At 37.8% G+C, this 963,600-nt stretch overlaps 3 protein-coding genes and 4 long non-coding RNA genes across 27 annotated transcripts; 5 read left to right on the forward strand and 2 right to left on the reverse strand.

Annotated features, from left to right (window-relative positions):
* Nucleotides 1–247: 247 nt before the first annotated feature.
* GPRIN3 (GPRIN family member 3) lies at nt 248–76,225 on the reverse strand. 2 transcript variants are annotated; one of them, XM_081594516.1, is made up of 2 exons: nt 75,713–76,225; nt 248–5,034 (listed from the first exon to the last, which is right to left on the reverse strand). In XM_081594516.1, exon 2 carries the CDS (start codon nt 4,917–4,919, stop codon nt 2,577–2,579), a length of 2,343 nt encoding a protein of 780 aa, XP_081450642.1. In that variant the 5' UTR covers nt 4,920–5,034; nt 75,713–76,225; the 3' UTR covers nt 248–2,576. The 2 variants fall into 2 exon arrangements, with proteins under 2 accessions (XP_081450642.1, XP_081450631.1); XM_081594505.1 differs by having other exon boundaries at nt 75,582–76,192.
* Nucleotides 13,823–20,627, forward strand: LOC145546750 (uncharacterized). Its single transcript, XR_014083196.1, has 2 exons — nt 13,823–14,115; nt 18,015–20,627. It is a non-coding gene; the product is annotated as an uncharacterized LOC145546750 (long non-coding RNA).
* A 218,490-nt stretch (nt 76,226–294,715) lies between the features above and the next one.
* On the forward strand, nt 294,716–521,588 carry LOC145546789 (uncharacterized). Its single transcript, XR_014083272.1, has 5 exons — nt 294,716–294,799; nt 317,252–317,357; nt 499,608–499,756; nt 504,644–504,799; nt 521,159–521,588. It is a non-coding gene; the product is annotated as an uncharacterized LOC145546789 (long non-coding RNA).
* On the reverse strand, nt 492,024–839,795 carry SNCA (synuclein alpha). Of its 16 annotated transcripts, XM_081594680.1 has the most exons (13): nt 839,717–839,795; nt 807,663–807,770; nt 762,502–762,631; nt 650,848–650,966; nt 644,609–644,732; nt 640,675–640,866; nt 637,729–637,846; nt 636,884–637,086; nt 634,966–635,111; nt 626,560–626,601; nt 619,819–619,961; nt 494,819–494,902; nt 492,024–492,623 (listed from the first exon to the last, which is right to left on the reverse strand). In XM_081594680.1, the coding sequence occupies exons 9-13, from the start codon at nt 635,084–635,086 to the stop codon at nt 492,591–492,593; spliced, it is 423 nt and encodes a 140-aa protein (XP_081450806.1). In that variant the 5' UTR covers nt 635,087–635,111; nt 636,884–637,086; nt 637,729–637,846; nt 640,675–640,866; nt 644,609–644,732; nt 650,848–650,966; nt 762,502–762,631; nt 807,663–807,770; nt 839,717–839,795; the 3' UTR covers nt 492,024–492,590. The 16 variants fall into 16 exon arrangements, with proteins under 16 accessions (XP_081450806.1, XP_081450783.1, XP_081450735.1 ...); XM_081594657.1 differs by lacking the exons at nt 650,848–650,966; nt 807,663–807,770; XM_081594609.1 differs by lacking the exons at nt 637,729–637,846; nt 640,675–640,866; nt 644,609–644,732; ... (2 more) ...; nt 807,663–807,770; nt 839,717–839,795 and adding an exon at nt 637,605–637,711 and having other exon boundaries at nt 492,024–492,802.
* On the forward strand, nt 723,939–789,871 carry MMRN1 (multimerin 1). 5 transcript variants are annotated; one of them, XM_081594522.1, is made up of 8 exons: nt 723,939–724,646; nt 746,916–747,035; nt 749,474–749,580; nt 762,318–762,419; nt 764,005–764,178; nt 769,458–771,443; nt 787,276–787,428; nt 788,733–789,871. In XM_081594522.1, exons 1-8 carry the CDS (start codon nt 724,057–724,059, stop codon nt 789,152–789,154), a joined length of 3,654 nt encoding a protein of 1,217 aa, XP_081450648.1. In that variant the 5' UTR covers nt 723,939–724,056; the 3' UTR covers nt 789,155–789,871. The 5 variants fall into 5 exon arrangements, with proteins under 5 accessions (XP_081450648.1, XP_081450654.1, XP_081450649.1 ...); XM_081594528.1 differs by having other exon boundaries at nt 787,282–787,428; XM_081594523.1 differs by having other exon boundaries at nt 764,008–764,178.
* On the forward strand, nt 836,305–839,809 carry LOC145546795 (uncharacterized). Its single transcript, XR_014083277.1, has 2 exons — nt 836,305–838,326; nt 838,777–839,809. It is a non-coding gene; the product is annotated as an uncharacterized LOC145546795 (long non-coding RNA).
* Nucleotides 839,810–839,908: 99 nt separating this feature from the next.
* Nucleotides 839,909–888,775, forward strand: LOC145546796 (uncharacterized). The gene is made up of 4 exons (XR_014083278.1): nt 839,909–840,218; nt 865,405–865,632; nt 868,087–868,146; nt 887,884–888,775. It is a non-coding gene; the product is annotated as an uncharacterized LOC145546796 (long non-coding RNA).
* The last annotated feature ends 74,825 nt before the right edge of the window (nt 888,776–963,600 follow it).

Here is a 963,600-nt window from a genome sequence, read left to right on the forward strand (position 1 = left end):
GATCATAATGCAGAAACACCACTGTTTTGAATAGGCTCCTGTCTTATGTATCTATTTGATGAGCTATTTCTGTGACCATTTTTTCAGGACTTTTCCTTCTATAAGATTCAGGAAGTGAGGAGAGAGCTTTTGTAACATTTTGTGACAATCTTTAGAGTGTGGTAAAGATTGAAGGTAAAAAATTGAAGATTAAGAAGTAAAGGTTAGTTTCAGTCCCCAGAAAAAAACAAACTGACTCTAGCACACATTAAGTTTTAATTTACTGAATTTTATTAATTTGCTTCTAGTGTGTGACAACAACGTCTACAACTCTCTTTGGCCTGTTTCCTTTCACTATTTATAAATCACGTGGTTACTCCAATCTCATGAAAACTAATATTATTACCAGATGCTAAATTCTTCCTTTTCTCCCATTTTAATGCAGGGACAGCCTGTTCTAGCCAGTTCAGAGCAGAGGGTGACCTGCGCCCACCCATCTGGAGTGGGTACTGTTGACAGCTGCCACTGTGTACAGAGGGTGTTCTCTATGTGTACACAGCACATGTGAGGCAGACAGCCAGTGAGCGAGACAGGAGGGAGGTTAAACTCTGGCAAAGGCATCTCCTACAAAAGTGAGATGAACACTACAGCCAATGGGTATTTAAGGACCAAAGAGAGAGTTTTAGACTCAATTCATTAATAATAAGTTTGGCTGCTAATTTGACAGTAATTTTGACTTAGATAGCCTTCTTAGTAGAGGCCAACTGGTAAGAAACAAACATGTGCTTTATTAAAAAAATTCATTGTACATTTCAATTCTAACAACTGTAATTGCCATTCTCTGGTTCTGACTCTGAGAATGGCTCTGTGGTCTACTTATGTAGGCTTCATAGACAGTCCAATTACTTTGAAAGAAATCGATGACTATTGACTAGTTTATGTCTGATGTAGCTTGTGGTGTTAAAGTTTAGGTATGATATCCTCCCAATATGTTCAGAATCTGCAAAAGAGAATCTAAATTAAAAAAAGAAATAGAAATTTTGCATTTACTACACAAATGGCATTTATGAATCTCTGGAGAGATAGTACACAGCTGGACAGTTCTTTCCTGGCTCATCAAGGCGTGAGTTTAGAGAAAGCAGCCATCACCCCTTCATCACTAACAGTGATTCTCTAAATGCAAGGTGGAAACCAACAACCTCCAGGGCTCACTCCTCTCTTCCCCACTAGCCCCACTCAAGCTACTGCTGGTCACCCCAGCCAGTGCCCTGCACCACACTCATGGGCCCCAAGGACACACTTCCATTATGTAGACAGGCGAGGGCTCAGCTCAAACAGGTGCCTATGTTCTCAAGGACTCAGCCCACCCAAAGTTCAAATGATGTTTTAGTAAAGGCAGCTTCTTTTAATGGGTTGGAAGGATGTGGTATGATGGTATTTCTCTTAAAATTAATAGGCTTGAAGAGATTACCTTTTTACCACAGATTAGTCTTAAGCAATTAGATGATATTAGTTTGCATACAAAAGCAGCAAGGGAGCTCATTTCTATTTGACTACATTTTCTAATAGAACCTACCGAACCAAATCAAAACAAAAATACAAACTGCATCCTGTTTACAGGAGTCACAATTTAACCTGTTGTTTTTGTTACTCAGGAGACTTTTCTTTTTTCAACACAGAAAAAGGAGTGTTTGGTAATTGGCTATTTATAATTCCTTAACAGAACCTTAACATTCTCAGCAGCATGTTATTGGAGACAGCTGAACAACATAAAATTCAGTATTATCAATAATATGATAATTCTCTTCAAGAATTCAGCCACATGTATCTCCTCTTGGGCAAGGAAATATGAATTTAATCTAAGCACAATCACAGAGATGACCCTTGCCCTTAGTGCAGGAAAATGTAAATTCATGTTTTATGTGGGCAGTATTCAAATGGTTTGCTAACTTTTTTCCTAATATAACTTTCTTACATTTATTAACAGGTATAACAAGGTTTATAAAAAGGGTTATATGCAGATGTTTACAAATATTATTTCATATTTGGCATTTTATGCATGTAAGTACTTTTATTTATATCTTCTGGCTGAGGAATGAGTCAAATTTGTTTCCATTTTTTTCCATGATATTTCTCATCACCTACTTAAATTTCGTGTGGTATCAGCATTCTTATTGCAATGGACTACAAAGTATAACTGTTTCTGCTAACAGTGTCTTTGCTACTTTTAATATAAAGCAGGGGTTTTAATGGAAATACCATAGTGTGATAAATTGAGGCAGTAATATAAAATGACACATGTGTAATGAGCATGTTATTCTAAAAACATATTTTAAAAAAAGTGAGTGTTATTTCCTCTTAATTAAGGTTGTAAACCTTTAGTGATGCTTACTTCTTCACTTCCTTTCAAATTGAAACGGTATTTTTTATTTATGGAGCTCCAAGCAAAGGACCCTGCAATTCTTAGTAGCAATTTCTGTGAGTTAATGCTTTCTCTTCCTGGTCCCTCAGAAAAAAACTAAGTAAGTTCTGACATAGACAGATGGACACCTCTGAAGGCTGTAGCAGTATCCAAGGGCTTCCGGACACGTTCCTTTTCAATCTAACACAGAAGAAGGAGCAGGACGAACGCAGCAGTTGGGGCGTCGAAAGTTCTGCAGCATGGACTGGAAAACGCTGTGCTGCCTGCCTTTGAGCTTTTTATTAGAAGAAGTATCTGAGGAGATGGACCTCCGGCTCTGGCCGCTTTGCGCTTTGATTAATTTCTCGTGTTCCCTGATTTGTCTTTGTAAATGGTTCTGTATGGCAATGCCCAGGGACTCCGGGTCCAGGGAAGCGCCGTATACCTCCCAGGTCATGCCCTGCTCGTCCCACACCACGTCCCGGACACGCTTGGACTGTTTCAACTGGAGCTTGGAGTCGGCACTCAGCTGCTTCTTCTTCTCTCCTGGAGTGAGTCCCACCTGGGCGGCAGCAGCCGTCACGTTTAACTTCTGCTCCTTGAGGAACTCGCTGACCCGGCTGGCCCGGCGGGGGCTGGCTTTGACGGAGCGAGAAGGGGTCCTTTTGCCAGAGCCGGGACTAGAGTCCCCAATGGCATCTGACGGCAGGCTTAGGCTGGCGGCTGTCTTGGTCTGTCTGTGTTCTTCCCCGGTGCCCTCCTGGCTCCTTCTAACTGGGGAGGGTGTAGGGCTGGCACCTGATGCCACGCCTCCACTTTCTTGAGATTTAGGATTGAGCAGTAGGCTTTTGGCCTCTGCCCTTGCCCTCACCTCCAGGATATCGATGCCAGGAGATTCCTGTTCTTTCATTATCTGAGGAGACGCAAGCTTCTTCTCTCTTGCATCCCCTTGATTCGTGAGATCCAAGCTCCTCGACTGGTCGGCTCTGCTGGCAGGGCCACAGGAGTCGGAGAGTTTGCAGTCGGGGTCTGGTTTGTGGCCATTCGTGGTTGCCACTGCAAACTCAGATGGCTTCATTTCACATTTCCCTATTCCGTGACCTGTTTCAACTTGACGTCCTGCGCTAAGAGAAATCTGGTCACTGGGGCTAGCTTTCAGGGAGGTAGAACTAGTACCCGAAAGCTGTCTAAAGGTAAGCTCTTGCCCCGCTAGGGTCATTCCTGCTGATTTCCCATCTTCTTTACACATCTCCTGAGCATCACTGGATGCCACATTGATGGCTGAGGTTTTAAGGACCTCTCCTGGTAGGCTCCCTGATTTACTTTCTCCTTGGAAAGCTGCAGAAACAGCTGCAGCTGTCTGGATGTGCACCGCTGGCATGAGGTCACGGCACTGACCCGCCTCCCGGGGGGCTAGGGTGTTCTGAGACAGCTCCAACGTGTGGCTCGCACTGCCGTGGCAAATGACACGCAGCTGGTCTTGTTCGAACCGCTCTGGACCAGGGGTTTCCTTTAAGAATGCAATGAGGATGCTGGGGCTGGTGGATGCTGATCTGCTCTCGACACTCGCCACTGCCTGCACCTCGGCATCTTGCTGAGCCCTGGGCAGGGCTTCCTTGATCTCATTTTCTGCTTGGCTGGTCATCGTACTTGCTTCTTTAAACCTTGACACTTGAGGCTGTGCTGCCAGCGACACCTTCTCTGGATCTGGAGGAAACATTGATCCGTTGCTAGGAAGGTGGGATGGTTGAGGAGTCACCGAAGTCATGGCCTGGGTGTCTGAGGTGGCGGCAGAGGGCGGTTTGTTCCCCAAACATCCATCTTCTCTTGTTGGAGAGCCATAGGACCTTGTCTGGGAAGCACAAATAACTTGCTGCCTTTCTGCTTCGGGTCCACCTACCGTAGCAGAGTTAGGACTGAACGCCCTGGCTGCTGTATCTTGCATTTGCACCATTCCCTGCATTATTTCTTGAGAAGGAATATCACAGGGCACTTGATCTTTGCCACAGATGACCCCCACCAGACAATTTGACTTCTCAGGTTGCCCTCCATCTGCAGTTCTCTGTGATTTCACCAGGGTATCTTCAGGTCCTGATGGGGGGCTGGCATTGGGCTGGTTGCCTGGGACAACCGGGTGGATGTGCTGATCGGCTGGCATTGTAAATGTTGCATGTATCAGATCCTTGCCTGCTGCGGAACACAGGGCTGGTGCTGTGGGCTCTCTGCCCCCTGACAGCTGAGTATTGCCAGGAGAGTTGAGTGTGGGAGATGCCTTCCCCACCTCACTGACAATGTCAGGAGAGGACATGGCTGGCTGCATGGGCACATGCTCACTGGCCTGCATCAGGGCCTTGGCAGCTGTCCTGGGGCTGAGGTCTGGCTCTGCAGGAGTGCTGGAAAGGCCATTGGTGTTCTCACACAGGATTTCTGGTAGAGGCTGGGACGAAGCAGCCTGTACCTCTCCCAGGTCCTCTTCGTCTCCAGAAGCTGCAATAAGGGATGTTTTGGCTGATCTCAGAGGGTCAGATACAGTCCCCATGGAATCTCTCTCCAGGAAAAACCTTGGAGCTCGCACCTGGACAGCACTCCTATAGGGAAGCAGCCGAAGCTCAAAGTGAAGATGCAATCACGGGTGATTCCTCTGAAGGACCAATCTGTGAATCAAGGAAACAGTACCATTAATACAGTATAGTATCTGAGGGTTGAAACTATACCAATTTGTCACTTGTATAGGATCTCACAAACACATGAAATCTTTTCTTTCCATAACTGTTGATATAAATACAGAGCTCGGGAAGAAAGATTATGGAAAAATTATTTTTAGTTATACAAGTATTATCTTGATATGTTAGTTTCTGCTTCATTCCACTGCTGTCTAGAAAATAGGCTTTTAACACATTAATACTTACATATGCACTTGATAACTACTTCAAGTCATTTGTGTAATCTGATTTACCAGATATCAGAAAATCCTATAAAGCAACTGTAATAAGTACTAAAATAAGAAATAAGCCTAAACAGATATGTAGACTAGATTATCTTGAAATAGGTCCAGATATAAAATGAGGATTTAATATATGACAAAAGAGGCATTTCAATTTAGTGACAAAAGGATGGATTATTTAATATAAGGGGCTGGCAAACTCTTTAGTCATCTGAAAGAAAAGAAAACTCTCTCGTATACCAATTCCAAAAATAAATCTTAGATAGACTCAGAGAGATTAAAGGTTAAAATATAAATATTTAAATAAAAAATTCTGTTAAGAAAATATAGGCTCATAAATATATCTAGGAGCAAGGTAGGTAGGTTTCTTTGGCAAGGCAGAAAATACACCCAGAATTATGAGAGAAAACATCACAGATGACTAAAAAAAATGACAAAACTTTTGCATAGCAAAAGATGACACAAACAGATACGATAGGTTTAAAAAAGTGTTTTCAACCCTAGAGGACAGGCAAATATATCTGAAATAGAGTAGAAATTCTTAAAAACTTATAAGGAGACAAAATAATCCATTGGAAAATGGATATGGAAGCACAGTTTATAAGGTAGGAAATCCAGTAGCCAACAACCTGATGAAAAGATGATCAAATTCATTTGTAATCAAAGAAATGCAAATAAAGAAACAATGAGATTTTACTCTATACCAACTGCACTTGCAAAAACTTTTAAAAAATGTAACACCATGGCCTGGGAAGACCTTGTGAAAGGAAGTATTTCTATTAATTGTATGTGCAAATGTGTATTGTTGCAGCTTTCTTAGGGAAGTAGTTCAGCTTTTAAAACTAAAAATACACATGTCCTTCACTCAGTGACCCTACCAATAGAAATAAAATACCAGCATATGTAGATAAATATACAAGTATGTTTATTAAAAAAGCTTTCCCTGGTAGCTCAGATGGTAAAGAATCCACCTGCAATGGAGGAGACTTGGGTTCAATCCCTGGCTTGGGAAGATCCCCTGGAGAAGGAAATGGCAACCCACTCTAGTATTCTTGCCTGTAAAATTATGTGGATAGAGGAGACTGATGAGCTACAGTCCATGAGATCACAGAGTTGGACACCACTGAGTGACTAACACATGCACACATGTTTATTGAAGAACTATTTGTAGAGGCAACAAACTCAAACTGGTCTCCTTAAATAGGTGGGAGAGGCAGAATAAATCATGATATAGCTCTACAGTAGACTGTTATACAACCATTAAAATAAATAGCTAATGAGGCTATAACTTTTCACTTGGGAGAAATTTCACCAAGGTATGGTTGAATGAGAAAAGCAAGGTACATAAAAGAATATATGTTTTCATTTCTGTAAAACAATGACCTAAAACTCTACATACATATGTGTTATGTGTGTGTTTGTGTATAATTATATAAATTCCAAAAATATACATAATGAGACATATTAGGTGGCAAATGGAGTGTTGTGACTTAGAAACAGGGAAAAAGAGATGCAGGTATCCAAAAGAGGGAAAATTTTGGATTTTAACAAGTATATCTGAATCTTTAAAAGTATATATGAAAATTTATTCATGTGTGTTTATGCATAAACATTTTTTTAGAAAGAATAACCGGATATGTGATGAAGACAAAGCAATGATTCAGAAATTAGCAGATGACTGTTTTAATATTACTTCTATCACTCACAGGTTCTATGACCTTATGGGAATCACTTAATCTTTCTGCACCCCAAATTAACTCATTGGCAAAATGAATTATATAATTTCTAAGGGCTCTTCCAGCTCCAAAGTTCAAAGATCCTACTTTTTGCATGTGATGGATAATAAATCAAATAAAACAATCATAACTCCAGCTTAGGCATCAAAGTAAGGCTAAGATCAATCTGGTTGGGCCCAGATTTTGAAAATACATACTTTTGTATTTTGGTTCAATGGTATTTGATTGCTCAATCATATGACATTTAACAATAAATCCAATTTATCTTTTTTCCCAAACAGCTCTTCCTTCTAACTTCATTATTCATATTGATGGGTTAAATATTTTCCCATCCTTGGTCTTGACTGCTTTCTGCTCATTCAAACCACTTCCACAGGTTTATGTTCCATTTCTTCCTTTCTAGAGTTTTCTGTTGCAGTCACTTGTTGTGCCCCAAGTTTATTTTCCCTCTGCCTCTTTGGCATCTGTCTTTATTATACCTTTAGTACTACTCTCTGACCTCCTCATCTTCAAAAAGCATACTTGTTCTTCAAAACCCCACTTAAACCCCATCCTTTCTGAAGGCTCCTAAGGCCTTTTAAGTCATAAAATCTCTCGCTCTTTTGAAAATTCTACAGCTATGGCCATCTGTGTTCTTTGTATTGTGCTTTTCATGTACTGTTGTTGCTTGTATAAATGTCTCATTTCTCCAAAAGTCCTTCAAGTCCCAGGAGGGAAGGGGTCAATCTTATTGATTCTTTTCTGTTCATTCCTCAGGACACAGTGCAGAGCCTTGTGCACAAAAAGGTGTTAATTGGTCCTAGTTCCCTCCAAAATGGCAATTATTAAGCCCTGCCAAACTTCAAAATATTAAGCAAATTTAAGCCATGACATGAAATAGTAATGAAAACACTATTTAAAAGAGTGCTATCTTTGGAAATAAAATAGTTGTATCTTATTTATGAGACTGGATTACATATCTGTAATCCAGGTTTAAATAATTAAAAACAAGTCCATTGGCCACCTCCTATAAAAAGTTAGAAGGTCAGAACATCTGGTTAGGGGACAGAACATCTTCTTGTTATATGGCGGGAGCCAAGAAGCCTGGCTTGCCAGAGAGGACTGTAAAATATGAACACCTCAGGGTCCAGCAACTGAAGGTTGGAAGACTTAGAAAAGATGATGGACTTCACTGAAATCTCAGAAGTCACCGAGTTGATCCCCATTTCTCACAGGGAGCTGATTATACTAGTTTACATTTAAAAGAACATTTTCTTTTTGTTTGGTTAGTAGCAGTTAAATTATCCATCAATTCAGGAAGAAAAGCCCAAATTGCTTGGTTAACACATGTAATGTGAAATCTCTTGATTAGTGAGTAGATAGGAAATCAACACTACTTGAAACATATTTGCCATTGTAATTGTCAGTGCATCTCCATAAGCCCTGGACAGACTGCTTAACCTCAAGAAACAATTCTCCTTTTGCTCCTTTCCTCTCCAACTAAATAGCAGAAATCTACAGTCTCTAATAGGTTACACAAATAGGTTATTTAACAAATGTAATTACTTGGTGGTTTAGAGTGAGGAGTAAGTCTTTAAAATCAGTAGGATTCCATTGTGATAAGATTTAATAACCTCTAAAAATGAGGTTATTAAATGAGCTGGCCCACATACTGAATAAATTCCTTCTGCTGGTCTGTCTGTGTGTGTTTCTTGCACAACTTTCCCTTCCATTTCCTTTCTCTCCTCCTCTCTCTCCTTTCCCTTTTTCTCTTCCCTTTGTTTCTCTATTGAAGAGATCATGCATAGAAATCCATATTTCTCTCTTCTGTTTCTCCGCCTCCCTCCTGCCCCACCCCCACCTCAGAACATATGCATTTGCAGAGACCACACAAGGTGGTGATGCGAAGGGCAGTCTTTCTAGAGGGCAGGGGCATTCCAGACTCCACACAACCCTTCCTCACCTAGCCTGCTTCTCTCCTTTGCATAATTTACCCTGGCTTCTATGGACAGGTAAATTTGAGAGCTTTGTTTTAAGAGCTCTGACACAGTAGACTTCCCAACCTTCTCAGTCTTCTGAGGACAGTCTGGCATTGTGTTTAAGAACATGAACCCAGGGGCCAGACCCCCTGGGTTCCACCACATATCAGTTCCACCACGTAGCTCTAGCTTTGTGTGCTTGGGCAAGTAATTTAACATCTCAGGGCCCCCGTGTAATCCATAAATTGAGGCTAATATTAATAATACAGCCTCACTGAGCTGTTGTGAGGAACAGACTTAGCTCTTAAAACAAGTAATGTCTTGGCTCATGTTAAGCACCAAAGAAGTGTTAGCCTCTTTTAAAAAACCTCATATTTAAACTTTGATCTGGGGCTTCCCAGGCGGCACTAGTGGTTAGGAACCCGTCTGCCAATGCAGGAGACATAAGAGACATGGGTTCGGGAAGATGTCCTGGAGGAGGGCATGGCAACCCACTCCAATATTCTTGCCTGGAGAATCCCATGGAAAGAGGAGCCTGGTGGGCTACAGTCCATCGGGTCACATAGCGTTGGACACAACTGACGTGACTAAGTATGCATGGAAACTTTGATCTATGTAAAAGAAAAGTTTATTCTGATGCTTGTTAAAATGATAAGGAAGACTTCATTCAGGCTATTGCAATAGGGGTAAAGCCCATGGCAGGAGGAAAGAAAGACTGTGTTCAACTCCAAATACACAAAAATGTATAGGGATTTATAACCAAGGAGTAGGTTTGTGTGTGAATGGGGGTGGGGTGGGGGCAGGTCAGTGGATGGAAAATGATTAATAAGAGTCATCAAGGGTAGGGGGACTGTTGCTGAAGGCAACAATCTTCAAATTAAGCGTTCAAAAAACTAAGATCATCGCATCTGGTCCCATTACTTCATGGAAAATAGATGGGGAAACAATAGAAACAGTGACAGACTTTATTTTCTTGGGCTCCAAAATCAATGCGGACGGTAACTGTAGCCATGAAATTAAAAGACGCTTGCTCCTTGGAAGAAAAGCTATGACAGACCTAGACAGCATATAAAAAAGCAGACATCACTTTGCTGACAAAGGTCCATATAGTCAAAGCTGTGGTTTTTCCCGAAGTCATGTATGGATGTGAAAGATGGACCATAAAGAAAGCTGATCAGTCCTGAGTGTTCCTTGGAAGGGCTGATGTTGAAGCTGAAACTCCAATACTTTGGCCACCTGATGCACAGAGATGACTCACTGGAAAAGACCCTGATGCTGGGCAAGACTGAGTGCAGGAGGAGAAGGGGGCAACAGAGGATGAGATGGTTGGATGGCATCACCGACTCGATGGACATGAGTCTGAGCAAACTTCCGGGAGATAGTGAAGGACAGGGAAGCCTGGCGTGCTGCAGTTCATGGGATCCGCAAAGAGTCAGACACGACTTAGTGACTGAACAACAACAAATTGAGAACGACCAGATATCATGTGGGGGGAATATTCTCTCTAAATTGGCTTAGCAGAATTGCTAAAACTGGACTCTGCAAAGTCAGACAGGGAAGCCCAAGACTGAGATCTAATTAAGAAATGGGCTCACAGGGGCCCAACTTAAGGTTAGTAAAGGAAGGAGTCTTTATCATGTCATCTCATTAGCAGCAGCAAATAAGAATTTTCTTACAAGACTCTCTGGAACATTATGACTTCTTTCTGAATTGGGCATGAATTCCACAGAAGCTGAGGGTATCATTAAGTCAGTTTGTTTTTAAGTCTGATGGAGAACTGGACTTTTGAGAGCAGGTCCCTTTGGCGCTTTTGCCTTTAAAATTGTGAACAAAGACTTAAAGCCTAGTTCCAGCAATGCAGCAAGCCTGCAGGGTAAACACTACTGACTTTTTACAGGGAAGGTAACTCAGGCCCCGAGATTGACTCGAGGCCAATCTAATCCCTGTTGAATTGAATTCTTATGAATGGTAATGCCTGGGCCCCTTCTATGCTTCTTCCTTATTATCTCTAACTCTGAAAAGAAAATGTAAAAAAAGAGGGGAAAGAAAAGTATCTTCAGAGGAGAGGGAAGTTTCTTTCTGTAAGTGGTTTGCAACTTAGCAGCAGCTTGGATGGTACTAACACCGACTATAATGGCATTCGTAACTGGTCACTTTATGAAAAGCTTGACTTGTTGAAAGCTGACACCGCCACTGCTCATTCTGAAAATAGTGGGTTCCACTACTCAGCCACGCTGCCTATTTTCATAACAGACACCCACGCTTAATAAGACGGGCAGCAGGGAATCGCAGCCCTTTGTGACTTGCTCCAAAACCGCTCTGGTGGGAAGAGCATTAGATGCAAAGAATGGGGAGAGGCTTGGCAGTCCTGGGCCAGCAAGATGTGACAATCCTGTGGCAGCAATGACCTTTGCCCACTTAACAACGTCTACGCTGCTAGAACAAGGGCTCCGGGATGTCATCAGATCTCTTTAGTGACATTAGGAAAGTGTTACAGGGACCCCGGTGTCCCTGTTTACACTCATCTGACAGCAGCCGTCAGATGGATGATCACAAAGACCCTCCGAGAACAGTGGGGTGAGAGATAAGAGACTGTTAATCCTCAAAAAAAGGATAAAGAAAAAATATCATCTGGCTTCCTATTCAATCCGATTTTATTTGCTCCCTTTACTTGGAACCTTTGCCTAGATCATTTGCATTCTGAACCCAGCAGATCCTGCCAGTGCACAGCTTTAAGGGGAGGTGATTCAGTCCCAGGAAAACACCCACAGGCTAGGAAAAGCAGTTGCTTCTTCTTTCTTTAAAAAATCATACCCTCACACTAATAGCTGCCTCAAATGCACTCTTCAAAGATATCAGCTGGAAAACTGGTTCTTCCCTTGGAACTGCATCTAAAGTGAATCAGAAGGCTCAAGAGACAGGCAGTCCCTGCTTTGTGCCAACACCAGTGTCCCAGACTTTTGGTTAAAATGATCATTTTAATAAAGGCACATGAGAAATGGGCTGCATCCCTTCCCTATTCAGCTTTTCTTTTGTTCCACAGTGTTTCAGAAAAACAAATGCATGGCTTGTGATCTCATTGAATTCAATGGTAAGCAGGGCTGGACAAAAAGAGGTAAAAATGGGCTTTAAAAAGCATGAAGACCCCAAATATACCCTTCCTTTTTGTCAAATATGATTTGAAAAGATGACTTCTAAGTTCACAACTGATTAGAAGTACACAGTACAGCAAGCACTCCCTTACTGTTCTCTATATTCCAAACACTGTTCTTTATGTGAATTTATTTGACCCTCAGAACAACTCCAGGTGGATGGTCCTACTCTGAGTTCCATGTTGCAGAACTAGAAGCTGAGGCAAGGTCATGCAAGCAAGCAGTGAGAGAGAACAGATTTAAATCCAGACCATATGGCTCCAGAGTCCAAGTTGTTAACCAATTTTACACAGGAGAGAGATGGGCATTTCTTCTAGAGGCAAGCTCAATGACCTGGGCAAGAAAGAAGCAGAGTCAGACAATGAAAGAAACAAGAGAAAACTCAGAAAAAATAGCCTTGAAACCATTTACTAGCTCAGGCTAAGAGAGGTAGACTAGGCAACACAGAAATTCCTGCTCTTCATAATAATTTATCCAATTTGAATGCATTAAGGGTCACAGAGTTTTCAGAGAAGTTGGTGAAAACTATGTACTCATTCTAGAAACGCATATATGCACACACACATACGTGTATGTAGATAATTTTAGGAAATTCACATCTGGAAAACTTTCTAAGACTGCATGTTAATATCCTTTTGTCTGAGGCCTTGGAAAAATGTCACAAAATGGAATTTACCTGCCTCAGGGTTGTTATAGAGCTTAAATAAGTTAAACATTCTGCTGGTTCTTGGAAAATAACAGATACACAATCAGGAATTATTATTATTTAAAAATATTATTTTGGAGTCATTTACCTAAGAAGGTAGAAACCATGCAATCTATTTCTAGAAAGCCAACTTAAACGTCCCAATACTTAAATAAGTTTGCAATATGTTCTCCCAAACCCCTGACCAAACACCAGCATTTGAAGAGGAAAGTTTTAGCTAACTTGAAAATAAACACAATAGTGAGCTCTATTCTTTTTAGATCATGTAGGAAATGTGACCTTTTCGGTTTTTTTCTCAGCAAAGTCAAGACTCAAGCTTTAGTAACCTTCAAAAATTAACCCCTCAGTAGCTCCACTGTCCTACCTGTGGAGATAAATATCTAAAGTTACCTAAGATCATTTCTATAAATATCCAAGATATCTAAGTATCTAAGGTATCTAAATATCAAAGTTGCTGTTTCAAAAACGTCTTAAAAATATTGAAACTTGAACTGTTCTAGGGAAGAATGATTAAACATTTCTTTTGCTTTTTTTTTTTAACCTTTCCTAATCCAGCTCTTATCATTTACTCTGCTTGATTTATAGATATTTGAATCTGAATGTTTTCTCTCCCAACTCAGCTTTGAAGGTCTTCAGTTGTAAGCTTAATTGGAAAGAGAAGGCAACAGGATCTCAGGGCTAAAAGGTAGATAAACAACAAGCTGTGGAAATAAACCCAGCAGTCAGTATTTGCATGGTTTTTTTTTTTGCATTTGCATTTTAAATTGCTGTGTTAGACAGGATCAAAGCTGCCTCGCAGCCCAATTTTTTCCAAGATCCATTAGCGCCACGGAGCGTTACAAACAAGGATTCTTGTCTTTGCTTCGTTTGACCTTGCAGGCCTGCTGCGACCCTTCCCCCACCCACACAAGTGCGTCTCATTAAAACCTGGCCTCTGGCTCCACCCACTTGCCGTCTGGCCACTTGCCTCCCCAGGTGTGGCAGCCCTGGAGGGGGCTGCTGACCGGAGACCGCCACTAGCAGCCAGCGGTAGGAAAGCTTACTAGTGATTTTGGCCATTTAGTTCAAGTCACAGCGGGGCCTTTAATCGGACAATGAAAAGTGTCTGATGGCAGGATTTGTGGTGACCAGACACAGATGTGAAAAGAGAGCTCTTCCCCAACCGTGAGGGCTCTTCTCAATGCCAGTGGATTTGAGGTTCTTGCTTACCTGGGAAAGAATTCCGAGAGGAACTTATAGGTACGAAGTGGATTTATTTAGAGAAAAATACGCTCCACAGGCGGAGTGTGGGCCACTTCAGAAGGAGAGAGAATGTGAGAGTGCTTGAGAGTGCCAGAGAAAGAGAGGGACAGAGAGAGAGAGACAGAGAAAGAGAGAAATTCAGAATATAGCGTGGTTAGTTTTTATGGGCTGAGTAATTTCATAGGGTAAGAAGTGAGAGGACTGTACCAGTTCTTTTGGGGACGGGGCAGGGATTTCTAGGAACTCGGCCACCGCCCACTTCTTGGCCTTTTCTGTTCCGCCTCAGAACTGTCATGGCGCTGGTGGGTATGCCATTTACATGCTAATATATTACAGTGAGCCTGTGATGAAACTCAAGTTTTACTGCAAGTCTAATCTTCCGCCATCTTGGACCTAGTTGGTTCTAACCTGTCTTTGTCATGGCCATGTCGTTCTTTCAAAGGTCACGCCCCGCTCCCTTTCCTCCTGTTTCATCCTCTCCTAGAGAACAAGGTGGGGAGGAGGGAGAAAGCCAAGTGAGGAAGCCGATGGATCCCTCGCGGCACAGACCTTCTGCTGTTGACCTGCATGTCTGGGAGAGTCTGGAATACTCTGCTCTTTTTTTTTTTTTCTTTAAATGGTTAGTCCTTATTTATTTTTGGCTGCACTGCATGCAAGGTCTTAGTTCCCTGACCAGGGACCGAATCCGTGCCCCCTTCAGTGGAAGCACAGAGCCCTAACCATAGGACTTTGAGAGAATTCCCATGGGTGTCCGCTCTTGAGAAGGAGTAGTTTCCTTGTTGAGGTCATAATCTTCTTTGGGTGAGGTCTGAGTTGTGATCAGCGAAAAAGACGAACCAACCTGTCACTCTCCTGCTTTATAGTCTGTAAAGTCCTAAGTTAGGCCTCACTGAGGTCCTTAAAAATTTTGATTTGGCCCTTCAGAAGATTTCAGTCCATTTGAGGAGACAAGACAGATTCAATCCAAAGCTATAAATGAGCAAGCTAGTCTATAATTAAGTGATTAATGATGTAATAAACCAGAGTTTATAGAAGTTTAAGTCAGGGGAGGGGCCCATACTTCTTATTCAGCTGACACTTCCTGGTACAATTCCTCTGCTAGAAGAACTTACTTGTATAAGTCTGAAGAAAACTGAAAGTAAGAGAAAGTGAGCAAGTACGAGTAAAAAAATAAATATATAAAATAAATCACACTTTAAGTCACAATGAGACAACTAGAAAGTACTTTTACATCCATTCACTCATTTAATAAACTGAGTACCTTCTTGATGCTGGATATTCAGATATAAATAAGATACATTCATCTTTTTTGAGGAGCTCACAGTTCCTGTAAATCATTAATTTCAATACAACATAAGTGTTGGAAAAGAAACAAAAGCAAATGTACTATGAAAGCGCAGAGGTCTCATCATTTCATTTGGTTACAGAGTTGAGGAGCTGCAGTTTTATAAGATTTATTTAATACAATCGGGAGGATGTAGACATTGATCTATGGTAGGTGTTCTTACTCTGCACTACTGATGTTTTGGACCAGATAACCCTTTGTGGGGAGGGACAGAGGAATGATGGTCCTGTGCCTGTACCCTAGCAGCACCTCCACCTCCTTTTGGTGATAATAAAAAATGTCTCCAGACATTGCCAAATGTCTGCTGGGAGGCAAAACTGTCCCCAGTTGAGAACCACTGATCTAGGAGACAAATGTATCCACTTGGATAGAAAGCAGCATCTTCAGAATGAAGTGGATGTGACATGAGTGGATGTGACAGCCTTTGAATTTACTCCAGGTACATATGAATTAATGATAGAGTTTTCTGCTCTCAAGTCAAACATAGTGTTCTTCGTATTCTATCAGAATGCAAATTTTTTTTGAGAATGCAAATTAATACAACTGTTTTTGGCACTATTTATCAAAGATACAAGGTCAAATACACTTTGACTCAACAATTTCACCTTAGGTACTTATGAGTAAAATACATGTACTAATTGATATATATACAAGGTTAGTCACTGCATGAAATAGCAAAAGATTAGAAGCAATCTAAATATCCATTAATAGGGAGCAGGTTAGTTACAAAATTTATGGCACGTCCATATAAGTTCAACTAGGTGAAAGTTGCACAGTCATGTCCAACTCTTTGTGACCCCATGGACTATATAGTCCATGGAATTCGCCAGGCCAGAATACTGGAGCGGGTAGCCTTTCCTTTCTCCAGGGAATCTTCCCAACCCAGGGATCGAACCCAGGTCTCCTGCATTATGGGAGGATTCTTTACTAGCTGAGCCACAAGGGAAGCCCAAGAATACTGGAGTGGGTAGCCTATCCCTTCTCCAGTGGATCTTCCCAACCCAGGAATCAAATTGGGGTCTCCTGCATTGCAGGCAGATTCTTTGCTATATAAGCAGTCAGATTTAATAATGAGGAAACTTTGATATATTGATATGGAATAGTCCAAAACATATTATTAGGTAAAACAACAAGTAAGACAAAAACATAATGATAGTTAAAAAAAAAATCCCTAAGATACAGAGCAGTATGTTTCCAATGCTACTAGCTATATTAGAAAGGGAAAAATGAGTATCTTTTGCTTGTGTATACATAAAATATCTCTGCAAGGATAAGTAAGAAATTGTTTTCAGAGGAGGGGAACTGGATGTCTGGGGGAATAGGATGGGTGGAAGACTTCATTCATATTCTTTGGTACTTTTTAAATTTTAAGTTATATGAGAGAATGAGTGAAGTTGCTCAGTCGTGTCCGACTCTTTGCGACCCCATGGACTGTAGCCTACTATGCTCCTCTGTCCATGGACTTCTCCAGGCAAGAGTACTGGAGTGGGTTGCCATTTCCTTCTCCAGAGGATCTTCCCAACCCAGGGATTGAACCTGGGTCCTCCCGCATTGTAGGCAGATGATTTACCATCTGAGCCACCAGGGAAGTCCTAAAGTTATATTAAAAAAATAATTAAAAAATTAAAAGCTCATGCTCCCCTCCTAGGCAAAACTGAGAAAATCTGCACCCTGAATCTTTTCTATCAGTGTTGATGCATTTGTGCTGATCTATCCTTCCACACTCTTTCCATCTACTCTTTGTTCTGTAAGGAGATCAGTCTGGAATGCAACCAGTTAAAAAGAAACCATAATTTCCTTATCCATCTTGGTTATCTACAAGCTCCAAGCTAGGCGATAAAATTATTTTTCAAAGTCAACAGCTGAGAAATGCTTTTTAAAGCGATGTCTGTTGGGCCACAAAATAAAGTTTACTTAAGTTTCTTTTCCCAGACTCTCTGACTCCTGTTTATCAGTTGTTTTCCTTTTTTTCCCTCCCTCCTTTCCTATTCCTGGTAGCTTGAGCAGTTGGTCCTCAAGTCATATATACTTCAAACAATAAATCCAAGAATGGCCTAAAGCCAGACTCTGGGAAACTGGGTCAAAACATCAATGAGAATGATTTAAAAAAATTATTTTGTTTATATTTTGAGAATTGACTAAATATTAAGATATAAACTTTAGAAAACATATTTTAACTGCCAGTTATCAAATCCACCTCTTTTGTCTCTACTAGGCTTAACTGAATTTATCATGTCTCACAACAGAGCAGTACCATACTACTTGGTCTCATTTAGCCAATTCTGAAAACGTACCCTGCACTTGCTGCTCGTGTTATCTTCCTAAAACAAACATACACTATGTCACTTCTCTGTGCAAAACAATTTTAATGGTTCTCCATTACCTATAAAATAAGATACATGCTCCTTAGCACAGTTTAAAAAATGTCCTTCACTATCTGATCCAGTTGTCTTTTAATAGTGACATCCTCTCTCATCATCTGTCAGACCTTGTATGTTGCTTACTCTTCTTTCAACAAGCTTCAAAGAGGGTTATTATCTTTATTTTACAGATGAGAAAATTGGCTCAAAGAAATCCAGCTCACCAAAGTTGCAAATTCAGTAAGTGGCATAGTTGGAATTCAAATCCTGGTGAGTCTGCCTCCAAAAGCACAAAATCAAAGGTAAAAATGAATTCATGATGTATGCATATTAAAGACAGCAAGAGGGGTAAACATGCAAAGCTTTTTGGAATGATAATGTGTCCCTAGGACCTTTTCTGACTACATCAACCCAAACCAGTTGTCCCATCTCTCATCTCCTGTAGTTAACTGTTCATTGTTGTACCAATGGCACTTTTTACCTCATCTTTTGTTCTCCAGGCAGAGGGCACAACTAGTACAAAGGTGGGAACTTGCAGGTAAGAGTGAAGAGCTCAGCATGGCAGCTGGAGCTGAGTAGGAGGGCAGGGGAGTGAAATCAGGTGAAGGGACAGCACAAGGCTTCTAAATGTCTTTGCTCAGGTATTGTCTTCCCAATGAGGTTCTCCAAACCAGCCTATTATTAAATCGCCAATCTCTGACTTCCACTCTCTGTTACTTCTGAAGTCCTACTAAGCTTATGTATAATTCTACTTCTGGGAAGTAAGCCTAAAGAAGTAAACAAAACAACGTGCAAGTGTTGGTGAACAATGACATTCATTGGAGGGTTAGTCAGCAGAAGCTCTCTAAATAACCTCCATCCAGCTAAAGAGCTTTCCATTCTCAATGTAGGCTTTACTGGTGAGAATCATGACTCATGGAACCTTCACAGAAGGTAGCCCCTTCTCTGGTGGTCCTGCCCAATTCTGAGTCTATCACTTACATTGTATTAAAACCAAGAGTCAGTGGCTCTTCCTAAACTTGCTCGTGTCAATTGTTTGTGCTCTCACCACCACAGCATTTGACTACTGTATTGCATAAAAAAGGATAAAACTTGATGACAAAAGTGTTTTTGTTTCTTGGAAACCAAGGTGAATGCTTTGGTAAGACTTGACAAAGGTAGGTCATTAAAAAAAAAAAAAGGAGCGATCAAATTAGGAATAGGTAAGATGGCTATAAAAGGGGAAAATAACAACATTTAATATTCTTATTCTTAATTAGAAATCCTTTGCTTTACTCGAATAAAACTGAAGTAGAAAAGTATCAAAGAGTCCATTATGAGTTTATATAAGAACAAGGATACAAAACTCTAACTAATGGTTCCATCTGCCCTGTACCGAAAGGCCAGTGAATGATGAAAATTCAAATGTTTTATATTGGAAGGAAAATCATAGGAATATACGTATCATTTCATAATTTCTTATTTTCTCTAGTTTTAATCAATTATATCAATAAGTTGTGATGCTATAGGCTGTAAGAAATTTATATCTAATGTAATATGTAGAGAAAACACATATGCAGAAAAAATATTAGAAGGAAATATAGAAAATATTAGTGTGTCGATATATGGTAGTTTTATGGGTGATTTTAAAAATTTTATTCTTTTGTACTTTTAAAACCCTGTAAACATAGTCTTATTTCCACTGTGTAAAACTTAGTAAAAAATGTAAAGAAGAATAAGAATGGAGAAATATTATTACTGCCAAGTCAAGCTCCAGAACCCTGAGGTTTCCTATTTTATAACCCAGGTTAAAACTCTGGGTTCCCCATTGCTAAGAGTATCAGTAAGACTGATGTTTTTCTCTAACATTGCACTTTCAGATCTTATTTTCTCTCGATCCACTCTGGATTTTCAGATATTACACCAGCTCTTTACTTTGTCTAACTAAATCAGTTCTGCCTTCTAGTCCTAAGTATACAATGAGATGCCACTGGATACCTGAGAAGAAATCTGGGGTTAAACCTTGCTGCTTTAGAAGGTTTACAATCACCCTGATGTTTCTGGTTCAACAGCATTAACATGCCTTTTCTAGGAGTTACTTATCACCGCTCCTCATCAGCCCTTGGCATTCTTTCCTTTCTGGGCTCCAGTCAGTCTCTAGCTTCTGGTTTAAGCCACTGAAGAGGCACAGTCATTTCTCTCTCTTACTGCTTGTTTTAAGACATATTATGTCCTCTTTTTGTTTGTTAATATCTTTAAGTTCTACATGAATTTCAGTCTGCCCTTGAATGATAAGAGAAGATTTCAACTGTAGTGGGGAAGAATTCAGAAGAATCCACAAAAAGAAGACACAGACATGGGGAAAATACACTAGTTGTTCAAGGAAGAGTAGGTTGTCCTGAAAATTCAAATATAGTGTACTCATATGCAGGAGTATCACTAAAAATGTTTACCAGTTAGTACATGCCTAGGTATGCCTGACTTATCGGATGCAAGGCTATGTATAAAACAACCAATACTGGTATGTAGTTACATAAAAATGGCTATGGGGAGCTAAAAGCTGATACCATAGATCAGGTGAGACTGGAAAGCCTTTATTGGCTTTGTTAACAAATTTGGGTTTCTTCAGTGGGCAGTAGGAAGCTACTAGAGCTTTTCCAACAGGCCAATGAGACAATTAGAAAGTTTACAAATGAAGCGGATTTCAAATTACACTGACCAGTAGAAAAGAATCCAGTGAGGGAGATCAGTTACAAGGCTACTGCCACCTAAAAAGGTAGAGAGAGTCCATCAATGTTGTTAATATAAAGAATATAAAGAGAAAAGAGATACAAAAACTATGGCAGAGGTGCCATGTGGGAGGGAAGCAAGGCTAGGGAGGAATCAAAGATGATTCCAAGATTTCAAATCAGAGCGACTGGGAGGATGTTGGGAAGGTTGACAAAATGATTAAAGAATAGAGAACCACATGTACACATAGCTATATTTAAAATGGATAATCAACAAGAACCTACTGTATAACACAGGGAACTCCGTTCGATATTATGTAACAACCTAAATGAGAAAAGAATTTGAAAAAGAATAGATCCATGTATATGTATAACTGAGTCACTTTGCTGTATATCTGAAACTATGACAGCATTGTTTATCACCTACATTCCAGTATAAAATAAAAAGTTTTTAAAAAATAAAGAAGCTCTAGCCTAAAAAAAAAACAAAAAAACTGAATAGGGACCAAAGCTGGACTGGAAGACTTTTAATGGGTGTCTGTGTGAAAGTTGGCAAATGGCATGAATGGGGTTACTCCTCTTAGCTGCTCATCCACTGCTCTCTCTGTCTGTGCCCCTTAACTCCAAATAAACATATAACCCAATAAAAACTGCACTTAATATGCAGCTTCTCTTTCCAATTACATTGGTCCCGTGTATTCCTTTTTATATAGAAATTATGGAGCCACTACTAAGGTACCTAAGTGATGAATGATGGGAATAGCAGGCCTACAACCAGTGCTGTGCTGGATCTCCATAATCAGTAACTCTATCAGTAACATCATGTAGCTTGAAACTGGCCATGGTGGGAGTATTTACAGAATACTGTAATACTGGCAACACAGAAACTGCCAAGCTGTAAATGGAGGGCTGTTTTTCTCCTAGAGAGCCAGTTATTAAATATTTATACCTCTCTTGAGAAATTGGCTATGAAAGCAAGAAAAACAGTGAGATTTTATATATGCTCTTAAATAGTAAGGCAACATTTTAGAATATCAGTTGGAAGGAGAAAAGGGGGAAGCATATAGTTTTGAGGTATGCTTGATATACCTGCTATCAAGGTTCAGGCAAGGTGGGATGGCAGAATTTATTCCCACTTAGAAGGAATTTCTAAATATTTCTAAGTTAGCTATTGTTTCCTTGAAGGAAAAACTTCTTTTGATTTTTAAGACAATATTTAATACTCTGGCATAAATATATTTTTCAAAGATGACCACTGTAGGCAATTCCTGCTTCTTATCCTTCCTGTAGCAGTGATCCTGTTGGATTTCCTCTACAAGTCTGGTGAATTATTCAACTGTGCAATAATGACTTTTCTTCAGCAGGCTAGCATGCTTAATATGTGAGTGTTAGTCACTCAGAGGTGTCTGATTCTTTGTGACCCCATGGACTATAGCTTGCCGGGCTCCTCTGTCCATAGAATTCTTCAGACAAGAATGGGTAGCCGTTTCCTTCTCCAGGGGATATTCCTGACCCAGGGATAGAACCTGAGTCTCCTGCATTACAGGCAGATTCTTTACTGTCTGAGCCACCAGGGAAGCCCAATATGTAAAACAGTTATTTAAAAAGATAGCAATTCATCACAAAGGTATATTACTAAACTTCTCTTTTAGGGCACCTTTTTGGAACTAGGTCTGTGTTAAAACATCTACCCCATCCCTCTACAGCCCCATCTGCCTGGTCTTTCTCCTCCCTCCTACGAAAAGCTAATGTAGTTTGTATTCACTCATTTCATAATGCATTATTTCTAAGGCTTAATCCCTCAACTGTGAAATTTATTACAGAAATTCTTAACCAGAGCAGGCAGGATACAATAGGTGATTATGCCTAAATGACATTTTGGTTGGATTAAGGTTAAGATCCCCATTATTTAGAACCATATTCTCCTATACAGGACAAAATACAGTTCTTCAAGCCTCTTCAAGTATTAGAAAAAACTATAGACTGAGCAACAGAGATTCCCATGTAATTTTCAAGACAACGATGGCTGTGCTGTGCTATGCTTAGTCACTCAGCCGTGTTCGACTCTTTGCAACCCTATGGACTGTAGCCCACCAGGCTCTTCTGTCCATGGGATTCTCCAGGCAAGAATACTAGAGGGGGTTGCCATGCCCTCCCCTAGGGGATCTTCCCAACCCAGGAATCGAACCCAGGTCTCCTGCATTGCAAGTGGATTCTTTATCATCTGAGCCACCAGGCAAGCCCAAGAATACTGGAGTGGGTAGCCTGTCCCTTCTCCAGGGGATCTTCCCAACCTAGGAATTGAACTGGGGTCTCCTGCATTGCAGGCAGATTCTTTACCAGCTGAGCTACCTGGGAAGCCCCAAGAAAATGATTAGGCATTATCAAAGAATCCAATTTCTTGTTCTGTGGTTTAATACATAATTGGTGCTCAAAAATATTTGTGGAGTGACAGGAATATTTTTCTGTAGCAGTAGAGTTCTCATTGCACTAAGCTTTAAATCAAATATTTGAGGAACTAAGGCAATACATGTCCCTTTCATTTAAAATTCTATTGTATAACTGTCAGCTTAATTTAACCAACTAATAGCATGTATAGCTTGAGTATTTATTCTTAGCTTGAGTATTTTTACTTCTGTGGGGGGAAAATATTATGAGACCTATTGATTAATTACTATTTTAAAATTACCAAAGCAGAATACATAGTGACATGAAAAAGTATAAAGCAAGTGAGGAAAGGGATGTGGTCAATTGATGTACAAAAGGAGTGGGGAAAAAAGAGAGATAAAAGGCTTCACTTTATCTGCTGGTCTTAGTGTAGTTTCTCAGGGGTGAAGAAGGTGGCTTCACATTGATAATTTCTGGGGCCCATATCAAATCTGGTGACTAAGTCAGTCTCCTTGCAATCTGCTCTGATGCTGAGAAAACAAAGTTCAGTTAACTAGAATCAAATTAGCTTATCAAAGTTGCCAGACAAATGTAGACCCCACTGTGTTTGGAAATACAAATGGTTCATCTATTTGTACTCTTTCAAACATATTTTTCTTATATGTATTGCATCATATGTGGCATTTTTACCTTTTCATTTGCTATGGCACCTCTCCTATAAATCTCATGCTTAGAGATACACATAGGAGAAGCAATACCTCATCACACATATTGCTTAGAGATACACATAGGAGAAGCAATACCTCATCACACATATTGCTAAAGGCCAAATGATGGCAGAAGACAAGGTGTAGAATGATGCAGAAGTTGGACTATGGCACAGCAGAGAAGGATTAGAGTGCATGGGAGAAGTGGCAATTGAGGGAGAAGGCAAACATCTCAGAGGCTGCCATGTTCAAGGACAGCTACAGTGGCAAGTCTGTGAATCAGGATGATTTGACAATACAAATTTAGCATGTCACACTGAGGAAAGGTGAGTATTGTTTGGAAGCATGTACACTCCATAATATAGGTTAGCAATGTGTTATGATACGGAAACGTATTTATTGAGCACGTACTATGCTCTAGGTGTTCTTGTGTCCTAAAGACTTCATAAGCTTTATCTCATTTAGAACCCACAATAAACCTTTTTGTTGTTATTTAGTGGCTAAGTTGTGTCCCATTGTTTGTGACCCCATGGACTGTAGCCGTCAGGCTCCTCTGTCCATGGGATTCTCCAGGCAAGAATACTGGAGTGGTTTGCCATTTCCTACTCCTGGGGATCTTTCCTATCCAGAGATTATTAAACCCCTGACTCTTGAGTCCCCTGCATTGACAGATGGATTATTTACCACTGCGCCACCTGGGAAGCAAGGCGATGGCTGCTGCTGCTGCTAAGTCGCTTCAGTTGTGTCCGACTCTGTGCGACCCCATAGACGGCAGCCCACCAGGCTCCCCCGTCCTTGGGATTCTCCAGGCAAGAACTCTGGAGTGGGTTGCCATTTCCTTCTCTAATGCATGAAAGTGAAAGTGAAGTCGCTCAGTCATGTCTGACTCTTAGCGACCCCATGGACTGCAGCTTACCAGGCTCCTTCATCCATGGGATTCTCCAGGCAAGAGTACTGGAGTGGGTTGCCATTGCCTTCTCTGATGGACAGGTGGTTAAAACAATAGTCTGGACTAACAGTGAGAAGGGGAGTGGAAAGAGGAAGGACATGGATGTGATACATACTTCTTTTCAAGGAAGAATTACCAGGACTTGAATTCTAAGTGGTTAGAGAGAATAATGGCAAAAACTGGAAACTGGGCCTACGTGTTGGTGAGAAGGCTGTAAAAATTAGGTTTTTAATATAAGACTGCAGGGAGTGGAAAGAAAGGGGAAGGCAATAGAGTCACAAAATGGAACTGCTGATGTTGAGTATTGAGACAGGTCACACTACCACACCACACAGGACTCTGCTAATCCCATAAGGAATTTCCTTTCAGAGTTTTATGGTCAGTCATATCACTATGGCAGACATGATTATCTTAGCACTTAACTATTTTATGATTTATAAAAATAATATTTCCTTTTCATATTTTCAATCACTCTTTGGCCATTCAATTCAAACTTTCATTTCCACTGATTTTCTTCCGCACTTTCCTGATGGCATGTTTCTAATTGTTTGAAAACAACTGCAATTAATGGGATTTTTGCTTCAATGGAATACTTAGGCTATCACAAATTTTTCTGTCACTATATTAGCTATACTAGTGGATTTCAAGCCTTTTTTTTGACACAATATATCTTTTAAAAATTACCTCATAATCCAGTACACACATTTTTATCAAGTTGTTTCAGTTCAGTTCAGTTGCTCAGTCGTGTCCGACTCTTTGTGACCCCATGAATTGCAGCATGCCAGGGCTCCCTATCCATCACCAACTCCCGGATTTTACACAAACCCATGTCCATCGAGTCAGTGATGCCATCCAACCATCTCATCCTCTGTCGTGCCCTTCTCCTCCTGCCCCCAATCCTACCCAGCATCAGGGTCTTTTCCAATGAGTCAATTCTTCGCATGAGGTGGCCAAAGTATTGGAGTTACAGCTTCAACATCAGTCCTTCCAATGAACACCCAGGACTGATTTCCTTTAGGATGGACTGGTTGGATCTCTTTGCAGTCCAAGGGACTCTCGAGAGTCTTCTCTAACAACACAGTTCAAAAGTATCAATTCTGCAGCACGAAGCTTTCTTCACCGTCCAGCTCTCACATCCATACATGACCACTGGAAAAACCATAGCCTTGACTAGATGGACTTTTGTTGGCAAAGTAATGTCTCTGCTTTTAAATATGCTATCTAGGTTGGTCATAACCTTCCTTCCAAGGAGTAAGCGTCTTTTAATTTCATGGCTGCAATCACCATCAGCAGTGATTTTGGAGCCCCAAAAAATAAAGTCTGACACTGTTTCCCCATCTATTTCCCATGAAGTGATGGGACGAGATGCCATGATCTTAAGTTTTCTGAATGTTGAGCTTTAAGCCAACTTTTTCACTCTCCTCTCTCACTTTCATTAAGAGGCTCTTTAGTTCCTCTTCACTTTCTACCATAAGGGTGGTGTCATCTGCATATCTGAGGGTATTGATATTTCTCCTGGCAATCTTGATTCCAGCTTGTGTTTCTTCCAGCCCAGCGTTTCTCATGATGTACTCTGCATAAAAGTTAAATAAGCAGGGTGACAATATACAGCCTTGACGTAATCCTTTTCCTATTTGGAACCATTCTGTTGTCCCATGTCCAGTTCTAACTGTTGCTTCCTGACCTGCATACAGGTTTCTCAAGAGACAGGTCAGATTGTCTGGTATTCCCATCTCTTTCATAATTTTCCACAGTTTATTGTGATCCACACAGTCAAAGGCTTTGGCATAGTCAATAAAGCAGAAATAGATGTTTTTCCTGAACTCTCTTGCTTTTTCGATAATCCAGTGGATATTGGCAATTTGATCTCTGTTTCCTCTGCCTTTTCTAAAACCAGCTTGAACGTCTGGAAGTTCACAGTTCACGTACTGCTGAAGCCTGGCTTGGAGAATTTTGAGCATTACTTTACAAGCATGTGAGATGAGTGCAATTGTGCAGTAGTTTGAGCATTCTTTGGCATTGCCTTTCTTTGGGATTGGAATGAAAACTGAATTTTTTTGGAATGAAAAATCCAGCTGTTTAGCCCACTAAAATATTTTGGTACTAAAACAATACTTCTGATATTTCAATTGCATCCCATTTAAAAATGCTGACTAGATGAAGACTTACATATAGATTGGATAAACAAGAGAAGCATACAGTGTAGCACAGGAACTATATTCAATATCCTATAATAAACCATTATGGTCCCAAAGAAAGGCAATGCCAAAGAATGCTCAAAATACCGCACAATTGCACTCATCTCACATGCTAGTAAAGTAATGCTCAAAATTCTCCAAGCCAGGCTTCAGCAATACGTGAACCGTGAACTTCCAGATGTTCAAGCTGTTCAGAATAACATCTATTTCTGTTTTATTGACTATGCCAAAGCCTTTGACTGTGTGGATCACAATAAACTGTGGAAAATTCTGAAAGAGATGGGAATACCAAACCACCTGACCTGTCTCTTGAGAAACCTGTATGCAGGTCAGGAAGCAACAGTTAGAACTGGACATGGAACAACAGAATGGTTCCAAATAGGAAAAGGATTACGTCAAGACTGTATATTGTCATCCTGCTTATTTAACTTCTATGCAGAGTACATCATGAGAAACGCTGGGCTGGAAGAAACACAAGCTGGAATCAAGATTGCCGGGAGAAATATCAATAACCTCAGATATGCAGATGACACCACCCTTATGGTAGAAAGTGAAGAGGAACTAAAGAGCCTCTTGATGAAAGTGAGAGAGGAGAGTGAAAAAGTTGGCTTAAAGCTCAACATTCAGAAAACTAAGATCATGGCATCTGGTCCCATCACTTCATGGCAAATAAATGGGGAAACAGTGGAAACAGTGTCAGACTTTATTTTTGGGGGCTCCAAAATCACTGCAGATGGTGATTGCAGCCATGAAATTAAAAGACGCTTACTCTTTGGAAGGAAGGTTATGACCAACCTAGATAGCATATTAAAAAGCAGAAACATTGCTTTGCCAACAAAGGTCCATCTAGTCAAGGCTATGGTTTTTCCAGTAGTCATGTATGGATGTGAGAGTTGGACTGTGAAGAAAGCTGAGCGCCGAAGAATTGATGCTTTTGAACTGTGGTGTTGGAGAAGACTCTTGAGAGTCCCTTGGACTGCAAGGAGATCCAACCAGTCCATCCTAAAGGAGATCAGTCCTGGGTGTTCATTGGAAGGACTGATGTTGAAGTTGAAACTCCAATACTTTGGCCACCTCATGAGAAAAGTTGTCTCACTGGAAAAGACCCTGATGATGGGAAGGATTGGGGGCAGGAGGAGAAGGGGACGGCAGAGGATGAGATGGCTGGATGGCATCACCGACTCGGTGGACATGAGTTTGGGTAAACTCCGGGAGTTGGTGATGGACAGGGAGGCCTGGAGTGCTGAGGTTCATGGGGTCGCAAAGAGTCGGACATGACTGAGCGATTGAACTGAATTGATATGTATATATATTCTTATATTGTTGTTGTTGTTGTTCAGTTGCTAAGTCATGTCCTACTCTGCGACTCCGTGAATTGCAGCACACCAGGCTTCTCCGTCCATCACTATCTCCTGGAGTTTCCTCAAACTCATGTCCATTGAGTCGGTGATGCCATCCAACCATCTCATCCTCTCTTGACCCCTTCTTCTCTTGGCCTAAACTTTTTCCAGCATCAGGGTCTTTTCCAATGAGTCCACTCTTTGCATCAGGTGGCCAAAGTATTGGCGCTTCAGCTTCACGTCAGTCCTTCCAATGAGTATTCAGGGTTGATTTCCTTTAGGATGGATTGGTTTGATCTCCTTGCTGTCCAAGGGACTTTCAAGAGTCTTCTCCAGCAGCACAGTTTGAAAGTGTCAGTTCTTTGGTGCTCAGCCTTCTTTATGGTTCAACTCTCACATCCAAACATGACTACTGAAAAAAACATAGCTTTTATGATATGGACCTCTGTCTTCAAAGTGATGTCTCTGCTTTTAAAAAAAAACACTGTTTAGGTTTGACATAGCTATTCTTCCAAGGGGCAAGCACCTTTTAATTTTGTGGCTGTAGTCACCATCTGAATTGATTTTGGAGCCCAAGAAAATGAAATCTGACACTGTTTCCACATTTTCCCCATCTATTTTCCATGAAGTGATAGGACTGGATGCCATGATTTAGTTTTTTGAATGTTGAATTTTAAGCCAATATATATATTCTTATATATATAATATCAAATATTATATATATAAAACTAAATCATACACCAAAACCACAATGTTGTAAAGCAACTACGTATCAATAAAATAAATTTTTAAAAAGTGTTGACTAAAATCCATCAAATTTATATCTATAGTGACCCAAAGATTGAAAAACAGACAGCTTAACTGAGAGTTTCAAATAAGAGGTAACCATGTTGTCAGCTTGGGCCTCTGGTGCCCACAGAGTATCTAACATGTAAAGCTTCAGAAATGTTGCAAATAGGAAAGAAGGAAGGAGTCACATCTTTTGGGTAGATCCTCCATTTTTCTTAAAAAAGATTTGGTAAATTCATTGCATGAATATCTCAGTTTATGCCATCTGCAAACTTAGTAAATTTGTCCCCAAGTCCAAGACAATCCCAACTGTAGCATTAATCTAACAGCCACAACAAACTGGAGTTTAAAATTGTCTGAAGTTCACGGACAGGCAATAGGAGCTATGGATGTAGCCAGAGGAGCTTCAGTTGCTATGGCAAGCACTGTGTCATGGTGAATTCTACATTTTCCAGGATGGGGCCAGGCAACCTCTGTGTATGTATGTGTATGTGTGTGTGTGTGCAAGCTCCGTGTGTACAATCACACGTGGGTATGGGAGGGGTGGTGAAAGCAACTTTAGAGTAAAGCAGTGCCTTTGTCTGAGAAGAGAACTCAAATAGAAGACAAGTTTGGCCCTGTGACTGAACAATAGAACAAATGCTGGATCTCTAATTTTAAAGCTTTACCAAGGATGTCTACATTTTATTATTCAAGATAGTCTAATCAATAATAAAATAGTAGCATCTTGCCTAGAGCCAGCAGCCACTCAACGTTAGACTGAGTCAGCACAGTCTTTGATTCTGGTTGTATTTGAGTAATTTTGGTATTAGTAGGAAAAAAGGAATCAAATCAGAGATAAAAGACAATAGCATAGCTTTCTTCTTCCTTATTGAGAACAGATTTGTATTCCCCGATAGTTGGACTAGATCTGCTCTGGCAGTCCTGTGCCCCTGCTGACATGATGAGAACTGCGTCCATCCTTGGAGGAGGAGCAGAAAGCAGCCCCCCTTCCCTCCTCACTCATTTCCTGCCAGCCCTGCAAAGAGCTCTAGGAATAGTAATTGTGCAACCCCCTTCCTCGGCTGTTTATTTCTTCCTTAATGAAATAGACCTTTGTTTGTCTCCTTGTCCATGTCAACAGGAATAACAAACTGTAATGTTGTCACCGTAATGCAATCTGGGTCCTGAACAGACTAGTTAATATTTGCCAACACTTTTCATAAAAAAAGGAGAAAATCAAAACCCCAACCTGCTTAACTGATCTTAACAGTGGGTCAGTTTCACGTGGAGCTCTCAGTTCCATAATGTCTGCAATTAACCTAGGCCAGGCAGACTTAATTTTAAGGGAAAGTTCTCTGAGCCTTACCTGTCTCAAGGGGCTTGAATTCTAGGAAATTCTTGCTTAAAAACAGAATTACCTGTCTCAGAGCTCAGAGCTATTTTGTCCCTCTGCCATATAGCAAATAATATAGAATATTTTTGATACTAACAATGAATTTAGTAACCATTCTCTCGTATTTATTGATAACCTACTATATACTAGGTATAATCATGAATAATTATACTTTATACAATTCTTACTCCTTGTATTTATTCTACCGTCTATGCACTGATCTTTTTTTTTTTTTTAATAAATTTATTAATTTTAGTTGGGGGCTAATTACTTTACAATATTGTAGTAGTTTTTGCCATACATTGAAATGAATCAGCCATGGGTTTACATGTGTTCCCCATCCTGAACCCCCCTCCCACCTCCCTCCCCATCCCATCCCTCTGGGTCATCCCATTGCCCCAGCCCTGAGCATTTGTCTCATATGCACTGCTCTTTTAAAAACTGATTTAAAATATTTTATTGAAGTGTAATTGACTTACAACATTTTATTAGATTCAGGTATATGACATAGTGATTCAATTATTTTTATTATTTTATAGCCAATTATTTTTATACACCATCCAAAGGTACTGTGATATTACTGACTATATCCCCTGTGCTGTACATTACATCCCCATGACTTTTTTATTTTAGAACTGGTAGTTTGTACCTCTTAATTCTCTTCGCCTATTTTGCCCATCCTCTGACCCCCTTAGCCTCAGGGAGCAACCACCAGTTTGTTCTATTTGTCTATTTCTGTTTTCTTACATTTGTTTAATCTTTTAGATTCCACATATAAATTAAAATATACACTGATCTTTAGATTCCTTTCAGAATATTTATTTTAATTAAATTATTATAGTTTTGCTAATGATATTCTAATTCACATTTTAATATAACCTGTCTTAATTAGAGATTCATTTCATTAATTACTGTTGCACTTACACTTCTGTTATTGCTTAGAATTTGGATTTTCCTTTTCCTTATTATTTATACATCAAGAAAGACTGCTACTGCTAAGTCACCTCAGTCGTGTCTGACTCTGTGCGACCCCATAGATGGCAGCCCAGCAGGCTCCGCCGTCCCTGGGATTCTCCAGGCAAGAACACTGGAGTGGGTTGCCATTTCCTTCTCCAATGCATGAAAGTGAAAAGTGAAAGTAAAGTTGCTCAGTTGTGTCTGACTCTTAGGGACCCCATGGACTGCAGCCTACCAGGCTCCTCCATCCATGGGATTTTCTAGGCAAGAGTACTGGAGTGGGGTGCCATTGCCTTCTCCGCAAGAAAGACTAGCTGAAAACAATACCCTCAGTAGGTCGTTTCTTTTTAAAAAAATTTGTGCAATAGAAATAGATATATTGATATAATATCCTTTTTATAAAAACATGTAAAAATGGAATGATGGGCTATGGTGAACGATGAGGAAAAGGATAGAAGTGGGGTGAAGGAAAAAGAGAAATTAATTATTTGATTAACTAACAAGACAGAGTCCTTTAAAGACCAATGCTCATAAACTGAGTTGAGAGCTAAGATTAATTCAACCATCACTAATAACTGTAACTAAATTTTAGAATATATAATATTTAAAGAAGAAAATTTTCTAATCTTCAGAAATGCTAGTAAATGTTTTAAAATTCAGATTTTGTTTTTTTAGAGCAGTTTAAGGTTTACAGCAAATTGATAAAAAGATATAGAGATTTTTTTATATACCTCTGTCCCTATGCATGCATAATGTCCCCCACCATCAACATTCCCCACCAGAGTGGAGTGGCATATTTGTTATAATCAATGAACCTACATGGACACATCATCCAATGTCTATAGTTTACATTAGGGCTCAGTCTTGGTGGTGTATATTCTGTGGGTTTGTACAAATGTATAACAATGTGTTTCTGTCATAAGGGGAACCACACAGAGTAGTTTCAGTGTTCTGTTTCACTCTGTGCTCCAACTATTTATTCCTCCCTTCCCTGCCCTTCTTTTTTAGTATATGTGCTGCAGAAGCAAGCACCCTCCCTGTCCTTCTAACCCCTGGAAAACACTCATCTTTTTATTATATCCATAGTTTTTGCCTTTTCCAGAATGTCATATAGTTGGAATTTTGTAGTATGTAGACTTTTCAGATTGGCTTCTTTCATTTAGCAGTATGTATTTAAGGTTCTTCCATGTCTTTTCATTTCTTCTTAGCACTGAATAATATTCCATTGTCCAGATAAACCATTACATTCACCTACTGAAAGATGTGTTGGTTGCTTCCAATTTTGGGTAATTATGAATAAAGCTGCTATAAGCATCCATGTGGAGGTTTTTGTGTAGCTATGAGTTTTCAACTTATTTGAGTAAATACCAAAGAGTGCAACTGCTGGATTGTATGTTAGCAGTATGTTTAATTTTGTAAGAAATTGCCAAACTATCTTCCAAAGAGGTTGTATACCTTTTTGCATTCCACCAGCAATGAATGAGAGTTCTTATTCCACATCCTCGCCAGCATTTGGTGTTACTTTGTTTTTTTGGATTTTAGTCATTCTAAATGATGTGTAATGGTATCTGGTTATTGTTTTAATTTGCATTTCTCTAATGAAGTATGATGTGGAGCAGCTTCTCATATGCTTATCTGCTCTCTGTATATTTTCTTTGGTGAAGTGTCTGTTAAAGATTTTTGGCCCATTTTAAAATCAGATTGTTTGTTTCCTCATTGAATGTTAAGAGTTCTTTGTATATTTTCAGTTAACAGTCATTTTTCAGATATGTCTTTTTAAAATATTTTCTCCCAATCTATAGTTAGTCTTCTCATTCTCTTGGCATCATCTTTCATAGAGCATAAATCTTTAATTTAAATGAAGTTCAGTTTATCAATTCTTTCTTTCATGGATTGTGCCTTCAGTGTTGTATCTAAAAGGTCATCACCGTACTCAAAGTCATCTGAGTTTTCTCCTCTGTGATTTTCTAGGAGTCAATAGTTCCACATTTTGCATTTAGGTCTATGATCCACCATTTTGAATTAGTTTTTGTGAACGGCACAAGGTCTGTATCTAGACTAACTTTTTGCTTACCTTTGCTCTCTTCTTGATGATCAGTTGACTATATTTATATGGGCTAAAATCTGAACTCTGATGACATTTCATTACTTCATTGATTTGTCTGTTCTTTCACCAAGATCAGATTGCCTTGATTATTGTACCTTTATAGTAAGCCACGAAGTTTGGTAGCATCAGTCCATCAATTTTGTTCTTCTTTAATGTGTTGGCTATTCTAGGTATTTTGCTTCTCCACATAAACTTTAGAATCAGTTTGTCAAGATCAAAAAATAACTTGCTGAGATTTCAATTGGTGTTGCATTAAATTTATGAATCAAGGTGGGAAGAACTGGCATTTTGCCATTTTTGAATCTTCCTATCCTTGAACATGGAAATATCTCTCCATTTGATTTCATTCACCAGAGTCTTATAGCTTTCCTCATAGAGTTTCTACATATTTTGTTAAATTCATACTCAAGTATTTCATTTGGGGGAGGCTAATATAAATGGTAGTTAGTTTCTTTTGATAAACTAGACATAGCTCTTATGTTTCTCTATAGAAATAACAAGTAATCTGCTATACATGAGAAGTATATCCTCCCCTCACTCACCCCAAAGCCTCTTAAAGTAAAAGAGAAGAAACATAAATGTACTAGCAAATAAGGTGAATTCTTCGTAATCTGTAAAGAAATGGGGAAAGACCAGTCACAGATGATTATTATTATTGTTGTCAGGTAAATTTTCATTGTTTCCTAGCCTCTTCTCTGCTACCCCTATGGTAGGAAGTCAAAGCTGGTGGATCACTTCTCCCACCTTCATTTGTACAGTGGATATGTTGGCTGGGTGATGCTCTGCCTGCCAAGAATCCAGCAGCAGGAGTTGTGCTCCTGCAGCTTCAGTTTGAACATATACTTAATATCCCCATAATGGGTAGATGGAAGATATACTCATAAAATCATAGCATATAAGAATACATGTCAAAAGTAAGGCTGGATATGATAATGTAAGACCAGACACTATCAAACTTCTAGAGAAAACATAGGCAGAACATTTTTTGACATAAACTGCAGCAATAATTTTTTTGGATTCATCAATCACTATGAACAAAGCTAGTGGAGGTGATGGAATTCCAGTTGAGCTATTTCATATCCTAAAAGATGATGCTGTGAAAGTGCTGCACTCAATACGTCAGCAAATTTGGAAAACTCAGCAGTGGCCATAGGACTGGAAAAGGTCAGTTTTCGTTCCAATCCCAAAGAAAGGCAATGCCAAAGAATGCTCAAACTCCTGCACAATTGCACTCATCTCACATGCTAGTAAAGTAATGCTCAAAATTCTCCAAGCCAGGCTTCAGGAATGCGTGAACTGTGAACTTCCAGATGTTCAAGCTGGTTTTAGAAAAGGCAGAGGAACCAGAGATCAAATTGCTGACATCCGATGGATCATCAAAAAAGCAAGAGAGTTCCAGAAAAACATCTATTTCTGCTTTATTGACTATGCCAAAGCCTTGGACTGTGTGGATCACAATAAACTGTGGAAAATTCTGAAGGACATGGGAATACCAGACCAAACCTGCCTCTTGAGAAACCTGTATGCAGTTCAGGAAGCAACAGTTAGAACTCAACTTGGAACAACAGACTGGTTCCAAATAGGAAAAGGATTACGCCAAGGCTGTATATTGTCACCTTGCTTATTTAACTTATATGCAGAGTACATCATGAGAAACACTGGGCTGGAAGAAACACAAGCTGGAATCAAGATTGCCGGGAGAAATATCAAGAACCTTAGATATGCAGATGACACCACCCTTATGGCAGAAAGTGAAGAGGAACTTGATGAAAGTGATGAACTTGATGAAAGTGAAAGAGGAGAGTGAAAAAGCTGGCTTAAAGCTCAATATTCAGAAAACTAAAATCATGGCATCTGGTCCCATCACTTCATGGCAAATAGATGGGGAAACAGTGGAAACAGTGGCATACTTTGTTTTTTTGGGCTCTAGAATCGCTGCAGATGGTGATTGCAGCCATGAAATTAAAAGACGCTTACTCCTTGGAAGGAAGGTTATGGTCAACTTGGATAGCATATTTAAAAGCAGAGACATTACTTTGCCAACAAAAGTCCGTCTAGTCAAGGCTATGGTTTTTCCAGTAGTCACATATGGATGTGAGAGTTGGACTATAAAGAAAGCTGAGTGCCGAAGAATTGATGCCTTTGAACTGTGGTGTTGGAGAAGACTCTTGAGAGTCCCTTGGACTGAAAGGAGATCCAACCAGTCCATCCTAAAGGAGATCAGTCCTGGGTGTTCATTGGAAGGACTGATGTTGAAGCTGAAACTCCAATACTTTGGTCACCTGATGCGAAGAGCTGACTCATCTGAAAAGACCGTGATGCTGGGAAAGATTGAGGGCAGGAGGAGAAGGGGACGACAGAGGATGAGATGGTTGGATAGCATCACCAATTCAATGGACATGGGTTTAGGTAGACTCCAGCAGTTGGTGATGAACAGGGAGGCTTGGCGTGCTGTGGTTCATCGGGTCGCAAAGAGTCAGACACGACTGAGCAATTAACTGAACTGAACCTTGAGTAATAGAAATAAAAGCAAAAATTAACAAATACGACCTAATCAAACGTTAAAGCTTTTACACAGCAAAGGAAACCATAAAGAAAACAGGCCAACCTACAGAATGGGACAAAATATTTGCAATTGATGTGATTGACAAAGGGTTCATTTCCAAAATATACGAACAACTCATATAGCTCCATATCAAAAAAACAAACAACCCAATCAAAAAATGGGCAGATTTCAACAGACATTTCTCCAAAGAAGACATACAATGTCAAATAGTCACATGAAAAGGTTCTCAACACTGCTGATTATTAGAGCAATGCAAATCAAAACTACATGAGGTATCACTTCACACCACTCAGAATGGCCATCATCAAAAAATCTACAAATAATAAATGCTGGAGAGGGTGTGCAAAAAAGGGAACCATCCTATACTGTTGGTGGGAATGTAATTTGGTGCTGCTACTTGCAGGACAGTCTGGAGCTTTCTTAAGAAGCTAAAAATAGAGTTGCCATATAATCCAGGAATCCTACTCCTGGGCATATATCCAACAACAAAAAAAAGAAAACTAATTCAAAAAGATACATGTTATCAAGTGTTCATAGCAGCACTATTTACAGTAGTCAAGACATAGAAGCAACCTGTGTTCATCAGCAGATAAATGGACAAAGAAGATGTTGTGTATATATATATATAGAGATGTGATATATATATATATATATATATCACACTGTGGGTTTTTTTCCCCGAGAAAAACCCAAACAAACCTTCTGGCCACTTGCAATATGTGCCAAAGTGCAATATATGCCACTTGCAACAATATGGATGGACCTAGAGGTTATCATATTAAGTGCAATAAAACAGACAAAGACAAATATCATTTGATATTACTTATATGTGAAATTTAAAAAGATGATAAAAATAAACTTATTTACAGAATAGAAAGACTCACAGACACAGAAAACAAACTTATAGCTACCAAAGAGAAAAGCGGGGCAGGGAGGGATAAATTAGGAGTTTGGGATTGACAGATACACACTGTTATAGGTAAAGTAGATGAACAAGAAGGATACTGTATTGCACAGGGAAATATATTCAATATCATGTAACAATCTATAATGGAAAGAAATCTAAAAAAGAATACATATATGTATAGATGTATAACTGAATCATTTTTTAAAAAAGAAAATAATATATGTGTCATATATGCTTGTTTGGGGGCTTCCCTGGTAGCTCAGCTGGTAAAGAATCCACCTGCAATTTAGGAGCTGCTGCTGCTGCTGCTAAGTCGCTTCAGTAGCGTCCAACTCAGTGCGATCCTAGACGGCAGCCCACCAGGCTCCCCCATCCCTAGGATTCTCCAGGCAAGAATACTGGAGTGGGTTGCCATTTCCTTCTCCAATGCATGAAAGTGAAAAGTGAAAGTGAAGTCACTCAGTCATGTCCGACTCTTCGAGACCCCATGGACTGTAGCCTACCAGGCTCCTCTTTTCATGGGATTTTCCAGGCAGGCATACTGGAGTGGGTTGCCATTTCCTTCTCCAGCAATGCAGGAGGCCCTGGTTCAATTCCTGGGTTGGGAAGATCCCCTGGAGAAGGGCATAACATCCCACTCCATGGACTGAGAAGCCTGGTGGGCTGTTGTCCATGGGGTTGCAGAGAGTCGGACACGACTGAGTGACTAAGCACACACACACACACACACATGCTTGTTTCAGTTCAGTTCAGTTCAATTGCTCAGTCGTGTCCGACTCTTTGCGACCCCATGAATTGCAGCATGCCAGTCCTCTCTGTCCATCACCAACTCCCGGAGTCTACCCAAACCCATGTCCATCAAGTTGGTGATGCCATTCAACCATCTCATCCTCTGTTGTCCCCTTCTCCTCCCGCCTCCAATCCCTCCCAGCATTAGGGTCTTTTCCAATGAGTCAACTCTTCGCATGAGGTGGCCAAAGTATTGGAGTTTCAGCTTCAACATCAGTCCTTCCAATGAACACCCAGGATTGATCTCTTTTAGGATGGATTGATTGGATCTCCTTGCAGTCCAAGGGACTCTCAAGAGTCTTCTCCAACACCACAGTTCAAAAGCATCAGTTCTGCGGCGCTCAGCTTTCTTCACCGTCCAACTCTCACATCCATGCATGCTTGTTTAGGCAGACCTAAACATAACACTTTTTTAATATCTTTTTTTCAACAGTTCATTCTGATTCATAAGCTTCTCACACATTTTGGTAAGGGCCTTCGGCCCAAACAAAGAATTTTTCTCCAAGAACCTTTAAAGTGTAAGTGTTCTGACCTCAGAAGTGTCCATTCTCCATCACAGTGGCTTTTGAGATCACAGGTGAATTCTCAAGATGTTTTAGGAATTTCAGATTCCAGCCCAAATGGTGAAGAAAGTGGCCACTGTTCCCTCTTTTTGTGGGCTAACCTCTCAGGAGAAGTGGCAGATTCTGCCCTTGTGGGGTCTATGTCTAGGTGGGAGGCAAGATGATCCCAGGGAAAGGTATGAGAGACCTGCAAAGCAGAACATCTGTCCCCAGGGGACAGTCTGCAGTCTATACACTGTGCATTCCAGGAGAGAGGCGAGGAACCCCAGGGAACACAGGCTGAACTCTTCTGCTTCTGAACCACTGTGCTTTCTTGTGCAGCTATTGTTCTATGTGGCTGCCTGCCCACTGCCTGCTTACTGCTCCACCTGTCAGATCTTCAGCTTGGCTTTTCCCCTTTTGTCATGGGACCTTGGAGAGTCAGTCCACAATGGTGACCTTCCGATTACTTGTCTGCAGTAATCAGACAAGAAAAAATTGTCATGTTTGCCATCTGCTGGGCCTTAGTCATTCCAAACTCCTTTTTTCCATCCTCTATCCTTGGGTTCTGAGGCTCCTGGATACATAATATTTTCTTGTCACTAGTTGCTCATGATTTGACTCATAAGACCAGCCTTCATCCCTGCATTCCACCTGGCTTCATACTGTCATCACTGGTGACCTTGACATATGTGAATCCAAAACACTTTCTGGCTTCATCTTAGTTGACCTCTTAGCCAGGTTCAACACATGAATGTTTCTTCTTTGAAATGTGTGTCTCTTTTAGCCTCTATGACCCACAGTTTATTTGGTTTTCTTCTGTATTTTGGTCCAGACCGCCTTGGGTAGCTTTTTCTCCTTAGTTCTAACTGCCAGAGTTTGTTAGATTTATTCCTTGGCTTTTTTCACTATCCCCTATTTTCCTTTAAAGCAGATCTTAATTCCATCACTTTATCAGCCTCCTTATTTTTGCTGCAATGTTGCTGTTTAACAAACTACCCTAGAATTCAATGTCAGATAGCCCTGAGCATTTTCTGCCTGAGGAAACTGAGACTCAGGGAGAAATACTATCTTCTTATAGGGGACATAAGTGATATAAGCCTCCAAATATGATGCTCTGGTCACTGCATTTTCTACTGTATTATGAACTTAGAAAGGAACCATCATATCCATCTCATTTCTATCAATAGACAATGTGGTGTTATCACATTTCAAAAAAATTTTTAAAAATTCACCCATATTTTTTCTCTAAAATTCTGTACAAATATGCCATTAATGTCTCTTGCTAACCTCCTTTATCTGATACTTAAATGAGAACTTTCATCTCTCTCTAAACCATTGTAGTGGTCAGTCCCTATGAAAGTATTAATTACATGAGAAATTCAAGTTTAGTATAATATCAGTATAATGTTACTCATCTGGAATGAAGAAGGTATCCATAAAGATTCCGTGGTGGCACATAGAAACAGATGATCCTGACTAGCTTACAGAGAAGGGGAATTTATCAGAAAAGTAATAACAAATACCTAGAGCACCTCCTTTGAGTAGATACCATTCTAAGCATTAAAATCATCAATTCTTAGAGAACCCTTTATATAGGCATCATCACTAGTCTCACAGATGTGGAAACCAAGGCACAGAGAAGTTAAATGGTAACTTGCTCCAAATCATGCAGTTAGAGTGTGGCCAGTCTGGATTTGAACCCAAGCCATGTGGTTCCCAGAGTTTGGCACTATAGCCTATCAAAGGACACAGGGTAGTCGTAGAATGGAAGAGAAGGCTACAGAAGTAGGATAGAAGAGGGAAGAAACCAGGGTATGGTAAAGAACTGTCACTGGGATAAGTTATTTCTAATCCCTCCCATCCCCATCTCTGAAACCCCTGCCTGCATCAATTAAATGCTCCAGATGCAAAGCCCAAGGAGAGAGGCATAAGTGACCTTGCCTGGGGGAGGATAGGTCCCCTCATGTGATAGTTCTAAGGTTTGGGAAAGGTAGCCAGCAAAACATGCCCATTTCATGGAGAATGAAAGATTTTTATTCATATAACACGATGATCACATAGCAGCTCTGTGAGAGATCCCACAACTGCCTTAAGAACATGTCCTCACAGACTTCTTCATTTGGGAGAGATGTCCCTACTCGTTTCCCACCTTCCACCTCTGCCCAAAGGCCATTCTGTAAACCTCATATTCTCCCACTTGAATTGAATCACAGCATGTTTAAACCTCCATTAGGGGAAAACTCTTCCCTAACCCCATGGAGCTACTGATTGCACCAGACCTCTGATTCCTCACAATCCACCATCTTGAAATGACAGTCCATGATCCCTACATACCTCCCTTCCTGTACAGTCACTTCCAGATCACCATGGTCTTTTTTCTTCCTCTGTCATTCCTGTCATTCCACCGACACTGCTCTTGCTAAAACCACCAATGATTGCATTTTGCCTAAACAAACACTTTTCTCTCCTTATCTTTGTAGACTTCTCAGCAGACTTGACAGTATGAACACCAGGTCCTTCTGGAAGCTCTCTTATCTGTGATATGCTCTCCTTGGGTTTTCCTCTCTTTTCTGTAGAAGTCTCCTTCATAATGCATTCTTTGGCTTTTTTTTTTTTTTTCTCAGTTAATTTCCTAAATGTTGGCATTTCCCAGAACTTCTGCTTGTCTCACTTTTTACTTTCAACTTGAGGGGCAACATTACTTACATGTTCATGAATCTCAAATCTCAAGTCAGAATTGTCAGTCAATCTCCAAAACAGCAGCCCTCCACTTAGAAGTGTTATTGGTACCTCAAGGAGGTCCAAATGCTAACACACCTTGATCTCTAATCATGTTCCTTCTTCTCAGCTAGCTAAGCGAATGTCACCTCCATCTCCTCACATAGAGCCAGAAACTTCAAAGCCACTCTTGTCTCTCTGTTCTTCTCCCTCACACCCAACTAGCCACCATGTCTGAGAGATCCTTCTTTTTAAATATCTCCTTTATCGACCATTTTCTCTCTAGTCTCCCTACTGCTGATGTGATGTAGGCACTTATCACTTCTTGCCAGAATTATTTCAAGGACTTCCTATATAATCTCTCTATCTCCAATCTGTACCTTCTTCTATTCTCTGCACTGCTGCCAGAAAGATTTTTCTAAAATGCAAATATAATCATGTAACTTCCAGAATTAAAATCCTTTGGTGACACCCACACATTCCATGAGGAAATTCAAATTCCTAAGCTTGGCACACAAAACTCTTTGTGATGAAACTCCTGTTGCCTCTAAGCCTCAAAATTTGTTAGGATCTCCAGAGCCTTTTAATCCAACCGTAGACAAGCATGCATGCTGCCTCCTGTTTCTTGAATGCCCTCTGTACTGTCAATACTGTCGCTAAAATTCAGGTCCACCCATAACCTGTGAATGTGAGCTTAACCCACAACTAGCATCTTTGTCGGAGAAGGCAATGGCACCCCACTCCAGTACTCTTGCCTGGAAAATCCCATGGATGGAGGAGCCTGGCAGCCTGCAGTCCATGGGGTCGCTAAGAGTCGGACACGACTGAGCAACTTCACTTTCACTTTTCCCATTCATTCACTGGAGAAGGCAATGGCACCCCACTCCAGTGTTCTTGCCTGGAGAATCCGAGGGATGGCGGAGCCTGGTGGGCTGCCGTCTATGGGGTCGCACAGAGTCGGACACGACTGAAGCGACTTAGCAGCAGCAGCAGCAGCAGCAGCAGCGTCTTTGCAGATATAATCAAGTTAGGATGAGGTCATATTGGGTTAGGTTAAGTCCTAAATCCAATATGACTAGTTCATTAAGAAGAGGGGAAAATGGACATAGACACAAATACCGGGGAGAAGCTCCTGTAAAGAGACAGGAGCAGAGCCTGAACTGATATATTTACAATCCGAGCACTGTGGGCAACCACCAGAAGCTAGGAGAGGGACATGGAACAGATTCTTAGAGCCACCAGAAGGAACCAGCTCCACTGACACCTTGGTCTCAGATTCTAGCCTGCAGAACAGTGAGAGAACAAATCCCTGTTGTTTCAAGCCACCTAGTTTGTGGCATTTTGCTATGACAGATCTAGGAAACTAATACACTCTTCCTAACTCTTTATTCCCTTGAGAACCTCAGTTCAGCTCGGCATCTCCTCCTCTGGGTAACTTTTTTAGACCTCTCCCACCCTAAGCCTTTCCCAACCCCTGATTTAGATACCTCCCCTCTGTTCTCATTGCATCGGTGCAGGTGCATAGCCCCTTTATAAGGTATTGCTTTGCTGTCAAACGTTGCGTTTTATTTATCCTTTGTTTTTATTTGTTAAGCAGTAAGGTCTAAAAGGGTAAAGAGAGTGCCTACCTGGCAGGCCTGGTATCCTCCCTGGCACTGGCAAGAAAAAAAAAAGTGTGCAGTTAACACGGGTAAGAGTTTAACATGCCTCAAAAGAAGTGTGCTTTTATTTCCTTCAAATAGAAAGTTATAAATCATCAAGTAGAGTGGACATAAGTTAATGGGAAAATAAGATCTCACATTAGACCAATAATGTGCAATGTATTGCCAACAAAATCACTTTAACAAAGGAAGAGCTGTTTCTATTATTGAAGTTAGTTTTATTCACTAGCTATGACGAGAATCATGTCCATACCATCTCAACTCATGAATTGTTTGCTCTGCATTTTTATTCACTGCTTTAACTATCAGTTTTTAACAAAAATAAATATTCTATATCCTTTTTAAACAATAAAATAAATGGAATCCAGGAAAGTTTACATCATGCCTTGTCAGCCTGATCACGAGCAGTTGTGTTCTCTCTCTTGCTTCAGCAGTGCACATCCTTTATTAGGATAAATCCACAGGTTTAGACGAGTTCATTAAGAAAGGATCAATCCAAAATGTGTAGGCGCCAGCCTGAGAAAGCACTACCCTGAGAACTTACTTTGCAGATGTGTTGGTGCTTTTCATTAAAAATGACCTCTTCATGGCCTGAAGTGGCTTAGTGGGCTATTACCACTTGATTATCATGGGGATTATGAATTTATGTCAGAAATCTCACAAATCTGTGGAAATTCACCAAATAAAGTTATAACGAGCTGGACTTGTTTGCTTTTAAGAATTCATTAATATGATAATTTGTCATACGTGCAATTATATTACTCTCAGATGGTAATGGAGACCATTTTTTTCTAAAAGTGATAAGAATATCACCCACATCTGCTCAGGCCTAAGAAGACCACATGTTATTAAGATTAACAAAGCTTGCCAAGGGCCTCAGCATGAGCTTTGTAAAACCTCTTGCTTAACTGAAGGCTATAAGATGAGATGAAAGCAGGGCCTTCACAGTAATTATTTTTGTATCCACTCAACTCTTATACAGCTAAATAAAGGGCTTGAAGTACTAACATGAAACATACTAGCTATTTCAAAATTTTTTAACATACAGTAGTGCTAGGCCTGTGGTAGGTATTAGAGAGACACAGAAATGAGCAAAACTTCATTCCGGCCTATAGGGGTTGGCATCTGCTAGGGACAGAGGCAATTTAAGTGCCAGAGATTTCAACAGGAACACAAGAGGAAAAGGACTCATTCCAATCTGTGCAATCAGTGGAAATAACCACACAGATCATGGTACACACAAAGTGGACTTCGGGAACAGCTCCAGGTTTAATGAGGAGTAAGAGGGAAGGGGAAATGGTAACGCATCAGGCACGAAAGGTGGAAATAATGTTATTTATATGTGTTTATATATGTGACATTTAAACATGTATATTAACTCATTAATTCATTCATCAAATATTATCTAGCTTTTGCTACATCCCAGGCACTGACAGTATCATGATAAATATACCAGTTCTCACCTTCAGGAAGTTCCTCCCTAGGGGGGGAAGGAAGAAACAAAAAGGATGATTGGAATATACTATAATGAGCTTCATGAAAGAATGAGATACAGGACATTAGGAGATCACACTGTTGGTGAAACTGAGTGAGGGCCTACCTAGGGAATCTGAGTGTAAGTGACAGCAAAGCTGCCTTGAAAGTCAAGCAGGAATCCTCTACAGCATATTAACAAACCAAATCCAACAATATATAAAAGAGATCATGCATCGTGATTAAGGTGGACTTATGCCAGAGACACAAGGATGGTTCAGTATGCGCAAATCAATTAATGTGATACACCATATTAATAAAGGGAAGGATAAAAATCACACAAGCATCTCAATAGACACAGAAAAGGCATCTGACAACATTCACGATAAAGACTCTCATCAAAGTGAATATAGAGGGAACATATGTCAACACGACCACACCAGTCAGAATGGCTATCATTAAAAAGACTACAAATAATAAATACTGGTGAGGATGTAGAGAAAAGGGAACTTATGTACACTGTGGATGGGAATATAAATTGATGCAGCCACTATGGAAACTGGTTTGCAGTTTCCTCAAAAAACTAAAAATAGAACTGCCATATGATCCTGCAATTCCACTTTGGGTATACCCAGAAAAAGAAAAAATCACTAATTAGAAAAGATACATCCACCTTAATGTTCAGAGCACACTATTTACAATAGGTAAGATATGGAAGCAACTCAAATGTCCATCAACAGATGAATAAAGAAAATGTGGTAAAAATAGATAATGGAATATTACTCAGTCATAAAAAAGAATGAAATAATGTCATTTGTAGCAATATGATGGACCTAGAGAATATTATGATTAGTGAAATAAGTCAGACAGAGAAATACAAATACTATATGATATTAATTAGACGTAGAATCTAAAAAATAAAACAAATGTAAAAGTAGCAAAACAGAAAAGACTCATAGATACAGAAAGCAAACTAGTGGTTACCAACGGGGAGAGGGGAGGGAGTACAAATCATGGGCATGAGATTAACAGATACAAACTACTAGGTATAAAATAGATTATATTTTAGGGAATTATAGCCACTGTCTTATAATAACTTATAATAACTCTAATGGAGATAATCTGTAAAAATACTGAATCACTATGCTGTATATCTGAGAATAACATAATAGTGTAAGTCAACTATGTCTCAATTTTAAAAAAAGAAAGTTGAGCAGGAGTTGTCAGCGAAGGGGAGAGGGCATTTCATGTGCACATTGAGAACAACTCATGGACAGATGTTAGAAGAGAGAGACAGCTTGTTGGCAGGAGTGGTCGAGGGTGGGGTGGGGTTAGAACAGTGTATTGAGCATTGCTGGAGCTCCAGATCAGGGCTGATAGCGCAAAGCAGCCATCTGTCAAGAGATGAGACTAAAGGGAGCAACAAGGTGAGACTGCCCTGGGCTTTTCCCCTTGCTAACAGGCAGTCACTGAGGGCTTGACGGGGCAAGCGTGTGGAGACTGGAGGTAAAAGGACCTTTCAGAAGGTGACTGCAGGAGGTACTGAGAGAACCAGGGTATGGTGACAGGAACAGAGAGGAAAGGATGGATCTAGAAATACTGAAGCTATGAAATCTCCTGTGCACCATGACTGACTGGATGTGAAGGATGAATTAGCTGGGCTATCCAAGATGTCAAGATGAGGCAGTACAGTAACAGGTAAGTGCTGTGATGAAGGTGCTCATAAGACACCATATAAGTCTGTGAGGGAAGCTACCCCACCACCTTCAGGAGGGTTCTGGAAAGCTTTGCTGAGCAGGATGACCTCTGAACTGAGACCTGAAGGGTGAAGAGTTAGCCACGTGAAGGAAAGGGTGGAAGGGAGGAGGTCACTCAAGGCAAAGAAAACAGCATGAGCAGAGGCAGGAGACTGAATACAGTGCGTTAGAGAACCACTAGCAGTTTAGAGTTACTGTGGCCCTTATCTTTGAGAAGCATTTCTCTGTGGGAGAGGCTCCATTAGCAAGATTGTTAAGAATTTTCTAGAATCTGATGATTTGGAGTCACACCCAGCTTGTGACTTATGAACTGTGTGGCCTTGGGTAAATGACTTAACTCCTCGGTGCCTAGAGCTTATAACACAGGGATGGAAGTAGCATCTACCTCATGGGGTTGTTGTGAGTTCTTGGAAGAAGGCTTTGCACACAGTGTTGGCTAGCAGCAGCAGCAACATATGTAGTGTTAGTCACAGTACAACTACTTGTAGTTTCTTACTAATAAACTTGCTGCCAGGTAACCTTCCAAGTCCACAGCCCCTTCCCCACCTCCCTTCCCTTACTCCATCCACTCCATAATCACAGAACAACCAAAGATCATGGTCCATAACTTGACATTTTAATTCTGAAAATATTTTGGAACCTTAGGCTGCACTGAAAAGATCTCAGTTCTTGACTCTGTCCTCCAGTGCACTTCTTTTGGCTTTTCTCAAATCTTACTATGTCCTTTCTGCATAATTATTCCTAAAAGAAATTATCAAGATTCACCTTTTATACAAAATGGAATTGACACAGATTGGGGAAAAGGCACATAAACTAATTCAGCGTCCAAGAACTGGCAGAGAAACTGAGTGTTTGGGAGGGAATCACCATGAACAAGGAACTCATTAGAACATCCACTCTTTGCCTAAATCTCTAACTCTGCTACTCCAGCTGCTTAATCTATCCTCAGTAGGCAAGGAAGTCATACATTAGTTTTCCACTTAGATACATCATTTCCTAGCTTGACTTCATCACTTGCTTATCTTTTCAGCTCTTTCCCTTTTTCTTTCACAAAATATCAATATATCTTTTTCTTTAACTTATAGATATTTTCCTTTTCATAGAGGTTGCTCAGTCACACTCACCTTTTTTTTTAATAGAAGGAATATACTTTCCTCATGTAATTACACATAAAAATTAAGAGGTCACAATACTTAAGTAGTTGTCATGTTCTCTGAATGTTTTAACAAAAGTGGTGAAAGGAAGTATCAATAAAAGTCGAGGATACTGGTTTGCAAAACACAAAAATGTTCATTTCAAAAGCTGAACTGCTTCAACAAAATTGTGGTTTTTGCTGATCATCTTGTTAAAGTTATATAGATAACAGAATCAGGTGGGTGATGCTCATTATAACCATTCTATCATGATGACCCAGAAATCTTGTCCTCAGCTTTTTGATTCCTCATACTCTGGCTGGGACTGACTTCAGACCAGCTTTGATATTTCTCTTCCAGCCAAATTCACCTATTATTGGTGCTTTCCTGTATTCTGTCTTTATCACGTCAGATAAAGACATCAGATAAAGGTTCATTTCATCTGAGAATCTACCTCATAATTGGAAAGCTTACTTTAAAAAAATACTATAAATCCTTTGTCCTTTTTTCATTTTAAAAATGTGACTCCAGATTCAATGTATTTGCATTTTCTATTTACATCTCCTCTTCTACATTATAAATACATTCCTATTTTTATTTTATCTCTTATCATTGGTTCCAGGAGTTTTTTGACTTTCAGAATGAGTAGAAAACAAAAACCTCAAGGAAGAAAAGTCACCAAGTACTGACTGGGAAATATATGCTTTATTTCATTACATTAAAGATACTTTAAATATGATAAGTATCTTAGATACAATAAAGCCACTTTAAAAAAAACTGTTAATTTTATAAGGATTTAGAAGTACCACAAAAATACTTATAAAGCAAATTAATTATTATTTTTTACTCTACTATGCTAGTTTCAAATTCCTGAAGAATTTCAACACTGAACTCAATGGAAAACTGAACTAAGTAAACATTTATTGAGGAGTCCTATGTTTAAGGCATTATGTTAAGTTTAGGGGGTGGGCTATGCCAGAAAAGCTGGCTGATTGGCTCCAGAACTGAACATTTTCAGGAAGATATACCTCTAAGAACAACTACCATACTAGGCTTGTAAAGGAAAGTGCTAGGAGAATACAGGAGGGCAAATGTTCAATTGACACTAGAGTAAACTTCAAAGGCTTTTTGCAAGTGCTGGTAAAGATTTTAAGAAATACATATAATGTTATTTCTTTAAGCCTTGACATTTTGGGGTTCTATGTTATTAGAAATTAGTCTACTGTGGCTTACACATTTGAACTGACTAAATTGGACAGTGTGCTATTTCATAGCACATGGTAAAGATGTTAGTTGAGGTTTTAAAGTTGAGCTTTGGGAGTGAGGAGAGAGCCTAAGGAAAGATTCAAAGATGGGAAATTATAGACTTACTGTGGCCCATTTTGCCTGGAACTTAAGAGTATATAAAGGAGGAGAGCTGGGAGTTGTGTGAAAATGGGATATGGGTTGGGATATTCATTGCAAAATATGGCTCTCTGCCCAAGTCTATTATGAATAGACTTCAGTGCCAAGTTAAGAAATTGAATTTTATTCTAGAAATTATTTCAAAGCCCTACACTTTGAAATAAGTGAAAAATAAATCAGTAACCAAAATGTAGAATGAAAGTATAGAAAGAAATGTGTATATTTAGAGATGTTTCTGAAAATTCAGCAAATCATAGTAAATCCTAAAGTTAAAAAAGATTGATGATCTTAATTTATCTACTTAAAAATAATTTTAATATATAGTGGGACTATATGTAACTTTGTTCTGTATTTTCCAAGTCTCTTGTAAATGTGCTATCATACTTTCATTATTTAAAAAATTAAAAAGAGAAAAGAAGAGAAATATTGATGAGCTGGTTCCATGATAAGATTGATTTTTACTGATTGCTATATAGAAGAAAATGTGCCTGGTTTCAGTGTTGGGGCAGCAACTTATACCAAATGATGACAAAAAGGTGTTATCAATTTCTTTGGGAGGTCCGATAGTTTTTTTTAATTGACCATATAGTTGACCTACAATATTATGTTAGTTTCAGAATTATACTACAGTGATTCAACATTTGCATATACCATACAATGATCACAAGTTAGTAACCATCTGTCATTATACAAAGTCATTACAATATTATTGACCATCTTTGTTATGCTGTATATTACATCCCAGTGGCTTAATTATAACTGGAGATTTGTACCTCTTAATATCCTTAACCTATTTTGCCCCCTGCATCCCTTCCCTCTAGCAATCACCTATTTGTTTTCTGTTTGTCTAGTTTCATTTCATTTCATTTGTTTCATTTTTTAGATTCCCACATATAAGCGAGATCATACAGTATTTGCTTTTTATTGACATTTTTCACTTTTTTCACAATAACCTCTAGATCCATCAATGTGGTCAGAAATAGCAAGCTTTCGTTTTTATGGCTAACTAATATTCCATTGTGTATTCAGTTGACTCTTGAACATTGTGGTTTTGAGCTGCTCAGGTCCACTTATATACAGATTTTTTTCATTATAAATAAAGTGCTACACAGTCTTTTGGGGGCTGGCACAGCGTACTGGTGAGCAAGGCTGTGTCCCTAGCACTAATAGGTTATAGAGAGAATTCCAAAATAGTGATTGCCAACGCTGATGTTATCTTGGTAGAATGAGTTCCCAAAGAAGGCTCTCAGGGGGAGTCCCAGTTGCCTCCTGTTTTTCCAGGAGGCTCTCCAAGATCATCAAGTAGGTTTGACTCTGGCTTCTTTCAAACTGCTGCCTGTGCCAGGACTCAGAGAGAAGCTGATAAGGGGCTATTATGCTGTGATCTTTCAAGATCCTCATGGCTCTGAAAATCATTGGCACATTACTCTATGTGTTTAAATGATTAATCAAAACTTGTAGAGGGAAAGTGGCTAAGATGGCAGAGTAGGAAGACTCGGAGCTCATCTCCTCCCACAGACACACCAAACTTACAGCTACTTACAGAGCAACTATCCATGAGAACAACCTGAAGATGAGCAGAAAAGATTTTCCACAACTAAAGACACAAAGGAGAAATCACAGCAATATGAGTAGGAGGAGCAGACAGACAGTGTACTCAGGACTCATCCCCCTGGACTGGAAGGAATGTCACAATCATAGAGGTCCTCCCCAAGGAGCAAAGGGTCCAACCCTACAAAGGGCTGAGCTTGGGGTCCTACACCAGGAAAACAAGCCCCAGAACATCTGGCTTTGAAAATCAAGGGACTTATGTTCAATGTGCCAGTGAATTTCAGAGCCCTGAGGATCTTAAAACAGTATCCTGCTCCTTGCCTTGGATAGTGTTCCCCAGGGTAACTGCCGATGTCCCCAAGCCTTTTGTGCTTTCTCACTGTTTCTTTAATAGCATACATTTTCAAGGTGGCTGGTTTGAGATGAGACACAAGATGTGATCCTGGAAGATTTTTTCCCCTGTTTTAAAGTAAACTGGTTTTTACCTGAATCAAAGCAGAGATGCTCAGTCTCTTAGATAAAATTCTAAAAAATAATCAGCATGGTACAAATAGATTTTATGATTGTTCTATGCTGTCTGGTCACTTATTCATAAGACAATGTAAAAGTGTATATATCAAACCGATATCTTTTAATTTTTCTTCCCTTCACTTGTGATTTTCTGAGTTAACTAAGTTTACATTTCCACCTTCAGGATTGGAATGTAGCATTAATTCCATATAAATGATACATTTCACATTAGGGCAGCATCAGGAAACACACAGGCAAGTTCTTAACCTGTGTATCTTTGCTCTGATTTAACTTCGGCAGGGATGGGAGAATTTTTTTTCAAGCAGGACACCTTCATGAGTCACTGAAAAACAGTATGCTCTTGTCAGGACAGTATAGAGCTCTTCTTAAATGATGGTGGAGCTAGGTTTTATGCTTTAAAGGTTGGTAGATGTTAATTATGCTGCAAATTTAGCCTATGATTTATGTTTTAGAAAGGAACATCACACACACAAAACTCACAAGGCCTGGGTAATTACATTTTTTTTAATTCCTAAAAGATATTGAAAATGAGAATTCATTTCTAATAGCAATAGAAATGCTGTAATAATAGCTCCTATTTTAAGACTATTATGTATAAGATATTGCTCTAAGTCTTATTTATTTTCCACAACAAGCCAGCAAGGAAAGTATTATTTTCTCAATTTTAAAATAAGGAAACTGAATTTTATTTCTCATCTGCCGAGAACTCCAGGCATGGTTTTCACCACTGAACCCTTCTCTCTGACACTTTTCCTTGTTGACTTTCATTTCCACTTTTGGTCAGTCCCTTTGTAGCCTTAGATCAAACTGTTTCCTTTTCTGACCCTTAAACATGGGTTTTATCAGGAAATTTTCTCTTTAGTCCTCTTATTTCCTGCCCTTGGAAATCTCTTTCACACTTAGGGTATCTAATGGTGCTGATCTTAATACAGGCACCACTTTCCCCACGCTTCCATCCTCCTACATTTTACAACTGTAGACAGGCATGTCATGCCAGTATCCCAAACTCAATATGGTACAGCAACTGGATGGTGAATTTGGCTATCCCACATTTGACATCATTCTGCCAAAAAGAACTTTCCTTCTTGACATCTCTGTTCCTATTAACCTGGCTGGTCACCCAGCCAGGTCTGGCTTAAAATCCTGGAATGATTTTGACAGCTTCAGATCCCTCATCGCCTATAATTATGCAGACCCCAACTCCTGTAACAGCTCTGCCAGAAATATTTGCAACTTTCCTTCCTATAACCAAGACTCAAATAACAATACTTCTCACATTTATATAGCTCTTTAGAATATACAAAGCTCCCACAGATATTCTTTCTTATAATTTCCATATTAACCTTACAGATTAAAAAGACTGAGGCTTCAGGAACTTCTGTGATTTATACCATAGCTTAGAAGCAGAGTTAGGACTTGATCCCAGGCTTCTGACTCTTGTTTTCCAGTTTCGATCTTCCAACCCTTGAGCTCTCCAAGTCATGCTTGAGCTGGTATAGGTGCCTCTGCTGCTGCTGCTGCTGCTAAGTCGCTTCAGTCGTGTCCGACTCTGTGTGACCCCATAGACGGCAGCTCACCAGGCTCCGCCGTCCCTAGGATTCTCCAGGCAAGAATACTGGAGTGGGTTGTCATTTCCTTCTCCAGTGCATGAAAGGGAAAAGTGAAAGTGAAGTCGCTCAGTCGTGTCCGACTCTTAGCGACCCCATGGACTGTAGCCTACCAGGCTCCTCCATCCATGGGATTTTCCAGGCAAGAGTACTGGAGTGGGTGCCATTGCCTTCTCTGATAGGTGCCTCAGGTATGGTTTTTTTGCTTCAATACAGCTTATATAATCAGTAATAGTCACTGTTGTATAATCACTGTCAAATGACATTATCTTAAAAGACTGACCACTTCACTTTCAGCTCAGAATCCTTCAGAGGCTTCCTATACTGAAACATGTTCATATTATTTAACATGTACTGAAGAATACCTCCAGTTTGATTTCAACACCATTGTGATTTCACCACATTGGTTTCCACAACCCCCCTATACTCCAGCCAGCCAGAACAACTCTCAGTTTCTCAAATATGCATCTCTCAAGCATTTGCCTGAATTTCTGTGCTCAGCCCATGTTGGTGTGTGTTCTCCACCTCTGTCTTTTATTTCATTTATTAATTATAAAACATTGGTGTATCAATAAAACATAGTGTATCAGGGACTGGATGAAATATGGAGGAAACTAGTAAATAAGATAGAAAAGACCCATTTCTCAAAGACCTTAGGAACTAAGAATCTCAAAGTTCAGGACAAACACCATCCTCTCCTCAAAGTAAACCTTTCTGATGTTCCTGGCAGGAAGTGGTGACTTCCATCTCACAACAGCCACAGTCCAGTGAGAAGACCTTTATTACAGGATTTATCATGTCTTATCTCTCACCCTAGGTTGTAAGCTCCATTTTTGATACAGACTCAAAGTAGCTTGGTGTTAGTGCTCACAGGATGTAGTATAGCACTTCCCATATTATAAGACCTTAATAAATCAGATTGGAGTGAACAATCACCTTCAGGGTCTGTGAATGTGAGACTGGTGAGAGAAGGGGTCACAGCCCACTCACACACAGCCAGTAGATGACAGCAAGCACACAATACCCTCACCTACATCCACCATATGGTTAACGTAACAGCATTTTAGGCAACAGAATCTTAGCTGATATTCAGGGCCCCATGATCCTTGCCTCCATCCATTTAAAGAGAGTTTTGAGATCTAAACTAACCCAAGATTTCTGGACATCAGAGCACAAATCTGTTCAGTCTGCACATTTTTCTATGTCAATAAACAGAGAATAGGATTAGCATCTTCTCCATATGGCCTGATTTTCTGATCTCAGAACAAAGAGGATGCTAAACTCTGGACCATGATTCAAAGCTGAATTTATTTTTTAAGAATTAAAAAAAAATATGTACAATAATATTTACTTTTGGGGGGTACAATTCTATGAGTTTTGATAAATGCTGTATAACCACCACCACAGTCAAGATACAAAACTATCCTATCATTCGCCAAAGAAAGTCCATGACTATTGACCATTCATCTGTAGCCAAATTCTCCCCGACTCTTAACCACTCATTTGTTTTCCACTTCTGACTGTGCTTTTTTTCCAGATTGTCATGTAACAGTAAAAGTACAGAGCTATTTCAGACTGGCTTCTTTATTTTGCATAACATATTTGAAATTCGTCTGTGCTGTTGGTTGTATTGATAATTTTTTCCTTTTCACTGCTGGATAGTATTCCATTGCACAAGTGTGCCACTGTTTGGTTATAGATTCTCTAGCTGAGCTATATTTTCAGTATGTCTTGTTTTGGCAATTATGAATAAAGCCACTAGAAATCGATCTTTGGGTTACTGTAGGTTTTAATTTCACTTAAGTTAATAGGAGTAGAGGTGCCAGGTCATGGGGTAACTGAATATTTAACTCTATAAGCAACTGCCAAAATACATTCCATAGTCACTGTACCATTTTGTATTCCCACTGGTGACATGTGAGAGTTCCAGTTATACCACATCTTTGCCAACACTTGGTATTGTCAAGTTTTTGTTTTGTCCTTGTCATTCTAGATGCATAGTGTGGGACAGAATTTTAAAACTCCTTCTTTTTAGAACCAGAATATTTCCACTTCCATATTAAGCCCACATTAAACACTTGCTCCTCTCCCTCACTTGAATCTCTTTATTATCTCTCTCACTAGATTACAGATTTATTCTTGGTAAAAAGTAAATCTTGGGCTTCCCCAGTGGCTCAGTGGTAAAGAATCTGCCTGCAGTGCAGAAGATGCAAGAGATGTAGGTTTGACCCCTGGGTTGTGAAGATCCTCTGGAGGAGGGCATGGCAACTCACTCCAGTATTCTTGCCTGGAGACTCTCATGGACAGAGGAGCCTGGCATGCTACAGTCCACATGGTTTCAAAGAGTCAGACATGACTGAAGCAACTGATGTAAATCTTAGCCACCTTTGTATACATAATGTACTGTCACCCTAACCCAAGTTCAGAGATTTGCAACAATAGGCAAATAACACATGCTACATTTGGCTTTCCTGGTGGTTCAGATGGTAATCTGCCTGCAAGGCAGGAGACCCAGGTTTGATCCCTGGGTCGAGAAGATCCCCTGGAAAAGGGAATGGCTATCCATGCCATTATCCTTGCCTGGAGAATTCCATGGACAGAAGAGCCAGGTGGGCTACAGTCCATGGGGTTGCAAAGAGGTGGAGAAGGCAGCTTATCTCTAAATGAGCCTTTTCTTTTCTGTAACATTATATTATATGAACCTTCTGTAGCACCTACGGAAATCTAAAAATGGAGTTTGGAATCTATTGTGGCAGAAAATATGTTCATCATTACATCATTCAGCCATGTGCTGAGTTAATCTCATTAACTTCTGCATTGCAAGATGATATATATTTTGAAGTGATGAGCTCAGTGGCTTAAGTGACATGAATCCAGGAACTTTTTTGTTTTTATAGATACTACTTTTGAAGCTTTAGTCTTTGAGTATAAGTAAACCAACAACTCATAGTTGCATACAGAAGAAAATTTGTATAAATAGAAGAAAGTGTCTTAAACATAATCCATGAGCAGACTGGAATCTGATTCTTTCAGTTTAAAGGATTCTCACAGAACTCAAAAACAAGGGGCTGTCTGACCTTAGACATTTCTCTATTTATTGACTAGTTTCTGTGATGGTTTTGTACCAGCTGCCAATTTAGCTTAGATGGAAACCCATTTCCAGAATTCTCTTCTCTAAATGTTTCTTCATTACACTTGGCTACAAGGAAATCTAGGTGAACTTTGGAAGGCAGAAGTGAAGCAGTAGTGTTACTACTCTCAGGAGGGCAATGTGGTGCAACAGGTGCTGGGCACAGATCTTCCAGTTCACCTTGGTGAAGTCAAGTAGCAGCCACGTTGTGGTTCTTTGCCTCCCACCAAATCCACATCCCCTGGAGAAGGAAATGGCAACCGGCTCCAGTATTCTTGCCTGGAAAATCCCATGGGTAGAGGAGCCTGGCAGACTACAGTCCATGGGGTTGCAAAGAGTTGGACATGACTGAGCACACAGATCCCCATCTTCACCTTCTGGGCCAGGTGCACGAAGAGCTTTGCAATACAGACTGCCAGCTCCTTCCACAGTTTTCCCAGATCACTGGAGCTGGATGGGACAGTTGTCCGACATAGCTTCCAGTCTGCCTTTGCCCGTCCTCACTTAACATTCAGCTTTTCTTCCCACTACCAGCTCTGTTAGGGCTTCCCTAGTAGCTCAGATGGCAAAGCAGCCACCTGCAATTCAGGAGACCTGGATTCCATCCCTGGATCAGGAACATCCCCTGGAGAAGGAAATGGCTACCCACTCCAGTATTCTTACCTGGAGAATTCTGTGGACAGAGGAGCCTGGCAGGCTACAATCCACAGGGTCACGAAGAGTCAGACATGGCTGACTAACACACACACAACACACACCAGCTCTGTTAACCTATGGTGACTTCAGACCCAATACCAGATGCAAAAGCAACTACTTTTCATAAACTTTTCTATAAGCTCCCACAATTGTGCAAGGTCTAAAGTTTATAATTAAATCCATTATTCTATATCACCATAGTGGTCAGTCAGTTCAGTTGCTCACTCATGTCCAACTCTTTGCGACCCCATGGACTGCAGCATGCCAGGCCTCCCTGTCCATCGCCAACTCTTGGAGTTTATTCATACTCATGTCTATTGAGTTGGTGATGCCATCAAACCATCTCATCCTCTGTCCTCCCCTTCTCCTCCTGCCTTCAATCTTTCCCAGCATCAGGGTCTTTTTCGAATGAGTCAGTTTTTCGCATCACATGGCCAAAGTACTGGAGTTTCAGCTTCAGCATCAGTCCTTCCAATGAATATTCAGGACTGATTTCCTTTAGGATGGACTGGTTGGATCTCCTTGCAGTCCAAGGGACTGCCAAGAGTCTTCTCCAACACCACAGTTCAAAAGCATCAATTCTTCATGTGCTCAGTACCATATAGTACTGCTTTTCTGATACAATTTCCATTAAATCATTTTTATTCAGAATACATGTGCATGCACACTCAGTCGCTCAGTCATGTTTGACTCTTTGCAACCCCATGGACTGTAGCCCACCAGGCTTCTCTGTCCATTAGATTTTCCAGGCAAGAATACTGGAGTGGGTTGCCATTCCCTCCTCCAGGAGATCTTCCCAACCCAGGGATCGAACCCTCATTTCCTGCCTCTCCCGCATTGGAAGGCGGATTCTTTACCACCGAGCCACCTGGGAAGCCCCATTCAGAATACATACTTGGTTTCAAATATTCTTTTTGTGCATAGCTTTCTTTCTTTTTAAATGTATAATAGTGTTAAGTGCAATCATACTGATTTATTAAATCTAAGTACATCATTTTACTTTGTCTTTGAGAAAAGGACTTGGACTATGCTCTTCTGCCCAGTTCCCCTCAAAATTACTGGACTAGGAAATCAAGATTTTGGGCTATCACTAGAGAATACAGAAGAACTAAGAAACTATTATAATTTGAACTTTGGTGTAATTACTAGCATTAAAAACCACCTGTTTTTAACTAGCTGTTTCTTCAAAATATGTTTCAATATGACACTTGGAATCTTATATATGCTAAGATAAAACATAAACATTAAAATTTTGAAAACAATTTCACAGTTTTTAATCACAATGTATGTGCATCAACCTCTTTACTTTTTCTTAATATTAAGAGTTTATGGTCTTTAAAGGCATTTTTCATCTTTATATCCTCCTATAGAGGAGGACATGGATAAGTTCTTATTAAACATAACTGAACTGAGTAAAGAGTAAACTTCAACTTCCTGTTTTTTTGCAAAAAAGAAAAGAACAGCAGTGCATGAACGACCACAATGAACTGATCCTCTGACGCTTTTCTCACTATTATATAGAAACCCCAGCAGGAAACCACAGCTATATCCTTTTACCAGTATAGGAAAATCTTATGAATTGCTAGCAAGCATAAAAGAACTCTACTGACATCACACAGATGTTTGTGACAATTTCTACTCACCACACTCAGGTGCTTTACAACACTTTCTCGAATGTTTCTCAAGGACAAATTCTCAAAGAAAAATAGTGATAATAATAGTTATACCATAATTATGTGTTTGGGCTTTCCAGGTGGCTCAGTGGTGAAGAATCCACCCACCAGTGCAGGAGATGTAGGTTCAATCCCTGTGTTGAAAAGAGCCCCTGGAGTAGGAAGTGGCAACCCACTCCAGTCTTCTTGCCTGGAAAATTCCATGGACAGAGAGCAGCATGGAGGGTTACAATCCATGGGGTTGCAGAGTCAGACACGACAAGCGACTAAGCATCATGTGTTTGGAGGTAAATTATACAGAAAAACAGTCAAGACTGCCGAAACTCAATTCCTCCCTCAATGTCACTGAATTAAAAAACACCTGATGTGTTAAAATTCCTCATTCCACTCAGACCTGTAAAGATGTCTAGGCAACCAACTGTATTACCCTCTACAGAAAAAGTACTGTATTTTTCCCTTCATGTTCAAAATGGCCCAAGCATTAGACCATTCTAGCTATGAAATATAGAGTCCTTTTTGTCTATTCTCATATATAATCCTATGCAGGATTTACACAGCACATGTTTTAAATTTGTAATATGAGCCTTGATCAAGCGCTTTTATCAATGAAGGGACTTTCCTTTGAGGATCTCTTAGTCATTCAGGAAGTACAAATAAAAGATTATGACGGAAGTCCAGCGTTTCTGAGGGTTTTAACTTTAGTGGGAACCACAGACATGTATACTCATTTAAGAATGAAGTCAAGGGTGTAGAATTGCGTAGCTTTCTTGTTTGCCCACATTACCTAGTATGTAAGTTCTCCATAGAATATTTGTTTCAGGAGTACCTGGCATAAATAAATGAATGTATGAGTGCTTGGTGCTGACAGAGGTGGGGGGCGGATAAGAAGGATATCTTTAAGATCCAGAAAAGGCTGAAAGACTTAAAATTCAGAAAATGGGCCCAAGGATAAAGAAATAAATGGAAGCCTGTTAAAAATAATTGGGCTTTAGAGAGAGTTGATCCTAGGGATTTCTGGACCAACCTTCTCATATCTAGAGAGAATCTGAGATGCCTTGGGCAATGACATGGTTTCATATACCACCTGCACAGATTGTGACATCTGTGTACCTCTCTCATGATTTCTGTTTTATGTACTTCTTATCTAAATGATTTTTCACTTAATATTTTCCTTTACAAAATATTTTACTTAATAGTTTTCTTTGTGACCCCATGGAATTCTTCAGGCCAGAATACTGGAGTGGGTAGTCTTTCTCTTCTCCAAGGGATCTTCCCAACTCAGGGATCGAACCCAGGTCTCCTGCATTGCAGGCAGGTTCTTTACCAGCTGAGCCACAAGGGAAGCCCAAGAAAACTGGAATAGGTAGCCTATCCCTTCTCCAGCAGATCTTCCCAACCCAGGAATCAAACCAGGGTCTCCTGCATTGCAAGTGGATTCTTTACCAACTGAGCTACCAGGGAAGCCCTCTTATCTAAGTGATTTTTTACTTAATATTTTTCATTTAATTGAATGTAACCGGTGCACTAGTTAAAAATACTAGCCAAGCCTTAAGAAATGGTACCTTGTAAAGTCACAGGTTTGTTGTGTCAGTGATATATTTTTCATATAGCATATTTAAAAATATATACTTTAAAATTTATTCTAAGTATGTTTCTATTAAGATAAATTTGTAACTAGTCAATACAAAGTAAATATGTATACTACCTAAGATCATCTCACAGGTCACTGGTAGAAATCTCTTGCACTTTGAAAAGCAGTGCATTCTACTGTGCCATACTCTGAAACAAAGGGTTTGGGTTTTGAAACAATACCAAGTGGTAAAGACATTCCAGATTGATGGTAAGAGTCCAGCAATAAGCCTAGTGCCTGTAGGGGACTTCTGTTTTGTTTTTATTTTTAACTAGAAAAAATCAGTTGCTTATTATTAATACTTAAAAAATTAAAGTAGAAATCATGACTTTAAACCCATGGAGGAATTTTCATGTTCAAAACAGACAAATCTATGTATACTCATCCTCCTGTCAAGCACCATTAGTTTATTAGAAATAGAGTTTTAAGAAGAAACTTGTCTCAAATGGGCCTTCTGTGCATAAATTACCTTTTGTTCATCCTCAGTCTGCAACTAGAACACTTAGTGGCAAGCTATAATAAGGAATCGCTCACTTTCATAAGTAAATGACTGTCTGTGATTAAAACATCAATCACGGAAACACTACTTCTATAAATAGTTTCTAGGTCCAAAGTCCAGAGGTAAAGCTAAACACAGACTTGCCTGGTTTTCTTTCTTGTTATATGTGTGTATGTGCACATGTGTAAACATGTGACTATGTACAATATATTTGGTTTTTCTTTCAAGAAACAAAGACATGTTGTTTGTACAATATATGTGTCACCTGGATATTCTGATAAGACATTTTGTTCTGCAATTTTTCTGCCTATACTATGATTTATGAAGCTTTAACTTAAAATGTTTGTACTTGAGCTCACCCTGTTTGCTGATAGAATGACTTATCACTGATCTAGAAGCTTTCACATTTGCTTTTTAAATAACACAAATGAAATCTGAGATAGGAAAAAGCAGTCTGTAAAATCCTGTCCATTCCTCATATTTTGACCCACAGTATTAATAACGTTCATATTAATATATTGCAAGGTATATAGCATAGTGGTAAAGGGTGTAGACTTTGAAGTTAGACAACTCTGGATTCTCAGCTCCATCACTTAGTATCTGAGGGACTTTGGGCATGTTATTTAATCTGTTTCCTCCTCTCCAAAATGGGGAGATAATAGTATTATACAAACCTCATGTTGTTGTTGTGTAGTCGCCCAGTCATGTCCGACTCATTGCAAACCCATGAACTGTAACCTGCCAGGCTCCTTGTCTGTGGGATTTCCTAGGCAAGAATACTGGAGTGGTTGCCATTTCCTTCTCCAGAAGATCTTCCTGACCCGAGGATTGAATTCACATCTCCTGCAAGGGCAGGTGGGTTCTTTACCACTGAGCCACCCGGGAAGTCCAAACCTCATAGATTTGTTTAAATGAGAAATGGGTTTAGCAGATGCTATTGGCAGATGAGCTAAAGAATGAAGTTTTGAAAGAGTTGGAGGTCATTAATTATACCAACCTATAATCTTCCCTGGTGGCTCAGACGGTAACGAATCCACCTGCCATGTGCGAGTCCTGGGTTGGGAAGATCCCCTGGAGGAGGACATGGTAACCCACTCCAGTATTCTTGCCTGGAGAATCCCCTTGGACAGATGAGTCTGGCAGGCTATAGTACATGGGGACGCGAAGAGTAAGACATGACTGAGTGACTAAGCACAACATAATCTGCTCATGTTTAGTTTCCTTACAGTGGAAAGCAAATAGATAAAAAGAAATGTATTCCATTCTCTCGTGCCCCGGAACCAAGATGACAAAGTGGCTTGAGTGGGTCCTTTGGTCTCTTGCTCCTATTTATCCCACAATTCCTCTTCTCTCTTGTGTCTGGCTGGCCTTTTGTTCTCTCCACTCATCATTAGTTCTGTAATCCAGGTACCGTCCCCCTTCTCCCTGCACTACTACCTTCTAGGCAACAAGGCTAGGAAGTTCTGCATGTAGGAGCAAACACAGAGATGGGCTCATTCACCAGGGTTTTGCAGAGACATGGATTACTATCTGAACTTCCAGCGTCCTAACTCTGGAGAGGAAAACCAGGGGAAAGTGATGAGTGCCACCTTAGAAACAAAAGACAGCACGAGGGTATGAGGCATTTTGCCAAGCAACTGTGAAAACAGCCAGGTATTTCCAATACCCTGAAGTGGGTACACAACCCAGCAATGATCTGACTCAAAGTCATCCCCCCAGGGTGGACGTGATCCCTGAGAATCTAAGCAATACTCTAAAACTATGACCTTTAAACCATCTAATAATTCACTAGTGTATCACAAACAGTTTATGAGCAAAGATAAAGTATCAATGACAGTAAATGATTTATTAAAAGAATAATTAAAGCAGTTCTCTCTAATGTCAACTATGCTGATCTCGATAATAAAGTCACTTCTATAATAATGTTACTCTCATTCACCTCACTTGCATTTGTAGATATTTTCCTGAATAGAAAAAAAAGAGAGGGGATGGAGTTACACAGAGTTTCTTATGTACTCATGGGGAGGAAACTCCCTACAGTATTCAGACTAGCCACCAGCAGAAACTTAGAAGATGTCTTGATCTTCTATCTACCCCATCCTGGTCACTCTTGTGATCCTCTGTTTCTTAGTTGTTTTTAGCAGGATAAAGTTGAAAATACATGTGTCTACATTTTTATTTTCAAATTCATGAAGTACAGTGGGGGGAAAGACTTCCAGTTTTCATGTCTGAATCACTAGGGCCTAAGTAAGGAAGAGGGAGCCACGGGGGTGTGTGTGGTTGGGACTGTGAAAGGAGCCTGGTTGTTAGGCTACTGGGGAAATTCCTGGAGATTCTGACCAGGAAAAGAGCCCACTGTCACTTTGCTAGGCCACATTTATCAATAAATTTATCTAATGCAGTAGTCTGGGAATTATTTGAGAATTCAGACTACGTTTTATCCAACTCTGAATCCCTAGCACATAGCACAGGGTCTTACTTATAAAGTACTCAACATCCAACTTACTAAATGATCCAAACATCTGTCTTCCTTAAATCAAGGCCTTCTGCCAATTCCTTCTCACATTCTGTACTTCAGCTCCTAAATGAATTCCTATTTCCAGTCTGAAGAATGTTTTTATTTGATTTACCAAACGGAAGTACTGATGTATCCTCAACCCAGTCCAATTCAGATTACTAACTTTTATCATCCCTCTTGAGACCTGGACCCAGCACTCAAAAGCCACAAACCCCAGAGGGATGATCTTTAAAAGCTCATCACTGCAATTTTAAATGTCAAAATAACCACCAGGGGAAAAGGAGGATAGTTTCATAAGAGAACATAAAAGTTTCAGTGTAAGTCAATTTAAGTCACTGTACACTTCTGGTTTTGTATATATTATCAATATACTTCAGAGGATATGATGCCTATGAAACTTAGACAATATTCTAGAAGGAAATACACTCTGTCCAAAAGAAGCATACAGTCGATGTGGCACCATGTCCTCTGTTGGCTTCCATTGATACTATTCTCAGCATTGTCTTCTTGGAGTGAAGCTGTTGAAGCACCGACACTTTGGGATTAATAATTAGGTGCGAGGATGTTTTTAGAAGTAAAGTGGGAGGCACGATGTGGGGGTGGCAGGCATGAAGTGTGCATGAGGAAGGAGAGTGGCAGCTGAAGTTGAGAAAGTAGGAGCGATTTCACAGAGCTGGGAAGAGCTTTCTCTACTTCAGGGATCTGCCTGCGTTTTCTGCCTGTTGTCTCCAAAGGGCATTTGCTTTTATTTGCAACATGAATAAATCAACACTGACAGGGTCACTTCATTTTCAGCCATATTAACAGAGCAGTTCCACACAGTGTAGTGGTCAGACTGCACAGGGATTTGGGCCGCTGTAGCCATGGGTTGGAATCACTACCATCATTAGATGACCCTTCCTCAGTTGCACAGGCACAGTCACAAACTGGGATACAAGTCAACACCACCCCTGACAGTTTATTCTCAACTGCCCGGTCTACCAAACAGAACACACCATCCATTGAAAGCTTGAGATATGCTTTGGGCTTTCAGGAGGCTACACATGTGTAGTGTCTACAGAAAGAGTTGTGTATAAAACAAAGACATGGTGCATTAAAAATATATAAAGCTAACCAACAAGGTCATACCTGAATGGTCTAGTGGTTTTCCCTACTTTCTTCAATTTAAGTCTGAATTTGGCAATAAGCAGTTCATGATCTGAGCCACAGTCTGCTCCCGGTCGTGTTTTTGCTGACTGTATAGAGCTTCTCCATCTTTGGCTGCAAAGAATATAATCAATCTGATTTCGGTGTTGACCATCTGGTGATGTCCACGTGTAGAGTCTTCTCTTGTGTTGTTGGAATAGGGTGTTTGCTATTACCAGTGCGTTCTCGTGGCAAAACTCTATTAGCCTTTGCCCTGCTTCATTCTGTACTCCAAGGCCAAACCTGCCTGTTACGCCAGGTGTTTCTTGACTTCCTACTTTTGCATTCCAGTCCCCTATAATGAAAAGGACATTTTTTTGGGGTGTTAGTTCTAGAAGGTCTTGTAGGTCTTCATAGAATCGTTCAACTTCAGCTTCTTCGGCGTTAATGGTCAGGGCATAGACTTGGATTACCGTGATATTGAATGGTTTGCCTTGGAAGCGAACAGAGATCATTCTGTCGTTTTTGAGATTGCATCCAAGTACTGCATTTTGGACTCTTTTGTTGCAAGAGAGTTCCAGAAAAACATCTATTTCTGCTTTATTGACTATGCCAAAGCCTTTGACTGTGTGGATCACAATAAACTGTGGAAAATTCTGAAAGAGATGGGAATACCAGACCATCTGACCTGTCTCTTGAGAAACCTGTATGCAGGTCAGGAAGCAACAGTTAGAACTGGACATGGAACAACAGACTGGTTCCAAATAGGAAAAGGAGTACGTCAAGGCTGTAGATTGTCACCCTGCTTATTTAATTTATATGCAGAGTACATCATGAGAAACACTGGGCTGGAAGAAACACAAGCTGGAATCAAGATTGCCGGGAGAAATATCAATAACCTCAGATATGTGGATGACACCACCCTTATGGCAGAAAGTGAAGAAGAACTAAAGAGCCTCTTGATGAAGGTGAAGGAGGAGAGTGAAAAAGTTGGCTTAAAGCTCAACGTTCAGAAAACTAAGATCATGGCATCTGGTCCCATCACTCCATGGGAAATAGATGGGGAAACAGTAGAAACAGTGTCAGACTTTACTTTTTTGGGCTCCAGAATCACTGCTGATGGTGACTGCAGCCATGAAATTAAAAGACGCTTAGTCCTTGGAAGGAAGGTTATGGCCAACCTAGATAGCATGTTTAAAAGCAGAGACATTACTTTGCTAACAAAAGTCCGTCTAGTCAAGACTATGGTTTTTCCAGTGGTCATGTATGGATGTGAGAGTTGGACGGTGAAGAAAGCTGAGCGCCGCAGAATTGATGCTTTTGAACTGTGGTGTTGGAGAAGACTCTTGAGAGTTTCTTGGACTACAAGGAGATCCAATCAATCCATCCTAAAAGAGATCAATCCTGGGTATTCATTGGAAGGTCTGATGTTGAAGCTGAAGCTCCAATACTTTGGCCACCTCATGCGAAGGGTTGACTCATTGGAAAAGACCCTAATGCTGGGTAGGGTTGGGGGCAGGAGGAGAAGGGAACGACAGAGGATGAGATGGTTGGATGGCATCACCGACTCGATGAACATGGGTTTGGGTAGACTCCGGGAGTTGGTGATGGACAGAGAGGCCTGGCGTGCTGCAATTCATGGGGTCGCAGAGAGTCGGACACGACTGAGTAACTGAACTGAACTGAACTGAACCAACAAGGACCTACTATATAGCACAGGGAATTATACTGAATATTTTGTAATGACCTAGAAGGGTAAAGAATCTGAAAAGGAATACACACACACACACACACACACACACACACACACACACACACACACACACATATATACAACTGAATCACTTTACTGTATACCTTAAACTGACACAATATTATAATTCAACTGTACTTCAATACATAAAGCAATCCAATGTAAAACTGATAACTGATCTAACTTTTTGCTTCTTTGTTTTGTATTTTGCAATGTGGTACCATAAAAAGCATGTAAGCAAACAAAAACTTCCACTAGTCTGTTCTTAACAGACCAGGTCAACTGAGTTTGCATTCATTACCCTTTCACAGAATCTACATATTTTGATGATGAGAACTGTTTAGATTCTCATGAGAGTGTATAGGAATTAACTACACACTGCACAATAATCTCTCTACTCTGTAGAATCCCATCAATTTCATGAACACACTCAGAGCACTGGAGAGCTCAGTGGTACTCAGAAAACATCTAGTTCAGGCTTTGAGAACTCAGTATCTATCAGTTCAGTTCAGTTCAGTCGCTCAGTCGTGTCCGACTCTTTGCGACCCCATGAATCGCAGCACGCCAGGCCTCCCTGTCCATCACCAACTCCCGGAGTCTACCCATGTCCATCGAGTTGGTGATGCCATCCAACCATCTCATCCTCTGTCGTCCCCTTCTCCTCCTGCCCCCAATCCTTCCCAGCATCAGGGTCTTTCCCAATGAGTCAACTTTTCGCATGAGGTGGCCAAAGTATTGGGGTTTCAGCTTCAACATCAGTCCTTCCGATGAACACTCAGGACTGATCTCCTTTAGGATGGACTGGTTGGATCTCCTTACAGTCCAAGGGACTCTCAAGAGTCTTCTCCAACACCACAGTTCAAAAGCATCAATTCTTCGGCACTCAGCTTTCTTCACAGTCCAACTCTCACATCCATACACGACTACTGGAAAAACCATAGCCTTGACTAGACGGACTTTTGTTGGCAAAGTGATGTCTCTGCTTTTTAATATGCTATCTAGGTTGGGCATTGGAGAAGGCAATGGCATCCCACTTCAGTACTCTTGCCTGGAAAATCCGATGGATGGAGGAGCCTGGTAGGCTACAGTCCATGGGGTCGCTAAGAGTTGGACACAACTGAGCAACTTCACTTTCACCTTTCCCTTTCATGCACTGGAGAAGGAAATGGCAACCCACTCCAGTGTTCTTGCCTAGAGAATGCCAGGGACAGTGGAGCCTGGTGGGCTGCTGTCTATGGGGTCGCACAGAGTCGGACACGACTGAAGTGACTTAGCAGCAGCAGCAGCAGCAGCTAGGTTAGTCATAACTTTCCTTCCAAGGAGTAAGTGTCTTTTAATTTCATGGCTGCAATCACCATCTGCAGTGATTTTGGAGCCCAAAAAAATAAAGTCTGATACTGTTTCCACTGTTTCCCCATCTATTTCCCATGAAGTGATGGGACCAGATGTCATATCTTAGTTTTCTGAATGTTGAGCTTTAAGCCAACTTTTTCACTCTCCTCTTTCACTTTCATCAAGAGGCTTTTTAGTTCCTCTTCACTTTCTGCCTGAAGGGTGGTGTCATCTGCATATCTGAGGTTATTGATATTTCTCCCAGCAATCTTGATTCCAGCTTGTGCTTCTTCCAGCCCAGCGTTTCTCATGATGTACTCTGTTAAATAAGCAGGGTGAAAATATACAGCCTTGACGTACTCCTTTTCCTATTTGGAACCAGTCTCTTGTTCCATGTCCAGTTCTAACTGTTGCTTCCTGACCTGCATACAGGTTTCTCAAGAGGCAGGTCAGGTGGTCTGGTATTCTCATCTCCTGAAGAATTTTTCACAGTTTATTGTGATCCACACAGTCCAAGGCTTTGGCATAGTCAATAAAGCAGAAATAGATGTTTTTCTGAAACTCTCTTGCTTATTCGATGATCCAGCAGATGTTGGCAATTTCATCTCTGGTTCCTCTGCCTTTTCTAAAACCAGCTTGAACATCTGGAAGTTCACAGTTCACGTATTGCTGAAGGCTGGCTTGGAGAATTTTGAGCATTACTTTACTAGTGTGTGAGATGAGTGCAGTTGTGTGGTAGTTTGAGCATTATTTGGCATTGCCTTTCTTTGGGATTGTAATGAAAACTGACCTTTTCCAGTCCCGTGGCCATTGCTGAGTTTTCCAAATTTGCTGGCATATTGAGTGCAGCACTTTCACAGCATCATCTTTCAGGATTTGAAATAGCTCAACTGGAATTCCATCACCTCCACTAGCTTTGTTCGTAGTGATGCTTTCTAAGGCCCACTTGACTTCACATTCCAGGATGTCTGGCTCTAGGTGAGTGATCACACCATTGTGATTATCTGGGTCGGGAAGATCTTTTTTGTATAGTTCTTCTGTGTATTCTTGCCACCTCTTCTTAATATCTTCTGCTTCTGTTAGGTCTATACCATTTCTGTCCTTTATCGAGCCCATCTTTGCATGAAATGTTCCCTTGGTATCTCTAATTTTCTTGAAGAGATCTCTAGTCTTTCCCATTCTGTTGTTTTCCTCTATTTCTTTGCATTGATCACTGAGAAAGGCTTTCTTATCTCTCCTTGCTATTCTTTGGAACTCTGCATTCAGATGGGAATATCTTTCCTTTCCTCCTTTGCTTTTGGCTTCTCTTCTTTTCCCAGCTATTTGTAAGGCCTCCTCAGACAACCATTTTGCTTTTTTGCATTTCTTTTCCATGGGGATGGTGTTGATCCCTGTCTCCTGTACAATGTCAAGAACCTCCATCCATAGTTCATCAGGCACTCTGTCTATTAGATCTAGTCCCTTAAATCTGTTTCTCACTTCCACTGTATAATTATAAGGGATTTGATTTAGGTCATACCTGAATAGTCTAGTTGTTTTCCCTACTTTCTTCAATTTAAGTCTGAATTTGGCAATAAGGAGTTCATGATCTGAGCCACAGTCAGTTGCCGGTCTTGTTTTTGCTGACTGTTTAGAGCTTTTCCATCTTTGGCTATAAATAATATAATCAATCTGATTTCGGTGTTGACCATCTGGTGATGTCCACGTGTAGAGTCTTCTCTTGTGTTGTTGGAATAGGGTGTTTGCTATTACCAGTGCCTTCTCTTGGCAAAACTCTATTAGTCTTTGCCCTGCTTCATTCTGTACTCCAAGGCCAAATTTGCCTGTTACTCCAGGTGTTTCTTGACTTCCTACTTTTGCATTCCAGTCCCCTATAATGAAAAGGACATCTTTTTTGGGTGTTAGTTCTAAAAAGTCTTGAGGTCTTCATAGAACCGTTCAACTTCAGCTTCTTCAGCGTTACTGGTTGGGGCATATGCTTGGATTACTGTGATATTGAATGGTTTGCCTTGGAAACAAACAGAGATCATTCTGTCCTTTTTGAGATTTATAGCTCGCTCAATTAAGGGAAGCTGTTGAGTACAAGAGATTATACGCAGTTTCAGTTTCAGGGAGACAATAGGGAGCGGTAGGGTCTGAAGTGTAATAAAGACTGAAGTGTAATAAGGACTGAAGTGTAATAAAGGCACATACTGTTACTCTGGCTTAGAGAGTGTGGGTTGGTGTTTCATTTTTATAGCAGATCTTCTTATTTTTAAATATTGGCTTAATTAAAAAGAGATACCTGCAGATCAGATAGAACATGATCTTCCTGCTGGCCAGTTTTCAATTTCTGATCTAGTACCTACATTCTCAGCTTCCGCAGTGGCTCAGCACTAAAGAATCTGACTGAAGCAACTTAGCACACACATACACAGCACACATATACATCCTCAAACCTGTCTGAGCAGTTTAAGTGAAGCACACCAGGCCCCTCAGATGCTCATGACAAAGGATTCTCCTGCTCTGAGAATCTACATATGCAGACAAGAAATAATCCCCCAAGTGAAAGGAAAAGGCAGAGGCATTTTCACTGAGTCAGAGCTTAGCCCCTGACCCTGACACTGACAGATTTCTTTCTGTTCTTTGACTGCTTTCAGAACTTGTTCAACACGAAAACAAGACCAGTCCTCCACACCCATCTGTCATAAGCAATTTTTACTCATTCAAGGATGCAGGGGGGAAATGTACATCGATTTATTAACCTTAGCTCTGATTAAAATTCTCATTAGCATTAAAATTCTAGTCACTTCATTTTTTTCTTGCATATTTCAAGGAGAAATCATTTATAGGATTCAAAGGAAGGCATGCTTAGAGAATAACACAAGTAAGGATAAATTACAAATTCATGTATAAAATAGTAGTTAGAAACAGGTCTAAAGAAGCATGGAGAGTTTGCTGAATTAATTGAGCTTTAAACCATGTTTTGAGGTGATTGAGAAACTAATTTCAGATGAAGAAATAAGCGTTCCAAGATGATGTAACGGTAAAAGCAAAGACCAAAGTCCAACAAAGTAAAACCCACAATGAATCAAATATCTTTTGCATTTTTGAACGACAAAAATTTTTAAAGTACATCATGAGAAAACACACTTGCATCGGAATTAATAAAAAACAGTTCAAAAATCCTATGTTATATTCAGCAGCCCTGTCCTACACAGATATAATTCAGAATAAAAACCCAGAGGCAATGAAAAATTCTGAATCCTGATAATATTTGCCATATTGTCCTTATTAAGGCAGACACACAAGCATAGGGTATTAGATTTCAGAAAAAATTTCAACAAGAATTCAAACAAAAAGATGCTCTTATTGCTCAGAAAATATACTGAACACAGTTAGCTCCCTCAGGCATTTCATTTACTCCAAGTTTTATGTTATAAAGAAAGAGTCTCCCATAGACACAATATGGTTAGCTTAATTTGAGTCTACTTAGAAGTCAATATCCTGAAAAAAACAATCAAGAATCTATCCACATAAACCATCTTGATTAATACCCCCTAAAATAGATCTCTTACTTTGTTGGACTATTTGCAATTCAGGCTTAAAAAAAAAAAAAAAGGAAAAATGTATTCTCTCTAACTCTTTTCCCTCCAGAAAATTAGTAGATGCAAATGTGATTTTTTAAGTAGCTCTGGAGGTCTCTGTCCAGCTTTCCATTATTGAATTACCAACAGTCCTGTGGTCCCTCAAGGCGCTTGTGACTTTACAGATTTTCACTCTCTAGTCTTGAGTTTTTTCAGGATTTGCTTGGTTCTGCTAGTGTCACAGGCTGTGACTACTGACTAAAGCAATCTTCCTGGGGATGGCTTGGGGATCTACGAGGGTTAGGACCCAAGAATTAACATTTTAAAATTGAATCTGATTTGTGAGGCCAAGAAAGTGCCTGGTCTCAGATCACACAGTAGATCCTCAAAATTTTTCTGCCTCATTAGACCCTTGAGACAGAGATCACTGTACTGACTCACAATCCAGGAAGAAGGAGGCAGGAGTAATTGGATTTCCCTCCCCCTACCACTCAGGAGCCCTTCAGACCCTCACTTCAGGTCCTGCTCCTCCTCCCCTTTGCAAAGAATCAGTGAACTAGAAAGCAGAGGTCTAGATTGTTTTGCCCCAGTGGTTTAGGAAAATTTACTAACTTCTCTGGGACTCATATGTAATCTTTCCTCTTCCTTATAAGTAAAGGCTGGACCCTAAACAGGAGTGTCCACAACTGACTATTGAAGTCCTTTGTTAACTATTACAGAATACAGATTTCTAAGCCCTACCTACAGATTCAGATTCCCTAGGTCACAGCATCTAACCCTCCAGCTAAGAGTCAGTTATTGCTGACTGGAAATAATAATTTGGGCCCTCAGTTATGCTGCTAGCTTCAAAATAAAGCTGTCAGTCTAATTACAGGTATGTAAAATTAGAAAGCTGCTATATTGTATTGCCAACTGTAACGTGCCCAGATCAAAAGCTGTGAAAATTTTTCTCACTGGCATTCAAGACAGTACTTTGAATTGTAACAGTATGTATATATATGTATGTATTTATGTCCTCCTCCATGAAATTTAACAAATGCCTTTTCAACTCAAATGCAGCCTCTACATGTTTTTATTATCCCAGACTTGACGCATGCAAAAAAGTTAGATTATCACTAATGTAAACATTCTGAAGTGGAGAAAGATGAAAGAGAAGTCCGAGACATATTTACAAAAAGTGAATTTCCATATTTGATTGCCTTCCAAATCAACTAATTGAAGCCCATGAGGCTCTATTTTTAACTGGCAATGGTTCTTTTGGTTAAAGGTACAGGTTTATTCAAGAGGATATCAAATTCCTAAGATTGTCTTATTGCTTAGGAAAGACAGCAAGAGCTCAGAGAAGCCCACCAAAAGTTTTCAGAAACACACATAACACACTTTCTTCTCTGATTTTATCTTCTTAAAATAACTGTTTAGCTACAGTAGATGTTAATTTCTCAAAATGCATACAGATATATTTACAAATTTAGTTAAAATGATGGACAAGTCACAGAGCAACTGTAAAAGAAAGTCTGGCAGTTTCTGCCCTTTCTTTTGGGATTCTGAGTATCAGGTGGACTGATTCACCCTCACAGAACTGCCAGTGACAAGCATGGGACGCTACACCTATAAGGCACTCAAGAAAGAAGAGTGTTGAAAACAGAAGCAGGGTTTGCTCCATGTAAGACAATCACTTGATCACCCCTGCCCCTCTGTGCCAAAGACTATATTTGTGTTCTGAGAAATGAAATAATCATGCTATATTGTGGTGTGTCATATAATTTCAGTAGTTCAACTATTAAATTCATCTGAAGCAAGGCTTAGCCAGTAAATTATTGCAAAAGAAATAAAAAATATGGCAGAAAATAACAGATAAGTGACTGACGTTATGGCCTTTCTGTCTAGATTTCTTAAAGTAGTAGGACTGAGAAAAGAAACCTTAGATAGAAAAAAAAAATAACAATTTTCGAGTCGTATTTTAGTCTAAACAGAAATTCTGCTGTTATTTTCTCCCCTCACCTTGATACTCATTTTTTTTTCTTTTTTAAATGATTTTAAAATAAATCTCACATATCCCCAGCTCCTTTTTTACTTCCTTCTCCTATATCACCATCCCTTCCTCACTGCCCACCCAGATCCACCCATCTTTCATAAACTACCTTAAGTTCTACCTCCACTTTGAACTTTTCTAAATTAATTCAGTTCCCAAGGATCTCCCTGTCTTCTGACTTTACTGCCATGAGTTTACTGGTAAATTATGATGCCTTGCCTTTCTCAAGACAAGTTTGCTATTTAGTGGTTTAGTCACTAAGCTGGGTCTGGCTCTTTCAATCCCATGGACTGTAGTCCACCAGGCTCCTCTGTCCATGGGATTCTCCAGGCAAGAATACTGGAGTAGGTTGCCATTTCCTTCTCCAGAGGATCTACCCAACCCAGGGATCAAACCCAGGGCTCCTGCATTGCAGGCAGATTCGTTACTGACTGAGCTACAAGGGAAGCCCTATATTCTGATTGCTATTCAGAATATGGTGTAAATGCTTGTGTAGTAGATATTTAGGTGACTTGCAAACTGGAAGCATCTCTTCTTTGTATCATTTAAAGCAGTAGCTTTCAGACTTTTTAAAACGATGTATGGTATGATATCCATTTTACCATAGTCCAATGTGTGTGTGTGTGTGTGTATATATATATATATATATATATATATACACACATATATTGTTACAAGCACAATATTTATTCACCCTTCTATTGTTTTACTCTATTTTGTTCTTTGAAAATAAAAATGCTATCAGACCCAGTAATCTGACCTCACAGTGAGTTGTGACCAGTTGATTACTCTGGGACTGCTATATATATTTCCTTTACTTAAAAAAATTTATAATTATCTGTGGCCATTGGCCTCTGACTTTTCTTGCATTACTTTTTTTTTTTTTTTTTGCCTTTTGGAGTCATCTGGGACAATTAAATGCTTGGAATATACAGTATTTTCCATTCTTTTGCCCTGAGTACTGCTGGTCAAAAGATAAGATTCCCTGAATTTCTGTAAAACTCAAATCTCCATTCCCTCATTCTCTTTTATTTTCACAATATCCACAGTAGGTGGTAGACATTTAATGGATGAAGAAATTTAGGCACAGAAACTTCTGACTTTCTCAATGACGTATCTCCCTTTTAATCAGGCTATTATAAATTCAGGTAAATATGGTTTCTAGACATTTAAAAGAGATAAACTTGGGTAATGTGAACAACACAGAGCCTCAGTATGAATGTATTTACCTAACTCGTCTGGATTAAATGAGTTAACAGCTCTTCTGGACTTCAGTTTGAAGATGGATCCACTTCCTTCTCTATCCCCATCTTTCCATCTTCATCTCCTCAGTTTTTCAGCCACCTAGAACTACTTGTTCTTCTTGGGTCTCTGTATATTTTGGTCCCTATACAAGGAATGCCCTTCTTTGTCTTCTTTACCAGGCTAGTTCCTCATCCTTCAAATCCCTGGGAACTGTCCTTATTCCTCTCCTCTCCCACAATGTGACTTTCATAGCACCCTGTGCTCTCCCCATCAGAGCACTTAACTAGCTCTTCCTCCCTCCCTCCCTCCCAAGTTTTACAGGCTGAGACTCTTCTATTCTACAATCTAGGGCCATGTTGAATTCAGGATAAAAACATGGAGAAGGCATAAATAAATCAACAAGTGACCGCATAAAGAACGGCCACTGAAAAAGCTTGAGTGTGATCTGGGACTGGAATTGTGTGTCTTGACCCTCCAAGGCCAATCATTCATGACTTTATGATTCTATGACCATGATTTTAGTGTTTCCCTGAAGGGTGCAGATTTTGTGACTGGAAATTCATATAGTGAAGGATAGCTGTGTCCAATACATTCTTTCAACTTTATTTAGGGCACAAACAAGGGTATTTTGAAGGGACAAATAATTAAGTATATTGGGCAAGTGTACTGAGGCAATTTAAAAAAAATCACTCAGATTTTAAAGCTGCTGGTTGGAACCCACCCTGACCTCCAGTTGGGGGTTCTGACCATGCCTCAGATCTCCATTTCCCACATGAAGCTATGTACTTTCGATTTTGTCCTCATCATTTTCATTAGTCTAGTTAGTGATTAGGTGAAGTCTCACACACACATTCTGCATGGATCTTCATAAGTTCCTTTGCACTATTTCCAAAATAAATTCCAGTGATATAACATCCAGGCTTGCCATGGCAATTACTACTTTTTTTTCTGTTTATGAATCAACAACCTACCCCCCACCCTGCCAACATACTAAAAGCAGCAAAGCTGTTGAAAAATGTTCTTTGCGATCCTATTTGAAAAGAATATTCTCTAATACAAACTCTTGCCATTTCCAGATAGCAACTGAGAAGATTTTCTTCTTTATGCTGTGACTCATGTATCTTTATTCCCACAGCTGCTACTCAGGGCAGGCCAGTGGTGAACACAATGGAAAAGAAAGAAGAGTTTATAACTGGAAAATAAGCACATTCAGGAGAAGTACACTCAAAGCATTATCAAAGTAAAATATGCAGCAGTACCAACAAGAGCAAACAAAAGCCCACGCAAGAGATGTGTAAATATTTCATGAAGCTAAAGCCTTAATCAACTCTCTCTCCAAATCTTGCTGGTGTTGTAAACACTTCAGTTTCCTCCAGTCCCACCATGACCCAGATTCTTTGCAAAAACAAAATGAAAACATGATCCAATGGATCTTTAACAAATGTGGTGTGAAAAATATTTATTAATAGATAGAGCATATCCAAGGTATTGCCTTAACAGGAAAAAGAGGATACCTTAATAAAGGTGGTTGCTTCTTGATGACTTTCAGAGCTTCCTTTCTCCCCTCCCCCTCCAAACCATTGCCTTTTCCCCACTACCTATGTTGCTCTTAGGACATTTACATCATCTTAACCTTGAACTACCTACACCCCAAACCAAGATTTCTCCCAAGGCCCCTCTAAAAAGCCCTTTAAACCTGACCAGACTTTGCTGCCTTCCTACCAGGCAAAATCACTTTCCCGTGTCTAAATTCTTCCCCTCTCTTTTTCCCCCCACTCTTTCACTGCCCATTGTTGCGTCTGAAATTTTGCCTGTATCTTTTCGATCTGCCTGGATGGCGTACGGATCTTTTGTGTGTATTGGTTGACAGTGTTTTTCAGTGATTTCTTTTCTAAAATCCATCTCCAAAGAACTGTTTATAGCCTCTAGTCTACCCTGATTTAATGTGGTTCCAAAGTTCACCTCTAGATACTGAACAGGTCTCTACAATGATTTCTCTTTATCAACCTCTGCCTGCCCTTCTCTCTCTGCGTATCTCAAGAAAAACTATATATGTAATGTGTGTATACACGCGCATATAAACGCATGTATATAACGATAGTATGCTGACCTTAAACGGAGTAAATGTAGGAAAATGAGAAAAATGCCTGTGTAGTATTGCCACACACACACACACACACACACACGCACCCCTATTTGGATATTCACAGTATGCAGACCTGATTGCAAATCCCCCTCTCCCAAGAACAAGAACAACAGGCGTCTTCGTCGGTTTACCTTCAAAGCCAGAGCCTAAGGAAGCAATGACCTTGCCGAGAAATTCATCACCTGCGAGAAAGGCTGCACCTCCTGGAGCTCAGGACGGGATGGGAACGAGAGCAACAGGCAAAAAGGATCACCTGGCAAAATGTGGGACCGAATCCATCGCCCATCAGTACCGAGCACACCGCAAAGCTGTGGTCTCCCAGGGTTGCAAGATGGGCAGAGGTGGCGCGGGGGGCGTCTCCTCCCGCGGCTGCCGGTCACCTACCTGCTGTTGCCCGGCTCTCTCCGGCGTGGCGGGGCTGCTGCCTGCGCTTTGGCGAGGGCTTCCCGTCGCATATCACACGCAGCGGCTCCCGGCGCCACACCGATGGTTCAGCGGGCTCGGGAGCGGCGGTCCTTTTCAGACCTGTTCCGGGAAGGAGACGGGTGCTAGCAGGAACTGAAATTACTATGCAAAGAGCAGAGGTGGCGCGCAGGAGCCGGGCGGAGACCGCGGGGGCCACCCCCACTCCGGGACTGCAGCCGCCGCCGCCCGGCACTGAGCCAAACTGGAGGTGGGAGTTCACGTGCCCGACTGCTCGTCCGTCAGGCCCGGGCTGCGCCCCTCTGTCCTCGCCAGGCAGCGCTGCCCTGCAGGAGCATCCGAGGAAGGGGCGGCAGGAGCGCAGGCAGCGGCGGCAGGAGCGCAGGCAGCGGCAGCCGAAGCACCGGCGGCGGCGGCGGCGGCAGCGGCGGCGGCGGCAGCAGCAGCAGCAGCAGCAGCAGGACGCCGAGCTCCGCCCCCGCCGCGCCCCCGCCCAGCCTTCGGTCCCGCGGGAAGGGGTTGCGGCGGCGGCGGCTGCGGGCCAGGGTGCAACCGGGCACCCGCTGGTGGGTTGCGGTGCTGCTGCAAGGAGAACGGCAGCAGGTGGAAAGTTCAGAAGGAGATTAAGATAGAGGGCTGGGGCCCAGAGCAGCTCCGCAGGAATTCTGGCCCTCGCTCCCACCCACAGGTCGCCAGACTCCATGGCTGTGTCTAGACTCCAGCACACGGTTTCCAGTAGAGCCAAGTGCAGAGATCTGAAACCAAGGAGACCATCCGAGGTTTTCTCGGTGTTGCAAAAAGTATGATACCTCGCGTATTTGGAGATGGCATTGCTGACAGTGTTCCTGCCCCCTGCCCCCTACCGCCCCAACTCCCCTCTCCTGGGCATGGATGGCTTTGGAAAGCGTCCACTCAAAGTGGCTCCAGCAACACTGAATAGATGTGTAGTATGGTTAGCAGCTGCAGATGGTGCAAATGAAACTGAAAAGAGGTAATGTTCACCGACTATTTGTTGGCAGGCACTGTGCAAAATGCCTTATATGCAGCCTTTGTAATTCTGTTAACGACCCAATGAAGTGAGTGATATTCTCCACTTTACTGATGAGAAAACTAAAGCTTCAATGATTTAGACACTTTGCTTCAGATCACAGTAGTAACTGTGTAACTGGAATTTAACACTGCAGAAGAGATCCTCTCACTCATGGGGATCACCTGGGGATCTTGTTAAAATGTAGGTTCTGACTCAGTAGGCCTGGGGTGGACCTGTGGATCTGTGGTTACTAACAAGTTCACAGGGGGTGTTTGTGCTGCTAGCCAAGGGACCAAACTTTCTAAACCACTGTCAGGGATTTTAATAAATTTCTTCTTTTATACCAGCTCTAGATTATTGATTGCAACTTCCTAAAGGTGGGTTAAGAAGGATTCTAAGGCTGTGTCTTGGCTCTTGCACAAAAAATGTTGCAGTCCGTTGTGTGTGTGTTAGTTGCTCAGTTGACTCTGACTCTTTGTGACCCCATGGACTGTAGCCTGTTGGGCTCCTCCATGGAGTTCTCCAGACAAGAATACTAGAGTAGGTAGCCATTCCTTTCTCCAGGGGATCTTCACAACCCAGGGATTGAACCCAGGTCCCCTGCATTGCAGGCAGATTCTTTACCATCTGAGCCACCAGGGAAGCCCGTTAGCCATGTCCAGTTTGGTTAATAGAGGGAAGTTTGTGACAAGTATGCTGGGTGGCCATCCCAGCAGTAGGCTACTTCTACCACTTCTGAAATAACATGTTGGTTATTGAGAATGATTATGATGTAACATATTAGGATGGATGTCTTCATTCCACACCCAACCCTTGTTAAGAAAGCCTTAAGTTAAAGTTTTACACTTCACGTTTACATAACACAAAACACTTTACAAAATGCTCATATGAATGATTTCATCTGTCTTCATAATGACTCTGTAAGGCAGGTATAATTTTACTTTACAGGAAAGGAAACTGAGGTAAAGCAATTTTCCTGATATTACACAACTAAAAACATGTGATAGGGGCTAGATTGTGACAGATCCCTAGCTCTGGGCTTTTTTTTTTTTTTTTTTTTTAATTATTAAACTACTGTATTAGTTTCCTGTTAGTCGCTTAGTCATGTCTGACTCTTTGTGACCCCATGGACTGTAGTCTGCCAGGGTCCTCTGTCCATGGATTCTCCAGGCAAGGAATACTGGAGTTGGTTCCTGTTCCCTTCTCCAAGGGGTCTTCCCAATCCAGGGATCAAACCCAGGTCTCCTGCAGTAGTTTTCTCCTGTTGCTGTAACAGATGGCCACAAATTTAGTGGCTTAATACAACACAAATTTATTATTTTATAGTTTTTGAGGTACAAAGCCTGAAAATTGGTTTTATGGGGCTAAAATCAAAGGTTCATCAGGGCTATGCATTCCTTCTGAAAGCTCTAAGGAGAGAATCAGTTCCTTACTGTTCTTTGCTCAGTTTCTAGAGGCACTTGCCTTTGTTGGCTTGTGACCACATCACTCAGACCTCTTTTTTCCTCTACCCTGACTCTGACTCTCCTGCATCCCTCTTCTATAAAGTCTCTTGTGATTATTTTGGGTTAATCCAGATAACCCAGAACAATATCCCCATCTCAAAATCCTTAATTTATTCATATTTGCAAAGGCCCTTTTGTGATGCAAGGTAACATAGTCAAGGGTTCCAGGGATTAGCTATTTTGGTAGGTACATTATGTCTACCAAAGCTTCACTTAGTACTATCCTATGCTGCTGCTAAATCGCTTCAGTCGTGTCCGACTCTGTGCGACCCCATAGACGGCAGCCCACCAGGCTCCCCTGTCCCTGGGATTCTCCAGGTAAGAACACTGGAGTGGGTTGCCATTTCCTTCTCCAATGTATGAAAGTGAAAAGGGAAAGTGAAGTCGCTCAGTTGTTTCCGACTCTTAGCAACCCCTTGGTCTGCAGCCTACCAGGTTCCTCCGTCCATGGGATTTTCCAGGCAAGAATACTGGAGTGGGGTGCCATTGCCTTCTCCTACTTATCCTATAGTTTCTACTATATTTTACTCATCCATCTCTTCTGCTTGATTTCTCAGACTGCTGGGAAGTTCTTTCAGTGCAAAAATTCACTTGAAAGTCATTCAAGAGACAATAACAAATGTATACTGGCAAGAAAAACACCAAGGCCATGAAAAAGCCAAGAGGATGGCTAGGATTGTCGTCATGAAATGGACACATAGGATTAGGAAGTGCTTATCCGTCTGAATGGAACTGAGGTAATCCTTAAGGCAAGTCCTAACTACAGTTATAGGCTCACTTTAGCAATACAGAAGTAAAAAAAAAAAATTCTGCTTCTCAAAGGTATGTTGTTCCATGATGAATAAAGCAATTCAAAACCCATACAAAATTGAGTATAACACCAAATTCCAAAGCATATAACTATCAGAGTGATGATAAATAGTATGACAGTACATGAAGCAAAGCCAAATCATATTATTGAAAACCTCAAGGAATTTATAGAAAGACTGACATACACAAGTTTAAAATATCACTAGGAACACAGGGTTTGTGGGAAATGAAAATAATAAAGAATTTGAACAGGAGAAACAATAGGAGAAGCAATGTGAGTCGGTATATGATTAATTGCCAAGTGAATTAAAGTGAAAATTTTATTTGTAAGTTAGGTTTATACAGGGGAGTGGAGATAAAGCTAAAAAGGTAGATTAGAAAATTGTTTTGTAAAACATCTTACATGTCAAGTTATTCAGTTTAGACTTAATCTGAAATTATAATGACAATAACAATACCTTATGTCCACATCATGCCGAGTAATTTACCAAGCACTTTTTACATATTTTCAGTTATTTGACTTCTTCTCCTCTGACCCTGGAGAAGCAGGCCAATGTGTTCACAGACACATGAACACATATACACTTCACGCCACAAGGAGAAGGAAAGACAGCCTTCCTACATCAAAGATGTGTTCTCATCCACTCTGTATGCAATAGCAGCTCCCTCCCCGCTGTCATTCTTCCTTCCTCCCTAGCCCGCTTTATGTGTTTCCAGCAGACTTCCTACTGCATTCTGATAGAGTATATATTTGTTTATTGTCTCTCTACTGTTTTTGAGGGCAGGGACTTTGCCTCTTTTTTCACTGCTAAATCTCTGTCACCTAAAACTACACTCATTTATTAAGGGCTCAGTAAATTAAATGAACCATTACTCTAATTTATAAATCAGGAATCAAAATGCCAGATATTTAAATAAACTTTGTGATGTCCCACAGCTGTTCAGAGCCTTTACCAAGACTAAAGCCCAGGGTCCAGCCCAATGTTTTTTTGATAGTCTGTTTCCTTTCTGAGTGAGAGGTCTTAGGGGCATTTAAACAGAGGCAGTACTGTATTTTAAAAGGATAAGAATTTGAGATGAGAATCTTCTCTAAATGTCACATCTTGCCTAAAAACTTCATCATTTTGGCTGGATTGGCAAGAAGCATCTACAGGAGGAAGTTAGCAACGGTCGATTCTTGAGGACTCCCATCAGTGCTGCGTTAGTTGGCACTGAGTCATACTGTGAGTTGTTTTGTAATCTCTGGTTAATTCATATGTGCGTATCTTGACACTTTGTATTACACATTTTGGCTCAGGGACTATAACTTTTTTTTTATATCCATGCATTCTACCCAGTTGTTATTCTTTAGTTGCTAAATTGTGTCCAATTCTTTTGCAACCCCATGGATTGTAGCTTACCAGGCTCTTCTGTCCATGGGATTTCCCAGGCAAGAATATTGGAGTGGGTTGCCATTTCCTTCTCCAGGGGATCTTCCTGACCCAAGGATCAAACCTATGTCTCCTGTGTTGGCAGGCAGATTCTTTACCACTGACCCACTAGGGAAGCCCATTCTGCCCAGTACTGGACTCTAAATAGATTTTATCACTGCATGGTTACAAAATGGCTGCCATTGCTTTAAAAACCATATCCTTACAAACCACATTCAAGACAGTGTAGGGGATTCAAATATGCCGCTGCAAAATATGCCACTTTGGCATAAGAATTATTTTGAACCAGAGGAAAATGAGAACCAACAGATGCAGAAAGAAGCCTTCTTAGAGTTTCCCTTATGTGACTAAAAGCAGAAACTTATGAGAAGTGAGGATTACCCTAAATCCCCTCTCCTGGGATAGTGTAAGGCCATGAAGAGGACAGAAACCTTGCACCATGATAAATCTGCAAACAAATCTTATTAAAGTAATTCTTCCCTTTCATTAGGTTTTCCCCTAATATTTGCCTTCCCACAGTTTGCTGCCCCTAAAAGCCTAAACCCCCTTTTCCTTTGTCTTGTCATTTCTGTACAAGTTTATTGTTTTTGTGAAAATGCTCTATAAGTCCAAGTTTTAACTGCCCCTTTGAGTTACTCATCATTGAGTTTCTTCTGCATCTATGCCTGATGTATATGCGTATTAATAAACTCTATTTCTTTTTCTCTTATTAATATGTATTTTCACTGTCTAATCTGCAGGGTCCCATTTAGAGACCCTAGGAGGATAGAGGGAAAAAAGCTTTTTCTCTCCTCTATAATAAAAAGAAAAAGATTCCATTGGAAAAGAGAACATCTTCTTTTTATGGAGGAAAAAGTATTTTCCAGAACCCACTCTCCTATTTCCAAGTCATTGACCAGAATCTAGTCACCAGATCACCCAAGGAGTTTGTGAAAGTGAGCACATAGCCAGGAAGAACAAGCTTGCTTTGGTTTTTCTAGGCTAGATGTCCCGGTACCCCAATTGAAACCAAGGTTCTCTTATTAAGAGAGAAGGAAGGTAGGCTCTAGGATCAGCCCTTAGCAGTTTCTTTCACAGAGAAATCAGTATAGACATACTGAAGACTCACTGGAAGGTCCATTTTGATGTTACCTGACTGCCTTTCGATTTCTGGCAAGTCATGTTAAGTCAGGCTCCTGCCTATTTTCCTCCCTTTCTCCTTCTCTCTCTCTCTCTCCCGCTTCCTTCCTCTCCCCTTTCTCATTCTTCTTTTCTCTTCTTTTCTTTCCTTTTCTCCTTCACTCCCTCCCTCCCTCCCTCCTTCCTTCAGTTCCTCCTTCCTTCAATCCTTCCTTCTCCCTTTCTCCTTCCCTCTCCCCTCCTCTAATACTAAATGGCTTCCTGCAGCATCGTTTTTGGTCATATTTAGTATTCTACTGTATATTTAATCAGTGCCCTGTCGTCAAATGTTTAGATTCTCACCATCAGAAATATTCTTACAATAGGCTGTTCAACTGATTGGATAAGAGACATTCAAGTAACTGCTAGTCGTACCAGTGTCATCTCTTGCTGCTCCCTAAACTCATATTTTCCATTCCTGCCCTAGTAGTTTGTAAAACACAAGAGTATACTGTTCCACAGCACCATGACTTTGTTTTGATCTGTGCCCCCCTCAACCCACCTCCTGAGTGCCCTTTTCTCAGAGCCACTTACTGAATCTATCTGGCAAAATCTAGTTTAGTGATCACCTCCTCCTGGAATCCTTACCCAGACCACCCATTCCCATATTTAATTTCTTATTCCTCTCTAGACACACCTGGTACCAGTCTTTGTTGTAGTTAAAAATTGTACTATGATTTGTATTTTTATTTGTTTTTCTCCTCTAATAGACTCTGAATTCCAGGAAGATTAAATCTTGGTATATTATTTCTGTTATCAAACTTGACACATTGCCTATTGATTGTTAACAATTTTTGAATTCCAGGCCAACTCAATTTTTAAAGGGTCTTACTATGCTTTAGTTGTTGTGCTAGACAATTTAAAGTTTATTAGTCTATTTAAAGTCAGAGAAGATGGAATGATCCCTTTTATAACAAGAGGCATACAGTTAACTTTAAGATGAGCGAGGAGTCCTAAATTACTTTAGGCTCTGAAAACTGATTGTGCCTATGCTGTCTTCATAGGTATGCAGTGTGGCAGTGTTTGGTTTACACTTGGCTAATTTAGCCATATGTGCTTAAGGGTAATAATCATCACTTCTATTTACAAATTGCATGTCATACATGTTAAAATCTATTTTATACAGGGCCATTTTTCAAATGATTATTTTTCTTCCAGGAATTTTTAGGCTATGAGGAGCAAACAATTAATAAAAAATAAAAAACCATGAATAACCCCACAAAAATGTGCTGAGTTGACATCAGCTACTGCAAACTTGTTTGAAAAATACAAGGAGGGAAGGACACACAAGGACAGTTTATGAAAGGGAGCTGCTGTTTCTGTCTTCTAAGCTTCCATTTACCCCTTGCTGATGACTGTGTTTCAATTTTCCACTGAAGAACCACACTTCAGTCCATGTGAGTAGGTGGGTCTGACCTTGATCTAAGGTGAACATAAGACCTATGATAGAGCGAGAGAAGGTTCACCTGTCCCTGGCCACAGTGGTCAGTTCACAGATAGGTGCAAGACCCAAGCTATTGCTGGAACTCTTGGGAGAATGGGGTCCCCTGGCTAGTAAAAAGTAAAACTGATGCTACTAATGGGGGCCACTTGGAGGAAGTTTGCATGAGGGAAACATAAAGGTAAAGGAAAGGAAAGCAGGGCTGGCAGATGAAGAGAAAGAGATGAGTTCTGTTTCTGGTGATACCATTTAAACCACTACATTCAGCCATCCCCAGATTCAAGTCCTACTATTGAAATTTTCATTGCTCAGTCATTTCCGAGGTGTGTTTGTCTCCTGCAAGGAAAGAGTTCCTGTAGGCTCTTATAACAGATGCACAAAGAGACTTCATATGTCCCTCAGAATAGAGCAGCACACCTGGTGTTTGGCAGTGACGCTTATGGTCCAGTAAGAAGGTCTCTGGTGACTTGGTCACACTATTCTTTTAGAAGCAGCCATCTGCTATTGCTTCTTTTTCTGAAGCCTGCAAATGACCTTGTAACTGTGTTTCTTTCTGTTTCTCTCCTTCACCACTATTCTTTGAATTCTTCTTTTTCTCTGCACAACCTGCATTCAAACTTCCCAAGAAAGAGAATCTGATTGGCTATTTGATACAGTCCCTTAAACGTATGAAGTGCTTTTTTACAGGTTGTTCCCTTTGGCATGCTTTCTTGCGCCAGGGTTCCCCCCCTCTTTTTTGGCTAATGCCTATGCATCTTTCAAGTCTCAGGGAAAGCCATTTCCTCTACAAAAGCTATCTGAGACTCTGAAATTGGGTTAAGTACTTCTTTGTGTTTCTAAAGCATCTACCTGTTCATCACTTGGCATTTCATTATCTCTTTATTTGTCCACCTCTTCACTACCACTCCTAGAGTGTAATTTCTTTGAGGGCAGGATTCTTTTTCTTGACTTATGTCAAGCACAATATAGATAAAAAATAATTTTGGTTAACTATTGAATAAAATAATTAACAGTGAGATTAGGGTGTATCCCAAGTCTGTATCAGAAACACCATTGACCAAAAGAGCAAGGGGTCTCCAGAGTTAGTTCACTTAATATATTCAAGGTGTAACATCAGGAAAAGGACTGAAATACAGCTTATGTAAAGAAAACTGTAGGTGAGTTGAAAGTTTATATGCCCATTTAACTTATGTAAATATAAATATATAGTATTGGGAAGGGATGGTAAAAGAAATACAGCAATAATAATTTATATGGGATTTGGACATGACATTCTACCATTTAGCATCTGACCAGGGATTAGCATGCAATAAGAGACAAAAACCGGCTATTCCCTCAGTAAGGCTCTCATAGTAGCATCTTCTTAACAGACTGGGGATAACTTTGATGTTTAAAGGTCCATTTCTCTCCCACCCCTGCGCATAAAATACGGCTTCTAAACACTATCAACCACTTGCTTTGGTATTAGACCAAAGGGTCAGAAATCTGTTCCAGCGCTGAAAGAAAGGGTTCAAAAGAGGAGGTACCACTTTCTTCTAATGAGAAGAATTGATGGATAATTGATAGATTGGCAGGAAGATGGATGAACTAGTGTTGATTGTATCTTTTGATTACAGAGGCTTGGAAGTCACTGCTTTCCTCTTGTTCCATGTTGCTATTAGACCCCAGGCTTTTTACCATGTATGCTCAAGACTTCAGATCCAAAGTCAAGTCTGAGCAAGACAGGCAGTGGACTTTCACCCTCTAGCTGGTAGAATATAGAAATAATATCACTAAATTTCTGCATTGAACGTAAAATGACTGAGGTGGGCTCTGGGCTACTGTCCCTACAATGATGATCCACCTTCACCTCTATTCTCTACCATTTTCCCCTGGTTCATGTGGTCCCACTTCTGCCTGATTTCTCAATAATGCTCCATCTGCTGGCACTTCAGCTTGCTTGCTGAAGACCCTGACCCTTCTTTTTGCTTGCCAGTCCTTTTTCTCCAAGGGCAATGGGCTAATTGCATCTTGGCGCTGTTTCTCCAGTAATCAGGTGAAGTTCAGCTTTAAATTAGATGGACCTCCTGGAAGATCCCCTGGAGGATGGCATGGCAACCCACTCCAGTATTCTTGTTGGAAAAATCCCATGGACAGATGAGCGTGGCAGGCAATAGGCCATGGGTTCACAAAGAGTCGGACATGACTGAAGCAACTAAGCATGCACACAGCTGGAAAGAGAGTGCAACTAATACATGGCTTCAAGTATAACTACTATCTAGAGACTGACTGCCTTGCCTAAGATCGCTCCACCTTCTTAGGGGAGCAGAGACTTCTAAGACTGCTTCACCTTCCCCCTACTTCAAATATGTTAGCTGTATATTATAAAATTTTCTGGGTTCTTTCAGGCACTATTACTTCTTTCAGAGTTAGGCCCATAAACCAAATTAATTTCTATAGTACACACTTCCCTGGTTCTCCATCCTGCTGACATCACCAACATTCTCCATAGAAATACAAACATTATTTCACAATATCTGTCAGCTGGTAAGTGGATACATAAAATGTGGTATATCTGTACAATATAACATTGCTTGTCAATAAAACAAATGAAATGTTAATACGTGCTCCAATTAAAAAGTGGATGAAAGATCTGAATAGCCATTTCTCCAAAGGAGCTCTACAAATGGTCAATAAGCATGAAAGGATGTTCACTATCATTAATCATTAGAGAAATGCAAATCAAAACCACAATGAAATACTACCTCACACCCATTAGGATGTCTACTAACAAACAATAGAAAATAACAAGTGCTGGTGAGGATGTGGAGACATTGGAATGCTTGTAATTGCTGATGGGAATTAAGTACGGTGCAATTCCTTTGAAAAAAGAGTTTGGTAGCCAGCCCCCCCCCCCACCAAATTTAAACATAAAGTTAACCTGTACTGTGCTGTGCTGTGCTTAGTCGCTCAGTCATGTCTGACTCTTTGTGACCGCATGGACTATAGCCAGCCAGGCTCCTCTGTCCATGGGGATTCTCTAGGTAAGAATACTGGATTGGGTTACCATGCCCTTCTCCAGGGGAACTTCCCTACCCAAGAATCAAACCGGGGTTTCCCACATTGCAGGCAGATTCTTTACCATCTTTGTTAGCAGGAAACCCCAGAGTTATCCTATGAACCAGCAATTCCAACCTAAGTATATACCCGAGAAAAATTAAAAATATGTTCACCCAAAAACTTGTATGTGAGTGTTCATAGCAGCATTACTTATGATGGCCCCAAATTAGTATTAACCCAAATATACATCAGCCATGAACAGATAAATAAAATTTAGTATATTCATAAAATATAATTTTATTCAGAAATAAAAAGTAACAAAGTATTGATATATGTTACACCATAGGAAAACCAAGAAAACATGCTAAGTGAAGAAGCCAGTCACAAAGAAACACATATTGCAGGATGCCACCGATACAAAAATGTCCAGGATACACAAATCAATAGAAACAGAAAGTAGATTAGTTGTTGCCTCGAGGTATAGGGCTGGGGGGAAGAGGGAATGGATAATGACTGGTGATGGGTATAGGATTTCTTTCTGAGGTGCTGGAAATGTTCTAAACTTAGAGGTGAATAAGTAAAAATATTCAGTTGTACACTTTAAAAGGATGAATTGTATGACATGTGAATTATATCTCAGTAAGTGAAAGTGGAAGTCACTCAGCCTTGTCTGACTCTTTGCAACCCCATGGACTATACATTCTGGACTCTCCAGGCCAGAATACTGGAGTGGGTAGCCTATCCCTTCTCCAGGGGATCTTCCCAACCCAGGAATCGAACTGGGGTCTCCTGCATTAAAGATGGATTCTTTACCAACTGAACTATTAGGGAAGCCTATATCTCAGTAAAGCTGTTTAAAAATATTATGTTAACAATTAATTTATCTGGATGGAATACTTTTTGAGAATCCTTAACTTCCATAATTCTAAGGCTGAGCATGCGAGCAACTGTTTTTCATCTCTAATTCAGTTTCCTTAGTGCATTACCCTGATCAATGATGCTTATTCCACCAAGTACATCAACCATGCAAATAAAGTGATACTCTGGTTTGCATGCCCATCTCTTGTGGTTTTTCCAGTCCAAATAATTCCCCCAGACTTTGATCACCCTTGAGATGAACTGATGGAATTGATTTTAGCAAACTGCAAAGCTAAATGTCCGGCCTGTATTAGCCACACACAGATACTGAATCCCCAAGAGACCCTGCCTAAAATTATTAGTCAGTCAGCAGGTTGGCCTCCTGCTCTTTCTTCTTGACAGGTCTAAGCTACATTAAATTAGATGGAATATTATTTTTCAATGCAAAACTATAAAGACTCCTGTTGGAAATGTGGAGTATCACATTACAGAAGAAAAATAAACCAAATATAAATGAAAATAATATATAGTTACTGATCTTGTCTTCTGCAATAGATGTGAAACTATGGTAAGAATGAACAGTGATTTGGCCTTCAGCATCACTACTACATCAGTAATCAATAAGAACTGAACTAATGAATGAATAAACTCATATCCTAAGCATATTGTTTGTAGACTGATGAATGTACCTCATTTGCCTCAGATGGATTAAGTTTTATCTAATTATCATGAAATCGCACAACTCAACTTGTACTCTATATACATGGCGTCTTCCAAATTTGAACAAAATAGAAAACCTGATTTATTTGATAGAATGGTAGGAAAACCTGGCACCTCAAAGAAAAATTGTTTCTTTATATCCTATCTTTCCTCTTCCTTCACCCAAACATAGAATTGTAACAGGTATCTCACTTTACTTTCTGAAACCTGAAGTCACTATAGCACTCATTATTGATGAGTCAATGGGATTGATGACTACTCAAGATCCCAGAGAAATTTAAGCTATATTTGATTTTAGTGATCTTATAGACTCATATGCATTGATATCTGTGTTAATATTATGATATCCAGTTGGCTCAGTTTTCTGTGGTAGACTTCACCATGAGGTGGTGGCTGAGACATTATTGATTTTTAGGTGAAGATCCAAATAGAAATTGAACAAATGCATTTTGTAGACTCATATCTGGTTTGGCTGCTGTGTCTTAAGCCTGTTCTTTTGGCATGGGTAAAGACAGCACCAAACACCTAATCAGTTCATGAAATGTAAGTAACACAGTGGAATAGGATTTCTAAAAGTCATGATTCCCTACCCTGGGAGGCATGGTTATTAACCATACTAAATACACACACACACACACACACACACACACACACATATACACACATACATGTACACATATATATGTGTATAGAGAGAGAGAGAGAGAAAAAGAGAGAAAGAAAATGCCTTATGCATAAATATAGATACATAAATATATGTCTGTATCACAGAATATATACATGTACATAGGGGATACACAAAGTCTAGATACACAGATAATATGTTTTATTTTTTACAGATTGAAGGTGTCTCTGACAAGAGTTACATTTGTCCAAATGTTACCATATTTTCTAGAAACCTTTTATACACGTGGAAAATGAATGCAATAAAGACTTCTCTAGTTAAGAAAAAATACTTGATTTTACTAATCACCTAATGGGTTATTATATCTACTTGTGTGTGTGTGTGCTCGGTCATGTCTGACTCTTTGCAACCCCATGGACTGGGGCCCACCAGCCTCCTCTGTCCATAGAATTTTCCTGGCAAGAATACTGAAGTGGTTTGCAATTTCCGCCTCCAGGGGAGGTTCCAGACCCAGGGACCAAACCCATGTCTCCTGCATCTCCTGCATTGGCAAGTGGGTTCTTTCCCCCTTAGCCACCTGGGAAGGAAGCCCTCTACTTGTTAGTTCCAGGATTAACTTGTCTCTCCAATTATCCATTTTCTATAAGGAGTCTCCACATTTCTTTATAAAACATTGCTACAAGTTACACCATAAAGCATATCAATGTGAAATGGATCTTTTTTCATTTAACAATAATGTTACCATAGGCCTGGCTTCTCTGATCATGAATTCAACAGCAAAATGATCCAAAGTTAAAAACTAACAAATACTAAAATCTCTACAGTCATTTAAAATAAGATTATGTTCTAAATTTTATAAAATGACATAAATGGGATGTGTGCATCAATTATTCATGGATCTCAATGTACAAATTACATCTATAACACTAAACTATTACCACTTTACTGCATCATAATGACATATTTAAAACAAATAATCCAGCTCTAATAACCATTGCATTAATTATATATGATTCAAGGAACAATTTTGTTTGTATTCTTACAATTTTAAAGGAGCTGAGAGGAATCATGTTTTGCCAAATTCTAATTAAATCTGCTTAGGGAAGTCTGAGTGGTTGACTTTTTTTCTCTTGGTAAGTTTTTCTGCAGCAAGAAGTCTTCAAACTTATTGAACAGTTCTGATGAATAGATATTTGTTAAGATTCTACCATATGTCAGATATTATACTAAGCAATAAGGACACAAAATTAAAGAATACACAGCCCTGCCCAGGAGGAATTAATTGTACTGTGGGGCAGACAGACACATCATCAGTTGACTTCCATACAGGAAGGAGTTATGTGCAAAGCACTATGGAGCACAGAGCAGCTGGAGTTTTGGGAAAAGAGAGAATCCTTGAGATGAATTAAATTCAAGATGGATAGGAGTTAGTGGGATGAAGTGGAATGAATAAGAGATATTTGTGAAAGAGGGTAACCTTGGCTGTGCTCAAAATGGGTCATTATAAAATAGAGTCATTGCAGTCTTTATATATTTGAAGTCTTTATTAAGAAACATCTTTCATTCAATAAAATGCTTCCTGAGTGTTTTATCATATATGGGGCAATATTCTAGGTGCTGCAAATACAGCAATTAAGAAAACAGACTAAAGTCTCTGACATTTAGGAGTCTACATTCTAGTGAGAAAAACATAAAAATGAAATGAACATATAAATAGATGTTATAATGTCAGATTGTCTTCCCAGATGGTGCAGTGGTAAAGAGTCTGCTTGGCAATGTGGGAGATGCAAGAGACATGAGTTTGATTCCTGGGTTGGGAAGATCCCTTGGAATAGGAAATGGGAACTGACTCCAGTATTCTTTCCTGGAAAATTCCATGGAAAGAGGAGCCTGAAGAGCTACAGTCCATGGGGTTGCACACACAACTGAGCACACATGCATGCATAATACCAAATAGTGATGAATTACATAAAGGAAAACAATAAGTCAGAGTGAGGGACTAGAGAGTGACAGGGTACTGTTTTTAGGTGGAGGTGGGGGTCAGGGAACTCCTCTTTGAAGAAGTGGTTTTCAGTAGAATGAAATTAGAGGGCAAGTCGTATAAATGTCTAACGGGAACCGTATTTAGGTTGTTAAGAACAGCCTGTACAAAGATTCTGAGATAGGACCTAGGTTTAAAAATAAACAAAGAGGCCAAAATGGCTGGAACACAGTAAATGAGGGGAAGAACAATAGGAAATGAGTTGACAGAGGGGGCCAGAGGCCAGCTCATGTGGAATACTCATCTTTACCGAAGTTGTTTTCTCTGCTTTCTAGTTTTGAAGCCATACTGTATTGCCTGGAATTCTTTGCAGGTAGGAGTGTGTAGCCATATGAAAGAGTTCTGATCCCTCAGTTCATTTCAGTCACTCAGTCGTGTCTGACTATTTGCGACCCCATGGACTGCAGCATGCCAGGCTTCCCTGTCCATCACCAACTCCTGGAGCTTGCTCAAACTCATGTCCATCAAGTCAGTGATGTCATCCAACCATCTCATGCTCTGTCGTCCCCTTCACCTCCTGCCTTCAATCTTTCCCAGCATCAGGGTCTTTTCAAATGAGTCAGTTCTTCACATCAGATGGCCAAAGTATTGGAGTTTCAGCTTCAGCATCAGTCCTTTCAATGAATATTCAGGACTGATTTCCTTTAGGATTGACTGGTTGGATCTACTTGCAGTCCAAGTGACTTCTCAAGAGTCTTCTCCAACACCACAGTTCAAAAACATCAATTCTTTGATGCTCAGCTTTCTTTATGGTCCAATCTTCACATCCATACATGACTACCAGCAAAATCATAGCTTTGACTAGATGTACCTTTGTTGGCAAATTAATGTCTCTGCTTTTTAATATGCTTCTAGGTTGGTCATAGCTTTTCTTCCAAGGAGCAAGTATCTTTTAATTTTATGTCTGCAGGTACCATCTTCAGTGATCTTGGAGCCCAAGAAAATCAAGTCTCTCACTGTTTCCACTGTTTCTCCATCTATTTGCCATGAAGTGATGGGATCTGACCCCTGGAATGTGGTATAAGTGCTGTATATTACTCCTAGTCTTACTCAGGTAAATGTTCTGTGTAATTCTCTCATCTCTTTGATTTTCCATCTCGTGGAGGACTCTGAGACCTTGGGCAGTCCTGGTCTCTAACTAAGCACATTCCTTTTCACTGACTAGGAATATTTGCTTTAACAAAATACAATCAACTATGCTAAGCCACAAGATTTAGAATTCTTCTCTCCCATCTTCTTCTCTCTTGTCCTTGGACGTCTTTCACACTTATAATATCTATCTAACAGTGCTGCCTCTGATGGCTGTAATTCCGGGCATCATCAGCAATCACTGACCCTAACTAATAAAGCTTTTAGTAGGTGGGACTTGAAAAGAGGCATCTATTGAGTTTGGTACTTGAGTTCTTTTTCTTTTCTTAATCCTTTACCCTAAACATCACCCCATCAGCTTCCCTTGGGAGGGAAAACCTTATATAAGCAAAGTGGCCATAGAAGATCAATTTGAAGCCTTTTGTTTTAAAGAGAAAGGGGATAGTCATCTTTTGTCTTAGTGATGCTGTGAGGTATGGACATGAACTTCACAGTTTGTTGAGTCATCAGCTTTGGCCTCCTCCCCACAGCAACCTCTAAATGATTCATTATTCCTTAATTCTTTCCCTGCCCAGTTCCAAGAAGAATAGCAGGAGTGATCAGAAGTGAGGAAAAAGAAAAATATAGTCATTTACTAAGAAGAATTGAGTTTGGACCACCTTATTCATAAATAACAAAAGATTATATGAGGAAAGGACTAGTGTATTAGAGAATTTGGCTGAATAATCAATTCACCTTAACATTTATTTAATGTATTTGCATCTTTGGGATGTAAACACATGACAAAGATATAGTTGTCTTTATACTCTATATCTATTAATATATATAGCATTTTAAAACATTTTTGTTCTCCCTGTAGGAATGTGCCTCTAGGTTCACTTTTAATTCTCCTATATTTTTAAAATGTCATGGTACCACAATGAACATTCACTGCTTCATTGTGTTTTTTATTGGGCATATACTCTGTTTTTGGCACTGTTTTAGGTGCTAGGATATAAACCTCCCTGCTCACATGGAGCTCAGGAAAAAAAATGAAATTTGATTATAAATAACTTGGTTTTACTTTTGGTATTGGTTTCCAGTTTCCATGGTAAGAAAGCTCCACAAATTTAGTGGCTTGAAACCATAGAAATTCATCCTCTTCAAGTTCTGCAGGTCAGAGGTCTGCAAAAAGACTGCACATGGCTAAAAGCAAGATGTTGGCAGGCTTGGTTCTCTCTGGAAGCTCTAGGGGAGAATCTGTTTCTTGTCTCTTCCAGCTTTTAGGGGTTGCTGGCATTCCTTGACTTGTGGCCAAATCACTCCACCCTCTGCTTCAATCATCACAGTTTTCTCCTTTGTCTGACATGCCCATGTCCTTTATTAGAAAACTTATGATTTTATTGGGCCTACAAACATTATCCATCGTAATCTCACCATCACCAAATCATTTATGTAATCATATCTGCAAAGTTCCTTTTGCCATGTAAGGTACCATATTCACAGGTTCTGGGGACTAGGGTGTGAATATATTCAGGGGTGGGGGGGCGTCAGGTGGGGAGCAAGTTTTCACCCTAAGACACTTTTTCAATATTTAAGAACAAAGAACTTATTTCTCTTTGAGGAGTGCTTCCGTTGGGGTGTTGTAGAAGTTGTTTTTATAAAAGAACGATTTCATTTACTTTCTCCTAGTTTGCAAGTAGAATGCTACAAGGCACATGTGAGTTCCATTTCACTAGTAAGTCGGGTGTTCACAGACTCAGTTCTGCCACTTTCTAGCTTGTGATCTTGGGCAAATTCCTGAGCCACTGTGATCTTTATTCCTTTATCTCTGTAAAATGGTGATAATATTAACAGGACCTTTGTCAACTGTTGTTCTCTTTGTCTGTGGATCACCTGAGATAAACATGAAAAGTGTCTGGCTTACTGCAGGCAGTGTTTCTCAACTTCTGGTACACAGGCTTGCAGAGGCTCCACAGATAGGGTTCAGTGAATCTTTGATCCTCTGGATTTACATGCAAGATTTTGTTTATATGTATAAATACACTTTTTTGTGTGTGGGAAATCTTATATCTATTTTTCATTACATTTTCTAAGGGTCTATAAACTTGTCAAATACTAAAAATCATTGTACTAGATAATCATAAAGGTATTTCCCTTTTTTCTTTCAATTTCTCCAGGAGTGGGATTGGTTCATTCCTTTCCCCCATCATAGCCACAAGCTTGACCTATAGGCAAATCTTCTGAGTGAATACTCACAGTGTATGGTAATATCAGTGATGCATGTTTTATCTTTTTATAATGGTGGTTTCTGGTACATAGAGCACATCCAGTTTAAAGTAGTTGATATGCTTACCTATCACAAGTCAGTATCTTTATGATATCGATATTTTATCATGTTCCATTTCAACTTCCACTATTCCTCTTAAAGGAATAAGCATGACTTTAGCTGCCAGTAACAAGTTAGCCTTTGTCTGTCTGAAGTTTTAAATTTCATTTCCATCCACTTGATTCAAAAGTCATCAAATGTCCTGTCTTCACTTTGCCAACACTCACTGGCAGCTTCTTCAACTTGCCCATTTTAGCCCAGTTTACTGAGCCATGAGCATGTTTTGGAGGCTAAAGTAATTTGAATGGAAGGCCTTTATTGAGCCATGTGCATGGCTTGCTTATTTCAGGACACAGAAAGTTGTGGCTCCATGATATGATCTTATCACATTGTTCATTTCTTTTTCACCTTATACCTAATACCTTAATGTATGCTCAGTTGTGTCCAACTCTTTGCAACTCCGTAGACTGTAGCCCTCCAGTCTCTTCTGTCCATGGGATTTTCCAGTAAAGAATACTGCAGTGGGTAGCCATTTTCTATTCTAATACCTGATACCATATCTAGAATATAGTAAGTGCTCAGGAAATATTTGTCATATTCAATCAAATGTTTATTAATGCCAATCTCATATTTTTTTCCTCATGTAATCTACTTTCCCTTCTATTTCCTTCTCTATTAATGATACCAATTTGAAACTGTGAGTATTTATATAAGGGGTCAGCAAACTATGGCCCTAAGGCCAAGTCTGGCCGCCACCTGTTTTTGCAAATTGAACGTTTAAGAGGAACATGGCAGAGTTAAGTAGCTGTGAAAGACTGTGTGGACCATGAAGTTTGATATATTTGCCATCTTGGTCTTTGCAGTGTTTGCCAACTGCTGACTTAGGTGTAGATGCCCCAGCCAAGTTCTCTCTTGGGATGGAAAAGATTTCTGTCCACATTGCTTTCTTACATATGGACTTGTCTCCTTGATTTTCCCACAGCTCATTCTTAATCTCCACTTACACTGAGGTCCACCTTGTTGAACTCTTTGTAAATTAAGAATAATAGATGTGACCTCTGGAGGGCAAGAATTGCATCACATTTTTCCTGCATCCTTGATTGAACTCAGTAACTATTGCTTATATGAGTGTGTTCTCCAAATATCTGAGCAAATATCTTACTGTTTCTAATCATCTCTAGACTTTGTTGTAGGTATATTATGTAGATCATAAGGTTTTTTTTGAAAGATATTTACCTGTATCTTAACTGCAGCTTCTGTGCAAGTAGATGCTTCAGAGCTAATTAAAGGAGAATCTTCAGAGTGGGCAAAAAGCCCAGAAATGGCATCATGGGAAACACAGAGAAGTATGCAAAGAGATAAGAATAAAATACCCACTGGTTTTCTACAGCACTTTTAATGATTTTAGAGTATATTGTCTAGCCACAAAATAATCAATAATAAGAAAAGGAAGAGCTACATAGCATGAAGTGGCATTTTATGTTCCATCTTTTATCTAAAGTATTAAAAATATGTAAACCACTAATACAGAAGTGGGTACAAAACAAGTTTACTTAGTAATGGTGAGAAAGACATGTCTTACTCTGGACTGGCTGAGTGACATTACTAACTCATAGAGTTTGAGATGTGAGATGGATGAGATCAAACATTTAAGAATGTTTCTTTTTAGGAGTCTCCCCAAATTCTAGCCATGGGAAGAATCGGACACCTCAACCTCTAGAATATCATTGGAGGAATACTTAAAATTGATTAACTTATTTCCTCAGATACTCCGCTGATCTCATGACAGAGAAATCTGAGCTTTCATAGGCCTTCCTGAAGTGTAAAGGGAATTCTTTGATGTTAAATTTCAGAACTTTATGCATACACATGGGCTTCCCTGGTAGCTCAGCTGGTAAAGAATCTGCCTGCAATGCAGGAGACCTGGGTTCAATTCCTGGGTTGGGAAGATCCTCTGGAGAAGGGATAGGCTACCCACTCTAGTATTCTTGGGCTTTCCTGGTGGCTCAGATGTTAAAGAATCCACCTGCAATGCAGGAGACCTGGGTTCAATCCCTGGGTTAGGAATATCCCCTGGAGGAGGGCGTGGCAATCCACTCCAGTATTCTTGCCTAGAGAATCCCATGGACAGAGGAGCCTGGCTGGCTACAGTCCATGGGGTCGCAAAGAGTTGGACATGACTGAACGACAAAGCGCACACACACACACACACACACACACACATAAACATAAACCCAGGGACACGTGGCACACCTTTGAGATAAATGGGCTTACCCCAAACATGAGCTCTCTACCTCACAAAGAGGTGAAAAGACGATGAAGTTTACCCTAGGGTAGGGATGGTCTCTGGGAAAGGAAGGCTATGGGGCAAGGGTATTTGTTTTCTTTCTTTTATATCTTTTTCTCTGGTTGTGACACCATAGGCTAATTCTGTAATTTATAACATATTCTAATGACCACAAAGGTGTATTTGAGTTTAGTAAAGTGCATTAAAAAATTCTGAAGTCTAGAAATATTTCAATTAACCAAATTTGATCAAAATAACTAAGTATACACACATCACATGGAGACACAGACATATGCATTTCTTTGTCTCTATCTATCTTTTTGTTTACCTATCTACCTCTATCTATTGCTCCATAGCAATATCTATTGCTCAGACAAGTTGTTGGCAATATAACTACAGTAGCAATAAGACCTGTATAAATTAGGGTGAATAGTAATAAGATTTCCTCTTTCATATGTTGCTTAATAGCTGAGTCCTAGGAAACAGAGATAATACATTTTTTACTTACAGGTTACAGTCATGTATGTACTCTCTGCCTTTACTCATTTGTGGTCCACTACTGCCTTTGAGAATAAAAATGCCACTCCTACTAGAGTACAGGGAGAAGGAGATGGCAACCCTCTCCAGTATTCTCGCCTGGAGAATCTCATGGACAGAGGAGCCTGGTGGGCTCCAGTCCACGGGATTGCAAGAGTTGGACACGACTTAGCGACTAAGCCACCACTAGGGTACAGATGAGTGACTCATTCATCACTAGGATAGGAGAAAGCTGCTGGATTCAGGAAAATTAGTTTTGCACAAATTTAATATATAAACCAACTCAATCATTAGTCTTACTGAAAACGTAAAGCCTAAGTCCTCTTGGGCCATATCTAGATGTTACAGGATTATTGAATAACCCTGGAAGAGATTTAACTTCTATGTGAAGGGTAGGTCAATTTTTATTGCTGGTGGAGTCAACACAATTATGTAATATTTTACAAAAGTTTCAAGACAGTAATAAACCTCTGATCCTTCATGTCTTTGTATATACCTTGTTCTAACCTAGAAACTACTCCTCTGACAGCTCACGTTTAAATCTTATTAGGTATACACTGAAAATTATGCCAAAACTCCACCCCTGCCAACCACACTATCACCCTCATCACCTCCTACATTCTCTCTATCATACTTAGTATTTCTAAAACGTTTTTAATCTTATTGTTTCCTTCTCCCACTCTATCCCATAGTTAGTACTTATTTTTGCTCCACTTCTTGGATTTGAATATTATTCTGATTAAGAAGTGTCAAGCTTCAATCTCCAAATTTTCCTTTGCTCAAACATCTCCTTAAACCCACTCAAATCTTACCTCACCAGGGTCCCCGAGTGCCCCGCTGAGTTAGAGTCTAGTAATGTGGATTTCACTGTTCTTCCTGTTGAAAATGTAGACTATAGGTTAAATAAAAATCACAACTAAAAACAACAGTCTTATTTTGAGCTTCCCCAGTTCTTCTTTGTTATTGACACCCTAACAACAGAAGGCAAGCCAGCCAGAGCAGGGGCAGTTTCTCCAAGGCTGGGCATCATTTCCAACACTTCAGTTTAGTTAGAGCATGAGGACGGTAAACTAGAATTATGTTAGAGGAGAAGACAAATCTGTAAAGAACACCTAAATCAGTTGAGACACAAGTAGAGGTAATCTCTATCCTTAACTTACCTGTGGGGCAAATTCTGGACTTCTCAGACATATCATCTCTAAAAGGAGCTTCATAAGGTCTAGCAGTTTATCATGAGAATGAGCATAATGTATTTAAAGCACAGTACCTACACATAAGAGGAACTCATTTAATGGCAGCTTTTGTTACTAGTCTTTACTTCAGGGAGAGCAGGACTTGTAAATAAATTAAGAATGAGTTGAGATTTTTGGAGCCATAGTGGCAAACACGTCCTTATCCTGGAATATCAGATAAATGTGAGAGGGAATCAAAAGGACTTGACTGTTAGAAGATTTGTCTTCGCTCAATTAGAAAGCCATCCCTCATAAACCCACTCAATGCTTTCCTCATCAAGGTCCCCAGTGACTTGCCAAGTCTGAGGGGCTAGTAAGGTAGATCTCACTGTTCTTCCTATTAAAAATGTAGGCTATAGGTATCTTAATTTGAGCTGTTGTAACAAAAATACAGCCTGTCCCTGACTTAAAATAGTTCAAATTAGAATTTTTTGACTTTATGATGGTGTGAAAGCAATATGAATTCATTAGAAGCTATTCTCTGAATGTTGAATGTTGACCTTTCCCAGGCTAGCATATGCAGCATGATACTCGCATGATGCTTGGCAGTGGCAGTGAACCACAGCTCTCAGCCAGTCATGAGATTATGAGGGTGAACAACCAATACACTTACAACCATTTTGTTCTTCACTTTTCAGTATAGAATGCAATAAATTGCATGAGATATTCAACAGCTTATTATAAAATAGGCTTTGTATTAGATTATTTCACTCCAAAGTAAGCTCATTCATGTAAGTATTCTAAGCCCATTTTAGGTAGGCTCAGCTAAGCTATGGTGTTCTGTACACTAGGTGTATTAAATTTGCTTTTGAATTGTGATATTTTCAACTCCATCATAAGTGGAAGAAGGTTTGTACCATATCTAAGACTCCCATAGACAACAAACATTTCTTTCTCATGGTTCTGAGGCTGGGAAGTCCAAGATTAAGGACTACAGCAGATTTGATGTCTAGTGAGACCCTGCTTCCTGGTTCACAGACAGTTAACTTTGTCCTATTTTCTCATGATGGAAAGGGGGCAAGAGAGCTCTCTGGGGTCCCTTGTATATCCCATTTGTGAGGATCTACTCCCGTGACCCAAATATTTTCTCTTTTTTTCCCATTGTTTTTTATTTTTAATTGGAGGATAAGTGCTTTACAATGTTGTGTTGGTTTCTACCATCAACATGAATCAGCCATAGGTATACTTATGTTCCCTCCCTCTTGAACCTCCCCCCAACTCCATCCCACCCCTCTAGATTGTCACAGAGCACTGGGTTGAGCTCCCTGAGTCATACAGCAAATTTGCACTGGCTTTCTATTTTATGTATCGTGATGTGTATGTTTCAACCAAATAGTTTCTAAAGGCACCATTTCTTAATACCATGACGTTGTGGGTTAGGATTTCAGCATATGCATCATGAGGGGAAACAAATATTCAGAGCATTGAGATAGGTTAAGTAAAAAGTACAGTTAAAAGCAATAGTCTTCCTTCAATCCATTAAACACTACCCCTCCCCTAAGACATGTTTTCTCTTTAAGCTAAAAAGTGACATATTGGATCTATGCTCCAATGGCACCTGAGAACTTCCATTTACTAGTAGAGTGTTTAGAATGTAATTATGATGTTCAGCCCCAAATTAGGGCAGAAGATGGCCTTGTTCTTGATGTACAACAAGACGAGAGGAGGCAAGTTAACATGTTTCCTTTCAAAGGCCAGTTGTATGACATCATTAACCCAAGAAATTTAAGAATGTCTTGAGGATCTTCATCATTTTGGCCTCTGAAGTAGTTTTATGTGCTTGATTTGGAGAAAGTCACCTATACAGGACTTATCTATGAGAAACAAAGAAATGAAAGAGCTATCAAATTCCAGGAATTGGCCTCTCTTTTCCAGGTCCCACTACAAGGAACTTGTTGATTTCTGATGCTAATTGGAGCCATGCAGCAACATCAGTGGGTTCTGCTTTTCCTCTGACAAAGCATATGACCTTAGACAAATTATAATCTATCTGGGTCTTGTATTTTTCATCTAGAAAATATGGGAATTGGACTAGATGACTACATTCCTTTAGCTCTAATATCATATCAACATCATTATTTTGATTACTGTTCTGAACTTTCACATCCTCCAGGGACCCTGGATACAGGAAATAAAAGTTGGACAGGAAATTAGGAGCCCTGCTCCCTTAATGACTGGTGGAGTGAGAACAGTCACCACTCTCTGGACCTCAGTTTCCTCTTCTGTAATGGGGTTCAGTGAAGAACAAACCAGGCATGTTTCTTGCCCAGAGACCAGAGTTGTGGTTGTGGGAAAGAGAACATGGAGCAGGTGAGGTCAAGGGTCTTTCCACCTCTTAGATTCATCTTAGGCACTTTGTCCACCATTACTCAAGCAAAGCTGAAATTAGAGGATTCGTGAAATCTAAATTCCTGGGTTTTGTTATGTTAGTTTCCTTTTTTTGGCAGGTAGAAAGACTGACCAGTAAGGAGAAGAAAGCAATTCTTAAAAATAATTCTAGAATCCAGTCTCCTGATACATAGAAGGACTTCTCATAAACCCAGGGACAAAAAAGTTTTTAGAAAAACAGAATTTCACAAAACTTTTTTGTTTGTGTTAAGAGCATGAATTAACGAGTGATAATTACTTAATATTAAACTCTTGCCCTTATTTGTTAAGAAAAACAAAGGGCAGAAAAATCTACATTGTGCCATTCTATATTATTAACCTTACGGATTGCCATTTCTGAGAATTACAAAGAACAATTAATCTTAATGATCAAAGAAAGGCAGTGCATTGCTCTTCACCACTGGTTAACTTCTATAATGGCAATTAACTGCCCTTCCCAGCTTTGAGATTTCTGGAGGTTAGAAAGGACATGCCATTATTTACTGCTCAGCAGTTGTAGATTGGTAAACCAGAAATCAGATTATTTTATGTTTACATTTCAATTAAGCAACAAGAAAGATAAACAAATAAGATTAAGTATAGTGTTGCAGGAAAAACTCTTTCTGGTTGTCTTCTTTAAAATTTCCCAAGCTCAGATGACTATAAGAAATATGAACTAGAATCTTTTCTTCCAGGTTGTGTATGTTGAGAAGTCTGTGGCCGCCATTTTACAGATCAGCTAGGATCAAAACAATTGTCATTAATGAATAAGGCTTTGTAGCTATGTATGAGTGAGGAAGTAAAAGAATACATAGGTGAAACTTCTAGCTGCAACTTTAAAAAATACAGTATTTATTCCTTGATTCCTCAGTACAAAGTAAGCATAGACCCTAATGAATTCTTGCTATTACTATTATTTCCTTGGTTCTTTATTTCTTGACCAATGTACTATCAAATATCCAAATATCTAAATGTGTGTTTAAATAATGCTTGGGCATTTTTGAAAAATTAAATAATTAAAATATTTAGTTTTTTTTTAATATAGGCAAATTTTTTCATATGACACAACATAGCATTTTTAAAAATATAATCCTAGTGCCACAAAAAAGAGAGAAAATAAAATAGTGATTTATGAAAGAGAAAAAGCTGGCTTTGATGCTTTAGTTATACATGCTACTTTCCTTTACTGGAGAAAAGAATATGTTACTTAAGATCTTCACTTTCTAAGCTTTCTTTCTTTGTTTTTTCCTCTTGAGATTTACGACTAAGCAGCTCTCTGATTAGTTCCCTTCAGAAGACATCAGGAGGCAGGTAAACGGGAAAGTGGAAAAATCATCCTGCTTTAAGTACCTATGCCCTCTCTTCATTGTGTCACATCAGCTCAAGAGAGTCATAAGTCTGGAACCTCTGTGCTTTGCCACAGTGGTGTAAAATCACTACAAACAAACTAGCGAACTTTGAATGACGACCTTGCGAGAGCCTCCAAGGCATCATCCCAAAGGCAGCACCATTCTTCAAAAAGCAGTCATAAGCTCATTTAGAATATTCTGAGAAAGTTTTGAAATATAAACTTGCGAGCACAGTAACCCATGTGATGCCAGACTATGGGGCCCTGGTGTCACTGAGGTTTTGTACAATAATTGCAGTTGTGTTTCCTTGATTTCCCTGCCTCATCCCCAGAATTCTCATGGGAACCCCCACCTTTGCTTTCTTTTCCTCTCTCACCTCCAGGGTTCTGGGGACTTCATATTCTTTCTCAGTGGCTGCTACAACTTTGCTGCTGCCACGGCCTAGATCATGCCAACCCTGTCAGTGTTGCTGCTGTTGCTACTCTCATCCAATACTCTTGTTGCTTTCTCTTCCTAATTTTACTTTCCCTTGTTAAAACTTCTGACATTGGTCCTAACAGGGATGGAGAAAAGTTTCTTTATCACTGGTAGGGGCTTTCTCGTCTTCCAAGGCTCCACCTGACTGCTTTTTACTTACTAATACCCTGTTAGGAATTTTGGATATGATTACCAAAACCCTAGGTTAGCACAGCAAATATATTTCTCCTTCAGTGATTGCTGAGTAACACAAACTGAGGCACACATTTTATCAGCCTAAGATTTCTGCCTTCTCTTATGTTCTGTTTCTGAGGCCTCTCCTCCTAATCCTCTTCTTTGTGTGGCTGTGCTAAGATTAGGCCCAAAGTTTCTTCCCCTCAAACCCAGGAGATTCTGCTAATAGAACTTTTGATGTTATGGTCTGATTTCCCAGACTCTCCAAGGCAAATACAGTGAAGAGAATCTGTATTAGTTTTCTACTCCTGCTGTAACAAATGACCACAAATGTGGTGACTTAAAACAATATAGATTTATTATCTTATAGTTTGTAGGTCAGAAGCCTGGTGTGTGTCCATCAAACTAAAATTAAGGTGCCTGCAGGCTATGGGGAGATTACATTTCCTACTTATTTAGGTTGTTTGCAAAATTCAGTTCCTTATAATTGTAGGACTGAGGTTCTTGTTTTCTTGGTGCCTCCAGGGGGTCATCTCCATCTTCTAGAGGACTTTGCTCATGGCCTGCTTCCTCCAACTTCTAAGCTAATAATGGCAGGAGGAGTCCCTCTTTTTTTTAGATTCTTTCCTTATTCTTCTTCCACCTCATTTCTTGACCTCTTCTTCTGCTTCCCAGATCTGCTTTTAAGAACTTACATGATTAGATTGGGCCATCTCATCTCAAGGTCCTTATCCTTCATCACATCTGTAAAGAAATTTTTTCTTGTAAGATAATATCCTGGGGATTAGGGTGTGCATATCCTTGCGGGGGGGGGGGGTGGTGGCTATCATTATTTTACATACCACAGAACCTGCTCATTAATTCTTGGTGTATTAGTATTTCCAAAATACATGACTGGCATTTAATGGAAAGTCACAAACTGAAATCATGCATTAGGTGATTTTGACTGAAGTAAGAAATCAATATGGAGGGTGGGAGTTATTCATTACCTTATTAAATAGAGAAGTTCAGGCAATTTCAGGCACAGATTGATCCAGGAATTTGCCTTTTTTCCTCACATGCCACTCCACTTCTCTGTGCTAATTTCAAATTCAGGCAGGTTGCTTCTTTGTATCTAGGTTTTTGCCTTATTGTTCTAGCAACACCAGTCAAAGGAAAGGTTTTATTTTTCAAGAATTCCAACAAACGTTTGGTAGACAATTCTCATTTACCCTGTTTTGTCATATTCACCTTAAAAGCAAACACCCTGTAGTTAGGGTAATTTGGTGCTTTGATTGTCTAGAGATGACTCACATGCTTAGCTCTGGAGCCAGGTGATGGGGTCAGGTCCATGAAATCACATGGATTGAAAGTGGATAGAGGTACTATTATTTGAAGGGGTGTGAATACTGAGTAAAAGCAACATATGTCTGCCATTATTTCTCAGAATTTTAGGAAAATACTACATAGAGATTTAAGTAAAAATATAAGTTGCAAGAGTAAAACAGAAATATGTGGCCTTTCTATAATGCATGATACAAAATATGTGAGTAAATCAAAATGACTTTTATCTTTCATGTACATGTTGTACATTTATGTGCATTCTACATATATTATCTGTGTGATTTTAAGCACATTACTTAATCTCAATTTTCTCATGTACAAAAGTAATAGTCCTTACTTTTCCAAGTTGCAGGGACTAGAGATAATACCAGGCTTCCCAGGTGGTGCTAGTGGTAAAGAACCTGCCTGCCAATGCAGAAGATATAAGAGATGCAGTTCAATCCCTGGGTTGGGAAGATTCCTTGGAGAAGGACATGGTAACCCACTTCAGTGTTCTTGACTGTAGAATTCCATGGACAGAGGAACCTGGAGGGCTACAGTCCATAAGGTCACAAAGAGTTGGACACGACTGAAGCGACTTAGCATACATACACAGAGATAATACATGTGGAGGACCTACCACCATGTCTGGTAGGTGAGTGATGTTTAATGGATGAAAGATATTGTTATCATCATCCTTATCATTATTTCAATAAACTCAAGCTTTCTCACTGTTTGAAGAACAGTTTAAATTATTGCACTTCTATATCTAAGTTTTCCTTGAGGGCAAGTAAGCTGCTTGTAATGTTCTACTTTAAATGTCAGGCTTGAAATGAAATTTTGATCAATTTGTTCTAAAGCCATTAGGCCTCTTTATCGATTCAGCTCTAAGGAAAACTCCAATAGTTTTAAATATATCAATGCTGTTTGAAGTTAACTTTAATTTAACATAAACTGAAGGCAAAGTGAGGTCAGACTAGCAACACTGCCAACATGAAATTTGCATCCTTCCAAGATGTTTTCTTTCCTTGCTGCTCATCATTAAATCAAGTTTCATTTAATTAGCCCAAATGGATATGCTTTTGAACCTATATATCTCTCTTCTCAATCCCCTTTTTCTTATATAGGGCTAACTACTACTAATAAGTAGGATTCTCTGCAAGCTCCATGATGGCAAGGGATGTTTCTTATTCACTGTTTTGTCTGTCCAATAACCCTGTACTGAGTCTACAACTAGATGCTCACTAAGAATTTCTTGGTTGATACTTGTTTAGAAATCAAGATGCAGAGTATGTGTGCATTCATTTGTGTGTGGTCTAGTAACTTGCTGGAGGTCTATAGCTAGCGAACAGCAGGGTGGATGTGAGCCCGGACAGAGGGCCTCCACTGCCTACCTCATCACCACTATATGATCTACTTCACTATCCACCTTGCCCTAGTCCATCCCTTTCCTGTAGTCAGCCAGAAAGGCTAAACACCCAAAGTTTCAGCTCCTCTTGTGCCCCAAATCAAGGAAAACCAGCACTGAAGATGGATGGGAACCTTGTTCTCTCTTGTCAATGAAGTCTGAAAAAGTTTGCTGCTCCCCTAACCTCCTTCCCCGCCCAAGTCTCATTGGAGAAGCTTAGTTATCTGATTCCCAGGTAGGGCCATGGCTTCACTCTGCTCCAGGTCCTATTGGGGATGGGGGTGGCCTTTCTGGTGTTTCTCCTTCTGCCTTTTTGTTCTTTGCATCTCTGAGATTGGAGCCCTGTCCTGAACTCCACTCCCTTTACCTGGATCCCTAAAATTCTCACCCCCTCTCCACTTAGCTTTTTAAAGCTTCCTTCCCTTGGGAAGTGGTGCTGCTGACAGGCTTTACTTGTAGCTTGAAAACACATTGCCCAAGACCTCACTGCTTTGCTGGCTAGAAGTCTTTGTAGGTGTTCTGAGTCAGATTGCCTGGGCTCAAGCCCCAGCTGCAGAACATTAGTCAAAGTAATGATGTTTGCGAATCCTTGGTTTTCTCATTTGTAAAATGAGGGTAATAAAATACCTCCTTGTAGGCACTGCCATCAGGATTAAATAAGATAATGCGTGTAAAGTCCCCGGCACAAACCGAGGAAATGTTAGCTATTATTGATGTCCTTCTGCTAGTCTAAACCCACTCCAGTATTCTTGCCTGGAGAATCCCAGGGATTCTCCAGGGCTGCCATCTATGGGGTCGCACAGAGTCGGACACGAGTGAAGCGACTTAGCAGCAGCAGCAGCAGCAGCTAGTCTAAATCTTAAAAAGTTGCTCTCAGACTTGTGGCTTAGTATGTTGATTCTTTCGTAAAAAGGTTTTGCTTCTCTGTTCTGCTTTGCTGAGACCCTGGTCTGTGTCAGTGTGGGTCCCTCATTCCCAGTGCGGCTGGATTGACACCAATTATGAGTAGCCATGGTTCTGAAACCCTGAGGCCTTCCTTAGTCAACATGGGACCAGTGAGGGTCCAGATAGGAGCTCAGTGTCCAAAAGAGGGCCACACAGATTGGGGAAAAAGGAGTGGACAGGAAGTGATATGGACTCAAGGGCTATGAAATCACCACCTAACTCCCGAGTAAGTTGTTTGTTGGGTCAAATTGGGGGCACGATTTATTTCATGTTCCAATGAACAGTGGAACTTAAGAGTTTTGATGCCTTTCCTGGCCTTCTCATGAGGTTTTCAGGACCGGGAAAGGCTTGGACTTGTAGGACACACTGCAGTATACACTGAGTATTAGCTTCCCATAATGCTATAACAGATCACCACAAGTTTAGTGGCTTCAAACAACACAGATTTGTCATCTGAAAGTTCAGGAGGTCAGAAGTCTAAAATGGTCAGCAGGACTGTGTTCCTCCTGGAGGCTCTAGGGAAAATCCACTTCTATGCCTTTTCCAGCTGTGTTCTTTGGCTACTGGCCCTTCCCTCCACCTTCACAGTCAGCAGTGTAGCCTTTCCGAATCTCTCTCTGTGTTTAGATGATGACTCGCTACTGGAAAAGGAGACTTCATGTTACACAAAAGCTTGCAAAATATTAAAAAAACGAGTAAACTCTTTTCCCAGTATTTGGTGTGTAAAACACATGTGTATGTGTATATGTGTGTGTTGGTTGCTCAGTCATGTCTGACTCTATGCGAACCCATGGACTGTAGCCCGCTAGGCTCCTCTGTCTATGGGATTCTCCAGGCAAGAATACTGGAGTGGGTTGCCATTCCCTTCTCCAGGGGATCTTCCTGACCCAGGGATCAAACTTGAGTCTCCTACATTGCAGGCAGATTCTTTACTATCTGAGCCACCAGGGAATCATGAAACATGTGCATATCCTCAAAAACTGACAACTCTTTTTTGGCACTAAAATGAAGTGTTGATATTTTATATAGCAAACACACACAGAGAGAGAGAGATTTTTTACAAAATAATAGAGGAAAAACCCGTGTCAAATATAGGCTTAGCAATTTAGTTCAAAGGTAAAAATATTAAATTCCCGGAGAAATATTCAATAGCCAGATAAAGGAAGAGAAATCACAAGGAAAGAATAATTTTTACACAGAAATTGCCGTGAGTCCCCAGGATCCACAATGTATGCTTAAGACACCCAACAGAGGTCTTAAGAGGTGAAACATTAATTTTAATACATTTCCCCTTAAAAAAGTCTCTTCAGTGCCCAGAAGGAATTGGCATATATAGGAAAAAATTCATAGAGGTGGTAGATATAGGTGTGAAGCTATTAAAAAAACGTTTTTGTGAATGTCATGTTCATTTATGAGCATAAAAGGAACCTTCCACCCCACCAAGACTCCAATTTGAGTTGTATTAGTTTGCAAAGGCTGCCATAACAATGTAACACAGACGAGGTGACTGAATCAACAGAACTTTATTCCCTCACATTTCTGGAGGCTGAAAGTCCCAAATGTATTGGCAGTGTTGGTTTCTCCTGAAGCCTTTCTCCTTGGTTTACAGATAGAAGGCTTCTCACTGTGTCCTCACATGTTCTTCCCTCTGTCTATGTTGTCTGTGTCCTTCTCGTCCAAGGACACCAGTCATATTACATTAGGGCCCACCCATATACCTTCATTTCAACCTCTTTAAAGGCCCTGTCTTCAGATGCAGTCACATTATAAGGTTCTGGCAGTGGGTCTTCAACTTGTGAACTTGGGGGATACAATTGAGTTTATAACAAGGACTAGCTAAATTTATTTTTTACATTATCTTTTGATGGAGTAGTTTATTCCAGCTGTATCCATTACTCTTTTTGGTGAGAGAAGGGTTAAAAAAGCAGTAAACTTTATTGCCAGTCACCCCCGGTGTTTCCAAACCTGGCTGAATGAGCAGTGTCACATTCAAACCAAAGCAAGATAAACCCATTCTGGGTCCAGTTCTCTGTCAAAATCATCCAGAACCATGGGGATTTAGAGGTTACCACAGAAAGCTATTTAAAGCTATCCAAACTGTTATCTGTACCTTTTTTTAGCATTTCGCATTAACTCACAACCTTTTGAGGACGGAAGGTTAAATTCTTTGACTCTTGTGTTTCAGTCATTTTCTTTTCATATGTAGGAGGGTTTATATTTCAAGTCATCCTTTAGACATGCAGAGATGTAATTTATTTTCTATAACTGAACTCGACTGGTCCGTTAGCCCCCCAACTCTGGTCAGGAATGGGGAAGAACTATAAATTGCTCACTCAAGTTTTCTTAGTCACTTTCAGTTTAAAAGTCTTATTTTCCAGAATAAGTCAATGTTTCTGCCCCCTTCCCTGCCTCCAGGGTAAGCCCTAGGTCTCCAGGAGAGGCCATTGGTCCTTGTTGTGTCATCCTGTCCTCCTTGGTCTTGCCTGAAGTATCTCATACCTGGAGTTGAAAGTACTGTACTGTTAATGAAGCTTAAACGTCAGGGCTTTTTCTGAACCCTTGGAAGGGGCAGCAGTGATGGGTGCATATAGTCACAGATTTTATAACTTTCACAGTAGTTAAATACTTTAATAGCAACTGATTAAGACCACTGTTGTTCGCCACTTGATTTTCATTCCACCAAAACTTCACCTTTTATAAAATAGCTTTGGGGTAGCTGTAAGAATTTCGGGGATCTGATTATGGAGAAGTTGAGATGGGGTACATTCAGTTTGTATTTAATCTGATAGATTCATGTGGTTTACAGTCACTTCCGTGAATAGTTAAGCTATGGACTGGACAATCTTGGGTAGAAATGGTTTCTCTAATAGAAATACTCCCGTCACCTGCTGTGCCAATTCAAAACCATGGAAGGCTGGGGTCATATGGGGATATAGCGCCTACGATGCCTGGCATTAGAAGTATGTGGGCGAGTGGAGGAGAAAAAACTTGGGAAAAAGCCTATGGAAGATTCTACCAGTACTAGAGGGGTAACATCGTAAGCAGAAAATTTAGTTCTCATTGACAGCTTGACAGAGATTTTTCTTTTTAGGCCAGGAATACATTCAATAATGCAACATATGCAATTATAAACGTTACATCTATTTTTTTCTGACAGAAATTATGCAAAGTAGAACTTAGAATTCCTGTGTTTGTGAGGTACTGGCACAGACAGCAGGTGCATCCACATGTGAGGCCACATGATTTATACCTTCCAACTACCAGTTATAAAAAATGTCAGTGATCCTTGAGAAAGCCTCAATTATCTACCTTTTTATTCTCTCTGTAGAAACTATTAAAAAATAGTTATCATATGAATAAGTGATCAAAAAGTATGCAGCCACAAATGTATGAAAAATGTTTTATAGAGAATTTATAATTTGTTAATTATAATAAAAGTATAATTAATTTATAATTATAATAAATTTGTAAAACCATTTTTATTATCTAGATTTTATGATATATCTGTTAGCTTTTATATATTTGTTTTTTTCTTTTCTCAAATATTTAAACAAACATTTACTTTCATTCTTAGCATTATATTTATCATGTTATATTCTTTTTTCCTTACAGGGCTCCCCAAAGCTTGTAGGCAAACTTCATGCGCTATGAACCCTATTCAGCTTTCCTTATGTCCTTTGAGTGGTAAACATTGCTGTGTGAGGGGAGCTTGGATTCCGGCCCCTGTGCAGCGACTCTGTGTTCTCGTTGTCCAGATCGCAGCTGTCTTCCAGGCCTGTGTTCCCTGAGCATGTGCATTTCAGCACACCTCACCCCATTTCTGAGTTCTAGGAGCACTTAATGCCCCAGTGACATTTGGGGTACCCCACTGGCATGCAGGGACATGTAGGACTTGTGAGGCAGAGGGCATACCACTGCAAGTCCTGTTTCTGAACAAATGCTCCATGCCAGTGTACCTACTGCTCCAGGATCGGTGTGTGTGGCAGAGGTGGGGGTGGAGATAGGGCACGGGGACCCTCTGTGAGGTTATCTTTACACAGCCTGCTTTGTTTCTGAATTTTGAAACGTAACTGGAGATTTTTTTAATCTGCCTCCTCCAAGTGTTTGAATTTCAGATTTGTCTTACCAGTAATCTCCAAGCATCGTCTCCCAAGTCCAGAATCGCTTTTATAGCACCATGGCGCCATAGTAAAGAGTATAGCCAAATTGCACAGGATCAAATACCAGAGCTATCAGTTGCAAGCTGTGTCAGCTTGGATAAGTTACTTAACCTCTCTGAGCATCAGTTTCCTTATCTGTACAGGAGGTGGTCATGAGGATGAGTGAATTAATGTGTCTAAAGTACTTGGAATACAAAATGCATGTGGTTCAGCTATTAAAATCCCCTTGCTGTAGTGTAGGCACTTGTGCCACATCTTTCCGGTCTGTGGCTTACAGGACATTATGCTGTGAGGGTCAGGTTTGTTCCCTGATATTTAATGATAAGACTTTGGGACGTAGAACACTTTTTTTCCCTTAAATCACAAAGGCCCAAAAGCCTGGATTTTAGGACTGTTGTTTCAAAGATGGGTTTCTAGTATCTATTTTGGCAGTCTAGAAATGAATAAAAATATTTTGTTTATGCTTTCGTCCCAGCTGTAAAGATACTAAATTTCTCTGAGGCAATGAAAACTTCTGGCTCAACAAGAGAAACTTATAAAAAAAGATTTTAAAAAGTACAAATATTAAAGCAATAACATACTTCAAAATGCTACATAAATAACAATAAAGAAGAACCAACACTTTTAATTTCCTTTAAGGGTGCCAGTTTCAGGCCATGAAATTTATATTGTTTAATATTTACTGTAGCCTCTTATATAGATAGTTTTATTTCCATTTTACTTGTAGGTAAACTGAGGTTTGCAGAATTTCAAGTTACTTGCCCAAACTGTTTAGTGCGATAAGAGGTAGGCCATGATTCAAGCTGACATTTTGCTTCCAAAAGACATTCTTTTCCCACTTATTGCTTTTGACAATTCACCCCTTATTCCCTAAAACGTAATTCTCTGAAAGAAAAGTATCTGACTGAGAAAGAGCATTTTTCTGTAAAGAAGAGGTTCCCGTCATCAGCTGAAGGCTTGTCAATTGTTGGGGACATGCTCCTGAATCTATCTATAAAATAATCTAGGATACAGGTTCCATGTGCACTGTGACATCTATTATGAAAATATATCTCAATGTGATTTTGTGGTCAATTCTAATGAACACTTCTCTTCCAGTAAATTCTGCCAATACATTGATTCTATTTAAAAAATTGAAAGTGTCCTTGTGGAAAAACCTCATTGCATCTCTCTCAATTATTTGTTGCTTTGACTCTAAACCTCATCTTTATTCTCATCACAAATTATTTAGAAAAACTGTTCCTCCCATTCCCATAATGAATTAAATAGATCATGCTTAAGGCAGTGACAACGAAATTTTATTCTGAATTCAAAATAGGAATACAGAATAAATACATGAACTCATTGCTCTAGCTAACATTGAAAGTTAGCACCATATAATGTGTTGTATGTGTTTTCAAGCTTGATCCTAAGTAAAATTATGAGAATGATGAAATTTCCTTTAAATGGTCCACTCACTTCTTTCTTAGCAATTGCCACCTTGCATTTATATCCACCTCATAACACTATATCTAACAATCTTATTTCTTCTTCTTTTTTAATATCAGAGAGCTACCTTCTGAATTTTATTTCTTACTTTCATGTTTTTAATTGAAGTATAGTTGACTTAAAATATTATATTAGTTTCAGGTGTGCAACAATGATTTGCTATTTTTATAGGTTAAGTGCTTAGTCACTTCGTCATGTCTGACTCTTTGTGACCCTGTGAACAGTAGGCACCAGGCTCCTCTGTTCATGGGATTCTCCAGGCAAGAATATTGGAGTGGGTTGCCATTTCCTTCTTCCTTATAGGTTATATATATTGTAAATAATGCTTCCATGAATACAGGGGTGCCTGTAACTTTCTGAATTGGTGTTTTCACTTTCTTTGGATATATACCCAGTAGTACAATTGCTGGATCACATGATAGCTCTGTTTTTAATTATTTGAAGACCCTCCATACTGTTTTTCATAGTTGTTATGTCAATTAACATTTCCCTCAACGATACGTGACAGTTACTTTTTCTCTGTATCCTCACCAACATCTGTTTTATTTACTGTCTTTTTCATAATAGCTATTCTGACAGGTGATATCTCAATGAGGTGCTATCTTGTGGTTTTGATTTGCATTTCTCTAAATCATAGTGATGTTGAGCATCTTTTCATGTGCCTGTTGGCCTCCTGCATTTCTTCTTTGGAAAAATGCCTATTCATGTCCTCTGCCTAGTTTTTAATCAGATTGTTTTTTGATATTGAGTTGTATGAGATCTTTGCATATTTTGGATATTTATCCCTTATCAGACATATAATTTGCAAGTATCTTTGCTCATTCAGTTATTTGCCTTTTTGTTGATGATTTCCTTTATTGTGCAAAATCTTTTTAGTTTGATATATTCCTGTTTATTTATTTTTGCTTCTTTTGCCCTTGCCTGAGGAGACAGATCCAGAAAATATTGCTAAGATTGATGTCAAAGAGTTTACTGCCAATGTTTTCTTCTAGGAGTTTTATGGTTTTAGGTCTTACATTTGGTCTTTAAACTATTTTGAGTTTATTTTTGTACATGGTGTAAGAAAATAGTCTAGTTTCATTCTTTTTACATGTAGCTGTCCAGTTTTCCCAATACCGCTTGTTACAGAAGCTTTATTTCCCTTTTTATTCTTGCCTTCTTTTTCCTTGATTAAGTGACTACATTTGTATAAATTTATTTCTAAGTTCTCTATTTTTCCATTGACCAATATTTTGGGTTTTGTGGCTGTACCATACTCTTTTGATTACTATAACTTTGTAGTATAGTTTGTAGGGAGCATGATACCATCTGCTTTGTTCTTCCTTCTTAAGATTGCTTTGTCTTTGTGGCTCTGTAAAAATTTTAGAATTATTTGTTCTAATTCTGTGAAAAATGCCATCAGTGTTTTGATAGAGATTATATTGAATATGTAGATTTCTTTGGGTAGTATGTAAATTTTAATAATATTAATTCTTCCAGTTCATGAGCATGGTATATATTTCCATTTATTTGTGTTATTCAATTCTTCCATCAATGTCTTTTAATTTTCAAAGTATTGTTCTTTCACCTTCTTGGTTAATTTTATTTTCAGGCACTTAATTCTTTTTGGTGTGACTATAAATGGGATTTTAAAAAATTTCCTTCTGATAGTTCATTATTAATATATAGAAATACAACAAATTTTATCCTGCAAATTTAATGATTCATTTATTAGTTCTAATATTTTTCTTGGTGTAATCTTTTTTTGGTGAATATTTTCTACATAAAATATCATGTCATCTGTAATAATGACAGTTTCACCTCTCCCTTTCCAATTTGGATGCTTTTATTTATTTATGTTTATCTGACTGCTGCAGCTAGGACTACTATCACCATGATGAGCAAAAGTGACAAGAGTGGACATCCCTGTCTTGTTCCTGAACTCAGAGGAAGAGCTTTAAGTTTTTCATCATTTAGTGTGATGTTAGCTGTGGGTCTGTCATAAATGGCTTTATTATGTTTAGGTATGTTCCTGCTATACCCAGTTTGCTGAGAGTTTTTATCATGAATAGATGTTGAATTTTTCAAATACTTTTTCTATATCTATTAAGATGATTATGTGATTTTTATCCTTTGCTTTATTAATTTGGTGTATCACATTGATTGGCAGATACTGAATCATTTTTGCATCCTTGGAATAAATCCCACTTGATCATGATGGATAGTCTTTTTAATGTATTGTTGAATTAAGTTTGCTAATATATTATTGATAATGTTTGTGTCTATGTTTATCATGGATGTTAGCCTATAATTTTCTTTTTTTGTGGTGTCTATATCTGGTTTTGGTGTCAGGGTGATGTTGACCTTATAGGATGAATTGGATATATTCCTTTATCTTCAACTTTTTGGAATAGTTTGACCTGGATAGACATTACATCTTCTTTAAATGTTTGATAGATTTCATTTGTGATTCCATCTGATCCTGAACTTTTGTTTATTGGAGTTTTTCATATTCATGATTCAATTTCCCTACTAATAATTAGTCTATTTATATTTTCTATTTTTCTTTGATTTAGTCTTAGAACATTGGATATTTCTGGAAAAGTATTCATTTCTTCTAGATTGTCCAGTTTGTTGTCATGTAATTGTTTGCAGTATTCTCTTATGATTGTATTTCTGTCATATAGGTTGTAACTTATCTTTTATTTCTAATTTTATTTATTTGGCTCTTTCCTTTTCCTTCTTAATGAGTTGGGTGAAAGTTTATTAATTTTGTTTATCTTTTCAAAGAACCAGCTTTTAGTTTCATTGACCTTTTCTTTTTCTTTCCTTTTTTTAAGTCTCTTTCTTTTATTTCCACTCTCGTTTTTACTATGTCATTCTTCTACTAACTTTGGGCTTTGTTTGTTATTTTCCTAATTTCTTTGGGGGTAAATTTAATTTGTTTACTTGATACTTTTCCTGTTTCTTGAGGTAGGCCTGTAATATTATTAATTTCTCTCTTAGAACAGCTTTTGCTGCAATCCTATAGATTTTATAAAATTGTGTTTCTATTTTCATTTGTCCCAAGTTATTTTTTTGGATTCCTCTTTGACTCTTTTATTGATCCATTGATTTTTTAGTAGCATATAGTTTAGCCTCCACTAAGCAAAAAGCATATGTGTTGGGTTTTTTGCATTTTTTTTCTTGTAGTTTATTTCTCTTCATCAAATTGTGGTCAGAAAAGATGCTTGATATAGTTTCTTGAATTTTCTTGAATTTACTGAGATTTATTTTGTGGCCTAACAGTGATCTATCCTGGAAAATGTTCCATGTGCACTTAAATGTGTATTCTGCTGCTTTTGTATGGAATGTTTTAATATATATATACACACACACACACACACATATACATATATATGTACATATACATATGTACATATGTATATATATGTATACATATATATGTACATATGTATATACATATGTACATATGTATATATGTATACATATATGTATACATGTATACGTATATATGTATACATATATATACATATGTACATATGTATATACATATATATGTATATATATGTGTGTGTATATATATATATATATATAAAAGCCACACGGTGGCTCAGCAGTAAAGAATCCACTTGCTAATGCAAGAAAAACAAGTTTGATCCCTGAGTTGGGAACATCCTCTGGAGAAGGAAATGGCAACCCACTCCAGGATTCTTGTTCTTGCCTGGGAAATCCCATGGACAGAGTGCCTGGCAAGCTACAGTCTATGGGGTTGCAAAGAGTTGGACATGACTTAGAGAGTAAACAACAACTATATATATATACATGTAAATATTATATATAATAATAACATATTATATATAATAACATATTATATATAATATATTAAAATATATATTATTTATTTATATATATAAACTATATATAAAATGCCTCTTTGGTATATTGTGTCATTTAAGGCTAGTGTTTCTTTACTGCCTATCTGTCTGGATGTTCTATCCATTGATGTAAGTGGGGTGTTAAAAGTCCCCTATGATTATTATCTTACTGTAAATTTTTTCCTTTATATCTGTTAATAATTGCTTTATGTATTTTGGTGCTCCTGTGTTGAATACACACATACATACATACACATACACACACAACTGTTATATCTTCTTCTAGAATTGATTTTTTTTTATTATGTAATGCTTTTCTTTGTCTTCTGTTATAGTCTTTGATTTAAAGTCTGTTTCATCTGAAATAAGTATTGCTATCTCAGTGTTCTTTTGATTTCCAGTTGCATTTAACATTTTTTCCACCCCCTCACTTTCAGTCCATATGTATCCTTAACTCTGCCTGCTGCTGCTGCTGCTGCTAAGTCACTTCAGTCATGTCCGACTGTGCGACCCCATAGATGGCAGCCCACCAGGCTCCCCCATCCCTGGGATTCTCCAGGCAAGAACACTGGAGTGGGTTGCCATTTCCTTCTCCAATGCATGAAAGTGAAAAGTGAAAGTGAAGTCACTCAGTCGTGTCCAACTCTTAGCAACCCCATGGACTGCAGCCTACCAGGCTCCTCTGTCCATGGGAGTTTCCAGGCAAGAGTACTGGAGTGGGTTGCCATTGCCTTCAATATGCTTTTGTAGGCAGCATATTGATGGGTCCTGGTTTTTCATCCATTCAGCCACCCAATGTCTTTTGGTTGAGGCATTTAGTTCATTTACATTTAAAGTTATTATTGATAGGTATGCTTTACTGCCATCTTGTTACTTATTTTCTGTCTGTTTCTGTAGCTCTTTTTTGTTCTTTACTCTTTTATTCTCTTCCCTTGTGGTTTGATGATATTGTCTAGTGTTATGTTTGGATTCCTTTCTCTTTGTTGGGTGTGTACCTATTGTAGGTTTTTGGTTTGTGGTTAGCATGAGGTTCATATATATTGACCTATGTATATAATTGTTTGTTTTAAACTATTAGTCACTTAAGTTTGAAAGCATTCTAAAACCTCAAAATTTTCACTCCTTAACACTTTTGGTGTTTTAACATCATATTTCATACTTTTGTGTATCCCTTAATTACTTATTGTAATAATAGTTGATTTTTATGAGTTCTGTCTTGTAATATTGATACTAACGTTTTAAGTGGTTAATCCACTGTGTTTATTATATACAGTTGATTTTTGACAATGAAGGTCCCAAGAGTTCTGACCCTCCAGACAGTAAAAAAATCTGAATACATGATTCTTCCATATTTCTTCTTCTGCAGCCACAGATTAAACCAACCATGGATTGTGGATTGTGTAGTACTGCAGTATTTGCTATTGAAAAAATCCACATATAAGTGAATACATGCAATTCAAGCTCATTATATTCAAGGTCAACTGTATATGTCTTTACAAGTGAGTTTTTTTTAAATCTTATTTCTTGTTGTAGCCTTTACTTTTTTGCTTGAAGCTGGCCCTTTAACATTTCTTGAAAGCCCAGTTTAGTAGTGATGAACTCTTAGCTTTTGCATGTCTAGAAAGCTCTTTATCACTTCTTCAGTTCTGAATGATAAGCTTTCTGGGTAGAATATCCTTGTTTATAGAGTTTTCCCTTTCAGCACTTCAAATATATAATGCCACTCCCTTCTAACCTGCAAAGTTTCTGATGCAAAATCAGCTGATAGCCTTATGAAGATTCCCTTGTAAGTAACTCTTTGCTTTTCTCTTACTGCCTTTAAAATTTTCTCTTTATCTTTTGCCATTTTAATTGTGGTATGTCTAGATGTGGTTCTCTTTGTGTTCATCTTGTTTTGGAAGTCTCTTTGATTCCCAGGTGAGGATATCTGTTTTTTTCCCTAGGTTGGTGAAGTTTTCAGCCATTATTTTATCAAATAAGTGTTCTGTTATTCTCTCTCTTACCTTTTAGGATCCCTAGAAGGCAAATGTGGCAGAGGATGGGGTGTGTTGGAGCCAGCACCTGGTGTGGGTGGGCATTTTCCTGGGGCACACCAAGGGCCACTGCTTCGTCAGAGTTGGGAGTGTGGTGCTGGAGCCAGAAACTAGTTTGAGCTGGAAGGTTTGCTGGGGTGGTCTTGGCAGGCCAGAAAGAGTGCCTGGTAGTTTTCAGTCAGCTTTCTCTGCACTGAGACTCAGAGGGAGTAAGTTTGTGGGTGCACACTTTTAGAGTGGAGTCTCCCTTTGACTCTCTCAGTTGTAAACCCTACTGGTTTAAAATCCATTAACAGGATTTGTCTTCATGGTGTCAGTCCCCAGGGCTTGGATAGCCAATGTGGACCTCAAACTGTTTGCTCTTTAGGGAACACCTCTGAGTTTGTAATATCCTCTTCCTATCTTGGGTTGCCTGCTAGAGTTGTTGGTCCTGGCTCATTGCATCTCTGCCCCACCTACCTATATATGAATGTAGTTTATTCCTTTATATTCTTTAGAAAATCTGCCCTGTTAGCTTTAGGTCATTCGCTGAGAACGTTGTTCTATATTTGCCTCTAATTTTGCTGTATCTATGGGAGGAGGTGAGCTTAAAGTCTTCCTTCAGGGAAGGATCTGGTATACTAACTCAGGCTAATGTCATCAGACCTCATTTTTCTCCTCTTGTATCTTCATTTTCAGTTTCCCCTATGTAGATTTGTGAATATGCTTGTCTTACTCTCACCTTCCATCCTTCCCATAGGATTATTTCTCCTCTGGTCTTCAATTTAATTGAATCAGGAAGTGTTTAAATTATTTCCATTTTGCCACATGGGAGGGTTTAAAAATAGGTTATTCTGCTCATAATCACATTATCATTTAACAATGTTCTGTAAGTTCTAATTAATGTAATAAGATTGAAACAGAAGTAAGTTGTACATATTTTTGAAAACTGCTGCTGCTGCTGCTAAGTCGCTTCAGTCGTGTCCGACTCTGTGCGACCCCATAGACGGCAGCCCACCAGGCTCCCTGTTCCTGGGATTCTCCAGGCAAGAACACTGGAGTGGGTTGCCATTTCCTTCTCCAGTGCATGAAAGTGAAAAATGAAAGTGAAGTCACTCAGTCATGTCTGACTCTTCGTGACTCCATGGACTGCAGCCTACCAGGCTCCTCTGTCCATGGGATTTTCCAGGCAAGAATATTGGAGTGGGGTGCCAGCGCCTTCTCCAATTTTGGAAACTGAGGGCAATATTATTATTTGTAAATGTGACAATATACCTAGAAAATATATGTGATTAAACTAAAAAAATACCATAATAAAAAAGTTTAGCAAAATGGTATACATGAAAAACATTTACTAATAGCTGTGTGTTATTCCAGCAATTCTAATTTAGAAAATATAGTAAGAACTCATTCACAATATTAACAAAATACACAAATAAAGTTAGAAATAACCTTATCAAGAACTATAGTTATTATTTCAAGTAAACTGTTTTTTTATAAACGTGTGGACAAAATGCCTTTGGAATATTTGGAGAAAAATACTGTACTCTAATTATGAGAAGACAGAATATCACAATGCTATTTTCTTTCAAACAAATATGTATGTGAACTAAATAATTAAAATTCAAATGGGATTAAAAATAAAAAAATTTATAAATGTTTCCAAGGTTTATCTGAAAAAATTAGATAAAAAGAACTGAATTTATTGCTAATGAAAGTTAGTGCATGCATGTCTTCTCAGTCACTCCATTGTGTCCAACTCTGTGACTCCATGGACTGTGGCCCACTAGGCTCTTCTTTCCATGGGATTTTCCTGGAAAGAATACTGGAGTGGGTTGCCATTTCCTCCTCCAGGTGATCATCCTGACCCAGGGATTGAACCCTGTCTCCAGCATCTCCTGCATTGGCAAGCAAATTCTTTACCACCAAGCAACCTAGGAAATAGTAGGGTTATAAAAAAAAAGTTGAAATAAAATATGGTATACAAAAATTTTGAGATTAATTAGAATTTCAATAAGTTGCAATTTTTTTAAAAAAATTATTTTTAGTTTTGGCCCCATTGGGTCTTCTTGCCATGAAAGCTTTCTCTAGTTGTTGTGATCAGGGGCTACTCTCTAGTTGTGGTATGCAGGTTTTTCATTGCTGAGGCTTCTCTTGTTGTGGAAGGTTCTAGTAGTTGCAGCTCCAGGTCTCTAGGGTTCAGGCTCAGTGGTTGTCGTACATGGGCTTAGTTGCCTTGAAGCATGTGGGATCTTCTGTACCAGGGATAGAACGCATGTCCCCTGGATTGGCAGGCAGATTCTTAACCACTGGACCACCAAGGAAGCCTAAGTTGCAGTTTTGTGTATGGTTATTTAGTACTTAGGTGTTCTAGCATTTCCCCAGTTCTTATCAGCCTGTTGAAGTAACATTAACATTAATTTCAAAATTGTAGTACTTAGCCTCTGATTTTGATACTGAAGGACATCTCCAGTTCTCTGTCAAAGTTACCCCTAGTTATTTCTGGGATGTCAAATTGTGTCACTAGTATCCTGGAACAAATTGGCTAATGTTCTTCTTTATCTGTCACATCCCTAAGGTGGCTCCTCTGAGCCCATGGGCTGGCTGCCAAAGCCTCTCAGTGATACCTGGCAAAGTTGGGGAGGAATGTTCACCAGGATCAGCAGTAATATTTGTGCTCATAGCCTCCAGTGTTTTTGTTTGTTTTGTTTTGTTTTTTATTGGTTTCCTAAACCTTCTGCCCTTAATCCCTCTCATCACTAAAATCTAGTACCTGAAGCCAGAAACAGATAGATTGAAGCAATCCCTGTCTTCCTCGGCTGTATTCACCTCATCTTTCTTCTTAGGCTTTAAAACTCCTCCATTCTATTTCAGCCCCAGAAGAAAAAGACCTATGCATCATCAAAACACACAAATAGACTACCAGGTCATCAATAGCCAGATTCTGAGTACAAGTTCATGCTCCAAGACACTCTACTGTATAAGAATTCATCTAACTCTATTATAAATCACTCATTAACTGTGATCTGTTAACAGTGTATGAGGTGTCAAGCATAGTTAAAAAGTCATAGTTTCTGTGAGCCACAGAGAGGAGTCATACCCCTTATTTGCTAGGGAATCATGAGAGCACACCAAATATATTTCTAAACTACATAGACTACATTTTCCTACTTTACTAAGATAAACCTGTTACAAAAGTTCAGCCTGGCATGACTTGGTTACAGTTAACTAATATTGGCTACCAGAATGCTTTATTCCATCTTTAATGTTCTTAAAGTCCATTTGCATGTATTCTTAAGAATCCACATCAAACTCACCAGAATATAGTGAAAAGTGAAATATTAGCCCATAGCCAGTCTTCTAGTAATACTCTGGTCTCTGCAGATCCACAATAGTGATTCACTGCCCTCCCACATTCTGTCAATAACTTTCCATATAATATACTAAGGCAGAATGCCAGAACTCTGAAAATAATCATGTGCTTTCTTACAATATCTCTACCCATGTTATAAATTGACATGCATAATTATTAAATAAATGTTGATTGGACAAACTCTTAACTGGCAGCTGTATTAGGTATAGAGGAAAATGGTGAACAAAGCACAATTTTGTCCAAAGATGCTAATTGTTCAGTGGAGAAGACAGGCTTATAAATAAATGCTGATGATGGTCATGGTGATGATATCATAGTGACTATGATATAATAATGATAGAAGTGTAATAGGGAGAAGGATTTTTTTAATTCAAAAAATGGTACTGGGTTAATCACCTGTCTACTGACCCCCACCTTACAGCATACTCAAAAATCAGTTCTAGATGGATCATAGACAAATGCAAAAGTAAAAGCAGTAACTTCTAGAAAATAACATAGGAAAATATCTTCATCCCCTTGGGGAGAAAAATTTTCATAAGCCAGACATCAAAAACATTAAGAAAGGATTGATAAATACAATTCCATTAAAGTTAAAAACTTTTGTTCACCAAGTTCAGTTCAGTTCAGTCGCTCAGTCGTGTGCGACTCTTTGCGACCCCATGAATCGCAGCACGCCAGGCCTCTCTGTCCATCACCAACTCCCGGAGTCCACCCAAACCCATGTCCATCGAGTCAGTGATGCCATCCAACCATCTCATCCTCTGTCGTCCCCTTCTCCTCCTGCCCCCCAATCCTTCCCAGCATTAGGGTTTTTTCCAATGAGTCAACTCTTCACATGAGGTGGCCAAAGGATTGGAGTTTCAGCTTCAACATCAGTCCTTCCAATGAACACCCAGGATTGATCTCTTTTAGGATGAATTGATTGGATCTCCTTGCAGTCCAAGGGACTCTCAAGAGTCTTCTCCAACACCACAGTTCAAAATCATCAATTCTGCTGTGCTCAGCTTTCTTCACCGTCCAACTCTCACATCCATACATGACTACTAGAAAAGCAATAGCCTTGACTAGACGGACTTTTGTTGGCAAAGTAATGTCTCTGCTTTTAAATATGCCATCTAGGTTGGCCATAACCTTCCTTCCAAGGAGTAAGCATCTTTTAATTTCATGGCTGCAATCACCATCAGCAGTGATTTTGGAGCCCAAAAAATAAAGTCTTACACTGTTTCCACTGTTTCCCCACCTATTTCCCATGAAGTGATGGGACCAGATGCCATGATCTTAGTTTTCTGAACGTTGAGCTTTAAGCCAACTTTTTCACTCTCCTGTTTCCCTTTCATCAAGAGGCTTTTTAGTTCTTCACTTTCTGCCATAAGGATGGTGTCATCTGCATATCTGATGTTATAGATATTTCTCCCAGCAATCTTGATTCCAGCTTGTGTTTCTTCCAGCCCAGCGTTTCTCATGATGTACTCTGCATAGAAGTTAAATAAGCAGGGTGACAATATATAGCCTTGAAGTACTCCTTTTCGTATTTGGAACCAGTCTGTTGTTCCATGTCCAGTTGTAACTGTTGCTTCCTGACCTGCATACAGGTTTCTCAAGAGACAGGTCAAATGGTCTGGTATTCCCATCTCATTCAGAATTTTCCACAGTTTATTGTGATTCACACAGTCAAAGGCTTTGGCATAGTCAATAAAGCAGAAATAGATGTTTTTCTGGAACTCTCTTGCTTTTTCGATGATCCAGTGGATGTTGGCAATTTCATCTCTGGTTCCTCTGCATTTTCTAAAACCAGCTTGAACATCTGGAAGTTCACAGTTCACGTATTGCTGAAGACTGGCTTGGAGAATTTTGAGCATTACTTTACTAGTATGTGAGATGAGTGCAATTGTGCGGCAGTTCGAGCATTCTTTGGCATTGTCTTTCTTTGGGATTGGGATGAAAATTGACCTTTTCCAGTCCTGTGGCCACTGCTGAGTTTTCCAAATTTGCTGGCATATTGAGTGCAGCACTTTCACAGCATCATCTTTCAGGATTTGAAATAGCTCAACTGGAATTCCATCACTTCCACTAGCTTTGTTCATAGTGATGCTTTCTAAGGCCCACTTGACTTCACATTCCAGGATTTCTGGCTCTAGGTGAGTGATCACACCATCGTGATTATCTGGGTCATGAAGATCTTTTTTGTACAGTTCTTCTGTGTATTCTTGCCACCTCTTCTTAATATCTTCTGCTTCTGTTAGGGCCATACCATTTCTGTCCTTTATTGAGCCTATCTTTGCGTGAAATGTTCCCTTGGTATCTCTAATTTTCTTGAAGAGATCTCTAGTCTTTCCCAATCTGTTGTTTTCCTCTATTTCTTTGCACTGATCGCTGAGGAAGGCTTTCTTATCTCTCCTTGCTATTCGTTGGAACTCTGCATTCAGATGGGAATATCTTTCCTTTTCTCCTTTGCTTTTCGCTTCTCTTCTCTTCCCAGCTATCTGTAAGGCCTCCTCAGACAGCCATTTTGCTTTTTTTGCATTTCTTTTCCATGGGGATTTTCTTGATCCCTGTCTCCTGTACAATGTCATGAACCTCTGTCCATAGTTCATCAGGCACTCTGTCTATCAGCTCTAGTCCCTTAAATGTATTTGTCACTTCTACTGTATACTCATAAGGGATTTGATCTAGGTCATACCTGAATGGACTAGTGGTTTTCCCTACTTTCTTCAATTTAAGTCTAAATTTGGCAATAAGGAGTTCATGATCTGAGCAACAGTCTGCTCCTGGTCTTGTTTTGCTGACTGTGTAGAGCTTCTCCATCTTTGGCTGCAAAGAATATAATCAATCTGATTTCGGTGTTGACCATCTGGTGATGTCCACGTGTAGAGTCTTCTCTTGTGTTGTTGGAAGAGGGTGTTTACTATGACCAGTGCATTCTCTTAGCAAACCTCTATTAGCCTTTGCCCTGCCTCATTCTGTACTCCAAGGCCACATTTGCCTGTTACTCCAGGTGTTTCTTGGCTTCCTACTTTTGCATTCCAGTCCCCTATAATGAAAAGGACATCTTTTTTGGGTGTTAGTGCTAGAAGGTCTTGTAGGTCTTCATAGAACCGTTCAACTTCAGCTTCTTCGGCTTTATTGGTCAGGGCATAGGCTTGGATTACTGTGATATTGAATGGTTTGCCTTGGAAATGAACAGAGATCATTCTGTTGTTTTTGAGATTGCATCCAAGTACTGCCTTTCGGACTCTTTTGTTGACCATGATGGCTACTCCATTTCTTCTAAGGGATTCTTGCCCACAGTAGTAGATATAATGGTCATCTGAGTTAAATTCACCCATTCCAGTCCATCTTAGTTCGCTGATTCCTGGAATGTCGACGTTCACTCTTGCCATCTCCTGTTTGACCACTTCCAATTTGCTTTGATTCATGGACCTAACATTCCAGGTTCACCAAAGACACTAGTAATAGAGTACACTGAAGAATAGGAGATAATATTTGTAATACACATACTTGGCAAAGAACTATATTCAGACTATTTTTATATAAATAAAAAAATATTCCAGAAAACACAATTAGAAATGCGCAACACACTTGAATAAGCACTTCACAAAAGCTGTACAGTTGACCAATACACATTTGCAAAGGTGATGGACATGGTTGGTCATCATGGAAATGTATAAATAAATTAAAATACCAGTGAAACACTTTTACAAGAAAACTAAAGTTAAACAAACAAAGAAATGGACAATATCATGTATTGGTGAAGATATGATACCACCAGTTTGGCAAACTGGCAGTTAGTTAGTAGAGGATCATACATTATTCAAAGTCTCTGAAATACTACTCTTAAATGAGAGAAATGTGTATTTGTTTACCAAAAGACTTGAACAAAAATGTTAATAGAAGCGTTTTTTGTTAAGAGTCAACAACAACAAAACAAAAACAATAACTCGAAATTAGTCATTTGTCCCTTAATAGTGGAATGAAAACTATACAATGGGGAAAGGAGAGCTGGGAAAACTGAATATACACAGGCAAAAGAATGAAATTGAAACCTACCCCCACACCATTCATAAAAATCAGCTCAAAATGAACTAAATTTTTAAATGTAAGACCTGAAATATAAAACAACTAGAGGGAAACATAGAGAAAAATCTTCATGACATTGGTCTTGGCAATAATTTCTTGGATATGACACCAAAAATGCAGGCCATAAAAGCAAAAGTAGATGAGTGAGATTACATCAAACTAAGAAGCTTCTGCAGAACAAATAAAACAACAAACAAAATGAAAAAGCAACCTACTGAACAGGAGAAAATATTTGCAAACTACATATCTACTAAGTGGTTAATATCCATAACATATAAGAAACCCCTACAACTCAATAATAAAAAGCAAATAACCCAATTAAAAAATGGGGAAAAGATCCTAATAGACATGCTTCCACAGAAGACATACAACTGGCCAACAGGTCAATGAAAAAGGTGCTCAGTGTCACTAGTCAGCAGGAAATGTAAGTCAAAACCACAGTGAGATATCAGCTCACACCTGTTAGGATGGTCATTGTCAAAAACAAACAAAAATTTACAAGTGTTGTTGATAATGTGGAGAAATTGGAACCCATGTGCAGTATTTGTGAGAATGTGAAATGGTTCAGCCACTATTGAAAACAATTTCTTCAAAATTAAAAATGGAACTATTATATTGTCCGGCAATTCACCTTCTTGGTATTTATCCAAAGAACAGAAATCAGAATCCTGAAGAGACATTTGCACTCCCATGTTTCTTGTAGAATTTTTCACAATAGCCAAGGCAGGGAAGCAAACTAGGTGTGAATAAAGAATGAATGGATAAAGAAAACATAAATACATGCAGTGAAATATTACATATTCAGCCTTAAAGAAGAAGGAGATCCTGTTACATGTGACATCATGGATGAAACTTGAAGATACAAGATATGCAAAGTGAAATAAGTCTGTCACAAAAGGACAAGTACTACATGATTCCAGTTATATGAGGTACCTAAAGTAATCATATGTCTAGAAACAGAAAGTAAATGGTGGTTTCCAGGGACTGGGGTTTGGAGGAAGTGCGGAGTTGTTGTTCAGTGTGTATGAAATTTCAGTTGCATATAATGAAAAAGTTCTAGAGATTTGCTGTACAAGGTTGAGTTAGAGTTAACAGTAATGTACTGTTTATTTAAAATTTTTAGAGGGCAGATTTCATGTTGCGTGTTTTTTTCTAACCACAATAAAAAACCCAGTAGAATGAATAATTAAATTGAGGATGCATTTAGATAACAGAATATTACACATTATAGTAATTAAAATGAATGAATTATTGCTACATGGTATACTATTCTATATATATGCTATCAAGATGGGTGAATCACACAATCACCATGTTCAATGAATGAAACCAGACACAAAATTATACATTATATCATACTATTTATATAGAATTAAAATCAAGGAAAACCAATCTATGTTGATAGAAGAGAACTGTGGTTACCTTGCAGGAGGTAGGAGTGATGGGTATGGGAGGGGCCAGGAAGGATGTTTTTAGAGTGCTGATGAGGGTCTGTTTCTCACTTTTGATCTGGGTGGATATGCAGGTGTGTTTCACTATGAAAAAACTAATGGAGCTGTATATTTAAGAGCTGCACACTTTAAGTAGGTTATGCCTTAATATAAATTTTATTTAGTAATAATAATAATATTTATTGAACATATTAGTTACCAGACACTTTGCATATTAACTCATTAACCCTCCCGACTGTCTTCTGAAGTAGTTATTATATTATCTTTAGTTTATAAATGAGGAAACTGAGACACTGTGCCTTCTGCTAACTTGCCCAGTGTCACACAGCTGACAGATTAAGTGGTAACTAGCATTCCATTGCAGGCAGCTTGGCTTTCCAGTTCCCTTTCTGACAACTGTGCACAGACAATCTAATACATCAGAAGAGGAACCAAGGGCTGTGCTTTCGGTGATTAAAACTTTCTGGGTTCATAGACAGCTTCAGGGGACAGCTGGTGTTTGAGCATTGTCCAGAACACTTTTAGAGGTGGGCCACCTTCAGGCCTGTCTGCAGGTGTTACAAACCAACATTTCCACAATTTTGGTCAATAAAATGCTGTAACAGGCTTAAGTTCATATTTTTTAAAAGAGAAATCAACTAGGTTCATATTTTTAAAAAGAGAAAGCAGCTTTCAGATGGTGACACCCAAATAACTGTGCATATAACCCTATTAAAATTGTGTATGGCTTTTATAATAATAATAATACAAATCTAAGGCAAATAGATGGGGAAACAGTGGAAACAGTGGCTAACTTTGTTTTTTGGGGCTCCAAATCACTGCTGATGGTGATTGCAGCCATGAAATAAAAAGACGCTTACTCCTTGGAAGGAAAGTTATGACCAACATAGATAGCATATTAAAAAGCAGAGACATTACTTTGCCAACAAAGGTCTGTCTAGTCAAGGCTATGGTTTTTCCAGTAGTCATGTATGGATGTGAGAGTTGGAATATAAAGAAAGCTGAGTGCCGAAGAATTGATGCTTTTGAACTGTGGTGTTGGAGAAGACTCTTGAGAGTCCCCTTGGACTGCAAGGAGATCCAACCAGTCCATCCTAAAGGAGATCAGTCCTGAGTGTTCATTGGAAGGACTGATGTTGAAGCTGAAACTCCAATACTTTGGCCACCTCATGCGAAGAGCTGACTCAGTGGAAAAGGCCCTAATGCTGGGAAGGATGGGGGGCAGGAGGAGAAGGGGATGACAGAGGATGAGATGGCTGGATGGCATTACCGACTCGATGGACATGAGTTTGGGTAAACTCCAGGAGTTGGTGATGGACAGGGAGGCCTGGCATGCTGCGATTCATGGGGTTGCAAAGAGTTGGACACGACTGAACAACTGAACTGAACTGAAGTGAAGTCATTTTAATAGTTATGGATAATCCAGCTCTATCCCATTTATCCTTTGTCTTTTTAGTCAGAACAAAGAGCTTGGATGGTTCTTGACCATAAAGGACTGTATTTATACCTAAAAGGGTGGAACCTCTAGGTTAGAAAGAATGTGTAGAAATGGGTCTAAGAATCTGTCTGAGCATCACCACAGGATCAGTGGCCTGAATTTACTCCTCAAGTATAGGAATTCCAGACTCCCAGCACTTAGTATTTGAGCTCCCTTCTCTCCAGTGGAGCTATCAAGTTCAGAGCTCCAGGAGGGAAGGGAGGAATGTGGACAGTGCCTTTTTCCCAGGTGGGCAGGATTGTCTCCTGGCCTCTGCTCAGGTCCCCCATCAATAAAATGGGATGGTACCTTCTCTGGGCACCATCACATTCCACTTCTTTGGCCCTTGCATTCTTGGCTGTGTGCAATAGCCTTTCTCTGTTAGCATTCGCTCAGTTTTAAATTTGGTGTGGGCAGCTTGGACCCTTGACCTGACTGGCTGTTGCCCAGCCTGCCCTACAGGTATAAACAATATGGCACAGTGTGGCCTGGCTGTCTGCCTGTGGTATCAAGAGCTTGTCACATAGGAAACTTGCCAACCCCTCTCAAAGCCATATGCTCAGGTAACATCCTTTCAGACCACATCTTATGAAAGTGTATGGAATTCTGCAGTGAACTCTGCGGAGCTCTCTCTATTTTCTTGGGGGCAGAAAGCCAGGTTTGAATTTCTGCCATCATTAGTTGCATAATGAAAGGGGTACAATTTTAAAGGAAAGCAATCCTTGATTGCATGTGCAAAATGGTGTTTTGGTGTGTCTCCCTTCAATTATAAAAAGACCAGAAAAGTCATCTTGAGTATTGCTGAGAAGGAAGAAAAGGGGAGAATCCAGATGCCCATTTTGCGCAGGTTATTTTGAGTGTTGCTGAAAGAGAGATGCAAAAGCCAGACTCAAAGACCTGTAACCATGAGAGGCCAGGCTTGCGGTGTTTCAAGGAGAAATAAGAGCTTAGAAGCAGTGACAACAGTAACAACAGCTGTGTAGAGAAGTAGGACAAGGATTGCAATAAGGAATGGGACGCATGGGTAGGTTAAGAAAGTGAGTCATGGGGTAAACATGTTGGATGTTGCTTTAGTGTGGTGTGTACATAAACCTTCAAGTCAAGCTGAACCCATCCACTATCAAACCTATATCCATACTCTTTACACACTGTCTGTTTCGATCCCTCTTTTGAAGGAAGATCTGAAAACATCCATCAGAGATCCAATTCTAGTGAAGGGTCCACCTTGACTAGACTTTCATCAAATTCCTGCTATTTTCCTCTAATGGCGAGCTGGATTGGTAAACCTAAAAAATTCTTAACTCTTTTCTTTTCAAATTGGGATGATTTCTAAACTAAAGTGATCTGTAGGCCATCACTTACATCTGAATCATTTGGGGTCATTGTTAAAATGCAAACTTTTAGTTCCTCCCAAATCAGTATCTCTCAGGAGGAGATTCTAGGAATCTGTATTTTAAACAAGCACTCTTCGTGATCCTTAAGAATTCTAAACTAGTAATAAATGCTGCTAAGTGTCCTTTTTCAGCTCTTTTCTCCTGAAGATACCTTGGGCTAATCTCTTTGTATCTCTAGAGCTAAAAAGCACCAACAGGAAGAGCAAAACAATAAATATGGTCTTAAAAATGTCAGACTGAATTATTTTCCTGCTTTAAAATGTGCAGTAGCTTCCCAGTGAGCTGGGAACATAGTATTTCCACGGCTGTCTGCCCTTCCTTTCTGATCTCAGTCTCTCTTACCTCATTCCAGGCTCGCTAGCCTCTGGTTATAAGACGTATATGAAGTGTAAGACCTGATCCTTAAAACTGCCATAATTATTTCTGTCTGGGAGCCTCTGGATTCCCACTCCCAGCAAGGAAGACATTTCTCATACCTTCCGTCCTCTGACTCCATCTCATCATTCAGATCTCAGCTCCTGCTTTACTTAAGCTGCTCTCAAGAAGTTCTCCCTGATTTCCCTTTCTAATACACACATACTCCTCACTTGTTATCTCTAGCTCATCAACCTATTTCACTTAGAACTTATTTGCTGGCATTTATCACCATCTGAAATCAATCATTCAATCAATTACTCTTTCTATTCTTCTTTGTTTTTACTTATCAGTCTCTGCAGTTGAAGAAGAATCATCATCTATGTTAATCAAGGCTATATTTTCAGTGTCTAAAACTGTAGTTGGCAAAAGGTGAATATTCAATAATTATTTTGTAAATGTTGAGTTAAAAACACCAAAAGTGCAAGATATAAGAAATTTTAAAGCTCTTCAAATCCACAATGATTCCAATTCTTTAATTTTATGACAGCTTTTTTTTTTCTTAACCTGAGGAATTACCCTCAGCTTGATAATTCAGTTCAGTCACTCAGTCGTGTCTGACTCTTTGCGACCCCATGGATTGCAACACGCCGGGCATCCCTGTCCATCACCAACTCCCAGAGTTTAACCAAACTCATGTCCATTGAGTTGGTGATGCCATCCAACCATCTCATCCTCTGACGTCCCCTTCTCCTCCTGCCCTCAATCTTTCCCAGCATCAGGGTGTTTTCAAATGAATCAGCTCTTCGCATGAGGTGACCAAAGTATTGGAGTTTCAGCTTCAACATCAGTCCTTCCAATGAACACTCAGGATTGATCTCCTTTAGGATGGACTGGTTGGATCTCCTTGCTGATCAAGGGACTCTCAAGAGTCTTCTCCAACACCACAGTTCAAAAGCATCAATTCTTCAGTGCTCAGCTTCCTTTATAGTCCAACTCTCACATCCATACATGACTACTGGAAAAACCATAGCCTTGACTAGACAGACCTTTGTTGACAAAGTAATGTCTCTGCTTTTTAACATGCTGTCTAGGTTGGTCATAACTTTCTTTCCAAGGAGTAAGTGTCTTTATTTCATGGCTGCAATCACCATCTGCAGTGATTTTGGAGCCCCCAAAATAAAGTCAGCCACTGTTTCCATTTTTTTTTCCCCATCCATCTGCCATGAAGTGATGGGACTGGATGCCATGATCTTAGTTTTCTGAATGTTGAGCTTTAAGCCAACTTTTTCACTCTCCTCTTTCACTTTCAACAAGAGGCTCTTTAGTTCTTCTTCACTTTCTGCCATAAGGGTGGTGTCATCTGCATGTCTGAGGTTATTGATATTTCTCCCAGCAATCTTGATTCCAGCTTGTGCTTCATCCACCCTGCATTTCTCATAATGTACTCTGCATATGTTAAAAAGCAAGGTGACAATATACAGCCTTGACATATTCCTTTTCCTATTTGGAACCAGTCTGTTGTTCCATGTCCAGTTCTAACTGTTGTTTCCTGACCTGCATACAGATTTCTCAAGAGGCAGGTCAGGTGGTCTGGTATTCCCATCTCTTTCAGAATGTCCACAGTTTATTTTCATCCACACAGTCAAAGGCTTGGGCATAGTCAATAAAACAGAAATAGATGTTTTTCTGGAACTCTCTTGCTTTTTCGATAATCCAGCAGATGTTGGCAATTTGATCTCTTGTTCCTCTTTCTTTTCAAAAACAAGCTGGAACATCTGGAAGTTCACAGTTAACATATTGCAGAAGCCTGGCTTGGAGAATTTGCTGACATATTGAGTGCAAAACTTTCACAGCATCATCTTTTAGGATTTGAAATAGCTCAACTGGAATTACATCACCTCCACTAGCTTTGTTTGTAGTGATTCTTCCTAAGGCCCACTTGATTTCACATTCTAGGATGTCTAGCTCTAGGTGAGTGATCACACCATCATGACTATCTGGGTCATAAAGATCTTTTTTGTACAGTTCTTCTGTGTATTTTTGCCACCTCTTCTTAATAACTTCTGCTTCTGTTAGGTCCCTACCGTTTCTGTCCTTTATTAAGCCCATCTTTGCATGAAATGTTCCCTTGGTATCTCTAATTTTCTTGAAGAGATCTCTAGTCTTTCCCATTCTGTTGTTTTCCTTTATTTCTTTGCACTGATCACTGAGGAAGGCTTTCTTATCTCTCCTTGCTATTCTTTGAAACTCTGCATTCAAATGGGAATATCTTTCCTTTTCTCCTTTGCTTTTGCTTCTCTTCTTTTCACAGCTATTTGCAAGGGCTCCTCAGACAGCTATTTTGCTTTTTGGCATTTCTTTTTCATGGAGATAGTCTTGATCCCTGTCTCTTGTACAATGTCAAGAACCTCCATCCATAGTTCATCAGGCACTCTGTCTATCATATCTAGTCCCTTAAATCTATTTCTCACTTTCGCTGTATAATTGTAAGGGATTTGATTTAGGTCATACCTGAATGGTCTAGTGGTTTTCCTTACTTTCTTCAATTTAAGTCTGAATTTGGCAATAAGGAGTTCATGATCTGAGCCACAGTCAGCTGCTGGTCTTGTTTTTGCTGACCGTATAGAGCTTCTCCATCTTTGGTTGCAAAGAATACGATCAATCTGATTTCGGTGTTGGCCATCTGGTGATGTCCATGTGTAGAGTCTTCTCTTGTGTTGTTGGAAGAGGGTGTTTGCTATGACCAGTGCGTTCTCTTGGAAAAACTCTATTAGCCTTTGCCCTGCCTCATTCTGTACTCCAAGGCCAAATTTGCCTGTTACTCCAGGTGTTTCTTGACTTCCTACTTTTGCATTCCAGTCACCTATAATGAAAAGGACATCTTTTCTGGGTGTTAGTTCTAAAAGGTCTTGTAGGTCTTCATAGAACCCTTCAACTTCAGCTTCTTCAGTGTTACTGGTCAGGGCATAGACTTGGATTACCGTGATATTGAATGGTTTGCCTTGGAAATGAACAGAGATCATTCTGTCATTTTTGAGATTGCATGCAAGTACTGAATTTCGGACTCTTGTTGACAATGATGGCTATTCCATTTTTTCTAAGGGATTCCTGTCCACAGTAGTAGATATAATGGTCATCTGAGTTAAATTCACCCATTCCAGTCCATTTTAGTTTGCTTTTTCCTAAAATGTCGATGTTCACTCTTGCCATCTCCTCTTTGACTATACCTGTCCCTAATTATGTGTTAGGGCAGAGGAAGAACAGAGATCTGGATAATACAATTTGTGATTTTTCCGTAAATGAAGTCTTACTCTTTAGTATGAGAGCTAAGTGGCAAATCATTTCAGTCTTAGTCTCTTAACATAAAAATATTGACCTGTAAGTGGTTGATTAAATCATCCAACAAATGTTTATTGCTAACCAACTCAGGCCTATCTTAGGCACGTGGAGTATATCATTAGTAAGCAAAATAATGATTCTGCCCTTATTAAGCTTACTCATTTTCCTACCTGCCAACCAGCCATTTGGTCCAATCAAGAGAATCTTCAAGTTGTGGAGAGCTTGTCCTCCATCCTGAATCATCTTCTTTATTTGTAAAATAGTGTAATAGTGATATGTTTAGAAACTTCAGCTCTTCTTCAATATGCAAATAAGTTGTTCAGAAACACTCATTTTTATACATTTCCAAAATATCATACATTATAAATTGAATATATATCAATGCTATTTCCAACAGGAAATCCTCCATATAATAATAAAGCTAAGAAAGTAGGTATATTCAGAAGGAAGATTAGATAACAGGAATTATTGTAGAAAACTACAAACATCATTTTCTCTAGGAAGAGCCACCATTCATTGACTAGATCATTATTCTACTTCCTTTGAAAATATCATCCTGCTCCACATTAATGTGAGAAAAATTACTAGAGCAAAATCCATAATTTAACTTGCATTTCATAGATAGATATTTGTGTATATGAAATAATCCTTTCAAAATTTATCTTAATTTTATAACTTTTTGTAAATCTGAGGAATTAGTAAAAAAAAAAACAAACCCCCCTGCAATCATTCAAGATTAAAACTTTATTAAAGGATTTTATCAATATATCCAAGGACAGATAAAACCAACTCACTTAAAGGAAGGCAGATGTCCTTTATACTTAAATACATGATAAAGTCATCTTTATTTCTCTACTTAGTAGAGAGAGCCACTTTCCTTCTTGCCATCCTGGGTGTTATCAGGAAAGTCATAAACATTCCCTCTTTATTCTGATAAAGGAGTAGCACACAAATGTGAATAGGTCTAAGGTGTAGAAAAATAGGAAATATCAACGCTTCTTTTTCTAGGCAGAGATGACTGGATGGTTTGCAGTTGTGCCCTTTTTATAAAAGATCCAAAAGCTGGGGAGAGAGGCAGGGACAGGACTGACATTATTCTTTTGAACAGTATAAAGTGAAAGAAAGTGTAAAGTGAAAAAAAGTGTTAATCACTCGGTCGTGTCAGACTCTTTGTGACCCCATGGACTGTAGCCTGCCAAGCCTCTCTGTCCCTGGAATTCTCCAGGCAAGAATACTGGAGTGGGTTATTTCTATTGTGTGTGGGGCCTGTGCAGATTGTGGTACATTTAGGAAATTGCTTTCTTCCTTAATTTGGCCAGAAACTACTCTAAGAATGAATGCTTCTCTGTGGAAGAGTTTTATGTATGATTTAACTGATGCTCCTCAGAAGACTAGGAAAACCTGGATTCTCCTATTTTCACTCTAGTACACTAAAGACCTTGGACTGTCTAGAATCTCCTCTTTCCAGCCGAGAGGTTAATTAGTCTGCACTAAATAATCTTGGTGCTGGGACATGCTGTCATTGAGAGATATCTCTATTCCAAGAGATGTTTAATGATATGGGCATCTGTAAAGCAAAACCAGCCTTGGGGCAGGGAGTGAGCTTCCCCCGAAGTGGTTTGGAGATGTACATCTTATCTGATGCTCTCTCCAACACACTGCATTTGACCAAGGGGAAGCATGACTAGGGAATCCAAAGATCAAATCAAAAAGTTCAACTTTTTTGATGCCCATTTCTTTGACTAATAAAACAGTTAAACTCATATAGTTAAAACTGTTTTTCTTTTCTGTATTCAAAATCAATGTATATTTCTTAATCCTTTGATAAATTCTGGTAACACCATTACATTCTGATGATGATGAAGAGGATAAAGGGATGAGTCAGTAACAAACAATGAGGCACATCTCATATTTATCTTTCCTCTGATATGGAGGTAGAAAATCCTGTTATTGCCCAGAACTTAGGGTAGACCCATCAGAGCATGATCTGTGGTCCCAAATTGCTGAAAGTGGTACTTGTGACCAGTTTGTTAGCTGATGAGCAGCTAGGTGGCAGAAAGATGGTTCAGGAACAAATATTAGACAAATCTCCTCTTTTTCCAGTTAAAATATAAGACGGTAACAGTGGAAGAGAGAGGAGACTGATACTCAGATCACAGTTCAATGGAGGGAAAGAAAATACCCTCAAAATGAATTTTTAAATTTAACAAATAATTTTTAAACTTTTTTAACTTTTCCAAAATTAGTAGTTTTCTAGAATTTGATATTTTATCATTTATCATACTTTCAGTTAAGACTAGCATTCAATCATATTAAGAGTGTTGAGCTAGAAAAAGGATCAAGAATGCATGTAAACCCATGGCTGATTCATGTCAATGTATGGCCAAAACTACTACAATATTGTAAAGTAATTAGCCCCCAACTAAAATAAATAAATTTATTTAAAAAAAAAAAGAAAAAGGATCAATATTGATGCTCTGTAACAAAAGAAATAAGTAAGGTAGTACTTACTGTCACTCTGAATGAAGTAAAGTAGTCAATAAAAGAAAAGAACACCAAAATAACAGTTGACGAGATGTCTTGACTCAATAACATTTAGTCAGTTCAAAGGAATAATTATTACTGGTACAGTGAGTAAATTAGTAATATTGTACATGGCCAGTTCATTCTGAATTTTGTTAGAATGTATTAAGCTTGAGGATTTAAGTGATTTGATGACACACTGATTTAATCTTGTATATATCCCACTGCTCCAAAGGCGGCAGACACAATACAGAAGAGATGAAAGGAAGTATTGTGATTTGGAGTCTGGGAGCTAGAGAGTCAGATTGCCTGAGTTGGAATCCCCTGTGCCCAAGGTGTTGGCAATGTTGATTTCTTCTAAGGCCTCTCTCCTTGGCTTGCAGATTGCTACCTTCTCACTGGGATCTCACATGATCTTTCCTCTGTGCACAGCATCCCTGGGACCTCTTCCTCATTCATAAGGACACCAGTGTTACTGGCTTAGGGTCCTACCCTTATAGCCTCATTTTAACTTAATCACCTCTTTAAAGATTTTATCTCCAAACACAGTTACATTCTGAAGGGCTGAGGGTTGGGACTTCAAAAGATGAATTTCAAGGGACATGATTCAGTCCACAACAGCAAGTATTTGCTTATTACAAATAGTCAAAGCATGAAACTTGTACTTTGAATATTTTATAATTTTTAATGATAAAGTAATTCAAAGTCATACATTCACATTGTAAAAAATAGAACAACACACATACAGTAAAATGTTAAGTTCTTTTTACTATTTGACCTTCATCCTTCTCAATCTGGCATCTCTGGTGGCAATAATTTGGTGTGTTTCCCTAGAAAAGTTTTATAGATAAATGCATGTGTGTAATTTATTGTAAGATATGTGTGTCCTTGTCATGATTGTACTATATAATTATATTGTGTATATAATAAAATTAAATTCTGTTGTTCTTTTTTATTAAGTTATAGAATTAGCCTAAATAAATTATTCTGTTACGTGCTTTTTAAATTTTACTTCCTCTTTTCTTGATGATATTTGCATTTTGGTACACATATACATAGCTCGTTTTTTATTAATTATTATCATACATAATAATTAACCTATATAAATTTTGTTGTTGTTCAGTTGCTAAGCTGTGTCTGACTCTTTGAGATCCCATGAACTGCAGCACTCTAGGGTTCCCTGTCCTTCACTATCTCCCAGTTTGCTCAAACTCATGTCCATTGAGTCAATGATACCATGCAACAATCTTATCCTCTTTCATCCCCTTCTCTCCTTACCCTCAGTCCTTTCCAGTATCAGAGTCTTTTCCAATGAGTTGGCTCTTCACATCAAGTGGCCCCAAAATATTGGAGTTTCAGCCTTCAGTGTCAGTCCTTCCAATGAATATTCAGGGTTGATTTCCTCTAGGATTAACTGGTTTGATCTCCTTGCAGTCCAAGGGACTCTCAATAGCCTTCTTCAACACCACAGTTTGAAAGCATCAGTTCTTCTGTGCTCAGCTTTCTTTATGGTCCAGCTCTCACATCCATATATAACCACTGGAAAAAATCAACAGCTTTGACTATAACGGACCTTTGTCAGCAAAGTAATGTCTCTGCTTTTTAATATGCCATCTAAATTTCTCATAGCTTTACTTCCAAGGAGCAAGTGTCTTTTAATTTCATGGCTGTAGTCACCATCTGCAGTGATTTTGGAGCCCAAGAAAATAAAGTCTGTCACTGTTTCCATTTTTTTCCCCATCTATTTGCCATGAAGTGATGGGACTGAATGCCATGATCTCAGTTATTTGAATGTTGAATTTTAAGTCATCTTTTTCACTCTTCTCTTTCATTTTCATCAAGAGGCTCTTTAGTTCCTCTTCACTTTTTTCATGAGTTGCCTCTTAATTTGCTCTACATTTTTTCTTATTATGTCATCTTTTTCTTTCAGAGTTGAAGCTCTTTTTATTCTGAAAGTTAATCCTTTTGAAAGATACTCATTGCAAATATTTTCTCCCAGCACATATTTACATTTTATGTGGTATTGTTTGATTTTATGAATTTTGGGTATTATATCCTATTTAAGGAGGCCTACTCAGCCCAATATTTGAAATTAGCTCCTATATTTTATTCTAGTATTTTAAACAGAGGAATTAGGTGCTCATGAAAATTTCAGTTTTAAATTTTGGCTCTATTTATTAGCCTTTTGACAATGGGAAAGGCATTAAAGTTCTTCAGATTATTAATAATTTCATAATATCTTGTATTAACCCTTATTTAGACTTAATTGTAAGTTTTACTGATTTATTTGTTCTGTCTTAAAAATAATCAGTATTTGTTGAATTAATTGTAAAATGTTTGACTATTATGAAATTTTCTAACATACAGGAAAATTATGGAGAAAAAAATCTTGGTTAATTGTTTTAATACCAGTTTTATAAAATCTTAACATTTTGTCATATTTTCTAGACATGTGAAAAAGTTTTGCAGACATAGTTGAAGCCATCTGTGTCCCACACCTCGACCCCAATACCTCTTTCACTGCTACCACGAAATGATATGCATTATTCCCATGAATTTTAAACATTTTGAATATACACATTCATATAACAAAAATTCTTTGCTATTTAAATAACTCTGTGATGTGTTTTTGAGAATATGTTTTGGCTTTTCTAAAATAAATGTTTATTTTTTCTTTATTTTTAATTGAAGGATAATTACAATATTCTGTTGGTTTCTACCATATATCAACGTGGATCAGCTATAGGTATACGTATGTTGACTCCCTCTTAAGCCTCACTCCCACCTCCCACCCCATCCCACCCATCTAGGCTGTCACAGAGCCGTGGTTTGAGTTTCCTGGGTCGAACAACAAATTCCCCCTGTCTATCTATTTTACACACACACACACATACACACACATATATATGTTAGTGTATATGTTTCCATGCTACTCTCTCTATTTGTCCCACTCTGTCCTTCCTATCCTTACCCCTGTATCCATAAGTATTTTCTCTATAATTTTAGACATAGAATAGCTGGGTCTTAGCATATCCACACCTTCAACTTAAACTGTTATTAGTCAATATTAACAGATATGACCAGATTTTTTTCCAGAGTGGTGGAATCAATTCCACTCAAACCATGAGTGTATGGATTTCCCCATATTTTGTACCCTCATTAACAAATATTTTATAAATTTAATTTCACAAGTTTAAAGTTTTGATTTTTACATTGTCTTTAATCCCCATGGGGATGCTTTTATCTTTGTAGAAGTGAGCTAAGGACCCTAGTCATCTGGCTAATGAACAGTCCCAGCATGGTTTCTTGAGTTGTCCATTCCTCCTTCACTGATTGTTAGCACTTTAGTTACATGCAGTTTTCCTAAAGGCATCACTCTGTTTCTGGACTCTCTATTAGGCTCTGTAGCACTGTTTGTCTTTCTTGACCTTGGACCACACTGTCTTAATTACTCTGGCTTACTGTATCTTGATATCTGTGAAGACAAGCCCTCCTATTTTGTCTACCAAACTGTCTCGATCCTTTACTCTTTCATACAAATTTTGATATCAGCTTAATTACTTTATTGACCAGAGTTGTGGTCATTCAAACTATTGAGCATTTTTTGAAAGAATAAGTCATTTTAGTGTATAATTTTGTTTCTCCCTAATTTCCTTTCACCTCTCTTTTTCTGGGCTTTCTGTACTTCTGCACAGAAAGACCTGGTTGACAGATGTTGGAATTCATAGATCTATACTCCGTGTCTGATCTCCTAAATGTTCCCTCATACTTTTGGTCATTTAGCTTTAATTTCTGTTTTGCATGGCATTCTGCGGCAGTCCCTATGATTAATTTTTCAGCTGCATTTCATTTTCTGTTCATCTCACTTATCGATTGTTTTACTAATTTCTTTCTCTTAGCAGCCTCATTATTAATGAGTGAGTTATCCTTTGAATCTTTCAGAGGTTCCTAGCTGTGCTTGTTTTCAAATGCTCCTTGATTACTCAGGGCATTTATTCTTTTGTTTGCAGGTTTTATTAGTTTTCCTTCATGTCACTGTTCCTCAAATGGTTACTGAATATTTGTTGTCTATTATACCTCTAGTTGATACTTGAGATTGCTCTTGGCAGCAGGAGAATATTTCCGCATTCAGATAAAAGTTTATGAAGTCTTGGTAGTGAATATAGATCTGGATGATGACCTCACTCCTTCTGTGTGTGCATATATGTGAGTGTGTGCATGTAGCAAGAAGATGGGCAGGCTGGCTTTCTTTTAGAAAATGCTTATTATGAATCTTCCATGTACAAGGAGGTGCTTTGTGTCCTTCATGACTGCACTAGGTCCCCTGCAGCACCTGCTTCTTTGTCCCCAGGCTTCCATTTTTAAAGGATTCTACTTGTGAAAGGCAGTGGCTCAGAGTAAGCTTCTGGAAGCAGGGGACTGGTACAGCCAACAAGGAGAGTCATAGCTCACTCTTTCCCTAGGCTCTACTACCTCTGAACTTGGTATTACTCCATGATTCAGCTCTGTTGCATTCTTCCCAGCACTTGATTCTCATCAGAAAATCCTTTCTGTTCTGCTGTGCTGATGATACACTTTCTGTCTTGACAGGATTGCTGAGGATTTGTTTTTATGTCATTTCAATGTGATTTCTTTTGAAGTAAGAAAAATAAAGCCAGACATCTTGAACTAGATGTTGAGTCAGCAGTTCAGAACTGAGTAATGCATCATTTACATTGTGTTGTGTACTCTGATTAGAAGCAAGTGAAATAATAAGTTCACTGCACAGGAAAAGCGTGTCACATATTTAACTGTATTTTCCATGGGACTTAGAACAGCAGGTATTTTTGTTGTTGAATGATTACAACCACTTTTTCTCAAAATCATTCAAAATTTCAAAAAGATTTATTCCTATAAAGTATTCCGGTAAATGTTGCAAAATTTTCCTCTTATTCTTTTAAAGTACTACTTTATTTTGCCTGAAATGCTCCAGATATCATCTCTTTATTCCCCAAACTAAGCTCAGAAAATATTTTGAGCTTTTGAATTTCAGTGCAGTATTTTGCCTTCCTTTACTTTCCAACTTCTAACGCGCATGTGTTAGGCCAATTGTTACAGACTGATTGTTTGTTTCCATCCAAATTCATGTGATGAAGCCCTAATCCCCCATTGTGATGATATTAGGAGGCAGAGCCTTTGGGGGATAATTAGGTTTAGAGGAGGTCAGGGTGTAGGGGCCCCAGAATGGGATTAATGTCTTTATAAGAAGAGAAAAAGACACCAGCACTTCCTCTCTCCGCTGTGTGACGATGAAGCAAGAAGACAGCTGTCTACCAGCCAAGAGGAAAGACCTCAGAATGAAACCAGTCTTGCTAGCACCTGAATCTTTCACTTCCCAGCATCCAGAACTATAAAAAATGCATTTCTATTGTTTAAGCCAATCAATGAATGGTATTTTGTATGGCAGCATCTTGCAGACTAAGACATCAATAAAGACTGGAATTTCCTGCAATATGACATCCATAGTGACGTCTCAATAATAAGGCTTCAAATGGAGACTTGGAAGTAATTGATTGCATCAACCTATATTCAGCCCTTATCTCTTACTTTGCTTGTAGTTTTGTGCTCCCAAAGAATAAAATATCTGCCTTTATTCTAAAATCTATTTTTCTTGTATTTAGACATGTGAGTACCTCAAGAGTGCTTTTTTTCATCCTTAATAATGTAAATAGAATAATTTCTGAGAAATAATAGTTGCTTCTAAATGAATGAATCATATTTTTAAAAGCATATTTCTCTGTTATATAAAATACAAATAATTCAAAGGGGAAGGCTTTTTTATAAAATTGTTTTGAATCCAAACAAAAATTTAAACTGATCTAATAGCTTAGCATTCATTATAGGAAGAAGCTCTATTACTGACAACTGCAGGTCTTGCTTCTGAGCTGATGGTTAGCTAATTGACCAAATCGCATTATTGAATTGTGTTTTCAGACCAAAGATCTGCCTCAGAGAATATGTTGACATATTCTAAATATTTTAGATTTTGATATGTACACCAAGCTTTGAGAAAATATGTAGGTTCTTTCATTGCATTTTGAATCAAATAATAACAAGCAATTAAAATTCCTGGTTGTGAGGGATGGAGAACTGAAAGAGTCTCTTTATTATATTTTCTTCCTAAGTATAAATCATGATAATTGCTTTTGAAATAAACATAAATATGACTCCGCAGTCTTATCAGTTACCGTTGCAATCCCAAAGATTTACCATATGGCTGAGGATCCCAAGTAGTTAAGGAACTCACTCAGGAAGTGACAACAACAAAATAAGCTTCTGTGTCCTGGTGACATGGGCCTTGCTGTGGTTATTATTAGAAAGCTATAATAAGTGCTGCAGGCCCCCAGTGAGGTTGGGTAATGAGAGTACTTCACTTCTGCTCAGCATTGTTTGCATATGATAAATCATTTTGACTGAATTACTAAAGTTTAATTTTTTTTTTGAAATGTACTAATCAAATAACAGATGCTGTGTCTTAGCTGAGGTGAGTGTGACATCACAATTGTTTCATAGTGGCTGTAAAAAGCAGCATTGAGAGGTGTTTCTAAAAGGGAAATGGTTCTCTATTGATAGCGCTTAAAAAATCAGAAGTAGTAAATAGTCAAAGGGTCTTCTGTTTGCCGTGAAAAGATCTCCAGGATATGATGCTTCATGAATCAATGAGTTTAATAAGTATATACTTTGTGGATGGCTTTTACATGTTTTATTTCTATTACCTTCCTTTGCCACCTATGTCTCCCTCTCCACTAAGAAAGCATCCCACACCTTTGTGCACCACTCAACTATTTATATTTAATTGTAAGCACATCATGGGGAAGAGGATTTGAGTCCCTTCCCAAGTAAATGGAAATGGAAACGCGTGGAGGAAGTCCAACCATGATCTGTGTTCCTATCCAGTCTTAATTGTCTAAACTTCCTGGTAACATAACACCTATTTCTATAATTTTCTCTCCAGCAAGCAATGTATGATCCTATAAGATGCACTTCATCTAAGTAATGAAATGTGGATCTAGACTATGAATATATCTTAAGTCTATTATATTCCTACAATGCGTTATTTTCTCCATTTTAAGATGCTTAAGACATTCATCAGTTTTATTCTGTTATTCTGGTTTGTGTTAGATGAAATTTCATAATTTCTCAGAACATCTTGATTTTATTTTCTTGCCAAGTGGCTGATTTACTTTCAGGATCCTCCAGATGTGCTCTCTCAAAATTGGTAAATTAAAATGTCTTGCCAGTCTTCCCTGTGACTTTATCATTTTCACCAACCTTTGAAATTGACAAGTCAGTAAACCAAACTCCCTCCTCTCCAAGCAAAGAATACTTGCACCTTATAGAAGATCTGCAGACCCAAATTCTAATCCCAGCCCCACTTAATACTTGCTAAGTCATGTTGATAAGTCATTAAACTACAGTGTAGCCTTATTTAATAAATGAATTGCTTCCTGATCTCAATGTGTTCTCTCTAAAGTAAACCTGAGGTACTTGTGCTTTGCAAGTAACATGCTGCTGCTGCTGCTGAGTTGCTTCAGTTGTGTCCGACTCTGTGCGACCCCATAGATGGCAGCCCACGAGGCTCCTCCATCCATAGGATTTTCCAGGCAAGAGTACTGGAGTGGGTTGCCATTGCCTTCTCCCTGCAAGTAACATGTTTGGCAATAGAACAGCACAGTGCAAAAGAACTCTATTAAAATTGTATTACTAGAGGCAAATAATCAAAATTTTATAATTGTTAGAGTAGAAAAGTACTAAAAAGTGGTATTAACTGATGCTAAACTCTGAAGATTTGAAAACAAGTGTGAAAGTGAAAGTTTCTCGGTCATCTCCCACTCTTTGTGACCCCGTGGACTATACAGAATACTGGAGTGGGTAGCCTTTCCCTTCTCCAGGAGATATTCCCAAACAAATGTGATGAAAGTTAAAACAAAACAAAAAAATCCAAGGTTCTATTTGTACTTTTTAGTAATCTGGGTACACTTGGAGATTTTATATCCATTTTTTATAGGTGCATGTATTCATAAAATTGGAAGGGAATTCTGAAACTATTTAATCCAATTACTCTCTCCATCTCCTTGGGTTCTTGAATGCTTGAATCATTTCCATATTACCTTGACAAGAGATTATTTAGTATCAACTGAAATATCTCCAATGACATACACTTTGATAACTACATTTACCTGCTTGAAAATTCTCTCAAAGTCTGCTTCCTTATACATTTTACTCGGTGATATCTTTCTGAGGAAACAGGAAAAAAAAAAACCAACAAATGAATCAAACCAAAACAAAACAACTATATCTTACATATTTAATAGCCCTTCAGATATTTGAAGAGAATTATCATGGTCCCAAATGTCTTATTTCTCAAAAGACTTTCCTTTTCTTTATGGCATCCCATGGCATTGTTCTTTCTTCCCTTGGCCCTCACTGCTACCCGTAATCCATTTGGCATGTATCCTTTTGAAAGTCTGCTATCAGATGAACTTGGACTCCAGGGATGGTCAGAGTAGTCTGATGTGAGCTGAATTAGCCAATATGCTCCTGGCTTCATTGTATTGTGAACTAATAGGCCTCCATCTGCCAAGACATAGGACAAAATTGTCATCTTTTCTTTTTTCTCTTTCATTCATTTAACCATTCATTCAAGAAATACTTTTTGAGCACATAGTATTTTCTGACATTTTCTTACATGTTGGAGATCAATAATGACCAAGATAGAGTTGAAATTTGCCCTTATGGAATTTATAGTTCAAAAGAGGAGAGAGGTAGAAAACGTTACAATTTGGGACTTGCTAAGTAAAAAGTCAGGTATTAACACAGATAGTAATGTGGTAAAGGGAGGAATGTAAATTAAATTAGGTTGTCCACTAAGTTCTGTTCTGGTAGATGCCATTTCAGCTCAGCGCTTGAGGATGAGAAGTAGCAAGTCTTTAACCATGTGTTTAGAGCTGTCCCCTGTCACTTTGCAACTCCACTGCCCATGTTGGTTGTAGTTTTGTCCCTCTAGGGTGGCTATCCATCCTGGGTGCCCACCTCTTCTGGATCAGCCAGAAGGGCTTTAAGAAGGACAACAAAGATAAATGGTGGAGTGGAACACTGAGCTAGGGCTTCAGTGAGCTATTGAACTAAGTGGAAAAGAAGAAAATTTGACTTTTATTCTATCCTCACATTTTTAGAATGCTTTATTTTGTAATATGTTACAATATGGAAGACAGAGGATAGATGGTTGGATGGCATCACTGACTCAGTAGACATGAGTTTGATCAAGCTCTGGAAGATGGTGAAGGACAGCGAAGGCTGGCATGCTGCAGTCCATGGGGTCGCAAAGAGTTGGACATGACTGAGCGACTGAGCAACAGCTGTACATAAAAGCATGGTACATCTTCAGTACCATCTTTGACAGAGCCAAAGAAATGTAGTAATTTATTCCCTAAGGTGTAGTGAAACATGAGCTATGCAAAACCCGGTCTTCCATAACTTTTTGACTTCAATACTAGTTATACACTTATGTCTGTATAACTATGGGAAATACCTTTTTGGTAGCAAATAAGTAGAGGACCTGAGGATAAATTAGGAATTTGGTATTAACATATGCACACCAACTGGTGCTTTCGAATTGTGGTCCTGGAGAAGACTCTTCAGAATCCCTTGGATAGCAAGGAGATCAAACCAAATAATCCTAAAGGAAAAAACCTTGAATAATTCACTGGAAGAACTGATGCTGATGCTGAAGCTCCAATACTTTGGCCACCTGATGTGAAGAGCCGACTCACTGGAAAAGACCCTGATGCTGGGAAAGACTGAGGGCAGGAGGAGAAGGGGATGAAATAGGATGAGATGGTTGGATGGCAAAACTGACTCAATGGACATGAGTTTGAGCAAACTCTGGGAGACAATGAAGGACAGGGAAACATGGTGTGCTGCAGTTCATGGGGTCACAAAGAGTCAGACATGACTTAGAGACTGAACAACAAGAACATATATAAAATAGATAATCAAGAAGGACCAACTCTATAGCACAGGAAACTCAACACTCTGTTATAACCTATACAGGAAAAGAATCTGAAAAAAAAATGGGTATGTGTATTCAGTTTCAGTTCAATTGCTCAGTCCTGTCTGACTCTTTGTAACCCCATGGACTGCAGCATGCCAGGCTTCCCTGTCCATCACCAACTCCTGGAGCTTGCTCAAACTCATGTCATTGAGTCCATGAGGCCTTCCAATCATCTCATCCTCTGTCATCCCCTTCTATTCCTGCCTTCAATCTTTCCTAGCATCAGGGTTTTTCCAGTGTGTCAGCTCCTCCCATCAGGTGGCCAAAGTATTGGAGCTTCAGCTTCAACGTCAGTCCTTCCAATGAATATTCAGGACTGATTTCCTTTAGGATGGACTAGTTGGATCTCCTTGCAGTCCAAGGGACTCTCAAGAGTCTTCTCCAATACCACAGTTCAAAAGCATCAATTCTTCGGCTATCAGCTTTCTTCACAGTCCAATTCTCACATCCATACATGACTATTGGAAAAACCATAGCTTTGACTAGACAGAACTTTCTCAACAAAATAATATGCTTTTACTTTTTAATATGTTGTCTAGGTTTCTCACAGCTTCTTCTCCCAAGGAGCAAGTGTCTTTTAATTTCATGGCTGAGGTCACCATCTGCAGTGATTTTGGAGCCCAAGAAAATAAAGTCTGTAATTGTTTCCATTGTTTCCCCATCTATTTGCCATGAAATGATGAGACTGAATGCCATGATCTTTGTTTTTTAAATGTTGAGTTTTAAACCAGCTTTTTCACTATCCTCTTTCATTTTCATCAAAAGGCTTTTTAATTCCTCTTCACTTTCTGCCATAAGCATGGTGTCATCTGCGTATCTGAGATTATTGATATTTTCCCCAGCAATCTTGATTCCAGCTTGTGCTTCATTCAGCTCAACATTTCACATGATGTACTCTGCATATAAGTTAAATAAGAAGGGTAACAACATACAGCCTTGACATACTCCTTTTCCGATTTAGAAAAGTCTGTTGTTCCATGTCTGGTTCTAACTTTTGCTTCTTGCCCTGCATACAGATTTCTTAAGAGGCAGATAAGGTGGTCTGGTATTCCCATCTCTTTAAGAATTTTCCACAGTTTATTGTGATCCACACAGTCAAAGTATTTGGCATAGTCAATGAAGCAGATGTTTTTCTGGAATTCTCTTGCTTTTTCTATGATCCAACGGATGTTGGCAATTTGATCTCTGGTTCCTCTGCCTTTTCAAAATCTAGCTTGAACATCTGGAATTTCTCAGTTTGTGTACTGTTGAAGCCTAGCTTGGAGAATTTTGAGCATTACTTTGCTAGTGTGTGAGATGAGTACAATTGTGCGGTAGTTTGAACATTTTGGGCATTGCCTTTCTTTGGGATTGGAATGAAAATTGACCTTTTCCAGGCCTGTGGCCACTGCTGAATTTTCTAAATTTGCTGGCATATTGAGTGCAGCACTTTAATAGCATCGTCTTTTAGGTTTTGAAATAGCTCTATTGAAATTCCATCACCTCCACTAGCTTTGTTCTTAGTGATGCTTCCTAAAGCCCACTTGACTTTGCACTCCAGGATGTCTGGCTCTAGGTGAGTGACCACACCTTTGTGGTTATCTGGGTCATTAAGATCTCTTTTGTTTAGTTTTTCTGTGTATCCTTGCCACCTCTTCTTAATATCTTCTGCTTCTATTAGATCCATACCATTTATGTCCTTTATTGTGCCCATCTTTGCATGAACTGTTCCCTTGGTTTCTTTAACTATATGTATAACTAAATCACCTTGCTGTATACCTCAAACTAACACAATATTGTAAAGCAACTATACTCCAATATAAAATAAAAATTTTTTAAAAAGTAATGAAAAATGTCTATAGATTGGAAAAGTCCTAAGATCTCTCTTTGAGTCCCATTACTACTATCCTGGTCCAAATCATCATCATCTACAACTGTAATTATTGCAACAGTCTCCTAAACAGCCTCCCTGCAAACTCTTTAGTGACTTCCCATTGCATTTAGAAGAAAATCTAAATTCTTTAGTGGTGCATGCAAGCTCCACCTACTTGAACAGAACTGGTCTTTCCCACCTTGCCTTTCTTCAACTCTGCTATGCCAATCATCTTCCTGATTTATCACCTTTAACTGGCTCTTGTCTCATCCTGCAATATCCTCCTCCCAGTTCTGACTTAATGCCTCTCATCATTCAACTCAAAGGTTGTTGTCTCAAAGAGACCTTCCTTATCTAGTCACTCTAAAATAGTCCTTTGGTGGTTATCTTATCACATTGTTTTATTTTGTTTTTATAGCATGGATTACTCCAAAATGATCTTCTTTTTCATGTCCTAGTTGACTGTGTCTCTCTTACTAAAATATAACCGCACCAGAGTTAGGGGCTAGAGGGGCTTCTCTGTCTGTTCATTGCTACTTCCTGTCACTGTAACGTTACTAACTATTGTTAAATGAATGAATAAATAACTTGTAATTGGATAGTCTAGTATGAAGGAAAAAGAGCTTCAATGAACTGGGTAGATCTAAACAAACAAAAGCTTGTTTATATAAAAATATAAAAAATATAACTATATAAAAGTCTATTTACGAAAAATATAACTTATAAAAGTCTAAAATTGAAAAGTATTTCAGAAAGGATTGGAAGCTTAAGAAACGGAATAGAACATGTAAAGAGGTGGAAGAAGCAAAGAATGAGGAGCACCAGCCATAATGGTGGTTACAGATTAGAGCCGGCTGTGTTGCAAATGGCATAATATTCCATTGTAGGGCTTCCCAGGTGGCGCTAGTGGTAAAGAACCCTCCTGCCAATGTAGGAGACATAAGAGATGCGGGTTTGATTCCTAGGTTGGGAAGATCCCCTGGAGAAGGCAACCCACTCTAGTATTCTTGCCTGGAGAATCCCATGGACAGAGGAGACCAGCCAACTACAGTCCATGGGGTCGCAACGAGTTGGACACGACTGAAGTGACTTAGCACACACAATATTCCATTGTGTGTGTGTGTGTGTGTGTGTGTGTGTGTATACTACATCTTCTTTTTCCATTCATCTGTCGGTGGACATCAACATAGGCGGTCCTAGAAATTATCACACAAAGCAAGATAAGCCAGGCAGAGAAAGATAAATATCATATGATACTACTTACATGAAGAATCCACAAAAAGATACAAATGAACTTATTTACAAAACAGAAAGAGACTGGCAGACATAGAAAACGATTTGTGGTTACCAAAGGGGAAAAAGGAGTGGGAAGAGGAATAAATTAAGAGATTGGGATTAACATATACACACTACTATAAATAAGATAGATAACCAACAAAGACCTACTGTATAGCACAAGGAACTATACACAATATTTTCTAATAACTAAAAGGGAAAAGAATCTGAAAAGGAATAAATAAATATGTATACATATAACTGGATCACTGTGCTATACGCCTAAAACTAACATGATATTGTAAATCAACTATACTTTAATTTAAAAAAGTAAGTTAAAAAAAGTACTGGCTATGTTGATGACGTATAATAAACACTGATGATGGAGAGGAGAGACAGCTGGCCAAGCAGCTTGGATGTCTTGAGATGCAGAGAGCGTACTTTTCTACCACAAAACCCTCACAGGAATGGATGTGTTCCACTCTAGGCTGACGAACAGCTGAGTTCAGTGGTTTTGGACTGGAAGGTGACATTATCTCTGTGGGGTGCTGTGGTTTTAGTAAAACTTTACATTACCAATATTCATAGCAAAGTCAAATTCTTGTGAGGATCAGGGCAGGTCATGGGAGAAGTAGGCTGTGAGGAAAGCTTGTGCCCCACGAGAAGGACTAGCCAATCCTCAGCTGCAATCACCGCTGCCCCATGGGAAGATGGGCCCAGCATCATGAGATCTTTGGGCTTTTCTAGAAGACCAGATATTTGGGTTTTTATATAAAATTTATGTGAAATTTTCCTACATGTCAATGCTGTCAACAAATCAGTTTACAAAAACACATCATGGGCCAAAGAAAAACATCTGTAGTTTCAACCTAACCCATAAAGAACCAGTCTGCAACTTCTCATTTACAAATTCTTTCCTAATATTGTCCTTCTAGAGAAATCCAAGAACAGTCTGAAGTAAATAGGTGGAAATTTAAAATTTTTGATTATGGAATGATTACGTTCTTCCTTTAAAATAATTTGAAAATACAGGAGAGCATAAAAATTTGGAGACAAGATAGTCTGATGTGTTTCCACATTAGATAATATTCTATTGTATTTTTTCTATAGTTAAGACTAATGATCACTAATGAAATACACATATATATGCATATACACATACCTATATATACATACATAGCCAAGTAGCTTTATGTCCTTCTGACTCTTTTAGCATCAGATTATAATATTAAAGCATTTTCTGGTTATTTAAATTTCTCAGGAATGTCATTTTTAAAGTCTACTCCATTGTAATTATGGATGGTCATTTACTTGAAGCTTTCTTCATTTTAGATGCTTACGTCATTTCCATTTTTTTTACTATAGCAAGTAACTTGATAATGAATGTCTTTATACCTAAATATTGACATGTATTTCACATTATTGCATTAAATGTGATAGCTAGAAGTAAAATAATTGGAATGTTGTTGATGACTGAAACCAAATTAATTTTTAAAATTTTGCCGCAAAATCCAAGAACAGTTTTGAGAATACATAACATATTCCTCTCTATCATTAAAAATGACATAAAGAAACATAATTTCTGCTTGATATGTTTGTTTAATTACTAGTAAGAGTGATTACCCCCTCATGGATCACAGCCTTGTCATTGTGAAGGGGCTTGTATAACCCAATGAAGCTATGAGCCATGCCGTGCAGGGCCACCCAAGATGGACAGGTCATAGTGAAGTGTTCTGACAAAACGTGGTCCACTGGAGAAGAAAATGGCAACCCATTCCAACATTCTTGCCTAGAGAACCCCATTGATAGTATGGAAAGGTAAAAAGATACGACACCAGAAGATGTACCCCTCAGGTTAGACGGTGCTCAATATGCTACTGGGGAAGAGCAAAGGGCAGTTACTAATAACTCCAAAAAGAATGAAGTGATTGGGACAAAGTGGAAATGACCTTCAGTTGTGGATGTATTTGGTGTTAAAAGTAAAGTCTGATGCTGTAAAGAATAATATTGCATAGGAACCTGGAATGTTAGGTCTGTGAATCAAGGTAAATTGGATGTAGTCAAGTAGGAGATGGCAAGATTGAACATTAGCATCTTAGGAATCAGTGAACTCAAATGAATGGAAATAAGTGACTTTAATTCAGATGACTATTATATCTACTACTGTTGGCAAGAGTCCCTTAGAAGAAATGGAGTAGCCCTCAGTCAATGAAAGAGTCAGAAAGAGTCAGAAACTTGAATGCAACCTCAAAAATGACACAATAATCTTGTTTCATTTCCAAGGTAAACCATTGAACATCACAGTAATCCAAGGCTGTGCCCCAATCACTGATGCCAAAGAAGCTAAAGTTGACCGGTTCTATGAAGACTTACAATATCTTCTAGACCTAACACCCAAAAAAGATATCCTTTTTATCACAGGGAACCGGAATGCAAAAGTAAGAAGCCAAGAGATACCTGGAATAATGGGCAAGTTTGGTCTTAGAGTACAAAAAGAAAAGCAGGGCAAAAGCTAACAGTGTTTTGTCAAAAGAACATGCTGGTCAGAGCAAACACTCTTTTCTAACAATCCAAGAGATGACTCTACACATTTTTATCACTAGATGGTCAGTACTGAAATCAGATTGATTAGGTGCTTTATAGCCAAAGATGGAGAAGTTCTATACAGTCAGCAAAAACAAGACCCGGAGACTGAATGCAGAGTTCCAGTGAACAGCAAGGAAAGATAAGAAGGCCTTCTTAAATGAACAGTGCAAAGAAATAGAGGAAAACAATAGGATGGGAAAGACGAGAGCTCATTTCAAGAAAATTGAAGGTATCAAGGGAATATTGCATACAAGGATGGGCACAGTAAAGGACAGAAAAGGTAAGAGCCTAACAGAAGCAGAAAAGATTAAAAAGAGGTGGCAAGAATACACAGAAAAACTATTTAAAAAGGTCTTAATGACCCAGATAACCAAGATAGTGTGGTCATGCACCTAGAGCTGGACATCCTGGAGTGTGAAGTCAAGAGGGCCTTAGAAAGCATCACTATGAACAAAGTTAGTGGAGGTGATGGAATACCAGCTGAGCTATTTCAAATCCTAAAAGATGATCCTGTTAAAGTGCTGCACTCAATATGTCAGCAAATTTGGAAAACTTGGCAGTGGCCACAGGACTGGAAAAGGTCAGTTTCATTTCAATCCCAAAGAATGGCAATGCCAAAGAATGTTCAAACAATCATACAATTGAGTTCATTTCATATGCTAGCAAGATTATGCTTAAGACCCTCAATGTAAGCTTCAGTTTACAAAAGAAGTGCTGATTATGTTCCTGTTTAAAAGCTCTGTCACTGTAGGAAAATATGATGTAAGGAGCACTCTTGCAGCCCACATCACAGAAGCCTGGCTTCTGGTGCCCCCTCCATGGGCTGGTGTGTCCAGATTGCTTTCTGTGTGAGTGTGTGGGTAGCATACTGCAAGCTGAGCAGCTAGGATGATACAACATTGCCTGTAATTAGAGTCTGGAATGACAGGAATATTGAAAACATGATTTGCAATTTTTACTCTGAAACTGAGGGCTCTTCAATTTTTACAGAATCAAAATGAGCTTTATTATTCTACTACTGCTCTCACTGAAAAACCTTTTCTTGTCTCTCTTTTTGCTCTGCAACAAATTATCTCTGATTAATCTTGTTGTTTTTTACATGAGCAGAATTTGAGCAGAAAACATAGTTTGTGTTAATCAGTTGTGAGCTGTTCATATTAATTGATTAAACCACCCTAAAACCATTCCTTTTTGGAATCTAAAGAAGGTTAATATTTTGAACTGATTATTACATTGTCATTCTACAGCTGTCATGAAGTACTTCTTACTGCAGATGCTTGTATAAAAATGCGAGCCCATTATACAGAGTGAAGTAAGCCAGAAAGAAAAACACCAATACAGTATACTAATGCATATACATGGAATTTGAAAGATGGTAACGATAACCCTATATGCGAGACAGAATAAGAGACACAGATGCATAGAACAGTCTTATGGACTCTAAGGGAGAAGGTGAGAGTGGGACGTTCTGGGAGAATAGCATTGAAACATGTATATTATCATATGTGAAACAGAACACCATTCCATGTTCGATGCATGAGACAAATGCTCAGGGCTGGGGCAATGGGATGACCCAGAGGGATGGGATGGGGAGGGAGGTGGGAGGGGGGTTCAGGATGGGGAACACATGTAAACCCATGGCTGATTCATGTCAATGTATGGCAAAAACCACTACAATATTGTAAAGTAATTAGCCCCCAACTAAAATAAATAAATTTATTAAAAAAAATAATAATAAAGCAAATGGTAAAATAAATGAAAAAAAAATGCAGTAGAGTTTGCTTCACAGATAAAAAATAGAATTTCTTCCACACAATAGGAAAATGAGGGAAGTCCTGTGGTTTAGAAGGATAGTAACGTGTTTTTCAATGATGTAAAATAGCAAGATGTCTGATATTTTGTGCTCCAAAGCCTAGCCAGTGGTGCTCAAGTTTTCCCCTTGAGCCACTGGCAAGTTACAAGGACTCCTGATAGACAGGCTTTGCATGACAGTGTGCTTACTCACTCAAGCATAGAATAATTATGTTAACTAGCATTTCCTGGTTCTTAAAAAGGTAAAACATGCAAGCCAAACCTGAAATGCTTTCAGAACCATGCAGTTTTTTCCCACAGACAAACATCTTTTGACTAATATCTTAATGGATATTTTAAGTAAAATTGTATTAGTATCTTTTAATGAAGATATTTTTGGAGACATTAGCTTTGGTCAGATGGTTGGGTTCTCAAGTCATGTTTTGGAATTTTTTGTGATTGTGGGCAAGTTAGTGTATCTCGTACAAAGAAGGTAACAATAGCTAACAACAGGGTGGTTGTGTGAATTAAGTGATCTAAAGGAAATAAACTTCTTGGTTCAGTGTTTGGAATGTAGAAATAATGAATAAATGAATTTACTCAACAGTGTTTACTGGGGGCTTATTGTGTACCAATAATTGTTCTAGGCCCAAACTATCTAATATGGTAGACCCTGGCTTCATGTGGTTATTGAGCACTTGAAAGGTGGCTGGTTTAAATGGAAGTGTGTGTAAGTAAAAATACGTGCTGGTTTTCAAAGCTTGGAACAGATAACAAAAGAATGTAAACTGTCAGGTTAACATTTTTATATTGATTAGATGTTGATATAATATGATAAATTAATACATTATGAAAATTAATTTTATATGTTTATTTTTTTAAATATGGCTACTGAGACGTATATAGTTACATATCTGGCTCACATTACACTTCTAGTGGACAGTGCTGGTCTAGATGCCGAGGAAAAAGGGAAAACAAGCCAATAACCAGAAAAAGGCTCTTATAGAGTTTGGATATCAGGAAATGAGAGCGTGCATGCTAAGTCGCTTCAGTCATGTTTGACTCTTTGCAACCCTATGGACTGTAGCCCGCCAGGTTCCTCTGTCTATGGGATTCTCCAGGCAAGAGTACTGGAGTGGGTTGCCATTCCCTTCTCCAGGGGATCTTTCCAACCCATGGATCAAACCTGAGTCTCTTATGTCTCCTGCATTGGTAGGCAGGTTCTTTATCACTAGTGCCACAGATATTAGGAAGAAGAGATAGATAATATAAAGTGAACAAATAAATACTGTTGATCCTCGTTATTCATGGTTTTCTGTGAATTTATCTGGTTTCTAAAAATATGTATAATCCCCTAAATCAGTATTTGTAATATTTTTACAATCATTCATAGGTATGTGCTGAGTGGTAAAAAATTTGAGTCACTGTACAAGCATGTTCTCAGCTGAAACCAATCAAGGCAATGCTCTTCCTGTTTCTGCTATCATTCTAAAAATAAGTATCCTGTTCATGGACTGCTTAGTGCCGTGATTTTTACATTTCTTGTTTGTTTTTAGGGGGCTGATTTTGCTGTTTCCAGTGACCTCCCAGGGTAGTGCTAAAGTACTGTCTAGTCTTCCTAAGCTTAAGAAAGTTATGATGTGCCTCATGGAGGAAATATGTGAATTAGATAAGCTTTGTTTAGACACAGCCATTGGATGTGAGTTCAATGTTAACAAATTAGCAGTGTGTATTAAATACAGTGTCTTTGAACAGAACATTCATAAAACAAATTATATATTTTTAGGAGGTGAACATTTTGTATTCAGAGGCTCACAGGAACTTAACCTTGTATTTTCCTCAGGAGTATTGGTTCAGTATTTGCTAATTCGGTATCTACAGTGATTTTATAAAACATAATTGCCATAAATAGCAAGAATTGGCTGTAATATAATACAGTCATTGTCAGGCAGTGATGGACTTCCCTGGTGACTCAGATGGCAAAGAATCCACCTGCAATGCAGGCAACCCAGATTCGATCCCTGGGTGGGGAAGACACCCTGGAGAAGCAAATGGCTATCAGTCCAATATTCTTGCCTGGAGAATTTCATGGACAGAGGAGACTGGTGGGCTACAGTCCATGGGATCACAAAGAGTCAATCATGACTGAGCAAGTAATGCTTTCACTTTTCACTTCCAGGCAGTGATAAATGCTGTGTGGAGTATGAGGATTGAGAGGGATATATGTGATAGGGCTAGAAGTATTACTAATTTGGAAAAGACTGAGCAGAAAATCTCTCCAAGGTTGTAGAATTTGAGAACAGAAGCAGAAGATGAACATGGCAGCTTCTGAAAGCCAGATCCTACAGGACTTTAGGCCATGATAAGGACTTGGGATTTTATTCCATAGGTGATTGGAAGGATTGGAAGATTTCTGAAGGTATGGTCAGTTTCTATTACATTTTAAAGGGCCACTCAGGCCTCTGTGAGAAGAATAAGTTGTAAGGGAAAAAAAGAGAGGCAAGTTAGGCGGCTACCGCTGTAGTTCAGGTGAGAGGTGGTGATGGCTTGGAGCCCAAACTGGCTCTTACCACACTTCAGCTGTTTCCCTCATTTCCTGTCATATTTGCCCAGAATGCTAGGCATGCTTCTTTCTCTTGGTTGCCTAGTTGACCCTGTCTGAGTTTTGGTCCCTCCCAAAGCTGATCATCTGTTAAGAACTACTGTGCAGTTTCTTTACTGGAAGTGATCCCAGGAGGCAGGAGTGAGGCACAAGGAGAGTGGGACAAGGTAGAAAGTACCATCAGCACAAGGTATATCGTTGGGCTGATTACTGCTCTGAGCAGCTGGGGCTCAAGCCCTCTGGGGACTTCTAAGAAGCCCTCAGAATTAGCTTGGGGGTTGCAGCTGCTTACCATAGGAGATTGGGGCAACCTCCATCCCCACTGGTTGAAGACTGTCCTTGGGAACATTAACTGTCTGCACTCTGGGCTGTCCTGAGCAGACTGAGTGTGCTCCTGTGGCTTCAGGGAAAGCCCGAGGCAGCCAAGTGGGGAGGCACAGTGAGCACATGAACAAGGATACTGGCCACAGGCATGGGGCTCAGATCATCTCAGTAAGGCTACAGTGGTTGGTGGGTCAAGTGGAGGGGGCAAGGGACAGAAAAGCTCTACTCCACCCTCCAATTCCTTGCTGACAGTTTAACCTACCTATGAACGTTGGCATACATCACCTTGGAAACGTGTTTAGCACTTTCACTCCCAGGAAACTAGGTTCTGTACCAGATAGACTACCTGAGACCCTGGTCCTATCCTCATCCTGCTGCAGTGTGAGTACTGCTCCTTCCAAGAAACTCTCTTAGGTATTTGCTGCCATGATGATTTTAACTAGAGGCTAGCTTCCTTAGGTACCAGACCTATTGCTGAGTTAGTTCCAGTGCCAGTATTTGTTAGATGCTGACCTTGTAAGAGCCACAGAATCTCTGTTAACACCATTCCCTTTAATAAAAAAGAAATGAAAATAGGACTTCCCTTATAAAGCTGTTGTGGGAATTAAATGAAGTGAAGCAATAAAACTCTTAGCCCAGGACCTGGTACATAGTTAGGCTCAATGTATGTTACTAGTTACTGTTATCCCAAATGCTTCTGCTTTTTCCTTAGTGATAATTGCAAAGAAAAAGAGGAAAACAATAGAATGGGAAAGACTAGAGATATCTTCAAGAAAATTAGAGATACCAAGGGAACTTTTCATGCAAAGATGGGCACAATAAAATACATCAATGATATGGACCTAACAGAAGCAGAAGATATTAAGAAGAGGTGGCAAGAATACACAGAAGAACTATACAAAAAAGATTTTCATGACCCAGACAATCACAAAGGTGTGGTCACTCACCTAGAGCTAGACATCCTGGAATGCAAAGTCAAGTGGGCCTTAGGAAGCATCACTATGAACAAAGCCAGTGGAGGTGGTGGAATTCCAGTTGAGCTATTTCAAATCCTGACAAATGATGCTATTAAAGTGCTGCACTCAATATGCCAGCAAATTTGGAAAACTCAGCAGTGGCCACAGGGCTGGAAAAAGTCAGTTTTCATTCCAATCCCAAAGAAAGGCAATGCCAAAGATTGTTCAAACTACCACACAATTGCACTCATCTCACACTCTAGCAAAGTAATGGTCAAAATTCTCCAAGCTAGGCTTCAACAGTACATGAACCATGAAATTCCAGATGTTCAAGCTGGATTTAGAAAAGGCAAAGGAACCAGAGATCAAATTGCCAACATCTGCTGGATCATTGAAAAAGCAAGAGAGTTCCAGAAAAACATCTATTTCTGCTTTATTGACTATGCCCAAGCCTTTGACTGTGTGGATCACAATAAACTGTGGAAAATTCTGAAAGAGATGGGAATACCAGACCACCTGACCTGCCTCCTGAGAAATCTGTATGCAGGTCAAAAAGCAACAGTTAGAATTGGACATGGAACAACAGACTGATTTCAAATTGGAAAGGAGTACATCAAGGCTGTATATTGTCACCCTTCTTATTTAACTTATATGCAGAGTGCATCATGAGAAATGCCAGGATGGATGAAGCACAAGCTGGAATCAAGATTGTCAGAAGAAATATCAGTAACTTATATATGCAGATGACACCACCCTTATGGCAGAAAGTGAAGAAGAAGTAAAGAGCCTCTTGATGAAAGTGAAAGAGGAGAGTGAAAAAGTTGGCTTAAAACTTAACATCAGAAAACTAAGGTCATGGCATCCGATCCCATCACTTCATAGCAAATAGATGGGGAAACAATGGACACAATTACAGACTTTATTTTCTTGGGCTCCAAAATCACTGCAGATGGTGACTTCAGCTTTGAAATTAAAAGACACTTGCTCCTTGGAAGAAAAGTTATGACAAACCTAGACAGCATATTAAAAAGCAGAGACATTACTTTGCCAACAACTGTCTGTCTAGTCAAAGCTATGGTTTTTCCAGTAGTCATGTATGGATGTGAGAGTTGGACTATAAAGAAAGTAGAGTGCTGAAGAATTGATGCTTTTGAACTGTGGTGTTGGAGAAGACTCATGAGAGTCCCTTGGACTGCAAGGAGATCCAACCAGTCCATCCTAAAGGAGATCAGTCCTGAATATTCATTGGAAGGACTAATGCTGAAGCTCCAATACTTTGGCCACCAGATGGGAAGAACTGACTCATTTGGAAAGACCCTGATGCTGGGAAAGATTGAAGGCAGGAGGAGAAGGGTATGACAGAGGGAGAGATGGTTGGATGGCATCACTGACTCAATGGACATGAGTTTGAGTAAGCTCCAGGTGTTGGCGATGGACAAGGAAGCCTGGTGTGCTGCAGTCCATGGGATCATAAAGAGTAGACAACAACTGAGCGACTGAACTGAACTAAACTTTTCCCCATCACCATTTTTCACTTAGTTCTCCTCTCCACTAGCCATGGTGTGAAGTCTGAAGTGCTCCTCAATTCTGGTAATGCTGTTACCAATAGATTTGCAAGTCTCTACGGTCAGGACTCTGATTCTGTTTTTTTTCTGACCAAGAACATTAGTTGTAAGTATCTTCACCTATGATGCTCTCTCATGAATAGATCCTGAATTAAATCTCACTTTCTAGTCATGATGTAGTCTATTTTATTCATGGATTTCTAATTCATGTAAGGGCTTTTGTCAGAGTCTTAGTGATAATTTTGTTTATCGAGTTGTTGTTGCTATAGACATTATTTTTAGTTTCACGTTTTAATTTTAATGAATAGTTTGTTTTTGATCTTTTTCTTCAAAGGGAATAGGAATAGCAGAGAAAGGGGAATAGTTCTGAGGATAAACAATGGAAACTGGATGCCTTCTATACTCAGGTTATCTCTGCATAGTCTTTCTATAAACCTAAAGAAGATGCTCTGATTCCTCTACAGAGCCTTGCTCCAAAATTTATCTTGGAAAGACTGCTAGAGTAAGCTAAATTTCTATCGGGATAATTTAGGAGACTGAAGGCTATGTTTCTTTTGCAGGAGAGCAATGATACCAGTTCTATTGAGAATCTAAGAGTATGCCTGGAATAAACCTGCTTTCTGTGCTTGTTTTGAGAATGTTTCAAGCTTTTATGAGAGGATTTCATATGCTGAACTCTTTGAATTCCCTCTGTGGTGAATCACGCCTAGCATTTGAATGAAAGAGGAGGAACACGAAAGCGCATAAAATACAGCTTCTTATCTCAAGAGGCATTTAGACTAGAGGGGACCTTACATGTATAATACATAAACAAACATATGAGGTGTTATGAAAAGGTACAAAAGATAATGATGATGTTCTTTTATTTCTTTTATTAGTAGAAGTGTTCATGGGAGAAGTCACATTTGAGTCATCATTGTGGATAGGTGGGATTTTGGTACAGAGTTAAAATGTAAAAGCAGACTCATGGGTATTAGAGGATAAAGAAATAGTTTGAGCAAAAGCAGAGGTGTCAGAGTATACTATAAGTTCATAAAATTGCAAATAGACCCATTGGACTGAAATATAAACTGCCTGGGGGTATCATGTTGAAATTTCTTCATTTCCATCTTCATGACTTTTTATTTATTGGAAAAGAAATGTTAAATTTCCTATAGTCCTAAAAAATAAGCAATGTATACACTTTATTCTCAATGGAGGTGTCAAAGAAACATGCTGTCACCTAAGTCAAAGTACATTTTCTACCTATTTCCTTGGCCTTTTTTTTTTTTTCTTTGCATGTTGGGAAACTTTTTTTTCCCATGTATTTGGTCTTTGTGAAATTTTTAATAATATTCTTGGTATAGTTTCATTGAGTGGACTGTAGAAATTATTAATATTAACACTAAGCTTTACAAGTGACTACTAAGGTGAAAAATCACGGAAGTTTGTTGATTAAGGATCTACTTATTCTTTTAATTTCCTATGCAAATTTATTTGACACATTCTCATTAGTAACATTGTGGCATGAAAATATATCAACTTGGATTAAATTTTACCTCTGCTACCAGATGTATAACCTTGGACACATTTCTCAACCTTTCTGCCCCTCTATTTATTTATGTGTAAAATGGGGATGACAAATACAGGCACATGGCAAGAGTTAGGTGGAATATATTGAATGTCTCTACTCAGCTATAATGTAATGCAAGCTTGAAAACACCATATGATCTACTTTTTGATGAGTTGTCTAAATGCTCTCATGTCCTACTGAAAAAGAGGTATATTGTGCTGTGAGGAGACCAGTACAGATGTCCCTAGATAATAACATAAGACGGGGAGTCTGGCTTACTGGGGAATGCTGAAGCGCACCAGGCACCACTGTTCTTAATGGCCTTGACCTGTCATCAATCATACTCTCAGAACTTGTGCTGTCTTCTCAATACTGACTCACTGATTCCCCTCTTAAAAATGTGAAGGTGACTTCTTACCTTGTATCTCAGTCCTCTTTGACTTTTTTTGGTTTTGAATATAGTTTTTCCATCTCAGAGTTCTTCTCACTATTGGATCAACTGATATTAGCTGTTTCCCATTCCTGATATTGTCTATTGTTCTACCTGGTGGTAACTTTTCTGCTTCCAACAAAGCAGGAAGCAAATGAAGTTGCAAGAGATACATACAGCTCACTATCTGGCTAAAAATTTGACTCGGCAGCAGGTCACCTGGGAGTTGCCAACTGAAATGCAATAGAGAATGTGTGATTTGATTAAATGAAATATCAAGGTTCCTCTTGCTGACCACATCTCCTCATTTAGGGGCAGCTAGAGTTCTAGGCAACTACGTGGGCCAGCAGAGAAATCAGATGATCACAGCAGAGGTCCTTTCAGAGTCTCTGTCCCTGTTCTCCAACTGTCTACTTTTCTCTTCCACTTGAAGTTGCTCTGCTAGCTTGTCCCCCACTAAACACTTCATTTCCCCCTAAAGTCTGTGACTCCTCTAATCTTTCCTATCTCACACCCATAATCATCACACAAATTTTAAAATCAGAATCTTTGAAGTCATTCTTGAGCCTTCTACCTTCTTTTTCTAAATATAACTTATCACAAGGTTTGGTCAGTCTACTTTCAAAGTCATCTCCCCGTTTCCTCAACTATAGCCTTCATCCCAGTCACCATCATCTCTCATCTGGATATCAAAATTGTCCCCTAACTGTTTTCCCTGTGGTCTTTCTTGGTCCTTTGTTCCTATCTCCAACACAGTCATCACACCACATGAACATGGTCTTTAAAAAATTCAGTCTTATCAGCTTCCTCTTTTGCTAAAAGCTCTTTTATGGCTTCACACTGCTTTTAGAATAAAATCCACCTCTCTTACCTTATGATTACTTGTATTACTACCTCCTACCTATTCTCCCAAGTGCCTTTCCTCCTACTCCCTCCATGGCTCTCTTTGTCCAGGTCATTCAAGTAGTGTCTCCTGTCTCCTTCTGATTCCTTAGTTAGCTAAGTTTGCCTTGCCTTCCACTTACAGCAAGGCTCTTCTTCTACCTTCAAATAGATTGCTTCCCCTTATCATTCATGTCTCAATGTTAAACATAATCCATAACGGCTTAACTCACAGTAACCCCTTTCCCTTGTTATTTTTTAATAGCACAATGGTTTCCATTATGTATATATATATGGCATTGAGAATTATTTCCAATTTCCATATATATATATATGTCTTGCATATATATTTTGCAGTTTACTCATTTAATATTTATATCCCATAGTAGAGAGAAAGACGAGAGTGAAAAAGTTGGCTTAAAACTCAACATTCAGAAAACTAAGATCATGGCATCTGGTCCCATCACTTCATGGCAAATAGATGGGTAAACAATGACAGACTTTACTTTCTTGGGCTCCAAAATCACTGCAGATGGTGATTGCAACCATGAAATCAAAAGACGCTTGCTCCTTGGAAGAAAAGTTATGACAAACCTAGACAGTATATTAAAAAGCAGAGACATTACTTTGCCAACAAAGGTCCGTCTAGTCAAAGCTATGGTTTTTCCGGTAGTCACATATATATGTGAGAGTTGGACTATAAAGAAAGCTGAACACCAAAGAATTGATGCTTTTGAACTGTGGTGTTGGAGAAGACTCTTGACAGTCCCTTGGACTGCAAGGAGATCCAACCAGTCCATCCTAAAGGAAATCAGTCCTGAATATTCATTGAAAGGACTGATGCTGAAGCTGAAACTCCAATACTTTGGCCACCTGATGTGAAGAACTGACTCATTTGAAAAGACCCTGATGCCGGGAAAGATTGAAGGCAGGAGGAGAAGGGGATGACAGAGTAGGAGATGGTGGGATGGCATCACCGACTCAATGGACAGGAGTTTTAGTAAACTCCGGGAGTTGGTGATGGACAGGGAGGCCTGGCATGCTGCAGTCTATGGGGTCACAAAAAGTTGGATACGATTAAGTGACTGAATTGAACTGAGAGAGTAAGACCCTTGAAAGCAGATATAAAGCCTCTAGCACTGTGCGCTCATAGGTGCTTTGGATATTTAGTTTGAATTGATAAATAGAACGAATACCAATAAGGAGCAGTGAATTCTGAATAGGCATGAAGCTAGAAAATGCTTTGTTTCTGTGTCAACCATACAGAGAGGCCCCATTGATCTTTTATTTGAATCCTTTTGTTTCATTTAATAAAAGTTTGTTTTTTTTTTTTTGTCAATGAAAGGCGGTGAGGGTATTACTTTTCAAAATCTTTAAGGAGCAACATTGTTCCACAAAGCTGGGCTAGTGGGGAGAATTATTTCCAATGCCAGAATCTGAGTTGTCACCCTTCTCCCAACACACATATCAAACAGAAATAAGTGTTTTTGTTCTCTTCAGAATCACATTCTCAGTGAGCCAAAGTCCTTAATATCTCAGTAATTACCAGGCCCTGGCCCTGGTCTCTCCATAGGTGAGTTTGGAGTCATATCTTTAGGCCATCTCTTACACAACCTGGATAAATCCAACTGATTTGGGGAACATTTTCTAGTTGGGAACTCAGGAGAACCTTTTGTTTAGATTTAGCAGGGTCATCCTAAATGTAACAGCATTGAGTTTATACAGTTTTGCACATAATGCTGAACTTATCATCTGATCAGCAGGGATTTAGTTCAGAGGACACTTTAAATGCTCAGAGTCCTGGGTCCAATGGACAAAAAGTAGATTCTGGCTAGGATTGTGCCCAAGGACAGAGACAGAGTCTAACAATATATTTACTATGTTACCTGTCTAGGGCGAATGTCACTCATCTGTTAAGAATTAACAGCAAATCACCTGAGCTTCTTGATCTAGGTGTCCTGTATAACCTGGGGATTGGTCTCAAAGCAGGCATAGTCTGGAAGTCATCCTTGTCAAGAAGATGCAAATGTAAGCGTCAGTGATACAAAGAAAGCAGAATTCAGAGAAAGCTGGATACAAGCTCAATAAACTCAAAGAAGCCAAAGTAATGGGGTCATGCAAAAATGAAAAGAAAGCATTCCACGGCCAAAAGTTACTGATGGAGAGTAATACTAGATAGTGGCTTTCCAAAAGTTTTGACTGTGGTCCTCAGTAACAAATGCAGCAATTTTTATAAGAAATATTTACCCATAGTATGGATATACTTTTACCTTTCCTTTCCTTCCTTTCCTTTCCTTTCTTTTCTCCATCCCCACGCCTTCTTTCCAAACTAGCTAACCTCAATCCACCGGGCTAATTCCTTGACACTCTGATGGGTATTGACTTGCAGCTACCAGAACAAACAAACAAAGAAACAAAAACACATGAACAAAAAAAAAAGCTAGCAATCAATCAATCAATCAAAAAACAAACAAGCTTTGTTGTAGAACATTCTGGAGAGTACCAGAGTCAACCCCGCAGTGCAATGGTTCTGTACTTGATGTGAACTTTGAGCAAGCACGTCAGCAAAGATAGAATTTCCTGCAAATATTATAAGTGTCCTGATGCAGGCAGGGAATCAATAACCCAGCACTGAGTGGTGTGAGACAAGAGCCTTGTGGGCCACACTCTATAAGATCAATAGAAATTAATCAACACAAGAAGGAAGCATGTATTGCACCAGAATAAGTGGTTAAGAGTGTAAATGTGTTTCTTAGTGAGGAGATAATATCAGAAGTCCATTTATTCTTTTTATTTGTTTATTCAACCAATATTTTTGAAAGATCCAGATCATATGTGGGAACAAGACACACCCTGTGCCTTTAAAGAACTTCATAGTGAACCTGCTGTCTATGGTTTGATATATATGATATGACAATTAATATGTAATCATATGTAATATAACAAATTGAATGGAAAGAAAAAAGCCATATAATTCACATTTCACATCCCAGCTTTAGTTGTTTTCAGTTAACCCTTCTTGCTAACTGGGTTATCTTTAGGCATTGTATGTAGATACTTAGACAATGTGGACATCAAATCACAATTGCAGTCTAGAGACTTGTAGTTAAGGGTAGAGAGTTCAAGTGAGTAAAACCTTTAAAGTTGATTTAAAAAGTGTATTTACTTTTTGAGTATTAATTATTACACTTGCATGTATTGAATGCACAGTTTAAAAAGATTGTTTCCCTATGAGATTGTCATACTAATGTTGAGTTTCAGAGTACACTTACATGATTCAATTTAGAAATCCATTAGGTGTTGCCTTTTATTGATTTTTAATTTGGTTAATGTTTTTACCTACCTCCAACTAATTATAAATTCTTTAACGATAGAATTTTACTCTTTATGTATTTCTTAAATGAGTGTGGGATATAAAATAAGTATTAAAGTTATGAGCTCATGAGATTATTACCATGGAAAATTGTTCTCCTTCCTGAAAATAAGGAGTAGAGTCAATAAGAATGTAAGGTTAAGAAAGTCATACTTCTATCTGTGATATAGTTTTTTTTTTTTCTTCTAAATAACCTAGTCCTCATTATTGGTGCCGGAACTTACCCTTCAGTAGCCATGGCTACCTGGGGCCTAAGTAACCAAGAGTGTGTGAAGTCTACTGATGGTTTTCTCAGGTTGCCATAGTAAATTACCACAAACTGCATGGCTTAAACTGCACTGATTTATTTTCTCAAATTTATGCCATTCCTCCCTCATAGTTTTGAGAGTTTGCTGGCAGTTTTTGGTGTTCCTTGCCTCATAGATGATCCTTGTCTTCTGGCATCTTCATATCATCTTTCTTCTCTGCATATCTGTCTTTGTTTTCAAATTTCCCCATTTATAAAAGTACACAGTCTATTGGGTTAGGGTCCATGCTTACAACCTCATCTTAACTTGATCACACGTAAATAACATCACACTCACAGGTAGGGAGTTAGGACTTGACATCTTTTGAGGGGACATAATTCAGTCCCAAACGACTATATTGTGAGATCTTTGATTTTATGAGAACATCGCCTAAACCTTGTTATGAGAGTTAGACAACATCCTTGTCTATGCCTGACTTAGAGAGATATTTACCCACTTTTATTATGAGTTTAAAGGCTCCTCCCAATTCCTGCTGCTATTTTGTCAAGGGATTTTGTCAGCTTGATTATTCTACCATGTAAAGTACCATCAAACAGACCATTTCTATATTCCCAGTACCCCATGCATTAAGCACCTTAAATCCCCTAGATTTTATTGGTACATGTACTCTTGCTTATAGGTGGGGAATCATAAGGAAAATTACCTCGGAGATTTCACTGTTATTTGGAAACAACCGAAAAAATAGGATATCTATTTCAATATATAAAAAATATCCAGCAAGCTGAGACTAGATTTTTCTTTAGAATCCACAAAATAAGCAAGAAAACTCAGAAATGTTACATTTTCTGTTCACTTGAACTCTAGCATCCATAAAATCCCTCACATGGTTAATACACAAAATATCTGGTATCTGAGGGTGTTAACAACTGTTCTACTGTAAATGTATGCACTTTGAGGATTTTTCCCAGAAGCAATGACGTATAGACTAGGTTTATTCTAGTCTCCCAGCCCATATTTTGCTTGTGACTAAGGACAAGCTGGTTAAGAAGATGAAATGGTTGCATGTTAACTGACTCACATGGGTATAAGTCTAACTTGTGATGAATGCTAAATCCTGCTAATGTGAACACCAGAGGATATTACCCAAGCTCAGATAAGGTATTATTCATTGATGAGATGGCTAACTGGAAGTGTTTCCTGTAAAGATACCAGAAAAGGTCAGGTGTTCACATCATGATAAGAGATTTTAGAGGGATGGAGTGAGAGAAAGAAAAAGGAACCTTCACATCAGGTATGATTTCAGTGATTATTACATTTTTTTGTATATCTTTTCTTCAAAAATAGCTCAGTATTTTAGATAGAAACACATTCTGTCTGAAAATACATCATTTGGCTGCTAAAGTACTTTCTAGGTAGTTTTGAGTGAAATACATTTGTATAGATATAAAATGATGACAATATTTGTATCATCTTAATATCAATACATATAGCACGCTGGTTAAGAGCATGAAATCTGAAACCAGAATGTCTGGGTTTGACTACTAACCTTGTACTAAACTAGTCAGCAAAGCAGCAACAGGTGTCACAGGCAAAGTAGAGTGTCCAGTGGGTTACTCACTGAGAAATACCTCCTGAGGAAGTATTTTTTTTTCTCATGAAAGTGCCTTTTAATTGACTACTGTTGTAGACACTTGTTTTACTCAAGTGTTCAAGACACTTCCCTAACACAAATTCCAAGTCACTGAGGCTGTCCCCTGGCATTTGTGCTTTGTGAATAAAAAATCACATTAAAAAAAAAAAAATCCTTGGTGGTTGTGAACACTGAGAAAGGCATTTAACTACACTTTGTTCCCCACTTTGTAAAATGAGTCTAAAAATAGGCCTATCTTATACATCCACTATGATAGCTAAATTATTTAATATACTGAGAATTAAATGACTTTAATACCTAGAACAGTGTCTAGCAAACAAGAAAAGTGAAGGGACAGTCCACTCTTTGTGACCCCATGGACTATACAGTCCATGGAATTCTCCGGGCCAGAATACTGGAGTGGGTAGCCGTTCCCTTCTCCAGGGGATCTTCCCAACCCAGGGATCAAAACCCAGGTCTCCCTCATTGCAGGCAGTTTCTTTACCAGCTGAGCCACAAGGGAAGTGGTATATAATTAATATTATCTGTATGCAGTCTGAACTTCCCAGGCAGCTCTGTGGTGAAGAATCTGCCAGTCAATGCAAGGATGTGAGTTCCATCCAAGGGTTAGGAAGATCCCCTGGAGAAGGAAATGGCAACCCACTCCAGTATTCTTGCCTGGGAAATCCCATGGATAGAGGAGCCTGGTGGGCTATAGTCCATCAGCTTGCAAAGATTCAGACACGGCTTAACGACTGAGCAGCAGTGGAGCAGTGTCCAGTCCGTTTTAAATATTAAAAAAATTTCAAGAAAACTATGTGGTTTGACTTTTTATTTCAGGAGAATTATATCATAATTTGAGAATCAGTTAAACTAAAATACATGTGGTAGATGGCAATACAATAGAGTATGTCATTATATCCCAAGTGTTGTGTATTGTTTTTAAGGATAAGCAAAACCTTTCTCCTATTCTTTCCCATTCTTCTCTGCAATGTGCCTGTGTAACTTGTTCCATCAAGAGATGGAGACTATTTTTCCTGACCTCTGAGTCTGGACTCACTGTGTGCCTTATTTGGATCACCAGAATAAAGTGGAGGTGATGTTATACTGAGTCCCGGCGTTTACCTCTCCAGAGACATTGCAACTTCTGCCCTGACACTCTTGGAACTCTGCCCTAGGACTAAGGCAAAAAAAAAGTTGGTCTAACATACTGGAAGATAAAAGGCCCATGTAGGAAAATGAAGGTGTGCTAATCAACACCAGTAACATTTGTCAGACAGCAGGTGAGGTTGTCTTAAATCCTCCTGTGCAGATGACACTCAAAGTGATGCTCCACATGAGTGAGCACAGCTGAGAAACTGCCCAGTCAACCTGCAAAATCATGGCAGACAGAAACTTGTAAGATACTGAGTTTAGGAGTAGTTTATTATACATCAATGAAACTTTTAGTGATGCAGAGTAAAATGCAATTGCTTTTTAGGGGTTTAAAGAAAGGCACTGGGGCTGTGGGGTGACTAGGAAAGGCTCATCAAAAAAATGTGACATTTTGACAGGCCTTGGAAGATGTCTTAATCAGTTTGTGCAGCTATAATAAAATAGCACACACAGGGATAGCTTATAAATAACAGGAACACATTTCTCCCAGTTCTGATGCTGGGACATCTAGGACTCGGGTGCTAGCATGGTCGGGTGATGACCTTCTTCCTGGTTAATAGCCAGGCTCTTCTTACCATGTCTTTACATGGTGGAAGGGTTAGAGGTCTGTCTGAAAGCTTGTTTTGTTGTTTTTGTTTAGTCACTAAGTCATGTCTGACTCTTTTGCCATTCTGTGGCATGTAAAGGACACTAATCCCATTCACAAGGACTCCACCCTCATAACCTAATCACCTCTCAAAGGCCCTACCTCCTAGAACCTTCCCCTCATCACCCCCCAGCGCCACCCCCCCCCACCACCACCACCTCGCTGAGATACTGAAGGTATAGCTGACAAAGGGAAATTCTGAAGTTTGGTTATTAAGGTGGGAAGATAAGTTTGATTTGGTTCAGGTTGAGTGATATTAAGACTGACAGAAAAACGATACCTCGTAGAACAAAATGAGGCTACAGTGGAGGAGACAGTTAGAAATGTAGATTTGACCATCATCTGAAGACAACTTCAGACAATGGTGAAAGTGGATGACTTCACTCAAGGAGATAGTATGTAAGAACAAACAAACAGACAAGGAGTCAGAGCAGAATCTTGAACAATAAGAAGTACCAACAGCTGAGAATCAGAAATATTGTAGATTTCATGAAAAAATGACTCCTGGAACTTATCAAAGGTTTCATTTGAAAAAAAAGCTGCATTTCTAAATGTTCTGTCATAAGTGGCCATGAAAACATTGAAAGGTCCCTAGAAAAGTGTAGCTGGCTTTGGTGAACCTCAATTAAGTCTTCATTTAGATAATGCTATATTTATCTCAACTTTTTAGCTATACCAATTTATTGTAGAAAGAGCTACAAGATATTGTCAACATTTGATCTTTCTCACTTTAGTTGGAAAAGAATCTCAAATAGATATTTTTGTTTCCTGTTTGTGGTTTCCATGATTCTTTGAACTAGTCAAAAACATAACAGCTGTAGGAGAACTTTTTGTGATTATATGTAGGTAAGCAGCATATTTTGGTTTTCAGCTGAGCCAGGTTCATTTTAGACATTAGGCATGTATAGGCAGTGTCTGATCCAGAAGTATAGCCTCTGAATATGAAGAAACCGCTAAGAAAGGAACTTATGAACCATGAAAAATTTGAAATTCGCAAGAGAGGTTTAAGACCATGGACTTGTGTGGAAAGAGTCAGGTAATAAGTGTGTGCAGTTCATATGGTCCTGTGTTCTTATCCTGTATGGCACATATATCTCTTGATTTCCTAACACAGACACAGGAATTTGTTCTACCTGAGTCCTAGCAATTAAGCTCAATGGACAAAATTAAATAAGACAATTATTTCCTTCAAGTCTCTGAGACAAAAGACAAGGCAGTGCTCTTCTTGGGGCCAGGTAAAAGAGGGAAAGAAAAAGAGGCATCCTCTTGGCTTTTTGAGCAACAGTATGGAAACAAAGGCCACCATCATACAGACACTAGTTCCCTTTACAACCCTGGCAGGCTCTGGGAAGGATAGAAAAAAGGGGTACAGATATTGGTAGGCTGGTTATTTCAAGGTGTAAAGATGCATAAGATACCGTCTGATATTTCTATTTTAGGGCTGACTATAAAGCAAAGTTGTCAAATGAGAAAGATTTAGAAGAGAAGATTTAGAAGATTTCAAATGAGAAGATTTAGAAAGATGTAGAATTGAACATGAAAGTGAAAGTGTTAATAGCTCAGTCCTGTATGACTCTTTGCAGTTCCATGGATTGTAGCCCACCAGGCTCCTCTGTCCTCGGGATTCTCCAGGCAAGAATACTGGAGTGGGTAGCCATTCCATAATGATGAAATAGTCATTTTGAAAAGTCATAAGATAAACAGAATTTCTAAGCATTGTTGTATGCGCCTTTGAGTTTTGTGGCCATACGATATATTCAAACTCAGTTCAGTTCAGTTCAGTTGCTCAGTCGTGTCTGACTCTTTGAGACCCCATGGACTGCAACACGCCAGGCTTTCCTGTCCATCACCAACTCCCAGAGTTTACTCAAACTCATGTCCATTGAGTTGGTGATGCCATCCAACCATCTCATCCTCTGTCATCCCCTTCTCCTCCTGCCTTCAATCTTCAAGACCCCAGCATCAGGGTCTTTTCAAATGAGTCAGTTCTTCCCATCAGGTGGCCAAAGTACTGGAGTTTCAGCTTCAGCATCAGTCCTTCCAGTGAATATTCAGGACTGATTTCCTTTAGGATGGACTCAGTAGGTATGTGTTTTTCTCCAAGAGAAATTGTTTGGTTGCAGGTTGAGACTCAATGTGTTAGTTGAGTTTAATTACAACTGGGATTTAGCCAAGAGAATATGATGCAGAGAGAAATGAGCGAAACAGCATGTGACAATAAATTATTTAAATGATGGACCGTGGAAACTAAGCTCTAACTAGAGAGGAAAGTGAGTACAGGTTGAAGGTGATAGTGAAAAAGCTATTGAATCTCTGGGCTGTCGGCTTTGATGGGGTAGAAAAGTAGTCAAGAAGAGTTGTTAAATAGGAATACTGAAAAAAGGAAATAGTTGAGCATTTCTTCATTTCTTTGCTGTGTAATGTTGAAACAAAACATCTGAAGATATTGTGTGATCCTTTTCCCGTCAATATGGGAAAATAAGATACCTAGAGATAAGTTACCTGGCTAAATGAGATTAAACTGTATAATACTTGATTGAAACTTTTAACCATCCAATAGGGAGACATAGGCTATCAATGCATTTTGGGTTGGTAGACCTTTATAAAGTGCAGGAAGCATTTTTCATTGTAAATTCTGGCCTACAATCAAACTCCCAATTAGCCATTCAATTACACCTGGAAGTTGGCCTCCCCCCAACTTGTAGGCTCTCTAGGCTTAGGAGTAGAAATTCTTTTCAACTGGAAAGATTCATAAACATTGATTTAAGGTTTTGTCCCATATTATGTTTTTATATTGATTATAGGATTAGAGTAAGCATGAAGCCAAAAACACAGAAAGAGAAGTTCGTATCATGAATCTTGCCAGAACTGTGTACTTCAATTCAGTATTGTGCAGTTAATCTCCTTCTCAGACCTACCTTGATGCAGATTCTTTTGTCAGGAAGGACACTTCTTTATACAGACTGAGCTGAAATCAAGTGTGTTTTTAGTGCAGGTGTTAGTATTATCCTCAGAAAGGACAGCCATGGAAACCAGGAGACCCTCTGCTCTCAGTATAAATAGTTTCTCCCTCTTATTTCCTCCATGGCTATTTATAGATCATAAGCGAACTAGAATATGGTCAATCTGTCATCCATTGCCATATATTCCAGAAAAACTGAACTCGCTAAAAGTTAGCTCCAATCCTAACCAAAAATGTAGATACAATTTTTTATTTTTATTTTTTAAAGTCACTTTAAAAAATATTTTTTAGAGGAAGACAAATTGAGGAGTGGAGATTTGGCAGCAGTTGTTTCTTCATGTGTCAATTACTGGTAGTTAGATTATTTTCCTCATTTTGTTGATCGTAAAAATCCGAAGAATGATTCTCTATTTCTGAGTTGATAACTTGAGAGTTAGATAGTTATGATTAGTTTTTCTGAACTTACATGGACATTTCACATCAACATGATAATATGAGGCAGTAATTGCATTTTATACAGTGCTGGTGTTGAATTTGTTTTGCATGACGCCTTCCTAAATATTATCTCATACAAATCGTTTGAGTTTTTCCATGTAAAAAAGAAACTTCCTCATCAGGTAATAAGAGTTATAACCTATTTCCTGTTTCTATTTGCTTTAGCTTCCAAGAAATTTGAAGAGTTTGATGCTTATCATTTCTAGTTTCTCTAATAAAATTGTGTCTTCTATCCTCATCCTGAAATTTCATTTTGTGTCAGATATTTCTATTTAATTAAAAAATAAATCAACCATGAACCACCATTTAAAAAAAATAGAATTGGAATTTCAGAATGTTAATACTGACAAAAACTGAGAAAACATAGAGTGTATTCTCCCTATTTCCTATCTGTAGAACATAGAAAAGTGGGCTCAGAGATGCTATTTAAATTATATAGCTGGTAACTGACAGAGTCAGTGCTAAAAATAAGGTTTTCTCAATCTCAGCTTTGTGCAAGTTAGGGAAAAAACCTAGGAATTATATTTGATGTCAACTTTTGCTGTCTGTTTTAAACTTAGCATTATTGTCTCTGAATTGTTATATATGGGTGATATTTTTTACCCCAGCTTGACTCCAAACTCTTCCAGGTTAGTCTCCTAGTATCCAGTAAACATTTAAATAAATCATAGGCTGAAAATGGATTTTTTCAGTCAATTATTTATTATCAATGATAATGTCCAACCTATTACTTTCCATGGAATATGATAGGCTTACCATATTTTGAAATTCTAAAAATACTTGGAGTTTATGTGATACTTTTTAACAAAAGAATTATATTAATACACTTAATTGAAAGTAGCACATTTTGAAGATGGTCAAAGATAGTGGCACAAGAAGACCCTGAACTCACTTCCTCCCACAAACACACCTAACCTAATGACTACAAATAGAGCAATTCCTCCTGAAGGAGACAAGGGATGATTGAATATCTTCTGCAAAAGCAAATGCTAGAAGACCTCATGGAGATGAGTTGAAGAGAGGAAGACACAGTATCCACAGAAACTCCATCCCTGATGCAGCAACCTACAATAGGGAGGGATATCACTGAGGGACCTGCCTGCAGACTCTCCCACCCTGAAACATGGTGAAAAAAATAACAGCTTAAAGGGCACCTGGACGATACTGAAGGAAATCCATTTACTAATCCTAGAGTGCTGCCAAACAGGCAAGGAACTGCTGGAACTCTCTTCAGGATCAGAGTCACCAGAGAGTGCTATTTTTTCCATTCTTCCTTCACCTTGATAGTGTGAACAAGAATATGGTCCAGGTGCTCTGACCCACCTACCAAGTTCCCTGGCCCATGCCAGTTACAATGTTCTCCCCAGGGCAACCCCAGGGTAGAGTGCCTTGGTCCCCTCACCTGCACTTGCTCTAGCTCCAGTTGTCTTACCAAGGTGGCCCTGGCTCTTGCACACTCCAGCTGTCCTTTTATGGTGACCTCAACACAGCCTGTCCCTGCTTCACCTCCAGCTGGCCATCAGGGTGGCTCTAGTGTGATATGTTCCAGGAATCTACTGGCTCACGTCTGCTCCAGCTCCAGTCATTCTGTCAAGGGGGCTTAGTGCATCACACCCCAGGACTCCCTGATCTGCTTATTCCAGCTCCAACTGTTCTGCCAAAGTGGCCCTGGTGTGCGCTGAAACCCTCCTGATCTGTGCCTGCTCCAGTTCCACCAGTCTTTCCAAGGTGACTGTGAAAGTGTGCCCCAAGTCACTCCTATCTGTGCCCACTTCAGGTCCAGGCAGTCTGCCAAAGTTGCCCGTCGTATGCAGTCTACACAAGGGACATTCCTACATAAGCCCACAGAGGAAGCTCTTTCATCATTATTCCAGGTTCCTATGCAATATTGTTTAATATTTTAGACATTAACAATACTTTTAACAAAACAAAACCACAAAAATAGGGGTTATATGTCTCCTCTCCTCTCTGAAAAAGAAATCACTCAGAAGGGAAAGAATCAAATTCTCTAGGTGGCTCAGTAGGGTAGCCACTGGCCTAATGAATCTATTGAGAGCTTCAAGAATACCTAGTCCAAACTAACATGTGCCTTAGTATAAAATACACAGCAGATTTTGGAGACTTAGTTTGTAAAAAGTATAAAATATCTCAATAACTTTGTTATTGATTACCTACTGAAGTGTAGTAATTTAGATAGCATTCGCTAAATAAAATATATCACTGAAATTAATTTTACTTTTTTATGTGACTACTAGAAAATTTAAAATGACATATAGAGTTTGCATTTGTGGCTTGCATCATATTTCTACTGGATGGAGTTGGTTAACATGGTCCCCAACTCTGTTCCACCAGAGTCATATTCCATAATATATTCCACATTTTTAGGTATTTCCCAGTTCAGGAAATGTCTAGTTATGTATTATATATATGATATATTCCATGTTTTTTCTCTCGAGATAAACTCCAGCTTTCCATGTCTTCCTCAGTTTAAGGAATGCCTAAACATGCCCTGCTATGCATCCTTGTGGACTCGGATGTGGTGATATCTGACACTTTTCCTGGCAAACTTGCAAATTGTCTCACCATTTTGAGAGAAATTTTAATTAGACTATAAGTAAACAAAATAATTCAACCAAGGTCAGTTGCTACATCTAGGTGGTTAATGTTTTAACTTGTTAATATTTGTCTGGTGTTCATTTATTCCTCTCCTCACACATTAATTTATTCCACAGATGTTAATGAAGGCTTTCTGGGAAAGATGCTTGTTACGTAAGGCTCTCCCAGATCACAGGGCTGTGAAGAACTTCAAGGAATGCAGGACACACTATCAGCTATTGAAAATGTTTTGACACAGATTACTTATTTAATCACTCTCAGCACAGGCTTTGAGCATGCATTTATGTATTTGTTAAAATAGAAGAATTGCTTGATTTTTTAAAATGTATCTTGATATAGGCTGCTGCTGCTGCTAAGTCGCTTCAGTTGTGTCCGACTCTGTGCGACCCCAGAGACGGCCCACCAGGTGGTGGCCGTCATTATCCTCATGGCAAACATCCCCAAGTAATCAGGCTTCAGTTGTGGTAGACATCAAAGAAAATACTTCAAGGCTGGAATGCCAAGATAAGCATTCAGTTTTATTCTTCTTTCAGTGGCAAAAACATGTAATCAACATGAATTATTCCATAACATTTGAGCAAGTAAAATATTTTTCTAAATTAAATTAAATTTTATACTGACTCCATCCCCTTTGCTTTTGTAATTAGGCACAAGTCGATCCTGCCTTTCTTCCTTTATTTGGGGGGAGGGGGAGGCAGGTAAGGTATTCGCTTGGGTTCTTGTAAAAACTCCAAGACTTCTTGGATTAATTAGGGAAAAAGGTAGGCTAAATTAACAAAGAGACCTATAAATTCAGTGCCTTGCACAAGTTGAAAGTCTTTCTTTCTCACATAAACTTCTGAGTAGGTGGCAAGAATTGGTCGGATCACCTTCTGTGTCACTGATTTACTTTTCTTGACTGAAGGTTTTCATTTCTTGATCCTAATGCCCACTTTCCAAATAAAGAAAAGGAAGAAGGAAGGTCTAGTCAACTTCTTTTACAGGGATGACCTTAAGGTTGTACACATAATTCTTTAATGACCAGAAGGTGGGCATAGGGCCATATCTAGTGGCAAAGAAACTTAGTAGTAGTTGTTACTGATTGGGTACCTCACTAAAAATTCTACCACCATGGGAGAAACGTAAACATAGACTAGTTAGAAATCCCTCCACTTTTGTAATTGAAGAAAATTAAAAACTGGCCTCGAGATTGAAACCCAGAGTGGTTACCACTGAGACTATGGTGGTCAAGTCCACATTGTCCCGCTGAGGGTAGGGTGCTCCACTTTTTTAGTGTTCGTTTCATAAACATCCATCCATCCATACAGTCAGCTCAGTAAGCTCCTGGAAATAACATGACTCTAGGGCTGATAGAAGAACTCTGCCATTTGGAAACCTGCCTCCCCTGGGTCTGTCTGTCTGGGAGGGAACAATTTATTTCTGCGTTTGTGCCACTTTCTTTCTTTAAATCCTTCAAATTTAAAGGAAGTTTTGCTACCCTTGTATCCTGAGACGATTCTATTCTGTACTTCAAAGGCCCCAACCACTTAAAGAGTAGGAGTTGTTTTTCAAAAATGTTTTCAGGAAAATAAAGCAAAATGCATTATTAATTCCTTCAGGATTAAGAAAATTAGATATTAAACTGGATGTTACAAATTGGCAGCTGTGGACAGATTGAGTCCACTGATGTATTAAGTTTGGTTTTCAAGGTTGGTTTGTTTAGAATTTTTTTCAATGTGTGTGAGATTGTTTTTAAACTATATTACTTACTAATACTAAAGAAAAATATATAATCCAGCAATTTCCACATGATTCAGTAATTCCACTTCTGGATTTACATTCAAAGAAAATTAAAACAGAATATCAAAGAAATATCTGCACTCCAATATTCATTGAACATTATCACAATAGCTGAGATATAGAAACCACCTGTGTCCATCAACCCACAAATATTAATAGATAAAGAAGATGTCATACATACATCACATACAATGGCATATTATTTAGCCACGAAAAAAGGAAATCCTGCCATTTATAACAACATGGATGGACCTCCTTGAGGGCATTATGCTAAGTGAAATAAGCCAGGCAGGTAAAGATAAAGACTGCATGATATCATATATGTATAGAATCTGAAAAAAAAGTTAAACTCATAGAAATGATGAGCAAAAAATTAGAAAAGAGGCTGGGGGATGCAGAAAACAGGGGACTTTGGTAAAAAGACATTAACTTCCAACTTTAAGAATAGGTCTGAGAATCTAATGAAAAATGTGGTGACTATAACTGATAAGACTGAATTGTATAATTGAAATTTTCCAAGAGAGTAGAACTGAAATGTTTCCACCAAAAAGAAAAAAAAAGAAATACATGAGAATATTTGAGGTGATGGAGGTGTTAATTAACTAGTTGTGGGAGTCCTTTCACAATGTATGCACATGTACCATGATGTACACTTTAAATATTTTATTATTTTATATGTCAATTATACCTCAATAAAGCTGAAATTAACAAAAATCAAAAACAAAGATATTCCTGGCTTCTCATGGAAAACTGGAAGATGTAGAATGTGGAGACTGGGCTGTATTTCTACAGAGTTGGAGCTGAAAAGCAGCAATCCTGTTTAGGAAGAATGTGCACTTCACCATTCACAGACACCTTGTCCATACATATCATTCAGTTATTATGCCTGTATAGCCCTCATGGAAATTTTCTTTGAGATGCCTCTTCAAACAAAGAGAACTGGCTCTTGTATTAGGGGAAGGAAAAATCATTTTTATCTTCTGCTAAGTGCCTACAAAGCAAAAATCAAGGTACAGATTAATAGCTCCCACTTCCTCCCACCAAAAAAAAAATAACAAACATGAACAAAAACTGACTTTAGTAATGTTTTGCTAATATTGTGGATATAAGAGATGTGAATGTATAAAAAGCAACAAAAGAATGGTCCGATAATCCAAGTATGTTGAGAAACTGTACCTTCTGGTCCAAGAAACCTGTTACAAGAGACTGAAGTTAAGATATTGAAAAAGACATCAATTTGTTTCCTGCTAAAAAATCAAAGAACAGCAAGTAAAAATCCTACAAAATGCTAATTTTAGTAACAGGGAAACATATAGGAAGAAGTTATTTTAACTTTTCACTTAATAAAAATGCTGAAGGAAAATCTATGATGGTTTATTCCTTAGTCCTCTTAAGTGGAATCTCAGCACACTGTACTCATTCATGTGTCTAGTCTGTCATTTCAATTTTCTGTGAATTTATCAATAGGTAAAGAAATAAAAAACACACATTGAATCCGGCCCTTTGTATTGTTTATTCCAAAAAGTTATTTAACTTCTGTGCCAGGCATATTATTTGGTTCTAGAAATTCAGGGATGAATAAAACAAACTGCCTTAAGTTGCTTATATGGGTCAGTGAGTAACACCCATGAAAAAAATCTTAAAAATTATACTACAATAGGATATTCAATTCTATATGTTCTATAAACTGGGTACTTGTAACCTACCCATCAACTATGCCAGAAGTCAAGAACAAATAATTTAAAATAACTTGAGTCTATAAAAGTAATCTTCTAGCAATGGTAGACTCCAGGGTAGAAAACAGCTCCTCAGTGTGAAGAATCACAGGTAAATTGGGCCAGAAGCAATCACAAATCATAGAGGATTCAACATGAAGTTTAAACTTCTGAGTCCCAGGAGTGTCTGGAGTTACAGAATGTTTGTGGGGAGGAGAGCGGGGAGTCAGGGTGCCACAGGAAGAATTTCTATGTGAGCCTTTCTGATAAATTGCCTTAAAGTAATTTTAGAAGATAAGAGTTATCTGATTCATTTCATTCATTAATATTCCCCAAGTGCCTAGACTAGAGCTAGTACCATTATAGACGCCCAGTAGCTATTGAATGAACACGTGATTAAAAAACAACAGAGAAAATAAAAAGAGAGTGGAACTTGCTGAGTTGAATTAATAATCTGGAAGATCAGTTTGATGTACAACCTCATAATCTGTAGCAAAAATATCAAGAAATGGGAATCATGATTTAAAAGATAAGAGGGTCACAAAGAGTTGGACACGACTGAGCACCTAACACACACACACACACACACACACACACACACACACACTGGATAGCTAGATCCAGTTATTTAGTATGCAAATAGTAACACGTTTAAAAGGAGAAAAAGGAGATGGAGGAGTGGAGGAGAAGCAATGGCTCAAAACACAAAAAACAAACACCAAAAAAAAAGGAAGAGAAAAAATTCTGAGCTGAAGAAGTTTTGTATTTTTAGATCAAATGAGCCTAACAAGCAGACCAAACGTCATTTGAGAGAATCTGATAGACCAAACAATGAAAGAATAAGTAAACATATGTAGGAGAGGAAAAGGATTTCATTGACTCTCTTCAGGTTTTTGGCTGGGTCTGAAAATTATACAGTCAGCAAAAACAAGACCAGGAGCAGACTGTGGCTCAGATCATGAACTCCTTATTGCTAAATTCAGACTTAAATTGAAGAAAGTAGGGAAAACCACTAGACCATTCAGATATGACCTAAATCAAATCCCTTATGATTATACAGTGAAAGTGAGAAATAGACTTAAGGGACTAGATCTGATAGACAGAGTGCCTGATGAACTATGAACAGAGGTTTGTGACATTGTACAGGAGACAGGGATCAAGACCATCCCCATGGAAAAGAAATGCAAAAAAGCAAAATGGCTGTCTGAGGAGGCCTTACAAATAGCTGGGAAAAGAAGAGAAGCCAAAAGCAAAGGAAAAAAGGAAAGATATTCCCATCTGAATGCAGAGTTCCAAAGAATAGCAAGGAGAGATAAGAAAGCCTTCCTCAGCGATCAGTGCAAAGAAATAGAGGAAAACAACAGAATGGGAAAGACTAGAGATCTCTTCAAGAAAATTAGAGATACCAAGGGAACATTTCATGCAAAGATGGGCTTAATAAAGGACAGAAATGGTATGGACCTAACAGAAGCAGAAGATATTAAGAAGAGGTGGCAAGAATACACAGAAGTACTGTACAAAAAAGATCTTCAAGACCCAGATAATCACAATGGTGTGATCACTCACCTAGAGCTAGACATCCTGGAATGTGAAGTCAAGTGGGCCTTAGAAAGCATCACTATGAACAAAGCTAGTGGAGGTGATGGAATTCCAGTTGAGCTATTTCAAATCCTGACAGATGATGTTGTGAAAGTGCTGCACTCAATATGCCACCAAATCTGGAAAACTCAGCAGTGGCCACAGGACTGGAAAAGGTCAGTTTTCATTCCAATCCCAAAGAAAGGCAATGGCAAAGAATGCTCAAACTACTGCACGATTGGACTCATCTCACACGCTAGTAAAGTAATGTTCAAAATTCTCCAAGCCAGGCTTCAGCAATACGTGAACCGTGAACTTCCAGATGTTCAAGCTGGTTTTAGAAAAGGCAGAGGAATCAGAGATCAAATTGCCAATATCCGCTGGATCATCGAAATAGCAAGAGAGTTCCAGAAAAACATCTATTTCTGCTTTATTGACTATGCCAAAGCCTTTGATTGTGTGGATCACAATAAACTGTGGAAAATTCTGAAAGAGATGGGAATACCAGACCATCTGACCTGTCTCTTGAGAAACCTGTATGCAGGTCAGGAAGCAACAGTTAGAACTGGACATGGAACAACAGACTGGTTCCAAATAGCAAAAGGAGTACGTCAAGGCTGTATATTGTCACCCTGCTTATTTAACTTATATGCAGAGTACATCATGAGAAACTCTGGGCTGGAAGAAACATAAGCTGGAGTCAAGATTGCCGGGAGAAATATCAATAACCACAGATATGCAGATGACACCACACTTACGGCAGAAAGTGAAGAAGAACTAGAGTCTCTTGATGAAAGTGAAAGAGGATAGTGAAAAAGTTGGCTTAAAGCTCAACATTCAGAAAACTAAGATCATGGCATCTGGTCCCTTCACTTCATGGGAAATAGATGGGGAAACAGTGGAAACAGTGTCAGACTATTTTTGGGGGCTCCAAAATCACTGCAGATGGTGATTGCACCCATGAAATTAAAAGACGCTTACTCCTTGGAAGGAAGGTTATGACCAACCTAGATAGCATATTTAAAAGCAGAGACGTTACTTTGCCAACAAAGGTCTGTCTAGTCAAGGCTATGGTTTTTCCGGTGGTCATGTATGGATGTGAGAGTTGGACGGTGAACAATGCTGAGTGCCGAAGAATTGATACTTTTGAACTGTGTTATTGGAGAAGACTCTTGAGAGTCCCTTGGACTGCAAGGAGATGCAACCAGTCCATCCTAAAGGAGATCAATCCTGGGTGTTCATTGGAAGGACTGATGTTGAAGCTGAAACTCCAATACTTTGGCCACCTCATGCGAAGAGTTGACTCATTGGAAAAGACCCTAATGCTGGGAAGGATTGGGGGCGGGAGGAGAAGGGGACGACAGAGGATGAGATGGTTGGATGGCATCACCGACTCGATGGACATGGGTTTGGGTAGACTCCGGGAGTTGGTGATGGACAGGGAGGCCTGGCGTGCTGTGATTCATGAGGTCGCAAAGAGTCGGACACGACTGAGAGCCTGAACTGAACTGATCTGAAAATTAAATTGGCAAAGAGAGATAAACAGGAGAAACACATATACATTTATTTAATATAAGTTTCATGTGAGATATGGTCCTTCACAAGGAAATGAAGACCTAAAGAAGCAGAACTGTATTTTTTGTGCTAGGTTTGATGAAACATGGGAGGTCATGAAGGAATATGAGAGATTAGGGAATGTGAAGTAAATGAAGTAAAATTAGGCTTGTTTATGTGGGCTCTTCTTGGTGTTCATTTATCTTTGAAGAAAAGGATGTTCCTTTCCTCTGAGTGTAGGGAGGGCATCACTCACCTGAAGGTTTATGATTGTTTCATGTTTCAGTAGGTGGATTGCAGGAGAGTCTGGGTGACCTTCCTGCTTCTGCTGTTTTCTCAGAATCCTTCAGCTTAGGATATTCAATAAGTAAATTTGCCATATTTAAATACCATCACATATAAAGAATTTGAATATTAAAATTAACATATTAATCATCCATATTACAATGTGTATTTCTATACATGAGAAAAAGAGACTACAGTTTCTTTCCATATGACACACTCATAATGTCCCACATTCATGTACTTTAGAACTAATAGGAGGCTTCATGAGGTGTTGGTATGGCAGTATGGGGTAGAAGGGACAGACTTAGGGACTTTGTCCTCCTGGCTTGGATTTGTCACTTTTGTATATTAGCTCTTATAAACCCCACCTCTCTGAGCCCTGGTCTGCTGTGAAAGTGAAATAAGACCTACTTGACAGAACTGTTTCAGGTGGTAATGGGCAAATGCTTTATGCAAGATCTAGTATGATGCCCGGCACACTTTGGCATTTAGCAGTCATTCCTGCTACTAATTACTGAGAACTTGGAGGTAGAGAAGTTACATAACATGCATGGAGATTGAATATAGATGCCTTCCCAGACTTCTCCATTTCTTCTATTGAGATAATCTTGAAAAAGAGTTTTACAGAGAGTTAACAATGGAAAGGAGCTGTGAAAGTAAGTGAAGGAGACCTAAGAAAGGTTTGAACTCTTTAAATTTAAGAACTATCACTGATGAGACAAACTTTAAAATAAATAAGCTCTTTTACATAGCAAGTATTTTAAAATTATCTATCATTGACACATTAGAATGTTTTATAATGTATTAATTCCACATTATTGTCACATTGGTGGCATTAAAAAGATTTAATTTCTTCTCTAATAACTAACAGTGTGCCAGGAAATGATTTGGGTAATGGGAAAATTCGGGTTGAAGCTATCTTTAAGGGTATTAAATATCCTTAAAGAACTTGAAGCTATACTAAATCATTTCATAATTATTTAATGGCTCTAACCTGCTCTTTTTAAAATTGATGTGTTTTAGTGCAACTCACTGAAGTGACTTCTTGGTAATTAGCACAGAGACAAAAGGTAAGATGCCTGAGCAGATCAGAAGATTTCAGGGAGACTGTTGCATCTCAGCCATATTTCCATCCTTGTCCTGAGTCATCTAGCACAATCTACTGATTTTGAGGAAGGCAGGAAAAGCAGGGCAGGATGTAGGAATTCATTGTTTTGCTCCCCCATTTTTTTTTTTTTTTAATTTTTTGGCCATAGGGCACAGCATGTGGGATGTTAGTTCCCTGACCAGGGATCAAACACGTGCCCGCTGCATTGGAAACTTGGAGCCTTAAGCACTGGACTGCCAGGGAAGTCCCTGTTTTGTTCCTTTTGATACCCCCAGCACCGTATGAAGCATATTGTGGGCATTTTAGTGAAACACTTGCTAAAGGAATGAATAAGTGCAGAAATGGAAGAGTAGGCAAGTCTAAGAATACTGCATCCAAGGTCATGTTGCAAACACTGAACTCCTCTTCCATCCTTTCCCCATTGGCCAGTGTGGTCCCCTGTTGCCCCAATCCTCAGCAGCTTCAGCATCACCTGAAAGATGGTTGGAAATGTAGAATCTTGGCCTGCCTCAGATCTACTGAATCAGCACCAGCAGTTCAACAAGATCCGCAGGTGATTCATATGCACCTTAGAGCTGGAGAAGGCCTGGTCTCTCTACAAATCAGTGTCTTTTACTTTTTATTTACACTTTATTTTTTCTCTTATATAGGGGTATAGTTGATTTACAATGTTGTGTTGTTTCAGGTGTATGGCAGTAGTGTCTTTTAATTGAATTTCCTCTTCCTGATTCTCCTGTCCAGATTAGCTGGGTCTCTGAAAATTGCTTAATAACTATCGTTATGCAAATATTCTGCCTTGCCATGCAAGTTTTTTTCCCCTTGCTCCTTAACTCCAGACCTTTTCCCTGTTCTGTGCTTCCACTGTAGAAAATACAATCAGTGTTTCAAACAGAGATATCAATATTAACCTAAAGTGGAGAATTATATGGGAATTTCTGTATTTCCTAGAAGAATGTTTCAGGATCATTGAGCAGGCTGTCTTATTAAGAAATTGAGAAGGCTGCCTTCCTTGCCTTGCTAAAAATCATGCCTCCTTTGGGCACACGATTTGTTTATGGCACCTGTCCCAACAGAATGAGTAGACTAGAGTTCCCACCAAAAAATCTGACCAATGAAAGCCATTCAGAGTTTCTCAGTATTGCTAAGAAATGCTCCTTTTTAATCTTCAGGTGCAGAAAGATAATCTATGAATGAATGCTGAATTTTACACACTATTTAGATAAGATAATATACAGTAATAAAATTGCTTCATTTAGTTATCTGTAAGAATGACACCTTGGAGGATTAAGGAGAAGTTTTGCAAATTGGCAGGCAAATCTGCTATTACTTCCTCTCACCAGCTTGATTTAATCCTGATCCCACAAAGCAGCTGTCTTTCCTAAGTTTCACCTATTTGGATTTGCCAAATGCCTTTCTTAATCATCTGGTGCTACCAGATGTCAGAATTCCCTGCTGCTATCTCAAGTATTGATAGTCTTTCACTTGTGGTAAATATAGCTTGTGTTGATTCAGTTGGCTTGTTCTCTGAACAGCTGGATGAGTATCAGAGGGGCTCGGGAGAGAGGCTGAACACATACTGAGAGTCCTGAGAGGCTTGGTCACAGCTGGAAGATGGGGCATCAGGAGTCTGAATACTGACAAAGCTTGCATCTTATGCAAATTTCCTTGTAAGATGACTTTTTTTTTCCATTTACAGATACACTGTGTCTGAGCTTGCAAGATGATATGGTAGGCTGACACTTATTTTCTGTGTCCTTCGTCATAAATCAACTATAAAAATGTTAATCACAAACCTGTATTTTCTTAACAAGATTTGCCTGGATCATCCCCTGCTCCAGTTTTCAGTACGTGGTTAGTGGGTGATCTGCCTCACTGTTATGTGGGCACCTGTGAAAAATTCAGCTTTAGGGGGCTTCTCCCAGATGATCCGAATCAGAATCCAAGTCCTGAGAACAACATTTGAAACAAGCTTCCTGAGTAATTCTAAAGTACCTTAAATCTGAAACAGAGTGCTTAGATTAAGTTCTATAAATTAGGATTTATGTCTGTGTTGTTCTCTACACTATATTTAGCACGTAACACAATATGTGGAAAACAATCGTGTTTCATTTTATTAAATAAAATATCCAATGAAATCCCAAATATTGACTTCATTTTGCTTTTGAGGATCCTTCTAAATAATGGAAAAATAAATACACTATGTTCTTATAGCAACAGATAGATACTCATGTTTTATAGATGTGTTTTCAACTTTTTCAAAAGGACTGCCTAGAGTAGCTTATCTTGTTGCCAATTTTGGCAAATATTTTTCAGTTTACATCACTGGGCAACTTTACAGCTGTTGGCTTTGCTGTCACAATGTTACAAATGGATAGGACATTAGTGTGGGGTGTCTTCTTTGTTACTAGGAAACCAAAGACACAGATCCCCATGTTTGCGGCACATCCTACAGAGCTAGGCTCTGGTGACAGTCATGAAGGGATATGTACTGGAGAATTAAAAGCTGAGACTTTCAGATCAGTGCTTCAGAGAATTCAACAGCTCATTCAGGCCTGTGTTTTCCCAGAAAAAAAAGTTGAAGGAGAGAAATTTATTCTAAGGAAGAAATATTTTTGTCATGATTTTAACCACAATTGACTGACCTTCTCTAAGAAGAGGAAAAACTTAATTACAGATTTGTGGTCTACACAACTTATTTATAGTTTGTCTTTCAGGTCTAAAAATGTACAATACATTTTACAGAAGTCACTGGTGAAATATCAAAGACAAGGCTAAGTAAGCATAGACGCTGGTGGGCATCACTGACTAGATATTAATTTGGAACTATTTTGAACTAATATTCTCAAAAATTGTTAAGTAATTGAGGACTTACTTGTGCTAGGTTCTGTCCTATGTAATTTATGAGTATTAATTCATTAAACCCTCGCAACATAGCTATGGTCAACGCTCTGTTTTCATAGGAGGAGTATAGGCAGTGAGAGGTTGAATCCCCTGCTCAGCGTCCTAGTTCTTCAACAGAGCCCTGTGACTGGGCAGGGCCACCCCAGGTAGTCCAAGTTCAGACGGCAGAGTTCTGAGTTCTGCTGCTCCAACCAACAGCAGAAAAGGCAGTTCTACTGCCTAAACCCTTGGGAACCAAAACCAAATCCTGCAGCTCTTTGCCTCATCCTCCAAATGATCTGTTACCCCAGGATGTATTTTTTTTTGTAAAGGAGACAAAAGCCTTCCACCAAATCCCCCAAGGGTCTTTCTACAGAATTGCTTTCATTCTACCTGCGACAGGCAGAGGCAGCTTCTGGTTAAGCATAGCTTTCCTCCTTTCCTAAAATTGCCTGTGATGTTTCCAGGAGCTTTACAGAGTAGTCCTCTGTGCTAAACTAGAAAACTGCCCAGGTCCTCAGTAAAGCATTTACACCTAATAGCCCTCAGAGTGAAGCCAAACTTGAGACATTTTGATGCCAAACCTTATTTCTAACAGGTAACAAGAAATAGTGAATTGGGAGACTTTCCTGATGGTGTAGTGGCTAAGACTCTGTGCTCCCAATGCAGGGGACCCTGGTTCTATCTCTAGTCAGGAAACTAGATCCTACATGCCTCAACTAAAAGATCCATGTGCTGCAACCAAGACCTGGCACAGCTGAATAAATAAGAGTAAAAAAAAATTTTTTTTTTTCTAAGAAATACTAAATTCAGCTCCTGTTCCCCCTTCCCCCTCCTGCCACTTGAAACGACAGGAGAATTTTGGGTTGATGTGGTTGCAGACCATTAACATATTAGTATTATTTTTCCTAATTACTAGCCTACTCTTTTAAGGATTCACTAACCAGGTGAACTAGGATCCCTAAGTGTTGGCATCCTTAGAAAATATGGCAAGGAAAATATGGACAAGCAGAGAAGTCTTCCACTGTCCCTCTTGTACACAAATCTGAGGTTTTGAGGTGTAGTGATTTCACGAGCAAGTGACAGACATTATACTCTTAGCCTGATAGGTTTGAAAGACCTCTATTGGCTCTAGTTTCAAACATGATTTTTAGCATTAATGTATATGTTGCTAGCATTTCCCATCCTCCCTGAGATGTATCTGAAATGTATCTGTATCTATTTTACTAAAAAGGATGTTTGGTTTTCTGGGAGAACAGTTACACATACACTAGAGAGCCTTATTGAAATACCAACTGCACACTGTAATTTTCAATCTGGTGAGAATTGCTGTACTTTAGCAACTACATACAATTTAGTTAATACATTTTTAGTTGTATACACTGAATTAATAAAAGTGAGAAGTTATAAAAGAGTAAATGATCATTGTTTAAAACGATTACTTTAAAACATCAGGTACTTCTCAACTGAACATCCAGAAGCACGAAAGAGCAGTATTTGGTATGTTAAGGTCAAAATTGTATCACTAATAATATTTAATAATGTTTGCATTCCATATAATGTGAAAGTCTGAAAAGGAATGTCTAAAATATAAATGCATTAAGTGATCTATGACATTAAACTATTAGAATGTGATATGTTATGACTTGTTATTTCACAACTGACAGCTGTTTTTCTCTCTTTTTTTTGCTACAAGAAATACAGCCTGTAAGCTGGTGCTCCTAAATCTTGCCAGCATATGGTTGAGAGTAGCACTCATATGCTTTAATAATGAACTCATGCAGTTTTATGTGAGCAGACTGAGACAAGTCTGATTTCCACATTTGTATGTATGCATGTGTACATGTATATGTATGTCAGAAGTTCTTAAAAAAGTAATTTTAATGGCCAACATATCTTAATATTTTGGTAATCACCAATATGTTAAATTATGGTATATGGCATATTTGAACTATGTAAAAACACAAATTAACCCTTGAACAACATGGGGGCATTAATCCACATATAATTTATAACTGTCCTCTGTGGTTCACTCCACATCCACAAATTGAATCGAGGGACCCTGTAATACTATAGTATTTACTATTGAAAAATATCCTCCTGTAAGTGGACCCTCACAGTTCAACCCTGCATTGTTCAAGAGTCAACTGTATACAAACCATGGAATTTGGCTTAAACATTTCCCCTGAATACATTTGAATACCATAGTCTAGGTTATTCTATTTTATAATTAACCACATGTTAATGTGGTCAACTTCTGGAGAATCTTTAATTTCTTTTTCTGTATCAGGTTAAGTTGTTACCTAAACTTTTATACTCTAGGAAAGAAATAATTTTCATTCAACTCTTTGTGTTGAATAACTTGAAATATATTTGTATATGCAGTTCCTACTTTATTCTAGCTGGGGAAAAAGGAAAGTACTTACCACATTAACTACGAATCTTACATTTTGTAGAATGAAGATACTTCAAGGATCTATAATGGGAACTTGGTACTCAATAGACAAACCCCATTCAGGAAAATAACATTGAATATCCACTATGTTTGTGGTCCTCCACTTTGGCTGACCATTGGATTACCCAGGAAAGTTTTAAAAAAATCCTGATGACCTGATGCTTGGATTTTCTTCCCAGAGATTCTGATTTCACTGGTTTAGGGTGAATTTCAGGGGTTGGTATTTTCAAAAAGGTGTTTGGGGATTCCAACATGAATTCAGTTCTATCTGGAAGGGATTATTTTGGGTAGCAGAGGAACAAAGATTATCGATGTCTCCAATGGGAAAGGAAAATAAAGAATAATTTAGCATACTGTGTTACAATAAAAAGATAATAAATATTGAATATATATGAATAAAATTTGATGTTGAGCTCATTCTGATAGACTTACAGTATTTATAAACTTAGTGAAGTATGGAAAGGCTTTCAGTGGACGTGATGATTATTGAGCAGGAAGTAGGTTTCTCTCAGCAGGGAAGAAATGATGTGAATCAAAGTACAAAACCATGAGATGTAGGGAGTCATCCTGTACTTCTGACAGTGGACAAAATATACTTAAGCACTCATCTGACCTCCATTTTCCTAATCTTGAGCACAACTTCACAGAGTGTATTCCTTTTGTGATACCCTGTGTATACTGGAGGGCCTGGGTCTCAGCAGTAAATTCCATATGCTGAGAAAGAGCATTAACTCTTTTAGATAATAATGCCTGGTAGGCATAATTTCATAAATGGAATTTATATAGCTTGAAAAGTTAATGCATCTTCCCAAGTGAGGATCTTAGTCAGTTCTCAAGAGCAGGGCAAGAACCATTACTGTGTCCGAGTGAAACATAAAGCAAAGAGCTCTTTACCCCCATGAGGTCTAATAAAGCAAATCACCTACATGGAAAGACATTATTTTTGCCTGAAAGATAGGAGCACATGGTGAGTCACATATCAATAAAAACATAACCATAAGCTAAATGATTCATCCATTACTTATTTCTAAAATAAGCCTTGAGCAGAAGAGCATTTTACTTAACTCCTCAGAGTCTGCTCTAAGATTCACCCATAAAAATTCTAGGGTCAAATCATGCCTTTGACTGCTAGGATAAAATTCCCATTGACGTAAATCCTCAGGAAATCTGAGGTTGGCAGAAGAAAGGTAACAATACCTATCTCTCTGCTTCCACTTGAGAAAGTTTTTTTAACTTTCTTTTCTCTGTACCTAAATGAAGTTGGACCTTTTCATATTTTTTTTTTGAAGTTTGCTAAATGTAGTGAACTTTATCTTCCAAAAATGGCCAAAGCAATATTCCCAGGGCCAGCATTTTGCCCTTTACTGTTCGCCCATCTCCCTTCCCTTTGAAAGTTGGCAGACCTTTGTGACTGCCTAGATGAAAAGAATGTGGTACAAATGACATATCATGTCTATTTCTTTCTCTCTTGAACCTGGGTGGATGATTAGGCTTGATGATTGAGCTGGAAATAGGGAAGAAATGATGTGAATAAAGTACAAAACCATGAGAGGCAGGGAGTCATCCTGTACTTCTGACAGTATACAAAAAATGCTTAGGCACTTTGGAGGTCATATGACCCATTTTCATGACTGAAAATGACTGAAAATGGGTCAGATGACTGCCCTTCATGACTGCCCCAATTAATAAAATGCAGGGGAAGTGATGCTTCTGAGGCTTAGTCACAAAAAGTGACACATCTTCTATCTGGGTCTTTTCCATCTCTCTCTCTTTTAGAATGCCCACACTAAAAATCCATGTTGTCAGGAAGCGCAGGCCACATGGAGAAGGCCATGTGTAGGTGTTCTGGTTGGCAATCCCAGATGAGGTCCCAGTAAACAGCCATCACTGACTGACAAACGTGGGCTTGAACATATATTTAGATGATTCCAGACCCAGCCTTGGAGCCACACAGCTGAGGCTGAGTAGATCAGAGTCAAGATGCCATCACTGAGCCCTGCCTAAACTGCACATTTGGAAACAAAATTGATCGTTTTAAGTCACTAAGTATTGGTATTTTTACATAGCAATAGATAATGAAACACTAAACAACAATAAGGAATAAGTGATTTTTTTAAAATTTCAAGATGATATTCAAGGTTTAGTCAATTCTACTTTCAATACATTCAAAAGACTTATTAATCTTTTAAGTCTCTTATAAAGAAAATTGAAAGAAGATTTAAGAAGTACTGGAGAATGAAGAAAGAGGAGTTTGTTTCAGAATTGCATCCCACTTCCAAGCCCCCATCTTCCTCCATCACCTATGTTGTTATTCAGTTTATTTAGGGAAAACTAGAGCTCAGAAATTTAAACAAGGATACCCAAACCTCTACCTAACTGTTTTGCCTCAGGCATCCTGTTTATTAATGTGTAATAAGTATATCAGTCTCAAGAAGTGATGCAAATTGTCTTCCTAGGATCCTCTCTTTCTTCTCATTATGGACAGATACACAGCCTGTACCTGGTGCACAGTTTCAGTGCCCTTCCCCCCAGCACTCAGCAGGCTTTCCATGGTGGTAGTTGTCATCCAGCCTGCTGGACTGCCTCACCCACACCCCTAGCCTTTTGTGCCACATCCTCTTGTGGCCAATCTTGAGCTACTGCTTTCTTAGTTCTTTTTCTATGGTTCCTAGGGCTTATGAGAAATAACAGAGCTACCCTAAATTACTCTGTACTAATTTCAAATTACTCCTTGGAAGAAAAGTTATGACCAACCTAGACATCATATTAAAAAGCAGAGACATTACTTTGCCAACAAAGTTCCGTCTAGTCAAGACTATGGTTTTTCCGGTAGCCATGTATGGATGTGAGAGTTGGACTATAAAGAAAGCTGAGTGCCGAAGAATTGATGCCTTTTAACTGTGGTGATGGAGAAGACTCTTGAGAGTCCCTTGGATTGCAAGGAGATCCAACCAGTCCATCCTAAAGGAGATCAGTCCTGAGTGTTCATTGGAAGGACTGATGTTGAAACTGAAACTCCAATACTTTGGCCACCTCATGCGAAGAACTAACTCATTAGAAAAGACCCTGATGCTGGGAAAGATTGAAAGTGAGAGGAGAAGGGGACAACAGAGTATGAGATGGTTGGATGGCATCACTGACTCAATGGAAATGAGTTTGAGTAAACTCTGGGAGTTGGTGATGGACAGGGAGGCCTGGTGTGCTGCAGTCCATGGGGTTGCAAAGAGTTGGACATGACTGAGTGATTGAATTGAACTGGGCTGAACTGAATTTCAAATAAACATTCACAGTCATTCAACAAGGCTTTTAAAAATTCAGCCTTCTTAAATTACTAACAGTTTGGAGGTTTGTTTTCCCAGAATTTTTCAAAATGCCCAACTAATTATATTCAAGGCTTCTAACATATGACCTAAATCATTTTACATGAAGTTAGAGGTTACTGGGACTCACTTGCTGTGATTTAATACCTGTATATCTCAATATACAGGTATTATTCTGTGATTTCTTACCTGTATATCTCAATAGCTTTGCCCCATGCCCTCACTCTAATTTGGAATGTGTGTCATCAGTGATACCAATTTCCTTCTAAAGAAATGGGAAAAAAAAAAGAATATTGCTCTGAGCCTCCTTCAGTTCCCTTATCATATAGCTGTACTTCTCTGCCTGAATATAGCCTCATTGGGCCAGCATCCTTTTTTCACCCAGCACTGACCTCGTGGTTTCTAACACACAACACAGGCATGCACGTGCGCGCACACACACACACACGCTCACACACCTGGAATAAAGTCACCCCAAATACTCTAGTTATCATGAGAGTTGTAATCTGTTATATATTATTTCATTTAATTATATTCTATATTTGAAAACACTGGTCATACCTACTAGTATTTTGAAGACTGCGGTTTTAAAGACACTGGTCTAGAGAGAGACACCAAGTGTTGAGTCTGCAGATAGGCATGAGCCAAACTAAGAAGGAAAAGCTAAAGACCAAAGTTGGTATCAGGAACTTCGTAACAGAGTAGGGGCAGCAGATAGCAAACAAAGTTCAAATAACAGAGACTTGAACAAATCAAGGTGACACAGAGAAAAAAATTCAGGAAGCAAGTACACTTAGATTTTTAAAATGTGTATATTTAAAGACTCAGGTGCACCCAGTGGAAGGACAAGTGGGGTACCTTTCAAGTAAATGGGCCTTAATTTTAAACACAGTGGAACTGGTATCATGCCTTGCAGGCAGAGAAGGGCCAGCTTCATATTGTTTTATGGGTTGTCAGGGAGTCACAATTCACCTGAGAAGTTTGCAGATGACCTGAGCAGATGCCTGAGGGGAAGAAGAAATCTAGAAAAGTTAGATGGGCTAATGAAGAAAAAGATCAGAAGGAAGGCAGACATATAGCCTCTCTATTGAGGAAGTTTTAGCAATTGAAGCATCTAGCGGAAGGTATATACAAGGACCAGGGAAAGAAGTTGCTTGGTTTAAAAAAACCCCAAGGCTTATCCAATTCTATGTAGAATGTGGCATTTGAGCCAGCAATCGAAGCCTTACTGCCTAAAGAAAATATACAGAAAAGTATGCTAAAATTTCCTGTGTCTCTACCACAGATGGAAGGGACTTACAAAAAAAAGACCACCAGCAAAAATGTGGAGGGCTATTTTTTAAATAAATGTCTTATTTTATTTGTGTATTTATTTTTTGCTACACTGTGCAGTATGTGGGATCTTAGTTCCTGACCAGAGATTGGACCCATGCCCACTCCCTTCATTGGAAAGTTGAGTCTTAACCACTGGACCACCAGGGAAGTCTCTGGAGGACTATTTTTAGCTTCCATGTGTCTCAGTCTTCCCAACTGTAAATTGTGGATTGTAACGAATCTCTCTTTTTAGAAGAATTTGAAGGATTAAATGAACGTATATATGTCAAGAGTTTGGAACAGGGCCTGGCGTATCATAAGTATTAAATAAGTGTTCCTGTTATAGTTAATTTTACTGTAAAATTCAAATAGTATAAAATCTTATTCCAGAGTATCCAGTTTCTTTGAGTCTCTTAGAAGTTGGTAAGTGAATTCAGCAAGTGATGCTTCAACTTGAATAGGATGGAGGAAAGTCCATATTTTGGAAGAATCTCCTTTTGTTTTCTGCTCCAGGGTCACTCCTGGCCTCTTCCCAGCCCCTCACTCACTGGCCCCACTGAGGATGAGTAGTGTGTTGATGAAGTTTGGAAAAACTGCTTAGAACGTTTCATTGTATACCTTCTCCTCTCTCTCCCTTTTGGATGCAGCTTACCTGCAGGAAGTAGGTGTTTCTTTCTACTCCTCTGTGTTACAAACCTGCAAAATCAGGCCTGTGATTGCCCAGAGCTGCATTGTTACTGACTCAGGACATTTGTGCAATTCAAAGGTGAGGTAGAGGAGGCCTGATGTGGCCATAAATATAAGACAAGTCATACTTTCCAATCAGAAATTTATTATAATAAAGCCTATATTTTAATATCCATCTCTGATCTCTGTACCTTTCTCTCAATAGTTTTGAACCCAGGAGTGGAAGGGAACTGTGCTGTTCTGTGACTTCCTAAATCTTGAGAGCTAAAACTCAGGCAAGGCATGAACATGTTTAACTTCAAAGCAATTAAGCACTTTATAAAAGGTACGCTATGACATTTAGTTGTTTATTTCTTTCCTGTCTTGATCCTTTTGGATATTGAAATTTTTATTTTCCCCTTATGCTGTATGGCTGATTAAGCCATTAGCAACTTTAGTGAAGTATTCCATTTTTACAAAAGGATGTTTTCCTAACATGGACTCTATCAATGCCCTGTCCTTCGTAGCTACCCAAAGTGGAAGCCAATTTCTATAGTGGTAATTAATGACAACAGTTCCATTCCTAGCACATTCAGCTCTGTGTCTCAATGAATACCCCCAAAATATGGCAGCCTAATGAATCACTTGTATGTATTAGTAAAGTATACCTGTCCAGATCAGGTTATAGCTGATTCACTTCAGGGCTTTTATAAGCCCTCCACAGTAGCATCCTTCCCAGCCCAAGCACAAGATTCTAGCCACCGTATTGTCAGCTACTGCTGCTGGTAAATCGCTTCAGTTATGCCCAACTCTGTGCGACCCCATAGACAGGAGCCCACCAGGCTCCTCTGTCCCTGGGATTCTCCAGGCAAGAACACTGGAGTGGGTTCCGTATTGTCAGAGTCCTATCCAATTAAATCCAAAAACAGATGGACAAGTTATTAGTTTGTTTTCTTTATTTATATTTTATATGATTGTATGTCTTCTGATTTCTGAGACTTTCAACCTTGGGTTACTTATTATTGTATTCTAACATATTTCCTATGTTCAAATACACATCAGATTGGTCTTTGACTTGTTGGAGTTGATAATCACTTCATGGCTAGGAGTATGGAATTTTACGGTATTAGTAAAATCTGGATTAAGGACTCTGACTTGCCTTTGTGTAATTTTTCTTAATCAGTCTTAAGCCCTGATTTCCTTATCTAGAAAATGGAGACCATAGGAGTATCTTTCACATAGAGATATACTGTAGGGATTAAAAGAGAAAATGAGCTGATTTATATAAAATGCTTGGCAAAAATGTGCAACCCAAATATATGAACAATAGTAAGCATCCAATAAAGTGCTATTATCTTGTGGGTTTATTTCAAGAAGAGAGTTTTTTCCTTTAATCTTTGTCCAGTAATCTTTATTATTTCTTCCTTTCTGTGTTGCTGTCTAACCCTCCAGGGGCCTTAAATGACAATTATCTGTTTTCTTCAAGGGAATAAATTTACTCTATCAGCCTCAACTGTAATTAATTAACAGTATGCCAACTATATGATAATGAATAATTTATCTCACATAATTCTTTCAATAAATATTTTTGAGTTCCTGGTGGTTAACTTCACTCTGGAAGATTCCTTTCCTTAAATTGTATCATTTACTTTAAAATATCTTACCATTTCAGACTGACTTTCCCCTGTTATTCTGAATTAATTATGTGTATCTATGTAAGAAAAAAATAAACTGGTCTCATTTGATCTTTAATGAACCATAGCGTGGAACACTTCAGTGCCAATTTATCCATCCAGTTATTAATATTTCCATGAGAAACATCACCCCTTTCCATCTTCCATGCTTTACTAAGAACTAGAGCTGCCAGATAAAATGCAAATGCCCAATTAAATATGAATTTCAGACAAAAATGAGTATATGTCCCAGCTATTGCAGAGGGTATATACTTCTACAGCATTATTCATTATTTAACTAAAATTCAAATTTAACTGATGTTACTAAACTGGTATTCTTGCTAAGGATGTAAGCAGAAAGGAAATTTAAAAGCTGAAATAATGGCAGTACACTTAAGTATGATTGCTAAACTTGGAGATTGCTAGGCCATGTCATTCTTGTGTGTGTGTGTATATGTACATATAACTATTTATAGATAATATATTTATATGTTATCTCTCTATATATCTATAAATGGTGCATGATCAGTCACTTTAGTCGTGTCTGACTCTTGTGACCCCATGGACTGTAGCCCACCAGGCTCCTTTGTCCATGTGATTTCCTGGGCAAGCATATTGGAGTGGCCTGCCATTTCCTTCTCCACGGGATCTTCCTGACTTAGGGATTGCACTTTCGTCTTGGCAGGCGAATTTCTTACCACTGAGGCACCAGGGAAGCCCCTTATATCTATAAATATATCTCTATAAATATGTGGAGATATAAAATATATCTCTGTAAATATATAGAGATATATAATACATAAATATACATTTTAACTTGATCAACCAGTTATTTGCCATAACTGAAGAAAAGACTGCCTGTGTTCCTTCACTTAGTGGTTTGAGGAAACGTAGCTGAATCTACAAATTCAGGACAAGGCTGTTGTTGCCTGTCATGCTAGTCAGGCCTAATTGATGTATTATCAAAGGCCCAATTCAAGCCTGTTGTCTTTCCAGGGGCCCTAAGCCCCACCCTGCTTTCCTGCCTTCCTGGATCCTGTCTGCGTACAATTCTTCTATTGATTTCTCAGGCTTCATCTGGAGTTTCACCTGGGTAGAGCTGGCAGGATCAGATGAACACTTCAAACACAGAAATAGCTCCATACCTAGAGGGGTGAGTAAAGGCTATGACAACGGTTCTTAACTGTGACTTTTGCCTGTAATTTAGCTGTCAACTTCATTTCTGCGAGCTCAGCCTTAAGGACCATGTAACACAAACCTCAAGTTTAGAAGAAATTAATTTGGCTTTGTGCCTGTTCCTGTAAATGGGAAAGTGGAACTCCCTCTCTCTTTTCCATGGTACACAGTTTTAACTTTCATTCTATAAACATCCAGTCATCTTTACTGTCTTTAAGGTACCTTTGCTTGGCTTCTAGTCCTGCCTTGTACATCAGTGACAGGGCCAAGGTAACTGAGTCATGGAAACTGCATACTGAGTTGGGCAAAAGGAAAGTAAAGAGATCATCTGCTGGGCACTGATTGTATTCTCAATTGAGAAAATTGACAGGGCCTGAGTGATGGGTCAGCCATTGCCCTTCTTCAGACAATTAAGAGCATGTTTCCTCTTAAAGTCTTCCATTTGGAAAAAGAGGCCTAAAGACATTTTCTATTAAAGTAACTCCCCTTGAAATGTCTGCATTGTCTCCTAGAGAGGGGAGGTCAATTACTACCCAGTGGTATTAATATATTTCTATAGGAAAAAAGTTGTTATTAGCCTACCTATAAGGCATAACTTTTAATGATGAAAAAAATAAATTTGAAGGATTAGATAGCTAGACCTGTTTCTACAGAATGACATTCACAGTTAAAGTTACATGAGCTATAGAGGGAGAAAGTGATTAAGAATATTAATAATACACATACATGCACAAGTATATCAAGCTTGCTGTTTGCATTAAGGCAGTATTATTATAAAGAATAATTATAAAAAACAAAATCAATGATGATAAAAAGCAAAGATGAATGTATATATAAATCAGATACTGTCTCATAAAAAGTAAAGGATAACTATTACAGTATACTTAAAATATGCTTTACATTGTATAAATAATTTAATGCAAACTGAACCCTAGAATAATATATACCCTGATCCATATGAAAGACACATTAAATAACTCAAACATACATGTGGCACTTTGCACAAATGTATGTGTGTATATTGAATTGTACATTTTACTCCAAGGTAGGGATTGGCAAATTATATCTCATAGGTTGGATATCTGTTTTTGTAAATAAATTTTTATTAGAACAGAGATACATTCATTTGTTTCTGTGTTATCTATGGATTCTTTCACACTACCCAATGGACATGAGTAGTTCCAATAGAGATGCTGCTGCTGCTGCTAAGTCGCTTCAGTCGTGTCCGACTCTGTGCGACCCCATAGACGGCAGCCCACCAGGCTCTGCAGTCCCTGGGATTCTCCAGGCAAGAATACTGGAGTGGGTTGCCATTTCCTTCTCCAGTGCATGAAAGGGAAAAGTGAAAGTGAAGTCACTCAGTCGTGTCCGACTCTTAGCGACCCCATGGACTGTAGCCTACCAGGCTCCTCCGTCCATGGGATTTTCCAGGCAAGAGTACTGGAGTGGGGTGCCATTGCCTTCTCCGTCCAATAGAGATAATATGACCCATAAAAATTTTGGTAGAATAGAAATATTTATCTGGTCATAAAAAATACTAAGACATGTTTATGGTATCTCTAACTGTAAAAAACATTTAAAAATCATATTTTTTTTAAGAATTTCATAACATGAAAATCAGTTTAGCTCTTCAGTGTTGACAGAGAAATAGAAAAGAATGCCAGATACTGAGTGAAGAGTTTAATGTGTGTGGAGACAAGTAGGAAAAAACACAAATTCCGGTATGTCCACTCCAATTTTCTTCTTCTCTTTATAATTTTACATATATTTTCCTCCTCTCATTTTTATTATTCTGTTTCTAGCTTTTCCTTATTTATTTCTGTTCTACCTTTTCCCACATTTTCCACATGTATTTAAATATGAGATTCATGTAATAGATAAGGACTTTTTTATGTAGAAGATGTATTTATCAGTATCCATATAAGCAGTGTTGAAAACTTTTCACCTCTGCTGAACTAAAAAGATAAGCTGAGTAAGATGAATTGGCCTCTTGACAGTTTTCCCTGACTTTTGTTTGATGTTATATAACAGCAAAGCAGGAAAAAGTCTGTTTTGGTTCAATATACTTGTAATAAACTTTGGCTGTAACTCTGGTAATTTTTCAGATGCTAGAGGTTGAATGATAAGTAAGATAATTTGAGACCTCTTGTACTCTCTTGTATATCTTGTACTTTCCTCGAAGTGGTTAGAATTAATTTGTACTTGTATGCGCAAGTATGTGTATTTGGGTCTTTCTCTGGACTGTCATCTCCATGAAGACAGGGTGATATTCACTCTGCTCCCACTTTTATTCTCAGTGCCTATCCTATCCTAGGTCCTCCACGAATATTTACCTACTTGGATGAATGACAGAGAGTTATCATATAATAATTGAAATGACAAGCTCATTTAAGTCTTAGCTAAGTAATTCTAGCAGTAGTTTAAAGTTTAGATTTAAGAAGGATCAAACTGGAGACTGTGAGTTAGAGCTTATCATTTTCCATGACAGACGATTCAGAAAACTCTTTCATTAAAACATTAATTGAACATGACTTATAGGCCAGATATTGTTTTCGGTATTGGACAATTAAGACAAAATTGATTAAGACATGGTCCTAACAATTTAGAATGCCCATGAAATGTATAATGAGTTCGAATTAGAAAACTCAGAGGAAAGTATTTAATGGAGAAGGTGGTGTTTGAGAAGAGCACTGAGTGATGAAAAGGAGTCTGAGTAGAAGAAAGAATATTCTAGTTTCTGGGAGTAAATAAAGGCAAGGGTGGAAAGAAAGCTTGCTGTCTTAGAGACTAGCTGGCAAATGGTCTGCTGTGAGAACAGCACTCAGGAAGTAACAGCTTAAATTACCAAGAAAGGTGGCAACTTGCTTACTCTGACAAAAAAACAATATGCATGAAATATTACTTAGCCACAAAAAAGAATAAAACAATGACATTTGCAACAACATGGATGGACCTAGAAATTGCTACACTGAGTGAATTAAGTCAGACAGAGAAGGAGAAATATCATATGATATATGTGAAATCTAAAAAGAAATGATACAAATTAACTTATTTACAAAACAGAAACAGACTGGCAGGGAAGAGATAGGGAGTTTGAGATCGACATGCACACACTGGTATATTTAAAATGGATAACCAACAAGGTACTACTGTATAGCACAGGGAACTCTGCTCAATGTTATGTGGCAGCCTGGATGGGAGGGGAGTTTGGGGGAGAATGGAAACATGCATATGTATATATATGTGTATAGGTATAGGTATAGGTATATGTAAGGCTGAGTCCCTTTGTTGTCTATCTGAAATTATCTCAACATTGTTGACTGGCTATACTCCAATATAAAATGAGAAGTTTTTTTTTTTTTAAAGCATGTCATAGGCAAGAACTGAAAGTTTTCCAGTGGATATAACATATGTTTGTATTTTAGAAAGATAAGTCTGTGTATCGGGAGTAGGCTGCAGATAGGAAATCTGGTAACAAGCTTATGGTAATAGCTCCAAATAAAGACAAAGAACACTGAACTAGTGAATTCACTATGGAGGAAGAGAAGAAGACAAACTACTAGGACACTGGAAAGAATCAACAAATTTGCACATGGTTTGAGTATTAGGGGTGAGCTGGAGGTAGCACCACTGAAAGATTCCAATTGCCTAGTACTTTCCAAATGTGAAAGAAGATGGAACCTATTCAGGATGAAAGATAGTAGGGCCCCTGTAATGGGTTAAAGCACAAATTAGATAACATTTTCTCAGAATGCACTTCAGTTTACAAATACTTGAAGATGAGCTATTTTGGACTTAGTGAGAGTCAAAGTCTGTGGGTTGTATAATATTTGTCTTCATTTAACATTGAGAAGTTGCAGTGCTAAGAAGAGGAATCATGACTGTGAGAAAAGGAAAACCAAGTCTGTCATTTGGATTGCCAATTACACCATTAAATTAGCTGATGAAGTCTTTCAATACTATCTTTCCTAACAGTAGTGAGTCTGTAAAACAGAAATCTAAATGAACTATAATCAATTTTTGTTTCCACACTTGTTGAACCAGGGAATCAATTAAGTGCAGTTCTTTTTACAGTAAGTTGATACACTGGTTATAATAATATGAACTAAGATATCAAAACACTGGTAGGATTCTCGATACAAATATCCATCTATTTTTTTCTTTTTTTTAAGGGATAATATTTTTTATATTGGAGTATATATGATTTACAATGTTATGTTAATTTCAGCTGTATAGCAAAGAGATTTTGTTCTACATATACATATATATTTTTCAAATTCTTTTCCTATATAAGACTATTGAGTAGAGTTCCCTGTACTATACTTTCTAGAGTTATGGGGAAAATGATGTCCTGAATAAAATGCATAATTTAAATCATCATTTAAAGTGGTAATTGGAATGTATTTCTTTAATAGCACTGAGTAGCAAATAGGATTTAAATCTCATTCCTTTAGCCACCAAACAATCATAATAACACCAGATTGTAGAAGACAAGGGAAGGAAATAAAAGATAAGTGTTTACCTAATAGGATCCTAATATTTAGTTTTTTTTAATATAAAAGAAACTTGATCTTTCTTATGTAGGAGAACAAAATAAGATATTTATGTAACTCATCAGTTTGCAAGTATGAAAGGCATGAACCAGAAATAAATGCTTCTCCAGCCCAGTTTGGTTCTTTGCCCCAGAATAGTTGCCACCTTCCCCTATGCCCTCAGGTGTGCCTTTTAGTTCTCAACTATCTACCTTGATCTTTTTATATAGCCCAGATTTGCTGGGATCTATTTGAACAACTCCCATGTGCTTTTGTGCGTTTCCCCATCATATAATTGGGATTCTGCATTGTTGTAGGAGCTATTCCTATCAATTCACGATAGGTGATTTCAACGTCATGACAGTTTCTAGGGATGAAGTGATGAATAAGACAGCTGTCATAGTCTTTGGTGGTGGTGGTTTAGTCGCTAAGTTGTGTCTAACTCTTGTGACCCCATGCACAGCAGCCTGCCAGGCTCCACTGCCCATGGGATTCTCCAGGCAAGAATACTGGAGTGGGTTGCCATTTCCTTCTTCAGGGGATCTTCCCAACCCAGAATCAAACCCAGGTCTCCTGCATTGCAGGCAGATTCTTTACCAATTGAGCAATGAGGGAAGCCAAAATTACAGAAAATTAACCAAACTGATCACATGAACCACGGCCTTGTCTGACTCAATGAGCCATGCTGTGTAGGGCCACCCAAGACTGACGAGTCATGGTGGAGAGTTCTGACAAAACGTGGTCCACTGGAGAAGGGAATGACAAACAACTTCAGTGTTCTTGTCTTGAGAATCTCATGAACAATAAGTATGAAAAGGCAAAAAGATATGACATTGAAAGATGAACTCCCCAGGTTGGTAAGTCACAGTCTTTAAAGGGATAAAAATCAAACATTAACAATAATATTGGATGGTCATTGCACCCAGTTATGTGCCCATTATAGAGGTGGCAGAGAGGGAAGAGATTGTGCCTGTATTATGGGTATTGGAAAGGCATCATAGAGTAGGAAACATCTGGGCTGTGTTTTCAAAGACTAATTCAAATTTTCAGATTCTGCAGAAGGCAATATGGGGAGATTGGAAGTAGGTATTCCAGGTGGAAGGACAAAAAAAAGACATGAAAAAGTTAAAATATTTGGCACACTTCTTATAACTAGACCTCTGTATTAGTTCCTATTCCCATGTCCCTATTCTTAAAACTCGCTGAAGTCTCATTCTCCTCCTAAAGAATTGCCTTCTGCCTCTGAATATCAGTCCTTGCTGATAGCAGCCTTTAGAGTTCCCTGTTGCTGCCTTTCAGTCTCAGATCCTGATCTGAACGTCACCTGCCCCGAATTTCTGCATCTGCTTTCTATCTTGGATACTGATTTGCCTGAACTGAGATACTTTGTTTGTAAGTATTGAATACCAAGCCATGCCTGCTTTTTAGATCAAGCTCTCTCCAAAGTAGAATGTTGAATTAAGGATTCAAGTACAAGTGATTTATAAAAGAAGGTTTCCTGGAGAATCAAGTGAGGGTGGGGGGTTGGGGAAGGAGAAGAAGCCATGCAGTAGTGTGATTTCAGGTGTAGCTCAACCTGATCCCACAAGGACCTCTGGAGTATGAATTTCAGAGGCTGTCTTATATGGAGGCAAAGGAGTAGGGATTTTGTACCCTTCAAGGAATCAGTCATTGTCTATGGGTAGACCTGACACTGTGTGTGTTTGTGGGGACCTAACCTACCAGTTACTTGCAAGCGAGGTAACTCCAGTAAACAAAGGTGAGTCTCTGAAAGTCATAGGTTCAGCAGTCAGAAGATGGTGAATGCTGAGATAAGGTGGCTCAGTGGTAAAGCATCTGCCTGTCCAGGCAGGAGAAGTGGGTTCAATCCTTGAGTCAGGAAGATCCCCTGGAGGAGGAAATGGCAACCCACTCTAGTATTCTTGCCTGGGAAATCCTATGGAAGCAAACCCTCGCGGGCTACAGTCCATGGGTTCGTAGAAGAGTCAGACACGACTTAGTGACTGAACAGCAGCAAGGGAGGCACTACAGCCTCAACTGAATCTTCCCCATGTGCATGCCTATGATGCCTAGTGGGCAAGGATGCTTCAGGTATGTGAATCTCCTTGGATTTTTCCTTCTTCCTGGAATTAGCTAGGCTCTGCTGAGCCTTGAAATGCCTGCATTCCTGGAAAGTTCTAGACCCTTCCCAGATGACAAAACTGAAGATGTTTTTACTGCTTCGAAGGCTAGTAAAATTTCAGATGAGCAGAGAGCTTTCAGTTTATATCAAAATACAATTCCATGTTGAATACAGAATTTGAAACTTTAATATGCACAAAATAAAGGTAAGATTGATCTTTGGATTTGAAAAGCATAGACTACTTCCTTATAGGTATCCAAAAACAGGATACAGTATTTCCAGGATATTTTGTATTCAGATTTATTATGCTTCAAATTCAATCTTTCTGATTAGACAGTTTATTCTTGCTGTAGTATAAAAGCAAGTATAATACAAGGATATACAGCTTAAATCATTTTTTGCAACTTCAGCCAGAATTTTAAAATATTTTAAAGCATTAGGCTTGTACTATATGGTAATTAGAAATAATGTATAAAATACATGCATATTTTTCTCTATTATATTTGTGTGAGGATTATACTAGTGATTTTCTCTCCTTTCTCTTTCTCTGAAATATTAAAAAAGTTCAAATTATGGGAGTTATAAAAATGTACACCTGTACAGCTCTATAAGAAATACATATAATAATAATGTATTTATATGGCAAAAATTTGTTGAAATCAACAACTTTCAGGTCGAATTAGAAAGCTACCATTGATTCAACCCAGTATCTGGCAGCCTAAATTGATACTCAAAATTACTAGCGTGGTATGGTTACTGCTGTGAACCAAATGGGTTAATTTGTGCTTACCATGGTTTAAATATATTCTATTTTTACTCTATTTCTTGGAAAATTGGTAATGTACAATAATTGGTATGTACAATAATTCTTACCTAATGAGACTATTCAATTATCCAGTTTCCTGTCATTCTGGATAAATGGGCACTGGCTATATCTTTGTTTCCATCATACCATTTGTGATGACGTCATACTCCAATTTTGAAGATAATTTTATTTATCACACCGGAATTAGCCAATGCCTGGAAAGGTTACATCTGTAAAGTAAACATACAACACTATGGAGCCAAGTGGAGTCCAGATGATTTGTTTACATTTAACATTGATTTTTTAAAACCTCATTTCCCTGTTTTGTTACAGATGGCAGTGGAAAAAACAATAGAATCTCTGAATGAAAAAAATCTCCAGATTACTACATAGTAAAAATGAGTTCTTGACATTTTTCCTGTTCGTCTCGAAAGATGCTGACATCTACTTTGTTACCTTTGCCTCTGGTGGTGGGAGTGCAGGTCATTCATGCCTTGATGCTTGGATGTTTCTTCAAACAGAACGGTGGCAGATAAAAGAAAGGGACATGTGGCTTTGGCATGGACAGCAGCTGTCAATGGGGGGAGTGATTATACTATTTACACATGTTGCTGACTATAGACTATTTTCCTTCATGTTCTAATTTTGATAACTTTATGCAAATAGCAAGGAATCATTAGTATTTTCCTTTTGCTTCCAACAAATGTTTGTGATACTGCTGCGAGGACAATGCTGCTTTTTGACTTATCTTGTTACATTTGAATGATACTAAAGAAAAATATTGATGATTGGTCAAACATTTTATTACTTACCTTGGTACACTGATAGTTTTACAAGCTTACCTCAGATAGTAGAGTATGAGCAAGTTTAGTCTTTCAAGAAATGTCTCTGGAGTTTTATTTCATAATCTTAAAATCATTTGTGGGTTGAGTTCATCAAGTCATGCTTGACTTAAATGGCCTGTAAATTTTAAAAAAATCTTTAATATGTTATACTTGTTGGTTGGATCTTTGTTTGGTCTTTTATGCAAAGGCTATAAAAGATTTTTCCATTACTCCTAAAAAAATATAAAGATTTAAATTAGGATTTCACAAAATATCAGATGCATTGTCACCTTTTAATAGACTCTAAATGTGGTGCATAGGAAATGTTCTTTTAGCAGTTACTATGGGATATGAGGCTGGATATTGACTTATCAATACATTTTCTTATTAAAGCTGTATGTTTTATGTATTTATATACATGGTGTATTCTTACAAGTGTTTGTTGATATCAGAGAGCAAGCATTTTAATTTCTCTACCAAGTGAAATGTTGAAGTGAGTGAGTCCTTCTAGACCAGACTTCACTTCCCAGTTATGCTGGCAGTAACTTGAGTTGCAAAAGCTCCATTTTAAAGTGTTGAAATATGATGCCTAGAAACAGGAATCACTGATGGACTTTATGAGGCTTATTCGGTATCTCTTAAGAGGCACTTACCCTGGAAAGTAGTTAATAGCACAGGCTGTCATATCCAACTGCCAGTTCATCAGGAATTCCTCTTGGCTCCGTCTATAAAATATATCCAGAATCTGACACCTTTTACCATTTCTGCCTGCACTCTTCCGGGACACCATCACCTCTCACTTGGATTGTTGCCATAATCTGCTAACTGATTTCCCTGTTTCTATACTGCTCCCTGTAGGTTCATTCTCAATATAGCAGCAAGAGAAATCCCTTGAAAACACGTCAGGCAATGTCATTCCTTTGCTTAAATCCTGCATTGACAGCCCACATCACCCTGAATAAAAGCTCAAATCATTACTACGGCCTTCACGGTTCTACATGACTTGTTCTCTCTCACCATTACCTCTTTGATCTCCTGTCCCATGAACTCTGCCTCTCCTTCCTTGTACTCCTTCTTCTGCAGCCCCACTACCTCCTCACTCTTCCTGTCTCATAGCTGTTTCCTCTACCCCAGATCTCTCCATCAGCTACTCTCTCACTTCTATCCATTCTTTGTGCGGTGCTTCAGATGTTATGGATGTTATGTTCTCCCTGAGACTGCCCTTGACCTCCCTATCTTATCCCAGTCTTAATCTCTTCAACCTGTTTTTTCCCCATAGCACTTATTGTGTTGAACAAAAGTTCATTCAGGTTTTTCTGTAGTTTCTTACAGATGTTAAGATATTATTGGCCAACCCAATATTATTTTTATATCTTCCTTTATTTCTCTTCCACTAGAATATGAACTTCATGAAGAAAAGGATTTTGACTGTTTTGTTCACTGAGCTACCCTCAGGAACTAGCACATTACAGATGTTCGATAGATGTTTGTTGAATGAATGAATGAATGGATTGCTATTTTATGACAGTGGCAGAAATGAGTATAATATAATAGCTCAGTTGGTAAAGAATCTGCCTGCAGTGCAGGAGACCCAGGTTCAATTGCTGGGTTGGGAAGATCCCCTGGAGAAGGAAATGGCAACCCACTCCAATATTCTTGCTTGGAAAATCCCATGGACAGAGGAGCCTGGTGGCCTACAGTCGGTGGGGTCACAAGAGTCGGACACGACTTAGCAACTAAATCAATCACCACCTTCTGCTGAAATGTGTTAGTATCTTTGGGGGGGGCATCAATAAATAGCTCCCCCTGCTTGGTTTAGGTCTAAAGCAATTGATAAATAAAGCTTAATTTCAGGAGAAGGAGGGCAAAAATATCACCTTATTACTGAAAGAACAGTGAAAGAACAGGCATATGTCTGTAGGCAAGTCAGTTACCTAATACTGAATCCTCCAATTAGGTATATATATATATATATATATATACAAAGCAATACTGGACCATGGAAAATCTCTCCCAACAGGAGCAGAATGAGTTCATGGGGAAGCAGAGAATACCCACTCCTCAGAATAAGGAGAGAGAAGGAGCTGGGCTGTTCATCCAGTTTCTTTTTCCAAATTAAAAAATAGCATGTTTTCCTTCTTAGAGGTGGCTATGAGATGGAACAGTTGAAGTGAATATAGAAGAATGTGTGGTGAGAGTATGGAGAGAGGCTGGAAGTGTTACTCTTATAAATATCTCTTCATCCAGAAGAAAACATCGGGTATGGAGAAGAAGAATTTTCCCTGAATGTATTATTCCTCTCTTGAAATTGTTTTTGGTTAAAAGTAATAGATTTAAGATATTTGGAATGTTACTTTTGCTTTCAGCAAACCCATGGAGATAGAAAAAAGTCAGTCAATATGCTTGGAATGGAAAGAACTGTTCAAAATATAAAACTTGGATCTAATCCATCAACTATCAAAGGAAAGTTAGGAGAAGGCTGTGCTTTTAAAATAAGAATCCTTCAATAGTGCCACAATTCTAGTAATATTGCCAGTGTTTTCAAATCACAGACCATTCCTTTGGGTTTTCTTCAAGGTAATGAGAGGCACATCACAAAGAAAACACAGATATATATGGGTGTTATGTCCCAAACACAGGAAATATAATAGTGCACAAAATAAATATAGTTCTTACCCTTACATGGGGAAGGTGTGTAAGTAGATGTTGAGTGAAAATAAAATTATCAATAGTACCAAACAGGTATGCATATTGAAGTTAAAAGTGAGAAATAATCAATGTTTACAGATAGCTCCTCATGTCACAGGCACAGTAGCAAGTACAAGGGGTATAAAAATGAAAAACAGTCTTGCCCTTAACAAATAGAAAATTTGAAGTGGAAGAGAGAAATAAGCAGAAAGTTAAAATAAACTTTTAAATGTACTATATGTTGGCCTATACATGGACCTTTGGTGACCCAGAGAAAGAAAACTTAATTCAAGTTTAGGTTTCAGGAAGTCTTCTTAGAGAGGCGACTTTAAGCAATTGTATAGAAATAGAAGACGAAAAAAGAAAGTGAATTGAAAGATAAATTTGAGATGCCCACTCACAATATAAAGATAAAGAGATGAAAACATGGAGAAAGCTAAGAGATAGATAGGATAATATGATCAATTTTCACATATGTGTAATCAGAGTAAAAGAAGGAGAGAATAGAAAGGATGGGGGGAAGATAAAAGCTCAAACTTTTCCAGGAAAAAGTGATTGGTGCCCTCAGATTTTAAAAAGTCATGTTTATAATCAGTAAAACTAAAAAGAGAATGAAATAAAGCCATGTTAAGACACACAAAGACCAAGTGTCTATCACCCACAGACTTCTGAAGAACGTACTGTCAACGATGAAATTCGACACAGAAGAAAAGAGTGGTTGCAAAAATCAATGATAACAAAAGGAGCAAGGACAAGCCAGAAAGTTTGTGTGTGAAGATCTGGGGGAAGAGAGAAGTAGAAAGAGACCCAGGAGAGAGGAAAGCGGCAGCCTGTGATAGACTACTCTTTTCTTTACTATGGGTCTGGGCTTCATCTGAAGTTTCAGGGAATGATGGAATGGTCTTAGCAAGGTAGTGACATGGTTAGATGTTCCTTAGTAAGATCCCTGGCAGGAGGGTTGAGAATGTTGGAAGGAAAGAAGGCCAATGTCATGAGACCCGTTAGAGGTTGTGGGTGTAATTTAGATGAGAAAAAATGAGGACCTGAGTGAAGATGAGACAAGGAGGAAAGCGAACAGATTCTGGAACTATTAAAGAGATAGAACCTCAGGACTCAGTAATGATGCTATTGGGGGAAAGATAAGAAGCATCAAGGGTGTAACTGTCTTGTTACGGCCATTTCAGCTGAGTGCAACTGTATTGGAGGAGCCATGGGAGGTGACAATGGGAGCACAGATAACATGAGTGTTCTTACATGACAGTAAGAACTCATCACTGAATGGGTGATGAGACTTAGGTCTTAGTCCTAAGCTTAGAAGAGTCACCAGAGGAAGACCAGAGTGAAGGAAGATTTTGGGATGGGAGACTTATTAGCAAGTTTACAAGGTAATGAGTGGAGACCAAAGAAGAAGGCAAGTGTTGAAGGTAGAGAGAGGATAAGAGATGCCTGGTAGAGTAAGGGCCTGGGGAGGTAGGAGGTAGAATGTTATAATACAAGGAAGGATAGGGAAAGAGGCAGATATAAGAAACTCACAACTCTCTCCTCCTCTGAAAGTAGCATCAGAACAATGATGAATGGAGAAGTGAATCAGTGAGTGAAAAGATGGGTAAATAGTGGACACATTCAGGCAGGTCCTAAACAGCGTAACTAACAAAAATAAGCATTTTTTCCCGATAGGTGCAGTAGACCTCTAGTGGTCACAAAGAATATCCAGAAATCTAATGGCTGAGAACAAAATTGGAATAAAATGTCTAGGGAAAATTTATTTACAAAAGAACAAACAGATAAAAGCATTGCTCTACAACGCTGTAGGTCCTGTTGTATGTAATCTTTGTTGTGTTCAGTTTCTTATCAATATAGTTTAATGGCATACGCTTTATGAATTCACTTTTATAATTAACTACTAAGAGTGAATGGCTTATGGAAATGAAACTAGTAATCTTTTAATTATGATTAAAACTTTAAAAATAAACCTGCAGGAATTGACTGATTACTTATGTGCAGAATTTCATGTACAAACGAGATAAGATAAAAGTATTTATTCATTTTCAAATAGAGAAAAGGGGAGAGAGACAAATATAAACAAATGAGCTCTTGATTGCCTAAGTCACAGATATGACAAAAGGAGTGAATTTAATAACAACAATAGCAACAGGGTTTTTTAAAAATTGGGTAAAAATATAAAACTATAAAAAGAAGAATAGAAAACTATTTAAATCCTTAATTTTCATAATGATATCCTATTGTCAGATGACTTTAAGTAAGCTCAGGGAAGAATTGCTTGTTGATGTAAACTGTGATTCTTTTAGGAGCCTGAGTGTTTTCTTTTTACTTTTGTAAGTATAGTTGATTTACAATGTTTTGTTAATTTCTGCTGTACAGCTAAGTGAGTGTTTTCCAAAGGAGATCAAATTGAGTGTATTCTCAAGTTAGACACAATCAAATAAGATGTTTGGCACCTACTCCAAGTTAATTAAGCTGCAAAAGATTCCAGTTTGTGAATCAGGGAAGTATTTTAGATGCCTTCTTAGGTGTACTTCAGCTTTTCCATTACAATACTTTTAATCAACAATATACAGTGTCTTGGGCAGATGAAAACTATTTAAGAGTAGAATTACTTGGGGGAATTGTAAACAACAGGTAAGTGGTAGTGTGAGACAGTAAAGAAATATTGGATATGAGAGTATAGATGGGTAAACTTGTCTAATCCACCTCTGCAGAACATACAAACCCAAGTTAGCAGAATTGAAAGCCTCTCAGTTCTTTGGAATTTCTTGTTTGATATGTTCAGTTCATACCACTGTACTTGAGAATAACATTAATGATGTTATAATTATCTTCACACTACTTTAAGGTACCATATACAGTTGTTGGCATTCTTTACTGACTGTAAGCTGCCTGAGATTTAGTCATCAGGCATCACCATCTATTTAAATGTTTTGAATTTGACAGGAATAGAAGCATGAATCTGGAAGCAAGTAAAAATGATTTCCAAGCAATACATAGACACCTATAATAAAAGTATCTCTTAAACGTACAGCAGTCCACCCAAAAAAGGAATGATTATATCCAGACTTTTTTTTTGCATATGACTCTATTTTAATCCTTGCAGTATTCTTAGGAAATAACAATGTTTTCTGTTAGATTTATTTCTTCTGCCTAGCTTTCTGCTACAAATGAAAAGATGTCTCTTTTCTGTTCTAAAAAAAGTTTAAATAACAAAAAATTAAAAAAGTTAAAATGTGCATTAAGAAAATTCGGCCAGTGATCTTTAATTTCTGATAAAGCAAAACCATAATTTTAGGCATGCAGTTCTTTTCCTGATCATTTGTGAGACTCTGGTTTAACAAGAACCTTAACTTTAGTAGAATGAGGGGCTCAGCGCTACCTTTACCTCATGCAGAAGGGGCTGCATTGCTGCCCCAACTGACCAGGAAAGGATGCTGCGAGTCAGATGCTCTGTGTGGCTGTTGGCTTCTGCCCAGCACATTGGACGAGTGTAGTGTCAGGAGGCTCAAAGTCTACTCTTAAATCTACCCCAAATATCTGTGGAGTCTTGACTAAGTCCCCATCTTCCTTTAGGCATCTCTAATTCTGGTTCATAGATCCAGGCCCCAAGTAGCCTGCGTTATGTTTAAACCTTGACAAGTAATCTGTTGACAAAGATTTCCAGTATATCTATCCCAAAGTCCACAGGATAGGAATGAATAACCCACAAAGCATGTTTTGCAAGCCTGACATGCTGGATGATTTCTGTCTCCTGCAGCCCTTTGGACTCTACTGAATACAGGTAACCGTTGCCCTTCCTCAAGGCACACTTCAGCAGCCTCTGACTTAGATTCCTCTAGATCAGGGTCTCAAGTTTCTTTTTTTTTTTTTCATTTAATTTATTTGTTTGTTAATTGAAGGATAATTGCTTTACAGAATTTTGTTGTTTTCTGTCAAACCTCAACATGAATCGGCCATAGGTAAACATATAGCCCCTCCCTTTTGAACCTCCCTCCCATCTCCCTCCCCATCCCATCCCCTTAGGTTGGTACAGAGCCCCTGTTTGAGTTTCCTGAGACATACAGGAAGTTCTCATTGGCTATCTATTTTACATATGGTAATGTAAGTTTCCATGTTACTCTCTCCATATATCTCACCCTCTCCTCCACTCTACCTGTATCCATAAGTCTGTTCTCTATATCAGTTTCTCCATTGCTGCCCTGCAAATAAATCCTTTGGTACCATCTTTCTAGATTCCATATATATGCATTAGTATACAGTATTTATCTTTCTCTTTCTGACTTACTTCATTCTGTATAATAGGCTCTAGGTTCATCCACCTTATCAGAATTGACTCAAATGCATTCCTTTTTATGGCTGAGTAATATTCCATTGTGTATATGTACCGTGACTTCTTTATCCATTCATCTGTCGATGGACATCTAGGTTGCTTCCATATTCCAGCTATTGTAAATAGTCCTGCAATGAACATTGGGGTACATGTGTCTTTTTCAATTTTGGTTTCCTCAGGGTATATGCCTAGGAGTGGGATTGCTGGGTCATAGGGTGGTTTTATCCCTAGTTTTTTAAGGAATCTCCATTGCGTCTTCCATCATGGCTATATCAATTTACATTCCCACCAACAGTGCAAGAGTGTTCCCGTTTCTCCACACCCTCTCCAGCTTTTATTGTTTGTAGACTTGTTGATGATGGCCGCTCTAACCAGTGTGAGGTGATATCCCATTGTAGTCTTGATTTGCATTTCTCTAATGATGAGCACTATTGAGCATCTTTTCACGTGTTCAAGGTTCTTTTATTTCACAGACTCCTCTGAAGCTCAGGAGCCCCGGGAGCTGCTGTACCTCCCTTGCCTGAATCCCTCTATTGCCTATCAACTGCATCGAGTGAATGACACTTAGTTATTTTATTTTTGGCTGCATTGAGTCTTCATTGCTGCATTTGAGTTTTTTTCTAGTTGCAGAGAGTAGGGGCTACTCTCTAGTTGAAGTGTGCAGGCTTCTCGTGGCAGTGGCATCTCCTTTGTGGAGCAAGGACTCTATGACATGCAGGCTTCAGGATCAGGGCTGCAAGCTCTGAGATACACACATGAGGTGCCAGACGCTCATCCATGGCTGTCTGACTCCCAGCTGCCAGAGCTTGCCAAGTCCCAGCAGCAGGTGGCATGGGCAGAGAAGCAGGCTGAGGCAGAGCAGTGGACTCAGGCAGCAGCAGTGCATGTGCCCTGGGCACACTGGTTTGTTTTTTTTTTTTTTTGATAGGAGTTTTGTTCTGTTTTTCTTCTTTTGCATGTGTATTTAAAGTTCTCCATATTGTGCATGCAATCATACATTACATTTATCCTTTTCTTTCTTTTTTTCTCTCAGCTTTACTGAAGCATAATTGATAAATAAAAACTGTATATACTTAATGGGTACAACACAATAATTTGATATATGTGTACATTGTGAAGTGATTACCAAAATCAAGCTAATTAACACTTCTGTCACTTCATGTACTTGCCTTTTCTGTGTGAGAACACTTAAGATCTATTCTCTTAGCAAATTTCAAGTGTAAAATATATTGCTATTAACCATAGTCACCACGCTGTATATTAGACCCCTCCAGATCTTATTCATCTTATAAATGAAAGTTTGTACCCTATGACCAACATCTCTCCATTTCCTGACCCCGTTCACCCCCAAACTTGCAATAGTTATACTTTCCTGTGAGTTTGACTTTTTCAGATTTCACATATAAGTGAGATGACGCATTATTTATCTTTCTGTGTTTGACTTATCTCACTTATCATAATTTTCATCTATCTTGTTGGAAATGGCAGGATTTTCTTCTTTTTTAAAGCTAATAATATTCATTCATATGTATTATCTCACATTTTTTTCATCTATTCATCTGTTGACACTTAGGTTTTCCCATATCTTGGCCATTGTGAATAATGCTGTGAAAACATGGAAGTGCTGATATCTCTTTGAGATACTAACTTTATTTCTTTTGGTTATATACCCAGAAGTGGGATTATTAGATCATACATAGTTTTATTTTTAATTTTTTTGGAGGTTCCCATACTGTTTTCCAGTGGCTGTACCAGTTTATATTCCCACCAACAGTGCACAAGGGTTCTCTTTTCTTCATGCCTTTGCCAACACTTGTTATCCCTTACCTTACTGATAATAGCCGTTCTGACAGGTATGAGGTGGTATCTCATTATGGCTTTGATTTGCATTTCCCTGCATTTAGTGATGTTGAACACCTATTCATGTACCTGTGGACAATTTGTAGGTCTTCTTTGGAAAAATGTCCACTGAGGTCCTTCACCCACTTTTTAATGGGTTGTAAGTGTATGTGTGTGTGTTTTGTTTTGCTGTAGGGTTGTATAAGTTTTTTATATGTCTTAGAGATTAACCCCTTATCAGATATGATTTGCAAGTATTTTCTCTAATTCCATAGATTGCCTTCTCATTTTGTTGTTTCCTTTCCTGTGCAGAGGGCTTCCCTTGTGGCTCAGCTGGTAAAGAATCACCTGCAATGTGGGAGACCTGGGTTCAGTCCCTGGGTTGGAAAGATCCCCTGGTGAAGGGAAAGGCTACCCACTCCAGTATTCTGGCCTGGAGAATTCCATAGACTGTATAGTCCATGGGGTTGCAAAGAGTCGGACACAACTGAGAGACTTTCACTTCCTGTGCAGAAGCTTTTTTAGTTTGCCATAGCCCAATTTGTTTATTTTTGCTTTGATTGCCTTGTTTTTGGAACATTTCCAAAAAGACATTGCCAAGGGTAATGTCACAGATATTTTATTCCTATGTTTTCTTATAGGATTTTTATGGTTTGCATATAATATTTAAGTCTTTAACCCATTTTGAGTTATTTATTGTGTATATTGTAACAGAAGGGTCCAGTTTCATTTTCTTGCATGTGGATACACAGTTTTCAAACACTGTTTATTAAAGAAACTACTATCCTGCATTTCAGGCAGATTCTTGGCAGCTTTGTAAAAGATTAGTTGACTGTATATGAATGGATTTATTTCTGGGCTCTTGATTCTATTCCATTGGTCTACATATCTGCTTTTACACCAGTACTATACTGTTTTGATTATAATAGCCTTGTAATATAGTTTGAAAACATGAAATGTGATGCTTCCACATCTATCACTTTCTGAATGTGATTTTAAAGGATTCAATCTCCCTTATTGACTAGAACCATAGCAGGGCCACTACAGAAGCTATTATGTCTTTGGGCAAGTCTGCAGCATCTCTTAACATTCTGAGGACTGTCTAGCACTGACCTATATGCAGCTGCAGACAACAATACATATTCTCTGAAACAATGTGATGATGTCAGCCTTTTGTTAATCATTTTTTCAATTAGGAAAAACTTAGGGGAAAGTATAAGAAATTTCAAGGATAGCTATTGAGGAGCTTCAGGAAATATGGATTCAATCCATGGGTGGGGAAGATCCCCTGGAGGAGGGAATGGCAACTCACTCCAGTATTCTTGCCTGGAGAATCCCCATGGATGGAGGAGCCTGGTGGGCTGCAGTCCATAGGGTTGCAAAGAGTCAGACAGGATTGAAGTGACTCAACACATACACACACAGTGTGAGATTTCACAACGAGCAGCTGTGCATACCAGGAACAGGGAACACAGGAAGGGCCTGGAGAAAGTTTCATACTTGACTCAGCAGATTTCTGACCTTGGAAAATTTAGACACTTGCAAGTCAGTATCTGTTTCAGTATACAACCATATTCATACCTGGAAATATGATGTTGTGGTCCTGTTTCTCAGTAACACCCTTTATTCTGGCAACACCTAGTTTCCTGGACCTGTGACCTTCGCTTGTGCTCTTGGTTTTGTCTTTCTCTTACTTCCTCTTCTCTCTCTTTTTCTTCTCCTTCTCTTTGTCCCTAAATAATTATGTGCTATTCCCAAAATAAGAGCAGATGGTGAGTTCAGATTTGTAACTACCAGACATGGGATGTTTTTGTGTTGTTTCTTTAGCCAGTTCTTAATCTATTCACTTAACAAGCATTTGTTTGCTAATAAATGTTAATAGATAGCTATTGTTCTAGAGAAGGAATGCTTGGTAAATAGTAATTTAAAAAAAGAAAGAAGAAAAGATTCAGATACAGTCTCTACCTTCAGGAACTTTACATCAAAGTTTACATCAAAGTTTATATCCCTTCAGGAACAGACCATTAATAATCACAAATAATCATCCCCAAATAGTTTTTATTACAAATTGATATGGGTGCTGTGACAGAAGAGCTCATGTAAATGAGTGAGGGTGAGGGTGCCAAGAAAGGATTCCTTGAGAATGTTACACTTAACCTGAGTCCTAAAGTAGGGATTCTCAACCGCACTTTTGACAATGTCTGGAGGCATTTTTGGTTGTCCCAGTTGGGTCAGGGAGGTTTATATTTTTGGTCATGTTGTGTGAGTTTGGTTTATGTCTATTACACGGACATTTTCAAAATAAAAAAAAAAAAGAATCTATTCTAAAGAAAGACATAGATAAGGGAGTTTAAGAGGCACAAACTTCTGGTTGCAAAGTCAATGGGTCATGGGTGTAAGATGTGCAGTGTGGGAAATATAGTCAATAACCACGTAATGTCTTTATGTCTAGGGAGTTTGTAATTTCCTCAGTTCTGTCTCGCTGCAGCAAAAATTTGAAGTGATGGACAGACCAATGTAACAGCTCCATATTACAGCTCAGTTTTATTTGGCAAGCAAAGAAAATACATCCTCGAGGAATGAGGGTGGGCTGACCCAAAAGATGTGAAGAGAAGAGAAGACAGAGGCCCAGTTTTGACTCCTTTTGTATGTTCCCACCCCATCCCCGAGTCTGCCCTACGTAAATTGATCTAGCCAGGAGGGCTGTTTGTTTTGCCTGAGGTTCTCATTCTGGTCCTTGGGCCTTCATTTGTTCTATTTTTGCGGGCTTTTCCCTTTTTTGTTTCTTAGCCACCAGCATTCAGGACTCCCTTTTTCCTGTTTTAACTGCCTAACATTCCCCCTCAAGAGATGGGAGGCCCAATTCTTTGGGAATAGGGGTGTTGAGGTCTCTCTGACAAATTCCTGCTGAACTGGGATGGTGTTGGGCATTGGGCCTCCCCCTCTTGCTAGTCTCAAGCCTCAGAGTCCTTATAGTGGTGTCCATCTAAGAGTGAGTGATATTTTCAGTGGTCGGCTGTAGTTTTATATATCCTTGTTCAACTGGCACTGCATGTTGTAGCTTGTTTATCTGGGCAGAGACAAAATGGGTTAGACAATTGATAATACATGGAGCAATTATAACTAGCATCAATATGGTGATAACAAGGATTCATAGGGGCATTAGCCAACTCCAAATTCCCCATTGCCAGGAGAAGGATCCCCAAAGAGAGATTGTAGCCACCCAAGAACTCTCTAGCTCATTCTTTGAGATCTTGTAGGATCTGAATGTTTTTCTTGAGGACAGTGAGACTTTCTTTAACTTAACTGGGGGTATTTACCCAGAAACAACACATCTCATTCAAGATGGCTCAAGTCCCTCCTTGTTCAGGGATCAGGAGAGCTGTCTCCTGTCTATTTTGGAGCACAACTCCTGCCAAGCTGTGTTGGCTCTCTAGAGCTATCCTGAGAGATATTATCCCCAGAAACTTAATTTTGGGGGTATTCATTAGAATGGCACTCATTTGTAGTCCTGAATAGGTATCTGAGATCTCCCAGAGGCTCACAGGTGTTTTGAGTATCCTTTTCCATTTTCTTCCACTCCTTGACTTGTGAGTAGTGAATCCAGGAGTCATGTCCTTGACTGCTATGGGGGTAGAAAGTATTACAGGGTAGGGGCCCTTCCATGTGTGCTGGAGTTGAGCCTTTGGGGACCCATCTTTCCAGACTTTAATTAGGACTTGAGTCCCTGGAGCATATAATGGTGGCTCTTTAGAATCTTTTGGGTCCTGGTTGACACCCCACAAGTGTATATCTTGTTGGAATTTCCCAATGGCCATGGTATAAGACCAGAGGATCTGAGCCTCTGGTCATTGACATAAACAAAAGGTCCCCATATAGCGTCTCATAAGAACTAAGACCAACCTGTTCCTTAGGGGCAATATGACTGTAGGAGAGCTATTGGTAAAGCCACCTTCCATCCCAGGGAGGTATCCTGGGTTATCTTTTTTATCGCTGATTTTAAGAATTGGTTGGCTCTTCCTACTTTTCCTGAAGACTGAGGCCTCCAGGCACAATGGAGATAAGTAATGCCCAATGCCTTAGAGACCCCTTGGGTGACCTTAGAAGTAAATGATATCCCATTTTCACTTTGTAATGACCTGGGCAGACCAAATCTTGGGATGATTTAATGGAGCAGTTTTTTTGTGTGTGTTTTTTTTTTACCACCATGTCAGCCTTCTCTGCAATGCAAGAGACCTGGGTTCGATCCCTGGGTTGGGAGGATTCTCTGGAGAAGAGAAAGGCTACCCGCTCCAATATTCTGGCCTGGAGAATTCCATGGACTGTATAGTCTATGGGGTCGCAAAGAGTCGGACACAACTGAGCAACTTCCACTTTCACTTTCAGCCTTCTCAGTCCTGGTGGGAAAGCCTTCAGTCCATCCTGTGAATGTATTTATCATGACTGATAGGTATTTATATGCTTGAGAAACAGGCATCTGGGTGAAGTCCATCTGCCAGTCCTCTCCTGGATAGGTCCATGTTGTTGGACGGGCTGGGCCAGCTTGGGTCTTTGAGATCCTTGGGGGTTGTTTAATTGGCAAGTGGGACAAGAGGAGACCGCTTGCCTTATAGTCCTTTGGAGGCCTGTTCCTCTGAAGGACCTTTCTAGTAATCTTTGGAGGGCCTTTTCCCCTAAATGAGTGGTGGCATGTAAGGAGTTAACCAACTTCCATTGGAGGTTCCCAGGCAGAAAAAGGAGTCCCTCCTTTTGGAACCACCCCATATGATCTTCTTGAAAGCCCTCACTCGTAGCTTTAAGAGTCTCACATTCAGGATATGAGGAATTTCTGGCAAATTAGTCTGTGGAACTAAGGTGGAAACCCCCATTAGGTCACTGTTCTGTAATGCTGCTCTCTTAGCTGCCTGACCAGCTGCTTGGTTCCCTCGTGCCACTTCTGTGCTCCCTTTTTGGTGTCCTTTACAATGGGAGAACTGAAACCTCAGTGGGCAAATGGACCGCCTCCAAGAGCCTAAGGATTTGATCACCATATTTGACTGGGGACCATCAGGTGGTCAAGTGGCCTCTTTCTTTCCAAATAGCAGCATGTGCACGTAGCAACAGAAAGACATACTTGGAGTCAGTGTAAATGGCTACTCTTTTTTTTTCTTTTTGCAGCTCTAAAGCTTGAGTCAGGGCAATGAGCTCAGCTAATTGGGCTGAAGTAACTGGTGGCAAAGTTTAGCCTCTATGGTCTCAAAATTGGAGACTACTGCATATCTGGCTCTTCTTTTTCCATCCAAGACAAAGCTGCCTCTATCAGTGTACCAGATTTCCTCAGGATTGTTCATAGGATCTTTTGACAATCCATCTTGGGGTTTTATCCAGTGATGTAAGGTTTCTAGGCAAGAGTGAAAAGGGAGCGAACCCTCGGGGGTAGGCAGGAGGGTAAAGAACCTCACAAGGGGATATAGTCAGGCCTGAATTTTCCATCAGATCTACTAGATATCTGAGGATCCTTTGATCAGACATCCATAAATGGCCTCTCCCATTCAAGAGTTGTTTCACTAAGTGGCTGGTAAAAATAGTTTGCCTCCAAAAGAGAGTTTTAAAGCATCTTCTATCAGGATTGCAATAGCTGCAAGATTTCGAAGGCAGCGAGGCCAGCCTCAGGTGGCTGGGTCGAACCTCTTGGATAAGTAAGCTACAGGTTGAGGCTGGGGTCCTAACCTTTGAGTTAACACTCCCAAGGCTATTCCTTCCTTTTTGTGGACATAAAATTGGAATGCTTTTTCTGGGTCTGGCAACCTCAAGGCAGATGCTTGAGTTAAGGCTTGTTTTAGTGTAGCCTCTGCCTTCTTTTGAGGAGTTCCCCACATCAGTGGCATTGAATCATCCTGTCCCTTCAAGCTTTCATATAAGGGCTGGGCAATTAGACCATAGTTGGGTATCCAGATTCTACAATACCCAGTTAGCCCCAGGAAAGCTCGCAATTGTTTTTGAGTTGTGGGGGAGGGCAACTGGAGGATTCCTTGTACTCAGAGGACAGCCTCCAGGACCAGTGTGTAATCTGAACTCCCAGGTAAGTGACCTTTGTCTCAACCATCTGTGCCTTAGCACGGGAGACTTTATATCCCCTCTCTGCCAAAAAAGTTTAGAACCTAAATTGCATGTTGTTGGGCATTTTTCTCATCTGGAGAACAGATTAGTAGGTCATCTGTGTATTGTAATATTTTCCCATTGGGTCCCAGGTCCATATCTAGGAGATCCTGGCTAAGAGCCTGCTCTAACAGGTGGGGGCTATCTCTGAACCCTTGAGGTAATACTGTCCAAGTCTTCTGTTGGTGTTTTTCCCCTGGAGCCTCCCACTCAAAGGCAAAAAGATATTGAGATTCTTTAGCCAGTGGTATGCAAAAGAATGCATCTTTGAAATCCAGGGCTGTAAATCACTTGGCACTGGGCGGGATTTCTCCCAAGATTACACAGGGATTGGGTACTGTGGGATGGAGGGGAACTACAACTTCATTTATGATCCAGAGATCTTGAACCTTTCGCCAGATCCTGTCCTTTTTCTTTACAGGGAGGATCAAAGTGTTACACGGCAAATTGGTGGGGACCAATAGCCCATGGGAAAGGAATTTATTTATTAGAGGCTGTAGTCCTTCCTGAGCCTCTCTTCTGAGAGGGTATTGTTTCCAGTTTGGAAACCAAGTGGGATCTTGGAGGACAATGACGACTGTTTCCGCTTGGTGGGCTCATCCGGGACTCCCCTGGTCCCACACTTGGGGGTTAATTTCGTCTTCCCATAGTTTTTGGTCCCTCCCTATTGGAGAGGGTGTAATGGGTTCCTCAGTAGTAACCAGAAGCTGTAGGGCTCTAGGGGCTAAAAGCTTCCCATCACAAGGGTGGTCCCCTGTTTAGTGAGTATATCTCTTTCCAGTAAGGGAGTAGGACACTCAGGGACCACCAGAATCTGATGGGAAATTATTTGTCCATCCCAGCAACAGAGAAGTGCTCAGGTGAATCTTTTTGTAATTGTTTTTTCTGTAGCACCCAAAATGGTACAGGTTTGGGAGGAGAAGGCTCCAGAGTAGGAGGTCAGGACAGAGTAGGTATCCCCTGTGTCAACCAAGAAATTCTCGGGCCTAACTGCCACATCCAGTTGCACCCTTGGCTCCAGCCCTGTGATGGTTGTCTGTGGCAGATGGGCTGGCTGGAGTGGGCCACTTCAGTCCTGTTGAACCATTGTGAGGGAAGGCTTGGTGCTTGACATTGAGGCTCTTGAGTCCCGAGGGCAGAGTGCCACCCAATGTCCCAGTTGATGGCATTTGTAACAAGCCATTTTAGGAGACTTGTCACGGTTTGGACACTCTTTGGCCCAATGTCCCACCTGTCTACAGATTAGGCATTTGCCTCGTGCCTTGTCCTTCAAGGACTCGGGGTTTGCCACAGGGCTTCCTTAGAGGGTGACCAGCATCTGGGCATGCCTTGTCTCTTTCCTTTCCTCCCTTCTCTGGGCCTTGGCTTCCCTCTCTTGTTCTCCGTTATAAAAGGTATTGGTGACTATCTGGACCATCTCATCTAAAGAGGCAGCAGTGTTCTGCTGCTGTAGGTGTTGTAACTTTATCCTGATGTCTGATGCACATTGGGACAGGAATTTGCCCTTTAAAATCATCTGTCCCTTGTAAGAGTCTAAATCCAGATTGGTAAACTTTTGGAGGGCCTCTTTTAGCCTTTCCAGAAAGGCAATGGGGTTCTTGCTGGGCTCCTGAGTTATTGCTGAGACCTAGCTGATTACTTTTTGCTGGGCTGCTTTTAGTCCTGCCTTTACACAGATCAGAAAGTGATCCCTTTCCCAGATGTGCTCAGGGTCATTATAATTCCAATTAGGATCTGAGGAGGGGCCACAGTTTCCCCTGCTGGGTATTTATCACTTGACATGTGAAGCCCCATAGCATAGTTTCTGTTGTTTAGTCGCTAAGTTGTGTTCGACTCTTTTGTGACCCCATGGACTGTAGCCCACCAGGCTCCTTCTGTCCATGGGATTTCCCAGGCAAGAATACTGGAGTGGGTTGCCGGTTCCTTCTGCAGGGGATCTTCCCAACCCAGGTATCAAACCCAGGTCTCCAGCATTGCAGGTGAATTCTTTACCAGCTGAGCCACAAGGAAAGCCCAACATAGCATACCTTCGGGCTTTCTTTAAGACCCTAGCATGCTCAGGGTCAGATAAAGTTTGATTAAATATGACCATGACGTCCTTCCACATCAAGTCGAAGGCCAAGGTAATGTGTTGGAATGTATCTATATATTTGCCTGGGTCAACTGTATAGCTTCTCAGGTCTTATTTGATCTGTCTTAGTTCTAAGAGGGAGAAGGGCTTATGGATCTGGTTGGTCTGAATTCTCCTCCAGTTTCAACTAAAGGACATACTCAAGTTGGCTTTTGTGGAGGGGGTGCTCCAGGATATGGGGGCGTGTTTGGATACAAGGAAGGAGCATCAGGCAACTCAGGAGCCATGGGAGGTTAGCTTTCACAGGGGGCTTCCTTCTCTTGGTTGTCTGTGCCTAACACCATTTGCCTAGTAGGCTCACTTTAAGGGCATACAACAATCCCATACTTAAGACAGAGTTCCTTCATATCTCTTAGAAGAAAATTTGGACATAGGGGATCTCTGTCCATTGCCCTTGTCTTTTGCAGAATAAGTCTGGCTGCAGGATGGTATTGTAATTTAAACTCCCATCCTCAGGCCAGTGTTCCTTGTTCCCCAGAGGATACTGTGGCCATGCAGTGGGACAAAAGAATTTTAAGTGACTTCTCCTTAGGGTTAGAGGATCAAACAGCTTCTAGTTATCAAGGATGCATCTCAAGGGCGTCTGTTGGGAAGTGAATTGGTTACTTTCCATCTGAAAGACAGTGATGACAGGGAGGAAAAGAAGAAGAAGAAGAAAAAACAAACCTAATAGGCCTCCTTCTATTTCCATGGGTGGACTTCCTTAGGGGTGAGTCTTTTTGATGCTTAACCTACCCAGTACTGTTGCAACCTGAGAGCCAGGCATCCCCAGGTCAGGGTGCATATCCCTAGGCAGGCTGAGGCATAATAGCCTCCTGGAGATTGAATACCAGGGCAGGTTGAGGCAGGCTGGCCTCCCAAGAATTGGGTCCCTGGGCAGGTTGAGGCATGTCAACCTACTGGGACCCCTGGACTGGTGGATCCCCAAGCAGGTTGAGGTATGACAACCTTTTGAGGACCAGATCCTTAGGCAGGTCAAGGCAGGTCGACCTCCTGGGACCCCTGGGCTGGAGTTGGGTGTCCTCAAGGTCTCCAGCGCGGCCAGTGCTGGGTAGGATTAAGGGGTTGTAATCTTAACTCATTGCTGGTTTGCCCACTATGGATGGGAATAGATATCATGATGTAAAGCAATCCAAGTCAGTGCCCTGAGACTGGGAACCTGGTGAAACAGCCATAAGACTTATCCTCTTATTGCTCTAAGGGAATGTAAGTCACTGATTTCCTCCCCTACTCTTTCATAAGAATAGCTTAGGGTGTCTCCAATGGGAAACATTTCATTGTCATAGACCTACTTTAGGTAATAACAGAAGTAATGAAAAAGGAGTGGGTTATCTGGTCCTGTCAGGGGCATTAGGAGTATTTTAATGATAAGCAGAGTTGAGCAATGTTGCCTACAAGGGGGCAGGGTCCTGGTTGTAGGAGTTAGAAAGTGGCTTAAGAACAAACTGATAAGAGGCAACAGACCAGGTGTTCCATAGAAGTGGAGTGGAGATTTGACCTGGGGTATGTTTATAACTTTAAGAGAAGGGTGGCAAGGGTTTGGGCCCAAATGGCCTGCAGGGCTAACTTCCAAAGTGGCAAACATTATTCCTGAAAGCCCAATTGCCCTTGAAGGGATGCCACCAACAGATGAACTTCTAGCAGGAATTGTGTGCCTATCACCTACCTTAGTGGGTTCTCTGAGAGATGCTGTTTTTGCACATGTTGTAGGAAACATAGAAGATGAAGGCCTGAATACCTAGAGGGATTGGATACTACACAATATTTCCCTCCCAAGGGCCAGATATTTTCTGGTTGTTCCTCCAGAAGATTGTAAAGGCAACATTGTGGGCCAGAATGGGGCTTAGGAGAAGAATATGAAACAGGAGGGAAGGGGGCAGGGCACAACTTTTGAAAGAATGACATAGCCCAAGGGCATAACATAAACCAATTAAAATCAAATGGGTCCAAGATAACAAGTCAAATTCAACTAAACCTTGATCCTCAATCTGCAAGCTAAATGACACACCCAGAGGTGCCAGGACAGTTCCAAAGCACTGTCAAAAGAATGGGTGGTTCCCAAATTGTTGGAATGATCCTCCTACTCATTAGCATATGAAATCACCCAGCCTTGGAAAACTAACCACACCACATTCCATGGCCACTGCACTTACCCTCTGTGATGGCCCACACTCTTGGAGTGTGCTTCTCTCTGAATCTGAACAAATCCACCTCTTACCTATCACTGTATCTCTCACTGAATATTTTGCAATGAGACATCAAGAGCCTGAACTTTATCATGTCCTGAAACCAGGCACCATGGGTTTTGGCTGGGCTCAAGTCCCGGGAGAGAGGAGCTAAAGGATATAAGGAAAAAGCAGTGGGGAAAAAAGTACCGAGGAATCCCCTTCATAACCTGCCAGAAAATCTGCTAAATACCTGTTCTCACAGTTTTCATTGGCCAGATTCTTGGCACAAAGAAGATTAAGGACAGAAAAACCCCCATGCACTTGGGCAACAGCTACTAAGTAGCCCCTGCCAGAGTCCCTCAGCTGCACCCACTACCACTTGCCTGTTCACGGTGGGGTGGAGTGGGGGGGTGGGGTGGGGGGGTGGTTCGAGGAAATAAGAAATGAGAGATTGTAAAGGAATTAAGATTTTGTTAGCTATATGTCCTTCCAGCCATAGAAGCGAGGACCTCCTACCTTAACCGGAGGTCTTCTGAAATCTGAGACCGAGCCACGTGAGCTTTCTGCTGAGTTTATTTTTGTTGTCCCGGTTTCCAGCACACTGGGCTTCTTGTCACTTCCCCTGTGCTGGGTTTTCTTCGTATTCAGTTTCCACCACAGATGCTTTCGCTGAGTTGGGCTTCTGCTGTGCTTGGCTTCTGCCTCATGCGGGCTAAGCTGAGCTTATTTCAACCAGGTTAAACCCGAGTCACGGCACCATGTACGCCAGGAGAGTTTGTCATTTCCTCAGTTCTGTCTCACTGAAGCAAAAATTTGAGGCGGTGGACAGACCACTGTTACAGCTCCGTGTTACAACTCAGGTTTATTTGGCAAGCAAAGGAAAATACATCCTCGAGGCATGAGGGCGGGCCGACCCAAAAGATGCTAAGAGAAGGGAAGACAGGGGCCTAATTTTGGCTCCTCTTTTTATATGCTTTTTTCCTCCCCTCACTGAGCCTGCCCTATGTAAATTGGTCTAGCCAGGAGGGCAGTTTGTTTTACCTGAGGTTCTCACTCTGGTCCTCAAACCTTTGTTCTATTTTTGCAGGGTTTTCCCTTCTGTGTTTTTTAGCCACCGCCATTCTGGACTTCTTTTTCCTATTCTAACTACCTAATATTTACATGGTGACAGATGGTAACTAGACTAATCGTGTTGATCATGTTGAAATGTACAGAATTATTGAATTTCTATGTTGTGTAACAGGAGTGAAAACAGAATTGTAGGTAAAATATGCCTCCATAACACGCAAATGGACTCAGAAAAATATCAAATTTGTGGTTACCAGAGGTGGGGGTGGTGGGGTAAAAGGGAATTGGATGAAGACATAATAAAAATAGAATCATTTTGGATTCCCATAATGTATATTGTCCTGGATATTTCCATGCATTGACTAGGCTTCACTTGTTTCAGGGTGATAGCAGACAGCACCTGACAGAGAATTCATTGCTCAACTTTGAATGTTGTATTAGACATTTTTGAACACCTGGTAAAATAATTGTCTTGAATACCAGAGTTTTAAAAGAAAGAAAAAATTTCTTGGAATTCAGACACTTTTCACACATCAAGATACCTACCTATGACTTGGGTCATAGTAGCAGGGGAAACACGTTCACTGAAACCACCCACCTTGGCCAGGCACAGTAGTAAGCCATTTGTGTGAGTTATTTTATGACAGAAGGACCTAGTAAGGAACACAGAACAAGCCACTACCAACTGGAAGAGTTCAGGAATGGTCAGAAGGAGATGCCACGTGTTCTACCACCTCCCAGAATCCTTCTCTCTGGCATTCATTCATCCATCAACGCGTGTACCACCAGGAAGTCCCCTGAGTCAGAATGATTGGCCAGAGACAACATGGAAACTAATCTCAAATGGAAATCAGGCACTACGAAAAAGGGACATGGATTCTGGAGACAAACGGAAATGCCCACGTTAGCCTACTCCTCAGGCTTCTCAATAGCTGGACACACACTTCTTTCAACACGTGGCTTAAAACATGCTCAAGTTTGCATAGAACAAGCAGACACATCACAAATAACCCTCATAAACACACACATCATCTCAGAAAATGCAATCCAAAAATTGATTAAGTTACTGAATTCAGATTCTAAGAGCTCTGATAAAAATCAAAATCATATATAACCACACAGCTTAAGGTCTACATTAACATGCTTTGTATTTGATTGACTGCAATCCCAGTAAGTCTGGTGTTTGGAAGATGAAATAGCAAGTAACTTTTCTGAACTTGCCCTTGCAGAGTAGGTCACTCAGCTATGATCATTAGACTGTTTATTCTTCAAGGCTTGCTTTAAAACTTTTCCTTCACTGGGTCCACTAACCCTAAACTGTTACGTAATAAACTTGGCTCAATCTTCATCTGCCTGTCACATGGAAATAGCCCCAGATATAGTAAATCAGAACAAAACCCTAATCTTTGACCTTGTTATTCTGAAATGCTACTAATGTCCCATCAGTGGTTTCCTTTACAGTGGTAAGCAATAAACTTAACTTTGTTTTAGCAGCAAGTTATTTTGAGGAGCTCTTCAGAGAGTAAGTGGTTGACCCTGGGTGAGGTACATTCCTTTTCTTTGGTCCAAATATAGTTTCTCATGATTCAGTAATTTATGGTTAAATAGACACCTATATGGTACACATGTAAGAATAGAGTGGTGCAGAAGGAAAAGAGTGACTAAAGTGAAAACTTCCATTTGGAGAAGAGGAAACATCACATAGGGATGACTGGTCCCAACATCCATGGTATGACAAGACTCTCTGGCCTGCGAGTTCCTCAGTTTGCCAGTCTGCTTACCTCTGCCTTGCTTATGATGTTTCTGGATGTTTCTTTTCTACAGTCCTTCACCACCATCTCTGAGAAGGGCACTGGGTTTGTTACCCCGTTCCCTTTGCTGCTTAGAGACTTACTTCCTATTAGTTAAGGAGCTTAGAGATTATATTCAGGACCTAAGAAATCCCAGGTGTGGAGCTTATTTGGCAGTAAAGTTCATTAAATGTATAGAGGCTTCCAGGAAATTTCATAGGCCAGCAGCCAAAGACAGAGATCCTGATGAGTTGAAGTCTTGAAGTTCAGTTCTAGCTACCAGAGTTTTTGTGTTAATGAGCTTCCATTTCTCTGCTTTGCTCATTTATCTAGTGCTGTGGTTCTCAAAGTGGTTCCTAGGACAGCAGCAACATCACCTGAGGATGGGTTAGAGATACAATTTTAGGGGTCCAGACCTACTCAGAAACTCCGAGGGTAGGGCCCAGCAATCTGGTGGAAAAGGCACTGGAGGTAAGATAAAGTTTGAGGCAACAGCTTTAGTTATGCTGTTTGCGGGCAATTTGAAACAATAAGCTGGGAGAAAAAATGCCATTAAAATCCTCTCTTCCTGCAGGCTTCCTGTGAGGGCTTCTTCTCAAGGGGAGGAAAGAGCCTTTTCTTTCTTATTAGTACGAGCTAATTATTAATACCAGAGGCCTGGATGGGGAACAGGAAGCAACAGCATTTTCCTGAGTCACAAAGATAACTGCTCTTCCAGTCTTTCTGGATTCCAGGTATTAGACTCTCTGGCAACTGAACAGGCATCAATTATAGTGTTTTGCTAGTCAAGGTCTGATTTTCACCCTTCTGCTTTCCAATGGCAGTATCAAAACTATCGTACCTCTTTTATGTAGGGATTTATTGAAGGCCATTAAAAATAGTCAATACACTCTAACATCCTATTTTTTTCTCCATAGTTCCTTCATGCAAAAGCTTACATTCACACATGATCTTGTTCTCCAGGGTACAAATGGACAAAAACGATTATTTCCATTACCATGTATTAATAACTAGAATCTTCCAGCCACTGAATAGATGTGTCACACTGACCTCTACCCTATCTCCTTGGCTCGGCTAAGACCGCATTTTAGAGTCTCTTAATGTTAACCTGAGTTCTGGTCCTAATTTCTGTTTCAAGGATCTGAGTTACAAGCAACAGAAACCAAGTATGTCTGTCTTACATGAAAAAAAAATTGTGGAGAGAGAGAAAAGATTTATTGAAATTAAATGGTACCTCTCCTGACTCCCCTAGTTTCACCTGGAAACTGAGGGAGGAGAGAAGGGAATGGGCAGGATACAAGGATGATGAAGATGAATCAGTGGGAAGAACAACCATTGCAGGATGGGTCAGGTCAAGGTGTCACCACCAGCAATGTGACACTAAGTCATGACTGCTGAGATGCCTGACATCTGCCTATAGGAACATATTCTAATGTCAGATACCAAAACCTAAGTGCCAGGGTGAGCTTGGGGTTGAGCTAAGTGGCTCAATTTAGCTTCTGTGCTGATCGATCCCTGACCAATAGGAGAAGATAAAAGAGGATCTGGGCCCTTTCATCTTTCATAATGAGTGGTGAACACACCAGAGATCATAAGATGATAAGAATAATATTAAGGAGGAGAGTAAAAGCTGGGGGATAGGGGTGAAAATAATAAGTTGCCACTGGGAGCTGAACTGGGGCATATAGCACTACTCCAGAGTTTGTGTGGGAGTTAAATGACTTTATAAAATACTTAGAACAGGAACTGGCATGTAATAAGCACTAGACAAAAGTCCCTGCTTGCTGTTTTATGCTTTTTTTCCCAAGACACCATTAGTGCGTTGACCATATGTAAAAGTTTTAAAAAATGATTCCATCCCACCTCACTCCCCCCCAAAAAAGTAGAGAAAGTAAAGAAAAAAAGGTAAAAATATTTATATCCTGCCTTTCCACTGAGTAATGTAACATTAGTGGTGTACCTAGTTAATAAATATTGTTTACAATTAAAAATGTTTTCCAGTATCAGGATTGCATATTCATAGTTCTATTGTGATAGCTTGACATGGAGGCCTGATATAGTCATCACTGGTTAATATAAGATATTAGCAATCAGGAACAGAAAATGATCAGAAAACTTTTCTGGCTTTTATTTCTGCAGAATAAAATCTGTAAATGCTATCACATTAAAGAATTATTTCTTAAAATGATTTTGGAGGGAGGTTTTTTCAATATGAAATATTTCTATTTTGTTTACATGTAAAAGTATTATTTGAGACATGGTAATATACATGAGTGAAGGCTGGAACAAAGGGGAAGAGGAGTGTGGAATGAGAAAGATAAAGGGAGAAATAAAGAGAGTTAACATTTGCTGACTATCATACAACTTTCCTTTACATGAATTATCTCATTTTATCTTCCAAACAACTGGATCATTTAAATCTGAAGCACATTCTTTAAATGAAATTTTACCTGGAAGCCATTATAACAGTAAGGTAACTGTTGAGTGAATAAACAGCTTGGGATGAACAGTTGAGGCAGTAGGTACCCTCTTCATCTTCCTTCCTAACACTCAACATTATTTAAAAATATATTATCAATTGTATATTTTAAAAAATGCTAAGCCCTGGTCCGTGTAATTTTGGTAGAATACAACATAACTGACTTAACTAACTCTTCACAGATTTGTAACACATACAGTAAGTATAAGTTCATGCGTAACTCTTCCATAACTGTATGGATTTTAAGTTTTATCTTGGAGATTCCCTGGTGGTTCAGATGTAAACAGTACACCTGCAATGCGAGAGACTTGGGCTTGATCCCTGGGTCCACAAGATCCCCTGGAGAAGGGCATGGCAGCCCACTCCAGCATTCTTGCCTGGAGAATTCCATGGAGAGAGGAGCCTGGAGGGCTATAGTGCATGGGATCGCAAAGAGTCAGACACTTTCACATAGAATCAAAGACTGTCTGTACCTAGTAAAGAAATTTCAAACATGTGTGCACATGTGCGCATGCACACACACATAGACACACATGCACACAGATTCAGAAACCAAAATATTGTATTTAATAGAAATTTTTAGCCTTAACTGTTATTCATGTAGCCTGGCATGCTACAGTCCATGGGGTTGCAAAGAGTTGGACACGACTTAGCAACTGAACAACAACATTATACATAAGAGAAATTTTATGTGTAGTTATAAATTTAACATGTGAATATAGACTAGGGATAAGGTAAAAATCCAACTAATTTCTAAGTCCAAACACCCTGGATTTAAGATCACATGATAAATTCCTAACCATATGAAACCGCTTACTAGTTGAGATAGTTACTGATTCAGCTATTATGAACCAGTCCCTGGCAGATGTTCACTGGTCATTTTATGGTTTTAAAAATGACAGACTAAGGTCAAACTCAGTGGCTAAAAGAGGCACCTATGAGGTTGAAAACAGCAAAGAGAATCTGTACATACTACAGAAGGAGCTGCCAGTTCAAAGCACTAGAGTTGACATCATCAAGGACATAAGATTATTTTGTCACTTTCATTTGTAAAAGTAAACGAATGGAAACATGCCCAAATGTTTGTTTTACTATAGAAATATCCCACTGGAACTCCATCTCATGGACATCATTAGGTTGTAAAAGAAAACTGTTCCATTTGTGAATTGCAGACATGAATATATTCACAGCAAAATGTGTACAATTTGAAATCTATGCTCTATTTTCCTGGTTGTGTGAATGTTGAGTTTTAAGCCATATTTTTCACTCTCCTCTTTCACTCTCAACAAGAGGCTGTTTAGTGCCTATTTGCTTTCTGCCATTAGAGTAGTATCATCTGCGTATCTGAGGTTATTAATATTTCTCCTGGAAATCTTGTTTCCAGCTTGTGCTTCGTCCAGCCTGACATTTCACATGATGTTCTCTGCATATAAATTAAATAAGCAGGGTGACAATATACAGCCATGACATGCTCATTTCCCAGTTTTGAGCCAGTCAGTTGTTCCATGTTGTTTTTGATCTGCATGTAGGTTTCTCAGGAGGCAGGTAAGGTGGTCTTATATTTCCATCTCTTGAAGAATTTCCCAATTTGTTGTGATCCACTCAGTGAAAGGCTTTAGCATAGTCAATGCAGCAGCAGTATATGTTTTTCTGGAATTCCCTTGCTTTTTTCCTATGATCCAGGGGACTTTGGCAGTTTGATATCTGGTTCCTCTGCCTTTTTGAAACCCAGCTTGTACATCTGGAAGCTCTTGGTTCATGTATTATTGAAGCCTATCTTGAAGGATTTTGAACATTACCTTGCTAGCATGTGAAATGAGCACAATTGTATGGTAGTTTGAACATTCTTTTCTCTCCCCTTCCTTGAGATTAGAGTCAAAACTGACCTTTTCCAGTCCTGTGGCCACTGCTGAGTTTTCTAAATTTGCTGGCTTGTTGAGTGTAGTACTTTAACAGCATCATCTTCTAGGATTTTAAATAGCTTAGCTGGAATTCCATCACCTCCACTAACTTTGTTAATAGTAATGCTTCCTAAGACTTGACTTCACACTCCAGGATGCATGGCTCTAGGTGAGTGACTATACCATTGTGGTTATATGGGTTATGAAGACCTGTTTTGGACAGTTCTGTGTTTTCTTGCCACTTCTTCTTAATCTCTTATGCTTCTGCTAGGTCCTTACCGTTTCTGTCCTTCATTGTGCGCATCTTTGCATGAAATATTCCCTTGGTATTTCTAATTTTCTTGACGAGATCTCTAGTCTTTTCCATTCTATTGTTTTCCTCTATTTCTTTTCATTGTCTACTGAGGAAGGCTTTCTTCTCTCTCCTTGCTGTTCTTTGGAACTCTGCATTCATTTGGGTACATCTTTCCTTCTCCTTGCTTTTCACTTCTCTTCTTTTCTCAGCTATTTGTAAGGTCTCCTCAGACAACCATTTTGCCTTTTTCCATTTCTGTTTCTCAGGGATGGTTTTTACACCACCTCCTATACAATGTTATGAACCTTTGTCCAGAGTTCTTCAGGTACTCATTCTATCAGATCTAATACTTTGAATCTATTTGTCACTTCCACTGTATAATCAAGGGATTTGATTTAGGTCATATCTGAACGGCCTAGTGATTTTCCCTGCTTTTTTCAATTTAAGTCCAAAATTTGCAATAATGAGCTCATGATCTGAGCCACCGTCAGCTCCAGGTCTTCAAACCAAGGGACAATATAACTATCTCAAAATAAATTAAAGGAGAGATTTGGACAAAGAGGCTGCAAGAGATTCATGGTTAATACTGTAGAAGATGAATCTCAGAAGCCATCGCATGAAACACCCACATCTGCCATTGAAAGAGCCTCTCACTGACTTTCCCAAACCTCCTTGTCCTCCACTGAATCCATCTTTTCTTGAAACAGCTAAAAGCATCATCTCAAAATGAAATTCTCATCATAAAATCCTACTCCTTAAATCTTTCATTGTGCTTCAGATAAAAGGCAAACTCCTTAGTATGATTTACATTGTCTTTTACAATACAGTTACTTCTGTGCCTGCCTTTTCTAGATCCAGGGCCTTATTATTTCTAATCCTTTTACCTGAAGGTGCTTCTTCCCATTTCTTGGTGGTTTATTCCTACTTATGAATCAGCACTTCATCATGAAATCTTTTCTTGACTCCTCAGACCTATGAGGGAAGGAAGGGAAATAAATAAATGCATATTTTTATGATATTGTTTTATTAGAGAAATATGCAGAGTGATAGTGGGCTGTTATTTTACATAGAATAATTTTAAAAAGTCCTTCCTGATCAAGTAGTATTTGAGCAGAGACCTGACAGGATTGGAAATAAGACTTGTGCTTGAAGCCATCTGGGGAGAAAGCAGTCTAGGCCGAGGGAAAGCTGGTGCAAAGGCCATAAGATAGGACGGACTATCTGAGAAAGAACAAGAAGACACCAAGTGAGGGCATCAAGCGGGTCGAGCACTAGAAGACAGACTCGGAGAACATGTATATCATGGTGAGCAATTTGGATACTGATCTAAAAAAAGATGAAAATTTAGATTTGAGTGAACTAAGAGGTGAACACTGGGAGATGATTTTAGAGAGGGAATGGGTTAGGGGTTTGGACACAGTGTGGGGTACATAGAGCACTGTAAAGGTCTTGGCTGTTCCTCTGAGTACAGTGATGGCTTTGGATGGTTTAAGCAGAATAGCATGCTCTGGTGTGTATTCTGGATGATCACTCTAGCTGCTATGTTAGAATAGAGTGGGGGACAGTAGTGGCAAGGAACCTCATCAAGTGCCTCTTGTAGTCTTCCTGAGGAGTGCTGATTGTGACTGCACAAGTGTAGTAGAGGTGCTGATGAGTGCCTTGGAGCTGGTGTCCCATTTTCATTAGGAAGTGGTCAAAAAAGATTGCTGTGACTTATGTCAGAGTGTTCTCCCTATATTTTTCTCTAAGAGTTTTATAGTGTCCAGCCTTACATTTAGCTCTTTGATCCATTTCGAGTTTATTTTGCCTGTGATATTAGAGAATGAAGACAATTGTTAAACAATTGAATTTAACCATGTCATTAGCTAGTTTCTTACAGAAATATGTGAGTCAATATGTTCCCTTATTTTCTTAAACTGAGCAGATTTGGTATTTTCTTACTTGAAACTGGAAGAGCCCTTACTCACAGGCACAAGATTTTTCATCTTTTCCCTTTGTACATGAGGATCTTTTGATACTGTTTCTGGTGTTACTGCTTTAGTCACTGAGCAGTCATTGAAGGGTGACTAACTGATGGAATGATTGTAAGGCTTACATTTATTTGAATTGTTTACAGGATATCCTCTTAGGACAGCAGGTGCTCTAAACATGAGTGTGGAGCTCAAGAGAAATGTCAGGTTTGAGATATAAATTTGGGTAGAACAATCATATTGGTAAGAGAAAGTTTTGACATTGTATGATTAAGAAGAAATAACTGAGCATGAGATATAGGGAGCTAAAATTTAATAGGGAGCTGGAAGAGAGGAATCAATGAAAAAGAGAGGCTAATTTCAGAAGTAGGAGAAAATCCAGGAGTGAACAATAAAGAAAAAGAAAGAAGAACAGAGTTCTAAGACTTTGGTACATATGATAAAAGCAGAAGATGAATGGCATGGGGCTTTTCAACTAGCATTTAAAGACTGGATTTGGCAACTTGGGTTGACTAACGACCTTTAAGAGAGGAATTTTGTTAGAGCAAAGAGATAAGAAAAAAATTCAGAGGTTGAGGATAGCACAAGTGTTATAATTGAAGTTAGATTTGGCTCAAAAATAATGTTTTACATATGGGTAAAAATTTAAAATATCATATTTCTCTGATGAATTTTAAATGTCAACAGTGATTATATTCTGCTTTAAGATAAAATTGAGATTAATTGCTATTTGATTTTTAGACCTTAAAAATAACTAGTGAATAATTTCTGTCCACCTAAAGAATTCCTTAGCTGATTCATATATATCAGAAAACCACTGAACTTTCAATCATTTTACTTATATTCTTGCCTCTCTGTGCACACATATAAAATATCAACTAATTAAAGTCAGTGTAGTTTATGGACTGAACTACTTCCATCCCAAAGGTTTCTTCTCATTGTCCAGATGGTTGCTGGAACTTCAGACACCAGCTGTGTATTGTAGACAAGAGGAAGGAGAAAGGACTAATGGCAAGAAAAAAAAGAACATTTTTAAAACCCCCCATTAAACACTTTTTTTTTTGAAGTCCATGTAACTTATGCTTAGAACCCATTGAACACCCATAGCTGCCAGAAAAGACTGGGGAATGAAATAGTCTAGCTGGGTGTATTGATCAGGGTCCAGTTAGAGACAAAGAACAGGAGTGTGCATACCGGATAGGCAGTCGACAGTCTCTGTCTCAATGGATTATGAGAGAAAAAGGTAAATGCACTAGCAGTTTCTAGTTTAATAAAGTTTATATGTAAAACAAAGAAATAGATGATTTCTAAGGTTGTCTCTAGCAGTATAATTTGAATTTTATGATTATATAGTTTTATCCTGATATCTGAAGGAAATCCACTTTAACTGTGATCAGTATGTGCCCCAAACTGAAGTTCTCTCTCCCTCCCTCTCTTTGCTCCTCTCTTACTATTTTGGGATAGATATTTTTGATTCATTGAGAATAAGAAGATTCAAATGGTGAAAAAAGATGTCAAAATTAGCCTTTTAATAACATTTAAAGCTCAGTACTTATTACCTGAATACAATTCATTTTAATAAATTAGGTAGAGGAATTCAAATGAAAAACACAAAATAGTTGCTCAGAGAATCTAACCTAAAGTATCAGTAGATTATATCATTATTAAACTTGCATAGGTTTAAATCAAAAAAAGCAAAAAAAGTCAATTTACTTGTATGTTTATCCATGATCATTATTTGATTTGATCCTATGGCAGGTAATTTCATAAATAAACCTCATTACACAGGGCTACTGTAGTGATCAATTTAGCTTACAGAAAGCATTCTAACGAACATCATCGGGTGGAAATATATTTTAGGCAATGGCAATTTCTTTTGATTAATGGATTGCAAACTGAAACTCAAATCAAATTAGTGCATTTACTGAGTGTCTGTTACTGTGCTGGGGCTCAGAGAAAATAATAAGTATAAAATCAATGGCTTTAACCTCAGGAAAATTTCTGAGTTTCTGTTTAGTTTAGAAGATCCTTGTCAAGCCCTTTTTAATCCTTCAAGAGCTATACCCCTCCTCTCTGAAGTTTTTTTGCCCCTCACAGACAGAGATTAGTGAGTTGTATCATATCTTTATTAGTGTTTATTTTAATTATCCATTTACATATCTGCCTGTTTTTCCAAGTCTTCAGTTCCAGAGCAGTACCTTATTATTCATTCATTCATTCATATGACAAATATTTATCAAATACCTATTACCATGCTAGACATACAATGGTAAAAAAAAAAAAAAAAAAGATGCAGTTCCTGTTTCTACAGAACTTTCAATCTTATAGTACATCAAAGTAAACAAGTATTGTAAATTCACTAATTTAGTAATTGCTTACACATGTGCAAATAAAATGCAAATTTTTATTTTCTACAAAATATCCCACTTTTGGAATTCCTTGGCAGTCTAGTGGTTAGGACTCTAGGCTTTCACTGCTTTCAGTCCCTGGGAACTAAGATCCCACCAGCTGCATGGAGAGGCCAACAATTCAGTTTCAAAAAAGAATCATTACGCATCTGTATGTATTCAATAAGCTAACATTAAAATCAATGAAATTTCATAATATTTTCTATGATTTCATAGTTAGTCCCTTTAAATGTGTATTTATTAAAAAGAAAAAAAAAGCTCACTTTAGAATATAATGATCCCTCCCTCTCTTCACACATAAATAACCTCTTTGACTTGTTGCAAGCTTTTTGGTATAAGTTGTCAGCCTTTAACTTTTCATCTTCTAGCCCCTGCTCTAATTCCAGGTAATTTCTGGGTGTTTAAGAGGATGAAGTGACCTTGTGGGAACCTTATGGAGGCATATTGCGTTGTGTGAATTCTTGCTGAGTGTTGTGAATCCTTGCTGATTTTCTGTGAAGTGTGGAATCTTATCTAGCCCCTGACTGGTATCCACTGGCATGTGACCACTTCTGTGTGGTGTTTTTGAGACATTGTGCTGGCACCTGCTCTGAAGCCAATGATCCCAGTCATTTGCCTGCAGTGTTGAAATCCTGAAATATTTTCACCATGACCCCCAGGCCTTCGTCAGCTTATTGGTCCTCTCATACTCTTTGTCTTGGGTTATGTGGACACACTGGAGTGGGTTGCCATTGCCTTCTCCAAATCTGACTGAGCACCTGTTTAATAAATAAAGTTTAATTGAAACACAGTTGTGGTCATTTGTTTATGTATTGTCTGTGGCTGCTTCGGTGTTCCAACTGCATGGTTAAGTTGTTATGACAGAGACTATTGCTTGTAAAGCCTAACATATTTACTATTAAGTCTTTATTGAAAAAGTTTGCTAAAGTCCTAAGTTAAAGCGTAGTGTTAATATACATTTTTTGTGTGTTTAATATGAAGTATACAATCAAATAACTGTTTACCAAAATTACTTGGTCAGCAACTTTTTGTAATTATGTAATTCCTTTGAAATACAACTAGATTTGTCACAGCCTGCAACCCTCCCCACATCTTGTTTGGTCTGACTTTTAAAAGAACATGCAGTAAAATTGACTCTGTGATGCTCAGGTCTTTGAGTTTTGACAAATGCAATGGCTTATGTATTTACCACCACATTTCTGTTGGGAAGTTTTTCTCCCCCCCGCCTCCAATTTCCTTGAGTTGCTTGTTTATATTCAGCTCTTCTGTTTATGCCTTTATCACTGGCAACCACAAATCTGCTTTCTGTCCCTTCAGTTTTGCCTTTGCCAGAGTGGTATATAAATTGAATTGTGAAAAATGAGCCTTTTTATGTCTGGCTTCTTTCACTTAGCAAAGTGTATTTAAGATCTAAACATGTTGTTGTGCTAAGATATTTACTACCTGGTCTTTTATAGAAACAGTTTGCTGAATCCTGTTGTAAAGAATAGAAATGAAAGGGAGAATATGAGTAGTTTTGTTAGAGATTTGATGTAACAAGCAAATAAGAAATTAAAGATGACTCTCTAATTTTGAATTTGGGTGATAGAATGTTTTACCTTAATAAAAATAGTATAGCCTTATTTGATGGTTTTTCTCAAATGGCAAGATACCTTTGTATAATTTGTCATTATTTGAAGCTAGAAAAATGAACCTTAAGTGGTCATGAGTTGGCCAAAACACAAATCCCATAAAAATGGCAAGTGTATCTGTTCTCATTCTAGTTGCTGGGGGATGGGAGGCATTCAGTAGTAGTAATCAAGATACAACCATAGAAGAAGGAGTTTTTATATCATATGTCCTTATATGATTTTCTATGTCTAAAGAAGTGTTGTCTAGAAAGCACCTTGTAAGACAACAGTGAAAGCCCTTTCATAATATATTTTATATTTCAAATAACATATTGTCATTCTAAAATTTCAGATGGTAGAGAGGAAGCGAAAGAAACCTTATAATGCCATATCCTTTAGTATTACTACTATTAACCTGTTGGGTAATTCCTTTCTGAATTCCTTATCCATATAGATAGGAATGCATGTCATAATACTCTCCTATTAGATGATTTCCAATGTAATAATCTATGGTCTAAGTATTTTTTAATAATACTTTGTTTTACTTTATAATTTTTTAATGATGGCATAATATTCTATTGTATACTTATGCTATTATTATATAACCAAACCATTTTTGACATTAATATTGGTGATGACTATGTTTCCATTGCTAGAACTCAAAGAGAATCCAATGTTATGTGGCAGCCTGGATAGGAGGGGAGTTTGGGGGAGAATGGATCCATATATATTTTTGGTTGATTCCCTTCGCTATTCAGCCAAAAATATCACAAAATTGTAAATTGGCTATTTGTTGTTGTTCATTTGCCAAGTTCTGTCCAACTTTTTGTGACCTCATGGACGGCAGCAGGGCAGGCCTCCCTGTCTCCCACTATCTCCTGGGGTTTGCCCAAATTCATGTGATGCATCAGTGATGCCACCCAACTGTCTCATCCTCTGTCACCCTCTTCTCCTTCTGCCTTCAGTCTTTCACAGCATCAAGGTCTTTTCCAGTGAGTTGGCTCTTCATATCAGGTGGCCAAACTATTGGAGCTTCAGCTTCAGCATCAGTTCTTTCAATGAATATTCAGGGTTGATTTCCTTTAAGATTGACTGGTTTGATCTCCTTGCAGTCCAAAGGACTCTCAAGAGTCTTCTCCAGCACCATAGTTTGAAAGCATCAATTCTTTGGCACTCTTGCTGCTGCTGCTGCTAAGTCGCTTCAGTCGTGTCTGACCCTGTGCGACCCCATAGACGGCAGCCAGCCCACCAGGCTCCACCGTCCCTGGGATTCTCCAGGCAAGAACACTGGAGTGGGTTGCCATTTCCTTCTCCACTGCGGTAAAGTGAAAAGTGAAGGTGAAGTAGCTCAGTCTTGTCTGACTCTTAGTGACCCCATGGACTGCAGCCTACCAGGTTCCTCTGTCCATGGGATTTTCCAGGCAAGAGTATTGAAGTGGGTTGCCATTGGCACTCTTCAGTTCAGTTCATCTCAGCTCAGTCACTCAGTCATGTCCGACTCTTTGCCACCCCATGAATTGCAGTACGCCAGGCCTCTCTGTCCATCACCAACTCCCGGAGTCTACCCAAACCCATGTCCGTCGAGTCAGTGATGCCATCCAACCATCTCATCCTCTGTCGTCCCCTTCTCCTCCTGCCCCCAATCCTACCCAGCATTAGGGTCTTTTCCAATGAGTCAACTCTTCGCATGAGGTGGCCAAAGGATCAGAGTTTCAGCTTCAACATCAGTCCTTCCAATGACACCCAGGATTGATCTCCTTTAGGATGGATTGATTGGATCTCCTTGCAGTCCAAGGGACTCTCAAGAGTCTTCTCCAACACCACAGTTCAAAAGCATAAATTCTGCGGCACTCAGCTTTCTTCACCGTCCAACTCTCACATCCATACATGACCACTGGAAAAACCATAGCCTTGACTAGACGGACTTTTGTTGGCAAAGCAATGTCTCTGCTTTTAAACATGCTATCTAGGTTGGCCATAACCTTCCTTCCAAGGAGTAAGCGTCTTTTAATTTCATGGCTGTAATCACCATCAGCAGTGATTTTGGAGCCCAAAAAAATAAAGTCTGACACTGTTTCCACTGTTTCCCCACCTATTTCCCATGAAGTGATGGGACCAGATGCCATGATCTTAGTTTTCTGAACGTTGAGCTTTAAGCCAACTTTTTCACTCTCCTCTTTCACTTTCATCAAGAGGCTCTTTAGTTCTTCTTCACTTTCTGCCATAAGGGTGGTGTCATCTGCATATCTGAGGTTATTGATATTTCTCCCGGCAATCTTGATTCCAGCTTGTGTTTCTTCCAGCCCAGCGTTTCTCATGATGTACTCTGCATATAAGTTAAATAAGCAGGGTGACAATACACAGCCTTGACGTACTCCTTTTCCTATTTGGAACCAGTCTGTTTTTCCATGTCCAGTTCTAACTGTTGCTTCCTGACCTGCATACAGGTTTCTCAACAGACAGGTCAGATGGTCTGGTATACCCATCTCTTTCAGAATTTTCCACAGTTGATTGTGATCCACACAGTCAAAGGCTTTGGCATAGTCAATAAAGCAGAAATAGATGTTTTTCTGGAACTATCTTGCTTTTTCAATGATCCAGCGGATACTGGCAATTTGATCTCTGATTCCTCTGCCTTTTCTAAAACCAGCTTGAACATCTGGAAGTTCACGGTCACCCCAATACAAATAAAAAGTTCAAAAGAAAAACAAAAACCTCAAAGAGCACCATTCTAGGCACACATAATCATAATTTCTTCACTTTGTTAGTAACATAAATTTCTAGAAGAAGAACCTCTAAGTAAAAAGATAACTTTTTTATCATTTGTGTTTTTAAGGTTCTATCCAAAAGTAAACATATTTTTTGAACCTTTTAAACTTGGGAAGTCTGTCACTGATAATTAAAGGGATATAACAAGGTTGTTTTTGAAAAGTGGGAGAAGTAGACTACAATTGAGTTTGTTAACCAAAAATATCAATATTGAAGAAAAACAGCGAGTAAGGCATGGGTAATTAAAGATATCTTCGTCTGCCTGTTTTCATTCTTTTCTGCATTTTGCATAGATTTCAGCCCTACAGGATGAAGTAAAAAGAAAGAGGAGGCATTGATGGAAACACAACTAACTGGGTCTTTTGTAGAATCTTCAGAGGGGCACTTTTTTGATCTCAAGCATGCTCAAAAAGAAGATTGTGCATTGTACCTATAAGCAAAAACTTTAGAGAAAGCATTAACTTCGTTGTTTATCACTTCTTTTGTCTCACATTTGTTATTTAAATGTCTTTACCATTTTCCTAGCATAAAGTTCTACTTAGGAAACACCACAATGTGCTACCAGTTTGTTTTTTTTTTTAATGAATTTGGTCTCAAGATGCTCAACTAGTAAAAATTCTTTGAGAATACTATCTTTAATACTATCTTTACTATCTTGTGGTTATGTTGAAAGTTTGTTGATTGATGTTACCTAGATATTGAGTCTACTGTGTTCTATTTTAATAATTAATAAACACAGGAAGTGGAAAAATCTACCATTTAAATATATACATCTGACTCTAATCTTCCTACTGTATGATTAATTTATCATAATTTTGTGAATAGACCATTTCCATTTCTAAATTGTGCCTATTTTTTAAAACTACAGTTAAAGACATATCATTTATCTAATTTCTAAATCCAGAAAACTTAATTCTTCCTTCTGCTTAAGTATCTGAGATCCATCCATATCTTTCTATTCCTAAAATTATTTTTGGTACTTCTGGTACATTTTACTCTATTAGGTACTCCAACAGACTCCTAATCTGTCTGCTGACTTTTGGCCATGCCCTTCTCCCAAACATTGACTTAATTATACCTAGAGAGACTTCTAAACAAAAAACAAATCTCATGATGTTACTCTTTTTAAGAATCTTTAATGCTTTCCCCTTGCCCTTAGAGGAAAAAGCTTTGTAGCAGGGCATTTGAGACTCATGATTCTGGTCCCTGCTTATTTCTCCACTCTTTTCAGACCTTTCTCTTTCTGTGCTCCACATTCCAGACATTGTAAAATACTGGTTAGACCCTAAAAATACAGTGTCTTTTCTCTGGTACTTTTACATTATGGTGTATGGCTGAAATTAAGATTCAATATCAATGTTACCTTGACATCGGTAAAATTGGGAGAACATGAATGACCTAACCACAGAGTCCCCTTCCCCCTGCTCCTCCCTGAGTGTGCTGAAACTCATGTCCATTGAGTCGGTGATGCCATCCAATCATCTCATCCTGTATCTCCCCCTTCTCCTCTTGCCCCTCCTCTGACTTTTTGCTCTATGATTCAGGTCCTCAACAGATGGTTGATGCCTCCTGCATTGGTAAGGGTGATCTTCACTCAATATGATTCAAATGCTAATAATCTCTTTTGGAAACAACCTCACAGATACAGCCTGAAACAATGTGTACCAGCTATCTGGGCATCCCTTAGTCCAGCCAAATTGACACACAAAATTAAGTATCAGAGGAGAGGAAGAGAGTGTGGCCATTTCCCCACCTTGTTCCAGTCCTTCTCAACATCACTTCCCCAGTAGGCTGCCACTGTAAAATCCTGAGTTGGTTCTGGAGGAAGCAAAGGAGGCATGAAAACAAACAAAAAAACAAACAGCATCCTAGTTGACAGAGGCAGATGTAACTTGATGTTTGGTGCCCACTGAGTAAGGCAGATTCCCAAAGTCCATTCTTTTTCTCCTAAAATATTTTTGTGGGTTTCTTAGGTGTGCTCCCTTTGAAGGAGAATGAACACACCAAATTCAGCTCTTACACGGTGAGGAATGTTCCTCCTGTAGTTGTTCCCTGTGTTCCCCTGGTCTCCCAGCTGCTTCTTTGTTGGACAGTATCTTTGCTCTCTTCCTGCTAAAGGCTCCTTGTTCCTGACAGTAAACCTTGAAAATGATGTTCCCTTTAGATGATCCTTGTGTGGCTCCGTTCTCCAAAATCTGCATCTGACTTACCAGTTATGGAAAGCATAGACTTCTTTCTTTACTCTGTGGACTCAGGTTCAGACTTTTCCTTTGGAATTTCTCAGGTGGGAGTCAAATACCAGATGTTTATATTCTCCAAACTTTAGTAAACAAACATTCAATTCTCCCTGCAGTACCTTGTTTAATTCATTCAGTAGCTTTGAAGTGAGGAAGAGGCACTTTTCCTCCCTACTTCAAGAATGGGGGATAGGTAAATTGCTACTGTATTTGGATAACTTGTGCTAAAGAAATTATCTCATTTATTAGGTTTTTCCAACTATTTACATATCCCTAAATTAGATAATAAACCAACAAATGCAAAAATATTTTGGACTGCCTCCTTTGCATACCCTGTATAAATCATTTAACAAGATGGTTTGAAATGGAGGGCAGGTGGCATCAGTGGCTCTGTTCTCCCTTTGGGCCTGATGTAAAACTAAAGCAGATGAAGTGCCATTTTAACATCCTTTTACATTTTGTATCTAATTTTTATTTTCCATGACATTACTGTACAGTCTGTATAGTCTGGCTAAGCTTTTATCTATAAAGAAATATAATTGCAATCGACTTGCTACATTAACCAAAGATTTTAAAGGTAAGTCAATCATCTGTTTAAAACTGTGTTGAGTATATACTTGCTGAGCTCATTCATATTCCTATAGGGAAATAGTAATATTTTAGGTTGAATCATATGTACCATGATTATTTCAAAATAGATAACCATTTATATAATATTTGTGATGAATTATTAAAATAGTTCCTATCTTGTTTGGTATTTTAATTTCCATGCTTTGGTGGTAAAATCAAAGGCAAGTTTTTCTTCTTTATCCTAAATGATTTTGTATTGTGAGTATAATACTCTCACATTCAGCTTCCTTCTTAATTTCAAAATAGGTCATGAAAGCATTAGGAGTCCTGATGAGTTCTCTGAACTTTTTGATGCAAAAGTTTGTGCATAAATCTACATTGTTATAGTGCAACTTAATTTTAAAAGGACAAAACCTTAAAACAGATAATTTTAAAAAATCAACCTGTATTTTGGTCAAAGGAAACTGAGTGTTGTTTAAAAAAAAACTTTGTAACTATATATCAAAATAATTTTGTTTATACATTATATTGTCATTCTATAAAGGATTTGACTTGATTTGTAGAAATACATTGAGTTGAATAAAGTAAGATTTTTTTTAAAAAGGACATTCAATTTAAAATTGGAAGCGTATAGTCATTATTTCTCCTTCTCTAAGAAATCATAAGAAGTACACAAGAAAAATAAAATTAAACACAAATTTTTTCCTCAATAAAACTAGATGACAGGTGAAACTCCACACTCAAAAATTGTTGGAAAGAGTTCTGAAACAGTTCTAACTGGTTCTATATCATATTTTCTAGTCTCTTGTAAAAAATCTCAGCGTGTTCATCTACCCTTTCCCCTAAATCAGTTAGCATTCTCATTACTGATGCGTTGAACTCCATCTGGTGAATTGTTTCTGTTTTATTAGTTTTTTCCCAAGGGGTTCTCTTGTGCTTTCCATTGAGACAAATTCCTCTGTCTCCTCATTTTACTTTTCTTTCTGCCTCTATGTAATGAGGTGAAGCAGTTAGCTATGTCGATGTTGATAAGGTGTCCTTATGTTGGAGCATTCCTGTAGAGTCTGCATGTGCCCAGGGGCTTTGGAGAGAGAGCTGGATTTGCTGTGAACACAAGTCACGTCCTTCCTCAAGTATGCTGGCAGCTGTCACTGTGGTAGATGAGGGGCTGAGGCCAGAGCCTGGCATGAGATAGGGCTTCCCTTCTGTTCAGTGGCCATCACTACCCCACTGGGGCCAGAACCAGGTCCTGAGTTGCTAGAGAAGAAGCCCTTGGTTCAGGACTGAGCTGATTCAGCTTCATTTATGTGTGTGCTCTTCCTCCAGCACCTTTGCCCCAGGGCAGTGCTGGAGCAAGAGGGGCTGGTGCGGGTAATCAGTGGAGGTTGGTGCATGGGCTGTGGCGGTCTGGCTGCTGTTTGAGATCCATTCTGCCTCTGATGCTCCCCCTAAGCAACAGCAGTAATGGCTGCCCCCGCTCCTTGCTCAGACCTCACGTAGGGTATGAGCCTCTTTGGTGTTTCAGAGGTGAGATTTTTCCTGTCTTGTGGCAGCCCTTGCTGTCATGTGGAGCTGCAACATGAGACAAGCAGTGCTGGAGCATTTGCTTGGCTCAGGTTGGAGCATACCCTGTGGTGGTCCTGGAAAATCAGCCAGCCACCTTCATGGTTTCAATCTGCCCTCTCTGCCCTGCTTTAGGAGAAAGAAAACATTATGTGCATCTCATGAGCTGAGTCCAGGCTTCCCTCCACCCTCCTGTTAGTGCCACCAGCCCCTCAACCAGCCAAGAGGGCTTGTGTTCCCTTTGTCAGACCCCAGGGCTGGGGCACCCAGTATGTGTCTTGAACTTCTCATTCTCCGGGGCAGATCTCCACCTGTGTGATCTCTTCCTCTGAGTTTGTCCCTTCCCAGGGGGCCAGGTTCTGAACTGATCCTTTCTCTTCCCTTCCTACCTGATTCTGTGTGGATCTTTCTTACAGCCTTGACTGTACAGGATTCTTTTTGCTTGTCTCCAGTTAGTTTTCAGTGAGAATTGTTCAACATGTAGGTATATTTTTAATGTGTTTGTGGGAGGTGGTGAGTTCTGCATCCTTCTATTCTGCCATCTTGATTCTAGTCTGGTCACCCATAGATTATGTGTTTAAATCTGTATTATGTGATCCTATCTTTTAATGTTTAGGTAATGAATATTAAGTTTTAAAATTTTTGTCTTAGATCATACAGATATGTAGTTTTTATTTTAAGAAAAAATATTTGTAGAATTTTGAGAACAATATGAAAACAATACATAGATTTTACTCTCAAAGGTGGCCTAATCTGGACGAAGTACACGGTCATTTTTAAATCATCACATTGAGGTGCAGCTGCTCTGTCAGCAGATGGCAGTCCTGACAGCCTTATCTAAGGAACAATCTTGCCTGTGGGGAAAACCAATTTAGTGCATGTGTATGCTTCATAGAGAATATAATTTGACTGTAGAGAGAACTGTGGCTTCCTTGTAGCCATTTCATCAACTTACCACAGATTTGTACAGAGCTGAAGTTAAGCTGCTCAATTCATGCCGACGTTTAAAAATTAGTATAGAAGTGTAAATTATCTTTATAATTCTTTCTGTCATTTGAATCTGTCCCATTTTTTTCTATAGGTTGTGTCAAGTAGACTGAAACTACAAATGAAAAATAAAGGATGATGTTTTAATTTTACCAATATTCTGAGGTTAGTGAGTGAAAGTCGCTCAGTCATGTCCGACTCTTTGTGACCCCATGGACTGTAGCCTGACAGGTTCCTCTGTCCATGGAATTCTCAGGCCAGAATACTGGAGTGGGTAGCCGTTCTCTTCTCCAGGGGATCTTCCCAACTCAGGGATCTAACTGAGGTCTACCACATTGCAGGTGGATTCTTTACAATTTGAGCCACTAGAGAAAAGAAAGGATAATGTTTTAATTTTACCAATATGCTGAGGTTAGTAGAAAGTGATAATTGATTAAAAAGAAATTATGAACTCATGGACTGGAAACTCAAAATCTTACTTGTCTAGGGTAGAGTTGAGAACCTCAAAACTTGATCTAGTAGAAAAATGTTTCATTACTTCTAGAATTAGGATGAAAATTAAATTCCAGGCAGAATCTCAATGTGTATGTATTTATGATTTGCAGTTGAGTTGTCAACTGAATTTAATTATCTCTGAATATATTTGTACTTATATATTAGGCATTTCATACATGCTGTTTATATATTTAATTGACAGGTCAGAAAATTTCAGACTTTAAGATAAAGTAAAGCAAGAGTTTTTTTTTTTGGAAGATGGATGAAGGCAACTAAGTTGGGTGAGGTTTCCTCCTGTATCTCTGCCTTTTTCTAGGCTATTACTTTCCTACCTTCTGTGGTCAGAGGAGATGGTGGTATGTTCCTAGACTATGCTTTTACTTACCAGATGTGGTAAGGGACATTCTAGGGCTGACTATGATAAAATGTATTTGGACAGGAAAATCTAAAGTATTTAAAAATTGATAGCATAAAAGTAATTTCCCAGGGAAAGATGGTGATTGTAATTTGTAATTTTAAGAGGAAGTGGGGGAAACAAAGATTTTTTTCAGAATGGAAAGTATAGACTGATCTGTGTGGAAGATCTATGGCAACTTGCCAAAAAGCCATAGTCTTAGATAAGGAAGAATTTAAAAGTATAAGGAGAATGAAGCTGGGGAAAACCCAGCCTGGCACAATAGTGTTGAGACGCAACTAAAAGGAAATTGACTTGAAACTCAGGAGTTGAAGATATTTCTCTCCCGTTATCTAGGGCACCAGGGTAAGGCACTCAGCATTCCTGGTAAATATCTCAAACTTTTTAGTTTGCAAGTCAGGGTCTTTTGTGAGTTGTTTTAGCTTCTGTTTCTTGTTATTCCTTTATCAGCCAATGTGTATCTGATGAATAGACATCCAGGGCTGCTCAGTGTCAGACCTTTGTCTAGCCCTTCCTGTCTCAGTGATGATGGTCCAGGCTCTTGAATTCCTCTTTACCTAGACCATCCACACCAGCACTTGGAAAATGCACATACTCCTCATATTTGAGCACATGAATCACTTTGTCACCCTGATTCCTTCAGCTGGAAGTACTTGTGAAGTGAAGTGAAAGTGAAAGTGTTAGTCGCTCAATCGTGTCCAACTCTTTGCGACCCCATGGACAGTATCCTGCCGGGTTTCTCTGTCCATAGAATTCTCCAGGCAAAAATACTGGAGTGGGTTGCCATTCCCTTCTCCAGGGGATCGAACCTGGGTCTCCTGCATTGCAGGCAGATTTTTTGCTGTCTGAGCCAATCCTAATTTCATTACTATAGATCTCATTTGTTCACTTAGGGCCTTCTGATTTGAATGTTGATGCATCCCTTTTCTAGGCTGTAAACTCTTCAGAAATAGTCTGTATTTTATTTTTCACAGGGTGAGCCAGCCTTGCCAATAAATATCTGCAGGATAATTAACTCATAATTTAATATGTAATTATTAAATTAGTATAATTATAAAGATAATAGCATAATTAAAATGATTAATCAACATGGGTTATTTTTTCATGCAGATTATTGGGCCTTGAGGTCATTAATTTAAAAGAAGATACTGAGAACTGGAGAGGAAATCACAATGGGGAAGGAATTGCTCAATAATTTAAATCTGTTCATATCACATTATGTGAAACTCTAGGCTTGTTTACTTCTATCATATCTAGTTTTTATACTGTAACAAACTTTAAATAGGTATCTGTCTACTGGAATACAATAAGCAGGTTGAAAAAATAGTATTTTCTTTTTTTTATGACCTGGAGAACCATAGCCAATGAGAGATATATCTTCTCATTGCTTACCAGAGTGGGTGAGAATAGCCCCTTCTATGGAACACAGGGCTCCCGTATTTTGAGGTTTTCTTTGGGAGCTATACCATTTCATTCGCTTCCCTGGTGGCTCAGTGGTGAAGAATCCACCTGCAATGCAGAAGATGCAGATTTGATCCCTGGGTCGGGAAGATCCCCTGGAAGAGGGCATGGCAACCCCTTCCAGTATTCTTTCCTGGAGAATCCCATGGACAGAGGAGCCTGGCGGGCTATAGCCCATGGAGTTGTCAAGAGTCAGACACAACTGAGGTGACTGCGCACGGCACAGCATACCATTTCCTCACCTGCTACACTGGTGAAAGCATCTAGCACATTACTATAATATATACTCAGTAAAAAATTACTTTGTTGTTGAATTACCAAATACCTCTGAAAGAATATCCTGGTTATAATCATGAGCTCTGATAGAGTTTGAGTCTTGCAAACCACCTGTTGTGAACTGTTTGTGCATAATTTAGGAGTGTAAATGATGCTGTACATGTCAGATAATTCTGCTATTTTTATAGCTAGAGAAATGACAAGTCAAGTTGACAGATTTGGAGTTTTTATTTCCTTTAAAATTCAAGTTCTACTATAAATATTGGGTGGTGGTTTTAGTTGCTAAGTCATGTCTGACTCTTTTACAACCCCATGGCCTGTAGCCTGCCAGACTCCTGTGTCCATGGGATTTCCCAGGAAAGAATACTGGAATGGGTTGCCATTTTCTTCTCCAAGGCAGAGAAGAAAATCTTCCAGACCTAGAGATTGAACCCACATTTCCTGGATCGCAGGCAGATTCTTTAATTGCTGAGCCACCAGGAGTTATAATATTAATTTTAATGATACTTTATTTAATTAAATACATGACATTTAAATAATGATATTTAATTGAGCCCTTAGAAATAAGAGAAAGCTTTTAAATATTCACTTTAATATTTTTCCTAATATTTAAACAGAAGTTTAGCAAAGTCTTTAAACTGATATTTTTAAACTTTCTACCAGAGAATTAAGTTGTGATTTGTCAGCACAGAGTGATAATTCTGTTTCTATGCAGTAATACAGGATTCCCAGGTGGTTCAGTGGTAAAGAATCTGCCTGCCAATGCAGGAGATGAAAGTTTGATCCCTGGGTCAGGAAGATCCCCTGGAGGAGGAAATGGCAACCCACTCCAATATTCTTGCTGAAAAAAATCCCCTGGACAGAGGAGCCTGGTGGGCTACCGTCCATGGGGGTCACAAAGAGTTGGACATGACTGAGCACACACACGCATGCATACAATAATAGATAGGGAAATTACATAAATATTATTAAATTAAAAAAAAGAGGCCTGCTTATACTGAAGGAAAGAATAAAAAAGGCTGTAGTGTTTAAATTAAAAATAAAATAATTTCTAGACTATCTCTGGGTTCAGAATGATTCCACAGCATTTTCGCATTTGTACAGCAGATGTCGCCAAAAAGTTAAAGATGCCTGAGTAGCAAATGTTCTTTATTACACAGAAGCGGTGATCATGTATTACTTGAATCTAGTTGTGAAAAAAATGCTAGCGGAAGAAAATGTGCTTTTTCATAGACTATGCCCAATTAAATGCAATATTTCTTCCTATTGGACAGATTTAAAGCCCCTGAAAGAACAATGTATTTTATTTCTATTTTTCTTTTTTTTTTCATATCTTAAAATTCCAGCTATGCTTTTTATATGTGGTTTCCAGGCTCTAAGAATAAAAATACCTCATTCAGTAAAGGTTAACCATCTAATAGCTATCAACCTCTGAAATTCTTAGGTGAAAGATATTAAATGAAATTCATGGCTAATTGCAATATGTTCTGATCATTGTATTTTTTTTTTAATACAGTAAAAGATTCTCCCTGTACTATCAATAATGCCACATCATCATGTTAGAATATTTTTGCCATACAGTCAATTAAGGGTGGCTGAGAGCTGCTTCTCTCAGTTGGAGGCAGAGAAAGAGGATAAGGGCCTCCCAGCTGCTTTTTCAGAGGCATTTGAGGTTACACAGTTGACAACTGTGTTAGATACAGATGTTTGGACCCAGAACTAGTGGGAAAATGAATGTGGACTAAAAAGTCTTATGAATAGGCCCCAGCTCAATTTTACCATCAAGGCACGGGGCTGTAGCTACTGATGTTGATTTCCTGAAAGCATTGAGGTTGCTGAAGTTTGGGAAGTGGGATGGCCTCAATCCTGCTCTTTCTTCCCTCAGCCCAAGGGCCTGAGATATTTTGGAGCTGTTGTCTTGGGGTCAAACAATCAGTGCAAGGTTGGAATCAGTCAGCCTCTGGTAAGTTGAGAAAGCATCTGGGAGGCCCTTATCCTCTCTTTCTACCCCCTACTGAGAGAAGCAGCTCTCAGTCACCCTTAATTGTAAGACAAAAATATTCTAACTTGATGATGTTGGCATTATTGGTAGGTGTCAACTATGTAAGCTCAAATGCCTCTGGGATCCAGGCAAATGACAAAAAATGTTTGAATTGGTCCAGACTATTTGTTCTACCATACTACACTCCAACTCAAACTTTTGTCAACATTGTGTCCTCCTGAACATAAATCTGTAAGTCAGTTTTAGCCTCCAGGTCCTTAGCTTTTGACTCCCTGATCTAATATTTGGTTTATGTATATTTATGTATATCTAGAGAGACAAATCATTAACTTAGGTCTTTATGAAAGCAACCAAAGGATTTGTACAGGCAGACTGAGCATTCTCATGAAATTCATGAAGCAATTTTTAACATAATCATACAGGTAAAATTGTAAAGGATGTTATATATACAGGATAAAATTATAAAGGATATTGAGGTGAGTCCTTGTGTCTCTTTCACTTTCTGTTCACTAAGCACCTTGAAATGATTTCTAGTTAGAACATTTCTGGTTCTGTCTGTATTGCCTTTTCTGTTGTCATCAGCCTGCAGTGAACTTCAGTCGCTTGTTTTAGAATCCAAAACATTGTCAATTAATTCAGTGAAACATCTCATCAAACCTTGCATACCTGGAATGTTAGCACTGACCAGATATTGTATTGAATGTAATTCCATAGCACATATGTAATTTAAGGATATTGTTTCTGAAATAAATGGCAAAATAGGTTTAACTTGAAGAGCTATATTTAACTATCTTGAGATTATTGAATTCCAACAGAACCCTGAGAAATATTTTCCTCTATTTCTCTCCCAAATAAGTTATAACAAAATGCAGATAAAAATTAGGTTCAAAATTAGCAATATTTTCTCTCTTTGTTTTTTCCTTTTCCACATTTCTCTCTGTTCTCTACATCTGTGCAGTTTTTTTCAATAGCTATTTGCACTTAATATTTACAATATGTAGCTAGAGTTGGACTATAAAGAAAGCTGAGCACCAAAGAACTGATGATTTTGAATTGTGGTGTTGCAGAAGATTCTTGAGAGTCCTACAGGGAGATAAAACCAGGCAATCCTAAAGGAAATCAGTCCTGAATATTCACTGGAAGGTCTGATGGTGAAGGTGAAACTCCAATACTTTGGCCACCTGATGCAAAGAACCGGTTCATTGGAAAAGACCCCGATGCTGGGAAAGATTGAAGGCAGGAGGAGAAGGGGACAACAGAGGATGAGATGGTTGGATGGCATCACTGACTCAATGGACGTGAGTTTGAGTAAGCTCTGGGAGTTGGTGATAGACAGAGATTCCTGGTGTGCTGCAGTCCATGGGGTCACAAAGAGTCAGACACAGCTAAGCGAATGAACTGAACTGAACAGAATCCTCATAAATAACATTTCAATTATTGCCCAATACTATTCCATCAAGTTGATAGGCCAAAATGTAGTTAATTATTTCCTATTGATGAATATATAGTTTGTTTTTTTTTGCTACCATAAATAAATTTGCAATGAATATAGATAATATTTCCTTTAGATTATCCTTAGGAAAATGAGATTACTGCAGATGAGATTACTGTATCAAAGGATACTATCATTGGTATAATTTTTGGAATACATAGTAAAAATGACTTCTAAAATATTTATCAGTTTCTATATATACATTACCAGCATAGCTAATTACCTTATTTTTATTTTGCACTCATTAAGTATAACATGTTTTCAAAATTTTCATTTTCTATCTCTTTTTTCATTTGTTTCCTAATTTTTCCTTATGTTTCTTTTGAATTTCATCTTTTCCTGAAAATATTTTATTAGCTTTTCCTCTTTATTTATGATATATTTTATAATAAAGAAATAATAGTTCATAGAATAATTTGTTTATCTTTTCCTCTGTGATATCTTTTCTCCTGTTCTTTTTATCAAGATTGTAAATGAGACCACTTTCCTCCAAAGTCTTTTGTTAATTAGCACATATAATTCTTCCTGGCAGCTAAACTGTGGGTAATGTCCCTATTTAGTCATTAATCTCCTGGTTTTGTAGACAAGGCATGTAATAAAAATCATCTTTAATAATTCTCATTAACTTTGAAACACTTGCTACAAATATGCTATTATTTACTGTCTTAACTAATTTCATTGTGAATAACTAAAAATAAAAACTTGCTAGTAATTGTAACAATTAAAAATGCAGTAAATTTTGATATGTGCTGTGTGTATTAGTCATTCAGTCATGTCCGACTCTTAACAACTCCATGTACTGTAGCCCGCCAGGTTCCTCTGCCCATGAAGTTCTCCAGGCAAGAATACTAGAGTGGGTAGCCTTTCCCTTCTCCAGGGCATCTTCCTGAACCAGGGATGGAACCCGAGTCTCCTGCATTGCAAGCAGATTCTTTACTGTCTGATGCCACCAGGGAAAACCAAATTTTGATCTAGTGCTGCACAGTTCTGTGAATTTTAGGCTATTTTTTCCCCTTTAACTTACTTACTTAATATTCAACTCTAAGCACCAAGGAACCAATTCTGAAGTGGTTTTTTTTTTTTTTTTCCATCAAAGATACAATGAAATCAATTATTGTTTTATAGAACATACAACTTGTTTTAACCAAACAGCTAATTTTCAACCAAACAGCTAACCAGTTTCTAACTGGTTATTTAAAATGTTAACATTTGCTTTCAAGTTAATTTTCTCTGTTTTCAAAAAAGAGGCCACATGATTTGAGAATTTTTTGTTTTGTTTTTCTGGACATGGCTGTCTTTAAAATATTCCAATTTATTGATGAAAGAATAACCTATCCTTTTTTATGTAAGAATTTGGGAAGATGAGATGTCATCAACTTCTTAAATATGAAATGTATCTACTCTACTACTCAGAATTCAGTTCTGGAAATGCTTTATGCTGATGGGGATTTACTGTAATTTGCTGAGTGTCCCCATACAACCCTTCCAAACAACAGTTATTAGTCTCTCAGGCTTAGTGTACTCATTCACATAGACTAAATAGACTGAATATTTGTTTAGGTCTTCTTCACACATTTCAGTTGCAGTGGGGTTTCCCTGACAGCTCAGTTGGCAAAGAATCCGCCTGCAATTCAGGAGACCCCAGTTTGATTCCTGGGTCGGGGAGATCTGCTGGAGAAGGGATAGGCTACCCACTCCAGTATTCTTGGGCTTCCCCTGTGGCTCAGCTGGTAAAGAATCCGTCTGCAATGCGGGAGACCTGGGTTTCAGCCCTGGATTGGGAGGAGCCCCTGGAGAAGGGAAAGGTTACCCATTCCAGTATCTTGGCCTGGAGAATTCCATGGACTGTATAGTCCACGGGGTCGCAAAGAGTTGGACACAACTGAGCGACCTGCACTGCGCTGCACTTTATTCTTCTTGGTCTTTGTAACATCTAACTGATATCCAAATCAAGAGACAAGAGAACAGGAACATGTATCTGGAAGAGATTTCTTAAACCTCATGATCAATCAATATCACAGAGAGCAAACCACAAATTAATGGAAAGGCAAAACAGAAATCATTGTATTTCTCATTAGATCCTCTGCCTCCCACCTATTAGGATTGCTGACCCTTGTTTCACAAACCTTGATGTATTCTGAGCCCTAGATCCCATAAGCTTATTATCATGTCATTATAAGCTATCATTATTCGTTCCTAGAGTGCAAATGAGTCCTCTCATTTGGACTCCAAGGGAATGATAATTTGCAAAAAATGAACACATGATTTATTTTTGCCTCATGAGTTTAAGTTTAATTTTAGGTTTTACAAAGGAAAAGCTAAAGGGACTGGAGACTCTCTATGGTTAATTCTAATTGAACATTTCATAATCATAGATGACAGAACCTCAGGGTCAGAAGGCATCTGAGAGTCTTCTACTCAAGTCACACTGGTCTCAGACTGTTGTGTGAGAGAGAGATCTTGTAAGGAAAACAAGGGACCAGTCTGTGGGAAAGGCTGCAAACAGGAAAGGAAGATGGCAAAAAGGAATGGAGATGTTCCAGGCGTACTGGGATCAATTTCGGTATCTTTCACTCAGGAAATCTTTGCAAAAATGTATTTCTTTGTGAGGCTCTTGTGAGACTTCTTTCTTTGGTACTGTAGTGAAATTCTTAGTGCAGGGAAAGTATTGAAAAAACAGGTGAACCAGAGCTTACTGGAAATACTGCACTCCTTAGATTGTCATAGAGAAGAGGAGCGCAGGGTTAGGGGTGAAGTGACAGCTGTTTCATGCTGGCAGCTTTGTTTTATTATGAAATTGCTTCTTTTTGTTTCCTGAGTGAGACGTTCATTTGCCAAACAGCTGATTCTTACAAAATGGCATTACTCCCATATTTTTCTTCAAAAATTGAAATTGCTTATTCCTTTTTCCATGAGGAAGTCTTCTTAAAATGTGAAATTCATATTAAAGTAGTTGTCAGTAATGTCTGCAGAATTCTTAGTAGTTCTTTGATGAAATATTCTAGGTCCATAGGAATTATGCATCATTGTCTTTTAGGTTTTATTATACAGGAAATTCAGGGAAAAGTAGGAATGCTTTGTTTCTTTAGCAGGTACATGTTTGGCCTCTCATGACTGTGACTAATAATGTGTTTTCAATATAGAGTATTTTTTTTTTTTCCAGAAAAGTGGTTTAGGGAATATACCGCCAGAAGATTTAATTCTTTGCTGGCTGTTCTTCCCATTGCAGTGCTTTAGGATAATCACTCATCTTTGCCTGTGACCTATTACTCTGTTCCTTCAAGCAACTGAACAAAATAAAATCTGGACACAATCCCCATACAAAGCAAGAATCTTGTCTTGCTTTGTTTAATTGCTTGTATATGAAAAATCTCTATTTCTCTCTGGTTTTATTTACCTTCTAGATTATTCAGTTTAGTCACTCAGTCATGTCTGACTCTTTGCAGCCCCATGGACTTCAGCAGGCCAGGCCTCCATGTCCATCACCAACTCCTGGAGCTTGCTCAAACTCATGTCCATTGAGTTGGTGATGCCATCCAACCATCTTAGCCTCTGTTGATCCCTGTTGTCTGGATTATTAGCCAGTTCCTAAATAGAGCAGGGCTAGGTTTCTATACTTCCAATTACTATAATCTGAATTTCTTCTACACTCTTTCCCATGGATCATTAAATTGCATTCCCAAATTTACCTTCAAGTAAACTTTTCTATCTTCTTTTTGGATCTCCATCTTTCTTTCTTGTTTATTGAACAAAAAATCTTTATCTACCTTTGAACTGCCTACTTCTGCTGACCTTGAAAGATCCAGCTTATGTACAATGTCTATGAACTTATCTCTAACTGTTCCAATCTTAAGTGATTCAACTCTTGCACTAGATGTATTTTGAGCACAAACTATGTATGAGCACAAACTATGTATGTACTCTAGGCTCTGATAGAAAATTTCATGAATGAGATGTCATTAGGAAATGCCCTCAAGGATGAGTAGAATTTGACAGTTAGAGTCTTGTTTTTTGGAAAGCTTCTTGGGTGGAGGTAAGGCAAAAGTCACATTAGTGGGGAAATATGCAGGCTGTTATGCTAAGATGTAGCTGATAATCTAGTTTAACTGGAGTACAGGATTTATGAAGGGGAATAATGAGTAAAAATGCTAGAATGGTAGGTTTAGGCAAGGTCCTGGAGAGTGCTATGGGCTTCCCAGTGGTTCAGTGGTAAAGAATCTGCCTGCCAATGCAGTAGGCATGGGTTTCATTCTTTGGTCGGGAAGATCCCCTGGAGAAAGAAATGGCAACTCACTCCAGTATTCTTGCCTGGGAAATCCCATGGACAGAGGAGCCTGGTGGGATACAGTCCATGGGGTTGCAAAAGAATCAGACATGACTTAGCAACTAAACAATAAGAACACATATAATTATATATATTATGCTATATATAAGTAATATATATAAAATTATATATACATAATTTTTAAAGCAATCTTAAACTTACAAACTCACAAAAAGTTGCAGGTGTGGTGCCAAGAACTTCTATTTTCCTCCACCATTTGAGAGTACCTTGTTGACTTGAAGTCTTATCACATCAACTATTTTAGTGTTCATTTTATATAAATGGAGACATTTTCCTATACAACCATCCAACATCCATATGTAGAGGAACCATCCAAATGTGGAAATATCTTATCCTTAGACATCATTGCGTTTTCTCCAATTTTTCCAATAATATCCTATATAGTACAAAGACTTTGGTAAGAATCATATTTGAAGGGTATTTCTGAGTATTTCAAATACCCGTGTAGTCCTGTTAAGGGGCTGTGTGCAGTGCTCCAGGAAAGACATATTTATCAGGGCCCTAAGAACCTTAGTTGTTCTCAAACCACTCAGCACTGTGTTCCCAGTGTATCACAGTATTTTCTCTGTAAAGTCTATTTTGTTTTTCTTGTAGGAGTTCTATCCTGATGACATTTATAGAACACCATGTGGTTTTGACTAGACAGTGAAGTCAGGACAAATCCGAGTGTTCTCTAGTCTCCACAACCAGGTGATGAAATCTTCCCCAAGAGGCTGGGCATGTGAGGTGGCCTCTTGTCCGCTCCAGCAGTCCTCCAGTGAGTCCCCGTGTCTGAACCCTCATGAAGACAACACTGAAAATCCCTGCCTCCATTTAAACTGTCTGAACTCAAGGTTTGAAATTTAAAGCTATCTGGTTTAAAATTTCTATTTAATTCAAAGTATGGAATAGATATATAATAATAAAATTTAAAAAAAAACCAGTAAAGGGATGATCTATATTACCTTCATCACCACCCCCCACCCCAGGCTGGCCACAGACCTATGATTCAGTATTAGTCTTCACTGATCTGTGTTCTACCCACAGGTGGGTGCTTACCTTGCAGCACTCCAAACCGATGTGTGCCTCTTCCCGCCACAGTATCTATATTCACAATAGGCTCTCCTCAGGGCGTTCGTCAGCATGAAGTCATTCTGTGTGTTCTGGTGGGACTTCAGATCATCCAGTTTTCTGTTTCAGTTAGAATATTTTCATCCTGTTAGCAATGAATCTTTAGGTAGAAAGTGATTTTCATTTGTTTTTTAAGGCAACTTTTTGGAAAATTCAAGTAATGGCCAGCATAGTTTAAAATGTTAACTCTGTCATAGCATTGGAGTACTAACTGTATCAAGTTCAATCAGTTCCAAATCTGTCTCCACATTGTGCTTACACTTGGCTATGATAGTTCTATTGTATTATTCTTCATAATCTTATATATTTCCTTACTTTCATCTGATTCTAGCAGAAAACGTACCTGGAAGCATCAAAAGATTCCTGGCAGAATTTCATCTGACTCTGTGGCTGTCTCCTCTCAGGGCCTCATTAGTGAAGATGTGGCCTCTTCAAAGTGGCTGCCAGGCGTCCTGCTGATTTCATTCCCTGCTGGTGTAGTTGGATCTTGATGAGGACTGGAGGGGAAACAAAGGAAAACAATCTGTGACCCAAAGCCCTTGTGTCATTTGGGAGAAAAATGTTCCCAATGGGACCTTCAGGACTGAACTCCAAGGTTTGTATACATATGTTTAAATAACACTGGATTCACGTTTAAAATAATACCATTATTTTTGAAATACAAATGTGAAACATAAACTTCTGCATGTATTTATGTAATATGTCATGGTTGATGCAGAAAGGAATAATAGGAATATTCTCATTTTATCTATATTGTAAGGGAATGATGTGCTGCACTGGGATTTATGAAGGGAAATTGAAGGAGGAAAATTTCCAGTGTAGTTGACCATTTCTTTTTCATGATGATGGCCTTCTTATCATTCCAAACAAGTATTCTCCACTCTTTGACACTTACTAGTAGAATATTTGTCATAGCAATGAAAAGCATTGTTTGTTGTTAAAAGGAAATTTATTACCTATTGTATAAGTTCTGGATGTAGCTTAGAGGATAACAGGCAATTTCTGATAAGAGTGTTAACAATGTATTTCCGTGGTCACTTAATAATGTGTGCTCAGTTGCTCATTTATGTCCGACTCTTTGTGACCCCCATGGACTGTAGCCTTCCAGGCTCCTCTGTCCATGGGGATTCTCCAGGCAAGAATACTGGAGTGGGTTGCCATGCCCTCCTCCAGGGGATCTTCCCAATCCAGGTTTCAAACCCAGGTCTCCTGCATTGCAGGCTGATTCTTTACCATCTGAGTCACCAGCGAAGCCACCACTTAATAATAGTTTGATCTTAAATTGAATATCAAATGTTCATACTAAATTCTTTTGACTTGTTCACTTTTTTTAGTTAAACAAAAAATTAAGTTGTATCTTAAGTAGATTAAAACCTGTTAGGGTAGACATTGCTATTATTGGATTTCTGGTTAAATTATTAGATTCTTTTTCTTCACATCACTGAATATAGCAAAAGTAGGAGATACCATATGGCTTAAAACGTGGGCTCTCATCCATCAAAGGATCACCTTGAATTTTACAGAAGGAATCTCTAAGAGATGAATGACTGGCTCTTCTAAGCATTATTGAATGCACTTGCAGTTAAAACATTTACTTATAACAAATTTTGTGTGTGCATGCTCAGTAGCCGAGTCATGTCCAACTCTTTGCAACAAGTTAAACCTTCTCTAAGTCAGAGTTCCATTTGCTGCCCAGTGAAGATAATAACTGATAGGTCTTCTTTAGTGATTTATACACGAACATATAAGAAAGAAAGAAAGAAAGTGAAGTCTCTTCAGTCGTGTCCCACTCTTTGCAACTCCATGGACTGTAGCCTACCAGGCTCTTCTGTCCATAGGATTTTCTAGGTAAGAGTACTGAAGTGGGTTGCCAGGTCCTTCTCCAGGGGATCTTCCTGACCCAGGGACCAAACCCAGGTCTCCTGCATTGCAGGCAGACACTTTACCATCTGAGCTACCAGGGAAGCCGGATCATATGAGAACATATCTGTAAAATTAATTTATAAATGAAACACTATACATAGTTGCATAGCTGTTTAGGTTTAAAATCACTAAATGTCTACTTTTTTCTATTAAAAAATTGAAACTAGGTACTAAACAGTAATGATTTAGTGTGTGCACTAAACTGGGGACAGTGCTCTCTTGTGGGCTCAGCCCCACGGGGATGTCCGCCAGTTGGAAGGAGACTCAGTGAGCACTGAGACCCAGAACACTGTGGACTGAGGGGCAAGGCAGCTGAGGGGTAGCTCATCATCTTTGTCTTCCACATAACAATTGAAACTAGTAGCTAAAAATTATGTGGGACATCAAATCTACCTTTGGAAGAGACATTTTTATCCCAGGGGAAAAAAAACCTCAGCTCATTACATTGTTCTATTTCCCTTTCCTATCTTCATTTTAAAGAAAATCTGTCAGAAGATTTTGAACTTTCCTTTTGAATCCTTAACCATTTTGATAGCTCTGTTAACAACTACCTTTAAGACTTTTCTAGTTGTAAAACTATTCAGTAAGAAGGACACTTGAAAAAAATCAGTTTTGAGAGGTATGAACATATATCTCTTGCAGAGGAGAAAAAAGTTGTCCTCTGCTCCCCTAATACCAATGGCTGGGTCTGAAAGTTAAACTGACAAAGACAGAGGAACAGGAGAAAAGCATACAAATTAATTAAAATAATTTTTACTTGACATAGGAGCCCTCATAAGGAAACAAAGACCCAAGGAAAATCTGAGTATCATTTTGCTAGCTTTGATGAAGAGTGGGCAGCGTGGAGGAATAGGCTAAGGAGTATGAGGTAAGTGTAGTAAACTGGGGGGAACTTGGCAAGGGATGTTCAGATTCTTCTTGGTTGTCCCCTTGTCTTCCCAGATATGAATGCTCCTTTCCCTGAGTACAGGGAGGATACCTCTCACAGGAGGGTTTTACAACATGTCAGAGGAGAAGGGTTGGAGAAATGTCAGGGTGACCTTCCTGCTTTTGCTATTTTCTCAAATTCTTTCAGCTTAAAATGTTCAACATGCCGAGGTGCCATACTTTTGGATGACATGTGCTGAATCCAATCACTCTATTAGTAGAAGCAAGGAATTCAAGATGAAAAGGTACCTTTCTACTCAATCTTTAAGAAAGTCAGTCTCATTCCTGTCTGTTTTTACTTCTGTCTTTGGAACATTTATTACTTTCCTGCTGGTTACCTGTAGAGGGAGGGCTGGGAAGATGGGAGAAAATACACAGAAATACATATGCTTTGGTCCTCAAGGACCTCAGTTTTAGTAGATATGGATATCAGCAGTGTGAAACAGAGGACCATTAGGAAGTAATATGTATAGTGTATTTAATTGAATTTAAGGAAGTCCTATTTTATATTTTATGAGCAATTAGTGTTAAAATACTATCAATGCAGGATTTGTTTTGATCTAAATCATAAAATAATTAAAACTTGATTTTGATATCTTTCCCTTCTATCAATAGTTTGCATACTTACTTTTTTCTATCTCATCCCTACTCCTAACTTTTACTTGGATCTTTTAGCGATAAGAATGAACTATGCTAAAATTCCAATGTAAGCACGTTTTGTTTTTCCCTTCTCCTCTTCCTCTCCTCCTCCTCCTTGTGTGTCAGAGATTTTTATTCCATTTTATAACCTCAAAATTGGAAAATAGGAAATGAAAACTTTTATATATCTAAGTTAATTTGATAATTTTAAATGGAGTGATAGCTCTGGATATTTCCAACACTCTTCAGTGAACTACGGAAAGGCTACTACTAAGATTTGTTTTCATTAAACCTTTGTGAAGTTTGCTTATATAGTACTACAAAATAAAATTGTCCCACATTGTATAAAAAGGCAAAGTAATATGGGCAGAATTTCAGGTTTGTGTTTCCAATTTTTAAATTAGAAAGAAAAAAAATTCCTCTTGCATTTGTAATGAATGTATATCCTTATTCTTCAAGTTCCATTTCTTTCCTAATTTATCCCAGGACCTCTAGAGAATCCCTCAGATTCTCATTTTTCCATTTTAGCTATTGTAAAACAGCATGCCCTGTTTTTGAAGAGCTTCTTTGTGGGATAATTTCAAACCTGTTTTCTCCGATGGAACAGTGAATGCATTTGTGGCTTTTTCTATTCAGTTTATCTCTTGTTTACAGGTTTATGGGAAATGAGATTATCACCATTTTCAATCCTCTCTATATTATAGTTTCCTTGATGACCAGCGGAAATCCTTAACTGACTTAGTAATGGTGAATAGCAAGATTGGGCTGAACTAAAATTTGGGAGAAACCAATCAGTTTCTAGTTCATTTATGAATTCACTATTCAGATGGAAAATTTTTTTCCCATGTATTTAATATGTAAGTATAAAATATTAATATCACAATGAAAAACTGATTTCTGGAATTTTCATGAATTATTCAAAATTCCCTTTTTAATTAATTTAAAGAATGTAATTTTGTGAAGAAATAATCACAGGAAGTTAGAAACTTCACACTGTTGTAGTAGAGTATAAGAGGTAGTTTTTCTTGCTCCATGTACTTATATCACTGTTTACCAGGAAAGGGAGATATCGTGAAACTTCTGGGATCAGGATTAATCTCTTTTCCCAAAAGAGAAATTAATTTGGGGGGAGGAGTGCGGTTTGTAGGATAGAATTAGCATCTTCTCAGGTACTTTTCTGTTTTCTAATTTACCATATATTTGACTGAATCATATCATGAATGGAATGATTGCAAATTCTGTAAAACCCATAATACCTTGATCACATAATTATTTTATGTAAAATGTGTGACTTACTTTTCTACAATGTTTAAAATTCCCTGTTTTATTGTATTGTTGAAACAGTAACAATTAGGTAGTATAAAATCTAATTGATTAATATGAGGTGAGTCCAACTAGCATGCAGTTGACAAAAAGTCATTATATTTTTAGGAATAAAACAGTAGCACTAACTTTCAAGCTCCATAAGGGCATGGAACATGTCTGCCTTATTCACATTTGTTCTCAGTGGATTTGGTATAGTGCCTGGCCTACAAAAGTGTTAAGATAATTTTTTTGAATAATTAATAGAAGAATTTTTACTTAAAAATCATAACTAGATTTCTGTATGCTCTATAACTGAAAGGCTTTCTAACTATATATAGTCAAATAGAGCCAATATCATGCACACACATATATCTTCCAGCAGGAGTAAAAATGTTAGAAGTGTTTTTGAATATGAAGAGTTCTTGTCTGCCGCCGCTGCTAAGTCGCTTCAGTCATGTCCGACTCTGTGCGACCCTATGGACACAGCCCACCAGGCTCCTCTGTCCACAGGATTCTCCAAGCAAGAATACTGGAGTGGGTTGCCACTTCCTTCTCCAGTTTTTGTCTAGAGGAATTTATTAATCATTTTAACCTAGATGAGATTGTTACTTCTGAATCAAAATATTAAATGAATGATTATTTGCTTTAAAAATCACTTGTATGGATGAGATCATTAAATTTGATATTTCAGTAGCCATCATTAGTTTTTTGCATGTTATTTCCTTAGGAAATATAGAATCCATACACAAAAATATACGTACAGTTCTCACAGCATTTGGTTAGAAACATCAATACTGATGTTTTAGGTTTGTTTTGTCAGAAGATCTAATCACAATTAATTTCTTTTCTTAAGATATTACTGAGTAAAGAATTTAGAAACTGATTAAAATTGATGTGTGTTTAAACTACAAGAGCAACATTAGGAAAATTTTATAGCAAAAGATATCATTAAGTTTAGCCAAAGAACCTTGGTTTTCAGGACATTTTACACTACTTTTTATTTTGTTTTTAATGAGTGACCCATTAAGATTTAATTTATACGACCTCTGCTGTGCTGTAACAAGCAGCCATTATGTCTCCAAAGCATGAAGCTAATGAAATAATGGCTATTTGGAGTTGGGTACTACATGCACAGAGATATTTTTTCGTGTTTAAAGCTAATTAACATGAAAGACAACTTGACCATTTTAAATGAAATGAGAAAAAATGCAAATAATGTGTCACAATGAGGCAGACAATGGAAATTTCAAGCCGTGAAGGAAAAGTAGAACATGTATAAACCACATACACTTTTCACATTATTCTAACTTTGAGAAAAGAAACATCTTTTCAGGAAATATTTTAACCAAGTGTTATTAGCTGAAATGATCTATTCATCAGATAGATTCAGCATAATTCACTGTCTATTATATTATATATGTGACCCTTGGTATTGTATTATTGGTGTAGAAATGTTGCAAGAAATCCATCAAGAAAAGTGAAGAAAGTAAATTGAAATAACATTTAAGAACATTTCTCGATATAGCCCTTTGTAGCTGGATCTTAGAAGGGGCCTTATTTGAAAAGAGCCCCTGGAAATACTGAAATTGAGAAAAAAATCACAAGAAGTTTTATTTAGGACTTCTTTGCTCTAGAACTGATAGACTCATCCAAATAAAGAGTCAAGAACAAAGGTTGGAGTACCCCAGTATTCACCTATGGCAGAAAGTGAGGAGGAACTAAAGAGCCTCTTGATGAAGGTGAAAGAGGAGAGTGAAAAGCTGGCTTAAAATTCAACATTTAAAAAACGAAGATCACAGCATCTGGTCCCATCACTTTATGGCAAATAGATGGGGAAACAATGGAAACAGTGAGAGATTTTATTTCCTTGGGCTCCAGAATCACTGCAGATGATGACTGCACCATGAAATTAAAAGACGGTGCTCCTTGGAAGAAAAGCTATGACAAGCCTAGAGAGCATATTAAAAAGCAGAGACATTACTTAGCCGACAAAGGTCCGTCTAGTCAAAAGTATGGTTTTTCCAGTAGTTATGTATGGATGTGAGAGCTGGACCATAAAGAAGGCTGAATGGTGAAAAACGGATGCTTTTGAACTGTGGTGTTGGAGAAGACTCTTGAGAGAATCCAAGAGTGGACAGCAAGGAGATCAAACCAGTCAATCCTACAGGAAATCATTCCTGAATATTCACTGGAAGGACTGATGCTGAAGCTGAAGCTCCAATACTTTGGTCACCTGATGCGAAGAGCCAACTCATTAGAAAAGACCCTGATGCTGGGAAAGATTGAAGGCAGGAGGAGAAGGGGATGACAGAGGACGGGATGTTTGGACGGCATCACTGACACTATGGATATGAGTTTGAGCAAGCTCCAGGAGATGGTGAAGGACAGGGAAGCCTGGCATGCTGCAGTCAATGGGATCGCAAAGAGTCAGACATGACTGAGCAACTGAACAACAAAAACCAGTATTTACTTGGAATTTTGACACTGCTAAAAAAGTTTCAAGTTCTTCCATAAATGGAAGAGAAAACTAAGGATGTCCAGAAACGTGTAACTTCCTATGCTGTGCTGTGCTTAGTCTCTCAGTCATGTCCAACTCTTTGTGATCCCCCACCAGGCTCCTCTGTCCATGGGGATTCTCCAGGCAAGAATACTGCAGCGGGTTGCCAGATCCCCCTCCAGGGGGTCTTCCCAACCCAGGGATTGAACCCAGGTCTACCACAATGCAGGCAAATTCTTTACTGTCTGAGCCACTAGGGAACAGTGGTGGACAAAAGTCACCCTGGAGCCACTGTTAAAATCAGGTTTCTGGGCTCCACCCCAGAGATTCTAAGTCTGTATGTATAGGCCAAGAATCAGTATCCCAGGTATTTCTGATGTAGCTAGTCTTCACACCACTCTTTAAGAAACACTGACCTAGAAACAGGACTAAGGTGATCAAAATAACTTTGAAGACTACCGATACTAATCAAAATGTATAAAATGAATGAGGGAAATAAAACCCTGTTCCAAATTCTGTTGCTCTGTGTCCAAGCAACAGAGGAAAGAAAAGGCAGCAAAGGTGGGTTAATGAGTCTACAAGACCTTACCTGGAACTGAAACATACACTAGTGAAGAAAGAGTGCACAGAACACTACGAGGTCACTGGAAAAGTAGGGATACCTTGGGTGGATTAGAGATCTAATAATGAATGTCAAGTGAGAGTCAGTGTTTGCTAAGTCACTTCAGTCTTATCCGACTCTTGGCCAAACTATGGACTGTAGCCTGTCAGGCTCCTTTTTCCTTGGGATTCTCCAGGTAAGAATACTGGACTGGGTTGCCATGTCTTCCTCCAGGGGACCTTCCCAACCCAGGGATCGAGCCCATGTCTCTGCATCTCCTGCATTGCAGGCAAATTCTTTACCACTGAGCACCAGGGAAGCCCTTGTCAGGCAAGTACTTGGAGCAAAATCTTTGATGCTTTTAACCTATTGCATAATGATCTCAGGTTTGAAATAACTTAGAGAAAATTTACTCTTAAAAACACTCAACTGACACTAATTTTTGTTTTAAGAAAAGGAAGTAAGTTGATATATAGGGAAGGCCTTCATGAATTGTCACAAAATAATGTGGAAACATTTAAATTTTATGCCTAAAAATTTCATCAAGTATTCTTTGGCTTATTTCTTCTAAAACATACCTAATTCCCACATTTAAAAAACCTTACCTGCATAACGTGTGTAAAATAAATGCTTTTTTGACAGTTTCATTCCACATGCTTTTATAATGTTTACTTGTCTTATTTTTTCAATACAGTATTTATTTTGAGATACAATTTTTATTTTGGGACATACATCTCACCTAGTTTCTCTTATCATTCACATCTTACATTACCAGGGCACATTTGTCAAAACTAAGAAACCAACATGGGTATATTAGTATTAACTGGAATGGCAGGATTTTACTGTTTTTTCCGTCATTATCATATTCTGATCCAGGATCCAATCCAGGATACCATGTAGTATTTAGTTGTCTTGCTTCTTCACTCTGCTCTAGTCTGTGATAGTTTCTCAGTCTTTCTTTGTTGTTCACAACTTTGAAGGTTTTGAGGTGCATTGGTTAGGTATTTTGTAGAATGTCCTTGAATTTGAGTTGTATAATGTTTTTCTCCTGTGTAGACTGGAGTCATTGGTTTTGGCAAGGAAGATCCTGTGATGGAATGCTCTTATCATCACATCATATCGGGGGCGTGCATGCTATCAACATGATTTACCACTGATGATGTTAACCTCGATCCTCGTCCAAGGTAGCATGTGCCACATTGCTCCACTGTAAAGTTATTATTTCTTCCTTTCCCTATTTTATCTTTGGAAGCAAGTCACCAAGTCCACACTACATTCAAACAGTAAGGGAGCTTAAGCTCCATCTCTTGGAGGGGAGCATATTCCCATAAATTATTTGGAATTCTTCTTGAAAAAAAGATTTGTCTCTTCTTTTCTATTTGTTTATTCAGTCATTTATTTATATCTGTATGGACTCAGGGATGTTTCTTTTATACTTTGGATTATAACCCAGTATTCCATCAATTATTTTTGTCTGAGTTAGTCTAGATTTCATCAGTGAAATCTCTTGCAGGTGGGCTCCCTAATCCCTTTGACATGCCCCATTTTTTAAAAATCCTTCCTTCCTTTTTGACACAACAAGATGTTACAGGCTAACTGTGTATTTGCCTGGCTCTACCATAAGCATTAGTTGGCTTTGATTTTTAACTCCATGAAAACAAGGAGTAAATGTATTTGGTTTCTTATACATAGTACATTGTGCAAAAGCTTAATTGCTTTTGGTGATAGTGATGTTACAAGGCCAAGAACAAAATAGGTTCATTTTAGGTTCATTTCCTGCCAGGACAAAATGTAATGAATACTCATTTCTGGCCTCTAGACATTGTTTGGAAAGTGACAAAAGAGAGACTTTAGGATGGATGCACATTTTCCTTTCCTCTTCCTGTCATTAAGTAGAAATAGTTTGGAGAGAGCAAAGTGGGGAAGGGCTGTGGCTTCACCACTCAACCATCAACAAAATCAGGCATGATCTTGGTCTTTGTTCAGGAACCTTCCACAGTAAATAACATTGGCTCTCGACTCCAAAGAGCTGAGAACTATTTTCAGCAAAAGATAAAGAAGAATAACTTAATGCTTTCTTTCCTCTCATCTCTCATTATTTCTTGATTCAGTTCAGTTCAGTTCAGTCGCTCAGTTGTGTCCAACTCTTTGCGACCCCATGAACCACAGCATGCCAGGCCTCCCTGTCCATCACCAACCCTCAGAGTTTACCCAAACTCATGTCCATCAAGTCGGTGATGCCATCCAGCCATCTCATCCTCTGTCGTTCCCTCCTCCTCCTACCCCCAATCCTTCCCAGCATTAGGGTCTTTTCCAATGAGTCAACTCTTTGCATGAGGTGGCCAAAGTATCAGAGTTTCAGCTTCAACATCAGTCCTTCCAATGAACACCCAGGACTGATCTCCTTTAGGATGGACTGGTTGGATCTCCTTGCAGTCCAAGGGACTCTCAAGAGTCTTCTCCAACACCACAGTTCAAAAGCATCAATTCTTCGGCACTCAGCTTTCTTCACCGTCCAACTCTCACATCCACACATGACTACTGGAAAAACCGTAGCCTTGACTAGATGAACCTTTGTTGGCAAAGTAATGTTTCTACTTTTTAATATGCTGTCTAGGTTGGCCATAACTTTCCTTCCAAGGAGTAAGCATCTTTTAATTTCATGGCTGCAATAAGTAGCCATCTGCAGTGATTTTGGAGCCCCCCAAAATAAAGTCAGCCACTGTTTCCACTGTTTCCCCATCTATTTGCCATGAAGTGATGGGACCAGATGCCATGATTTTAGTTTTCTGAATGTTGAGCTTTAAGCCAACTTTTTCACTCTCCTCTTTCACTTTCATCAAGAGGCTCTTTAATTCTCCTTCATTTTCTGCCGTAAGGGTGGTATCATCTACATATCCAAGGTTATTGATATTTCTCCTGGCAATCTTGATTCTAGCTTGTGCTTCTTCCAGCCCAGCGTTTCTCATGATGTACTCTGCATATAAGTTAAATAATCAGGGTGACAATATACAGCTTTGACGTACTCCTTTTCCTATTTGGAACCAGTCTGTTGTTCCATGTCCAGTTTTAACTGTTGCTTCCTGACCTGCATACAGGTTAATCAATTTCTTGATTAACATGTGCTAAAATTTCTGGGACTTTCATTATTTCAACCAGCAAATGAATGGAATTGTCCTCTAACATCCATCTTTCTGATGTTCTTATCTTTCTCACCATTGTTGTACCCCAAACAGGTAGAGAATAATCAACAGATTCTTACTATCTTCTGGTAAGCTGGAAATTAAATTAGTGACTGAGTTTGCCTCCTTCTCTCTTCTCAACAGTTGGGGCATGTACTGCCTAACAGGTAGTGACTATACACTACGGGCATTAGAGGTAGGTGTACATTTAAAAAGAACTCTCCTACAATGGCTTCACTATAAATGAGGACTATAGGGAGGTAGTGCTCCCAATAGGAATTAGGAAAAAGAAGCAAATAAATAAATGAGATAAAATAGCTCTGTATGGCAAAGGAAACCATCAATAAAATGAAAGGGAAACTTACAGAATAGAAGCCAATATTAGCAAATCATACAGTTGATAAAGGGTCAATATCTAAAATATATAAAGAACTAACTCAACTCAATAGCAAACAAATTAACAGTATGATTAAAAATTAGGCAGAGGAATGAAATAGACATTTTTCCAAGACGTACAAATGACCAACAGATACATGAAAAGTGATCAGCATCACTAATCATCAGGGAGATACAAATCAAAACCAAAATTAGCTATTATCTCACACCTGTAAGAATGGTTATCATAAAAAATGACAATAAATAAGTGTTGGTGAGGATGTGGAAAAAAGGGAACACTTGCGCACTGTTAGTGAGAATGAAAATCATGTAACCACTATGGAAAACAGCATGGAGTTTCCTCAAAAATTAAAAAAAAAACATAGAATAACATTATTGTTGTTCAGTTGCTGATTCCTTTCTGACTCTTTGTGACCCCATGGACTGCAGCATGCCACACTTCCATGTCCTTACTATTTTCTGGAGCTTGCTCAAACTCATGTCCATTGAGTTGGTGATGCCATCCAACCATCTCATCCTCTGTCACTTGCTTCTCCTCCTGCTCTCAATCTTCACCAGAATCAGGGTCTTTTCCAATGAGTCACCTCTTCACATCAGGTGGCCAAAGTATTGGAGCTCCAGCTCCAGCATCAGTCCTTCCAATGAACAATCCAAGGAGTCTTCTCCAGCATCACAGTTCAAAAGCATCAATTCTTTGGTGCTCAGCCTTCTTTGTCGTCCAACTCTCACATCCATACATGCCTACTGGAAAAACTGTAGTTTTGACTATATGGACCTTTGTTGGCATAATAATGTCTCTGCTTTTAAACATGCTGTCTATGTTTGTCATAGTTTTCCTTCCAAGGAGCAAGTGCCTTTTAACGTTGTGGCTGCAGTCACCATTTACAGTGATTTTGGAGTCCAAGAAAATAAAGCCTCTCTCTTCTTCCATTTTCCCCCCATCTGTTTGCCATGAAGTGATGGGACCGGATGCCATGATCTTCTGTTTTTGGATGTTGAGTTTTAAGCCAGCATTTTCACTTTCTTCTTTCACCCTCATCAACAGGCGTTTTAGTTCCTCTTCAACTTCTGCCATTAGAGTTTTATCATCTGCATATCTGATGTTGTTGATATTTCTCCCAGCAATCTTGATTCTAGCTTGTGATTTATCCAGCCTGGTATTTCATGTAATGTACTTTGCATATAAGTTAAATAAGCAGGGTGACAGTATACAGCCTTGTCATACTCCTTTCCCAATTTTGAACCAGTTCATTGTTCCATATCTGGTTTTAACTGTTGCTTCTTGACCTGCATACAGGTTTCTCAGGAGACAGGTAAAGTGGTCTGATATTTCAGTCTCTTTAAGAATTTTCCATAGTTTGCTGTGATCCACACAGTCAAAGGCTTTCATGTAGTCAATAAAGCAAAGTAGATGTTTTTCTGGATTTCTCTTGCTTTCTTCATGATCCAGTGAATTTTGGCAATTTGATCTCTGGCTCCTCTGTTTTTTCTAAACCCAGTTTGCACATCTGGAAGTTCTTGGTTCACATACTGCTGAAGTCTAGCTTGAAATATTTGGAGCATAACCTTACTAGAATGTGAAATGAGTGCAATTGTATGGTAGTTTGAACATTCTTTGGCATTGCCCTTCTTTGGAATTGGAATGAAAAACTGACCTTTTCCAGTCCTGTGGCCACTGCTGAGTTTTCCAAATTTGCTGACATATTGAGTGCAACACTTTAACAGCATCATCTTTTAGGATTTTAAATAGTTCAGTTGGAATTCCATCACCTCCACTACTATATGAACTACTATATTATCCAGTAATTTTACTTCTGGGTATATGTCCAAAGGAAGGAAAATTGCTATCTGGAATAGATATCTGCACCCCCATGTTCATTACAGCATTACTTGTAATAACCGAGACATGGAAACAATATAGTGTGTATGTGCATAAATGAATAAGTTAAAATTATTCACCCATAGCAAAGAAGGGAATCCTGTCATTTGTGACAGCATGGAAGGATCTCGGCACTGTGTTAAAATAAGTCAGAGAGAAAGACTTTAACTAAACTTATTGTGGTCATTATTTCACAACATATACATATATCTAATCATTTTGTTTTATAACTTAATGTAATGCAATGTTATAGGTCAATTATATCTTGATAAAATAGGAAAACAATTTAAGAAATGCTCTGAATGTGTCCCTTAATTTATCTTACAAGAAGTTTCTGTCCATGAAAGAAGCCATTTATAGTGGAAACCTCACAATAGTTAGTTGGTATATTCACATGTGTAGAAAGATACATTTCAATGTCAAAATACATTCCTGAAGGTAAGGTTCTGGAGCTGCCTGAAATAGAGCTCCTGGAACATTTAATCTCAATACACAGTACTTGAGACTACCAGATACTTTACCTCTAAAGATTTGGTGTCCTCTAATACTCTTTCAGTTATCCTGCTTGTGTATTGGATAAAGGCATAGTTAGGTGTTTATATTATTCTACAAGATCTGTTTCAAACTGTGGCAAACAGAAACATAGAAACCAGATGGTCATTACTATGGTACTAGTAAAAGTGACTTTTAGTACCTAGAGAAATGGGCTTTTCAGTCTAAAATGTCCTCGGGGAGATAAGTCAGCAAAAAAGGAATAACAGTGCACTGATAATTCCTTTAGACAAGTGATTTCCACACTTGATTCTACATTAGAGTCACCAGGGAAACTGTAAAAAATGATGATGCCCAGATTGTAATATCTGAGATGGGTCTAGACATTGGCATCTTTTAAGGCTTCCTAGGTGATTATAATGTGTATCTAATGTCATGCTATGCTATGCTATGCTAAGTCGCTTTAGTCGTGTCTGACTCTGTGCGACCCCATAGACGGCAGCCCACCAGGCTCCGCCGTCCTCGGGATTCTCCAGGCAAGAACACTGGAGTGGGTTGCCGTTTCCTTCTCCAGTGCATGAAAGGGAAAAGAGAAAGTGAAGTCGCTCAGTCGTGTCCAACTCTTAGCGACCCCATGGACTGTAGCCCACCAGGCTCCTCTGTCCATGGGATTTTCCAGGCAAGAGTACTGGAGTGGGGTGCCATTGACTTCTTATCTAATGTCATAGAACAATAATTGTTAAATTTTAGTTAACATTTAAAAATAACTGGATAATTTGTTAACAAGGCAGATTCTTGGGGCCAACTGTAGTTCTCACGTCTGTTGATTAGGTATAGTGTCCAAAACTCTGCACCTCTAAAAAATAAGTCCTCAAGTGCTTGGGTTGCATTATACTTAGATCTTGATTGCCATAGCTTCTTGTGATGCCAGTCAAGTTGTGATAGCAGCCAAGCCCAGGTGTCCACTGCTGCCTGGAGCTGGCCAAAGCTCCAAGGAACTGCTTGGTTTTCTTGGCAAGCTCTGAGCTCTTCTTATTTCACTTATGCCCTTTCACAACTGTCTAGATAACTCATCCTTTGACATTCAGCTTGCTAACTTACCCATGGAATTTCTCAACTCCTCCAAGCTCCCTCTGTCCCTGTGTCTCCATGTGACATTCTTACTGTTTTGTAAACCTTAGTATTCTTATCTATGTTTTCCATGAAACACTAAATTCCTTGAGATGACCAGCTATGAGTTGCTCATTTTTATAGTTCTCACGCCTGCCTCAATTCCTTATCATTGGGTGCCCACAAAACTCCAAGTGTAATAGACAAAACCTTTTAAATAATTATAATATGTTGTGAAATATTCTCTCTCAATGATAAATGCAACATGCCATAGCAATCCAAATTTTTCATCTGTAAATTAATTTATTCATGACATTTCTTCTTCCCCACAATTAGCATGAATAATTCAGAGGAGGCTATATTCTGACTAGTTGTGAATAAGAAGTTCACATGCAGTTGACTCAATTTTCCAAGCTATTGGAGAGGAACAAAAGCAGATAATCCAAAAATCACTTATGTTTGTGTTTGGAATACGTTTTGGCATTTCCTCTGGAATAATAAGTGTGGCTGGTGATCTAGGAATTTCTAATATTTCATACAGAAATTTGAAACCATATCTATAAGACCTGATTCTCCAGAAGCCAGAAATTGCCCTCCTGTTTAGTTCCTCCACACACTACCCATATGGCCTGCTTTCCTGAGAATTTCTCTAGGCGTAAGGGAAGCTATTTATTGAAATAAAAAGGAACAAAAATAGGATTAGTATTTGTGGTGTGCTTTGTGTTTTAATGTAGGACTCCTACCCCTCAAAAGTAGTGCTCTTCTATTTCTTTCCACATGTAAAAGAATATCCTGTTTATGTCAACAAAAGAGATAATGAAGCAAAATAGTTTGTGATACACTTAAGACCTTGAATGCAAGCTAAAAGAATCAGGGGGTAATTTCTTGAAATGATATAGTGGATTTATATTTTTACCCATAAATATTTAGCCATTTATAAAAAGTTATTTTTTTTCAAAAAGAATTTTAGGAGCTCTTACAAATTGGGCAGTTTAATTTTCTTCAACATAAGTACTCAGTAGAAAAACACTGTAAATTTACAACATCCAGATTAGAATTAGTTACCATGGTTTCTGTTAGAAGCGTAAAAATATGCTCATGGATATATAAATGTGGTATGTTCTTTATTGTATTCTCTCATCTCTTTAATATATCATAATAGTGATATATTTTTAAAAATTGATAAAGTCTACAAAGAAGTAACTAAAATATCCTCCTTAAATCTCTGACTTTCATTGTGGACATGATCAGTTGTCTCTCCAGCAGTTACTTTCTCTCCCTTATGAGGCATATATAGGGTTCTGGGTAGGCAGAAGCCAAGTAGCAAAATCATATCTCGGTAATTGGTTTGGAGAACTTAAAAAAAGTTGATTTACTAAGAGGAAAACCGGGAATTTTTAGTCAATAGCTAGGATGGCAAACACTCTCCCTTTGGAGTAACAGGAAAAGCATACATGTATCCAGTTGCAGCTGGCAACCATCTAGTTACTCAAACTGACAGATTCTTGGTGAAATCTTTTGGTCATCAAATCAAGCTATCCTTGAAGGTAGTCCTCCTCTAGGCTTTTTAGTTGTGTTAACTACTAACTATTTCGTACAACAGTTCAGTCAGCTCAGTTGCTCAGTCGTGTCTGACTCTTTGCGACCCCATGGACTGCAGCATGTCAGGCTTCCCTATCAGTCACCAACTCCCGGAGCTTGCTCAAATTCATGTCCATCAAGTCAGTGATGCCATCTAACCATCTCATTCCTCTGTCGTCCCCTTCTCCTCCTGCTTTCAATCTTTCCCAGTATCAGGGTCTTTTCCACTGAGTCAGTTCTTTGCATCAGGTGGCCAAAGTATTGGAGTTTCAGCTTCAGCATCAGTCCTTCATATGAATATGCAGGACTGACTTCCTTTAGGATTGACTTTGTACAACATGCGACTTTCAGTGCGTCCCTGCACTTCCTACTCCATCCAGTAGCCTGACCGCATGACTCGCTGAGGTAAAGTGAGTGATGTGGCAGAATCATGGAGTGCACTCATGTAGGGCAGCTTGTGCTTGTACCATTACTGCCAGTCCCAGAGGGTACTGTTATTCTATCCCTGGTCCTGGAATCAGAAGATCCATTGGAAAAGTTCCTCTGCCTAGAGTAGGAATGCAGATACTGTTAACATTAATGAGGAAGAAACACTTGTTATAGTAAGTCATTGAAAGTTGGGGTGGTTTGTTATTTTAGCAAAGCTGACTAATACTCTGAGGCTCAGGAGCAAATATGCCATGTGTTGTAGAATAAAGAAAAGATAACAGTCCTGTGGGTTTAGAAAACATTTGCTACATTTCTCTGGCTGTATAAAGGACATAATACTGGTTGTTTTAGAACCTGGGTTACCTTGTATCTTCATTTTTGCTAACTGTGGGGAAGGAGAAACTACATAAACAAATCAAATTACAGATAAGTAACAAAATCTATATTAATACTGCACTTTAAGTCCATCCTATGGTAGGAGACTTGCCTCTTGAGAAACCTGTGTGCAGGTCAGGAAGCAACAGTTAGAACTGGACATGGAATAACAGACTGGTTCCAAATAGGAAAAGGAGTACATCAAAGCTGTATATTGTCACCCTGCTTATTTAACTTATATGCAGAGTACATCATGAGAAACGCTGGGCTGGAAGAAACACAAGCTGGAATCAAGATTGCCGGGAGAAATATCAATAACCTCAGATATGCGGATGACACCACCCTTATGGCAGAAAGTGAAGAAGAACTAAAGAGCCTCTTGATGAAAGTGAAAGAGGAGCGTGAAAAAGTTGGCTTAAAGCTCAACGTTCAGAAAACTAAGATCATGGCATCTGGTCCCATCACTTCATGGGAAATAGACAGGGAAACAGTGGAAACAGTGTCAGACTTTTTTTGGGGGGCTCCAAAATCACTGCTGATGGTGATTACAGCCATGAAATTAAAAGACACTTACTCCTTGGAAGGAAGGTTATGGCCAACCTAGATAGCATATTTAAAAGCAGAGACATTACTTTGCCAACGAAAGTCCGTCTAGTCAAGGCTATGGTTTTTCCAGTGGTCATGTATATCCATACGTGAGAGTTGGACGGTGAAGAAAGCTGAGGACTGCAGAATTGATGCTTTTGAACTGTGGTGTTGGAGAAGACTCTTGAGAGTCCCTTGGACTTCAAGGAGATCCAATCAATCCATCCTAAAGGAGATCAATCCTGGGTGTTCATTGGAAGGACTGATGTTGAAGCTGAAACTCTGATACTTTGGCCACCTCATGCGAAGAGTTGACTCATTGGAAAAGACCCTAATGCTGGGTAGGATTGGGGGCAGGAGGAGAAGGGGACGACAGAGGATGAGATGGTTGGATGGCATCACTAACTCAATGGACATGGGTTTGGGTAGGCTCCGGGAGTTGGTGATGGACAGAGAGGCCTGGCGTGCTGCAATTCATGGGGTCGCAAAGAGTCGGACATGACTGAGCGACTGAACTGAACTGATGGTAGGAGAAACCCTACTGTATATTATTTAATGTATCTCAAACTGGACTGTTGATCTCTTAGGAACAGGTACTATTCTAGGGACTAAACCTGTAGAGATTAAGATGACATACTTGTTGACATGAAAGAGATCAGAGTAGGTTGTCTCATTGTTGTTTAGACATTGGGATCTGCAGTAAGACTACTGTGGTATATGAGATTGAAACACTTGTGAAAGAATATGGCATACTATATCTGTTTAGAAAAGCCAGAAAATTCCAAGAGAATCCAAATGCTAAACAATAAAAGAAAAGTTATCAAAATAGGGGCAGGGGCCAGCCTATGCAAAGTTAGGAAGTCATTAAATAGTCCCACAGGCAAATGTGGGATGACAGGGAGGAACAGACATGAGCCCACTCATAGCAGACTTTATAATACTGGAACAAAGGAACTGGCCTTCGTTCTTTGCATAATAACATATCACTGAAGGAATATTATCAAAATGCTGACATGGACAGAATTCAGTTTTGCAAATATCTCTTTTTTCGGGGAGAATGAAGAAAAAAAATTTGGTATCACTAGTAAGAGGACTTTGAAAGTTATTTGTATTAGTGTGGGTAAGAAAGGCTAAGACATTGCATTAAAAGCGACAGCTGTGGGACAGAAGAGTAAACTTTTTTTAAAGGTATACTGCTGAGTTTTGTGAGGGTTGAGGTAGAAGTAACTTTCCTTGGGCAAATACGTATACGGGAAAGTTATGTCAGATATTTTGATTAAAAAAAATGTGAAACAGCCCAAGGCAATGATTTTGGACTTGAGACTAAGAGAGGATATCATTTATTATCTCTCTGGTCTTAACTGTTAATTTTTTATGTCTCAGTTTCCTCCTAGTAAAACAGATACAATAAAGTATCTTTCTTATAAGGCTGTAGTGACAGTGAAATAATATGGAGGATAAAAATATTTTAACCTTCTGATCCATATAAGGGATTTATAATATTTTGGTCATATCTTTCCCCCACTAATTCTTATTAATTCTAGAACATCAGCTAAAAGAGGAAATATGGGAGATTTGGGATGAAAGATGGGGAGAGAGACGATTTCAGTTTGAAAATCTAGACTTTGATTTTCTGTAAGATACCCATATGGAAGTATCTAGTAGGTAGCTGGCAATTCCAGGATATATCTAGCAGGTGATTGGTAATTTAAAAGAGACATAAAAGAAGGTACTGATGGGAAGTAGGGCATATTAAAATTGATGCCATAATTGTAAATGACATTGCCAGAGACAATGTATAGAAACAAGAAGGGAAGAGGGACCCCAGTAAAGAAGGGACCCCCCAGAAGGATACTAAGAAGGAGCAACCTGGCAGTGAGTGAGTGAGTGGGTAACCAGCATTAAAGAGTGTTTTATAAAGCAAGGAAGGAGTTTTTAAAAGAAAGGATTTAATTATAAATAAATACTCCAGGTAGAAGGGTATAGCATGTTGAAAGGATCAAATGTAGACAATTACAGAGACAATTAGATTGAAAGATGCTCCATGAATTAAGCAGTGAATTAAAAGTGATCAAATAGGGAACAGTAATTTAAGATTGTTCTTTTCAGACCATCAAGGGTAAAGGGAAGGAGACTGTAGAGACTCCTGCTTGCCTGCTCAGTCTCCTCAGTCGTGTCCAACACTTTGCGACCCCATGGCCCGTTGCCTGTCAGGCTCCTCTGTTGCCTGTCCAGGGGGATTCTCCAGGCAAGAATACTGGAGGAGGTTGCCAAGACCTTCTCTAGGGAATCTTCCCTACCCCGGGATCCAACAGGTGTCTCTTTTATCTCCTGCATTGGCAGATGGGTTCTTTATCACTAGCACCTCGGAAGAAGCCCATAAATATTCCTAGTTGCATCCTTTATATCAGCTTTGTCCTCTTCATTGAGGTACACAGAACTCTTATATGATTGATCACAGTATTATGCCCGGTTTAATACAGGACAAAAAAAATTCAAGCTTCTCCCCTCCCCCTCACCCATTGGGTGGCTAGTGAGTATGATCGCACGCCATTGGGCGGGGCTTCCAGGGAGCCACTTAAAAAGGCTGCCTCAGCTGGGAGTCACGTCTTTTCCCCATTCCGTTTTTACCCTCCTGAAATGGAGACGAGATGGCAGAAGTCAGAGCAACCACTGTGGGCCCTTGAAAAAAAAGTCAAGAGAATCTCAGGTACGTAAGCACTAGTATTCTTGAACTCCTGAATCAATGTCACCAATGGTTTACTACTGTTATGTGAAAAGAATAATTATTAAGTCCTATGGTTGTAACTCTGTTTTTAGCAGCTAGATGAAATTGTAATTATAAACTGACAAAGTATAATCGCTAGGTGACATAAGGTGAAAAGAATATGTGTATATTCAAAGCAGTGACTTAAAACCCTCTTGAGATTATTTTCTTTATATTTTACTATTCTTCCTTCAGTAGGGAACACTGAAAAATCATGATCTGTACTTAACAGATTACACTTGGTAACCTCATGAACACCTGGACCTGATTTAAATGATTTTAACCTGGTGCTCTAATGGGAGCCCCTTTGGAAGGGGTGGTCAAACATAGGAGCAGATGCTCCTCATCACTGGGAAAGGCAAATGAAAACCAAAATGAAATATTATTAGGTATTCACTAGAAGGGCTAAAATTAAAAATGCTGATAGTACCATATATTGGAGAGGATGGGGGCAACTGGACATCTTGTAAAATATGCAGTGACTCTAACACTTGGGAATAAAGTTTGGCAGATTTTTACAAAGCTAAACTTCACTTACCACAGGATCCAACAATTCTACCCTTACATATTTACCCAAGATACATGAGCGCATGAGTTTACACAAAGAATTGTACATAAACATACAGCTTTATTTATCATAGCCCCAAACTGGAAATAGTGCAAATGTCCAGGACTAGGTAATGCATACGTAATGGTGGTCCATCCTACAATAGGATACCCCTACACAATGCCTGAACACAGAGGAGGTCCTGATTCCAGTCCACTCCTAAGAGACACAGAACTCTTCTATGGGAGACTGACTGGAGGAGGATGCCCCCTTTGACCTGGCCAAGGCTTTCTTGGGGCTGCACTGGGCTGTCTGAGTATTTCTCTACCCTCTCCTTCTGCCTTCTCATTTTATTTGCTTGTATCAGAGCTCCACTGGTCTGCAGGTTCTCCACACCTTGGTTCTCTTCCCTTTATCCTTCACATTATTTCCCCTAGATATATTTAATGAGGAATTATCTCTTGGCATCTACTTCCTCAAGGATGCAAATTAACATAATGAGTGCCTGAATCAGAGAGTAGAGGCATGAAGGAACTTTTGGGTATGATGGAAAAATGTTTTAGGCTTTATCATTGTGGTCGTCACATGGGTATATTCATTTGTCGAAAATTGTGTATATTTTATTCCTAAATAAAATTGACTTAGAAAAAATAATCCTAATGGTACCATGGCTTACTGCTCAGGTCAGATAGTGGTTAGATAACATGTTTTATACAGACGACAAGGCAAAGGGGATAAACAAAGACCCTGGTGTTGACAAAAACACATTCCTCACTTATTTAGGAGCTGCCTTTGTAAATCTTTAGGAATCATAAATCTTCTTTTAAGGACAAGCTTATACCATTAGGTCACGTTGGTGACTTGCTCATAAGTGGGTGTAAAAAATATTATAAGCCCAAATGGCTATAGCAGGGGCAATGTTTGAATGCAATAGAGAAATTACCATAAAGTAATGGCTTAATTAAAAAAAAAGGGATAATGGTTCTAGAGGTAGTTTTTTTTATCTGATAATTATCTTTTCCTCTTAAATCCGGAATGACTCCTGCATTTGTAACCACTGATGGTGCAGGGTGAGAGGATGTTCTGAGACAGCATCCAGCATATGTTACAAAGCACAGACACTGGAGGGAAAAGGCAGCTCTAGCAGTCTTCAGGGTATTTAAATCCCCCTTTCCTGTCCATCTTTATCCCTCAGATTGTGATTTCAAGAAGCATGATGACCAGGGCTTTATCCATTCTTTCTGTTTCTGGAATTGCTAGGTCACTATGGGCAAGCAATACTTTTTCACTTAATAAATTATTAAAGAATAAATAACTTTCAATCACAACCCTGCTTCTCATGGGACAGTCTTTCAAAACATGAATTGCTCATTTTGTTCCAGACAAACTCAGTACCTATAATGACAGGGTTGTTTTATTGATTGTGTTTTTCTTCATTTTGCCATCTATTTATTTTACCATCTGTCTCTTTTACCATCTGTCTATTTTATTTGCCATCTATTCTAGCAAAGGTTTAGCCTTTGCTAGAAACTAAGGAGGCAGATCAAAAGAGGATATCCTATTTTATTTGATGTCAGAAAGCTTTGTCTTGCAAAATCCTGAGTGGGGATGGTTTGAGGTTTCATATAATTGAATTGCTGTGTTGCTCAATCTGAATGTAATCTTTTCAAGGGGACTTTACTATAGCAGAATAATTAGAGATGTCAAAATCCATCTGATGTAGAATTTTTCATTACATAGCTTTTAAAAAATCCATAGTGCCGCAGAATGAAGAAAACAATAGTTCTCTTTTTTAAAAATAAGCTTTTAACTTTAAAGTACATTTTGACTTAGAGAAAAGTTGCAAAGATAGTAGCGAGTTCTAGCTCCCCTGATGTTAACATTATTCATTACTCTGGTATATTTATCACACTAAGATGACAACCTTGGTTTGTTACTATTAACTGAGCTATATACTTTATTCAGATTTCACTAGTTTTTTTTCTAAGGTCTGTTTTCTGCTCACTACATTTTGTCATCATATTGCCTCAGTTTCCTCCATATGTGATAGTTTCTCCAACTTTCTTTTTTTTTATAACCTTGTCAGTTTTGAGAAGTACTTTGTGGAGCATCCTGCAGTATGGGTTTGTCTAATGTTTCTCTCTTTGTTAGACTAGGGTCCAGAGAAGGCAATGGCACCCCACTCCAGTACTCTTGCCTGGAAAATCCCATGAACAGAGGAGCCTGGTAGGCTGCAGTCAATGGAGTTGCAAAGAGTCAGACACGACTGAGCGACTTGACTTTCACTTTTCACTCGCATGCATTGGAGAAGGAAATGGCAACCCACTCCAGTGTTCTTGCCTGGAGAATCCCAGGGATGGGGAAGCCTGGTGGGCTGCCATCGGTGGGGTCACACAGAGTTGGACACGACTGAAGCGACTTAACAGCAGCAGCAGCAGACTAGGGTCACGGGCTTTTGGGAGCAAGACCAGAGAGGTGAATTCTCATCACACCATATCAGGCTCCATGCTATTACCATGATTTATTAGTGATGATGCTAATCTTAATCATCTTGTTGAGACAGTGCTCACAAGGTTTTTCCACTGTGAGATTAATTCCTCTGTCTGTTTTCCTTGCTCTAAGGAAGTCAGTCACTCTGGCTCACATTTAAAAGTAGGACATGATTTAAGCTCCATCTCCTACAAATGAGAGCATTCAAATAAATTATCTGAAATTTTTCATAAGACAGAATTGTTTCTTCCCCCTCATTTGTTCATTTATTACATTATTTATTGATATCCATATGGACCTGAGATATATATTTTATGCTTTGGATTATCATCCAATACTATTGTTTTTTTGTTTTTCAAATTATTCCAGTTCTGGCCATTCAGAACTCTTTCACTCTGGCTCCATTGACAGGCCCCAATCTTTTGTTCTCCGAGCACTTTTCTTATTTTCTGACCCTTTAAGTTGCTCCTGATTCATCACGTCTGTTCCCTTCCCTAGCTGTAGAGACAGCCAGCTATTTCTTCAGTGAACTCTGGTTCTTTTCATTGGAAAATGGTATCAGAATCCAAGATCTGGACATGGGATAACAGGTATTTTTTTTAAGAGTACAGTTATTGAAGTTTCAACACTACAGATATACCATTATCTTTATTTATGCATAGTAGCATTGTATCTATTTGTCTAGTATTTAGCTAAGGGAAGAATTTTGTATTATGTATTAGATTATTGGGGTTTCTGTCTTACATTATTTTTCTTTTAGTTCAGTTTATTGTTTTATTTCCTTCTAACTTCTTATAAGATGTATGGAACTATGGATTATGGTAGGCATAGTTTTGGCAGCAAGAAATGTTTCATTTTGAAAATGAAATTATTCTGGATTAATTTTCTCCCAGTAGAGTTGAACTATGGCTGTTGTGCAGAGTTCACTGGGTTGAAGAGGCCTTTTACCTAGGTCTGTTTTATATTTTCATATATATTTTCATTTGGTGGATTAAACATATTTGGAGTTTTGTCCTCTTTTGTTCCTGCTGTTTTATCAGAGAAAGAGCTGATCTGTCTCTCAGGAGTGGACTCATGTTATTTAAGCTCGTAGAAATGGATACAATTCCATAATTCTGTTTTATTCATTTACAGTAAGAAATGCACTGATAAGTGAACTAGGATGCTTGTATCAGACTCTTTCCTATCTAATGTCTGTTTAGGAAGCAATAGTACATTCAGAAGCCTTTCTGGTGAGCATGGTTCAGAATAAAGGGAGTGTCACAGTTTGCCTGTTGAATGTACGCTGTCTAAGTAGCCTGCTGTTCCTTCTCCCTGATAAGACCATCACTGCCTCAAGGAGTGAAAAATTCTGCATGGGCAAAGCCTGCTTCTAGTTGTTTGGGTCTCTTCTTTGGTCTTCTAGGCCGACAGTTCCTCCTTCTTTTAGCATTTACTCACAACACACTACATGCACACAGGGAATTTTCTCAATACAAAATTTCCGTACTATTCCATATACCTCTCTGGAAATAACTGCCTAGCAACCTTGATTCAAGATTTTGATGTTTACAAATTTTTCAGTCATACATTAAAAAATACAAAAATATGTATATCAGTTTTGGGGTTTACTTCTATAAAAAGCTTAAGCACAGTTATTGCTTATGGATTTTTCTAGTTTAATCCAGAGAGAGCAATTTTTTCCCTTTTCCATAATTCTACTTCCCAACTCCCTATACTCTACCTCCATACTCCTCCTGGGAGAGGAACTTTTCTGTTGTTTGCATGAAATTGTGTGAGCAAAGGTAAAGTATTTAACTTCCAAAGTCCTGTGTCTTCTTATCTGTGAAATGAGAAAAAAAGCAGTATCCATTCAGAAGATTGCTGTATGGATTAAATTCTCATTTAAAATATATCAAATGTCTTTAAAAATTACTGGCAAATATATGCATTCATGGGCTTCCCAAGAAGCACTAGTGGTAAAGAAACTGCTTCCCAACATAGGAGACTTAAGAGACAGGGTTTCAATCCCTGGGTCCGGAGGATCCCTTGGAGAAGGGAACGGAATGGCAACCCACTCCAGTATTCTTGCCTGGAGAATCCCATGGACAGAGGAGACTGGCATGCTACAGGTCATAGGGTGTATAGAGTTGGTCATGATTGAAGTGATGTAGCATAGCCCAGCATATGAATTCATAAAGGTTAACTGCAGTCAGTGGCCAAAATACCCCTAAACATCAGCTTAAAATTATAGTCAGCATTTCAAATGCTGCAGCAGCAATCTTCACCCTGAGTCAGTGTTGCCCTGCTAAAGTGGTGTGGATAAGTCAGCATCTCTCTAGTGAATTAGGACTTGTGCTGTGCTGTACTTAGTCGCTCAGTCATATCTAACTCTTTGTGACTCCATGGACTGTAGCCCACCAGGTTCCTATGTCCATGGGGATTCTCCAGGCAAGAATACTGGAGTGGGTTGCCATGCCCTCCTCCAGGGGATCTTCCTGACCCAGGGATCAAACCCAGGTCTCCTGCATTGCACGCGAATTATTTTACCATATGAGCCACCAGGGAAGCCCAAGAATACTGGAGTGGGTAGCCTATCCCTTCTCCAGTGGAACTGCCTGACTCATGAATTGAACTGGGGTCTCCTTCACTGCAGGCAGATTCTTTACCAGCTGAGCTACCAGGGAAGCCCCGAATCAGGACATCATTTCAGTTCAGTCACTCGGTCATGTCGAACTCTTTGTGACCCCATGGACTGCAGCACCTTAAATTTCATCTTAAGTTTTAAAACAAATTTCATCTTGAGTTTCATCAGCCAGATATTGGCTGTTAGAACTAGTGCTCCAGGAGGATGCTCCCAAGTGTGGTCACCAACATCTCCTCTGTGGAGTGGACTGGATCTTGGAGGCTCATATTTTCCCCAAACCAGGGGTTGTGAGGCACACAACTGTTTCCTACAGTTAAAAACCACTTATGCTCAGTTCTTTGAAGAACAGTTGCTTGTTTTCAACCCCCAAGTTTAAATTCATCTGTGATTTAGACTTATTTCTCCTGGTGTTTTTGTGGGTTTTTTTGGTCTGATTTAAATCCTGAATCCAGACTGGGGTATCTTGTCATACTCTGCTCTGCCCCTTACCTAGTTAGGTTCTCTCAACAATGACCACAATCTTTGACTCTTAAACATATTTTTGGCCTCATGTAGGTTTGGATAGCAGCTCTGTCCTTTACTCTTTCAGTGGAAATATGTTTGAGCAAACTTGGGGAGATGGTGAAAGACATGGAAGCCTGGCATGCTGCAGTCCATGGGATCGTGAAGAGTCAGACATGACTTAGTGCCTGAACTGCTGAAATGCAACTTTGGCGTCCTACTGAGAAATGGTCTTTGTCTATGTCCCTGGTTTTGACCTCATTAACTTGGAAAACAATGCCAGGATCCACAATCCTGGCTGTTGCAGCCGTACCCCAACATGGATCACTGAGTGTCATACTGGCCTCAGACAAATGATGTTTCTCATATTATACATGATACAGGTAATGGAGTTAACTTTCTTATTTTGGGAGGATCATAAGCACTTCTTTCCTGAAAAATCAGGAAAAAAATTAGAAATTATGTTACTGCCAAGTTTATTTTTCCATCTTAGAGATTTTTGTGAAAAAAGTTGAACATGGATAAACACAATAGTTATGTTTATTATTTTTTAAAATAAGACAGTTATCTTCAATTCTTTTCCTTTTTATATTTTCCAAACTCACATAACTTCTAAAATGTTTGAGGTGATACTATGATTTCAGTTTTTATAGTTTGAAGATATTCATGGGAAATGAAAAAGGTATATCTTTAAATCAATGAACCATAGTAATAAGATCTACCCTTCAGGATTTGCCGTAGTATCAGTGAGTTTATACACATAAAGTGCTTCACTCAGTGCCTTGTACATGAAGGGTGCTATTAATTATGTTATTACTATTAAATTTCATATTTATAAAATGAATAGTTTGTACCATATGACCTACAATGTCCTTCAGTTCAGTTGCTCCGTTGTGTCCGACTCTTTGTGAACCCATGAACTGCAGCAGGCCAGGCTTCCTGTCCATCACCAACTCCCAGAGCCTACTCAAACTCATGTCCATTGAGTTGGTGATGCCATCCAACCATCTCATCCTCTGTCGTCCCCTTCTCCTCACACCTTCAATCTTTCCCAGCATCAGGGTCTTTTCAGTAGGGTCAGTTCTTCGCATCAGATGGCCAAAATATTGGAGTTTCAGCTTCAGCATTAGTCCTTCCAATAAATACTCAGAATTGATCTCCTTTGCTGCTGCTGCTACTGCTGCTAAGTCGCTTCAGTCGTGTCCGACTCTGTGCGACCACATAGACGGCAGCTCACCAGGCTCCGCCGTCCCTAGGATTCTCTAGGCAGGAATACTGGAGTGGGTTGCCATTTCCTTCTCCAGTGCATGAAAGGGAAAAGTGAAAGTGAAGTCGCTCAGTCGTGTCCGACTCTTAGTGACCCCATGGACTGTAGCCTACTAGGCTCCTCCGTCCATTGGATTTTCCAGGCAAGAGTACTGGAGTGGGGTGCCATTGCCTTCTCCGTGATCTCCTTTAGGATGGACTGGTTGGATCTCCTTGCAGTCCAAGGGACTCTCAAGAGTCTTCTCCAATACCACAGTTCAAAAGCATCAATTCTTCGGCGCTCAGTTTTCTTAATAGTCCAACTCGCACATCCATACGTGACTACTGGAAAAACCGTAGCCTTGACTAGATGGACCTTTGTTGGCAAAGTAATGTCTCTGCTTTTTAATATGCTGTCTAGGTTGGTCATAACTTTCCTGCCAAGGAGTAAGTGTCTTTTAATTTCATGGCTGCAGTCACCATCTGCAGTGATTTTGGAGCCCCAAAAAATAAAGTCAGCCACTGTTTCCACTGTTTTCCCATCTATTTGCCATGAAGTGATGGGACCAGATGCCATGATCTTCATTTTCTGAATGTTGAGTTTTCAGCTAGCTTTTTCACTCTCCTCTTTCATTTTCATCAAGAGGGTCTTTAGTTCTTCTTCACTTTCTGCCGTAAGTGTGGTGTCATCTGCGTATCTGAGGTTATTGTTATTTCTCCCGGTCATCTTGATTCCAGCTTGTACTTCATCTAGCCTGGCATTTCGCATGATGTGCTCTGCATATAAGTTAAATAAACAGGGTGACAAAATGCAGCCTTGACGTACTCTTTCCTGATTTGGAAGCAGTCTGTTTTTCCATGTCCAGTTCTAACTGTTGCTTCTTGACCTGCATACAGATTTCTTATCAATGTCCTAACCAATTTTTAAATCTTCAGTCTGAGTTTTACCCAAAGTAAGATCTCTAGTGTTTCTATGATATTGCTCAGTTACTACTAAAAATATTAAATATGTAAAGTGTAGATAGCACATACACATTATATATACATATGTAATAACAAGATGTGAAAACATAAACATATGGTATATCACATAGGTGCAGGAAAAGCAGGGTAAGGGGATGAAGGGAGAAATCCAGAGTGAGGTCCTATTTTAGAAAAAGGTGATCAAAAAGGGCCTCTCTAGTAGGGTGACATGTGCACAGATATCTGATTGACATGAGAGAGTAAGCCCTGTGGATATCTGTGGGTAGAGGGTTCTCCTTTTGTTTCTGAAGAGTAATATATCCGAAGCATACTGTGATCCTTGAGGTCAAGTTGGTAATTCCTTAGTGTCCAACTCAATAAAAAGATTACTTCTCTGTGTTCCAAATAAGAGAGAAGCCTTTCAAACCTTCCCTAAAGAATCTGAGACATATGGACTGACCTATACCCAAGAAGATAAATTTTCAAACAAAAAGTCATGGATATTTGTGTCCACAGATTATCCAGCTTGGTAGGAAAGCTATAGCCCAGATAACTGCCTTAGGCCATTCAGTTCAGTTCAGTCACTCAGTTGTGTCTGACTCCTTGCCACCCAATGAATTGAAGCATGCCAGGCCTCCCTGTCCATCACCAACTCCGGGAGTTTACCCAAACTCATGTCCATTGAGTTGGTCATGCCATCCAGCCCTCTCATCCTCTGTCGTGCCCTTCTCCTCCTGCCCACAATCCTTCCCAGCATCAGAGTCTTTTCCAATGAGTCAACTCTTCGCATGAGGTGGCCAAAGTATCGGAGTTTCAGCTTCAACATCAGTCCTTCCAATGAACACCCAGGACTGATCTCCTTTAGGATGGACTGGTTGGACCTCCTTGCAGTCCAAGGGACTCTCAAGAGTCTTCTCCAACACCACAGTTCAAAAGCATCAATTCTTTGGTGCTCAGCTTTCTTCACAGTCCAACTCTCACATCCATACGTGACTACTGGAAAAACCATAGCCTTGACTAGATGGACCTTTGTTGGCAAAGTAATGTCTCTGCTTTTTAATATGCTATCTAGGTTGGTTGTAACTTTCCTTCCAAGGAGTAAGCGTCTTTTAATTTCATGGCTGCAGTCACCATCTAGAGTGATTTTGGAGCCCCCAAAAATAAAGTCTGACACTGTTTCCCCATCTATTTCCCATGAAGTGATGGGACAAGATGCCATGACCTTTGTTTTCTGAATGTTGAGCTTTAAGCCAACTTTTTCACTCTCCTCTTTCACTTTCATCAAGAGGCTCTTTAGTTCTTCTTCACTTTCTTCCATAAGGGTGGTGTCATCTGCATATCTGAGGTTATTGATATTTCTCCCGGCAATCTTGATTCCACCTTGTGCTTCTTCCAGCCCAGCATTTCTCATGATGTACTCTGCATATAAGTTAAATAAGCATGGTGACAATATACAGCCTTGATGTACTTCTTTTCCTATTTGGAACCAGTCTGTTGTTCCATGTCCAGTTCTAACTGTTGCTTCCTGACCTGCATACAGGTTTCTCAAGAGGCAGATCAGGTGGTCTGGTATTCCCATCTGTTTGAGAATTGTCCACAGTTTATTGTGGTCCACACAGTCAAAGTCTTTGGCATAGTCAATAAAGCAGAAATAGATGTTTTTTCTGGAACTCTTTTGCTTTTTCAATAATCCAGCGGGTGTTGGCAATTTGATCTCTGGTTCCTCTGCCTTTTCTAAATCCAGCTTGAACATCTGGAAGTTCATGGTTCACGTATTGCTGAAGCCTGGCTTGGAGAAATCTAAGCATTACTTTAATAGCGGGTGAGATGAGTGCAATTGTGCGGTAGTTTGAGGATTCTTTGGCATTGCCTTTCTTTGGAATTAGAATGAAAAGTGACCTTTTCCCATTCTGTGGCCACTGCTGAGTTTTGCAAATTTGCCTGTATATTGAGTGCAATGCTTTCACAGCATCATCTTTTAGGATTTGAAACAGCTCAACTGGAATTGCATCACCTCCACTAGCTTTGTTCATAGTGACGCTTCCTAAGGCCCACTTGACTTTGCATTCCAGGATGCCTGGCTCTAGGTGAGTGATCACACCATCATGATTATCTGGGTCGTGAAGATCTTTTTGTACAGTTCTTATGTGTATTCTTGCCACCTCTTTTTAATATCTGCTGCTTCTATTAGGTCCATACCATTTCTGTCCTTTATTGTGCCCATATTTGCATGAAATGTTCCCATGGTATCTCTAATTTTCTTGAAGAGATCTCTAGTCTTTCCCTTTCTTATTTTCCTCTATTTCTTTGCATTGATCGCTGGGGAAGGCTTTCTTATCTCTCCTTGCTATTCTTTGGAACTCTGCATTCAAATGGGAATGTCTTTCCTTTTCTCCTTTGACTTTCGCTTCTCTTTTCTCAGCTATTTGTAAGGCGTCGTCAAACAACCATTTTGCCTTTCTTTTTCTTGTGGATGGTCTTGATCACTTCCTCCTGTACAATGTCACGAACCTCCGTCAATAGTTCATCAGGCGCTCTGTCTGTCAGATCTAATCCCTTGAATCTTTTTGTCACCTCCATTGTATAATCATAAGGGATTTGATTTAGGTCATACCTGAATGGTCTAGTTGTTTTCCCTACTTTCTTCAATTTAAGTCTGAATTTGGCAATATGGAGCTCATGATCTGAGCCACAGTCAGCTCCTGGTCTTGTTTTTGCTGACTGTGTAGAGCTTCTCCTTCTTTGGCTGCAAGGAATACAATCAATCTGATTTCAGTATTGACCATCTGATGATGTCCATGTGTATAGTCTTCTCTTGTGTTGTTGGAAGAGGGTGTTTGCATGACCAGTGCCTTCTCTTTGCAAAACTCTGTTAGCTTTTGCCCTGCTTCATTCTATACTACAAGGCCAAATTTGCCTGTTAGTCCAGGTATCTGTTGACTTCCTACTTTTGCATTCCAGTTCCCTAAAATGTAAAGGACATCTTTCTTGGGTGTTAGTTCTAGAAGGTCTTGTAGGTCTTCATAGAACCATTCAACTTCTGCTTCTTCAGCCTTACTGTTCGGGACATAGACTTGGATTACTGTTTTAGTGAATGGTTTGCCTTGGAAATGAAAGAGATCATTCTGTCGTTTTTGAGATTGCTTCCAAGTACTGCATTTTGGACTCTTTTGTTGACTATGATGGCTACTCCATTTCTTTTAAGGGATTCTTGCCCACAGTAGTAGATATAAATTCACCCATTCCAGTACCTTGTAGTTTGCTGATTCCTAAAATGTCGATGTTCACTCTTGACATCTCCTGTTTGACTACTTTCTGTTTACCTTGATTCATTTACCTAACATTCCAGGTTCCTGTGCAATATTGCTCTTTACAGCATCGGATTTTACTTTCATCACATCACATCCACAACTAGGTGGTGTTTTTGCTTTGGCTCCATCTCTTCATTCTTTCTGGAGTTATTTCTCCACTGTTCTCCAGTAGTGTATTGGGCACCAATCGACCTGGGGAGTTCATCTTTCAGTGTCCTATCTTTTTGCCTTTTCATACTGTTCATGGGGTTCTCAAAGCAAGAATACTGAAGTGGTTTGCCATTCCCTTCCCCAGTAGACCACGTTTTGTCAGAACTCTCCACCATGACCTGTCTATCTTGGATGGACCTACATGGCATGGCTCATAGTTTCATTGAGTTAGACAAGACTGTGGTCCATGTGATTAGATTGGTTAGTTTTCTGTGATTGTGGTTTTCAGTCTGTCTGCCCTTTGATCAAAAAGGATAAGAGGCTTATGGAAGCTTCCCGATGGGAGAGACTGACTAAGGGGGGAACTGGGTCTTGTTTTGATGGGCGGGGCCATGCTCAGTAAATCTATAATCCAATTTTATGTTGATGGGCAGGGCTGTGTTCCCTACCTGTTGTTTGACCTGATGTCAAATATGGTGAAGGTAATGAAGATGATGAAGACCTCCTTCAGAAGGTCCTATGCACACACTGCTGCACTCAGTGCCCCCAGCCCTGCAGCAGGCCACCGCCAGCCCATACCTCTGCCAGAGACTCCTGGACACTCACAGGCAAGTCTGGATCAGTCTCCTGTGTGGTCACTGGTCCTTTCTCCTGGGGCCTGGTGCACACAGTGTTCTGTTGTGCCCTCCAAGTGTCTGTTTCCCCAGTTCTGTTATGGATTATGTTAAAATCATTATGGTAAAAGTAGTGTATTTGAATTCTAGCCTGAGTACTGTTATTGAGCTGTGTAATCTCTGAATACAGCTTTTCTCTGGGTTTCATATTTCTCACCAGTTCAGAAACATGTATTTATTAAGCCCACACTGTGTGCGAGGCTTTGTGCTTGGTATTAGGAACAGAGAGATGAATAAGACAACCTCATAAGAGATAGATATGAAAACAATTAAAGCATACATGTTAAAAGTATATCCACATTTTCTGTTTAAATAAAACAGAGTGCTAGTGATTAATCAGCTGGGGAAATAGGTTTAGGAAAAACTTCAGAGAAGAGACACTTAAGAATTATTAGGAGTCAGACAAAAAAGTGAAAGAAAGTCATTATGCAGCTTATTAAGGACAGCTAAAAATTTCATGATTTTAGCCATCTACCTTTTGAGCTTTCAGAAATGGACATGGGACAAGATGCTAATAATATCAATGAACCATTAAAATTGGTATTCAGATGCTTTGAAAATGTTGAAAACTTCATAAATAAAACCTCTCACCATAGAGATACTTTAAAATGCTGTTTGGGAATTTTTTTGGCCTTGTTTATACATTTCCAACTAGGAATATTTCTTTCTGAAATGTGGAACTCCCTTTATCATAAAGTAGCTTACTTCCACTAAGTCATTTGACTAATAGTTGAGAATAATATCTTGATTTTATCTTATGCTTGCATATAGCTATTAAGATACAAAATTTTTGCATCATTATATGTAGATTCACTATATATATATATGTTTCTCTCACTGTATGGATTTTTGTAAAACAGAGCTAATATCAATATATAGTTTATCCCTCAATGATTGCTGCTTTTGTTTCAGATACTACAGAATTCATGTTTTAAAAATATAAATCTTCCTAAACCATGCTCCCCCCAACCCCCTACCAAGTTATCAACAAAGACATTTAGATTCACAGAGATTCTAACAAAAGATTAGCCAACATTTTCTCTTATCTTCGAATTGGATGTATTACCTTGGGGTAGGACCTTGTCCAGTACTAAGACTGCTCAATCAAATGGACTTTTTGGTTGGCTGAACTCACAGTCACTTAGCCACAACAACAGAAGAAGAGACTTTGCTTCATCCAGTGACTGTATCAAATAGCTATTGTTAGGATGTAAAAGTCTCAGTCGATCAGGACTTGAGGGTCTAAAAGAATTTGATTTCTCTTTAACAGTCATTTAGAACAGGCTGGAGAACACAGACACCCTTGTTAAATAAAAGATGAAGATGGCTGTGAAGTCAAAGGGGCTTTTACCTCAATGGAGTATGAGAGGAAGGATGGGAGTAGATCTCAGACTAATAGAATTTTGGTGTAGGGAGGTCTCTTAGAAATAGCTCAGCAAATGCCCTCAATGCACATATGAGAAAACTGAAGTGCAGAACTGTCAGATGCCTTCCAAAAACCATGCATCCAGTTTTCCTCCAAAGAGTCAGAAAGTATATTTAGTGTAGGATTCAAATTCAGACTTTTGACAATATTTACACATTAATTTATACAAGTACATACCAAGCTACAATAATATCACTGACATATATTCATTCCACAAATTTAAATGTGCCACAATATTTTTTCTTTTTTTTTTTTCAATCATGAAAATATGATAGCACATTTACAGGAGACTTGGAAAATACAGAACAAGATTACATATTGTTCCACTATATATATTACAATTTTTTAAGTAGATAAATTAAGATTTTTTGTTGGAATTTCAATATCCAACCCTCAAAAATGAATAGAACAAATATACAGAGAAGTAGAAGGATACAGTAGACCTAAAAAACACTATGAACCAATTCAACATCATTAAGATTTACACAATTTTCACACAACAGTAGGATACAAACTCTACTCAAGTTCTCATATACTACAAACTAGGAGCTACTGGAACATATTCAGGTATATAAAATAAGGCGCAAAAATTTTTCGTAGTCTAAAGGTATTGAGTCTGTTACCAGACTCAACAGATCATACAGAGTCTGTTCTCTTATCAATGTAGAATTATGTTAGAAATAAATATCAAAAGATATTTGAAAATAACCCACATATTTTCAAGTGCAATGAGACATTTACCAGGAGAGGTCTTTGACTTAGTCATTGAAAGCCTCAATAAAGTTAGAAGGCTGAAAAAACACAGAGGGTGATTGCAGAGAAGAAAGCATTTAAATGAGAAATTAACCTCAAAGATAATTTCTATAATCCTGTTCCCTTCACAGTTTAAGTAGGCCCCCAACCCCTATGCTTTTAAACATCATTTCCCAATATCCTAGAAATATACAGGTGCACATTTTTTTTATTCTTTTTTTTTTTAATTACTTTATTTTCTATTTTTTTTCTTTACAATATTGTATTTGTTTTGCATCATTTTGGTCACTGTCCATTTCAAAATAAACTGTATGATGCAGTTTAAAAATTATGAATTTTGGAGGAAATACATACAGAAAATATAAGGGAAAACAGAGCTTTAGGCAAACTGGAACCAAAAGCCTTTGGACCTATAAAAAATAAGTTCAGTTATATCATTGAGAAAATAATTTTATCAGATGCATTTTCAACTCCCTTCTCTCTTTCTCTCCCTTCTGGGACCACTGTCATGAATTTTGGTATGCTTGATGTTCTAGAAAATTTCCTTAAACTTTTCTCATTTTTGAATATTTGTAGGTTTTTCTGTGTATGTTCCAATAGAGCCATATCTATTTTTCTATCATCAGATCACTTAGCATTCTTCTGTATAACTTAGTCTACAGTTCATTCTTTCTAGTGTGTTTTTCATTTCGGTTACTGTATTCTACAGTTATGACTGGTTCTTTTTTTAATACTTTCTAGTTACTTATTAAAATTATTAAAGTATGTTTTAAAACATGTTTAAAATATATTTTCAGTGATCTACATGAAAAGATTTGGCCATTCCAAATTGTTGTGTGTTCTTTTGTTACATTTCCCAAGAGATAAGGTGCTAGAAATGGCCAAACAGGTAGCAACAAATTGCAAACCCTAATGATCTCATCTGCTGTCTGCTTTAAAAGGAAGCTGGGGCCTCCTTGGAAAGATACCAAGGGTGGAGACAAAAAAAAAAAGGAATTGAAAGATTATTTCTATTATTTCTCAAGGTAATAATTGGTATTAAAAAAAAAGAAAACTGCCTTCACCTTCTAGATAAGTTTTGGTGAAATGTCCGTATTGTGTAAAAGGCCATGTTCAGTCAACCTCTTCATATGTCCAATTTAGTCAGTAGAGAGCCCGAGGGCTCTTACAGATATAGAATGATTTCCTTGTGCTGTCAGAGCAGGAAAGTAATAACCCAATGCTTTCAATTTGGATTTGCTCCTTTGGTCTAGTTTTCAATAAAATTATAGCCATAGGCTATTTTTATAAAATTCCCAAGTTGGTACAAAATTACTTTAACCTTAAGAGTTCTTTTCCACACTTAGATTCACCTCAGATTTTTCTATCAGTCTAGGTATAATCTGTGATGGAAAATATTTCCTCTTCACAGATATGAACATAAATGAAGAAAGAGTTCTGAAGTCCTTCTTTCAATTGATTTTTCACTTTAGAAGAATTGTTCCAAACCTGGTGTCTTCATGAAAAAAAACGAGTAATACTCACCTCACTCCTCACAAGAGACAGTGCACAACCCACCTGAAAGAAAAAAAAAAACAACGTTCCCCACCTGGTTACTTATCTTCAGTATTATAGAAAAATGTTTAACTATTGTTGAGTAATACATTATCCCAAAATGTAACAGCATGAAATAATGAATATTCATTATCACACAGTTTTAAGGGTCAAGAAACGAAGACGGTGAGAAATCGGGCTGGTTCTGGCTTAGAGTCTCTGGTGAGGTTGCAGATGCACTTCTGGTGGGAACCTCAGGTTTGTTGGCAGGCTTCAGTTCCTTATTGGCTGTTAGCGGGAGACTTCTATTCTTTGACACGTGGGCCACTTCATAGGCTGCTTGAGAGTCTTTATGACATGGCAATGGCTTCCCTCAGATCAAGTGATGAGAAAGAAAAGAACCCAAGACAGCAACTGGAGTCTGTTATAATCTAATTTTGGAAGTGACCTCTGCTGTAACCTCATGGGTCACACAGCCCAACCCTGACACAGCCTGGGGGCGTCTATACAAAGGTGAGGGTCATTAGGGACCATCCTGGAGACTAGCTGTCACTAATATTAATTCAACTTACTGTTCTGTTATAAAAGAATTGCATATTTTGGTAACTACAGAAATGGAGACTTAGAGAAAAAAATGATAAATATCTGAGATAGTCACTGTGACCCTGTTGGCATATGCACATCGGTCCAGGGGTTTGCTTTGCATGTGTTGATCACATGATACTTATGAAACTGGTTTTTCTGAGTTAATGTTTCAAGTTAACTCATTCCTTCCATTATAGACAATTGTTTTATTATAAAATTTTTACTTTTTGTCCAGAAATAAGACTCCTTCCTTCCTTTGTGTATAAATTACTCCCTTGTACCAGGGCACATTTTGTAACTTAAAAAGGGCCTGGCATGTTCCTATGATGTCAGGGGGCTGTGTGGGCAGGAGCACACTCTGTCCCTTCAACAGTTGTTTTCCATTTTGGCAGGAAACCTTTGGTTGAGCAATAGCGACAGGATAAAGCTTTTTCGCCTGTAGCCTTGGACTGGGGGTGGGGCGCTGAGGGAGTAGAAACTAAGAGGAAAGACAAGCCTAGAACAGGATAAAAAAATCGATCTGGAAGTGCTGTAATGGGTCCACAGCTAAGGTGAGAGGCAGAACACACGGAACTGTTTCCTTCCCACAAGGCAGAATTAATCTTGTCATTTGGTCTGCAGTGTTGTTTCTTTGAAAGCTCTGAAAGAGCCTCCCTAGGTGGCAGCCAGTGTGGGGAGGGGACAGCTCTAATTCTCACCCTCTGAGTGTTAAACTTTGGTGAGTCCCTGTCTCTGCAGGTCAGGACAGGGATGGAGTTAGTGGAGAAGCTATGGGGTATTTTGTCATTTCCCATGGGTATTTTATTTTGCTCTTTGTTTCTGTTTTTGAAAACAAAATTCTTTTTCTTCCTAAAATCTCTGTTTTTTAAAAGATAACAGATATTAATACTAACCATTGACTTCATGGTGAGTTATAAGAGCTAACTTTTATTGTGTGAAGTTACTAAATGTATTTAAAATGTTTTATTTAATGCAACCAACTTGGTAATACTATTATTATCACACTTCTACGGATGAGAAAAGAGGGACATAGCATATTAAGTGCCTTACCCTGAGAAACTAAGCTGGTGCGTTTCAGAGTCTGGTTCCCGTGAGGATCAGAGGAGTTTGGCTCCCAAGGGAGCACGCTCACCAGCCAAGCATGATCACTTCCCCATGTGAAGGTTCTGTGCTAAGCACCATGCATATATTCTCTCAGTTCAGTTCAGTTGTGTCAGACTCTTTGTGACCCCATGGACTGCAGCATGCCAGGCTTCCCTGTCCATCACAACTCCTGGAGCCTACTCAAACTCATGTCTATCGCGTAAGTGATGCCATCCAACCATCTCATCCTCTGTCGTCCCCTTCTCCTCTCGCCTTCAATCTTTCCTAGCATCAGGGTGTTTTCCAATGAGTCAGTTCTTCACATCAGATGGCCAAAGTATTGGAGTTTCAGCTTCAGCATCAGTCCTCCCAATGAATATTCAGGACTGATTTCCTTTAGGATTGACTGGTTGGATCTCCTTGCTTTCCAAGGGACTCTTCAAGAGTCTTCTCCAACACACAGTTCAAAAGCATCAATTCTTCAGCACTCTACTTTCTTTAGAGTCCAACTCTCACATCCATACATGACTACTGGAAAAACCATAGCTTTGACTAGATGGATCTTTGTTGGCCAAGTAATGTCTTTGTTTTTATTATACTGTCTAAGTTGGTCATAACTTTTCTTCCACGGAGCAAGCATCTTTTAATTTCATGGCTTCAGTCATCATCTGCAGTGATTTTGGAGCCACCAAAAATAACTTCTCTCACTGTTTCCATTGTCTCCCCATCTATTTGCCATGAAGTGCTGGGACTGGATGCCAAGATCTTAGTTTTCTGAATGTTGAGTTTTAAGCCAACTTTTTCACTCTCCTCTTTCACTTTCATCAGGAGACTGTTTAGTTCTTCTTTGCTTTCTGTCACAAGGGTGATATCATCTGCATATCTGAGGTTATTGATATTTCTCCTAGCAATCTTGATTCCAGCTTGTGCTTCATCCAGCCTGGCATTTAGCATGATGTACTCTGCACAGAAGTTAAATAAGCAGGGTGGCAATATACAGCCTTGATGTACTCCTTTCCTGATTTGGAATCAGTCTGTTGTTCCATGCCCAGTTCTAACTGTTGCTTCTTGACCTGCATACAGATTTCTCAGGATACAGGTCAGGTAGTCTTGGTATTCCCATCTCTTTGAGAATTTTCCACAGTTTGGTCTGATCCACACAGTCAAAGGCTTTGGTATAGTCAATAAAGAAAAAGTAGATGTTTTTCTGGAACTCTATTGCTTTTTCGATGATCCAACGGATGTTGGCAATTTGATCTCTGGTTCCTCTGTCTTTTCCAAATCCAGCTTTAACATCTGGAAGCTCATGGTTCATGTACTGGTCCAGCCTGAGTTGGAGGATTTTAAGCATTACTTTGCTAGTGTGTGAGATGAGTGCAATTGTGTGGTAGTTTGAACATGCTTTGGCATTACCTTTCTTTGGGATTGGAATGAAAGCTGACCTTTTCCAGTCCTGTGGCCACTGCTGAGTTTTCCAAATTTGCTGGCATATTGAGTGCAGCACTTTCACAGCATCATCTTTTAGGATTTGAAATAGCTCAACTGGAATTCCATCACCTCCACTAGCTTTGTTCATAGTGATGCTTCCTAAGGCCCACTTGACTTCACATTCTAGGATGTCTGGCCCTAGGTGAGTGACCACACCATTGTGGTTTTCTGGGTCATGAAGATCTTATTTTTATAGTTCTTTTGTGTATTCTTGCCACCTCTTCTTATCTTCTGCTTCTGTTAGATCCATACCATTTCTGTCCTTTATTGAGCCCACATTTGCATGAAATGTTCCCTTGGTATCTTGAATTTTTTGAAGAGATCTCTAGTCCTTCCCATTCTGTTGTTTGCCTCTATTTCTTTGCATTGACCACTGAGGAAGGCCTTCTTATGTCTCTCTGCTATTCTTTGGAACTTTGCATTCAAATGGATATATCTTTCCTTTCTCCTTTGCATTTCACTTCTCTTCTTTTCACAGCTATTTGTAAGGCCTCCTTAGACAACCCTTTTGCCTTTTTGCATTTATTTTTCTTGGGGATGGTCTTCATCCTTGCCTCTGGTACCTCTTCAGGCACTCTATGAGATCTAATCCTTTGAATCTATTTGTCACTTCCACTGTAAAATCATAAAGGATTTGATTCAGGTCATACCTGAATGGTCTAGTGGTTTTCCCTAATTTCTTGATTTTAAGTCTGAATTTGGCAATAAGGAGTTCATGATCTGAGCCACAGTCAGCTCCCAGTCTTGTTTTTGCTGACTGTATAGAGCTTCTTCATCTTTGGCTGCAAAGAATATAATCAATCTGATTTTAGTATTGACCATCTGATGATGTCCATGTGTAGAGTCTTCTCTTGTGTTGTTGGAAGAGGGTGTTTGCTATGAACAGCGTGTTCTCTTCGCAAAACTCTATTAGCCTTTGCCCGGCTTCATTCTGTACTCCAAGGCCAAATTTGCCTGTTACTCCATGTATTTCTTGACTTCCTACTTTTGCATTCCAGTCCCCTATAATGAAAAGGACATCTTTTTTGGGTGTTAGTCCTAGAAGGTCTGGTAGGTCTTCATATAACCATTAAAATTCAACTTCTTCAGCATTACTGGTTGGGTTGTAGACTTGGATTATTGTGATATGGAATGGTTTACCTTGGAAATGAACAGAGATCATTCTTTTGTTTTTCAGATTGCATCCAAATACTGTATTTTGGACTCTTTTGTTGACTATGATGACTACTCCATTTCTTCTAAGGGATTCATGTCCAAAGTAGTTGATATAATGGTCATCTGAGTTAAATTCACCCATTCCAGTACATTTTAGTTTGCTGATTTGATGTCAATGTCCACTCTTGTCATCTCCTGTTTGACAACTTCCAATTTACCTTGATTCATGGACCTAGCATTCCAGGTTCCTATGCAGTATTGCTCTTTACAGCATCGGACTTCACTTCCATCACCAGTCACATCCACACTGGTATTGTTTTTGCTTTGGCTCCATCTCTTCATTCTTCCTGGAGTTATTTCTCCACTGTTCTCCAGTAGCATATTGGGCACCAATCAACCTGGAGAGTTCATCTTTCAGTGTCCTATCTTTTTGCCTTTTCATACTGTTCATGGGGTTCTCAAGGCAGGAATACTGGAGTGGTTTGCCATGCTCTTCTCCAGTGGACCACGTTTTGTCAGAACTCTTCAACCTCACCTGTCCATCTTGGGTGGCCCCACACAGCATGGCTCATAGTTTCATTGAGTTAGACAAGACTGTGGTCCATGTAATCAGTTGGTTAGTTTTGGTTTGCCATGCCCTTCTCCAGTGGACCACGTTTTGTCAGAACTCTTCAACCTCACCTGTCCATCTTGGGTGGCCCCACACAGCATGGCTCATAGTTTCATTGAGTTAGACAAGACTGTGGTCCATGTAATCAGTTGGTTAGTTTTCTGTGATTGTGGTTTTCAGTTTGTCTGCCGTGTAATGGACAAGGATAAGAGGCTTATGAAAGCCTCCTGATGGGAGAGACTGACCAAGGGGGAACTTAGCTCTTGTTGTAATGGGTGGTGCCATGCTCATTAAACCTTTATTCCAATTTTCTATTGATGGGCAGGGCTGTGTTCCCTTCCTGTTATTTTCCTGGGGCCAAACTATGGTGGTATTTGCTATGACCAGTGTGTTCTCTTGTCAAAACTCTACATACTTTTGCATTCCTGTACTCTGTAATGAAAATGACATTTTTGGGGGTGTTAGTTCTAGAAGTTCTTGTAGGTCTTCATAGAACCATTCAACTTCAGCTTCTTCAGCATTACTGGTGGGGCATAGAGTTGGATTACTGTGATATTGAATGGTTTGCCTTGGAAACAAACAGAGATCATTCTGTCTCAATGTACCTATAAATAACACTGTGACATTGATCTTATCTTCCACATTTTATTGATGAGGAAACTGAGGCACAGGGAAGTTAGTTACCTTGGCCAAGCTCCCTTGACTGATATGGACAGAGCTTGAATTCAAACCAAGGTTCATCCATTATTCCTCTACTACTCAGAGTTCTTATGTTTCTAGGATTAGGGAATGATTTGTTTTATGGTGAGCAGCTGATAGATGGAGAGTACCTCACATTATTTCCATATAATAAATTGCATAGAAAAAAGGAGTTTGAACAGATCGTATCAACTGTATGTTGGACCTTTTGTTTATTTGTCACGTGACTTCTTGATTTTCTTATGGTTCATTTTTAGTCATGTCATGTCTCAGAGTTATTAGTAGAAGCAATGCTTGTTTATAGAGAAGCTAGCTCTGAAGTGTGATTTTGACAGAGCGAATGTTACTTCTGATATGATGTCTGGATTTATCTGCCTAACTCAGTAAATAGTAGTATATACAGCTCTTGATACAGAATTTTTCACAGGTATGAAAATACACATGTATACACATGCAAATACACACATACACACACAGTGAGAGCACACAGTCTTTGACTGGACTGGTAAGTATGAAATAAATTCACTGATAGGAAAATCTAATTGTAAATTCTGTTTGCCTATAGATGTTCAGGGGGATGTTAGGCCCCAGAGAGAGAATAATGTTATTTTTATATTTTTAATGTTATAAAAAGGACTTTAAATAGTTGCCCTGATTTCATTAATGAAAGAAAGCATTAAATTTCTTTGTAACAGTGTAAATTCTACAATGCATTTTGCTGAGTGGTGTGTTTTTGTGGTCATACTTTCTGTTATGTCTGATGTTTGGCAACATAATACTTGAAATGAACCCAAATAACAGAAAGGACTTTCTACACTTTTCTATATAGAGTATATAACCTACTCTCTATATAACCAAAAGTAGGCTGATAAAGGAAAAGCACTAAGAGTGTTAATGTGTTTTTAAGCCACTACTTTTGTTTTCCATGGATAAACTACAATGAGGTTGGATACTTCAAGTTAGTCATCATGGTAATTATAAAGTTAGAAAATGTTTTCTCCAACATATTCCTGCTTTTCCTTTCTGTTTTCCTTTTGTTCTCTGGGTTACTGACCTTCTCTTTTTTCCCCCATCACTACCATCCCCCAAATACTCCTGCCCTCCTCCCCTCTAGAGGTATATAGGACTGCAGATTGACCCTGGTAATGAAATCCTCAATCTTCAAGCCCTGACTCTGGATCCTTTGCTTGAGATGATTAACTTGACTTCCCTGATGTGCTATCTTTATTTTCAAGTTGGGAAGGATAATAATTAGTTGACAAAGTTGTAAAGATTCTGGAAAGATGCTTATGAAATGCCTGATACATAATAGCTGATTGTTAACATAGTCATTACCAGACTGTCCCCCTAAAACTACATTTCTATTTCACAGTTATTTCTGTTCTCTTCTCTCATCAGTACTCCCATTTACCCTGTGACTTTATGTCAGATTATTGAGGAAATAATTAGACAAACTAATTCAAATATGAACTACCAATAACAATGTGTAAACAAATTAATGAACAGTGTGAATTTGATAGGACACAGATATAAAGTTGTTAATATCTTTCTTTTACAAAATCACTTCCTTCAACCATTCTTTGTAGAATTTCCATTTCTATTCCTTAGTGTTATCTTGGGACAAATTCCATAGCTTTCCTGTCAATCTCAGTTATTAAATATCAGTTTATCTTCAGTCTAAATCTTTCTCTTCCTTTCATCAGCAGCAAGACTTTTGGCTCAAAGGAGTTGGAATTGGAAAGGGATAAGTTCTGATTTAGGGACTTTTCCTTATCCTCCCTTTTTTGAATCTCTTTTTCTTGTATATTGAGGACAGAGAACTGAGATGGGAGAAACAGTCTGTTGAATGATTTTTAATTAGAGTTGGTTGGTCTTTTCCTCTCTTGACTGTGACAGTTGCCTTGGTGATGACTTCTGAGTGAAAGGTAACAAATACTGATTCTCCCTTGGGGTGCGCCTATGAATGCTTAGGAGACCCTGCAGCAGACTTCCTGCTGCATTATTCTCTGCCATAGGATATCTGCTGGGCCTTGAACTCTTCCATCCAGTGAATCTTTATGAGTCTAATTTCAGGCAGGGCAGTTGTCCAAGGTGATGTAGGTTATAGTTTGGGAGCAGTTTTGCTACTGTCTCCCAAGGTGAACCACTTGAGTAGGCATTGTCTAATCTAGGCGTCCATTCCTGAATCCATCACTGTTTAAGAGAATTGTGTTTGTGTTGTCTTTATGTGCCTTCCCTACTTCAAAAAATGTGGCATCAGAGTGTTTGAAAAGTAAAAGAATTAGAATGACTGTAACATAGATGTGAAAAACTGGCAAAATTTGGAACCAACAAAAGCTAAAATATATTTTATACAGGCAAACCAAAATCTTAGGGACTATATACTCTTAGAATTACTAATTGCATCTACTCTGACAGTGTGAATGCTTTGTGCAGAGAAGGAGAATTTTCCTCTTGTGGTCTTTGGGATCCTTATATTTGTGCTACCAAAAAGGTGACACTCATGTTTGACATCTGGGCTACTAGAAATGCCCTAGCCATTTTACACTCCAGTCATATAGCTGAGCGGAGAAGGCAATGGCACCCCACTCCAGTACTCTTGCCTGGAAAATCCCATGGACGGAGGAGCCTGGTAGGCTACAGTCCATGGGGTCGCTAAGAGTCGGACACGACTGAGCGACTTCACTTTCACTTTTCCCTTTCATGCACTGGAGAAAGAAATGGCAACCCACTCCAGTATTCTTGCCTGGAGAATCCTAGGGACGGCAGAGCCTGGTGAGCTGCCGTCTATGGGGTCGCACAGAGTCGGACACGACTGAAGCGACTTAGCATAGCATAGCATAGCATATAGCTGAGTAAGGTTATTGGTGAACCTTTGATACAAATTATTACCACTCTAAAACGAACTGTGAGCCAGTACTCACTACCAGAAAGTTGTTATGAGGAAGTGTGGTTGTACCACAATAGGACTAAAAGTATTCCATTTGTTTGTTTGGTTCTCAACAAGAAATTAAAAGTTCAGATTTCTTTTGTACAGAGTAGAATTTATTGTTATTCTGAAGAGCCAATATACCTTACTCAGAAAATGGGTTACATCTCCATTATGTCAAGGGCAAGATGGAACCGTCTTTGTCCCATTAGTTAAAACAGATTTTGCTTAAAAGCAAAAGAGGATTTTGTACACTTAATGGTCTGTGTGTGCACTGATAATCTAACAAAGTACAAGCGCTCTCATGAAGCCATTTTGACACCCTTCAGTATCAACAGCTTCTTTGAAAACCACCTATCAAATGTAGTCAGGACTTGTGATTTCCTTCTGCGTCAATAAAACTGTTACACTTAGGGTCAGCTAGCTCTAACTACTAACCACTTTTTCACTTAGAAGATGAGTCTCCTTTTGGACAACAAAGTCTCTTTTCATATCAGGAAGCATTACATTCCCTTTCTCTGTTTCCTGTTTAAACTGGCAGTTTTCCCTATGTCTGTACTTTTGTCAAATACCCTTTGTCCTCTGTATAATTTATTTCCATCAGGCATTCTCTTCCAGTTGCTTTCCTGAGATTCATAAGGTATTAATATTTGTCCAGCTGTTTGTAATAAGAGCCTCAAAAATGGATACAAGCTGCTGCCCAAATGTACACCTGCTCCAAATAAGAGAGTGAGTCAGGGCTCATTGTGCAAACAGTCCTCACAGCAGCATCTTTCCTGTTGTACAAACATCCCGTTTTTCTTACAAGTACTCTGTGGTTCATTCTTTTTCATTTTCCACACCTGGTGAGTATTGGATATTTAATTAGTAAATCTATACATTTAAAAGCCGATTTTTGACTCGTTGTCTGAATTGACAAAATAAAAAATATAGCTGTATACAAACCATGAGGTCTAGAAAAGGTAGGAAAAATATTATTTCAGCAAGTTTCAAAACCAAAAATTATTCCACATAAGCTATAAAATCAGTGTACATAGTCTCAAAAATATTAATAAAACAAAAATCTGGTTGACATTTTCAATGTTGTTGAAGTTTTACAGATTCTTACACTAACTCCAAAAGGGATGATTGCAAGTGTGTGCATACTCAGTTTCTCAGCTGTGTCTGACTCTGTGACCTTCTGGACTTTAGTCCACTAGGCTCCTAAGTGCATGGGATTCTCCAAGCAAGAATGCTGGAGTGGGCTACCATTTCCTCTTCTGGGAGATCTTCCAGACCAGGATTGAACCCACGATTCCTGCATTGGCAGGTGGATTCTTTACGGGAAGCCTGTAATTGAGAGAATGAACTTTAATAGTGCTTTTCAAAAGTGTTTGAAGCTTCTTAGTAAAATAGCATAGGCTTCTCTAGGAATATTAAATAATTTTTAAATATAAAAATATAGAGTTTTTCAACATAGAAACAGTCTGACATCTTAACAAGGGGAAAACAGTCTATCAAATTCACTGGGGGAGTACTGAATACATATTTCAGCTGAAGGTTGAATGGTCAAATGTTAAAATCACCAAATGGCCAAGATAGATAACATACTATAGAAAAAACATGTCAAATGCAAAAATAAATCTGAAATATTATTAAAGTCAAAGAATTGAAATCTTGTTATAATTTTAGTAATTGTGCTTTAAGGCTTAACATTCTAGAACAGAAACATTTTTTCAGCAATGGCAGCTGGTAGATTGCTCCTATGCTAATTATACTGCATATTAGTGAGGCAGGCTAAATAGATATTCATTTGTCTTTTTGTAAATTGGGGTAGAGTTGCTTTACAGTATTGTATAACAAAGGAAATTAGCTATATGTGTACACCTATCCTCTCCCTCTTGGACCTCCCTCTCACCCCTCCCCCTCACCCCTCCCCCATCCCAGCCATCTAGGTCACCACAGAACACAGAGCTGAGCTTCCTGAGTTATCCAGCAGGTTCCCACTAGCTAGCTGTTCTACACATGGCAGTGCACATACATCAATCCCGATCTCCCAATTCATCCCCCACCCTCTGTGCCCAGATGTCCATTCTCTACATCTGCATCTCTATTCCTGCTCTGCCAATAGGCTCATCGGTATCATTTTTTCTGGATTCCACATATATGCATTAATGTTTGATATTTGTTTTTCTCTTTCTGAGTTATTTCACTCTGTATGACAGACTGTAGGTCCATCCACATCTCTACAAGTGACCCAGTTTCACTCTTTGAATGGCTTGAGTAATATCCCATTGTATATATGTACCACATCTTCTTTTATCATTCATCTGTTGATGGACATTTAGATTGCTTCTATGTCCCAGCTATTGTGAAGAACTGCTGCAGTGAATGTTGGGGTACATGTGTCTGTTTGAATTACAGTTTTCTCAGGGTATGTGCCTAGTAATAGGATTGCTGGGTCATATGGTAGTTCTATTTTTAGTTTTTTAAGGAAACTCCATACTGTTCTCCACAGTGGCTGTATCAATTTACATTTCCATCAACAGAATGAGGGTTCCTTTTCTCCACACCCTCTCCAACATTTATTGTTTGTAGAGTTTTTAATGATGGCCATTCTGACCAGTATGAGGTGATACCCCATTGTAGTTTTGATCTGAATTTCTCTAATAATTAGTGATGTTGAGGATCTTTTCATGTGCCTCTTGGCCATCTGTATGTCTTTGCAAACAAAACAACTGGCAAAGAATTAATCTCCAAAATATACAAACAGCTCAAGAAGCTCTATATAAAAAAAATTAACCTAATCAAAAATGGGTGGAAGACATGAATAGGGATTCATTTTCAATTGAGATTGTGGAGGAACAAATTCCTTTGTTTAGATCCTATGTCTAGGCACAGCTGCTCTAACAATGTGACCAAGTTATTAACTCCCCTCCATCGACTGTTACTAACTTTCCCACCTCTGAATCTCCTGGACTAGATGGTGTTGGAGAGGCAATGCCAATGATGTAATCACCCAAATTGATGCTCTGTATCCACCTGAAGAAAATTCTTTCTGAATATTTTTCAGAAGCAGTCTTGCAATTGTGAATTTCACATATTTTAATATCTAATACTTTCTTTTTTAATGAGTTATAGTTGATTTACAATAATATGATTCAAGCATACAACATAGTGATTCATAATTTAAAAGTTATATTCCATTTAAGTTATTATAAAATATTGGCTATATTGCCTTTGCTGTACTAGATATCCTTGTAGCTTATTTATTTTATACATGTAAGTTTGTATCTCTTATTCCCCTCCCCTTATTTTGCTCCTACACCCCTCCATCTCCCTAATGGTAACCAAGTTTCTTCTCTGTCTTTGAGTCTGTTTCTGTTTTATTATAGTCAGAATTGGACACAGGGAGAAGTTGCAGTTTTATTTCTTAGATTCTGCAAGTGATATATGTATATATCATATCTTTACTCATTCATCTTGTTGAGGGACACATAGGTTGCTTCCGTGTCTTGACCATTGTAAATAATGCTTCTGTGAACATTGGAATGTGTGTATTTTTTTAAATTAGTGGGTTTTTTTTATAAATACCCAGGAGTGGAATTTCTCAGCCATATGATACTTCTATTTTTATTTTTTAAATAAACTTTCATTCTTTTCTTCCTATTTGCAATATTAATTTATATTTCCATTGACAGTATATGAGGACTCCCTTTTCTCTACTTTCTTGCCAACATTTGTTATTTGTGGTATTTTTGATGATAGCCATTCTGACAGGTGTGAGGAGATGTCTCATTGTGGTTTTAATTTGCATTTCTCTGATTAATGATGTTGAATATCTTTTCATATGCCTTCTAGATAACTATATACCTTCTTTGGAAAAACGGCTATTCAGGTCTTCTGTCTTTTTTTTAAAAAATCCACTTGCTTAATTTAAGTATTGTTATCCCAGCTTTCTTTTGATTTCTATTTGCTTGGAATACCTTTTCATTCTCCTCACTTTGGTTTGTGTGTCTTTAGATCTAAAGTGAGTCTCTTATAGGTAGCTTATATATGGGTTTTTGTATCTACTCAGCCACTTCGTGTCTTTTGATTGTAGCATTTGGTCCATTTACATTTAAAGTAATTATTGATATGTAGGTTCCTATTGCATTTTGTTAATTGATTTGGAATTGTTTTGTAGGACTTTTTGTTCCTTTCTTCTTCTTTTGTAATTTGATAATTATCTTTATCGTTATTTTTGGATTTGTTTTTCATTCTTGTGTGTGTATCTATTATAGATTTTTGGTTTGTGGCTACCATGAGGTTTATAGGTAGCAGTTTGTGTGTGTGTGTGTGTGTGTGTGTGTGTGTGATTATTTACTGATTTTAAATTTCAAGTGCTTTTAACAACTCGGCATTTGTACTCTCCTGCCCTCGTGATTACTGTTTCTGATATTTTTGTATCTAATTTTTTGTGTATCCCTTAACTGCTTATTGTGAATACAGATGACTTTACTATTTTTGTCTTTCAATCTCCCTACTAGCTTTTTGTGTGGATGATTTCATACATTTACCTATGTTTGCCCTTACCAATGACCTTTTTCTTTTTGATTACCATGTGTCTCATTGCTTCCCTTTCTTTTTCACTTAGAGAAGCTCCTTCAATGTGTCTTGCAAAACTCGTTTAGTGGTGTTGAACCCTTTTAGCTTTTGCTTGCCTGTGAAGCTTTTGATTTCTTGATCAAATCTGAACAAGACTCTGGCGAGGTAGAGTATTCTTGGTTGTAGGCTTTTCCCTTTTATCACTTTACTTTAAATATGGCATTCCACTCTCTTCTGCTCTGCAGAGTTTCTGCTGAAAACTCAATTAATAGCCCGTGGGAATCCCCTTGTATATAACATACTGCTTTTCCCTGATGCTTTTCATATTTTTATCTTTAAATTTTGCCATTTTAATTACAATGTGTCTTGGTATATTTCTCTTTGGTTTAATCCAGTATGGGACTCTTTGCACTTTCTGAACTTGAATGTCTATTTCCTTTTCCAGGTTAAAGAAGTTTTCAGCTACTATTAATATGTCTTCAATTATGTACTTAACCTCTCTCTTGCTCTTCCCCATCTGGGACCCCTATAATACAAGTATCAGTACACTTGATGTTGTCTCAGAGGCCTCTTCAGCTGTCCTTATTTCTTCTCATTCTTTTTTTTTCTTTTCAGCATCAGTGATTTCTGCTACTCTGTCTTCTAGCTTGCTGCTCCATTTCTCTGTATCATTTAGTCTACTGTTGATTCCTTCTAGTGTATTCTTCATCTCTGGTTATTCTTTATATTTCCTAAGTCTTTGCTATAAACTACTAACTTTGTGCTCTCTGCATCCATTCTTCTGATTTTTTTGATCGTTCTTACAATTATTACCTTTAAGTCTTTCTTGGGTAGGTTGCCTGTCTCCGTTTCACTTATTTCTTCTGGAACTTTATCTTGCTTCTTCTTTGCAACATGTTTCTGTCACCTCATTTTGCCTAACTTGCTGTTTTTATTTTGTATTTTCAACTGATTGTCTAGTTACATGTCCTGACCTTGACAAAGTGGCCTTTTGTAGGAGTTGTCCTGTGCTTCCCAGCCGTACACTCCCCTCTTGTCACCAGACCTAAATGCTGCAGTGTTTGCCCCTGTGAAGGTCTCTTTTTTGTGGCAGGCTATGTGGGTGGTCTGGTAAGATTGGCTGGCTACCTGTGTGGAGGCTGCTGGTTGGTGGCACAGGGTCATGAAGTGGCTGACTGTGGAACCCATGGGGATCCTGGGGATAGTGCTGGTTACTATTGGGTAGAGTTAGGGTCCAGAAGTCTCCAAAGCTGTTGCTCACCAACTGATGGGTGAAGCCAGGTCCTCGAGTTAATGCTAAACTACGGCAGGTGGAGACATGTCCTGGAGTCTGGTTGTAGGGCCCAGGGGTCCCAAAGCAGGGTTTGATCACTGGAGGGTGGGCTGATTCTTGAAACGGTTGGCTGCAGGGCCCAGGGTGTCTTGAAGCATGTCTTGGCTGAACATCTTATATAAGTACAAGACAAGGCAGTTTAAAAATCTTGATAACATGTAGCTGATTTTTGCTGAGGTCGATTTTCATTGCAGTTTTACATTTTATGATGATTGCTAGTATCTTAAATATTCAGCTATTCACAATGAATTTAAAACAGAAGGATAGACATGTTATACAACAATAGTAAAATGCAAATATAGAATCTAGGTAGTAGATACACGGTGTCATTGTAGTATTTTTTCTCAACTTTTCCTTATGTTTTAAAATTTTTATAGTTAGGAAAAATAATAATTCTAAACCAATATGCCTTATACTGTATGTCAGGATCTCTGGGAAAGATACTGAGATTGCAAACAAAAATTACATTGGGAGTGCTGAGATACAATGCCTGCAAGGGATGGATAAAACAAAATTGGGCACAGGGAGAAGTTGCAAAAGAGGCTTCAGCTGATGCTAAGGAGTGTTTTGAAGCTGACATGACTCTTTAGAATACCAGCTGAGTCAAAGGGGCCAAGACCTTTGCAACCCAATTTAACCAGTTATAGACACATTCCGCCTGCAGGAAGTGGGTATAAACTTGGATAAGACAGTTTCCTTCAGTGGGAGGCAACTCATGGGAAAGGACCCGGCAATGAGCCTCAGCAGTCAGTGCCTCTGGCTGCATGAAGAATGAACCACAGTAATCACTGCACCATATTCATATTTTGATGATGTTAAAATGACTGTTTGTAAAGGTTACCTACATAATCAAATATTGTATGTCTTGGCTTTTGTGAACAATGCTGCAATGAACATGGGGATACGGATACCAATTCTTTTTTTCTTCCTTTCTTTAACTTCTATGGATAAATACTCAGAAGTAGAGTTGCTGGATCATATGATAGTTTTATTTTTAACTTTTTGAGGAATCTTCATACTGTTTTCCATTGTAGCTATGCCATTTTACACTGCCAACAACAGTGCACAGGAATTCCAATTTCTCTACAACAGATGATTTCTTACAACATTTTTTTTGTATTGACTTTTAAGTGGTTCAGTGAACCCAGATATTAATTGGGTAGCATAATTGGTAGATGCCTGGACATCCTTTCTAATATATGGCTGCACTAAAAATCTCCAAGTGAACAAAAATGATGGCTTTCCTTTGTTTGTACCAGAGTGTATGTTGAGGAGCTATGGAGTTATAATTGCTACTCCAGAATCAATAATAGAAAGCTCAAAAGTGTTGTAGTGACATGTTTATGGTTATTTAAAATTATGATGAAAAAACAGAAGCAGAACCTTGGCTTTAGATGTGAAACCTTAAAGTGAAAAGATTTGTGTGTCAGAAAATTCTGTTAATATTATTGCTAATAGCAGGAAAAAGACATACAGTATTCCCTGATGAGACTGTCAACTGACGCTTCAAAAATAAGAGGTTTTTCTTGAGCACAGAAACAGCCCTAGGCATCATTTAAATCACTGTGGAGTAGTATGACTCAGAAGTCAGTGACTTCTGAAAGTACACATGTTATTTCTTCCCTTCATGATTGAGTCGTTGCCTAACAGAAAAGTCCAGTTAAACAAGCTGATGTTCTTGGGTGTTACTTTTGTCTGGGAATCTCATTTTGGAAATAAGTACAGGGTCATTGCTAATGAACTTCACCTACTGTACAATGTCCCATGTAAGATCTTTCTATCAGCACTGCTGACATTTAAACGTGGGATATTGCAATATTGGTGACAGTTTGAAAACAGGATGCTAGAACTCAAGAGACTATGTCAGCTGATAATTGCCAATTGAGATGTAGTGCTGACCTGTTGATAAAAATGATTGCCCAAGGCACAGTGAAATTACCTTGGACCTTCTACCTCCCATGATGAAATAAACACTAATACGTGAGTATAGCATCTCTTTGAGTATGGGAGTTGTTCTTATTCTGAAATAGGGGTAAAGGAAGAGCTATTTGAAATGATGTTAATGCTAAAGTGTGAGGATGTGAATTTCCATCCCATGGCCATAATTAGCAACTGTAGAAATGGATGATCAGAAGGGACAATCAGGAACAGAGGAGGGTAGCTACTTAACATGAATGCTAAGGCTGAAGCCAGTTTTCAATGGGATAAACCTGAAGAACTGAGAATGACCAGGAAAGGTCAGATGCAGGAAAAATGAAATAATCATCACATGGGTAAATGTTTTTTAATTGCCTGACCATAATCAAAAGTGGGGGGTGAAAGTTTATAGGTAAGTATGGAGCTGCTGATTACATACTAAATAGTGGTTAGATGATTAAGATTTGCTTAAGATACCTCAGAAATGAGGGAGGGAGGGAGGGAAAAAATTCTGTAATGGAACCTGGTGATATTGCTTATCTAAATCCTGGCCTAATAAATGCAGGGCTCATATTTAGAGTAATTTCCTTTTAACTATTGGGGAAATATAATTAAATGTAAGATCTTCTCTCAACCTAGAAACCTCTCTCAAAGGTAGTGAAGAAAACAATTATTGAATAAGCATAAGAATATGATGTATGTCACAGGCAATCCACTAAATGGCAAAGACAGAAAGAAATATTACCCTTTTATAGAGTTAAGCAGTCAGAGTCCATTACATACATGTTCTCAAGATAAACAGTAATTAATCCTCAGGTGAGAGGACTCGACAGCACTGTTTATTACACGTGGTTCTTCCTAGATTCATCTGGTAATTGGGGTGACCATCTGCACTAACTAATTGGATTCAACCAGAAGAAAAATAACTTCTCATATCTTTATTTCAGGAGATAGTTTTACAGCTTGGAAATAGGCACTCACTGCAGTTAGGCTCCTACCCTGCCATAGAAACTGGGAGTTGGGCTTTATATCTTTTTATGTTTCCATTTCAAATAGATGTCTTTCAGGTCCTCAAGGAAGACATTCTTGGTCATTAAGTTGGCAGAAGTCTTGTTCTAATTTTCAAAAGGTTTATGTACCTTTTAAAGAGGAGAGAAAGTACTTACAAATGCAAATTTTCTAAAGAAAATGCTCTGAGAAAAAGAAGTGTATGTAAATCTGTTCCCTTATTTTTAACAGAGAGAATTAAGCCTCATTAATTTGTATTTGTCTTTATACTACTCATAAGACACATTTCCGGCAAACTCCATCCTCTGATACAAAAGCTCTTGACATTTCTGAGTGTTAGGACTACTTCTCATCATGCAAAAATTCTATAAACCATATCTCTGTGATATTGTTGTTTTATTCACTAAGTTGTGTCTGACTCTTTGTGACCACATGGGCTGTAGCCCGCTAGGCCCCTCTGTCCATGGGATTCTCCAGGCAAGAATACTGGAGCAGGTTGCCATTTCCTTCTCCAGGGGTTCTTCCCTGATTCAGGGATCAAACCCAGGCAATCAAACAGACTCTGAATCTGGATACTCTTTTAGATCAACTTGTATTTTTTACTCTAAGTATTATCTACACCCATTTTAAAATGAACAGTATCTCTGTATGCAAAGCATAATGGTTTGTCTAATAGTCAAAATATATTCCTTGGAGGGTTGTGGAGGACATTTGAGGAGCCTGTATTGGAAATGGTATATGTAGTTTCCTCCAACATCCCATCGTTCAGAATTTAATCCCATGGCCCTACTCAACTGTAAAAGAGGCTAGAAAATAGAAGTTAGCTGTGTTCCCAAGAGGAAATGCAACTGTATTAACCTGTCACAATAGACATATGGATGATCTTCTATAATCCTCCCTGAGAGATAAGTACTCTATCCTCATTTAGAGATTTGAAAAAAAAAATAATCTGACTCTCAGAGAGATTGAGCTACACAACCAAGATCACAAAGCTAGTGATTATGTGGCATATCTAGGGCTTCACCATAGGTGTTGTGTGATTTTCTCTGTCATTTTAGGGGCTGGAAATTCCAGACAGCAGCAATCACTTTGATGAGGCTGACTTGGCTCATAATTTTATCAGTGCTTACACATCAGTTAAGGGTGCATATGGACCTTGGATTTGAATATTTTTTAATAGTTTGTTAACATAGTATGAGTTTTCTTTATAGTCCAGTCCCAAAAGGGAACAGCTACCCACTCTAGTATTCTGGCTTGGAGAATTCCATGGACTGGATAGTCCATGGTGTTACAGAGTCAGACACGACTGAACGACTTTCACTCACTCACTCCCAATAACTCTGTCTTCTTTGATCTTACCAATAACAGTATTTCAGTACTTTTCAATAATAAGAATAATACAACCAAACTCTTTTCTGCTTTTCCATCAACTTGGAAAACAGTTAAAATCTTAGCTCATTATCTGAAGCACAATCTTGTTGATTAATGTTTCTAATTTGTTTCACTTGTGTCACTTATTTTAATAGAGACATGAATTGTACTTGATTGTTTTCAGTTGCCAAATGCTGATTCTTTGGAAAGAATTATGTCTATCAATTAAGGATAATTAAGGAGAGTATCACAATAATAGACTCAACTTGAATCAGTGAAAGTGTAAGATAGAGTTCAAAGTCTAGTCAGAGTATTCATAGAAAACACCAGCTGGTGGGTATTATTTATGTGGAATCTTGGTTACCTGGTCCTCAGGTTTGTAGGTCTAGAAACTGTATGAATTGGCCCCTAAAAAAATCTCATTCACCAAGTAAATTCATGAGATATTGATGAGTAAAATAATCCTAATTCTTTATTTATAATAAACTATGCTACCTCAGGTACTGGAGCACCAATTACCTTTATCTGGAACATAGCTTCTTCTTGTTAACACATTGAGGAAACACAGCTATAAGCCTAATAATTTTATGGAAAATAAAAAAATATGAAATGTTACTAGGTAGTTTCAAAGGGACATTTTGTCTAAGGATTAAGACCTAACAATTCTTCCACATCACATCTAAAAACAGTAATTATCCCCTTGGGAATGGAAAGCACTTGTACATTAAATATACATTTCTATGCCTTGAAGAGAGTTGGATAATACATGACCAAATTCACATTAACTCTTTCAGCATTTTCTGAAATTTATGTATGCCGTCCAGGTCCACCTGTTAATATAATCTTCCTTCAGAGAGATCACAAATATTGATGAGATTAGAATATTCTGCAACCAAATTTTTTTAGAGTAGCAGTATTTTTAGTGGAAAGAATAGAATTTGAAATTAGGCAAATCTAGGATTAGGTCCATTTAACAGTCATTTATCTGATGAGAACACAACATGAAATATTTTGCCTTTTATGACTGATCACTTTCACTATACAAAACTAGACAAAAAAGAACTATACAAAAAAAGATCTTCATGACCCAGATAACCACAAAGGTGTGATCACTCACCTAGAGCCAGACATCCTGGAATGCAAAGTCAAGTGAGCCTTAGGAAGCATCACTACTAACAAAGCTAGTGCAGGTGATGGAATTTCAGTTGAGCTATTTCAAATCCTAAAAGATGATGCTGTGAAAATGCTGCACTCAATATGCCAGCAAATTTGGAAAAGTCAGCAGTGGCCAAAGGAATGGAAAAGGTCAGTTTTCATTCCAATCCCAAAGAAACGCAATGCCAAAGAATGTTCAAGTTACTGCACAATTGCACTCATCTCACACACTAGCAAAGTAATGCTCAAAATTCTCCAAGCTAGGCTTTAACAGTACATGAACCGTGAACTTTTCAGATGTCCAAGCTGGATTTAGAAAAGGCAGAGGAACCAGAGATCAAATTGCCAACATCCACTGGATCATTAAAAAAGCAAGTTCAGTTCAGTTCAGTCGCTCAGTCGTGTCCGACTATTTGTGACCCCATGAACTGCAGCACGCCAGGCCTCCCTGGCCATTGCCAACTCCTGGAGTTTACCCAAACTCATGTCCATCGAGTTGGTGATGCCATCCAGCCATCTCATCCTCTGTCGTCCCCCTCTCCTGGCCCCAGTCCTTCCCAGCATCAGGGTCTTTTCCAATGAGTCAACTGTTCGCGTGAGGTGGCCAAAGTATTGGAGTTTCAGCTTCAACATCAGTCCTTCCAATGAACACCCAGGACTGACCTCCTTTAGGATGGACTGGTTGGATCTCCTTGCAGTCCAAGGGACTCTCAAGAGTCTTCTCCAACACCAAGGTTCAAAAGCATCAATTCTTTGGCACTCAGCTTTCTTCACCATCCAACTCGCACATCCATACATGACTACTGGAAAGCAAGAGTGTTCCAGAAAAACATCTACTTTTGCTTTATTGATTATGCCAAAGCTTTTGACTGTGATCAAAACGAACTGTGGCAAATTCTTAGAGATAGAAATACCAGACCACCTGACTTGTATCCTGAGAAATCTGTATGCAGGTCAAGAAGCAACAGTTAGAACTGGACATGGAACAACAGACTGGCTCCAAATCGGGAAAGGGGTACGTCAAGGCTGTATATTGTCACCCTGCCTATTTAAATTATATGCAGAGTACATCATGCAAAATGCCAGCCTAGATGAAGCACAAGGTGGAATCAAGATTGCTGGGAGAAATATCAGTAACCTCAGATACGCAGATGACACCACCCTTATGGCAGAAAGCAAAGAACTAAAGAGCCTCTTGATGAAAGTGAAAGACGAGAGTGAAAAAGTTGGCTTAAAGCTCAACGTTCAGAAAACTAACATCATGGCATCTGGTCCCACCACTTCGTGGCAAATAGATGGGGAAACAATGGAAACTGTGAGAAACTTTATTTTGAGGGGCTCCAAAATCACTGCAGATGTGACTGAAGCCATGAAATTAAAAGACACTTGCTCCTTGGAAGAAAAGCTATGACCAACCTAGACAGCATATTAAAAAGCAGAGACATTACTTTGCCAACAAAGGACAATATAGTGAAAGCTATGGTTTTTCCAGTAGTCATGTATGGATGTGAGAGTTGAAATATAAAGAAAGCTGAGCACTGAAGAATTTTGCTTTTGAACTGTAGTGTTGGAGAAGACTTTTGAGAGTCCCTTGGACTGCAAGGAGATCCAACCAGTCCATCCTAAAGAAGATCAGTCCTGAATATTCATTGGAAGGACTGATACAGGAAGCTGAAACTCCAATACTTTGGCCACCTGATGAGAAGAACCAGCTCATTTGAAAAGACCCTGATGCTGGGAAAGATTGAAGGCAGGAGAGAAAGGGACAACAGAGGATGAGATGGTTGGATGGCATCACTGATGTGATGGGCATGAGTTTGAGTAAACTCCGGGAGTTGGTGATGGTCAGGGGAGCCTTGGCATGCTGCAGTCTATGGGGTCGCAAAGAATCTGACACAACTGAACAACTGAACTAACTAACTTTCACTTAGCACAATGTCCTCAAGGTTCATCCATATTGTTACATATTGCAGAATTTTACTTCTTTTTAAATCGGTAAATAGTATTCTACTGTACATACGTACTACATAATCTTTATATCTTCAGCTGTAGAACATTTAGGTTGTTTCTACACGTTGGCTACTGTGATGTGCCTGTAAGTGTAGGAGTGCTAATATCTCTCTCAGATCCTGATTTCAATTTTTCTGGATAAATACTTAGAAGTAGGACTGCTGCATCATATGGCAGTTTAATTTCTTATTCTTTGCGGAGTTTCCCTATTGTTTTCAACAGTGACTGCACCATTTTTCATTTTCATCAACAGTGCGCAAGTGTTCCAGTTGCTCCATATCTTCATCAGTATTTAATGTCTTCTTTGGTAATAGTCATCCTGACAGATGTGTGCTCATTGTGGTTTTGAAGCACACTTCAAGGTGATTAGTGGGGTTTAGCATTCTTTCATATACCTGATGGCCATATGTTTGCTTTTATTTAAGAGATGTCTGTCCAAACCCTTTGCCCATTTAAAACTTGGATTATTTGTTTTCTGCTATTGAGTTGTAGGAGTTATTCATGTATTATAGATATTGACCTCTTATCAGATATATAGTTTGGAGATATTTTTTCCCATTCTGTCCACTTCCTTTTAATTTTGTTGATTGTTTCCTTTGCTGTGTAGAAATATTTTAGTTTGAGGTAGTCCAACTTGCCTATTTTTGCTTTTTATTGTCTGTACTTTCAGTATCAGATCCATGAAACTAATGCTAACCAGCGTTCATGGCCTTCTCCAATTGATAGAAATTGACTAGAGATGAGACAAGAAATTTAGGCAAGGCTTACTGGGGCCCCTGCTATAGCAGGGAGGGAATGAAAATGAACAAGAGCATCCCTTGCTTGCTCACTCCCTGAGGGGGCAAGCTTGTTCCTTATATGGGATGAGGTTAGCAGTGTGTCCAGGGGTTGAGTTGGAGGAGTGGCTTAGGTGTTGTGCCCACTCTGCAGGTGGTGTTGAGTACAGGGGCCATGTATAGTACCTTGTTTTTGCTCCCAGCTTTTTAGAAGTGGCATTTGGGATTTTTTGGTCTTTTTGTATCTTTTGTCCAGAATTTGCCCCATCTGTGCATGTTCACAGTTATTTTCAGTCTCTTATAGTTTCTTTGGAGGGCTTCCCTGGTGGCTCAGTGGAGAGAACCTGCAGGAGATGCAGGTTCAATCAATGTGCCTGGAAGTTCCCTTGGAGAAGGAAATGGCAACCTACTCTAGTACTCTTGCCTGGGAAATCCCATGGATAGAGGAGCCTAGTGGGCCATAGTACCTGGGGTTGTAAAAGAATTGGACACGACTTAGTGACTGAACAACAGCATAGTTTCTTTGTATTTTTGTTGTTTGAGGAAAGGTTTGTCCAGGTGCAATCATTGCAACATTTGCAGCAAAGTGTCCCAGGTCCCAGCCTATCTCATCACCATTGCTGAGATCAATATCATGAAGATTTTCACCTATCCTTCTTCTAGTAATTTCATGGTTTCAGGTCTTACTTTCAACTCTATAACCCATTGGGGTTAATTTTTGCATATGGCGTCAGATAGGAGTTCAATTTATTTCCTTCACATGTGGCTATCAAGTTTTCCCAGCACTGGAGAAAGAGACTGTCCTTTCTATGCTGTAGATATATAACACTTCTCTAGAAACCTCAGAATTTTCTGTTGTTGGAACTTACTATAAATTCCTCATGTCTTCTTTTCCTTTTCTAGTTATCTCAAGGACCAAAGCTGTTTGAATCACAGCCTGAAACTACCGAGGGATTGTTCCTTCTCTGCGTTCCAGTGAAAGCCAGCAGTCATCCTTGTCATTCAGTAAGTAAGTCAGAGTACTCTTTTCTTAATGTAGAATATGCTGTTTCCAGAATCTGAAAATGTGAACCAGACATCGTGTGCCTCTCTTTGGAGGATCTGAGATGCCAAATTTTCCTCTTTATTTTGAGGGGATGGCACAGCATGCCACAGGCTCGTGTTGCCTGAAAACTTTATGAGGCATAATGTTGAATCTTTGCAGAGCGCATTTTCCACTCCTGGAGCACGTTTGTCTTACCTGAGCCTCTAATTTTTATTTTAATCCAGTTAACATAATGTCATTGATACAATCGCTGATGTAATATTGTGTGGCACGTTTATATGGCTCTAGTCACTTTGGACTATTTTCAAAGAAACTATATAAATTTGCACCAGCCTTGGGGTATATGTACAGTGTTGTCCATTCTAGTTGAATGTGAACTATTTCTGATCCTACTTATTGATAGGGATGAAAAATAATGCATTCATTAAATCAACAGCCACTTAACATGTACTGGAGGCTGTGTTAATTTGCTGTTGTATAGATTCTGTATTTGACACAGAAGCTGAAATTTGGACCTTTACTTGGTTTGAGTTTCTAGATTTATTTGTGGGAGTCAGACTTTTGAATTAAGTGAAATATTATGGGGACCAGTATGTCTGTATATTTTATGTCATAAGTGTGGTACTAATCTCTTTGATTCCTTTGACAATATATTATTAGTTACTATTATTTACTATCTTGACGAGAGGTAGAGGGGCAGTTCTAGAGGCTTCCACTTCATCTTTTTCTTTGTTATTTCTCTTATGATACCGTTTAAGGAACTAATGTAAGCATTCTACCATTTATTAACTATGTCTAGTACAATTATACATTTAGGGACTGGAGAGTAACTTTTGGGTATGACCACAAATATGAGCTGAATCTGCTGCAAGATAAAGTTTATATCCTAGGTAACATATATTCATATTCTATTAGGGGACAATGGTAGCATTTTAGTCCCCAAATATCAGTGCCAATATAGACCCCATATACAAATATCTCTCAAGGTTTGGAGGTATTTTCTTTTCTCCAGTACATGCTTAACTAAGTAAATGGCTTTAGATTTCTTTCGGGAAGAATGGAGGAAATTACTGGTGAATATACTTATCATAGTTTTGAGTGATCCTTCCTCATAGGAATCCAGATTTTTCTTTAGTCATGAATTCTGAATCTGAGAACTTGCTTATGTACAAAAATATGAATGGGATCAACTATATTTTTTCACTGAATATTTTCCACATTAATTATGAATATTATCCAAAATACAGAGAAATTGAAAGAGTTATACGTGGACACTCTTAGGCTCATCACCTAGATTATACAATTGATATTTTTCTATAATTATTTATCAACTAACCGTCCTGTATTCATTTCTTAATCAATATATCAAATAATTTCTTATGCTTTCACAGTAATTTGCTTTATCAGTTCCCTTAAATATTTCAGAATGTATACCCTCATCTAGGACTTATTATCTATGTTAAGGTTGTTTTCCATGGTATAGTTCCAAGCACATCCGTACAGTAGGAAAATAACTGTCACATTATTTTCATTTCACCCTCTTTTTTGTGAATGTCTACACTGTTTGAATTGCTTGTCAAAGAACTTTTAAATCTTTGTACCTAGAAAACAAAAGGGGACAACAGAGTGCCGAAAACAAATGCCACTTTTGGTTGAGAACAAAACTTCTGCTTTAATAGAAAATAATAGAAAAATTAAGCTATTCTTTTTACTTACGTTGACCAGCTTGACAAGCAAAGATCTTTTCTAAAGTGAAAAATGTGTCTTTATTTTCACTTGTGTTAGATCCTATTTTCTTTGATACTTAACAAATTTTTTTGGTCTATTTATTTTCTATTTGTCAAATTATGAGGAATAGTGAATATTAAAAAGGAAATAGTTGTGTTTCAGGTCAAGCCACTTATTGATCATACAAAGCTTGGCAATAATAAGTAAGACAGAGTAGGTCTTGATGAATTTGGGGAATTTGTTATTTGAAGATTTTGCTTTCAGTGTAGCTTGTTAAGAGACAGGTAGCTCTTTTCTCTAAATAATATAAGCCAATAGGAAAGAAATAACAGTAATATGAATAGAAATAAAGAGATTTGTGGTGGCCTAAGTTTTATCTTTTTTCCTCCATTACCTGTCATAATACTAACTCTTTCCTCTCCATACACAGTTTGTTTGGGGATTTGGATAATGTGGTATAGATTAAGGATGTGGGCTTTGTACTCACATAGACATAGATTTGCAAATGGTTTTGCTGTTTCCCAGCTGTGTATTTAAGGAACTCTCTCTCTAAAATTCTTTTTATTTTTCCAGAAAATGGTGGGAAATAATAACTAGTTTAGAGTGTACTTTTGAAAATATTACACAGTCAGTAGCTTCTATTGTCATTGATTATATTACTTAGTTGACATTGAAGAGTTATTATATTCAGACACTCTGATGTAGCTCAAAAATACAAAGTTGATAAGTCCCTAACCTAAAGATGCATGTTGTCTAAAAAAATTAAGAAAATCAATAGTTAATATACTTTTCAATAATGCCATCAGAGAAGATACTAAATAGTAAAGTACTAAAGGGACAAAATTGTGATAAGGAATAACACTCAATCTAGCTATGGGATTGAGAAGATGTGAGAGAAATGAGTGAAATCTTTTAAGAGGAAGTAAGATTTGAGTTACTTCCTGAAAAATGACATATAGTAGGGGTGGTTAAAGAGAAGAATGTTGCAGGAAAAACATCTGATATATAAAGACACAAAAGTCAAAAGAAGTATGGCTTGTTGGGGAGTTTTATTTGATTGATATAAAAGTACTATAGGAACAGTAGTAGAGTGTGAGTAGACAGGATCCATGTGATCAAGGACTTTGAAAACTTGGTTAAGAAATTTCAGCTTTAAACTAGAGGCTATGAGGCACCACTAAGGAGTTAAAACAATAAAATTATAATAATTTTAGGAAATTCACTATATGAGGCTACAGGCTTGGGAAGGAACTTGGAGAAACTACTTATGATATTATTGCAGCAGTACAAACATTCTAATTTAAGGAAGTAGTAGTATAAGTGTTAATTGGGGAGAAATTTACATTAAATTAAAGAGAGAGAATGGATAGGACTTTGTAACTAATTGGATATTGGTAATGATGGATTATGGAGAAGGCAATGGCACCCCACTCCAGTACTCTTGTCTGGAAAATCCCATGGACGGCAGAGCCTGGTAGGCTGCAGTCCATGGGGTCGCTGAGAGTCGGACATGACTGAGCGACTTCACTTTTTACTTTCACGCATTGGAGAAGGAAATGGCAACCCACTCCAGTGTTCTTGCCTGGAGAATCCCAGGGACGGAGGAGCCTGGTGGGCTTCCGTCTATGTGGTCGCACAGAGTTGGCCACGACTGAAGCGACTTAGCAGCAGTAGCAGCAGCAATGATGGATTAGAAGAAAGAAAGATTTGAATTTCTGACTTGTGGAGTGGAGTGGATGGTACCACCATTCCTCCACATAGAGAACCTAGAAGATGACTAGATTTCAGAAGGAAGATAATGATTTTTTCTTGAAATATAATGAATTTGAAGTGTTTGTGGGGCACTCAAGTGGAAAAACAAGGAAATTATATGTGTATATATATATTCACTGTATATTGATGTGCTCATGCACATGCAAATAGTTCTAGAGTTTCTGAGAGGGTACAGGGTAAGAGATAAAGTCAGAATGGTGATAAGTTATAGCCTTGCTATATATGGGAATGCTCAGAATAAGTTTATTTGCCTAGAAGGAGAGTGAAAGAAGTCTGGAGAATACTAACATACTAAGGTTGAACAGAGAAAGAGTAGGAAGAAAGATGGACTGTTCAGGGAATTTGGAGACTAATATTTATTGTTTGTTCATTTGTTTATTCAGTGAATGTATACTGAACTCTTTCCTAGTCTGGATTGACCCCAATTCAGAGTCTGAGATGAAAATGTGCATTCAGCAATCTAAGTATTAATGGAAGTGACCCCGGGGAGCAGCAGTGAGGAAGTAGTGGAGTCAAATAACTCCAAGTCCCAAGAGTACATTTTGAGATGGCCATTACTGCCTGTATCCAGAGCTTAGTCCTCTGAGACTGTTTGAGGAACCCTATGAATGTTTCATGGGACTGTGCACTCCAGAGATGAAAAGGAGAAACATTTATCTATCGAATTCTGCCTTCCACTGGCAAGGTTTTCAACAGCTCATACTTCTGGTTTGTGTGTGTTTGAAGGTTCTCACCCCGTAAACTCATACTGTGGCATTAGAAAGGCCTTCAGGCAGGAATTAAGAAATAGGTCATCATGGCCAAGGTGAATACTGGCAAATTAAACCTGTACAGATTTGGTTTCTTGAATGGAACAGGGACTGGAATAAGAGGTAGAATTGAGAGGAAAGTGGTAAGGAAAGGGTTCAGTATAATCTTCTCCCTGCAGAACTCAAATCCTCACTCTTGGAAGGGTTTGTCCAGTTGATCAAAACTTCCTTCAGGGTGAGGACCAGCTGTAGCTTGGTGCAGAGAAGCCCTGGGTCAGAAAGGTATGTGGCACTGGCTAATGTGGGATGTTAACACATCACAGGTAGGGGAAGCTGATGGAATCTTGTGGCTGGAAAGAAGGAGAGGCTGAAAGGACATGAAGTAGTACAAAGAATTTTCTGATATAAACATCTTCTATCTATATTCAGTTCCATGGTGAGCAAGATAAGAGTGTCCCTACCCTCATGTACTATGCATTCTACTGGGTGAGAGAGACAGAAAATATAAAATAATTGCAGGTGCTGAGATCAGAGAACCAGAGGAATAGAGATCTTGGACCAGAGAAGTGTTTTCCTTACTCTCCATCTCCTTCACCTTTGTCTTTTCCACACAGACACTTTTGGCAATCAGGCAAGTTTTTGTCATTCCCTTTGAATCTGCATTTCTATTATAAATCTAGCAGAGGACTCTGGAAAAGAATTGCTTGAAACTTGAAACTATAAAGCTGTTAAACGTTGTGAATGGCTCTGAACCTTCTGGTTTTCCTCCAACATATTCTCCTATTAACAGGAAAAAAAGAAAAAACAAAGCAAATTAAATGACAGAAGGAAGAGTGGCCATTTTCTTGATCGCTAATGTTTTCCATTCATTTGTATTCCCAAAATAACAAAATATATATATTTAATACTATGTAATGTATGTTTTATAAGGATATAAAATATACTTCATAGATATAAATGTTATATATTTATGTAGCAGATGTTGAGTTGACCAAAAAGTTCATTCAGGTTTTTGTAAGATGTTATGAAAAATCCAAGTGAAATTTTTGGATTCACATCCATAATAATACATACATACATATATATATATATAAACATACACATAAAATACACAATATAACAAAATTTTCCACTGCCCTTCTGCTTTGTACAGAGATTTAAACTCAGCATGCTACACACTTGGCTATGTTCATAGCTTATGTCTTTAGAATTCTCGACTAATAAATCATTAAAGTTAATACTTCAGGTGAAATTGTTACATCACAATTGGGTTTCTAATCATTGAAGGACAACAGTCGCAGATGGAATCTGGTTTTGTGTCACTTGGTGACCCTCCCTAGTAAGCACATTTAATTATAAACCTCCTCATTTTGATTACCGGAGAAGGCAATGGCACCCCACTCCAGTACTCTTGCCTGGAAAATCCCAAGGACAGAGGAGCCTGGTAGGCTACAGTCCATGGGGTTGCTAGAAGTCGGACACGACTGAGCAACTTCACTTTCACTTTTCCCTTTCACGCACTGGAGAAGGAAATGACAACCCACTCCAGTATTCTTGCCTGGAGAATCCCAGGGATGGGGGAGCCTGGTGGGCGGCCGTCTATGGGGTCGCACAGAGTCGGACACGACTGAAGCGACTTAGCAGCAGCAGCAGCAGCAGCAGCATTTTGATTACAGTACTTTGCTAATTTGAAATTCTGCCTTGTCAATTAATGTAGCTTGCAGTATCTGTAGAAAATCATGAACCCCTGGTTATAATTTTAATTATAGCATGCATGTTGCAGATCTCAGCCAAACGTCTCTGAGGACCTTCTCCTTTATGTAAAGTGTCAAGAAATTGGTCTCTTTCTTTGACTTCATATTGCCTTCTTGAGATATAATGAATACCTTTTGGTGACAGCATCCCTTTCCCAGTCTGTGCAGTGAGATTCATGAACTGTACTAAGAGGTATTTTGCTAAATGCAGGCATTGAAGCAAACGTGCCATTTATAACATGTCGTCATGACGTGGCATTTTTGAAACATTGAAAAACCTTAATCTCTAACAAGCTAACATAAAGGCATAAAGGCTTTTGGGAAAGAGAAAATACTTTGAAGAAAAGTAAAATAATAAGGTTAGCATTCAAAAATGTATGCAGTTACTTCTGAGATCTTCACAAGCTTAAAATTCTTAGGGAAATTACCACTGCCTTTGGATCATTAACCCCCAAAAAATAATGGCAGAAAGGAAAATGGTGAGGAAATCTAAGATTCTTCAAATTTGAGTTTTCATGGTATTGTGATTTGATAAAAATAATATAATTTGCAGTGTCTTACAAACAAAATCATTTGAATATTTATCTCCAAATTTCATTTCCTACTTATTTCTTTCTAGAAGATATTTAATATATTTCAGTAGCATATCCAAGATGCTCATAAGAGAAGTCTCACTTCAGGGATTATATATGTATGAGGCAACTATAAAGTTATGAAAGAGTATTGAGAGCTAGTATCTCTGTGGTCAAACCAGAAGATACATATCATAATATCTTGTATGAGCCCAAATGTGTTTACCAATTAAAATGTCTCTGTCATAATATTCTCTACATGGGCTTCCCTGGTGGCTCAGCTAGTAAAGAATCCATTGGCAAAGTGGGCGAACTGGGTTTGATCCCTGGGTTGGAAAAGGGAAAGGCTACCCACTTCAGTATTCTGGTCTAGAGAATTCCATGGGCTGTATAGTCCATGGAGTCGCAAAGAGTCGGACACGAATGGGTGACTTTCACTTTCATGTTTCATGTTTCATTTGATGGCTCAGAATAAATGATGCTAGCCAAGAGTTTCACAGTATCATGTTTAGCATTTCAGGCCCTTTAGCCAGACTGTTCTAGTCCAAATCCCAGCCCTGTCACTTACTGGCTGTGTGACCTTGGGCAATTCATTCAAACTTTTTGTGTCTTGGGTATAATGCTGCTGCTGCTGCTGCTGCTGAGTCGCTTCAGTCATGTCTGACTCTGTGCGACCCCATAGACGGCAGCCCACCAGGGTATAAAAAATATACCTATGTCAAAGGTTTGTAGTGAATGTTAAACAAAATATAGTAAGCACTAAGAACAGTGTAAATTCTCGAGTATTATCTTTTGCTGCTAAGTCGCTTCAGTCGTGTCCGACTCTGTGCGACCCCATAGACGGCAGCCCACCAGGCTCCCCCATCCCTGGGATTCTCCAGGCAAGAATACTGGAGTGGGTTGCCATTTCCTTCTCCAGTGCATGAAACTGAAAAGTGAAAGTGAAGTCGCTCAGTCGTGTCTGACTCTTAGCGACCCCATGGACTGTAGCCTACTAGCTCCTCCATCCATGGGATTTTCCAGGCAAGAGTACTGGAGTGGGGTGCCATTGCCTTCTCTGGTATTATCTTTTACTATTTTTTTATTTTAGCACGATTACTTGCAACAACTACGTCTTTATCTGAAATACTCCTGTATCCCGTCGTGCTATGTTGGTGGATGCTGTTTGTAACACAGAGAAGGAAAGGGGGAGGGGGAGGAAGGTAGACTGAGAACTGTGGAGATTAACGTTTTCATATCACATATGATAAATGATGTTGCTGCACACAGCAGACATCCACTGAGTATGCTTTCCTATGTCCTTGTATTAATTCTTTCAATTATTGACTGATGTTTCACCTAAGTATTCATGTCATTATTTGGGAAACATGATTTTTCAGCTTTAGTAATGAGGCAGGAGACTGAGAACTCCAGGGACACGCTCACCACTGTTTTTCCTGTGCCTGAACATGTACACCAGTGACTCTTCATGAGCGCTTAGTAATGAATGGGGCTCTAGATTAAGGGACATACACTTGTGTACCTCCCCAGTCTCTCCCCCCAAATCTCCTTCCTCAGCCTGGTTGGAAGTACAAAGAGAATCATTATTCTCACATGTCATTCACCTCCCCCATCAGCCCTCCTTAACAAGTAGGAGTTTGAGGCCTTAGGAAAGAAAAAGCAATTATGACTTAGGAAGCTGGCATTGGCTAGAAAACAAAATAATCAAAACTATAAATCACAAATAGGTATGTTTAGGCTGTTATGCCCAAAACCAAATTATTCATTCAGCAGGAGCAGCAGGTTTTTATGGATAAATCATGAATTGTTCTTTGGGATATATTGATTTAAGGGATCTGGGGTACTTCATGTTCTCCTACCCTCTTATGCACTTGAATATACTTAACACTCTGCTCTCAGGCACCCTGAAGTTCTCACACTGTTGAAAGCTGCCACACCCATCTCTTCTCCCTGATATTCCAGGCCTCTGTCTAATGAGGTTCCAAACCATCCCTCAGGATGCTATTCAGATTGTACCTCCTCTTTGAAACCTCCTATCATTGCCTCTGGCAAATGGAGTTCCTCTTACTCTGTGTTCTCTCTGCATTAATTAAGATATCGCAGTATTTATTTCATTACACTGTAGTTTTCTATTCACGTTTATCTTTCCCCAGGAAACTGTGTCTTGATAGTAGGGGTTGTGTGTGGTCATCTCTGTATTCTCAGTGCTAGATTAGTGTCTGGCAACACAACATAGGGGCTCAATAAATATTTGAGAAATGAATCTATAGACATGGAGAGTTTTCTTTATTATTTATCCATAATAATTAAGGGCTTGGCAATTTCTCAGTAAACTAGACCTCAAAATTTGAAGTTATCTTTGTGATTTCATTTCTTTATTCCTTATGTCAAATAAGTGTTTATTTATATATTCATAGGTATTATTTGGATTTTATTTAGGTAGTTATTATATTAAATATTTATGTCTAAGATGGTTCTCAATTTTATTTCCAGTGCCAGAGCTTTTGTTCAGATACCAACTGTCACACATTTGTAACATCAAAACAGTCACTGAACTGGAATCATTAACTCTGGTCTTTCCCCATCCTGTTGATCACATGTGTTTGTGACCATTTGATATTTCTAAACTACCTACTATTCTATTGACAAAAGTCTCTAATTTCACATCTGTTTTTTAAATATGTGATGATTGGTAAGTAAAGTTGGTATGTGTTAAGTAAACTCAAAATCTATTGTAAATTATCTTCCCATTTCATCCTTCACCTTATAGGAAACAATTATCCATTTATTGAGTGTCTTTCCAGAGACTCTCTTTATTTACATATATGTGCATGTGTGTGTGTGTAGCTGTGTGTCAGAAGTCCTCTTTTTTTTTCTTTAAAAATGGTAGCCTTTACATATCATCTGCCTCTTGCTTTCTAAATTAACTAACAATCTAGAGGGCTTCCCTTGTGGCTTAGCTGGTAAATAATCCGCCTGAATGCAGGAGACCTGGGTTCGATCCCTGGATTGGGAAGATCCCCTGGAGAAGGGAAAGGCTCCCCACTCCAGTATTCTGGTCTAGAGAATTCCATGGACTGTATAGTCCTTGGGGTCACAAAGAGTCAGACACAACTGAGCGACTTTCACTTTCTCACTCAACGTGTCTGGAAGATTATTCCCTGTCAATATTTCTGGATCTGAACCATTCCTTTTTTATTAAGAAACTTTTACATTGCCCCCTTTCCAATTTTTATTGTGTTTCAATATACATAACTCAAAGTTTATCATTTTAGTCAGTTCTGAGTGTACATCTCAATGGCATTAGGCACATTCACAATCTTGTGAAACTATCATCACTATCTGTTTCCAGAAATTTTTCATTATCACAGAAACCCTGTATCCATTAGCTAGTAACTCCATATTTCCTCTTTCCCTCAGTCCCTTTATTCTACTTTCTTTCTTTATGAACTTGCCTATTCTAGGTACCTCACAAAAGTAAAACCATACAGAATTTGTCATCTTTGTTTGGCTTATTTCACTTAACATGTTTTCAAGCCTCATCTGTGTTATAGCATGTATCAGAATTCCATTCCTTTTGATGACTAAATAATATTTCATTGTATGTATACACCACACTATGTTTATCCGTCCATCTATTAATGAACAGTTGGGTTTCTACCTTTCAGCTGTTGTAAGTAATGTTGCTATAATATTGGTATGCCGGTGTCTATTGGAATCCCTGCTTTCAATTATTTTGGATATTTACATAAGAGTGGAACTTCTGGATTGTATGATAATTCTATGTTTAAATTTTTGAGGGACTGTCAAACTATTCTCCACATTTTAAATTCCTACCAACAATACATGAAACTCCCGTTTCTCCACATCCTCACCAACACCTCTCTCCTTTCCTCTCCTCTCCTCTCCTCCCTTCCTTCCTCCTTCCTTGTTCTGTATCTCCCACCCTCCCTCCTATCCTTTCCTACCCTTCTTCCTTACCTTCCTCCCTCTCTCTCTTTCTCCCCCTCTCTCTTTTTTCTCTCTTTAGTCATCTAAATAGGTGTGAAGTGGTATCCCACTGTGGTTTTGGTTTGCATTTCCTTAATGACACTGAATGTCTTTTCATGTTCTTATTGGCTATTTGCATCTATTTAATCATTTCAAAATTATGAAATATAATATGTAGATAAAAGTCTAGATCACAAACTCTGTGTACCTCTATTCCCAGAAGAAACTTCTTACCTGAACTTTATGTTTATTATTTTCCTTTTCTTTCCAGTTTTAACACATGTATGTATCTCCACATATATGTATCTAATAATATCACTTATAGATAATGTTTTGGTTTTTATGAATTTTTTCATACTGCCTGTACTTTTTTTCTGATGTTGCTTTATTTATTCAGCATTATGTTCTAAGATTCATACTTGTGGATTGCTCTAATGATGACTTATTCATTTCACTGCTCTATAGTATCCCATTGCCTAACTATACCGTGATCTGTTTATCTGTTCTTTTGCCAATTGACATTTGGGTTCTTTCTAATTTTCTTGTTATTAAAAATTATGCTACCACAAACAGTTTGTATACAAGTTTTCAGGTACATATGTAAAAAGTATATATAGGAAGGTAATTGTTATGTCATGAGACATGTTTATCTTCAAATTTAGTAGACAATGCCAAATAACTTTCAAAGTCCTTACACAAGGTTATAATTCCACCACTACCTCACATGACTTGTACTATACAGATTATAAAATAGAGATGATAAGAAACACCACATATTCAATATTATATATATTACTTGAAAATCTTTAAACTTTTCTTTTTGTGATGGTTGTTCTCATATTTTCTTGGTTTCTGTAAATATTGCAAAAATAAGTTTGGAGATACTGTGGGACTCCATATTTGTTGTGTGAAGGATTCTAGATGTATCCGTATATGTTGTGGTCCTTTAATGGACCAGAACTTGGGGGTACAGAGTCGACTGATAAGAAAGTGAAAGAAGGAAGAAAAGAAGCTGAGCAGCCTGAAGGGGACAGAGAGAGAGAGAGAGAAAGACATGGGGACCAGTGCTCTGGTGGAACAAAGGTGTTTATTCAGCATATTGTGGGCATATATATACTCCCTTACAAGATAGCCCTTTTTAGCAGAGACAGGGATAAAAAATCTAACAAGTCATCCCGAAAGCCAGAGGCTAGAATCATTCTCAAGAGAGGGGGTTGTAAAAGTTACTTTACATATCAGAAGGAAAGAGAGTTGTAAATGGCTGCTGTTCACCCTATGGAAAAGCTATTTTCCATACGAATGAGATACATAAATTTCTATTATCCCTGAAAGCTGGCTTGCCAGCCCTCTGGCACCTGTATTCAGGTGCTGTTAAGGAACATAGAATTCATGCAAGCCTGAAAACAGCACACAGGAAGCCTCCTGTTAAATTTATCCTGACACATATAAACAATTAGTTACAGATGTTGAAATGTACCAGTACAAAATGGATTGGCTGATTTTTCGGTTTTTGAAGCTAAGTTGTTAGGTGCATAATAATTTTACGTTGTTATTTTTGCCTGGTGGACTGAAATGTCTATTAAAATGACTCTCAATCCCTGGCATTGTTTTCAGTTTTCAAGTCTATTTTTTAATATTAAGTTTTAAAGTCTATTTTTTAATATTATATCTTTGTCAGTTTTTAAATAATAATTGCAATGATTAATTTTATGTGTTACCTTTTCTGGACTAAGGGATGCCCAAATAGCTGGTAAAACAGCATTTCTGACTGTGTCTGTGAAAGTTTATTTAAGAGAGATTGGCATTTGTTTTAGTAGGCTGAGTAAAGACATCCACCCTCACAATGTGGGCAGATATTACCCTCTCTGTTGGGAGCTCAAGTGGAACAAATAGGAAAGGAACAGCACATTCTTGCTTTCTCTTCATGAGCTGCAATGTCCACGTCCTACTCCTAAGAGCTCCTGGTTCTGGGGCCTTTGATGTGCAACTGAGATCCGTGCCATCAGTTTAGTTCAGCTGCACTGTATATACACACACACACATATAAGCTTCTTTGTAGTTTTAATTTCAAACTCCTTGTGATCTTATGATATAGATGTTTTTCATAAATAACACATAGCTAGAATTATTTACTGGATTTATTTGACTGGATTAATTTTACCCAGTCTTTTAACTGGAGAGTCACTGCACTTATATTTATTATGATTACTAATATATGGATTTGTATATTTTCTGGTTACTTTATATCCATTGAATAATCAGTTTCAGTCTAAATGTTAATCAGTTTTCATCTAATTCCCCTATAACTAATGTAACTTTTTCTCCAAATGATTTTAAGATCCTATTTTTAGTTTTGGTATTTTGTATGATTTCACACAGTGTCTAGATGTGAATTTCTTTTTTATTTATCCTGCTTGAATTTTATGCTGTCTCAATATCCTGGTTTTTGTTTTGTAACAATTCTGGAAAACTTTCAGCATTATCTCTTCCAATATTACTACTTTACATTGTTTCCACTATTTTCTTTATAACATTCCAGTTAGAGGTTCATTGGAACTTGTATCACAATTCTCCATGTCTTGTAATCTCTCATTATTCTCCATTTCTTTGTTTCTCTGTGATTTTATTTTCTAATATTCTTAGTCCTGAGCCCGTCTACAAATAATGTCAAATCACCTAGGTTAAGATGGAATAAAGATGTGATATCTAATTTTCTTCCTTCCAATAGTTTCAATTTTCATTTTTGTTTTTTCTCCCAGTGTAAACATTCTTAGATTTTATTCAGTATCCAAACACAGCAATATCAGATGTCTTTGTGGTTGTAGGTTTGTTGTTTTTTTCTGCTGTTATTATACATGGTGGCATATTTCCTTGTGTTTTCTGTGATTTTCTTTTTTTAAATTGTGACCTCTTGTTGCAGCTCTATTGGTGTGGATTCCTTTAGACTGTCATTGAGAAAGTTCTCCTAAGAGCAGTGGTTTCTCTTTCTACCAGCCTGAAAGCTCTGCCACCTAGAGTCTTCCTATATCAAGTTGCATTCTCATCTGTTAAAAATTGATGGGATTATTGAAACATAATTTTAAATTAAACTCAGGCAGATTATTATTGTTTTGTTTAAATGATAAAAATCCTCTTTTAGCTGAATAATTGCAATTATTTTAGCAGAATAGATATGGTTTAAATGTCACATAGCAAGTCTTAGATGAGGTATGGAACATTTCTAAAAATTTAAAAGATGCTTTCATAAATGTTACATAGGTAATATTCTAACCATTTTTTTACTTTCAGGAAAAAATGCAATTTTTCCCCTGTGAAAGTTTTATAATAAAATAATTTCTAGACACTTTAAAGCCTATTCTTAATTACTCTCTAAGTATATCTGTTTATCCAGTAATTTTATGATATTCAAACTAAAGGTAATTTTTTATATCTTTTCAATACAGTCAGCCAGTCTTTCACTCTGTATAGCCTGAATATAGTCCATAGGCTGAAAAACAGATGGATTTTGTTGATTTGAAGAGACTGCAATCTAGTGTGTGTGGGGGAGTAATGACTCCAGGTTATTAAGAAGACTTCAAGGGAAGCTCTAGGTGATCCCTATCCTAGCACAAAGGGAAAAAGAGAGACAGGGAACATGTGGTAGCATCTTATAAAGAAAATTGATTATAATGTGTCTACTTTGCCTAGCAAACTATTCACTGACCCATATCACAGATCATGGATTTGTCCATGGATTTCAAAATTCAGAAAAGTGGTGGCCAAATTTAAACCTCAGGAGAAAACCAGAAGACAGAAGCATTGAATGAAAAAGTGATCAGTGACTGCCAATAAGTGATGTGACCCCAAAAGAGACTCAACTTTTTAGACACCAGGCAGTGAGAGGCATCCACAAACTGGGGTGTCTGCAGCTGTGTTAGTGGGAACCCTTCTGCACTCAGCTTTATTGTTTATCCTATCTGTACTCTTTCTTATTTCTTGGGGCTGACCTCTGCAGGCTCCATTTCACAAGCTCCTGAGTGGACTGCCTTCCACCTGAATTTGGCTAATGGATGGTACTCATGGGTGATTTGAGGGCAGGAGAGGAGGAAGCAACTGGGCAACTTTTTTTGTTTTTTCTCTTTCTCTTTGCCTTGAAGCATTTTTCTGGCAGTGGCTGCTTCTCCTTATGATTTCCAACTCCCTCCGGTCAGGCCTGCCATTTGTTCAGCTACTGTTATTTGACTCTAACCTTTGTGATCTGATAATACCACCTCTTCCCTTCTCTACAATCTAGGAAAGATAGAGGCTTTCTGATATTAACTTCTAATTTCCTCAAAAGTTTGAATTCCAATTGTTTAGCCTATTAAGATTATGGTGATCTTTTTTTTCTCTGAGAGTAATACCAGTTCACTCTTTTTTTAAACCTTTAATTTTTCATAGTGATGTAGCTGATTAACAATAATGTGATAGCTTCAGGTGAACAGTGAAGGGACTCAGCCATATATATATACATGTATCCTTTTTCTCACAAACTCCCTCCCGTCCAGACTGCCACATAACATTGAGCAGAATTCCATGTGTTGTACAGTAGGTCCTTGTTGAATACCAGTATATTCTATAACACTGTTTTCTTATATCAAAACTTCTGAATTCTCAGTCCCTTCACATTTTACTCTGTTCTCAGAAAAAAATGGAGAAAGTTGTTTTATTCTTCTACAGGATAGTGTATTTAAAACAGGGGAATATCTCCTGGAGTCCAAAAGAGAAGACCGTTGCTGCTGCTAAGTCGCGTCAGTCGTGTCCGACTCTGTGTGACCCCATAGATGTCAGCCCACAAGGCTCCCCCATCCCTGGGATTCTCCAGGCAAGAACACTGGAGTGGGTTGCCATTTCCTTTTCCAATGCATAAAAGTGAAAAGTGAAAGTGAAGTCGCTCAGTCGTGTCCGACTCTTAGTGACCCCATGGACTGCAGCCTACCAGGCTCCTCCATCCATGGGATTTTCCAGGCAAGAATACTGGAGTGGGTCGCTGAGAATACCGTTCATGGGTACCAAAGAAGAGAGTAGAAGTGGCCAGAGAGTAACTAGATCTATCAGGTACCAGAAGTTGGCATATAGGATAAATATGGAATGAGTGGCCTGATGCTATGAAAATGATTCCAAGTACTGAGTCGGGAATCAAATGTGGGAGAATATCATGCATGATTGCCTAGAAGAGATGTTAAAAAATTTTTAATACAATTGTTAAAGGCTCCACTCCATTTATAATTATTACAGAAATATTGACTATATTCCTTGTGTTGCATTATATATCCTTGTAAGCTTGTTTTACATATTAGTTTGTACCTTTTAATCCCTTACCTTACCCCTATATTGCTCCTCTACCACTATTTGTAGTCACTAGTTTGTTTTATCTCTGAATTTGCTTCTTTTCTGCTATATTTATTAGGTTATTGCATGTTTTAGATTCCACATATAATTGATATTATGCAGTATTTGTCTTTTTTAGCTGACTTATTTCACTTAGCATAGTGCCCTCCAATTCCATCTGTGTTGCTATAAATGGCAAAATTTCATTCTTTTTATGGCTGAGTAATATTCCAGTATATCTGTTCATCTGTTGATGGGCACTTGGGTTGCTTCCATATCTTGACAATTTTAAATAATACTGCTATGAACATTGGGATGCATGTATCTTTTCAAATTAGTTTTTTTTTTCTTTAGATATATACCAAGAAGTGGAATTACTGGGTCATATGGTAGTTCTATTCTCTAATACCATATACGAAACTAAACCTCAACTACATTAAAGACCTAAATGTAAGACCAGATACTATAAAACTCCTAGAAGAAAACATAAGCTTTTTGACATAAATTGCAGTAATCTTTTTTGGATCTGTCTCCTAAAGTAAAAGAAATAAAAGCAAAAATAAACAATGGGCCTAATTAAACTTGAATGCCTTTGCACAACACATGAAACCATCAACAAAATGAAAAGACAACTTACTGAATGGGAGAAAATATTTTAAAATGATATGACCAAATGCCAAATGATATGATCAATACTGGGGCTTCCCACTTGGCTCAGTGGGTAAAGAATCTGTCTACAATACAGGAGACGTGGGTTTGATTCCTGGGTTGGGAAGATTCCCTGGAGGAGGGCATGGCAACCCACTCCAATATTCTTGCCTGGAGAATCCCATGGACAGAGGAGCCCGGTTGGCCCCAGTCCATAGAGTCACAAGAGTCAGATGTGACTGAAGCAACTGGGTATGAACTCAAGCATGATCAATATTTGCCAAATAATATGACCAATATAATATGACTAATTATATGACCAACTTATATATGCTGGATATTATATAAATACATGTTATATCCAACATATATAAATAGCTCATACAACTCAACATCAAAAAAATGCAAACAACCCAGTTAAAAAAAGGGCCAAAGAGGGAATGCAAATGGACAAGAGGCACATGAAAAGATGTTCAACATTGCTAATCATCAGGGAAATGCAAATCAAAACCACAATGAGATATCACCTCACACCAGTCAAAATGGCTATCAAAAAGAACACAAATAACGAATAAAAAAAGGGAACTACACCCTCTCCAACATTTGTTATTTGTGTTCTTTTTGATAGCCGTTCTGACAAGTGTGAGGCAATGTGTAAATTGGTGGGGATATGAATTGAGGGAATGTAAATTGGTGCTGCTACTGTGGGAAACAGTATAGAGGCTTATCAAAAAAAATTCCTAAAGCAATATTTTTAAAAACTGTGGCCTATTTATAAACTTTGACAAACTGAGGCTTGATATGTTGGTGAGAGCTCAGTTTAAACATGTCTCCATTATTCTGTTGAGCCCCTATTCTGGTTCTACCAGGCTCCAGCATGTGATGAATTTTAAGACAGGTCTTGGGTATAGGATGAAGTTATCCTTGGTAAGAGTAAGACACATGGGCACATCTGACTACAAAATTGATTGGAGATTGTAGCCCCTATATGAGAAGCTGCATCCTGGTAACAACTCTGTATTATGGACAGGAGACCATACATTTTTGGTGTTCAGCAAATATCTTTACCACAACTGTTATGTTACTAAGGCAGCACTGCTGAAGAATCAAAAAAAGAATAATTTCTTTTGGAAAATAAAGTTTTAATGTCAAATAATGACAACACTTCTAAAGTCATGAGTCATGTGTCCAGTCTCAGAATGATTTTGAGACAAAGAAACAAAACCCCTCACCCACAGTAAATACAGAGCATCTCTATGTCTCTTCCCTTCACTTAGTTTCTGTTCCAAATTAGATGGACATGTCATGACTCAAACAGTGTTCCTTCTTTTGCTTTTCTCTTCTCTTTTAAATCAGTGTACACCGAGCTTCCATCTGGACAAGAAGTAAGCAAAGACTATGCAGAACAAAAGTAAGAAATCCTATAAAATATGTGTGTAGTATATTAAATACAATGGAATTTGATATACTGTGTTTAGTTGCTCAGTCGTGTCTGACTCTTTGCGACCCCATGGACTGTTAGCCCGCCAAGCTCCTCTGTTCATGGGGATTCTCCAGGCAAGAATACTGGAGTGGGTTGCCATGCCTTCCTCCAGGGGATCTTCCCAACCCAGGCATCGAACCCAGGGCCCCTGCATTGCAGGCAGATTCTTTACCATCTGAGCCACCAGGAAGTATATTAAATAGAATGGAACTTATTCTATTTAGAGTTGTGCTTTTAGATACTGCACTGATAGACTTCAAATCTGCCCCACCATGCCATTTACTACTTTGATTGCTGACTCCCTTTTTAGGAGGCAAATCACATCAGTACCCTAGTTTTCTTCTCTACTGGTCAGAGCAAGAGTTCTAATGTACCATATAGCCAAATTCTTCTAGGTTATCCTGTGTGGTGCAGGTCTGAGGAAGCAGCTCTTAAGCGCAGATTGAATCTTCCCTATTTATCTGATAGAGATAACAGTCTAGTCCCAGAGGTGGGGACCAGGATATAGATCAGAAAAATCACAAAATTACGATTGTGGACATATGGAGAAAGCCTCGTGGGCTTAACAGAAAGCCTAAGGTTAGTGGAAATCAGGCACACCACTAACCCTGGGTAGTTTAAACTGGGCTAAAGACAGCAGAAATTAACCCCAAGATCCTACCAGCCAGCAGAGCTAAACCTTCTGATGAAAGCATGGCCTGTCCAAGCTGGCGCTGGCGAAGAACACACAGGGTGGTGCCTGGAGAATGAAGGTCTTTAAAGGCATCAGTTAACATTGTAGGAATTGCTTAACATAATGCCAAATAATTTTGACATAGTTGAGATCTTTATCTTTCATGAAATTCTATACAACCAGGTTAGAGTAACGCAAAGAAACAAAAAGTGTCAAACTCAAACAAAGCTTGGGAGCAAGATAAGCTGCTTGGTTGAATTGTTGAACATTTCAACAATTCTTACAACTACTGGTTGTGTCCAGACAAAGCCTGAGAAACCTCTGCTAATGCTTCTCTAAGATGTAGACCCTCTAAGATAAAGGCCCAAAGATAATTGTAATCTTTGACATTATAGAGGAAAGATTAGTTTCTTCCCCTTCCCAAATGAATAGGCTGATTAATCATATCTTAGCATTATGGTGGAAGTCCTCATAAATATAAGGCCATTTTTAAAATTGTCATCTGAGTGTATATAACTGATAATTGCACACTTACCTTTATATCTTTATATCATTTTTAATTGTTATTGCAACTAGATCCCAATCTATTTGATGTACTATATACACCTTATAGCATTTCTTACTTTTGTTTTGGATAGGCTTTGCTTAGCTTCTTGCCAACTACAGAAATAAAATTAATCTTTATTCCATCATTTTATACTTATGCTCATACTTTCTTCTCCAGTTTGTTGATATACTATTTATAGAAGCATCACCAAACAACACACATATGTTTTCACCAATTACATTTTTCTGAGATGTTAGAAATGCTAACAGTAAATGCAAGTAAGTTGAATTTTTATGTCTTCAAATTATTCTAGTTCTCAGGGATTCAGTATGAAAAATTATGTTTAATTTATTCATATATCTACTCACCCTGTTCCCCCATAGGATTTAAGTGAACACTTAGCTTTATAAATGACCTAGTGCTTTATGCTTTTTTGATATGTTTGCCTCTATCTAGCAAACATTTAACATTTTTAGACACACTTAAATTTCCTGATGGAATTAGTGATCCCTTGCTTATTGTGGAGTAAATGCTCTATGTGCCTAACATTCAGAGTACCAGTATTTACAAAAAGGTACACGAATGTGTGGACTTGTTTGTTTAGTCGCTAAGTCATGTCTGACTCTTCGCAATCCCATGGACTGTAGTCCACCAGGATCCTCTGTTCATGAGATTTCCCTAGCAAGAGTATTGGACTGGGATACCATTTCCTTCTCCAGATCTTTCTGACCCAGGTACTGAACCTGCGTCTCCTCCACTATCAGGCAGATTCTTTACACTGAGCCACCTGGGAAGCCACAGATGTATATACAGATATATGTTAATAAGACAGGTATTACTTGTGTTACAAAGGGGGAGGGCACCAATTTAAGATACATGGGTTTTACTCTCTCCATTTATAATGATAAAAAGTGAATTAGTATACCACAACATTATGTATGGTCTTACATAAATTTTTTAATGTCCTAAATCTTATCATTAGTTAGTGCAGATAATGAAATAAGCAAAATCAAAAACTGATGCATAGATGAATTAATTTGTTATCTAGAGTAAAATCTACCCAACTTGGCAGTGGTTTGTGTTTAGGTTGCAAGGCAGTGGCATAATTGAAAACCTCTGGTGAGTTTATTTTTAGGAATTCTTCATCATTCATGTCTCTAAAGAAATTTGATGGAAGATTCTAAGTATTATTGTAACTGCTATTTACTACAATGTCTTTTAAAATCTGCTTCTTTAACTTAACTATCTGTGGTGGACACATTTCCATTTTGCAAGACAGGCTCTAAATGGTAGTTTTTAAAAAAAACTATTTTAGAATTATTTTAGATTTACAAATTGCAAAGGTAGTATAGAGTTCCCATATATCCTGTACTGAATTTCCTTTATGGTTTATATCTGACATTACAGTCCATGATTTATTTAGACTTCTTTGCTTTTGTCTAATGCTTTTTTGTCTATTCCAGGATCCTACAGGATCCTACATTACCTTATCATGTCTCTTTAGCTTCCTCTTGGCTATGTTAGTGACTTCCCTTGTTTTTGATGATCTTGACAGACATCAGAAGTACTGGTCTTGTATTTGGTAGAATGTTGGAATTTGCTATTTTTCTTACTAATAGACTGGAATTAGGCGTTTTGAGAGGAATAAAACAGAAGTCAAATGCAATTCCTATCTCATCAAGGGTACCGCATACCCACATAACTTGTCACTTTGATTTCCTGGCTGAGGTAGTATTTGGTAGGTTTCTCCACTGCAAAGTTACTCTTCTCTCCCTTTTCACATTGTAATCTTCAGAAGGAAGTCACCATGGACAGCATACACATAAGGAGCAGGGGAATTGTCCTCTCTCTTCTAGAGAGTAAAGTATCTGTTGTGTATCTACATAAATTATTCACAGCAATTCTACACAGGTGATTTGTCCATTCTTCCCCATTTATCTATTTGTTCAATTGTTTGTTTATACCAGTATGAATTCATGGATATTTATTTTACCCTTTGGGTCATAATCCAGTATGATTTTACTCTTTTTGTTGCTCAGAAGCTCATCTTTTGTATTTCCTGCCCCATTCCTAGAATTATCCATTTCTCCAAGAAACTCTTGTTGTTTTTATAGAGAAATGGTATGAGAACCCAAGATCTGGGTACTAGCATATTCTCATGGCTACTAGGGTGTCATTTCTTTCAGATCCTCTCAGCTGACAAAGCAAAATATATGTGTGTATACACACATATCTATAAATGGTTGCTGTATGTAACCACAGGTTTTCAGAGTAAGCTAAATAAGAACTCATACTAATTTCTAGAACTTTAATTCATTACCGCATGACTCATTCTAGCCTCTCTCATTGCATGTCTATAACCTTCCACTCCAGCCCTGAGAAAACTTGCTCCCACCATTGCCATTCATTTCATTGTGAATTCCACTATACATTTGTAAGCAATTAATAAATCTCAGGAGACCAGAAGGGAAGTTCTCAGGCCCTGGACTATCTTTGCTGGATAAATATCTGGCTGTCTGTTTATTTCAGGTCAACACATTGTGGATTGTGGTTTCAGAGTTATTAGCAGGTACCCCCCATGGGGAAAATTTCTCAGCTCAAGAACAATGCTTATGTACAATTACCTGCCTTTAGTCTTGTCAGTGGTAAATATTTACTTACTGGGAGGTTTGTAAGCAAAGTGTTGCATATGTGGTTTGGTTTCTTTCTACTGTTTACATTAATGTGAGAGGAGAGAGAGAAATTGAAGGAATTGCTAAGCAAAAAGGAACTAGAACTTAAAGGTTGGGGAAAATCTCAGAAAATGAGAAAGCAGGTTCTGGAGAGAACACCAAGAGTGTGGCTAGACAATCACTCCATAAAGAAATTACCTGTGATTCTAATCAACAATCTCAGCAGAAGCCAGAAATAGAGATGGGATTATTATACAACAGAAACACTGCTAGTTTGAATTGAAGGGGGCAAACTTAGGAAGAAATAAAGGATGATTTTGAGACTTCTGGTATTCTCCAGGATGGGACAGAGTAGGGTCATCCAACTGCCAGCATGCTATATCCTGCAAGAGAAGAGAAAAAAAAATCCTAAAGGCAATTCAGAAATCATCGGGGCTACCACCTGTACCACAGGCCCAAGACCAAGGCCATTTCCTCTCCTTAGTTTTAAAGGGGGTAGCCCATTCCTTTGGTTTTAGCAGCCAGGTTGCCCTGCAAAGAGCTGATGCAGGTGGGGTCACTTCCTTAGGGCTCTGGGAATGACGCTGCCAGCCCCACGGTCCTGGGCGGCAAATCACTGAAACAAAGAGGATTATTCTGAAGCCTTAAGATCTATTGGAATTTGCTTTGCTAGGTTTTGGACTTCCCTGGGGCCCATATCCCCTTTCTTCTTTCCTATTTCTACCTTTTGGGATGGAAATGCCTATCCTATGCCTGTGCCACCATTGTATTTTAGTGTGTAACTTGGCTGGTTTCACAAGTTTGCTGTTGGAGAGGAATTGTGTCTTAGGATGAATCCTACCTTAAGTTCACCCAAATGTGATTTAGGTGATATAGAGATGGTACTCTGGACTGGAAATTGATGTTGGAATATATTGAGACTTGGGGTGTGTGGTTTGGGATGAATGTATTTTGCTTTGTGAGAAGGACATGAAATTTGGGGAGCCAGAATGTTATGGTATGAATTGTATCCTGTAAAAATTTGTATGTTGTAGCTGTAACCTCCTTCCTGATTTGGAAACGGCCTTTAAGGAGGTAATTTATGTTAAATATGGTCATAAGGTTGGGACCCTTGTCTGATAAGATTGATGGCTTTATAAGAGGAGTAAGAGATACCAGGGAGCTCTCTTTCTGTCTCCACAAGGACACACAAAAGAAGGACCATATGAGGACCAGCAAGGAGGTGGCTCTCTTCAAGCCAGGAAGAGGATTCTTATCAAAAATGGGGCTCTATTTGGTTCTTTCTTATGATTTCTGTCTTTTTGTTGAACTTTTTTCGTGTATTGTTTTTCTGACTTCATTGAGTTGCCTATCTGTGTTCTCTGGAGGCTCATTGAATTACTTAAAAATAATTTATAATTATTTATAATAATTATAAATTATAATTATTTATAATTTATAATCAAATAAAAATAATTTGAATCATTTGTTAACTCATAAATCTCCATTTAAGGAGGTTGGTTACTGCAAATTTATTGTGTCCCTTTAGTAGTTTCATATTTCCCTAGTGTTTTGTGTTCCTGGTAGCCTTGCATTGGTGTCTGCTCATTAGAAGAAGCAGTACCTCTGTCTGTCTTTACATACTGGCTCCAGTAGGGAAAGACCTTCAGCGGTTGGTGGACCTGAGGATGCTGGCTGGGTGGGGTATGTGGTAGCATTGGATCTGGGAGCATACAGGTTCTGTGGGTGCTGGATTCAGGGAAATGTGAGGGCACAAGTTCTGGGGGGCATGGAAAGCACCTGGTTCAGAGGTACATGTGGGCACAAGGCCAGTTTCATGTGGGGGTTCTGGGTCCAGTGAGCATGTGTTGGCGCCAAATTCCAAGGATCTGCTGGGTATCTGCTGGGTGACAGTGCATGGCGCTCGTGGTTGGTGCAGATATAATAGTTCTGGCTCAAGTAAGATGTGGCAACTTGGGCTGATGGTAACTCCAGAAGCTGGGGTTCTCATCAGTGAAAACTGTGGGATTCCTCAGCAGCAAAGACCGTGGGAGTCCCTGACAGTGGAGCCTTCCTATTCTCCTTTCTGAGCATGAGGGAACATGAGGCTGGAGGGGCTTATCATTGAGCTATGCCAGTCCAGGGGATAGGGTGATATAATCAAAGTCATACATTTCTTTCACTCTCTCCCGTATGGTTAACCTTGGTCTTTTTCTTCACTGGTCTCTGGAGCTCTCCCAGAGCTATTTTTGTCCAGGAAGTTTTTAAATCATTGTTAGGGTCAAGTTTGGGACCTCCTAGTCTATCATCTTGCTGATGTAACTCCACCTATTTTTTCTATAGCTGGAAATGCTATGGGCAAGACACATTGCTGTATTGCCCTCACTGTAAAATTATTTCCCTACTCAGAGGTTATAGTATGTGAGAAACTGTAATGATGAATAAGGAATTCTATTACAATGAGCAAGGATAGTAAATTTGTATACAGAATACATATCTATTCCTGTGTCAAAAATGACTGCTACCTCCCTGATTGAAAGAGTTTTATTTCAGCCTTCTGGTTACCCTGGGGATAGTTCTACATCTGGTACTTAATTTTAACCTGTGCTTTTGGGAGCTGGCCTTTGTCCCAGATCAATGGCTACTTTGTATACGTGCAAAGAGGAGAGTGAATGGACTGTGAAGGAATTTGAATCTCATTATGTTTCTAGAAGGGTAGGTGATTGTGAGGGGTGTTAGAAGAACTGGTGTCCCTTGTGAGACAATAGACAAAGAGAATCATTTAAAGTTTATGAACTCTGTGGATCATTTGAAAAATACCAGAAAGCATGTGGAGAAAAAAAAAAAATAAGGATGGTTCTATAAAGGCAAAGCATTTATCTATTGTTGGATGGATTTAAAAATCATGAAAAGACTCCCTAGGTTTTGAAAATAATCATTTCCCAAAGCTACTATTTTACCTACATTTTAAATCTATGGCCTTGACTGCTAAAGAGATGGTTCACATAATTATATCTCTGAATGCAGGCACGAGCATCCACTGAGCATGGCTTGGAAATTGACAATTAGCAGTAAATCAAAGGATTCAGGCAGCCTAATGTTAACATCATCATTAAAATGAACAAGAAGATAACATTGATCAAGTATGAAAAGAGTACTTAAAACATTGAATCTATGGGCTTTCCTGCAAATTATTATCTCAGAAGGCTATGTGATCATCTCTCCTTTTCAACTAATTGCCAGCACTCAGATGATTTTATTGCTGCATTGTAATTCAAGATTTAAAGTATTAAAATAGCAGCTTGTTTAAAAGGAACTATGCTTTTTCTCTATCCACTTTTCTTCGTTTTGATCTTAGACTCTAAGACTTTAAAACATCTTAGAATCCTTAGGAAAAAACTCTTCAAAAAGAACTCTGATGATACATCTTTGGTAATGTCAATGTACTTCAAATGACCTTTCACATAGGTCTTTAAAAACCTATGATCTCATCCTTCCATCATCATTGTTATTTAACATTGCTCTTTTAATCTTGGCCAAGGTAATAAACAATGAGACAGAAATTAAAGGACACACCATATAAGAAAGAGACCAAAAAGTACCACTGTTTCATTATAATATTATATAATACTCACATTCTGTAATATTCACAAATGAAATTGATCACAAGGAGATCAGTTGGCTTGTACAAGGTTTAATAGCTCATTAGTGAAAAATCTGGGTTAATAGTGCTGGGTTCAGAAAGAAACAGTAGAGATAGACATTTTATAACACATAGAAATGATATACAGAAGCAATAGTTTTAAGGCTAATCTTCAGGCATTTCTTCATTTTTCATTCAGTAAATTTTCTTTTGAATGCCTGCTTGTGAAGAAGTCACTGTGCTGGGCTCTGAGGAAGGCGAGGCAACCTCAGTTGATGCTCTCTCTGCTCTTGAGTTGCCTTCGTTCTAGAGGTTTGCAGATGTTTAGTCAAATTAATTACTACTGTGATGAATAATTCCAGGCAGTAGGACAGAGTGCTAAAAGCACAGGAAAGAGGGGCACCTGAGTTTCTTTTGTGACCTAGAGTGAAAACACAAAGCATAATCGCTTAAGCATTTGGGGAATCCAGATTTGTGTTTCTGTTTCTTTTTTTTCCCCCACTTAATCCTTTTAAAGTAAGACTTTCCCAGTGGCTCAGATAGGAGAGAATCTGCCTGTAGTGCGGGAGATCAGGGTTCAATCCCTTGGTTGGGAGGATCCCCTGGAGAAGGGAATGGCAACCCACTCCAATATTTTTGCCTGGAGACAGAGGAGCCTGGCAGGCTATGATCTCTGGGATCACAAAGAGTTGGATAAGACTTTAAAATATAGGAAATAATATGCTGTTAAAATTTATAAACTCATCGGTCATGAAGAAAAATTGCACCGTAAGTTTTCTAAACTATCATTGGGTAAACAGCGCGATATGGGAACAGAAAAGTGTGATTAAAAGTAGACTCCAGATTTATTAAACTTTGGACAAACAGAGGTTTGTTTTGTCACTGTTAGCTCTCTTAGGAATCACCTCCTAAGCCACTTTCCTTACATAGCAAGCAGGCTGCAGCCCATATAGCATGCTGAATCCTGGCCTCACTGTGTAAGCAGTCTATGACTACACATCGAAGTCAGGGGCCACTTCCCAGGACCTGGCACAGCCACCCGTTCTGTTTCTGTGATAGTGCTCCTTGTTGCTGTTGTTTAGTTGCTAAATCGTGTCCAACTCTTTGCGACCGCATGGACGGTAGCATGCCAGGCCTCCCTGTCCTTCACTGTCTCCTGGACTTTGCTCAGATTCTTGTCTGTTGAGTTGGGCAAGAGGCAAACATGCCTGAGAAATCAGTGTAAGATGGATAGCATTTTATTCAGATTCCAATTACTTAATCACTGTCATTGAGGATCATGTTTTGGATTGCAAATAAGCAATATTTGAATAAATTCAGAATAACTCTACCTGTGATGGCACCAAGCCATCCATTCCTCTACTGATTCAGAAAAAGAAATGCTACTAACATGGATACCAAGATTTAGTAAACTTCCCAAAATAGTTAAAACACTTTGCAAAATTAATAATGACTGCTCTAATACTTCAAAGCATCCATACAACAAAGTATTGGTGTACTAGGGGCATGTTATTTTTAAAAGAAATTTTAACAGCAGCTTTTTTTGTTGTTTAAAAAGCGTCACGTAAATGAGAGGTAAATGTCCTCAGAGCACTGGATATGTGTGTAGTTTATTTGTTTAAATATCTAGACAGCTGACTTTTCTGGAGTTAGCTGTTTAGGTTATGAAAGTCACTAGATGGCAGTACCCACTAGTTAGTATGATATTACAGTTCAGATTCAAGTGCTTTTTAAATGCTAAAACAAAGGGCAGTAGGACATTGAGTTCATTCAGTGTCAACTCCAGATGACTATTTGGCATGGGGAGACAGGTTTCCAAAGGTAATACTGAAGCTGTGAAAAGATGTCAGAGTTATAGGAGTACTAGAAATTTCCAAATTTCCTACCAAGTAAGTCTCAGTGGGTAGAATAATACTTTGTATTTGTTTGGTGTGTTATAGTTTATAAAGGACTTTCAAAAGCATTTTTCTCATTTAATTCTCACATCAGCCTTGGGATTTAGGTAAGGGTGGCATGATTACCTTCCTCTTAACAAAAGGCTACAGAGTCTCTTTAGGCCTGTAGTTTTAAAACACTAAGCCTCCTGGTAACATAGAATTGAGGTGTACTGTCTCTATACCACCTTGATAAAATCTCACTGTTCAATCTTTTCCTTCTCTTACTGAATTTGCTATGTGATTTGAATTTCATTATAGAAGGAACTGTTTAAAATTTTTGTGACCTAGAAAAATAATTTGTTAGCTTTCCAAAATGCAGTTGTAGTCCTCTTTTAATTGAGGGATGTCTATTGAAGGAAGCTGACTGCATCTCTTTCTTCTGGGCCAGCTCAAGTGAACTCAGCAGTTACTAAGTGCCTACCGTGAGCAAGGTAGCATTTTAGGTGCTCGTGGTGATAAGGTGAACAAGAGGTCCTTGAGCTGCTCATGATCCCTCCAAGAAAAGAAGCAGAAAAATATCTGACAGTAACACAATGTGATAAGTGCAGTATTAACAGTTTGAGCAAAATGCTGAGGAGTGCAGAGGCCTGAACGATTAATTCTGCCTAGAGGGGAAGTTTCACTGAACTGACAACATGAAAGAGATGGAAAAAAAAATCAATGCTATGATTTTAAGTCTTTTATTCTGGCTTCAAGAAATATAGGGAAAGACAATATTCAGAAAACAAATATAGTCAGATGGAAAAAAAAAAAGATGTTTCATGACTTAAAGAATGAGAATCACCTAGTTTGGAAGTTGCTCCAGGGTAATTAAATGCATTCTGGAAACTATATTAACTATAAATGGAACCTTGTGACTTAAAATCCTTAGTGGCCCCTCAAAGAGATGATGTTTACATCACATTCATCATATTGAACCAAATGATGGGTGCTACCTGGGCACTTGGGTCCAGCTCTATAAGCGTAGCCTAGTGTGTGAGCCTGAATTCATGGTATGTGTGTGAGCTAAGACACTTCTGTCGTCTCTGAGTCTTTGCAACCCTGTAGACTATAGCTTGCCAGGCTCCTCTGTCCATGGGATTCTCCAGACAAGAATACTGGAGTAGGTTGCCATGCCTTCCTCCAGGGGATCTTCCTGACCCAGAGATTGCACCCATGTCTCTTACGTCTCCTGCATCGGCAGGCGTGTTCTTTACCACTAGCACCACCTGGGAAGCCTACATTGGTGGTATACTGGTGAGTATTTATTAACTGGTTCCCCTAAGAACAAAACCATTGATTTATAGCATTTGCTGATTTCTGTGGTGTAAATACACCCATTATGGTTAGTTTCAAATTACTAATATAATGTCACCAAATGCAGAGTTGGGAAATGCTGTACATAGTTGGTGGAGAAGGCAATGGCACCCCAATCCAGTACTCTTGCTGGAAAATCCCATGGACAGAGGAGCCTGGTAGGCTACAGTCCATGGGGTCGCTAAGAGTCGGACACAACTGAGCGACTTCACTTTCACTTTTCCCTTTCATGAACTGGAGAAGGAAATGGCAACCCACTCCAGTATTCTTGCCTGGAGAATCCCAGGGACGGCGGAGACTGGTGGGCTGCCGCCTATGGGGTCACACAGAGTCGGACACGACTGAAGTGACTTAGCAGCAGTAGCAGCAGTACATAGTTGGTGCTCATGAACCAACACAAGCTGATCTGAGCAGAGAAAGCCTGGAACCCAATAGCTAGACTCCTCCTCAGGGCATACGAAAAATCACTCAACCAGCATTTCTTTTTTCCTGGCATTGCCACAAAAGAGCTATGTAAACTCAGGCTATCACTTAATCTTTGCCATTTGATAGGCTTAAAGTCTATTGGAGGCAGTCAGTTCAGTTCGTGTCCGACTCTTTGCGACCCCATGAATTGCAGCACGCCAGGCCTCTCTGTCCATCACCAACTCCCGGAGTCCACCCAAACCCGTGTCCATTGAGTCGGTGATGCCATCCAACCATCTCATCCTCTGGCGTCCCCTTCGCCTCCCGCCCCCAATCCTACCCAGCGTTAGGGTCTTTTCCAATGAGTCAACCCTTAGCATGAGGTGCCCAAAGTATTGGAGTTTCAGCTTCAACATCAGACCTTCCAATGAACACCCAGGATTGATCTCTTTTAGGATGGATTGATTGGATCTCCTTGCAGTCCAAGGGACTCTCAAGAGTCTTCTCCAACACCACAGTTCAAAAGCATCAATTCTGCGGCACTCAGCTTTCTTCACCGTCCAACTCTCACATCCATACATGACCACTGGAAAAACCATAGCCTTGATTAGACGTACTTTTGTTGGCAAAGTAATGTCTCTGCTTTTAAACATGCTATCTAGGTTGGCCATAATCTTCCTTCCAAGGAGTAAGCGTCTTTTAATTTCATGGCTGCAGTCACCATCAGCAGTGTTTTTGGAGCCCAAAAAATAAAGTCTGACACTGTTTCCACTGTTTCCCCATCTATTTCCCATGAAGTGCTGGGACTAGATGCCATGAGCTTAGTTTTCTGAACATTGAGCTTTAAAGCCAACTTTTTCACTCTCCTCTTTCACCTTCATCAAGAGGCTCTTTAGTTCTTCTTCACTTTCTGCCATAAGGGTGGTGTCATCCACATATCTGAGGTTATTGATATTTCTCCCGGCAATCTTGATTCCAGCTTGTGTTTCTTCCAGCCCAGCGTTTCTCATGATGTACTCTGCATATAAGTTAAATAAGCAGGGTGACAATATACAGCCTTGACGTACTCCTTTTCCTATTTGGAACCAGTCTTAGAGTAGGAAATGGCAACCCACTCCAACATACTTACCTGGAAATTTCCATGGACAGAGGGGCCTGGAAGGCTACATTCCTTGGGGTCTCAAAGGTCAAACATAACTGAGCACACACACACAACACCCACACACACACGAAGTCTATTGAACACTCTGTGTTAGGTGCTCTGTATAACGCTTTGCTGACATGTTTTAGATCATCCGTACAGCTCAGTCAGTAAAGCATCCGCCCGCAGTGAGGGAGACCTGGGTTCAATTCCTGGGTTGGAAAGTTCCCCTGGAGAAGGAATGGCAACCCACTCCAGTATTCTTTCCTGGAGAATCCCATGGACAGAGGAGCCTGGCAGGCTACAGTTGATGGGATCGCAAGAGTTGTTCATGACTTAGTGCCATCTTTCTTTCTTTCCAGTTTTAAAGGTAGACATGATTATGTTCATTTTACAGATGAGAAGCTGAAGCTTGCAGGTATTAAGTGACTTCTTTTTCATAAAATAATTAGTATAAGAAATATGAAGTGCTGTGGAACTTGAAGGGCTATTGTCTTTTTAGTGTAAATTAGAATGCCATGCTCTGCTCTCACAATTTGAACTATTGGAAGATTTGTTTTGGGAACGATATTTCCTGCATCTCTTTTACTTCTACATCCATTCTCATTGATTCTGTCAGTTGTACCACTTCTTGGGAATATGTGAAGTGTTGTCTAAAGACCAGTTTGTTGAAATATTCCCATTTCTTTGAAATGTCCTGAAAAGTTTAACTTTCACTGTTATTGCTCATGAAATACTCATATAAAAACTAAAGTTTTAATTATATTGTTTATTTTGGAACATTTATTCACTTAAAATTATGTTGCATTCAAAAAATAAAATGAGGGAGGTAGAGGGATGGATTGGGAGTTTGGGATTAGCAGATGCAAACTATTATATATGTGTGTGTGTGTATATATATATATAATATATAAATAATAAGGCCCTACTGTATAGCACAGGGAACTATATTCAATCTCCTAGGGTAAACCATAATGGAAAATAATGTATGTATATAAATAACTGAATCACTTTGTTGTACAGTACAAATTAATACATTATAAATCAGCTATACTTCAATTAAATAAATTTTTAAAAATTGAAATACAAAACAAATGTTTCCCATCAGGTAACCCTCATTGTTAAAAAAGGCTACAGAAGTATAGAAAGAAGTAGAAATTCTGAATATTACAGAAAGACAAAACATGGCAGTCACTCCTCTTCACATGTGTTTCTCCTGATAGATAATTCCTTTTCTGGGAAAGATAATTTTCTTGCTCAGTGTCTCTTTCTTTCATCTTTTATTGGAAAATAGAGCAGTTAGGGTATGTCTGCTGTGCTCAGCCTCTCTGTCGTATCTGACTTTTTGTGACCCCATGGACTGCAGCCTGCCAGACTCCTCTATCCGTCTGGATTCTCCAGGCAAAAATACTGGAATGGGTTGCTAGGCCCTCCTCCAGGGGATCTTCCCAACCCAGGGATCAAACCCAGGTCTCCTGCATTGCAAGCAAATTCTTTACTGACTGAGCCACCAGAGAAGCCCAAGACTACTGGAATTGGTAGCATATCCCTTCTCTAGGGGATCTTCTCAACCAAGAAATCAAACTGGGATCTCCTGAATTGCTGAAGGACTCTTTACCAGTTGAGCTACCTGTCCGCTCTATTTTGTCATAGTGTATATATGACTTTTAGAGAATTCTAGAAAGTCCTTTGCTTTGACTGTGAAATGCAAGTCATTTTTCTTCTGCTTGTGACATGTCCCCAACATTTGATCATCAATAGAAGAATCATTTAATATTCATAACCAAGCCTGTTTTTATGAGTTGTAATAGGTCTTTCTTCTAGGAATGAAACCTGGTGGTTCAATGGTTAGGACTCAGTGCTTTCACTGCTGAGGACCCAGGTTTGATCCCTGATCTGGGAACTAAAAACCCACAAGCTGAACAGCCATAAACGCATATCCATACCATTTCTTCCTAGGTATTACTTTTATTATGAATTAATTTGGAATAATTCATTACTGAAAAAAAATCATCCTGCATTTGGTTTGTTTGCAGTGATTTGACTGAAAGAATCCTTAGTATTACTTATGACTTCCATAACCAGTCGATTATGCTATTCCTTCTGAATCTGAATAGGATGGCTTAAAGGCCCTGGGAGATCTAGCCTCAGTTACCTTTCTGATCCCTTCTCCCGCCACTCTGCTCTTCCTTCTTTTCTTTCCTAACCTTACTGATCTACTTGCTTTCCTCGAGGATGCCTGATATGCCCATCTTCAGAGCACTTGTCCTCATTTTCCCTGTGTCTGGAGTGTTTTCCCCTCAGCTCTCAGAATGCCTGGTCCTCTCCCCTCCTTCATTTCCTCACTCAGATGTAACCTCAGTGAGCCATTCCCTGTTTACTTTGTTTAAAGTCATAATCCTCTCACTACAATGCTTATCCTACTCACTGCGGTGCTTTTTCCTAATCATTTACCTGGCACAAAATTTTAGGAGCATTTGTGGTACAAGTGGACGAGCCTCTGGTCCCTTGCCCCAGTGCTTATCCCTGGAGTGACACAGTAGAGGCCTGATCAAATATACTACATACAGTGCTGGACACTCCATAGGTGAGAGATCAGGAAAAAATATTTCTCTGCTTATAAAGGAAGAGGTTGTCCTTCTCCTCAGAAAAGTAATAATGTCAAATTTTAACTTTAACCTTGGGCGTGTAAATAAAATCTTTCCATGGGCCAGATACTCCCTTGTGTCTCTGCTTTTCCAACCTAAGTCTATCTTCAGATTCCTGGCCTTCATTCCTCCTGGAAATCTGAATGCTTAGGGAGATAGCCTTCAGTCTTCCTGGGAACCTGGGGCACCTCTAATAAGCTGTATCCGAGCAATTAACTAGACAGACTACTATGGATCTAATTCTCGTGGTCTATGAGAAATCTCAGGAGGCTAAAATTCTTTTCAGCCAGACTGAGAAGTCTGGGGAAGTTTTATCCCACTTCAGAGCTGATGGTGAATGCTGGCTTCCAATGCTTTCCTCAAAGCTTGTTGCTGGGCTTTGTTGCTGATAGCCACACGTGCAAGTTCTGCCCAGAGTATCTGGAAAAGTATGAATGATAATTTGTTTCCTGATCATGTTAAAATTATTGTTTAGAATTTTATAGCATAAACATAGAACCATGCTTCCTCTACAACTCACTGAAGGGTAATAACAATACTCCTAGATTGTAATGCCTCTAAATGTTGACTGCATCTCTGCCTTCCAGATTATTTCATCAGTGGGAAAAATAGGCAGAGGCCCTGTGGATTGAGTGAGAACTATCCTATTCACACTAGAATTGTTTGTCCTTTTTCTGGTATAGCTTAAGGCTGACTGGGGACACTGTAGCACAAGGTCACTACATAGATTACAGGCAAGAGAGAACATCCATCAGAAGGTTGGTTGCATTATGAAGCAAATGTCTGAAACCCTTTACAGGTGATGTGTGCAGCTACTCTTGGAGGACTGCTACAGAGAGGATGGGAAGCTGCCTTGGGTTCCAGCAGTAGGGGCTCTCAGGGTAAAGGAACTCAACTGTTACTACCACTGTACTTGCATTCTGCAAACCAAAGAGGGAACCTATGGTCAACAACAGTTGAAACATGGAAGAATGAGAGAGAATTCATGGGACCACATGGATGGCTCATGCCCAAATATGGTAGACCTGTGGTAGTTCAGAGCCCTGAACTTGTCCAGTGTGTGCTACAAGTGAGACTCAACATTCTGGCAGCCCAGTCTTGTGTGCGACTGTGAAAAAAACTCCATGCTGGCTAGTGAGAGTAGTCCTACCAGCAGGTCACTTCTTGAAATTGGGCCAAGGGGTCCCTGGATGACCAGGGACCAGTAAATCTCATACACTGTGGTGGTGTGGCTTTAGAGTTGTACAGCATCCTGAAGGAGAAAAATGGGGACCAGTGACAGCAAGTATCATGGTTTATATCAACACCCTGATGGTTTTGCTGGTCCTGGCTCATCCCAGACACTGGAGAAACTTTGTTCATGTTGAGAAAGTTTACTTTTATCCTGGTCTATTGATAATTTTTATCATGAAGGGATGCTGAATTTTTGTCAGATGCTTTTTCATATTTATTGCAATGGCCACATGGCTTTTGTTCTCTATTGTATTGATATGGTTCAGTTCAGTCACTCAGTCGTGTCCGAATCTTTGCGACCCCATGGACTGCAACACACGAGGCCTCCCTGTCCATTACCAACTCATGGAGTTTACTGAAACTCATATCCATTGAATTGGTGATACCATCCAACCTTCCCATCTTCTGTTGTCCCCTTCTTCCCCCTTCAACCTTTCCCAGCATCAGGATCTTTTCCAATGAGTCAGTTATTCGCATCAAGTGGCCAAACTATTGGAGCTCAAGCTTCAGCCTCAGTCCTTCCAATGAATATTCAGGACTGATTCCTTTAGGATGAACTGGTTGGATCTCCTTGCAGTCCAAGGAACTCTCAAGAGTCTTGTCGAACACCACAGTTCAAAAGCAGCAATTCTTTGGCGCTCAGCTTTTGTTATAGTCCAACTCTCATATCCATACATGACTAATGGAAAAACCAAAGCTTTGACTAGACAGACTTTTGTTGGCAAAGTAATGTCTCTGCTTTTTAATATACTGTTTAGATTGGTCATAACTTTCCTTCCAAGAAGTGTCTTTTTATTTCATGGCTGTAGTCACCATCTGCAGTGATTTTGGAGCCCAAAAGAATAAAGTCTTGCACTGTTTCCATTGTTTCCCCATCTATTTGCCATGAAGTAATGGGACCAGATGCCATGATCTTCGTTTTCTGAATGTTGAGTTTTAAGCCAACTTTTTCACTCTCCTCTTTCACTTTCATCAAGAGGCTCTTTAGTTCTTCTTCACTTTCTGCCATAAGGGTGGTGTTATCTGCATATCTGAGTATATTGCTATTTTTCCCGGCAATCCTTATTCCAGCTTGTGCTTCATCCAGCCCAGCGTTTCTCATGATCTGCTCTGCATATAAGTTAAATAAGCAGGGTGACAATATACAGCCTTGATGTACTCCTTTCCCGATTTGGAACCAGTCTGTTGTTACATGTCCAGTTCTAACTGTTGCTGATATGGTATGTTACATTAATTGATTTTTCAATGTTAAAAACTAACCTTGGATAAATTCTACTGGTTCATGATTATATAATTCTTTTTATATATTGTTGGGTTTACTTTGATAGTATTCAGTTAAAGACTTTTGTATCTATCCTCATAATACACACTAGTTAATATTAGTCTGTAGTTTTCTTGTGATGCCTTTGGTATTGGCATTAGAAAGGAAGAAAGATAGCGCTAAGTCATGTCTGACTCTTGCGATGCCATGAACTGTAGCCTGTCATGCTCCTCTGTCCATGGGATTCTCCAGGAAAGAATACTGTAGTGGGTTGCCATTTCCTTCCCCAAGAGAAATTCCCAACCCAGGAATTAAACCCAGGTCTCCCACATTGCAGGCAGATACTTTACCAACTGAGTTACGTGGGAAGCCCTGGTATTGGCTTTGGTTTCTGGGTAATACTGGCATAATGGAAAGAGTGAAGTGTTCCCTCTTCTATTGTTTAAAATAGAGTTTGCAAAGAATATTTCATTAAATATTTGGTAGAATTTATCCGTGAAATCATCTGGAGCTGAGCTTATTGGGGGTGGGAGGAAGTTTTTATTAATGATTCAATTTTTAACTCATTATACAACTTATAAATTGTTAAAAATTTCTTCTTTTATCATTTTTGGTGGTCTGTGCCTTTTTAAGAATTTAGATTAAAAGTAACCTTTAATCATTCTTTGGCATTGCCTTTCTTTGGGATTGGAATGAAAACTGACCTTTTCCAGTCCTGTGGCCACTGCTGAGTTTTCCAAATTTGCTAACATATTGAGTGCAGCACTTTCACAGCAACATCTTTTAGGATTTGAAATAGCTCAACTGGAATTCCACCACCTGCACTGGCTTTCTTTGTAGTGATGCTTCCTAAGGCCCACTTGACTTCACATTCCAGGATGTCTGGCTCTAGGTGAGTGATCACACCATCGTGATTGTCTGGGTCATGAAGATCTTTTTTGCATAGTTCTGTGTATTCTTGCTACCTCTTCTTAATATCTTCTGCTTCTCTTAGGTCCATACCATCTCTGTCCTTTATTGTGCCCATCTTTGCATGAAATGTTCCCTTGGTATCTCTAATTTTCTTGAAGAGATCTCTAGTCTTTCCTATTCTATTGTTTTCCACTATTTCTTAGCATTGATCACTAAGGAAGGCTTTCTTATCTCTCCTTGCTATTCTTTGGAACTCTGCATTCAGAGTATATGAATGGGTATATCTGTCCATTTTTCCTTTAACTTTCGCCTTCTTCTTTTCACAGCTATTTGTAAGGACTCTTCAGACAACCATTTGCCTTTTTGCATTTCTTTTTCTTGGGGATAGTATTGATCACTGCCTCCTGTACAGTGTCACAAACCTCTGTCCATAGTTCTTCAGGCACTCTGCATATCAGATCTAACCCCTTAAATCTATTTGTCACTTCCACTATATAATCATAAGGGATTTGATTTAGGTCATACCTGAATGGTCTAGTGGTTTTCCCTAATTTCTTCATTTTAAGTCTGAATTTGGCAATAAGGGGTTCATGATCTGAGCCACAGTCAGCTCCTGGTCTTGTTTTTGCTGACTGTATAGAGCTTCTCCATCTTTGGCTGCAAAGAATATAATCAATATGATTTCAGTGTTGACCATCAGGTGATGTCCCTGTGTAGATTCTTCTCTTGTGTTGTTGGAAGAGGGTGTTTGCTATGACCAGTGTGTTCTCTTGGCAAAACTCTATTAGCCTTTGCCCTTTTTCACTCTGTACTCCAAGGGCAAATTTGCCTGTTAGTTCAGGTAGCTCTTGACTTCCTACTTTTGCATTCCAGTTCCCTATAATGAAAAGGACATCTTTTTTGGGTGTTAGTTCTAGAAGGTCTTGTAGGTCTTCATAGAACCGTTCAACTTCAGCTTCTTCAGCCTTACTGGTTGGGGCATAGACTTGGATTACTGTGATATTGAATGATTTGCCTTGGAAACGAACAGACATCATTCTCATTTTTGAGATTGCAGCCAACTACTGAATTTTGGGCTCTTTTGTTGACTATGATGGCTACTCCATTTCTTCTAAGGGATTCTTGCCCACAGTAGTAGATATAATGTTCATCTGAATTAAATTCACCCCTTCCAGTCCATTTTAGTTCACTGATTCCTAAAGTGTCAATGTTCACTCTTGTCATCTCCTGTTTGAGCATTTCCATTTTGCCTTGATTCATGAACCTAACATTCCAAGTTCCTATGCAATATTGCTCTTTATAGCATTGGACTTTACTTCCATCAGCAGTCACATCCACAACTGAGTGTTTTTGCTTTGGCTCCATCTCTTCATTCTTTCTGGAGTTATTTCTCCACTTATCTCCAGTAGCACATTGGGCATCTACTGACCTGAGAAGTTCATCTTTCAGGGTCCTATCTTTTTGCCTTTTCATACTGCAAAAGAATGCTCAAACTACCACACAGTTGCACTCATCTCACACGCTAGCAAAGTAATGCTCAAAATTCTTCAAGCCCGGCTTCAACAGTACGTGAACCGTGAACTTCCAGATATTCAAGTTGGATTTAGAAAAGTCAGAGGAACCAGAGATCAAATTGCCAACATCTGTTGAATCATCAAAAAAGTGAGAGAGTTTCAGAAAAACATCTACTTCTTCTTTATTGACTATGCCAAAGCCTTTGACTGTATGGATCACACCAAACTGTGGAAAATTCTTAACAAGATGAGAATACCAGACCACCTGACCTGCCTCCTGAGAAATCTGTATGCAGGTCAAGAAGCAACAGTTAGAACTGAACATGGAACAACAGACTGGTTCCAAATTGGGAAAGGGGTATGTCAAGGCTGTATATTGTCACCCTGCTTATTTAACTTATACGCAGAGTACATCACAAGAAATCCTGACTAGATGAAGCACAAGGTGGAATCAAGATTGCCGGGAGAAATATCAATAAACTCAGATATGCAGATGACACCCTTATGGCAGAAAGTGAAGAAGAACTAAAGAGCCTCTTGATGAAACTGAAAGAGGAGAGTGAAGAAGTTGGCTTTAAACTCAACAATCAAAAAATGGAGATCATGGCATCTTGTCCCACCACTTTATGGCAAATAGATGGGGAAACAATGGAAACAGTGACAGACTTTATTTATTTTTTTGGCTCCAAAATCACTGCAGATGATGACTGCAGTCATGAAATTAAAGGACTCTTACTCCTTGGAAGAAAAGTTATGACCAACTTAGACAGCATATTAAAAAGCAGAGACATTACTTGCCCAAGAAAGGTCCATATAGTCAAAGCTTTGGTTTTTCCAGTAGTCATGTATGTATGTGAGAGTTGAACTATAGATAAAGCTGAGCACCAAAGAATTGATGCTTTGAACTGTGGTGTTGGAGAAGACTCTTGAGAGTTCTTTGAACTGCAAGGAGATCCAACCAGTCCAGCCTAAAGGAAATCATCCCTGAATATTCATTGGAAGGACTGATGCTGAAGTGAAACTCCAATACTTTTGCCACGTGATGTACAGAGCCCACTTATTGGAAAAGGCCCTGCCTGACACTGCAAAGATTGAAGGTAAAGGATAAGGGGGTGACAGGGGATAAGATGGTTAAATACCATAATTGACTCGATGGACATGAGTTTTAGTAAGTTTCAGGAGTTGGTGATGGACAGGGAGGCCTGGCATGCTGCAGTCCTTAGGGTCGCAAAGACTCAGATACGACTGAGCAACTGAGCTGAACTGACTGAACCTTTAATCAAAGGGAGGCCGGCAGTTTGTTTTTCTTTTCCCAGTGTCTTAAGGTGGAATGCAAGTACATTGGTTTGAGATCTTTCTTCTTTTGTCATTTTGTGAGTTAATTTTTGTTCATCTCAGATTACTTTCCAGTTTCCCTGGTGATGTTTACTTTGACCTATTGAGTGTTTAAGAATATGTTTTCTACCTTCCATGTAGATGTGAATTTTTCAAAATTCTTTAGCAGTTGATGTCTAAATTCATTCCATTGTGGTCAGAGAACACGTTTGTTTGTTTTCAATACTTCTAAATTTATTGAGGCTTATTTTACGGCCTAACATGTGGTCTCGTCTAGAGAATATTCAGTGTGCATTTGTAAAGAATGATATGCTCTTGTTGCTGCGTGGAGTGTTTTATAACTGTCTATTAGGTCTAGTCAGTTTATAGCGTTGGTCAAGTCTTCTGTTTCTTTATTGATCTACTTAGCTATTCTATTCATTATTGAAAGTGAGATATTAAAGTCTCCAGCTACTATAAATCAGCGGCTTTCCAGGTGGTGCAGTAGTAAAGATCCCACCTGCTAATGCAGGAGACACAGAAGACAGAATTTTGATCCCTGGTTTGGGAAGATTCCCTTAAAGAGGAAATGACAACCCACTCCAGTATTCTTGCCTGGAAAATCCTATGGACAGAGGAGACTTGTGGGCTGAGACTCAGATGCGACTGAGCACACAAGCACTACAGATGAATTTTCTGTGTCTTTAATTCTGTCAGGTTTTGCTTTATGTATTTTTGGAGGCTCTGTATGTATGTATATATACATACATACAAATACATACATCCATGTATATACATATATAGACATATATGTATGTATATATATTTCTAGTTGCTATGTCTTCCTCATGATTTAATCTCTTCATCATTACAAAATATCTGCAGTAAATTTTTCAAATTTTAAAGTCTATGTTGTCAGATATTAGTATATATTTTACAGCTTGATTTGATTGTTTGTTGAATTTTTTCCCTCCTTTCATTTTCAGCTTATTTGTATCTTTGAATTACAGGTGTTTTTCTTGTAGACAGAATATAGCTGTGTCTTGCTCTTTAATCCAGCTTGATGACCTCAGCCTTTTGATTGGGTTGTCTAAGGTGTTCTTACTGAATGTTATCATTGACATAGTTGAATTTACATCTATTATTTTATCTTTTGTTTTCTTTATGTCTTAAGTCTTTTTGGTTCCACAGTTTCTACTTCACTGTTTTCTTTTGTGTTAGGAGAATATTTTCTAGTGTAACATTTTAATTTATTTAATTATATTTCACAGTTTATTGTTATTTTCTTAGTTTTGTTCTAGGGCAACCTAACTTATCAGAATCTACTTCAAACTTATACCAACTTAATTCCAGTGAGATACAGAAATTTTACCTCTTTACAGCTCTATTCCCTCTTTTGTGCTATTATTATCACATATATTACATTTATGTATACTATAGATTCAACAGTACCTTCTTATAATTGTTACTTTATATAATTGTATGGTTTTTAAAGAAGTAGAGGGAGGAAAGGACAGCAAAAATATATTTACAGAGTTTGTTACAGTAACCTTTTTATTTTTAACCATTTCTGATTCTCTTCATTTGTTCCTATAGATTCAGGTTATCATTTGGTTACATTTGCTCATGTCAGTATAGCTTTGTTCTCAGATCGTTTTTGTGGTGTTATTGTCAATATATTTCTAAATGTTATAGTTCCATGACACAATTATATACATGCTGTTTACATAATTGCTTTTGAAATCAGCTAATGGAAGAAAGAAAAAGAAATATGCAGTTATACTATATTTTATAATTACATCATTACCTTACTGGCCTTTGTTTTTTGTATATAGATTTGAATTGTTCTTTTGTTCCACTTGCTTTCAGCCTAAGCAATTTCTTTAGGACTTCTTGTGGAGTGGTCCACTAGCAATAAATTCTTTCAGTTTTTGTTTACATGGGATAAGTTTATTTCACCTTCATTTCTGAATGTTAGTTTTGTTAGATATAAGATACATTGTGAATAGTTTTTTTTTTTTTCTTTCAGCCCTTGAGATATAATATCCCCCTGCTTTTTGACTTCCATTGTTTCAAAGGTGAAGTTGACTTTCAGTTTAGTGTGTGTGTGGGTGGGTGTGGGTGGGTGGGTGCGTGTGTGCACGTGTGCTCAGTCGCTTCAGTCGTGTCTGACTCTTTGAGACCCCATGGGCTTTAGCCTGCCAGGCTCCTCTGTCCATGGGAATCTCCAGGCAAGAATACTAGAATGAGCTGCAATGTCTTCTTCCAGCGACTCTTCCCGATCCAGGGATCAAACCCATGTCTCTTGCTTCTCCTGCACTGGCAGGCATGTTCTTTACCACTAGCACCACCTGGGAAGCCCCGAGGGCTCCCTGTGTGTGACAGGTCTGTTTCTCCTACTGCTTTCGGGTTCCTCTTTCTTGCTGCCTACTGCTATGATCTGTCTGGATATCAATCTCTTTCTTGGATGTATAGGTTAATGCTTTTCATGAAACTTGGCAATTTTTCAGTCATCATTTCTTCATTTTTTTAAGCTCTTACTCCTCCTCTCCTTTGATACTCTCATTACACGATGTTGGTGCATTTGATGTTGTCCTCTCATTCTGTGAGTCAGTTCATTGTTTTCATTCTTTTCTCCTCTATTCTTGAGACAGTTCTTCAAGTTTGTCGATTTATGTTCTTTTATTATTTTTCTAATTCCTGATGAATCCTAAGACTTTTTATCCTTGCATCTGTTAACATCCTAAGCCTGATACCTCAGATGTCATTGGAAACGCAATGACTTATGGCATGGATTTTTCCCAGAAACTTTACTTTTCCCAAATTTCTAATCTCTCAGGTCCTAGTAACTTCTTTTATCATGATGTTAGCTTACATTTCACTGTGGCTACCTGTTTGGCCATAAAATAGCCTGGGTGACCCTTTGAACTTGGACTTGGATCTCAGCTCTAAAAGGAACCAAAATATGAAGAGAAAACCCTTGGATCTGGGGCAAGGAAGCTTTCACCTTCTAACAACTGGCACCATCATCAGCCTTAAATTTACCTGTAACCTTTGAGGGGGCTCCTTTTCCAGATCTGGCTCACTCCATGCAGTTTATGACCCATCAAGACCACAGCACAGTAGCATCTGGAGGTGTAAAACTCTGACTGTCCAGTCCCATCTCTGCCAAGACTATTGAGATAGTATAATTTTTGACATAGTAATTCATTTTCCCCTATATTTCCTTATTACTATTCTCTGCCTTCAAACAGCTGTCAGACTCTAAGCTTTGGCTGATGCAAGGTTTGTGCCATAGTAGAAAATAGAATTAACATGCAAAAATGGCTCTTTTTTAGAGCCATCTAATCCCGCAGAGGAGATTGTGGTAGGTCTTCACTGAAGGTGAGCAAGAGAAGCTTGGAGGAGTAAGAATCTCCTTCAGAAAAAGAGTAATTCTTTGAGATTGGGATGGTGAAATTTCTGGGCTTCTTGAACAGCAGACCTGCATACCTTGCTTCTTTTCAGGACGCTCATGTAGGTGGTAGAGAGAAGAATGGCTGTGTAATTCCCAGAGCCATTTGCTCTACACAGGGATGAGAGCAGTAGACTTGCAGAATTTGTGAGACAATGAAACAATGGAAATTTCCATGGTAATTAGCACAGATGCTTTACAATTGAATGAATCTACAGAATGCATTGATAATGATAAAACCATGAGGGTCATTACACTAAAATGACTGAGGTTAAATTTCAAGCCAGCCTAGCCAGTTGAGGATTCAAATATGAAATCAGTTTGGGTTATCCTTAGTAAACAGATTATTTCTTATTAACATCATAAGCTGAGATTTCTGTATACTTTCTCGAATTCACCCATACATGCAGCTGTCCCTACAGTTTGGCATTCCTAAACAGTCTAGATTTGGATTTAGCAAGGATCTCAAGCCTTGTCAATATGAGACCTTGACTTACAGGTGAGTGAATGATTGTTGCTCAGTTGTGTCCAACTCTTTGCGACCCCATGGACATATCCTGCCAGGCTCCTTTGTCCGTGGAATTCTCCAGGCAAGAATACTAGACTGGGTTGCCATTTCCTTCTCTTACAAGTGAAAGTGAAAGTCACTCAGTCCTGTCCTACTCTTTGCGACCTCATGGACTGTAGTCCTCGGAATTCTCCAGGCTGGAATACTGGAGTGGGTAGCTATTCCCTTCTCCAGGGAGTCTTCCCAATCCAGGCATCGAACCCAGGTCTCCCGCATTGCAGGCGGATGCTTTACCAATTAAGTCACCAGGGAAGCCCAAGAATACTGGAGTGGGTAGGCTATCCTTTTTCCAGCAGATCTTCCCAATCCAGGAATCTAACCGGAATCTCCTGCATCGCAGGCCAAAGCAATTCTTTACCAGCTGAGCTACAGGGAAGCCACAATCAAATCCCTTACAGTTGCAGGTGTCACCACTAGAGGTCTCCCTAAAGAAGAAACATTACTTGAGGGGACTTGGTCTCCCAAGGCCCTGATCCCTGAACTGGTACTCACTTTGGGAAGATAAGGTAGCTGCTGCTGCTAAGTCGCTTCACTCGTGTCCGATTCTGTTCGACCCCATAGATGGCAGCCTACCAGCCTCCACCGTCCCTGGGATTCTCCAGGCAAGAACACTGGAGTGGGTTGCCATTTCCTTCTCCAATGCATGAAAGGGAAAAGTGAAAGTGAAGGCGCTCAGTCGTGTCCAACTCTTTGCGACCCCATGGACTGCAGCCCACCAGGCTCCTCCGTCCATGGGATTCTCCAGGCAAAAGTACTGGAGTGGGTTGCCATTGCCTTCTCTGAGATAAGGTAGAGTAGTTATGTTAATTGATATTTGGGAAGATTAAAAGAGAAAGAAGAAATTTAAAAAGGTGGGGTGAGGATGAAGAAAATGAGAGAATGTGAATAAACACCTACACGTAAACTGAATTTTAAACCCAGGACATCAGACTGTTTTATCCCATGCTACCCAGATCCTCTAATGTCTTTGCCTTTGCTCCTGGTGCATCTTTGGGAAGAGTGGGAGGAATTTTGAACACCCTCTGAAGTAGTAATGCCCAAAGTATTCGACCCTCTCCTTTACTAGACTATAAGTGAATGCAACCTGAAACCAGGCGTGGAGTTTATTCAGAGACATACTTGCAGTACCTACCACATTTTTGAACTTCCGAGGTGGCTCAGTGGTAAAAGAATTCACCTGCCAAGCAGGAGATGTGGGTTGGATCCCTGGGTTGGGAAGATCCCCTGGAGAAGAAAAGGGCAACCCACTCCAGTTTTCTTGCTTGCAAAATTCAATGGATGGAGGAGCCTAGCAGGCTACAGTCCGTGGAGTCACAAGAGTCAGAAATGACTTAGGAACTAAGCAACACCAACCACATTCTTAGACATATAGTAGATACCTGAAATCTTGTTGAGTAAATGAAGGAGCCATATCTTCAAATGTTGTCATAACAGGGGGACAAGTTTCAGGAACTGAATAAATAAGAGGTGGTAAGAAGTAACCTGCCATAGTTTTCTAAGGGACCAGGGAAACTACTTCAGTCTTATGCCTTTTCTCCACATTTTCATGGAGACTGATGGAGTGTGGGTCTCCTGGTTTCAAGCCCTGGTCTTGCCACTGATGAACTTTGTGACTCTGTGCTCTCTGGACCTGAGTTTCTTCTGTAATAAATGATAATGATAATGGCATTGTAATACCTGTGGAAATATGTTATGAACTAAAAATATCTTGTAGTGTTAAGGTGATATTACCACAGATAATCAGGGATTCTTTCTCTATAGTTGAACGAAAAGACCTGATAAAACAAATATTTTTTAGGAGAATCTAAATATCCATTTGCATGGTACTTACACATACACACACATAAGCACACACACCAGCACAAGCATATATCCCATCCCCCACATCTCTTCATACCACACACACATCACAGCTCTGAAAACATTAAATTTCTTTCCATATGGCTGGCAACATCTGGTGATTAACAGTTAAATGAAATTAATGAGGCCTTCCAATTTTATTAGTTACATAGTCACCCATTGTAAGCAATAGCTTTTTCCAAAAGATCTCTGGTTTCTAATTCCCTTAAGTTTCAAGTTTCCCTGGCTGACCTGGCTTTGAACTGTGTTTCTTTGTGTAGATAAAGGGAAAGTATTTGGCTCCCTGTAAAGGGCTAACCTTTTTCTATGCATCTCATTGCAACACTCATATCTGTCCCTGCTGTGCTTGCTGTAAATCACAGGCTCATCTGCTTTGATGTTTACTTCTTTTTATTTCTCTTTTTCTTTTTTGTCTATAATACCAAGTATTCTACTTGTGTGTGTCTGTATTATGTATGACAAGCTTGTCCTATAGCACATGCTAATGACTTGCTTAGCTATGGGCATTTTATTGTGGCAGCCTCAGGTTTAAATTGAGAAATAATTTATATTCCACAATGCCCTGGCAACATCCATTGCTACTAATATGGAAATAGTGTGGAATTGGACATTTTCTTGTGACATATTGCTTAATAAATTATAAACGTTATCCTGTCAGATCTGACAGTGGTACATAAGTGCCAATATAAATGACCATTTGCAATATCAGGTGGCTTGTGTTTCAGCATGAATATTTATTATGATTTAATATAAATACTTAATATCCAGTATAAAAGGTTGTATATGTCATTACCGGTAGAATTAAAGGTGCTTTGGTGATTTTAACATTTAAAAGTCATAGATTTTAACAGCCTCACTAGGATTTTCATATTTTACATGATTGATTTTAAAGCGCCATAGGTTTCAAGAGGTGACTAGCAAACTCATTTCAATTACATTGAACTACAAAAAAAATGAATCCTTAGACACCATCTGGCAACTTATCAAAACAGTTAAGAACATTTTCACACTTACTGTTTCAAATGAAATGAATGCAATGTAAAAATTCTTGCTCTTAATAGATGAGGTAAAAATATGCTAATTATTTTTTCTTACTTTTAAAATTCTTCCTTTGCCATCAAACAATGAATCTTATTTAACAATTCCTAGCATCCAAGAAGCTATTTTAAAATTCCCTAACTCATTACCACGTTTGAGCAACTTGGCCATGGTTATGCCATCTGGGTGATGGCACTCTGAAATCCATCTTTCTGGCTTCTTTTCATACCCCATTCTGCACTTCCATTGTATTGAAAGCAGAAAGAAATTTGGCGGAGTTACAGGTCTCTCAGATCTTGGAATCTGACCAATTTTTAAATGATTAGAATGTGTTCATGTGTGACTCAACATAATAAAAAAATAACAGCTGCAATATGTACAACACTTTATAAAGGACTTTTCACATTCAACATAATTCTAAATTCTTATAGCCATTCTGTGAAGCAGCTGTCAGTACTCTCATTTTCTTGGTGAAGGAATTTAAGCTCAGAGCCGTTGAATAAATTGATTGCAATAAGAGGGCAAGTAAACAGCAGTGCTGCAACTCAGTCATAGGACCATTGGTTACATAGGTGATATTCTTTCCACTGCCTCATTTTTACCTTGTAATTTGGGATCATTAAAAAATATATATAGTGTTTATAATTACCTTGAGAGACTAAATGTCCTGGTAGTTACATTGAAGAGAGTCCCTGTGTCCATGTAAAAAAATGTTAAAAATATCCTGAGCCATTTGCTGTATGTTTTGAATTCTTGAGTTAGGCTTGCTGATCAGGAATTGCAGGAAGTGAAAGCATCTAGGGAAGGATGATAGTTTATCCTAGTTTGGAGGAGAGTGGGCACTTTGAATGAAGCAACAGAAAAGAGATTAAAAAAGAAATTGCAAGGAGGTGATGCTCTGTAATTGTCCAAATTTGCTTTCTTAAACTGTGAAGACTGAATACACTGGTTAAGAGCAGTATAAACTACAAATGGCAACTGGGCCTTTTAGTAATAATACTGGTAGGCAAAGAGAGGCCTAGAGAAAGAGAGTGAGTATTAAGATTTCCATCTTGTGGCAGGGATGCAGGTAGAAAAAATATGCTCAGATCTTTACAAAGAAAACAATAATTCTGCATCTACATTATTGTCCACTGAGATGTTAATGCTAGTAGTTCTTGATGAGGTTATGAGCCAAGAAGGAGATAGCTTGGGAGATGATATATTAGTAATTTACTGTTAATTACCAAAACATTAGAGGCTTACCCTAACAATATTTATTGTTTCAAAGTTTCTGTGGGTCAAGAATTCTGATGCAGCTTATCTGGGTGTTTCTGATTCAGAGTCTCTGATGAGACCATACTCGAGGTGTTGGCTGGAGCTGCAGTTATCTTGGTGCCTGACTGGGAGGGGGGATCTCCCCTCAAGATGGCTCATTCACATGGCTGTTGGCTGGAGGCCTCAATTCCTTGCCACATGGGCCTTTCAAAGGTCTGCTTCAGTGTTTTCATGACATACAGTTGGCTTTCCCCAGAATAAGTAAGGAAATGGCAACTCACTCCAGTATTCTTGCCTGGAGAATTTCATGGACAGAGGAGCCTGATGGGCTATAGTCCACGGGACTGCAAAGAGTCGGACATGACTGAGCAACTAACAGAATCTAAGAGAGGACCAGGCAAAAAGTACAATGTCCTTTATGACCTAATCTGGGAAATCAGTCCCTGTCACTCCCACCACATTCTGTCTGTTAGAATTCAGTCACTGAGTCTGGGTTGCACTCAAAAGTGAAAATTGCTCAGTTATGTCTGACTCTGCAACCCCATGGACTATGCAGTCCATGGAATTCTCCAGTCTACAATACTGGTGTGGGTAACCTTTCCCTTCTCCAGGGTATCTTCCCAACCCAGGGATCGAACCCAGGTCTCCCACATTTCAGGTGGATTCTTTACCAGTTGAGCCACAAGGGAAGTCCATAAATACTGGAGTGGGTAGCCTATCCCTTCTCCAGCGAATCTTCCCAACCCAGGAATTGAATCGGAGTCTCTTGCATTGCAGGTGAATTCTTTACTAGCTGAGCTACCAAGGAAGCCCATCTTGTGGACATATTTGAAAACTAATACAAACGGGTTAGACTGTGTGTGTGTGTGTGTGTGTGTGTGTGTGTGTGTGTGTGTGTGTGTGTGTGTGTGTGTGTGTGTGTGTGTGTGTGTGTGTGTGTGTGATTTTATGCTTAGAACTAGAAAAGGAACTTGAGACAGCACCATGTCCCAAACTCTCTTTTGACAGATAAGAAAATTGAGATTGAGTTTCAATGATTTCACCAGAACTCATGACTGTTAGTGACAGAGAAAGACCCCTGTTTATCTGGGTCCTAGATTCTGGCTTTTTCCATTTCCAAATACATGAATTTAAAATATATTTTAATCATTTAAATCTAGTCCTCCTAGGCATTTGGAATAGCATACAATTTTGCTAAATTAGTTTTAAGAAGGCCTAGAAAGCTTAATGACAAGTCTCCATGGTCAGAGAGCAAGGCTAATACAGTCAGAACAAGGAGCGACAAAACAACCCTTCTTGTATCTTCCATCAACAAAAGACATGTCCAATGAGACTAACCATACAACACATGGTGCTAAGATAACAACCATAAGTCTTACCTCTTCTGTTGAAGCATTTGCTGACTTCATTACCCCAATCGGTAAAATCAGTGACCCCTTCCTCTGTGTTCTCACCTCTCATTCTTTTGTTTCAAGAACCCTAAAACTTCTTATCTCTTTTTACTTCTCTAGTTCTTCTGCCTTCTAGAACTTCGGTTCTGTCCATTCATCCTGTATTACCAGTGCCTCGCAGGATGATTGGTTCATAATAGGCACAGTGATAACATATAACAACAATGATAGTATTGTTTTATGAAATTACTGAGTGGATTTGTCATTTAAAAATAGTTGACATTAATCTAGCTCTTAAAAAGAGGCATGTTTTGTTTGTTTTAGGACTTTCTACTGTGTGATCACAGGCTCCACAACTTCCTAAATAGACTGCACATTTAAAACTTGTATGTATGTATTTTGGGCTTCACAAATGGTTCAGTGGTAAAGAATCTACCTGCCAAATGCAGGAGATACAAAAGATGCATGTTTGATCCCGGGGCGGGAAGATCTCCTGGAGGAAGAAATGGCAACCCACTTCAGTAATTTTGCCTGGATAGTTCCCATGGATAGAGAAGCCTGGCGGGCTATAGTCCATGGGGTCACAAAGATTTGGACATGACTGAGCAAGCATGAACAGACATGCATGTATGTATTTAGTTATAATTTATGTGTAATGTGTAAGCTTCAGGTATATAATATATTGATTTGATATTTTTCCATTGCAGTATGCTTGCCATTGTAGCATTATATAACACTCCGGCCTGTCACATATTATCATTCTTTCAGAGGTGGGAAAAATTAAGATCTAGTCTCTTAGCAAGTTTAAGGTTTATAATACAGTTTTGCTGTCTATCAGACTACATATATTTTTAAAGAGTTTGGAACAAGTTCTCATATAGAAATCAAATAATAATTTTTAAATTAATTTGCTTCTCTGTTTGTGGCACCTCTGGCCCAGTTGAAAGTCAATAGATAGCAGGCATCTGACAGTGTCTTCTGGTGCATTTCTCTTGTGTAATTGGGAGACACAAAGTTTGTGTTAGAGAGGAATATGGCACTACTCCTGACCACCACTAGGTGTCCTCTGTCAGTTATTCTAGTCTGTTTCCAATACATTTTCCCTTGATTTCTATCCTTTTTTTTTTTTTTCCAGTTTTTTTTTTTTTTTTTATAAATTTATTTATTTTAGTTGGGGGCCAATCACTTCACAACATTGCAATAGTTTTTGCCATACATTGACATGAATCAGCCATGGGTTTACATGTGTTCCCCCTCCTGGACCCCCCACCCACCTCCCTCCCCATCCCATCCTTCTGGATCATCCCATTGCCCCGGCCCTGAGCCCTTGTCTCATGCATCGAACATGGAATGGTGTTCTGTTTCACATATGATAATATACATGTTTCAATGCTATTCTCCCAGAACGTCCCACCCTCACCTTCTCCCTCAGAGTCCATAAAATTGTTCCATGCATCTGTGTCTCTTATTCTGTCTCGTATATAGGGTTATCGTTACCATCTTTCAAATTCCATATATATGCATTAGTATACTGTATTGTTGTTTTTCTTTCTGGCTTACTTCACTCTGTATAATGGGCTCCAGTTTCATCCATCTCAGTAGAACCGATTCAAATGTATTTTTTTTAATGGCTGAGTAATATTCCATTGTGTATATGTACCACAGCTTCCTTATCCATTCGTCTGCTGATGGACATCTAGGTTGCTTCCATGTCCTGGCTATTGTAAACAGTGCTGCGATGAACATTGGGGTACACGCGTCTCTTTCAATTCTGGTTTCCTCGGTGTATATGCCCAGCAGTGGGATTGCTGGGTCATATGGCAGTTCTATTCCCAGTTTTTTAAGGAATCTCCACACTGTTCTCCATAGTGGCTGTACTAGTTTGCATTCCCACCAACAGTGTAAGAGGGTTCCCTTTTCTCCACACCCTCTCCAGCATTTATTGCTTGTAGACTTTTGGATAGCAGCCATTCTGACTGGTGTGAAATGATACCTCATTGTGGTTTTGATTTGCATTTCTCTAATAATGAGTGATGTTGAGCATCTTTTCATGTGTTTGTTAGCCATCTGTATGTCTTCTTTGGAGAAATGTCTGTTTAGTTCTTTGGCCCATTTTTTGATTGGGTCGTTTATTTTTCGGGAATTCAGCTGCAGAAGTTGCTTGTATATTTTTGATATTAATTGTTTGTCTGTTGCTTCATTTGCTATTATTTTCTCCCATTCTGAAGGCTGTCTTTTCACCTTGTTTATAGTTTCCTTTGTTGTGCAAAAGCTTTTAATTTTAATTAGGTCCCATTTGTTTATTTTTGCTTTTATTTCCAATATTCTAGGAGGTGGGTCATGGAGGATCCTGCTGTGATTTATGTCGGAGAGTGTTTTGCCTATGTTTTCCTCTAGGAGTTTTATTGTTTCTGGTCTTACATTTAGATCTTTAATCCATTTTGAGTTTATTTTTGTGTACGGTGTTAGGAAATGTTCTAGTTTCATTCTTTTACAAGTGGTTGACCAGTTTTCCCAGCACCACTTGTTAAAGAGATTGTCTTTTCTCCATTGAATATTCTTGCCTCCTTTGTCGAAGATAAGGTGTCCATAGGTGCGTGGGTTTATCTCTGGGCTTTCTATTTTGTTCCATTGATCTATATTTCTATCTTTGTGCCAGTACCATACTGTCTTGATGACTGTGGCTTTGTAGTAGAGCCTGAAGTCAGGCAGGTTGATTCCTCCAGTTCCATTCTTCTTCCTCAAGATTGCTTTGGCTATTCGAGGTTTCTTATATTTCCATACAAATTGTGAGATGATTTGTTCTAGTTCTGTGAAAAATACCATTGGTAGCTTGATAGGGATTGCATTGAATCTATAGATTGCTTTGGGTAGTATACTCATTTTCACTATATTAATTCTTCCAATCCATGAACACGGTATATTTCTCCATCTGTTTGTGTCCTCTTTGATTTCTTTCATCAGTGTTTTATAGTTTTCTATATATAAGTCTTTTGTTTCTTTAGGTAGATATATTCCTAAGTATTTTATTCTTTTTGATGCAATGGTGAATGGTATTGTTTCCTTAATTTCTCTTTCTGTTTTCTCATTATTGGAGTATAGGAATGCAAGGGATTTCTGTGTGTTAATTTTATATCCTGCAACTTTACTATATTCATTGATCAACTCTAGTAATTTTCTAGTAGAGTCTTTAGGGTTTTCTATGTAGAGAATCATGTCGTCTGCAAACAGTGCGAGTTTTACTTCTTCTTTTCCTATCTGTATTCCTTTTATTTCTTTTTCAGCTCTGATTGCTGTGGCCAAAACTTCCAAAACTATGTTGAATAGTAGTGGTGAAAGTGGGCATCCTTGCCTTGTTCCTGACTTTAGGGGAAATGCTTTCGATTTTTCACCATTGAGGATAATGTTTGCTGTGGGTTTGTCATATATAGCTTTTATTATGTTGAGATATGTTCCTTCTATTCCTGCTTTCTGGAGGGTTTTAATCATAAATGGATGCTGAATTTTGTCAAAGGCTTTTTCTGCAGCTATTGAGATAACCATATGGTTTTTTTCTTTCAATTTGTTAATGTGGTGTATTACATTGATTGATTTGCGGATGTTAAAAAAACCTTGCATTCCTGGGATAAAGCCCACTTGGTCATGATGTATGATCTTTTTAATATGATGTTGGATTCTGTTTGCTAGAATTTTATTAAGGATTTTTGCATCTATGTTCATCAGTGATATTGGCCTGTAGTTTTCCTTTTTTGTGACATCTTTGTCTGGTTTTGGAATTAGGGTAATGGTGGCCTCATAGAATGAGTTTGGAAGTTTACCATCTTCTGCAATTTTCTGGAAGAGTTTGAGTAGGATAGGTGTTAGCTCTTCTCTAAATTTTTGGTAGAATTCCGCTGTGAAGCCGTCTGGTCCTGGGCTTTTGTTTGCTGGAAGATTTCTGATTACAGTTTCAATTTCCGTGCTTGTGATGGGTCTGTTAAGATCTTCTATTTCTTCATGGTTCAGTTTTGGAAAGTTATACTTTTCTAAGAATTTGTCCATTTCTTCCAAGTTGTCCATTTTATTGGCATATAGCTGTTGGTAGTAGTCTCTTATGATCCTTTGTATTTCTGTGGAGTCTGTTGTGATCTCTCCATTTTCATTTCTAATTTTGTTGATCTGATTCTTCTCCCTTTGTTTCTTGATGAGTCTGGCTAATGGCTTATCAATTTTGTTTATCTTCTCGAAAAACCAGCTTTTAGTTTTGTTGATTTTTGCTATGGTCTCTTTTGTTTCTTTTGCATTTATTTCTGCCCTAATTTTTAAGATTTCTTTCCTTCTACTGACCCTGGGGTTTTTCATTTCTTCCTTCTCTAGTTGCTTTAGGTGTAGAGTTAGTTGATTTATTTGATTTTTTTCTTGTTTCTTGAGGTACGCCTGTATTGCTATGAACCTTCCCCTTAGTATTGCTTTTACAGTGTCCCATAGGTTTTGGGTTGTTGTGTTTTCATTTTCATTCGTTTCCATGCATAATTTTATTTCTTTTTTGATTTCTTCTGTGATTTGTTGGTTATTCAGAAGCGTGTTGTTTAGCCTCCATATGTTGGAACTTTTAATAGTTTTTTTCCTGTAATTGAGGTCTAATCTTACTGCATTGTGGTCAGAGAAGATGGCTGGGATGATTTCAATTTTTTTGAATTTACCAAGGCTAGATTTATGGCCCAGGATGTGATCTATCCTGGAGAAAGTTCCATGTGCACTTGAGAAAAAGGTAAAATTGATTGTTTTGGGGTGGAAACTCCTGTAAATATCAATTAAATCTAATTTGTCTATTGTATCATTTAAAGTTTGTGTTTCCTTGTTAATTTTCTGTTTAGTTGATCTATCCATATGCGTGAGTGGAGTATTAAAGTCTCCCACTATTATTGTGTTATTGTTAATTTCCCCTTTCATACTTGTTAGTATTTGCCTTATATATTGTGGTGCTCCTATGTTGGGTGCATATATATTTATGATTGTTACGTCTTCTTCTTGAATTGATCCTTTGATCTTTATGTAGTGTCCTTCTTTGTCCCTTTTCACATCCTTTATTTTAAAGTCTATTTTATCTGAAATGAGTATTGCGACTCCTGCTTTCTTTTGGTCTCCGTTTGCATGGAATATGTTTTTCCATCCTTTCACTTTCAGCCTGTGTGTGTCTCTAGTTTTGAGGTGGGTCTCTTGTAGACAGCATATATAGGGGTCTTGTTTTTGTATCCATTCAGCAACCCTTTGTCTTTTGGTTGGGGCATTCACCCCATTTACATTTAAGGTAATTATTGATAAGTATGATCCCGTTGCCATTTCCTTTGTTGTTTTGAGTTCGTGTTGAAACATCCTTTCTGTGTTTCCTGTTTAGAGAAGATCCTTTAGCATTTGCTGGAGAGCTGGTTTGGTGGTGCTGAATTCCCTCAGCTCTTGCTTGTCTGTAAAGCTTTTGAATTCTCCTTCATATCTGAATGAAATCCTTGCTGGGTACAGTAATCTGGGTTGTAGATTATTCTCTTTCATTACTTTAAGTATGTCCTGCCATTCCCTTCTAGCCTGAAGGGTTTCTATTGAAAGATCAGCTGTTATCCTTATGGGGATCCCCTTGTGTGTTATTTGTTGTTTTTCCCTTGCTGCTTTTAATATTTGTTCTTTGTGTTTGATCTTTGTTAATTTGATTAATATGTGTCTTGGGGTGTTTCGCCTTGGGTTTATCCTGTTTGGAACTCTCTGGGTTTCTTGGACTTCTGTGACTATTTCTTTCCTCAGTTTAGGGAAATTCTCAAATATTATCTCCTCGAGTATTTTTTCATGGCCTTTCCTTTTATCTTCTTCTTCTGGGACTCCTATGATTCGAATGTTGGGGCGTTTCATATTGTCCCAGAGGTCCCGGAGGTTTTCCTCATTTCTTTTGATTCTTTTTTCTTTTTTCCTCTCTGCTTCGTTTATTTCCATCATTCTATCTTCTACCTCACTTATCCTATCTTCTGCCTCCGTTATTCTACTGTTGGTTCCCTCCAGAGTGTCTTTTATCTCCTTTATTTCATTATTCATTCTATATTGATTCCTTTTTATTTCTTCTAAGTCCTTGATAAACATTTCTTGCATCTTCTCAATCTTTGTCTCCAGGCTATTTATCTGTAACTCCATTTTGCTTTCAAGATTTTGGATCATTTTTATTATCCTTATTCTAAATTCTTTTTCAGATAGATTCCCTATCTCCTCCTCTTTGTTTGGCTTTGTGGGCATTTCTCATTGTCCTTTACTTGCTGAGTATTTCTCTGTCTTTTCATCTTGTTTAGATTGCTGTGTTAGGCGTGGCCCTTCTGTATTCTGGTAGTATGAAGTTCCTCTTTGTTGTGGAGGTTCCTCACTGCGGTTGGGGTTGGACAGGTGGCTTGTCAAGGCTTCCTGGTTGGGGGAGCTTGTGTCGGTGTTCTGGTGGGTGGAGCTGGATTTCTGCTCTCTAGAGTGTAATGGAGTGACCAGTATTAATTTTTGAGATGTCTATGGATTTGGTGTGCCTCTGGGCAGCCTGTATATTGATGCTCAGGTCTATGTTCCTGCGTTGCTGGAGAATTTGCGTGGTATGTCTTGCTCTGGAACTTATTGTCTCTTGGGTGGAGCTTGGTTTCAGTGAATTTATGGAGGCTATTGGATGGTCTCTTATTAATTAATGTTTCCCCTGGCTTTCAGTCTTATTCTTGCAGTAGCCTCAAGACTTCTCCTTCCATACAGCCTCAATAATAAAACTTTTAGGTTAATGGTGAAAAGATTCTCCACAGTGAGGGATACCCAGAAAGGTTCACTGAGTTACATGGAGAGATGAGGTGGGGGGGGTGGGTTGAGGTGACCAGGAGGGGAAGAGGGGAATTCAAATGTGGAGAGAGCAATCTAGCCAGTAAGCACTTCCCTCTGTGCTTTCCACAGTTTGGAACCCTCAGAGTGATTCACAGAGATACATAGAGAGGGGGGAGGAAGGTAACAGAGGTGAGCATGAGTAGAAAGGGAGGAATTAAGAGGGGAGAGAGAAATCTGGGCAGTATCCTGTTCCTGAAGTGTTCTCCGGTACCCAGAACACCCTCAGAGATTCACAGAATTGGGTTGAGAAGAGAAGGAGGAGGGTGGGAGATAGAGGTTCCCCGAGGGAGAAGAAAGAGCATCAATAGGTGGAGAGAGTGATCAGGCCAGTGATCACACTCCTGAGTAAAAGTGGGTCCTAAAGATTGGGTTCTTAAATGTACAAATTTGATATCAAATATGTAAAACAAAGATTAAAAATCTAGAGTAGAGGTTAGACTCTTATAAAACTTACAATCTAAAAAAAAAAAAAAAAAAAAAGAAAAAAGGAAACAGTGTAAAAAGAAAAAAAAAACAGTAAAAGAGTAAAAAAAGAAACAGTAAAAAAATGTAGAACAGGAAAAAAACATTAAAAAAAGAAAACACAAAAGGTATAAGATATATATATGTAGTTTGCTTCAAAAATAGGGTTTTTTTTTTTTTGCAAGTTAATAGTGGGTTATGAAAATGAAAGTTAAAGGTGTAATAGAGGACTTGAAGAAAAAGGAAAGAAGAGAAAAAAAAAATTTTTTTTTTTTAATTAAAAAAAAAAAAATTAAAAAAAAAAAAATAGTAAAAAATATATATATCCCGGACTTTCTCTGGAGCTGTTGTGAGCAGTGTGGGATCTGCTCAGTTTTAGATAGATCCTTATTCCTGCTTATACTTTTCAAGATCTATAGGTCCTTTTCAATGCAGTCGGTATTAACTACAGGGATCTTAATCCGTTGGCCTGTCCCTTCCAAAGCGCTTCCCTCTGTTTATTTGGCTTCTGTTTGGAGATCTCTTCAGTATCTAATTTCCGCCCTGCAACAAAGCGGTGGAGGTGATCTCTTTAGGTTCGCTTGTTCAATCGTGCTGTGGGGAGGAAGGAACACTGCAATTCTGGCGTGTGTGTGGTAAGCTCGCAGTGTCTCGGCCGCACTGGGTTCGCCCCCGCTCACGGCGTGTGTGCTTTCCCCGTCTACCCTGCTCAGGCTTCAGGTTACTCGGCCGGGGAGCGGGCCCTGAGCTGCGTGCACTTCCCAGGTCTAAGCCGCTCAGGTTCAGGCTCCCGGTTACTCCACAAAGGCGCAGACTCGGTTTCGCCCGCGGCTTGTGCCGTTCCCGGTCGGAGCTGCCCAGGCGGCCAGGAGTTTGGCGAGGGCGCTCTTCCCTGTTGGGGCGGTGCGGCTTATCACCTCCCTGGTCCCCGCCTCGGTTTACGGGCGCGCCCGGCTCCGGTGTGCTTTGTGTCGGTTCTGGGGAGCTGGTCTCTGGCTGCGACCCTCCCGGCGGCTGTCGACCCTCCGGGATCTCAGGCAGTCTTTGCTTAGAAACTGGGAGCCTGTTTGCAGTTTGGTAGGGGGTGCCCTCTCTGGAGCCGAGTTTGCCCCTTTCCGGCTCTGGCGGGCCCCGCCTGCCCGCTGTGTCCGGCGGGGGATGGGGCGGTCCGCAGCCGGCTAGCTCTCCTCTGGTATCGCTCAGTCCTTTGTTCTGTGAGCGGGCCGGCAGTGCCTTAGAGTTGGGCTTTTCGCGGGATAGTTCTTTCTCTCTCGCTGTCCCACAGTTTAGGTTACTATCTCACGTTAGCTCCCTCAGATTGCCCTTGGGGCACTCGGGCCCGGTCCTTACCCTAGGCAATGCCGCCCGCTCCTCTCCGTTCAGCCCCCACTTGCTGGTGGCGGATGATGCGAGCGTCTGGGGTTCTTTGCTGGGAGTTGCTTTAGGCACGTAATCTGTGGATTTTATTTATTTTTTCCTCCCAGTTACGTTGCCCTCCGAGATAAAAAATCCTCCCCCACACCCGCCGGTGAGAGGGTTTCCTGGTGCTTGGAAATTCCTCCTCTTTTACGACTCCCTCCCCGGGACGGGTCTCCGTCCCTAACTCTTTTGTCTCTCTTTTTATCTTTTATAATTTCTCCTACCTCTTTTGAAGATAATGCGCAGTTTTTGTGGAAGCCTGAAGTCCTCAGCCAGCCTTCAGAAGTAGTTTTGTGAAGTTTGGTCAGCGTTTAGATGTTCTTTCGATACATTTGTGGAGGAGAGAGTGGTCTCCCCGTCCTATTCCTCCGCCATCTTATCCCCGCCCCCGATTTCTATCCTTTTTTAAAAACAAAAAACTTCTGTAAGATTTCACAAACCAGATGTGTTTTAATGATTTTGTAAAAACATTATCACTCTTAGGAAAGGATGATAAAGGCACAATTAAAATTGTGAGCCAACCTAAATTAACTGAAAATGTATATGAAAATAATGAGAGATGTTCACATTCTGAAAAGAAATTTTGTGACTTATTAAAGCTTTTTTTAATGACATAGTTTTCCAAGCAGTTTCTCCAAATGGCTTTTGCTTTCTCCCTCTCTTAGCCAGTCTCTTTCCTCCCCACATTTATATATTTCTCTATCCATAGAGATAAAGTAAAAGGGCCATCACCATTTAAGCTGAACTGTGTCTATTTCATGTTCTTGGCTTTGAAAATTGTCTTTCATGCTATATGCTTTTCCAGAAATAGAAATAATTGGATATTGCTGTAAGTTAAAATGAAAGCACATCTAAGTATTTTATAAGAGTAAAGGATGATAAATTGACATAAGAGCTGGCTGCTCATGGGCAAGTAATGTTCAGTAAGCACCTCAAATTTACAAGTTTTCCACATTTCACTGAAAACAATTTTAATTTATGGATTTAATATAGGATACCCCACTTTTCAGAGTCTCACCTAAATATTTATTGTAACCTCAAAATCTCATTGACTATCTTTGGCATCAACTCTATTATACCTCCTTCTATTTTAATTTCAGACCTATAGTCTAATATAAAGGTTTTGATTTCTATTAAATCCACAACTTCAACTTTTTTTTTCCTGTTTCTTTACACCTTCCATTTTTAAGACATACTTTTTTCAGAATATGGTCTTCCCACTGTGTGGGAAACTTCTGTCCAGTTCTCCTTTTTAAACTTCTAGTCATTAGTCATCTGGAATCGTACATATGCCAGAAATGTATACCATTAAATCACAAATAGCTTGCAGAGAAAAGTTAATCATAGAATTGTATTTGTAATTATCCCTAAAGGCTAATGAATTTAATCAGTCATTTCTAATAATATTTGGATAATATAGAAATCTAATTTGGTATAGAGTGGCTCCAAAGTTGTATTTCGTGTATCAGTTCAGTTCAGTCGCTCAGTCGTGTCTGACTCTTTGTGACCCCATGGACTGCAGCACGCCAGGCCTCCCTGTCCATTACCAACTCCCAGAGCCTACTCAAACTCATGTCCATTGAGTCAGTGATGCCATCCAACCATCTCATCCTCTGTCGTCCCCTTCTCCTCCCTCCTTCAACCATCCTCTGTCATCCCCCTCTCCTCCCCACCTTCAATCTTTCCCAGCATCAAGGTCTTTTCCAATGAGTCAGCTCTTCGCATCAGATGGCCAAAGTATTGGAGTTTCAGCTTCAACATCAGTCCTTCCAATGAATATTCAGGACTGATTTCCTTTAGGATGGACTGGTCAGATCTCCTTACCATCCGAGCGACTCTCAAGAGTCTTCTCCAACACCATAGTTCAAAAGCATCAATTCTTTGACGCTCAGCTTTCTTTATAGTCCAACTCTCACATCCATACATCACTACTGGAAAAACCATAGCCTTGACGAGACAGATCTTTGTTGGCAAAGTAACGTCTCTGCTTTTTAATATGCTATCTAGGTTGGTCATAACTTTTCTCCCAAGGAAATGCGTCTTTTAACTTCATGGATGCAGTTAGCATCTGCAGTGATTCTGGAGGCCCCCAAAATAAAGTCAGCCACTGTTTCCACTGTTTCCCCATCTATTTGCCATGAAGTAATGGGACCAGATGCCGTGATCTTAGTTTTCTGAATGTTGAGCTTTAAGCCAACTTTTTCACTTTCCTCTTTCACTTTCATCAAGAGGCTCTTCAGTTCCTCTTCACTTTCTGCCGTAAGGGTAGTGTCATCTACGTATCTGAGGTTATCGATATTTCTCCCTGCAATCTTTCATGTATATAACTGGTCAAATAGAGCCATCATTTACTTAGTAGGTGGAAACTTCTGAAGAGTTGCTAGCTAGAGAGCATAACATTCAAATTATTGTGGAAGAACAAAGATTTAGAAATTGCTAAGGAAGTTATCTATTTAAAGTGATACCTTTTTAAAAATGAAGAAGAAAAAACTGCCAAGAAGCAACGGATCAAGAAGAGCAAATGATAGAATGTAGTTCCCATCCTAGGTCCAACATCTCAAAAGATGCTTTTAGAGGGTTCGAGCAGTCATAAGAAGCCACAAGAGCTAGGAAGATGAAAGTAGAAAGAGAGAAAAAGGATGTTATAAGTATGAGACTGTGAGAGATAGAGAGACACACACAGAGAATGATGATCCATTATAAAAACTCGGGACAACTAAGACAACATTAAAAAAAAAAAAAAAAGGAAAACTCACAAAGGGTATTGCGTGTGTGTGCGTATTGGCTTTCATCTGTTTTCTTCATGGTCTTACACCTCCCTCAGGCAAAGATATTACAAGTTTGGGAGTGAAGAGAGTGATGTTGAAAGGAACAAAGACTGTATTTAATAAGTTACTAAGAAGATTTTTGGAGGAAATTTTTGTTGACTATGTGTGTTGCCCAACGTTTCCTTTGCATTTGGTGTTGACTTTGATTCTGAAAAACTAAGGCATAAGAAGTTTACAAAAGAGAATTAGGAAAATTAACAGTGAGTCTTACTTCTAAGACTTTGAACTCAGGTTTTAGGCGTCAAAAATAAAGGTGAAGAAAATGTTAAGATCTGAATCCCTTTTCTGACTACAAATATCACTGGAATCTGGAATATACACTGTGGCCAGATAGTCAGAAGTGACCTTCAACAGTATCGGGCAGTATGAAGGCCAAAAATAAGGAAAGACCCACCAGAGAACATTTCCTGGCCAACCTGCTTTTGAGCACTTTTTGAAATAAGGGACACAAGGAGAAGCAGAGAGAAGGATGAGATGCCTATGTTATGACCCCAAATGGATTATCTGATCCAAATAACAACGTTTACAAAGAGGACATGAGTTCACCCAACCCGTTTTTGAGGTAAATAACCGTATGCATAAAAATAGTAAGTAGATTTCACAGGATTTCTGAAGTGAAAAGAAAATAAGAGATCATCTGATCCAACTTCTGTCTTCCAATGTAATCCTTTTACTGTATCTTTGATAATGAAAACCACGTCTCCATGTGAATATTTCCATTCTACATTAACTTTCTGTCTTCTGCCAGACTACCAGTTTCTATTTTGAGATGACTCCTGTTGTGAACAAGTTTAATCTTGGATTCTGCTACTCTGTATAACTCTTTGTCCTACCTCCCTTCTCTGCATGCCATTTCCATTTAAGTATTTATACCATGTATAATGCCCTTCCCAAGCTCTTTATTTCCCACACTAAGCACTCTCAAATCATGCATGCGTTACCTTCATGTTTTCATTTGTACATTTCTCCTCATCTCTGGATTCTTCAGATTCACTTAGTTGAACACGAGAAATGAAAAAAAAAAATGAGATTGCTATTGAGTTAGTAGAAAGCATTAAAGACTGAAATAATGATATTATGACAAAATTGGTTGAGAAAATCAAAGTGTCAACTAGATAGTAAATTATCATGTAAAATTATAGTTAGTATAGATAGCAAGCCACATCATAGATAATATTAAACCACCGTTGGGAAGATTGATCTGACAGATTTGCATGTAGAACCAGGGGTTCAAGAATACACAGAGAGGGAAGTGAACAAGGACTATTTGTCCAGACAACCAGAGTGAGGAGAGTGGGTGATGGAGGACGCATTGTAAAGCCTCCAGTAAATCAGTTCAGTTTCAGGGATTACTTTTTTAAAATGGTGTGGGGGCATTAAAATTGTACAGAATAGATGTGGAAAATGATTCTGACAATCAGTTCTTTTTAACAAGGTAAATGTTTCTTTTTTTCTACATTTTGTAAATTATACACATGCATTGAAAAACTCAAAATTAAAAAAAAACTCAATGGAAATAGGAAAAATTACCAGGAATCACTCTACCATGAGAAAATCATAGTCACCATTTGGTGGTTATTTTCTTTAGCACATCTCTTTTTGCACACACGTGCACATACAGAAACATGAACCCATGATGTTACTCATTTGGGTCATATCAAAAACACTGTTTTCTATGAACACTTTAATTTTTCAAACTTTTTTTCCTGAGCATCCCTCTTCCTCTTGTTTTCTATTTTTTTGTCCCCTCTTCCTTAGGTGATCTATGTTATAAACTTCATGTGTAACTTTCCATGTATATTTTCATGCTCAAGCTCATATATACATATGAGGGTTTTATGAAGGTAGCATTATATTATATACATGTTTCTGCAACTTGATGTTTTTATTTAGATTCCTCCAGTTCACTTGGTGGGGTTGTAATACATTCGTTTTTTTTAATGGTTGTATAATACCCCATGGTAGGAGTATATTACAACTGAACTATTCTCCTAGTGAATGATACTTGCTTTGTTTCATCCTTTTGCTATGATAAATGTGAATAATCATCTTTGTGTATTTAGCCTTACTCACTGACATTTTTATTACTGTTTCCCAGGGGTAATTTCCCAGGAGTGGAATTGCTTTTGGACATATACATTTAAAAAATTTTAATAGACACTGCCAGATGGCTTTTCCAAATGCCTGCAACAATTCACATTTCCACCTTTTTCTCCTATATCCCTGCCAGTAGTGGATGTTATTACTGTTTCATTTCTAGCAGTGATAGCAGGTATTACTATAATCTGCATTTTTTAAATTACTAGTAACTGCCTATTCATACCTTTGGTTGTTTTTATTATATCCCTGAGTATTTGGATTTAAATAAAAGTAATGGTGGATTCATGTCAATGTGTGGCAAAACAAATAAAAAAAAAACAAATAAATAAATAAAAGTAATTTAATACATATTTTGCATCATTAGGAATATATGCCATATGTGAAGGAAAATAAAATTGTTAAATATGCTGTTTATAATAATCATTCCATGATTCTCTAATATCATTTAATCTTGAGGCACCTGGAGAGTCTATCAACAGCCCAGAAGCAGGGGCAGACAGCCTTAAGGGAATGCATTCACTAGTAGAAAGCTGATGCTAAAATAGTGTCTGTTCTATGGGATACATATAAGTTTAAATATAATAAGTGTTTGGGTTAGAGGATTTAAAGATAAAAAGAAGCAACTGCACGGGTGGTAGGTGAATGTGATTGGACTCAGCACGCCAACACAAAATGCCCAGATTCTGAGAGGGAGATCCATTGAACATTCCACAGAACTGGTTGCCATGAAGGGTCATTTGCAAAAGCTAAGGTGAGAAAATGCAGACATTCTGATGTAGAGAGTGTACATTTGTGCCAGAGGTGGCTTTTTCAAGGCCTACTTCTAGTCACCCCAATTTAAAGGCAACACTTCTCAATGTGCCTCCTGACAGCCTGAGTCTTGGGATGATCATCTGACTTCTCAACTCCAAGGGAGTACTGTTTTCCATTACCATGCAGATGGTTATTTGCAAAATAACTAGGATTTGTTTTGGGTCAAATGTTAGGCTGGGTTATCTTTATTCTGAACCTCTTATCAGTTCGCATGTTAACTGTAAATTCTTACAGACTACTGAATTCATGTATTTTTGATTCAGTCCAAAAGTGAATTTTTCAAAATCAGTTTGACCATCTGACTTCCACAACAGGGATAAAATGCCTTTGATACCACTATGGGAGCTCCTTAAGATTCCTTGAACTTCACTAATTTAAATGTGTCTAAACGTATTGATTTTATAGTCGGTATGACAGAATTTTAAGAAGAGAAATAAAAGTAAAGCAACTGTGAAAATAAATTGGATTTAAAAAGCAAAACCTCCTTCCTTACATTACATATTTTGACTGTAAGTTTGAAAATGTGCTTTCACACGCAGATCCCCTTGGTGAAGGGTAGAAAACACAGGAACAAGGCATTTAAGGAAATTGTCTGATGCATCGTTAGTGGACCACTAAGTTACACTATAGTCCATGGGGACACAGAGTCAGCCAGGACTGAGCACACACACAGACGCACACATGAGTCACACTGATACAAGCCTGCCTCCCCCACCCCAGGATGACAGACTTAAAAATGAAACACAATATGCTAGACATGCCAAGAGATTGTAAAATGGATTCTTCCAGCATGAGTTTATATGAATAGAAACAGACCAGTTGAGAGAAAAGTTTCACTCAGTAAATGAATAAATAAGGGAGTTGCGCCGGGTGTTGTTTTTCACCTTAAGCCAGGTGAGGACTCTACCCACAAAGGCTACCTTGGGGGCAAAGGAATACAGCACCCCGGGGCTGAGACGAAGGCAGTACCAGTGAGGCAGAGAATATTCTCACCAAAGCTGCTGAGAATCCCATTGCCAGAGGATAATATGTAAAGCAGACTCTAATTCTTGCTTCCTCTGGGACAACAGCTGAGTTGGAAATGACAGCTGATAAATGGGCCTTGGGCTACCAGGATAAAGCCCTTCCCCTAGGACCGGCCCCACTCTCCCACTTCTGACGTCTCAGCCTGGGAGAACAGGAAACTAAATGAAGTCACTGTTGGATGTCACCAGCAGGAAGGCCCAACTAGAGGTTCGGGAGGTTAAAGGGAAACCTGGTGTGCTACAGTCCAGGTGGTTGCAAACAGTCAGACATGACTGAGCTACCGAAGAAAAACCAGTGACTCTGACAGGAACTGTGAAGAGTTTACTTGACTGCAAAGTTGGAAGAACAGTTCACACAGGACCGCCTTCACTTCTGATTCCAGCGACAAATTTGAGGGCCCTAGGGCCACTTTCACGTCTGACTATCTGGCCATAAATCTGGGGGTCCCCAGGGACTCCCTCAGCTTTGATAATTCATTAGAACAGTGCACAAAACTCAGGAATGTGCCATACCTAAGATTACAGTTGTTGGGTGTTTTTTTTTTTTTTTTTTTAATAACGAAAGGATACAAGTTAGAGCCCACCAAAGGAAGAGATACAAAGGGCAGACGTGGACCTGGGAGTTCCAAACGTGAAGGTGCTGAGTGCCCAGGGGCGCGTTACTCTTCTGGCATTGGTGAGTGGCAGTAAACACAGAGTGTTGACAACACAGTGAGCTCACCTCACTTTGGGGTCCAGGGGTTTTGAATCACGGCTCTTGTGGTAGACCTGGATCTCTGGCCCCCTCCCTGCTGGAGGTCAGGCTGATGTCACCTGGCTCAGAGTTCCAACCTTCTAACCGTGGCTGTCTTTCTGGCTTGGCCATCCCAATCCTAAGACTATTGATGTGGCCTTGCCCACACTGAGTCATCTGGTTAGTATAAGCTATCAAGTGTGGTCCAGAAGCACACCATGAATATCAAAGATGCTTCAATCACCTGGGAAATTCCAGGGGATCTTTAAACCCTTGGAATCTCCCAGGAGTGAGGGGGTTGGGAAGTCTAGAAGACTAGACTTCCCTTTTCATGCATGCATGCTCAGTTGCTTCAGTCGTTTCTGACTCTTTGCTACCCTATGAACTGTAGCCCACCAGGCTCCTCTGTCCATGGGATTCTCCAGGCAAGAATACTGGAGTGGGTTGCCTTACCCTTCTCCAGGGAACCTTCCTAACCCAGGAATTGAACCTGCCTCTTCTGCACTGCAAGTGGATTCTTTACCATTTGAACCACCAGGGAACCCCTGGACTTCTCTTTAAGTAAGATTAATTCTTCACTACACAGATGTTGTTATTTTAAAGCATGTCATATTGGAACAGCACTGCTTTTGTGAAATGTAACTAAAAGTGATTAAGAAATCCAAATATAGGGAAAGAGTTAGCCCAGTGAGAGGATGTGAAGAGTCAGTGGGAGGATGGATAGTTGCTTATGATTATTTACTCTTTTCTTTTGTTTATTTTGTTTTTTAACTTTCTAAAAATTTATTTTATTGAAGTGTAGTTGATTTACAATATTGTGTTAATTTCTGGTATACAGCAAAGTGATTCAGTTTCATATATATGTTCTTTTTCATATTTTTCCATTATGGTTTATTAGAGAATATTGGATATAGTTCCCTGTGCTATACAGTAGGATCTTGTTTTTGTATCCATTCTATATATAATGGTTTGCATCTGCTAATCCCAAACTCTCAATTCATCCTTCCCCCAACCCCCTTCTCTTGTCCACCACAAATCTGTTCACTATGTCTGTGAGTCTGTTTCTGTTTCATACGTAAGTTCATTTGTGTCACATTTTAGATTCCACATGTAAGTACTATCATATGGTATTTGTCCTTCTCTTTCTTACTTACTTCACTTAGTATGATAATCTCTAGGTCCTTCCATGTTGCTTCAAATAACATTACTTCATTCTTTTGTATGACTGAGTAGAATTCCTGTGTGTGTATGTGTGTGTGTATGTTTGTGTATATATATGTGTGTGTGTGTGTGTATATATATATGTATATATATATATATATATATATAGTATCTTCTTTTATCCATTTATCTGTTGATGGACATTTAGGTTGTTTTCATGTTTTGGCTATTGTAAATAGTGCTGCTATGAACATAAAGATGAATATATTTTTTATTTTATTATTTTAAAATTTATTTTATTGAAGTGGTTGATTTCCAATGTTGTGTTAGTTTCTGGTGTACAGCAAAGTGATTTGGTGAGGCGCATATATATGTGCGTGTGTGTGCAAATATATATATATATATCTTTTCTTTATCATGGTATTTTGATTACATACTCTTGATTGAGTTCACTCCTAAATACACCTGTTACCTAAGAAAGATGGGATATTTTGAACCTGGGTTTATACAAAATAAAAGTCCAGTCCCTTTCCATTATGTCATGTGGTGATACTTCATGGTTTTCTACAGATAGGAAATTACAGTTTCAGTTTGAAGACTGAATAAAATTCTGTGTGCTGCATTTGTCATATCCATGATAGGAAACATTTTCCAGTACATATTAATGTTTCATTATGTTAATTCATTATAGGACCTCACTATTGTGAAAACTTTATAAATAATTCATAGGATTTTCTTAAACTAGCAAGAAAAATTGGATTAACAATGTTTCAGTATAAACTACTTTAAAAGTTATTTTACTAAAATAAACTTTAAAAAGAGAATTGTATTAATAATGTGAAGGAGGTATGATATTGCTTTTGTCACTCTGCTTATAGCCTGAATATCAATATTATAGTACAAAAAAAGTTGACTAAGTCAGAAAGTCAATTTGCAAAACAGTGCTAAAAAGTTATGTTAGCAAATTCATTTCATCATGTAAGAAAATGATAATAGACCGCTCCCATATGAAAAGTATACTTTGGCTTCATGTAGGGAGAGAGTTGAGAAAGGGAAAGATTGCTTTCATTTGATGTTTTCATATTTTGTTTTAGAAAAATCTTTGCGCCATTAATATTCATTTATGTTGGAAAAATTTGAGTGGTTTTTTAATTAGTCATTTTAATACATAATTACCCAACATCATGTTTTCTCCTTTAGATACGATTTTGACATTTGAAAGTAAAAGTTGTTAAAGTATGAATTTCGTATTAGAAAATAGATTAGAGTTCTTATGTCTTTTGCTGGCTTATCCAATAATAGGATATTTGAAGCTATGTCTTTAACTCATCTGGGAAATGCATTTATTTTAAAAAGAAAATCCCCCCCCCAAAAAATAAAAAGGAAATCCCAAGGTTATTTTAATCTTCCCCGTTATTGCAAACTTCACCTGCCACTTCCTTTTTCACTTCTCATCTCCCCTGTCCTCATCCTCTACTTTTACATTAATTCCAGTAACTTCTGTCTACCCAAGTCTGCCCTCCTCTGTATGTTCCTGTGTAAGAATTGACATTCTCAGAGCACTTCCCGTTTATTCTCCTTCCTATTTAAAGTATTTACCTCTTCTTATTGGTGCAAATGGGTTAAATTATCCATTCCAGATAATTATGTTTAAATTTTAAGAAGGACTTATTCTCTGAAAATAGCGGACCTCATCGAAATGCTAGAAACTTCATATACTAGTTGAATTTTTAATAGAACAGAATCACTGCTCCTGTGTGGAACGTATTTGATTTCCCACTCATCTGAGCAGCTCTATGAGACAGAAGAGGCCAAGTTTAAAAAGCCGGGCACTGCCTTTATAGCTCCATCACTTACTAGCTATGCGACCAAGTGAAATTTAAACTTGTTATGCTTAATAAGGTTACCTACCTCATAGGTGTGTAGTAAGGATGAAATGAGATAATGTATGTAAAGTACTTCTCCTGGTGTCTCCCTCACAGTAAATGCTCAAGACATGTAAGCTATTATGATTATCATTATTCATGTTTTATCTGAAAGTGCTTGGAAATACTAATGAATAGAACAGAATTCATTCTTACTTTCCAAGTTCAAAAAACACCTTTGTTGGTCTGGTTCAACTAGCCAAGGTTAAATAATTACTAGATTGGTGCCACCGAAAGAAACGCATGATTTGTGTTTTCTAGTCTGGCAGCCAGGGGTTTGGCTGCAGGGTTTTCTTATTAGCTGCAGCAAATTATGCTCTGCATAATAGGATGGGGCTGACTGCTGATTTGGATGCTTGGTGCATGCTTGCCAGCATGAAGGGAATCACACTGTTTTCTACCTAGTGAAAGGTAAAATTAGCTTTTGTATTGGAGCTTGCGTTATAAAGAACAGCACAGCTATTCACCCTGCCTCTTATTCCTGGCATATGTTAAACAAGTATTTAAATATCTCTGTTTCTGGTCCCGGTGCAATTTTTAGTGTCTATTCTTTGCCCAGTTCAAATTAATGTAAGAGTCATACAATTAACTTATAATGTAAATAGTGACTAATTATTTTCAGATAAATGTATGTACTGTGGTGACACAAATACAGTCATTGCAAATACCATGAACTATTTCAGTGACAGATATTCACTCTCTTCTAATCTCATGGTAGTGAAACAGCTGAGTTCCCAGCCTTGCTTCCCTTTACTGAAACAATATATACTATTCCCAGAAAGGCACTTACGCATAAGTTGTTTTCCCCATTTAATTCTCCTATAAATGTGATAATGGCTGCCTTGAAAAATTGACTTAGAAACATATGAGAAAAGAGAAAATGTTTGGGAAATTTTCCTACTTTCCTGGCATGGACTTGACCATTAAAAATGAGTACAAGTTAGGGGTTTTGGGATTAGACATTAGGTCCTTAAGCCATTCTGTAGCCCTGTTGCCTGAGAGTATATCCTATTCCTAGTGAGCCCAGTAAAGAATATCTATTAAACATAATGATGCCTTACCATTCAATAGCTATTTTCAAGTTAGTTGACTGATAGTTCTCTGACACTGATGAAATTCCTTACCAATAGAGCTCAGAACATGGTCTGACTTCTTGGGAGCTGTGATTCTTAGGAGCAGCAGCTTTCTTCAGAGCAGTTGTTAAATATTTCAGCTACTTTCAGAAAATCAGACTAAAGCACAGTTCACTGTTCTTTAAGTAGTGTAGGCTCTTTCCAGGCCTTCGGGGATATAAGATTTCTGTTTCTGTGGGGACCACAGCATTCCAAAAGGAGATTAAAATGCAACATATTATGTTATTATATGGCAAGATGGGGACAGTTATTTCTTCCTTAAATAAGAATGTAAATGGAGGAGAAAATGTAAGTAAGTCCATAAAAATAAAACTTTATTTCTGATAGAATGCTCCTAATATAATGAAACATACAAAATTAATGTTTTGGCACCACTGATAAGTGGTTTAATTGTGAAAAACCTAATTGTAGCAGTCTAATGGAATACATTTATAACACCAGGTAGATAAAGCCATTGAGAGGTACCTCAGGTTTTCTCATCCTTATTCAGAAGGAAAACTTTTAACTCTTCTGGTGACTCTGATTCCATTCCAGCCCCCAGTAGATTATTGATTTTTAATTTTTTAAATGCCTTTTTTTTTTTTTTTTGCCTTGATATACTGACTCATGAAATTTTGCACTTATCTTTCCCTAAATTAGACTCTTGGGCTTAAAACCTAACCAATGATTCCATTTTGTGGCAAGTCTCATGCTTGCATTTCATTCCCATACCTTGTTCTCCTCACTATCGTGCTAAGAATTATGAGGTAAGATGCAGATTTCTGGTTTCCTTTTCAAGAGTAGAAAAGGATAAACTGGTACTTATGCTAAAGCACCAGGAAGATATTGAGGGAGAAATAAGTTGGTGTTCACTATTCATTTATTTTGTGAAGTGAAAGACCGGGTATCTACAACAGAAGACTCAGAGTCAGAGAGATATGGTTCTAGCCCCAGCTCTGCTACTCACTACTCCATGACCAGGACAAGTGAGATAATTCTCCTAGGTCTCACATTCTTCACATGAAAAGGAAATCTTTTCAACATTTTAGGATTCTGAGAGAAGTAAATGAGAGATTGTTGTAAAATGCATTACAAAGTACCTACTCAATGAATTACTGTAATTGAAAAAACAAAATGTACCCTCTAACCCTAGCAAATGAAGCCCTTACTGATGAAGATAACAAAAATGAACACCATGGCTCTACAATCTCGTAATAATGAATTAGAAAAACTATGCTGAGAATCAAATGGAGGTGGGGCAGAGTACACTGTCTTTCACGTGATAGGCACGTAATGTTTGCCTTTTAAATGAATGAATAACCCGAGTAACTGGTGAACTAAGTCTTGCAATGCTAACTAGCTACCCTCAATTTGTCAGAGAAGACTAATGTATTTCAGGCCCAGAATTCTGTAAACCAATTGATGTGCCTTGCTATTTCTGACAAAATACTTAAAAGTTTTTACTCTCCACAAAAATGCCAATTCCCAAAAGTGTCTGTGTAGTTTCTTCAGGCCATGAAGAGTATGTTACTGCACACACTGGCCACTTACTCTACGGCTACAAAGAAAGTGAGGAAACCCCAGGGAAATCCCTTGGGCAGCTGAGAGGGAAGCCAAGGAATAGAGCAGCCATAGTTTTCCAAAAGGAATGAAAACAATTCACTTTTTAATTTCAAAAAAAGAAAGAAAAGAAACGGCACTATGATTTTGATCTGAACTAACTGTGCAGGTTAATATTGGTTGTAAGAAGAAATAGGTAAAGATGCAATAAAACTGAAGACACAACAAAACTACCTCCACAAGCCCGTTTGTCTACATTTTGATTTTCAAAGGAATTTCTTCAGTGAGACCGGATTTGTCTTCACCAAATTTCGGTCCTCCTGTAGAGAACTTCTACTGCCTACCTAATTATCCATTTACTCTCATAATAGCTCTCCTATTTTTGCTCAGTTGAAACAGTTCTTTCATGCTGAACAACGTTTTTTTTTTTTTTTAATATATGATTTAATTCCATTGGCTTCTAATGTTAGGTTTATGTAATATTCCTTATGAACAAAAGCATCATGCTGAAAGGGCAGAAACCATCTAATGGGGATCCTTGAGCTGTAGCAAAACTTCTCCCCACTGCATGCTCTGCTCACTCCCGCCCTCCTTTGCACTCCTCAGGGGTTCCTGCCTCAGCTCCCTCTAAACTATTGGCTTTCATTACTTAAAGGGTCAAAGTGATTCCTTTTCTCATCACCTCCTGAACAGCTTCTGTTCTGTGGTTGAAGCTTTCATTTCTTTGAAGCCTCTGTGTACCATTTCCACTTGACCAACACCACAGGGAGTTGAATTATCAAAGAATCACTCCCTTCTGAGAATTCTTAAAGAAAAATCTCCCATTCTGAGATAAAATAACAGATGCAATAAGTTTCCCATTCACTCTGTAGGATACTAAACAACGTCAAATTGAATCCTCTGCTGTGCGAGGTTTGGAGTGGATTTTTTTCAGCTGTGGATGGACAGGGCCCTTCCACATAATGCCAATGGAGGCAAATTTCCCGATCCATTCTCGCGTCGTCTCTGGACTCTTCTGAATGCCAGAGTGCCTTCTCTCTCTGCCCAGGACATTCCTGATCCGTTCCCTGTGGTTCATCATCAATACACTCCAGTGCTCCCTGTCAGCAGGGTTAATATCTTATTAAAAAGGGCTGGCGGAAGGGTATGTCTTGTGATGTACCATGCCATTTGTTAAAATAAACAAGTATTGAAACAAATGGCTGCAAAGTGTTGCACAGTTCTGTTTTGTTTTTTTTCCTAGTACAGTGACTTATATTCAAATATAGTTTTGAAAAACAACGAGGAAAAGACACTGATTTGTTCAGGGTTCATTCTATGTTAAATATTTGTGGTCTCCTTTAATCATCACCACATTCCTGTAAGATAGATGTTTGTGGGTCACACTTTACAGAGGAGAAAGGGGCTCCATGGCAGGGAAGACCTTGCTTGATGTCACACACTGGAAAGAGTCAATGCATAACCAAGTTTTCCGGACATTCCTCTTCTGTGCTCATTAAGGTGACTCTTCCCTTATACTAAAGTCATTCCAGGGGTAGAAGGATAATTCTATCTTATAAAATTCAAACATTATGAAACCAGAATCTTGGTTATGATCTGCAAATCTGAAAAGAAAAGAACATGAAACCTATAGGTAAGAATGCTGTGTTCATTGTTCTGTTAAGAACAGAATAAAAGTCGAGGACTCAGACCAAAGAGTAAAGTTGATTTTGTTTTCAGAACATTTCAGTGCAAATTGGGTTAAATAATGAATGAGAATCAGCTCTTTGGTATTTTCTTAGGAAATATGAGCACCTATTTAATATTCTGAAAATGAAGTGAAAGTGAAGTCGCTCAGTCGTGTCTGACTCTTTGCAACCCCATGGACTGTATCCTACCAGGCTTCTCCATCCATGGGATTTTCTGGGCAGGAATACTGGAGTGGGTTGCCATTTCCTTCTCCAGGAGATCTTCCCAACCTAGGGATCGAACCCGGCTCTCCCGCCTTGTAGGCAGACACTTTATGGTTAAAATGAGAGTGTACACACACACACACACACACACACACACACAATACATTAGAGAGACACATCGTATAGAGTGCTGAATCCCCCAGTATCTCCAAACTCCACTCACAGAGAGTGGTAATTATGAATCTGAAGTATAAAGGCTGATGATCTGAATCATGTCCTGGTGCTACTAGATGACTGACTTTAGAAAAATCATGTGGCATCTTGGCAAGATTTTTCCTTTTATTGTAAGTGGAAATAACGTAATTCATAGAAAATGTATGTGTATTGAATTGAATGGATGTATTTTTAAGCAATAGAAATCCCAACTCAAAAAGGAAATTTTATCCTCATAGAATTGAATGTTCCAAAAGCAGTTCTGGCTTGAGACGTGACTTAATCTAGGACTTCATCAAGATCATCAGGATTCATCTCTAGGATCTGGTTCCTTCTTATCTTGACACAAAACTCAAATATAAAAGTGGGCCTCTGGCAAATATTGACTACAGCAGTTTCAAGCTCCAAATCCATATGCCCAGTGGAGAACATGTGAATTTATGCCCCAGAATTTTCACAGTGGGTACTGAGGCTTGTTTTTATTGAACTGATTTATACTGCATGCATGCGTGCGTGCTAAGTTGCTTCAGTCGTGGCCAACTCTTTGTGATCCTATTGACTGTATGTAGCCTGCTAGGCTCCTCTGTCCATGAGATTCTCCAGGCAAGAATACTGGAGTGGGTTGCCATGCCCTCCTTGATTTATATCACATGCATGTTAAATCACTTCAGTTGTGTCCGCCTCTGTGCGACCCTGTGGACAGTAGCCTGCCAGGCTCCACTGTCCATGGGATTCTCCAGGCAAGAATACTGAAGTGGGTTGCCATGCTCTCCTCCAGGGGATCTTCCTGACCCAGGGATCGAACTTGTGTCTTTTTATGTCTCCTGCATTGGCAGCGGGTTCTTTACCACTAGCACCACCTGGGAAGCCCCTTATATTGCATGCTCAGCCCTTAATCAATTGCTGTTGCCAGTCAGTAAGATAGTCTGAGTGGCTTCAGCCATTACGTTCTTAAAGGAGACTGGGCTAAAGATATACATTTTGGAGTTGTTAGCATGTGGAGGATGTTTAAACTTGTAGGCTTAGATAGAATTACCAAGGGACTGTAGATAGGGGAGAGAGGAGGACCAGGGCTGAGCATAACAGTGCTTTAATACTAAGAGGTTGAGAGAGGGAAACCCAAAAAGGATAGCAAGTAGGAGCAATCAAATGGGCTATGATAAAAATCAGGAGAATATGTTATTCTGAAAGGTAATTTTTTTTTTTTTGGAAGAGAATGGTTAACTAAGTCAACTATTAGGGATAGATTAAGCAAGAGTAAGATCAATAACTGAGATGCAAGGAGGAGGTTAAAAATTGCTGACATTGATACCAATGATTGAAGTGAAATAGTGGGAGCAAAAGCTTGATTGAAGTGGGTTTATAAGAAAAGGGAGGTGAGAAATTGGAGAAAGGAAGAGGAGAGAAACCTTTTGTGGAATATTGCAGCAAAAATGGGCAAAGTAATTAGAATAATGGTCTTCCCTGGTGGCTTAGACTGTAAAGAATCTGCCTGCAATGCGGGAGACCTAAGTTCAATCCTGGTCTGGGAAGATCTCCTGGAGAAGAGAATGGCTACCCACTCCAGTATTCTTGCCTGGAGAATACCATGGACAGAGGAGCCTGATGGGCTACAGTCCATGGGGTCGCAAAGAGTTGGACACAACTGAGCGACTGACACTACCACTACTACTAATCAGAGTTATAGCTGGCAAAGAAAGTGGAATCATAAAAATATTTTTCTAAGATAAGAAAGATAAAACTATATTTAATTGATGGTAAGAACTATTTGGTAAGAATGTAAAGTTAATGATGAAGAAGAGAGAGGAGGATTGCTGTATTAATGTGATAAAGGAGGTAAGAAAAGATGGGGTCTAGCAGAGGAGTTGGCTTTGGGCAGCAGCATGGAAAATTCACCTGTCCCAACTGGAGAGAAGGCAGGAAGGGGGCAGGTACTGATGCACAGTTGGTTAGAGGCAGTGGCTGGGATCTATGGAAGTCTCCCTCTGACTGTTTCAGTTTCTTGGTGATCTTATAATCATGAGAATGAGGCAGAAGTAATTGGGAGTTTGTAGAGAGGGGATAGAAAATGAAATTGTTTCTTGTTTTGTTTTTGGGACAACCATAGGAACATAAAGGGTGAAGAATATGATTCACGAGTAGCATTTTAAGGGCCCACTGGCAGCTATTTTTAGGATTTAAATTGAGTCCAGTTGGCTTAGTTGTGTGTTCATCCAAGTCCCTGTTAGCTTCTTGGGTACAGGACTGGAGCTGACAGAGTTAGATTTAGCAAGGCTATGGTATTAGCCCTATTGATGAGTGGGAAAGAGACAAGGGAATCAAGGGAGGAAGAGGAGCAAGGATTTGATGCCATTTTCTTGACTTAGATGATCATCTTCTCTTACTAAAGTTACGTCAACAATCTCTTGAATGACTTTTACCTGCATCCTGCTTTTCTCAAATCCCTTCTCTGCACTACAGCAGGAGTGATTTTTCTGAAGAACAAATTTGAGATACTCCTTTACTCCAGTTCAGTTCAGTCGCTCAGTCATGTCTGACTCTGCAACCCCATGAGCTGCAGCACGCCAGGCCTCCCTGTCCAACACCAACTGCTAGAGCCTGCCCAAACTCATGTCCATTGAGTCAGTGATGCCATCCAACCATCTTATCCTCTGTTGTCTCCTTCTCCTCCTGACCTCAATCTTTCCCAGCATCAGGATCTTTTCAAATGAGTCAGCTCTTCGCATCAGGTGGCCAAAGTATTGGAGTTTCAGCTTCAACATCAGGCCTTCCAATGAACACCCAGGACTGATCTCCTTTAGGATGGACAGGTTGGATCTCCTTGCATTCCAAGGGACTCTCAAGATTCTTCTCAAACACCACAGTTCAAAAGCATCAATTCCTCTGCACTCAGCTTTCTTTATAGTCCAACTCTCACATCCATATATTACTACTGGAAAAACCATAGCCTTGATTAGACAGACCATTGTCGGCAAAGAAATGTCTCTGCTTTTTAACATGCTGTCTAGGTTGGTCATAATTTTCCTTCCAAGGAGTAGGCGTCTTTTAATTTCATGGCTGCAATCACCATCTGCAGTGATTTTAGAGCCCAGAAAAATAAAGTCAGCCACTGTTTCCCCATCTATCTGCCATGAAGTGATGGGACTGGATGCCATCATCCTAGTTTTCTGAATGTTGAGCTTTAAGCCAACTTTTTCACTCTCCTCTTTCACTTTCATCAAGAGGCTCTTTAGTTTTTCTTCACTTTCTGCCATAAGGGTGGTGTCATCTGCATATCTGAGGTTATTGATATTTCTCCCGGCAATCTTGATTCCAGCTTGTGCTTCATCCAGCCCAGCGTTTCTCATGTTGTATTCTGCATAGAAGTTAAAGAAGCAGGGTGACAATATACAGCCTTGACGTCCTCCTTTTCCTATTTGGAACCAGTCTGTTGTTCCATGTCCAGTTCTAACTGTTGCTTCCTGACCTGCATACAGATTTCTCAAGAGGCAAGTCAGATGGTCTGGTATGCCCATCTCTTTCAGAATTTTCCACAGTTTATTGTGATCCACCCAGTTAAAGACTTTGGCATAGTCAATAAAGCAGAAATAGAGGTTTTTCTGGAACTCTCTTGCTTTTTCGATGATCCAGCAGATGTTGGCAATTTGATCTCTGGTTCGTCTGCCTTTTCTAAAATGAGGTTGAACAATTGGAATTTCACTGTTCACGTATTGCTGAAGCCTGGTTTGGAGAATTTTGAGCATTACTTTACTAGCGTGTGAGATGAGTGCATTTGTGCAGTAGTTTGAGCATTCTTTGGCATTGCCTTTCTTTGGGATTGGAATGAAAAGTGACCTTTTCCAGTCCTGTGGCCACTGCTGCGTTCTCCAAATTTGCTGGCATATTGAGTGCAGCACTTTCACAGCATCATCTTTTAGGATTTGAAATAGCTCAACTGGAATTCCATCACCTCCACTAGCTTTGTTTGTAGTGATATGCTTCCTAAGGCCCACTTGACTTCACAATCCAGGATGTGTAGCTCTAGGTGAGTGATCACACCATCGTGATTATCTGGGTCATGAAGTTCTTCTTTGTACAGTTCTTCTGTGTATTCTTGCCACCTCTTCTTAATATCTTCTGCTTCTGTCAGGTCCATACCATTTCTGTCCTTATTGAGCTAATCTTTGCATGATATGTTCCCTTCGTATCTCTAATTTTCTTGAAGAGATCTCTAGTCTTTCCCATTCTATTGGTTTCCTCTATTTCTTTGCATTGATCGCTGAGGCAGGCTTTCTTATCTCTCCTTGCTATTCTTTGGAACTCTGCATTCAAATGAGTATATCTTTCCTTTTCTCCTTTGCTTTTGGCTTCTCTTCTTTTCACAGCTATTTGTAAGGCCTCCGCAGATAGCCATTTTGCTTTTTTGCATTTCTTTTCTATGGGGGATGGTCTTGATCCCTGTCTCCTGTACAATGTCATGAAGCTCTGTCCATAGTTCATCAGGCACTCTGTCTGTCAGATCTAGTCCCTTAAATCTATTTCTCACTTCCACTGTATAATCATAAGGGATTTGATTTAGGTCATTTCTGAGTGGTTTAGTGGTTTTCCCCACTTTCTTCAATTTAAGTCTGAATTTGGCAATAAGGAGATCATGATCTGAGCCACAGTCGGCTCCCAGTCTTGTTTTTGCTAACTGTATAGAGCTTCTCCATCTTTGGCTGCAAAGAATATAATCAATCTGATTTTGGTGTTGACCATCTTGTGATGTCCATGATTTCCTTTACTTAACACCATTTAATGGATCTCCACTGCCCTCAGGATGAAGTCCAATGTTCTTAATGTGTTTTCTGGGGACCTTTATGGTCTGGTATTGCTTATTTTCTTAGGCTCCATTTCTTTCTACTTCTTGTTAGTCTTGAATTCAACCAGGTATTAAAGAACCTTAGTTTTCATGCTTTTTCTAGCCTCTGGAACAATCTTCTCTCATTTCGATACTCTTCTGAGTAACTCCCATTTGTCTTCCAGATTCAACTAAAGCATTGATTCACCCCCATGGTTTTCTCTGCAATACCAAGGCTATTTGTGGTTCTCTACTATCATTAGTTTTTACACATAAGCTTTCTTTTGAAGAATGTTTTTGCCCTATTTAAAAATGGAGAAAAAGAAAACCTAAGAATACAGGTTAATCCTTTCATTTTATATTACAGAGTGCATGGGTCTATACCTAGACCCCTTTGATGACCAGAACTCTATAGCTTCCTCAAAGAACTTTTAATCTTAGGGTGGAGGGGAGATAGATCCAATAAATAATTATTAAATCATGCAGGAGGTGCAATATTAGACATGCATAATGTGTAGGTTATAATTCTAGTTTATCACTGTTGTTCTCATGTGTTTTGATCAAACTGTGCTGTGAACTCTGTGCACAATGTGGTTTTTAGTTTCCTTTGTGTCTTCTCTCATTTTTGCTTAATGTCTAGTACTGGGTTTGTCTCATACTAGGACTTCAATAAAACTAACTGATAGAGCAAGGCTTATCTACTGCTTTCTATTTCCTATAAAATAAGTAGTGTATGGCTATGACTAGCAAGAAAAGTTAAGTACTTTTTGAATCAGAATGCTTCTAATCATATTAAAAATTATGAAAATTAATTTGAAAGAAAATTCTTGGTCTTGAAGGGAGGAGTAATAAAAACTTAATAGTACCTAATACTGAACCATATCCTCCAAAAATACTTTATACTATCTAATTTAATAGTCACTGTGTTCCAATTCTGTCATTATTGTTATCAAAACAATTTTGCAGAAAAGAGTGCTAAAGTACAGAGATTTTAAAGAAACTTTCCATACCACAGAGTACCACTGAAAGAAACTTTCAGTACTCCACAGAAAATCATGGAGTTGGAATTGAACCCCAGCAGCCTAACATAGATACACATGTGTGTGTGCATGTTCAGCTGTGTGACTGACTCTTTGTGACCCCGTGCACTGTAGTCTGCCAGGTTCTACTGTCCATGGGATTTTTCAAGCAAGAATGCTGAAGTGGGTTGCCATTTCCTCCTCCAGGGGATCTTCCCAACCCAGGGATAGAACACACAGCTCCTGCATTGGCAGGCAGATTTGTTACCATTGAGCTACCTGGGAAGCCCAACATAAAGGCACACATTTAACCAAATTAATATAGTCTTTCCATTGAACCCTTCAGGTCCCAGGAAACAGACCAAAACACTTTTAAGGCCCTTTTTTGTTTTAGATTTACTTTATTTTAGGCAGAAAGATTATTTCTGGTTAGAAGCAGAGACATTTTCTTGTATTTTGTATAGCACTCATTTTTACCACCTGCTTGATAATTATAATGCACATGATCACATTTTCTCACACTTCTTATAAAATTAGAATACTTGAAAACAGGATTTTTCTGGAAAAACTGAAAAGAATAATCAGAAGAAATGAATATTTGATCAATCTGGATAAAATGCAATTGCTATATTTCCCTCAAATAAAACTCAGTAGTTTGACATACTTTCTATCAAACTGAAGTCTTATTACACAGTGATTAATGGTGAGGGCAATTTGTTTTCCATCATGTAGAAGCTGGTATTAGATAGCCTGTACTCATAAGCAGATAGGCTGCTTTAAACTTTCCTTTTATAACTGGGCCAGCTCTCTGGGGAACCCAAACATCCTTATTTGGAGATAAATCTATGAAATGACTGATACTCACAAGTACTGAAAAGGCTTTGGGGAAATCCTTTGAGAAAGTTGATCTTCCCACATGCTACTCACTGAAAGATAAATGAAGACTGTTCTCACAAGATATTTACTTTTTTTGATGAAAGTGTATGTATACACTCAGATATTAGATCTTGCTATACTTAGAGTACACTGTACTCACACACTTGGTCTTCCTATAGTATGGATTTCAACTCAGGTTTCAATTTTCTGCTGTTAGGACAACCCTTCATTACACGTTTTCCTTGTAATATTTATGGTATCTTAGAGATGTTTTACAATACAGTTTCACACATTCAAGGAGACAGCTACTCTGGACTTGCAGTCAGCTCAAGGGCAAAGGAAAAGCACTATTGCCTCTGAAAAGGAAAAAAGACTGAGACTGTAAGGATGATGAAGATATTTAAGGAACAAATGGCAACTTGACAAGCAATGGTCAAAGGTGAATGAAAATCAGTGATAAACTATTGCCTTTTGAACCATCAAAAGCATCATTTCTGCTATAAAGTCTTAATCTTGTTTAGATAAGGATTTGTCAATGAGCTCCGTGGGGAAATTTGATTTTACTTTGACCTGTGGTTGGATGAGTTGCAGAAATATCTTTCAGAACAAGAAATTAAATAAAAACAAATTCAATTCTTCTTCGATGTGGGACATAAATGTTCCAAGCCTCCATCTTTTATCTTACCAAAAATGGTAAAATGCTACTTAAATTAAGAACTATAGTGAATATAAAGGTACTCTCCAGGAAAAAACAATTTTTCTGCTCTACTGAATTATTACCTGAAGTCTTAACCATTATTACTAGTGCTTTCTTTCCTCAGGTATAGTCTCTTGCATTTTCAGTCTTTAAATTTCTCAGTCACTGTCACAGACGTTGGGGATTATCTGTTAATAGCTATTTCTCTCTTCTTATTAATGGAACTCTTTTTTGTGTTTATTTTCTAGTTGTCATTATCCTAACATGTGAGGAGATGCTTCAGGGAAAGCTGGCCCTTAACCCAGGGCAGAAATCTTGATAACCCAGTTATGCTTATTGGATAATTATGGATTGATTAAGCCAATTTTGGTAATTTCATTACTTATTGACAATGACTGACTGAGGAGTACCATGTCTCCTTATTCAGGTCAATAAAACTGAGTCAAGAAGGCTGAGGAGAACATGGCTAGGGACTCTGAAAAAGATTTTCTAGATCTTATAGCAGCACACAAGAGATTTGTTCCCTCTTTGTTTTGCCTCTGGACATTGCTATTTGTGCATGAACTGTCTGGTATTGCTCTACCCATCCTGAGACCACAGTTAGAGCTTGCTGGCAAAATGAGAAGAGCAGAATGGAAAAGAGGCCTTTCAGTACTGATTTGTTTTTTCCACAGTAAATCACAACACTTCATCAAAATGATTTGAGATGAGAGCATGGAGAAATAAAACCAACATCTATTGTTACTAGACATAGAAAAGAATTTTCAAGTAGTTTTAAGGAATGAAAGAGGAACGACATAATGGTAGAACAAGCCAAGCTGATGCATTTCGCCCTCATTTCTGGTGCGGCATGCCAGCCTGCCCTTGTACCCCCAGTGTGCAGTAGGGGAGTCAGAACCCAGAGACTCGGGATGCTCACAGTTTTCTTCTGGAAATTCTAATTATTCTCCAAAACATTCTTGCTCTTATTCACAGAATCCCTCCAGGTATTTTTAAGATATAAGTACTTTTACTGAGTAGCTTGTTCCTACTGTTTTTAATAAGTTCCTCCAAATTAGCAAAATAAAACATATGGAACTCTTTATTGGTCAAGGTCCCATCAGGAAACAAAAAGCATATTGGGTTTATTTGAGGAGTTTTTAATAAAGGGATCAGTTACAAAAATATCAGCAAAATGTAGGGAAACCACAAGAGAGTAGATCCTCTAGGCTAAAACAGGATGCTGTTACCACCCCTAGGTTTGAGGCATAGAGCAGTCACTGGAACCCAAAGAGAGAAGGCCACCGGGCAGGAGCTGTGACTAATTGCTAGAGGGGTGCAGACAGCCTTAAGTGCCCCTGCAGGAAAAAAAGTGAGGGCATAAATAACTTAACCTTGCTCTCTTCCTTCACTCTGATATTTTGCTGGTGCCGCCTATTGACTTAATCCAACCAGAAGCCAGGAGGCAAAGGAGCTTGTGGATCCAGTTCATGGAGGTTAGTCACCTGGGGCACAGTGCAAGATGGAGGGGAGAGCAGGCATACCCACCACAACCCCTCCTAGGGTGCCTCCTTAGCAAGTCCCAATGATGTAGTCCCGAGGAGACATTTGACCACAGTGTGTATTCCGCCTGAGATGCTCCTTCATTGTCCATTTTTCTAAGTCACAACAACCTGCCTACCCCTAACTCCAGCACCATCTGGCTAAAGATCTTGTTCAAGACTCAAATTGTGTTACCTTCCCTGGGAAGGCAGGAGCTATTAGTGCCTAATTTTGATAACCAGCTGAATCAGTTAGAATTAAAATCAGTTGAATAAAACAGAAAACCCAATAAAAGAATAGTTACAGAACATGATAGAAGTTTATTTCTTTCTCATGCAAGTTGAATCTACTTAGGAAAACCCATGAATATCTGGAAACTGTCTTACAGAAAATGAATGAACTTACCCTATGTACTAGGAGTCCGAGTCCAAGCAGAGGCAGTCTGCAAAGCTTATTATTATCTGCTCACAATTTTAAGATGGAGAGATACTAGTTTCTACAGACTTATAGACATATGCAAGAGTTATTAGATAATATTGAAACTGAGTTATTTTATGTTAAAAACAAAACAAAATAAAATAAAAACAACAGTGGGAAAGAAGGACTTGAGGCACATGGTAATCACATATTTTCCCTTCCAAGTCTATACAGAAAGATAGTAAAAGAGGAATCTAATTATGTGAACTCTTTAAAAATAGCTCTCTCAATATTCCCTCTCCAGTAAGGGTAATCATTGTCCAATTATATGATTTTCCAATTGCAAGAACAGTTTGAGGAATTGGCATGAGGCCTATGAAGAGTCTGCTAATGATGGTCAATATTTTCCAACTAAACTTGACACTCGAGCAACGAAGGGGTAGGGACACCAAACCCTGTGTAGTTGAAAATCTACATAAAGCTTTTGACTCCCCCTACACTTAACTCCTAAGTACCTACTGTTGACCAGAATCCATACCAATAACATAAATGTGCAATTAACATATATTTTGTATGTTATATGTATTTTATAGTGTATTGTTAAAATAAGCTAAAGAAAATAAAATGCTTTGAGGAAAATCATAAGGAAGAAAATATACATTACAGGGCTTGTTACTGTTCAGTTGATAAGTCATGTCTGACTCTTTGTGACCCCATAGACTGCAGGATGTCAGGCTCCTCTGTCTTCTTCTGGAGTTTGCTCAAATTCATGTGCATTACGTTGGTGATGTCATCCAACCATCTCATCCTCTGTTGCCCTCTTCTCCTCTTGCCCTCAATCTTTCCCAGCATTAGTGTCTTTTTCAGTGAGTCAGCTCTTCACATCAGGTGTCCATTTATTAGAGCTTCAAAATCAGTCCTTCCAACAAATATTCAGGATTGATTTCCTTTAGGACAGACTGGATTGATCTCCTTGCTGTCCAAGGGACTCACACGAGTCTTCTTTAGCATCACAATTCAAAAGCATCAATTCTTCGGCGCTCAGCTTTCTTTATGGTCCAACTCTCACATCCATACATGACTACTAGAAAGACCATAGCTTTGACTATCCAGACCTTTGTTGGCAAAGTGATTTCTTTGCTTATTAATATACTATCTAGGTTTGTCATAGCTTCACTTCCAAGGAACAAGCGTCTTTTAATTTCATGAATGCAATCACTGTGCACAGTGATTTTGGAGCCCAAGAAAATAGTCTGCCACTGTCTCCATTTTTTCCCCGTCTGTATGCCATAAAGTAATGGGACCAGATGCTATGATCTTAGTTTTTTGAATGTTGAGTTTTAAGCCAGCTTTTTCACTCTCCTCTTTCACCTTCATCAAGAGGTTCTTTAGTTTCTCTTTGCTTTCTGCCATTAGGGTGGTGTCATCTGCTTATCTGAGGTTATTGATATTTCTCCCAGCAATCTTGATTCCAGCTTGTGCTTCATCCAGCCCAGCATTTTGCATGATGTATTCTGCAAATAAGTAGGATGACAATATACAGCCTTGACATACTCCTTACCCAATTTTGAACCAGATCACTGGTCCGTGTCCAGTTCTAACTGTTGCTTCTTGACCTACATACAGGTTTCTCAAGAAGCAGGTAAGGTGGTCTGGTATTCCTATCTCTTTAAGAATTTTCCACTGTTTGCTGTGATCCACAAAGTCAAAGGCTTTAGCATAGTCAATGAAGCAGAAATAGATGATTTTTTGGAATTCCTTTGCTTTTTCTATAATTCAATGAATGTTGGCAATTTGATCTCTAGTTCCTGTGTGGTTTCTAAATCCAGTTTCTATATTGTACATCTGGAAGTTCTCGTTTCACGTACTGTAGAAGCCTGGTTTGAAGGATTTTGAGCATTACCTCACTAGTAGGTGAAATGAGTGCAATTGTGTGGTAGTTGGAACATTCTTCGGCATTTCCCTTCTTTGCGGTTGGAATGAAAACTGACCCTTTCCAGTCCTGTGGCCACTGCTGAGTTTTCCAAACGTGCTGGCATCGTCTTTTAGGATTTGAAATATTTCAGCTGAAATACCATCACTTCCACTAGCTTTGTTTGTAGAAACGTTTCCTAAGGCCCACTTGACTTCACACTCTGGATGTCTGCTTCTAGGTGAGTAACTGCACCATCATGGTTATCTGGGTCATTAAGACCTCTTTTATGCAGTTCCTCTGGTGTATTCTTGCCACCTCTTCTTAATATCTTCTGTAGCTTTTAGGTCTATACTGTTTCTGTCCTTTATTGTGCCCATCTTTGCATGAAATATTCTCTTGGTATCTCAAATTTTCTTGAAGAGATCTCTGGTCTTTCCCGTTGTTATTTTCCTTTATTTCTTTGCAGTGTTCATTGAAGAAGGCCTTCTTATCTCTCCTATCTATTCTTTGGAACTCTGCATTTAGATGGGTATATCTTTCCTTTTCTCCTTTGCCTTCATTTAAATCATATTAGAGTCTATAGGTATCCTTTTTATAGCCATCCTAACCCTCTTCCAACAACACAAGAGAAGACTCTACACATGGATATCACCAGATGGTCAACACCAAAATCAGATTGATTATATTCTTTGCAGCCAAAGATGGAGAGGTTCTATACAGTCAGGAAAAACAAGACCGGGAGCTGACTGTGGCTCAGATCATGAACTCCTTATTGCATAATTCAGACTTAAACTGAAGAAAGTAAGGAAACACTAGACAATTCAGGTATGACCTAAATCAAATCCCTTATGACTATACAGTAGAAGTGAGAAATAGATTTAAGGGACTAGATCTGATAGACAGAGTGCCTGATGAACTATGGATGGAGGTTCATGACATTGTACAGGAGACGGGAATCAAGACCATCCCCAAGAAAAAAGAAATGCATAAAAGCAAAATGCCTGTCTGAGGAGGCCTAACAAATAGCTGTAAAAAGAAGAGAAGCCAAAAGCAAAGGAAGAAAGGAAAGATATACTCATTTAAATGCAGAGTTCCAAAGAATAGCAAGGAGAGAGAAGAAAGCCTTCTTCAGCGATCATTGCAAAGAAGTAGAGGAAAACAGTAGAATGGGAAAGACTAGAGATCTCTTCAAGAAAATTAGAGATATCAAGGGGACATTTCATGCAAAGATGGGCACAATAAAGGACAGAAGTGGTAGGGACCTAACAGAAGCAGAAGATATTAAGAAGAGGAGGCAAGAACACACAGAAGAACTGTACAAAAAAGATCTTCACGACCCAGATAATCACAATGGTGTGATCACTCACCTAGAGCCAGACATCCTGGAATGTGAAGTCAAATGGGCCTTAGGAAGCATCACTACAAACAAAGCTAGTGGAGGTGATGGAATTCCAGTTGAGCTATTTCAAATCCTGAAAGATGATGCTGTGAAAGTGCTGCACTCAATATGCCAGCAAATTTGGAAAACTCAGCAGTGGCCACAGGACTGGAAAAGGCCAGTTTTCATTCCAATCCCAAAGAAAGGCAATGCCAAAGAATGCTCAAACTACTGCACAATTGCACTCATCTCACATGCTAGCAATGTAATGCTCAAAATTCTCCAAGCCAGGCTTCAACAATACGTGAACCATGAACTTCCAGATGTTCAAGCTGGATTTAGAAAAGGCAGAGGAACCGGAGATCAAATTGCCAACATCCGCTGGATCATCAAAAAAGCAAGAGAGTTCCAGAAAAACATCTATTTCTGCTTTATTGAATATGCCAAAGTCTTTGTGTGGATCACAATAAACTGTGGAAAATTCTGAAAGAGATGGGAATACCAGACCACCTGACCTGCCTTTTGAGAAATCTGTATGCAGGTCAGGAAGCAACAGTTAGAAATGGACATGGAACAACAGACTGGTTCCAAATAGGAATAGGAGTACGTCAAAGCTGTGTATTGTCACCCTGCTTATTTAACTTATATGCAGAGTACATCATGAGAAATGCTGGGCTGGAGGAAACACAAGCTAGAATCAAGATTGCCGGGAGAAATATCAATAACCTCAGATGTGCAGATGGCACCACCCTTATGGCAGAAAGTGAAGAAGAATTAAAGAGCCTCTTGATGAAATTGAAAGACGAGAGTGAAAAAGTTGGCTTAAAGCTCAACATTCAGAAAACTAAGATCATGGCATCCAGTCCCATCACTTCATGGCAGATAGATGGGGAAACTGCGGCTGACTTTATTTTTCTTGTCTCCAAAATCACTGCAGATGGTGACTGCAGCCATGAAATTAAAAGACGCTTACTCCTTGAAAGGAAAATTATGACCAACCTAGACAGCATGTTAAAAAGCAGAGACATTAGTTTGTCAACAAAGGTCCATCTAGTCAAGGCTATGGTTTTTCCAGTGGTCATGTATGGATGTGACAGCTGGGGTATAAAGAAAGCTGAGCGCACAAGAATTGATGCTGTGGTGTTGGATAAGACTCTTGAGAGTCCCTTGGACTGCAAGGAGATCCAACCAGTCCATCCTAAAGGAATTCAGTCCTAAATATCCATTGGTAGGCCTGATGTTGAAGCTAAAACTCCAATACTTTGGCCACCTGATGCGAAGAGCTGATTCATTTGAAAAGACCCCGATGCTGGGAAGGATTGAGGGCAGGAGGTGAAGGGGACGGCAGAGGATGAGATTTTTGGATGGCATCACCGACTCAATGTACATGGGTTTGAGTAAACTCCGGGAGTTGGTGATGGACAGGCAAGCCTGGCGTGCTGCTGCTCATGGGGTCACAAAGAGTCAGACACGTCTGAGTGGCTGAACTGAACTGAACTGAATACCCACATAAACTGCACTTTTAATAAGAGATAAAAAATCATTTCACCAAAAGTGCATGTTTTTGGGCCTCTTGGCGTAGATGAAGTGAAGGCTTCACTAATTTCCTTGTCTTTTTTCTTTTTTTAACTATGATCATTGCATAGGCTTCATTTATCTTGAAATGGTGGAACCCCAGCTGCAGACTTATATCTATGGTACTTATCAAACAATTCAGCTTGTTCTTGTGATGTCATGTCTTCTCTGCTTTTGAAGAGACTTCCAACATCACTGGAAGTGGCACTTTATATTGGTCACATGGTGTTACTTAAAGTTTACAGTATTTTACTAAACATGAAGAAAAATACACGAGAACCCCGAGACATCATTTTTTCCTGATACATAATTTACTGGAGAGAGGAACTGCTCTAGAGGAGATAATTTGTATCACGTGGCATTTTAAGCAGATTCTTTCAACACATGAGCTCACTGCAACAGCAATGGGGGGTGGTTACAAAATGTTTACTGTAGTACAGTATATACTACAGTTAATTTTTTGCTGTTATGAATTAATACTGCATCTTTACATTTGCAAATGGATCTATGTAAGTTTGTACATAAATTTTGATAAATTTTAACCTTTTATAGCAGATTTGTGTATATTTTATGGTAGTAAATGATGAACTACTGTCTATATATAGTTATGGAGAAAGAAATGACAACTCGCTCCAGTATTCTTGCGTAGAAAATTCCTTGGACAGAGGAGCCTAGTAGCCTACAGTCCACGGGGTTGCAAAGAGTCAGACACAACTGAGCACATGTGCACACACTGCATTTTATGTTCATGGCATACCCAATTTTTCTTAAGTTTTTTGGTTATATTTCTAGGCTACGCGGTTTATCTTGAGTTTTTTCAATTTGTCACAAATATCAAAAGTATTTTCCAATACATTTGTTAAAAATGCACATATATATGGACCCGTGTTGTTCAAATCTGCGTAGTTCAAGGTCAGCTATACATGAACACTGGGGTAATATGTGAGTGGAAACCTATTTATTCAGTTCTCCTGAGTAACTGTCCTGTCAGGTTCACTGGGAAGCTGTATCTGTATTATAACCAGATACTGAAAATAGGAAAATCAGTTCTTATTCTATGTTTCAGTAACATCAGACATCATTCAAAAAGAGCTAACATTTGGAGGGATTATTTCTGCCATCTACTGTTATTGCCCTGGATTTTATCAGATTCTGTTGGCTACTTGAATCCAATATTAAGCTTAGGAAAGTGATATTCAGTGAATTGAGGAGAGAAGAGAGCAGTGTCAGATGTTTCTTCTCAATTCTTGAAAAAATTATTTTAGAACACATAAAATTTGTCTTATAAAATTCATATTATAGAAAATCTTTTTAGAGGGACTGATTTTGCTCATCAGTTTTGTTGGTTTGTTTAACTGATGTATAATTGTCATAAAACATTAGTTTCAAGCATAAAACATAATGATTCAATGTTTGCGTTTTTGCAAAATGATTGCCGTGATAATTCAGTACCTATCATCATACATAGTTACAATATTTTTCTTGTGAAGAGAACTTTTAAGATTAACTCTCTTAGCAGCTTTCAAATATGCATTAGAGTATTATTAACTACAGCTACCATGTTCTACATTACATCCCATAGCATCCTTATTTTATAACTAAAACTTTGTATTTTCAACCCCATTTTGCCCACTCACCACCCTACCTCTGGCAACTACTAATATGTTATCCATATCTGTGAATCTATGCACTTGGGTTTTGTTTTTGTTTTAATTCTACATGTAAGTGAGATCATACAGTATTTGTCTTTGTCTGTCAAACTTATTTCCCTTGGCATAATACCTTTGAAATCCATCCGCATTGTTGCATATGTAAGATATCCCTGTTTTTTATGGTTGAAAATCTTACATTCTGTGTGTATGTGTGTATACCACATTTTCTTTATTCATTCATTTATCAATGGCTACTTAAGTTCTTTCCATATCTTGGCTATTATAAATAATGTGGCAATGAATATGGAAGCCCATATATTAATATCTTTTCAAAGTAGTGTTTTTATTTTCTTTTAATAAATATTCAAAAATGGGATTGCTGAATCATATGATAATTGTTTTTAATTTTTAAATAAATTTTCATACTGTTCCTAGTGGCTGCACTAATTTACCTTCCCATCAGTAGTGCATGAGGGTCCCATTTTCTCCACATCCTCACCAACAGTTATTTGTTGTATTTTTGATGATACCCATTCTAATAGGTGTGAGGAGGTATTTCATTGTGGTTTTGATTTGCATTTCTCTGATGAAGAGTGATGCTGAATACCTTTTCATGTACCTGTTGGTCATCTCTATGTCTTCTTTGAAAGAAAATGTATATTCAGAGCCTCTGCCCAGTTTTTCATTGGATTATTTGTGTTTTTTGCTATTGAGTTGTATGAGTCTTTGGATACTCACTGCTTACAATATATGTAATTTGCAAATAATTTGTCCTGTTCTGTAGGTTGCTTTTTCATTTTGTTGATGGTTTCCTTTGTTATGTAGTTGTAGTTCCATTTGTTTATTTTGATTTTATTGTCTTTGCTTTTTGGTATCAAATCCAAAAAATCTTTGCCAAGACTGATATCAAGGAACTTACTGCATATGTTTTCTTCTAGGAGTTTTATGGTCTCGGGCCTTATATTCAAGTCTTTAATCCATTTTAAGTTAATTTTTTTGTGTGTCGTGTAAGAGAATAGTCTATTTAAGGTTTCATGAACTCTCTCAGTCTAGTTCTTGCTCCTCCTCAAATTCTAATTTCTCTCTTGCTTTCCCCATTCCCTCAATCTCATAGATGTCTCTTATGCCTTGTACTATACAACATTTTCTATTAATTTATAGAATTATAACAATCGAGTTTCTGGAAGAAAATAATTTGAACTATCAGCAGAAAAGAGGCTCAGTATTTAAACACTGTTCACAGAGTCGGACACGAGTGGAGCGACTCAGCAGCAGCAGTAGCAGCACACTTGAATGCCAGCTTTACTACCTTATAAGAGTTTAAGAAAAAAGGAAGGGAGGGAGGAAAAGTGGGAGGGAAATGTGGAAGAGTGATTGGAAAAGGAGGAAGAAGAGAATAGGGGAAAGAGGAATGGGGGAGGGAAGAAGGGGGAAATATCTCATCAAATCATAGGAGATGTCTCTCTGAGAGACTGAATGAACTGATTCTGAGGATCCTGTGGCATTTAAGATTCTATGACAGAAGTTTAACTTTTTAAAATACATTTTAAAAATTGGTAAAGTGATCATTTTAAAAAGAAATGTAATGTTGCCTCATTACACTTAGAAATATACTCAATAAAATTCTGAAGAATTTTATTCAATTGGCAGAGACTCAAACACATTAAGCCTATCTATTAAGTGCCAAGATAAGAGGTGAGACTAGCATTCTAACTATACTTTTTAGTGCATTTGATGCCATAATGGAAAAATATATCTCTACACATTCATAAACTGTTCTCAGGCTGGCTTACTAGACTTGAATTTAAATTACACTTGACTGTGTAGGAGTTTGCTACAGGTGTTCTGGAAAGGAAATATCCTTATGGTTTAAATGTTAACTCAAAAATACAAAAGCCCAAGGTTTGCTTTCATATGTCACAGTGAAAATCAGCTAGAAACAGTTTGATCTGTCCTTGAAAAAAATGTTTTAAAATTGACTCTAAAGTCTCATCTTCCAGATGGGCAGCCTGAAGCAGGCCCTGCTGAGATGGCATATTAAAGGCCTAAATATGCTTTCAGTCTACACATGGATCCCTCAGGTTGACAATAAATATTTAAAGAGTTGCTGGTGTGTCACGAAAACAAAACTGCACCTTGTGTCTGTGTGGGATGGTTTATAAATAAATCAGCTTTCTACTTTTTCCTGTCTAGTCATTTTTCTTAAAAGTTGCTAAACCCACCTGCTTTTTCAAGGGCTCACCAGTATGCTGAGCCACGTGGCTGAGTTACATGGTCATCAGAAGCTACAAATAGGTACCACTTGGACTCATACATATGTTCTGTGGGTGCTGCCATTATACACATTCCTGTTTCCCATAGAAAACATTGCTCTCCCTTGGAGACACAGATGATACAATTCCCCCAGCAGTAAGACTATTGATACATTCATTCACTCATGTGCAAACATTGTTCTAGGCACTGCTAAGCGCTGGGGTTACAAACATGAGAATGGCAAACATAATAATAATAATGATATGAACAGCTAAACAACCACAGCTGTTCATTGAACAGCTACTTTAAGGCAGCATGGAATTTTACATCATTTAGTCGTCTCCAAAATTCTTTGAGGTGGATATAACCTCCTTTTTTATAGATATGAAATCTTAGGCCCAAAGGCAATGTTTTTATTGTCACATTCAAGGGTAGCTTAGCTGGTAAAGAATTTGCCTGCAATGCAGGAGACCCTGGTTTGATTTCTAGGTCAGGAAGTTCCCCTGGAGAAAGGATAGGCTACCCACTCCAGTATTCTTGGGCTTCCCTGGGGGCTCAGATGATAAAGAATCTGCTTCCAATGCAGGAGACCTGGGTTTGATCCCTAGTTTGGGAAGATCCCCTGGAGAAGGGCATGGCAACCCACTTCAGTATTCTTGCTTGGAGAATCCCCATGGGCAGAGGAGCCTGGCAGGCTACAGTCCATGGGGTCACAAAGAGTTGGACATGACTGAGCAACTAAGCACAGCACAGAATGATAAACCATAAATCTAAGATAGAGCCTTCAAAGCAAGACATACTACATTTTTTCAAAACTAATTCTGTGTAAGTCACATAGATTGGCTTTAAGGAAGGCCACTTGCACTGAACATGAATTGGCACCCTATTGGATGGTGACAAACTGACCCACAGAGGTCCTGTCTTACAGGACAAAGACGACTGGTACGTACAAAAAATAGGAGAAGGCAGAGGAGAGAGGACAAAGGGATGCACAAGTCTAAGTGCACAGTAAAAGGTACAGAGTAATATGGTCCCTGTTCTCTGTTACAATCTTTTTTTGAAACTTGCAAGTTCCAGAATTACCATAGACTTCCTTTATCAAAGGTATTCAGGATAACAGCAGGAAGATTTACTACTGTTTATTGAATGCTAACTCTGAATTAGGAATGATAGTGAGTGCTTATATACTTTATTTGACTCAGTCCTGCCTGTGAGATGTCTATTATTTCTCTCATTGTTTATTGATGTTTATTGATGTTTAATAAGATGAAGTGGCGTCCTTAAGTTCATGTGGTTTATAAATGCGAAACCAAAATTTGAATCAAATCAGAGATTGTCACTGCTACTCCTACTTCTTCCAACAATGCTACAAAACTATTAATAATACAAGAGAAGAGATAACTGGCACAGAAATGTATTCAACTTGTTTTAAAATTGAGGTAAACTGTATTGGTTTCCAGTTATGACACGATGATTCCATCTTGTGTATATTGTGAAATTATCACAACAGATCTAATTAATATCTCTGATTGTGTGTGTGTGTTAAGTCACTTCAGTTATGTCTGACTCTTTGTGACCCTATGGACTGTAGCCCACCAGGCTCCTCTGTCCATGGGATTCTCCAGGTAAGAATACTGGAGTGGGTTGCCGTGCCCTCCTCCAAGGGATCTTCCCAATCCAGGGATCGAACTTGCATCTCCTGCATTGCAGGCAGATTCTTTACCACTGAGCCACCAGGGAAGTCCATCTGTGACCACACTTAGTTACAATATTTTTTTCTTGTGATGATAACTTTTAAGATTTACTCTAACTTTCAAATATGCAAGAGTATTTCAACTATGGCCACCATACTGTATATTCCGCATCATAGCATTTATTTTCTGACTTGAAGTCTATACCTTTGGACCCACTTCACACACCCCCTACCCTCTGCTACTGACGATTAACAGTCTGTTCTCTTTACCTATGAGCTTAACTTTTCTTAGAGTCCACATATACATGAGGTCTTATGGTATTTATCCATCTCTGTCTGATTTATTTCACTTAGCATAATGCCCTTAAGTTCCAGCTGTATTTTCACAAATGGCAAGATTTCCTTCCTTTTATGGCTGAATAATATTCCATTGTGTATACATACCATATCTTCTTTATGCATTCATCCATCAATGGACACTTATTTCCACGTCTTGACTACTATAAACAATGCTGCCATGAATATGGGGTGCATATATCTTTTCAAGTTAGTGTTTTTGTTTTCTTTCGATAAATACCCAGAAGTAGGATTGCTGAATCAGGTGGTAGTTCTATTTTTAATTCTTTTGAGGAACTTCTATACTGTTCCACAGTAGCTGCACCAATTTACATTCACACCAATAATGCACAAGGGCTCCCTTTTGTCCGCATCCTCACCAACTCTAGTTATTTGTCTTTTTGATAATGGCCATTCTAACATGTGATATCTCATTGTGGTTTTGATTTGCATTCCCCTGTTGATAAGTGAAACTGAATACCTTTTCAGGTACTTATTGGCTACCATATGTTGTCTTTGAAGAAGTGCTTGTTAAGATCCTCTGCCCAGTTTTAGATCAGTTCGAGTGTTTTTGCTATTCAGTTGTATGACTTTTTATGTATTTTAGATATTGACTCCTTAATCAGATATATGACTTGCAAATATTTTCTCCCAAACAGTAGGTTGCCTCTGTTAATCTGTTGATATTTCATTTGCTGTACATACTTTCTAGTTTGATATGGTCCCATGTGTTTAATTATTTATTTATTGCCTTTTGTTGCCTTTGCTTTTGGTAGTGAATCCAAAAATATTCTCACCAAGACTGATGTCAAGACGTTTACTGCCTATGTTTTCTTCTAGGAATTTTATGGTTTCAAGTATTACATTCAAGTCTTTAATCCAACTTGGGTTAATTTTTTATTTGGTGTGAAATAATGGTCCAGTTTCATTCTTTGCATCTTGTCCAGTTTTCCCAGTGCCATTTATTGAAGCCTGTATCTTCCCTGTTGTATTTACTTAGTCTTTTTATCGTTAATTGACAATGTGTGCCTGAGTTTATTTCTGGGCTCTCTACTCTATTCCTTTGATCTATGTTTCTGTTTTGGAGCAAACATGCAGTTTTGATTACTGTAGCTTTGTAATACAGTTTGACATCACAGAGCATGATGTCTTCTATTCTACTTTTTACTAATCTGCATGGCTCTGAGACAGCAGCTTTAGACATGCTAGATAGGACACTAATACAGAAAAAACTGTGTTTACCCAATTATAATAGCAAATAATGCTTAAGTGAGTACTTACTACATGAATAGCATTGAGATCTTTTATTTAATCCTGACAAAAAGCCCATAACTATTTCAATTTTTTTCTAACTTGACAATTGGGAAACTGGGAGATACTCATTTGTTTATTCCATAGATATATCAGTTTCCATAGATATGTCAGTTATCTATTGCACTGTAACAAATTACCACAAATTTAGCAGCTTAGAACAACATACATTTATTATCTCAGTTTCATCAATCTAGATATGACTTAGCTGAGTCCTTTGCTATAAGGTCTCACAGGCGCAGACCAGGTGTCAACCAGGTCAGAGTCTAATCCAATGCTCAACTGAGGAAGGGTCTGCCCACCAGCTCTAATGAATACTGACAAGGTTTAGTTCTTGTGGGCTGCTGGACTGAGGGTTGCTTTCTGAACATTGGGCAGAGCTCCTTTCAGTTTCTTGGCACGAGGGATTGTCCATATAGCTTCATCAAGGCCAGCAAGGGAGAGACTAACTGACAAGACAGAAGTTACTCTCTATGTAACCTAATGATAGAGACGACGTTCCATTACTTTTCTAGTATTGGTTATGTGCAAATTGCTAGGTTAGCCCACACAGAAGAGGCTTAAATATCAGGTGGCAGAGATCATTGAGATGCATCATAGAGTCTGCCCAACACACAAAAAAATAGTTTTGAGCACCTACTATGTGCTCAAGAAACTCATGTTCTAGAGGAGCTTAAAGTAATTAAGCAAATAGCTGAAGGTGAAAAATTAAATAATTGAGAAAATTAATCTGATTCTAAAACAATCAGAAAAAGGAAATCATTTGGGTGGGCGTTTAAACAGTATTTAAGTGTTCTCTCATAAATAATCTATTATACACTAACTCTGGAGCCAGTAATAACCAAAAACTTCACATTAAAAGTTGAGATGTCATTTATATGTACTATTAGGCAACAGTGACTGTCCTATTTCAGTGTGTAGGGCATCTGTCATGGGTTTAGATATATTTTGCTCAGGAGAGTGGAATGTGTTCCACCATTCTAAGCTGATGAATATAAAATTATTTATTTGCAGTTATCAATATGTTTTCTTTTTAAAAATTACTAATGATATTTAGTAAGATATAGCTGATTTACAATATTAGTTTCAGGTGTATAGCATAGTGATTCTAATTTATAATAGATTATACTCTGTTTAAAGTTACTGTGAAATATTGACTGTATTCCTAATGCAACACAGTATATCCTTGTAGCTTATTTATTTTATACTTAGTAGTTTCTTCCTTTTAGTCCCTTACTCAATCTTGCCCCTCTCCTGTTCCCTCACCTGCTGATAACCACTAATTTGTTCTGTGAGTTTCTTTCTGTTTTTATTATATTTACATGTTTATTTTTTAGATTCCACATGTAAGATATTTGTATCTGGGTTCACTCAGTACTTATTCAGTTAATTATTGCTTATCATCACCACTAGAATGTAAGCATCTTGAATGAGAACAGGGACTGAATTTTTTTTATTTCACTCTACTGTATCGCTAGATCTGAGAAAACTCCTGGCATAAATAGCTGCTTAGGTTTTGTTAAATGGATGAATAAACAATTGAATTAAAATAATAATAATCTTAAAATTTAATATTTCATAAAATTTGTTCTGTATTAATAAATAGAAACTACATCATCAGGTTTTTTTCCTACATGCATACTGTCCTATTGTATCCTAGACTATTCAACCTACCCATATTTATGTTTTCTTACCCTGAATTATCCAGATTATAAATAATAGGGTAGCAATGGTATTATACATAAATGTCACAAAAACACACATCTATGTATTTAGCATAATTTTCTAGAAATGAGATTGTTAATTCAGAGTATGGTGATTCAGAGTAATATATTCTATAAAAATATCTCCTAGAAATATAGTCCCAATTTATATTCCTTCTAACAGAATATGAAATGATTATTTTTTCACATCCCTGGTAAGACTTAATATTACCAGGATTTTAAAACTTTTCCCACCTGAGAAGTAAAATATAGTATGTTTTTCTTTAAAATGTTCATCTCCTCAGTTATAAATGAATTTTATACATACTATATTTTTAAGTTAATATTTTATATATTGATTGGCTCATTGTTTTGTCTTTAGTTAAATTATTTGCCAGATAAATTTCAAAATATACTTCAGTTTGTTATGTACATTTATATTTCATGGTAATTTTTATTTCAATAAAATTTTTTAATTTGTTTAATCACATTCATATTTCTAATCAAAGTTCATCTTAAGCAGTTTAAAGTTAAACTCATAAATGGGATCAGGTGTGCTGATCAAATGTGCTTGGAGACTCAAGTTCAAGACGGTGTTAGATACATTTTTAATGTTAGTATGTTTTTCCACTATAATCACCTAGAGCATTAAAAGAGCTATGTCAGCATTTCTCAATACTTTCTATGCTCAGTCATTAAGACTAAAAAACTAATTTTAGAATGTCAAGTTGAAACTTTAGGGGTAAATGAAGTAATATTGACCTGGTTGTAAGTATACCAACTCATTATATTAACTTGGTGCTTTTACTCCACTAGAGGCCTGGCTAATCAGCCCACTCCTTTATACGTCTAATGTTTAGATTCCCCCTTTGCTAGTTAAAATCATATTGTTATATAATATTATGACTTTTAACAACTTTAGGGATCACTTCTTGCTTTCATTTCTCAAATGATATTAACAACTTACGTAAGTTGAGTATCTTGATCAAGATTGTTCTGCAGCGAGATTAAAAACTATATCTTCTGATTTTCACACCTTATTATGCTTACCCTCCATGAATCACCTTAGAGATATTTGCTGATTTAATTTCACCCGACTCTGTTTTCTGGGAAAAACAAGAGTAAAATTCTCTGGAGCGGTTGAGAAATTAAGGGATAATTCTAAAAGGAACCTGTTTCTTTCTTGATCGTAGTCCAGAATAGGGCTTCTAAGTTGCTCTATTTTCACTCTAGGAAAGGAGAGTCTCTGTATGGGAAAGAAGCAGGAATATAATTCTCATTTTTTAAAAAACCCATCATAAAATAAGGATATTATAAATTAAACCAAATTTGCAAAGCCCTGTAAACAACACTAGGTCTCAGTATTACAGTACAGGTGACTCAAGATATGCCAGAGAAAGGAGGGGGCAGAATGTAGCTGATGAGGAAGCAAGCAAGCATGAGTCAGGTGCAAAAGCAGGGGTCAGAGGAAGATCAAACTGAACAGCAATTGGCAATGGAGTCAAACATCAGAAAGTCAAGCTAGATTTTAAAAATATCTTAGCAAGGCTTTCTGAGCACCTGGAGGGGAATCTGAACTTCACTGTCTCTTTTCTAAAATAGTCAAAGCGTGAATGCCTCGGGAAGATGCTTGGTCCTGGCAATTCCATTTTTATCCATTGGAATTAACCTCAGTCATTCAGATACCAGTGAACTAATTATGTCCCCATTTCATGGCTATTTCATGAGCTTTGGGGTCAGAAAAATTCAGATTCAAACCTCATATTAACTATGTACCTATAGGCAATTTGGTTAAGCATTTGAAGCTGTATATGTATAAAGTTTCATTTCAGTTCAGTTCAGTTGCTCAGTCGTGTCTGACTCTTTGCAACCCCTTGGACTCCAGCACGCCAGGTTTCCTTGTCGTTCACCAACTCCTGGACGTTGCTCAAACTTATGTCCATCGAGTCGGTGATACTGTCCACCCATCTCATCCTCTGTTGTCCCCTTCCCCTCCCACCTTCAATCTTTCTCAGCATCAGGGTCTTTTCTAATGAGTCAGTTCTTCACATAAGGTGGCCAAATATTGAAGCTTCAGCTTCAGCATCAGTCCTTCCAGTGAATATTCAGGACCCATTTCCTTTAGGATTGATTGGATTGATCTTGCAGTCCAAGGGACTCTCAATAGTCTTCTCCAACACCAGAGGTCAAAAGCATCAATTCTTCAGTGCTCAGCCTTTTTTATGGTCCAAATCTCACATCCATACATGACTACTGGAAAAACCCTAGTTTTGGCTAGACAGAACTTTATCTGCAAAGTAATATATCTGCTTTTTAATAGGCTGTTTAGGTTGGTCATAACCAGATGGTCAATGCCAAATCAGATTGATTATGTTCTTTGCAGCCAGACGGAAAAGCTCTGTACAGTCAGCAAAAACAAGACCAGGAGCAGACTGTGGCTCAGATCATGAGCTCCTTATTGCCAAATTCAGACTTAAATTGAAGAAAGTAGGGAAAACCACTAGACCATTCAGGTATGACCTAAATCAAATCCCTTATGATTATACAGTGGAAGTGACAGATATATTCAAGGGATTAGATCCAATAGACAGAGTGCCTGAAGAACTATGGACAGAGGTTTGTAACATTATACAGGAGGCAGTTATGAAGACCATCCCCAAGAAAAAGAAATGCAAAAAGGCAAAATGGTTGTCTGAGGAGGCCTTTCAAATAGTTGTGAAAAGAAGAGAAGCTAAAGCAAAGGAGAAAAGGAAAGGTATACCCATTTGAATGCAGAGTTCCAAAGAACAGCAAGGACAGATAAGAAAGCCTTCTTCAGTGATCAATGAAAAGAAATAGAGGAAAACAACAGAAAGGGAAAGACTAGAGATTGCTTCAAGAAAAGCTCAAATTAGAGATACCGAGGAAACATTTCATGCAAAGATGGACACAAAAAAGGACAGAAATAGTATGGATCTAACAGAAGTAGAAGGTATTAAGAAAAGGTGGCAAGAATATACAGAAGAACTGTACAAAAAAGATCTTCATGACGCAGATAACTACGATGGTGTGATCACTCACCTAGAGCCAGATATCCTGGAATGTGAAGTCAAGTGGGCCTTAGAAAACATCACTACGAACAAAGCTAGTAGAGGTGATAGAATCCCAGTTGAGCTATTTCAAATCGGACAAGATGATGCTGTGAAAGTGCTGCACTCAATATGCCAGCAAATCTGGAAAACTCAGCAGTGGCCACAGGACTGGAAAAGGCCAGTTTTCATTTCAATCCCAAAGAATGTTCAAACTGTCGCACAATTGCACTCACCTCACATGCTAGCAATGTAATGCTCAAAATTCTCCAAGCTAGGCTTCAAAAGTACATGAACCGTGAAGTTCCAGATGTTCAAACTGGATTCAGGAAAGGCACAGGAGCCAGAGATCAAGTTGCCAACATCCATTGGATCATCAAAAAAGCAGGAGAATACCAGAAACATCTACTTCTGCTTTATTGACTATGCCAAAACTTTTGACTGTGTGGATCACAGCAAACTGGAAAATTCTGAAAGAGATCGGAATACCAGACCACCTGACCTGCCTCCTGAGAAGTCAGGATGCAGGTCAAGAAGCAACAGTTAGAACTGGACATGGAACAACAGACTGGTTCCAAATCAGGAAACAAGTATGTAAAGGCTGTATATTGTCACCCTGCTTATTTAACTTATATGAGGAGTACATCATGAGAAATTCTGGGCTGGAAGAAGCACAAGCTGGAATCAAGATTGCCAGGAGAAATATCAATAACCTCAGATATGCAAATGACACCACCCTTATGGCAGAAAGCGAGGAACAACTAAAGAGCCTCTCAATGAAACTGAAAGAGGAGAGTGAAAAAGCTTGCTTAAAACTCAACATTCAGAAAACTAAGATGATGGCATCCAGTCCCATCACTTCATGGCAAGTAGATGGGGAAATACGAAAACAGTGACAGATTTTTATTTTTGGGGGCTCCAAAATCACTGCAGATGGTGACTGAAGCCATGAAATTAGAAGACGCTTGTTCCTTGGAAGAAAAGCAATGACCAACCTAGACAGCATATTAAAAACCAGAGACATTACTTTGTCAACAAAGGTCTGTCTAGTCAAAGCTTTGGTTTTTCCGGTAGTCGTGCATGTATGGATGTGATAGTTGGACTAATTAGAAGGCTGAGTGCCAAAGAATTGATTCTTTTGAACAGTGGTGTTTGAGAAGACTCTTGAGAGTCCCTTGGACTGCAAGCAGATCCAACCAGTCCATTCTAAAGGAAATCAGTCCTGCATATTCATTTGGAGGACTGATGCTGAAGCTGAAACTCCAATATTTTGGCCACATGATGTGAAGAACTGACTCATTAGAAAAAACCCTGATGCTGGGAAAGATTCAAGGCAGGAGGAAAAGGGGACAACAGACAATGAGATGGGTGGACAGTATCACTGACTCGATGGACATGAGTTTTAGTAAGCTCTGGGAGTTGGTGATGGACAGATCAGCCAGGCATGCTGCAGTCCATGGGGTCGCAAAAAGTCAGACATGACTGAGTGCCTGAACTCAACTGAACTGAGGTTGGTCATAGCTTTTCTTCCAAGGAGTAAGTGTCTTTAATTTCATGGCTGCAGTCACCATCTGCAGTGATTTTGGAGCCCAAGAAAATAAAGTCTTTCACAATCTCTTTAACAAGTGGTGCTGGGAAAACTGGTCAACCACTTGTAAAAGAATGAAACTAGAACACTTCCTAACACCATACACAAAAATAAACTCAAAATGGATTAAAGGTCTAAATGTAACACCAGAAACTATAAAACTCCTAGAGGAAAACATAGGCAAAAACTCTCCGACATAAGTCACAGCAGGATCTTCCATGACCCACCTCCCAGAATATTGGAAATAAAAGCAAAAATAAACAAATGGGACCTAATTAAAATTAAAAGCTTTTGTACAACAAAGGAAACTATAAGCAAGGTGAAAAGACAGCCTTCAGAATGGGAGAAAATAATAGCAAACGAAGCAACAGACAAACAATTAATCTCAAAAATATACAAGCAACTCCTGCAGCTGAATTCCAGAAAAATAAACGACCCAGTCAAAAAATGGGCCAAAGAACTAAACAGAACCCCCCTTCCACCTCCCTCTCCATCCCATTCCTCCGGGTCATCCCGGTGCACCAGCCCCGAGCACCCTATATCATGCATTGAACCTGGACTGGCGATTCATTTCACATATGATAATTTACATGCTTCCACGCCATTCTCCCATTGATGAACCTCTATACTGTTGTCCATAGTGGCTACATCAACTTGCATTCCCACCAACATTGTAGGAGGTTTCCCTTTTCTCCACATCCTTCCCAGCGTTTATTATTTGTATACTTTTTGATGATGGCCGTTCTGACTGGTTTGAGGTAGTACCTCATTGTAGTCTTGATTTGCGTTTCCCTAATAGTTTGTGATGTTGAGCATCTTTTCATGTACCTATTAGCATTTTTATTTCTTGTTTGAAGAAATATCTGTTTAGATATTCTGCCTATTTTTCCACTGAGTTGTTTGTTTTTCTGTTGTTGAGTTGTACGAGTGTTTATTTTGGAAATCAAGCCCATGTTGATCAAATCATTTGCAAATATTTTCTTCCATTGTGCAGATGGTCTTTTTGTTTGGGGTTTCTTTTATTTTTTTTTTAGCCAAAATATTGAAGAAACAAGCTGAGCTTGAGTTTTGGATTATATGATTTTGAAATCTCTTCAACACCTATTTGCATTCTATTATATAAAAGTACATCAAGCTTAGTAAGTAATTTTATCATTCATTTTCATTCTTATATCCTTTCTTCTCTTAATGAATTCTGTCAGATCAGAATAAGTAAACAAAACACTGTCTGATTTGAATGATATAAAACAAATCCAGAAAAACCCATAGGTAATTTTATTGTTCGGTATTTTATTTTTTTCATCTATGATCAATCTGTTGCCCTGTTTTACTACTTAAAAGTTTTTAAAAAGGCTTGTTGTTGTTTAGTCACTAAGTTGTGTCCGACTCGTTTACAACCCTATGAACTGTAGCCGACCAGGCTCCTCTGTCCATGGAATTTCCCAGGCAAAAATACTGGAGTGGGTTTCCATTTCAACTTTTACAACCATCACTAATTATTGTTTCATTTTACTACCGCAATGATAAATATGCATATATACTTCAAATTAGCTGGTAAAATTAAAGTTTTATCTCCAAGTTACCTGTGTTTGAAAGTGAATAATGAGGCATTAACAGTACATCAAAAGTATATACTGTTGTTCTTGTTCATATCACTGTTTTTATTTGCTTACATGTGATGGTGATCTGTATGACTGGATTCATCACACACACGTTGACTGTGCCACAAATAACATTGTAGCAGGCATTTGGCTATCTGGACTTTCAAAGGTTAAGACCAAATATGAATCTAAATGTTAGATTTTGCCCAAATGCAGAAGAAAAGCCAAAATCTGAAACATTGCTAAATTATATTCATTCTTTGGCAACTGTCCCACAAATCGTCATGAGAACTGGATGGTGCTGGACCAAGACAGAACTAACCAAAACTCACTGGACCAGTAGCATGCCTTCACACTGTATTGGAAGCCTGAAAGATACACTTTGATTGACTTGACTAATATACACACTTACACTGAGACCAGTGTACAATTAATTGAATATTATCTATTTTAGTTTGCTTACTAGGTACTATTTTTCTTTTGTAGTCATTTTAAGACTTTTAAAGTATTAAATAAACTATAAATATGTAGAAGTAGCCTTATTAATAAAGCTTATATAATTAAAAAATTAAAGCTTTATTTTTTAACTTAGACAACATCAATATATTGTCATTCAGAAAGGGCAAAATCATTTTTATCATTTCTGAAGTAATATTCTAAATGATTTTACTATCAGTTCTCGTGGAAACAGTCCTTGGACAATTTATAAAATTTACTGACAAACTTAAACATAGTTTTGAGTGATTACTGTTTGACACTTGCTATTTGGAGTAATATGACCTGTAAATATTTTTTAAAAGGCTGTATTCACCCTGATCATTGACCTGGATTAGTTTACATGCTAGTTTGACATGGCTCAATATTGTAGCAAAGTTTGAAATTTGTTGCCTTATGGGCATAACAGTTTACTTTCATATAAAAGCCTCCATACAGAGTATGAGTGGAAACACTTCTCTCTGTACATGTCTTCAGGCACATCTGGTGCAAATCCATTATAAACCCTGAATTTATGTTCCAAGTATTGTCTTCTGACCTAGCTGGACTTTTGTTGGAATATAACTTCTGCTGTAATAGGATGATAAAAGTTTTGAATGAGTCTATACACATTTTTAATGAATATTAAGTCCTGAGATCAAAATAGTTGAATGGTATAAATATCACCTAGTCATAGTTTATACCTTGGGTTTATATTCATTTGACTAAGGCTGGGCTTTTGCTTCATTGTGCATAGAATTTTCAGCTTCTCTTGATGAACTCTATAGAGGCTATAATAAAAATTTTTTAATTTTTATTTGTTATGTATGTGTGTGTAAGAGAGAGGGAGGGAGAGAGAAGACTAACATGTCTTTAATTACTTTGCTAGTAAGAAATGAAATTGATATCTTTCAGGTACTTGCTTATTCCAACACAATCATAAAATCATTCAGAAGGAACAATAATAAGACAATGGGAAGAAAAGATCCAAAAGTAAATGAAAAAAGATTACCTAAAGGGATATCTGAAAATTAATTGTTATATTATATCAGAAAGATGTTCATTATCACTAGTCTATTCTAGCACTGATCTTTCTCCCATCCCACCCCCGAAAAAAAAGCACAACAGCTTATATATTCCAGTTACTGTTTTTAGATTTTAGCTGTAAATGTATGATCATTATTTCAATATAAATATCTGTTTTACACTGTTATATTCATAAAACTCATGAAGATTTTGTAAACAATACCTAAATATACTGCAACAACCAGATAGTATAGAACATTTTCTCTTTAACTTAATCATCGTTTATTTCCCTGAGTATTTTAAGAACAGAAGAAATTATTCCCCCCCTTTTTTTCTACTTCAAATCTATCAATATAAAATGAAAAAGATTTGGTGGTGTGATTATTGATTTTCCTTTTTATGCCCTGCTGTAATAATTCCAGTATTTTTGCCTGGAGAATCCCCATGGACAGAGGAGCCGGGCGGCTACAGTCCATGGAGTCGCAAAGAGTTAGACGTGACTTAGTGACTAAGCACAGCACAGCACGGTGATAGAATTTTTTAAATATGTATTTTTATTTTTAGACAAAAATCTAATCAATTTTAAGGAGTTAAGAACTTAGTAGAATTAAACAGATCCCAGAAATGAATTCAGGGAAAAATTCTGTAATTTGAAATAAAATATTTTTCAATATTTTTAAAACCAATCATTATATATTTAAAAAATACTTGTGAGACAACTTTTTTCAAATGGCAGTTTTGACACAAGAATGTCTACATATTCAAAAATAAAGTGATTAGCCAATTAAGAGATTAAATATTGGTTCAGAAATATAACTGGTTCATATTTGGGCTTTCAACTTATGTTGTTTAAAAACACGGTTGGATGTATTTCTGGTAAGATATCATCACGTAAAACATTAAAACTAATAGGTATCAGACTGCTGCACTTGAACCCATTAATGCTAACTTCCAGGTAAAGTTGCTAAGGTAAGCTCTGATAAATCACACAAATTTGGATATGATGTGGGCAAATTTTGCTCCTGAGGCATAATAGTGCAGTGAAGAGGCCACAAGTTCTAGGGAAAGTCTAAATGTGTAGATTTCCAATTCTTTGAAATACTAAGTTTATAACCTTGGACAATTTGTTCTTATATTTTTTCCATGGGAGTATAGTTCCCTTACACTGTTGTGTTAGTTTCTGTGGTGCAGCAAAGTGAAGCAGCTATATGTATATACACATACCCTCTTTTTTGGATTTCCTTCCCATTTAGGTCACCATACAGCACTAAGCAGTTTCCTATGCTATAGATTTGGCTGTTATTAGTTGTCTGTTTTATACATTAGTGTACATGTATCAATCTCAATCTCCTAAGCCATCCCACCTCGCCCTTCCTTCTTGGTATCCATATGTTTTTTCTCTATGTCTGTGTCTCTATTTCTGCTTTACAAAGAAGTTCATCTATACTATTTTTCTAGATTCCACATATATACATTAATGTATATTTGGTTTTCTTGTTCTTACATTTAAATAGACATGATATGACAGCTCAGAATTAGATTAAAATATATCATGTATAAACCTAGAACCATATATGGTTACAAAAATGTTTCCATACTCATTTATACATCCAAGTGCTAAGCACTTGTACGGGGTGAGTGCTACAGAGTTCATATGACAATTGTTAAGTACTGTATCATCAGTTCAGTTCAGTCGCTCAGTCGTGTCTGACTCTTTGCGACCCCATGGACTGCAGCACGCCAGGCCTCCCTGTCCATCACCAACTCCCGGAGCTTACTAAAACTCAAGTCCATTGAGTTGGTGATGCCATCCAACCATTTCATCCTCTGTCGTCCCCTTCTCCTCCTGCCTTCAGTCTTTCCCGGCATCAGGGTCTTTTCAAATGAGTCAGTTCTTCGCATCAGATGGCCAAAGTATTGGAGTTTCAGCTTCAGTATCAGTCCTTCCAATGAATATTCAGGACTGATTTCATTTAGGATGGACTGGTTGGATTTCCTTGCAGTCCAAGGAACTCTAAAGAGTCTTCTCCAACACCACAGTTCAAAAGCATCAATTCTTCGGCACTCAGCTTTCTTTATAGTCCAACTCTCACATCCATGCATGACTACCAGAAAAACCATAGCCTTGACTAGACGGACCTTTGTTGGCAAAGTAATGTCTCTGCTTTTTAATATGCTGTCAAGGTTGATCATAACTTTTCTTCCAAGGAGTAAGCATCTTTTAATTTTATTGCTGCAGTCACTATCTGCAGTAATTTGGGAGCCCCCAAAAATAAAGTCTCTCACTGTTTCCCCATCTATTTGCCATGAAGTGATGGGACCAGATGCCATGATCTTCATTTTCTGAATGTTGAGCTTTAAGCCAACTTTTTCACTCCATTCTTTCAGTTTAATCAAGAAGCTCTTTGGTTCTTCTTCAATTTCTACCATAAAGGTGGTGTCATCTGTATATCTGAGGATATTGATATTTCTCCCAGCAGTCTTGATTCCAGCTTGTGCTTTATCTGGCCCAGCGTTTCTCATGATGTACTCTGCATATAAGTTAAATAAGCAGGGTGACAATATACAGCCTTGACATACTCCTTTTCCTATTTGGAACCAGTCTGTTGTTCCATGTCCAGTTCTAACTGTTGCTTCCTGACCTGCATACAGGTTTCTCAAGAGGCAGGTCAGGTGGTCTGGTATTCCCATCTAGTTCAGAATTTTCCACAGTTAATTGTGATCCACAGAGTCAAAGACTTTGGCATAGTCAATAAAGCAAAAGTAGATGTTTTTCTGGAACTCTTTTGCTTTTTCAATGATCCAGCAGATGTTGGCAATTTGATCTCTGGTTCCTCTGCCTTTTCTAAAATGAGGTTGAACATCTGGAAGTTCATGGTTCATGTATTGTTGAAGCCTGGCTCGGAGAATTTTGAGCATTACTTTACTAGCGTGTGAGATGAGTGCAATTGTGTGGTAGTTTGAATATGCTTTGGCGTTGCCTTTCTTTGGGATTGGAATGAAAAGTGACCTTTTCCAGTCCTGTGGCCACTTCTGAGTTCTCCAAATTTGCTGGCATATTGAGTGCAGCACTTTCACGGCATAATCTTTTAGGATTTGAAATAGCTCAACTGTAGAGTCAATAAAAGAAGATGTTGAAACATATACAATTGTCTAGAATGGCAGGCATAAAGTTAAAATAAAAAGTCTATTATAAATTGTGAAAAAAAAAAAAAAAGAAATAGCTCAACTGGAATTCCATCACCTCCACTAGCTTTGTTCCTAGTGATGCTTCCTAAGGCCCACTTGACTTCACATTCCAGTATTTCTGGCTCTAGGTGAGTGATCACACCATCGTGATTATCTGGGTCATGAAGATTTTTTTGTACAGTTCTTCTGTGTATTCTTGCCACCTCTTCTTAATATCCTCTGATTCTGTTAGGTCCATACCATTTCTGTCCTTTATTGAGCCCATCTTTGCATGAAATGTTCTCTTGGTATCTCTAATTTTCTTGAAGCAATCTCTAGTCTTTCCCATTCTATTCTTTTCCTCTATTTCTTTGCACTGATCACTGAGGAAGGCTTTCTTATCTCTCCTTGCTGTTCTCTGGAATTCTGTGTCATAGTGTCAATATTAATGATAACAAAAAACAATAAAGAAGAGGAAAAAAGGAGGAGTGGGAATGGGGGAGGAAGAGGAGAAAGAGGAAAGAGAAAGAGCAAGCAGAAGTATCCAGATTATTAGTCACTTATTTGAGTAGTTTTTAGTTTCTCTAAATGATTTTCATTGAATACTTTAACTTTTGTATTATTTAGGCATAATTGTGTTAACATGGGTTCTGGAAGCTGTGTTAGTTTGATTGGGCTGCTGTGGCAATATACCCCAATCTAAATGGCCTAAGCAACAGACAATTTTCTGTTTATTTTCTCAAAATTTAGGAACTGAAAGTATAAGGCTGATGTGCCTGCAGTATTGCTTCCTGAAGAGACAGACCTCTCATTCTGGCTTCCAGGCCACCACCTTCTCACTACGTTTACATGGCCTTTCCTTGGCGCACATATGGGGAAAGAGAGAGAGTGAGCTCTGATGTCTCTTCTGATAAGGAAGCCAGTCCTATTGGATTAGGGCCCTACCCTTGAGACCTCATTTAGCCTCAATTATCTTGAAGTTCAATGTCAACATATAGCCAGATTGAGGGGTTTAGGGCTTCAATATACAAGTTATGGGGACACACAATTCAATCCAGAATGGAGGTGGAGAACTGAAAGGGAGTTAGGAGTTACAGTGAGAATTTAGTTGCTCCTGAATCAAGGAAACTAGTTAGAAACCAAAAGAATACAGTTTCTCTAATTCACAATATCATTTGCCAACTTCCCTTTCTGACAAGGAATATTATTTAAAGGCTTGTGCCATGTTGTTTTGTCTCATTTGTATCATTTTGCAAACAATGAATCCTTATACAATTTTATTTTTAATTTCACTTGTTGAAGGAAATTGTAATGTCATCAGTAAGGGTTTCTCACTGACTTCCCACAGTGGACATGAATATTTACATGTATTACTTGAGAAAAGGCATTTTTTTTCTCCTATTTTACAATTTTCATTAGTGTTTATGACTGTTACATTTATCTCTGAAAGCTGTGGTGCTACTGCCCTGTCAACCAACAATCTCATCACCATATGGAGAATGTTTGATATTAATGAAAAACCTGGAAAATCATTATGCTGATTGATTTGCCTGACTCCTGACAGCAGCAGCTCTGTACACTTGAATTAATGCTTTTTGGATCAACTTTTAATTTCAAGCTGTCTGTGGGGGCTCCTTAGCCCGGGTAGCAAATATCTGTGCATGAATTGTGAACTTCAGCCAAATAGGTCCCCTTGTGATACTCAGTGTTGACAGCTTTGGCTCAGTCTCTACTCCTTGGACAAAAAAAATGAATCTAATTGTTCTGACCCTCATTTTCTATTCCTTCAGGCAACTAATAACATTTTTCTTTAATATTTAATGAAGATGTAGTTATTAGTACTATTTAATTTTATAATTAGATGTAGTTATTCTTTAAGTATTTCTCCTGTTATTTATTCTTATTTATCTCATATTTTACTAAACTTTAACAATACAGCAAACTGGGCTTTATCATCATCTTAAATCCAAAATTATGAAATAATTTTCTTCTTTAAATATCAGTCTATGCCTTTAATGGATGTTAAGTGATCAGAATCATCAAAGGTTCATCCCCAAATGCAGCTGACATTTTTACTATTTTATTTACCACATAGATGTATGATTCTCAACCCTAATTATTATGGATTAAGGGAAGAGCTTTTGAGTTCATCTTTAAAATTAATACATAATTTTGTTGCCTTAAATAATTTCAAAAATAAAATTAGGATTTGCGTCTTAAAAGAAAGTTGATATTTAAAACATCTCCCTTAAAAATCACATTCATTTTCAAGATTCCTTAGTCTTAGATGTATTTGATTATTGTTAATCAGTCTTAAAGTTATGGTTCTAGGTAGCCATAGTTAATTATATCTGCAGTTTGTGATGAGGGATATATTGCCTAGAAATCATATTATTGATGAACTGAAATATTAAGGTCTCCTATAATCTTATGGTTCAGTGAACAATGAAAGTGCCTTTAGGGCCTGTGGTCCCAAGGAAGGCAATTATTAGAGGGTGAGATTTGGGGCTGCTGACTGAAATCAAATCCAAATGATACATAAAGATTCTGTCTTGTGAATAGATACTTACTGACTTGTGTTTTATAGGAAAAATAGTATTCTAAAGCTCTAATACATTTACTTATAAACAGAGCTTTTATTTGGGATATGTCATTGCCGTATAATTTAGTGTTGTTTTTGCATTAGTATTTATCAGTTCATGGTTTGAGCCATGCTACCTGCTGCCTCCTTGTCACTCAATACTGAGCCTCAAGTGACAAAGATGCCAGGTAGCTGCAAAGCGAGACTTCTGGAAGAGGCAGGTCATTAATGGTGGATGTCCTAAACATGTGGATCATTCTCCTGCCGCCTTATTCCAGAGGCTAAAATGTTTCTTCTTATATTACAAAAATGCTAAAGACTACTCAGTGCCATTAATTTATTACATTGCAATGTAAAATTTTTCTGGTGAAGGAAATAATTTTTAAAAAATTAGAGAACGCTAATGTGCTATGAATAAATTCTTGTTTATCAACTTGAATATGGCTAGTTCTAAGACCCGTTGTTCTTGGTCACTCATAAAGATGGTACCATTATTAAATTTAACCAGCTGTGTGTTTTAGATCAAGGTCCTACTTCTAGCTCTTCACTGAACCATTATATATGGCTCAAAGTAAAGAATCAATTTAGATGTAAAGTGAGTTTTCCCACCAACTCTTTTTACTCAATTCTGTCTCTTTATGACAAAAATTCAACCAGCAGATGGCACTATTTATTTCAGTGAGACATTTTGCTGCAGAAATAAGCAATTAATTGCTAAATGTGAAAATGAGTGGAATCCTTCACATTTTATTGTGAGTCTCCCCTTCAATATATTGATATTCAAATACCATGAAAAGATGTAAAATCAACACAGATTTCCTTGTTTAAGGATGGACAGATACTTGCTTCTGGGACTTTGTGTTTTTCAAATAATGATATAAGGAAAGATATTATAAATTTAAAAATATTAATTTGAGGACTTTACTATCAGCCTTTAAAATGTAAAATACATGTATATACATATATAGACATATAAATTTATGAATTTTTAAATATAATTCAGTCATATGATACAACGTGAAAATTGTTTCCTCAATGCTTCGATCAAACACAGTAAGTGTACATTCTGAAGATCTCTTCTTCTCCCAACATAATAGTAGATTTAACATAAAAAGTAAAAGTTATAAAGATATAGCTACATTTAGAAGCAAGACAGTGTTCTTTGTGGACCATAAATGGAACCAAAACACAAAATGATAAATGAGGTAAAACCTACAGGCCTGCCAGGCTTTGGGACCAGAAACAAGCTGATGCTACCAGGAAACTTTGATCCTTTTGGTTAGTGCAAACCAAATGTACCTCTTGTGGGATAAGCACAGAACCCTGTTCATTTCCTGAAATCAAAGACTCCTATTCAAGTGGAAAAGAGCTCAAAAAAAGCTGTGACTTGCCCCTGCAGCTCTGAGGAATAAGAAGGAAAAAGTCTTGTAGTCAATATCTGAGGCCACCTGTCTACTGACTCAATGATTGGTCTAAGATATTGTCAACATCACTGTACACATGAGCTCAGAATCACCAATATTGCACTGGTTGCCAGGTAAAGGCAATTTTAATACCTCCAGGCTGGAAGGTTGTGGTTGAAATGGAAACTTTGGTCATCATTAGCCTGAATATCCGTGTTCTTGATGATGTCAGGAGAAATTATGAAAGAAAACCAACACACACAACAATTTAAAATAATGAAATATTCTATTTTAGTTTGGGAAGAAAAGTAGGAATCAAAATTATATAATTATTTCCAAATTTTAATAAAATGAGCCTTAATCTTGGCAATTAACTTTGAAGGCTAATCAAGATAACTAAAAGTATATCCACAGGGAAATATCAGAATGTCAAAAATAAAAGAAAAAAACCTTGAAATCTACAAAAGAAGACAGATCCCCATCAAAGAAGAACAGTTAGACTTCACAAGAGCAACCAAGATGCCAGAAGATAATGATAATTTACCTTTAAAGTGCTGAGAGAAGCTAATTGTCCACCTAGGATATATTGAATGGAGAACAAATGTATTTTCACACACACACAGAATGTAAAATTTACTATCCATATTTTTCTAGAAGGAATTACTCAAATGTATACTGTAGCAAGAAGATTAAATCCAAAGAAAAAGAATAGGATGTATGAAAAAAACAGCAACCTTGAAAATTGGTAAAATAAATTAGCAAATTCAACTGTTCATTATGAAATAGAAGAATAGCCAGTCTAGGAGCTAAAAAAGATGAAACTAAAATACCTGTCAATAATAACTGATTGGTTGGATGAGAGGTAGAAGGTAAAGCCAAGATCCTTGTTTGATTTAGGAGGAGATAAGGAATAATTTTATATATCATAGGAAAAATACTTACAGTCAGGAAATAAAGGAAAACTAGAACACAGGAAGTAAATAAAGGGCTTCAGGTTATATCTTAACCTTTTACACATTAAAAGACAAAATATATGAAGTAAACATGCTAGAATATTAACATTTATTGAATGTAGGTGGTAGGTATGTAGGTACAGTATTCTTTATATTATTCTCTGTACTTTTCTGAATGACAGAAATATTGCAAAATGTAAAATACCAAGGGGAAATAGAAAGAAAGAAATGTATCATTACACCATAAATTCATTAATTCCTCCCTTTCTCAGACCCAGCTACTGAAGTTTGAGAGATGAAGCATTTTCCTAATGCTAATATATTAGAGATCACTGAAGCTCAGTTTATGTAATACACTGTCTGCTTCTTTTCAGTTTTGAAGTCCTTAGTCTTCTGTTCATTTTACGTATGTTTTAATTGATTTCTGCTAATTAAGCCGATCATCATTGGGACACTTTGTGTCACACATACTTAAAATTATCTGCCTGCATAAGTGCAAATTAACAATCTTTTTCTAAGCACTAAATTTGCCTTAGGAAGTAATACTGCAAGTATTACAATTGTGCATTATGTGTGTGTGTGTGTGTGTATTTGTGTGTTTCTATGAACCAGAAAATCTTAACTGGACTACTGTGGCATTTTGAAAAACATCTAAATTGACAGTTTTATTAAAGAAGACAAATAAGCCTTCTCCCAAATTTAAGGGCTTACATGGATACACATGACTAGTTTGGAACATAAATACATTTAAACCTGGGCATGCTAAAGGTTATTAAAGGATTATTCTTGGTAGGGGATATTATCCAATACCATACAACCTCTATTTCTAACATAAATGAGATTATTAAAATTTCAGCTTGTGTAAAACAAATTAATTATTTTCGTGTAGAGGGAAAAATATCTTATTTTTGGAGGCAGTCACAAATTATGCTTGGATCCTAGACAAAGTAAAAAAACAAAAATAAAACTACAGAAAAGCTTTGAATACCAATATGGTTTGAAGGCCTGATAGGAATATACATACCTGGGTAAATAAATAGATTAAAAACTGTCAGTGACCTGACTCAAAATGATAGACTGAGCACACACTCACTCCCCGTCCTACTGACAAATCTATTCATGTAACAAAAAGGAAATATACTTATGATATGTAAACCTGTAAAACAAGAATGGATTTTGATAATAAGCCATAAATTGTGAAAGAAATCTAGAAGACAGGAAACCAGTGGAATCAGCTGTTAGAACAAGGACAGAGAAAATGATGACCAGAACATATGCAAATATGAAGATTTGGATGGGAAAAGGCAATTTTTCCCACAAGGCCCAGAGAAATTCCATGTTCAGAGTAAACACAAACACAAAGGACCTCTAGAACAGTAATCAGGATCATTCAGTAAAGGCTATGTTCAAACAGATTCTGCAGTCAGGCCTTTTTTCTGCTCATGAATGTGGAGTGACTAACAGTCAGTGCAGTCAGGATAGTTTCCCTTCATCAGACAGTGTGTTCCAGAAGGAGAGAACATAGAGAATGGAGGGAAGACATTGAAGATCAACATTTTCAGAAATAAGAAAAGATGTCTTTAGATCTATATTCAGGTGGGTATATCTTTCCTTTTCTCCTTTGCCTTTCACTTCTTTTCTTAGCTATTTATAGGATCTACCTAGTGTTAAATAGGATCAATAAAAGAAGAGTCATACATAGATATAACATAGAGAAATTTTAGAACCATGATGTATCAGCTTCCTAAGGCTATCATAACAAAGAACAGTGAGTCTTAAAGCAGTGTGTCTTTTTTTATTTTTTTCTGGATTAACAATTCTTTATGAGGAGTCAGGTTCTGAACAAGGTAGAAAACGGCAGCAAGAGGAGTCCAGGTAGGGGGACGAGGAGGAGGACACCAGGCCTGGCTAGTTGGGCCACTGCCAGAGGTCAGATAGGAGCCCTGGAATGGAAGGGAGCTGGAGAAGGGGGCTGGGATCAGTCTACAGGAGAGGACACGGATCAGCAGATGGTGTATTGTACATAGGGGACCTCGACATCCTCACTGCTGTCTTCCTCACAGCACAGCTCAGGAACCAGTGCTCACACATGGCAGCCAAGCATTCGTTTCCGCACACAGCTTACAATCTGGGTCATCAGCTGATCCAATCATTCCTTGAGGTTGGTGACTGGCACCAAGACGGAGTAGAGCACAGACACACCCTGGGACAGCATAGAGATCTCCAGCTTATGCTCTGTCTTAAGTAGTCGAGGACTGTTTGAAGGTCATCTCCTCGCCATCAGGCTGCAAACCCTGTACCTCAAAGCAATCCTACAATGTCCACTCTTGGTTATAGTACCAAGTCTATTCTCTCAGAGATCTGAAGGCTGGAAGTCTTAAAGTATTGACCATGCCATGTTCTCTTTGAAGGCTCTAGAAGAGGATTTTTCCTTGTTTCTGCTGGTTGCTTGGTTGCCGACAACGCTTGGTGTTCGTTAGCTTGTAGATACATCACTCCAATCTCTGCTTCTGTCACCACATGACATTCTTCCTGTGTGTGTTTTGCTTAAATTTCTTCTTATAAAGAAATCAGTCATCAAACTAATACTCACCCCAGACTAGTATGACCTTATTTTAACTTGGTAAGATATGCAGAGACCCTATTTCCAAATATGGTCACATTCACAAATACCAGGGGTTAAGAACTGAATACATCTTTTTGGGGAACACAATTCAGCCTATAACACATTAAAATAATTTTAAAAAAGAATGAAAATCCTCCAGAATGATCATTATCACCAAGAAAAAGAGAAGTTACTTATACAGGAATAAAAATAAAATTGACAATGATCTACATCATCAACTATACTGTATGGGAGAATAAAATGAAGTAATATCTTCAAAACATTGAAGCTACATAGTTTGTACCTGGAATACTATATCCCCAAGAAATATCTTTCAAGTTGAGGACAAAATAAAGAGTTTTTCAGTCATGTAAATCTTCTAAAATTTAGCCCCTTGGATTGCAGTTTATTGGACCCAACTATCATTCCCATCCTCATTTCCCATAGCCTTGTAACAACCAAGGTTGCCCACATTATATATTTCTGACCAATAATAAGTAAAATAGTTTCATGGAGTACCTGGGAAAGTTTTTTTTTCCTTGATACAGATTCTACTCTTTTGTTTTCCTCATCTTTCCTACTATAAGGCTTGCATGAGACCTGTATCAGTAGCTATCTATAACTATAAAGAAAGGAAATATTGCAGAAATGTTGACCTAATATTATGTAGATCTGAACCAACATCTTGTAGTTACAAGACACAAATAACTCTATTTGTCTAAACTACTATTATATGGGTATTTTACTTGCAGAAGGGGCATTCCCAATTAATATATTACCATTAGATCCTTTGAAATAATTATTTAAAAATTTAATCTAGCAAAAGAAAAAGAGTCTAAGAGAGAATATGATGGAAGAGGAAAACAGTGATGTCAAAAGAATTATTAAATTTATAGTTAAATATATACAAGTGTTGGTGGAATTATGAACAAATTAGTAACATTTTAAAATTTAAATCCAAGAAGATTTCAGGTGATAATTTGGGAGAGTAGTAAAGGAGAGTGCAAATGGGATAATGCTTTTGATATATTTGGAGAGTCAATATTAACTGTACACATGTAGAATTAAACATAGATTTAAGATGATCACAAGAAGAATAAAAAGCCAATTATTCAACTTCTAAACCAAGAAACACACAATCAAGGAAACAGACATCAATACTTTGCCTAAGGTTTGTATTACTTATGCACCTGGGTGGGGATGAAGCAATGCCGTATTTAAAGAAACTTTGTCATGTTCAGCTGTGAGTGTAAGCAACTCTGCCTTGAATAAGACTTGATTATAAAGGCAGTATTTTTCCAGGATTTGCCACTGCTTGAAAACATTATATTAAGTATTGTGGGATGGTCAGGGATATCTAAAGAGGGACTTCCCATAGGTCAGAGAAGGGGAGACCCCTGTAGAGGAAGCATGGGACAGAATGAAAAGTGCTGGCAGACAGGCCAGTGGGGTTTCCCTCTGCCTTATGTACCTTGGTACATCAGCAGATCACTTGGTCAGAAATAAAAGTTACTTGGAGCATCACTGAATTTAAGTGGAAGGCCTGTACACAAAAGAGGGATTCTTGCCTCTAGTGAAACTAGCGTCTTTATCTAAAAATGTGTCTGCTCTGAGATCAGATTTAAAGTACTAATAAATCCATTTCTCCTGAGATCCTTATATCTCTGTTACGTAACCTAATTTTAAAATATTTTTCTTCTTTCAGACAAAAGCCAGCTACAGTGGTGAGATGGAAAAACTTTGGTTTGGGCTCCTCTTCCTCAATTCATGTAACTTTCTCAGACCCATTCCTCCAAGTGCCTAGAATACTCAAGCTGTCACTCCCAAATTTACTTTGCCTCCTGCCATCACAATTGCTTGTCCTTGTTCATTCTCTTACTAATCCCATTGGGAGAAACCCTTACCTTTGCTGGAAGATGATAAAGGTGAATGTGTGATATCTAGTAGGGATGTTTGTTGGAGAAGGCAATGGCAACCCACTCCAGTACTCTTGCCTGGAAAATCCCATGGACGGAGGAGCCTAGTGGGCTGCAGTCCATGGGGTCGCACAGAGTCGGACACAACTGAAGCGACTTGGCAGCAGCCGCAGCAGCAGCAGGGATGTTTGTGTTTTTAACTAAAGATACATAAATACCTGAGATCCTTGTGATGTGCCAATAAATATTTAATAATGGAATTTCAGGTACCCAGGTAGGCTATGGCAAGGAGATTTTGTATAGTTGATTTTTTTTCTTATGTGATTTTTTTAATCTACAAAAACTGAGAGAAATAGATGAAAATTTCTTTATACTTCCTGTGGAAACTAACACTTTTGAGCTGCATGATCGACGATGCATTCCCTCTAGATACACCCCTAATTCTAATACAAAGGAGCACTACAAAGTTGCACACCTCACCTTACATAAAGCAAGCTCTAGCTATTGCTATCAGATACATTATGCAAATAGTGCCAACAGCTAATTTTACTACCTTTTGATCTACAGGTCAAAGAAGCCATATGAACTGCCATTACAGTTTTCAGGAGAGACATGAGAACACGATTCAACAGAATGCATAGCTTTCCTTTGTTACCTTGGAATAGCTTTTCTTTATTTTGGGAGGGAGTCCAGAAAGGTGATAGCTATGACAACTCAACTGAAAAATTAAAATAGCCATCTGTTTAAAAAAAAAACAGTTTCAAAGGATCAGGTAGAAATATGACACGCATGGTTAGGATTGGTATTTTTAGTAATTGTCATTCTTCTTGGAATAATTCCTTTCTGTCATTCTTCAAAGCACAGTGATTCCATTCTTTTTTTTTATAAGCACATACATTCTTATTGGACTTTTTATAAACCATGACACATTTCTATCCAACTGCCTCCTTTTTCCATTTTCAGACTAACCTTTGATGACTTCATGATTGCTAGTAATTTAAAGTAATTCCCTGATTGACATTCTCCCTACCAAAATGGTAATTTCTTAATGACAGATGGTATCTAGCCTAAGCTCAATTATTAATTGGGGAATTCTTTTTCTTGTAACAAAAATTTGGCCCAGTCAACTAGTTATTGAGCTCCTACCATGTGTTCACATTTGGATGACAAAATATAAAATGAAAGACACTAATCATTTCTGAGTGTCTACTATGGCTTCAGAACTTAAAAATTAATGACTTTGCTTGAAATTCAGAGAAGTTTAGCCAGCTTCCCAGTTATAGAGATATATAGCTTTGAAGTAATAGATTCAAGATCAGCTTCAAATCTGTATAATTTGAAGACTGAGAAAAGACACAACATAATATGCTACCTGCAGGCATAGAGGGATCTAAGTACAGAAAGCTAGGGGCAAGACTACAAAACAAAGAGAATGCCTGGTAATCCAAAACACATCAGAAAAACAGGCAAGAGGACAAGGATATCCCAATTGCCAATAATTCTGTGACAGAAAATATGGTGTACCTGGATTTTCTGGAAGCACAGAGAAGAAAAAGGGACTTCATGTAGATTTAGATACTGGGGCTAGAAGTAGGAGTTTATAACTGGAAGAATGGTTTCATTGTTGGGTGTGAGGTGCTCTGGACATAAAAGACAAGACCGGACTGAACAGCACTGTCACTGAGTCTCTGGGATGCCCTCTCTCAATCTCCTCATCCCAAGGTAACAACCCTAGGCTCAGATTGTGTATTAACTTCCAGCATCACAGAGGAAGCAGTGAGATTGACTCTTTGGAGGCTAGAAAAGCAGTGTTCTCTCCCTTAGGCTGTAGGAGAGGGCTGTTTCTGAAAGTTTAATTTCTTCTTTCCTAATTTGAATATCTTTTCTTTTTTTCTCTCCTCCTCTCCCCAACCAACGCCAACCCTCCCCTCCCTTCCCTTTTCCTTGTCATGTTGCCTTGCCAGTATATTCAGTAAAATGTTAAAAAGCAGTGGTGAGATGGGACATTTCAGCTTTATTCCCGGGCTTTGTGGGAAAGCTTCGAATTTTTCACCATTAAATGTGTGTGTGTATGTGTTCAGTTGTGTCCGACTCTTTACAGTCCCATGGACTGTAGCCCTCCAGGGTCCTTTGTTATGGGATTTTTTCAGGAAAGAATACTGGAGCAGGTTGCCATTTCCTACTGCAGGGGTTCTTCCAGACCCAGGGATCAAACCCATTTCTCCATCATTGACAGGCTTAGTCTCTACCACTGTGCCAACTGGGAAATCCAGACTCACTCTTTGGCAACCCCATGGGCTGTAGCCCACCAGGCTCCTCTGTCCTTGAAATTTCCCATGCAAGAATACTAGAGGGGGTCTCGAATTTTTCACCATTAACTGTAATGTTAGCTATTGGATTTTTTCGTAGATACTCCTTTCAAATTGAGGATGCTTTCTTCTGTTCTTTTATTGAGGTTTCTTTAAATCATGAATGGGTGTTGATATTGTCAAATATTTGTCCATATCTATAAATCCTCTGGAGAAGGAAACTACAGCTCTAATCTTTTTGCCTGAGAAATCCCATGGACAGAGGAGCCTGGCAGGCTACAGTCGATGGGGTTCCAAAAGAATCAGACAGTACTTAGCCACTGAAAAACAGCAACAGTTGATATGATAATTTGGTCTTTCTTTTTGGTTCATTGATATAATTTGTTCAGTTCCTAAGTCATGTCCAGTTCTTTGCAACTTCATGGACTGCAGCATGCTAGGCTTCCCTGTCCTTCACTCTCTGCCAGAGTTTTCTCAAACTCATGTCCATTGAGTCGGTGATGCTATATAACCATCTTATCCTCTGTCACCCCCTTCTCCTTTTGCCTTCAATCTTTGCAGTGTCAAGCAGGGTCTTTTCCAATAAGTGGGCTCTTTGCATCAGGTGGCCAAAGTATTGGGAGTTTTAGCTTCAGCATCAGTTCTTCCAATAAATATTGAGAGTTGATTTCCTTTAGGATGGACTGGTCTGATCTCCTTGCTGTCCAAGGGTCTTTGTACAGTCTTTTCCAGCACCACAATTCAAAAGCATCAATTCTTCAGCACTCAACCTTCTTTATAGTCCACTCTCACATCTGTACATGCCTACTGGAAAAACCATAGCTTTAACTATATGTACCTTTGTCGGCAAAATGGTATCTCTGCCTTTTAATATGCTGTCTAGGTTTGTCATAGCTTTTCTTCCAAGGAGCAACTGTCTTTTAATTTTGTAGCTGCAGTCACTGTCCACAGTGGTTCTGGAGCCCAAGAAAATAAAATCTCTCACTACTTCCATTTATTTCCCCTTCTATTTGTCATGAAGTGATGGGACCAGATGCCATGATCTTTGTTTTTTTGAATATTGTTTCAAGCCAGCTTTTTACCTCTCCTCTTTCACCAGAATCAAGAGGCTTTTTAGTTCCTCGTTGCTTTCTGCTCTTAGAGTGGTGTTGTCTGCATATCTGAGATTGTTGATATTTCTCCTGGCAATCTTGATTCCAGTTTGTGAGTCATTCAGCTCAGCATCCATGATATACTCCTTTTAAGTTAAATAAGCAGGGTGACAGCATACAGCCTTGTCATATTCCTTTCCCAATTTTGAACCAATTCATTGTTCCATATCTGGTTTTAACTGTTGCTTCTTGATTGGTATACAGGTTTCTCAGGAGACAGGTAAGGTGGTCTGGCATTTCCATCCCTTTAAGAATTTGCCAGTTTGTTGTGATCCACACATTCAAAGGTCACATAGTCAATGAGGTAGAAGTAGATGTTTTTCTGGAATTCCTTTGCTTTCTATATGATCCAATGGATATTGGCAATCTGATCTCTGGTTATTTTGCCTTCTTTAAACCCAGCTTGTACATCTGAAAGTTCTCAGTTCACATACTGCTAAAGCCTGCCCTGAAGGATTTTGAGCGTTTCTTTGCTAGCATATGAAATGAGCACAATTATACAGTATTTTGAACATTCTTTGGCATTGCCCTTCTTTGGCATTGGAATGAAAACTGACCTGAGGAATTGTCTGAGGAAGCTTTACAAATAGCTGAGAAGAAAAGTGAAAGACAAGGGAGAAAGATAAAGATGTACCCAACTTAATGCAGAGTTCCAGAGAATAGCAAGGAGATATAAGAAGGCCTTCTTAAGTGAACAAAGCAAAGCAATAGAGGAAAACAATAGAATGGGAAAAATTAGAGATCTCTTGAAGAAAATTAGATATATCAAGGGGACATTTAATGCAAGGATGTGCACAATAAAGGACAGAAATGGTAAGGACCTAACAGAAGCAGGACATATTAAGAAGAGGTGGCAAGAATACACAGAAGAACTATACAAAAAAGATCTTCATGATCCAGATAACCATGATGATGTGATCACTCACCTAGAGCCAGACATCCTAGAGTATGAAATCAAGTGGGCCTTAGGAAGCATCAGGCTTTCCTGGTGGCTCAGCTGGTAAAGAATCTGCCTACAGTGCGGGAGACCTGGGTTCAATCCCTGGGTTGGGAAGATCCCCTGGAGAAGGGAACGGCTACCCACTCCAGTATTCTGGCCTAGAGAATTCCATGGACTGTATAGCCCATGGGGTCACAAAGAGTCAGACACGACTGACCGACTTTCACTTAGGAAGCATCATTATGAGCAAAGCTACTGGAGGTGATGGAATTCCAGCTGAGCTATTTAAAATCCATTAATATAATGAATTATATTAGTTGATTTTTAAATTAATTTTTCTTGGAGTAAAGTTGCAATGTTGTGTTTGTTTCTACTGTACAGCAAAATGAAACAGCCATACATATGCGTATGTCTCCTCCCTTTTGGACTTCCTTCCCATTCAAGTCAGCACAGTACATTAGGTAGAGTTCCCTGTGCTATAGAGTGTGCTATAGAGTATTCTCTCGGGCATGTGTTTGGCTGCGTCCTGACTGCTTGCCACCGCATGGACTATAGCCTGCCAGGCTCTTCTGTACATGAAATTTTCCAGGCAAGGATATTAGAATGGGTTGCCATTTCCTACTCCAGGGGATCTTCCTGAACCAGGGATCAAACCTGCATCTCTTGCATCTTTGTGTTGGCTGGTGGATTCTTTACTACTTAGCCACCTGGGAAGTGGCTAAGTTATCTACATTATACATAGTATCAGTAGTGTGTATGTGTCAGTATCAATCCCCCATCTCCTCCTACCCCCCATTCCCCTTTGTATCCATATATTTGACATCTGTGTCCTTATTTCTGCTTTGCAAATAAGATCATCTGTACTGTTTTTCTAGATTCCGCATATACATGGTGAGTAATGTTCCAACACACACACACACACACACACACACACCCCACATCTTATTTATCCATTCCTCTGTTGATGGATGTATAGGTTGCTTCCATGTCCTGGCTATTGTTAAATAGTGCTACAATGATCGTTTGAATGCATGCACCTTTTTGAATTATGGTTTTCTTTGGGTACATTTAGGTTATTTCCATGTTTTGGCTATTGTAAACAGTCACTGTGAATATAGGGTGAAATGTTTTTTTTTGAATTATGATTTGGTCTGGATGTATGCCCAGGAGTGGGATTGCTGGGTCATATGGTAGTTCTATTTTTATTTTTGTAAGGGACCTCCATACTGTTTTCAATAGTGGCTCTTTCAATTTACACTCCCACCAACAGTGCATGAGGGGTCCCTTTACTCCACATCATCTCCAGTATGTACAGTTTGTAGATTTTTTTGATCATTTTCAAATGTTGAACCAGACTAATATACCTGAAATAAATTCCACTTGGTCATGATGTATACATTTTTTTCTATATTGTCGGACCCAATCTGTTAATATTTTTTTGAGGACTTTTGCTTATATTAGTCTGTAGTTTGCCTTTTCTTGTAATCTCTTTGTCTGTTTTTGGTATTAGGGTAATACTGGTTTCATAGAATGAGTTAAAAAGTACTCCATTCTCTTCTATTTTCTGAAAGAGATTGTAGAGAATTGATTAGATTTATTCCTTAAGTGTTTGGTAGTATTCACCAGTGAATTCTGAGCCTGGTGCTTTGTTTTGTCATTTACAGTTGATTTAATTTCTTTAATAGATATAGGTCTATTCATATTGTTTATTTTTTTGTGTGTAAGCTGGTCAGATTGTGTCTTTCAAGAAACTGGTCCATTTCATCTAGGTTATCAAATGTTGTGTATAGAATTGTTCATAATATTTTTTAACTTTTAACGTCCATGGGATCTGTAGTGAAGTCCCCTTTTTCATTTATGATATTAGTAATTCATGTTTTTTCTCTCTTTTTCCCTAATTAGCTCAGCTAGAAGCTTATTAGTATTATTGATCTTTTCTAAGAACCAGCTTTTGATTTAATAAAATTTCCCCTTGATTTCCTATTTTCAATTTTGTTGATTTCTGCTCTAATGTATACTATTTCCTTTCTTATGTTTACTTTGGATTAAATTTATTATTTTCTCCTAAGGTATAAGCTTATGGTTGATTTTAGATCTTTTTTTCCCCTAACATTGTCATTCAATGCTATGAATTTTTTCTTTCTGTGTACACTTTCTTTCTGTGACTACTTTTGCTGCATCCCACAAAATTTGATGTTATGTTATCATTTTCATTTAGTTTAAGATAATTTTTAATTTCTGTTCAAAGTTCTCTTTGCCTTGTGTTACTTAGAAGTGTGTTCTTAATATGTAGGTATTTGGTGATTTTCCAGCTATGTTTCTGTTAATGTTTTGTAGTTCAATTCCATTGTGATTTGAGAAAAGACTTTTTATGACTTCTATAATTTTACATTTGTTAACATTGTTTTTGGAGGAGGGAATGGCAACCCATTCCAGTATTCTTGCCTAGAGAATTCCATGGGCAGAGGAGCCTGGCAGACTACAGTCCATGGGGTCACAAAGTATTGGAGACAACTGAGTGACTAACACTAACATTGCTTTATCACTTAGAATGATTTTCTGCCTTCTGGACCTATTCATTTCTAATAGGGGAATGCTGTAGTCTTCAACTATAATAGTTGATTTATGTATTTCTCCTTGCAGTTATATCAGGTTTTGCCTCATGTGTCTTGAAGCTCTGTTGTTAAATGTGTACATATTAAGAATTGTAATGTTTTCTTGAGAATTGGCCTCTTTATCATTATGTAATGGCCCTCTTTATCCCTGACAACATTTTAATAACTGTTAGCATGGTTTATTTTTGTATGTAGTGTGAAAAATGTTCTACCTTCATTCTTGTACATGTATCTGTCCAGTGTTCCCAGTATCACTTATTGAACAGACTATCTTTGTCCATTGTACTCTTGTCTTCTTTATTGTAGATTGAAGTGAAAGTGAAAGTCATTTAGTTGTATGTGACTCTTTGTGACCCTATGGACTATATAGTCCATGGAATTCTCCAGGCCAGAATACTGGAGTGGATAGCTGCTCCTTCTCTAGGGGATTTTCCCAACCCAGGGATCAAACCCAGGTCTCCCTAATTGCAGGTGGATTCTTTACCAGCTGAGCCATCAGGAAAGCCCAAGAATACTGGAATGGGTAACCTATCCCCTCTTCAGTTGATCTTCCTGGCCCAGGAATCTAACTAGGGTCTCCTACATTGCAGGCAGATTCTTTACCAACTGAGCTACTAGGGAAGACCTTATTGTAGATAAATTAACCACAAGTTCATGGGTTTCTCTGGGCTCTCTGTTATGTTCCATTGATCTATATGTCTGTTTTTGCACCAGAACCATGCTCTTCTGATTATTGTAGCTTTATAGTATAGTCTGAATACAGATAGGATAACAAATTCATATTTGTTTTATAGGAAAGAAAAAATTCAACTCTTTTAGTTTTTGCAGAAAAATCAGCTGTTAGACCCATGAGTGTTTCCTCATAATGGGCACTTTATTTTCTCTTGCTCTCTTAGAATATTCTCTGTAACTTTTGCCATTTTAATATCTCTGTGCTTCCTATACCTGGATATCTGTTTCCTTCTTAAGGTTTGGGAATTGTTCAGCTTTAATTTAATTGGATGCATTTTTCACAGCTTTTCCCCTCTCTTTTCTTTCTGGAATCCCTATAATGAGAATGATTGTACATCTGATACTGTTTCAGACATCCCTTAAACTGTTCTCATTTCTAATATTTGTTTTTCTTTTTGCTTCTTATTTTGCTTAACTTTCTCTTTCCCTATGAGATTACATGAAATAGTTACCTATTCTAGTCTAGAAAGGCTGTCCTTATGGGGAGCATCCCTGTGCATTTTGTGTGTGCCCAGTATCTTCTGTGGAAGAGTTGGATTGAAGTTAGCATGAGCCATGTCTTCCTCCAGTATGTGATGGGAGCTATCATCATGGTAGGAGGTGGAGCTGGAGGTGGAAAGTTAAAGTCAGAGCCTCGGTGAGCTGGGGCTTTTCCTCTACTCACTGGCCAACACTTCCCTATTGATTTGGGATCTGGTCCCACATTTCCAGAGCAGAAGCCCTGATGTTTGGACCTAGCTGGCTCCATTCCCTCCAAGTGTGTGCTCTCCTCTTTCTCATCCCTGGCACATTTGACTCATAGGGGAGTACTGCTGGAGCAAGAACTGCATGGATACTCAGCATGGGTCAGGGCATAGACTGAGTTGGTCTTGGTCCCAGTCAGTATTCCAAGTCTCTCCCAGTGTGTTGCCTCCAGAACAGTCAGCAATGGCTGCCCTTGCTGCATCCAGGTTCTGTTTTGAGTCCAACCTGGCTCCATCCATATGTACTGTGTACTCTCCTCAGTTGCTGCAGCTCTCACCCTAGTGTGGAAGTATGACATGGAGCAGGAGAGGTTGGAATGAGTGTGCATCTCAACTTAGGTTGCACACATGGATGGTCACAGGTTAGGCCCTGATAAAACCCCAGCAGTTTAAGCTCTGTTTAAATAGTGTCTTCTGAAGGTAGACCATGTTAAAGAGAACAGAATGCTCTGGTTTATTTTGGGTTAAATCCTTGTTTCTCCCACTGCTGGAAGCATGAGGAGAATTTTTTTTATTATTTTATATTTACTATGAGAACCTGGTAGAGCTCTAGGAGTTAAAAACTCATAAAAGTGTGGGCACATTTCTCCCATCCTCCAATGACTTGGTCTCCTTGGAGGTTTTATTTCTCAGCCTTGTTCACACTGAGACTCCAACAATTCATAATTATAGTTCAGAATTTCCTGTCTTGGTACTGGTTCCCAAGGAGGATAATGCTCATGGGTTTCTGTTCTAGTAAGTTCTAATTCTTTGTATTTGCCTGTTAATCTCTCCAATTTGGCAGTGGTTTTACCTGTGTTCTCACTTCTGTTACAGTTCTAAGTTGTTGAATTTTCAGTCTATTCGGCTTTTATCCTTACTAGGTAAAAAATTAAGGAGTGTTGTTAGGAAGGAGTGATGCCATCCAAGCTTCTAACCTGTTGGACTGGAAATTGGAGCTCTACAATTTCCTTTGAAATGTGTTTTTCTGTTCCTTCCAATGTTAATTTTTTTACTAAGTTTTTTGAAATTTAAATATTTGGTTTCAATTTGTCATTTGAATATTTTTGGATATTCAAATATATATGCATGCATTGGGATATTTTTTTTTGCAGTTAGCCTTATTTTTCTTTTTTACAAAGTTCTGCTGACATCTTTTTCAGTCTTCCCTCTTCTTGAAACCTAGTAAGTCATCCTGCCAATCTCACAGATTCTTGCAGAAGACATGATTTATAATATTAGTGAAACCATTTTGGATTCTAAGCAAAGAAGCTGTGAAAAATGATTATAGCCTTTAAAGCAAGGTTGAGGATAAAAACTCATAAAAGGCAGTGAACAATAATAGAAGTCTTCAGTGGAATGTCATGGATTGTATTATAGACAGAATATCTGGGTACTCCTCTCTCCCAAATTCATTTCTTGAAATCCTAACCCCTCAAAGTGATGATGCTAGGAGACTGGGATCTCAGGAGGTAATTGGGTCATGAGGGTGGAGTCCTCATGAATGAGATTAGTGCCCTTATAAACTGAGACTCAAGAGTTTGCTCAGGCTCTCTGGTTTCTGCCCTGTGAGGATGAAAAAGCAGGTCAACAGGCTGCGACCCACAAGAAGGAATCCACCATGCTCAACCATGCTGCCACCCTGATCTCAGACCTCAAGCCGATACAGATTGGCTTCATGTTTACCAAATGACTTCTAAAATCCTAGGCTTCATTCTTTGATTCTAATTCTTATTTTGAGCTACATTATTTAAAAGGCAAGTGTCCAGTTTAGCATATTACAAATGAGAAAGACATATGTGAGATGATATTATGGGTTTATATGGAAAGTTTTTCCATTTTGCACATTAATATAAAAGTGGTCTCTAAGTGCCTAAGGTTGACAACTGATGATGAGACCAAAGTTGAGGTAATTGTCATCTTAGAAGAACTAGTAGAGCTTGAGATTAAAGTGATTCAATTGAGTGAATCTATAATTATACTTTGTAAAAGTGCATCTCTTTCTTGATAATTGGCTTTGCAATAAATTTTCTCTAAATTTGGGTTATTTTCTTTTAACCATGTTTTTAAAAAGTAAATGTGATGTACAGAATGATATGTTACAAAGCCAAGGATAAGTCTGTTTATGGAAATTGAGCATAATTTTTGAATAAAAATACTGTAAGACAGAGCGAAAGAGCTAGCCTCCAAATTTTTATTGCTTTAATTCTATTCAGCACATTTTTGACAGTTGAGGCAAGTGAAATGTTCTGTGTCTTTCTTATTAAGCTCAAGGTCCTTTTTAGTTTGTTTCGTAACTGTTGATCAGTATAAAGGGTACTAAACACTGGGAACTTAGAGGATGGATAATTTTTACCCTAAAAATAGAGAATGTTGGGTAGGAAGAGGGGATCTGGGCAGCTCTAAAGCAATGGAGAGATGAATAGGCCACATTTATGGTGGCTAGGTTTGTACAGCTGATTAAGAGATTGTTTAAAAATTATACTATTTTAAATATAACTTATCATCTTCATGAATGTAATTACTTTCCTCTCCTAGTTAAATTTTTTTTTTCAAGAAACCAATCATGTTTCTAGTCAATTCCTGTCAGTTTGATACTTTTGATCACAGAGAGACTACAGGGTGCCCAAATTTGATGGAGAAGGGCTATACACAAGTATTTGTGTTTATTTACTCATTTATTTTATTTTTCTGTAGTTTAATGATCAATTTTGCTGTCTTCATAGTACAAAATGGGTTTCCACCACTTTGGTAAAGAATGTCAATTGTCTTTTAAGCTAAGAGTAGTCAGGTGACATGGGAGAAGGCAATGGCAACCCACTCCAATACTCTTGCCAGGAAAATCCCATGGACGGAGGAGCCTGGTAGGCTGCAGTCCATCGGGTCGCACAGAGTCTGATACGACTAAAGTGACTTAGCAGCAGCAGCAGTCAGGTGACACAGCTCTGCCCAATGATATATAAGTGGAAGTCAGTGGATGGGGCTTTCAGGAGGCTTTTGAAAGGGATATGATTTAACTGGTTTGTTCAAATGAAATTGTTATCAGAGAAATAATTTTACCATCGGAAATTAATTACCAAAGGCGAGAGGCTCTTCTTAAGGAAAAAATCAGCATTTTAAATAAAAAATCTAACAACAAATGGAAAGAAACATAAAAGAGCCTGGGTTGGTGTAGGGGTGGAATATCAAGTAATGGCACGTACTAAGGCAGAGGATAATCCATCAGGCTTGAGGAAGTTTATGGCAAAAATGTTCTTCACTCAGAAATTCTTTAAGATAAAGACTAATTCTATTTTTTTAAATCTTACTCCATTATTAATTTTTCTGTGATTTATACTGGCTTTTCATACTGAGGTTGGAATTTGCATAGTTTGTTTGTTTTCAGAATGTATCAAAGAATATCTTCTACCCTTCCCAAAGTTGTAGCCACAGTAACAATTATATTCTAGTCTGAGACTCTGTTAAATAAATGTATCTCCTTACTCAGTATTGCCAAAATAGCTGAGTCTAGCTCCAGTGTTTGATTTATGAGTTCTTTCTTCAGTTTGCATGGCCATCTGGAGGAATTTTGCCGCCTTATTCACAAAAGAGGTGATTTAATTAAGTGAAAGCTAGATATTTATGTGACAATGATTAAATTTGGAGTTTTCCCACTGGAACATCTTTGACAGAGCCAGTTCTGCTTTAACAGCAACTGTACACGCTAAGAGGAATGACTCCCTGTGCTGCCACTTGGTCCTTCCATGCCAGCCACCTGCATCTAGAGTTAGAGTCTGTGAGGAGATGCTGTGGGAAGCAAACAAGTCATCTCTTTTCTCTAATCTGTAAATACTGAAAGAGAACTGCTGCTTCTTCCAGTGAGGATCCAACCTGTAATTTAAGATGAGATCAGGAACTTCTTTTTTCTTAATTTAAAAAATTTTTTCATTTGCTGCTTTTTTTATTATTATTTATTCATTAAAATAGCACCTCTTCATTTAGCTCATCTATCTCCAAATTAGTGATTTGGTCTGTGCTCAGCTGGGTGGTTTTTCTGGGCTTATCCTGTGTGAGTGATCTCCTGCTGGATTGGTTGTGGGCTGGTTGATCTGGGGTTGCCTGAGCTGAGATAGCCCCTCTCTTCATCTGAGATTCTCTCATTTCTCTTATCTCCAGAAGACTAGCCTATCCTTGTCCACATGGTGGCAGGAGTCTGAAAGACAGTGTTACGTGCAGGACCTCTTGAGATCTAGGCTTAGAAATGGGACACTGTCATTCCTACCAAATTCTCTTCACCAGGCCATCCCAGATTTAGAGATGAGGAAAAAGCCTTCACCTTTTGTTGAGAGGAGCTAAAAATTATATTGAAAAGGACATGGATACAGAAAGTAGTGAGGATTTTGTGTCACTTTTGCAAACTACCCAACTTGCCATTGGCCAAGAAGACGGTTTTCAGGTCAGTTCTGAAAAAAATTGATCTTGGTTGAAGGCAGCAACTTAGCTGATACCATATTCAAGTAAGAGATTGCTTACCTGGTGTGGAGTATAAGCACAGAGGCAGAGAAGTGCCTACATATTGATTTCTACTTTGTCAACGGACTGTACTTTAAATCATATGTTATTTTGTTGTTACTCTTTTATTAAGAGAAACTAAGAAGTATCTTTAAAATGTGGCACATGCAACTCTATGCTTCAATCAGTTTAATTCAGTAAAAGAATTTCCTTGAAACAAGGAAAAAAACAAGAGATAGATTCATAGACAATCAAGGTTGTTTTACTACATTAACTTCTTCGTGTTGAAAATCTGTCAAGTCTATGATTTGTTCAGATAACACTTGTTTTTGGTATAATAATGAAATTGTTGCCTTAGCCTACTGTATTCTCCTGTTATTATGTTGTTCAAGCAGGAGACTGCACTGAACTGAACCATGAAATGAATTGTATTGAATATTAACAACAAAATTGTTCTGGATGTCATCTGAAATTTCATTTCTGTTTGTTCACTTCTTTTTAGAGTTATAGCTTTGATAAGAATGTAATGTTTTTCATTAGATATTAACTCATAGAGGAAGGCAGCAAAGCTGAGTTAAATTGGCATAGTTTAATATAATAAAGGAATCATCAGCATCAATAAAGTTATTCAGCACTAAACACAGATCTTCCAGTTCCATTCTTTCACAATACAATATTTGTTAACTGTTCTCCACACATTGTTATGATGCCCAAGAGTTATTCTTTAGCCCCAAAACATTTGAGCAAGACTGAAGTGGGTAAAGGATTAGGCCAAGCAGATATCAGGGGAAGAAATTTCCAGCAGCTGGAAAGATAGAATTAGGCAAGTTCTTTGTGTTCTCTAGGAACAACAAGCTGATCACTATAGCTGGAGAAAATTGAGCTGGGGAAAAAAAGGGAGGCTGTTAGGTCAAAGAGGCAAAGTGGGGGCAGATAATGTAAGTGTAATGAGTTTGACTTTTACTCTGAGTTATGGGAAGGCAGTTATAGGATTTTGAGCAGAATCCTGGAGTGATCTGTTGGTTTTCTCCGGTTTATATTTATTGAAGTATAGTTGATTTGTAATGTATTAATTTCTGCTAAATAGCAGAGTGATTCTGTCACACATATACATATATTCTTTTTCATTATTGTTTATCACAGAATATTGAGTATTCTCAGTGCTATAGTATGTCGGAGCTTGTTGTTTATCCATTCTATATGTCTTTATTTATAAAATGATCACTTTGCCTACTCTGTCAGAATAGAACATGTGTGTGTTGAGCACTGGTAGTGGATAGACAGCTATATAATAGAAGCTGGGGACACATCAAGAAATACGTTTTCTTCTCTTAAATCCATTCTGTTTCCTTCCTGATCCAAGGATCGAACCTGTGTCTCTTATGTCTGCTGCATTGGCAGGCAAGTTCTTTACCACTAGCGCCACCTGGGAAGCTCAATAGAATAATAGAAATAAGACATAGAATTTGTAATTCATTAAGAACTGGGTCAGGAAGATCCACTGGAGAAGAGATAGGCTACCACTCCCTGGTGGCTCAGCTGGTAAAGAATCCACCTGCAATGTGGGAGACCTGGGTTCGATCCCTGGGCTGGGACGATCCCCTGGAGAAGGGAACAGCTAACCACTCTAGTATTCTGGCCTGGAGAATTCCATGGACTGCACAGTCCAGGGGATCGCAAAGAGTCGTACACGACTGAGCGACTTTCAGTTAGTCAAGGAGAAAGAAGTAGCATAGTTAGATTAAATACAAAAAAAATAATAATCATTTTTAAATGACAGTAAAGACATGAATAGAAAATATAACACAAGATGGCAACAAAAAGTTTAAACATATTAATTAGATAAATTCCCCATTAAAGACAAAGAACATAATCAGTCATTTTTAAGAGCCACATTTAAAGGACACACATTGATAAAAATTGAGTGGAGGAGTTAGAAGCCAGAATATAGACGGAGATTTCAGCAGATGTGGGACACATTCTTCCCAGTACGGGTTTGAATTCACAATGCCTTTGGGACTGTAAACAGCCCAAATACGGATTTAATTTAAATCACCAATTAGTAGTTCCCCAAGATGGCAAAAGCAAAATAAACAAATCAATTTTTTTGAGGTAGGGGACAGTGTTCCTGGCTGCTACCTGCCCATGAGTCTTCTAAAATAAAGCTTAAAAATTCACATGCCTTTCTATGAATCCAGATATTGCTTTTCTTTCTTTCAAGACAGAAAATACTTTGAGAAACAAATATACATAAAGATAATAGAACCCTGTGCCAGTGCCAATATTAATCGAATTAGTTTTCCCTTTCCCTTTGGTTTTTTTTTTAATGTAATTTTATTGATTCATTTTTGGTTGTGCTGGGTCTTCTTTCCTGCACAGGCTTTTTCTCTAGTTGCAGTGTTTGGGCTTCTAGTGGTGGCTTCTTGTTGCGGAGCACAGGCTTAGGCCCGTGGACTTCAGTAGTTGCAACACGTGGGCTCAGTAGTTGCGACTCCTGGGTTCTAGAGCACCAGCTTAGCAGTTGTGGCGCTAGGGCTTAGTTGCTCCTCGGCATGCAGGATCTTCCTATCTTCCCAGACCAGGGATTGAACCCATGTCTATTGCATTGGCAGGCAGATTCTCTACTACTGAGTCACCAGGGAGGCCCAGTTTCCCCTTTCTAATGAAGAGAAAAAAATGACTGTTAGGCATTTGCACAAAATTAATAGCACAACATATTAGTAGAAATACAATCAGGTTATAACTTGATCTTGAAAACAGACCTATAAGAGATCTCTGAAAGACTGGATAATTTTGAGGAAACGTTGCTGAAATATATGATTTTTAACAACACAAAGATAATAAAAATACTAGGAAAAAGGTAAAGCCACACAAAAAGTTGAGCTTCCCTGATGGCTCAGAGGTTAAAGCGTCTGCCTGCAATGTGGGAAACCTGGGTTCAAACCCTGGGTCGGGAAGATCCCTGGAGAAGGAAATGGCAACCCACTCCAGTATTCTTGCCTGGAGAATCCCATGGATGGAGGAGCCTGGTAAGCTACAGTCCACGGGGTTGCAAAGAGTCGGACACGACTAAGCGACTTCACTATAACTTGATCTCTAAAACAGACCTATAAGAGATCTCTAAAAGACTGGATAATTTTGAGGAAACGTTGCTGAAATACGTGATTTTTAACAACACAAAGATAATAAAAATACTAGGAAAAAGGTAAAGCCATACAAAAAGTGGTCCTTTCTTTTTTGGATACATTAATTTCTTGACATTCTCTGAGGATACAAACTTCAAATAAAAAGTTGTTCTCTTTATATCTCCTCTTTGTTAAAAAAGTAGAATTTGACAGTATAAAACATTATAACAACCATAATTACATTTCCCAGATGTAACTCCTTTTTCTACTTTAATTTTTTGCTCTTTTGGTGCTTATTTCCTTAACTTTGAGTAAAATAATAACTGTTTTGGGGATTAACAATTTTAGACATTATCTATCACTTCCTACCTTTGAAAGATCAGAATTTGCTCACTCTCCTATCTCTTCTTGCCTTTGCCATTTTTACATTTGATATTTTTAAGTCTCTGTGGTTACCTTACTTTAAATAATATTCCTTTGCTGATCTTTCTTATGACAATAACTTTAGACAAGGATCTGAACTACTTCCCATGTTACAAGAAGACATTATTGAACCTACCATTTTAATTTTCTTCTCATCTCAGGCTCTCATGTAGACACCTTCATTATTGTAATTTCAAAGGACAAAAACATTGCAGTTAATTTATCTGTGCTTAGTCAAAATTAAACAAAACAGCCAAATTCAACAAGCTGTGATTTCATTATTATGTCTTTGTTCACTCCTGAGTCAAGTAGTATACTAGAATTTACTTTTCCTTCTCAATAGGTCTGATGCCATAATCCCTGTGACTCTAAAAACATCAAGCTCAAATGAATTTTTGATTCTCATGTTCCTTTGACAAGCCAAACTCAGGCCACATTTTACACTCTGCTTAATATTAGGACCATGTCTAGCTTCCTCTTATCAACATCCCCACCAAATAGGTACATCTATTATAATCGATGAACCTATGTTGACACATCATAGTCATCCTAAGGCCATCGTTTACATCATTTTTGGTATTGTACTTTCTATGGGTTTGAACAACTGTATAATGACATATATTTCACTGTAGTATCTTATAGAGTATTTTTACTTCCCTAAAAATCCTTTGTGTTCCTTCTGTTCATCCCTTCTCCCCAGCCTCTGGCAACCCTGATGATCCTACTGTCTCCACAGTTTTGTCTTTTCTAGAATGTCATGTAGTTAAGAGTCCAAAATCTGTAGCCTTTTCAGATTGGCTTCTTTCACTTAGTAATATGCATTTAAGATGTCCTTTTGTGGCTCAATAGCTCATTTCTTTTTAGTGCCAAATGGTATTCCATTGTCTGGATATAACATAGTTTATCCATTTGCCTCCTAAAGAACATTTTGACTGCTTCCAAGTTTTGGCAGTTGTGAATAAAGTGGCAGGTTCTTGTGAGGACATAAATTTTCAACTTTTTGAGTAAATACCAAGGAGCAAGATTGCTGGATTACATGGTAAGAGTATGTTTAGTTTTGTAAGAAATGGTCAAACTATCTTCCAAAGCGGCTGTGTTAGTTTGCATGCCTGCCAGCAGTGAATGAGAATTCCTGTCGCTTCACGTCTTTGTCAGTATTTGATGTTGTCTGTGTTCCATATGCAGATTTTGGTCATTCTAATAGGTGTGTAGCAGTATCTTGTCTTAATTTGCATTTCTTTTGTGGTGTATAATGTGAAACATCTTTTCACGTGCTTATTTGCCATCTGTATATCGTCTTTGATGAAGTGTCTGTTAAGATTTTTGGCCTATTTTTTAATCAGGTTTCTGTTTCTTTATTGTTGAGTTTTAAGTATTCTTTGTATATTGTGGATTTCAGTTCATTATCAGATGTCTTTTTCGAGTATTTTTTCAGTCTGTGGCTTATCTTCTCATTCTCTTGACATTATCTTTCAGAGAGCAAAAATTTTTAATTTCAGTCAATTCCAGTTTTATCTATGGTTTCTATCAAGGATTGTGCCTTCGATGTTACATCTAAATGCCATTACCATACCCCAAATCATCAAGATTTTCTCCTTTATTATCTTTTAGAAGTTTTAGAGTTTGGTATTTTACATTTAGGTCCATGATCCCTTTTAAGTTAATTTTTATAAAGCATGTGAGGTCTGTGCCTAGATTTATTTTTATGTAGATGCCCAGCTGTTGCCATTAATGTTTTCACTTGGCATTTATTTTTTTAAGATAAAGGATGTCGATTATACATTCTTTCATTTCAGTTCAATCACTCAGTCATGTCCGACTCTTTGCAACCCCATGGACTGCAGTGCGCCAGGCTTCCCTATCCATCACCAACTCCCAGAACTTGCTCAAACTCATGTCCATAGAGTCAGTGATGCCATCCAACCATCTCATCCTCTGTCATCTCCTTCTCCTCCTCCTTCAGTCTTTCCCAGCATCAGAGACTTTTCAAATGAGTCAGCTCTTCACATCAGATGGCCAATGTAGTGGAGTTTCAGCTTCCTGCATCAGTCCTTCCAATGAATATTCAGGACTGATTTTCTTTAGGATGGACTGGTTGGACCTCCTTGCAGTCCAAGGGACTCTCAAGAGTCTTCTCCAACACCACAGTTCAAAAGCATCAATTTTTCAGTGCTCAGCTTTCTTTATAGTCCAACTCTCACATCCATACATGATTACTGGAAAAACTGTAGCTTTGACTAGATGGACCTTTGTTGGCAAAGTAATGTCTCTGCTTTTTAATATGCTGTCTAGGGTGGTCATAACTTTTCTTCCAAGGAGCAAGTGTCTTTTAATTTCATGGCCACAGTCACCATCTGCAGTGATTTTGGAGCCCCAAAACATAGAGTCTGTCACTGTTTCTATTGTTTCCCCATCTATTTGCCATGAAGTGATGGGACCAGATACCATGATCTTCGTTTTCTGAATGTTGATTTTTAAGCCAACTTTTTCACTCTCCTCTTTCACTTTCATCAAGAAGTTCTTTAGTTCTTCTTCGCTTTCTGCCATAAAGGTGATGTCATCTGCATATCTAAGGTTATTGATATTTCTTCTGGCAATCTTGATTCCAGCTTGCTTCAGCCAGCCTAGCATTTATCATGATGTACTCTGCATATAAGTTAAATAAGCAGGGTGGCAGTATATAGCCTTGACGTACTCCTTCCCAATTTGGAACCAGTCTGTTGTTCCATGTCCAGTTCTAACTGTTGCTTCTTGACCTGCATATACATTTCTCAGGAGGCAGGTCAGGTTGTCCTGTATTCCCATCTCTTTAATAATTTTCCAAAGTTTGCTGTGATCCCCACTGTCAAAGGCTTTGGCATAGTTAATAAAGCAGAAGTAGATGTTTTTCTGGAACTCTCTTATTGTATATTGCTAGATATATTTTCCTAATCACCTATAATTATTTTAAAATGAAAGAAGGAGGGAGGAGCACCTACAGAATAGTGGAGGTAAATCCTCTAAAGCCAGTTCTTTGTAAAAGAAGTAGGGACACTAAAAATCAATCTTTTTAGAACTCTGGAAACTAACCATAGCTAACAACAATCAGAAAAAAATTTATTTTAGAGAAATCACTGAATCTTGGTAAGAACTCTGAGCTTTATAGTGTTTCAGATGCCTCATTCCCATTTATTTTCATCTGACCAGTTCTGTGGTAGTCTTGCAAAGCAACAGATTCACAATTACAGTGATCGTGGCTGTGAAAACCACCAGCATACAAGTCAGTAGACCAGGAAGAGAATGCTTGGAACTTCCCCCAAATCTCATCCCTTTTTTTGTCATCATTTGATTTTTATGGAAGCTACTTGAAAAGCTACATTCTCAGGACTTATTTTTTAAATTAAATGCTGGATCTCTAATCTCTAGTTAATTCAGTAAGCCTTACTGATTCTCTTAGTGAGAGTCCTCCTAGAACTCTGTTTTTATCATGTATCCTTTACTTGATTAAGAATCTTATGTAGTCTTGGACATTGTTTCTTTTCCATATCTTCTCTCTTTCCTTTTGTTACTTTTTATTTTTTTAATTGAAGCATAGTTGATTTGCAAGGTAGTGTTAATTACTGCTGAAAGCAAAATTATTCAGTTACACATACATTCATTTTTATATTCTTTTCCATTATGGTTTATATCTGAATATTAAATATAGTTCTCTGTGCTATACAGTAGGACCTTGTTGTTTATCTGTTCTGTCTAAAATATTTTGCACCTGGGGCTTATCTTTATTTGGCCTGATTTAGAATTTGTGCTATGAGAATAATCATATCCCCAGGATATGTGTCGAAAACAATCATGGGCAGTTGTTTAAAATCATAGCCACCTGAGGTGAAAATACCACTTGGGGCCAATAAAAAGCTGGTAAAGAAATTTAAAAGGAAAACTGGAGAACAAGAGGACTTTAGAGGACTTTGTAAAGATCTTTATATTCCTAGTTATCTAAAAGGCCATAAGTGTGAGCATGTCTACCAAATGCATGCCTAGCAAGCACCTGAGAAGGACTGAATCTCTCACCTATGGTGGCTTTGAGTCTCCACAACAGAAAATGAAGGTTAAGAGAGTTGTAAAATGTATACTTCATGATAGTACCTAGTGGGTAAAATATCTATGAATAAATAAGAGCCTGCAACAAAATATTTGCAGTCTATAGGATGGAGTAGTTGTTAAACATCCTACAGAAATAAACATATAAGAGAAATATTACTTATAAATCAGTAAGATAAAGACATACAATACAACAGAAAAATGGAAAAGCTTGAAAACAAAATTTAGCAGCTAAAATGACAAACTAAAAGTATAAAAAAGGATCAACTTTGTGAATAAACAGAAAAAGATAAATTAAACCAGACCCCATTCTGTGTATCACTGTGCTATTCAATATGGTAGACAAGAGCCACATGTAGCTACTTAAATTTAAAATAATTTAAATTAAATAAAATTTAAGATTTGATTCCTTAATTCTGCCAGCCAGATTTTAAGTTTAAATAGCTACACATTGCTAATAGCTACTATATTAGATAGCATGGAGATATTTCAACAATTGCAGAAAATTCTACTGGGAAGAACTGGAATGTGAAATGTAAAATGAGGCGGTGGGTAAGGGGTCATGCTTTACGGCTGGAGAGAGTATGAATGTGTCTAGTCTTTTGAGATAGAAATGTGTCAATACTTACCAAATAAAAAATGCATTAAGTACATTATTTTACTGTTATGTTTATAATATCAAATAATTAGACATATCCTAAATATCACTGATAAAAATTTAATTTATATAACATATTAGGTGTAGAAAACAAGTCATAAAAAATACATGATATAATACAGTGTGTGTGCTTGTAGGTTGGCTGTGTGTGCAGAAATTGGCTTTTGAGGATACACAGTGAACTTTTATAATGATATAATGAGCATCCCAGGTGTAGCATCCTAGTAGTAAAGAACCCACCTGCCAATGCAGGAGACATAAGAGACATAAGAGATGCAGGTTTGATCCCTGGGTCAGGAAGATCCCCTAGAGAAGGGCATGGCAACCAACTCCAGTATTCTTGCCTAGAGAATCCCATGGACAGAGAAGCCTGGCAGGCTACGTCCGTAGGGTTAACAAAGAGTCGGACATGACTGAAGCAACTTAGAAAGCATGCAATAGTCAGCCTGAAATCGGGTTAAAGTTTCAAAGAGATTACGGCACTTGGCTATTTTTCTGAAGTGTTTTTTTTTTTCCTTTTATGATTTAAAGAAAAGATGGTGTAAATAAGCAAAGTAGTGGTGGAAACAATGTCCCAAGTATTTTTTCCACCATTGTAAAAATTTCATTCATATCAGGAAAATAGTGTTTGGTAAACGTTGCCATGTATGCTAAGAAATTATGAGTGTCTAGCATCCATTGTCCAAAAACACTGTTGCACTTAGGTGTGGAATTCTCAGTAATAAATAATTGCACATATGTGAGAAAAAGCATTAAAGAATGCTTTCATATTTTCTAATGCAGTCCTAAACACAGTGAATTCAAATAGAATTCAATCAGTGGCTTGATTGTAGCTATACCAAAATAGCCGCAGAATGAACTGCTATGCAGTCTTCATCTCTAAGTGCTGTGTCTTGCTGTTAGCTGTAAGCCTCATTCATCTCTTGAGGGCTCAGGGTGACATATCCACTTATGCAGAGCTATTCTTGTACACAACTGAAAGAATGGAAGAGAAATTTGAATAATTGTTTTTGTAGGTGTGAGGAATATACATAAATTATTCTAGCTGGATCTTTTAGTCTACTAGTGGAAGAAGAGGTTTTACTTTAACATCAGAACTTACAGTTAAGCCATTGTAAATATGTCCAGTTCTCCTTTACTATATGCAAATAATTTCTGATGGGAAAACTTATATATCTTATACCTCCTCATTACTTGCATGTTAATTTTAAAAATTTTAGTATGTTTTTGATGAGTCATACTTAACATTTGTCAAGACATTTATTTTCTTATATGAATGATACTTTTAAAATAATTTTTATTGGGGTACTATTGAATTACAGTGTTGCATTTCAGATGTATAGCAAAGTGAATCTGTTATACAGGTACATATATCTACTCTTTTCTAGATTCTTTTCCCATGTAGGCCATTACAGAGTACTGAGTAGAGTTCCTGTGCTATATCGTAGGTTCTTACCAGCTATCTATTCTGTATACAGTAGTGTGTACTTTTATATTTCTTAATTAAATTCCCTTTGATACTCTTTAGGAAAATACTATGTGCATATTTTTAATACTATTATGTTAGTGATAAATACTTACATTGAATAAAACAATAAAACAGTAGAATGTATTTCTAAATCATACTTCTCTTAAACCCTTTTAATATTTCTCTCCCAATTTTGATTAATTGTTTCCCCCACATACATACCCTTCACTCAGGTATGCTGCTGCATTAAGGTTCCCATCACCACAGCCCATGAAGACCAGCCCTTCCTTATTAGGGTTTAATATTTCTTCCAATAAAATTTAATTATCTTATGTCTTATATCCCCAAGATGATAGTTTCAGCAGGTTTTCTATTGTAAAGGAATGTAAAACATTGGTGGTAACAACAACAACTGAGATGCTACATTTCTGAGATGCTAATATATAAGATGTAACCAATACGAACAAAAAGAATGGCAGAGTTACAGACAGAGAAGCAGTAACAGATACAGAGGGGTTTGAGAGGGGGATCTCTGATGTTCTTTAAGACATATTACACAAAAGCCCTTGTTGGTCCTGAATGATGTTTCAATAAAGTATTAAAGTTAATGGGTCCAATTTGTTTTATTTGTAAATGGTTAATGTTTCTCATTTATCATATTCCAACAGAAGAAGGGATGGGTGTTCCTAGCCACAGCATCGTTTTTGTTGTTGTTCAGTTGCCAAGATGTGTCTGACTCTTTGTGACCCCCTGAACTGCAGCACCAGACCTCCCTGTCCGTCACCATCTCTCGGAGTTTGCCCAAGTTCATGTCCATTACATCGGTGATGCCATCCAGCCATCTCATCCTCTGATGCCCTCTTCTCCTTCTGCCCTCAGTCTTTCCCAGCTTCAGTGTCTTTTCCAGTGAATTGGCTTTTCACATCAAGTGGCTTAAATATTGAAGCTTCAACTTCAGCATCAGTCCTTCCAATAAATATCCAGGGTTGATTTCCTTTAGGATTGAATGGTTGGATCTCCTTGCTGTCTAAGGGAATTTCAAGAGTCTTCTCCAGCACCACAATTCAAAGGCATCACTTCTTCAGTACTCAGCCTTCTTAATGGTCCAGGCTTCTTTATGGTCCTTCTTTATGGTCTCTCACATCCGTATATGACTACTCAAAAAAAACATAGCTTCGACTATACAGACCTTTGTTGACAAAGTGATCTCTCTGATTTTTAATACACTGTCTAGGTTTATCATGTCTTTTCTTCAAAGGAGCAAGCATCTTTTAATTTCATGGCTCTAGTCACCATCTGCAGTGATTTTAGAGACCAAGAAAATAAAATTGGTCACTCTTGCCAATTTTTCCTCATCTATTTGCCATGAAGTGATGGGACCTAATGCCATGCTCTTAGTTTTTTCATGTTTTTTATGCCAGCTTTTTCACTCTCCTCTTTCACCCTCATCAGGAAGCTATTTAATTCCTCTTCGATTTCTGTCATTAGGATGCTGTCATATGCATATCTGAGGTTGTTGATATTTCTCCCAGCAATCTTGATTCCAGCTTCTGCTTCATCCAGCCCCTGATTTCCATTATGTACACTGCATATAAGTTATATGAGCAGGGTGACAATATACAGCCTTGACGTACTCCTTTCCCAATTTGGAACCAGTCCATTGTTCCATGCCTGGTTCTAACTGTTGCTTCTTGACTTGCATACAGGTTTCTCAGGAGGCAGGTACGGTGATCTGTTATTTCCATCTCTTTAAGAATTTTCCACAGTTTGTTGTGATCCACACCGTCAAAGGCATTAGTGTAGTCAATGAAGCAGATGTAGATTTGGGGGAGATTTTCCTTGCTTTCTCTGATCCAGCAAATGTTGACAATTTGATCTCTGGTTCCTCTGCCTTTTCTAAACCCATCTTGAACATCTGGAAGTTCTTGGTTTGCCTACTAATGAAGCCTAGCTTGAAAGATTTTGGTCATGACCTTGGTAGCATGTGAAATGAGTGCAATTGTATGGTCAGTCAGTCAGTCAGTTCAGTCACTCACTCGTGTCCAACTCTTTGTGACCCCATGGACTGCAGCACGCCAGGCCTCCCTGTCCATCACCAGCTCCCAATACCCAAACTCATGTCCATTGAGTTGGTGATGCCATCCAACTATCTCATCCTCTGTCATCCTCTTCTCCTCCTGCTCTCAATCTTTCCTAGCATCAGGGTCTTCTCAAATGAATCAACACTTCACATCAGGTGACCAAAGTATTGGAGTTTCAGCTTCAACATCAGTCCTTCCAATGAACACCCAGGACTGATCTTCTTTAGGTTGGACTGGTTGGATCTCCTTGCAGTCCAAGGGACTCTCAAGAGTCTTCTTCAACACCACAGTTCAAAAACATCAATTCTTCGGTGTTCAGCTTTCTTTATAGTCCAACTCTTACATCCATACGTGACTACTGGAAAAATCGTAGCCTTGACTAGACGGACCTTTGTTGACAAAGCAATGTCTCTGCTTTTTAATAGGCTGTCTATGTTGGTCATAACTTTCCTTCCAAGGAGTAAGCGTCTTTTAATTTCATGGCTGCAGTCAACATCTGCAGTGATTTTGGAGCCCACAAAAATAAAGTCAGCCACTGTTTCCACTGTTTCCCCATCTACTTGCCATGAAGTGATGGAACCGGATGCCATGATCTTAGTTTTCTGAATGTTGAGCTTTAAGCCAATGTTTTCACTCTCCTCTTTTACTTTCATCAAGAGGCTCTTTAGTTCCTCTTTGCTTTCTGCCATAAGGGTGGTGGTGTCTGCATATCTGAGGTTATTGATATTTCTCCCAGCAATCTTGATTCCAGCTTGTGCTTCTTACATTCCAGAGTTTCTCAAGATGTACTCTGCATATAAGTTAAATAAGCAGGGTGACAATATACAGCCTTGTCGTACTCCTTTTCCTGTTTGGAACCAGTCTATCGTTCTGTGTCCAGTTCTAACTGTTGCTTCCTGACCTGCATACAGGTTTCTCAGGAGACAGGTCAGGTGGTCTGGTATTCCAATCTCTCTCAGAATTTTCCACAGTTTATTGTGATCCACATAGTCAAAGGCTTTGGCATAGTCAGTAAAGCAGAAATAGATGTTTTTCTGGAACTCTCTTGCTTTTTCGATGATCCAGCAGATGTTGACAACTTGATCTGTGGTTCCTCTGCCTTTTTTAAATCCAGCTTGAACATCTGGAAGTTCACAGTTCACGTATTGCTGAAGCCTGACTTGGAGAATTTTGAGCATTACTTTACTAGCATGTGAGATGAGTGCAATTGTATGGTAGTTTGAACATTCTTTGGCATTGCCCTTCTTTGGGATTGGAATGAGAACTGACCTTTTCCAGTCCTGTGGCCACTGCTGAGTTTTCCAAATTTGCTGGCATATTGAGTGCAGCACTTTCACAGCATCATCTTTCAGGATTTGAAATAGCTCACCTGGAATTCCATCACCTCCACTAGCTTTGTTTGTAGTGATGCTTCCTAAGGCCCACTTGACTTCACATTCCAATGTCTGGCTCTAGGTGAGTGTGAGTGATCACACCATTGTGATTATCTGGGTCATGAAGATCTTTTTTGTACAGTTCTTCTGTGTATTCCTGCTACCTCCTAATATCTTCTGCTTCTGTTAGGTCCATATGATTTCTGTCCTTTATTGTACCCATCTTTGCATGAAGTGTTCCCTTGGTATCTCTAATTTTCTTGAAGTGATCTCTAGTCTTTCTAATTCTATTATTTTCCTCTATTTTTTGCATTGCACGCTGAGGAAGACTTTCTTATCTCTCCTTGCTATGGTAGTTTGAGCTGTCTTTGGCATTGCCTTTCTTTGGGATTGGAATGAAAACTGACCTGTTCCAGTCCTGTGGCTGGAACTGCTGAGTTTTCCAAATTTGCTGGCATGTTGAGTGCAGCACTTCAACAGCATATTCTTTTAGGATCTGCAATAGCTCACCTGGAATTCTATCACCTCCACTAGCTTTGTGGAACTTCTTAAGGCCCACACAGAAATGCTTCCTTAGGCCCACTTGACCTCACTCTCTAGAATATCTGGCTCTATGTGAGTGATCACACCATCATGGTTATCTGGGTCATTATGACCTTTTTTGTACAGTTCATCTGTGTATTCTTGCCACCTCCTCTTTTTATTTTTCATTAATTAATTTATTTTAATTGGAGGCTAATTACTTTACAATATTGTAGTGGTTTTTGCCATACATTGACATGAATCAGCAGTGGTTGTACATGTGTTCCCTATCATGAGCCCCCCTCTCTCCTCATCCTATCCCTCAGGGTTATCCCAGTGCACCAGCCCTGAGCACCCTGTCTCATGCATTAAACCTGGACTGGTAATCTGTTTCACATATGATAGTATACATGTTTCAATACTATTCTCTCAAATCATCCCACCCTCGCCTTCTCCCACAGAGTCCAAAAGTCTGTTCTTTATATCTGTGTCTCTTTTGCTGTCTTGCATATAGGATCATTGTTACCATCTTTCTAAATTCCATATATATGTGTTAATATACTGTATTGGTGTTTTTCTTTCTGACTTACTTCACTCTGTATAACAGGTTCCAGTTTCATCCACCTCATTAGAACTGATTCAAATGCATTCTTTTTAATAGCTGAGTAATATTTCATTGTGTATGTGTACCACAGCTTTTTTATCCATTAGTCTGCTGATGGGCATCTAGTTTCCATGTCCTGGCTATTGTAAACAGTGCTACGATCAACATTTGGGTACACGTGTCTCTTTCCATTCTGGTTTCCTCGGTGTGTATGCCCAGCTGTGGGGTTGCTGGGTTGTATGGCAGTTCTATTTCCAGTTTTTTAAGGAATCTCCACACTATTCTCCATAGTGCTTGCCACCTCTTCTTAATATCTTCTGCTTCTGTTAGGTCCCTGCCATTTATATCCTTTATTGTGCTCATCTTTGCATGAAATGTTCTCTTGGTATCTCCAATTTTCCTGAAGGAATCTCTGCTAAGTTGCTTCAGTCGTGTCCAACTCTATGTGACCCCATAGATGGCAGCCCACCAGGCTCCTCCGTCCCTGGGATTCTCCAGGCAAGAACACTGGAGTGGGTTGCTATTTCCTTCTCCAAGGGATCTCTAGTCTTTCTCATTTTATTGTTTTCCTCTATTTATTTGCATTGTTCATTGAAGAAGGCCTTTTTATCTCTCCTTGCTATTCTTTGGAACTCTGCATTCAGTTTGGTGTATCTTTCCCATTCTCCTTTGCCTCTCACTTCTCTTCATTTCTCAGCCATTTGTTAGGCCTCCTCATACAACCACTTTGCCTTCTTATATTTCTTTCCCTTGGGGATGATTTTGGTCACCATCTCCTGTACATTGTTAGGAACCTCCATCCATAGTTCTTCAGGCACTCTGTCTACCAGATCTAATCCCTTGAATCTATTCATCACTTCCACTGTATAATCATAAGCGATTTGATTTAGGTCATACCTGAATGGCCTAGTAATTTTACCTACTCTCTTCATTGATTCATAAGATGTCAATATTCACTTTTGCCATCTCCTACTTGACTGTGTCCAATTTGCCTTGATTCATGGACAAAATTCCAGGTTCTTATGCAATATTGTTCCTTACAGCATTGGGCTTTAAAGGTAACATCTTGTAAACATATAGTACAATACTACCACCAGAATATTTACATTGATTCAAATAAAATATAGAACAGCTCATCATAACTTTGATTCCTTAATATTTATTGAGTAAATGGATTAAAATTAGTGAGAGCTTACTATGCAGTGTGTTTTATATGCTTTCTTTTATCAATTCTAAGTATAGGGCTGCCCTATGGCTCAGCTGGTAAAGAATCCACCTGCACTGCAGAAGACCTGGGTTCGATCCCTGGGTTGGGAAGATCCCCTGGAGAAGAGAAAAGCTGCCCACTCCAGTATTCTGGCCTGGGGAATTCCATGGAGTGTACAGCCCACGGGGTCACAGAGTCAGACACAATTGAGTAACTTTCACTAAGTATAGGCCACTTTTGATGAGGCCCAGTTGAAAGTGGAAGAGTAAGGTTCAAGGTCTAGCTGACATAACAGCAGTCACTTCTTCTATTACAGCTGCTGCCCCTGAAAAAAAACTCCACGATGTGTGTCACTGCTTTACATTCCATCAAGTTGCATTGCACATATAACTGGGAACATATGGATGTCTGTTTCCATTAGGAAAACTTTGCTTATGCAGCTTTGTGGAGCTTCAGATATAGGAAGATTTAAAACATGTCCAGGTCTAGGTCACCCAGCCCATCAGTTGTTGAGTCAGGATTAAATTTGCAGTGTTTGTCTTCTGGATGCCCTCCTTTCTGTTTCACCTTTTGTATCATAGTCTCATCTGCTGAATGATCAGTGTTAGAGCAATGCGGAGAAAGAAGCAAGGACATTGTCAAAGGAGTCATTTGTATGTTCCAAAGGAAGAAAAGTAATTTTACAATACAATCTGTGCAGATGAGTTATTTATGTTAAAACACATGTACTTTATTACAAAATAATAAATGCAAAATTGAGAACTAAGTTATCTGGACAGTCTTCTACCATGACGCTTCCAATCTTGTGGGGTGTCAAAAACCAAAGTCTTTCTGAGCCTCTAGGAACTCAGACCCTTACCAGTACAAGGCTGTAGTAACAATTAATTTATATAGCAAATATGCATTGAATATCTACTAAATGTCACACTTAGAATACTGAGGACAAAAGCCCCTAAAACCTTCCAAAAGGGGACACAGAATTTTAATGAATATGATATAAATGGATACATTTCATATGCATTGTGGGAGGAATCCATAAGGCTTTATGATAATGTGTAAAAGAGCAATTTCATCAAATGTGAGAGTTCAGAGAAAACTCTTTAAGGAAGTAACATTTAATTTGAGGACAGAATGTTGAAAGGATAGCTTTTTTTTGCTCAGAAAGAAGCCTTGTGGCCCAGGGACTGGTTTTGTTTAAATGCTTGCCCATTCATTTGCCAGTCAATTTTGCTGTCCACTGAGTCCTTAATTGGAATTATTAGTGGCAACACTTACATATGGCCTCTCCTTGTGCCCTAAGCTTCTTCACAACGTGGTGGCTGAGTTTCAAGGATGAGGAAGAAGAGGGGGAGAGACCTAATGCATGATAAAAGTTATCAGCAAATGTATCCCTTATTTAGGTAATTCTGAGAAACATTTATGATTGATAGTTGACACACAGTTAAATGATCAAATAGACATTAATACATCTAAAATTAAATATGTGAGAAATACTCAATTTTTTACTAAAGAAGAAGTCTGGAATTAAAATTTAGGTTTTATATCTATGGTACCAAAATAGACTTGCAACTTTTTACAGATTGGCTAAAAGGGTTAAGATGGCAGCTGAATCGTACTCTATTTTATAGGTTTGAACTGTAATAGTTAATAGTCCTCCACTTTCTGCTCCTCTGAACAAAAAATTACTTGCTTTCTAAATGAATTCCCTCCATTCACATTAACCCACGTCCACTTCTTTCTCTTTGGCTACCTCTCTCCTGCCACTTTACTTATTCCTGGGTGAGCAAACCTAATGTTCTGACTTCAACAAATAGCTGCAGCTGTGCTAACACAGAGATTCTCAAGGGAAAGATGGGACTAAGCAGAGAGAAAGGAGAAACACAGACCAGTGTTGTTAGTGGTTAAGTGCACGGGCTCTGAAATTCTACAATTCTGAGTTTGAAGTTCCACAGTTTACCATTTGTGTGACTGTCTACTTAACGTCTTTGTACAATGGTTTTCTTTCTATGACGTAAGGTTTAAAAAATAGTGCATGTTTAGTTGGTCAGTAATGTCTGATCTTTGCAATCCTTTGGACTGTAGCCTGCCAGACTCCTCAGTCCATGGGATTTTTTCAGGCAAGAATACTGGAATGGGTTTCAATTTCCTACTCTAGGGGATCTTCCCAAGCCAGGTATCAAACCCACACCTCCTGTGTCTCCTGCATTGTTGGTGGATACTTTTCCCCCTGGGCCATTAGTGAAGCTCTTAAAAATAGTACCAGACAGAATGGCCATAATAAAAAAATCCAAAAATAACAAGTGCTGGAGAAGGTTTGAAGAAAAGGGAACCCTCCTACTCTGCTGGCGGGAATGTAAATTGATACAGCCACTATGGAGTACAATATGGAGATTCTTTAAAAATTAGGAATAAAACCACCATATGACCCAGCCATACCACTTCTAAGCATATACCCAGAAGAAACCCAAACTGAAAAAGACACATGTACCCCTTTGTTCATTGCAGCACTATTTACAATAGGCAAGACATGGAAGCAACCTAGACGTCCATCAATGGATGAATGGATAAAGGGCTGTGGTACATATATACAATGGACTACTACTCAGCCATAAAAAGGAATGCATTTGAGTCAGTTCTAGTGAGGTGGGTGAACCTAGAGCCTATTCTACAGAGTGAAGTAAGTCAGAAAGAGAAAAGCAAATATCGTATGATAACACATATATATGGAATCTAGAAAGATGGTACTGAAAAATCTATTTGCAGAGCAGCAGTGGAGACACAGACATAGAAGTGGGGGAGAAGAGGGCGAGGGTGAGATGAATGGAGAGAGTAGCATGGATGCATCTACACTAATGTATGTAAATAGATAGCCAATGGGAATTTGCTGTATGACTCAGGGAACCCAAATGAGGGCTCTGTAATAACCTAGAGGGGTGGGAATGGGCAGGTGGTGGGAAGGAGAATCAAGAAGAATGGGACATATGTACACCTATGGTAAATTCATGTTGATGTATGACAGAAATCAAACCAATATTGTAAACCAATCATCAATCAATTAAAAATAAATATTTAAAAAATAGTACCAAACAAATCAAGTTGTTTAAGTATAAAACAATATAAAGTTTATGAAGCACAGCTCAGTACTTAGCATATTTTAAGTCCTCAGGAAATGTGAACTCTTAGGCCATAATTTTTTTTATTAATAAGAAAAATGGCACTAGTGAGGGTGAGCACATGGAGAATTAGGGTGATGTGAGTGTTTACCATATGGCATACCCTCCAGGGTCTCGTCTTGCAGTCCAATAGACTTCAGGTAGGCCCAGGAGAGTAGCTTAGCATCACTGGGAGCTAGCGTGAGAGCAAGCAACACTGGCTTCTTTGTGTATCTGGACCTCTCATACATCTCCCAGAGAAGGCAATGGCACCCCACTCCAGTACTCTTGCCTGGAAAATCCCGTGGACGGAGGAGCCTGGTAGGCTACAGTCCATGGGGTCGCACAGAGTAGGACACGACTGAAGTGACTTAGCAGCAGCAGCAGCATACATCTCCAGCAATCTAAGTATGTTAGCTCCATTATCATCCACAATGGCTCTTGCATTTTCACCTAGACATAGTTAGTTTAGCTCTGTAGGTCAAATCAGTTGAGGTTTGTTTGCTTTTCTCACCGGGGCTCACAACAGATTTGTTTGTGCTTAAAAGGGAAATATGGGCCAGGCAGATTCTAGAGTTTGATAAATTCTCTCTGAAAATAGGCATACTTGGACAAACAAAACACACAGCCGAGTTCCTATCCATCCCAGGTAGATGAGGAATTCCTCTCTCTGATGTCTTTATCATGTTGCATATGATGTTGTCATGTGATGTTGCTGCCATTACTGGCCGTTTAAAGCTGGCCCCACTCTCCTGTGTAGTGGCAGTTACTTAGCTTTTCATCCTGATGACAGTTAAGTCCCAGGTCGACTGTGTTACTCAGGGCTTTGCAAAGAAACAGGAGCAGTAGGATATATAGAGATAATAAAAGAGGAGATTTATTATAGAAACTTGGCTCATGTGTTTACGGATGCTGGAAATCCCATAGTCTGTCATCTGTAAGCTGGAGGACCAGAAAAGCCAGTGGTATAATTCAGTCTGAACCCAAAGACCTGAGAATCAGGAGACCAATGGTGTAATTCCAAGGCCAGAGGCCTGAGAGCCAGGGGGCACTGGTATAAAGAGTCCCAGATTCTGAAGGCCCAAGAACCAGAAGCTCCAGTGTCTGGGGCAGGAAAAGATAGACATCCTAGGTGAAAAAGAGAGCAAGAATTCACCTTTCCATTGCCTTTTTTATTCCATTTGGGCCCTCAAAGGATTGGATGATGCCAGCCCACTTTTGTGAGAGTGGATCTTCTTTACTCAGTCTATTGATCTAAATGGTAATCTCTTCTGGAAAGACTCTGTCACAACCAGAAGTAATGTTTTACTAGCGTCTGGGCATCATTAAGTCAGTCAAGAGGACACACAAAAGCACCCATCATGTTGACCAAATGGTTGTCATTCACCATCATGCTCTTATCTTTAGGACCCAAGGTCAACCTGTTCCATGTCCTTGTTTTTTTTCACCTGTTACCCAAACATAGACTCCTGGGATAAAGTAGTGCTTTGACTTATTCTCGTGTCAGTACAACGTTATGTTTCTGTTTCCTGACCCCATTCTCTCCTCTATTCTCGCTAAACTATTTTCCTAAGTCTACCACTCCATTGTTAATGAACTTCAGAGATCCTAAAACTCTTCACTAAATATTTTGTGCCCCTTGGTGTTAGACGGAATCTCGTTTTCCCTAGAAGACCTTGACTAACCTTTTCTTCTTCCCAGCAAATCTGCGTACCCTCTCTCTTATCTGTCAGAACAGAGAGACCACATCTGGGCATCTTTGTACACCACTGTCACTGAGCACACACACACTCCTTGGCCTTCTTTAAAACATTGCATACTCTTTCGTGGTTCATGCCAATCACCCATATGACCTCCATCTCTCTTAGGTCTAAAGAGCAACCCATAAGCTGTTTTGTTTTTTTTTAAATGATGTTTAATTCTCTGCTGTAGATTTACCATCTACCTCCAAACTCTACCTCCAAAATCCTTGGGATTTATGCTGTGAAATTCCTACTAGGGCTTTCAAATGTTCATACAACATGTTTTGTTTTTTTTTCCACCTCAAATGATAGTTCACATTTTTAAGTCTGAAAGTATAAAAGGCACAAGACATTATTCCACTTACAAGTTAATGAATTAGCTGGCCTTTCTTCTTCTGTCTACCTACCTACCAACCATCTATTTATCTACTAACAGAGACAACAAACTAATGGGTGAGAAAACAGATGGCTTACCTACAGAGCATTTCAGCAGTGCCCTAACTCCTCTTGGGCCAACACAATGAGGGCCAGGTATCATTTCTGCATGCAGAGGTTGCACTGTAGGATAGGAACCCTGAAATTAGGATAACTAGAATTTATAGGGCAGCTGGCACATCTGCCTTCCTCCTCTCCAGAGAGAGACTTTTGCTCCAAAATATAAATAAATTTTCTCCAGGGAGGAGAAGAAAGCGTTTCTAGCTTTTATGCAGCGCTTTGGTATATAAACATATGGCCTCACGGGAGATCTATATTTGGGGTTGCTGTACAGCCATCCTTTTTTTCTTCCAGAAAACCGGGACCATCCAGGAACATGAAGACAATAGTAGTTTCACAGGACTCTGGGCCAAGTGGTCAAACTGCTTTCACAGCAGCCCAGACCCACTGCAGGTCCCTTTCCTGCCCTGGATCCCACTCACATGTGGCAGTCTTCCATGGCATCCACTGCAAGTCAGAGTACTATTCTTACCAATGCAGTGTTCTGCCATGGACCCAAAGATACTTCTTTCTTAGCTTTCTACATACTAAAGTCCTTTTAGGTATGACTTGCATTTATTTGTAGGAGATATCACTTCATGGCCTAGGCCATTGGGCCCCTCAAAACTTGACTAATATAGTTGGCCCTGATTAATTCTTCATAGGGTTTATCTCCTAGTTTCCAGAGTTCATGCATTTAACCAAAACCTCTAACGTATTTGCAACTTTCTGTTCAGCTGATTTCTATTAGTGTGATGTTATCCATAGAGCATACTAATGTGGTATTCTGTAAATGTTCAGATGGCCCACAAGTCTTCTAAATATGTTATAAAAGATGGCAGGAGAGCTAATGTAACCCTGAAGTAAGACCATAAAAGTATACTGCTGTCTGTTCCAAATGACCGCAACATTTTCTTAAACCTTCCTTCGTAATAGGAACAGAAATGAAAACATTTGTTTAATCAGTGGCCACACACCATGTATCTGAGCCCATATCCACATCCTGCACAGCAAACAGAATTTATATGTTTGATTAGGAATTAATTTGGGATATACTAATAATCCCAATAATTTGCATTCTCTGAGAATTTAATTTCTGCCATTTTCTCTAAGATACATTACTGTTTTTGATTTACTAACTTGGCCAGTGGGAGTAGGATGGGATGATGACAGTTCAGATGTTTCCAAGTGGCCTTTGCCACTACAGTATAATCTATCGATCAGGAAAAGGAACTGTGCCAATTGAAAAAAAATGGACAACCTAAAAGTTGAGAATTATATTTTATTTGGTGGGTTTTCTGAGGACTTAAGCCTAGAAGACAGACTCAGATTATCTCTGAGGGACTGCTCCAAAAAGGTAAGGGAGGAGTGAGGGTTTATAGGAGCTTTTGCAACAAAAACCAGGTAGTCAGAATATCAAAAGATTACTGTTAAAGAAAGCCAGGAATCTAAATTTAATGCATTTAGTGCTTTTCGGTGTAGGGGAAGATGCAATAGTCTGGGCTCACTGAAATAATTTCTTTGATATACACCATAACTGTCTAGGGACAACATCCTGTTTTTCTTCTTTTGGGTCCCCTTAGGGTGCATAGTTGGGAGTGGCTGCTGGCTTGATGACTGCAACATGCTTTGTTTACTGATATGGCAAGAAACATTTGTCATCCACAGAACTTATTTTGTTATTGTTGTTGTCTCTTAGTCGTGTGCAACTCCTTGTGACCCCATGAATGACAGCACTCTAGGCTTCCCTGTCCTTCACTATCTCCCAGAGTTTGTTCAAATCCATGTCCATTGAGTCGGTGATGCCATCCAACCATCTCATCCTCTGTCGTCCTCCTCCCCTCTTGCCCTCAATCTTTCCCAGCATCGGGGTCTTTTCCAGTGAGTTGCTTGTTTGCATCAGGTGGCCAAAGTACTGGAGCCTCAGCTTCCGCGTTAGTCCATCCAATGAATATTCAAGGTTGACTTCCTTTCGGATTGACAGGTTTGATCTCCTTGCAGTCCAAGGCACTCTCAAAAGTCTTCTCCAGAAGCACAGTTCAAAAGCATCAATTTTTCACTGCTAAGCCTTCTTAATGGTCCAACTATCACATCTGTACATGACTAAATTCTAAAAACAACCAAGAATATCTATACCAATGACATTATTTAGGACCAGGTACTGGAGAAATGACCATTAAGTGATTCTGGGGACCCAAGGAACTCCCTGTGAGCCAACCTGTGACAATATTGTACTTATTATATCAAGTTAGCTCAGGATCAGTGTCTAACTTTCTTGGAAATATTTCATAGCCCCTTCCTGTGAGTATGTGGTTACTTGACTGAATGGCTATAAGTCTCTTTGAGGAAAGACTGGGAATCATTTTTCTACAAGCTCGCCCACTTGCATGGTTTTACAGGGTCTTTCCTCCTGAAGACTTTAGTTAATATGTTTCAGATCTGCAAATGGCTCAGGTCCAGAAACTGGACAAGAATTGGAAATATTTTACAGGCAGAGGCCCTCAGCCTTCTTTATTAAATTCTTTTGATTTTATGGATTGAGTAATACCCTTGTTGGTTACCACCTAGGTTGTGTACAGGGGAGCTATATTTTAATAACCATTTCCATGGTGCCCTGTGGTTCGGGTCCCCATCTGCCACTCCAAGCTTGCAGCTCATTGAGTTCATTGTAACTTCTGATGGTTAAGTGCCATTTCCTAGCTTGCATTATTTTGGAATTCTGACATTCCTAATTCTGTTTTTTGAAACCACTTGTAATAGAATCTCCTTCTGTTCTCCCTTACTTACAGATGAAAAGTCATCATTAGGTGTCTTAATGATGCTAGTGGCACTCTCACTGAAGCATAATTTATCACTTTTATAGATAAAAGTATCCTCCAACTCCATGCACAGAACATGGTCAGCTGGTAGATTTTCTAACTTTATGCTGGTATCCATCTAGATGCCTACTTCCACTATCTGCAGTTATTCCATTTCTGTCTTATTTACTCTGGGCCAATGGTCTCTCCAAACTTCTAAATGTCATCCAAATTAGAACTATCTAAGTAGCATATTAGCACCATCTTCTGGCATCCTTGCCATATTATTAGATTTTGTATTATGGAAAAATACACTTATGTTAATAGACTTTTCAATATCCAGCCTTCTGTTCATCAACATGCTCCTTGTCCAACTTCACGGTATAGCACTCTCAGCATCCAGTTCCTTATATCATTTCCAGGCTCCTGCTGGGACACATTGGCTAAATCATGCAGTTTTTCAGGATATAGTCCATTTCCTTTCTTTCAGTCATAGCACTTCACTGGCCATGCTCTGTTGCAGCTTGATGCTACTTTTTTGTCTGGGGGCTAGGAAAGAACGTGGGGCTAATTTCTTATGATTGGGTAGGTGTATGATCTAGAGGCTGCTGCAATGTCTTCAAGCAAGAGAAAACTGGGACATTTTTTTTTTATTAGTTTATTTTCCATTTTTTAACTTTACAATATTGTATTTGTTTTGCCATACATTGACATGAATCCACCATGGGTGTACATGTTTTCCCCCTCCAGAACCCCCCTTCCACCTCCCTCCCCATCCCATCCCTCCAGGTCATCCCGGTGCACCAGCCCTGAGTACCCTGTATCATGCATTGAACCTGGACTGGCAATTTGTTTCACATATGATAATTTACATGCTTTGATTTCTCCTCTAACAGGAAGGTGTGGAAACTTCCTGTAGATCCAGAGGGCTCAAAGGGATCTGAAGCTTAATTATTCTCTATCAACGTGGCCACACCTCATGTCTCAGAGTCTCACTACTTTTTAGCTGGAGCTTTGGCTTGATGGCATCACTGACTCAATGGACATGAGGTTGAGTAAATTCCAGGAGTTGGTGATGGACAGGGAGGCCTGGTGTGCTGCAGTCCATGGGGTCACAAAGAGTCGGACATGACTGAGCCACTGAACTGAACTGAGTTAAGACTTCAGTATTCTTTGGAGATGAGCTACTGGCCCAGACCCTTTGCTTTATCTGTCTTAGACTGTAGAAAACAAGAATTACTTTACATGTGGCCTAGGAAGACCTCTAACTTTCACATTTTGCTTTTGATTTGTGAAAGTACCCTTGACTTTTCAGTGTCCTTCTCCATAGATCAATTTCACTTAGCAAGAGCGATCAGATTCCATTGTCCTTATAATTAGTGCTTCTACTGAACCTTCCAAAAGCCTGATGTGTTGAACCAGCCTGAGCAGTTTCCTTTTTTGGTGTTTCATCCATTTCATCTGGAGAAAATGTAATAATTATCAATTGCATCAAACTTCATTCTATTTTGTTTGATACCTTTCTTTTCCACTAAACAAAATTCAAACTGAGTTGCAAGCCCCTACTTCAGTGTTGGGCACAACATAATTGTTTATTAAGTATGTAAATATTAGATTTCTTTTAGGGGTTATGTGATGATTTTCACTAATTCCAATAATTTATTCCTTTTTAATATAGTGCAACTGGAACCATCTAATTTTCATAGCTTACATACTGAAATTGGATTCTTTCTATCGGAAATAGATTGCAGTGGTTATCGCTGATCAAAAATCTGCTTGATCAGGCCAGTGTGATGTGTTAGGGTCTAATCAGATGGCTCCAGGCCATAGCTTTTGCTCAAACTTTTTGGAAGCAGACATTATTATTCTTGACAGAAGCCTCTCTGCATGTAATGAAATAAGGTTCATAGTTCTAGATTAAAATTAGAATCAATTGTATCAACATTAGTTGCATCAACCATATTACTTACATGGAAAAGTCATAACTTTTATACACATATACACACACATTTCCTATATAAAATTTTAAAACTGAATTATAACTCACTATAGATACCAACAAAATTCTGGTTAATATTGCCTTAACCTGTAGAACATAATAAATCAGTTTTCATGGGCTCCTTTGTCTATACTCACAGAAACCTCTGCCTTTCCTTCCTACTTCAAGGCAGAATAGTATGCTCTCATAGAGGGGGTGCCACTTTGGCTAGTTTTGTCCTTGAGGGTGGAGAGAGTCCAAGAGGAGCAGGAGAAAGGGATGACAGAGGATGAGATGGTTGGATGGCATCACCGACTCGATGGACATGAGTTTGAGCAAGCTCCAGGAGTTGGTGAGGGACAGGGAAGCCTGGCTTGCTGCAGTCCATGGGGTCGCAAAGAGTCAGACATGACTAAGTGACTGAACTGAACTGAGGGTGAAGGTCAAGATTTTCAAGTGTAACTGATTTTCCTCTTCCAAAGAAAGACAAGTTGAGAAAGATGGAGCTTTGTGGAAAATTCCTGGCATTTGCATGGATGTCATTTGCCAGTGTGCAAAACAGCAAGGCTTTCATCTCCTCACAGACATCCATGCTTGGCTCTTGTCACCTGTGCACTGCTGATATCTGGCCCTGAATCTAACACACCACTGAATGTACAAAGGAATCTGTTGTATTTTTTTTGTCACTTCTGTTCTTGCTTGAGCCCCACTGATGTTGCTCCAGCTAGGCAGTCAGCTGCTCAGACAATGAGAGCCTGTCTCTTCATCTTGCAATTTCCTGCTTCCCATTCTCCACTCCCATGATCCAACAAAAGGAATTCATTAAAGGAGTTAAGTGCTTGGTTATTATCAGAGGAGGGAAAACAGATTGAGCTATTTTTGCCCACAAAGGTCTTTCACAACAGCCACTGAAGTCAGCCCTTTCCTCACTTTCAGTAATCATAAAGAATCAGCCACAGTTTCTACTGATCACTGCCTTATGCCAGCATAGAATAGGCAGAAAAGTAACGGATTTGTGTTCTTAAAAAACAAGTACAAACTATGTAATTACTTAAAGAACTCATTATTTTCTTTTGTTCTTTGCTTATTTATGTGCCTCTTGTATCATCGCAGTATTTCTTGATAAGTTCTGAATGTAAAGCAAGTAAGACTGATACATGATTATTAATTTTCCTGGAGAGCAAATAAAAAACCTTCTTTACTGACTCCAAAAGCAGTCAGTAACAGAGTAAAACTCTTTAAAAGTCAGAGGCTCTAATATCTTGTAAGGTATTTACAAAAGAACCCCTAGCTTATTTCTAAAAAGAAATAATCCATTTAATTTTTATATATACATTATTATATGGAAAAGTTGTTATTCTTTTATCATACCACTACTTTCCAATTTCTATAAAATTTTATAGAGTTGAATGATTGCATTTCACGTTCAAAGAGCAAAGAAAAAAAAAGAAACATTAAAGTCTATTGAGCTGAGTTTTTTGGTTATTCAAGTATGCCTGTGTGCACGCCAAGTCACTTCAGTCATGTCCGACTCTTTGTGACCCCATGAACTGTAGCCCATCAGGCTCCTCTGTCCACTGGAATGGGTTGCCATGCCCTCCTCCAGGGTATCTTCCTGACCCAGGTATCAAATCCACATCTCTTATGTATCTTGCATCGGCTGGCGGGTTCTTTACTGCTAGCACCACCAAGGAAGCTGTGTGTGCTAAGTTGCTAAGTTGTGGTCAACTTTGTGACCCCATGGACTGTAGACCGCCAGGCTCCTCTGTCCATGGGATTTTCCAGGCAAGAATACTGGAGTGTGTTGCCATTTCCTTTACCACGGGATCTTCCAGACCCAGGGATTGAACACATGTCCCTTACATCTCCTGCATTGGCAGGCAGGTTCTTTACCACTAGCACCACCTGGGAAGCCCTGGGAAGCCCTATCTAAGTATATACTTATATTAAAAAATTTGGATGTATTTTGTCATGCTTCTCTCTGTTTTACAAAGGAAGGCTGAGCACATATTTTAGTTGTATCACCTAACTGGGAAATAACCTGCTAATAACTGGTGAACAAATATTTTTAAATGTACAATCATCAACTTTGATAATCATTAAAATTTAACTAGGTCAACGATCACTCTCTTTTTCTCTTTGGCTTTAGGAAATAGCTTTTTGGTTAGTATCTAGCAGACAACCATTCTCCTTCTTTGGAAACTGCCCCTGATAAAGAAGGGATGGGTCTCCACCCCTTGGCTGTGCTATGCAACCTGCTTCATCTGCTGTGGTTGACTGGGTCAGAGGTGGACACCTCACCAGTGGCCATTACATGATCCCAGGAGTTTAGGAAGGTAAACCGAGAGACACAGAGGTTGGGAGCTTCTGGTAGTTGAGTTTTATTAGTGGCAGTTCCCCAGACCCCTGTGAACTCCAGCGCCTGGTACCTGCTCTGATAAATGATTTACCCGAGACCCAGTTATTCAGCTCTGGAGAAGGAAATGGCAACCCACTCCAGTGTTCTTGGCTGGAGAATCCCAGGGACAGAGGAGCCTGGTGGGCTACTGTCTGTGGGGTCACACAGAGTCAGACACGACTGACGCGACTTAGCAGCAGCAGCAGCTGGGCTTCTGGGAGATGTGCCAGTACCTTCCAAAGACTGTGTTTACCTGTTTAGATCCCCTTGTCATCTGCTACTTGCAACCAAATGAAATTCAACTATATATTGTCTGTATCACACATATATATATGTGTTCACATTGTAAATATTAATGCCATTTTACATTTCTCCTGCCTATTAACAAATGTATGGTAAACATTTTTCTCTGAAAATCTGTACTCAAGTTAGAACATTTGCATTAACCATAATGAAACAAAATTTCAAGGATATGTATTAGAAAATCTACCTTTAATATTGCAGTTCTCTGAATATTGTTGAAAAAAGTCCTTAATCTAAATATGCAGCAGGTAATCAGTCAAAACTGATTAATTTTTTAAAAAATTCAGTTTTTGTATTTTTGGATAACTGTGTTACTAGAGAGCATATTTCTAGTGCTCAGTACACCAGCTTAATTTTTTGATAATTCAGTATTCTAATGACAGCAGTGTAAAGGGTAGTTGTTAAAGGACACAGTGTAATAAAAATTATCTCAGCATTTTAAATAATGTTACAGGTCTAACAGAGCTTTTTTTAGTAACACAGATTCTCTAAAAGTATTTATAATTCTTTTTAAAATGTGCAGCTTCTTGCCATTTTACAAATAAGAAGTAATATCAGCATCCAAAACAACCTTTTTGTAATATCAGAATGTCATTCCCTAATGAGGAATCAAATAAGTGATTCCCTATCTCATTTACTACACACACACAAAAGCTGCTGCTAAGTCGCTTCAGTCGTGTCTGACTCTGCATGACCCCATAGACGGCAGCCCACCAGGCTCCCCCGTCCCTGGGATTCTCCAGGCAAGAACACTGGAGTGGGTTGCCATTTCCTTCTCCAGTGCATGAAAGGGAAAAGTGAAAGTGAAGTCGCTCAGTCGTCTCCGACTCCTAGCGACCCCATGGACTGCAGCCCACCAGGCTCCTCCATCCATGGGGTTTTCCAGGCAAGAGTACTGGAGTGGGGTGCCATTGCCTTCTCCGCACACAAAAGCTACTTATCAACAATTCATCTTATTCTTGGCAGATAAAGTAGCAGCTATTTTTGCCCTTGGTTCCCTTGTGTGATTATCAGCGTCTCTCAATTGTGAAACAAATCTTCCCAAATGCATATATTCGGTCTCATGCTCCTCATGATGCTCCATCAATATTGTGGAGTGAAGCTATACCTCTCTGGGAGACGAATGAAGAACAGATGCAGGGAAAGCCAAGATGGTGCACCTAGAAGAGAACCCAGAAGCTATGAAACAGTAGTACGAACAGAGGGAATGGCAGAAAAATACCAGTTGTCAGCTTAAATAGAGACAGTGGAGATAATTGAACAGCTGATAAAGTAGATAGGAAGGGAAAGGATGACCCACAGAATTATTTTCTTTCTTTAGGTCACAGCTGTGATTCTTGTGGAAATAAAATGTGTTTCTGATTCACTTGTAAGGAACATCAATCCACATGGTCTCTGTAACAGGAGAAGCAGATACAAAAAATGAGGCTTAGGAAGTATGACAACTAGATTCACTATACTCATTTAATTGTGGGAATGTTTGATTCTTTCTTTCTTTTTGGTTTTTATAAGTTTGTTTTGACATAGGTTTATAATGAATTCTTTTTCAAATCCTGGTAATCATACAAATAAAATATTGTTCTTTGCTTTACTTTATACATTTTACAGAATTTCACCAGTGACTATAATTCCAAGAGCTTTAGCTAAGACATTCTCTCTTTTTGTCTTTTCTTCCCTGTCTTTTACGGTTCTTATGTTTTTGTTTGCTTTTTTCAATATACCTGCTGACTAGCTAGAGAGGAAGTAGTAAGGATCCTGGGACAACAGAGCCAGGCATTCTATTTTTCAAAGATAATTTGCCCACATGATTAAAGAATATGTGAAGAATTATTCATCTAGTTGAGATCTACCAGTAAACTTACCCGGTTGTGCATAACTCTTGTTATTACTCACTAGAGAGTAGTGTAGCCCACGTAACTCACTAAAATTAGTTGATTTGAATTAAATTCTAACATCCTCACTTGGTTATCTATCACTGAATATTTGATCAGGAAGTGAGCTCTTAAATTATTATTCCCCTAAGTGTTTTCCTTAGAATACTGGAGCTGGAAATGCTTCCACAAGAAGTTTCATTGAGTTTTGGAAACACTGCCTATAATGTTACACTCATAGAAATGAAAAAAATTAGATATATAAATTGAAAATTTTAGATAAAATGCTAAAATTTTAATGGCTCTGAAAAGTACAGCTGTAGAGAAGTTTATCTATCACATTTTTTATATCTATTTAGCTCACTAGAAACTAGTCTTTCCTGGAATAAATTTGATGGAAATAAGATTTTAGTGAGTTTGAGATGTCTAGTAATTATAGAGTATTATTCTTTAGTTTATTTAACCTCTTCTGAGTCCTATCCACTTTAGAAATTGATGAAGGCTATAGATGTTTTTAGCCAAAGAAAGATATATAGACATATGGACATTAAATTTTACATGAAGTTCAAAATTTTGCATATTATTTAAGGGTGATTCCTAAAAGTCACCACTGGCACCATGTTAAGGAAATGTGAACCTTCTGGTTCACTCACAAATTAAGCTTCTCTTTGGGTACTGCTACCATGAAGAGGGCATGGCAACCCACTCCAGTGTTCTTGCCTGGAGAATCTCATGGACAGGGGAACCTGGCAGACTATGGTCCATAGAGTCACAAGGAGTTGAACACAACTGAAAAGACTTTGCACACACACATGCACCATGAAGCATACTTCATGGTATGTCTTCAAAACTTTTACTACTGACATTTACTCAGTGGGATATGCGCCTTTTGTCCTTGTCATGACCCTCTTAAAACACCTTCAAGTGGAAAGATATAGACATTATCAGAGAACCAAGAGCAAGGAAGTCAATGTTGATATTTTTGTCCCCTTTTTATATATTCTGAAATACAGTATTTACAATATAAAATTTTAAATGCTTTCCTTTAGTGGATTAAGTTCAGAGATATAATTTCCTTACTCTATTTGTATTATGCATATTCAGAAGCATAATATTGAGAAGTTCAAGTCTGTAAAACATTCTGAGCTTTATTATAGTCCGAGTGCAAAATGCATAATGTATTTGGTTAGTGTGAAGTCTATCCCAGATATATTTTTAATAATTTTTTCTATTATTTTCTTTTTTTCTCTATGTAAGTTAGGATTGTGTAAGTAAATAAGTAGATTTTCATTTGCAATTTAATTTGTTTCTTTGTTTATGTACATTTTTACTAAATCAAAAGCGTTTTTGGAATTTTCAGATCTCCAAAATACAAGTTATTTCTTTTTAAAAAATATGTTTATTTTTTAATTGAAGAATAATTGCTTTACAGAATTTTGTTGTTTTCTGTCAAACATAAACAAGAAAAGTTATTTCTTTATTAATAAACTTGAAAATTTTATTTCAGATGCTTTTCCTTTGGTTTATTTTGTCTTAAGTTTTTATGGGTCAAGGTTTTGTTTGTGTATTTGTTTCTTTTTCTCCTCTTTTTATAGTATTTCTTATAGTAGAATAAGGAATTACTACATTTAATACCAAATAGATATTTATTGGATTGTATATTTATTCAAATAATATTTTATATTGTTTTCATTCTATTACACCTTACTCCTAAAAACTTGACTTTTTCTTACAACATTGAAGAGAAGAAATGAATACTATATGTAATAAAGAGTGATTTAATTAGAGTTCATTTAATCTTTTTAATGAAGAATACTAAATACCATTATTTCTAATTTACATCTAGTTTTCAGAGACACAAACCCATTTCCTAGGGTCACATAGCTAGAAAGTGGTTGAGCTGTAACTTTAAACACACAGATTCTGATTTAAAAAGTCAGTATGTTTTTATCTGAAAAATAATTTCAAAGTAACTGGCAAAACAAGTTTTTGGGTTGAGGTTGTTGAAATAAATAAGAATTTGCCTTTAGAGAAGCATATTGCTATGGCTAAAAGTACAATAAATATTGAGTTAGTTGTACAATAGACAGAGATACATTTCTTCTTTATGCTTTTGTGTCTCTTACCTTTGTTTTCCTTTGTTTTTTCCCCTGTCTTAGGATTTAGATCTATGGTATGTCATATAGAAAAACATTGTCATAATTTTTAATGCATTATACATACACATACAATTTTATATTTTTTCTGAAGTATATCCATTCCCTAACCCCGAATGTGAAAGGCCTTAAGTAACTGGCCTAGTTTGGAATCTTTTCTCTGGCGTATTTGCTGAGTTCACACCTGCTGCTTCTCCATCTGCTACAAATTTAGATCAGTATAGGACCTTCTTGAAATATGTGGAAAATGTCAAACATACTCCCAAAAAAGCACTGTCTTTTTTAAAGCTGATTGTGTCCTGAGATGACTGAGATTTTTCTTTCCCTAAAGATTCAGCTCAGTTCAGTTGCTCAGTTGTATCCAACTCTTTACAACACCATGGACTGCAACATGCTAGACTCCCCTGTCCATCACCAACTCCCGGAACTTGCTCAAACTCATGTCCATCAGGTTGGTGATGCCGTCCAACCATCTCATCCTCTGTTGTCCCCTTCTCCTACTGCCTTCTGTCTTTCCCAGCATCAGGGTCTTTTCCAATGAGTCAGTTCTTCACATCAGGTAGCTAAAGTATTGGAGCTTCAGCTTCAGCATTATCATTCATTATTGCAATGAATATTCAGGATTGATTTCCTTTAGGATGGACTGGCTTGATCTCCTTGTCGTCCGAGAGACGCTCGACTCTCCTCCAACACCACAGTTCAAAAGCATCAGTTCTTAGTGCTCAGCTTTCTTTATGGTCCAACTCTCACATCCCTGCATGACTACTGGAAAAACCATAGCTTTGATTATATGGACCTTTGTCAGCAAAGTAATGTCTCTGCTTTTTAATATGCTGTTTAGGTTGATCACTTAGGAAGGGTTTCTCTCTCCTTGCTTGTCTTTGGAACTCTGCATTCAGATGGATATATCTTTCCTTTTCTCCTTTGCCTTTCACTTCTTTTGTCAGCTATTTGTAAGGCCTCCTTAGACAAACATTCTGCCTTTTTGCATTGCTTCTTGGGGATGGTTTTGATCATTGCCTCTTTTACAGTGCTACGAACCTCCGTCCATAGTTCTTCAAACACTCTGTCAATCAGATCTAATCCCTTGAATCTATTTGTCAGTTCCACTGTGTTATCTTAAGGGATTTGATTGAGATCATATCTGAATGGTCTAGTGGTTTTCCCTACTTTCTTGCCTTTAAGTCTGAATTTGGCAATGAGGAGTTTATGATCTGAGCCACAGTCAGTTCCTGATCTTCTTTTTGCTGACTGTATAGAGCTTCTGTATTCAGCTGCAAAGAATGTAATCAATATGATTTTGGTATTGGCCATCTGGTGGTATCCATGTGTAGAGTAGCTTCTTCTGTTTGGAAGAGGGTGTTTGCTATGACCAGTACATTCTCTTGACAAAACTGTTAGCCTTTGCCCTGCTTCATTTTGTACTCCCAGGCCAAACTTGCCTGTTACTCCAGGTATCTCTTGACTTCCTACTTTTGCATTTCAGTCTGCTGTGATGAAAAGGATGTCTTTTTTTTTTTTTTGGTGTTAGTTCTAGAAGATCTTGTAGGTCTTCATAGAACCATTTAACTTCAGCTTCTTTGGCATTAGTGTTTGGGGCATAGACTTGGATTACTGTAATATTGAATGGTTTGCCTCGGAAATGAACAGAGATGTTTCTGTTGTTTTTGAGATTGCACCCAAGTACTGCATTTTGGGCTCTTTTGTTGACTATGAGGGCTACACCATTTCTTCTAAGGGATTCTTGCCCCAGTAGTAGACATAATGGTCATCTGAATTAAATTCTCCCATTCCGGTCCATTTTAGTTCACTGATTCATAAAATGTTGATGTTCACTCTTGCCATCTCCTGTTTTACCACTTCCAATTTACCTTGATCATAGACCTAACATTCCAGGTTCCTGTGCAATATTGTAATATTGTTCTTTACAGCATCAGACTTTACTTCCATCACCAGTCACATACACAATTGGACATTGTTTTCACTTTGGCTCAGCTCTTCATTCTTTCTAGAGCTATTTCTCCACTCTTTGCCAGTAGCATATTGGGCATATCCAGTAGCATATTCCCTAAAGATTAGCACTCCCTCTTTTGTTTTCAGTGATTTAGAGTTTATTTAAAGGATGAAGTCAACTTGATTGTGGTTTAAAGAACACAGAATTATCATTTCAAAAATAAATGTCACTTACTTGACGGTAGGCACTTAAAAGATGTTGTCTATGCTATACTTATATTAATTATACACCCGAAGGGATTCCCTGGTAGCTCAGTGGTAAAGAATCAACCTGCAGTGCAGGAGTCGCAGGGGATGCAGATTTGATCCCTGGGTCAGGAAGATCCCCTGGAGGAGGAAATGGCAACCCACTGCAGTATACTTGCCTGGAGAATTCCATGGAATGAGGAGTCTGGTGGGCTATGGTCCATAGGTTTGCAAAGAGTCAGACATGACTGAAGCAACTGAGCATGCACACATACACCTGAATTGTATAACAAGTTTTAGTCATGCGTTTATTTTTAGCAATTGTACAAATGGGTTTCTTTCCATCTTACTCTTAATACATCCAGTGAAAGATACTTGATATTTAGAAATGACATCTAATAGATTGAGTTATTCATTCAAATATTTACTCTGAGCAAGTTTCTACCTGAAACTGTACTATGAAAGTTCAAGAATGTGTTCAGTAAGGAACTTTATTAAATTATATTTGTGTGGGTATATGGGTCATTCTTAAATACTAAGTTCCTATTTTTTGTGCTTAAAATTTAGATGTGGAATTTTGTGTTTTATTTTCTTGGACACTTGTATGTAAAATTATTATACTTAAATTACTTAAGAATTATATGTACATTTCCCAACAAGCAATAAAGAAGTTATTAGGATACGAGTGGATATAGTGGTTTAGAGAAAGAAGATAACGAATCCTAAATCTGTTTTATAGGAGAACTTTCAAGGATTGGAAGCATTATTATGCTTCCAGGGTATGTTGGATTCCACTGTTAATAACTTTTATCCCTTCTAGAGACATATACTAGAATATTGCCATGAGTTCAGGTGAATTTTGCTTGGAATAGTTTTTGTAGCAATTAAGTGTTATTGGTTGAAAGTCTATTTTAATCTAGCCAAGATGGCAAGACCATACAATCTTAGGTGTTTGCTTATTTATAAAATGAAGGCATTGGACAGTTATAAAGTGATGTTATGATCCTCAGAATGTTCTAGGCTATCAGGCCTAGAACTTGTTTGTTTACCCCTGGGAAGGGTTGACTGGGGAGGAAAGGTAGGATCACTCTTCTGTAAGAGCTGTGGACACTAATTTGTTTTCTAGACTCTGATATACAGAACTGCTAAGGTTGGTTAGTCTTCCTACATTTGCATTAGATCCTAAATCTTGACTTGGCCTCACTCCTATTTTTTTTTTTAACCTTTTCACAATCTAGAGTGTTATGAATTATTCTTGCTTTGCTTGGGGGGAAGTTCACTATAGCAATCCCACTCTCAGCTTCTGTCTGAACTTAACAGAATAAAAGCATCCACCAAAAAGAAAACTTAACTAGATAACCACAGGCAACATAAATTCAGTCAAAAATCTACCTAGGAAATGTGACCTTTTACAAATGTGTGCTTTGAGGATATTCCTAAAGCACAATGTCAATCAATCAGATTCTTCGAATTCATATGTTAGGAGGCTTTGATTTTTTTTTCCCGGAAAGAAAACAAAACAGTGAACTTCTACAAAGTGAATATTGTATCTCAGAGATTGTGAGGCCCAAATACATGAAAATATACCTTTTTTATATTTTTGTTTCACCTCTGTCCAAGATATGTATGAAATCACGTGGTTTAGAACACAATTCTCAGCATCATCTTTCTTTAAAACTCTAAATTTCTCAAAGTATCAAGATCACAGTAAAAACTTGCTTATTATTTTGCCAAATGCCATGAGTTAAAGCAGACATTTTGGGCTACCCAATGGACATGGTGATAAGGCATTATACGTGGTTTATTTTTATTCTCTTCAGTACTCACCTTTTTGGTCTGCAGCCTGACCTTGGTCTTGCCAACTCAGAGGGACTCCAGAATCTCACTGGGAACCCCTGGCTTTGATGGAAGTCACTCTGCTGTGCTGTCAGGATTCCCTGATGCTGCCTGGATGAAGAGTACTGGTTCCTCTGTCCCTAGAGCCACATCTTACCCACATGCCCCTGGCCATTTCTTTCTGGACCGTTAGTGGGTTGTCATTTTGGGGATTTTTTTTCCCCTATTACCTGTATATCTAAACTTTTCCCCAGTATTTCCTTCTTCCCACAGATGAGTAAATTTCAGAATATTTTTTCTCCCAATATGTTCTGTACTATAAAGCATCCAAGCCTTCTCTAGCTTAATATTGTGAGGTACCTTCACAGTTTGTACCAATCACTCCATCGGGTCTTTTCCTTAAGGAAAAGAAATGCTTTTAATTCTATTGCTGGGTGGGCAGCAATTGGGGCTTTTGCTTAGAGCTTCTAGAAACCTAGAAGAAGTGGCAAATTAAAACATCCATCTCCATCTATTCGGGACATAATGTGGGCCTGCATTAAAGAGGAAGTCAGTGCGGTTTGCCCAGTCACCATCCTTAGGATGGTCTGGGACTTCTTTCTTTCTTAAGAAAGAACCTGATTATGAATGTCCTTGACTATGGGGAGTTATGGAGAAGGCAATGGCACTCCACTCCAGTACTCTTGCCTGGAAAATCCCATGGACGGAGGAGCCTGGTGGGCTACAGTCCATGGGGTCGCTAAGAGTCGGACACGACTGAGCAACTTCACTTTCACTTTTCCCTTTCATGCTCTGGAGAAGGAAATGGCAACCCACTCCAGTGTTCTTGCCTGGAGAATCCCAGGGATGGCGGAGCCTGGTGGGCTGCCATCTATGGGGTCGCACAGAGTCAGACATGACTGAAGCAACTTAGTAGCAGCAGCATGGGGAGTTATGATTTAGAAAGGTTCCATTTGACTGTGTTATGTTTTTAAAAGAGCTGTTTGGTCATACGCTTCTACTAGACATAAAATAGAAGAAAAATGGTTCTTCTGCCTCTGTGCAAAATTATAACAATGAAAATAATCAGAAACAACAACAATAACAAAGTATCTTCTTCCTGAAGACATTGAAAATTATACAGTCTTTGTGTTTCCCATTCAGATTTTGGCTATTAAGAAACTTAGATCTAACTCTAGGGTTTAAATGTATTGTTCCACACTATATTCTCAAGACATTTTTCTCCACTCTCTATAAATAAGGTCTCACATTTTAAAACATTTCGGATTTATTTTACAGTCCAGAGTGGTTTTTTGGTTTGTTCATTATTACTGTGAATCAGGTCTGAATATTTCTTATATAGGTTAGATAAGAACAAAAGATGCATTCAGAAATCAGTAACATTATACAGATATTAAGTGGTAAAGATTAAAATGTGAACAACTTCATACTGAATTCATTCCACAGTTAAATATGCAAGATTACAAGATCGGTTTATTTTAAGCTAATGATGGGTGTGTGTGGCAATAGGGATGGAGAGGTTTATCTGTAAAGAAATTGCTCTAAGAATTCAAGTCAATTATAGACTATCAATATGAATTATCATCTATAGGAAAGTGACTATTATGTGGAAATTATTGTTACTCCAAAAAGAATTACTTTGAGCAACCTGTTCCTAGTGCATCCAGGAATTGTTGGCATGAAAACAATGACAAAAGCTGTGTCTAATGGCCTGGAACTACATAGGACAGTGACAAACCGCGAGAGCAAAACTCCTTAATATTGATTTGCAGACCTGTTCTTAAACGTGACTGACATGGTTTTGAGTTGGACTAGGATCTTTTTCTGAATGACACCAATGTCCAACAATATTTCATCTCCAAACTTTGCTCGCATATTCAGAACTCAGTTATTAACAGTATATAATATACTAATGTTTTAAATCATGCTTTTTGTTTGTTTAGAGGACATTAAGAAAATTGTGAAAAAGGTTTTTGTCTTAGTTTTACCCTTTTGCTCACCATTCTCGGCAAGTGGCCTAGCTAAAAGCTTAGTACAGGCTGCTACGGGTGCCCACAGCTGATTGCTGGGGAAGCATGCCAAGAAGGCGTGCCAGATTTCTCATCATTCAACATGGCAGTCCATTTTCAACAGCAGGAGTCTGTCCTGCTGAACTACAAATGCTTAGCAGCCTCTCAAGACTTGCTTTGATCATTGCTATAGAGATCTGGGTGAGGCTTTATATGACAAACAATATGTGCTAGATGCTCATCTATCTGGATTTAGTCTTTGGTTATTTTTACCCCCAATAGTTGATCGCTGTTAAAAACTGTAGTATTGGATCATAATTTTCTGCCACTCTAACTTAGTTCCCAGAATAGGCTGTTTCAGATAGTTCATGTAGCACAGGACCCTTGCAAGCATCTTACCAGCTCACTTGCTTTTTTCAGCAGTGATCCTAGGGACTCACGAAAGACATAAAGAGGAAACAATATTTTCCTTTATGACTATTGGTATTTCTGTTGCATTTTGTGTAATCCAAACAGTTTTGTGTAAAATGTTGCCTCCTTTGGGGTAAAAAATGAAAATTATCAAATGAGAGCAGTATTGGGAAAGATAATGGAAAATGAATGAGATTTGTGAAAAGAATGGAAATTCAAGTGCCTGTTTTTCTCCTTTCACCTTGTGGTTAGTACAAAATCTATTTTAGACCATATATATATATATATATATATATATATATATATATATATATATATATATATGAAGAAGTGAAGTGAAAGTTGCTCAGTCATGTCTAACTCTTTGTGACCCCATGGACTATACAGTCCATGGAATTCTCCAGGCCAGAATACTGGAGTAGGTAGCTTTTCCCTTCTCCAGGGTATCTTCCCAACCCAGGGATCAAATCCATGTCTCCTGCATTGTGGGCAGATTCTTTACCAGCTGAGCCACAAGGGAAGCCCAAGAATACTGGAGTGGGTAGGCTATCACTTCTTCAGCAGGTCTTCTCTACCCAGGAATCGAACTGGGGTTTCCTGCATTTCAGGTGGTTCTTTACCAACTGAGATATCAGGGAAGCCCATATATACATACATACATACATACATACATATATATATATATATATATATATATACGCACACACACACACATATATATATACATGTCTTTTTTTTCTGTGACCAGAACCAAAATTAGTGAATATATGATTATACATATAAAGATAAATATAAAAAACATATCACTTGAATGTGAAGATGTGTGACTTGATGAGTATAGCTGTGTCTAAAGACAGATGTGTTCCATGAATACAGTGTTTGGATTCGGTACATATTTATCTCTTAGTAAGTTATGTTTGCTCAACTTTCTTTGATGCTAAGTGATATTCTACAAATATCCATACTGGTTATTCAACCATTAAAATCCTCCCGTAACTCTTGGTAAATAGTCTCTGCTCAAGTCTCCAGAGTGGCTCTGTGTGTGTCCAGCCATGACTCAACCATCACCCTAATCTTGATCACTGTTTTATTTATTGAGATATAATTGACACATAGCATTACATTATTTTCAGGTGTACAGTATAAGGATAAATATTGGTATATGTTGTGAAATGATCACAATAAGTCTAGTTAACATACATTACCACCATGTTTTTTGTTGTGATGAGAACTTATGTTTTAATACTCCTTATTTTATTTATTTGGTTGTGTTGGGTCTTAGTTGCAATATACAGGATCTTCACTGAAGTGCATAAACTCTTTAGTTATGGCACACGGGCTTGGTTGCTTTGCAGCATTTAGGATCTTAGTTCCCTGACCAGGGATCAAACCTGTGTCTTTTGCATTGCAAGATAAATTTCGAACCACTGGACCACCAGGGAAGTCTCAATCTCTTGTCTTTTTGACGATAGCCATTCCAAGTATGAGGTGATATCCTGGTGATTTTGATGTACATTTCCCTGATGATTAATGATGATTCACCTTTTCATAACCATATTGGCCATCTTTATGTCTTCTTTGGAAAAATGCCTGTTCAGATTTCCTGCTGATTTTTTATTTGAATTATTTGCTATTGAGCTCTATCTTTGTATATTTTGGACCATATTAACCTCTTAACAGATATATGATTTGCAAATGTTTTCTCCAGTTCAGTAGATTGCTTTTTCATTTAGCTGATGATTTCCTTTGCTTGCAGCTTTTTATTTTGATATGGTCACACTTTTTTTTTTCTTGCTTTTATTACTTTTATTATTTTCTTTTGAATCAAAAATATAATTGCCAAGAGTGATGTCAAGGCCTTACTGCTCATGCTTTTTATTCTAGGAATTTTATGGTTTCAGGTCTCGCATTCAAGTCTTTCAACCATTTTGAGTCAGTTTTGGTGTATAGTGTAAGATGGTAGTCCAGTTTCATTCTTCTGCATGTGTCTGTCCAGTTTTTCCAACATCATTAATTGAAGAGACTATCCTTTCACCATTGTATATTCCTGGCTTCTTTGTTGTAGATTAACTGACCTTATATGCACAGATTTATTTTAGGGATCTCTATTCTGTTCCATTGATCTGTCTGTTTTTATACCAATACCATATTGTTCTGACTGCTGTAATTTTACAGTGAGGGAGTATGGTGCCTCCAGCTTTGTTCTTATTTTTCAAGACTGCATTGGCTATTATAATTTTTATATTGGATATAAATTAGGAATATATCTAAACATTTAAAATATTTATTTACCTTTAAAAATATAGTGTCCCCTACTACTACCACCACCACCACCCCACCACCGCCACTTGTACTACTACTACTAATAGCATCACTGATTCATTGATCACTTATCATAGGTAAGTCATAGTCCTAAGCATTCCACTTATATTAACTCATATAATCCACACAACACTGCTTGGAGGTACTATTACTGTCTTCTGCATTTTTACAGACAAGAAAACAGGAACATCAAGAGCTTATGTAACTTGTTCAAAGTAACACAGGTAGTAAATAACATAACTGGGAGTCAAATCTACATAGTCTAGTTTTAGAATCTAGGATCCTCACTACTACTGCTGCCAAGCTAATTAAGCAAACACCCCTGATTATTTTAGGTAAAGAATATTGTATTCTTTTCTAAGATAAACACATAGACTTGCCACTATATTTGTTTAGATTTGACTTTACTGGAGCCCAGCTTTGCTTTGACATTTACAGATGGTCTAGCTTTCATCTCACTGCAAGACATAAAGCAACCTGGTATTTAGTTCACCTGCAAAAGGCAGTTAGGAAACCCTAGAGGAACCTAATTAAAATGCAGCACATTTCCAAGGCACCATATCTTGCTGTGTTGCCATAGAAACGGTGGGGATTTCTGGTCACTGACCTTTAAGGGAATCTGAGGATACATTTTCATAAGGTTCATAAGAGCTACTCAAGAATATTAACTGTATTTGCAGGATCAACTTTTGAAATCCCCTATGCAATCCTATCTGATTTTAGAAGTATATTACATCAGCAAAACCTACTAGAGGCTCAAACTAGACTTTCTGAAGGAATGTTTTTTAACTGCTTCCAATATGCCATCTGTGCTACTGGATTTAAAATAATCAAAGGCAGTAGAAAACAAACATAAAAGAAAATCTTAGATAATTAAATAGGAGATATTGAAGCTAAAATAAAATTTAGAAATAGTTTTGGTATTATAGCTATTCTATTGCATTTTGATTTTTGAAAGTAAGCTTACTCAAAGAATAAAACATAGCATTACTATATCACAAAATACACTTAGAAAATCAAGGCTTATATAATTAAAAAATGTTATTAATTCATGTACTTTCATTTGTTCATTTATAAATTCATCCATTAATAAATATGTATAATTGAAAACATTTTATTTATACTTTGTATATGTACTTTAGCCATTTGATGGAAGCAAAGTACCCATGATGCAATAGGAAGATGAAAAAGCCTGCCTTACTATAATCTACTGTTACTATGTTGATATTTTTCTCTTCTACTGAAAATAAATAACTTAGTTCTAATGACATGATATGCATAGTTTAGTTATAAGGAAAGATTGATAAGGGTATCAGGAGCTGATTTCTCCTAGAATTAGAAATAAATCTCCATATATATGAATATCATTTATTTTAGACAGACACCTGAAGAAGACTAGAAATATAGTAATAATTATATGTAGAAAAGCAAGGCTACTTCCCCATTCTCTGGACTTCAGTGGGATACTGACATATTTGTGTATCCTCACTCTGAAAAATGATGTGGCTAGGGGCTGAAAGCACAGTTTGGCCCCGTATTCATCGGACTTCTGCTTTGGCCATTTCCCAGCTCTGTGGCTCGGGGAACGTTACTTAGCCTGCAGGTACTCCTGTTTGCTCATGTATAAAGTGAGGACAGGAATGGAACTTAGAGCTGTTTGAGAATAAATCAAGTTACTATTGATCAATCGCATCTATATTTGACATACAGTAATTAAACAAAGTTATCTCCAGTTCAAATTCCAGGGACAGAGCAAACAGGGAGGTACCAGCCCTGTGTACTCTTTGCCAAGACAGAACACAGTAGGATGAATTCATGCCAGATAAAAAGTCATGCAGTAGACAAGGAGTCTGTCAAGTTTTCAGTTAGAAAATTGTGTTTTTCTTCCTCAATATGGATGGGGAAGCACTATGATGGTCCTTGAAGTGTGTATATTGTGTCTGTGTATGCGTGCCATGAGTGCTGATCCAATAGTTACCCACTGGATAAGCCAAGATAGGGAATATTAATATATCTCATTGCTGGTGGGGAGCTTCTGAAAAATATCTGACTTGGAATGTCAAACCATATATTTGATTGTTGTACTGCTAAGTGTGGCCAAAGCCTATCTTGACCTGTTTTGCTCAAGTGCAATGGAGCATATGAGGCTAAATAACTCGGATTTGGGGGCATGAGGTCTGCAAAATAAACTTGAGAGCAAGCTAACCATCAGGCCACTTGTGAGGTAGTTGTCTTAGCAGTGGCTGTGAGACAAGATTCCTGACAAGGCTTATGTGCCTTGCACTACTTTTTAAGTGCTTTGTTCAGAATACACTACTGGTGTATATCTTCCCATGGTGTTTTCTAGGCACATATTAGTGCTAGAATAGAAGGCTTCTTATACAAAAAGATCTCATTTTCCATGTGGTTTCTTCATTAATGTATCTAATAAAACAAGAGACTTACCATTTTCCAGTTTGACTATACAGCAGTTTAACATTCTCTGTAGTCTGTTTCCAATTATGTAAAAAGGAAAGTTTCTGTGATATCAGGCTTATAATCATTATATTCATCCTAACTTGCTTCCTTGCCAATGCCTAATATACATCACATTACTCATGATTGCATATAGCACTTCTAGAATAGTTTCTTAAAATTATATTTTCTACTGGTGACTTTTTAAAGGGACTATGCTATTTTTCTCCTGAATAATTAAAAAGATAAATCAAAAGATTGATTTGTATAGGTCTTTTGACAGGCAAATTTATTGTCAGTACCCATGTGGAGTTAACAGATCTTCCCTAATTAAAAAAAAAAAAAAAGAAGGAAATAAACTTTTCTAGAGAAATATCCTGGAATTCATATGTTTAGCAGAATTCAAAGGCATCCAGGAAATTTTCATAAATCTAGAGATCTTAAGGCAATTCTTTGGTAGTTCCCAGAGATGTTTAAAAGGTATTTCCTAGAAGGAAAAACATTTGTTTAAAAAAAAAAAGAAAATGCTAGGTTAAAGTTAAGTTCTCTCAAAGCCTCTAATGTGCTAATATGCCTTATGAATATCCAAAGAGGACATCATCAAAAGTATCTTATACTTCACTATTCTATAGAACTCAGTTTTTGTTTTTATTTATTGAAGTATAGTTGATTTACAAATGTGTTAAGTTTCTGTTGTACAACAAAATTATTCAGGTGTGTGTGTGTACGTACGTATATTCTTTTCCATTATGGTTTATCCTGGTGTATTGAATATAGTTCCCTGTGCTATACAGTAGGATATTGTTGTTTATCCATTCTATATGTAATAGTTTGTATCTGATAACCCCAGACTCCCAATCCTACCCTCCTCCCCGGCAACCACAAGTCTGTTCTCTACATATTAATGCATTAGTCTGTTTCATAGATAACAGTAGTTTCCTTTGTGTCATATTTTAGATTCCACATATAACTGATATCATACCGTATTTGTCTTTCTCTGACTTACTTCACTTAGTATGATAATCTCTAGGTCCATCTATGTTGTTTCAAATGGCATTATTTCATTCATGGCGAGTAGTATTTCATTATGTATATGTACCACATCTTCATCTTCATCCCTCTTGTCAATGAACATTTAGGTTGTTTCCATGTTTTGGCTATTGTGAATGGTTGCTATGAATATAGGGGTGTATGTATCTTTTAGAATTATAGTTTGGTCTGGATATATGCCCAGGAGTGCAATTGCTGGCTCATATGATAATTCTATTTTTGTTTTTTTGAAGAATCTCCATACTGTTTTCCATAGTGGCTGCACCAGCTTACATCCCCACCAACAGTGTAGGAGGGGAACCCAGTTTTTTAGTAGAGCCTCTTAAGGTACTAGTGCATATAAAAACAAACTTGGGACAGTGTTGCTTCAGGAAATTTCCTCAGAAAAGGGTTAATATTTCATCTCATCTTTTTTAAACACTTCTAAAATTCCTCCTCCTTCAAATGACTGTTAAGAACTTTTAGTTGTGTTAGTTCTCATTTCATGTTGTTTATAAGCATGGTTTTATTATTAAAGTGAAAGGGGATAAAATTTTTGTAATGAGATACCATTTTATTTTAATTTTCACCATTTTATGTACAAACACAAGTTAATAAAACATACCACAAAACAGTAAAATTTTATAGTTAATATTTATAGGTGCATAGTTTCATGCTCACATATTTAAGTATTGTATATATTAACAAATTTCACAATACATCATTATTCTTTAGAATCATTAAAAGACACCATAAAATCTTATAATCTATGATAGTAAATCACTCACAATTTTTCAACAGCAACAAAAAAATAGTGAAGATTTAGAAATAAGTGGTAGTCACTTAGGTGTTTTTAATTTGTTTTAACATTTTATATTTGAAGCCACAATATCCACAGTACACAAAGACCCTGCTACCATTTATTCAGTGAGAGGGAAGCACCGAAATGCTGAGTTGGTGGGGCAGGTACAGATAATCCGATCACTGCTGATGGAAGACTTCAAAACACACTGTGAAATCTTTGAGAAAAATGTCATGACTGGGCATGTTGGAACTGAGCACTGGTACAGGATGGAACATCTGTCAGCAGGTCTCAGGAAATTGGGAGCAAAGATATCCCTTAGGCTTCGGGTTCGTAGTCCTGATACCCTTCCTAGTATAAGGAAAATCAGAAAGGCAACATGAAGTTTAGTGTAAGTGACCAGTAATCAAGGGCTTCAGGGAAAATGGGATAGGACATGGCTTGCCATTTTGAAAAAAGGATATAGTCCTACAGTTCTGGAACTATTCTCCTACATCCAATGCAATTTTCTTTTTAATAGTTTCACCTGCCTGTCAAATACAAAAGTGAATTAATTAGGGTGGTAGTCAGAGTTAGATATCTGAATTCTACTTCCAGATGTGCTGTTTAACGATCTATGACCTGGTCCTGTAGGACAAAGTAGCTAGTCTGTCTTACCTGACTCTCATTTTCTCCAACTGATGTGTGAGAACCAAATCAGGTAATTTTTTAGAAAGAAATTAAGACACATAAAGACAAGTCACATTTTCTCTCCTTTTACTTCCCAATTGGAAATTTCATCTTCATCTGCAGCTTTAATTATTTCTATTTCAAAGCTCTTCCTTTCCCCTACAATATTTGAATAACACGTACAATAAAAATATTAATGGTCTTAACCAAAGAGGCCAAATTAGTCCTCCTAAAGAACAACTCTAATAATATCAGGATCCTGCTTAAAAACAAACATGCTTTTAATACTCAAGCTGCTTTCTGAATAAAGTACAAACTTTTATGGCTAGGTTTTTCTAGTATTTCACAAGTCATCTTGGGCCAATCTCTGCAGCCTTCATCTGTCACTATTCTCAGAGCTTGAATCACGTTTAATTACCCACTGTGCCTCAGACATATCCACCTGGATTCCCAGGCATGTGTGCCTTGGAGATTTTCTTGTGCTAGAATGTCCTTCCTTCATTTTGACCTGTCACATCGCCCACCCCTTCCCAGCCAGATCACCAACACCTCTTCTATAAAACTTACTCTGATTGATCTAAGAAAAATCTTGTATAATACTAACTTTGTGCATGGTGTATATTTTTGCCCCTGTGATGCCTCGTGCATAAAAGGCAGTAATGTTTGTCAAGGGTATCATGATAAATAAATGAAAGGATACATTTGTATTTTTTTTTATCAAACATACTAAACTGTAAACTCCTTGTGTTCTTGTACTAGCAAATACTTTTGTATTCTCTGTAGTGTTTAGCATTGTGCCATGCATTGGGAGCCCAAAAAGTTTGTTTGGGATTTTCCATAAGATCATACAGAAAAATCCCAAATGAACTTTTTTGCCAATCCGATATTAAAAAAACCCAGAATATTGGTAAAATTAGGAAAATAAACAATTTAGTCTGTTTCTACAAGCGGCAGATTATCAATATACTTTTAAAAAATGCCATGAAGAAGAATAACCCTACTATAACACACTTTAACTCAGGTTTTAATGGTGATGTCTCATTTTGATATCAAGGTAATATTGTTCTCACAGAATTAGTGCTCCCTCTGTTTTTTTGATAAGTTAATTGACATTAATTGTAATTAGTTGATATTTCTTTATATGTTTGGCAAAATTTACCAGTGAAGGCATCTATCTAGTCCTGGAATTCTCTTCATGGCTAGGTTTTTATTTTTTTTAATAATTCAATATTTTTGTTACAAATCTATTCAGATTTTCTGTTTCTTCCTGAGTCAGTCATTCATCTAAAGGTATTTTCTAATTTCCCTTCTGAAACATTTTCTATTAAAGAAACTTTAAATCATGCTGTTTAGAATGCTAGACTGAAATATATCCATTATTAAAAACCATCCATTTATCATATTTCTACTCTATAATTTTGATTTACTATGCACACATCCAGCTGGAAATGTATGATCAATAATAATTACATTCTCTTGGTATTTAGTTGATTTCTCTAACTTTCCATTTGGGGATTTGTTTTAGAAGGTAAAGTTTCTAGTAAAATAATTCTTTAATGTAGGGATCAGCAAACTCTTTCTGTAAAGGGCCAGGCTGAAAATATTTTAGGCTATGTGGTGCACATATGGTCTCTGTCACTGCTGCTGCCTTTTTAAAAAATAACTCTTTACAAATGTAAAAACGATTCACAGCTTGCAAGTTGTCCACACGCTAGACGTCTTGGATCTGGCCAACTTGTGCATCTAGAGAGCAAGTCATTCTCTTTAAGAACAAAGGTAAGGGAAATCTGAAGGTGACAGACTTGGGGTACTGATTATTAGACCCAATTTGAACTTTTACGCTTTCTGTTTGGAGTTTTATATATATAAATTCTTACCTCAGAAGGCATTTCATAAGCCTCATTGTCAGGATCCACAGGCATATCTTCCAGAATTCCTTCCTGGGAGGCTCCTTCTTCACCCTAATATTTAAATGAAAAGCAATCAAAGATTATGAAGCGGTACCATTATTTACTTCTGAAAATCACGATCATATTTTGAAAAAAATCTTTTACACAGTACTGGCAGAGATGTGGTAAAAAATGGCACTCTTTAATATTACTGATAACATTCTAAACTATACAGTGCCTTTGGTAAAACATTGAGGCTACATGTGTTATTTACCCTAAAAATATATGATTTTTTTTTTTGCCAAGTAATCTACCATTCAGAAAACAGTCCAAAGCTAGAGAACAAAGGTGTTTTTAATAGGATCAATGACAGAATAAAAAATTCTTAACCTAAATATTCTAATAGATGATGAAAAGATAGAAAAATTATCATTCAGCTATTCAATAGATAATTATGAAAGCATCTATTACTGTGACATAAGTTATATGAAAATAACCTCTTTTATAATGTTTAGCAGTATATAAGTGTTGTATATATTATAGATATAATAGGTAGAATTCAGATACAAAGGTGAAACAGACTGGAGAAAGGCACAACAAAATATTAAGAGTACTATTTGTTGGGCAGTTATACATATATTTTTGTAAGCTTTTAACTTATATAGCCATTTATAATATAAAAGCATACATATTTTATACTTTATTTCTAATGATGGCAAAGAAAACTGAAATTTCAAGATTGAAACTGTACATATTTGGAGGAACAAAAATCAAATATTTGGTCAGAAATAGGAATGGCATTGAAGCATGTAAATTATCATATGTGAAACAAATCACCAGTCCAGGTTCGATGCATGATACAGGGCTCTTGGGGCTGGTGCACCGGGATGACCCAGAGGGATGGGATGGGGGGGAGGTGGGAGGGGGTTTTTGGAAGGGGAAAACATGTACACCCATGGTGGATTCATGTCAATGTATGGCAAAACCAATACAATATTGTAAAGTTAAAAAATAGATAAATAAACTAATTAAAAAAAAAAAAAGAAATAGGATACCACAAATTCAACCTGAAATGATCATGTTTTATTATTGTTCTTCATTAAATACCTTTTGTTGCTTTGCATTTATTCCAGAAAAGGAATTATATAAAGGAGTCATTGAAAACTGAAAAAGCAAGGAAGCAACATGAGCCTATATAGAATTACTCAAATATATCAAATAGTCCTTCAGTCAATGTGGCTTCTATTTAAAACTATGCCTGATGTGGGGCTTCCCAGGTGGTATTAAAGAACCTGCCTGCCAATGCAGCAGACGTAAGAGATGCAGGTTCGATCCCTGGGTCAAGAAGATCCTCTGGAGGAGGGCATGGCAATCCACTCCAGGATTCTTGCCTGGAGAATCCCATGGACAGAGGAGCCTGGCAGGCTACCGTCCATAGGGTCGCACAGGGTCAGACATGACTGAAGCGGTTTTGCACGCACACGTCTGATGTAAATAACATCTCCCCATGTTTTCATCATGTGAATGACTGACAGGTAGGGAGAGTGATAAGAAATGGCTGACAGTGAGAAAAGGTCAAACTAAAGCCCATTCTTAAATTAGCTGGGCAGAGAATTTTATAGGTCATCCTCCTCTGCCCAACTCTTGCTTAATTGATCTAAAAAGTCCTAGTTGTTTACAAGTGAAATAAGGTAATATAAACCTTCCCTAAAATACTTTACTTCTAAACATGGAATAAAGGTGGTGTTTTCAGGGTTTTACCTTTTGGTAATGTCAGGAATACAAGTTCTGCTGATTGGTGGTTAGATATAAGGACTGTAATATCACAAGACTTGAGTTCAGATCCTAGCTGCTAAAGATTCCAGATCTTTCATGATGTTGGGCATGTTTCTCTAGCTTTCTCTAAGCATCAAATAGCCTTGGTGATAAAACGCGGCAACAATACCATTTTTTCATTGGGAGGAGCCAGTGACGTCATTATCCTTCTCATTAGTATTTAGATTAACTTTTAGTGATAGTCAAGTATGAGGATAATAAGGTAAATTTCCTGTTAGTATCATTTTAAGCTCTTCGAGCTTTATTTCTCTAACTTAAATTTGTTTAAAGATTTTGATACAGACTGGACAAGTCAATATGCAGAACTGACTTGCTTTCTACCACAAGTAAGGTGTTAACTGTACAACTAAGACTGGTGAATGTTATTGGATATGTGTGTACTTGGGTGTGTCTGTTGCACCTTTCAAAGTTCATCCAAGTAATGAATTCTTTGGCTAGATTGATCATGTATTGGGTTCAAGCGAAAACCACCCCTATTAATTTTAAATAATGATTTACTTAGGTTGCAAGTATTTAATAACTGCTTATTTTTAAAAGTACATTCATTTACCTAATCCTTAAAATTACACTTCAAATATCTACAGTTTTTAAAGTAAAATACATCACTTGTGGGTCAGGGCTTGAGAAACCACAGATATAATTTTAAAGAGGCCAAGTGATGAGGCAGAAATGAAGATACTTAGATAAATGGGGAAAAGTGGAAACAAGTGAAACAAATACCAGGATGGTCAATAAGTATCAACATGTCATAAGAAGAGGCCTATATTTTCAGATATCGTTATTCTCTAAAGGAATATATGTTGATTTCACAAGTCTGACTGCTAAGACTTTAAATGTTGTTCTTTAGAGAATAAGACTACTGATTTCATTAAAATAAAGATAAATTAATATTAATAAGCTATCATTAAGGTATTTACCTGTATTACATTACATGAAGTAGAAATAGCTCATAGACCTCCCATAAGGCAGAATATCCTTAACCACATCTTCCCAAGAAAATTTGGATTTAAAGAGGTTTAGTAATTTGCTCAAACTAGCAGAGGAGACTCTAGACTCTGCCCTTAACCACTATCCTGAGCTACTTCCCCAAAAGAATTTTGGGATTCAAAATGTTCTACAGATTGTAGAAACTGAGCAAACAGGAAATTCTGTCATATCCCTGACTATGCCTTGACTTCCTTTAGGACCCAGTTAACAGTCTATTCCTTGTAAACAAAATTGTCTCATAACTTGATTGCTGAAATCCATCAAAGAAGTTTATCCACAAGCATTGTATGTTCTATGGGCCCTTTGTACCCTTTATACTATAAAAGTTTACCCAGAAGGAAAAAAAAAAACAAAAAGTATTAGTCAAAACACAAGTGAGAATTGCCTTTGTTTATCAAAACACTGATAAATTCTCTAGTGCGTATTAAAAAAAAAAGAGAAACTAGTGAGCGTTAAGGAAATAGTGGGGATTAAGTGGCAGTATAAAAGATAATTACTCAAAATTCTTTAAAAATAGGGGTTATGATGCTCAGCTTCCTATTTTCTGTCCAGTCTTGTGCTGCAGTATAATTTCACCATCCTACCATATCCTTCACACATAGCCTGTTGGCTCTAAATATTCATTAAAGTGCTACCCAGGGGTCAGACTAGGATGGGACAGTATGACGAAAGCACAGCAGAGGTAGGAGATGGACTGCATAGTTGGAAGCAAGGAATTGGAATCAGAATCGAGCAGGAAAAATCTGTCACAGGAAAATCCTCAAACATGTATCTTGCCTTTCCGGTAAGAACTGTACCCTAGGGTAAACAAATAGTTGATGACCACAGGTTTTCTTTATGTAGATACAGTCTTTTCTTCTAAGAAAGGAATGGATTAGAATTCTATCACCTTTTTTTACAAGGAATCTAGGTAAGGATCATTAACGGCTTGCCACTGTGACATGAAGAGACATAACCACATACATGTGCCCTGATGGCAGACATATCAACACCTATAAAAATATCTTTGCCAAACATTAGAATTTCATTGAAATCTAAATATCACTAGAACTGACAGTTCACAGCAAATATAAGAGACTGAAAACAAGTTCACATCATTGAATGAAATCAGCCAATTTTGGACTGTGGGAAATGATACAGGACAAATAACTACTTCAACGGGTAAATTTTGCAAGAAAAACAAGTTTTGGGAAACCTATAAAGGACTTGAGAGAGCATTAGAAAATTACAATTTAAGAATCTTATTTCATCTTATTTGGAATCCTAGTTTAAGAAAATGAGAAACAAACATGAGAGGGGAGAATTGCAACATTGCTTTGGATATTTAATTAGGGAGTTACTGTTTATTTTTAAAATGTAATATTGGGGTTATAAAGAAATTCCTTAAATTAAAAAATAATCAAAAGTTTTTAGATCAAAGAAGATTATCTGGGTATTTGCTTGGAAATTATGCGGTTTGGATGGAGAGAAATGAGTAGGCTCTATAAGAAACAGGAGTCTATGTGGTGGTGATTGGCTGCATTTGAAGGGAAGCAGAATATGTACCCTAAAATGTAACACTTTGGCAGGTGGATTACTTGAAGTGAAGGCAATCGAGTCCCAGCAGACTCAGGAGTAGCTTTTTACCTCTTCCACAACTGCCAAAAAGAGCATGGATTTAGAGGCCTGTACCAGAAAGAGCTCTTACCAGAGATAACTTTATTTTTTTTAATCTGAAAGCTTCATCTGCATGGCGGGGCAAACATCTGATTACCAAACATCTGTTCTTCTCATCTTCCTGTGAATCGCCCTCCTCCCCTTTGAAACTCTGGCCCCTATCCTATTCTTTAGCTCAGGGTAGTATATAAGCCTCAATTGCCTGACTGCCTTTGAGTTTCATATCTTTGTGGGGCTCCCATATGTATAAAATCAAATTTGTATTTCTCCTGTTAATCTGTCTTATGTCAAAATCTAGTTACGAGACCAACCAAAGAACCTATAAGGAATGAAAGGAAAATGTTTCCTCCCCAGTAGTGTGGCGCCCACTGTGGGGCTCTCCTTTGGCTGGACATCGTTTGTTCCATGGCTGCTGCAGCTGAGAGATCCTGGAAGCTCTGGTAGAAGGTAAGAGCTCTTACCACATCAGTTTCCTGGATCTCTGCCTGCAGGATGTGGTGGAAACAAGAGTAGGGAGAGTTCTTTTCTTTTTCTAGATTTAGATTAGCAGGAGAAAATATTTGTGTGAATGACCATCTTGGGTATAGTGACTCTGGTAAAGATTTGTTATGAATATTCTTGTTTCCTTTTGTGCTGTTTGTCATAAAGAGGAAAATCATAGGGTTGAATACAGGCACAGATCCCATAAGCTTGTTGTTTAAACTGGTCTCACAGACTGGTGAGTTCATTGCTGTCACCAGGCTGGTGTCTCTTTAGACAAGTTTTGCTGTGTTTCCCCTATATTAAAAAACAACAACAACAGATAAAGTATTCTTTTTGTCTTGCTCAGCCACATCTGCCTGTTTCAACTTCCCTTTCCTGTTAAGATTTGCAGAGAATAACTCTGTCCAGATCACTAGGCCCAGGGTATAAAGAATACTTGTGTAAATCTTGAAAGCCAGGAAGTGAATTTAGCACCATCACTTGGGATAGGTGGTAGGGCTGGCTTCACTGCTTCTTACAACAACTCCTACTTTTCCAGGGCCCTGTAATTGGGTTGGGTTCTGCTGGCTTCAGCCTTTCCTCTGCAACGCAAATATATTCTGGTCCCCCAATGCAAAGAATTGGTGTTTATGGATGGCAGTAGTTCAAGTAAATTACAAAGTCCTTTTACCTCCACTTTCACAAATTGAGAGAGGCATTAAAAAGATCAGTTGCACATTCACAGTCCCTCTTACAGGGACTCTGATTCACTGCTAAAATGCATTCTCCCGACCATAAACATTATTTTGGATATAATGTAGTTGACAGAGAAAACAGACAGTTCCCTGTGGGGAGAAGGGGCATTCTTAATGGCCCAGGCCCTCCTAAATAATCAGGGAAAGGATCAGGCTGAGTGAGGCCAGTATTCAGGGGCTAAGAGAAGCAATAGTAGAGGTTTTTCCTCCTGAGGTGAGTTGATCGAAGATTGAATTGTACAGTCAAGGAGAAAAAAAAAAGAAAAACATTAAAAAATTTAAAAGGCATACACCGTTAAACCCTAAACTCCAGCACATAGAAATCTTTTGATTTCCATCTTCTTTGGAAATCTCCTTGATATAAGGGGGCAAATTAAGATAATGTATTTGAATGGGTGAACCAGCCATTTGATATCACTCAGGCTGCAACCCAACTCTTTGAGGAATTAAAATCAACAGTCCTTGTCTAATAAACCTTCTAGAAGCAAAGCAAAATACATCTATCTTTACCAACCTCCAAACCTCCCCTTTTGATCTCAAAATGCTTGCACACACTGTAAAAGATCGAGACATTGAAACAAATGTTCTAAAAAGAAGGAAAGTAGTAATTATTCTAGACTTTGGATAATAAACGCACTCCAGCACTCCTTGGAGACAACATGCATTCTTTGTCCCTTGAAGATGTAAATCTTCCATATCTTTCAAATGTAAACACCCCAGAGAGATAACTAGTACACAGCCCACAATCATCTGAGACAGAAGTAAACAAGGGGGGATGGAGAAAAGGCTTTTGAAAATACAAACTGCTATAAATTTTCCCTTCCTCAAAATTTAATCCACAGCTCCCATAAGATTACTTGTCAAGGACAAATACAAATCTTAAAAATCTTTTCCACAAAAATTAGTAAAATGCTTTAGCCATTTGAGTAGGTGAACTTCCCTTGTTCCACCTTCCAGAGACACAATTTGGATTCAGCTGTTACCTATGAACTAGTGAGCTCTGTTCTGTTGTATCTGATTCTTGGCTAAAATTTTGGGATGGAAGTTACATGTCGACTACAAATTGGCACTTACCATCTACCTCTACAAGGATTAAATCACGTGCTGCAGCAGCTGCTGATTTTCAACACAGCCTGAAAGGAGTTCAAGAATACACAGAAGAACTGTACAAAAAAGATCTTCATGACCCAGATAATCACGATGGTGTGATCACTCACCTAGAGCCAGACATACTGGAATGTGAAGTCAAGTGGGCCTTAGAAAGCATCACTACAAACAAAGCTAGTGGAGGTGATGGAATTCCAGTTGAGCTATTTCAAATCCTCAAAGGTGATGCTGTGAAAGTGCTGCACTCGATATGCCAGCAAATTTGGAAAACTCAGCAGTGGCCACAGGACTGAAGAGGTCAGTCTTCGTTCCAATCCCAAAGAAAGGTAATGCCAAAGAATGCTCAAACTACTGCACAATTGCACTCATCTCACATGCTAGTAAAGTAATGCTCAAAATTCTCCAAGCCAGGCTTCAGCAATACGTGAACTGTGAACTTCCAGATGTTCAAGCTGGTTTTAGAAAAGGCAGAGGAACCAGAGATCAAATTGCCAATATCCGCTGGATCATCGAAAAAGCAAGAGAGTTCCAGAAAAACATCTATTTCTGCTTTATTGACTATGCCAAAGCCTTTGACTGTGTGGATCACAATAAACTGTGGAAAATTCTGAAAGAGATGGGAATACCAGACCATCTGACCTGTCTCTTGAGAAACCTGTATGCAGGTCAGGAAGCAACAGTTAGAACTGGACATGGAACAACAGACTGGTTCCAAATAGGAAAAGGAGTACGTCAAGGCTGTATATTGTCACCCTGCTTATTTAACTTATATGCAGAGTACATCATGAGAAATGCTGGGCTGGAAGAAACACAAGCTGGAATCAAGATTGCCGGGAGAAATATCAATAACCTCAGATATGCGGATGACACCACCCTTATGGCAGAAAGTGAAGAAGAACTAAAGAGCCTCTTGATGAAGGTGAAAGAGGAGAGTGAAAAAGTTGGCTTAAAGCTCAACGTTCAGAAAACTAAGATCATGGCATCTGGTCCCATCACTTCATGGGAAATAGATGGGGAAACAGTGGAAACAGTGTCAGACTTTATTTTTTGGGGCTCCAAAATCACTGCTGATGGTGATTGCAGCCATGAAATTAAAAGACGCTTACTCCTTGGAAGGAAGGTTATGGCCAACCTAGATAGCATGTTTAAAAGCAGAGACATTACTTTGCCAACAAAAGTCCGTCTAGTCAAGGCTATGGTTTTTCCAGTGGTCATGTATGGATGTGAGAGTTGGATGGTGAAGAAAGCTGAGCACCGAAGAATTTATGCTTTTGAACTGTGGTGTTGGAGAAGACTCTTGAGAGTCCCTTGGACTGCAAGGAGATCCAATCAATCCATCCTAAAAGAGATCAATCCTGGGTGTTCATTGGAAGGTCTGATGTTGAAGCTGAAGCTCCAATACTTTGGGCACCTCATGCGAAGGGTTGACTCATTGGAAGAGACCCTAATGCTGGGTAGGATTGGGGGCGGGAGGAGAAGGGGACGACAGAGGATGACATGGCTGGATGGCATCACCGACTCGATGGACATGGGTTTGGGTAGACTCTGGGAGTTGGTGATGGACAGAGAGGCCTGGCATGCTGCAATTCATGGGGTCGCAAAGAGTTGGACACGACTGAGCAACTGAACTGAACTGAACTATGTGTCCTAAATCTCTTTGGTAATTTAGAGTTTTGCTATATTAAGTTAAATGATGGAAATTCATTGAGGTCATTTCCAAATAAGATAAAAGACAGAAACATCAATTATTGAACATAGGTTTATCCACTTTTCAATTACAAAGAAATTAAAGATATTTGCTCCTGTCAGTAACATGTCTTGTGCCACATTAAAAAAAAAAAATTTGTACTATGAGAAAGTGTACGCGCTTCAAGAAATTATGCAATATACTCCTAAAATGCTCATCTATGGAATATTAGTCTGACGGTTCACAATTTCTTACTTAGTTTTCATTAGATATTAAGATTTCCAAGACTTAAGAATTCTAATTAATATATGTAATTAAAACTCTACAAGAAGGTAAGATGTGTTTGATAAAAGGTATGAAGTATAGAGATATGATTTATTAAGGGGAAAAAAACTAATTTTGTCCTAAAGTAACAATTATTTCTCTTATTTTCTGCTTTTTCATTTTGAAACTAAATGGATGTACAAAGTTGAGGAGAAAAGCGGGGAGGGAAGAAGAAGAGAGGATTTTGCCTTGTGTAGTTAAGTTGGGTAAAATTGAATAAATTTATGAATCTTTTTAAAAATAAGCTTTAATAACAATTAGTATATGCATATTTGTGTAAAATTTTCTTTCATCTGTTAACAAAATTTCCTTAGACTACTGGTCTGCCCTTCATAAGATTGTGAAAGGTTTTTCATTACCCTTTTAAGTAATCTGACTAAAGATTCTATATTTTATAAAAATCATTTTATTGTGCTTCATGTTATATTTACAAGTATTTGATTACTTAAGAAAACTGAGTCTTCTCTCTTAAAAGAGCTATTTTTTTTAACAACTATTTAACTTTGTGTATCTGCCTGCAAAGTATTTTGTTGTCACTTTGGTTATGTGGATAACTAAGTATTATATCACAATAACCTATTATCCTATTTGAATTCCCCAAATCATACTCTAAATGAAATATTTTTGCCCTTGAAATAATTGGCATTTTCAAGAGTGTCCCTGAAGTAGCTCTAAAGATTTATTCTCTCATCATATATATATATAAAGGATGTTAAACATTGTTTATTTGATGCTAAATTACATGGTAAGCAGTGTCAGGCAGGAAGTAATACTAAACCTTCTTTAAGTTATATTTCTCTAGATGTATGTTATTAATGTGTACTCCAGAAATTGTGTACAATTCCTAAAAATATGATATGTAAAATTTTCAGTCATAATTCCAGTTATTACCTAAAAATGTATGTCACAAAAAATAATCAAATTTCCTTATCAATTGCATTATAATGACTTCTCATCAAATCTTTAACTGTGACTTGTTTTTTCTTTTGTGATTAACAGACACCTTCTGTTTTACTCTAATGCTTTGGGAAAAGTGTTCCTGCAAAGGTGCTTCACCTTTAAGAGGACTCCTGGAAAGGAGTATAACAAGTACTGATTTCTGATACTTTCCAATCATACCAATGAACAGACTGAAGACTTCGAAAATAAACAATGGTACCAATGGGAAAAGGTGGGAGGGAAGGGATAAACTGGGAGTTTGGATTACCATATACATATTACTATAAATAAAATAATCAACAAAGACCTACTGTATAGCCCAGGGAATTATACTCAATATTCTGTAATAATCTATATGGGAAAAGCATCTGAAAAAGAATAGACACATGTATACATAGATAACTGAACAACTCTGCAGTATACCTGAAACTAACACAATATTGTAAATCCACTTACTATACTGCAGTATAAAATTAAAAAAAAAAAAGATTTAGATAGGGCCTTGTACCAGAAAGAGAGCTTTAACCAGAGGTAACTTTCAGATAAATTTTATTTTATCTGAGAGGCAAAGCAAACATCTGATTATCAAACATCTGCTCTTTGCCTCGTCCAGTGAATCTCTTCCTCCTCTTTGAAGCTGCAGGTCCCTATTCTTTAGCTTAGGATGGTGTATGAATTTCAATTTCCTGGCTGCCTTTTGAATCCTGTATCTTTGTGGGGATCCCACATATACAAAATTAAGTGTTTTTCTCCTGGAAATATGTTTTATGTCAATTTATTTATTAGACCAGCCAAAGAACCTAGAGGGGAAGAAGGAAAAATTTTTCTGCCCATTTTTCATCTTTAATTTTGTAAGTTTTTAAAAGTATGTGTTCATTTCAATAGCTTTTCTGTTTTTCTGAATATGATTATTCTAAATTTCTCAACTCCATAGTATTAATATATATTTAAGCATTGTAAAATATTTTGTAACTATTCCAAGAGAATATAACAAGAAACATTTCAGAGAGTCGCTAGTTATAACTTTACCCAGATACCTGTATATTTACTGTTGTATAAACCTACCTTTAAAAAACTGAGTGTTATTTAGAAAGATCTCAACATAGTTCAACTCATTTAGAACTGTACCTAAGTATGCATTGAATGCTATGAAAGGAACCTTGAAATTTTGTATTTTATGGATATTAATGACTTGTTTTTAAAACAATCATATTTGATAAGGTGAAATGCGGCTTCTATTCATTTTTACCACAAAAGAAAAAAAATATCAGCGTAACAAATGTTGCTGCTGCTGCTGCTAAGTCGCATCAGTCATGTCCGACTCTGTGACACCCCACAGATGGCAGCCCACCAGGCTCCCCCGTCCCTGGGATTCTCCAGGCAAGAACACTGGAGTGGGTTGCCATTTCCTTCTCCAATGCATGAAAGTGAAAAGTGAAAGTAAAGTCTCTTAGTCGTGTCCAACTCTTCACGACTCCATGGACTGCAGCCTACCAGGCTCCTCAGCCCATGAGATTTTCCAGGCAAGAGTACTGGAGTGGGTCACCATTGCTTCTCCACAAATGTTGAACACCTTTGAAAAAATATTCTGTTTCCGTTTTTATGTTAATAATGTATAAACTCAGAACATGTTAGGGTAATAAAACACAAGATAAAAATATCTGGATCATGATATATGCCTGCATGTTTAGGAAGAGAATCTGTGTTCTATAGGTTCTATAGGGTAGTAATAGATAGGGTAAAATAATACCTTTTTTCTCTCTAATAATACCATTTCCAGAATATCTCTGGCCTCCTTTTAAAAATGGGATTGCTCTAAGTATGCCAACATATTGTACGTGTAGTATCTCACCTCTGCCCACAAACCTTGGAAATAAAAATGGTTATCAAAAATATTACAGTGGTACAGCCATCCATTGCTAATGAGCAAAGATACAGACTTATCAGAAGCTGCATGGAGCAGAAATGGTTGTGACTGACCTTTCCCACTACAGGACACAAACTCATGTTATTTTTAAAATGGAGCTCTTCTGTAAATAGCTGATATATAACCAATTACCAACTGATGTTTGTCTAGCTGAATTCTCTATAAAACAAGTCATAAGATGAGATAATACTTAACTGATAATACTTTATAAGAAACCAGCCAAGGAAGACAGAGAAGCATATCAGCTTAGGGAGATAGACACAGCTGGTCACTCAGCCCATTCAACTAGTCTATTCCTTTCAACTCAGTTCAATACAGAGAGGGCTAAGAATTGCATTATTTGTGTAGTGAGTTAGATGTAAAAGAGAATGAGTAAGCGGAAGGGCAAGGCATTGACAAGAATTAAAGAATGATAGACCTGGTAAAGACAAAGCTATAATTACAGGATTTTGAATGTTTTTGCACTGTTATTTCAATAGAGCAGTATTTTAGATTTTGTTTAACTTTTCAAGAAAAAAAACAATTTCAAGTTTTTATAACATACTGCCATGTTATACTTTAGATCTCCTAGTCCATAATCTTTCCATGAGCTTTTACTACTAATTTGTATAAGATATGGTCTAAGATAAAAGAAAGCACACATACACACACACAACTCTAGACCACTGATTATCTCTGGGGTTATCTCCTGAGACCATCTTAAATCTCCTAATTAAAAAGTGTAGCTGCAGCACATCATTTTCATCACAAATTGTACATGCTACCAACAAGAAAAATTAGCAACAGGCTGAGTGAAGATGGGGCTCCTGGTCATCTGTAAGGCTTTCTTATTAGCAAAATGACCTACACCCCTCATTAGCTGTGTTAGATACCTATTGAGATTGTCTCAGCAAATTTACAAATTACTGTGTAATCAACCATCTGGATCACTTGGGGATAGACAAACTGATGAACACCATTAAGTCATATAGTAAGCACACTATATTATATACACCTACAAAGAAAATTCATACCTTCAAAGAAATGTTTTCAGATTAAAAATGCAATTCTAAGACTCCACAGAAAAACTACTAGAACTGATAAATGAATCTGGCAAGGTAGCCAGATACAAGATTAACATACAGAAATTGGTTACATTTCTTCACCCTAACAAAGAAATAGCAGAAAGGAAATGTAAAAAAAAAAAAACCCAAAAAACCTTTAAAACTGCACCCCCCCAAAAAAAAAATACTTAGAATAAACCTGACCAAGCAATTGAAAGAACAAAGGAAATCAAAGATTATTCAAAGAAATGGGAAGATATCCCACACCCTTCAATAGGAAGAATTAATATTGTTAAAATAGCAATATTACCCAAAGCAATCTACAGATTTAATGCTGCTGCTGCTAAGTCGCTTCAGTCGTGTCCGACTCGGTGCGACCCCATAGACAGCAGCCCACCAGGCTCCGCCGTCCCTGGGATTCTCCAGGCAAGAATACTGGAGTGGGTTGCCATTTCCTTCTCCAGTGCATGAAAGGGTAAAGTGAAAGTGAAGTCGCTCAGTCGTGTCCGACTCTTAGCGACCCCATGGACTGTAGCCTACTAGGCTCCTCCATCCATGGGATTTTCCAGGCAAGAGTACTGGAGTGGGGTGCCATTGCCTTCTCTGACAGATTTAATGCAAACCCTGTCAAATTATCCATGGCATTTTTCACAGAACTAGAATAATCCTAAAATTCATATGGAACCATAAAAGACCCAGAATCTAAGCAATCCTAAGGAAAAAAGGAAAGGCAGGGGGTATAACTCTCCCAGACTTTAGACAATACTACAGAGATACAATAATCAAAACAGCATGCTATTGGCACAGAAACAGACATATGGATCAATGGAACAGAATAGACAGCCCAGAAATAAACCTACACTCCCACAGTCAATTAAAATTAGATAAAAGAGGCAAGAATATAAAATGGGAAAAGGACATTCTCTTCAAGTGGTGCTGGCTAAGTTAGACAGCTGTATGTAGATCAGTGAAGTTAGTACACCCTGTCACACCATGCACAAAAATAAACTCAAAGTGACTTAGACTGAAATATAAGACAAGACACCATAAAACTAGAAGAGATCACAGGCAAAACATTCTCGAACATAAACTGAATCAATATTTTCTTTGGTCAATCTCCCAAGAAAATAGAAATAATAACAAAATCAAATGGGACCTGATCAGACTTAAAGTTTTTGCATAGCAAAGGAAATCATAAAAAAAATGAAAAGGCAACCTGCAGAATGGGAGAAAATATTTGCAAATTATGTGACAAACAAGGGCTTAATTTCCAAAACACACAAACAGCTCATACAACTCAACAACAAAAAAACAACCCAATAAAAAAATGGGCAGAAGTCCTAAATAGACATTTCTCCAAAGAAGTAGTACAGCTTACCAACAGGAACATGAAAAGATGCTCAACACAGCTAATTATTAGAGAAATGCAAATCAAAACTACAACAAGGTGCTACCTCACACCAGTCAGAATGGCCATCATTAAAAAGTCTACAAATAACAAATCCTACAGAGGATGTAGAGAAAAGGGAACCCTCTTAACAATACTGGAGAGAATGTAAGTTGGTGCAGCTACTATGGAAAACAGTAAGGTTCCTCAGAAAATCAAAAATATAATATATGATCCAGCAATCCCACTCCTGGGCATATATCCAGATGAAAATATAATTCAAAAAGATATATGTGCCCCTATGTTCATAGAGAACTATTCACAACAGCCAACACACAGAAACAGCCTAAATGTCCATCAATAGATGAATGGATAAAGAAGATGTGGTTCATGTACATAATGGAATACTACTGAGCTATAAAAAGAATGAAATAATGCCATTTGCAGCAACATGGATGCAACTAGATATTATCATACCAAGGGAACTAAGGCAGAAGGAGAAATACAAATGCCACATGATATCACTTACATATGGAATCTAAAACATGGCACAAATGAACCTATCTATGAAACAGAAACAGACTCACAGACATAGAGAACAGACTTGTGGGTGCCAAGGGAAGGTGGGGGAGGGATGGACTGTGATTTTTGGGTTAGTGGATGCAAACTATTACATATAGAATAGATAAACAACAAGGTCCTATTGTATAGCACAGAAAATTATATTCAGTATTCTAGGATAAACCATAACGGAAAATAAAATTTAAAAAAGTATATATGTGTGTAACTGAATCACTTTGCTATACAGAAGAAATTAACACAACATAGTAAATCAGTAATACTTCAATTAAAAAATAAAATAAATATGCAAATCTATTATAAATAATAGTTTTAGAGAAACCAATCTGATTTTGAAATAAGTACTTAGAAATTGATCATGCTCTATTTTGGATTATGTATTATCATATTACTCATTTTATTGCCTTTTGCTTTTCTAATTCTTTCTTTAGTCTTGGCACTCCTTTCACAAAGAAAGAGAAAGGGAACAGATGAAATGAAAACTAGTTTGTTTTTAAAAGGTTTGGGAGTAGAGGAGAGAGTAAAGCTAACATATTAAATCTATTTTAGTGCTATTCTTTGGGTGTTCTTTATCAGTATTCCTGAATCCAGCTTTAAACACATTCAGCCATAAATTATAAAATAATTAGTCTATTAATTGGTCTATACATCAGGAATCAGTGTGAAACCATTTTTGAGAAGAAATTTTCTTTCTATAGCAAGACGCAGTATTCTATCTTAAATCTTCATCCTTGGTACGCATAACAAGTAACATAACAAGCAGCTCAGTAAAGCTGCCATATTTATGAAAGTGGCATGTAATTAGCTGACTCACCTAATACGACTTCACAGCAGAGCAACAACTGCCAGCTTTTCTCATGTTACTTGGGTATAGATCTAGCTGCAAATACTAATACACAATAGGGAGTCTGGGAATAAAGCAGTTTCAGTTTTCATGTCTGAAAACTAATCCTCTTCTTCCATTTATAAAATATTTTATGTCTAAATATATATTTATATTTGCTTATTACTTAAATCTGCATGAATAGAGTTCTTGAAGAGCTTCCACTTGGGAAGTGCTTGAATAAGACATCATCAATATGAAAGTAGGTCAGCCTTAGGAAGATCAACTCCTCTATTGAGCTAAGAAGGAACCAGTCCTTTCACCTTTGCAAATGCATTGATATTTGGAGGCAAGTCTTAAAACTAGTGGGAAGATCCCCTGGAGAAGGAAACAGCAACCCACTCCAGTCTTCTTGCCTAGAAAATTACATGGAAAGAGAAGCCTGGTGGGCTAGAGTCCATAAGGTCGCAAAGAGTTGGACACGACTGTGCAGCATATATTCATGCCCTTAAAACAAGCAACTGGAGGAGCAATCAGTGGAGAGGGTAGATTTTGGCCTTAAGAAGCCTCACTACGAACAAAGCTAGTGGAAGTGATGGAATTCCAGTGAGCTATTTCAAATCCTAAAAGATGCTGCTGTGAAAGTGCTGTACTAAGTACGCCAGCAAATTTGGAAAATTCAGCAGTGGCCACAGGACTGGAAATGGTCAGTTTTCATTCCAATCCCAAAGAAAGGCAATGCCAAATGTTTAAACAACCGCACAATTGCACTCATCTCACGTTCTAGCAAAGTCATGCTCAAAATTCTTCAAGCTAGGCTTCAATAGTACTTCAGCTGAGAACTTCCAGATGTTCAAGCTGGATTTAGAAAAGGCAAAGGAACCAGAGATCAAATGGCCAACATCCAATGGGTCATAGAAAAAGCAAGAGAATTGCAGAAAAACATCTACTACTGCTTTACTGACTATGCCAAAGCCTTTGGCTGTGTGTATCACAGCAAACTGTGGAAAATTCTTCAAGTGATGGGAATATCAGACCACCTTACCTGCCTCTTGAGGAACCTCTCTATGCAGGTCAAGAAGCAACAGTTAGAACTGGACATGGAACAACAGACTGGTTTCAAATTGGGAAAGGAGTATGTCAAAGCTGTATATTGTCACCCTGCTTATTTAACTTCTATGCAGAGTACATTGGGTGAAATGCTGGACCTGGATGAAGCACAAACTGGAATCAAGATTGCTGGGAGAAATATCAATAACCTCAGATATGCAGATGACACCACCCTTATGGCAGAAAGTGAAGAGGAACTAAACAGCCTCTTGATGAAAGTGAAAGAGGATATTGAAAAAACTGGCTGAAAACTCAACATTCAAAAAATTAATATCATTGCATCTGGCCCCATCACTTCGTGGCAAATAGATGAGGAAACAATGGAAACAAAGACAGACTTTACTTTCTTGAGCTCCAAAATCACTGCAGATGATGAGTGCAGCCAAGAAATTAAAATATGCTTGTTCCTTGGAAGAAAAGCTATGACCAAACTAGATAGCACATTAAAAAGCAGAAACATTACTTTACCGACAAAGGGCCACATAGTCAAAGCTATGGTCTTTCCAGTAGTCATGTATGGATGTGAGAGTTGGACCAAAATGAAAGCTGAGCACCGAAGAACTGATGCTTTTGAACTGTGGTGTTGGAGAAGACTCTTGAGAGTCCCTTGGTCTGCAACAAGATCAAACCAGTCAATCCTAAATGAAATCAGTCCTGAATATTCATTGGAAAGTGAAAGTGAAAGTCAGTCAGTCATGTCCGACTCTTTGCAACCCCATGGACTTAGTCCATGGAATTCTCCAGGCCAGAATACTGGAGTGGGTAGCCTTTCCCTTCTCCAGAGGATCTCCCCAACCCAGGGATCGAACCTGGGTCTCCCACATTGCAGGCAGATTCTTTATCAGCTGAGCCACAAGGGAAGCTCAAGAATACTGGAGTGTGTAGCCTACCCCTTCTCCAGCGGATCTTCTAGGCCCAAGAATCGAACCGGGGTCTCCTGCATTGCAGGTGGATTCTTTACTAACTGAGCTATGAGGGACTGATGTTAAAGCTGAAGCTCCAGCACTTCAGCCACCTGATGCAAAGAACTGACTCTTTGGAAACGACCCTGATGTTTGAAAAGATTGAAGGCAGGAAGAGAAGGGGATGACAGAGAATTAAATAGTTGGATGGCATCACTGACTCAATGCACATGAGTTTGAGCAAGCTTCGGGAGTTGGTGATGGACAGGGAAGCCTGGCATGGTGCAGTCCATGGGGTCACAAAGAGTCAGACATGACTGAGTGACTGAACTGAACTGAACTGAGATAGGGACTCTGCTTTCATACCTTAGGGATCCTAGGGAATGCTGAAAGGCCCCTGAGAAAGAGGAAATTTCTATCAAAAGCCAAGGCTCAGGTGTTTGCTTTCAAAAACAAGTGGAAAACTGGTCTTAATACCTGATGGGGAGAAAATACTTCAGGCAAAACAAACTGCTCAGACACATAAGGGTGCATAGGACCTGTAAGGCTCTGAGGCAGAAAGAAAAGCCAAGATCTTCAAGATCATGGCATGTGAAACCCAGGAGGAGAATCTTAAAGAATGAGTAAAGATCTGTCTTCTTCATCTAAGAGAGAAGACACTAGGAAAAGATGTAAAATAAACGGCTGAGCAATACAGCCATGTGCAGGTGATAACCGAGGTTTCACGATTCTCCATGCTACTGGGAAGAGATCCCTGTCAGATGTGAAGGGTTTTCAAGATCTGTAGGAAAAATTCTTCAGAGGACCTCAGCTTTCAAGTTGGAATATTTTTGTCTAGCATATAAGACAGGGGATGTGGAGGGAACAAAGCCCACAAAACACAGTGGTCAATTTCAGTAGGTACTGAAGTTACTCTCCTGTGTAAATTCTACCTTTGTTAAGTTCTGTCCTATCAGGTGTGGTTGTTTCTTTTGGATACTGAGAAAAACTTTCCTCTATCCATGTCTCAACAAATATGAGATAAAACAGAATTGATTTAGAATATTATCAAGAAAGATAATGGGTTGTGTACATCCTCAGAAGGTCATTCAAATGAAGTATCCTTAAATGCTTAATATTCCATCTTACTCTTACATGAAATAACAGCTAAGGCTTATTTAGTGTTTACTCTGTATTGGTTGTGTTTCAAGAGTTTCACACACATTATTTCATTTTAAAAACCAACTCCAGGTGGTTACTACAATTATTTACTTTTTCCGTGAATGAACCGAGACTGGAAATCTAGCTCCAAGGCACAAGCTCAGCTACAAGGCAATTTCTTGACAAAAGTATCTTACTAAAACATTAAGTTAAGCAGAATGTTAAAAAAAGATAAGTTAAACAGAAGATAAAATACAGTTTCAAAAAATTAACACTCTCAAAATGCAGTGTAAAATATGTTACGAACAAATATCTGAGCTATCTCTACTATTACTTACACATTTGTCACTATTTTATCAGAAAAAAAAATTAGGGGCTCAAAGAACTGTTGATATATATCTGAGTGGTATATTTACACAGACAAAAATCAGACAGAATAGCATTTTAACCTCATGGTTATTAAATCTGCAAACACTAAGTTGATTAACTTTTTGTTACAGGGTAAAATAGCTTATTATGAATTCAGTACATAACATTTTTCAAGTTTAGACCTTTTCATTACACTGGTTCTTATAGACTATGATAAAATCGTCAGAAAAAAATTGTTCATTTTTTCCCCTAAATATGTGGCACAGAAATTACAGTTTTCAAAATGGTTTGAAACATCACCTGAGTTTCTTTCTTCACTCTTTTGACCAACTGATAAAGCTTTTGCCTGGGTCACAGGGCTTCTTCTTCTTAGTTTTGCATTGCAAATGGTCATCTCTACCAACACCAGGAACATAATTTATCATTCTCATAATAAAAAGTAATGATCCAATAAGTCCCTGGGCAGATGTTACACTTAGTCATGATGTTTATTTATTGATTGTTCTGTATTATTCCAAAGAGAATTGAGAAAAGATTTCATCACAACCAATGAATAACCTTTACTTTGTCTAACACTATCTTTTTTTTACCTTTAATTAAGCACTAAATGCTTATTTGTGTTCTTTTAATTACTTTTAAAGTATCCATTATTTCTGTATAACATTACTGAACTCTCAGTAACTCAACAGAGTTCTATATTTTTTTCAAACATTCTTGCTTAATTTGGTTCATTTATAGCTCCCTTTTGTTTTGGGTTTTTTTTTTAGTAGAAACTCACGATTAGTATATTATCAGAGGGAGAAAAAACAAAGAACATGCAAAATATTCTGTATTTAAGGTACTGCAACTGTCTCGATGGCCTTAAGGAGTAGGTGGGGTGGGTAGAAGCATGTGTGTGAGTGTTGCAAAAACTATCTACTGAGGATGATTCCTAATTCTAATTCATTGCTGAGAAACTGAAACTGTATATACTATTTGTAATTTGGAAGCACAAGAGAGAAAATGTGCTTTAAAGAGCATGGGATGTGGTGGCAGACTGACCTAGTGGCAAATGCTATCTGTGAGATTTTGAGCAATGTAGATGTCTCAACTAGAAGATGGTAACTATAACAACTTTCTCTCAGAGGACAAGATGGCGGAGGAGTAGGTGGATATGGAGTACATCTCTCTCCATAGACACATCAGGAATACACCTCCCTCAGACACAGAAGTGCAGGCAGAACATCAGCTGAGAGTGGACAGGAGTACCTGACCAGCAGAAAAGAACATATAGACCCATGCAAAATTTGAGATCAAGCCCTGAGCCTTTGGAGTTGAAGCACTGACTCCAAGACCCTAGACTACCAGAGAATTAACCCTAGGGGGTATGTATAGAATAGTGAGAATTCACACAAAGGAAACCACTGGATTACAAGACCCAGCATCACCCAACCACCAGTAGCACCCTGTGCAGGATGCCTCATCTAAACAACAAACAAAACAAAAATACAAACCCAATTATCAGCAGACAGGATTACCACCTCACTCAGCCTTGCCCATCAAAGGAAAAACAAACAAACAAACAAAAACTCAGCATAAATCTCACCCTATAAAAAGCTACACAAACCACTGGACCAAACTTAGGAGGACAGAAACCAAAATGAAGAAAGAATTCAACCTTGAAGCCTGGAAAAAGGAGACCTCAAACACAGTTAGTTAAAAAAAAAAAAAGAAAGAAAGAAAAGGCAGAGAAATACTACACAAATGAAGGAACAAACTAGAAACACAAAAGTCCAAATAAATGAAGAGGAAATAGGCAAACTACTTGAAAAAGAATTCAGAATAATATAATAAAGATGATCTAAAACCTTGAAAACAAAATGAAGAAAATGCAAGAATCAATTAACAAAGACCTAGAAGAGTTAAAGAATAAACATGCAGAGAAAAACAGCACAATTACTGAAATTAAAAATACTCTAGAAGGAATCAATAGCAGAATATCTGAAGCAGAAGAATGAATTAGTCAGATGGAAGATAAAATGGTGGAAATAACTTCTAAAGAGCAGAATAAAGTAAAAAGAATGAAAAGAACTGAGGATAGTCTCAGAGACCTCTGGGACAATATCAAACACACTGACATTTGGATTATAGGGGTCCCAGAAAAAAAAGAGAAAAAGAAAGGGTATGAGAAAATTTTTGAAGAGATTATAGTTGAAAATTTCCTCAATACGGATAAGGAAATAGTCAATCAAGTCCAAGAGGCACAAAAAGTACCATACAGGATAAACCCAAGGAGAAACACGCCAAGACACATACTAATCAAACTAACAAAAACTAAACACAAATCAAGAATATTAAAAACAGCAAGGGAGAAGCAACAAGTAACATACAAGAGAAATCCCATACGCTTAACAGCTAATCTTTCAGCAGAAACCCTGCAGGCCAGAAGGGAATGGCAGGATATATTTAAAGTACTGAAAGAGAAAAATCTACAACCAAGATTACTGTACCTGGCAAGGATCTCATTCAAAATTGATGGAGAAATAAAAAGCTTTTCAGACAAGCAAAAGTTAAGAGAATTCAGTACTACCAAATCAGCCTTACAACAAATGTTAAACACCCTTATACAGTCAAGAAATACAAGAGAAGAAAAAAGATCTACAAAATCAACCCCAAACAGTTAAGAAAATAGCAATAGGAACATATATATCAATAATTACTTTAAATGTAAATGGATTAAATGCTACAGCCAAAAGACACAGACTGGCTGAATGGATACGAAAACAAACCCATATATATACTGTTTACAAGAAACTCACTTCACACCTAAAGACACATACAGACAAAATGAGAGGATGGAAAAATATATTCCATGCAAATGGGAAGCAAAAGAAAGCTGGAGTAGCAATCCTCATATCAGACAAAATAGACCTTAAAATAGAGAAAATTACAAGAGGTAAGGAAGGATACTACATAATGATCAAGGGATCAATCCAAGAGGAAGACATAACAATTGTAAATATCTATTCACCCAACATAGGAGCACCTCAATACATAAGACAAACACTAACAGACATAAAAGAAGAAATTGACAATAACACAATAATAGGAGACTTTAACACCCCACTCACACCAATGGACAGATCATCAAAACAGAAAATAAGGAAACACAAGTATTAAATGATACATTGGATGAGATGGAACTCATTGATTGAAAGATAAAAACCATATAAAAATCTCAATAGATGCAGAAAAAGCCGTTGACAAAATTCAGCACCCATTTATGATTAAAACTCTTCAAAAAATGGGCATAGAAGGAACCTACCTCAACATAGTAAAGGCCGTATATGATAAGCCTACAGCAAACATTATTCTCAATGGTGAATAACTGAAAGCATTCCCCCTAAGATCAGGAACAAGACAAGGGTGTCCACTTTCCCCATTATTTTCCAGCATAGTTCTGGAAGTCCTAGCTACAGGAATCAGAGAAGAAAAGGAAATAAAAGGAATGCAGATCAGAAAAGAAGAAGTAAAGCTCCCACTGTCTGCAGATGACATGATATTATACACAGAAAACCCTAAAGACAGTATCAGAAATTACTAGAGCTAATCAGTGAATTTCACAAAGTTGTAGGATACAAAATCAGTACACAGAAATCACTTGCATTTCTATATACTAACAATGAAAAACCAGAAAGGGAAATAAAGGAATCAATCCCATTCACCATTGCAACAAAAAGAATTAAATATCTAGAATAAACTTAGCTAAGGAGACAAAAGAACTGTGCACAGAAAATTATAAGACACTGATGAAAGAAATCAAAGATGACATAAACAAATGGAGAGATAGTCCATGTTCCTGGGTAGGAAGAATCAATATTGTGAAAATGACTATACTACCAAATGCAATCTACAGACTCAATGCAATCCCTATCAAATTACCAATGGCATTTTCCACAAAACTAGAACAAAAAATTTCACAATTCATATGGAAACACAAAAGACCCCGAATAGCCAAAACAGTCTTGAGAAAGATGAATGGAGCTGGAGGAATCAACCTTCCTGACTTCAGATTATACTGCAAAGCTACTGTCATTAAGACAGTATGGTACTGGCACAAAAACAGAAATATAGACCAATGCAACAAGGTAGAAAGCCCAGCAATAAACCCATGCACCTATGGGTACCTTATTTTTGACAAAGGAAGCAAGAATATACAATGGGGCAAAGACACCCTCTTTAATAAATGGTGCTGGGAAAAGTGGACAGCTACATGTAAAAGAATGAAATTAGAACACTTCCTAACACCATACACAAAGATAAACACAAAATGGATTAAAGATCTAAATGTAAGACCAGAAACTATAAAACTCTTAGAGGAAAACATTGGCAGAACACCCAATGACATAAAGCAAAGCAAGATCCTATATGACCCAGCTCCTAGAGTAACAGAAATAAAAACAAAAGTAAACAAGTGGGACCTGATTAAACTTAAAAGCTTTTGCACAGCAAAGGAAACTATAAGCAAGGTGAAAAGACAATCCTCAGAATGGGAGAAAGTAATAGCAAATGAAACAACTGACAAAGGGTTAATTTCCAAAATATACAAGCAGCTCATACAACTCAATGCTAGAAAAATAAACAACCTAATCAAAAAGTGGGGAAAAGACCTAAACAGACATTTCTTCAAAGAAGACATACAGATGGCTAACAAACACATGAAAAGATGCTCAACACTGCTCACTATTAGAGAAATGCAAATCAAAACCACAATGAGATACCACCTCACACAGGTCAGAATGGCCATCATCAAAAAGTCTACAAACAATAAATGCTGGAGAGTGTGTGGAGAAAAGGTTACACTCTTGCACTGTTGGTGGGAATGTAAGTTGACACAGCCACTATGGAAAATGGTATGGAGATTCTTAAAAACTGGGATAAAACCACCATATGACCCAGCAATCCCACTCCTAGGCACAGACCCTGAGGAAACCAAAACTGAAAAAGACGCATGTATCCCATTGTTCACTGCAGCACTATTCACTGCAGCACTATTTACAATAGCTAGAACATGGAAGCAACCTAGATGTCCATAGACAGATGAATGGATGAAGAATCTGTGGTACATATATACAAAGACATATATCTTATTCATAAAAAGGAGTGTATTTGAGTCGGTTCTAATGATGTAGGGGAACCTAGAACCTATTATACAGAGTGACGTAAGTCTAAAAGAGAAAAACAAAATATCATATATTAACACATATGTATGAAATCCAGGAAGATAGTATTGATGAACCTATCTGCAGGGCTGCAATGGAGATGCAGTTATAGAGCACAGACTTGTGGACACAGTGGGGGAAGGAGAGGGTGGGAAGAATTGAGAGAGTAACATGGAAACTTATATATTACCATATGTGAAATAGTTAACCAGTAGAAATTTGCTGTATGACGCAGGAAGCTCAGACTGGTGCTCTGGGACAACCTAGAGGGGTTGGATGGGGTGGGAGGTAAGAGGGAGGTTCACGAGGGATGGGACATGCGTATACCTATGAGTGATTCATGTTGATGTATGGCAGAAATCAACACAAAATACTGTAAAGCAATTATCCTCCAATTAAAAAAAAATGACAGCTTTTGCCTTATCTTACTGACTAGCTGGCTTTGACTCTCCAATGAACTGCGGTGTTTTGTTTGCTCAAACTGGAGCCCAGGCTCTCCTCTTTGTTCTCCTCTTGGCTGCCTATGAATACAGCTGAAAGCATTTGTACTAAATGATAGATGGACCTGTTACATCCTGAGTACATCTTAGAACTTAGATGAGAAGCAAACACTGCAGAGCTATCAGTGTAGATGCTACAAATACAATGTTCTAATTGTTTTTAACTGAAGACTTTAAAGCAGAAGCAGTGTTATATTTAGACAATATCAAGGATGAGAAATATTCACAGAACTTGTACTTGAAGATAAATATACTTTTCTTGATATTTACAATGTTGCTAAAGAAACATCTCTTATCCTTGCAATAATTAGCTTTCCATAATTGAAGCAGAACACATTATATTTTAAAAGCCCTGACTTTTCCTTTACAGACTCTTGGGTCAACCTCACAAAAGGGGCAGTACTATACTTGTGAAACAGTAGACTCCTAGATCAGTCAATTATACCCTCATCATAAAAATACAACACAGGGGAAAATATAGAGTACTGAGATCTTAGAAATAGAAAATACCAATAATGTAACATTACTACAGATCTTCTTTGACTTAAAATGTATTTATATCCCAATACCCTACGTAAGTTGAAAATCTAAGTTTAAAATGCATTTAATACAAGTAACCTACCCAACATCATAACTTAGCCTAGCCTATCTTAAATGTGCTCACACCAATTACATTAGCCTATAGCTGGGCAAAACCAACTAACACAAAGCCTATTTTATAATAAAGTATAGAATATCTCATGTAATTTATTGAATGCTTTCATGAAAGTAAGAAACGGAATGGGTGTATGGGTATAGAATGGTGGTGTATTGTTTGCTTACCCTCCTGACTGCATGGCTGACTGAGAGCTGTCACTGCCCAGTATCATGAGGGTGTATTGTACCACATATTGCTAGTCTTAGAAAACATTAAAATTCAAAGTATGGTTTTTACTGAATGAGTATCACTGTCACACCATCATAAAGTCAAAACAATACTAAGCTGAATCATCACAAGTCAGGGACTGTATTTATGACAGTCACTGTATAATCACAATGACTTGGGAGCACTGTGACTTGCTTCCAAAAATGTGCCATACATTTTTAAAATGTCTAACATTTTTGAAGGCAAGTTTAGAATTAAAGTTGTTCTGTCCTAATAATGATGATTTTATCATATTATTTATCAATGAGCATCTCCAAATTTGACAAAAACTATGATACAGAAAATGTTTCTCTATAGCCTAATTCAGGGATAGAAGTTCTATGTTTTGTGTTATATTACCAAATATCAAACATGCAATGATATTGCCAATATTAACATATTCAATTAATCAAAAGGAAATAATTAGCAGTATAAACCTAATAAACATAATTATGTATAGTACATATATCAGGAATCATAGAATATACAATGCTATATAAGACATGGTTTATCTCAAGCAACCTCAAGTCCAGATAAATAACTAAAAGATACATAAAAGCTGGTAAAACACAAGGTAGTAAATGTGATAAAAGGGCAGAAGAAAGGTAACAATAAAATGTTCAGAATGAGTTGTGATGCCTTCTGGTTAAATGAAACATCATTAGAACTGGATCTGAATGTTTTTGTCAGACCAGCAACTTCAGGAAGAGGACACATCATGGAAAAAACACAGTGACAGAGAAGTGATTTTGGCTGACAGGAGAACAGGGTATGGAGATGGAGGAGTACTATGATGGTTACTCAATGGGGTTTAAACATAGAAGAATACTTCTGTGTGGACTTTCCTGGTGCTCCAGTGGTAAAGAATCTGCCTGCCAATGCAGGGGACATGGGTTCAATCCTTGGTCCAGGAAGATTCCACATGCTGTGGGACAACTAAGCCGGAGCAACACAACTATTGAGACCACCCACCCAGCTACCTGTACCCTAGAGCCTGTGCTCCACAACAAGAGAAGCCACCACAGTGAGAAGCCTGCTCACCACAATGAATAGTAGCCCCCGCTTGTGGCAACCAAAGAAAGCCCACAAGCAGCAACAAAGACCCAGGACAGCAAATAAAGAAGGAAAATGAATATCTACTAAAAACAAACAAAGAAAAAGCCAGAAGAACTGTACTGTGTAACACCTAGAAAAGTTGTATGGTATGTATGCATTTTGTTTGAGGAGAAATGTATTGGAAATGATGCACAGAACAGTTTGGAAGGAAGGGAAGCAGAAATGGATGGATCATTTGTTGGGAGCACTCACAGCAATAATCCAGAGAGAGGTGATGATTTGACTAGAGGAAGGGAGTAAAAACAGAGCAAAGGGATTGCTGTTGCGAGCTAATATAGAAGTTGATTGGACATAATTTAGCAACTGTTATTTACTAACTGTGGTAACTCATTTTATCCTACTTGCAAGCCAACAAGTTATCCTGCCATAGCTCTGTGAGTGCTAGCCAAAGACACAAGAGTCCTAGGTCAGAGACAAATGACTTTATTCCTCATAATAAAAGCAGTAGCCAGAGGAACATCATTTTCTTCTAAATTAACTTTTATTGTTTTGCTTACCCTCATTCTAGATTCCTCTAGATTTTGATTAATTTTGATAGCTCTGAATTATAAGCCTAGGGAACTATCCCTCCTTCACCCTAACCTTTTAAAGTGCTGGCAGTCTTTTTTGATGTGACTTTTCTCTTTTTTTAAATCTCAAACCATAATCTGGTGTTGAGTACCTTATATCCCATCTCGGTGGAAACCAAGACACAGGCAGTACAAAGATGGTTTTATCAGAAAGTCCACTAGAGCAGGAGAGCCAGTGCCCACAGTTTACTTTCCTAACAGACTCAGCAACCTACTCTGGAAAAGAATGTCTGCCTCTCGTGAATTTTTTCCTAGGCAAAAGGAATATTTGAAAGCCATTGGATGTTCTCAATAAAACAAAAGTAGAACTGTATTGGTGTTGTCATGTGCTTATGCTCAGAAAATAGCAGGTTGGAGCTTCTCCTAGACTAATGGTTATCACAGCAGAAAAACTCCTGCCCAGAACTGACAATCCAATCATTTTAAACCTTTTTATCATCATCATATAGTAATTATTATGAAGTATAAAATAACTGTTTTTATAAAAAAAACTTTAAAAAGTCTCCACATAAACAGATAAAAGTGGTTCCTGCCCACCATTCCCACTGCCCCTGGGACAGGGGACATAGGCACATCAAAGGAATTGACAGAAATCCTTGAAGCAGGTGTGAAAACCAGAAGGATCAACTATTAACACATCAATGTTTCTCACAAAAGATACATACAAACATTTTACTTCAGGGAAAATACAAACTGATATAATACAATGTCACTAGTTAAGAAACTTCTCAAAGCCATTTTCAATGTATAGCTGATAAAGTAATTTGACAGATTATCTAATCTATATTTCACCTGCACACCTGTAAAATAAGACTTCCAAAACCCACATACCCACTAGTTACACAGAGGTGGTATAAAACAAGTTTTTACCAAGTATCTAAATGTGAAAGCTTAGTCCTTCAATTTTACGTTCTTCGTGGCCAAGCACAATACGTATTGAATGGATTAATTATCAGTCCAGATTGACATGGGTTAATTTGAATCACGTTCAGAACAGAAATTATTTCCATAAACTATTTAACGATGAACCTGTATATCCATAACCGACATCCCAGTTTCACTCTCAGCTATTTAACCTTAGGTGTTAAATACACCTCTCTCCTCTGGTCCTCTTTTTAATTTCACAGCTATTTCTGGCAGGTGAGACAACTGCCTTGGTGCCTGTGAACACACAACGCCATGGAGTGCCAGGCACCTGAAAAAAAAGGATCTCACGATAGGGAAATAATCCAGGAAAAAAGATATGTTGGAAATATAGCATCTATACACTTTTCTACTTATAATCTAATTTATATCTCAGTCATTTTAAAAAGAATAGAAGATGTTAGAAAATTCAGTGCTGCCTGGCTGTGCTTCACACTGTGGCCACTTAATACAAAGCAGTGTCCTTGCTTGTTATCACAAAGGACAACTTAGAATTGAGAGCTCAATCTCTAAGGACGGTTTATACACTCTATCTTGAGGCAAACCAAGGAGAGACAGTTTATCATTTTCAGAAAACACTGTCATTATTCAAGTTAGAATGAGGGCTGATGGGAGATTTTTTTAAGATTTAGAGAGATCATGAAGGCAAGCTGGCTTTTAACATGAAATAATTTTATGCATTTCCTGACTGAAATTATAAAGTCCAGAAACTCAACTGATGGCTTAAGCTTTTTTTTTTTTAATTACAGTGGAGGAAAACTGAATATTATTTGGACTATCAGTTGTGAAATTAAGCAAAAGGGAAGTGTGGCTAATGGGTTGTTTTAATATTCATGAATGTGATGGTTCAGCATTTTCTCCAATGTTTCCCCCAGCAAGACCACTAATTAATGATCATCTTTACAAATGGAACATATCATTGTCTGAGACTATTTTTTTCTTTGCCAAGAGTTAATACTTCTTATTTTGAATATATTTTATTATGCCACTCTACATTTCTCTGTTTATTTTTATTTGAAAATGTCTTGATTTTTTTTCATTCAGTCCTCTTACTCTCAACATAGGATTTTTAAAAGGCTGGTTTACTATATCGAAATCCTCCAACTGTGAAGTCAGAAACATTTTGATTTCCTGGGATCCATCTGACATTAGGCTGACTTTGTGAAGTTTAGACATCAACATGAAAGAAAATATTATTTTAAATAAAATGTGTGAATCAAAATGAGAGGTCAAATTTTTACAGGATGTTTTGTGTCTTTAAAATTTCCCTGCTGTAACTATCTGAAGCTCTTGGCTAGATAATTATTAAGGGACTCTTGCGATTGTCCCTTTTCTCTACTTAGATCAGCACATTAATTAAGAGAGGATCACTGGAGACACATTGCTGTTCTGCACCTTTAAGTATTTTTAGTTCTTCATTATCAAAAGAGAAAAAAATGTATTGAGAAACAGGTTGCTTCTCAGCCAAATTTTCTGATATACAGATATTCTCAAAAAGGTCTCTGGAGTGGGCTTAATCTTATTTCTGTACTTTTTTTAAAGAGGTCATTATGAATTTTACACATATTTTATAACCTGTAATGCACTTTTCTGATTTAAGTTGAGCTTGTAAAGAAACAGGAATCGGGTGCTTGTTGCAATCAAAATGCTAAAGTTATATTTACACTGGATCACTCTCTAAGGTGTGAATGCTTATGGAGACAAGATGCAAACTGATAAATGATTAGTCACCAAGAGATTCAAATCTACGTACAGGGGCCTTCCCCACTTACTGCAGTGATGGGAGATCCTGGCTACTGGCTATAGGGATGCAAACCAGAGCATAACTATTCCTACACTTTGGAGAATGTCTTGTTGCATTGTGCTGCATTAAAATAAAAATACAGGCAGGTGGCTATAAAGGTAAAGAACCCACCTGCCAATGCAGGAGATGCAGGAGACCTGGGTTTGATTCCTGGGTCGGGAAGATCCCTTGGAGGAGGGCATGGCAACCCATTCCAGTATTCTTACCTGGAGAATTTCATGGACAGAGGAGCCCGGTGGGCTACAGTCCATAGGGTCACAAAGAGTCGGACACGACTGAAATGACTCAGCATGCATGCACGCATGTACCTTCTACAGTTACTTCTTTGCCCAGTGCCCAGTAAACAATGCCAAGTAAGTTTTTTAAAAAATGAATAAATTAATGTGTATAAAACACCAGCAGAGGAAACAGAAAATCTGAGTTACTAAAAAATTAACTCAATTTAATTGTTTTAAAATAGGAATCCCTCAGTGATTTGTAACAGAAATTAGGATTCAGATCCAAGTAGGAAGAGATACAACCACCCCAAAAAAGATAACACAATTTGTTATATGTTAAATACATTCTGTGTGATATTTTGTTTTTACACATTTTTATTTACCTTTTATGTACAGCTAGATATAGAACATTAACATCACTATGAATGGGTAACATTTGAAGTCCTTATTATAAATGCAGAGTCCCAGGCTTTGTCCTTTAACTACTGAATCAGAATCTTTGAGGAAGAACCAACAGAAATTTGAATTTTAAAAATAAGCTCTTCAGGTAATATGCAGAGATTAAGACTAACGTTTTCTTAATCCATTGTTGCAAAATTTTACATATTCATTGTCTAGTAAGACTCCTTTGAGAAAGGAATTTTTTCCTCTGGAGAAGGAAAAAAGATAATCAGCTTTTCGGAGAGCACACACTTCTAGAAAAGCCTTAATCCTTGGGATTCTATAATCCCAAGGCAATGAGAACCACCTCACTCTTTAGCCTCACTCCCTCGTGGAAGAAGCTCCCAAATCTCATTACAGATGGTGCATTTTATATTCCTGGTGTTATCTATGGGACTCCCACAGCAGTTTAGTGTTCTGGATAAAGAAAGTACCTACCAATCTTAAAGTACTTAATAATACAGTGGCCTTTCAGAATTACAAAACATGAAGAAGTATAAACTAAGTTTAAAATGAAAGTGTCTTCGATGACAAGAAGCAACCTAGATGTCCATCAGCAGATGAATGGATAAGGAAGCTGTGGTACATATACACAATGGAATATTACTCAGCCATTAAAAAAAATACATTTGAACCGGTTCTACTGAGATGGATGAAACTGGAGCCCATTATACAGAGTGAAGTAAGCCAGAAAGAAAAACAACAATACAGTATACTAATGCATATATATGGAATCTGAAAGATGGTAACGATAACCCTATATGCGGGACAGAATGAGAGACACAGATGCATGGAACAATTTTATGGACTCTGAGGGAGAAGGTGAGGGTGGGCCGTTCTGGGAGAATGGCATTGAGACATGTGTATTGTCATATGTGAAACAGAGCACCATTCCATGTTCGATGCATGTGACAAGGGCTCGGGGCCGGGGCAGTGGGATGATCCAGAGGGATGGGAGGGGGAGGGAGGTGGGTGGGGGGTTCGGGAAGGGGAACACATGTAAACCCATGGCTGATTCTTGTCAATGTATGGCAAAAACTATTACAATATTGTAAAGTAATTAGCCCCCAAGTAAAATAAATAAATTTATAAAAAAAAAAAAAAAAAAAAAAAAAAAAAGAAAAGGGAAAAAAAAAAAAAAAAAAAAATGAAAGTGTCTTGACAATAGAATGAAATTGTAGACTAGGTATAAATAGTAGCTAATATATATTTCTAAAGATTTGTTGTTGTTCAGCCCTTCAGTCATGTCTGACTCTTTGCAACCACATGGACTGCAGCATGACTAGTTAACCACTTGCTAATACTTATTAGGGACTTTAGCATAGGAGTCAGGTGCTAGGATGAAGTCCATTCTACAGACGTAACTAACGTATCCCAATTCTCTCAATGTGTAGGAAGTGGAACCAGGAAGCTTAGCTCCAGAAACTGTGCTCTGAAGTAACAGGCCACACTGCCCCACAAAGCAAGCCTGGAAGTGTGTGGGTGCACATTTAAACATACTGCATACTAGGGGGAGTTATTTGTGTTAAAACTCTCAGCCAGTGCTTACTTTAATGAATGGAATTCAAGCAAATGGAAAAATATTTGTACCTTCTAAACCATTAAAATTTTAGCAGAATTCATTAACAGTTTTATTCCTGTATATCTCAGCAGAACACTGAAAACAGAACAGTTGGGTGGGAACTTATAGAACTATAATTCAAACACAAGTTCAAGAAATGTTGAAGGGAAAAAAATAAAAAACAAACCTCGCTACTACCAGCTACTCCTAAGTCTCTCCTTCCCTCTGGATTTGACTTTAAAACCTACCATATTTCTCAGAAACTAATATCTTCTAACAAACTTCTACAAAAGTGTTTGCAAAAAGAAAAAACATGGAACACAAAGCATAGTATAATACTGTTTACTTCTCCTATTAACTCCCTTTAGAGCATACCATATTAAGAAGCGGTGACAAGAACACACAGAAGAATCATACAAAAAAGATCTTAAAGACCCAGAAAACCATATTGTGTGATCACTCACCTAGAGCCAGACATCCTGGAGAGTGAAGTCAAGTAGGCCTTAGGAAACATCACTACAAACAAAGCTAGTGGAGGTGATGGAATTCCAGCTGAACTATTTCAAATCCTAAAAGATAATGCTGTGAAAATGCTGCACTCAATATGCCAGCAAATTTGGAAAACTCAGCAGTGGCACAAGACTGGAAAAGGTCCATTTTCAATCCAATCCCAAATAAAGGCAATGTCAAAGAATATTCAAACTACCACACAACTGCATTCATCTCACACGCTAGCAAAATGCTCAAAATTCTTCAAGTTAGGCTACAACAGTACATGAACTGAAAACTTCCAGATGTTCAAGCTGGATTTAGAAAAGGCAGCAGAACCAGAGATCAAATTGCCAACGTCCATTGGATCACAGAAAAGCAAGAGAATTCTAGAAAAACATCTATTTCTGCTTCACTGACTATGCTAAAGCCCTTGACTGTGTGAATCACAACAAACTGTGGAAAATTCTTAAAGAGATGGGAATACCAGACTACCTGACCTGCCACATAAGAAACCTGTAAGCAGACCAAGAAGCAAAAGTTAGAAACAGGCATAGAATAGACTGGTTCCAAACTGGGAAAAGAGTACATCGAGGCTGTATGTTGTCACCCTGCTTATTTAATGTATATGCAGAGTACATCATGCAAAATGCCAGGCTGGATGAAGCACAAACTGGAATCAAGATTGCTGGGAGAAATATCAATAACCTCAGATATTGCAGATGACACCACACTTAGGGCAGAAAACAAAGAGGAACTAAGAGCCTCTTGATGAAAATGAAAGAGGAGAGTGAAAAAGTTGGCTTAAAACTCAGAATATGAAAAACAAAGATCATGGCATCTAGTCCCATCACTTCACAGCAAATATATGGAGAAACAATGTTGAGAGTCCCTTGGACTGCCAAAAGATCAAATCAGTCAATCCTAAAGGAAATCAATCCCGAATATTCACTGGAAGGACTGATGCTGAAGTTCCAATACTTAGGCCACGTGATGCAAAGAGCTGACTCATTAGAAAAGACCCTGATGGTTAGAAAGATTGAAGGCAGGAGGCGAAGGGGATGATAGAGGATGAGATGGTTAGATGGTATCACTGATTCAATGAACATGAGTTTGAGCCAGCTCCAGGATATGGTGAAGGACAGGAAGCCTTGCGTGCTGCAGCCCATGGGGTTGCAAAGAGTCAGACATGACTGAGCAACTGAACAAACCAACAAGAGCATACCACCTGCTCTAAAATCAGTTAATTACAGTTTCTTATCATGTTTAGTTTTGTTAATATACATATACACAAATACATGTTAAACACACTCACACAAGCAAGCACATATACATATCATAGACTAGAATGCTTTCTTAGAGGAGTTTCTGGGCCCAAATGATGTCAATTGTTAAGTTTTCATACTACTTGCACACATGAGAGAATTACAAACAGGAATAAAGAAAGGATTATTACTATGTGCCCTTTAAATGTTATTTTTAACAAGCTCACCAATGATTATGAAAATATCTAAAAGAAAATATCTGAATTAGACTGGTTCAAGCTCAAATACGTTGAGTTGTAAAATGTAGATTTTTGTACCGTAGAAAACATAATCTGAAAGAAAGGCAATGTTAAAGAATGTTCAAACTACCATACAATTGCACTCATTTCACATGCTAGCAAGGTAATGCTCAAAATCCTTCAAGCTAGACTTCAACAATACATGAACTGAGAACTTCCAGATGTACAAGCTGGATTTAGAAAAGGCAGAGGAACCAGAGGTCAAATTGCCAACATCCATTGGATCACAGAAAAAGCAAGAGAATTCCAGAAAAACATCTACTTCTGCTTCAGTGACTATGCTAAAGCATCCAACTGTGTGGATCACAACAAACAGTGGAAAATTCTTCAAGAGATAGGAATAGTAGACTACCTTACGTGCCTGCTGAGAAACCTATATGCAGGTCAAGAATCAACAGTTAGAAGCGGACATGGAACAATGAACTGGTTCAAAACTGGGAAAGCAGTACGTCAAGGTTCCAAGTACTGGGAAAAGTACTGGTTCCCAGTATAAGCAAGTACCTTGCTTATACATAATGTGAAATGCCAGGTTGGATGAATCACAAACTGGAATCAAGATTGCTAGGAGAAATATCAACCTCAGATATGCATATGACACCACCCTAATGGCAGAAAGCGAAGAGGAACTAAAGAGCCTCCCGATGAAGTTGAAAGAGGAGAGTGAACAAACTGGCTTAAAGCTCAACATTCAAAAAACTAAGATCAAGACATCTGGCCCATTACTTTATAGCAAATGAATGGGGAAAAAATGGAAACAGTGACACACTTTATTTTCTTGGGTTCTAAAATCACTGTGGATTGTGACTGCAGTCATGAAATTAAAAGATGCTTGCTCCTTGGAAGAATTGCTATGACAAACCTAGACAATGTATTAAAAAGCAGAAGACATCACTTTTCCATTGAAGGTCCATATTGTCAAAGCTATTTTTCCAGCAGTCATGTACGGATGTGAGAGCTGGACAGAGAGAAGGCCGAGAGCCAAATTAACGCTTTTGAACTATGGTGCTGGAGAAGACTCTTGAAAGTACCTTTGACAGCAAGGAGTTCAAACCAGTCAATCCTAAAGGAAATCGCCCTTGAATATTCATTGGAAGGACTGATGCTGAAGCTCCAATACTTTGGCCACCTGATGCAAAGTTTCAACTCATTGGAAAAGATTCTGATGCTGGGAAAGACTGAGGGCAGGAGGAGAAGGGGGCAACAGAGGATGAGATGGTTGGATGACATCACCGACTCAATGGACATGAGTTTGAGCAAACTCCGAGATAGTGAGGGACAGAGAAGCCTCGCATGTTGCAGTCCATGGGGTCACCAAGAGTCGGACACAACTTAGTGACTGAACAACAACAAAGAAAACATAATCCCAAAGGTTACAATTCCTTGCTTAGTAAAATATTAACTGGTTTTGTATCTATTAGCCAATTCATTTCAGAAGTCCTGTGACTCACTGTTTGTATACATTTTTATTCCTCAAATTCTCCTTTGAACCAGTCTTACCAGCTTAGTGATTCTCATTTTTATAATATTGTTAATACCAATAATAAAACTTTCAACACATATTTATTTTTGTGTGAAACATATTTTTTTTTTTACACTTTTTGAAAACTATAGCTTATCACACTGTAGAAAGACAAAATGGTATATTTACCTGTGCTTAGTCACTCAGTCATGTCCAACTCTTTGCGATCCCATAGACTGTAGCCCACCAGGCTCCTCTGTCCATGGGGATTCTCCAGGCAAGAATACTGGAGTGGCTTGCCATGCCCTCCTCCAGATATTTACCTGGGGCACTGCTAAATCATTTTTCCTCTTTAAGTGTTAACATTCTGTATAATTCTATGTTATTTAAAAACTCACAAAATGTTTTGGGATAATATTTATAGTCTTCCTAAGTAGTATAATCTACTCTCTAAATGACATAAGTAAAGTTCCTTAGAACCCTTCATCTTTTAAAGGTAAATACATAAAAGAAAAAAAAAAAAATGTTCCAAATCTCGAGGCCATACTCAACAACATCAGGATCTAAGCAAGAAACTGGACTTTTTTTAAACATACATCCTCTGGGTGTTTCTGTAAATTATTTTTATAAGTTATATTGTCTCATTCATCTCCCTTTTTATTTGGAATGTATGACATACTCTCATGGTTTCAGAGAAAGCATGTATCTCCTTCCAAGCATCTTTTCTGGAGAGTGTATGTATGACAAAATCTGAACAAGAACAATGGCTCCTCAACTCATCAAGTGGCCTTGGGAGGACAAAACCCAGATGATCTAAAGCCATGAAGGGGTCTGACTATTGAGGAAGCCCTGGAGGAGTGGCCGCTCCATTTCCTCTTTAAAAGGTTTTCATATAGAGCATCTATCTGCTCTTCTGCAGAGATGAGGGTAACTCCCTAGACAATGACTCCTCCTTCCATCTATGTTCCCCAGTCTACATACACACCCAAGGAGATTAATTAACACTTGTTCCAGGAAAAAACACAGACAATAGCATCCGATACTGGTATAGTCCTTAGTGAATAAGCATAACACGTATGGATGGAGAGGGAGATATTTTGAGAGAGGAAACAAGCATTGGATTTTATTGTTTAAAAAAAATTGGTATTTGTGGTAAAGGTATGAACAAAACATACTTTTTTTTTCTGAAAAACAGATTTTTTTGAAAAACAAAACACTGAAATTCTGCACCAAGTATCTGATGCTTTTGTGACAACAGTCTGCCACTTTAAGAGGCTTACATAAAATGAGCCATTGGACCTAAAAGATCTATTATTATAGCATGCTCTGAAGGTCTGACAACCTTCAGCAAATGTATGGCTGTGATCCTACAGGTGGATACATAATTATAAAGGCACAAGTAGAATGATATCCCTTTTAAGTGCAAATCAGTTTATATAATATAAATACAGATTATTTTTCCAAAACAGAGGCAGTTTTTAAATATCTCTACTCTGAAATGGACACTTCTTCATTAAAATTCAAGAGTCCTTGTTTTTTGAAGGAATCTATGGAACTAAACGCTTTTGAGAACTTGGCTACATCTGAGTCATTTCAATAATTAAATTCCAAATTCACTTTTGAGTGATGACTTTGGAAGCTGTCAGAACCAACCAGTCATAATTTTTCTATTTATAAGAGTTACTTTCTTCAAAGAAACTGAAGTGTTTTATGTACACTACCTAACAATTTCTTTTCACAGCATTTCAGGAGGATAAAAAATGTGCATGCATTAACTCAATGGATACTGAGGTGCTTCTCACCTGTTTAATTGTACTCATGCAATAAATCCCACGTTTACACAATATTGTCCAATAATGCTTAATATTTACAAGCATATCCAAATTTATATTAGAAGATTTTTACATTTTGGAAATGGATATATAGCATTTTGTGATGAAAAGATTACCACAGTTCCATTGTTGTTTATTTTTTGGTTTATTTCTTGCATACTTGTAGCTCATAAATCAGAGACTACATAAATAGGGTAATGAGAGAGGAATAAAATTTCAATGCCTTCCCACAACCTATACATAAATCCAAACTTTTTCATTGTAAAATCTGAAATAGCTACAGCCTCTATGTCTTCCTTCCTCTCTCATATTCCCTATATTCTATCTATGCAGGTCATTTCATCCCATTAAAACCACCAGATTCTCCCACCCACAGGGCCTTCACAGGTCAGCTTGTTCTGCCTTGGATTTTTCTGCCCCACATTCTAATTACCCCACCCTAAGCATTCTCTCATCACATGGTGGGCCCCTTCTCACCTTTCTGATCTCAATTTAAATGTGACCTTCCTGTATGAACTTTTCATAAACTGAACTGACTGAATCCAAATGGCTAATGGGCTTCTATTCTCATCACACTCCCTCTGTGCATCTATTTTATAATGTTTTGTTTGTGGGGAGAAAAAATGAGAGGAAAATGGTCTCGGGAGAGTGGAAGTACTGATGCAGAGGTGTAAAAGGGGAAACAGTATCTGTTCCCCGAATGGCTCTAGGGATCTTAAGGAGGGGAAGAGAGAGAGAGAAAAAACTGCAGCAAACGCTGAAGGTGCCTGTTTGATTGACGTAATTGAAGTACTCAGGGCACCAGAAGCAAGGTCACCACCAAGGGTGGCAGTGGCATGATTCCTCCCTTAGTAACTTGAAGACAGTAGATTCATAAAAGGAAAGGAAAGCAGATGAACGCAAGCAGACTTGTTCTTGAGCACATGTGAGACACCCTTGGGGATGGCAGTAAATCACTGGGAGACTGCGAGGGGTGGCTGAAGCCCTGCAGATGGAGGGGAATGGAGGGGAATGATGTTTATCCTCAGGCTCTCAGGTCCAGAGACACTTGGGTCAAGTAAATGACCCCTGGGATGATAACAGTCAGTGATTATCTGCAGTTACAGATCTGTCTCTGTACTAAACCAGATAACACCATCCTGAAATTATCAAAAGCCACAAATCAATCCCAGTGCCTTGTCATGCACTCAGAGTGTTTCCCCCTTTCCTCCTGGCCACCTAATGGATACTGGCAAGCTGTCAAATAAACACACAGAAGTGAGAACAAATGATGCTCTCTAAATATATAAGGTGAGTCATCAGTCAGACTTGGTATGGTCAGGGAATTTAGCTGTTTTCTGACTAGCTTTATTTTAGTACAGCCATAAATCTAGCTGTAATTAGTCTCTAACTTCAATGACTCAATACATTTAAGCATTTCATTTGACTTTCAACCGTGAAAAAGTGCAACTGATTTGACAGTAGAAATGTGCTCTCACTTGCATGCATATGATGCTGCCAGTTCAACATATGCTTTCAGTTTTTTTCCTTGTGATATTGATGGACTATCATGAAACATTTTCTATCTTTCCTAGTTCCCTCTGGCCTAATACGATGCATTTTAGCAGCAAGGGGACATCATAGAACTTGTGGCCATTGGTTAGATTTTTCTCCCAATATGAAACAAATCAACTTGTACAGAAACTCAACAAAGCATGGAAATATTTTTTATTATTTTTTAATAAATTTACCTACTTCAAATATCATTCTGGTCAATGAAGAAACTCTGTCTTCTATAACTGATGGTAAAGATTATTTTTAACTGAGATATGGCAGGAAAAATTGCTGTTTTAATCACTGGGGTCACCATTTAAAATAGATATGCGTTTACTTTTTAATCTGGAAACAAGTTAAAGCAAATAGTATTTTATATCTAAATCACATTTAACATCTTTTAAAATTGACAGTAATTGTTTTTAAATTTTAAAAATGTATTTAAACATAGAAGCACCTTAATACATAAGACAAACACTAACAGACATAAAAAGAGAAATTGACAATAACACAATAATAGTAGGAGACTTTAACACCCCACTCACACCAACGGACAGATCATCAAAAGAGAAAATTAATAAGGAAACACAAGTCAAATGATTCATTACATGAGATGGATCTCATTGATATCTTCAGGACATTCCATCCAAATGCAGAAGAATATAACTTCAAGTGCACATGGAACATTCTCCAGGATAGACCACATCTTGGGCCACAAATCAAACTTCAGTAAATTTAAGAAAATTGAAGTCATATCAAACATCTTCCCCAACCACAATGCTATGAGACTAGATGTCAATTACAAGAAAAAAAACTGTAAGAAACACAAACATGTGGAGTTTAAACACCACATTTCTAAATAACCAACAGGTTACTGAAGAAATGAAAAGGTAGATAAAAAAAATTTCTAGAAACAAATGACAATGAAAACACAACAACTCAAAACCTACAGGATGTAGCAAAAGCAGTTCTAAGAGGGGAGTTTACTGCAATACAATCCTATCTCAAGAAACAAGAAAAACATCGAATAGACAACCTAACTTTACACCTAAAGCAACTGGAAAAGGAAGAACAAAACCCCAAAAAATTAGTAAAAGGAAAGAAATCATAAAGATCTGAGCAGAAATAAATGAAAAAGAAATGAAAGAAACAATAGTAAATTTTAATAAAACTAAAAGCTGGTTCTGTAAGAAGATAAACAAAATTGACAAACCCTTAGCCAGACTTACCAAGAAAAAAAAAGAGAAGAATCAAATCAACAAAATTAGAAATGAAAAAGGAGAGGTTACAACAGACAATGCAAAAATACAAAGGATTAAAAGAGACTATTATGAACAACTATAAGGCAATAAAATAGAAAAGCTGGAAGAAATGGATAGATTCTTAGGAAAGTTCAATCTTCCAAGACTGAACCAGGAAGAAATAGAAATTATGAAGAACCCAATTACAAGCACTGAAATTGAAGCTGTGATCAAAAATCTCCCCCAAAACTAAAGCCCAGGACCAGATGGCTTCACAGGAGAATTCTATCAAACATTTAGAGAGGAGCTATTGCCTATCCTTCTAAACTCTTTCAAAAAATTGCAGAGGAAGGAACACTTCCAACCTCATTCTATGAGGCCACCATCACCCTGGTACCAAAACCAGACAAAGACAACACACAAAAAAAGAAAACTACAGGCCAATATCACTGATGAGCATAGATGCAAAAATCCTCAACAAAATTTTAGCAAACAGAATTCAGCAACACATCAAAAAGCTCATACACCATAAGCAAGTTGAGTTTATTCCAGGGATGCAAGCAAGGATTCTTCAATATACGGAAATCAATCAATGTGATACACCATATTAACAAATTGAAAGATAAAAACCATATGATCATTGCAATAGATACAGAAAAAGCTTTTGACAAAATTCAGCACCCATTTATGATTAAAACTCTTCAAAAAATGGGCATATGGGCATAGAAGGAACCTACCTCAATATAGTAAAGGCCATATATGATAAGCCTACAGCAAACATTATTCTCAATGGTGAAAAACTGAAAGCATTTCCCTGAGGATCAGGAACAAGACAAGAGTGTCCACTTTTGCCACTATTATTCAGCATAGTTCTGGAAGTCCTAGCTACAGCAATCAGAGAAGAGAAAGAAATAAAAGGAATCCAGATCGGAAAAGAAGAATTAAAGCTCTCAGTGTTTGCAGATGACGTGACACTGTACATAGAAAACCCAAAAGATAGTATAAGAAAATTACTAGAGCTAATCAGTGAATTTAGCAAAGTTGCAGGATACGAAATCAATACACAGAGATCATTTGCATTTCTATATGCTAACAATGAAAAATCAGAAAGAGCAATTAAGGAATCAATCTTATTCACCACGGCAACAAAAAGAATTAAATATCTAGGAATAAACTTACCTAAGGAGACAAAAGAACTGTACACATAAAATTATAAGACACTGATGAAAGAAATCAAAGATGACATAAACAGATGGAGAGATATTCCATGTTCCTGGGTAGGAAGAATCAATATTGTGAAAATGACTATACAACCAAATGCAATCTACAGATTCAATGTGATCCCTATCAAAGTATCAAAGACATTTTTCACAGAACTAGAACAAAAAATTTCACAATTCATATGGAAACACAAAATACACCGAATAGCCAAAACAGTCTTGAGAAAGATGAATGGAGCTGGAGGAATCAACCTTCCTGACTTCAGATTATACTACAAAGCTACAGTCATTAAGACAGTATGGAACTGGCAAAAAACCAGAAATGTAGACCAATGCAACAAGGTAGAAAGCCCAGCAATAAACCCATGCACCTATGGGTACCTTATTTTTGACAAAGGAAGCAAGAATATACAATGGGGAAAGACACCCTCTTTAATAAATGGTGCTGGGAAAAGTGGACAGCTACATGTAAAAGAATGAAATTAGAACACTTCCTAACACCATACACAAAGATAAACTCAAAATGGATTAAAGACCTAAATGTAAGACCTGAAACTATAAAACTCTTAGAGGAAAACATTGGCAGAACACCCAATGACATAAAGCAAAGCAAGATCCTATATGACCCAGCTCCTAGAGTAACAGAAATAAAAACAAAAGTAAACAAGTGGGACCTGATTAAACTTAAAAGCTTTTGCACAGCAAAGGAAACTATAAGCAAGGTGAAAAGACAATCCTCAGAATTGGAGAAAGTAATAGCAAATGAAACAACTGACAAAGGATTAATTTCCAAAATATACAAGCAGCTCATACAACTCAATGCTAGAAAAATAAACAACCCATTCAAAAAGTGGGAAAAAGACCTAAACAGACATTTCTCCAAAGAAGACATACAGATGGCTAACAAACACACGAAAAGATGCTCAGCATCACTCATTATTAGAGAAATGCAAATCAAAACCACAATGAGATATCACCTCACACAGGTCAGAATGGCCATCGTCAAAAAGTCTACAAACTATAAATGCTGGAGAGTGTGTGGAGAAAAGGTTACACTCTTGCATTGCTGGTGGGAATGTAAATTGATACAGCCACTATGGAAGATGGTATGGAGATTCCATAAAAAACTAGGAATAAAACCACCATGTGACCCAGCAATCCCACTCCTAGGCACAGACCCTGAGGAAACCAAAACTGAAAAAGATGCATGGATCCCATTGTTCATAGCAGCACTATTTACAATAGCTAGAACATGGAAGCAACCTAGATGTCCATCAACAGAGGAATGGATAAAGAAGTTGTGGTATATATACACAATGGAATAGTACTCATCCATAAAAAGGAACACATTTGAGTCAGTTCTAATGAGGTGGATGAGCCTAGAACCTATTATACAGAGTGAAGTGAGTCAGAAAGAGAAAGATAAATACCGTATTCTAACATATACATACGGAATGTAGAAAAGTTATACTGAAGAATTTATTTACAGGGCAACGATGGAGAAACAGACATAGAGAATAGACTTACGGACATGAGGAGAGGGGAGGAGAGGGTGAGATATATGGAAAGAGTAACATGGAAACTTACATTACCATATGTAAAATAGATAGCCAACGGGAATTTGCTGTATGGCTCAGGAAACTCAAACTGGGGCTGTGTATCAACCTAAAGGGGTGGGGTAGGGAGGGAGATGGGCAGGAGCTTCAAAGGGAGGGTATATATGTATACTTATGGCTGATTCTTGTTGAGGTTTGACAGAAAACAGCAAAATTCTGTAAAGCAATTATCCATCAATAAAAAATTAATTAATTAAAAAATGCATTTGATATGTGTGGTTATTCCTGCACCTTTATCAAGATTTTAATTTCTCCAAGGATTTTTATTCACCCACAGAATCATAATAACAAGACTATGTAAAATCTCATCAAGTGCTAATTTAACACCTAATTTTTTTATTAATTGACTTGTAAAGGAGACAATGAGATTCAAAGGAAGAGGCATCATCTGTGGACAACTCCATTTCCAGATTCCAAGAAAACTATTAAAACATTTATAGTACTGAGCATGAGTCAGACGGTTGTGTGCTTGCCTGTGTGGCCATATTGCACAGCAGTGGGGGGTTTAGCATAAGAAGGTTCAGCCATTCATTTAGTCTCCAACTGGAGCTCAGTTCAGTTCAGTTGCTCAGTCATGTCCGACTCTTTGCGACCCCATGAATCGCAGCATGCCAGGCCTCCCTGTCCATCACCAACTCCAAGAGTCTATACAAACCCATGTCCATCGAGTCAGTGATGCCATCCAGCCATCTCATCCTCTGTCGTCCCCTTCTCCTCCTGCCCCCAATCCTTCACAGCATCAGGGTCTTTTCCAATGAGTCAACTCTCCAGATGAGGTGGCCAAAGTATTGGAGTTTCAGCTTCAACATCAGTCCTTCCAATGAACACCCAGGACTGATCTCCTTTAGGATGGACTGGTTGGATCTCCTTGCAGTCCAAGGGACTCTCAAGAGACTTCTCCAACACCACAGTTGAAAAGCATCAATTCTTCGGAACTGATTGGAGCTCAGGCAACTGTAACTTGTGGTTACGATGATAAAGTTCCACAAAATGATGCACTATTTGTAGACCTATGTTAAAAATTATTCAGTGGAAAGAAAAAATTACCTGTTTTGAAGATAAAAATGCACAAATGCAGCGAAAGAAATCAGGGGATTTAAAAGGTTTGTTTTAAATAGGATTATCACAAAATTTGCAGATGGTGACTGTATCCATGAAATTAAAAGACACTTGCTCCTTGGAAGAAAAACTGTGACAAACCTAGACAGTATATTAAAAAGCAGAGACATTACTTTGTCAACAAAGGTCCGGCTAGTCATGTATGGATGTGAGAGTTAGACCATAAAGAAGGCTGAGTGCCAGAGTGGATGCTTTTGAACTGTGGTGCTGGAGAAGACTCTTGAGAGTCCCTTGGACTGCAAGGAGATCCAATCAGTCAATCCTAAAGGAAATCAACCCTGAATATTCATTGAAAGGACTGATGCTGAAGCTGAAGCTCCAATACTTAGGCCACCTGATGCAAAGAGCTGACTCATTAGAAAAGACACTGATGTTGGGAAAGATTGAAGGCAGGAGGAGAAGGGGATGACAGGGGATGAGACGGTTGGATGGCATTACTGCTTTAATGGATATGAGTTTGAGCAAGCTCCAGGTGATGGTGAAGGACAGAGAAGCCTGGCATGGGGGTCACAAAGAGTTGAACACAACTGAGTGACTGAACAATAACAACAACTCAGCATATGTTTGTTAATATACTATTTTCATTTCATCAGTTCAGATATATGACTTGTCTGTATACAAAAAAAAAACTCACACTCAGTATACTCTAAATGACTGGAAACCACAAAGTCAAACCTTTTATGATTATTAGCATAAGAAAGGTATGAACAGCTAGATACCTTTCACATAATTTTAAATTATTAAATATATTTAACAGAAAGAATTATTTCACCAATAACTTGAAATCTTAAATACATATATGATTTCAAAACACACAATGTTAATTTGTCCTGAAAATAACAGCTCTAAAAGAATTTAAGCAGAAATATTCTCCTAAATGCTTTATGATACTTAAGATAAAGCACAGTCCCTCAGAACGCTTGACAAAATGCAACAGAAAGAAGCAAAGATTTCAAGGAAAGTTGAAAGAGTTCAGGCAAAGTCGAAAAATGGCCTGGCCTGTGTCACCTATTCCTTACTCTTTTAAACAGTAAATGGTAGTTAGTTTTCTAGAGAGCCTACAAAATTGTTAAAGTTCATTGTTTGGACATAAATGAGGAATGCAGTTAGCTACCCTATTTTTAATTTAGTATTTTCAAAGGCAGATTTTAAGCAACACTATATACTTTTAAAGTACTCAAGTATATACTTTTAAAGTATTATATATATAATATATTTACAAATAATGCTTTATTTTTTACATTTTAAATGTAATTGTCTAAAATTTTCTATACTCTCCCTCCTTTGACCTATGATTTTTAACATTCAGCAAAGGGACAAGCAAAAAATTCAGTGGAATAACTGGAAAGAACCAGTAAGTAAATCAATATCTGATAGCAGTAACGTGAAGTAAGAATTTTATGCATTATTTGGGCCTATAAATTGTCTAATGTCCTACTAATAAACATAATGGTTTATTCAACTAATTGTAGCTGTCATCCTTAGAAGCTACTAGCAACTCAACATAGTGAATTACACCCTAATAAAGAGGTCCTTTGTATAGAAATTTGCTCTTATTCTAGTCATTTATTCTCCAAATACCTTTTAGGCTCTAACTACAAAGACGGCCAGAAACAGAAATTCTTTGTATATAATAAAGGGAGTCAGGTATTCATTTATTCTCTTCTTGTCTTCAATTTTTCCCAGCATCAGGGTCTTTTCCAATGAGTTGCATCAGGTGGCCAACTTATTGCAGCTTCAGCTTTAGCATTAGTCCTTCCAATGAATATTCAGAGTTGATTTCCTTTAGGTTTGACTGGTTTGATCTCCTTGCTGTCCAAGGGACTCTCAAGAGTCTTCTTCAGCACCACAGCTCAAAAGCATTAATTCTTTGGCATAACATCACTGTAATCCAAGTTTATGCCCCAACGACTAATGCCAAAGAAGCTGAAGTTGAACGGTTCTATGAAGGCCTACAAGATCTTCAAGAACCAACACCAAAAAAAGATGTCCTTTTCATCACAGGGGATTGGAATGCAAAAGTAGGAAGTCAAGAGATACCTGGAGTAACAGGCAAGTTTGTCCTTGGAGTACACAATTAAGCAGGGCAAAGGCTAACAGAGTTAGATAATAAAAAGACTACAACAAAACTTATTTCAGAAAACTGCTAGTTTCCTAATGTATGTGCAATTTACAGTGTCTTTTAAACTGTAAACTCTGCCAGTGTGATGAGCAGATGATGAGCAGGTGACTGTGTGGTATGATCAATTAGAGTCAGAAATTAAAGTTTTTCTGTTTTACTTTATAAGCTGTCTGGGGGTGGGGTAGGGGAGAGAGAGAGAGAGTAATGTGTATAATGGGTGCAGGAGGAGATTAAATGCTAAGCCATTATCTCATGCAAAAACCAACATTTATTAAGTCATGCATGACGAGACAGTTCGATAAGAGTTGAGCAGTCATATAAATCTTCAGGGACCCAGAATCTCTCAAGTATGACAGAACACTCAACTGCAAGCGCTCCTATTTTAAAATACCACATTAGGCAAATGGCTCTGATGCTTTGAATTCTACTCAGTGACAGGTTTGTTTTCAATATGATTAACATTATCTGAGGACAATAAAATGACCTCAAATTAAAACCCCTTTAAAATTCTCTATGCAAGTCCCACGTAGAACATCCCATGGGTATTATTTTTCAGAATGGTCTTCAACACTAAAGATAATTATAGAAGAGATTTCTTGGAAGCTAAAAAAATAGCCATCGTTCAATGCTGGTCTGTGCACCACTTGGAATATTATTATGAGAGGACAAAAATTTATTACAGAGAAAGGATATTGTCTAGCCACCAAAATCCAACTGGATTCAGTATAAGTGAGCAATGCATTAAACAGACTTGTGGTTTAAAACAGTGATGGTCAAGTGCATGGTCTAAGGTTCTCACTCAAACACTTTCATTATCTAATTTTTTGACATTTAATCTTTTCATAATATTGTGTGTGGGTAAAAGTCCCTATTACAGAATTCTAGATGCACATTACCGCTTCTCTAACTGTGCTTGTATAATCACAAACGAGTGGGTAAACCCCTTGCTGGACTACATCAGCATCTCTGCCTACACTGCCACACTGATTTTGTAAATATGGGAGTTATTTACATTGGGAATGTGTCCCCATGTAGGGCCTTTGGGAATAAACAGTGCTGAATTAACTGAGACACTTTTCATATACTCATGGAATAAGGAAATGCAACTAATAATCCTTCTATTGAGGCATTCATACAGAAATGCTTATAGAAAAAAATTATGTTGTTTACTTTGGCATTCTTTCATGAGAGGAAAAATAAAGGTTATATCCACACAGATGGAAAAGTGTAAATCACAGACACATTTATTCATGTTTCAGACCTGTGACTGAACTCATTTAAAAAATATTTTCATTTATAATACAGATCCTTTCTTCCACAACTGGATATTTTTATACAAGTATACCATTGTCATTCTCTTATTTATAGTTATATCTTCCATTTAATTTACCCCTTTAATTGGATTTATTTGCTAATGTTTTGGTATATTATATTTAATAAAACATATAAATGCAATATACCAGCATTAGTCAGGAACCATTTAGCAACTCCAAACTCTTTTATCTCAAGAAAGACAGTAGTTTTCCAAGAAACAAGCTTTTTTAACTTAGCATTGATCTGTGCCAGCTGCAGTCTCGGGAGAGGGCTATGTGAAATGAAGAGAGGGCAAATGAATGGGTCAGTCAAACGCCTGGTGGGTTATTATTCTAGTATTCTTTCCTATGGTACTTTACCAAGAATTCTTGCCTTTCCTCATAAAACCATCTGTGTGCTCAGTCACTCAGTTATATCTGCTCTTTTGTGACCTCATGGACTGTAGCTCGCCAAGTACCTCTGTCCGTGGAACTTCCAGGCAAGAATACCAGAGTCGTTGCCATTTCCTTCTCCAGGGGATGTTCCCAACCCAGGGATCAAACCCCCATCTCTCGCATTTCCTGCATTGGCAGGCGGATTTTTTATCATTGAGCCACCTGGGAAGCCCCATAAAACCATAATAATAGACAAACAGCATGAACCTGGGTAGGCACAGCCATCACTACTCTAAAGTCTAGCTGGTATGTGTCATATGAACAGAGAACTAGAAGTGTTATCTGAACAGTATGGCCACAGTGGATAGAAATGACAGTGGACTAGATATGTGTCTAGATATGGCTTGGAGCCAAAAGACGTTCCTAAAATGGCAACTACTATTTTAGAAACTGGGTCGAGAAAGCCTATAATTACATATCTACTCTATCTACACAGCACTCATTCATCAGAGAGCTCTTCCAAGAAAAGAGAGGACAACACATAAAATATAAATTTCATTTTTCAACCCCAATATACATAAAACTAGGCATAAGCTATTTTCTAGCTTAAAAAGCAGTCATATGTTCTAGCATCAGCTTTATGTCTCCCACATCCATTTTCTGTGACAATAAAGGTATGAAACTATTTGTATTTTATGCACATTTGTTACATCTAATTCTTTGTTTTTCATTTAGACAAATAGGCCTTTATACCCTAGGTACTACAGGAAATCCCAAAGCTCAGAAAATCACTAATGAGAATGGAAGGATTAACCATCATGAAAGCTGAATACGCAGCTACTATGCAATACTGCTCAGAGTTCATTTAACGGTGTCACCAGTGGAACAGCTGTTCAATCAGCTTTACTGAAACTCAAGTCTTACATCCTAAATCTGAAATGTCTCTTTTTAATAAAGATGGTAACTTTATGCCTTGCAAAACAAGCAAACAAACAAAAAAGAAAAGTCTTCAAACTTTTTTTTTTTGATGAATTAACCCTTTGTCTTTTCCCAGACCCTTTCTCTTCATCTTCAGATCTTTGATAATATTTCAAGGCCAAGCCTATGTAACAGTGTAAACTCCAGACTAGGTACAAAATCTTATACAGTATAAGAACTCAAATACTTGTTCAATAAATGAATAAGTGAAGTCTGAACAGGAAATTACTGTAAATTGTAAACAGACTATAAAATAGGTTTAGAGTTAATGTCTAAATTAGCTAAATTACATAGGTTTAACTCACTGATAAATTCTCACCATTAAATTTCACTTTATTCATTAAGGAAAGATGGATGGATTATCTACAGATTCTAATATACCCAGAGGACATGAGTTTTCCCAATATGTAACTGTTAAAATATAAATTCAGAACATTTAAAGAAAAATATAAATTCAGAACTTAGTCTTTTAATAAACTTCAGATCAATGTTTGCTTTCCATAAGGAAAAGACTATTAATATGAACAACAGAAAATTTATAAATCATATGTACTATTGCAAGAAGTCTGAAAAGTGAAATCATGACCATAAAAATCAGCAGACCCAAACAAATGAACACATTTTTTTTCAATAAAGCTTTTAGGTACCAAAGGATATTCAACTTTAAAAATTCTACCTTGGAAAATAAAATGGAAAATGATAAAAGGATCAAAGCTATAATTAGTAATATAATTGCTGTCATCTACAAACTAATTTCTTTTAATATCTATGCTGGAACCAGCAAGTTATCTTTTTTTAACCTTAAAGAATATTTATATGACCTTGCTATGCAGAGCTATCTTAAGCAAGATCATACCCTTGAAGAAAAAGGAAATGAGATATGAAAGTTCTCATTTTCTAATCCCAACAGATATAATTTCATTGATACTCCATTTCATTATAAATTTACATCTGTGTGTGTGTGTGTGTGTGTGTGTGTGTGTGTGTGTGTGTGTGTGATCAGTCACTAAGTCATGTCTGACTCTGCGACCCCATGGACTGTAGCCCACCAGGCTCCTCTGTAGTGGGTCTCCAGGAAAGAATACTGGAGTGGGTTGCCACTTCCTCCTCCAGGGATCTTCCTGACCCAGGAATCAAAACTGTATCTCCCGAGTCTCCTGCATTGGCAGGCGGATTCATTACCAGAGCCACATGGGAAGCCCCTATAAATTAAAGCATGAATATTTCTTGTAGACCAATTTTACTGACAATCAAATTGCACATAATTTTAGGACTATGTGGTATTCAGAGATATTGTACTGCTAACTGGCATCAATAAGTAACATTCTGAAATTATGATGAGTCTAAATGTACTAGTTGAAGGTTTGATTGGATATTGATAAATCATGTGCTTGATCTCTAAAAAGATGGAATTCATATTTTAATAGGCTTTATCCTTATGTTCTCTGTCACAAATTTGGAACCCATTTCTTTTAATTTGCAATTTATATTAGAAAATTAAAATATAATTTTAATAATTGAGATGACTTTGAAATTTAATGCTCCCCATGGCATATCTTCTGGGATTCTTATACTTCCTTTTGCTTCCCTCGAGTCTCAGTGGTAAAGAAGCTGCCTGCCAGCACAGGAGATGCAGGTTTGATCTCCAGGTAAAATCCCCTGAAGAAGGAAATGGCAACCCACTCCAGTGTTCTTGCCTGAAAAATCCCATAGACAGAGGAGCATGGCGGGCTCCAGTTCACGAGGTTGTGAAAGAGTCAGACACAACTTAGCAACTAAACAAAAATAGATTCTTTTTAGGGATAAGAATTCTGTGGAAACCAAATTCTGTGACTGCCCTAACTTTTAAATCCCAAATTTCTAATTTGCATTTTGGCAAAAGAGGCCAAAACCCCATGAATAGTCTTTTTGATCTGTCTTTCCCTTCTAGATCCTGCAAAACTGAGGGCTTCATTCCTCCTCAGATTGAAGTTCTACTCTTTACCATCATCTTTTATTCTTTCATCACTGCCTTCAATCATCCTACAGCCAATTCTTTCCAGGGAATTCTCCAACCTCTATTTTACAGCAATACCTCTCTATCAGAACGTTTTTAAACATGGATACAAATACACTTCCCTTTAGAGTAATAGCCACCACTCACTTTGCAACTGCCACCCTACAAACTTATCTGGCACTCAGCAAGTGTACTGTGTCAAACACTTGAAGTCCTATGAAGTAGAGGTATTTCTATCCTTATCGCACATGTAAAGACATTGACGCATATAAAGATTAAGGCGTCTTGCCCAAAATCTCATAGTTGGAAAATGGTCTGACTATAAAAATGTAGCCTTCAATCACTGTATTGTAAAACTTCCTGTGTATCACTATAAACCTTTCATTGCATGGTCTTTACATTTGGGATCTTCAGTTTTAAATATATTCATCACACACTCATGACACTAGGTTTTCACAGACATTGGAAGTCAATTGCAAAAAAAGTTAGTCTGCTGAGAAAATAAAGGTAGGCCTACAGTACGTGACTGTGTTAACAAAAAGTCTGAACTTTATTTTGCATGGGGTAGAATGTCACTGAAGGGTTCTACTGGGGATATGCAGAATCACACTGTGAAGAGCTCTGAGGTCACGATAGGAGAGGAGAGAAGGCCCTGAACTATGTTAATATTGATAAATTTGGGAGGAGGGAGAGAATCAGAGAATACTTGAAAAGTGACATTTCCAGGCCCCTGTGAATGGCTGGATGGAGGGTAAGAGGGAGAGGTTGGCTGCTACATCTCAAACACTGAGGACTGTCATGACCACAGCACTAAAAAAGTGGTCTGTTTTCTGCCCTGCTCTCAGTACCACTCTCAACCTAGACTGAGCAACCCCCTCCCACCCCGCCCCATGGTTGCTTCCCCATGCAATCAAATTTCCCAGACCCAATGGATCTGGGTCATAGAAACAGGAAAGATCATGATAAAGCCTGAGGCAACTGGGCTGTGAGTGATCAGGTAGTTTGGCTCTATATTTACTTATATATCTTAGTCACTGACAGACTTGTTTTGAATAATGTTTTTTTGTCTTTTTTAAACAATAAAAATCCGGTCAAAAACAGGATTTAAGTGGTTCCTTATATCTGGAGGTAAAACTCCTCTTTGCACCAAAGCAGTATTCAGAATACCATGGATGCTGACCAAATTTGGATAACTAATCGTCATAGTCATGCTTCTATAACTTAAGGGGATCCATAAATTATACACACATACACACACAAATATTATATAATTAAAACTATTTGACTTGCAAGACACTTGCCCAGTTGCAAAAGTAAAACAGGTGTCATACCTCTCTACCTCTACAACTTCAGCAGAAAAGCTGACCTTAAAATGAATTTTTCTTAGCTCTACTTGTGAAAGAGCCATGCCTCATACCAGACACGTCAGCACAGCTTAGGAGTCCAAAGTCACGTAAGGTAATGCTTAACTAGCTCAAGAAAGTATTAGGAGATCAAATAAGGGGCTACCCTGGTGGTCCAGTGGTTAAGAATCTGCCTTCCAGCACAAGGGAAGCAAGTTTGATTACTGGTGGGGGAAGTACGATCTCACATGCGTGGGGCAACTAAGCCTCATGCTGCAGCTGGAAAGAGCCTGCGTGCTGCAAAGAAGACTCAGCACAGTCGGGAAAAAAAAAATGGAGAGAGATCAGGTAAGAAGCAAAATGAACTAACTTAGGGTACAAACCAATACATTAATATGAAAAAAAAAGTTAGATACATAAGTATATTTGTCTCTGTGCACATACAGAAAAATCTCTAAAATGGTACACCCCAAATTTATGGTAGTAGTTTTATTAGAACAATGTATGTATTTTGGGTGAAAATATAGCTGTATTAAAAAATGGCTTACTTCATAAGTTCATGGTTTAGGGAGTGTGGAGGGCAGATGATGACAATGTAAGAAAAGGCACATCAAGTCAGGGATGAGCACAGAATATGTGCTTCATGAATAGCTTGAGAATGACAGGGTGGCAGCAATTAGGACTTTAATGCAACTGACATACAAGTTCATTTGGCAAGATGCTGCATCTAAGTAGCAGCTTTGACTATGGTGCTGACTTTGAATATTCCCAAGAGGTACAGGTCTGAGTAATAAAAACCTACCACACACTGAATTCCTTGGACTTAATTCTCTCAAAGTGATAAGAATTTAGACTGCTTAGAGGGGAAAATGGCTTTCACTTAGATAGGGCTGGATCTGCTAACTCTAAAAGCTGGCAGCTATATGCCAATAAAATGGACAACTTGGAAGAAATGGACAAATTCTTAGAAAAGTATAACTTTCCAAAACTGAACCAGAGAGAAATAGATCTTAACAGACCCATCACAAGCACGGAAATCAAAACTGCAATCAGAAATCTTCCAGCAAAAAGCCCAGGACCAGACGGCTTCACAGCTGAATTCTACCAAAAATTTAGAGAAGAGCTAACACCTATCCTACTCAAACTCTTCCAGAAAATTGCAGAAGGTAAACTCCCAAACTCATTCTATGAGGCCACCATCACCCTAATTCCAAAACCAGACAAAGATACCACAAAAAAAAGAAAATTACAGGCCAATATCACGGATGAACATAGATGCAAAAATCCTTAATAAAATTCTAGCAAACAGAATCCAACAACATATTAAAAAGATCATACATCATGACCAAGTGGGCTTTATCCAAGGAATGCAAGGTTTCTTTAACATCCGCAAATCAATCAATGTAATACACCACATTAACAAATTGAAAGATAAAAACCATATGATTATCTCAATAGATGCAGAAAAAGCCTTTGACAAAATTCAACGTCCATTTATGATAAAAACCCTCCAGAAAGCAGGAATAGAAGGAACATACCTCAACATAATAAAAGCTATATATGACAAACCCACAGCAAACATTATCCTCAATGGTGAAACATTGAAAGCATTTCCCCTAAAGTCAGGAACAAGGCAAGGATGCCCACTTTCACCACTACTATTCAACATAGCTTTGGAAGTTTTGGCCACAGCAATCAGAGCGGAAAAAGAAATAAAAGGAATCCAGATAGGAAAAGAAGAAGTAAAACTCTCACTGTTTGCAGATGACATGATCCTCTACATAGAAAACCCTAAAGATTCTACCAGAAAATTACTAGAGCTAATCAATGAATATAGTAAAGTTGCAGGATATAAAATTAACACACAGAAATCCCTTGCATTGCTATACACCAATAATGAGAAAACAGAAAGAGAAATTAAGGAAACAATACCATTCACCATTGCAACAAAAAGAATAAAATACTTAGGAATATATCTACCTAAAGAAACAAAAGACTTATATATAGAAAACTACAAAACACTGATGAAAGAAATCAAAGAGGACACAAACAGATGGAGAAATATACCGTGTTCATGGATTGGAAGAATTAATATAGTGAAAATGAGTATACTACCCAAAGCAATCTACAGATTCAATGCAATCCCTATCAAGCTACCAACGGTATTTTTCACAGAACTAGAACAAATCATTTCATAACTTGTATGGAAATATAAAAAACCTTGAATAGCGAAAGCAATCTTGAGAAAGAAGAATGGAACTGGAGGAATCAACCTGTCTGACTTCAGGCTCTACTACAAAGCCACAGTCATCAAGATAGTATGGTACTGGCACAAAGATAGAAATATAGATCAATGGAACAAAATAGAAAGCCCAGAGATAAATCCACACACCTATGGACACCTTATCTTCAACAAAGGAGGCAAGAATATACAATGGAGAAAAGACAATCTCTTTAACAAGTGGTGCTGGGAAAACTGGTCAACCACTTGTAAAAGAATGAAACTAGAACACTTCCTAACAACATACACAAAAATAAACTCAAAATGGATTAAAGATCTAAACGTAAGACCAGAAGCTATAAAACTCCTAGAGGAAAACATAGGCAAAACACTCTCCGACATAAATCACAGCAGGATCCTCCATGACCCACCTCCCAGAATATTGGAAATAAAAGCAAAAATAAACAAATGGGACCTAATTCAAATTAAAAGATTTTGCACAACAAAGGAAACTATAAGCAAGGTGAAAAGACAGCCTTCAGAATGGGAGAAAATAATAGCAAACGAAGCAACAGACAAACAATTAATCTCAAAAATACACAAGCAACTCCTATAGCTCAATTCCAGAAAAATAAACGACCCAATCAGAAAATGGGCCAAAGAACTAAACAGACATTTCTCCAAAGAAGACATACAGATGGCTAACAAACACATGAAAAGATGCTCAACATCACTCATTATTAGAGAAATGCAAATCAAAACCACAATGAGGTACCATTTCACACCAGTCAGAATGGCTGCTATCCAAAAGTCTACAAGCAATAAATGCTGGAGAGGGTGTGGAGAAAAGGGAACCCTCTTACACTGTTGGTGGGAATGCAAACTAGTACAGCCACTATGGAGAACCGTGTGGCGATTCCTTAAAAAACTGGAAATAGAACTGCCATACGACCCAGCAATCCCACTGCTGGGCATACACACCGAGGAAACCAGAATTGAAAGAGACACATGTACCCCAATGTTCATCGCAGCACTGTTTATAATAGCCAGGACATGGAAGCAACCTAGATGTCCATCAACAGATGAATGGATAAGCAAGCTCTGGTACATATACACAATGGAATATTACTCAGCCAGTAAAAAGAATATATTTTAATCAGTTCCATTGAGATGGATGAAACTGAAGCCCATTATACAGAGTGATGTAAGCCAGAAAGAAAAACACCAATACAGTATACTAATGCATATATATGGAATTTGAAAGATGGTAATGATAACCCTATATGCGGGACAGAATAAGAGACACAGATGCATAGAACAGTCTTATGGACTCTCAGGGAGAAGGTGAGGGTGGGACGTTCTGGGAGAATAGCATTGAAACATGTATATTATCATATGTGAAATGGAACACCATCCTAGGTTCGATGCATGAGACAAATGCTCAGGGCTGGGGCAATGGGATGACCCAGAGGGATGGGATGGTGAGGGAGGTGGGATGGGGGCTCAGGATGGGGAACACCTGTAAACCCATGGCTGATTCATGTCAATGTATGGCAAAAACCACTACAATATTGTAAAGTAATTAGCCCCCAACTAAAATAAATAAATTTATTGGAAAAAAAAAAAAGCTGGGGCTAGAGGGTGTCTATTAATACATCTTTCAAGAAACTCTTTGCAGCCAAACAAAGACTCTACCTCCTTTCCATCATGTTTCTTTATCTCAAGAGGGAGGCAAGAAGCCTGAACCCAGAGGTCGAAAAACTCAGAGATGCTCTCTCATCTGAAGCTGAAGTGAAACTGCTGCTGCTGCTGCTAAGTCGTTTCAGTCGTGTCCGACTCTATAAGACCCCATAGACGGCAGCCCACCAGGCTCCCCCGTCCCTGGGATTCTCCAGGCAAGAACACTGGAATGGGTTGCCATTTCCTTCTCCAGTGCATGAAAGGGAAAAGTGAAAGTGAAGTCGCTCAGTTGTGGCCGACTCTCAGCGACCCCACGGACTGCAGCCTACCAGGATCCTCCGTCCAAGGGATTCTCCAGGCAAGAGTACTGGAGTGGGGTGCCATTGCCTTCTCCTGGAGTGAAACTGTCTTGTCCTGAAAGCATCTGCCAAGATCAGGAATACTCTCTTAACCAGATTGGGAAGTTTTCCATTTCTGTCACTTAGGAGGGTTTAGGGACATAATGCTGATAATTCAACTCTTTATCTCCAGAGAGGCGAGAAAATCCAGCCTCAATGAGTGCTCACTACTTGCCAGGCACTTTTCTAAACACTTCATGTTATAGCTTGTTTATATGGAATATTTCTATTGTTCTGCCCTTGGGAGATTTGGGAGAGAAGCAAACTGACTTGCCCAAGATAGCAAGGTCTGTATTAACACCAGTAATGCAACTCAGAGACCCCTGTCTTAACATTTCTACTGTAAACCTCCTAAGAAATCAGGGTAAATTAAACGTATGCCATATCCTATTAACTTAAAACACGCAGAAAAAAATCTCAGAGGAAAAAATCTTATATTCAACAGAAATATTTTAAGTATAAAAAACATAGTTTGTTTAAACAAAGTGGTCTTTATGAACTTTGCATGAAAAATTTTGTATGTTTTGGTTATTGTTTTTCCTAATCTTTGACTGAGTGGCCTTTGTTCACAGGGATACTTGACATACTTTCTCCCTCTGTTTTAGGAGAATTTATTTCTATTTAGACACCACAGGCCTATGGGTATCTGCAAATTGATTCATTTCTTTTTCTTGTTGCATTTCACCACTGTGAAAAAGCACAGGAAATACACCTATCTGTAATCATGCCCGTCTACATCTATAAATAAGACTTTGTTATATAACATAAAAAGATGAAACATCACCATACTGGTTAATCTATAAGATAAAACCACTATTTGAATATAAAACTTAGTAAGTAGATATATGGGTAACACTAAGCTTATGACTTTCCTTTTTAATGTGTGGATTGTAAATAAATTTGGGAGCTAATGGAGGGAGCATAATGGTTAATATCATGGGCTTTGAGCTGGACATGTCTGTGAATTCTAAACACTAGGTCTGAGCAAATGCAAGTGTTTTTAACTTCTCAAAATGCCTACTTCCTAGGCTACTGTGATGATTAAATGAAAAAATACATGTAAAGGCCATAATTCAGTGGCTGGTATATATTAAATGCTCAATAAGTCAATGATAATAATGATTTGCCACCAAGTCATAGCAAACTGAGTAGCTTAAAATATGGTGTTTCTCTGGTTCAATGACACACAGTTTTCTATATTTTTTCTTTTGGTTACTGATATTGGGATACATTTTTAAAATCAGTGTTATAGTCCCCTGTCTATCTCCTTAAACTCATACAGTATTATTGTTAAGTTCATAGTATATGTTATTAGACTCAAGAACATATAGAATTAGTATTATGCTGTATGTTTGGTTCAACAGTATAAGAGCAATTAACCAAGACATAAAGAGATAGTCTTGGTCACTCTTAAGATTTACTCTTCAAAACTACTATATGCTGATATTCTGTTAAATTGCTCCCAACAAGCTAATTCTGTTCCTTGTACATATTTTCACTCATCTCTTCAGCAAGCATCTGCTCTGTTACCAACACAGCACAAAGGGTTGGAGATTCTAGGAAGAATAAGATGCTATCCCTGGCCTTCAGGATCTCAAATTCAGTAGAGGAAACACATGTGCAAGACAGTCTTACAAGACAGTCATTGTCTGCAGCAATAGATGGGTATCCAAAGAATAAAATTATTTGGGGAAGTAAGGGATTTCATTAGGAATTCTCACTACATGTTTGAGTATAAAGTGCCTAGCCATTGGTAGATGACAAATTTATGATTTTGGAAGTCCTGTGATCCCCTTAGTCTTAAAAGATATTGAGGGTTTTTCTCATTCAAATGTGGTGATATAGTTAATACTTACATGAAAGGAACACTGCTCCAAATCACAAATTTCCTGCCTCCTAGAATCTTGTTGAGCCTCAGATGAGCATGTGGAGGGAAGGACCTGCTGAACTTAGAACACCTTCAGTGTCAGATAGGTGAGCACAGACCAAGATGTGAAATCTTTACTTAAACAGCTGTTGCCGCTGTGAGTAAGAATCTTGACATTTGAAATGTTCACAGAACTAAATTTCTTGCTGGATATTCCTCCCACAAAATCTGAGGAATAGAACAATGAGTGTGGAGTTATGTTTAAAAGTGATGAGAATTCACTGCAATTCATTTAATTCTTTGTAGCTATCCTCTTTTAAGTCATCCTTGCTTCTGTATTAATTATCCATAGGATTCTTTATCCAAGGCTATTAATTATCCATAGGCTTACAACTGATTAAGCAAGAGCAGATTTGAAAATATAGAACATAAGAAGTAGTTTTAATTTCAGAAGTACATTCTTCTCCTCTGTGAACAACTGGCATTCCTTTTCTTTCAGCTTAGGCTGAAATCACATTTTTCCTCATTTGATTTCACAAGCATTTTAATGTTTGATAAAAGACTTAAACAAAAATATTGGACAGTGAAATTGAGAAACAAGTAAACAAATAGCTGACTACAAAAAAACCTTATAAGTTTCTCAGTCTACTGAAAGTATACCTAATATTTAAATAGAGAAGCAATTGCTTTATAAAGTTATCTAAATTTAGAATATGAATGTATATCTATGCATGCACAATCACTTTAGTCATGTCCTGCCAGGCTGCCTGTCCACGGGATTCTCCAGGCAAGAATACTGGAGTGGGTTGCCATGCTGTCCTCCAGGGGAATCTTTCCAACCCAGGGATCAAAACTATATCTCCTGCATTGCATGTGGATTCTTTACCCATTGAGTCACCTGGGAATCCCATAAATGTATAGCTATAAATAGGTTTAAAAAAACAAAAACAAGTTTAGCTATGCTTAACCCTTATCTTGTTCTATATATAGGTATTATGTATATATTATACATAAATGGACCTTAGGAAGCATCACAACAAACAAAGTTAGTTGAGGTGATGGAATTCCAGCAGAGCTATTTCAAATCCTAAAAGATGATGCTGCTAAAATCAATATGTTAGCAAAATTGGAAAACTCAGCAATGGCCACAGGACTGGAAAAGGTAAATTTTCGTTCCAATCCCAAAGAAAGGCAATGTCACACAATGTTCAAACTACCGCACAAGTGCACTCATCTCACACACTAGCAAAGTAATGCTCAAAATCCTCCAAGCAAGACTTCGACCGTACTTGAATCAAGAACTTCCATATGTTCAAGCTGGATTCAGAAAAGGCAGAGGAACCAGAGATCAAATTGCCAACATCTGATGGATCATAGAAAAAAAGCAAGAGAATTCCAGAAAATCATCTACTTTTGCTTCATTGATTACACTAAAGCCTTTGACTGTGTGGATCATAACAAACTGTAGGAAATTCTTAAAGAGATGGGAATATCAGACTACCTTACTGGCCTCACGAAAAACCTGTATGCAGGTAAAGAAGCAACAGTTAGAACTGGACATGGAACAATGGACTGCTTCCAAATTGGGAAAAGAGTACATCAAGGCTGTAAATTGTCACCCTGCTTGTTTAACTTACATGCAAAGTACATCATGCAAAACGCCAGGCTGGATGAAGCACAAACTGGAATAAAAATTTCTGGGAAAAATATCAATAACTTCAGATATGCAGATGACACCACCCTTATGGCAGAAAGCAAAGAGGAACTAAAGAGCCTCTTGATGAAGGTGAAAGGGAAGAGTCAAAAAGCTGGCTTAAAACTCAACATTCAGAAAATGAAGATCATGGCATCTGGTTCCATCACTTCATGGCAAATAGATGGAGAAACAATGGAAACAGTGACAGACTTCATTTTCTTGGGCTCCAAAATCACTGCAGATGGTGACTGCAGCCATGAAATTAAAAGACGCTTGCTCCTTGGAAGAAAAGCTATGACCAACCTAGACAGCATATTAAAAAGCAGAGACATCACTTTGTTGACAAAGGTCCACATAGTCAAAGCTATGGTTTTTCCAGTAGTCAAATACAGATGTGAGAGTTGGACCAGAAAGAAGGTTGAGCACCAAAGAGTTGATCCTTTTGGACTGTGGTGTTGGAGAAGATTCTTGAGAGTCCCTTGGACTGCAAGGAGATCAAACCAGTCAATCCTAAAGGAAATCAGTCCTGAATATTCATTGGAAGGACTGATGCTGAAGCTACAATACTTCAGCCACCTGTTGCGAAGAGCTGTTTCAGTAGAAAAGACCCTGATGCTGGGAAAGATTGAAGGCAAGAGGAGAAGTGGACAACAGAGGATGAGATGGTTGGATGGCATCATTGACTCAATGGACATGAGTTTGAGCAAGCTCCAGCAGACAGTGAAGGAAAAGGAAGTCTGGTGGGCTGCAGTCCATCGAGTCACAAAGAGTCGGACACAACTGAGCGACTGAACAACAACAACAACCACCACCACCACAACCCTTATCTTGTTCTATATATAGGTATTATGCATATATTATACAGTTCTCTGTTTTCAAATCTGCTCTTGCTTAATCAAGTGTAAACATCATGTATCTATACTCAGAGGCATAGAAACTTATCTTTTTATTTTTCAGACTTAGAGGTTTATTCTTGAGTTGCGTGAGGTCTGTAGGCAACAAAACCAAAAGGATTATTTTCTTCAGCTACAAAACAATTCATTAAAATTCAACATTTATATTAAGCCCCCTAGCAAATTAGGAAATGGGCCAAACTCACCAGATAAAAGGAATACATAAAAACAGTTAAGCACACATCATATTTACTAGGTTGACAATAAAAGGATTTTCTTTCAAATCAGGATGCCTGCTCTCACCACTCTACAATTCAATATTTCACTGGACGTCTTAACTAGTTCAGTGGATAAGAACCCTCTGTCCATTCTCTAAAAGTGCTCAAAAAGAAAGTCTATTAATTAAAAAAAAAGCAAAGGTGAACATATTTCTAAAAATAAAAGGTGGAGGAATTGACCTAAAAATGAAGGCTTTAAGAAAAATCTATAATCATTAAAACACTATGGTATAGACATAGAGATAAGCAAACCAAAAGTGATGGAATTAAATGGAAAGCTCAGAAAAAAGAGCCATGCATAGTGGGAACTTGATCTATGTCAGAGCTGTCACAGCAATCAGTGGGGTAAAGAATGACCATTAAGTAAAATGATTGCTTCCACTCACAAAAATATACCCTAAAATCAGCATATCTTCAAGATTCAAGATTTATGTTTATCTGGGTAGAGTAATAGGGTTGCCATAGGTAAAGCTACTTTCATCATATAGAGAGTCAACAATGAAAAATTTTTTAAATGCAGATGCCAAAGTAGGGCAGTGTAGGCAAAGAATGTTTTAAGGTCCCTTTTCCTTTTACATCCATTTGACATTACTGAAAAAAAAAAAAAAGAAAAATTTAATGTTTAAAATATATACATACAGTAAGTCCTCTACATGTGAACAAGCATGTTCATAAGTTCAACTTGTTTGTAAAGAGCCTAGGCACCCAACTAACACAATCAGCTACAGAGTACTGTATTATAATAGGTTTATAAACTTTTCCCACAAATAATCCATAAAAAACATACACAAAAAAATAAAGGAAATGTTTTTAATATTACAGTACAGTACCTTTAAAAGTACAATAATACAGTACAACAGCTGGTATACAGGGGCTGGCATCACGTGAACAAGCAAGAAGAGATACTGACTGGAGGAGGGAGAGGAGCTGGGGGATTGTAGAGTTGAAGGATCATCATCAATAGGAAATGGAGGACAAGCTGCAATTTCACCCACATGTGACATTGATGGTGCATGTTCTGGTTCCTTGTTGGATTCAACTATATCTACCCTCTCGAGAAAATGATCCAGTAATGTCTGGGTGCATGCATGTTCAATTAGTACTAAGTTGCGTCTGATGCTTTGTGACCCTGTAGACTGCAGCCGGCCAAGCTCCCTTCCTGTGGGATTTCCCAGGCAAGAATCCTGGAGTGGGTTACTATTTCCTTCTCCAGGGGCTCTTCCTGACCAATAAATCAAACCCAAGTCTCCTGCATTGGCAGGTGGGTTCCTTTACCACTGAGGCTCCAGGGAAGCCCCGATGTTGGAGTGGTAGCTCTTTTTTTTCCTGTCAAAGATGACATGGTAGCACTGGATTGCATTCTGAACAGCTGATGCAACCTTTCTGTACCATTCTATGTTCGAGTCTTATGCCTCAAAAACTTCCTCCTCAAATAAAGAAAATCCCCTTGCCATTTTCTGCAATATGAATCTCTTACGCTCTTCAGTTACTTCTTCCTTCTCTGGTCTCTATTTCTCCTTTCTCTGGGCATGTTTGAAATTTTGAAAGTTCGCAACTTGAAGTTCTGGATGAAGCACAAGCTGGAATCAAGATTGCCTGGAGAAATATCAATAACCTCAGATATTCAGATGACACCACCCTAATGGCAGAAAGCAGAGAGGAACTAAAAAACCTCTTGAGGAAGGTGAAAGAGGAGAGTGAAAAAGCTGGCTTGAAACTCAACTTTCAAAAAATGAAGATCATGGCATCCGGTCCCATCACTTCATGGCAAATAGATAAAGAAACAATGGGAACAGCGACAGACTTATTTTCTTGGACTCCAAAATCACTGTGGACAGTGACTGCAGTCATGAAATCAAAAGATGCTTGCTCCTTGGAAGGAAAGCTATGACAAACGTAGGCAGCATATTGAAAAGCAGAGACATTACTTTGCCAACAAAGGTCCCTATACCCAAAGGTATGGTTTTTCCAGTAACCATGTATGGATGTGAGAGCTGGACCATAAGGAAGGCTGAGTGCCAAAGAATTGATTTCAAACTGGTGTTGGAGAAAACTCTTGAGAGTCCCTTGGACAGCAAGGAGATCAAACCAGTCAATCCTAAAGGAAATCTACCCCGACTTTTCATTGGAAGGACTGGTGCTGAAACGCCAAAACTTTGACCACCTGATGTGAAGGGCTGACTCACTAAAAAAGACCCTGATGCTGGGAAAGATTGAGGGCAGGAGGAGAAAGGAGCAACAGAAGATGAGATGGTTGGATGGTATCATGGACTCAATGGACATGAGTCTGGGCAAACTCCAGGAGATAGTGAAGGTCAGGGAAGCCTGGCATGCTGCAGTCCATGGGATCATAAAAAGTCAGACACAACTGAATGGCTGAACAGCAAAAACTTAAAGGTCACACGAAGGGCAAAATGTCTCAATAAAGTAATCTCCTTGAAATTAAGACATGTAAAAAAAAAATGAAAAAAATAGAATGGTATATGACCAAAAAAAGGAAAGGATCCTTAATCTGAAAAACAAGAGGGGCCACAGAGAATCACGATGCTGCTTCTTACTTTCTATCACTGGTAAATATTAATAGACCTCTGTGGCCAGAACCAGAACAGTTATGGTGTTTGCTCTAGAATCATCTTGAAGGGTAAGCCTAGAGCTGTGATACTAAGCACAGACAGTTTGGCATTTGGCTCCAAAAAAAGCTCAGTTTGTTTCATTTTGCCTCAGCAACAGGCTCTCAGCCAAATAATTTTTAACCAAATCTCAGGGCCCAATTTTGCTTCAACTACTGAGATTCTATTTCAAGTTGCTGTCAAGATAAGGAAGAGAGTGAAATACTAACACTTGTGAGATCCCAAGACTAAAGCCATCCAATTCTTGTTTCTGCATTAAAAATAAAAAGATACTGAGGAAAGAAAGTGTGATATTACTCATCCACTTAATTGGTTTCCTTTACCTTAAAGTCCAAGTGGGTAAGTTTTTGTGGTTTCTTGGTTTTCTAAATCTATGTTTGGTAGAAGACAAAGCATAGACTTTTTAAACAAAATATTACACTTCCAGAATAATGAATCATTTAAAATCTAAGTCTTAGACTTTCCTTAGACTAAGTCTTCAGTTTATTTTTTACAAAAAGTAAAATATGAATTTGATTTCTAAAAGGTGTAGAAATGAATAAAAACACTTTACCTGTTTCATACTTTTAATACCGATATTCAATTCTTTTAACACTATGCAAAATTTCTGCTTTTTCTTTCCAAATGACAATAGAATGAAGCATTTTCTTTCAACATATTGATGTAATTGATATAATTCAGAATTACAAAGTATCTTCCACCTCCTGATATAACTGTGAAACTGAATTTAAGCTTTTTTTTTCCCTTTAAATATGAAATAATCATTACACATCATAGTTATGTCTTAAATTAGAAGTCAAGATCAATTTTAATCTCTCCTAAAATTTTAAATATAATAAATATGGCTTGATGTTCCAAACATGTCACATTTGCTGGCTGATAACATTTGTATTGTTTCCATTGAATAAAATATATTTTTTTGTTAACATTTTTTGCTTTTTAATCATATCTCATAACCCACCTCTGAATCCATGAATATATGAATAGGTAGATAACATAAGGTCCATTAGAAAGACTTTCAGTGTAGCGTGTACTCTTTCTATTTCTTTCTCAGTAGCATTAACTTACATTTTAAAATTGTTATAAATCATTCTGCTTTTCACAATTCATCAAATAATAGTGTATCTACAAAATGAAAAGGGATCTTCACATCATTCAAAGGACTACATTTTAGAAGTAATAACGGATTTTAAATTCTTATTTTGGTAACAAAACTCTTATGATCATTTCTAAATTCTTTTAGTATTATGCCCGCTTAATTTTCCTTCATGATTTTTAGTTAATTATAGTTTTCCATTGCTGCTACAACAAAATACCAAATATGTAGTGGTGAAGACAATAGAAAGGTATATCTTAACAGTTATAGAGGTCAGAAGTCTGAAATGGCTCTCCCTGGGTTAATGTGGAGTGTCAACAGGACTGTGCTTGTAGAGGTTCTAGAGCAGAAACCATTTCATGTATGTTTCAGCTTCCTGAGTGTCCACATTCCCCTTGGCATGTACCTCTTTTGGTGTATGGCTTTTCTTGGAAAACCAGAAACAGCTGTCCAAGCCTTTCTCAAGCATCATCTCTCTAACACTGACTCTTCTGCATCCCTCTCTCATTTTCAAGAATCCCAATGATTAAACTGTGTGGCTCAGTGGTAAAGAATCCACTTGCCAGTGCAGGAGACACAGGAGACTTGGGTTCAATCACTGGGTGGGGAAGATCCCTTGGAGGAGGAAATGGCAACCCACTCCAGTAATCCTGCCTAGAGACTTTCATGACAGAGGAGCCTGGCAGGGTCACAGAGAGTCAGACATGACAGCACACATGCACGTTATTAAACTGGCCCCATCTGGATAAACCTCGTACCCTCCCCATTGCCAGGTCAGCTGACTAGCAAAGTTAATTCCATTTGCAACCTCATTTCCCTTTTTCTTGACATAATACTTTTACAGGTTCTAAGGATTAGGACATGGACAACTTTAAGGGGTGGGGAGGTGAAGGAGGAAACATTAGTCTGCCCACAATATTAACATTAACAGAGGATGAGATGGTTCGATGACATCACCAACACAATGGACATGAATTTGAATAGGCTCCAGGAGTTGGTGATGGACAGGGAAGCCTGGTGTGCTGCAGTCCATGGGGTCACAAAGAGTTGGACAAAACTGAGCAACCGAACTGAACTGAACTGAACATTAACCTATCATTCTTATAGGAAAGACAAAGTTTGTTTTGTAAATAATATTTTTCCTCAGTATTATGCCTTCCTTTCATTCAGGAATTTAGTTAGAAATAAGATTAATAAATATGAATTAAATACTAAAATGTACCAGACAAACTAATCCTAGTATTTCAATAATACTCAATAATGGCACTTGTGTTACATCTGACACTAATTTACTATAGTTCTTACTTATCAGAAGATGATTTATATTTGGTTATATTTCCTTAATTCCAGGTCCTTCCCATAAGTATAGAAAAGACTCTGCTGTGACACAAATTAAAAGGTTATCATCTCACCATTTCTCTGTATTCCTTTCTCTTCAATGGGCTCCCTGATTAGAACTATTATACTAACTAAAAAAATCACTGGGCAACCTTCTTTTAGAATTCTTTAGGCAATTATTTTTTGTTTTTAATTAGTATATAGTATACATTTATGTTTTTTTCATATCTCCAAATGACCAGTATTCTACATAAAGTGGTTAGGGATTTATTTATCCCCCAAATTATAAGTGTTCCAAGATTTCATCAAAGACTAATCACTGGAGACAGAAGTCTGCCTGTGTTTCCCCTCTCTTGCATTATGCTAAGACAAACACACACACATCCATACACAAGGTCCCACTAATGATTATTTCTTTGGTTCCACATCAGCCCCCAACCCTAAATCACTTGTATCCACACGGATCTCATTTGCCTGCCAGTCCCTCCTCAAGTTCCCTCCCTCAGAAGTACCTCAATTTAGGATGCCTTGCCTTTCTGATACACAGTAACAGATGAGATGCTGAGACTAAGGAGAGAAAGGGCATAACTCTCACCTGCATAGAGAGCAAGCAACCAGCAAACTGTCCCCTATTTAAGGAAAAGTGGCTTCATTTCAATATATTTTCAAGATATTTGAAAACTGGAACAGATCCTTTTCAGTTACTTTGCTTTCATCCATTACAGAAAAGACCAATTTTTAGACTGAGGCAATGAAAACTGAGAAATTTTTACTAGGATGGCCTTTGTGTTGAAGAGCTGACTACAGTTTCAACTACACTTCAGCTAGAACTCTTCCTCTGTATTCATTTAGAGAACTTCGATTCCAAGACACATCATCAGTTGTGCTTCTCCTGAGTTACCATTGCATTTCTAGGTGGAGAAATCATAGATTATTTTCACAAATTTGATCACATTTTCTTCTTTGTGCCACTACACACTGGGACTGAAGATAGCATGTTTCAAACTTTTTTAAAAAATTGTCAGAGAGAATTATTGGATCAATCACTGATTTCTGATTGCAGAAAAGTAAATAGTAAAAAGCATGTAATAACAGTAACGCTAATTTGAAAAAACATTTCCAACTAGTAACATTTGTGTCTAGATATAGAGACCATGGACAAAATTCACAAAGAGCACTGCCAGCAAAGAATTGAATCAAGTCTTTCCCTCCCAAAGAAATTTGCTTAATGCTTTTAAAAAATGTTTACTCCCAATATTTATACTTGTTTACATACTTTCAAATACATAAAGATTTATTTGTTTCATCTAAGAGACAAGTTTAGGGAGCACACAGAATTTTTTGATATAAGTGTTTAAAAAGTTCATCCACACTCAGATGGAGGGGCTGAGTTAAAAAAAAAAAGAATAAACAATAAATGACTTATTTTTTCTCCCTCTCATTTCATATCAAATCTGTTAAATTGTCTTGGTCATACATCATAAGCATCATACATTGGTTGAAGATGACATTTTTCTCACAACTACATCATGGAAAATAGACAGGGAAAACGTGCAAAAAGTGTTAGATGTTATTTTCTTGGCCACCTGAAGCAAAGAGCTGACTCATTGGAAAAGACCCTGATGCTGGGAAAGATTGAAGGCAGGAGGAGAAGGGAACAACAGAGGACAAGATGATTGGATGGCATCAACAACTCAATGGACATGAGTTTGAGCAAGCTCCGGAGATGATAAGGACAGGGAAGCCTGGTGTGTTGCAGTCCGTGGGTCCAAAGATTCGGACACGACTGAGCAATTGAACAATAACAATAATTTTCTTGGGTTCCAAAATTACTGCAGACACCGACTACAGCCGTAAAATTAAAAGATGCTTGCTCCTTGGAAGAAAAGCTTTGACAAACCTACACAGTGTATTTAAACAACAGAGACATTACTTTGCTGACAAAGGTCCACAAAGTTAAAGCTCTGATTTTTCCAGCAGTCATGGACGGATGTGAGAGTTGGACCATAAAGAAAGCTGAGCGCCGAAGAACTGATGCTTTTGAACTGTGGTGCTGGAGAAGACTCTTGAGAGTCCCTTGGACTGCAAGGAGATCAAACCAATCAATCCTAAAGGAAATTAATCCTGAATATTCATTGGAAAGACTGATGCTGAAGCTGAAGCCCCAATAGTTTGGCCACTTCATGTGAAGAGCCAACTCATTGGAAAGGCCCTAATGCTGGGAAAGATTGCGGGGAGGAGGAGAAGGAGGTGACAGAGGATGAGACGGCTGGATGGCATCATTGACTCAATGGATGTGACTTTCAGCAAACTCTGGGAGATAGTGAGGGACAGGGAAGCTTGGCATCTTATAGTCCTCTGAGTCACAAAGAATTGGACACAATTTAGTGACTGAGCAACAACAAAATCATTATTCATTAAAATGACCTTCCTGACTTTAGTTTTGCTGCCTTCAAGTCAGACCTCAACATTGTTGAGAAGTCATTCTAAAACACTAATATTAAGATTCTCCAGGAGCTTCTCATCATCTGTGGGATACAGTCAACTCTCTCTAGCAAGAGATCTAGCCCCACCTAACTTTCTTATCTCAACTCCTGCCTCTCTTCCACATGCCTCCCTGTTCCGACTGACTCACAGTCAGTAAAGACACAACACGTCTTGCCTTTTCCTGAATTTAATTTGTGCTCTTTGCTGCCTATGTTTTCGCACATGTTAATCCATTGGTCCAGTATGCCTTTACTAACCTGTATACAGGGGGAACCATGGTTCAGAACAAAAGGAACATCAAAAATGCCACCCCTCATAGTCCCTTCCCAATCTTCCAATGTCAGCCACTGCTGGATGCATAATTTCTTATGGGCTTTGATTGATTTTGTGTCAACACTTTGTCTTAAGTATGCTGTGCCTTCTTGCTTTCTGCCTAGGGTTTTCTCCAGCACTCGAGATAAGATGGAACCCTGGCAGAATTGCAGAGCTAATATTCTGGTGGCAGCTCTCAAACAATGGAGCACAGGAGCTAATGGGTAAATGTTTCTTCCTTTTGTCCTTCAGGCAGATAATTCAGGGAAGCTGTCTACATGGTTCTCAAGAGGTTGCAGAGACTTAAAGGCTCCATTGCATCCAACAGTATACCTTTATATTGGCTTTTTCCTCATACCTGCCTGCTCTTTCCTGTTCCTTGGGATTATCATCAAAGTCAACTACTTGCATTCTCCAGTGTGTACCAGACTCTGCTTTGGAAGAATCTGACAAAGCTAAGACAAGGCCCACAGCACAACCTGTTTCTGTGCTCCCAGGTCCCTGAACCCACTTCTATTACAGAACTTAGCACAGAAATTTCTTTAAATGTGAGGTTTCTTTTATTTATTCTGAAACTCTAGTTTAAGACAGCCCCTGACAAACTACAGATGTTCAGTCAATGATGATTAAATAAATGAACTCATAGTTCTCATTTATGCACTTTTTGTTAAACTACAAATTTTAGGAAACAGACCTGTAAAACACACCTATAAGTGTTACAGAACCTAGTACTGAATGTGAGCTCAAAAATGTTTGTGTAATGAAACAAAATGAAGGAAGCTGATTCACCAAAAGAAGAGACATTGGCCAAAGTCTGGAAATTAGATATACTGCCCCAGTGTATAAGTTGTGAGAGAGAAAGAAAAACAAGACAGGTAACTTTTCTCAGCTTTCACATCTAGAGATATTAACCTAGGGAGGAGAAAAATGTGTAGTCTGAAGAAAAAAGGGAAGCAAGTGTGACTTTCACCTCCCTCAGACAGAGTCTGCTGCAAAGCAGGCTCAAGACAGCCTTGCCTGGACATATCAATAGCACTCTAAACATTGACATTTTTATTTTTCAAGATAAAAAAGTTGCCGATGCCATCCAATCATCCATGCTGCTGCTGCTGCTGCTGCTAAGTCAAGACCCATAGCCATAAATAAATGGTGCTTCCCGAGTTTTCTTCTCTTTTCAAGTTTCAGGAAAACATTACAGGAGAGTACAGATACTGATGTTTTGCTGGGTCATGTTCCATATCCCTTTGATGCTCAGATTGCGCCAGCCAGTGTGATGGTCACTCATGGTCTGCTTATACAATATTCACCAATCCACCAATGAAAGGTTATGAGATTTGCAATAATCAGCCCAGAGTCTCCTGACCATCCCTCTACTGGCATTCTGAAGGTCTGAAAGTGAATTCTATGTTTGTGTGATTACACATAAAACACAAGAAAACTTTTTACTTGAAGGTAAAACTCATGCATAGGCTTACAACTATGTCAGCAATAGCTTTAAACTAATATTGCTTTTCAGATGTAAATGTGGATTCCAGTATTGTGGTTAGTGTGCACAGAAGTATACCGTATCAAGGTTTGGAGAAAATATTACTAGTAGTTGTATAAAAATGTGAAATTATGTGAACAGCATCATTACAAACATAGAAGACAAAGTTGAAGTATTTTTATAATCATGTTATACTTCAAATGACCTGAAATATTGTATATAATAAATATTTCAAAATTATTTAATTAGTTAATTCCCAAAATATTTATTGTAGCATTTCTATTTTTTATGGAAAAATAATTTTATCCAGTTGTAAATTTTTCAGGGGGCTTCCATGGTGGCTCAGTGGTCAAGAATCCACCTGCCAATGCATGGGATGTGTGTTTGATCCCTGGTCTGCGGAGTTACCCTGGAAAAGGAAATGGCAACCCACTCCAGTATTCTTGCCTGGGAAATCCCATGGATAGAGGAGCCTGGTGGGCTACATTCCATGGGGTCACAAAGAATCAGACATGGGTAAGTGACTGAACTACAAATTTTTCAGGTTAGGGAAATAATTTATTTACCTTAAATATTTACGAAGATAGATGGTTATGGTAAAAATTATTAAAACACAAAGCAAAAGTTCTACCCACACTTATACACATGACTAGAGAAAAAGGACAATAAACCTTTCATCTAGAATTCTGGGAGTAAGTAGAATTCTCTTGATTTCCTGCCCTAGGTTTGCAATGGAGTTTAGAGGCAAGGAAAAAGGCTAGACTCTTTTGTCAAACTGGATATATTAAACAGGTTGTGAAGATTTATATTTTTTAAAGTCCTTGGCCGAAATGATAAATTGCTAACATTTTATTCATCAAAAAGCAAGTATTAGCCCTTATTAGCTCAAATACTCAAATTTCCATTCACTCCTAAGAAACGGTTCCACGCTGAGTCATTCTTCACACCCCGCTCTCTCTCTCCCACCTTTCTCACACCGAAATTGTTAACTTTTTTCTCTATTATCACATTTGCAATCTGGTTCAGACCTTCAGTGATCTCTCACCTACACTTGTGCTTAAATTTCTTAATTGGAATTCCTATCTTTAATTTTTATTTCTATATGTGTCATGAGAGCTTTCTTTCTAAAATCAAATGTGATTTCACCACACCTCTGTTGAAAAACGGTCAGTATGTCCATTCTGCTACCAAGTAGAGTTCAAATTCACATCACACAAAGAGTCATCCACCACATGGCACATGCCACTTCCCAGCTTCACCTCTTACTATCTATCCCTTTCTGGGTTCTCAGCAAGGCGCTAAAGACACAAAAGTGACTGCAACAGTCATTGTTCTCAGTGAGCTCACAGTCTGACTGGGGAGATGGACAATCAGATCACTATAAAAACAGCCTGGCTAGGGCAAGGCCAGGAATGTACCCATGGGAGCAAAGAGAAAGGATATATAATAAGCCAGACTGGGAGGAGGAAAGGGTTCAGGAGGACTTCCTGGAGGAGGCAGTGCCTGTGTGAAATAGTGAAGCAAAGAGAAGACTAGGTAAGAGGAGAAAAAGGCAAAGGAGAGCAGCACAATGGCACCAAGGTGGGAAAAGCCTGGTTATACACAGTTTGGGAATGTTCAAATAACATACACAGTTTGGGATGTTCAAATAACCCTTCTGTGAAGCTTTTCACTATCTTCTCATTCAGAGTTCAATTCCTGACTCTCAGTGTTCTCACCTCACTTCATACTAACATCCATTGCTCTATCTATCACATTCTTTCTAATACTTTGACTGACATGCCATAATCATCATTCATCTTTGTCTCTCAAACCCACAGTGTGACCCGCACAAGTACTCTGTGCACACAGAGACTGCATAAGACTGGGTGGTTCAGTGGGGATGGATATTTAAAATCTTCTATTGTGGACTCGCAGAGAAACTGGGAAAAAAATTCCCTGTTAAGAAGCACATGCTCATAAATTATCCCTTTTGAATACTATGTTAAATCTTGAAAATTTAGAAGTTAGAACCTAAAAGACTAAATTCAAGAAACATATACTCAAGAACTTAATATCTGGGGTCTCAAACTATTTTGAGATTGGTTATAATAAAAAAACAGATGACCCTTCCCCATTTTTTTTGAAACTGCTGTAATTTCTGAACCCACTGCTTTCCCATGAGGTTCATCTATGTCTCAGTTTCCAGAACCAGCCTGACTTAAAGCTCTAGACACTTAAGCAACTTCAAATGCCTAGCTACAACATCTCTATATTGGACCTCTCACCTATTTCTATGTCCATAACGTGTCCTTAATTCACTTCTCTTTGGAGTCAGATCTGAAAAACATTAGACATCACGTCACCTTCCTATGAGGCTCATCATGGAAGTGCCTGGGAACTGATCACTGGGCATCTACCTTTTGATCTAAGTCTCCCATAAGATTTGTCGATTAACAAGCTAACGGTATCCACCTGGCTCACAGAATCATCTTCTTGCCTTATGTGCTCCACAGTACACATAGAAACCCCTGCCTGACATACATGACTCTGTCCCAAGAGGGTGCTTTCAAGCCTACATTCCAGAGATGCGGTGCCTCAACTTGTACACCTAGGACCCTGCCTTGAATTCTACTTCTCAGTGCCAAGTACCTGTGCCCACTTATTAGGTTGGGCCCATGCCATGTTCCTGTGAAAATAGGAACCCACTCCTTAATGGTCACCCAGGATGCCTGTCAGTACTATCATGGCCCTCTCTCCCTGGCTCACAGATGTGAGTGTGTGTGTGTGTGTGTGTGTGTGTGTGTGTGTGTGTGTGTGTGGTGTGTGTGTGTGAGTGTGTGTGTGTGTGTGTGTGTGAAAATCTCTCATGGATCTCGTCCACATGGTTTGCTGCCTTTTGGTAAAACCTCAGTGTAGACCTCTGGTGCCACTGAGCTTTCTCACCAGTGCTACACATTGTAGATAATACTTCTTTTTGCTGCCTGTTAAGAGATGTATATCCTTAGCCCAAATCTGAATACTCAGTTGTGTCTGACTCTTTGCTACCCTATGGACTGTAGCCTGCAGGCTCCTCTGTCAGTGGAATTCTTCAGGCAAGAATACTGGAGTAGGTAGCCATTCCCTTCTCCAGGGGATCTTCCTGACCTAGGAACTGAACTGGAGTCACCTGCATTGCAGGCAGATTCAAAGATAACAAAGGTTAAATATGACACAAACTCTAAAGAGTTTTTAGAAAACATGCGAATATACAGAATAGTATGTGGTCATGACCTCAACCCAATAGCAAAAATTTCACATATCATTTATAATGAGGACCTTAAGAAACACTACACCAGCTTATCATTTTATAAAAGTCTATCAATAAGTGACATGCAAATCATTTTTCAGAAGTCTACATCCATGTTATAAAATAGGGAAAATACTTTTCACAAATTATTATGCATGGGCCATTGTTAGCAATCTTTTTATCTTAAAGAAACTATCTCTTAAGCATTTGATGGTCAGTTATAAATATAAATAAGCACTCCAAAATCTTGAGATTCCAAATGAATCTATTAGGGCTTTCAAATTATCATTCCTAGCTGTAACTTCTCCCTTCAGTGCATTCTGTGCATTGCCATGAGTTTTATTATTTGAAAGCTTCAATTTTATCATGTTATTTCTCCCATCAAAAATTTTCAAGGACTTCCCTGGTGGTACAGTGGATAAGAAACCCCCTGCCAATGCAGGGGACATGGGTTAGATCCCAGGTCTGGAAAGATTCCACATGCTGCAGAGCAACTAAGCCTATGTGTCACAACTACTGAGCCCACATGCCTAAAGCCTTTGTCCTAAAATAAGAGAAACCACTGCAATGAGAAGCCTGTGCACCACAACGAAGAGTAGCCCTCCCACATGGCAACTAGAGAAAGACTGTGCAGCAGCGAAGACCCAGTGCAGCCAAAAATAAATAAATAAATAAACACATTATTGAAAAAAATTTCAAGGATCTGATTAAATTTCCCTATTGTATGTAGATCCCAGACAATCAACCCCTAGCTATAACTATTTATTCTTCTCCAGAATTATTGTTTACAATACTTACATAACTCTTTATTTATGAATGCACTGATTGCATTGTTTGATTATTAAACAACTAAAATATTAGTCATAGTAAGTAATTTTAAAAATTCAGCCATTCATCTCCCCTTATCAATTAGTCTATAAACTGATGGGCAGTTGAGTAGAGGCCCAAATGACTGCAGAATTCAATTATATTTCTTTATATAGAGCCTCACATTAGAGGGCCTCCTTTATGTACTTATATGTAAAACAAAATCAATAGCAAATCAGTTGATTTGCCTCATCAACTGGCTAAAGTTGGTAACAAGACCTGCATGAACAATATATTGTAGGAAAAAGTGTGAAATATGTTTCACTAGCTTGAAAAAAAGGCAACTGCAAGTCCTGCAGTTCCCTAGTTTATACTCTCCTCATCAAGTCAAAGCCTATACAGACTCTTAGCTTCATACCAGGCATCCCTCTTTGACACAAGCGTAGAGCATCTCTAAGCCTGACTGGCTGCACTGCCACACAAACAGTAGTCACAGGAGAGGTAGATATCTCAGTACCATTCAACATCATTCATTAAAAAGCAAGTTGTGTCCCATTGAGTGCAGAATCCTCCTGGTTTAATGTTAAACAAGAGGCCCGCTTCTTTTATTCTCAGTTAAATGACTCTGTAGTAAGACAATAAGGGCTTCCCTGGTGACTCAGTGTTAAAGAAAACCCGCCTGCCAATGCTGAGACCAGGTTTGACCCCTGGGTAAGGAAGATCCCCTGGAGAAGGAAGTGGCAACCTATTCCAGTATTCTTGCCTGGGAAATTCCATGAACAGAGGTGCCTGATAGGCTTACAGTCTATGGGATTGCAGAGTGAGACATGAATTAGTGACTAAACAACAAAATAGTAAGAAGATAGTGCAGCATTTTACCTAATGCCAGTAGCACCCCACTTTCCTTTACAATTAGACACTGGCCTTAGATTTGTTTTTTGTTTTGTTTTTTTTTAAATCCTTCATACTTTGTTGCTAAACAAGCACATAAAAGGAAAAAAAAATCCTAACATTTATTTTATAAACTTAATTCTCAAAGGAGAGATAGCCAAATACCTGACTTTTGCTAGCTTTCTTTCAGATACATTTCTTTTATAAACAGTGAGAACTAGTCAACTTGAGTAGTAAAAACGTTATTTGGTTGCTTTCTCAACCTCAGAGGGAGTATTTCATTTGGAATTTGTCATTAAAAAATAATGATGTGGAAGGTATTACTTTCACAGTTTTCTTTAAATATGGTGAAATTATTCAAGTAACGTGAGAATGAGTACGATCTAGAAAAAAAAATCTTTAGATTTGAGACTGCTGCTGCTACTGCTAAGTTGCTTCAGTCGTGTCTGACTCTGTGCGACCCCTAGACGGCAGCCCACCAGGCTCCCCTGGCAGCCCACCAGGCTCCCCTGTCCTTGGGATTCTCCAGGCAAGAACACTGGAGTGAGTTGCCATTTCCTTCTCCACTAGAAGGTTAATAATCATAACAGCAAAGAACATCTCCAAGGTGAATGACCTATATGCTGAACTTGTTTTAATTTTTAAAAGCCACTACCAATTGAAAATATCCTGCTTTAGTTGAATCTGTTTTAGCTGAACCAACAGAAGCCTTTTAAAAACATTTCTTTAAACTTTTAGAACAGTACCCTTGCTGCTGGCCTCTCCAGAACAATAGCAGGATTCTGTGTGTCTAGTCCTTTGTGAATACAAGGTGCATGCATATAGACTTGGTGGTCTCTGCATGCTAGGAAGACATGTTCTGTCATACTAACATCTTAAGTACAAAGCTTTCTAGAATTATTTCATTTCTTAGAACTCCAAGCCTAATTCCAATCACCCTCGGACGAATTGGTCCCTCCAGCAATGGTTAAATTATTATTTATCTGCTAACCAAAGGCCACATTAAGGTGCATTCATATGATACTGGAAGACTCAGGTAAAACAAAAAGTTAAGCTTATTCCAGTTGTCAACAGAACGGTAAGAAAGATTTTCAAGAATAAGAATGGTAGTTCCAGGTTTCAGTTATTCGATATATTTCACAAGGGAACAGAAAAGAAAAAAAGACTGTATTTACAATGTAATTTAAAGGTCTATTCTCCTACTTATATATTTATATATATATTACATGATGCCTTGAGAAAATAAATACACATTTCCTCCTAATCTTTATGCACATACTTTTGGTGTATCAAACACTTTTACTTGAGATACACAATCTCATATCATTACCTGCAACTATTGTTCTTAGGATCAAGTAAATGGGCCACTGGCAATCGAACCAAAAAACTCTGTTTCATATCCAATTTTAGGATCTGTAAGTACGGCTTCTGAATGGAAGAAAAGATATCTTCTTGAGTTTACATTTAAGCATAGTTAAGGTTACATTATGAGAAAAGCTTTATCATTTTTCATCCACATATGGTACAAAAATAAGATTTAAACATTTTGTTATCTCTAGCTTTAATATCTGCCTTTATAAAAATTTTAAAATATTTCTTTTGAAGAAGAATTACATACTTCCATTCGAATTTAAAAGTCTAACATGCAAATGGAAGTTTAGGAAACATACTTTTAACTGTGGGTTTATAAACTATATGAAGAGACCTTTATTTATAATGATAGGCTTTTTTCCAGGATAAATATCTTAACATAGCTTTCTTTCCCCCTTTTTTTTAATGTTGACTTTTAGTATGGGGTTGGGATAATAAAAACTAATCTACATTATGTTTGTATTTTTCAATGTCTGTGTTTGAAACACTTTGTAAATTTGACATAGACAGTACTGTAGTTTATGGTCTATGATTTATCATAATCTTTCAGGTCAGAGTTACTTTCATAAGTGAAGCAAAATTCCCAAGAGAATAATCTGTGGTACGGAAATAACTTTAAACAGTAAGAAACTTGAAGTACAAGAAAGTGACCAGGGTAAGGGCTAGATAAGATAGCAGGAAATATGCTGAAAAAGGAAGATAAAGAAAAGAATATGCTATGGCTTAACCCCAAATTCCTCCATGACTCAATGATAAAACTAAATCTAAGGGCAACTTAATAGTAGTCAGTAATTATAAGCTGAAATAACAAATAGACAGGTGAGAGATGGATGGATGTCTGCTGATCCTTGGCCATCTTGCATGAGTAATCCAAACCTCTTAGACAAATTCCATGTGATATGTTTCTTCCACCTGTGAATAAATGGACTCAATCACAGGCATTAGGAGAGCACCGGATGGAACACATAGATTGCTATAATAAGGGGAGGGAAAAAGCTTGAAAGTTCTTTTTGATGAAAAATTTTGTACACTTGATAATGTGTAATATTTCTAACAATCAATATAGAAGTCCTGCCTTGGAGAGAAACATTTACATTGGATGTTGTCACTATCAATCATCTTTCAATAAAAGGAGAGAAAAAGTGAAAGTGAACTTGCTCAGTCATGTCCGATTCTTTGCAAACCCATGGGCTGGCTGTAGCCCACCGGGCTCCTCTGTCCATGGAATTCTCCAGGCAAGAATACTGGAATGGGTAGCCATTCCCTTCTCCAGGGGATCTTTCCAACCCAGGGATCAAACCCAGGTCTCCTGCACTGCAGGCAGATTCTTTACTGTCTGAGCCACCAAGGAAGCCCATAAAAGGAGACACGATGATGATAATTTTTTTAAGTTCTTTCTAAGATGTGTTGGAAATGAGGGACAGGGGAATTGTATCTCCACTGCTTGAAAACATGAAACATCAAGGAAAGGACATCAACAGCAAGAAGGGTCTTCACAACTTTCAAAACAAAGAAACCTTAGTAATAAAACTATAGCACTAGGGAAAGCAATAGTAATTTAGTGCCCATTCTACTACCTTCCAGTTTTATGACCTTGGCCAAGTCACTTGATTAGTCTGGGGCTAAAAATGAATCTGAAGATGAGGGCCTATGTGGTTCATTCCAATGCTAAATCTGGTGATCCTGAGTCCACAGTTATATCTCAAAATTTCCCTGGCATTTCAGAAGCTTCCCAAGGCTATCAAGTTAGTATATGTTTATAAAATATTCATAGCTGTAGTTTTTAAACATAACACTACCATGTGTGTAAAGAGATGTCTTCATTAAAATTTCTCTTAAGTGGTTCCTTTCCAAGGTAGTGGGCTGCCCAGGTGGCTTAGTAATAAAGAATTCACCTGCTCACAAAGGAGACACAGTTTGATTCCTGGGTCAGGCAGATTCCCTGAAGAAGGGAATGCAACCCACTCCAGTATTCTTGCCTGGAGAATTCCATGCACAGAGGAGCTTGGCAAACTACAGTCTTCAGGGTTGCAAAGAGTCTGACACAACTACACAACTAACTGCTCCCAAGGTAGTGGAAGCTGAAAAAACCTTAGTAACTCATTTAGAATTGGTGATCATTCTACCTGACTACTAAATTTAAGAATCCAACAATTTTCCTTTTAAAATAACAAAACATTTTACTTTAAATATCTGAAGTATTATTTAATAATTTTCATCCATATGCATAAATTCACCTTAAAGTAACTCTTTTTTTTAGAAATATGGAATGAGACTATTAACCAATATTTATCAAGCAATGTTTACTTTTTTAAGAGTATGGGAAGAGAATGTGAAGGTCTAGCAACATAAAAGAGACTGATTGCACATATTATGTAATACAGATTTGGAAGACAGGATGGCAAATTTTTATTATTACAGAAACAAGCTGTTCTTTAGGAGCAAGAACATTGAATTTTCTGGCTTTCTCCTTCCAGTCCCACTATGCCTCTGGCATCACATAACTGCTGCCAATCAATTTCATCCAGAAGGTGGGATAAAATGCCAAAGTATATTTTTGGTAATATTTCAGGGATTCTGATTTTTTTTCTTTTCCCTCTTTAAAACTGTATCACATGAGCTAGGTTTATTTTGAAATCTCTATGAAAAATAAGTCAGATTTTATGAAATTGGCCCCTCTTAGAGTTAAATGTTTTTGAAGCTGCTTCATATAATTCCATTTGTTCATTTTATTATTTTTAATCTTGTGTATAAATCTGTCCTCTAAAAAGAGCTTCAAAATTTCACCATGCTCTAACATTACTATAGAAATATTTTATTTATTGAAAGACAGAGGTTAATATATTAAATAAATGTCTTGTTAATCATAAGAAATGTTAGAGAAAAAAAAATAACCTAAAATTGATATTAAAGATCACTCAGTGAAGTTGACCATTTATCAAAAATGAATGATAATAAAAATATATAGCGTTTTACCACTTGTAAAATACATAAGCATAAAAATATGTTTTCATTTATTCTCACAACTACTGCTCTAGACAAGTAATATTATCCTCCTATAACACATAAAATTTAGGGATGATAAATGACACAAATTAAGTCAGAGAGCTCTCAAACTATGCGATGATTATCATTCCTAAATTATTTCTAGAGGATCAGCTACTTAAATTGATATCGAAAGATATATTCAGTTATATAACTATGGAAAGTTATACTAATTTTTTAGTGATCTCATATGTGTTTGTTCAGGAAATTGCTGCAAAAGCAAGGTGAATACATTAAAAATGAAAAGTATTTATTAAATATAATACAATTATTGTACATCAGAAATTTTCAATATTTTTAGCAGCACATGTGCATCTTCAACATTTACTTCTCCAATCCTTCCTAAGGAATTGGTGACAATATAAACGAAAGTTTAAACTTAGGGATATTCATCATAACATTATTTATAATACATAAAATTAAACTAAATTGTGTTATTTTATTCACAAGTAAGTTGAGACACGTGATTTGATCACAGACACAGAAGTAGTTAGGGACCGATTTGGGACTCAGCTGCATTTTAACTACCTCTTGATATAAAACTCTAACAGGACATTATACTGAAGAATATAGGGTTTTCCCAGTTGTTTGTTGGATATGGGTACGGATTTATGTATAATTGTGATTAAAATTATTAGTCTTTTAAAAGAAACGGGAGGAAAATAGATTATAGCTTGTAAGATATGCTGCCGCATGTATCAAATGCTAGATAATACACTTCATGTTAAATATATTGTCAAGGTAGAAAAGAAACATACTGTAACACAATAAAGTTTATATATGACAAGCCTACAGCTAACATCATACTCATTGGTGAAAAGCTGAGGATTTTCCACTAAGGTTGGGAAAAAGACATGTACGCTCACTCTCATCACTTCTACTCAACACAGTATAGAAATCCTAGCCAGAGTGAGAATAGCATATATATTTGTTATAAAAGGTGATGACCTAGCTGAAAGGGTGTCTGACCTCCAAAATACATCCAGTAATAAAAATATAAGGAGCATTATAATAAGAGAGTATAAGGCTATCTAAGAGTGAAAAAGGACCGACTCATTGGAAAAGATCCTGAAGCTGGCAAAGATTGAAGGCAGGAGGAGAAGGAGACAACAGAGGATAAGATGGCTGGATAGCATCCAACTCGATGGACATGAGTTTGAGCAAGCTCTGGGAGTTCGGGAGGGACAGGGAAGCCTGGTGTGCTGCAGTCTGTGGGGTTGCAAAGAGTTGGACACAACACAGAGACTGGACTGAGCTGAACTGAAGCATATCTACAACACAGATGGGTTCATGGCATTTTGCCCAGGTCTGAACTCTTAGACAGAGAAGGCAATGGCAACCCACTCCAGTACTTTTGCCTGGAGAATCCCATGGATGGAGGAGCCTGGTGGGCTGCCGTCTATGGGGTCACGCAGAGTTGGACACGACTGACGCGACGCAGCAGCAGCAGCAGCAGCACTCTTAGATGGATCAATCTTAATGGTTGATTCAGTTCAAAATGGTCAACATGATTAGTTGATCGCATAAAATGTAGAACTGGTCTACTGAGATGGATGAAATTGGAGCCCATTATACAGAGTGAAGTAAGCCAGAAAGAAAAACACCAATACAGTATACTAATGCATATATATGGAATTTGAAAGATGGTAACGAAAACCCTATATGTGAGACAGAATAAGAAACACAGATGCATAGAACAGTCTTATGGACTCTGAGGGAGAAGGTGAGGGTGGGACGTTCTAGGAGAATAGCATTGAAACATGTATATTATCATATGTGAAACAGAACACCATTCCAGGTTCAATGCATGAGACAAACGCTCAGGGCTGGGGCAATGGGATGACCCAGAGGGATGGGATGGGGATGGGGAACATATGTAAACCCATGACTGATTCATGTCAATGTATGGCAAAAACCACTACAATATTATAAAGTAATTAGCCCCCAACTAAAATAAATAAATTTATTAAAAAAAAAAAATGTAGAACTGGAGTTACTAACATGTTCTATTCTGGTCATGGCTATAAAAAACAGTCTCTACTCCCTAAATGTTAGCATGTATAAACATGTTTAAATATAGAATTTTAAGACTAAAAAAATTAAGAACTGATATTTACTATAATTATTAACTCCCAAATCCAAAACATCATCTGCTTCTTCTTGACATAATATTCAGGATGACTTTTAACCATCCAACAGAAATTAATTACTAAAATGGTACTCATGAATATTAATTTTTCTTAAGTGACACAAGCCCTATGTATGATATTACACATAGTCATCCTTTGTGAGCTCGTTGACAGAAATGATTATGTCCCTTCACAAAATTTCTAAAACTTCATTACTTAGATCAGTTCCAACCCAAGAGAAGGTGTACCATATATGTTTGTTAAAGTGAAAAGAAATCTCCTTCTAGTTAGCATGTATTTACAAACAATGCTTAAAAATAGGTTATATCAGAGTTTTCTAGCTATCCACCAAAATCTGTTTTCTCTTGTTGTCAGCACAGGTGGACTATATTCTATTGATACATTTTCCAGTCTACCTTGAATTAGTAGTGGTCAGCATCCAATTAAGGGAGAGGGGAAATAATGCTTACTAATTCAAACTGGAAATGGATATGTCCCTTAGACAATGATGAGGCTGCAAAATGGGAGGAGTCTGAATCCCTTAATCACTCTTTGGAGGAAACTCATTTAGCAGCCCAAAATATCCATGTGAATGACAAATAGGCATTTATTATCTTTGAGTAATTTTACAGAAATGCAGTCTGTGGTATTTAATACATATATGTTTAGTAGATATTTACTAAATAAATTAATTCATTTTTGTGGTTTGATTTTTTATAACAACTCAAAATACACTCAAACAAATCAGTCCAAGTCTGTGTCCCAACCACTAGTGCCAAAGAAGCTGAAGTTGAACCATTCTATGAAGACCTACAAGACCTTCAACAGTATATGAGCCCAGAACTTTCAGGTAGACAAGCTGGATTCAGAAAAGGCAGAGGAACCAGAGATCAAATTGTCAACAACTATTGGATCATAGAAAAAAAAGAGCATTCCAGAAAAACATCTACCTCTGCTTCACTGAGTATGATAAAGCCTTTGACTGTGTAGATCACAGTTAAAGAGATATGAAACAAATTGCCAGTCCAGGTTCGATGTGTGATACAGGGTGCTTGGGGCTGGTGCACCGGGATGACCCGGAGGGATGGGATGGGGAGGGAGGTGGGAGGGGGGATCTGGAAGGGGAAAACATGTACACCCATGGTGGATTCATGTCAGTGTATGGCAAAACAAATACAATATTGTAAAGTTAAAAAATAGATAAATAAACTAATTTAAAATTAACAAAAAAAAGATGAGAATACCAGACCACCTTACCTGCCTCCTGTGAAATATGTATACAGGTCAAGAGGCAACAGGTAGAACCGGTCATGGAACAACAGACTGGTTCTAAACCGGGAAAGGAATATGTCAGGCTGTATATTGTCACCCTGCTTATTTATCTTATATGCAGAGTACATCATGCAAAATGCCAGCCTGGATGAAGCACAAGCTGGAATCAAGATTTCTGGGAGAAATATCAATAACCTCAGATATGCAGATGACACCACCCTTATGGCAGAAAACGAAGAGAACTAACAATTCTCTTGATGAAGGTTCACCTTCATTAGAGGAGAGTGAAAGAGTTCACTTAAAACTCAACATTCAAAAAACAAAGATCATGGAGTCTGGTTCTATCACTTCATGGTGTCCAGTTCCATCACTTCATGGCATATAGATGTGGAAACAATGGAAACGGTGACAGACTTTATTTTCTGGTGGATGGTGTCCAAAATCAGTGGATGGTGACTGCAGCCATGAAATTAAAACATGCCTGCTCCTTGGAAGAAAAGCAACGACAAACCTAGATAGCATATTAAAAATGCAGAGACATTACTTTGCTGACAAAAGTCCATATTGTCAACGCTATGGTTTTTCCAGTAGTCCTGTATGGATGTGTTAGCGGGACAATAAAAAAGGCTTATCTCCAAAGAATAGATGCCTTCAAACTGTGGTGCTGGAGAAGACTCTTGAGAGTCTCTTGGACAGCAAGATCAAATTTGTCAATTCTAAAGGAAATCAACCCTGAATATTCATTGGAAGACTGATGCTGAAGCTCCAATATGTTGGCCACCTGACTCAAAGAGCTGACTCATTAGAAAAGACCCTGACGCTGGCAAAGACTGAGGGCAGGAGGAGAAGGGGACGATACAAGATGAGATGGTTTGATGTCCTCAATGATTCAATGGAGATGAGTTTGAGCAAGCTCCAGGAGATGGTGAAGGACTTGGAAGCCTGGCGTGCTGTAGTCCATGGGGTTGCAAAGAGTTGTATAGAACTGAGTGACTGAATTGACTGAAACCTACAGAAAAGTGTTAATAACTGTACTAGAAATCACAATACTCTGATTATCCAGAACTCCTAATCACTAGCATTTTGCCCTCAGTTGCTCTCTCTGCCCACGTTTGAGTGTGTATAATTTTTTCCCTGGCATAGTAGTATATTAACCTTAACAATACTCCAATGTGTACCTCCCCAAAACAAAAGTATTCTCCTATACTGACACAATACAATTCAGTATCAGGAAGTTAACTGTGATATGACACTAACAACCAAATCAAAATACATGAATTTATTATATATTTATTGTTCATTCAATCGTTTGTTCAGTATAAGAAATACAATCATTCTGGCTACGTGTTTCACCCACCATCTCAGGACCTGTCCATTCCTCTCCCACTTTCTTTGTGGGCACATTGCATTTAACCTCTGTTGGGCAACCCCTTCCCGCAGCCTTGCTCAGACATCTGGCACCCAAGTTAGCATGTCTACATGCCAAAAGGGAAGGGAATTGAGGAAAGAAAAGAAAAAGGAGAAGAGCAAGAAAATAATTTCTAATTAAAGCTACCTGTAAGGAAGTGTTAGCAAATGACATTTTTGAAAGTCAGTAGCAAAAATTTCCAGGGACTGCCTATTGTGGACATTTATATTTCTCTCAAAACTCTATCTGAATTGAAAGGAAGAGCTTAAAGGGCTGAGAAATCAGAGTTGGCTGCCTGGACTTATAATTCTCTTTAATGACCAGCATCTTTTTGCTGCCTTTCTAAATAACAGGGTTTGGCACACAAAGATGAACGCTTCACTCAGTTTGAAATCTCAATCTTTCTTCTCTTGTTTCCTTAATTGTTAAATATCTTCCTGGGCATGATACAGTTTAAAAGTAGCATGAGAACACTGAACATTCTTTTCAATGGTCCAGTAGCATAGCTCGGATGACCAACGAGACCCTAACTAAATGGGCCCATTTTTTTTTACCTTTTTCATTATCTTTATTACAAATCAGATTGCTGTTTACCTTTAAAATCTATGTGTAAGCCAGCATGAGTTTTTTGGTCAAACAAAGCTCTTCTCTGAAATCTAGCTACAGAACAAAAGAGGTTTATAGGAGGTATATAGTTCACATTCAGAACCATTTTGCCTCATAGATGTTTTAGTAAATGCTTCATTTCTGTATAGGATGTATAAGATTCATGCTAAAAATACACTCCCTTCCTCGATTATTCACAAAAGATTTAAAAAAATTCTCACAAATGAAAAAAGAGAGAGCTGACAGGGCAGTATCTTACTCAAGAAGCAACAATAATTTTGATTTTATATAATAATTTCACATGTATTCACTATATTGAATAATCCTGTAAAAATCTCCTAATATACTACATTTAGAATTTTATCAAGTACTTTGATATAGTAACAAAAAATTAAAAGTTGTCTTCAGTATCTGTAATATTATTACCAAACTGGGCTTAAAAGAACCAATGCATGTAAGGATAAATAAGAAAACAAATTATGATTTAACGATTTCAACAGGAAGAGAACATTGTTACCCAGGGCACTGTCTCCTCAATTATGAACGTGTTTCTTCCAAAAATGTGTTTGCAAATTATTTTCTGGAACAAAGACCTTATTTCCAACACAGGAATCACATGAAGGGTGTTTTTTGGTTCCCAAGGCAAATCCAAAACAGTGTCTCTTATTCATGATGTCATGAGACATTGAGTTTGCAAATTATTTTCTGGAACAAAGACCTTATTTCCAACACAGGAATCACATGAAGGGTGTTTTTTAGTTCCCAAGGCAAATCCAAAACAGTGTTTCTTATTCATGATGTCATGAGACTATAATACAGTATTATTGGTACTACTATGTAAGCAAGAAAACCAAAAGTTTATTCTCTAGACCCACGTTTCTCTGTTAGCTCCAGTTGTTCTAGTTCTCAGGAGTAAGTTTTTCTAGTTTTCAAAAGTAAGAGAAATCCCAATGTTCTAGGCAGTAGGGGGCATCTAGGTAGTAGAGGGTAAAAGAAGAGATGCTGCAGAAAAGGACTGAGTCTGCATGAGCAACCATGATCAGTACCTGGGATCTAGCTCTTTGGTAGATAGTGAATGCTGCCTAAACCTCTGTGCCCTAGATCTTCAGCAGCAACTAGCAGAGAGGCAGGCCCACATCTTTGGTAACAAGTGATGGTCAAAGAAAAGTGAGAAGAAGCACAGGCAATGAATAAGGTCACTGAAAAGGTGGAAGGATAATTCCAACAGTAGCCTTTGTGGGTAACTGAATCCCCACCTCAGGAAAATCACCCCATTCATGAATACATGAACACATACACACACAAATACACAATCAGCAGGTATCAACTTAATATCCTAAATGGAACCCTGCAAGCTAGTTCAAAATACTAGTTACTATTCAATATTTTTAGCTGCCCTAATTCAGCATTTTCTGCCATGCTCTCTGCTATTAGTGAGAATGACTTATATTCTACATATTTAAGTGATGCATTGGTATATAACCCCAATTATAGACTTTGCGCTAAGTAAAATTTGTGGTCTTGTCTCACCTTTCTCAGGGGACATACTGACATAACTGAGACAGCTCAGTAAGTCATATGGAAAAATCTCTTAGAAAATAAAGGTCAAAGATTAAGCAGGATAGTCATTGAATTAATTTGTCTGCCTAAGAGGTGTTACTCCACAGGTCAACACCAAAGTCATTGATAGATAGGTTCCTCATCCTGTTCTCCGTGTGTGAGAAGAACAAGTTGCTGATTTCCTCTGGTGGCCATTTTCTTGTCTCAGAAGAATATATTCATAAATTCTGCACAGCTGTGATTTAGTAGTGTGACAAAAATGAAAAATGTGTTTCCCTTTCCACAAAGAAACCAAAGTACAAATCTTATCCCTTGATCACCCTCCCCCATCATCACCACTCAGCCTGGTGAAGGGTTTTTTTAACCCAACGATTTGCAAAGGTAATGATATACTGCTGACTCAAAGTCATGCTGACTAAAATTTTCAAGCTTTGTGTAAATATACCTACTACTGAACTGCTGGCTTTTATGTTACATGGCAATGATTCCTACAGATAAAAGTGTCTTGCAAACAAGTAATTTTGACCTGCATGCTAAGTGGCTCTTCGATCATAACTGATTCTTTGTAACCCTGCGGACTGTCACCCGCCAGGCTCCTCTGTCCATGGAATTCTCCAGGCAAGAATACCAGAGTGGGTTGCCATGCCCTCTTACAGGGATCTTCCCGACTGACCCAGGGATCAGATCTGTGTCTCTTACATCTCCTGCATTGGCAGGTGGGTTCTTTACCACTAGCGCCACCTGGGAAGCCCAAATTTTGACCTATCCTCACATATAAATACTGATCCCTCCAAACTGTTTTAGAGAATTAAAAAGAGCTCGAAATAGAAAAGGGCTTTCCAACTTAAGGAAATCAAATCTTTCAACTTGTACTAATAATATCACAAAAATTTCTCATCTTTGAATGGTGTATTGTTGACACATTTTGAAGAGAAATAAATAGAATCTAATCATTATGTTTACTTCTAGAATGCTCATTTTTTAATGTTTTTTAAATGAGTGCTTCTGATCCCATCCATTTAGAGTATTTTAATATAACAGCAAACTTCCACTGTGGAGACAAGGAAGAGTTAAACAATTTTATAGCTAGAAAGCATCTTAGCGATCCTGCAAAACACATCCTCACAATTACAAATGAAACAGGGTATGTGAGTCTGAGAGACCTGCCTAAGCCATATGTTAGTGGTAGAACCGACTTATTAGGCCTATCTTGCTCAATGTCTCCCTAGTGAAACACAGCGATGCAGGTCATACCAAATTCCTTCACAACAGCCCAACATCTGGCCAGAGAATCATTCTGTGGACACCATTTAGTATTAATACCATCATTATTTATTTATTCCCATTGCTAATTTCCTGGTAATGACTGTCACCAGTATATAAAGTATGTCAACCTATTCTCTTGATATTTCCATCATCTCTTTATTCTTAAACAGACAAATCAGAGTCTAATCTCTCCTTTAGCTTGCATTTTTCCTCTTAAAAGCCTACCATGGAGCTTGCATTGCCTTGTAAATTAGACTTAACCCAATAAACCACAGTTTTCCCTAATTTGATAGCTGTTATCTATCCTTATATCCTCTATTACAACCTCTACCTCAGCAAGGATATCTTTTTTATACCTCTTGATATGTATGCCATTTGTCTTAGTGCCTAAATTTTGATAATGATGATAATATTAAAGCATCTATTACTTATGTCAGATACTGTTCTCAGTGCTTTCAATTCATTTACTTCTTTAGCATTTACAATAATTCCACTAGTATAATTTGTCACATTCACATTTTATTGTTCCATCATGTAAGTATTTTGATATAGTTTTATTCTACTGTGGCTGCAATGAATTATCATACATTCAGAGGCTTAAAACCACACACTTATTAGCTCAGCATCTTGTATAAGCCTGACAGGGGTCTCATTGAGTTAAAATTTAAGTGTTGGTAGGGTTGTGTTGATTTCTGGGGGTCTTAGTGGGAATCTTCTTGTCTTTTCTACCTGCTTAATTAGCTCTTAATTCATTCTTAGCTCTTATCATGATCCAGTACCCTGTATATCATACTCGTGTGTGTGTGTGTGTATGTTTGCCTAACCGCTTTGAAAATGTAATTTCCCTGATGGCAAGACTTTTCATTTTTTATTTTTTTGTAGTTATGTGCTAGTGTCTTAGAACAAAGCCTGATACCTAATGGACACTCAGTCCAGCTATGAGTGCATGAGTCAAAATGTTGCTCTGCCACTTAATAACATGCTGTCTGGGAAAGGACAGACTTTTAAAGCCTAATTTTCTCATATGTAAACTGGTGATATTAATACCAAGAGATTGTTTTTCAGGAGACATTGAGGTTATATCTGTGAACACCTGGAGCATAGGACCTGACATGTAGTATGAACAAATAGTATCATTATTAATTAAAACAGAACTCTGTTCTATTTTCTTCACAGAACCTATCCAAATTACCCTATTTCTTTACTTATATATTAATTGCCCTATGAAATCAGAATCTTATATACTTTGCCTCTGTATCTCTAGTACCCAGCCTAGGAAGTGGTACAAAGTAGGAGCTGAAGAATGTTTGCTGAATTAATGCTACTTGTACAGGTAAGAACTTTAGGGGCCTTTTATTCTACCACATGGAACAACAGACTGGTTCCAAATAGGAAAAGGAGTACATCAAGGCTGTATATTGTCACCCTGCTTATTTAACTTATATGCAGAGTACATCATGAGAAACGCTGGGCTGGATGAAGCACAAGCTGGAATCAAGATTGCCGAGAGAAATATCAATAACCTCAGATATGCAAATGACACCACCCTTATGGCAGAAAATGAAGAAGAACTAAAGAGCCTCTTGATGAAAGTGAAAGAGGAGAGTGAAAAAATTGTCTTAAGGCTCAACATTCAGAAAATGAAGATCATGGCATCTGGTCCCATCGCTTCATGGCAAATAGATGGGGAAATAGTGGAAACAGTGGCTGGCTTTATTTTGGCGGGCTCCAAAATCACTGCAGATGGTGACTGCAGCCATGAAATTAAAAGACGCTTACTCCTTGGAAGGAAAGTTATGACCAACTTAGACAGCATATTAAAAAGCAGAGACATTACTTTTCCAACAAAACTCCATCTAGTCAAGGTTATAGTTTTTCCAGTAGTCATGCATGGATGTGAGAGTTGCACCATAAAGTGATTAGCCTCCAATTAAAATAAATGAATTAATTTAAAAAATAAAGAAAGCTGAGCATTGAAGAATTGATGTTTTTTAACTATGGTGTTGGAGAAGACTGTTGAGAGTTCCTTGGACTGCAAGGAGATCCAATCAGTCCATCCTAAAGGAGATCAGTCCTGAGTGTTCATTGGAAGGACTGATGTTGAAGCTGAAACTTTGGCCACCTGATGTGAAGAGCCAACTCACTTGAAAAGACCCTGATGCTGGAAAAGATTGAAGGTGGGAGGAGAAGGGGACAGCAGAGGATGAGATGGTTGGATGGCATCACCGCCTCAATGGACATGAGTTTGGGTAAACTCCGGGAGATGGTGATGGACAGGGGGCCTGGCATGCTGCAGTCCATGTGGTCGCAAAGAGTCAGACACGACTGAGCAACTGAACCGAACTGAACTGAATCTATCATTTAAAGCTGTGCCCACTATTATGATGACTTTGCTGTGTGTTCTTATGGATTCAGTTTCAAAACTCAAAATGGGATGCAGAGTAGTGACTGAATAGTGAGGAGGGGAGAAGCCTTGAATTCTCTTTATTTTAAAAGTTAACATTTTATGTGTTATTTAATTCTATTAGAACCTGATGAAAGCCAAGAACACTTCCCACAAATTTCACATCCCACCACAGCACAGTATTTTAGGTCCTAAAGACCATCTGATCAAACATGTTCACAAGCCTGATATAAAGAACCTTAAAATCTACCTAGAGGTTATGGTATATGATTATTACGATACAGTATGTTAATGTAGCAGGAATTGGCTATGGTGACAGAAAGCAGGCACCAAGTTATTATTACAGGCCAGGTGAGGTACTATTTTGAAGATCTGAATTAACACTGTTGTGGTGGAGCTGGAGAAAACACTTAAGCAAAGCCAAGTCCACTGTCTGAGTGTTTTGGAGAGTGACAGAGAAGAAGTCATCCCTGACTCTAACACTGCTATCCTCAGAGACCTGTACTTTGTATGTTTTTTACTTAAAATGAAAATAGCTATATTGGCTACGTGAAGAACTTGTGAAGAAAGAAATAAAAGTTCAGAAGCACTTTAATGAACTTTTCCTCTATTTACTTCCCACATAATAAAGTTGTTTTAGTTCTCATCACATTACAATCCAGACCTCATCCACCACATGATTATTCTTCGAGGATTCTTTGGCCTATAAAGACAGGACTTCACAACCATTAACAAGTCCCTAATACATGCTCCCATGGAACTGCTTCAATTGTCACCACAATACAGTGTTATAACTAGAAATAGCACCACGTCATGCAATGTACGTAATATTCCTACTTCTACTGTCAGGGTGTCAGGAAGGACCCTGAGCTACTTGATCATCAGATATAAAAAGCAGCTGTTTCATGTCACATGAAGTGACCACTACTGCTTACAAGTGAGGATAAGTAAATCTTACTCAATCTTGATGGTGGATTGACACTTAAAATTGGCTCTAATATATACTGGCCAGAATAGACTGTAAAAAATTTTTTTTAAATTTCTCTTCTTTAATTTTCCAAGAGGAAATAACTCCCCACCACAGACAAAAAAAGTCCAATTTGGAAGACTTCAATGAAACTAATTTACACTACAATAGAAAAATCTAGCTTGATATCTGCCTCTATTAAAGGTGGTGAATTCAAAACTCCTGAGTCTTATTTGTCAAAATATCACTCACAAAGATACTGAAACTCTTATTTTTTTCTCTTCTGGAAAACTATTAGGACGATTAGAGAAAGAAGCTGAAGAAGGAAATGGCAACCTACTCCAGTATTCTTGTCTGGAAAATCCTATGGACAGAGGAGCCTGGAAGGTTCCATGGGTCGCAGAGTCAGACACAACTTAGCGACTAAGCAAACAACAACAGCACAGAAAGAAAACTTTTAGAAAGTAGTATGTCCAGGTTCACTAAAATTTATGTCAAACTCAGTATTATTTACTTTACAAAATAAAAAGACCATGACAATTTTTATTAAAAAATATACAAAGCAAGAGAAATAACTCACTAAATAACAATTGATTTGTTTCATTTGGGGCACCTCTCTGTTTAAGGACTTGATAGAAAGCTGTGAATTTTTTAAAAATGAGAAAGGTACAACTCTTGACCTCAGGAAGTTTCTTGCCAAATATTGGAAATAAATTATTTAACAAAGTCACTATTCATCAAAAGCCATAATATTTATGAAAAGATATGCAGATCACACCCAGAGAGCACCAAGCAACCAGAAGTTGAAAATGTGGGGCAACAGAAGCAATGTGGAAAGAAAGCCTGAACTGGAAGCAGAGGGACTTGTAGAGGCAGGTCTATGCCTGGGAGCGTGTACTGAATGTGAAGGGGAGCTGCCAATGGGGGTTAACATTGGCAGGTGACAACTATGACAATTGTGAGGCATAGATTTGGTGGCAGGAAAAGAAAAAAAGAGATAATTTGGAGATACTGCAATTGCCCGCCTAAGAGATTTTGAAGTTTTGAGGTGAATTCTGGAATATGGTATCTAGAAAGTAAAATCACAGAACTCTATGACTGACTACAATGAGGCGAGTGGGTGAGGGGGAGGAAGAGCGGAGGATGACTGAAACAACTGACTCTGTCTGGGAGGAGGAGAGGGGACAGGTGGGGGAGGAAGGTCAGGTCCTCATAGGGCCAGTGACAGAAAATGACCCCTGCATCACCAACACAACTCCATTCCATGTGTTCTGAAAGTTCAATACCTCATTCAGCAAAGAGACCTGTTCTATTTTACCTCTCCAGACTCCCTCAATAGATCTTTAAGGTTTTATTTCCCTGAACAAATCATCTAACCCCTTCATAGATCCAATATTTTATACTGGAAAAATACTGTAACTCTTTCAAAATGTATGTTATTAGTAGAACATTTCTAAGTTTGTTAATTTAGAACAAGGTACATCTTCCCCTCCCTTGCTAAATGTCTCATGTTTCAATCATCTTCAAGTTAACTACTGCTATGCTGATCACAAGGCACCTAATTTTGGGGGAGGATGGTGGTCTCAAATTGTTCTTATTATAAACCAGAGTCTGTAACTTTAGAATTCAACTATATTGAGGTATAATTTGGAGATCAAACCAGTCAATCCTAAAGGAACTCAACCTTGAATATTCCTTGGAAGGACTGATGCTGAAGCTAAAGCACTAATATTTTGGTCACCTGATGTGAAGAGCTGACTCACTGGAAAAGACCCTGATGCTGGGAAAGACTGAAGGCAGGAGGAGAAGGGGATGACAGAGGATGAGATGGTGGGATGGTGTAATAGACTCAATGGACATGGGTTTGAGCAAACTCTGGGAGATAGTGAAGGACAAGGAAGCCTGGCATGCTGCAGTCCATGGGGTTGCAAGGAGTCGGACATGACTGAACAACATAATTTGCCTAAAATAATATACACATATTTAAATGTACATTTCTAGATTTTCAATGTATTAATGATCCCATATAACAACCATCACAATCAAGAAATCATATTTTTATTACCTCCCCAAATTTTATGTCTTTTTCTAGCTAATTCCCTCTCCCAAATGGTCCAGTGTGGTAGTCATGAAGGTCAGTCTCTATTCAATTTATTCAGGGAAAGATGTGTTATCAGTATCCCACTGCAGCAGCCACGAGATCTACTGCAGTGTAAGAACTAAGGTCAGGCTCCAGCCAATGACTAAGAACAGCAATGAAACTAGGTCCTGGACATTTCTGCCCAGTATATGACTCCTCAACCAGCAATCTTTGTACCAGAGCTATCTGTTGGAAGCTCAGACATCCCGAGCTGCATTGCAGCCTGAGGCTCTTCCTGTCCAATTCTCCCTTCAACCTCTTCTAAAATGGATCACAAACTTGCATGGTGGTCTCAAAGCTTTCTGAGCCTCCTTTTGCTCCCATTCTCCCTTCACAGGTACTGCCCTCAATAAATTTCTTGTAATTCTTACTCCATCTTGGTATTTGCTTCCTGGATGACTTTCTGATGCTTCCTGAATTGATACTCTGCTTCCAACAACAGCTGATCTACTTTTTGTCAGTGGAGATAAGATTTGTGTTTTCTATGATTATAGTATGTATTCATTTGTGCATGGCTTCTTTCACTCAGCGTGACAATTTTGGAACTTATCGATTTTGCTGAAGTTGTCAGGAGTTAATTGCATTTTTATTGCTAAGTAGTATTCTATCAAAACTGTTACTGGCAATTTAGTTGTTACCAGTTGGAGCTAGTAATAGTGAAGCTGCCATGAATGGTTCTGTGTAATTCTCTGAAAGGACATATCTTTTCATTGATCTTAGTTAAATATGTAGCAGTGAAACTACTGGTCATGAATTAAGTATGTTTTCAATTTTATAGGAAACTGCTTTTATAAAGTTACTATGGCATTTTACGATCTCATCAAAAGTATATAAAAATTCTAGTTGTTCCACATCTTATACCACCTTGCTATTAATAATAATTTTTTTTCATTCCAGGTATTACAATGGTTATGTATTGGTATCTCACTGTGGTTTTATCTTACATCTCCCTATTGACCAATGAAGCCGAGTGTTATATATCTTATTTTGCCCATTAATTTTTTTTATTGAGTTGGAGAGTCATTTAAATATTCTGCATATAAGTATTTTACCATGACACACTTGGTAATTTTCTACTGTTTATCTGAAAGCTTTATCTGAAATATTAACTTTAGCTTTATTGATAGAAAAGAAGTTTAAGATTTTTAAAGGACCAAGATACCAAGAGTAGTACATAACATGTTTTGATGTAATACCATAGCATTTTTACTGTGTACCATTTATATTCTACATGCTTAATCTCATTGAATCCTCATAGCAACACTCTGGAATTTATCATTATTATCACTTTTCAGATGAAGAACCAGAAGTACAGCATGTATGTAACACTGCACCAGCAGGCGGCACAGGTTTTCTGGCTCTAGATCCAAGCTCTGTGCTGAATCACTCCTTATGGAAGGTGACCTATTTTTATTGAGCCATTTAGAGATTCCATAATGTTTCATGTTAACATTTAGGCTAAACACAGTAAAAACTGGGACACAAACTCAAACGCCCCAGGGATTTGAACAATTAGAAGAATAATGAGCACTTGATATATGCAATCAAACTGTGCAACATGCAACATACAACCCAAAATGTTCCCAGAAATCTAGGTGCCATGAAAAGGTAATCACAGGAAACAAGGATACATTTGAATACTACATATTCATTTTAAGGAAAATTTTCACAAGACAGAAAATTTAAAGGAATATGAAGGTGGACAAAATGCTTGGAATTCTGTGAGTTAACAAATTTCTTGAGTTAAGTATTCAGGTAACTTGGGTCCTTCCCTGTAGCCTTACAAGTTAGTCTAAAGATGAAAACCTGTAATTAACCTGCATTTAAACATCTACACATAAGGGAAAACTTTAAAAATAATGTAGCATCAAGCAATATTAATATTTTATCTAATCATATTGCTTGCACACACATTAAATACTCATTAATGAGTATGAGTACTGCCAAAACAAATTTTTGGCAGTACTGTCCAAAACAAAATTTTTTGTGAGTCACATATGTAATTTAAAGTCTAATTGCCACATTAAAATCTAAAAGGAAACAAATGAATTTTATATTTTATTTAAGATATCATTCAAAATATTACAGCTTTAACATGTAATCTACATAAACACTCCTGAGAAATGTTATGGATTTTTTCCATACTAAGTCTTTGACATCAAGTGTGCATTTTACACTTGCATCTCAATTTAGGCTGGCTACATTTCAAGTGCTTAATAGCAGCATGAGTTTAGGGTCTACCATTATGGATGATGCAGGTGTAGAAACAAACCTGAAACATTTATTAAGTACCTATCATATATAAAAATTGTATTAGCTACTAAGTAAACCAATAGGAAAAAAATCATAGTACACCACTAAAGTAATTACAATGAATTTGTGAAAAAAAATTTTGTACTGAGAAGACAGTTGACAGCATGCAGCCATCTCTGAGAAGTTCAGCAGGTTTTGTAAGAGCAGGTTTGTAGAGCAAGTTTTGTAAGAATTTATGGCAGGGATTTTTGAGATATTGGGCAAAAGTGTGTGTCTTAAGTATGTGAGATTTAGGAAGAGGATTTAGGTATAAAATATATACACATACATAGAGGTAGAAAAAGCCTGATACATTTCAGTGACAATAGATGAGCCAGCATTACAGACTTCATAAACTAGAAATTGAATTTGAAGGGTGTTCAAAGGTTAGCCAGGTCTTACGTATATAAATAAGCAAAGGAAGAAAGATATAACATCGGAACAAAAAAATGTAAACACTAAAATAACACTCTAATGACATAAACATTCTTTTCTAATAAATGAGGAGCCAGTTAAAGGTCTGAATGTTTGAATGGGATATGATGTGTTAACTGTATATATGACAGCTAAAACTTTATTGGGAGGAAAAGGAAAGCCACAGGTTGATGAACTGAGAGCCTAGTGTGTTGATGAAGACCCAAGTTGATGACAGTCTTATCCAAACCAAAATGGAAGTGATGGGAGAAATAATGGAAAATATAAGGATCCTAGAATCATTTTATGACTAAATGTGGAAAGAATACACCAAAGGTTTACACTTGGATCAAAGGGGAAACACTGGTGTCAGTGGTGATAAATGAATGGAGGGATTCATTCCTTGTTTGTGGGAAAGACTAAGTGTTAACTATAGACTTAATGAAATCAAAGTGATTGTGATATCTAACTAAATATTTTCAGTGGACAAAGACATAAAAGAGTATTTATTAGGAAAGAGATTCTTCTAGAAACATGCAAAGCAATAGTCATGAGACTATCTGACACTGCTGAGGGAAAAAGAACAAAAGTTAGGGAGAGTAAATCAGAAATCTATAAGGCAGATTAAAATAAAGGCCTACATTGTGAAAATGTGAGAAAGTTTTTGTAGAGAATGCTCTAGAGAATAAACTAAAGAAGAATAAAAGACTCAAATATCAGCTAGGTAGAAAGGCCATACTTATTGGTATGTGCAAACACACAGCTGAATAATGTCAAGTTTAGTATTTAATGTGGCAATATTTCTATGTACATGATAACCTTTAACAGTATAGAAATGAAAGCAAGAGAGGATTGCCTGTGTAGTCACAAAATCCTCTTTCTATTATATCCTGGTCCCTGTCTTGCATAACATGACTGCATGTAATCTTAGTATTATGTGTTCTCTTTATTAATAAATCCTTGTATAAATCTCACAAGGATTTCTCTAAAGACAAACATGGCCTGCCAAACCACACTTGAGGTTGAATTTTAATAAATTCCATAAAATATTACCAAACATATTTTTGAGACTTTTAAATTTTCACTGCTATTTCTTCCCATGCTTTCTATTTATACTGGTTTCTTTTGTGGATATACTGGTTTCTTCCTTTTACCTTTCAGAGACTCTCTCTACCCTACTCTTGTTTTGTGATAATAATGCGATACATTATTATAACTAAAGTCCACAGTTTACCTTAGGCTTTACTCTTTGTGTTGTTCAGTTCTGTGAGTTCTAATAAATATATAATGCCATGTATCCATCACTCCAGTATCATTAAGAATAGTTCTACTGGTGTGAACATCCTCTCTTCTCTATCTATTCACTCATCCCTCTGTCCTTACACCAACCTCTGAAAACCACCGATCTTTTTACTGTTTCCATAACTTTGTCTTTTCCAGAATGCCATATAGTTTGATCTACATAGGATGTAGGCTTTTCAGACTGGCCCATTTGACTCTGAAATATACATTTAAGGATCTGCCATGTGTTTTGCGGCCTGATAGCTCATTTCTTTTTCTCACCACATAATCTTTCATTGTCTGAATGTACCAGAGTTTATTTATCCACTTACCTGTTGAATGATGTTTTAGTTTTTCCCACGTTTTGGCAATTATCTATAAAACTTCTAGAAACATCTATCCTGAGGATTCCCTGGAGAATATATTTTCAACTCCACTGGGTAATTGTTGAGGATAAGATTGCTGGAACATATGAGAAGCATATATTTAACCTTGAAAGAAACAGCCAAACTGTCTTCCAAAGTGGCTGCATCACATTGGATTTCACCAGTAACAACTGGTGGTTGTTATTGCTTCACATATTTGCCAGCATCAGGTGCTGTGGATGCTTTGGATTTCAGTCATTCTAATAGGTATGTAGTGGGCTTTACAGTTTGATAGCTATTTTGTGTGTTTAAATGTCTAAGGCAATATCAGAGGGCCCAAGGTTCAGCTTTTCTATTACTGTTGTTGTGATTCAGGCACTCAGTCATGTCTGACTCTGTGACCCCTTGGACTGCAGCATGCCAAGCTTCCCTGTCCTTCACCATTTCCTGGAACTAGCTCAAACGCAGGTCCATTGAATCAGTGATGCCATCCAATCATCTTGCCCTCTGTCACCCCCTTCTCCTCTTGCCTTCAATCTTTCCCAGCATCAGGGTCTTTTTCAATGAGTTGGGTCTTCGCATCAGATGGCCAAACTACTGGGGCTTCGGCTTCAGCTTCAGCATCAGTCCTTTCAATGAATATTCAGGGTTGATTTCCTTTGGGACTGACTGGTTTGCTCTCCCTGCAGTCCAAGGGACTCTCAAGAGTCTTCTCCAATACCACAGTTCAAAAGCATCAATTATTTGGCACTCAGTCTTCTTTATGGTCCAACTCTCACATTCATATATGACTGCTGGAAAAACCATAGCTTTGATTATACAGAACTTTGTTGGCAAAGTGATATCTATGCCTTTTAATATGCTGTCTATTTATGTCATAGGTTTTCTTCCAAGGAGCAAGCATCTTTTAATTTTATGGCTGCAGTCATTGTCTGCAGTGATTTTGGAGCCAAAGAAAATAAAGTCTGCCACTGTTTTCATTGTTTCCCCATCTATTTACCATGAAGTGATGGGACTGGATACCATGATCTTCATTTTTTGAATGCTGAGTTTTAAGCCAGCTTTTTCACTCTCCTCTTTCACCTTCATCAAGAGACTCCTTAGTTCCTCTTTGCTTTCTGCCATTAGAGTGGTATAATCTGAATATATGAAGTTGTTGAAAGTTCTCCCGGCAATTTTGATTCCAGCTTGTGCATCATCCAGCCTGGCATTTTGCATGAAGTACACTGCATATAAGTTAAATAAGCAGGATGACAATATACAGCCTTGACATACTCCTTTCCCAATTTTGAACCAGTTCGTTGTTCCATGTCTGGTACTAACTATGGCTTCTTGACCTGCATACAGGTTTCTTAGGAGGCAGGTAAGGTGGTCTGGTATTCCCATTTCTAAGAATTTTCCACAGTTTGTTGTGATCCACACAGTCAAAGACTTTAACGTAGTCAATGAAGCAATAGATGTTTTTCTGGAATTCTCTTGCTTTTTCTATGATCTGACAGATGTTGGCAATTTGATCTTTGGTTCATCTGCCTTTTCAGAATCCAGTTTGTATATTTGCAAGCTCTAGGTTCACATATTGCTGAAGCCTGGCTTGGAGGATTTTGAGCACTACCTTGCTAGCATGTGAAATGAGTGCAATTGTACGGTAGTTTGAACATTCTTTGGTATTGCCTTTCTTTGGGATTGGAATGAAAACTGACCTTTTCCAGTCCTGTGGCCACTGCTGAGTTTAGCAAATTTGCTGGCATATTGAGTGCAGCACTTTCACAGCATCATCTTTTAGGATTTGAAATAGCTCAACTGGAATTTCATCACCTCCACTAGTTTTGTTCATAGTGATGCTTCCTAAGGACCACTTGACTTTGCATTCCAGGATGTCTGGCTCTAGGTGAATGATCACACCATCATGGTTATCTGGGTCATGAAGATCATTTTTGTATAGTTCCTCTGTGTATTCTTGCCACTTCTTAATATCTTCTGCTTCTGTAAGGTCCATACCATTTCTGTCCTTTATTGTGCCCATCTTTGCATGAAATGTTCCCTTGGTATTTCTAATTTTCTTGAAGAGATCTCTAGTCTTTCCCATTCTACTGTTTTCCTCTATTCCTTTGCATTGTTCACTTAGGAAGTGTTTTTTATCTCTCCTTACTATTCTTTGGTACCCTGCATTCAGATGGATATATCTTTCTTTTACTCCATTGCCTTTTACTTCTCTTCTTTTCTCAGCTATTTGCAAGGGCTCCTTAGAAAATTTTGCCATTTTCCTTTTCTTTTTCTTGGGGATGGTTTTGTTCACTGCCTCCTGTACAAAGTTATTCCATCCCTCGTTCTTCAGGCACTCTATCAAAACTAATCCCTTGAATCTACTTGTCACTTCCACTGTATAATCATAAGGTATTTGATTTCTATTATAGTGATTAGGAAATGTATTGAAATTATAAAAAGGCTGGTTGCTAAATAAAAGAATTTTCTAACAGCCAAACTGTTTAACTAAGTAGTGAAGAAGGTTGACTTAATGACACACATAAGATATAAACCTTTCCTTGTCTATTCTTGCACTGATATCAGTGTTCCATTTGGTGAAGATTTGAGCACTAATGGCTGTCTATACCTATTAGTTGCTAGCAAGTTTGAGTAGCAGGACACTTTTTCTGATACATACAAAATTCACAAATGAGAATCATGTGACTCGAGATGTGAGACTCTCCTGGGACATGCAGTGATCTCTATAATGTGGGGCAAGAACTTAGCCTGGCATCACGGAGCTTCAGTTTGTTCCATCTGAGACACTCAATAATCATGCAAAGTTTGTTCACTTGATTTCTAAAAATTTCAAAACTGATTTTGTGAAGTGGAAAATACATTCTTTTTCTCTAGCCATCTTATTATGAAGCTGTTGTAATAAAAACAAGCACTTAATAATAACTATCTGTGTGTCTGATACCATGCGAACAATTTGAGAAAGATAAAGCACTACCTGTAAGGTCATACCCATGATGGTCTTTACCCCAAAGAGTTCACTGTGTGGCAGGAAAGCTCACAACTAAACACAGAACAAAATGATCAGTGCTGCAGACATGCTACTACACATGTCCTCTGGAACACTAAAGCAGGATGGGAGAGAACTATATAACTACGAAACTCTCCTGTGCCAGGCTCTGGGCTCACTCTTGTCTCAGGTGGCCACCACACCCCTGAGATACGAATTTTAGTATTCTTACTTTATACAGATCATGTGACTGAATAAAGAAGCAATTTGTTCATGGATACACAGCAAATGAATTTAGTTTAATTCCACTTTTCATGGAGAATTGGAGAAGGCTACGTCATATACCCTTAACTACAGTGGCCATTTCTAGAATTCAAACAATACCACATATAGTAGATTATTTTGTTAACAGCAGGAAAATGTGGGAACACTTTAATGGGATCCTTAAGGGCAAGATTCCTATTTATTCAAGAGTTAGTTTTATTTGGTTTCTTTAATAAATGATACTGGGAAAGCTGGACAGCTACATGTAGAAAAAATGAAATTAGAAAATTCTCTAACACTATACACAAAAATAAACTCAAAATGGATTATAAGGGCTGTGTGCTAAGTCACTTCAGTCATGTTCAACTCTTTGTGACCTTATGGACTACAGCCTGCCAGCCTCCACTGACCATGAAATTTTCCAGGCAAGACTCCTGGAGTGGGTTGCCATGCCCTCCTCCACGGGATTTTCCCAACTCAGGGATCGAACCTGTGTCTCTTATGTCTCCTGCATTGGCAGGCAGGCTCTTTACCACCAGTGCCACCTGGGAAGCCCCAGAATGGAGTAAAGACCTAAATGTAAGACTGGATAATAAAAAACTCTTAGAGAAAAACACAGGCAAAATACTCTTTGACATCAATCACAGCAATATCTTTCTTGATCCATCTCCTAGAGTAATGGAAATAAAAACAAACAAATGGGTCCTAATTGAACACAAAAGATTTTGCATTGGCAGAATGGGATAAAAATATTTGCAAACGATGAGAAAAAAAGGGACTAGTCTCCAAAATTTACAAACAGCTCATGCAGTGCAATATCAAAAAGAAAAAAGACCCTAATCAAAAATGGACAGAAAACCTAAGTAGATGTTTCTCCAAAGAAGATACACAGATGGCTAGTAAGCACATGAAAAGATACTCAACTTCACTAATCATTACAGAAATGCAAATCAAAACTACTGTGAGATATCACCTCACACCAGTCAGAATGGAGATCATCAAAAAGTCTACAAACAATAAATGTTCGAAAGGGTATGGAGAAAGAGATACCCCCCCTACACTACTGGTGGGAATGTAAATTGGTACAAACACTATGGACAACAGTATGGAAGTTCCTTAAGAAACTAAAAACAGAAGTACTGTATGATCCAGCAATCCTACTCCTGGGCATATATCTGGAGAAAAACATGCTTTAAAGGATACATGCACCCCAGTGTTCACTACAGAAATGCTTACAATAACTAAGATACAGAATCAGTCTAAATGTCCATTCACAGAGGATGAATGGATTAAGAAGATATGGTATCTATACACAGTGGAATATTACTTAGCCATTAAAAACAATAAAATAATGCCATTTTCAGCAACATCTGTGGATCTGGAGATTATCATACTAAGTGAAATAAGTAAGACTGAGAAAGACATATATCATATGATATTGCTTATGTGATGTTGCTTATATAGAGTCTTAAAAATGACATAAATGAACTCGCTTACAAAACAGAAACAGACTCTCAGACTTGGAGAATGAATCTACAGCTACCAGGAGGTGGGGAAGCACGAGGGGAGAGACAGACCAGGAGTTTGAGACTGACATGTACACACTACTATGCTACTGCTGCTGCTGCTGAGTCACTTCAGTCGTGTCCGACTCTGTGTGACCCCATAGACGGCAGCCCACCAGGCTCCACCGTCCCTGGGATTCTCCAGGCAAGAACACTGGAGTGGGTTGCCATTTCCTTCTCCAATGCGTGAAAGTGGAAAGTGAAAGTGAAGTCGCTCAGTCGTGTCCAACTCTCAGCGACCCCATGGACTGCAGCCTACCAGGCTCCGCCGTCCATGGGATTTTCCAGGCAAGAGTACTGGAGTGGGGTGCCATTGCCTTCTCCAACACACTACTATATTAAAACAAATAACCAACAAGGACATACTGTATAGCACAGGGAACTCTTCAATACTCTGTAATAATTTAAGTGGGAAAAGAATTTGAAATAGATATATGTACATGTATATGCATAAATGAATCACTTTGCTGTGTACTTGAAACTAACACAACATTGTTAATAAACTTCAACATAAGACAAAAATTTTTTTAAATAATTAGTTTTAGATATTGGCTCTGGGCTCATATTGCTGTTTTATTTTTCCTCTTATCAACCAAAAAGGAAAAGAAAAAGAAAGGGAAAAAAATCCACACAAAACAGCTACACTTTGTGACCTTCAGTACCAATCAAGACTGAATAGAATATCAAGATAAATTTGTAGCAGATTTAGTATCCTCTCTATCTCATTTTCATGGCTGCCCAGAAATTAAGAGGCTTGGAATGATTCCAGCTTGATAAGGAGAAAAAAAGACATTGAAATAAGAGCCTAGAGTCTAAAATAGATCTGGGAAAACTATTCCTTTAGCTTTACTGAAATTTGTTGGAATAGCTGTTACACAGAGTTGGATTGGATATTCTTTATTTTCCTAAGATCAAAGAACATTTTTATTCATTCTTGTATTCTAAAAGTTATCAGTGCATATAGCACTGGACATAAATTCATTAAATATTAATTAAATATCAGATGTGAAAAGAGGTAGGAATGTAAATAGGACCTCATATAATTTGTGTGAGCTATTTATGTTCTCTATTTGTCTATGAGGTTGCTTTCAAAACAGTTTTCCTGTTAGAGTCATTACTTGTTGCTATATAGGGAATTCCCTTCAACCTTCACTGAAAATACAATGTTTAAAAAGAATGAACATGAAGAATGCAAACCGTGTCTAACATAGATCACCTAAAGGATCTGAAATGAGCAGATAAGAGATGACAGTTTTAATATCCAGACAATAATTGGTTCTGAAAAGAACTGACTCTATCAAATAGTGTGAAACGTGCCTGAATGAAAACAAACAATGGTGTTCTCAGAAACCATGCACCTTAGAAAAGTTAATATCAGCCAAGTACATTATTATAACACATCACACCAACTTTTCTCCCAGTGAGATTTAGAGAAACAATGTATCTCCAACAGGAAAAACTCCAATGTTTTATTAACTGAGAACTATACTTTAAATATTTTAAAACAGATTCCTAAAGTAACAAATTCAACTCTAAAAAAACTAATAAATTGCCTATCAATAATCCTAACAAGAACATACAAAAAACAAATTAAGAAAGAAATATTTAGAATTGAGAGAGAAGCTCATAGGTACTACCATTAAAAGCAAATTGTGAATCAATTTGAAAAATAATATTAGACATATAACCAAAGGCAAAAAGAAGAAAATTCACAAAAATATTACATAGATAAACACTTTCAAAAGTCTATTTTACCAAATTTAAGAAATACATTTTAAAAGAATTAACCTTGGGGGAAGTAAAAGCCATCTGTTTCTATGTGTTTGGCTGATTTGAGTTCAAAGTTTGGGTAGAAAACAACTAAGTGAACATTTTAGGCTGAAATAATTCCACAAAAATGTTACAAAGACCAAACAAAACAAAATCTGGCATCCTGATTCATATAACCAATTTTCCCAAAAATTTTAATGCAGTGGAGAGCATGAATTCCAAGCAAATATCCAAATTTGTCCAGGCATAAAAAAGTACAGATGATCACCATCACTGTGGTTGGCTTTGTGAGTCAAGTGTGGAGAAGGATACAACCATCTGCTCTCAGGTCCCTCAAATTTGACTCTATCAATTAAAAGGGGTCTTAACACAGAAAGTGGAAAGGACTATGGCCCTCAAGTTATCTTGCTCACAAAATTGACCCTGGCATCTAGATCTGAGAAATATATTTTGGATCAAGAAAGAAAATATATGCAAAATTTGCCTTGATTGTGAAGCTAGTGCCCCTTAACACACAGTTTTCCTCGAGGTAGGATATCAATTAATTCCCTTCTACAAAGGAGGATATGTTAAACTAAAATGGTTTCAACCAGATCAGACATAACAGTAGGTAGAATTTATCCCTTGTTTTCAATTAATTGTTTACTGTAAAGAAAATCTATCACACTCAAAGATGCACCTTGCAGTTAGAATATTCAAGATAAGCCAGTACAACCTATGAATAAGTTATCAAGTTTCACTTGATCAAAATTCAGAGATGACTATTGCATATCACAAAAGCTATCTAGCTCTTAATGTTTTTCTCTGCTCCTAATGACATCTGTATTGCTGAAATATTCCAGAAGAAATAAGTGAAGAAGCCTGTTGTCTCAGCCAGTACCACTCAGAGTTGCACATGGCTGATGAGTCCGGGCGGTGACAAACGACACACTGTTCCTCAGTCTGCAGCCTTTCCCTCCCTCTCATCTTCTTGCGACTGAACACTGTCACATTCCTTGCAGAGGAAACACATTTCAGAGCTGTCATCCTTGCATAAAAGGCAGAAGCGGCGGCGGGGTGGGGGGTGGGGAGTGCCTTTTTCAATCTGCGTAAACATTTCATTTTATTATTTATATATCAGTTACCATGTGAAAGTCCTGAGTTTGTGTTTGGATATCAAACATGATAAGTTGTTTTGGAAGGCATTACTTTCAAAGGAAGACACACAGCAGCAAGTCAGGAGCAAGGTCTCATCCCTTTTCAAGAGCAATTGGAAGCTTCCTGCCTTGCTAGTCTCAACCTTCTTTCTGGCATCTTCTGCTCACCAACTGCTTAATATTGGATGCCTGTAGTTCGGCCCATCTGTCCAACAGTCATTCTAACTTCTGTGGTTTACTAAGAAAATGTTTATTGCCATATGAATAATGTATAGTGATAAGTTTTGAAAATCGCCAAGATTTACCTTGTGAATGACACGGTTGCTTTGTTCTTAAGGAGAAAGTTAATTTCATGTATCTATTTACCATCAACTAGAGTTGTAATAAATGTGTGCAAAAGCAAGAACTTATGTGAAAGGGATGAAGGATAGATGTCATCTCATTAGAACAGGCTCGTATTCCATAATATACCAAATCACTAACATGCATCAAAATCACAAGGAAATCTGAAGGAGAGACTATCTTTGTCTTTTATACATTCTTGCAGTTTTTTTTTAAATTAATATCAGAAATTCTGAGTAGTCAAGTTTTTTTTTTTTTAAAGACTATACCATTTGCATTTGCCTTCAAAAGAAGGAAACAGTCCACATTTAAATGCATAAAACTCATTTTATATGTATTTCTTGACTACTGGAAATGTGCTCACCAGGTCTGAAGGATAGCAAAGAGTCCAGTGTAGCTGGAGGACAGTGCACCAGGGGAAAGAGGGGGCAGGAAATGAAACAATGAAAACCAGATGACGTGGGGCCTTAACCCCAGCAATCTCTGTGTGATAGGAGGCACTGGATGATGGAGAACAGGAGAGGGATGATTTGATCTGCTTCAGAAGAATTTCTCCTACTGGTGGAGAACAGACTATCTAGGTTGCATGAGTGGAAACAGGGAGATCATTTAAGAGGCAGGGGAAGGAATGCAGGTGAGAAATGATGAAGGCCTGGCCTAGGGTGCTGGCAGTGGAGAAGGGAGACATGGTGAGATCAGATATATATTTTGAAATACAGGTAAACTGATCAGCTAAAGGACTGGATGGAGGATGTGAAAGGAAAAGACGGTTTTATCCTTAACAACCAAACACATAACGTGTATGGGTGTGTGCTCCGTCACTCAGTCACATCTGACTCTTGGAGACCCCATGGACTGTAGTCCATCAGGCCCGTTCTATACATGGGACTCTCCAGGCACGAATCCTGGAGCGGGTTGCCATTTCCTTCTTCAGGGGATCTTCCCGACCCAGGGACAGCATCTGTGGCTCCTGCATCCCCTGCACTGCAGATGGATTCTTTACCGCTGAGCCACAGGGAAGCCCCAAATAGGTACCATAGGACATATCTGCAAATGCTAAGAGATCTAAGTGAGGTGAAATTATTATGCATTTCAGCAGTAAGGGAAAGTTTTTGGAGTTCTGAAGGCTTGAGCTCGGCTTTTTAGCCTGGATAAAATTCAGACAGGAGTCATAAAGCCTTCTCAAAGTTATGGTAGAATTAACTTACATACTGTGCTAAGTAACTGGAAGGTCTTTTGAAGACACTTGTCTGTCTCAACTGCAGTTTTCTTTAGTAACTGTGGAACATATGGTTGAAGAGAAAGGAAGGATCTTGAATAACAGGATTAGGTCTTGGGGCTTGATTCTATGGGTAGTGGACATGGCTAACGTTCAAATTTCCAGCATACTAAAGGAAGTACTGCCAAAGCCATTTCATGTATGCCAATGACAGATTTATGGAGATGCATTTATAAAATGGTTGAATTCTGAAAAGAGCAAATAGAGGTCTAAAGAAAATGCAACCATAAATTGCATTTTGCACAGACACACACTACACATTCACATAAAACCATCAATGATAACATAAGCACCTCCCTCCAGTAAGTCTTTACAGTTTCTTTTTATAAAGGCATCAATTAGTTTCAAATAAGAACAAGAAATGTGTGAAGGAGGGAAAAAATTTCATTCTTTCTATAAAGAATGGAAACAATACCTAAAAAGAGGCACTTTGGAAAATTTTTTCCCTCTTAAAGCCTTTTTGTTTTAATCATAGTTGCCTATATTTTTAAGTGTGAAAAACTAATTTCTATTTGCAAATGTAAAAATTCTACTTTCAAAAATATACAATATTGGTTCAATTCTTGTTACATTTCAATAAACTTTTAGGACCAAAAATATAATTTATATTGAAATGTGACTCTAGCCATTTGGGATGATCATATTTGTTAAGTTACTATTAACCAAAGGCAGTACCTATTAATGAGATGATATTCAGAGATTATAGAGAGGCTAAAGAATGTAAGGTCCTCCTAGTCCAGGGACAAAGCTTTTGTTTCTTCATAAAATAAACTGAATGCTGAAGATGGAGTTATCTTATTCCAATAGAAATAAACTGACTATAGTAAAAAGTCTATCAAAAAGTGACACTTTTGCAACTTCCTATATATTATAAGAGAGGTTAACAAAATCATATGTGAAATGAATTGCCAGTTCAGGTTCGATGCAGGGTGCTCGGGGCTGGTGCACCGGGATGACCCGGAGGGATGGGATAGAGAGGGAGGTGGAAGGGGGGTTCTGGAAGGGGAAAACATGTACACCCATGGTGGATTCATGTCAATGTATGGCAAAACAAATACAATATTGTAAAATTAAAAAATAGAAAATAAACTAATTTAATAAAAAAAAAAACAACATTGAGAGGTTATTCATAACTCTGGGGATTTGGGCATGCTATGGGCATGCTGGTACTTCCCTGGTGGCTCAGATGGTAAAGAATTCACTTGCAATGCAGGAGACCTGGGTTGGATCCTTGGGTTGGGAAGATCCCCTGGAGAAGGGAATGGCAACCCACTCAAGTATTTTTGCCGGGAGAATCTCATGGACAGAGAAGCCTGGTGGGCTACAGTTCATGGGGTCACAAAGAGTCAGATACGATTAAGCAACTAAGCATGTGTCAATATACTGAAATGAGAAAGGCAAACTTTCGAGGATACATGAGTATAAGAAGATGACATCTTTCTCAGAACCCAAAATATTTATAATCACATTTTGTAAAAAGATTTGGCAAAGTCAAATTGTGAGTAAGACCCTAAATGAGCAGATATACTTGCCAAAAAAGAGAATAAATAATTTAATTCACTTGGGTAGAATACCCCATTACTCCTCGAAAATCTTTGTAAAAATCTATCTTGAAATTTGGATGTGAAACCAATATTATTAGATAGCAAAATAGACTTGCTGAAATAGTTTTTTAATTTTGTTTGATAACTGTGATAAAGAGGAGTAAATGGAAAAAGCATATTATAACCAGAGTCTTTTGAGAAATAATACGAGACTATGAGTGCTATGATATCTCACTCAGAGACAGCCTTACTTCAAATCTGAAGGAAAGAGAAGTAGTTGGAGACAAAATCTTCAAACACAGGCAACACTGTTACTAGACAGTCTCCTACATACGCTCACCATGATTAACAGCTAGATGTCAATGCCTAGAGCAGAAGAAATTGGTCTCATATATCCCCATATTTCTGATGATGCCTGGCACAGTATTTTACACATGGCATGATTTTAACAAATATGGATCAAATGAATGGATGAATAAACAGATAGGTGAGTGGCTGAACAGTAAATACTACACTTGTATTTTTCAGTACCCATAAAGCTAAGATTACTTTTGTTTTTCAATCAGTTGAACAAATATAAGTGGGAACTAGGGCACTAAGAAGGAAATTAGTCTCTTTAAGTTCTAATTACAGTTAAAGCAGAAGAAAGCTTAGTCAAATAAATGTTGAATAGTGTATGATATTACAAATACCATTTATTATTCTTTTGTTATGAATGCAATACATACTTATTAAAGGAAATTGAAGAAAGTGTAAGTAAACAAAGGGAGACAATAAAATGACTGTAATCTGTGACCCGAAAATAATCACTCAGTTGCAGTGTTTCCTCAAGAAGGGCTTTTTCTGACTGGTACGATGCCTGGGGAGCACTACTTTCATTTAACAAGTAAGGCCCAAGGCTGAGAAACATCCCACAGTGAATGAGCAAGCCCTCAAAGCAAAGAACTGTCCAGCTGGAAATGCAGAGTGCTTCACTGAGAAAAATTGACAGTCTGGAACATTCACTTCAGGTCTTTGTACACATGCATAACCACACACAGTTGTTTTTTTTAATAAAGGTGGATTATACTATACAAGCTGTCCATATTGTTTTATAATCTGTTCTTTTCACTTATTGCAGCAAGAGCATCCTTCCTCTCCCATCAGTTATTCTTCCAAACTAACATTTTGATGACTGCTCAGCGTAACTGTTGTAAGGATCAACCAGAATGCCTTTAACTAAGTTCCTATTGTCAAACTTCTAGCATATTTTAAAAAATTTAAAAATTTCATATGATAATCAATGCTGAAGTGAGCATCCTTATACTTAAATTTTTATGATCATTTAAGTTCTTTGAAGTGAAACTGCTGATTTGAAGAATATGTATAATATCAATGCTTTTAATATAGATTTCCAACATGCCCTCAAGAATGATTTCAATCAATTTTTCTCCAACCCTACTGTTGAAAGAACATCTTCAACACAGAGTGGCTGAAAATGTAGCACAAACTGAGGGCACTGTGATCCAAAATAATAGCCGGTCCCTTTTCTATCCCACATCCAAGTAGGTACCAGAACTCATTGTTAAGACAATCAAACTAATCATAAAAGTTCAAATACCAGACTGCTTCATTATTCTTCTATCAGTAAAGCATAAAAAGAAAGAAGAAGGGATTTTCAGGGGAACAGATATGAAGTGGAACACTAGGGTTAGTCTTTCCCCATGAACCCTCCTTTGTGGAGGCGGGTGGTACCTCATGAGGTTGGAGATGTCTGTCAGCAGAGAGACTGGCATCTCATTCCCTGGCAGGATGCAGCCTGAGAAGCAGGGCCTGCTGAGCTTTCCTGGTACCAACAGAGTATGAGTCCACAAGCTCTCAGACCTGAGGACTGACATACTGCATTGGAGAGATCAGTTTCCATCACCCCCACATACCCTGACTCCTAAGAGTTAAGGCTGACGTGGGAAGGCTCCTAGGTTTCCCATGGGTCCAGATCAGGCCTTGAAAAGAAGTGTTGGCAAGCGGTCAGCTAGCAAAGATGTGAAGGCAGTGACAGGGCAGCATGATTGTCCCAGACCCCTGAAATGAGGTGGCGACCAGCCCAGCTCATTTAGACCACATTGGAGAGTCACCAGGACATCAGTGGCTGTGTGGAATGAAACCTACACCCCCTCAAGAGCAAGGATATCCCTACCTGCAGCCATCGTCCCTTCCCCCTCTGCAGACCTACCTTCCCATTTCAGCTGAACTTGAGGGAAAGGGAACTTTGAGCTCCTGGTAAGCTCCAGCAAAAAATAAATCTTGATTTGATTGAATGTTTATAGAATGAGTCTGTTTTACACTGGAAATAACTAAAATAAGTTTAAATACAAGGCCTTAAAGATGAAACTAAGCCTTAGTACTTGTTATGAAGTTGTCAAAGTCAGATGAGCTTGAGGTTGTTTCTCCGCTGAAAATGCTCTCATTCTAGAAATTGTTGGCATGGAAAGTTAGCTTGAGGAAGCTCTCTCTGGTCCATTTCCCTTTGATGGACTTCCTTGCCTTTGACTAAAAGGGAAAAGGGCCAAGAAGATGCCTAAGCCAATTTTCACAATTGCAAACTACTTAGACTTGCCCCCATCTGGAAGCTCTACCAGAACTGGGTACCAAAGCTTCATATGAATAGAGTCCTTTCGTTGGCCTTGCCTCAGGGGAAATGGGCTTCCCAGGTGGGGCAACTGGTAAAGAATCCGTCTGCCAATGCAGGAGATTCAGGAGATGCCGGTTCAACGCCTTGGTCGGGAAGATCCCCTGGAGTAGGAAATGGCAACCCAGTCTCGTATACTTGCCTCGGAAATCCACAGACAGAGGAGCCTGACAGACTACAGTCCGTGGGGTCTCAAAACAGTCAGACACAACTTAGTCACTAAACGACAACAGCAAACGATCTTATAGAAAACGAGTATAAAAGAAGAGGATTTGGATATGGGATGCTGAGTCCTCGTAACCTCTCTAAATACCTCTAATCCAGAAGCAAAAAGCAAGTCGGAAGAAGATGAGGCACTGAGTGAGTGGCAACAGTTTCAGTTAGCCCCGGGCACCTCAAATCTGTGTTCCACAGAATACCCAGTACTACTCCCCACGGGTTTTACATCAAAAAACCACAAAGATAGTAACTATGCCACTAACACAATATATTAGGGCTCTAGATTCTCCTCAGTTTAAAAGAAAGATCGCTAACTTTGTTTTCTCCTGGGTTTCCCAAAATTATTTTTTTCCAATTTTCAGTTCAGTTCAGTCACTCAAATCGTGTCCGACTCTTTGCGACCGCATGGACTGCAGCACGCCAGGCCCCCTCGTACATCACCAACTCCCAGAGTTTACTCAAACTCACGTCCATTGAATCGGTGATGCCATCCAGCCATCTCATCCTCTGTCATCCCCTTCTCCTCCTGCCCTCAATCTTTCTCAGCATCAGGGTCTTTTCAAATGAGTCAGCTCTTCGCACGAGGTGGCCAAAGTATTGGAGTTTCAGCTTCAGCATCAGTCCTTCTAATGAACATTCAGGACTGATTTCCTTTAGGATGGACTGCTTGGATCTCCTTGCAGTCCAAGGGACTCTCAAGAGTCTTCTCCAACACCACAGTTCAAAAGCATCAATTCTTCAGCGCTCAGCTTTCTTTATAGTCCAACTCTCACATCCATACATGACCACTGGAAATACCATAGCCTTGACTTGACGCGCCTTTATTGGCAAAGTAATGTCTCTGCTTTTTAATATGCTGTGTAGGCTGGCCATAACTTTTCTTCCAAGGAGTAAGTGTCTTTTTATTTCATGGCTGCAGTCACCATCTGCAGTGATTTTGGAGCCCCCCAAAATAAAGTCAGCCACGGTTTCCACTGTTTCTCCATCTATTTGCCATGAAGTGATGGGACCAGATGCCCTGATCTTAGATTTCTGAATATTGAGCTTTATGCCAATTTTTTCACTCTCCTCTTTCACTTTCATCAAGAGGCTCTTTAGTACTTCTTCACTTTCTGCCAAAAGGGTTCCAAATTTAACATGTCTGTAATAATCATTGGAATCGCACTGGGGAAATCCAATGTAAAATAATAGCAGTATGACTTGATTTTATTTAGCTAAATAGATTATTAAGACTTCCCTGGTGGCTCAAATGGTAAAGCATCTGCCTACAATACGGGAGACCCGGGTTCGATCCCTGGGTCGGGAAGATCCCCTGGAGAAGGAAGTGGCAACCCACTCCAGTACTCTTGCCTGGAAAATCCCATGGATGGAAGAGCCTGGTAGGCTACAGTCCATGGGGTCGCAAAGAGCTGGACATGACTCAGCGACTTCATTTTCTTTCTTTTTTGTGTTTGAAATTCACTTGTTAAACATCATCAAAATATAAACAAATATAGAAGAGACCTTCTATAATCACTAATCTAACTCAGGGAAAATGTAGGCTCCTTCTTTGCAAAATGTTTTAACTGTAATGCATTACAGTTGGTTGTTTATTTTTGGTCTGCAATATCTCATCTCATTTACACTCTCGCTCTGTGCCAGGGCTGGCCAGTTACAGACAAGTAGGTTTGGTTTAGAAAGGTTAAATGAGTTGCCAGGGGTCTGGCAATACATAATTGAACAAACTGGCCTAAAAGTCAAGCCATTAAACACAGACTCAAAGTACTCTGAACTCATTTAGTCCAACACTTGTATTTCACAGATGAGAAAATCCATGCTCAGAGGGGTGAAATGACATCATCCAGAGAGACAAGAGCAACTCCATGTTCCCTGACTTAAAAGCGCATGCACTCTGCACTCAGCCATGCTTCTCCTATATGCAACCAAATGCAACAGTGTGAATAAGCCAGGTACTCAGTACAGAGACCAGTTAGCTATCACAGAGAGCAGTTTTAGTCAGAACACTTGTGATCTGCCCTTGATTCGAACACCAATATTAGTTTCCTTTTTCAGGAAGAATACTATAGAAGAAGGATTGTTATTATAAGCAGTTATTAATATTTAATGGAGATTATTTTTTAAAGTGCTTATTTTACATATGTTGCAATGTTAGAAATTAAAGATGAAGTCTTTTTAATAACATTTTATGTTTTGTATGACAATTATATTAAGCCCTAAACTCAGTGTCACACATAGCAAACACGTGCTTTTTCCAATTTTGCTACAGATAGTAAATAATATATAACCCACTGCATAAGAACTGAGGCCTTAAGGCAAAGCTGTATGTACTCATTCAGGAAACACATATGGCATGAAATAATACAGTGTATGATGAAAGGGCAATTTTCTGCTTTTTGATAAAATGTATATACATGTGAATTGGAGATGATATGCTAATAGGGCTTCTCAGACTTACATCATTCCCTTGTGAGCACAGACAGTTAAATTCTATGTGATTTTCTCATGAAAAGATGCTCAACATCACTCATTATTAGAGAAATGCAAATCAAAACCACAATGAGGTACCATTTCACACCAGTCAGAATGGCTGCTATCCAAAAGTCTACAAGCAATAAATGCTGGAGAGGGTGTGGAGAAAAGGGAACCCTCTTACACTGTTGGTGGGAATGCAAACTAGTACAGCCACTATGGAGAACAGTGTGGAGATTCCTTAAAAAACTGGGAATATGACCCAGCAATCCCACTGCTGGGCATACACACTGAGGAAACCAGAATTGAAAGAGACGCGTGTACCCCAATGTTCATCGCAGCACTGTTTACAATAGCCAGGACATGGAAGCAACCTAGATGTCCATCAGCAGACGAATGGATAAGGAAGCTGTGGTACATATACACAATAGAATATTACTCAGCCATTAAAAAGAATACATTTGAATCGGTTCTATTGAGATGCATGAAACTGGAGCCCATTATACAGAGTGAAGTAAGCCCATTATACAGAGTGAAGTAAGCCAGAAAGAAAAACACCAATACAGTATACTAATGCGTATATATGGAATTTGAAAGATGGTAATGATAACCCTATACGCGAGACAGAATAAGAGACACAGATGCATAGAACAGTCTTATGGACTCTGAGGGAGAAGGTGAGGGTGGGACGTTCTGGGAGAATAGCATTGAAACATGTATATTATCATATGTGAAACAGAACTCCATTCCATGTTCGATGCATGAGACTAATGCTCAGGACTGGGGCAATGGGATGACCTAGAGGGATGGGATGGGGAGGGCGGTGGGAGGGGGGTCCAGGAAGGGGAACACATGTAAACCCATGGCTGATCCATGTCAATGTATGGCAAAAACTACTACGATATTATAAAGTAATTAGCCCTCAACTAAAAGAAAAAAAAAAAGAAAAAAAAAAAATCCTATGTGATTTTCTTAAATTATAAATTCACATTATTCTCAATCCCCAAAGCTGCAACTGAATTCATTCTTATGAATTGAGTTCCAAATACATTCATCATATTGTGTAGGTGTGAAGAACACAAAAGAGAAATAAAATAGTTTCCATCTTTAATCAGGAAGATAACATATATATATCCCATTTTTGTATTTATTCAATTATTTATTTATTCAAACAGTGTCTCATTGTTCTTTGTATTAATGTACGCTATAGCCTTAATAGGAATTAAATAATACTTTTGGAATTTTTAAAGTATCTCTTAAGTGATACTAGAACTACCAGGTAAAGAGGAATATTTAAATTGTAACTTACATATACAAATGTTTGGTAAAGTTTTAATAAAGTTTTTTAGATAAAATAATTACCTCATATTTGAGTTGACAAATTACTCACTTTCCCCTCAGAGAAGAACAATGAGATTGATGAATCACTTAACTCTAGTTCTCATAATTGTGTATTTGCATGCAAAACACAATTGGCATCTCATTTATCTTATTTTTATTCCTCTGAATTCAAGTAAACAAATTTTGCTCTAGATTTGTATTTTGAATGTTTTGAGAACCTAGGACCTCTTTTTGTATTGTATCTTGACAAAGTAAACATCACCAAACATTTCCCAGAAAATTAGAAATCTAAAAGCCTTTATCTGACGGGACAGAAAATCAAATTATTCTTACTTTTTAGGAACATGCAAGTTGAGTATCACTGAAGTATGGAATAAGATTACTGTACGTCATAATCAATAAACACATCTTACTCATTTTATTCCTGCCACTTAAAATTATTAATGTTATTTTCCAGGCTTTTGATCGAATTACAAGGTGAAACTATGGCTCCGATGGTAATACAGGTTTAAAAAAACACTTAAATTTAAAATAATCTGACATATAATAGTATCTGATTAATGCATGTGTGTGGGCTCAGTCGTGTCCAACTCTTTGCAACCCCATGGACTGTGGCGTGCCAGGCTCCACTGTCCATGGAATTTTCCAGGCAATAAAACTGGGGTGGGTTCCCACTATAAAAAATATTGTGAATTTTGCATGTGAAGGACTGGTAGCAATAGATGTTAGCCACAGGGACAATGAAAATTAATTCATAAAAGTATGAACATTGCTCTCACATAGCATTCGGCATAATTTTAATCCATGTCAAGCATTTATGAAGGAATAAACCAAATGCACAAATATGACCTGAAGCTGTTCGCTGGTGCGCCTTGGAGCAGTTCTATCACACTCTTCCTATATTTCTCTTAACAAACAAAACTATCATCACGATCAGTTCTCTGCAGACTAAAATTGGATCTGTAGTCATGTATATATTGCAGGGTTGTAATGCTTACAAATTATTAACCACTGGTGCCAGAACTCAGGTGTAAGTCTTTTTATGTTCTTGTGTCTAAACAACTAGAATACTGTGGCTCTTATCTCCATGTGTATGAGGTGATTCCATAATCTACTGTCAAAAACAAAATTCAAGGATAATATTTATTGAGAGGATAAGTCTCTCTCATTTCAAACAGAAAGTATTTTTCCTATGATGGATATATACGTGTTACAAAAACAAGTTCTCAAAGACCAGAGATGCTCCTTTTTCCCAGGGGTTAACAAATCAGTCATCTGCCTGGATTGCACGTTCCTTGGGACCAGAGCCATTCACATGGTATTCAACTGTGCATTCCCCATAGTGCCCAACTGAGCAACCAGCACATACAAATACCTGTCAAATGACTGAATGCTATTGAATTGTAATGAAAATGCAACCCTAAGTCTATGTCCCTTATAATCTTGTATGTAACTAGAAGGTGCTTTCCTGCTTACAATTTTATAAGATTAAGAGTCATTAGGAAACATGGCTCAGTGGGTAAAGAATCCACCTGCAATACAAGAGACACTAGTTCAATCCCTGGGTCATGAAGATCCCATGGAGAAGGAAATGGCCACCCACTCCAGTATTTTTGCCTGAAAAATCCCATGGACAGAGGAGCCAGGTGGTTTACAGTCCACGGGGTCACAAAGAGTCTGACACAACTGAACGACTAAGCATAGGAATCATGATTCATCCATCAAGAATCTGGTGAAATATTAGGTAAGAGAAATCCCATCATAAGAGATGAGTTTCTAAATGGAGACAGTTTACATAGCATTAGTAGACTTTCATAAAAGTATAGAATATTGACCTTTACATACTACGTTGCAAAATATTACTGATTATAGTCATCTTGAAACAATTGTGTAAATTAGGTTTTTTCCCTATTTACCACATTATGCTTTAATCAAAGATTACAATGATATTAATAGCATACACTGTTTCCACCACAAACACAAATCAGGCAGTGCATTGTTCACCAAATATTTTAGTTTAGGTTTAAATACAACGAACAATTATGTTGGTTATGCTCTAAGGTCAAGCATAAGGCAGGACTCAAACTACTAATTATTTGAGAAAATATATTATTTCAATCATTAAAAAACATTAAAGGAAAATGTTTACTGTAAATTAAAATATTTCACTGATCTTGACATCTATTACCACCTTATAAACAATAATAAAATCATGTATGTGATATGTGTATACTTCTTCAAAGAAATCTGAAAGGTCACCTGTGACCTTTGGCTTATTTGTGAAATCAGCCTTAAATGAATTAGCTGATGCCAACATTCATCATCTGATTAAATCATTTAATTAAAAGGTCTGTAATACTCAGGTGTTTCCATACAAATGTGTATTAAGCTAAACATGACAGCTCTGGTAAATCAGGGAAATAAGGACACTTAAATGTTATAAATCATAATGTCAATCTGACATTTTTCATTTCAGCTTTGTCTTATTCACCTAGTACATACTTGGTGAGCTATCCTCCTACAAATTAAGGCAGGATCACAGAGTATATATGCTTCTACACATTTGACATCAACATTTTCAGGGATACTGTGCTGGGGATATTAAAATTGTTTATAATCTCAGCTAATTTTTCAAGATGGCACTGTTTAGGAACTTTATTCTGGCTCTGAAGAAAAAAAATAAACAGATGAAAACTGAATATTTCAAGTATCTGAGATTATAAATATTTCAAGTTTACTTCTTGCACAAAATCTATTCATCTCCATGTACATAGGTCAGTGCCTAAATGGGATGTGATAATGAAGTTGACTGCTGTACTAATGGCAGAAAGCCAAGAGGAACTAAAGAGCCTCTTAATGAAGGTGAAAGAGGAGAGTAGAAAAGCTGGCTTAAGACTCAACATTCAAAAAACGAAGATCATGGCATCCAGTCCCATCACTTTATGGTAAATAGATGGGGAAAAAATGGAAACAATGACAGACTTTATTTTCTTGGGCTCAAAAATCACTGCAGACAATGACTGTAGCCATGAAACTACGCTTGCTCTTTGGAAGAAAAGCTATGACACACCTAGACCACATATTAAAAAGCAGAGACATCACGTTGCTAACAAATATCTGTATCATCAAAGCTATGGTTTTTCCAGTAATCATGTATGGATGTGAGACCTGGCCATAAAGAAGGCTGAGCACCAAAGAACTGATGCTTCCAAACTGTGGTGCTGGAGAAGACTCTTGAGAATCCCCTGGACTGCAAGGAGATTAAACCAGTCAATCCTAAAGGAAATCAACCCTGAATATTCATTGGAAGGACTGATCCTGAAGCTGAAGCTCCAATACTTTGGCCACCTAATGAGAAGAACCAACTCGTTCTAAAAGGCCTTAATGCTGGGAAAGACTGAGGGCAGAAGGAGAAGGGGACAACAGAGGATGAGATGGTTGGATGGCATCATCAACTCAATGGACATGAGTCTGAGCAAACTCCAGAAGATAGTGAAGGACAGGGAAGCCTGGCATGCTGCAGTCCATGGGGTCACAAAGAATTGGACACGACTGAGTGACTGAACAACAAGCTGTACTATTTGTCAAGCAGTGGCCTTAATTAGCTTATTCAGAATTTTCACTTTATATACGGGCAGAAAATTACAAAAATATAAACTTCAGGGACACTGAGGATCCAATTCTTCTGGGGCATTCCAGATAATAGTAAAGAGCTATTTATTTGTTCATCAAGGATTTACTTGAGAAAAAACACATGCAGAGCACTATTGAGCAGTTGGAATGGAGCAAATGCTGCAGTGAACAGCTGTATATTGTAAACCCAGATGCACTACATAATAACACTCAAGTGCCTTTCTTTTATAATATTCTTGGTACAAGAGGATCATCTGTTCTCAATAGAAGTTACAAATTTTACTTATATAACATCACTGTTTGAACTTGAATACTTCTGCCAATGCATATTTAGACTATTCTTACTGTGCCAATCAAGTGAATGAGTCTCAAGTAATGAATTGTATGGTTGGCAACCTCTTGGTTGTACACAGGTAAAAATATAGACCAGTAGATGGATTATGCTGATGTATTAAAGAAGCTAATAATATCTGATTTAAAAAATTCTTAAAATTCATGACAGCTGATTTGTCCTTTAATCTAGTATCATGGAAATTATTACTAAGGGTGGCTTCATTCATATGATCAAATTCACAAAAACACTTAGGTATCTGTAGTCATACATCTCTGTTAACATCAAAAGGAGATGAGTACACCAGAATAAGTATTCTCAAAGGCATAAATTTAGAAAATAAAGAGAGAAAAATAAAAATGAGCTACTAGAGCTGTTGGTTTGGAAAAACAAACAAAATGGAGATAAGAGAGAAAGGAGAAAGGGAAGGAAGGAGGGAGGGAGATTTGTCCCCTCATCAGTCAGGGAATGATGGGCCAAGTACCCTCAAAGTGCATGAGGACTGAGCACTAGTGCAGCCAGTCATTTTGCAGTAATCATGATATTCAAGGGAGGCATCAACCACCAAGACAATGGCGCAGCTGTTAATCCACTTCAACAAGCAACACCCAGTAGCTCTGCTGGTCACATTCCTCTTCCACCAAGCCTTGTGAAATTTACCTCTGAATCACTTTGATAGTACTTCCTGTGTAGTCTTTGAACTAATCCATTTCTTTCTTTTTCCCTCACCAACACCTTGGTATTCACAATCATCTCCTCCTTCTATGGTAGTCCACTAACTGGTTCCTGGTTTTCACTATTTCCCTTCTTTAATCTGTTTCCCACTCTACAGGCATCTTTACAACATGCAAACCTATAACCTGAAATCCAGATTAAGTGCTTACAATACTTGAATAGGTCCCTTTATTTTTAGAATAAAGACCAATATTTTTACCATGGCTAGCTGTGATGTGGGTGGCTATATCCTTATCTTCTCTGGCTCCAGCTGTCCTTTGATTTGCCATGGTCCTCTCTTACCACATTAGACTTTCTCATGCTGATGCTTTAGCCTGGAATGCTTTTCCTTTAACTCGCACTTCTGTTAACTTCTAGCCATTTTTGGGATCTCAGTTCAGACATCACTTCTCCAAGGGAGCATCTGGCCTTATCCCTAACCCACAGTAACTGGTTCAAGCATCCAGTTAGATATTCTTGGTATTAGGCACATCATTGCATTTATCACAGTTATTATGGGTGATTAGATGATTATTACTGATCTTTGTCACTAGACTACAAGCACAATGAAGAGAAAAACAGTGTATGGTTTTCTCATAATTTTAACCTCAATATCTAGCAAAATTTATGGCACACAGTGAACAAGTATTATTTCTTCAATGAATAATGCGTGTCAAAATGAGGTCATTAACAAGTGGTTAAAGCTACAAACAAATTGCTTTATTTCCATTCACCAGAATCACTCTGATCAGAGTCTGAAGGATGAAATTACTTCACATTTCGTAATGAACAAATTCAATGATTTTGTTTAAACTCTAGAATTTTTAGCATCACATAGATGTGGCCAAAATGAAAGTTCACTAGCATCTTTCATTACTTATTACAGAAACAGAATTCTACTGCTAAATTGGGATTTAAAAATTTTCTATTATAGATCCCTCATTATATAAGAAAGAGTCTTAGGAGATCTTCAAAAGGTCATTCAGCCTGTTGGTGACAGCACAGGGATGAAAATCAGCCATTTAAAATCCTAGTTCTTTTTTTTTTTTTTTTTTTGCTACAGCTATGCTGTAACTTTTAGGTTTATGACTTCATTTTCATTTTTGGACATTTGTAAGACACAACAAGCACCCATAAGAGAAATATCTCCAAATGGTTAACTTTGTCACATCATTTAGACTTCTGCTTTAAAACATTAAAATAAAGAACAATATTTTTAGAAGTGTACAAAGCCTAATTTTGTAAGAAATGAAACATTTTCATGCCTTATTTGCAATTTACATTGTACACATTAAATGGGGGTGAGACAAGGACAGTACAAGCTTTCCTGGTTTCTTAATATTCTGAAGCAAATAATTTTTCCAGTTAAATCTGCTTGTCCATAATTCTATTTATGAAAACTCAAAAGGAAGGTAAATTTTGAGGAAGCAGTTGGGGATGTGACAATAGCAGATGGAAAAGCACTGGTGGTGTCCAGTCTATTACAATTGGCTATGTGACCTTGGACTGAGTACTTCCCCTCTGTAAATTTCCTCATCTGTACAGTCAGGAAATTGGTCTAAATCATGAGCTCTATCTGTTGATGGGTTTCCATGATCCCATTAAGCCCTTTGGGGTGTGTATGTACATTTTTCTGGGAAGAGGGTCCACAGCTTCTATTATGTTGGCAAGGATCTGGGAAACAAAACATGTTAATTGCCTCTGTACTAAAATCTGAGGGTCCTTCCTAGTTTTGAAAATGGAATAAAGCTACACCCAGAATTATAATTTTAGAGGGAAATCGGAAATAGTATAATTATTAGCGTGAGCAATAAGATTATTTGAAGAGCATAGTCTGCACAAAGGAATACTATCATCAATCACATATTTAAGTATTAGCTGAAGAACTTCACGAGAAGGCCAGTCCAGATTTTCCATGAGTAGAATAAACTGTCACAGACGAATGTAATAACTACGTATAATAAAATCTCAATATGTCACATATTTTCAGTCCTTCCTTTTTATCACTGTTTTAATGACCCATTCATGTAGGCCTGCTACATAGGATCACAAGGAGTGGAAGCAATCCAGGAAGTTTGTCAGCAAATATATACTTTCTTACAGATTTTAGTATATCTATTCCAAAACATTTTGATGATAATTTTTGGATGGTTGAATAGCCATGGCTGCTATAGTTCACACATATTTATTAAAGACAGAAATAAAAGTCACTCTGCACATCACTTATTTCCTTGTTCTATGTCTTAATGTAATAAATATTGCTTAATTTTCTCCTATGTGTACTCTTCTAGACACTTGTGAAATATCAGTGAACAAACTAATATCTTCCATCCTCATAGTGCTTACATTTCAGAAGAGAAGAAATAAAATAAACAATATGCATAAAAATAATTAAGCTAGTTATTATTTTTAAAGGTGATAAAAGCTTTGGCCAAAAATAAAAAAAAAAGAGTAGAAAAATTAGGAACACCAGAGGTAAGGAGAATGGTTCCAATTTTAAATAGGTCAGGGTAGGCTTCACTGAGAAGGTATTATTTAGCAAAGACCTGAGGAGATAAGGGAGTGAGCCAGGGTTACTTAGCCACTGGGGAAGAGCTTTCCAGACAGTGGGAAGAGTCAGGGCAAGGGTACTCTTTACGGATTCAAAGAATAGCCAGGAAGCCTTTGTGGCAGGGAAAAACCAAAAATCATTCCGCTGCTAATGATGCAACCTGCAAGGGCTTAGTATCTAAAATATACAAACAGCTCATACAACTTAACAACAACAAGAAAGCAAACAACTCAATCAAAAAATGAGAATACCATAATAGACATTTCTCCAAAGAAGATATAAAGATGGCTGGGAGGCACATGAAAAGATGTTCAGCATTGCTAATTATTAGAGAAATGCAAATCAAAACTACAATGAGGTACCACCTCACATCTGTCAGAATAGTCATCATTAAAATGTCTATAAATAATAAATGCTGGAGAGGGTGTGGAGAAAAGGGAACTCTCCTACACTGTTGGTGGCAATATAAGTTGGGGCAGCCACTATGGAAAACAGGATGAAGGTTCCTCAGATAACTAAAAATAGAATTATCATATGATCCAGCAATCCCAGTCCTGGGCATATACCCAGACAAAACTATAATTCAAAAAAATACATGTACCCTTATGTTCATAACAGCACTATTCACAATAGCCAAAACTTGAAAACAACCTAAATGTCCATTGATAGATGAACAGATAAAGAAGATGTGACATATATACAATGGAATACTACTCAGCCATAAAAAAGAACTAAATAATGCCATTTGAAGCAACACAGATGCAACCAGAGGTTATCATACTAAGCGAAGTCAGAAAGAGTAAAATAAATACCATATGATATCATTTATGTGTGAAATCTAAAGTATGATGCAAATGAACCTATCTACAAAACAGACTCACAGACATAGGATCAGACTTGTGGTGGCCAAGATGGAGAGGAGAGAGAAAGATGGACTGGGAGTTGGAAGTTGGTAGATGCAAGCCATTACATTTAGAATGGATAACAATAAGGTCCTACTATGGCACAGGGAACTATATCCAATCACCTGGAATAAACCATAATGGAAAATAATATAAAAAAGAATATATATGTGACCACAACTGAGTCACTTTGTTGTACGGCAGAGATTGGCACAACATTATAAATCAACTATATTTCAATTAAAAAAAAAAAAGAATCTGCTTATGGTCATGAATTATGTAAAATTTTCATCTTCCAGTTGATACTTCATTTTCTGTTGCTTATTTGTTTAAAATGAAAGTCCTAACTCTTGAATAATTTTCCTAGAGTCTCGTATTTGTCAAGAAAGCAAAAGTCAGAATTCTGAGAATTTTAAAATCACCCCAAAACCATGATCGTAGTTTAAGCTCCTCAGTTTTCACAAACATATATTTGGAAATGAATTGTTATATAATTATCAAATATGCCATTTAATACGAGATGATGTCACTCTAAAGAAATTAAGCAAAAGATTTTCATTTTGAACATTTAGAGACTGGGCATAAAGCATTTGCTATACTCCAACAAAGAAAAATTCCAAGATTCACAGCCAACATAAAAGCACCCATTCTTTCTGAAATGTCACGGCTCTTTTAGACATTTGTTACACTGTTCATCTCATTAACTTTTTTTCCAGAAAATAAAACAATCACAATTATTGTGCAATTTTCACAGCATTTATCTGCGTGAATATCTCCAAAAAGAATACACATATAGGTAGTACTTTTTTTTTTATGAGGGAAGCTCAGTCAGCTCTCCCGCAAGTAAGCATCTTATTCTTGCCTCTGTGCCTTGCTGAAAATGCATGGTGATCCACAAGCTTAGAAATGCAACAAGATGTACACAGTCCTACCTTGCCCAAATGATCCTTTTTGCCAAAGCCAGTGGCAGCTGCAATGCTCCCTGCTCCTTCTACTGTCTTCTGTGCTACTGCAGTCACCCCAGTCACCACTGCCTCTCCAACGTTTGTCACTTGCTCTTTGGTCTTCTCAGCCACTGGGATGAATCAAGAACAATGACAGATGAAGGGATGGTGGACCAACAGCCACTAGGAATAATTTCACTTCCACTAACCATCAACTTCCGAAGACCTATATTCACACACGTAGATAAATGGTGAGTCAGGAGAAGGAAAAGTTACCGAGATTGCTAAGTGAGCGTGGCTCAGCCAAACACAGAATCTTTGCCAAGATAGTCTGTGCAATCATGCAGATATTTAAAGGTGTTTCAAGCCTAATGATCACAAATTTAGGGCTGTAAGCAATTTCACTCCGGTTTACATTTTATGCAAGAAAGTTTACAGAAAGCAAGGCTTACAGGTGTAGTTGTATCAAACAGCAAGAAATATTTCTTTATTTCAATTTCAATACCAAGTCTTTGATCTCACTCAGAATGTTTTTTTCATCACACCCTCTGAGTCACAGAACACATGTGTGCTCTCACATGGTACCATCAGAAATAAAACAAGAGTGAGGGATGACTATGCTGATCCTTTTATGAAACATCAGGTAGTTGAAACAGAATGAGTTTTAGTGTTAAGATTTATTTTCAATCATTTTAATGGGAACAAAAGAGCTGGACTTAAAGTATGAAATGAAATGGTTTGTTGAGCACACTTAATTTATTTTCATTAAAAATAAAATAAGGGGATTCAGTAGGCTTTTAAAAATAAGTTAAAATTTTAAGATGATGGTATAAATACTTTGGAATTAGATTCAGAAATTTGATCTCATATCAAAAATTATCTAAGACTATATATAACTGTTGAATTAATCTTTCTATATTAACACCATACAAATATCAAATAAATGAAGCTGCAATAAAAAAATGTTTGTTTCAACTAATTAAGAGTTTTATGAAAAAGCAGTAAAAGATGAGATTCTGCACTTTTAACAATTTCAAGGTCAAGGGAAACAAGACAACTCTTCACCCAAACCTTTTTCGAGAGTTGGACTATAAAGAAAGCTGAGCGCCAAAGAATTCATGTTTTTGAACTATGGTGTTGGAGAAGACTCTTGAGAGTCCCTTGGACTGCATGGAGATCCAACCAGTCCATCCCACAGGAAATCAGTCCTGAATATTCATTGGAAGGACTGATGCTGAAGCTCCAATAATTTGGCCATCTGATGCAAAGAACTGACTCATTGGAAAAGACCCTGATGTTGGGGAAAGATCAAAGGCAGGAGAAGGGGATGACAGAGGATGAGACCATTGGATGGCATCACCAACTCAAAGGACGTGAGTTTGAGCAAGCTTCAGGAGTTGGTGATGGACAAGGAAGCCTGGCGTACTGCAGTCCATGGGGTCGCAAAGAGTCAGACATAACTAAGCAACTGAACTGAAACCTTGTAACATTTACACTCATAAAGCCTTGGTCTTGTATTCTTATCTATATGTAATGTTTGCCTTCTTTTCTGAGGAATTCAACAAGTTGTACTACGTGAGCTGTTAAGTGTTATGTGCACCTGATTATTGTACAGATTTCATGTCACCAGTTGGGAGGGGCCAGTCCCTGGGTCAGGAAGATTCCCCTAGAAAAGGAAATGACAACCCATTCCAGTATTCTTGCTTGGAGAATCCCATGGACAGTGGAGCCTGGTGAGCTACTATTCATAGCATTGCAGAGTTTGACACGACTGAACAGTAATAGTGTGGTCAAAACAATTGGGTTTTGAATACAGTATGTAGGTCATGGAAGTTGAGGAGGTAGGTAAGGAAAAAAGGAAAACGAGTCTCACTTCTCAGTGTAGACAACAGGGGGAAATGAAAGTGGCCCCAAGAGTCTAAAAGCAGGAAGAGTTCACAGCAGGTATTGCTTGATATTTGCCTTTTGCTACTTCCAGGGATGTGGTGGATGCCTACTAACTAGTCATGGCTATATTCAATGCAAAGTTCAATTTAAATGCCAGTGAAAAACTGTACTGGAAATCTCATGTTTTTAAACATTTCCAGAATGTTGATACTTTAAAAATAGTGAATTATAGGCTTCAAGTTCTCATTTTTTTCTTTTCTAAGAACACAAGTAGAAAATTTTACTTGAAAATGAACATTTCTTGTTACAAAATCTCAAAGACAAAAATAAATTTTGATCTTTTTAGAGATTCATAATTTTTCTTCTGCCAGCCATGAAAGTTTATTTTTATGATTCTAGATTTATATACACTTTTTAAATGTACATAAACTGCACAGTAAAATGCACTTTGTAGTTTATTATAATTTATTAGATTTTACCACTGTAAGAATAAGTAAATACATTACAAAATGGCAGAATTTACATATAGCAGTTATGTACCATTTTATTCATTTTCTTAATTTATTTTTATTTTTTGGCTGTGCCATGCAGCATGGGATCGAACCCAGGTCCCTGCATTGGAAGCATTTACTTTTGACCACTGTACCACAAGGGAAGTCCCTGATAGATACATTTTAAGATTTCTGTAGGAACTGATTTATCTAGCAGATAATTTACTGACCTAAACCCCTTTGTTAAAACCCACCTCAAAAGGTAAATTCCATGTTAATAGCCTCTTTTCCCAACAACTGTCCTTATTCCTCCTGTGTGCTCATAAAATTTTAGGTATAACTTTACTACTGAACTTTTTATTTGCACCATAATTGTTGAGTTCCCAGTATGTTTATCTACCTCCACTAGTATATTTTGAGTTGATCAAAATCAGAGATCATATTTTCTTTGTATTATTTTATAGTAATACTCATTAAATAATTTTGAGTACATTAAAAGAAATTTTGTGTATATGTATAATTTATACATTAATTTCAATAATTATTGACTCTAATTAGGTTAACAATAAAATTCCACAAAGGAAATGTGGCACCAACTTTTAGAATAGACAGTAAATCTAACCTGTAACATTAAAAAAAATTACAAAATTAAGATCTAGTTTTAAATTAGTATACAAATTACAGATATGAGGACAAGAAATTTATATTTTAAAGCAGTTTAACAAGGAAATTTAAAATGTAACATGTTGAAAATTAACTGTGTGCATTATTGTATAACAAATTTTTGTGTGTAAGAATCAAAGCCTGCAGAAGATCTCCAATAGGAATTTCTTTATATCATACTTTCATGAGGGAAAAAATGAGAATGAGTCAGCTTATATCAAATTAATTTTTAATACCTTCAAAGGCATGTCATTCAATAAGCTCAGATTAAGTGCACTCTCATGTTTTCCTATAATGTGATGTACTGACAACTGAAATAATAATGTCCTGAGATCAAAAAGCCAGGGATTAAGGTAGAGTTTTCTGGATTTTATCTTCAGATTATCTAACTGGGAGGATTAATTTTCCCTGGATGTTGTAGGTAGAAAACGCCTGGCCTAAGTTTACTGAAGTCTGTATTTCTACAAAACAGTTAATGATATGAATCTTGTGGAAATTTTTCTTCTAACATTAGCTGATAATGTTATGTACTTTATAATAGTTTCTCACTTCCCTGCTTTAAGAGTAATAACAAAATAAATAACATTTATTTAATATTTATTATGTACCATGATAAACATTTTAGGTCATATATAAAAAGCAACCAATTCTCCCTCTGATTAACTACTGAGGTTATTACCTTAAACATTTATTTACCCTTATAATATGAATTTAGAATTTTACATGAAATAACTTTACTCAACAAATTAATTTATCTGATATGAGAGGGATGGCTCTTATTGCAACTGATTTATTCTACTGCAATTTTCATAGCCAGATTACTTATAACAACATTTTTGATACTTTACTACTGCCAGGGTGATTGACTGGTGCTGTGCTAAGTCACTTCAGTCATGTCTGCCTCTTTGCAACCCGCATGGACTGTAGCCTGCCAGGCTTTTCTGTCCATGGGGATTCTCCAGGCAAGAATACTGCAGTGGGTTGCCATGCCCTCCTCCAGGGGATCTTCCCAACCCAGTGATTGAACTTCGGTCTCCCACATTGCAGGCAGATTCTTTACCACCTGAGCCACCAAGGAAGCCTTTGACTGGTGCAATGACTGTAAATACTGCCCATACCAAAATCATCATGGTCTCCCTGCTTAGAATGATTTTCCATAGTGTTCTGGGGAACACTAGTTGAATTGAACTCTAGTAACTATTGAAAGGGCTTCCCTTGTGGCTCAGCTGGTAAAGAATCTGCCTGCAATGTGGGAGACCTGGGTTTGATCCCTGGGTTGGGAAGATCCCCTGGAGAAGGAAACAGCTACCCACTCCAGTATTCAGCCCTGGAGAATTCCATGGGCTGTATAGTCTATGGGGGTCACAGAGAGTGGGACACTACTGAGTGCCTTTCACTTTTTTTTTTTAGCTATTGAAAGAAAGTCAAATTAGTTTTGGAAATCCTGGGTTAAACTAAATTATGTAAATTTATTTACTGTAGAACAGCTCAGTTTCTTTAATATGCTAAAAGGAAGACAGGATATGCAAAGTTTCCAAACATTTTAAAACCATGGAAACATTAGCTGGCAGGCTACTGTTCTTCAGAAAAAATTTGCAAAATATTGCCTTATAGTACAAAACTTGAGTCACTTGTACCAGACCAAGAGTGTACGCATGCATACACACAAAAACCTCAAAAACTCATATTCACATTCTATCATTCTAAAGAAAACTCAAAAATTCTGACTTTGTCAATAGTTATCCTTGCAGCCCATCTGCATAGCCTCCATTGGATGGTAGTATTAGTTTATTCTCTAATTTTTACCACAGGCTCTAAGCTTTGCAACATGCTTATCCGCTTTTTCATCCATATGGATTCTCCTTCAATTACAATGAAAAGCTGTTAATCCAAGTAGACTCTCTTCATATAGCATAGTCTACAACTGTCTGATAACTCGTTCTTACAAAAATCACGCTTTATAACATGCCATTTACGGAAGGTCCCTACAGGGCAGTTTATATATACTGAATTCCAACAGAGCAAATGTGTGTTGCATACTTTAACTTAGCTTCTAGAAGAATTAGTTTCAAAGGATTGTTTTATTTATTTATTTATTTATTTATTTATTTATTTATTTCAGCTGCACTACATGGCTTGCAGGATCTTAGTTCCCTGAACAGGGGTTGAACCTAGGACATGGCAGTGAAAATCCAGAATCCTAACCACAAGGCCACCATAGAACTCCCTGTTTTGATTTTATACTTTTTTTTAGTCAAAAGTATGTATAAAAGGGCTTCCCTGAGAGCTCAGTTGGTAAAGAATCTGCCTGCAATGCAGGAGACCCCGGTTCGATTCCTGGGTCAGGAAGATCTACTGCAGAAGGGATAGGCTACCCACTCCAGTATTCTTGGATTTCCCTTGTGGCTCAGCTGATAATCAGCCTGCAGTGCAGGAGACCTGGGTTTGATCCCTGGGTTGGGAAGATCCCCGGAGAAGGGAAAGGCCACTCACTCTAGTACTCTGGCCTGGAGAATTCCATGGATTATATAGTATGTATAAAAGTATGTATCAAAGTCACATAAATACCCTTCTCCACTAGCTACAAAAATGTAGCTCAAGATGGATTCACTATAAAGTGATAGTAAGTAAAACCTAGGTAATACATACTATTTGCTTTCAGTATTTAGGTATTTATATATATTCCCATTCACTGAATTCTTTTACAGAAGAGGAAACTGAGTCACACAGAGGTAATGAATCTTGCAGAACAGTCACACAGCTAGTAAGCGGTAAGCAGAAATTTGGACTAAAGAGGTCTGGCTTAAGTGTTTATGGCCTTAACCAAAACACTGTATTAATATTCCCATTTGATTTTCTCAAAATCTATTTTATAACTTAGCAATAGAAGAATGTTATTTTGCTGAGGCCCTGCCATGTTTACTGTTTTCTCATCATATGAGTTATATTTTATATCTGATCATATGATTATATCTTATTTTATCATGCCTGTCAGAAAGCTTGGAGTACATAAAACATAAAACTCAATCACAGCAAGTCCATATATTAAAGTTGCTAAATTGTAATTTTTCTATTTCTATCATTATCCTCCTCCTCTTCCTCATCATCACCACCATAATTTTCATCAGTTTTGCTATTCACTTATTATAATCTTCTTACAGACCTAATTTCATAATTTGGGTGAAATTAGGCCAAACAGAGATAAATACAATAAATAATTTACTGATCATCCCAAGGGTATTTCCTAAAATGTCTTTTGAATCAAGGAAATATTATAATTTGTATATTTTAGTGTCAGAATATTTCAATGTACTCTATAGAAAATTTTCATTCAACTCTTTAAAAATGTCAGTCCTCATATGATATTCTGCTATCATTTGCCAGAACATTAAGTTAATCAGAATACTCAAATGATACACTACTATAAGTTAAACAATTAAATTAGTCAATTCAGTCATCATTCTTGACAGTTACACTGTTTTACTTATTTATAACAAATACTTAACATACTTTAAAATATTTAATATTTAATAAAGAATCAAGATTAAACAATGCTGATGTTTTCTAGAATGCTCCTCTATGGGCAGAGTGGTTATTTATATTTACATCCTGAATGATCAGTGCTAGGCTATCCTGCTTACTAGATATTTTCAATATCATCCTTGAATAAAAGTTCCACAAAGCTTACCTGTTGTCACACCATGAACTACCCCTTCCTTGGTTCTGGACCCTACAAAAACAAACAAATTCAAACCATAAGCTTCAAAGTCACCTTTACTGCTAATGAGCTACTTTTAAATACATCTAATGGAAACACAATATCTCACTCTCCAAAAACCCTATGTAAAGGTATCTTCAGGGAGCAAAAAATTTAAAACAAAGAAATTCAGTAACCATTACCACAAAGCAAAGCTAACAGGATATGCTCCCAAGATTTTAGCACACAGTAATAGCTTTTCAACCCCTTGTGTCCCACTTCACATATCAACTTACAGAAAGTTAAAAAGAAAAGGTGAGAAAACACAGAGTCTGGCTGGGAAGGTGATTTTGGATTCAGAACTACAGAAGCTCTACTAAAATGCAATACAAAGAAAGATTACTTAACCCATGGAACACAAATGGATGGAGGAAGGAAAGAAGGAATTCATAGTTGTTGAACATCTATTATGAAAAAGGCATTTTTCATCTCATTTAATGTTTGTAATAACACCCCATTTCACATCATGCCCATTTTATACCACATGAAGCAATTACAAATTAAAGTTAAATGATTTGTCTGAAGTCACCAGCTACAAGCATGTTCAAATTAAGGGCTCTGTGACCCTACGCCCATATTGTTTCTACAAAACCAAGCAAACCTTTAGAAGGAATACAGTATTTTATCACTGAAGTATGACTAATGCTAGCTTGAAGAAGAGGCAAGACAGGAATTTGCCCCAAATCTTGACCATTACCAAACTTTTACACAAAGAATTTATTAATATGTACTGCTAAAATTAAGTTTGTGAATAATTTTATTCATCAGCTCTCTAATGTTGGATTTTTTTAGTGTAATTCATACAGCTTTTTAATGATCTTGGAGAAAATAACAACAAAAAGAAAATTCATTTGAAAACTACCCTATAAGCTAAATAAAGTAATTCTATCAGACAGAGAAGAATGTAAGGAAATTAGGACCAAAAAACTGGGAAATGAACATTTATCATTCTCTACCTGCCACTACTTCAACCCCATATTTTTAAAAACAACTAGTAAAAATATATTTTAATAGTTGGCCTGTAGTCTATTCTCTCTCCCTAGTTATACCTGATAATTTGATCTTTGGCTAAATCTTGGAATGTATCCTGAACCAAACATACAAGAAAATCTTAATGAGGTGTCTTTGCATCAAACCAATCACCTTTTTTTGGCTGTCATAATTGTTTAGTAGTATATGTTGCTGCTAAGTCACTTCAATCGTAGTCCAACTCTGTGCGACCCCATAGACAGCAGCCCACCAGGCTCCTCTGTCCCTGGGATTCACCAGGCAAGAATACTGGAGTGGGTTGCCACTTCCTTCTCCAATGCATGAAAGTAAAAAGTGAAAGTGAAGTTGCTCAATCGTGTCCGACTCTTCGCGACCCCATGGACTGTAGCCTACCAGGCTCCTCTGTCCATGGGATTTTCCAGGCAAGAGTACTGGAGTGGGGTGCCATTTGATGATTAACTTGTAATTGATAAGTAATCTGTAAATGAAAAGATAAAGCTACAAAATACATGCAAAGTGGTATATCACCAGTAATGTGATAGACAGACAGACCTTATAGATAAGTAGATCTCATAATAGATACAGCTGAAGGGACCCTAGATCTGATGGCTTCCCTAAGCTGATGTAGCCCACATCCATTCCCCTCGTCTCTTATGACTTCACAAAGCTGCAGAGTGGATACAATCAGAAATAATGCCTGGGCATTGCCAAGGACTCAGTTATGCTGTTGTGCATGTCATGTTGACTATCTCAGTATGGTGGAGGTGAAGCAAATTGTGACTTGGAAGTTTGATATCAATCCAGTCTTGACCACTACTACTTATTGAGCAGAATGTCACTGGAAGAGTTTTGAAGGTCATTTTCTTGCCTTTACTGTTACAATACTTTGCAGAGAACTACATTTTTTTTTTTTTTTTGCTTTTGAATTTCTCTCTCAACTTACAATTTCTAAACCACTTGATTGAGAAATTTTTGGTCCATTAAACTGAAGTAGGTTGATCGAAAATTTGTATACAAAGATATCACAAAAGGAGAAAAAAAACCATAAAAATAATGCTGATTCTTATGGTGGTTCATCAATTAGTACTAAAAGCTAGCTGTTGAAAGTATATTACAAAGAAATGAGATTACTCTCTCAAGAGGCTTAAGAAAAGTCAGCCATAAGTGAAAGAGGAAAATTTTCCTTAGTTACTTCTAATCTTTCAAGCTATTGATAATAATTCTTTTAATGAAGGATAAAATTATAGAAAGAAAACACTTTGACAAAGAAATTATTCTGTTGCAGAGTTTGTGTGGGTGCACTAATCACTCAGTCCTGTTAGACTCTTTGCCACCCCACGGATGGTAGCCCACCAAGCTCTTCTATCCATGGGATTCTTCAGGCAAGAATACCGGAGTAGGTTGCCATTCCCTTCTCCAGGGGATCTTTCCAACCCAGGGATCGAACCCAGGTCTCCTGCTTGGCGCAGATTCTTTACCACTGGAGCCACCAAGCAGCCCTGTTGGAGAGTTTATTTGACAATAATAACCATGGCTCCAACATATAAAAGTACACTTACAAAAATTCTCAATGAAATGTTAATGAATCAAACACAACAATGCATGAAGAGAATTATACATCACAATCAGGTGGCATTTATCATAGGTATGCAAGGCTGGTTCAATGTTTGAAAGTCAATTAAGTAATTCTTCATATCAGCGGGCTCAAAAAGACAAGTGTCATGATCATATTAATAGATGCAGGAAGAGCATTTGCAAAACCCAACACCTACTTGTGATAAAAAAAACCCTCCCAGTAAACTAGAAATAGAGAACTCTCTCAACCTGATAGAAAATATCTACCAAAAAGTCTACAGCTAACATTATATTTCATTGTGAGACACTAGAAACTTTATTACTAGGAACAAGGCAATAATATTCCCTTTCACCATTCCTTCAACATCGTACAGGAAGCCCTAGCTATTGTAATGCTGCTGTGAAGTCGCTTCAGTCGTGTCCGACTCTGTGCGACCCCATAGACGGCAGCCCACCAGGCTCCGCCGCCCCTGGGATTCTCCAGGCAAGAACACTGGAGTGTGTTGCCATTTCCTTCTCCAGTGCATGAAAGGGAAAAGTGAAAGTGAAGTCGCTCAGTCGTGTCCGACTCTTAGCGACCCCATGGACTGCAGCCTACCAAGCTCCTCCGTCCATGGGATTTTCCAGGCAAGAGTACTGGAGTGGGGTGCCATTGCCCTCTCTGAGCTATTGCAATAAGACGAGGAAATAAAAGATGCCTGACTGGGAAAGATAACAAAACTATCAAGAATCAATAAAAAACATCCTGGTGCTAATAAGTTATTATAGGAAGATTGCAGGATGCAAGGTTAAAAAGTCAATCACCTTCCTATATACCAGTAATGAACGAGCAGAATTTTAAATTAAAAATGCAGTATAATTTACATTAGCATCAAAATAAAATACCTGGGCATAAATTTAATGCAATATATACAAGATTTATATGGGAAAAATTATGAAGCTTTGATAACAAAATCAAAACATAAATGGAGAGATATTCCACATTCATGGATATGACAGAATATTAACAACATGTTAGCTCTTCCCAACTTGATTTTACAGTATACATATACATATATATAGAGAGAGAGAGAACCACCAACTCAATGGACATGAATTTGAGCAAATTTCGGGAGCTAATGGAGGACAGAGGAGCCTACTGTGCCACAGTCCATAGGGTCACAGAGTTGGACACGACTTAGCGACTGAGCAACAAGAATCTCAAGCAAAACCCCAGTTATTTTGTGGATATTGACAAATTATTCTAAAGTTTACGTGGAGAGGCAAAGATCAAAAATAGCCAAAATGGTATTGAAGAAGAACAAAGGACTGACACTATCAAAATTCAAGACTTCTTACAAAGCTGTCATAATCAACACAATGTGATATTGGTGAAAGAATAAACAAATAGATCAAGGGACTAGAAAAGAGAACCCAGAAATACACAAACATAAATGTAATCAACTGATTCTTGACAAAGGAAAAAAGGCAATAAAATGGAGCAAAGATAATCTTTAAACACATGGTGCTAGAACAACTAGACATCTACATGAAAAAAATAATTTTATAAACTTATACCCTTCACAAGCAAATAATCCAAAATGAATCATAGCCTTAAGTGTAAAAATGTGAAACTATAAAACTTCTAGAAGATCATATTGAAGAACATCTACATAATCTCACATTTGGCAATGACTGTTGAGCTATAACACCAAAGACACACTCCATTAAATCATTAATAAGTGAAAATTCATTTAAATTAAAAACTTCTATGAAAGACAATTTCAAAAGAATGAGAAAACAATCTACAGACGGGAAAATATTTATGAAATATCTGAAAAAGAAGACAAAGAACTCTTAAAAATCAACAATAAGAAAACAAATAACCCGATTAAAAAATAGGCCAAAGATCTTAATAGATACTTCACCAAAGAAGATGTGGAGATGGTAGATAAGCATTTGAGAAGATGCTTCACATCCTATGTCACCAGTTTTAAAATACAAATTAAAATAACAGTGCAATGCCACTACATATGTATTAGTATGGCCAAAGTCCAGAACACTGACAGCATCAAATTTTGTCAAGGAAATAGAGCAACAAAAACTGTCATTAATTGCTGATAGGAATGCAAAATGATGCAGTCCCTGTGGAAGATAGTTTGATGGCTTCCTTGAAAACTAAACATATTTTATCATATGACCCAGCAATTGTTGTGCTCTTTGATATTTACCCAAAGGAGCTGAAATCTTATGTACACACAAAAACCTGCACATAGGTGTTTATAGTAGCTTTATTCATAACTGCCAACTCTTTGAAGCAAGTAAGATGCCCTCCAAGTACCTCCAAGATGTAGGAGGTGAATGATAAACTACGATACACTGAGACAATAGAATATTATTTGGCACTAAAAGGAAATGAACCATTCAAAAACATGAAAGAAATTTAAATGCATATTATTAATTGAAAGAAGCCAATCTCAACAGGCTAAACAGTATATGATTCCATTGATATTCATTGATATGACATTTTGGAAAAGGTAAAACTATGGAGAGAAAAAGATCAGTGATAGGGGTTGGGAGAAGGCCATGAATAAGCAGAGCACAGAGGATTTTTAGGACACTGAAAATACTCTAAATATTATAATGATGAATGTGTGTGTGTGTTAGTCACTTACTCGTGTCCGACTCTTTGTGACCCATGGACTGTAGCCTACCAGGCTCCTCTGTCCATGGGATTCTCCAGGCAAGAATGCTGGAGTGGATTGCCATTTCCACATTTGTCTCAACTCACAGAATGTACCACAGCAAGAGTGATTCTTAATGGAAGCTATGGAGTTCAGATGATGATGATGTGTCAATGCAGGTTCATCAGTTGTAACAAATGTACCATCTGGTAAAGGATGTTGGTAATTCGAGAGGCTATGCATGTGTTGGGGGAGGGGTGCATGGGAAACCTCTATATCTCAATTTTTCTGTTAATTTAAAACTGCTATAAAAATTAAGTCTTTAATTTTTTAAAAGTATGGCTGGATGGCATCACCAACTTGATGGACATGGGTTTGGGTGGACTCAGGGAGTGGTGATGGACAGGGAGGCCTGGCGTGCTGCAGTTCATGGGGTCGCAAAGAGTCAGACACGACTGAGCGACTGAACTGAACTGAACTGATGCCTTTTTACTTATATTTTCTGCTTTATTATGATGTTCTCACAAGAACTCTGCAAGGTACTTGCATTTATTCATATTGTATTTTTACAAATGAGTAAAGTGATGCTTAGATATGTTAAGTACCTTCCCCATTATCCTAGAGGTAAAAAGTGGTGTAGTCTGGACTGGAAGTTAAGTTTGACATCAAATCTACATTTTTTCCTACTTTATCAGGAGTCAGTAAACTATAGCTTATGAGCCAAATAAACTCTCCAGCTGTTTTGGTAAGTAAAATTTTATAGGAAGATAGTCACCCTGATTATTGTTTATGGCTGCTTTCACTTCAGGAGAGCAAATTTGATCAGTTGAAACAGATATCATATCCTAAAATTATTCACTACCCCTTTACGGAAAAAGCTTGCCAACGCCTAGTAATACTATAACTTCACAAGGTCATACTTCATCCTGAATTATGTATTTGTGTTCAACTTTTAATTGACTTTTTTTTTTATTTATAGGAGAGATTTATTTGAAGAATATTATAACATATAAAAACTACATAAAGTCTTAATTTCCACTTCATACAGTGGTAAATTTGCTATAATGCATAATAAAAACTTTTAAAATCAATATTAACTGATAAATAGTATACAGAATGCACTCTGCTAAATACCATAATAAACACTGAAGATTATTTTTTAAAATTTACGCACATAAACAAATTGAAATTTCATATAATAATCTCAGAGAAAGTAACAGAATTAATCTCCAAAAAATTAAGTCATTTTATTTGCCCAAACTCATGGCTGAGAATGAAAACAAGTCCAATGTTTTCCAGATGATAATCCTGCTTATTACCTGGAAAACAGCAATGTGTTAATTTAATAGTCAGTGGTTCCAGGGCTCATTCAAAACGAATAAATCAATATTATCCTACTAAAAAAAAATCTTTAAAGTAACTAAGTTATAAAGTAACTGAAATCAAGGAATGGTTACAAAGCACGCAACCTGCACAGCTTGCAACACTGAGGACAAATAAAAAATACTGAGTATCTGAATGTCAGGGATTCAGCATTCCAAACGCCACCTAAAGAGACACAATCCACACTTCAGGAGAAAAAACTGATTAACTCATTGACGTTTTCCTCTTGTAACATCTTTTAACCCAATGATTTTCTGAAAATATATTTTAAGATAAAGAGTAATTTAACTAGAGATTTGTGGTAAGATTAAACCAAAATAAAAAGAGTCTATCAACAGTGAGAAAAAAATCTGAGAAATATTCATAAAAATCATTCCAAGTATAACTTTTCTCCAGCCCATCCATATCGAAGAGACGTAGCTTTCTTTCACCCCACAGACATAGACAGAGTATTCTACACAATCCATTATGCTCATCCTCCACTTTATTACTCATCCTTTGATTACTGTTGCTACACCTGCTACCAGAGAATGTGACCTAGCTCAGAGAAGGAAAAGGAGAGACAGAATGGGCAGTGGGTTAGTGTATGCGCATGTGCCTGTTTGTATCCCTATGGATGAGTGTGTGTCTATGTGTATGCCTATTTCTTCACCCAAAGAATTCCAGGTGACTTGTGAAACAACCCCCAACCTAACACAGTTCAAGATAAAAAAAAAAAAAAAAAAAGAGTAGTGCTTCCCTGATAGCTCAGTTAGTGAAGAATTCGCCTGCAATGCAGGAGACCCTGGTTTGATTCCTGGGTCAGGAAGATCCTCTGGAAAAGGGATAGGCTACCCAATCCAGCATTTTTGGACTTCCCTTGTGGCTCAGTAAAGAATCCAGTTGAAATGCGGGAGACCTGGGTTTGATCCCAGGGGAAGATCTGGGTTCAATCCCTGGGTTGGAAAGATACCCTGGAGAAGGAAAAGGTTATCCACTCCAGTATTCTAACCTGGAGAATCTCCATGGACAGTCCATAGCACCACAAAGAGTCAGACAGGATGGAGCGACTTTCACTTCACTGCAAGAATACTCTGATGTGGGAATTTATAAACAAGGAAAAACAGTAAGCATCTAATTTATTGTATCATTTGATAAATGAACTATATAAATGTCTCAGAGATATTAGCAGCCCTCAAGCACTTTATTGAGCTTAGTCCCCAACTTACCAAGTGGTCACAAGAAGTAACTCCAACTTGTCTGTCCTTTCCTTTTTAGTATCACAGTAGGTCTCTCTTAACATATCTCAAGATCATATCAACATCTTACTTTTAAATTAGGATACACTGAAATTAGCATATATTATTCATGAAGATACAAGAAATCAAAAGCCCATGAAGGAGTTTGATTTTAAGTACTATTGAATATTTTCTAAGACTGAGTTTTTAAAACTGTCCTCAGAGCTATAGTTACTTACGCATAGAAACATTCATTTTAAAAAAGAAACAAAGTCCTAAATATTACTGCAAAATTAAGTAGTCTGGAAAAACAAAATAGCCCCATTTTTTATATTAGCTCAAACACACACATTCACCTACTTAGACACACCTCTGATTCAGCCCATCACTTTGAGGAGTGGAGATGCAAAACTGAATCAAGTGAGAAGAAATACCAGCATTTAAAGCATCAATCATCTTAACCCATCAATCACAAATAAATATCAAAGTGACATTTAGGGCTTACCTACCTACATAGAGAACACCCTCTTTTGTCTTTCCTGCTGCTTCTGCCACACCCTGCTTGGTTTTTTCAGCAGCAGCCACGACTCCCTCCTTGGCCTTTGAAAGTCCTTTCATGAAAACATCCATGGCTAAAGAATACCTTTACACCACACTGGAGAACACAAAATACACTTTGAGAACTTCTGCATAAAAAACGAAATTAGAACCACCCAAAGTAAAAACTATTGAAAGATCAGTAGAATCCTCAAAAGAGTGAGATTCTCTTAAGTGCACCTCCACTTCAACCACTGGAGAAAGGAGGCTTTTCTTAGCTTTTGCATTAAAAATTTAGCATCTCCCATCCATCTTGGCTGGATAAAGTCTAGCCGCCTAAACATGGATTAGGATGAATCATCTGAGCTGTTCTTACGCGTTTCCGAAGTGGAATTGCACGGAAAGATAGACTCCTCTTTTAACTTCCCAGGGTCCAAATGGTGACAGTATAAGTTAGAAGTGCGTTTAGAAGACATCACAGGAAAAGGAAAGGGACCTGAAGGCAGGGGGTCAGGGACACGCTTAAATTCCAGAAGGCAGCCAACAGATCAATCTCGAATAGGGGAGGGAAAGAACCACTCACTCTGGGTGTGGCTGAACCTCAGGCCAACTGCGAGCCCACCGCCCTCGCTCTAACTCACCCAACCGTGCACCCGACCCCAGACTATCAACCCAGAGCGTGCAGAAGGGCGCGAGTTCACAACCGCGGAAGCCTCAGGAGGCGCGCCAACCACTCGTGGGGGCGTTCTCAGTTCCGGGAACCCGCCCCCCACCCTGCGCCGCACCTGTTAACCCTTTATCACCTGTTGACTCGCCTTCTCAGCGCTCCCGCTTAACGATTTGCCAAACACAGCTTGTTTACTTCACAGAGAGGGCGGACTGGGGGCGGGGGGTGGTTAAGGAAGGCGACAAATAAAAGTTGAATACTCAGACTCCCTGGACCATCCTCGCGTTTCCCAAAGGAAAAGCTTATCCCTGAGAATCCAGACCTCGGCCTCTGAGGACGCGAAGAGGGGAGTAATCGAAGCAGGAGGAAAACAGGTCAATTTACTTTCCTCAAGCTCACCCTAGGGATGAGTACTCACCTCTGAGAGAGACTCGACTACAGCTGTCCTCACTGCCGCACGCCCACCCCCACTCCCCAATCCCGCGCGCGCCCCCGGGCGTCCGCGTTGGCTCGTCTCCCGCCAGGTGTTCTCCATGACTTCCGAAGCTGCCCAGTTAGTTCCACAAGCACTTACCAGATTTCCTCGGCTCCTCGGAACTCCAATGCCTCCCCCACCTCCACTTAAAAAAATTTAAAAAACAATTCCCAAATGTTATTTAAGTGGGAAGAGAGAGGATAAAGAGTGCACAGGAAGGGTGGAGGCGGCACCAGAAGAGGGCTGGTCCCCAGAGGAGGCGGCTGTCAGCACAAGCCTGCGCCTGGGAGGCGGGGGGCCTGGGAGGCAAACCCACAAACCTGCCGTCTAACTGCCACCCCTCGGCCCCCGCACGAGAGGATTCGAGAGAAAAAGGCAGAAGGTCAGAAGGGAAGGGTCGGGGAGGGCAGCGGGGAAGAGCGCCAAGGATGCTAAAGGCGCGGCTCGGTCTCTGGATCCGCTCTAAAGCCAGCACACACCTCACCCCGCGTCGCCGCGCTCGGTCGCTCGCCCCCTCGCCTTCTAGTCTCCGTGGTCCTCCTCCTCCCCTTCCTCTCACCGCCCCCGCGGCTGATTTGTCAGCTCCTCTCCCCGCCCCTCTCCCGGCGCTTGCTGCTTTCCCAGCCTCGTGCACTTCACTCCTCTCCTCGGATGGGGATGGGGATGGGGGCGGGGGAAGACGGAACCTCCGACTCCCGCCTCCCGCCTGGACCTGGGGGACTGGAAGATGGGGTGCTCTGCGGCTCACCTCGAGTTTAGGGTCACAGGAGCTCTCGTGGCGATCCCGAGTGTTAGGCTTAGGCTGAAGTTTCTCCCTATTTCCCATCACCCCCTTCCTTGTCTCCGCCTTTCCCTCTGGTTCCTCGCGGGGACCCCCACGTCAGATCCAGCCTCGGGAAGCGGGGAGTGTGACAGGTCGACCACCAAAAACAGAGCCAGTCTCTCGAGAAGCTGCTGAAAGACACAGGCAATCTAGGAAGCGTGCTCACATCAGCTCTGCCAAGAGCACGTTTCCCTCGGATCAATGAAGTGTAATTAACGGTCGTAGGACGAAAGGTTAATGATGCTTTTGTTTAAATATCCTCCAGATTTAGGCCTACTCTTAACCTCTCATGAGCCACATATGGTCTCGCGGGCAGAGAGACTAGTAAAGAAGAGTTACAGGTTGAAGAGGCAGGAGGAGGCTAGTCAAATCCTCTCTCCACCCCACTATCACCATTTTCTTTTCCACCAATCAGCGGCTGCCAGACGCTGTTTTCTTTTCCCATCAGAGGAACAAGGAATATTCCCCAGCCGTCGAAACCAAACGGCTGTAAGGTTTTTCATTCTCAGAATGGAATTTACTTTCCAGATGCAGGTGCCCAGATGGAAGAGACATACCCAGCGTGATTGATTCTCCTGAACCAGTATATATCCAATTTTTTCAGAGCCTTCTGAAAAGGGAGATTCTATCAACACGTACCACTCACCTTCCTGACTTCGAATTCGCGTTGTCCTCGGTGCTGACACGCCACCCCATCCCACACACCGGCACACAGACAGAAACACGCAAGGGGTTCGAGACAATTTTTGCACTGTTTAACACAGTTTCACCTTCAAGAGCTGGAGGGAAAACAGCTGTTCCTGGATCACACCGGAATGGAGAACGAAACTCCTCCCCCTAACGGACTCCCTTTGCTTTCTTTGCCCGGAAGGGAGGATGCTTTTAGACCTGTAAGGGAAAAACGCATCTTTGCAATATGTTTTTTTGTTCCTTTGTATTGTGCTTATTTTTTTGTAGGGCGGAAAAAAGGCTTTCTCTGAACCTTGCATCTCTCTCTGATCCTTGCACTCACACTCTGAAATGTGAGTTTAAAGCAATTTAAATCTACAGAACAACTGTTTGAAACCAAAAGAGATGGGAAGCGAGTATATGCTACTAAGCAACTCTTTGCACTATTGGTCGGCTCATTTGAAAAGTGGTCTTTCCAAAACACTCATATTTTGCTTTCTTGGGATAGGAGAAGGTAGCTTAAACTTGGGAGCTGGTTTGCTTTATGACTTGGAGAGTTTGAACAAGTTATGTCCTTTTGTTCATTGATCCCTTTCTCTTCAACTTTTTACTATAGGAAATGTTCAAACATATACAAAAGTGCAGAGAATAAAGGACTCTTGGTGGAATAGCACCCAACTTCCACTATTTTCCAATTCATGATTAATCATGTTTCATCTATGTTCTCATCCACTCCCCATTTTTTAATCACTATGTCCATCCCCCATTTTTAACTAAATCCCAAGAATTATGTATATCTTTTCATTTGTAAATAATTCAGCATCTATCCATAAGATATCCAAACTATTTTAAAGTAAACACAATGATGTTTTGATGGTCCTTTTTAAAACTTTAAAAGTAAAGTTTGCATGCAGTGATATGTTCCACTCTGTATTTCTATAAATCCGTTTTGAAAAGTACATGCATTAATGTACCCCACACCATTTTGAAGAAATAAGACATTTTCATCCCCTAGAGATTTCCCTTGTGCCCTTTTCAGTTGTACAGCTTCTAGAATTTCATAAAAATAAAACCCTACAATATGAACTTTTAAAAAAAAATCTCAAAAAAAAAAAAATCTCTCTGGCTTCTTCACTCAGCCTAATATTTGGTCATTCATGTTTTTGCATGAACCAGTAGTATTTATTGCTTTCAATTGTTTCTGTTTATTACTGCCAATAATAGTGTTTTGCATTATGATGCATCACAACTAGTTATTTAATATATTTAGTACATATTTAATATTCAATTATGATATATATATAGTTAACAGACACCTTCTTGAGTAGTCAAAGGAAGAATAAAGTAACAGATATTTTAGACTCTGTGCAGACCAATGAGAGGATTATTTTTTAGGCCCTGTGAAGACCAATAAGAGAAGTATTTTGGAGCAGTTGTTGCATTTTTCTACTTCTTACAGCATTATATGATTCCACATCTTTCTGTGTTACATTATGGTTGGCAAAAGACTAATGTATGATCATTTAATCATAACAAATGGTTAAGTTAAGTTTTATCATGTAACTTTTGTAGTCAGGGAATCTAAGGCTCAAAGAATTTTGATAAAAGGTAGAAATTGCATAGCTTTTAAGTGGCAGAGCTGACATAAGCCAGCAGGAACTATTACAAAAAGCCAGTTGTCTCGTGAACTGGCAGTACTCTCTGGTACCTTACTCTCTGGGCATGGGATAGGGTGGGAGGTAAAAGGTGAGACCCAGTTCTGTTAGAAACAGCCTTTGAATTTGGATATGACCTTAGAAATCAAGGAGAGTTTCTGTTCCAAAACATTGCCTTCATATTTGAAATGTTGCCATTCCTATATTAGTAATTATAGGAGAAGTTGATTTCTCATCAACCACAAAAAATAAAATTATAAAATTATAATTAAATCAAAATTATAAAATAATTTTTTGCCATTTAAAACTTTGAGTTTATGTTTTACTCCTCTTTTCATCCCTTAAAGTGCCTTGAACACAGTAAACATTCAATAAACTTTTAGTTACTGGTGATATCAGTAGTGACATTTCTTATATTCTACCTGTATTCTATGAGCTGAGTATTCCTAAGGAGGCAGAGCAACTCAAGCACAAAGAAGGGAACTGGACGTTATTAAAGGGTTGTTTTGGTTTGTTTTTTTTCACTTTCATCATTAGTTTACAACATAGCCTTGAGATAATTTTTAACTATTAGAATATAATTTAAAAACTTAAACTAAAAAAATTTAACTAATTGAATGACTTGACCCTCACAAGGAATATGGAAGGATAACCTGTTGGGAGGCATTACTGACTGTATGTTTTGTTAATGACTACACTCATGTTTGTTTTACTCTTTGATAAATGAAATCTAGATATTTTGCTTCTTCCTAATAAGACTGTTTGAGTTGAATAATTTGGCTTAAGAGTAACATTCTATGAAATGCATGGTTAATCTAAACTCTCTGTTTTAGCATCAAACAAGTGAATTTTTAGGTGTGCCATGTGGTAAGCTTGAACTACAAAGTGAAATGACATGAAAAATAAGGAAGCTTCAGTGACTATAAATGAAAGGAAGGATAAGAATTGATTTAATGTGTTTCAGTAAGGAAAATGCAATCTTTACTATCTCTGAATGATTTTATTCTATATTTGTTGTGAACACAAGGAACAATGTAATGTCAATTCTTGGGCCACTTGTTTCTTATTCTGTCTGCACCTTCCTCTCGTCTTCTGGAGATGTATGAAAAACAGGAGGTAGTGAGATCTTGGTAGGCTTCTTTTCTATTTCACAGTGGGTACAGAAGGGAAAGCCTAATGCATCCAGTTGGGATGGCATTGTGTGTGGTACTGGAAAAGGTTGCACTTGAGACAAGGCAGTAGAGTTACTACAAAGAGATATAAAAAGAAATAAAGAAAGGGTTTAAAGTCCAAAGAATATTATCTGATTTAACACTGTGTAAAACTTTGTGTTGTTTCTACAAGGTCATATACAGCAAAAAATAAACTAAAAAAAACTAAATGCACTCATACTCAGTCGTGTCCAATTCTTTGTGGTCCCATGGACTATATCCTGTCAGGCTCCTCTGTCCACGGGGTTTCCCAGGCAAGAATATGGCATGGATTTCCATTTCCTACTCCAGAGGATCTTCCTGGCCCAGGGATTGAACCTGCATCTCTTATGTCTTCTGCATTGGCAGAAAGGTTCTTAACCATCAGCGCCACCTGGGAAGCCCAAAAAACAATGGACATTTATTCTAGCACAATGTCATTTATCATATTTATAAATATTATAGTATATCCTCATTAATGTTGAATGACCATAAATTGTGACCACAAGAAATGCCATATGAAATATGTAAAATTCAATTGGATATCATTTTAAATATCCTTGTGATTTTGGTGCTAAGAATATTAAGACATACAAGATTCAAAATTAAAAACTTCAAAACTAGATAGAAAAGATTGTTTAAATATTTGGCGATCTAAAAGTTCAATTAGATGGCCAGCAGACACATGAAAAGATGCTCAGTATCATGAATTCTTAGAGAAATACAAATCAAAACCACAATGAGGTATCATCTCTCACCAGACAGAATGACCATCATCAAAAAGTCTATAAATAATAAATGCTGGAAAGGGTGTACAAAAAGGGAACTCTCCTAAGCTGGTGGTGGGAATGTAATTTGGTGCAGCCACTATGCAGAACACTATGGAGATTTCTTTAAAATATAGAGTTACCATATGCTCCAGTAATTCACTCCTAAAGCAAAAAGATAAGAAAACACTAATTCGAAAAGATACATGCATCTTAATGCTCATAGCAGCAATATTTACAATAGCTAAGACACCTCAATGCCCATCCACATATATATGCAATGGGATACTCAGCCATAAAAATTAATGAAATAGTGCCATTTGCAGCTACATGGATGGATCTGGAAATTATCATATTAAGTGAAGTCAGACAAATATATGATATCACTTATATGTGGCATCTAAAAAAATGATATAAATGAACTTATTTATGGAAGAAACAGACTCACAGACATAGAAAACAGGCTTATGATTATCAAAGGGTGAAGATAGAGGGAGGGATAAATTGGGAATTTGAGATTAACATATACACACTACTACCTAGGAATAAACCTACCTAAGGAGACAAAAGATCTGTATACAGAAAACTATAAGACACTGATAAAAGAAATCAAAGGCAACATAAACAGACTGAGAGATATACCATCTTCTTGGATTGGAAGAATCAATACTGTGAAAATGACTATACCACCCAAAGCAATCTACAGATTCAATTCATTCCCTATCAAATTACTAAAGGCATTTTTCACAGAACTAGAACAAAACCTTCCACAGTTCATATGAAAACACAAAAGATCCGAATAGCCAAGGCAATCTTCCAAAAGAAAAATGGAGCCAAAAGAATCAACCTTCCTGACTTTAGACCATACTACTAAGCTACAGTCATCAAGACAGTACTGTACTGGCACAAAACAGAAATATAGGCCAATAGAACAAGACAGAAATCCCAGAGATAAACCCACACACCTATGGGCACCTTATCTTTGACAAAGACAAGAATATACAATGGAGACGAGACAGTCTCTTCAATAAGTGGTGCTGGGAAAACTGGACAGCTACATATAAAAGAATGAAATTAGAACACTTCCTAACACCATACACAAAGATAAACTCAAAATGGATTAAAGACCTAAATGTAAGACCAGAAACTGCAAAACTCTTCGAGGAAAACCTAGGCAGAACACTCCTTGACATAAATCAAATCACGATCCTCTCTGACCCACCTCCTAGAGTAATGGTAATAAAAACAAAAAATAAACAAATGGGACCTAATTAAACTTAAAGGCTTCTGCACAGCAAAGGAAACCATGACAAGCTGAAAAGATAACCCTCAGAATGGAAAAAAAAATAGTTTCAAATTAAGCAATTGAGAAAGGATTAATCTCCAAAATACATGAGCAGCAAAATACACAAACTCAGTATCATAAAAACAAACAACCCAATCAAAAAGATGAGCAGAGGACATAAATAGACATTTCTCCAGAGAAGACATACAGTTGGCTAATAAACACATGAAAAAGTGCTCAACATCACTTATAATTAGAGAAATGCAAATCAAAACTACAATGAGGTATTACCTCACACTGGTCAGAATGGCCATCATCAAATTTCTACATACAATAAAATCTGGAGAGGATACGGAAGAGAGCCCCTTTGTACGGTTGGGGAAATGTAAATCGATACAGCCACTATGAGAATAATATGGAGATTTCTTTTTAAAAAACTAGGAATAAAAATACCATATGACCCAGCAATCCCACTACTGGGCATATACCCTGAGAAATCCACAATTCTGAAAGACACATGTACCCCAATGTTCACTGCAGCACCATTTATAATAGCCAGGACATAGAAGCAACCTAGATGTCCATTGACTGATGAATGGATAAAAAAGTTGTGATACATATATACAATGGAATATTACTCAACCATAAAAAGGAATGAATTTGAGACAGTTCTGGTGAGGTGGATGAAACTAGAGCCTGTTATAGAGAGTGAATTAAGTCAGAAAGAGAAAAACAAACATCATGCATTAAGGCATATAAATGGAATCTAGAAAAATGGTACTGATGAACCTACTTGCAGGGTAGCAATAGAGACACAGACATAGAGAACAGACTTGAGGACAGAGCACGAGAAGGAAAGGGTGGGACGAATTGAGAGAGTAGCACTGAAACATACACATTACCATACACTTTATACAAACATACACATTATAGATGGCCAGTGGGAATTTGCTCTATGACACAGGGAGCTCAAATCTGCTCTGTGACAACCTAGAGGGATGGGATGGGGTGGGGGGATGGGAGGAAGTTTCACGTGGGAAGGAATTTATGTATACCTATGGCTGATTCATGTTGAAATATGGCAGAAACCAACACAACATTGTAAAGCAATTATCCTCCAATTAAAAATAAATTTAAAAACTTACATGACTGTATCTACTGTATAGCATAAGAAACTATATTCAATTTCATGTAATAATCTATAAAGAAAAAATCTGTAAAAGAATGTATATATTCTGTATCACTTTGTTGTAACTTGAAACACTAGTCAAAAAATGTTTTAATTATAAATGAAACAAACAAAAAATAAAATGCTTTAGTGCTAGAAGGGAAAATGTATTTATGAACTCAAGCTATGCATAAACATGGTAGACTTCAGAAAGTAGAGGTACTGGGTACAAGTTAAATGCAGGGACTTACCTAGGCTCTTCTACTTTGTAGCCTGACTGAGAGCAAGTATCCATACTCTCTAACCTCTAATTTTTGTTTATCTGTAAAATGGGGATTATATCTTACAACTATTGTAAGGAATAAATAATAGACTTAGCAAAGAATCAAGCACAGTGGAATCTCTCAATACAAGTAGCCATTATTATTATCTGGCCACTAGGTTTCAGGGTGCTCTAGGAAAAACTTTTTTTCATTGCAATAGTTTTCGATATTATTTCCAGCCCTCTGCAACTTCCCCTCCCCCACAAAACAGATGAGGTATCTGATGCCTCCCCATCAATAACATTGACTTATTATGGCAGGTAAAATATTTCCAGCCTGGGACAGAAGTTGTAGGGGGATTAAAGACATTGTTAGTGGTCATTAGATGAAAATCTGCCAGTATCTTTTGTCTCTCCTTAATGCATAGATTACAATAACAACATCACTCATGGCAATTTGTTTCAGGAGACTGAATAAATATAGTAATAGAAATATTTTGCTTTCTTTATTGACAGTTTTACATTCTTGGAATCTGGTTTCTTTAAAAGGGTGGTGGCTGAGTTCTATATGAATTATGTTAATTTTCCAAGGGAGAAAAATAAAATGAAACAACAAATGGAGTTCCAAGTTTGACAGACTCATTGTGACAGTACCTCTGAAAGGCTTCAGAATGAATATCCAGTTCAGAGATAAACTCAGCCTCTAATGTTCCAGGTGAGTGAAGAATGGACAGACTGATGAGACAGTGACAGATCGACTTATACTTTTCAACAGCATCTGTGTGCAGAAAGGCAGAAAATAAATGGATAAAAAAGCATTTCATGGGAATTTATAATTTGTGTGTGTGTGTGTATGTGTGTGTGTGTGTGTCGTGTTTTAAATTGAAATGTAATGCCCTTGTAAGAAGAGAAATCATAGCAAATTAGCAAAATGAGTACATTTCTTATAATATTGTAATTATCTGGGCATCTGATATATTTTCTTTTGAAGACAATTTGACAATATGAAGTGGCATTTAAGAAATTTCCTTCAACACTATAAAAAACACATCACTAATATTTTGAAAGCTTGTTATCCCACCTAAAATTGGAGAATTTGTAAGAGAGTAAGATAAGAAAATGAGAATAAATTATTTCTTAATGGTACTTGATAAATACATTAACATCAAAACATATTCACGTAAATAAATACAAATTTGTTACATCATTTGCCTAAAATATTATAATGTATCGTATATTTAATCAGTTGTCTATTTTTAACTTTTTATTTTTTATTTTTATAAGCATAATGACAATTTTTCTAATATCGTCACAAAAGTAGAATAAAAACTTATCTATATATTCAGTCTAATAATTTTTCATATACAAAGTATTATGAATGAGTTCCTTTTAAATCAACTTCTCTATAGTAAAATATGATTGTTCTTTAAGTCACAGATTCTTTTCTGAGTCTATTTTTAGTTAAGTTTCTCTTAACTTTCCTCCTTAATCTATTGTACTAAATGTTTTTTGTTTCTGTTTTCAGGTTAGGCTAAGAAGAAACACCTAGTAAATTCCAGGGTACCACAAAGAATGAGTTTTTTAATAGAACTGGGATAATTTGGAAATGGTTAAAAAATAAAGTTGTGTATTTTTATTTTTAAATTACCAAAAGTTAAAATGCAAAAACAGACCTGCTTAAATATGTAAATCTCCAATTTCCACAGGATACCTGACTAGATGTTTCACATGTCACATGACTACATACTCAAATCACAAGTATAAGAAAGAAAAAATAGCATTCAAACATCTTCACATAGTGCAACCATCAATAAGAAAAACTGACTCATGTAAAAATCTAATTGATAGTAATTACTTAAGGGTGTGCAGCTGATTTTCAGATAAGGAAGTAGTGTATACATACCAGATCATCAACATGTTGACAAAAGAATTTTGTTGTTTGGTCACTAAGTCATTGTTGAGGTCCTTTAATGGACTGGAACCTAGTGGTACGGAGTCGACGATAATAAAATAAAGAAAGGAAAGAAGGCAAGAGGCTGATATTCTCTGGTTTACACAGGGTGGAAGTGGCAACCCACTCCAGTGTTCTTGCCTGGAGAATTCCAGGGACAGGGGAGCCTGATGGGCTTCCATTTATGGGGTCGCACAGAGTCGGACACGACTGAAGCGACTTAGCAGCAGCAGCAGCAATATAACTCTAAGGCAAAGAGTTAGCACCATCTACGTAGGCTCAGGGCGCCCTCTCCAGGAGGTCTTGAAAGCCCGGGCAATTAAGTACACACAGCGGACCCCTGTGCTCCATAGAAGCAGTCTGAATGAGAGAGAGAGAGAGAGAGATGAAGAAAGACATGGGGACCAATGTTCTGATGGAACAAAGGCGTTTATTCAACATATTGTGGGCATATATATACTGTCTTACAAGATAGATTTTCTCAGTAGAGATAAGGATCAAAAATCTTACAAGTCATCCAGGAAACCTGAGGCTAGAATCAATCTCAAAGAGAGGGGGTTGTAAATAGTTCCTTTCCATATCAGAAGGGAATAGTGTTGTAAATGGTTACTTTTCACCGTATGGAAAAGCTAATGAAGGAAATGCATAGATTCCTATTATTCCTGGGAACCCCTTGCAGCCCCTCTCGCATCTGCATTCAGGAGCTAATAAGGAACAAAGGATTTATGCAAGACCGAAAACAGCACACAGGAAGCCTCCTGTTAAATGCTTCCTGGCAAGTCATGTCCAAATCTTTTGTAACCCCATGGACTGTAGCCCATCAGGTTCCTCTGTCCATGGGATTTCCCAGGCAAGACATATATATATATATATATATATATATATATATATATATATATATATATATGTCTGTGTGTAATGAAAAGAGTTGTTTAGCAAAAGTGTATTTAAACTAGTGCACTGCTTTTCTTTAAGTTTAGAACCTTGACTAAGGATAGTGCCAATGGTGAGGGTCCCCTATCTTTATTACAAAGCTTTGGGATGCATCTTGCAATGGTACACAGAGAGTTATCTGGAGATGAGCAGAGGTTCACAAGCATCGAGTATTATAATGGCTAAATTGATGGTGACTGCAGCCATGAAATTAAAAGATGCTTGCTCCTTGGAGGAAAAGTTATGACCAATCTAGACAGCATATTAAAAAGAAGAGACATTACTTTGCCAACAAAGGTCCGTCTAGTCAAAGCTATGGTTTTTCCAGTAGTCATGTATGGATGTGAGAGTTGGACTATAAAGAAAGTTAAACACTGAATAACTGATGCTTTTGAACTGTGGTGTTGCAGAAGACTCTTGAGAGTCCCTTGGACTGCAAAGAGATCCAACCAGTCCATCCTAAAGGAAATCAGTCCTGAATATTCATTGGAAGGACTGATGCTAAAGCTGAAGCTCCGACACCTGATGGGCATCTGATGCAAAGAACTGACTCATTTGAAAAGACCCTAATGCTAAGAAAGATTGAAGGCGGGAGGAGAAGGGGACCACAGAGGATGAGATGATTAGATGGCATCACTGACTCAATAGACATGAATTTGAGCAAGCTCCGTGAGTTGGCGATGGATAGGGAAGCCAGACGTGCTGTAGTCCATGGGGTCACAAAGAGTTGGACATGACTGAGCAACTGAGCTGAACTGAAACAGGACCTAGCAGAGTGGCAGAGGAGAGCAGTAGTGAAGCAAGGCAAGTGCTTTTCTTCACTGTGAAGAGGGTCAGCATCTCAGAGACTGCTCCTCAAGGTAAAACATCTAGACGGAGTCACTTGTCCCTTTCAGAGAGAGAAGCATGCTCTCTAATTCCTACACAAACCAGAGGACACTGCAGAACATATACACTATTGATTCCTGCTTTACTAACCAGTTGGAAACATCCATGGAATTATTTTTACAAGATATTTTTCTCTATTAAAGCATTGGGTTTTTCTTTATTAAAGCATTTGGCCTGGATGATTTATACACTCATGATCACTATAATCCTACTTCTCAAAATTTCTTTCACATTTTTCTTCTCCCCAAGGAAAAATACATGAATTTAACACCTTTCAGAGTAGAGCTTAATTGCATGGAAAGAATGTTATACCTTTTGGAGTGCTAATTAGAGGCGATAATATTACGACAAGTCTCATCTAAAATTCTTTCAAATTATTCTATCAGTGTTGGAATGTTGTTGAGTGTCTGCATGCTTGCCAAATGTGCAAATTTATTTTTTCTGTGATTTAGAGACAGTATCATGAGGAAATTTCGCATATGTGAACTGTGTATTCTGATTGACATATTGAGACCTTTAATGAAGGTAAAGAGAAATACAGAAAACTCTGTGAATACGTAGAAGATAGGATGCAGAAGCTTTACATAATTAGGGGGACTGTCATCTAGTCAAGATTTTTCTTTCCCTCTTTTCACCCTAACCTTTCTCTCTTTCAGTTTTGTCTTTTGATTTCCCATGCCTTTCTCTCTCTAATACAGGTCGTCCTTTACCAAGGCACTATCAGCTAGTAGAATTAATATCCCAAGTGTTATGGGCTGAATCTTGTCCCTTCCAAACACATATGTTAAAGTCCTAACCTGTAGGATTTCAGAATATGACTGACATTCAAAAGACCATCTTGAAAGTAGCAGTTAAGTGAGGTCATTGACTTGGGCTTGATTCGGTATAACTGGTGGCCTGATTAGAAGAGGAGTTTAGGATAAAAAGACACACTCAGAGAAGACAGTGTGATGACTCCAGGAGAAGACAGTCAGCTACAACGAAGGAGAGAGACCTTTGTTGGAAGCAACCCTGCTGACACATTGATCTCAGGCTTCTAGCCCCAGAATTAAAAAAAATAAATTTGTTATTTAAGACATCCAGTCTGTGGCACTTTGTTATGGTAGTTTTAGAAAATGTATGCTTCAGAATGCTAGTTTTAGTTTCAAATAAAACTATGTAGCTACACAATGAGCCTTGTCATCATACTTTCCTGAGGAAATCTGAAATTTGTAGAAGCTATGTGACTGGCTCAGGATTAACTAACCAGTATTACTCCAGTAGATGATGGGGAGGCTATAGTTTTCCTGCAGATACTAATCCCTTTGTCTACTCTCTCATAATTAAATATGCCAGGAAATAAAATATGTACAATTAACACCAGCCCATCTCCTCCTTCATAAGTGTTTGTCTTGTACTTTATAGGCTTCAGAGAGTAGAGAACAAAATCTGGGGGTGGAGAACAAAAGCTGGCACTATGAATAATTTTAAATAAATATGCACAACCAAAAGTAACATTCTGAAGCTTGAATTTAAGGTTCTAAATCCATTCTAACCAATATCATATGACTTACTATCTCATCCTTGATTATTTAAAAAGGTGTGGTGAACAGGTTAACCTAAAAATTATTGGTGTATTAAACGGTATGTGACTGAGAATTTGAAGACGTGAATTATAATCAGGTTATAAGGAATGTCTGAATTTACCACCCTTATAATGAGCTAAAATATCAAAAGCATCCATTAACTCTTAAACTTCCTACCCTACAGCATTTTCATTTCCAAACTGCCCAGACAACTCAATAGAAGGTGGACATGTTGACTACTAAATAGGTTGTAGAAGATAGACAGCATCATTTATATTCTAAGGGATTCATCTTTTACATGTATCTTTCTCTGCCTTGAAATTCTGATTGTGAACCTATGTGTTATTAAATATTCAGTACATAAAATTGCTATTTATTGAACAAATGGGGGCCACTCTTTTTTTATATTTGGTGCCTAGCATGTGTCCAGGTCACTCAGTCTCTCCTTGAATTTCATTGTTTACTTCTGCAGGAAACTATTTACTTACCCAAGGGAATCCTGTGAGGACTAGGGTTCTGCTTTAATTTTGACAGTATTTATTTTGAAAACCTGGCAATTTTCTCCAAAATCTTCCAAAAGGCAGAGTGCTGCATTCATGAGAAGATTTAAATGCTATTTTGATTTTGATTCACAATGTTATTCCAAAAATTATTACAAAAATGCAAATCAAAACAACGAGATATTACTTCACATGTGTCCGAATGGTTATAATCAAAATATCTTCAAATGTTGAAGAGGATGTGGAGAAAAGGGAACCCTTGTACACTCTTGCTGGGAATGCCAATTGTTGCAGCCGCTATGGAAAAGAGTACGGAGCTTCCTGAAAAAAACTAAAAATAGAACTTCCATATGAGCTAGCAGTTCTAATCCTAGGTATATATCTGGAAAAACAAAAAACAGTAATTTGAAATAATCATGCCCCTATGCAAGATGGGGCTTCTTGCTGGCTCAAACGGTAAAAAATCTGCCTGCAATGTGGGAGACCTGGGTATGATCCCTGGATCAGGAAGATCCTCTGGAGAAGGGAGTGGCTACCCACTCCAGTATTCTTGCCCAGAGGATTACGTAAACAGAGGAGTCTGGTGGGCTCCAGCCCATGGGATCGCAAAGAGTGGGACATGTCTGAGCATCTATCACTTCCACTTTCAATGTTCATAGCATCACTATTTGCAAAAGTCAAGATATGGAAACAATTCAAGTGGCCATCAACAGACAAATAGATAAGATTAATGATTAATAAGTTTAATAAATTATATATATAATAGAATATTTCTCGGTCATTAAAAGTAATGAAATATCATTATTTGCAGCAATATGGATGGGCCTAGAGAATATTATGCTTAGTGAAATAAGTCAAACACTGTATGATATCACTCGGAGAAGGCAACGGCACCCCACTTCAGTACTCTTGCCTGGAAAATCCCATGGACGGAGGAGCCTGGTAGGCTACAGTCCATGGGGTCGCTAAGAGTCGGACACGACTGAGCGACTTCACTTTCACTTTTCCTTTTCATGCACTGGAGAAGGAAATGGCAACCCACTCCAGTATTCTTGCCTGGAGAATCCTAGGGATGGCGGAGCCTGGTGGGCTGCCATCTATGGGATCGCACAGAGTCAGACACGACTGAAGCGACTTAGCAGCAGCAGCAGTATGATATCACTTATATGTAGAATCTAAAAAATAATACAAATGATGAATATATACGCAAAACAGAAATGAGCTCACAGATATGGAAGATATTCTAGTGGTTATCAATTAGGAGAGGGAAGTAGATGGGGCAAATTAAGAGTACTGGATTGAGAGATACAAACTACTAGGTACAAAATAGATAAAGACCAAGGATATATTGTAAAGTAGAGACAGTTATGTCTATTATTTTATAATAACTCAATGGACTATAATCGGTACATATACTGAATTATTGTGCTATATACCTGAAATTAATATAACATTATAAATCAACTATACTTCAATAAAAATATTATATCATTCTAGTTTGGTTATTTAATATTTTTATTAGAATAAGACTGGTTGAGTCATTTAAATTCTTTCCCTTTCCTTATTCAGGTTTCTATTTTTTGTTTTTATTATTCTTACTCTCCTATTAATAAAACAAACTTATTCAGATGATAAAATTGTCTATTTTTGTAAGATGAAGAAACTTGTCAGAATACGAAAGAACAACTATGAAGAACTCACTCATCTTTGTTCATTCTTTTTACCTAGATGTTGGATTATTTCCCAGACTCAGTTCTACATCCATCAATCCTAGCAATAACACTTTTCAATGACAGAATTACTGGAAACTTTGAAAAGAAAATGAAACGTGAGAGCTGTCATCCAGTAGCATGTAGATTCATGGAATCTTTTGGGAAAAATTGGAATACTCTGCTTATTGTGTTAATTTTAGACTATATTTCTCGAATTTCCTGTCCTTCCAACTATGGTAGAATGTGCTTTGTATTCTGCTGTGTATATTCAGCAACAAAACTGTGATTCACGTGAAACTTTGAAATGCAGCCTCATAGGTGCTGAAAGAGGCACCAGGAACAGAGAAGATTGTGGAAGCAGGAAAAATTTTGGCAACATGAAGGGCTAGTGTCTTTATATACTAAATTGTATACTTATGTGCCTAATCAAATCACTATCATATTTTCCATCATTGGATACAGTAAACAGAGGAGCTTGATTTTAACACTGGGCAGATTCATCATATAGGACTCTGCTGTATGATTAAATCACCAAAGTGGAGTATATGTGTAGTAGATAAATAATAATAATTTATAATAATTTTTGTCATTTTAAAGATTCTTAAAAGAAGATATATCTCATTAATAAATATTTAGTTTTGATAAAAAGTAATAATTTATCAGAGTTAATGCTAACTTTACCACTAGACCCTCATATTGGGTAATCAATTGAACAAGTGATGATACTTCAACAATTCTCAGATTGTATTTACATCAAGATATTTAACATTGAATTGAAAATTATATGACAATATTAATTTACTTTCCACTAACAACAGATATTCAATTATTTGTTGGTGGAGTATTACCAAAAAAGTACACATTAATACCTGGGTATTTGCTGAACAGCGATGGAGAGAAAGATTTGGTTAAACTTATGAAATGTCACCCTGCCAGTTACAAAGCTACAAAGTTGTTAAGTCCAAGTTTATTTTTCCTTTCTTTTCTCTCTGCTACTGGGGTTGGGATCCAGAAACCATGTTCCTTTGCTTGCTGACTGTTTGGATTCTGCCAAATGAGGACCTTAGAGGTATAGTAGAAAGAGGGGGAAGGAACCTGATCCTTTTTACCTGATGGCTGTGGTCATTGACATCCAATTCCAGTCATCTTCCCATTCCAGCAGCAGCAACTGGTCCTCATCACTATTTTCATTCTTACTTTCTAGAACCAATCTCATTGCTCCCCTCAGGGTTTCCAAAACCAGGAGGGCAGCACCCTCTCCTTGGATATCTGAGGTCCTACTAGGGACTCCTCCTGGACTTATGAGTTATCAGCACCAGCTGTCTAGGCAGTGTTTCTTTCTCTGGGCTTGATTTCCTCATCAGATCCTTCTTTGTGGGTCTGATTGCAGCTCTGAGCTCCTGCCATTCCAGCACAAGCCTGGCAGCACCCTTCTTCGGGAGCATGAAAGCCAGCTCTACAGGAGGCCTGCTTCCAGACTTTAGGTTTCCATAATAACCCCAACCTTTGACCTTCGTTGCCCCAGTCTCAGCAGCAATATCTACTTTTGTACTTAGTAATCTTTGTGTTATCCTATTATGTCCTTTTTCCGTCCTTCAATACTATTTAAACAGTTCTTACATTAAATTTCCTGCATTGAAAATCAACCGTTGTTCCAGTTTTCACTAAAACTTTATTGATTGACTGAGTGATTTAGGTAAATAAAACAAAGTTAAGACTATTCTGATCTAGTGAAAGTAAAACTTTAGAATAATTCACAAAAAGTTTATCTTAGGAACATAAAAAATAGATTTAATAAACCAAGGTTTTTAGGTTATTGTTCTTATTTAACACCTAAAATAATTAATATTAAACATATTAATTATTCAAACACACAATAATTTAATATTTTTAATATCATTTTTGTAGTTCTTTCAATAAGGCAAGAAAAAGTAAACTTTAGTCTCTGCCTCAGTAACTGATTTAAAAATTTGAATTAGGATATGGATGAAAAGTTTAATTCTTTTAGAATTTCACAGTGGAAATTCTGTAATCACATCAATGTATAGAATTATGTTTTACTATTCCTAAACGAAAGTCTGAAAACTAACAGTCTCACTATCTAGTATGTGTGTGTGTGTTAGTCACTCAATCGTGTCCAACTCTTTGCAACCCTGTACACCATATGCAGTCCACCAGGCTCCTCTGTCCATGGAACTTTTTAAGCAAGAACACTGCAGTGAGTAGCCATTCCCTTCTCCAGGGGACCTTCCAGACCCAGGGATCGAACCCAGGTATCCCACATTGCAGGCAGATTCTTTATTGTCTAAGCCACCAGAGAAGCCCCACTGTCTAGTATAGCACAAGGATAATTTGACTGAGAACATGTTTTCTTCAAATCACAGATTAAAAAGTACTCAACATAGTTGCTTGCCTTTACCTACCTGGATATAAAACAAGAAAATGTACAGATTAAGAACTTGTCTCCTCTCATAAGGAGAAAGGAAGGAATAATATTTCTTGAACACTCACAGCAGGCAACATTCTCATTGCTTCATTATAACATTTAATCCTCACATTAAATTTTGAGGTATTAATCATTAGTCACTTTCTTTCTTTTACTTGGAACATGGAAACTGAGGAAACCGAGTCTTTAGAGAGCTTTAAGTCAGTCCTGGATTTGAACCAGATCTCCTGCCTCTAATCCCAGTGCTTTTTCTCTTGAATGCATTTCTAGCCTACTTGATAGTTAGTATAGTCATTACATGAAACAGTGGGTCCAATTTCTAGTTGCCAATATGAGTCACTTCTCTATTACATAACATTTTCACAATGCACAAAGTTATCAAACTGTCTATCCCAGGGGCACTTCCCATCTCCCTCCTACTTCCTCTTTTTCCCCCTTCTTGCTCTCCTCTCTTTCCACTTCTCAAATGTTTGTATTTAAAATCTGTGAAAAGCTTAAGAGTTGGTTTCCTACTAATGCATGGTTATGATTTTTTTAAATCTGGTAACATATAGCTTTGAAATATGTCTGTATATATTTGGACATATAAATATACACGCATGTCTAAAAATGTATGTATTTGTGGTGATCAGTAGGGATTCATAACTGCCATAATTTCCTCAGCTACACATGCGTGCTTAGTTGCGCTTGTGGAAACTCTTTGATTCTTTGAGACTCCATAAACTGGGGAAGCCCTTTCTCAGGTACATTAGTTTTTAAAATGGCCAATCTCACAGTAGATCCATTTGTCTTTTTTTGGCATACAGTCTAAATTAAAGTACATGATTATCATTAAGAATGCAAAATTAAATCCTCATTTATGTCTGAACATTTTGTCTAGTACCAATTTTTGTGAAAAATTTTAACTCATATTCTTTTCAGAAACAGTCAAGTTTGTTAATATATAGGTCTTATATTTCTTTAAACTGATTTTAGTAATTTAATAGATCCATTGCTCGAATGCTTCAGTAATATTACATATTTATTATTGTCCTTCTTTAAAATAACAAATTACTTTTTATTATTTACTGTTAAAACAGTTTAACTTTTAACATTCTTGAACTATGTCTTCAATTCTTTGAGATTCAAATTTTAAAAACATTGCGGTGTTTTCCACCTGATTTAACATTTGAACTTTCAGAGCTAGCAGGTGTTAAAAATCTCAAAGTGGCAAGAAGAGATTTGAAATGCATTAACAGTCAATGTTTACTTCAAATATGAACAACTCCCACAGGACAGACAGTGCCAGACAGTTTTCATCCTGGGAGTATGCTGAATTCAGAAGAACCAGCAGTAAAATATTGAGTTCATAATGCCAGACTTAAAGCTGGACCTTAAGTGATCAAAATGACAAATGGCCACTTCCAGTAACTTTCTCAGTAAACCTGAAATGTTCACAAGAATGAATAGCATTTCAAGTGGTTAAAGTAGGGTTTTTTCCCCCAAAGTAATAACTCCATATAAGACTATGGCTCAAGACCTCTCACAATGGTGTCATCACCAGGATAAGCAAGTATTTTTTCTCTTATCTACAAACACTTTCTTCCCCAAGCCTCATATCCAGTTGATATTGACCATCAGTAGATTATGCTGCTAGGATTAGGAGCAGTCCAGACCAGTTTATCAACCAGCCTTAAAAATGCACACACTGTTGCAAAGCTATATGCTTTAAGAAAAATAAACATGCACATGTTTAGAACTGTTAAACTGTTGCTACTCTGGCAAAATTTAATAGCTATTATTACCAACTGTAACCACCAGAAGGACCTAAATTGATAGTATTTACAAATTTATGTTTCATTGCAGGAAAGTGATACAATATAGCAAGAACATTAAAATAAGTATATTCATCACAGTCAAAGACTGTCTTCCAATAAGGGGCTCTGGGAGGTCAAGTGAGGTCTTCTATCATCGTTCCCTCTGTAAGGGCTGTCTACTGCCACTCTTGAATTAGGAACAACATACCTGGGCACAGAATTCCTCTGAACCAGAGAGTGTAATATGGAGTGTAGGCCAGGTTTCATATATTTTGCTGGTCATGTACGTTTATTCTTGTTATGTAACCATCAAGTCCCTTGGATAGCGAGGAGATCAAACCAGTCAGTCCAAAAGGAAATCAAATATTCACTGGAAGGACTGACTATTCACTGAAGGACTGAATATTCACTGGATATTCCAGTGAATATTCACTGGAAGGACTGATGCTGAAGCTGAAGGTCCAACCATTTGGCCACCTGATGTGAAGAGACTACTCATTGGAAAAGACCCTGATTCTGGGAAAGATTGAGGGCAATAGGAGAAGGGGGCAACAGAAGATGAAATGGTTGGATGGCATCACCAATACAATGGACATGAGTTTGTATAAACTGTGGGAGATCGTGAAGGACAGGGAAGCCTGGCATGTTGCAGTTCATGGGGTCGCAAAGAGTTGGACACACCTTAGCGACTGAACAACAACTATCCCCAATGACATAATTCTCTAGGGGTCTCACTGAGGCTAGGTGGAAATCATTGAATGCCTAGTTATTAACAAACAATACTGACAAGCTAATACAAACCCTCTGGAAACTTGTCTCATCCTCAGGATTATAGAACAATGCTACTTATCACCACATGTCATGCCTTACATAGGTATCAGGGACAGGGAGGTTGATCTCTTAATATAGCTCAACAAATAAGGCCAGTTCCAAGGCCATTGGAATTAGCTATTATGGGGCAAAGTTTTTATAAGAAATTAATGAAGCTTAGTGACTCACGTGCTCCCTCGCTGGTTCAAAAGAAGGACAGGAGCCCACAACTGACCTCTCTGAACTCCTTGTCAGGAAATAGTCATTGGCTCTGATGCTTTACTTATTTTAATGTTGTCATCATATTGTGTCACTTTCTTGAAATAAAACATTAATTTTTAAACATTATTCTTTTGGGTCCCCTAAGTTTTCTTCTTCAGCGCGGAGGCTGTGCAGCGCTGGAGTGGTGCAGTGAGGCGCTGGAGCAGCAGCCTTGCTGGGGTGGCCATGAAGAGATACCCCACAGCCAAGGTCAGGAGCAGTGTCAGCACTTCGCTGGAGCGCCATGAGGAGATATCCCACATTCAAGGGCAGAGAAACCCCAGCAAGATGGCAGGCGCTGGAGCAGCAGCTGCACGGTGCTGGACAAGCTGTGAGGAGATATCCCACGTCCAAGGGCAAAGGAGAAGCCCCAGCAAGTGGGTAGGAGGGGCGAATTCCTGTTTAGAATCAAACCCCATTCCCACCAGAGACGTTCAGAGGGCTCAAACAAACCTTGTGTGCACCAGGAACCCCAAAGAGACTGAGACAGAACTGTGTTTAAGCATCTCCTGTGAAGGTATGGGTCAGTAGTGGACTCTCACTGGGACAGGGGCTCTGGGTTCAGCAGACGTGGGTATGGCATAAGTCCTCTTGGAGGAGCTCGCCATTAAGCCCACCATAGAGCTGTCAGAACTTACACAGGACTAGGAAACAGACTCTTGGAGGGTACAAACAGAAACTTGTGTGTGCCAGGACCCAGGAGAAAGGAGCAGTGACCTCACAAGAGACTGACCCAGACTTCCTGGGAGTGTCCAGGAGTCTCCTGCAGAGGCATGTGTCCCACGGTGGTGGCCTGCTGTGGGGTGGGGGCAGTGACTGTAGTGATGTGTGCCTGGGATCTTTTGAAGGAGTTAGCCGTTATCTTCATTACCTCCACCATAGTTTGGCCCCAGGTAAATAGCAGGGAGGGAACACAGCTACACCCATCAACAGATAATTGGATTAAAAATTCACTGAGAATGGCCCCACCCATCAGAACAACACCCAGTTTCCCCCTCACTCAGTTTCTCCTATCAGGAAGCTTCCATAAGCCTCTTATCCTTCCCCATCAGAGGGCAGACAGACTGAAAACAACAATCACAAAAAACTAACCAGGCTGGGAGCCGGGGGTGGCGGCCGACAGGGGCGAGGCCCACGGGGGGCTGGGGCCAGCGGTGGCGGTGGCGAGAGAAATTATCCAAGGCCCAAGGTAAGAGAAACCCAAGTAAGACGGTAAGTGTTGCGAGAGGGCATCAGAGGGCAGACACACTAAAACTAAAATTAAAGAAAACTAGCTAATCTGATCACATGGACCACAGCCTTGTCTATGTCAATGAAACTAAGCCATGCTGTGTGGGGCCACCCAAGACGGATGGGTCATGGTGGAGAGGTTTGACAGAATGTGGTCCACTGGAGAAGGGCATGGCAAACCACTTCAGTATTCTTGCCTTGAGAACCCCATGAACAGTATGAAAAGACAAAAGATAGGACACTGAAAGATGAACTCCCCAGGTCAGTAGGTGCCCAATATGCTAATGGGGATCAGTGGAGAAATAACTCCAGAAAGAATGATGGGATGGAGCCAAAGCAAAAACGATACCCAACTGTGGATATGACTGGTGATAGACACAAAGTCCAATGCTGTAAAGAGCAATATTGCATAGGAACCTGGAATGTTAAGGCCATGAATCAAGGCAAACTGGAAGTGGTCAAACAGGAGATGGCAAGAGTGAACGTCGACATTATAGGAATCAGCGAACTAAGATGGACTGGAATGGGTGAATTTAACTCAGACGACCATTATATCTACTACTGTGGGCAAGAATCCCTTAGAAGAAATGGCGTAGCCATCATGGTCAACAAAAGAGTCCAAAATGCAGTACTTGGATGCAATCTCAATAACGACAGAATGATCTCTGTTTGTTTCCAAGGCAAACCATTCAATATCACGGTAATCCAAGTCTATGCCCCGACCAGTAATGCCGAAGAAGCTCATTGAACGGTTCTATGAAGACCTACAAGACCTTCCAGAACTAACACCCAAAAAAGATGTCCTTTTCATTATAGGGGACTGGAATGCAAAAGTAGGAAGTCAAGAAACACCTGGCATAACAGGCAAGTTTGGCCTTGGAGTACAGAATGAAGCAGGGCAAAGGCTAACAGAGTTTTGCCACGAGAACGCACTGGTAATAGCAAACACCCTATTCCAACAATGTAAGAGAAGACTCTAACGTGGACATCACCAGATGGTCAACACCGAAATCAGATTGATTATATTCTTTGCAGCCAAAGATGGAGAAGCTCTATACAGTCAGCAAAAACAAGACCAGGAGCAGACTGTGGCTCAGATCATGAACTGCTTAGTGCCAAATTCAGACTTAAATTGAAGAAAGTAGGGAAAACCACTAGACCATTCAGGTATGACCTAGATCAAATCCCTTATGAGTATACAGTGGAAGTGAGAAATAGATTTAAGGGACTAGACCTGATAGAGTGCCTGATGAACTATGGACAGAGGTTCGTGACAGTGTACAAGAGACAGGGATCAAGAAAATCCCCATGGAAAAGAAATGCAAAAAAGCAAAATGGCTGTCTGAGGAGGCCTTACAGATAGCTGGGAAGAGAAGAGAAGCGAAAAGCAAAGGAGATAAGGAAAGATATTCCCATCTGAATGCAGAGTTCCAAAGAATAGCAAGGAGAGATAAGAAAGCCTTCCTCAGCGATCAGTGCAAAGAAATAGAGGAAAACAACAGGTTGGGAAAGACTAGAGATCTCTTCAAGAAAATTAGAGATACCAAAGGAACATTTCATGCAAAGATGGGCTCGATAAAGGACAGAAATGGTATGGACCTAACAGAAGCAGAAGATATTAAGAAGAGGTGGCAAGAATACACAGAAGAACTGTACAAAAAAGATCTTCATGACCCAGATAATCACGATGGTGTGATCACTCACCTAGAGCCAGACATCCTGGAATGTGAAGTCAAGTGGGCCTTAGAAAGCATCACTACAAACAAAGCTAGTGGAGGTGATGGAATTCCAGTTGAGCTATTTCAAATCCTCAAAGGTGATGCTGTGAAAGTGCTACACTCGATACGCCAGCAAATTTGGAAAACTCAGCAGTGGCCACAGGACTGGAAAAGGTCAGTTTTCCTTCCAATCCCAAAGAAAGGCAATGCCAAAGAATGCTCAAACTACCGCACAATTGCACTCATCTCACATGCTAGTAAAGTAATGCTCAAAATTCTCCAAGCCAGGCTTCAGCAATACATGAACCGTGAACTTCCAGATGTTCAAGCTGGTTTTAGAAAAGGCAGAGGAACCAGAGATCAAATTGCCAATATCCGCTGGATCATCGAAAAAGCAAGAGAGTTCCAGAAAAACATCTATTTCTGCTTTATTGACTATGCCAAAGCCTTTGACTGTGTGGATCACAATCAACTGTGGAAAATTCTGAAAGAGATAGGAATACCAGACCATCTGACCTGTCTCTTGAGAAACCTGTATGCAGGTCAGGAAGCATCAGTTAGAACTGGATATGGAACAACAGACTGGTTCCAAATAGGAAAAGGAGTCCGTCAAGGCTGTATATTGTCACCCTGCTTATTTAACTTATATGCAGAGTACATCATGAGAAATGCTGGGCTGGAAGAAACACAAGCTGGAATCAAGATTGCCAGGAGAAATATCAATAACCTGAGATATGCAGATGATACCACTCTTATGGCAGAGAGTGAAGAAGAACTAAAGAGCCTCTTGATGAAGGTGAAGGAGGAGAGTGGAAAAGTTGGCTTAAAGCTCAACATTCAGAAAACTAAGATCATGGCATCTGGTCCCATCACTCCATGGGAAATAGATGGGGAAACAGTGGAAACAGTGTCAGACTTTATTTTTTTGGGCTCCAGAATCACTGCTGATGGTGACTGCAGCCATGAAATTAAAAGACGGTTACTCCTTGGAAGGAAGGTTATGGCCAACCTAGATAACATATTTGAAAGCAGAGACATTACTTTGCCAACAAAAGTCCGTCTAGTCAAGGCTATGGTTTTTCCAGTGGTCATGTATGGATGTGAGAGTTGGACGGTGAAGAAAGCTGAGTGCCGCAGAATTGATGCTTTTGAACTGTGGTGCTGGAGAAGACTCTTGAGAGTCCCTTGGACTGCAAGGAGATCCAATCAATCCATCCTAAAAGAGATCAATCCTGGGTGTTCATTGGAAGGTCTGATGTTGAACCTGAAACTCCAATACTTAGGCCACCTCATGCGAAGGGTTGACTCATTGGAAAAGACCCTAATGCTGGGTAGGACTGGGGGCGGGAGGAGAAGGGGACGACAGAGGATGAGATGGTTGGATGGCATCACCGACTCGATGAACATGGGTTTGGGTAGACTCCGGGAGTTGGTGATGGACAGAGAGGCCTGGCGTGCTGCAGTTCATGGGGTTGCAAAGAGTCGGACACGACTGAGCGACTGAACTGAACTGAACTGAACTGAACCAACCTGATCACATGGGGACAGCCTTGTCTAATTCAATGAAAGCGTGAGCCATGCCATGTAGGGACACAAAGACTGATTGATGCATATGGTGGAGAGTTCTGAAAAAAATGTGGTCCACTGGAGAAGAGAATGGCAAACCACTTCAGTATTCTTGCCTTGAGAACCCCATGAACAGTGTGAAAAGGCAAAAAGATAGGACACTGAAAGATGAACTCCCCAGGTCCATAGGTGCCCAGTATGCCACTGGTGATCAGTGGAGAAATAACTCCAGAAAGAATGAAGGGACAGAGCCAAAGCAAAAACAACACCCAGCTGTGAATGTGACTGGTGATAGAAGCAAAGTCCAATGTTGTAAAGAGCAATATTGCATAGGAACCTGGAATGTTAGGTCCATGAATCAAGGCAAATTGGAAGTGGTCAAACAGGAGATGGCAAGAGTGAACATTGACATTTTAGAAATCAGTGAACTAAAATGAACTGGAATGGGTGATGTAACTCAGATGACCATTATATCTATTACTGTGGCAAGAATCCCTTAGAAGAAATGGGATAGCCATCATAGTCAACAAAAGAGTCTGAAATGCAGTACTTGGATGCAATCTTAAAAATGACAGAATGATCTCTCTTCGTTTCCAAGGCAACCCATTCAATATCACAGTAATCCAAGTCTATGCCCTGACCAGTAATGCTGAAGAAGCTGAAGTTGAACGGTTCTATGAAGACCTACTAGACCTTCTAGAACTAACACCCAAAAAAGATGTCCTTTACATTATAGGGGACTGGAATGCAAAAGTAGGAAGTCAAGAAACACCTGGAGTAACAGGCAAATTTGACCTTGGAGTACAGAATGAAGCAGGGCAAAGGCTAATAGAGTTCTGCCAAGAGAATGCACTGGTCATAGCAAACATCCTCTTCCAACAACACAAGAGAAGACTCTACACATGGACATCACCAGATGGTCAACACCGAAATCAGAAGATGGAGAAGCTCTATACAGTCAGCAAAAACAAGACCGGGAGTGGACTGTGGCTCAGATCATGAACTTCTTATTGCCAAATTCAGACTTAAATTGAAGAAAGTAGGGAAAACCACTAGACCACTCAGGTACGACCTAAATTAAATCCCTTATGATTATACAATGTAAGTGAGAAATAGATTTAAGGGATTAGATTGGATAGACAGAATGCCTGCTGAACTATGGATAGAGGTTCATGACATTGTACAGGAAACAGGAATCAAGACCATCCCCAAGAAAAAAAAATGCAAAAAGGCAAAATGGCTGTCTGAGGAGGCCTTACAAATAGCTGTGTAAAGAAGATAAGGGAAAGGCAAAGGAGAAAAGGAAAGATATGCACATTTGAATGCAGAGTTCCAAAGAATAGAAAGGAGAGATAAGAAAGCCTTCCTCAGTGATCAATGCAAAGAAATAGAGGAAAACAATAGAATGGGAAAGACTACATATCTCTTCAAGAAAATTAGAGACACCAAGGTAACATTTCATGCAAAGATGGGCTCAATAAAGGACAGAAATGGTATGGACCTAACAGAAGCAGAAGATATTAAGAAGAGGTGGCAAGAATACACAGAAGAACTATGCAAAAAAGATCTTAATGAACCAGATAATCTCGATGGTGTGATCATTCACCTGGAGCCAGACATCCTGGAGTGTGAAGTTGAGTGGGCCTTAGGAAACATCATTATGAACAAAGTTAGTGGAGGTGATGGAATTCCAGTTGAGCTATTTAAAATCCTAAAAAGATGATGCTGTGAAAGTGCTGCACTCAATATGTCACCAAATTTGGAAAACTCAGTAGTGGCCACAGGACTGGAAAAGGTCCATTTTCATTCCAATCCCAAAGAAAGGCAATGCCAAAGAATGCTCAAACTACCACACAATTTCACCCATCTCACATGCTACTAAAGTGATGCTCAAAATTCTCCAAGTCAGGCTTCAACAGTACATGAACCATGAAATTCCAGATGTTCAATCTGGTTTTAGAAAAGGAAGAGGAACCAGAGATCAAATAGCCAACATCCATTGGATTATCGAAAAAGCAAGAGAGTTCCAGAAAACATCTAGTTCTGCTTTATTGACTATGCCAAAGCCTTTGACTATGTGGATCACCACAAACTGTGGAAAGTTCTTAAAGAGATGGGAATACCAGACCACCCGATCTGCCTCTTGAGAAATCTGTATGCAGGTCAGGAAGCAACAGTTAGAACTGAACATGGAACAACAGACTGGTTCCAAAGAGGGAAAGGAGTACATCAAGCCTGCATATTGTTACCCTGCTTATTTAACTTATGTGCATTGTAAGTACATCATGAGAAACCCTGGACTGGATGAAAATCACAAGCTGGAATCAAGACTGCCGGGAGAAATATCAATAACCTCAGATATGCAGATGATACCATCCTTATGATAGAAAGCAAAGAACAACTAAAGATCCTCTTCATGAAAATAAAAGAAGAGAGTGAAAAATTTGGCTTAAATCTCAACATTCAGAAAACTAAGATCATGGCATCTGGTCCCATCACTTCATGACAAACAGATGGGGAAACAGTGGAAACAGTGACAGACTTTTTTGGGGAGGAGTCCAAAATCACCACAGATGGTTACTGCAGCCATGAAATTAAAAGACACTTACTCCTTAGAAGAAAAGCTATGGCCAACCTAGACAGCATATTAAAAAGCAGAGACATTACTTTGCCAACAAAGTTCCATTTAGTCAAGGCTATGGTTTTTCCAGTAGTCATGTATTGATATGAGATTTGGACTATAAAGAAAGCTGAGCACAGAAAAACTGATGCTTTTGAACACCAAAGAATTGATGTGGTGTTGGAGAAGACTCTTAAGAGTCTCTTTGATGGCAAGGAGGTCCAATCAGTCCATCCTAAAGGAAATTGGTCCTGAATTTTCATTGGAAGGACTGATGTTGAAGCTAAAATTCCAATAATTTGGCCACATTATGTGAAGAATGGACTCATTGGAAAAGACCCTGATGCTGGGAAAGATTGAAGGCAGGAGGAAAAGGGGATGACAGAGGATGAGATGGTTGGATGGCATCACTGACTCAATGGACATGAGTTTGAGTAAACTCTGGGAGTTGGTGATGGGCAGGGAGGCCTGGCGTGCTGCAGTCCATGGGGTCGCAAAGAGTCAGACACAACTGAGCAACTGAACTGTAGTTTTCTGTAGCAATTAAACTCTAACTACCACCATTAATTCATTCTCAAATTTACTCTATAGATAGTTCCTCATTCTGCCTATTAATAGATTCAGTTCTTATTACATCATAAACAAAATTAAGCATAATTTAAAAATGAAAAACAACTTTAGAGCAGAACCTCATGCCTTTTTCTTACTGCATGTCCACCATTCACACAATCAATATTCCAACGATTAAAAAAGACAGTAACTTGGCATTGCCGAGTTACTGCAAAACATACCTGGCCATTTCCTTCCTATGCATTCCTCCTAGTACAAACTTTTCTTTGTCCACAGCCTCCTCACATGAACTACTTTATGCCCATTTATAGTCACACCTTGGCCTTATGTAATTGGATTAGAAGTGGATTCATGACATCTGTCCAGGTTCTCAGCATTTTTCTTCAGGGAATTTTAGAGACAACTGGTTAGACAGTTGTCCTTGGGGAACTGAACTGGAAGGTCAGTCTCATTTGCCTGTTGAGGTAACTGATTAGCCATGGCCAAGCAGGTTGGGTGAGCCGAGAAACCAATTTACAGAGAGAGAAGTGAAGAATCAAAGAAAAAGTCATTTGGTCCTAGAGAGGAGATGAGTGATAGAGCATAGTTCCCAGTGACTTTCTCAAATTCATGGACCTGCTTATGCCTCTCACTGTTAAGCTATACAATATTATCCTGCATATCTAAATTCTACTTTATATAGGGTAGCCAGATGGATTATTAAAATAATATTCTTAGCAGAAACACCAGAATCTCTTTAATGAATTCCTACTCATTCTTGAAAACACAACTCAAACTTGACTTTTGTTGGGAAATTTATTCTGATTTGCATAAATTCTTTCCTCTTGTTTTCCCTATTTTTAATTATGGCCTACTCAGTATTATTCTCTATAGTTTGTATGTGCTTATACTTTTCATACATTGTTGCACAGAGCATGGTATTTTATAATTATTTATTTAATAGGTTGTTGTCTGTGAGTTTCCCTTATTCCCAAATTTTGGCAAAGACCCCAAACTGAGGAATGAACAGTAAAGAATCCACATTCTAGAAGAGATTCACCAACAACTGGGGTTAGACATTTTTCTCTGGAATTCACTTAAAGACAAAACTATTTAATTCTATACTATAGAGATAAAGAGAGATCTGGATAGCTAAGTTGGATCTGGCTCTAAGAAAATCACTCACAGAGTTAAGGTGTCCAGCACAAGAGATTGTGTCTGTTGCCTTGGTTGGATGGTTGCTGAGTTACAGGATCTATAAATTTTTTTGATGTGGTCACAAAATTGACATGGATCCATTAGTTAAAAGAGGAATGTAGACATAGTTAAAGTGTTAATCAATCAGTCATGTCTGACTCTTTATAACCCCCCAACTGTAGCCCTCCAGGCTTCTTTGTCCATGGAATTCTCTAGGTAAGAATACTTTAGTGGGTAGCCATTTCCTTCTCCAGGAGATCTTCCTGACCCAGGGATCAAACCCAAGCCTTGTGCGTTGCAAGCAGACTCTTAACCATCTAAATCATGTACACGTAGTGACTAGGGCCAGTTTCTGATTTAGAGATTTCTGATGATGGAAGCCACATGTCACCTAAAGTCCTTGAAAGGACAGAGATGGTGTGTGCCTGAGAAGGCTTGGATAAGCATCTCACCACTACAGTTCCCTGCAGCCCTGGAGCAAGGAGATCACACCCAGAACCTCCTATACCTCCAGTGAAGGAGGACAGAGCTTGGAGTAGAGAGGTGTAGAGCTCCTGGGAGATTCACTACTGAAGCGCATAGAGTAGGGCTATGTGAAGGATGACACCTCTGCTCCATAAGGAACAAGAGACCAGGAGAAAGTGACACTGCCCACAAACACCATGCACAGAGCCAAGTATCAGCAAAATGAAGTGAAGTGAAAGTCTCTCAGTCATGTCCGACTCTTTGCAACCCCATGGATAGGCCAGGATAGTGGAGTGGGTAGCCTTTTCCTTCTCCAGGGGATCTTCCCAATGCAGGGCTCGAACCCAGGTCTCCCACATTGCAGGCGAATTCTTTACCAGCTTTGCCACCAGTATCAGCAAAGGTTACCATTAATTGATAGAACTGGAAGAAAACAAATGGATCAAGGATGTGCTCACATCATGTACAGGCAACCGGTGCCTAAATTCATCTCTACAGACTCCAAAGGAGGGGAGAGAGAGGTCTCTCCAGGGACATAGTCCTCCCTCTTCTCACTGCTGCTCTTTGGAGTGACATGTCCAGCCTAATGTGAGGTAAGAGAAAGTTTGAAGTGGTTTTGCTGCTGAAGCTTTAACATCTCCTGAAAAAGGTAAAAGCATTTGTCACTCAGTCCTGTCCGACTCTTTGCAACACCGTGGACTGTAGCCCAATAGGCTCCTCTGTCCAAGTGACTCTTCAGGCAAGAATACTGGAGTGGGTAGCCATTCCCTTCTCCAGGGGATCTTCCTGACCCAGGGATAAAACCCAGGTCTCCCATGATGCAGGCAGATGTTTTACCCCATCTGAGGCACCTAATATATCCTAGACCTAATTTAATAATTGAAATATGTCAGAAAGTTCTGATCTGGTACCAAAAAGAAAAAATGAACATAGTAAGGTTAAAGGCAATAAAGAACACTGTAAAGCTTCACATTTCTATGCAATCAAGGTGAGGTTGAATTTGCTTTCCTCTCTGGAGCCATGACTCCTTGAGGAGAGCTTGTCCCATTCAGGTCACTATTTACAGTTCCTTGCCTAGAACTCAAAATCTAGAAGAACTAACTCCAATAAATGTGGAGTTGCTGTTGTTTAGTCACTCAGTTATGTACGACTCTGTGACCCCATGGAATGCAGCACGCCAGGCTTTCCTGTCCTTCACCATATCCCAGAACTTACTCAAACTCATGTCCATCAAGTCAGTGATGCCATCCAACCATCTCATCTTCTGTCATCCCCTTTTCCTCCTACCTTCAATCTTTCCCAGCATCAGGGTCTTTTCCAATGAGCCCATTCTTCACATCAGGTGGCCAAAGTATTAGAGCTTCAGCTTCAGCATCAGTCCTTCCAATGAATATTCAGGATTGATTTCCTTTAGGATTGATTGGTTTGATCTCCTTGTAGTCCAAAGGACTCTCAAGAGTCTTCCCCAACACCAGAGTTCAAAATCATTAATTCTTCTGTTTTCAGCCTTCTTTATAGCCCAACTCTCACATCCATACATACTACTGGAAAAACCAAAGCTTTGACTAGACAGATCTTTGTCTCCCATATTGCAGGCAGATTCTTTACAGGCAAGATAGCCTCCCCCAAATTGTCCCTCAGAGAAACAATGGCACATCTTCCAGGACTCAGTTCAATTGTCCTTTCTTTCATGAAGCTATTCTTTTCTCTGTGCTCCCTGATGTTTGATCATGTCCTCTTTTGTGCCCTTGCTGTACCTTCTTGTAACACTTGTGCCCTTATGTGGTTACACCTCTGTTTTGTTTCTTTCTTTTTTTTTTTTTTTTTTCAGTTTCTCTGGCTCCAAGTATTACCAAGGCATTGCTCATCTGGTACAGAGAAGGTGGTCAATAATAGTTTGTTGTTAGAATAAATAAGCGTATTTAAAATAAGGTCAAAAACCATATGGCTATGCCCAGTAATCAGAGGATAATACACTTGGACTATCCCTTGGACTGAAAGGAGATTAAACCAGTCAATCCAAAGCAAATCAATCCTGAATATTCATTGGAAGGACTGAAGCTGAAGCTCCAATACTTCGGCCACCTGATACAAAGAGCTGACTCATTGGGAAAGATCTTAATGCTGGGAAAGATTGAGGGCAAAAGAAGGAGGCAGCAGAGGATGAGATGGTTGGAGATGGCATCACTGATTCAATCATGAATTTGAGCAAATTCCAGGAGACAGTGAAGGACAGGGAAGCCTGGCATGCTGCAGTCTATGTCTTGCAAAGAGTGAGATGGGACTTAGTGACTGAACAACAACAATCACTAATAACAAAACTTTAATTGTAAATATAACTATTCAAAATTTGATAATCATCATTAAATGCCTATTCACTGCCAAAGATGGTGTTGAAAATTAGGTGGACAAAAATGTTTAAGACACAGTCCATGATTTTGATGCACTCAGATTTTACAACAGACAAATTAGAGTATGAGATCAATCTTATTTCTCCTAATAGAAAGATTCATATTTTGAGTGAAGTCTTTGCATACACAAAATATAGAATTCAAACTAAATAATGAAGGCAATGAAAAGAGCAATTATATAATTTGTTATTCAAACCAGACCCTTATAAGAGCAAAAGGAACACTACAAATAATCACACTAGGACAACGAATTGTAAAACTGGACTGCATTTGGACCAACATTTTGGGATACATGATTATTCTACAGATAGGGATAATGATAAAGAGTTCAAACAAAGGAGAAATGTAATCAGTGCAATCTGATTCATTTTGCCCAAAGAGCACACTCTGATGTTACCCTGTAGATGTTTAGAAGGGATGAAAACAACATTCAGAGAAATAGTTAGGAAGTTGTTCTAATTGTTTAGAAAGAAATTATGAGAGCTAAAGAGAAGATACTGACAATGAGAATGTATAGGGAGAAAATAGATTTAAGAAATTCATGAGATCCCATGGATATGACTGAAGGATAGCTTGGATGTGAGAGCTGAAGGAGAGGGAGAAGTCAAACGACTTTCTGATCTCTGTATCAAGAGGATAGAAGGATGTTAAGAGACTTCAGTGAGAAGATGTCTCCAAGATATATTTGATATGCTTTTAAGTTAATGAACTCTTTATTTAAAAGAAAGAGTAAAGGAGGCAAATCTATTTTGCTATTGAAAGTGTGACTTGAACTAATCTGAATAAAGCATGCTATTTGCAATAGTTACACAAAATATAAATGTTTGCCTCTTGAAAACGTATTTATCAGTTTCAAAATAGATGCAAATTTTATAATTTCTTCTTAAAAACCTTTCCTGATCTGTGGAATTGGCCTTAGCATTCACAAGTCACTGTGCATACTGTTGTTACTATATCTATGACCATTAGGGTGCACATTCTTAGAATGCAGGGAAATTAGCCTGATATTCTTCCTACCCAGTGCTTTGTCAAATGCCCAGAGGCATTAGGCACTTAATGAATGTTTGTGTCTTGAAGTAAGTATTGTGTATATACTAATTTTTATAGAAAAAGGCATTTCAAAGTTTTAAGTTAGAATGCTCATTTCATTGTGTGCCTGTTATTTGTTACGTACTGGTTTGGAGCAAAGACCTGTTTAGAACCTAAGGTCAAAGGTGGTCAATTAAGAATTATGTAATATAAGGGGTAGAAGTAATTAATTTTAAAATAAATAAAGCAGAAGAATGGATTGGAGAGTTCTTGGAGGGAGGCGAGTGGCCATTTTTGATGAGTGGTCATAGAAAGACTCCCGAGGAATGATATCTAAGAAAAAGATCTTCAGAAGAGACAGTGTGAAGATGTAAAAATATGAATACCATTCTAGGCAGAAGGAATAGTGTGAACACGGCTAACATGGAGACTCTTACACAGACTGTCTTTGGCCCTTGGAGCTTCTCTGGGTTCTCTGGTAGTGATGGAGGCTCCAACTGTTTGAATGGAAAGGAGAAGAGGCCTGTGTTAGTGAGTACATTTGGATGCACATATAAAACAGAGCAGGCTGAGGGCTGTGGAGAAAACAATTCTGTGAGGACAGAAAGGAGACTAGGGTCCAGGGGACACGGGGGTGAGAAGAGAGACAGATGGGAGAAAACAGGCTGATTCTGGGTGTACATTAGAGTTCAGGGATGAGCACCTCCCTAAACACAGAATACAACAGAGGAAATACCTTGTGAAAAAAATGTTCAACTTTATTTTTAAACATATAGTTATATCTGATTTCTATAAGCAGAAACATTTGAAAATGAGGAAAGTATCAATATCAGATTTCTTTTTCCCCCCCTACATGATGCTAAGTACAGTGCTTTGGTTGGTTTTCCTCTAACCGCACTAAAACAGTGGTTTTCAGTGAGCCCCAGAGTGAGGCCCAAGAATGTGCGTTTCTAGCTCCTTCCCCAGGTGATGCTAATGCTGCTGGCCTAGGAAGGATACATGGAGAACCACAGAACTAAGCTGGCTGAAATGTCCAAAGGGCTGAGTCAAGGAAACACAAATTATTGACAATTTTACTATTTTAATTTCAATTTCTTTTAGCAACTTAGACTGCAAAAATGAATTTTTCTTTATATTAATTCTGTGGGTGTACGAGCATGTTCAGTCCCTCAGTCATGTCCAACTTTTTGCGACCCCGTGGATGGTAGCCTGCCAGACTACTCTGTCCATGGGATTTCCCAGGAAAGAATACAGGAGTGGGTAGCCATTTCCTTCTCCAGAGGATCTTACCTAACCTAGGGATTGAAACTGAGTCTCTTGCATCTCCTGTATTAGCTGACAGATTCTTGAACACTGCTATCTGGAAAGCCCATCTTGTGGATAAGTAAGTTATAAACACACTATGATTGCCTCACTCAAATGAAAGTAAAGATAGCTAACACCAATATGACTCAGGCAGTGACCTAAGTGCTTTAAATTAACCTCATTTAGCCCTCTGAACTGTATTGGGTATAATATTTGCTTTGCAGATAAGGAAGCAGAATAACAAAGCCATAGGTTAGTGCAATGGACCCTGGTTAGGTTGATCCAGAGTTTTGTTCTTGTGCATACACTCTTTTGTGCTGCTTTAGGCAAAGAAGCTGACAACATTTTTACAAAGGGTCATGGACATAACCTGGAGCAACTCTTCCTCTTTTTCTAGAGTGAATGTTCCTGGCTTTGAACTACCAGGGGGTTTGGCAGTATCACAGTGAAAAAGCATGCTATTAATATAATAAAAAACACAATGAGCTGTTGTGCATATTTATACATTTAAACAGCACTGAGTATTTTAGTTTTTTGGTCCACAATTTGTTCCGTGGACAATAATAGAGCCTCATGTAATTGCATGTTAATAGGGTCTGTGGAAGGATCCCAAATAGGAAAGTGGGGAGCTGTATTTCAGGAATGCAGGCATGACGATGCTCCAAATTCCAGTTTGAAGGCTAAATCCTCTCATGTGGCGGGGGAGGTTTGTGGCTGAAATCAATCATAAAACAGAGGTTATCTGAAGCAGAGAAGAAGTAATATTGAGACTTTTCTGAGTGGTTTTTTATTAGGAACCTTTTCATATGCAGCACTCTCAACTGACACAGGAAGTGAATGTGTACAGCTGAGGTATTTCTACACATTCAATTTCCCCCTCAGTCAGTCCTTCCCATCAGGAAGCTTCTATAAGCCTCTTATCCTTCTCCATTAGAGGGCAGCCAGACTGAAAACAACAATCATAAAAAAAACTAACCAATCTGATCACATGGACCAGAACCTTGTCTAACACAATGAAACTATGAGCCATGCCATGTATGGCCACACAAGACACACAGGTCATGGTGGAGAGTCCTGAAAAAACGTGGTCCACTGGAGAAGGGAATGGCAAACCACTTCAGCATTCTTGCCTTGAGAACCCCATGAACAGTGTGAAAAGGCAAAAGATAGGACACTGAAAGATGAACTCCCGAAAGATGAACTCCCCAGGTCTATAGGTGCCCAATATGTTACTGAAGATAAGTGGAGAAATAACTCCAGAAAGAATGAAGAGACAGAGCCAAAGCAAAAACAACACCCAGTGTGGATGTGACTGGTGATAGAAGCAAAGTCCGATGCTGTAAAAAGCAATATTGCATAGGAACCTGGAATGTTAGTTCCATGAATCAAGACAAATTGGAAGTGGTCAAACAAGAGATGGCAAGAATAAACATTGACATTTTAGGAATCAGTGAAGTAGGATGGACTGGAATGGGTGAATTTAACTCAGATGACCATTATATATACTACTGTGGGTAGGAATCCCTTAGAAGCAATGGAGTGGCCATGATAGTCAACAAAAGAGTCTGAACCGCAGTACTTGGATGCAATCTCAAAAACGACAGAATGATCTCCGTTCGCTACCAAGGCAAACCACTCAATATCACGGTAATTCAAGTCTATGCCCCAACCAGTAACACCGAAGAAGCTGAAGTTGAACAGTTCTATGAAGACCTACAAGACCTTCTAGAACTGACACCCAAAAAAGATGTCCTTTTCATTATAGGGGACTGGAATGCAAAAGTAGGAAGTCAAGAAATACCTGGAGTAATGGACAAACTTGGCCTTGGAGTACAAAATGTAGCAGGGCAAAGGCTAATAGAGTTTTGCCAGTAGAGTTTTACTATGACCAGAGAATGCACTGGTCATAGTAAACACCCTCTTCCAACAATACAAGAGAAGACTACACATGGACATCACCAGATGGTCAATACCAAAATCAGATTGATGATATTCTTTACAGCCAAAGATGGAGAAGCTTTATATAGTGAGAAAAAACAAGACTGGGAGCTGACTGTGACTCAGTTCATGAACTCCTTATTGCCAAATTCAGACTTAAATTGAAGAAAGTAGGGAAAACCACTATACCATACAGGTATGATCTAAATCAAATCCCTTACGGTTACACAGTGGAAGTGAGAAATAGATTCAAGGGATTAGACTGGATAGACAGAGTGCCTGAAGAACTATGGATGGAGGTTGGTGACATTGTATAGGAGGCAGAGATCAAGACCATCCCCAAGAAAAAAAATGCAAAAGGGCAAAATGGCTATCTGAGGAGGCCTTACAAATAGCTATGAAAAGAAGAGATGTGAAAGGCAAAGGATTAAAGGAAAGATATACCCATTTGAATGCAGAGTTTCAGAGAATAGCAAGGAGAGAAAAGAAAGACTTCCTCAGTGATCAATGCAAAGAAATAGAGGAAAACAATAGAATGGGAAAGACTAGAGATCTCTTCAAGAAAATTAGAGATACCAAGGGAACATTTGTTGCAAAGATGGGCACAATAAACGACAGAAATGGTATGGACCTAACAGAAGCAGAAGATATTATGATGAGGTGGCAAGATACACGGAAGAACTATGCAGAAAAGATCTTCATGACCCAGATAATCTTGATGATGTGATCACTCATCTAGAGCCAGACATCCTGGAATGCAAAGTCAAATGGGCCTTAGGAAGCATCACTATGAACAAGGCTAGTGGAGGTGATGGAATTTCAGTTGAGCTATTTCAAATCCTGAAAGATGATGCTTTGAAAGTGCTTCACTCAATATGCCAGCAAATCTGGAAAACTCAGCAGTGGCCACAGAACTGGAAAAGTTCCATTTTCATTCCAATCCCGAAGAAAGGCAATGCCAAAGAATGCTCAAACTACTGCACAGTTGCACTCATCTCACACGCTAATAAACTAATGCTCAAAATTCTCCAAGCCAGGCTTCAACAGGATGTGACCATGAATTTCCACCTGTTCAAGCTGGATTTAGAAAAGGCAGAGGAACCAGAGATCAAATTGCCAACATCTTTTGGATCATTGAAAAAGCAAGAGAGTTCCAGAAATACATCTATTTCTGCTTTATTGACTATGCCAAAACTTTGATTGTGTGGATCACAATAAACTGAGCAAAATTCTGAAAGAGATGGGAATACCAGACCACCTGACCTGCCTCTTGAGAAATTTGTATGCAGGTCAGGAAGCAATAGTGAGAACTGAACATGGAACAACAGACTGGTTCCAAATAGGGAAAGGAGTACATCAAGGCTGTATATTGTCACCCTGCTTATTTAAACTGTATGCAGAGTACATCATGAGAAACCCTGGGCTGGATAAAGCAAAAGCTGGAATCAAAATTGCCAGGGGAAATATCAATAACCTCAGATATGCAGATGACATCACCCTAATGGCAGAAGGAAAAGAGGAACTAAAGAGCCCTTTGATGAAAGGGAAAGAGGAGAGTGAAAAAGTTGGCTTAAAGCTCAACATTCAGAAAACTAAGATCATGGCATCTGGTCCCATCACTTCATGGCAAATAGATGGGGAAACAGTCAAAACAATGATAGACTTTTTGGGGGAGGGCTCCCATATCACTGCAGATGGTGACTGCAGCCATGAAATTAAAAGACACTTGCTACTTGGAAGAAAAGTTATGATCAACATAGACAGCATATTAAAAAGCAGAGACATTACTTTGCCAACAAAGGTCTGTCTAGTCAAGGCTATTTTTTTCCAGGAGTCATGTATGGATGTGAGTGTTGGACTATAAAGAAAGCTGAGCTCTGAAGAATTGATGCTTTTGAACTGTGGTGTTGGAGAAGACTCTTGAGAGTCCCTTGGACTTCAAGGAGATCCAATCAGTCCATCCTAAAGAAAATCAGTCCTGAATATTTATTGGAAGGACTAATGCTGAAGCTGAAGCTCCAATACCTGATGCCTATCTGATGCAAAGAACTGATTCATTTGAAAAGACTCCGATGCTGGGAAAGATTGAGGGCAGGAGGAGAAGGGTACAATAGAGGATGAGATGTTTGGATGGTATCACCAACTTAGTGGACATGAGTTTTAGTAAACTCTGGGAGTTGGTGATGGACTGGGAGGCCTGGCGTGCTTCAGTCCATGGTGTCTCAAAGAGTCGGACAGGACTGACTGAACCTAACTGAACTTAGGTATTTGAACCTTCAGATAGGTAGTGAGGAAGTTAAAAATTATTATTTAAGTGAGCCAACTTTAAGCATTATTCATAAGGTTATCAGAAGAGAATGTGGATTGGAAAGTGGGGAGGATGAAAGAAACACTCTTCATCACATAGATACTGCTATGCGAGTCAGTTTGGATAACTGGGACCAAAGCGTAGGCAGGTGCAAGGACAAGCACATGAACTTTGTAAATTTCATTTCGATGGCTGAAGTAAAAGGTAGCCATTTCTATTACTAGGGTCAGTTTTCCCACATTTCTTGGGTTTCCATAAAGAGAGATATTCCCTAAATTCTCCTGAATTTTTCCCCTAACATCTTACTCTGCCCTAGGGCATTAAGGTAATTTAAACACTGGGCAAAACTGGGAAAGATACATTTTTAACTTCTTCCTATTACCACTTGGGAGAAAGAGATTTTTTAAAACTTTCTGCATGATGGAACTCTACATTTAACCCTGCTGATTTTTGGAGTGAGTGCCTTCCTCAAAACTCTCTAAGTCCTTCTCCCTCCACAGCTTGGACCTGCCAAGTCAGCAGAACTATCCAGAAGGGGCAACCCAGAACCTGGAAACGGATTCCCATTACCAGCCCCTCTCCCTACTTCCCAGTCCTGTTCCTTGCGGAGTGGGCCACACGCCCCTAAGAATCCCAGGACTCATGTTTATATTATTAGCTTTGTTTGGGGACCCTATGATGAGGACAGGCTCAGGAAGACACTATGGCATCACTTCCTGCTGGCTGGAGAACTATTTCTTTAAAAGACTATGTACAAAGGGACAGTCAGAATCTATCTTGCTACTACACTGTATTTATGCGACTTGCTCATGCTGAACACAGGACCAGTTCAAGGCTCTGGGCTAGGAGCCTACTATAGCTGGCTGAGGGGGCTTGAGCTCTGTGTCTGAGCTCCTGCAAGGACTCTGACCTGTTCACACTTCCTTCAGGGTGCCACCTCTGAAATACAGCACTATGTGTGGATGCTAAGTTGTTCAGTCATGTCTGACACTTTGTGACCCTACGTACTGTAGCCCACCAGGCTCATCTATCCATGGTATTCTCCAGGCAAGAACACTGGAGTGGGTTTCCATGCCCTCCTCCAGGGGATCTTCCCGACACAGGGTTTGAACCTGCGTCTCTTATGTCTCCTGCATTGAGAGGCGAGTTCTTTGCCACCAGCACCACCTGGGAAGCCCCCAAAATATAGCACTAAGATAGGCCAAAGTGCTGGAAGGCATCTTCTGCACTTTGTGCCCTCCAGCCACTATGCCATTCATTCTGCAGGTTCGATTCCACCCATTAGATATATCTCCAGGTGCCAGGGTAGCCACACCTATCTCTTCTGAGGGCTTCTAAGACATTGCTCTATATCACCTATGGGTCTTTCTGATACATGTCCTCTCTTTCTTCTCCTCCATATGATGAGGTCGTTTTCTTGTGAACAGGTCTTCAACCAAGCTGGGGGTGGAATGCACACTTCTGCACAAAGGTGACAGCTGTTGTTGCTCTATCCCTGGCCCATCCCCAGTCCTCCAGTTGGTAGTGTTTGTAAGAGGCAAGTGAGGTCGACATCAAAGGAGATCACACTCTGAAAGCTTAGTGCTTATTTCCTGAAGAGTTCAAGAGGAGACATGACAGGAAGATGGATTAAGTCTACAACATAAAATTACAAACAGTAAATGTAACTGTTCACTGTTAAGGCAGGAAATAGCTGTGGTTGACACTTCCCTGTACATTTAAAGACTTGCAAGAGTGATCCTCATCAACAAAACGCACAAAGAATCTTGGAGTCTTTGTAAGCCATTATTCACAGGCAACATCACAAGTTATTCTCTGCTGCTGCTGCTGCTAAGTCGCTTCAGTCGTGTCCGACTCTGTGCAACCCCACAGACAGCAGCCCACCAGGCTCCCCCATCCCTGGGATTCTCCAGGCAAGAAGACTGGAGTGGGTTGCCATTTCCTTCTCCAATGCATGAAAGCGAAAAGTGAAAGTGTCCGACTCGTAGCGACCCCATGACTGCAGCCTACCAGGCTCCTCAGTCCATGGGATTTTCCAGACAAGAGTACCGGAGTGGAGTGCCATTGCCTTCTCTGAAAGCTATTCTCTAAGGAGCATTAAATAAATTATATTAGGGAATTGTAATGGCAAGTCTCTAGTGTCTTAAAACTTCATAGGTGTGAAGTAATTGTGTAAAAAAGTTTGCTTTAAAAGAAAATGGGGAGATCATTTGTTGCTGTATGGTTTAGGGAAAAATTCACAACAGAGATCCTTCGGTTCCATCTTTATGGATCATTGTAAAGAAAATGATAGGGAAAGGGGAGACATTTTATGTGAAGGGAAAAGAGTTGTGGAGAGCAGATCTAGAAAATCCCCAGTCCATTCAGACTAAAATAGGCAAAATTTGGACAATATAAAAAAATATATTATGTTAGGTTGCCAATGCCCCCACTGTTTTTGCAAGTTCAGAAATTTGGTCTTAATTTTCTGTGAATAAAAGTGTTTAGTTTAGAGCCTACAGTAAAATGTTTTTGATTTGTTGAACTGAGCAGAATTGGAGTTCAGTATTAGGTGTTAAAACTCCTTGAATATGTTTGTATGTATGTGGGTTGCGGCGGCATGCTTCAGGGAAGGTCCAGAGATATTGACTTGCACTAGGAAAAGCTGATTGTGCTGCATGGAATGAAGCATATGAGCAAACAACAAAAGGTAGAGACTACGCGGGAGCTGATGCTGAACAGTTCAGATCAACCTGAACTGCAGGGCTCAAAGGAGAAGAGGGTTGAATGTAAACAACAAGGCTGTATCTCTGTTACAAAATCATACATTTCTGAGTTAGTTTTTCTCTTGGGCACCTGGGGGAATGGTTTTAGCTTCAATTGTGAATAAGAAGGTAGGAAAATAATTGGGCTAAAAGGAAAGCTGAATTAACTTTTCTTTATTTCAACATTTTAATGAATCATTGTATTAAATACTTCCACATTTGCCTTTTGAAGCTATAGATCCCTGCTCCTGAGTGTAAGCTGTGCTTTCTCTAAGACACTTGGAGCCGGTGAAGAAAGGTTGAGGGACTTTATCATTTTCTGACACATAGTGAGTCCTTGATATCTCAATGCTCCTGCTATTTGATTTAAATTCTGAGTATAACCATATATCTAAGTCAGGGAGATGTTATACTCCAACCTGAGGTAAAGTTGATAAGGCTGAATGTGAATGACCTAATAGCCATATTGAGACTATTTTCCTTGTCTTTCTGTATGTAACATTATTAACATATTAGCCACAACACCAATAAAAGTCTGAACAAGTGTTTCTAGTGTATTTAAGACCTGCCATTTAAAAAAACTTAAAAAATTTTAAATAATATAAAATTTACAAAAGAGTTGTAAAGCACTGAGAGGTCCTGTGTATCTCTCACTCAGTTTCTCCTAATGTTAACATCTTATATAACAATGATGCATTTATCAGAAACACTAAATATTTTAAATTTATTTTTTGAAAACAAAGTTTCAACTATGGTCAAAAATTTAAAATTTGCCTTATCTTTCACAACTTTATACCCATTTCAGTTCAGTTCAGTTCAGTCACTCAGTCGTGTCCGACTCTTTGCGACCCCATGAATCGCAGCACGCCAGGCCTACCCCACGTCCAACGAGTCGGTGATGCCATCCAGCCATCTCATCCTCTGTCGTCCCCTTCTCTTCCTGCCCCCAATCCTTCCCAGCATTAGGGTTTTTTCCAATGAATCAACTCTTCGCATGAGGTGGCCAAAGTATTGGAGTTTCAGCTTCAACATCAGTCCTTCCAATGAACACCCAGGACTGATCTCCTTTAGGATGGACTAGTTGGATCTTCTTGCAGTCCAAGGGATTCTCAAGAGTCTTCTCCAATACCACAGTTCAAAAGCGTCAATTCTTCAGCACTCAACTTTCTTCACCGTCCAACTCTCACATCCATACATGACTACTGGAAAAACCATAGCCTTGACTAGATGGACCTTTGTTGGCAAAGTAATATCTCTGCTTTTAAATATGCTATCTAGGTTGGTCATAACCTTCCTTCCAAGGAATAAGCGTCTTTTAATTTCATGGCTGCAATCACCATCAGCAGTGACTTTGGAGCCCCCCAAAATAAAGTCTGACACTGTTTCTACTGTTTCCCCATCTATTTCCAATGAAGTGATGGGACCAGATGCCATGATCTTAATTTTCTGAATGTTGAGTTTTAAGCCAACGTTTTCACTCTCCTCTTTCACTTTCGTCAAGAGGCTCTTTAGTTCATCTTCACTTTCTGCCATAAGGGTGATGTCATATGCATATCTGAGGTTACTGATATTTCTCCCGGCAATCTTGATTCCAGCTTGTGTTTCTTCCAGCCCAGCGTTTCTCATGATGTACCCGGCATATAAGTTAAATAAGCAGGGTTACAATCTACAGCCTTGATGTACTCCTTTTCCTATTTGGAAACAGTCTGTTGTTCTATGTCCAGTTCTAACTGTTGCTTCCTGACCTGCATACAGGTTTCTCAAGAGACAGGTCAGGTGGTCTTGTATTCCCATCTCTTTCAGAATTTTCCACAGTTTATTGTGATCCACACAGTCAAAGGCTTTGGCATAGTCAATAAAGCAGAAATAGATGTTTTTCTGGAACTCTCTTGCTTTTTTGATGATCCAAAAGATGTTGGCAATTTGATCTCTGGTTCCTCTGCCTTTTCTAAAACCAGCTTGAACATCTGGAAGTTCATGGTTCACGTATTGCTGAAGCCTGGCTTGGAGAATTTTGAGCATTATTTTACTAGCATGTGAGATGAGTGCAATTGTGCAGTAGTTTGAGCATTCCTTGGCATTGCCTTTCTTTGCGATTGGAAAGAAAACTAACCTTTTCCAGTCTTGTGGTCACTGCTGAGTTTTCCAGATTTGCTGGCATATTGAGTGCAGCACTTTCACAGCATCATATTTCAGGATTTCAAATAGCTCAACTGGAATTCCATCACCTCCACTAGCTTTGTTCATAGTGATGCTTTCTAAGGCCCACTTGACTTCACGTTCCAGGATGTCTGGCTCTAGGTGAGTGATCACACCATCGTGATTATCTGGGTCATGAAGATCTTTTTTGTACAGTTCTTCTGTGTATTCTTGCCACCTCTTCTTAATATCTTCTGCTTCTGTTAGGTCCATACCATTTCTGTCCTTTATCGAGCCCATCTTTGCATGAAATGTCCCCTTGGTATCTCTAATTTTCTTGAAGAGATCTCTAGTCTTTCCCATTCTCTTGTTTTCCTCTATTTCTTTGCATTGATCGCTGAGGAAGGCTTTCTTATCTCTCCTTGCTATTCTTTGGAACTCTGCATTCAGATGGGAATATCTTTCCTTTTCTCCTTTGCTTTTCGCTTCTCTTCTTTTCCCAGCTATCTGTAAGGCCTCCTCAGACAGCCATTTTGCTTTTTTGCATTTCTTTTCCATGGGAATGGTCTTGATCCCTGTCTCCTGTACAGTGTCACGAACCTCCGTCCATAGTTCATCAAGCATTCTGTCTATCAAATCTAGTCCCTTAAATCTATTTGTCACTTCCACTGTATAGTCATAAGGGATTTGATTTCGGTCATACCTGAATGGTCTAATGGTTTACCCTACTTTCTTCAATTTAAGTCTGAATTTGGCAATAAGGAGTTCATGAACTGAGCCACAGTCCGCTCCTGGTCTTGTTTTTGCTGACTGTATAGAGCTTGTCCATCTTTGGCTGCAAAGAATATAATCAATCTGATTTCGGTGTTGACCATCTGGTGATGTCCATGTGTAGATTCTTGTCTTGTGTTGTTGGAAGAGGATGTTTGCTATGACCAGTGCATTCTCTTGGCAAAACTCTATTAGCCTTTACCCTGCTTCATTCTGTACTCCAAGGCCAAATTTGGAGTTACTGTTACTCCAGGTGTTTCCTGAATTCCTACTTTTGCATTCCAGTTCCCCCATTTATCCATATATATGTGTGTGTATGTATATACACATATATATATGTTACATATATATCTTATACATGCACATATCATAAAAAAATGTTTTTCTGAATATGTGGACTATAACATTTTGTGGACTATAAGAACATAACCTTAATCTGTAGTTTACTTTATTATTATTTTTTTAATTTTTTTTCTTTACCTCACCTCACAGCTTATAGGACCCTCCCCAACCAGGGATTGAACCCAACCCACCACGGTGAAAGCCCGGAATCCTAACCACTAGGCCACCAAGGAGGTCCTGTGCATGCTAAGTCACTTCAGTGGTGTCTCACTCTTTGTCCCATACAGACCTTATGGACTGTAGCCCACCAGACTCCTCTGTCCATGGGATTCTCTAGGCAAGAATACTGGAGTGGGTTGCCATGCTCTCCTCCAGGGGACCTTCCCAACCCAGGGATTAAACCTATGTTTCTTACGTGTCCTGCATTGGCAGGTGTGTTCTTTACCACTAACTTCACCTGGGAAGCCCAGGAAGTTCTGTAGGTTATTTTAAGTCTCTAGTGACTGTACAATTGGCTATGTTCTCTTTGAGATGGCTCAGATCCAGTGAAGTGACTTATTTATCTGTTACTGAATTGCAAGTTAAAATTATGTTGACCAACCAACACATTCAGATTTAAATTTTTCCTGTTTAGACCTTTAAATTTCATTTCAAGTTACTCATTGTGAGGATAAGATGAAAATTTAATTAAATCAAATAAATTACAGAGCTGCTAAAATTTTGTCAAGTCAGTCAAAACTGTGACTTTTGCCAACTAAGAAACAAATATTCCTTTATACTCTGGTTATTAAGCAAATACTGCAGCAATTTTTCAAAATATATGCTTAGAAGTATATCATTTATGCTGTGAAAATAATGCACATATTTCAACTATCTCAGTTACCATAACAACAGAGTATACTGCATCTTCCCTATTTTCAATTTCAATCAAACTCATTTGGATTTGATTCCCACAACCAATAATGAAACAGGCAATTAGTGCAGTATTTGTACTTCCACTCTGGCTTTTTCATATTGGTTACATAGTTTTCTGCTTTGAGAAATACTCTGGGATAATGTCCAGGCAGAGTGGAAAAAGATACATTTTCTATAATCTCTTGCAGTTTGGTATGATAGGAGATGAGGTTTTGGCCAATTAATTGTTAGCATGAGTGTCACAATGGTAGCTTCTGGGACATTCCTTAAAAGGAGACAGCTGGTACACATCATTTGATCTCTTTTTCTTCTTCATAGATTTCTTCATGGTAATTCCTGAAACACAGATGTGGTGCTGTGTTTTTTTACTGTTTTATGTTTTGTTTTGTTTTTTCTGTGCTGGGTCTTTGTTGTACACGGGCTTTCTCTAGTTGCAGCGAGTAGGGGCTACTCTTGGTCTCCATGTACTGGTTTCTCATTGCAATGGCCTCTCCTGTTGTGGAGCGCAGGCTCTAGGGTACACAGGCTTCAGTGATTGCAGCTTGCGGGCTCAGAAGTTGTGGTCCACGGGCTTAGTTCCTCCGTGGCATGTGGGATCTTCCCAGACCAAGGGTTGAACCGGGGCCCCCTGAATTAGCAGGCAGATTCTTATCCAGTGTACCACCAGGGAAGTCCCTGCTTTGTGTTTTGATGCTCACTGACATTTTGGACCCTGAGGACATTGGCTGTACACTAGAGATGGCAGAGCTGTGGATTACATATAGCTTTGTCAACTTTCTGGAATACAGTTGCCATCCCAGTGCTTGACTATCTGTGAATTTCTCCACAAGAGAGAAGTTATTCCCATCTTATATAAGCCATTGTTATTTTGCATTTTTCTATCACGTGCAATTGAAGGGAATCCTAATGTGCCACATCTGTATGAAGAATGGAAATCGGAAAGATGGCACTAGATATCTATATTTTTCTAGAAAGACTGATCTTCCTCATTCATGCATATGCTTATCTGTCACCTGTGAGCACCTCAGTTTGCTCCCTCTGCTGCTGCTGCTAAGTTGCTTCAGTTGTGTCCGACTCTAGGCGACCCCAGAGACAGCAGCCCACCAGGCTCCGCAATCCCTGGGATTCTCCAGGCAAGAAGAGTGGAGTGGGTTGCCATTTCCTTCTCCAATGCATGAAAGAAAAAGTGAGAGTGCAATCGCTCAGTCGTATCCAACTCTTAACGACCCCATGGATTGCAGCTTACCGGGCTCCTCTGTCCATGGGATTTACCAGGCAAGAATACTGGAGTGGGGTGCCATTGCCTTCTCCGTCTAGAAAGACTGATCTTCCTCATTCGTGTATGTGCTTCTCTGTCACCTGTGAGCACCTCAGTTTGCTCCCTCTTCAACTGCTCTTATTCTCTGGGTGGACTCTATGTGGTGAACAAGATGCCAGCAGCCATGTTAGTGCTGTCATCCCCTCACTTACCTGAGTCCCCCTCAGAGCTTCCAACACATCTTAGATACCATTGAGTTTTGTCTGGATGTGTTGGTCCATTTGCTTGTTTCTTTTAAAAAACATCATGACATTCCATTATAATAATATCCTATAGTTCTGCACAACCAGGAATGAGATTGTTTTTTGTTTTAATTCTGGGAAAATAGATTAAAGCAGTTAAATCTTACTCTAAATGTGATTAAATCAGTAGAGCAAATGTACACCGCTTGTAGTACAGTCAAAATAACTGAAAAAGCCTTTTATATAAATCAGTAGGGAAGTGAAAATAGTGAATGTAAAAACTGCAGTGGAGGTCTCTTTTAAGCTACCCATGCAGTGATATTCTCATACAGAAAGGAGAAAATAGAAAAAAATACAGTAAAGGGTATTAAAATAGTTTAGTTATATTCAAAATCAATTTTGTCAAGCATAGTAAGGATTTGAAAAGAATGAGGTAGGAAACATGGAAAAGGATAAATTATTAATACTCTGCTAAGGCACAAGAACAGAGACATATGATAACTCAAGTTTTGAGTGATAAAGAAAATAGAAAGGAAAAATATGTTTTTAATGGAAAAGGATATAAACAAGGCAAATCGGATAACTATAATCATTAAAGAGAATAGCTTAGGCTAAATTTCCAAAATGCTGTTCTAAGAAAAACATCTGGTACAACAGCATGGTATGTCACTGAGCATACTGAAAGTGGAACCTAACAGAACACATAAACAGATATGCACCTCAGATTGGCAGCTCTACCTCCAGTGCTACCTGGCAGCCCCAGGATGGACTAGAAGAGGAAAGCCAACAGTACGAAGCTGCTGACTCTAAACTCTTCTGCTGATAACTCATGTTAATTGCAAAATTCTTTATAAATGAATCTGTTCTTCCTACACCAGACTGGACTGTCTCTCTATTGTGAGAATAAACTTTTCTTTTTACATCTTTCTTTCTTCTTCTCAGCTCGTTTCCCACATCTCTACCCTAGACTATAGTCCTTGAGTGGAAAACAAAAGGGCAATTTGGCAAATTTTATATTTTATTTTGGCTTCATTGGTGGCTCAGTGGTAAAGAATCCACCTCCCAGTGCAGGACACTTGGGTTTGAACTCTGGGTCAGAAAGATCGTCTGGAGAAGGAAATGGCAACCCACTCCAATATTCTTGCCTGGGAAAGCCCATGGACAGAGGATCCTGATAGGCTACAGTCCATGGGGACACGACTTAGTGACTAAACAACAAATATTTTATTTTACCTTTTAAAATCTCTGTGTGTCTTGGCTTCCCAGTGGCTACTTAGTGTTACTCTATTTCAGTGCAGCACTTTCCCTCATGGACCCTCCTAAAACTTACTGATCCTCAGAGGAGATTATCCTGGTTTAACATTGGAGCATTCCAGTGCTATTAGTGTAATCAATTAGATTATGAGTTTGACTTCATTTGTTTTGATGTTAATGTCTCTGAAATTTGAGCAATCAGCTCTTCAACTACTGTCAGTCATTAATTCTGAAAGAACAATATTTTGTTCAAGATTCTGCAAACATTTTTCTTCAAGACTGAATGTCAGTAAAACTGTATTTCTTGAATTAAAACTGATTGTGTTTCTAATGCTAAGAAAGTCATCATGAGCTTAAAATAAAAAAGATTTAAAAAGGAAAACAGAAAAAAATTATAAAGTGAATAGTGAATTTGATGCTGCCATCTGTTGTTTAAAAACAAAATAGCACATGCCTTAAACCTACAATTTCTTTCTTGCTAAATTTCAAGAAAAAATAGTTTAGGGCCAGTTTATCAATTATCAAAAAGAGAAAAACATGGTCCTTTATTCACACTGTACTTCTGAATGTGGATTCAAATGCATGTGACATTTCTTGTATTAATATATTGTATAACATGTGTTATAGCTTTGAAATTGCTAAAATTATAAATATTATATAAGCATTTAAAAGTTAACAACTATTTTAAAAGATAATTATTTCAATGCAAATGAACCAAAAATGAAAAGCAAAATAGCAAACATAGGAGATAATAAAGATTGTTTCAAAAGATAATAAACCCTAATTTTTTTACAAATGTTAAAGCAGAGAATGACTTTTGTTCTGAACAATGAAGATAATCAATTTTGAATGACTATTCAACTATGGCAATACATAAATATATATTTTTGATTTGGAAGAATAAAATTTATGTTTTAAATTATTTAGCTTGTTTAGAAACATAAATTACATAATTCATCTTTGTTTAAAGAAAATATCAGAAAATTTCAAATACTCTATGTAACTAACATTATAGAAGCTGATAAAAGTAAAAGAATAACTTTATTCATTCACCAAAATAATAATTTTGATATTCTTATATAAAATAACCTTTATAAATATATTTTAATTATTTGGATAATATAAGAAAAATATTTTTATGTGATTATATGTTTAATTACTGTAGTTTTTGTTTTTATTTTGCCAGCAGATCTTAAGTACTGATAATAACAAAATCAACATACTAAATAAATGTTGGTATTCCAGAGGAAAAGAGAAAATTAAAATTATACTTGATTGTTGTCTGTGATTATTTATTACTAAAAAATCTTGAGTTTATTTCAGTATGCTGAAAAATGAAACAATTCTACAATAGACTCTGTATCTTGGTTAAATAAAAGCAGAATTCCAAAGAAATATGTTTAAACCCTCTATTTTTTTCTTTCATAACCAGCTGATCTTCTGTATTAAAAAGGAGAGACATCACTGCCAACAAAGGTGCATATAGTCAAAGCTATGGTTTTTCCAGTAGTCATGTAGGGATGTGAGAGCTGGACCATAAAGAAGGCCGATAATTGAAGAATTGATGCTTTCGAACTGTGGTGCTGGAGAAGACTCTTGAGAGTCCTTTGGACAGCAAAGCAATCAAACAAATCAATCCTAAAGGAAATCAACCCTGAATATTCATTGGAAGGACTGATGCTATTGCTGAAGCTGCAATACTTTGGCCACCTGATGCGAAGAGCTGATTTATTAGAAAAGACCCTGATACTGGGAAAGATTGAGGGCAGGAGGAGAAGGAGGTGACAGAAGATGGGATGGCTGGATGACATCACCAACTTAATCAGTTCAGTTCAGAAGCTGTCATGTCCAACTATTTGCGACCCCATGGACTGCAGTATGCCAGGCTTCCCTGTCCATCACCAACTCCTGGAGCTTGCTCAAACTCATGTCCATCAAGTCAGTGATGCCATCCAACCATCTCATCCTCTGTTATTCCCTTCTCCTCCTGCCTTCAATCTTTCCCAGCATCAGGGTCTTTTCCAATGAGTCCATTTTTCACATCCAGTGGGCAAAGTATTGGAGCTTCAGCTTCAGCATCAGTCCTTCCAATGAATATTCGGGACTGATTTCCTTTAAGATGGACTGATTTGATCTCCTTGTCCAAGGGAGTCTCAAGAGTCTTCTCCAACACCACAGTTCAAAAGCATCAATTCTTTGGTGCTCAGCTTTTTTTATGGTCCAACTCTCACATCCATACATGACTACCGGAAAAACCATACATGACTACTGGAAAGACCATAGCTTTGACTAGACGGACCAACTCAGTTTGAGCAAACTCTGGGAGATAGTGAAGGACAGGGAAGCCTGGTGTGCTGCAGTTCATGAGATTTCAAAAAACAACAACAATCTTCTGTGCATATAAATTATTTACTACTTCATCTCTGTCATCTTCTTCTTCCCAGTTTGTCTAAAAGATTTGTTGGTGTAATGAATTTGTTAACATACTAATAGATAAAAGGATACCCAGGAAATTTCTAAACAATTTAGGTTTATGATGTTACAAAACAATTCTTAGTTTGAGCAACATTTCAAGTTACTTTATGCTATTGTTCACAGAGGTGGCTTAGCATTCCATAGTAGGTAATTTCAAATTTGCTTGAGTCAAAGTCTTTTCTAATGTTACTACATTTACAAGTGGAATTATAAAACTACTGTTTAGAATTACACTTTTATCTATAGTTCTTCTAAGAGTGGAAATAAAAATAGTAATAAATAAAAAACCCCATTTACTTCCAGAATGAAGTATTATACTCATCTCTTGACACTACTGATATCTCACATGAGGAAAGATTTCAAGGATATTATTTTCTTCTCTATGTTTAGCTGTATATGACATTCAATGCTAATAATCTCACAATGATGAATTGATTTTGAGTATTTTGGAAATAACCTTACAGATCAGTATATGTTACGCAAATGTTTAAACAAGTCCTCAGTCTTACATCTCTTAAACAGATACAGGCCCCTAAGGAAGTTGAATGAACAAACTTCTAATGACATCTATGATGGAGTAACAGGGATTGGCTTTATTCCCTTGCTCGATATAACTAAAAAAATCAGAAAAATATATAAAATAATGGCTTTCTGGACATTGGATATCAGGCAATAGTGATCACTGATACATGAGAAACAAAGACAGTGAGGCTTTTGGTTGCCTGAGATTACAAGCTAGAGAAAGAGTCCAGCCATGGCACAGGGAGTTGAAGGTTCTCTTTAAGTTCAATGAGTCAAATTGGGAGACTGGAGAAGTAAAGGTGGTGAGAGCTTGCAGGGCAGAGTACTGAGAGAAAGACCTGCAGAAAGAGTTCTCCAGAGGGCCATCCTTAAGTGCTTGGTTGAGTACTGTTGAGCATATTCATCTGAGGAAACAATCTGAAGCCAGGGGGGAAACCATGCAGAACAGTTAGAAGAAACAAACTCTACATCACACAGGGCCAGAATAAGTGTATCTTCCCAATACACAAAGTGGAAAACCACATTACTTCATAAGGCATCAGAGTACAAGGAGTGCTCTTGTCTCAGTAGTCAAGCAAAATTAGCCCTCAACCAAAGCTTCTCTCCAAATATCAAATTGTTAACATCCGTAGGATCACAGAAAAATCAAGAGAATTCCAGAAAAACATCTACTTCTGCTTTATTGACTACACTAAAGCCTTGCCTGTGTGGATCACAACAAACTGGAAAATTCTTCAAGAGATGGGAATGCCAGACCACCTTAACTGCCTCCTGAGAAATCTGTACATGGGTCAAGAAGCAACCATTAGAACTGGACAGGGAGCAACAGACTGGTTCCAAATTGGGAAAGGAGCATGTCAAGGCTGTATATTGTCACCCTGCTTATTTAACTTCTCTGCATAGTACATCATGTGAAATCCCAGATTGGATGAAACATAAGCTGGAATCAAGATTGCTGGGAGAAATATCAATAACCTCAGATATGCAGATGACACCACCCTTATGGCAGAAAGCGAAGAACTAAAGATCCTCTTGATGAAAGTGAAAGAGAAGAGTGAAAAAGTTGGCTTAAAACTCAACATTCAGAAAATTAATATCATGGCATATGGTCCCATAGATGGGGAAACAGTAGAAGCAGTGACAATTTTTTTTTGAGGGGGGGACTCCAAAATCACTGTAGATGGTGACTATGCTATGCTAAGTTGCTTCAGTCGTGTCCAACTCTGTGCGACCCCATAGACGGCAGCTCACCAGGCTCCGCCGTCCCTAGGATTCTCCAGGCAAGAATACTGGAGTGGGTTGCCATTTCTTTCTCCAGTGCATGAAAGGGAAAAGTGAAAGTGAAGTCGCTCAGTCGTGTCCGACTCTTAGCGACCCCATGGACTGTAGCCTACCAGGCTCCTCCGTCCGTGGGATTTTCCAGGCAAGAGTACTGGAGTGGGGTGCCATTGCAGCCATGAAATTAAAAGATGCTTGCCTCTTGGAAGAAAAGTTATGACCAACCTAGACAGCATATTAAAAAGCAGAGACATTACTTTGCCAACAAAGGTCCATCTGGTCAAAGCTATGGTTTTTCCAGTAGTCGTGTACAGATGTGAGAGATGAACCATAAAGAAAGCTAAGTGCTGAAGAATTGGTGCTTTTGAACTGTGGTGTTGGAGAAGACTCTTGAGAGTCCCTTGGACTTCAAGGAGATCCAGCCAGTCCATCCTAAGGGAAATCAATCCTGAATATTCATTGGAAGTACTCATGCTGAAGCTGGAACTCCAATACTTTGGCCACCTGATGCGAAGAACTGACTCATTGGAAAAGACCCTGATGCTGGGAGCGATTGAATACAGGGGGAGAAGGGGACAACAGAGGATGAGATGGTTTGATGACATCACCGACTTGATGGACATGAGTTTGAGTAAGCTTCAGGAGTTGGTGATGCTCAGGGAAGCCTGGCCTGCTGCAGCCCATCGGGTCACAAAGGGTCAGATGTGACTGAGTGACTGAACTGATTCTTATTATTACTATTGCAACTAATTTGTTATACTATCACCTAAATCATATATCTTTTATTTTACTTTTTAAATAATATAGGACTTAGCTTACACACATGAAGTTTAGGTACATTTAAACATTACATGTAATGCCTAAAGAAAAGAAAATGGAAAAAGCAGGCTGAGTGTTAACAGCATAGAAAATGAGAATGATCAGAAGGTTTAAATGTAGCCCAGGGTTCTTTCAAATAAGCATTCATTTGACATGTTACAATTAGAAACGTTAGGTCTTAGTTCCAATATTATTGTGACACATTTACAAAGCAGCATTTGACTTTGGCTCCATGAAGCTTGCTTGCTCAGTCACTCCAGTTGCGTCCGACTCTGTGCGACCCCATGGACCATGGCCCACCAGGCTCCTCTGTCCAAGGGATTCTCCAGGCAATAATACTGGAGCGGGTTGCCATTTCCTTCTCCAGTGAGAAAGTATGAAGTGAGTGAAGACTTAGCAATAAAATCTGTCAGGATTTTTACAGAACCTTCCATTTTTCCTTCAGATATTTCCCTAAAAGTTACACCTGTGTTTTTATAAAAATTAAATATTTCTCTCTTTTTTTACCTCAAAATTAATGATAGCAACTCTCTCTCTCTTTACGTATGTGTCATTTTAACGTTCTGTATTAGACACTCTTCAAAACCAACCAGTTGGTGTAGAGAATGATCAAAATTATTGGATGTTGATGACCCCATTTTTTTAAATACTAGAAAAATATGACATGTCATTTTCCATTGCACATTACTGAACTTGAACTGAATGAAAGAGACTCAACCTTAATCATTTTCTCCTCCTTTTCCCATAGTCCTATGCTGACTGATGATAAGTTTATCCATGCTATTCAAATTTGAGGGATGAGAATTAGAAAATTCTAAGATGTTCAAGTCACCATACAAAGTTTTAATAATATAGGTTGATTTCTGACTAACATTGATTATTATGCCATAAACTTCCTGCGCTAGAATTGCTTTTCCACCTTACTGTAAAATATTGTACAGCTTTCCAATTTTACAGATAAACTTTAAGTGTGTTCTATATGAATTAATTTTTGGTAGTTTGATCATTTTTTCTTTCCTATGATCCAGTGCAGCTCCTGGATTCTTTTCTATACAAGTTTCTGTGGAATATTTCCACTTTCTGTGAAAAGAAAAATATTTTCTTTCAACTAACATGTCCAATTTAAAAATAAGTCATTGTGTTCACTCAAGGATGTATCTCTCAAATGGATGGTTTAATTGTCCTATTAGGCTGGAGATTTTGCTTAATAATATACAAAGATAGAGGTAAAATAGATATTATTAATAACTTTAATATTTATTGAATATTTTCTAGAAGAAAAGTCTTTTGCTAGATCCTAAGTTATTTCATTTATACCTCACTACAATATTAGGAAGCAAGAACCACTGGGATTCCCAGTTTACAGATGAGGCAACTGAGGATGCCAAAGTGAGCATAACTTGGATGCAGATACTTTACTTATACTGCTCCTGAAGACCCAGACACCTCTAACTTTCAAGAAATTCAAATGAAAAGAAATCTTCATGATATTCAGTTTCAAGTTTAAATATATGTCTATCTCTGCGCTAACAGAATCATAGAATATCAAAGAGTGTCATACTGGGAGTTGAATACACAGTTTTTGCTCTGGTTGGGGGCCGTGGAGCTTGTATTTCAATGGATAGACAACCTGGCAATAAATAAGTAGAGCCTATAACATCAGAAAGTGATAGAGCAGTAAAAAATATTAATAAAAGCAGTATATACCTTTATATATGTCATTTACGTATACAATGAATATGTCATTTAAGGATGACCAATCTTTTTGAGCACTTGCATTACATTTTGAGTTTTCTACATTGAGTTTTGACCTTTCCCAAAATGGAAAACAGAAAACTTACTTTCATAGCCATCTTTCATCTAGGATTCAGGCAGTATCTTGGATTCTGTAAATAATATTCACCAACATAGATTTTAATATGGAATTGAACATCTTGAAGATATTTTTTTCATTCAGTACACTGAGTTTCTTGATAGATGTAGTAATACACAGTCCAGGAGAATAGTACTAGCCATTTCTGGTATTTATTTCCCCCAAAATATTGATGTAAATGGGGTCCCAGCATTATTGGTATGAGTTTTGGTGCTGGTGCAATATGTGTTATGTAATATCTTTTGATACATTTATCTCTTCTTAAATTGCCTATAGTGAATTCTACTGTTTGCAACAAAGAACTATGACTGATTCACCATCATATCACCCATATGTGGAAACTAAAAAAAGGGGGTGGGGTATAAATGAACCTATTTACAAAACAAAAATAGAATCACAGGTGTAGAAAACAAACTTATGGTTACCAGGGAGTAAAGAGGGGGAGGGATAAATTGGGAGATAAAGATTCACCTATACACACAACTATATATAAAATAGGTAACTAATAAGAGCCTACTGTTAGCACAGGAAACTCTACTCAATACTCTGTAACAGCCTATATGGAAAAAGAATCTAAAAAACGAGTGAATATATATATATATATCTGCATAACTGATTCGTTTTTCTGTACATCTAAAACAGACACAATATTGTAAACCAACCATACTTACATAAAAAATTTTTTTTAAATGTTTAAGGTAATATTTGTCAGAAAACATACAAATTTAAGGGAGAAAAGCACACAGAGATGAAACCAGAAGAAACAGTAAATAAAAAGTCCTGAAATAGGATTAGCTTGATGTGTTTTTGTAGCAGGAAGAACATCAATATGGCTAAGAGAAGTGAGCCAGATGGAGAATTATAGGCAATGAGATCAGGCAGAGAGTCATGAAGTGACTTGAATATTATAACAAAAAATTCAGATTTTATAGTGACTGTGATAGGAAGTAACTGTGTAGTTTTAAGAAGTAGTTTTATAATATGACCTACAATTAAAAAATTCACTCTAACAGCTGTGTGGTACTTATAATAGAGAAACCAGAGTAGAATTGAGATACACAAAGGTCTAGGAGATAGAAGTGACTTCCAATAAGTTGGAAATACTGGAGGTCATAGGAATAGGTTTGATTCTAAATATATGTTGAAAATGGAAGCTATCACTTTTGTTTTTATATTAGCTGTACATTTTGAGAGAAAGCAATTGGGTGAATTATGATTATTTACTATGAGAGAAGCAGCTAGAGAACAGATAATTAGTTTTATTTTATTAATATGAGCATAGAGATATCAAGTGTTCAGTTTTGAAATTACCCATTAGACATATAAATGAGGATTTATAGAAAAGTTAGGCAATTTTCTATGGCTGTGGGGAGTTTACAGGGCACATATTGAATTAGAGATATCAGTTCAGTTCAGTTGTCCAGTCGTGTCCGACTTTTTGCGACCCCATGAATTGCAGCACGCCAGGCCTCCCTGTCCCTCACCAACTCCCAAAATTTACCCAGACTCATGTGCATCATGTCGGTGATGCCATCCAGCCATCTCATCCTCTGTCGTCCCCTTCTCCTCCTGCCCTTAATCTTACCAGCATCAGGGTCTTTTCAAATGAGTCATCTCTTCGCATCACGTGGCCAAAGTACTGGGGTTTCAGCTTCAACATCAGTCCTTCCAATGAACACCCAGGACTGATCTCCTTTAGGATGGACTGGTTGGATCTTCTTGCAGTCCAAGGGACTCTCAAGAGTCTTCTCCAACACCATAGTTCAAAAGCATCAATTCTTCAGCACTCAACTTTGTTTATAGTTCAACTCTCACATCCATACATGACTACTGGAAAAACCATAGCCTTGACTAGACAGACTTTTGTTGGCAAAGTAATGTCTCTGCTTTTTAATATGCTGTCTAGGTTGGTCATAACTTTCCTTCCAAAGAGTAAGTGTCTTTTAATTTCATGGCTGCAATCACCATCAGCAGTGATTTTGGAACCCAAAAAAATAAAGTCTGACACTGTTTCTACTGTTTCCCCATCTATTTCCCATGAAGTGATGGGACCAGATGCCATGATCTTAATTTTCTGAATGTTGAGCTTTAAGCCAACTTTTTCACTCTCCTCTTTCATTTGCAACAAGAGGCTTTTTAGTTCTTCTTCACTTTCTGCCATAAGGGTGATGTCATATGCATATCTGAGGTTATTGATATTTTTCTTGGCAATCTTGATTCCATCTTGTGCTTCTTCCAGCACAACATTTCTCATGATATACTCTGCATATAAGTTAAATAAGCAGGGTGACAATATACAGCCTTGACATAATCCTTTTCCTATTTGGAACCAGTCTGTTGCTCCATGTCCAGTTCTAACTGTTGCTTCCTGATCTGCATACAGGTTTCTCAAGAGGCAGGTCAGGTGGTCTTTTATTTCCATTTCTTTCAGAATTTTCCACAGTTTATTGTGATCCACACAGTCAAAGGCTTTGGCATAGTCAATAAAGCAGAAATAGATGTTTTCCTGGAACTCTCTTGATTTTTTGATGATCCAGCGGGTGCTGGCAACTTGATCTTTGGTTCCTCTGCCTTTTCTAAAACCAGCTTGAACATCTGGAAGTTCACGGTTCACATATTGCTGAAGCCTGGCTTGTAGAATTTTGAGCATTATTTTACTAGCATGTGAGATGAGTGCAATTGTGTGGAAGTTTGAGCATTCCTTGGCATTGCCTTTCTTTGGGATTGGAATGAAAACTAACCTTTTCCAGTCTTGTGGCCACTGTTGAGTTTTCCAAATTTGCTGGCATATTGAGTGCAGCACTTTCACAGCATCATCTTTCAGGATTTGAAATAGCTCAACTGGAATTTCATCACCTCCACTAGCTTTGTTCATAGTGATGCTTCCTAAGGCCCACTTTACTTCACATTCCAGGATATCTGGCTCTATGTGAGTGGTCACACCTTTTTGATTATCTGGATTGTGAAGATCTTTTTTGTATAGTTCTTCTGTGTATTCTTGCCACCTCTTTTTAATAGCTTCTGTTAGGTCCATACAATTTCTGTCCTTTATCGAGCCCATCTTTGCATGAAATGTTCCCTTGGTATCTCTAATTTTCTTGAAGAGATCTCTAGTCTTTCCCATTCTGTTGTTTTCTTCTATTTCTTTGCATTGATTGCTGAGGAAGGCTTTCTTATCTCTCCTTGCTATTCTTTGGAACTCTGCATTCAAATGGGAATATCTTTCCTTTTCTCCTTTGCTTTTCGCTTCTCTTCTCTTCCCAGCTATTTGTAAGGCCTCCTCAGACAGCCATTTTGCTTTTATGCATTTCTTTTCCATGGGGATGGTTTTGATCCCTGTCTCCTGTACAATGTCACAAACCTCCGTCCATAGTTCATCAGGCACTCTGTCTATCAGATCTAGTCCCTTAAATCAATTTCTCACTTCCACTGTATAATCGTAAGGGATTTGCTTTAGGTCATACCTGAATGGTCTAGTGATTTTCCCTACTTTCTTCAATTTAAGTCTGAATTTGGCTATAAGGATTCATGATGTGAGCCACAGTCAGCTCCCGGTCTTGTTTTTGCTGACTATATAGAGCTTCTCCATCTTTGGCTGCAAAGGATATAATCAATCTGATTTCGGTGTTGACCATCTGGTGACGTCCATGTGTAGAGTCTTCTCTTGTGTTGTTGGAAAAGGGTGTTTGCTCTGACCAGTGCGTTCTCTTGGCAGAACTCCATTAGCCTTTACCCTGTTTCATTCTGTACTCCAAGGCCAAATTTGCCTGTTACTCCAGGTGTTTCTTGACTTCCTACTTCTGCATTCCAGTCCCCTATAATGAAAAGGACATCTTTTTTTGGGTGTGAGTTCTAAAAGGTCTTTTAGGTCTTCATATAACCATTCAACTTCAGCTTCTTCAGCCTTACTGGTTGGGGCATAGGCTTGGATTACCGTGGTAATGAATGGTTTGCCTTGGAAACGAACAAAGATCATTCTGTCTTTTTTGAGATTGCATCCAAGTGCTGCTTTTAGGACTCTTTTGTTGACCATGATGGCTACTCCATTTCTTCTAAGGGATTCCTGCCCACAGTAGTCCGAGGTCAGGGGCGGCGGCCGAGACGAGCTATCCCACGTCCAAGGAGAGGTGGCTGTGCGGGTGCAGGAGAGCTGAGAGGAGCTACTCCATGTTCAAGGTAAGGAGCTGCGGCTGCGCCTTGCTAGAGCAGCCGTGAAGAGATACCCCACGTCCAAGGTAAGAGAAACCCAGGTAAGATGGTAGGTGTTGCAAGAGGGCATCAGAGGGCAGACACACTGAAACCATAATCACAGAAAACTAGTCAATCTGATCACACGGACCATATCCTTGTCTAACTCAATGAAACTAAGCCATGCCGTGTGGGGCCACCCAAGATGGACAGGTCATGATGGAGAGGTCTGCTGGAGAGGGGAATGACAAACCACTTCAGTATTCTTGCCTTGAGAGCCCCATGAACAGTATGAAAAGGCAAAATGATAGGATACTGAAAGAGGAACTCCCCAGGTCGGTAGGTGCCCAATATGCTACTGGAGATCAGTGAAGAAATAACTCCAGAAACAATGAAGGGATGGAGCCAAGGCAAAAACAATACACAGTTGTGGATGTGACTGGTGATAGAAGCAAGGTCCGATGCTGTAAAGAGCAATATTGCATAGGAACCTTAATGTTAGGTCCATGAATCAAGGCAAATTGGAAGTGGGTCAAACAGGAGATGGCAAGAGTGAATGTCGACATTCTAGGAATCAGCGAACTAAAATGGACTGGAATGGGTGAATTTAACTCAGGTGACCATCATATCTACTATTGTGGGCAGGAATTAGAGATATAAATGTCTCTAAATGTCAGAGTCAACTGTACATAGATTAAAAATCTTTCAGTAGATGACCTTTAAGTACTAAATAGAGACAGGGAATGCAACAGGCCCATGTATTGTACTAAGCTAGGGGACATTCTAACCTCAGATGTTGGGAGTGTAGGAGGAGTAAGAAAAAAAAACTGAGAAAAACTGCCCAACTAGATGAGATAAAAAAGGAAAACAGTCGTATTCTCCATATTCCAAGTGAAGATAGTGTTTCTAGAAATATGGCATCACCAACCATGTGAAATGTTGCTAATCCATATGGTGATAATGATGAGGTCCAGCACGTAGGGCATGTCTGTCCGAATGTTTTGCCCTGCATGGATTTTGATTTCTTGTTATTTTCATGATACCAGCTATTTATCAGAGCTCTCAACATTCCATCTAGTAGGCAGGAGGAAGAGGCAAATAAAGATGCAAGCGTATTTCTTTCCTTTAGTGATAGTTTCTGGCAGTTGGGTGCACAATTTCTGCTTGCAACCTCTGAACTTAGCCATAATACCATGACTGAATGCAGGGAAAATGAGGACATGTAGCCTTCATTCTGGGTGATACAGATAAAAATAAGGGGTTCTATTGGTATGGGAAAGTGGGAAATAAATATTTGCAGATGTTGCATTTCAAGTTCCCTGGGAAGCAGAATCTGAGATAGAGATTATTTCCAAGGAAGTTTATTAGAGAGTGTTCTTAGGATTGAGAGCAATGAATGGTTGGGGAAGAGAATGCCTGTGGGAGATGTTGAACTGCTCCACAGTCCCAACAAAGATCTAAGCCAATCCCAGTCAGAGTTGTCCATTGCTGGAAGTGGGCAGGGGCAGTCAGTCTTCATATTTCAACTTTGGTCATTTACTGCAGGCTGCAGGCTATTGCTGAAAGATATGTTGGGCGAGACAATTCTCTTCAGCTGAGAAAATTTCCAAAGAGAAGTAACAATTGAGGGTTCTCTGCCAGCACTTGGGGAAAAAAATCTTCATTCCTGTAAAGGGACCTTATAATATCTACCACTGCAGACTGCTAGAAGTATGTTTGCTGTGGAGGGTAAAGTAGGAAATAGAAAACACATTTGCCAAATGAGGACCTTACCTTCCAGTTACATTCCAAAGAACCCAAACACAAGGTTGGAAGAACTAAGTATTTAAAAAAAAGTACAAACAAAGAGGGGTGGGTTTCAGAGGGTACAGTTTATCCACTCATTTACAATTCTTATTAAGCACTTACTGTATGTTAGATACCATGCTAGACAACATGATAAAACAAATGAATGTGATGGTGTGTTCCTTTGCCATCATGACATTTAGTGACTCATTTGGAAGAATGATTGAAAACAAGTAAATAAGTGAAATAATAGCTAATTTTGATGTGTGATAGAAAGAAAATATTAACAAACAGTAAACAAATGACTAATTATGAAATATGTATTTGAAGGAGATGCTCATAGGAAAGAGGGAACTATATAAGTGATAATTAGTGATGAGAAGGAAGCAGCCTCAGGAAGAATGGGAGCACAGATTTCTAGGCAAGGGGTCCATTCAAGGACAAAGTGACAATTTTGAGAACTAGAAGAACATCTGCTTGTCTGGGACACAGCAAGCAAAAAAGAGAGTTGTGTGAGATGAGATTAGAGTGGTAAGATTACTCAGTGACTGAGAATCTGGGTTATTTTCTAGACACAATGGAAGACAAAGATTTAACACCAGTGAAAGCACATGTGATTAGAGTAATATGGTACATAAATTATCTCTGGGTGTAGTTGAGAAACTGATACTTAGGGATTAAAAAGACTTCAGAAAACTTGACATTATTTTTGAGAACTGCTTTCAACAATCATTTAATAAATACATAAATATTTCACACTCTAGAGATACAGTGATGAGAAAAAAGACAAAATATCTCACTTAATGAAGCTTAATTTTCTATAAGGAGATTCTCTTTCTATCCCTATCACTTCTCTATGCACAAACATAAATTTATAAAATTGAATGTATGAAAAGTAATCTCTGAATAACTCAGAGCTCTTCATGTATTTATTTTTGCTTTTTAAAAATACCATTCTTTTACCTTGTATTAGAGTTATTTGTGACACATACACACACTATCTATATGCATACTACATTATATATATATATATACTATATGTTATACATGTATATTATGTATGTATGTGTGTATATGATGTATGTGGGCTTTCCCAGATGGCACAGTGGTAAAGAATCCACCTGACAATGCAGGAGGTGCAGGAGATGTGGGTTTGACCCCTGGCTGGGGAAGTTCCCCTGGGTAAGAAATGGCAACCCACCCCAGTATTCTTGCCTGGGAAATCCCATGGACAGAGGAGGCTGGCAGGCTACAGTCTATGGGGTTGCAAAGAGGTGGACACGACTGAGAGACTGAACATGGGCATGAGAGCATCTGAGCATGAGCACAATTATGTATGTACACACATGTATATATTATGTATATACAGCATATATATTATATATGTGTATAGAATACTATACAGATGTTATATATAATATGCCCATGCTAAATTATGCATTAATACATAGAGTTTTCATGTTTGTTAAATATTTGAATAAAAGTAGTAACTTTAATAGTTCGTAGTGTAATCTCAAATTTGTCATGCCCAATACTATATAACATACCACGGGATATTCTCTGTTGAATTCACAAACTTGTGTTCATATGTTTCTATAAAAATAATTTTATATTTTTATTTTAATAAATAATTATTTTAAATATCATCTTTTCCTATTTTATGTGAAAATATACCTAAATAAGCATTTCTTATTTTTAAATATAAGTCAAGTGTTAGTGTTAAGGCAAAAATATTTTTGTTTACCTATGACTAATTATTATTTAATTCATTCTATTTGTGATAACCCCCGGCCTTTTGGCTCCTCTTTTTATATGTTTTTCCTCCCCCTGGGCCTGCCCTATGTAAATTGGGCTATCCAGGAGTGCTGTTTGTTCTACCTGAGGTCCTCACTCCGGTCCTTGGACCTTCCTTTGTTCTATTTTTGCGGGCTTTTCCCTTCCTTGTCTTTTGGCCACCGCCATTCTGGACTCCTTTGTCCTATTCTAACTACCTAATGGATATTTATAAAACAATTTAGAAGTTTTCTACATTGACTCTGAATAGGATAGCTTAATGGAACACAGAACTGAATGCAATGTTCTTTTATATGTTATATTTTCACAAAATCTGTGATACAATTTTGGATTATTTCATGTGAGAGATTTATGATAATTTGCTGTGATTCTACCCACTTCATAAGAGTAGGGTAACTATTGGAATGCTTACATCATTAAAAAAAAAACAAACACCATTTGTTTTTTTTCAAACGTTATAAACAATTTTTGTATATGAAGCATGCAGATATTTGAAGTATAAATGGATTTTAAATTTTAAAAAGAACATTGTTCTAGTCCGGGTTTATGTTTTTTGTTTGTTTTTTCTTAAATAGACTTTGTGTGTGTGTGTATGTTGTGTGAAAAGCAGAACACTGAAAACTCACTGGAATTTAGATACACTTCCATCCATATGTCTCTAAACTTTCAAATGTGCTTTAGACAGAGATCTGAATGTACTATAACCTGGAGACTGTTTTTCAATCGTAAACCATGCATTTAGTTGGGGAGTCTGAGCTGATCAGGGAGAGAAAAATCTTTAAGGGAGCAAAATACACATCAAACTGATGTCAAAGCTTCCACTCCTTTGAGCTACTGAAAGGAACACCATGAACTGATGACTAATCATGTGCACTACTAAGCCTATGGGATTCAAAAGACAGCAATACACATGGCCCTTCCCACCAGCTTGCAGAGGAAAATCTGTTTACTCAACAGGAGAAATGTGACACATGCTGAAACAGAGGCAGAAGCTAAGAGTAAAGAGATTTAGCTGACTGAAACTTTTCTAGACTCTAGACAAATTCTGTCAGAGGCAAACTCTCAAGAACTCATTTTCCATCCATTCCCTAGAGCTGTATAAGAAACTATAAAGAACACTTTAGCAAAGAATTAGAGCAGATTTTATCATCGAGAGGTGGCTGATTATGAAATGCTCTTAGTAATGTAACCCAGGGCTGCAGCAATGGTGTTAATCAAAAAGCTAGAGTAGGTTACCCTAGCTTTCACCGCTTTTTTGTTTCCTAAATCTGATAGAATTAAGTCTAAATCTGAATACATAAGATTTATATATATTGATATATATTTTGCCTGATTTCAATACTGGCTTAAATGTTATTAATTACCAAAGTATAATGTCATCAAGTTTTTTAGAAAACTCTCTTAGCCTTATATTAGTCAGAACACTTCTATTACAGTGGCTAAATCTCCAGGTTGGATAACACTTCTTAGTAACAGCCTTAGGATCACATCAGCATTGAAAGGACAGGAGCAGGCTGGGGGTCAGTGCCTTCAGGCATCTTAGTTTCTCTTTCTCTGGGCTTCTGTTGCTAGGCACTTACAGAGAATAAAGGCAGGGCTATTGTTTAAGGGTGGTTTCCCCCTTTCCCTCCTAAGCTCCTGTTTCTCTGGTTCTGAAATAAGTGACTATTTGGAAACAGACTACAAAGAGGCCAACAGAAATTTCCACATGTTACCATCTAGTTAATATCCCTGGGCAAAGAATTTTAAGGTAAGAGCTACCAAGGAGTTTTTCTAAATTAGCATTCTACTTGAAGGAAAAATTTTTAAACCGAAGTTTGATATTGTTGACTCTAATGAGATTACAGGTTTATTTTGAGTATTAACGGTATTAGTATTTTGTCAAACACACAATAAATTTATTTTTAAGGCATTGATTTTCCTTTAAAATGTGTGGCTCTTTTACTTCAGCAGGAACTTGAAAAAATCTTTTTGGCAGAATTTAACAATACAGACTGAAGGAAAGCATTTATGGTGAAAACTGTTATGCTTTTATTGCCTATGGCACAATTATTTAACTATTTCTTTAGTTGATAAACTAAATCAATAGACTTTGTACTGTGAAGCTGTTAATATTTTGGAAAAAGACTTCTGCTGCCTTAATTTTACAGATATTCTGATTGCTCTGGACACAGAAATCATGAAGGACATATTGTCCATTTGCAAATTTGACTGCTTTCTTTCCTTTTGAAACCAAGCTCCATGTCAATTATTTCAACCAGTTTTCTAATATAACAGGAACTGGCCTCTGTGTGTCAACAAAAATGAAGAATCTAGCATAATATATGATATCAGGATAACCTGGGAAGAGGGCAAAGCCTCAAAGTTAAAGTATTACTGCAATTATCAGGAGAGGTTATGTGTTAGTCTGTCTAAAGCCATAAGAAGGGGAAACAGAAAAATGTATAAATATGTCCAACAAAGATTTTAAAAAGAGATGAACCACACAGAAGGATTTCTGCTGTTTTGCGTAAGAAAAATCCTTCCTTAAAGATCAAAGAAATTCAAGAATATATGGGTCCAAGTCTTACTTTGTCAAGAGTATAGAAAATATAATGGAAGTTAAGCATTATTGTTGTTGGTCAGGACCTAAGTCTTGTCCAACTCTTGGCAACCTCATGGACTGCTGCACACCGTGCTCCTCTGTCCTCCACTCTCTCCTGGAGTGTGCTCAAGTTCATGTCCATTGAGTCAGTGATGCTATATAACCATCTTATCCTCTACCACCTTCTCCTTTCCCAGCAACAGTGTCTATTTTAATGAATCAGCTCTTCAAATCAGGTGGTCAAAGTATTGGAGCTTCAGGTTCAGCATCAGTCCTTTCAATGAATATTCAGGGTAATTTCCTTTAGGATTGATTGGTTTGATCTTGCAATCCAAGGCACTCTCAAGAGTCTTCTCCAGCACCATAATTCTAAATCTTCAATTCTTTGGTGCTCAGCGTTCTTTATGGTCCAACTCTCACATCCATGCATGACTACTGGAAAAACCATAGCTTTGACAATATGGACCTTTGTCAGCAAAGTAATGTCTCTGCTTTTTAATATGCTGTCTAGGTTTGTCATAAATTTCTTTCCAAGGAACAAGCATCTTTTGATTTCATGGCTGCAGTCACAGACCACAGTGATTTTGGAGCTCAAGAAAATAAAATCTGCCACTGTTTCCATTTTATCCCCATCTATTTGCCATGAAGTGATGGGACCAAATGTCATGATCTTAGTTTTTTGAATGTTGAGTTTTAAGCCAGATTTTTCACTCTCCTTTTCACCTTCATCAAGAGGTTCTATAGTTCCTCTGCCATAAGGGTGTCATCTGCATATCTGAGGTTTTCGATGTTTCTCCTGGCAATCTTGATTCCAGCTTGTGTTCATCCAGCGTGGCATTTCATATGATGCACTCTGCATATAACTTAAATCAACAGAGTGACAATATGCAGCCTTGACATATTGCTTTCTCAATTTGGAACCAGTCTGTTGCGCTATGTCTGATTCTAGCTGTTGCTTCCTGACCTGCATACAGGTTTTTCAAGAGGCAGTTAAAGCGATCTATTTATTCCCATCTCTTTAAGAATTTTCCAGTTTATTGTGATCCAAACAGTCAAAGGCTTTAGTGTAGTCAAAGAAGAAGAAGTAGATGTCCTTCTTCAATTCTCTTGTTTTCTCCATGATCCAGTGAATGTTGACAATTTGATTTCTGGTTCTTCTGCCTTTTCTAAATCCAGCTTGTATATCTGGAAGTTCTCAGTTCACATACTGCTGAAGCCTAGCTTGAAGGAGTTTGAGCATTACATTGCTAGCATGTAAAATGAGCACAATTGTACTGTAGTTTGAATATTTTTGGCATTGTCTTTCTTTGGGATTGAAATGATAACTGACCTTTTTCCAGTCCCATGGACGCTACTGCTGAGGTCTCCAAATTTGCTGCTGTGTTGAATGAAGTACTTTAGCAGCAACATCTTTTAGGACTTGAAGTAGCTCAGCAGAATTCCATCTCCTCCACTAGCTTTGTTTGTAGCAATGCTTCCTAAGGCCCACTTGACTTCACACTCCATGACATCTGGCTCTAGGGGAGTGACCACACCATCATGGTTATCTGAGTCATTAACATTTTTTGTATAGTTCATCTGTGTATTCTTGCCATCTGTTCACTTCTTCTGCTTCTGTTGGGTCATTGTCATTTCTGTGGCATGATAGATTCTTTCTTTTGCATGATAGATTCCCTTGGTGTTTCCAGTTTTCTTGAGGAGATCTCTTGTCTTTCCCAATATTTTTTTCCCTCTATTTCTCTGCTTTGTTCACTTAAGAAGGCTTTCTTATCTCTCCTTGCTATTCTCTGGAACTCTGCATTCAGTTGAGTATATCATTCCCTTTTCTCCTTTGCCTTTCACTTCGCTTTTTCTGTCAGCTATTTGTAAGGCCTCCTCAGACAACTACTTTGCCTTCTTGCATTTCTTTTTATTTGGGATGATTTTGGTCACAGCCTTCTGCACAATGTTGCAAACCTCCATCTATAGTTCTTCAGGCACTCTGTCTACCAGATCTTATCCCTGAATCTGTTTGTCTCCCCCTCCTCCAATCTATAATTATAAGGGATTTGATTTATATCATACCTGAATGGCCTAGAGGTTTTCCCTACTTTCTTCAATTTAAGCCTGAATTCAATAAGGAGCTCATAATCTGAGCCACAGTCATCTCCAGGTCTTGTTTTTGCTCACTGTATAGAACTTCTCCATTTTTACCTGTTAAGAACATAATCAATTTGATTTAGATATTGACCATCTGGCCATGTCCACGTGTAGAGTGGACTCTTAGTTTGTTGGAAAAGGGTATTTTCTATGACCAGTGTGTTCTCTTGACAAAACTCCGTTAGCCTTTGCCCTGCTTCATTTTGTACTCCAAGGCCAACCTTGCCTGTTACTCCAGTTATCTCTTGAATTTCTACTTTTGCATTCCAATCCCCTATGATGAAAAGGGCATCTGTTTTTTGGTGTTAGTTCTAGAATGTCTTGTAGGTCTTCATAGAACAGGTCAGCTGTTTAACTTCAGCTTCTTCAGTTGGGGCATAGACTTGGATTACTGTGATGTTGTATGGTTTGCCTTGGAAACAAACCAAGATCATTCTGTTGTTTTTGAGATTGAACCCAAATACTATGTTTTGGACTGTTTTGTTGTCTATGAGGGCTACTCCATTCTTCTTAAGTGATTATTGCCCACAGTAATAGATATAATGGTCATGTGAATTAAATTCGCCCATTCCCGTCCATTTTATTTCACTGATTTCTAAAATGTCAGTGTTCATTCTTGCCATAGCCTGCTTGACCACATCTAATTTACCTTATTTCGTGGACCTACCATACCAGGTTCTTATGCAATATTGTTCTTTGTAGCATTGGACTTTTCTTTCACCACCAGAAAATATAATGGAAATTAAGCACTAGATTGATCAAATAGAACTCTGGTTTTTTGATATAGTAACATCTCAACTTTGACCAACATATTACTTTACATTGTATAAAAAGTCTCATGTACACTGACCCATGTAATCATCAGGAGGAGACTATAGAGGAGATAACAGCAGCTTGGCACTATAGAGGAGATAGAAGCTTGGCAGGATTGAGGGACGTGTCTAAGATCATACCAGCAGTCCATGACAGAGCATGGATGAGAAAGATCTCAGGTTCAAACCTCAGACCTTTTGCCATGCTGCCTTCTTTCTACACTGCACTGCCTATGGTTCTAAAAGAAATAGGTAAAGAATTTGGAGAGAAAGGGTTCATGATAATATGAGAAAAACAATGTGATTTATGGGGTAGCTGTATTTGGAAAAGAGATTTATTTACTGAGATTCAGGAGCAGAAGTGCTGATAAATTTAAAGGAAAGTCATTTGTCGGCTGCTTCAATGCAAATCCAGAGAGGTCCTTTGCCTACAGTCATAGGGATGTTTTGAATGGATAATTCCCTTTTCTATTTCTTCAGTTTAACTAACAATACACAGATCTGCATACTCTATGCTAAGCAATGAACTGTAACTGTCAATGGAGGCAATTTCTTAATTTTACTGGCATGTAGGCTAATATCTAGTTAAGGTTTAAATTACAATCTGGCAAATACATTCTTCAAAATTCCATTTGTGAAGTTGAAGCAAATGCATTTGCAAAACATTTCTTAAATATAAGAATTGCTTATTCTAAGATATTAAAGTACCCAAGGTAATGTGGCTGTTTTCTAGTTATCACATATAAAAATCTTTAAAACTTGAGAATTACTGTTAGATACAGTTGTTTTGTTAAAATGATTTCTTTTAATTATAAAAGTGTTAGAAAAGAAATGAAAGTGTTTTCACTTTGTGTAAATGCTTGTGTGTATGAATGAGTTATATGCCTTTTTTAAATGAAAGATTGAGACAGAAATGTTAAAGTTGTTTTATGTTTCTCAGAGTTGCCCTTGGTGAATGTAAGATGTCTTATTCTACTCAGTACTGTTATTGCTACTCTGATAATGGTTCTACTAGCATTGATTTATATTTCTATCCAGTCAAATACTGTATACCTTCTTCAATCCATTGTATTTTTATGAGTAATACACTGAATCCATTTCCTCAGGTCTTCTTTTCAACTTACAGCTCTGCTTTTGGGAACATAACGGTAATGATACTACTAATGAAGGAGTTGAGTATAATAAGTTATGCATCACAACTGCTGAGAATCCTTCAGATGAATGCAAAGTCCTTTGTGAGCTATTTTTGTTCTGATTATAACACTGTTTGCAACATCTGGTCATTTCCTAAATTTATTACTAATGAGAGTTTGTTAGCAGCTGGGATCGCTCTGAATTTAAGCTAAGCTTATTTAAATTAGGGTATGAAACCATTTTCCTGCTGCTTAAGAAAAGTAAACTTCTTAGGAAAATTACTTTCATATTTTGTCTCTGTGTGTTACAATCAAGTCTCGGCAGAACGACCATACTTCTTTTAGTTAATTCCTCTAAGATGTGACAAAATTATTGGTTTCTTATTTTTCTATTTTAGGGAAATTTTGTTGTGGTAAAAAAAAAAATGAATTGATTGTTAGTCAACTGCTTATCATCACTTATTATTAAGTCTCTGTGTGTGTGTGTATGTGTGTGCATGTGTGTGCGTGCATATGTATCATGGTTAGTCAGTTGGAAAGAGTACTTAACATTTTTCCCAGTATTAAAATTAGAAAAAATTATCTAAGCTCCGTAAAATTTACTGAGGTATTTTTAAGAGAATGTGTATTAAGACAGAATTAGGTATAAAAAGACTATTGATTTCGTTTTACAAAATCTGGATTTTAGTACTGATTCTAACAGCAGAATTCACTGTGTGTGCTACTGTTTCATTTCCTGTTCTAGACATGTTATAGCCAAATGCTCCAGGAAACAAACCCACTCAGAAGGACAGCATGGATAGTGGAGTGCAGTTTATTACACCAGCGGGTCTGAAGCAAAGTCTCCTCTTTAGCCAGGGACACCGACCAACTTTTATGAAAACCTTATATACCTTAAGTGTACTGCTCAAGCCCACATCCCAAAATTCCTTAAACCTAGCCTGGAAAATGTTAAAGGGAGATATAATCAGGTTAAAGCCATGATTCATAATCAGAAGGGTCAGCTGCTTATTCATTGAGGCCTACACCAATGGGTGCCATAAAGATTACAAAGGTGATTGACTGCGTAGGGGATTATTACATTCTTTTTGGCGAGGGGAAATCTTGGTATGGAATCTGGTGTTTATCAGTCCAGGAGGCCAGTTCAGCCATAGGTATGTTATCCCCATGGCTACCAGGCACATAGTCCAAAGTTCACTGAAAGTGCAAGATGGACTTTCCTTCTTTTCAAGATGGAGTAAGCTCAGCCTGTTCCTTTCCTACTTCAGGCATACTAAATTTTTGGTAAATATCAGTTCAAGTTGACTTCCTATCCTGGAGATCATCTCTGCTCTACAAATGAATATGAGTACTAGATTTGTTATATTTGATAAAAGAAAGACTGTACACTTAATTTAAGAAAGTTCAACACACTGCTAAGAAGGGGCAAATGTTCTTGATTTACACTTATTAAATTCTTTTCTTACTTATAAAAAATTAATGTGTAAATTACATACATTAAAATTCACAGTAATTTTAACAACTGTATATCCTCAAAACTCATAAGCCAAAGTATAATGTAAAATATTTACATCATCTCAGAAAGATCTTTCATGTCCTTTTCCAATAAGTCCTCCCAACCCCAGAAAAACAACTTTCTGATTTCTACCACCATAATTTAGTACTTCCTTTTCTTAGGTATCCTATAGCTAGAACTGTGTTCTTTTCTATCTCTCACTCAACATATTGATTTTGAGATTTATCCATATTATTGTACACACCAGCATTCCATTCCTTTTTGTTGCAGAGTAGTGTTCTTCCATGTCCAATTCTAACTGTTGCTTCCTGACCTGCATATAGGTTTTTCAAGAGGCAGGTCAGGTGGTCTGGTATTCCCATCTCTTTCAGAATTTTCCACAGTTTATTGTGATCCACACAGTCAAAGACTTTGGCATAGTCAATAAAGCAGAAACAGATGTTTTTCTGGAACTCTTGATTTTTCGATGATCCAGCAGGTGTTGGCAATTTGATCTCTGGTTCCTCTGCCTTTTCTAAAACCAGCTTGAACATCTGGAAGTTCATGGTTCACGTATTGCTGAAGTCTGGCTTGGAGAATTTTGAGCATTATTTACTAGCGTGTGAGATGAGTGCAATTGTGCAGTAGTTTGAGCATTCTTTAGCATTGCCTTTCTTTGGGATTGGAATGAAAACTGACCTTTTCCAGTCCTGTGGCCACTGCTGAGTTTTCCAGATTTGCTGACATATTGAGTGCAGCACTTTCACAGCATCATCTTTCAGGATTTGAAATAGCTCAATTATGAATAAGTCAGCTCTAAATATGAACAAAACTAGTGGAGGTGATGGAATTCCAGTTGAGCTATTTCAAATCCTAAAAAGATGACGCTGTGAAAGTGCTGCACTCAACATGCCAGCAAATCTGGAAAACACAGCAGTGGCCACAGGACTGGAAAAGGTCAGTTTTTTTCCAATCCCAAAGAAAGGCAATGCCAAAGAATGCTCAAACTACCACACATTTGCACTCATCTCACACGCTAGTAAAGTAATGCTCAAAATTCTCCAAGCCAGGCTTCAGCAATACGTGAACCGTGAACTTCCAGATGTTCAAGCTGGCTTTAGAAAAGGCAGAGGAGCCAGATCTCAAATTGTCAACATCTGCTGGATCATCAAAAAAGCAAGAGAGTTCCAGAAAAACATCTATTTCTGCTTTATTGACTATGCCAAAGCCTTTGACAATGTGGATCACAATAAACTGTGAAAAATCCTTAAAGAGATGGGAATACCAGACCACCTGACCTGCCTCATGAGAAATCTGTATGCAGGTCAGGAAGCAACAGTTAGAACTGGACACAGAACAACAGACTGGTTCCAAATAAGAAAAGGAGTAAGTCAAGGCTGTTTATTTTCACCCTGCTTATTTAACTTACATGCAGAGTACATCATGAGAAATGCTGGGCTGGAAGAAGCACAAGCTGGAATCAATATTGTCTGGAGAAATGTCAATAACCTCAGATATGCAGATGCTGCTGCTGTCGCTACTAAGTCGCTTCAGTTGTGTCTGACTCTGTGCGATCCCATACATGGCAGCCCACCAGGCTCCCCTCTCCCTGGGATTCTCCAGGCAAGAACACTGGAGTGGGTTGCCAGTTCCTTCTCCAATGCATGAAAGTGGTAAGTGAAAGTGAAGTCGCTCAATCCTGTCTGACTTTTAGTGACCCCATGGACTGCAGCACACCAGGCTCCTCAGTCCATGGGAGTTTCCAGGCAAGAGTACTGGAGTGGAGTGCCATTGCCTTCTCTAATATGCAGATGACACCACCCTTATGGCAGAAAGTGAAGAACTAAAGAGCCTCTTTATGGAAGTGAAAGAGGAGAGTGAAAAAGTTGGCTTAAAACTCGACATTCAGAAAACTAAGATCATTGCATCCAGTCCCGTCAATTCATGGCAAATAGATGGGAAACAGTGGAAACAGTGGCTGACTTTATTTTTGGTGTCTCCAAAATCACTGCAGGTGGTGATTGGAGCCATGAAATTAATAGACGCTTACTCCTTGGAAGTAAAGCTATGACCAACCTAGACAGCATATTAAAAAGAAGAGACATTACTTTGCCAACAAAGGTCTGTCTAGTCAAGGCTATGGTTTTTCCAGTAGTCATGTATGGATGTGAGAGTTGAACTATAAAAATGTTGAGTGCTGAAGAATTGATGCTTTTGAACTGTGGTATTGGAGAAGACTCTTGAGAGTCCCTTGGACTGCAAGGAGATCCAACCAGTTCATCCTAAAGGAGATCAGTCCTGGGTGTTCATTGGAAGGTCTGATGTTGAAGCTGAAACTCCAATACTTTGGCCACCTCATGTGAAGAGCCAACTCACCCAAAAAGACCCTGATGCTGGGAAAGATTTAAGTCGGGAAGAGAAGGGAATGACAGAGGATGAGATGGTTGGATGGCATCATCAACTCAATGGACATGCGTTTGGATGGACTCCGGGAGTTGGTGATGGACAGGGAGGCCTGACGTGCTGTGGTTCATGGGGTTGCAAAGATTCCGACACGACTGAGCCACTGAACTGAACTGAAATACTCTTGTATTCAGAATACACTTATAAGGGACTTCCCAAATTGCTCAGTGGTAAACAGTCTGCCTGCCAATGCAAAGAGACACAGGAAACACTGTTTGAGCCCAGGGTTGGGAAGATCCCCTAGAGGAGGAAATGGCAACCCACTCCAGTATTCTTGCCTGGAGAATCCCACGGAGAGGAGCCTGGCAGGTGACAGTCTGTAGCATCACATAGAGTCAGACACGACTGAGCATGCACTCATGAATACTCTTGTATAGGACATTTTGTGGACACATCTTCATTTATTTTGGATAAATGTCTCCACGTAAAATTTCTTTGTCAAGGGTGAGATACATATTTAAACTTTATAACTGTCACACAGTTCTCCAAAGTGATAGCTCCATTCTCCATTTCTACAGGAAATACATAAGAATTCTGATTGCTTTACTCCCTTCCAACATTGGGTGTTGTGAGACTTTAAATTCTAGTTCTAATGGTAGTGAAATGGTACTTCATTATAGTTTTGTTTTGCTTTGCTCCAATAACTACAAATTCTGGGCAGCTTTTCATGGGTATGTTGGCCACTTACACATATTTTTTATTACGTATCTGTTTAAGGCTTTTGCCAATTTATTAATTGGATTGTCTTTTATTATTTATTTACAGGAATACATTTTATAATCTGGAGAGGTAATTTATTCAGATATCTGAATTTCTATCATTTTTCTCCAATGTGAGGCTTGCTATTCATTTAAGAAAACTGTATCTTTTGATGAGCTGAATGTTTTACTTCTGAAGGGATTCGATGGATCAATTCTTTATGGTGCATGCTTTCTCTGTCCTATCCAAGAAATCTTCCTCTGCACCAAGATCATGAAGATATTCTCTTACATTTGTTTTTTGAAGGTTATGGTTTAGGTTTTAAATTTAGTCTATGATCCATCTTAAATTAATTTTGGGTTTGGAGTCAAATAGAGGTAAAGTTTAATTTTTTTTAATTTATATATTTATTTACTCCAGTATCTTTTATCAGTAAGATTTTTTAATCATAGAATTGACAGTGTTTTTACCCCCAAATCATTGTTGATTGACTACTGGACTCACTACTTCCTTCATCTGTTCTATTTTTAGAGAAAACTCTCTTGGCCTTATATTATTTGGAATATCAAATTGGCTCTGTTTTGATTATAGATTGTCTTGAAATCAGGTGTGAGAGTTAATCAGTTTCGTTCTTTTTGAAAATTGGTTGAACACTTTAGATTCACTTTCTTGTAAACTTGCCTAAATTCATTAATTAGTAGAAGTTTTTAAAATTTTTTTGTGGATTACACAGCGTTGCTATGTACGTAGGTATGTTATTTCTAGTAACAGCATTTTATTTTTCCTTTTCAGTCCCTCTGCTGTTGTCTCTTTTGTTTGCCTTGTAACAGTCACTAGGCCTTCCAACACCATAGTGTGTAGAATTTAAAAGATCAAAGATTTTTGATTGTTTTTTAAATCAGAGGAAAAACATTCAAATGTTTTATGATTAATACAGATATTATCTGTAGATTTTTATTGATTGCCTTCTAGTCCTAGTATACCAAGGGATTTTAATATGAACTAGTGTTTAATTTTGTCAAATGCTTTTCCAGCATCTATTTAGACATATATATCTACATTTTTCATTATATATTTTCTTTAGCTAATGTGATGGATTACATTGCTTGATTTCTGACTGTAAACTACCCTTGAATTCTTAAAATAATCGCCATGGTGTCATGATATATTAGCCTTTTACATAGTGCTTTTATTTAGAGTATTTTTGTTTACATGTCCATGCAGGATGTTAGTCTGTGGTTTTATTTTTATTGAAATATTTGGATTTTTTAAAAAAATATTTTGTTCTAGTGTTTTTCTGACCTCATAAATTGAGTTGGAAAATATTACTTCCTCTTCTATTTTTCAAAAGAGTTCATGAAGACATGATATTTCTTCTTTAAATGTTTTAAAGAACCTACTAATGAATCCATATGGCTTGGAGGTTTTTTTTGTTGTTGTTGTTGTTGGAAAGCCTATTATGAATGTAGCTTTTAAGATTTTTTTGATTCTATCTATTAAGTTTTTATAAAAATATAATAATATGTCCTTTCACTTAAATTGACAAGTATATTGACATGTGGGTCTTCTGGAGATAAATCCTTTTAGATTTTGTTTATTGAAGATGTCTTTATTTCTCCTTTACTTTTAATGATATTTTTATCACATAGATATAAAATTCTAACTTCACTTTTTTTTCCTCTGTATATTTTAAAGATGTCATTCCATTGTCTTCTCTCATTCACTGTATTTAATTAAAAGTCAGCTATAATAGTTGTACACTTTATGTAACTTATTTTAAAAAATTACTGAGTGCTTTCAGTATTTTCTTTGGCTGTTCAGGATTTTACCTACAATATGTCCAGGCACAATCTCTTTCTCAGGATTTTCTGAACTTCTTTAGTGTTTGGGTTAATGTGTTTCATCAATTTTGGAAAATTTTTATCTGTTATCTTTTAAAACTGTATCTTTTGTCCTAATCTCCTTTTCTTTTTCTTTTACTAAATCCTACATCTATGTTATACCATATGAAAATGTTCCACAGATCTCAGATACTGTTTTGTTTGTCTACACCTTTATCTTTTTTGTGTTGCAGTTTGGACAATTTGTTTTTCACCTGCCTGTCTTCAAATTAGCCAGCTGTTTTCCTTTCTATTTCCACTGTGCTATTAAGCTCATCAAATTATTTCTAATATCATATTTTTGTTTCTAGTATTTCTATTTTCTTTATAGTTTTTGTCTCTGCTGATATTCCCTCTATTCAGACATGTTGCTCTCATTCTAGGATATTTAAGTTAAATGATATCAACACATATAATACCTGAGCCTTTTCTGGATCTTTTTCTACTAATTATTTCTTTCTTGACAGTGGGTCACATTTTCTTGTTTCTTCATTTGTCTCATGTTTTTTTTGAGAGTATTATGTGTAAAAGAACTGTAGTAAATAATATTTACTTCAGAAAGGGGCATACTTCTGTCAGGCCTCTAATATGGGGGCCACTGCTGGTTAGTCCCTTCAGTTGTGTCTGACTCTATGCAACGCTATGGACTGTAGCCCGCCAGGATTCTCTGTCCATGGAATTCTCCAGGCAAGATTACTGGAGTGGGTTGCCATGTCCTCCTTCAGGTGATCTTCCCAACCAGGGATGGAACCCCGGTTTTCTGCACTTCACACAGATTCTTTACCACTGAGCCACCAGGGAAGCCCCAATATGGGGGCTAAGTCACACCAATTTGTAGTTGAAAGTGAAGTTGCTCAGTCATGTCCGACTCTTTGCGACCCCATGGACTGTAGCCTATTAGGCTTCTCCGTCCATGGGATTTTCCAGGCAAGAATACTGGAGTGGGTTGCCATTTCCTTCTCCAGCGGATCTTCCCGACCCAGGGATGGAACCCCGGTCTCCCACATTGCGAGCACATGCTTTTACTCTCTGAGCCACCAGGGAAGTCCTATTTGTAGTTGAGGTAGGTTTAATCTAAGCTAAAGTCGTTACATCTTTCATTGTTTTAACTCAACACAGTTTTAGAATTGATCATACTAAAGTATGAATGTTATAACATTTGAATGTTTTTCCTCTGATTTAAAAAACAATCAAAAATCTTTGATCTTTTAAATTCTACACACTATGGTGTTGGAAGGCCTAGTGACTGTTACAAGGCAAACAAAAGAGACAACAGCAGAGGGACTGAAAAGGAAAAATAAAATGCTGTTACTAGAAATAACATACCTACGTACATAGCAACGCTGTGTAATCCACAAAAAAATTTTAAAAACTTCTACTAATTAATGAATTTAGGCAAGTTTACAAGAAAGTGAATCTAAAGTGTTCAACCAATTTTCAAAAAGAACGAAACTGATTAACTCTCACACCTGATTTCAAGACAATCTATAATCAAAACAGAGCCAATTTGATATTCCAAATAATATAAGGCCAAGAGAGTTTTCTCTAAAAATAGAACAGATGAAGGAAGTAGTGAGTCCAGTAGTCAATCAACAATGATTTGGGGGTAAAAACACTGTCAATTCTATGATTAAAAAATCTTACTGATAAAAGATACTGGAGTAAATAAATATATAAATTTAAAAAAATTAAACTTTACCTCTATTTGACTCCAAACCCAAAATTAATTTAAGATGGATCATACTAGAGTATGATCAGGATTTTCCTTTCAATTAAGCTCAAGATCAGAGCACAAACAAAGCTCCAAAGAGTTCTTTATTCTTTGCAATACAGAAAAAAATAACTCTGAACTTTGTGTGTTACAGGCCTAAAAATAAGGCTTCCAATTATATGCTGCCTCAACATGTGAAACCTAAAGGGCTTCTTATGGCCCTAACCACAAGTTCCCTTCCCCTTTCTGCTCCAGTGGATAAGGTTCCCTCGCCAAATAATTCTCCTTATCAAGGGGACCAAGCACAGTTCCTCCTCATCCTTGAGTAGTGGGATTCAGTTCTCTGCCAGCTTGTAGAATTATTCAAACAAGCCAATTTCACCTTCCAGTGAGAGCCAGGGGGCAACCCACATTCTTGATATTATAAAACCAGCCCCTTACAGCCCCTGGCTATTTTACTCTGTTCTCAGGTACAACCTCTGTTCAGACTAGTGTGGCACGTAGTGTCTTCCTTCCCAGGACTCTGAGTATATGTACAAACTGCTACCAATCTCATTTGTCCATTGTCAGGTGTCATGTGTCAGCCATCCCTACGATCATAAGGAGGGAATTCCTCACCAGTGAAGAGGAGGTGATTAAAATGCTGTGGGATATCTACTGTTTTACAGTAAGAAATCTATTTTATTTTCATCTCTAGCGAGTTATCTTTCTTCTCCAGAACCACCCCTGGATTTCTACACTATGGAAGGTATTTCTCCCACGTTTTGCCTTATGCTCCGCCTGTAGGGGACCATTGAAGTGTGCTCAGTGAAGACTAGCCTGCCTCAAAACCATTTTTATTTTCAGTCCTCTTGCCCCTTACCCAGCCTTTGGAGGGTTATGGCAGTGACTTAGTGAAAGCTAATTCCTCCTCTGTTAGCCTTTTCTTCTCACTGCCCCAGGGAAGGGATGGAAGCTGAGGCTGCTTGTAACAATCCTGTGAGTGTAGAATCTAAGCTCTCCACTCAGCCTCTGCAGGCAGGGACAAGGGTAGCACCACAGCTCTTTCTGTGGTGTTTGGTGGGAGTAGAGCAATTACTGTCTAAAATAGATTTCTGTCTTTCTGGGTTGACCATTTTCTTCTGGTCTTTTGGATTTTCTTGGGGTTTTTATTGTTTATGCCATCAGTGTTTCTAGTTTGCCAAATTCTCCCATACTTGGTTGGGGAGATATCAGGCAAAAAGAAAATCCAGAGAACCCAGTGCAGTTGTTCCTCAGGTCTCCTAGCCCATCTGCCTTCCTCATCTTCAGAATCTTATGTTTGTATTCTATATAGTGGCCAGGAGTTTTAGATATATTTAGTAGGAGGAAGAGGGAAACATATGCTTCTGTATTTCCAGAAGCAGAAGTCATTAATGATAATCAATCAATGATTAGCCATAAATTTTATGAAGGAAAAGAAAATGCTGTTTCTAAAATGTGCAAAAGAAATTAGTCTTAAAGACTTTTTAATACTTTCAAGTGTATTGCTCAGCTTAAATGGAAAATATAAAATAAGCAATAGGAAGTTTTGCAAACTACAATATAAACATTTCCTAAGAGGGTTATTTGGCCATCTTTTATCAATTTGCTCTTAATGCTCCTAATTATAGATGTTAAAATTTTTATATTAGGACAGAATATGTTCTTTCCTGACAAACTAATAAGCTTGTCTCATTTAATATTAAAAATTATTTGACTCATTATACTTCCATATTTCATTTCCTACCAGACTACTGGACCTATATTTTATAGTTAATTTTTGTTTGTTTGCACACCTGAGATTTTTCTGGCATAACTATTTCTCTATTACCCTTTATTATACAGCTCTTAGACTTTGCTTTGTAGTTCTCATTTGCCTGTGATGATTTCAAGATAAACTGTCTCAAATATATTTTGAAAACAAATGAGGTAGAAACAGTGGGCTTTCTGAGTTTTATTTCGGAAGGATTTGCATGCAAGAGGTAATCTTATTAAAAGGGTATTCTAGGAGGCTTCTTGAAGTTGTATTCATAAAAGGAGTACCTTGTATTTATATATCTTGCCTTTTTTTTTCTTTTGTGTAGCTATGAGTTGGGGAATGGATCCTCCTCTCTAACCCCTGACAGGTGCTACTACAGCTATATAGAAGTACTTCATCATTTTATCTGTTCATTCATTTATTTAGTAAACATTTATTGAATGTCTATCAAACACTATTCTAGATGCTGGGATGTAGCAGTCATACTGTCCTGGAGGTTTCGCTCTAGCAAGTGAAAGGAGCATATTATCTGTGCTTGTGAAGAATAAGGCAATTCCATCCGGTCCCGTAACTTCACAGCCAGTGGAAGGGGAAAAAGCAGAAACAGTAACAAATTTCATTTTCTTAGGCTCCAAAATCACTGCGGACAGTGACTGCAGCAATGAAATTAAAATACACTTTCTCCTTGGAAGGAAAGCTATGACAAACCTAGACAGTGTATTAAAAAGCAGAGACAACACTGCTGACAAATGTCCATCTAGTCAAAGGTATGGCTTTTCCAGGAGTCATGTATGGATATAAGAGTTGGACCATAAAGAAGGCTGAGTGCTGAAGAATTGAAGCTTTTGAAATGTGTTGCTAGAGAGGACTCTTGAGAGTCCCTTGGACAGCAAGGAGATCAAGTTAGTCATTCCTAAAGGAAATGAACCCTGAATATTCATCAGAAGGACTGTTGCTGAAGCTGAAGCTCCAATCCTCTGGTCACCTGATGCAAAGAGCCAACTCATTAGAAAAGACCCTGATGCTGGGAAAGATAGTATCACTGACTCAATGGACATGAATTTGAGAAAACTCTAAAAGTTAGTTAGAGGATCCTGGTGGCTACAGAACATGAGGTCACAAAGAGTTGGACATGACTTAGCAAATAATCAGCGATATCACTTACAATACTGAACAGGAATTGAAAAAGGCACCCAATGAGAGAATAAAGCAGTAAAGATTAGACTAAAAGCAAATTTACAAACAAAAAATTTCCCCTCTATTTCCAAATATTTGAACAGATATAAATCACAATATTATCAGCAGTATCTCACTATATGTTTTAGCTGTGACATAAAAGCAGAATATACAGTTAAAAACAATTGAGAAAATGAATGACAACTTGAAGATTATTTTCTCTAGATTTTTGTAAACTAGTCTTCTAGTAGTCTATTTTTGGCGTGGGGTGGGGGGGACACAATGGAGTTTACTGTTAGATGATGGAAAGAAGAATTGGCCATCAGTCTCAGTCTCAGTTCATTTGCACAGTTGGGTCCGACTCTTTGCAACCCCATCAACTGCAGACACCAGACCTCCCTGTCCATCACCAACTCCCAGAGCTTGCTCAAACTCACGTCCATTGAGTAGGTGATGCCATCCAACCATCTCGACCTCTGCTGTCCCCTTCTCCTCCCACCTTCAATCTTTCCCAACGAGTCAGTTCTTTGCATCATGTGGCCAAAGTATTGGAGTTTCAGCTTCAGCATTAGTCCTTCCGATGAATATTCAGAACTGACGTCCTTTAGGATGGACTGGTTGGATCTCCTCCCAGTCCAAGTGACTCTCAAGAGTCTTCTCCAACACCACATTTCAAAAGCATCAATTCTTCAGTACTCAGCTTACTTTATAGTCCAACTCTTATATCCATACATGACTACTGGGAAAACCATAGTTTTGACTAGATGGGCCTTTGTTGGCAAAGTAATATTTCCAGTTTTTAATATGCTATCTAGGTTGGTCATAGCTTTTCTTATAAGGAGCAAGTGTCTTTTAATTTCATGGCTGCAGTCACCATCTGCAGTTATTTTGGAGCCCAAGAAAATAAAGTCTGTCACTGTTCCCATTGTTTCACCATCTATTTTCCATGAAGTGATAGGACCAGATGCCATGATCTTAGTATTCTGAATGTTGAGTTTTAAGCCAACTTTTTCACTCTCCTCTTTCACTTCCAAAAAGAGGCTCTTCAGTTCTTTTTCACTTTCAGCCATAAGGGTGGGGTCATCTGCATATCTGAGGTTACTGGTACTTCTCCCAGCAATCTTGATTCCAGCTTGTGCTTCATCCAGTCCACCATTTTGCATGATATCCTCTGCATGTAAGTAAAATAAGTAGGGTGCATATACAGCCTTGACATACTCCTTTCCCAATTTGGAACCATTTTGTTGTTCCATGTCTAGTTTCAACTGTTTCTTCTTGACGTGTATACAGATTTCTCAGGAGGCAGGTAAGGCAGCCTGGTATTTCCATCTCTTTAAGAATTTTCCACAGTTTGTTGTGATCCACTCAGTCAAAGTCTTTGGCACAGTCAATAAAGCCAAAGTAGATGTTTTTAGTCATGTATGGATCTGAGAGCTGGAATATAAAGAAATCTGAGCACTGAAGAATTAATGCTTTTGAACTGTAGTGTCAGATAAGACTCTTGAGAGTCCCTTGGACAGCAAGGAGATCCAACCACTACATCCTAAAGGAAATCAGTCCTGAATATTCACTGGGAGAACTGATGCTGAAGCTGATACTCCAATACTTTGGCCACATGATGCAAAGAACTGACTCATTTGAAAAGACCCTGATGCTGGGAAAGATTGAAGGTGGGAGGAGAAGGGACTACAGAGGATGAGAGAGTGGATGGCATCACCTACTCAATGGACATGAGTTTGGGTAAACTCCGGGAGTTGGTGATGAACAGGAATGCCTGGCATGCTGCAGTTTATGGGGTTGCAAGGAGTCAGACACGATTGAGTGACTGAACTGAACTGAGATGTGCTTCTGGAACTCTCTTGTTTTTTTTATGATCCAACAGATGTTGGCAATTTGATCTCTGGATCCTATGCCTTTTCTAAATCCAGCTTGAACATCTGGAAGTTCATGATTCACATACTGTTGAAGCCTGGCTTGGAGAATTTTGAGCATTACTTTGCTAGCGTGTGAGACGAATGCAATTGTGCAGTAGTTTGAGCATTCTTTGGCATTGCCTTTCTTTGGGATTGGAATGAAAATGGACCTTTTCCAGTCCTGTGGCCACTGCTGAGTTTTCCAAATTTGCTGGCATATTGAGCACAGCACTTTCACAGTATCACCTTTTAGGATTTGAAATAGCTCAACTGGAATTCCATCACCTCCACTAGCTTTGTTTGTAGTTATTTTTTCTAAGGCCCAGTTGACTTCACATTCCAAGATGTCTGGCTCTAGGTGAGTGATCATACCATCATGGTTATCTGGGTCATGAAGATCTTTTTTGTATAATTTTTCTGTGTATTCTTGCCACCTCTTCTTAATAAAGCAAATCCCTTAACAATTATACAGTGGAAGTGGCACATAGATTCAAGGGATTAGATCTGACAGACAGAGTGCCTAAGAACTATGGACGGAAGTTTGTGACACTGTAAAAGAGGCAGTGATCAAGACCATCCCCAAGAAAAAGAAATGCAAAAAGGCAAAATGGTTGTCTGAGGAGGCCTTACAAATAGCTGAAAAAAGAAGAGAAGCTAAAGGCAAAGAGGAAAAGGAAAGATATACCCATTCCAATGCAGAGTTCCAAAGAATAGCACAAGAGAGATGAGAGACCCTTCGTCAGTGATCAATGCAAAGAAATAGAGGAAAATAATAGAATGGGAAAGACTAGAGATCTCTTCAAGAAAATTAGAGATACCAAGGGAATATTTCATGCAAAATGGGCACAATAAAGAATTGGACATATTATGCATCAATTAACAATGTGCTACTTTAGGAGGTTACTTAACTTCTTTAAGCTTTATTTTCTATGAGTAAAATGAGAATCAAATACTTACTTGGCATGACAGTTCCAATTTTTGGAGAAAGGCTATAGTGAAGTATTATTTTCAAAATTTTATACTGTTTTAAAGATAAGAATTTCTTATGTGAGAAAGAAAGATGCTGCTAATAATCCCTGTTAATCTAGTTGAAGCTATTCCCTGCTTCCAATATTTTATAGAGGACAATAACTCTTGCAACCATAAAATGGCTTTTAAATAATACATAGCACCATCTACAAATCTGACAAAGGTCCGCATAGTCAAAGCTATGGTTTTTCCAGGAATCATGTATGGATGTGAGAGTTGGACTATAAAGAAAGTTGGGTGCCAAAGAGTTGATTCTTTTGAACTCTGGTGTTAGAGAAGACTCTTAGAGTCCCTTTGACTGCGAGGATGTCAATCCAGTCAATCCTAAAAGAAATCAGTCCTGAATATTCATTGGAAGGACTGATGCTGAAGCTGAAACTCCAATACTTTGGCCACCTGATGTGAGGAACTGACTCACTGGAAAAGATTCTGATGCTAGGAAAGATAGAAGGCAAGAGGAGAAGGGGACGAAAGAGGAAGAGATGGTTGGATGGCATCACCGACTCAATGGACATGAATTTGAGCAAGCTCCAGGAGATGGTGAAGGACAGGGAAGCCTGGTGTGCTGTAGTCCATGGGGTTGCAATGAGTCAGATATGACTGAGCGACTGAACAACAATCTACAAATCATGAAGTCCTTAATCTAAGACTCTCTTTTAACTCCTAATTACATTTTTGTTTCAACTTAATATGATTTTTTGTTTTTTCTTATGATTAGAAAAGACTAAAATAATAATAATGAATAATAATATATTACAAAAAGAAAACAGAAATAACCCCATTATCTCATCAGCTAGAGAGAGCCCTTTTGCAAAATATACTCAATCCTTAAGGTACAATGAAAAAATGACATACAAACCAGATGATAGTACATAATATAATGAGTTTTACAGTTGCTTTCTTATAAATTACTCAATGGAAAAGAAATGGCAATAGAGTAAAACAGTTTAACTTAAACAATTTAGCAACCACAGGGGTGTAGCAAAATAATTGGGTCCAGGTGTAAAAACTCTGATGATATAGTTTAATCCAGGGATAGTTTTTATAGTAATTAGAAGAATGACTGAATATTCTTTAGGCAATAATCCCAGGAATATTATTCTTAACTGTTAGTTGATGAATATTAATGAGTCTCAAAAGCAGAATTTGAGGCTAGACTTCTGACAGTTTCTTAAGTATAGATACTTACTTTATGTCTCCAATTAAAGACTGATCCATACACATAAATCCCTCGGATGAGATGGTGATTCTCTGGGGAGTTACAGCACAAAATGGCTTATTGGATTGATAATGAGATACAGAACCTTTAGCCTTCTGATCACAAGGTCACTTGTAAGCTAGGATAGGGGTAACCAAAATCATTATTGGTCAATATGTTACAGGAGGAGAAATGAATTGCTTCAGCTCAGCTCAGTTTTTATTACCATTTGAGAGCCATTTGTTATCTCTTATAGATCCAATGAGTGACCGTTTACCACTCAAGTTCATTTGTCCTAAATAGGATCAAGATTTTTTTTTTTCAAATCATAGAAATGAAAAACTGTATGTGTGTCATTATTCTGATTATTTCTTAAACTTTCAGGATGGTCTCTTCATCTACTTGTACTAAATCTAAGGAAATTATTTAAAATTGTACACTAAATAGAAATACTTCACTTAAGAGCTTTCTAATTACTATTCTGTTCTAAGTCAAAGATAGTTGCTTGTGTCTTTTCCAGATAAAGAAGCTGTAATGTCTTTTTCTTAGTACTGAAAACTATGCTTGTGTTGTGAAAATTATGCATTTCATCACTCTTTTTAGTAAGTAATTGCTGCCTGGATTGTCTGTGCTGGACCTATTTGCTCTTTTACAAATGCAAAGTTAGTTAGTTGCTCTGTGATATATCTGAGAAACAGATGTTTTGTACTACATATCAAAGTCAGTTGGGTTGCTGCTGACTAATGTGTGTCGTAGTTTAAATAACCTCATGTTATATACTCTCTAAATGTCAACAACAGTCTACAGCCATACCACCCTGAATGTGCCCGATCTCGTCTAAACGTCAACAATAGCTTGTATAAGAGAATGACGGAGATGAGGGGGAGTAAATGTATCAAGACCAAAAAGTTAATAGTTCAGAGGAAATTTAGGTCTTGTTTCGAAACCTGGTGTCCTGTATACAGGATTAGAGACAAGGGTATATATCAGTTGTTGTTATTGTTCAGTCGCTCAGTTGTGTCTGACTCTTTGTGACCCCATGGACTCTTTGCAACCCCATGTATAAAGGATTAGAGACAAAAGTATATATCTATAATAATATATAACCAAATAGTCACGAAGTTTCCAGTTTTTTGGTTCTGAAAGAAAACATTACAAGACTGAATATTTAATAAGAACTTAACACCAGGCATTGAAGTTGACAAAAAGATTAATTACACAGAGATCTAGCCTTCAGGTAATATACAATAGAACACAAGTACATTGAGACCCAAGAATAGTCTTGCTTTATAATCTCAGCATCTAAGAGAGCACCTCACTAAAGCTGACTGGCGATTTGGGTTATTACTGAATGAATGAAAGAAAGAAGGAACATATGGATGGATGAACTATTCTAGTTTGTTACTTATATGTCCGAAGAGTATGCTATAGAAAATTTTTTTATGGCTCAGAGAGCTTAATGGAAGCCTGAGCATCAGACATTTGCTGGAACAGTGAAATCAAAAATCCCGTGAAGCATCTCTACTGGGAAAACCACCATTGAAAAGACTTTGATCAATGCAATTCCCTGTTTTCTGCTGCTGATATATTTGGCACTACAGTAAAAATACAAAAACTAATATATATGATTCCACCTTATTTTCATATGAGTCCACTCTTTCTTCATCCTTTTTTAGTAGTAAAATACTAATTACTCCCAACCATGAGAAGATAAGGATTAGGAAATAGAAGAATTGAATTTCTGATGCTTCATTCCATTAACTGGTTCTAATAGAAATTTCAAGAGCAAAATTTAGAGTGAGTTTCTTGTATACTCACATAATTCAGTAATTTATGCTTTTCTTTTTTATTATCATCATTGAGATTGACTTCAAATAATGCTACAGCTAAAGTGTATATAGAAAAATAGAGAGATGTTTTTATTTTTTCCCAATTCAGCCTGTGCTGTATGAAAGGGCAAAGAAAGCGCAGATGGAGTTTTTATTTATGCGTGTGCATGTGTATATGTCCTTAAACAAAACATGGCTCTCTGGATGGGGCACAGTTGGAAGGAAGTATCACATTTTTTTTCTCAATTTCCTTGCATAGTAGAACAAAATGTAAACTCTTTGACTTAAGCCATCCAAACAAAATTCCATCATCACCATGAAATTTCTCTTCAAAACTGAGCAACACACGAAATATGAGTGGACCTGGGAAAGTTACTTCATGTTTCTTTCATGGGTTTTCCTGATAATCATTGCCTGTGTTTTTCCATTTACCCTCAGCTTCTTCGGACACGCTTTACTGCTTCCATAGATCATCCTACCAGAGGTCACAGATCACACAGAACCTACAGAAACAGGAAATCAAACTTCCTGAGTCCACTACAAAACACAGAAACCTGTTTCCTCTTCACATCTCAAATTGGCAAACCTCTGTCATAGCAGATTCAGTGTGGAAGCAGCTGTCAGAAAGCCTAGAAGGACTTTATCCCCCAATTTTACTTGAGCTTTCTAGCTTCAAACTACTGAAATGAAAGGAACAAGGCTATTTATCCTGCTTTCTAGTTTATGGAGTGGAGGCTTTGGGCTTAATGACCCTACACACACTTGGACTACACCTGAGGATGAGAACTCCCAGAAGAACGTGACCTCTGCTTCAGTTCCTTCAAACAAAGGACAAAGTCTCCAGGTGCTGCCAACCCCCCAGATCACATCAACTGTGGCGGCCACAGCTCCTGATTCCAGCACTTCCGAAGAGAGTCTTCTGAGATCAATACCACTGCCCTCAGAGACGAGTGCATCTCCTGAGGGTGTGAGAAAACAAACTCTCAGAGCCACAGAGAAGACAGAAGAAGGGATGCTGAATTTACAAACTCTTGCCCTCCAGACAGAATCTACCCTCAACTTCAATCCTAAAGCAGAGTCAGTGTTTCTTTCCAACTCCACCCTGAAATTTCTTCAGAGCTTTGCCAGAAAGACGAATGAACAAGTCATTTCTCCAAACTCAGTTGGAGGCGTGGGAAATCGATCGCCACGGGAAACGTATCTGAGCAGAGGTGACAGCCCTGGAAGCCAAAGAGCCAGCAAACAAAAATCAAGCTTTGAAACAACTAGAGGAAAGTAAGAAAATTCTTTTTTTTCCCTTTCTAATGATATGGTTTATAAGATTGCAAGTCAACAGTTAAACAGTCTCATTTCCAGAAAGGATTTTATGTTCAAGATGAAACCAGATTATATGTCAGTTAGATGAGGGAATTGAGCGTTACCTTATCTTGAAAGGAAAAGCTGAACAAACAAAATGCAGCAATTTGTTTTAATTGAAGTGGTCCAAGTTACTAATAGAGGTACTTTAACTGGAGATGGTCACTAACAGTGTAACCTTACAGTGACTAGTTAGTTAACTCACATCAAGCATATGTTGTTTGTGCTCAGAATTACACCCACAAGGTGAAAGAAAAAAATGTCAATACAGTTAAGGTGTGAACAGATTTAAAAATTGAAACAGCCTGGTGTTGTGGAAATCAAATGGTTATCAAGATCAAACCAAGCAGAGCTGGGTTGGAATCCTGGCTCCCGTACTGTCTAGATCCTTGACTTGAGCAAGTCAGTCGATGTTCCTGAATCTAAGTTTCTTCATTTGTAAAATATAGATAGGAAGTACAGATAAAAATACCAACTTTGCAGGGTTATCATGCAAGATTCAAATTAATGAAATGTGCTTAGACACATGCTTCTCACACAATGGGTGCTCAACAAATCATATTTTACTAGTACTATCATACTGAGTTATACCATTATTATTAATGTGTTGATTAGAAAGGCCAATTTTTCAACTTGATTTTGATTTAAAATGAGAGAAAATTCAATTTGAATTGTTGAAACAAAATAATAAAACAAAGCTTAAAAGAGTATCATTAAAGAAGACTTTTAAAAGACCCCAAAAACAAGAACAAAACACTGAGAAATGCAAGTCAATGTTCTATTCATTTAATGTCCAAAATTATTTCTGTGTTTGGAATACTAGAAGTTTAGTATTATGAAACTAAACTTTCAAATACCTTTTGCCTGTAATAAAAATTTCAAGACACCAAATAATGCCTTGGAAGCTTGAGTTAAACACCTGACTATATAAACTAATTCAAGTTAATAATAGCAACTTGCACCTGCTATATGAAAGGCATTGTGTTAATGATATAAAGCTGTTTTTGATATAAAGATGAGGACACATTGGGAAGCATATAAACCAACAGATTTGTATTTATTTAATTCCATTTTCACTGTATTTCAAAGGTTATAGAATTTTTTAAATATGAAAGTAAATGTGAGTTTAACTAAACACATTAACTTGGTGGAATTTGGAAGATGCCAATGTACTATAAAATAAATACTACAGATTGTAAAATGTTCAACTTGGGATGGATATACTTTGTCTATAACAGACATTTTAACAGATATAAATTAAACTTTCTCATGTTTATGAACAACAGAATATGGACTATCAAATAATAGTAAAATGTAAACTATTGAGAATCATAGTCACTTATAAAATCATCTCTATTAATATTTTGTAATATTCTATGATTTAATTTTTTAAACAAGTTGTATAGAAACCTTAGGCACTCATAGAAAATGACTTGAACTTTTTAGAGATGTGTGTCAAGATTTTTCAATAGACTAGTAAATACAACCAAAAGAAAAAGGGAACAGTTCTAATTAAAATACTACTTAAGTTTTACATGGCATACAGAAATGGCATATAGTTGTTTCATAATTAGAAGTAGTAATTGATAACTTGATGAATACTAGATAAATGCTAATTGTTTTACCCAGAGACCTCACTGTCAAAGCTTATGAACACTTACTTATTTGATGATTGTTTATATGTTGTCTTTTATGTGCCTAACATTGTACTAGTCTCTGGGGAAATAGAGAATTTTTAAAACAATTCCTGCTTCCAAAGAATATTTTCTATAAAAAGTAAGCACCAACATGTCTCAGATTTTAAAAATTCACTATATGTTAGGAGGAAACAAGACATTAAAGTTGTAACCTGCTGAGCAGAACTCCATCCCCTGGATTTTCCAATGAAAATCATCTTAACTTATTTCTGGGGCTTCCCAGGTGGCTCTAGAGGTAAAGAACCCTCCTGCTAATGCAGGAGATATAAGAGATGCAGATTTGATCCCTGGGCCAGGAGAATCCCCTGGAGAAGATCAAGGCAACCGACTCCAGTATTCTTGCCTGGAGAAACCCATGGACAGAGGAGCCTGGCAGAGTTCAGTGTATAGGGTTGCACTGAGTCAGACATGACTGAAGCGACTGAGCACACATCTACTTAGAGAGTCTTGAACAAACTCCAGGAGACAGTGGAGAACTGAACAACGACAACAACTTAGACAGTCTACATCCTGAAGTCCTGGAGAGCTGAGGTTCTATTTCATTTTTTTGGCTGCACCATGCAGCATGCAGGATCTCAGTTCCCTGACCAGAGCTCAAACTCTCTGCATTGGGAGCACCGAGTTATAAACCACTGGACCAGCAGGGAGGTCCTGAAGTTCTCTTTAGGTAAACTTTTCATTAAGTCCCAGACTTCTTACTCATTAAGCCATGCAATTGATAATGGTATTAGAGAAAACTTAGGTCCATCTCTTATGGGCACAGTGCTGGCGAAAAAAAACCTTAACAAGGTCAAAAGAGATCTTTCATATTTTTATTTGATAACAATAATAGTAGCAAACACTTTATGGTATTTTCCCTAGTACTGTACCATTCTGAGTGTGTGTATGTGTGTGTGTGTGTATGTGTGTATATATACATGAAAATACATAATTTTCAATCCTTTAAACATCACCATAATTCTATGAAGAAGATTCTTTTACTATTTCATTATGGAGAGGTTAAGAAACTTAACTAGGGTCACTTAGCTAGTAAATTACAGGGCAAAAATGCAAACCCAGGCTGACTGTCTTCAGAGACAAAGCATTCTATCCCTATGTTATACTCCCTCAGCAAACACAGTCTACTATCCCAACTGGAAAAAATAAGTGGCCGGTATATTTCCCCACTTCTGAGGCTTCAGTGGCTATTCTTTGCTCCATAACAGAGTCCAGATTTGTTACCCAGTCAGTCACACAATGTCATCCTTGATCTGGCTCTCACCTATCTCCCCAGCCTCATCTTCTGTCACTTTCTGGCCATTAAAATTTGTAGTTTTCTAGTCCACAGTATATTGTTTGTTAAACCCATCTCTGGTCCCTGTTTGTACTTTTGGCTAGCATAGTCTTATTTTCCTATCATCTACTTCTTTTACACCTAATAATAATACCTCCAGGAAGCCTTCTCAGTTTCAGTCAGGTGGGTTCTCTGACTGTACATATACTCTGAATTCTTCTTTCACCACATTTACAGTAGTCTATTATAATTATATATGTGATCTCCTTGCATTTAGGGGCATATTTTCATTGCTAGTAAAGTATTTGGTTTATAATAAGTACACAATATTTAATGAATTGAATGTAAAGTTTATGGATCTATATGTGAATATATAGACAAATTCTTCCTAAAGAATTATTATTTCTGTATAAGAAAACCTGATTGACTGGGGATAAACTCATCTTTAGGTTTTGGGGTTTTTTCCCTACTACTCTCGGAATCTTATAGTGATTCTACTTAAAAGGAATACTTACATCAATAGAACTTTTCTGGCATATTTTTGTCTCATCTTGTACTTTGTCTCATCTTAGCACCACAGAACTCCTGGCCGCACCAGAGTTGTGGTTTCCTGTCTAGCACAGTGGAGGTTGGTCAGTGACAAAGCACTTTGAAACAGGCAGGATAAAAAGGAGAAATTAGAATTAATGTATCCATGCAGTGAGCCAATATTTGCTGAGGACTAATACGGGCTACAGTTCATGGGGTCGCAAAGAGTCAGACATGACTGAGCAACTAACACTTTCAACTTTCAATATGTCCTCAGCATCGTGCTTGTGCTGAGAGTAAAACAGTGAAAACAAACTCCCATCTGTTCTGCCTTCATGGAACCTGCAGTCCAGGAGGGCATGGGGAGGAAAAAGAGTGCATCACAAGTGCTGATGTGGAATCAGAATGGTGATCAACGTTCTGAATGAAGTTCTTAAGAATATGTAACAGGGTGAGTGGCCTACCCTGAATGCTGTAAGCCTCCCCTGAGAGGATAGTAGGTAAAATGAGATGTCGAGAGACATCCACTGCCTACCTAATAACTTCTCTCACAAGCGCAACCCCTGCACGTGCGTACCTGAATCTTCATCTCAGTGAATGGCTAGTTCCATAACTAGAAACTTTTGGTATATCTTCTACATTTTCTCTCCTGGCTTTTATATAATCAATTAAGAATGTTCTCTCCAACATCCTTAAACCCCCTAGCCTCTCTCCACCTTTACCATACCATCCCATTATCCACCACCAATCCCTTAACTTGTCCACATTTCCACTCTTGCCTCTACACGTGTGAGATCTTTCAAACTTTTTTACTGAATACATTTGACATAGAACATTGTATGTTTGACATAGAACTCGGCTCCCCTGAGTCCCTCCGTGTCCAGCCACCCGCTCCCACCCAGGTGCCGCCAGGGCCGGGGCCACTGCACCCGCACTGAATCCTGATTATTTTAAGCTAACTGTGGAAATGGTTTCCCTTGGCAATGTTTGACTTAGGAGTAGGCATGTGACCGGCTTTGGACCAAAGAGACACCTGGGAAAAACCACCAGGGGACCTCAAGGAAAAACTTCCCCACTCTTGACACTCAAGGTTTCTCTTCTCCCTCTAGACATGCGCTCTCTACTATGATCGCCACTAAGCACAGGGGGCTATTTAAAATTAAATTAATTAAAATTAAGTGAAATTAAAAATTCAGTTCCTCAGTCACACTATAGTTACGTGGTCAAGCACTCTGTTCACCTGGGGCTAGTGGCTGCCATATGGGACAGTGTAGACACAGAGTATTTGCATTGTTTCAGAAAGTTCTATTGGATAATGCTGTGCCTGGATATTTTCAGTTTGGATTTGATGCTAAAACAGTGGTAGCCATCTGAAAAACACTGAAAGGAACTAGGGATTGCAAGTGAAAATGGAGATAACCTGAGGTTTTGAAAAGCTGGCTTCCCTGATAGCTCAGTTGGTAAAGAATCTTTCTGCAATGCGGAAAATGCCAGTTCAATTCCTGGGTTGGGAAGATCCACTGGAGAAGGGATAGGCTACCCACTCCAGTATTCTTGGGATTCCCTTGTGGCTCAGCTGGTAAAGAATTGCCCGCAATGCGAGAGACCTGGGTTCCAGCCCTGGGTTGGGAAGATCTCCTGGAGAAGGGAAAGGCTACCCACTCCAGCATTCTGGTCTGGAGAATTCCATGGACTGTATAGTCCATGGGGTCACAATGACTCAGACATGACTGAGAAACTTTCACTTCACTTCAAGGCATTTAAACTTTAACTCAGCTTAATGAATTTCATTGAATGTAAGACTTCATCTACTGTGATGCATTATCTTATGTACTAATAAGAAAGTATGACATTAAAGTTTTTAGATTTATCTCTTAGAGTTTTATTATATATCACTTATGCATCCTTCAAATGAAAACATAAATAAAACCGGTTTAGCTATTTCTAAGGCAGTAACAATACCTACTGTCTGACCAATAGTGACTAAAAGATACCATTGATTTAAAAACATATTTCTGATTTCAGAGACGTGTGTCTTAAAAATTGGTGAAATTTGGCATTTTGCTCACATGCTCAAATTCACTTGGTAGCTTTCCATTACCTATAGAATAAAATTCTAAATCCTTACCATGTACACTGGGTCTTGCTCATGACCCCATATCCTTATGATCTAAATTTTCACCATGCTCCAAGTTCACTCCACTTCATTTTCTCCAGCCACAATGGACTTCCTTCTGGTTACTGACCATGTCAAGTTAATATGTATCTCAAGGAAATTTCCTATTTGCTCTTGATAGAATGCTCTAACTTCAGTATTTGGAATGATGGATTCCTTTTCTTCATGCAACTCTAGCATTGATGTCCCTCTCTCAAGCAGACCTTCTCTGACAACCCAATGTCAAATTGCCATCCTTATCACCTTTACTTTTTTCTTTAAAGTATTTATTTGAAATTATTGGGTTTATTAATATAGAAACTCATGTATTTTATATTTTTTAATGTCAAACATACACCCTGTGATACTAGGAACCTTGCCCTTCTCAATTATTATTCTATTCAACTGCTAATATAAGTGCCATGCACATAGAAAAAGCCGAACAAAATTCTGTGGAATGACTGCTTACTGGATGGATTTGCAGTTTGAAGCAGAGATCAAGGATAGAGACATAAGTTTGGAAAATATGAGAACTATAAAAATATGGATAATCAATTGAGGAGTTTTCTCTTTTTTTTTAAATGAAAAGGAAAATGGAGAGAAGGCAGAAGCCAGAGCTGGCCCTGAGAGTTTCACACTCTCTTGTTGCCATTGTATTTTATTTTGCATATAGAATGGCCATAAATATTGTAAAGTGTTAATGAAAAGGCCAGAAAGGAAAAGTTGAATGTGAAACAAGATGAATACTTTATTTGCTGAGTTTACTGGAAACTTGATTTATTTTAGAATTTCATTTGTTTATTCTTTGTATAAGCTATATAACTTGCTCTAAGTACAAATAAGTGGCTCAAGTTAAATAAATTATGATTTCTAGTATCTAAGGGTTTTCCCGGTGGCTCAGTCAGTGAAGAGTCTGCCTGCAATGCGGGAGACCTGGGTTTGATCCCTGGATTGGGAAGATCCCTTGGAGGAGGGCATGGCAACCCACTCCAGTATTCTTGCCTGGAGAATCCCCATGGACTGGGCAGACTGACGGGCTGCCCATGGGGTCGCAAAGAGTCAGACACAACTGAGCAACTAAGCATAGCACAGTATGTCTAAAATAATAAATACTATAAGTCTTTTATTAATTAGGCCACTGTAAATGCAAATTTTAAATACAATTTTAAATTTTAATGGTTTAAAAATCGCAAAAACTAACCATCTAATTAATTCTATTGCCTATCATAATAAGCATTTTTCTGCTTAATTCTGTAAATTATGATGTTTTAGATGTGAAAAATCTGGTCAATTAAATTCAGATAACATCTTAGTCCATTCAGGCTGTTATAACAAAATGAAAGACTGGGTGGCTTATAAACAACAGAAATTTATTTCTCAGTTCTGGAAGCTGGAAGCCCAGGAACAGGTTGCTAGCATGGTCAATGAGGGCTTTTTTTCAGGTTCCTGAGTTCACATTTTACCCCCACATGGTGGAAGGGATGAGGGATCTCTCTAGGGCCTTTAACTCCCAAAGACCCCATCTCTCAATACTATCATAATGAGCATTTGGATGTCAACAAATGGAATTTGAGAGGGACACAAACATTCAGTCTATAACATGTGTAGTTTGCAAAGTTCTTATCAAAGGCCTAGTAGTATCCAAGGGGATTATTCTCACGTGCTGTAAATATCTAAAAGGAAACACCATTTATGTCCTTGAGAAATAAATGTATCTACTACATTATTGCCAGTGAAAATACTGAAGTATATTCCGCATCTCAATTTTTTCTTGTTAATCATTTCCTTTTATTTCTTTGATATTTTTACTCACTGAATTGCTGCTGAATATATAAATACATATTGTATGATACATGCCAGATTTTAAGGAGTGCTTATATAATCTAGGTGATGAGATGAGAAGTGTTTGTATACTTTGTTTACTTAAATATGAAATTAATTTAAAAATGTGTTACTTGAGGGGATGCTAAAAGAGTCAGTTTACAGGAACAACTGATTTAAGTATAGCATTAAGCATCACAGCATCTACTAGCCTGCCTTTCCTGAGGCTCTGCAGTTTGCACAGTGGGAAAGTCTGACACCTACTGGAGTAGAGTTTACAATGTCCCTGAAAACATTCAAGTCACAGGATGGGGAAAAGAAACAAAAATAAAATAAAATTAGGTAAAATAAAACAAATGTATGAAAAAAAGTTTGAGGTACCTTTAGTGATTGCTACTTACAAAAATTCATATGTTATGCATATCTAATTCAATGTACCTCTTAAAAATGTTCTATCATTGGCTTTAAAACTTGAAAAATAGGTTCGGTCCAAAAGGCAAACTCCATGCACATTCTGGGTAGGGGGCACCCTCAGCTCATTCTCCTAAAATTTTACACTGAAAATTACTACTATTATTATTATTATTGTATATACACAATAATTTGTGACTCTGAGCATATGTCATTAAAAACTCAATTATATTCACTACATCGTGCCCACCATGGAAGGCAAATCAGTGGTGCCTGACAAAAGACTTTCATTGCAAAGGATGGTATATAAAAGGTTTTTTTTTTCTGAAAACCTAAGTTAACCAGAAAATTCAAGTATCAGAAATTTCCCATCATCTGAGATTTTCATGATTGCCTCTCAAGATCTGTTTCAAATATTTCTATGATTCTTTTATAAAACTAATATTTCTATCCCAGTTTAAATATTATATAGACTTTAGAAAATGGATGGGCTGTATAAAGGTATTACACTAAAATAAAATGAACCACAATTTTTAAAATTTGAAAATGGTCATTTTCTTAAGGAGATTATTATCAAGATAGACTTATCTTTTGGATTAACTGCCAAAACTGAATATAAAATGTCTAATGCTTTATTTGTGTGTGATTTACATAGTAAGAATCTTTTCACTAAATATAAATGCTTACTTCCAAGTTCTGTTAATATTTCTTTCACATTGTATATTTCCTTTGGACTACTTTCTCCTTTGTAACTGGTGCACTACCTATAAATCCTAATCTATACAGTCTATGAAATTCTCAAGGTCAGAATACTGGAGTGGGTAGTCTTTCCCTTCTCCAGGGGTCTTCCCAACACAGGGATGGAACCTAGGTCTCCTGCATTGCAGGCAGATTCTTTACCAGCTGAGCCACAAGGAAAGCCCAATGAAAATAAAGATTCCTATAAAGATTACATAACATTTGGGAAGTATTTAGGTTCATGTCTTCTTGGGACTATAGAGACATCTGGAATATATTTCTTCTGAGAGCTAAGCTTCATCATATACATTGAACAGCAACAATAATAGTCTTCTATATTGACCTGATATACATAAGCATTTACCATTAAGATGAATTTATCAGGTCATTAGAGAAAAAAAAGGAGCTATCTTTACTAGTGTATGAGGCAAAAAACAAAGTGGGAGATTTATACATACATATATACATCTGTATAGGTATCTATTCCCTTCATGAAAATATCCTATTGAACTCTCTGAATCATGTAGTCATTAGGAGCAGCAGCAACTGTTTTAAATATATTAAGTCATTTAATCTCACAACAATTTGTGAAGTAGGTAACATTATTAAATTTATTGTATAGATGAGGAAGCCACATTTAATGAATAAGCTTATGGCCAAGTTGTTTAATTTCCTCTTGTCCCTCATTGAATCCCTGTTCATCTCAATAAGGGGATGACAGGAAATGAAGTGAAAAGGCCTTTAAATACATAGTCTCTCAAGTACAAAACCTTATCCAACTTCCAAGAGAAAATTACATACCATTGGCTAATTTATGGTGGGAATTTTGCTGATTGACTTTGATTTCTAGTGCATAGTCTCAGGAATTGGTATTTTCATGTTATTGTGTCAATTCAAATCACAGGGTATGAATATAAACATTTAAACATCGACTTCTATGAAGAGGATGACAAGCAATTTATTAATCTGAGTTTTAAGAACTAGTATAAATACATAACATTAATTTTTCTAGATTGGTGTTTTCTGTTTCTTAAGAAAAATACTTGTCATGGTTATTATTTAAATGAATCCTTTGTTGCTTCAGTCCACTCTCAATTCAGGATAAGAATGGATATGTGTGGGCCATGGTTTGGTCAGTGTGTACAGCAAACGGCAAATGACCAACTCATGGAATTTTTGTTTTTAATTTAGTGTTTTCACTGTCTCCTTGGAAGACTGGATTTCTAAAATGTTTCAAAGTAGAATGATTGTTTATTTACAGTGCTTTTCTTAGTTCATTATCCACAAGACTTCAAGTTGTCTGAATCAAAATAGAATCTTCTTCTATCATTACTTTTTTTAAGTTCTGCAAGTGCATCTCGTGTTCATAAATAACCAAAGATGTCCGCTTTTCCGTCAAACAAATCTTTTACCTATTAACTTGGAAAATCCCAAGGATCAATACAAGACTTTTTCAGTACATGTTGCTGCACAAAAGCAAGTGTTATTACCCTTAAAGAGAATCCCAAACGCAGTCTGCTGTTCGGAGGGTTAGGACCCCACGGAAAGCTCAACACTTCAAAGAAACTCTCTCTGTTTGCCATAATCAGTCTGGAAAGGTACAAAGGATTTCTAGATATAAGCAAAATGCTTGTCTGGGATCATTACATTTGCTTTTAAACTTGCCTGTCACCATTTCACCATGCTGAATTTTCTATTTTTAAGCTTATATTTTCAAATTATTCGGTTTTAAAATTATATTTACATATTTAATATCCCTTAATGAGCTTATTTCTTTGGTAGCATAAACCTAATTATGAGTCACACCAGGGACTCTTTGGTTGTGGATAGTTCTCCCAATTTACACTGGATCAAAGATTGCTGGGCCATGAGCAATCTAATGATTTGCTTTTTTGCCTACTACACTATTTTAATCATTAAATGGTTTTACTATTTAGTGTTTTAAACAATCACTGCAGGTGATGCTGATTTACTCTCACAAACAATATCTAGCTACTTTTCTATCATCTTTTTTTCCCCAAACCCAGGTTACAAAGTGACAGTGGTACTTTTTTCCTGCCTCACACTGTCCCCTCCATAATCATTCAGCCAATGCTTATGTGACAAGACAATTTAACTGGGCTTCCGCTGAAGTTAATCATTCCCTGTAATTAGAATAATCAGTGGATTTGCATGAAAAATTTATTTTTAAAAATTCCTTTATTGTAGTATTTAATTTTTAAATTTTTGTTACCTGTTTTTGCCAGTTCTTTGTTTCACATTATTTTTCCAAGTATCACCACACTTGAACAAAATTTGCCAACGTGTCTTTTTATGTCTTTACAGAACTGAATTGTCAAACTTCTCATTCAAAAGAACCTTGAACAATAAGCTGTATAATGCTCAATTTATCTGCCTTAGACAGATGAATGACTGAGTCAGCTTTATTTGTAGGAGACCTAAATATTTCAAAGCAGATATTTAGTGACTCTGGGGGAAAATATGTTCCTTCTTTGGTTTTTAACATTTAGGTTGATTGCTGTATTATTTTAATAATAATCATCATTATTATTTTAAGCAGCATAGATTTCTTATATTTTAGTGATTTGGTGACATACATCTCATACTGATTTGTACTCATTTGTTGCTGTTCAGTTGCTCAGTTGTGTCCAATTTTTTGCAATCCCATGGACTGCAGCACGCCAGGCTTCCCTGTCCTTCACTGTCTCCTGGAGTTTGCTCAAACTCATGTCCATTGAGTTAGTGATGCCATCCAACCATCTCATCTTTTGTGGCCTCCTTCTCCTCCTGCTCTCAATCTTTCCCAGGACCAGAGTTTTTTCCAATGAGTTTGCTCTTTGCATCAGGTGGCCAAAGTATTGGAACTTCAGCATCATTCCTTCCAATGAATATTCAGGGTTGATTTCCTTTGGGATTGACCAGTTTTATCTCCTTGCAGTCCAAAGAACTCTCAAGCATCTCGGAAGCATCAATTCTTTGGCACTCAGCCTTCTTTATGGTCCAAATCTCATATCTGTACATGACTACTGGAAAAACCATACCTTTGACTCTACAGACTTTTGTTGGCACAGTGATGTCTCTGCTTTTTAATATGCTGTCTAGGTTTGTCATAGCTTTCCTTCCCAGGAGCAAGCATCTCCTAATTTCGTGGCTGCAGTCACCTTCTGCAGTGATTTTGCAGCCCAAGAAAATAAAGTCTGTCACTGTTTCCACTTTTTCCCCATCTACTCGCCATGACGGAGAAGGCAAAGGCACCCCACTCCAGTACTCTTGCCTGGAAAATCCCATGGATGGAGGAGCCTTGGTAGGCTACAGTCCATGGGGTCACTAAGAGTCGGACATGACTGAGCGACTTCACTTTCACTTTTCCCTTTCATGCACTGGAGAAGGAAATGGCAACCCACTCCAGTATTCTTGCCTGGAGAATCCCAGGGATGGCGGAGCCTGGTGTGCTGCCGTCTATGGGGTCGCACAGAGTCGGACACGACTGAAGCGACTTAGCAGCAGCAGCAGCAGCAGCATTCGCCATGAAGTGATGAGAGCAGATGCCATGATCTTAAGTTTTTTGCATGTTGTTTTTAAGCCAGATTTATCACTCTCCTTTTTCACCCTCATCAAGAGGCCCTTTTGTTCATTTGATGTTACAGTCATGAGCTTTGTTACTATACTTTGTAAATCATTTCTGCCTCCACCCTCAATAAAAATAGTCTCAGTTACAAATGAGAGGGAATATGTATCTTGTTATATTTATATATAGGGAAAAATGATAGAAATAGAAACCTAAGAATGAAAAAATCATATAATCCAATCATTCAATTAATCTATAGTTATTAAGAAGTTTCTTACAGTTTAGAAGAGGATCTCTTATAATAAAATAACTGGTATTACAACCAGAAGTGAGGCTGATTTTTGTTTTCCCAAATAGTATCTATATATTGCAGTCTCATTCCATTAAAAATTAGAAAAATACTTTTTCAGATATTACAAGCACAGTAAAAACATTTTCCTGACTTCTGCCTATAGCAACTAGGTTTCATCCATTTATCTTATATAATTTTCTTTCTCATATGATTTGTTTAATAAATTATTTTTATAAAATTTCAAATAATTTTTTGTGTCTATACTCATTTAACTATTACCGTTTAACTCTCTCTCTATTCCCCTACAACTTCATTTGTAACATTAATATATATTTTCAATTTAAGATACCTTGAGGTGTGGAATATCTTTGAATATCATTTTGGATGGCTTCTGCCAGAATGTCAACTAAAAATAGGTACTTTAATAAAGGCTATTTTTGTCTGATCACAACATTTTTGGAAAATGACCTACTTTAATGCTGTTACAGTTTCTCAGCCTCAGAGAATGATCAATTCATATTCCTCTACTATCTTATATGTTGAAGAGAGTAAGCATACACGCATGAATATAAACAAAGGTTTTTAGAAATGGGCTTGAGAAAATTTATAGGTACAATATGGTCTAATTGATAAGGCATGGATCAGTACAGCAATTCAACTAAATCTTTCTGTAAGGTGGGATTTATTTTTATGTTATTCTTAAAGCATACTTAAAATTGTGTGATATTTGATAAAAAACGGATGTGTTATAATATCTACTTTTACCATACACATCCCTAAAGACTGTATCATTTGCTTTTTTAGCTTTATGTAAGAAAAGAGCATCGCATGGTATTATTTCTGTAACTTGCTTGCATCACACAAGTTTAAGTATTGATGAATAAATCTATGTGTAAATATTTCAGAATGTATTTCACCATTCTGTGGTAAATGAACATTGAAACTACTCTTAAGCTTTGATAATTATGACTAATACTGCTATAAATACTCAAATACATGATTCCTGGTACACATGTGCCATGGTTTCTCTAAAGTGTATATCTAACCACTGGATCACAGGATTTGATGTTCATTTTTACATGATATTAACACATTGGTTTTCAAAGTGGTTGTGTCACTTCATAATTCCACCAATAGTACGTATGAGATTCCAATTCTCTATCTCCTCTGAACACATGAGACTGTCAAATCCTCAATGTTTGCTTTTTGGAGGTATAAAGCATTATTCCAGTATGATCTTAATTTGCATTTTCTTGATGTTGACAAGACTGACCTTTTTACATGTATGATATACATTGGTATTTCTTTGTATAAAATGTTTGTTCAAGTAGTTTATCCATTTTTCAATGTTCTATTTTTTGTCTTTATATTACTTATTGGTAGGAATTTGTTATATTTTTTGGATGTTATTTTTTTTGTCTTTGCCAAATATCTTCTCCTGATCCACAGTCTCTCTTTTAAGATTACTTCTGGTGCTTTCACATGAATAGAAATTTTTAAATTTTATATATTTAAGTATTTTAGTTAGTACAAAGAAAAACAAGAGGGTTGTTTTTGTACTTTAACCTTATATGTTACAAGATGGCTAAATTCACTCATTACCTCCAAAATGTTTTTGTAAATACATCACAATCTTCCACATGAAACATGTTTTCTGCAGGTAAATATAATTTACTTATTTTCAGTCTACATGCCTTTCTCTTTCTTATCTTATTATACTAGAAAAGATTCCCAAGTAGTGAAGATATTTGTCCGTGCTTTCAAGAGGTTTAGAGTTTTCGCTCTTCCTTTGAGAGATTTGACCTTTTATTTGGTTAATTTTCACATCTGGTTTAAGATAGCAGTTCAACTTCATTTGTTGGCATGTGGCTATCCATTTGTCTGGTCTTGAAAAGAGTATTATTTTCTCCTTTAAAGCGCTCGGCACTCTTGACAAAAATCAACAGAATATAAACATGAAGTTTTATTTCTGGACTCTAACTTTGATGCATTGATCTCTATCTATAACCTATTAATTAAGCCAAGTGCAAGTCTTAATTAATGTAGCTTTGTAGTATGCTTTGAAATTGGATGGGTAAGTACAGAATGCTTTATTTTCTTTTTTTTTCCAGTATATTTTGGCTATTCTGAGTTACTTGTATTTCCCATATGAATTTTAAGCTTTAAATTTCTGTAAAAAAGCCAGCTGGGATTTTGATCAGGATTGTGTTTAAGAGATAGGATGGCAATACTCACCAAATTGATCTAACAATGTTAAGTTTTCTAATTGGTAAACACTTTTCATTTATTTAGGTCACCTTTAAGTTCTTTCCATGATGTTTTGTAATTTTTGTAATTCCTTTGTTAAATGTTTCCTGAGGATATGATTATTTTGATACTAATGTGAATGGAATTGCTCTCTTAGTTTCATTTTTTTAATAGTTTCTAATGTGTAGAAACACAACTATTTCTCACATATTGCAACCTTTCTGTATTTTCATATTAGCTCTAGTAGTGTTTTAGTGAACTCAGAATTTCCTACATGCAAGAAATATGCAAATATAAGTTTTACTTCTTCCTTTTTAATATGGATCCATTTTTTTTTTTACTCTTCCCCAATTACCTTGAATAAAACCTCCAGTAAAATATTAAAAGTTTCATCTTAATGGCCCACTGTCATTTTCTTTAAGAGCCTCATATAAGTGCTTAGCCGTAAGTCCAAATTTAGGAATCCCAAAATGACAAAACCCAGCCATTCCCCAGAATCCACACAATTGCCATCGGTAGTGAGTACAGCTACTCTAAGTATTACTTTCCTTCTATTTGCAATAAATCTGTTTACCCTTTTGATAATTCAAATTGTATGTATCTTAAAATTGGTTGAAAATTTATGCTTTTATATCCCTAGTCTACCAAAAAGTTTAAAGTGAGGATTATATTTTGGTCTGAAGCTTCCTTAATTTTACTACCAATTAGTATTTCATCCACATATTGGATTAAAACTCTATTAACTGGAGATCCCTAAATTCCTTGGCTAAGGCTTCCCCCAAAATAGGTGGCAGCAGGGAGGGGCATGCTAAAATCCTTGTGATAATACCATCCAAAAAATATAGCTTTATATTAGTTTCTGGATTGTCCCATTCAAAGGCAAACAATCCTTGGGACTCAGGGCTATGTAGTAAAAAGCATCTTTTAAATCTAGAACTATAAACCAGCAGTAGGCTCTAGATAAAGTTGTTCACAAAGCATATGTATTTGGCACCATAGGATATATATCCTTTACGATTTGGTTAATGGCTTTCAAATGTACAAAAATGATAATCTCTGATCCTGAGTTTTTGTTATTTATTAATTGGCCATGTCACATGGCTTGTAGGATCTTAGTTCCCTGACCAGATATTGAACCTGGATCACAAGGCTTCCCCTGTGGCTCAGCTGGTAAAGAATCCATTTGCAATGCTGGAGACTTTGTTCTGTCCCTGGGTTGGGAAGATCCCCTGGAGAAGGGAAAGGCTATCCATTCCAGTATTCTGGAGAATTGAGGACTATACAATCCCCTGGAGAATTCCATGGCCTATACAGTCCATGGGATTGCAAAGAGTTGGACATGCCTAAGCGACTTTCACTTTCACTTTCTTTCACGAATCACAACAGTGAAAGCCTGGAATCCTAGCCAGAAACCAGCTAGGGACCTCTCTCTGAGTTTTTGTACAAGCAGGATTGGAGGGTTATGTGTTGGTTAAGAAAGTCATATTAATTGGCATATAAGAAATGTGGCTATCAAAGGCTTTATACTTTCCTCCACATGCTTGTTTTAAAGATTGTTGCTTTGAATTTGGAGTCCTGGCACCTGGACAAATTTTACTACTATTGGGTCAGCCATCTTAGTTCTTACTGTCCTCCTGTCATCCCAAACATCTGGACTTACCTTCCTGAAATTTCTCAGGAATTTCAGGTTGATGCTTTTCTCCCAATTAGAACAGAACAGCTTGGAGAGTTTCATCTTTTTAGGATCATCTCAGTAGGACAGCATTTTATTTATCAAATTATATGGGCTTTCTTGGTAGCTCTGTCAGTAAAGAATCTGCCTGCAATGCAGGAGTCCTGGGTTCAGTCCTTGGGTCAGGAAGATCTCTTGGAGGAGGTAATGGAAAACCACTCAAGTATTCTTGCCTGGAAAATCTCATGGACAGAGGAGCTTGGTGGGTTATAGCCCATGGGGTCGCAAGAGTCGGACACGATTTAGGGACTAAACCACCACCACCATAGATCAGAGGTAGAAAAGAATGAGTGACATATACAAATCCCCTGGGGTAGACCTTGGTCATCCAGACCTGTGGGAACTTGTCTCGAGGGATATTGCCCTGCCTGAGGCAGAGGACCCCCTGGACTAAATTATGTGCTCTGGTGAGTACAGGGGAGGGAGACCAATATCTTTTGATGATCTGGAAGGAAGAGTACAAGGCCAGAGCTGGACCTGCAGCTCTAGAATGGTTGGTGAAAACCTCAGCACCACTTGCAGAGATTCCTCCCTTCATATAGGGAGAGAACTACTGGAAACTCCACAGGAGGAGTCAAGGTCATCATTAGGCTCTGACTCAGGCAAGATAGGCATTTTCTGAGGGTTTCCCCTCTGAATCATAATTTTACATCTCTTTTGCAAATCCTTATTCTTCTAGAAATACCCAGTTTGGTTTTGCTGCTGAAAATTGTATGTAATAACTCAGAAAAACCAGTTGAAGTGAAATATATGCCACCATTACATGCCTATTCTTAATCTGAGAAAAGTGGATAACCACAGCGCAAGGCAGAGCTGATGGTAGAACAGCCAGGAGTCCACCATCATTTGAGGAAAAATAAGCCCTTTAGTGAAACTGAGCTCTGCAGTTGGCTGATATGATTTCCTCCATAGTAGTGCTCAAAATAGTTTACTTGTTGGCTAGCAAAAATACCAAGAGCCTAGAAAGGCCTTTCCTCACCTTCATGGGGTGGGTCTGGTGTCAACCAGCAGAAACTCAAGGTCTGGATAATGCAATTGTTGGCTGCACCCTTGAGTTCACAGGAGATAAAGGAAGGCACCAATCTGCAGTTCAAAGCATACTTTTTCCTTTATAGGAAGTACCTGGGCACAGTAGAGCCTTTCCCTCCTCGCCAATTCTTCACCTTAATGCTGGTTCTGAGGGGTCAGCCCACCCCTTCAAGAGTGAAGGTTTAGAAAGAGAGAGAGAGAGAGAGAGCATGTGGGCATGCAACCCTACATCAAAGCTTGGTCAATATCTTAAGTTTTAAACCCAAGAGCTGAGAATTGTCCACGGATTGCAAATCTCAAGAAAATGACCTTCCCTTACTCCCCACAAGAAGAAAGAAATCAAACAGCCTCAATAGGCATGAGAGAGAAAGTAAGAATCTTAGGATTTAGAAACCAGTTCCTAGTTTGGTTTGGTTTCTGGAAAGAAACAAGCCAACATAGCAGTGACTTGGATATAAGAAGTCCCCGAGACATCACTGAAGAGAATGACAATCTCAAAGATGACCAGCTCGGATGTGAGGACTCATTCAGGAATCACTGGAAAGCTTTCCATTAGAGATGGTTGTTAGAAGTATAGTGTACACACGTCTTATCCAGTTGCCAAGGAAATCCATACGCATTCCCAAGACTGCCACCAGCTTGGTCAGAGGATCCTCAGTAGTTTTCTCCCACATGATGGATATGGGCTTGCCTATTGCAGAGGATCCTAGGAAAGCCCAGGCTCTGTCTCACTCACCACCTTGAAAGCTTATCTGATGAGGAGGGTGGAAGAGGTGACCATATCACCTTGCAGAAGGTGAAGTAAGGAGGCTGCCTGGAATTTGACAGAGGATACAGGTTGAGACAGTGAAGGCCAGGGAAGCCTGGGATGCTGCAGTGCATGAAGTCACAAAGAGTTGGACACAACTGAACAACTGAACAGGTTGAAATAATCAAGCGCTCACTTCTTTCAGAGCATGTTGGGGTTTAACCTTCCTAGTAGAAAATCAAAGCATTTTACCTCCCCAGCAGAGAGCACAGACAAGCGAATCAAGACATTTGGGCAATTTCCAGGCAGAAAGCATTCACCTCAAAGCCTCCTCCACGTTATAGCCCATGGCATTGAGCACCACCACCAATGTTTGTTCCTACTGGCAGAGCTTCCTTTCTTACATACATATGTTGTTGTTTGTCACTAAATTATATCTATGTTTTGCAACCCCTAAGACCGTAGCCCTCCAGACTCCTCTGTCCATGGGATTTTTCAGGCAAGAATACTGTAGTGCATAGCTATTTCCTTCTCCAGGGGACCTTCCTTACTCAGGGATGGAATCTGTGTCTACTGCATTGGCAGGCAGATTCTTTACTGCTCAGCCACCAGGGAAGCCCTGCATACATATACACACACACCCTTAAAAGCAATTTAATGCCTGCTAGCTTGGCTCATACAAAAGAAGATTAAAATTACCAGTGAGGAAAAACCAAAATGTATTCAGTTGTATAAAGGCTTCTTCCCTTTCAATAAACAAGAATAAAGCAAATTTCCTCCCATTTTTCCTCTTTTACAAAAGAAGTCTAATTGTAAGCGAGTGTTATAATTCAAAGACCCATTCTCTGGCATTTTCCCCCCGACTCCAGCTGATGTTAGAGCTACGCTGTGTAACAAAAGAAAGCCATTTTCTTTTTTGTTGTTGTTGTTTTTCATAACTTTAGTATACCATATATACAGTAGGAAGTTTTATATAGAATTGCAAGAACATCATACCATTTAAAAATAAAAGCACACAATTGAAAGAGCCATGTTATAAGAAAGGACAGGTGCAAACTTACTGATAGAGTTCTGTAACCAAATGATTCTTAGATACCTCCATTAGAAAGTGTCTCCATCTTTGAGATAATTCAACCTTTTCCAGCCACTCTTAGATGTATTTAATACTACTTAACTGCGATTTTCAATGAGCTTGCTAAGCATTCTCTTAAAGTTTTATTTGTGTTTTGGAAGGTGTTCTTTTTTTTTTTTTTGCTTTGTTTTATAGCTGGCTAAATGTAGGCCAAGTTGACTATCATATTTATTATTTAAACTGCAAGTAATTATATAAAATTATTTTTTCCTGTGACTGCTTTAACTATCTCAACCTTCCTTAAATTCCTATTTGTCTAATAACATTGCCCCACCTGTTTTGTTTCTTTAATCTCTTTCATTACTCACTCTAAAGGCACATGGGTGTCTTATATCATGCTGACCAACTTGGAAATAGATAATTTTTCTTCTAGCTCCCATTTTACTAATTTTACTTCATATATTTCCCATTTATTTTTCCTATGCTTACTCCTTAGGCTGATTGGTATGATCACATACTTCTTTTCCTTTCCCGTTAAATTTGCAAGTAAATGGTTGAGGTACCCCATTTTGGAAGTTCCCCCCCACACACACACCTCAGGAAGACCAGAGGAAAATGATACCAAGGAGGTATCTTAGGTGGAAAATTCCTCTAACCCAGGCACAGAATTTGTTCTTCTGGAGAGGGCAGTTTTCCTGATTTACACTCCCTCATTTCTCCTTTACTCTCTCACACAACAGAGTAATCAGGGCTGGTTCCATTAAGAACACACATCTATACCTCCAGGCAATCATATTAGGCATGAGCGAAAAACCAACCTCTGCAGAAAGCAAATTTCTAGTCAGAGAGCAACGTCTTCTACTGAATCAGAGGACCCTCATTAATATCAGGTTTAGGGACTTCTTTGGGGGTCCAGTGGATAAGAAACTACCTTCCAATGCAGAGGATGCAGGTTTGACCCCTGGTCAGGGAAGATTCCACATGCCTTCTGGCAACTAAGGCCGTTTACTGGAATTACTGAGCCTGCACTCTAGAGCCTGTGAGCCTCAAGGGAGACAGGACACAGCCAAAATTAAAATAGATGAACAAAAATTTTAAAAAGTATATCAAGTTTAATACTTTGCTGCAGTCATTCCAAGAGCCAATGGCTATTAACCAAGCCTAACAAAATAGACACAGACAAGCATGGACAAAGAAATCCAAAAGCCTGGGACTCGATCCTTTGAGTACCTCAGCAGCTGTAACCCTTTATACCCACCCTACCTTGTAGAAGTGTTTGTCGCTCAGTCCTGTTCAACTCTGTGGACTGTAACTCACTAGGCTCCTCTGTCCATGGGATTCTCCAGGCCAGAATACTGGAGTGGGTTGCCATTCTCTTCTCCAGGGGATCTTCCCCACCCATGGATCAAACCCGGGTCTCCTGAATGGCAGGCAAATTCTTTACCGACTGAGCCACCAGAGAAGCCACATCACCCTCCTTTAGGGTGGGAATCTAACAATCCTGAGAAAGTTTCAGCACAGGCACCTTTTAACAAGGTTACTCACCTGAAAGACATCTGATCCTGGAGCGGTTTCTTCTCTCAAAAGTGAAAGCAGCACCAAGGAGCCTGGAGAGCAGCAGCAGGGATGCAGGAACGTGACTGCTGACCCCTAGACAAGTTTGGTCTGGGTGGCCACTTAGGGTCAGTGGCCAGGGTCCACATGCTGCCAGGGGCCATAGTGCCCCTGCTGTCTTTGGCACACAGTTGCAAGATTTCTGTCCCTAAGGGTCACCAAAATCTTTACCTAGCAGGGGCTCCCTGCCCACTGTGCGCAGAAGCCAATACCAAGGTACCAGCTTTTAAGAAGATAAAAGTGAATTGCAAGGCTGACTGGCTGTCTCCTGCATCCAGGGCTCAGGGTGAAATTTAGGGGATTAGGGAAATTTTAAACTTGGAACCTGATTGGCTAGTCTTGAACCTGATTGGCTTAGTCCATATAAGCTCCCCCTGCTGCTGGAAGCCAGATTTTCCTGATTGAAGAACTTCTCATTTCATGAAAGCCTCAAGTAGCAACATTTCTGTCCTATTGAGTTCCACAAACCAAAGATTCTTGATCCTGTGGTTATTCTGGAGATAAGTGTTCGTGTCTTGCACATGCCCAGTGCTGTCTCTGTGAAATAACTCAAGGTTTCATTAACCAACAGTCTACTCAAGGAAGCAAGACCCCTTTAAGCTGGTGCTATTTCCATTTGATTAATCAATGATGTTTAAGCTGGTCAATATTTTATCTGCTGTTTAAAATTTAATAAGCTTAATGTTATTTTTGCTATTGTAACTATAACTGATCTTAGCCATATGGCTAAACTTTTTATTAATTATAAAAATGTTGATATTAATCTTCACTAAATTGCTAAACTCATTTACTATAATCATTTACACTGACTGTATTTTCTTCATTCACAATCATATCACTTGCAGCTAATAATGATTTTCCTTCTCTTTTGAATCTTACACCATTCATTTGCTTACATTTGTCTTACTACATATTGTTCAATGCATCTAAGTCTGAGTCACTATCTCAGTCTAATCTTGATAATTTGCATAAGGGCAATCTTGGATTTTGACTTAGCTTATAGCTGAACAGTAGAGATTCTGGTTTTAGCTCTGATTTATTCTTAATTTACTTTGATCTTACAATGTTTATTATCCATAAATACAGTCATGCAGTAACAGACATGTTTTCTTTCATTTCTAGACATTTTAAAGCTAAATATCAGATTTTCAAGGTATCTAATACACAGTAGTGGTGGTAGACATAGGTTTATGAAAATAATCTTGATGAAAAGAATGCTTTCTGACAATAATATTTTCCTAATATAAATAATCTCTTCCTTAGGAACTGGTGCGCTTATGTACATACCAGATTATCTCCAACAGTGATACTGGACAACCAAGTCACTTATGTTCCAAGTGGCAGAGGGCCCTGTGGCTGGACCAGTGGACTCTGTCCTCAAAGGTATGTAATGTTTCTTGAAAATACCCACTACTTACATTATAATCATGTGTGGCCTGGAATATGCAGAGAAAGTTAATCATACCAAGTACATATATGTACAGTAGGGTCAGGGTAGGGCCATCACATTAAACTAGATGTGTGATCTTTAGTTAAAATGCACAAACTAATTATCCTTGCCACTTATGGGTGTTTTTATCATATGTGAGGTAAATGGAGTAATATGCTTAGCCTTAGTGCCTGGTACTTTGTGGGTTTTTAATAATAAATGTTAACTCTTATGTTTGTTTCTATTTCTACTATTACTATTAATTTTATTCTATGACCAGACCAGCAATCCTTTAATTCCATGAAATTCATATGGTTCTAAAGGTTTATTGATAATTTCCCTTTCATACTAGTCTGAAGAGAAGCCCTTAACTTGGCAAGCCACTAATTGCAATTATGCACGGTAAAGCAGCTAAGTGGGTTCTTTCTTCTTGTGTCTATTTTAATGACTTATGTTATTTAGTTGTTTTTTTTTTAATTATGTAATTTTCCTAAAATGTGAAGCTGAGTGATAAATTGTCTGAATTCATGCAGTCACAGTAGCTCAGCTGGGGGTGTTTCAGGAAAGCCTGCAATAAAAACTAAAATTGGTATCAGGCCATGATGGCTAATGTTATGCAAATTGTCATACAAATAACTCAGGCAATGAATCAGTCTGGAACAGTGTGCAGTAAGGATACATAAAATCAAGGTGTTTCTTAGTCGCTAAAGGCATAGCTAAGGTCCAAGGTCCAAAGAGCTAAGCACATCTTAGGGATTTGGGAGACCTGAGCTCCAGTTCTTCTTCTGGCATTTACTCCCTTTATGACAATTTCCTAGTCAACGTGCAATACAATGAAAGGACTGTTAATTCTTTAGTAGTGAAAATATCACTACAGTAACCCCAATCACACTGCCCTTCTGAGTTTAAGGTGAGCTTTTTTTTTTCTCTTTGAACATACTAGAAATATGTATCTTTGTTCCCATTTTTTAATCTTTCTCTACATTTGAGTGAGTCTCTCCATTTACTTTCTATTTCAGTACAAATGCAACATTTGTCACTTTTTCTTTGTCTGAGCCACAGGCACCAGGGTTACAGTTTGTCAAAGCAGGAACAGTTGAGTCCAACAGTAATGCAACTAACTGCTTGAGTTCACCCGAATAAACTCTAGAGTCTTTTCCCAAACTGCCTTACTCCCTGTTTAGCATTAGCTGCTGGACTAGAGATGCTATTTCACTGGACAGAGCTGTTTGCTGATTATAATTTGCAGAAATAAATACAGATAAATGATTAGCCTACTTTCAGAGATGGAAGAAGTCTTATAGCTCATTTTAAAATTGAGAGATAATTTCACACATAATTAATCACCCATCAAGTTATCACAGAAACCAAGACCCAGCCTGTTATAATACATTTCCCCACATAATCAGGGTTTATCCATGAAAGTGACTACTGTTGTCTCCACATAGTCATATGTAACAAATTCAGGTAATAATAGGTTCCTCATCAGCAAGCCGGGGTAATAATACCGTTCTCATAGAACTAACATGTGGATTAAACAAGATAATACAAACCAATTTTACAGACCCATTTAATAAGAAGTATTACCTAAATATTAAAGTCATAGGGATAAGAATCATATGACCAAGTTGTATTTATGATTTACACTTACATATTTAGAGCTTACAATTTAGTACCATTTGCTATTTATTAATATATTGATTGTTAACTTGAAATACTATAGTTTCTTCATTTCCCTTTCATGGTTTCTTCTCAGAAACATTTTCTCATGTTAGATCCTTTTCTCTTTCTCTGCCCCTCCCCCTCCCTCCCTTCTTCCCTCTCTCTTTCCCTGTGAGAGAGATGCTATATAAGAGAAATAATAGGTAGTATAATTTAAAAACTTGAGAGATAAGAAAGTACAGGTCAAAATCATAGTGGCTATCATATTTTTAATCAGATCACTGATATCTAACTTGTTTCAAGTTGTTTGATATTGATCTGGAGGAAAACAGATTCTTTTAACCCTAATGATATAAGAAATAGTAAGAACTAAAACTAATTATTCCCATAAGCTATTTAAACATTAGAATTAAAATATATTTTAATATTGGTTTAGTGAAAAGCATTATCAGGGGAAAAATTGTAGTATCTTTAGAAAACATAATGATAGGTATAAATTTTAAATACCAAAGAGTATAAACCTTAATGTTTTTTTTTATAATGTATTTAAAGAACTCTAAGTTTGACAGTAATATTGATGATGAAGATTATTATAATAAGAAGAATAACAGATAACACTTAACATATGCTTATTATATTCCAGGCATCATCCCAGTCACTTTTATTCCAGCTAATAATTTAATGTGAGACAAATAATCTGTTTTCCCCCAATTGTGTTCCTCTCCTCTAGATCTCAGAAGATATCAAATTCTGTGTACAGGATGCAACATAAGATTGTTACCTCATTAGAATGGAAGTGCTGTCCTGGATTCAGTGGACCAAAGTGCCAGCTAAAAGGTATCCAGGTTCAATGCATGAGACAGGGTGCTCAGGGCTGGTGCACTGGGATGACCCTGAGGGATGGGATGGGGAGGGAGGTGGGAGGGAGGTCCAGGATGGGGAACACATGTACACCCATGGCTGATTCATGTCAATGTATGGCAAAAACCACCACAATATTATAAACTAATTAGCCTCCAATTAAAATTTTTAAAAAGGTATATTCTAATAGCAGTTTCATAATCACAATGAGAAGCATAAAACTTCTAAAGAATAAGCAACTGATTCCAAAGGAGCTGTGTTTTCTCTTCTGAACCCAAGTAAATTAACATGTAGTGAAACTACCAAGACTTACTATTTTAGAGCTTCCTAATGTGGGAGCTATTCTAGCACCCTAAAATTTCATAAGCCATCCTTTAAATTCTTTCATTTTTATATTGGTTTCATATGATGAATAATTGGAGATGTGTCTAAATATTTTAATTTCCCTTAGCTCTGTGGCATCAACAATGCCTTATTAAAATATCAGAAATCCTAACTTTATATTTTTAACTAAACTGTCTTTAGAAGTGACCCTATGTAAAAATAAAATCACCTTCTAGTTTTGTTCCAGTTCAATCATTTGAAATAATATCATCTATAAGTGAATTTCTGCTTTTTAAAACATATCCTAATGGAGCCATTTTTCAACAAAGTTTAAGGATTTTCTGGTGGCAAGCCTGATCAAATGCATGGTAACCTGCTATGGTCTAACATCCATGTGACTATTATTTTGCTTTGGGCTTTAAATAGGTTTCCTTTGAAAAGTAAAATACAGCATCAGAATACATATTTTAAATGAATGAATATTACAAGAAAGGCCATTAGCGGTAGCAGGGAATTCAATCAACAGTGTAAGAGACTGTGATTAAAAATTAATGTAAGTGTGGAGAAACCATTATGATTTACATTTTTTGAAAAGAAAGTTGTAATATAAAAGCTCTAGGAAACTTGCGGTTTAGTTAAGGATATTATATATGGTTCTTCTAGCCTATTCATTGAGAATCTGTAGGCAAATTTCACTGTACTGCTATTTATTCTGGATCTGGACTGAATTTCAGAAATGTTATTTAATATATTTTCAGAGTATAACATCAGGTAAAACAAAGTTTTAAGCAAAATATCATCTATACCAAAAATATTTGCAAACAAGGTAATTTAGCATATTCTAAAAATATTCAAAACATGATCCAACTTTCAAAGGATTTCTGATTTCCATCAGGTACACAGACATACTCTCTGTGGTAAAACATATTTGTTTATAGTCTATGTATGTCAGATGGTTAAGAGTTCTGGAGAATATTTAGTACTCTATTTCTCAAGTCTACAGTTCATTTTTATATTTCTCTTCTTATGAAAAAAGATCCTTAGGATTATTAATTCCATTATCATTTCTTAAATATTCAGTGTTTGTTCAGCAGGGTTCACAATACGCCTTTCTAGAAATTTTGAATGTCATTCCACATCCTATTGTACCTAAGGGACTGAACGCAGACATGTAGCAGGAAGAGGAGTCTGTATGTCAAAGAACATCATGGTCTCCAGCTGATGAGGACTATGTTCCTTCATGCTTCTTCCTTTTACACCTGCTAATGGATTATTAATAACTAAAGGTGGACTGTTTATGTCTAGGAAGAAAAAACACAGAATTCCATCATTATAAATATACACACACAATAAAAAAAAGACTAGTTGATGGTTTTGAATACCTACTATGTACTCTTTTCCCCTTTTTTTCAAAGTATTATATGAAATATTTAAATTGAATCCAAACGGGATTTGCTTTGTTTTTTAACAACACCTCCTGGTGTAATGGAAGCAACCTGTGGATATCTTTAATACTAGATTCACAAATCGTTATCTTGAATACCCGTTAACAAACACATCCCACAACAGTTCTGACTCTGACTGTCTGTCACAATAGTGTAACTAAATTATGCAGGTATCTTTCTGCTGGTTAAGCTGCTGTGGGAAGGTCTTCTTTCCACTGAAATCTATAGTAGGAATAATTTTCTGTTGGTAGATGTGCCCATTGTGTCATTTTGTCATACAATCAACTCTAATACAACTGTGATTCTAAGGGAACCTACTGTTGCTCCCTACGATATCCTGACTATCCCAGTCTTCACTTTTATTGCAGTACATAAAAGCTATTGAATTTTTCATTAGTGCAGTTGATGCATTGGTAGTATTAAGAGCTACTGTGTCCCTTTGTCCCTTGAACCATTCTTCATTATCTCATCTATCCTTGGGGCAGGATTTGGGGGGTGAGGGGGAGTGCACACATTTTCCTTCTGATTCCTACCCAATTACATACCAAGGTACTCCTCCCCTTTTCATCACACCTTATATATGTGCCAACAGTCTTTTATTCATATGTGGGAGAGAAAATTGTCAGGTTTCCTTTGACAGCACTCTTCCATGCTGTCTCATATGACAAGCAGCTCCAAATATGGCAAGAACAATCAGTGTGGCTGATCCATTCTTTAAATCCCTTCAGAGCCCTCAAGGGTTTGAAATAACCTGGTTATGTAGCCACGATTATAATTACTTCCGTGTTAGTCCTTTACAAGAGGGAATTATTTTATTCATAGAAAATTTGTAAAATATTACATGAATTTCATAAATCCTTGTTTCCCCACAACTTTCTCTCCCACAACAAAATTAACTTCATAATAGAAAAAGTAACAATTTTAATTTAAATTGCACTAGGGAGGTCTTTTTAAATATATAATCAATAGATCAGAAAATGGAATTGCTGGCAACTATACTCTCAGTTATTTCTCCTGCTTCACTTTCTACCCGTCTCTTTTTCTGTCTCTTTCTCTTTCAATAGACCAATCCCCAACCTGTTAAGAAAGGATGTGTGATCAAAATCCATGGGGGCAAAAGAATTTGAAAAGAAAAACAAGTACATGTTTATGTATAACTGAATCACTTTACTGTACACTTGAAACTAGCACAACATTGTTAATCATCTATACACCAATATAAAATAAAGCATTAAAAAAAAACCCATGGAGCATTTCTTTCTATGGTCTTATTCTCCAACATAATATTTATATTATTACTAATCTTCCACATATGCTCTTTTTTGCTGCAACTCAGAGAATCAAAATTCTGGTAAGAAGTTCTAGATTATCTATTAAAATATTAGTCATACTCTTAAGAAGAAACTAAGTTTTAAAACCCATAAGTGAATAGAGTTTTGTTGAGAAGAAAAAGGAGCACCAAGTCCAATATCAAAGTGAAATTTTTATATATTTTACATTTGTTACACCTTTCTTGAGGGTCAGCAAGCTTGTCTTCACAAAGTGACTTAGATTTGTGATATAGTATCAAAGATATGTTTTGAAGTATCAGTAATGACATACTTTCTAAGACAATTTTACAAACTTTGCAATAATGTGCTTTTCCAGTAGATGTCTCTAAAATTTCTGAAGTAGTTCAAGGAAATTTTGGCTTGCTCTAATGACACAAAGGGCGGGAATTTAAGTTCAAATAATGTTAGATTAGAGAGGAGGGAAAAAAAAAACTCTAAAAATCTGTTTTTAAAAAAATCCAGTCAGCTTTAATCAGATCCCCTATCTAGGAAAAAGGTATTTTATAAAACTTTTATAAAATATATCATAGTTACTATGAATGTCGAAAAATGTAGTTAATTGGTTATTAGAATAAACAGGCCCTGCCATATGTTATGAATATATAAAAACATTTCTTTTCATAAGTGTGCACTAATTCAATAAATTATGTAAGAGCTATTATACTATTTTAAATATGGGGCTTCTCTAGTAAGATTATTTTGAAAATGACTTCAATTAATATACCATAAAAGTTACAATATTTGAAATGAAAAAAACTGTATTTCTTATATTTTTGCATATCTAGTTCTTCTTGGTGGTGATTAATGCCTTCCTCTGAAAAAAAACATTACCTCCTCTGCTCAATAATATTATGATACGTTTAGTCAAAAAACACAATGTACTTTTGTTGCATCAAACTGTATTCTTCTATTTAGCTACTAAATCTCAGTAAATGTTTACATATGTACTCAGCATCATCATGCAAGTGCAAGTTTTCTGTTGATATCAAAGGATCAGCTGGAAACTGGTCTTGTCAAGCCACATAGGAAGGTGTCTGGTTCTAAGGTGGAGAGAGCAAGCTTCCTCGTTACTGACACACCATTAATGAATTACTCTATATGCCTCAAAAGCCTGGAAGAAAAAAAAACTCAAAAATAACACCTGTCTAATTAAAAGAAAAAAGGGAAAATCACCTAGTAAAGGAACGGTTGCTCTTGACACTTGCTGACCTTGCTTCTCTGATCCACCAAGATCAGATTCTAGTGCAAGAAAAAAAAGAGTAATTGTATTGGGAGAAGAGAAAAAAGAAATCCAATTTTTAAAATATATTGAACTTTTTAAAAATCAGCAGAACTTAAAGATCTGTAGAATTATTCTACTTAAATAAATGTCCTTCGGTCTCAGCACCAATCTCTTAGAAAGGATCAAGAAAAAAAGACTTAGAAATTTGTACCTAATTGAACAAAACAAAGGTCTCTGCTTAAGTGCAAGATAAGAAGATTGCCTGGAAAACCTAGAATCGTGGCAGTCCTGTGGTAGAGAATACATAAGGAAGACAGAAAGATTGCTAAATGAAAAAATAAAAGAGCATCGATCAACCAGGAATTTTATCACAGGAGAGAAACTGACTCCACTCTCAGAGATCCTATCAGTGCTTCTCCACCATCTAAATCCTGAGAAATAAATTGGGATGAATGCAAGTATTGAACTCCAGTCAACAAACAGAGCTAAGAAAAGATAACAAACTATTGAATTTGTTAAACAGGCATTTCAGGTTTTTAACAGCTTTGGCAGAGACCCCATCCAATGAATTCCACAGAAAAGAGGTTCATATGACAATTGGATCTCAAAGATCTTTAGTGGTGCTTAACGGTTGTTTCTTTTACTTAGGAGTACAATTCTTCATCCATTTCCTCCTAAAACAATTAATTAAAAATAACTATAGCTAAGAGCAAATGCAAAGTTTTATACACACACACATACATGCATCACATTAGTTTTTGTCATGCAATATTGAAAGGGTTTCTTTCCACTTACATTTTCTTTCAAATCAGCCTTTTTAAAACCTTAAAAAATATAGAGAAATATTCCTAGATTCCTTAAGAATCTCCATACCATCTTCCATAGTGGCTGGAAAGTCAAACAGGGGCTCTGTACCAACCTAGAGGGGTGGGATGGGGAGGGAGATGGGAGGGAATTTCAAAAGGGAGGGGATATACGTATACCTATGACTGATTCATGTTGAGGTTTGACAGAAAACAACAAAATTCTGTAAAGCAATTATCCTCAAATAAAAAATAAATTAATTAAATATAATTATATGGAGAAATATTAACTGTTTTTTCATAAATATATTTCCACATACTGAGGAATGAATCACCAAAGATGAGTATGCAAGAAAACTAAAGACTTCAGTCAATATTTCTGTGTTAATCTTTATCCTTTTCAGTTTATTTCTTTTCTTCTTCCTGAAGTGTTAGTCACTCAGTCATGTCCGACACTTTGTGAACCCCATGGCCTGCAGCCTCTGTCCATGGAATTCTCTAGGCAAGGATACTGAAGTGGGTAGCCAGTCCCTGCTCTAGTGGATCTTCCATACCCAGGGATCAAACCTGGGTCTCCCACATTGCAGGCAGATTCTTTACCATCTGAGACTTTCTGAAAGCTTTCTTTATTTAATTCTCTTCTTCCATTTTCTTATTCTAAAGTTTTTTCTTATCTTTTTATTTCTAATTTGCTGATTTGCTCTAGTATGTCACTTACTATTCTCTCATTGGCAATGCAATAGCATTTTTCCAGATTGCATGAATGAAACTTACTTGAAATTCTTTTGATGCTAAGGTGAATAGAAAATTACACTTAAATTCTTTTTGTATCCGTCCTTTCTGTTCTTGACACTTTACCTCTTACATAGGTTTGTTTTCACTTCTTGCACATTCAGGATCTGGCCTGGAGTGAGTGGCAAAGAGACAACCATAATTGGATGAAGTACTCCACCTCAAATAGGACCCAACACACATAGAATACCCTTCACTTCCTCTTGTGTGAGTGTGTGTGTGTGGACAACTCTCTTTTTGCCGGTACTTTCCAAATCAGGAACATTCAATGAAATAGAATGTTACAATCTCCACATTAAATATGCAAGATTTGATACTTTGTAAAGAGAAGAGACTCAATTACATTAAAATATGATAATGCAATATAAAATAATACTTTATAATTTATAATGAAAACTTTTAGCATCATATTTTAAACCCTTAGGAATGTACTGTGTAAAATGCTATTGCAATTTTTATTGAGGTTGCTCCACTTTAGTCAGGATCATGAGCGCCTCAATTAATCTACCTCTTGATTATGGTGATGAGGTGGCAAGGGGCAGGGGTCATATTCAAAAATTTACAACTAACTTGGTATCAATTAATATATAAATCAATATAAAAATCAAACATTAATAATATTACTTTATTTTCTTAAGTTACTCCTGGAGGAGGAAATGGCAACCCACTCCAGTGCATATGTTACTTATATTATAAAACTATATACCAAGTAATATAAATCATAACACAAATCAGTCATTGTATCATTCAAATAAATTCTAAGCAATTTATTAATTTCTATAAATTATTGATGTGCTCTTTTTTTTGACATGGATGACACCAGCTAAATGATGTCCCCATCAGAGATATGATTAATACAGGTTACTGCCTCGATCTGTTTTAAAGACTTCTCCATCAGATTTAGAGCCATGAGTGACATGAAATCTCAGTAAGTTTATAATTTCTTTTAACATCAACGCTATTGCCACGCGACTGAATTATCTACTAGACACCACTGAGTTAACAGTGATTGTATTATGTTTTTACATTATTTCTGCATGTATTTTTAAATATCCAATATATTTATTATTAACTAAATCATAAAAATTCTTATAGGAATGTCCTATTTAATCAATTCATAGAGCTCTGCAAACATTTGATCAAATTTAGGGCATCATAAATCAAGGCGCTTAAACATTATACTTTTGAGTTTTGTCATAAAAATTTCATTTTCACATAAGTTATTAGAAAATCTGTATTTTCTCATGTAATTTCTCCCTCATTAATTTTTGTGTTAAGTAGTATCTGTAAACATTTTTCATATCTAAAATATCTTTTATCAGTTTTCATGTTATTTTCAGTTGAAAAGGGAAATAATTTTTTCCTTATAAAGTTAAAAAAAAGATTTAGAATGTCATTTATGAAAACCAATTCTCCTTTTCCTTTCTGTAAAAACAGACTGTTTTCCAAATGTTAAACATAAAACTAATCTGAATTTCATGATGATGTTAAAAGTTATAATTTCTTCTAAAATTCTTATTTTACTGAATTTTACTAACATATTTGATAAAGTGTTTTTGAAGTTTTTTATTTCAAAGGCTTTACTTTACTTGAAAATTTTTATTATTACAAAAGCTTATTTCATGAAACTAATTGGTGGGCTCTAGTGGTAAAGAACCCACCTTCCAATGCAGGAGACATAAGACATATGGGTTCCATCCCTGGGTTGGGAAGATCCCGTGAAGGAAGTGGCAACCCACTCCAGTATTCTTGCCTGGAGGATCCATGGACAGAGGAGCCTGGCAGGCTACAGTCCATAGGGTCTCAAAGAGTCAGACACGACTGAAGTGACTTAGCACACATGCAATTTCATAAATTCTTTAATATTTTTCTCTTGATCACAAATTAATTTTAACAGAAATTAAACGTCATTGAAGACAAAAAAGTCTAGTAATTTGTAATGATACAAATTTAGATCGTTATCTGAAATCAACATTTATATATTACGTAAAAATTGATGGACTTCCATGATTGTTGAGTGGTAAAGAACATACCTGCCAATGCAGGAAAGGAGGGTTTGATCCCACGGTCTGTAAGATCCCCGGAGAAGGGAATGGCAACCCACTCCAGTATTCTTGCCTGGAAAGTTCCACGGACAAAGGAAGCTGATGGGCTACAGTCCATGGAGTCAACAATAGAGTTGGACACAACATAGGGACTAAAAAACAACAAAACAGTTCACTAATTTTTATTGAAAATCACGTTGATTTTATTTCAAAAATATGGATTATATTTTAAAATAAAATTTATTTTTGATATTGATTTGTTATTTTTGATTTTGATATCTTATATATCAAAAGATGTTCCAGACTGATATTTGGACTGTATCATTAGACAATCCAGCACTTGGCTCATTGTTGATAACATTTCTATTTTTTTCTAAGGTTCAAAAAATTCCCACTCATGATATCTAAGAGAAATACTTTGAAAATTTAAACTTTTGTCTCTTTTCCAGTGTTTTTAATAATTTATTATAAATGCTTTAATAATAGTAAAATCTATGTACTGAGAACAATTAGTATGTACTAGAAAGTAAACTAAAGAAAGCACCAAACAATTTAGAAATCCTAACAACTACATAAATCACACCTAATAAGAAACTGTGTGTGTGCGTGCTCAGTTGTATCTGACTCTTTGCAACCCCATGGACTATAACCCACCAGGCTCCTCTGTCCACGGGATTTTCCAGGCAAGAAATCTGGAGTGGGTTGCCATTTCCTTCTCCAAAATAAGAAACTGATGTCTGTCAAAAAATTGATGTAGTGCATCAGTTAAGGAATCTGCCTTAAACTAATAAATCTGCCTCCAATGCTGAAGGCTCAGGTTTGATCCCTGGGTCAGGAAGATCCTCTGGAGAAGAGAATACTCCAGTATTCTTTCCTGGAGAATCCCATGGACAGAGGAGCCTGGCGCGCTACAGTTGATGGGGTCCCAAAGAGTCAGACACGACTGAGCGACTACCACTACTACTATGTATGTAGTGCATAAAATGGACCCAACAAATTACTAGTTATGAAAACAGTTCTCAGCTGTTATAAAAGGAATTCCATTTATCATGTATCCTACAAGATGTATCTTTTATCACATATACACAATTAACTTGGAGTAATTTAATATTGCAATTTTTTAAACTAAGTTTATCAGTTATTGTTGTTTAAGTTGTATCCAACTCTTTTGCAACCCCATGGATTGTAGTTTACCAGGCTCCTCTATCCATGGGATTTCCCAGGCAAGAATACTGGAGCAAGTTACCATTTCCTTCTCCAGGGGATCTTCCTGACCTAATCAAAACCATGTCTCCTGCATTGGCAGGCAGATTCTTTACCACTGAGCCACTAGGGCAGTGCTTATGAGTTATTACATTTTATCATAATATATTTTCCAGTATGTATGGCTGTATTTGAATATTTTAATAATTGCTAGGTCACATTGGTGCATACTGACTAAATACAGTTTTAGAGTTAGGGCTTTGTGGGATGTTACCAGGTAAGAGTGAGGTACTATAGCCTAGGCTTTGAGTGGAAAGGCCCTTTTATTTCTGAGACATACTGAAATTGTCAGTGGGCTCTAGATTTGATTGCTGGGTAGGTGGCTCAAACACTTCACATGCACACACTTAGGAATCTCTCTTCGGGGATTCTGTGTCCTAACACAGAGAATAGTATTTTCTATAGTAGGGAATGGGAACTGTGAAAACCACCCTCCACATCCACCTCACTTCACTTACTCCTTATAAAGGTCTGCTTGTCTATGGAATGGTAGGAGACTAAAGGCTTTTACTCACTTATTAATTCAAGTCTTTAACATGTGCTCTTGTTATCAACAAATCTAGTGGTCATTTAAAAATTTCCAAAGATCAATCCAATTGCAATCTGGATTGCAATTTTTAAATTAAAAACATCTGGTGTTTTCTAAAAAAAAGAAAAAAGAAAAATCTGGTATTTTCTGCCTTATAATATTGACTTTATTTATTAGAATTAGAAAATTTTGAAATTTGTTCTAAATTAATGGTTCTTAACCAAGGTCATGCATTGAAATCACCTGCAGAGTTTAAAGAACTATATATACACATTCTCAATTCCCCAGAACAGAACTACGATTCATAATCTTCAGATGGGGCAAGGATGATGGACAGAATGTTGAGTTTCCAAGTTAACAATCACTTCTGATTTCCATCCATGACAAAAAACTACTAGTCTAAAGAAATGTTAGGAAAAAAAGAAGAAAAGCAAGAACATAATATGCTTTAAAAGCAGATGACTGGATAAGGAAGCTGTGGTACATATACACAATGGAATATTACTCAGCCATTAAAAAGAATACATTCGAATCAGTTCTAATGAGGTGGATGAAACTGGAGCCTATTATACAGAGTGAAGTAAGCCAGAAAGAAAAACACCAATACAGTATAATAACACATATATATGGTATTTAGTCAATCGGTAAAGATAACCCTGTATGTGAGACATCAAAAGAGACACAGAGAAAATAGAACAGTATTATGGACTCTATGGGAGACAGCAAGGACAGGATGATATGGGAGAATGGCATGGAAGCATGTAAATTATCATATGTGAAACAAATTGCCAGTCCAGGTTCAATGCATGATACAGGGTGCTTGGGGCTGGTGCACCGGGATGACCCGGAGGGATGGGATGGGGAGGGAGGTGGAAGGGGGGTTCTGGAAGGGGAAAGCATGTACACCCATGGTGGATTCATGTCAGTGTATGGCAAAACATACAATATTGTAAAGTTAAAAAATAGAAAATAAACTAATTAAAAAAATTAAAAAACAGAAAAAAAAAGTTAATGATAGAAAAATAAATTTGAAGAGCAGCCTTGTTTGTATGCCACAAAATATGTGGTCTTTGTTTTTACCATAATTGCACATCGCTTCCTAACAAAATCTTCTACCTACCAGGTTGTGGTATGCATTTCAATGCACCAGTTCTTTTTGTTCTCCTATGATCTGGCTCAGAAAGGTTAGCAGTAAAAAAATGAAAAGACCATTTGTTCATTTTGCAAAACCCACCTTTTTCTTTTGCTATAAATACAAGTCTATATCCTGAACACTCTTCCACTGCTAAGAGGAACGGGTAAGGTAGTGAGGTGGAAAGTTGCTAAGAATGATTTATCTTGATAGATGGATTTAATTCCAGTGATTTACAAACTTCAGTGTGCCTTGGAATCAACTGGAGAGCTTGTTAAAGCACCGAGTTCTGCCTCACTCTAGGATTTCTTAAATTAGCAGGTCTGTGGGGGTGCCCAGAAGTTGAATTTTTAAAACTCCTAGGTGATGCTGATACTGCTGATTCAGGGACCCTGGTTTGAAAACCAACGCTTTACTCTTTAGTAACACTCTTAAGTAGATAGATTTTAGCTGCCAAGAAAATGCTTTATTACATCTAAGAAGATATCTTGTTTTTAAAAATTAAACAATTATTTAACATATATTTCTATAAATTAATTTGAATTGGGGCTATAATAATTTTACTGCCAGAATCTAGCATAAAGTTAATACTCTTCACCACCTACCACAGCTCCCAAATACATGCACTTTTCCCCAAGCTGCAGATTTTCTTCTTCCACCAAATAAATAAAAAATTATGCCAGACAATCTATTATGCAGTGGAGAGAAGAAAATCAAAACAAAAACTCTGGACATGAATGGAGATTCATTAAGTTAGCTCAGTGCCCTAAAGAAAGCAACGCAAAATTCAATCCAACAATAGAGACTAAATCAAATTAGTGCCAAATACATATACTTTCTATGGAGTAGAGATGATTTAGTATTATTGTCACAGTGACATATCCTTACTGAGCATAATTAACATATGCCAGAAGTGCAGTTTTATTGGTACATAATTTCACATGGGAAGAAGCACAGTCAGACACCAAACACTTGTTTGCTCGTGTCTGATATTCAGACCTCAATGAATAAATTTGTTCATTAGAAGTCTGGAAATTACAGACATATATTACTTGATGTGTTCAATATTTTTAATAAATCTTCCCTCTAAATTGTTTTCCCCAGTGAAAAATTATATTCCCATTTAAAATATTGTTTGATTCATGGGAAAAAAGAAGCAATTCTTTAAGAGAGTAAATTTATTTTATAAGAATTTCTAAAAAAAAAAAAAAGAATTTCTATTTTTCTGAAATTTCACTGATTGTACTACTTGAACCCCTTTAGACATGCCCTGTAATGGTTTACTTTTACTTACAGTGTTTCTGTTTTGAACCTATGCATTTCTTAAAAATCTGGGGAAAACTCGTTTAAGTGGCACTATTAAGCAAATATTCTCTTAGTAAAGCACTTGTAGCTGTCCCTTACTTCCAAATGGCCGCCAGTTGGAAATTGCTTTATTAAACAAGTCGTCTTCGAGACAGTCCGCTTAGTAAGCTGCTACAGCTTGTAACACAGCTGAGTTTAAGGTCCCCTGAATTATACTGGCAGTATACATCCCCAAGTTTACACAGCTTCCCTAAACTATCACCCATTTTCAATTACAAGGAAACCTGAATAATTTTACTTTTTTCAAAGAGAACTAGAATCTTGCACTTTCAGCACCAATGTGGCAGCACATCACCCTGTGGTTGGGGGCAGAGCCGCTCAATCTGCAATCATGGTGGACCATGACCATCATGCTTCAGTACACGGGAAAATGCATGTTAGCCACATTGCTGCTCAGGACTGGGAGAAAATGAGGCCAACCCAGTGCTTAACTCTCTCTCTTCTCTTTTTGCTTCTATCTAGCCCAGGAACAACAGCAGCTGATACACAGCAAACAGGCTGAAAGCTACGCGGCTGTTGGCAGAGGAACATTGGAGCAGCAGCAGCAAGACTGTGGTGACCCAGGTCACAGATTGTAATTACTATAGTCCCTAACCCAATCATTGTCACTCTATTTATGAAGACTTACAAACAATACATCACTTGCCTGTCAAATGTTTGATGATGACACGTTAACGTACCTCTTGACCCTTTTCTACTGCTGCTGAGTATTAGGTGAAACTGAATGAGTTGCTGGTTCCCAGCATGAAGTGAACTTGTGTAATTATTGGAGCTCTCTGTACAGACACAGAAGGGAATAGAAATGCTGTGACACTAGGTTGTAAGGAATAACAGGTTTTCAAATTTAAATCACACTATTGTCCTCCAAAGAGTACAGTTATGGAAGAACTTTGGCATGGATAGAAGGACTTGATCATTTTAAAGCAGCTAAGAAGCCTCTCTTCCCTTGATTGATAAGAGATTGCCAAGGTGTATTGATCACAGACTAAGGCAAAGAATTGTGGCTCAGAATCAACAAGAATATCATGTTGTGTGTATTATCATATGTGAAACAGAACACCATTCCATGTTCGATGCATGAGACAAGGGCTCAGGGCCGGGGCAATGGGATGACCCAGAGGGATGGGATGGGGAGGGAGGTGGGTGGGGGGTCCAGGAAGGGGAACACATGTAAACCCATGGCTGATTCATATCAATGTATGGCAAAAACTATTACAATATTGTAAAGTAATTAGCCCCCAACTAAAATAAATAAATTTATAAAAAAAAAAAAAAGAATATCATGTTGATCTAAAGTTGGCATGTCACATACTTTCTCATCTTTCTAATCATAATCCTTTTAGGCTTCATCTCTTAGAAACATAAAGTTGGTTACTGCTAAAAACATCTATATTTGGCATATATCTAGCCATACAAAACAAGGCACTCAAATTGAGTAATCTGATTTAAGGGAATCTCTTTAAGAATTCAGGCTAATATAGCTTATAAACTGTACTCAATTTTTGTTAAGGGGTCAAACTTCAGTATTTTCACAAAATACAATGAAACCCTCCTTGAATTATTGAAATTACATGTAAAGATGTGGAAAGTATCATTGCTTTATAAAGTGATTCTAACCAAATTCTGAATCTCTTTATCTCTCATTAAAAATACCTCAGTAAATAAAAATTTCTCAGAATGTAGATACAAACTGCATATATATGTAGTATATGCATATGTAGGTGTATGTATGTAGTATGCATGCACATGTACATGTATATATATAAAGTTACACCTGTTCAATTTTGGGGCATTGGATTTGAAAGCAGAATATAAGACATTAGCTTGGTAACCTCAAGCAAGTTATTTTAGTTTTCTGATTCTCAATTTCCTCATCTATTGAAAATTTAACAGACACTCTTTAAGAAAAGAGAGACTGAAAATTCTGGGCAAAATTAAAACATTTTAGACTTCTAAGATATTAGAATGCTTTTTTACAAATTTCTTCCCCTAAATAGTAGGATGCCATTTGCCAAGTGTATATAATCTATATTTTAAATATGAAGCACAAACACAGTTTATCTGAATTAGCACTCAATCTATCATGAGATTTGAGTGGTTTTAAATACGAATTTTTAAATGTTTCATATTTTCTCATCTTATATATCAGCAGTGACACAAAAAATGACCGACCAGATGAACTACCAGGCAATGAAACTAACCCTTCTGCAGAAGAAGATTGACAATATTTCTTTGGCCGTGAGTGATGTAAGGAGCACATATTCCTCACTAGAAGAGAAAATCAATGAAGACAAAGGCAGGGAATTTCAATCTTTTCTAAAAGGTAAAAGTAAATTATTCATTTAGTTGAGACAGAAGGCAGATGACTCATTTATCTTTTCCCACATCATTTTAAGATCTTTTCTTTAGATTGCGTGGTAGAGAAGTCTGAAACAGATTTTGGGGGGAATAAGATACTTTTAAATCCCTTAATTTCGGAAATAGTTTGAAACATCTAAATATATTTTTACTAATACAGACAAATCTTTGAATATTTCATCTGACCTACTGACATTATGTACCTAGTTAGAGCCTTACTTGTATTCCTTTATAGTTAAAAGGAGCTATACTTAATCTGCTTCCATTGTGGTTTCCAGTTCAAGATAAAGATGAGGTCAAGTGATGCTTATCAAGGCACATAGATCCGTGATTGTCTCAATATTGATGAAGATATTGAGGATAAATCTAAAATATATTATTACCCCAGAAACTATCTAGCTCATGGAATATAATCAATAAAATATATTCTAAATTCCATCAGGTCATTATTCATAGAAATCTGAGTCAGTTTTGCCTGAATTTCATGCTCTTGAAACAGCAGTCTCTGTTCCTTTCTGGAGAATCTGCAGGAGAATCCATTTCCTGTTCATTTGAGTTGTTAGAATTCATTTTCTTGCAGTTGTAAGATTGAGGGTCCATTTTCTTGATGACTAAGCTTGTTCTCAGCTTCTAGAGGCTACTGCATTTCTTGGCTCATGGCCTTCTTCCTCCATTTGCAAAAGCCAACTCAACAGCTGTTGAGTCCTCATGGCAGCTCTCAGACCCACTCTTCTGCCTTCTTCCTCTTAAGGACACATAGGATTACATTGGACCCATCTGGATAATCCAGGATAATCTCCTCATCTCAAAGTTCTTAACCTTAATCATATCTGTCAAGATGCCATGGAAGGTAACATATTCACAGGTTCAGGGAATTAGGGGCTGAACATCTTAGGGTCAGCATTATTCTGCCTACCAGAGAGTTTTATGTATAGTGAGTAATTGGTATGGTAGCAATACAGTAGCACCCCTTGATAATTTCAGTAAATCCAATCTAAGGGGATCAGAGAAGGCTTCTACAAAGAAAAACCAAGTCAACTGATAAGTAATGGATCAGGAGGAGTTAATTTAGCAAAGAGATTTCAGGTAGGCCATGGATATTCTAGACATGTATTTTGGTTACTAGGAGCATCTCAATTCACTGGTCTTATTGTATGTTTCCAAATTTCAGGATTACTTGTCCCTTTCACTTTATTTTGTACATAAAAAATATTCACTGTGCATCCCATTTCTACCACTCCTGTTATTTTTTTCTCTATTTTATGTGGTTCACAAATAAAAGAAATAAAAAGGTGAAGATTTCCATATCATTTACTACCACAGAGCCATCATTATTTTTTCAGTCATATAAGTTATTAGTGCTATTAACCAACTGAAAGACTCTGTCTTACATTTCTGGTATGTTCCCTATGGCTAAAACCCATAGCAAGCATGAGAAAGGAATATATTTTCCATGAAGTGATAGCATGAGAAAGAAGTTAAATAGGAACAGTACACAATCAACTCTAACCATCATAATAAAATTTGTTTAGCAAAATTTAGTTATCATAATCTGAGACGATTAGGCCTGTCAACAGCCTTTTGTGAACCTACTAACAAAAATTCTGGCCCTGACACAGGAAAAATATTCATTCATAGCAACAACAACAGTCCCTCTTCAATAGGAGGCATAAATCGTGAACTGAGCCCCATCAGTTAAAAGAACCAGAGGGCTTGCAGTTAATGAATGTTCATACAAGGAGCAAGAGCTAAATTCACCCCCAAGGTACTGCACTTTCCTAGCAAAACCATGGCCCTTCTCTCACTACATTGGACTGAGAAGCACTGCTTTATCTGCTAGGAGCTGGAGAAACTATTTAAAATCAAATGCCCCAACACCTTAAGAGTTATCTAAATGTTATGAATAGGCCATGCGTTCATAGCGACAGGAGGAACATGCCAAGGTACCTGATATCAGATATATCTGTTAAGTCATGATATATAAAACTGAATTGTTTAGGAAGTAGTAGCACATTGAGTCCCATGAAACAGAATCAAATACACTTAAAATGATGTGCTCACTCAAATATTGACATAAGGCATTTTGACGTATTTTTGCAAAAGTTAGATTCTTGTACAGATGTTTCTATAGTAACAAATTATATAAATATTATCGGAAAAGCTTGTTTTCTTGAAACAAGTTTTTAAAGCTAATAATCTGTTTGATCCCTTTGCAGACACTAGCTATAATTTTTACACTTTACACAATGTAGTTTTCCATTAAACTTTTAAAGCATGAATTGTTACTTTTATTGCTTTTTTCATAATTACTTTGTTCAGGAGTCTGTACTGAATTTTATACCTATTTACAGTGTTTTCACCACCTATTTTCATTTTTTCCCTGACTTTCAGATAATGCTGCTTTCCCTTTTTAAAATCTGTTGTTATTGTTGCTCAGTTCAGTTCAGTTCAGTTCAGTCGCTCAGTTGTGTCCGACTCTTTGTGACTCCATGAATTGCAGCATGCCAGGCATCTCTGCCCATCACCAACCCCCGGAGTCTACCCAAACCCATGTCCATCGAGTCAGTGATGCCATCCGACCATCTCATCCTCTGTTGTCCCCTTCTCCTCCTGCCCCCAATCCTACCCAGCATCAGGGTCTTTTCCAATGAGTCAACTCTTCTCATGAGGTGGCCAAAATATTGTTCACAATTAATAAATTCAGTTACACTTAAGTTCTATTTTTACCTTGTCAATCTTGAAAAACATTTTAAAGCCAAAATTATTAGGTTATAAATTCCAGAGAAGTCTGATTCCTAACCATAATTATTTTATTGTATTTCATCTAGTTGTTGCCATGAGAATTAAAGATGATTTTAACAGGAAATGACTAAATGATCCTATATAAAGTGCCATAAAAATAACTTTTCTATTAAGTGGTGCCTTACACTCAGTGAAGCTACCGAATTCTGTTTTAAATGTCAGAAATATTATTGGCCAAATTTCATTTCCTATGTAGCATCTAGAATATACTCAATGAAGATTTGTTGTGTAAATGAGTGATGTGTCAAATGCTAAGTAAAATTTAAAAAATAAAAATACTTTAAAACCTTTCTTGGTATAATCATTCATGTTAGTAAATGCGAAAGCTAGACTTTCAGTATAATTTATCTTAATTGCAGCTATTTAATCTTTTCTAATAAACTTAGCCTTTCTTTAGTATTTTGGTGCTGTGTGTCGCTGATTACTATTTCATACTTCACATGCTTTTTTTTTTCTATTACATAAAGTTGATTTTCACTCATAGTTTTTAGACTAAGTTTATTTCAGTTTCCAATAGGGTTGGAAATGTAAATTTCGTGCTCTAGAAATCCTAGACCCTAAAAGATCTATTAACAACATTCATCTTTAGTGTTCAGGATTTCCAAGGAAATATTTATCCATTCAGAGCTTTGTCTTTGTACCACATTAATTATCAAGTATCAAGACATTCAAGCAATACATCATTCCATTTGGTATAATTGCTCTTTCACAATATGCTTTATGTAAGTCTCTCAAGCAACTGAAATACTTTTTAAAACTTGCTTGCAAAATAGAGACATGTAGAGACTATATATATTTATTCGCTAATCATCTTTCTTGAATAGACTTCATAGTAGCCATAACTTATTTCACAATACTCCATTGTGCAGACCTTCAATTTAAAATGCTTCGCAATATGTTGCCTTTATTTTGCATTATAAATGTTGGCTACTTGTTAGATTTGAATGGACATATCTTCCATTTATATCTGTTTCATTGCCACATACAATAAATATGCCTCAAGTATGTTTTAGTTTTAACACTTTCTGTATTTGTATGTAACTGGTTTGTCTGTTTTTACATTTTAAAAATATTTATTTCCTGTTTTAAACAATTCTGAATAGTTCAAGAGTTTTTCTCTCTTTTCCCTTTTTTTAATGTTGCTTTTTGAATGTCCATAATTCTGGTTTGTGATCAATCTGTTCTTTCTAAAATGGAGGTATTAGTATGTACTTTATTAATGGCAAGTTTCCTCTCCCCTTTTTGTTATGCATTAATGTAATGATATTATAAATCAACTATTCTTCAATAAAAAAATTTAAAGAATTATCAAACTAAAAATAAATAAATAAAATCATCTAAAAAAGAATTAACATCATGTTATGATAGGTTATGTATATCTTAAATTCCTGTCTTTGTTTAACTTAGTTTTGTGGCTCCCCAAACACCTCATTATTTTTATTTCATTGTTATTATGAAATATTATTGAAGTTTGTGATTATTACTTCATATTGCTCCTCATTTGGGAACCTCATTAAATTTCTCCCTGCAATCAATATGTTAAGTTTTAGAAGCACAAAATACAAACTCTGAAACTTAATTACACTTGACCCTTCATCAACATAGATTTGAATCTCCTGGGCCCACTTACATAAGCATAAGCAGACTTTTTTCAGTAGTAAATACTACAGTGCCTCATAATCCACAGTAAGTTGGTCAAATCTAAGGATGTGGAACTGTGGATTCAGAGGTTTGTTGTTTAGTCACTAAGTCATGTCCAACTCCTTTGTGACCGCATGGACTGTAGCACACCAGGATTTCCCAGCCAAGAATGCTGGAGTGAGTTGCCATTTCATTTTCCAGGGGATCTTCCTGACATAGGGATCAAACTCATTTTTCCTGCTTTCGCAGGAAGGTCCTTTACCACTGAGCCACCAGAGATTCAGAGGAACCTGAGATATAATGGAGGGCCACTGCAAATAATATGTGGAGTTTTGGCTGTGCAGAGGGCTGTTGCCCCAATCCCTGCTTTGTTCAAGAGTCAACTGTACTAGAAACCTAATAAACAGTCACGAGCTAGCACCAGGTACTAAGGCAGAAAGCCCCAAACCATTTATTTTCATATGAAACCAAGGCTGGAATCATTCCATACAAGGGTCTGTTAACTGAAGTCTGTAGTATTTCCTTCATGTCTTTTTAGCCAAAGAAACTTAGTTCTATAGTTCTAGTGTGTACTACCTGCGACTGATTTTTTTCCCCTCAGACTTACCAATTAAGAAGTGATCACCTTCTAGGAATGCCAGTAATTTTTCAACATTTCATAAGCAAATGTAGTCAAGAAATATTTTTATTACTTCATGTCATTAATGTTTAGTCTCAAACTTTTATCTTTTTAGAGATATAAAGAGTTTACACAGTTAAAATCATATGTCATTTATTGTTGTTTCTTATTTCTTTCTCCAGGCCTAAAGTCCAAAAGCATTAATGATCTGGTAAAAGAAATAGTAAGAGAACAATTTAAAATTTTTCAAAATGACATAGAAGAGACTGTAGCACAGCTCTTCAAGACTGTATCAACTGTCTCCAAGGAACTTGAAAATGTCAAACAAATAATTCAACAAGTTAATGAATCTGTTATTTCAGTAGCAGTCCAGCAAAAGTCTGTTTTAATGCAAGAAAATAAGCCTACTTCAACTGATATACTGGACCTGAAAAATCACATTGTAAATATAAGACAAGAAATGACCTTTACGTGTGAGAAGCCTATTAAAGAACTAGAAGCAAAGCAAACTCATTTAGAAGATGCTCTGGAACAGGAACGCTCCAGGAGAATTCTGTATTATGAATCCCTCAACAAGACTCTTTCCAAAATGAAGGAAGTGCAAGAGCATCTTTTATCAACTGAACAAGCATCAAATCAGAAGAGTGTTCCAGTTCCAGAATCTGTTAGCTATAACATCACCGAATACATATCTACTCTACATCAGAATATAAAGAAGCAAGGTTTGATATTGTTGCAGATATCTGATGATTTGCATGCCCAAGACAGCAAGATAAACAATCTCACCCTTGCTTTGGAGGTGGAGAAAGAATCTGTCAGGGAGGAATGTGAAGACATGTTATCCAAGTACAGAGATGATTTTAAAGTTCAAATTAAGGACACAGAAGAGAATTTACAAGTTTTAAACCAAACATTGGTTGAGTTTCTCTTTCCAATGGACAATAAGATGGATAAAATGAATGAGCAACTAAATGATTTGACTTATGATATGGAGATTCTTCAACCCTTGCTCGAGCAGGGAGCATCCTTGAGAGAGACAATGACTTACGAACAACCAAAAGAAGTAGTAGCTACAAAGAAAAAAGTGGAAAGTCTGACTAGTGATGTTAACAGTCTTAATGTACTTACCAAAGAACTTACAAGAAGATACAACTTACTTAGAAATGAAGTACAGAGTCGTGGGGATGCCTTAAAGACACGTATCGATGAACATGCCTTAGAAATGGAAGATGGTCTAAATAAGACAATAACTATTGTAAATGATGCCATTGATTTCATTCAAGACAACTATGTATTAAAAGAAACTTTAAATATAATAAAGTATAATCCTGAGATCCATCATAAATGTACCCAAAATATGGACACTATATTGACATTTATTTCTCAGTTCCAACATCTGAATAATTCTATTCAGATTTTGGTCAATGACAATCAGAGATATAACTTCGTTCTACAAGTTGCCAAGGCCCTTGCATATATTCCTAAAGACGAAAAACTAAGGCCGTCCAGCTTTCAAAAGATTTTCCAAATGCTCAATGAAACCAGTTCCCAAGTGATAAAATTCCAGCAAAATATAAGTCATCTGGAGGAAAAAATAATCTCAGCCACAAAAATTTCAAAAAGTTTTGAAACTCGGTTGCAAGGCATTGAGTCTAAAGTGACCAAGACGCTCATACCTTACTATGTTTCACGAAAAAAAGACAGTGCAGCTACAAATGAGAGCAACCAGGCTCTACAACTGCAGGTATTAAATTCCAGATTTAAAGCACTAGAAGCAAAATCCATCCATCTTTCTATTAATTTCTCTTTAATTAACAAGACTCTCAATGAAGTAGTAACAATATGTCATGATGCTTCTAGAAGCATATCAGAACTGAATGCTACCATACCCAAGAGAATAAAAGATTCCCTACCAAATATACAGCTTCTTCAGAAAAGTCTGACAGAATATGTGGAATCAGTAATTGAAATAAAAACTCAAATTGCCCTATCTAATTTAACTTGGTATGTAAATCAATCATTGTCAAGTAGTCTTGCAAATATTGTCAAGTCACAGAAGCAGATAAAACTATCGCTGAAGAAACCAAATACTCTTAAACCAACAGTGAACCTGACAACTGTCCAGATAGGCCGGGCCCAAAGAAACACAGACAACATTCTACTTCCTGGTAAGCTATTATCGAAAAATAACTTTTAATCTGTTTTCCTATATAAGTCCTATTTAGTAGATCTGTATGGTTTAGCAAGATCATAAGCTAGAAAAGGCAGTTAACTGAGCTTGGACAAATAGTTAAGTAATTCAAAGATCTCTGATATATTATTTGAATCTTATTTCATCCTGTGTAAAGCAGTTATCAATACAAAACAAATGCTTGTAGTGTAAATACTTGTTCTATGTCTTAACTGTTTTTCTGACAGGCCCCTATAAAACAATCAAGCTTGCCCTTGTAGGACATTTTCTTTGCATATGTAATTAAAGGAATTTATTAGACAATGTGGAGAAGGAAATGGCAACCCACTCCAGTATTCTTGCCTAGAGAATCCTGTGGACAGAGGAGCCTGGTGGGCTGCTGTCCATAGGGCTCCTTGATGAATAAGACTAGATTGTGTCCTGTTCGTTCTGGTGTTACCTGGCAAAATGTTTGGTGTGCCATAGGAACTCAGTGAATACCTGTTGAATGACTGGCCCAGTTAATGTACAGTGAGCAGGAATTCAGTTTGAGCTGATGATAGAAGGCCTTGAATGACAAGCTAAGTATCTTAGTCCCTTTGGGCTGCTTTAACAAAATTCCACAGACTGGGTAGCTTATAAACAACAGAATTTACTTCTCAACATTGTAGAGGCTAGGGAAACTAAAATTAAGGTGCCAGCATAGTAACAATCTGGTGAGGGCCCTTTTCCTGGTTCACTTGGTTCTGGTAATCACTGGCTGTATCCCCACATGGCAGAAGTGGTGAAGGAGCCTGTGAGGTCTCTTTGATAAGAACACTAATCCCATTCATGAGGGCACCATCCTCATCTCCAAAGCACCTCCAAAGTTCCCACCTTCTAATATCATCAATGGTGGGGGTTAGTATTTCAACCTATAAATTTTGGGAGACACATTCCAGGCAAGTAGATATGATTTTGTAAAGAGTGGTCTTTGGAAATTTTGAGCAGAGGGTTGGGTATGGTGAGAACTGTGTCTCAGGGCCATGAAGCCAGCAGTTGCGTGTAGCATGAAATTAGAGTACCAGTTAGGACGTTATTGGCAAAATCGTAAGAACTAGATCTCAGGAAGAGGTAGCTGAATCAGAGGAGATGGGTACAAATAATGTAAAAGTTCTATCAGCAGAATCGAAAAGATAGTGGGAAAATTAATGGTCTAAGGAACAACAACACATGATTCTGGTCCTAGTTGTTTCAGTACATCTGTGTAGCCTTGAGTAAGTTCACCTCTCTGAATCTCAGATTCTCTCATTCATGTGATGGAATTGCAATAGGTATTTCGGTGAGCTCATTAGCAGAAATATCCAGTCACAGACTGTATCAGTCACAGACTGTATCACTGTAAAAAAAAACTGGATCAATGTAAAAAAAAAAAAAAAAAGTGAGCCATTCACAGCCTGAATGCATGGCACTTGGGAAGGGGAGAAAAGTAGAATATTCTGTGGTTTTGCACTTGGGAAATGAGAAGGTAGAACTACCATTGACAAATATTGTAAACACCAGAGGAGAAGCATACATTTGAGAGGAAAGAGGAATTTATTGTAGTGCATATAAACTACTTAATAGTCTCTTTGTATGAAAGAAGTATTTTATTAAGATGTTTGGCATATGAGTAACACTAAATAATCTTTCCACAATGAAAAGAATACTATTCCTAAAAGAAATGGCAGTGTACCTCTCATATGAGTCTGCTATTAAATTATACACTCATTTGGGTGAATTTTGTATTTTACTGCTTTTTAATTACAAAAGGGTAATCATCCTAGAATAACATGACCCTTCATGTTTTATCTCTGAATGCTCTGATAATATTAAAAATCACAGAGTAATACAAAGTTGAGATATCTCTTCACTATTTAAACTATTGTATTTATTTGTGTCTCCTTTCAAATTAATCTGACTCAGGAGAACTAATCTTACCCTATGGGATCACAGAACAAATTATTTAGGCTTTACGTATTTCCAAGAAAAGGCAGTGTTTCAATATAAGATGTTCTTATAATAATAATTTTAGGAAAAATGAGTTGTTCTTCCTCCATATTATTTTAATCCCTGGTCTTTCCTCTGTGGACACTGCAAATGAGTTTCTGTTAAGATCCATAGGATGTGTGATCATACACCAGGGAAGCCATGTCTTTTTCCCCTTAAATCAAAAAAATACCTGTATCTATACAGCAAGTATAAGTTTAAATAGCTTCAAAATTAAGAGATTCAATAGAACTAACTAAAAACCTAACAAAGTTTCATATTCTTTCATTATAAATAATGCATGCTGCTACTGCTAAGTCTCTTCAGTCGTGTCCGACTCTGTGCGACCCCACAGACGGCAGCCCACCAGGCTCCGCCATCCCTGGGATTCTCCAGGCAAGAATACTGGAGTGGGTTGCCATTTCCTTCTCCAGTGCATGAAAGGGGAAAGTGAAAGTGAAGTCACTCAGTCGTGTCCGACTCTTAGCGACCCCATGGACCGTAGCCTACCAGGCTCCTCCGTCCATGGGATTTTCCAAGCAAGAGTACTGGAGTTGGGCGCCATTGCCTTCTCCGAATGCATGCTAGGAGCTTATAAAAATTGCATTGAGTATTTATATACCAGTATATTAATGGGCTAATAATTAACAGTATTGATTCTTTTTTTACTGATGCCTTGATATAATTGCTTCTGGTTTCCTTATTTACTCTAAGTAGAATTTTTATAGACCTAAAGTTAATAATTAACTTAAAGTTCTTTATTTTATCTTTGTAAAGATAACCCATAATGATGTCAGGGCAATGGAGATATATTGGCCTAATTTCATATGTGGGGTAGATATTCACTTTATGCAGGAACAGCAACATAATGTGTGAGACCCTTTCAAGCGGATGCATAGATATGCACGTTCATTAAGCCAGCTCTGCTTCTATGGGCCATAAAACTAGTGGCATTCATTGGACAGCTGAGCAGGTAAAGTATATGTAAGGTAATAAAACCAGTGGATTCAGGCTAAATTCTCCTGTAAGAATAAACCAATTGAAAAATATACTACTTGCTTTGATACCAGCTGTGAGGCACACTGAAACACTACTTAAATTTGGCTGTGTTTCCTTTGACCTTTGCTATGATATGGTAAGTATAGTCCAGCTACATTATTCCCTTACCTAATGCCAGAGGTAATTTATCATCATTTGAAAACTTTCACAATATTATTCAGATAATAACCACTATCATTTGCAGAATAAATACAATTTCCCCAAATAAAAACCATATAAACATAGTTTTTTAAATTTAATTTTTTTGATGAAGTATAGTTGGTTTATATTTTTAGTTTCAGGTGTACAACACAGCAATGCTGTTAGACACACATATATTCTTCTTTAGATTCTTTTTTAGACTATATGTATTCTTCTTTAGACTCTTTCCCCTTATGGTTATTATAAAATATGGAATATAGTTCCCTGTGCTATATAATAGGTCCTTGTTGTTTATCTATTTTATATATAGTAGTGTATATATGTTAATCGCAACCTCATTTATCCCTCCTCCTTCCCCTTTTCCCCTTTAGTAACCATAAATGTTTTCTATGTCTGTGAGTCTCTTTCTGTTTAATCTTAATAACTGATAACCTCCTTTGAAGCCTAGTGACAGGAATACTATAATGATGTAATATTGGATACTATTTAATAATACTTACTACATCCCAGGCTCTATTCAAACTATTCTACATATGTTCCTTCATTTAATATTTCTGAGGTAGCTATCATTATTCTTATTTTGAAGATGAGTAAACTAACCCTCTGCCTAAGGTCACGCCTTGTGAGTGAGATAGCCTGACTCCTGGTCTGTTGGACTCAGGGTTCAGCTGAACCACGGTACTCAAGTAGAATCTGAAGTGTGTTCACCTGCATTTCTCTTCCTTCTGCTTGTGCATCATACCTATTTCAGAGTCTGGCCATATCTGAATATTCCATATGACCAGAGTTGATACTCCCAGGGAGTTTGCTTTCTTGAGAATCCAAATACTGCCACTTATTTCTGCTTCTGATTAGAGAGAAGCAAGTGGCTGTTTTTCAGTGTAGCTTTTCTATGATAATGGCCAGTGGGCAGTTGTAATTGAAAGTTACCATTGGTTATTCACAAGATATTCTTGGGGCTGATGCAATAGCAAGTAAAATTCATAGTCCTCTTCCCCTCACTTCCTTCTGAGCCATTTCCACATTCAGTTATGCTAACTATGATTCCTCCTAGGCCAGTGCTGATAAACTGTTCTGGTTGAATCCCTAAATATTTGATTTATTTCTAAACAATAGTCCAATAGACATCAAGAGGATTTTATTTCCACTTTGAAGATTTGTTTATACAATTGGCAGATTTGTCCCTGCAGAAAGAGTTTGGCTGCTTGCCTTCCAAGAGAAGCTGAATCCTGTGGTAACAATGTCAACAGCATGGCTGAGGCGGTGTCCTCTGCTCGTGAGACCACTGGCTTTCTACTTTAACTATTTCCCTTGTATTTACCAGGTATATTTAACTCTCCTTAATAAACCTCTTGTTCATCACTATCACTTTACTCTTCTTATGAAAGATTATATTTTCTAAAAGGTTTGGTAGTATATGATATACAACTTTTTAAATGATCATTGCTGTGAATATAAGCAGTTTAAAAGAGAAAAATAAGAAACTAGTGAACATTTAACTGTCTTATATCATTTTAAAATCAGTTATAAATTTTGTGACACAGCATAGAGGCAGTTGTGGGTGACTAAGAAGCACTGAATTGCCTAGCAAGGCTTATTTGTAATGTCTTTTTTTCTAAAACTTACTTTCCTCATTTATAAAATTAGAATAACATATCCACTTTACAAAGTTTATTTTAAGGATCAAAGAAATCAACTGGCACACAGTGTATTAACATGATACAATTTTCTCAGCCATACTCAATGTTTATATTTTCTTTTCTTTAATATTTTCACTTAATATTTGATATGTAATTATTTCCATGTATCAACAAAATTTAAATGCTCCTGGTATTCCATTGTTCTACTTTTAATTTATAAGTCACTGTGTTTTAAACTCAACATGTTTATAAATGAGCTTATGCTTATCACATAACAATAAGTCAAAAAGAACAAGATTAAAAATGTAAAGGCTTAAATGTATAAAAATGCTTGTGCACTACAGGCACTAAAAGAGATCTGCAGAAGTTTTAATGAGTTTTTTCCATGGTATTTCAGCTCTTGATATGCTTTTCCATGTTATAAAAAATAATCATTCTCACATATGCCTCTGGATAAGTTGACTTCTATACAAAATATTTGAATATAAACTAATTAAATTTTGAAGGATTGCTGCTTGAATTTAGAGTTTACAATGTGTTTCATAAAGTATCCAAAATGTCACACAAGTTTGCCAATATGCTGGAAGCACTCATGATACTTGGAAAATAGTTACACACATAGCTAAGGTTTATTATAGTGAAATGATACATGATACAATCCGCAAGGGAAAAGGACCCAAACAGAATCTGGAGAAATCCATGCATAGGCTTTCTTAGGCTCTCTCCCTCCTATAAGGGGGTACACTTCTGTGTGGGATCTTTTTTTTTTCTCCCAGTCACCAAAACATGCAGTAACATGCAATTTTCCTGTCCAGAGAAGTCCACCAGACATTCAACTCCTAACGTTTTTATTGGGGCTTGTCTTAGTCAGCTCACACTGCTATACAGCTATGACAAGCACCATAGGTAAGGTGGCTTATAATCAATAGAACTTTACCTCTCATGGTTTTGAAATCAGGCTGGCATGGTCAGTTTCTGATGAAAGCCCTATTCTGGACTCCAGACTGTCAATTTCTTTTATTCTCACATGACAGAAAGGGAAGGAGGGAGAGAGCTCTCTGGGGTCCCTTTTAAAAGGGCACTAATCCTACTCATGAAGGCTCCACCCTAAATACCTAAATGCCTCCCACAGGCCCCACCTCCTAATACAGGGAGTTAGAAATTCCACATATGAGTTTGTGGGGGACACAAACTTTCAGGTCCAACAGGGCCAGTCATGTAGGCACCCTCTGCTGAGCACATACCAAAACTCTAAAAGGAAAGCAGAAGTTCAGCCTAAAACATATCATTTGTACAATGATTCAGGGCCAGGGCACTATGAAGACACTTTTTAATTAGAGAAGCCAAGTTCCCAGATATGAATCAAGGGCAAATCCTTGAAAGTCAGCATTTCTAAAGGTACCAGTCTTTGGCCTGCTATATAAACTCTTTTCTGCTCGTGATCTTAAAGATATTCTTTGTGCCAGAGTTGGTTAGCAAGCCTGTCTTCTGGGGATAGCCTCCCCAGTTTGTGTCAATAAAACAGGGCTAAAGAGAATATTAAATGAAGTAGTTTTTGTTCATTGTTCCCAAGAAGAAGAAAAGAATCTCCTAGCTTTCCAGAGGATTCCCCTTTGTATGGAAGGATGACAGTTGAAGAGAAGATGCTGGCAAAATTGACAATTCTTTCCTGCTTCATGTCTTGCAATAAAGTGACCATGGAATCTAAACGTGAACAGTCAGAACCCTATGTGCTTGACGTTCTCATCTGAGCCAAAATTTATAACACATGCATCTGACGATAAAAAAGAAATGGAACAGGATACCAGGATTCATTTACATAGTCACTACATATGCTAAGATTAGTCTCCTAACAAGAATCACAGGAGCTATTTCTCAACAGCAAACTGTTTCTTTGACACCAGATCTAATGACTAACTGGCCTGTGATTAAATACAACAAATGGATGTCTTTCCACTGATCACTAACAACACTATAAGTTCAAAATTGCACCTGACACTGTAGTATTATTTTGTGTTGTGACTCATTGTCAAACATAAGGAATAATCTGTTGGGATTATTAAGTCACAAATTGTGAGCATGTTGCACAGCCATCTGAGTGGACCTAATTCTCGTATCTTGACAAAAAATTGCAGCATAAAAAATAGTTTAATAATAAACACTATTTGGTTTTAAATAATAAGAAATGTTTTTAAAGAGAAACAATAAGTATTTTAATATAAATTTAATTTGAATTATTCAAATCTGTTTATTTTGAACATCACTGTTTCAGGGGAAATATAACATGGCATTTTGTTTTGTTGATATAATTGATTAATGTAAACTCAAGTCTCTTCACCTCTCAAACTAATTACCAAAAAATTTATTATACAGTGTTTGGAAAACTAAAGAAGTCAGTGAAAGAAAATTATTGAATCTCATTTTTCCAGTCATGTAGAAATTAAAATATACATCTACCTTTTACAAAAAAGGCTATCATTTTTATAATCAACAGTCCCTTAAGAACTCTTTTCTAGACTTTATAATCTTAAACAAATGTTAAATTTAAAAATTTTCAGGGATATTTATAATAGATTCAAGAGTTATCTGCACAAATATTAAGTGCCAATAAAATCACGTACTTTTATAGATGCTTGGGATACATAGCATTTTTAAAAATTCCCATTTTTTGGAGCTTACACTCTAGCAGGGATAGAGAAAGATAAGTAAAAATGTAAATTATATAGTCTGGTAAAAGGCGATAAATGTTATACATAAAAGAAAAAGCAGAAAGGTAGAGAATTAGAGTATTGTGGGATGTGCTGAGTGTGTGTAGGGAGCAAGTGTAGTATTAGTAAATAAAATCATGGGATAGGGCTCAATTTCTGGAAAAATAGTAAACTTTGCAGGCAATGGGAATATAAAGAAAACTTTGTAATTTTGTTGTAACACAAGTTGACAGTGGAAGATGTACCTATAGAGTAATGTGGTATTTCGTTGTTATGTTTTATGTTTAAAAATTTTTTCCATGTGCTTCTGAACACCATGTTGAAGAGCTGTTTTGAACATGAAAGAAGAGAGACATGTCACAGCTTTAACAAGCACTAAATGAGTGTTATAGGAGTTTATTGTCATAAGAGTTTAGTGTCTTATTAAGAACTGGATGTTTGGGCAAATCGCATGAAAGAGGTAGTTTTGGGCTGAGCATTCATTCAATCAACCATTTATACCCTGTGTGAAGTATCATTTGTTTAAATTCATTCTGTTAGTAACAACGAAAGATTTTTGAGCAGGAGTATAAGATAATCAATAACCTCAGATATACAGATGACACCACCCTTATGGCAGAAAGTGAAAAGGAACTAAAGAGCCTCTTGATGAAAGTGAAAGAAGAGAGTGAAAAAGACAGCTTAAAACTCAGCATTTAAAAAATGAAGATCATGGCATCGGGTTACATCACTTCATGACAAATAGATGGGGAAACAATGGAAACAGTGACAGACTTTGTTTTCTTGAGCTCCAAAATCACTGCAGATGGTGATTGCAGCCATGAAATTAAAAGACGCTTGCTCTTTGGAGGAAAAGCTACGGCCACCCTAGACATATTAAAAGGCAGAGACATTACTTTGCCGACAAAGGTCCATCTACTCAAAGCTATGGTTTTTCCAGTAGTCATGTATGGATGTGAGAGTTGGACCATAAAGAAGGTTGAGTGCCCAAGAATTGATGCTTTTGAACTGTGGTGTTGGAGAAGACTCTTGAGAGTCCCTTGGACTGCAAAGAGATCCATCCAGTCCATCCTAAAGGAAATCAGCCATGAATATTCATTGAAAGGCCTGATGCTGAAGCTGAAACTCCAATACTTTGGCCACCTGATGCAAAGAACAGGTGGAAAAGACCCTTTTCATTGGAAAAGACCCTGATGCTGGGAAAGATTGAAGGTGGGGGAAAAGGGGACGACAGAGGATGAGATGGTTGGATGACATCACCAGCTCAATTGACATGAGTTTGGGCAAGCTTCAGGAGTTGGTGATGGACAGGGAAGTCTGGAATGCTGCAGTCATGGGGTCACAAAGAGTCGGACACGACTGAGTGACTGAACTGACTGATAGCATAATCATGTGTGTGCATTATGAAGATTTATTATAAGTTCTTCCACAGATCAGTTACAAAATTACAACTGTCCTGACTTGAATAGATTAAGACCTCAATAGGTCATAGAGAAAGGAACAAAATGAAAACTGGGAATGTTAGTTAAATGTGAATATATATTTAGCAGAAAACAGCCAATTGAAAACACAAAAACTTAGAATAAAAATAACACCAACATTTAAATAAAGCATCAGTGATGAGAAGTCAGTCATTCCATTAATGGGAATAGAAAGGTTAAGGAGGAAGTACAGATGCACATGGGAAGAGAAGTTTAGTCTGTGATACACTAGTTTAAAGCTCTCTACCCCTGCGTGTGTGTGTGAGCTTCTGCCCAATCACTCAGTCATGTCCAGTTCTTTGTGACCCCATGGACTGCCCCTTGCCAGGCTCTTCTGTCCATGAAATTTTCCAGGAAAGAATACTGGAGTTGGTTGCCACACCCTCCTCCAGGGGATCTTCCCAACCCAGGGATTTGGTTGGGAAGATCGCCTGCATTGGTAGGCGAATTTTTATTTTACCACTGAGCCACCTCTATCCCTATGGAAATATCCAAAAGTCAATGAGTAATGTAGGTCCAGAACCAGAAGAGGGTTTGTAGATAAAAATTGGAAATTTTTGCACTGAGGTGATAGTTGAGGGCACAGAAGTAAATTAGGTAGCTAGAGAAAAAGTGGAGAACTGAAGATAGAAATGTGGGAGAGAGAAAAAAGAGTAATCAGAACCAGGAAAGTACATGAGTCTCTGAACTCAAAGTCTTTAAGAAAAAAGAAAAGATTAAAAAAAAAAAAAAAAGATATAATGATGTAGAAGGAGGACGTGTGCAAACAAAATAATAGAAATAAAAATGTTGGGAAGATGTCTGTTTATCTTTGCTATAATTTACATGGAGTTAAATTCACTGTTTTTTTCTTTAATTCACTATTTTTGACATGCAGTCTGTGAATTGACAGATGGGTAGTCATGTAGTCACCACAAAAGTCAAGATGGAAAATAGTTCCATCACATCCTCAAATTCTCTTATGTACCTTTTTAGTCAAATCTGCCTCCACTCCCAGTCACTGTCAACAGTGATATGTTTTCTTCCCTTACCCTTTTATTTTTTGCAGAGTATCTTTTACGTTAAATCATGTAAAACATTATACAAATCCACCAGTATCTGTTCTAGATACTATGTCCACCACAACATTATAACTTTTCTTTATCTTTCATGCTATGTAGCTTTTGAGCCTGGCTTCTTTCACCTGGTATATTTGAGATCCTTCTATGCTGTTGCATGCGTTCCTTTTCATCACCGAGTAGTGGTCCATTGTGTGGATGGACCTACAGTTTGTTTACCTGTTTAGCAATTGAAGGATGCTTTGGCTGTTTACAGTTTGGGGTGATTATGAATAAAGCTGCTGTAAACATTCAGGTTTACATTCATACATACAGGTTTTTGTGCATACATAGTTTTCATTTCTCCTGAATTATGCAGCAGTAGCATAACTTAGTTATAAAATAAATATAGTTTTAACTTTGTAAGAACTGGTCAACCACTTGCCATTTCCATTAGAAATGTATGAGAATCCTAATTGCTCCACAATCTTGTCAGCACTTGGCATTGCCAATATTGTTTATTTTACTATTTTAATAGATATATTATTGTATTTAATTTTGATGTTATTTTGCATTTTCCTAATGACTAACATTGCTGAACATATTTCAGCACCTTTGCCATTTTTAATATTCTTTTGATTGAAGATCTAAAGAAAAAGGCAAAAACAGATGATAATGTTGAGTAAAAAACATTTCATTTTCTGGGTTGTGACTTAGGATAAACATAAATGACAAGTGTTAGAGTAAATCATCTGAGACAGGGCTAATCCATTTAGTAAAGATTGCTGATATGATTAAAAGAGCTTTAAAATATATTTGAAGTGTTGAGAAAAAAGATCCCAGAAACAAGATCAAGAACAACAGACATGAATTTAAGAAGGAGAACAAAATAAAAACTGGTAATTGAAGGAAAAGTAGTAAAGATGGTTGAAAACAATGTTTCCATCCATCTCTAACTAATGAACAGAGTATGAGTGCCTGTTCATAACTAATGAACAGGCAATGAATCTGAAAAAGTAATATAAACAACTGCTCACACTTCTAGAAGTTTTTGGAAAGGGACATATGAAGAGTTTTTAGAGCAATGAAAGGATACTACTTATTTGTTAGATATGGTTTTGATAAATGATGAAACAGAATAGCACTGAAAATTAATATATATAGTAGTATGAGGGTGAAAACATGTTAGCATTGCCATCGAGATGAAAGATAAAGAAAAGTTATAATGTTGTGTGGACACAGTATCTAGAGCAGATACTGGTGGATTTATATAGTGCTTTCCTCTGTGTATGACAAAAGTTGCCCAGAGGCACCGAGAGGTACTCTCACTAGTCTGTTAGAAACTCCATTCTGACCTCAGCAGGGATCAGAGTTGCCAGTCCTGCACAATGTTACTGTTTAAATGATGAAATAATAAAATCCTGATGCTAATCTAGAACTAAGCATTAAAAATAAAAATAATTTAAATAAGTAATAAATAAAAATAAAATATTATATAAAACATGTATAGTGCTAGGTGTACTATAAACAAAAATGGAAGTAGAGGACATCAGTATGAAGTGTCCCTTCATTATTCATCAAATGCCTATTGAATAAGTGCTGAATGAGCACTGAGAAAAATTAAGTGGATAGAGGGGTAAATTGAACACAACCTCTATTCTCATGGAGTTCAGACATTAAATAAGCAATTAAAATAAAGAATGGTAAATATTGCCAAAGACAGAGTGCTTTGAAAATGTAAGGAGTTCTTCAAGCAGTTCAAATTTAACATGAGCTTTTATAAAATATGGAAGTAGGATTAATAGAAAAGTATAACTTGAGCACATATCAGGGTTCAGAAAGTAAAGACCAGAACAAATTGAGACTTATGAAACATTCCAATACAGTGGTAAAGGAATTTTAGTCCTGTTCAGAGCAGGGAAATGAATATAAACAGATTAGTCATGCTATTTGCACAAGATGAGAGAATATTGAGTTGGCAGAACTTAATTGTACTGATCTTCATCAAAGAAAATAAATGGACTGGAAGGAGTTTGAAGTTCTACCCAAGATAGAAGTTGCGGAAAGTTTGCTTGAAATAATTCCATGTCTCTAGAAAAACATGCCAATGACATCATAGAATCAAACTCTACCTGATCTTTGAGAAAAAGTGAAGAAGAAATAGAGTATTAGATAAAGGATGAGATCATCTATTCAGTCTTCCATCGATTTGTTTATTCGTCTTTAAAAAGACAGTTTAGTACTTCTACTAAATGTAGCATATGTCAAGCACTATGCTAGTCAGTAGTGACACAAAGTTTAAGAAGTAGAAACCCTGAGCCCTGTCCTCACAAAAGCTCACACTCTAATTGAAAGGAGGAGCAAATGAGCAATTACATGATGACTCAGTGGGTAAAGAATTCACCTGCAATGCAGAAGACATCAGTTCAGTTCAGTCTCTCAGTCGTGTCTGACTGTTTATTACCCCACGAACAGCAGCAGGCCAGGCCTCCCTGTCCATCACCAATTCCCAGAGGCACCCAAACCCATGTCCATTGAGTCGGCGATGCCATCCAGCCATCTCATCCTCTGTCGTCCCCTTCTCCTCCTGCCCCCAATCCTTCCCAGCATTAGGGTCTTTTCCAATGAGTCAACTCTTCACATGAGGTGGCCAAAGTATTGGAGTTTCAGCTTCAACATCAGTGCTTCCAATGAACACCCAGGACTGATCTCCTTTAGGATGGACTGGTTGGATCTTCCTGCAGTCCAAGGCACTCTCAAGAGTCTTCTCCAACACCACAGTTCAAAAGCATCAATTCTGTGGTGCTCAGCTTTCTTCACCGTCCAACTCTCACATCCATACATGACTACTGGAAAACCCATAGCCTTGACTACACAGACCTTTGTTGGCAGAGTAATGTCTCTGCTTTTTAATATGCTATCTAGGTTGGTCATAACCTTCTTTCCAAGAAGTAAGTGTCTTTTAATTTCATGGCTGCAATCACCATCAGCAGTGATTTTGGAGCCCCCAAAAATAAAGTCTGACACTGTTTGCACTGTTTCCCCATCTATTTCCCATGAAGTGATGGGACTGGATGCCATGATCTTAATTTTCTGAATGTTGAGCTTTAAGCCAACTTTTTCACTCTCCTCTTTCACTGTCATCAAGAGGCTCTTTAGTTCTTCACTCTCTGCCATAAGGGTGGTGTCATCTGCATATCTGAGGTTATTGATATTTCTCCCGGCAATCTTGATTCCAGCTTGTATTTCTTCCAGCCCAGCGTTTCTCATGATGTACTCTGCATGTAAGTTAAATAACATAGGAGACATGAATTTGATCCCTTGATGAGGAAGATCTCCTGGAGAAGGAAATGGCATCCCATTCTAGTATTCTTGCCTGGGAAATCCCGTGGACAGAGGAGCCTGGTCGGCTACAATCCTGGGGTCTCAAAGAGTTGGACACGAATGAGTGACTAAGCACGCACACAGGCCTGATAAATTCAACAGGAACTTCAGAGCATCAAACAATTAAGATAATCTATGTAATTCTATTGAGAGGAAAGATGTAAAAAGAAGAAAATTATGTTTTATTTAGAGTCTGATTTTTATTAATTCAAGGACAAATTGCCCATTGAACACAAATATGTGCAGGAACTTATAAAGGTATCTAACCATTTTTTAAGCATTTTAGTTATAAAGTAAAAAAAATACAAATCAGATGATGTACAAAAGTAGATTTGTAGCCGACTATATAATGAAATAGAAATAGCTTCAATTGACAAATCAGTGCCAACCAATCTTTAGTTGTCTGTTACAAGGTTCTGTACTTAACAAGTATCCATTAAATATTTTTTCAAAATGAGAATATAACCAATATCTTATCATAACTTTAAATGGAGTATAGTTTATTAAAATATTGAATCATTATGCTGTTCACCTGAAACTAATAACATAACACAGTAAATCAACTAGACTTCACAAAATTTTTTTCATTCTAATTACACAGTCATGCAGTTTGGTCACATTTTGTGTGAATTTGAATTATTTAAATATGAAGTAGAATGTATTTAAAATATTTATAGATCTCACTCGAGATAAATGTTAAAACAAATAAACTTAAATTTAAAAATCATCAATGACCATGTTTTGAAATGAATGGTTAACTGTTTACACTATTTCCACAAGGTGGAGCCATAGTGGTAAGTGTATCTAGTAATGTATTCTTCCAACCTTTTCTTTCCACATTATTGTGTATTACATTTATAACCATATTTATAATTTGAGGCTTTCTAAATAACTGAAATTATTCTATATCTAATAAGTGAACTGAAACACTGTCTTCAGCAAATTGAGTATGTTGGAGATTTATCCCACTCTTTTACTGCTGTCTAATATTCCTTGCTGAAAAGAGGATGGTAGTAATAGTGTTAGTCTCTTAATCGTGTCTGACTCTTTGAGACTCTATGGACTGTAGTCTGTCAGGCTCCTCTGTCCATGGGATTCTCCAGGCAAGAATACTGGAATGGGTTGCCATTTCCTTCTCCAGGGGATCTTTCCGGTCCATAGATAGAACCCAGGTCTTCTGCATTGCATGCAGATTCTTTACCGTCTGAGATACAAGGAAGCTCTGCTGAAAAGATATTATACTTCATTTAACAAGTCCCTTCATCAGTGGTCATTTAAGGGTCCTACTATTTCTCACTAGTGCAAATGATATCATGAAGAAATTTCTTGAACATTATCTTTGTGCAAGTGTGTCTGGAATATGTGTTCTGCGGGGAGAAATTTCTGGCTCAAAGCAAATGAACCTTTTTAATTTTGTCAAATTGTTGTATTCAAAGGTTCCAACAATATAAGGTCTAACCAACATTATACAAGAATGCTCATTTTATGCATAACTGTTTTGTTTTTAAATATTGCCACCTGATATAAAACGTTATTGATGGTAATTTGTTACTCCTTAATTAGTAATGAGGTTGAATAAGTTTTGAACTGTAGTTGTTCACTGACTTCCCAGCTCATATTACTTGCCCATTTGCCACTGTTTTCACAGGGTTACACTCTTTTTTGTGGGGATTAGTCAGAACTTTTTATTTGTTATAGATATTAGTCATTAGATTGCTGTATCTGTTAAAAAATATTTTCTCTTCACCTAGCACTTTGAAATTTGATAATGTGCGGCTCTCATTGCAAATGAGTTTTGAGTTTAGGTGGTCAAACATCAGGATTTTTCTCTTATGGTTTCTGGGTTTTGTTTTGCGTTGAAAGAGCTTTCCAAAATTTTAAAACTCAACAAAGATATTCTGTTTATTTGATTATAATGTAATCATTTTTTCACATTTAGTATTTTTATGCACATGGAATTTATATTTTTATGAATATACAGTTAGCTTAGCACCATTTATTGAACAGACTTTGTTTTCCTTCTGTGATTTGAAATATTACCCTCGTCACGCACTGGTTTCAATTATATGTGATTGTGTGTCCAGATAGCCTATCAGTTCTATAGTTGACAAAAATCTTAATATTTAACACAAATAAATGCAGTGGATCACAGAATTATTCTCACTTGAAGCAGGAAGGGGCTTCAGAAGAAACAGCTCAGAGAGTTTAGAGATTTCGTGAAATCCCATGACTGCATTGCTGGGTGATCTGGGCCTGGGAATGCATTTTTCCTATTTCTGACTCAGTGTTTTTCCCATTCTGCTGCAAACTCTAATTTGAGATCAACAGAAAAACAGGTCACTTTTAACCTCTTTTATCTTGATTCTTTTTCAGTAACAGAGGAGTATTCATACTGCAGTAGATTCCCATGCCAGAATGGGGGTACATGTATAAATACAAGAACTAGCTTTATCTGTGCTTGCCGACATCCTTTTACCGGTAACAACTGTACCGTCAAGGTGGCAGGAGAAAATGCTTTAGCTCCAGGTAAGAAATTACATGTGTCCTTGGATTTGCTCAATGTCATAAACAAAAATATATTTTTAAATGTTTACAAATGAATGTTTAGACCTGCTTAATCTGGAGTCACTTGAGGATTAATTCCTTTTACTTCTGAAATTCACTGAATAACATACATGGTTTTGTCAAGTAAACTAATTCATATACACTAGTTGAAATTTTCAATGTTAGTTTAATAGAAGTAGTTTATTAAAAATCCCCCAACTTGTTTTTTCTAGTGCATCTTAAAAGAAAATATAGATTGCATAAGAAAATATAGATTATACTTTCTTAAAAGAAAATATATATTATATATTATATATATGCCATATAATATATATGTATACATAGTGTATATATATATATATATATATATATATATATATAAACTTTTTCTCCTCAAACAAGAATACATCTTTGATTCATATCAAATCTGATCCCTTAAATAAAGCTTTAATAAGTGTATAGCAGTATGTCTTCTTTGAAGGTCATAGCACTGTTCTGACTGGCTGAGGGCTGTTAGACTATGCTAAAATGTAGTGAGTAGAGCAAGATGCCTTTTTGTCCATTTACTTTCATTAAGTATTGGTTGCTATAGATTTACTTCCAGAGTGTATCATTTTTTATTTTCACACAAGAAAATGTGTGCAGTGCTTAATATATATTCTCTTTAAAATGATGGCAAAAATATGTTTCAAATCAGGCTTTTCTTAATAATATGCTGCATAATAAAGAGTGAATTTTTTAGTCTGCTTTTAAATCTCAGCCTTTGTAAGTACATTTGGCATTAATTACATAGAAGATTGCTTTTGTCTGCCTCTGTATAGTGCATATGATTTCATTGGGTTTCCGTTTTAGCCTCCAGAAACTGTTTGACAATGTGCAGAAAAAATTGTTTCTACATCATGTCAGCTTTAATTCATGCAAGAGGCTTTAAAACATTCTGGCATACCATAATAATCATAAAATGCTTTGAATTCCTTCATCTCTGGAGAGATCAAAGCCACACACAAATTAATCTTTGAGGCGTTTTTGTGAGTGATGTATTGAGTGTTACTGTCATTCTGCCCTGATCTAAATGGAGAAACTGAGTCTCAGAGAGACTAAGAAATTTTGGGTAGTTCAGGCAAGCAAAGAGGCAGGCATCCAGACACACATGCTCTTGTTAAGTCCAATGAATCACCGTTTTAATTCTACTAACCCTTTTTATAACTGAGATAAAGAATAAAGATATAAACAAAACAAGATCAAAACATGAAAATCAACTCTTTTCATTTTTTTTCCACTAACAGATTTTTCAAAAGGAACTTACAGATATGCACCAATGGTGGCATTTTTTGCATCGCATACTTACGGAATGACTACACCTGGTCCTATCTTATTCAATAACTTGGATGTCAACTATGGAGCCTCATATACTCCAAGAACTGGAAAATTCAGAATCCCCTATCTTGGGGTGTATGTTTTTAAGTATACCATTGAGTCAGTTAGTGCTCATATCTCTGGATTTTTAGTGGTTGATGGAGTAGACAAGCTTACATTTGAGTCTGAAAATGGTAACCGTGAAATACACTGTGATAGGGTTTTGACTGGGGATGCCTTATTAGAATTAAATTATGGGCAGGAAGTGTGGTTGCGCCTTGTAAAAGGAACAATTCCAGCCAAATTTCCCCCTGCCACTACATTTAGTGGTTACTTATTATACCGTACATAAATTAGCATGAAAGACAGACTGTCGCCTTTACTGAAAAGCAGCTAGTGTGTTTGTTTATCTTCGCATGCACATCTGCAGTTTTTGGTTTTTCAACATCAATGAAAATGAACCTCTTTATAAAATCTGTTTAAGGCTCTAAGTTTGTTTATTTCACAAAATTATTTAAATATATTTTAGACAGCCCATATATGAAGGAATTTTTTCTCCTAAAGAGATTTAGTAGCATAGAAAACAAAATTAGTTTTTTAGCATAACCATTCCTATTTTTGCTTTATGTTAAGGCATTGCGATATAAATATTATAAAATGACAATCAGTCAATATTGCCAGTCACAGTAATCTTTTCAACAGAACATTTAACTTTTATGATTCCCTGTGTACATAAATATATAACATATGTCTTAAATTCACAAGTGCAAAGTACTCAAAGACCAAGAAGTCTTCCTTTAACTTTGATTTTCAGTCTTTTCTGTTGTTTTAAAATTTTACATGTTGAAATTTTCACTTGTAATGAAAATTTTTAAACTTCAATTAGAAATTTGAAATATGCTTTGCTATTGTTTCCTTCCTAAACTATATTCAATATCCTGTGAAAAGCCATAATGGAAAAGAATATGAAAAAGAATATATATGTATGTAACTGAATCAATTGCTATACACCACAAACTAACACAACATTGTAAGCCAACTATATGTCAATAAAATTTTTTTTAAGGATTATTTTTTCCTTCCTATAATTAGAGAATAAAGAAATAGTTAACATATGAACATTTATACCCAAGTCTAAAGACGTAGAAGTGGATATTTTATCTTTCTTTCATCATACAGTAACTGTGTGTGTGCTCTGTCACGTTCAACTCTTTGTGACTTCACGGACTGCAGCCCAGCAGGCTCCTCTATCCATGGTATTTCCCAGGCAAGAATACTAGAGCAAGGTTGCCACTTCCTTCTCCAACGGATCTTTCTCACCCAGGGATCGAACCGGGTCTCCTGAACTAGCAGACAGATTACCGCTGAGCCACCAAGGAAGCCCATACAATATATGCTGCTGCTGCTACTGCTGCTGCTAAGTCGCTTCAGTCGTGTCCGACTCTGTGCGACCCCATAGACGGCAGCCCACCAGGCTCCGCCGTCCCTGGGATTCTCCAGGCAAGAACACTGGAGTGGGTTGCCATTTCCTTCTCCAGTGCATGAAAGTGAAAAGTGAAAGTGAAGCCGCTCAGTCGTGTCTGACTCTTAGCGACCCCATGGACTGTAGCCCACCAGGCTCCTCCGTTCATGGGATTTTCCAGGCAGGAGTACTGGAGTGGGTTGCCATTGCCTTCTCCAGTACAATATATACAGGGGGAAAAAAAACAACACCTTTCTCTAATAAATATCCTATGGCAACACATGCAGACCTGATTGTATTTTTATAACAGGTGCATATATTCCATGGTGATACTATGATTTATGGATTTATGGTATGCTTCCTGTGCCCTGGTTCTCTCTAGGCAACTAATATGTAACATCTCATTGATTCCTTACAAAATTTTTTAAAGGTGGGTATTAACCAAGTTTCACAGCTAGGAAGGACTAAAGTAGGATTTAGAATCAGCCATTCTTCTCTAGCACCCACTTGCATCCTTTCTCTATCTTACCTCCTACAGATGTACCATAATTGATTTAATAATCCCTTTGAAGTTCATTTGGATTATCTCCAATGTTTCATTATAACAATATTATTGTAGTGAACACCCTTAAACATACATTCTTTATATATTTCACAAGATATTTCTGAAGAAGAAATTCCCATAAGACATTCTAAGAAAGAAGTAAAAGTTTTTGGTATGGAAAACATTCCTCATTAATTAATTTATTTAGTGCTTATTATAATCCTATGAATAATGAATAGATTGCTTTGGGTAGTATACTCATTTTCACTATATTAATTCTTCCAATCCATGAACACGGTATATTTCTCCATCTGTTTGTGTCCTCTTTGATTTCTTTCATCAGTGTTTTATAGTTTTCTATATAAAAGTCTTTTGTTTCTTTAGGTAGATATATTCCTAAGTATTTTATTCTTTTTGTTGCAACGGTGAATGGTATTGTTTCCTTAATTTCTCTTTCTGTTTTCTCATTATTGGAGTATAGCAATGCAAGGGATTTCTGTGTGTTAATTTTATATCCTGCAACTTTACTCTATTCATTGATTAGCTCTAGTAATTTTCTGGTAGAATCTTTAGGGTTTTCTATGTAGAGGATCATGTCATCTGCAAACAGTGAGAGTTTTACTTCTTCTTTTCCTATCTGCATTCCTTTTATTTCTTTTTCCGCTCTGATTGCTGTGGCCAAAACTTCCAAAACTATGTTGAATAGTAGTGGTGAAAGTGGGCATCCTTGTCTTGTTCCTGACTTTAGGGGAAATGGTTTCAATTTTTCACCATTGAGGATAATGTTTGCTGTGGGTTTGTCATATACAAATTCTTAGAAAAGTGTAACTTTCCAAAACTGAACCAGGAAGAAATAAAAGATCTTAACAGACCCATCACAAGCACGGAATCAAAACTGTAATCAGAAATCTTCCAGCAAACAAAAGCCCAGGACCAGACGGCTTCACAGCTGAATTCTACCAAAAATTTAGAGAAGAGCTAACACCTATCCTACTCAAACTCTTCCAGAAAATTGCAGAAGATGGTAAACTTCCAAACTCATTCTATGAGGCCAGCATCACCCTAATTCCAAAACCAGACAAAGATGCCACAAAAAAAAGAAAACTACAGGCCAATATCACTGATGAACATAGATGCAAAAATCCTTAATAAAATTCTAGCAAACAGAATCCAACAACATATTAAAAAGATCATACATCATGACCAAGTGGGCTTTATCCCAGGAATGCAAGGTTTCTTTAACATCCGCAAATCAATCAATGTAATACACCACATTAACAAATTGAATGATAAAAATCATATGATTATCTCAATAGAAGCAGAAAAAGCCTTTGACAAAATTCAACATCCATTTATGATAAAAACCCTCCAGGAAGCAGGAATAGAAGGAACATACCTCAACATAATAAAAGCTATATATGAAAAAATACTTTCAATCTTAAATGTGAAAATATTATTTCCCCAGAGCAGAAACTTAATTTTTTTTCAAATTTTCTATAACTTGAATGCACATGTCCAAGCAAAGAGGTGTATACAAATGTTCACAGTAACTTTGTATATAATAGCCAAAAACTAGGTTTCACCCACATGTTTGGCAATAGATGAATAGTTAAACAAACTTGGATATATCCACACTGCAGAGGACTGCCAATCAATAAAAAGGAAGGAATACACAACACATACTATATGCCAATCTGTAGAAGATTTCAACCTGCAGCCTAATGAAACTTGGACAGCCCTGCAGGTAAGTGTGAAGTGTGTATTGCCCAGCAGAATATCTCATGTTGAGCCAAAATTGCTGTGCCCTCACAGCCCAGCCTCACTCAGTACACCAGGAAGAGTGGATGCCAGTTTCTGACACATGAAGGCTGAATGACCGACAGTTTCTCCTCTTATGTGTAAATGTGTTATTTTCAAAAGTATTTGGAGAATTTTGATAAATTTCTTTAGTCCCTGCCTATTTTCTACATCTCTGGCCAAACTTCCATTACTTGTTTTTGGCTCACCCCAGGAATAAAGAAACTTCATATTCAAAGCCAAGTGAGCCTAAATTGTTCTTTCTTACTGTCTTACCAAACTGCTCATTTTGGAAGGATGGGCTAGTATCATCAGGGCACTGTGCTCAGTCTCTCAATTGTGTCCACCTCTTTGTGACCCCACACACTGTAGCCCACCAGGCTCCTCTGTTCATGGGAATACTGGAGTGGGCTGCCATTTCCTTCTCCATCTGGGCATCAAGAAATGCTAAAAATAAGCCACACTGATTTTCACTTGACTAATTTAATTACTGCTCTTAAAGGGGATTTTTTTTTTTAATGTTCATCTGTTTCAAAACATAAACTCTCTGAATTGAATAAACTTCTAATTTTTAGAAGTTCAGTTATATATAAACATTATTTATATATAGATATTTACATTACACATACATTTGGTCATATGTAAATTCAGGTTTTCATTTATCTAATATATGTCTAAATACTTCTAAATACTTTTCTATCTAATATATATAAATTATGTATATTATATACATAAAATTTAAGATTTTTATCATGTACTTTTCATCCAAGTCTGAAGGAAATGGGTTGACAACTTGGCACTTTTTTTTTTATAACTTCTACAGTTTATTACTGTCAATTTTTTCACATTAAAAACTAGCTGAGTAATAATCTTTGCTTTCAAGGGCAATTTTTTAATGCAATGAAATACTCCTTTCTCAAAATTGTTTGCCTATCCTCTATCCTTGAAAGCACGTGTGGGACACTTCAGAGCAGAAATGATAGTCCTCCCTTCCTACATTGCACATTTAATCTGGTTGATCTTCCCTGTTAGAGGCAGAGATGTTTGCTGCCCCAGTGGTTTCAAACCCAGTGCTTCATCAATGAGCCGAGGAGCGTTATAAAGCACATTCTCACTGATCTCAGAGATCAGTGAGAATCTTCAATCAGCTATACTGGGTTTGTGCTTGGGAAAAAAACGATAACAAAGTAGTGTTCATTTCTCTGGGCTGACATGCTAATTAAACAATCCCAAACTCTGGAAAAGTCCAAATTTAGGATTTTTTTATTATTTTTATTCATGGGTTTCTTCATGAAATATCGAAACCCAGATTTTGATCAAAACATTTCCCAGAAAACAAGTGTCAGATGTAGTAATATTTAGAATATTTTAAAATGTTATTTGCATATTTTAAAAAATATCAATCCATAGCAAATTCTGGTTTGTAACATGATTTCCTATTATATTCAAATAAACACTTATAGCAAGCCCAATGAAGATTACAATTAAAATGCTATAAGACCACAATCTAGGAGTCAGTGTTTTTTCCAATGTATTTAAATCTACATCCAAAAGTTTGGATTAATACTTGAATTCCCTATCTTTTAAATTTGAACAAATACTGTATCAAGTCCACTCAAGTTAAGAATAAAAATACTACATGACACAACTTGAGGGGTGGGCATTCTTATAAAAACTACTCTACTTTGCTTCCTTAGCCAGCAGAGAAGAAACTGACTGACTAGATTCTTCTTAACAGGAAAAAGACAATTATAGAGAGTTTCTAAAATTACAGATAGTGTTAAAATGGTTTTAGTAACTTACTGCCCTTCATTGATCTTTGCTGTCACCATCACCAAAGCATTTAATTGTGCATAACCCACTCCAGTACTCTTGCCTGGAAAATCCCATGGATGGAGGAGCCTGGTAGGCTGCAGTCCATGGGGTCGTGAAGAGTCAGATACGACTGAGCAACTTCACTTTCACTTTTCACTTTCATGCATTGGAGAAGGAAATGGCAACCCACTCCAGTGTTCTTGCCTGGAGAATCCCAGGGACGGGGGAGACTGGTGGGCTGCCATCTATGGGGTCGCACAGAGTCAGACACAACTGAAGCGACTTAGCAGCAGCAGCAGCAACCTGTTTAAAGAGGACCCCATATCTATTTCTATATCTATATGAAAATTGTGAATTAAGGATGACAATTTGCCAGAACACGTATGTAGAAAAATACATTTGTACTACCTAACCATTTCCAAAAATCATTTGACATAGCTAGATGAATAATATGATAGGAAAAATATTAAACTTTGACAAACATACTTGCTACTTAAACATCCAATATATGTCAAGAACATGTGCTTTTCTTATGCAAATTTCTTAGATAGATTCATATGCACTAATTTTCATTATTTGTCACAGCCACCTTGCGCTTAACAAAGAACGTTCTACAGAAATGCCTCCCACAATCTCAAGCCCTTTTTTTAACCCCCTACTGCACCTGATTCCATAGCTCACCATTGTATTAATAGATTTGCTGTTTAACGAACATATTAGATCTCTTTAATCCTGCTGAGGAGGAAGTTAAATAGTGTGGAAATTATTCTGTAGATGAAATTTAAAAGACTCTCCAGGGATTACATGTCTTTTTAATGTTACTTTCATTGTCCTTTCTGAAGCTTGTCATTTAGGTTTTTAATCATGATTCTATTTCATAAACACTAATTCTATTTCCTTTAAATGGTCAGCAAACTGATAGGTCATTCATGGGTTTTAACCTTTCACAGAGCTCCATATTAACAGCAAACTGAACTCTATCCCAAGCAATGAACAAAGACCATTACTGAATTTTTTTTATAATTTTTTTGGTTTCTCTCATCCCATGTGGTATATTTGACAAAGCAACAACAGCATGATCATAATCAACAACCACTAACAAAATACCCTAAGTGCATTCTTGGGTATCACAAAGGAACCTCCGTTTTTATATTTAAGAAATATGTTTTAAATATTACTGGAGCAGTATTGGTATCTGAAAACTGATTTTGTAGTATATTCTGAAAAATGGGCAGCCAAAATGCCTGTAGAGAATCTTAGAATTCCATGAGGTTGGGTACTATTTGCCCATCAATAAAGTTCTTGGCACTGCAACTAGTGGAAGATCACTGAGATCAGTAAATATACAGAACATACTGAAAACTGAAAAGGACTAAATGTCTTAAATTTATTAATTAAATTTTACTAATTTAGACATTTTTCTAGTAAAATTCATTTCACTTAATTTGATGGAACAAAAATAATTTGAATAGTCAAGTTTGTGATCACCAATACCAAAACTTGTCCTGATTTTCTTTTTAATTAGAGAATTAATATGTGACATCTACATTTGGCTAAGGCTGTTATCTTTGTTAGACGCAGGTTTTAGGCCTGTGAAGAAAGCATTGAATTTTCTTAAAATAGTCTCATTCTGGGCTGTAACAAATAGCTACTTACTTGCCCTAGCTACATACTTAACACACTGATGCAGTTGCGCCAACAACTGTATTCTTCACGCTAATGGGAAAATGATCTTGGCAAGTGACCTTGTGAGGAAACTATTTTCAAGAAGGCAAAATAGCTACTACCTCAGGAAGAATGACTTCTCTTAGCAGTAAGTAATTATACAGAATTTGAATTGCAGTTCTCTTTTTGAAATACACATCACACAAGCTACTCATTGCCCTTATATCACTACAGTTTAAAAATTGCAACATCATTTTTTCCCAGAACTGTAAAATCAAACACAACACCAGCTACAGAGAAAAAGCTCCTAAATATTTTCTTTCCCTCTTGCTTCTTTCCAGCAACTATCTGACAGAAAATGTATGGAGACAAAAAAAAGAAGAAAGATCAAAAAAGAAGTAAGAATGAGGAAAAGGAAGATGAGTAGAAGGAGGAGGGTGCCCTTGAGAGGGGGAGAGTGATGAGAGGGAGCAGAAGAAATAACTAGAGAGCCAAATTGGTTAGTACTGAGAGATAGACTATGGTCAGACACAGAGTGATGTAGCATGGGGGTCTGAAAACCATCTGAGTTGTAAGATAATAGTACATTTTCATCAACTTACCTCTGAGCCCAGATGGCATTGTTACCCAGCAAAAGCTTAGTGCCCCTCACATGTAGACACAAATACTTTGGCACTAACATTTGAAAAAAGAAAAGAGCTTTATTTTTAGGTCCACCAGCAAGGAGACAGGGCTCAAAGCTGCCTTTCTGCTCCAGACTTCAGGATAATATTTAGGGGTTAGGGAATTTCAAACTTGGAAGCTGATTGGCTAGTCTAAAATCAGTACATATAAGCCACTCATGCTGCTGAAAGCCACATTTTCCTTATTGAAGGAATTCTTAATCCATAAAGGGTATGCTGCAGTCCATGGGGTTGCAAAGACTGGGACATGACTGAGCTACTGAGCTGACCTGACCTGAAAGGGATCTGATGGCAATGCTTCTATTCTTTGAGTTTGTAGACTGAAGATCCTTGGTTCCGGGGTTATCCTGAAGATATGAGTTCCCATCCAGTATACGCCCAGAACTGTCTATGTAAAATAATCAAGGTTTGATTAATCAACTATTTAAGGAGGCAACACCAGTTTAAGCTGGTCAGTGTTTCACACACTGTTTCAAAGGGAAAAACCCGCAGAGAAAGCCTACAACCTATTTGTATCTACTTGCTCCAGCTGCCATTAAGAAAACCAGTAACTTTGTCTTGAAAAAATTTTGACACTGTCCTTTGAACTTTGTGGAGTGCTATTTTCTGAGTCATGTATAGATGTCAGAGTTGGACTATAAAGAAAGCTGAGCACCAAAGAATAGATACTTTTGAACTGTGGTGTTGGAGAAGACTCTTGAGAATCCCTTGGACTTCAAGGAGATCCAACCAGTCCATCCTAAAGGAAATCAATTCTGGATATTCATTGGAAGGACTGATGCTGAAGCTGAAACTCCAATACTTTGGCCACCTGATGCGAAGAACTGACTCATTTGAAAAGACCCTGATGCTGGAAAGATTGAAGGCAGGAGGAGAGGGGGAAGACAGAGGATGAGATGGTTGGATGGCATCACTGACTCAATAGACCTGCGTTTGATTAGACTCTGGGATTTGGTGATGGACAGGGAGGCCTGGCGTTCTGCAGTCCATGGGGTCGCAAAGAGCCAGAACACGATTGAGCAACTGAACTGAACTGATTTTCTGAGTAACGTAATACCAGCTTCACAAATTAGGAAGCAAAGGGAAAAGGAATTATTCTCTCATTCCAAAAATTCTGTATGATAGTGTTTCATTTACTTCCTTTTTGTTCTTAAAACTTGGCAATGGATCTAACAAGAGAAAAACGTTAGCATTCTTACAAATTTTCTTTTAGTAGAATTCTAAGATTATTTCCTAGTATAAGATGATTGTCAGTGTGTTTATTCAGCATATTCTTTGAAGTCCCATGAGGCAGGTCTGCACTTTAAAACAAAAGGCATGAATGGGTAAATTGGCCACATTTTCAACAAATGAAGCTTATGTTCTGGTAATACCAAGAACTGCCAAGTTTCTACACTGGCATTGCTGCTGATAAGTGTGGGAAGTTAGAAAATATATTTAAACTTTTTATACGTTTTTTGAGCTCTAAAAGCAAAGAAAATGCTACAGAATTTTTTTTTAATTAGAGTAGTGGCTTTAAAATGAATCTTCATTTAATTCAGATTGTTCTTACTATAAAGTATGTTCTGTATAAATATTAATCATAAAATAATTTATCATAATATGCATTTTTCTCTCTCCCCAAATCTCTTTTTTCTTAAAAGATAAAAGGAAATAAATTTCCATCTAAATTAAAATTTCATTGATTTCAGCCTGCATCTCTATTAGAAAAAGAGAATTTGATTAACAAATATATAACTAAATAATCATGGAGGTGGAGTTTGGGAGGGGAAGTTCTTTGTAAAATCTCAGAACAGATATCAGAGGCACATAATTCTGATTTTCCCTTCTGAAATGTGTTATAACATCATCCAGATTAAAGTGAGAATTTTTTTCAGAATAAATGGAAAGACATTCTGAAAGGTATTTTATTTTCCAACTCTTTCCTATTTTATTTTTTGCCCCATATTTTGTGAAGTCCAAGAGTACTCTGAAACACTTTCTAGGAAATACTGTATTTTCAGTGAAATTTATTTTCATTGTATATAGACCTGAAAGGAAAGTAGTAATTACCCTGAATGTTAAAGTGTTAGTCCCTCAGTCATGTCTGACTTTTTTGCAACTCCATGGACTGTAGCCTGCCAGGCTTCTCTGTCCAAGGAATTTCCAGGACAGAATACTGGAGTGAGCGGCCGTTCCCTTCTCCAGGGGCTCTTCCTGACCAAGGGATGGAACCTGGGTTTCTCATATTACAAGCAGATTCTTTCCTGTCTGAGACATCAGGGAAGCCCATATAGACCTGAGGAAGGCATAATTATATTTTCTTTTTGAAAATGTTACTATGAATATTTTGTTCAATAGGATTCTATAGTCATCTAAACCAATTAAACTGCCATCTGAGTATTATATTTCAAAGAAATTATTTAACATCATTATTTACAAATTGCAATTAGTTTAAGCATAGATTTTACTTACATGAAATATTTATCTTGTGCAAAGAAACACTTTACTTATTTAGGTGAAATGTTTGTCTTGTGCAAATAAACGTATGTAATGAATGACCAAAAAAAAAAAGTCTGTATATAGCCACCTTTATAATCAAGTAAAAAAAAATACAACTAAATAAAACAATTTGATTTGTAATAGGAGATGAAGCAACCCTTTGGTTTAATTAGCCATTATACAAAAAAAGTCCTAGTCAAAAAAAAAATTTTCTTCCTAAGTATCAGAAGCCTTTTGAATGTACAGAGCTTACACTATTGAAAATCTGTATGTTTCAATTGATGAAGATTAAGCATGATGAATGCTTGATTATCTCAGATGAAATCACGTGTGCTGACCGAACATCTGTTACAACCTCCCCTCTCGCTATTTTATTGCAAATTTACAACCTATTGCAACTAAAATAGCATGATTAAAACTACTACACATTTTGAATAAAGGGTAATTTATAGACCTCTCTAAATAATCAAACCTATTTTGCAAGCTGCTGAGATTTTAAAACAGAAAAAGATTTCTGAAACCCTATACGTGTTGCTTTTCATTCAAAGAAACACTCATATTTGGTATCTTCATTCAGGCATAACTACTATAAAAAAATTCCAGAATCAGAAATGTTTAATGTTCACTTATTTGTTATATTTATAAAATCTATTTTACAGAGAGTTAATATTGGTTTTTCTTGTTTATATCCATAAGGACTAACCCAGTGGCCATGTATAGTAGATATTTATTTAGTATTTGTTTACTGAACACTTAACTTGAAAATAAATATCTGAGTAAAATGTCCATACGCACAAGTTTTAAGTGTGTACAAATGTTTCACACTGCCTAAGCAAGTAGCTAAAATTATTTCATACAGAATGCATAGAACAGTCTTATGGACTCTGAGGGAGCGGGGGAGGGTGGGAAGTTCTGAGAGAATAGCATTGAGACATGTATATTATCATATGTGAAACAGAACACCATTCCAGGTTCGATGCATGAGACAAATGCTCAGGGCTGGGGCAATGGGATGACCCAGAGGTATGGGATGGGGAGGGAGGTGGGAGGGGGGTTCAGGATGAGGAACACATGTAAACCCATGGCTGATTCATGTCATTGTATGGCAAAATCCACTACAGTATTGTAAAGTAATTAGCCCCCAACTAAAATAAAAAGATTTATTAAAAAAAAAAACAAGAATGATGCCATATTACATGATTTATAAATGCAAGAGTGTGAAATAGTCAGTGTAATATTTAATGTTTATGAAAACAATCTCCCTCACATAACTGATGTTCCTCATAATCTGCCTATGTAAAAATTAAATCTATGAAACCATGTCAACTCTGAATAAAAGGCTATAAAAATCATTTGTAAACTACAGCTTGGTGGTGATTTAGTCGTTAAGTCATGTCTGACTCTTGCCACCCCATGAACTGTAAACTGCCAGGCTCCTCTGTCCATGGGATTCTCCTGGCAAGAATACCGGAGTGGGTTGCCATTTCCTTCTCCAGGGGATCGTCCCAAACCAGGAATCAAACCTGTGTCTTCTGTGGCTCTTGCCTTGCAGGCAAATTCTTTACCACTGAGCCACTAGGGAAGCCTTGACTATTTGCATATTGCTAACTAAAATTTCTAATTTCATTATCTATTTACCTTAAATCAAATTTTCTGTCCAGAATGAATCACAGATTTAGGTCCCTAGATGGCCAGAGGTTTCTTTGATAACAAGGCCTGAAATCAGTTATCTGTCAGTCAGTCCCAGAGGTCACACCTATTTCATGGGAGAGGCTGTCTATTAGGGGGGCTGTTGTTATAGGCAGGAATTACTGAGTTCAAACTCAGTCATGAGCATTGGACTCTTTTGTGCTTCATTTTCTTTATCTGCAAATAGACATAAAAATAGTTCCCACATATTATTAAAATTTTTATAGAGATTAATTATGACAATGCATGTAAAACATTAAATACAGTGGCTGTGTGTCTGTGTACTCAGTCCTGTCTGATTCTTGGCACCCCCCTGGACTGTAGTCTGCCAGGCTCCTTTGTCCATGAAATTTTCCAGGTAAAAGTACTGGAGTGGCTTGCCATTTCTTACTCTAAGTGATCTTCCTGGCCCCAGGATCAAACCCATATCTCTTGTGTCTTCTGTGTTGGCAGGCAGACTTTTTACCACTGGGCCACCTTGGAAGCCATGATTAGCACCTAGGAAATACTCACTAAATGATGGGCTAGCACTGTGAGGCTGGAAAGAAGATCATGAAGAGTAAAGGGGAATGCCCAGAGAAGGCGAGGAGACAAATGGCAAGCTCTCAACCGCTGCTTATTGTTGTATTCAAGTTTTAACAAGAAAAATGAAAAGCAGTAAACAGAATGAGAGTAAGCTTATGAAAATGGATAGGACAAAGGATGCCCTTTTGCCAGAATAAACTTGTACACTCATCTTGTGACAGACTAAAAATCTGAAAGGAAAAATAAGGACAAAGCGAGCCTTGCACACTGGATTGAATACTTCTGAAATGAAATGTATCCTTAGCCTGAGGTAATACATCAGTGTTTGGGGAAAACAGAAAATGAGGGCATGTGAAGAAGAAAATGTAACATAAAATTATTTGTTGAATTTCAAATTCTGTATTAATTTGTCACCTTTCTTTATGTCACAGTGACACAAACCTTGCAAGGGTGTACAAAAATGTTTAATTATAAAAGGATATGAAAAAAATGCCAAAATGGGAAAGAATTTCTCACAGAAGTAAATTTTTAAAAATTAAGATATAATTGCCATATAATATGTTAGTTTCAAGTGTATAAATAGTTAAATACAGTTTTAGGCTGGATAACTGGCTTTTTAAAATCAGTTTTACTGTAGTAGTATTCCAACCTTCTTTAGATTATATTAACCATAGTGTCAAAATGACAAATCACATATAACATGTAGAAATTAAAGCTATTGAACTTTAAGAACTGTTCTAATGCATCAAAATTGCATGAAGCTTAAGAAAATCATTTTATATTGCTCAGAATTGTTTAGTTCAGTAGTGGTAAAATGCTTCACTAAAATTTCTTGACTTATCTAAAGCAAGAATTTTTAAATGTTGGATTAAAAATATTTTCCCTGTTCTAGCACATTAGAAAAAATACTAAAGTAAAAGCAGAGCAGAGCAATTAAATAAAAGGTTTTATGAAGGAACTGGAATGCATAGTGGTTATAAGTAAGATTGCTTGGCTCAAAACCTGGCTCTGCCATTTGCTGTGTGACCTTAGGTTAGTTACTTAACCTCTCTGAGGCTAAGTTTCATCTTCTGTAAAGCATAGTAGTACTATTTATCTCACAGGATTGGTGCAGGGATTAAATTAATAGACCTACAGCATTGAGAATACTAATTAGCACATAATTGGTATTCTTGAAATATTCATTATTAAGGTCTCTGGAATTTCACTTAAAGGTAAAATAATTGAAATAATTTCAAAGTTTAAAAATGATAAAAAAACTTCTTTGGCATCAGTACAGTGTTGCTCAGAGATGTACACTTCAATTCATTATCTAACATTTATTTATTTCTAATCTCAAAGAGATTTCACTTTAAACAAAGATTTTGAGATTCTCAGAAAATCTCACTTGAAATATTTTATGGTTATTATCATAACTTACATTATTTTATAATAACCTCACTTGAAATACTTCTCATAGGAAATATTTTATTAAGAATTTCTTGAGTAAGTTAATGTAGAACACAAACACTCAAATAGTGCTAAAATGATTTCTTCCATGCCTGAATCTTTTCAAATATCTAGTCTATGGTACAGATAAATCACAGATTTCAGACTTTGTCCACATGGATTCCTGCATGCTTGATTTAGTGATGATTTACTCAAATAGAAGTTCAGAAAATATCTATTATTATATAGAGTGATTAAATCCATTTATGATGTTGTGATGTAAAAGAAATATATATATTTGGTCTTTGTCCCCAGTTTCTGGTATAGAGCTTCTAAAACCCTCACAATTTCTTGAGTGATAAGGCTGAGCAGATTTTTTTTTGTAATTCATAATAAGTCCCTTTCAACTAGATCCGAGTATATATGCTAATTACATGACTAGTTACTGAAACCCCTAGATAGCTTTCCAGATAAGGTTCTGTTTAGAACCAGAGAAACTGCTACATACTGGAGGGCTGAAATTTACAGTCTTACCCGGTGGACCTACAGGGAAGGGAAAGGGACTGGTTAATTACTGTCAACTGATGATCTGATCAATCATGCCTAGATAACAGAACCTCCATAAAAACCTTAAACAAAGGGATTTGGAAAACTTCTGGGTTGGTGAATGCATTTGAGTGCCAGGAGGATGATGTACCCCAAACTTCATGGAAACAGAAGCTTCTACAACTTGGAATGCTTCCAGATTTCATCCTATGTACCTCTTCGTCTGGCTACTTATTTGTGTCCTTTATAATAAACTGATAATATTAAGTAGAATTTTTTCTGAACTCTGTGAGCCATTATAGCAAATTATTAAAACTGAGAAGATAGTTGTAGAAACCCCAGTTTGTAGCCAAGCCAGAGAAGAGTATGGGTGACCTATTACTTGTGATTGGCATTTAAAGGTGGAGGACAGTCATGCGAGACTGACCTCTTAACCTGCGGGTTGACACTAACTCTGGGTAGATAGTTGGCATAATTGGTGTAGGAACCTAGCTGAGAAATGGAGAGTTGTTTGGTCTGGAAAATCCACACTTTTGGTGTCAAAAGTTTTCCACATACTAATAGATAAAAGACAGATCATAGTGGTAGATCACTTAAAAGAGCAAAGGAGCATTGATGAAAGAATAAGCATGTTAAAACAATGGAACCCCGTAGATAGTGAATACAATTAGGTAGAGTGAGATGAGAACAGAACTAGATTGAGACTGACTCAGTTGTCTAGTTAAGCGACTCAGATCAGTGATTTGGCAAAGAGAAAAAAAAGCAGTGAGGTGAAGATACCGTTTTTTTTTTTTTTTGTCATATACATATACATACACATATGAAAACTGAAATACTGAAAAAAACCACTGAGAGAAAATAATTTTGTACTCTGGATTCCTCACCTGTTTTGAAGTGCACATGTACCATTAACCACTAGGAAAGCAGTCATTCTGTTTTTGGCAGGGAAACCTGGCTACTTAAAATGAGAGCATAGACAGAGGAAGATATAATAGAAAATTATTTTCTGAAATTCAGGATTCCACTTATCTTTATGCTTATTGCTGTGACTTGCTAGGTATAGCAACATGGCTCTCAGGACAAGAATGCAAGGTCAAATTCATTTCCCTTCCTCCTAGAACTGGTTCCCCTTAAACTAAACCTAACTTCTGAACCCAAGATCCTATATAAGGTGCACAACCCCCTGAGAAATGTAATTCAGTCACTGCTTCAATCCCCACACCCCATCTTCTGCTCTGTTATGGCTGCTTCTCTTTTGGTGAGCAGCTGTCTAAGCAGAGTCTTTACTAAATCATTGGGAATAAAAATGTCTTCAGTTAATATTGTCTAGTTATTTGATTTGTCACCAGTTAAGAGACAACAAAAAGAAGATACACAATAAGAGGGTGTCAAGATTTTTTAAATTATTTCAAAAAATCCATTTGTATATTATAATAAGCTATCATAGCTCTTAAGCCACACAGTGGACTGCACAGTTAATTCTCTGAAAAAGAAAAATAATGCTTCAGCATATATTTGCTTTTATATTGAGAAGAACATAATTGCTTCATACCAAAAAAATCACTAAAAGGAGTTTTTTTGTTGAGTTTTAAATTTTTAAGTTAATTTTACAAATTAAAAATCTTCAAAATATTGAAAAACTGAAGGAGGATAAGATAATAACTGTCCCATTATATACCACAGTCTTTGATCTTCCAGAAACCCTGATGCTCTCAAATGTAAGCTTTTTACATGTCTGCAGGTTTCTTTTTTCTGGGAGGAGAGAAACTAGTAATTATCAATATATGCACAAGTTAGACCCAGTTACAATTAATAGCAGAAATTGAAAGAGGATGAGTATTTCATGGAGGGTGGTCTGGGGATTTTCTTGCCTCTGAATACTTTATCGGCCAGGGGGTTAATCCCATAATGAGAAGCCCATTCTATTTTAAAGCACATATACTGTTCCCAATACTAAGGTAAAATATATTTCCCTGTTATTTTCACATTAGTTTAGCTCTTTCATATGAAATCATATAGAAAATAATTTCTACATTCTTGCTATGACTTGTCAATGCCTCTTTTAGAATGTCATACCCAGAAGGGAATGCTGTGCTCCAGGCACCAACACAAATACCATGTGGAAGGATGTTCAGAAGCTTTGCCTAACAGGACTTACCAGAGGTGGCGGGTTTATGACATTGAGATTGCCAATGCCCACACCTCAATACTTTCAGTTTCCCTGGAAATGTCACTCAAGGATCACTTGACAGGACTGTAGGCATCTTTCTCCACTATTGTAGCAGCTGAGACCTAAAATGAGTCTCAAGTCATTTCACATTAAGATATTCTATAAATGAAAATGGAGTACTGAATTAATTATGCAAAACTTAGCAACTATCATAAAACTCTATTAATGTGGTTATACACACAATTAATATAAAATGTATTGTTATGGACTGAATTGTATCTCCCTCAAAATTCATATATTGAAATCATGATCCTCAGTATCTCAAAATGTAATTGTATTTGGAGACAAGGTCTTTAAGAAGTAATAAAGTTAAAATGAGATTTTTAGGGTGGGTCTTAACCACTGGTTTCCTAGTGGCTCAGAAAATAAAGAATTTGCGTGCAATACAGGAGACCTGGGTTTGGTCCTTGGGTTGGGAAGACTCCCTGGAAAAGGGAATGGCTACCCACTCCAGTCGTCTTGCCTGGAAAATTCCATGGACAAAGGAGCCTGGTGGGCTACAGTCCATGGTATCACAAAGAGTCAATATGACTGAGTGACTAACACTTTCATTTTCTTTACTCCACTGACTGGTGTCCTTATAATAAGAAAAGCACCTGTACTGAAGAAATACCATGTGAGGACACAGCAAGAAGATGACCATGTGCAAGTCAACAGGAGAGGCCTTAACCTGTGAATACAAACCTGTGAACATCTTGACCTTAGACTCCATGAATCCAGATGAAATAAATTTTCAGTTGCTTAAGTCTCTCAATCTAGAATTTTGTTGTGGCAGCCCTAGGAAACTAATACATGTATATTGTATATAATTATTTATATAATTATTATGAAATCATGTACATGTATGTTTTTACTATATATAATAATACAGTAATGTATAATAAATTAATACATAACATTAATATTTATCTTATATATTGTTATATATAATTTTAAGAGTTTGATAACACTAAATCTACATGTATATCACCTATATCTTATCTATAAATGATTCAGTGGGGTGAATTCCCTTGGAAGAAATAATATTAAGGTCAATATAAGTTATTCATGTCTGTAACAAATTTTTATAAGTTTTCATCTGTGTTGGAAAACACTAGCTGTGAATTGAAAAAAACATAGAATGCAGAGATCATTCTTAATAGATAGCTTGTGGGGGAGTAAAATTCTACTTTGCTACCAAGGAATTTGCCTTCTCTAGCCAAGAGCATTTTAAAAGTGCTGACAACACACTTACACAATTGCCTTCAACCTAACAAACTTAATGAGGAATTTCTATCTGTGCTTTGATCTTCCCACAGTATGGTGGCTGCATCTTTCAGAAGAATGTACCAATCATTTGCTCACATATGCCCATAGCAGCATGCTGTCAACCTCCACATTGTTGGACCTATCTGTTGTATTTGACACCCTTGATCATAAGTTCTCACATTCTTATACAGCATATGTTTTTTCTTAAATAAAGGTTATTCTTTGCTCATGAAGTATATATGGTACCTTATTGTTAATATTGTCAAGCTTTTTCTGATTCACTTTAAAGATACCATTAAGAACCATGAGATTTAATTCTTGAGTAAAAGTGAGTCCATAATTGTTGAATCTAATTTATATTTTCCTTCAAAGACCATCATTTTGAAGTATAATTTTAGTTGACATTATTATGTGGATGATATATGAGTTTATTTTTCATCTCTCAAAGAGCAATTTAAAAATTCACTAAGTACCTGAGTGTCATTTGCTAAGTAAAACTGTGAGTATCAGACCATCACTTGAATAATTCTCACTTTCATAGGAATTGTATTTGTACTCCATAGTTACAGAGACATATCGATCCATATGGTTTGGTGATAGCAGGAAACTTCACTGGATTCCACTATAGTACAGGTTCCAAATATTTCAGTACTCTACTTCTTTAAAATCTTACAAAAGTGATATCTTAAAATAATATTACAAAGCATCTTACACACAATAACAATTTAACACTTGAAATTAGCTTACCAGCAAGTCATTACTAGAATTTCCCCAGTAGCTCAGCGGTAAAGAATCCATCTGCCAATGCAGGAGGTGTAAGAGATGCAGGTTCAATCCCTGGGTTGGGAAGATCCCCTGGAGTAGAAAATGACAACACACCCCAGTATTCTTATCAGAACAATCCCACAGGGAGAGGAGCCTGGTGGGCAATAGTCCATAAGGTTGCAAAGAGTTGGACACAACTGAATGACTGAGCACACCAGACATCATTATCCCAATTTTACATAAGAAGTTGGTGAGAGACTCCGGAATGTTAGACGACTCACTAATCTGAACAGGATGTCAGGGGAAAAATATGAACCATGTCTGACTCCAAAATCCACTCTCTTGTCTATTGCTACACTAAAACATAACTCTGATTGAAATATTGTGAATCAGTTCTATTTGGTTTCTGCACTGGAAGATTATTTTAAGGTTGATGTTATTTAAGAAACCAGGTTTTTTAAAAACCCCTGTTTAAATTTATACAACTGGTTGATCTCATGATTAAAATCAAGTATTAAAAATGGTTGTATAAGCCTGATAACAATAGAAAAAAATTCATATTTTGATATTAAAGTTAATGGTTGGAGAGAGTTCCCAAGACGGCAGAGCAGAAAGACCATGAGCTCACCTCTTCTCACAAAAGCATACCAAAATGAAAACTATTTATAGGATAACTATCTATGAAAAACACAAGAACCTACCAGAAAAGATCTTCTACAATTAAGGATATAAAGAAGAAACCACAAGGAGATGATGAAGAGAGGCTGAGTCATGGTATAGTCAGACCAGTACCTCTGGGTGGGTGACCCACAAATATCACAATTACAACTGCTGAGGTTCTCCTCAAGCAGCAAGGGGTTTGAGTCCCACATCAGGCTCTCCAGCCCAGGTTTTCTTCATCAGGAAGATAGGTCCCCATATTTAGCTTTGAAGGCCACCTGGTTTACTTTTGGGAGACATAGAGGACGGTGGGAAATAGAGATTCCACCCTTAAAGAACTCACACAAAAATCTTACATGCTCCAGGGCAGAAGCAGCAATTTGTTAGGACCCTGGGTCAGACCTACCTGCTTATCTTGGAGAGTCTCCCAGAGAGGTAGGAGGTGACTGGAAGTCATTCTTATGATGTAGATACTGGCTGCAGCCATTTTGGGGAGCTTCTTCTACCACTGGTAGACACTAGTGTTGGCAAGCAGTGTTTTGGAATCCTCCCTACAGCTTATTAGTCTCAGGACCCAGCCACACCCCTGCCCACCAGCCTGCATGCATCAGTACGGGGATGATTCAGGCTAAGCAAAGCAAATAACTGGGCAGGGACACAGCCTGTCCCAATCCCCACCAGCAGACAGGCTTCACAAAAAAACAAAACAAAACAAAACAAAACCCTGAGACCACAGCCTCCCTTGGACAAGATGTTTCCCAACACAGGGCCCAGTCCAGCACCGAGCTCTGCCCACCAGTGGACAGGCACCTCCTCCAGAGTCCCCTGGGGCCTGGCTCCACCCACTAGTAAGCCTGCTCTAGACTCTGGGAACAGCCACACAAACCAGAGGGCATACACCAGCCCCAGGACATCCACAGCCCCATAGCCTGTGGTGGCAGGACCCAGCCCACCCACCAGCAGACCAAAACCAGCTTTGGCCTGGTGAGCACAGGCCCTATCCACCAAAGGTTGGCACAAGCTTCAGGACACCCTAACTCCCGCACAGTGCGGCAGGAACTGCCCTACTAACCGGTGATCCAGTGCCAGCTTTGGGACTTCTGAAGCCTGCAGCAGACCCAAGGATGCAGCTCTGCCCACTGGTGGGCCAGCACTAGCCCCAGGACCTGCTTTCACCCACCAGTAGGTGAGCACCAACCCCAGGACTCTGACTCTGCCCACCAGTGAGCCAGCCCTAGCTCTGCGGCCCTCTGGGGTTTTGCAGCCAGCCACCTTGTGACCTACAACCAGCACTGGCAGCTTCCACATAAGGCAGGGTCTGGGACAGGGGCTAGCCATGCCTGCCAGACCACCCAGAGTAATCAGCCCACCATAACAGAAGGCCCCATGCAGCCAAAATAGGAGTTAGAATATACACCTAGAGTATATTTTGAGAACAAGATCATAAAATGGGAATCAGAACATGGTATTTGTTAAGTTCATCTTTAAGACAAAATGTTGTGGGGCTGAACATGTTAATAAACCGAAAAGTTTCTTCAATAGATATTTACAAATGAAAAGTTCCCAATAGCACTAGGACTGACCCAATTATTTTGAAGATATGCTGATATTATCTCTTCATCCCTCCTTGTGACAACTTTGAGTGATTGTCAAATAAACAACTTGAATTTGAATGCTTTCCTCTTGTATTATATTGTTATACACCTAATAGAATTGATGTGCAGAAAACTGTGCAGTGATGACTGACAATGGCAATTTTACCATTCCAACACACTCTGTGCTATGATTTAAACATCCATGACATTGTTTTTAACTTCTTTTCCTCCCTTTGGCTCAGAAACCTTATGAGTGGAACAAATATACAAACAAAATGGAAAAGAGTATGCTGGTGTGATTGCAAAACATGGTATGAAAATAGGAAAACCCTGCTAGCTTCCCTGTTTATTCAACAGGAAGGATTTTGGCCACACAATGCTTATTTCTATTTCTCCAGGTTTGAGGGGAAATATTGTTTAATTATCTGAATGATTAATGCACTGACACACTGATCTATACCACTGTTTTCGACCATTGTTTCTTTAAAAGAAGTAAAAGTTTCAGAACCCTTGGGAAAGTGATTCCAGTTGAGAGACATTAATTGAAGACACAATTCTTAATCTAATGAAATATTTAAAATTCTGAATTAGCACTATAAATGAGAAGTTTATATGTTTAACTATTAAAAATAAATTTTAGGGTTATCATCCAAATAAAACCAAAAATTTCATGACTTCTTTTTGAATTTTTGATCCCCAGTTTCTGTAATTCATGGATCTCCAGTTTGCCTATACAAAATCTGACAAAAAGTGGCATTCTGTTTCTAATTGAGTGTGAGACCTCTGCAGCAAGGAGCTTGTATTTGGCTTCAGCCCTGTCTGTTATTAGATAAGTCTGAGTAGGTCGCTTCAACTCTGCATCTTTTCCCTCATCAACAATGAGAGTTACATTTAATGCTCTCTGGGAACTTGTGGTCAGCCAAATGGTGCCCCTCTCTCCTGAACACAACCCCTGGAACCTGGAAAAGTTAGCCAATATGATAGATGTACTTAAGGTAAGGAATCTGCCTTTGGTAATGTTTTGTTTTTACTGTGTTTACTTTTCATTTTAATTAACAGTTTTACATGTACAGAAGTTTTTAAAAGAAATAAGTACATAAGGTTGGTAACAAACCAATGCCTTGGATGTCTTTCACACATTTCTCCTTTTCATAGGCAGTGATATTGGTAGTATTACTCCTTGATATTTCAGTTTTAGGAATCATTCAATCACTTGCTACTGTGGAAGATGAGCCCCACAAATACACAACCATCCCACCACTAACCCTCCCAATATAGCTATGTCATTTGGTTGATTAGATTAATATTTTTGTTTACATTATGATGATTATGCAAATGCTAGTCACAAATGAATTTTCTCTGGAGTTAATCATCTTGTTTGTTTGCTTAGTTTTCTCTATACTCTTCCCTAATTCAATCCCAAACCGTTTGCCAAATATTTAAATATCTTCTCCTAAATGATCAGATTTATGAGTCATTATGTCAATTTCGTATTTTTGCTCCAGTCTAGTCTCATTGCCCTCTTGGCCTGATGCACAGCTGTCATACAAGGACTCTTTGTACTCTCATTGTGGGTATTCTTTTCATGTCTTTCCAAAAAGAATCTATTCAGTGTTTTTCTGTGTCTATTTTTTGCCTCTCATTTGAAAGAATCAACTTCTCCAGCTTTCATAGAAAGTGTACAAGGGACATAATTCTTTGCTACTCTACATGACTAAATATCTTTATTCTATCCTTGACTGAAGTGTGGTTTGATTTAAAATTCTCAATTTAATTCCTACAGCTATCTTAGCATACTATCCATGACTCTGTTAGCTTTCTGTGTGAGCATGGAGAAATTCAAAATTGTTTTGACCCATCATTCTTTATTAGTGGCCCTCTATTTTTTGGTTTTCTCTTCCCCTGGTTGGCTGCAGTCCATGGGGTCGCTATGAGTCGGACATGACTGAGCGACTTCACTTTCACTTTTCCCTTTCATGCACTGGAGAAGGAAATGGCAACCCACTCCAGTATTCTTGCCTGGAGAATCCCAGGGACAGGAGCCTGGTGGGCTGCCGTCTATTGGGTCGCACAGAGTCGGACATGACTGATGTGACTTAGCAGCAGCAGCTTCCTCTCTGGATGCTTATAGATGTTCCTCTTTTTCCAGAAGTGTTCTGAATATTCACTATGTGTCTAGGTATGGATTTATTTAAATCATTAATTTGGACACTCCATGAAAAGAAGGGATGGATAAAAGTACATGAGTTGGCAAAATTGAAGTAATTTCTCTTGGATTTCATTTTTCTACTAAGGTAAGGTCTTCTACTGAAGTCCACAGAATTTTTTGTAAAGTTATTCAATTCTGAATTGTGGAGAACAGAAATGAGTTCTTATTAGACCAGTTTATTCTTATGTCAAAATAAGAAAACAGGGACTTCTCTGGTGGTCCAATGGCTAAGACTTTGCACTCCCAATTCAGGGAGCCTGTGTTTGATCCTTGGTTGGGGAACTAGATCCCACATGCCACAACTAAAGATCTCACAGGCCACAACAGCTTGATAATCCTGTGTGTAGCCAAATAAATAAATAAAAATGTTTAAAAAAATAAGAATAAACAGGACTTTTGGGGTCTTAAAGATACTAGGAACCCAAAAGCTTGAAAATTTGTTGATAGTTTATGGACTAACACACAGGTTGCAAATATTTTCACATGTCATAGTGATGTTCTGGGCATCTATGCAGGACATATAGAGCAGGTGATCAAAAATCCATTTTGCACACTTAGCCAATACCTCTATGCTATTCCCTCTTTGAGTTCTAAATGCCTGAAGTTGAATGAACAGAAGAGACAGAGTTTCTTTGAGGAAAGCTGGTGAAGTATTGCAGCATTTTCTTCTCCCTTTCCCTTTTCTATCAACAAAAGAGAGGATCAGACTATTCATTTTTCACCATGAGCAAATCAAGATAGTAGTCAGGAGGACTACTCAGAGAGTTTGACTTGTACTGCTCAGAGTTTCAGGGAGTTACTAAGTCAGTATTATCCACATCTGGAAAAGTTTTAAATGAACTATTACAGACAGCTGGCATTTCTGATCTTAGAGTTAACAGAAGTGACTCTATTGGAAACAAAACCAGAAACTACACCTGTAGGCATGCAGGGGAGCTCAGGATTAATATTTTCCCTGAGCCAGAGTCATCTTGTAAGGAACCTTCCACGAGAGTGTGACTGCCTAAGACAAGGAACCAAAGAAGTAAAAGGATAGATGTGGGGAGGGGATGCAACAAGATTATGCAAGTCCTCACAGAAACTTCCAAGGGTGAAAATCAGCATCAAACACTGGTCAACCATAAAAAGCCTCAAAACCAGATTGCCCCCATAGTGGTTTATAGTTTTACAGATTTTAATCTAGTACCATAGTTGATTGCATTGCTGCTCCAATATGTCCAGATATGGCCATCAGGAGCTCTTTCAGACTGAATCTTATGTCTTTTCAATCTGACCCAAACCTTTTTTCCTTCTTTTAGCATGTTTGTAAAACACATAAACTGGCAAAATTTGATGCTGGCACAATGAGATGCTCTAGGCTTCTCCTGTATTTTTCTCAGCACAGCACTAGAATCACAGTTTCTCCAAGGAGTTCTGGTTCTCTTCTTGGAGCATATATTCAAAACCAAGATCCTAACACTGAGTGCACTCTTTGAAAAGAGTCACTGCTTCTAGACCCTCTCAGTGCTTGGCGCTAGATAATATATGTATGTACACTGAACCTTTACTCACACACATACAGTTATGTTTATTTATCTACCTATTTGCAGATATATATTTGCAATTAGTTCTTGATGATTCCTGTTTAATTCAGTACCACATGGTTCATCCTAGCATTTACCTTTTGCTTATTGGTAAACTCATCTTCTGAAAGTGAAAATTTTATTTAAACCTTTAAAAAGCTTTTCCTTGTACTCAGAATAATATTCTCATTGATTACAAACCCTCTGTGAGCATTCCTGCTCACTCAGCTTACTGTTATATATTCTACTCCAAGCTCATTGGCCTCATTTCCTTGGTTTGAAAGTTCTGCTTCTATTACAAATTTAGTTATTTGCTCTAGAGATGTCTTTTCTGTGTTCTTTGCTTTTCTGGCTCAACTCAATGCTATCTCCTCTAAGACAGAGGCCCTCCTTGACCATGAACAACAGGGGCACTCTTCACATACCTCTACCTCTCTCATATCATCCTGGTGATCACTTTTATTGAACTCAACAATAGCTGAAACCTCCTTTTATTTTTGGTTCACTTATTTATATTCTGTCTCTTCAACTGGAATGTGTCATGAGGGGAAGGGACCTGTTTATGTTTTCCTGACAGCTACCTTACCAGAGCATAGAATAATTCCTGGTACATAATAGAGACTTGATAAACATTTACAGATGCAGATGACACCACCCTTATGGCAGAAAGCAAAGAAGAACTAAAGAGCCTCTTGATGAAAGTGAAAGAGGAGAGTGAAAAAGTTGGCTTGAAACTCAACATTCAGAAAACTAAAATCATGGCATCCAGTCCCATCACTTCATGGTAAATAGATGGGGAAACAGTGGAAACAGTGACAGACTTTATTTTTCTGGGCTCCAAAATCACTGCAGAATGGTGACTGCAGCCATGAAATTAAAAGACGCTTACTCCTTGGAAGGAAAGTTATGACCATCCTAGACAGCATATTAAAAAGCAGAGACATTACTTTGTCAACAAAGGTCCGTCTATTCAAGGCTATGGTTTTTCCAGTAGTCATGTATGGACATGAGAGTTGGACTATAAAGAAAGCTGAGCACTGAAGAATTGATGCTTTTGAACTGTGGTGTTGGAGAAGCCTCTTGAGAGTCCCTTGGACTGCAAGGAGATCCAACCAGTCCATCGTGAAGAAAATCAGTCCTGAATATTCATTGGAAGGCCTGATGCTGTAGCTGAACCTCCAATACTTTGACTACCTAATGCAAAGAACTGACTCATTTGAAAAGACCCTGATGCTGGGAAAGATTGAAGGCAGGAGGAGAAGGGGACGACAAAGGATGAGATGGTTGGATGGCATCACCGACTCAGTGCACATGAGCTTGAGTAAACTCCGGGAGTAGGTGATGGACAGGGAGGCCTGGCATGCTGCAGTCCATGGGGTCGCAAAGAGTCAGATGTGACTGAGTGAATGAACTGAACTGAACTGAAATATTTACAGAATTACTCATAGAATCACCGGCAGTCAACAATGGTAGTATGCTCTATCAAGATTTGACACCATGAATTTGCTATAATATTAGTTTATGCAGTTGTGAGCATTCAGTATCTCCTGAATGGGAAAAGAAAGCTGGGATTATGTTGATTTAGGGTTGTCATTTTGCCAAGTGAATGCATCAAAAATATAAGAGGATAGGGCTGCTATGAGTATTGGCAAGAAAGAAGTTGGGCAGCAGAAGAGGCTGATACACATCATGGAGGATAACACAGATATGAGCTTTACAGAAGTATTAGCCAAAGTAGTATGTTGCTAGTGAGCGTGAGAGGAAATAGAGTGGGGAGGCAGAAGGATTTAGACCTTTCCAAAATTGTACATCCTACATTGAATACTTTTATTTATGACTGAACCATAGCATGGTGGGGCAGCAAGTAACGTCATCTGTAATTTTGGCCTCTACAAAGTTTTGGAAACAGTAGCAGTCTCTGTTCCTTCCAGGAGATAGATGTCTTGGGACCTCATCAGAATAAACATTGGTCAGCTTCTGAATTCTTAATTAGTACATAGTTGTTTGATAGGACACCTAATGAATTAGCATGTAAGTGGCCACAATGAACTCAATTTTTGTCTTCCTTCAGCCCCTATGGTCTTCCCTTGTGGCTCAGCTGGTGCAGTGTGAGAGACCTGGGTTCGATCCCTGGGTTAGGAAGATCCCCTGGAGAAGGGAAAGGCTACCCACTCCAGTATTCTGGCCTAGACAATTCCATGAACTGTATAGTCCATAGAGTCGCAAAGAGTTGGACAGGACTGAGCAACTTTCACGTACTTACAGACCCTGTGGAGATCTTGCTAGAATGAATTCTTACTGGTGGCTGTAATTAGATCAATGAATGCAGTCCTTGCCTTTTCCTGCTGTAATTAAATATGCTTTGTCAGATCATCCCCCAAGAATGAATTTTAAAATCTTCTGTGCTTAGATGAAAATGTAGCTGACAGATGATTTAAAAGGTTAATAATGAAAAATTAGAGAGAAGGACCGACCAATATGTGATCCCCGACCTAGTCTGATGGGGATAAGAAACAAACAAAAAATTAACAAACAATAACAATCCAAAAAGGAAAAAACAAAATAACCCTTAAAAAACCCAAACTGTACAGAATGAGCATAACCTAACAGAAAGAATGGAAAGAGACATAGGTTGCTTTTTCTTTTGAATTTCATGATCTCTTTCAGGTTAAAAGTACAATTTACCTCACTAGAAGTAATTTACTAAATGTATTCTACAGGAATCCCTGAGTCCATGTATCACTGAAAATGAACAATTTGTTCCTTTCTTGTAGTAACAGGCCCAACAAATTATATAGAAATAGGGGAACAAGAAATGTCATTAAATGTATTGAACTGGTTGAAGTAGTGGTTTTCAAACTGTGTTCCAAGGTCAGAGGCCACTAGCAGAAGGGTAAAGCAGAGGCAGCTTAAAATAGATCATCTCCATTTCTATCTGTTTTCTATATTGAGCTTCTGCATGAGATTAAATTTAAAAACAGAAAGGCTGTGCTCCAAAGTGAATTAGAAAACCATTGGTCTTCTAAGGATAGAAAAAAAGGAACATTTTAAAAATAGACACACAACTATTTTCAACTATATAACATCAAAAAATATTTTAAACTTCTGTACCTATCACTTAGGTGATAGGTATATTCTCATACATTTGACTTAGTAATTTTGAAATTAAATGGAAGTAAGAAAGAGAAAAAGAGAGGGAGGGAGTGAGGACGACAGAAATATTGGGCTGGATTCTAGTTCCTACTTTATTCATCTTCTAAGTAAATTGTTCTTCGACAATGACCCTTAGAGTCTAAGACTATATGAAAATAGACATGTAATTATTTCTTTTTATTCATAAAGCTAATACAACATTACATTAAAAAAGAAAATTTACCCAGAAGGATGAACCAAGTGAAAGTAAAATATAACTAGACTATACTAGGCACTCTATGAATATTTGTTACATAAGTTAATGATGAATAAAGTTTCAAGATAAGATGTAAAACTATAATTTCACCTATTTGTTCAAATACAAGATGATTATTAAGCTTTTGGGACAACATGTATTTTCTTGCATTGTCAGAAAAAAATTTACCTTTTTCTTGGATTTAAAAAAATGATTATTTGATTCTTTTTTATAAATTAAGGTAAGATTCACATAACATAAACTTAACTAGTTTAAAGTGATCGATTCAATAGCATGTATTACATTTAGAATCTTGTGTAACTCCAATCTGTACACCATTTCAAAACATTTTCATCATCTCAAAAAAACCCTCCATGCTCACTAAGAAATCACTTCTCATTTTCTGCTCTCCTCAGCCCCCAGCAACCACCAATTTACTTTCTGAATCCATGGATTTATCTATTTTGAATATTTCATATAAATGGTATCATGCAAAAATGTGATTTTTTGTGTACAACTTATTTCACTTAGAATAATATCTTCGAGGTTCATCCATGCTGTAACATGTATCAGTACTTTACTCCTTTTTATTACTAAAAGTGTTCCTTTGCATGCATACACCACGTTGTATATATACATTTATCTGTTGATGAATATTTCAAACTGTTTCTACATTTAGCTATTGTAAAAATGCTGCTATGAACATTCATTTACAAGTATTTCCTTGGGTACTTGTTTTCTGTTTTTCAGGGCATATACCTAGTAATAAAATAGCTGGGTGATATGGTAATTCTGTTTTTAAATTTTTTGAGAAGCTGCCAAACTGTTTATCACAGTGACTGCACAATTTTACATTCCCCCAGCAAAATATGAGTGTTCCAGTTTCTCTATATCCTCACCAATACCTGTTATTTTTCATTTGGTTGTCTTTTAATCAAACATTATTAAATATAATTAAATATAATTATTGGTTTAACAGGAAAATAAATTTTTCAATAAAGGATTCTCTTTAAAATCTAGTTCCTTTGCTATTTTCCCAAAATTCAATTTCTTGCTCCTCTTTATCCAACATATATTAAAAAAGAGTTTCTGACTTTATTGAGGACCCAGATGTAGAATACCATGTCATTATACTGTTGGGAGCTGTTTTCTTTAAATGGAATGCCAAGATTCATTAGGATCTCAGGTAACGTTTTTGGCTGGTTTTTGTTTTTTTTTTTAATCACTTCCCACTCCATTATCATAATGCTGTATGTTTCCTTCTCTACTGAATGCTTTTGGTATAAAATATCTAGGTCTATTATATTGGCCTAGATTGGGAGTGAATAAGGAACAAAAATACAAAAACACAAATTAGAAAACATTAAAAAAAAAATCACAGAACATGTATGTCTATATGATATGCTATTTCACATATAAGCACCAAATTATTTCATAGCACAAGAAAATGTAAGTCTCAGAATAATAAAACATGAATATTTTGATCTATTTTCTGACATTTGATCATTATTTTATGTGATTTTGCTGATAATTTTGCTTTTTGCTCACATAATTTCATTTTTCTGCTCCATGGCTACTTTATCTAGAATCAGTTGTTTAGGTGATGCTAATGTGGCCACATATCAGTTTAATACATTTCTGCTCAAGCAGTGATCAGTCACACACCACCTGCCAACCATTGTAAACGATCGCCAAGTAGACAATTTTGACAGGCTGTTCCCAGGAGATACCTGCTCTATGTTTTGTAACAGGCGGTCGCCCAGCAGGATCACAGTCTAGGAATGGAAACCCAAAAGCAAGAATGAAAAAAGAGGGAAGTAAAAGATGGAAGTGACTAAACACAGAATAGAATCTTTAAAATTTAGACATGTTGAAAGAATATAAAACCTTGAGCCTAGGAGAGAAACATTAAATAGTATGTACTCAGAATTAAAAGAAATGTTATAAAACTGCGCCACATGATGAGCAATGAAGACTAAATATGAAACAAACATAAATTCAGAAAATGACAAAGGGGCAAACATAGAATTTGGCAATTTTTGCCAAATAAATTGGAAGGATAGAGAATATAAAGCCTAATGGAGCAGAAATAAACAAGGAAACACAGTGGCACACAAACAAAGCAATAATTCCTAGAGACTACAGTTCACTGATAAAATGAGAAGCTTGGGGTATTAGTCTCATCATCACTTGTTTACTTGTATAAGAGCTCGATCAGTATTTGTTGGTTCTGCAAGAAAGACATGCTATACAGGAAATTTACATATGTAAAACATAAGGAAAATAGCATTATTTTCTCTTCTAACCTGTGCAACCATGTTAATTGTATGTACTGATATTTCCTAAATATGCCCTTCCCTCTGAGATGTAATAATGTGCCTTTACTGTATGATGTACTTACCAGGAAATAGCACCAAGTAAACCACACAAATATAACTAAAGGAAAGCTTGCTTCTTTAAAGATTCCTGTTAAGAGTTGTAAGCTGGACTTCAAAAGTGGAATGAAGACCCCCAACAGTTTGCTCCCACTTGACTCACAGTGCTGTGACAGGTGGGAGGAAAACAGACACATTCTGCTTCCTCTTGTCACGCTGAACAGCTTGAGGAACCCACAAGCAAAGAAACCAAGGCTGTCGCCTTGAATCCTGTTCAAGAGGAAGACAAAATGCCTTTGTGCTGGCTTCTGCCCAAGGGAGAGTCCCATGAGTACAGGATCTGTTACAGAAAACCTGCCTAGAAGTAAAGCATATTTGAGACCAGACTTTGGGTAATTGGAGAGTCATGCTTTTGTGACGCTAGAACCTACATGGGACAGTCCTTGATTTGAATGGTAAATATCTGCTCTCTAAACTGTTCAATAACAACCTTTGATGAAGACACCAAAGCTGCATTTGTGGTAGAAAACTATTCTAGTGTTACATTTGTTAACTAATTTTTATTAGTTGCAGAACAGAGCAAGATAAAGTCACAAAGACACAAAGTCCAGAGACATAGAAAAAAAGTGACCAAGTATTTCTTTGAAGAGTGGATGGAAAAATATTGGATAGTTGTACTAAAGTGGAGGTGGTGATGAACCCATAAGAATCAAAAGACGTTTGCACAAGAAGCACCAAGTAACTATTAAAAATGCCTCTTTAGAGAAGAATATTAAAATAATTTAAAAGGATATATCCTATAATCATAGAAATTCTACTATTAATTACTTAGAATTTAAATATATCTTATATTTACATACCATATGGACTTATTCTTTAGCAACCAGTTTGCATAAAACCTCTCCACAATTCACAACAAATATATGTAGCAGTTATAGCTATGTAATATGATTAGTCACACGAAATAAATTTATTTCTATGATAGCCATTAATAGATATGTTAAAAATAAAGTATTTCTGACATCTATAAATTTAAGATAAAATAGAACTAACCATAGATCTGATTCAGGCATTATTAGGAGAAGGATGCTGCTTGCCTGGTCCACATGTACAAACATGTTTTCTTTTTTGGTGGTTACAAATATGAGATTGGCCCATGAGTTCAGATATCTCTCTCAAGGTCAACAAAATAATATGGATAATCACTGATCAAATACGGGATTGGAATCAGATAATAGAATGAACAGGTTATAATTTACTAACCTGAGCACACATTTTATAACAATTCAAATAATAAGCAGGACAATAACATTCTGGCTAATCAACAATACCTTCTTACTTAGTCACCGAAAACACCTTAGCCCAACATATTAATGGTACTATGTGAATCCTTTTGTTCTTTCTCTTTTTGTTTCTTCATCTGATGATAGTTTATATTCTACACCAGATTTTGGAAATAATACAAAACCTATACCACAGGATTTTGCTGAAACAGATTGATCATTTCTTTTTATTAGGATTGATGAGAAAGTTTCAAAATTTCTCAGCACTGAGAAAACATGGGCCTGTAGTCAGATCATCCAGGATTTGAATCTTAGTTCTGCAGCCTCAGTCAAGTGACATAACCCCTTTAACTTTTGGACTCTGCTGTGTAAAACTGGACTATCTATCATCTAGAGCGGAGAAGGCAATGGAACCCCACTCCAGTACTCTTGCCTGGAAAATCCCATGGATGGAGGAGCCTGGTAGGCTACAGTCCATGGGGTCGCTAAGAGTCGGACGACTTCACTTTCACTTTCACTTTTCCCTTTCATGCACTGGAGAAGGAAACGGCAACCCACTCCAGTATTCTTGCCTGGAGAATCCCAGGGACAGCGAGCCTGGTGGGCTGCCATCTATAGGGTCACACAGAGTCGGACACGACTGAAGCGACTTAGCAGCAGCATCTAGAGTTCTATGAGGATCTGAGACACCCTGCTCAAGACCTAGGACACAATAGATACTTGATAAATAGCAGATTTTTATTTGTATTTTATTCCTTCTCCCCTGGCTGCTGGTAATGTCTCTTTGAGCCCTGGAATTGGCTCAGGTGAAGACAGTCTGCTTGGCCAGAGCAGCCCAGGGCTGATGGTTTTTCTGCGTAGTTGTATAAAGGCCTTGGCCTCTCACTTAATCTCAAGACCATTGACAGGCCATCTCAGCCTCTGTGCAGACCAGCTGACTGAGCTGAAGTCTTTGTCCTAGCTGTGTTGCCACGCAACCTCTCCCTCTGCTCAATCCCACCATCCTCCCTTTTCTTCCCATAGTCATTAATCAGGAAACTACTCTCTAATAAACTTTATGGACCAAAATTGCATCTCAGCATCTGCTTCCCAGCCAATCCAGCCTGCAACACTCCCCTACTAGTTAAGAATCTGTAATGAGTAAGATGAAAATGTTTGGGAGAGATGGAGAATATAAGAATGTGGAGAGACTTAAAAAGCTTTTCTAGGACGACAGAAGTATGAAGGAGAATAACCCAATTTCAATATTTAAGACTGAAAATTCAATTGTAATCTCTTTGCAGTGGTAAAGACTCTGCCTACCAATGCAGGAGACATAAGAGATGTGGGTTCAATCACTGGGTTGGGAATATGCCCTGGAGGAGGGCATGGCAACCCACTCCAGTATTCTTGCCTGGAGAATCCCATGGACAGAGGAGCCTGGCATGCTGCAGTCCAATGAGTCACAAAGAGTCAGACGTGACTAAAGCAACTTAGCTCATAAACCTGGTAATAAAAGAGTTGTTGTTTAGTCCCTAAATCATATCTGACTCTTTGAGACTTTATAGACATAGCTCGTCAGGCTCCCCTGTCTATGAGATTTCCCAGGCAAGAATCCTGGAGTGGGTTACCATTGCATCCTCCAGGGAATCTTCATGACCCAGGGATGGCATAGTGGCCATAGTGGCATAGTAGGGTTTAAATTATCTTTGTGCTTTTAGCAGTTTTGAAGTACACAATGTTGCATTTCCATGAGATACAGTTTTTGGCTCACTGATTACAAGTCCAAAGAATCTTACTTTCTATCTAAATACAGAAGCAGAAGATAAATGCCTGATTATGAAAACCAGGGATATCTTAACAACCTATTTGAAAAATGATTCGCCAAAGACATTGACTGTGAAAATCATTGAAAGATATTTCCTTGGTTTTGGTCACGGTAGGTCCACATCTGGCATTCGGTCAATCACTCATTAAATATTAATTAGCATTATTTATGCAATTTCAATGCTCCTTTACCCTTTTAATGGGAGAAACCTGAAGAAACATGCTCTTCAAAGGACCATAGGCTCTTTCTCACTGATCTGCAGATTGCTTATCTAATTTAAATAAAATTCTTTTAAAAATAAATTTCCTTTATCTTAAGCCTGAAATGGCAACAGTTAATTAAATGCAAAGAAAAGATCTTTTACTTCTCAGCATGGAATTTTTTCCCAATAAAGTTATCCAGTTAATTTTTACCAATATAAAGAAGAAATCACTACATTTTCTGAGTCTGCATGTTTATCTTTTTTAAATATGTAGAATAATTTTAAAATAACATAACTCTAAAAATGAAGAGTTTAATACACAGAAAGCTCTGCGTATGTCTAGCAAGAGCTAAAACATGCCACACAAGATTGGCTCTTTAATGTGCCAAGAGTTTAAAAACCATTCAGCAACAATGTAGGGATTTGGAAATATGAAAGAGAAACATGGTTAACATGTTACTTGTTAGAGTAACTTTTAAAAGTACTTGTAAGAGTAACATGTAAAAGTAAAACACAAATAAAAGTACTTGTAAGAGTAACACGATGCTTTTGAACTGTGGTGTTGGAGAAGACTCTTGAGAGTTCCTTAGCCTGCAAGGATATAAAACCAGTCAATCCTAAAGGAAATCAGTACTGAACATTCATTAGAAGGATTGATGCTGAAGCTGAAGCTCCAGTACTTTGGTTACCTGATGCAAAGAGCTGACTCATTGGAAAACACTCTGATGCTGGGAAATATTGAAGGCAGAAGGAGAAGGGGACAAAAGAAGATGAGATGGTTGGATGGCATCACTAACTCTATGGACATGAGTTTGAGCAAGCTCCAGGAGTTGGTGATGGACAGGGAAGCCTGGCATGCTGCGGTCCATGGGGTTGCAAAGAGTCGGACATGACTGAGTGACTGAACTTGGTTAAATGAACATGGTTAAATGAAATTGTACAATTCTTTTTTTTTTTAGTACACATTTGAGCCTCTGCTGTGTGCCAAGCATTGTGGACAAAGGTGCTGTGGTGGACTTGGGCTGTTGCTGAATTGAGTGGGAAAGGATAGAAGATTCAGCAATCCCAGATTTCATTTGCATTGAGCTGTGTGGAGGATGAGAGTGAACAAGTCCTCAGGGAAATTCTCAAAGTTATTTGTCATCTAAACAATAAACAAATACTTGGTGAAACTCAAAATGGTTCAACTATTACCTACCATTTTGTGACTTTAAGAAACTTTTTCTTTCTTTTTTTTTTTGACTTGAGACTTTGGGAAGCACTGGCAAGGCAAAATCCAAAATTTTTGTTATGCCACTTTGGATAGGAAAAACAAAACCAAAACTAAAGCCACTATATGTGGTATATTTATCATTACATCCTTGTGCCTGAAAGCATTTATTCAGATTCAGTCTCTAATCATACCTATGGTAACAGGACCCATTACATCACTTCCACACATACTGGCTTGAATAAATGGGATAGACTTGTGTTGCATTTTGTCTTTGATTTTCTTTGCAATTTCTTTCTGGAATTACAATTAGCAAATCAAATCTATTCTTAAATTTTTCTTAATGTACATTGTGGTTGTGTTGGGAAAGAAGTAAGAATATCCTATCATCTTTTAGACAGTAGTATCTCTATCATATGAAGATTTTTGTGCAGGGGGGATATTACAAAACCTGTACCTTAGGCTGTTTATAATGTGCTAGAGATTAATATGCCTCTTGGTTATTATAATATTGCTAAAGCATATACATATACATTAGATATTTGAGATTCAAAATATACAAACATAATAGTAGGATATAATCAAACCTAAGTCTTCAGATGTTATTTTCTATTATAGAAAATCGTTATAGAAGATTTTCTTATTAAGGACTAAGAAAAACTGAATAAAGGGCCAGCTTCTTATTTTGTCCCTCTTTCTTGCTAATCTGATTTAAAAATTAAGTTCAGATATCAAAGCCACTTTTGAGATAAAATAAGGAGTTTGATTTGATCCTGCCATCAATAATGGAGCAAACCTTTAACCTTTTTTGAAATTTGCATTCACTATATCTAAAAGGACTTTATTATGAGGTTAATAAGATTGTGTCTGTAGAGTATTTTAAGCTCTTTTATTTTCAGAATGATAAGCAAATGTGAGGTTTTATTATCATTATCATTGGCTTCAAAGGAAATTTGGATTTCATAGCTCAGTGGGGTGAAAAAAAGATAAGAACCTGGCTACTGGTGTTCAAATAACATCAGAGTTAAAAATTCAAGGAGAAGGTGAAGAGACAGAGGGAGAAAAACCTCATTTCATTTGATACATTAATGATGAGAGCCAGCTTGAGCAAGATTGAATTCTAAATAAACTATCAGTGCAAAATATACATATCTCCTTCTCTCTCACACACACATACATACACATGAACTGGCTTAATCATTTAAATTAATTCCTCTGTTTTTCAATTTAACATATTACTTGTGTGGGTGTGTGCACACTCTCAGTCATCTGACTCTTCAAAACCCTAGTAGGGACTGTAGCCCACCAGGCTCCTCTGTCCATGGAATTTTTCAGGCAAAGAATACTGGAGTGGGTTGCCATTTCCAACTCCAGGGGATCTTCCTAACCCAAGGATTGAACCCATGTCTCTTGCATCTCCCGCATTGGCAGGCAGATTCTTTACCACTGTGCCACCTAGGAAGTCATATTACTCATGTTCCTATGTTAAAGTAAAAATACAATTAAAATTAAAGATATTCTTGACTGCTTTTATTAATGCATGTGTTCATGGAATTTCCCTCCATGGAATATAGGGAATTTCCCTATATAAATATAGCAGACCACTTGTATTAGATTAGCTTACAACAATTTGGTCCAAAGAAGTAACACCTGAGATCTTCCAGTCTGAAATGGATAGTAACATTGAGAGGAAAATCTTTAACATTCTATGGTTGTTGGTTTTCCCATGGTCATGAAATCAAAAGTGACATTTTCAAAAGAGTTTAACATCTGCACTTTTTTAGTTCAACTGAGAGCAACTCATCGAAACATAAATCACAGAAAAGTATACACACAGAAATGAATGGATAAACAGCAGAAAAAATAAAAATGTATTACCTCTATGCAGCCATTTGTCTTCTGAGAGCATGAGTAAAGCTTAAGTCAGATACAATTAAATGGACTGAAGCTTTAACAGTGACTTTTGAACTGCTTGAATTAACAAAATCAATCCTCATAAATTAAGCTATCAATGATCTATGATACAATTAAGTTCCATAATCAAAAAGTGCTACAGTGCGTGCAATGTCACTTGTGCTATTTCTAACACTGAATTTTAACTACTGCTGGCTAACTATTCCTGCAGGGTTGTGTAAAACTCCATCTGGCACACTAGACACTAACACTCTGATACACAGTTTCTTTTCCATTCTTCAATTTAGGCTGACATCTGGTGGTCTAGGGAAAAGACAAGTAATCCGAATGCAAACCAATTCACAAATGTGGCATTTTTCAGTTTTCCCTTTGTCTCTCTGAAGTCCTTGAAATTGCTACCAAACCAGTTAATTACATGGAGAGTCACATAGAATAACTATTTAAATGGCAGAACAATAAGGGTGAAGAAAATGACCTTCATATGCTGCATTATATACATGTAAGTACATCAAACTCTTTAGTGACTAAAAAGCATCAATAGAAAGCACCATATATTGGCCAATTAGACCCACTCAGAAAGGGTAGTGTTTAATGGCACCACACTGGGGATCATAACAGGAGTGTAGAACATGTAAGATTTCCTTCTTTCTCTCTCCTTGTCAGGAGAGTTGGAGGGAGGGAAATGAAAAGAGTAAGGGGGAGGGGTAGAATAAGCTACTGTGTATAATCAGAAACTGATGCTTAAACAGGCATAAGGCAGTGTTCAAAAGCATTTATCTTTCGTTTTTTCTTTGGGAGGAAGGGGGCACTTCCGGCGGTTTGTGGCCTTCCAGATGGTGAAACACAGTGGGCCAGAAGCAGGAGCAATTCAACTCTCCCCATGCCAAGGATTAAACAAAAATATCCCCAATTAATTTACTGTCATGTATTCCAGTAATTAGCAGATCATGGAGGAACAGAATGACACAGTTGGCCCTATGATACTCATACTAGTTAAGAAAATAACGCCCCTGACTTTTCTTGCATTCAGCGCTTAGCTATATCATTTGTAGTGTTTTGACCATGAAGAGACTTAAGGAGCATTTTTGTGTTCAGATTTTGATCACTAAATATTTTTCTCTGTATCTCTTACAGTGATTGTTACTGCTGCTGCTAAGTCGCTTCAGTCGTGTCCGACTCTGTGCGACCCCATAGACGGCAGTCCACCAGACTCCCCCGTCCCTGGGATTCTCCAGGCAAGAACACTGGAGTGGGTTGCCATTTCCTTCTCCAGTGCATGAAAGTGAAAAGTGAAAGTGAAGTCGCTCAGTCATGTCCGAGTCTCGCGACCCCATGGACTGCAGCCTACCAGGTTCCTCCGTCCCTGGGATTTTCCAGGCAAGAGTACTGGAGTGGGGTGCCATTGCCTTCTCCAATGCATGAAAGTGAAAAGTGAAAGTGAAGTCGCTCAGTCGTGTCCGACTCTTAGCGGCCCCATGGACTATAGCCTACCAGGCTTCTCCGTCCATGGGATTTTCCAGGCAAGAATACTGGAGTGGGGTGCCATTGCCTTCTCCGGATTGTTACTAGTACAGGAAATAAATGTAATGATGGATTTACTCTGTTTTATCTCCATATTTAAAAAAGGTTCTAGGTTGACAGAATTATGAGTGCAGCTCCCTCTTACAAAAAATAAAACAATAAAACAAAACAACAAAAATCAAACAAAAAAAGACTTTGACCTTGCCCAAGAAAGACCATTTTGAATGTTTGGTTTGGTCTGTTTTCACTTACCCTTGTGACTCTGAAAAGGTTATTGGAAGGAGTGCCAATTATGTTGGTGCTTTTGAAAGATGGCCAGTTCCTCTACAAGGTACCTTAAGCTGCCAATACATAATCTCAGAAAGGTCATCGAGAAAGTCAAATGAAATTGCTTTTAGTTACTAAAAAACTCACCTGAGTTGAAATGAGTACACAGAAGGTGAAGTGCTTCCACCGGCTTTTACCAGTCCTTTCTTCCCTTTATGAGTAAAGTTTAGTTCTAATCAGTAGCTGTAAGATGTTTTGAGAAAGGAGGATTTTATTTTCTTTTAATAAAACTGTTAAATAAAATTTCAAACAGGGAGAAGAATGAAACAGTTAAGTTCAGTTGCTCAGTCGTGTCCGACTCTTTGCGACCCTATGGACTGCAGGACACCAGACTTCCCTGTCCATCACCAACTGCCGGAGTTTACTGAAACTCAAGTCCATTGAGTCGGTGATGCCATCCAACCATCTCATCCTCTATCATCTCCTTCTCCTCCTGCCCTCAATCTTTCTCAGCATCAGGGTCTTTTCAAATGAGTCAGATCTTCACATCAGGTGGCCAAAGTATTGGAGGTTCAGCTACAGCATCAGGCCTTCCAGTAAATATTCAGGACTGATTTCCTTTGGAATGGACTGGTTGGATCTCCTTGCAGTCCAAGGGACTCTCAAGAATCTTCTCTAACACCACAGTTCAGAAGCATCAATTCTTTGGCGCTCTGCTTTCCTCACAGTCCAACTCTCACATCCAAACATGACTGCTGGAAAAACCATAGCCTTGACTAGATGGACCTTTGTTGGCAAAGAAATGTCTCTGCTTTTAAATATGCCATCCAGGTTGGTCATAACTTTTCTTGCTAGGAGCGTCTTTTAATTTCATGGCTGCAGTCACCACCTGCAGTGATTATGGAGCCAAAAAAGATAACTCTACCACTTTTTCCATTGTCTCCCCATATATTTCCCATGAAGTGATAGGACCAGATGCCATGATCTTAGTTTTCTGAACGTTGACTTTTAAGTCAACTTTTTCACTCTCCTCTTTCACTTTCATCAAGAGGCTCTTTAGTTCTTCTTTGCTTTCTGCCATAAGGGTGGTGTCATCTGCATATCTGAGGTTATTGATATTTCTCCCAGAAATCTTGATTCCAGCTTGGGCTTCATCCAGCCCAGCATTTCTCATGATGTACTCTGCATATAAGTTAAATAAGCACGTTGACAATATACAGCCTTGACGTACTCCTTTCCAGATTTGGAACCTGTCTGTTGTTCCATGTCCCATTCTAACTGTTGCTTCCTGACCTGCATACAGATTTCTCAAGAGGCAGGTCAGATGGTCTGGTATTCCCATCTCTTTCAGAATATTCCACAGTTTATTGCAATCCACACAATCAAAGGCTTTGGCATAGTCAATAAAGCAGAAGTAGATGTTTTCCTGGAACTCTCAATTTTATGATATTCCAACGGATGCTGGCAATTTGATCTCTGGTTCCTCTGCCTTTTCTAAATTCAGCTTGAACATCTGGAAGTTCACAGTTCACATACTGTTGAAACCTGGCTTGGAGAATTTTGAGCATTACTTTACCAGCGTGTGAGATAAGTGCAATTGTGCAGTAGTTTGAGCATTCTTTGGCATTGCTTTTCTTTGGGATTGGAATGAAAATGACCTTTTCCGGTCCTGTGGCCACTGCTGAGTTTTCCATATTTGCTGGCATATTGAGTGCAGCACTTTCACAGCATCATCTTTTAGGATTTGAAATAGCTCAACTGGAATTCCATCACCTCCATTAGCTTTGTTCTTAGTGATGCTTCCTAAGGCCCACTTGACTTCACATTCCAGGATGTCCAGCTCTAGGTGAGTGATCATACCATGGTGATTATCTGGGTAATGAAGATCTTTTTTATATAGTTCTTCTGTGTATTCTTGCCACCTCTTCTTAATATCTTCTGCTTCTGTTAGGTCCATATGATTTCTGTCCTTTATTGAGCCCATCTCTGCATGAAATATTCCCTTGGTATCTCTAATTTTCTTGAAGAGATCTCTAGTCTTTCCCATTCTATTATTTTCCTCTATTTCTTCGCACTGATCACTGAGGAAGGCTTTCTTGTCTCTCCTTTCTATTCTTTGGAACTCTGCATTCAAATGCGTATATCTTTCCTTTTCTCCTTTGCCTTTCACTTCTCTTCTTTTCACAGCTATTTGTAAGGCCTCCTCAGACTTCCAGTTTGCTTTTTTTCATTTCTTTTTCTTGGAGATGGTCTTGATCCCTGTCTTCTGTACAATGTCACGAACCTCCATCGATAGTTCTTCAGGCATTCTATCAGATCTAATCCCTTGAATCTATTTCTCTCTTCCACTGTATAATCATAAGGGATTTGATTTAGGTCATACCTAAATGGTCTAGTGGTTTTCCCTACTTTCTTCAATTTAAGTCTGAATTTGACAGTAAGGAGTTCATGATCTGAGGCACAGTCAGCTCCTGGTCTTGTTTTCGCTGACCGTACAGAGCGTCTCCATAAAGAAAAGTCCACAACAAATTATCAGCTGGAAAAGCCATGCCATTTAGTAGACATCATATGACTATTGACTCTAAGAAGGATTGGGGCAGAGGAAATTGAGACTGATTTTAAGAGCACTCAAAGAATCTTTGTATCTCTCACAAATACCTTACACTGATTATTAATAAAAGTGATCTCAAAACTTGACCATTTCTTTTTTCCTTTGGCTTTAGATTTTGTGGTCTCCTTGAATAAATACTTTTTCAAAAAAAATCACTTTCAGACTTATGTCTCATTTTCATCAGTCTAATTTCCTCTTGAATCAAAATGCAACTTTTATTTCTGCTAGCTACTCCAGTTTACATATAAATATGTGGTGATATTCAGAATAAGCAAAACTATTTCTTTGAAAACACAGTATCTTTATCTTCTTCAAAGACTTTTTTGCATACTAGGCAGAGTCCCAAGAAGTGGCTTGCATGTGCTCTGGGATAAGCCATGTGTTCTGAGCCCTCCATTACTGAGCAACCCATATGAAACCTGATCATCACCTCTATCAGCACCACTCCTCACTGCCACCTACTAACACCTCTATCACCTCTGCTTCTTGCTGAGGCTGACCTATGTGGTGCCTGCAAAACCCACAAATGCCAACACTAGAGGTCACAATGAGATAATTTCTGCTGTTGTCCACTGAAGATGGTGTGGCTTTGGCTTTGGAGCATAATGGCAAATCTTCTTATTTCAGATTGACTTTTATTTCCTCCTTCCCTCCCTTCCTTCCTTTCTTCTTCCTTATCAAGGAAACTATTGCTCAACTAATATGTTGAGATGCTAAGCTATTTACACAGAATGGAAATAAAGTTGCCATGTAATTTTATAATAGGATCCCAAAATTTAAAAATACAGAGTACTCTCAGAAGGACATAGGGTTCTTTAAAATGTTGAGGACAAGAGCCAAGAATGCATCTTTCTCTTCCTAGTGGAGTAGAGCTAGATGAATTTTAGATAAACAGATTCCTTAACTGGTGCTGTTTTTGTTGAGTGATGCTCTGGTAATCCTATTTTAGAATCTATTTCTTAGAAGTAAACAGACCCATTTTCAAAACATAAACAAATGATAGCAAAGTAAAACACAAGGTAGGCAAAATTTAAAGATCAAATAATACACTGTTATGTTTATGTATATGAATTATTTTAGTGCCCTCCCCTTGTTTTCAAATCTTATATGAAGCATGATTCATAGATGTTGCCAGGAAGAGAAAGGAGAGTGGGAATCACTGAATCAATAATCACTGAATACTTTGTTTTTCATATTGTCCTCAAATTCTCATGAGACTGTGAGGAAGGTAGGGACATGTGCAACATTTTTTCAATAGTACTGTTAATGAAATAGCTTCATTGTTTCTCCACTATAAGATATAGAAATCATATTAAAGGTATATTACTTTAGATAAAAATAGTAATCAAAAGGAATAGTAATATGGAATTTGCTTTTGAAAGGTAGATTTACTGTATATTTCTAGTTTGGTTTTATGTAAAAATACTGAGAATATGTCTAAATGTTAAAGAGCATCTATAATACATATATACATTAATGTTTAAATGTCATTATTTCAAATTATGTAACAATTATCATTTCATTTCTTTAATGAAACTTGACCCTTTATGTGAAATGCAGTCCAATATTAGTTCTTAGGTATCAGGGATTCATTCCAGAAACTTAAAACATTTTCTGCAACTCTAGCAGTTGGACTCACTATATGCTTCTAGTTAAAGTTTAAGACACAGGAATCTTAGTTTTGAATCAGGGCTACTATGCCAGTGTGTCTGGATGTATATACACAAGGTGGCTCATTTTAGCATGAAGGTTCATTTCCAAGTGGTTAGCTTGAGTAGACAGTGAGATTTGATGACTCTCTTGTCAGACAGCCAAGAATTCCTGGGATGGTCCAGTATTTGTATTCTAGAATGCAATAGCTGGATGAAAGCATCTGTCATGGCTACTGAAATTTCCTTTGTTACAGAGGGAGCCAAGTACCTCTTCTTTTTTGAGAGGCTATGTTTTTGCTGTTTTATTTTTTTTTACCTGCTTAGTCACAGCAAGGGTTTAAATGGTTGGCATTTGTGTGTATCCTTTGAGAGCCAGTGCTTTTCCTGCCCAGCTTTCTATAGTTCCAGAAGTCATTAGAAGCCAAGTTGCAGTTTCCTTGATTCTTTCCCGAAAACTTTTCCTTTTCTCTTCTTTCATTTCTAGATGTCGACATGACCTTATTATGGGAGCCAGAATCCAGAGAATGGCTGAGCCAAAGGCAGATTTCAAGTGTGTGTGCTAAGTTGTGTCCGTCTCTTTGCGACTCTATGGACTGTAGCCCACCAGGCTCCTCTGTCCATGGGCTTCTCCAAGCAAGAATACTGGAGTGGGTTGCCATGCCCTACTCCAGGGGATCTTCCTGACATAGGGATCAAACCTACGTCTCCTGCTGCTGCTACTACTGCTAAGTCACTTCCTCTGTCCATGGGATTTTCCAGGCAAGAGTACTGGAGTGGGTTGCCATTGCCCTCTCCGTACGTCTCCTGAGGCTCCTGCATTACAGGCAGATTCTTTACCGCTGAGCCACGAGGGAAGCCCCAAAGGCAGATTAAGGTTTCTAAGTGTAGTGGTTGAATAGCAGTGATTAAGCCCACCTTAAACTTATGTGGCACAGTTTAAAAGACATTTCTTTCCTTTTTCACTTACGTAACCTGAAATTTCCATCATTAGAATCATCATTTGATTGAAAGTATTATCACTGTCAAAACAAATTGTGCACCAATCACTATGTTAGACACTGGAGATAAAAGATGACCAAGGAATTGCATAACATTACTATATGATGAAAGAATGTTCAGTAAAAATACATGAAGGAGGAGTCTTCCTAGGCAAGAGAAGGGATTCAGTGAAACTAAAACAAGGAATGAGAACGTTTAGCAGGTAGAGAGAGCAGCATAGTGAAAAGAATAAAAAAGTACAACCTGTGAAAGTAATGGGAAATGAGAAAGTTAATAGTATGATCATATCTTCAGCAACATGGAAGGTATATTTGAATCCTGAGGGCTGAGAAGACAGTTTGGACCTGGATGCAAAGAACTGATTGAGAAGGAGAAGTACTGTGAGAGGGGAGAAGAAGGGCCAGAGTAAGAGGGAGAAGGGCCAGAGTAAGAAGGGAAGTATATGTGTTTTGCAGTGGGAACCTCCTTTGGAAGAAAATCCATGAACACTGTGTAAGGGATATATGCACTGGACCAGTTGCATATCCAGTTGCAGAAACTGAAGGAATATTGTACTATCAAGATTGGTAAATTAAAGGTCAAGATCAGAATCTAGGATTTGTTCAAGGAAGAGAAGGGACATCTGCCTTGGGCCTGTTAGGAAAAGAGCAGTAATGGCATCAAATTCCCGGCACGTGCAAAGAAATTCAAGAGTGAAGAGCATCTCCCCAGTTGCTGAATTGCATTGCATTACTAACAATTCCTCAAATAATAGCAGCTAACATTTGTATTGTTCAATTTCTGATTATTCACTATATTAGCTCATGACTCACCATGTATTCTGGCCCCTTTGGAACAATTTGAGAAAATGAAAATAATTATTTACCATTGTGTTTTCAAAATTGATTATCTAGCATGGTGCTGGAGGTTTATAAAGATAGCATCAACATTCTTAAAGAATTTTTTCATGAGAATTTAACCAATGGATAATTTAAAGTATTATTTTCTACCAAAATTACACAGATAAATTATTGATGAGAACACAAAATGCACAAAAAAATAGGACTTAGAATTAACTTAGTGTGAGAAGTCAGTTCTCAAGATTATGTGTTTATTTCTCTCTGCTGCAGGGAACAATAGTCAGTGAAACATTTCAAATAATTTCCATTAAGATACTTTCCAAATAATGTTACTTTAATTATCTAGCTGAAAGTGAAAATATTTAAATATATTCATGGCTAATTAAATCAAAAGAGTAAAACTGGTAAGTGATGTGTTGTTTTTTCTTACTCCAGTCCCTGTAATGAGACTAATCAAATAATGCCCACCATCTTTCTCACAATCAAAACCACTCACAATGGCCTTAGTAGGCAGAGAGAAAAGATGACCTGTGGATTAAAGTTGAAATTGGTTGGGGCATTATGGTGAAAGACTTCTCTGTTTAATGTAGTGAGGTTATCTCAGCCCATAGCATCTCACTATTTGAAGTTTTGTTTAGTTTTAAAAAGGAATATATTTTTCTTACTATGATACTTGATTTCCATTTCAGCAATGCTATCACTGTAACATAGTAGCCATTACTGCTGGTATTTGCACATAATGAGAATGAACACTTCTTTTCATTCCCCAAAACCATGCTTTCAGTTCAAGACCTCATTAATTCTTGTTTTACTTACTACAATAATCTCCTGACTGGTCTCTTTGCCTTTAATCTATCCTTATTTGAATCCATCATTCTGTCTGCTTAACCTTCCTTTAGTACCATTCTCTTATTTCTCCCCTTCTTAAAAAGCTTCAGTAGCTCTCACCTCTCCATTTCAAAAAATATTTTAAATTCTTTAGATCAATTCTTTGTAGCATTTTGGTTTACTGCTCTAAGTAATCTGTTAATCTTCTAAAAGTCATGGACCTTCTCCCAATAAAACTGCAATTATATCTATAGTTATACCAAAGTTCTATAAAATGTCCAGGTAATCCACAGACACTGAAACATCTAGGAATAAGAACACTTGTCTTTCATTTATTTATTATTAGCAGGCTTTTATTATATGTCAGTCACTGTTCTAAGTACTGAGAATAAAGTAGTAAACCTTTAGATAAAATCTCTATCCTTATTTGGCTATATTCTAGTGCGCGGAGGTAGATGATAAAGAAAATAGATAAGTAAAATGTATAGCACTTGATACAGTGATGAATGTTAAGGAGAAAATTGAAATCAGAGAAGTGGGATAAATCAGAGACATCTTGAAAGGATGTTGAGACATTAAATAGGTCAACCAAGGAAGTTTTTGTTGATTAAGTGGTTATTAAGAATAAACCTGAAGAAAGTGAGTGAGCTAACCATGTAACTATTTGGAAAAAGCATCCAGGCATTGGAATTAGTAAATGCGAAGGCCCTGAGGTAAACATGTTTGGCAAGTTTGAAGAACAAAAAGACCGTCAGAGCTGTAGTGGAGAAAACAAGGAGGTAATCAGAAATGAAATCAGAGAGTAACTTGTAACAGTATAGGTAGGGCCTCATAAGTCACAATAAGTGTTGTAAGGACTGTGGTATTTATTCTAAGTGATATATTAGTCTTCAAGTTTTATTCAAATTTCTCCACAGCTGGTCTTAGCCAACTCTTTCTCTCAACTGTGACTGCTCTCCAAGCCATATAATTTTATTTAATCTTCCCAATGTAAAATTCAATCACTTGCATCCATATATGTGTCATTGTTTAGTCGCTAAGTTGTGTCTAACTACTTGCGACCTCATGGACTGCAGCACACCAGGCTTTTCTGTCATTCACTATTTCCTGGAGTTTGCTCAAACTCATGTCCATATATATACATACACATATATGCATACACACACAAATATAAATGCACTTTTATATATAAATGTACTTTTAAGTGCATACTTAGATATGTATGTAAAGTATTTTCCTGACATTCATAATTAGTTATTAATTCATGCAAACTAAAATTTCACAATTAACATAGAACCAAAATTATATTTGATCTTTATGGCTTATAAATCACACAAAAGTTTAAGAAAATAACGTTTGTAACACTGTTACCAAGGCAGAAAAATTTGTATCTGATAACTTATGTTATAGTAACTACTGAAGAAAAATTGTTTTTTATTCAAAACATTAACTTTAAGCAATTGATCCCATCACATGTTGTTTTAAGGTCATTAAATAAAGATTCAGAATTCTTGGAGTATTTACTGATTATTCACTATGTTCTAGGCATCTTGCTAGGGACTGGAGATACATTGATATGTCAATCAAATGATTTTGCCTCATAACAAATTACTCAAAATCTTAGTAGCCTAAATCAAGAAACTTTTAGTCTTTCTCACAAGCCACAAGATCTACTGGGCAATTCCACTGGTCTGAATCAGTTTGGGTGATCTCTGTGGTTAGGAAGTATATCTCGACTGGGGCCGTTTGGTCTAGGATGACATCATAAAAATGATCACTCGCACTCTTCTTGAGCTTGGGGGCTACAGCTGAGATAGCTCATCTCAGTTCTACGTGGTCGCTCATCCTCCAGGAGGCTAGAGTGGACTTCTTGACAGAGGACAGTCACAGTGAACGCAGGAGCAACAAAGACGGAAGTCCCACAGTGGGAGTGCTTTTCAAGCCTCAGCTTAAGTCATATTTGCTATTGCATTGGCCAGAATCAATCATACGGTCAAGCTAGTGTCAAGGAGGGAGGTGACAATTAGAGGCCGTTATTACTACATTTGTCATATATAGTGCATTTCTGAAGGTGACAATTACAGTAGATGCTCTGTTTTATAGTAGTAGCAGCAAGACATTGCTGCTTATTGCAACATTCATAAGTGACAATTTGAAGAAAAGCCAAAATGCAGATCAAACCTTATAAAACAGCTTTTTTTTTTCTAAAGAAAGTTATTATACAGAGAAAGATGCTATTAAGAACAGCTTCTATTTGTTGACTGCTAGGTGCTTGACATACACTTCTAATTTAATATTTACAGAAAGTCTGCCCAGAAGTGTGTCACTTTGTGCATAGACAGCTATTTGAGGGTTTCAGGGGTAGTTACTTGTTCAGAGTTACTTAGTATGTTTTGAAATCAGAATTTATGCTGAGATCCTACTAAAAATAAAATCCATGCTCTTTTCTCTCTCTCTAATAGAAAGAACATGGGAGGAATCATGAAAAAGGATGCATTCTTGGCTACACAAACTTTCTTTGTGTAACCAACATTTTACCTCCTAAATTTCTGTTGACTCCATTCTTTGCTTTCCATCTTGCCCTGTCACCCTAACCTAAGCTTTTGCCTGGATTACTACAGCAGCTAATACCAGGGTACTTTTTCAAAATTTAAATCTACTCAGATTCCCCTGTTCCCCTTCTTAAAATCTTTTAATGGCCCCTCTCTTCTTTTCTCCTCTCTCTCTCTCTCCCCCCTCAGTTACAAAACATCACAAGATTGCCAGGTCTGGCCTCTACCTCTCTAAACTTCATGCTCCAGACTGAAGCCTTCCTTCAGCAATCAGTAAGTCAGTTTCACCAATATGTATTTTTTGAACAGTTACTATGTATCTGTCTGTGGTATTTGGTATACATTAGACAAAGATCACTGCCCTCAACAGATCCTGTGTTTTAGCTGAAGAATCAATCAATACACAATACATATTACATATAAATCATAAACTGTGTGAAAAAGCAATATGAGGAGAAAAAAAGGTTAATCAAGCCACATAATACTGGAGGACATAATGGAGCAGACTTTAGTGTTATGGAAAATAAGATGGTCAGGAGAGGCTTCACTGGGAATGTTAAGGAGCTAGCTGAGAAGATACCGCATGACTGAGGAGATATTGTGTGGATGAGGGCTAAGAGTGTTAAGCAGAAGCTCTACCTGCTCAGAAGACAGCACGACTGAGGCTGAGTGGGGAGGGCGAGCAGAGCAGAGATGTCAAAGAGATAATGGAGGCTACACACAGGTAGGGCTTTGTAGACCACCGCCATGGGACCTTCCTACTTACAAATTTCTCTCCCTTTTTTATTTGGCAATTCCTCAAAATTCAGCCCTTAGCTCATTTATTTCTGCTGGGAAATTGTTCTAATTAACTCAAATAAGTCACCCTATTGTTGATTCTTACCACACTATGAAATTCTCTTGTAGTATTTATCACAGGTGTGCTTTATATTTTTGGCATATTATTTTGGAATACTAGTACTTTTTCTGTGGCTGTAAGCTCCATAAGGACAGAACTACTTCTTCCTGTGTCTGCCACAAACTCCACAGTGCTATCACAGTGTTGAAAATCCAATATATATACACTAAATTGTGTTGATATAATGAGTGATGAAGTATGGTGGTGGTGGTTTAGTCGCTAAGTTGTGTCCAACTCTTGAGACTCCATGGACTGTAGCCTATCAGGCTCCTCTGTCCATGGGGATTCTCCAGGCAAGAATACTGGAGTGGGTTGCCATTTCCTTCCCCAGGGGATCTTCCTGACCCAGGAATCGAACCCAGGTCTCCTGCATTGCTGGCAGATTCTTTACCGACTAAGCTACAAGGGAAGACCCATAATAAAGTATACTAAGCACTTATGGACTGCCCTGGTAGCTCAGCTGCTAAAGAATCCACCTGCGATGCAGGAGACCCTGGTTTGATAGCTGGGTTGGGAAGATCCCCTGTAGAAAAGAATAGGCTACTCACTCCAGTATTCTTGGGCTTCCCTGGTAACTCAGATAGTAACGAATCCGCCTGCAATGCGGGAGACCTGGCTTTGATCCCTGCGTTGGGAAAATCTGCTGGAGGAGGGCGTGGCAACCTTTTCCAGTATTCCTGCCTGGAGAATCCCCATGGACAGAAGAGCCTGGCGGTCTATATAGTCCATGTGGTCACAAAGAGTCAGACAGGGCTGAGCAACTAAGCACAGCTCAGCACAAGCACTTATTATGGAGTGACACAGTGGAGTGAATTTGAACAAATCACTTCTGTGGGCCAGGCTTTCATTTCTTTCACGCTAAATGGGGAGTTATCTCCAGATCACATGAGTTTATATAATTTGTTGATTCTGTGAAAGAGATTTAATATATTGCCTTATAATGTATTAAAGAGTTAATATAGTCCCAGTTCTAATGCTTTTACAAAGAGATGTTGTCATCGAAAACACAAGTCCTTGTGCCCTATGCCCAGTGAGGCCAAACAACAACAAAACACTGGAGTTTGAAACAGAGAAAGGTTTGTTACAGGGCCCTGCAAGGAGTTGCCTTAAAAATCCCTGAAACCTTGCAGCAAAGCCCTTTGCTAGGAAAGGTGAGGGAGGGGCATGGTGAGCTGTTACACACTTTTTGGTGTTAGATTCTTTGTTCTTGAGGTCGGGTCATGGTCAAGTAATGAAGTTCTTGTAAATCTCTACCAAATGTTACTCTTTGTTCTGACAAGAAAGGGTAAGGTCCCAAGGCACAACTTTCCCCTCAGAGGTACCATTCTGTGCGGTCCGTGCTAAGAGGAGCCAGATCTTAGCTGGCGGCTTCCTCAGGGCCAGGTCCCTAGACCTGCCCAGCTGTCATCGTTGAGGGATCCAGGTGCCCGCCCAACTGACCCTCAGGCTCCTCAGGCCTCCCAAAGGATGAGGGGGGGGACCAGGTCCTGCAACGCAGGCCAACTGCTGCTTCTACCACTGCCTCAAGGCCTGGGATAAGGCAAAGGCTCTGGAGCTGCATGGGACACAGCCCCTAGCTTGTTCCCTGGGCCCCCCAGCTCACCCACTGGCCCAAGGTCAGGTGAGCCAGAGGGCCTCTGGGAGAAGGCCTGACTCTCTCTTACCTCTCTCTCCACCTGACGACCGTTGGCTGAATCGCTTCACTAAGCCTTCCTCATAGACAGTTCGTTACACTGCAGCACTGACCAGTAACAGAGCAGTGCTACTAACGGTCACTCAGTGACGGTTGTTTGTGGGCAGGGCCAACTGAGGCACCAACCAATGGCTGAGCAGGACCCGTTGCCTGGTAACAGGGTGCAGAGTAATGATGCACAGCAATGGCTGTGTGTTAAGGGCTGTGCTCACTGTGCTCTGTTGCAGTATTATTCTAAATAAAATTTGTTATGGGCCAAATTGGGAACCTTCCAAAATATATAAGTTGACTTCCTAAAACAAAGGCAAATTGGGGCTTAACCAGGGGGAGAGTGTGATCAAGTTGCTGTTATGGAAACTGTCAATGAAATATGGTAGGGAATAATGCAGGAACAAATCAGAGATCCTTGAAACAACTAGTGCTGATAATCAAAATTTACAGAACTTCAGTTCTAAAGTTTTCCTGTACCTCCAGTATGTATCTTTCAAGGAAAATTATATGGTAAAGATAGATTGCTTAGACAATACACAAGGCCATGGTTTTTTCCAATTATGAACAGCTGTTTGATAGAATCAGCTTTTTAAATAACATGTATTTTTGACTGTACTTAGGTCTTTGGTGCTGCACAGGCTTTTCTCTAGTTTCAGAGAGCAAGGACTACCCTCTAGTTGTGGGTGCTTGGGTTTCTCATTGAAGTGGTTTCTCTTGTGGAATAAGGGCTCTAAGATGTGTGGGATTCAGTAGCTGGTGCTCCTGGGCTCGGTAGTTACGGCTCCTGTGCTGTAGAGCACAGGCTCAATAGCTGTGGTGCATGGACTTAGTTGCTCCACAGTAAGTGGGGTCTTCCTGATCAGGGATTGAACCCATGTCTCCTGCATTAGCAGGCAGATTTTTTACCACTGAACCACCAGAGAAGCTTGATAAAATTAATTTTTAAAGATAAAAAAATCACTTCTGATTATAGATGCTTATCTTATTTGAACATTATAATTTATTTTTAAAGAAATATGAAAATCACTAGCAATGAATATTATAACTAACTACACTGTACCATTGAATTTCATAGAAAGCCAAAATAACCTAGACAAAAAAAGGGGGGGAGGAATAAAACCCAGAATCCTTTGTCTTAATAAAGCATGGAACTGCCTATAGTATTCTGATATGGATGGCCAGCTGTGGCTCCCCAGAGTGGTTCTTGGATATTTGAAGAGAGATTAAAAAGCAGTCACATTGTCTTAACACAGCAAACTAGAAAAGGTCCTCTAAAACTGGCCACCAGCAACATTTACACTGGCAGTAAGACTCGTCAGCTTCCTCTTTTTGAAAAATATACTACTCCAGAGCATGCCTCTCATCCATATCCCTCCTAAAGAAATGACTGTCCCAAGAGGAAGTCAAGCGATGTTAGAAAGTTCAGCTCTGTATATAATATTAAGTGGAAGACTGTGTTTTTGTTTCTCATTCCCATGTAGCAGCCATTACTTCCCTTTATCTCCGTGTTACTTAGATTTTACCACAGGTTATGGTTCATTGCAAATGGAGTGGATAACCTGCAAGTGTGACAATCTGGTCATACCTCATTTAGGCGCTCTTGGCTGTTAGTAGATTGTACACATTGTTTCAATTTGGCTTTCCGCCTCTCCAACATCTTCACAAAGAATGTGAATAACAATGGCTATATCTGTAATTTTCTTTTTTGTGCTTTTTGCCATCTAATGCTAAGTTGTTACTCACTCCATAAGTTCCCATTTCCTTTATATGGTACACAGCTTGACCGTATTTTGTTATATTCGTCAGAACTTGGCCTCCATCTGCATGGTCTTTTTTCTGATTCAACTCTGTCGTGTCTCTTGCTGTATTTCCTCGTCTCATGACACTTTTACATCTTGCAGTATCACCCTTCCATCTGGCAAATGGTCCTTGATGATATTTTACTTATCAAGAAAGGCGTGCTACTTTGTTGAGAAGATTTTGTTTATTATATACATATTTCCATATGTATTCAAATCATTGACTGTCCCTTCAACATTACTTTTTGGTAGATAACATTTTTTTGAGGAAATACAAACATTAAACCTGAATAAGCTCGCTGTCTGTTAAAGATGTTAGACCAATAAGAAAATTCACTGATGAACATATGTGTTACTGTCTGCTGCACTCTTATTCACTACTAGTGTGGCTATATGGTAAACTCAGTATGCTTGTATTAAATAGAATCTAATACGCTGTTAGAAAATTTTATTTAATGTTCACAATTTAATTTCCAGTAATAAATACCCAATGTCATTATGAAAATATGCAGGTGAAGTAAAGATGAAAAAAATAATTAAAATATAAGAAATAAATTGTCAATTTCCATCTATTATCCAGACTGTTAGATGCTAGACATTAACTTATAGATTTTTAACTTATAGATAGAGAGAATGCTTTGGAATTAAGTTCCTTATTCTCCAGCCCTATGGTTCTAACCACAGTAAAGGAGTACAGCTTGTTACTCTGTTACAGGCAATGTATGACTTAGACTGAGACTATACTTCTCTGTCATTTGTTAACTTTTAACTATAATCATATCATTTAACTGTCTCATTCCCTATTTCTTTATATGTAAAATGAAAGAATTGTAGTATTTGTTATCCTGGATATACAACCCTGTGATGACATGACTACTCCACATTTCTCCTTTTCTCTTTCTTCTCCCTTAACCCTGAAAGTGAAAGTCGCTCCGTTGTGTCTGACTCTTTGTGACCCCATGGACTATACATACAGCCCATGGAATTCTCCAGGCCAGAATACTGGAGTGGATAGCCTTTTCCTTCTCCAGGAGACCTTTCTAACCCAGGGATCAAACCCAGGTCTCCCGCATTGCAGGCAGATTCTTTACCAGCTGAGCCACCAGGGGAATTCTCTAAAAATCCTGTTGCTTTCTAACTAATTAATTAGTTTTGTGACTGTTCTTCAAATTTATAAAGTTATATAATTTTTAATTAAAAATAATGTATTACTGTGTGTGCCCCTCAGGAAACCCACTGTCAGTAGGCATACCAGCCAATACAGCATAGTTTCTAAAAAGCTAATGATAGGGAATGATCCCGTAATTGACCTGTTCATTTTATATATTTAGAAACTGAGGGTCAAATAGATTAAGTAACTGATCAAAGTTTTTAACTATTTGGTAACAGCATAAGGAATTGATTTCCTTTATATATTTTTTGCTATACATTTCCCTCCATTCTGAATTCCCTCTAGTCTGTTAATATTGTTGGGCTGGGATTTTTTAAAGAAAAAATTTTATACTGTACTCTCAGACTAATGCTTCATGGTCAACTTGTTATGAACTATGATCATAAGCCATTTTTCTGCCAGACTGATGGGATATTTTGTTTTCCCTCCTAATGCACAGCTCCACTATTGTCTTTATTGAACTACATTCTGTATCTGATTATTTCATTATTAAACTATGATTTTTTCCAATCTTTATGATCTTACGTAATCTTACTGGGGCTCAATTTCCTCATTAGCAAAATAAAGGACATTGAACGGATTAACTCCTGAGGTACTTTTACCTCCAAAGCACCAAATTTTCCAAATTGGGACTAAATCTATCTTCAACTCCTTAATGTCACTTTCAGATTTTAACAATATGTTCTGTAGTTTATCATCCAGACACTTGATGAGAAGACAACACCAGGCCCCAAATCAACTCTTCTAAGACACCATTTGTCACATTCTCCTGAGTTGACACTAATGCATTGATCCCATCCCCATTACTCATTTATATTCTCTGCAAGTGTTTTCAGTTTTGGGGGGATATTTGTCTGTCAATGTTTACAAAATTCCTGAGGCAGATTAATTTTATTTTCTGTATCTTTACATTTTGTAAAAAGTTTTTCCTTCTTCAAACTGATGAGCTTATACAAATTTAGTTTTTACATTATTTTCGAGACTTTAAATAGGAGGAAATGTTAGATCAGTTCAACTCAATTTTTAAAAAATCAATATTGTATTGATTCTACAAATACCAAATTTATCTAGTTTTAAGATTGAGAGACAGTCTATAATTAGCTTCAGAAGCTTACAAAGCTTACATTAATCTTGTAAAGTAATTTAGCTTTATTTTGTCTCCTAGAACTTTTATGGAATTAGCCAAATTAGGTACATAAGCTTCATTGTTTTTCAACAAATTAATATATTAATAAAATTTTGAAGAGTAGAAAATATTATGTTATTTTCCAATAACTTCACTTAACCTTGCTATAAACTGCAATACCAAAATTGCTTGTGGTTCTTCCAAGACATTTACTTAATTAATTCAAATGTGTTTTGCTCCCTCTGTAAAACAGCTTTCAATATAATGTGGTGTTCTGCTTCCAGGATTTTGTTTCTATTGTCTCTAGAAAGAGATTCTGATCTTTGCTTTGCCAGCAGAGGGCACATACACATATCCTTCTTTGTTTCTTCTAATCTACGAAAAGGAAATTTTTAAGAAGCCTCATTTAAGGCTCTATAACATACTACCATATTTGAACTGAGTCTAATTGAAAAAAACAAAACAGCACATTAAGATTTTCTCTTAAAAGTTTGATGCCTCAATGAAAACTAAAAGACACTGGAGTACTATTGCCACTGAAACAGAATATCAGTTTAATTCAGTATCTGTCTATGCCCTGTAAAATTTGGTTGGTGATTTTACTGCTCATTTTGTTTGGGTCATATTTTGGTCTGGCCTTTTTGCTTTTAGTATTTGATTTGGGGCTTAGAATTGACAAAGAAGCAGTCAACTAATATTTATTTATCTGTTCATTAATTTGTAGAATTAGCAGAAATTTAAACAACCAATAATCTGTGTTTTAGCCTAAAGTTGCTATAATAAACACGTATGAAGACTATTGAATTTAATTGGACAGTTATTTAAATGTTTCTGAGAGGAAGAGTGATAAAAATCAGTCTGTTGACCATTTTGGTAAATGGCTTAAGAACACTCAGGAACATTTTAATCTTCTGGTTGCTTACAATGAATGGATAGAATAGTAGCATTTTTACACCGTCAGCTATGTGAGCACAGTGGAGCATCTGTAATTTCAACATGATGCATATGCATCATGTAATTATATAATTGCAGATATGTTGCATCAAAAGGTTATGCTTTTAAAATGGAAAAGAAATATTGAAAAGCAGAAGTCGGAGACTCATATGCTTATTTCTATCTGCAGTAGCATAAATTTTAAGGATTTTGTATAAGCCACTCTACAGCCTGACTTGCACCAAAAACTATCCAAGAACTCAGAAATGAAGGTTCAAATGCTACATTAACTTTCAAAAAATTTTAATGCTTTAGGTCAAGATGATTAATAACCTTTACAGGCTAGTCTAAACTTTCGTTTATGTGGACCAAAAACCACTGTGATTTTTTTCTTTTTTTGAGATGTCTGTATCAGGACACTTTGTATTTAATTTAAAAAATAAGTTATTTGAAACTTAAATACAGAAAAATACTAATGATAACATAAGAGTTCTGTTCAAAGATTAGATTCTGCTGTTTTAAGTTTTTCTAGCAAAAGATAATTAGAAGTGATTGTTGTAGAAGAAGAGTTTGTTTGGAACATGCCAGACAAAGGAAGCAAAAGCACTCTGAGAATATAAGGCTATTTCCATTCATAAGGAGGGCTTTTTCCAAATAAAGACTTCCAGTAGAGTCCAGTGCCAATGGCAACCCCAGTTGTAAGGCCACTGGGGTTACTATTAATGATAGTAAACATTTGCCGGGGCTAAAATTCATAAGCAATTAAAAATGTTGACAGTTTTAAAATTTACATATTTGTGTATAGCTTTAGTTAACATCTACATATATAATTACAAGTTGTTGTTGTTGTTTAGACGGTAAATCATGTCTGACTCTTTTGTAAAGCCATGGACTATGGCCTATCAGGCTCCTCTAGCCATGAGATTTCCCAGGCAAGAATACTGGAGTGGGTTGCCATTTTCTTCTTCAGGGGATCTTCCTGACCCAGGGATCTAACCTGAGTCTCTTACATTGGCAGGTGGATTCTTTACAGTTGTAAGTAATAATGATTAATTATGATTTTTTAAGGAAAACTGGTGTCTGTAGCCCATAATATTTTACTCTCTCTTTTTGATAAAATTAGAGACTCTACACAGTCTTAAAACATTGAATCTGTCTGACATACAGAAACTAGAATGCTGAGTATAAAAGAGAGAGATAAACTTAAGAACACAGAATAATCAGGAAGGTTAAGTGCCTCACAAAGAAACAGATTGTACACACTATGAGTACATATGCATTGTTTCCTCTGCAGCTAACAAATACCAAGTTCAAAACAATGCTTCTCTGGTACCATTGTTTTTTCTCTCTCTGTCCTCATTTCTTTCTACTTTTTCTGTCTTTTTTTCTTTCTCCTTTTGCTAAACTGGATTATAGTATCATAGTGTGCTAAATTTACAGCTAATACCTAGGTGTAGTTCATTTTACTTTAAAATCTGAACTGTATCATGGAAAATTAATATGCTAATACAATGGCATGCATGAGGCACCAAGGCCTAATGGAAGAGATATCAGACCAGAACTCAATTCTCCTAGTTTTTTGTAATTTACACTATGCAGCTGGACAAACCAATCATCTTTCTTTTAAAAGTCTGTTTACTTTGTTACTGAAGCAAAAGAACAGAACAACAACAAAATATGCTTCATATTTCTACAACATGCTTAAATTGATACTGTAATATAAATTATTTAAAATTTGCACTACTCTAGTTCATATAGCAGAGAAAGCGATGGCACCCCACTCCAGTACTCTTGCCTGGAAAATCCCATGGACGGAGGAGCCTGGTAGGCTGCAGTCCATGGGGTTGCGAAGAGTTGGACACGACTGAGAGACTTCATTTTCACTTTTCACTTTCATGCATTGGAGAAGGAAATGGCAACCCACTCCAGTGTTCTTGCCTGGAGAATCCCAGGGACAGGGGAGCCTGGTGGGCTGCCGTCTAAGGGGTCGCACAGAGTTGGACACGACTGAAGCGACTTAGCAGCAGCAGCAGTTCATATAGACATTTTCAAATGTGCAGCAATTGACTTCTCCTTAATCAATAAGGAAGTGGGAAGAAACAGAGACTCGTGGTGAGTCCTTAAGGTATGAACATACTGGGGTTTTCCATTACATGATTCATTGTGAAACAAAGAAAGAGAACTAGAGCATAAACATTGATACTGCCCCAATTAAACAAATGCATTTATCATTCTAACCAATTAATTTGTTTTAAAATTATTATTGTTCACATTTTGTTTTTAACCTCTCAGGTTGTATGAACCAACAACAATCCAAAGTGGATAACTCAAGTTAATTAATACCTTCAGTTGAAAGGGCTAATAAAAAGAGAATATTGTCTTTGGTTAACTGGAAAGCTTTTTATTATTCATATTATTTTGAGATATTGTTCCTTTCAGAAGAGAGTGAATACTGTGGACACATATCTATTTCTGTCCTATCTCAAATCTGCCTTGATCCAAACTAAACCTGTTATACGGAAGTGGGTATTCAGTTGCCTCTATGGGAATTACTTTGTGTTAATGATTAAACAGAATAGTATATATGTTATAGTTACAGTGTGATAAAATCTTTAAAGAGATAACATGGATTAATAAAATTAGTTTAATACTTTCCTTTCTAAAAATGGTCAAATGAGAAAAATATCGGTTAGAATTGGTTTGTGATAGATACGTAAATAAATACTTAATTCCAGAGTACTTTGCATACACATGGAAGAGGAAGTATTGCATCTTTGCCAATTTTTTTTTAACTCAGTTTATTAGGGTTACAGAAATACAGCTGGCTGAAGGCAGAGAAAGCATTGTAGAGGTCCCCAGCTATAGGTGAACTTTCTCCTGGCCAATGGAAGGTTGCAGGTTCATGGAGGTCTGTTATTTAAAAGATGGAGAGTACATCTTGAGGCTGATGAAGGGCATTGTTAGCAGTGATGATGGGCGGTGTGATGAGAGAATCTAATTAGGTGGTTGCTAGAAGGTTGGAAATAAAAGGAAGATCACTTTCAGAAACTAAAATGTACTAATACCAAATTAGATGCTTAGTCAATATAACCACGACCGCATGTGGTAAGTGCTTATACCTCACAGAAGCAGTTAATTATCTCTCTTCAATTCACTAGTCTCCGCTTGAAATCCAACTTCAGCCATATATTTAATGCCATAGTTGAGGAAGTTGTAGCTTCCCCCCACCACGTATGAAACAGAATCAATCTATTTCTTCCCCCGAGAGTGACATTTAATCACCCCTGTGTTACCAGGCTTATGACTGGGATTATGAATATTATTCTCATTAGCTTTGGAGGCTTTGTGCTTTCCAAGCCTTTATAGCAAATCACATACCCACACAGAGATGTCCACTGATCACCAGTTCTCCAGCACCCTTTATCAAGTGGATCCTCAAGAAACTTCTTAATATTTCCTAGTGCACAGTTTTAAGTTGTTTTTATTCTATACGGAATAGATGCAGGCCACACACAAACATATTTAAATTTTAATTGTACATATGAATCGACATTATAAATTTGATATCTAAAAATAACACTTTGGTCAAGATTGTTGGTTTTTTAAATATCCTCCTAATTTTTTATGCTTTAAAAATGGATGAAAATTACTTGAAAGGGATAAATAATATTGTCTGATGTCTAAGAATTTATGTATACTTTCTTTTAAGGAAATCCAAGGGCTTTATATGTAATAAAAATGTCAATATTCTAAGATCCCTATTGTGTTCTGTCACTAAATTATGTCCAACTCTTTGCAAAACCTTGGATTGCAGCACGTCAGCCTCCTCTGTCCTTCACCATCTCCCAGAGTTTGCTCAAATTCTTGTCCATTGAGTTGGTGATGCTATCTCATCATCTCAGCCTCCCTATTTACTGAGTCACTACTGAAAGACTAATGTATCAAATATAACATAGTAGAAAATGCATTATTTAATTCTGTCAGTAAAAAGTTTTTCTTGCATGTCTTTTAAGATTTTTTTTTTAATTTGACAATTCAATTAATATTTATTTTAGCACCTACAAAGCACTGTGCTAATGAATTTAGGCATTTGGGAATAAAAATATCTCAGTAGTAAGCCCTTACTCTTTGACAAATATTGCACTAAGTGTTTTACATCTCATTTTTTTCTTAAATAACCTCACAAAGTAAGTATTACTATTATCTCTATTCATTGATGGGAAAATTGAGACACAGAGAGGATTTACCCAAAGTCACACAGATTATAAATGATTTATCCTGTCTTTGGACATAAGTAGTATAACTCCAGAACTTTACTGTTTTTACTTTTGAAAATGAATCTACCCTCTTCCATTATCTATCTAAACTCAGTTTTTCCTATTTCTGCTTTTTAAAAGAAGATCTGAGATTGTAATAAACCAATCCAAAATAAATACAAAAACTGAAACATATTCACTGCTAGCATAATTTAGTTATTTGCTATATTTTCTTTGGTAATTGATACAAAAAGTCATTTACTTCTAAAAACAACATACAAACACACATACACACATACACACAAACACACATGTTCCAGTTTTTGGGTAATATAATATAGGCCAAACGTCTACTGTCAGCTACATTAATTTGTGGTGCCCAGTGAGAAATGAAAACATGAAGTTCCTTGTTCAGAAACTAAGAATTTTAAGATAGAGACAGATAAGTATTAAACCAAAAGAGATGGCATAGGTCATATGCTCATGATGCTGGCTCTGGCAAGAAACCTTAGGAGTATATATATATATATATATATATATATATGTACAAATGTATATATATACGTACATATGTATGCATGTGTGTATATTTGTGTATGTGTGTGTATATATATAAATAAATATGGATTCCAGTGTCCTATGTGGTGCTAGTGGTAAAGAATCTGCCTACAAGAGATGCGGTCTGATCCCTGGGTAGAGGAGATCCCCTGGAGTAGGACTTGGCAACCCACTTCAGTACTCTTGCCTGGGAAATTCCATGGACAGAGGAACCTGTCGGGCTACAGTCCATGGGACCACAAAAGTCGGACATGACTGAGCGCGCACGCACACACACACACACACACACACATATGTGAAAACTGAAACTGTTGGTCACTCAATCATGTCTGACTCTTTGTGACCCCATGGATTGTAGCCCACCAAGCTCCTCTGTCCATGGAATTCTCCAAGCAAGAATACTGGAGTGGATAGCCATTCCCTTCTCCTGTGGATCTTTCCGACCCAGAGACTGAACTCGTACCTTCTACATTGCAAGCAGATTCTTTAAAATCTTGAGTATAATGTGTAGGACATATCGCCACAGAGAGTTTTTTTTGTTAATAATTTTTACAAAGCAGATGCAAATACTTAACTCATAGTCGAGTGCATTCCAAAGAGATTCTTTTTTTTTGGATGGGTATGTCTAGTTGCTCCAACACCACTTGTTAAAAGACTATCTTTTATCCATTGTATTGTTTTTTTCCTTGGGCAAAAATCAACTGGGATTATTATGACAAAACTTTATGATAAAGAAGTCTGAAAACAAAATTTTAAGACCAAATATCTCATTGTCACTCCAGTTCCAAAGTCTTGAGATTTCATCTTTCATTGAATGTCATTTGCATTTTCTAATTTGCTTTTATCAGGTTTATCCTGTCAATAAGTAAACTATATGTCAGCTGCTGCTGCTAAGTTGCTTCAGTCGTGTCCGACTCTGCGTGACCCCATAGACGGCAGCCCAACAGGCTCCCCTGTCCCTGGGATTCTCCAGGCAAGAACGCTGGAGTGGGTTGCCATTTCCTTCTCCAATGCATGAAAGTGAAAAGTGAAAGTGAAGTTGCTCAGTTGTCTCCGACTCCTAGCGACCCCATGGACTGCAGCCTACCAGGCTCCTCCATCCATGGGGTTTTCCAGGCAAGAGTACTGGAGTGGGGTGCCATTGCCTTCTCCGCTATAGGTCAGCATGAAAGTCTAAAATGTTATCTTCCTCATGAGATTTGTTTTGATTGACTTTCTTTAACTAAATAATCAAATATACAATTCTAGTTGATTCTAGAACATATTGTTTGAAATGATTTTCAATATTTTTATTAAAATGTTTACATGACTATAATTTCTAAGGCTTTTTCCCAACAATTTAGCAAACGTTTTTATTTCATGCCCAGATTCCAGTTAAATGTGCAAACAGCAAGGAATCATTTGAATATATATTAAAATTTAAAATCCTAGAAGTACAAAATTAAAAAGTATTTATCAGGATATGTGCCTGAATTAAACATTATAATAAAGAATAACTACATAATAAATTTATATTCAATTTAAAACTAGAAACTTATGAATTACATAAAATTCAGACAATCAAAGTAACCCATACACAGGATATGTTACACTGTTACCTTTCCCTTTCCCTACATTTGGTGAACCAGGAAAAAAGTGCTTGCAAGAGACAGAAAATGTAAGCACATTTGTTCTTGTTTTATCAAAAAGAAAACAATGGTGTTTCCTGCTCTCATTTATATATAGCTATGCACGTGAATACACACAGCCAATAAAGCAGCAGTTTTCTGTTTTCTATCTTTATTTATTATTAACTACTTAGTCTTCATTTAAAGACACTCTTTTGTGTTAAGAGGATTGGTCAAGTGTGTTTAGGTATTTCAGTAATAGTTTTCAGCGCCACATATTTCTTTGAAGGGGAGGAAGGCACATAACTGATAGTACAAGCATGAGACACATAAAGAAGAGAATGTGTCATAACCATTATGAAAAATCTCTTTGAATGGAAATGACATGAGTCTATAATATCTGAGCAAAGCAGCCAGAGTTCCTATTCTCTAGTAACATAGCAATAAATAACAGAGGTTGTGCTTTAGAAACATCCTTGATGAGTGATCTGGAATTCTTAACACAAATTCAAATGTCTGATAGCTCTTAATGGTTCATGTGACATAATGAGAAAGCTGTAATTTCATTATCCTGGGAAAATCCTGTTTAAATTAAATAGAACATTGTGCTTTCCTTTACTCAATCATTTTTAGCTTCTGAAGGGTGGGGGAAAGGGTAGGATGGCAAAAGAGGTATAAAAATATATTGGCCTAATTGTCCACATCTCATTGGTCCTTCAGGGTGTTCACGATAATGCATTCATATCTTTGTCGTTGGCTTCACATGCACCCACAGATACTCCAAGTCTTCCTGATAATCTTAATTAGAGACTCTTTGGAAATAATCCCCATCTTAACATCCATCCAACTGAAAGAAGCTTCTGCTGATGAGTATGCAAACAAAAAATTTACTTAAGAATGTATCTCTGTATATGAAAGGAGAAATATAGTTTGTAAGGGAAAGATGAAAACCCCTTATTTCTTGATAGAAGGAAGTTTTATACAAGATATATTAAGACAGAAATTTTAGCATATTTGCAATGATTTAGAAAATTACTCCATGGAATGATTTGAAGTTGAGTTGATTATGGAACTAAGCAAATAAAAATAGGCCAAAAATATTGTTTGTTTTTGGAAAAGGCAAAAAAGAAATATAAAATATTGCAGACAAGTATAAATTAAAGTCAAATATTTAACATATTTTGATTTTTCGTTTTAAGTAAAAAAATGAATATATTGGTAATAGAAGGATAGAAAAATAGATAAACAGTTATATAGATAGGCAGGTGGATAGGTAGAATGTAGCATGGTCTGTCATAGGCAAATGTCCTGCAATAAAAAAAGGAAAACAATTTAGAGGTTTCTTATTGATGACCTACACATATATCTATATTAGTTTCCAAGAAGAAAGATAATTATTAGTTTGTACTACTTGTAAGGTGATAACCACTTTGCTGAAGTTAAAGTGTCTGCCTTTCTCTTTGATTCAAAACAATGCAAAACAATGGATAAATTGCTAAGACTTTTTGCCATATGATTCCCCATTGTAAAAGTTGATAACACTGACTTTCTCAAAGAGACCATGAACATTAATGAGGTAATAATGTGATTCTAAGATTGAAATAGATGTCCAACAAATGCCATGTTACTTACCATAATGGGAAGTAAAATGTTTGTGCTATAAAGCAAGATAAACTTTGTTCAACTCAATGCAAGACAACTGAACTATCATCTAAAAATTTCCTCAAATTTCACATAAAGATGGACTTTTATTTTGAAGAGTAATCTCATACATAATATATTTAATTTTCTTAAAAGATAAAGTAAATTAGAACCAAAGCACAGGCAAAATTATTTAATGGCTAACTACAAACTTTCAGCTAAGCATACCTTATCACAAGAAGACATTATTGCATTATTACTTGTAATCTCCTGTGTGCCTGATTGCTCTAGCACTGTGTAATACACTGCTGTCAATGATTATTGACAAGGAAATGATCACAGTGTCATCATTTTCTTTTAAATAAATAAATACATAATGATAAACAGCTAACACTTACCTTCCTTTCACATAGCAAACACTCTCAAAGTGACTGTTATCATACTTGCAAGATACTGTTCTGAGTCATCCATTAATTTCCAAGAATGATTTACATATACTCTCTTATCGAAATCCTTCAATAACTCTATATGGAAGGTGTTTTTTAGTACCATTTTATAGATGAATAAACTAAGACATAGAGAGGTTAAATAACTTGATCAAGGTAATAGTCAAGGTTCTCTAGGGAAACAGAACCAATAGGGAACATAAATACATGGAGATTTATTATGAGGAATTGGCTCACACAATTATGGAAGCTGAGAAGTCTCACAGTCTGTTGTCTTCAAGCTGGTGACCTAGGAAAGGTGGTATGTAACTCAGTCCAAGTCCAAAGGCCTGAGAACCAGGAGAGCCAATGGTACAAATCCCTGTCCAAGGGCAAAAGAAGATGAGATGAGATGTTCCAAGTCATGCAGTGAAGCAGAAAAGTAAGGGGTAATTTTTCTCCTTTCTTTACTTTTTGTTCTATTCAGGTCCTCAATAGATTGGATGATGCCCACCCACATTGGAGAGGGCAATTTACTGAGTCCACTGATTCACCTGCTAATCTTATTCAAAAATACTTTCACAGGCACACCCAGAAATAATGTTTAATTTGAGTACTCCTTGGCCCATCAAGTTGATACATAAAATCAATTATCACAACCGAAGCCCCCTGAGTAACTGACTCAACAGAGTCTGGGCTGTTAAACATCATGTTCAATTGTCATTGTCATATGCAACATATAAACTACAAGATTTAGAAAATGTTGAATATGCAAGTTTAGAAACACTTATAATTCATGAACTATGTAATATTTTCAGAAATATAATTCTCAGTTTGATATCACTAAATATTATTACAAAGTTATTATTTTATTAAATATTCCATTAACTGAACAACTCAAAAGGTCTTTAAATCGGTAAGAGGATTACAATTCACTAAGTGTTTAAGAATAGTTGCATAACATTTTAATGGAAAAACAACCTGAATAATTAGATTAAAATACTAGCAGAAAGACTATGTTTTATAACCTTTTTTGGATAGATTTCTATGTGGGACACTGTTGAGACATGTGACTGTAGAGTTTGATGTCTATCCCCACATTGTCTTCTTGTAGTTATTCCTTTCCTCAGGACTTTAGGACTCTGAGGAATGAACAGTTTGAAAACCTAATCTTAGATTAAACTAATAATTTTAGAATTTATAAATATTACCTCAAACATGATCAACTGCAAGTCTCTTTTATAGAAAAAGCAATAGCAATTATATAGCTATATAAAAATATACAAAAATATTTGCCTTAAAATTGCAAATATCGTTTTGTCATTCTGAGAAAATGATTTTAAGTTGCCTCTGTCACTAACCAATTTATATTATTTTGGTCAGTTGTCACATACTGTAATGTCTCAGTTTTTACTGAGGTGGTTTTATTACCTCTTCTCCTTCGCCATATTTTTTCTCTTCTTTTTAAACATTGGTGAAATGATTTGAGTAGTGTACGCAAATAACTTTTCCTGAACACAATTATCTGACTAACTAGGATTAAAAAAGATACCTTTAAGTATTGAATTAAATTCATCTTCCCTTGCCTGGCAGTCTGGTTGGGCTGGGGCACCTCTGGCCCCAAAGCCATTCCTCAGAGTATCTGCTCTGAACCGGGAAATGAATCTGTTAAGCCAATGCCTTATGATCTGTTTTTAGCAAGTTTTACATTGGGATAGAAATTTTAGGTTTTACAATTACTTCAGGGAGTTAGATACAGATAAGTTAGCACAGAGTGGACCTACATGTAATGAAGATACGAGGGAACAGAGAGGAATTCCTCAGTTGTGTTGTAAGTGGTGAATATGGACAGATAACATGTCTTTTTGAGGTAGGAAATGGAACTGAAAGGAATAGCATCATGCATGCTAGTTACACAATTAAAATATTAAGGTCATGCCGATTATAATACATCTATTAAGCTGTACTAAGTACCCTTTTTTCTAGTAGACGTTATAAGATATCAAGTGCATACAATTTTGTTTGTGAAATGGTTTCCTTGGATACATGCAGTCCTGACAACTGATTTGAATTTAAATTCATGAACACCATCTAACCATATTTCCTTAACAAATTCACTTTCCCTATCTCTATCCAGTTATTAGGTTCTTTATAATCAGTGCTTATGGAAACTGTAGCCCAAATTTCTAGATGGCAACCTAATTATAGGAAACAGCCTAGCCTTGGAGTCAGACAATGTGGTCTTAACTTGGTTTCTTCATTTCTTAGCTCTGTGACCTCAAGTAAATAAAATAGCCCTCATCTCAGAAAAAAAAAATTACAGCTAATAATAGGTACTCCACCTAGTTGCTATTAGAATTAATAGGACTGCACACATAGGGAGGCCAAAAAGTGTCAGAGAATAAAAAGCACCCAGTACAGGACACAGTATTCAAGAATTCTACTAACTTGGTAAATATTAGTAAAGCCTACCTAAATATTTCAACATGGAATATAGGGTGTACTGATGGAGATTTTATATGTTTTGAAATTTACATTTTCTTGGAGCAGTTGCCCCAGAAATAAAACATATGAGAAAAATTCAGAGGAAGATGCAGGGCGGTCAGAGAGTAGTCAGCTTTCCATTTTGGATCAGCAAGAAATGGGCATTAATAGTCTCTTGCACACTGTGTTTATGCTGAAGAAATACTTAGCATAAAAATTGTCTGGATTAAGGCAGATATAGGTCTTCCCTTAGGCTGCACTTGGCAGAACTGTTTTGAGTGGACTTGGAGGCCCCAAATTCTAAGGCGATTAAGCCAGTGAAAATAGGCCTGATAGAACTGGTTATCTCTTTGTCCACAGTATGACAAGCCTTATTCACAGTAAAGCAGTTTCTGATGATGTTTATTTTTTCCAGCTTTACTTTAAATTGATTCAAGTAACAAAGTGATAATCATGGGCATGAGCTGAGAGATCTTCATATCCAGGAAGAAAAATGTAAAAGCTTAGCCACAGCTGATGTTTGGCTTGGGGATTTAGGGAAAATCTATGACACATTACTTCTGAGGATGACTTGCAACCCAACGCAGTCAGCATCTGTGTGATCGTATTTGAATGCAAACACCTGTAACATTTATAAAGAGTCTTTACACCAGTTTCTCCTGGTATAGAAACTATTTGAAATCAAGAGAACTCATATGTTCCTCACCTTTCCTAAATCTTCTTTAAGGGGAGGCGGGGAAAGAGAATTGTTGACTCTTTACCATCTGCTTTGGTTTCTGCTCAAAGGCCTGACCTCTTCCCTTCTTCCTAATAAACAAAGGAGGGTTGTATTGACCAATTCATTTTCAAAGGGAGTTAAAAGGCTTTAAGCAATAATTCTCACATAGTGTGTAATGTGGGGCTTCCCCAGTGGCTTAGTGGTAAAGAGTCTGCCTGCAATGCAGGAGCCAGGGGTTTGATTCCTGGGTCGGGAAAGTCCCCTGCAGGAGGGAATGGTAACCCACTCATATCAGTATTCTTGCCTGGAGAATCCCATGGACAGAGGAACCTGGCAGGCTACAGTACACAAGGTCACAAAGAGTCGGACATGACTGAAGCTACTGAGCACAGGACAGTGTATAATTTGAGTCTCTCACCCACCTTTTTGCCTGAGAAGAACCTGAAAGGAATATGCACATAAAACATATTCACTCAGGAAATAAGACAATAGTATTGCTTTATTTACTGATATTTACCAGGTTAGTAGGGTTCTTGACTACTATGCCTCATACTGGTTGCCTTTTTATCACTTTCCTTCTTCCCCATTTCACTTTTTTGTTTTAATATTTTAAATTTTATAATGCTTAAGGTCTGTTTACTTTTATATATGTTGTCTTAAAGTCTTTGGAGAAAAGAAGACATACAGATGGCTAACAAACACATGAAAAGATGCTCAACATCACTCATCATTAGAGAAATGCAAATCAAAACCACAATGAGGTACCATTTCACACCAGTCAGAATGGCTGCTATCCAAAAGTCTACAAGCAATAAATGCTGGAGAGGGTGTGGAGAAAAGGGAACCCTCTTACACTGTTGGTGGGAATGCAAACTAGTACAGCCACTATGGAGAACAGTGTGGAGATTCCTTAAAAAACTGGGAATAGAACTGCCATATGACCCAGCAATCCCACTGCTGGGCATACACACCGAGGAAACCAGAATTGAAAGAGACGCAGGTACCCCAATGTTCATCGCAGCACTGTTTACAATAGCCAGGGCATGGAAGCAACCTAGATGTCCATCAGCAGACGAATGGATAAGGAAGCTGTGGTACATATACACAATAGAATATTACTCAGCCATTAAAAAAAATACATTTGAATCGGTTCTATTGAGATGGATGAAACTGGAGCCCATTATACAGAGTGAAGGAAGCCAGAAAGAAAAACACCAATACAGTATACTAATGCATATATATGGAATTTGAAAGATGGTAACGATAACCCTATATGCGAGACAGAATAAGAGACACAGATGCATAGAACAGTCTTATGGACTCTGAGGGAGAAGGTGAGGGTGGGACGTTCTGGGAGAATAGCATTGAAACATGTGGATTGTCGTGTGTGGGGCAGAGCACCGTTCCATGTTCGATGTGTGGGACGGATGCTCGGGGCTAGGGTGGTGGGATGGCCCGGAGGGGTGGGATGGAGGGGAGGTGGGAGGGGGGTCCAGGAGGGGGAACATGTGTGGGCCCATGGCTGGTTCGTGTCCTTGTATGGCAAAAACTACTACAATGTTGTAAAGTAGTTGGCCCCCAACTAAAATAAATAAACTTATTTAAAAAAAATAAAAAATAAATACAAGGAGCTACACAATCAAAAAAAAAAAACACAAAAAATATGTTTGCAAAGAATATAAATCTGGTAGAAAAAAAATTGGCCAAAAAAATTAGTGTTGATTCCATCTGGGTAGTGAGTTTAAAGTTAGGTTTTATTTTTACTGTATTTGCTTATCTTTAAGTTCTAACTTTTCTATAATTGATACCAATGTGGAATATTTCATACCAACATAATAAAAAACAAAACAAAACAAAACAAAGTTAAACAGCATGTCCAAGTGACACTTATTCCCAAAATCTAAGAGGAATATCATACGATCATCTTCACAGATGTTAAAGTGGCCTTTGACAAAAGTTAACAACCTTTATAATTATCAAAACACTGAATAAAACAGGAACTGAACTAATTCTTCTTTGATGTTAATATATGATTATAACTAGACATACACACAAGCAAAATGCAGACCCAGTATGTTAGGAGAATACTAGAGGCATTCGTATTAAGGTCAAGAACAAGACAGGGATACCCACTAACTTCACTATTATTTAAAAATATATTAACGTTGTCTGAGGAAGCGGGAATGGCGGGCAGGGGGAGACGAAGGCGGAGGGGTCAGTGCACTGCGTTGCTAGTGACTCGAGCCCTGGGCCGGGACTGCTTTCTAGGCGTCTCTTCAGGCAAGCAAGCAGGCAGAAGAAAATAGTACCTACCTCTGCGCCTTTAAGCAAGCTGCGACCCCTGCTTGATTGCCTGCTCTTTCTGCTCCGCACCAACCCTCCTTCCTCCGGGTGCCTGGAGGAGGCGCCCTGAGCCTGTCTTACACGCGGGAAACTGAGTTTCGGAACGCGGGTCAGCCGAGGTCACGCCTGAAAGAAGGAGGAGTCCAAAAAGCTTGAAGGCCCCGCCCTGGTCCCGCCCAGTTCACAGGGTCAGCGGGCTATAGGGAGCTGGACACCAGTGAATGGGTGGGCTTCAGGCAGCCAGCCACTGGGACGGTAGTCCAATTAGCCTCAGGGCTGGGTGTACAGGATGCTGTCTCCCTGGGGCTTTTATCCTCGTGCTCTCTCTGCCCTAGAGTTCGGGGTGCCCAGAGGTGAGTCATTCTTGGAGCATCGTCCGTCATCCAGACCAGGGATTGTTTGGAGCACTTCTAATTTCTGGAACCTAGTAGGTTGAGGTAAGGAAGGGTTTCCAGGCACAAGAACTAGCACGTACACATGCTTGGATGTGGCAATGAACTAGGGAAGTTATGTTTTTTATTAATAATTGAAATATAGTTGCTTAACAATGCTGTGTTTTTGCTGTACAACATGAATCAACCATATGTATGCATATGTCCCCTCCCTCATGAGTCTCTCCCATTCCCCCATTTCACCCCTCTAGGTCATCACGGAGCACTGAGCTGGGTTCCCTATATTATACTGTAGCTTTCTGCTAGGTATCTATTTTTCATACCTGCGTGCTAAGTCGCTTCAGTCCTGTCCACTCTTTGCAGCCCTATGGTTTGTAGCCCGCCGGGCTCCTCTGTCCACGGGATTCTCGGGGCGGGAATGCTGGAGTGGATTGCCATTTGCTACTCCAGGGGATCTTCCGGACCCAGGAATCAAACCCCCGTCTCTTACGTCTCCTGCATTGACAGGTGTGTTCTTTACCACTAACACCACCTGGGAAACCCCAGTATTTCCTGGTGGCTCAGATGGTAAGAATCTGAGTGTGATGCAGGAAACTCAGGTTGGATGCCTGGATTGGAATAGTTCCCTGGGGGAGGAAATGGTAACCCACTCCAGTGTCCTTGCCTGGAGGGTCCGGTGGACAGAGGAGCTTGGTGGGCTGCAGTCCATGGGGATGCAAAGAGTCTGGCACAACTGAGCAACTAACACACCCACTCCAGTATAATTACTACTTTTTGTACTCATTAAAATTTTCTATCAGTAAATAAATAAATAATAATAATAAATAAAAATATAGTGGAGACACTAGTCAATCCAGAATAAACAACAGAGCTCCAAGAATTGGAATAGAAGTGAAACTATCTCTGTTTACAAGTGGTATTGTAGTATATTTGGAAAAATCCAAGACAGCTAATGAAAACACTAATATCATTTTTAAAATTCAGTTAAGTAATAGAATATTAAGCTGAAAACAAATCATAATACTTTTTATACACAAACAATAGCTGATGATGCGATGTAACAGAAGATAAAACTTCAGTTACATTATTAGCAAAAAAAGAATTCATTTAAAAATACCTAAACAGGAAATGTATAAAATCTGATGTGAGGAAAAATTAAAGAATTTTGAAAGGAAAATCTGAATTAATTTGGAGATTTTTCTTGTTTTTAAATAGTATGAGTGAACATTATTCCCATCTTACTAATAAATTTAGCATGATCATAATAAGAATAACACAAATTTACTTTATGGAGCTGTTCAAGTAGATTTTTGAAGTTTATATGGAAAAAGAAACATAAAAATAGCCATGAGACTTCTAAAAAATGAGCAATGAAGGACAACTTTTAAAACATATTGTAAGACTTTTGTAATTAAAAGTGTGATATTGATTCTTGAATAGATAGAAAGAGAAAGTAGTGGGAGAGAATAGAAAGCTCACAAGTAGATGAAAAATCATATGAAAATATAGTAATGAAAAAGATAATATCTCATTAGAATGTCAGATTGTGAGGGAAAGCAAAGAAGTACAAAGAAAATGATGGGGATACATAAGATGAACATAGGAGATATCTTGTAGGTGCTCATATTTGGGACAATTTTAGCATCAACAAAAAGTCATGGTATTAATGTATTTTAGCATATTGAATATAAAAAAGAACATGTTATCAACAATGGACAAAGAAGTAATACATACAGAAGTTCAGTGGTAAGAAGGGAAACCTCTTTATAGATGAGCATATACTAATTTGTAGAAGAAAAAATAAGATGAGAAAATCACCATTTTGTAACACCAGTGTCAATAATTGATCCAGACAAGGCGCATCAGTGGTTGTGAAAACCTAGTGGGTAAAAAGTTTTGAGGGAACAGGACATTCACATAATCTTAAGTACCACCTCACAGATTACTTATCAACTACAAAAGATAAACAGTGCAGTTAAAATAAGGAGATCTGGTAGACATTACCTTTACCAAGTGATTGAATTGACCACTGCTGATAATGAAACAAGATATTATGTATCTCCTCATGAGATACTCAGGGAAATGCACAATGTTACCTGTGTAGAATTCTTCCCCCAAACTCTAATCATGAGGAAACTATCAGGCAAATTTAGAATATGACATTAAAGAGATATGACAACCAAATGTAATGTGTAAATTTAACTGATTCTAGTTTCTTAAGATTTTAAGGACAATTGGAGAAGTTTCAGTGTGGACTCTATATGAATAATACTTTATATCTGTGTAAAATTTCTTGTGTATGATAATCAGTTCAGTTCAGTCGCTCAGTAGTGTCTGACTCTTTGCGACCCCATGAATCGCAGCACGCCAGGCCTCCCTGTCCATAACCAACTCCCGGAGTTTACCCAAACTCATGTCCATTGAGTCGGTGATGTCATCCAGCCATCTCATCCTCTGTCGTCCGCTTCTCATCCTGCCCCCAATCCTTCCCAGCATCAAGGTCTTTTCCAGGGAGTCAACTGTTCACATGAGGTGGCCAAAGTATTGGAGTTTCAGCTTCAACATCAGTCCTTCCAAAGAACACCCAGGACTGATCTCCTTTAGGATGGACTGCTTGGATCTCCTTGCAGTCCAAGGGACTCTCAAGAGTCTTCTCCAACACCACAGTTCAAAAGCATCAATTCTTCGGCGCTCAGCTTTCTTCACAGTCCAACTCTCACATCCATACATGACCACTGGAAAAACCATAGCCTTGACTAGACAGACCTTTGTTGGCAAAGTAATGTTTCTGCTTTTTGATATGCTGTCTAGGTTGGTCATAACTTTCCTTCCAAGGGTAAATGTCTTTTAATTTCATGGCTGCAGTCACCATCTGCAGTGATTTTGGAGCCCCAAAAAATAAAGTCTGACACTGTTTCCACAGTGTCAGTGTATGATAATAGTTTTGTGTTTATATATTATTAGAAAGTGTCCTTGCTCTTGTGAGAGTTTGGGGAAAAAACACTTAAATTCTCTGAAAATGTTATTTCCACTTTCTTCCATTGAGAAATTAATGTTACAATTTCAAAAAAAAAAAAAGTCTTTGGAGAAAAGCTAATCCAAAAATTAAAATACTTACAGAAGTAGTCACAGAGGCTAAGAAATAACTTGCTCAAATATTATTGTTTCTTTTGACTGATGTCTTCCTTTCAATGATAACGACATTTTGACAGTCAAGGTCTTTTATTATAAGTATCTAAGAGAAAAGCCCATATTGTTAAATTTTATTTCTTTTTGATATAAATGTATTGCATGAGAAAAACAATAGCTTTTCTTTTTCATTACTTTTCTAGTTTAATATATAAACCATTTACCTTATGGAGCCTGTATGATAAAAAATATAATCACTTATTAAAAACTCACTTCAAATTCTAATTCTTGTATGTTTCAACAATAATACATTGTATTCTTGAATTTCCTCATTTATTACTTAGTATGAAATCTTAATCAAGGAAACAATTGTACAAAGAAGTTGTATCGTTAGCTCATTTTAAAATGCAATTTTATTTTGAAAGTTTTTGATAATTAATTGAGCAAGCTCCTGGAGTTGTTGATGGACAAGGAAGCCTGGCATGCTGCAGTCCATGGGGTCACAAAGAGTTGGACACAATTGAGCAACTGAACTGAACTGAATTAATAATTAAAACAGCAAATGGCCTCATCTGCTTAGCTACCTGTATCTCATTTTTCTAAATTTTATTCTTCTATTCTATATTTTTATTTTACCAAAGCAAACTCCCAAAAGCCAACAAACTTCATATTATGATCCTTACCTATAAAGAGAGAAACTATATTGGTACAAGCAGGAATATATGTGAAGAGTGGCCACTGTATTACTGAAAGAACCAGTCACATATCACTGACTTCCTTCTAGTTACAATTTACCTCCTTCAAAAAGTGCTGATTTATTTACTTCTAGAAATAGAAAAGGAGAAATACCCTAAGGGAGTACTAGAGTAAATCATCTTTATTGACTTCATTTCTAATAACAACTAAATTGTATTTAAAAGTGAATTTTTTTCAGCATGGCATAAAGTAGAAAGTCTGGCAATGTTGGAATAAATTCATCTTAAATACAATTAGAAAGAAAGTGTAAATAGAAAGATATTGTTCAGGTTAACACCCAGAGCTGAGGTTAGGTGGTGATGTAGGAGAGCAAGTCAGCATCAAGAGAAACACTCCAGGTGCTATCTGTGGCTCTGGTTCTGTTTAATAGATGAGTGCACATTTGTAAAATTATTTAATTCCTTTGAGCCTCTAGCTTTGTAACTCTTTGTCATAATTGTTTTGGAATAAATACTTATTTTTAAAAAAATAAACATAAAAGCCTTGAAAAGAATAACAAAAATTGAATTATACATAGAAATGACTAATGTATTTTATATCATGATAACATTCTCTTTTTTTTGTACTTTTATAAGTAAAATTGAAATTTCAATACTGTAGTTAAGTTAGTGCAATTTTCTGAGAACAATTGACTAGCTCATATCAATATGTTGCTTTATCAACTGTCTTTCTGGAATTTTCCTTTACAAAATTGAATTCCATTACAGCTCTCTAATATTGCTACTCTATTATCATAGTCTTCATTAATGCATAATAACCCTTACTCCTTCTCCATATTTCTTTTGCTGAAGACTAATGTAAAATTGCAGTTCATTAATTATGCCATTATAAAAACCCTTGTTAATTTGTTACTTCCTGCATGTATCTATGAACCTCCCCTTTCTTGATTCTCTTCTGTGATCTAGCTATGTTTATTTCTATTGTCTTAATCTTTATATAATTTTTTATGTAACTGAAGTCAATTTATATTTAAAAGACCAGGGCGTAGCTGTACCTGAGTAGATCATAAGAAGCTTGTATGCTGTAGGTGTTTAGATCAGAAATAATCATATTAAATAGCTTTCATAACATTCTAAAGGAGATTTAAGGACTGAGGGGAGTCAAGCAGTAGATTTTAGGATATAAAATGTACCTTAAATTCAGATCGAAACTGAAGTAACATATTGACAAAACAGTAGAGAGGAAAATCACCAAGAGAGGGAAAAAAACCAACTAACAATAAACTGCCTATTCAGAGTCACAAAGATCTTTTAGGTAGAATACTGGTCATGGCCAGATAGTTACCTTTCAGCCATGTTATGTTGTCGCTGTTGTTCTTATTGCTGTTTTTCCCGGAGTCTTTGTATTTGGCTCTACTTTTTGCGTGTACCAGAAATGGAGTGAAAGCCTTGCCTAGAAAATTAATGAATTAAGGAATGATCAGACATATTATGGTCTTTCTGAAACACTTTAAGTTATCTTATAGATATTAACTGCCCTATTTTGGGAAAAGAAATATATTATGAAGATTTTTGGTTGATTATTTGTTTGTTTTCACCATACTTTGCCAGTGTGCTATCTTGACTTTTGGTGAGTTCCAGGAAATGGAAAACGATGCTTTGACACTTCTTTTCCCTGACACTTTTGTGAGTTTCTTGCCAAACTTCCTCTCCCAAGCCTTCTGCCCTTCCTATCAACCCCTTGCCAATGACCCTACCAGATATCTCTAGGTTTGGGGGCAACTTTGAAGGTTTTCAGATAAATATTTGCTTGCTTTCCGTACCCAGTTACTTTTTCCCTGCTTTACTTCACAGATAAAATAGTTTTTTTTCTCTGAAAATACAATAAAAGTCAAATGTGTCTGCTACTATAAATTCTGTGTTATGACTTCATCTAAATGAATTATGGCAACTAGTTCTTTAATGTAAGCCGGAAGCAAACCTTCTAGCCATCTTCTGATTTGTTTATGTTTACACCTTCATCTAGGAAGTATCTTCCTGGATCTCAAAAATCCTTGTAAATGGCTGTTATCCATAGATGTGTTTTCTACTACATTTTACTGTCAAAACTAGGCTTTTGTTAGGCTCTTTTCTGACCAGCCTTTAGTGAATGAAATCACAGTTCAAAACATTTATGCTTTGAATTAGCTTCTGAAGACTATGGAGGCAGGGAAGAGAAAGTATTTTGTTTTTTTTATTATTGTAAATAATAACCAATATTTGCATAACACTGTACAGTTTTAAATGTGCTAGCACATGAATTACCACATTAAATGAGACAAATGAGGAAATTCACAGTTAATAATTTCAGCTCCTGAATGAGATAGTTTCATTTTTCCTTCTCATTACCAGTCTTGAGGAGCATGTCTATTAAGTTCATGTCTGTTATCTGTGAGGATTCCAAATGCAGCTGGAATGGAGTATTGAAATGAGGAAGAGTGAAAGTACTGTCAAGCTGTGTGATTAGGAAACAGAAAATGATTTTGGCAATAATGTAAGTCATGAGAAATTACAGGACAGCAATAGATACAGTGAAGCAAGAAGCTGGAAAAAAAGAAAAAACTGAACTTTATAAAGCAGGTAAAAAACATTAGAGTATTAAAATAATAAATTAAGATTTTAATATCCTTTTAGAATTTACTTGATATGAAAACATATATTCAAAACATATACATAGATAGTAATCACGATTTAATTGGAGCTGCTAATGGAAAGATATGCGATGGAAGAAATCAACCAATTATCAGCTAAAATTAATTTGATGCCTTTGCAATATAAAGGTTATAGTTATATATCTTCCCCCTAATTCTTTAATTTGAAATATTTATTCCCTGGTGATTCAGCTGGTTAAGAATCTGCCTGCAATGCAGGAGACCTGGGTTTGATCCCTGGGTTGGGAAGATCCCCTGGAGAAGGGAACAGCTACCCACTCCAGTATTCTGGCCTGGAGAATTCCATGGACTCTATAGTCCATGGGGTCACAAAAAGTCAGACACAACTGAGCAACTTTCACTTTCATCTCACCATGCAATTAAAAATATTTATTTTATTCCAACATCAATAACAGAAAGTTAAATCTTTTCATAAATGGAAAATATGACATGTTCTTTGAATCCTTCTACACCATCCACAGCCCTCCAACCCCCAACCTCCCAACCCCAATTATCAAAGAATAGAAGATGGAGATCTTGGAATTCTTTAGATACACTCTTAAAATATGCAGTGTCTGCTGAATTTAAGATTAGGAACCAAAGTGAATGGCATAAGAAAAGTAAGGATTTATGGTTAGTGTTCGGTTTAGGGGGCGAGGGATCTGAGTGACGCAGAGAAGAAAGGGAAGGACCACTAAAGAAAAAAGGAGGGAAAAAAACAGAAGAATGATCTAGAAAGAGAGAAAGATGGAAGGAGAACCAGAACAACAGCAGAACAACAGCAAAAGAGTCAACAAGAAAGTCAAACAGAATGGTGCGAGGCTAAGGCATGAGTTTTGGAAATACCTATAGAGATTTTAAGAAATTATATTTAATATTCAATTTAGTTTGTATTGCAATAATGTACATTTTCAAGCTCTACATCTTTTGTGATCTCTTATGCACAGAAAGGCTTTCTGTGAGCTAACTGTGGTGTACCTATGTGCAATGTGTTTGAGTGTGTAATGTGGAAACAAAGGGATAGCTAGACATGGATAGATGTGTACATTTTAAATGGTGAATTTAGAATATTATTAAAATATGAGGAACATCAAATGAAAAATTGAAAAGTAACTAAGTTAAACATTAAATAAATATATAATGCAATGCTTCCCTGATGCTGGCTCCCTATAGGAAAAGCCAGCATTAAATTTTGGGTTTTGATTAAGGAAGAAAAAACAGATACCACCATGGCATAACCCTGGTCATTAAACACTAGGTAGATTGGCTGATAAATCAGTTTTACAATATTTAGAATGTTCAATAACCTCACCAGAATGTCTCTGCCTCCCCTGAAGCCAGGGGTTGTGTCTGTGGATGTGTGTCTGTTTTAAGCTGAGGCAAGTGGGGCTGGATAAGCTCTTATAGTTACCTCTGCACTGGACTTCCCTGGTGGCTCAGACAGTAAAGCATCTGCCTACAATGTGGGAGACCTGGGTTTGATCCCTGGATTGGGAAGATCTGCTGGAGAAGGAAATGGCAACCCACTCCAGTACTCTTGCCTGGATAATCCTATGGACAGAGGAGCCTGGTAGGCTACAGTCCATGGGGTCACAAAGAGTCGGACACGACTGAGTGACTTCACTTTCACTTTCTTTCACTTTGAATGAAAATTTTGAGAAAAGCCAAGTAGATCATAAAATGACAAAATATGTACCACTTTGATAGCTTGAAGTAGAGAAAGAATAAAGAGAAGTTACCAGGATGAAAACTAATTTGTTTATCTGTAATTCCAACCCCATCGATAGTCAGATATCTTTTATTTTTGTCTTCTTGAACTGCCACTAGATTTCCATCCAGCAAAAGTATTATGTACCTATTATAACTTTTTTGTTTCATTCATTCATCTGGGAAGAATTACTTTTGAATTACTTTTATTCTAGATTTTAAAGCAACCAAACAAAAAAACATTTTCTTTGATTATTATTTACTTCTAATTGTATTCTGTATTGAATAGAGATTTTATCTGTATTTTATGATAGAGAGAAGACCCCCTTGCTAGCTAGTTTGAATATAAGAGGATTTATTCCTGACTATGATATGGCTTACAGAATTTGGGGGAATGCTAAAGAAACTGATTTAAGGCTGAACTTTGAGATTTAGGTCCTATAGTCATATGGCTTCCAGGAAAGTGTCCTAAAGCTATACAGTAGAACTGGATAGTTCAGGAGTCTACTAGCTTGGAAATGGTGGGAATCTGTGGAGTCAGGAAGTTGACTAGTAAATTTGAAAGCTATTGCTGCAGTTTCTGACTTCAAAATATAGCATTATTACTATAATGTGTGACTAAAATAGATGCTTCCTGCTTAGTTCCTCTTCATAGATGTCTTTTTTCTGATTCCAGGTCAAGAGGATTCAATGATTGGTGGAATTTAAATCACACAGGGAAACTGCAGGAACTCTGGTAAGTGGTGGCCTGTACTTTCCGGCCTCTGCATACTTTAAAGTGAAAGGAATGTGTTTTTTGTGTGAGCCAATTCATGGTACCAGCCACATAATTTTCTTGGTTGTGGCCTCAGGGAGTTAACATAGTAATATATTTATATTAAATAAAATATCTAGAATAACCAGTACTTATGAATAAAACAGAATAAAGTTTGAAAATCCTTATTAGTATTAGGGAAGAATAGCATGTAAACTTTAATAACATAGATTTATAGTTCTCAGTTAGTGCTGTACATCCTCTACAGGGACATTTGGAAATGTGTGGAGACATTGTTGGTTGTCACAAAGACTGGGGAATGCTATGGGCAATAGATAGACAAGAACCAGAAGTAGTACACTGGACTTCAATAAAATTTGACACAGTGGAGAATTATCCTAACTTGAATACCAGTAGCCTCTCTCTTCAGAAACATTGGCATAAGTAATCTTCAAATTTCAGTAACCCATTTTTTGGCTGCGCAGGTTTTTGTTGCTGTGCATAGGCTTTCCCTAGTTGCGGCAAGCAGGGATTACTCTCTAGTATGGTGTGTGGGTTTCCCGTAGTGGCTTCTCTTGCTGTGGAGCAACAACTCTAGGCATACAGGCTTCAGTAGTTGTAGTCCATGGGCTCAGCAATTGCGGTTCCAGGGCTCTAGAGCACAGGCTGAATAGTTATGTCACTGGGGATTAGTTGCTCAAAGGCATGTGGGATCTTCCCCAACCAGGGGCAGATGGGTTTCTTAACCTACTTTAACCCACAAAGTCCCTGGTCCCTACTTTAACCAGGGACCTCAATAATCTACTTTATCATCAGAAAAATTTGCTGATTTGATTTTTTCTACTCTCCTATGGAAGAGAATAAGACATTCATACCTAGATGAGATGAATATTTCCTATGTATATAAATAGGTTAAAAAAGGATCATTAATAAAATAAATTAATATCTTATGAACAGAAGAAATCACTTGACTTTAGTAAAATGGTGGTCTTCAAAGGATAGTCATCTAACTAGCAGCACAGCATCACCTGGGCGCTTATTTTACAAATGAACATGTCTGGTTCCAGACCTACTGAATCAGAAACACTGGGATTGGGGCCCAGCAATCTGTACATTAACACGCCCTCTAGGTGGTTTTTGTATACTTAAAACTTTGACAACTGTTGGAATTAAAGCATCAAGGAGTGAATGCTATAAGAATTTGATGTATTTAGAGAATCAGTACCATCTGCTATGAGTATGTTTAAAGGAAAGAAATATTTTATATTAAATTGCCCTGCATTGGGGAAATCTTTAATTGCTCTAATAGCAATTCCTCCTAGGCATGGTATTCAAGAACATATGAAAGAGAATAGATGTGAGACATGATCCACACTAGGAAACTACACCAGAGAAACCTACGAATGTAGACGTGTATTAGTTTTCTATGGATGCTATAAAAAAATAACCACAAGCTTAAGGTCACAGCTTAATTATTTCACAACTTCTATAGATCAAAGGTCTCATATGGGTCTTCTTGGGCTAAAATCAAGAAGTTCACAAGAGTAGCATTTCTTACTGCACACTCTGCAGAGGAATCCACTTCTGGGTTCATTCATGTTGTTGGCCAAATTCAGTTCCTGAAGGTTGCTCCTAGAAGCCCCTATCTAGTTCATGCAAACAGCCACCTACATCAAATACTTCTTACACTTGAAGTCTCTGACGTTACCTGTTGCTGCTCCTATTCTGCCTTCCTAGTTTCACTGTATCTGTCTACTCCAGCCAGAGAATGTTGCTGCTTTTAAGGGATCAGGTGGCTAGACTGGGCCCACCTGGATAACCTAAATTACTCTCCTTATTTTAAGGTCCATAGCCTCAATGACAACTGCAAACTCCTCCTTTTCTATGTAACATCATATATTCACAGGTTCCAGGGATTAGAACAGGGGCAACTTTGGAGAATCATGATTCAGCCTGCCGGTAGGGGAATTAATTCATTCATGCCTCTAGCTACAGTATTAACTATGCCAGGCTCTGGAGTGTAAAAAGGAATGAATGCTATATTCTCTATTTCAATAATTTTACAGTCTAGACTGTGTCAAATCAGACGAGGGAATCAGAGAGCTATCTTATTTATGGGACAATTCACCTGAAATAGTGATTCCGAAATATACTATAATATACTATATATACTATAATAATTAACAATAACGAGAGTCTCAAGCAGCAGAATTTCAGTGGCAGGTATTTCCGTTTAGAAAGTCTATCCATTTGTCAAGGTCCCAGGTAGGGGACTTGGTAACACCTCACTCTCCAGACCTGGTGAGAAGCAGGAAACAGGAGTTCTCAATCATTAGCCCTAAACAGAGTTCCAGTCCCTCAAAGCTAGACAGGCATCATTAGTGAAATTAGTGAAAACTTAGAAATATAGACCAAGGTGGAAACATAGTGGTAGAACTCAACCTTATAATATACGCAAGAATTTTCCTTGGTGGTCCTGGGTATTGTGTCTGATTGGTACTAAAGAGAATTAAGGAAACAGTTCAGGAGAACAGTGGTCATTACTGGGTATGTTTACCAGCGACAGAAGCTTCTATGCAAACACCTGCCTCAGGGTTCTGAAGCAGAGAAGGACTGATCCTGGATATTCTGTCAGGAGGCCTTGAACTCAAAGAACTTCACCGTCCTTAACTACTTTCTACGTGCGTTTGGCAATTCTCTGTCAAACTGGAAACTTTTCTTTGTATTTTAGATAAAAGATGTAAAGATGGGTAAAACAATAGGCCAAGTGGTAATGGCAGCTGAGAACTTAAGGTGTGGGACATGAAAGATGTCTTTGGAAACAGATTCATGTCTCATGGGTCAATAGCCCTTTGCTGAATTCAGCTTTTGAAGATGATTGTGGGGTTGAATACTTTATATTAGCTTACCTTCCATCTTTCTTTCCTTCCTTTCTTCCCATTTTAGTATGGATTGTATTAGTATCTTTTACAATAATCCATTAGAAAATCATGAGAGTGGGAATCTTTAAATGTTTTCAGTTTTTAGTAACTAGACCAGGGGGTGATATTCGTATACGCCAAGCCCAGATATCTTACTTTCTCCTCTACTCAGCACATTTTGCTTCCTAAATAGAGCACATTTCTCCTCCAGAAATGGGGCATTTTGTATGAAAACAAAGAAAAGTTAAATGATTTCCAAAATTATATTTTTCAGTGAGAAAATAACAGCTAGAATATCACTATATAATTCCTAGTCTCCCAGTATTTCTCATTAAAGTGAAAAGCAAAGGAAAGAGATTAAAGATTTATCCTATGTATATAGGCAAATCTTTCCTACTGATGTAAAGTGAGAGAAAAAAGAGAGCCAAAGCAGGTCTTTTGGGAGAGCGTATGATTCAGGAAACACTTAGTACCCCGGAAGCTTCTGAGAATAAAGATAAAAGAGAGAAGTTGATATGGGAGAGCAAATAGTTGTGAGTGTGGGAAGGAATTGCCTTCCAGATTTTTGAGTCACATTTCTAAGTTGTGAGACTTTTTTTTTTAATTGAATAAGCTTGACTTTTAAACAGCCTTTGGCATGTATGTATGTTGGTTATTGCTATTTCAATTTTGTATTAGAAATCCCACCAGAGACGCAGTCTGTTGCTTTTAACAATCTAACCTGACTCAGGTAACAGAAAGTCAATCCTCAATAGGGCATTATTCAATCCTGGAGCTAAGGCTCTGGTGTCAGTGGACCTTTGGGGATCAGATCTCACTTCTCATTGTGTCCTGGTTGCCACACATTAAGAAAGATTAGTGATAGCTGGCAGTTTTGATGCTACATTCAATTGTATGTGTTCACATTACAGTTTTATTTCCAATTGGATTCTAAATCTTTATAATATTATTTGGGGGGCACAAGACCATGGATAATAAGGACAGAGGTTTGTGTTGGATTTTTGGCTCTCTCCAGAGGTGACCTTCCATAAATTAGTTACCTTTATTGATTCAGCATGAACTGCAATCTGTTGACTTGTGTCAAAGGTAACTGCAGGTGGTTTCCACGTGAGACATAAGATCCATATAATTTGTTGTTTTCCTGTGAATCTTATGTGAATTAACTTTTGCCTCATCAACCACAGAGAAGAGAAATTTCTTCAAAAACTTGTTATAAAACACTTATGTTAAAAGCATATATTGTTATGGAAATAGTAACTAATGACAATTAACTATTGGAATAGAGATTAATTGAGGGACTAAAGATAGCTCACTCCAGGCAAAATTGAGCAAGTTCTTTTAACTGTGCTAATATTATACAGAAAATATAACCAAAGATATGTTTTATTCAATAGCCTCACTGACATAATTCTCCTGAGTCTTCTGATTTGAAATTGCCTCTGCTAATTGCTTCAGTTTTTTCCAACAAATATATTACAGAGCCAAGAATGCCCATTGTTTGAACCACTGATGCTTGGGGCAGGTGGGACACAGCTACATGAGACATAAAAATCACAGCTGGAATGCTGCTCTTCTTTGTCTAATTCTAAATATTTTATCTTAAAATAAGTACTCAATTCTGGAAATGTGACCATACTAATTCTTTAGGGAAGCTGTCCAATATTCTTAATTTTTATACACTTTTAAATGAAAACTGAAAAGTTACATTACAGTCTTGCTATTACTAATAATTACTGTCTTCTACAATATAATTACAAGAATTCTATCTTTGTTTTAAACTTGCTGAATTTCATTTAGTTGATCTCCAGTCACATAAATTCTACCATTTTATGAACCAGAATATAATAATGTTGGAAAGTAAAGCTATAGATTACCATGTATTGTCTCCAATATAGCAAATCCATATGTGAACAGAATTTATTCTGAACCTGAGAAAAACAAAACATGGGTCAAACATAAGACAAGCACATTTAATAAAACTGCATAACTTTGCTACTTTTTGATTTATAAGAAAAGTTACATATTGAAACACTAAATTAAATGAGCACTAAATGAACACTAAATTTCATTAAATAATAATATGATTTATAACAATCTTGCCAAATACACTTGATCAGATGCCTATTCAGAATTCTAATATTTTCTTAGAAATTAAAGCAAAGAATCCAAAGATACAAGTTGATTTTATTTAGTTTTCAGACAAAAAAAATTATAATTAATGGGAAAGTTCTTTCTCTTGGCATTTGCCTGTTTTCCTCTTTATTACCAATTGATCTCTTTTCTTCCATGGACTGTTTTTCACTTTTCTATTTTCCCTACTTCTTTAACAAGAAAATACTCTTGGAAAGCATAATTAACATCTTCAACTGTATATGAAAGTCTTAACTTCCTGCTAGATAATAAAGTCATTCTAGTTCAAAATTCTATTAAAAAATATTATTATATTTATTTCCAGTCACTTTAAAGGCTAGGACAAAAAGGCCTTAAGATCTTGTTAAGGAGTGTTGCTGCTAGTAACCCATAGAGTAGATAATTAATTTAGAAACATTGTTTTAAAAATGTAAAAAAAAAAAAATTTAGTTATTTTAAAATACTAATGACTTCCCTTTACATGGTGCAGCTGATACAAGTTTGTGAATTTCCTATTTAGTAAATCTCAGTACCTTTTCTATCAGGCAGGAAACATATATATCTAGCATCACCTGCCATTGCATTGTTATTGATGAGAGGTATTAATTGCTTGCAAATAGAATCATCCTTCATTATAAAAGGCAAAGATACATTTCTCAAACCATCTCTTTCTCTAAATGACACCTGTCATTTTCTAAAACAATTTCCTTGGGCTATATCACTATTATGGGATGGATGTTTATGCCTTTCAAAATTTAATGTTGAAGCCACCTGTGATGGTTTTTGGAGATGAGGTCTTTGGGGAGGTAATTAGGGTTAAATCAGGTCATGATGCTGTGGCACCCATGATGGGATTAGTGCCCTTATGAGAAGAGACACTAGACGGCTTGTTCTCTCTCTCTCTCTCTCTCTCTCTGTCTCTCTATGCCACTTGAGAACACAAGGAGAAGACAGCAGTCTGCTAACCAGCGAGAGAGATCTTACAGAACTTGACCATGCTGACACCTTGATCTTGGACTTCCAGCCTTCAAAACTGTGGGAAATAAATGGTTTTTTGTTAATTAGACACACAGTCTAAGGTATTTTGGGCTGTTATAGCAGCTCAAAAGGACTAAGACACAGCTCAAGCTAACCCAATCATAGTATTCATTTTTTTATCCTATATAGATTTAATAAGAACATATTCAATCTCAGCAGCTTTCTTGACCATCTCTCCCCTGTGAAAGGCATATTTACAACCATAATTCAATGACTCAGTGCTTTTACTCTTCTATATATTTACTTAGCATTAATGTTTTAGCAGGAGACAGTGGTACCTTGCAAACACTGCAAACATTTTAATACTATAACACCCAACAAGATGCAGACTTGCATATGTATTTTTCAAGGTGGAAAAGGCTAAGTTTCTAGAGATTTGTGATAAATTCTAGAGCTGAAAAATTGTTTCTTATTTCTAGGCAATAAAAGATTTTATGTAAAACTACATTTTTAAAAACTGTGCCTGTATCCTTTTCACTGGTATTATAAAACTGTTCATTACATTGCAAGCAAATTGACTATAGTATTCATTACAAAGTGAAATAATAAATAGAAACAATGAAAAGAACGTTTCCTCATAAGGATAATTTATTTGCATCTAGAAAATTTATTATACTTTCATGGATTGCTATTCTTGACTTGAGCAGCATTTACCTCCCCATAGCTGAGACAAGCTTACAATTTTTTAATCAGAGAAAACTAGCAATTTTACAATTTCAACTAGATTATAATATATAGTCTTGTTGTTTTTTGCCACAAAGCCCTGACTGCTAAACTATTATATCTGTCATTAGCATGATCAAGTAGTAAGGCAAAAACTTAAGAATGTTCTTCCTTATGTGCAACTCTATATGCATCTTTTAGAACATTCCAATAAATCTCATGCTATTATCCATGAGAAATTTAACTAGGCTAATTGACTACATGGAATAAATTAGTGTGAACCTCATTTATTTAATATAGTCATAAAAAATTGAAAATGTCTGTTTTGATTATCTGACATAGAAAGACACAAAAGTTCTACTAGAGAATTTTTAATGCAGCATATAACCAGTTGATATTTTAATTAATATTTAGTCTGTATATTATATATATGCACTTATGTATATATGTACATTTAAAAAAAGTTGGCTAATAACAAATGCTATGAAAAATAAATATCAGCTTATTAATTAAAATCCAATTTAAATAATTTAATTCTAAATTATATGTATATTTGATCTATTGATTTTTATGAAGCCTATGTCTAATATAACAGTTTCTCCATAATCTAATCATAGTTATTATTGTCTTTAATAATGCCATGATATAATAAATATAGAAATAAAATTATCATTATTATTTAGTCCTTAATTAGTAGCAAAATTACAGTAAAATTTTACTAATTTGCACTAGTGAAAGAGGAATAACAGTAAACAGATGGAATTTTGAATCACAAAAAATATTATAAAGAATTATGGTTTTATTGTGCTCACATAGATATAAAAAGTAGGTTAACAAAATGATATCTAATGTCCAGAGAAGCACTAACTTAACAGATAAAAGGGAATGATTGATACACTTTCTCATTTATCATGACTTATTAATTATTAATAACATCTTTAGATTTTGTTCTGTTAAACAGTTTGGATGTGCTCCTTGCAAACACTATTGCCAAGGCTTAACATTTTTTTTAAGCTAGCTGTATTTCCAGGGGTTAGAAATAAGCTCTGGAAGAATAAAAATAGATTCTTTACATTCCATTGTCAAAATCAGCCCCTTCTGACAGCATAGAAGAGAACATATTATTCCAACTTCCTAGGAATAAAAGAAACTTTCTGGTAACTGGAATCAGGAGTGTACAAGACATACATTTGATACAAGTAAAAGCTATAATTCAGGTAATATTTGCAGTTTCTATTCAAGTTCTAGGAAAGTTATTGTGGCTAATTCACATATTGCCTCGAATATACAAATGACATCTGACTTACCTATGAAAAATAATTTTTCATCTTTCTTTAGAAATTTGAGATTGACACATGGAGGCCTGTTAGCACTGCCTACTACACATTTTCTCCCTAAGACCTGAGTGAGAGATGAATTCACTCAATTACTATTTTGAGAATAATTAAATATAAACTTGCTGAGTGTCGAGAACTGAGCCAGTTGCTGAGAATACAATTCAAAAAAGACAGTCTTCATCCTCATTGTCCATAGAGTTAAGTGGAAGAGCTGGATACTAAACAATTTGTAACATAAATAAATAATTACAATTGTTATAATGCTATAAAGGAAAAAATAAAGAATCTTAAAATTGAAATGGATCAGCTGGGTCCCAAACAGAGGGATCTGCAAGGCTTTGGCCATATTTTTTATCCAGCAATGACCAATATAGTGAAATCTTAAACCTAAAGGACATTATTAAACTAATCATTACGGAGTACACTTGTTCTAGAAAATACATAATTTCTTAGACTTTACACATGGCTTAAATAAAATAAATCTTAGCATCATGTCTCTTTGTTTTTTCAGACAATATTCACAAAGCAACATTTTGATTACCAACTTAGAATTCCTAGTATGTTTGCACTGGGAAGGAAAAGCACTGAAACACACACAAATATTTAAGTCACTGGAAAAAATTTTCCTCATTAGAATGTAATATATAAGTGCAGGAAATTTTTTTCCTCCAACTTTATTGACATATAATGGACATATATCCAAACTCAGTCAGAGAGACTGAGTCAGACCTGCCTTTGAGTGTTTGTGTCTCCTGTGGACAGCAGTAGCTGGCCACAGGGGGAGGGGTCAGGGTGCAATAGACCTGGAGTTGGCATAAGCCCTCTTGGAGGAGGTCACCATTAACCCCACCATAGAGCCCCCAGAACTTACACAGGACTGGGGAAACAGACCCTTGGAGGGCACAAACAAAACCTTGTGGGCACCAGGACCCAGGAGAAAATGGAGCAGTGACCCAAGAGACTGACCCAGAATTGCCTGTGAGTGTCCAGGAATCTCCGGTGGAGGCATGGATCAGCAGTGGCCTGCTGCAGGGTTAGGAGCACTGAGTGCTGCAGTGCATAAACAGGATATTTTGAAGGAGGTTACCATTATCTTCATTATCTCCACCATAGTTTGGTTTCTGGTCAAACAACAGGGTGGGAACACAGCCCCATCCATCAACAGAAAACAGGATTAAAGATTTACTGAGCATGGCCTGACCGACAGAACAAGACCCAATTTCACCCACAGTCAGTTTCTACCATCAGGAAGCTTCCATAAGCTTTTTATTCTTATCTTAGAGGGCAGACAGAATGAAAACCACAATCACAGAAAACTAATCAAACTGATCACATGAAACACAGCATTGACTAACTTGAAGAAACTATGAGCCATTCCCTGTAGGCCCTGCTAAGACAGACAGGTCATGGTGGAGAGTTCTGACAAAATATGGTCCACTGAAGAAGGGAATGGCAGCCCACTTCAGTATTCTTGCCTTGAAAACCCCATCAGTTCAGTTCAGTGACTCAGTCGTGTCCAACTCTTTGCAACCCCATGGACTGCAGCACGCCAAGCCTCCCTGTCCATCACCAAATCTGGGAGTTTACTCAAACTCATGTCCATTGAGTCAGTAATGCCATCCAACCATCTCATCCTCTGTCTTCCCCTTCTCCTCCTACCTTCAATCTTTCCCAGAACAAGGGTCTTTTTTTTTTTTTAATGAGACAGCTCTTTGAATCTGATGGTGGAGGTATTGGAGTTTCAACATCAGTTCCTCCAATGAATATTCAGGACTGATCTCCTTTAGGATGGACTGGTTGGATCTCCTTGCAGTCCAAGGGACTCTCAAGAGTCTTCTCCAACACCACAGTTCAAAAGCATCAATTCTTCAGCACTCAGCTTTCTTTACAGTCCAACTCTCACATCCATACATGACTACTGGAAAAACCATAGCCTTGACTAGACGGAACTTTGTTGGCAAAGTAATGTCTCTGCTTTTTAATATGCTGTCTAGGTTGGTCATAACTTTTCTTCCAAGGAGTAAGCATCTTTTCATTTCATGGCTGCAGTCCCATCAGCAGTGATTTTGGAGCCCAGAAAAATAAAATCTGAAACTGTTTCCACTGTTACTCCATCTATTTGCCATGTAGTGATGGGACCGGATGCCATGATCTTCGTTTTCTGAATGTTGATCTTTAAGCCCACTTTTTTACTCTCTTCTTTCACTTTCATCAAGGCTCTTTAGGTCTTCTTCACTTTCTGCCATAAGGGTGATGTCATCTGCATATCTGAGGTTACTGATATTTCTCCCAGCAATCTTGATTCCAGCTTGTGCTTCCTCCAGCCCAGTGTTCCTCATGATGTACTCTGCATATAAGTTAAATAAGCAGGGTGCCAATATACAGCCTTGACGTACTCTTTTTCCTATTTGGAACCAGTCTTTTGTTCCATGTCCAGTTCTGACTGTTGTTTCCTGACCTGCATACAGATTTCTCAAGAGGCAGGTCAGGTGGTCTGGTATTCCCATCTCTTTCAGAATTTTCCACAGTTCATTGTGATCCACACAGTCAAAGGCTTCGGCATAGTCAATAAAGCAGAAATAGATGTTTTTCTGGAACTCTCTTGCTTTTTTGATGATCCAGCAGATGTTGACATTTTGATATCTGATTCCTCTGCCTTTTCTAAAACCAGCTTGAACATCTGGAAGTTCAGAGTTCACGTATTTTTGCAACCTGGCTTGGAGAATTTTGAACATTACTTTATTAGCGTGTGAGATGAGTGCAATTGTGCAGTAGTTTGAGCATTCTTTGGCATTGCCTTTCTTTGGGATTGTAGTGAACACCAACCTTTTCCAGTCCTGTGGCCACTGCTGAGTTTTCCAAATTTGCTGGCATTTTGAGTGCAGCATTGTCACAGCATCGTCTTTCAGGACTTGAAATGGCTCAACTGGAATTCCATCACCTTCACTGTCTTTGTGTTGTAGTGATGCTTCCTAAGCCCCACTTGACTTCACATTCCAGGATGTCTGGCTCTAGGTGAGTGATCACACCATTGTGATTATCGGCGTCATGAAGATCTTTTTTGTATAGTTCTTCAGTGTATTCTTGCCACCTCTTCTTAATATCTTCTGCTTCTGTTAGGTCCATACAATTTCTGTCCTTTATTGTGCCCATCTTTGCATGAAATGTTCCTATGGTATCTCTAATTTTCTTTAAAGATCTCTAGTCTCTCCTATTCTATTGTTTTCCTCTATTTATTTGCACTGATCATGAGGAAGGCTTTCTTATCTCTCCTTGCTGTCCTTTGGAACCCTGCATCCAAATGGGTATATCTTCCCTTACCTCCTTTGCTGTTTGCTCCTCTTCTTTTCTCAGCTATTTGGAAGGCCTTATCAGACAGCCATTTTGTTGTTTTGAATTTCTTGTTTTTGGGGATGGTCTTGCTCCCTGTCTCCTGTACACTGTCACGAACCTCTGTCCATAGCTCATCACGCAATCTGTCTATAACATCTAGTCCCTTAAATCTATTTCTCACTTCCACTGTATAATACTTAGGGATTTGATTTAGGTCATACCTGAATGGTCTAATGGTTTTCTCCACTTTCTTCAATTTAAGTCTGAATGTGGCAATAAGGAGTTCATGATCTGCTCTACAGTCAGCTCCTGGTCTTGTTTTTGCTGACTGTATAGAGCTTCTCCATCTTTGGCTGTAAACAATATAATCAATCTGATTTCGGTGTTGACCATCTGGTGGTGTTCATGTGTAGAGTCTTCTCTTGTGTTGTTGGAAGAGGTTATTTGCTATGACCGGTTCATTCTCTTGGCAGAACTCTATTGGCCTTTGCCCTGCTTCATTCTGTAATCCAAGGCCAAATTTGCCTGTTACTCCAGGTGTTTCCTGAATTCCTACTTTTGCATTCCAGTCCCCTACTGTTCATGAAAACCCCGTGAACAGTATGAAAAGGCAAAAAGATAGGACACTGAAAGATGAACTCCCCAGATCTGTAGGTACCCAATATGCTGCTGGAGAAGAGTGCAGAAATAACTCCAGAAAAAATGAAGAGATGGAACGAAAGTGAAAACAGCGCCCAGTTGTTGATGTGACTGGTGATGGAAGTAAAGTCCGATGCTGTAAAGAACAATATTGCACAGGAACCTGAAATGTTAGGTCCACGAATCAAGGTAACTTGGAAATGGTCAAACAGGAGATGGCAAGAGTGAACATCGACATTTTAGGAATCAGTGAACTAAAATGGACTGGAATGGGTGAATTTAACTCAGATGAGCATTTTATCTACTTCTGTGGACAAGAATCCCTTAGAAGAAATGGAGTAGCTCTCACAGCCAACAAAAGAGTCTGAAATGCATTTCTTAGGGAAATTTCAAAAACGACGAAATGATCTCTGTTTGTTTCCAAGGAACCATTCAATATCACAGTAATCCAAGTCTATGCCCCAACCAGAAATGCTGAAGAAGCTGAAGTTCAATGGTTCTATGAACAATTACAAGACCTTCTAGAACTAACAACCAAAAAAGATGTCCTTTTCACTATAGGAGAGTGGAATACAAAGGTAGGAACTCAAGATATACCTGGAGTAACAGGCAAATTGGCTTGGTATACAAAATGAAGCAGGGCAAAAGCTAACTGAGTTTTGCCAAGAGAATGCATTGGTCATTGCAAACACCTTCTTCCAACAACACAAGAGAAGATTCTACACATAGACATCATCACATGGTTAATACTGAAATCAGATTGATTATATTCTTTGCAGCCAAAGATGGAGAAGCTCTATACAGTCAGCAAAAAGTACAGGAGCTGACTGTGGCTCAGATCATGAATTCAGACTACAGTTGAAGAAATAGAAAACCACTAGACTATTCAGGTATGAACTAAATCAAATCCCTTTTGATTATACAATGGAAGTGACAAATAGATTCAAGGGATTAGATCTGACAGACAGAGTCCCTAAAGAACTAGGGACAGAGGTTCATGACACTGTAAAGGAGGCAGTGGTCAAGGCCTTCCCCAAGAAAAAGAAATGCAAAAAGGCAAAAGGTTGTCTGAGAAGGCATTACAAATAGCTGAGGAAAGAAGAGAAGCGAAAGGCAAAGGAGAAAAGGAAAGATATACCCATTTGAATGCAGAGTTCTAAAGAATAGCAAGGAGAGATAAGAAAGCCTTCCTCAGTGATCAGTGCAAAGAAACAGAGGAAAACAATAGAATGGGAAAGACTAGAGATCTCTTCAAGAAAATTAGAGATATCAAGGGAACATTTCATGCAAAAATGGGCTCAATGAAGGACAGAAATCGTATGGACCTAACAGAAGCAGAAGATATTAAGAAGAGGTGGCAAGAATACACTGAAGAACTATACAAAAAAAGATATTCATGACCCAGATAACCACAATGTGTGATTACCCACCTAGAGCCAGACATCCTGGAATGGGAAGTCAAGTGGGCCTTAAGAAAAATCAGTAAAAACAAAGCTAGTGGAGGTGATGGAATTCCAGCTGAGCTATTTCTAGTCCTAAAAACTGATGTTGTGAAAGTGCTGCACTCAATATGCCAGCAAATGGGAAAACTCAGTAGTGGCCGCAGGACTGGAAAAGGTCAGTTTTCACTCCAATCCTAAAGAAAGGCAATGCCAAAGAATGCTCAAACTACCACACAATTGCGCTCATCTCACATGCTAGCAAAGTAATGCTCAAAATTCTCCAAGCCAGGTTTCAACAGTATGTGAACTGTAAGCTTCCACGTGTTCAAGCTGGATTTAGAAAAGGCAGAGGAACCAGAGATCAATTTGCCAACATCAACTGGATCATTGAAAAAGCAAGAGAGTTCCAGAAAAACATCTACATCTGCTTTATTGCCTATGCCAAATGCTTTGACTGTGTGGATCACAACAAACTGGAAAATTCTGAAAGAGATGGGAATACCAGACCACCTGACCTGCCTCCTGAAAAATCTGTATGCAGTTCAAGAAGCAACAGTTATAACTGGACATGGAACAACAGACTGGTTCCAAACAGGGAAAGGAGTATGTCAAGGCTGTATATTGTCACCCTGCTCATTTAACTTATATGCAGAGTACATCATGCGAAATGCTGGGATGGATGAAACACAAGCTTGAATCAAGATTCCCAGGATAACCTCAGATACGCAGATGACACCACCCTTATAGCAAAAAGCGAAGAAGAACTAAAGAGCCTCTTGATGAAAGTAAAAGAGGAGAGTGAAAAAGTTGGCTTAAAACTCAACATTCAGAAAACAAAGATCATGGCATCCGGTCCCATCATTTCATGGTAAATTGATGGGGAAACAATGAAAACAGAGACAACTTTATTTTGGGGGACTCCATAATCACTGCAGACAGTGACTGCAGCGATGAAATTAAAAGACGCTTGCTCCTTGGAAGAAAAGCTATGACTAACCTAGACAACATATTGAAAAGCAGAGACATTACTTTGCCAACAAAGTTCTGTCTAGTCAAAACTATGGTTTTTCCAGTAGTCATGTATGGATGTGATAGTTGGACCATAAAGAAGGTTGAGTGCCAAAGAATTTATGCTTTTGAACTGTGGTGTTGGAGAAGATTCTTGAGAGTCCCTTGGACAGCAAGGAGATCCAACCAGTCCATCTTAAAGGAAATCAGTCCTGAACATTCATTGGAAGGACGGATGCTGAAGCTGAAACTCCAATACTTTGGCCACTTGATGCGAAGAGCTGACTCCTTTGAAAAGACCCTGATGCTGGGGAAGATTGAGGGCAAGAGGAGATGGGGACAACAGAGGATGAGATGGTTGGATGGCATCACCGACTCAATGGACATGAGTTTGAGCAAGCTCTGGGAGTTGGTGATGGATAGGGAAGCCTGGTGTGCTGCAGTCTATGGGGTTACAAAGAGTCGGACATGACTGAGTGACTGAGCTGAACTGATGGATATAAAGCATATACGTATAAGTTTAAGGTATGCACTGTGATGATTTCATACATATGTATATTTCAGAATTATTATTTTAATACAGTTAAACCTCCTCTATCACCTCATATAATTATAATTTTTATAGTGATAACATTTTAGATATACTCTTTTAACAACTTTCAAGTATGTAGTACAATATTGCTAACTAAAGTCCCCAAAGTATACATTAAGTCCCTAGAATTTTTTATCTTAGAATTAGAAGTTTGTAACTTTTGACCAACATCTCCCCATCCACACACCTCCCCTCTCTGGTTCTTCTTTCTATGAGTCTGGATTTTTTTAGATTTTACATATCTGTGAGATCATAGAATTTTTTTCTTTGTCTCTCTGACTTTTTTCACTTAGTACAATGCCCTCAAGGTCCTTTCAATTTGTCATAACAGGCAGAGTTTCCTTCATGTTTATGACTGAATAATATTCCATTGGATGTATACCCCACATTTTTATCAAACTTCTGTTGAATGTCATTAAATTTCCTTCTATATCTTGGCTATAGTGAACGTGGGGGTTCACATACCTCTTCAAGGTAGTAATTTTATTTACTTTATATACCCAGAAGTAGGATTGCTGGATTCTATCATAATTTTATTTTTACTTTCTTGAGGAAACCTCATACTGTTTTCTAAAACAGTCTACCTCTGCTAGTCCCTGGTTAGCCTAGACCAGGGCTGGACTGTATGGTGAAGTTGGGTGCCCATTTCACTCTCCTTCTCCTCTCTGGAGAATGTCTGCTTCTGCACTGGGCTGCCTGGGCTTGGAGGAGGGTGGTGGGCTAAACTACATTTCCCACCTTCATCAGTACATCTTTTCTTATTTCTATGCTTCACTCAGGTGGTATAATCCCTTACCTGTATTCATAGCTCTTGGTAAGATATTTTCATGCACAAAAAATTGTTCAAATTGGTGTTTTCTTTTTTATTTTTAATATGAAGTTTGGATATGGTGGTGGTTAATGCCTTTTCCCTGTATCTATTATTGTTCCTTTTTTTTTTTTTTTGTCGTTTGGAGAAAACTACACTGAGTAATGATACTACTAGCCTTTCTCTATCTTCACATTAACTCTTCCCCCAGGAGAGGTAGTGAGTTAATTTGATAGGAGTTTGGAATGAGAAACAACATGTTTTTTAATCCCCTTTGACTATCACTTTTTTTTCTTTCCCAAGGAAGCATCCTTTGACTTTACCTCTGCCTACCTCATTAGTCATAAAAGCTAATCACTTCTATGTTGTGATAATTTAAATTTAACTTCTCAAGAAGATAGACATGAACTTTGTCATTAGGTGTCTTCTGATATAATTGAGTATGCTTATATTAATTTTTAAATTATTCACCATAAAGCAAACAAAAGTACTTTAAATAAAACATCAGATTGGCATGAGCTCCTAGGGGTCTATAAACCTGAAAGAGTAATGCAGTACTCAATACTAATAATAATAAAATAAATAATTTATTGTAATAATGAGAGCTCTTCTCTTTACAAACTTTTTGGCATTATGCTAAACTTAGACATTTAAAAAATTTGAAATGTGTATATAAATAATTAAACATAGATGTATCTTGATTAAAAGCAATCCTATTAATTTTTAAACACTTTGATTTATGTGAGAGGGTTCTGCATATGTTTTCATCTAGGAGTTTTATAGTGTCTGGTATTACATTTATCTTTTTAATCCATTTTGAGATTATTTTTGTGTATGGTGTTGGGGAGTGTTCTAATTTCATTCTTTTACATGTAGCTGTCCAATTTTCCCAGCACCACTGGCAGAAGAGACTGTCTTTTCTCAATTGTATATTCTTTCATCTTTTATTATAGACTAACTAATGACAAGTGGGTTTACTTCTGGGATTTCTATCCTGCTCCATTGATTTATATATCTGTTTTTGTACCAGTAACATATTGTTTATTACTCAGCCATAAAAAGAATGAAGAATGCCATTTGCAGTAACATGGATGGACCTAGAGATTATCATGCTGAGTGAAGTATGTCATATAGAGAAAAAATATCATTTGATATCACTTACACGTGGAATCTAAAAAAAAAGATACAAATGAACTTATTTACAAAGCAGAAGACTCACAGATGTAGAAAACAAATTCTTAGCTATCAAAGGGGAGGGAAGTAGGGATGAATTAGGAGTTTGGGGTTAACAGATACACACTACTATATATGAAATAAATAAACAACAAGGATCTACTCTATAGGGGAATCTACTCAATATCTTATAATAACCCGTAATGGGAAAGAACCTAAAGAAAGAATAGATAGATAGATATCTGAATCACTTTACTGTACACCTGAAACTAATACAACATTGTAAATTAACTATACTTCAATAAAAAAATAAAAAATTTAAACAGTTAACATCTTCACATTTTGTTAAATGCAAATTTACATATTGAACTAGCAAAACTAATGTCAAAAGAGAAGCTAGACTTTGAAAAAAGAAGCTAGAGGTGAACACTTGCTATCCTTGTTTGGTTTGCTGTTTAGGAGCAGAGAGACTTCATTTTAAACATTTTTTGTTGTGTCTGTCATGTATGTTCATTGAGTCATAATATTTGTCCCACCCCTAGACTCCCAACTTACCTGAAAATATTACATATCATGTTTAACTTGTGAACTTTTGCCTTCACTTGGCCTAGTCCTGTAAAACTGTGAGGACTCTTAAATTGTTATCTGATAGGCTATTAGAGAACTGGAGACTACCATCCTGTATACCAATCAACTGCCATTGCTTCCAAGGAAGTAGGGAGACTCTTGCCATATTACATATTGCTTAGGATAAAAAATAATCATTCTTCATCTTGAACAATTTTCTACAAATATTATTTGTGCTTAGATTGTTTATGTTCAACTTTGAAAAATCACAAAAGTTTATAAAGTATGAAAGAGGGTGTTTATTATGAAACAAAGTGCTACTACATGCTTATGTTTTTGAAGAAACTATCAAGTGTACAATATTTTTAAATAAAACAGTAAAAGAAAAAAGTCTATTTTAAACTATGCACAAAAAAAGGAAAAAAAAACACCACAACACTTTATGTGAACCATCTGCCTAAACAATAGCTGGAACAATAGCAAAGAAATGAAAACAGTAACTTTGTTCCATTTTATCTTCTTATTCTATTCTTTTAAGTCAGTATTTTAATTGACTCCCTGAGATGGTAACCTCCAAGCTCCCAGTTAGAATAATACCCATGGACCCCTTCACAAATCCGTGGAGTAGTGCTGTTCAAATTTTTAAATAATGATGAAAATGAACACATCTATTTCAACATTCTGTTTCATAAAGGGGCAAACTACTTGTTGTGATCTGAACTATGACTACACCAAAGCCTTTGACTATGTGGATCACAACAAACTGTGGAAAATTCTGGAAGAGATGGGAATACCAGACCACCTGACTTGCCTTCTGAGAAATCTGCATGCAGGTCAAGAAGCAATAGTTAGAACTGGACATGGAACTATAGACTGATTCCAAATAGGGAAAGGAGTACATCAAGGCTGGATATTGTCACCCTGCTTATTTAACTTATATGCAGAGTACATCATGAGAAACACAGGGCTGGATGAATACAAGCTGGAATCAAGATTGCCGGGAGAAATATCAATAACCTCAGATATGCAGATGATACCACCCTTATGGCAGAAAGCGAGAACTAAAGAGCCTCTTGATGAAAGTAAAAGAGGAGAGTGAAAAAGTCGACTTAAAACTCAACATTCAGAAAACTAAGATCATGGCATCTGGTCCCATCACTTCACAGCAAATAGAAAGGGAAAAAGTGGAAACAGTGACAGTCTTTATTCCTTTGAGCTTCAACAAAATCACTGCAGATGGTGATTGCAGCCATGAAATTAAAAGATGCTTGCTCCTTGGAAGAAAAGTTATGACCAACCTAGACAGCATATTAAAAAGCAGAGACATTACTTTGCCAACAAAGGTCCATCTAGTCAAGGCTATGGTTGTTCCAGTAGTTATGTATGGATGTGATAGTTGGACTATAAAGAAAGCTGAGTGCCACTGAATTGATGCTTTTGAACTGTGGTGTTGGAGAAGGCTCTTGAGAGTCCCTTGGACTGCAAGGAGATCCAACCAGTCCATCCTAAAGGAGATCAGTCCTGGGTGTTCATTGGAAGGACTGATGTTGAAGCTGAAACTCCAATACTTTGGCCACCTCATGCGAAGAGTTGACTCATTGGAAAAGACCCTAATGCTGGGAAGGATTGGGGGCAGGAGGAGAAGGGGATGACAGAGGATGAGATGGTTGGAAGGCATCACCGACTCGATGGTCATGGGTTTGGGTATACTCCGGGAGTTGGTGATAGACAGGGAGGCCTGGCGTGCTGCGATTCATGGGGTCACAAAGAGTCAGACACGACTGAGTGACTGAACTGAACTGACATGAATCTGCCACAGGTGTACATGAGTTCCCCATCCTGAGCACCACTCCCACCTCCTTCTCCATCCCATCCCTCTGGGTCATCCCAGTGCACCAGCCCAAAGCACCCTGTCTTATGCATCAAACCTGGACTGGCGATCCATTTCACATATGATAATATACATGTTTCTATGCCATTCTCCCAAATCATCCCACCCTTGCCCTCTCCCACATTGTCCAAAAGACTGTTCTATACATCTGTGTCTCTTTTGCTGTCTCGCATATAGGGTTATCGTTGCTGCTGCTGCTCAGTCACTTCAGTCATGTCCGACTTGGTGCGACCCCACAGATGGCAGCCCACCAGGCTCCGCCGTCCCTGGGATTCTCCAGACAAAAACACTGGAGTGGATTGCCATTTCCTTCTCCAGTGCAGGAAAGTGAAAAGTGAAAGTGAAGTCGCTCAGTCGTGTCCGACTCTTCGCAACCCCATGGACTGCAGCCTACGAGGCTCCTCCGTCCATGGAATTTTCCAGGCAAGAGTACTGGAGTGGGTTGCCATTGCCTTCTCCGAGGGTTATCGTTACCATCTTTCTAAATTTCATATATATGCATTAGTATACTGTATTGGTGTTTTCCTTTCTGACTTACTTCACTCTGTATAATAGGCTCCAGTTTCATCCACCTCATTAGAACTGATTCAAATGCATTCTTTTTAATGGCTGAGTAATATTCCATTGTGTATATGTACCACAGCTTTCTTATCCATTCGTCTGCTGATGGACATCTAGGCTGCTTCCATATCCTGGCTATTATAAACAGTGCTGCGATGAACATTGGGGTCCACATGTCTCTTTCAATTCTGGTTTTCTTGATGTGTATGCCCAGCAGCGGGATTGTTGGGTCATGTGGCAGTTCTATTTCCAGTTTTTTAAGGTGGGGGGGCAGTCCTAAGATGGAGGAAAGATTTGATGTTTATAGGAAACACTTCCAGGGTTTGAAGAAAAATCTGTTTTTTGTCTTAAGAGGGAATCTGTTAAATGTTTATAGAAGTACTGTGACACCTCTGCAGGCAAACCTCTCACGCTATCTTTTCATCCTGCCAGGTGTGAATCACAAACCCTATCTGTGTGATTTCCATCACAATGGAAATAAGGAATAAATGAGGTTATTAAATGTAAACTGACTTAAATGAAATACTTTAACATTCTTCTCTTCAAAGACAATCATAGTTGTTGTTACTAGCAGAGCTTATTTTTTAAAATGGCAATTCTATGGGATATCTCAATTTGAGTATCAACTTAAGATTCAAGATAAAGTGGTAGCTCATTTATCCTGTTTTTGTAGTAAGTATGAATTATGCGCATGGACCATTTATTGTGTTTTCTCACACATTTTAGAGTGTATCCTTGTACACAGAAAAAGTCACTCAAAAGTCCCTTCAATTTAATTGTTCCATGCCATCAACTACCTGCCTGTGCATATACAGAGTATGAAGCTTTTCTGTCTGAAAGGATTAAGAAACATTTTATGAATACTAGAAATCTATACTCCAGAGTTAGAGTACCTGCACCTTCGCCTGCATCTGTTTTTAAGGGTCAGAAAAGGACTCGCTGAAGCTTTCAGGTTTCAGGGGGTAAAGGATAGGGTTTCCCCTACCTCAGCGGGAACAAGCTGTAAGAGTGTGTACCTCTGATAGTAGCCATATGTCACATTTCCCAGCTCTTAAGGTCTCCTTCAGTATAGTTAATTAATTAGATTTTATTTTTCAAGTCAGGCAATTTACACCTGTGATATACATCCCTTGAGGCTGATGGACCTGAAATCCTTAGGATGTTAAGATATCCTCCAGAGTAGGAGCAGGAGAGGGAGAGAACGATTCGATGATTTGGTGCGGTCACACTTATTATATAATGAGCATGGTTTATGTACATTTTCCATTAGTAGAATGAGTTCTGGAGTACACATATCAAGAATGGTGAAAGGCACACAGGAGTGATTGTAAAAAACATTTCTGAAGGCTCTGCTGTGGTTAAAGCTTCCGCCAGCCTGCATAGCAATTTTATTATATCCTGTGAAAACAATTGGTGGACACTGGTGAGACTAGAGTGCATCTGAGTACAAGCATATAGGCTGCACAAGTGTCTTAAAAGAATTGAACATAAGTATGTATTAATGGCAACAAACACAACACTGTAAAGCAACTATTCAGTTCAGTTCAGTCGCTCAGTCGTGTCCGACTCTTTGCAACCTCACGGACTGCAGCACACCAGGCCTCCCTGTCCATCACCAACTCCCGGGGTTTACTCAAACTCATGTCCATTGAGTTGATGATACCATCCAACTATCTCATCCTCTGTTGTCCCCTTCTCCTCCTGCCTTCAATCTTTCCCAGCATCAGGGTCTTTTCAAATGAGTCAGTTCTTCGCACCAGGTGGCCAAAGTATTGGAGTTTCAGCTTCAGCGTCCGTCCTTCCAATGAATATTCAGGACTGATCTCCTTTAGGATGGACTGGTTGGATCTCCTTGCTGTCCAAGGGACTCTCAAAAGTCTTCTCCAACACCACATTCAGAAGCATCAATTCAGTGGCACTCAGCTTTCTTTATAGTCCAACTCTCACATCCATACATGAGCACTGGAAAAACCATAGCTTTGACTAGACAGACCTTTGTTGGCAAAGTAATGTCTCTGCTTTTTAATATGCTGTCTAGGTTGAACAGAGCTTTTCTTCCAAGGAACAAGCGCCTTTTAATTTCATGGCTTCAACCACCATCTGCAGTGATTTTGTTGAAGCCCAAAAAGAATAAAGACTGTCACTGTTTCCACTGTTTCCTCATCTATTTGCCATGAAGTAATGGAATCAGATGCCATGATCTTAGTTTTCTGAATGCTGAGCTTTAAGCCAACTTTTTCACTCTCCTCTTTCACTTTCATCAAGAGGCTCTTTAGTTCTTTGCTTTCTGCCATAAGGGTGGTGTCATCTGCATATCTGAGGTTATTGATATTTCTCCCAGAAATCTTGATTCCAGCTTGGGCTTCATCCAGCCCAGCATTTCTCATGAAGTACTCTGCATAGAAGTTAAATAAGCAGGGTGACAATATCCAGCCTTGATGTACTCCTTTCCCTATTTGGAACCAGTCTGTTGTTCCATGTCCAGTTTAGACTGTTGCTTCCTGATCTGCATAGAGATTTCTCAAGAGGCAGGTCAGGTGGTCTGGTATTCCCATCTCTTTCAGAATAACAGTTTGTTATGATCCACAGTCAAAGGCTTTGGCATAGTCAATAAAGCAGAAGCAACTATACTCCAATAAAAATAAATTTTAAAAAATGCATCAATATCCTTATAGGAAATCTAGTTTACTCCTCATGTGCTTATGTGAATGCTAAGTCGCTTCAGTCACATCTGACTCTTTGAGACCCTATGGACTATAGCCTGTCAGACTTCTCTGTCCATGGGATTTTCCAGGCGAGAATACTGGAGTGAGTTGCCATGCCCATCTCCAGGGGATCTTCCCAACCCAGGAATTGAACCCAGGTCTCTTACGTTCTTGTAGTAGCAAGTGAGGTCATTACTACTGGTTCCACCTACTTCACATTTGTTATGTTGTTCAGTCACTCAGTCGTGTCCAACTCTGGGACTCCATGGACTGTAGCAGCAAGGCTTCCTTGTCCTTCACCATCTCCTGGAGCTTGCTCAAACTCATGTCCAGTGATTTGGTGATGCAATCCAACCATCTTGTCCTCTGTCACCCCCTTCTCCTCCTGCCTTCAATCTTTCCAAACATCAGGGTCTTTTCTAATAAGTCAGCTCTTCCCATCAGGTGGCCAAAGTGTTGGAGCTTCAGCTTCAGCATTTGCCATAAAGGTGGTGTCATCTGCATATCTGGGGTTATTGGTCTTTCTCCTGGCAATCTTGATTCCGACTTGTGCTTCATCCAGCCCAGCATTTTGCATCATGTACTCTGTGTATAAGTTAAATAAGCAGGGTGACAATATATAGCCTTGAGGTACTCCTTTTCCCAATTTTGATCCAGTCCATTGTTCCATGTCTGGTTCTAACTGTTGCTTCCTGACCGGCATACAGATTTCTCAAGAGGCAGGTCAGGTGGTCTGGTATTCCCATCTCTTTAAGAATTTTCCACAGTTTGTTGTGATCCACACAGTCAAAGGCTTTAGCATAATCAATGAAGCAGAAATAGATGTTTTTGTGGAATTATCTTTCTTTTTCTATGATCCAACAGATGTTGGCAATTTGATCTCTGGTTTCTCTGCCTTTTCTAATAAATGTCAATAGTTAAGAAGGAGATTGGAGAGGGGGCTGTAGTTTGGGACCCAGAGTGAGTGTGAGAACACCGAGTAAAGAGAAAGTATCTTTACAAGTTAAAAAAGACCTGCTTGATTCAAGTATTGTAAATATTCTAATTCACTGTAACAGTTCTAAGGCATTTTTTTTCATTGTTTACCAATGGATTGGGGAAAGTTAAAGAAAATTTAAAAATCTGAGCACATGTTTCTGAAGTTATCCTAATAGCTCAGAGACTGAATCTGAAATAGCAAAAAGTTTCTCCTACGTCTAATGTAGCCTTCTTCCCAGGAAATGATGACACCTAAAGACAGTAATGAAATAAATGAAGTCCATTTTTTCTTCTGCTAACAATATATGTGAGTTTTTTCTCTTGGTTGACAGAGTCATTAGAAGCAATAATAATAATAAAAATACCAATATCCAAAACTTCACTGTGGTCATCACTGGCAAAGCTACCATAAACTTTCTCTTAATAAAAATCAATCATTCAGTTTTTCATATCAGTGAACAAGAACACTTACCCAGAAAATGAAATTTATGTGTAATCTATCCATCTAGATAAGATGGCATCTTGGTCATGAGGGAAGCAAAGAGCTCTGGATAAGGAAGATGAAAATCTGAGTCTCAGTTTTTCTCTGCCTCTTACACTTTAACCAAGACATGGCAGAAATGTAGGATCAAAGTTCCTTGTCCATAATGTTATGACTAAGTTCTTTTCTTGTTTTATGAGCTACAAAGTTCTATAACTTTCAGAGTCTGATCTGTGGAGAGAACACTTTCCAGACATTACTGCCAAAGAGAAGAGGGCCATGGACTTGACAAGGCATGGTAGAAGGCACAGCTGCTGAGATTCAACAATAGCCAAAACTAAACTGTAATTTTGGAAAATATATGTTCCCTGATATGTCAGTATTAATTATATATTTTTAGGAATAATTATACCAGGGAAATTTAATTGGAATATCATTAAGTCCAGAATAATTCTGTTTCAGGTATAAAGGAAAATTTTTTATTATCAAAGAATTTATCTTTAACTGTGACCATACAAATCCATAAATATATGATATTTATACAAATTAGCTTTGGGGCAGAATTCTATGCTATTTTTGTTTCTTTGTTTTTTCTGTTCTCTTTAGCCTCAACTTTTAGCATTTTCTCATCCTTTTCTGAGACTCTGGTGCCTCAAATAAATATTCAGTTTCAGAGAAAAAGTTCTGATGAATAAATTGACAGTAGATGTCAGGGGATTGGTTAAAATACATCTAAAGGTGAATGTGAATTTTAAGAAGCAAATGGAGGAAGGCAATGCATAACCTAATGAAAACCTTATTAATAGTAGACTTTCAGGCATCCAAGGAGAAGCTATTTTTGGAAGGAAGAATATATAGAGGAGTACTTATCTTGCTTGTGAATAATGATATCCATGGTTCCTGCATAAGTGTTTCTTTAATTCATTTCACAAGCACTTATTGAACATGCTTTATATAACAGGTATCTGCTCTACTGGTGAGATCACATACACACATACATAAACACAATTGCTATTCTTATGGACTTCACTCATAGTGAAGCAATTGCATTGGTCTGACAGTATATTTTCTACTCATTTATCGACATGAGTTTACCCTAGGATAAACCGATCATAATTGTTTACATTCTGGTCAGATATTATCATTTTCTAAAGAGTGGTAGAGGAGGCAATGGACCAATGATTTCCTTTCTAAGGATGTTTAGAAGGTGCATGAGTGCATGTAAGTTACTTCACTCATGTCCAACTCTGTGACCCCATGAACTGTAGCCTGCCAGGCTTCTCTGTCCAAGGGATTCTCCAGGCAAGAATAATGGAGTGGATCACCATGCTCTTCTACAGGGATCTTCCGGACCCAGGGATCAAACCCATATTCGTTTATATATGCTGCATTGATAGGCAGGTTCCTTACCACTAGTGCCACCCGAGAAGCCCTGTTTAGAAGGTATTTGAAGCTAAATCACTCATACTAATGCCTACAAAAAGATAGGCAACTCCAGTTGTTGTGATCTCCACAACTATCCTGTATCCATCTATTCTGAGAATTACTCGATTAGGTCTTCTCTTTATTCTTGGAAAATACTGGTATCTTACCAATACTTGTCCATTTTAGTTTCAGTTGAAGAACTTGAATTTTAACAGAGATTATACATACAACTAAGATGCTAGCCATATCATGACTATTATAATGTATGCCATGGAAGAAAAATGACAGGAATTATGGGCCCTATAAACATGGATAAAATAGTCTGTAAGGTTAATAGGAGGTATTCTTAAGAAAATGACATTAAGTATGTGTTACATTCCAGGTAGGTGAAGAAATGTATCTAAAAATTCTCCATTGTTGTTGTTCAATTGTGTCGAACTCTTTGAGACCCCATGGACTACAGCACATCAGGCTTCCCTGTCCTTCGTTATCTCCTGGAGTCATTTATTTGTTTATTCAGAATTTGAACTTAGCCCTGTTAATATATTTTCAGTGTCATTTTCTTGAAATGAATCATGGAAACTTTGGGTCTCTGAAATCACTTTCCTAGCAATTCAGTATCTTCTGGAGTTTGATGACTGGTGCGGTGGGGGAGATGAGGCACATTGTATGATACCACTTAAGTTCACCTGGTTATAGAGCAATTCTTCCTTCTGGGAAGTAATTCAGAATCTAGAATCAGGAGAAGAACACAAAACTCTCTTTGTCCATATTTTACCAGTTGGTCTCCAAAATCACTGCAGATGGTGATTGCAGCCATGAAACTAAAAGATGCTTACTCCTTGGAAGGAAAGTTATGACAAACCTAGATAGCATATTAAAAAGCAGAGACATTACTTTGCCAGCAAAGGTCCATCTAGCCAAGGCTATGGTTTTTCCAGTAGTCATGTATGGATGTGAGTTGGACTGTGAAGAAGGCTGAGCACCAAAGAATTGATGCTTTTGAACTGTGGTGTTGGAGAAGGCTCTTGAGAGTCCCTTGGACTACAGGGAGATCCAACCAGTCCATCCTAAAGAAGAGCAGTCCTGGGTGTTCATTGGAAGGATTGATGTTGAAGCTGAAACTCCAATACTTTGGCCACCTCATGCGAAGAGTTGACTCATTGAAAAAGATCCTGATGCTGGGAAGGATTGGGGGCAGGAGGAGAAGGGGATGACAGAGGATGAGGTGGCTGGATGGCATCACCGACTTGATGGACATGAGTTTGAGTAAATTCCGGGAGTTGGTGATGGACAGGGAGGCCTGGCATGCTGCGATTCATGGGGTCACAAAGAGTCGGACACGATTGAGAGACTGAACTGAACTGAACTGAACTAGGGTTTCCTATAGAATTCTTGTAACCTAGGACACATGAGTTTAGAGGCCGCTTTACTTGACAAGAAAGTACTTAGTTAGTGATTCTTCTTATTTGTTGGTGGAAGGACAAAAAAAGTTCATGGAAAGTGTGGGGAGTAATGTTGGTAATGTGCATAATTCATCTTCTTCTTGTAATAATCCCAACCAGTATAGATAGTAAAATAATAAGTTATAATTTGGATCTAAAAGCTTGAAGAATGTGTCATAGTTACACTCCTCTAGAACACTTGATGCTTCTGGATAAACCCTTTTTCTTATGAGAAAGAATGAAATCATTCTAGATCCTTATCTATTTATTATTAATATATTATCACATCTTTGAAAAACATCTTAGGATCAAGAACTGTTAGAATGGTGAATGGAAATAGAGAACCAGGATTTCTGACTAGAGCCATATGAAAATACTTCTTTTTTTTTTTAAGACAGCAAACATTTTGTTGATTGTTACCAGTTTATTCATAATTATCAAGAACTACTATATATTCGGCACTTACTTTTGTCAGAAAACATGAGCTTCATTGAATCCTAACAACGATTCTATGAAGCAACTATCATTACCACTACCACCTGGTTTAGAATGAGGAAATGGAGAGTTTAAATAGCCTGGCAGAGGTCAGAGTTAATAAGCACTGGAGGTATGATAAAAATTTCCATCAGATGCCAAAGCCCATGCTTCCCTCTCAGTACTAACCTGACTTCTAGGGGATGAGTGTGATTTTTTAACAGCATATGTATGTGTTTATGCTTTTTCCTACATTTATGTTCACATTTGCAAATTTTATAAAATAACTTTCAGCCACCTCATATTGCAGTTAGGAAATTGGGGTTATGGTGAGACACTCGCAATATTTATAAACAAGATTGCCCTCAGGAGAGTACAATTCATCAAATAGAAATAAAACTGGTATGATTAGCCATTTGCATTAGAAAATCAAAATACTGTCCATCAATTGTGTGTTAATGTCAAGAACAAAGGAGATCTGAAAATCACTTCAGAGGCAATACTGTTTGAATCTTCAGTCTACCACATGGAAATGGAACTTATTGAAACTATCTGGAAAAAGACTGTGAACAGAAGAGGTGCTGAGCCATGGAAGCATGAGAAAAGGAAAGTCTCAGAAGTAAACACTGGCAGAGCATCCATTCCCTGCTGTGGATGGAATGAATCTTTGCTGAGCAGACTCAAGTATGAAGAGCAAGAGCATCCCTCTAGTAGGTGAAAGAACTCAGGCTACGTTTGCTGTTAATAAACTTCACTTAAGATAAACTGATTTTTGTTCTGATGCCAATCTCACTACTGTGGTGGGCCAGTTTAAGTATTCTGGTCAAATTAATGGTTGTAAAGTAACATATCGATATCCTTTTATGTATCAATTTATGTGTGCTGGTTAATACAAGCCTATTTTTACAAATGAAAGAAGATGAAAAGTTCTCTTTTGTTATGCAGATCAAACCCTGACTATAATGAATTAAATTGGTAAAGGCCAATTTCTGGGAACTTCTCGAACAAGCAGACACTTATGTCGACATTTCCCTCCTTTCATCTTATTTTTCACATTTTTTTAAAAAGACTTTTGATATGTATTTTTCTTTGGAATATAGTTAATTTATAATGTGTTTCAGGTGAACAGCAAAATGATTGTTATACATATACCTATATTCATTCTTTTTCAGATTCTTTTCCTATAGGTTATCACAGAATACTGAGCAGAGTTCCCTGGGCTATACAGTAGATCCTTGTTGGTTATCTATTTTATTAATTGTAACATGTGTATGTTAATACCAAACCCCTAACTTATCCCCCCACCCATATTTTCCCTTTGGTAACCATGAATTTGTTTTCAAAATCTGTGGGTATGTTTCTGTTTTATAAATAAATTCACTTACATCATTTTTTAAAAATTAGATTCCACTTATGAATGGTATCATATGATATTTGTCTTTCTCTGTCTGACTTACTTCACTCAGCATGCTAATTTCTAGGTCCATTCAAGTTGCTGCAAATGGCATATTTTCATTCTTTTTTATGGCTGAAGAATATTCCATTGTATATATGTACCACATTTTCTTTATCTATTCCTCTGTAGATAGACATTCAGGTTGCTTCCATGTCTTGGCTATTATAAATAGTGTTGCATTGAACACTAGGGTACATGTACTTTTTGGATTATGGCTTTCCCAGGAGTGGGATTGATGATTCAATGGTAGATCAATTTTTAGTTTTTTAAGGGACTTCCACATTGTTCTCCATAGTGCTTAGTCACTCAGTCATGTTCAACTCTTGTGACCCCATGGACTGTAGCCTGCCAGGCTCCTCTGTCCATTGAATTTTTCAGGCAAGGATACTAGAATGGGTTACCATTTTCTCCTCCAGGGTTCTCCATAGAGGCTGTACTAATTTACATTCTCATCAGCAGTGCAGGAGTGTTGTCTTTTTTCCACGTCCTTTCAGGTATTTCTTGTAGACTTTTTGAATTTTTCAGATGGCCATTTTGGTCAGTGTGAAGTGATACCTCATGGTAGTTTTGATTTATATTTCTCTGATAATTAGTTATGTTAGCATATTTTCATTTGCTTTTTTGGTCACCTGTATGTCTCCCTTGAAGAAATGTCTATTTATATATTCTGCTCATTTTTTTGATTGAGTAGTTTGGTTTTTTTGATATTGAGCTACATGAGCTGTTTGTATATTTTGGAGACTAATCCTTTGTCAGTTGCTTCATTTGCAAATATTTTCTTCCATTCTGAGGGCTGTCTTTCTGTTTTGATTATGGTTTCCTTTGCTGGGCAAAAGCTTCTAAGTTTGACTAGGCTTCATTTATTTTTGCTTTTATTTTCATTAATCTAGGAAAGTGAAAGTGTTAATCGCTCCGTCATCTCCAATTATTTGCTATCCCATGAACTGTAGCCTGCCAAGCTGCTCCATCCATGGAATTTTCCAGGCAAGAATACTGGAGTGGGTTGCCATCACTCTAGGAGGTGGATTGAAAAAGATATTGCCATGATTTTTGTCAAAGAGTGTTGTGCCTATGTTTTCCTTTAAGAGTTTTATAGTATCTGGTTTTACACTTAGGTCTTTGATCAATTTTTAGTTTATTTTTGTGTATGGTACTAGAGAATATTATAATTTTATTCTTTTATCAATAAATGTGGCTTTTTTAATTCCTATATGTTTGATAACTATACTATAGGGACCAAAAAACCATTTAGTAGGAGTTACCTGCTAGCACATTTGGGGTACTTTACTCTGGCCTAGATCATCTCTTCTAAGGGATAATCTCATATCCTCTAATCTCACCCAACTGAGCTATGTATTGACTAAGAACAAAAGAATTTTGCAAAACTTTTGGTAATACATATGTATATATTTCTAACTAAGATGCAAGTATAGGGTGATGCAGAACTAAAAAAGGATCCCATGAATTTTAAAATTTTAGAATGAATAATCATTTTAAAATGAATGATTATACCCCTGTAATATGATATAATAAAATAAATTTGATAATTACTATCTTTGAATCATATAAAAACTCTAGGTATTGGGGAGAAGCAAGATTCTGCCTATCCCACTTGTGCTTCTCCATGCAGGCATTTACTCTTCTTTATTCCATTAGCAATCTCTACAGAGGAAGCTAATCAAAGGCTATGCAAACTGGAACATGTAAGACAGAGACTGAGAGCAGAGGTCTCCTTTGAGGGCTACCTAACGTATTGCATCTTTACTTTTGTTACAGTGATTGCCTCCTCTGGCATACCTCCACCCTTTCCTTCCTCCATTATTCCCCTCACTCGTAAGAACCACAGATGGAAAAGGAAGGGCTCACTGATGTCTGGCAGTCATCAATTCATGTATGGAACATTTAAAGGGACCCAGTTCTACCCTGCTAACAATGTGCTGAATTTAAAAACTGAGACTGTCGGTAGCCTACTGCTTATGCTCCCATTTCCCATAACCTTATTCTCTGATGTTCACTGTTCAGTCACGCAATTCAACATAAATATCAGTGTGTTTTCTACAGGTACAGAATATGTTAGGCTATTTCATAGGAAATTAGTTCCACTATCCATTGGTAGCTATTTACTGTTATTATGAAAGAGAAAAATTATACATGTCTGCATACATGTGCAAAAATGCACTCTTGTGGAAGCCCTGAGGGAAATAAAAAGAGAAAAGATATGAGAGCAGTTCTAGAAGTGGCACTTGGTAAAGAAACAGAAGTGTCAGCTCTACAAAGTAAAATACATTCTTACAGTTACAGAATCCTCATTTAGCTTGGTAGCTTGCTGATCAGTAAAGAAAATGAGTAGGAATGCACTAGAGTTTGCTAAATTGCCTGAGAAGAACTGGAAGTCAAGACATTTCCTGCTAGGTATCACATTACAATGTCCCCTATGCCTCCTTTGCCTGACTAGAAGCAATTCAATCAGTAATTCTATATTGAAAAACAATTGTCATTTACAAATTACAACTATCATTCCAACTAAAAGTATATACATAATACTTATCAAAAGAAAAATTATATTTGCGTTTTCCTTCTTAGCATCAGCAATCACTAGAACACATTAAAGAACAGTTGTATCTCAAAACATTTCTACCTTTTTAAAAGTATAGGTATATTGTTTGATTTGTTATCAGTGTGAAATTTTTTTTCATACTGACGTCACAGTGTCTGATATCTCTTGCAAGAAACCAAGAGACAAATGAGGACTAAAAAATGAGGAATTATATCTATATCCTAGATATATTTTAACCTCCAGCCTCTGTACCTGTGAAAACAAAACAAACAAAAAACCACCCTGGATCTATAACACAGTTTTAAAAATTAAGATTTATTATTTCATTTTAGTCTCATAAAAGTACTAACTTTTATTATTTCATTGTGCGGGAAAATAAAATGGCCTGTTCATTGCCATGTGGCTATTCAGTGGATGAGTGGACACAGCCTGAGAGAAAGTTCAAATTCTTTGCTGTATAAACTTGTCCTTTTTGTTTCCGCTTCTCTTCTTTAGATATAGAAAACCTGCAATCTGGTAGCTGATCATAAAAAAGAAGGAGATAAGTTAATATAAGATGTTTTCTCAGTAAATAGAACTGTGTGCTCACATCACTAAAGATGAAGCTTTTCATAAAGAATGAAACGTTTAAGTCTCTTAATTCCATCCAGAGGTTCAGATTAATTACCCTTTTCAGTCAAGGTCACTGACAGTGTAAAGAATTTCCAGGCCCCCTAGAGCCAAGTGTTATCTTTCTCATACAGCAACCATGGATGCTTAAGTAAATCAATACATGGCAATTAGCAGGTAATAGGCATGATTTTCAAGTAGAAATAAGATACAATGATCCCACTGTAGTCCACATCTGGTCGGCCATGGGTGAACAACTGCTGCTATCTTGCTGTTTTAGTAAAAAGATCCATTTCAACTCTGAGAGAAAAGGGGTCATCATAAAATGGAAAAAATCAGGATACACAATTTTCAGCTTTTGCTGCTTTTAAAAGATTATGTGATTGGATTTTATACATTCTTGGAATAGTGTTCCTCTAGAGAAGAGTGATTTCTGTAGTGTATTTTTTATCTTAATAGACTTTTATTTTATGGAGTAGTTTTAACTTTACAGAAAAATTGAGCAGAGAGTACAGAGAGTTCCATGCACCCATGCACCTACACACACACACACACACACACACACAACAGTTTCCCCATCATTAATATCTTGCATTAGTGTGGTACATTTGTTAAAACAATATCAATATATACTATCCTCAAGTAAAGTCTATAGTTTACATTAAGGTTCACTCTTTGTGTTGTACAATTTTATGGATTTTGAGAGATGCATAATGCCATGTATCTGCCATATATCGAACAGAATGTTTTCACTGTCCCCAAATTCCCTTCTGCTCCACCTCATGCCACTAGATACAATTCTATAATATGTATTGTTATGTCTGAAACCCTAATATAATTATATCTTGATCTTAAAGTTCTATTTTATAGATACTGTAAGATTGATTTAGGAGCTAGAATAGTGTGATTTCCCTTCTTAGAATATCTTTAATATTCTTTCATTGTACATTATGTCCATAAATTTCTTGTGGGTACTACTGTAAAAAGAGAGATTTTAAAACCTTGTTCTTAACTCAAAGTATTTTCAGTTTAGTTCAGATTAATAAATGAATGAATGAAAAGTAAAATAATACAAGGCATCAGACGGCAGGCTAGAAAGCAGTAGGATTAAGTGCTGAATGAGTGACACTGATAAAACTGGGGAGTGTTCAATGGAGGATCGCCCACAAGGGCATGAGGTTAAGAGAAAGGCTTAGTGGATTAGGAGGGGCTGGAGGGGCTTGAAGAGGAGAGGGATACGCACTGTCTAGTAGAAGGGAGGACATTCAAGGTAGGTGAAAGAGCTTGGTCAAGACTGGGTGGAGGGGAGTTTGAATCCTGTGCCTCTAGGCTGCTCTCCAGGAAGTTTGTGTGGCTGCTTTTGGTCCCATCTACCAAATGCCTTTGCTCACACAGTTCTCACTGAGAACAGACCAGTTTTCTGGTGGCACTGCAGAAGCATTCCCTCTGCTCCCAAGACTAACAGTTTTTGCCTTCTTAGCTCTCCTCACTTCAACCCTGAAAAATCTCCTCCTAGTGTAGACAAAGCCTTTTTATCTTCCTAATACTGTGTGTGGGAATTCCAGTATGGCCTTAAGCTTTCAGAGGAAATAGTTAAAAGGGAAGTACATGCTTCTCTCTCTTTTTTTCTTTTCCTAGTCTGCTTCAAGGGCCTGCTAGGGCAAAGAAGTACAGGGGTCCCATGTTTGGAGTGGTTAGGGCAAAAGGAAGAAAGAGGAAATATAGGGAAGAAAAAAAAAAAACACAAAACTTAAGTTAGTATCTCAAAAACCCCATCTTATTAGAGAAATGGCCAGACTCAAATACTATGCTGAATTTGTTTCAAAATTAGTCTCACAACCAGAAATGTCTGATGTAGCTAGGATATATCTGGTTCCCATCTCTTGTAAATGCTGAAAGCAATTTCTAATGACAAGCCACAAAGGACTGAGGAATGAATGACTCATATTAATAGACTTTAACAAGGAGGCAGCATAAGAGGCAAAAGGACAGGTTAACAAGGGGGCCCCAGGACAGGAAGTCAGTTTCAGAGGGATTCGACTAGTAAGATTTTCTGTCCAAGGAAAGAGATTGAATTTCACAGGAAAGTCTTGAGCCATTAGTGCAAGAAGCAACTCTTTAAGTCAGGGAAATAAATTACATTAGGATAAAAAAAAGTAGGTATCCTAGATTCCTGTGAGCATTTTGTAACATGTAAACCTCTAAGAAATTGAAAAGATAGTAAAAAGTCTGTGTTGTGATCCAGGACACAAGGTCTGCCCCTTAATAAACATATTTCCTGTTGTTTATAATGGAAGCAAAGTAAAAGAGTACCAAAAGTAAGCATTCATGATACCAGGGCAGAGAATTCAGATGTGCTGGGAGTGAAGTAGAGATAGATGAGCAGAGATTAGACAGAGGCTAATTAAAGGGTTTTCCACCTCAAACAATTCTCCAGTTCTTTGTGAACACCAACTGGGTGTCCCACAATTTAATTCATTCTGACACTACCTCAGGTTAGCCTCATGTTAAGGGCTCAAGTCCACCAGAATCCCATTTCAGACAACTGCAAGTAGTAGATCCCCAGATTACCCACACACTCTTGAACTTGGCTTCAATTGGGTGTTCTCTAGATCCCTCCTGTGGTTTGATAATTTGCTCCCTAAATGACTCATAAAACTCAGAGACACATTCACTTGTATTTACTGGTTGGTTGCAAAGGCTACTATAAAGAATGCAGATGAATAGCCAGATGAAGAGGTACATGGGGTAAGGTCCAGAGTGGTGCAGAGTGTGGGAGTTTTTGTCCCCACAGAGTTGGAATGTGAATCCTTATGGCACATGGATGTCCTCTCCAACCTGTAAGCTCTCCACAGCCTGTCCTTTAGAGCTACAGAGACTTTATCATGCAAGTGTGATGGAGTATTTTCAGTCCTTCTTCCCTTCCCCAAGGAAGATATGGGAATGAGGCTGAAACTTCCAAACTTCTAATCATGGCTTATTCTTCATCCATATGCCCATCAAGCATTTCCTCATTAGAACAAAACTTTCTCCTATCATCCAGGAAATTCCAAGAGATTTAGGAGCTCTGTATCAGATTTGAAATTGGGGCCAATGACCAAATATTAAAACAAAGATGCTCCCAGCACCCTTGTCAAACAGGAAATTACAAGGGTTTTAGGAACTCTGAGCCAGGAATCAGGGGCAGAAGCCAAATAAATATTTCTTATTACATCACAGTACTATGTTTGTCTTGTGTTCATCTGAGTCAGAAAGGAGATCCTTATTTTTTTCTAGTTTCACTTACACCCAGAAAGGGAGTCTTCAGTATCTACCACCCTGTCTGTTCCTAGCACACTGCCTGAAACACAATGACTACTTAGTAAATATCAGGTAAATAAATATAGGATTTTAATGTGGCCATAACTCATGGAAGAATCTCAATTCATTGATTTTTTTTTTTTTAGATGAAAACAACCTATGTTTATTTTCTAATAGTTACTGTGGGTCAGAGTCCAGGCACTGCTTATATAGATCTCCTGCTATGGGTTTCATCAGGTGACAAAGTGTGAGTGGGCAGCATTCTTTTTAAGAATTCAGGGACCACTTCCAAGCTATTCCAAGTGACTGCCGGCGGAATTCAGTTGCTCGCAGTTGTAGGACTGAGGTTCTTGCTTTGGTCTCTTGGGGACCCCCTCTCATCTGCTAAAGGCTGCCAGCAGGACCTTTCATAACATGGCAACTTGCTTCTTCAAGGCTGTCAGAATAGCTTTTCTTTAAGGCTTTTGATTGATTAACCCATGCCCATCTACAATAATCTCCCTTTTGATTAACTCAAAATTAATTTGGGACCTTAGTTACACCTTTAAAATCCATTCACCTTTGCCATATTCTCATCATGGAATTTTAGATTCAGCCTAAACCAAGGGAAAATTGTCCAAAGTTCCCCTGTGATATCAACTTGTAGAAAATATTACAATATTATTGTCATTTCTAATACTTTATATAAACTGAGATAGCAAAACTATAAGTTTGTAAAATTTAATCACATGACCAGGTATCATAAAATCATTAAAATATTAGAGAAAAAGTAGAAAAATGCATTAGTCCAATTCCTTCTATCTATAAATACAATTTGTTCTCCATTATCCAAAATTTTTTCAGATATGTAAGCATTCAGTATTGAACGGTATTATTTAAAAGTGCTTAAAACTAGACATTAACTGAGTTTTATTGACATTATCACAGAAACTCAAAATGAGGTCAACCAGAAAATTTTACTCTCATCACAACACTTCTTTGTCAGATCCGAGGAGAACATGATGAATATAGCATCATTTGAGTCATAGACACTCAGCTATTTTTCTGCAACTACTACTTGAATGAACATTTTGATAAGTGAAAATGCAAGGTTAGCTTTTTTCTTGATTTTGTTTCCTTTGAAGTGTTCAGTTCTTAAAGAGAATATTCTTTAAGGTGGTGTACTTTATTTTTCCATGGGTAGGATAGGTGATTTATGTTAGTTTTAACACTGTCTCTTTAAATTTTCATGTGCTCAACCTGCAGAGAATGAACTTTCAGCAAATAAAATTATGTCAGTGGGGAAACTCACAGTGATTGTTCTCTGCTGGAAGGATTAAATAAATGTAGAGTTCCAAGCAGGCTTAGGCGGTGAACTGTAAAAGACTAAAAGAATGTAAGGGTAAAATAATCTATCTTCCACCACCAACTGATTGTGTTGCCAATGCCATACTCAGGCGTTAGCAATGAGGTTACCTCTGCTCTCCTCTGCCTCTTCAGCAGCTCAGAGTCGGCGCCCTCTCTACCAACACCTGCCAACATATCAGGGCACCGCATACTGTTAGTAACAGGATAAGGTGCGTAACCTGAGAGCCTGGCCACCCCCTGTTAGCTCTTTCCACGTGAGGTTTCTTTATAACTTGTACTACCTACCTCACAGGTTTGTTGCTGAGTTTAACAAGAGAATATTCACAGAGGAGTTTTGTAAACAGTAATTTATGTAAATGTTAATTATGTATAATATTGCCCAGGAACTACACAGACATACAAATGTATGTGTATTAAGTATATGTATGCTACACATACACTTATATATACATATGTATATACACTGTAAGAATATAAATCAGTTTATTCTCTTCACAGCAGAATAATTTTTAGAAAACTTTTGTCTGAAAATAATTCAGTTCTGTGAGCTTTTATGATGTCTTTCCTCTTGTGTAGTCTGAAAAGTTTTTATAGTAATATAAATGAAAATATAATATTCCAGAAACTGAACTAAGGTCTTTCCTAGGTTAATGCCTCATTCATTTCTCAAAACAACCATGAGACGTAGGTATCATTATTTTAATTAACAAAGGAGAAAAGTAAATGCCAGAAATTTTCATTAAATTTTTAATAATCATATTCTTGATTCAGACCTAAGAGGAGAAACACCACATGAAGGATCCACACTTTTGGATTTGTGGCAGTTAAAACCACAAGTTGACTATTGATATATGTATAAGATTTTATCTGATAAATAGATATTATTTTCCCCATCAGTAGATGAAGAAATTGAAGGTTAGAAGTTTTAATAATGTGCCCAATTTGAAGCTGAGAACAAAGATTTGAATTCAAATAGGTTTGAGTTTAAAATTGTGATATTTATATTTACTTATTTATTCAAAATGTTTCTAGAGGATCTTCTAAGATATCTTCTGAGCAAAATTGCTGTAGTTGTTGCTATTGTGGAGTTTTCAGCTGAGTGGGAAATATAGAAACTAATCTAGTAATCAAACGTGAAAATGTAACTGACTTACCAGCAAAATGTCTCCCTAGAAAACCCCTCTGCATCACCCCTAAAGGTGTGGCCTCCTCCCTTCAGCAGTCTCTTGCATACCACCCTATTAGAACATCCTCATAGCAATTATTTGTTGTTGACTTGCATTTTTTTTTTTATGTATTTATTGCCTGTATCCCACTAGAACAGAAGCTCTTGAGAGCAGGAATCTTATCTGACTAATTGACTGTTATTCCCGAATGCCTAGAATCATGCCTGCTTATCCTATAATTTAATTATTCATTAAATGTTTGTTGAAAGAAGAGAGGAAGGAAGAAGGGCTCCTGAGGGGAAGTACAGAGTGCAGTGAAAATGTATTTTATTTACCTGATAGGCAAAATCAGAGATATTTGAGGAACTCTCACTTGAATTGCAAATCTGATGAATTAGATCCTAAAGGAGAGAGAGAATGTGTGCTTGTGTGTAGGAAGGGGGAAACAGGGAGTTTTACAAAGAGCAGGGAGTGTGTGCAAAGCTTTGTGGTCCAACATAACCTGTCAAATAAAGAAGGAAAAGAAGGCCAAGGGTGATTTAAGTGCAAAGTGTGGCAAGAAAGGTAGGTTGGGCCAGAGCCTTGTAGCAGTTTTGACTTTATCTGGTGAGCCATGAGAAGGCCCTGAAATATTTCAACCAGGAAGGAAGTATAATGATGTTTACATTTTTAGCAAGATCTTTTTTTTCATATGGAGAGAAGAGAGGAAAAGAACAGAGTAGATGCAGAGATTCCGGTTAAAAGTCTCTGAGATAATCTAGAAATGAGGCCAAAGATGTTGGATGACCTTGGATGATAGCAGTAAGCAAATTTGTTGAACTCATGAGCTCTTTACAGGAGAAAACTATCCAGAGTCTGTAATAGAGAGGAAATATGGGGCTTTCCTGGTGGCTTAGATGGTAAAGAATCTACCGGCAATGCTGGAGGCCTAGGTTTGATCCCTGGGTTGGGAAGATCCCCTGGAGAAGGGAATGCTACCTGCTCCACTATTCTTGCTTGGAGAATTCCAGGGACAGAGGAGCCTTGCAGGCTACAGTCCATAGAGTCGCAAAGAGTTGGAGATGACTGAGCAACTAACACTTTCACTTTTTCACAGGACGGAGGAGGTGATGGTGGGGAGCCCTCTCAGGTTCCTAGACTGCAGAGTAGAATGGATGGTGGTGCTGTCTCTGACAGGGATCATGGCAGAGGAGCAGAGAAGGGGTAGCCTGGACCTCTGCCTCCTCTGTGTCCTGGGATATCTCCTTGGTCTTGAAAGGTTCGGTTACGTCAGAGCCCCAGCAGAGTCTAGGTGCTTTCACTTCAGTACATTCTGCATAGGAACCATTATATTGCTCATTTTAAATAAGTTTTTTTTTTTTTTTTTTTACTAGAAAAGGCTACATCCCTATAACTACAAATCTTGAACTAATTTCTGAAAATGTTTATGGTGTTAAATAAATTCCTTCATAAATCTCAAGTTCCAGCTAGTTGGTTTTTTTTTTTACTATACTAACTATACTAATCCTAAAGATAAAAAAGACATACAATCTCACAATAATTTTTCTTTTCATTTTAGAATTAAGAATAATATCTTGAAAAATATAATTAGCTCTTTTCATTTTAATACATATATCTGAACACTCCTAGAAGTTTCAAAGAATGAAGGGGAAAACTGGATATGGGTAAATATTGAGAAAAAAGCATCCAGTATCCAACCTGTGAGAGTAGTTTTGGATCTCAATATAATATAAAAGAATTACAAAATCCACAGCACAAAGAAGGTCTGTGTCTTTTCTTTTGATGTTCCTGTGTAGTGAAACTGCAATTAGTGGTAATAGAAGTTGCATGTGTAGCTCAAAGGAGCTTGATACAAGATTGCAGCAGGGTATTAACAACATATAATTTTATTGTCTCTTTTAGATAGTGTAATTTTTCTGTTATCAGAATTTCCCCAACCCATTACATCACAAATGCAATTATAAATGCATTATAAATCCATCCAAGTTGATAAAAAAAAATCAAATGCAGCAAATTAATTTGAAGGGAAGGAAGGGTTTAGAAAATAAATGGCGGTCAAGTTGTATATGAAATGTTGTCTTCTCTCCTACTCTTACGGTTTTGAATAATATGAAAAGTGAAAGTGTTAGTTGCTCAGCCATGCTGGAATCTTTGCAACCCCATGGAATGTAGCCCACCAGGCTCCTCTGTCCATGGAAGTCTGCAGGCAAAAATACTGGAGTGGATGCTTTTTAGTTACAAGCAAATTTGTTAAGCATATCATAGTATTAATGTTTTATACAATTGCAACAAGATAAAGGAATCCCAGAGTGTTTAACCTTTTAAGTTAAAAAAATATTTAACCATTTCAGTTCAGTTCAGTTCAGTTCAGTCGCTCAGTCATGTCCAACTCTTTGCGATCCCATGAACCGCAGCACGCCAGGCCTCCCTGTCCATCACTAACTCCTGGAGTCCACCCAAACCCATGTCCATAGAGTTGGTGATGCCATCCAGCCATCTCATCCTCTGTCATGCCCTTCTCCTCCTGCCCCCAATCCTTCCCAGCATTAGGGTCTTTTCCAATGAGTCAACTCTTCACATAAGGTGGCCAAAGTATTGGAATTTCAGCTTCAACATCAGTCCTTCCAATGAACACCCAGGACTGATCTCCTTTAGGATGGACTGGTTGGATCTCCTTGCAGTCCAAGGGACTCTCAAGAGTCTTCTCCAACACCATAGTTCAAAAGCATCAATTCTTCAGCGCTCAGCTTTCTTCACCGTCCAACTCTCACATCCATACATGACCACTGGAAAAACCATAGCCTTGACTAGACGGAACTTTGTTGGCAGAGTAATGTCTCTGCTTTTAAATATGCTCTCTAGGTTGGTCATAACCTTCCTTCCAAGGAGTAAGCGTCTTTTAATTTCATTTAACCTATGTCAAATGTCCTCCATTGAGTCAGGCAGTTTCTATTCTCCACTACATTTTAATGCCTATCTTTCTGTCACAGAATGAAATAATAAATTTATTTTCATGCTCTACAAGAGACAAATACTCCAATCTGATACAGAAGCATATTTTTTAAGGTTCTGGTTTTAATATGCTAGATTTTTCTAAAGCAATGGCAATCCTTAAATTTTATAATCTGGCATTCATTCTTCCTTCCTATAATAGGTTTGATAGCATTTTCCTAGAATTGACTTGCTTTTAACACTGTTGCTTAGCTCTGTGTAGAAATGCATATATGTTAACATGCATTACAAATATTTAAAGATGTATAACCATTTAAATTGATATGCATATCATGTATGTACACAATAGATGTGTAAATATGTAAACTAAATCAGATAGTTCTCCATGCTGAAAATTTATTTATATACATGTAGTATCACAGTACACAAATGAAGCTTTTTAGCTATAAGCAAATTTGTTAAGCATATCATGGTATTTATGCTTTATATAATTGCAAACAGATAAAGGAATCCCAGAGTATTTAACCTTTTAAGTTAAAAAATATTTAATCATTTAACCTAAGTTAAATGTCTTCCACTGAGTCAGGCAGTTTCTATTCTCCGCTACATTTTAATGCCTATCTTTCTGTCACAGAATAAAATAATAAATTTATTTGCACTGTCTACAAGATTTTTGCATTCATTGGGTATATAATAATATACAATAAACTTTAATTCACATTAATAGTTTTGCTAAGAATATCATGGTGAAAATGAGCATAAACTTGAACATTGTGTTTCTTGTATTACCCTCTAATTTAATAAGAAGTTAGTTGCTTAAATATATGAAGTGGTATCACAGATTTACCTACACTACAATTTAAAAATAAGGCAAAACACAGTCCCTTTATTTTGCCAACTTGCAATCTGAACATAAAAGTCCTTATTTTGGGGGTAATCAGGGAAAAACTTGTCCAACTGGTTTTAACTTTAATTTGAGCAAAATTTAACAGGATGTTTATGTAATGTCTTTATTTAAATTTAAAGAGAGATGTAATGTTTGTTAAAGAGAGATGTAATATAATGCTAAAGAGAGATGTAATGTTTATTCTCGTCAAATAAGATTTCTCAGAATTCCAGTCAATCAAGGGACCTTCTCTCTTCTCTCTAAAACAGCATCACTTTAAAGGAAAAGTGGTGCTCACACCTGCTTTGGTGTCTGGGATTTACTCTGCTTACCAGTGACCATGACGACTGGCTCCCATCCTCTTCTCAGTCTTTATTCTCAAACAAGAATCAACTGAAAATCCTTACTTTTTTGGTGGAGAAGGCTGCAAAAGAGAAAATCCTTAAGATGGAAGCTGCCTGAGAGTCAAGAAGTATAATAAAAGGAAAACATCAACTTTCCATTACCAAATCTGCAAATCCACTTAGGTCTGACCTAACCTTTTTTTCTGTTCTGTTGTTACAATGCATTGTCTACTCGAATCACCTAGAAAGCTTGTTAAACCCTAGATTTCTGGGTTCCCCTACTTAGTTTATGATTCAGTAGGTCTTGGATAGGTCCTGCTAATTTGCAGAGCTAATATCAAGTGATGTTAATACTGCTTGTTTAGATCCCTCACTATGAGAACTACTACAGTGACGAAGTTTAACTCTGAATCAAAGATACACTGCATCCCATCCTTTCCTTCTTCTTAGAGATCTTGTTTCATCAATCCTTCCTTCTATTTCTCTATTTTTCAATCTCTTACTTACTGGGGAATCCTTTGGATCACCACTCAGGCATAGTCTACTCCATGCATCTGTTTGTTGTTGTTCAGTTGCTAAGTTGTGCCTGACTCTGTGACTGCAGCACGTCAGAGTTGTATGTCCTCCACTATCTCTAGGAGTTTGCTCAAATTCATGTCCATTAAGTCAGAGATGCTATCTAATCATCTCATCCTCCGCTGCCCTTCTCCTTTTGAATTCAGTCTTTCTGAGCATTGGGGTCTTTTCTAATGAGTCAGCCCTTTGCATCAGGTGGCCAATGTATTGGAACTTCAGCTTTAGCATCAGTCCTTAGAGTGAATATTTAGGGTTTATTTCCTTTAGGATTGACTGGTTTGATCTCCTTGCAGTCCACAGCACTCTCAAGAGTCTTCACCAGCACCACAGTTTGAAAGCAACAATTCTTCTGGGCTCAGCCTTTTTTATGGTCCTGCTGTCACATCTGTTCATGACTACTGGAAAAATCATAGCTTTGACTACATGGATGTTTGTTGGCTAAGTGATATCTCTGGTTTCTAACATGCTCTCTAGGTTTGTCATAGCTTTCCTTTCAAGAAGCAAGTGATTTTAATTTCATGGCTGTAGTCACCATCCACAGGTGATTTTGTAAGTAAGAAGATAAAATCTGTCGCTGCTTACACTTTTTCCCCTTTTATTTGCCATGAAGTGATTGGACCAGTTGCCATGATCTTAGTTTTTTTTAATGTTACAAAATATAAAACAAAATGCACACATAACTACAGATAGCTTTCTTGAACCCAAGATTCCTCTCTGGCTATCATATGATATTCACAAAGCCAGAGTTCTTGGAGAATTTTTCTACTCAAGCTGTAGCTTTTTCACTATATTTTGTTTTTTTCTAGCTTTATATAATCTGGTTCTGCTTTTGCTACTTCTATTCTTACACCGTAACTGCTGATCTGGATAATCTAAGTAAATTTTGTGCTTTTATGGCACTATTCAGTTATTTTTAGGTAGGAAAAAAATTTTATTTTAAAAAGAAATGAACATATCAGAGAATTTTATAATTTATAGAACTACATTCCAACTTGCTCTGCTATTTGCAAGTTGGGTGATTATGTCTAAGTGCTTAATGTCTTTGAGGCTCAGTATTCACCCATGTTAACCGGAGTTAACAGCGTCTCTTGCTATGTTATTTTGAGATTAGAGCTATTGCACATGCAATGCCTAAATCAGTGCTTGGAATATAAGCAGTAACTAATAATAACATTAGAAATATTAACTATAATTTTGACAGAACACAGTAAAATCTGATTTTGAGTTTGTGCTTTGTCACCAACTATCAGAATGCAAGAGGATGATAGCATTGATTGTTTTAAAGTGGAGTGTTTATTATATGTAAATTCTAAAGAATCCAAAGACTGCTTTACTATGAATTAAGCAGTTCACTTATTGACAAGTTACCTTATCTTGTAATATCTTATGGACCGGTCATGAATGATGGTTCTTGAACTGCTAGAATTGAAGAAGTTTTTCTTTTAATAATTTTATTTATTTATTTATTTTTAGCTGTGCTGGGTCTTGGTTGCTGTGAAGACTATTCTCTAGTTGTGGTGAGTGAGGGCAGGGGCTTCTCATTCGGGTGGCTTCTCTTGTCACAGAGCACAGGCTCTAGGGCACGCAGGCTTCAGTAGTTGTGACATGGCTCCCAGGCCCTAGAGCACAGGCTTAATAGTTGTGACACAGGGGCTTAATTTCTCCACAGTGGGATCTCCTGGATCAAGGATGGAACCCATGTCTCCTGCATTGGCAGGCGGATTCTTTACCACTGAGCCACCAGGGAAGCCTAAGAACTATCTTATTAACCAAGAGTTATCCAAAAGGACCCTCTAGGTGATAAACATATTTCTCCCTATAACTACATTATAATCACAGCCATGTCTTCTCATGATCACAGTCAACTATCTTTTGTGGAATTGGTAGGCTCTGACAGATCCAGCTCATCTTTATTAGAAACCAGAAACACGCCAGGAACTCTTTCAAAAGAACAACTATTCTCCTCTGAGGTGGCTTTGGAACCAGAGAAAGCCACAGTAAGTGGCTTGTCATAAACCCCACACACCATCTTTTCTCACTCCAGATTCCTACAATATCACAGGGTCTACAGATCCTGTGTCCTAAGCAGTACCAGTCCCTTCATTCCAGCCTGGGTCTGGGGTGAACTCCTGTGCTGTTCTGTGCTCTAATCATGGTTGGCAGCTTTTCACATCATCCAGTGTAGGGTCCAGAGTAATATCCCAGCTGGGGCATATTCTGCCTCTAGAACTGAAAGAGGCTTGTCAGGTATCATGCTTCTTTCTTTGGAGTGGAAGATGCAAGGGTCATTTTTTTTTTCCTTTGAAGAAGTTGGTCCAGCATTCCTCAGAAAACAGGACTTTTAGCAATTTCAAAGATGCAGCAGACCCCTGAAACTTTGCTTACTTCTTGCCCATTGGAGCATATTTGTCTCCTAAAGCCTCTAACATAGTTGTCATTTCTTGTTTATTTGGTTCTATTAGCATGAGGTTATGCGTATAATGTGCCAGGAGGATGTTCTTCACAATGAGCAGCCAGTCCAGATTTCTTTGACAGAGGGAGAAAGTGTTAACATAACCCTGAGGCAAGACTGCAAATGTATACTATTCGTCACTTCCAAGTGAATGATAACTGTTTCTGTCCCTCTTTTCTGAAAGGGGTAAAAAAGGAACACATTTTCCAGATCAAAGGCTTTATACCGTGGTCTTGCGGCTGTGTTTATCTGCGCTGGCAAAGACAGCACATTTAGCATAACAACTGCAGTGAAGGCTACTACTTGATTGAGTTTGACTGTTGGCATCCAGGAAGCATCTTGATTTTGTAAGTGCCAGGCTTAAGATTTAAATGGAAATAGGTTGGGACCACTAATAGGTTGGAACCCCTGCCTTCTTTAGGGGAACTCATCTCTGCCATCTCTCCTGCAAAATGATACCAGTTTTGAATTAGTCTTGGCTGGAAAAGCAGTTTCAGAAGCCTCCCTTGACTTTTCACATTACTACAGCTCATGCAGGGAAAACGATATAGAGGTTGTGCTGATTACCAAATATATCCATTTCAAGTATAATATTGCAAAATGGGGCCATTAGTGGATGGGTTCATGAATTGAGTGGACCATTGTGGACTAGATCCAAAACTCTATTTAGTACCTGGCCCTATATGTTCTTCTTCAACAGGGGTCTCATCAGTCAGTACATGTAGTTCCCCAGCGTCCAGTGTCAACAAGGATCTTATGCCAGTGACCTAGGACTGTTTAGGTATTCTCTTTTTCTCAATGAATAGATGAAGATTAGAGTGTCAGAAGTTTAGGAGGGAGTGCTAGATTCCAACATCTGTGGAAGCAAGATTGAGCAGAAGGATACATCAGACTTTGTTTATCCATTCATCATCTGATGGGCATTTGGGTGGTTTCCACCTTGTAACTGTTCTGAATAATGCTGCTATGAACAATAGTGTACAAATGTCTGCTTGAGTCCCTGTTTTTAATTTTCTCTCTCTTGGGTAGATAGCTGGACTTGGAATTATTGAACTGAATAGTTGTATTTTAAATGATAGCAATACATAATATTTGTTTTATTCAACATGTTCACTATTCAAAGAGTATAATTCTAATTGTATACAAAATCATATTCTTTCAATAAATTTTCTTTTATCATAGGTATGCCAACCTGCTAAGTAGTTTATATTCATTATATCTTAAATAATGGCCAACAAATAGTAATTACAAATTAAATGGTATGATTGATATTTACTATTGTAATCTCATTGAATCCTTACAGTAATATCTGAAGAAAGGGTATAACTATTTTTATACTAAATGTATTAAATGAAATAACTGGGGCTCAAATATGTTAGTAACTTGCCTAAGGTCACACAGATCCATGGTAGCAGAGCCAGGCTTGGCAACTAAAAGTCTTTGCTTCAAAGAATATGCTCTGAATTATTATCCTTTCTTAGAGGAGCTTCCCTGGTGGCCCAGATGGTAAAGAATTCTCCTGCAATGCAGGAGACCCTGGATTGATCCCTGGTTGGGAAAATCCCCTGGAGAAGGGAATGGCAAGCCACTCTAGTATTCTTGCCTGGAGAATTCAGCGGACAGAGGAACCTCGTGGGCTATAGTTCATAGGGTCTCAAAGAGTCAGACCTGACTGAGTGATTAACACTTTCACTTTTCACTTTTCACTTTTCTACAAAAGAGCAATTAGGTCTTTGGCCTTATACTTTAAAAATGTATTTAATTACTTTAAAGTGTGGAATTCTCTAAGGGGAATTTTGTGTTTTTATTTGTTTTTTTTACAGCATACTCATTTATATTATAAAAATATAAATCATGTATATTATTTTAGTATAAGCATTTTGATAGTCATAAAGTGCTTTTTTCCCTATTTATCCTCTAATTCCATGAGAGTACATGGAATATAGCACTGGCCTAAGATGTGTATAATTTTTTATTTTCATGTATGTAAGAACTGGAAGCAAATAAATTTTCTACCCCAGATTTTTTCAATTGATAGACATTGTAACATTTTAGAATTTTTAGGCCATTTCTCAGAGAATAAGTAGAAAGTTATTTGAAAATATTTTCTTCATTTTCAGAAACATAAAGCATATTTATCAGATAGTTCAATCAAAATAAACTACAAAATGATTTGACTTTGCTTTCTCCATAATTATTTGCCTATAATTATTTTAGGAGAAAAAATTTATCACATAATTAATGAGATGTGTAATTATTTGTTCCCTAATCTGCTAATCGGAGAAGGCAATGGCACCCCACTCCAGTACTCTTGCCTGGAAAATCCCATGGACGGAGGAGCCTGGTAGGCTACAGTCCATGTGGTCGCTAAGAGTCGGACACGACTGAGCGACTTCACTTTCACTTTTCCCTTTCATGCACTGGAGAAAGAAATGGCAACCCACTCCAGTATTCTTGCCTGGAGAATCCTAGGGACGGCAGAGCCTGGTGAGCTGCCGTCTATGGGGTCGCACAGAGTCGGACACGACTGAAGCGACTTAGCATAGCATAGCATAGCTTAGCAATCTGCTAATAGATTTATGGGCAGGCAACCTGCACAAAAAGCCAGTTTAACAAGACATCTTTAAAAAAATATGTTTCTCTACACTAAGATAGTTAAAAACCATATTGAGAGAAATGAGCAAAATATTTAAATGGTAATTATATTTCTATTGTGTTGGTTTTTACAGTTTGTAAGAGATACTTTACAAAGTGGCATAGATATCTGTCTGAAGTAATCACGTTAGATCAAGCAAAATAGTTTCAAGGATAAGTTGCTTTTATATTATATTAAATTTAGGGTGCATTCTTTGGTCAACATACTACTTTTCTTAATGAAAAGTTTGTTCCTTAATGAATTTTTCTTATTACATTATTTATTCTTTTTTTAAAAGCCATTATAAATCTAACTTTGATTTGGCTGTATGAAAACTGGAATGAGAAAGGTAACATATAGCTGAGATTCTTTAAGAATTTATCAAACTCTGCAAACTATAAATAACATATATCATGATAATTTAATGGTATTATTAAGTGTATATGATTCAAAATTAAACATTTAGCTTTTAAGTGTTTCTTGAAACACTTGAAATTGATAAGCAAATGTGATTTACATGTCAATATTTCTCATTCTTTGATGATTTAGAATAGTATTTTCTAAAATAACTTTTTTCAAGGTTTGTCTCTCCAGGTGTTTGGTCAAAGTTTGGAGGATCCCCACAATTATCCCTTTTTAGAGAATGACTGCAAGTAGATCCCACAATTATCTCTTTTTAGAGAATGACTGCAAGCATTAGTCTATAAATTATTCTGTGAAGTCCTGCAGTAGGGAAATTCAATTAATGTATTAATTCTAAAGATTTGAAACCCTGATTTATAAATTATATATATATGTGAATGACTTATAACCTCTGTGGAGTCCAACCTGGCAAATAACAGTAAAACAGAAAGAAAAAAAAGTCTTTGGATTTTATATCTGTACATATAAGCACTTGCTTAAATATATTGTTACCTGCACTAAGATTTAAATGAGGAGTTTTAAGTCCCCAGCAAAGTTTCATTCAATTGGCAGGGTTTCTAAAGTAACTCCTTTGATAGTTACAAGTCAAGTATATTAAACAAATGAAGAACCTGGTGCTGAGAAATCAGTCATTAAGTTCAGGATTAAATATACTGAGTAATTCAGAAACAATAAACATTTTGAACTAAGATGACAATTTAAGAAATTTGCTATATTATATAAATTGAAGTGTCCATATTTTTATATTTTTAGAAAAAAACAGGTAAATTAAACCAGTAATATTTTATAAAATTAGATAACTGATTTCATGTCTAGTATTTATTTTTAAAATAAACTTGGTTTATTCATAAACCTACTTTGGCCACCTGACGCGAACAGCTGACTTATTGGAAAAGACCCTGATGCTGGGAAAGATTGAAGGCAAAAGGAGAAGAGGGCAACAGAAAATGAGATAGTTGGATAGCATCATCAACTCAATGGACATGAACTTGGGCAAACTCTGGGAGACAGTGGAGGACAGGGAAGCTTGGCATGCTGCATTCCAAGGGGTTAAAAAGAGTTGGACACAACAGCGACTGAACAATGACACAACTAGTATTTTGGGAAGAGACTTTATGAAAAAAGAAAAGATTATATGAAATAACATCATGGTCAGAGGAAAGAAGAACTTAGTCATAACACTGATCAGACAATGTGTTGTAATTTCCTACAGAAAAAAGAAAATTCACGGAACATCATTTAGATTTTTTCTATGTGTTTTCACATAAAAATAAAACATTAGATATGTTTAAAAATTAAAAATCAGATATTATGAACATCTAAGATCCAATGTAATTTTTATGTGCGTGGAATCCTTTGCTTGAATGGCAGGAAAGAACACTGCCTTCTCCTTTACCTTAATGCCTGAATTATAAACTTCTTTCATAAGATGCCCTGTGTCTCTCAGTTCTATTAGAAAGAATAAAGATCACCTGGCTACCTAACACTATTTTTGAGTATCCATTTAATGTCCTTGGCATGCAAGTCAAGATGGTAGAGTAGAAGGATGTGCACTCATCTTCTCCTGCGAGAACTCTAAAATTACAACTTGCTGCTGAACAACCTTCAAGAGGAGAATGTTGGATCCCACCAAAAAAGATACCCCACATCCAAGGGCAAAGGAGAAGCCCCAGCAAGATGGTGGGAGGGGCGAAATCGCGTTTAGAATTAAACCCCATACCCACCAGAGACGCTCAGAGGGCTCAAACAAAACTTTGTGTGCACCAGGAAACCCCACAGGGGCTGAGCCAGACCTGCCTTTGAGTGTTTTTGTCTCCTGTGGAGGTAAGGGTCAGTAGCAGCCTGCCGCAGGGGCAAGGGCTCTGGGTGCAGCAGACCTGGGTGTGGCATAAGCCCTCTTGGAGGAGATTGCCATTAACCCCACCATAGAGCCCCAAGAATGTACACAGGACTGGGAAAACAGACACTTGGAGGGCACAAACAAAACCATGTGGGTATCAGGACCCAGGAGAAAGGAGCAGTGACCCCACAAGATGCTGACCCAGACTTACCTGTGCATGTCCAGGAGTCTCTGGCAGAGGAGTGGGTCACTGGTGGTCTGCTGTAGGGCTGGGAACACTGAGTGCTGCAGTGCATGGACAGGATCTTTTGAAGGAGGTCACCATTATCTTCATTACCTCCACCACAGTTTGATCTCAGGTCAAACAACAGGGAGGGAACACAGCCCCGCCCATCAACAGAAAACAGAATTAAAGATTTACTGAGCATGGCTCCACCCATTAGAACAAGACCCAGTTACCCCTCAGTTAGTCTCTCCCATCAGGAAACTTCCATAAGCCTCTTATCCTTATCCTTCATGAGGGCAGACAGAATGAAAACCACAATCACAGAAAACTAATCAAACTGATCACATGGACCACAGCCTTGTCTAACTTGAAGAAACTATGAGCCATTCTGTGTAGGGCCAGCCAAGACGGATGGGTCATGTGAAGAGTTCTGACAAAATGTGGTCCACTGAAGAAGGGAATGGCAAACCACTTCAGTGTTCTTGCCTTGAGAACCCCATGAACGGTATGAAAAGGCAAAAAGATAGGACACTGGAAGATTAACTCCCCAGGTGGGTTTGTAGATGCCCAATATGCTACTGAAGAAGAGTGGAGAAATAACTCCAGAAAAAATGAAGAGACGAAGCCAAAGGGAAAACAACGCCCAGTTGATGTGACTGGTAATGGAAGTAAAGTCCGATGCTGTAAAGAACAATATTGCACAGGAACCTGAAATGTTAGGTCCATGAATAAAGGTAAATTGGGAGTGGTCAAACAGGAGATGGCAAGAGTAAACATTGACATTTTAGGAATCAGTGAACTAAAATGGACTGGAATGGGCGAATTTAACTCAGGTTACCATTATGTCTACTGCTGTGGGCAAGAATCCCTTAGAAGAAATGGAGTGGCCCTCATAATCAATAAAAGAGTCCAAAACGCAGTACTTGGATGCAATATCAAAAACAACAGAATGATCACTCTTTGTTTCCAAGGCAAACCATTCAATATCACAGTCATCCAAGTCTATGCCCAATCAGTAATGCTGAAGAAGCTGAAGTTGAAGAATTCTATGAAGACCTACAAGACGTTCTAGAACTAACATCCAAAAAGATTTCCTTTTCATCATAGAGGATTGGGATGTAAAAGTAGAAAGTCAAAAGATACCTGGATTAACAGGTGAGTTTGACTTTGGAATGCAAAATGAAGCAGGACAAAGGCTAACAAGAGTTTTGCCAAGAGAATGCACTGGTCATTGCCAACACCCTCTTCCAACAACACAAGAGAAGACTCTACACATGGACTTTACCAGATAGTAAATATCGAAATCAGATTGATTATATTCTTTGCAGCCAAAGATGGAGAAGCTCTACACAGTCAGCAAAAACAAGACCAGGACCTGACTGTGGCTCACATCACGAACTCCTTATTGCCAAATTCAGACTTAAATTGAAGAAAGTAGGGAAAGCCACTAGACCATTCACATATGACCTAAATCAAATCCCTTTCGATTATACAGTGGAAGTGACAAATAGATTCAAGGGATTAGATCTGACAGCCAGAGTACCTGGAGAATTAGGGACAGAAGTTTGTGACATTGTACAAGAGGCAGTAATCAAGACCATCCCCAAGAAAAAGAAATGCAAAAAGGCAAAATGGTTGTCTGAGGAGGCCTTACAAATAGTAGAGGGAAAAAAAAGAGCATAAAGGAGAAAAGGAAAGATATACATGTTTGAATGAAGGGTTCTCAGGAATAGCAAGGAGAGATAAGAACTCCTTCTTCAGTGATCAGTGCAAAGAAATAGAGGAAAACAATAGAATTGGAAAGACTAAAGTTCTCTTCAAGAAAATTAGAGATACCAAGGGAACATTTCATGCAAAGATGGGCACAATAAAGGACAGAAATCATATGGACTTAATAGAAGCAGAAGATATTAAGAAGAGGTGGCAAGAACACACAGAAGAACTATACAAAAAAGATCTTCATGACCCAGATAACCACCATGTGTGATCATCCACTTAGAGTGAGACATCCTTGAGTGCGAAGTCAAATGGGCCTTAGGAAACATCACTACAAACAAAGCTAGTGGAGGTGATGAAATTCCAGTTGAGCTATTTCAAATCTGAAAAGATGATGCTGTGAAAGTGCTGCACTCAAAATATGCCAGCAAATCTGGAAAATGCAGCAGTGTGCACAGGACTGGAAAAGATCAGTTTTCATTCCTATCCCAAAGAAAGGCAATGCCAAGGAACGTTGAAACTACTGCACAATTGCAATATCTCACATGCTAGCAAAGTAATGCTCAAAATTCTCCAAGCCAGGCTTCAACAGTATGTGAACCATGAACTTTCAGATGTTAAAGCTGGATTTAGAAAAGGCAGAGGAACCAGAGATTAAATTGTCAAGGTTCGCTGGATCATCGAAAAAGCAAGAGAGTTCCAAAAAAACATCTACTTCTGCTTTATTGACTATGCCAAAGTCTTTGACTGTGTGGATCACAACAAACAGTGGAAAAGTGTTAAAGAGATGGGAATACAAGGCTGCCTTACCTGCCTCCTAAGAAATCTGTATGCAGGTCAATAAGCAATAGTTAAAACTGGACATGGAACAACAAAATGGTTCCAAATCGGGAAAGGAGTATGTCCAGGCTGTATATTGTCACCGAGCTTATTTAACTTATATGCAGAGTACATCATGAGAAATGCTGGGCTGGATGAAACACAAGCTGGAATCAAGATTGCCAGGAGAAATATCAATAATCCAAAATATGCAGATGACACCCCCCTTTATGGCAGAAAGTGAAAAAGAACTAAAGAGCCTCTTGATGAAAGTGAAAGAGGAGAGTGAAAAAGTTGGCTTAAAACTCAACATTCAGAAAACGAAGATCATGGCATCTGGTCCCATCACTTCATGGCAAATAGAAGGGGGAACAATGAAAATAGTGAGAGACTTTATTTTTGGGGGCTCCAAAAATCACAGCAGATGGTGGTTGCAGCCATGAAATTAAAAGAAAAGCTGTGACCAACCTATACAGCATATTAAAAAGCAGAGACATTACTTTGTCAACAAAGGTCTGTCTAGTCAAGGCTATGGTTTTTCCAGTAGTCATGTTTGGATGTGAGAGTTGGACTATAAAGAAAGCTGAGCACTGAAGAATTGATGCTTTTGAACTGTGGTTTTGTAGAAGACTCTTGAGGGCCCCTTGGTCTTCAAGGAGATCCAACAAGTCCATCCTAAAGGAGATTAGTCCTGGGTGTTCATTGGAAGGATTGATGCTGAAACTGAAAGTCCAATACTTTGGCCACCTGATATGAAGTACTGACTCATTGGAAAAGTCCCTGATGCTGGGCAAGATTGAAGGCAGGAGGAGAAGGGGATGAAAGAGGATGAGACGGTTGGATGGCGTCACTGACTCTATGGACATGAGTTTGAGCCATCTCCAGGAGTTAGTGATGGATAGGGAAGCCTGGCCTACTGCCGCCCATGGGGTAGCGAAGATTCGGACATGACTGAGTGACTGAACTGATTAATTTAATGTCCATGCCTGTGATGGAGTGCTACATATGCTTCAGAATTCTTCCTCACTATCCCTGAAATGGCCTGACTTGTTCAAAAAGGTTGTTGGGTCCTTTATGGCAGTAGAATAACAGCTTGCATGGAATGTGTACAAATTGATAAGAAAGAGGAAGGCAGATGGAGAACATAGTATCAGCTTTATTACTGTATATATTACTTTATTACTCTATGAGAGAATGTACTTGTCATAAGACCTGAATGAGATACCTAACCAAACTTCACGTTTGTGCTCGCTCAGTCGTGTCCGACTCTTCGTGATCCTTTGGACTGCAGCCCACCAGAACCCTCTGTCCATGGGATTTTTTAGGCAAAAATACCTGAGTGAGTTACCATTTCTTCCTGCAGGGGCTCTTCCCAAGCCAGGGTGTGAACCCACATCTCCTGCCTCCCTTGCATTACAGACAACTTACAGCTGAGCCATTGAGGAAGCCCTCAAATTTAAACAGACCTAAGCACCTGAGTAAGACTTATGGGTTAGAAATACTGAGGAGAATTTGTGCTATATGCAGACATCTGGCTCCCAGAGGAAAAAAGAGAAGAGCATACTTAATTTTTATTTTTTTTCCCTCAAATTGACCAGTCAAGTGAATCATAGTCTTTCCTTTGAGGCAGAATAAATTCAGTTTCCTCAATGTGAACATACACATGAGGAGTATGGATGATGTGTTCTCTCTTAACAGTGCTATTTGGGGAGGCAAATGTGATTATCAGCAAACATGCATCAACTCTTAAATGAAAAGCTATTAGTAAGAGTTTTGTTCTACTGTTCAGATGTTGTTTTACCTTCAAGGTGTCAAAACTACCCAAGATCAAGTTTTCTCATATCTAAATTATAATAATAATGTCTAACTTTCAAATTTCTTTTCACAGTTAAAACAAGTAGTGCATGTGAAAATGTATAAAACATACATTATTATTATTAGGTGGCATAGGTCAATTAAGACTTATTGAGCACTTTGCTAAACTTGGAAGAAACAAAGATGAATAAGATATAGTCTCCAATCTTGGGTCTCAACATAAGAATAAAAAATTAAGCAGATCATTTCAGGGAAATGGCATTAATAAATGGTCTGTTTATTGAATAATGAAGTATCATTCATTAAAAACTCATGGGAATATTTAAGTTGATTTCAAATTTTGAGATAGATCGCATGAGTCCACTGAAGAAAAACTGCTAAGCTTTATGTCCATGGTTTTCTTTCTATACTTACATTGCTTTCTAACCAACATTCATATGAACGTGAATTCTATGAATCCTAACACTGAACTATTGTGGTCATGTCATGTGGTGGTAACACTGGATTTATCACCATTAAGCTATATATTGTGAAAAACTAAGGAACATGTCACAAGATCAGAAAGTTTATGGGATAAAATTGACATCTAAGATGAAAGCCAGAGCTAAGAGATTGTTCCCATTACAGTAAGAGCTGTGAAATTGCAAGAGGAAGAACCTGTGCAGTAGTCCAGGGTCAAAACCAAATAGAGACTAAAAATCGGGAAAGCACACAGGCACTGTAGACTTGCACAGAAGATGAATTCCTTGAACTAACCTTTCTAAAATGAAAGCTATCTTAGGCAGGCAGCCGAAAATACTGGCTGAGAGTACTGCTCAGCCTACTTTTTTCAAATTTCTCCCATTAAAAAATGTGTGATAAAATATACATAACATAAAATTTACCATTTTATCCATTTAAAAATGTACAATTTAGTAACACTAAGTACATTAACAATGTTGTATAACCATCACCACTATCCATTTTCAGAACTTTTTCACCATCCCAGATAGAAACACTTCAGGTATTAAACAATAACTCCCCATTCTTCCCTTCCCCCAGCCCTTAGTTATCTATATTCTACTTTCTGTCTTTATGAATTTGCCTATTACGGATACCAATACTTTGGCCACCTGATGTGAAGAACTAACTCATTGGCGAAGACCCTGATGCTGGGAAAGATTGAAGGCAGGAGGAGAGGGGGACAACAGAGGGTGAGATGGTTGGATGTTATCACCGACTCTATGGACATGAGTTTGGGCAAGCTGTGGGAGATGGTGATGGACAGGGAATCCTGGCGTGCTGCAGTCCATGGAGTTGCAAGGAGTTGGACATGACTAAACTGAATATAGTGGAATAATACTTTTGTGTTTGGCTTATTTCAGTAAGCATAATATTTTTTATGTTCATCCATGTTGTAGCTTGTGTCAGCATTTCACTCATTTTTAAGGCTAAATACTATTTTATTGTATGTATATACCTTTTTTTCTTTAATTACATTCATTGGTTGATTTTTGGAGAAACCACTATGCTGTTTTCCATGATGGTTATACCATTTTACATTCCCACCAGCAATGCATGAAGTTACAATTTCCCCACGTCCTCAGCAAGACTTATTTTTTGTTTGCTTGTTTTATAGCCATCCTAATAGGTATGAACTGATATCTCATTGTAATTTTTAAACTTTATTTATTTATTTTAATTGGAGGCTAGTTACTTTACAATATTGTGGTGGTTTTTGCCATACATCAACATGAATCAGCCATGGGTGTACATGTGTCCCCCCATCCTGAACCCTGCTCCCACTTTCCTCCTCACCCCATCCCTCTGGGTTGTCTCAGAGCACCAACTTTGAGTGCCTTGCTTCATGCATCAAACTTGCACTGGTCATCTGTTTTATATATGGTAATATACATGTTTCAATGTTATTCTCTCAAATCATCCTACCCTTGCCTTCTCCCACATAGTCCAGAGGTCTGTTCTTTACATTTGTGTCTCTTTAGCTGTCACGCGTATAGGGTCATTGTTACCATCTTTCTAAATTCCATATATATGTGTTAATATATTGTATTGATGTGTCTCTTTCTGATTAATTTCACTGTGTATAATAAGCTCCAGTTTCATCCACCTCATTAGAACTGACTCAAATGTGTTCCATTTATAGCTGAGTAATATTCCGTTGTGTATATGTACCACAACTTTTTAATCCATTCATCTGCAGATGGACACCTAGGTTGCTTCCATGACCTAGCTATCGTAAATAGAGCCGCAATGAGCATTGGGGTACATGTGTCCCTTTCAAATCTCATTTCCTTGTTGTGTATGCCCAGCAGTGGGATTGATGGGGCATACGGCAATTCTATTTCCAGTTTTTTAAGGAATCTCTACACTGTTCTCCATAGTGGCTATACTAGTTTGCATTCCCACCAACAGTGTAAGAGGGTTCCCTTTTCTCCACACCTTCTCCAGCATTTATTGTTTGTAGACTTTTTGATAGCAGCCATTCTGACTGGCGTGAGATGGTAACTCATTGTGGTTTTGATTTGCATTTCTTTAATAATGAGTGATGTTGAGCATCTTTTCATGTATTTGTTAGCCATCTGTATGTCTTCTTTGGAGAAATGTCTGTTTAGTTCATTTTTTGATTGGGTCATTTATTTTTCTGGTATTGAGCTGCATGAGCTGCTTGTATATTTTGGAGAATAATTCTTTGAGAATTGTTTCATTTGCTATTATTTTCTCCTATTCTGAAGGCTGCCTTTTCACCTTGCTTATAGTTTCCTTCATTGTGCAAGAGCTTGTAAGTTAATTAGGTCCCATTTGTTTATTTTTGTTTTTATTTCACTACTCTGGGTTGTGGGTCATAGAGGATTTGCTGTAATTTATGTCAGAGAGTATTCTGCCTATATTTTTCTCAATGAGTTTTATAGTTTCTCTTGCATTCCTATACACTAACAATGAGAAAACAAAAGAGAAATTAAGGAAACAAACCCATTCACCATTGCAAAGAAAATAATAGAATACTTAGGAATAAATTTACCTAAAGAAACAAAACATCTATATATAGAAAACTACAAAACATGATGAAATAAATAAAAGATGACACAAATAGATGGAGAAATATACCATGTTTGTGGATTGAAAGAATCAATATAGTGAAAATGAGTATACTACCCAAAGCCATTTATAGATTCAACACAATCCCTATCAAGCTACCTACAGTATTTTTTGCAGAACTAGAACAAATGGTTTCATGATTTGTATGGAAACACAAACAAGCTTGAATAGCCAATCTTGAAAGCAATCTTGAAAAAAAGAATGGAACTGGAGGAATCAACCTGCCTGACTTCAGACTATACTACAAAGCTACAGTCATCAAAACAGTATGGTACTGGCACAAAGACAATATAGATCAATGGAATAAAATAGAAAGTGCAGAGATGAATTCACATACCTATGGACACCTTATCTTTGACAAAGGAGGCAAAAATATACAATGGAGAAAAGACAATCTCTTTAACAGTGGTACTGGGAAAACTGGTTAACTACTTGTAAAAGAATGAATCTAGAACACTTTCTAACACTATTCAGTTCAGTTCAGTTCAGTCCTTCAGTCGTGTCTGGCTCTTTGCAACCCCATGAACCACAGCACGCCAGGCCTCCCTGTCCATTACCAACTCCCGGAGTTTACCCAAACACATATCCATCAAGTCGGTGATGCCATCCAACCATCTCAACCTCTGTCATCCCCTTCTCCTCCTGCCCCTAATCCTTCCCAGAATTAGGGTCTTTTCCAATGAATCAACTCTTCACATGAGGTGGCCAAAGTATTGGAGTTTCAGCTTCAACATCAGTCCTTCCAATGAACCCAGGACTGATCTCCTTTAGGATGGACTGGTTGGATCTTCTTGCAGTCCAAGGGACTCTCAACAGTCTTCTCCAACACCTCAGTTCAAAAGCATCAATTATTCAGGGCTCAGCTTTCTTTATACTCCAACTCTCACATCCATACATGACTACTGGAAAAACCATAGCCTTGACTAGACAGACTTTTGTCGGCAAAGTAATGTCTCTGCTTTTAAATATGCTCTCTAGGTTGGTCACAGCCTTCCTTCCAAGGAGTAAGCGTCTTCTAATTTCATGGCTGCAAGCACCATCCACAGTGATTTTGGAGCCCCAAAAAATAAAGTCTGACACTGTTTGCACTGTTTCCCCATCTATTTGCCACGACGTAATGGGACAGATGCCCTGATCTTAGTTTTCTGAACGTTGAGCTTTAGGCCAACCTTTTCACTCTCCTCTTTCACTTTCATCAAGAGGCTCTTTAGTTCTTCTTCACTTTCTGCCATAAGGGTGGTGTCATCTGCATATCTGAGGTTATTGACATTTCTCCGGGCAATCTTGATTCCAGCCTGTGTTTCTTCCAGCCCAACATTTCTCATGATGTACTCTGCATAAAAGTTAAATAAGCAGGGTCACAATATACAGCCTTGATGTGCTCCTTTTCCTATTTGGAACCAGTCTATTGTTGCATGTCCAGTTCTAACTGTTGCTTCCTGACCTGCATATAGGTTTCTCAAGAGGCAGGTCAGGTGGTCCGGTATTCCCATCTCTTTCAGAATTTTCCACAGTTTATTGTGATCTGCACAGTCAAAGGCTTTGGCATAGTCAATAAAGAAGAAATAGATGTTTTTCTGGTACTCTCTTGCTTTTTTGATGATCCAGCGGATGTTGGCAATTTGACCTCTGGTTCCTCTGCCTTTTTTAAAACCAGCTTGAACATCTGGAAGTTCATGGTTCACGTATTGCTGAAGCCTGGCTTGGAGAATTTTGAGCATTACTTTACTAGTGTGTGAGAAAAGTGCAATTGTGCGGTAGTTTGAGCATTCTTTGGCATTGCCTTTCTTTGGCATCGGAATGAAAACTGACCTTTTCCAGTCCTGTGGCCACTAACACAAAATTAAACTCAAAATGGATTAAACCTCTAAATGTAAGACCAGAAACTATAAAACTCATTGTGATTTTGATTTGCGTTCCCCTGATGACTAATGTTGGTAAGCAATGTTTCATATACCTGTTGGTCATTTGTGTATCTTCTTTGGAGAAATGTCTATTCAAATCCTTTGCCTATTTTTTGCATTGATTTGTTTGGTTCTGGTTGTTGAGTTGTAGGTGTTATTACATATTCTGGATATTAATCCTTTATAAGATATATGACTGGCAAATATTTTTTCTCTTTCTGTGGGTTGTTTTCTCACCCCCTTGATAATGTTCTTTGATATACAGATGTTTTAAACTTGATGAAGCCCAGTTTATTAATTCTTTCTTGTATTGCCGATGCCTTTGGTATCACATCTCAGAAATCACTGACAGCCTACTTTTTAAAATCACTGACAGCCTACTTTTTAAAATAAGAATTCAATAAATAAAAACTGAAACAGTGTTCAATTAGCTTTTTCAATGGTATTTACTATTAATTTTCATTTTACTTTATTACTGTGCTATTCCAAGTTTAAAAGATGAATTTTAGCTTATTATAAACTTGAAAAAATATTTTTATGACAACCATGGAATGCTATCATGATTGGTTTGTTTGTAGTGATACATGAAAAAGAGTGATTTTATTACTGATGGAGAAAACTGGCAAATGTCTTTCTTCTCAAATCTCAGTGTATTTACAGGTTAATTGTACATCGCAAACAGAAAGTATTTAGATTGAAGAGTTACTCTCTCTATATTGCTATTGATCTAAATCCACGTGAAGAAAAGAGGCATTAATTTGAGGGCAAAAGGTGCCAGAAATGATTTATAGATTTTTATGGAGTGTCAGGAATTGGGTATCACTATCAGGTAGCTTATATGAATACTAAAGATAAAATTCTGAAGGAACTAGGTTACGAAATAATCATTTCACAGAAGCAAATGTTGACATAAGACTAATGTCTCTTGTTCTTAAGTGAATGGTTGAGATGAATCATGGAGATTACTCAACATCATGCTATTAGCATGATAGTCTAACAAAAGCTGTCTTCTAAGGGCATTAAAGCTCCTTTTTGCTCTAAAAGTATTCTTAATTCCTGAAACAAGAATCTGAAATAAGCTGGGCTGGCTCTCATAAACAGAATGTAAAGTCAACTGTCTGTTATAGATGAATGACCTTCATATTTACATACCCTAAAGTACTTGCTTAGAAAGCCATCTGGATAAGTGTTAAAATGTCTTTGCTTGCCAGAATTTGTATTAAGAAGGCTAGAAGCCACCAATAGAAAAGCAAATTAGTTCAAGTAGGAGATGTGGAAAAAGAACATAGATGCGTATATTCTTACCAATAAATTAGCACTCAAGGATTAATGTTTCAATATGAAAGAAAATTTTGGCTGTTGCTGTTAGTCATCATAATATAGGTAAATATCTAACAACAATACACAGGCAATGATCTGAAAGGTGGGGTTTGGATGGCAGAGGAAGCAAGTGCAGCTTTTAAATATTTTTTAAAAGAATCAATTTCCGTTTTCATACCTAATTTGATAGCATACAAGAAAATGTTTTGTTGTGTTACTTCTTTGATCCTTGAACATATGTGAGCTCAGTAAAAAAATTAGATAAAAACAAAATATGTAAAAATCTTTACTATTTCTTCCCTGCAACCTTATTTAGAACTGTTCCTTAGATGAAGAGCAAACAATTTCTTTCAACATTTTATTTCCCCAAAACTATTACCCTCATTCTTCCAATGAAGAGGATCCCAGAAGGTCAACTCATTCTAGTCTATTGGTACCTTCTTCAGATACATCCAAGAATTCACTAAAGTATTAAGTAGGCTTCTCCTGAAAGCATCAAGTATCCAGCATATATCTCCTACAGGGTTTTTAATTAAGAGAAATTTTTTCCAGACACCTTGGCATGGTTATGGGTTTTATTTTATTCAAAGTGACAACCAGTCCCAGTCATAATCTGAACTGTAGCAGGACAGAGCAGGAGATAGATGGTGATTATTCATAACTGCTGTGTTAAGAAACAGAATAAAGAAAGATTTTCAACAGGATTCAAAAAGTGACACTTTCTTAACTGAAGCTAATTTTATATTTTGAAGTTTTTTCCTCTATACAAATATGATTTTCTGGAGGTTCATCAAATTTCAGATTCTATAATATTTCTGAAATTCAGGTAGATTGCAGAGTACTAGCTTTAGGCTGTATAACAAATAGATATAAAGGAAATAAAATGATAATTTAAATAATTCAGTCCTATTTAAGGAGTGAAATGAATATTCCCCGTGATATATATTTATATATGATATAAAGATCTTGTCATACACAACACTAAAACGAGTTCAGAGCAGCAGAGTACACCACCTACACTTATTGTTCCATTTTCCTCATCTATGTTATCTCCAGGCCTGGAAAACAGCATCAACACCAACTTTATATGTGATTCAAGCACTATTCTGACTATCTAAGGGGTCTGAGCTAAACTAAGGGGTTTATCCAAGTGTTGGATCAAATTACTTCAACATTGCCATTATCTGAAGGAGCAGAACAAAGGTTAACCTACTGCAGGGATGACTAATGTAGGCGGTGCAGGCATCACGTAAGTCTGCACAGTAATGTTAAAGGTCTTCTTGACTCAAAGGCATATTTGTTCTGAAGGGGTTTGCATTTATTTGGTTGAGGTAGAGAGTTTGGTTGTAAACCAGGTCGAGGTCACAGGATAGAATTAGGTATTTGTAAGGAATGCACATCTTGTTTTCATTATCAAGGAGGTATAAAAAACAAACCTTAAAAAGGCACAAAAACCTGAAAATAGATGGCTAGCCTGACTCCAATCCTTGCTACCAACATATTTTCCCTTATTCATTCCTTTAAAAACAAAACCCTAAAATTTCTCGTCTATTTTAGGAAGTGCATCATTCTTTGCTTTTTTGTTTTTACTGACTGCCCACAGAGGTGGTTAGGCCAGAGAGAAGTTAAGTCTTTCTTTCCTGAGTCTTTGGAAGTCATCCGGCTTGGTTTCTGGGTTTCCAGTTCATGGTTCTTTAATCTAAGGATATAGTGATCACAGCTGATTCTCATATCAAACATGAAATCTATGATAAGCTGGAAAATCAGATACTGTCTTGGGAAACAGATTAAATTTACAAAAGTATTCATCATTGCTTTTGACATTGACTTACATTTTAGTGTTTACCATTATATATTGTTTGTCAGTTAAAAATAAAAATGGACAATGCTGGTGCTCTGTTTTGTAAAGTTCTTGCTGTATGTTATACTTTATGAAGTAGTTTTAAAGATAGATATTTCACTATTAACGGTTTTAACCCTCTGGCGGCCCACATTGAAAATCTGTTTCATAAAGGAAATGTTCTTATCTATTAACACAGAGACACTTTTTAGGAGTAACACTGTTAAAAAGAAAAATATTTCTTCCAAAAGACTACTTAGTAGTTTAAGGTGTAGAAAGTGCTCTTCAAAACACTTGAAGACTAAATACTTTGAGACTATCTTGCAAAAGATAGTCTCTTGGAAATTTTAGTTTTAGTATTAAAATTTCATGTACAAAAGAAATTTCCTGTATATATCAAATATGTATGTCATTTTTTGAAGATACGTTTAAATATAGAAATAAAAATGCCATCATAAAACACGATGAATAAAACTAAAATATATCTGCTGTTGAGTATTCATTTTTTAAATTAATTCAATAATATTTTTAAGTGTCTATCAAATTCCAGACAATGTGCTAGGTCTGGGATTTTTAACAGTGAAAAATAAAAGGAACAAACAAAAAACCTTGAGGTCACTTCCCTCGTGATGAGACAACAATAAGGAAGATAAGTAAAATATAGAGCATGTTAGTAATAAAGCATATGAAAAAGAGGCAAGAGCGTATGAAAATTGCCTGTGTACAGGGCTGGGTCTCAAGGGCTGATGGTGATGCAGAGTGTAAGAAAATCTTCCTTGGAAAGGTGACATTTAATGAAGACCCAAAGGAGGTGAGGATGCCAGACACATGATTTCTAGAGAAGGAACCTCCTAGACAGAAACAGATGCCCTGAGGCTGGACTGCATCAGTGAGACATCAGCATGGTAGAGCACAGTGAGCTAAGAGGACAGGAGAAAAAAGGTGGATGAGGTCAGAGAAGGGAGACAGGCCCAGATACAGCAGACCTTATTCTTCATTAGGGAGCCATTGCAGGGTTGTGATACCAGAAGAGTGATATTGCTTGGCCTACACTTTAACATGATTGCTTTATATGCTTTGTTGTAAGTATGCTGCCAAAGACAGAGCAGGGAAAACAGTGAGGAGGTTATTGCAATAATTACTAATGTATTTTTAGAAGATAACATTTACACACATAAAATTAATAGAAAATAATTCAAAGATGGATATAATCATGCTTCTACATGAGCATTGTTTTAGTCATCTTTAATGAATTGCCCAGGACTATCAGTTATTTCACACTTTTGTTTCTTTCCCTAAGCCTGAAACTTCTATTGTATAACAAACAAAAAATTGCTTCCAGCTTCATGAAAAATTGTTCATTAATTCTTTCAATAAAAATGTATTATGCATACATTTATGCACATAAAGATAAAGATAAAGGCATAAAAATAGTCACTATAGATATAAAGATGAATAACAAACAGCCTTTTCCCCCCAAAATTCTCAGTCTCATGAGCAAAACAGAAATATCAAAAGATGTATGTATTAATATGATTTAGAAGCACAATGACAGAGATATATCCAGGCCATTATTGAAGCACAAAGTATATATAGAGTAAGAACACATATTTTAACCTAAGCAATCAGGGTAAGTTCTCAAGTGTTTTTCTGAGTAGACTTTACTCTCTTAAAACTCTGGTCCTAACAGCCTTTTACATAGGAGAGCTATACACCTAGTAAATAGCTTTCAGAGATTTGAGAGAATTCAACTTTCTCTGAGATAATCCAGAATTCATTAAAATCTTTTTTAAGCATAAGAACAATAAAATGTTTACTTATCATATATTCAATTTCATTTTTTCCCTCTTGCCCTCATATCATTAGTATCACAGTAAAAATAGAAAGTTTTCATCAAAGTCTGTGAATTTCTAACTATCAATTCATTTCTGGAAATCATCCAAATTTGTCTTTATAATGACAGTTTGCTGCTCCCTAATGATGAGTTTCTTATATCATTCATGAAATCTATGAGAGACTAGAAAATCATGCAGTGTATTGGGGGAAAAGAAATAATATTTTCAATAGCAGTCATTAATAGAAGATGAAATTGGTTCACCAAAATGAAGAAACACAAGACTATCAGGTTTTCTTGTGTCTCTACCTATCCAAAGAGTATCACAGATTTAGAGTTTCATTTTGGCAAGATGCTAAATAGATACCCCATGTGAATCTGGTTTGGAAATTTTATCCAACTATTTTAATAGATAACATCAACTTGAAGGGCTATTGTCTTAGTTCTATGCCACAAAGTTTTGATTTTGGTTTTATGTGGCTTTTTCACTCTTATACCAATAATATCAAAAGGACCTATTTCAACGTACTTGTCCAACACACCAAAGGCTCAGCAGCACACAAAGATATGAAAACACTCTCAAATTATAGATGATACAAAGCCAGGAGTAAGTCTCATCTAAATTAAAGTACCTATGATCAAAGTAACCTGGTTAATTTGGAATGCTGGCACAAATTCTGCAGAAATAAGTTTATAAAAGTTTATAAAGTTTATAAAACCTACATTTTAAATCAGTGAAAAAAAACAAGATAGTGCAATTTCTAGGCTGAAACAGCTACCTTTTCTTCATTTACTTTCCCCATAGAAATTATTCAAAAAACATCCAAGAAGAAACAACATTGTAACGACATTGGTAACTAGATATGCCAGTTAAGTTGTACCGAAACACAATAGCAGGGATAGGCATTAAGTTGGTAGAAAAAGAGTTCCAGCCACTGTGTGTTGAACCTCTATCTCAGGAACAAAAGGACATCAATACAGATATCCACTTAACCCATATTTACTGAACATTCACTATGTTATGAGAACAAGCCAAACACTAGAATTGGATGAAGAAAAAGCACAGTTCCTGTTCTCAAAGACCTTAATGTCTAATGAGAAGGATAAAAAAGATAACCAAGCAATGTCAAAAGTGTATTTAAGAGTATACATTGAATGCTACTTGGAAGGGACATCTAGCCAGGCTTAGAAGAGTCAGAGGGATGTTTTTGGATATGATATTTGATAATCTGAAACAAAACTGGGAGCTGGGTAGAAGGTGGTAATGGTGCATGTCAACATGTATTGTACAGTGTAGTTCAGTCTGATGAGAGGATAGGGAAAGGTGGTAAAGAGGTTTTAAGGCTGAGTGAGCAGCATGATGTGCAAAGGCCCGGAAGTCAAAAAAGTTATTTAAGTTGTTGTTGTTGTTCAGTTGCTAAGTCATGTCTGACTCTTTGTGACCCCATGGACTGCAGCACACCAGGCTCCTCTGTCCTCCACTACCTCCCAGAGTTTGCTCAACTTCATGTCCATTGAGTCAGTACGCTATCTAACTTCTCATCCTCTCACACCCCCTTCTCTTTTTGCCTTCAATCTTTCCCAACATCAGGGCTTCTTCCAATGAGTCAGAATTGGAAGTATTTGGTGGAATTATCAGTTGGTAGAATGAGGGTAGAGAGTATACAACACTGGGAGGGCAATAAACAATGAAGCTATAGTAATCATCAGAGGCCAACAGTAAAAGTCTTCTATTGCCACCCTGAGAAGTTTGGACTTTAGCCTTTATTTTGATGGGAAGCATTTAAATGGTTTTAATCAAGGAATGGTATGATTGGATTTGCATTTTAGAAAACTAAATTAGCTGCAGATTGGAGGACTGATTGGAGGGGGGACTAGTGAAAGACTAGTTAACAGGGGGTCTGGCAGAAATTTGGACTAGCTGTGATGGTGGCCTGGATGAAGATAATTGTTACTGGAATTGAAAGCAGTAAATACATTAAAGAGAGATTAAATAGAAATTACAATGTTCAGAGAAAATACATTAAAACAGAATAACTAAATCCTAAAGGAAATCAGTCCTGAATATTTATTGGAGGCACGGTTGCTGAAGCTGAAGCTCCAATCCTTTGGCCATCTGATACAAAGAACTGACTCACTGGAAAAGAGCCTGATGCTGGGAAAGATTGAAGGCAGGAGGAGAAGGGAACGACAGAGGATGAGATGGTTGGATGGCATCACCGACTCGATGGACATGAGTTTGAGCAAGCTCTGGGAGTTGGTGATGGACAAGGAAGCCTGGTGTGCTGCAGTCCATGGGGTCACAAAGAGTCGGACATGATTTAACTGAACTGAACCTCTTGGTAGTCAATTAAGTAGAGAATATCAGAAAAAAGGCTTCACTAGAATAATATCAGGGATTTTGAGTTGGGCAAATGAATGAATTTAGAGAATGCAGGAGAGGAATGGCAAATTTTGTTTGAGAAATACTTGAGGGACAAGCATTTTGAGACTTCCTCTAATAAGTTATAAATTTGGGTTTGGCATGAAATGGTGTGGGACAGAAATTAAAATCTATAGAAATGAATAAAGTTATACAAGTTGTTCAGAAGAATTGATGTAAGATTGAAAGCAACACCTTGGAAACATTTAAGGATGAAACATTAAAGGGGCCTAAGATTGAATTGGAGTACTCAGAGAGGTAGATACAAGGGTTGTTTTTTTTTTTTTTTACTTACTAATATAAAATCATAATTTACTCTGAATGAGCTAGCATTTATAAAGCACATAGACTAATACCTGACCCATGGTAGATTCTCTATGAAAGTAAAAGTGAAAGTGGTAGTTGCTCAGTCGTGTCAGACTCTTTGCGACCCTGTGGACTGTAGCCCACCAGGCTCCTGTGTCCATTGAATTCTCCAGGCAAAGATACTGGAGGGGGTAGCCATTCCTTTCTCCAGGGGATCTTCCTGACCCAAGGATCGAACTCAGGGAGATTCTCTATAAATGGCATCAAATGCTACTGATAAATCAAGTAAAAGTAACTAAAATATCCCTCAACATCACCATCCTAGCAATGATACCACATTTTTTCCTCTTGTCTGCAACTGGCATGCCTTTCAGTAATACAGGTTCTGGGATGTCCTTCCCAAGTATTACTCTTATCTTTCAGCTCCAGCAATTGTGCTAGTCACTCCTGCTTTAGCTGCTTACTATCAACATCTTCTATGTAGGAAGGTTATTTGAACTCACTGAAAAGATGGCAGGACTCAGCTGTATAGAAGAAGCTGGTGTCAAGTTCATGATCATACCAGGAAGTGAAATAAGACTAGAGCTTGGGAGACTATGGTGGAGGGCAAGAGTACCAAGAGCAGAGAGGGTTTAATAGAAGGGAGAAGGCAAATCTTCTGAAAGCTATATTGTGAATGAAGAAGAGGATACTATGACTTCCACTCTTAACATTGAGGTGTGTGGAGCATGCAAGAATGATCATTAGTGGTGACTGGTTTTCTTACATAATGTATGGTGTTTAGCAGCATCTCTGGCCTCTCCCAGAGATACTAGTATCATGCTTTGAGTGTGACAACCAAAAGTTTCCCTAGATATTTCCAAATATTCCCAGGGGAACAACATTATTCCAGTTGAGAACCACTGTCTTAGAGCCAACTGAGAGATAGAGCCATGATTTTCTCAACAGACCTGCTAGATATTCTTGCAGATGTCATTCTGGCCACTTGCCTTGGTGAATCAGAATTCTTAGTGGTATATGCAAATTAGATTCTCTCTTTCATACCCTCTGATTCCCTGTCCCATCTGGATCATCACAAAGAAGCCAATGTTAAAACTTTGCTGCAATGAAAACTTGTGTAACTGACTATTTAAATACTACATCTGAATTCACAAGGCCTTTTAAATCAAAGTTCATTTAGGCTTTTCTTAAGTCATATCGGGCTTTCCTGGTTGCTCAGTGGTAAAGAATCCACTTGCCAATGCAAGAGACGCAGGTTTGACCCTTAGGTTGGGAAGATCCCTTGGAGAAGGAAATGGCAACCCACCTTAGTACTATTGTCTAAGTACTATTGTCCATGGAAAATCCCATGGACAGAGGAGCCTGGTGGGCTACAGTCCATGGGGGTCACAAAAAAGTGGACACAACTTAGCAACTGAATAACAACGTAAATCAATAATCAGGTACAATATGAGAAACCTGTTTTCCACTGAATGGTAAGTTATGTATTCATTTTCACATTCCAATGACCATATATTTTTTAAAAATATGTTTATATTCCTCAAATTAAAATATTGGATATGTATTATAAATGTCTGGGCATTTTTTTAAGACTTTTGTTAATCTGCACTATACATTCTAACAATCAATGTTCCATTGTCATTTACTTGCCCAGATGTTTGAAATTTTGGTAATAAGCAATTGACCTTACTCCCTGCAGCATTATTTTCAAAAGAATTAATCTACTTTTGTTACTGAACTGAGTTTGGATTTGCTTGCCTATCATACAGAAAAGCCAATATACTGACCCTGGGTGGTGATGAAGGAAAGTGCAGGGCACCAAGCAAGGAGAATGGGCAGCTCATGCTCCAAGGACTCAAACTCCCCAATGGTGTTTAGGTTAGAGCTTTTAAAGGTAATATTTGGGGTAAGGGTTGCAGCTCATGGACTTTCTTTTGATTGATTGTTGTTGAGGTAACAGGATGATGTTTCTAGAGTCTTAATCATCAATCTTCTCCTCCCAACAGTCTGGAATCTACATACTTATGGTCAGTATGTAGTCATCATTCTTCACCTGGGTATGGGTCTTAGTTTCTATGGAACAAGTCAAAGTTATGCACCAGTTTGTTATGTACATCCCCTTGAGGAGGAACTCATACCCTATTTCATCACTGAACTAATGTTCAAGGTTTCTTCCTTAGCTACTTTTCCTTTGTTTCTGCATTCTATCACTTCACTAACTAGTAACTGCTTGAATCTGTTCTTTGGAACTCAGGGAAGACCTAGGAGACTGAAACATTTTTCTATAAACAAGAAATTGAGGACACAAGAAGGCTTTTTTATCTGGGAGGGCCCTGCAGGGTCCTTCTCAGTTTCACCTTCTATTACCTTAGTGGAGCACTCTTGATAAAATTTTTGAAAGAATCAACTGCTGACCCCAAAACATTTAGGATAACATTTAGAATAATTTGGAGGGACGAGAGAAAAAGAGAGTAGGTTGAAAAATGACCAACTAAGCCAAGAAATTACTAAATCATGGATAATGTCCTACTAGTTACATTGAGTGAGCTAAGCAAGCCTCTAGACATTGTATCCCAGTCTTGTTTTCAGTGTTGTAGTAGTAGTGATTGATTCAACCTATGTTCTTAGAAGTAATTAAGCAAGAGTGATAAAATGAGGACTCTGATTTGGAATGAGATTCTGCAATAGAAATATTTCTCTCTGAAATATTTTTAATGTATTTGTTTCTATAATATTGGTTTAAAAGATCCAAGAAAGTAGAAAATTTTGAACCAATATCCTCTGAGATTTTTTAACTAAGAACAAAAGTATCATAAACCAATCAAATTATGTTAGTACTTTATAGGCCATAATAAATTAAACATAATTTTCAAGAGGCTGAAAAAATCTGTTGCATTTATTTGAAAAATATGAGTTTCTTCCTAACCAATTAATTAGAGTATCTTTCTAAGAAAGTATGAGAAGATAATAATTTATAACTTATCACACCAATGATAAATAGATTTTTGTAACCACAAACTGCTCCTTTAAAAATAATATACATAATGAAAAATTATTTTTAGCTTGTACTTTAAAATATAACATTCAATTTAATTTAAAATATTATATTTAAAAAATTGAAGGTAGATGTGAAAAACTGGATAGTATATATGATACATTAAAGTCTTATGCATTTTTCTCAATGCATCATTTTCTTTAAATATGAGGAAGACTTTAGTAAGGACCAAACATTGTTGAAAGCCATATTTGAAAATGTAAAGAATGTCTTTTAAAACTATAGTTTAAAGGAAACTCAAGGTCAACACAAACAAATACCACAGATACAAAACTGGATGATTTTTTTCTCTTGCAGTTTAGCTTCAAACTTCATTTATTACATTAAGTAACATTTATAGCAAACTATCCCTTTGCATTACTTACAATTTCTATGTAGATTCTTCTTTGATTTAGACTTTACAACCTGATAATGATACTCTTATAGAGGGACTAAGAATTAATTCACGAAAATTCTTAACTCTGGATTGATTATTTAGAAAACAAACATGCTTCAACAGTATGGAGGTAATAGGGAATTTGAGACAAAAATTTAAACATACAAGAGTATTGCAAAACATGCTTCCTTTGTCCCCTGCTTCTGAGCCTAAGCTAACCATTCCTAGAATAATGGCAGAGAAAGGTTGACTCCCAAAGTCACAAGGCTTCACTTCCAGAAAGGAGCAACTCTATCATAGCCCACTCCTACTCTCTTCTGAAGTTGTTCCACCTCTTGTCAATCTGTTGATCTTGATTTTATTCCCTGACAACATGGTGCTAGGACCCCATTTTCATGATATAGGAAGGAAAATACTTTCCATCTCATATGCTTGGGAATGGTAAAACTGAAGTAAGTTTGTTTCCTAAAAGTTACCATTTTATCACTGTGCAAGTTGTCTTAATTACATTATGAATTCCACATTTATTTATGTTTTCATTTGTGATTTAGAATGATGCTCAGATAATTCAGCTCTTTTTAAATTTATCTCAAATTTCAGGTACCTACATTAGTTGTGGGTAAAAAGACATTCATTTTATTATCAACATTTTTCCTTTACTTGTGTATCTTCATCATAAATCAAATTGATTCTAAAAAAATAAAAATCCTTGAATTAAAAAGTATGAAATTTAATGCTTTTCACATATAGGAAATATACTGCAATGATTTAGAGAATAAACTTTGGGATCATATCTGTATTCAGTTACATTTACCAGCTGTGGGCCTTGAGTAAGTTATTTAAATTGTTTTCTCAGCTATAAAATAGAAATAACATCATTGTAGTTTATAGGTCTATGCTCTGATTAAACCAAACAGTACATATAAATTAGTAGCTGTGATGCTTGTCAAACAGTAAGCACTCAGTAAGAATTAGTTATTTTTATTATTATGTAAGAATTACTTAAGTCTGTATATGGCATAGGAATAAAAACTGAGCAGCGGCTACACACATACAAAGAGTCAGACACAGTTTAGCAACTGAACAACAAAAAGTGGCTACATTAAAAATATGTGTGATGAATGTATTTACTTTACTTTTAATTGACTTCAGTTTCTAAACTGGGAAATTTTTATGATAAAACAAAGGTTTTATGGGTCTGGAGGTTGACTAGCCTCAGACTTAAGTCTTAGCAACTGCTCATACTCCTGATTGTGGAATGGTCTCTGGCTTAATTTAGACCTGACTCTGTTTAAAATTTGAAATGGGATACAGTTTCCTCAGTTTTCCTGAATGCAATATTTGCCTAAACTACTGAACAAATGAAAAGGATGAGGATAAAATAATTTTATGTAAAACCCAATGCTTCATTCAGAAATTTAATATACAAATAAAGCAATAATGATATTGATTTGATATAATCGCTACTAAAAGGTAAAATTAATTTCACTTGAAAGAGATGTGAGGAAGATATGACTAATGTAATGATCTTCCCATTATGAACTTCAAATGAACCATAAATCAATATGTTATATAGAAAAACAGAAAAATCTAGTATAAGCAATGTTATTTTCTTCCCAAACAGGCAATTAAGCTGAAATTAAACACATGTATAATGTAAAAATTCATATTATTTAATATCTCCAAATTTTTCACAAATATGATTCCATACATGTTTACTAAGTACCTTGATTCATTTAATTTTATCTTTTCAGTAGTTTTAAAAGTTATTCATGGACTGAAACTTGAAGGAGGAAGAGAATAAATATCATTGTAATAATTATTGATAAAATATCATAACCATGTAGAAATAGACCTTTTATTTCAAATTCTTTCACGAATGTTACCCTTGAGAATACCCCATGTTGATGACTCAGCAGTGAAGAACCTGCCTGCAAGGCAGGAGATGAGGCAGTAGTCTTGGGTTCGATTCCCGGGTCAGGAAGATCTGCTGGAGAAGGACATGGCAACCCACTCCAGTATTCTTTCCTGGAAAATCCCATGGGAAGACCATGGGATCACAAAAGAGTTGGACATGACTTAGTGACTAAACGACAACAAAAATCTTGATATAATATGTCCCAAGTTGTATACAAAGGATTTGGAGTAGGGGCTGACTGGATCTGCCTCAGGCTGGAATCCTGGCAGAGGAGCAGGCTATTTCATTCGATTTTGGAATCTGAAGCGGGAAAGGTGACATTCCTCTTTCGGGTAGGTGTAATCCTGGTGACTGGAGGATTTACTTCAAATTATACTTCGAATCTGCATGTTGGTGTCTCAGCTGGGGCAGGACACTGTTAACTTACCAAAGTCTGACAGAGAGCACGAGCCAAATTTACAGGATTGTGGCAACTAGCAAACAAAATAGACAAGTGTAGAGAACCGGAAAGATGGTGTGGTTTCCCTCCAGAGTTGGGGCATAGATGTTAAGGCGGCTTTCTGTCCAAAGGCCATAAGCATGTCAGATCATAAAGGAACCAGATGGCAAAGAGATGAAATACCATTTCTCACTGAAAACCCAAACATTTTATGAAGTGTCATTTATTGAACTCCTCAAACTGTATTTTTTTTTTTTTCAGTCATTCATTCATCTCTAGTCATTCACTCACCAAAATACATCAAGCTTCCGCTTGGTCCGTGTAACATAACAGATCTTCCAGACTAGCTTGAATGCCTTAACTCCTCTGGAAATTACAGTCCATTTAATATCTAAAATAACAGGTAAACCTCTCTAGGTTTACCTGAATGTTTTATAATTCCTATAGTGCCATCAAGGGAATTATATTTGCTCAAAATTCCCAGAATTTTTCTAAGGGACTTTGAATTCTCAGTTGTATTTCAGAAGGGTATTGTTGTAGATCCTCTGATTTCCAATATTCATCTAAACAGAGTTCAAGAGTAGCTTTACCACAGTAATCAAAACCATATGGTACTGGCACAAAAATAGACATACAGATCAATGGAACTGAATAGAAAGCCCAGAAATAAACTCACACACCTAGGATCAATTAATCTATGCCAAAGGAGGCAAGAATATACAATAGAGAAAAAACAGTCTCTTCAATAAGCAGTGCTGGGAAACCTGGACAGTTACATGTAAAAGAATGAAATTAGAACATTCTCTAAATCATATACAAAAAGAAACTCAATTAAGACCTAAATGTAAAACTCCCAGAGGAAAGCATAGGCAGAACATTGATATAATTCACAGCAATATTTTTTTGGATGTTTCCCAGAGTAATGGAACTAAAAACAAAAATAAACAAACGGGACCTAAATAAGTTTAAAAGCTTTTGCACTTTTAAACTTAAAAGTTTAAAAAGGAAAACATAAATAAAACAAACAACAACCTATAAACAGGACAAAATATTTGCAAATGATGCTACTGACAAGGGGTTAATTTCCAAAATGTACAAGTAGTTCATACAGCTTAATATCAAAAAACAAACAACCCAATCAAAATATTGACAGAAGACCTAAATAGACATTTCTTCAAAGGAGACATACAGATGATCAATAGGCACATGAAAAGATACTCGATATCGCTAATTTTTAAAGAAATGCAAATCAAAATTACAGTGAGGTATTTTCACCTCACAACAGTCATAAAGGCTGTCATTAGAAAGTCTGCAAATAATAAACACTGGAGAGTGTATGAAAAAAAGAACTTTCCTACACTGTTGGTCGCAATGTAAATTGGTACAACCACTATGGAGAACAGTATGGAGGTTCTTTATAAAGTTAAAAATAGAGTTACCATATGATCCAGCAGTCTCATTTCTGGTCGTATATCCAGGGAAAACTCTAATTTGAAAAGATATATGCACTCCAATGTTAATAGCATCACTATTTACAGTAGCAAACACATGAAAGCAACCTTAATGTCCATTGACTGATGAATGGATAAAGAAGATGTGATGAGTGTGTATGTATATATATATAAAATGAAATATTCCTCAACCATAAAGAATGAAATAATACCATTTGCAGCACTTTGAATGGACCTAGAGAGTATCATATTAAGTGAATAAGTCAGACAGAGAAGGACAAATATTTTATGATATCATTTCTATTTGAAATCTAAAAAATTATACAAATGAGCTTATTTACAAAACAAAAAATAGACTCATAGACTCACAGACACAGTAAACAAATGTGTGGTTACCAAAGTTGATAGCAAGAGTCGGAGGAGGGGAAGATAAATTAGGCATTTGGGATTAACGTAAATACACCAGTGTATATAAAATAGATAAACAACAAGGATCTACTATATGACACAGGGAACTGTGTCATTCAATATTTTGTAATAATCTATAATGGAAAAGGGGCTTCCCTGGTGGCTCAGTGGTAAAGAATCTGCCTGCCAATGCAAAAGACTTGGCTTTGATCCCTGAGTTGGGAAAATCTCCTAGAGAATGAAATGGCAACCCACTCCAGTATTCTTGACTGGGAAATTTCATGGAGAGAGAAGCCAAGTGGGCTACAGTCCATGGTGTCACAAAAGATTTGGACATGACTTAGTGAATAAACAACAACAACAACAATAGAAAAGAATCTGAAAAAGAAGAGAGATATATAAATATATGTATAACTGAATCACCTTGCTGTATACCTGAAACTAACACAAAGCTGTAACTATACTTCAGTTTTAAAAATGGTTATAAAAAAAGAATAGCTTTAGTAAATAAATATGTTTCTTCACAAATCTAGGTTACATTTTTACCCAGAGGTGATAACTCAGAGTTCTCAATAGAAGGAAGTTTAGGTTAGGAGCATAATGTGGGACTAATAGATGACCAGCAAGAGTGGGGTTAACATCAAAGCTGGCCTGTGGCTTTACACCATAGCACCCATCCGTGTACAATCATGGGGGAGAGGTTATAATTTCTAAGGACTGTTGGTTTGGAAGACCTCTAGAAAATAACTAGTGGCAAATTCTCCTGCTCCTTTGGCCAGAACCCTTAATTTGCAGTGTGTTCAGCTCAGGTGAATATTAATTTTTTTTTTTGGTCAGGTGGAGGAGGAGGGGGGAGTTAGTTTCTGTATCCTGATGATTTAGTTCTTTTTTAGTATTTACATTTATACACCATTTAGGAAAAAGTAAGAGGGAATAAAAAAGGAAGTTAAAAGTAGCAAAGTGGGGGAAACTGTGATGTTTTAGAGAACCTTATAAAACTAATTGTTTTAATTGTGATTGAGAAAAAGAGAGAGAGATCCAAGGAGACCAAGAAACCAAAGAAACATAATGTGATAGTGAATGGGCCTGGCACTAAAAGATGGGCTGGAAGAGAGATAAGGGAACTGATTGAGATGTGAAAAGCACTTTTATCTGCTGTGAATTCTAACTTTTCCACTCAATATGCACAGCCGTACAGTTTTGCCAAATTTGTCAAATGTGGCAAATATTCCAAATAAGGATGGTCAGATACAGTACTCAAGGTCACTTTTCCCATACTTTATTCTGACAGCCAAAATTAGCTGGAAAACTGATAATAGAAGAAGAGCAGCTTTCATGATTGACTGAGGCTCTACAATTAGTATTCTTTCTAACCAAAACTCTTATTTCCTGATGTTCAGATCAGTGAAAAGGAGGTTATCTTTAAGTTTATCCTGTTCTAATTTAAAGGAAGACTGTGATATTGAATAGAAAAGCAAATGTCCTTTGTCTTTTTTTAAATGCATATTTCGATGACTTCCCTACTTAATATTTATGCCATGCTGCCATGTACACATCTTTCATAAGTTAAAACATTAAAGAATAAAAAGAGCATCATGATATGTTTGCCATTACCACTTATTAAACTAGAAAAAAAAACAACTAGAAACACAGTACTTTTTGCTCTAGGGTTAGTAACTTCTTTACAATAGACATTTGGTTGCTGTCATATTTCTCATATAGTTAGCCTAATGAAATTTCTGACCATTCTATATTATACTATTTTACTACAGCGTGATTAAATGATTGTTGTTGTTTAGTCACTAAGCCGTGTCCAACTCTTTTGAGACCCAGTGGACTGTAACCCACCAGACTCTTCTGTCCAGGGGATTTCCCAGACAGGAATACTGGAGCAGGTTTCCATTTCTGTCTTCTGGAGATCTTCCCGTTCCAGGGATTGAACCCATGTCTCCTGCATTGGCAGGTGGATTCATTACTACTGAGCCACCAGGGAAGCCTGATTCAATTGTAAATATTGTCAACTGGCAATGCTATGAACCAACCTCAGTTTCATCTCAGACGTTTTCCTTTTCATCTCTCTTTAACTCACAAAACTTTAACATTACTTGAGCCCAATTCAAGTTTAGCAGAAGGCAACATGTTCTGAGTTTAAATTCTGCTTCCATAGATTTCTTAACCTCTTTAGCATCTATTACACTTGGCTGCTGTGAATATTTAATGGAATAACACATGTTAACTCTTTTTTCTCAGTCAAGCATCTTGTTTTAGCTAAAATGATACTCAGCTTATTGTTTTTTAATTTTTAGCTCTACTAACCTCCGTGTAGCCTCTATCTGGGAAAAGGAGGCAAAAAACTCTAGAAGAAATGGCTGTTTTCCTTTGGAGTTTTCCTTTTTATGCTAGATTATATTGTAAAGCAAACTTTAAGTGATGTAAAACAGAGCAAAGGGCTTATGTATTTGGAAAGAGAGAAATGCAGAAACAGATATTTATGGAAACTATTAATATTGCCATCTTTATAAATAGCTGCAATTATCTTCTGCTAAAGGCAAAAAGTGAGTCAAATGCAAATAATCACCTTCTTCTCCACAGACACCCCCCACACATATACACATGTTCTAAGCTGTCTTCACAGGGTGACCTCCACCTCAGCTTTTACACATACTTTCTAGGAACCAAACAAGATGTTATTGTTTGCTGAACAGGTCCCATTTAAGTTTATTCTGAGTCATTAGCACAAGTGCAAAAAGAATTTTGGAAATTTGATATTAAAGGGAATTTACTGCTTTTTAAAAATGTACACATATTTATGCTGCTGCTGCTGCTAAGTCGATTCAGTCATGTCCACTCTGTGTGACCCAGTAGACGGCAGCTCACCAGGCTCCTCCATCCCTGGGATTCTCCAGGCAAGAACACTGGAGTGCGTTGCCATTTCCTTCTCCAAACACATATTTATACTAGACTGGAAAAGGATGAACTGACAGCATGAATGTATTGCAATAATAATAATAATAACCACTTAAATTTCCACTTGAACTCTCAGTGATACAATCTATTCTGGCATAATGCAGCTTTCCTCATTTATTTTAATAGCCACAAATTCAGTCTATGTTTTAATCATGAATATCTCTTCTTTAAGCCTTTATATTTTAAAATGTATTTTAATATGTTAGCTTTAATTGTGATGGAATTTCAACTCAATACTGTGATGGTTCGTTAGTTACAAATCCTTTCTGAAGGCAGCTACTTACTTCTCTGCAATGTATAGCCTGTTAAACCTACTCAGATCAGCTTTGAAATATATAATTATGCAGCTTAAAGCATTTTGTAATAATCATATTTCTAAGAAAATCTTGCATTTTAGATTTGAATATAGTAACGTTCAAAGAATATAGTAACGTTCAAAGAATATCACTAATATTATTTGGAATGAATTTCAAAAAACTATGTTACTTGTTTATTTTTTTACTTTAATATTGTCATCATACTTATCACACAAAGGATTTTTTTCCCCTGTAGGTCAGCTTCTAAATTCAATAGCTAGTAGTATTAAAAGTCTATTGGGGGTTAGGAGGGGGACTGAGTATGTAGAGAGAATAGGACTGAACAGAAGCTCAGGCAGAGAGAAAAACCCCTCCTGTAACAAACAAACAGTGCATGGTCTCATTTGTACCTCAAGACAACCCACTAAGACTTCTGTTGAATAGACAATGAAGAACTTTTACTGTAATGCTATGGAATTCACTGTGGCTGTTATATAGGTAAGATATAGAGATAGATGGATAGATCTACATATATATAATTAGAAGTTATTCTATATGTATTGTGTTAATATGGATGAAACAACTGTCATTTAAGATAGAGAGCTTTAAGTAACATAAAATGATATGTGAAAAAAAGAATTATATTTCCTCTATTGGCTTCAAATACAGTCAAAATACTTTATCTATGACAAGCAGATTTTTTAAACAAAGAGTTATGAAGATTAAGGCACATATAAGGAGCTTTTTCTTTTAGATCCCTTTTCAGTGTTTGAAGTTGGCTTTTATTTCCCAGGCATTTCTATGATATTTACATTCAGGTAGCTGAATCAGCAAAGGAGTTATTAGAACAGACTAGTAATGGAAATGATTTGCTCAGGGACCCTGGCAGTAAAAGCATACAGTGGTACAGTGCTAAATGATTTGCATGTAGGTGGGGTGAGGATACTACAATTCTGTGTTCTTCATTTCCTGCCACTTGCTACCTTTGTTACTGAAGATGGAAATAGACCCACTGAAACTTACAACTGAGATAGAGAATTATTTGTTTTCACGTAAATTCTTTAAATCTCTATGGAATGATATTTTCTAGCCTTTATAAAAACCCACGGATAATCCCTTTCTTGCCTCTGACACATAAATTGTACTGAATTCTTAATTTTGCTAATAATGTCTCAGAATATTGTGGGCATATTCTGGGATATTGGAAATATCTTGGATTAAAGAAAATGTTTTTAACATCAAGAATGAATATGTCAATTAAATAGAAAGTAGTCAGTGAACCAGGAAAGGGAAAGCATATGGAAACATAAAACAAATTGAGCATTCTCCCCCCAGACTGCTAAGCTCCAAACACATTGGCCTAGTTTCTCTTCTTCCTTGATAGGAAGATAGCAGATTTGTTTCCACCTTAGGGTCTCTGAACTAGCTGTAGCTGGCTCCTCCCTGTCATTCAGTCCACAATTTAAATATACTTTCAAACAGAGTCCTCTCCGGACTCACTCAAACCAGACACGTCACTCAGTCATACACAGAGCATCATTTTGCTTTCTTGTCCTTATAGTTTTTATCATTTCATTAAATTATCTTAGGCATTTGTTTATCCATTTGTTATTCTTCTGTTTTCCTGCCGCCACCCTCCCCACCCCATTTTCCTAACCAACTAGAATGTAAATTCTAGAAAAGCAAGAATCCTACATTTCTTATCCACACTTTTGTCTCCAATCTGGTCTTAGAATAGTGACAGACAAATTCTAGGTGTTCAGTAAATATTTGTTGAATACTTAGAAACATATTACTTCTTAACAGATGTTAGAAATAAAGCTATGTAATGTAATATAATTTGTGTAATGTAATTTGTGTTTTTCGCCAATTATTTCTACTTGGAGTTATTTTTACACATATTTTGTTGCACCATAGGTTGGAGAAATTTATATAGTCACTGATTTAGCAACTTAGCTTTGATACATATTTATAACAATAGATATCATATAATGAATACTTGTTTTGGTGCTGTGCTAAACATTCCCATGCTCTCTTATTTAATTCTCAAAGACACCCAATGATGGTAAATGCTATAACTACTGTCGTTTAATATATGTGGGAACTGAGGACTAGTGAGGTTAAGTAATTCACCCAAAACTGCTCTGCTGCTAAAAAGTGAAGCAAGGATTTGATGCAACTTTTGTGAAACCTGAAAAGCCAGTGATCTTAATCACTACATTTTATGGCCTCTCATTGGACATTAGAATTTCCCTGGTGGCTCAGTGATAAAGAATCTACCTGCCAAAGCAGGAGACATGGGTTCCATCCCTGGGCTGGGAAGATCCCCTGGAGAAGGAAATGGCAACCCACATCAGTATTCTTGCCTGGGAAATCCCATGGACAGAGCAGCCTGGTGGGCTACAGTCCATGGGGTCATAAAAGAGTTGGACACGATCTAGTGACTAAACAACAATAACAATTGGATTTTATGTCTCTATCAGTTTCCCTTTTTAATACGGTGAAAGTGGAAGTGTTAGTCGCTTAGTCGAGTCGAACACTTAGCGATCCCAGGTTCTTCATAGCCTACCAGGTTCCTCTGTTCGTGGAATTCTCCAGGCAAGAATACTGGAGTGGGTAGCCTTTCCTTTTTCAAAGAGATCTCCCCCACACAGGGATCAAACTCAGGTCTCGCACATTGCAGGCAGATTCTTTCCTGTCTGAGCCACCTGAGTTAAATATCTGCAATACCTTAAAAAATCTATGGTAAGGAAAAAAAAAAACACCTTCAGTGAGATCTATCTCCTCAAACAGTTAAAGGTACTAATACAATTCTGTGGGTTTTATAGAGTATTAAACGGAACAACATTTAGGGACATAAATTTATGCAGACTGCTGAGGCATAACTTGTTATTGCCCTGGAGATGTAAAACCACTCTCAGTTTTAATTTATTTTTGTTAATGAACATATTTTTAAAATGGTAGTACATTCTATATGCTTCAGCACTTATGCTTTCTTAAAAAATATTTTTCAAGAAGAAGTTAATCATCTAGGCTCTAGGCATACTTTTCCTAGGAGAACACTAAACATTAACACAGTGAACACAGATGTGCCTTCATCAGATGGAAAATACCAAATTGAACAGATAACATAAGAATTAGTCTCATGCCCTGTATCAGAAGAGCAGGTGAATCACATTATTGCAACTAGTATGTTAACAAATGTCCAGATATCTTAATGTCCAGATAAATAGCATTAATCTGGACATTTTAATTATAAAAAAGTGTTTTGTTTAGGTAATCTAATGATATAGCTGTATAATCTGATTTTATCAAGTTGTGGTATTTCTAAAAGATCTAAGTTAATGTATAATCCTTAAAATATTTCATATGAATTACATTTAAGCAGATGCTCATTGCTTATAATCAATGCTAATATATGTTTATATAAAGATGATATAGATCCTTAGAGATTTTATAACTTGACATCTAAATATTGAAAACTTCACACACCTATCTTTCTCAAAGTGGATCTTTAGGAGAAATTTCTCAAGCATGTGCTTGCTCTAAACAGTCAATAACACCCTGACCTATTTTGAGGCTATTGTTTTATGCAGGAAATGTATAAAAATAGAACTGCCTGAAAAAATTTATGACATATAAAAATATTGAGTGAAATATGTACGTTAGCATAACTACTTATATTCAGGAAGAATCATGATTCAATTTAAACTTGCTGATTATCTGCTTCTAATTGGTGTCTACCCAAAGTAGTAGGCCCAGGATTTGCACCAAACATACAACTTAAACAACTTTTCTAACGTACAATGTATCTACAAAACAGTACATTCAGTTCAGTTCGGTCACTGACTTTTTGCGGCCCCATGAACTGCAGCACACCAGGCTTCCCTGTCCATCACCAACTCCTGGAGCTTACTCAAACTCATGTCCATAGAGTTGGTGATGCCATCCAACCATCTCATCCTCTGTTGTCCCCTTCTGCCGCCTTCAATCTTTCCCAGCATCAAGGTCTTTTCAAATGAGTCAGTACATTATCTTCTTTATTTAGGCATTTTACTTGAACATAGTAAAATAAATAAATAAATAAAAAGAATGTTCAAAATCCTTCAAGCTAGGTTTCAACAGTATGTTAATCAAGAACTTCTAGATGTACAAGCTGGATTTAGAAAAGGCAGAGGAAGCAGAGACCAAATTGGCAATATTCCTTGGATCATAGGAAAAGGAAGGGAATCCCAGAAAAACACCTACTTCTACTTCATTGACTATGCTAAAGCCTTTGATTGTGGATCACAACAAACTGTGGAAAATTCTTCAAGAGATTGGAATACCAGGCCACCTTACCTGCTTTCTGAGAAACCTGTATGCAGGTCAAGAAGCAATAGTTAGAACCAGACATGGAACAATGGGCTGGTTCCAGGTTGGGAAAGGAGTACGTCAAGGCTGTGTAATGTCACCCTGCTTATTTAACTTATATGCAGAGTACATCATGCAAAATGCTGGTCTGGATAAATCACAAGCTGGAATCAAGATTTCCAGGAGAAATATCAATAATCTTAGATATGCAAATGAAACCACCCTAATGGCAGAAAGCAAAGAGGAACTAAAGAGCCTCTTGATGAAGGTGAAAAATGAGAATGAGAAAGCTGACTTAAAACTCAGCATTCAAAAAGCTAAGATTATGGCATCTAGTCTCACCATTTCATGGCAAATAGATGGGGAAACAATGGAAACAGTGACAGACTTAATTTTCTTGGGCTCCAAAATCATTGCAGATGGTGACTGCAGCCATAAAATTAAAAGAAGCTTGCTTCTTGGAAGAAATACTTTGACAAACCTAGACTGTGCATTAAAAAGCAGAGATACCAATTTGCGAACAAAGGTCCATATAGTTAAAGCTATGGTTTTTCCCAATAGTCATGCATGGATGTGAGAGTTGGACCGTAAAGAAGGCTGGGCACCGAAAAACTGATTGTTTTGAATTATGTTGCTGGAGAAGACTCTTGAGAGTCCACTGGACAGCAAAGAGATTAAACCATTCAATCCTAAAAAAATCAACACTATATATTCATTGGAAGGACTGATGCTGAAGCTCCTATACTTTGGCCACCTGATGGGAAGAGCTGACGCATTGGAAAATACCCTAATGCTAGCAAAGTTTGAGGGCAGCAGGAGAAGGAATGACAGAAGATGAGATGGGTGGATGGCATCATCGACTCAATGGACATGAGTTTGTGCAAATTTTGGCAGATAGTGAAGGACAGGGAAGCCTGTCGTGCTGCTGTTCATGGGGCCCAGTGAGACATGACTGAGTGACTGAACAACAACAACAACAAAATTTCAAGGCCAAAAAATTAATGATTTTTGTTAACCTGTCACTATCAACCAAAAACAAAGTGCAATAAATAAGAAATTGATGAGAAAATTATGTTTTTTCACTTACCAAGTTTCTCAAGATTAAAAAGCAATTACAGAATTGTAAGTTTTTATTTTTAAGTTTCTCAAGGGAGGATTATCTATTCACTGTGTTACTTTTTATAAGCAGAGATTCTGAAATATGTGGCATAAATATTTTCCATTATGTCCATACGAATCTGAAAAACATTTAAGACTTTTGAGTGCTTAATCTTGTTTTAAATTGTGTGTGTATGTGTTAGTTGTTCGGTTGTGTCTTACTCTATGTGACTCCAGGCTCCTCTGTCCATGGAATTCTTCAGGCAAGAATATAGGAGTGGGTAGCCACTCCATTCTTCAAGAGGTCTTCCTGATCCAGGAATTGAACCTGGGCCTCCTGTATTGTAGGCATATTCTTTTACCATCTGAGCCATCAAGGAAGCCTCTATATTATACTATATATTTTATATTTTAAATTAACAGAAAATAAAATATGTAAAAATAGTTCCATACATATAATGTTAATTAAAATAGTACCAGAAATGCAAGATTATTTGATAGGAATCCTTCCCTAACGCTTTAAATGTGGATTATTCATGTCTATGTTCTATAATACAAAATATCCTATTTTATATCTACGGTAGCCCTTTATACACAGCCTAGTAATTGTCTATTTATGTCTTTCCTATTATATTATCAGCTCTTTGATTATAACTTTTATTTCTCTATATCCCTGGTTGTTTTAGTACTTTGCCTAGCATATTGGCAATGTTTAATTAATTAAAGTTCATGAATATTTTATTATTCACCTTTGTATTAGCTGCTGGCACACAGTAGACACTCAATAAATATTTGTGGACTGAATGAGTAAATGAATGAATGCCATCTGCTTTTAGAATTACTGTGAAGACACATTTCTCGATTATTATATACATCATAAATACTGAGATTAATTAGAAAAATCTCATATAAAATCTTTGAAAGTTTTTATAAAATGGCAAGTATTTGTTTTCATTTTTCAGAATAGTGAGTGAAGGTAGTTGAAACCCTCTCTGTTCCCTGTTTTACTTGTTGGATGTACTTCTATCATTGAATATATGATTTTGTGCTTATATTCTATGACTTATTCTTCATTTAACAAATGTTTATTAAAGATAACTATAAATAATGTATGGGTTTCTCTGATGGCTCAGATAGTAAAGAATCTGCCTGCAATGCAGGAGACCTGGGTTTGATCCCTGGGTTGGGAAGATCCTCTGGAGAAGGAAATGGCAACTCACACCAGTATTCTTGCCTGGAAAATGTGGTGGACAGAGGAGTCTGGCAGGCTAGAGACTACAGGGTGGCAAAGAATCAGACATAACTGAGCGACTAACACTTTGACTTTCATAAACAATGCCCTCTTTAGGTATGAGGCAATGGATGGGGTGGGGGAGAGGGGAAACAGAAGCACCTTTGTCCTCAAAATCTTCTATTTTAGTCAGGGAAACAAGCAATATACAAGAATAAGTACATATAACATGCATTGTTTTAGAGAGAACTCCTAAGGAAAAATAAAGCTGGCAAGGGGGCTCAGAAGTGAATGTGAGTATTATGTGCAGGGTGGGAAATAAAAATTTAGATAAAATGGCCAGAGAAGGCTTCAATGAACTGACATTTGATCAAAATCTGAAAAAAAGTAAGGAAGTTATCCTGCATGGATCCAGGAGGAGAATTCATAAAGAAAAATGCAACAGCAAATAGTGGTGGTTGTACAGGGTTGGGGTTGGGAGGAGTTATGATCTGCAGGGCCTTTAGGCCATTCTAACAACTTTTACTCGAGTAACATGGGATGCTATTATAGGTTTTGAGCAGAACAGTGGCGTGATCTGACTTAGATTTTAACATGCTGGTTTTGCCTTCTCTTTTGAGAATATGAGGGTCAAAAGTAGATATAGAGATCAGAACTATCACAATAACCTAGGTGAAGGATGATGGTGGCTAAACAGGTCATAGTATGAAAGTTTTGAGAAGTGATTGAATACTTTATATAATGTGAGGATAAAACCAGTAGGATTGGCTGACACATTAGATGTGCATTGTAAGAGAAAAATAGAAACTTTTTCTGTAGGAATCACCCACAGATCTTCAACACAGCTGCAAGAATAGAAGTTGCCATTGACCATGATGGGGAAGATGGCATGCAGAACAGGTTTTCAAAAGAATTCAGAGGCTTTGTATATTTTTAAGCTTCAGATGCGTCTGTAAACAAGCAGAGATGTCAAGTGGAAAGTCAGACATGAGTTAGGAGTTCAGGGCTACAGATATTAATGTGGATGTCATAAGCATTCAGATGGTGTTAAAACTCTGAGCCCAGATGAGCTCACCAAAGAAGTGAGTATAAAGAGAAGGCAAAAGTTTAAGTACTGAATCTTGGAACACTCCAAATGCAGTGGTCATGGAGATGAGCTGAATAAAAACAGGGGACTATGGTGTCCAGAAGCCAAATGGAAGAAATTTTTCAAATAGAAGGATATAACTTAAATTATATTAATTTATAATTTAGTCACTTTGACCCTTCTCTTTCCTCACCATGTACACCCAGTCCTCTGTATTCCTTTTTTTCCCTATAAATATATTCGTGTAAGTGTGTGTCTCAACAGAAAGGCAGAATCAATATGAGTGATATGGGATAAAGGATTTATTATAGAGATTAGAACCTATGCAGCTGTGGGAGCTGGGGAGAAGTCTATGGCAGTCTTTTGCCACTGCCCTAATGGTGGACTTAAAGTCAAGGAGATCAGCAGTTGGGAAGAAAAGCTGTGTGGACATATGGTCAGCTCAGACACACTGGAACCCTTAGGATAAACTGGATTTCCAAACGACAATCTCTGCCCACATCAGCTAGGAAAAACTGGCTAAAGTGGACTCCCAAAAGACCATCTCTAGCTACATCTGTCTCTTGCCACCTCCAACTTTAACATTACAAGGGATATGCAGGTAGTAATATGCAGAAAGACCCTTCACAATGGCGCCTTCCTCGAGCTTGTACACACACACTCTGAGAGGATGAAGAAAATCTAACAGAGGCTGAGGGAGCTGTAGGCAAGCTGCTGCTCCAAACCAAACAAGGTGTGCTGGCAAATCAACAAGGAGCATGAGCTGAAACAGCACCTGGCTCCCTACACTGTTCAGTATGTAACATAGCTGTTGGGTTTTTTTGTCTTAATTTTTTTAAGAAAGTTTATTGGAGTATAGTTGGTTGACAATGTTGTGTTAGTTTCAGGTATACAGCAAAGTGACTCAGTTATGCACACATTGATACATAATATCCATTCTTTTTTTTTTAAGATTCTTTTCCCATGTAGATGTCATTACAGACTATTGAATAGAGTTCCCTGTGCTATATAGCAGGTTCTTATTACTTACCTATTTTATATAGAATAATGGGTATATGTCAATCCCAATTTCCCAAATTATCCCTCACCCTTATCCCCTGGTAACCATAAGTTTGCTACTGCATTTCTTCCTTTCAAATCTCACAGATACTTCTCTTTTGGCCCAACTTAAAAGCGGAACCATATCGGTAAGGGAATTCTGGGAAATACAATTCCAGTTTTAGCTACATCAACACAGTACCAAGTCACTCAGATACAAAATGTGCCGAAATAAAATGAAGATTGAGTTAACTATTGTGATCATGTGTTGTAATGCCTATTATTGGGCTGCTATTTCCTTGAAAGCAAGGAGTAACTGCTTCTATATACCCTTGTTGTTCCATCGGAGAAGGCACTGGAGACCCACTCCGGTACTCTTGCCTGGAAAATCCCATGGACAGAGGAGCCTGGTAGGCTGCAGTCATTGTATTCTAATTGTTTGTTTCCATTACCATCTCAGTTGCAAGAATTTTCCCCCAATTTTAGTTTCCCTAATATTTAGTTTGTGTAACATCTGCAGTACAAACCTGCTGAATGACTAAAATCCCTTCACATTTACTTTCCTATGATTCTAAGTGAAAATGTTTTATAGATACTAAAGAACACAAGATTGGTAAAAAATTAATACAGTTAATCTAGATTTAAAAATTATTCTCATATATCTCAGTATTGAATGCTCCTTCAGCATGCCTAAACTGACTCTCCTGTTAATTTTATTTTTGTTTTCTAGAAAAAAATCAATATATCATTTGTTGATGCATAACTAGATAAATGATTATGATTTATTAATCTAGGAATTCTCTCCAACCCGGACTACTTGTGGAGTTATTTCACGATGAGTTTTGCTTTTCTCCCCTTTTAAATTTTTATACTTTCAGATTAATATTCAGTATTTACTTCCTATGATTCAAACTTAAGCAACTGATGACCAAAATCTCATGTTATATTTCAGAGATGTGATATCTTATTGTCTGGAGCTTCTATTCATAAATATGCCACAATACATGGAGAAAGAGTTTCCCTGATAGTTCAATTGGTAAAGAATCTGCCTGCAATGCAGGAGACCCTGCTTCCATTCCTGGTTTGGGAAGAACCCCTAGAGAAGGGATAGGTTACCCACTCCAATATTTTTGGGCTTACCTGGTAGCTCAGCTGGTAAAGAATCCACCTGCAATGTGGGAGACCTGGGTTCGATCCCTGGGTTGGGAAGATCCTCTGGAGAAAGGAAAGGCTATCCACTCCAGCATTCTGGCCTGGAGAATTCTATGGACTATATAGTCCATGGGGTCACAAAGAGCTGGACACAACTGAGCAACTTTCACTTTCACATGAAAAAAACAATGAAAGGAAAAAACTAAATAATAAATATTTTATTAATGAGTCTAAAAGGTAAATATGGTGATAAAAAGTACTTTATCTTGTTCCTCCCTCATACCCAGCATCAGTTAAAACTCTTGGTGAGAGCTGAGTTTATTCTGAGGTTTCTTGTATCTTCCACAGTCTTTACTTTTGCTATGGTCTGAACGTTTGTGTTCTCCCAAAATTCATATGTTGAAATTCTAATGCTCAATAGTATTAGGAGGTGGGGCTTTTGAGAGATGCTTAGGTCAGGAGGGTCTACCTTCATGAATGGGATTCGTGTTCATACAAAGGAGACCCCACAGAAATCCTGTGCTGCTTCTGCCATGAGAGGACACAGGTAGACGGTACCAATTTGAATCAGGAAGAGTGCCCTCACAAGAATATAACTATACTGGTTCCTTGATCTTGGACTTTCCAGTCGTCAGAACTATGAGAAATAAATTCCTGTTGCTTACAAGCCACTTAGTCTATTGTTTTATTATAATGGTGGAAGGAACTAAGACAATATGTTACACTATTGCATCAAAGTTCACCACACTGCTTCATATGACTGAATATTACTTATTGAGTTGTTACAGTGATGCCTGTAACCTTCATTTTAAAAGTCAGTTCAGAAGAAAGATAGCTTTTAAAAGACTGAGAATGGTTTGGAGGAAAATAAAGGCCCTTGAAGTAATAATGAGCAATAAAGCTTCTCCAATATCATGAAATGATAAACAGAATAAATCCTCAGTCATACACACCATGCTTGCTTTCTATCACTTGAGGGCATAGTATTTTGCTTCTACTAGGCCTTAATATAATGATGAGCAAATAAGTCATGGGCCCACTATTGGCTTATAGTTCAGTGGGAGAGTTTTCTCTGGTTGGTAGAAGAAGTTAAAGATACAAGGCATGAGATTTCAAGCTACTGTTGCTGGCTTGACGATGGAGGGAGTCATGTGTAAAAGAAAGAGATCTCACTTGCATAACTGCAAGAAACTGAATTCTGCCAACAACCGGAAAGAGCTGTAAGCTTATTTGTACCCCAGAGCCCCTAGATGAGAACTCAGTTTGGGTAACAACTTGGTTTCAGGCTTGTGATAATAAGCAGAGAACTAGCCACACCTTGTCAGAATTCTGACCTACAAAACTGTGATCTAATAAATTGCTATTTATTTTCAGCCACTGTGTTTGCAGTAATTTGGTATGCAGCAGTAAAAATGAATACGCCTTGCTTCCGCTCCACATGGCTGGCTGGAGTAGATAGATTTGGAACTAGAGGATCTGTTACCAAAGTGGCTCACTTCCATGCCTGGCAAATTGGTGTTGGTTGCATGTAGAGTCTGTCAGATGGTGCTGAGGGCTAAAGGCATCAGTTCCTTCAGTGTGGGCCTTTCCACAGTTTGCGTGGCTTCTGTACAGCAGGTGATTAGGTCCCACAAGTAATAGTTCCTGGGAACAAGGATAAAGTAAATGAAAGTTTTATGACCTAGCCTAGGAAATTATATAACATGGTTTTTACTCTATTCTCATGGTGGAGACTGTCACAAAAGTCTGCTCAGGTTCAAGAAGAAGGGACATAATCCTTACCACTTTATCACAACAGTTTTGACATCTCACTGTAAGAAGTGCATTAAAATGATAGGGAATATTTTGTATTTGAAACATATAATTACATAGTGATTTAATGATTCACTCCTATCTCAATACCCATTTTGTTTGTTAAAATATTAACATTTGAAGGAAAGTTGCAAGTGATGACAGTACAAAGAAAAGCATCATCACACTCTAAAGGTAAGTCAGGGATGTGAATGTATTTGGATAAACACACACACACACACACACACACACACACACACACACACACACACAATAGGTCCCATAATGACAAATGTCAAGAAGACATGCTGCTGCTGCTGCTAAATTGCTTCAGTTGTGTCCGACACTGTGCGACTCCATAGACGGCAGCCCACCAGGATCCTCCATCCCTGGGATTCTCCAGGCAAGAACACTGGAATGGGTTGCCATTTCCTTCTCCAATGCATGAAAGTGAAAAGTGAAAGTGAAGTCGCTCAGTCGTGTCCGACTCTTAGCGACCCCATGGACTGCAGCCTACCAGGCTCCTCCGTCCATTGGATTTGCTAACTTTAACTTAAATTTCTAGAAAACATTCAAGATGTTATGTAGAATGAAAATAAAAATTAAGATCTATTTGAGTGAAAATGTGTTATTTTAAGCTTAGTTAATATGTCGTTAACTTGAATTATGCTACCACTTTCTTGAATACTTGTTCAATACATAGAAATATATAGCATTAACTATAGTTAACATTTCCTGCATTGCATATTTTGGTTTGCATTTTATGTAAATGCTATGAAACCAGAAAAACTATTATACAAAATTTAGGCAACTACTTTATTACAGAATTAAGTACTCATTTAGGTTTATTTTTCTCAGAAAGTGAATACAATTCAGTATCATTTTTATTTATAGAATATAATGATAAGTAAATATGATGCAATAACATTAGTCCGTAGCAGATCTAGACTGAACGGAAACATACAAATTATTCCTCTCCATCTTCCACATTTGGATGATTAAAAAATAATTGAATCTCATTACTTTGTGAACCAGACATAAGGAAACCACAATTCAATTTATAATAGCATATGCATTCACTAGTAAAATTAAAATTATGGTCAACAATGTATAGATTTGGTAAATTAAAAATTAATTCCATCTTGTGTAACTTCCTAAGTGTAGAATTTCACAATATAAGAGAAGCTTTATATAAGTGACAAAAGCTATGAAATGCATTTTTCACGTTTTAATTACAATTCACATGTCTGTATCTCCTGCTGTGATGTTTTGTTAAAAAGACATCTCATTTGTGAAACTGCCAGTATAGAAACTGACAGATGGCAAGACCAGTTTCCAACCTGCTTAAGTACTGGTTTAATATGGTTTAGATTATTTTATTATCATTGTCTATTTTTACTATATATCTAAATAGTAAAGAGTACTATTTCAATTTTGTTATAGCTCTTCTATTGTTATAATTAGAATCCATTTATATGATTCCCATAGATTTAATGTTATTGTTTCAGGTTTTATCAATATACTATTTTAAGATATAATTGAACTGATGATTTCTCTAAAAAAATGTGTCAAGTTCTATTTATTTTAATGAAATGCCTACAAACACATAGATGCCTGGGGACAGTCACGATAGGACAACTCAAATGTCCAGTGAAAAAATTCTCTTTGATAGATGAAACTCATAGACATCAACAAATGAACAATTAATTGGGTTAAATATTTTTTTAATATTGCAATCAGAACAAAACAAGTATTCAAACATGAAAATTACCTCATATGAAGGTAAGAAAGCCTGAGATTATTTTCCATAAGATCTCATTGATCACATTTGGAAATAGAAACAAAGATAAGGAAATTATATGCCAGTAAAAGTCTCTACTGGTGAATCTACTTATAAAGACTCCTTTGGTTTCATGTTGATAAACATTTTTTAATACAATTGATCCTCCTTAAATAATTGAGAGGTGTAAATTCAGAGAACGTCACTGTTGGTCTCAGTTTTCCTTGCCTTCTGGCACCGCAACTTTTCAGCTCTCTAAATTGGATAGTTTCCTCTGGAAATTCAGGATTTCTACAGTTCCTGGTAAGTGATGCCTCTCCACATACTCTGCTTTCCATCTAGTCAGCCCATTAAATGGGCTTAGAATTAGATCGCTTTGTAAACCTGGGATATGGCAGCCCAGTGACAAGGACAGTGACTTCCTTTCACCTTAATAGTCTTGCAACCACATCTGCCCCATGGGATGAATCCTTGGTGTCTGTGTAGTTCCTAGATCAAAGACAGCTCATGCAGTGAGAATTTGCAGTCATCTGGGCTTAGCTTCTGGCAAGGATTCCTCTCTGAAATCTTGGGCAGTTAACCTGCCTGGCCTGTTAGTTTCCTCCACAGAACAAGGGCAATGATAGATCCTGTTGTCCTGTCACCAGACAGAATTTCTGTTGCAAAAAGACAGTTTACCAAGTTATATGAACCACTACCAGATTTCTGAAAAAACAAAAAACAATTCTACTTTAATGTTTTTTTCTACTAGTGCCCTGTCTATCTGACAGGTTGCCCCAATTAAGAGTCTGCCATGTTAAAACAGAGCTTTTCCTGTGCTCTCTGGACCCCAAACTGCAGTTGAATCAGTCCTCCTATCTTTGGTCCCATACTTTCTCCCCAGTCCTTGGTGTTAAATCCAGTGCAAATTCCAGCCTCAATCTCCATTTAAGGCTCTTATTGCTCTAAGGTACCCATAATGCCACTTTAATTTTATGACAGTTGTCACAAAAAGACATGGAAAAAATTCCAAATGTTAATTCAATATTCAAAAAATTTTTCATTGTATTTCTTTTATTCTATCAGGCTAAAGCAAAGGGGAGAAATGGTCATTATTTAACTTTCTTCATAATGATTGGATAATCATGATAGAATATGAAGTGAAAGAATGATAAATTAACTAGGACATAAAAAAATGCAACTTTAAATTTGTTTTCTGAGACTTCGTCTACAAACATTGTTTGCAAATGTTTTAAAGTTAATTCATTTTCTGAAACATCATATGACTTTTATTATAGTAATAGAATTGGAAAGAAAAATTATCTCCTTTACTTCCCTAGGCACTAATTTTACTTTATAGGTACCACTACTGAAAATTTCTAATTTGGCTCTTCACTTCAGTGGGAATTCAGTGCACATAAGGGGCACATATGTAATTGGCAACCTAAATTTTCTGCTTTCATCAAATGGTACAATGCCAAATCTTCATTGAACTTGCCAGTTAAATACACTTGGGAACCAAACAGCAGAAAGCATAAGAGATGAAAATGAACAAATTGGAAAGAGTCATTAACTTTCTGTTTTCCTATCACAACAAAAATTGTATCATGAAAATGCAGCAAAGTGGGAAATCCTACATGAAACATTAAACAATCATAAAAGAGAATAATTCATTTACTTAACATCTGAAATGTTGTTCATTATAATTTATAAATAGGGTTTCTAGTACAGATTTTTTCAACAAAATATGAAATAGTTAAAATGAACCAACTTTTCAGAAATGTATTTTAGGTTACATATTTCCATATGCCTTACTGGTCGACTGTATATGAATTTATTTGGCAAGCAAAATTGTTATAAAATTAAGCAAGAAATGTTCGCTTTATTTAATACTTTAATAAATAAAAGCAATTGACAAATTTTCATGGTTCTCGCTAATTATGAATCCAGTTGAGAGTGTGAAAATTACAATCAGTTGTGGCTACCAAAAGTGCCTTTGAAATATCTGGCCTAATGCAGAATTTTGAACTATACAGAGTCATTATAAATTTTCATTATTGGTGACAAATGAATAGGAAACTGGAATAATAAAAGTACCAAATACTTGATTGAGCATCATCCTTAAAGGGGAAAACCTTTTTTCTTAAATGCCTATTTTTAGCTCTTAAATAAACCATATACTTGTTTCCTAGGTTCAAAGTTTAGATCAGGTCTATCTCTTTTACAAAATATCCTTTTGCAGTGATAGCAGGATTCCTTTTGTAAGGAATTTGGGGAAAAGCTTCCTAACTTTTTTCATCTACAAATCCAAGTAGTGAAGGCTTTTTAAATCCCTGTGCTCGTTGTGGTCAGTGGTTCAGTTGCGTCTGATTCTTTGCCTCCCCGTGGGCTGTAGCCCACAAGGCTCCTCTGCCCATGAAATTTTCCAGGCAAGAAAACTGGAGTGGGTTACCATTTCCTACTCCAGGAGATCTTCCCGACCCAGGGATCGAACCCACTTTTCTTGCATCTCCTTCATTGGCAGGTGGATTCTTTATCAACAGTGCCACCTGTAAAACCCTAAAAAACATGGACATTTTTGTAAACTGGTATTGCACTAGAAAAAAGGAGAGAAGCCAAAGGAAAATGACGAGCGACTGTAGATCAGCTAATTTCATAGTTACTGAAAGCTATAAAGAAACTGTAAAAATTAACTAAGCCGGGTGTTCTTGAATGGGAGGTGGTACGGACAGCAGTGTAAGGCAGAGTTCCAGCTGCATCACTTAATTTGTATATGACCAAAGGTTAACTACCTACCCTCCCCAAACCTGATTTTCCTGACCTATATAAATGAAGGAAGGGTAATAGGTTTTTCACAGGGCCTACACACATTAAATGTCAATGACCTTTGTTAGTATATCTGTTTAACAATGCTTGATCAAAGGAGCTCTCATGCCCTGGATTTTTATGTTATTGATGTATTTGTCCACTGGTTCCAACTTTGCTGCCCTTTCTTGATTATATGCTTAAGCCACTTTTAATGGATTCTAAACTCTTTGTATGAGGCGTGGGAGAATTAGGGAAAAAGAAAATTGATGGTAAAGGTAAAATAAATGGAGAATATATTATGAGCCAGCACACTCCAAACACCCAAGGATGTAGCAATGGCCATGTTGTTGTTGGTTAGTCACTAAATCATGCCAGACTCTTTGATACCCCATGGACTGTAGCCTGGCAGGCTCCTCTGCCCATGGTCATGGCTACTAATAAAGAGAGAAGATATAATAACCGAGTTGTCAAACCTAGCCTTCTAGATGCTCTTAAGTTCCTTGTGGCACATTTATGAGAAAAAGTTTCCCACAGTTGTCACCCCAAAGTGAGGTTGTGCCCATATCAAAATACACATCGACCACTAATACTCATTCAAAAAGTACAATTTGCTTTTACACTCAATATATCCACATTTCACAAGTCAGAGTGTGACCAAATTATTTATAATGTGTGTGTGTACACACACACACACACACACACACTCTTGAAAGAAGCATAGATTGCTTGATTCTTGGAAGCAGTTTGCCAATACAGT

The sequence above is a fragment of the Giraffa tippelskirchi genome, chromosome 1 (assembly GCF_054371585.1).
Source record: "Giraffa tippelskirchi isolate mGirTip1 chromosome 1, T2T-mGirTip1v1.2.pri, whole genome shotgun sequence".
Taxonomy (NCBI): Eukaryota; Metazoa; Chordata; class Mammalia; order Artiodactyla; family Giraffidae; genus Giraffa; species Giraffa tippelskirchi.

What these genes read in the sequence shown, in the direction of transcription:
- GPRIN3 (XM_081594516.1), bottom strand. Translation starts at nt 4,919, where the DNA reads ATGGGGACTGTATCTGACCCTCTGAGATCAGCCAAAACATCCCTTATT.
- SNCA (XM_081594609.1), bottom strand. Translation starts at nt 635,086, where the DNA reads ATGGATGTTTTCATGAAAGGACTTTCAAAGGCCAAGGAGGGAGTCGTG. An exon ending in AGAGGGTGTTCTCTATGTAG is followed by an intron (nt 626,602 to 634,965) that starts GTAGGTAAGCCC and finishes TTGTTTTTGTAG; the next exon opens with GGTCCAGAACCAAGGAAGGG. An exon ending in AGTTCATGGTGTGACAACAG is followed by an intron (nt 619,962 to 626,559) that starts GTAAGCTTTGTG and finishes GATTCATCCCAG; the next exon opens with TGGCTGAGAAGACCAAAGAG.
- MMRN1 (XM_081594522.1), top strand. Translation starts at nt 724,057, where the DNA reads ATGAAAGGAACAAGGCTATTTATCCTGCTTTCTAGTTTATGGAGTGGA. An exon ending in GCAAGACTGTGGTGACCCAG is followed by an intron (nt 762,420 to 764,004) that starts GTCACAGATTGT and finishes CTTATATATCAG; the next exon opens with CAGTGACACAAAAAATGACC. An exon ending in AGAAAATGCTTTAGCTCCAG is followed by an intron (nt 787,429 to 788,732) that starts GTAAGAAATTAC and finishes TTCCACTAACAG; the next exon opens with ATTTTTCAAAAGGAACTTAC.